The sequence below is a fragment of the Phocoena sinus genome, chromosome 11, assembly GCF_008692025.1.
Source record: "Phocoena sinus isolate mPhoSin1 chromosome 11, mPhoSin1.pri, whole genome shotgun sequence".
Lineage (NCBI taxonomy): Eukaryota > Metazoa > Chordata > Mammalia > Artiodactyla > Phocoenidae > Phocoena > Phocoena sinus.
The window spans coordinates 77998601-79131003 of NC_045773.1; the positions used below are offsets into that span (position 1 = coordinate 77998601).

The 1132403-nt window shown below is 42.1% G+C and overlaps 8 protein-coding genes and 1 non-coding gene across 30 annotated transcripts; 4 read left to right on the forward strand and 5 right to left on the reverse strand.

Annotated features, from left to right (window-relative positions):
• Window positions 1-27636: 27636 nt before the first annotated feature.
• On the reverse strand, window positions 27637-631080 carry PKHD1 (PKHD1 ciliary IPT domain containing fibrocystin/polyductin). 8 transcript variants are annotated; one of them, XM_032648748.1, is made up of 73 exons: window positions 630912-631080; window positions 626749-626918; window positions 625424-625551; window positions 623890-623967; window positions 623140-623284; window positions 620259-620367; window positions 615778-615835; window positions 612356-612434; window positions 610159-610233; window positions 609128-609192; window positions 607823-607862; window positions 606903-606973; window positions 605479-605580; window positions 604595-604690; window positions 601225-601366; window positions 599178-599292; window positions 597880-598158; window positions 596696-596785; window positions 596387-596477; window positions 595502-595644; window positions 594042-594172; window positions 593107-593282; window positions 590222-590360; window positions 588000-588127; window positions 585401-585585; window positions 584379-584501; window positions 583052-583157; window positions 581818-582090; window positions 570960-571090; window positions 568084-568219; window positions 565126-565321; window positions 564349-564416; window positions 561157-562749; window positions 558925-559068; window positions 552631-552850; window positions 542415-542565; window positions 492152-492308; window positions 469734-469946; window positions 447996-448206; window positions 446561-446718; window positions 444156-444347; window positions 440931-441056; window positions 438410-438466; window positions 438044-438174; window positions 429828-429940; window positions 428255-428360; window positions 425923-426057; window positions 419595-419730; window positions 416594-416840; window positions 404194-404371; window positions 402603-402798; window positions 391146-391211; window positions 384431-384559; window positions 348973-349110; window positions 325087-325200; window positions 322327-322414; window positions 304831-304985; window positions 303326-303478; window positions 297747-298625; window positions 296876-297044; window positions 295102-295259; window positions 232841-233855; window positions 222858-223008; window positions 221581-221668; window positions 213051-213158; window positions 206389-206547; window positions 202770-202892; window positions 192123-192640; window positions 121198-121338; window positions 35365-35573; window positions 29331-29490; window positions 28638-28796; window positions 27637-27768 (listed from the first exon to the last, which is right to left on the reverse strand). In XM_032648748.1, exons 3-68 carry the CDS (start codon window positions 625473-625475, stop codon window positions 192180-192182), a joined length of 12240 nt encoding a protein of 4079 aa, XP_032504639.1. In that variant the 5' UTR covers window positions 625476-625551; window positions 626749-626918; window positions 630912-631080; the 3' UTR covers window positions 27637-27768; window positions 28638-28796; window positions 29331-29490; window positions 35365-35573; window positions 121198-121338; window positions 192123-192179. The 8 variants fall into 8 exon arrangements, with proteins under 8 accessions (XP_032504639.1, XP_032504640.1, XP_032504638.1 ...); XM_032648749.1 differs by having other exon boundaries at window positions 28638-29490; window positions 222873-223008; XM_032648747.1 differs by having other exon boundaries at window positions 28638-29490.
• Window positions 631081-696630: 65550 nt separating this feature from the next.
• On the reverse strand, window positions 696631-696737 carry LOC116762988. Its single transcript, XR_004352405.1, has one exon. It is a non-coding gene; the product is annotated as a U6 spliceosomal RNA (small nuclear RNA).
• A 4543-nt stretch (window positions 696738-701280) lies between these two features.
• Window positions 701281-704684, forward strand: IL17A (interleukin 17A). Of its 2 annotated transcripts, none has more exons than XM_032649689.1 (3): window positions 701281-701384; window positions 702515-702717; window positions 703945-704291. In XM_032649689.1, exons 1-3 carry the CDS (start codon window positions 701358-701360, stop codon window positions 704180-704182), a joined length of 468 nt encoding a protein of 155 aa, XP_032505580.1. In that variant the 5' UTR covers window positions 701281-701357; the 3' UTR covers window positions 704183-704291. The 2 variants fall into 2 exon arrangements, with proteins under 2 accessions (XP_032505580.1, XP_032505581.1); XM_032649690.1 differs by having other exon boundaries at window positions 701352-701384; window positions 702521-702717; window positions 703945-704684.
• Window positions 704685-743601: 38917 nt separating this feature from the next.
• IL17F (interleukin 17F) lies at window positions 743602-749853 on the reverse strand. Its single transcript, XM_032649585.1, has 3 exons — window positions 749616-749853; window positions 745439-745644; window positions 743602-744254 (listed from the first exon to the last, which is right to left on the reverse strand). Exons 1-3 carry the CDS (start codon window positions 749640-749642, stop codon window positions 744014-744016), a joined length of 474 nt encoding a protein of 157 aa, XP_032505476.1. The 5' UTR covers window positions 749643-749853; the 3' UTR covers window positions 743602-744013.
• A 15413-nt stretch (window positions 749854-765266) lies between these two features.
• Window positions 765267-782892, reverse strand: MCM3 (minichromosome maintenance complex component 3). 3 transcript variants are annotated; one of them, XM_032649815.1, is made up of 17 exons: window positions 782676-782888; window positions 781567-781679; window positions 780934-781142; window positions 780336-780466; window positions 778152-778390; window positions 777580-777688; window positions 776518-776671; window positions 776043-776174; window positions 775232-775440; window positions 773076-773250; window positions 772608-772734; window positions 771654-771804; window positions 769107-769247; window positions 768511-768614; window positions 767921-768006; window positions 767422-767491; window positions 765267-766013 (listed from the first exon to the last, which is right to left on the reverse strand). In XM_032649815.1, the coding sequence occupies exons 1-17, from the start codon at window positions 782751-782753 to the stop codon at window positions 765815-765817; spliced, it is 2427 nt and encodes an 808-aa protein (XP_032505706.1). In that variant the 5' UTR covers window positions 782754-782888; the 3' UTR covers window positions 765267-765814. The 3 variants fall into 3 exon arrangements, with proteins under 3 accessions (XP_032505706.1, XP_032505708.1, XP_032505707.1); XM_032649817.1 differs by lacking the exon at window positions 780934-781142 and having other exon boundaries at window positions 782676-782853; XM_032649816.1 differs by lacking the exon at window positions 767422-767491 and having other exon boundaries at window positions 765881-766013; window positions 782676-782892.
• A 12165-nt stretch (window positions 782893-795057) lies between these two features.
• Window positions 795058-804619, forward strand: LOC116762172 (leucine-rich repeat extensin-like protein 3; the record flags this gene model as incomplete). Its single annotated transcript, XM_032648922.1, is given in 4 exon segments — window positions 795058-795198; window positions 795436-795612; window positions 803662-804087; window positions 804089-804619. Coding segments are annotated over 4 exon segments (1275 nt in total), but the record flags the coding sequence as incomplete, so codon positions are not given.
• Window positions 804620-861624: 57005 nt separating this feature from the next.
• On the forward strand, window positions 861625-898599 carry PAQR8 (progestin and adipoQ receptor family member 8). 5 transcript variants are annotated; one of them, XM_032648782.1, is made up of 3 exons: window positions 861625-861769; window positions 863846-864064; window positions 894486-898599. In XM_032648782.1, exon 3 carries the CDS (start codon window positions 894505-894507, stop codon window positions 895567-895569), a length of 1065 nt encoding a protein of 354 aa, XP_032504673.1. In that variant the 5' UTR covers window positions 861625-861769; window positions 863846-864064; window positions 894486-894504; the 3' UTR covers window positions 895570-898599. The 5 variants fall into 5 exon arrangements, with proteins under 5 accessions (XP_032504673.1, XP_032504672.1, XP_032504674.1 ...); XM_032648783.1 differs by lacking the exon at window positions 861625-861769 and adding an exon at window positions 862338-862785; XM_032648781.1 differs by lacking the exon at window positions 863846-864064.
• A 13381-nt stretch (window positions 898600-911980) lies between these two features.
• Window positions 911981-977161, forward strand: EFHC1 (EF-hand domain containing 1). Of its 2 annotated transcripts, XM_032647491.1 has the most exons (11): window positions 911989-912170; window positions 920186-920407; window positions 928261-928548; window positions 934021-934170; window positions 935323-935515; window positions 944279-944499; window positions 950225-950365; window positions 953845-954058; window positions 954407-954554; window positions 972092-972302; window positions 973703-977161. In XM_032647491.1, the coding sequence occupies exons 1-11, from the start codon at window positions 912108-912110 to the stop codon at window positions 973772-973774; spliced, it is 1923 nt and encodes a 640-aa protein (XP_032503382.1). In that variant the 5' UTR covers window positions 911989-912107; the 3' UTR covers window positions 973775-977161. The 2 variants fall into 2 exon arrangements, with proteins under 2 accessions (XP_032503383.1, XP_032503382.1); XM_032647492.1 differs by lacking the exon at window positions 920186-920407 and having other exon boundaries at window positions 911981-912170.
• TRAM2 (translocation associated membrane protein 2) lies at window positions 976964-1051764 on the reverse strand. Of its 7 annotated transcripts, XM_032647497.1 has the most exons (12): window positions 1051523-1051567; window positions 1013192-1013255; window positions 1012892-1013093; window positions 995400-995509; window positions 994810-994926; window positions 988866-988924; window positions 987635-987719; window positions 987040-987110; window positions 984413-984517; window positions 984073-984216; window positions 983144-983307; window positions 976964-982032 (listed from the first exon to the last, which is right to left on the reverse strand). In XM_032647497.1, exons 3-12 carry the CDS (start codon window positions 1012938-1012940, stop codon window positions 981959-981961), a joined length of 978 nt encoding a protein of 325 aa, XP_032503388.1. In that variant the 5' UTR covers window positions 1012941-1013093; window positions 1013192-1013255; window positions 1051523-1051567; the 3' UTR covers window positions 976964-981958. The 7 variants fall into 7 exon arrangements, with proteins under 7 accessions (XP_032503388.1, XP_032503387.1, XP_032503385.1 ...); XM_032647496.1 differs by lacking the exon at window positions 1012892-1013093 and having other exon boundaries at window positions 983144-983240; window positions 1051523-1051764; XM_032647494.1 differs by lacking the exon at window positions 1012892-1013093 and having other exon boundaries at window positions 1051523-1051764.
• Between the last annotated feature and the right edge of the window lie 80639 nt (window positions 1051765-1132403).

A 1132403-nucleotide genomic window follows, 5' to 3' on the forward strand; every position in this document is an offset into this window, starting at 1 on the left:
GAGCCCATTAAGACCACCCAGTTATAAACTATAGGGGCTACCTAGCGACTTTGATTTCTACATTAACAGAAAAGGTACTAATAAAATGTAGCATTGATTGACTTGTGTCTGATTTCTAGAGACAGAGCTGTGAGTCAGGGGTGATTTAATCTTTCAGCCTCCTGTAGCTATTTCTGGATTTCTTTGTGGCGAGGGACATTAGATTCACCTCGTGTGGTGTGGGGCAGTGATGGACTCTGATCAAAGTGCCGATGGTGTTTCGTGCTCAGAGGCCTCTGACTACCTCTCCTTCCTGTCAGTGTTCCCAATAGCACAGGCCAGCTCAACTGGAGAACAATTGGGTCTTCTGAACTTTCAGCCTAATCTCAGAGGTGTCTCGTTAGTTGATCCAGTACCTGACAAATTTCAGCCTTCCCCATGCACCAGCGCTTATGCTTTTGGGTTGGAGAGACCTAGCTTTAAATGGCAGATTTACTGTTTACCACAAATGACCTGGGGTAATACATCTGGCTGCTCTAAGCCATGGTTTCCTCCTCTCTGAAATGGGATTAATGGGAGTGTCATTATGAGGATAATGTACATCAAGCATTACTGTGTAAGGTCACGTATCTAATGAAGCTGGATCCAGAAAACAAATTCAGGCCGTCTGATCCCAGAGTTGGAACTCATAGCCATTAGCTTCTCAACAATATTCTCAACTCGCTCAGTTAGCTCCCTTCCTTAATTCTTCTACCCATTCAATCTCTGCCCTTTCACTGCTGAAATTCATGAAAATGGAGTCCATCCTCACTGCTTTACAGCGTGAACCATTTTTTCCTCTCACCACCCGCTGGACTCTGCCTTCTGTCACCACCACTCCATAGCCGTTATGCTCTAGGTGGTGAATCATGACAGTTGATTATGTTGATCAGGAACTGCTCTGCGAATATGCAATGTTCAGACATCGTTTGAATTTATTTCTTGCTCATCTCACAGCGCTGAGCGGTTTGGGGTTAGCAAGGTGGCTCTGCTCCATGCATTCATCTAGAAACCCAAGCTGATGGGGGCTTTCCTTGATCACTCAGGGCTTCCACTGGGGATATCTTCCTTTGGTCAGCCAAGAGAAAAGAGCAGGGTGGAGCCAGGGAAGGGTTCTGTGGACCGGTGGTGCATCACCTTCACTCCACATTCCATTGCTAGAACATCTAGAATAATCACGAGGCCAGAGAAGAGAGGACAATATGAACTTTGCTGAGCAGCCAGAAACTCTTTGCCACACTCACTGAAGGAAGTCAAGACTATTATTAACTGTAAATTTCTCCAACATCAGGGCAGTGTACCTTTCCAATCCTTTCTTGAACCATTTCTGTACTTTCCCACCATACTGTCTCTACCAGACTGTCCGTTCTATCTAAATGCTCAAGATCACTTTCTTTCACACCAAAACCCTTGATGGCAAAGTACAGTATTACCTCTTTCACTGAGCCTTTTCTCATCTTCCCCTCTCAGAAGGAGAAGGACAAGGTAGACAGCAAACTGTTTCCACTTTAGATCATCTAAGGTCAAATCATAGAAGGTTAGCACAGGAAGAGGTCCCCAGCAATGCTTAGCCCAACGTTTTCTTTGTATGAAAGAAGCCAAGACCTAGAGAGATAAAGGGATTGCCTAGGGACAAGCCATGAATAGAAACTAAGTCTGTTAGATTCCATTCCTGTCTCTATCCTCACGTTATCTCCTGGTGGCGTAGGGCCAGCCTCTGGGGTAGTTTTATTCATATATATTTTTCAAACTTTTCCCAATTAACCCCCAAAGTATATTAAAAACAATGCTTTAAAAATAATGCCAATAAAGATCTTCTTTATATAGACTGACAGATTAAAAACATTTTCCCCAGTTCTGCTTCATGATCTTGTAAAGTTTGAAAATCTCTTAGTTTTTCCTAGCGATGCCTCAAATTTCAGTGAGAATGAATCAATCTCTATCTGTCTATCTATATATATCTCAGCTCTTGGCAATTAAGTCTCGTGATAATTGTTTTTGTGCATTAGCCATAACCACTTTTTAAGCAGCAAAGCCTATTACTGGTACAGAGTGAGTTTCAGATGCCCTGCAGTTTGATTAATTTTGGGTAATGCAGCTGTGTGGGGTAAGGAGATTTTACAACGCCTATAAAATGTTGCCTCATGATATGTTCAGCAGTGAATCTGTGGCACCACAGAGCAATTTCAGTGCTTTTCATTAAATACCCGATACCATTTACATTGTACAGTTTTTAAGCAAGAACCATCCTCCGAGATCAGGAGGGTCTGTTAATTGCAAGGCATTTGGGAATCCTGGAAGAGGTAGAAGGGTCTCGATATTTTTCTGGGAACGAATGTAAAAACAACAAGCCAACAAACAGAAAACACTACACGCGAAGGAATTGTATTCGATCCATGTTGCTTTTAGCGGGTTCTCTGATCTTCCCACAACAAAAGATGAGATCTGACTTGCAGCAAATAGTGTGCCCCAAAACACAGTCTCCCATGAAAACAAATCAAGAAGAGAACAAGAAAACCATAGTGAGTGGTATACATTTCTTCTTGTTATTTGAAATCATCTCTCTTAGCTTCAGCTACCTTTGGTATTGTTATTGTTATTACAGGTAAGAGAGTAGATATAATAATTAAATCCATCATTGACATTCAAACAATTCATACATACTTATTTAGCCCCAATACATGCCAGGCAAATGGATAGAAGCTCAAGATAAAAGATGGCTGAGAAAATAGGATGAATTTTTAAAAATGGTTTCTGCCCCCCCGAGAGATCGCAGTGTTACAGTTTGAAGCTCTGACTTCTCACCCAAAGCTAGGCGCACCTGATCATTTTTCACTTGGATGTTATAACACCTCCTTAAACTCGACCCATTCAAATCTAAGTTCATCATTCTTGTCTAAATCAGTTTTTATCCTTGACTAAAGAAAATCACTGTATCTTATAACAGCAAAGCACCATGCAAATGTTCGCTTTTCACTAGAATTATTCCCTACAGTGGTAATTACCAACCTAAGACACACAAATAATAAGATTTTGGATTCATCATCCTTCCAGTCCCCAAGGTCAGTCAAATAGCACAGCCTAAGCTCATCTTTTCTGGAAGGCTGTCCTCACCTCTCAAGGTCTTGCTACCTTCAGACCGTCTCCCCTTCTAATCCACTCACTATTCGTCACTGTGTTGTCCCTGTTTCTCAAGCACTGTGGTGTCATCCCAACTAGGTCACACACTCTTGGAATTCACAGCCTGCATCTTAAGCCTCTGTTCTCACCTGTGACGATGACTGGGTATAAGTGTGGATCTGAAACACGAGCTCAAACCCAGGTCCGGATGCTAACCAGCTCTGCAACCCAGTGAAATCCAAACCGCTTTCAAACTGGAGTTTCTTCTTCTGTGATGTGACTAAGATAATAAGGCCCAACTCACAGAGTTGTATTGAGAACTAGAGAGAAAGTAGACTCTACTCAAAAGTAATTTGTAAATCTAGAGCCCACACAAATGTAAATTCTTAGTATTATTTGCCATAGTTTCAGCTCAGCACAATAAATATTAGGAGATTAATTGATTCACTGATGTTAAATGAGTCTCCTAAATGTACTAAGATCATGGAACATTTAGTACCAATTGTTTGCTTATACATTTGGAGGATAAACCTACGAAACCAGTCCTTCTGCTTTCTGAACAGTATGTTCCCTGGGCAGAAACATAGATCCACACCATTCCTTAATCCCAATGCACCTCTCCTCATGTGTTCCACAGCAGGAAAACTTGTCCACCACATCTGTCTTCTCTCTCTCAGTGCACCTTCTCTCTCCAGACACTGGACTCTGTCAGTAAAATAAGCTGCCTGTCAAGGAAAAGAGCAAAGTGATAGGACAAGGAGCCAAGACCTCAACGTCAACGTCAACCTCAATGCCATGGATCACTCTTTCCAATCATATTATTCATGCTGTATTTGTAAAGACATGAGAGACACAATATTGAACATCAAAGAATGACAGAGCCTTATGTAAAGCTACTTTTAAAAATAAATGATGGTGACGATGATGATGGTCATGGAGGAGGTGTTTACTATGGCATCTAGATGGGAGAAGATTTTTATTTTTGACAAGGGTTTGCCCTGAGCTTCTCATAACATCGGAGAGGCAGTTAGGTCTCCCATAAATGTTCGGCTTACTCCAAAGGCCAACCTGGTCCACAGGTGCAGATAGTTTTAATTTGGCCATTGCTGGTCAACTTAGCTTTTTTTTTTTTTAAAAGACGAGGCAATAAACTAAGGTTTTTATTGTGAATGTTGAGCAATTCTCATGATTGGAGTGTTCTTCAAGACTCACCTAACTGAATGGCTTCAAAACCTTAGCTGATGCACTTCTTTTTTCAAGTTCTGAAGGTCCCAGCCAAAGTGTTTACATTTATTGTGAGTAATTTTTATTTAATCTTTTTAAGAAGTAGACCAGTCTTGTAACATAGTGATTTAGCTTTATTAAAGATAATAAAAAGGGATAAACCTCCTTCTGCCCAAATGATCTATGTAACCAATAAAAGTCACTATGGAGCTGGATAATTATCTGGATAATTATCTCAACCCTTTTAATTCTGCTCTTCTGGGCTTATAGTAGGCATTCCGTGGTAACTTGTTGATTGATTTGCTTTTGACTATGAAGACTTGACCCCGTAATTTTTTTTTTCCCCCCATGTTTAAATAGAAGTCTTCTTTTACTTTTAATTGTGGTATATTTGACAAAAGTTTTATATATTTAAGGTATACAATTGATGATTTGATATACATACACATTGTGAAATAATCACCACAGTCAAGCTAATTAACGTGTGTGTGTGTGTGTGTGTGTGTGTGTGTGTGTGTGTGTAAGATCTACCCTCTTAGGAAATTTCAAGTATACAAAAAAGTACTCTTCACTATAGTCAGATTGTTGTACGTTGGATCTCTAGAACTTAATCATTCTGTAAAACTGAAACTTTGTATCCCTTGACCAATATTTCTCGTTCACCCCCTCCCCCCAGACACTGGTATCCACCCTTCCACACTCTGCTTCTATGAGTTTGACTATTTTAGAAGCCCACATATGTCAGATCATGCAATATTTATATTTCTGTGTCTGGCTTATTTCACTTAGCATAATGCCCTCCAGGTTCATTCACGTTGTTGTAAATGGCAGGATTTATTTCTTTTTTTAAGGCTGAATACTATTCCATTCTATATATATATAAAATCTAACCCCCAAATTCTAATAATTCAGAAAGTCAAATGCCTTGAGCACTCAAGACAAATATACTTTTTTTACTTTTGCTTATGTTAGAATCATAAAACCCTATAGAGAGTAAAAATTTCTCGAGTTTACCCAGCCCAAAATGATGTATAAAGACACCATACTGGCTTTGGTAATAATTTCTGTTATCTTATATGCCAGTGGATCAAAAGTTCTCTCTTATATCTATTCCCAAACCAGACTTAATAATGTTAAGTTGATACATTCTCAGGTTGATACATTTAAATTCTGACTTTTTCCCCATTGAAAAATATAAAGAGAAATGAGTTTTCAACTTTGACTTACATGCTAGAGACAGTAACGTAGAAGTTCATGATGACTCCTAATGCTTTGGTTCTTAAGGATGTAAAGAAGAGATGATATCTACTTTGAATTAAATTCGAGATGTAAGGTTAGGAGCTCTCTCCCTATTTCTAATGGTATATGAGGTGAATCCCTTAGAGGATCCAGTCTGTTTTTTAGACTTTAACTTCCTTCGAAGATGGTAGCAACTGATGTGAAAATTTAGTTTCCACAAAAAAACACTTGTTAGGAATAATCGTATCTTATTTTTCAATGGAATTTTTGAGGCATCATTTATATACAATAAAGCTCACAGGTTTTAATTGTTCAACTTGATGAGTATTGACAATTGATATACAACATTTTCATTCACCTAGTAAGTTCCCTGTGTCCTTTTCAGGCAATTCTTAACGTTTCAGGGACAAGCATATTTTAATTTCTATTACCGCAGGGTATTTTGCCTGTTCCTGTACTCCATATAAATGGAATCCTACAGTATGGATACTTTACTTCTGAATTAAAATTTACAAAGCACTTTTACTTTCACTACTTCCATTAGATCCTTGGAGTGAGAGAAAGGTCCCAAGGTAAAAATTTTTATAGATGGGACAGCAAAGCTCAGACTTGCTTAATGTCACCCAGTAGAAGGCTTTCAAGGCAGAATTGAAGCTCGGTGTTCTGATTTTGGGTTCGGGACTCCTTCTGTTGAATTGTAGTGGATCCTGGAAAGATGTTTGGACTTGTCTTCCTCATAACAACAACAGTGATAATAAAAATAAGTACCTGAGTCTGAATGCCAGCATTGCCATTCCTGATGTGTGTGATTTCCAGTAAGTTATTTGATCCATTTCAGACTCAGTTACTTTATAAAGTAAGGATGGTAACAGCCTCATTCCTGGATCTGACACTCTTGTTTGTACTCCAAGACTCATATCTCTTCATGATTTCTGCTCGAGGTTCTATAAAACCTCAATACCAACAGGCAGAGTCAGAAACTAACTGTTGGGTTGTTACAGCACTTGGTTTAAGTCTTTCTGATCATATTTTATTTCCATTTTTCTCTCTCCGCTAAATCATGAGCTCCTTGAAAATGGGATGCAGTTCTTCCTCACCACCATTTCTTAAGTGCTCAGCACACCATCTGGCCCAGAAGTGATGTACGCTCTGAACTTGTTACAGGTAGCCAGAAATAAAGACAGGCAAAGCTCCTTTGGAGAAAATTTTGGCCTCCAACTTTTACATCACCACTCAGACTTGTCTGAGTGGGTCTTACTAGATCTGATAAGAGGGTATGAAAAATATGATGAGATTATTTTCATGGTCATGCTAAACATGTTAAATCGTACCATAAATCTCCAAGTCATCAAACCAATGTAGGAGAAGAGGGTCCACCTACCTGTTACAGTTAGATGCCTGTACGGGTTAGGGAAGGACCACTTTGCCTAGTGCCCCCCTCCTCATGTGGCCACCTCCTAATTCCCTAGTGCTGCCTTGTGCCAGCCACCTATACCTAACTGCAGTGCTGCGGTGGTATTAAGGGAAACAATAATGTCTGCTAACGCTGTCAACACCTTGGCAATATCTGCCTTTCTTCAATTACTTTTGTTTACAAATTACTCCTAATTTTGTTCTTAAAAGCTAGTTAAGAACAAATGCTGCTAGGATTGATGGGAAGCTAACTGCATGATTAAGTAATTACGTTTTTAAAGCTTGCCTTACACTAGGACTAATGATATGTCACCCAGTAGCAGAAATTCCAGATAATGAATGCGAAATGTTTCTATGTACTTAGTTGCTTTTAAATCTCCCTTCATGCCAGAGCTGGTGCTATGCATGGGGTAGTGGGAGGAAGAAAAGGAGTGACAGCTCGGCCTCCCCAGCCTTTGTGTAGAAACACACACTCCCACCCAGGGCTCTTTTCTGCCCTCGAAGATGCTTTATTTTTTGTAAAGCTGACGCTTTATTTCCGTGTAGGGCTGATTGTTCGGTTGGTTCACTGATGAAAATGCTACATCGTTTTGTTGAATAAAGAGCCGAATGAAGTTAACTAGCAGGGGACTGTCCTTTCCCTGCAGGGCCCAGATTGAGAGTGGATCTTTTGAGTATATAATAGAACAGAATTCGAGTCAGAGCTGAAGGGGCTCTGCCTCTCCTCCTCCAACTGGGGACTTTCACGGGTGAGGATTGGTGGAGTGGGTGTTGGGTGAGCAGGGTCCAAGGGATGGAAGGAGAAATGAGGTCCCTTCATCTTTACACTTGGGATTCTTGGTCATTCGTAGGGGTTCTCGGCTTCTGGACTCCTGACAAGCATCAGTTCTCTTCTTCGGGCTGCAATCCTGCAGTTAAAGTCAGAACTCATTTTGTGGTGACGGGTAACGTTTCCTCAATGAATACATAGGTTCTCCAATAGTCCAGCCATTTTCTTTTCTAGATAAAGACAGTGGGAAAAAGTGTTATATGTGTACGTGTGTATAATATATCAATGTTTTAATCTATTTTGTATATAATTGTGTCAACTATATATGCATATGCATTCATATATAATTTATATTTATGCATTTAATGTCTTTATATAGTGATATATAACACATGCATATAAAAAGCCTAGCACAGTAAACGTTCAATCTGTTGCTATACTTACATGTATAATATAATTATAGTAACAAGTTACTATAATGCATGTCTATATATCACACACAAACACATTGGTGTAAAACAGCTATATGTGTACACTATACCCATATAGACACATATGTACATATTGCATATCTACAGACATATTCTCAAAAATATATAATTCAACAACGTTAGAAAATGCTTCAGTTAATGGGGGTGCTCTAGTGTGGTAAGTTATCATCCATTGGCTCACACTGAAAGGTGAGCAAAAATCAGTCCTCGCTTTAAATCTAGATTCATATTGGCCAGTTACTTCACCTTCTTAACATCTTTCTCAGACTCCTTTACTTTAAAATATGAATTATAAAAAAAAGTACATGAATTATAGATACCAACCTTGAGGGGTTGCTGTGAGGAGTAAATGAGTTTACATATGGAATTCATCCAACGGTCTTGCACATAGTAGGTACTCACTAACTGTTCATTTTGTTTCCCAAAGAACTGCAATTTCTTTTCCTCAAACACTGAGTAATAGTGACCCCTAAGAGAAGCAACAGACTATGCATTTTCCCTACTGGTGAGATTCAGACTAGTTATCTCTTACTGCCGAGTAACGACTGTAATAGACTGAGAAGATTTCCATTCAAATAAGTGGATGATCTTTTAGCTGACTATGGAAATGTAAATGGACCCTAATGAACGAATGCCATAATCATTCTTCCTGTTTCTTCTTTATAGACGCATTATTTCCTAAGGGTGAATGCATTCAGGGTACATACGCTTGGATATGAATACACATATGCATATACATTTTCAAGGTACTAGCTTTAAGGGAGAAGGATATTCATTAACTAGGGCTGTACAGTCTCTTCAAGGACTTCTATTTGCACCAGAATAAGGTCTATATTCCTTAGTCTGACATTCAAGGCCTTCTGACCTGACCTCAACTATGTCTAATGAGATATTCCAATTTCCCTGAGCAACTAGTCCTCTCTCTTCTGAATTTCCGGAAGATTCATTCCCTGTACTAATCATCTGACATTTTATGGCTTTATTTAAAATTTTTTACCTTCTCAGAGCAAGGAACTAGCTATTGAATTTAGCCGATAATATACTGGGCATATACTCTAAGAAAACTGTAATTCAGAAAGACACATGCACCCCAATGTTCACTGCAGCACTATTTACAATAGCCAGGTCATGGAAGCAACCTAAATGCCTATCGACAGACGAATGGGTAAAGAAGATGTGATACGTATATACAATGGAATATTACTCAGCCATAAAAAGGAACGAAATTGGGTCATTTGTTGAGATGTGGACGGATCTAGAGACTGTCATACATAGTTAAGTAAGTCAGAAAGACAAAAACAAATATCGTATATTAACGCATGTATGTGGAACCTAGAAAAATGGTACAGATGAACCGGTTTGCAGGGCAGAAATAGAGACACAGATATAGAGAACAAACGTATGGACACCAAGGGGGGAAACGGGGGTGGGGGTGGTGCTGGTGGTGGGATGAATTGGGAGATTGGGGTTGACATGTATACACTAATATGTATAAAATAGATAACTAATAAGAAACTCCTGTATAAAAAAATAAAATTTAAAAAAACCATGCAGAATCTAGCAGAGAACCTAAAAAAAATATATATATATATTTATTTATTACTTAAAAACATAGTTTTTTCAGGATATACTTTATCTGGCTTATGATAGAAAAATTTAAATATATGGCACAATATTAAAAAATTAAAATGACCTATGATTTCATCACAGAAAGATAACCCTTAATAGCACCATGAGATATACTGGTTAACATCCATCCAAGATTTTCCAAGTTTAAAAAACCATAGATCAGGGGCTTCCCTGGTGGCGCAGTGGTTGAGAGTCCGCCTGCCGATGCAGGGGACACGGGTTCGTGCCCCGGTCCGGGAAGATCCCACATGCCGCGGAGCGGCTGGGCCCGTGAGCCATGGTCGCTGGGCCTGCGCGTCCAGAGCCTGTGCTCCGCAACGGGAGAGGCCACAGCAGTGAGAGGCCCGCGTACCGCAAAAAAAAAAAAAAAAATCAGGCTCAGGTTATTTATTGAAATTGAGGGTCGTGTTATGTATATATATTTCATATTCTGGATTATTAATATTTTGTTCATCCTTTTATAATTTTGCAAAATATTGTTTGGAAACATTTTTTTTTTTTTTTTTTGTGGTACGCGGGCCTCTCACTGCTGTGGCCTCTCCCGTTGCGGAGCACAGGCTCCGGACGCGCAGGCCCAGCGGCCATGGCTCACGGGCTCCACGGCATGTGGGATCTTCCCGGACCGGGGCACGAACCCGTGTCCCCTGCACCGGCAGGCGGACTCTAAACCACTGCGCCACCAGGGAAGCCCTGGAAACATTTTTAATAACTATATGATAACCTTTAGGAAAGAGTACAATAGTTAATTTATCTCATCTATTTATTTTTATCACACTTTTATTCCTTTTACCTATAATGATGAGCTAAATCTCTTTAAATCCAAACCTTTGTTTTCAACTCCGATTCTACCCTGAGAATAGATTTTCTCCAAGTTGAACGTAAAGTTCTGAGACTCTGGACACATATAAACAAGTTGTTTTCCAAAATACTTCTAACTATTTACACTGCTTCCAGCAATATTGAGTACCTCTGTCATGGCCACCTCAAAATTTTGGAGAGTATTGTTTGTTAAAAACATTTTTCACAGCATAGCTCATTATAAATTTCATCTTTCCATTTACTATTAATGTAGAATATTTTCAAATTATGAGCTTTTCCAGTCAGGAAAAGAAATCTGAGTTAGCCTAAATTGGTTTATTTAAAATTAGCTTTATTTTTATTTGTCAATTATACCTCAGTAAAGCTGGAAAAATAAATAGATAGGTAGATAGGTATGTAAAAATTAGCTACTCCCACCCCCCGTCTGGTATTGGACTTTTTTTTTCTTTATTCCAGGAAAGTCAGAGTTTTCCTAAAATATATCTATCTTCTTGAACATGATCAGTGATTTCACTGTGCAGTTTCTAACTCTGGGGAGGTTGATTATTATTCAAGGATATTTAAAAGCAGTCTGTGGTCTCCTTTTGCTGGATGTCTTAGAGTACTCTCACTGTCCTTCCTGCCTCTGTCCCATCTAATTCTCGATGCACATCTTAAGATACTAGATGTGACTGTTCATGACCTTTCACTCCTGGCCACTGCAGGCTAGGCATCATAGTCTCTCAAAGAGGGATCACAACAAAGGTCCTGATGGGGTTGAAAACAGAGGTTGCTGAGCACCTGAATCAGTGGGATCAAATCCAGGCTAAGTTATTGATGATACAACCCTATTCTCTGTTGTAAGAGAATTTGGGGGATGGGGGCAAATGTGAAGGGGAGCGACTGTGGACTTGTTAACATTTTACCATATCTTACCTGTTTAGCTGAGTCACTTTGTTTTATAGGTTTGGGTGTGAGTTGGTGACTAAGATTTCTCAATTCATCCTACCCATGCTGTAGTTGGGGTTAATTCTTACATAAAACTGGTACGATGAAAAATTTGTGACTTCACCTATTCTTCTGTTTTCATGGGTGGATGAAAATGAATCAGGTACATATTTCTAATCACCATCACACCCTGGGCCTATTTTAAGAAAATAACTTTTATATTAAAAAAAAACTTTGATATTTGGAGAATAACATCTCAATGGCAATCACATTTCTCAATCCAAAGTGTTGTTCCTCACAAGCAATAGATGAAACGGCCATTCTTCATAGTATAGATAGCCTACTTCACTATTTGCTTTTTTTTTTAATTAAAAAGAACAAAGCAGAAATGATGGTTTGTTGATGTTTAATGGATTGGTAAAAAATAATTTTTGAGGGCTTCCCTGGTGGCGCAGTGGTTGAGAGTCTGCCTGCCGATGCAGAGGGACACGGGTTCGTGCCCCGGTCCGGGAAGATCCCACGTGCTGCGGAGCGGCTAGGCCCGTGAGCCATGGCCGCTGAGCCTGCGCGTCCAGAGCCTGTGCTCCGCAACGGGAGAGGCCACAACAGTGAGAGGCCCGCGTACCGCAAAAAAAAAAAAAAAAAAATTTTTGAGTTGCAATTTTGCTTTCAATTTCTAACACACTGACACCTAATTTCACTTTCATGTCCCAGGAACAATTACTACTGGGCAGGTTACTTAAGGTAGAAAGTTACTGAAGGAGTCAGTTATAGTGATGCAATTTGAGATCCTTTAACCCACCTCCACCTCCCTTGTGTATTTTCTCTCCTAGCCTGTAAGGCCACAGGGAAGGAAGATGCAAGGATTAGTTTTCATTCATGTTCCAAAATGTTCAGAGCTCCTCAAAGGTAGTTACTTACATTGTAGAATTCCATGGGGGCACCCCAAACAATGAAAAGTCCGCCTATCTATCTATCTGTCTATTTCTCTGTCATCTACCAGTTTATTAAACTATCATCTCTATCTATTCTACTTATTTGTATTTCTAACCTGTTTTCCCATGTCTGCATTATTTTCAGTCTACATTAGAGATAGTGTTTGAAATGTAAATAACCCTAGGAAAAGATACAGGTCGTCAAAGTTTTGCTAAGGAAATGATGTCTCTCGGATCCTTTGGGGGAGACAGGTTTTCACGGGTGGACTCAGATCCCAGATGAGAGACAGGTAAGGGGAAGAGAAAAGGACCAACTCACTCTGGTCTTTGTCAGTCTTCACCCACCTACCCCCACCACAGCTGAGTTAGAATATGTAAATGCCAAAAGAAAAAAATATGGCAAGTACGACCTCAGCTAAAATGAAGCTTACGAAGTGTTTGCCTTTCCTAACATCTGCATCAGCTCTACATACAAAGGGCAGCACCTTTGTGTTATTGAATAAGCAGTTCTAACGCACCTTTTCCTCTCAGCTTTTCAAAGTTCAGATTGGGCTAGAGTCAAGGCGACCTTTGTTTGTTTGGGATCCACAATCATTCTTCTGCCTCAAAGAAAGGGCATTAGAAAAAAAGGCAGGAAAAGGTGTGTTCTTAGAACCAAGTGACTAGTTGGATGAGTCAAACTAATTCTTTTAAACTTGCTTAGCTTCAGGTGCCAGCACTTAAAAATAATGTTGAGGTAATAAAACAGGAAAGTGTTTGAGCATCTTGGGCAATATAGATTCATGGTGTTATTATAGTGAAAATTATACCCATTTTCCAGGGCATTTACTCTTCATTTTCAGCCCTCTAATGCAGTGGTCCTCAACCACTATTGGAATCAGAATGACCCGGGGGAGCTTTTAAGGCATGTCAATCCTGTATCCCACGCCCAGGGCCACTTAAATCCCCCAGGGCCACTTAAAAAGCCCCCTCCCAGGGGCCAGGGCAGAAATGCTCCGGTGATTCTGCGGTGAAGCCAGGGTTGAGGATGACAGTTTTAATGGCACAGAATGCCAGTGGTTTTGTAGCTCTGATTAAATTGGGGTGGGGGTGGTCAAGAAGGGAGTGGTTTTCCCGAGGCATGACTCCCAGCTAGCTCTGGCTCTTAGCATAAAGGACATCTTTGAACTGAAATCAAGTAAAGTTAGTGTGAGTCCCATGTCATTTCTCTGGCCATTGTAAGTGACATTTCTGTGCCTGGTGTTTCAGTCCCAAACATGTCACTGTTTTCATGTCATCACTCCATTCCATGCTGCAGAGATCACTCCTGTCAGCTCCCATTCATCTGGAAGGGTCAGGCCTACACTCAGAACCTGAGGCTCTCCCCATGCTTCTGGCAAGCTCTGTCACACAGTGGCCGTCACCAGGCCCAGCACACATCGGCTTCAGTCTGCTGCTACTTCAAACCGTGGTCAGTTGATGGTTAGGATTTCAACTCTTCAACCAAACTGTCCGACACTAGAACTGGAAATCAATGGCGAAGTAAATCACTCAGGGGTAAGAGACGGTTGGACTTTTGGCCAAGTCACCCAGAGGTGATTTATAAGTCTTTCTTGGCTTTGCCAAATCCCCTCCAAGGCATCAAGCATATAAACACAGGGCTGATGGAGAACCTTTCAGGTAGTCTTGCAGAAATGTTCAGAAAATCACTTGGTTGTTTACTTTCCCAGGTAGGTAGTAAAACTGGAACTTGGGAAAGAGTCCAAGGGTTGGAACAGGAGCCGTGCCTGGAGGCAGGTACACTGGCATCGCTTTCCAAGTCTTATTTCCCTACACTGGGGATGGGAGGAGTGGAGGGTATATAAGAAGGTAAGCAATGACTGTGCATTGTTTTTCTACTTAATCATCTGTATTTTCACGATGCCTATGGGAGGTGATATAAAGTGGAAATTAGGAAGTTAGTATGTATACTTACAGATGATAAGGATACCATTTAATATCTTAACTGGAAATGACCTCATCTTGCATGGAAGTACCTGGGGAAGATTGGGACTCACTTTAAGAAAGATGCCAAGTGCTGCCTCTCACCATGTGCCCCCCAAATCACCCATCTTACAGCTTAGACAAAGGTAGCAGCAGACAACTCACTCAACATCACTCTCAACTGAGTCACTCAAAGGTAAGATAATTCTTGACCCCAAATCCTAGAGGTTAACAATATTCAGTTATCAATGAAGCAAGAATTGATAGTTCCCAAGGTTTACAGAATGTAGAAAATCACAATGGGAGTGACAGGAACACTTTATAGCATCTAAGATATTCAAGAATAAAAATTTTCTGTTGACTCTTGGTTTAATACTGTCAGAACTGCTGATCCAATAGGCAAATCCCATGAAGTCCACAGAATCTCCAGGGACATAGTAATACATGTGTACTCCCTGAGAGACTATCTTCAGTTCATGTGGATCAACCATTCATCTGCCTAATTCTTGGCAAATCGATTAGGAAAGTAAAAGCTACAAAGGTAATATATTAACAAAGCAAAATTACTTGGAATAGAAAGTTGGAAAATTTATTATATATTTCCTTACTAATTTCCGTATGGGAAATCTTCTCTAAAATGACCATGAAAGTCAATGGGAGTATGTGATCTTATATATAACGTACTTTCTTAACTCATTTTTCAGGAAAAACACACCTTGAATGTCATGATCTTGATAAGCATATAGTTACCATGTCAAAGAGGTGAACCTAGTAGCCTGGATTCAAAGAGCATAGCAAGTAGTGAGGTGCTAGCAAGTGCTAAGGATGTAGTGAGGTTTTCGAAGAATGGATCAATGTCTTATTGCTTAGCTTAATGATCACATACATTAAAATTCCCATTTTCCTAATGCTCCTTTCTCAACTAAGCAACCACTTTCAATGGCATTGTAGAGTCTGCACGTTCCAATGACTGTGCACAAAAAAAATGATGACCCATTGTGACAAATACACCAATTCCATGTCCTTCTTTTGGGGAATATGTTAAATTGAAATTTTAAATATCTGTAATAACAGAAAGCTGGAAATATAAAAGCTGGTTATTTAAACTTTATGAACACCAAGGCTCCAACACCCTCTGAACACCAAGGCTCCAACACCCTCGGAGTATACACACCTAGCACAACAGGGTTTCTTGGCACAGAGAGAGTTGACTCCTCCTGGCAGTTCTTCATGTTCTCTGGGCAAAGACTCCTTACCTGCCACACAGAGAGACACTTAAAAAAGTTCCTAACCAAGGGCCAAGGAGCTCCAAGAGCAAATACTTGAGTATTGTCTACCACTGGAGTTTAAATGTATGTACATGGCAGCCCATCTTAAGGGGATCGGAGGGGGGCGGGGTGCTTGATGGAATCCAGGCTGAAGTGGTGTAATGGAAAATTATTAGAAATAGCTTCACTCTTTTGCCGCAGGTGTCTGCAAGGTGGGTTAGACTCAGTAGCAGAGCCAGAAAGTGGCGACAGACAAGGGATTCAGGATATATACAGTAAGGGTCTGTTTCTGACCCTCCTTTACCCAGCCCCTTCCCTAGGAAGGATATACCCTACTAAGACTGGGTAGTGGAACAGACTGAAAGAACTGATTACTAGGGACCCTGGCACTTCTGCTGTGGGTGCCTCTTCTGAAAGAGCTGTGCACTGGAAGAGGGTATTTTTTCCCTTTTGCCCAAAGAAAAGGTGAGAACTAGAGACCTGAAGGCACCCAAAAGGTGGTAAGAAGCTCCTCCTAGTTCTAGGAGAAAGAGCAAGTGAGGGAAAGGAACAATGCTGACAAGCAAGTGAAGAAGCAGCGGAGTTCTAGTTTGGGCCCATCCCACTGGGGAAGCAGAAAAAGTGGGCATCTAAGCCTCAGAAGTCCATAGCAAGATGGCTTCAGGGAAGGCTTGCAAAAGGGCTGCAGGGGGCACTGATGCTGTATGAGGCACCTCTCCTTCCCCTACCCCTCCTTTCCCCTTCATTGCCTAGAGATTGAAGACAGGAGATGCTGGGGGAAGCTGCTAATATTCTGTTACTGGGTTGATGGAAATGTTGAACAGCACACCTGTGGACAGACCATGAAAGTGACCTTCCCTTGGAATTTAGGGGGACCTAGAGAACACTTGTCTTAAACTGTTGGCAAAGAGAACTTCTGCAGACCTAGCAAAAACACCTGCCATGTTTGATTAGCAGCTTATTTTCCAGTGTCCCTAAATTATACATAAAAATTTCTTGAGTAAATAATATACAAGAGTGATGTCCCCAAATTAGACTCCCTAGACTGAGAACTGCAGGTACCGTGCTTTTCGGGTCACTGTCTCTTCAGTCACCAGCCTGACGCCACGCACACAAGGATGCTCAATAAAGGTTTGTGGAAGGAATGAATCAATGAGTAAAATGGATGAATGAATGAGTAGCCCACCAACTTATATGTAGAGTTAAGATCCCTAAAGTTACAGATGAAAATATACAATGTTTAGCACACAACTTTATGATATTATTCAGCATATGCATCACAGATCACGGAATGCATTTGATTAATTTCAAAATTACACACGTGTTTATGAATGGCATTCCCAGTAGCCACAGAGAATGTGTCCTGAATGCTTTATTAAGGAGCAGTTCCTTGTCACCAGCCAGTGCTAATACATGTAAGTGTATACAGGCTGTCTACGTTACCTGGAATTGTCAGTGGCTTGTTGGGAGCCTGTAAAGGATGGAAAACCAGAAACCCTTCAATCGCCTTCCTTCAACATTCCAAATCAAGTACACAATGTTCTAAAAATTGTTTCTACCCTTTGGGCATATTGGCATAGAAATAAAAGCCTCTCCTTCCAGTTCTGTTTTACATTCTCAACAGTGAGAGTTACTCACAACGTAGGCTCCCAATGGAGAGGAACTTGTGTGCACAGCACACATCAGTGGTTAAAAGATGACTTTGTTGTAAGGGGTGTGGGGTGAGGGATGCAGCGGGCTTGCAGTTGTTGGCTGCATTCTCTTCCAGAATTTCATCTCCCTATGTGTGCCAGGTCAGATATTCACTAGAGAAATTTAGAGAGAGGTCAGATGGCTGAGAGTCCAATATGGTAGCCATGACCACATGTGACTACTGAGCACATGAAACGTGGCTGATCTGAACAGAGATGTGCAGTAGGCTTAAAACACACACTGGATTTTTGAAGACTTAGTTTGAAAGGAAAGATACGTGTAAATATTGATTATATGCTAAAATGATAATATTTCAGGTTAAACCAAATATATTATTAAAATAAACTTCACTTTTTTTTTTAACATCTTTGAATGTGGCTTCAAGAAAATTTAATTACACATGTAACTCAAATTTCTGACTCGCTGTATCTACACTGTGCTGATTTAGAGGGACCACCAGATCAGGAGATACGCATTTTAGTTATGTATACGTACTTATTTAGTTTCTTATTGAACTTATATGATGTGCCAGGAATTGGGCAAGAGGTGGATTTAATGGTGAGCAAAGCAAGTATGTGGATCACATGTGGCCTCTGGTGCCTCCAGGTCTACTTTCTCTCTTTCTCTCTCCTGCTACTGCAGAAAGTTCTTTCCTTGCCATCTTTTTTTTTTTAACATCTTTATTGGGGTATAATTGCTATACAATGGTGCAGTAGTTTCTGCTTTATAACAAAGTGAATCAGTTATACATATACATATGTTCCCATATCTCTTCCCTCTTGCGTCTCCCTCCCTCCCTCCCTCCCACCCTCCCTCCCTCCCTATCCCACCCTCCCTCCCTCCCTATCCCACCCTCCCTCCCTCCCTATCCCACCCCTCCAGGCTGTCACAAAGCACCGAGCCAATATCCCTGTGCCATGCGGCTGCTTCCCACTAGCTATCTACCTTACTACGTTTGTTAGTGTGTATATGTCCATGACTCTCTCTCGCCCTGTCACAGCTCACCCTTCCCCCTCCCCATATCTTCAAGTCCGTTCTCCAGTAGGTCTGCGTGTTTATTCCTGTCTTACCCCTAGGTTCTTCATGACATTTTTTTGCTTAAATTCCATATATATGTGTTAGCATACGGTATTTGTCTTTTTCTTTCTGACTTACTTCACTCTGTAGGACAGACTCTAGGTCTATCCACCTCATTACAAATAGCTCAATTTTGTTTCTTTTTATGGCTGAGTAATATTCCATTGTATATATGTGCCACATCTTCTTTATCCATTCATCCAATGATGGGCACTTAGGTTGTTTCCATCTCCGGGCTATTGTAAATAGAGGTGCAATGAACATTTTGGTACATGACTCTTTTTGAATTTTGGTTTTCTCAGGGTATATGCCCAGTAGTGGGATTGCTGGGTCATATGGTAGTTCTATTTGTAGTTTTTTAAGGAACCTCCATACTGTTCTCCATAGTGGCTGAACCAATTCACATTCCCACCAGCAGTGCAAGAGTGTTCCCTTTTCTCCACACCCTCTCCAGCATTTATTGTTTCTAGATTTTTTGATGATGGCCATTCTGACTGGTGTGAGATGATATCTCATTGTAGTTTTGATTTGCATTTCTCTAATGATTAGTGATGTTGAGCATTCTTTCATGTGTTTGTTGGCAGTCTGTATATCTGCTTTGGAGAAATGTCTGTTTAGGTCTTCTGCCCATTTTTGGACTGGGTTGTTTGTTTTTTTGTTATTGAGCTCCATGAGCTGTTTGTAAATTTTGGAGATGAATCCTTTGTCAGTTGCTTCATTTGCCAATATTTTCTCCCATTCTGAGGGCTGTCTTTTGGTCTTGTTTATGGTTTCCTTTGCTGTGCAAAAGCTTTGAAGTTTCATTAGGTCCCATTTGTTTATTTTTGTTTTTATTTCCATTACTTTAGGAGGTGGGTCAGAAAGGATCTTGCTGTGATTTATGTCATAGAGTGTTCTGCCTATGTTTTCCTCTAAGAGTTTGATAGTTTCTGGCCTTACATTTAGGTCTTTAATCCATTTTGAGCTTATTTTTGTGTATGGTGTTAGGGAGTGATCTAACCTCATACTTTTACATGTACCTGTCCAGTTTTCCCAGCACCACTTATTGAAGAGGCTGTCCTTTCTCCACTGTACATTCCTGCCACCTTTATCACAGATAAGGTGTCCATATGTGCGTGGGTTTATCTCTGGGCTTTCTGTCCTGTTCCACTGAGCTATCTTTCTGTTTTTGTGCCAGTACCATACTGTCTTGATTACTGTAGCTTTGTAGTATAGTCTGAAGTCAGGAAGCCTGATTCCTCCAGCTCCTTTTTTCGTTCTCAAGATTGCTTTGGCTATTCGGGGTCTTTTATGTTTCCATACAAATTGCGAAATTTTTTGTTCTAGTTCTGTGAAAAATGCCAGTGGTAGTTTGATAGGGATTGCATTGAATCTGTAGATTGCTTTGAGTAGTAGAGTCATTTTCATAATGTTGATTCTTCCAATCCAAGAACATGGTATATCTCTCCATCTATTTGTATCATCTTTATTTTCTTTCATCAGTGTCTTATAATTTTCTGCATACAGGTCTTTTGTCTCCTTAGATAGGTTTATTCCTAGATATTTTATTCTTTTTGTTGCAATGGTAAATGGCAGTGTTTTCTTGATTTCATTTTCAGATTTTTCGTCATTAGTATATAGGAATGCCAGAGATTTCTGTGCATTAATTTTGTATCCTGCTACTTTACCAAATTCATTGATTAGCTCTAGTAGTTTTCTGGTAGCATCTTTAGGATTCTCTATGTATAGTATCATGTCATCTGCAAACAGTGACAGCTTTACTTCTTCTTTTCCGATTTGGATTCCTTTTATTTCCTTTTCTTCTCTGATTGCTGTGGCTAAAACTTCCAAAACTATGTTGAATAAGAGTGGGGAGAGTGGGCAACCTTGTCTTGTTCCTGATCTTAGTGGAAATGCTTTCAGTTTTTCACCACTGAGGACGATGTTGGCTGTGGGTTTGTCATATATGGCCTTTATTATGTTGAGGAAAGTTCCCTCTATGCCTACTTTCTGCAGGGTTTTTATCATAAATGGGTGTGGAATTTTGTCAAAAGCTTTCTCTGCATCTATTGAGATGATCATATGGTTTTTCTCCTTCAATTTGTTAATATGGTTTATCACATTGATAGACTTGCGTATATTGAAGAATCCTTGCATTCCTGGAATAAACCCCACTTGATCATGGTGTATGATCCTTTTAATGTGCTGTTGGATTCTGTTTGCTAGTATTTTGTTGAGGACTTTTGCATCTATGTTCATCAGTGATATTGGCCTGTAGTTTTCTTTCTTTGTGACATCCATGTCTGGTTTTGGTATCGAGGTGATGGTGGCCTCATAGAAGGATTTTGGGAGTGTTCCTCCCTCTGCTATATTTTGGAAGAGTTTGAGAAGGATAGGTGTTAGCACTTCTTTAAATGTTTGATAGAATTCGCCTGTGAAGCCATCTGGTCCTGGGCTTATGTTTGTTGGAAGATTTTTAATCACAGTTTCAATTTCAGTGCTTGTGATTGGTCTGTTCATATTTTCTGTTTCTTCCTGATTCAGTCTTGACAGGTTGTGCATTTCTAAGAATTTGTCCATTTCTTCCAGGTTGTCCATTTTATTGGCATAGAGTTGCTTGTACTAATCTCTCATGATCTTTTTTAATTTCTGCAGTGTCAGTTGTTACTTTTCCTTTTTCATTTCTAATTCTATTGATTTGAGTCTTCTCCCTTTTTTTCTTGATGAGTCTGGCTAGTGGTTTATCTATTTTGTTTATCTTCTCAAAGAACCAGTTTTTAGTTTTATTGATCTTTGCTATTGTTTCCTTCATTTCTTTTTCATTTATTTCTGATCTGATTTTTATGATTTCTTTCCTTCTGCTAGCTTTGGGGGTTTTTTGTTCTTCTTTCTCTAATTGCTTTAGGTGCAAGATTAGGTTGTTTATTCGAGATATTTCCTGCTTCTTAAGGTGGGCTTGTATTGCTATAAACTTCCCCCTTAGAACTGCTTTTGCTGCATCCCATAGGTTTTGGGTCGTTGTGTCTCCATTGTCATTTGTTTCTAGGTATTTTTTTATTTCCTCTTTGATTTCTTCAGTGATCATTTCATTATTACGTAGTGTATTGTTTAGCCTCCATGTGTTTGTATTTTTTACAGATCTTTTCCTGTAATTGGTATCTAGTCTCATGGCATTGTGGTCAGAAAAGATACTTGATATAATTTCAATTTTCTTAAATTTACCAAGGCTTGATTTGTGACCCAAGATATGATCTATCCTGGAGAATGTTCCATGAGCACTTGAGAAAAATGTGTATTCTGTTGTTTTTGGATGGAGTGTCCTATATATATCAATTAAGTCCATCTTGTTTAATGTATCATTTAAAGCTTGTGTTTCCTTATTTATTTTCATTTTGGATGATCTGTCCATGGGTGAAAGTGGGGTGTTAAAGTCCCCTACTATGAATGTGTTACTGTCGATTTCCCCTTTTATGGCTGTTAGTATTTGCCTTATGTATTGAGGTGCTCCTATGTTGGGTGCATAAATATTTACAATTGTTCTATCTTCTTCTTGGATGGATCCCTTGATCATTATGTAGTGTCCTTCTCTGTCTCTTTTAATAGTCCTTATTTTAAAGTCTATTTTGTCTGATATGAGAATTGCTACTCCAGCTTTCTTTTGGTTTCCATTTGCATGGAATCTCTTTTTCCATCCCCTCACTTCCAGTCTGTATGTGTCCTTAGGTATGAAGTGGGTCTCTTGTAGACAGCATTTATTTGGGTCTTGTTTTTGTATCCATTCAGCCAGTCTGTGTCTTTTGCTGGGAGCATTTAATCCATTTACATTTAAGGTAATTATCGATATGTATGTTCCTATTCCCGTTTCCTAAATTCTTTTGGGTTCGTTATTATAGGTCTTTTCCTTCTCTTGTGTTTCTTGTCTAGAGAAGTTCCTTTAGCATTTGTTGTGAAGCTGGTTTGGTGGTGATGAACTCTCTCAGCTTTTGCTTGTCTGTAAAGGTTTTAATTTCTCCATCAAATCTGAATGAGATCCTTGCTGGGTAGAGTAATCTTGGTTGCAGGTTTTTCTCCTTCATCACTTTCAGTATGTCCTGCCACTCCCTCTGGCTTGTAGGGTTTCTGCTGAGAGATCAGCTGTTAACCTTATGGGGATTCCCTTGTGTGTTATTTGTTGTTTTTCCCTTGCTGCTTTTAATATGCTTTCTCTGTATTTAATTTTTGACAGTTTGATTAATATGTGTCTCGGCGTATTTCTCCTTGTATTTATCCTGTATGGGACTCTGTGCTTCCTGGACTTGATTAACTATTTCCTTTCCCATATTAGGGAAGTTTTCAACTATAATCTCTTCAAATATTTTCTCAGTCCCATTCTTTTTCTCTTCGTCTTCTGGAACCCCTATAATTCGAATGTTGGTGCGTTTAATGTTGTCCCAGAGGTCTCTGAGACTGTCCTCAGTTCTTTTCGTCCTTTTTTCTTTATTCTGCTCTGCAGTAGTTATTTCCACTATTTTATCTTCCAGGTCACTTATCCGTTCTTCTGCCTCAGTTATTCTGCTATTGATCCTATCTAGAGTGGTTTTAATTTCATTTATTGCGTTGTTCATCATTGCTTGTTTCATCTTTAGTTCTTGTAGGTCCTTGTTAACTGTTTCTTGCATTTTGTCTATTCTACTTCCAAGATTTCGGATCATCCTTACTATCATTATTCTGAATTCTTTTTCAGGTAAACTGCCTATTTCCTCTTCATTTGTTAGGTCTGGTGCATTTTTATCTTGCTCCTTTATCTGCTGTGTGTTTTTCTTCTCATTTTGCTTATCTTACTGTGTTTGGGGTCTCCTTTTTGCAGGCTGCATGTTCATAGTTCCCGTTGTTTTTGATGTCTGTCTCCAGTGGCTAAGGTTGTTTCAGTGGGTTGTGTAGGCTTCCTGGTGGAGGGGACTAGTGCCTGTGTTGTGGTGGATGAGGCTGGATCTTGACTCTCTAGTGGGCAGGTTCACGTCTGCTGGTGTGTTTTGGGGTGTCTGTGGGTGGCCTCATTATGATTTTAGGCAGCCTCTCTGCTAATGGGTGGGGTTGTGTTCCTGTTTTGCTAGTTGTTTGGCATAGGTTATCCAGCACTGTGGCTTGCTGGTCGTTGCGTGAAGCTGGGTGCTGGTGTTAAGATGGAGGTCTCTGGGAGATTTTCGCTGTTTGATATTATGTGGAGCTGGGAGGTCTCTTGTTGACCAGCGTCCTGAAGTTGGCTCTCCTACCTCAGAGGCAGAGCCCTGACTCCTGGCTGGAGCACCAAGAGCCTTTCATCCACACGGCTCAGAATAAAAGGGAGAAAAAGTAGAGAGAATTAGTGGAAGTATGAGGAAAGAAAGAAGGAAAGGAGGGAGGGAAGGAAGAAAGAAAGAAAGAAAGAAGCAAAGAAGGCAAGAAGGAAAGGGAGGGAGGAAGGAAGGAGGGAAAGAAGGAAAAAAGTCAGAAAGAAAGAAGATACAGCAAAAATAAAATAAAGTATAATAATGTTATTGAATTAAAAAATACTTATTTAAAAAGTAAAAAAAGGGACGGATAGAACCCTAGGACAAATGGTGGAAGCAAGACTATACAGACAAGATCTCACACAGAAGCATACACGTACACATTCACAAAAAGAGGAAAAGGGGAAAAAATCATAGATCTCGCTCCTAAAGTCCACCTCCTCAATTTGGGATCATTCCTTGTCTATTCAGGTATTCCACAGATGCAGGGTATATCAAGTTGATTGTGGAGTTTTAATCCGCTGCTTCTGAGGCTGCTGGGAGAGATTTCCCTTTCTCTTCTTTGTTCTCACAGCTCACAGGGGCTCAGCTTTGGATTTGGCCCTGCCTCTGCGTGTAGGTCGCTGGAGGGCGTCTGTTTTTTGCTCAGACAGGACGGGGTTAAAGGAGCCGCTGATTCGGGGGCTCTGGCACACTCAGGCCAGGGGTGGGCGCGGGAGGGAGGGGCACTTCGTGCGGGGTGGGCCTGCGGTGACCGAGGCCGGCGTGACGTTGCACCAGCCTGAGGCCCGCCGTGCGTTCTCCCGGGGAAGTTGTCCCTGGATCCCGGGAACCTGGCAGTGGCGGGCTGCACAGGCTCCGCGGAAGAGGGGTGTGGAGAGTGACCTGTGCTCGCACACAGGCCCCTTGGTGGCGGCAGCAGCAGCCTTAGCGTCTCCCGCCTGTCTCTGGGATCCGTGCTTTTAGCCGCGGCTCGCGCCCGTCTCTGGAGCTCCTTTAAGCAGCGCTCTTAAACCCCTCTCCTCGCGCACCAGGAAACAAAGAGGGAAGAAAAAGTCTCTTGCCCCTTCGGCAGGTGCAGACTTTTCCCGGACTCCCTCCTGGCTAGCCGTGGTGCACTAACCCCTTCAGGCTATGTTCAAGCCGCCAACCCCAGTCCTCTCCCTGCGCTCTGTCCGAAACTGAAACCCGAGCCTCAGCTCGCAGCCCCGCCCGCCCCGGCGGGTGAGCAGACAAGCCTCTCGGGCTGGTGAGTGCCGGTCGGCACCGATCCTCTGTGTGGGAATCTCCCCGCTTTGCCCTCCGCACCCCTGTTGCTGTGCTCTCCTCCGCGGTTCCGAAGCTCCCCTCTCCGCCTCCCGCAGTCTCCGCCCGCGAAGGGGCTTCCTAGTGTGTGGAAACGTTTCCTCCTTCACAGCTCCCTCCCACTGGTGCAGGTGCCGTCCCTATTCTTTTGTCTCCGTTTTTTCTTTTTTTTCTTTTGCCCTACCCAGGTACGTGGGGGGTTTCTTGCCTTTTGGGAGGTCTGAGGTCTTCTGCCAGCCTTCAGTAGGTGTTCTGTAGGAGTTGTTCCACGTGTAGATGTATTTCTGGTGTATCTGTGGGGAGGAAGGTGATCTCCGCGTCTTACTCTTCCGCCATCTTCAAGGTCCCTCCCTTTGCCATCTTTGACCTGCATCCAGGTGTCTGGTGCCAATGTCCCACTCCAGCCAGCAGTGAAATCATGTCATCTTCTAGGGTCTAGCTCTGTCTTGACCTGGAGACAGACCCATAAAGGTACTTTGGGGGCTTCCCTGGTGGCGCAGTGGTTAAGAACCCACCTGCCAATGCAGGGGACACAGGTTCAAGCCCTGGTCCGGGAAGATCCCACATGCTGCGGAGCAACTAACCCCGTACACCACAACTACTGAGCCTGCGCTCTAGAGCCCGCGAGCCACAACTACTGAGCCCTCATGCCACAACTACTGAAGCCCATGCACCTAGGGCCCGTGCTCCGCAACAAGAGAAGCCACTGTAATGAGAAGCCCACGTACCACAATGAAGAGTAGCCCCCGCTTGCCGCAACTAGAGAAAGCCCACGCGCAACAACGAAGACCCAATGCAGCCAAACATAAATAAATAAAATTAAAAAAAAATTTTTTTTAAAAAGCTACTTTGGACCCCTGATAGCACAGTTCTTTGTTTGTTTTACTTCTAAGTTAAATCTTTATGGAGTCTACCAGGGAAATAGAGACATTTACTGAATAATCTCCCAACTTCAAAACGTGAATGCAAACTGGGTTAAGTGCTATGAAGGAAAAGTAGAAGCATTAGAGTGCGTCTGAAGATAAACTCTAAGGGATGAATATGAGGGGACCAGGCTCATGGGAGTTGGGAATGGGGAAAATGGGACTAGAGAAGAAAACTCTGGGTAGAGGAACAAACGTATTCAAAGGCTTGAGTTGAGAGAGCGCATGCTAACGTCAAAGAATGGAAAGGAAGCCACGGTGGACAGAGAGTGACAGAGGAGGGACTCCTGAAGGTGGCTGACCAGACAGGTGAGGGTCTTCCAGGTCCTTACTACACAAAGTGTCATCTGCAGACCACCAGCATTGGCTCACCAGGGCACTTAGCATCAATGCAGAATCTCGGCCGAGTCTGACACGCAGAATCAGAATCAGCATTTTGAAAAGATCTCCAGGTGATTTGTACACACATTAAAGTTTGAGAGACATGGATCTAAAATTAATTAAAGATTTTTAGTTAATGCTTAGAGCAATGGAAAGTCATTGAGGGACTTTTAAAGGGTTGCCCTGGAAGTAATGTGGAAGAACAGACTGGGTGGGCGGAACAGAGCTACCAACTGCAGGGAGGATATTGGTGCGATAAGGCGAGATGATGGTAGCATGGACCAGAGTGGGCGTGGTTTTCGGAGAGAGAGTGAGTGCAGTGGAGAGACGTTTAGATCGCATCGCTACTGGGCCTCCTTGGGGGCGAATGGATACAATGGATGAGAGAGATGCCCAGGGTGAGTGCCAGACTTCCAGCTTTATGAGTGGGGACGTTCTTCACCAACTAAGAAGTATAGAGTAGGTCAGATGTGGGGCTGCTTGTTCGGTAAACATAGTGAGTTTGGCTTTGGGTATATTGAGTTTGGAGTGTGAAAATATGAAGAAGAGGATCACCGTCTTTTACACAAGCACACACACACACATTCTCTCTGTCTCTTTCCCTCTCTCTGTCTTTCGGCCTTGTTCCTTCTGTAGAGTTGCCATGCTCCCTCTCAACTTGAGTGTTTGAACACATTCTTCCCTCTGCCTGGAAGTTTTTTTTGTTGTTGTTTTATTTCCATTTCTCTCCATTCCCACAACTCTTATTCACCTGGATTACTTGTATGTGTGTGTATATGTGTGTAAAGACAAGTTCTGAGTTGGCAACATTATATTTGACTTTGGGGGGAATGGAATAAATTACCCAGGGAAAGATGGCAAGGATGCAAGTCTTCTTCTGACTCAGCTGTGAACCAGGCACATGAACTTCTAAAAGTTCACTACTCTGAACAAAAGAAGAGGGCTAATAACAAACGTCTTCCAGTGCTACGATGGTGTGCAAATAGGTGTATATAAAAATGCTTTGAGAAATATGAAGAATATTAAATTGTGTTAATGTTTTGAGACATCTTGCCCAAATACAGTGTAAAAAGATTTAAAATCAAGTTGCATATTATAGAGTCTCAGTTATTGAAAGAAGTTAGAAAAAATGAGCTCTACAATTCCTTCCAGCTCGGTCTAGATATAAGTATGAAATATTTTCTCAATTCTGCAAAAGCACAATTCTTTCCATTACCTTTGGTTATATGGTATAGGGATTACCTAGCTTCCTGATCCTTTTGTGAAGATAGATGTTCAATATCTTATATTTTTCCTCCTCTTTAGTTGAAGTCCAGATTCAGGAAGTGGAATGATGATACTGCACATGCTGTTTAAAAGGAAATTATCATTTATTGAGTGTCTGCTGTGTGCTAAGTACTGTGAGAGGCAAAAGATGAGGCATGCTTATAACTTAATTAGGGAAATAAAGCATTAATGTATAAAATGATGCTACCAGAATAAAATAACAATAAATATAAAATACAGAAATGTCTTGGGGCAAAACATGATTATTGCCCTGATACTGGGAGCAGAGCTTTATCTCATGGTACACATACTAGGAGTGTTGAAATCAGAAAAGGGAGGCATTGTGGTCAACCAGAATAGGCTGGTTGAAAAAAGTAAGATGGTAAGAAGTGAGGAGAGTGTCTCCTGTGAAGGGAGTTGCATATACAAGCCCAGAAATGGGAATGTATATATGCATGTCTGCATGGTGTGAGAACGGAAGTCTAATTACAGAATCCATGTAGGGAAATAGTGAGGAATCAGGCTGAAAATCAACATTGCATATAAAATAGGGGCAGCATTAATACCAGGGTAAGCAGTTTGAATTAAGAGATATAAGGCAATTTCCTGAATTTGGAAAAAGTACTCCGAAACCTCAAGGTCTACACTATAAAACTCAAGCAAAAACGTAGCTTGAATAAAATGATCCAAGCTATTCTTTGCATTTATAGTATCCGCTTTCTCTTTTTCAACTGAACAGAGCAGATACTATTCTTCATCTATGTTAAATGTGATATTAGTAAACTCAATATGATGAGTATGTAAGTGGGAGATAAACATATTACAGGACCCAGACACCTTGCAATTGTTTGGATTAACGATTTCCTGCAATCACCAGGTGTAAGAGGCTAGAGACAAGGAAGAGTGGGAAGTGTGGATTATATCAGCTCTACTGTAGTTCTGTAAGCTTACCTTTGTGGAGAGAAAGCCCTAGAGAATAAGCAGGGGTTTCCTTTTAATGGAGAAATCTCTTGATGTGAAGGAGCATCTTGATCTTTGACAAAGATCTCATACGTCTACAGTATGACGTACCATTATCCTTCTATTATACCAAGGGATGTAAGACTCTTTCTGTGCAAACAAACATAAGTTAGCAGAAATCTTGTAGCAACAGTGTTCCATTTCTCCACATCTACCCCACCATCCTCTGTCATCATCATAGACCTATGACTGGAAGAAAACTATGGCAAAGTTTTCCTGTATTCACCTTTCCTAAAGCAGGCTACACTTAGCCAAATAACTGACTAGTCTTAAAAAAAACCAAACAGACACTGTCTGGAGCCTCTATGATAATTTGTTTCCAGTGATTCATAATACTTGTAACCTGGAAGTTTCTGTCAGTGCTTAGACTAAAATTCTTCTAAGCTATTTTACTTTTTACTTTTCTGTCTCATTTAGATACCACCTTCCTTTCCAGCTTGTGTGTAAAGCCACTGTCTCAGTCTCCACTTTACAATTCACACTGGGAATCATAGGACCAGTTCAATTCGATGTATATATAAGTAAACACACTAGCTCTACACATGGTTCTGGGACCAAGAGGAAACCCCAAGATATATCTTTCTCCAGGGATTTGCAGTTCAGTTGGAGAGGCAAGACACTTACGCTCGAGTTGATATTTGGAAGTCCCAGGCTGTCTGTCTTTTAGGCCAGAGAGAGAGCCTTAAGCCATGTGGTCTTCAAAAGATGAATGGCAGGCTGGAATGGTTGAGGAAGGCTTCATGGAAGAGCAGTGCCTTGGAGAGTAAAGAGTAGAACCTGGAATCTAAAAAAATGATACAAATAAACTTATTTATAAAACAGAAATAGACTCAGACATAGAAAACAAACTTATGGTTACCAAAGGGGAAAAGGCCAGGGGGTGGGGGGGAAGGGAGGGATAAATTAGGTGTTCGGGATGAACAGATACACACTACTATATATAAAATAGATAAACAACAAGGATCTACTGTATAGCACAGGGAACTACATTCAGTATCTTGCAACAACCTATAATGGAAAAGAATCTGAAAAAGGCTACATATATATATATATATATATATATATAAAACTGAATCACTTTGCTGTTCACCTGAGACTAACAACATTGCAAATCAACAATACATCAATAAAAAATTTAAAAAAGCTCTTTAAAAATAAAAAAATTAAGTTAGTTAGGCCTATAGTTTAATCTACAAAAATGTTTGTCAGGGTGTTGTTCATAATAAAATATTAGCTGGATATGTCCACTATTAAATAATCAAGTATATTAATTTTGATAAATTGTCATGATAGGATACTAAAAGTCATATTGAAGAACAGTATATATACCAATTATGTAAAAGAAGACTGTAAAAATAAAAGCTGACGATATATACTATGTAGATGAGATACTAGTAGCAGCAATCGCTGGATACTTGTGTTTTTGGTAGTAATTTATCATATGTGATCTATATTTATTTTCTTAAAGAAAAGAAGGAGTAGAATCTGATTACACCAAGAAGAGCAAATAAAGTGATCAAGGTGAGGGTCAAGGGATGGCAGTGCAGTAACTGCTGACAGATAAAGTTCTGAAATGAACTTGCCTTTATTAGAACATTTCCATCCACCTGAAAGCAAACCTCCTCTCCTAGCTGCTTTGCTAAAGATGGCCAGACTGCCTTCTTAAGCTATACTCTCTTTCCAGTTAGAGCGAGCTCCACCTAGGATGAGATGAGAATGCATATCCCTCCCCTCAGAGTGAGACCAGGTGCCAAAGAGACCAAAGTCAAAGAGGAGCTTTTCACCTTGACCCCCTTTGCTCCACCTCCCCACGCTTAGGACAAACACCACCCCCTCTGGGAACATCAAGAGTCCTCACATTTCCTGCATCTTTCCAGTTTCTCCAAGCCTTTGATCTCTAACCTGTCCGTGACTATATCAATTTTAAAAAGAAGAAAAAGAATTGAAACCACAAAGATCCATCTTTTAAAATCCTGTTGTTCGGCTTGGTGCAAAAGTGAATGCTTTTCTCCTGCTGTGCTACTGTTTTACATTCTTTTCCCTCCTTCTACAAGGAGTGCCCGTTGTAAATTACGGAGTGCATGCACGCACCCGTACACGCACGCGCGCACACACACACACACACACATCCCCAAATTTGGATTCTGCCCTTTCTAATTACAAATCACCACCTGTGGTAAAATTATTGAAAAACAGATGAGCTTTTCATTCCAGCAATAGCCTTAAAACAAGCAGCAGTTTCAACTGCCAGGGTGATGTATAGACAGCACAGAGGGCAGATGAGGGATTAATTAGGTCTGTCCTTGCACATTGCCAGGGGAGCACTTCTGTAGAGGTGATTGAAAACTAGAAAGAGTGGCATTAGTCTTCATTGTTGGTTAAAGGCAACAAAAATAAAGATGCAATTGAGTTGACAAAGCTTCAAGGTATGTGGCTGAGTCATTTGGAGGTGTCAAAATGATCAAACTATAATTAATTAGCTGAAGTGTTGTATTTAATCCCTCAACTTTAATGAAGAATTCTGCATCCAAGAATAGCAAAGAAGGGACCATTGGTTTCTGATACTTGTTAGGTTTGGGGGGTTAGTCATTGGGCGAGAACCTAAGTTTTTCTCAGGCTGTAATGATCAGCATCCCCTGCTTTTAATCTTATTGTCATTTCCCTTTCTCTTATAGAACAGTGGTGGTGTTCTCTGCATTTTTATGAGGGGAGTAACCCTCCCTGCAGTCTGGGAATTCTTTTTAAGGATATCTGGAAGACTGAGTATGGGGGTCTTTGGCTTTTGAACACTTGCAGATTCCTTGTCCAATTTTCTACCAAACAGTGGGTCTATTTTAGAGCATTAGGGAATGTAGCTTTGAGCCACAAAGTCACAAATGATTCCTAATTATAATCAGGAAACATTCACTGAATGCCTACTATGTGTGGGGTTTTGCTTCCTTATCTCAAAAAATACACACAGGACAAGCACGTGATGTAAAATATCGCCTAGAAAGATAAATGATTTTTTTTCCTGTTCTGTACATTTTTGGCCCACATTATTATTTTATATTGGTTTCTGAGCCCCAAGGGAAAAGGACATGGGTCTGGGTTGTTCTCTTGGTTTGGGGCCTAACTTGAGCCCCTAATGGTTCCTTGATGAGGCTCGTGAGTCAGCCAGCTCCAAGGGAAGGCAGAACTGAAATATACTCATATTTAGCATGCTAATGAATTGGCTATAAATTAGCAGATTTCCTTCCTACTATAATGTAGACTTTGTGTCTATTAGCTATAATTTAGTACCGGACAGCGATTTTTAAACCTGTAGAGTGATTTCTTTTCTTTCTTATAAGTTATTACCCAAAAGACTTAGGAAAAGCACTAACCTTTTATAAAATGAAATAAACAGAGTTGAGGATGGAACAATCAGTAATATTTGAAAAAGCCATTCTTTTTCACTTTTCCACCTGCCAAATCATTAAAATATGCAGAAAACCCCTTAGAACAAGGATTGTTTCATGTCCTCTAATATGGATTTCGTGTAAGGATCTATATTAAAACTGCTCTTTTAGTAAATTTTAAAATATATATCCCTATTTTAAAGGAAGGAATTATGCTACATAGATAATTCTGCCTGGGACAAGTATTAACTCAAATATATTAATCTGTTCGTGCAGCAGTTTAGATATTTTTTTCTCTATAAATATCTTCTTGCCTAGAGTAAGAATCAGAAAGGAGTCCCTTCTCTATAAATATCTTCTTGCCTAGAGTAAGAATCAGAAAGGAGTCCCTTCTTTTCTCCCTCTCTTAACAAGTAAAATATAAAGTTATGAATTTGTATCTGAAACCTGGAAATTTTCTGTTGAAGAAGAGATATCGCCAGGAAAAGGTAGCTTATTTGGTTCTTAGTATTAAAGAAAGAAAAGTTTCTCATTGAGAATGTTTCCAAAGAGAAGTCACCAGGAAGTTAAATACAGAGCCATCTTCCCCTTTCTATACTCTTCTTCCCATTCCTACAACGTTAGCCTTGTTCCAGTTTAAGGTTTTTTGATCATGTGATCTGTCACAAAATTGTCTATTTACTTGTTCCTTTAATATTTGTACTTGAACGTTCACGTCCACGTAATAATTATCTATCTTCGATATGAAGTCCCTTAGGGACAGGGATGGTGCTCATAAAAACTGTCAACTGAAAAATGCCACAAAGCAAAAGCAAAAGTTATAACTAAGATGTGAATGCAGGGCGGCGTTTTGTGACCATTCCATATACCATGGACCCTCTTCAGTGGTTTCCTTTGCTCATGTGACAAAAAACAAGCCCTGGGCCACAAGTGACCTCCTGCATTTAATGGTAAAGGCTCCTTAAACAATGAATGCAATTAACATATCACCATATCCTTTAACGGGTTGACAGGTAATCATGAAGAGAATGCATACTTCTGAATATCACCCAGCATACCTTCATTCCACATCTGTTATCTGCCGAAATAATGCACTAGACACTAAGCTGTTATCTAAACAAATAACCACTGTTGTTAATAACATCGTACACTTAAACACCACTTTATATGTTCCAAGTGCTTTCATAGACCATCACATCTCATCCTCAAAGCATCTCTGTAAGATAACTGATTACTCATGTTTTACAGATCCCTCAGAAACATCCCACACAATTTCTCTAGCTGCTGTATCGACTAGAGGCACGTGGCTCCTCTTCTATCCACCTCTATTGAGAGGAAGTTTGGGAATAAACATCTTGCCTCATTGAAATCACAAGTGCAACTTCCTTTCATAGTGGTGGTTAAAACTGTCGTTGGAGGTGAGAAGTATCTTGTGAATTCTTAAGGTGTTTACAACGTATGTTTTGATGCTCTTTTATTTTGAAGGATGAGTCTGTCTATGACTGTAACTTGTACATGACTGAAAATACCAATAGAGGCATCTCTTCTTTGCTCAGGCAGAACTCTAACCATCCTTTGGGACTCAAAGGGGTGCCTTTGCTTCAAAAAGGGACCTTGAACCATTCTTTATCAGTTAGCAGCAAGATGCATACATATACTAGTGCAGGTGGTGTTTGGACTGGGGAGGAGGTTGGGAAATGGTTATTTCTAGATTCCTTACAGGAAACTAGGACAAGGCATTGGAGAGGGATGACTGATCCATTAGTTCCAAATTCCAGAAAACCTCCTACAGGAGAACAGTCTTAACTCTGAGACCAGCCTGTCGCCTCTTAGTTGATGCTGAGATGACGAACACCCTGCATTCTCTTGTAAGGAATAACTAACTGGCAAATGAACAGGAGGGATGGAAACCTACAAAGATCTTTCAACAAATGGGTAGGAAATATCTTAATCTAGCCCATCTTTCTCATCACCTGCATCCCCCCTTTCTATCATCCTGTTTCCAGTTACCTTTTCCCAGACCACTAGCACAGGCAAAGTGGGGGAGTCTAAAGACATGAATTCCCAAATATATTATTTCTCAGTGACATCTGAGGCTGAGTCTTAAGAAAAATGTGAGATTTAGGACAACTGTGAGTGTGCTGTTGAAGTGCACAGCACACAAGCAGAAAAAGACATGTCAGTAACATGTTTCTGTAGCTGACATGTAACAACACACAACTGAAGAGGCTTGGGCAAACTGCCAAAGCATCTGACAGTTACCTGGGAATCAAGGATCTTTGCAAGACATCAGTTACATGTGATCCAGAGCAGAGCCTGCTTTGGGCAAGTGCAGAGTGCCAGGCCGCCAGGCAGCTCTAAGTCCAGTTGAACCGGTTTCCTCCTCCAGCTCCGACGGTGTGGCTCTGCTTTTTAACTTCTTTTCCCCCCTGCATCATGCAGTCTGTTACGCAATAATTTTCTTATTTGCAGCACATTTCTGTTATGATCTTGACATACTCACTCATATTAGCATTAAAGCGCCAGTCAGTCTTAAGAGAACCCTGAATCTATCTATTGTCTCAGAGCTCTAGAAGTAGATGCCTTTGGTTGTGAGGCCAACATCCTTTATGTCTCTGATTTCCTCCTCCCAGGCTCTGGCTCTGTTATGCTATGTCTCTGAGTTACCACTTCCTGTGACAGTGCTGTTCCTTTGTGGCTGAATTTCTGATACACCCTTTTTTTTCTGGATTTTTCTTGGAAATTGCTATACGATTTTCTTTCTTTTTTTTTTTTTTTTTTTTGGCGGTACGCGGGCCTCTCACTGCTGTGGCCTCTCCTGTTGCGGAGCACAGGCTCCGGACGCGCAGGCTCAGCGGCCATGGCTCACAGGCCCAGCCGCTCCGCGGCATGTAGGATCTTCCCGGACCGGGGCACGAACCCGTGTCCCCTGCATCGGCAGGCGGACTCTCAACCACTGCGCCACCAGGGAAGCCCTGATTTTTTTTTTTTTTTTTTTTAAATCAACAACTGAGCTGTATGTTGTTGCTGTGTGTTCTACCCGGAAAGCATCAAGATCAACAGACACAGAATCTCAAAAACTGTCAAATGAAAACAAACACCAATCCTCCAGTTCCTGTTTCTAAATCCCAAGGTACCAAGAAAGCCCAACATCTATATTGACAGCTCTCCACAGGGCTTAACAAGACAAGAGAGACAGCAATGGATAACTAGAAAGTTGGGTGAACACAACACAAACTGCAGCCCCTTTGCATTCTGGGAAAATGCCAACTACTTACCTTCTGTTGGTGTGTTCTTCCCAGTTGGTTTGAAGAGGCGGGTGGAGTCTCTAGATCACTGGTTCTCAGCCCAGTTGATTTTGTCACCCCAGGGAACATTTGACAATGTCTGGATACATTTTGGTTGTCACAACTGGAATATGCTGTTGGTATCCGGTGGGTAGAGACCGAGGGTTTTGCTAAACATCCTAAGATGCACAGAATGGACCCTACAACAAAGAATTATCCTTCTCAGAATGTCAGTTGTACTGAGGTGGAGAATCTCAGCTCCAGATCTATGGGTATGAAAATAAGAATTTAGGTAGTCAAGAGAGAACTTCATTTATCTTCCATAAGATTTTTTTCTTTTATCCATGCAATGTCAATTGATAAGTTACTGTAGTTAGCTATTTGGGTGCATATATCGGTATCTGGAGGAAATAGGAGAAGATGGGCTGGAAATGAACAAAAAAGCTGAGTCCAGAAAAGAGCTAAAACCATGAGTTATAAAGCCATCTCCACTGGCTCCAAAGCCACCCACTCAAGCTGAATTTCCCTCCAGTAGAGTCTCTCATTTTAAAAAAAAAAGAAATCCAGTTTTGAAAATATCGTGAGTTTCTTTGTCCTAACTAAAGGTTTTCTCAAGCATATATCTTTTTAATAGATCTTTACTGGAGTATAATTGCTTCACTATATGGTGTTAGTTTCTGTTGCACAACAAAGTGAATGAGCCATATGCATACGCATGTCCCCACATCCCCTCCCTCTTGAGCCTCCCTCCCACCCTCCCTATCCCACCCCTCTAGGTCATTGCAAAGCACCGAGCTGATCTCCCTGTGCTATGCTGCTGCTTCCCACCAGCCAACTATTTTACAGTCAGTAGTGTATATATGTTGATGCTACTCTCACTTCGCCCCAGCTTTGCCCTCCCCCTGCACGTCCTCAAGTCCATTCTCTGTATCTACCTCTTTATTACTGCCCTGCAACTAGGTTTATCAGTACCATTTTTTTTTAGATTCCATATATATGCATTAGCATACAGTATTTGTTTTTCTCTTTCTGACTTACTTCACTCTGTATGACAGACTTTTTTTTTCACCCTATCAGTCTTAACAATACCTCACATTAAGTAGAATAAGCACCTTCACTTTATTCAGAAGTAAGCTGATGATAGACAGCTGGAGTCCACAGTTCGTAGTTCACTTTTTCTGATTATATAGCTCTGAAGAAAAGATAAGTTCAATTTTCAGGAACCCTGAATAAGTGAGTGAATAAGCGATACCAACTATAAAGGTTCTGGGGTGGAGGTGGGGCTGGTAGTGAAAGAGGTTAATTATTAATAAAATGTCTATTATTCATTAGGTATCTACCATGTATAGGCACTGTGCTAGGTTCTTTATGTCCTTCAATCCATACTGTACTTGGAGGCAGATATTATCTCCCTTCGTCATGGATGAGAGATCCGGGGCTCAGGAAGGGAAAGGAAGTCCCCTGCAGAAGGATGCACAGCTGGAAGGAGCTGAGACCGATTTCAGATCTTGCTTTGGTGACCTCCAAGCCTGTGTGTGGGTCCCACATCAGAGATCTCAGATGTGCCTTGGCTGGGGCTCAGGGAGGGGGCGACCCTGGCCCAATCGGAGAGTAAAAAGTTGTTTGCATATTAGAGCTCAGAGCTCTCACTATCACAGAGCTAGTAGGGGCTTCGGAGCTCTTTCTCCTAATCCCTTCATATTACAGATGAGGAAATAAGGTCCAGAGAGCAAATATGATGAGTATTTACACCCCACCCCCAGAGCTTTGTCTTCCTATGTGTGCCATGTTGGGTGCCCGGAAGCATGTCTGCCTATCCACACCGGAGCAGAAATACTCAGCCAGCATCTTTGGCTGATGTCCCTGCTTTGCGTTTCAGGCAAGTGGAGCCTTTTCTTTGGAATTCCCTTGCTCTCTGCGAAGACAAAGCCTGGGTTTATTTCCCTTTAGGACACAGTGGGAAGCAGTCAGTTTTGTACAAGCAGCACAGACTTTGCGGCCTTGTCTTTTTCCTTCCTTCTTCTCCACCTGGCTGCGTAAAACTAAGTGCTAAATCATAATACCAGTGGGTTAGGATTAATTGTGATGTTTATTTTGGTACATTTGCCTGAGGACCCGATGTGTGTTTTTACAAATCTAACAAACAATTTTACCTAGAATACCAGACACTCTTCAGCTCCCATTAGCCACGGTTGGATTTGAACCACTGACCTCGAGGTGAGAGGCCACTCATCACATTACAGATGCCCCAGGCCATGGAGTTCACTCGCTTGCTGTTTCTTTAATGTAACTGCCAACAGCAAGATCAGCAGTGGGAATTCTCCCCAGTCCATAGATCCTAAGGTCTCAGAAATTCAGCCTTTGAGAGCTCTTCTTTTTGCCTTGGAGTTTGGACCTATTAACTAGCAACATTGCTAGAGAAACTGCAGAGGGATAAAGGATGGCATACATCCCACACTGTTCTCCTGGAGGAGTAGTAGGCTATCAGGTTATAACCATCTGATTTCCTGTCAGGCTGGTGAATGGTTCAAGTCACCAATGCCCAGGTTAAAGGAAATATTCGAGAACATTGATGATTTGCTGGTACCAAGAGATGCGACGAACAGTTTAAATATACTGCCCCTCAACGGGCGGGAATGTATTTCTATTAAGGGACCAGCATTGTGCTACGCGTGTTGGAATTTTTGCCTGTGCACAGGAATTTTGCTCCGGGTCTGTGTCTGTCACTGAAATTGACAACTGCCTATGGCTCTGCACAATTGAAACGTAGATCTTAAATTTCACATCATTATCCAAATAACATATATCTGCCAAGGGGGACTGGTATTACACGGTTAGAGAACTGCGATACCGGTTGTCTGATTAACAGATTGAGAGGAATAGAAGAATTTCTCACCTACTTTCCAGAGTGATGCTGGCTGGAGAGCTCCTGTTAAACGGACTAATTGATCAGGCTCCCTGTGCTAGGTACAGAGATGCCCAGCATCATGACTGGATGGAGGAGGTAGGGTTTCCTGGGATAGGAAATAGCTGTAACGAAGGGAAGAGGGATGGGGATCAAACCAGACATTTATGAATCCTGTCTTCTGAAAGGGAAAGATGGGAAACCATTAGCCCCTGAGTACGTGGCCTCTTGCTCTTGGGCCTCAGATGTACTGAGCCGTACTCAGAAGGAAGATACACACGTGAACTTCCTCTTCTCAAAGCCTCTTCGTAAGATCCAACACCCTGCTAATCCTGACTTTGCAGTATTCATGAAAAACATCATGGAATACTAAAAATGCATGTCTAATGTAATAAAACAAAAAAAAAATCATTGGAGGGTGTGGTTTACTCTAAAAGATACGTTAGCCATCACTAACGTGTGTTGTCTCTACTGTTTGCTCTGCGTTAATTAGGTCACTTGTTTTCTGACTTAGTGCCCAATTCTAAACTCTGATGGGCAGGTTAGTATCCAAAAGTCACATGAGCGTAACTCATAGGTTTAGATCACAGTGAGTCTGAGAATCTCAGATGTGTTTAGTTTTTCTTTCTTTTTTTTTTTTTTTTTGCGATACGCGGGCCTCTCACTGTTGTGGCCTCTCCCTCTCACTGTTGCGGAGCACAGGCTCCGGACACGCAGGCTCAGCGGCCATGGCTCACGGGCCCAGCCGCTCCGCGGCATGTGGTATCTTCCCGGACCGGGGCACGAACCCGTGTCCCCTACATCGGCAGGCGGACCTCCAACCACTGCGCCACCAGGGAAGCCCCTGTTTAGTTTTTCAGCTGGAAATAACCTTAGTGATCAATATTGGTGCAGTTTCTTATTGTTCCAGATGAGAAAACTGGAGTCCAGGTGTTGAAATGACTTACCACCTAATGAGCTAATGACATTTATGATGAGCTGGCAATGACTGTTTTAATAGTTATCACCATGGCATCCAAGATTCATTCTGCCTTAGTGTAGCCTTGCAGAGAGTTTTCAGATGTATCATCTCATGAGAATTTTCGTCAGTTTATAATCCCTTCTTATACTTACTGGTGTATTTATGACATGTCATTCAAAATAAGCAATATTGTTCTTACAAGGGTGGTTAATGTCTCACTTTCCACTTTCTTTTTACTGGTGTACCACGGTTTAGATCTTGGTCTTGTGCACGGTAATGTGTTCCAATGGTTTAAAAATGTTAGACTGCAAATCCCAATCTGGCTTTTTTGGTAAATTACTGTGAGACGAGAAGCAACTCATTCCATCTTCCTTTGCTACTGCTTCTCGATAAGAAGTGGAATTTTTTAGGTACTACTCTGAGTTGTGCTGAGTAGAAATGAGCAAACACTCCTTCCACCATGACTTTCAAGAAAAAGGCAAACCGGAATAAAGAATATTGCAGCTCACACTAGCCCTTCTGAGTCTCAATTTCCTAACAGGAAAAAAAAAATGAAAAGAACAATACCACTGTCTCAGGTTAATTTTCAGGATTAGATGAGAAATATATAAAGCAAAAGCACTTGACATTTTGACTGACACCTAAGATACTTTAGTATCATTCCTGCCTTAGCAATCACTTCTACTTTTTCTGGATTTCAATGTACAGTTGACCCTTGAATAACTCTGGGGTGAGGGTGCTGAACTCCCATGAAGTTGAAAATCCACGTATAACTCTACAGTCAGCCTTCCTCAGTATCCATGGTTTTGCATCCATGGATTGAACCAACCATGGATCGTGTAGTACTGTAATGGTATTGAGTGAAAACAGTCCACAGCTAAGTGGTCCCATGCAGTTCAGTGCAGTTCAAACCCATGTTATTCAAGGGTCAACTGAAATGCATTATCAATACCTTTACAGAAGACACTTTTCATAGTCTATCTTGTATTGCAGTTAGGGGTTAATCCCTTAATATCCTAAACAGATTGTAAATTCTTGGGGAGTCTAGAATTCCATCCTGTATACATTTGTTTCCTTACAGAATCAACCATGATGCTTTATTCATATACATGTTCAGGACAATCTCTCTCTACTTACCAATGAACAGAAAGATAGATTCAAGCTAATTGAATAACAGTCCTTCTAGGTAACGACATTACAGATGAAAAATTAACTGAATGGTTCTACTTTGGATTACATTAACTGCAACATTGTGTATTAGTATCAAAAATGGATGAGGCATTTTTCTCCACACCATACCTCATAGGCCATGGGGTAGATAAGGGTTTAGCAAATTATGGCCCATGGGCAGGCTGCCATCTGTTTTTTTTTTTTTTTTAATTGGAGTAAAATTGCTTTACAATGTTGTGTTAGTTTCTGTTGTATGATGAAGTGAATCAGCTGTAGGTATAGCTATATCCCCTCCCTCTTGGACCTCCTTCACCCCCTTCCTCCCCCCACCCCCATCTAGGTCATCACAGAGCACTGAGCTGTGCTCTGTCTGCTATACAGCAGGTTCCCACTAGGCTATCTATTTTACTATCTATTTTACACATGGTAGTGTACTTATGTCAAACCTAATCTCCCAATTCGTCCCATCCTCCCCTTCCCCCCCGTGTCTGTTCTCTACGTCTGTGTCTCTATTCCTGCCCTACAAATAGGTTCATCTGTACCATTTTCCTAGCTTCCACTTATATGTGTTAATATACGATATTCGTTTTTCTCTTTCTGGCTTACTTCACTCTGTATGACAGACTCTAGGGCCATCCACATCTCTACAAATGACCCAATTTCATTCCTTTTTATGGCTGAGTAATATTCCATTGTATATATGTACCACATCTTCTTTATCCATTCATCTATCATTGGACACTTAGGTTGTTTCCATGTCCTGGCTATTGTAAATACTGCTGCAATGAACATTGGGGTACATTTGTCCTTTTGAATTATGGTTTTCTCAGGGTATATGGGATATACCAGTCGGGGGATTGTGGGGTCATATGGTAGTTCTATTTTTAGTTTTTTAAGGAAACTCCATACTGTTCTCCATAGTGGCTGTATCAATTTACATTCCCACCAACAGTGCAAAAGGGTTCCCTTTTCTCCACACCCTCTCCAGCATTAATTGTTTGTAGATTTTTTGAAGTTTTATTAGAACACAACCACAGCCATTTATTTACACATTATCTGTGGCTTCCTTTGCACTACAGGGCAGAGGTGAGTAGTTCACACAGACATCGTATGGCCTACAAAGCCTGAAATATTTACGACCTGGTCCTTTACTGAACAGCTCTGCTACCCCTGGGATGGACTAGATTAGACTACATAGACCATGCTGTACTATCGGAGAGTTTCTTGCTGCCAAGAGGAAAAGAACTTATCAAAACAAAAGTGAAGTCATCCTTTAGCTTTTTATTTTCTTGTGGCTCATTCAAATGAGGTAAGGTTAACGTTTATCAATTTGTTCTTTAAAGGTGACTGTAGAGTAAAATTATATATACATACATATATTGAAATTTATTGTTTGTTAGACATTCCAGTTTTCTTTATGGCCAGCAAAGCCGTAAGGTAGAAGGAACAGACATATCAAATCACCTTATGTAGGTGTTTATATGTATGGCCCTTTCCACCAACTATTCCGCAGTTATATTATACCAACTTGTCCATATGTACGTGCTGAAATCAGATAGAACTGAAAGTCTGAATTGCTTTCACCTGCCAGGATTCCATAAGACAGTCTTGTATTCCAGGAGCCACACCCCAGTTCCTGATATGCGCAAGGCTCCATGGAAGGAGTTTGTTCAATAGAGCCAATAAAACAGATTTTGTACACAAGTATAGCCTTTGTTTCCTCTGAAAACTCACTGAGTGTCATTTTTATTGTTGCTCTCACCTTGGGGATTGTGTATTTCCCTGGAGAGAATTGGAAGGGTGGAGGCTACAAAGAGATAAGAGAAAACAGAGAAGGTGAGACAAGAGAGAGAAATCTAATCCCTGGGGTATTTTATTTACTTTGCTTTTTAAAAAAAATGTTCCCCTGGTCTCTACTGAGATTCATCAGTACTTTTTGAAATCATAAAGTGTGTTACCCTGTTCGGGACCCAAAGAATTTTATAGTACACACATCTTCCCTGTGGGTCTTAGATTTAGCCTGATCCGTATTCATCATTCCTCTGAAGAACAAACAAAAACACAGTCCCACTGGAAAGACAGAGAATCTCAAGCATGAACTGGACTCCTTTTGTTCTTTTCCTCTTTCCTTCCCTTGAATCCATAACCCAGCTTTGTCAAAGTTAAATAACTAGTAAGCCACACGAAACAATAAAGCATCAGCCATTTGAAACTTCCATAGGGAAAGGATTGAGAACAATAGGATTGAGGAAAGTAGGATTGAGAACAATATCAAAGTATTTTCCGGAGAACCTTAAAGATATTTTTGTTAAAGACATGCCAACAGGATGGAAGAGAAAAAACGGGCAAGGATGAACAAGAAAAACAAGCATACAGATCAAGGATTTGAAGTAGTTATAGATTTACCAACTGAATATCAGATTTGACAATACAATCATGTACCTTTCCTTTGAAGGTTATTAAAAGTCAGAGAAAGAAAGAGAGAGAGAGAGACCTGACAAGGTACAAAGAGAGAAGAATTTGGCAACATACTTATTCGCCCTGCCAACAAATTAATTGAAACATGGAGGGAAGAGGATTCCAGAAAGACTTAATTCCTTTTCCCTGATTGCGTCTGAACTGGAGTCATTTTCCTAGTTTGCTCACCTTGAATTGGAGACTGTAATACAGCTTGCATCATCCCCTATGCCTCCTCCATCCCTTACCACCCACCAGCAGTTGTGTGAGAGACTGAACTCAACAGGCCTGTAATGATTCAAGAACTCATTTTGGTCCATCACCTTTTTTTTCAGAATCCTTAGTTTACCATTTGATTTTCTAAGACATCCTGGGGAAATTGCCTATCCTTCCTTAATTGACTAATTTATGATTTTAATGAGCTGGATTTGCTCAAGGATTTAGTTTTAATTTTGACAATCTTCCATTACCGATGCTATATATATCCTTCCTCTCTTTTCTGATGTGGAACCAGAAGCCCCGTGAGAAATATATCTAGTGCTTTCAAGGCAAGAGAAAGATGTCGTAGCTGGGACCCTCATATTCCTCACAGCATAGACTAAACATTCCAACGTGGTCCAGAAACACAATCAGAATGCTAGGGTTGAAAGGAAACTAACACATTCTAGGAAGGGTTCACACATTCTGCCAAGATTAACTACCATGAGTATAACTCGGAATGACAGAAAGTGCAGTGGACGGGGACTCAGATAATCTGGGACCAAATCCTAACTCTGCCACTTAAAGTTATGGGATGGCTGGCATCACTTGAAATTTCTGAGCTTGAATTTCCTAATCTATAGATGGAGATAACAATACCTTTCCTATATATTGCATGGATGGTATGAAGAAATGAGTATAGAGGCAGTCTGTAAACTCCAGCTGAGATGCTATGTGAAAGCAAGGACTTCCATCGTATACAGCACCAGAGCACCGGCATGGCGTATTGAACAAGGGAGTGGGCAAAGGGAGTCAGGGTTATAGGTGGTGTCATGACTTTCATACAGGATTCCATCCATAAACACAGGCTGCTCTCCTATTCAGACAGAAACCGTCTTTTGTGCAACTTACTTGGAAGTGAGTGTAAGAGGGCTTGAAGAGGGTCAGGAGAATTATAAAATTAAGTTCCATAATGTCTTACCTGATGATTCCAACCTTGATGCACCAAAAAATTCTGTTTTATTTTGCACCCCTTGGAAAAATAACTAGATCCTTCTCAATCTTATCTTCGAAAAATTTATCTTCGCTCCTACCTGATTTATTTTAAATATATTTAAGTATAGGGTTTACATTCGGCAAGTGTCCACAGTATATAAAATTGCAGTTATCTCCCACACAGGAGAAAGACTAAGAATATAGTCAGTAACACAGTCATGTAAAACTAAGGTGAATTCAGAGATTATGACACAATTTTCACAAAACTTCTCTTTAGAAAATTTTTCTAGAAATGCCAATTGGCTTTACACATAACCAATCAAAACGTAAAAAATATGAAAGCTGGTGATAAAATTGAAAGAAGAACATTGAAGAACTGGCATGAACAGGGACATAAAATACATATGCACATTGCACAACTAACTAAAAGCATCTTTTGTTATCAGAACAGTTGGGCCTCTGAGTCCTTTGTTTATCCCAAAATAAATGCTAGATAAGAGAAGCACTCTCTGTCTTATTCACAGCCTAATCTGTTCTACAAGCATTTAAATGAACTACTACCTTCTAGGACTCTGACTGGTCTGGCTTGATAATAAAGCTAACATCCAAAGTTGAACTTTAAGGCAACTGTGAGGTTGACCCCACCATAGCAACAGGAAGCCTGCTTCCCAGGAAAAAGTCTGAAGGATAGGCAGTTAGAATTTTGGGTACATGATCAAACCACCAAGGCACTTGAAATCAGCTAGGTACATTTATGGTTCCCTTTGTTCTGGAAGATTTGGAAATGTTTGATCAATACAGAACACTAAAACAAAGAAAACCCCAAGCACTCTGGGACAACTAAACTCACAAAGACTCTTCAACGGCAGCATCTTCTAAAGGGAGACACCACTGGCACGTCCACGTAATCTTGGCCTTTATTACGTCTTGAGTCTGTCACCACCAATCTAATTTCATTCTACTGCTTGTCTTAAGACACAATTTACAAACCCGTGAATCTAGTGGGGAGAATGCCCAGCTCACAGATGTGAGAAGGGAGTATTTCTTTAGTGAGTTTCAAATCAGGTGCTCCTAAAATTACAATTGCGTAGGCTCTCCCTCATCTCCAGTCAAGTCGCAAAGTGACAGTAATCTGATTGCAGTGCCTTGTCTCAGCCGAGTTTGATTTTGAATTTGGACCCTGATAAGCCACAGGTAACAGCAAGCTCCTTAAATTAAAAAATGGGTCCATACATTTTTTAAGCACATGCAAATTCACAAAGGTGCTCAGAAGGCTCTATGTAATGGTTAGCTGAGAACTCTGTTTGCCTTTGCATCTCTTAATTGTATGAAGCTGGCTTCAAGTACAGTGGCATCAGTACAATGACCAATGAGGTCTAATCTCCAGCAACATCAACACATGCAATAAGGCATAGGAGTTCCATCAAGCAGCAGGCAGAGTCATTTTCCTGGGAATGGACACGCTAAAAAAAATGAATACCACGTGGTATGAGTTTAATTTACGATGTATCAGGAAGCAACAGGGTAATAACGGGCTTCTGACCATAGTCTGAGCTCCCATTCATCGCCTTTCATGGGGACTTTTCTCTCATTAAGTTGCATCACCCTGAGAAGTAGGGATTTTTATTCCCATTTTAAAGATGAGGAAACATAGGTTAGAGAGGTTAGAGAAGATGTTCAAGCTTATCCAGCTTGTGGATGGTTAAGTTAGGGATCAAAATACAGAGTAAAAAAGGATCAAATGTTCAGTGACCACTTTCATAGAAACCAGCTTTCCTGAGAAGAAGATTAAAATTTCCTCCCATCTTCCTTTACCTTCATTTCATTTCAGATTTTCGCTTTTCGCTCTCATTCACTTGAGTGTTCTGAATGCCAACTCTCTGTCTTTCCCTGTGCTGTGCTGGAGACTGAGAAGCCCAAGAAGAAAAAGAATACAGTCTTTGCTCCCCAAGGATTTCTTTTGGGGGGAATTCAAACATAGGGACTACTGGTAATATACAGAAGTCTGCTTATCCTCTGAAATCACAAACCAAATTCTTCCATATACCAAGAAAATAAGGTAAATTGCCTAATGATTGGGGGCATATGAAGGACATTTCTCTTTACTCTGTCCAGAGTTCAGTGGATGGCTTGACCATCAAGTACCTCGAGCTTGAAAGAGCACAGACATAGCCACATGGAGGTGAACCAGAGAGGGGATTTCTTCATATTTCCTGGCATAGGTGACCTCAAAAATTAACGTGACAGGCAGACCCTGGAGCCCAGCTCCCACTAGTAGTAAGTTAATGGCCCATAAAACTCTTCCATATGATAATTCCATAGAGATATCATCAGAGAGGACTGTCTTAGACGAATAAAGACACATGCTCTTAGTTTTATCAAAAAAATTCTATACTCATCAAAGGTAGAAGTAAAAGAGGAAACAAGTTATGTTCTGAGTCTTTGACATTGGACATCTCCAGCATTCTCTAGGAACAATTTGGTTGTGGTTTCCGGCGTGTGTACTATCAAACCCTGAATTAACTTTCATTCCCTATATGGTTCAGGCAGGGGGCGGGGGAAAAAACTTTTGAAGAGGAGGATAGATGTTAGCATTACCAAGGCACCTCGGGTAACTTTAAGCTCTGTAAGGGTAGAACTATGCTGTTTTTGTTTTATCACTTCATCCTCAAAATAGAGCACAGTCCCAGACTCATGCAAGCTACATAATATACACTGGTTACATGAAGAAGCAGTTTAATCTAATGTGACGATATCATTCCAATTTGTCATAGTAAAAGCAACCCATTAATACACTGTTGTACTTTTAACGTCAGAAATCCTTTCAGGCAGATGAGAAACTGATCATGTTTATAGTTGAAAAAATAAAAGGTCATTAATAAATCAGTTGATGCTGGAATCAGTTCCCTATGAAACTCTTCCATTTCTATACATAATGTAAATATTTATCATAATCCAACGTGAAATAAACCCCTTAACATTTTTTTTCATTTCTTTGAAGAACTGAACCCAGACTTGACTTTGTGGATTAATTAAAAGTGAGTTTTCGGGTCGGTGTATGTCAAAACCATGGCACCAGAAAATAGCTCTAACCTTGTCCCTCAGAGATTAATGCCACTAGGATTATTGTTTATTTTGATTAGAATGGGTTTGTTATTAGAAACAATATTTTCTCTCATACCGATTGCATGCAACCACTGCCTCTGAGAGACAAAGTAAGTTGCTGTCAGGAAGACCCACGAGTTCCTATTTTCCTGCCTTTTCACCTCGTGATCATGGTTAAACATTTTATTCATTTGTCCACTTCCACTATCGTATGTCTACTTTTACCATTTTCTAGCTGTTACTGCTGACAATTCCTTTCTCCGGTTTGGGCTGCTGTGGTCCCTTGAAGCCTTTCTTCTGGCTTCAGAGTAAACTGGCTTTGTTCCTTCAGACGCAACTTTATGTCAACCAGAACAATCAACAGAAGACTTCCGAAAGCTCGCTGTTACTCACCGAAACCTAACAGCTTACTCACGCTACCTGCCAGCGTTCTTAAAAACACACCACACACCCGTGGCCATAAACGCACAGAAGCATTTTCACTGATAGATGAAATCCTAAAACGTGGAAGCATCTTGAAAGCAAATGGCAATGAAACACTTTCCGAACACTGGGAAGCTGGGTGGAGAAAGCAAGCAAGCCAGGGATTGGAATCCATTATGTGGCTGAGGCTTCAGTCTGGTCGATTTAAACAGATTGAAACCGAGGCCGTCGCACAGAACCGCCTCAGGTGAGGGTGTGCAGTGTTCCTGTGGGGTTATCACACCAGCCAGGCCTTGAAGGCAGAGCAAAGCCCTTCCACTGGGAAGTTCCTCCTAAGTGCTCGCACAGCATCCGCGGGATTATCCCTCCTCCCCGCTCACACATCATCTGGCTTGAAACTTGCAGGCCCTCTGGCAAAGAAGAGAGAAACGTTCTATTCGAGCCCTCCTCCTTCCCCATCCTGTTTCCTGGCAGCCGCTGGCTGAGTCCTGCCCTTCTCCGCCAAGCACCAGGCTGGATTAGCTGCAAGCCAATAGCTGGGGGTCAGGATTAAGAGGCCAGCGTGCACTTTAATACAAGCTGCCTATAATTAATGGCATTATTAATAGCTTGACTGAAAAATTCATTAAAAAATCCATTAAAAATAAATACCCTTTTACAAAAGGCATTGCCTTGGGTAAGAAAAACAGAAAAAAAGATAAAGGAAAATTGATTGGTGGCTTTCAGTTCACAGAAAGACAGACCATAGTTCAAACTGATTAAAATTGAACATTTTTAGATTGAGCACCCTTGCCAAAATATTCTCTGTAGTTACCCAATATGAAAATATGATGATGGGCCACATATTTATATTTGTATGTATCAAGGGTTGGTATATAAGACACACAGGTAGCTGCTTGAAATAACTTTCTCCAAGTGAGCATTCTTGACCTTCAGTAGTAGAAAGTCCCTGAAATGCTGGGTGACTGTATCTGATTAACTCAGAGTCCCCAATGCAATGGGTTTGTTCAGAGGCAGTATATCCCCCACAGTCTCATGACATGTTTAGCAACCTGTTTTTCTTTTCCTTTCTTCTCTCTCTCCCTCTCTATCTGCATTCATGCCATGGCTCTCCTCTTCTGTATATCTGGCTCGGTAACTTGGAATCGATCTTATTGAGTTTTGCCTCAGCCCAAGTACACAGTGTTGAGGGTGATTGGAATGTCTGCGGTTCAGACGTTCGATCAGAATAAAGTGGAGATGATGGAAAGGGGAAAGCCCAGTTGGGGAGGCAGTCTCACCCTGACTTCTCCTCTATAAAGATTTGTTTGTGTTGATACTAAAGCTGATCTTTTGGGTCAACTTTGCTCTGGGTCTAATCTGCTCATTGGTGTGAGATGAACATTGTCTTCCAAAGGTCCAGGCGACCATGCCCTCTCAGAAAAAGACCCCCATTCATGAGAGTATTTGCTTGAAGAGAGCTTTTATTCACTTCACCTGTTATGTTGGGCCTATAGAGCACAAAGCCAAGTGGAGATTAGGCAATTATCTGGTTAATAGGATCAACAGAGACAAGTTCATTCAATAGGCATTTCTGACTGCACACCAAGCACAGCTCAGCCCTCCATGGGATGAGAGGAGCCGGGTGAGGAGGAAGGGTGAGGAGGAAACATGCGGCTGCTTAGTTGTAACAGGATAAAGGAAATGAGACATAAACACAGCCAGCAACTGACGTGCAATTTACAAACAAGGGCGGAATTGCATGGGATTCTATGCATTAAAGTCGGGAATATAACAAGCTAAAAATTATAGGAAGTGGTTAAGCCAGGGTAAATTTCTTGGAAAAGGCAAATCAATGTCTGTCTACGTTCAGAGATCTCCAATTCGCCACCTTTAAACCTAATCATTTCCGAAGGCCTTTTGCCTTTTAAAATGCATTAAATCCCCTTTGTTGCTCCTGCACTACGTTCCCACAGTTTTTTACTGAAGATTATATTTAATTCCTGGAAATATTGAGAAACTTGTTTCTATCTGGGTTTCACAAAGTTACCCACAGATGTTATGTGAAAATTCTGGCACTGTTTCTGGCTCTTTCCCCTCCCTAATCTCCACTTGGTATTGCAATACTTACAGAGGTCTTCCAAGTCATCTGTGCTGTGTAGCACATATTCACTGAGCAGTGAGCTTCTCGATAAAGACACTGATTTTTAAAAATGCCCTTGCTCTGTCGATTGCCACTTTTGTTGCTAGTAAAATGTGGTCCTAATTAGCAAAGTGTTGAGTAACTTCCCAATTAGGAAGTACTGGGCTGACCAGCATTTCCATTCTCTTCCATTTTCTTTCCATAACCTAGACTCATGGGGAATTGTACGTAAAGTACAACATTTGCAATTCTGAGAGATCTGAACTTAAAAATGCATTCTTTAGGGTGAGTCTCTCTCGCTCACTACTCCTGGGAATCTTCAACGGATAGCTTTTCACCTCTATGCTAATGTGAAAACCTACACCACTGGTTGAAATTTTTTAAATTACGGCAGTTGGCTATTTTGTTCATGTACACCAAACGTATTTAACTAATATATTTTTGAAATGTCTACTTAAGGAATCAGATGATTGTTTTGAGACACATTGGAGACAGGCTGTACTGGGCAATATTAACAGAAGGATAAGAAGGGAAGGGAGGGCCCAGGAGGAGAGAGGAATGAAACAGGATGGAAGGTGAAAGTCATGTAGGGGGATTATATCACTGTCTAGCTCCGTCACTTAGCACCTGGCAGCATCACTTAACACCTGGCAGGTCCTTCACCAGGTCAATTTGGGGTAGTAGGAAACATTGGTTTGGGAAAGGAATGTCTTGGCACTTAGGAAAATAAGGTCTAGAAAAGGCTGATGAGGTTTAGTTCTTTTTTTTTTTTTCAAATTCTGTAATTACAGATGTCTGGATTTGCTAGGATGGTTACCAAATTTCAAGCATTTGGTGACAAACCTTTATTAAAGAGGAATCAAATTACAGATGTAGGATGGAAGAAATGTACCAGAGGTATGAAAAAAAAAGTAGCAAAGATTAGGAAATGCAAGAAGAATTTTCAATAACACAACCATCAAGCCCTCCCATCTTCACCAAGATCAAACAAAAGCTAGTATGAGGGATTCAGACAGATCTCAGTTCAGATTCTATCATTCATTCATTCATCATTCCTTACAGCAGGGTAAAGTCTTTGAGGATGGAGTGTAAGAGTGATGATAACGATAAGGCTTTCTCTAGAGTTATCCATATCTAAGGTCATTGGACGATAGCAAATACACTCAGAACTCTAAGGTACATCCGACAGTCGGATGGCAGCCGATGTCGAAGGCATGCTAAGAATCCAGCCAAGTACTGAGAATCATTGTTTTAAGTCTGGTGTTGATGGGGGTTGCCATCATTCTAAAAGACTGTTTTCTGAACTTAGTATAATAGATTGAATGAGTTTGAAGGGTGTTCATTCTAAAACCTACTCAGTTTCATTTCAAAAAGAGCTGCCAAAAATGTTTCACGCCCAACGTGATAATTCTAATGCTCTCCTGTGTGACACACTCTCACGGAATAATGTGGGGAAATAGCTAAAACTCCTTCCGCACAGAAGAGTATATTAGAATGCAAATAAGTGAGAGTGCCTTCTCGTTAAGGATTTTTTGGAAGATTCTTTGTGACCAAAAGTTGTTTGGAAATTCTTTGTAAAACAAACATACACAAAGCCCTCCTACGTGTACACAGGGACTTTGCCACGTTGCCCACTGTATTCACATGGTGAAAACGGTGTTTGGCATAAAGTGCCGGCTCAGTAGATATTCACTGAATATGTGACTAAACACTGCAGTGCAGTAGGGCACCGGGGCTGATAAGCACTTCTCTGTGACCTGTCAGAGTGCCTAGCTAGCAGAAAGCATTCAATTGCTTAATACAAATGGATGAATGAGCACTTGTTATAGGCAAGATAAATGATCTTACGTGGTTTGTGAATCACCAAATCTGAATTATATATTAAAATAAGGGAATGGGGAGGATGACACCACCAGTCTGACATGAAATGTGGGATGATTGGAAGATAAAATGGCTCTTTGCGTGGCACCATTCCATTAGAAAGCCTCTGATTCTCAGACAGTGAATCATATATTTTTCCATATTCGTCATCCCCTTCAAGGTTTACACTGGGTGTGTGTTGGGGGATGGGTATCTTCAGGGGAAAGTGCCACGGTAAGGACTTTCTCATGCAGAGACTACACCCGCAGGGTATTGCCTACCTTGCACAAGGTTGGGGTCTTGGTTGAGCCACTCTCCCCTAACTATATTCCCCTATGTTAATTCCTGGAATTCACATGGACTTGCTTTACTGTTTTCAATCTTTTATTTTCATGTTTTTGAGTATCATGTATGCAGTTTTCCTTCTCGGCACAATTGTTATCAGACGTTGATCCTTCGGTATGAATTCATATCTAGTACTTAAAGGAAAGCTTTTGGAACTGGAAGGAGAAAAGAAAAAGTTGAGAGGGAGAGAGAAAGTATATGGACACAAGAAACCTGAGAGGAACACCATCGAAGGAAGGAAAAGCGCAGGATGGAGCAGCAAAAAGGCGGAACTCTGAGGCTCAGCGTGTCCCTTCCGGTAGCAGGAAAAGTAAAAGACTCTTTGGTACGTTGAAGAAACTAACCCGACTCCTCAACTCCAGGCATTCTTCAGTCTACTACTCTGAGTTTCTCTTTCTGACACCGAAATTAGTCCAAGTAAATATCTCATCCCTTCTTCAGTAGCTTGTGCTGAAAATTTCAGAGTGCCCTTCTGGGCACAGAGTCCTGGGCCCTTCACGATACCTCAACTCAAGGAGACCAGGCTGGAGGAAAGCAGGGGAAGGCTCTACCTGAAGCTGGGACTAGTTTCCCCTCCTGGTTGGCTCACCTCCAGGATAGGGTTTCTAAGGGACTGTTTACAACACAATTCTTTTTCTTTTTCTCACTGACATCTGTCATCTTAAGCCAGAGCATCAAGTCAGTCCTGGCTCTCAGCTGCACAGTCCCAGGTACCTGGGCAAACTCTAGCGCTGAGGAGGCTTGGAGTAATTAAACCTGAACTGGGAATCCAGAGAGCTAATAGAAGAGAGAGAACTCTTGGCACCTTCCTCGCTCTTGGATTTAATAGGGGATATATCCAAAAGAGAAAAAACAAACTAACAATAAAATGGCAGTATGTGGTGACTACCAAATGAACAAAGCAAACGCTGAGTGTGGTGAGAGGGCAAGGAGGAGTGGGGCTTGGAGGTTTGGGTTCCAGACCTGGTTTATTTTGATGGGTACACTTAAATGGATGCAATAAAAAGACATTTTTCTGAGAGCTGGGAAAATATTGCATATTTCAAAAGAGAACACATTTTGCTTCTATCTAGGTCAAAATGTACTTCGAGAAGCTCTCAAGGAGCTATCCATATGCCTCTATAAGTTCAGAATTTGGTTATTATTTATTTTTGGCCGTGCCATGCGTCATGCGGGATCTTAGTTCCCGGACCAGAGGTCGAATCTGTGCCCCGTGCAGTGGAAGCGTAGAGTCTTAACCGCTGGACCGCCAGGGAAGTCTCCAGAATTTGGTTATTTAAGATTTTGTTTAAAGTAGTTTTGGCTAGGACTAGGATATGGGAATCTCTGTTTTCAGAATTCTGTTGCAATAGGATGTGACAGGTAATCAGAGGTGGGAGAATCTGACTAGTGAACTTAAGGTTTAGTCAACCATGTCTTTTTTTTTTAACTTCTTTTTATTGAAGTATAGTTGACTTACAATATTGTGTTAGTTTCAGGTATACAGCAAAATGATTCCGTTATATCTATATCTATATAGATAGATATAGATATATAGATATATATAGATATAGGTAGATACATACACACACAACATATATATATACACACACACAATATATAGATATAGGTAGATATATACACACACAACATATATATATTTTTCAGATTCTTTTCCTTTGTAGGTTATTACAAGATATTGACTATAGCTCCCTGTGCTATACAGTAAATCCTTGTTGTTTATCTATTTTATATGTAGTGGCATGTGTCTGTTAATCCCATGCTCCTAATTTATCCCTCACCCCCCTCCTTCCCCTTAGTCAACCATGTCTTCGTGTGGAGCTGGGGATGAGGAAGGATGGAAGACGTTTTTAAAAGTCTGTGGAGCCTGATCTTTCCAATCATTGATAAGGCACCAATATTAGACACCTTTGTGAATGAAAATAACTCAGTACACGTGAAACAAAAGTGAGCTTTCTTTTTTTTCACAAATTGGGAGAATCAAGGCACATATTCATTGAGGACTCCCAGAAAATGAACAAAAGACACATGCCCAATGACTTGGCAAGAGCTCTTAAGGAAACAAGAAAGAGCACCATCTCAACTTAAACATGCTGGGAAAGGGGAGGAGACCAAGAATGTTGACTTTCAAGTGAAATCAAGCCAGAGAACTTCAGAAATATGAATTAAATAAACACTTGCTTGAAGGAAGCATATGTTTTCTAATTATTTCAGAAGCGGTCATGAAGTTGCTTTTGGAGAATACAGAGGACGACTACTTCTCAAAGTGTGAACTCTCCAGCTGGTGGTCCTAGGAAGATGGTCATATGGCACAGAATGTCAAGACTGGCTCCCAGAGTGAACAGATCTGCTAGGCTCTGTTTTGGCAGCATACCACTTAGCTGCCCGCTTTCCTCTCTGTAATTGACTCCGCTCCGCTCTGCACTTGTCAGGCAGACACATCAGTTCTGATAGCATGTGCCCTGCTCTGTATGCAAAAGATATCCATGAGTATTAACTAAGTTTGCAAGAGGAATTAGGAATCCGTAATAAATGCTTTAGCAAAGAGGCTTTGGGGACTAAAATTGTGTCTTCAGGCAAAATTCTCATAAACTAGACATCATCTTTGATTTACAGTTTATAGTATTTTCTTCACTGGATCCAATAGCCCCAGCTTGAGGGCTCCTGCCCCATGTGGCATGATTGACTGCCCAAGGTGGGAGGGTAGTTCTATCCACTGAAGTGAAGTCAATGAGATTAGAAATTCAGGAAAGCACAAAACAAGTACAACTTTAGATTTTTTTTTCTTGGTTTGTATTTTTAGTAGCTACAAAAAAAAAAAAAAGAAAGAAAGAAAAGAAACTTTATCTACTACTCCACTCCCCCAGCAGGAAACCATTTCAAAAACCTGACTGCTATTTTAGAAAAGGCGACCCTACTCTCTCTTTTGATATTAGGCACAAGATGCAGGCCATGATCTGGAAGGTGTGTTGTCCTACTTTTTACTGTGGACATCAGAGATTCATTTACCCAGAGTTTTCAAACATGGAAAAGAGACGCCTTGAGTAGAGATGAGGCTAGATCTTTCAGATCACTCAACACTGCATCAGATCTTAAGGGTAAACAAATTAGAGGAAGAAATGAGACACAGTTAAACAAACTTGATTTAGCATCAGTTCTGCTCAAGGCACAGTGGTAGGCACATTGGCAAACTGTGTGTACATGGTAATATACTGGCACAGGGTGGAAAAAAGGTCAATATCTCATCAATCTCCAAAAGGGGATAACAATCATTAATTAACTAACACGCAGAGGACAAGAAAGGAATCGTAAGTTTTCAAAAAATTTTACCTTTTCTTTGAGCCACATATATATTCAACATACAAGACCATCAGAATAATTAAAGACACAAGAATATACTTCTACAGAGCCATATAAGTGGATGCATAAATAGTTGATATACATATTTGGAGCTATCAATTTGGCAAATGAGTGCATGGGCACGTGTGATTTATAAGTTCCTTAGCGAGTGCTCATTTATTCAAAGAGACACATAGATGGTCGAAAGCATCTCTGAACATATTTTACCCAATATGTTACACTGATAATTTTAATGATATTGCTATTAAGCGATTTATAAGCTACTCATAGTTTATGAGTAGGTTCCAAATTAATAACCTCCTTGTCCTTCTTTTCCGCACTTCAAAAGTTATTTATAATTGGCTAGAAACCATGGGAAAGTACATGGCTATTTCCACAAAATGTTCTTGTGTATGTGCGTTATGTGAAAAAAAAAACAAAAAAGGTAATGAATGTGCTGAAAAATTATTCTGGAAAATTAAAAGTTCTTCCAAGAAACCAATAAATGGCAGGAGGAGATATCCTTGGGAACTTTGAGATGTGTGCTCCAATAGCCTGCATTAATGCAGACAGGCAGAACAAAATAGTTCCATAAGGAAATTGTATAAGCCACCCATCCCCCTGGAACGAAAAGCTGAAAATTTTTTTTATGGTACTTTGCACTAGGTTTTGAAAGGACTTATGTGACTTTAGAATATATACTGGTTCCAGATTATCAGCTCTGTTTCTGGATTTGAGTTTTCTCATCTCTTAAAAACTGTTCATGAATTCCTGGGACAATCCCTGTTCTCACAAAATGTAGGTTTTTCATAAAGTAGATATACCTATATTCCGACCAAAATTTAATTTCTATTTCTTCACAGAATACTTCCTGGAGAGAGGCTATTTTTTTTTTTTTTTTTTTTTTTTGCGGTACACGGGCCTCTCACTGTTGTGGCCTCTCCCGTTGCAGAGCGCAGGCTCAGTGGCCATGGCCCACAGGCCCAGCCGCTCCGCAGCATGTGGGATCCTCCCGGACCGGGGCACGAACCCGTGTCCCCTGCATCGGCAGGCGGACTCTCAACCACTGCGCCACCAGGGAAGCCCCGAGAGAGGCTATTTTTTACTTTCCTCTTCTAACTGCACTTGAAACGACCAAGTATGAGACACTATGAATATTCATAATCAATATTTACTATTTTGACAACTTCCTATGCTTTTACTTCTCTCAATGATGTCATGTCTTTTGTCTCAACCAAAGGGGCACAAGTATTCTTTATTTTAATAAAAAGCTTGATAATGTCAAGAAGAAAACCAACATATTCTGTGGCAAATCTGAGTAAATTAAATGTACGTCAACACAAAGTATAACACCAAGATTTCCAAAAATGTGAAGGGCTAAAACTAATCAAAGTAAATAATAAAATCTAAGGGAAAAAAATTCTTACTTCTTATTTTCCACATCCTACAGTAATGATTCAAATGGATGCTATTGAAATCTGCGCACTGATTCATTTTGGTGTGAAACTGGGGTGGGAACATGCAAAAAATAAGAGATATTGGGTAAAGAACATAAAGCCTTGTGGGATGGCTGGGTTTCAGAATGGACACTTGGGCTTTAGTGTGTCTTTGGGCTTAGAGTACATGAAAACTTTGGAAACAAATGCACATATTCACTTCCTAGCCCAAGAGAAACTATCTCTAAGCAACTTATTTTCAAATCATCTTCTAACTCCATTGTTTTTTATGGGGGCTAAAAAGAAGAACAAGAAAGTCTTGTTAGATCATGTGGATGCACCAGACTCCTCTGTTCTTAGCCTGGTGGTCTCCTTTTCAGCAGAAAGTAGGAGATATCTTTCCTTCGTGCTGCATAAGGATGGGCTACACAGATAGACACTAAAACCCATGACTGTGTGCCTGTAGAGATCAGTTTCTCTCTGTTTCTTCCTGTAAATTTTACCATATAACCAGCAGAGTGAAGGTACAAGAATGAGGAGGGTTGTAAATAATAACATCAAGAGGAAATGTAGAAATTAGAAAGGTAGCCAAGGTTTCTGCTTTTATATCTGGATCTGGGTGAATCCTGTTCTCCTACAAACCCTCGTTGGATTCCTCCCTACCAATGTCCTCTGAATACCACCACAATTTAGAAACAAAAACAAAAACAACAGACATACTTTGAAGATGTTTTTTTCCCCTTACTTAAGAACAACAACCTCCCAAAAAAACAAAAACAAAAACCCGAAAACCAAATGCGTCAATCTCAGGACTTTTCAAGAACCTATGGAACTTTCTTCTCCTGGAGTCCCAGTTGAGCCCTAAAATAAAGACAGACAGTCGAAGATACAATTCTGGTCTTCCCAAGCTGGCTTCTAGACTAGTGTAGCAGCTGATTCTGTGAACTTGGCATCAATAAGGGAGGTGCCCTCCCTGTTTATATTGTGTGTGTGTGTTAATCTACCACCCATGTCAAATTGCCTCAGCACTAAGTGTATTTGAAAGGTTCAGCTTGTGAGGTGGCTGAGGATTTGGGGGAAGGGTAGAAAAAGCTTGGCTTTTCTTATCTCATTCAAATTGGTTTGTCCATCTCTGTGACCATGTGTCTCACAAACATGAAGATGGGTGATCTCCTGGGGGACTTTTAGTACATTCCCCCCTGTCAGTTGAGGATTATATCCTACAATCTGTCCCCTAGCGCTTTAAACACACCCATTTAAAATAACTCCAGTGACAGAATCTTTAATTGACTCAGGGGATGGTGGGGGGCTTCCCAGTATGATTGTCGTTTTGGTTCAAAGGAGAAGAATGAAGTTGATTCTGTGCCTTGTGTCTGAGTAACAATATGTGAAAAGGTTCATTTAGTCCTTAATCCTTATGGAGGACCTGAAAAGAGCTGATCGTTTAACAGCTACGCGGTGTTCTGCTTTCGAGCTGTTTTCCTTATTTATGTCTTGGTTGTTAAAGCTCTAACCATTCCCTTTATTGTTCAGTGGAGAGAAAAAAAAGAAAGACAAATTGGTATTAGCAATTCACAAAGCAGTGACTCCACACTTAAAAATGAAATCTACTAAAGTCTTGCAGGAGGAAAAGGTTTGGTTTGGCATATTTTGTGAGTCATTAGAGAACAGAGCCTCCTGCCTGACAACCGGTTTCTTGTGGAGAAATATGAAAAAATTTAAAAAGGGCGAAGGAAAACATCAGCTTTGAGCCAACTGATGCAAATAAAGTGAACTTGGCTTTACCCCAGCTGGGTCTGCCCTTACTTGGGCACAAATGAGTTTTGAAACAGGTATGGGATGCATTGGTCTAGTATTCATAGCAGAAATACTGGGCAGTTTGGAATTTCCATCATGAAATGTTTTGGGGTATACACAGGTAAAGGTTTCCTTTTCATTTCCACCACATGCCCAATAGTAAGTCAAACTAAGAATATTTATTACAAAATTACAAAAGGGTAAGATTATGCAGGCCAGTTACTGGTAAGCAAAATGATTAGTGTTTTCCTTTATTCTTAACAAACAGTGTTTGCGTGTCTCCATCTGTTCTTACCAGGTTGTACTGTTTATGTCACCTGAGAAACTATCAGAGAACAATCTAAACAAAAGTTTGCCAGGTTTCCTAGGATGGGGAAAAGTAGAGGCTTAATGAAAGAATGTTAATAGAGATAATATTTCCTAATTTTCCCTGGAGTGGTGAGTGGCTCACCCACTCATATCAATGTGACCCCGAAGTTTAGTGTATGTGGGACACAGGTTGAAAAACTCAGTTTGGCTGGGATATGGCTTTTTCTTACTATATTGGATCGTGATTTCAGATATGTGCATAAGGATTCATCCTGATACAGAGTAGTTCTGGAAGATAAATAAATGAATCAAATCAAAACAAACAGAAGCATATTTAATTAAAGTAGCATAAAGTCGAATGAGACAAGGGCCATGTCCAAGGCACACATATGAACCCCCAAATTACTAAAAGAGCAAGAAACAGTGTCTAATATCTACTAAAATCTTGATCTGATTCCTTCTTTACTTTTTTCCTATCTTTCCTTTTTTTAAATTTTTGAGAGAATCAAAGAATTTGGGATTCAGTATATCGAGATCAAATTCCAAAGGAAATTGGACATCTGAGAAAAAAATTTTACATATAAATGTAGCCCTTAAAATCAAATGAGCTAAAATAAATTCTCAATTGAAGAAATTCTAAGTTATTATTGAAGAAAGTTCTGGAAAGGCAGTTTTGAAAGGAGTCAGTGCTATAACCCACCTTGGAGATCCAGAGCTTGGCTGCATAACTAGAAATAGATACGTTCTTGGCAAGAGACAATTGGGTTTTCACTAAAAATAACACTTTCAACCTGAGATCTGAGCTAACTTCCATGACTGGCACTAATTCTAGACCAGGGAGAGGGACAGTGAATATCTCAGCAGCTTTCAACCATGTAGCATTCCTATCCAGGAGATCCAAGGACTTCTGCTATACTCTTCATCTGTCTTGTGATCATTATATACAGAATTTAACACAAGGAGCAAGCCTCAAGAACGTTTCCAGCTCTCACTCTGAGCCTTGTTGGCATTACTGAAGTAGGAACTACTCTTACTTGGTCAGTCAGCCAATGAGTTTTGTCTCGGTAATTCCAAAAAATTAAAAAGCAGGCAACTTTCCTGATGCCTTTCCTTAAATGACCACACTGGTGTTTATTTCTGTTGTAATTGTCAGTTCACAACCATTAAATCAAACAAACAAACAAACAAAAAACTGGGTGTGCTGGGTCAAGGTCTAGAGCAGGTATCATGCTGGTTGACACATTTTTTGCACCTTGAAAAAGTAATGAAAACTAATCATTCTCCTGCGAATACTTGACCTAGCCTCCTTCATCTGTTTCACTGAATAACATTAGCTTACTCCATGAAAAATGAGATCGCTTTACTCAGAATCATGACTGATATTTTCTACCTCAATACTGTGTTGTTGTTGTTATTATGCTACCTATAGATATTAAATCCTCAAATCAATAAATATATTAGAAGTCTGCTATGTATAAAGCATGATAAAAGGGGCCATGTACGGTTATAAAGAAAGCTAAGACATGGCTCTGCTTTTAGGGAAATTACAAAACCCTTCTATCATTCTATTAATATGAAAGACACTTTTTAGAAACTGAAGATGGACTTTGGAGAGGTAGACAATTAGGGACTTCAGATTTCAGCGTAAGATCAAACTGATCCAAAGTCACTATTACTCTATTTTAAAGAAAAATAAATGTTTTATTTTTTAAATTTTTCTCCTAAATGTCTACGATGCTTAGGATTGATGGAAATCTTATCACATACTTGATATGTCTAGAGCAGATTTGGGTAGAACACTATCGACATGCATGTACAGAGAATTGAAACCTAAAGGATATTGCTTTAGAGAACTCATCTGAACTGATTTTTAAGGCTTTGTTTATGGTTTCTCTTAAAGGAAAGATAAGGGTGACTTTTGTCTGTTTGCCAAAGTGATCTGTACAGTTGGGGAGTTGTCATAAAGGAAATCTTTTATTCGCTTCTCAAAAAAAATGGGTTACACATATGAAAGTATTTTAAGTACAGCAAGTATTAGAACAGACCTTTGGGGGAGGCTGCCCAAATCCTCACTGACAACCGAAGGACCTGGCAGAAACCCCTAAGGCACAAATAGTACAGCAGAGAAAATTTTGCAGTCTCCATCATGAAACTTGTTCACCTCACACCTCTCCTACATCTATTGACCTCTAGCGACTTTAGAAAGGATCCCTGCAAAATCAATGAGATCTCCCTGTTATTGTCTATAAAGGAAGGGGGGAACAAAAAGAACAGCTCTTTGATATGGCCCTAGGGAAAGGAGAGCTATCATCTTCAAGAATATTTTCATCCTAAAGAATTATCCCAGAGAGAGACCATGAGCATGGGCTACCCAACACTCTTGAAGAAGATACTTCAGTGCCTAGAGATTCCTTTAGATGCCCCACCATGAAGGCCATCTGCTTACTACCTACTCCTCTGGCCCGCCATGGACCCTGGAACTCCAACTTAGGTGATTCATGGGATGAGATGCCAAACCTGAATTATATCCCCTCTATATTATATTCTGCGAAGACTCGTGAAAGACACTTTGTTGATCTGATAATAAAATCAGATAATAAAATCTTCCTGAAGGGAAGAACCAAGTGGCCATTTAGTCGTTCACTAAAGACCATGAGGAGTCTGTGATCTCTGTTCTTGGTGGCTGGAAATAAGGAAGGAAAATAAAGGTTGGAAATAAGGAAGGAAATAATGTTGTTAATCAGCTGACCTTAAAATAGAGATTTTTCTGAATTACCTGATTGGGCTCAGTGAAATCACAAGGGTCCTTAAAAGTGGAAGAGGAAGATGTACTACAGAAGAAGGGTCAGAGAGATGCAATGTGGCTGACAGTGAACATAAAGGTCTATGAGTCAAGCTGGAAAAGGTAGGGAAATGGATTCTGCCCTAGAGCCTCCAGAAGAGGAATACACCCTGACAAATCTTGCTTTTAGTCCAGTGAGTTCTGTTTTGGACTTCTGCCCTCCAGAGCTATAACATAATGAACTCGTATTCAGCCACTAAGTTCGTGGCAGCCCTAGAAAACTGATATAGCTGGTATATACAACACCTCCTCCTTCATCCATTTCCATTGGCTTTGTACCCAACCCACAGCTTCACTTTCCAGTCTGGTCTCCTATCAGCTCCTGACCTCAGACCCTGAAATTTGTTAAACACTGAAGGCCACCTCTCTTGAATTGCCCCAGTGAGCAACAATGAGAACCTTGTGACAATCCTAGGACCTATTTATTCTTTTAGGTGAAGTTCCAGGGGTCTAAGTTGGATAATTGGACACTAATAGCAGAACTCATAAGCATATAATGCTACATCAACTAAAGAATGTATTGTGAGTCAAGGTGAAAGAAAAATTTCATGCTTTGAAATGTTCATAGCTTATTTAAGGCTGGAAAGGACTTCTTATTTTTTTTAAATTGAAGTATAATTGATATACAATGTCATATTAGTTTCAGGTATACATCATAGTGATGAGACATTTTTATATATTAAGAAATGGTCACCATGGTTAAGTCTAACTACCATCTGTCACCATGCAAAGTTATCACAATATTACTGACTGTATTCCCTCTGTTGTATATTACATTCTCATAACTTATTTATTTTATAATTGGAAGTTTGTACCTCTTAATCCCTTTCCCCTACTTCATCCACCCATCAATCCCCTTCCCCTCTGACAATCACTGTATTGTTTTCTGTATCTATGAGTCTTTCTCTTTTGTTTGTTCATTTGTTTTGTTTTTAAGATTTCACATATAAGTGAAATCGCATGGCATTTGTCTTTGTCTGCCTGACTTATTTTACTTAGCGTAATACCCTCTAGGTCTATCCATGTTGTCCAAATGGCAAGATTTCGTTCTTTTTATGGCTGAGTAGTATTTCATTATATATATATATATATATATATATATATACACACACATATATATGTATATATATATGTAAAAAAATATATATGTTTTACATATATATATATGTAAAACATCTTCTTTATCCATTCATCTATTTATGGACACTTAGGTTGTTTCCATATCTTAGATATTGTAAATAATGCTGCAAGGAACAAAGGGATGCATATATTTTTCCTAGTTAGTGTTTTTGTTCCCTCCAGTTAAATAACCAGAAGTGGAATTGCTGGATTGTATGGTAGTTCTATTTTTAACTTTTTGAGGACACTCCATACTGTTTTTCATAGTGGTGTGCTAATTTACATTCCCACCAACAGTGAACAAGAGTTCCCTCTACTACACATCCTGGCCAAAAATTATTTATTGTCTTCTTGATAATTGTCATTCTGACAGATGTGAGGTGTTATCTCATGGTGGTTTTGACTTACATTTCCCTGATGACTAGTGATGTTGGGCATCTTTTCCTGTGCCTGTCGGTCATCCATATGTCTTCTTTGGAAAAATGTCTATACAGGTCCTCTGCCCATTTTTGATAATGTTGTTTTTTATGGTATTAAGTTGTACAAATTTTTTATATTTTTTGGATATTAATCTCTTGTTGGATATACAGTTTGCAAATATCTTCTCCCATTCAGTAGGTTGCCTTTTCCTTTTTTATGATGGTTTCCTCTGCTATGCAAACGTTTTTAGTTTGATGTAGTCCATTTAAAAATTTTTGCTTTTATTGACCTTGCCCGAGGAGATATGTCCAAAAAATATTGCTAAGACCGGTGTCAAAGAACTTGCTACCTATGTTTTCTTCTAGGAGTTTTATGGTTTCCAGTCTTAAATTTAAGTCTCTAATCAATTTTGAATTTATTTTTGTATATGGTGTACAATAGTGGTCTATTTTAATTCTTTTGCATATATCTGTCCAGTTTTCCCAACATCATTTATTGAAAAGACTGGATATTCTTTCCTCCTTTGTCATAGATTAATTAACTGTAATTGCATGCATTTATTTCTGAGCTCTCTCATTTGTTCCATTGATCTGTGTGTCTGTTTTTGTGCCAGTACCATAGTGTTTGACTACTGTAGCTTTGTAGTATAGTTTGAAATCAGGGAGTATGAAACCTCCAGCTTTGTTCTTTCTCAAATTACTTTGGGATTTGGTGTCTTTTGTGGTTCCACGCAAATTTTAGGATTATTTGTTCTAGTTATGTGAAAATGCCATTGGTATTTTGATAGGGACTGCACTGAATCTGCAGATTGCTTTGGGTAGCATGGACATCTTAACAATATTAATTCTTCCAATTCATGAGCACAGTATATCTTTCCATTTATTTGTGTCATCTTCAATTTCTTTCATCAAGTCTTATAGTTTTCAGAGTATAGGTCTTTCCCCTTCTTGGTTATATTTATTTCTAAGTATTTTATTCATTTGATACAATTCTATACGGGATTTTTTTCTTAATTTCTCTCTCTGATAGCTTATTATTACTGTATAGAGATGCAACCAATTTATGTATATTAATTTTATATCCTACAACTTTACTGAATTTATTAATTCAAATAGAGTTTATTTGGTGGGGTCTTTAGGATTTTCTGTATATAGTATCATGTCATCTGCAAATACTGACAGTTTTACTTCTTCTTTTCCAATTTGGATGCCTTTCATTTCTTTTTCTTGCCTAACAGTTGTGGCTAGAACTTCCAATACTATGTTGAATGAAAGTGGCAATAGTGGACATCCTTGTCTTATTTCTGATCTTAGAGGAAAACTTTCAGATTTTCATTGTTGATTATTATTTTAGCTGTGGGTTTGCCATATACGGCTTCTGTTATTTTCAGGTACAGTATCTCTATACCCAGTTCGTTGAGAGTTTTTATAATAAATGAATGTTGAATTTTGTCACATGCTTTTCCTGCATCTACTGAGATGATAATATGATTTTTTATCCTTCGCTTTGTTGATGTGGTGTATCAAGCTGATTGATTTATGGATGTTGAACCATGCTTGCACCCCTGGAATAAATCCTACTTGATTATAGTGTATGATCTTTTTTTCACACTCTTGAATTCAGTTTGCTTACATTTTGTTGTGGATATTTGTATCTATGTTCATCAGATATATTGATCTGTAATTTTCTTTTGTTATGGTGTTTTTATCTGACTTTGGTATCAAGGTAGAGTATGGGCCTCATAAAATGACTTAGGAAGTGTTCCCTCCTCTTCAATTTTTTGGAAAAATTCGAGAAGGATAGGTATTAATTCTTTTTTAAATGTTTGGTAGAATTCACCTATAAGCCATCTAGTCCTAGACTTGTTTGTTGGAAATTTTGAAATTACTGATTCAGTTTCATTACTAGTATTGGTATATTCAAATTTTCTACTTCATGATTCATTCTTGGAAGATTGTGTTTCTAGGAATTTATCTATTTCTTCTAGGTTGTCCAATTGTTACCATAAATTGTTTGTAGTAGTCTCTTATGATCCTTTATATTTCTGTGGTAGCAGTTGCAACTTCTTTTTCACTCCTGATTTTATTTATTTGGGCCCTCTCTTTTTCTTGATGAGTCTGGTTAAAGGTTTATCCATTTTGTTTATCCTTTCAAAGAACCAGCTCTTAGTTTCACTGATCTTTTCATTGGTTTTTAGTCTCTTTTTTATTTGTTTTATCTCTGATCTTTATTATTTTCTTCCTTCTACTAATTTTGCATTTGTTTGTTCTTCTTTTTCTAGTTCCTTTAGGTAAAGCTAGATTGTTTATTTGAAATTTTTCTTGTTTATTGAGATAGGCCTGAATCACTGTAAACTTCCCTCTTACAACTGCTTTTGCTGCATCCCATAGATTTTGGAGTGTTGTGTTTCCATTTTCATTTGTCTTCAGATTTTTTTTTAATTTCCTCTTTGTTTTTTTCATTGACCCATTGGTTGTTTAGTAGCATGTTTTTGGTCTTCATGTGTATGTGTTTTTCCCAGTTTTCTCCCTGTAATTGATTTCTAGTTTCATACCATTGTGGTTGGAAAAGATGCTTGATATGATTTCAATATTCTTAAATTTATTGAGACTTGATTTTTGGCATAACATGTGATCTATCCTGGAGAATGTTTCATGCTCACTTGAAAAGAATGTGTATGCAGTTTTTGAATGGAATGTATGTATCTATTAAGTTCATCTTTAAGGCTGATGTTCCCTTATTGATTTTCTGTCTGGATGATCTATTCATTGATGTAAGTGGAGTATTAAAGTCCCCTACTGTTATTGTGTTACCATCAATTTCTCCCTTTATGTTTGTTAATATTAGCTTTATATACTTAGGTGCTCCTATGTGAGTTCATAAATGTTTATGAATGATGTATACTTGTATTGACCATTTTATCATTATGTCTTTTGTGACAGTCTTTGTTTTAAAGTCTATTTTGTCTGAGTAATGCTACCCCTGTTTTATTTTCCATTTGTATGGGATAACTTTTTTCATCCTTTCACTTTTAGCCCGTGTGTCTCTTTAGACCTGATTTTCTTGTAAGCAGAATATGGATGGGTCTTGATTTTTATCTATTCTGCCACCTTATGTTTTTGGATTGGATAATTTAGCCCATTTACATTTAAAGTAATTATTCATAGGTACGTCATCATTTCCATTTTGTTAATTGTTTTATGGTTGTTTTTGTAGTTCTTCTCTGTCCCTTTCTTCTCTTGTTCTCTTCCCTTGTGGTTTGATGATTTTCTTTAGTGTAGCGTTTGGATTTCTTTCTCTTCATTTTTTGTGTATCTATTATAAAGTTTTTGGTTTTTGGTTACCATGAGACTCATATATAACAATCTATATATAAAATTGACTATTTTAACTTGATAATCACTTAAGTGTGAAGACTCTAAAAGCACTATGTTTTTATCCACCCCCCATGTTTTATGCTTTTTATACCATATTTTATAAATTTTTACTTTGTGTATCCCTTAACTACTAATTGTAGCTATAGTTGATTTTACTACTTTTCTCTTTTAACCTTCATACTAGCTTTATAAGTTGTTGACACACTACCTTTACTATATATTTGCTTTTACTGGTGAGTTTTTTTCTTTTATATGTTTTTTTATAACAAAGTTATGGCCTTTTCTGTTCTTCTTAAAGAAGTCTCTTTAACATTCTTGTAAGGTCGGTTTAGGGGTGCTGAGCTCCTTTACTTTTTGCTTCTCTGTGAAACTCTTGGTCTCTCCTTCAATTCTGAATGATAACATTGTTGGATAGAGTATTCTTGGTTGAAAGATTTTTTTTTTTCCTTTTTAGTGCTTTAATTATATCATACCACTTCCTTCTGGTCTGCAAAATTTCTGCTGAAAAAGCCACTGATAGTCTTTTGTGAAAGTTCCCATATATGTAATCAGTTGTGTTTCTCTTGCTGCTTTTAAAATTCTCTCTTTAACTTTTTGATATTTTAATTATAATATGTCTTGGTGTGGATTTCTTTGGTTTTATCATGTCTGAGATTCTCTGTGCTTCCTGGAACAGGATGTCTGTTTCCTTCCCCAGGTTAGGAAAGTTTTCAGCCATTATTTCTTCAAAAAAGTTTTCTGCCCTTTTCTTCCTTGTCCTTTGGGATCCATATAATGTGAATGTTAGTGTGTATGATGTTGTCCCCTGAGGTCCTTTAAACTATTGTCATTTTAAAAAAATTCTTTTTTCTTTTTGCTGTTCTGATTTTGTCATTCCCTCTACTCTGTCTTCCAGAGAGCTGATTTGTTCTTCTGTATCATCTAATCTGCTATTGACTCCCTCTAGTGCATTTTTCATGTAAGATATTTTATTTTTCAGCTCTGATTGTTCTTACTTATATTTTAAAAACTTTTTAAATTCTCACTGTGTTCATTCGTTCTTCTCCCGAATTTGGTGAGCATTTTTGTGACCATTGCTTTTAATTCTTTATGAGGTGTATTACTTATTTCTGTGTACTTATCTTTTCTCTGAAGTTTTGTCTTGGTTTTTCATTTGGAACATAGTTCTCTATTCATTTTGCTTGGCTCACTGGGTTTGTTTCTATGTGTTAAGCAAATGGCTACCTCTCTCAGTCTTGAAGGAATGGACTTGTGTACGTGATGGTCCTTCTTGTCCAGTCCTGCTCTTGCTTTTTGTTGTCTCTTGAATTTGAGCTGTCCATATCTATACCGTCTGATTTATTCTTGATTCACCACTGTTGTTGATGGTGTGCTGAGACCTATCAGTGTTCCAATGGGAGAAATCTCATTTAGCACCTAGCTTCGGGCTGATTGAGTGCCAGACTCTCAGGCAGCAGCTTTTAAAATATGCAGATATATACTGTGCTTTGGGACTACAAGAATAACCCCTGCTGGCATTCAGACCAGGAGATCTGGAGGTGTCTCCTCGGTGACAGTTGCAAAAAAACTGGGGCTCCTTACAAGTGTATAAGCTCCTTTCTGGGGAATCTCATCAAGCTGTAGTATGGCCAAGGGGTCGTGCAAGGATTTTGTCGTTCATGAGTCCCATGGAGCTCAGGAATGCCAGCCCCCTTGGTCACCAAGGCCAGGAGATCAAGTGGTGTCCTTGTGTGGATTGCCTGCACCCACTGGCTTTATGTAGGCTGCTGGAGTGTGTCATCAGCCTTGTTGGTTTTCTAAGCCAGATGTTTTGGGGGCTCATCTCTCTGGTGTAGAGCCCAGGGACTGGGGTGCCTGGTGTGGGGTGACAACCCCTCACTCCTCCTGGAGAAGAACCCATCTGGTGAGATCCATCTCTATTGTGTGCTACGGCATGGGGAGTGGGTGTTTTGGCAAGAACATTTTTCTGCCTTTCCTACTTATTTCAATGTGGTCCTTTTTATCCTTTCTTGTGGAGCAGGTGTTCAGCTAATTCTCAGGTTCTTTTCAAAGGGAATTGACCCACGTATAGCTGCATATTTGTTGGTTCCATGAGGGGAGGTAAGTTCAGTGTCTCCCTATGCCGCCATCTTGAACCATCCTCCTGAAAAGGATTTCTTTGGTTATTTGGTCTAATAGTCTCATTTCAAATCCTCAACTTTAAGGTGAGGAACTGGGCTCAGAGAGGTTACTTCACAAAGATCTCACATCCAGTTAATAGCAGAGCCAGATCTAGAACAAACTCTCCTGATTCTGAGTGCAAGGCACTTTCCTGGCCTTCACTCAACCTGAGTTTGATCTTATAAGTGAAAACCTGGTGGAATGAAGTGTTTTTCTCCCCAGAATTCTGAAGATACAGTTTCCTTAATCCTGAAATTCCAGTCCAGTATTTATTCTCCTAATTTAGCATAATTAACTTGATTTTCCCCCGCTTCCTCCCTCACTCCCCATCGTTTGTAAACTCTGATTTACATCTGGACAGGAAACATACTCAAAATATACTCAAGTGTTTACCCAACAGTCCCCCAGGCAATACCAACAGTGAAGAGCAAAAACTCATATATTTGTTATTGGTCATGAATGTTTACTTTGTGACAGAATCCTAATCCACTCTTCAAATAGTTACCAAATTCACTAGAACTCTTTACTGGAAGAATTTTAAGTTTTTAAATAATTCACCTTCATCCCAGGCCCACAAAATAAAGTCTGCCCCTGGTCTTTAACTAGAGTGGTCCACGCTTAAATAATTTTTAAAAATTTTCTCTTTTTAAGTGATCATTATCTTCAACCAAGTTGACACTTCAACCTTTACCTTCAAGCAATCAAGCACATAAAAACTCCTTCTTCCTGTTGCATATTTATTTGAATTAAGCCTATAACTCTAAACCCTGAACTGGCTGCTATCTTATCTTACCTCATTTCCCCTACTCATAACCTGACACCTCACTTACTGAATTTCTTCTAGTTCTTTGACTTCACTGCAGTAATTCAGGGCGTAATTTATTTGCTCTTACTGATTATTTTCTCCTGAAATATATCCATCTACTATTCATTTATTGCAGAGTGCATTTTCTGAAGACCACATGTCAGAAATGAGGCAATGTGCTGGAGTGGTCATGAGCAAAGCACAAAATCCATGAATTCATAGAATGTAGGATACAGTCAAATGAAATGGCAGTTTCAAAAGCACATAAAGTAGGTATAACAATAGGGTAAGTATAGATCTGTTTGGGGGAAACACCTAAGCCTGCCTTTGTGGAGGGGGTCTGTTTGAGGGTGAAACCATGGCTATCATCATCCCTGTATAGCCTGGGAGTGACCAGCATATAATACATACACACAATATATGTTGGTAGAATTAATGAGAACAATCTGTGATGAAATGCCTCCTGAGACACAGAGTTACTATGATTCTTTTATTTGCAAATGACTTTGTATCATAAACATTTGTTGTCTGTCTAGATAGGGTTAATCAGAGAGTGGTAGAAATTACTTGGATACCTCCAGTTTGTAAATTTAGAAGCTTTTGAGTTACTTCCCCCACTGAATTATCTAAACTGCCTGTTCAACTGAGTAAATGTAATCACTCCAAGGGTGAATAAAAATTTTGGGGTTAGACATAACAGGCATTGAATCCTGACTTTGCTATTTACGCACATGTGACGTTTGGCAGGTTACTTAAACTCTATAGCCTCCATTAAACGGGTTTAATGATGATATCTTACAAGAACTCAAAGTAGTAACATGCAAAGGATCTGAAACCACGACTGCTACATAGTGAATACTCAGTAAATGTTAGTCCTCTTTGCATCTCATATCTCTGATGATATATATTTAGCACAGAGTTTTAGAATAGCTGAAAGTAGATGGAATTATGCACAAATAATTGAATTTCTACTCAGCCTTTGGCACAGTCAGTATCTAATACTAGAATGAAAAGAATCAAGAATTGGAGCTTGGTTAAGTACATGCCCTTCCTGTCCCTTAAATGCTGCAGCTCTCAAACAAACAATAGGAAAGAAAGGCAGGCAGAAGCAGGATCCTCCCTCCACTTATCTTATTCTATCTCCATATATAATGGACTATCTATATAATGTTCCTGGATTTTAAAAGGTAAATAGAGTTTTAAATAGCATAATGGTATCACTTGGAAATTCAATTAATTGGCAAGTTGTTGGTGTAGGGATATTTCGTAGAGACCTCTGGCTAATCATCAAACCCATCTTCTCTTCTTCCCGGGTTCACAGTGAGACTACAGTTTCCAGTCTCCCTTGCATCTAGGATTGGCCATGTGACTAAGGTCTAATCAAAAGAATGTGATTATATGTGATGTATGCCACTTCCCAACCTGGCTCTTGAAATACTCCCATGCATGATTCTCCATATCTCTACATCTTCTAGGTGACAGGAAAGAATGAGTTCTTTGGTTGAGCTCTTGTGGAGATGGCAGAAACACAGGTTGGAAAGTCCCTGCATTTCTGTTTGGAGAACTGTCCAAACAGGAGCATCCTATTGGATTACTGAGTGATAAATAACATATTATGCTAAGCCACTGAGATTTGAAGGTGGCTCTTTTCAAGTACCTAGCATTATCCTTTTTTAACACATGACCTAAAAGATAAGGGTTCAAATTTCTTTTCCTCTCTTTATTAGCAATTGGCCTCATTTTAAATAATGGCTTACATTTTCAAGATTTTAGATAGACTGTTTAAGGGGAGATACCACTTCTTAGTTTTCTTATTATTCTCAGCACATAAACATAGTACCTAGAAGACAGTAGTCGCTCAATACAAATTTGATAAATGAAGTAATTCAATAAGCAGTTTTTATACTGAGAAGAGTCTCTTTGATATAGTGTTAATGTGCGTAAACTCTCCAGCCTGGGTTCAAAGCTTGGCTCAAATATTTAATGGCTGACTTGGGCCAAGTTACTTAACTTCTCTGTGTCTCATTTGTAAAATGAACATAAAAATAGAAACCTACCTTGAAGTTATCCTCTACTGTTGTGGGAGTTAAGGAGTTAATAGATGTTACTCTCTTAAAATAGGTCTCAGATATAGCAAGAAGTCAGAAATATCATCCTATATTGAGTATTATTTGTGCCAGGGTTCTGGTATCATTACTTCACTAAAGACAAAGAGTGTGTGCTTCTTATAATCTACACCTGTATTTTATGGTGATAAACTGGAATTCTATTGGAGTGTGTGCTTTATTGATAGTCATTTAGGCTGGGTATCTGAAACCAAGGATTAAGTGCAGGAATATTTTTTGGAAAATTTACAATGAAAATGGAGCTTCAGTCTTCAGGAAAGGAGTTTTATAAAGGCAAAAGCTATTAATGCACAGAAATCTCTAGCATTCCTATACACTAATGATGAAAAATCTGAAACTGAAATCAAGAAAACACTCCCATTTACCACTGCAACAAAAAGAATAAAATATCTAGGAATAAACCTGCATAAGAAGACAAAAGACCTGTATGCAGAAAATTATAAGACACTGATGAAAGAAATTAAAGATGATACAAATAGATGGAGAGATATACCATGTTCTTGGATTGGAAGAATCAACATGGTGAAAATGACTCTACTACCCAAAGCAATCTACAGATTCAATGCAATCCCTATCTAACTACCACGGGCATTTTTCACAGAACTAGAACAAAAAAGTTCACAGTTTATATAGAAACACAAAAGACCTCGAATAGCCAAAGCAATCTTGAGAACGAAAAAAGGAGCTGGAGGAATCAGGCTCCCTGACTTCAGACTATACTACAAAGCTACAGTAATCAAGACAGTATGGTACTGGCACAAAAACAGAAAGATAGATCAATGGAACAGGATAAAAAGCCCAGAGATAAACCCACACACATATGGTCACCTTATCTTTGATAAAGGAGGCAGGAATGTACAGTGGAGAAAGGACAGCCTCTTCAATAAGTGGTGCTGGGAAAACTGGACAGCTACATGTAAAAGTATGAGGTTAGATCACTCCCTAACACCATACACAAAAATAAGCTCAAAATGGATTCAAGACCTAAATGTTAGGCCGGAAACTATCAAACTCTTAGAGGAAAACATAGGCAGAACACTCTATGACATAAATCACAGCAAGATCCTTTTTGACCCACCTCCTAGGGAAATGGGAATAAAAACAAAAATAAACAAGTGGGATCTAAGGAAACTTCAAAGCTTTTGCACAGCAAAGGAAACCATAAACAAGACCAAAAGACAGCCCTCAGAATGGGAGAAAATATTGGCAAATGAAGCAACTGACAAAGGATTAATCTCCAAAATTTATAAGCAGCTCATGCAGCTCAATAACAAAAAAACAAACAACCCAATCCAAAAATGGGCAGAAGACCTAAATAGACATTTCTCCAAAGAAGATATACAGACTGCCAACAAACACATGAAAGAATGCTCAACATCATTAATCATTAGAGAAATGCAAATCAAAACTACAATGAGATATCATCTCACACCAGTCAGAATGGCCATCATCAAAAAATCTAGAAACAATAAATGTTGGAGAGGGTGTGGAGAAAAGGGAACACTTCTTGCACTGCTGGTGGGAATGTGAATTGGTACAGCCACTATGGAGAACAGTATGGAGGTTCCTTAAAAATCTACAAATAGAACTACCATATGACCCAGCAATCCCAGTACTGGCATATACCCTGAGAAAACCATAATTCAAAGAGCCATGTACCAAAATGTTCATTGCAGCTCTATTTACAATAGCCCAGAGACGAAAACAACCTACGTGTCCATCATCGGATGAATGGATAAAGAAGATGTGGCACATATGTACAATGGAATATCACTCAGCCATAAAAAGAAACGAAATCGAGCTATTTGTAATGAGGTGGATGGACCTAGAGTCTGTCATACAGAGTGAAGTAAGTCAGAAAGAGAAAGACAAATGCCATATGCTAACACATATATATGGAATTTAAGGAAAAAAATGTCATGACGAACCTAGGAGTAAGACAGGAATAAAGACACAGACCTACTAGAGAATGGACTTGAGGATATGGGGAGGGTGAAGGGTAAGCTGTGACAAAGCAAGAGAGTGGCATGGACATATATACACTACCAAACGTAAAATAGATAGCTAGTGGGAAGCAGCCGCATAGCACATGGAGATCAGCTCCGTGTTTTGTGACCACCTAGAGGGGTGGGAAAGGGAGGGTGGGAGGGAGGGAGACACAAGACGGAAGAGATATGGGAACATATGTATATGTATAACTGACTCACTTTGTTATAAAGCAGAAACTAACACACCATTGTAAAGCAATTATACTCCAATAAAGATGTAAAAAATAAAAGACAAAAGCTACCAAGAAGCTGCAATAACATCTTTGCCTGAAATTACTGCTCTGATCTGGCTGGATGTTCATCTTATCAATCCTTGAAAGCTCAGCCTAAATGTTACCTCTTTCACAAAGCCTCTGTTGAAGGCTCCATAAGGAAATTGTATGTTCCTCCTCTGTGCCTTTCATTTGAATCTTTTTCTACTTTGAATTGCAGTTGTGTATGTGCTTTTGTTATCTCCCATATGGAAATAGAAGGCTCTTAAAGCCTGAGTCCATGGCTTACTCATTTTTGCATCCCTAAGTCCCCTCCTGATAGCAACCTTGTGATGAAAGCATGAAATACAATGAAAAAATGAAACAAACTGGACATTTCTCATGCCTTCTAACTTTCAGGCTTTCCCGAATGAACATCAGAGCAGAGTAGCACATGGAATTTGGTGGAAGAGGCAACTCTGTAAGAAAAATTGCTCCCCTTGTTTTCAGGAAAAGACTGAGGGTGATTTTTAAAGTAGAACATAGGGATAGTTTAAAAATAACCTCTATATGATTTTTTTTTTTAAAGGCAAAGCAAAAGGAGACGCTGAAGAGCCATTGCTGTAGGGACTCTGGGAGTAGCACTGACAGCCTCCAAGCCCTGGGAAGCAATTTAGAGGCATCCTTTTTGGACTCCGACATGCACTTCCACAGTGGCTGGGGCTTCTGGTGCCCGGTCCCAGCTTCCAGACCAATAACAGGGATCGACGATTCGGATAAATGCATCCAGCTGATAACTGGCCGTTTGGGTCAGAATCCCCAGCCTATTTCAAGGGTAAAGACACCTGCCCGTGAAGAGAGAGTCCCTTTCTCTTTGGCAGAGTCTCAGCTGCCCAGCTCAGGCGAGTTATGTCAACACTGAGAGTGGCATGGTCCGGAGTCCAGGAAGTCTGAGCTCTGTCTTTGAGCTAGCAGAGGGTCTGGCACAGATGAAACAGACAAAGACCCCTGACTGGCTCTGGACAAGGCATTTAACTTCTCCGGACGCCCATTTCTCTCTTTAGGAGAAATGTGCAGGTTGAACCACATTCTTTTTCATCTGGATCACTTTTGAGGGTATCAGAGCGAAAGCTGATGTCCCTTCATAGTGAAAAGACAAAACGGTGTTATAACTCCCTCACTCTTTACCATCAGCACGAATCTGTGTGTGCAAGTATGCACACACATGCATACATGCACACAAACACATACACACGCTTGCCCTGGCATCATTGTTCAAGCAATCTCAATTTAAAAAAAAATAATAAAAAAACCAGTTTACTGAATCTTCCTCTGGCCGTCTGACCTAATACTGCCTCTCCCCAGGTGACATTCTAACTATGTACTGGATCCCCACAGGTGCCTGGTCAGCTGACTTTGAGTGAGTGGCTTTTAAGGGCTGATTCTACAGATCAGATTATCAGGGCTGGCTGCAAATATCGCCTCAGTAGAGATCTCCATATAGCCCAGAGATTCTGAAGCCTTAGGAAAGCCTGAGAAGCAATCTTTTTGAGGTCAAGCATCCAGTTGATTAGAATACTCAGCTACGCCTTTAGCAACATTTGTTCATTCTGATCAACCCTTTTTCCTTGGGTTCAGAAATATCTGGGGGTGCCTAACCCATCTCTAGAATTCAAAGCCAAGTTTTTTCCCCTAGAGCACTTCCGTCTTTACCAGCTACAGAAACTGGTGAGATCATGGGCTGTTCTTATTGGTAGTTTATTGAGGAGAGGGGGCTAATTAAAAAGCAAAGAAAGAGGGCTTCATCTCACACACACACACATGCAAACTAAGTGCCATCTCTGCCCTGTCCTGCTTTGCAGCACCCCCGTGCGGGCCCCCGTACACATTCGCATCGCACGGAACAAATGGCCTATTTTCAGTCAGCTGGAGTCAGCTGCCTCTCATGTGCCACTGCCTGGCTGCCCCCTCATTGTTCTTCGGGTCTCCAGCAGCAGGAGGCCCGGGACATGTGGAGCCACTCTCACCCTCTGGCCCGACGTCCAGCCCCTTTCATCACACCACAGACAGACCCTTTCCAAGAACTTGAATGGGGAGCCACAACCTCCCCTCTGATCGCTCATTAATCTGCTCCTTCAGACATTCCTCTGCCTTTTGGCTGGTCTGCACCCCCCCCCCTTGCCACCCGCCCCCCCAGGAGGATAATGTTCAGAGTGGAATCACTTCTTGTGAGCCGTAAGTACAATTCAAGAAGGCAAGCTGTCTAGTGGTATCGGAGTGTTAAAGATACCTGAGCCCCCTAAATTTAAGCTGCTCTCTGGACCTGAAATGCCCTGAAATAGTCACTTTGGGAGGAATGGATGTGTATCCATTGGGGGGCTGCCATGAGCCAGGCTCTTAGGTGCCTGGTGATGCTAAAGGGAAGGAGACGTTTCACATTGCAGACTTGTCTTTAAGCAGCTGCCCTTAAAGAGACTTTGCAGAGTTTTTGCCTTTAAGAAGCTGCCTTTCTAGTTGGGAAGGTAAAACAAGACCATATGAAGAGGAAGTAAATTATGAATTTCAATGGAATACAACAGCATCAGGGAGGGAAAGGTGAATTTCCAAGCTGAAGGCTCAGGAAAATCTTGAATAAGGAAGTGGGATTCGATTTGAGCCTTTAAAGGATTGGCAAGGTCTACACAAACAGGGTAGCGAAAGGGCAGTGGTTTGAATGACAACCATGAGAAAGCACAGGGAGTGCAGCTATGGGGTGACTGGGCAGAGGGTTGGGAAACAGGAATGGAGGGCGGGGGTTCAAGAGACCTTAATTTTCTTCTGTGATTGCCGTGGGACAAAGGTTCATTTGCCAGCTCTCTGCTATTTCTAAGATGAGATGGGAACACTTCCCTTCAGCCTCTATGATGTTTGAGGGTGATGAAAATGCTGTCTGTAAAGCACTTAGAAATAGGCAGCCCGTTCCAAGTAAGAAAGATATTTCCTGATTGTTTCAAACCAAGCCTTCTCTGTTTAATGCAGCAGCTTCTCACCTAAGCTGCTCCCTGGGTGTTCACCCGGCACTTTAGGAAGCAGCGGGAGATCTCTGCCAGGCCCCAGGCTACCACTTAGCACAGTGAAGCGGCAATGGAACGGTCCCCCGGAGGCCTGACGGGGTCCTGTTCTCTGTGAGGTGTCCATTTGGCTCCCATGGAAAGGACTGCCTCAATAGTTACAGTCAAGCACGTACAATGCAGGAGATGCTGAATAGAGCGCAGTGCTTACCAGGGGCCTTTTGTGTTTCACAGAACAGAGCGTGAGCCTATGGATGGGACATGTTGCTCGGGACCCAGAGGGCTCAGAGCTGGGGTCTCTCTGACGTAGGGAAACCTCATGATGTAGAGTCCGTGTACCAAATACGACTCCAGCCACCAAATGTAGATCTCAATTTTGACTTCTCCGTGTGCCACACTGCCCGTGTGAAACTTTCAAGAAAAGGAAACATGGGTGTTCTTTTGGAAGGGGCTGCATACGTACACTCTCTGTCCTGTTCTCTGTCCGGTGTGAGGCCACAGACTCATCTGAGCACTGAAGCCAAAGTAAAGCAATCGTACGCATTTGCCGTTATCTTCGAAAAAGAAATACATCTTAAAATGTGTTTTATAAGGTCATTTCCTTAACATCACCATCCCACCTTATTCCAAAAACGATGACATTTTTAACAATTTTCATGGGACCGAAGCTCAATTTTTGGTAGAGCCAGGGAACCAGTTTTAGTCTCACTTCATGGACATGCACGTATTGCTTTAGCAGCTCTCCTGAAGGTCTGCTATCAGTGCATGTACACAGAGTAACAGTCTCTCTTTTTTACCTTTAGCTCTGGGAAATGCGAGTTTACAGGAGTTCTCGATAGAATTCAAGAATGAATAAAATATCTGTAGAGCGCTGCAGAGCACATTTCAAATAAAGGCATTAGGTAACTGTAAGGTAACTGAGCCCAGTTCTCCCACCAGGGGTCCAGGAAGGGCAGGTGCTGGACCCTGCTGGCCTCCCAGGCAGAAGATCCCCGTCTCCCTTCCTTGCCTCCTGGATTCTGGGGAGCAAAGGGACTCATTCCAAAGCGCCCCAGCAGAGTCAGTAGGCTGATGACGAGAAGCCTGCCCCTGACACACTCAGGTCTTAGAATGTGTCAATCTTGTTTCAGCTTATTGGGAAGAAGATAAGGGGCAAAGGAACGGAAGAATTATATGATACCAGCTTCAAAGTGATGAGACTCCCTGAACCGCCTCCCTTCTCATATCTGGGCTAACAGAACACTAGGGTCCCAAATTCAAGGACGGAGCAATCCTTTAGAGGTCTTCTTTACTGGCTTTCTCGTCTCTCCCATCCCTTTTCCCCACCAGCCCACAACACTGGAGAGAGAAAAATATTCAACTAACAAGCCTCTTTGTTCATTTCCCAGGCAGAGAGAAGGCCTCATTGTTGCCACCGCTGATGCTTTCAGAGGTGAAGACTAGCTCAAATGTCAAACAAGGTTGAAAGGTCAGGTTGCATTTATCACTAATCTCAGTTTCCACCATCCAGTCCCTGTGCTTTCCTCCACCAATGTTTTGCCAAAGGAGGAGATTCTTCAAAAGCCACAGTACCACCTGGCAGATGCTGGAGCTTCTGAAATTGGGCTGAGTCAGACTGAACGCATCTCTTCTATGAGTTACCCTATCTGGGTTCTTGAAGAAAAACTTTTGGAGGTCACTACTAGTTTCCCAGAATTCCCAAATGGGCTTAATATGCCCTGAGGTATTTTGAAATCTCATGACCTCTTCTCAGGCAGTGCTTTTGAAACAAACCTCCGTGGCAACCCATCCATGGATCCTGGTTAGCAATAAAAAAAGAGAGAGAGTGAGAGAGAGACAGAGAGAGAAGGAAAAAGAGGAAGATGGAGAGGGGGAGGGGTAAGGAGAAGGGGAGGGGTAAGGGGGGGGAGGAAGAGGAAGAAATAAAAACAGTGCAGAAAAAATATCAGAATACATTCATGTAAAGAGGGTGGGTATCGTTCAATGAAATGTGTTTTAGTTCTATATACATGCCAACACACACACGTGTAAGAATGTGTGTGTGTGTACTGGGTCATTCTTTAAAAATCTGTTTATTACTAAAAATTGCACTCAACTTTTTGAAAGCTGCAGCTCTGGGGTAAATAAAATGTCCCCAGGGAATCGCAGCATAAAAACAGGCCCCCCTGGCTCAGTGACACACTCCTACCGGCCCAGAGGGTACAATTTTGTACTCTCTTTGAGTTTATTCAACAAATCGTACCCCAGTGCCCCCTAAACTTAATGACTGAATTATTTAATCACATGTGCTTTATCCACACGTACGTCAAAATCAAGTATTTTCACTCCTCCTAAGATTCCGTACATGGGAATACAAGCAATCCACGTTTAATGCCGTTGCTTTTTGAAGAGCTTGTTATTCCTTGTGATTAAAGTATTTGCACCAGGCTAGGCCTGAGCACCAGCTCTGGGCTAAGACTTCTCATATGGGCGAGGTGATCTCATTTAATTCCAGCCCATGCCGGGCTGCAGCTGAACCCAGCGTGAAGTTCTGAGGTGCCCAGCACGCTTTGTCAAATGGGTGGGGCCCACCCACCAGACATCTATTTACATGGAAGGCTGAGAAAACATCTGGGAAACAACACAACCCCGTAAAAAGGAGTTTGTCAAGGCAAACGTGACCAAGGAACAAAGCTTTAGTTATCTGAGTACATTATTGTCCTTCAGCCTTGCCTTTTGGCTAAAATAACAACTGAGTCATGTTTGAATCCGAAGAGACCAGATGGTACGGGAGGAACCAGGAAGAATAACAGCAACCGGAAAGAGTTGAACTCAAACTCTATGCAAACAGCAGTGCCCTGGCATCCTTTTAGCAGAGCATCCATGGGTGGGATATGAGGCATTTCCCCTCCCCTCCCCTCACATGCCTTTGGTACCATTAGAGTTCCTGTGCTTGGGCATCAGTATCAAGTAGGAATCTGTGGTGTCGGGAGGAAAACAGCAGTGTGCAGTGGACAAGGTGGTACCTAGAAGTGGCAGTGGTATCTGGCGGGAGCAGTGGGTGATAACTGAATGAATGCTCAAGAGCACAGGTGAAACACCCTCTGAAAATTCCCAAGTTGTTTTTTTTCTCTTTTTCTTTTTTTTTTGGTACGCGGGCCTCTCACTGTTGTGGCCTCTCCCGCTGTGGAGCACAGGCTCCGGACGCGCAGGCTCAGCAGCCATGGCTCACGGGCCCAGCCGCTCCGCGGTGTGTGGGATCTTCCCGGACCGGGGCACGAACCCGCATCCCCTGCATTGGCAGGCGGACTCCCAACCACTGCGCCACCAGGGAAGCCCCCAAGTTTTTTTTAATTGAGGCATAGTTGATGTACACTATTATATGTTTCAACATAGTCATTCACAATTGTTAAAGGTTATATTCAATTTATAGTTATTATAAAATATTGGCTACATTCCCAGTGCTGTACAATATATCCTTGTAGCTTATTTATTTTATACAGAGTAGTTTGTATCTCTTAATCCCCTCCTCCTATGCTGCCTCTCCCCACTTCCCACTGGTAACCACTAGTTTGTTCTCTATATATGTGAGTGCATTTCTTTTTCATTATATTCACTAGCTTGTGAAAACTCCCAAGTTTACTTTAAAATTGGGACTTTGGAATGTTGAGAGAAATAGAAAAATCTTGGTTACTCATATTTTTAGAGTAAGTATTAAATGGCAAGAAACATCATAAATCAAATGTTTCCTTCAAGTGCCCTTTGGAGAATACAACTTATCATATTTTAGCTACTTGTTTTTCTCAGTTACTAATAAGGACTACACAGCATGTTCAAGGAGATGCTCTACATAATTGAAAGCTAGATATAGACACACAGATCAGAGAATCTGGGTCACAAAGGAGAAAGTGCCTCAGACATCCTGGACATGCACTAAGGAAGATGCATGGCTTCAGGCAAGCTCTGATAAGAAGATACTGAGGAAAGAAATATGAATTGATCATTTCCAGATTCATTAGTTTACAGCTGACTCCAAAGGCACAGAGGGTGTCAGAGCATTTGAAAATTAAAATGATCAAATATTAGTTTTTAAAGCTCTGGCTGCAAGGAATTTCTACAATGTAAGATATCAAAATGAGGTATCTGGTTTGCTTGCTGAAGTGTTCTGTTTACAAACAGGTAATCTCTTGATATTAGATAATGTACTATTTTTAGTCATTTTCCCCCTAGTTTTACTTTTGTGTCATTTCCCAAGTTTACATGAGAAGAGCTTTCATCTCATTGGGGGTGGGCAAAATGCTGTGATTGTTTTTATTTTTTCACATATTTTTGTATTTTATGATCTTGTGACCTAAAATTATCAAACACTATAGAAGTTGGGACACATGGTACCTGGATATTAAGCTCACTTCCTAGTGTTACACTCTGGTTTTTGATACATTCTTTACATGTAGAACAATGGCTACCAACTAGGAATGGACAACAAAATAAGCATGGTTTTCAGATTTTTCAGGTTGGGGAATGGCATACAGTAAGCTGAAGAAGAGAACTGCTCTTGTTTACACACACAGTGAATGCAGCCAAAATTTAAGAGCATGCAGGCAAGCATCTTAAATATTAAATCCATCCCTGTTGAACATCATTTATTAAGTGACTACCATGTGCAGGACCCTGTGCTGAGTGTAATACAGGCAAACCTGGTTCAATACAGTTGTGTATTTGGGGCACTTGTGATCAGCATAGACCAAGTAAAACATACCAACCATTATTATAAGGCAGATTATGAGAAACTATGCAAAAGCTTTACAAGGGCTTGATATATAGGTAGGAGAAGAACAGGGATAGTTTACAATAAGTAAAAGAAGAGTCAATAGAGGAGACTAGGACCAAAAGAATTAAATGCTTCAGGGAGTTTAAAGGGAAGGAGGGGCTTCCCTGGTGGCACAGTGGTTAAGAATCTGCCTGCCAATGCAGGGGACAGGGGTTCGAACCCTGGTCCGGGAAGATCCCACATGCCATGCGGCAACTAAGCCAGTGCACCACAGCTACTGAGCGTGTGCTCTAGAACCCGCAAGCCACAACTACTGAGCCTGTGTGCCACAACTACTGAAGCCTGCGTGCCTAGAGCCCATGCTCCGCTACAAGAGAAGCCACTGACATGGGAAGCCCGTGCACTGCAACGAAGAGTAGCCCCTGCTTGCAACAACTAGAGAAAGCACACGCACAGCAATGAAGACCCAATGCAGCCAAAGTAAATATATATATATATATATATATATATATATATATATATATATATATATATATATAATATAGGGAAGGAAAACAAGAAAAAAATTTTTTTGAGATTTCCTCCATCCCCCTTTTACAGATGAGGAAACTGAGACATAAAGAGTTAAAATAACTTGCTTAGGTTCCTATAACCAGAAAATGGAGATCCAGAATTTAAATATGTTTATTTGACTATTAAAGTGTGGACCTTTAAGTAGCAATGAGGATCACACAGGGGTTAACCAGTGAAAACTGCTGAGGATCTAATCAGTATTTTTCTTTATCTTGGTCCAACAATTCTTACGATCCTGGAAGCTACAGTAGGGGTAGTAACTAAAGGATTTACGCAGGACTGGAAATGGCATAAGTTCAGAAATTGAGAAATCTAGTGGTGGAATTGTTTTAAATTGTTTTAAATGGAAGAAATTAAGTGAACGTGAGCTGTGGTTGGATCTTTCATAAGAGCAGTAACAAGTTTCATAGAGTGAGAGAGTAGAACAGACATATTCAGAGAGAACTATTTTAGAGTTTAAGGTCACATACGTGGAGTTGCAAAGTAGTGAGGTCTGACACACGGACGTTCAGGCAGCATCTACTGAAACAGGTAGAAGTGAGGTTTCTGAGTTTGAATAATTGAAGTCAGGGCAATAGAAGCGATGCAGTGAAAATCTACGTGATTCATTTAAAGATGAAAGTTAGATATCACTCCTGTACCGAACAAGCCAGGAAGTCTCCTATTTTTTCATGGAGCAGGCATTGGGGTAAATTTGGGAAGCAAACTGGACATATGGAATTCTCCTTTTTCTAGTTTCAGCCGATGTACCCGATGACTGGATTGGAAGAATTGGAAAGAATAACAGCACCCATATCTGCATTGTTCTTCATCATTAAATTCTGAGTGACATATCCTATCATTTTAGCTCACATGGTTATTTTATATTTTTCATGGATATATGGGAGAGACTCAGGCACAAATAGAGAAATTCAGTCACAGAGAAGCTGTATACCTTTAAAAAAACCCTCAGCCCAATTTAAACCTGACCCCATACCTCTTTGTGTTTGGACCTGCCAGGAGAGAAAAATTCTTAGGAATATATACTAACGCAGAAAAAAAATACTGAATACTTCCTCTGTACAAAGTATTGTGCTAACTACTTTATATTATATGATAGCTTCCAAAACGGTTTCCAATGATCACCACCTCCTGGTGTTAACACCCATGTTTCATTCCCTCCATTGTGAGAGTGGGCTGGATCTAGTGATCTACTTCTAGTGCATGTAAGATGGCGAAAGTGGTGGAAAAGCATTTCCAAGATTAGGTTAGGAAAGGTCGTGACTCCTGTCTTGCTTGCCCTCTCTCTTGCCTCTCCCCTGCTCACTCTGAGGAATGAGATGCCATGTTGTGAGTGGCCCAGTGGAGGGACCCACATGGCAAGGAACTGGAAGTGGCTTCTGACAACATCCAATGAGTAACTTAGGCCATCAGTCCCGCAATCTGCCAACAGTCAGTCACATGAGTGGGTTTAGAAGTAAATCCTTCCCCAACTGAGCCTTGAGATGATCACTGCCCCAGCCAACACCTTGATTGCAGCCTTGTTGAAGATTCTGAGTGAGGGAACACAGCTAAGCCATGCCTGGAGTTCTGACCCACAGAAACCAGGATATAATAAGTGTTGTTTTTAAGCCACTAAGTTTTGGAGGAAGGGGTCGTTTGTTACACAGACATAATAACTAATACACATGGTATATTCTGGTTAGCCTTCACAATAACGCTATGTGGTAAGTATCATTATGTCTACTTTATAGGTGAGAAAACAGGTTTATAAGTCTTAAATGATTGCCCAAGATTACACAGTGAGTAGGTGGTAGAGCTGAGATATTAACCAGAAAATGTGACTTTGCCCCCTAACACAATGCTGCACATAACGTAACTAGAAGTAGGTAGGATGGTTATACAATGGACACTTATAGAAAATTCTTTTCCTGATTTTATGTGATTGTGTAGTCAGTCATGACACCAGTGCCCCAACAGGATTGAGGTAATTCATCTTAAAACAAACTATCATGACGCAAAGTTTTATGGTCCTCAAAAGTCTTCATCTCCATTAAACTTATTCTGGGGACTAAACTGAAATTTCTTTAAAAAGCCCAGAGGGTGTAGTAACCTTTTATTTCAAAAAGTGGTGGGAACTATGTCTTCCAATCATCCAATGACCTCTTGTGGATGAATCTAACTGGTGAAAAATGCAGCCCACTGCTAAATACTTTCTAGAGTTTTGTCTTATACTGAATCTTTTTGACCTCAAAAACTCAATCCAAAATCTTAGCTCTTTTTCCGGTAACTCTCAAGATTCTTCTCTATGGTCTAATTTTACATACATGCAGAAAAAATAGATTTGAAATTCCCTGTGAATTTCAGATGTGCTGAAATCTGCTTCCTTCTTCTAACCTTTTGCCCTGAAGTGTTTTCCTAAAAATCACCATTTCCTAAAAGCTACTGGCATGGAAAGTTGCGGTTGTTATATTTCCTGAAAATATTTTTTTTTAGCAAATGTAAGAAAATAAAACAAACCTCAATTTATTATGAGAAGCAATACCTTGCCTGTTGATGTCTGATAACCATAACATTAAGGTTTCTTCAAGAGATGATACAAGTTGATGTCAAACATGGAATATCTGTGTGAGAATGCGTGTTTATGTGTGAGTGTGTTGTGTGTTTGTGAATGTATATGTGTAAATGTGTGTGTGTGTGTATCCAGATGTGTATTAACACTCAGGTACCTGTGCAGATCTATGGCTATACTTACTACCTCTGTCACCTCTGCTTTTGACCAGTCCAGTTTCCCTATCACCTCCTCCTATTCTTTACACTTTCTCCCATATCCCCCATGAAATGATAACAAAAAAATGAAAGCTATAAGATAGATAGACCGTTCTCCTACAAACTCCATTTTAGAAAAAAATAAATGAGGCTCAAAAAGAAGAAGCTAGTGCTGGATTGGGAAACAGAAGTAGTAATTGTCCTTTATGGAGGCAAGCACTGTTCTGAAAGCTTCATCTGGAGGAACTCATGTACTCATCAAGACAGTATTACCAGGTGGCATTATTAGTTTCCCTATTTTGTAGATGAGGAAACCGAGGAACAGAATTGTGAGTAACCTTTAAAAGCCACACATGGTCTAAGGGATGGAGTCAAGATTGAAGGTCAGGATCTGAATGTATGAATACTAATCCCATGCTTATAACCTCTCCATTCAGAAACCACGCTGACATGTTTTTTTTTTCCACTATATCAATCCGCTTTATGTAAATCTAGACAGATCTGTACTTTTTAGCCCCAGATGTTGACTATCTGTGTTTAATCTTGAGAAGGATTCTGAAACACTGCCACATACTTCTTTTCTATATTTTATGGGTTCACAAAAGCATATTATGCATATAAGAGCTTTTCTGTAATACTAGCTAAAATGTCAATCCTAATACTTAACCCTAATCAACATAGTATAAATATAGCTTATGTGTTTCTACCAAGGACATATACGTATTTTACCTGTGATACCCCATAAACCCACAGTCTACAAAGTCTAAAATTGTACTGTAAATGCCTTTGTAGAGTAATAAACACAATCATAGGTGGTGTAAATTTCCAATTTGAAGTCTCTGTATAACTCTGTATATAACAAAAGTCTGAGAACAATAAACATTATTTGGAGAAAAAAGATGATTTCAGTATGATGAAAGGTAACTTCATTCTATTAACATACAATATTACGCACATATCATTAAATCCTTTATTTGTGTTCCCAAAACTAACCTTTCTTCACATCTCCCAGAGTCATCCATATCTAGGCTAAGACAAATATTTGTTATTTGATCCTAACATAATTTATACACTGGCATCTCAAAACACAAATTTCTATGCCGTACAATTAAGTATGAGATAAATTTTTTTAAAAAACAATTTGATGAGGGTGGGAAAAGAGGGTGTATATTACTTAAGAAGCCAAAGGGACATATGATAACACTATGTTTAGTTTAGGATCTACAAAGGGACACTGAATAACTCCTGTTAATCACATCACTATTAATAAAACTGATCCCAATTCTCTGACCAGAGATAGAAGACCAGAATTCATAGTCCTAGTAAGTTAATGTGAGTGGAGAAAAGAGGAAATCCTCTAAGTCAGTAGCTGGCAAATGTTTTCTTTAAAGGGCCAGACAGTAAATATTTTAGTATTTGCAGGCCATCTGGTCTCTGATGTAACTACTCACCTCTACCATTATAGTCAAAAACAGCCATAGACAATACATAAATGAATGGGCGTGGCTGTATTCCAACAAACTTTTTTTTTTTTTTTTTTTTTTACAAAAATAGGCTCTAGGCCATCTTGGGCTAGTTTACTTATCTTGCCTTAAGTTATAGGTTCACTATTCAATTCATTTCAACACGTATTCAATAAGTTCCCAAATTGTGTAAAGTATTATGTGGAATATAAGAAAAAAATGTATGACAACTTTACCACATTCAATAATTTTATATATTTTTTTGGATGGAGTATGATGCCTTGGGGGAAGAATTAGGTAAGAAGCAATTGTGAGATCACACGCGAAACAAAGGAGTTTATAAAGTATGCTCTCTTAACTTGACTGCTGTAAGATCATAGATGTAAAAAAATGGATGGGGTCCTCAAGTTCATCCCCCATTCATTCAGTCACTTATCAAATACTGAGGAGTGTTTGTATGCAATGCACACCGGAAGGCTTAGGGTGACGATGAACACCTCATTGGGCAGCAGAATAGAGGTGAGCCCAAGATCAAAGGATATGACGTATCGTAAAGGCATCTTGTGGTCCAGACCCTGCCTTCCTATAGGCTCATTATTTTTATTATTCCCATTTTGCAGTTGAGGAAGATCAGGTTCAGAGACTTTTGCAAAGTCACCTATTGAAGGAAGTTACTCCAGATTCTTAAAGAGAAAGACAATTTTCTCTTCCCCAGGCAGCCATCTCACACTTATCTTCCAGCTGGACTCTGGCTCTGTGAGTGGCTCTCATCTGCACTATCACAGTGCAGACCTATAAGTAAGGATGCTTAACCTTTTCTTACCTGCATCCTGAAATCGATGCTTTTTGTTCTGGAAATACTGGTCCCTTTGCTATTCATCTTTAGTTTTGCTGGTTGGTTTTTTTTTTTTTTTTTAATTTTTATTTGAGTATAGTTGATTTATAATGTTATGTTAGTTTCAGGTGTACAGCAAAGTGAATCAGTTATACATATATCCACTTTTTTTTTTTTTAGATTCTTTTCCCATATAGGCCATTACAGAGTATTTAATAGAGTTCTCTGTGCTATACAGCAGGTTCTTATTAGTTATCTATTTTATGTATGGTAGTGTGTGTATGTCAGTCCCAATCTCCCAGTTTATCCCTCTCCCCCGGTTGGGTCTTTTTAGTTGTGAAATTATTTACTAATTGATGGGGATCAGAATCTCCAAATGTTGTCCTCATGATCAACCCCACAGACCCGCTTCCTCACCTCTAACCCCGCATAAAGAGACACACACTGAATTGCCAATATCTCTAACGCTCCCTGGATTGGCTGGAGAAAGAGCCACCTGAACTCCCTAGTAAATTACCCTTTCTATACTTTTACTTCACACATTTACTTTGACTTTTAAGTCTGTGGTTTAAGAAAAGCCATATCTGCACACTTCTGATTTGCACTTTATTCATTTTTAGTGCCACTGAGTGATATTTTAGTGTCATAGGAGAAAAAGGAGTAAGTTAAAACCAGGCATAAAAGATACACCCTGAAAATAACTATCAGCCCATTTTCTGGGTTCTAAACCCACTCTCCACTTCTTCCTCCCGGACTCTGATCAGTGACGGGTTTGTAAGCTGCTTGGGGGCCCTCATAAGCCACGACACAAACTAAAAGACAATCTGGCTACTTTTACCTACTCATTGAATGAGAGGCATTTAGTTTTTAGTTGGACAGGTAGGAAGATGATAGGAAGCTCTAAAAACACTCGTCCAGCCTCAGAGCCACAACCTTGTGTCACCAGGAGGGAGCAGAGAGGAAATATCACCATCAGTCTGCCATCCAAAGCAGAAAATCCAGAAGGGCTGATATCTGCCTGAGAAACTCACTTCCAAGAAAGCCTTGGAGAAAGACCTTACCTCTACCTGAGGTCCCAACCCCACTTCTATCACAATAACCCCAAGGAAATATAAAAAGATGAAGAAGGACAGAGTTCACTCATTTAATATACTTTCCTCTCTTGAAAGTTCGATATCCTCTTTCTTGGGGCATGGAGGCCGGATATTCTTTTGGTCTTTGGTCTCATTCCGAGTGTGTGAGTGTTCACAAATATCAGAGACTACTTTGAAGAGAGTGGATGTGGAAAATAGCAAGATAATTCAAACTGCACCTCACACTATGTCAAAGCCTTAAACTGACCACATTCCCTCGTAGCATGGCTCAAGTGATAAAATGTAAAATTGAAGGAAATTTATAAAAACCTGTCCTCATGCCTGTATAATCACAACGCCAAATTAACACTGAATGACTAGAAAACAAACATTTAGAGTATTTTTCACTTTTGGTTATTCTCAGCATATATCATTAGTTGTAATAAAGGGCAAAAGAAGTTGAAGAGAATCAGATAGTGATTTAATTCCAATCTTTAAAAAGAAAGAAGGGTTGGAACGAGAAGAGATTTTGATTTTCATTTTTGTTTCAGTTTCTGAAACTCCTGTAATTATGTGCAATTACCTATTATGTCTGAAATTGGTTCTCGAAGACGTAGAACCTACTTTGTGTTCTTAAAAAAAAACTGTACAAAATATGCAATTTAAGAAGGGAACAGTTTGAGTGGGGAGAAAAATGAAGCTACAGCTGTAGGATTTTCTTATGCTTTTCATACGAAATCACAAGACCCATTAAATTATTTATCCTACAGGCAGGCAAACGTTGAATACAATTGCAGATTCCAGGAAAAGAAACGTGTGCATTTTAATGACCTCTGATTTAAACAATCCTTAATTTCATTAGCCTTAACTTTTTTTCTTCAAGGAATAAGAGTTCAGTTTTGGCACAGGGATGCGAATGACACTGATTTTTTTTTTCTTTCCTTAAAGAAGCAGGCTACTGAGTATTAAGCCACGTAGGAGCACATGTCCATACATACGTGCAAAGTACATACACATGCGTGGCGATCTGCAGTATGCCCCCAAAGAATCCACAGTGCACCTAGCATATTCTTGGCTCTTCATGAATGCATATAGGTTGGCTTTACTCTATTTCACTTCTGTTGTTTCTCCTGCTACTGTTACAGATGAAGAAATACTCCAGGAGTCTGGCTTAAAAAGCAGATTTTTGTTCCCAGATGAAGAAAACATAAATTTACCAAAGGTTGGGTCCCATGCGGGAAAGCTCTCTCTCAAGTCATAGTTTTGGGTTCATTTGAAAAATCTGGGTTTTGCCATCCTCTATAATTAAAACTCTTCTGTCTTAAGATTTATCGGTGCAGTAGTGAACGCATTTTCAGAATGTTTCTTTGCAGCAGCTATTGGAAATCTCTAACTCTGCCTCGGGCAGGATGCCGTGGCTGCTGTATTTTTGGGGTCTATTCTCCCCGTGATAAATGAGCTTAACTTCAAAGATAAGTTACAACAACTCTCGGAGGGGAAACCCTTATTACTGTTAATATACGTTAGTCTCTATCACTGCATTTCAAATACTGTTGCATGGAAAAGGAACCATACAAGACTGTTTACGTGTTCCTTTGTCAATAGAGTAAGGGTATGTGCATATGTAGAATTTAACTGAAATCTTGGGTAATTATTTCTTCCCTAAATTCTAGCTATTTTCTTTGTGTGTGGGGAAATGGGGATATTTAATTCTATACAATCCAATGACACCACCTGTGCGTGTGTGTGCGTGTGTGTGCGTGTGTGTGTGTGTCTGTGTGTGTCTGTGTGCGTGTGTGTGCGTGTGTGTGTGTGTCTGTGTGTGTATGAACAAAACTCAAGCTTATGATGCTAAAAGTATTATTTTACTATCTGATGCAATCAGTATTATGCAGAATTGGCCCAATTCAGAGACTCCTTAAAGTGAGTTGTTTTTTTTTTTATTTCACTCAAATGCTACATGATCTTTAAAACAATATGTGATTTTAATGCGATTTTGACTATTTCAGATTTCATCGTTTATTTCTTCCTTTCAGAGCCCTTCTTATTCCCATTTTTATACTCTAGCCCTTTCTCTAAAGCTATGTTTCCTGAAGTTGTTTCTGAATGAGCATCTAAAAGAAAAAGTGAAACTTGTATTTTGGGGAGTTTGGGTTTCCCGGTTCCTGAGTTCACCCCTCTCCCACCGTGCCTCAGCGCTTCTGGGCACAGGGTGTTTGTCGTCCTGGCTAATGAATGTTTCTCCTCTTCCTGGGTTGTTAGCAACATCTAGATGGATGGGTGTGTGCGGAGTGGAGCCTGGCCCCTTCTCCTCTGAAAGGGTTAAAGTGAAAAGGGGGCTTGTTGAAACTGGGGAGTTGGGAGGGTGGGGGGAGGAGGGAAGGCAAAAGGAAAAAGAAAAGGTTAGTGTTTTCTGTCCATTAAAGAGAGTATTCTGTTCTGAAACCGAATTGGTCATGCATTCCAGAAGCGTTTCCTGGTAGAGTGGGGTCTGACCGGAGCACCTGCTTTGCTATATTGTACTAGGTCTGCGCTGCTCTCCTCCGGCCCCTTCCTTTATATGAAGGGGAATCTGTCACTTATTACAGACAGATTGCTCGTGGGCCCAGAACGGCTGTGCGCCACCGAGGGATAGGGAAACACTATGACAGCCTGCATCTCCATCCAAGCCATCCTGCACACAGAGCTTTGTTTTTCCTCTCTTAAAAAATATTGACGTGAATTCCTAATGACATCACGTTGAAGTCCACCAATAAATGAAACCATCTGAACCCGGGGTACGGATGGGTTCATATCCCAAGCTAAAGAGTAAGAAATACAAAGAAAAGGTGGGAGTTAGGGGTTCAGCCTTTCCGGAGCTGGAAGAAAAGGGGGCGTCGTAGCCGGCGTGCATGCCGCAGGTGGAATCTGTTAGCTCTGTAACACTGGAGGTGAATCATAGGACTTGTTCTGTGAATCCTGGGAGGAATTCCCTGGTGTCCCAGCTGTGTTCTTCTGCACCAAGTACCTCTGTGGATTTATGTCCTGGACAACACCAGCACGGAGGAAGGACACCTTATCCAGAAACGATGTCATAGCCTTACTGCTGCATATTTCAACTGGTTATTTTTTTAAAGTAATGCTGCTTAAGAGACACACACATTGTGTATAATTTTTTTAATGCATGCTTTTTTAAGGGATTAGTTGGTTCTTTTCATCTAGTTATTTTTGTTTTCTTCTTCATTGAAGAAGCGCATAATGAACAGAAGAAGAAAACTAGGTTTTTTTTTTTTATCACTGCATTCTTTTTAATGCGTGTACATCGAAGGAACTCACTGTGATAAAATCCAGTTGTGGAGAATACACATTGCCCTGTGGCTGTCTGTTCAGATTAATGAAAGGTGGCCTTTGTAACCAAATCTTCCAATCCCAGGGTCACCCTCTCTGGCCCTCTAGAACTGTCCTGCTGAACATGAGACAGAAAGACAAACCTTAAATATGTTGGACTTTGACATCTTGGCTAATGTCTCTGGATAGATGTTAATTACAAGAAAAAAAATGATAGTAGAAATGTATATGGTATAGAAGATGTCTATTAAAACTCAATGGTTTTTTAATCTTAATTTTTTGTCAAAAGATTTGGTTAGGAAGAGCACAGGCAGAAACTTACGCAGAGCACCCCTACCCCCTTGTGGCAATGGCACTTGTAAAGTGGAAATTTCATCCTTTTTTAGAACTGTTGAGACTTTTGTACTCAGAAGCACCTGACTTAGACCTTAAGGCACCGCCAATTCTGTTGAAGACTGGAACATATAAAAAGATAGATGACTGCCCAGCTCTCAGGGAGAAGCGAACGGGTCTAAGAGATTTTGCTTTTTGACTATTTTGGTTTAAGTTGCAACACATTAAAATGTATATAGCATATTTAATCATTGGGCATCCTGGCTAAAGATAAAGACCTCACTATTTAGTTAACCTTAAATATTTGTTATCCTAATCAAAATAAATAAAAACTTCATAGTTTATAAAAAGTTATTATAACCATTAACTAACGTGATGCTTCCCATCACTCCAGAGGGTAGTTTGTAGTTGTTCTTATTTTGCAGATGAAGAAACTAGAGCTCAGAAATATAAAGAGACTTGCCTAAGCTGACATGACACTCATCAGAACCACCACAGGGTAACACATTTGGTCAAGGAGAAAGCCATGAATTGAACCCACTTTTTCAAAAACTAAAGCTGGGATTTTGTGGTGTATCACCTGTACTTCATAACTTAAAAATTTCCCGTCCGTTTATGGCCTAAACTACACAATTTTGCACATTGAGCTCTTATACATTGTGCTCTACACCTTCTTCATCCACAGGGTCCTCATCTACTTCTCTGCCCAAATTCCTGCTCATCCTTGAAAACTCTGATGAAATGTCACCTCCTCCATGAAGCCTTTTCTGATTCTCATAAGCAGTCATTCATTTTCCCCTCTGTATTCTCTCTGCACTCCATTCATTCCTCGAATTTAGCAGTTACCATGTTATATTGGCATTACCTTTTTTTTTTGAATTTTTGAATTTTATTTATTTTTTATACAGCAGGTTCTTATTAGTTATCTATTTTATACATATTAGTGTATATATGTCAATCCCAATCTCCCAATTCATCCCACCGTTGGCATTACCATTTTAACTCATCTATATCTACCTTTAGTCTGTGAGTTCCTTCTGGGAGAGGTCTTATCTCATCAGTGTCTGTGTCCCAACATTTACTATGGAACCTGGCACATAGTATCTGTCAGGAGGTATTTGGGGCTCCATGTGATAAACTGAGTCATCCTTACTGATAAGTAAGCCCCTTGTCTATAATGTCAGTGTCTGGGAACTCTAAAGAGGCCTGTCTGTGAATAAGCTCCAGGATTCTTTCTCAGATGCCAATCGGTTCCCCCTTGCTTTCCATCCTTAATGTAACATATACCAGTTACCTAACATGGCTCTGGCTTCAATTTATTCATCCACGTAATAATTCAGCAAATATTGAGTATTTGCTCTAGGGTAGGTGCTATGCTAGGTGCTGGGAATACAGACGTTAAAAAGATAAAGGAAAGAAATAGCTTCTGACCTCAAGAAACTCACAGGATAACAGCAAAGACAGCAAGCAAAGAAACATGATGGTGGGGATATGCACAATCATGGGCATAATTTTCTATGAACAGCAATTCTAAGGGTCAGGAGATAGCTGGGAGGATAAATTTATAAAGTTTCCTGGAACAGATCATACCTGAGTAGTATTTCGAGTAGGCGTCAACTGCACAGGGACTGTGAATGGAGCAAGGGGAGGTGCAGGAACAAGGGTTTGAGTAAGAAAACACAGCACGTTCAAGGTATTTCAAGAAGTTAGGTATGGCCTTTATGGTATTAAGGAGGAAGACAGTCAATGATGAAGCTGGTGAAGGTGGCAGGAAGCCCACTATGAAATACTTTGAAAGTCCTACAAAAATATTATCCTAGAAATAAAAAGCAGTGAGGAGCTACTGAAGGATATTAAGGAGGTTGAGTATGGTGATCACATTCGCTTTTTCTTTAAAGAAACTTCACATTGATAGAAGTGTGAAGAACACCAGAATGAGTCAGACTTGGAGGACGAGATGCTGGTGAATTAAGGATAAAATTGGAGGCGAGGAAACCTTTGGGATGTTACACCGACTGAGGCAACAATCCAGGTAATAATTGATGAGGGAGAAAACGAAGAGCATGGGAGTTCTTAAATGTATTTTTAAGATCTAATTTATATAGAGGAGGTTCCTGGGAAAAAATGCTAGCAGAAGAAATAAATATAGAGGGAGAAGTGAGAAAACAACAGAAGACCCACTCCCTCAAAATAAGCCTGAAAACCAAAGTTCCGAAGTTTCATCATTTAGATGAAAAATTAAGTACTAATAAACAGTAAATTAAACCCAGACAGACGACAAAGACTTCAAAAATATATAGATATGTATATGTTTGGGATTTTCTTCTTTTTTAAGTGTACTAATCAGTAAATTTTAATATATTCACAGAGTTGTACAATCATCCCCACTATCTAAACCCAGAACACTCTAGTCACCAAAAAAAAGAAATTCTATATCATCAGCAGTCACTCCCATTCCCCGCTCCTTCCAGCCCTGCAACCACTAACCTATTTTCTGTCTCTATGGGTTTGCTTATTCTTGGGATTTTCAAAGAGACAAGTGAAAGTATAACTACCGTTTAAAAACACAAGAAACCTATCAAAACCTACCTATCAAAAATAGGTACAAATTAAATGAAAACAAATATGAAAGGGACCAACTGGAAATTTTGCAAGTTAAAAGTATAGTCATTGAACTAAAAAAATAAAATTCAATAAATGAAATAAATTCTGGATTCAAATAGTTAAAGAAAGCTTAAGTGACTGAAGTATTAGCACAGAACCCAGCACCAAGAGACTTCCACCAGCATATAAAGTCCAAGAGTTTTTTGTTTAAGAAGGGTGAGAGTTTCTTACTTAAAAACCGACTAGTCCTGGGACTTCCCTGGTGGTGCAGTGGTTAAGAGTCCGCCTACCAAGGCAGCGGACGCAGGTTTGAGCCCTGATCTGGGAAGATCCCACATGCCGCAGAGCAACTAAGCCCGTGCGCCACAACTACTGAGCCTGCGCTCTAGAGCTAATAAGCCACGATTTCTGAGCCCTCGTGCTGCAGCTACTGAAGTGCCCGTGCTAAATCAATCAATCAATCAATAAATAAAAACCGACTAGTCTTGACTAATGCTTTCCTATTTCAATAGTCCCTTCAGCTATCAATGCCCCCTTCACACGTCCACTCTAACCTCATTTCTAACCATCACTACCCACTCCATCCTCGTGGTTCATTCCAAATATCAGACCTGTGTCCAGGTATCCTAAGACCTGCTGTAAGTCTGCAGTCGCCCAATGCAGGAGAAGGCATCTGCTCCTCGTGCTAAATATCAGGTTCAAAATATAAAGGCAATGGGCTCAATTAGGTTTTGGATTGGGAGGATTATTTTGAGGGAGAGAGGCGGAGTGGAACCATTCTCCCTGACGTCCCTAAAATCACAGGGGGTAGGAGACTGACTTTACAAACGAAGAGGCTGTCGTTTTAGGGGGAAACATCTTCCTTCCTATCAATTATTTTATTTGATTCTCAGAATAACACTATGAGATAGACAGGTTTGAAAATGTGCTCCAAAAGGGAACTATCACATAGACTTAGTCGTTCTATCAAAGTAAGGGTACAGATACCCAACATATCAGTGACAGTGGTGCCTTGCATTTTATTTCATAAAGTCATAGGACTTAATATTAGCCTGGATTCAACCATGAAGATATGAGGATTATATGGATATTATGATCTTACAAGCCATCACCAGGTTCCTTTTGAACGAAGAGATACTTGCAGATTTAAGTTTTCCACCTAATGGAATTTTCGGGATTATTCAAGTATAATAATTTTCACAACCAATCTAATACTTTTATAGAATACTTGAGCAGTTCTTTAATTGATTGTTCCGGCTCTCTAGGGATAGCCTTTAAAATTAAGGAATGTCTTCATTAGACCTATACTGTATGGAAAAGTACAGAGAAAATGAAAAATGTCACTGCTGTTGATAAAGGTGATATTCACCACCTGTGAGATGGTGGGCTATATACTTTTCAGACTTAGTAATGAAATGGTATTTATTAGCAAGGAGAGGCCCAGAGGGAGTCACGGGAATACCTGGAGGTCAGGACACTGACTTGCGCTAAAGAGTCAGGGACAGTTGAGGATACTAGAATTTGATGACCCCCTCTCTTTCTCCCACTTTCTGACCCAGCTGTTCACTAAAAGCGGTTTCCCTCTGGCACAAGGCAATTTGGGGGTGCCTTTTTAAGAGGATGATGCAATTGCCTAGAGCCACTTCCCCCATTCCAGTAATGGGGTGCCTCTTCATGAAGCTCTGTGGTTATCAGCATGGTAACGATATCAGCTGAGCACCTACTCGGGCATCTGTTCTGACAAGTGTAATTATCAGAGTTTAGAAACTGTACCTGAAATGTGCAGGTGTAGAACTACTAACATTTATTTCATCTGTGGTTTACTGATATTTATTTAAGGTACTGCTTCTCAAATTTGTTTTGAGTCCCGAAATGTTTTTCTGTAACACAGATTACTATTCCATGGATCTAGTGGCGAATGGAAAAGAACACACTTCCGTGTACGTGGTAATAGATGATCTTTACAGGCTACCTTCTCCTGATGCTTTATCCTATTTAGTTGTCACAGCAACCATATGAGGTTAGTACTCTCACCACACAGATTTACAACCAAAGAAACAGAGGCATAAGGAGTTTTAGTATCATGCAAAGTTACACAGCTAGTATATGACGGGCTTGGCTACAGACTCAAAACGTCTGATTCCATGATCACGTTCTTAACTACCATGCTAATGGCCTCTAGTTAATATTTCCTCATTGCTGCTTGTGCATTAAATACTCACCATGGTGGCCCACAAGTACATGCTTGAATAGAAATCACCGTACACTCTGGGAAATGTTTATGGAGCTCATACCCTTCTGCAGAGCTCGTTGGCCATGTCATCACTAACTCTGGATGCCATACGACTACCCAGGGTCTCAGTATCCTGATCTGAAAAGTGGCCCCAGAAAGAAGCAGTCCCTCCCCGGGAGGATAATGACATAGGGAATCAGGTTAGCTGGCCTCATAAGCTCTTCTCTGGGAGTGAGCCAGGTCCTTGTAGAAGCTGAATGGTTTTCTCAGGTGATACGGGCGACAAGAGCATCACCGTTCCTGTGCCCTAAATGTTCACCTAGCATCCCAGAAGCCCTGACACTCGCCCATCCCAAGTGACACTCAGAGCCCCCTGCCCTCCCAGCATCTCATGGTTTATTGTGATGAGATACGAGGTCCTCAGCAAGAGAGCTCACTCTTAGGTTGTGGAGTTTCGGGGGGAGAGTTTGGGGGTTCTTGGAACTTCTTAAAAGTTAAAAAAAACAGTCTAAGAGTAAAGCAAGTGCATGTTATGATCTGCTGGTTTTACTTTGTCTCTAACTTGCAGTTTTTAATATTGCAACATGTTTTATATTTTATTCATCTACTCATTCACAAAATAAGTCCCGAGAGTACTCCACATGCATGGAGCTGTGACAGCAGACTTGAGATCTGGAGAGCTCCAATCTGCGCAACTGTCAGGGAGGGAAAACCTAATAATCTGTTGTTTTGCAGAAGTTACTAAATCTCCAGTATACATTTTAACTTGCATTTTAAGAGAGGGAAGCAACCTTACAGTTATAGGCAAACTACCAGGGGTTAGGCATGGTGATAGGTCCTTTACATAGAGTTGATCCTCACTTCAATATTATGAGATTGATATTATTTCTCCATTATTACCTATTATTTACAGATAAGGAAGTGAAAACTCAAAAATTAAGAAGGCAGGTACCAGTCACGCAGCTCAGGGAGTGTGAGAGGGCTGGCTACAGAAGTTCCTGCTCATGTCGAAAACCAGAGTCTCCCATCCATTCTAGTAATTCCGAGGATAGATTGTTTGTAATACTGGTTAGGAAGAGCCACTGAGGAAGTAGTAACCTTGAACCCTAAGCCACAAAATCTGGGACCATTAGAGAGAGTCTTTAAGAGAATGAGCTGTCATGTTTTAAGTCCCTCTACACAGAGGGCATTTACCAGGAGTTAGCATTGCATAAAGTCTGAATTCTCTTCCCAGTCAGAACTCAAAAGATTAGGGGTGTCTGGAAGATAGATAGATAGATAGATGATAGGTAGATAGATGATAGATGGATAGATAAATAGATAGATAGATGATAGATAGAAGATGATAGATAGATGATAGATAGATAGATGATAGATGATAGAAAATGATAGATGATAGATAGATAGATGATAGAAGATGACAGATAGATAGATGATAGATAGATGATAGAAGATGATAGATAGATAGACAGATGCTGGTGTGAGAGGAGTGAGAAGCAATGGAGGAGAGAGTCATCGTTACATTTAGAAAAAGAATTGGGTGTCTAAACCTGCAAGGGACTTTGGAGGTTTACTCACTGACTCTCACTGAATGTAACACACATTCTCCAGGACATGCCAGCCCAAGGATAAAAATGGAGCCTTTGTAGTTTTCTCTCTCTGGTTACCACTTGGATCTGATAGAGAGAAACCACCAGCCCACTGTTTCTGGAAGGTATACAGATATCCCACCCTTAGTATCAGAAGTCTCCTTCAAGGACTTTTAGCTTCCACTGGCTCCAAGGGGCTTCACCCTCTGTGAAGTCCCTGAGGTTGCCTCCCCTCCGCTATGCTTGCTCACCCCAAACCCTGGCTGCCGCCTGAGACTCCATCCCAGGCAGAGCTGCAAGAATGAGTGGTTACCCAGGGAGAGAGGGGTGAGTCTGGCAATTTTTACTGAAGCCACCATCCCCGGGAGTTGAGAGACTTCTAAGAAATGTATCTAGTTGTGCCCAAGATGGAACAGTGAGTTTCTTTGGTTTGTCTTTGACAAACAACTACATGTGTTTAGGGAGAAACTAAGGGTCATGAAGAATACCAGTATCAGAACAGAGATCAGAACCCTCAAAGTCAATGTTTACCAGGCCAGTGATGTTTGTCTATACTACAGTAGGCATTAACTTCCCAGGGGCAGGGCCTGCGTCCTCTCCATCTTTGTATACCCAGGTGTCCAATACACATTGAACAGAATTAAACTTTCCAGACACTTTCTCTGAAGCCTGTCTCGCCAGTCATCAACATTGTACACCTTATTTCCAATAATAATCATTTTGTTGATTTTCATAGCGATGCGTGGGGTCTCATTTATATCACTTGGCAAATGATTTTCCAAAGCCTCATACTAGCATTGGGTACAGCATCTGGAACTCCGGGTGTCCTCTTGGAACTTTCCACCCATGGCAGCCTGAGGAACTGATGGCAGATCGGAGGGAGGAAAAGAAGAGGTGTGGCATGGATGTGCATGAGCCCACAATACCACAGATTCTTCATCCCAAGACTCACCAAGTCAGGGGTGGATACAGATGGGGAGGAAACAGGCTATGTTCCACATAATGGTTTTGTCAAAGTTCTAAGAGAAAAGATCATCTAAGCAAGAAACCAAAAGCCAGCAACTCTGGAGAAAGGTTTTGAATTATCAGGCTGGTGGACACAACACCTTCTATAGAATGACATTTTATCTCCTCCTTCTTTATAGTGAGTGACTAGTTAGAAATAGGTGGAAAAATACAAGTCAACATCTGAACACAAGGGCTCGACTCCCTGGCTTTCCCACTACGTCCAGAAAAGCTGCCTCACTGGGGCTGAGAAGCTGCAATTGTATATGTGTGTGTATATAATATAGGGTGGCTACAAACAGCCCCCAAGTTGTACCCTGGACCAGTAGAGGAGGCAAGTTTTTATTCCAAAGTTTGCTATTGTTCTTCTGGGTTTCTAGGTTCTTTTTATAGCACTGGGCAGCTGGGAATCCCCAATATTACCCTAGTTAAAATTGTAACCGAGATCTCTGTTTTTAAACTAGCCTGGTTAATGCCTGACAGGTGGCAGTGTTTGAAGGCCACCTTCTGAGAGTGGGTTTATGAGAGCACCCCAGGCACCCTCTGCAGAAGGGTTTGCGCTAAATTCACCATCACTTTGTTATTATTTTTTTCCTTTAGAGTCCGGTGTAGTTTACATCTGTTTGCCCCGTGAGTCCACTCGTAAAACAAGAGTCGAATTAACAGTTTGTGAGGATTCTTAGGGACTTTATATGTTTGTGAAAACGAAACTAATTCAGCCTAACTCCAATATAACTGCTGCTGCATGCTGCGCACAGAGCCCTGCCACCCAGTGGGTTCCACTAACGGTTGTTGACTGACTGATAAACAAGTTCCAGGGTTCTAATTGGCCCAGGGCCTCCCTGGATGTTCTGGCGATATATTGCTTTGGGTGGGAGATCCAGCCTATATCACTCAAAAACAAGCCAAACAAAATTAAACAAAAAAGACTGCTTTGTATGGATAAAACAGATCTAATACTTGAGGCTCCACCAGCTCCTGACCCCCTCTCCTTCCTGGACAGCCCTGGGTTGGAGACCCATAGACAATGCACTTAGACCCAGTGAGGATGTGTTAATAACGTGAGCCCAGAGGAAGGACCTGGAGCCACCTGGGGAGTCAAGGGAGGGCAAGTTCAGTTCAAGGGAGAGCACTTGAACTCAACAAACATTCATCAAACAACTTCAGGCCAGGCTAGACACTGGAGATGCGGAGATAAAAGGCACACTTCTAATTTCTCAGACGCTCCAAGTCCAGTGGGGTAAAAGGCAAATACATAGTTAGGAGACTGTGCCCTAAGTGCTTATTTGAGAGGTTACATATAGGGAAACGCCTTGGAGGGTCACCCTGTACACTGGGTGGTCATGGGGAATTGCAGGGAAGCTTTCCTTAGCTGAGCTTTGAGGAAGAAATAGAAAGGATCCTGGTGAAGATGCCAGGCGGCCCTAGCAAGAGAGGAAGAGGGTGGACATAGGGGAAGGCCAAGAGGATGGGAATGGCTCAGTATCAACCAGTTTGTATATGCACTCATCATGCAGTTTGTAAAGGCCCTTCACAGTACAATACCTTCGCAATACAGCCTTTCCCCAGTATTGGAACCACCTATCACACTTGTAACAGAGAAGAACAAACCTGACTCCATAGTGGATCTATCCCTTTAGCTCTAACCCTTGTGCTCTGTAGCCTGTGCTTAGCCATGCTGGCTCTGCATCTTTTGTAAAAGAATGTTGCCTATAGCCTGAAGTACAGGATAGCCCATTCTTAAGGCTCTGACCTTTAAGGGTATAACACTTTTCCATTAAAAAGTTGCAGGACAGAGAATAACCGTTGTCCTGTTGGAGGTTTACAGGAACATTGTGACCAGACCTATGTGCACAGCTGCTAGAACAAAGGATTCCAGCACCAAGAAGTCTGCAGCCACCAGCCACACCTCTCCCCTTTTAGTATAAAAGAAGCCTGAATTCTAACTCAGGTAAGATGGTTCTTTGGGACACTAGTCCACCATTTTCTCAGTCTGCTGGCTTTCCAAATAAAGTTACTATTCCTTGTCCCAACACTTCATCAGTGATCCCCAGAGACTGGCACCCCACCAACTGAAGCAAAGTATCTGGAAATTTTCCCTTTGTAAGTCTTTGAACATGTAGACATAGAGTTCCAGGAAATTTCCACAAGCAAACCATCACATGCTAACGTGTGGAAGGCCCAGGTAGGGCTCATTACCAGGTAACCCTACCACTAGATAGAAGCAATCAGATGGGCCTGGATATTCTCTCTTTCTCCTGGGACCTTAACCAGAAGAAATGGGCTAACCAGGTCTCAGCAAAAAGGCAGGTTGTACTTTTAGATCAGCTTCCTTATTGAGGGGGTTATAACTCACAGGGCTACATAAGAACTTTTTATATATAAGTTAGAATATCCACAAAATTATTTTGAAGCTAGAATATCTGAATCGGAAAGAAACCAGTCCAGTCTTAAAGAAACCAGGCAGTAGAACCATATAACTGTTATTTTTTTTAAAAAGATGTGACATGGGTCTTAGTGCCCTAGAATCGTACTTTAAGCTAAAGGTCCTATTAGGTGCACTGTTAGAGTCTACTGTTGGTAAGCATATTAATCGCCCGGAAGGCTTTTTGAACTAGTTTACAAAGCCAAGGGGTACTGGTCTAGCTGGAAAATTTCTGGTGTTAGCTTGCCCAGGGGGGCAGAATGAAGGACGTAGACTACTTGTCCTTCTGGGATTCTTTCTAAACCTATATGGAGCCATAAAATTCAAAATGAAAGCAAAATAAAAATAGCCAATTGCACACATTCCATTCGCATACACTGATCCAGCGCCTCCAAGACATCAGCCAAAAAAGAGGCAACCGTGCAGTGCCTCCATCCTAATATTCTTGCTCCAGCTCTTCAACATGTTAAAAACAAACAAACATCTCCCAAATCAGCACAGAGTGAAGACCACGATTGCTGTGCAGTAGTCATTCAGCGAAGAACCACATTAGTACTAATTATATCCTGGCTTGCTGTGGTGCAGCCAGTGTGACTTCACAAGGGAAAATGGCACCCGTGGCACTAGGGGGCATCATCTGACACATTTACAGACTATTAGCCAGCGCTAATGTCATTTCAAAGGACTTGTGTCCAAGTGGGGAGAGCACCCTAGGAGAGCCGCTCAGCCTGCGTGATCTGTGAGTGAAGCTCTGGGCGCTCCCAGTGGAGAGGAAAGGCTTGCACTGGGGGGGGGGGGGGGTGTGGGGGGGTCCATTCCTGACTAACCTTGCTCCCAAAATGTAGGTCACTCCAGGCAGGTGGTATCCTGAGGCATGTAAAAAGAAAACTTCTGGAAACTTCTTTTTACTTTGAGGGGGGCAGGGGGTTGTCCTGTCAGGAAGTGCCCTTGCCTCATTAACTCATAGAAGGATCTCAGGTCTTCCTCGAGGTGTCTTAGTGGCCACGTGAAGGAAATGCTTCCTTCGTAAAAGTGGTAGTTCGTTTCCGTAATTGGGCTTTCAGAACCAAGGCCCTCAGCCTAGCAAATTTCTGTCAGAGGGAGATGGGCAGGTGGGCTCTGTGAACTAAGGGAGATGCTAGAGCAGTGGGGATTCAAAAAATCCCTGGGCAGGAGAAGCTGTCACTCAGAGTACAGCAGCCCTGGGGAGCTGGTTAGAAATGCAGAATCTCAGGCTCTACCCCAGCCCTCTAGGTCAGAGTCTATATTCTAATAAAATCACCAGGTGATTCCTGTGCATCTTAACATTTGAAAAGCACTGGTCTGGTCTATATCCTTAACTACAAGGATGCTTTATAAGAGAAGGGGTCACTTTAAAAAAAAAAAAAAAAAGAATTTCTATACTCAGAGCTCTTTCTTGGGCTCAGAACCAGGTCTCCACTGAACCTCTTCTCATATCAGTCTCATCCCCCCTTTCACCGCTCTCTCCCTCTATGCCCTTCTCTACATCTTCTCTATGCCCACCCAGCTCATACGTTCTGCCCTCCTGGCCATCTGGATCCTGCCAGGAGAATGCCCATTCTGCAGTTAGAGCAGTGGAAGTGGGGAAAGCACTCAGTTCAGATCAGAAGAACCAAATCCAAGCCTTGGTTCTGCAGAATCCTGAAAATAAGTCTCTTCATTTCTCTAATAACACCCGTTTTCCTGGATGCAGAAGCCAAATGAAACAGTACATGTAAAGGAACGTTATGAGCTATAAAGCATTAAAGCTAGGCCTAAGGTCTTGCTCCCCAAGGGGCTATTTCTGAACACACGCTATTCATAAAGGGGCCAGCACTGTAGTCTAAAGGTTAAGAGTGCGGACTCAGAGCAGATTGCTGGGGTTCAGATTCTAGGGTTGCCACTTGCTGGGTTGACCACACTTAACGCAGCTTCCTAGTTTGTAATAGAACCTACCTGCTACTCTGATCAGGCTGTCATAACGAGTGAGAGAATTAATGTATATGGCTAGCCTAAACATGTCCTATAAACGTCAGCTGGATTACCGCTTGTCCATTAATGTTTGTAATCTCCGTAAATATCAGCTATGATCACTGCTAAGTGTGGGTAGCTTGACATCTGGGGACTTTATCTACATCCTCTGTAAGGGAAACACAGAGACATGCGATGAATGACCAGGGGAAAAACTCAGAGGCATTTCAGAGTGGACAGAAGGAAAGGGAAACAGACAGGTAAATAGAGACCCAGAGAGACAAAGACTTTGAGTAAGAGGTAGGCTTAAGTGAAAGGCAGCCCTGAGAAGATAAATTTTTTTCTAGAAAAATAAGCATCTGAAGGGTATCACTGCAAGCAAGTGATTATTTGCCATAGATCAGAGCAAACGTAGAGTAGAATCTTACATCAGGTGATAGGCCACCTGCAATGACAGAACTGACACTGTGCGTGGAGGCTAATTCTACATATTATATCAATAAGTCATTGTGCCATGCCCTTAAATAAACCAACCCATGTTGACAAGAACGTGGGTTTACGCAACACAACACAATTATGGAAATGCACTGAAATGTACTTACTTAACATCTCCAGAAAGAGCTCTATATGCCTGTGTTTAATACTATCACTCTCCTCTCTGTATGGAAGTTTTTGCTTTCAGTACTAAGCCAGACCCTTGACCTTAAGTCCTGACCGCATAGGAGACCACAAGGAATTCTGTAAAATCCTGCCGTGGCCCTTTTCCTGTGGCCAGGAATCCCTATTCCAGCCATGGCTCCAGGGCCACCTCTCATTCCAGCCATGGCTCCCAGCTCCTTACATCTGCTTTAAGTCACCGTCCTCCTTCCCAGAATCTTCTTCTGTCCGGTATCCTGGGAGGGAGTGTTTGGTGTCTGCCTGGGTCATGATTTTTCCAGATAGCTTTGGATAGGATTGATAGGAAAGTGCCAGTGATGATGATCAAGGCCAGTCCTAGGAGAATTTTCCACCCAGGGAATTTTAAGTGTTGTCCTTCCCTTCTTACAATCCAACCTTTCTCCTCACTTTGGAGGCTCCCGTCCCTTCCCTCAGTGTTCTCATTCTGTCCTATGCTGAGCATGGTACTCCATCATTGTACTCTATTCTACTTAGATTGGTCTGCCTTGGTGTCTGAATTCTACCCTTATGCATCCATTTCTTAATATAAATACCTCTCAGAGGAGTATCAGTAATTAAGCCATTAATAACCATTTGGGAGAGGTTGGTGAAAGGGGATCCAGCACCTTAAAATGTTTAGGATTTGGCTGGATGGAGCAAAATTCTACAAGTTCTTATTGGAACAAGTGTCACTATGCCAGGAGAAAAGGTAAGTGGGCTCTAGTCAGGACGCAATCCTCAGGTGGCTGCATTTTGCAATAAATGAGGCATAATGAGGGGATTCTTAGAAAACCCCATTCTGCTTCGGTTATATTCAGGTGTTAATTACAGCAGCAAGATCATTGCCAGAGTCCTCTAAAATAATCTTACATATGAAATTTTGTGGGTTTGTGTTTGAAGTATTTAACTCTTTCTTGAGTCCAAAGGGCTACACAGGTCCACCAAGAATTCAGTTAATAGCCTTGCCAACTGGAACCAGGGTGCTGGATCAAGTGTTACTAAAAACTTGTGCCTTGGATACAAATCAAACCACAATGAGGTATCACCTCACAAGTGTTAGAATGGCCATTATCAAGAAGAGAAGAGATGCACAATGTTGGTGAGAATGTGGAGAAAAGGGAACCCTTGTGCCCTGTTGGTGGAATCGTAAACTGTACAACCACTCTGAAAAACATTATGGTGCTTCCTCGAGAAATTAAAAATCGAACTACTCTAAGATACAGCAATTCTGCTTCTGGGAATGTATCCAAAGAAACAGGAAACATTATGTCGAAGAGATATCTGCACACCCATGTTCATTTACAATAGCCAAGTTATGGAAACAATACAGCAGAAACTAATACAACATTGTAATGCAATTATACTCCAATAAAGATGTTAAACGAAAAAAGAAAAGAAATAGACGAATGGATTAAAAAGATGTGAACTACAAGATGGAATATATACAATGGAATACTGTTCAGCATTAAGAAAGGGGGAGGGCTTCCCTGGTGGCGCAGTGGTTGAGAGTCCGCCTGCCGATGCAGGGGACACGGGTTCGTGCCCCGGTCCGGGAAGATCCCACATGCCGCGGAGCGGCTGGGCCTGTGGGCCATGGCCGCTGAGCCTGCGCGTCTGGAGCCTGTGCTCCGCAACGGGAGAGGCCACAAAAGTGAGAGGCCCGCGTACCGCCAAAAAAAAAAAAAAAAAGTCGGGGGGGGGCAATACTGAAATCTGCCACAGCGTGGAGGAACTTTGTGGGCATTACATTAAGTGAAATTAAGTCAGACAGAAGAATAGAAATAGTGTATGATCTTACTTACATGTGGACTCTAAAAACTCACAGAAAAAAGATCTGATTTCTGGTTACCAGAAGCAGGAGGTGGGGGGAGGAAAAATTGGATGAAGGTAGTCAGAAGGTACAAATGTTTGATCGTAAGATGAACAAGTACCAAGGATGGAACGTACAACATGATGACTATAGTTAACCCTGCTGTATGTTATATGGGAAAGTTAAGAGAGTAGATCTAGGAGTTCTCTTCGTGAGGAAAAGAATTTTTTTTCTATTTCTTTAATTTTGTATCTACATGAGAAGACGGATGTTCATTACTGTGCTCATCATTCCATGATGGACGTAAGTGAGACCATTACGCTGTACACCTCAGACTTACACAGTGCGGTAGGTCAATTCTATCTCAATAAAACGGGAAAAAATATGTGCTTTGCTAAGGAGTGATTTAGTAACATTTGCAGACACTGTTCCCACAGAAGTTCTGGGAAATAGTCTTGGATCTCCTGGTCCAAGGCGTGCAGGAGTGAGCCCAGAGAAAGGCTACAGTCAGCTGATAAAAATGATTGAGATTAATAATCATTTCTCTTCCCTCCATTTGTGAAAGGGCTTTCTCTGAGTGGATCGTATTTAGAGTATGGATTCATGATCTAAAAGAAAATAACAGAGGATGAAACTGTTCATTCATCCCTCCTCTTTGGTTCTTCAACAGTCTCCATCTCCACTGATTATGAGCACGTTCACACCTACATTTGGAGGCATCAGTGTGTTTTTCATTTCATTCAGGTGTGTGTCTTCTCTGTCTCTCTGCTACTCCCCTCTCTCTCTGACTCTCTTGAATTATTTAATGTTTTTCCCCAGTTAATCTAAATTAGAGTTGTTGTTTGTTGTTGTTGTTTTTTGGTGGAGGGCGGATGGGAGAAAACTAAAAATAGTCACTGAAGACAGGATATATTACACCAACTGCTTTTGCCTCTGGTGGTGACTGGAGTTTCCTTTGTTGTCTTGTTTGATTGTTTCATTTATATGGCAGTTTAGACAGCAACAGACTTCTGTTATTGCCTTTTCTCAGTGGTGGATTTTTTAGGCTCAGATCCCCTGAGGCAGCCACTCCCCAGCCACAGCTGGTGACAAAAGGTGCTGTTGCTCTCAGGACATACACCTACTGGAGGAAGATCAACAGAGATGCTATTAAGTGGCATAGGGTGTCTCCATTTTTAACTGTTTAGGCTTTTGTTGAGAGGCAGAGAATGAGAGAGAGGGAGGGAGAGAGAACACTGAGTAAGCTGCATCTTCTCCATTCTTTATGGACCACTTTTGCAGATGATTGGTTATATGTTTCTTTATTCATGTCTTCTCACATCCCCTCCTTGGAGGGGATGTCTGCTGCTATTTTTCAATCCTCAGAAAAGATTTTTCAATCAAATCACAATAGAAATATGTTCAAGTGAAGAAGACATTTGTCGGGGGCGGGGCTTTTGCAACAGAGTGAGAGTATGAAGGTCAGAAATTCAATCCTTGGGGCTATTTTTAGAAGTTCTCCCAGGAAAACTTTGGGTCCTCAGTTACTTTCTAACTTTCCATTACTCTTCTAGTTAATGCAGACACAGAGCATCATCCTTGGCATAAAACTGGGAATGAGGAGATTTATGGATGGAAAGGAAGTAAAACTTTGTAAAATTAAACAGATCAGATGGCTCTGGTGATACCTCAGGTGATAAATTAGCACTGCAAATTGAGAAGAGACCCCCCAAAGAATCTTGGTCATTAGAAAAGGGTTACCACCTTCCAATCTTGTCCCCTTCAGGGTCTCAACTGCCTTTTTTTCCCTTCTAGTCCAAGGGCTGAGAGCCAGAATAAAGAAACTCCAAATGTTCACTAAGTTTTTTGTTTGTTTGTCTTTTGCCAAGGACACTAAAAGCAAGGTAAGGAAAGGTAAGGTTGAAGAATCTCACCTAGTCTTTTCAGAGCAAATTAAGACCAAGACAACTCTGAGCGCCTACTCATGCACACGACTGAGGCGTACACTACCATACCCCAAAGGAGACATTTCACAACTTTTTTTTTTTTTTTATTTTAAGGCCCCGGAGACAGGTATCTGAATTTTAAACCATAATACAGAGGATGGCAAAGGTCCTTAAGGAGATTACAAGAGAAAGGCAGGAGACTCTTGTAATAGCAATGCGGAGTCACCAGGTGACAAGAGCCTGCATTAATCCCTAAAGAAGATCGAGGAGGCTGGGGTAGTTGGAGATGGCCTGGGTGTGGTCATAATATCACTGGGAATGAGAAATGAGTAGGATTTGGATAAGTATAATAGACAGAAGTATTATAGACAGAAGGAGCCCTTTTAATATGTCTCCCTCCTGAAACCACAAACTATGAGCTACCTTGGCTCCATCTTTTAGGAAATACCTTAAGTCCTGGCTGTTTTCTCTTCTGAATAAACCTAATAGGTGCCAATAAATATTCTGAACTCACCCTCTGAGCAGAGTGAAATGCTGGCGTTGTCAGACGGTAGAACGCCACAGTGAGAAAGGCCTTCCACATTCTGTGATTTCAATCACTTGTCTCTGGATTAGTCCGTAATGGGATTTTGCAACATTTTAAAACTGTGAATCCCTTTCACAGAAACATAATCTCGAGAACCCCCTAAGCCATTTATTAATCATTTCACCATTGTTGCCTGGTACAGGGTAAGAAAATTTCACAAATAAAATATATTTCATTTAAGGACTGTATATAACTTTAAATCGTCTGATAAAGTACATTCCAATATCATATTTAATAACATTTATGACATGTAAAAGTAAGTTTTACTTATTCCCATTTAATAAGTATGTACTGTTTCATTTACTCTTTTTTTCTTTTCCATTATGGTTTATTACAAGGTATTGAATCTAGTTCCCTGTGCTATATGGAAGGACCTTGTTTATTTTATATATAGTAGTTTGTATCTGCTAATCGCAAACTCCTAATTTATCCACCCTCTTTCCCCTTTGGTAACCAAAAGTTTGTTTCATATGTCTGTGAGTCTGTTTCTGTTTTGTAAATAAGTTCATTTGTGCCTTATTTTAGATTCTGCATATAAGTGATATCATATGGTATTTGTCTTTCTCTGCCTGACTTACTTCACTTAGTATGATAATCTCCAGGTCCATCCATGTTGCTGCAAATGGCATTGTTTCATTCTTTTTTATGGCTGAGTAGTATTCCACTGTGTATATATACCACATCCTCTTTATCCATTCATCTGTAGATGGACGTTTAGGTTGCTTCCATGACCTGGCTATTGTAAATAGTGCTGCTATGAACATTGGGGTGCATGTATCTTTTTGAATTAGAGTTTTCTCAGGATATATGCCCAGTAGTGGGATTGCTGGGTCATATGGTAGTTCTATTTTTAGTTTTTTAATAAAACCTCCATACTCTTCTCCACGATGGCTGTATCAATTTACCTTTTCACCAACAGTGTAGGAGGGTTCCCTTTTCTCCACACCCTCTCCAGCATTTGTTATTTGTAGACTTTTTAATAATGGCCATTCTGACCAATGTGAGAGGTTCATTTACTATTTATTTATGTAAGACAAAACATTATTTGTGTACAAATTTTTTTAATATATTAAATTTGGTTTGGGGGCCTTTGTATGAAGCCATGGATTAAAAATTAACTATGTTTTACAGCACTAAAACCCTTACAAATACTATTATAACCTCTTGTTTGGAATTTTGCACTTCATGCTAAAGTAATTATCTTTAAAACCTTTTTTTCTGTTGTGTTTATAAAGGAAAAGATAAGAGAAAATGTTTGGGGCTGCTACTTGCATTGTGTCTCTGAAAATAATATATCTTAGATATGGGTAGTCCTTGTTCCCAACAAATGAGCAGCAAAACCAGCCATAATACATGCTACATTTCTAATATTTGTTTTGAAGGACTGTAGATAAAGTAATATAAGAACTCTGATCAGATGAGTGTATGTGGGTTCTGGGGAGCTTTTATAGAGAGCTAGCACAGTGTGATGTTAAAAGAGGGGCCCTAAGGCCAGGCACCTGAATTTAAACTCCCCTTCTCCACGGTCTAGCTGTGTGACCTTGAGTAAGTGACTTAACCTCTCTGTGCCTCAGTAGCCTCATCTGTAAATTTGAGATAACAATAGTGCCCACCCTCTGTGATTACTAGGAGGATTTAGTGAATTAGAAGTTTTAGAGCTATTAGAGTAGCACTTGGCATATAGTGCATACCAGTATTAAAGATATTAGATAATCATTTATGTTCTTCTGCTAATTTGTATTAAAATTAAAATACCAGTGGTATTTCTTAATGTCTATTATTTTTATAAATTATATCCTGATGTCTAAGAGTAAAAATGATTTTAAAATGTGTAACTCTTTAAATAACACTGTTTTTTTTCTACTGGATGGCCAGCTCCAGGGGCTGGGTCTCATGCATACTCAGAATCTCTTAGCCAGCATACAGATTCTGTCCTTATTTGCAAATGTTCAAGCTCCTCCTTCTTTAAGGGAAAACATTTAGATAATTACTTTTTAACTTAAGTTGAAACTAACTTCATTGCCACATTTTAAAACAGGAGTTTCCTGTTTTAAACATGCTTCTAAAGCCCATGATTTAGAAAAGCAGGTCGGCAATATCTCTAGATCTGAAGGCAGCTCATAGACCCTTGGGAAAGCTTGATTTGATTTTCACTCAATATAGGGAAAAAGTCTCCACTCCTTTCAAGCCTACATACTCTAAGAGCTGCTTTGAACAGTTGTACAGGCTGTATACTGCACGTCTCCAGGGCTCCTGCTTCCTATGTGAACACTGCCACCAGAAGTGTGTAACTGGGAAGCCCTGAACACACCAGCCCCTGGGTAATCCCTTGCTCCATTAGGACCCATCTCGTCCCTCTGTCACGTGGCAACGCTCCTTCAAATACTTAGAGATAGTGATCATATTATTCCAAGTCTTCTCTTTTCCAAGTTAAGCATCATGACTTTCATCAATCCTGCTTCACTTGGCATGTTTCCAAATCCTAAATTTCTTCATTCAACACTTATGGAGTTGTGACTGTGTCAGGGGCTTCGTTGATACCACACTTAATAAGGTACAGCCTCTGCCCTCGAAGACCGTACAGTCCATGCCCCAGCGTGTTGAATACCCTTCTGTTTTGCCCAGGACTCAACAGCATACTTGGTTGATGGAATTTGAATGGCATCTATCTTTCTTGATTGCCTTGGCCTCCTGCCAAGCTTGGTGAGTGCCCCAAATCATGTATTCTGTGCTTAGCCTCATTGCTCTCTGCCCAGGCTTTGGCAATTGGTATAGCCTACATTTGTTCCTGCTGAATTTTATCTTCTAAGATTTAGTCTATCAAGCCCCAGTTATCGATTTAAAAGTATTCAGTATATTCACTGTCACTCTAGATGATATGGCACTTTAAGTCATCAATTAAAAATGTTGGACAGGGCAGTCAAGGATGGAACCCTACCACCCAGCACTAATCCCACCCAGTACCCACTGCCCTATGGCTCCTGCTGTTTGCATGCTGATTATTTACCCATAAACAGTCAGTGGTCCTCAAACTCATCCACTGAAAGCCCGATGAAAAGCTCTCCTGAGAGGCTTTTCAAATGTTTTACTAAAGTCTCGCTTGTATGTTGATCTCATTTCCCTAATTCTTAGTCTAAGGATCCTATCAAAGGAAAAACCTGAAGATTGAAGAAATTGCTTGTTTTTGGTGATCCCATGTTGGTTCTTAACAATCACTACTACATTCTCCAGAGATTCTTAATCCAGCCCCTTTAATAAAAAGTCCTAATTATTTTCGGGGGAGAAGTACTAGAACGAAGGACCCTCGTAGGTTGTTTGCAAAATCTTTCTTTATTCCTCTCAAAAATCATCCTGACAACTCCAGGTCGTCAATTCTTCTGGCATTTCTAAGTTTCCTCTAACATCAAGAATTACAGTTCCGCCATCTCACTGGCAAATCCTCTCTGCAGAGATAAAGGCCAGGGTAGAACTCTCCAAAGCTGACAGGAAGCATCCCTTGCCTCTGACAGGATCATCTCAGTTAATAATAATCACAATAATATTGTGCTTTGCATTTTATCCAGGGACACCTGAACAGCCGAATGCTTTATGAACATTATTTAATTAAGCCTTATGACGATCCCGGGAGGGGAACTGGGAAACTGAGAGATTGGCTTCACCTCCGCGCAGGTAAAGAGACGTGTCAGGAGGAGACAGGCTGGCAGGTTAAAACGCAGAGAAGAGGGACCGATGGCAGATGTGCACCGAAACGTTACTGACCAGCCACCAGCCTCATACCTGGAGGAAATTCTCCTCGTATCTGAATCCTTCCGAAATGCTCCTGTGGAGTCTGACATTTGTCACTCCAAAATAAGAACAGTGTTCTATGCGATCCAATGTTCTAGGTGCGATTTTAAATTTATTAGAGAAAATGCTGATTAAACAATGTTTATATTTGTTTCCTCTCTCTCTTGCTGCTCCCCCCCCCGCCCCCCGCTCCTTGGCCACCTCTCTGGGGCTCAAATCTGTCAGCAACAAGACTGACCACGGCACAATCAAGTAAAGCAAATGCTCACGTTCATTGCCAATGCCAAGCCCAGACCCTATTCCTATCCCAGCAGTCAGAGCCTCAAGCTCCGGCCTGGAGAAAGCTATTCTAGAGTTTTCAAGGGCATTTCCGTTCTTGCCCAAGAGGACCGTGTGTGCATGTACAGGCATATTGCCCGGGGCACAGGCTGGTGCCTCTCTGCCCTGGGGAGCCAGATTCTTTAAAGGACTCCCCTAATCACCGAAGAAAACAAAACAGAATAAACAGTTCAACCTCGTCTTTGTGAAACTCCCTTGAGAAATAAAGTCTGTGTGATGTTGGATAATGGGGAAAATAATTTGAAATTTGCTATACTTAAATATAACGTGTAGGAACTTTTTTTTTTTTTTTTTTTTTAATCCTGGGGACTTCTAAATAAAATTTTAACCACTCTGAGAAGTATTCGCTGAGCTAAACGGTCTTAACACCCCACTACAAAATCAAGGGGTGTTGGGTTGAACTACAGTAAGTTGAGTGGAGGTCTCTTTCTCAGAGGAGCTTACTGTCTGCTGTCCCAGTTCACCATCACCTAGCACTCACACACTGTGTCCCCTGGCCACGGCTTCACTCTCCTGTACTGCATCTCACAATTCTATCTCCCTGGACCAAATGATGCACGAGAAGAAAGCAGAGGCATGAGCAACTGGTTACTGAGATAAACACCAAGTCACTTAGGTTACTTGGTGCTCTCTGTTAAAAATCGGTCTGAGGTGCCATCACCACATTTTGTGGAAAATTCCCATAATTTTCATCTTTCCCCCAGGGAATAAAACCCATACAGCAGCCAGCCATGGGTTCAGTGTATTTAGAATTGCCCATGCCTGTTTCTCTATTACAAACTTCTCGTGCATATATTTGAACAAGGAGAGAGAAAATGTGCATACATTTAAATATGCACGTAAAGGATCTATATCCTCTTCCTATCCCCTTGTTACCAACACCAATTGCTTCATTAATGAGGAGATGAAGTGCTCTTTTTGGAGAAAAGACTGATCTCATATACTGAGTGTCCAGAGACTGACCCAGCCTGCCACACATTCAGACCTCCAGGCAGTCAAGCGCTGCTTTGTTCCAACGCTTACTTCCATACGAAGTTCAGAGTCTCAGATTCAATGAACCTTCTTCAGCCAAAAGAAAAGGCTCCACAGGCATGGCTGCCACGCTCCCTGTGTCTGCCCGGCACTGGAGAAAGAATGAACTTGGGCGATTCGAAACTGGCTGCCAATTATATTTTTAAAAAGATGTTTTGCTGACATCTAGAGGCATTTGGGTAATAACACTTATTAATAATAATTCCTCACACTTATAGGGTGTCTTGCGTCGTATGATCTCCCAGCACTTTACACACATTAATTAATTACTCAGCACCCCTGTGAGGTAGAGTAGGTAAGCATTATTATGTGCAAAGGATTTATTGATTTTTCAAAGCAATATATAGCTGTTGCACAGAGGGGGAAACCATAGGAGCATGAATTAAGGATGGGAAAAAAAAAGAGGTACGGTGAATGTTAAAGAAAACAAATAAAACTAAGAATTACCCCCACTGTGCTCTTTAGTGAGGAATGATTATTTCACAAGTTCCGAGGGCCTGAACATCAACTAATTTGGTTGTTCGTAACTTAGGCAAAGGCACATAGGAAATTGGAGGGAGGGAGTTATCAATAAAATATCCAAGCTTTTCTTTTCAACACCATTTACAAACCTTCTTGCTAAGGGTTTTCCCCTGCCTGGGCATTCCTGGTAGTTGTTAAGGGGCTGTGATGGAAGGACAGCCCTTGGATTTATGATGGAGACACTTTCTTTGTTTATGGTGGAGGTGGGAACTTGGAAGGGGGTGCAGAGAAGAGGAGAGAAGGAGAAACTCCAGCCAAGTTTCTATGCAAAAATACTCTTGGAGGCTGTGGAATTTAAACTATGTCCCTGAGTGTAGCTATATAAATTGACTATCTTTCGAACCCTCCTAGTCTTGGCTCAGCTGTTATTTTTTTTAAGTGGTAACTATTCTAGGTTCTTATTTTAGGCATGATTCTTATTTATTTTCATGGAGCTAACACTTCTGAGACTTACCGTTCATTTCTAAGCTGAAAGGTAATATTCTACTTTAAAAGAAAAGTGCCGTAAAATCACCAGCTTGCAGACACCAAGACATGACAGAAGACTCACGAAATGCTTTATAGTCTTCGTGGAAGTTATTGTATGCTTTGTTTTTATGAGGCTAACAGTAAGCTACCTTTAAAACAACTTATTTTGCTCAAAACTCTTGTACTCATTGGGTTTGAAAAAAGGTAACAGCAAAGTAAAGTGAACCTAAGCGAGCACAAATGGCTGTTGGGGACTTGGAGGTACTTATCTTCTGGAGTTGACACCAAAATTAAAAGTTACCAACTTGACCTTGACCTCCCTGGGCACTATTACTCTTCCCCCCACAATCCCAGGCACATCAAGAACCCACATCTGTCACCACAAACACTGCTACCTCATTTGCATATCTGAGGAAAATTAAACCCTAGACTTAGGCTCTAAGTTAGAGGAAAAGGAAATACTTAGACAAGCAGGGCCAAAGAGCAGATCTGATGCCTCGGCACCTGTCCTAGTGGGTCCCCTTCTTCTATTCTCTAGTAACTTGTTTTTTTTTCTTTCACTTCATATTGCCATACTGACAGAAACTGTACTCATTCTAGATTTATTAGCTTAGAAGATATTCTATTTTTTAGACTTCATACGTGACCAGTTTATTAGCCATTCATCCATTGGAAGGAAATCATTGGTCAATTTCCCTCCCAACATGTAGCTGGGACCAGGTGTCCTGGATCCAGTGGACTTTGGTTTGAGGTGGTGGAGCCATTTGCACCTGTGGTTCACTTTGGTGCGAGGCAGGCTGAAGTGTTACTGGACATAAGACCTCTGGAGACTTGGGAGGGGGACTACTGGTTAGAGGGAAAGAGGTGTCTAGGGACAGGTACCCAGAAAACCATCACTCAAGATGTTGCCTGGCTCTGTCTCAATGACTCAATGAGGAAAGAAACCCCTTTCTCTCCCTCTTTCTTCTCCTCTCTCTGCCCTTAGCTTGGCCTGCTGTTCCCAGACATCACCTCTTTGCTATCATCCAACTATGCTTTGGGTTAAGGAGCCTTCAGAAGCTCACCAGGAAGCCCAAATACCACCAATAATCTTGCTTATCAGGGAAAATAATAAAGTTCCCAATTATGGGACAAAAAGACAATTTTGAAAGCCACTCCCTTCAAAAATTGGAGACAGCTTCATCATCAAATAGTGCTGAGAGTCGAGGCATCCAATATCCATCAGTAATGGCACTAGGTTTTTTTTTAGTTTCAGGACCCGGTTCAGCTTGTGGGTATTACCATTTATACGTCTATGATTTAAGAGAAGAATTTAGTATCAAGCTTTTAGTGTACTGTCTTTTCCTACAGATATGCAGCTACTTGCCTAAGACAGAAACAATTTATACCAGGTGAATATTAACAAATATGTGTTCCCCTCTTTTTTTTTTTTTTTTTGCAGTATGTGAGCCTCTCACTGTTGTGGCCTCTCCCATTGCGGAGCACAGGCTCCGGATGCGCAGGCTCAGTGGCCATGGCTCACGGGCCCATCTGCTCCGCGGCATGTGGGATCTTCCTGGACTGGGGCATGAACCCGTGTCCCCTGCATCGGCAGGCGGACTCTCAACAACTGCGCCACCAGGGAAGCCCCCCCTCTTTTTTTTTTAAGGCTACATGCCTCCTGGGTGAAGAGGAAATTGGATAGTTAAAACACTGTCATGCACTGGAAATACGTTCCCATGTGCAAAGCAGCCAGTGATAGAAAAGAACATGTGTAGGAACTAAAAACCAAGGGTTTTACTAAGAAAGACTTATTTTTAGGACTTGCAGCCTTGGAGGGTCATTTCCAGTTCTGTATTCTTTGAAACAAAATTTTATTTCAATAAAACATTTGGAATGAGTTGAAGGCAGAACTCGGCAAGTTTCTCCCTCAGTTTGGCTGTCTCTCTCCCCACTTAGGACCCTCACTTCCTTTTGTTGATTGCAGCAGCAACCAGTTGGTTCTGTCATCCAACCATGAGTATGCACTGTCCTCTGGTTCAAAAGATTAAGACACACTCTTAACATAAGCATCTCTCCTTTGTCCAAAACTCTCCAGTGACTTCTTATCTCATGTAGAATAAGAGCCAATTCAGAGACATAGAAAAGGATCCTATAGTTACCAAAGGGGAAAAGGGGGTGGGGAAATTAGGAGTTTGGGATTAATATGTACACACTATTATATATAAAATAGATAATCAACAAGGACCTACTGTATAGCACAGGGAACTATATTAATATTTTATAATAGCCTATAAGGGAAAAGAATCTGAAAAAGAATATATATATATATACATATATACATATATATGAATCACTGTGCTGTACACCTGAAACTCCCACAACATTGTAAATCAACTATACTTCAATTTTTTAAAAAAAAGTTAAAAAAAAATAGAGTAAAAACATGCAAGCAATGAATAATAGTTTCACCATGAGCCGTGACACTAAATAAGAGAAACAAGGTACTCTGATTTTATCCTAAACACTGGCCTGTTACCTTAGTATCAAAATAACTGTGGTATTTGAGTTTAGAGTCAATATTTTAGTATCTGAAAGCAAACAAACAAACAAAAAAGCCAAAGTCCTTACCACAGCTAACAGGCTCCTGGCTGGTCTGTCCCCCTCACCCCTCTGACCTCAGCTCCTACACTCTCCCAGTCATTCACTCCACTCAGGCTTCCCTGCTGTTCCTCAAGCACTTGAGAAACACACCTGCCTCAGGGCCTTTGCCCTTGCCATTTCTCCAATCTTCTGTTTCCCCAGGTATCTACATAGCTCCTTCTCTCACTTCCTTCAGGTCTTGACTTAAGCGTCGCATTCCGAGGGGGGTCTTCCCTGGCCTTCAACCAATTTTTCAATGTTCCTTTCCCTTCCCAAACCCCGAAGGCTTCCCCTCCTCCAACTCTGCCATAGTTTTCTTCTTGGCACTCTTATAAACCTGATATTGTTTACATCTGACTTCTTTGTCTTGTTTAGCATTGGTATCCCCCAAGTAAGACAGAAGCGTACACCATCAGGAATGGTTGCTTTGTTCACTGCTCTATCCTCAGGACCGAGAACAATATCTGGCACTGAGCAGGTGCTCAAGAGACGTGAGTTAAAGGAATCTTCGGAAAGTCCTGGGGATCAAAGGCAGAAATTGTTCACAGAAATCTGATGCGTAAATGTGGAGGCACCAGGCAGTGAGTTTAAGCATGCAGAGAGATAACTTTCTTTAAAGTGGCCAGTTGAACAAATGGAAATCACAGACCAAATTATGCCATCGAGAATTTAATGAAACGGCCACAAGTTCATTCAAGACCGCCCAGATGATTTCAAAAGCAATGTGGCAATGTGTGTCTGTTTCAGAGTGATAAATGCCTGTTCAACTGCTAATGATGCTTTCAGAAATCTTGTGTAGCTTCAGTGAAGCTCATTTATAAACCTTAACTACTGTAGCTAATTTAACTCGCTAATTTCAGGCATCGTGTTGAATTAAAATCTGCATTTTATTGTGTATCATTTTGTGTACTGCTGACATTAATATGCATTTTGTAATGTGGAACCACAGATGTTTTAAATACATATTTAGGCTTTCAGAAGTGTTTGTGTTAACTAGGTTCCTTTTCTTCTGTACATTTTAGAGGCTGTCCTTCAGACCATACATCCACCAGGCAGGGCATGTGAAAACATGCTTAGTTCTGCATGGAGCCAGTCGGGAGGGACCCTGGGTCTGAAGGCCTGATGGGAAATCAGTAAACTCTTCCCTTCTCTCCTCTTACTGGAGTAGCAAGAAAATGTGGTTTTGGGGAAGGATGCTGAAAACCCTGCAGCTGGTGTCTACCTGTGACCCCTCAGACTAATGGGATGAGGGCATAAAGGAGCTGTGTTACCAAAAAAAAGAAGGGAGCATCATTGGCAAATGGTCTTAAAACAATATCATAGCTGGTCTGCAAGCCTTTTTTTTTTTTTTTTTGGCCGCATCCCGCAGCAGGTAGGATCTTAGCTCCCCAACTACGGATCAAACATGTGCCTCCTGCAATGGAAGTGCAGAGTCCTAACCAGTGGACTTCCAGGAAAGTCCCTGCAAGCATTCTTGAAGAACACTATGTATTAAGGCCCTTTTCTCTGCTCCCATTTATTTATTCTTTTATTTTAATTTTTTAATTGCAGTCTAGTTGATTTACAATGCTGTGTTAGTTTCAGGTGTACAGCACAGTGATTCAGTTTTTCGTACATATTCTTTTTCAGATTCTTTTCCCTTGTAGATTATTACAAGATATTGAGTAGAGTTCCCTGTGCTATACAGTAGGGCCTTGTTGGTTATCTCTTTTATATATGGTAGTGTGTATATGTTAATCCTAAACTCCTAATTTATCCCTCCCTCCCACTCTCCTCGTTGGTAACCATGTTTGTTTTCTCTGTCTGTGAGTCTATTTCTGTTTTGTAAGTAAGTTCATTTGTGTCATTTTTCTAATGATCTGCTCCCATTTAAATCTCATCACTGTCCTATAACCCTATGTATGTTGATAAGATGCTTTAGAACTCCCACCCGTGTTTCATGTATGTCCATTCTTTCTCCCTTGCAGGCTTCTCAAATTCATGCCGGAATTTCATCTATGACCCTTGTCTCCAACCAATCCCCCGCAGACACATCTTTTCTTCCTGCCTTGAATCATCTGCTACAGAAAACAGTGCTACATAGGTAGAAATAATCTCAATAAATCATTGTTTATAAAAGCAAAAATTTTTAGATGTATGTATATGTGTGTGTGTGCCTACTTGCTCCTGGCCTCTATATAGAAACAGATACACTCATATCACGGCGAGGTTATCGTATCCTCAGACTGGAGGTTAAGTTATTTTTCAGGCTGCTTCTACAACTATTAAACTACCTACTTTTTCAGGGAGGGCTCATATGTTTTCACGATTTATTTCCCCAATTGTGAGGTTGCACGTACGCTTTTGATGCTTACTAGTAGGAAGGGCTTGTGTTATACCATCTGTAGACAGAAAATATTCTTAGAATAAATGTTGGAAAAGAATGGCTCTGTTATTTGCAGGGAAGTGTATTTCCTCACTTTTACGACACAGGAAGGATGAAGAGTTGCATTCCCTTACCCTCTTTTCTTAAGCATAATTTGCATTTCCTTTGAATGAATATCTATAAAATACCTTTCAGGGACTGGACCAAGTTGTAGTAAAAGTAATGAATGCATGAAGGAAAGAATAATAGTAAATAAAAGGGTTCACAATAGACTTTGCTGGAAGACAGCAAGGGGTGATAGGAAGAGTATGGTGTTTGGTGAAACAAGCTGAGTTTAGGTCCACTACTTACAAACTGTGTGTCATCTTTAGTAAGTTGGCACTCACTCACTTTGACATGGGTACTACATACTCATTATACAGAGGAAGAAAGAAAGACTCAGAAGATTAACGAAAGAAAAATATGTAAGTAAAGTACTTACCACATGGTAAAAGCTTGACAAATGTTCACTCCCCCAAAATAACAATAAAAATCTTACCTGCAGTCACGAAGCCTTTGCTTTTCCCTGGGAAAGACCACAGCAGTGAGCACTTGTCAAAGACTCTGCCGTGGTGCCAACACTGAGATTTAGGTTCCCTGATTTTTTAACCCCAGTACAAAACCCAAACCCTTAAGTTCCCTTCATACTACAAAGGGCAGTTACACATTGAGTCATGTTTTAGATCTTTCTAAATACACCCCATATATTCCTGAGACATCAACACTGAATGAGGTGTATTCTCTTTTGCAGAATCTGACTCGTAGGTAGTTGCCGATATTCCCAAGTTCATTTTCTGCAGCCAAGGACATTTCCCCTGAATTTGGTCTTTCCTTAAACAGTAAAGGAATAAGATATTCGGCCTTATAGATGTGAACCTTTTAGGTATCTTCTTATGTAAGGCTAAGACTGCCCTCTCATGAATGACTTTTTGCCCCATTCAGATAAAGTCCTGTTCTGATTCTCTGTAGCAATTCTGAAACCTTTCCATCCCCAAATCAAAGTGGAAAAGAAGGCTGGATCAGTGCTGTTGGAGGACTTCCTGGTCAGGATGGGGCATTGAGAAGGACACCAGGAGAACATGGGAACTTAGGAATTAGAAGCCCTACAACTCCTAGAGGATGGGAGCAGCCCCCAGTGCCTCAGAGGTCAATGCAGAGTCAAGGTTACAGCATGCACGCTTACCAGCAGAAGACTGATGGGGATCAATGGTGGTGTGAGCGACTGCGAGACCATGGTCAGCATCGGGGTAGGAAAAGGGTGAATTCTTTCTTGGTTCCATGTAAAATGGCCTTTTTTCTGAGAAGCATCCCATTAGAATCAACACTGGAATAAAAGAGAGGTCATAATTGTGGTTTTATGATTTTTATAGCAGCTAACAGTTGTTGAGTGCTTTATAGTTGACATAGTATTTTTCTAATGGTTTCTCACTTCTGAGCCTCACAAAAGCCTTGCAAGATTCTGAGAATCATTGTTTCACTTCACAGATGAGGAGACTGAAGGCTCAAAATTAAGTGAATTCATGGGAAGGTTGACACGGCCAGTAGGCATGATGCAGATGTCACCTGCGGACAACTTTGCGAGGCTGGGTGTATCATCTCCATGTTACTGATGAAGAGAGAGAATCTAAGCAAACCAACTGAAAACAGAGCAGACAAGCAGCAGATACTGAATCCGAGCTCTTCACTCCTAGCTCCAAGGCCCACAGCATAACACGCATTCCCTTTCGCTCTTTAAGGTCTCTTTAGTGTCTGTGCACCATCAGCCAATCCCAAAAGAGCTTTAGAAAGATCATAAATGGGAAGAGGTAATTTAAGGTCCTTGGATGGATATCAAGTTGGGCTCCAAGAGGGGTGAAACACATGCAGAGGCCAAGAATCTGAGGCAGCTCCTGGTGAGCAATTTCTCATGGAAAACAATAAAGTGGAATCTGTCAGAAACACATGATAAATTGTCCACACAATTCAAAGGCATGGAACAAAAGGATATATATCCTTTATGAAAAATACCAGCAAGACCGTAAGGCACATATGTCAGAAGAGCTTTGGACTCACAGCCTCAGATGACCTCTCAAAACTCCTCTCCTTTGTGATTTCCTCTTAGCCATAAGTAAAATTCAGGCCTTATGACAAATCTGAACAACAGGTGTTTATTGAGAGTCTCCTGTGTAAGAGGTGTATGGAAATTAAGGTCTGACCATTAGGAAAACTCACTTGTTTATTTCCCCTTGAATCTCATCAGTGATCTCAAATCACTTGAAAGCATACTTTAAGCCATTTTTTAAAGCTTTCTAGTTCTTTTAAGGAAGAAATTTAATGAAAATCAACACAGGTTTATTAAGACCCTTCTCCAACAAAATTGAATGTGGATATCTATCTACCGACGTGTCTGTCCATGTACACACATACATATACATACATATGTATGTATAACTAAGACTTTCAAGATGATAATGGCCTTCACAAAAGTCGGTGTTTTGCAGAGAGCTAAGGAAACATCCATACAAGCCAAAGGTTTAATTAAATTTGCTGTACAGCAGAAATTAATACAACATTGTAAATCAACTGTACTTCAATAAAGAAATAAATTTTTAAAAACTGTATCAGTAAAAGGATAGGCTGCATATATACAAATAATTCTGCAGTCCTCTTTCTTACCCAACCATGCACTCTGCATCACACAACTCTCCCTTTCTTTCTCGTGTTCTCCCGAGTCCCCTGTCTCCTCCTCTCTTTCCTTTTGCCTTTATTAGGGAGTCTTTGTCCTTTAGCCAGAAGCCAGCCTCCAGGCAATACCCCATGTTCCAATAAAGCAGCCCTTTTGTCAATGGCAGTAATAATTACCTCTTTTGCAGCTGCCCCTGGTGTTGCATTTTTGTAACACAATTTGGCCTCTTTGGGCTCTGGTTAGTCTTATTTAACTTACTGCAGGGGTTCCCTGTTTGATCTCTAATTGATATAATTGACTGGGAATAATCGAGAAGGTTTTATGGATGTTTATTGATAGCTAATTTTCCTTCATCCAGTGTTTAATTCAATAAGAGCATAACCTAATTTATTGTCACTCCAATAGGGATCCATTACCCTTTTGATAAATGCTTCTGGGGCTAACTTGTCAGTAACTGATTTCAAAGAGCTGTTTAGCCTACAGAGTCCATCATTAGTTAATGGCAGTTTAGAAAGCTAATAATGTTATAAATTACAATCAATAAGAACATGGAAATTACAGTAGTTGAGAGACATAACACTGTATTATTAAACAAACATTAGACCACACCTTTGCTTACTATACGTATGGAGAGTTTGCAAATCCATTTAATGATTCTCACAATTAACCCAGAAAGTCATGGATCAGGAGGAAAACTGTGGGACTCGGGATACTTATACTCAAAGGCCCATTTCAAAAAGATAGAGGAATTGTGCTATGTTCCTTGACAATGGAGAGAATCTACGGGACCAGCACACAAGCACAGACACATACATGGCTCTCCACCTTTTCATGTCTTTAATCTGATCCTACCACACTTTCTCACAAATCATAACTTAGCAAAAGCAATACTTGAATTCATGAACACAGATGATGAACTGACTAACCCTTGGAATTTCCAGATAAAGTCATCCAACTTATTAAAAGTGCCTTGTTGGCCAGGAGCAATTTTCTACTTTCTACTTAGGAAAACTTCACTATAGTACTTTATGTAGCTATGTCCAATTTTATATATGTGTACATTTAATTTATATATATATATATATGTGTATATATATGTATGTATATGTATGTGTGTGTGTGTATATATATACATATATACATATATATATATATACACACACACACACACACACACACACACACACACACATTTAATTTCTTCCCTAAATAGCACCACCAGCCAGTCTGGTAGAACTTTTGGTGTTCAGAGTTGCATAGCATAGCTGTCTTTCTTAGTGGATCAGAATTGATTCAGGACATCACACTGTGTCTCCATCCTTACTTGTATTGGTGGCCAGGTCTTCCTTACTGATTTCTTGATGGTTGAGACTGCCCAGCCTTCTTACTGGCATAGAACCTTAGTCTTTTTGCTTTGTTCTCTGGGTCTAATTTCTTTCTGGTGGTCACTCATCTTCCTCAACTGCTCATAGAGGAATAAATGCTGGTTCTTCCAATGACACATTCCACTTTTCCCCATCTATAGATTTTCAATCAGTTCGTCTTTGAGGAAAACCAAAATTGTTTGTCATCCCTTCGCTTGTTCTCAACTAATAAAGCAATGAGAATGGTGAGCCCAAGACAACGGTTGAGTCAAGCAGCAGGGTCTATCTTTTGGGACAACAGCGTTACTTTTCCAGTTTTCTTGTTTTTTTTTTGAAGTCTTAGTTGTACAAGGCAACATTAGAAAAACTAGTAAGGCACTACAGGTGGATAAGACACAGTTCAAAATCGAATCATCAGAATGTAGAAATTAAAGCACACATTCAGCAAAATGATTTTCAATAATCACATAAGATAAAGGGTGAAAACATCTCTCTTAATAAGAGATTCATTTCAAGAAAGGTAGACAAGATGAAGAGGCAGAGGGCTATGTACCAGATGGAGGAACAAGATAAAACCCTAGAAAAACAACTAAATGAAGGGGAGATAGGCAACCTTCCAGAAAAAGGATTCAGAATAATGATAGCGAAGATGATCCAGGACCTCGGAAAAAGAATGGAGGCAAAGACCAAGAAGATGCAAGAAATGTTTAACAAAGACCTAGAAGAATTAAAGAACAAACAAACAGAGATGAATAACACAATAACTGAAATGTAAAATACACTAGAAGGAATCAATAGCAGAATAACAGGCAGAAGAACGGATAAGTGACCTGGAAGACAGAATGGCAGAATTCACTTCTGTGGAACAGAATAAAGAAAAAAGAATGAAAAGAAATGAAGACAGCCGAAGAGACCTCTGGGACAACATTAAACACAACAACATTCGCATTATAGGGGTCCCAGAAGGAGAAGAGAGAGAGAAAGGACCTGAGAAAATATTTGAAGAGATTATAGTTGAAAACTTCCCTAACATGGGAAAGGAAATAGCCACCCAAGTCCAGAAAGCGCAGCAAGTCTCATACAGGATAAACCCAAGGAGAAACACGCCGAGACACATAGTAATCAAATTGGCAAAAATTAAAGACAAAGAAAAATTATTGAAAGCAGCAAGGGAAAAATAACATACAAGGGTACTCCCATAAGGTTAACAGCTGATTTCTCAGCAGAAACTCTATAACCCAGAAGGGAGTGGCATGATATATGTAAAGTGATGAAAGGGGAGAACTTACAACCAAGATTACTCTAGCCAGCAAGGATCTCATTCAGATTCGATGGAGAAATCAAAAGCTTTACAGACAAGCAAAAGCTAAGAGAATTCAGCATTACCAAACCAGCTCTACAACAAATGCTAAAGGAACTTCTCTAAGTGGGAAACACAAGAGAAGAAAAGGACCTACAAAAACAAACCCAAAACAATTAAGAAAATGGTCATAGGAACATACATATCAATAATTACCTTAACGTGAATGGATTAAATGCTCCAATCAAAAGACACAGGCTTGCTGAACAGATACAAAAACAAGACCCATATATATGCTGTCTACAAGAGACTGACTTCAGACCTAGGGACACATACAGACTGAAAGTGAGGGGATGGAAAAAGATATTCCATGCAAATGGAAATCAGAAGAAAGCTGGAGTAGCTATACTCATATCAGATGAAATTGACTTTAAAGAAGGTTACAAGAGACAAGGAAGGACACTACATAATGATCAAGGGATCAATCCAAGAAGAAGATATAACAATTATAAATATATATGCACACAACATAGGAAACCTCAATACATAAGGCAACTGCTAACAGCTATAAAAGAGGAAATCAACAGTAACACAATAATACTGGGGGACTTTTAACACCTCCCTTACACCAATGGACAGATCATCCAAAAAGAAAACAAATAAGGAAACAGAAGCTTTAAATGACACAATAGACCAGACAGATTTAATTGATATTTATAGGACATTCCATCCAAAAACAGCAGATTACACTTTCTTCTCAAGTGTGAACGGAACATTCTCCAGGATACGTCACATCTTGGGTCACAGATCAAGCCTCAGTAAATTTAAGAAAACTGAAATCATATCAAGTATCTTTTCTGACCACAACGCTATGAGATTAGAAATGAATTACAGGGGAAAAAAACATAAAAAATACAACACATGGAGGCTAAACAAGACATTACTAAACAACCAAGAGATCACTGAAGAAATCAAAGAGGAAATCAAAGATACCTAGAGACATGGGCTTCCCTGGTGGCGCAGTGGTTGAGAGTCTGCCTGCCGATGCAGGGGATATGGGTTCATGCCCCGGTCTGGGACGATCCCACATGCCACGGAGCGGCTGGGCCCGTGAGCCAGGGCCGCTGAGCCTGCGTGTCCAGAGCCTGTGCTCCGCAACGGGAGAGGCCACAACAGTGAGAGGCCCGTGTACTGCACAAAAAAAAAAAAACAACAAAAACCTAGAGACAAATGGCAATGAAAGCACAACGATACAAAAGCTATGGGATGCAGCAAAAGTAGTTCTAAGAGGGAAGTTTATAGTTATACAAGCCTACCTCAAGAAACAAGAAAAATCTCCAGTAAACAATCTAACTTTACACCTAAAGGAACTAGAGAAAAGAACAAACAAAACCCAAAGTTAGCAGAAGGAAAGCAATCATAAAGATAAGAGCGGAAATTAATGAAATAAAAATAAAGAAAACAATAGGAAATATCAATAAAACTAAAAGCTGGTTCATTGGGAAGATAAACAAAATTGATAAAGCATTAGCCAGACTCATCAAGAAAATGAGGGAGAGGACTCAAATCAATAAAATTAGAAATGAAAAAGGAGAATTTACAACAGACACTGCAGAAATACTGAGCATCCTAAGAGACTACTACAAGCAACTACGCCAATAAAATGGACAACCTGGAACAAATGGACAAATTCTTAGAAATGCACAACCTTCCAAGTCTGAACTAGGAAGAAATAGAAAATATGAACAGACCAATCACAAGTAATGAAACTGAAACTGTGATTAAATATCTTCCGACAAACAAAAGTTCAGGACCAGATGGCTTCACAGGTGAATTCTACCAAACATTTAGAGAAGAGCTAACACCCATCCTTCTCAAATTCTTCCAAAAAATTGCAGAGGAAGGAACATTCCCAAACTTATTCTAAGAGGCCACAATCACCCTGATACCAAAACCAGACAAAGATACTACAAAAAAAGAAAACTACCGACCAATATCACTGATGAACATAGATGCAAAAATCCTCAACAAAATACTAGCAAACAGAATCTAACAACACATTAAAAGGATCATACACCATGATCAAGTGGGATTTATCCCAGGGATGCAAGGATTCTTCAATATACGCAAATCAATCAATGTGATACACCATATTAACAAATTTAAGAATAAAAACCATATGATCATCTCAATAGATGCAGAAAAAGCTTTTGACAAATTCAATGCCCATTTATGATAAAAACTCTCCAGAAAGTGGGCATAGAGGGAACCTACCTCAACATAATAAAGGCCATATACGACAAACCCACAGCAAACATCATTCTCAATGGTGAAAAACTAAAAGCATTTCCTCTAAGATCAGGAACCAGACAAGGATGTCCACTCTCACCAATATTATTCAACATAGTTTTGGAAGTCCTAGCCATGGCAATCAGAGAAGAAAAAGAAATAAAAGGAATACACATTGGAAAAGAAGTAAAACTGTCACTGTTTGCAGATGACATGATACTATAAATAGAGAATCCTAAAAATGCCACCAAAGAACTACTAGAGCTAATCAATGAATTTGGTAAAGTTTCAGGATACAAAATTAACGCACAGAAATCTCTTGCATTCCTATACACTAATGATGAAAAATCTGAGAGAGAAATTATGGAAACACTCCCATTTACCACTGCAACAAAAAGAATAAAATACCTAGGAATAAACCTACCTAGGGAGACAAAAGACCTGTATGCAGAAAACTATAAGACACTGATGAAAGAAATTAAAGATGATACCAACAGATGGAGAGATATACCATGTTCTTGGATTGGAAGAATCAATATTGTGAAAATGACTATACTACCCAAAGCAATCTAGAGATTCAATGCAATCCCTATCAAATTACATTTTTGTAATCCCTATCAAATGGCACTTTTTACGGAATCAGAACAAATCATCTTAAAATTGGTATGGAGACACAAAAGACCCTGAATAGCCAAAGCAGCATTGAGGGGAAAAAAACAGAGCTGGAGGAATCAGACTCCCTGACTTCAGACTACACTACAAAGCTACAGTAATAAAGACAATATGGTACTGGCACAAAAACAGAAACATAGATCAATGGAACAAGATAGAAAGCCCAGAGATAAACCCACAAACCTATGGTCAACTAATCTATGCAAAGGAGGCAAAGATATACAATGGAGAAAAGACAGTCTCTTCAATAAGTGGTACTGGGAAAACTGGACAGCTACATGTAAAAGAATGAAATCAGAACACTCCATAACACCATATACAAAAATAAACTCAATAAGTAATACTTTCTAGAGCAGAGAGGGGAATGAGCAGCTACTGTTTAATTTATATAGTTTCAGAGTGAGATGATGAGAAAGTTCTGAAGATAGTGGTGATGGTTGCATAGCAATATGAATGTACTTAATGCCACTGAACTGTACACTTAAAAATGGTTAAAATAGTAAATTTTACCTTATATTCATTTTACCATAACACAAAAGTAACGTGTTCTAAAGCACTGTTTGCCTTCTACATTTATATAATAGTTTTGATATATTAACATTCAACGATTTGAAATTTAATGTAGACAGAAAATTTACGGAAAGAAATTTTGTCTGGAGAAGGCTTAAACTACAGGTGATTATATCTGCGTCCATTCACCTATTCCATCCAAGTTGTTATTTTTGCGGTATGTGGGCCTCTCACTGTTGTGGCCTCTCCCGTTGCGGAGCACAGGCTCCGGACGCGCAGGCTCAGCGGCCATGGCTCACGGGCCCAGCTGCTCCGCGGCATGTGGGATCTTCCCAGACCGGGGCACGAACCCGTGTCCCCTGCATCGGCAGGCAGACTCTCAACCACTGCGCCAGCAGGGAAGCCCTATTTTTTTTTTTTTTTAATGAACCCAAGTCCATATTGACATCACTGTTTACTTTTGGTGTTGTATATTCTATGGATTTTGACCACTGTATGATGACACATATTCACCATTATAGTGTCATAAAGAGTATTTTCACTGCTGTAATTTCTTATACTTAATTTTAAGAAATTATTATAATTAAGTTGCTATATTATTAATATACATGATTTCTTAGTGTTGCACTAAGAAAGCTGAAATGGTAAATAATTATTGGCTCCAAAATATAAGATCAACATCTAATAGAGAGGTTTATATTTAAAAATATAACAAACAATATTGCTCATTATTTGAAACATCTTCCTTATTCTATTCACACACTAAAAAAATGTAAGCTCTGCAAGGGTACAAGTTTTTATCCATCTTGTTCACTGCAGTATCCTCAGCAGGTCGACATAATAGATGCTAACACATAATAGATGCTCAAGATGTAATTCTTAACCATATTTGTGCAGTGATTTGTCTTGCGACAATGCTGATTTAAAGCAATATTCTACACTATCTCTGTTTCTACAGGACTGTATAATTCAATTTTTCATTTGTTTATTTGATATTTATTTAATACTTGGTATGTATCTCAATGGGGATACTATGGTGAGAAAACCTGAACCAGTCCTTGCTGTAATGGAGAATAATCATCTAATTAAGAATCTAGATATTAAGAAAATTACAAACAAATGAAAGAAAATGGCAAACTCCGTGGTAAGAACTATGAAAGCTAAGTACAAGGTTCTATGGGAGTACCCATAGATGTGGGTCTCTGTGGCAACCCCAGAAACTGGAAGAGTCTGAATTACCTTAAATCCTGAAAAGCTAGACATTTATTTTTGTCTTTGGGGACAGCATTTAACTTGGGGTTCTGTCTACAGTAATTGATCAATAGGTATTTATTGAATGGAGTTATTTTCAAATTGATAATCCAAATATTTCACTCATTAATGAGAATAGTCAGTTAGCCAGAGTACAATCTTACTTAATAAATCCAGAAACAGGTACTTATTCTCATTTCTTCTTTCCAAAAAAAACAAGAGAAAAAAATTAGATACACAATTCCCCTCATATATAACTTTGCATGGTGCAAAGTTATATTAATTCAATCAAGTTAATTCAAATCAAGGAGGATTTATTTCCTGTACATTTCCTTAACACATAAATTTAATGCTATTTCTATGGAAGGGGTGAGGAAACTCTATTCAATGCTCAAGTGTGAAGTGGGCGTCATGAGTCATGTCTACCATTACTATGCCTTAGATTTTCACTGAACCACTGCCTCAAAGAAACTCTTTTTAACACATTTTTACTGTACAAAGCAGGAATATACTATTGTGCATATTTTATATTTCTCTAAGGCTTAAAATTGAGTCATATCATACAGAATCTCCATTTAGGGTCAGAAGGAGAAGTATTGGAAAAGGGAGGGGCGTCTCCACCAAAGACTTGTCTCTCTTGTCTCTCCCTCCCTCTCCTCTTCTCTTAGCATCTCCACTCTGTCATTGGCAGCATCAAAGTCATTTTCATAGAAACCATTTGTAATCTTTCAAAAATGGATTGTGATTTGGGGTTGGGCTAAACAGCAGAGCAGATGAAATCTTTAAGAATAAATAAAATATTCTAGGTCCAGACGTGGGCCATTAACAATAAGCAAGGAAGCACCATGCAAGTCCCAAGGAGGGAGCGGATCCAGAGAGACCCTACATCTGTCTTCTGTGAACCACTGGCTGCCCTTCCACTGTGAGCTCTTTGCTCCTCTGAAGACACAGCAGAGGGGTTAGCAGGTCAAGGGAACCGCTTGCAGATTGATTTCCTTGCTTCAATAGCTCCTTGACATGGCAAAGTTTGGCTCCATTCTCTTTTCCAATTGAAAATGGATACAGAAATGAAAAAAAAACCCACCACGCCCAACAATGAATTAATAACAGCTGCCAACTAGCTGCTAGGGCCATTATATTCATAATACTCCCGATGCTGTGCCCATCGCCCGCAAAAGAGAATTTGTCCTTAAGCTGCTTATTTTCAAACTACACGTGAAGACAACAAATTGTATGGCATGTTGATCCAATAAGGCATAGCGAGAAAACTAAGGAATCAGCTGGGAGGGAGTGCAAAGAAATAGAAATTTAACAGCTAGCCAGCCTGAAATAAAGCAGGCGCGATTACAAGACACATATACAATTCTCCATGGCCCCTAAAGTCTCTAGCGAAAAGGTAGAAATGAACTAATTTATTAGTAAAATCACATCAGGGGCAGTAATTTCATGTTAGTGAATTTACATGTAATAACATTAGGCTCCCTGCCTCCACTTCACCCGTGTGGCCCCGTCTGATGATGAATGAGGTGCCTAAAGAAAGATGATAGTTTGATTGTTTTCACAGCAAACAGATCAGCATTTTAATTTCTTGCCTCTGTGTTTATTGCTTATTTGGCCCTTTGCTTGGCTTGTAAAAACTTGGCTAAATGGAAATGAATAAATGTAATTACTGCGGGTGACAGTGGTAATCTGTGTGGGTTTTTCATATTGGCTTTGCCAGCACTAATCTAATCACCGGAGAATATGTGTCACCTCGCAAATGCACTGACGGAAAGCAGAGTCCTCAGTCAGTGCCAAGTACACACAGGCTGGGAAGCTCAGAGGCAGACGGCTGTCTGCACCCACTGCTTGTTTCCCCACTGCTATGGAAGCAGAAGTTACCAAAGAATCCTGAGAAATAAATGTGTGTGTAGGAAACAGGTCCTCGTTTGGGGGAACCCAAAAGGAGGCTCATGGATGACCCTGAAGCCAAAACAAACACTAGCCAAGGTGGTAGCCAATGTCTTCCCAGTGTGGGGATGAGATGTCCAGGGCATAGGGTGAGCGGAAACTGCAATTTTCCATTTCTGCCTAATAGTAAATGACTGGGAAGTCTAGCTAATAAGTGGCTTCATGTTTCAGGGTTTTGTTTTCCATCTATAAGACAGACATGGGACAAATCAGATTGCTTGATGTTAGCATTGCAGGAGGAGCGGTGGGGAGGGACCCAGGCAATCAGAGGGGAGGAAGAAGGATGAAATGAGATAATGTAGGTTAAAGTGTCTTGTGAACTACAAAGCAAAGCTAAATGAAGCAGAAGAGGGTCCTCTGAAACTGACTTATTATATATAAGATTTATTTTATCAGAGCAGCAGGGAAGAGAAGGATTATTCGGTAAATGGTAGTTGAATGGTTGCTTAGCATTTTGGAAAGAAAAATAAATCAAGACTTGTAACTCTGAATATTGGTCAAAAGTAATTCCAGATGGATAAAATAATTAAATATAAATATGAAAATCAAAATGTTAGGAAAACCAGATGAGGAATTTAATATTCACTGGATTTGGAGGATTTGAGAGAGGACACAACACAGAATAACAGTAAAAGAAATCATGGAGGAAGAATAAACAAATTTGATGACATTAAAGTTACAAACTTCTGCAGTCAAAGTAAGGTAACCCAAATAAGAAAGCAAATAATATTTTCAGCAAATAAGACAAGGGCCAATAACTATGTTATATTAAAAGCTCCCAGATGTTTAAGTAAAATAAGACCCCATAGACAACTGACAGAAAGGAAATAGATGAGAAGTGTCCACAAAGAAATACAACTAATAAATGCGTGAAGGCAAAGTGTTCAAAATTGCCAAGAATCAGAGAAAAGCGAATTCAAACAAGTTAGCAAAAATGGATACTGCCTTGTGCTTTCAAGGTATGGAGAGACTGAAAATTTCTAAACTGGCAATGGCAGGTGAAGTTAGTATAAACTTTTTGGAAACCGAGAGACATAAAAGTTTCTAATTTGGACCTAGTAATTCCACTTCTGAGCATACAATTTAAATAATATTTTTTAAAAAGGAAGTGACTATATCTCTAAACGTATGTATTTTTTTAAAAAATTAGAAATAGTTAAATGGTACAGTTTATTGCTCATTTAAATAATTAAATGAATTAGCTAGTCTTCCTGTACAAATAAAATTTTTGTGAATAAAAATTATGAAGATTTTAACAATGTGAAATTATTTGATAGACAGCTAACTGAAAAAAAATTCTGCAAAATTGTCTGTCTCTAGAAGCCCCTATTGGATGTCTCAAATATCATAAGCCAGTATTAGGTCACATGCCCATTTCTAAGCCAATCATTGCAAGAAAAATACTATAACCATGACTGACTTAGAACAATCATTTTGGGGAATGGTTATTGGGCAACGCTAAGAGAATAAAGGAATGAGGACCACCAAAAGATATTCTTAGAGAAAAAATAGGTACTAGACATGTATGGGGTAGGGGAAGAGGGTCATGGTATATAAGAAGGTAAAGGGAAATTACATGTATTTAGAAAATTGAAGAATTACGGGAATAACTCTGGTTTCTTAAGTGAGATATTAAAAAGTCTTTGTCCTAAACTTCAGAAAACAAAGTAAGAAAGAAGGAAAGAGAGAGAGAAAGGAAAGAAGAGATAAAAGAAAATGAGATGAAGGAAGGAAGGAATAAGAATAAAGAAAGAGAAAATCGCTTCTACGGAGCCTCAATCTTAGAAGAAACCCTGGCATCTAACCCCTTCTATGTAAAACAAAGACTTCCATCATCATACTTTCAACCTGAAGACGGTATCAGAAGTGTAAGGCCTCAGGCAATCTGCTAGGAAGATGGCTGAGACGCTTAGAACTTTCTTGTGAAGCCTAAAAAGCATGACAAAACCAAAGTGAGACCCTCTCCAAGGAAGGCATACAAGGTCTAATCTGACCCAAAGTGCAGTAGGTAGACCTCCACTCTTTTAAGATGTAGTGTGTGAACTAAGCCATGATGAGAGAAAGGAACTGGGAAGATGTAGCAGTCAACCAGACCTCTCATCAAAGAGCATCTTCACTCCAGAGAGTCAAACTTAAAAAAAAACAAAACCCACAACTCAATGAATATCGAGTCAGAGCAGCTAACCTCCAGAAATAGGACATCAGAGAACCAGGCAGTAGACATGATGTTCGTAAAATGCCTCTTGTTGGCAGTTTATTTGCTATTTGTGGAGAGGATGAGGACCCATTTCTAAATCCTTCCCCTAGCTCACATCTCTGGAGTGCATTGTGATGAGTTTAAACAGGAAAGCACTTCACGTGTGGCAGTCACTGGGAGAAAGAGCCCAGATCCAGCAAGAGACGTACAAACCTTCTCTATTGCCTTCAGGGATGCCGTGGAGCCATCTTCTCCGGAAGGGAGTTTACAGTTACTTTTATAGAGTATCTATACAACTCTTTCCAGATCAGGGAAACATAGTCATTGAACCTTCCAAAAATTGGATTTTCTCATTCTTTAAGTCAGTGATTTGGATTCTCACCTTGTCTGAGAATCACAGAGATGGTTTGCCTCTGTTTATACCCAGGAAGCTGGAACCAGTGGTCCCGGGGCAGGTGTGTCACCAGCCTCCCAACTTCACAGCCACTGAGAGGAAATCAAGTGAATTCAGTGCCTCTGGTTTTGAATGTGAGCACTAAAGTACAAACGTCATCCGCTAGCTTGACAAAAAATAAAGATGGTGAAAGGTTTCTTTTATGTTTCAGGAAATTATTACATTTTAGTGAAGTGCTTAGAGGTATAATATGAGCTGGATAATTTTCACAGCATTTGATGTAGTGAATGCGGTGGGGCTCTTCCATGACACATAACCAGTATTAAGCCAACATTTATAAAATAAAAAATGAAACCAAGTTTCTCACCGGGAAAAATTAGTTTCCGTTCAGCAAGATGTCCTACGGCATCCTTATAATTTTTAGGTTTCAGTTTTCAGTACTAACTTTTACCACAAGGGATGACATTTAGAAAATAAAGAATCCTAGATGTCCCCTAAAAGGAACCGTACCAAACGATTAGGAGAGTATCTGACCCCAAGTAAATCAATATTTAATTATAACCATTGGTCTGAACCTTCTTCTTGCCCTCTTCTTATTATAAAAACCCCAATATTGCTGTTTTCTTTATTCTTCCCTTTTGAGTAACTTTACAGATCAACCCTTTTCCTAATATTATACTTAGTATTAAGAAAATGAACTTTCGACATGTCTATGGAGAGCTACATAAATTAGTGCTATTAATATTAAATAATATTTAAGACATTGTGTAAAATAAATAGCAGTATAAAATATAATCCCTGCCCTTTAACAGCATGTAACTGAACAGGGAAATAAAACATATATGCTTATAAAAGTAACAAATAGGGCTTCCCTGGTGGCGCACTGGTTGGGAGTCCGCCTGCCGATGCAGAGGATACGGGTTCATGCCCCGGTCCGGGAAGATCCCACATGCTGCGGAGCGGCTGGGCCCGTGAGCCATGGCCCCTGAGCCTGCGCGTCCGGAGCCTGTGCTCCGCAACGGGAGAGGCCACAACAGTGAGAGGCCCGCGTACCGAAAAAAAAAAAAAAAAAGTAACAAATATATAAAACATTATGCTGATACTTCTAAAAATATGGTCTACAGGTGATCTGTATCAGATGCATTTAGTATGCTGTTAAAACAGATGTGCCTAGGTCCCATCACAGATTTACTGAGTCAGAAATTCATGGGAATAGGGCCTAGGAAGCTACATGTTACAGGCACTCCAAAGTTTGCACCTTTTTTTTTTTTTTTTGTAGTATATGGAACTACCAGAAAATATTAAGAACTAGAAGTTCTCTCAGCCAGCAGTAGAAGGGGGAGATTATACCCAGATGATCAGGAAAGGTGGCTGAGTATGTGAGATTTGAACTTGGTTTTGAATAATGAGCAGTATTTTGGCAGTAGTGGGAAGATAATACAAAAGATAGGGATGTAACATTAAAAAATGCTGATGGGGGAAAAATAGCCAACTGGTTCTGCTAAAGGTGAGGAGTGTTTGGAGAAAAATCTGGAAGGATAATTTAAAGAGCTTTTGAATGCCTAGCCAAGATCCCTAACCTTTTCCAGTTTTTAAAAAAATAGTGAGGTAGACCCAGGGAGAAGATGGCGGAAGAGTAAGACGCGGAGATCGCCTTCCTCCCCACGGATACACCAGAAATACATCCACACGTGGAACAACTCCTACAGAACTCCTACTGAAGGCTGGCAGAAGACCTCAGACCTCCCAAAAGGCAAGAAACTCCCCACGTAACTGGGTAGGGCAAAAGAAAAAACAGAGACAAAAGAATAAGGGCGGCACCTGCACCAGTGGGAGGGAGCTGTGAAGGAGGAAAAGTTTCCACACACTAGGAAGCCCCTCCGCGGGCGGAGACTGCGGGAGGCAGAGGGGGGAGTTTCGGGACCGCGGAGTAGTGCACAGCGACGGGTGCGGAGGGCAAAGCGGGGAGATTCCTGCACAGACGATCGGTGCTGACCGGCACTCACCAGCCCGAGTGGCTTGTCTGCTCACCCGCCGGGGCGGGCGGGGCTGCGAGCTGAGGCTCGGGTTTTGGTTTTGGACGGAGCTCAGGGAGAGGACTGGGGTTGGCGGCTTGAACATAGCCTGAAGGGGTTAGTGCACCACGACTAGCCGGGAGGGAGTTCGGGGAAAAGCCTGCACCGGCCGAAGAGGCAAGAGACTTTTTCTTCCCTCTTTGTTTCCTGGTGCGCGAGGAGAGGGGTTTAAGAGCGCTGCTTAAAGGAACTCCAGAGACGGGCGCGAGCCGCGGCTAAAAGCGCGAACCCCCGAGACGGGCGCGAGCCGCGGCTGAGGGCGCGAGCCCCCGAGACGGGCGCGAGCCGCGGCTGAAAGCGCAAACCCCAGAGACGGGCGCGAACCGCGGCTAAAACCGCGGACCCCAGAGACGGGCGGGAGACGCTAAGGCTGCTGCTGCCGCCACCAAGGGGCCTGTGTGCGAGCACAGGTCACTCTCCACACCCCTCTTCTGCGGAGCCTGTGCAGCCCGCCACTGCCAGGTTCCCGGGATCCAGGGACAACTTCCCCGGGAGTACGCACGGCGGGTCTCAGGCTGGTGCAACATCACGCCGGCCTCTGCCGCAACGTCACGCTGCCTCTGCAGCCGCAGGCCCGCCCCGCACGCAGTGCCCCTCCTTCCCCCATCCCCCAACCCCCGGCCTGAGTGAGCCGGAGGCCCCGAATCAGCGGCTCCTTTAACCCCGTCCTGTCTGAGCGAAAAAAACAGACGCCCTCCAGCGACCTACACGCAGAGGCAGGGCCAAATCCAAAGCTGAGCTCCTGTGAGCTGTGAGAACAAAGAAGAGAGAGGGAAATCTCTCCCAGCAGCCACAGAAGCAGCGGATTAAAGCTCCACAATCAACTTGATATACCCTGCATCTGTGGAATACCTGAATAGACAAGGAATGATCCCAAATTGAACAGGTGGAATTTAGGAGCGAGATCTATGATTTTTTCCCTTTTCCTCTTTTTGTGAATGTGTACGTGTATGCTTCTGTGTGAGATCCTGTCTGTATACTCTTGCTTCCACCATTTGTCCTAGGGCTCTATCCGTCCATGACTATTTTTTAAAAATTCTTTTTCTTAATAATTAAGTTTAATTGTAATAACTTTATTATACTTTACCTTCGTTCTTTCTTTCTTTCCTTCCTTCCTTCCCTCCTTTAGACAACGAATCACCCCAAATTGAGGAGGTGGTCTCAGGGAGCAGGATTTATGATTTTTCCCCCTTTACCTCTTTTTGTGAAGGTGTATGTGTATGCTTCTGTGTAAGATTTTCTCTGTATAGCTTTGCTTCCAACATTTGTCCTAAGGTTCTATCCGTCCCTTTTTTTTTTTTTTCCTAAATATTTTTTAATTCAATAACTATATTATACTTTATTTTATTTTTACTGTATCATCTTTCTTTCTGTCTTTTTTCCTTCTTTCCCTCCTTCCTTCCTTCCTCCCTCCCTCCCTCCCTCCCTCCCTCCTTTCCTTTTTTGCTTCTTTCTTCCTTCCTTCCTTTCCTCCTTTCCTTCTTTCTTTACTCATACTTCTACTAATTCTCCCTACTTTTTCTCCCTTTTATTCTGAGCTCTGTGGATGAAAGGCTCTTGGTGCTCCAGCCAGGAGTCAAGGCTCTGCCTCTGAGGTAGGAGAGCCAACTTCAGGACACTGGTCAACAAGAGACCTCCCAGCTCCACATAATATTAAACGGTGGAAATATCCCAGAGACCTCCATCTTAACACCAGCACCCAGCTTCACTCAACGACCAGCAAGCCACAGTGCTGGACAACCTATGCCAAACAACTAGCAAAACAGGAACACAACCCCACCCATTAGCAGAGAGGCTGCCTAAAATCATAATAAGGCCACAGACACCCCAAAACACACCACCAGACGTGAACCTGCCCACTAGAGAGACAAGATCCAGCCTCATCCAGCACAACACAGGCACTAGTCCCCTCCACCAGGAAGCCTACACAACCCACTGAAACAACCTTAGCCACTGGAGACAGACATCAAAAACAACGGGAACTACGAAAGTGCAGCCTGCAAAAAGGAGACCCCAAACACAGTAAGATAAGCAAAATGAGAAGACAGAAAAACACACAGCAGATGAAGGAGCAAGATAAAAACCCACCAGACCTAACAAATGAAGAGGAAATAGGCAATCTACCTGAAAAAGAATTCAGAATAATGATAGTAAGGATGATCCGAAATCTTGGAAGTAGAATGGACAAAATGCAAGAAACAGTTAACAAGGACCTACAAGAACTAAAGATGAAACAAGCAACGATGAACAATGCAATAAATGAAATTAAAATCACTCTAGATAGGATCAATAGCAGAATAACTGAGGCAGAAGAACGGATAAGTGACCTGGAAGATAAAGTAGTGGAAATAACTACTGCAGAGCAGAATAAAGAAAAAAGAATGAAAAGAACTGAGGACAGTCTCAGAGACCTCTGGGACAACATGAAACGCACCAACATTCGAATTATAGGGGTTCCAGAAGAAGAAGAAAGAAAGAAAGGGACTGAGAAAATATTTGAAGAGATTATAGTTGAAAACTTCCCTAATATGGGAAAGGAAATAGTTAATCAAGTCCAGGAAGCACAGAGGGTCCCATACAGGATAAATACAAGGAGAAACACGCCAAGACACATATTAATCAAACTGTCAAAAATTAAATACAAAGAAAGCATATTAAAAGCAGCAAGGGAAAAACAACAAATAACACACAAGGGAATCCCCATAAGGTTAACAGCTGATCTCTCAGCAGAAACCCTACAAGCCAGAAGGGAGTGGCAGGACATACTGAAAGTGATGAAGGAGAATAGCCTGAAACCAAGACTACTCTACCCAGCAAGGATCTCATTCACATTTGATGGAGAAATTAAAACCTTTACAGACAAGCAAAAGCTGAGAGAGTTCAGCACCACCAAACCAGCTTTACAACAAATGCTAAAGGAACTTCTCTAGACACGAAACACAAGAGAAGGAAATGACCTATAGTAGCGAACCCAAAACAATATATAAAATGGAAATAGGAACATACATATCGATAATTACCTTAAATGTAAATGGACTAAATGCTCCCACCAAAAGACACAGATTGGCTGAATGGATACAAAAACAAGACCCTTATATATGCTGTCTACAAGAGACCCACTTCAGAACTAGAGACACATACAGACTGAAAGTAAGGGGATGGAAAAAGATATTCCATGCAAATGGAAACCAAAAGAAAGCTGGAGTAGCAATTCTCATATCAGACAAAATAGACTTTAAAATAAGGACTATTAAAAGGGACAAAGAAGGACACTACATAATGATCAAGGGATCGATCCAAGAAGAAGATATAACAATTGTAAATATTTATGCACCCAACATAGGAGCACCTCAATACATAAGGCAAATACTAACAACCATAAAAGGGGAGATCAACAGTAACACATTCATAGTAGGGGACTTTAACACCCCACTTTCACCCATGGACAGATCATCCAAAATGAAAATAAATAAGGAAACACAAGCTTTAAATGATACATTAAACAAGATGGACTTAATTGATATTTATAGGACACTCCATCCAAAAACAACAGAATACACATTCTTCTCAAGTGCTCATGGAACATTCTCCAGGATAGATCATATCTTGGGTCACAAATCAAGCCTTGGTAAATTTAAGAAAACTGAAATTGTATCAAGTATCTTTTCCGACCACAACGCCATGAGACTAGATATCAATTACAGGAAAAGATCTGTAAAAAATACAAACACATGGAGGCTAAACAATACACTACTTAATAATGAAGTGATCACTGAAGAAATCAAAGAGGAAATAAAAAAATACCTAGAAACAAATGACAATGGAGACACAAGGACCCAAAACCTATGGGATGCAGCAAAAGCAGTTCTAAGGGGGAAGTTTATAGCAATACAAGCCCACCTTAAGAAGCAGGAAACATCTCGAATAAACAACCTAACCTTGCACCTCAAGCAATTAGAGAAAGAAGAACAAAAAAACCCCAAAGCTAGCAGAAGGAAAGAAATCATAAAAATCAGATCAGAAATAAATGAAAAAGAAATGAAGGAAACAATAGCAAAGATCAATAAAACTAAAAGCTGGTTCTTTGAGAAGATAAACAAAATAGATAAACCACTAGCCAGACTCATCAAGAAAAAAAGGGAGAAGACTCAAATCAATAGAATTAGAAATGAAAAAGGAGAAGTAACAACTGACACTGCAGAAATAAAAAAAATCATGAGAGATTACTACAAGCAACTCTATGCCAATAAAATGGACAATCTGGAAGAAATGGACAAATTCTTAGAAATGCACAACCTGCCAAGACTGAATCAGGAAGAAATAGAAAATATGAACAGACCAATCACAAGCACCGAAATTGAAACTGTGATTAAAAACCTTCCAACAAACAAAAGCCCAGGACCAGATGGCTTCACAGGTGAATTCTATCAAACGTTTAGAGAAGAGCTAACACCTATCCTTCTCAAACTCTTCCAAAATATAGCAGAGGGAGGAACACTCCCAAATTCCTTCTACAAAGCCACCATCACCTTGATACCAAAACCAGACAAGGATGTCACAAAGAAGGAAAACTACAGGCCAATATCACTGATGAACATAGATGCAAAAATCCTCAACAAAATACTAGCAAACAGAATCCAACAGCACATTAAAAGGATCATACACCATGATCAAGTGGGGTTTAATCCAGGAATGCAAGGATTCTTCAATATACGCAAATCTATCAATGTGATAAACCATATTAACAAATTGAAGGAGAAAACCCATATGATCATCTCAATAGATGCAGAGAAAGCTTTCGACAAAATGCAACACCCATTTATGATAAAAACCCTGCAGAAAGTAGGCATAGAGGGAACTTTCCTAAACATAATAAAAGCCATATATGACAAGCCCACAGCAAACATCATCCTCAATGGTGAAAAACTGAAAGCATTTCCACTAAGATCAGGAACAAGACAAGGTTGCCCACTCTCACCACTCTTATTCAACATAGTTTTGGAAGTTTTAGCCACAGCAATCAGAGAAGAAAAGGAAATAAAAGGAATCCAAATCGGAAAAGAAGTAGTAAAGCTGTCACTGTTTGCAGATGACATGATACTATACATAGAGAATCCTAAAGATGCTACCAGAAAACTACTAGAGCTAATCAATGAATTTGGTAAAGTAGCAGGATACAAAATTAATGCACAGAAATCTCTGGCATTCCTATATACTAATGACGAAAAATCTGAAAGTGAAATCAAGAAAACACTCCCATTTACCATTGCAACAAAAAGAATAAAATATCTAGGAATAAACCTACCTAAGGATACGAAAGACCTGTATGCAGAAAATTATAAGACACTGATGAAAGAAATTAAAGATGATACAAATAGATGGAGAGATATACCATGTTCTTGGATGGGAAGAATCAACATTGTGAAAATGACTCTACTACCCAAAGCAATCTACAGATTCAATGCAATCCCTATCAAACTACCACTGGCATTTTTCACAGAACTAGAACAAAAAATTTCGCAATTTGTATGGAAACACAAAAGACCCCGAATAGCTAAAGCAATCTTGAGAACGAATAAAGGAGCTGGAGGAATAAGGCTCCCTGACTTCAGACTATATTACAAAGCAACAGTAATCAAGACAGTATGGTACTGGCACAAAAACAGAAAGATAGATCAGTGGAACAGGATAGAAAGCCCAGAGATAAACCCACGCACATATGGACACCTTATCTTTGATAAAGGAGGCAGGAATGTACAGTGGAGAAAGGACAGCCTCTTCAATAAATGGTGCTGGGAAAACTGGACAGGTACATGTAAAAGTATGAGATTAGATCACTCCCTAACACCATACACAAAAATAAGCTCAAAATGGATTAAAGACCTAAATGTAAGGCCAGAAACTATCAAACTCTTAGAAGAAAACATAGGAAGAACACTCTATGACATAAATCACAGCAAGATCCTTTCTGACCCACCTCCTAGAGTAATGGAAATAAAAACAAAAATAAACAAATGGGACCTAATGAAACTTCAAAGCTTTTGCACAGCAAAGGAAACCATAACCAAGACCAAAAGACAACCCTCAGAATGGGAGAAAACATTTGCAAATGAAGCAACTGACAAAGGATTAATCTCCAAAATTTACAAGCAGCTCATGCAGCTCAATGACAAAAAAACAAACAACCCCATCCAAAAATGGGCAGAAGACCTAAATAGACATTTCTCCAAAGAAGATATACAGACTGCCAACAAACACATGAAAGAATGCTCAACATCATTAATCATTAGAGAAATGCAAATCAAAACTACAATGAGATATCATCTCACACCAGTCAGAATGGCCATCATCAAAAAATCTAGAAACAATAAATGCTGGAGAGGGTGTGGAGAAAAGGGGACACTCTTGCACTGCTGGTGGGAATGTGAATTGGTTCAGCCACTGTGGAGAACAGTATGGAGGTTCCTTAAAAAACTACAAATAGAATTACCATATGACCCAGCAATCCCACTACTTGGCATATACCCTGAGAAAACCAAAATTCAAAGAGAGTCATGTACCAAAATGTTCATTGCAGCTCTATTTACAATAGCCAGGACATGGAAACAACCTAAGCGCCCATCATCGGATGAATGGATAAAGAAGATGTGGCACATATACACAATGGAATATTACTCAGCCTTAAAAAGAAATGAAATTGAGCTATTTGTAATGAGATGGATAGACCTAGAGTCTGTCATACAGAGTGAAGTAAGTCAGAAAGAAAAAGACAAATACCGTATGCTAACACATATATATGGAATTTAAGGGAAAAAAAATGTCATGAAGAACCTAGGGGTAAGATAGGAATAAAGACGCAGACCTACTGGAGAACGGACTTGAGGGTATGGGGAGGGGGAGGGGTGAGTTTTGACAGGGCGAGAGAGAGTCATGGACATATACACACTAACAAACGTAGTAAGGTAGATAGCTGGGGGGAAGCAGCCGCAAGGCACAGGGATATTAGCTCGGTGCTTTGTGACAGCCTGGAAGGGTGGGATGGGGAGAGTGGGAGGGAGGGAGACGCAAGAGGGAAGACATATGGGAACATATGTATATGTATAGCTGATTCACTTTGTTATAAAGCAGAAACTAACACACCATTGTAAAGCAATTATACCCCAATAAAGATGTTTAATAAAAAAAAAAAAAATACTGAGGTAAATATTAATTATAAATAATGCAACTACACTACTAACATAAGATTACAGACACTTCTGAGTTGTGTGGGTAGAGATGGCCTTCGCAGAGCATGCACCATCTTGAGAACAAAAAATAAAATGAAAAATCCCTCAAAACCACCTTTTCTAAGAACTAGCCCCAGAGAAATCAGGAGTTTTGTGAGAACTACAAAAATAATTTCTCCTGCTCCTGTAACTGCCACAGTGACCAACTGATTCTCTGTTTTCTATTTACAGTTCAGGGGCACTGATGTATGATGCAAGTCCTTCTTGCTCAAATGCATTTTCTTTCTTTTACAAGTGAAAAAAAGGGAGCACCGTGGAAAAATCTATTCTGATCCTGAAAGCTAAAACTCCTATCCACCAGTTGATGAAAACGAGAAACAAGCTGAAAAGTTAATTCTTGGAAAATTGGCAGAGTGAATTCACTTCCTACTCTGCATATGTGTTAATAGGTGGATTCCTACTACTGCATTCACCTGCCAAGGTGAACCTTGGCCTGAGCCACGGCCCCTTTCTGGCTGGTGGCAGCAGGAGAGTTAGGGAACGCAATTCACAGTTAGATGTCCAGCAGAGGGATGGTGCTGACAAACGCAGGTAAAATTACATCAAGCTCTTTGAAAGATACGGCCCCTGGCTGGGGATGCCTCACTAATTCTGTTGAAGGCTTTCTCCTCAGGAAGGAACAAAGCAAGATCTAGGTAAATAAAGGAGGAAAAGAGAAAAAATGGAACTGCAAGACACTGAAAGAACAAAAGAGAATGTGATGTTGAAACCTGGAGAATGCTCTGAGTCCTCAATGAATAGGACTAAAATTAAAAATAGATCTTGTGCCGTTAAGTCCCAGTAGGATTTTTTGATACCACTGGAAGAAATATATATGGGGGGGGGGTCGGGCTTAACTTAAGTCTTTAAGAATATTTCTGCACAACTTTTTCCTCTTATCAACATGAAGCATGAGAACACTGGGACTCATGTCCCTCCAAGGGACATGGTACAAAACTAGAAGCCAACAATGGAAGTTTAAAGAAAGATAGAAATGAAGTAAAGTTCTTTACTACAGGCAAGAACTGAGGTTTACCAAAACAGATGGACTTAGTAAGAACAAGGGTCGGTGGGAAGGAGGTGGGTCAGGAGATTTCTTAGTAACTGGGGAAACACACCTGAGGGAAATGCAAGGAACACAGATAAAGGAACAGCTTCTTGGGCTCTCCATAGCAACGTCTTCGTCTGCAACTCTCACTGTACATACAGTTTCATTTCTGCTGTGCTTTCTTCTCCCATATCCTCTTAAGACTTGAGACTTAAGACTTCTGAATGTAATTCTCATCCTCAGTACCAAGGACGGTGGGAACAATTACTCTCCCAGGAAAATTTTGTACAGTGGTTTTGCAGACATACTTATGTTGGAGAGTGTTCTTCATCCTACTTAAAAAAAATTTCATTGACATATATTTGATATATTGTGTAAATTTAAGATGTGCAGCATGTTAATTTGATACATTTGTATAGTGTAATGTGAATGCCATTGTAGCAGTAATTAGCACCTCCATCAGGTTACATAATTATCATCTCTTTTTAGTGGATGGGCATCATCATACTTTTTATTGAAACATGTTACCCACAAATGAGGCATGCTGAGAATAATCCTGTCCGTGGATTTTGTTCTGCACTTCTTTCTGCTGTTTTGTTCACCTACATATTTTAAGTGAACCTGCATCTTTCTTTTCACTTCAAGACTACATCTTCCTGGTTTAAAAAAAATTTTTTTTGAGCTTGCTCCCATTTTCTGCATGATACAGTGTAGATAAGAGACTTGCAGTATTAGTCATTCTATCCTGAATATTAAAATACTAGAATCATTATTATATTTTGTCTACAGTATGCAAGTCAAGTAAAATGATTATTAAAATAATAGCTAATTGTTTTTTGATTTTACTATGAGCCAGGAACTGTTTAGGTGCTTTTCATGCATTAAAACATTTAATTATCAAAATAGAACTGGGACATAGATATAATAATTACCCTCATTTTACAGATGTGAAAACTGAATCATACAACAAAAACAATGAAGAAGAGATGAAGCAATAATTCTAACTGCTAAGTTCACAGTCCTTAAGTCTTAATAACTTCAAATGGTGTGTTTTTTTAACTTAAAAAATCATAAGTGGAATATATGTACCTACATACCCCAAACTCAGAGGCAACAAATACATACATAAAACTTTGATTTATGCAAAATGAACACTCTGTGTGTTCATATGAAAGGGTTATAGAAAACAAACCCAACATATATGATCATGAGGGACTTAATAAAAAATAATCTGGAGGGACTGGGTGCTAAAGGCATGACAATGAGACTAAAAAGAATTACCAAAAAAGTGAAAGACCACGGTATTTTCAAGAGCTCTGGTCTGGTTGTATCCTCTGGGTGCTCATCCTGTAGGCAAACATTGGAAGGAAGGATTCATTCCAAAAATTCTTCGAATTGGAAAACTGGAAGGGAGTCCACTTTATAAAGGATATGAAAGTTAGTGGGCTCTCCTGCCTGAAATGCCTAGGAAAGATCCGTTGTGAAAGGCTGGCTGTGGGAGTTCCGTGGAACTGAAACTGAGGAGGGTTGTCTTTTGAAGTCTTTTATTCATTAGGGCCAATCACTTCCTGTCCATGCCCACTGCCCATCAATAGGTTACTTTGCTTTCAGGTATGAGAAGATTTCTTATTTCTTATGCAAGAAATGACCCAGGGAATATACTCTTGCTTTGGTATTCTCTGTCCACTGACAATTGTCTCAAGCCTTCCTCCCTAAGGTTTCAATTACGGAAGATAGTGTTAACTTTTCATAGTCTTCAATTTAACATCTGCTCCTGCCAGGTTTATTTCATCCAGCCTGGGAGAAATAGCATAAATAACACTTCCCCTCGCTTCTGCTCCACCTGATGAAATGGGGTATAAAACACAGAATGGTGGCAAACAAGGAAACATATCAGAGCTTCTCTACCTGAGATCATGAAGACTATTAACAAAGACGTAAGTGGTAGAGAAAAGGATTATCAGATGGACTTGTTTTCCTCTGATGGGTTAGAGAGTAAGTGTTACATATCATTATGTGACTATCATTAGCCCCCTAGTTTACAAGTATACTATAAAGACTACATAAAATGAAATAAGAAATAAAAATAGTAAGTAGGAATAATAGTAGATGCAAATAAATAAGGCATGAGAAAGCAGAAACTATATAATATTTCATTAATCCTTACTCCTATTTCTATTAAATGTGGTAGGAAGTTTTAACACGTATCTTTTAGAGATGCATGGTAGCAGCCCCTTGGATGTCAGACAGAGGTACATAGAAGGGACTCTTGCTGATTTTGCTGTCTAGACTAGGGCTTACATTGATCAGTTTATATAAAAATAATGAAAGAAGAACTGGCCAATAAAAACAGAATTAGCTAAAGAGAGGCTTCTTGACCCAAATGCAAGTCAAATGCCTGCAGCTCTGGGATGAGAATAGGTTACAGGTTATTTGATTTTTTGTTGTTGTTGTTTGTTTGCTTCCTGACCATAAGAATTAGAAGATTAGTTTGGGCATATCTTTTGATTTTTCACATCAATATTTTCCCCAAATATTATTTCTCAAACTGTATTTGTTGAGACAACACAAAGGTTCTAGGCTATCTATTTCCTTTTGCTAGTGTATGTCTGAAAGGACAAGAAGTGGAAGCAGTAAATTAAGACAGGGCACCTGACATTCTTTAGAAAATGTACTAGTTGGACTTTTTAAAGATCCTGTCTTTAAAAATGTGAGGAAAAGTTAATTTTTAGGTTAAGGAAGAGCTTAACATTTTACCGAAATGATCATGTGTCTCTAGGTCTGGACTAATTTCCTACAATAAAAATGTCAAACCAGAAAAATCACACTCTCTTGTGAAATTCAAGTATACTCCTTCTTAAGCAGAGGCTATGATAAATGTAATTAAATGAGACTTAAACAAATTGTTATGTAGGTTATAATAAAAGTATAAACACGACCCAGTGAATTCAGCATAGCTATTTAAATACATCATGAGTAGGTCCTACATGTCACTACATATAAGACATCCATATAAAGTTTTGGTTTTCAGTAGGGGTGTTGTCCCCACAAGATGGAAAGAGAATACTTTGTGGAAGGTGACACTGGTAGAACGCGGGATAAATCCAAAATTCTGACACCTAGTATTAGTGGGATCATCAGTGGAAGAGAATCTAATACTCTACATTATTTTAAGGTAGATGATAAACATATAAAACTATAACAAGGTAAAAGCTGATTACCTTCTGTATAATCAAAAGATTATAAACCATCAGCTGATTTTTGTCACACACAAAATACAAAATGGCACATAGTCATTTCTCTAGATCAGTTACAGTTGGAAAAATTAATGAAAGTGATATCTTTTGTAATGGTATTCCAAAAATGACATGTCTAGGAATAAATCTATAAAAATAAATGTAAGACTTTTCTGGGGAATATTATAAACTTTATTTTATTTATTTATTTTTTTTTAATGCGGTACGCGGGCCTCTCACTGTCGTGGCCTCTCCCGTTGCGGAGCACAGGCTCAGCGGCCGTGGCTCACGGGCCTAGCCACTCCGCGGCATGTGGGACCTTCCCGGACCAGGGCACGAACCCGCGTCCCCTGCATCGGCAGGCAGACTCCCAACCACTGCACCACCAGGGAAGCCCTATAAACTTTATTGAAAAACATTTCAAAAATCTAAATAAATGGAGGTACATGCTATGTTCATGAATACAGAGTCTCACTATCATGAGGTCAAATTTTCTCAAATTATGTACAATTTCAATGACATTTTAGTCAAAATGCTAGAGTTTTGGGGGTTTTTTTTGTGTTTTGGGTTTTTTTTTAAATAAAAAGAGAGAATTGGCTAGATGCTTCTTGAATGTGAATGGAAGAGCAAAGCATTAGGGAAAAAAAAAGCACCGAACATTCCTGAAGAAGAACAAAGAAGACTAATGTATGGCACGAGGGGTGTATGACACACACTAACAATGAGAAACTATTGTAGTTTGGGCCCAGAGATAGCTAATACAATGACCAAGAAAACAGAAGCTGAGCCACAAAACAGGCCTAGGCATCTATGCCATCTTGACATATGACAAAGCTCACATTGTCGGGTAAAGGGTTGGCTATTTAAAACAAGGTATGGGGGAAAATTATTTATTGGGAAAAAAATTAAATTTCTAGCTCACAGTTACAAAAATCAATTCCACGTAAAGACATTTAGTCTCATTAAATTTAAGATTTACTATTTAACAAACAATACCATGAAGGCAACAATATACTTGGAATACATAATACATATAACAAAAGGACTAGTATAGAGAATACAGAAGGGATGCCTACGAATCAGTAAGAAAAAAATGGCTCATCTCTAGAAGCAGGCATTTCACTTATAAGGAAATGCAATCAAACAATAAATACATAAAAAGAAATCAATCTCATTAGTTCTATCAAGTATAAATTAAAGCCAAATGCACTAGTATTTTATATCCTTTAAATTGGAAAACAAATGAAAAGCATAGCAATGCATTAGTAAGGATTAATGCATTCAAAGTTCTCATCTTCCGCTGGTGGTCTTAAAGCCAACTACAACTTTCAACACGGAGAAATCACAAAAATATGATGTTGTAAAAAAACAAAAAAGACAAGTCACAGAAAAATGTAGGCCATATAAAGTTGTTTGTATAAAAATCAAAACTAGCAGAACTAAACAATATATTATCAAAAAATACACACAAATACAGTAAAAAAAGAAAAAAAATTAAAAACATGTAAATGATTAACACCAGATCAGGATTGTCATTCCCCAGAGAGGGTGAAGGTTCATGAGTGGTTAGTGTGGAGGAGATGGCTGTACTGGACATACAGCAAGCTGGTAATGTTTCGTTTCTTAAGCCTAGTGGTAGCGATATAGTGTTTATGTTATTATTATTTCTTAAGCTGAACATAAAAGTTAATAATGATTTATATATAATATATTTTACCCTTAAAAATTGTTCAAATGTAGTGGAATTTCACATTGAGTCTAAGACTCATTCTTTGCTGGGGCTAAGATAAGTTTAGAGATTTCAGGTAAAATAATTTATAAGGAGCACTGAGGAGATCCTTGGGAAGTAATGCAATCCTAAAGAAGAGGGGCGAGGTATGTTGCCTTTATTACTGGGAAAAATTAGAAAATAAGGATAATAATAAATTAAGGATCAGTCCTTAATTTTGCAGAGGGCTGGAGCCCTTTTTAGAGAGAGGAGTACCAAAAAGTGTTAGGATATCCACAGGTATCTCATTTAATGCTTGTAAGAACTCTTTAAGGTAGGTAGAATTTTCTCCATTGGGGCAAAACGGGCTTGTCTTGCATTCCACAAGCAGATGGACTCAATGATGTAATTTGTCCTATGGTCACATCTTAGTCAACAGATCTGAGTTCTAATCCAGGTGCCCAGTACCTTTTCCCTTACCCTAGAATTTCTCAACTTGACATTTTGTGCTGGATATTGACATTTTGTGCTGGATATTTCTTTGTTGTGAGGTCTGTCCCATGCACTGTAGGATGTTAAGCTGCCTCTCTGGTCTCGACCCACTAGACACCAGTGGCACCTTGTCCCCCCACCTCTAGCTTGTGACAGCCAAAAATGTCTCCAGACATTACCAAATGTCCCTTGGACAGCAGAGACCCCCTTACCCCTCGCCCCTCACCCCCCAGTTGGCAGTCACTGGCCTACACCATATTTCAAAGGAGACCACAATTTTAAACGTGTATGTGTACATCCTTATACATTCTTGTAATAGTGGGTTTCTAAAAGTAGTTCGTCTTATGAAGCTCTGAGCCTCCAGAGTTCACACCAAAATTACTTGTAGCACGTGCTTATCAACATGGAAAGTCTAAGTAAATGTGCACAGAGACACATATGGTGAGATATATGTACATTACAGCTATGAAAAGAAATACCAAATCACAACATTTTAGATGCTGAGGTAGAAAGAGAGAGAGTCCTTTTTCTTTCTTGATTTCCATCTCAAAAATTTTAGACCAAATGAATCCAAAGCAGTTGCTGAAATAACTCCAGACAATACGAGGGCAACACTAAGGAAGTAAAAGTGGTGGCTGATGCATATACTTAATCAATCAGTAACTTTATTGTTTCTTGATTGTTTGGTTTATTAGAGCAGTAATCTTTTTCATACCAATCTGGAGGATTCTCCTATCTATATCTGTGTCACCCATTAATTGATTCAAGGTGTCATAATTTGTTAACTGGAAAATTTATTTACGTGATGCTCCATGAAAGGGGGGAATCAGGAGAACATATCTGGAAGTTGAGAATATAGTCTTTTATTTATTTAAAAATATGTTAGCCCCTATTTAATACCAGGGGCTATACTAGATATAGGTAGAAATGTGATGAAGATATTTCAAGATTAATTCAATGCTGCTTAGGAAACAGTGTTCAATCTATGGGTAGGAAAAATAGCAGAGTGAATTGGCTGGTTTTGTTCTGGAGGAAAACCTGCCTTCTTGGGAACTTACAATAGCATGCGTGTGTTTTAAAGCCTAGAGGAAAAGAGACTTTAAAATCTGTTCATGATCTCCATCTCCACTGTGCTTAGTTAAGACTTCAGTTTTGTCATTAAAAACAGAGGAAGTATTACTCTTTTATCTAGTCTCCACAACAGGCCAATTTTCATCCCACCAAAAGAAGTTTACAACTGAGAATGGTATCAAACAACTGACAATACTTTCATGCAGTGACATCTCTTCCTACGAAAACATATCTTCAGTATGCTTTATCTATATTTCTAATTTATCAGTGTACACACCCACCTGGGTATGCACACACACAGAGTTTTCTTCACGAGTCAGAAAGATAAACTAAGCCTCTTATCTGAGGTTTTAAAAATAATAATAATTACCTTTATTCCCAGCATAAACTCAAACCAATGTACCTATCTTATTCATAAGTGTGTAACTGTATTATCCACTTGACAAATTGGTAGTTTGTTACATAACCTTATTATCACCAACATGAATGTATGTCTTCCCCCTTAAAAACATCAACATTCGAAGAAAATGAGATAAGTTCCCCACTCTCTCAATCTTCTAAAGATTGAAAACCTAGTCATAATGTCGAAAATTATCATGGATTCTTAATTGACAGCAACTTTATTTGAGCTGCATCTATCGATTTGGAAAACATACTTTTGAAAACTGTAGTTCTATGAATGAAGTCATGTTTTAAGTACATTTACATTTTATTTTTCCTAACATCTACATATATTTGAAATACAGTAACTATATGTGAAACATTCAGCTCATAGAAAATGCCTGGCGTGCAAAAGGAGTTCTCACTCTGAACTTGTTTGTTTGTCAGTAAGCACAAGATGGGGATTACTGAAAGAAATAAAGGACACACAAGGAATTTTTCTCCCAGATCTTGGGAAACACAAATCCAATCAGAGACAGAACCCATAGAGTCCTCAGAGACTCTCAAGGGTGTCAATTTCCTTGGCCATAAGCTTGGGACAATATGTGTCTTCAATACAAGGAAAGTTTGGTAAGTCAGATATTAATTGTTAACTAAAAATTGTTCCTTGCCATCTACCTCTACAGAGAAATAGCAGGAAAATTGATCTCCTTTGCCCTGTTAACACTTCTCTCTGCACCCCTTCCCCATCTCACTTTAGACCCAGGCATCCACTCCTCCCTTCCCAGGTGCCTTTGGAGTACCAGGTGCCAACTAAACACTGTCGCTTGCCATCCATTTCTACAAGGATGAAGCCACTAGCCACTGCAATCACCGACCTTCGACACACCCTGAAAAGAGTTCCCGGTGGAGATCAGGAATGGGGCACTCTGTGCTCTGAGAAAAATGGCAGAACAGACCTTCACATAATTAGATATTTTCAGGAGAAGATTTTATAAGCCCAATTTCTTGCATCTTCTCGTATCTAGAAAAGCACTAAAATTATTAACAGAGACATCTGCTCCTCATGACTAGCTGCGACCTTCTTGTGACCAGCAGCAAACAAGACCAAAGGGTGCAATCGAGCTGCACAAGCAGGCAGCCTAGACTCTCTTATACCTGTCACTGTGACATTGCACCTCTCCCTCAGATTAGACCTGTGGCCACATGGGGTGTGTTCCTTAAGACCAGCTGACAGAGGAGAGAAAAAGCCAAGCTTCGTTCATGGATGAGTTGGGTCGGTATGTGGATGCAAACTGAAAACAGACTGCCTGCCAGGGGCGGCCTTATTGATGGAGGTGAGGGGAAATCTTTCTAATGGATTGTCCATCTTCCCATCCACTTTTTGTGGATTCTAAGGGAATAGGGACCTTGTCTACCTCCTTTAACTCTGTATTCCAAGTACTTAGGAGTTTCCTGGCAGAGAAAGAGGTACTCAATAAATACCCGTTGAACGAATGAGTCAACTCAATATTCATTAAGCACGTATTCGAACCCAGGAATATCATAAATATTTGGTGGCTTATTAATTAAGACTTTCATTGATTTTGTACCTGGCACGTCAACACAAAAACTAGGAAATGTGCAGAATCCGTTTTTTAAAAAAGCATTGGGTAGATCTTGAGTCTTTACTTGATTAGACAATTCACGCATAAATAACCAAATTTGGAAAGGAAGCACAATGAAGGTGTCCAGATACAGAAGCATGGGGAAGAGGTGTGGATATGATTTGACACTATATTCTCCTCATATTTCCATAATTCTAAAACTTTTTAAAAAGTTTTTCATTTATTTTGAAGTAGATGCACATACTGCCCTTACACTTCTTTTGGAAGGAAAATTACTTTTCCCAGCCATTATTCCATTGGGTTATCCCAGTTTAACACAAGCATTTATAGATTTCTGCTGAAATGAATTGAATTTAGTTCAGTGAATGTGCAGAAAAGAAAATGCAACATGTAACTTAAATCAGATATTAGTCCGGGGGCTGATAAAATCCAATCAATTAGATTGTTTTATTTGTGGCAAATGTGTGCGATAGTTCATACCCTGCCCATAGGCTGTAATACGGAAAATGTGCACACACATACGTAGAATCCTGGTCCTTGCAAAACTTCTGTTCAAAATTCCATATGTACAAATAAGACTCTGATCCAGCAATCACGCTGCTTGGTGTTTACCCAAATGAGTTGAAAACTTACGTCCGCACAAATACCTGCACAAAGATGTTTATAGCAGCTTTATTAATCGTCGCCCAAAGTTAAAAACAACCAGGATGTCCTTCAGTAGGTGAATGGATAAATAAACATCCAAACTATGAAATATTATTCAATGCCAGAAAGAAGTGAGCTTTCAAGATATGAAAAGACAGGAAGGAAACTTAAATGAATATTACCAAGTGAAAGAAGCCAATCTGAAAAGGCTACATACTGTATGAAATCCAACTATATGACATTCTCAGAAAAGGCAACACTATGGAGATAGTAAAAAGATCAGTGGTTGCCAGGACTTAGAGTAGCAGAAGGGATGAACAGGCGGAGCACAGAGGATCTTTAGGGCAGTGAAACTATTTTGTATGGCACTATAATAGTGGATACTTTTGTTATCATAAATTTTTTAAAGTTCATACAGTGTACAACACCAAGAATGAATTCTAATACAAACTGTAGACTTCGAGTAATAATGATGTGTCGATGTGGGTTCATCAATTGTAACAAATGTTCCACTCTGATGCAGGATGGTGGCAGGAGGGAAGGCTATGAATGTCTGGGGGCGGGGACTATATGGGAATGCGCTGTACCTTCAGCTCAATTTTTTCTAAAGCTAAAACCACTCTAAAATATAACATCTATTAAAATTTATAGAAAGAAAGTAAGCAAAAAAAAAAAAAGTAATTTGCTATAGGGACACTTACGGTTCATGGGCAGGATGTTAGCTAGGCTTGATAAGGGGCTGGGCAGAAAACAAGAAAACTATTTGGAATGCAGGCAGGCATTCTCTTTTTTCCTTCCTCTTAGACCAATCCTTAGTCTATGCTTTTCTAAAAAAAAACAAAACAAACTAGCATCTGTAACCCACACTGGTGGTTGCTTGCTCAGTGTCTATTCTCTGTATAGTTGTCTCTTCCCCATTACTAACAGAACTCCAGTGTGCTCAGAGAAGCAATATGCCTAGCTTTCCCAGATACCTTTGCATCTTGGACATTGTCCAAGCTAATGAGATGTAAGCAGAAGCAGATATCACAGGGTGACGATCTCAGAAAGCTGTGGATGAAAAAAACTCTGATGGTGTGGACCTTTTTCCATTCTGCCTAGAATGAACCACCACGCAAGGAGATGGAGTACCTATCTTGTGGCCGAGAGGGTGACAGCCACATGCTAATGGTCGTGGAGCAGAAAACTAGAAGAATTATGGGTATTTTACCAGCCCAGGACTGCCTATCTCTGTACCTCTCATTACGTGGAAAAAAATTTTTAAAGTAAGCCGAAGTAGTTGGGTTTCTGTTTCATTCTTTCAACAAATCTCTAACTGATAAAACATCTACTAGCTCTTTCTTTCTGGGCAGATACACATTCTCTGTTGCTCTGGTCCCTGGAGAAAGATGGCTGCCCACGTATTTGCAGTTTATATTATCTCAGTCGGTGAGAATGGTCCAGACTGAACTAGAATCTCTCAGATTGCAGGTGAGCTTCATTAGAGAAAGAATCTGATGATGAGCCTGGCTGGTCCAAATAACTATGTGTAGGGGCAGGATAACATCTATAAATATGGCTGCCCGGGCCCTAACACTGAAGGATTTCAGAGAAAAGGGTTCAACATAAAGGAAGAAGGTAGTCTGACTGTGTGAACTGCTATCACTTTATTTAGATTCGGTGAACTCAGCCACAGCAGCTGACTCTCTGATCACGTCTGTTATGCGTGCGCAGATACAATTGTACCTGATGATTTAAGTTCTCCTTAGCAGGGAGCATTTCTGGGTGGAAATAACTTGCCTGGAAGTTGAGTTGAGATCAGAGATGTGTATAAGAGGGTCCTTGATCTGCCATCCATTTTTCAGAATTTCTGTGTGTGTGTGTGTGGGGGGGTTCATGTATACATAAGTGGGAGCCAAATTCAGTCAGGACACTGTCTATACCATCTGTACCACCTATATGCAAGGACTGGAATATACGAGCAATAGGAGACATGGTGTCTGTCATTTCATACTTATAATTTACCTACGGAGGCAGGGTATACACATAAAAGTAATTAATAAGGTAAATAAAGTTCCAGTTTCTCTGCCCCCAAAATATGATTTAGATCACAGTTGTCATAAGAGATCAGGGAAAAGAGAGAAGATGGTTGTCATTAAAATTTGTTTGAAAATGACAGATCAAGTTCTATCCCAAGGTGAAGCAGGTATTATAATTAGACAAAAGAAAACTATATGTGATGGTTCTCCATTCAACCACAGTTAGTGTCTGAGAAGACACATCTAAACACAGATGTATAAAGGAGTGACTTGCCAAAATCTTCTGTAACACAACACATCTAAACACAGATGTATAAAGGAGTGACTTGCCAAAATCTTCTGTAACACAGAGTGGAATGGAATCCGGTAGTCTGCAACTATTTGACACCACTATAGTACCTGGGCATAGACCTGACAGCCTAAACTTCCTTACGGCCTACAAATCTGTTAGAGGAAGTGATGTCACATGTCAGATGCACTTCACAACATCAGGGTCTCCTGGACTTATTCTGTGAGATATACTTTCTATCACTGGTGTTTACAGAAACATTATAGTACTGGCTACTTGACAGCTCATTTTAATATATTTTAAAGACACCTTCTTTTATAATCCAAAGACAATAATCCCAAGACTGTAGTAAACATTTTGATAGAGATTCTGTGGGAATCATCACCTAAGACTTGGAACATCCTTCAGAATATGATATTCCCCATCCCTCAGTCATATTTAATTCACACATTCAGTCCATATTTGTTGTGTGCTTAATCAATACCAGGTGCAGCACTAGGCCCTAGGAGTACAGAAGGGAGTAAGACAAATAAGTGTCCCTCGCTTTACGGAATTTACAGAGTACTGAGGAAGACTGATGTTAGATAGTTCCAAATGTAAAAAATGCTACGAGAGAGAACATATACAGACTATGATGGAGCGACCTAAAGTTAACTCATGGGAGGAGAATAGTACCAAACATTTACACCCTTTCCCCATAATCCAAATTTAAAGAGTTAGATTATCAACCTTTGAAACTATCTCTGGAAGGATAAGATCCGAAAATGCTCGATTCCAAGAGCACTTTCCCTTTTTGGACCGGTAACTTGGGCCTTTGCCAGTATCACACCAAAAATAAATAAATAAGCAACGGGACCCATCTATATGCAGCTGTATCAAAAATTGTATTCCATATGTGACAACATATTATTAAAAGAGCAAAATCACAGCTTCCAACTGCCTGCTGAGGTACACAGCAACACTCTTTTCCCTGTAATGTTAGACTTTATCGCGTTTGTCGGCAGCATATTCTATTTTAATATTTGATAAATAGATACAGAACGAATTGTTTCAAGCTACAACCCTGTACTGCTTCAGCTGTTCACCTCCTTTCTGAAGCAAACTCTACCCTCAAACGAATATCCCCCCTCCAAAAAGGAAAATCAATTTTATATGACTGTGGAAATGTGTTTATTTTTCTACCCTCAGGATTAAAAAAGCTGAGAAATGATTAATAATAATTTGTCTAGAAAGATAACACAGGCATTTTAGGGGGGGCAGTGATTTAGCATCTTTAATTTTCATCGGTTCTAACACTTTATCATTAAAACTGCATGAATATATAGAGAGAGCGAGATGAAAGAAAACAAGAAAGGTAGTATTACCTCCTGTCTCTTAGGCGGTATTTCCTATGTTTCAGATTTCTACGTGGTCTGACCCTATTTCAGTCAATTTTCCATAGCCTGCCTGTCTCACATCCGCTGAGAGAACACACCAGTGCTGTGTTTATGCTAATTTTATGCTCTCTGAGTTGTGTCTGTTATTCAAAGCAGTTGAAGCAGTTATTGCCAGTAATCTTATTTCTGTGGGAGCCCCAGGGCAGACGAGGCCTCAAAATCAAGCCTGCAGACTGAGGCAAAGCCATCAGAGCCTGCTGGTAAATGGCAGTTCTTCCCCTCCGAATCTGATATCAGTTACTTCACAAACACAGTAATAAAATGAAACAAATCAGATTTTCAAGTAAATAAACCAGACTTCAGTGAGAAGCGACAATGGTCAGGGCAACAGGAGTTTAATAAGTGATACAAAGGGGGAAATACAAAAGCACTACGCCCTTCCTCTACCCTCTTTATTTTAAAGCAACCTCCCTAACACTGGAAACAAAGTTGCTTGAACCCAACAGCAAGAAGAGAGGAGGAGAATCAAGCAAAACCAGCAGCAAGGTCGATGTCGACTTTCTCTTTTCTAAAATCAAGCAACAGTACTGAAAACTGTATTACTTGCTATTGAAGTGTGGCTAGGGATGTGTAAACAAAAGATTCACAAAGACTAATGGACTTGTCTGTTCTCTTCACCCATAAAAACTAACAGCCTTTAAAAAACTCAACAAAATGGAAACAAAGGTAACCAGTGTAGTTTCCTGATGAAGGGACATTAGTTCTCCGGTTAACACAGGGTAACAGGAGCGTTTTGATGCAGCAAAAGTGGTGACCAAGGTCTCTTTGTCTCATCGAAGAATCGCAGACTCAGGGGATCAGTCATTTCCGGCAACTTCTTGTTTCCAATAGGTTGTTAACGCTGTTCATTCTTGGCTACTTCCCCACTCCACCCGCCTCCACCGTTATCACTCACTGGTTATAAACAACTAAAACAGCTGCCCCGCAACAAAAAATAAAATGAGGAGTATCTAAATCTACATTAATAGTATGACAGAATCCTTCCAGAAACCATGTGCCTTCCGACGCTGGCTTCCTTCATTCAGCATAATGGACTTGAGACCCTCCCGTAGTGCCTGTGTTAGAAGTTGGCTCCTTTGTTTCCTGAGCAGTATTCCGTTGTATGAATGTACACCATAGTTTATTCATTCACTGAAGGACATTTTTTTTTCCAATTTGGGGCATTTAAAGCTTTTTTTTTAGATACATTTATTTATTTTTGGCTGCATTGGGTCTTCGCGGCTGCACGCAAGTGGGGGCTACTCTTCATTGTGGTGCGCGGGCTTCTCAGTGCAGTGGCTTCGCCTCTTGCGGAGCAGGGGCTCTAGGCGTGCAGGATCAGTAGTTGTGGCTGGAGGGCTCTAGAGCGCAGGCTCAGTAGTTGCGATACACAGGCTTAGCTGCTCCGTAGCATGTGGGATCTTCCTGGGCCAGGGCTCGAACCCGTGTCCCCTGCATTGACAGGCGGATTCTTAACTACTGTGCCACCAGGGAAGTCCCCAGTTTGGGGCATTTATTAACAGAGTTGCTACACACATTCATGTACAGATTTTTGTGTGAACACTGTTTTCATTTCTTTAGGGTAATTATCCAGAAGGACATTGGAGGATTGTATGGTAAATGTATGTTTATTTTTATAAGAAATTGCAAGCCATTTCTATAGTGGACGAACTACTTTTTATTTGCTCCAGAATGTATGAGATTTTTATTTCCTCCACACCTTCACCAGTACTTGATACTGTGCTAGTATTTTTTAAATTTTAGCTACCTAAATGGATGTATGCTGGGTTTAATTAGCATTTCACTAATGGCGAATGATACTGAACATCTTCTCATGGGTTTATTTACCATTTTTGTCCTTTGTCTGAAGTGTCTAAGCCCTTTGTTCAATTTTAAATGAGGTTGTTTGTTTTACTATTGCAGAGTTTGAGAGTTCCTTAGTGTATTCTCAATACAAGTCCTTTGTTGGATACGTGACATGCAAATATTTTTGTCAACCTGTAGTTGTCCTTTAATTATGTTACTAGAGTTTTTTATAGAGCAATTTTTAAAATTTTTGATGAAGTCCAATTTATCAATATTTTCTTTGATGAATTGTGATTTTATGTCATATCTAAGAAATATTCCTCTAATCTAAGTCATTAAGATTTTCTCTTAAGTTTTCTTCCACAAATATTATAGGTTTACATTTCACTTTTAGGTCCATGATCCATTTTGAGTTACATTTTGTATAAAGTCAGTTTACTTTTTTCCACCTTTGGATGACCAATTATGCCAATATAATTTGTTGAAACCAGTTGGGTGTGGAGGAGTCTTAAGGAGATTTCAAACAATAAATTCAATTTTATCAATTATTATAGGACAGGCAGGTTATCTTTTTTATCTTGGGTATGTTTTTTTCAATATTTTTCTGTTTTTCAGATTAGATAATTCTACTGATGTATGTATCTTCAAGTTCACTAACTCCTTTGTCATCTCCATTCTCCTGTGGAGCACTTTGAGTGAGTTTTATCTTGGTTATTGCATTTTTACAATACAATATTTAGGGAGGGACCAGGCTGCTAACTATGAAAGTGACTTTTATGGGATCACTTGGAGAACTTGAAATACATAACCTCCTGGGTAACATTGAGGACTGGTGCCTGATTCATGCCACGGAGAGCTACAGTGGCATATGTCAACATCAGAATTGGCTTGCATTTGCAAAGTTTGGCAAAGTATGCATCAGTACTTCCTATGGTCCAGAGGTTGGTCACATGGAAGAGAGAGCCAGCTTGGAGCTTTTTAGTTCTATTCTTCCAAGAGTGAATACATTTTAACAGAGAGTCTGTATAGTGTGAATTTATGGAAAAGTAGGCACTGAAGAGGGAGTTGGGAGTCCCAGGGAATACATTACCCATGAGAAGAGAAATGTAATTAAGAGGAGGTTTCCCAAAGCAGAGGACTCTGAGGACCCAAGGAACATCCTTTTGTTAAGAACTGTGAAAGTTCTGAGATTTTGTTTTTTTGCAAGCTGGGGAGTTCACTTCCCACAGTTTCATGGATGCTGGCAAAGGATACAAGACTTCTGCATCAGAAACCAAGGGCTTTATTACTCACATCACTAGCAATACCCAGAAAAATCAGCATTTTCTTGCACTAGTTCCCTAAGCCCCAGGTTCTACAGGGAATTACAGAAAGGGTCAGACGACACCTACCTGAGCAATGGGTTGCATTACAGAAGAGAAGCCCTGAGCTCAAGGAATCTAAATCTTTTATACTGGAAAGTACACATGACTATTTTTTTCCTCTGGAGGGAGACCCTATTCCTATCTTCTGAGGCTATACACTGTACAAACACCCTGAAAAAGATAGTCTAGAACAAAGGCAATCAGTGCCTCTACTCATAAGGTGTCCAGAAACAGAAGAGACCCACCAACAACTGTCTTCCAACATCACAAAAAAATCAGCTTTGAAAATCTGCTCAGAGAGAGTGGCCCAGGGAGGGTAAATGTCAACTTCCAATAATACCTGTCACTTGGCCAATACGTATTTTCTTGTCTTTTTTTCAAACTGCAACCCAGCAGCTAGAGCAGGAAGCGATGAGCAGAATAAGAAAGCAGAAGTCAAGCACACAAGGCAAACTGTCCACACGTACAAGTCAGCAGGAGGTGGGGAGACTCTTACTTTCCCATGAAGCTGAAGTGTTTACTGCTATGTTAAATGGAACACCTTTTCTTTTTAATAAAACTACATTTTTGTATCATAAAGTACACAGAACTATCTAGTATAAGTGGAAGGAAAGGAAACTCATGTGGTCTGCTGAGTTTTCATCTAGTGGCAGAAGAAAGGTTTTCTCCAGCCTGTAAAGTACAAAAAGGTGGTGAAAGAGAAATATGTGTTACATTTTGATTATTACCACTTGCCATGTTGTTCCATTTATTGGTTACAATAATAATGACGACTACCCTTTATTGAATGTTTTCACCCTACTGGCACGTTCTTTTTCTTTTGCATAGATTAACTAATTTATAAACAACCCGCATGGTGGTGGCCACTATTATGCCCATTTAACAGAAGAAAAAAGTAAGGTATAGGGAAGTTAAGCAACTTGCCCAAGGTTGCAGAGCTCATAAGTTGTGAAGATTCAAACCCCAATATCTGACTCCAGAGCCTCCCTTTCTAACCTGACTTATGGCACCTGCCTGTGTGAAGCTAAGCATATGTATAAAAAAAAAAAAAGAAAAGAAAGGTGAAGAAGATGGGGAGGGAGAGATGCTGCTTTCTGGTTGAAATCCATATATAATTTTAGAAATACACTAATGATGTTTGAAAGCCACCACTAAACCTTTGTGAGTGGGTAAGCAGAAGGCATACTTATCATGGATTTTTAAATTATCCTTTTGCTTCTCTGTGGAGTTTAATGATTTAATCTATTTAGATTTTATTCTTTATCTCTAATACAAGGGTATTAAATGGGGGAGAATTCTTAAGTTCCTTACGATTCTTTAAGTCCAACCTATGCAGGCAAATCAAGACCCCTGTGACCTCAAAACTTTATAGGCAAAAGGACAGAAATGTACTTAGATAAATATGACAGAAATAGAGAAAGTGTGCAGCTACATAAAGAGATGGCATATATAGATTATTTTGTAGAATGAGGAAGTTGGCGCAGTTTCAAGAAAGAATAAAATGTACTTTAGTCAAGATATGATCTTGTGAGAGACCTTCAAGATGGTGGAGGAGTAAGACGGGGAGATCACCTTCCTCCCCACAAATACATCAGAAATACATCTACATGTGGAACAACTCCTACAGAACACCTACTGAACGCTGGCAGGATACCTCAGACCTCCCAAAAAGCAAGAAACTCCCCACGTACCTGGGTAGGGCAAAATAAAAAAAGAAAAAACAGAGACAAAAGGATAGGGACGGTACCTGCACCAGTGGGAGGGAGCTGTGAAGTAGGAAAGTTTCCACACACTAAAAGACCCTTCACAGGCGTTGACTGCGGGTAGCACAGGGGGAAAGCTTCGGAGCCGCGGAGAGCACAGCAACAGGGGTGCGGAGGGCAAAGCGGAGAGATTCCCGCACACAGGATCAGGGCCGACCGGCACTCACCAGCCCGAGAGGCTTGTCTGCTCCCCCGCCGGGGCGGGCGGGGCTGGGAGCTGAGGCTCGGGCTTCGGTCGGAGCGCAGGGAGAGGACTGGGGTCGCAGCGTGAACACAGCCTGAAGAGACTAGTGAGCCACAGCTAGCCGGGAGGGAGTCCGGGGAAAAGTCTGGACCTGCCCAAGAGGCAAGAGACCATTGTTCAGGGATGCGCGAGGAGAGGGGATTCAGAGCACCACCTAAACAAGCTCCAGAGACGGGCGTGAGCTGCAGCTATCATTGCGGACACCAGAGACGGGCGTGAGACGCTAAGGCTGCTGCTGCGGCCACCAAGAAGCCTGTGTGCAAGCCCAGGTCGCTATCCACACCTCCCCTCCCAGGAGCCTGTGCAGCCTGCTACTGCCAGGGTCCCGTGAATCCAGGGACAACTTCCTCAGGAGAACACACGGCGTGCCTCAGGCTGGTACACGTCATGCTGACCTCTGCCGCCGCAGGCTCGCCCCGCATTCTGTACCCCCCTCCCTCCCGCCTGAGTGAGCCAGAGCCCCCGAATCAGCTGCTCCTTTATCCCTGTCTTGTCCGGGTGGGAACAGACGCCCTCAGGCGACCTACACGCAGAGGCGGGGCCAAATCCAAAGCTGAACCCCAGGAGCTGTGGGAACAAAGGAGAGAAAGGGAAATCTCTCCCAGCAGCCTCAGAAGCAGCGGATTAAAGCTCCACAATCAACTTGATGTACCCTGCATCTGTGGAATACCTGAATAAACAACGAATCATCCCAAAATTGAGGCGGTGGACTTCAGGAGCAACTGTAGATTGGGGTTTGCTTTCTGCATCTAATTTGTTTTTGGTTTTATGTTTATCTTAGTATTTAGAGCTTATTATCACTGGGAGATTTGTTTATTGATTTGGTTGCTCTCTTCCTTTTTTTTTGTATATATATTTTTTCCTCTTACTCCTACTGTAAGTGTGTATGTGTGTGCTTCTTTGTGTGATTCTGTCTGTAGATATTTGCTTTTACCATTTGTCCTGGGGTTCTGTCTGTCTGTTTTTTTGTTTTTTTATTAGTATAGCTTTCAGCACTTGTCATGATTGATGGATGTGTTTATTGGCTTGGTTGCTCTCTACTTTCATTCTTTATTTTTTTAACGACTTTTAAATTTTTAATAATTGTTTTAATAACTTTATTTTATTATTTCTTTCTTTCTTTCCTTTTTTTTCTCCCTCTTCTTCTGAGCCGTGTGGCTGACAGGGCCTTGGTGCTCCAGCCGGGTGTCAGCCCTGTGGCTCTGAGGTGGGAGAGCCTAATTCAGGACATTGGTCCACCAGAGACCTCCTGGCTCCATGTAATATCAAAAAGAAGAAGCTCTCCCAGAGATCTCCATCTCAATGCCAATACCCAGCTCCACTCAATGACCAGCAAGCTACAGTGCTGGACACCCTATGCCAAACAACTAGCAAGACAGGAACACAACCCCACCCATTAGCAGAGAGGCTGCATAAAATCATAATAAGGCCACAGACACCACAAAACACACCACAAGACATGGACCTGCCCACCAGAAAGACAAGATCGAGCCTCATCCACCAGAACACAGACACTACTCCCCTCCACCAGGAAGACTACAGAACCCACTGAAACAACCTTAGCCACTGGGGGCAGACACGAAAAACAACGGGAACCATGAACCTGCAGCGTGTGAAAAGGAGACCCCAAACACAGTAGGTCAAGCAAAATGAGAAGGAAAAGAAACACACAGCAGATGAAGGAGCAAGGTAAAAACCCACCAGACCTAACAAATGAAGAGGAAATAGGCAGTCTACCTGAAAAAGACTTCAGAATAATGATAGTAAAGATGATCCAAAATCTTGGAAATAAAATGGAGAAAATACAAGAAACGTTTAACAAGGACCTAGAAGAATTAAAGAGCAAACAAGCAATCATGAACAACACAATAAGTCAAATTAAAAGTTCTCTAGAAGGGATCAAGAGCAGAATAACTGAGACAGAAGAACGGATAAGTGACCTGGAAGATAAAATAGTGGAAATAACTACTGCAGAGCAGAATAAAGAAAAAAGAATGAAAAGAATTGAGGACAGTCTCAAGGACCTCTGGGACAATATTAAACGCACCAACACTCGAATTATAGGGGGTCCCAGAAGATGAAGAGAAAAAGAAAGGGACTGAGAAAATATGTGAAGAGATTATAGTTGAAAAGTTGCCTAATATGGGAAAGGAAATAGTTAATCAAGTCCAGGAAGCACAGAGAGTCCCATACAGGATAAATCCAAGGAGAAACACCTCAAGACACATATTAATCAAACTATTAAAAATTAAATACAAAGATAAACATTAAAGGCAACAAGGGAAAAACAACAAATAACATACAAGGGAATGCCCATAAGGTTAACAGCTGATCTTTCAGCAAAAACCCTGCAAGACAGAAGGCAGCGGCAGGACATATTTAAAGTGATGAAAGGGAAAAACTTACAACCAAGATTACTCTACTGAACATGGATCTCGTTCAGATTCGATGGAGAAACTAAAACCTTTACAGACAAGCAAAAGCTAAGAGAATTCAGCACCACCAAACCAGCTTTACAACAAACGCTAAAGGAACTTCCCTAGGCAGGAAACACAGAGAAGGAAAAGACCTACAATAACAAACCCAAAACAATTAAGAAAATGGTAATAGGAGCATACATATCGATAATTATCTTAAGTGTAAATGGATGAACTGCTCCAACCAAAAGACATAGACTGGCTGAATGGATACAAAAACAAGACCCTTATATATGCTGTATATAAGACCTAGGGACACAAACAGACTGAAAGTGAGGGGATGGAAAAAGATGTTCCACGCAAATGGAAATCAAAAGAAAGCTGGAGTAGCAATTCTCATATCAGACAAAATAAACTTTACAACAAAGACTATTACAAGAGACAAAGAAGGACACTACATAATGATCAAGGGATCAATCCAAGAAGATAGAACAATTGTAAATATTTTTGCACCCAATACAGAAGCACCTCAATACAGAAGGCAAACACTAACAGCCATAAAAGGGGAAATCAACAGTAACACATTCAGATTAGGGGACTTTAACACCCCACATTCACCAATGGACAGATCATCCAAAATGAAAATAAATAAGGAAACACAAGCTTTAAATGATACAATAAACAAGATGGACTTAACTGATATTTATAGGACATTCCATCCAAAAACAACACAATACACTTTCTTCTCAAGTGCTCATGGAACATTCTCCAGGATAGATCATATCTTGGGTCACAAATCAAGCCTTGGTAAATGTAAGAAAATTGAAATCGTATCAAGTATCTTTTCCAACCACAATGCTATGAGACTAGCTATCAATTACAGGAAAAGATCTGTAAAAAATACAAACACAGGGAGGCTAAACAATACACTACATAAGAACCAAGAGATCACTGAAGAAATCAAAAAGGAAATCAAAAAATACCTAGAAACAAATGACAATGAAAACACGATCACCCAAAACCTATGGGATGCAGCAAAAGCACTTCTAAGAGGGAAGTTTATAGCAATACAATCCTACCTTAGGAAACAAGAAACATTTCAAATAAACAACCTAACTTTACACCTAAAGCAATTAGAGAAAGAAGAACAAAAAAAAAAAAAACCCAAAGTTAGCAGAAGCAAAGAAATCATAAAGATCAGATCAGAAATAAATGAAAAAGAAATGGAGGAAATGATAGCAAAGATCAATAAAACTAAAAGCTGGTTCTTTGAGAAGATAAACAGAATTGGTAAACCATTAGCCAGACTCATCAAGAAAAAAAGGGAGAAGACTCAAATCAATAGAATTAGAAATGAAAAAGGAGAAGTAACAACTGACACTGCAGAAATACAAAAGATCATGAGAGATTACTACAAGCAACTCTATGCCAATAAAATGGACAACCTGGAAGAAATGGACAAATTCTTAAAAATGCACAACCTGCCGAGACTGAATCAGGAAGAAATAGAAAATATGAACAGACCAATCACAAGCACTGAAATTGAAAATTTCAGTGATTAAAAATATTCCAACAAACAAAAGCCCAGGACTAGATGGCTTCACAGGCGAATTCTATCAAACATTTAGAGAAGAGCTAACACCTATCCTTCTCAAACTCTTCCAAAATATAGCAGAGGGCAGAACACTCCCAAACTCATTCTACGAGGCCACCATCACCCTGATACCAAAACCAGACAAAGATGTCACAAAAAAAGAAAACTGCAGACCAATATCACTGATGAACCTATATGCAAAAATCCTCAACAAAATACTAGCAAACAGAATCCAACAGCACATTAAAAGGATCATACACCATGATCAAGTGGGGTTTATCCCAGGAATGCAAGGATTCTTCAACATATGCAAATCAATTAATGTGATATACCATATTAATAAATTGAAGGAGAAAAACCATATGATCATCTCAATAGATGCAGAGAAAGCTTTCGACAAAATTCAACACCAATTTATGATAAAAACCCTGCAGAAAGTAGGCATAGAGGGAACTTACCTCAACATAATAAAGGCCATATATGACAAACCCACAGCCGACATCATCCTCGATGGTGAAAAAGTGAAACCCTTTCCACTAAACTCAGGAACAAGACAAGGTTGCCCACTCTCACCACTATTATTCAACATAGTTTTGGAAGTTTTAGCCACAGCAATCAGAGAAGAAAAAGAAATTAATGGAATCCTAATCGTAAAAGAAGAAGTAAAGCTGTCACTGTTTGCAGATGACATGACACCACACATAGAGAATCCTAAAGATGCTACCAGAAAACTACTAGAGCTAAGCAATGAATTTGGTAAAGTAGCAGGATACAAAATTAATGCACAGAAATCTCTTGCATTCTATACATTAATGATGAAAAATCTGAAAGTGAAATTAAGAAAACACTCCCATTTACCATTGCAACAAAAAGAATAACATATCTAGGAATAAACCTACCTAAGGAACAAAAGACCTGTATGCAGAAAATTATAAGACACTGATGAAAGAAATTAAAGATGTTACAAATAGATGGAGAGACATACCATGTTCTTGGATTGGAAGAATCAACATTGTGAAAATGACTATACTTCGCAAAGCAATCCACAGATTCAGTGCACTTCCTGTCAAACTACCACAGGCATTTTTCACAGAACTAGAACAAAAATGTTCACAATTTTTATGGAAACACAAAAGACCCCGAATAGCCAAAGCAATCTTGAGAAAGAAAAACAGAGCTGGAGGAATCAGGCTCCCGGACTTCAAAATGTACTACAAAAGTACAGCAAGCAAGACAGTATGGTACCGGCACAAAAACAGAAATATAGATAAATGGAACAGGATAGTAAGCCCAGAGATAAACCCATCACATATGGTCACCTTATCTTTGATAAAGGAGGCAAGAATATACAATGGAGAAAAGACAGTCTCTTCAATAAGTGGTGCTGGGAAAACAGGACAGTTACATGTAAAGGATGAAATTAGAACACTCACCAACACCATACACAAAAATAAACTCAAAATAGATTAAAGACCTAAATGTAAGGCCAGACACTATCAAACTCTTAGAGGAAAACATAGGCAGAACACTCTATGACATAAATCACAGCAAGATCCTTTATGACCCACCTCCTAGAGAAATGGCAATAAAAACAAAAATAAGCAAATGGGACCTAATGAAACTTAAAAGCTTTTGCACAGCAAAAGAAACCATAAACAAGACGAAAAGACAACCCTCAGAATGGGAGAAAATATTTGCAAATGAAGCAACTGACAAAGGATTAATCCCCAAAATTTACAAGCAGCTCATGCAGCTAAATATCAAAAAATCAAATAACCCAATCCAAAAATGGGCATAAGACCTAAATAGACATTTCTGTAAGGAATATATACAGATTGCCAACAAACACATGAAAGAATGGTCAACATCATTAATCATTAGGGAAATGCAAATCAAAACTACAATGCGATATCATCTCACACCAATCAGAACGGTCATCATCAAAACATTTACAAACAATAAATGGTGGAGAGGGTGTGGAGAAAAGGGAACCCTCATACACTGTTGGTGGGAATGTAGATTGATATAGCCACTATGGAGAACATTATGGAGGTTCCTTCAAAAACTAAAAATAGAACTACCATACGACACAGCAATCCCACTACTGGGCATATACCCTGAGGAAAGCATAATTCAAAAAGAGTCATGTACCACAATGTTCACTGCCGCACTATTTACGATAGCCAGGACACGGAAGCAACCTAAGGGTCCATCGACAGATGAATGGATAAAGAAGATGTGGCACCTATATACAATGGAATATTACTCAGCCATAAAAAGAAACAAAATTGAGTTATTTGTAGTAAGGTGGATGGACCTAGAGTCTGTCACACAGAGTGAAGTAAGTCAGAAAGAGAAAAACAAATACCATATGCTAACACATATATATGGAACCAAAAAAAAAAAAGGTCATGAAGAACCTAGGGGCAAGACGGGAATAAAGATGCAGACCTACTAGAGAAAGGACTTGAGGACACGGAGAGGAGGAAGGGTAAGTTAGGACAAAGTGAGAGAGTGGCATGGACATATACACTACCAAACGTAAAATAGCTAGTGGGAAGCAGCCACATAGCACAGGGAGATCAGCTCGGTGCTTTGTGACCAGCTAGAAGTGGCGGATAGGGAGGGTGGGAGGGAGGGAGACGCAAGAGGGAGGGGATATGGGGATATATGTATATGTATACCTGATTCACTTTGTTATAAAGCAGAAACTAACACACCATTGTAAAGCAATTATACTCCAATAAAGATGTTAAAAAAATACTTCACATTGTATAATGTGGAATTAATAATAGACTCTAATAAATAGGGTTGTTTTTTACAGTGTATCAGTGTAGATATTGTGATTTACGAAGCTTTTAAAATTCATTATTATGATTATTTCTCTTTACAGGGTATAAAATGGTACTGTACTTTTTAAGAATATACTTTCCTAAGGCTATTTATATGGCCCTATATACGCAACAAAAATGCCTGTATTAAAAAGAAACTATAAACTCTCTGTTATCCTACCAGAAAGGCAGCAAAATGAATATCAGGTGGATAATCATCATAGTATTGTCTCTAAGGTGTACGGCCTTTAGTTAACTTCCCTGCCTTCCTCGTCTGAAAAATGGAAATCAAACTATTTCATCACTGTGTCTTCTTCATTGGAAAACATGTTTATCACTACGAAGTGTAATTATTATTTTTACAATTATCAATACAAAGCCTTTTTTTCAAGAAATCGATATACTTGTCAATTCTCCTTTAACTTGAATATTCTATTTCAGAAAACTTAATAAGTTTTTCAGTATTTATGTAAACATTTAGAAAGAGTAACAAGATAAAAGGAATCACGAGCAGTCTAATTAGTACCAGCGGCTGTAACCTGCTGCATGCAATGCAGGGACTACAATCTAGGCTACTTTAACCAAATGTTCAAGCATTTAAAACGCTTCTTTTCTCCGTTCTTGTGATTCAAAAGGAAATTACAGAGTGAAAGCCTTACGCCGGACACAAATGTGTTTTCTACCACATAGAAAAAAATCTTAATCCATCTCCAGGTAGCTTTGCCACTTCTGAATTATGAGTCCCCCTAGTTCTCAAAAATGAATTCTATCTCCTGTAAGTGGAGATGTCAAGTATTTCACACCATGTGGTCTCTTTTTCTCTGCTCTATTATATATCACTTTTAAGAAGATGCCATTGCAGTTTGTCATACTGCACAGTGATTGGAATAAATTGTTATGGTGTTTCATGGGAGAATAATCTCCTTTTAACCAAACATGATCAATGAAAAGTTGAGATTTGGGCTGATGTTTTATTTGAAAATCACAATATACTTGATTTAAGAACCACAATTTCAAATAGCAAGTTGTCACAATTCATTTAGATGGTTCTATTTATATACACATATACAATTTACAATGTGCTTCTTACAACAATATTTCATGAAGCGAGATATTCCTCTAATGAAAAAGAAATCAAAGGACTTCCCTGGTGACGCAGTGCTTAAGAATCCACCTGCCAATGCAGGGGACACAGGTTCGAGCCCTGTTCCGGGAAGATGCCACACGCTGCAGAACAACTAAGCCCGTGCGCCACAACTACTGAGCCTGCGCTCTAGAGTCCACGAGCCACAACTTCTGAGCCCTCGAGCCACAACTATTGAAGCCCGCGCACCTAGAGCCCGTGCTCTGCAACAAGAGAAGCCACCACAATGAGAAGCCCGCACACTGCAACGAAGAGTAGCCTCGGCTTGCCACAACTAGAGAAAGCCTGCGCATAGCAGTGAAGACCCAATGCAGCCAAACATAATTAATTAATTAATTAATTAATTTTTTTAAAAAGGGGTCAAGCTCTATTTCATTCTCAAGTTGCAATACATTGCGTCTTTTCCCCTAAACATATCCCTTAAATAAGCTTACTTATAGCCTTTGAGTGGTAAATGTACAAAGTTTCTTACAAAAGGTTCTGTGTATTATAAATGATGCTCCATTCTCTTTAATAGAATTTTCTTCATTCATACAATGGGAAAGGGGTGAAAGCAGAAAGAGGTTAGAAAATGCGGTGTAAGGAGAGAAAAATTATAAGAAAGAGAAATAAGACTTCCACAGTTTGTTTTCTTATAGAAAATGCAAACGACATGGGACAAAACCATGAGAAAATTTGTCTTCCTTTGAAATTAATTTTGATTTCTTTTTCTGGTGGTCACTGGGTGGGGGAAGCTTAATGCTTTGTTCTATAGAATTGGAGAATTAATACTGTTCCTTTCTGGTTCCCTATAACATTGCCAAGTGTCTGATAATGAAAGTGTTTTGTATGGTGACTTTTTCTGTTTCCTCCCTCCTTCCTTAAAATAAAGTTTATTGCCTTTCCTGACCATAATAAAGGAGAAAGACATATATTATTGAATTTATTTTTTTTTAAAGAAACCCCAAATGTTGTATGTTCAACATACAACATATGTGAGCCTCGCCTCACATTGAGGCTCAGGAAGAATTTAGTGCTAAATAAATGCTGCCTCAAACCAGGGAAGATAAAACATAAATCACTGCATTAAAACCTCTAACAAGTCTATCTGCTTTTTGAAATGACTGGGAGATGAAAGCGAGGAGTCTCATTTAAGAAGGCCCAGCGGATCAGTTCTGCATTTATATAGCTGTTATCAAAAGCAATTCATTTGGAGATCAAATAGACTGACAGATAGGACAAGCAGGGGATCACCACTGCCTTCAGGCAGCCCAAAGCTGGGACGACTCCCCAGCACCATCACTAATATTGAGTCTAGTCAACGCTTGTGTTATTACCACTTCCATCCTCTGCCAACTGCACAGTAAAGCACACTTCCTCCATCCCATCTGAGCCAAGACACTGCAGAGGCAAGAGCAATGAGAATAACATTTCCCCAGCTGGGTCTGGTGGAAAACCCCTCTGCTGTACCACAATGAGAAGGCTATGTTCATCCTAATTTTGGACGAGGGTGACCAAGGTGATGAGGAATAAAAGCAGGAAGTAGCAGAGGCTTGCCAAGGGACCTCAGGTTGCATGACCCCTCTGTGGTTGGCATATTCCCCAGGACCTCATCACGCTGCAGCTGGGTCCTCTTCAGCTGACTCTCCCACGGGGGAACAAGGGGGAGGCAAGCCAGTACGAAGTGAATTTGCACAGGTGGGCACCTCCCAGGCTAGCGGCGGTGGGGAGGGGTGTTTATCAGTGCAGAGGCTGGGGTCTCTAGTCCTTTTTAAATAGAACTTATTGGATTTTTATCTGATTACAAGGTAACTTGTTAATGGTTAAATTCTGAATAAAACAAAAACAAAGAGAATGTAAAATACAAATAAAACCATCTTTCAGAGATAACTCTTGTTAACACGTGTACATATATATATAAATATGGGCTTAAGAGAGACGTACAAATGTATGTGAGATCATGCTCTATTTGTACCCTATATGTTTAACTTACTAGTGAAAAATAAGGATTTCTTATGCAATTATTACATGAAAACATAATTTTTAATGAATCAAAGTCTTTTAATTATATGGTTGTATCAATTTAATTATCTCATTTACTTAGTTTTTAATTTAATTATTTCTCTTTTGTCAGTAGTTTGGGGAATTGGTTGTTATTGTTTTGGCATATGAGTGCAGTGTATATTCCAATGAATTATTTAGGTAAAACTTTTTTGAATCACTTAGACAAATGTATACATTTTATTTTTTTTTTTTTAAATATCTTTATTGGGGTATAATTGCTTTACAATGGTGTGTTAGTTTCTGCTTTACAACAAAGTGAATCAGCTATACATATACATATGTTCCCATATGTCTTCCCTCTTGCGTCTCCCTCCCTCCCACTCTCCCCATCCCACCCTTCCAGGCTGTCACAAAGCACCGAGCTAATATCCCTGTGCCTTGCGGCTGCTTCCCCCCAGCTATCTACCTTACTACGTTTGTTAGTGTGTATATGTCCATGACTCTCTCTCGCCCTGTCAAAACTCACCCTTCCCCCTCCCCATATCCTTAAGTCCGTTCTCCAGTAGGTCTGCGTCTTTATTCCTATCTTACCCCAAGGTTTTTCATGACATTTTTTTCCCTTAAATTCCATATATATGTGTTAGCATACGGTATTTGTCTTTTTCTTTCTGACTTACTTCACTCTGTATGACAGATTCTAGGTCTATCCATCTCATTACAAATAGCTCAATTTCATTTCTTTTTAAGGCTGAGTAATATTCCATTGTGTATATGTGCCACATCTTCTTTATCCATTCATCCGATGATGGGCGCTTAGGTTGTTTCCATGTCCTGGCTATTGTAAATAGAGCTGCAATGAACATTTTGGTACATGACTCTCTTTGAATTTTGGTTTTCTCAGGGTATATGCCAAGTAGTGGGATTGCTGGGTCATATGGTAATTCTATTTGTAGTTTTTTAAGGAACCTCCATACTGTTCTCCACAGTGGCTGAACCAATTCACATTCCCACCAGCAGTGCAAGAGTGTCCCCTTTTCTCCACACCCTCTCCAGCATTTATTGTTTCTTGATTTTTTGATGATGGCCATTCTGACTGGTGTGAGATGATATCTCATTGTAGTTTTGATTTGCATTTCTCTAATGATTAATGATGTTGAGCATTCTTTCATGTGTTTGTTGGCATTCTGTATATCTTCTTTGGAGAAATGTCTATTTAGGTCTTCTGCCCATTTTTGGATGGGGTTGTTTGTTTTTTTGTTATTGAGCTGCATGAGCTGCTTGTAAATTTTGGAGATTAATCCTTTGTCAGTTGCTTCATTTGCAAATGTTTTCTCCCATTCTGAGGGTTGTCTTTTGGTCTTGGTTATGGTTTCCTTTGCTGTGCAAAAGCTTTGAAGTTTCATTAGGTCCCATTTGTTTATTTTTGTTTTTATTTCCATTACTCTAGGAGGTGGGTCAGAAAGGATCTTGCTGTGATTTATGTCATAGAGTGTTCTTCCTATGTTTTCTTCTAAGAGTTTGATAGTTTCTGGCCTTACATTTAGGTCTTTAATCCATTTTGAGCTTATTTTTGTGTATGGTGTTAGGGAGTGATCTAATCTCATACTTTTACATGTACCTGTCCAGTTTTCCCAGCACCATTTATTGAAGAGGCTGTCCTTTCTCCACTGTACATTCCTGCCTCCTTTATCAAAGATAAGGTGTCCATATGTGCGTGGGTTTATCTCTGGGCTTTCTATCCTGTTCCACTGATCTATCTTTCTGTTTTTGTGCCAGTACCATACTGTCTTGATTACTGTTGCTTTGTAATATAGTCTGAAGTCAGGGAGCCTTATTCCTCCAGCTCCTTTTTTCGTTCTAAAGATTGCTTTGGCTATTCGGGGTCTTTTGTGTTTCCATACAAATTGTGAAATTTTTTGTTCTAGTTCTGTGAAAAATGCCAGTGGTAGTTTGATAGGGATTGCATTGAATCTGTAGATTGCTTTGGGTAGTAGAGTCATTTTCACAATGTTGATTCTTCCCATCCAAGAACATGGTATATCTCTCCATCTATTTGTATCATCTTTAATTTCTTTCATCAGTGTCTTATAATTTTCTGCATACAGGTCTTTCGTATCCTTAGGTAGGTTTATTCCTAGATATTTTATTCTTTTTGTTGCAATGGTAAATGGGAGTGTTTTCTTGATTTCACTTTCAGATTTTTCGTCATTAGTATATAGGAATGCCAGAGATTTCTGTGCATTAATTTTGTATCCTGCTACTTTACCAAATTCATTGATTAGCTCTAGTAGTTTTCTGGTAGCATCTTTAGGATTCTCTATGTATAGTATCATGTCATCTGCAAACAGTGACAGCTTTACTTCTTCTTTTCCGATTTGGATTCCTTTTATTTCCTTTTCTTCTCTGATTGCTGTGGCTAAAACTTCCAAAACTATGTTGAATAAGAGTGGTGAGAGTGGGCAACCTTGTCTTGTTCCTGATCTTAGTGGAAATGCTTTCAGTTTTTCACCTGTATACATTTTATAGTCCTTTGATAATGATCAAATTGCCCTCTATAAAGTTTATACCAACTGAGAGCCACCCCACATGGGAACACTTATTAGGCAGTATTTTTGCCAATACCAAGAGTATTCTCATCTACTGGACATTACATATTCTTTAAGTATTTGCCAATTGGATAAATGAAATGTGGAATCACCTTGTTGTTTGAATTTGCATCATTTGATCACATTGAAATGAGCCTTTTTATATGTTTATTTTTGTTTGTATTTTTTCTTTTGTAAACAGTATGTTTACCAGTTTAGTTATGGGTGGGGTTTGGCCCCAGTCATCTTTTCCTAAATAATTTTAAGAGGCTTTTATTTATTAAGTATATTAATCTTCATTTTCTTTGTTATAAATATTTTTATCCAGTGACCAGAGCTTTGAGGTAGCATTAAATTAAAGATCTAAAAGTGGTGTGATAGTGAAATAGACACATTACTGACTTTAAGGTATAGTATCTCTACCAAAGGTTTATGAAACATCATGTGATTATATAAACCTTAGGTTTTAAAACAGTACTACATGTGGTATATGCATAAAGTACTTGTTTTTAACTCACATTATCCAGGAGCAGATAAATGGGAAAAATATTATTGTAAGCTCCTCCTAAACTTGTTTTACACTTAAAACTTCAACCATTTTGGCATAGAATTTGGGGGGAAAAGGGCTAGAAAGCTAGCCAATGCCATGAAAATGAACCCAGAATAACTTTCCTTCTGTAGTACTTAAGGAACTATTTGTTAATTGATCAATCAACACATATTTATTGAGCAACTATTCTCCTCCTCTTTGCCTAAGAGCATCATAAATATTTAGAAATATTTATTTACAAATGTGCTGAAAGCACAGATCTTGACTCAAGTCTGATTTAGGAAAACAGTTTTCCCATACTCATTCATTCAACATCCACATCCACCCTGTTACCAAGTCACTGTAGTAGGAGTGTGGTGGAGAACTCACAGATACAGGAGACACGGTCCCTGCTGTCACTATGTTTATAACCTGGTTGGGGAAAGACATATTCTCCAAAATGTCAACAGCCACTCCTCACCTGGGTATGGCCTCGTATTTTAAGGAAGGCAGTGTAGACAATCCCCAGGCAAGGGAAAGCTCACCGGGGCATGAGAGACCAGAGGCAGACCTTGTCTGGGCCCCAAAGAATGTGTAGGATGTGAACTGTGGAAGGAAAGGAAAGGAAAATCGCACATATAAAGAAAAAGATAAATATTCTCTCTTGGATTTCTTGAGCATTAAAACATACCACTTTTGCCTCAAGATCCAATAGGCCCCATTACTTTGATCTTTGTGTCTGTGGCCCCTTTCCTGAAGCTCCTATAACCCCATCCCAGCAGCACTGAGAGGGGGCCTTAGAAAGGACTGGACGGAAGTGGACAGGAGGGCTTCATTCTATGACCTCTCCATTCTCACTACGACAGGGACCACAAAGGTATGTGATGCTGGTGGTTACCACCATGCAGTACTCCATCCCCAGTTCCCAAATTATATGCTCAGCTGCATGGAGGGATAAGGTTTGTCATCATTATAGCTTTTCCTTCCTACAGAGCCAACTTCACCATAGACATAAATAACCAGAGAGAATATTATTTGTAGGAGGCTGAATAATGACCTCTCAAAAGCTATCCTCACCCTAATCCCTGGGACTGTGAATGTACCTTACATAGCAAAAGGGACTTCCAGATGTGATCAAATTAAAGATCGGGTAATGAGGAGGTTATCTAGGATTATCCAGATGAGCCCTAAATGTAATTGCAGGGGTCCTCAGAGAGGCAGGAGATCAGAAAAACATTAGATGTGAATCAAGAATCCGAAGTGAAGGACATTGGAGATACATTTTGAAGATGGAAGAAGGTCCACAGGCCAAGGAATACAGGCAGCCATGAGGAGATGAAAAAGGCAAGGAAACAGATTCTCCTGTAGAATCCCAAGAAGCAATCAACCTTGAGAGCATTTTTATTTCAGCTCATTGAAACTGATTTCAGACTTCTGACATCAAAAACTTTAAGAGAATAAATTTGTGGTGTTTTTAAGGCAGGAAGTTTGTGGTAACAGCAGCAATAGGACACTAATATCAATACGTTATTGGAGGGACCTCTCCTAATATAGCCTTCTCCACTTACTGGAATTCAATCTTTAGATCTATTCCTTTAAGCCATGCCTTGAGAAATCTGTTAAAGTGAAAATACCATAGGAGGTGTGATATGACTAACATTAACACACTAGTGTGAATTATTCTATTAAACTATCTAGAAATTCCAGACAAAATGGGTCAGTGGATAGGTAAGTTTGATGGAAGGATATAGAAATGATAGGTCCGGAGCTTGAAATACATATGGTATGAGCTGGTTTGAGTACCAAAGGTGTGGAGACTAAGATTGGAAGAAATAAAATAAGACAAAGGTCAGGGCAAACCCAAAATACACACCTTAATGATTCCACCATTTTGCCTTGAGTTAGTGCTGCTTTTATGCTCTTTACACATATAATTTGTGCCCATTTTTAAAACAAAGTACCCTATTTTAATTAATTAGTCCACAAAAATACCAAAAAGGAGGAGGAGTTAAGAAATCAAATATACTTCGTTAACCAATCAAGGACTGTGGCTTCCAATACAATAATTCAAGTTAAAATTTCTACATTACCATATAAACCCTCTTCTTGTGCAGAAAATAGTGTGGCATTATTTTAAAATTCTAAACATAGCACCATCGATCTCAGGGGTCAGACCTCTGCCAGGTGGGAAACGAATGCACTGTTTAGCCCAATACTTAACTTACATTTTCCGATCTTAAATGCAATACTGTATCTAAACTGCGTTTTACCTTTTAACTAGAGCCATTTGTTTATGCAATATCAGCTGTGTTCTAGCACATCCCTAAGCCTCTGAAAAGCAAAACTCGGATGCCTTTATATTGATTACTTACAGCTGTATCAGGAAGACTGTTCTTAAAGCTTAACCACAAAGAAAGAAAAGGATAACAATGCCATTTTCTCAGCTATCAAGTGTAATGCTTGAGCTGTGTCCTCACCTATTTTGGAAGCCTGAACTCTATCTGCCAAGTTTGACCAAGACAAAGAAATCACTTCCAGATACAGCTATAAGTTTATTTAGCTCAAAATCATTTCTCAAAAATAAAGTCTACAATACTAATAATTTATTAGAGTATAAGGGATTACTACTTTATATTATTTATAATAGTAATGTATTTATAATGACCAACTCATCCTGGTATGCCTGGAACGTCCTGGGGTTTTCTGGTTTTCGCGCTGAAAATCTTATATGCTGGAAACGCTCCAGTCTCAGGCAAATCAGAACAGGTGGTCCAAATACCGATATGTTCTTGACAAAATGTCACCTCAAAAATAGTTTACCCACTTAAATGAGCAAATTAAAAGAAAACATTCAATATTTTTTAAAAAACGTACAACACTATTTACAGTTTTCATTTAAATTTGTCAAGTGGAATTTGGATAGAGTGTGTATTTTAAGTAGTCGTGGTATTTTCAACGTTCACTTTTGGTTCAAATTTTATGTTATTTTGAGAGGCTTCCGGGAAGATGGTGGAAGAGTAAGACGCGGAGATCACCTGCCTCACCACAGATACACCAGAAATACATCTACACGTGGAACGACTCCTACAGAACACCTACTGAACGCTGGCAGAAGACTGAGACCTCCCAAAAGGCAAGAAACACCCCCCCCCCCCCCACATACCTGGGTAGGGCAAAAGAAAAACCAGAGACAAAAGGATAGGGACGGGACCTGCACCAGTGGGAGGCAGCTGTGACGGAGGAAAAGTTTCCACACACTAGGAAGCCCCTTCGCGGGCGGACACTGCGGGTGGCACAGGGGGAAAGCTTCGGAGCCGGGGAGGAGAGCACACACAGCAACAGGGGTGCGGGGGGCAAAGCGGAGAGATTCCCGCACACAGGATCAGGGCCGACCGGCACTCACCAGCCCGAGAGGCTTGTCTGCTCCCCCGCCGGGGCGGGCGGGGCTGGGAGCTGAGGCTCGGGCTTCGGTCGGAGCGCAACGAGAGGACTGGGGTTCGCGGCGTGAACACAGCCTGCAGGAGGTTAGTGCACCACGGCTAGCCGGGACGGAGTCCGGCGAAAAGTCTGGACCTGCCGAAGAGGCAAGAGACTTTTTCTTACCTCCTTGTTTCCTGGTGCGCGAGGAGAGGGGGATTCAGAGCGCTGCTTAAAGGAGCTCCAGAGACGGGCGCGAGCCACGGCTAAAAGCGGGGACCCCAGAGACGGGCATGAGACGCTAAGGCTGCTGCTGCCGCCAAGAAGCCTGTGTGCGAGCACAGGTTACTATCCACACCCCGCTTCCGGGGAGCCTGTACAGCCCGCCACTGCCAGGGTCTCGGGATCCAGGGACAACTTCCTCGGGAGGACGCACGGCGCGCCTCAGGCTCGTGCAACGTCACGCCAGCCGCCGCAGGCCCGCCCCGCACTCCGTGCCCCTCCCTCCCCCCCCCCCCCCTCGCGGCCTGAGCCAGCGACCTACATGCAGAGGCGGGGCCAAATCCAAAGCTGAGTCCCGGGAGCTGTGAGAACAAAGAAGAGAAAGGGAAATCTCTCCCAGCTGCCGCAGAAGCAGCGGATTAAAGCTCCACAATCAACTTGATATACCCTGCATCTGTGGAATACCTGAAGCGACAACGAATCATCCCAAATTAAGGAGGTGGACTTTGGGAGCAAGATTTATGATTTTTTCCCCTTTTCCTCTTTTTGTGAGTGTGTATGTGTATGCTTCTGTGTGAGATTATGTCTGTATAGCTTTGCTTCCACCATTTGTCCTAGGGTTTTATCTGTCCGTTTTTTTGTTGTTTTTTTTCATTTTAACATCTTTATTGGAGTATAATTGCTTTACAATGGTATGTTAGTTTCAGCTTCACAACAAAATGAATCAGTTTTATATATATATATATATATATATATATATATATATATATATATATACATATGTTCCCATATCTCTTCCCGCTTGAGTCTCCTTCCCTCCCACCCTCCCTATCCCACCCCTCCAGGCGGTCACAAAGCACCGAGCTGATCTCCCTGTGCTATGCGGCTGCTTCCCACTAGCTATCTACCTTACGTTTGGTAGTGTATATATGTCCATGCCTCTCTCTCGCTTTGTCACACCTTACCCTCCCCCCTCCCCATATCCTCAAGTCCATTCTCTAGTAAGTCTGTGTCTTTATTCCTGTTTCACCCCTAGGTTCTTCATGACATTTTTTTCCCTTAAATTCCATATATATGTGTTAGCATATGGTATTTGTCTCTCTCTTTCTGACTTACTTCATTCTGTATGACAGACTCTAGGTCTATTCACCTCACTACAAATAGCTCAATTTCGTTTCTTTTTATGGCTGAGTAATATTCCATTGTATACATGTGTCACATCTTCTTTATCCATTCATCCGATGATGGACACTTAGGTTGCTTCCATCTCCCGGCTATTGTAAATAGAGCTGCAATGAACATTTTGGTACATGATTCTTTTCGAATTATGGTTTTCTCAGGGTATATGCCTAGTAGTGGTCCTTTTTTTTTTTTAGTGGTCCGTTTTTTTCTTAGTAATTATTTTATTTTAATAACTTTATTATATTTTATTTTACTTTACTTTATTTTACTTTATCTTCTTTCTTTTTTTCCTTCCTTCCCTCCCTTCCTTCCTCCCTCCTTTCTTTCTTTCTTTCTTCTTCTACTAATTCTTTCTTTCTACTTTTTCTCCCTTTTATTCTGAGCCGTATGGATGAAATGCTCTTGGTGCTGCAGGTAGGAGTCAGTGCTCTGCCTCTGAGGTGGGAGAGCCAACTTGAGGACACTGGTCCACAAGAGACCTCCCGGCTCCACATAATATCAAATGGCGAAAATCTCCCAGAGATCTCCATCTCAACACCAGCACCCAGCTTCACTCAACAACCAGCAAGCTACAGTGCTGGACATCCTATGCCAAACAACTAGCAAAACAGGAACACAACCCCACCCATTAGCAGAGAGGCTGCCTAAAATCATAATAAGTCCACAGACACCCCAACACACACCACCAGACGTGGACCTGCCCACCAGAAAGACAAGATCCAGCCTCATCCACCAGAACACAGGCACTAGTCCCCTCCACCAGGAAGCCTACACAACCCACTGAACCAACCTTAGCCACTGGGAACAGACACCAAAAACAACGGGAACTACGAACCTGCAGCCTGCAAAAAGGAGACCCCAAACACAGTAAGATAAGCAAAATGAGAAGACAGAAAAACACACAGCAGATGAAGGAGCAAGATAAAAACCCACCAGACCTAACAAATGAAGAGGAAATAGGCAGTCTACCTGAAAAATAATTCAGAATAATGATAGTAAAGATGATCCAAAATCTTGGAAATAGAATAGACAAAATGCAAGAAACATTTAACAAGGACCTAGAAGAACTAAAGATGAAACAAACAATGATGAACAACACAATAAATGACATTAAAAATACTCTAGATTGGATCAATAGCAGAATAACTGAGGCAGAAGAATGGATAAGTGACCTGGAAGATAAAATAGTGGAAATAACTACTGCAGAGCAGAATAAAGAAAAAAGGATGAAAAGAACTGAGGACAGTCTCAGAGACCTCTGGAACAAAATTAAATGCACCAACATTCGAATTATAGGGGTTCCAGAAGAAGAGAAAAAGAAAGGGACTGAGAAAATATTTGAAGAGATTATAGTTGAAAACTTCCCTAATATGGGAAAGGAAATAGTTAATCAAGTCCAGGAAGCACAGAGAGTCCCATACAGGATAAATACAAGGAGAAATACACCAAGACACATATTAATCAAATTGTCAAAAATTAAATACAAAGAAAACATATTAAAAGCAGCAAGGGAAAAACAACAAATCACACAAGGGAATCCCCATAAGGTTAACAGCTGATCTTTCAGCAGAAAGTCTGCAAGCCAGAAGGGACTGGCAGGACATATTTAAAGTGATGAAGGAGAAAAACCTGCAACCAAGATTACTCTACCCAGCAAGGATCTCATTCAGATTTGATGGAGAAATTAAAACCTTTACAGACAAGCAAAAGCTGAGAGAGTTCAGCACCACCAAACCACCTCTACAACAACTGCTAAAGGAACTTCTCTAGGCAAGAAACACAAGAGAAGGAAAAGACCTACAATAACGAACCCAAAACAATTAAGAAAATGGGAATAGGAACATACATATCGATAATTACCTTAAATGTAAATGGACTAAATGCTCCCACCAAAAGACACATATTGGCTGAATGGATTCAAAAATAAGACCCATATATTTGCTGTCTACAAGAGACCCACTTCAGACCTAGAGACACATACACACTGAAAGTAAGGGGATGGAAAAAGATATTTCATGCAAATGGAAACCAAAAGAAAGCTGGAGTAGCAATTCTCATATCAGACAAAATAGACTTTAAAATAAAGACTATTAGAAGAGACAAAGAAGGACACTACACAATGATCAAGGGATCGATCCAAGAAGAAGATAGAACAATTGTAAATATTTATGCACCCAACATAGGAGCACCTCAATACATAAGGCAAATACTAACAGCCATAAAAGGGGAAATCGACAGTAACACATTCATAGTAGGGGACTTTAACACCCCACTTTCACCCATGGACAGATCATCCAAAATGAAAATAAATAAGGAAACACAAGCTTTAAATGATACATTAAACAAGATGGACTTAATTGATATTTATAGGACATTCCATCCAAAAACAACACAATACACATTTCTTCTCAAGTGCTCATGGAACATTCTCCAGGATAGATCATATCTTGGGTCACAAATCAAGCCTTGGTAAATGTAGGAAAATTGAAATCGTATCAAGTATCTTTTCCGACCACAATGCTATGAGACTAGATATCAATTACAGGAAAAGATCTGTAAAAAATACAAACACATGGAGGCTAAACAATACACTACTTAATAACGAAGTGATCACTGAAGAAATCAAATAGGAAATTAAAAAATACCTAGGAACAAATGACAATGGAGACACGACGACCCAAAATCTATGGGATGCAGCAAAAGCACTTCTAAGAGGGAAGTTTATAGCAATACAATCCTACCTTAAGAAACAGGAAACATCTCAAATAAACAACCTCACCTTGTACCTAAAGCACTTAGAGAAAGAAGAACAAAAAAACCCCAAAGTTAGCAGAAGGAAATAAATCATAAAACTCAGATCAGAAATAAATGAAAAGAAATAAAGGAAACTAGAGCCAAGATCAATAAAACCAAAAACTGGTTCTTTGAGAAGATAAACAAAACTGATAAACCATTAGCCAGACTCATCAAGAAAAAAAGGGAGAAGACTCAAATCAATAGAATTAGAAATGAAAAAGGAGAAGTAACAACTGACACTGCAGAAATACAAAAGATCATGAGAGATTACTACAAGCAACTCTAGGCCAATAAAATGGACAACCTGGAAGAAATGGACAAATTCTTAGAAATGCACAACCTGCCGAGACTGAATCAGGAAGAAATAGAAAATATGAACAGACCAATCACAAGCACTGAAATTGAAACTGTGATTAAAAATTTTCCAACAAACAAAAGCCCAGAACCAGATGGCTTCACAAGCGAATTCTATCAAACATTTAGAGAAGAGCTAACACCTATCCTTCTCAAACTCTTCCAAAATATAGCAGAGGGAGGAACACTCCCAAAATCATTCTACGAGGCCACCAACACCCTGATACCAAAACCAGACAAAGATGTCACACAAATAAAATACTAGAGGCCAATATCACTGATGAACCTAGATGCAAAAATCCTCAGTAAAGTACTAGCAAACAGAATCCAACAGCACATTAAACGGATCATACACCATGATCAAGTGGGGTTTATTCCAGGAATGCAAGGATTCTTCAATATATGCAAATCAATCAATGTGATACACCATATTAACAAATTGAAGGAGAAAAACCATATGATCATCTCAATAGATGCAGAGATACCTTTCGATAAAATGCAACACCGATTTATGATAAAAACCCTGCAGAAAGTAGGCATAGAGGGAACTTTCCTCAACATAATAAAGGCCATATATGACAAACCCACAGCCAACATCATCCTCAATGGTGAAAAACTGAAAGCATTTCCACTAAGATCAGGAACAAGACAAGGTTGCCCACTCTCACCACTCTTATTCAACATAGTTTTGGAAGTTTTATCCACAGCAATCAGAGAAGAAAAGGAAATAAAAGGTATCCAAATCGGAAAAGAAGAAGTAAAGCTGTCACTGTTTCTGGATGACATGATACTATAAATAGAGAATCCCAAAGATGCTACCAGAAAACTACTAGAGCTAATCAATGAATTTGGCAAAGTAGCAGGATACAAAATTAATGCACAGAAATCTCTGGCATTCCTACACACTAATGACGAAAGATCTGAAAGTGAAATCAAGAAAACACTCCCATTTACCATTGCAACAAAAAGAATAAAATATCTAGGAATAAACCTACCTAAGGAGACAAAAGACCTGTATGCAGAAAATTATAAGACACTGATGAAAGAAATTAAACATGATACAAATAGATGGAGAGATATACCATGTTCTTGGATTGGAAGAATCAACATGGTGAAAATGACTCTACTACCCAAAGCAATCTACAGATTCAATGCAATCCCTATCAAACTACCACGGGCATTTTTCACAGAACTAGAACAAAAAAGTTCACAATTTGTATGGAAACACAAAAGACCCCATATAGCCAAAGCAATCTTGAGAATGAAAAACGGAGCTGGAGGAATCAGGCTCCCTGACTTCAGAGTATACTAGAAAGCCACAGTAATCAAGACAGTATGGTACTGGCACAAAAACAGAAAGATAGATCAATGGAACAGGATAGAAAGCCTGGAGATAAACCCACGCACATATGGTCACCTTATCTTTGATAAAGGAGGCAGGAATGTACAGTGGAGAAAGGACAGCCTCTTCAATAAGTGGTGCTGGGAAAACTGGACAGCTACATGTAAAAGTATGAGATTAGATCACTCCCTAACACCATACACAAAAATAAGCTCCAAAAATGGGCTTCCCTGGTGGTGCAGTGGTTGAGAGTCCACCTGCCGATGCAGGGGACATGGGTTCGTGCCCCGGTGTGGGAATATCCCACATGCCGCGGAGCGGCTGGGCGCATGAGCCATGGCTGCTGAGCCTGCGCGTCCGGAACCTGTGCTCTGCAACGGGAGAGGCCACAACAGTGAGAGGCCCGCGTACCGCAAAAAAAAAAAAAAAAAAAAAAAAAAAAGCTCAAAATGGATTAAAGACCTAAATGTAAGGCCAGAAACTATCATACTCCTGGAGGAAAACATAGGCAGGACACTCTATGACATAAATCACAGCAAGATCCTTTTTGACCCACCTCCTAGGGAAATGGAAATAAAAACAAAAATAAACAAATGGGACCTAGTGAAACTTCAAAGCGTTTGCACAGCAAAGGAAACCATAAACAAGATGAAAAGACAACCCTCAGAATGGGAGAAAATATTGGCAAATGAAGCAACTGACAAAGGATTAATCTCCAAAATTTATAAGCAGCTCATGCAGCTTAATAACAAAAAAACAAACAACCCAATCCAAAAATGGGCAGAAGACCTAAATAGACATTTCTCCAAAGAAGATATACAGAATGCCAACAAACACATGAAAGAATGCTCAACATCACTAATCATTAGAGAAATGCAAATCAAAACTACAATGAGATATCATCTCACACCAGTCAGAATGGCCATCATCAAAAAATCTAGAAACAATAAATGCTGGAGAGGGTGTGGAGAAAAGGGAACCCTCTTGCACTGTTGGTGGGAATGTAAATTGATACAGCCACAATGGAAAACAGTATGGAAGTTCCTTTAAAAACCACAAACAGAACTACCATATGACCCAGCAATCCCACTACTGGGCATATACCCTGAGAAAACCAAAATTCAAAAATAGTCATGTACCAAAATGTTCATTGCAGCTCTATTTACAATAGCCCGGAGATGGAAACAACCTAAGTGTCCATCATCGGATGAATGGATAAAGAAGATGTGGCACATATATACAATGGAATATTACTCAGCCATAAAAAGAAATGAAATTGAGCTATTTGTAATGAGGTGGATAGACCTAGAGTCTGTCATACAGAGTGAAGTAAGTCAGAAAGAGAGAGACAAATACCATATGCTAACACATATATATGGAATTTAAGGGGAAAAAATGTCATGAAGAACCTAGGGGTAAGATAGGAATAATGACACAGACCTAATAAAGAATGGACTTGAGGATATGGCGAGGGGGGAGGGTAAGGTGTGACAAAGCGAGAGAGAGGCATGGACATATATACACTACCGAACGTAAGGTAGATAGCCAGTGGGAAGCAGCCGCATAGCATAGGGAGATCAGCTCCGTGCTTTGTGACCGCCTGGAGGGGTGGGATAGGGAGGGTGGGAGGGAGGGAGACGCAAGAGGGAAGAGATATGGGAACATATGTATATATATAACTGATTCATTTTGTTGTGAAGCTGAAACTAACACACCATTGTAAAGCAATTATACTCCAATACAGATGTTAAAAAATTTTTGTTATTTTTATTTCAATAAATATGCAGTCAAAATTTGCTTTTTTTCCACTAAGTTAATCACACTTAAGACCCCAAATCAAGATTTTTCTCTACACACAGTCAGACATCACCTGTCAAAATTCCAGACAAGCCCGTAATTGTGCACATACACCCAGAACGAAGCATCTATATTTCTAATGCAATTTCAAGCCAGTGTATCGGGTTTAAGATCTTTATTATCTATGAGACAGGACAGCATGTAGATAAATGTCCAGATGGTCCAAGCTTTCAAAGAATGTCGGCATTTATTCTGTTGATATGCATCCCTGCACAGCCACCATCCAGGACTGTGCATGACACAGCTAAATACAATTCTGTTTTCCCAATCCCCTACCTCTTCCCCTTTGCCCCCGAAATCTCCCCTCGTCTCTTCTCTGCTCTCTCCTTCAACTGTTCATTTTGAAGATATACTTTTCACGAGGATTAATACAGGGTTTGCATTTACAATTTTCATTTACCAAACAGAAAAATATTTTACTAGAAGGGAATGGTACTAAGGAGAATGATTTTCCATGTGCCCCGAGGCCGGGCATAGGCAGGATTTGATTTGCTATGTTCGGCTGGAATCTGAATTGATACGCAGAGAGGAGAGGGGGTGTTTAATAAAATTTACATTTCATTTTCTCACTTGACATCAGTCTCCTGTCACACATGGAACTGATGGGGATGCTGCAAATAACTTTTTTCAGAATCTAGTTGCGGGGACAGACTGGGAGATGAGAAGACAGAAGGGAGAGAGGGAGACAAGTACAGTCTGGCTTGTTTCCATCTTGTGGTTCCAGGATGGGAACAAATCCATGGTGTCTGGAGGACCTGAGAGCCGGCATCCTCCACCCTGGAAGGAGCGAGCGCCAGTGGAATACCCAGAGAGGCACCAAGACTGACGCCATCCAGATGCCCACAGGGTAATCTACGGGTCGAGTGAGGGGTTTAAGCTTCTGGTGGACTGGAATTGATTCATGTCCACTGAAAAAGAGATCAGGAGACATCCAAGAGACTGGAGCAAGGACAAGACAGAGGACTCGGCTCCCCTTTAGTTCAGGGAAACCGTAGTGTCTCTATAGCTGCGTAACAAATTACCGCAACTGAGTGACTTAAAACAGTACCCACCATGGAGTATCACTCAGTCTTAAAGAAGAGGGAAATCCTGCTGTCTGCAACAACACCGATGGTCCTAAAGTATATTATCTAAGTGAAATAAGCCAACACAGATAGATGAATAGTATATGGTCTTGCTTATATGTGGATCTAAAATAGTCATACTCAGAAGCAGGAAGTAGAATAGTGATTGCCAGAGGCTGTGGGCAATGGGGAGGTGACGGTCAAGAGGCACAAAGTTTCAGTTATGCAAGATAAGTTCTGAAGGTCTACCATCCAGCATTGTGCCAACTGCTAACAATACCGTATTACCGTCAGTGGTCCCTCGGTATCCATAGGGGATTTGTTTCAGGAGCCCCTGCAGATACCAAAATTCGCAGATGCTCAAGTCCCTTACATAAAATGGCATAGTACAATTGCATATGTACTTATTGATACAATCTTCTGAGAGGGTCGATCCTATGTTAAGTGTTAAAAGATATAGTGATAATAATAAATGAGTCGTCATTTTGAGACTGAAATGAGGGATGATATAGAGCAATCAATTCAAATCCTAGTAAATTCTAGGAAGTCCTACAAATGTGTTAAACAGATCTTCCATCTCAAGACAGACCAGATTTATGGGCAGAATCTATTCTTTTTTTGAATTGTTCCAAGCAAAGAAATTCCCAGTCTTTTGAGGCCTAAAGATAAAAATGGCTAGAAGAATACTTGTAAACACCCAAATCTATGTATTCAACCATTTAAACCTCATTTAACTTTATAAAAAATGTTTTATCCCCTTTTTAAAATTTTAAGTTCCTGAAATGTGATTTGCCTCTCAAATATAACTGTAATTTGTCACAGTAATATAGTATACGCTGAAATCAACAGTTCTACACTCATCAGAGTAATTCCTTCTGCTTATAGCTCTTTCAAAATTGACACAATACATTGTAAGTTCTGGAAACAAAATATGGAACAAATGCATGAATTTTAAATGACAGAATTAATTAAAATCCTTTACTGTTATTGACATGTACATGACATTTTATAGAAGCTTGGTTGATTAATATTTGCATGTAATTTACATTCAATTTCCCCATGCTCATTTTTGCATATAGTTTGCATACATTTCAATGTATAGTAATTTTATACTTTTGGAGTTAGACTGTTAGATGGAAGGGAGCCATTCAACTGAATAATCCTTGAAAGGGGACATCCCTGAGGTACTCAAGCCTCTCAGTACTCAGCAGCCTCTTTGGGCAATGAGATGGGCAAGTTTGCTTCAGGACACAACCTTGGTCAGAACACACTCCCCAAAACTCAAGAGATGGTGCAAACTACCCTAGCTCCCATCATCCCTCTCAGCTTTAACATCCATAAATATTTACAAATAATTTTGAACTGTCTAGAATTTTAGTTTGTTCAGTATCTTGGAGGAAAGGAGTCCATCACACATAGAAAATCAGAAATGGGAGGCAAGAAGAGGTCCTTTGAAATTACACAGCAACAAGACATTTTAAAATTACTTATTTGAATAAAGGGTAAGGCTTGTTACTGCTGGGAAACACTTACTGGGTTCCCTATGTTAATGGTCTGAGTAAGTTTAGGGTTGACCTACAGCGGGGCTTTATTTAATCAGCTCATCTCCAGACAAAAAGGAACCAAGAACTCTTCTCTTTGCTTCCAGAATTTACCCAATTCTCCCATTTTTTGAGAATGAAAAAAAGAACTGCCTTACTATGGGCTGGGGATTCTGGCTAGACTCTGAAATCCCATGACACATGCAAGAGCCCTGCAAGTTACTCTGGGTATTTCTGGCTGCCGTTCAGGCCCAAAGAGTCCATTCTGGGCCCAGGGATCCTAGGTTTTGCTAGGGTAAAATTAATAGGTCGATTATGGTTGCTCCCAGCCAGAGGCATAGGATCAAACTTGCCTTCCAAAAAGATCAGTGTTTAGCACATGGAGGATGGATAAGAAGATAGTAGAGATTGGGAGAAGGGTAAAGAAGGTGTAGAAATAAGAGCTGGTAGCTGACTTTTGGGGAAGGGTTAGATAGAAGAAGAAGTTGTGGGTGACTTCTAGATTTCTAGTCTGAATGTGGTCATGCCATGCACTGTATGAGGGCAAGCCTGAGGACAAGCAGGTTTTAGGCCCTGTTAACATTGTAGCAGCTGTGGGATAACCTAGTGGAAGTTCTCAGTAGGCAGCTCGATAAACAATATAGAGCTCAGGAAAGACACCTGGGCTGGAATTGGAGATGGTGAAAGGGAGAATGTACAGACAAACCCTTAGTGGGCAGTTTTCTACTCGTCAAAAGCCTGAACTTCTGAAATGTTTTTGTAGTGAAAGATCACAGCTCTCTGAGGACCCAGAGAATCCAACACAGTGTCACAGAGAAGACTGCCTACCTCCTTTCAGGGGCAGCTTTAAGATCTGAGATGTCTGTGAGACACCTAAAGAATGGACACAGGGGCTGAGAACTTCCCTGCCAGCTCATGGTAGAGTGAGACATACCTTCCCGCTGATGCCCTCAGATGACCTTCTGCCATTAATACCTCCTCCGGGGCTAATTCCAGGACATCATTGTTTAAATTCTGCCATGGAAGAGTGTGTTTCCTTCCTCTGCTCCAATTCAAACAGAGGACAGCCCCTTCATCTTTCAGAGATTGGAAAATCCTGGTTTCGATTTAGGGAAAAGCTCAGAGCAAGTTCTTTCTAGATATTTTCTTCACCTTTGCGGTCTTGGCTTTACTCCCTTGGTGCATAAGACCTTCTGGATCCACAGCCAAGGACACAGGCTGCTTAAAGTATGTTAGTTTGGACACAGATGGGCCCTCCGCAAATGTGTGAATTGGGTGGAACTGCCTTTCATATCCTTACTCAACTTATCAGCATAGCTAACCCTCTGCTCTGGTCTCCACCTGAAGCCCTAGCACACAGCCTAGAGAGGCTGCATATGATGTAATCTCTCCCATGCACTGTCTTCTCCAAAAAGCAGTTAGTTCTCTAATAATTAAGTTAGCTGATAATCCACTTGGCCACTTGGTCACCTCTAGTCTCCCAATACAGTTTTTTTCCACTTGTAAATTTGACTCAGTTATTAACAGAAAGAACTATTGAAAAATATAACTGTGGTCCATGGACAATTTCCTTACCCAAACTTGCTATTTTTATATTTTGTCCTTAACTAAAATCTCAGCAAAGCCCCAAAAAATCTCAATTTCCATGTATCAGTACTCATGAGGTGCAAGCTTGGTATGGGCTCCTAATAATGACTGAATTCAAGCCATGAAATAAAATCATCTTGTGAAAAACCAGGTGGTTGCCTGGTGGTTGGAAGGTAAGGCTGACAGACCAGGGAGCGGGGTCTTCTCCTGTCCTTCAAATATTCCCATAGGAAAAAGAAATGTTTTGCTTGAACACTGCAGAAATAGCTGTAGCAGACCAGACTTTTTCATGATCCCTTCAATAAGAGAAGCCCAAAGCTTTGTGGGTGATCATCCTAGAGGAAGCTTAATACCACCCCCTACTGGTATAAATCAGCATTACACCGTTATTAAAATTGGGAAATCAGAAAGATAACCAGCTTAAGCTAAAAACAAGTAAAAAATTATCTAGTATTTGGGAACCTATTATTTGCCTGACATTGGACTAGGATTCGTGATAAATACAAAAGATGTATCAGATACCATTTCAATGTACATTCATTTATATGACTGTCTTCCGTTTTAAAGTTGAAGACAGAGAATTCAGAGTCCATATTCTCCCTTCTTAGTGTCCAGACTGCTCAGGCCTCATCTCCCCTACTCACCATGATCCAGATATATTCTGAACATCATGACTTTCAAATGCCCTCACTACTGCTTGATCACAGCTGCCCCTGAACGGCCTCCGGGCACACTGAATGGAGGCAGAATGCCTCGGCGGCACTGCAGGAGGCTGGCTTCTCCTGGGGCAGCCCCAGGCTGACATGCTCCTTGCCCAGGCGACTCCGGCCCTGCAATCGCTGCGTCTCTCGTCTGAGGTCTGGGCAGGGCAGCAGCAGCTGATCTTGGCCCGACAGCTGGTATCGGAGCACCTGCTCCTGGGACTCCTTCCAGCTCCCAGTCTCCTGCAGGTAGAGCTGCTGAGCAGGAGAACCCAAAGCACACGTGTTCCCATGTGATGTGACACTGGTAGTACCGGGAGCAGGCACAGCGGCCTCAGCCTCTTCTCGGCTGCCACCTTCCTCTTGGACTGCACGGCGGCTCACCTTCCTTCTGGACACACCATTCCGTGACTGATGGGGGAGCTGGTTCAGCTTGCCCAGCATGACCTTCATCCTCAAATCTGTGAGAGAAAAGAAGGAGGAGAAATAGACTTGGTCCTCAATCAGCTGATTGCACATTTGGCACATTTAGCATTCCTGAAAAGATATCTCCAGCTAATTAAAGATTGAGTTATATCACCTTATCGATTTCCAAATATCTTTGGGAATACATACTTTTTCAGAAAAAAAAAAAGAAAAACACGATATCCTAAGCCCAACTGATAATTAATATTAACTAACACAAAGTTGATAATATAGCTTCCCAGAAAAAAACTTTTATGATGTTAATAAGTCAATCAGGATTTTTCATTGTAAGCATGGCAGCTTAAATATGAAAATTAGGCCAGAGTCAGACCTTACCAAGTGGGTTAACTCACACCTGTATTTAGAAATGTGAGCTCTAAAAACAAGTCTTATTAATACTTTTGGCTTTTAAGCCAAATTCATCATTTAAATATTTTTGATTTTACAAAAATATAAACATATGCAGAAATAAATATATAAAAAACACATATCCATATGAGCGTGTATATATAATTTTTTTAATAGTGATCTTGGGGTCTTATTTATTTATTTTTATTTTATTTATTTTTGGCTGTGTTGGGTCTTCGTTTCTGTGCGAGGGCTTTCTCTAGTTGTGGCAAGTGGGGGCCACTCTTCATCGCAGCGCGCGGGCCTCTCACTATCGCGGCCTCTCTTGTTGCGGAGCACAGGCTCCAGACGCGCAGGCTCAGTAGTTGTGGCTCACGGGCCTAATTGCTCCACGGCATGTGGGATCTTCCCGGACCGGGGCACGAACCCGTGTCCCCTGCATCGGCAGGCGGACTCTCAACCACTGCGCCACCAGGGAAGCCCAAATTATTGTTTTTAAACAAATTAAAGGAAATTCAAAATTATTCTATGTTAATGATACTCATCCTTATACATTCCAGTATGTGTTCTTTGAAGAGAGAGAGGATAATAATCATTTAAAGTAACACTTATATAGCAATTATAGCAATTATTACATGCTGGCCACCAATTTATATATATATATATATATATATACATACACATATATATATATATATACATATATATAATTTAATCCTTACCAGCACTCTGTGAAGTAAGTGCTATCATTATCTCCCTCTTAGAAGGGAAGCCATTGAGATACAGAGAGATTAAGTAACTTCTTAAGACAACATATAAAGGAATGGCAGATCTTACTTACATTACAGAGGTCAAGATTTGTGGCTCCAGAGTCTGTACTGTGAGAACCACACAATATACTGTGTAAAGTTAAGATGGCAGTGGGGAGTTAAGAAGAAAGTCTGGCTGGATACATGCATGAGAGTGGGGCATGACATTTCCCATCCCTGCTTATCTCATATCTCACCACCAAATGCATAATGTGAACTGTTGGGAACCAGCTGCAAGTTGACACGGTCCTTGCAGCTTAAAGCATGGCAAAGTCCTGTTTAATTCTTGACAGGACCCGAAAGAGTTATTAGAGAAGATGTGAGTCTTAGCCCGTGAGGTTGCTTGTGATTTCTCTAACAATATTTTGCACTCGGAATGCTTCAGTAGTCACAGTCTGCTCTCACGCATGTTTATATCCTGGTTCACAGAATGTTTTGTACTATAAATTCAACATTAAGGAAATACTATCTGATGATTCGGTTTGGTCATTTTAACAAAAACATGTACTGTCTACTGCAATATATAAAAACAAGTTTGACGAGAAATAAAGTGTGTGTGTGCTTGTACACCACCCTCCTGACCCCGTCTCTCCTTAATCCCCTCCCCTGCTCTCAGGACCTGTTCCTCAATCTAACAGCGACTGACAGTGAACTTTTTGTACATGTATAGTTTTAAATACAAAGTAGATGTTAATTTATGAACCTGTGTATTATTATCCTCTCTTAGTTTACTGAGACCCATCTTGGCTTGTGTTCAGAGACAGTCATCATGTCTATATCATGGTGTAAGAGACAGTATTGAGGCAAAGGGTAACAATTTCCCACCTCAATTTAATCCAAAAATGAATGGGAGGTGAGGTGAGGAAGAAAGAAGGTAATAGCAACATAATATAAATCTGAGTACTCTCTCTATATATAAAGTATATATAACACACTGTTAATTTGGAGCAGTACCAGTAAAACAAGATAAGTAATCATGTTGTTTATATAGTTTTGATGATGTGTCAGTTAATATTCTACGAAGCCCACATTATCCACATCTTCTCTCTCTTCTTCCACAGTCCTTTTGCCTAGCATGTATCTGCCATGGTCCTCTAACTATGGGATAATTCTCTTGCTTAGAGCTTTCAGGTTATCCTAGTCTCACTTATGGGATCTTCAAATCCTTCCAGAACTGTTCCTTGACAGCTTAAACTACATTGGTTTGTGCCTCAATACTTGTTGGCTGGAGTTTCTCATTTGACTTGGGCAACTCTTTCTGTTACTGGACACCTTTCCTTGTATGATAGTCTCACCTTCCTCTTAGGACTTTGAGTTCCTTCCGGGAAGGAACTTTTTTTGCCGTTAACCTTGTCCCTCTGTTAAGCCCAATCCTACGCCAAGTATTGAGCTTGGTGTCATCTCTATAATTACCGCTCCCACCAGGAGAAAAAGATATAGTTTATCAAGATCAGCAAATAACCAAACAACAAGAATAATCAATTGTCAGATAGAAGCAAAGTTTAAGAAGGAAAAAGGGCTTTGCATTTTTATCCCTTGGTACAACCAATACCATCTTATGTAAGGGGAATCAAACACTGCAAGTCACCTATTTTCAATCCATTGAAGGTATTGTTATCCTGTTTTTGAGAGACCGTCTTTGGAAATCTATTCTCCCTTGTTCTTCAGGTCTGCGTCTATTCATAAAAGACTAACACGAGTGTAGCTTTCCTCTGCATGCCCAAAACCATTTAAAAATCTCCCATGAATTATTTACATGGCAGCTCCAATCAGCAACATAGCTGACAGACTCCCCAGCTGAAATAAGAGTGCACTGAGTAAAGGTGCAGAGGGGGGCTGGCCACTTCCCACTGTGAGGTTATAGACAGAACTAAGTCAGCACACATTATATGTCAGCACCGACATCAGAAGGAATCCGATCCTTTGATCTTGGACCTCCACAGGAAGCTTAGATCTCAGACAAATGAGATTAAAAAAAATGAATTTATAGCAGATATGTGTCCTAAAGCATTCAGCTGAATATTTGGGTTTTAGGGAAGGAAGAATAGTGAGTATCAAATCATATGAAACGGCATGCCTCCTTTCCACCTCCACCTCATTGGTGAGTCCCCATTAAAATGGAAAGATAGCATTTCACATTGCTCCTCCACGTTATCTCAGAGTCCCGTTTGTGGGTTTGATCAAGTTTCAGGAAGAATGGGGTAAAATATGGGAACACAGATCCTTTCTCTATGAAAAGGAAGACTCCATGGTTTTGGGTCCATCCAGGTTCATCCACAGTCAGTGAAACTTTTCCAGGTAACCTTGATCTCTTCTGGCTTCCAGAACTTTCTTGGGCAAGAGATATGCTGAGCTACGATTGTAAAAGTTTGTGTGGGTAGTAGTCATTGGCTTCTTTTTATTTTTTTTTCCTGCTTCTTTTTTGTTTCATTCACTAGTTTGTTGTATTTTTTAGATTCCACATATAAGTGATATCGCAGTATTGGTGATATCAAAGACAGTATTTGCCTTTCTCTGACTTATTTCACTTATTGGTTTCTTTTGCAATGGGATAATTAACAATGAATCTCCCCTCTCCCCACCCCACTCCCACCCTTTATATTTTCATAGCATAGTCTCCATGTGCTGCATTTAGTGTTGGATGACCTGGATTCAGTACAAAAGACCCAGTATAATGACCTCTGTTTTGAAGCCTAAATAGGATCTAAAGCAGCAAGATGGATGGCTGATCAGCCAGCATAAAGAATGGGCTCCACTTTGGTTTCTCATTTGTCAATAAGGGCACAGTCCTGCCCACATATTGAAGAAGACATATACATAATTAATAAATAACATTAAATTATTCATTATTAATTGGTAAGTATTAATTAATATTAATGGATAAATATTATAAATACTATCACCAATGTCCTTTCTAGGTTATTTGTTCCTTTAAATGAAAAATTATTATTTATTTTTAATAAGCAATGCATGGCAAATCAGGAAGTATGAAAATTTTTAGAAGATAAAGAAAAAAATGCCTTTAATCCCACATATCATAAGTAATCTCCACTTTATTATGTTTGTAATACTCTAGCAATGGCTATGTTTTAGTAAACCTAAGTTAACTCATTAATCTATCTACAGTTTACTTTGGTGTATTTTTTGAAGTGTGAATCTAGATTAATAAATGTTCTAAATAGTCAAATTTATAGCCCCATTTATAGACTAATGCTTGTGTTTTCCTTTATTTTTATTATCTCCATCACATGTTACATTTCTATATCTAATATCTATATCTATACCTAATTGAGATTATTTCTCATAATGTGCTCATATATTCTTGTGTCAGTATCACATTGTCTGAAGAAGAGTGACATAAATATTATCTCTCTGGTTGAGCTACCTTTTCCCACTGCCAAATAAAACAATTTCCTGTAAAAAATTAGTTTTCTAGTATTGATCTATAGTTTCTGAAGAATTTTAGAATCATCTTATGCTGTTCTACTCCTGTGTAAAATAATTGGAACTGTGTTAAACCAAAGTTAATATAGAAATAACTGAGGTCTTTGCAATATTAGTCAACCTAATTAGAAACATGTTGTAATTCCCTATGTATTCAAGTCTTCTCTTTAAACTATTCAATAAAATATAGTTTATTTTTTATATAAGTCCCATATATCTCTTGTTTAGATTTTTTTCTCCAAGGCAGCATATTCTTTGTCACTAATGTGTATTTCTTTGTCTTTCCTAACTGTATACCATTGGCTTATACAATATGATTTTTGCATAGACTGACATTATATTTGAGTAAGTTACTCAAGTTATTTATAAATTATAGCAGTTAGTGGTTGACTCTTTAAGTTACCATTAAATAATCATCTGCAAATCATCATATATCTTCTCCAAAATTGTCCTCTAAATTTTGTTTTATATCTGACTTTGCTTCTTCCTATTCCAAAATATATGTTATAAAATTATGGTAAGAATGAGCTCTGTGTTTTATCCTCATTTAAGTAGGAATTCTTCTAATATTCCGTTGTTAAAGGTAATATTGGATCTCGGTTGCAAATAGCATTGGAACGCTCCATCTTATTTACCAGGCATCTTATTTATTCCTGGTTATTTTATTTTAAAGTTTCCTTAAGGAGTAAGTGATAGATTTTATTTATGTCTTTAAATTAGGAGATGTTCATATCTCTTTATTATATGGAATGGACATGCTATTTATTAATAACTTCCAAATATAGTTTTACTTCCTTGGGAACTTGGGACAATTTCTTGTTCTAAACTGTTTTGCTCTTCACTGTTTCCAGACATCTTGAGGCCAGCCCTCTCCTCTCCTCTCCCTGTCATTCCTATAGATTTGTACTTACAAAAAGGTAAATTGACAGTCTTTTTTATTTTACATTCACAACACATAGCATCTACAGTCAGTAGAATTCAAACGTGGTAGAGATAAGAAATCCACAAAGTTAATGTTTATGGTCACACTTGCATGGTATGGAGCCCCTTTTCACACGTCAGTCTTTCATTCCCAATATTCGGGGCATGTATTTCACATACACACACACAATAGTGACCAGTAGCCAGACACAGATCAGGGTGCGATTTGGAGAAGGTGGCACTGAGATCTCCAGCAGTAGCTGTCCTGCAAAGACAAAGGCAGTCCCCAGGAAACTGGGAGAGGAAACTCAGGTGGCCAGCAGACAGCATCGCCTGGAAGGAAGTTGTCGCTTTTTGCCCACTGTTAGGACCCAAAAGATGTGTGGCCATTGTCCTGTTGTTAATCTTATGAACCAGGATAAAATTTCTCCATCTCTTTTAGATGAGATGAGTAGCCGTTCTTTTTTTGTCAGCAGTTGTAGGAACTGCTGGAATCTAGGGGTCTCTGGAAAGGGGAGAGGGAAAGGAGAAAGGCTCATTTCATCTCTACTTTCATCATTTACTCAACAATGGTGATCAATGGTCTCATGTCCTAACACCCTCTGGTAAATGTGCTGCTGGGATTAGAAGAGATACAGAACTTAAACAGAAGAATCTGGACAAGATAAAAACAAATAATTATATTACATATAAAAGGTGTTAAATGAATAAAAGGGAGGTGTCACAAAAGTGGACAGAAGGCGACTATTCCTTCTAGATAAAAGATTTTGAAAAAAAGAGAAAAAGTATTTGATCTGGGATTGGAAAGAATGGAAACTTTAGATCTGTGGGTACATTATAGAAGGGTATCTTGAAACCGAGAGTCTTATTCTCTGTGTACAGGGAATACTGTCCTGTTGGGAAAAGAGAAAGAGTGAAGGAAGAACATCTATAAGGAGTGTATTAACTGAGGCTGAACTGAAGATATATCTGGGAAATGGAGTGGGTGGGAGATGAAAACCAAGACACAACAGAGGTGGAATTGATAAAACCTAGCAAACAAGGGGGCAGGGTAGTAACGGGAGACTAGCAGTTAAAGGTAACTCTGAGGTGTCTAGCCTGGGAGATTTGGGGGATATTAACCAAATAAGGGGAATAAGGGAACAGGTGAGAAGGAATGGTACAAAACTGAGCTTCAGCAGAGCAAAGCAGGGCTGCTTCCCTGCTCTTCTGTGAACCTGAGTTTGTGCAAAGTATACAATTAAGCCCTTAGCAAATGGGATTTGAAACCGTGTGATATGATTTGGGAGCTGGAAGCACTAAACATGTAGCTTAGGATAATGGCATTCTTTCTCTCCTTTGGCATTCTCTCCCCTCTTCAAATTCTTCAAATACATATTGTTTGTTGTGATTGCTTTACACTTAACTGTTTATTGCCTGGAATTGTTCTTTCATTTTCCCCCAAATATTATCTTTGTGTCCCAATCATATTAGAAATTCATAAAGGATGGGAAGCCAAATATCATCTCTTTGTAACTATACAGAGAGGACCTTATACGGTACAAAAAACTCAGGAAATAAATAAATACTTATTTAATATGTATTGGAAGATAAAATTTAAGTTCATTCATTGTAATTCCAGCAATCTCTCACCTAAATGTTACAAAGACAAGTAATTGCTTCTGCCAGGATTTCTCAACCTTGGAATTACTGACATCTTGAGCCAGATCATCTTTGTGGTGGGGGTGATCTCTTTTCACTAGATGCTAGGAGCATCCCCCTCCCCCAAACTGTGACAACAAAAATGTCTCCAGACAATGCAAGGATCTGCTGGAGGTAGGATGACCAAATGTCCCAATTTGCCTGAGACTGAGGGAGCTACTGAGACACAAGGCTTTCATTTTTAAAACTATGAAAGTTCTAGGAAAGCCAGGATGACTTGGTCACCCTACTTGGGAGACAAAATTGCCCCTAGTTAAGAACCATTGGCCTGTGGGAACAGAGAGCCATCTTTATGTGACAAACTCCAAAAACCATTAAGTGCTACTATGGAGGTATGATTTCAGTATTTTTGGAACCCCAAAGAGGAAAATATTCATTTTCATTGAGGTGGGGAGGATTAGAGAAGATTTTATGAAAAAAAAAGGGCATAGCAGCTGGTGTTGAAAAGCTTGAGGAGGTTTTAACAGGTGAGTGTGAGGACGGGGCAAGAAGATGAAACCCAGAGCAGGAGGAGGAAGACACGGTGGAGTCAGGTCTTGGAGGGCGTTGAGTCCTAAGCAACGAGAAAGACCAACAATAAGTAACACATACACAGCACATACAATACGCCAGGAATCTTTCTGCACTCTAGAGTGACATTAACTCAATCAGCATCACAACATCTGAGTGTGGGCAGTATTCTTAGGACAATCTTCCTGATGAGGAAACCGAAAGGCACAGAGAGGACTGTGGACCTGCTGGAGGCCATGAAGTAAGTCAACAAGGGAATCAGGATTAAACCCAGTCCTGCTGACACCCGAGTTTCACGCTCTTAACTGTCACATTCTCCTGCCTGTCTAACTGAGGCTGGTAATTCATTAAATCTTCTGAGTAGCAAAGTCACAAAAGCAGATGTGAATGTTAAAAGCTAGCTCAGATGCTCCCTATGTCAAAAACCCTGGTAAACGTAAAACACGAGGGATGCATGCTTTACTCCCTTCCCTGCTGCGTACATACAATTTTTGCTAAAAGCCGTAACGTGATGAATTTACAGTCTGAATCTACGGGACAGTCGAAATGCTTGATTCCGCCAGCTAAATATGTGATGGTGATGCTGTGTGTTTGCAGAGTGCTTATGAGAGAGACGGCCAATCGCTTGATCAGCAAATGCCACAAGTTTAAAAACACAGAAGGAAAAGGAAACTAGAGTGCCATGGTAATAATAAAATAAAACCTAATTTATTTAAAGCTAACAATAATTAGATGTTTTGTGGCTGGTAATAATCTCCAAAGAAAAGCAAGAGATGCCTCGTTACTTCCCTTGGAAACAATGTTCTTAAGATTCGGACAAAGCTTAGAAGATAAGAAAACAAATCCGCTCTGATCCCCAGGGGAGGATTTGGATCACACATCTTTCTATTTTTAACTTGGATGTCCTAATAAAATGGCCTCTTTCATTCTTCCATCTCTTCAATCTAAACTCTTCCACAGGAGCCCTGCCCCTTGTTTCATTCCTGATAATTTATTAATAAGCTCCCACATAAAAAATGTCCCTTAATAAAACATCCAGGCATTGTGGACTGTGCAGTGTAGTTAATTTAAGCCGGGAAACTGAGATTCATGTAAATGGCCATATTAGATTAGGGGAAAGATTAGCATCACTCCTGCTGTTTGCTGGAAAATGCAGTTGAATATGCCCTTCTTCACAGAGCTGGGTTCAGAGGACCATTTTCAAACACCTGTCCTGAATTTGCATGCCATAATATGGACAAGAAGCTTCTGGAAACCAAAGTCAAAGTGGTCTTAGATGGAATCTAGAAAGATTTCCTGCCCCCTTCTCTCTATCTTCATCCTTCACACCCCCACCCACTCACATTCCCTACTACTTTTTGAGGCAGGTCCAGGAGGTGAATGGAGTATGGATGGCTAATTTGATGGGAAACTTAAAAAAAAAAAAAACCAAAAAAACCCCCCTCATTTACTCTGTGGGAAAAAATCCAAACAGGCAAACAAACTGATACACAGATACGCACTGTCACCAGAGTTCTTTAAACTGATTAGAGGCAGAACAACTTCGGACTGCTACGGTTTGGTGAAACATCCACTCAGAACTGGTAAGATTTGGATTCCTTTTCGAGCAGAAAATATCATGATAATTGGCTATCATTTAGGGGAAAAAAAGGAAGATTCTCCTGTTTAGAGCATATGTTTCAAAATATTTCAGATCCATGGAAGTTTCATGTTTTTCATACACCATACTCGTACTTGGCAAATCCATCTTGTGTTCTGCCCATTGTCTTTGTAATTTCTGTGTCCTTAGAAGGACAAAACATTGGTCTGCGATAAATGCTTATCTTTTCTCTGCTTGGCAGCATCTCTAATGACAATTTAACAATATAACAAGCAAAATCATCTGGCATCATGCACAACGGAGGCAAATAATACCTTCTGCAAGAAGTACAACGAAACACCAAAGCAGAGCTTAACAAAGCTGACTTGTTTCTTGAGGGTTCTGCTTTCAATCTATTTTGCATAGTTAGTATTTGGCAACACCATTCTCTTCTTTCCCAGATTCAATTATGTTGCCAAACTGGCAGCTTTGCACTAGCTAAGGGAAAGATTATATGCCTACACTCTGGTTTTTCTTTCCTCTATATAACGAATTCAAATGTTAAACCCATAACCTTCTAGTAAGAAAAAATATATATAAATATCAACTCGGATAACTGGTTAGTAGCTGAGTGAATCAGCTGGACTTGCGTGTTCTTATGCTGGGGTATAATTTCCTTGAGAAGAAGTAACAAAGGCTAAAGAAGGGGCTATAAACTAAACTGATTCAGAAACTGGCAGCCAGCAGGAGGCTACAGTTCACACACAATGGGTTTGTTTCTCTTGTGGGAATCATCCCATTGTCCAAGCTTACCTTCTGCCATCATGGTGCCTTCTTTTTCAGTCTCTACTTGTGATTCTTGGCGTTTGGGTGAGACGTGGCTATGATTCTTTTGATCATTAGTCTGGGATTCAGAAATCTCTTCACTTTTTATTTCTGTATTAATGAAAAAATACTTTGGCTTTTTTTAGAATAAAGTGACATTTTTCTTATAAATGGGCCCTAAGTGTTAGGATATTTCCCTTCTCCGCTCCCTCAAAATTATTGTGATATACATGCAGTAGAATGCATTTAATAGTCTCAGAGCTTAAGGAATAATGAAATAAAATCCCATATACTGACCACAACATTGAGGTATAAAACTACCATCCAATATAGTTGCCACCACATGTGGTTACTGAACATGTGAAAAGTGACTAGTTCAAAAAGAGATGTCCTGTAAGCGTCAAATACACACCTGATTTTTCAAAAATGTAAGATATCTAATATTTTTATATCCATTACATGTTGAAGTATTATCTTGATATTTAAAGTTAAATGGCTGCTAGAAAATGACACTATGTGTCTCACTTTGGTGGTTCGTGTTATCTTTCTGTTGACCAGAGCTGCAATGTTACTAATACTTTTTAAAAACATTTTATTTTGAAATAATTATAGATTCACAGAAAGTGTCAAATGAAATGTACAGGGATGACCCATGCACCTTCACCCAGCCTTCTCTCTACTTCCAACAACTTGTATAACTGCAGTATGACATCAAAACTAGGAAACTGGCATTGGTGCAATCACAGAGCTCACACAGCCGTGTGCTTTTGATTGAAGACTTTATATCTTCAGTCTGCTCTTGACTAGAGTGATGCCTTCTCTCCTATTCATTTATTCATTAAATATATTAATAAAAATACATTTATATTCTTCATGCCAGGCATTGTTCTAGACACTGGAAAGCCAATGATAAAGTATGAAAGACCAGGTCTGCCCTTATAGAGCTTTTATTCTAGTTTGGATGGCAGAAGAAAAAAAAAATAAATTGTAATATGATGTCAGATAATGCCATGCCAAGACATATGATGATTTTCTCAAGGAAAGGCACTTTTGTGATTGAGTTTTGAGCTAAACTAGTTGATTTTTTTCACAGGACACCATTTTTATGTTGAAAGAACTTGAAAGAATGATTGAAAGACAAATTATGGTTATTAATACTTTGGTACTTGGGAGATTTTTTTTTTAAGTAAATGAAGTGAGCCTGTAACTTCAAAGAAACGATTGACAGTATTTGTTGCCAGTGATATAAGTCAAGCTCACATGGGAAATTTTAGAACTTTAGAAAAATTTTATCAACTACTATAAGCTTCACAGATTTCTAATTCTGTTGATATTAACGTGATTTTTTAAAAAAATTATAGAAGGAAATATATCAGCATTTTGTAGACCTGCGTAACTCAGTGAAACAACATTTCCTAAATGGCCAAAGCATAATGTTTCAAAATCACGCATGCGCAAAATCTCTATTCAAAGTACAAGGTAGACTGGTGCATTTTCATGTAACAGAATACAAAAAGTACATTGAGATGTACCTTTAAGTAACTTCCTTTTGTCCAGTTTGGGTGCAGTATCAAAGAAGAATGTCTACAATATCTGTAAAGGTTATTAATATTCTTCCTTTTTCTACTATGTATCTGAGTGAGGCTAGATTTTCTTCATATACTTCAGCCAAAACAATACATTGCAACAGACTGAATGCAGAAGCTGCTAAGAGAGTCCAGCTGACTTTTTTCAGGCAGACATTAAAGAGGTTTATAAAAAATGTCATTCTTTTCACTATATATTTTTAAAACATGGCTTTTAAATTAAAAATATGCTATATTAACATATAATGCATGTCTTATTTGTATTTTAAAATAAATTAATAAATAAGCTTTACATGTTCTCTCTTAACTTCTAATTTGGAAATACTGATAGATAGAACACACAGTGACAAAAGCTCTTTGGGGATTTTGATAATTACTGAAAGTGTGATGAGGTCCCGAGATCAAAATTTTGTAAAGTGATGCTCTAGTCTGTACAACTGGATCAGAGAATCACTTTCTAGGAGGAAGATGGGGAACAATATCCTCTCTGATTCTAAAGTAATAAATGCTAATTACAGCAATATGAAAAATACAGAAAGATATAAAGAGGGAACTAGAAATTACTCATATACAACTGATTATTATGTATTTTTTCATGAAGTTCCTCCTAATCTCTTTAGATTTTTTAAAAGAAAGTTAGAAGTCTGTGTCCAGTCAAGAAAATATGGAAATTAAATACAGGGAAATGTGTCCAAAGATATTGAAAGGTTGAAAAAGCAAAAAGAGGACACTGAGATAACTGATAATTTTAGTAACTACAGGAAGAAGCTTCCTCTAGAGTTGGGTGAACAAAAGAGAAGAGATGGGGTAAGCAAGCTTAGAGGACAGTCCCTCCATGGCTGGGAGGTTTAGCTATAAAATGGAGGATGAGAATTAAATCACCTACTTCACGAACCATGAGATTAAAAATTATGAAAGGTCTTTACTTTCAAACCAGAAAGCACTACTCACATACACACACACACACACACACACACACACACACACACACACAGATTTTTAGATTTTAAAACAAAGACCAAAACCCGTGATTCAACAAATCACAGGCAACAAACCAGGATGAGATCCCATTCTTCTTGAGAAAGACAAGGGATCTTTGAGTTTTCTTTAAGTCTGTGAAGCCTGATGATGCCAGGGAGGGAGGGAGAGACCAGGCTGAAGCTTGGTTCAAACTAAAGAGCATCTAGCAGAGCTTCCATCCCTCAGCATCTCTCAGAAATCCAAGCATAGTGAGCTGTTTAGTGGTGGCACCAGGCTACCTCCTCTTTCCTTTCTTAATTTTTCACTTTCTCTCTTTGCCTCTCCTCATTTCACCTCTTTTATTCTCACTCTTCCTTATCACTTTGGTTTCCCAGTATCTCCTAATGTCAAAGTGTTTCATCCATGTCTCCACCCACTGCCCCCCCCCAAAAAAAAAGAAAGAAAGAAAAAGATCAGCTTCTGGGAAAATGCCTAAAAACACAACTTCTATGCTCCTAGCGAAAAAAAAAAACAACAAAAAAAAACCACACCAAGTACTCTCTTCCTTCTTCTGAAAAAGCAGAGGACATTCCCCCTTTATTGAACTCTCCTTTTGGAGGGTCACCTGGGCTGTAGGGCACAGTGTTTCAGAGAGTCAGATATGGAGAGAACCAAACTTTGATCCTGGTGGTGAGACCTTGGGCAAGTCACTTAGCCTTTCTGGGCTTCATGCTCCACCCCTGAAACACAGATGTAGTATTTAGTACCTACTTCACAGAGTTGTTGTGAGAATTGAATGAATTCACATCTCTAAAGTACTTAGAATCCTATCCATAGTGAGTATTCAAAAAATATGAGCTGATATTATTATCGCTATTATTATTATTTAGAATTAGACAATCCTTGTCTCTACTGTATGAGTTGAGTAATTTGGCTCCATGTAGTTTGATATGTTACAGAGGCTCATAAAAATGTCTCTTTGGGGGAAGAAAAAGAATAGTTAATATATTGTACATGATGGCATTCCCTTCAGATATTTTTACTAAAAAAAAATTACATACTTCTGCTTTTGCTTTTCTTAAACCAACAGCATACGAGGCAGCACAGAGCCAGCCACGAGACCCCTGAGCACAGGGAAGCAGCCAGTATGATCGTGGGCCTCTCGGATGGAGTTGCAGGTAAGACAGCAAACAGCCTGGAGCGAGCTGTAAAATTGACCCCTGTAAAAAAAAAAACACAAAAATAACAAAATAATAACAATAGCATATTAATAAGATGCTAATATAAAATATTGTGGAAAAGATATGGTTACAATAGTACCTGGCACATAGTTGATTCAATAAATATTTATTGAATTAGATGATTCAATACATGAGTCAATAATAAATCCAAGACTCATATTTCTAAAGAATTTCAAGATTCCAACAATAATATATGATTGTTCTTTCCAGTTCTGTCCATTATGATGGGGAATTCTTCCAATGCTGTCCTATTTTCAGACCTTTCTTCTCCACCAGTGCAAAGCTGTAGCTTCACTCTCATGTTCCACTAATTAGAACAGAAGCACTCTGGACTCCAGATTGCGTGAAACTACTTGCTATGACATATGTATCTCATTTCAAATACAACACGTAACACATCAAAACAAGGGCACAGGGACTCCTACTATGGAACCAAGAGAATTTCTAAGGTCCACAAGAATTTTGTTATCTGGAAAACTAGGGGTAGAGCAGGGATAGATGGCTAGAGCCACCGTGGCTATGGATGAAGGGGCAGAATGGCCGTTCCCTTCAGGGAGGACATCTTTCTAAGAACTCGTCTCAAACTCCTCCCTGTTTTGTAGACTGAAAAATTTGGTTCTCACTCCATTAGTGTTTTTGAAGCAAGGTAGAAAAGAATCTAAAAAAGCAACAAAACAAAGCAAACAAACAAACAAACCCTGTCTATACACACAAAAACCTGTACACACGTTTGTAGCACCTCAATAACCACCCAAAACCTGGAAACAATCCAAATGTTCTTCAACAGATGAATGAATAAACCAACTGTATTTTTTTTAGGCAATGGAGTATGACTCAGCCAAAGGGAGAAAGAGAAAAAGAAAAAGGAGTGGGGAAGAGGATGAGGAAGAGAGGGAAGGAGGATGGAGGGAGGGAGGGAGGGAGGAAACTATTAATAACCTGTAACTACTGAAATGAACATCCAAAGCATTATGCTGAGTGAGGAAAGCCCATCTCTAAGGGGTATATATGATATGGTTCCATTCATATGACGTTTTAGAAAAGACAAAATTATAGAGATGGAGAACAGGTCAGTGGTTGCAGGGATTAGTGGGAGGACGTGAGGACAGAGGAACAGCATAAGGGAGACTTCTGGGAAATGTTCTGCATCCTGATTGTGGTGGTGATTGCATGAATCTCTATATATCTTTGAATTTATAAAATGACCCCCTAAAAAAACATCATTTTTACTGTATGTTATTTCAAAAAATAAAAATTTAAAAACTTTGCCTATAATTTTGGGAATGATAGATATTTTCATCATCTTAACTGTGGGGATGGTTTCATGGAAGTATAGATTCATCAAAGTTTATCTAACTATGCTTTAAATATTGTGTAGCTTATCATATGTCAATTATATCTCAAGATAAAAATTTAAAAATCAAAAAAAAAAAAAACCACTTGCCTGTGATCATAAGTTAGCTATAACCAGCATTTTTGAGTAGGTCGTTCAAAACAAACAAACCCCAAATCTCTGCTTTCATCTAAATAATTCAGGCAAAAGCAGAGTTTGTATTTTCTCTACTCAAGGAAACACCATGTTTTCTTTGCTGTGCTTTCCTTGGGCTGAACCTGACAATTTGATTGGAAGTCACAGTTAGAGCTCCAGTCTCTTGACTCCTGGCTGACTCGGTCCCAAAGCTACTATAACAAAATTATCTAGAAATGCTTCTCCTGTGGGTACATCTTATCCTTGAGCCATATTTGGCTTGTTTGTTATCAATTAGTTGCTTTTTATGGGCAACTGAATAAGCTAACTCTAGCCCAGAGACAGGGGTATGGATTTTACTAGGGATTTACAGAATTAAGAACAAAATTCTTTATTCTTTTATCCATTTTCCAATAACTGCTCAGTGATTGTTTACTTCACCACGTGGATAAGTTACTGTTCTCATTCTTAAGATATTTACAAGCCAATAAATGAAATAAGATACACATACAAATATTTTCCATACAAATCAGAATGTGACCCATGCCACCAGAATAATGCAAATCAATTGCCTTGGAAGGTTATTTTCTAGCAATATGATTGGGGAAAGCTTCCCAGAGGAGAGAGTATCTAGATGGGGATCTGCAGGTTGAGCAAATAAAGACAGAAAAGAGAAAAAAAGCAATCGATGTTGAAAAAAGTACTGCCAGGAGATACCAGGAATCAGTGCAGGAAAGCATGTGAGGTAAATTTTGGCGGGCATTAAATGTCAAAAGCCAAAAGGCCCTTGACAACATTCTGAAGGCAATGAGGTGTCACGGATGGAAAAATTCTGACCTGAGAAGTGGCATGAGCCACCTGCGATATAGAAGATCAAGCCATGGAAGTGTTTAGAACACAAATAATGACAGAGAGGCTGAAGTCAGGCCTGAGGTTTATAAGCCTGGAGCAGTAACCTGAGTCTAAGGGTGAAGACCACCAGTTTTTAAATATTTTTAGCAGCAGAACATTATTTAAATGTAATCTTAGGCAGAATCTCAGTATACTCACTTATTCATAAACAAATATTTATTTGTTGTTTTTATTCTTAACACCCTGAGGATGTAATGCTGAACTAAGCAGAATTCCTGTCCGTCCTGGGACTTAGGTTCTAATGGGGGACAGAGCAGGCAGGCAACAGACAAACAAGCAAATACACAGATACTCTGACGCTAGAGAGTGATGAGTGCCATGCAGAAGTCAGAGGATGGCTGGAGAGGGGAGCAGGGTTGAGACTGTGGTGTGGACAGAGTGAGGCAGAAAAGGGCTCTCTGAGGAGGTGACATTTGAAAAGAAACCTGGGTGAACTGGTGAGCGAGCCATGAGAAGTTAGGGAGGAGGAATATTCCAAACTCGGAAACGGTCACTGCAGTTGAGTTTTTCTGGGTTGGGTGGCAGGGTGCATCCTGTCTCAACCCAGCGGCCCTGGAGAACCCCCTAAGAGTCCCATGGCTCCAGGAAATGGTTAGAGAAACCACAGCCTAGACCATGGTAATGACAATGCATGTGGAAAGGTTGGGTGGGAAGTCGGTAGAACAAACTTAACAGACACTCTGCCCTCTTGACAGTGTCTCAGGAAGTTCAGAAACAGATAAATGAGTTGGATTAGTCCACATGTTATAAAGACTTATGAGGATTCCATACATACTTGGTTAGACCTATGTAACTTCTCAGTTCCTCAATTTCTATATTTCCAAAATAGCATAGCGATTATAGTCAATGATACTGTATAATAAACTTCAAAGTTGCTAAGAGACTAGGTCTTAATTGTTCTCACCACAAAAAAGAATGATAAGTATGTGATGTGATAATTATGCGATGTGATATATGTGTTAGCTAACACTACAGGGATAATCATATGGCAATATATAAATATATCAAACCACCATGCTGTACACCTTAAACTTATACAGTGTTATGTCAATTGTATCTCAGTAGAAAATAAATTATATATATGTATATATATATATATATATATATATATATATATATACACACATATATCTTTAATGAACTAAAGTCCTTAATTATAAGTCTTTGGTGTATCTACAGAGCTGAAGAAATGTATGTCTTTGTATGCAGTGATCAATGAAACATTGATTAAAGTGACATCTAGTTCCACTTAAAAACATAAAGACATGGACAATGTTGGAAACTTTAGAAAGATAGATTGCCAACTTCCATGATCTAAATATAATCAGGAATCACATCTGCCATTATCTGCCATCTCTGGGCATTAAGCAGATGTTGAATTCTGTCCTTTTTCTTCAGTTTTAAGAAAAATAAGTAAATAATGAGACAAAAAATACTAAAATAGGAATAATGATGTGTTCCTCTCTCTAAGGGAGAAGAGGGAAAATAATGAAAATGATTGCAAGTCTTCTGCTTGATTCAGAGATGAAGCAACAATTACAGTCCCATGAATCAATGCTTGTCACAGCTATTCTTTTGGAGCTTACTAAAAAGGAGAAATGTCATTGAGTGGCCTATCAACGTGAGGATGAGAGCTGCTTTCCCAAATAATTCCAGCCTTAGACACTGATACACCTGGAAACGAGGAGTCACTCTCAGGATCTGTACTGGTAATGAACAGGTGGCTATGGGGTCACAGAAGTGCAGGCCTTCTGATGTTTTCTATTTCTCCTCCATCTTTTCTCTTCTCACTTAAACAGAGCCTCACCTCATAGAGTCAGTCTTGAAAATTACGAAGAATAATTTAAGGAAAATTCTAAAGGAAAACTTCTCAAGACGATTCCTCATTTAGGGGACTTTACAAGCTGAAGGTGGAAATTAAAGGAAGCAGTAGTCCAGTAAATGTGAACACCAGGGCCAGCTCAAAATCACACTGTCACTGAGAAGCTGCTGTCTACACTATAGTTTACATTCGGTTGTATAACTTATGCCTTAAAGTAAACTTGATGAAGTATTTAGTCTTAGTTAGCCACTGAGGAAACTGGAGGGCAATGGTCTTTTAAATATGCAGCAAATCGGGACCAAAATATCCAGCTCTGCATGTGTTACCCTTCAAAATATATCCTTGGGAATCCCATGGTCAAGGCGCTGAACATTCTCCATGAATCTGTGCTTACATCAGGACAACGTCTTAGGTATTATAAGAATAGGTGCCCTACACAATTAATACTACTACCTGACCCCAGATGGTATTCCCTTTGTGAAGAAAAATTGTCCAAAACTTGGAACTGAGAGAAAAATAATGATTACAGATCTTAACAATATCATACTGGAGCATTTTCAAACAAGCCCATCCAAGGTTTATCAAATTCTCTGGAACACACTTTTGTTTGACTTAATATTCAATATTTAGGGGTCCAGTCTTGTGAATTTGTAGAAGATTGGTAAGCTGCAAGTGATTTTCATCCAGTAAGAATGGAAGTGATATTTGTAGACATGCAACTCAAAGATTAGAGTTTGACTGCCCTGTATCCAATTTAGCAAACTGATTTCAAAGCAGTCCTTTCCAGGCTATAAACCTTGCCATCCTCCTGGTTCCCTCATTAAAGAGTAACGTAACTTGTTGACAAGTACTCATTATATATTTTCATGAGAGCCATATTTTTAACTTTTTGAAAAGTATACTGGTGGTTTGAATTTAAGTTTCATGAAGGAGAACTAATACCTGGCCTTAATTAAATATTTGTTGTTGGGCTTCAGACACCTCACATCAAAACATTTAATTTCGGGCTTCCCTGGTGGTGCAGTGGTTGAGAGTCCGCCTGCTGACGCAGGGGACGTGGGTTCGTGCCCCGGTCCGGGAGGATCCCACATGCCACGGAGCGTATGGGCCCGTGAGCCATGGCCGCTGAGCCTGCGCGTCCAGAGCCTGTGCTCCGTAGCGGGAGAGGCCACAACAGTGGGAGGCCCGCATACCGCAAAAAAAAAAAAAAAAAAAAAAAAAAAAAAAAACATTTAATTTCGTTTGCCATTTCCAATATCTAAGCAGTTTAAATCCACTCATGATTGTTCTAGTGTCTTTTTTAAAACTTTGCATTATCACAGCTGTGCATTAACTACTTTCCACAACTGCATGTCTTAAGTACCAGACTAATTTCCCTGACTCAAATTAATAACTGATTATAATTATCTACCTTTCAGTTCAAACGTGATGTTAGTATTTTTAGAACTCTTTCAGATGCTCTCTTAGGTGAGGAGGGTTTTTTTTCTGGTAAATTACAATATTTATATAACTTTTTTCAAGTGGTAATTCTGTGTCTCTATCAGAGTTCAATCCTTTATAAAAAGGATGTCCAAAACTGGACTCTCGCTACTCCTCTGTAGGGTGCAGCCTGGACTCTACCCATCATGGAAATGGGAGAGTAGTATTTTTCATAAGCTCATCTGGCTTTGAAGTTTAAGTAACATATTATTTACTACAAAGTTATTGAATAGTATTACACTCTAATAAAGCAAAAATTGTCAAGAATACTTCCGAAGGGAGAAGGTTTCTCTTTAATGTTTTGTCAAGAAGAACTGGATCATATAAGCAATTTACACACACCTTATACCTACCCTTCTAAAGTACCAAGATTTTGAGTGGGTATAGTCACCATTTTAAAGGTGGGGGTGGGGCAGTGGATGAGGAGGCCAGGACTGAAAGATAAGATTTCATAATACTTGATACCCCAGGACTCTCCTTCTTATAAATTAAAATTCTTAAATTAATACCCAACCAAATTCCATCAAATGTCATAGAAAAAAAATAGAACATTCAAAGTAAATTTTAATAACTAGAGGAAAATGTATATATGGATTCTTGCTTACCATGATTCTCATGAGGCTTGATTTCTACATGTGCTCTTGCTTCTCACACCTTAATGATACAACCAAGGGGATTTTTTTCTCTAAACTACAATGACTTCTTATTCATGATAGAAGCTAGTCCCATTATAAAGGAGAAGGAGTTATATTTTTTTTTAAAAAAGGAACAGATAATAAAAACACACTGTGCTGAAATTACCTGGAGGGAAAGTGACAGTAAAAATAAAGTGCCAATTTGACCCAGAGATCAAAACTGCCAAGTTGGAGAACCTCACATAACCATCTTGAGTTTCTGCCTGAGTACATCCTACAAATAAACACAAAACCAAAAAGTGAATGTTAGTTACCTACACAAGAGCGATTTCTTCAAGTCTTCCCTGTAGAGAGGCAAATGGACAATATGGGAAAAAAATTTAATTGAAGAGGTTACTAAATCCATCAGGCTTCTCTTAGACAAATCTTGGAACCAAATAATCCAAGATAGAATAATAACAACAAAAGCCAACATGTACTGAAAGCTTACTATGCCAGACGTTGTGCTTTATATTCATCATTGTACATAAACTACACAACCCTATAAAATATACTATTACCAATATTCTAGAGATTAAGAAATAGACTCAGGAAAGGTTAAATTACGTGGTGAGAGGGTTATAGCTCAAATCTGCCTGTTTTCAAAGTTTGTATTCTTAGCCCTTATTATATACTGAATATTTAAATGTCTCTCAAGAAAGAAAGTCTATTCTCTTTCTAGGTGGTCAGTTTCTAGGCTCTGCTTCTCTTCTATTCAAGGGATCTGTGGTTTATGCGGTGACAGAGTTAGGCCAATAGATCAGGACCACAGCAATGCATCAAATCAGGAGTGGTAAAAGCTACCCTGTTCAGCAACTTGGATCGTCTGGGCTATGGTTTCCCTGAATAAAATGCAAAAAGGAAAGCTGACATCTTCTAACAATAGGCCATCCATTTATAAAGTAAAAGAAGGAAACTTAGCTCTGGATCCCATTCACAATGCCTTTAATTAGTCTTCTGACTCCACTATCCTCAAATTACTTTGCTAATTAACAGCTGCTGCATTTCACTCTGGAAATGTCACTATGATTGGTATGATGGACAATGAGATAGGAGAGTGGTCCTAAAGTTTAAAAACCGGTTTGAGATCTTTAAGGCTGAAAGGTATCATAAAGATAGAATATGCAGTGTTCTATCTCTCAATTCAATTGCTCAATCCTTTCTGGGAAAACACTGTCTTTCTTCATCAATTTTTCAGAGCTAACTAAAATTTCCATTTTCAGAAACATCTTTTCCTTCATCTCTTCAGAGCCCCGAAATAAATAAAATGCCCAGAAAAAATGGAAATAAATAAGCCAAGACTGAAATAAATGATAGGCACCAAAACAAATGCTGTTTATACTCTTTAAAACCTATATGCATCAAAATTATGGTCAATAAACTCTTGCAAACAGTGAACTGCAGAGTACAGATGTTCAACATGAAATCATTTGCTACAGTTTTCCCCTTGACAAACGTTCTTATTGTTCCCATCTTTGGAGGAATACAAAGCAGCATTTAATTGAAATGTGTCCGGCGAGCACAGTGAGTCTGCCTTATAGAACAGCCGCCAAACTGCCTAATGGAAAGTACTTTAGCTCCAAATCGGTTTGCTTTTGTGTTAAATACAAGCTTGCCTCAGAGATCTCTACAAAGATTCCCATATATATCTACGATATTCTCAGCTTTGAAGCATATGTGCCCCAAAGCTGAGGCAGTTTGCTGCCAAGTACAGTACATGACTCCGGGGTTCATCATATCTCTGGAATGGTAATTGTAAAATAGACAAATGTCATTGACAGGCTCCCTGATCAAGCTGGTCCTGGCTGAGGGAACCTGGGAGGAGATGGGGTGCTGGGCTTCACACAAGATTGACGCTGATGACATGCTTTATCAGGGAATGCTACTTGAATGTGATTCTGTAGGGCATAGGGTTTCTAAAATACTTTTCACCCCCAAAACTATCCCTCTTACCCTTAGCTATCCACACTAGCAAACTGTTACATCATTAATGTTGAGAGTTTATTTTTTTAGTATTAAGAACACATTTTTTCTACAACTAGGATCTATAGCTAAATATCAAAGGATCTGAAGGACCCTAAAATAATTGTCTTTGTGTATATAAACCCATTTTTGGTTATAACCTCTTTTTTTTTGAACTGAAGAGGATTTACTGAGACAAAAGAACATGAAGTTAAACTGCAGAACAAAAGATTTAGGCTAGACATATAGACCGGGTTTTGTTGTTGTTAATTTATTTTTCTGCAGGAAATACTTAGAATAAGTTAGGTAATCCATGCCAAATGGTTTTGCTTCCATTCTTCCTGAAGTTAAGGAGAAATATTTCATGATGGCTTCAAGAGATACTTTCAATCATTGAAATAGGGTGTTTGGTGATGTGGGCATTCTACAAAGAAAATGACTCCAGATTTTTTTCCTATTTCACAACACTCACACACACGCACAAAAACGTGTGCATATAAGATGACCTCAGCCCATTCCTCATACGCTCTCATTGAATCTCCCAAAGAGAACAACGGTGAATATACTGATCCAGGGTCAGTTGGCTTGAGCATGAGTTGGTGTTAATGGAGGAAAATAACAAATGGTTTCATACCTCATTCATTTTGCATGATCCAATATGATTCTAAGCTAGACAGTGATGATATCCTTGGGATAACTGAGAGGAAACCAATGACGAATGGGAGGAGTATGTGTCAGGAGTGGGGCACAGTAAAGTATGGAGGCTGAGTAAGGTATAGTAGAGGAGTAGGTATGGGATACAATAAGGTATGGAGTGTGAGTAAGGAACTGGGTATGGGTAATGTATGCAGTATGGCAAGGTACATATTTTATAGGAGGCATGTGAATGAGCTTAGACTCAAAGCCAGGGTAGAGCAAGAAGTAACTGGAAGAGGGCAGACAGCAGAAGCAAGAAGAACTACAATCCTGCAGCCTGTGGAACAAAAACCACATTCACAGAAAGATAGACAAGATGAAAAGGCAGAGGGCTACGTACCAGATGAAGGAACAAGATAAAACCCCAGAAAAACAACTAAATGAAGTGGAGATAGGCAACCTTCCAGAAAAAGGATTCAGAATAATGATAGCGAAGATGATCCAGGACCTCGGAAAAAGAACGGAGGCAAAGATCAAGAAGATGCAAGAAATGTTTAACAAAGACCTAGAAGAATTAAAGAACAAACAAACAGAAATGAACAATACAATAACTGAAATGAAAAATACACTAGAAGGAATCAATAGCAGAATAACTGAGGCAGAAGAACAGATAAGTGACCTGGAAGACAGAATAGTGGAATTCACTGCTGCTGAACAGAATAAAGAAAAAAGAATTAAAAGAAATGAAGACAGCCTAAAGACCTCTGGGACAACATTAAACACAACATTCGCATTACAGGGGTCCTAGAAGGAGAAGAGAGAGAAAAAGGACCCAAGAAAATAATTGAAGAGATTATAGTCGAAAACTTCCCTAACATGGGAAAGGAAATAGCCACCCAAGTCCAGGAAGTGCAAAGAGTCCCATACAGGAAAAACCCAAGGAGAAACACGCAGAGACATATAATAATCAAATTGGCAAAAATTAAAGACAAAGAAAAATTATTGAAAGCAGCAAGGGAAAAATGACAATATACAAGGGAACTCCCATAAGGTTAACAGCTGATTTCTCAGCAGAAACTCTACAAGCCAGAAGGGAGTGGCATGATATACTTAAAGTGATGAGAGGGAAGAACCTACAACCAAGATTACTCTACGCGGCAAGGATCTCATTCAGATTTGATGGAGAAATCAAAAGCTTTACAGAAAAGTAAAAGCTAAGAGAATTCAGCACCACAAAACCAGCCTCTACAACAAAGGCTAAAGGAACTTCTCTAAGTGGGAAACACAAGAGAAGGAAAGGACCTACAATAACAAATCCAAAACAATTAAGAAAATGGTAATAGGAACATACATATGGATAATTATCTTAAACGGGAATGGATTAGATGCTCCAACCAAAAGACACAGGCTCGCTGAATGGATACAAAAACAAGACCCATATATATGCTGTCTACAAGAGACCCACTTCAGACCTAGAGACACATACAGACCGAAAGTGAGGGGATGGAAAAAGATATTCCATGCAAATGGAAATCAAAAGAAAGCTGGAGTAGCAATACTCATATCAGATAAAATAGACTTTAAAATAAAGAATGTTGCAAGAGACAAGGAAGGAGACTACATAATGATCAAGGGATCAATCCAAGAATAAGATATAACAATTGTATGTATATATACCCAACATAGGAGCACCTCAATACATAAGGCAACTGCTAACAGCTATAAAAGAAGAAATTGACAGTAACACAATAAAAGTGGGAGACTTTAACACCTCACTTACACCAATGGACAGATCATCCAAACAGAAAATTATAAGGAAACACAAGCTTTAAATGACACAATAGACCAGATAGATTTAATTGATACTTATGGGACATTACATCCAAAATTGGCAGATTACACTTTCTTCTCAAGTGCACACGGAACCTTCTCCAGGATAGGTCACATCTTGAGTCACAAGTCAAGCCTCGGTAAATATAAGAAAATTGAGATCATATCAAGCATCTTTTCTGACCACAGCACTATGAGATTAGAAATAAATTACAGGGAAAAAATGTTAAAACACAAACACATGGAGGCTAAACAATATGTTACTAAAAAACCAAGAGATCACTGAAGAAATCAAAGAGGAAATAGAAAATACCTAGAGACAAATGACAATGAAAACACAATGATCCAAAACCTATGGGATGCAGCAAAAGCAGTTCTAAGAGGGGAGTTTATAGCAATACAAGCCTACCTCAAGAAACAAGAAAAATCTCAAATAAACAATCTAACCTTACACCTAAATGGACTAGAAAAGAAGAACAAACAAAACCCAAAGTTAGTAGAAGGAAAGAAATCATAAAGATCAGAGCAGAAATAAATGAAATAGAAACAAACAAAATAATAGCAAAGATCAATAAAACTGAAAGCTGATTCTTTGAGAAGATAAACAAAATTGATAAACCATTACCCAGACTCATCAAGAAAAAGAGGGAGAGGACTCAAATCAATAAAATTAGAAATGAAAAAGGAGAAGTTACAACAGACACTGCAGAAATACAAAGCATCCTAAGACACTACTACAAGCAACTCTATGCCAATAAAATGGACAACCTGGAAGAAATGGACAAATTCTTAGAAAGGTATAACCTTCCAAGTCTGAACCAGGAAAAAATAGAAAATACGAGCAGACCAATCACAAGTAATGAAATTGAAACTGATATTAAAAATCTTCCAACAAACAAAAGCCAAAGACCAGATGGCTTCACAGGCAATTCTATCAAACATTTAGAGAAGAGCTAACACCCATCCTTCTCAAACTCTTCCAAAAAATTGCAGAGGGAGGAACACTCCCAAACTCATTCTATAAGGGCACCATCACCCAGATACCAAAACCAGACAAAGATACTACAAAGAAAGAAAATTACAGACCAATGTCACTGATGAATATAGATGCACAAATGCTCAACAAAATACTAGCAAGCAGAATCCAACAACACATTAAAAGGATCATACACCATGATCAAGTGGGATTTATCCCAGGGATGCAAGGATTCTTCAATGTACACAAATCAATCAATGTGATAAACCATATTAACAAACTGAAGAATAAAAACCATATGATCATCTCAATAAGATGCAGAAAAAGCTTGTGACAAAATTCAACACCCATTTATGATAAAAACTCTCCAGAAAGTGGGCATAGAGGGAACCTACCTCAACATAATAAAAGCCATATACGACAAACCCATAGCAAACATCATTCTCAATGGTGAAAAACTGAAAGCATTTCCTCTAAGATCAGGAACAAGACAAGGACGTCCACCCTCACCACTATTATTCAACATAGTTTTGGAAGTTTTAGCCACAGCAATCAGACAAGAAAAAGAAATAAAAGGAATCCAAATCAGAAAAGAAAAAGTAAAACTGTCACTGTTTGCAGATGACATGATACTATACATAAAGAATCCTAAAAAAAAAAAAAAAAAAAAGAATCCTAAAAATGCCATCGGAAAACTACTAGAGCTAATCAATGAATTTGGTAATGTTTCAGGATACAAAATTAATGCACAGAAATCTCTTGCATTCCTATACATTAACAACAAAAATCAGAAAGCGAAATTAAGGAAACAATCCCATTCACTATTGCAACAAAAAGAAAAAAATATCTAGGAGTAAACCGACCTAAGGAGACAAAAGACCTGTATGCAGAAAACTATAAGACACTGATGAAAGAAATCAAAGATAACACAAACAGATGCAGAGATATACCATGTTCTTTGATTGGAAGAATCAACATTGTGAAAATGACTACACTACCCAAAGCAATCTACAGATTCAGTGCAATCCCTATCAAATTACCAATGGCAGTTTTTACAGAACTAGAACAAAAAATCTTAAAATTTGTATGGAAACACAAATGACCCCGAATAGCCAAAGAAATCTTGAGGGAAAAAAATAGAGCTGGAGGAATCAGATTCCCTGACTTCAGACTATATTACAAAGCTAGAGTAATCAAGACAACATGGTACTAGCACAAAAACAGAAATATAGATCAATGCAATAGGATAGAAAGCCCAGAGATAAACCCATGCACTTATGGTCAACTAATCTATGACAAAAGAGGCAAGGATATACGATGGAGAAAAGACAGCATCTTCAATAAGTGATGCTGGGAAAATTGGACAGCTACACATAAAAGAATGAAATTAGAACACTCCCTAACACCATACACAAAAATAAACTCAAAATGGATTAAAGACCTAAATGTAAGACTGGACACTACAAAATCCTTAGAGGAAAACAGGAAGAACACTCTTTGACATATATCACAGCAAGATTTTTTTTGACCCACTGCCTAGGGTAATGGAAATAAAAACAAAAATAAACAAATGGGACCTAGTGAAACTTAAAAGCTTTTGCACAGCAACGGAAACCATAAACAAGACAAAAAGACAACCCTCAGAATGGGAGAAATTATTTGCAAACAAAGCAACTGATAAAGGATTAATCTCCAGAATTTACAAGCAGCTCATGAAGCTCAGTATCAAAAAAACAAACAACCCAACAGAAAAATGGACAGAAGACCTAAATAGACATTTCTCCAAAGAAGACATACAGATGGCCAAGAGGCACATGAAAACCTGCTCAACATCACTAATTATTAGAAATGCAAATCAAAACTACAGTGAGGTATCACCTCACACCGGTTAGAATGGGCTACATCAGAAAATCTACAAACAAGAAATGCTGGAAAGGGTGTGGAGAAAATGGAACCGTCTTGCACTGTTGGTAGGAATGTAAATTGATTCAGCCACTATGGAGATTTCTTTAAAAACTAAAAATAGAACTACCATATGACCCAGCAATCCCACTACTGGGCATATATCCTGAGAAAACCATAATTCAAAAAGACACATGCACCCCAATGTTCATTGCAGCACTATTTACAATAGCCAGGAAGCAACCTAAATGCCCATCAACAGAAGTATGGATAAAGATGTGGTACATATATACAATGGAATATTACTCAGCCATAAAAAGGAACGAAATTGGGTCATTTGTAGAGATGTGGATGGACCTAGAGACTGCCATACAGGGTGAAGTAAGTCAGAAAGAGAAAAGCAAATATCGTATATTAACGCATATATGTGGAATCTAGAAAAATGGTACGGATGAACCGGTTTGCAAGGCAGAAATAGAGACACAGATGTAGAGAACAAACGTATGAACACCAAGGGGGAATCGTGGGAAGGGGTGGCGGTGGGATGAATTGGGAGGTTGGGATTGACATATATACATTAATATGTATAAAACAGATAACTAATAAGAACCTGCTGTATAAAAAATAAATAAATAAAACTAAAAAAAAAAGTTCTGAAATACGTTGCAGCATAGATGAATCTTGAGGACATTATGCTAGGTGAAATCAACCAGTCACAGAAGGACTAACACTGTATGATTTCATGTATATAAAGTATCTAAAATAGTAAAACTTATAGAAGCAAAGAACAGAATGGTGGTTTTTGATTTTCATATGCACAACTCCAGAAAAGTAAATGAAGCTAGCAGTGGTACTGGGACTGAACAGGAAGGTAACGGAGGACCAAGAAAGCTGGAGAGGAGAAAATGAGCTCTCAGGGCCTGTTCTGGGCCAGGCGCTTTGCATTTGCCATCACATTTATTCTTTATAACATTGAGAGCCAGTGTTTGTTTCCCCATAGAAACCACATTGTACCTATGACTTGATACTGTACCAGAGAATCATCTGTACATGATTAGGGGGCCATGACCTTTTCCTTACACCATACTGAAGATACAGGTATGACAATAATACTCCTCACCATGTTGGCAGGGGTGGGGGTAGGTGGGTAGATGGTTTGTTAAACATTTCCTGCCAACCTAATGTTCCCTTTTGCAGACACTGGCATTGTAGACTGGTGGTGAAGGGGATTTCTTCCAAACTAACAAAGATACTGAGTATTAGCGGCTTTTGTTATAGATTCCCAACGGCAGCAAACATTTCTGTGCGGATGCAATTACAGCAGGTCTCCGAATGTCACACAGGTACCTACCTCTCAGCATGGAATCTGATGTCCCTTCCAGAGAAACAGAAATGACCCAAGGCTCTGATGGGGGCCCCAACGACTCTACTCTCCGATTCTGGAAACAGGAAAAAAGGGGAAAAGTTGGACTCAGAAGAGAATTTTGTGAAGTTATCTGAAAAAGAAGAGGATTCACACAGAATCTTTTATAAAGCGCACATTCATGAGAAATAAACAAAGGAAAAAAATAATAAATAAATATTTTCTTTCTCATGTTAAGAAGAATATATCAAATTAGCTTACTGAGCAGAGAGAAGGGAGATTATTGCAAGAAAAGTTGGGGCAGGGCAGTGAAGAGGAGAAAGGAAAGTTAAGTTTACAGAAAAGGAGAGTGGCACGGTGTGCTGAGGGTTAATAAGGAAGGAAAGATTAAGACGACAAAGCAGGAGAGAGTTGGGTCAGTGCCAGGCTAGAGCAGAAGTGTGGACCTCAGGCCCATGGCCTTCAGCCCTCTGTAAGCACGTCAGGGGAGGCATTTCTAAAGTCAAGAGTGGAAAGCTGATTTGAGTACCATATTTCACTTCTTCCCCCCTTGATATTAGTAAATATAGACAAGATAAAATAGAATCAGAGGGTATGGACACTGAAATTAGAATTAAGCACAGAAGCCTCTTGTTGATGCTGTACTTAACCACATACAGGAGAAATCATTTGAAATAACATAGAACTATAATGCAGATGTGATGGCATAAATTCCTTCATTAGCATATGAAATGACGCCTTCAGATATAGATCCAACACTTGGAGAAGGCGAGATTTCTGAGAAGATACATGAGACCTACTGTAAGAATTTGCTTGAGGAGGGCTTCCCTCATGGTGCAGTGGTTGAGAGTCTGCCTGCCGATGCAGGGGACGCGGGTTCGTGCCCCGATCCGGGAAGATCCCACATGCCGCGGAGCGGCTGGGCCCGTGAGCCATGGCCGCTGAACCTGCGCGTCCGGAGCCCGTGCTCCGCAACGGGAGAGGCCACAACAGTGAGAGGCCCGCGTACCGCAAAAAAAAATAAAAAGAATTTGCTTGAGGAGAAAAAGTATCAGAATTCTATTTTTACCCTTGATCAAATTCTGGACATTTATAGAAAGTGGAAGGAAAGCAGGCTGTGAAATGGAAGGAAAATAATGAAAGTAGTTAGATGTTCTAAGTGCACCAAATGTCACAGGGTGGGCACTCTGTACATGTGAAGATGATGCAATGTGAAACGTGCGCCAAATACAACATGGTACCCGGCTCTGAATAAAGATTGTTACCTGTGCACAAGGTACCTGCTTATCCAGAAGAATGAGCTGTGGTTGTACTGTAAGTTCTTTTCCCACTTCTCCATCTGAAGGCTGGACTAGGACTGAAAGACCATAGGGCCGAATATATATCAAGTTCCCAGTTTCGAAATTGCTTGTATTTCTGGCACATGTTAAAAAAGAAAAGAATACATGCCTAAGATTACAGATATCCTATCACTGCAGTAGCTTTTCTCCATAACACATTATTACCAGTGAGAAGATTTGCATTTGCCTTTGTTTCTAGAAACTGAATAATACACTGTATAGCAAACATGACCTTATAACTAAAGAATAATTATATATTTACTTTATGTGTTTGCTTTGCCATAGGAAAGAATGCACTGGTTGGGACGGGGGTGGGGGGGAGGTGGGAGGAGAACATACTATGAACTTAGATTTTTATCACAATTTGTTAATATCAGCTCCAAAAAAGCCTTAGCGAGGCAACTTAGCAGACTAAAATATTTAGAAGGTGGGGATGTGTTCTAAGTATGCTAGTAAACCAGCTCTCCCCCAAGAGGTGTTAGTGTTTTCCAATTTCCACAGTATAAATACATTCACCATGGCTAATTCTGTGGTACCAAGATGACGTCACCGAAAAGAACTGGAAAGAGATGCCTGGGAGCAACCTCCCACACCACTGTTTCACATGGAATAGCTCATTTAATCTCACAACCACCCTTTCATGTTCATTGTCTCCACTGGATGCTTGCGCTAAATAGAATCGACAACTGTGGAATTCATTGATTAATTGATTTCAGTTGAATGAAGTCCTTAGGGAGAATAATACTTATTTATAATTAATATATGCCGAGCACTTACACCCTGTACCAAGTACTATTCTATGCTTTCCACCTATAACCTCATTGCATCTTTAAAGTGACACTATGACATAGGTACTCTTATTTGCACATGAAGAAACTGAGGTCCAAAAAGGCTTAAGTATTTTGCCAAAGGTCTTACCAAGAGTAAGTGTATGACCAAGGTCCAGAGCTATACTGTTTTTCATCTCTTTTGAGCACATTAATTGCTGATGTGACTTAGCAATAAAATGGAATAATTATAAAATAAAATAGTTACATAATTCATGATACCTCAAAACATCTTTTTACTGGAGCTTTGGTATTTCTGAAGACCCAAGGCAGCTCTATTAAACGAATATTCTGGGTTATACACCTATTGTCCCATTAAGCCTATTGTGTATTACACATCAGAGGCATGCAATAGAGTTTTAGCAATTAAATGGATATATATAGACACCATATATCACACATATTACCCTAGTACAGGGTAATAGATTACCCTCAAAACACCCTAGGTCAGGTCTAACAAGGCTTTGAGTTTTTTTTTTAATAGTATCCTACCCAGCCCTCAATTAAATGCTTGTGAGTCAACTACTTGATCCCCTAATCTTTTTTTTTTTTCTTATGTGAGGAGAAAAGGATATTTATTTTAACAGAGAGTGTATGTGAGGTAAAGGTGACAATTAGTCCTAAGAAGAGGAAACAGTGCAAGAACAAATACAGAGGATCACAAACTATGAAGTTTCTGTAGGGAGCAATTTCCCTCTCCCCTGAGAATCCTGGAAAATGGGGGATGGGGCATGTGTGGTCCTACGAATCCCTTTTGGTCATTTACCAGCTAAGGCCCTGACCTCTGCTAGAATCACTCACTGGGAATTCCACACACACTAGTCTGATCATCATTTATTAGTTTGCTTAGCCTGAATGAGTAAGCCTCCTTTTTATTTAAAGAAAAAATTGAAATCATATTTTAAAACCCCATGTTATTCATTGCATCCTCTATGGCTCCTAGGTTACTGGAAAATTCTAACATTGTTATCAGATGCTATTTCTCCACTGGCCTATTTCTTAAAAGCTTTCTGATGCAGGACAGGATGCAGGCTGGCCACGTAGGTTAAAGAAACCAAAAGACTCCATCCAAGGTCCTGACATAAGTACGTTGATGTCTAGAGACAAGGGATGGGAACCAACTACCTGAACACTTGCTAAAAGGCCCGTCCCTGACACACTTTAAAGTTTATTGTGAGCAAACATCTCTGATTAAATGTAAACAGCATCCCACTGGAGGTCAGAGACTTGCTGCTACAGCATATCCCAAGGTAATACCACTTTAAGCTCCACATAAACTCATAGGCAGTTTCTAACCTAAAACCTGACCGTAGGTGGTACAGTTTTTTACGATATGTTATAATAGTGCAATAAATCTGTTAGCTTAAAATCGAATCTCCGTGGCCTTTTAGAGAAATCATCATTAAATGCAGGGTCTTGTTAATGATGCCATCGAAGTGAAATTGTTTAATCTGCTAAGGGGGTGAAAGGTCACCAAATGAATTTTTTATAATACATCAACTTGACACACAATAGGGAAAACTGTCATAGATAAAAGCAAAGGAAAAGGGCACTGTCTTCTTCTGATAGGTCAATAGCAGCCAGGAGAGTCACTCATCCACTTTCCTTTCACGATGGGGCTCCTTTTGCATTTAATATGGACACCCAATTAATACCTCAGCACCACAGACAACCTCATTTTAGGTGACTTATAGCAATTTCTCCCCCTTCCCTGAAATGAAAGTGATCACAATACATCATAGCATTGTGCGAATTAACGTTAATTGATTCAAGTTACCAAGCAATGATGGGCCACTTATATAACCCAGGCGTTATTGGGTGCTAGAAGGGATGGAGGGAAGATTAGATTCCAGTGTCCGTTGCTGTGACGACGGGAATCACCTGACGCCTTGTTAGACAGTTGTAAGGTTCTATTGCTGGCCCCAGTGGGGTCGTCAGTAAACCGGAGTGATGTCCAAACATCATTATCCGCTGCTCCGATATTAAAGCAAAGGGATTAGCAACTTATTGCAAGCAACCTGGATTTGTCATTGTGCTGTCGTTATCCAATTTCCAACCGCTAATGTGACTGTAGCCTGCAGGCAGAAGGACCTACAGCCAAACTTTAAAAAATGGGGGAGGAAAGTTCCCTCCAATCCTCCCAGTTTAACCACTATTTCACAGCTTCCAATAGCCAGCCAGGTATGTGGAAGAATTTTTTTTTTCCTTCAGTGCTTAAGTGCTAGCAAAAGAGAAAGACCAAGAAAATACAGAAATGTCTGAGTTCAGAGATCACTACTATTCACTCCAACTCTTGCTTTTTAATCTGCCAGATCTGAAATGCTTCCCCTACAGAAGAGGGGATTGTTTCTATCTGCATGGCAAACTGAGCAAACAAATAAATAAATCATCTTGATGAAGGCTAGCTCTGGGCAGTGAGGTGAGGGTGGGGCGTTTTGAGATACTTCCTCACTTCCTCTTCAGCCTTGGCCTCCTCAAAGTTACTAAGTCAGGTTCCTATAAAAGAGCCCCATGTTTTGATTAAATTTTTTAGGGTATGCCGTGAGGGAACTTAAATTTCAGAGGAGTTTGCGAGATTCTGTACCCTGGAAGAAGAAAGCAAGTTCTCCACTCGGTTCAGTTTAACAAACAAATGTTAACCCTTCCACCATGCACAAATATTGTTTTAGGCACTATGAGATAGGCAAAGATAAATACAACACCATAACCTCGGTCCCTCAGGAATGTTCTTCCACAGAGTCCGTAAGGCAAGAATGACTTTCCTGGCTATCTTTCAGAGCTGACACATACCATTTTATATATATTTCATAGTCCTAGTGCTCCCTGTTAAACCTAGCCAAATGCCCTTAGCTGCCATCAACTCCTAAGAGAGAAAAAAATGTCTTATGATCTCATGGTTTCTTTCTGGCATCACAGCATAGTGATTCCAAACTTCACCCATTACAAGCATCCAATACATGTTACTATAGGAACACTATGACCAATCAGTACCCACCATGCACTTCCTCTGTTCTTAGGTCATTAAAATGCCTCTAGAAAGCCGCCACCTATCTTGGACCGGCCAACTTCAAATTCTGATACACTCTTGAACTGGTGCACTTACTGCTGTGCTCCAATACTTGTTATTAAACTCTTATGGTTCTTTGGAATTTTTCACTTCAAACTGAGATTTGAGGAACCACAGGCATAGGTTGCACTGTGCCATGAGAATATAAAGACACAAAATAAACATGGCACATCCTCCAACAAGGTCAACTCAGAGGTCAAAACCTAAGTATTTTAGTCAGAAAATTGTTCAGAATATTATTTTATAATAAATCTAGCATGAATATCTTATCTGGGATAATGTAAATTCTGAATACATTTTTTAAGATCATACACAAATATTCAAAATTTCCTGTTTGTGATGGAGTCCCCTAGCAGTCATAGTCTAACCAGGAAAAGAGAAATCACTCAAGATCTTTCTGATGGAAGAGATTTGTTACAGGATATTGGTTGCACAGGAGTATTAGAATAGCAGAGAAGTCAAACCGGTTACATTTCACTATTTGCAACATGTATTTAATGATCACTTATGGTGCATGACACTGCTTAGGTACTCTTGGGAGTATAATAGTAAATTGAAGCCTTGGCCAACGAATGAATATTATAAAGGTAAAAATACACTAATTTTATGAAAAACTAGATTAATGGTTAGGCAGGTCCATATTGAATTAATGATTTCCTTGTAATAGATATAGAATAATGAGATTTAACATACCATATTCTTATTAGACAGTTGTGTAAATGTTTGTTTTCCCTATCTATTAATTTTAAAATCTCTAGATTTTCATATGAGCCATACAATTTTTTGGACATAATAACTGTTCAATTAATGTTTGGGAAATAAAAAACATTCAAATGTAAGTTTTCATGAGTCTTTATTATATTTAGCTACAACTTCACCACCCGTACACATAAATCTTAAACTGATTGTAAGGTAGTACGGTTCCGGTTCAATTCTGGAACTAGAACTACATGTGCATGTGGGTGGAAAACTACTGGATGCAGATAAGTCAACAGCAATAATGGATTAGAATTTTCCTCCTGTTTATAAGGAAGAGAGAAGGGAAAATGTAAACTGTAGAAGTAGAATCAAAGATTTAGTGGTCTGGGGCCATTTAGTATAAGAACAAGGGTCCCTAAGGGCATCACTGCAGTAACAGAGCTGTGAAATAAATGATAGCTTTAATGATGACCATGAATCATCAATAAAAATGTGAAAGGTCTACATTATTTTCCATTTAATAAGACTGGATAATATCTATTTCTTTTTAGTTTAAGAGATGAAGTCTTTTTAAAACTGTAGTGATAAAATAAACAATTTTTAATTAAATGGAAAGTTTACTTATGCAGAGCACCTCATTTTCCCGCAAAGCCACATATATAAAATACCATTATGATAATTTTGCCATCCACCTAACTCAACAAAGCAATGAATTTGTATTGTAGTGAAAAAAAGAAATGGTGCAAAAACACTCTTTAATGGCAAAGCTGTGGTTTTGCCAGGAGGGAGGAAAGAGACAGGCTAGCAGTACGGGAATCCCTTCCCGGATGAATATTCTGCCAGTCTTGAGAAGAGCATCCTTCAGTGTTGACAGAAAGACCCTGTCCTTGCATACTCCAAATAGCTGTTTCCTAGAAAGCAGGTGCCCAAGGGGCAGGGAGAGATTGCACAAGAGAAGATGTTAAATGAGCCTGAATGTCATCAAAAGACTCATGTCACCAATTGTCTCTCCTAGTTTTCTTCTCTATTCCAAGTTAGCTTGATAAGTTGTGCCTTATACACAGTGAGGAAACTAAAAAGCTACTAATGTGAAGGGTGCAAAAACACATAGGTGTATACCACCACAGAGCCATGCTCACATTCCCTATAACTGTTTTTAGGGTCCAAGGTTCATGGCAACGTCAGAAACAAAGAGTTTTATGTGAGATAGCGTATTAGTTTTCTACGGCTGTGAAACAAAACTCCACACACTCAGTGGCTTAAAATATCACAAATCTATGATCTTCAGGTTGTGGGTCAAGAGTTTAGACAGGCTTGGCTGGGGGTTCACTGCTTAAGTGGAGGCTCTCAGGAGAATCCACTTCCAAACTCATTCCAGTTGTTGGTGGAATTCATTTCCTTGTGGCTGTGGAATGGAGGTCCCTGTTTCCCTGTGGGCTGTCAGCTAAGGTCCACTCTGTACTTACAAAGTGCATCTGATTTTTTTCTCATGTGGTGCCTTTCATCCTAAAAGCAGTGACACTTCAATTCCTTCTCACACTTGGAATCTCTCTGCCTTCCTCTTCTGCCACAGCAGGATAAAGCTCTCCTGTTTTAAGGGCTGTTGTGTGTAATTGTGCCACCTTGATAATCCTGGGTATTCTCTCCAACTTAAGGTCTACTGTGCCACATAACACAGTGTCTTGATAGAAATTCTATCTGATCCTATTCATAGGTTCCCAGGATTAGGGCAGCATACCTTTGGGTGGTCATTTTAGAAATTCTGCCAACCACAAATAGCTTTAGCATTTCAATAGCTAAACTTCCATGAAAGATACAGATATATTTATGCTTACTGTATGACAAAGGATATTATTTAGAGGTGGGTTGTTTTTATGAAGCAGGAGAAAGAGAGGAAGAAGAAGAAAAGACAGGAGGGAAAGAAACTCAAAAGAGCAAAAATCAAGTTTCTACTGCCAGGATTCCAGATAAAAGGCAGAATATAAAATAAGACCCTCGTGGGGAACCCCAAGTTTAAAAAGCAGAGGTTGAACATATGTTTATCTCTGTTCCCTCTACTCCACCGAAATTACTTAAAAGGAGAAAAATGAATAAAAATGGTGTAAATCAACATGGATAAAGAAGGCAGGAGAGGAGAGAACAACCAACAACAGAAGTTAACAAAGCTTTGGAAGACGGAAGACAGGTTCACGGAACTGACTTAGCCATGCAGAAGACACTTAAATCTAGATGCCTCTAGAGGAGGGTAGACTGGGAGAGGCCAATGTGTTGTATATTATTTGATTAAAAAAATAGCACTCCATTTCTCCCCACAAAGCAGAAAGTTGGTAGCTTTTTGAAAGCAGGTAGTACTCCCCTTGATAAATAAATATCTGATACGGCCTCAATTTGTTGAAATGCATGTAACGCCATTAAATTAACAAGAGTGAACCTTTAAAGAACATTGTAGATGTTTCCACTGAAGGGCCTATGTCCTCAGACTAATTTCTGCTGTCTAAAGGTCAGTTCATTAGCTTGTCAATGGCTCTCCAGTGAGTTCAATGGAAGTCTGAGTTGACACTGATCAAAGTTGAAAGAAACGGGGCTGGCCCTGGGATCTGCCCCGGGCTTCAGGGTTGTTTACCGTACTGTACAATTCTTAGGACCATGGGAAAATTTGCTGGTTCTCGTTAAGTCCCTTAGGACATGGCATTTCTCATTCTGCAGAGATTTATTCAGATATACTTAAGAAGCAGCCTTTCGTTAGCTTCAGAAGATTTTTTTTTTTTTTTGCATATCTAGGAAACCTCTCTTAAAATACTAAAGAAACTGAGAGAGATGGGGACTATAACACATCCCAACAGAAAGTTGATGCTACGTGTCACCAATTGTCTGTCTGAGTTTTCTTCTCTATTCCAAGTCAGCTTGATACGGTGCTCCTTATACAGAGTGAGGAAACAAAAAGCTTCTAATGTGAAACTGCCGATACATGTTCAGCAGTTTCTTATCAAGTCAGAAATACATGAGTCAAAAATGAAAACACGATGGCTATGACAGGTGGTGGGCAATAAAGGTGCTCTTTTCTCTGAAGCTCACGATAGGATGATCTCCCACACACATATGTGTGCATACTTACACTTGTGCTGGGTCCACTCTCTTTCCTGGGTTTCCTCTGCTTTATCTCCATTGCTTCTACTCTTTGACTTTGCTCTCCTTCTAGTTAAAAGCTAAATATTCACTGAGTCTTTTTTGTTGTTGTTGTTGTTTGGGGTTTTTTTTTTAATTTCTTTTTTTTCTTATTAGTCATCCATTTTATACACATCAGTGTATGCATGTCAATCCCAATCGAGTCTTTTTTTATATAATATAAAAATCAGTCATTTTGGAAGGATGACCTATTAAGAAAGCTCAGTACTGTAAAATCTAAATAAAATTGAGCAAAGAACTGGCTCTATTTCTCTCTAGTCACCCATACATAGAATATGCTCAGAAGAACTCGGTGGAATCTAAATGAAACTGGACTAAAGGAAAGAAAATATACTTAAATGTAAGCTGAGATACATTGGCACCATCCTTTCTCAGATTCCTGATCTTTATATTATCGTGCATAATATCATAATTACATCAATAACATGGTGAAGGTTTAGTGGTTAGTAAAACTATCCAAGATATAATAGATTCTGAGCACTCATGCAACTAGGAGTATCTTTAAATTCTAAGCTAACAATCCTCAAAGCCCTTCACATCAACCAGAATCCGGAAAAAAAATTGCTTGAGTTTTCTTTCCATATCTTCCGTACATACTAGTGTCCTGTAAGGAAGAGGAACACCAAAGACAGGTAAAATATGATACATAAACATTAGCAAAGCTTTCATTTGGATATGTTGCTCTACGTATAAAAAGGCAATCAATGTATTAGCTGAATATTCCTTAAAATGTGAAGGTATGTCTTTTTGTTTTGCTTTTTATTTTATAGTGAATACCACATCCACTGGAGATGGTTGTATAGAAGTAATTAATACCCATTAAATATTAGTTGCTTATTTATTAGCACTACGACAAATACAGTGAAAAAGCAGCAAGAGAATAATCTAAAACAATATGAGCATTCTAAACTTTCACTGAGTAACACAGCTCAGAATCTAAATAATTTTTACCTATTTCAGGGACCCAACATCAACTATATCAACTCAAAACGTGCATAGGTTTGAGCTTATTTTTCCAGTGGTGATGACAAGCTTGCAGGGAATATCCATGTTTGAATCTTCTGAGTCCTCTATAACCAAGCAGCATGCATGTGTGAAATGGTTAGTTTATACACGTTTTCTAAGCATTATGGCAATTTCATATTGTCTCTCAGTTTGCAGTATCATTTCTGGTTCTTTTGTATCTGCTAAAAATTAGAGCTTGGGACTCTTACAGTCTTGATCTTGTGACAGATGTCTTAGATGAACTTGGGCTGGACAATTCATTTCTTGGGTAAATACAATGTACAAAAAAATTGAGAGTCATTTATACTTGCCTCCTCTTATTGTGTACTTCATGTACTTCTTCATTTACTAAGCTCGGGGAAATATTCAGCTAAATTTACTTCTGAAGTGTGTAGTAAACATTGATCTGGTAAAGAACTTCAATATACAAGCTTGTAGAGTCAGAATAGCATAGCACAAAGGATATTATGGATCCTACACAGGTCTGTGCCATAAACATAGTTGGCAGCAATTATGTTCTGCCTCACGCAATTTGACATCCTTTCAGGGCTTTATAATCCTAGGTTAAATAAAACCCAATCAGGGTCACGGCTTTAGCTTAGTTAACTCCTGGGCATCCCTCCATAATGTTCCTAAATATAAGTCTCTTCCCCAGTCCCTACAGGCAGTATTATTAACAACACCCTGAGTACTCAAGTCTTAGCTCATAGCTCTATGGAATTGTGATAGATAGTGTTTTTGTCCCATAAGGCAAAGATCATATCTGTTTCACCTTAGCAAACCCAGAATCTAGCCCACTGCTTAAATATACATTACATGATAAATGAATGAACAAGCATATTGAAAACAAGTTGCCTTAGAAAAATCTCTTCCTCCATGTTTTTCATTTTAAAGTACCAAAATAAAACATCTACATCTACCCAGGAAATAGAATAACCATGAAGACTACAGATTTAATAAAGAATTTTAAAATTGAGAATTTAAGTCTATAAATGGCTCTTGACATTTTTATTCTTATCTTAAAAAGCAGACAGGTTATGTGACTCAGTGTAAGTAGGCTGACATTTGCAATATGCATCCAAGAAATCAGCTCTCATTTAGAAGTTATTATAATTAGTACTTACCCATAGCCAATGACTCCCTTTGACTGAGTCACTAGTAAGGCCCCAATAGTCATATTCAGAACATTCTCTAGTACTCCAGTCTGTTGAGCAGTGATAACCTGGTGAGCCAAAGTCTGTAATTTGTTACTTGATAAGGATGGAATTACTCCAGTGTTCCTTACTGCTGGCAGATGACCAATTTCAACGACCATCACTTTTGAGATAGTTTCCATAGTGGTGGGCGGTAGGACTCTATATGAACTCATTTCCTTCATGAGAAGTCTACGCTGACCAACTCTATCATGACTGGCACAAGTCACAGTTGGGCAATTGCGCTTTCTCTTTGCTCTACGGTCAGCCATGGCCTTTAAGGTTGCTTCATTACCAGGCATCTCATGAATAAACCTGATTTGGTCTTGGCTGACCTGCAAGAAGTCAGTTAGTCTTTCAAGGGTCATCATTTCCCAGCCTTTTTCTAGAACTGAAAACATCACAGTGAGGGCCAAATGAATGGAAACACCTGAGCGAATTTCAATGGGCTCCTCTCCTTGTAGGACAACATACAAGAGGTTATCCATGATGCTGAAATAGTTGGCGCCAATAGACCCATTCAGCAGTGAGGAAGTTGATTGAACCTGAGTAGGTGTAATGAATCTTTCCCCTAAGAAAACATTCGGGCTCTGGAGTTCATGGTAGAATACAGCCAAGAGGAGCTTGGAGGTACTTTTGTTCCCCAATAGAAAAAAACGCAAAACTTGAGGAGTCTGATCCACAAAGCAGACCTTGGTGATTTCCTTGGTGGGTAAAATGGAATAGAAAGCAGATACAGACCCTGAAGTGGAGCAGGGAGTATTGGCATTTACGCTACTGAAGGTGTCAACAAAACCACTAGTCACAGATACAACTGGATATAACTTTTGCATTGCCCAAGTGGCATCAGCACTGTCAAGAATTAAGATCACTTGGTCAGTCTGTTTGCAGATGTAGCCTTGTATCAGCGATCGGTATGTGCATTTCTGCTCTTCTCTAAATGTGCCTATAAAATAAAGGAAAATAAGCAAGTGACGTAAGAACCACAATCTCTCAAAGATGATATACAATCCATCACTCTTACCATCATCAGTAACCTCAGGAAACATTTACTGAGTATTCAAGTGTGAGAATGCAAAAATTCTTGGGCAAAATATGGAAAGATACAGCTCTTTAATATAATTTAAATTTATATGTTACATAATATGCTATTTAAAGTTAATAATGGGCATAATAGCTAAGTGGTAAAAGAGCTGAATAAACAAAGTAATTAAGAAAAAGGAATAATCACTAAGGTCTACATAATGGAAAAAGGATAGGCGAGAAGAGGATAATGATATTTGAGTCAATGGGAAAGAGGTAGATTGAGGGGGCGGGAACAGAGATTTTATGGAGGTATATTAAAATTGAAAAGGTATATTGTGACCAGATTGTGAAATAGTTTGGATGTCAGACTATATAATTTCCTCATACTTTTTCTCTAAACATGAAGAATAAAGAAATACAACAGGCAGAGAAGAGGAAAGTAGTAATTTGGGGAGTGTTGACATTAAATAGAGCCCAAGTTGAGGATGACTGCAGCTAATGAAAACATTTAAAGAAACAGCATTATTCACTATTCCCACTATTCCTAATCTTCCTGTCTATGAACCTAGAGTACTTCCTGTTCTGAATTCAAAGGTATATGTTACCTTCCAACCAAAAAATGTTCCTTTGACTTTAAATTAATAGTCACAAAATTGTCTTGTATTGTTTTCTACATATTTTAATTTTCCTTAGTGCATGTTCATCTAAGCAGCCTGAGGACTGGAACCAAAAATAAATCAAATTATTACTATGTAGGATGTACTACATTTGAGCATGATCTAGCCTCCTTCTGCATCCTTCCTTCCATGTAATATGAGAAGAAATCTGTGCCAAGCAAAAGTACAGTGAGGTATCGCCTCACACCGGTCAGAATGGCCATCATCAAAAAGTCCACAAACAATAAATGCTGGAGAGGGTGTGGAGAAAAGGGAACCCTCCTACATTGTTGGTGGGAATGTAAATTAGTGTAGCCACTATGAAAACAGTATGGAGGCTCCTTAAAAAACTAAAAATCGATTTACCATATGATCCAGCAATCCCACTCCTGGCCATATATCCAGAGAAAATTGTAATTTGAAAAGATACATACACCCAATGTTCATAGCAGCACTATTCACAGTAGCCAAGACACGGAAGCAACCTAAATGTCCATCGACAAATGAATGGATAAACATGTGGTATATATATATATATCTATATCTATATATCTATATCTATATCTATATCTATATCTATATCTATATATATATATATATGTACAATGGAATACTACTCAGCCAGAAAAAAGAATGAAATAATGCCATTTGCAGCAACATGGATGGACCTAGAGATTATCATACTAAGTGAAGTAAGTCAGAGAAAGTCAAATATCATATGATATCACTTATATGTGGAATCTAAAATATGATACAAATAAATTTATTTACAAAACAGAAGCAGACTCAACAGACATAGAAAACAAACTTATGGTGACCAAAGGGGAAGAGGGGAGGGAGAAGGATAAATTAGGAGTTTGGGATTCACAGATACAAACTACTATATATAAAATAGATTAAAAAAACAAGGTCCTACTGTATAGCACAGGGAACTATATTCAATATCTTGTAATAACCTATAATGAAAAAAATATATATATGTATAACTCAATCACTTTGCTGTACATCAGAAACTAACACAACATTATAAATCAACCATACTTCAATTTAAAAAAAGAGTGTCATAGGGCACTGAGGAAAGCTGAAAGAAGAAAAAAAAAATCTGTGCCAAAGCTGCCTATGGTGTCAATAAACTTAATTACCAAAATGCTACTTCAGGAGTAGGACACACAGTTTACCTGAACCTCAAAAATAACAGCAACAAAAGGGTCAAAATTATAAGGAAAACTGTAAAATATTTCAAATGGAATGATAATGAAATTTTAGCATATCAAAACTGTGGGATGTGGCAAAAACACTGCTTTGAAGGAAACTTATGTTAAATGCTTATATTACAAAAGAAGAATTGTCTAAAAGTGATGCCTTAGGTACTCCCTTACAAATTCAGAAAAAGAGCAAAGTAAACCAAGAGTAAGTAGAAAAAAAGGAAATGATAAATGTAACAGCAAACGTCAATGAAACAGACAACAAACAAACAAACAAGAAAAAACAGAGAAAGTGAACAAAGCTAAAATTTCGTTCTTGGAAAATGTCAACCAATTGATTAACCCCTCGCTAGACTGATCAAGATATAAAGGAAGAAGACACATCACCAATTTCAGGGATGAAAGAAGGATTACTACTTCAGATCCTACAGGCAAAGATTAAGAGACTCTTACAAACAAACTTTATGCCAACAAGTTCAACAACTTCGATGAAATAGGCAGATTCCTTGAAAACTGACACAAAGCGGAAAATTCTAATTGCTCTATGTCTCTTAAATCACTTGAATTCATTAAATTAAATATGAAATTGTTAATCTCAGTAGAGATTTAATTATAAAATATTTTTAAATGGTCACCTATACACAGTGTGTTTTTTCCCTGTGGTAATATAATATGGAAACGCTAATGTGAAATCAAGAATTATCTTCCAGGGCTTCCCTGGTGGTGCAGTGGTTGAGAGCCCGCCTGCCGATGCAGGGGACGTGGGTTCGTGCCCCGGTCCAGGAAGATCCCACATGCCGCGGAGTGGCTGGGCCCGTGAGCCATGGCCGCTGAGCCTGCGCGTCCGGAGCCTGTGCTCCGCAACGGGAGAGGCCACAACAGTGAGAGGCCCACATACCGTAAAAAAAAAAAAAAAAAAGAATTCTCTTCCAAAGCATGGAACCAGTATGAAGGGAATTAATTAATTGCATGATCTTAATAGCCATGGAAATTTTGCTTTGAGACCCTGATACATCAATCGCTACTACAGGTATATCATTTTCAAATGAGATAGTAAGGTAGACTTTCCTCATGGATTATCCTCAAATCACACTAGTTCCTCTTTTCTAAACCTACTGCTCACTCTCCTTTTTACACATTTTTTTCAGCCATGCTGATGCCATTGATGAATCGTTCACATTCCATCCAGTTTTACAGATCTCTGACTTTATTCTTCTTACTTCTCATCCAGGAGTTATAAGGTCTTTCATAGTGGCCTCTGTAGATTGCTAAATTCTTGGAACCGTACCTAAATAAAATACTTATTCTCTTAGTTGATATGATTCTCAATCATTCTCTGCTACTAACTAACTATATGTACTTTGATAAATTACATAAACACTAGGACCCAATGTCCTTAAGGTGTTATTTCTCAAGGCCTAAGGCCATATCTCATATTTAAATTACCATAGGGTTTAACATCCTACCTCAAACACAGTAGAAATTCCTTAATACGTATTAGTTGATTGACATGTAATGTCCTTTTCAAAACTCCTATTCTTCAAATAATTTTTATCTATTATTTCCAGGTGTCTAGTTATAAGATTATTATTCTATAGCTTGAATGCAGTTTAAACCAACTCATCACAAGAACAGAGTATACTACAGAAGGGCATCGTGAGAATTGCCCCTTGAATTAATGTTAATATTTGATAGTGTTCTGTGAGAGATCCAACTATTTCACATGAAACCATAAGACTGAAATTATGGCTGATTATGTTTATATGAATCTTCTACTCTTGAATCACATAATAGATTTGTCCACACTCAAAAAAATTCTGTTATGACAAAGCATTTTTTTTCTTGGCTGATTCATTCATTCATTAAACAAGTGGAGGAAGGGAGTGAAAGGTTGGATGAGCCTATGAATGAATCAGGAGAACAATGTGTCTTCTGCAGACAGTAAATAGAATGTGCTGGTGGATTTGCTGTAATGACTGAGGCAGCAGGGATACTAAGGAAGACACACTGTATCCTTATATTCTGTAACAGTGGCATGGAAACTATCAGAGGGGTCCTCCTGATAAGACAAAACTTTCACACAGTTTTGTCAATGGGAGACTCTGACTTATTGCTTCAACAGGTCTTAGATGGCCAGAGGGTGGTCATCCCATGTTGTTGCAAATAATATATAATGGTTGCTTGGGAGAGCTTCAGATAGAGAAATATCTGACAGGAAGTCCATAGACTCATGGGAATGGTACCTGGAAGGGGTATGGGATAAAACAGGGATTAGAATGCCAAGAGGAAGACTTGACCTCACTACAAAGATACCCTCAAGCTATAAGGTTGGTGATCCTTCCTTCCTTCCCTTTTTCTTTCCTGCCTCCCTTCCTTCCTCCTTCCCTAACTTCCTTTACCTAAAACTTTCTAATAGCAAGTTTAATTATCCGTAGTTTGTAGATGGAAAAACTGACTCACGGCAATTATGATTCACACAATTACTTAGTAACAGCCATGAGGAAGAGGAGGAAGAGAAAAACATATTTTTTAACTTCTACCTGTGCTTTTGGAAAAATAAAATGGAATCCAAATAACTTCATTTGGGGATTGCATTTAGATGTGGGGTCAGCTGTGATGATTAACCCTGTGGGAAGGGTGCTGTATAGTCAGGAGTTCTCTTAACACAGTCTATTGACAGGAACTCACGGAAAGGTTTTTGGTTATTTGTTAAGTCACATATTTGGCAAGAGTCCATTTGCTTCTTTTCTATTACCATTTGGCCTTTTTAATATTTTAGCATACTTTCCCTGAAGTATAACTGTATAGCCACTAATTTAACAAAGGCAATAGACTAAAGATTATCAGCAAGTCACATTATGTAGTTTTGTAGCCAAATGTGGAATCCTGGTGTTCATAAATAAGAAACTTTACTTTTATTTCTCCAGAACTTACCAATGACTAAGAGACGGTGGTTTATTGGTATCTTACCATCAATTTTCCTATTTCACCTTCAGAGTTAATCAATTCCAGTATTTTACTTTTGATGTGAGGCAAAAATCAAGCACAGGAAAGCAATGCCCTGGGATTCCAAAGCTCCTACGTGGGTGCAGTTCTTCATTGTGGGAGAGAATTGACATTAACTCCTTAGGAGAGGGCTACGCACAGCCAAACACATGTCATGTCCCCTCTCCCAGACACAGCTGGCAGCACCAACATGGACAGTCTGGCTTCCCTTCTAAATAGCGATCCATCTCTTCCTTCCCTGGGTTTCTATTCCTCCTGCCTCTCTCCATTGGAGAAGGATGTAGTTTTCAGTAATGATTCTCTTTCTCACTTTTTTTGTTTTTTTCTTTTCTGATTTCTCCAAATGGCTTTATCTGCCAGTCACAATTTTTGTGGTCTGCAATTCTGATCACTTTTAAATGAAACCCATGCTGGCTTTGGTAATCATAATGTCATTTACAATTTACCACTAAACACGTTTATTCAGTTAGTAGCACACTGGAGAAAGAGAACTCCATATGAACTCACCGTGAAAGGCCTAATCTGATTATTTCCTCATGAAAATCCAGGCAGGGGTGCTTGTAAGAGGGGCTGAGAGAAGAAGGGTGAAAAAGAAAAAAAAAAAAAAACCACCAAGGTCTGGCCACAGCTGACTTTCATAATCAATGTGAATAGATAAAGTGACCCAGCCTGTCAGGGGCAGCCACCCAGTCGCCCCAGGGCATTCCTCTCCAGAAGGCAAGAGTGGACAGGACTTAATAAATGCTGAGTGACCGGTGAGTATTGGCTTGGCCTATGCTCTTTCATTCAAGATGGACAAGACCAGTGATAAAGTCCAGAAGCTCCTCTCTAAGTGGGGGAAATTAGATGAAGCAGGTCGTATGTGTGTGTGCATGTGTGCACTTGTTTCTGTGTGTACTTTAACATCCTAAAATATCCTAGACATACAATACGCTCTGTCCGCCTTTCCCTAGATTGGAAACCGTGGACCTAGAAACCAGAAAGGAGGAGCGTTAGGTACTCCTGGTAAAGGAGGAAGCAGAGGAAAAGGTGGGTGGGTATGTATGTGAATGTGTGTGAGTGTGTGTGCACTCAGGTTGCTTCCAGGGTTCTAACAATTATTAACTTTATGTCAATATTTGTCCTTCCTGTCTTGAAATGAGAATTTTCCACTTCATTTCACATTTGAAAAGAAAATATGCCAAAGGGGTCATCTTTGCTAGAAAAAAAAATTAAAAGAAAAGGAAAAAGAAAAAATTTCTATCCTTTATTTAGAAAAATGGATCAGAAGGAAAGAAAGAAGTATTTTAAAAATAAATGTTTTGACTCAAAGGCACATGGATTCCTTCCATCTTCCCCATTTCAACAAAAGAGAAAAATTTGTTTGAAAATAGCAGATAGCAGATTTTGACAAAAGTATAGCAGATTTTGACAAAAACAAAATATATAATCATTCTCTTATTTTCAAGAAATGAAATCATTTACAATTCTTTTCTGTCAAACAACATTTACACCTCATTGTTTCTAATTTAACAAATATAAATGGCCACATCTCAAATAAAGTGAAGACATGTTGAATTTATCCCCATTTATATAGGTTGTCATAGACCTTCAGGCTATGAGGAATGAAACCCCAAAATCTGTGTTCCTAAATGTACAAATGGAGTAACTGAAATCTTGCAAAGAAATATTAAAGAAAATATGTATTTAGTCATATTAGCAATAATAGAGGAAAACTATCTACCTTTTGGAATGGGGAATTCAAGCTAAAAACTAGCTGAGTCTCCTTGCATCATTCTCAGTGAGGAAGACACTGTAACAGCTGGTGGTTGGCGTGGCGAAGTGACTCCCCGTGTTCAGGAGTCAAGAGAGGACAGAAATAAGCCATAATTGAAAAGAGTATAAAAAAGGAATGTACATATGTGTATAACTGAGTCACTTTGCTGTATAGCATAAATTAGCACAACATTGTAAATCAACTATACTTCAATTAAAAAAAATAAAATTAATAAAAAGAGAGATGTCTGAGCATGAAGACAGCTCTAAACGACAAGATACTGCAGAGGTGCGAAAGGCTCTTAATGACGAATGCACATCTAGAGGGGTAATGGGCTAACAGACTTCAGGAGCTACAGATTCTAGGATCTGTGCCCATTTTTGAGCAATCTCACCAAAGTTCTTGAACTTGAGCCTATTTTCCGTGGGAATACATATTCAAACTAATGTGAGAAAAATGGAAAACCACATAAGACCAACCATTATATGAAGCAAGGATGCCTGTAAGGCCTTCTGTGAAAGGTCCTTCTGTCCTTACTAAGTTCTCTTGGTGAATATTTTGAAATATTTGTTCCCTTTTATAAAAAGTGTTACTTTGATCAGGAGATGAAACTACTTTGAATGCAGTGGTAATGAAGATGAGGGAGAAGGTCAGATATGTATCAAATAGACCTTTCTTCTGAATCAACCACCTTTCCTTTTTCCTTTTTCAAACTAAAAAAAAAAAAAATCTTAATTTTGGTGATGGAAGTCCATTCAAATTAATTCTAGAGGACTACTTTATATGATTTCACTATGTTGAAATGTCATTGTCTATATTTTGCTTGAAATAAGTGTCATAGAAAATATTTTTGCAGTTTTGTTATCTTATTTTTGGTTGTGTTGGGTCTTCACTGCTGCACGCAGTCTTTCTCTAGTTGTGGCGAGCAGGGGCTTCTCTTGTTGTGGAGCACGGGCTCTAGGCACGCGGGCTTCAGTAGTTGTGGCACTCGGGCTCTAGAGCACAGGCTCAGTAGTTGTGGCCCACGGGCCTGGCTGCTCTGTGGCATGTGGGATCTTCCTGGACCAGAGATCGAACCCATGTCCCCTGCATTGGCAGGCAGACTCCTATCCACTGAGCCACCAGGGAAGCCCAATTTTTGTTATTTTGTTGTATCATGATTTCACCTGCAAACATCTACAGGTATGGTCTCAATTATGATTTTTATTCAGTGAATACTGCTCTGAAAACAGCCAATGTAAATCTAAGTTCAGGAAGCACAGTTTTGGGGGCAAGAGATCAGGTTTTCCTGTTAGAGAAACCTGCGTTGCGTCCTGGCTCTGCCACCTTCCAGCTGCAAAACCACAGGCAGGTTACATAAGCGTCCTCTCTCTGACTCAGGTAACTCATCTGTAAAAGTGGTTGAGAGCAGTTCCCAATCCACAGGCTGATGAACAGCATTAAATGTGACGACGCACGTGCAGAGTCAGGAACAAACACTTGCTAATATATACAAGCTGTTACATTCGCCATAATTTAAAAAGGAGTATTTTTTAAAATACTTCTTGCACTCTCCTCTTGCTTTTTTTGGCACTATCCTTATCTCCAACTAATGACATTTGCCTCGTAGGAGTCTAAAACAGCACCTATAAGTGTTGCAAGCATTCACAATAAAGGATTTTGAAAGAGACAAGTTACAGGTGAAGAAAACACTAAAATGTGGGCATAAAATTCTGTGATTTTAGAAAATACAGGTCAGAAAGAAATACATGTATACACACGTACATAGGTATGTGGGTACATGCACACACACGTGTCTCTAAGCAGGACACCTATTTTTTTCCACTAATCAAAAAATAAATTAAAACCTGCAAAATTCAAGGTGATTTCCCTTTCATCTAATCTTTACTTTCCCCTTAAATACTCATATAAGTAGAGGACTACTTTATATGATTTCATATACTCTCCACCCCATTCCACCTTTTCTCGCCACCCTCCTATTTCTTTTTTACTAGCAAACTTTGCCTGCCAGCTTCGAACAAAGTGATGTCCATGGGCTATATTAAAGGAAGGGACAGCCAACAGCCTTCTTTACAAATACAATTCGGGCACACTCTCTCCCCAGAATGATAAACTTATCCCCACTCCAGTCCTCGGCGCGAAGCTAGAGCAGTAATTCTGTCGGATGCCAAAACTGAAATGGATGTAGCCATGCCATGCCCAGCTCTGAGCTGCGGCTGTAATGAGATTTGAATGGGAAACCCCGGACACAATAAATCCGCACCATATGTGACCGTTTCCTGTGTCAGTTCCTTTCTCATAACCAGTGGAGACTTTTTTTTCCCCTCTCATGACCCCACACCACGACTCTGAAATCTTTCATGGCTGCTTATGGGCCGCAGGCTCTTTCCAGCAGTTGTATAAATAAATGACTTTGACAGCAAACATCATAACAGTTAGCAGTAATGTGTGTTCGCCACAAGTGCCTATACTGCTCAGTGGAGAAATGGCAGAGGAAACAGCTTGTTTTGTCACCTAAACAAAAGTAGTTTCATTTGACAAGTGGTGAAAGTATTAGTCAAATAAACTTGAAATCCACTGGGACTATTTTTGCCAACTCCTCCTGCCGGTGAAATGTTCCCAGCTTCTCAATGCCCATGACTCATGAGAGATAAATTCCCCCCCTTTATTCTGAGATAAAGATCTGGGCTGGGAATACCAAACCTTTGGCTGATATTTTGTATTAATCTGCTTTGCAAGGCAAGACTGTCATGTATGGGAACTCAATTACAGCAGGGGGTTTTCAAGGAGGCTTGTGGCAGACAAACCAAGGACACTTCAGGTGGGAGGGAGAAAAGGTGACAATAATGACCCAGCTCATTGATTACCTGTTGACAGCAAACTGAAGCCTCTGAGTGCTTCCTTTTCTTTCACATTCCCTTCATTCCAGAAAGAGAAATGTCTACACCAGACAGTTGCTGAAAGAAAGGGGGTTAGCATTTTCCCTGTATCTCCACAGTCCCAGGAAAATGAAGTTACCTCTGTTCAGTGAATCTGTGGTCAATTTAGATAAACACCAAAACAGCACAGATTTTCCTACATGACATGGATTGATTGTTTATAAGTCCTTAAATTTTGCTGCTTCTTCACTGGCGTCTCAATTCTAATCCAATTGTCCCAGCTGTGAAAGATGTCAGAGCACAGTGGTTATTCCTACAGCTGCTGGTTATTTATGGATTCTGGTGCAAACTGCGGTGGTTCAAATCTCGGTTCTGCTACTTACTCTCTGTGTGATATTAGGCAAGTAACAACTTCACTGTGCCTCAGTTTCCTCCTTTGCAAAGTGGGAAGAAAAATGGAGTGGTAAGAAGCTCATAAGGCAGCTGTGACGATTCAATGTATTTTAAAAGGTTCAGAACAATGCCTGGGACATAATCAGTGGTATTATCATCATTATTATTACTCCAAACAAAGAAACTTAGACAATAGTCTCTTTAGAAACACTAGAGCTTTTCTCTATAATAGCTTGATATTGGCAGTTAATCTGAGAAATTAAATTTGAAAACATAGCACCTTCAAGTAAATTACAATTAATTTCAAGGTATAGTACAACAGTACTTTAAATAAAAGTATCATCTGGACCTTGAAAGTACTTCTTTTACATGTAGGTTAGTCTCACTCTTTTTAAGTGGTCCTCCTTGTCATGGTCAAGTAACCTTTGCCTTTAGAATCTTCTCATATTCAACTGAAATATCACTGATTAGGAGGATGAAGGTTAAGGGCTATCACCAACTAAGGGATCTTAGTTCAGGTATATGTTTTGTTCTCTGTTTTTTATCTTTTTGAAATGTAACTATTAAAATGGCTTACTGAAGTGTTTTGCTGTCTGATAATATGCAAAAAATGCCCTAAAGTTCTAGAAGGTATGGATTATAATCAATATGAGCAGATATTTCCATGTATAGAGAGCCTGCTACCTGTATAATAGATTCCTAGTGTCTCTGTTTTAACTGACAGATCCACTTGAATATACATTTCTCTATATCTAGTCAAACTCTTCCTATGGAGAAAAGTCAGATTATTAATGAGTTGAAGTGTGTAAAAGTAAAGGCACTCATTAAGTTTTGCTCTTAGAGCAGTAAGTACCAATAAAACTTAAAAGAGGCGAGTCAACGGAAGGCACAGAACCACTTGACTTTATAAAACAATGGTGAACCAGGAGGGGGCGAGGTGGGGTGAGGTTGGTTTGATTTGGGGAGGGAGGTAGGTTTTGCTAGAAAACCAGATACATAAAGTGACATCATCTTGTGGTACAATGGGTTTAAGTGAGACTCCATCTAGAGTAAAATGAACCGAAAACCCCATCCGTCACTGCTCCCTGTGACCAGGCTGCACTGCAACATCAGGAAACGTCTCAAAAACTGGCCTGCGAGAAAATGACTTGTCCCCTAGGCAATTTCACTGTTGAGGAATGTCATCTGATACAATGCCTCTCTTGCTCCTTCCAAATCCCTTTCCAAGGTCTGCTTCCAGGGTGCATATCCTGACTCACTTTAGGATCCCCAAAGGTGAAGGCACATGGCCCCCAAGGCTGCATAAACAGAGCTGGGCAGCGTCCTCTTTGACTACCCAGCCACTTCCACCTCCTGTTAAGGAGCAAATGAACACTGCACCTTGTAAAGTCTGATTTTCTGAGTTAAGGAGAAAACTGAGGGGACAGGGAAACTTTAAAAGACCTGTAGGTTTAATCAAGCATTGTGGAGCTGTGAAAATAACTGCTCAGCTATTCTTCATCATTTTCCAGGTATGTGTGTGAACACATGTAAGGCCGGGCTTACCTCGGGAAGTGACAGGCTTGTACTTCCCCATCCTCTCGTGGTTGAGTAGAATCATTAGTTAGCCGTTAGTCATTGAGCAGAGGTACCAAGTGTCCCTTTGGGGCTATGCAACTTAAGCGAAATAGCTGGCAAACTACAGGCCATAGGCCAAATCCAGCCCACTGGCTATTGTTGTAAATAAAGTTTTATTGGAACACAGCCCATACTCATTTGTTTATGCATTGTAAACTACAGTAACCTCTGATTTGGCACTGCAGTAGCAGACTTGAGTCATTGTAACAGAAACTCTATGGCCTGTGAAGTTGAAAATATTTACTGTCTGGCCCTTTATAGAATATATTTGCCAACTCCTGCTCTAAAGAGTTCCAAGTTTGTCGCTAAGACAGTGACCAGCTAAGTACAAGATGAAGGTTGATTTCTCAGACTGGGTCCCTGCCAACCAGAGATAAATAAGACGTGTAAGCAAGAAATAAACCTTGGTGGTGTTTTCTTTGAGGTACTGAGATTTGCAGAGTGTGTGCTATGGCATCCTAATCTAGCCTACCCTGATGGATACAGCATCTTTGCTCTTCTCATATGTATCCTTTTCTCTGAACATACATAATATATCCAGCTTTAGGGAAGCGAACAAAGAGCATAAAAGGACTTTTTTTGCTGTTGTTGTTCCTCAGGAGACAGGATGAGGACATGAAATGTTTGAATTCTCAGTTAACATTTGGCCTAGAACTTTCTAAACATAAATATTCTTTACATAATTGATCCTGATATTTGCTTCTAATACCTGAGAATCAATCTTCTCTGTTAAAGCTCCTTGAAAAACTAGTCCCCTGGATCTCTGCAAATTTACTTTCTTTGCCATAAAATTTCCTCAATATACTGCACAGAGAAGGTTATTAACGTCACTGGGGGGAAAGATTTCCATAAGCCCAGAACTGAAATGCTCGTGTCTTTCAGAATGAGTTCTTGCATTTGGGCTTTAGGAGTTTTAATATGGGTGAAAAAATGCATACAGATGGCCCAACTTGCTCATTTTGCTATATCTAGATCTTCTCCTTTGGAAGAATAAGGAAAGGCCCATTTGGGGGGCAGAAAACAACATGGTCCTTTTCAACTTCACAGAAGGACAAGTAGGGTGGACAGGCTGCTGCTCTTTGGAAGCAGGAAGTGATGGAGACACCTTGAGAGCATTGTGTTCCTGGTGTCAGACATTGAAAGGGGAGCCAAGGGGTATCTTGCCAAGAGAAGTGCTGTGATCAGATGGAGAGAGACACTGGTGTGAAATGTCGATTCCAAGTTATCTTCCTCCTATTCCTGGTAACCTTTGACAATAGACGGATCACTACGCACCTCAGTTTCCTTACCATGCATGCAAAACAATATACATGGATATTGACCTACAGTGAGATGGCATAAACGTTAATGCGCTAATGTCTAGGAAACGTGGCAGGGGAAAACGGGTTGAGAGAGGAGGCAGCCACCCAAGCAATCTGCTCACCGAGGGCAATAAATAGGAGCCAGGAGGGAGAGTGGATGGGAAACATGATCAGGTTGACCAGACACTGTTCAGTCATTTGAACAAATAAGTTGTTAGGATTCTTACAAATAAGGTAACAGACCAGGGCCTTGCAGGTAAGCAACTTCCAAGTCATCTTTTAAATTCAATGTTTCCTTTTGAAAACTGGTGCAACACAATTCAGCAAGGTGAAAGTGTTTTAAGGACATTTTGGAATTCAACTTTGAGTAACAAAACATAGCTAGATTACTGAGATGCACAATTGGCACCAAATAGTCAGACAGAAAAATAGTGCAAGTGAACTTATTTACAAAACACAAACAGACTCACAGACATAGAAAACAAACTCATCGTTACCAAAGGGGATAGTGGTGGGGGTGAAGGGGAGGGAGGGATAAATTAGGAGTTTGGGATTAACACATGCAAACTACTATATATACAATAGACAAACAACAAGGATTTACTGTATAGCACAGGGAACTATATTCAATATCTTATAATAACCTCTGATGGAAAAGAATCAGAAGAAAATAGAATATAGATATACACACATATATAGGTCTATAACCGAATCACCTTACCACACACCTGAAATTAACACAATATTGTAAATCAACTTTACTTCAATAAAAAAAAAAACTGAAATTTTCATCTCCCTTTAAATTCTACCCTTCCACTTGTTTACCCTATCTTGGAAAAAAAAAAATTCAGACAGAATGGCTTATTTATAGCAAAGGCTTTACACAAAATGGGAGACAAAGTAGTGGCTGGAGCTATGAAAACAGGTACTTCAAAAAAGATCTACAAATGCCAACAAACACTATATACAAGCTTAACATGAAAAGGATAACAGATTAAGCAAAACTTTAGTTATACACAACCATACATAAGATTTTTTTAACATCTTTATTGGAGTATAATTGCTTTACAATGGTGTGTTAGTTTCTGCTGTATAACAAAGTGAATCAGCTATACATGTACATATATCCCCATATGTCCCTCCCACCCTCCCTATCCCAACCTTCTAGTTGGTCGCAAAGCACCAAGCTGATCTCCCTGTGCTATGCAGCTGCTTCCCACTAGCTATCTATTTTACGTTTGGTAGTGTATATATGTCCATGCCACTCTCTCACTAGCTATCTATTTTATGTTTGGTAGTGTATATAGCTAGCTATATACACTAGCTATCTATTTTATGTTTGGTAGTGTATATATGTCCATGCCACTCTCTCACTTTGTCCCAGCTTACCCTTCCCCCTCCCCATGTCCTCAAGTCCATTCTCTATGTCTGTGTCTTTATTCCTGTCCTGACCCTAGGTTCATCAGAACCATTTTTTTTTTAGATTCCATATATATGTGTTAGCTTTTATAAGCAGTTGCATACTGTGGTTTGCATATAGGGATCCTTCAAGATAATCTCTTCAATTTGGATGAAGGTTGGTATAGAATCAGGAAATCGATAGCCATCCTGAGCATTACCTTATCATCTTGGATTTTTGTAAATTCTGGGGGCAGGTGGGTGACGGAAAGAGAAAACAGGAAAAGAATCTAATTTTCTAGTTCCTTCATTGCACTGATTTAACCCTATTTATTAAGCTTTTATCATTATCCTGATAGGATCTAGACCTTGGGAACGTGACAGTGAACAATAAAAGGAGAGACACAGTGTCTGCCTCCATGGGACTGACTTAGTCAAGTTTCTAGTAACAAATGTGCCTCCTCTTTTAGAGACAGTGAGCTCGTGAGCAGTTTGAGTATACGTATCAGCCCCACTTCCTCTTGGTGTGTCTCTCTCCTTCCCTATACACTCACACCTGTGCCTGATACACACACAGAGGGAAGAAACATCAAAACTCCCTGACCATGTACTATGCACCAGGCCCTGTGAGAGTCATTCAACATGTCATATTTCATTTAATCGGCACGGCAAACACAGAGGTATGCTTTTATGGCTTCCATTTTCCAAACAAGGAAACAAACCTGAAGTTGGACTTGAAGGACTCTAAAATGGCAAAGCCAGACCTTAGCCAGCCTCAATCCCGGTGTCACTACCAGATGCACAGCTGCCAGGGGTACCACGCACCCACTCTTCATCAGGCTGGCATGTGAGTAGAGACAAACTTTCCATTTCGTTAAACAATAGAGATTTGGGGGTTATCTGTTAACTGGAGTTAATTGCTCTGCCCTACACAACGTTCGTCTTATACCTAAGTAAATGAAGTCAATTTTAAAAGTGAATCAGTACGCAGAGGCAAAGAACAAACAGGGTTAAGGTCCCAGTTGGTTTAGAAGCATTAGTAAGAGGAAAGGCCAAAGGCCCTGCCTCTCTGACCTAAACTATATCTACCATTTTAAAGAGGCTCCATTTAATAAGAGTAGTGGCTTTCCTATTCTTAGAAGTTCACTGAGGATTGACTACAAATGAGTTCTGCCCTCCTAGGTGATCTCCACTCAGTGGCCAGCTCAAAATTTATGCGGGAGCCCTTAAAGCCAGCTAAGGATTCAGAGCCTCACTAACGTCTGGAATACAAGAGTTCCAGCAGCATCCTACACGCCAGGAAAGAAAGTCAAAAGCTACAGGCAGCTAGTTTGAACTTTGAAAAAATTTTGGCAAAAGGGCAAGAACATATTTGTAATTCCTAAGGGATAGCTCATGTGCTTTCCATTGGACCTGCTCTGTGTCAAAGGCCAACGTCCATCCACTACGATACTCTAAGTTAGTTACATGAATATTATGTTCAGACACAATCACACACTGGGTCAAAAGCAAAATTAGACCGCATCTGTCATTGGGGAGTTTATCCTTCCACCAGCTACAAAATTCTTTTTGTTTGGATTCAAGGCTGATTTCCCCTAAAATACAGGATTTTCCAGATAAAACTAGCCACTGGTCTTTCAAGAATGGTTTTCCAGGTTAATAAGAGCTGTCTCCTGGGAAAATATTACACCCCATAATGCACCTGGTCAATCGTTTGGTGTCATTCAAATTGTTAGGGGTAAGAGTGGGAGAATTCCTTCCTGTCCCCTGAGACAATAATTTTATGCCCCAAAGCTTCAACCTCATTATTCTTATCTTAAGGCATAATTACAATGTTATTATTGGTCATAAAATTAACCAGATTTTCCCCTCTTTTCTGTTCCTCTTCAACATTTGACTCCCTGACCTTCCTCAGCTGAAAAGTCTATGGACTTATTATGCACTAAGTGTAGAAGTATTTCCTTTTATTTGTTTTAAATTTTCCCACTGTTCATTTCATTGAGAGCATGTTCTCATATTGTGAAATGGGGTAAAGAAAAAAATAAAAGCAGAAGAATTTCCACTACTCCTTTGAAATGTGAAAATGTTTACTCTTGTCTCCCAGTGATTCTAAAACTTTTCACTTTTGTTATCTCACTATCCAGAGGTCCTACTCTGCGTTGACTTCACCCTGTAGGTCCACAGTTAACCTTATAATCCAAGCTTCTTTGCCAGTTGCTCCAGTGTACTCTGTGCAAACTTCACCTCACTATTTTCCAAAGCAACTTCTTTGCCAAAATGGCCAAAAAGGTTTCACTCCAAAGGCTGGTGCCCATCTGTGGCAGTAGTTGCTAAAATACAGTCTTAGGAAAGGCAATGAGACCATGCAAAGAGTCATTAGAAAAAGTGTTGTGATAGATGAGTAGTCTGCTGGGATGAGGGGTATGCCTACGGTGGGTCTTCAACAAAATTTACTCTCGATACAAATACCACTACATCTGCTATGCAAACATCTTGCACAATAGAACTTATGTGAACCAGAATTTCATGGAACCAGAATCTCAACCCTAGTCCACCCACCATCCAGAATTCTATCCAAATTCTGTTCTACCAATGCACATCCTTTTAAGCATCTAAAAATATTTTCCTAATATTCTTTCCATGCTAATCACTGGCTGGCAAAATGTATTCCATCATTTAAAGTTGAAAATTATAATCACTGGCTGATAAGAATCGTTATAAATTGACTAAAATTGAAAGTGTTGTCCCAGATGGATGGCAGCCTTGGTTGACACCAACTAAATCTTACTTTCCTGAATTCAGAAAGGCAGTAAAGATGCAGGATGAAAAGCCATTTGAACAACTGATTCATGCTCCTTCATAAAGATGGATGATTCCCCTTCTACTTTATATGGGAAGGGAGTTTGACTTGATAATCCTTAAAACCACACCAAAAGCTGGATTTCTTTGCAAAAAAACAGGGTGCCTTACGTCCGACCTCATCTTTTGATAATTTTCCTTTCCAACACTCTGCTCAGACCATTCACCCTCTTTGGGGCCTCGGACAAGGCAATCTCTCCACTCTTCTCCCAGCTTAGTCATGTGGCCCATTTCTACACCTTTTTTCACTTTTCTCACATGTTTCCCCCTCCATGAAGCCCACCTTGATCAGCCTATCCTCACACATGCTCTTGTTGTCTCTTATGATGCCTTGCATTTTAACATTTTGTCCATGGCATTTTTCGCTTTCTAACCTAGTAGATACTTCACTTATCTTTTACAGAGATCACTGACTGTCTCTCGCCTCTGGAAAGTAAGCTTCATGAGGGCGAAGACCTTTGTCTCATCTTACACTTATGTACCCCAACTAACTGACATCTTAGTCCAAAGATCTTGCCATGACATGATGCTCTTTGTGTTTCCTGTAAAATGAGTAGTGGGTAGACTTATGAGTGAATAAATCAACAAAGGCTTGACTCTGTAATCGTCAAAGTGACCCTGAAATTACTGTATTTTCGTATTTTCAAACTATGTGGATTAATATCCAAAACATTTTTAATGAGAACATAGAAGAGGAGCTAACTTCTCAGACTGAATTCTACAATTACAGCCTCAAGGGCCATCCACTTGAATTAATCAAAAATGCCACTAATTAGCTAGACTTAAGCAAGGGCTGGTGCAAGGCAATGTGACTTTTTTATGTCACGTGTCACCTGGATTACATTTTCTTTCTGATATACAAGCCATTGGTCAGGATTTGACACCGTGGATTTATCTGATGAAGTCTGCAGAAGAGATTGGTTTGTTAATTTCTAAGCATGATCTAGAATCATTTTATGAGTGTTTCCACCTTTACTGAGCAAATCAATACTTCAGTGTTTCAAGTATATAACGGTATGTTTTATTAAACATAGTCCCATATTGGGAACAAGGGGATCTGGGTTCCTTTGTTTTGCCAAAATCCACCATTCTTAAACAAGTTGCCTTAGCTCTCAGAGCTTCAAATTTACCATCTTAAAAATGAGATTAGGCTAAATAAGTTATTGTTGAGATCCCTTTCAACGTTCACATCAAAAAGGATTTTATCACTTACACATCATGCTACTATCCCCTCAAATGGCCGTACTCTGGCCCTTTCATTTCTCTGACATCTTAGAAAGGAAACTCATCTCTCCAACCAAACCTCCTGCCTTACAAAAACAAATGAACAAGCAGGCAAACTCCTTGTGTTTATACTCCTGCTGTACCTATTCCTTTACCTCCTTGAAACTTTAGTCTTGGTTCTTCACCCTCTCCTCACTTCCTTCCATTTCTTACCTAATGGTACTTCTTCCTCATCAGCATTTTCAGTAATCCCAACATCTCCTCCCTCATTCTCCTCCCATGTCTATATATAAACTCCCCATCCTTGACAAAGCTATGCATCCATTTCCATCACTTTTGCTCCTGGGAAGTTTAAGAATTCTGTAGAAAATCACATAATTAAAAAGAAACTTCCAGTTGCAAAATAAATGAGTTATGAAATGTACAATGTAGGGAATATAAATAACTGGATATCTTTGTGGTGACATATTGTAACTAGACTTGTGGTGATGATTTTTGAAATGTACAGGGAAAAAAAATCACTATGTTGTATAACAGGAACTAATAGAGTGTTGCAGGTCAATTATGCTTCAAAAATAAACACTCATAGAAAAAGAGGTTAGGTTTGTGGTTCCCAGAGGCCAGGTTGGAAGGAGGGGAATTGGATGAAAGTGGTCAAAAGGCACAAACTTCCAGTTACAAGATAAATAAGTACTAGGGATGTAACGTACAACATGATAAATATAATTAACACTGCTGTGTGTTATATATGAAATTGCTAAGAGAGTAAATACTAACAGTTCTCATCACAAGATAAAAATTTTTCCATTTCTTGAATTTTGTATCTATTTGAGGTTACAGATGTTCATTAAACTTATTATGATAACAGTTTCTGATGTATGTAAGTCAAATCATTATGCTGTACATCTTAAAGTTATACAGTGCTGTAGGTAGATTCTATCTCAATAAAACTGGAGGAAAAAATACAAATAAAAATTACAAGCATAAAACAAGAATAAAAGCTCACATAACTGAGAACTGTATCATTTGGTGCTATCACAAATATTACATCTGCAACCTCAATTGAGCCTTCAGTATTAACCAAGCCCTCTTCCACTCACCGCTAGTTAAAGTTCTCTTCTGTTCAAGGATTTAGTTGCCCCTACCCTCTCATGTTAATGACCAAGTCACCGACTTCACAAATAAATCTGGGGACATGAGGAACTAATTTTCCTACATTTACTCCTAACATTTTCAAATATTCACTCTTCTTTTTCTTCTTCTCATCTGACTCAAAGAAATGGGTATCTTTCCTCTTTCCCAAGCTAACTTCTATATGGGCGACCTCAGCCCTGTCTCCTCCTTGAAAGTCACAAATTAGCCTCATCAACTGCTGCTCGTTTCTTGGGTCTTCAAACCTCTTCCCATTACCTGGAAGCATGTATAAGTTTCCCACCTTCCTTTCTTTCCGTTTACTCTCACATTCCTTGAAAAGATATGTTTTCTTTTTATTTTGTTCTGTGTTATTTATTAATTTTTCTCATCTTCTAGATGGGTCTCAATCCACTGAAATCTACATTTTGCCCAACTCACTCTATTGATACTATTCTCAGGGATGTTACTAGAAGCTTCAGTTCCAGTTCTAAGATCCAGTTGCTTTTTTCTGATTTAATCATAGTTGGCTTCATTATAGCACTTGTTGTTCTTCTTGAAATACTCCTTTGTCCTAATTCCTAGGACATATTTATCTGCTATTCCTCTTACCCCTGCTTCTCCTCAACTGCTGTTGTTGTTTGGGGGCCTCCTTCATCCAACCCTTTAAGGGATGGTATTCTTCAGGGTTCAGTTCTCTGTCCTCATCTCACAACACATATGCCCCCTGTTTGTATGCCCCTCACATATAAACAGAACGAGAGAGAGAGAGATTGATTGATTGATTCATGTGCTAATGGACCCCAAACTCATCATCTCTCTTGAATGACAGAACTGAGTGTCAGCTACCCTCTCTTTCAAGGCATTACACACACCTCAAACACACCCACTGTCCTGCAGCCCCTCTATGCCTCAACATGAACTACATGCTCGTTATCTTCTACGTAAGAATGATTAGACCTAAGAAACCCAGAAGGTAACATCACTTATCACATATGTAAGTTTATAGGGAGAGGTTTCTATAGAATAACTTCTAACATTGAAACCCTGACCGTATGCCCGAGACTGTGGGGAGTGGTTTTACAAGCATTGTGGTAAGTCTAACCATAACAATAAACCTAAAATGTCTACACTATTTCCATCTTCATCTAAAGATGTGGAGACAGAGTAAAGAGAAGCTCAGAAACTTGCTGAACAAACATGTGATAAAGACAGGACTCCCAACCAGCCCGCCTGGAGGCAGAGCTGCTCAGTGCGTGATGCTGCATCCAGAAGTATATGCAGCTTCATGTAAGGCACCTGATGACCGTGGTACAGCCGTTCCCCCCTTTGCCCATTGAAAACAATCGCAATAATAATAATAATAGCAGGCTACATGTATCGAGTGATTTTAATGTGATTCATACAGTTTTAAGTGCTTTATAAGCATCAACTCATTGAATCTTCACAATGACTCTATGGCACAGGTACTACTATTACTCTCCTTTTACAGATGAGGGAAATGAGGCATATATGGTTTAAGCATCTTTTCCATTTTTCAGTAGCTTGAGGAAAGTGAACACGAGGTAGTCTGTTCCAAAGCCCATGTCCTTGACCTCTATCCTACACTCTCCAGCTATTTAAGCATTTTACTGTGTTTCTTAAAATAATATTGAGGGCTGGTTCCTATACATCCCTTCCTCCACTCACACCATCACCAAAACACCTGGCTTTATCCTAATAATTATAGCCCTGTGGTCGTGATGCTTACTTGTATCTTTTCTCCCTCTCCCTGTTTTGGCTTGTTAATTAATAGCAATGTCTGCAAATGTTTTCTTTCTCAGTTCCTACAAAACCCTTCCATATTCAGTTTCATTCTGGATCATCTAATTTTATGGATTCTTTTTCACAAGCCACACACTCCCAATACCATAAAAAAATAAACAAGAAAAGTCAAAAAATAAACACTTGATCCAATTACCATTCTCTCCATATAGCCTCCTAAGTTGATGGTGATCATGTAACTTATTGTTCAAACCAAGACACTTTTTTTTTTTTTTTTTGTTGGGGGTAGGAGTTTATTAATTTATTTATTTTTGCTGTGTTGGGTCTTCGTTTCTGTGCGAGGGCTTTCTCTAGTTGTGGCAAGCGGGGGCCACTCTTCATCGCGGTGCGCGGGCCTCTCATTATCGCGGCCTCTCTTGTTGAGGAGCACAGGCTCCAGATGCGCAGGCTCAGTAGTTGTGGCTCACGGGCCTAGTCGCTCCGCGGCATGTGGGATCATCCCAGACCAGGGCTCGAACCCGTGTCCCCTGCATTAGCAGGCAGATTCTCAACCACTGCGCCACCAGGGAAGCCCAAACCAAGACACTTTTGAGAGTGGATGTATTACAATTACACTGGAACAGCAGGTATGAACTTAGGTTGTCCTGGGCAAACCAGGAGGTATGGTCAAATCACTTCTGACACACAGAGGACAATTTAGCTACACAACCACATTGTGTCTAAAAGAGATTTCCTAGCTAACAGCTTACCCACTGGCAATGATATCATGTCTTCTTCCAATAGCACTGGCTACAGAAGAATCAGAATTCTGCTGGGGGCTTCGAATAACAACAAGCACAAAGAAAACAATCTTGCCAAAATTTTAAAACAAAAAATGAAGAATAAAAGAATAAGCCTTAAGGTTCTAAGTCTATTATAACCAATAGCAAGTAGACAGAACTGAATAAAAATGGACTTAAAAGTATTTAGTAATATTTCTTTAAATCAGCAGGGTTTAAAGAACAGAGACCTTACTTCTTAAAGTCTTTCCAACAAAATCCTCAGTTAAATCTTTTTGAAAACACTCATTTCTTGTTAAATAAACATTATCTAATGAACAAAGGATTTTCACAAAATCCTTTCATATCTTGTTATTCTCAAGTATAAATTAAAGCTTTTAACTTGTCTTTATAATGCAACCTCAGTGTCAACCCTCTAACCTTTCTCCATAGTATTTAATACTGCTATTTCTGAAACATAAAGAACAGCCACGTTGCCAAAAAAAAAAAAAATAGAAGAAAAAGAAGATGAATAATATATAAAATGAAATCCTGACCTTGTAATTTATTAAATTGGTAATGATCAAGAAATAACTTTGACCTATTCAACCTATTTTCAGGGTTCACTGCTATAGTACTTCAGATTAAAACAATGTTGCATTTACCTGTCTCAGAAATTGATACTCGAGAACATTGTTTCATAGATCGTGAAAATAACTCATGGCTATTTAATATCATTGGTTTAAAATAACAATATGGATAAATGTGAATATCTCTGAGAAGTAGATTAATTATAAATTTCTAGGTTTTGTAGAGACTTTAACGAGCCTGAAATTCTATTAGGTAACAGTGAATTCTAGAAAAGAAATCTTAGTCCCTTCTCTTCCCTGCTCTACTATCTTGTATCTGTTGTACATCTGGATAAGAAAAGTATAAGAAAAATGGCACAAGCCCAAAGTGAAATTTTGAAGTAAGAAAAGTTTGCCTTTGATGGCCTTCCTGGCCAGGAAGAAGAAAACCTCTCCTGCTTTTGGGTTCCCAAAACTATTCTCTGTTCCTACAGAAGAAGAAAGAATCTGCCAACCTTATTTGAATTTTTATGAAAATTTGTTCTAACAAGTTGGCACCCCCAGTTTGCATTTATAAGTTTAACTTTTAAACTCTCTAGTGGATTTAAAAGTTTATCTTCATGTAAAGGAATGCAACAAGCTTTCAAGCAGTGCTGTGACTTTTAGAAAAGGGTCTTCCCCAGTCTGCAAACCCATAGCACTCTGAAGGTGGATCTGAATCCAGTTCTGCTTTCAGGATTTGGCAGTGATAGACAGACACTAAATTTGCCAAGGGTGCTTGTTGGTCTATAGCCCATAGACCCATTATTGATCCCCAGGAAAGGGACAAATGGGACTGAAGATTTTTAGGAGGTGAGTTCTTCTCAGGACCAGCTCAGCCAGATTCACAAAAGCCATCATGAGCACCACCCAACAAGGCAAAACTCTGTCTAAACTTTTTTGGATAAAAATCACCCAATCCAAGGACTGCGATACCCATCCTGTCGCCATGCATTTTCCCCTGCACAACCCACTGTATATGGTCATCTCCTGGTCCAGATACCCTACTATTTACTATCTCATTATAAAAAGTTTATTTGCAAGATCCAGAATCCAGAGAGAGACAAATCAACAGGATTTTTCTGCTCTAACCCCCCTCAAGTTTAAGATCAAACAGCTAAAGAGAGGATTAGCAAAACAGAAGTTAGAGGTGAAACATAAAACTGTAGCCCTGGAAAACTGTCAGGGGCAGCAAGAGAACCCCAGCTGGTGGGACACGTGCTCCAAACACTGAGAGCCATTGATGGTGGGAGATGAGGAAAAACCAATGACTGATCCTTGAAAACTATAACAGAGAAGAGAGGAAAACAATGCTTAGTCTCATAGGTTAAAAAATAATACTAGTAATAGTCCTCTTAATAAGCTGCTTTGCATGTGTGCCTAGTCAAACATGCTATGAAGGAAGTGTAATGCGTATCATGAAATTTGTGGTCAATACGCACTGCTTTGCAACTTGCCTGATTCCAATAATAAACACCCTCCCTTTCTGCCCTGAGTCTGATTTGAGCAGTCCCTTGTGAAAATCCCCTCAATATATTCTCTGCACCTATCATATTCAAGGCATTGTGTATGACGCTCAAAGCACATCTTCTGTACTTTATAGAGCAGGGGTTCTCAATCTTGGCACAATTGACATGCTGGACTGGACAGTTCTTTGTCGTCAGGAGTGTCCTGGACATTGTAGGATGTTTAGCAGCATCCCTGGCCTCTACCCACTAAATGTCGGTAATTACACCTCCAAGCCCCCAGTTGTGACAACCAAAAATGTCTCCAGATATTGCCAAATGGCCCCTGGGGGTTAAGCATCCCGGTTGAGAAAACTGCTGTAGAAAATTCTCTACATACCCTATCCTTAGGTTATTTACTACTCATGTGGTGTAGTTGCCTCCTTACCAAACAAACACCTCAGCTAGAACTCCGCTTATAAACAACAGTAACAGCAAATATTCTCATTGAGCGGGAAGCCTAAATTCCAATTCCTGCATGTTTGTAAAAGGATATGTCTCTCACCTGGCTTTCATTTTTAAAAAGTCTTTGTTAAGAAGATGTAAATGCTAAATAAGTTGCTGTTGACACTAAAATAATGTCTATGCATTTAATATCTACCTAGGAGATAGGAAGGCAGAAAAGGATCACATTGTACCAGTCAATTAAACTGTTCCATTTTTAAGGAATCAAAGCAATATATTAGAAAGAAAATGGTAAAAAGTAACTGTCTAAAGAGTTATTAGTTGTCAATTATTTGGGAATAATTAGTTCTGAGACCATAGCACATAAAGCTCTGAACAGTCATCTTACAAACATGGAGAGGATCATTTGCTTTTCGCCTTATAAAATATAGGACTTCTAGAAGTATAAAACACGTTACATTATATGGCATTTTTAGCTAGTCATTCTTGTAGCCTCATAGGGAAGTAGAAAAATCAAAACTTTGAGCATTAAATCAAGTGTGTCACAGCACTTCTTATCAGTTGGGATCTAACCAGTATGGTCAAAATGGCCAAAATAAAATTAGATTTTGAAAATACAAATGAATTTAATTGCACTAAAAGAAATTTCAGCCCAAGTTTCTCACCCACATCTCAACAATGAGAATCAACACTATGTGAAACAATGGTCAGATGCTTTATAAGAAAGATTTAAATGTCCCTCAAAAGCATCAGATAATTACCTAAGCCAGAAGCAAGATGTTAGACTAGGCAGACTAATGATCTGATCTAAGATGGTAATTCCCATGGTTCCTGAGGAGTACAAACATCAATCATTTAATAAATGATTCCACTGGACTCCAGACTGGGTGAAAAAAAAATCTCAGCAGTGAGAAAACTGTCCAAGTTTTCCTGGCATATCAATATGCACGTCCCTTAAAGCAAGGCTATTTCTAACATAACACATTTCTAATCTTTCTTTCAGATTCTGTTATATTAATTAATGCCAGAATAAGCACCAGAGGGGAAAATCTACATAACTGGACAATAAAGTGATGGCTTCAAACAAGATCTCGCAATTCTGCTTTTTGAATAAAAGTATAGGAGAGTTTCCTTTTTGATAGTACTACTTTACTTCTTTTGTAAAAAGTATACTATAGCTTACTTTTCTAACTTTCCACCTCTCAGATAACTAGATCATGGCTTTTAAAACCCACGGTCTCCAGTTGTGATGTGCTTGGGAAGATACCACTTGACTGTAAGTAAGCAGCCGTTTGTTATACAATTACTTAAATCTTACTAACTGAGAGATTTTTTTATGTTATTTTTTAAAATTACCATATGGTAATTTATTTTCTTTTGCTGTAAGGGTCTATGGATTTCAACAATGTATGGATTTGTGTAACTACCACAATTAGGATACAAAACAACTTGCTGATGCACCTAAAACCCCCTGTGCTACCCCATTATAATACTATTCTCACCACACCCAGACCTCTGGCAATCACTGACCTTTCACTGTCTTTACAGTTTTCCCATTTCCAGAATATCACATAGTTGAAATCATACAGTATGTAGCCTTTTCATACTGACTTCTCTCACTCCCACATGTCTTTGGGAATCATCCATCTTGCCTGTATCAGTACCAAAATGTATCAATAGTTTGTGCCTTTCTGTCTCTGAGTAGTATTCTACTGCATGGATACATGACAGCTTGCTTATCCAGACCCCTCGTGAAGGACATTGGGTTGTTTACAGCTTCTGACTATCACCAATAAAGCTGCTCTGAACATTTTAATGTAATAGGAAAGAACAAATCTGATTCCATGTTAGACCTGGTCTATTGCCTGTGCTTAGAAATGTTGGCTCTGCACATTTTGTAAAAGAATGTTGCCTATAGCCTGAAATATAAAGGATAGCCTATACTCAGGTCTCTGACCTTTACGAGTCTTTTCATATAGAGATAAAAAGTTGCAGAACAGAGAATAACATTGGTTTTATTGGAGGTTTATAGGATCATCCTGACCTGACCTAAGTGGACAGCTGCTAGAACAAAGGATCGGACACCAAGAAGTTTGCAACAACTAACCACACCTCTCCCTCACCTCTCCTTTAGAAGTGCTTTGCCGGAACCCTTCCAGGAGTTCAGGGCTTTCTGGGTATGAGCCACCCTTTCTCCCTGCATGGCCCTGCAATAAATCTTTCTCTGCTCCAAACTCCAACGTTTCAGTTTGTTTGGCCTCACTGTGTGTTGGGCGCACAAATTTGCACTTGCATTCGGTGGTAACAATATGTCTGCATGTTTTAGTGGGAACATAAGTTTTCATTTCTCTAGGGTAAATAACCAGAAAGAGGATTGCTGGGGCATACGTTAAGTATACGTATAACTTTGTAAGAAACTGTCAAACTGTTTTTCAGAGTATCTGTACAATTTTGCCACCAGCAAAAACTCAAAACTCCCACCAGCAATGTATGAGAGTTCCAGTTGTTTCACATCCTCACCAGCACTTATGTTATTACAGGTTGACAGTTTTAATAAGAATTTTAGAATGACTTTATTTTAAAATATTTTTTTAGCTTTTTAAAAAATTTTTTTATTTTATATTGGAGCACAGTTGATTAACAATGTTGTGATAGTTTCAGGTGTACAACAAAGTGATTCAGTTATACATATACATGTATCTATCCTTTTTCAAATTCTTTTCCCAATTAGGTTGTTATGGAATATTGACTTCCCTGGTGGTCCAGTGGGTTAGGACTGGGCACTTTCACTCACGGGGCCCAAGTTCAATCCCTGGCCCTGGTCGGGGAGCTAAGATCCTGTACACCACGTGGGGCAGCCAAAAAAAAAAACACCTTTATCAACCGTTATAAGATAATACATTTTAGCACTCCAATTGGGAAATAGCATTATTTTCCAATAAAGTGTTTTGTAGAAAGTACTTTGATATCAAATATTTGAAACCATAATAAAATGTTTTATTCAATACTGTAATATCCTCTAAAATTGTATTATAAAATTGGTAAGGGGAGGTGTGATGGCTCTGAACTACTTATTTACTTCTTTTTGTATTTATGACAACTATAAAAATGTGCTGCATGCTTTTGGGGCTGCTGCAAGGACCAGAACCACACTCATCAGTTCAGCAAACAAATATTCAGCGAGAGTTATTATCCTAGGAATAATTGTGAAGAGAACAGATTCGGCCTCTGTACTCATGAGGCATATATATATATATATATATATATATATATATACACACACATACAATAATTCAATTATTGTGATTATTCAATCACAATATTATTCAGTCTAAAGATATGCATAGGGTATATTAGCTGGGGATGTTTTAGAACTTGGCCTTAGTTTGAACAATGCCTGGTACTCACTCTTAGGAAGCATAAATAGAAAATGTCAAATGTGCTTTAATCCTGACTTTGTAGCAAATAATGAAATTCCCAAGTGTTCCTGAGACATTAGTACAAATTAAAACCTAAAATATAATACAAATTGTGATAACTGAACAAAAACCTCCAATATTGGAAGAAGCAGATCTATAATGCAAACAGAAAACCATGAACGGTGCTTTACAATATCAAACCTCTTTTGATAAATGGAGGGAACATATGAGTGTTAATCGATAGCTAAAAGTCAATTCTCCTCTTTGGCTGAGGAATGTCACCAGTCCCCACAGCTTTTCCCTCTTCTTTCTCTGAATGCTCTCTTGTCCAGATTCCCAGCTCTCATCTCATTAATAAGGATCATATCAGGGTTCTTATTCTCTAAGTCCTCTGGATTGCTGACTCTGGTCATATCTGGAGCTTCGCAGTGGCAGACAACAGACCACGAAGGACTGGATTTGTCCCAATCTCAGACTCCTAACTCGCTACACCCCAGCCCCTCGGCTGGCTCATCCAGAGAGGGAATCAGACATGGAAAGCTCATTTGTGATTCACTAAGGAAAGGATAATATCCCGAACCGTTCTTTACACATGCACTTAACATTACTCCCTTCGGTAACATGCAGCCATTGCCTGAAAGCCGTGTGAAATTTGCAGGGAATTGAAAACCTCATGCTTATACAAAAGGCTGAGTCGTTTTCTAAGAGTTAGGCAAGTCATTCAGAGAGTTCAACTGCTAACAAGATTCCTCAGACATGAAGCCAAGGGAACATAATCAGTTTACCCTAATTGATTGCACACAGTTTTATTACAAAACTGATGGTTTTAAACCCCAGCCAATTAGTTTGTCAAGGAGAGGTTAAATTCCTGACTGGTTTATTCCAAGTACATTTAGGCAGGATTTACAATACAACCCGCCTTATCCAGGCAGCCGGAAATATACTTTTAACAAGTGAATTTAGGAAGGACTTCCTAGTAACCAAAAGGGAAAAAGAAATTCCACTAAAACGCTCAACTTAACTAACCAGGACATTAACTCTGGGTTTTTTTTTCACTCAATGTAATTCCTTTGCTACGTAGTTACCTAATTTTGAGATCTTTTAAAATATTTTTATGGTTGGTGTCACTGGTAATGCTGCATTTGAAAATATCAAATTAGAATTAAGTAACAATCAATCTATTTAGCCTGACATGTTCATTCAGAGCCATTTCTTAACCTGGGTGAGTTATCACCCCCGGTCCTTCACAGATTTTGCCAACTGGTAACATGCGGCAGAGAGTTAAGTCTGCCTGAAGATTCTGGCATTTATTTCTGAGTGTACGCCTCATAGTCCAGGCCAGTCATTTAAAATAATCCTCATTATAAATATCTGGGTTTCAGGGATTCCCTGGAGGTCCAGTGGTTAGGACTCTGCACTTTCACTGCCGAGAGCCGGGGTTCAATTCCTGGTCTGGGAACTACGATCCCGCAAGCCTTAGGGCACAGCCAATAAATAAATAAATATTTGGGTTTCCATCGCACTTTTCAGAAGATGCCATTCATTAAAATTCTAATGGGATCAGGCAAAATCTTTTCCTAAAACTGAGCAGCTTGAGAAAAAAATCAATTAACCATTACTACTAAGCATCCATTCTGCGTTCAGCCCTATGCCCAGTCAAGTAAAGTACAAAAGAAGGTCAGACATAGCTATAGGTGAGAAGCAGAACTCACCGTTTTAATGTCCAGGCCAGTGTTAAAATGTTACATTAGAGAAATTTTTACAAATCAATTGTTTCTTAAACTTATACAAAGTATTTTACAGAACAGTGGTCAGCAAACATTTCCTGTAAGAGATCTGATAGTAAGTATTTTAGACTTCACAGGCAAAGTGGCCAAGTTGAGGATATTACATACATACCTATATAATGAGAGAAAACAAATTTCCACAAACTTTTAAGGATGAAATCCAAAACTTGTATCAGATTTACCTTATCTCAGACAATGTAGTTAGCAGAAGTAGTTGCCACATATTTTATCTTCTAAGACCTCAATGAATAATATGGAATGGACCAAACTTTCTCTGCGACTCAGAATTAGAAATCAGAAATCCATTTTTTGCTTGGAGTTGCCATCCATTAAATATTATTTACTATAATTCTCCTGGAATTTGTGCTAGGTGATGAGGACACAAAGAGAAATAGCCTCTTGCCCTCAAAGCACTAAAATTCAAGAGCAGAAAGACAAATGGACAAAGTACAGTAATGGTATGTAATGTGGCTGCAATAAAAGTATGTATAGTGTTACATAAACATTTGTTTAAAGTGCTACATAAACACAGAGGGAGGACTTAGGAATATGCTGTTGAAAGTTTCTCATCATAAAAATGTATATTTCTTCTCTTGCAATCTTAGCAATAAGGACATTGGATCTTCAGAATATTTAATGAAGAATCCCTGTATCGCTTCTGAATAACAATTCTGGTCTATTTTCACTGTATAGCTTTACAGACAGGCATTCCAGATAATTTGACTGAATTGAAAGGGACGAGGAGGACACAGTCAAGAGTATTTTATTTATATTTTTTCACTACATCTATCACAATAAATTTTCTTTTATTCTGACAATTAAGATTCTTTTTATTTGAAAGCTCCAGTTAATGGAGCATTGTTCCCTAGCCATCTCAAGAATTAAAATGAGGAATTACAACAACAAACAAGAAAACCCCAGATTATTCAATATAAATCCAAGCTAGAATAAAGAAGAGAGAAAACTTTAATATTATTTTTTTTATCTTTCAAACTAGTATAATATACAATAGGCAATAAATACCAAAACCACACACATATTTTATAAATTCAGAAGGAAACCAAAATCTTATGTCTCCTCTCTCCTGAGGGGGCTGGTGGTGAACTATGACCTAAAATGTGGCAACGTGGCTGATTGATGAAGACTTAAAAGGCTCATAACCTTTTCCTCTTCAGATCAGTCAGATGATGACTTCAGCATCTCCCTGTATTATACCAAAAGCTCCACCTTTGGATTTTTTGTTTGTTTTTTTTAAATTTTTATTGGAGTATAGTTGCTTTACAATGCTGTATTAGTTTCTACAGTACAGCGAAGTGAATCAGCTATACATACACATATATCCCCTTTTTTTAGGATTTCCTTCCCATTTAGGTCACCATAGAGCATTAAGTAGAATTCCCTGTGCTATACAGTAGGTTCTCATTAGTTACCTATTTATACATAGTATCAATAGTGTATATATGTAAATCCCAACCTCCCAGTTCCCACCTCCCCCTTCCCCCTTGTTAGCCATACATCTATTCTCTACATCTGTGTCTCTATTTCTGCTTTGGAAATAAGACTGTCTATACAGTCTTATTTCAGATTTTTTCAGATTCCACATACATGCATTAATATATGATATTTGTTTTTCTCTTTCTGATTTACTTTACTCTGTATGACACTCTCTAGGTCCATCCACGCCTCTACAAATGACCCAATTTCTTTCCTTTTTATGGCTGAGTAATATTCCATTGCATATATGTACCACACCACCTTTAGTTTTCATTCCTGGAAAGCTTTTCTGGTAATAAACATAAATACAAGGGTTTAGAAGATGCTCTGCTGTTTCTGAGGGATGCAGGCTCTTCACATCTCTAATGATCCTAGTTTGGAGGGTTCCTAGCACATTTCCAAAAAGTTATTTCTACCTCAGAGTCCTGCCAGTCCTGCTAATACAGATGAGAGGCGGTGGTAACCAGATGAGAAATGATACATCCTCTATCCTTCTTTGTTGTTCCCCTGACATTCACGTCAATCGAGCAATACCTGTAGAAAGGGATTTTACTCCACAATCCCTTCTAGCATGGAGTCTATATTCTAGATAGATAGACACTCATGAAACTGAGAGAATGATCCAGAAGCACATACTGTCCAAAGGTACAGAGGCCTCAAGCAACATGAAATGTTTAATTGTACTGTGGAGAGAAGTGGTGCCTGAAGAGGAGGGTGGGGTCTTGTGATGGAGGTTCCATCACAAAGTCCATCAGATATTATGCTAATGAACTGAGATTTTATTCTGCAAAATTAAGGGAAGCCAGTTAACAGTTTTATGCTGACACTTACATGATCAGATTTGCATTTTAGAAAGAGCACTTCTTCCTTGTGTAAATTGTAGAATTATAGAGGTTTGGAGTAGGGAAAGGGAGAACAATATTCACTGCTACAGCTCAGATAAAGGCTTACTCTAAGGCAGTAGGGAGAAATGGAAGAGAGGATGAATTTAACAACCTTAATGGATTTGGCAAGCCTTTGTGACTGCATGAAGGAAGAGGTTGAGAGGGCAAAGCAGCCAAAGGTGACTACTAATTTGGGAGATTTAAGAGTAGGAGGGCTGAAGATAAGGCAATCTAACATAGATAGAATGGAGATATCACACAGATAGTTGAATATTCAGATCTGGAAAGAAGGGTGAGTCTGGAAGAGAAGTAGAGATTTGTGACCTAAGAGTCGAAGGCCAGGTCATAGATAAGATCAGGAGGGGGAAAAGAGGAAAAGGAGAAGATTGTTAATGACAAAACTTTAAAGATCACTAACATTGGAGGGATAGGAGTAAAAGGACTCAGATGGAGAATATTAGGAGGAGGCAACGGCTGGGGCAGTGGAGATTCCAAACTTTCTATTTTGAAAGGACTCTGACCAGCAATCAGGTCAGAAGGGGGTTTGAATATTCATTACAAGAATAAGGAAATTCAGTCGTGTGTACCCAAGAGTGGGGATGCTGCTGGACATTACACTTCCACCCCAGCCCCCACTTTCAGTTACCCTACTACTGAGAGGCTGGAGAACCAGGGAGCACGTTGTCTTGGAAACCAAAGCAGGATGCAATTTAAAGCATCAGGGAGCAGACTCAGAGTCAAATTCTGCAGAGACCATGCAACTAAGGAGCAAACGTCCAGTAATTTGCACTTGCTGGTGCTGGTCAGCCCCGATGCAGCGGGAGAGACTGAATGAGACATAAGGAAGAGTCAGTCAGGGCACTTTTCCTTCAAGAAGTTTGACCATGAACAGATGAAGAGGATATGGCAGGAACCACAGTGGGATACAGGGTCAAAGGGCCTCGAGAATAGTTTGAAGACACAAGTAGAGACCCTGTCTCAGAGCTGTTCCTCACAACCCACTGTGATAGACCTGCAATGCCCATCGCACAAATTGATGGTTGCCCTTCTCCAGAAAACACCTCTCCCATAGGGCCCCATTTCCACCTAAAAGTCCACTATGAAAGATTCATTTAGTTGGACCTTAAAGGCTTTTTACCGGCAGCAAGTTTCTATTAAAGTGCAAATACCCAAGTAACAACTGGAAATGAGGCCAGGATAGATGCTTGGAGTAGAGAAGGGAAGTGAGAAGGCAAACGCCAAAGAAAACCAGTGCCTGCCTCACAGCTTTGCTTGAGTTGGCCCTGAATTCAATCAGCAGTAATAACAGAAAATGGGCAGAGAACACTGATTAATCACTGGTGCTGTTTAGCTGAAATTATCCTTTATGCCCTACATATAGAGAAGCATCATACATAGATTGTCAATTTCCAAGAATAAAAATTCAACTTAATAAACTTAATACTAATTTGGATAAAAAGTAAATCTATTAGGTGATATACACGGCACTTAAAAGTGTTAAATGCCCAGGGCCAAACATAGGAATTCATTGTAATTTCCCCTAACTACAATCACAGAAGTGAAATGAGGATGTGGGGAAATCTGACAGTGGTTACTAGGTGACTAGGTAGCAGAATATGCCTCCCCGCAGAAAACACCAGTTTGGCAGGCTGATTATTTTGAGCTGAAGATAATTTAGAAGTAAGCAAATACGAGAAAAGCCCTCTGCACTCCCCCTAAAAGCAGAATATAAATTTGCAAAGGTGTCTCCCCTCCCCTCTCTACCAGCAAGGACTGAAGTTAGTCATCTGAGGTGCTAGACCCTTATTAGCCCACAGATAGTACCAGGGAAACCATATAACTCTTATCTACCATTAGTGTCTCCATATATTTACCTTCCCACAATCTGCCACCTCTGGAAGCTCAAAGTCCCTTTCTTTTGCCTTGTCACTTTTCTTTGCAATTATTGTTCTTTGCTAAGATGCTCAAGGTCTAAGCTCAAGTTCGAACCACCCTTTTGAGTTACTCATCACTGAGTACTTCCATGTCCATGCACAATGTACACATTAATGAACTTCTGTTTGCTTTTCACTTGTTAATCTGTCTTTTGTTAAGTCTAAGTTGTGAGACTCCAGCCAATGAACCTAAGATGGGTAGAATATTTTCCTCCCCTACACATTCCTCTCTTGATATTTCTTCAACAGCTGGAACAACTCACTGATACTTGTGTCTGTTGTGTCTGCTGCTCTCCCCATGCCAAGTCTTGTTTTTTGGATCATGTTCTCTCATACACTGAAGGCAGGTCATTCACAATTTATGCATGCCCAACCTACTCACATCCCTATGTGCACAGAAGCAACTGAAAAAACACTTTTAACCTGTATCAGAGGTACCGCAGCCCCGAGAAGGACCTTCCTTTCTACTTCCAGTTGAATGTTCCTTCCCATCCCTATCAAGGACGGCTTCATACGTCATCTCTAATTATCACCTCACCCCAGGATTGGTCTATATTGGTAGAAAATGTGTAGCATAACTAGTAAAAGAAGGAGAAGAACGAAGAAGAGGAGGAACAGGTAGACTAGGTGGAAGGTGACTCATTAAACACCAGAAACTGTTTTCCACCTACTTGCCCAGCCGTTCCTTCAATATTGGGAGACTCTTCTCACCCTATACACATAATTCCATTCAGTTTCTTGGCCTTGGTTCCCATCTCCACGATGAACCTTACATCTTTGACCTTTCCTGTGAACTACAGAGCTGTGCATCTAACCCCCTATTGGGCACTGCCTCTCGGAAGTCTAGCATACACCTCAAATTCAGTCTGTCTAAAATGGAATTCTTCTTTTCCCAAGTTGCTCCTTCTCCAGGGTTCTCCCTCAGTAAATGGTATCACCAGCCACCCAGTTATTTTAGGAAGAACTCAGAAGTCATTCTTGACTCCTTTCTCTTCCTCATCCAATCAATCAACAAGTCCAGCCATGTACACCTCACAAATCTCACTTGAGTCCCTGTATTTCGCATGTCATCATCCTGATCTGTGCTGCCTCATTGTCTATCCTTTGGACCTTTGCCACTGCACTGGATGCCCTGCTTCCTCTCTTGTCCCATCCAATCTGTTCTCTACAGGGCAGTCAGAAGAATCTTTTAAACATGCAAATCTGCTCATGACCCTCCTTCCTTTTAAGTCCTTTATGAATGCCTCTTAACCCTTAGGATCAAGTCCAAAATCCTTAGCAGGGTTATAAAACATTCTGGGAACAGATCTCACACATCTCGACATCATCTTGGGCCACTCCCAGCCAGGATGGATTTCTTTTCATTCTCCGGTCCCTGTGCCTTTGCACATATTATCTTTCCATATCCTTTATCTACAACTCTTCCCCTGGCAGACTCACTCACCTTCTAAATCTCTGCTTACATAGCCCTTGCTCCAAAAAGGTTTCTCCTAGAACAAGGGTTGACAAACTATGGTTGACAAATTTGCCTGTGGCTGTTTTGGTACAGCCCTCAAGCTAAGAACGGGTTTTAAATTTTTAAAAGAATTTCGAAAGAAGAAAAAGAAAAGGAGGAAGAGACAGATGAGGAGGAGGAGGAAAAACAGAAACCATCTATGATCATTAAAGGCTAAAAGAGTAACAAGCTAGAATATCTCCTATCTGGCCCTTTACAGAAAAGGCCCCTGCCTTAGAGCATCAACCTAAGGTCCCCTACTATGTGCTCCCCTGGTGCCTGGACTTCCTCAGTCATCACTTAGGCTTTATTACAATTAGTTGTTTAATGTCTCTTTTATGCACTAGACTCTAAGCTCAGCAAAGTTGGGTACCATGTTCGTCTTTACCACACTATATCTCCAGTATGTAGTACATGGTAGAAACTTAGTAAACATTGTTGAATGAACTGCAACGGAAATGAAAATAAGTGAGAGCTTCATATTGCTGTGTCCACAGACAGGCCACGGAAGTACTTCTAAACAAGTATGACTAGGACAACCATCCCCCCAGTGCTCTCAGGACAATGATGGTTTACGCTCGTTCTCGCAGAAAAAATATTAATAGCTCCCCCTCTACTCTCAAAAGTGTCCCTCTTTGGAGGAGTTAGGAGACTTGGAAAAAGTTCATAGGTCCAACTGCCTGGGAAGAGAGAAATTTCCTAAGATCACTGGAGCAGAAACCACAGTGGCTTTTGTAATCAAAAGGTGGAACTCTTTCCATGGAAGAGTTCAAATCATTGTAACACGTAGTATTCAGAAACCAGACTAATAGTAGAGAAGTACTGTGTTTATGGAACATAATGATTAAAACAGACTTTTGCTTTACTGACCTGGAAGTCTGCCTGTTATTTTTAACATAGTCATTGTGTGAAAACACATCCCTCATTGTAAATAACCAACTTTCAAAACTCAATCCACCTTGAGTTTGGAATGGCCAGTATAATTACTGTGAATAAATACTTTTATGACAAGCTCTTTTTCTGACATACACAGGTGACTCAATCTTTTTGTCTTTCGGTACAAGTGGGAAATCAGATATTCTAGCTAATTAATATTCAGGAATAATAAAATAAGTTATTTGGGGATACAAAACTTAAGAATTGAAGTAAACTTCAGAAATCATCTGATTTAACACGCTGACTTTACAGATATGAATTTGGAGAACCCAGGAAGCAAATGTTCCTGCTCTGTGTAAGGCTCCCTTGGAATCAGGCCTGTTTAAAATTTTCCATTAAATTAAACATCATTAATAATCAAATTTATCCTGTATCTATTTCTTTAATGATTGTGACATCACTTTGTTATCTTCATGCCTGAGATTCATCTTCAAGAACAGAAGTCTACATTGTACTTTATGTGTACATGAATCTCACCTGTCTAAAGAAAGGCATGAGTCCTACATCTTTCTTAAATTCCCTTTTCACGTCTTCTCTACAGAGTGTTTTGCCACCATCGGTCTGAGCTGTAGGCCAAACTCATCAAACCTATGTCGATTATTCATACTATTGATTATAATGATAGTATTTACTGAATTTGTACAAGGCACTAGGCACTAAGCTTATGTGATTCACTTTCTTGTCACGACAACCAGATGAGGTTAAGTGTTATTAAATTAAAAGGAAGAAAGGTGGGCCTAGGAGCAAATAACTTGCCCAGGATACAGAGCTGGTAAGTCATCTAGATGGGGCCTCAACTCATATCTCTATGAACTACCAGCCTATAATAACAAATTCCTCAGGGTGCTGTGTTGGATACCTGCGTGTACCATGTCAAGTCCTCTCCAACCCATCTCTTATTCCAGCCACTGACATGTGGCTCCCATTTCCACGCAAAAGAAAGCTGACAGTGCCTTGCCTTCCGCCCTTGGGCCTCTCTCATGCTGCCACATGAGATGAACCATTTAGCATTCATACCTCTGCAACCAGGAAGTGTTGGGTTTGGAGCTTTGACCAGTTGGAGACATGAACCAGTGTCTTCTCTTTTTGCCCATGGGCAGAATTGAGATACACTTCAAAAGGGTCCTCACAGGATCAAGCATCTCCTGTAGACATCTTGAGCTGCTTTCCCTCCTTTGTTTCACTAATTCTGTCCCCCATTCCTGCTCCCTGAGATCATCTCCCAAATAAATAAACTCTATGCAAATTTTGTCTCAGGCTCTGCTTTCAACAGCATCCAGGATGAGAGGAGGCCTTCTTCCCCACCATCAGACCATCTTGTTTCTCTCCTCCTGAGCTTTCTATCACTAATATGCAACAGCTAACATACTTTATCTGAAGAGGAAATCCTCTGTCTCTGATGGACCTGACTTCTTCATTTCCTGTGAATAGCAGAGCTATCTGCATCTGTAGGGTCTCAGGACCACATTGAGAATATTTGTCTACCTCTGCTGGAAACCCTTCTGATTAGTCAGGCTCCTTGAGCTGGAAACATAAGGATTTATAATGAAAAAGAATCACACAGTAAAAACAGAAAGAATGAAAAGAAAACAAACCAATAAAGAACCTATCCTATCATAATATTTGAGGTTCTGGTATTTGCTGGCTTTGGAGGGAGTTCAAAATAAATGAAAGAAATGTGTATTTTATTAAATGCTAATATTTAGAAGATGTAGGGGGGGAAGGAAAGATAAAGGCTTCCAATCGTATTTGCAAATATGGGTCGTCTCCCAGCCCCTTCAAAATGGTTAGATGTTTTCCTTGCATCTGAGCCACCTCCGCAGTTTTGGAAGTAACACCTGGGACCAACGAGAAAATCAGGCAAGGGGGAGCGAAGCTGCACGTGTATCCAGCCCACAGAGCTGGGCACCACACCGTGCTCTCAGCCTGGACTGTAATACGATAACGAGCTCTTTCGAGTCAAGTTGCAGCTGCCCATCCGACTTCCTCCCCAGGAATAGCCTATTGCTTCTGACCCCACGTAGGTCTGCCTGTAATAAACTCTATCCTTCCCTTGCAACATCTGCTATTGTTAAAATGATCTCTGTTTGTCTTGAAGTATAAATAGGCCCCAAATTTCAAGAGTTCAGAATACACTGAACCGTAACTTTTTTACGGTTTTTCTTTTCCTTCTTGGTAAGAGCCTTATCCCTCTCTTGGGTTTTGGAATTCATTTTAAGAACAACAATGAAATAAAGTGGAGAGGAAGAAGATTTGAGAGGGTCAGGAGGACTCTAGGGGGTCAGAAATGAAGAGCTGGCCCTGGCTTTTGTTTTTCCTATATTTGCCGGAATACATGTTGATGGTCCATGTGAGCCATTTTCTGTATTCTTGTTTCTCCATACTAAACTTAAGACTTTGGGGCAAGAGAAGGAACTGATTTTGTTACTAATTAGTACCCAAAGTGTTTTGCAATGTTCAAATCGACCAACTTTTAATTTTGCTTGAACGAGACAATTTCTTGTTCCTCATAATGAATGTACTTGTTTTCAAGAAGAGAAAATAGGGGAGCCTTAGTCCTGGCCTCAGATGTAGGGTCTTGGTGAAAAACAAGACACTGAGGCCTGGCGGCACTGGATTCCCAGCCTAGACCTGCCAGTAGGTAAACTGTCCTCACTCCTCTGAACCTCAATGGATAAAATAAGTGATTATTTCATAGCACAGTTAAAGTAGTAAATGAAATAATGCACATGAAATGCCTGTTAAGTGTGGTTAATAACTACTAGATGATCATGATTTTTCAGTGTATGAGATTTTATCTTCCAGCGAGACTCAGAAAGTCTTCCAGTCCAGTTATCAGAGCTTCCTCAGATAGAGAGGAATCAGTTCCATATGCATCTCCAGCTGAGGGGTTAAAACAGATAACACGCTTAGAAGAGTGCCTAGCAGGTTGTAAATACTTGATAAATGTTAGCTATTCATCACCATCGTTATCTATGTGTCATTACTAATGCACAATTATCCTTATTATTATAATCTGTTTACTGAGTGACCTGGATTCAGCAGGTGCAAGAGTGGGAATTTAGTCTTCCTAACCCACTCCCATTTAAACTCATGCTGTCAAATTACTTTTCTCAGATCCTGGATGAAACCCCAGGCAGATGACACAGCTTTTCTGATTACTTCCACATATGAAACATTCCAGTCCAATCCAATGCAATCTCACATCCTTTTAAAACCTTCTTCCTTCCTTCGGCTTCAAAATCTGGGAAATCTGTGATGGGGAAAATATTGTTGGCTTCGCATTACTTCTCCCCCTTGATTCCTCTTCCTCCACTCACTACAAAGCCTCTGGTTTTCCAGAGGCTTTGTAGGCTCAGAGGGTTTGATACCCTCTGAGTATTGCAGATGTCTAAAACTGACTCTTTTTTGAGTCCTCCTGTGGGTTCCACAGAGACTTGCACTAAGGATCTGCGGTTGCCTGTTTGGCATGGGAGATGCCTGTTCCTGGTGGCTACTTATGACTTATCTGAAAGCCCCTGATGCCCAGTGTCCACACCCACTTGAGGTCACCCCACACCTCTTGGGTGCGTCTCTGTTAAAATGGTACATGATACGCTCCCCTAACAAGTCCACCCACACCTGGAATACTGTGGGCCTGGCATCTTTGCTCAGCAAGCTAGGAAATGGAAACTTCTTCAGCACAAGGCACTTTGGCCAGTCTCTCACCAGTAGACTCTTCTTCAGTGTGTCAGACAACAGTCTCTGTCAACTTCTAGTGGAGCTTTAAAACCCAGCTCCTCTGGAGAGGAACATGACGGCAAGCACTAAGCTCTGCCCTCCCGTGAGCAGAGATGAGGAGTTCATTGCACACTGAGAATTAGCTATCATACGGTCCTAGAACAGTTCCCTTCCACCTCCCAGTGAATTCTCCTCTTCCCATATACCCGGAGGTACATGAAGGGCTAGAGAGTCAGAGGCTACACTAGGTTCTAGCCACTTCGTTTACAAGATCAACATAGATTATCTTAGTCTGCACTGTCCAACACAGTAGCCACTCACCACATGTGGCTATGTAAGTTTAAATTTTAATGAATCACAGTAAAACAAAATAAAATTCAGTTCCTCAATCTTCCCAGTCACTTTCAAACACTCAATACCCACACGTGGCTAGTGGCTACCACACTGAATAGCACAAATGTAGAAAATTTTCATCATTGCAGAAAGTTCCACAGACAGAGCTGGAACTCTGGAACCTCACTTTAGAAGGTGAAGGTTTTGTCAACTATTGTTTTGTTCTCAGGGCTTGGAGCTTCTCTTAAGGTCATAGCACGCGAGAAGATTCATATTTACCAGTTTTTTAGATAATCATTAAGTAGATCGATTTTGACATCTGGGTTCTGGACTAAGAATGTGTTAAAGCAAATGAATACAAGACCATTTTTCATGATGCTAAAATCTTAGATAAAGCAGGAGAAAAATTAATTGGGGTTCTTATGTTCAAGCCTCAAGTCTAAAACAATGTCTACTAAAAATAAAATTAACAAAAGGAACAAAAGTAACCCATATCACTATTTTTTCTCTCCTGGATCACTGCAATAGAACGGCTAACTCATCTTTCTCTTACCCATTCCTGCCAACCTCCAGTTACTCTTCCAAAGTTTAAAAAATGCAAAGTAAATTACATCAGTTTCCATTGCAAGTCGAATAAAATCTCATGTTCTTAAAATGTCCCATAAGCTCCTCAGGATCTGCCTCTTGTTCACCTGTGCGACCTCATCACAGGCTACTCATCTGCACGCAAGCCCGCTATTATTCAGTCCCTGTGGCCGTCCTTCCTCCGAGGCGCTGCTCCTCCAGCCTTGGGATTTACACACAAACTGCTTTCTCTGCCTTGAAGGTTTTCCCCTCCACATATTACCTGGCCAACTCTTATTCAGTTTGGGTCTCAGTTTTACTGTTTCTTCCCAGAGCAGCCTTCACTGACTCACCACCAGCACAACGACCACTGTGATGCACTTATGGCATGCCTGTTCTCTTCTTTATAGCATTTATATGTAATCATATATTTAGTTGTCTACTTTATGTATATATTGCTTACCTTTCCTAATATGATATGAGGACAGGAATCATGTCATTTTGTACACCAGCTTTTATCCTGATACCTGGAATGCAGTAGCTGCCCACTAAATATCAGCTGGGTAAATGAACGGACGAATAAACGAATGTGCACATCTTAACACTGACTTTCTTTGCTTTTTCTTTAATTTATATTTTATACAGCAGGTTCTTATTAGTTATCTATTTTATACATATTAGTGTATATATGTCAATCCCAATCTCCCAATTCATCCCACCACCCTCCGCCCTTGTTTTCCCCCCTTGGTGTCCATATGTTTGTTCTCTACATCTGTGTCTCTATTTCTGCTTTGCAAACCGGTTCACCTGTACCATTTTTCTAGATTCCACATATATGCGTTAATATACGATATCTGCTTTTCTCTTCCTGACTTACTTCATTCTGTATGACAGTCTCTAAGTCCATCCATGTCTCTAAAAATGATCCAACTTCGTTCCTTTTTATGGCTGAGTAATATTCCGTCATATATATATGTACCACATCTTCTTTATCTATTCATCTGTAGATGGGTATTTAGGTTGTTTCCATGACCTGGCTATTGTAAATAGTGCTGCAGTGAACATTGGGGTGCATGTGTCTTTTTGAATTATGGTTTTCTCTGGGTATATGCCCAGTAGTGGGATTGCTGGGTCATATGCTAATTCTATTTTTAGTTTTTTAAGGAACCTCCATACTGTTCTCCATAGTGGCTGTATCAATTTACATTCCCACCAATGTGCAAGAGGGTTCCCTTTTCTCCACACCCAACACTGACTTTCTGAAGGAATAGCTCTAGCAGCAAAGGTAGCACTTTCAGCCTAGAAGGAAGGACACAGCATGGGTAGGGAAAGTGTTTGGGGGTCAGCAAGGCCCTGGGTGGACCAGTCCCTTAAATCACCTTGTACCTGCACCAGTTACCTCCATCGACACACAAGACTGGCCCAACTTCTCCTCTCACTAGAGGACAACCCACCCCATCTTTGTCACAGCTCATTGTTTTCCTTAAAACACCTCAGAACCCAGCAAGGAAGCAAAGAGTGAGAGCTTTCCCGCCTCTGGTGGGTAGTCCTACCTCTGTGCCCCTTGTCTCTGCGACAAACAGTAAAATGTTAAGCCTCGCTTATCTGCTTGCACACTTCCCAGTGAAGGCTCTCCTCAATGCCATGCATTCCCCAAAGTACGGGCTTCAGTTTCTTTTCTTTCTTCCTTCTTCAGCAATCATTTGCTCTATTGTTTCACCTACCAGCTAATTCCAGACAATTTTCAGTTTTCTCTCTAGCTGTGCTTTATCTTTCAGTTTCTAATCCCAGAGATTCCCGCTGCCAGATGGATATTTGAATAGTTCCTCTCCCCTACAGTGGGCATCCCAAACTCACTAAAGACAAAGCTTAGGCCAACAACCTGTTCCTTCTTATTTCCCCATATCTACTGTTGGAACCTTTGTTCCGCAGGATATGCTGACTATGGACAATAGAGTCACTCTTGATTTCCTCTCATCAGTTCCCAACAGTCAGGAGTGGGCAAGCCCTTTCTTCTCCCTCTCTTTTGTATGTCTTTGATCTGTACCATCCTCTCCCTTCTGACGACCATCAATTTCCTCCAGATCCTCAATGCATTTCCTCTAAAGCTAAACAACTGAAACAGTGTCCTATCAGGTCTTTCCGTTTGGTCCATGCTCCAACCCAGTCTTCGCCCTGCTTCCTGCAGCCTGAGGCCCTGGGTGGACCAGTCCCTTAAATTACATTGTACAGCTGAAAAAGCAGCCTGTACAGCTTTCCACAGGCTCCTCCTCTATCCTGGACTCTTCAAAGTGTCCTCAACAGCTCATGAAGTAAATAAAGAAAAGTACTTCAGTCTGGCTTTCAAGGCTCTCCAAAACTACAGCTCTGTCCTCCCTCTCTTCTCAACATGTTTCCCATTCTACAGCCAAATGAAAATACCCCACACGTTGTGATGTCAGTGTCCTTTATTCATGCCTCGATAAGGGAAGTTTTTTCTCCTTCGGTCAAAGTCCCACCCATCCAGTTCACTCAGAGTACTATGTATGTATTTGCAGGTGCTTATCTTACATTGTTTCGAACTAGGGTCGAGTGCTCGAATTATCGTACTAAATTATTACACTAAATTATCTCCTTGAGGGTCAAAGATGAATCTCACTTATGCATAATTCCCCAGACAGCCTATATCCAAGAAAGGTCATGGTCATTAAGAAAAAAAAGCATGGGTTCAGACAGATTTGGGCATAAATCTTCCCTTTATCACTTGACGTACATCTTAAACAAAGCCCCTAAACTCTGTGAGCCTCAGTTTCATCATATTTAGAATGATGAAAATGAGACTTACTTCCCAAGTTACTGTAAAGGTATGATATATAAAGCACCTAACACGATGTCTGGCATGTAAGAGGCACCCAGTAAATGGAAACTACGGCAATAGAAGTAACTATCATTAACTTGTAAAAGAGAATCGATATGTATTGGTTAAACTAAGCTAAAACTAGCATAATAAATCTATTCTGTCTTCCAGAGGGTTATAATCAAATTGGGGAAAGAAGGCACCACCTCATTCTAATATAATTAACCATGCTGAGCAAAACGTAACATGAATGATGACATTCCAGTAAGAGCCAAGGCAGTCTGAGGAGGAAGACTTCACTTCCTCCTGGAGTGGAGAGGGCATCCCCTTGAAGGACGTGTAGATCCTCAGTAAACTCTTGAAAGATGGAATAGCCACAGGAATAGGCCTACTCTGAACAGTAAAGGTTACCCTCTATTACTTTTTCTTTAAAAAAAATACTGAAGCTTCTTTTAAACGAGACCTTAGTCACTTCATTAGTGTTTATTTCACTAATTACTGATTTCTTTTGTAATTAACTTTTTCTTAAAAGGGAGTTTAATACAGGGGGAAAAAATACTGGCTTGAAAAGGAACTAAAAGTTTGGTCTGATAGGCTATATACGATTGTAAAGGAGTCACTTTGCTCCTGGGATCTCTGTGATATCAGCTGCAAACAGTAAAATGCCAGATATGTTTTTGAGGAAAGAATCAGGTGATGAAACGCATTTTACAACAGATTCAAGAATGAGTTCACAACATGGATGGACCTAGAGATTATCATACTAAGTGAAGAAAGTCAGACAGAGAAAGACAAATATCACATGATATCACTTATACGTGGAACCAAAAAGAGAAAATGATACAGATGAACTTATTTACAAAACAGAAACAGACTCACAGACACAGAAAACAAACTTATGGTTACCAAAGGGGAAAGCAGGAGGAGGGATAAATTAGGAGTTTGGAGTTAACAGATATGCACTACTATACATAAAATAGATTAAAAAACAAGAACCTACTATATAGCACAGGAAACTATATTCAACAACATACTGTAGTAACCTATAATGGAAAAAATCTAAAAAATATATTTCATGTATATATGAAATATATATAATATATATATGTATATATATAAAAAATATATATATGTATATATATATAAAACTGAATCCCTTTGCTGTACACCTGAAACTAACACAGTATTATAAATCAATTATACTTCAATTTTTTTAGAAGAAGAGTGAGTTCATATGGAAGATCTAAATGGCCTTGGGAATTCCCTGGTGGTCCAGTGGTTAAGACTCCGCGCTCTCACTGCCGAGGGCCGGGGTTCAATCCCTGGTCAGGGAACTAAGTTACCACAAGCCGCTCACGTGCGTACGATATGGCCAATAAATAAATAATTTAAAAATAAAAATAAATAAGAATTTAAAAAGATAAACAGCCTTTCTCCTTGTCCCGTAGGGAGATAATCTTTGTTAGCACCCAGCCTCCTGCAATATTCATTCCCCAGCACACATGACCCTGTGTGGAAGGGGAATATATATAGGAAATTTACAAGCCTTTCTAATTACTAGGTACTATCACACAAACCAGTGCCAGAGTTGATAGCTATAAAATGATTGACTACTCAAGAACAATTCACGTGTGAGTGGAACCATTTTGAGAGAGGTGGGAAAGTCAACTGTTGAGAATTTCAAATGGTGATGATAAACCTACCTCCAAAACCAGAAGTGAAAATTCTAAATGATATAAAAAAATTGATGGTGAGGTGTTATTTTAAATTTGTTTTGAGTGTGTGATCAAGAGTGATTTAGGTGATTCAGAATATTTTCTTTCCCCTTTCTTTTTCATTCCTGTCAAGAAGAGAAAGGGAAAGAATATACCCTAATTGTCAAATCTGGACTTTCTAGATTAAAATATATATATTCCGTATTATCCAGGTGGGCTCTGCTGGGGAGGGAGAAATTTCCCCCTCTACTTCTCTTGAGTTCTTTTGGCCAGACTAATAATAAAATTGACACAAGACAGATTAACAGCAGAAAGAGGAACAAATTTTAATTCATGTGCACAGAGGTCTCATAGAAATGGGACCTAAGAAGTGGCCAAAGCCAACAGCTTTTATATTTTTTTAGACATAGAAACAATAAATTTGAGAGGAATTGGCAGGACAAAAGTATTTAGGTTTGGGTGCCCAATTAGTAAGAAATGTAAGCAAAGTTTGGGCTTGGGTAATAAATTAGGAAAGAAGTAACAAGGCTTATTTATACAAGTTTCTTGGCCCTGAATTCCCTGTGCCTAGCGATAAGGGTGTCCCTTCTACCTCCAGATGCATGAAGGGCACCTTTCACATGGGAGATTTATTTCCTCCTTTCAGGGAGACATAGAAGAGGGTCAGAGTGTCCCTCTTGCATCGAACGTTTCTTAAGTAACTTTAATTCAAAATAATCATATGCCGTTAAGGCATATTTTGGGGTCATCTACCCTGGGCCCCAACAGTTCTAATATAATCACAAGTGTCCTCAGAAGAGTGATGCTGAAAACGTTTGAAGGAAGAAGAGAAGACAAAGTGACTACAGAGGCAGAAAGAGTCATGCAGGGACCTGCAAACAGCAATGCTACTGAACTGAACTTGGGCCCCCTTGCCCGATGCACAGCTGAGTCAATCTACTGACACAGGTTGTGGAGAAGGAAAGTACAGCATTTATTGCAGGGCATCAAGCAAAGAGAATAGGCAGCTCACGATCAAAAGACCCAAATTCCTTGATGGCTTCCAGGAAAGGGTTTTTAAAGGCAACATTTGGGGTGAGGGCTGCAGGGGGCATGACTTTCTTCTGATTGGCTGGTGGTGAGGTAACAGGGTGGTGTTTCAGAAATCTTCATCATCACCCTCTGATTCCAACCAGTCTGGTGTCTATGCTCAGCATGTATTCACCCTCCTCCATCTGGGTGGGTGGATGGGGTCTTAGTTTCAGCAGAACAACTCAAAGATGTGTATCAGATTGTTATGTATATCTCTTGAGGAGGAGTTAGGACTCTGTTTTATCACTGAAATATTGTTTCTTGACTGCTTTTCCTTTGTTTCTGTATTCCCTCACTTCCCTAATTAGTAACTGCTGGAGTCTGCTCTTTGAAACTCCAGAAAGGTCTAGGAGACTAAAGCCTTTTTCTTACAAACAAGAAATTGGGGACCCATAGGGGCCCTGCTAAATTTCAACAAGATGCAAAATGAAGCAAAACATTCCAGTCATGCAATGAAAAAAAATTATAAGACAGGTGCCAGCTACGAGGCTGTAGGGAGAAAAGGGTCAGCGAGAAGAAATGCTCCAGAAGCAGCTTTCATGCCCTGTGGTTCAGTGCTTCCTGGTTGGGGCCTTTGTTATGGGGGAGTTAGAGTAGGTCTTGGGAGAAGGGAAAGCAGCTCGAAACTAGTCAGGTTCCTGGAACACAGAGGCACTTCCTGTGACCTGTGTGCATTCCTGCTGTGGGAAGGACCCCTCCCTAGGCCAGAGAAGGTACATCACCCATTCACACGGTTGGCTTACCTGGAGGCAGTTACTAGGCAACCAGTGTGGGAAGACTAGCACGTACCCATCAGGAACAGGCATTTGGATCTTTTTTAAACAAGACTAAATAATTGCTCCTTCTTTTTCAAAACTCTTCTGTTTCTGTAGCTGTTTTCATGTTCAAGGCAAACAGAGAGCCAGTGGAAGCTTGGCAACTGAAACCTTGCCTCTGTTTTGTAGGAGATGTAACTCCAAGTGTCCTCTGGAAAAATGTCCCACCATGGATTCCATGACCCACATATTCCATTTGGAGAAATGGAGGGAAAGAGGAAGAAAAGGGGAAATACAAAGTAAAAGAAGAAAAATGAAACAGGAGCACGAGAGCAGGAAAGTCTGAGAAAGAAGGAGAGAGACCATCCTGCGCTTGTGCGCGACTCTCTTTCATATGGAATTAATGGTGGTTTAATGGGGTATGAAGGGCTGTTTTACTGGAAACAATGAGGAACAATTGTCTAGCTCACGTTTCATTTCACAGGTCATTATTGCATTAAGAAGTAAATCGACCAAGTCCGGTAAATAACAGTCTGCGTATTGCCGAGAGCTTAAAACCAACAATTTTAGCCATCGCCAACTAATATCTCTGTCATTTTAACCCTTGCAGGGGAGTGCTAGGGGGCTAAACAATTACAGACTTCACCCAGCTCTAGCAGGTGAGCATAATTCATTGCCCCTCCAGTCCCTCCTTTTGCAAAACCCAGGAGGCCATATTTTAGCATTATTTTGTTGATGAACCAGCCAGAGCCCACTGCAGCTCTGGTGGCCTTGAAAAACAGCCCCCATTTTAGTGAGTCCTGCAGGCATCTTTAAACAGACTGCTTCCTCTGCAAAATTAATTGCTGCAAAATGCGGTGCTCCCTCATCTAAGCTTTTGCAAGTTCATACTCAGCTATTTGGGTGGGCCATTGACATGTCTGAGAGAGCCAGGGAAAATGAGCCGCTTTCCCTTATTACAGAAGTTCACATTTGTGTCACCAAGCATCATCCGGCACTGGACGTTCAGGAGTTCCTAATGCCTAGATTCTGGTTCCCTTAATCCAGGGGAAATTTGGTGACTGAGGCTGTATTTTGAAGTGATAGCATTGTAAATAAATATATCAAAACAGTTTATAATAAAGTCATAGTTAAAACACATGTAATAAAATACATATTTAAATGCATATCAGTACACAAGCATACCTCATTTTATTACACTCTGCAAATACTGAGATTTTTACAAATTGAAGGTTTGTGGCAACCCTGCGTTGAGCATGTCTGTCAGGACTATTTTCCCAACAGCATTGGCTCACCTCGTGTCACTGTCGTATTTGGGTAATTCTCACAATATTTCAATCCTTCCACCAGCAAAAAGATGACAACTCACTGAAGGTTCAGATTATATTCAGCAGTTTTTAGCAATAAGTATTTTTTAATGAAGGGCTGTGCATTGCTTTTTAGATAAATGCTATTGCACACTTAACAGGCTAGAGCATAATGTACACATAACTTTTATATGTACTGGGAAACCAAAAAATTTATGACTTGCTTTTTTGTGATATTCACTTTATTAGGCGGTCTGGAACCAAAACCGTGATATCTACGAGGTATGCCTATAAAATATTTTTTGCTTCAAATTGTAACAAAGATGAGACAAAAATCAGGCTAAGAATCATAATGTTACATAATCATATCAAATAAATCCAGTTCTACTGATAGTTTTTCCATCAAAACCTGATGTTCACCCCGGAGAGCAGATACGGAGACCTCCATATTTCTACAATACCTCTAAAATCAGATAAACCAGGTCTTCCTTCTTTCCTGAGATAAAAGAAATCTTTCAGAGATAGCATCAGTATTCCAACTTACTATTTCTTGTTCTTCCCCTTTCCAAACTAAAACTAAGGCCTTACAAAGAACTATGGTAGGCTGAGTAATAACTTCCCAAAGATGTCCATGCCCTAATCTTGACCATGTGAATACGGACTTTGTTGGTGTAATTAAGTTTATGGATCTTAAAGTGGGGAGTTTATCTGGGTGAGCTCAATGTAATCCTATATATTCTTAAAAGCAAAGAACTTTCTCTGGCTAGAATCAGAGAGATGCAGCAGAAGAGAAGGCAGGAGAAATTCAAAGCATGTGAAGGATACAAGCCACCCTTGCTGGCTTTGCAGGTGAAGCAGGTCACAGTCAGGGAGTGTGGGCAGCCCTAGAAGTTGAGCATGATTCCTCCAGTCTACAACCAGCAAGGGAATGGGAACCTCAGTCCTACAGTCACATAGAACTGAATCAGGCCAAGAACCTGAGCGAGATTAGAAGTGGATTCATCCATAAAAACTCCAGAAAGAAATGCAGTCCTGCTAATATCTAACTTTCAGCCTTGAGAGGCTCTAAGCAGAGAAACCAGCCAAGTATCCCAGACTTCTGACTTGCAGAACTGTGAGACAATACATGGGTGTTCTTTTAAGTCACTAAATTTGCTATGGCAGCAGCAGAAAACTGGTAAAATAACCAGTTAAGATGCATGCTCAAATGTTCAAGTCATCACCCCAGTCAGAGGCAGGATAAATGGAGGCAACAAAACAGTGGTCACTAGTACTTACTTAGTGTCTATCCCAAGCCAGGTGAGGGGCTGAATAGTTTATAGGCATTGTGAGTTTTATAGCTCTAGGATCTGCTCCTCTGCCTCTAAAGTGCTCAAAGAAGAGAGAATATGGTCTAGATGTAGGAATAGGCTGGTTTCCACATGGGCCATGCTTAAGGAAAGTTGTGTCTCACCAACATCACCCAAAAGGGAAGAGATTATTATCCACAGGCACAGAAAAAAATCAGCTTCAAATCCCTTTCTCCATGGCAATTACTTTCAGGAACTTATATTCAATTTTTATTAACATTTTTCCTGTGAGGGAGTTAAGCAAATTGGAATTGGGTCCTACAGGGAGTCCGTAATTCCGTAGTAGACAGATTGGCTTCTAGGGCTAGGAAAATTTCTTTTCTTCTGCGTCCCTTTTCCTGACATGCTTTACATAATAACCAACTCATATTTCAGGATTCCCATTTGTTATATAAATGAGTTTTACTATCATTATTCTTATTAAAATAATAAGTAATACATATATATGATGTTTAAAAATGGAAACTTCCCTCTAAGCTGCAGCACTGAAGATCGGGATAGCAGAGGGTAAAGACAGGGAATTTTTTTCTTTTTCATTATATATGTTTTACTGTCTTGTTTATTCGTTCAACAAAAATTTTTAGGATAACTTCCTAAAAGTGGAGTTGTGGAGTCAGAGGTATAGGCGTTTAGATAGTTGCCAACACTACTGCTAAAATAATCGTATTAATAGTAAATAATAGTGGCAATAGTCATCACGGTCTTGGTGGTAGTGGTGGATACTTTTGTTGAGTTGCTCTCTTTTAATCCTTCCAATAAACGTATGAGGATATACCATTAATATCTCCACTTCCTAAATGAGGAAACGGAGGCTCAGAGAGAATAAGAAGCTTTCTTGGAGTTGCCCATCTAGTAAGTGGACGCAATGCAGACAGCTCAACTTAGTATAAAAACTCTTAACCAACGCTCTGATTATGAGAGAAACCGTCTTTCTCTCTTTGTATGTTTCGTATGGCTTTTTGTATGCTTTTTGGCATTTGTATTTATTTCTCCGTGAAATGCACTTTAGAATCCTCTGAATATTTTTTGAATTGGTTTGTTCTTTTTTTGTTCTTAAATATTAGTAAGAATTTTTTTGGTATATTAAGGAAATTAGCCCGTTTCTATATGAGTTGTATTTTTTCCCTAGTTTTTTAGTTTAGTTTTTAATATTCTTTGCAGAACTTTTTAATTTGAAAAGAGTCAAATTTATCAAATAGTTACATATATGTCCTAGATTTTGATTCATGCTAAGAAAAATCTCCATAACTCTAAGGATATATAACCTCACCAAAATTTCCTGGTAATTCTATATATTTTTTTCATCTTGAATCTGTATGAAATTTATTTTTATAAAGAGAAAGATATGAATTCCTAATTTTTTCCCCTGAGTGATTAGTCAAGTGCCTCAGTATCATTAATGAATAGTTTCTATTTTCCCATGATTTAAAATGTCATCTTTGTTATAAACTAAGTTCTTTAATGTATTTGGTATCTATTTCTGACCTTTAAAAAAATGTTCCATCCACATATTTATTTCTAGGAGATTTTAATGCTTGCATTCAGAATGTCACAAAATAGCATTAATTTTACACCTAGTGAGTGTGCAAATATATGGAGAAAAAAACTTTAAACTAAACCAAAGAATCTTTCAGATCCATAATATTGAAATGAAAAGGTCTCAGTCATGAACTTGCTTAGCACCTATTGGTAAGGCACAAGTGCTTTATTTATCAGTGGGACCGCCCAAATGTTTCCTTCCATTAAGATGCGTGTGCATGCATACACACACACACACACACACACACACAAATCAAACACATAGAAACCATCCATCTGTCTTAGGCATAAAACAAGCTAAAGTTTGAGCTTCTGCCTTCTAAATCTTTCAATAATTCTCGTACCAAAAGAACGAAAGCAGCATTGAAGGATTCCTCCATTATTAAAATTTTACGAATAAGACCACAGTTTACTATTCAATGAAGTCCTGGAAATAATCCAGGGGCAGAGGCTGGGGGAGGAAAGGCGAAAGAAAGACAAGAAAATGAAAAAGAGAAAGGAGAGAGCCAGTATATCATCATGGCAAAAAGTTAAGTAATTTCACTTAGTGACTGACATTCAAAAATAGCCCCTCTTGTGGAACACTGATGTTACTGCTTCTCATATAACAAACCATAGATATGTGAATAGATTTCTCAATAAAGGATTATACCCTGAATAGTAAAATTCCCAGGCTCAGAAAACCTTGATGCTTTATTTGGAGGACTGGATATTTAAACAGTAGTTTCTGCTAATGGCAGATAATCCCAGCTAGGCAAGCTTCTCTCTTTTACTGACCGAGTTATATGCCCAGAACCAATTAGGTGGTCTCCAGGATGGCTTCTAATTCTGTGGTTAGTTTCCAATTGTAGAAACCCAAGATGTATATGATGACCTATAAAAAGGACTTATAAAAGTGAAACTTATCGGAGACAAATACAGTCTAGCACATAGGTTTTAAAAAATCAGTTCTCTAATATTTATCCCTCCAGAACAAAGGAAGAAATACTCATCTGCGTGTAGCTATTTAGGCCTTGAAAAATGACTAGTGCAACTGAAGAACTAAATTCTAAATTGTATAATTTATATAATTATATAATTTATAATTATAAATATATAATTTAAAGTGTAAAACTGATAATTTAGTTATAAAAAATGTTTAGGTATATTTGGAACAAATTGTACGTGCATCTACTTTTCAATTGTAAAGTTTATGAAATCTAGATACAGATCAAATATTTCTTATGAAAATGTAGTTTCTGAATTGAGATATGCTGTAACTGTAAAATTCATGTGAAATTTTAAAGACAGTATGAAAAAAATACAAATATCTCAGTAATTTTGTACTGATTACATCTTCAAATAACTTTGAATATATTGGATTAAATAAAATATATTATTAATTAAATTTCACCTGTTTCTTTTTTCCCTTTTTTAACCTGGACACTAGAATATTTAAATTACACTTGTGGTTTGCATTATTATTTCTATTGGACAATGTTGTTCTGGATAGGCAATGCTCAGTTCTGGTTTCTAACATTTTGGAAAAATCATCAACAATTGAAGAACATCAAAACAAGCCAGTTTAGAAAGTGAAAACCTGAAAAAAATCTGTCATATATTTCCTAACAGAAAAAAGTTTAGAATTTCTATGCTAGAAAAAGGTAACCGCTTTTGAATATGTAAAAAGATGCAATATGGAAAGAATTATTTATACTCTGTCACCAGAAAGCAGACTAGGTTAGTAGATAGAAATCATACAGGAAGATCCTAAAAATTAAAATTATTCAAAATATATTAGGCAGTCTTGTAAGAGAATGAATTCCCACTTCCTGGGAAAGTTAACAATAGAGGCCAACCTCACATTGAATGGGAAGTGCAACTGATTGACCTTCAAGAAACCATCAAAATCGGGCTTCCCTGGTGGCGCAGTGGTTGAGAGTCCGCCTGCCAATGCAGGGGACACCGGTTCCTGCCCCGGTCCGGGAAGATCCCACATGCCACGGAGCGGATGGGCCCGTGAGCCATGGCCGCTGAGCCTGCGCTCCGCAACGGGAGAGGCCACAACAGTGAGAGGCCCGCATACCGCAAAAAAAAAAAAAAAAAAAAAAAAGAAACCATCAAAATCAAAAATACTGTAATCTTATCATTTTGTTTCCAACTGGCATGTATTTCTGCAGGCTAATGGATTAATATGCATTCTGAACTACACTAATTCCAAGGAGTACTCATGCGTAGTGTGAAAATGTATTCTGTAGTCAAAAAGTTGGAGAAATACTGGATAACACAAAGTTGAACAGTTTTTGCTTTTGTTTATAATTGCAGGACTTATCAGAACCTTTAACATTTTAATTCATGTGATGAATCTCCAAAACGGGAATGGTCAGAGTTTTCAACATATATCTGGCCATGCATCACATTTTTCACAATCTCCTAAGATAAGTGAATGGGAAACACTCTTTAAAAATGCTAAAACAAATTATACATTGAGTAAATCTACAAAACATTTTGTGAAATAGCTGATGGCAAACTTCAATTCTTGACTTTTTCACTCATTTAGTCACCCATTTATTCATTTATTCCCTCACTCAGTAAACATATACCCGGCACATATTATGTTCCAAAGACTGTACTAAAAATTCAAAGATGTTTGCCTTCAAGGTACTCAGTCTGGTGAGAAGGCAGGCTTGTAAAGTGATGGCTGTAGAGCATGAGATGAGCTATAATGGAATTGAGCGATAGATGAAACAAGGACATAAAGAGACAGAGTCCCAACTGCATGTGGGAGCCAGGGGCATTCCATAGGAGAGCTATTACATTGCAACGCACAGGAAGCCCTGCATCTGCTCCTTCCAAACACAATTCTTTACCTGCCTCTTTCATATATGGCTTCTTTTCTTATCTACCTTGATGTTCTTTCTAGGTTACTCCAACAGTACACAGTGCTTTGCTCTCACTGGGTACTCGATAACTATTTGCCTAGGTTGGAAAAAAAAAAAACCCTACAGTAAGTCACTGGGGGAAAAGGAGAAGCTACAGAAAAATTACCACAATACACTTTTGATCTCATGACCAAAGCTTCTTCTCCATACAACTCTATTGCCATCACACAACCTTCAGTGGTTAATGCTGGCAAAATGCTTTTCTTGGATGTGACAGAGTCCATTTAGTTTGTCCATGAAAACTAATATATACACACATATATACTAGGAGAAGAGGAAGAAGAGGGACTAAATGAGGTTTTTGTGTGATTGTTATTACATTGTTTCTTAAGAATGTCATAGTAATCGAGAGTTATTTTTTTTAAACCTAAACATCTATTTCCTACCATGTAAAGTGGAAATATGTGAATTACTCGGTTAAATCTATCTCTGTACAGCACCCCACCAGATGATTCAGACCACACGATGATAATTACCTAGAAGTGGTTACAAGCCCAGACTTTGGAGTCAGACAAATACAGATTTAAATCTTGGTTCTGCACATTCTAGCTGCGGGACCATGAAAAATTAGTTAACTTTTCTAAACCCTTATTCCCTCAAATACTGAAAGGGATAATAATTCCTACATGTTAAGGTTGTTGTAGGGATAAATGGGAATGTTTATAAGCCACTTAGCATAATGCGTGGCACATGGAATATGCCAGATAAATGGTAACTATTATTATTGCTAGTTGGGGTGGATAATTGCTGGAATAATTGCACAGTTTCAGTTTGCTTTGTTCTTCGTAGATAGAGCTTTGTGTGTGAGAAAAGCTGATAGATCTAAGAGAGCTTACCTTGGACAATGTAGTGAAAGAAGAAAGAAAAAGTCGAAGGAGGGTACTGTGTACAGTACAGCACAGTGTTAAAAACACGAGTTCAGTCCTGAATCTTCTATTAATTAGTTGTATGACTTGGGCAAGTTGCCTATGTGTCTCATCAGCTTCCACATCGATAAAATAGAGGGGACAAGAATATTTATCTCCTAGGATAGATCCTGTCCATGGCATTAAATGAGATCATTCATCTGAAGGTCTTAGCACAGAGTCAGAGACATACTCAACAAGTATTAGTTGTTAATGGAAGGGCTGAAGAGCAAGAGAATCACAGAAATAGGATGTCTAGATTGAAGAAAGGAAAGGGAAATTGCTCCTGTAGATCATAATGCCTCTTTACATCACCCTTTACAAGTCACATAGGAAAATCATTCCAATTCACAGTACGGATTATTTTAAAATGCAATCAAATATTGTTATGCCCTTCACTGCCTGGAGACCAGACAAGTCGTGGAAGAGGGAGAGACTAAGGTGGAAGAAAGGTGCTCTTTGGGTCTTACAAAGCATCCCCGGAAGCTTTATCCTCCTCTGCTCAGGATAAAAATCCCTGCAGTCACATATCCCAAAGGTTCTAGTATTTTCTGAGACTCCACTGTGCCTTTATATTTTAATACCCTGACATCTGGAATCCTAAAAGTCTAATGTTTAACCATAAATATCTGCTGAGATTAAAGAGCTATATACCAAGTTTCAATCTTTGGGGCCTATAATTGCTTGGGAAAAGAGAATAGTATTTCCCCCTCTAGCTAGAAGAAAAGACCTCTACAAGCACATATATTGGCAGACAAATTTTCTAACAACCGTTTCCTCTCTCCATTCTGTCCTCTCATTTTCTCCCTCCCTCTCTTTCTCCCATTTTATAATACCATGTTGCTGTCATTCCCAGGGCAAATGGGAAAAAAGAGAAGCCTGGAAAACTTAAAGAAAAGACACATTTCAAGACCTAGCAACAACCAGTTGAAAACATGCTGGCTGCTCTCTGTTAGGCAGCTGAGCACATGTCTCCCCACTGAAACTTGAGTTTCCCCATTATTCAGTTACAAACCACTTCATCACTCTATGTGCTCACAGTCAAATGCCAGCTTTATTTTCTTTTTCACCAACCTCATCTTTTATTTCTGATTTGAGGCTAGTCACTTTTAAGAGCTCCATAATGGTTTATAACTTTCTTTCTCAAGAAGTGTCCAAGAAGTAACACGGTTTGAAAAATGTTTCTTACTCTTTCCTGGGAAAGAATGGGAAACTCTCACCTGCCCTGAAGGTGGATTTGGTCAGAAGTCCCAGTCAGACCACAGTACTTTGCTGGGCATGACGTTGAGGAAAGTGTGGGAAAAGCTTATCACGAGTTTATACTTTTAGTACAATGATTCAATATATAGTTTAAAAAATAAACTTCACATTGAACCCATTTTTATCCAGTGATATATTGTGAAAGTGATATGTTGAGGTCATTTAACTCACTTCAACACTAGGAAAAATAATCTGAATTTTTAAAAAAGGTTTAATATATTCTTATTATTAAAGACTTAATTTAGATTGTAAATACTCCTATGTCTTTTTAGTTAATGTTCTTTTCCCTTTCAGAAATATATCCAGTGTGTATATAAGCAAGTATGTTTATGTCTGCTGGTATTTGGCACAGAGAGCTTATTCTTGATTCTTCATGAGAAACTGAAACTGCCCACTTTTTAAATTAAAAACATTAATTGTCTTCTTAACATCCTGTCTGTTTACTTCAAAGGGGGCGTATAACTCTATAACAGTGATTCTCAAACCTTAGCACAGCAGAATCACTTGGGGAGGACGTCTGTGTGTGTGTGTGGATGTGTACGTATGCATGTGTGTGGGTGTGTATGTATGTGTGTATGTGTGTGTATTTGTGTGTATGTGTGTTTGTGTGTGTGTTAAATACAAAGGCTTGGGCTTCACACACCTATCGACTCATGCAAACGAATGTTTAATGTCCTAGGTGATTCTGATAATAAGCCAGCTTTGGGAGCCACTGTCCTAAGCACATCAAATTTACCTCCTAAATTGAAGAAGGAGAAAAAGGGCAGGAGAAGGAGGGGGTTTTATGTTTTGTTTGTTTGTTTCAAAATTTCCAGTCTATTGAGAACCAACACATTTAAAATATAATGCAAATTATCAGACAAATTAGACATACAAAATGAAAGCCCTAAGTTTTGTTCATTAGATCCAACAGATGTACAATTACTGTCAAGTAGCTCTGGTTCTACAGGTGACATTTCTGTCATCACCTCACTGTGGACCGGCGCAGTCTGTGGGCAGCACAGGGCGGTGGACCACTCGTGGAGTCCTGCGTCTGTTGGGCCCCCTCAACCCCAGCTTTCTAACTACACTGCCTATTCCCAGCCTCGCTCTCACCATGATCCATTCACTCCACAGCAGCTTGTATGATCTTTTCAGAAAGTGAATAAAATCCTAGCACCACCTTCCAACCCCATCTTACTAAATTACTCTGGCCTATAAAGGGGCTAAGCCCTGACTACCTGCAACTACGCCCCCTCTCATTAACTATACATCACTCCTATGGGTCTCTTTTCCACCCACCCCTCAGACACATTGAGGTCATTCTGGTATCAGAACCCCTGCTCTGGCTGGTCCCTCTTCCCGGAAAGCTCCTCTGTCTGCTCAGAGGAGTGATTCCTCGCTCCTCATTCAGGCCTCATTGAAATTGTAACTCTATTTCTAATAGCAGCTCCCTTACACACACACACCACACCACACACTACATACACCCACACACACCTGAAGCTACCTCTCTAGCCCAAAACTCTGTTTTATTTTCTTCATACCTCTCATCACTACTGAAATATTTTTATTTATTTGTTTATAGATATAGATATATAGATAAAATCTCCACTGGAACATAAGTTTGATGAAGGCAGAAATGTTATTCACAACTATAGTTCCCATCCTTAGAAAGGCACTGGTAGACTACAGATGGTCAAATGCATTTGCTGAATGAGTGAAAATGCCAACTTCAGCACATCGCATGCAAAAGGTGCTCAAGGGATGCTAGCTTCCATTACACCCCCTTTCTACTTTCTATATCACGGCTAAGAAATTGTAAAATGCCACTGAAACCAAAGCTCTGATTTCCTTCAGTCTTCTCCCAATAACATCAGTAGCCGTATGTACAAAGTGAGCTGAGAGGTGATTCCAGGCATTTGTAGACTGGGACAGACAGGAAATGAGTCAGAAGCCAGGGTGGAAAGCTCTAGTACTGATCTAGTTCTACCTAAATGGGATATTAATTTCAAGACTTTGTTTTTATGATTTTGGATTTTCAGACGATCAGATGCGTCCATCATCAAAAGAAATTCTCTCCAGAATAAAATGCAAATGGCTCTTAGAGGTTCTCCTGCCTGGGATTAGCTGCCTTGCACCCTGTTGCCATGCATGTTTCAAAGTTGGCTGCAAATGCGAACTTACAGATAAGTACAAAACAAAATTAACAGCTCACTTTTCCCCTGGCTACACACCCTGCATTACACAGATAGCAAAACCCACTGGCACAGTGTTCCCCATAGCTGATCCACGTGGCTAATTTTTGCTCCCAACACCAGAGCATATGACAATACATTGGGACCTGTGGATATCTGTCTGAATTTTGCATGTGAACTTATATGTGCAAATAAAATTTGTATTTTTTCAAATTAAAAATAAACCTCAAAGGCAATGGACTCCAAACTGTTTGTTAATAAAATGGAGAAAGGCCAAAAGGGTGTCTTAAACTCAACGCCATTTGGAATAAATATAAGAGCTGGTTCCAGAGGCCTCCATTTTCATCTTTGCTGGCTGCTTCTACTGTTTTATAGATGACCATAGATTCTTGTCTTGAAGAGGAAAAATAAAAAATAGACATTTATTCTCTTAAGATTAAATTTTTGCTTTTCTCCTCTACCATACTGTGGACAGAAACTGGAAAGTAGCATAAAACTATGGTTTAAAAAAATGAGAAGGGACTTGAACTAGGGAAGGAGGGATCTATTCCCATTTTGGAAGTCACAGGAAAACACTCCAATCCTGTTAGTACCCGGAAGGCACCATTTACTATGTACTGTCTCCTTCATGGCAAGAAGACACAGACTGTATTTGTAGTGCAATAAACAGTGGATTCTACTGTGGGAATCCTTACAGTTGGGACCTATGGCAACCTCATTTAAAATGTTATAAAGCTTTAAAACATCAGGAGTTTAAGGCAGTCCAGCCTACACACCTCCCAATATACCTTCAGCCTCCCACACGTATGCTCACAACTGTCCATATGCTGAGAGTAAGTAGCATGTAATATTGTAATACCTATCAGAGTTTTACCATTGAATCATGTTTCATAACCAAGACAAAGAGTGGTGAAAAAATAAAATATACAGCTTTTCAACACAGCAGCAAATATGCTTGTGCCTAAACAGTATATTTACACCACATGGTAATAAGCACCACCTAAGAATTCACTGAAAGAATATTATTATTCACACCTGGAGTATTTGATGGACATTTTAGAGTTCCTGTTTGCAAGAGACATTTTCAATGTCACCCCATATCTTCCTGGCATTCACCTTCACATACCAAAGATGGCTGCTACAAAAACCTACCACTCCTTTCTGAGGAAGGTTTTTCCTTCCTCAGAAGGAAACCTTCCAGGAAACGATTTTCCTGGCCTTGGGAAAGAGCATGATTGGCCTGTTCAGGGAAAGCCAAAGGGCTGGAGAGTTAGTGTACCCAGGAGCATCCCTCGGCCAATGAAGAGTAAGGTTTTGAAGTGTCAACATTTTAGCTTCTGCATGGCTTAGCTGGGACAACTGTGGGTCACGTCTCTAGGAGTCCCCATTTGGGGCATATTGAGTCTGAGATGCGAATTATACCTCCCAGTGGAGTCATTTGGTTATAACAGACTACAGTTCAGGGTGGAGTCTGGGCTGGAGATATAAATTCATCCGCAGTAAATGGTATTTCAACTTTGGACTTAGGAGCAAGATAGGAAGAGAAGATAGTCCTGGAATATTCAAAACTTCAAAAGAGAAAGGGAGACTAGAAAAGAAGTCTGAAAAGAGTCATCCAATGAAGTAGGAAGAAAGTTGGGAAAGTTCTCTGGATGTACTTGCAGCAGTTTCCACCTGAACAAAAATGTAAACTCAGAGTTGCGTTGTTTGTAGAAGCAGAAAGACGATGATCTCTCCAGGGGTCCAGCTATAAAAACTGATAGCCCGATGGGCTTGTAAAAGCAAGAAGAATAAGAAGGGATTTTGATCATAGCCCCCAGGGACAATTAGAAGATGGAGAAAAGGAAGGCAAAAAGAAGGCATGCTATCTAGTCTACCACCCTTTCCAGAGTGAGGGCCTTTAGCTCTGGTGGAAGAGAAAGATTCAGAATCCAGAGGAACTGCTTCCAAGGCAGACACTGCGAAACGCTGAGCACAGAGAGTGCTGCTTCAGGCCCAAGAGACCAACCTAGTGAGAGGACCATTCTCTTCACCTGTGCACAGGTGGGTGTTGGGAGTCTGTACCTTTGACATGGACCACAGGCAATCTCATGGAGGGCAAAACAGCGGTATTGTGACATCCCTTAAGCACCCAACATTCCTGAGATAGAGGTGAGTTGAGCAGCTTACTGGCACAGACTCCAACTCTATTGCTCAGTTCCTCTCCAGGATATTTTGTTCCCACTGGACCACACAGCCAAACCAGCTCCGTCCCATGCTTGTTCCCTCTACTGGAGACATCGAGTTCAGACAGAACTGACCTGTGTTGAAGAAGGATCCAGTCCATTCTGCTTCAATTTTAGGAAATACAGAAACTGGTGGAGGCAGACCCAGAGCTCTCCCATCCAGATCCTTAAAGAGATACTTCCTAGGACTTTCACAGTCAGATTCAGAGCAGACCAGTCTTCCTAAATCTTTCCTGGGAAGATAGATAGAAAGCAACTCTCTCATTTCCATGATAAGCCACCAAAAGGAAACATATATTGGTAGTGCTGACGTTATGAAAAATAAATTCAATAAAATTTTATTATTACTAACGTGTTACCTAGATATGAAATAACACTCTATAGAAAATGTTATTTCCCAGTTATATGGTCAAGAAAAAAAGACAATTCTTATTAACCAAATATTCTGGATATCGAGTTATATAATCTTTACATAAATCACTAATTTTCTAAGATACAATAAAATGCCCCTAACTAATAATATTTATTAAACATGATGTGATCAATGCAATGTTCCAATGCAATGGAACTTTGGGGCCTTGCAGTATTTTAAGATTATCATTATAAATATCAATTATACTTGTACTATATAAAAACAGTGTAAAAAAAGATGTTCTCATGCAATAAATATCTATTGAAAACCTACTACTTGTACGTTGGGGAATACAATGGTGATAAACATAGGCATCAGAATTTAGAGTCAAGCAGGGTATATAAAGAAGTTATTGGTTATAAATAAATAAGTTATTATTATTCAATTATAACACTGAATTATAGAGATTTTATTTCCTCTCATCTAACATTTTTAGGTATCATTAGTAATAATATTAAATATTTATTGCATGCCAACCATGTGTCAGGTATTAATAGTACAAATAATCAAATGCTAATATCATTTAGCTTTATAACTATTTCATCCCATAGGTAAGACTTGAACATAAAGAAGATTGGACAGTAGAAAAAAATGACACACAAATTGTATACCTAATAATGTTTAGGTTCCAAAAACGGTTCAGGGATGGGCATCAAAAAGAGACTGATGTTGGGCCAAACATATAAACTTTCTAATTAGGGTGCTTTTCCTGATTCTTTTATTCCAACTAAAGAATTTTTCCCAATGTTATAGGAAAGAAAAAATAACTATTTTCCCTGCTCTGACTTTCCCACTCCCTGTTACAGCAAAAAAAAAAAAAAAAAAAAAAAAATTCCTTGTCTAGTTTTCAGATTCTTGAATAAAACTCTCAGATCATATGTTCAAGAACAGTAGTTACGTCTGGTCTGAGAGCAAATATCTGTCTAAGCCATACGGTTCATTCTAGGGACTAGGACATGGTCTCGTTCCCCACCAGTGCCTGCACAAGGACACCCAAGCTTCCTTCTGAAAACTAGTGACACCATACTCCATGGAAGGTTCAAGAATCAGGGTCAATTTTTTTCATTGATTTAGAAAACATCCCAAAGAAGTACCTCTAATATAGATAAAACAATTAAACAGTATCAATAAAACTTGCAATCCATCACTTCTGCCGCTTTTGTCTGCCAGAGGACATCACGTGGTGGATTCCAGATTCAAGGAAGAGAGAAACAGTCTCTTTCTCTTCAGTGAGAGAGATTGCAAAAATTGTATCTCAAAGGGCACAAATATAGGAGGGTAAGGAATTGGGACCAATCACTCTACTGTATTTTTCTAGAAGGACTTATTTCTATTCCCATTGATGATTTTATCCTTGTTTAAAAAACATGTTGAGGTATTGGGAGAATTACCAAACCCTTCATAAATATGGCTTACTATAAATACCAAAACCGGTACCTGGTTTGTAAAGGAGGAAAGTAGAACTTGTTTTTATCTTTGATCTTTAGCATCCTGGTCCTCTCTGCCGTTATTAGAGGCACGATCCCAGTGTCCTCTGCATTGGACAGAATGCAGACATCTAGATCATCACTATAGCAACTCTTCACAAAACTAGAAAAGGTCACATCTGAAAAAAAATGTTTAAGGTATTACAACATTATATCATGTAAACTACCAACCACAAATACAGACCACGCAACTAAATATTCCTGTACTAATGTATGTCCAGGAGTAAGTTTAAGCTACTGTCCAGGGTAGTTCCAGGAGTTTACATAAATCTTGACTTAAAATATCTTTAATTCTTGAAGACATGGACATTGTATACAAAGCAGAAGAGCATTCCAACACATTGACATCTTAAGAGCAATACTTTCCATCAAAGGTTTGATCAAAATCCAGTGAGGAGTGAGTACAATAGTACAAAAGAGAGCTGATAGAAGGTTCTCTGCGTAGGCTGTAGTATAATTGGATTAAATCCTGGCTGCCCCACCAACTACCTGACAACTTCACTGAGGCACAACTTCCACGTATCAATTTCCTCCTCTGTATGACAGGAAAAGTAACACATACCTAAGAGATGAGGCATATAATCAAATTAAATATTTCCCTGGGAAAGCTCTTCAACAAGTATAGAGCGGTGACTTTTTAAAGAAATCACTTACTGTCATTATAAACTACCACTGTGGTTATCAATGCCCAGCAGATGGTCAATTGGACAGCAAGCACCAGACGACACTGTACGCTTTTGTTGATATAATTTCAAAATGCTGTTAAAGCTTCTATGCACAGATGTATGACACTACATTGCTTGGAAACCCAAACATCCTACCTTGAAGTTTCATGATGCCTGAAATTAAATGGCCATTCCTCACTTTGTGCCATGGCTCCTGAGGCCACCGATTCGGTTCCGAGGTGAATACAGGCCACAAAATACCAACTCGACCCCCTCTGGGATTGGAAGGAGCTCGATCAGGTGATGTCACGTTGGCAGAACGAGGCTTAACTCTATCCTGAATGCAGTCAAAAGATGAGCTAGTGGCCACGATGACTGAATTCCTAACCACAATCTGTAGATTTTCACTATAACACTGTGGGGCAGAAGACACATAAACTACTGCCAAAAGGCCAACAGTATTGTCGACCAGAGTGAGGTTCTCTATTTCCATGGCATGCTCCACATGGAGCATGGCACCGTAGTCAAAGTTCTTGAAAGCCAAGAAGCCAGAGATACTGGTACAGTTGTCAAGTCCAGTCTCCTTATAGAGATGAAGGCCGTGAAGACTTGAGTGGGCCACGTTGTCAGACCAAAGGGCTTCAGGAGAGGAGCACCTGTAGCCTCGGATGTGAAAGCCAAGTCTCTCGGATCCTGCCACAACGTTGCCACGGAGATGGATGTCCTTTGCCTGATTCACTTTGATTCCTGCCACCCAAGTGGGAGACCAGGCTGACTGTGTCATCAGAACCACAAGGTTATTAGAGAGAGAATAGTCCTGACCCTCCAAATCAATGCCATGGCCAGCTGTGCTAAACACTACATTGTCATTTAAAACGATCCCCTGACTGGCAGCTGCACGAATGCCCCCACCACAGCTTTGGTGCAGAGTACAAGATATTATCCAGGATCCTGCCGACGTATCAGTGATCTCGATGGAGGAATACAGTGGCGAGCCAAAGTTCTGAATTTCCACATTGAAAAGTTGAAGGATACCTGCAAGCAAAATGCATGTCATCAGGTACTTGCTTCTTCCCTACAAAAGGCAGAAGGATGGGGCTTCCCTGGTGACGCAGTGGTTGAGAGTCTGCCTGCCGATGCAGGGGACACAGGTTCGTGCCCCGGTCTGGGAAGATCCCATATGCCGCGGAGCGGCTGGGCCCGTGAGTCATGGCCGCTGAGCCTGCGCGTCCGGAGCCTGCGCATCCGCATCCGGAGCCTGTGCTCCGCAATGGGAGAGGCCACAGCAGTGAGGGCCCCGCATACAGCAAAAAAAAAAAAAAAAAAAGGCAGAAGGATGGTCCATCCAATGGCATCGGGATATGCAGATTTTTCATTAAAATATGTTTATTTTCAGCACCAGAACTATATTTTACGTCATTGAGTCTCACTAACAAAATCTGAATCATTAAAAATATCACAATACTGCATGAAAATTTTCCTGTGCATTCTGAAGAGTCTGGTGATAGGATGGAGAGAGATGAAAGAAAGACAGGAGAAGGAGATAGGCTTTGGGGATGGGCACAGCTAGCTTAAAGATTCTAGGCACCTGTCTGTAGGGCTGGGTCAAGGAACTGGCTAAGAATGAAAGTAATGTGGCTTCCTGGCCACTCACCTCAAAGTCATGTCTCCTTTCAGGGACCCCATGTGAAAAGGCCACAGCCATCCCCACAAAGATATTGCATGAATGAAATGCCAACTATATACAATATATTAAGCATTTTTAAAGAAGAGTATAAGTGCAAAACTTCTGCTCAGTGGATGTCCAGAAACATAACATTCTTCTTGATGAAGACATAATACAGGTGATAACATATTTTTAAGTGACTTTAAGACCCTTAAATTTTTTTCTGTATTTTATTCTAGCCATACTATAATCCCTGTTTCCTTTTCACAATAAGAAGATTTTCTACATTTTTTATGTCAAGGGAGAATAGTGAATTATTTAGTCTTATTGGGAATTTTATTTGTACTTTAAAAATATATATTGTTAAAACAGTATAAAATACAGTCACTAGATTGATTTAAAAATATAATGAGCACAAATTTGTCAGTGTATATACTCTTGGTAAAATAGAATAATAACATGAATATGGGGGGAAATGAGTTGAATTAATAAATATAACACCTAACTCTAATATAGCACTCATTATATACCAGGCACTGTTCTATATGTGTGTGTGTATGTGTGTCATATATATATATACTCTTAATTTTTGTAAAAATCCTATATTTGATAGGTGCTGTTATCCCCATTTTACAGATAAGAAAACTGAGGCAGAGAAGGGCTAAGTGGCACACAAGGACTTGGACCCAGGCATATGGATGCAGAGGCTGTACTGTTAACCCCCACTCAGGCTCAGTGGGGAGCATGCAGGATGTGATGGAATCAACAGAACAGCTTTGCACTGAGATTCCAGTGATTGGGCCACTGTCCTGTGCCAACAGATATCACATCACGTGTCCTTAGCTAGGTAGGCCACAGCTTTGTCCCTTACTTCTTTTCTTTATTCTTCTTCTTTTTTAAAGCTCTTGCCCAAGGTAAACTATAAAGTTATTCCCCTCATTAAAAATGGAGAGAGTTGTGTCATTTTAGTATTTAAAGCACAAAGATAGTCCAGCCTTAATCCTCCACCTTCCCCACTCCCTTTTCACAGATGAGAAACCTGAACCCTTGCAAATCAGCTGCCAAGAAGAACCAAGCTATTGTGAGAAGGGCAGATGAAGTGTGTGTGTCTTTCTTGATGGTCAAACAGGATTCCAATGTATCTAGATTTCTCAAATGACACTGATTAAGGAGACACTGGTAGGCGGTGTGGAAATATTCACAGAATGATAAAACATCTGAAAACTATTTGTCTGGTGATAACACTTTTCGATGTAATTTAAAGCATCCCCCGCCAGCAACACCTAGCTGAGAGGGCCATGGGACCTGCCTCTGAGAACTTGGGCACAAAGGACACCATGCTAGAGTGTGTCCACACATAAAAGCTTATTTTGTAGAATGGAAAGTGGTTCTAGAATCTTGGTCAAGGCGATGGATAATTATCATTTTACTTAGTGTTCTTTTTTTCCACCATACTTACATGGTTATAATTCATAGTTTTTAATTGTACAAGATCTTTTTACTTGTGTGCATATTAACCAATGATTGAAAACTAGTCAATAGTAAATACTTAAGATGTCTTGAGCATTCAGATGGAGAATTAAGCAATGATTTTGTTCATGACTGTTTTCTTATTTTTCCTTTTGTTTATCACAATTCTGAGCACAACTTGCTGGATACTTCTGGTCAGAAGGAAGAGAATGACAGAGGTCTCTGATTTAAAAGCAGGAATTGTTAAGTCCTGGCCTACGTTTCTGCCCTGTAACCATTCAACACCATAGCTGGCACCCTTGACCTACACCTGAAGATGCCACCTCATCTAGGCTCTGGAATGTGTTACAGAAAAACGCAAGGGTTCTTAATACAGTGTCGGGACCTGGATTGGATTCTGGAACTGAAAGAGGACGTTAGTGGAAAAACATGTGGAATCTGTATAATGTCTTGAGTTCAGTTAACACTAATGCACCAATGTTAATTTACTGGTTTTGACAAATGTATCAGAGTTCTATCAGATTTTCACAGTAAAGGAAACTGGATGAAAGGTACACAGGAACTCTCCATACTACCTTTGCAACTTTTTTATAAATCTAAAGTGATTATAAAATTAAAAGGTTATCAAGGGCTTCAGAATCAGGCTTGAATTTGAATGTTACATCTGCCACTTGCAAGCTGGATTACTTTTCTAACTCTTCATTTATTTAATTCACTCACGTTTATTAAGCACCTAATACTCAGCAGTTACCATATTAGGAAACCAGGGCTGAAAGCCCCAAACTTACTCTCAAGAAGTTCAGAAGTTCGTAATGGAGTTTTATAAATTAGCAGGCTATTTTATTATAGACTCAGTTTCCTCATCTACAAAAATGAGTATAGGGCTTCCCTGGTGGCGCAGTGGTTGAGAGTCCGCCTGCCGATGCAGGGGACACGGGTTCGTGCCCTGGTCCGGGAAGATCCCACATGCCGCGGAGTGGCTGGGCCCGTGAGCCATGGCCGCTGAGTCTGTGCGTCCGGAGCCTGTGCTCCGCAACGGGAGAGGCCACAACAGTGAGAGGCCCGCGTACCGCGAGGATAAAATGTCTTTCTCACATAGATATTAGGATTAAATGAAACAAAGTAGGCATGGAAACCATCGTGGTTCCTAGTCCATAAGAAGCATCGAATACAGATTCTCTTTCCCTTCCCCAGGGATGATTTAAGAGCCTGACCAGCAACCCAGAGGCTCAGGACTGAGCCAGCATTGCTGGTGGTTGGGCTCTGGCTTTGATGCTCAGCTGTAAGAATCGGCCTTCTGTCCTGCTCTGGTGATCAGGTTCCAGCCTGGACTGCAGTTACTGTGGAAAGGGGCCCTGTCTTGCGCTCCCTCCCTAATTCTCTGTCTTCATAAACTGCAGGGTAGTTTTGGTTTTATACAACCACGACCGGGATTCAGCCTTTGTCTAGCCTTCCAGAGCAGGGTTCCTCCACCTCAACACGACTGACATCTTGGATAATCCTTTCTTGTGGGAGGCTGTGCTGTGCCTTATAGAATGTTGAGCAACTACCTGCTATATGCCAGAAGCTCCACCAAAGCTGTGACAAGCAAAAATGGCTCCAGATATTGTCAAATGTCCTTTGGCCAGGAGGGAAGGGCAAAATCACTTCTGTTGAGAACTGACGGAGCTGGAGCTTATGGAGAGAGAGCTTGTTCTATGAACCAGAAATCGCGAACTCGGACGCACAGGCTCAGCGGCCATGGCTCACGGGCCCAGCCGCTCCACGGCATGTGGGATCTTCCCGGACCGGGGCACGAACCCGCGTCCCCTGCATCGGCAGGTGGACCCTCAACCACTGCGCCACCAGGGAAGCCCTCGAACTTTTGTTTTAAGGTTCAAACATTGCTCTTTACTATACTGGTAAAGCAGATATACCCACAAAAAGTGTTCCATGCTCAATATATTTGGGAAACCGTTAGCTCCTTTGCTCTAGGCTTTCTCAGAGCCTTTATTATATTCATGTACGCAGTGACTTTCTGAGATGGAGCTTTATTTGACTAGGAAACAACTTGGGAATCAATTTTAAGGAACCTAAGTTTAAGAAAAAGGTACTAATCAAATAACTTTGCAGCATTCCAGAAGAGCTAAAGCTTGAAAGAAATGAGAGAAATTTAACTGATCCCTAAAGCAGTCTAGAATATGGAAATCATTCTTATTTAAATTTACACTATTAATTTATAGCATGAGATGAGGCCTGCCATCAAATAGAGCATGCTACTGGGAAAGAGTAATAGAAATTCAGGAAAGAGATAAAATTCAATTGGTCATTAAATCATCTATAATTTCAAAGCAGAGGAAATTTCACATCTGCTGAAGATTTTTTTTTTTTTTTGAGGTAAAAATGTGCCTGTGTGCTGATAGCTAGTATATTATTTTAACATCACACTGATAATTAAGCACAGATTAGTACTGAAAATTCATAGCTTCTCAGAGCACAGAGAAGCATCTATTTCAAATATTTTGTTTTATAAATGAAAATTCCCACCGTTGGAATTTCTGAGTGTCCCAGATGCACAGCCTCCAATTGGTAGTGCTTAGTAACTTAAAATTTCAGTTACCTGAAAATTTTTCCACGCTGGACTTCCTGAAGGACCCCACAAGTAGTCTCCCCCCGCACGATGTATCACCCTGGATTTGTATGTTCCGGGTCAGAAGTCCAACCTCTGAAGCCAAACGAATGCGTCGGCCATCCTCCATGACGTGGACACTTCCTGGGGCAACGGGAGTTGGGAAAGGAAAAAAATTTTAAAACCTATTTCGGAGATCGCCAGCTGGGGACCCAGCGAACCTGACAAATGAAAACACTCCTTTCCCCGCGGAAGTCCTCCCAACATTAAGGTCTGCTTTTCCTCAGGCGTCCTCCACAAACGTCGGCTGAGAAATGAAAAGCCCGTTCACTGGTCTCTCATTGGGATCAGAGTGAGCGTGTTTGAGCAAGAATTCATTTGTCCTCAATCACTATGGGTACCGGCACAGGGATGTCAGGGAAGACCGGTCCAATTAGTGGGGTCCCCGGCCTCCTTCCTTCAATTCCTCAGTGTGAGATTCCCGCCTTTGGTTGTGCATTGTTCCTGAACCTCTTTGAGAGAGTGAGGAATCGCAGATCCACTGAGGCAGTGATAGGACTGAAGCAGCAGCGGCAACGCCCTCTCCTGGCGGGTCTGGAACTCGTCACTCCCAGGAAGAGCCTCCCCAGTCTTGCTGGTTTGTTCCACTGCCCACCCCACTTTGCATTGTACGTTGTGTATTATAGGCAAGGATTGCTAACGATGTCTCTTTTCCCTGCCACTCTTTAGAAACAAAATCATCCTTAAAACCATGATTTAGAAATAGCTTTAGATACAGTCCTGCTGAAAGCATGCATTTCCCTCTCACATATCAGAGACAAGAAAGATATCCCCTAACCCCTTTATGTCCATGTTTTTTACTTATTAGCTATATTTCCTGGGTTAAATTTATTTATTAGGCTGAAGCGGGAAATATGGTTATTATTTATATGCAATATATTTTAAGTGTGTATACTGTATTAAAATATTCAGTACTTTTTTTTTCAAGAAAAAGGTATTTGGCTTTTATTTATTTATTTATATTTTGGGGCAGTAGTAGTAGTCAATTGATACAATGAACTTCATGTCAGGAAGGACACATTCCTAAGTATGGAAAAAGGAGTCATTATTTACAATGACTACCACATTCTAAGTGGCTGTGTGATTCAGTATGCCAGGAAATGAACTGGAAACTCATCTCCCATGAGATTTATTCTGGCTCAGCCATGAAAATGCCCGGTGACCTTGAACAAGGTTCTTAACCCTTCTGCTTGCTTCTAGGCTTGCCATTATAAATAAAAAGTTTAAAAATTCCCTCACATCAAAGATTTTTTTTAATTAGGCAATAAAATTAATGAAGGGATGGAGATAAAGCCTTCTAAGGATGAGCCTAGGGCAGCAGTAAAATATTATCCATCCCCTCTGAACGCCGATCAGATCCAAGGTCCCAAGGCAGGTTGCTGAACACGTTCTTCTTGGCTCATTCACTTCCCTTAACGAACAAACCAAAGCCTTACCGATGTGCCGGTGTCTGAGCCGTTCATGGATGCTAACATGGTGGCCCCTGACTTCTTTCACAGTGAGGACCTCTGCTTCGTGAGGTTCATATGAAGAGGAACTAAGGACAATCTTGTCTTGGGGTCGCCAATCCACTGTGTTCTCTACTATAATTCTGTAACAGCATAAAGATGGAATCAGGTACACTGGCAGTACAACACAGATGACCTACTGAACCCCAGGGAGAAGAGGAAATCCACTGCAGACAACAATTCCCACCAGGGAGAGTAAAGTAGAAATATCAAGTCAAGACAGAGAAAAAAGGTCTTTGCAAAAAAATTAATGCCAATGGAGTTCATCTTCTGGCTGATATGTATACAATACAGGGTTAACAAAGATATTCTGTGGCCATGAAGTACCAGACAAAGCAACAAGAAAGAGTAAAAGTTCCAGAGTTTAGTATATGCCGTCTACATATGACTTCCTAAAATGGAAATCGTCTTCCTCAATTGGGAAACAGTTTGAATAATAAAGGTATTTCAGAAGGGATCTTTTCTCAAATTTTCTGAAGACCTCTAATACTATTTTCAGACAACTAATCATCATGAATTAAGGCTCATACCTTCGTGGTCAAGCAGAAACAGTGTGAATCCTAGAGGTTCCACTTAGTAGCTGTGTGACCTTGAGAGGTCACATAACTCTTTTGAGTTTCATATCTTCATTTGAAAAGTGACGATATTTCGAGCTTCCCTTCCCCATCTCTCTGTTATTGCAGGGACAAAGGTATGCATTCCCTGAGGGTGCTAAGTTCCAAGCATTGTGCTTTCATCACAATATGTAATAAGGGTTTTGTTCACTTTTATTTTTTTAACTCACATTTAATAAAGTTTTTGTTCAATCGTTCCCTGCTGCCTAGCTTTTTCCAGTGAATATATTTGTTTTATTCTCCATTTACAGTCATTACCAACTTCAATAGCGTAAGTTTATATTAATGGCCTGCCTCTTTTGCTAATGTCCACACTTTAGCAAGTGTTGACAATAGAGTCTCCTCTACCAGTAAAGGTTCATCCAGGCAGCAGGTCCACGTGAAGGCCATTCAACCGAGCAATATATATTGTCCGCTCTAAGCAACAGTATGCACCAGACACTATCGTAGGTGCTAGAGACATAATGGTAAATAAAACATATGGCCTTTGTGTTAAAAAATGACAACTTAGATTTTGACTAGCAGACACCCTTAAAGAGTCTATTGTGTGAGTGGGGAATTCACAGATGCTTCGTACATAATATTAACACCAAAAAAGAAAGAAAGAAATTAAAGGGGGTCATTCTTGAGCCAATGATATGAATCTGTTATGAACCAAAGATTGTAATTAATTTAAATCTGTGTGCCTGAGGTTAGACAGAGAATAAGAGAAAAGAGAGAAAAAAAGACAATTGTGGATGGTTGCAATTTTAGTTAAAGAATTTAGAGTCTTTGTAAGACAGGATTTGCTGATTTGCTATTACAACCTAGAAAACTCACAGTTACAAAATAATAAAGCAACCCCTAACTTTTAAAGGTGAGGAAGCTAAGATTCAGAGAGAAAAAATAACAAAACTCAAGATTAGATAACTAAATGGAGTTAGAGGTTGAATTAGGACAAAGGAAGGCTCCTGATCAAGTCCTCGTTCTTTCCATTAAATGACATCACTCCACCTGTTTGATTCTTAGTTCTTCACCTGCAATAAAAAGCAAAACTCCCACATTTCATAATGACTGTATTACGACAATCCATGAATTTATGAGGTCTATGACCCATACAGTGGATTATTATACAGCCATTAAAAAGCACATTGTAGGGGCTTCCCTGGTGGCGCAGTGGTTGGGAGTCTGCCTGCCGATGCAGGGGACACGGGTTCGTGCCCCGGTCTGGGAGGATCCCACATGCCGCGGAGCGGCTGGGCCCGTGAGCCATGGCCGCTGGGCCTGCGCGTCCGGAGCCTGTCCTCCGCGACGGGAGGGGCCACAGCAGTGAGAGGCCCGCGTAACGCAAAAAAAAAAAAAAAAAAAAAAAAAAAAAGCACATTGTAGCAGAGCACTGAATTACAATGAATTCTGCTCATTATGTACTGGTTGAAAAGAGATGGATATAAAATAATATGCCCCATTTATTTTTAATAAAAATAACGCATGCACAAAAACAGAAAATAGGAAAGATGCACACTAAAAATGTCAGCTCACCAGTGGAAGGTGGGTTTATAAGTCATATTCACTTAAATCTAAATTTCCTAACTTACCAGGTAGTATATTGAAGTAAGAAAAAAATACTTCTTAAAAATAAAACCAGGGCTTCCCTGGTGGTGCAATGGTTAAAGAACCTGCCTGCCAATGCAGGGGACATGGGTTCGAACCCTGGTCTGGGAAGATCCCACATGCCATGGAGTAACTAAGCCCGTGTGTCACAACTACTGAGGCTGCACTCTAGAGCCTGTGAGCCACAACTACTGAGCCCACATGCCACAACTACTGAAGCCCACGCACCTAGAGCCTGTGCTCTGCAACAAAAGAAGCCACCATAATGAGAAGCCCATGCATCGCAACAAAGAGTAGCCCCTGCTCGCCATAACTAGAGAAAGCCCGCATGCAGCAACAGACCCAACGCAGCCAAAAATAAATAAATAAAATAAATAAATTTATTTTTAAAAACATGTTTAAAAAAAGAAAGAAAGGGCTTCCCTGGTGGCGCAGTGGTTGAGAGTCCGCCTGCCGATGCAGGGGACACGGGTTCGTGCCCCGGTCTGGGAAGATCCCACATGCCGCGGAGCGGCTGGGCCCGTGAGCCATGGCCGCTGAGCCTGCGCGTCCGGAGCCTGTCCTCCGCAACGGGAGAGGCCACAGCAGTGAGAGGCCCGCGTAACGCATAAAAAAAAAAAAAAAAAAAAAAAAAAAGAAAGAAAGAAAGAAAATCAGGTGATGAGTATAAAGTCACACCAAACCAAGTTAGCAGTATAACTGAAATCAATTCTTTCCTTCATGGCCAATGTTACTGGGATAATCTTTTTATTTTTGTCTATATTATTGAATAGAACTTTTCAGACAATAGGTTACCACAATGTTCAGGAAAGTTACTTGTGAAAATGAGATTAAAACTTATTCCCTATGGAGCACAGGAGGTTTTTAGGTCTGTAAAAGTCTTATGTGTAATACTATAAGGATGGATACATGTCATTATATATTTGTCAAAACCTACAGAACAACACAAAGCATGAACCATAATGTAAACAAAGAAATAAATAAAGCCTCATCCCCCGACTTCCTTATATAAGTCCTCTGCTCCAGCCTGATGAACCTACTCACTCTGCCAAGAAACAGATAATGTTTCTCACCTGTCACTTAAAATGTCATCGCCCTTATTCTGCTCTTCAGTCCTAAAAACTTACTGGAGTTCCTTTGCCTTCAAGAAGGGGGCGCATGGGAGTCTCTCATCGCATGGGAGTCTCATCGCATGGGAGTCTCTTCTCCACCCAGCCACCTTTCTGTTCATCATTTTGACACAATAGATACTGCTGCCTTGTAAATGATTTTGTACTCTTGTCTTCTGTGGCTATTCAACTTTGATATTGTTAGTTAATATTTAATGAAAATGTGACTATCCAGCTATATAAACCCCAGAGCACCTCACAATTTTCTAGGCAAAGAGAAAAAGGAATATTGAAATTATTATCCCAAACTTTATATTAAAAACATAAATGAATTTAAGTCAACCTTTTTCATGAAGACTTCCCAAACTTTACAGATTCATAAACATTTCTCTCTCCTCTATACTCCTGAAGCCTTGAGATTCTATATCTCATAAGGACATACACAGATGGCAAGGGAGCATGACCCCTTCTATGTCCACACAGAAACAGTGGTAACTTCAGAGAAAATTTTGATCCTCATATCAATAGACTAAAAAGTTTTGCTAGTCAAGTATCAGTATTCAGTATTCCTTAAATTCCAATATCCACTCTTCCTATTTGCAGTCTTTGACTCTTATGGTTGCCCTTCAACCATTTCAAGAAATCCTAGCTTGGGCTTCCCTGGTGGCGCAGTGGTTGGGAGTCCTCCTGCCGATGCAGGGGACACGGGTTCATGCCCCGGTCTGGGGAGATCCCACATGCCGCGGAGCAGCTGGGCCTGCGAGCCACGGCCGCTGAGCCTGCGCGTCCGGAGCCTGTGCTCCGCAATGGGAGAGGCCACAACAGTGAGAGGCCTGTGTACCGCAAAAAAAAAAAAAAAAATCCTAGCTTAAGGATTTGAATCCCAGCTTAAGGATTTGAATCCCAGCTCTATTTCATGTATCTGATTAATACTAATAAGAATCCTATAGCTACAGGGAAGAGGAGAGACCTGCTCGTTGTTCTGAGCAAAACACACCAAAATTAACAAATAAACAAAAAAATTAAGAGTTGTTCGCAACATAATTGGACCTAAATAGAAACCATATGAGAAGAGAGAGGAAACAATAATCACTGAAGAAGTCTCCTGAAAGATAACTTTTGAAAAGTATAAAGAAAATATCAGCAGTTTCCATTATTCTGGCACTAAATTTTACCTAGTATAGGGAAAATATAATACTTTTCGTCAAAAGAACATAATTACAAAGAATGAAAAAGAATATACTTCCAAATTTGATTTAAAAGTTTTTACCACTGTGTATAAAACATTCATATAGAAACACCCATAACTTAAATGAATTTAACTAAACTTTGGGGAGGTCTTAATGATAATAGCTGCACTTGACCACAGTCTCAGAGTGTCCAGATGCCAAAATGTTTTCCTCCAAGGAATAAGAGTGGCCATAGACTTCTGAACTCTAGTAATACTGAGGCTTTTTTTTTTTAAACTCCGGTTTAAACTTTCTTTTGTCAACTGCCGTTGAAATCTCCTGACACTCTCAGACCACACTGGACTATGTGAGGTGTTTAAGAAATCGAATCCTGTAATGATGCTGATGGTGACAATAAGAATAGCTGTCGTAGGTGTCAACTGTTTGTCTACCTGACCTCCTTTCTCCTTTGTTCCAGGAAATCCACCACATCTCTTCTGAGAACCGCTCTCCTCACCCACCACACTAAGTGGTCCTGGTGAGATCTGAGAATCGCAGTCTCACAAGCCTTTTACCAAAGGGTGAGCAAGGGATCCAACCTGTCTTTGTTGATCGAAATCCTTCCCCTTTTCCAGCTTTATGAGGTATAATCGAAAACTAAAATTGTAAGATATTTAAAGCGTAGAATAGATGAGTTGATATACGTACCCATCGTGAAAGGATTTCCCCCATTGAACGAATTAATACATCTGTCACCTCACATATTCACCCCTTTCTTTTGCTGGGTGAGAACACTTAAGTTCTACTCTCTTAGCAAATTACACAGTACAGTGTTATCAACTGCAGTCACCTGGACTTTTGAATTGAAACTAAGGGGAAAGAGAAATGTCCTCCCTGGTGGTAAAGCTGGGAAGAGCCAACAGCTCTGGGTTCACGTGCACCCTACAGAACGTGGAAACCTCTTCAGCAGAACTAAATGAGGTTGAAATATAGAAACAGGAGAGGTGGAGGGAGGGCCTGATGCAATCTCCCAAGTGGATGAAGAAGGGTGGCTTTTACTTTTACTTTTGACTGAAAGAATCAGGATTCTTACAATACAATACAATAACTACGATAACTACCACGTCGTGAGGCTGACTTGGAGCCAGAAACCGGGCTAAGTTCTTTATCCACATTAATTTACTTAATCCTTATAACTACTCTATTAACCAGGCATTATTATTCTCATATTATAGAAAAAGAAACTGAGACTCAGAGAGAATACTTTACCCAAAATTACACATTTAGTTAATTGCATAATTAGAAGTATTTTAACCTGCCTGCCCTAAAAGTCCAAGCTCATTTTCATTGTAGAAATCTATTGCCCTCCTCCCTTCCTAACTCACATGTCTTTTCCTAGCATGGAGACAATAGGCAATCTGAGATTAGCACCCACTAGTTCATTGGACCAGAAGGAATCATCTTCTTTTGGAGACTACAAAAGTGATCCTGAATTCCTGCTAATAAATGAATAAGGCCACCAGCTCTACGTTCTAACATTTGAACTAAATTTTTATAGTATAATAATGAGGTTTGAATAATGAGCCAAAAAATGAGAGTAGTTTTTGAAATTAAATTCAAGGTTCTAATTTATTAGACAAGACGCCATTGAGTCAACAGGCTCAACAAGCTCTGATTTCCAGAAAAGATACATCAATCCAGCATAGCAGGCATTTATTGGAACTCTTCTTTATGTTCTGTTGTGTACTAGATGCTAAGTAATACACCAAATCAATAAAAAAACCCAATATTTTCCTCTCCTATAGAAGCTGCTTGGAAGAACAGGAAATACATACCTGAAGCAGTTCAGTATCAATCACTAAGAAGCGTATTTAAATTAAAATTATAAATCAGAAAATCACATGGAATAGTGATTCAGACAGTGGGAAAATCATTGTGTGCTGGAGGGGAGATTGAACGCCTTGTACGAGATGTGATGGAATCTTTAAGGATCAGTAGGAAGTGTAAAGGTAAAGAGGAGATGCAAGGGTACTTTTGACCCTCTAACTGCATATATCAAATATTTAGTAAGCCAGTACAGAAGCTGTTATAGAAAACCACGTGGAAGTGCCAAAGTGAGAATGTAGCAGAAAGGAGACAAACAAGAAATATTCCAAACAAATGTATCCATAGAGCAGCCACTGTGGAAAATAGTACAGAGGTTCCTTAAAAACTAAAAATAGAGTTACCATATGATCCAGCAATCCCACTCCCAGGCATATATCCAGAAAAGACAAAAGTTCTAATTTGAAAAGATACATGCACCCCAATGTTCATAGCAGCACTGTTCACAATAGCCAAGACATGGAAACAACCCAAGTGTTCACTGACAGATGAATGGATAAAGGAGGTGTGGTATGTATACACAATGGACTATTACTCAGCCATAAAAAAATAATGAAATAATGCCATTTGCAGCAACATGGATGGGCCTAGAGATTATCATACTAAGTGAAGTTAGAGAAAGACAAATATTATATGATATCACTTATATGTGAAATCTAAAAAATAATACAAATGAACTTATTTACAAAAGAGAAACAGACATATAAAACAAACTTATGGTTACCAAAGGGGAAGGGGGGTGGGATAAATTGGCAACATGGGATTAACAGATGCATACTACCATATATAAAATAAACAACAAGGATTTACTGTATAGCACAAGGAACTACATTCAATATCTTGTAATAAACTATAATGAAAAAGAAGAGGAAAAAACCCAAAGTATATCTGTAGAATACCATCATTGATTGGATATGGTAGATAATAAAATAGATATCATCAATGATAACCTTAGAATTAAAAGCCTAGGTCCTGGAAAAAGTTGAGACAAGAAATGATTTGTTCTTCAGGTCAGAGTTATTTTCTTATAAATAACAGAATAAGTTAATAAACCACTTAAGAAACAGAAAAATACCAGGACAAAGAGGCCAGCCAAGGCTTTACGCACTTTCTTTAAAAAGTAAATGAGAGGGCTTCCCTGGTGGCGCAGTGGTTGAGAGTCCACCTGCTGATGCAGGGGACACGGGTTCGTGCCCCAGTCTGGGAAGATCCCACATGCCGTGGAGCGGCTGGGCCCGTGAGCCATGGCCGCTGAGCCTGCACGTCCGGAGCCTGTGCTCCACAAGGGGAGAGGCCACAACAGTGAGAGGCCCATGTACTGCAAAAAAAAAAAAAAAAAAGTAAAAGAGATAAGAAAAAAATGAGAGCCTTTGAGAAAGGTTCCCTATAAGCCTTCTCTTTTCCCTGTTGTCCTGTTCTCACTAAATTATATCTCACTAAATTATATCACTCTTCACCCAGTTGTTCAAGTCAGTGACCTTTGAACTCTTCCCTTTTGTCCAGCCCACCAGCAAATCATGTTGGCTCTTCTTCAACATCTGTTTAACCACTTCTTTCCTCTTCCATCCTCCTACCCCAATCTAAGCCATCAGCATGTGCCACCTGAAATACTGCAATGTTATTGCAATGTTTTTTTAAATTTAATTTAATTTATTTATTTTTTATATAGCAGGTTCTTATTAGTTATCTGTTTTATAGATATTAGTGTATATATGTCAATCCCAATCTCCCAATTCATCCCCCTCTTGCTTTCCACCCTTGGTGTCCATACATTTGTTCTCTACATCTGTGTCTCTGTTTCTGCCTTGCAAACTGGTTCCATGTGTACCATTTTTCTAGATTCCACATATATGCGTTAATCTACTATATTTGTTTTTCTCCTTCTGACTTCCTTCACTCTGTATGACAGTCTCTAAGTCCATCCACATCTCTACAAATGACCCAATTTCGTTCCTTTTAATGGCTGAGTAATATTCCACTGTATATATGTACTACATCTTCTTTATCCATTTGTCTGTTGATAGGCATTTAGGTTGCTTCCATGACCTGACTATTGTAAATAGTGCTGCAATGAACATTGGCAAAGCTTCAGTAATCAAGACGATATGGTACTGGCACAAAAACAGAAATATAGATCAATGGAACAGGACAGAAAGCCCAGAGCTAAACCCATGCATCTATGGTCAACTAATCTATGACAAAGGAGGCAAGGATATACAATGGAGAAAAGACAGTCTCTTCAATAAGTGGTACTGGGAAAACTGGACAGCTACATGTAGAAGAATGAAATTAGAACACTCCCTAACACCATACACAAAAATAAACTCAAAATGGATTAAAGACATAAATGTAAGACCAGACACTGTAAAACTCTTAAAGGAAAACATAGGAAGAACACTCTGACATAAATCACAGCAAGATCTTTTTTGACCCATCTCCTAGAGCAATGGAAATAAAAACAAAAATAAACAAATGGGACCTAATGAAACTTAAAAGCTTTTGCACAGCAAAGGAAACTATAAACAAGATGAAAAGACAACCCTCAGATTGGGAGAAAATATTTGCAAATGGATCAATGGACAAAGGATTAATCTCCAAAATATATAAACAGCTCATGCAGCTCAATATTAAAAAAACAAACAATCCAATCCAAAAATGGGCAGAAGACCTAAATAGACATTTCTCCAAAGAAGACATACAGATGGCTAAGAAGCACATGAAAAGCTGCTCAATATCACTAATTATTAGAGAAATGCAAATCAAAACTACAATGAGGTATCAGCTCACACGGGGTAGAATGGCCATCATCAGAAAATCTACAAACAACTGCTGGAGAGGATGTGGAGACAAGGGAACCCTCTTGCACTGTTGGTGGGAATGTAAATTGATACAGCCACTATGGAGAACAGTACGGAGGTTCCTTAAAAAACTAAAAATAGAACTACCATATGACCCAGCAATCCCACTACTGGGCATATACCCTGAGAAAACCACAATTCAAAAAGACACATATTGCAATGTTTTAACAGTTAATCTCTCTGCTTCCACCTTTGTCCTCCCAACAGTCAATTGTCCACACAGCATAAATCAGATTCAAACATAAATTGGACCATGTCTTGTTTAAAATCTTCCCAGACCAGGATAAAATCTGAAAACTTTATCATAGGATTCATCAAGTAACCACTTAACTTCAAAGAGCACATGGTCTCCCTAAAGAGACCCACAGTAAAATATACTTAATGGATACAATACATACTTGTAATGGATAAAAAATGAATTTCTTTTAATCTAGGTATACCTCCTTTGACTTATCTGTAATCCAAAAATCCAACATTTTTATTCATCAGTCTCCCCAAAAGTCAACTGAAGCAAGCAACAGCAAAGAGTAATTTAATTTAGAGAGAAATTGATATAATAATATATAACAAAAGAAACTTAATTTTTTTTTCAAATATCTGGCTAAGCTTACTTTGGTTGGTAGTGTAAGAAATGAGCCTAAGTTTACAAAGTTAAAGTTTATAAAGTCTAAGTTTATAGAATGAAAATTTTCCTCTGAAGATTTCACTGTAACATCCTTCATAAAATAAATACATTATATACAAATAAATTCAGATCTACAATTCTGGTAGAAAGAATTCTTGGTGAAAGTTCATAAAGGGGTCCAAGTAAAATCTGTCCCCATAACAGCATATTAGAAAGACTTACTAAACTGGCTTTTTTTTTTTTTTTTTTTTTTTTTTTTGCAGTACGCGGGCCTCTCACTGTTGTGGCCTCTCCCGTTGCGGAGCACAGGCTCCGGACGCGCAGTCTCAGCGGCCATGGCTCACGAGCCCAGCCACTCCGCGGCATGTGGGATCTTCCCGGACCGGGGCACGAACCTGTGTCCCCTGCATCGGCAGGCGGACTCCCAACCACTGCGCCACCAGGGAAGCCCTAAACTGGCTTTTGATGGAAGAAAGATTGTAGATCAATGTTTAAAGAAACAGTTTGAATAAGGTCTGTAGTTCAGTTAATACTGTAGTAATATCAACTTGCTGGATTTGATAAAGTCTATGGTTATGTAAGATACCACCAGGGAGTGCCAAGTCAAGGGTACATGGGAACTCTGTACTATTTTTGCAACTTCTTGTGAGTCTTAAATTATGTTAAAAATTTTTAAAAGGTTAAAAAAAGAAATTATCCATAAAATGAATACACTGTGATAACTCCATATCATTCATATAAACTCATTAAAGTACTCCTCATCAGGACTGATACTAAATAATTTTGTTTTTAATATGATTTTGTCTTTTAATATTTGCAGTATGTAGAACACAAACAATGGAATCAGACCAACTGTGGTAAAAATTCAGCCTCAGGAATTCTAACTTTATGACCTTGGAAATTTTACTTACCTTCTCCAGCCTCAGTTTTTATATCTGTAAAATGAAGATAATAATACCTAACTTATAGCACTCAGAGATTTAAGTGAGATCATGTATATAAAATGCTTGGTAGATGCCTGACACAGAATGAGCCCACATGATAAAAACTCAGTAAATGGCAGCTAGTTAATTACTATCGCTAATTTTAATTAATAAAATTGAGTTTCTTTCAAAATAGCCTGTAGCTCAGATTCTGAATGAGGTTTTTAACACATTCTTATAAGAAAAATCCACTCATATGGCTCCTGCCAAATTCCAACTTGCTAACCTGCTAATGATGAAAGATTCTTATTGATCCCTGTTGGAAATGTCTCCCTCACAAATCCTTTTGGGGATCAGAAAAGCACTTCAAACTCAACATGACCAAATCTGAGCTCAGAATCATTTCCGCAAAATTTAGTCCTCCTCTAGTGAATGGTGCCACCATCCATCTACGTAAACCAGAACCAAGAAAGCACCTCACGCCCGATTCATCCAAGAGATTCTATGTCCTGTCTATACATCTGCCCACTTCTCTCCATTGCCACTTCAGCTCCTAACCACAAGTTACACTATCTCTTGCTTGCACCTCCTAAGTGATATCCCTAGATCCATTTTTGACTCCTCTTATAGTCTGCATTATAGCTAGAAATATTTGTTTTAAGATATAAAAATGTGATTATCGGTGCTACCTCCCACCCATACTATCCCCTTAGAAACCTAAAACAGCTGCACAATGTTCAGGAGGCCAAACACAAAAATTCTTGACATCACCAATGAATATGGCCCTGACCCGTAACTACCCCTTGGAATCCTATCATCATGGCTTGGTCTGTTCTCTTTGTCAGCCATCTTGGCATTCTTTCAAGTCCCTAGTGTTCTCCATTCTTTCTCCCAGCACAGAATCACCTCTTAGGTCTCTGTTTCTCAATCACCTGTGCTGGGTCCTCCTCTATCAATTTCTAAAAAATAACACTGGCCCCAATCTCATTTCCAGGCTCCAGTTTTCTCCTCTACCCATCGATAGTCTTCTTATCAATAACATCATCCACTTCCAGGATGACTCCCTGTCACTGTCTCCCTGAGCCCTAAGTTATGTGTTAAATTGCCTTCTTCACATCTCTACTTGGTGTCTCCAACTCAGCACATCCCTACTATCGTCCACCCTGACAAGCTTGTTCCTCTCCCAGTCTCCCCATCTCAGTGCGTGCTTCCACCACACACCAGGTTGGTCAATCAAAAACCTGAAGGACTCCCCTCACCTCAACATTCAATTCATGAGCAAGTCCAGACAGCATCATTTCTTCTCTCGATCTCCACTCCCTCTAGTCCTAGCCATTATGATTTCTGACCTCGACTGACCTCCTGATACCCCAGCTTCTGCTCTTGTCTCCATGATACATCATCTACATAGCAGCCAGAGTGATTTTCAAAACCTAAATCAGACTCCACCAATTCCCCTGCATAAAACCTTTCAGTAGTTTCCCTTTGACCTCTCACACCTAAACAAGGTACCATGTGACTTGGCACCTGTCGTGTCAAGCAACTCTACCTACTGCTCACTCTGGTCCAGCTAGAGTGACCACCTTTCTGTTCCCCGAGCCCCAAAGGCCACCTCAGAGACACAGCTGGATGTCCATCCTTCACTGAGAACCCTTGTCCATTCTCACCAAACAGGAGGATCCCTCTTACCATTCATATCTCAGCTTAAATTTCCCTTCTCCAGAAAGATCTTCCTTGTCCATTCAGTATAAAAGGGTACACCTGATACCCCCACCCCCAGCTATCTTGGATCATACCACCCTATTTATTTCCTTTTTCTTTTTTTTTTAACATCTTTACTGGAGTATAATTGCTTTACAATGGTGTGTTAGTTTCTGCTTTATAACAAAATGAATCAGTTATACATATACATATGTCCCCATATCTCTTCCCCCTTGTGTCTCCCTCCCTCTCACCCTCCCTATCCCACCCCTCCAGGTGGTCACAAAGCACCGAGCTGATCTCCCTGTGCTATGCGCCTGCTTCCCACTAGCTATCTATTTTATGTTTGGTAGTGTATATGTCCATGTCACTCTCTCACTTTGTCCCAGCTTACCCTTCCCCCTCTCCGTATCCTCAAGTCCATTCTCTAGTAGGTCTGTGTCTTTATTCCCGTTTTGCCCCTAGGTTCTTCATGACCTTTTTTTTTTTTTTTTAGATTCCATATATATGTGTTAGCATACGGTATTTGTTTTTCTCTTTCTGACTTACTTCACTCTGTATGATAGACTCTAGGTCCATCCACCTCACTACAAATTTTCTTTTTTTTTAATGTCTGAGTAATATTCCATTGTATATATGTGCCACATCTTCTTTATCCATTCGTCTGTTGATGGACACTTAGGCTGCTTCCATGTCCTGGCTATTGTAAATAGAGCTGCAGTGAACATTTTGGTACATGACTCTTTTTGAATTATGGTTTTCTCAGGGTATATGCCTAGTAGTGGGATTGCTGGGTCGTACGGTAGCTCTATTTTTAGAAGAAAAAGTATCCTTATAGTCTTAATTTACTGTTTTTTCCAAGAATGCAAGCTGAATTTTACTAAATGCATTTCTGTTTTGTATCAAACTGAACACATTCTTAGTCTTTATGTTTTTTGTTTAGGTAAATTATATTAATTATTTCATTTTGAAGCATCCTTCACTTGAATAAATCATACTCTTTTTTAAAAAAATAAATTACTGGATTTCATTTGTTGCTGTTTTATTTAGGATATGGCTTGGATGTTGCCTTAGTTTTCTTTTTTTGAGTTACCTTTAGCAGCTGTTTTATAAATTACTTTATGCTTGCTTGCTAAAACAAATTGGAAAGCTTCACATATTTTCCTATGCTATGGAATAGATTGTACAACACAGTAAGTGTCTGATGACTAAGTGAATGGCTAGAAAAACATGACATAAATTTACTTGAGCCAAATGTATTCTTGGGAATAAATTTGTGATAACTTTATGTCTTGCTGCTATTGGTTCTTTCAGTTTTATTCTTCTTTAGCTGATTATGATCATTTATATTTCTTTTTTTAAAATTTATTCATTTATTTATGTTTGGCTGTGTTGGGTCTTTGTTGTTGTGCGCGGGCTTTCTCTAGTTGCGGCGAATGGGGGCTCCTCTTCGTTGTGGTGCATGGGCTTCTCACTGTGGTGGCTTCTCTTATTGTGGAGCATGGGTTCTAGGCATGCCAGCTTCAGTAGTTGTGGTACATGGGCTCAGTAGCTGTGGCTCACAGGCTCTAGAGCACAGGCTCAGTAGTTGTGGTGCATGGGCTTAGTTGCTCCGTGGCATGTGGGATCTTTCCAGACCAGGGCTCGAACCTGTGTCCCCTGCATTGGCAGGTGGATTCTTAACCACTGCACCACCAGGGAAGTCCCAATCATTTATATTTCTATATATAATTTTTTAATTTCAGAATGACACTATAGATATATACATTTTTAGATTACAATTTTAATTTCTTTGATATCTATTATAGTTGTATCCCCACTTCTGAATTACATTTTGTTCTCTTTGTATGGTTAGTTATTAGAGATTAAACCAGTACCTCTAAAAAAAAATCAAGTCTATTAATTTCCTACTTTGTAATTCACCAATTTCTGCCTTTATCAGGTACAGATTGATTTCATTAGATTTGCTGGTTATTTTCTTTCCGATTTCTTACATTGACAACTTAGTTTATTTTGTACTTTCTTATTCAACAATGAAAGCATTTAATGTGATGACACGTATGGCCGTCTCTCATGTAATACTCTCATTACTGTTATTTTCCAAGTAGTCTATTGATAAAGGTTTGATCTCCTCTTAGATACAAAAGTTATGTAGGAGAGCGTTTATCTTTATTTTCTTCCATGTTGCAAGAGATTAAGGTTGTTGGCTAAACTTTTATTTTAATCTCCATGTTTATTTTATTGTGATTATATTGTATCAATATATAATTTCTGTTTATTAAAATTCATTAAGGTTTTTAATTATATATATTGGAGTAAAGATATATTATACATATATACAAATTAAATTGCCTTTATTATATTGGTTATATTTCTTAATATTTTCTTTATAATTTTAATCTAAAGGTTAAAAACTGAAAGAGGTAAGTAAATTTTATTACTTTCATTACTATTTTTGTTTCTGTTAATTTCCTCTCATATTTTTTACCTATTTACTTTATATATTTCTATATTATGTTATCTGGTATAAAACTTTCCTTACTACTGGGGTCTCACTGAAGATTGAAGTCTTTATTAATATAAAATGTATTTATTTTGATTTTTTACTTTTCCTGTGAATAATTTTGAAGTCCTTGCTTCCATTTTATTTTTATTTTAAGGATTCGTTTTGTCCAATATTTGACTAAACATTTTTCTGAACTGGTTTGTTTTCCTCTGATAAAAAAAGTTATGATTACATTTTTATTCATTACTAATTTTTTTTTCTATATAGGGTCATTTTTAACAAGCATATTTTCTTTTTATAATTGGCAGATTTATTCTTACTTTCTTACTTGTATTGTCATTTTGTACCTTTTTGTTGTTTTAGTTATCACTATTTCATGGTCTTCTCTGTATTTCACCCTTTATTTTATAGTTTCTTTCATTCTTTTTTCTCTCTGGTGATTTGGAAGGTATATGTCTTATTTTATTTATTTATTTATTTATTTATTTTGTGGTACGTGGGCTTCTCACTGCTGTGGCCTCTCCCATCGCGGAGTACAGGCTCCGGACGCACAGGTTCAGTGGCCATGGCTCACGGGCCCAGCCACTCCACGGCATGTGGGATCCTCCTAGACCGGGGCACGAATCCGCGTCCCCTGCATTGGCAGGCAGACTCCCAACCACTGCGCCACCAGGGAAGCCCTATATGTCCTATTTTTAATTCTGTTAGAATTAACTCATATTTACATATTTACTTCCTATGGCTCTCTTATGTTCCATCTCCAGTTTCCTGTGGCTATAGTCCCCAATTTCAAACCTAGATTTTTATTTGAGAATTATAACCTGTGATGGTTAGTTTATGTGTCACCTTGGCTAGGCTATAGTAGCCAGGTATTCGATCAAACAGGAAGCTTACTGTTGTTGTGAAGGTATTTTGCAAATGTGGTTAACATCTACAGTCAGGTGACTTTAAGTGAAGGAAATGGCCCTCAATAATGTGGGTGGGCCTCATCAATCAGTTGGAAGACCTTAAAGCAAAATTGAAGTTTCTCTGAAAAAGAAGAAATTCTACTTCAAGATTACAGTATCAGATCCTGCTCAAGTCTTTGCACTCTGCCAGCCTGCCCTAAAAATTTTGAACTTATAGCTCTCCTAAGCATATGAGCTAATTCCTTGAAACATCTCTTTATATATAACATATACTGTATATAATATATATATAACACATATACATACATATAACCTACTATTATATATATTTTATAGAAACAGAACCCTGACTAATACATTAACTTTCAGATTTTATATAGTTTCTTTTATAAGAGCAATTAGAATTTGTCTTATTTTAATAACCATAGTTACAGTATTATATTTAACTTATTCCAATGCTTGCCTTTGATATCTATACTTTATCTACCTTTATACAATTCCTGAATTCTATTTGTATTCTTAAATTTTAGACTCAGTTTAATCTCTTTATTATAACACATTTTTGAATTATTTTCAGTTCTTGCAAAGCAAAAGAAATCTTTTGTTTACATTCACATGTGAACAGCATTTTAGCAGGGTCTATGTTTACAAGCCAGGCCTTTGCTTATAATCTTTTTTCCCCTGAACATTTCTAGATTTTGCACCACTATCTTCCTACATTTGATGTTGTAGAAAATTCTAATGTTATCAAGCTTTATGTCCCTTTTTGTTTTTCTTTTACTTTTTCACTTTTTTTTCTTGTACTGTGAGGATATGTATCTATCATTATTCTCGATGTTATTCAAATTAAATAGAAATAATCCCAGGTCTGTTATGTGTATTTTAGTTAAGTTTTAGTTATTCTTTGTGTTGTCATTATTCTGGACTCATTAAAAAGAGCAGTTATCAAAATGCGCTTTTATTTTCTGTTCTCTATTTCTAATACCTTCTCTTTTATTATTTTTATCTCTTGATTTTGTCTTCTTCATTCATGTAGACTCCATCAATTTCTTCATGTTGCCTGCTCACTTTGACACAGTAGTGATTTCATTCTTTACTGCCTCCAATGCAATATTAAATTCTATTACTGCAATTTAAATTCCGTAAGATTCTTTATGTGCTTCATCTCACTCTTATTTCATTTCTATCTATCTCTTCACCAGCAATCATTTTAATTCAGACATTGCAGTCCCTCCTTATATTTCATCTATTATCTCATAGAATTCATATTTTTAAAGATTTATTGGCAGCAGAAAACATGTATGATCTAAAATTTACTCCTTAAATAAATTATATCCCCCCTGCCTTTAGCTTGTTTTGGTCTTCCTCCATTATGTTACAGAGAATATTTTAAATTCCTTCTAGCCTTTTATTTTTCTATTTATTCATCCTTAAATTATGATCCTTAATCTAAAATTTAATTTCATATTGTAACAAAACCTCCAGCAGAAGCAAACCAAACCAAAAACTACATCCCTAAGTTACTCTCATTCCTTACCTCTCATTGCCTGAGGCAATGTCAGCCCCAAGATGTGTCCAGGATTTCTTAGGATAAGCACTATGAAGCTGAAGTTTCCCAAACACCCCTGAAAATAAAAGGAGCAACAGTTGGATAGGAAAATCCTTCCAAGAAATTAAGGCCACATAAGCAAAACTCATTAGAGAGCTTACTGTGCAAGATACATGATATAGAAACTATATATGAAGATGTCCACCTTATCAGAAAAAGAACACTTAACATCTCACTTGTCTATGAAACATTTTTATTCTCTCAAAAGCTATAGAGAAATGAATGCTACACCACATCTAGTAATCCAAGAGCTGGGAAACAGACCACTCTAATGGTCTATTCCCAGCTAACTAGTTAGATTTCTACCAGTAAGTCACTCCAAACCATTTGCAATTCTGTTGGAAGTTAACTGGTTTTGATATTTTGTGTTATACAGTAGACTTTCCAAAGGCAAGGTAATTTTGTTTCCTGAGGAAAGAGATTTGCTGCTATTAGCTTTGTTTCCCATAGCTGGACCTCAGATATTTTTGTATTACAGATATCAAAGGATAAATCTCTAGCTCATTTGTTCAAAATATAATTTATTTCAGACTCATAAATTAAAGTCTTACCAGGGACATGCTTGATGCAGTCCAGTTTTATTCCTTCAGGTATTTCCTCTTACACATTTTATTGCCATTTAAAATCACATGAAGCAAAATTCCTCATATTCTAGTGGTCTAAACATGTTTTGAGCATGAACCCAAGCAGTAACAAAATTATGATCATGAACACTTAACACATGTCTATTCGTTTGTAGATAAATAACCATACATACAAATGAATATATTCATACATGTTTGAATAAAAGTTCTAAGATTTTCTCCCTGCACCCAAATGGACTGATTGTCTTCATACTCCTGGATTAGTGCACCCCCATTTTATTGCAAATCACTAATCGTGAAATCTAAAGATTTCACAAATTTTAGCAGAAAATGTGTAAGGGAAGTAAAAACCAGTAAGGTACAAATAATATGCCTTGGGTTTTCATCCAATGTGAACTAAAAAAGCTCAGTTAATTAGAACCAAACCAAGTGTTTAAGTCAACATCCATAATTTTGCCATACTCTAATTCAGCAAAAATTCAGAATACAATAAAACTAAAATAAGGATTAGTGGAAATGGAAAAAATACTCCCACTTTTAGGACATGACCTGGAATCAATCTTTCATAATAATAATATCATCATCATCAAAAAATTAATCACTATTAGCTAAGTAAGCTAGACAGGAGAACAACATGGAATAATTTAGAGAAATTTCCAACTACAAAGATTTTAACAAAAACCAGTTTATTTCCCTCAATTTACCAGAAAGCAGATTTCTTGATCATTCCCAATCACCAAAGGTTAACTGTAAAATGACACCATTTCCTAGTTGTTTCAAGGAGATTATAATACTTGAAGAGATTAAAATATGTTATTTACTTATGATATCACCAAATTTTAAGCATGCAGTGACAAACATTTCATTCCTTTTTCAATTTAGTATCAGAGAAATTTTTAGAAACACTTGTTTGGCAATACAGCTGGCACTGGGGATCAAGACAGGCACCCTCATATGCTCCTAACACAAAGTCCAGTTCAACATGGCACTCCCTGGAACAGAGTGGACACCACAGGCAAAAAGAGTCCACGCTCCTGTTGTGATCCATCTAGTTTGTCAATTTGAAAAAAGTAAAATATTTCTTAACCTCATATTCTTAAAAAGATAAACTAAATAGCATATATGAAAAATCATTTGAAAACAATAAAGCACTATCAAAGTATTATATGGCAATGGCTATATGAAACCAGGTTACCAAACTTCAAACTATCCTAACATGATTGTTTTTACTGAGTCACTGAAATCTTATAAAATTAGGATTACCTATTGGCTCGGTGATTTGTGACAGCCTGGAGGGGTGGGATAGGGAGGGTGGGAGGGAGGGAGACGCAAGAGGGAAGACATATGGGAACATATGTATATGTATAACTGATTCACTTTGTTATAAAGCAGAAACTAACACACCATTGTAAAGCAATTATACCCCAATAAAGATGTTTAAAAAAATTAGGATTACCATACAAATATAATTTTAAAATGCTAGAAATCTATAAAAAGCCTCTTATACCTTTCCCTTAAAAGTAAGTTATTGCGTGGCCCTTACATCATAGTTATACAAGTCCAGTCCTAGTTTCTGTGCTCTTCTGTGCTTTAAAAAAGGATTTGAATTGGGAGATTGGGATTAACCTGTATACACTGATGTGTATAAAATGGATGACTAATAATAAATAAATAAATAAACATTAAAAAAATAATAAAATAAAACAGGATTTGGTATTGTGGCAGTATCAAAGGAAGAAACTACCAACAGTAAATGTTTCTTAGTAATCTATAGAGCTATCAGTTTAAAAAATATATCAGTAACCACACAGAAGTTAAAGTTGATAACACAGACTCTTCATCCAGCCTTCGGTGTGTGACCAATCTGGATATGAATCTAAGTTCTGACAGTGTAAAACTGTGTGGCTTTCTGCATATTGTTCACCATCTCTGAGGCTTAGTTTTGACATCTGTAAAATGTATACTCCTTATAGGAGAGCTGGTAAGTGAAATAATAAATTCTCTAGAAGAGTGCCTGGAATTTAGTAGGTGTTCTGTGAATGGTACTTCCCTATCAGAAACACACACACATTTCATTTTTAATAAAGCTGCACTTTACTCTTACCAATTGTTCCTGGATCAATACGAATTCCGATGAAACGGTCACAAAAGACTCCCTCTGAAGCTCTAAGGAGAATCAGAAGCTTTTTTTCTTTTTCTAAGGGATTTTCTAAAGTACCTGTTTACAAGAAAAGTATATCATGTAAATTAATTTGAAATTTAAGGAGGGAGAGGGAAATTGTTATGTAATTTTGAGAATGCAAAGTAGATACTATAAAGTAGACTAGATGGAGAAAAGCCAGTGTTCATAGATGAAAAAAGAAAAGGTGGAAAAATGAGATGCAGTAAACTTCTCTGAGGGAGATTGGATTATTGTTCAGCAAATATTCACTCTTCTTAGGGCAGAGTATACTTTCCTGACCTATTAATATTGAGCCTGGACACATGACTTGTTTTGCCCAATGAAATTCGGGTAGAAGTGACAGTAATGCCAATTCCGAGTTGATGCTTTAAAATGCTTGGCAAGTTTCACCAGATCACTTGCAATAATGTTCTCTACCATGAAAGGAGAATTCCTTAAATAACCTCTAAGGCCTGGATGAAGAGACATACACAGCAGACCCGAACAGAACCCATGAGCTGGAACCAAGTCAAATCAAGTCCCGCATCAATATTTGTTGTTGTGAGCCACTGAGACTTGGTGATTCTTTGTTACACAACATTATTACAGCAAAACCTGATTGATACACTGTCTACGGCTGGATCCCCACATTGCTCTACCTGTATTTTAGCATTAAATCTTCACAGCAGGGGCTTCCCGGGTGGCGCAGTGGTCGAGAGTCTGCCTGCCAATGCAGGGCACATGGGTTTGAGCCCTGGTCTGGGAAGATCCCACATGCCGCGGAGCAACTGGGCCCGTGAGCCACAATTACTGAGCCTGTGCGTCTGGAGCCTGTGCTCCGCAACAAGAGAGGCCGTGATAGTGAGAGGCCCACACACCGCAATGAAGAGTGGCCCCCGCTTGCCACAACTAGAGAAAGCCCTCGCACAGAATCGAAGACCCAACACAGCCATAAATAAATAAATTAAAAAAAAAAAATACCGGGGCTTCCCTGGTGGCACAGTGGTTGAGAGTCTGCCTGCCAATGCAGGGGACACGGGTTCGTGCCCCAGTCCGGGAGGATCCCACATGCCATGGAGCGGCTGGGCCCGTGAGCCATGGCCGCTGAGCCTGCGTTGTCCTGAGCCTGTGCTCCACAACAGGAGAGGCCACAACAGTGAGAGGCCCAAATACCAAAAAAAAAAAAAAAAAAAATACTGATTACCATAAATCTACTGCACCCATTCCCCTGGCATTTAAAAAAAAAAAAAAAAATCTTCACAACACACTTGAGAAGTAAATATGATTCTTATTTCAGTGTTAAATATTCATACAGAATGAGGCTAAGGGGTTAAGGGACTCATCCAAATTTATCCAACTAGTAAGTATCAGTCTGAATTTGAACAATGGTCTGTTTATGCTGTGTTCTATTAAACAAGTAATAGGTTATCATCTAAGCCTAAATTCTTTTAGCAGTAAAAGGACACAAATTTCAAGCTGTGATACTCAAATAGCAGTTGGGAATTACTTTTGACCTTAATCTGCTGATGTAAACAGCAGACTTTGGTCACTTTCACAGTATGAGAATAATTTGGGGAAATTACTAAACTTGTGTTTCTGAGTACGGACCTGGCAAACATTATTTTCTTCAGAAAATATATCTTAGAGTACATAAAATATTACAAAGCATTAGATTTTTTAAGAAGCAACTAGTGAGAAGATTGTCTCCAAACTATATACTGTATCGGAGAAGTTGACAAAACACATCTGCTATCAAACATGCCTTTCCACTTAGAAATTCCTGAAAACATAACCCAAAATGAGGTTGCCAAATATGGTAAAATGATGTTGCTAAATATGGTAAAATGAAGTAAATGGAAACTTAAAATTGCCTGGTTGTGCTTTTGGCTAAGTGGTCTTTCAGGGGCATAAAATCATTTTCCCCAGTTGGCACCCCATATATATAACGTGGTTAGCCAAAGGCTCGGTGTGAGTTTCCAGCTTGCTACATACCTAGCTCTAGAGTTCAGCCTGCACAACCACTGGTCTACAGGGACTGCTGAAAGTAAGACTCAGAGGGGTAAGTAAATTTCCCTGGAGTCACACAGTAGGCCAACGGGCATGCAAGGATTGGACCTCACAGCGTGTGCTTTCCCAATAAAACGGTAAGGTACACAGAGGCTCCACGTAGGGAACGTCAATCCTCAGCTGAGTGACTAACTCATCCTCTTAGCCAAAACAAAGATGTGCGAGAGCAGAAAGAAGGGATGTGGGGAGGAGAAGAATGTGAAGAAAATGTGCGTGGTATAGCTCTTATCTGGCCAGTAAGCCATTTTCCAACTGTGATTTCATTTATCTCACAGAGGGTAGTTTAGATTCTTGGGGGAAAATGGTCTAGCACTAAACAGATACCAGAGAGAAAAAAAGTAGGACAGTTTTTGCCCTAGAGAAATGTACGCAGAGTCCCACGAAAAGAGTTCAGTGTTCCTCTAAAATCAGAGATTAAATCAATTATGCAACCCAAAACGGCAGCACATGTGGAGCTTTCAGAAAGTCTGTGCAAAATTAGTCAGCCTGCCGTGATCTTTTGGTATCTGAAATGACCAGAGTTTGTATTCTTTTTTGTAATGCAGAGGAAGGGAAAGATGGAGAATAGGGACGGAGCAGAAAGAAGGCAAGAGTGACCTAAGAGAAGGAAATAGATACTATTTTAACATGAAAATGCAGTGCTTCTCAAATGTGTGAAAGCTGGTAAAGGGAAAGCCTTAAAGTCCGGACTCCTCATTTTATTCTCAAATCTAGCGCTCAAAGAAAGGTGAGGTGCTCTCACCAGCTTGGGCTTTGCCCCTAAATGAGAGGAGCCACCGCTAAGAGAAGGCTCATGGGATCATGCAGTTCTTCTCTGATTTCCCTTTTCAAAGCTGCTTCAAGCTGCTCTAAACTGTAACAAAAGGCATTTTCAACCTGGATGAATGCAGATACTCACAGTGGAGGGGAAATCCTTGTCGTCATGCTGCCGAGACAAGCCAGGTGTTTTTGCATATGTGATTTCATTTAATTATCATAACCCTGTGAAGGATATTGTTGAGGCTCTCACAAGGAAACGGAGACAGAGAGAGGTTAAAGAACCTGTCAGAAATTACACAGCTAAAAAGTGAGGAAGCTGGGCTTAGACTTATAAGTCCCATCCGAGGACACATGGACGTAGTGGAATAGGAAAGAAGTAAACGGAAGTTGTCACAACTTAGGATGATGGTGGGCAACGGAGGGGAAACAGAATACGTTCCAGATGCTAAAATCACCTGGGGAGATGGAAGGAAAATAAGTTCTGGTATATAAAAGATAACGGTTATAATGATTTGAGGAATATGGTACAAATGGATTCCATGAGCTTCAAAGGTAAGAAAAAGGTTAAAAGGACTTTATACGATTTTATTAACTGAACTTCTTTGATGGAATCAAATATAAACCTAGTTTACATTTAAGTCCACTCTTTTAGCACGACTCCCCACAGCTTGTGACTAAGCCAGCCCACCCTGAATTATTTACCTCCACCCTCCTCTGTGCCCGTGAGATTTCCCAGGCTTTTATATGCCTACTTTCATCCTAACTCTTAATCATCCCTCAAAATTTGGCTCCACTATAATTTATTTCTGAAAGCCTCCTATGACCTAGAGCTAGATGCCCCCTTTTGTGCATAAAAATGCCCGCACCTCTTGCTGCAGTAAGTCTTCTTCGAGGAACTTGTCCTAAAGAAATAGTATAGAACACGGGCAAGGGTTCATGCTCAAAGTTCTCCACTGCAGTGCTACCTATTTACAATAGCGGACATCGGAAAACTTCTTGAAATAGCAAATGATTGGGAACAGCTTTGTGCATTTAGAACCCCTTCCTTCCCCGCCACCTGCACCCTGGTTTCCTCGCCATGCTTGAGAGCTGAGCCACCTAAACCGAGTCCCCAAACAAGAGCAAACCCAGCTCAGAGGCCACCTCCTCTGGGAGCTTTCCTTGTCAACTACGTCTGTTTTAAGTAGCCCACTGTGGGCTACCACACAGGCCATGCTTTACCTCAGTGCTTCAAGACTGTACTGTAAGTGTCTTTTATCAGACTGCCTCCTCTTTACAGTACACTCCCTGAGAGAAGGAGCTGTGTCTTTCCAGCAAAGTTCACATCTATTTTGTCCCCAAAACGGTGAACTAAATAATTTTAACCAACCCTCTTGCAGAAAACAATTAGAAATAAAGAGGGATACTCCACAGTAAAAAAGACACCGATGTTATAAGAATAGTAAGTATGTATGTGCCTAGCATCATAGCTTCAGAATAAAGCAAAAATGAGCAGATATACCAAAAATAACAGTGGCAAATTAAATAAACAAGAAAATAGTAAGGATGCAACAGTTTTGACTAATATAATTAGCAAACAACATAATATGTGTAGATGCAAAACTAGACTCACAAAGAATACATATTCTTTTCAAGCTTGCTTAAAACATTCACAAATATTGGTCATATGATGACCCTAAAGCAACTTCAAAGCTTTTGCACAGCAAAGGAAACCATAAACAAGACCAAAAGACAACCCTCAGAATGGGAGAAAATACTGGCAAATGAAGCAACTGACTAAGGATTAATCTCCAAAATTATAAGCAGCTCATGCAGCTCAATAACAAAAAAACAAACAACCCAAGACCTAAATAGAAGACCTAAATAGACATTTCTCCAAAGAAGATATACAGACTGCCAACAAACACATGAAAGAATGCTCAACATCACTAATCATTAGAGAAATGCACATCAAAACTACAATGAGATATCATCTCACACCAGTCAGAATGGCCATCATCAAAAAATCTAGAAACAATAAATGCTGGAGAGGGTGTGGAGAAAAGGGAACCCTCTTGCACTGTTGGTGGGAATGTAAATTGATACAGCCACTATGGAGGACAGTATGGAGGTTCCTTAAAAAACTACAGATAGAACTACCATATGACCCAGCAATCCCACTACTGGGTATATACCCTGAGAAAACCATAATTCAAAAAGCGTCACATACCAAAATGTTCACTGCAGTTCTATTTACAATAGCCCAGAGATGGAAACAACCTACGTGTCCATTATCAGATGAATGGATAAAGAAGATGTGGCACATATATATAATGGAATATTACTCAGCCATAAAAAGAAACAAAATTGAGCTATTTGTAATGAGGTGGATAGACCTAGAGTCTGTCATACAGAGTGAAGTAAGTCAGAAAGAGAGAGACAAATACCATATGCTAACACATATATATGGAATTTAAGAAAAAAAAATGTCATGAAGAACCTAGGGGTAAGACAGGAATAAAGACACAGACCTACTACAGAATGGACTTGAGGATATGGGGAGGGGGAAGGGTAAGCTGTGACAAAGCGAGAGAGAGGCATGGACATATATACACTACCAAACGTAAGGTAGATAGCTAGTGGGAAGCAGCCACATAGCACAGGGAGATCAGCTCGATGCTTTGTGATAACCTGGAGGGGTGGGATAAGGAGGGTGGGAGGGAGGGAGGGAGATGCAAGAGGGAAGAGATATGGGAACATATGTATATATATAACTGATTCATTTTGTTGTAAAGCAGAAACTAACACACCATTGTAAAGCAATTATGCTCTAATAAAGATGTTAAAAAAAAACATATTGCATATACTCATCTACCATAGTTCAATCAAAATGTACAATTCATCTTGGGAAAGGTCTATAAACTGAATTGTATTAAATAAAGGTTTTCCAATTATCTAGAGATTAACATTAAGAAAGTGAAAAAGGAAGCCACAGAGTGGGCAAAGGTATTTGTAACACATATAACCAACAAAAGGTACATTCCAACGTGACCAAGCAATTCCACTACTAGGCATATACCCTGAAAAATGTCATAATTCAAAAAGAGTTATGGGGCTTCCCTGGTGGTGCAGTGGTTGAGAGTCCGGCTTCCGATGCAGGGGACATGGGTTCGTGCCCCAGTCCGGGAAGATCCCACAGGCCGCAGAGCGGCTAGGCCCGTGAGCCATGGCCATTGAGCCTGTGTGTCCAGAGCCTGTGCTCCGCAACAGGAGAGGCCACAACAGTGAGACGCCTGCTCAAAATGTTCATTGCAATCTATAGATTCAATGCAATCCCTATCAAACGAACAATGGCATTTTTCACAGAACTAGAACAAAAAATTTCACAGTTTGTATGGAAACACAAAAGACCCCGAATAGCCAAAGCAATCTTGAGAATGAAAAACGGAGCTGGAGGAATCAGGCTCCCTGACTTCAGACTATACTACAAAGCTACAGTAATCAAGACAGTATGGTACTGGCACAAAAACAGAAAGATAGATCAATGGAACAGGATAGAAAGCCCAGAGATAAACCCACGCACATATGGACACCTTATCTTTGATAAAGGTGGCAGAAATGTACAGTGGAGAAAGGACAGTCTCTTCAATAAGTGGTGCTGGGAAAACTGGACAGGTACATGTAAAAGTATGAGATTAGATCACTCCCTAACACCATACACAAAAATAAGCTCAAAATGGATTAAAGACCTAAATGTAAGGCCAGAAACTATCAAACTCTTAGAGGAAAACATAGGCAGAACACTCTATGACATAAATCACAGCAAGATCCTTTTTGACCCACCTCCTAGAGAAATGGAAATAAAAACAAAAATAAACAAATGGGACCTAATGAAATTTCAAAGCTTTTGCACAGCAAAGGAAACCATAAACAAGACCAAAAGACAACCCTCAGAATGGGAGAATATATTTGCAAATGAAGCAACTGACAAAGGATTAATCTCTAAAATTTATAAGCAGCTCATGCAGCTCAATAACAAAAAAAACAAACAACCCAATCCAAAAATGGGCAGAAGACCTAAATAGACATTTCTCCAAAGAAGATATACAGACTGCCAACAAACACATGAAAGAATGCTCAACATCATTAATCATTAGAGAAATGCAAATCAAAACTACCATGAGATATCATCTCACACCAGTCAGAATGGCCATCATCAAAAAATCTAGAAACAATAAATGCTGGAGAGGGTGTGGAGAAAAGGGAACACTCTTGCACTGCTGGTGGGAATGTGAATTGGGTCAGCCACTATGGAGAACAGTATGGAGGTTCCTTAAAAATCTACAAATAGAACTACTATATGACCCAGCAATCCCACTACTGGGCATATACTCTGAGAAAACCATAATTCAAAAAGAGTCATGTACCAAAATGTTCATTGCAGCTCTATTTACAATAGCCCGGAGATGGAAACAACCTAAGTGTCCACCATCGGATAAACGGATAAAGAAGATGTGGCACATATATACAATGGAATATTACTCAGCCATAAAAAGAAACGAAATTGAGCTATTTATGAGGTGAATAAACCTAGAGTCTGTCATACAGAGTGCAGTAAGTCAGAAAGAAAAAGACAAATACCGTATGCTAACACATATATATGGAATTTAAGAAAAAAAAATGTCATGAAGAACCTAGGGGTAAGACAGGAATAAAGACACAGACCTACTGGAGAACAGACTTGAGGATATGGGGAGGGGGAAGGGTGAGCTGTGACAGGGCAAGAGAGAGGCATGGACATATATATACTAACAAATGTAAGGTAGATAGCTAGTGGGAAGCAGCCGCATGGCACAGGGATATTGGCTCAGTGCTTTGTGACAGCCTGGAGGGGTGGGATAGGGAGGGTGAGAGGGAGGGAGACGCAAGAGGGAAGAGATATGGGAACATATGTATATGTATAACTGATTCACTTTGATATAAAGCAGAAACTAACACACCATTGTAAAGGAATTATACTCCAATAAAGATGTTAAAAAGAAAGCAAATATTTGCTTTTTATAATAATAATAGTAATTATTAATAAATGTTGCTTGATTTGAAAAAAAAGACTTCAACAAATCAATATAAAAAAGATAATTCATCATTTTAAAAGGGCAGGGCAGGAATAAAGATGTAGACATAGATAGTAGACTTGAGGACACAGGATGGGAGGGGGAAGCTGGGGCGAAGTGAGAGTAGCAAAGACATATATACACTACCGAATGTAAAATAGTTAGCTAGTGGGAAGCAGCAGCATAGCACAGGGAGATCAGCTCGGTGCTTTGTGATGACCTAGAGGCGTGGGATAGGGAGGATGGGAGGGAGGCTCAAGAGGGAGGGTATATGGGGACATATGTATGCATATGGCTGATTCACTTTGTTGTACAACAGAAACTAACACAGTATTGTGAAGCAATTATACTCCAATAAAGATCTATTTTTAAAAAAAAAAATGGCAAGAGAACAGTTACTTCACAAAACAAGATACCAAATAGAAAATAAAAATTTTAAAAGTGCTCAAATCACATTAAATATTAGAGGTATGCAAATTAAAACAACCATGAGATCCCACTACATACCCACTAGAATGGATTCTTATTTAGTTGAACTTGTACTTTTTACTTTGCAAACTTTTCTGAACGTGTGTGTCATAGTTCATAATAAACTATTATGTTTCAAGGACACTCATCAATACGTACTTGTTCATCAATAGAATGGGAACTCATCAAAATTATATTTGTTTTTCTGCTTCTCTACTGCATTAAATTCTTTTACAGCTTTAATGAGGTATAACTGATGTATAAAAAAAACTGCATATATTTAATAAATATTGACCAAAAATTTAGACTCATCTCCCTAATAAACTTTTTGTCGGGTCCTGTTCACTGAATCCAAAACAACAAATTGTGTTTCTAAATAATCTGTATTTCCCTCCAAGTTAACCTTGAAATTCCATAAATATCATGATTGCCCATAAAAGATAGGTTAAGAAATTACCCCCAATATCAATTTTACACATTTTCTCCTGCCCTCAGAACTAAGTTATACATTGATGACTTTGGAAGCTGAGCTTCCAACTGAAGCATGACTATTTTTCTCATGTCTTGCTGTAGCTATTTTCTTCAGAGTAGAGCCTCCAGAACATTCTGGACAAATAGTGATAAATCAATTAAATTGTGAAGCCTGTTTTATTCTGAATTAGCTTTTAATTCCCAGTGTATACTTGACCCACTTAGCCCTAAAACACCCCTCCTCAACAAAATTAATCCCATGTGAAAAAAAAAAAAAAGGAGGGTGGAAGGGCTTTCAGCCCAATGAAATAAGACATGGTTATAAGAATAACCAGTAGACATTACCAAATGACAATCTCCAGCCCCTCAGAGAGTGATTTTATTCAAGCTGAGAAATTTCCATCATTGATGAGGAGGGCTCTCAATTTGTTAACAGTTGATAGAAATTAAAATAAAAGTTAATATATAACATATTCATTCACATATTTGCAACATGTATAAAAACCCTTATAATTTCATAAATAAGACTGAGCTAATTTACTTCTGTAAGCCTCAGTTTCTGCAACTTCATATAAAATAGGCACAGTAAAAGCATCCATTTTTAATTAGGCTTAAATAATTTAGTACATGTTAAAGATACATGGCAGGGTCTGCATATAATACATGCTCTTAAAAATGTTGGCTCTTAGTAGTAATAACAGTGTAGACAGCAGTGGTAGTAACAATAGAGAAATGAAACATTTTAAAATCAATGTTTAAATTTGGAAATTAAGAGAAAGAAGGCAAGCTCTTCCTAGCAAGTAATGTCCTATCCCTAAGGTACTAGAAACTAGACATTTCAAAGGTAAACATATTATGTGATCACTTACTTGAATGTCCAGACCAAGGAACTGCAGAAAACACAATTACATTCCTCTTAAACTCAAATACTGTCATAAGAATTTTCTAACCAAGAAAATAAAGTATTCATTCATTCATTCATTCATTCACTTGTTTGCTTAAAATTATCTAGCTTTTCCATGAAAAAATAATTAATATTTAACAATTTTTTATTTATCATATAATTAACTATTTAAACATTTTAAAATAATTAATAAATTTCTAAGGAATTTTATGTTATTGTGATAGAAGTTCAAGTGTCCAAAATATATTTGGGGAAATGCTGATTTAGAAAGTATTAAAATATTAAAGTAAAATGATTACTACAATTGTGTTTAGTAGAGACAAACCCAGCAAGATAGAAGGATTATTTCTTGTATCCGTGTTTTGCTTAAAAATACATATACATTTAAGAATAATGTGATACATGGGCCAGCTTCCAATCTTTCTTAACCAAACTTTTACAACATTTACTTGACTTGCCTTCCCTCTGGTTTCCCCCAAACCATCCACCCTTTCTTTACTTAGGGTAAAGGTCAAGCTCCTTAATGTGACCCACGATGCTCTGCTTTCTCTGATTTGCAGCTCTATCTCACAAACCATTCTCTCTCTTGCTAACAAAGCTTCAGTTACACTGGCCTTATTTTAGTTCCACAAATGTTCCAGCTTCCCAGTTTTGGGGACTTCAACATGCTATTTCCATTGCCTGAAATGCTCTCTGGACATGACTTGCATCTCCATCTACCACTCCATTCTTTCTTCATCTTCCCTCCCCTATCCCCCAAATCTTTCGCTTTCTCACACAGGGTGAGCAGAAGGTCTTTAGTAAAATAATATACCCATGTTGTACTATAAGAGGAGAGCAATATTTGCAGGAAAAAACTCTTGTTTTCAAAATGTGTCTGTGTGTTTATTTTGTAGATGCTACACTCTAAAGATCCTAAAAGGCCTTAGTCAATTAACATGAAGGTTTGAGAGGTCTCACAATTGCCCTCCTAGAACTGTACTAGAGCCAGGAATTTCCATGGACTTGACCACAGAGAGCACTGACTGGATGGAGAGGATCCTGGGGATAGGGCAGAGGGAAAAAAAGGGAAGACGAGATGAGATGAGAGCAAAAAGGGACCCTGGCACCCATCTGATGCTGTCTCTGTACGGAGTTAATTTAATGGAAAAAATTTAAAAATGTTTCACACCAAAAAAAAAAAAAATAAGAAGAAGAATGTGATATTTGTCAAAGAACTAATATCCATCTGAAAACAAACAGATATTTCTATGCCTGATCTAACTTTGAAATATGTATTATTTAACTGTTGGCTACCAATCTTCTGAGGAACTCACAGAAGTGGAGTTTAGTGCTTCCTGAACCTGTAAAGAACAAAGGTTTTATGCTTTTGCCCTTACAGTTAAGTAAGTATGATATTTAAAAATCACATCTCTTTGATTTCACCTTTTTATTAACTAGTAGTTTGATTAGAGAACGGTCAGTATAAACAGAAACTGATTTGTTGACTGATGATCTATATTAGCTAACTTATAAACCATTTACTTTACAGATATCTATGTACACTTATATTTACACATTAAATTTGTGGTTAATTTGTATTATTTTTTAATCATAAACTTGAAAGAATATATTTTTGTTTGGTTTTTTTCCCTTAATATATTATTTTTAAACATCACCACAAGATTCTCGCTGGCTACTCAATGAGTCTGACTACTGGGTATTGTGTCTTTAAGCTGGAGGATATGTTTTAATCTACACTTTTCTCTGGTTTGTCTCCTTCTTACTACTTAATCATCCAATGAGCCTTACAGAACTGTCAGTTTGGAAGGCAATAAACTGTGTATGGATTTTTCTTCTTCTTTAGGATTGAGAAAGTCCCAATCATGCAAGCAATGAAAGAAACTTCCATACACCTAGTACTTCATTTCCTGACAATCAAAGTCATGGGCTAATGATGACCTTAGGCTCCTGGCTACAAATGTGAGACAGGGCTGACAAATACACATCACTGGCTCTGCAAAACAATATGTGACAAGTTTTAGGATAAAAACCCAGTTCCTAGCATAATTACTGAGTGACTAGGCAGTGCATCACGTGACTTGGCTCTGACAGGCTGAAGGAAAAATGCACTGCTGAGTCCGAAGGGACTCTGAAATGTGGGGTATGTGTTGTTTACTTAGGGATCAAGGAGACTTCTGTTAAGTTTTAAAGACACACATATATTACTACTGATTATCCCTCTCTGAAATCCTCCTACAAACTATCACAAGAGAATTTTCCATTTGCAATTTTAAAAGTATGCATAATATTAAAACACTTTCAGTGAGTTGCACATTTGAATCAATAACATGTTAATATCACTGATATCTAACATAACAAAGGATGCATATTAAAGCATGGAAATGTCTCAACTAAAAAAGGACACTGGTGAAAAGGATGAGTTCAGACAGCTATTCCTGTACAAAGAAATACGAACATTTAAAACACTCAACAAACCAATGCTTATTGAACAGGCTTTGAGTCAGGCATTTTTACTAGCTTTCCTCTCCTAGACAGAATAAAATTTAGATTTGTACAAGATGATCAATTTTTTCAATGTGTTTTTAGCCCCTTTTATTCCTTTCATATAGGGAGAGGGGGGAAACATTGTGGTCATTTATACATTAACACTGTAAGCCCTTCTTCACAGATGTTGACATTTAGGTGTCAGTAGACTGGATGTATTACAAGAAAAAGGCATTGAGCTGAAAGACAGACTTAGATGTGTCCATTCATTTATCAATAAACTAATCAGTCACACAGCACATTATCAGAAGCCTACTATGCACAAGGTACTAGGGTCACAAAATTCTGTAAAGAAGCCTATCATCTAATACAGAGAAGACATTCATGAAAACATACCATTTCATAATAGTAAAATGAATGCAGTAATGACAATACGAATGAAAGAATGGACCAGGAGAAAAGGTACACTGAAACCTATTGAATGGAAAATGCCCATAGTAAAGGTAGTCCTTGGGCAAAGGCTTAAAGAACAAATATTTGAAGTGACTAAAATAACCTCTAATCCTGGTCCTGCTCTTTATGAGCTATGAGACCTTGGAACCAATCAATAATCTCTTTGGATCTCAGTTCCATTATCCATACAACGATACAGATGATTCACATAATCTCTGAGGTCTGAGATATCACAGTTATAAATCCACTACTGAGGAATTTTCCAGAAGTTGTAATAATGACTTGCTAAACTAGATTTATAATCCAGATTTCTAGAGTTCCCATATTCATGAAGGTCCTAAACTAATTTCTGTCTTCTTAAAGTCATATGCATGAGATTATCAAAAAGTAGCAATTTTCAGCACAATTTGGACTCACTCGCGTTCTTCATCACTTTAGAAAACAACCCTGCGTAGCTTAAAATCCATCCTACACTGTGAAACTCATGCCTACTTGTCACTAGTCTCCAGCTACCAAGGCAGCCTTTCTGCCTCACAATTATGTAAAGCACATGCCTGGCTCTGCCTCAGGACTTCTGCACCAGCTCTTCCTTCTGTCTGAAACCCTCTTGTTCAAATCTTTGTGAGTCTAGCTCTTTCTTGGCTCTATGGTCTGTAGTCACACTGATTCTTCAGAAAAGTGTTTACTGACTACCTAATCTATGGTGCCAACACCTCTCTTCAGCTCACTCCTCCATTTAGTTTTCTTCCGAGCATGTACTGCCATCTAAAATTATCTTCCCCATTTACTTTACTATTTCATTGTCTATTTCCCCAACAAAAGAGTGCATGCAGGAATCTTACCTGTCTTGCTCACTGCTGAATACTCAAGTCCCAGGAAGAATGCTTGGCACTGAGTTGGCATTCAATGAAAGAGAAAGTGAGAGAAGTGGGGAGGAAGGGGATGGAGACAGGGGCAAATCTATTTTCTCCTTAATATCTACTGTTTTGCACCATTTTATCATCGAAAAGAAAGTTTGTTACTCATGAAAGCATAGAAAGGTTTGATGACATCACTCTTAATATAGACAACGGTTTATTTTCAAACATGAGATTGAATCTGTTCAATTGTACTTAAGGCTATATTTTAAGGCCAAAAATGAAGTTGTTAAAGTATAGGTAAATGGCATTAAGCTTATTAGAAGTTACTGTCTTTCATGTATTGTGTCGAATTTTTTTCTTTGTTCAAGAACCTACTGTGGGGGCTCCCCTGGTGGCGCAGTGGTTGAGAGTCCGCCTGCCGATGCAGGGGACACGGGTTCGTGCCCCGGTCCAGGAAGATCCCACATGCCGCGGAGCAGCTGGGCCTGTGAGCCATGGCTGCTGAGCCTGCGCGTCTGGAGCCTGTGCTCCGCAACGGGAGAGGCCACAACAGTGAGAGGCCCGCGTACAGAAAAAAAAAAAAAAAAGAACCTACTGTGTAGCACAGGGAACTCTACTCTACTTGATGATCTGTGGTGACCTAAATGGGAAGGAAATCTAAAAAAGAGTGGATATATTTATACGTATGACTGATTCACTTTGCTGTGCAGCAGAAACTAACACAACATTGTAAAGCAACTATACTCCGATAAGAATTAATTTTATGTAAAATAGATAGCTATTGGGAAGCAGCCACATAGCACAGGGAGATCAGCTCATGCTTTGTGACCACCTAGAGGGATGGGACAGGGAGGGTGGGAGGGAGATGCAAGAGGGTGGGGATATGGGGATATATGTATATGTATAGCTGATTCACTTTGTTATACAGCAGCAACTAACACAACAATGTAAAGCAATTATACTCCAATAAAGATGTTTAAAAAAAAAAGCCTAAACAAAAAAAAAGAATTAATTTTAAAAAAACATGCAAAGTAACATTTTCTATCACAACTATATTTGACAGCCATTGTATTAAAAAAAAAAAAGAATAAGATGGATAATTTCCTTTCCTGCTTTCTTTATTCTCTCCGCTGTATCTCATACTACTAACCACTTCCTCTTTCTTGCAAATTTCTTCCTTTGTTTCAAGACATCTTCCTTTTCTTTTCTTTTTTTTTTTTTTTTTTTTTTTGGCGGTACGCGGGCCTCTCACTGTTGTGGCCTCTCCCGTTGCAGAGTACAGGCTCCGGATGTGCAGGCTCAGCGGCCATGGCTCACGGGCCTAACCGCTCCGCAGCATGTGGGATCTTCCCGGACCGGGGCACGAACCCGTGTCCCCTGCATCGGCAGGTGGACTCTCAACCACTGTGCCACCAGGGAAGCCCGACCTCTTGGTTTTTTAAAAAAAAAGTTAAATTTAAGGTCACACCTCTAAGTTCAATGCACTATATACAGATCATGCAGAGTATGACTATGAAGAGATACAAATTATTCCATGCCGAAAAAGATTTACTAGGGTACAGAATCACTTTCATAAATACATATAAAAAGTCTTGTGAAGATAGAAGAGGACTGACTCTTCACGTTTTCTGAGACACTTTTCAAAGTGATTCAAGGCACAAAATGTGCACTACTGTGAATACATACATGTGCCTCTAATACAGCCCATCAAATATTTGGCTTCATGACTTAAAAAACTAAATGTACTGAAATGAGATTCTGCTTCTTAGCTGAAAAACCACAGAAGCTATAAACATCATGTAGATAATTACTCCAAAATATGGAGATACAAATACAAGCACTTTATTTGAAAAAGCAAACACAAAAGATAGGTGTAAATTCAAAGTATTTAAATGCTTCCATTTTGAATAATTCAGTTAAGAACCTATACAAGTTTGCTCCCAGAAGCTAATGCATCAATCACTAGTCTCCACTAAGGAAAATGAATTCTAAAAATTAACATGGTTTTCAATAATTCAAATTTCACTATTTATATAAAAACCCAGAGAGACCAATAATACCCAATAGCTTCAAAAGATAAGCTAAAGACTTTTTTGATGTAATCAATTTACCGATGTTTGTCCAGGTCTGTTTAATATATACGCAAGGAAAATACACTCACTCTATAATTTCTTATAAAATAGCAAGTAAGGAGTAGATGTAGGAGATGTAGAAGGGGAAAGGGAATTCAAAAAGTCCTTCTCCTCAGTAACTTCCACTTCAGAATCATCAAAAAGCAACCACTTCCCCTCATACTCCTTTAAGCTTTGCACTACATATGAAATTTTGTTTTCAAAACCACTCATGTTAATGCCTGTTTGGTCACTGGATTCCTTGTTTCTATCAGATTCATGGGTCTCATTAGTACTATTAGTCTCAGAATTTCTATTTTCAGCAAATGCTGTACTGGCAACTTTATCAGGATTAGATGCTTTGTTGTATAACTCATAATCTGCTTTACTCTTTTGTCCTCCAAGAACTCCGATAGCGTCTACATATTTTTTGTTCAAAACTTTGCTTGGCTGGGTATTTCCACTGACTCTAATCGACACTTCTTCATTGTCATAATTTTCAACCACACCCCTGGCTTCCTCCTCATTCAATGGTTCTGGCTTACCTATTTCACACATTGGTCGTTCACAAAATTTTCCTTATCTAGTTCCAAACTGTTAAGGTCAGTGACTTTAACAGAAGCAGTATAATGCCCACTAGTAATTGTAATGCCACTATGCATCACAACTGCAAATAATCCATAGCTGTCATTGGTTGGTTTTGTGCTCCATTCTTCTAGTGACAGTTTAAGAGGTGTCAGTAAAGGAGTGTTGATTTTGGAAAGTCCACCACCATAACAATCAAATACAAAGGATACTGAAATAAGTACTAATATTCAGGTGCTTCTGTGAAGGATATATGGCACTTCCCCCCTTAATTTTCTTTATTTTCTCCAAGCCACTAGCAGCAAAGCACTTCAAATGAATAGCTATAACTTCAGGCATTTTGTCAAACAAAAGACTTCGTTCAGCTTCAGTATAATGATGGCAATTTTCACAGAAATATTTATCTTCCCCTACAATCCTCTCCACTGAAGCAAACTCTGAAATTGCCCATCTCAGGGTCTTCATTTCTGTTTTCGGCTCTGGAGAAATTTCAGAACTCTCCTCTACTTTGGAAAGCTCATCTTCTTGCACTGGTACACTGATGTCTTGAAAATCTTCTCTTCTTTCTGTTAAACTTTCACATTCTAAGCAATGAGTCCTTAATACCAGCTGACCTTGAAATAATTTCTCCACTAGCTCAAGACAAATTTGCTCTGCACCTTTGTTTATGGGCTTAACTCCATTAACAGGCATAACATTATTCCCTGGAGATTCAAGTCCACAACCATTAGCTGTATTATCATTCTCATACTTCCCCAAGTCCTCTTCAAGATCATATTCATTTTCTTTAGATTGTCCTTTGGATTCTTGGTTTGTTGTTATTTTACCCAGACTACAGAATTTAGAAATAATGCTGGGTTGCTTAGCTGCAGACTTTAACCGGTTTATTTTAACTCTTGATTACTTTTGTGAGGGTCTTGCACTCTCATTTTCAGAAATGTACTTGGGGGTTATTTTAGCAGGAATATCTAATGAATCAACTGTAGCTTTTCTTTTTGATCTGGTTTGTCTCTGGTTTTCTTCCAAAGACTGGTGTTCCTTGGAGACTTTAACTTTTTCCTTCATGTTACTAAATTCAGTGTCACTTTTTTCTTTTCCCATTTACTTTTGGCAATTTTTCTTTATAGTGTTCCGAATGCCTCATACTGTCCATCTCCATGCTGTTATTACCACTCATTTCCTCTTTCTGATGTTTTTCTTCCACCTTAGTAGATAACTCTGCCACAGTTTTTACTTCTTTCTTTAGGAGTTGGCATGTTTCTTGAATGTTTCCCAAAATACACTGTAATACTTCCTGTGCATCATGCTGTAGATATCCTTCATACATAGGGTTGAGTTCCCTGAGTGTGTTAAGTAGTCGCCTTGGCTGAGTAGCAAGTTCACCAGTATATTTCTCTGGATTTAAGAGAAAACTAGCCTGAAGCTGTTCGACTGAAATGATCAAGGACTGTAAGCTGCATATTAGTTCATAACTTGCTGAAGAATCATCTTTGCAACTTCCCTTATCTTTTTGACTGGCTTCATCTTTGAGGGCTTCTTTCTTCCTTGAAATAATATTAAATAAGTGCTTCACTCCAGATCTAAAACCAGGACAAAAATATAATACCTGAAGTACACTGTTAAGATAACAAGTATTGCCGAGATTATTCAGTCCCACAAACGGTAACAAGTTTTCTCTCTTCTCACAGTTGATAGGTGAGGACTGTGCTGCAGGAACAACGGGATCAGTTTCAGACCCTCTATATTCAGAAGTTTTTTCTTCATTTTCTTGAGAATCTGTGAAATCCAAGGCTCTCTTGGTTTTCTTTTTCTGAAAAAACTTCAAGGAAAGTCTGGTTTTTTTTTTGATGGACTACCTCTTGAAGGCCATTACGTTCACTAGGTACGACACCGGGCGTTTTCTCTTCAAATCCCAAGGAGTTGAGAAGAATTAATTTATACAGGGACCTTGTAGTCACCAATCATATCTAGAATATAACATTTTACCAGGTGCCGTATCTTCTGCTATACCATTTCTTGCTGCTGGCTGTCCTTATCACTGGGGGTTGTTACATCAAAAATGTTTCTCCCATAACTCTGGTCATGGCCCAGAGCCGAGGTCCGCGTTGGTGACGCCGAGGAGTCTAAGCGGGCTGAGGGCGGGTGCGACAGGCAAGCCCCTGCCCCGAGTCCGCAGGGGCCCGCGACCCACAGAAAAGCTGGCCGGATTGCCCTCCCCACAGGGGAGTGACCATTCGCTCTCAAGAGCGGGAACCCGGGCTGCCGCTCGGTCCTGCCAGGCGGAGGCACCGACTACATCCCCGAAGCAGCGACCGACCGCGTCTGCCCCGGTCCCTGCCCCGGGATGGCAAGGAGTGCCAGAAACGGCTCCACTCGCCCGGCGCTGGAACCGCTGGGGTCTCAAGACATTATTTTCTTCTCATTTTCCATCTACCTTCATAGCTGTTTCTTTTCCGTTCTCCTTCCTGAACTCAGCTTCCTTCATTACCTTAAAAGGTTGGTTTTTGCCAAAATTTCAGCACTGGTCATTTTTTCTTCTCTATCTCACAGCTTTGATTGCACATTTTGGCTGATGACCCATGTATAGTTAGCACAATCCTCTCTCCTGTGCTTTCTCATAAATCTATTTGCCCTCTACATGTTACCGCTTACACAGCCCACTGAAACCTCAACTTGACAAATGTGGACCTATGTAATCAACAAACCACTGTACAGGCTTACTAAGTGGCTGATACTATTCAAGCACTTTAATAAATATTAATTCACTTAATTTTTATAAAACTCTATAAAATAAGCATGATTATTATTGCTCCCATTTTAGAAATAGAAAGCTCATTCATTTACCAGAGTCACTCAACTAAAAAGTGGTGGGAAGGAGGCTCTGTCCTGGCACCGCCGTGGACCCAGATCTCCCAACCTGAACCCTAAGATGTATCCTAACCAACTCCCCTCCTCACATCAAAATTGCCACGCAGTTCTAGTGATTTTTTACCTCCTCAGTACTTCGCTAATTCATTCTTCCTCTTTAACTCCAGTGCCTTAGTTCAATCTTTTACAATTTCTTTTCTGAAACACCTCGCAGCCTTCTCACTTTTCACTGTGCCCCTTCCAACACATGCCCCACACTGCCAAGAGTGATCACTCTAAGACCAGATCTAATCATGTCACGTCCCTGGTTAAAACCACCCAGTGACTGTGCACTGCCTTCGTGATAAAACCCGAACTCCGTAACATAATGCATAAGGCCAAGAAGCTTCATCATCTACCACCATTCTATAAATCCTACAGTCCAGGCCTACCCGTTCCCTACAATTTCCTGAAGGTATAAAGCGCATCCACAAATATGTGCCTTTTCCGATCTCTTCTTTTATCTTTAATCCCCCTCCGCGTTGGAGGAGGTGACACTTCCAATTATGTTTTCATTTGTTTGTCTCCACGGCTTTATTGAGACATCTCTTGAAAGCTAGGTTCACGACTTCTATTTCTGGACATCAACCTCTCCTGTGGTACTTGACACGTGGTAGGCAATGAGCAAAAAAACATGATGAATGAAAGTATGGACAAACAAGTGAAATACCTTAAGCTTATCTTAAGTGTTTTATCAGACTAATGAAACAACCACTGAACAAAGAATGAAACTGAATTTGGCATTTGTGATGCAGCTGCAGCCCTCTAAGCAAAGCTTTGATCTTAAACTTCCTGTCTAATGCTAGCATTATGATTCCACTCTACTAAAAGTCAGTTGATACCTTTTGCCAGCACCAGTTGCCTTAAAAGCAGGACCACCAAGAAATATAATTCCACAATGTTGGGACTTGGATCAAATGGCATCAGATAGCAGACTCTGGCAGTGCTCTGTGCCAATGTCCACATCTATTAGATGTATTTGCTAACTAGTCTTATCATCTATTTCATGTTGGGATTTCTTTAGGGTGTGGTAGAATGGGACAGATGGGTTGAAAGTCTTCCTTCAGGCATCATACAGATAGGATTGGGCAGATGGGTTCCTTTCAGATAATCAACCTTTAAGCCTGGAACACATGGACAAGCAGAGAGAAAAAGAACATACCATGTCTAGTAATAGATAAAAATATAGTTGGTAATGGACACAATTAAAAATAAGGTTTGAAATGTATAAATCAAAACTGGAAAGTGGCACTGTGTCACTTCCCTTCAAAAGTACAGATTTTCACAAGTAACAAGTTTGAATTATAGTAATAAGTGACCTCAGAAACCTAAAAAACTTACAGAAAAAGACCACTCTTAGCAATAGAAGATGCCAACCTGAAATAAGTTTTGTAGTAACAAGAACAAGGCTCAATTTTATTGAATATTTCTATCAGTTAACTGGATGAGAATTTTATAGAATATTAAACAAATGAGCAAGTGATATTAATCTGGGAGGAAAAAATCAGAAGCCAAAAGGATTTCCTCACTGTGGAAAGATGGATTGAAATAATTTAAAAAAGACATAAGTAAAGAATATTGCACTTGGGTCTCCCTAAAACCCAAGCGAAAACAAAATAATTCTTATACAAGTGTACAATGTAGAGATATGTATTTGAGGCAACATATGCAAAAAGAGAAGGAATTAGAGTTGATGAAGTAGTTGGCATAATCAGCTGGATGAAGTTGAATCTTTGGCTGTTTTAAAAGAAAAACTGTATCTGTGGTGGAGAGCGCCCACTGATACCTCATTTCCAAACTCTGCCCTCCTTTGCTCACTGCCCCAGCTGTCCTGGACACAGGACATCAGTGAATCTTCCTTTACTCGGAGTTCTGGTTGGGTTTGGCTAAATGGTAGCATGAGCAGGAGATGAGGGAGGACAGAGAGTAAGATGTGGGTATTTACTCCCAGAGGTCCTTCTGGGTACTGAGTGTGTCCCAGTCACACAAAAGTTCATGGTGCTGTCTGACAACCATCTTCAGGCATTCACCTCCATCTCTGATTCCAGTTAACAATCTCCTTCTCTTACTCCTTTAGGGGAAGGGATGATAAGGATACTGTCCTGTTTCTAGCCCTGGGGTTTGCCCCAGGCCTTTTGGATTTTTGTAAATGGTTCCTTCATTAAAATCTCCTCCAATTGCCCAAGTTAGTATGACATGTACTTCCCGCAGGCACCCTTACAGATAAACTAGCACTTATTAAACACCTATTATATGCCAAGCACTTAGTAGGAGCTGTTATACTTATGGTTTCAGCATCCCTCTGAGGTAGGTTCTATCACATATTACAGATGAAGTGATGGAGGCATCCAGAGGCTGATTTATTTAAGGCCAAACATCAAGTAGGTAACCAGGTCAGATGTGACCCCAGGCTGTCTGACTTAGAGCCCATGAATATAGCCCAATTCTGCTATATTTATTTCACTCTGTTTAGAATAAGTCATGCCTTATGCTTATACTCTTAATCTGGAGAATAGTTCTTTCCCCCTGGCTTCATACTTTCAGAGGAATTAAACAAAACAAGTGTGTTTAGTGACAATTTCAGGAAGCATGAGGGGATCTCATAACTCAGAAACGTGGAGGCAGTGCAAATTTGTAAAATCTTTCCGAAAAGCAATTTGACAATATGCATCCAGGACCTTAAAGCATGCACTTACCCTTGGGCCCATTAATTCCACTTATAAAAGTCTATCCTGAGAAAATAATCAGAGATGTAAATAACGACTTAATTACTAAGATGTTCATTGCAGAGTAAGTTACAAGGACAAAAAAAAACAAAAAAATCAAAACCTGAAATAACCATGAAGTTCAACAATAGAAAAGTAGTTAACTAAATTGTTATACAGGTATGTATATGTATAGACTCACATGGATGTGGAATATTAAAGCTATCAAAATTGTGTCTTGGAAATAGAATGAATTGAGGAAATTCTCATATTGTTAGTATAGGATTCAGAAGATTATCAGACTGTATACTCTATGTTTTAGAGCACGTGTGTGCATGTACACATGCACGTGTAAGGAAAAAAATGATTTTAGGGCTACAAAACATTAACTGAATCTATCTTTATATTTGGGAGTATAAGTGATTATTTCTTTGGTATAACTCTCTACTTGCTTTTCTGTATTTTCCAGGTGGCACAATAGAAGCAAAAATAAAAGCTATTTTAAAACATCAATAACTGTGATTAAAATGATATAACTATAATAATATAATCATAATAATAACTGTGATTAAAATAACTGCGATTTATATACGGCTAAAATAATAGGAACTGCATAACCTGAAAAAGAGAAGATTCAATAAAATGTAGATGAAGGGCTGTCAAAAGAAGAGTTTGACACTCGTCCTAAATAGATCAAACAGAAGAACCTGAACCAACAGAAATTAGAGGAAGATAGATAGACTTTGTCTATAAGAAGGGAAAGAATTCTAACAGACTTTTTAAAAGTGGGAACACGTTGTCTCAAAATGTTTTGATTTTTCTGTCACTGGAAGCATTCAAGAAGAGGTTTGACCAAAATTTTTCAGGAAGCTTCTTGCAGTGATTTAAACTTTGGACAGGTAGTTAGGCCTAGAAGTCTCTCCTTCCAGAGAGTCTAAAATTTGCATGCTACTGAACAACAATATCTAAACATTTCCTCACCATCAGAGATTGTTTCTTTGGGATAAGGTACCTTTGTTTCTGAAAATTCTCTTTTAATCTCCTCTGTGGGGTCAAAGTAGAACACCTTTCTGAGTTCAAAAGTAGTTCCTTTGAGGGCAAGGGACATGTCTTCCCATCATTGTGTACAACAGTTTCAAGTACAGAACCTACCTAGAGCAACTCGGGTTTTTATTTAAGTAAGCCAGTGTACCAGACCTGGTTAAAGACCACCCCAGATCCACTCCATCCTGCAACATCCCTCACTTCCCAGCAGGAGGACCCTCATCTCCTAGCACCATTGTATCTCTGGCCCCTGACCAGGAAGCCACAAAACATAACAGACAAAGCAGTTCATGGGTTTGGGGGGGAGGGGGCCAGGTGAATTGCTTGCCTTCTCCCAAGCTTTCTCCCTTTACTGTCCTAGGATGTGATGGCTCTATAAGGCTCCTCTCAAGGCATCTCCCACACTGCGCAAACAGCCCTGCTTCCTTGAGAGACTCACTCTCACTTCACAGTGATTTCTGCCCCAGTATAGCACGAGCGCACAGCTTAGCTTTCAGGTCTGTTCACTGAAGGATGTGCACTAAGATAGCAACTGAAATTTTCCTGTGAGTTGGTTGATCAAAGGATAACAAATCCACCCTACAACATCTTCTGAAAGAGTGAGCCACGGGTAAATTCTCACACAAAGAACTAAAGGGAGAATTGATGTGTGGCCTGAAGGAGGCAAAAAGAGCCCTGCAATGAGTATGAGGACCCTGGGACCAGATGGCAGCAGACAGCAGGTGGACAGGAGGGGGTGACCAACAAACATCACCTCTGTCTGTGTCCAAAGCTTGCCAGGGAGAAGCTTTACTAGCAAACTTCCTCCTTGCCTCAGCCCTCCCCAAACTCCCTCAAGCAACCCTGCTGGAGGACACCATCCTCTCCCAAGGTCTCTCTCTCCTCCCAATTCTGGTGCCCTTGCCTTTGACTCACCGACTTTCAGTTCCCCGCCTGCAATGAGCATGCAGGCCAGGCTCAGAACGTTGCTTCTGTCCACAGGGAATTCTAGAGTCCCCATCACATAGAGGCCTCTGAGGGACGGAAGATCTGTATCCACAAGGACAGTCCTGTCTGCAGAAGGAAAAGAAATTGCTCAGACCCATAAACACAACGAGAATTACCTCCTCTCCTCCAGCGACCTGCACTGCGGTGCTCGAGGCAGTTCAGGAGCTGCTTCCCTTGCTGCCTGGGCCAGGAGAGGGGCAAGAAGTGGAATAGCAAATGGTTTTCCAAAGTCTAGGCTTTCATAAAGAGGCAGGGGAAACAAGAGGCATGATGCATACATTCTGCCATCGTTTTACAAACTGAGGGTCATGGCCAAAGGCATTGCTGATGCCCCAAACCCTGCCCCAAGCCTACTTTAGTGCAAACGTCCAGATGAGCTCCACACCCTTTGTCCCCATCCCTCCAGTTTGGCTCTCATGTCTAAGAGGTAGACAACCATACAGACGACCTTGGCCTCTGAAGTCAGACTATCTGGATGTGAATTCCAGCTCTGCTACTGTCTGACTGCGTGGACCAACAATTTTACCTCTCTGTGCCTCAGTTTTCTAATCTGTGAAGTGAGGATGATAATAAAAATACCTGCTTCATTCATAAGGTTTTTGTGAGGATTAAATGAGTCAACAGACCTAAAGGGCTGAACCATTCTCAATTCCTCAGTCCCACCACGAAAAGCCCAGTATCTGGTACATGCTCAATAAACACTGGAAATTTTCATTATTAGTACTGTTGTCCATTAGCTTGGCAAGCTTACAGAGCTCATGGGACAAGTTAAAACTTATTCTTAATTTCCCCTTCCATAAAAGCAGTTTCCATACAACTTCAGGAGAAAGAAACATTGATTTTTGTTTGAAAGTAACAATAGAGTAATACATGAGTAAAAATTCACCTTTAAAACAGTAAATATTTCATGTGTGCCAAAGTATTAAGTGTTACTTTCTGAGGCTTGGTAGTAATTCAACCCAAATTAAAGATATCAAATAAACATTTCTGCTTACATCTTAAGTATCATAATCACTGACACATGCAAAGATTTTTAAGGAATTTAAAAAAAAATTATTTTGTTGAAGTATAGTTGATTTACAATGTTGTGTTAGTTTCTGGTGTACAGTAAAGTAATTCAGTTATACATATATATATATATTCTTTTCCATTATAGGTTATTAGAAGATAGTGAATATAGTTCCCTGTGCTATACAGTAGGTCCTTGTTGGTTATCCACTCTATATATAATAGTTTGCCTCTGCTAATCCCACACTCTCAGTCCTTCCTTCTCCCACCCCCTCTCCCTTGGCAACCACAAGTCTATTCTCTATGGCTGTGAGTCTGTTTCTGTTTCATATTTAAGGAATTTTTTAACATAATCTCACTTCTCATTCCAGAAAACAATGCACCTGTTGTTCTTAAGGACCTGCTCACCCAAATTAACTTCTCAGGAGTTGTCTTTTCTGGTTCCTGCCTACTGCTCAAAGGATAAGACCACCACACCTTCCTATGGCAGAGAGTAGAGGGTTGTGAACCAATCATTTCCCTCTTCCTCCAGGTTCATAGTTAGACTACCTTTTCTAGCCTCCTCTACAATTAAATGAGCCATGTGACTGAGGTGTAGTCAATAAAACAAAGGCAGAATCGAAGTGTGACATCCCCGGACCTGGTCCCTAAATTCTCCTGCACGTATTCTCTCCCTCCCCTTGTGTCTCAGTTAAATAGTATCACACAGGTTCTCATGGTGTGGGCATGGGCCAAACAGCATCTGCATCACCCACTCATTCATCAGAAGCAACCCAAGTTTTAGCTCTGCTGGTAAGCCATTCATGGGCTCACACTGGATCCACCACTCCCCTGTGAAAATCTCTCTTCTTACAACATAGCACTAAAACACATTATTGTAATTACATACATGATTATTGCTTGTAAGGAGGGAACTGTCACTGGGCTGGTCCTCAGTGTAATTATGTCTTTCTCTCCAACTGTTACTTCCTTAGGAGAAGAGAACATCCCTTTTTCAAAATCCCTAGTGCTTACTGTGACATCAAAGATAAAGCCGTTAAATAAACATTGCCCAGATCTGTTGAGTTTAGTTCCCGACACCCCTTAAAATTCAAGTTTATTAGTGACTGATACAAAATGAATTATCAGGCTAAACAGATGAAAATAAATTTGCATTTCAATTTCAATGTCATGTCTGCTCCTTTCCACACATTCAAACAAAAGAAATATCTAGAGAATGTTCTAGGTTTAACATATATTTTATAGATTCATGGCTTTAACATGACTTCAAAAGCAAGATAGAAATTATTTCAAGCAAACACTTTTCAATACAAGAGTTCTATACAAATAGCCTGTATCTCTGCCAACCTATGGTCCATTCTACCAGTGCTTGGCTGCTGAACCTGATTGTACAAAATAACTGAATTTCTTCAATAAAGGTTTTCTCTCATTCACAAAATACTTACAAACAACACACACACAAAAGCATGATATTAGGCCTCTTTTGAATATACTTCTCAGTTAAAATATGTCTATCACATGCAATTTAAAGTTTTCCCTTTGGTCTTTAGCACATTCCCCCTTCGTAGATGTTTTTCTTTATTTATTTTTTTTTACTGCGCCATGAAGCTTGCGGGATCTTGGTTGCCAGGCAGGAGGTCAGGCCCAAGCTCCTGTGGAAGAAGCTCTGAGTCCAAACCGCTGGACTAACAGAGAACCTCAGACCCCAGGGAATATCAATCAGAGTGAGGCCTCCCAGAGGTCCTCATCTCAGCACAAAGACCCAGCTCTATACAACTGCCTGCAAACTCCAGTGCTGGATGTCTCAGGCCAAACCACCAGTAAGATAGGAATACAGCACCACACATCAAAAAAAAGAAACGACAAAAAAATATGTTACATACGAAGGAGCAAGGTAAAAACCTACACGACCAAATAAATGAAGACAAAATAGGCAACCTACCTGAAAAACAATTCAGGGTAATGAGAGTATAGATGATCCAAAATCTTGGAAACAGAATGGAGAAAATACAAGAAACATTTAACAAGGATCTAGAAGAACTGAAGAGCAAACAAACAGTGATGAACAACACAATTACTGAAATTAAAAATACTCTAGAAGGAAGCCATAACAGAATAACTGAGGCAGAAGGATGGATAAGTGAGCTGGAAGATAAAATGGTGGAATAACTGCCAGGGAGCAGAATAAAGAAAAAAGAATGAAGAGAATTGAGGACAGTCTCAGAGACCTCTGGGACAACATTAAATGCACCAACATTCAAATTATAGGGGTCACAGAAGAAGGAGAGAAAAAAAAAAGGGTCTGAGAAAATATTTGAAGAGATTATAGTTGAAAACTTCCCTAACATGGGAAAGGAAATAGTGGATCAAGTCCAGGAAGCACAGAGAGTCCCATACAGGATAAACCCAAAGAGAAACACGCCAAGACACATATTAATCAAACTATCAAAAATTAAATACAAAGAAAAAATATTAAAAGCAACAAGGGAAAAGCAACAAATAATATATAAGGGAATCCCCATAAGGTTAACACCTGATCTTTCAGCAGAAACTCTGCAAGCCAGAAGGGATTGGCAGGACATACCTGAAGTGATGGAAGGGAAAAACCTACAACCAAGATTTCTCTACCCAGCAAGGATTTCTCTCATTCAGATTTGATGGAGAAATTAAAACCTTTACAGACAAGCAAAAGCTGAGAGACTTCAGCACCACCAAACCAGCTTTACAACAACTGTTAAAGGAACTTCTCTAGGCAAGAAACACAAGAGAAGGAAAAGACCTACAAAAACAAACCCAAAACAATTAAGAAAATGGTAATAAGAACATACATTTCAATAATTACCTTACATGTAAATGGATTAAATGCTCCCACCAAAAGACATAAACTGGCTGAATGTATACAAAAATAAGACCCATATATATGCTGTCTACAAGAGACCCACTTCAGACCTAGGGACACATACAGACTGAAAGTGAGAGGAAGGAAAAAGATATTCCATGCAAATGGAAACCAAAAGAAAGCTGGAGTAGCAATTCTCATATCAGACAAAACAGACTTTAAAACAAAGACTATTACAAGAGACAAAGAAGGACACTACATAATGATCAAGGGATCAATCCAAGAAGAAGATATAACAATTGTAAATATTTATGCACCCAAAATAGGAGCACCTCAGTACATAAGGCAAATGCTAACAGTCATAAAAGGGGAAATCGACAGTAACACATTCATAGTAGGGGACTTTTTTTTTTTTGCGGTACGCGGGCCTCTCACTGTTGTGGCCTCTCCCGCCGCGGAGCAACAGGCTCCGGACGCGCAGGCTCAGCGGCCATGGCTCACGGGCCCAGCCGCTCCGCGGCATGTGGGATCCTCCCACACCGGGGCACGAACCCGCGTCCCCTGCATCGGCAGGCGGACTCTCAACCACTGCGCCACCAGGGAAGCCCATAGTAGGGGACTTTTAACACCCCACTTTCACCAATGGACAGATCATCCAAAATGAAAATAAATAAGGAAACACAAGCTATAAATGATACATTAAACAAGATGGACTTAATTGATATTTATAGGACATTTCATCCAAAAACAACAGAATGCACTTTATTCTCAAGTGCCCATGAAACATTCTCCAGGATAGATCATATCTTGGGTCACAAATCAAGCCTTGGTAATTTAAGAAAATTGAAATCATACCAAGTATCTTTTCCAACCACAATGCTATGAGACTAGATATCAATTACAGGAAAAAAACCTGTAAAACATACAAACCCATGGAGGCCAAACAATACTCTACTAAATAACCAAGAGATCACTGAAGAAATCAAAGAGGAAGTCAAAAAATACCTAGAGAAAAATAAACAATGAAAACATGATGGCCCAAAACCTATGGGATGCAGCAAAAGCAGTTCTAACAGAGAAGTTTATAGCAATACAAGCCTACCTCAAGAAACAAGAAACATCTCAAATAAACAACATAACCTTACACTTAAAGCAATTAGACAAAGAAGAACAAAAAAAAAAACCCTAAGTTAGCAGAAGGAAAGAAATCATAAAGATCAGATCAGAAATAAATGAAAAAGAAATGAAGGAAACGATAGCAAAGATCAATAAAACTAAAAGCTGCTTCTTTGAGAAGATAAACAAAAGTGATAACCCATTAGCCAGACTCATCAAGAAAAAAAGGGAGAAGACTCAAATCAACAGAATAAGAAATGAAAAAGGAGAAGTAACAACTGACACTGAAGAAATACGAAGGATCATGAGAGATTACTACAAGCAACTCTATGCCAATAAAATGGACAACCTGGAAGAAATGGACAAATTCTTAGAAATGCACAACCTTCCAAGACTGAACCAGGAAGAAACAGAAAATATAAACAGAGCAATCACAAGCACTGAAATTGAGACTCTGATTACAAAATCTTCCAACAAACAAAAGCCCAGGGCCAGATGGCTTCACAAGCGAATTCTATCAAACATTTAGAGAAGATCTAACACCTATCCTTCTCAAAACCTTCCAAAATATAGCAGAGGGAGGAACACTCCCAAACTCATTCTACAAGGCCACCGTCACCCTGACACCAAAACCAGACAAAGATGGCACAAAAAAAGAAAACTACAGGTCAATAGCACTGACGAACACAGATGCAAAAATCCTCAACAAAATACTAGCACATTAAAAGGATCATACACAATGATCAAGTGGGGTTTATTCCAGAAATGCAAGGATTCTTCAGTATATTCAAATCAATCAATGTGATACACCATATTAACAAACTGAAGGAGAAAAACCATATGATCATTTCAATAGATGCAGAAAAATCTTTTGACAAAATTCAACACCCATTTGTGCTAAAAAAAAAAACTTTCCAGAAAGTAGGCATAGAGGGAACTGACCTCAACATAATAAAGGCCATATATGACAAACCCACAGCCAAAATTGTCCTCAGTGGTGAAAAACTGAAACTATTTCCACTAAGATCATGAAGACAAGGTTGCCCACTCTAACCACTATTATTCAAGGTAGTTTTGGAAGTTTTAACCACAGTAATCAGAGACGAAAAAGAAATAGAAGGAATCCAAATCGGAAAAGAAGAAGTAAAGCTGTCACTGTTTGCAAATGACATGATACTATACATAGAGAATCCTAAAGATGGTACCAGAAAACTACTAGAGCTAATCAATGAATTTGGTAAAGTAGCAGGATACAACATTAATGCACAGAAATCTCTTGCATTCCTATAAACTAAGGATGAAAAATCTTAAAGAGAAATTAGGGAAACACTCCCTTTTACCATTGCAACAAAAAGAATAAAATACCTAGGAATAAACCTATCTAAGGAGACAAAAGACCTGTATGCAGAAAACTGTAAGACACTGATGAAAGAAATTAAAGATGATACAAAATTAAAGATGGAGAGATATACCATGTCCTTGGATTGGAAGAATCAACATTGTGAAAATGACTCTACTACCCAAAGCAATCCACAGATTCAATGCAATCCCTATCAATGGCATTTTTCACAGAACTAGAACAAAAAATTTCACAATTTGTATGGAAAGACCAAAGACCCCGAATAGCCAAAGCAATCATGAGAAAGAAAAACGGAGCTGGAGGAATCAGGCTCCAGGACTTTAGACTATACTACAAAGCTACAGTAATCAAGACAGTATGGTACAGGATAGAAAGCCCAGAGATAAACCCATGCACATATGGTCACCTTATCTTTGATAAAGCAAGCAAGAGTATACAATGGAGAAAAGACAGCCTTTTCAATACGTTTTTCTGGGAAAACTGGGCAGCTGCATGTAAAAGAATTAAATTAGAACACTTCCTAAAACCATACACAAACATAAACTCAAAATGGATTAAAGACCTACATGTAAGGCCAGAAACTCTAAAACTCTTAAAGGAAAACATAGGCAGAACATTCTATGATATAAATCACAGCAACATCCTTTTGACCCACCTCCTAGAGAAATGGAAATAAAAACAAAAATAAACAAATGGGACCAAACGGAACTTAAAAGCTTTTTGCACAGCAATGGAAACCATAAACAAGAGGAAAAGACAATCCTCAGAATGGGAAAAAATATTCACAAACAAAGCAACTAACAAAGGATTAATCTTCAAAATATACAAGCAGCTCATGCAGCTCAAAATCAAAAAAACAAACAACCGAATCCAAAAATGGGCAGAACACCTATATAGACATTTCTCCAAAGAAGATATACAGATTGCCAACAAACTCATGAAAAGATGCTCAACATCACTAATCATTAGAGAAATGCAAATCAAAACGACAATGAGGTATCACCTCACACCGGTCAGAATGGCCATCATCAAAAAATCTACAAACAAGAAATGCTGGAGAGGTGTGAAGAAAAGGGAACCCTCTTGCACTGTTGGTAGGAACGTAAACTGATACAGTCACTATGGAGAACAGTACGGGGGCTCCTTGTAAAACTAAAAATAGAACTACCATATGACCCAGAAATCCCATGACTGAGCATATACCGTGAGAAAACCATAATTCAAAAAGAGTCATGTACCACAACGTTCATTGCAACACTATTTACAATAGCCAGGACATGGAGCAACCTAAGTGTCCATCAACAGATGAATGGATAAAGAAGATGTGGCACATATATACAATGGAATATTACTCAGCCATAAAAAGAAACGAAATTGAATTATTTGTAGTAAAGTGGATGGACCTAGGGTCTGTCATACAGAGTGAAGTAAGCCAGAAGGAGAAAAACAAATACCGTATGCTAACATATATATATATGAAATCTAAAAAGAAAAAATGATTCTGATCAACCTAAGGGCAGGACAGGAATAAAGACACAGACATACAGAATGGACTTGAGGACACGGTGAGCGGGAAGGGTAAGCTGGGACGAAGTGCGAGAGTAGCATTGACATATATACAATACCAAATGGGAAATAGACAGCTAGTGGGAAGCAGCTCCATAGCACAGGGAGATCAGCTCCGTGCTTTGCGACCACCTAGAGGGGTGGGATAAGAAGTGTCGGAGGGAAACGTGAGACGGAGGGGATACGGGGATATACGTATGCATATAGCTGATTCACTTTGTTATACAGAGAAAGTAACACAATACTGTAAAGCAATTATACTCCAATTAAGATGTTAAAAAAAAAAAAAGATGAGTTAGACATGTCTCCCATCATCAGGTGAAGACAGACAAATAAATACAATGCAATATCCTTGAAATGATAATATACTTTTTCATTACATGGAGATTGACCTCATCTTCATTTTCATCGACTTCAAAATAGAAGGTCTGTCCAAGTGCCTATTATTAAAAAAATTCTGTGAAAATGAAATAAACCTATTACCACTAAAGAATTTTGTAAAAGAATTCTCCTTGTATTATGGTAACAGAGATGACAGCTAGCATTGCAAGTGATACAGGCAAAACACTTCCTCCTGACTTAGTATCTAGAGCAGATCAGGTCCAAATGGACCAACCCTCAGCTATAATGACAGCTTCTAGAGGATTTCTCTCTGTTCCAGGTGTGGAAAGTTAGGACCAATATGTCACATTGTCTAGGAGTAGCATGATTTCCATGAAGTTACTCAAGACGTTTCAGAAAAATCATTCAGAAGCAGTTATGCACACAGCCCATTTAGAAACTTGAATGACAGACCACATCTAATTTAACTGTGGCCCAGTGCTTTTCACCTTGTCTTGACTTGGCCAAGGCTCCTGCATCCTACTATGTCAGTGACCAATCTATCCTACTGAAGAGGATGAGCACTGGCATATGGGGGGAACCATCTGGAATTTCTGTTGCTCGATGGGAGGCTGATGGGGGAACATATCTGGAAAGAGACTCCAAAAAGAATTAATGAGTACCAGATGTAATTAAAGACTTCTTTCCCCCTCGAAGGAGCTCAGGACCAGCCATGGGGTGGTGACTCTTGGTCCAGAATTACACCCTCTTTCTACTTGTTCATCCATCAAACACTAAACATCCCACCATCTTTATTTTAGTGTTTTTTCCCATGCGGTGTTTGGGTTTTTTTTTCTCCCCTGAAATGGTTGTATTTTGACAATGAGAAGGATAAAGCTTTATAAATAATATCTGGAAAGTTAACACTCAGGAAAAATCACCTGACTTTCCCCACGAATCAAATGCAACTACAAAAATAAAAACAAAGAGGCATTAGTCTTCTATAAATGCATAGTTACACTTAAGACCAGAAATCCTGAGCCACATCAAAAGGCAGATGTCTCCGACAGAAGGCGAGGGCTTCTTTGTATCAGAAATGATCTGACTACTATAGCTACAAAGCGTGCCATATATTTCATAACTAGATTTAAACTCACTTTTTTCCCCCAGCAAAGTCAGGGGATCAAGGTCACTATTGTGTAGCATTCCAAGGGTCTGACATTCATCTAAATCCTGTAGAAAAGAGATCAAGGGCGAAGGGCACAGATCCTGGGAATAATGATGGGGTCTCGCGAATAAGCACAATTTAGGGCAGGCAGACCCACTGCTTGTGTTATATTCACTGTATCAGGCCCATAACTTAGGTGGTGAAGACAGTTTCCACTACAACCCTTCTACTGTCAGGAATACAGCCTACACCAACTTTGGACATGTCTCTGACTTCTAGGGGAGAATGATGGCATGCAAGGGCAGAGCAGGACATACAAGGACTATTTGTAGGCTTGTTATTTTCCTGTACCTTCCATAATTAATAAGCTTGTTTCTACATTCAGTCTTAGCTCCAATACTTTCCCATAAATATGTGAACCAATGGAAAAATAAGTTTTAATGCCATTTCAATCACTATTAAGTGACCCAATCTTCCTTTTTAAAAAGAGAAGACTGGGCTTCCCTGGTGGCACAGTGGTTGGGAGTCCACCTCCCGATGCAGGGGACACAGGTTCGTGCCCCGGTCCGGGAGGATCCCGCGTGCCGCGGAGCGGCTGGGCCCGTGGGCCATGGCCGCTGGGCCTGCGCGTCCGGAGCCTGTGCTCTGCAGCGGGAGAGGCCACAACAGTGAGAGGTCCGCGTACCGCAAAACAAACAAACAAACAAATAAAAAGAGAAGACTATTTTTAGCTCTAAAGTAACTATTTTAGATACTTAGATATACATATGTACACAGTCATTGGTAGTATTTTCTCTCCTTTGTAGTCATTTAGCTTTTGGTGACTCTAACGATTTATCCAAATATTCCATCTATCACGATATATGAGGATGGCTCATCCAAAAAAATTACCTTTAGAATAGAATGGAAATTGTCATACATAAACAGTTCACAGGAATGAAAGGTTAACATGATTGAAAATGAAAGTCAAGTAGACTAATATACAGAGATGTTGGTATTCATTTATAAAGAATTCGTTGTCTTATAGAAAAATCAGAACAAAGAAGTGCTAGAAGATGATGCAGTCTTTCTATAACTATATTCTTTTCAAAGAGCTGCTAACTTTACAGCCTGCCTTTTTCATCAAATCCACACAGGTGGTTTCTTTATTCTACTCTATCATTTTTTTCAAACTGGTCTTAAATATAGGCAGAAGAGGCAGTTTTCAAAGTACCCAAAAGCACATGATTCAGGCCTGAAAGCCAGCTTCCTTACACCTTGAAGAAAAGCCATCTGCCTGCCTGGTGTGTGTGTCTTTGGGGTGGGGGTAGGCGGAGGCTGCTCTCTTCACTCTCACCTCATGAGAAGAGTCCAATTTAAACTTCGGACAACAAATTCCCATCCCCTCCCCACACACACTCTCTCTGTGTCTTTCTCCATCACAGACAAACGTGCATAATTCCCACAGTAGAATCAACATTTTAAATTATGATATTTTAATTGATCAATAAAATGTTTAACATACAGTGTTTATCTCTTCCTCTAATCTATACCATCTGTTCTTCAAAAATATTTTGAATCTATTTAATAGGAAGGTCTTTAAGTAAAGTTACCAACTGTATCAGATCAATCCTCTAAAGCCCAAATTCTGAAAGGAACATAGCAGAAGGTGCTGCCATTTTTATAGAAACAGAAAAGAATTTGTGCCTTCTTTTATTCCAGCTTTCTTGGTTTTGTTTTATTTTTAGTCTTGAGATGCTGTTATGCTGCAGTTCTCTCCATTAGGCTTCAAAGAATTCAGCGTGGCCAACTTGGTATTGCCTTTTTTTAATACAACTTTAATATTTAAAAAATTGATGTATAATTGACATGCAAAAAGCTGTACATATTTCATGCATACAACTTAATGAGTTTAGGAATAAGTATACACCCATGTAACATCACTACAATCTAGGCCATAAACCTATCTATTCTTTCCAAAAATTTCTTCCCACCCTTTTATCAACTTATTTACTTATTTATTATTACTTTTGGATAAGAACACTTAACATAATATCTACCCTCTTAGCAAATTTTAAGTACAGAATATCGTATTGTTTGCTATAGGCACTTTGTTGTACAATAGCTCTCTAGGATTTATTCATCATGCAGAACTGAACATTGTACCCTTTGACTAGTACCTCTTCGTTTCCCCATCTTCCCTGTCCCGGCAACCACTCAATTTAAAAAATGGGCAAAGGAACTGAATAGACATTTCCCCAAAGAAAACATAACAAATGTACCACAGGTATATGAAAATGTACTCAACATCACTAATCATCAGGGAAATGCAAATCAGAACTACAAGATATCACCTCACAACCCTAGTATGGCTTTTATCAAAAAGAAAACACAGACAACAAGTGTTGGCAAGAAATTGAAAAAATGGGACCTTAGTACACTGTTGGTGGGAATTATAAACTGGTACAGCCACAATGGAAAACAGTATGGAGGTTCCTCAAAAAATTAAAAAGAGAACCACCATATGATCCAGAAATTCCACATCTGGGTATTTACCCAAAGGAAGTGAAAACAGGACCTCAGAGATATCTGCATGCCCATGGTCATTGGTTTTGCCACTTGAAACAAGGTCCATGGTGCTCTGATTGCTCAGGTGACTCAAGACTCAAAAAAACAAGCAACAGGATAACAACAGCAAAAACCTAGACCTTGCAATCCCCAGGAGACATAAAAGTGAAGAGCAGGCATTCTGATAAATTTGAGGTCAGATGTTTTATCCACATAATGAGGGCAGAGGCTTTATCCACATAATTCTGTTATCTCAATGTATCATTAATGAATCTGTACTAACCTGAAGTTTCATGATTAAATTCCTCTCCATCCCTTGCCGTACACAACACATTCATATTTGGAAAGGCATAAACTGGTAAGTCTCAGGTGACCCAATTATTAAATTTTTACATGTGGCAGTTAGTGTTAAAGCCAAATGAGGCACCAAATTTATTTTCCTATGTGGGTTTTTGTTTTGATTTGTTCCTTAAGAAAAATAATGAAATCAGCTTGTAGTAAATAAATATATTTTCCCAATTTAATCCTGAAGAAAAAACATGAAGATCTATGAAATAAGTGATATAGCTCCATGTAGCAAACATTATATTCAATGAGTTTATTTCCCCTTCAGCTCTTTTTTGAAAACAAATCCTCTCTTTTTTTCTCTGCTTGACACTAGAGAGGGCAATGTGTCCAGAAAACTATGAGATTCTTTACTTTTCTTTAATGTTATTGGTTATTGTTTTCTCAAGCTTTCAATTATTTCTTCCAGCTGGAGGGGAAAACCCCTCCAAAACACTATTAAATTCCTTAAAAATAAAATGCTTGTATTCTATTTGTTTTAAAAATTATATGCATTATTTCATAAATGCATAATTGATGCTTAAAACAGAACTTAGAATATAGTACCTGACTAATAAATATTGAGTAAATAACCTCTGTTCTACATTTTAACACACTGTATTCAAGTTCATAACTTCTGAGCAAACTAGTCTGTATTTTCCATTCCTAAGATCATGAAGTGCTTATGTTCTATATAAATATAAGAGTTACTTCTGTAGAGGTGTTCACTGTTCTCAACATTTCCATTGTTATATATTTTAAAAATTCCCAAAGTCTTTAAGAGTTGCTTTGTAAATTCCAATAAATTACATTTATTTAATGCTTGGGCTTTCCAAAATAACTTCCTTTCCCCTTGAGTTCAAATACATCCCAGAGACCATGAAGGTTCCTAAAACTTTTATTCACAATTCACATGTATTTCAACAATAATATCCAGACTTTACAACCCCTGCCGTAAGTCCCAATACTCTAAAATACCTTCATACTGCTTGGCAAAGATACTGAAATCCCCATCCTTAGGTTTAATCCTTCTTAATCCAGGGTGTCTAGAAATTCCCAAGAGAAGAATGATATATAAAGCAAAATTATCACTGACCAGTAAGTTTATTCATTCACTTAGCAAATATTATCAAGTGCTTTGTTGGATACTGACATATGTAAAAGAAATGAATATAAATAAAATAAGGCTTCCCATTCCACAGGGAGAAGTAAATACTTTTATGAGATTGATCGGATGAGTTTTTGGTGGAAGGAAGAAGTAGATCTGAATCCTTTTTAGTATTTGCTTCTGATATGCACCAAAATAATCATGGCAAGAGCCAGGCACTATTTCAAAGTAAGGAACATTGTGTCTGTTTCTCCCTTCTTTCTAGTGCCCATCCATCCCCGAGAACCCAATGCCTTCATTTCCTCATAACCCCCAATGGCTGGAATCCCCATGATGCCCCACCTACCTACCCTCCACACATATCCAGGGTCTAAGTAGTTCTAGAGTCCCATTCACATCTCAACTATACCCCCATTCTCTCCAGGCTATAGTCACTGACACCTGACTAATAAAGAATTAGTGTAAGAAAAACATGTAGGCTAATCCATCTACTACTATTTGCCCAAGTGCAGCAGAATGCTCACCTGATTAGAATTCAGAGACCTAAATTTGAATCCCAATTAAGCCATTCCTTGGGAAAATTGCTTAGCTTCTCTGATTTTCTGTTCCCCACCTGCAAAATAAGAGAACTAATACTTTATGGAGGTGATAGTAAGGATGAGGTGAAACATCACATATAAAAGTATTACAGTGGGGCTTCCCTGGTGGCGCAGTGGTTGAGAGTCCGCCTGCCGATGCAGGGGACGCGGGTTCGTGCCCCGGTCCGGGAAGATCCCACGTGCCGCGGAGCAGCTGGGCCCGTGAGCCATGGCCGCTGAGCCTGCGCTCCAGAGCCTGTGCTCCGCAACGGAGAGGCCACAACAGTGAGAGGCCCACACACCACAAAAAAAAAAAAAATTACAGTGCCTGCCCTTACCAGGCATAAAAGTATTAGCTATCATCTGTTTTTTACACCCAATATATATTTTTGAATGTTCGCTCTATGCCTGTCACTTCATTATTTGGTGAGCCAAAGAGACATAGGCCTGGCTCTCATGAAACTTAAGTTTTTGTGGAGGAAATAGACATCTAAATATAATCACACAGATAACTATATAGGCACAAACTGTGCTAAGTGGTAAGAAGGAAAAATGCAAAATATCATGGGGATAGAGCACTCTAGACAGAAAAAGTAGTATATATGAATAGCATAAAGTGGGGGAAAGCTCCATACACTCAGAAGACTGAAAAATAGCAAGGGCACCTAGACTGAAGAAGCTGGAGGGCAGTGGTGAGAGGTGGAGGTGGAAAGGCAGGCAGATGAGCGGGTCAGGCAGGACTTTGAAGGCTACGTGACAAATTGGAGACATTCTCCTAAGAGTGACATAAAGCCAACAAAGAGTTCTAAGCAGGGAAATTACATAACCACTTTGTATTTTTAAAAGATCACTCTGGCTGCAGTGGAGAAGAATGGAGTTGATAAGGGCAAGACAAGCCAGAGGAGAATAGCTAAGGGGCATCCTAGTGGTTCACCTGAGAGGTGGTGAAAGGAGAGATGATGAAAAGCAGGCAGATGGGAGAAATACTTAGGAACAGAATATACAAGATTGGTTGAAGTGTCAAAGAACTGTGTAGTCGGTAATGGGAGACGACATCATGGGCTCAATCCGAAAAGCTGGGGAGGAGCAAGGTGGCAGCTGGGAATGGCAGACTCGTGCAGGGAGGAGAGGAATAGAGGATGCTCTCCAGGGGTTTAGTTTGAGATACCTGTAAGTCATCTTAGTAGAGGTTTCAATTTGACAGTTGGACATATGGGTCTGATACTTGGAAAAAGAAAAAATATTTTCCTGGCTTTAAATACTGTCTATAGGTTGATGGCTATCAAATTTACATTCTCAGAAATACCAGGGAAGCAGAGACAGAACGAGGAGAGAAGAACTAGCATCAAGAAGTCGATGAGGGCTCAAGGGAATTTTTTAATCATATGGACATGCAAAAAGATGCATAAGTGCTGTCGGGAAGCATCCTGTAGCAGGGAAAGGTTGTAGACAGGGAAAGGAAACAACCTGGAGGGGAAGACCGGCACGTGATGCAGGGAACGCCAGGTGAGACTGACCTTTGAGAGAAGGTAAAACACTTTCTCTGTTAGAACAGAAGAGAAGAAGGTAGGGGCACATGCAATCCGTGTGCACTCATCTCCTTTCAAGAGGAAACTGAATATTTGTACAAAGTGTACAAATTAAAACACCCTGCAAAGATTGCAAACTTGGGACACCCTTTCAGCGCACCTTTAAATCACATAATGTAAACATTAAAATCCACCTGACAATAACCAATCAGGGATGATCTCTATTACAAAACTTTTAGTATGAAATGAATCTATATATCTGGGCATTTGGCTTAGTTTCTCCCTAAAAAATTATATTCCCTCTACAACATCTGAATGGGGTTCTTTTAAAAGTAATTGAATTTATAGATTCATATGGGGGAAAAATGTTTGCAACGTTGTGTCTTCTTGTACTGGTGTGTCATAATTTATTCACCTAAGTTTTAAGGGTTTTTCTTTTTTTCATATGCCTTGTTAAGTTTACATCTAGGGTTTTTTTCCATAAAAAATAGAACCTTTTGTCTATTACCTTTTCTAATTGATGATTATTATGATATAAGAATGCTATTGCTCATTATATATTGGTGTGGTTTCAGCTGTTTTACTGATCTCTTTTGTTTAACAATATTTCATTTGAATTTCTTGTATTTTTCTAGTGAAAAATAATATGTTTACCAGTAATTGTTTTCCTCCTTCTTTCTCATGGTTATGCCCTTTATTATATTTTTTCTTGTCCTATTGCATTGTCTGTCATCTCCAGTCATAGGAGCTGGTTTGCTCCTGATTCTAACAGAAAGTAATTAATCTTTCATGGTTATCTTTGAACTTTCCTGTGGATTTCTTATAAATACTTTATATCAGGTTAAGAAAAATTTCTTCTATTTCTAGCCTAATAATTTTGGGGTTGGTTGAGTAGGCAATGAAATCGATCAAATGCTTTCTCTTTCATAAGTTGGTAAGCCTTTGTGGGAAATCCTCTTGTTACTCCTACAGAATCCTCTTGTTATTACCATGTATACATTTTTCCTTTGGGTGGGGAGAAGATAAGTTTGACACACTGTGATCATTAGCTGTAACTTTTGCCCCTAAGTAATGCATAAAGATAGCTTTGTGCCCCATTCAAGAGGAAGACTGCATATTTTTCACACCAAGAAAAAAAAGCAGAAAATGGAATACTGTCAAAAAATCTTGCTTGAAATATTTGCTTAGATTTTATTTTTATTTTTTTAGATGCTTCTATGAAATAACTTGGAGAAATTTTCCCTTCAGTGTCCCAAATATGCTGAGAAACTTGTGACTGGACACCATTATAAACCTATAATTTGTTTCAATGATTTAATCCTTCCTCAGCACTTCTTAACCCATCCTCTCTGCCCCACTGTCCTACTATGTTTTTTTTCTTCATACTCAAAGTTAGTTCCCCAAAATAACACTTCCATCACTCACCCCCATGACTACATGGGCTCTGCAGCCTTGGACGTTTTAGGTCTTCAAGAGCCCATTCTTAGGTAGAGAGACAGAGTAATGTAGGTGAAAACTGGCACTGTATTTGATAAGGGGAGAAAGTTAAACTTTTTTGGCCGTTCTCTGGCTCTTCATATATTGAAAAGTGTGCCTTATTATTATAAAGAGATTCAAGGTACAGTCTTGGGGAGAGAAAAGTGTTCCAATGTTGCCTTAATTAATTACGTTAATAAATTTTTCCTGAAGTAGAAACATACTTGCATTCTTAGGATTAAACTCTATTTAATCATTATATATGATTCTTCTAAAGTACAGGTACATTTGATTTTCTAAAACTTCTCATCAATGTCAATTAGATTAGCACCTAATATTCTTTCTTTGTGCTCTCTTTGTCTAATTTTAGAATCAATTTTATAGCTTTGAGAATGAATTCAGAAGTTTTGTGTCTTCTTCTGGGCTCAAAAAGTGTTGATATTTTGGTGATTACATGTTCCTTGAAGGTATGTTTTGAATTTTTTAAGAAGCATCCTGAGTGATTTCAGACATAGGTGGGCTATGGATTCCACTTTGGAAATCAATTGGCCCAGAGAAATTCTCCCACTCGTACAATAAGGTATAAATATTTTTGCTGTAATAATGCTTGTAAAAATTGGGGAAAAAATTTAAGTTCATCAGTAAAATAGTAGTTCAATAAATCATGTTACATTTTTTCTCTGGAATAGTATGCAGTCATTTAGTAGGACGCAGTAGATTTCTTTTTACTGATATGTTGTCTCCAAGATATACTGTTAATTTTTTAGAAGTCCATATGAATAATTAGGACATATTTTCATGCTGAATTGATTCAAAATGCAAATGATTAGTAGTTTACAACCATCTCAGTTGATCTCATGCATGCTAAAGTTTAAGAACTTCTGCTCTCAATCTTGGTTTCCTTGTGCATAGAATGTGGTGCCAACATCACAGCATCTTTATAAAGCTTAAGTGAGATAAAATAATATTAACACAATGCCTGGCACATAAAAAAACTGAACTCACTTTATTATCTTATTAAACAAATGAGTATATTATTACCACTGGCACTACTATTAACACTATACTGTAATTACTGTTACTATTACTAAATGAAGGATTGAAATCTCTTTGATCTGTCATATGTTTCTGTAGCCTTATATTTACATAATGTATTCCTTTTTTTGGCTCAAAAAATTAAATTTGAATACTTCTGCTCTTTCTTGCATCATTTCTTGCTGATAATATTTTACTGCCTTCTGATTTTAACCCAGCCTCTCTGACTACTATCATTCAAGTAATGTGGGACCTTGTAGCAAGGCCAGCACTTGGCACTGAAGTGCTGGAATGGTCCTTATTATGCAGTGTGATTTGGGTTTGCCTGTGATGAAATATGGTGGAATTTGGATGGGAGAAGAAAAGATACTAAAATCGTAGAGTTGCCAAAAATTGTGGCTAAAGTTTTCCTCTCTGAGTGGGGCTTGAATTAGGCATGCTATGGCAAAAACTATTTACCAATAAAATACTCTATTTTCCAAGTACCAACCAGTCTCTCCCTTTTCTCTGTTACCTGAAAGACCTTGGCATGAAGCTACATGCCCCTTTGGTCCTAGTTCTCCTTTTCCCTTGGGGAAAAAAGTCCACATTTCTCACACAGCTTAAAAGAAGAGACTCATAACCATACTTAATGTATAAAAGCTGTGATTTCCATGCAAACTGTTGCCTTCCCAGAAAAACAGAAAAGCCCTCTTTAGCAGTTTAAAACCCTTTAACTGTTTCCTTCCCTTTCCACTTGAACTACTGGCCGGCTCTGCCGGAAGCCTTCTCTGATGAATGAGATAATTTAAGAAGTGTGAGAAGCCTTTTTAATTCATTCAGACTCTTAAGATAGCATTAAATACACACCAGGTACACACACCCGGAGCCAAAAAGACATACTGCACCACTCCGAAGATTCCCTCAGTTACAATGATTTCCTCACTAGTGCTGCAATTCAGACGTGAACTAGTCAAACAGCAGCACTTGCGTCCCTTTGCAGTAGCCAGTGTCATAGCTCTAAGCAGGCGCTGATGTTTTCTCGTTTACCCTCTTCCTTTTATAGTTTCACCAAAAAAAGAAAACAAACAAAACCAGGTGAGTCCACGCTACGCAAATGAGAAAAAGTAACCTCTGAAACAATTTCCCAGCAAACAGAAGATCCTCAAGCTGCTCTAGCTAACACCACAGGAGGTGTGTCATCCGCCCAGGTGCTAAGCCAGGGCGGGCCTGCTTGGCTGGGGAGGCAGTTAAGTCCCCAGAGAGCTCCGAGCTCCTGCTCAGCAAGCCACGCCAGGCCCAGCAGATCCTCAGGTGCTGACCCAGGGGGGAACATCAGGCTCCGGTGCAAGGTGCGGGGAGGAGCTTGAGCGAAGGCCACCAGCTCAGCAGGGGAGAAGGGAAAGCCACTGGGAACACAAGAGTTCAGAGAACTCCACTGGCAAAAGGAATGAGCGTGGGGCTTCCCTGGTGGCGCAGTGGTTGAGAGTCCACCTGCCGATGCAGGGGACGCGGGTTTGTGCCCCAGTCCGGGAAGATTCCACATGCCGCAGAGCGGCTGGGCCCGTGAGCCATGGCCGCTGAGCCTATGCGTCCGGAGCCTGTGCTCCGCAACGGGAGGGGCCACAACAGTGAGAGGCCCGCGTACCAAAAAAAAGGATTGAGCCTGCCCTCTCTTGCACAGAGCATCCTCTTAGCTGTGGGAAGCACAACTCACAGAGAGTAAGTTTCTGGCCCAAGGAACCTGAATAAATGCTGGAATTGAATGATTCCCAGGCCGGGTTCTGCGGCAGACCACCAGGGCTCCCCAACAAGGTCAGCACCTGCCAGTCAGTTGCTAAGGTTCTTAGGGTCTCACCACCCTCCACCCATCCCTAGTGTGCAAAGATTCTCAGAGTGACAGTGACAGCTCTCCCTTCAGCTTCCAAAACCCCTAGAAACACTTTCACAGGAACCGACTAGGCAGTACCTGCCTCTCACTCTCCTTTACTCACTCTAGCATTTATGGAGTCTCAGCTCCATGCCAGATCTTGTGTTTTCCACTGGGATAAGTTGAATAAGATAGGGCCTCTGTCCTCAAGGCAACATAAACGTAAATAATAATTACAGAATAAGGAAATAGGATGGAAATAGGCCCAAGGTGTTGTAGGAACACAGAAGAAAGAGAACTACATCAAACGGGATTCAGGGACACTTTCTGGAAGAGATGACACTAAGTTGAGCGTTCAAAGACAGAAAGTAGCAACTGGCAGAGGGTTAGGGTGGGAAAGGGGGTGGGGGTAAGTGGGAAGGAGGGGTGGGGCAAGTGCCAGGCAGAGAGAATGGCAAGTATAAATGAGCAGAGAGGAGAAAGAGCCGCCTCCGTCCGAAAACAGCAAGTAGACGCGTGCGATTGGTCGGCAGGGCGCACAGGGAAGAGCTGGGCAACGAGGCCAGATCACAAAGGACTCTGTGGTCCAAATCAATGACGTGGAGATTTACCCTAAAGGCCTTGGGGAGCCCCTGGAATATTCTACAATATTCTATACCCAAGACCAAGGCCTTCGGAAAATGGAAACTTGCTGCTCTGGACAGTTAGGTTTCTCAGGTTTCCAAAAAGGTTAACCTAGTCTCAAAACAAAATAGGTTCTGAAGTCAAATTTCTAATTTTATATGTTGTCACTTAATTTTTTTTTTTTTTTTTTTTTTTTTGTGATACGCGGGCCTCTCACTGCTGTGGCCTCTCCCGTTGCGGAGCACAGGCTCAGCAGCCATGGCTCACGGGCCCAGCCGCCCTGCGGCATGTGGGATCCTCCCAGACTGGGGCACAAACCCGTGTCCCCTGCATTGGCAGGCGGACTCTCAACCACTGCACCACCAGGGAAGCCCTGTCACTTAATTTTTAAAACATCTAAAGTGATATACATATAGAATGATATGTACCATACACAGCACAGTCCAAATAAAGAGGACTCTTACTATAGTAAGTAAACACTAATATGGTATTAGAGCAACCACCCCGAGGCATCCAGCCTCACTATGCCAACAACAATCATTCCTGCTGACCCACTGCAAGTCCAGCAAGGATGCCATCAATATGAATGGAAGAGAGGGGCTGGGATTCATCGGCATTCCATCCAGTTCACTGTTCATTCATTCATTTAACAAAAACACAGAGAGCATCTCCTCTGTTCCAGAGCTATCATGGACCATAGGAACACAAAGATGCGAAGTTCCTGTTGGTACTCATCACATGCTGGAAGACAGCAGGGTGACGCCCGCCTTTTGCACCTGTGAGCACAGCCCAGCCGATCCTGGCACAGTGCAGCAAGCTCACCACCTCTGTGCAAACCCTCCACACACTACTGCCACCTGAGAAATGCAGTCAGAGGGGCTATCCGACTGTCCTTAAACCAGACAAAAACCCAGCTCAATCCAGGTAAGAGCAATGTTTTTTTATCCAGACACAACTTGCCATCAGGCAATGTTATCATGTAAATAAAGAGAGGCAAACGGATGGCTTCAGACAGGATCCAAGGCTCACAAAGCGTCACTGATGTGACAAATGCAAGAAAGTGAGGACAAGCCATTCGACACAGAGCAGGCCCTAGGAGTACACAGCAGCCTGACAAACAGGATCCTGGTCTTAACAACACATCTGTAGCAAAAGGCAGTCACATCCCACCTATAGGTTTTTGTTTATTAAATGCTATTAATTTTCAAATATGGGGATATACCTCTAAGAAACAGATATTCTTAACTTTCTCTTAAAATATGCTTTATGGTGGTGTATCTGTTTATATCACCATGACCCTTTAGATCATAGCCTTTGAAGGGCTCTATTCTGATCCCTCCCACATGATTAAATAGGGATAGTGTAATGAACTAAACACACTCAAGGAATCTGGAGGCCTAGATTTGAATCTGTGCTGTCTCCATGATCTCTGAACTCTTTCTTGGATACCCCTTTTGGGTCCCATTTTCCTCAGTTATAAAATGAGAGATAATTGTGGCAGAGACCATGAGTTGTCTCCCAGTATCTTTTTTCTTTTCCCTTAGTCACAAGAACTCCAAGTTTTAGCTGAATACATTGTCACCTAGCCAAAAGATTACATTTCCCAGTCTCCTTTCCCATTAGTTATGGCCTTTTGGGCAAGTTCTGGCCAATAAGATGTAAGAAGTGGTGTCAAGTGTGACTTAGAGGTGGAACCCTTCCTAATTCCTGCTGCCTAGAATGTGGTTGCAATGGCCAGAGCTCCAGCTGACATCTTGGACCACAGAGTAACTTTGGGAATGGAAACAGCACATAATGGAGCAAACAGACTCCAAGTTCCTGACACCACAGAACAGACATAAGAGAGATAGAAATTTCTCTTTTTCAGGTCCTTGTTACTCATAGAAGACCTAATCTTACCTAATACAACTGATGCCTAACCTCATGGAGTGGTAGCAAATGTTAAGTGTGAGAGTACTTTGTACTCAGGGTGTTTCCCTAAAATCTTGGCATCGTGAGCTGCTCTGTGAATAAAAGGGTTACGTGGTTAAACATCCTGGAGAAACAGCACATACTATATCCCCCTGGAAACTACACAATCCATATTATCATATAAAGGGCTTTGAAAAGAACGGAAGCAAAGAATTTATTGTCCTGTTTAGTCCCAAATTTCCCAAACTCATTTGACGTCGTTATCTTTCTTACATGGGATGCTTATAAAGAGCTAATTTCATAGGAAACGATTTGAGAAATTCTGGGTAAACTTACCGTTAGTAATAGGCAACATCTACATGACTGTTTTAGCCTTACAGTATGGTTTACCTAATTAGATTCATGTCATTACAGTCCAGGTCCTCAGGTATATGCTTTCATAACTCTCTGTATGTTTTCTACAGCAATTCTTTTTATTTATTTATTTATTTTTGGATGCGCTGGGTCTTCGCTGCTGCGCGCAGTCTTTCTCTAGTTGTGGTGAGCGGGGGCTACTCTTCATTACGGTGCACAGACTTCTCATTGCAGTAGCTTCTCTTGTTGACAGCATGGGCTCTAGGCATGAGGGCTTCAGTAGTTGTGGCTCATGGGCTCTAGAGCGCAGGCTCAGTAGTTGTGGCTCATGGGCTTAGTTGCTCCACAGCATGTGGGATCTTCCCAGACCAGGGCTGAAACCCCTGTCCCCTGCATTGGCAGGTGGATTCTTAACCACTGCACCACCAGGGAAGTCTCTCTACAGCAATTCTTAATTTTATTAGTTTATAATGCTCACTTTGAGGAGGAGTTTTAACCACTTTCACTCCCTGGATAGTGTGAAGGCCAAGGACTCCTCAGGGCCCATGTGGATCCTAATGAACTGTAGGAATCCGCCTTCTAAGGGAGCATTCCTGAATACACATAAGAAATTCTGAGAAGCACTGACATAAGGGTAAAATAAGAGATTTTTAATGTATTTTCAAGTAAGGGGAAAAAAACAGAGTTACCAGCAGGACCCCATTACTGGGCTCAACTGGTCTGGATGTCCAAGAGAGATAACTTACATGGCTGGAAACTGATGTTGGCTACTAGCTAGAGTTCATCTGGGCTGCCAAGCAGTGTGAAAAACACAGGGCCTCCATAGAATTTGGGGTTCCCATAGCCTGAGGGCTGCATCCCAAAAGGGAGCATCCCAAGAGCAAGAAAGACATCCAGGCAAAATGGTCTTCTTATGCAAGTGTTCTTGTGACCTAGGCCTGAAAGTCCCAGAACATCACTTCTACTATATTCTATTGGTCAAGCAAGTCAGGAAGGCAGACTCACATTCAAAGGAAAGGGAGTGAGCCTCCACTTCTCCAGGGGAGGAATAGCACACACTTACAGGGAGAGAAGGAATTTATGGCAGCACTTTTCAAAGAATATCTACAACAACAACATGGACGTTACGACAGTAATTAGAACCAGAACTAGATACCGTTATTTAATGTGCTAATAAAGAAGCATATATATTAGTATATCACAAATTTGTTTTTTAGTATTTTGATAGCTGGATCAATACAACTGGCTTCTTTTATGATCCTATTTTATTTTATGCATTAAAAATATTATTCTGAGAATGGATCTAGGCTTCACTAGACTGCCAAAGGGACCTAGGGCACACGAGAAGTTCAGAGTCCCTGGGTTGTGTGAAAGGGTGGTGACCCCCAAGGATCAACAGTGAACCACTGTGTTAGCCCCGCCCCTGCTGGCCGGGCTGTACCTCTCATGGGCAAACTTCTTATCTTTAAAGCTCTACATATGAAGAGACTCCAAAAGCTCCCTCTAGAAAGTATAATCAATTCAAGAAATGCCAACTGTACCTAAACCAATAATTGGGAAATCATGAATTATTTAATTCAACATTCTGAGAATATCTGCATGGAAAACAGACCATAAAGTAAAGTGAAAAAGAAGTAATTCAATTACAGCAAGTGAAAAAAGCCCTGCTCTAGATTAAGGGCCCCATGGGCAGCTGTTCCTTACTTGGCTCAAACTTCCCTGGCCCCAACCAGGAGGGTAAAATACATATGCAGTCACTCAGGTCCCCTTCTCTTATAAGAAATGCCTGTGTCTCCTCAAAGAATATTAATTCCATGAGACAAATTTCTTAGGGGAACAAAATGAGGTAAAATATAGGTTTCTGCATTAACGTCAAGGAAAAGTTTCATTAATTGTCAGCAAATTTGTTGCAGTGCAGATCACAGACTATGAGGTCAGTAAGAGCCTGAAAGGTGATTTCTTAGTAGGGTGACCAACTCGTGCTGGTTTGCCTTGAACTTTCCAGGTTTTATCACTAAAAGTCATGTGTCCCAGGAAACTCCTCAGTTCTGTATAAATCAGAGTAGTTAGTCACTCTATTTACTAATGGCTTTAAAGAGATTAGCTCCTAAGGTCAACATCCCAAAATAAATATCAAAATCTCTGGATGCTGCTTTCAGTATTCTGAATTTGAAAGGACTTCACCAATGTACTCTGATGGACTACTACTGGCTGTTTAAAATGTGACCTTCAAGGCTTCCCTGGTGGCGCAGTGGTTGAGAGTCCGCCTGCCGATGCAGGGGACATGGGTTCGTGCCCTGGTCCGGGAAGATCCCACATGCCGCAGAGCGGCTGGGCCCGTGAGCCATGGCCGCTGAGCCTGCGCGTCCGGAGCCTGTGCTCTGCAACGGGAGAGGCCACAACAGTGAGAGGCCCGCGTACCGCAAAGAAAAAAAAAAAAAAGACCTTCAATATGACCTTCCGACTTCCAGAATTGAACTCATTGTAACAATTATATACAATCTTCTACATTTTTATAAAAAATGTATTTATTGTGTTGATTTATATTTTTGTAATATTGTACCCCTTTAGGAAATGACAATGATATCTTGGAGAAGATAGCCTAAGTCTATTCTATTCTCCCAAACTGACTGAGCTATACAAATTGACCAGTTCTGTTGGACTAAGCCTATTATATGACCTATTTATTTAGAACATTTGGCAGTACTCTAGAGAGTGGCTAGGGACAACCGGGCCGCCCCCCTAGAAGTGCTGCTGTCTCACCAGGGAGTAATTGCTTTAAATTTTAACAAATTTTCTTTCTTTTAATTTTCTCCCTTGTGGAGGAAAGGGAACCCTCATACACAGTTGGTGGGAAAGTAAATTGATGCAGCCGCTGTGAAAAATAATATGGAGGTTTCTCAAAAAACTAAAAATAGAACTACCATATGACCCAGCGATTCCACTCCTGGATATATATCCAAAAACAAAAAACAAAACCACTAATTTGAAAAGATACATGCACCCCAATGTTCATAGCAGCATTATTTACAATTACCAAGATATGGAGCAACCTAAGTGTCCATCAACAGATGAATGGATAAAGATGTGGCATACACACACACACACACACACACACACACACACACACACACACACACACACACACACAATGGAATACTATTCAGCCATAAAAAAGAATGAAATTTTGCCATTTGCGGCAACATGGATGGACTTGGAGACCATTATGCTAAGTGAAATAAGTCAAAGGAATACTATAAATACTACATGAAGGAATATAAATACTATATATTTATATATAAAGGAATCATAAATACTATATGGAATCATAAATCATAAATACAAAGGAATCATAAATACTATATGATATCACTTATATGTAGAATCTAAAAAATACAACAAACTAGTGAATACAATTTAAAAAAAAAGAAGCAGACTCATAGGTATAGAGAACAAACTAATGGTTACCAGTGGGGAGAGGGAAGAGGGGAGGGGTAATGTAGGGTAGGGGAGTAAAAGATTCAAACTATTATGTACAAAAAAAGCTACAAGGATATATTTTATAACACAGGGAACATAGCCAAATATTTTATAATAACTATAAATGGAATATAACCTTAAAATAATATGGGGATCCTTGAAGGCATTGATCTCTACCAGGGTTTTTACAGAAATCCAATACAGATGTGTTAAACAATAAGCCAAGACAAGCATTAGATTCTGCATTTGATTTGTAGGAGCCTGCAGAGAGTATACAGTTTTCTCTCAGGCAGTTTCTAAACTACCACGCTCCTGGTCCTCCATGGAATGTTTACTATGAACCACCTCCACCACCTCGGTATCACTCTTTTCTTGCCTTCTGTTGTCTGACTTCTCCTCCTGGTTTCATGATTGCTCCTTCTCTGGGTTCTCTTCCTGCCATTTAAATTAGAATTTCCTCCAAGATGTTGTCGCCTACCCCCTCCTTGCATCTCTCTGTTGGCTCCCATGCTGGCTCTAACCCTAGTTCAATCTCCAAGGCTTCCTTAGTCAACTCTTCGAGGATTACCAAATCTAAATCCAGATTCCCAACTGGCTTCCTTCCCAAACTCCTGAGTCATCTTTTCAGCCTCATTCTCCTTTACCCTTCACAATTAATAAAATGCCAGGTCCTGCCAATTCTCCTTTCTTATCAAGTTTATGACACATACTTGTATTTTCCCATAGCAACCACCAATGCATTTATTGCTACTAGGAATCTTATAGTTTGTACTGTGATGGTCAAAGTACTCTTAAAAGTCCTAAGGAAAATAACACATAGCTCCTTTAAAAATTAGTTTTAAACTGCACATGGAGAAAGAAGTTGTTATAGTAGCAAAGGAATCACACCTAAGTCAATGGAAGAAACGCACCAGAGGTGTTTTACAGGTATACCTGTTAGGTTCCTCTCAGGCTAGACCCCAAAGTTCCCAGAAGGGTCACACTTCTGGGAGACTGGAGTTAGGAGTTTGTAAAGTTATAAAAGTAGTGATTCTCTAGGTGCAGTAAGTGCCAAAAATAAAACCTAGGTCTCCTACACACTTCACACTCCAATATCCCCCCACCCAAATTATGATCTGCAAGCCCTGGGGAAGTATGTGCCCTCCGAGAAAATTGCTATGATTCTAATACTAATGGACTATGACAATGAGTGTGTTTCTCAGGTGAGTAAGGACAGAAAAGAGTTTGAAAATCCGCTCAATTAGACTAAAACTCCAATTAGTTCCAGCAAGTTAGCAAGCCATAAAGAGTGTCAGGGTCTACATGTCTTGGGCCCCAAGAGAAGATTCTAAGTAAGTTCTAATTAGCCCAGAAACAAGCTCCATGACTGAGTCAAGCAGAGATTGACAAACTGAGATTAGAGAAAGGATATCAACTTATTTTAATATTTTTTATTGTGCTCCTTTTGTCACTTGCAGGAAATGAAAATCTCTGCTGTGATTTTAATTGAAATTTACTTTTTATGGGGAAAACATATACAGTTGTAAAAATACCTAAAAAAAAATTCAACTCCTGGTTGTCTACCCCTGGCAAGGACATCCTATCACATGTCTTGCCTGGTAGTTATGGCATTACTGCTATTCATTTGTAAAAACCCGTTTGAATCACAGTCATTGCAACTAAAAGGAACTCCCTAGCCTCCAGTGTGTCTCTCAAATGTAAACCTATTTTAGGGGCACAAATCATCTAAAATATAACAAATAAAGCAATAGTGTTTCTTCTTATAAATTTTAGAAGGCAATTTGCAACACTTGGGTTGAAAACAAGGAGACTGAAATCCCACTCTTATCCTTGATACAAAATGTCATATATGTTTGGGCAATGATAATAATGTGTTTCATAGGATTCTACAATTTAGAAAACACTTGCATTATCTTAGCTCATTTGAGTTGAGTGTCACTAAGTTCCCTACCAGCTCAACAATTCTATGTATCCATATTTTACATATATATAAATGTTTACTTAATACAATTAAATTCATGGAAAAACACCATAAATACAACAAATAAATTGTTTGACAATCATTCATTTCATCAAAGGAGTCCATATTGCAAAGGACTTTGCACTTAGATTGCCTTAAATAGTAAGCTTCTATGGTACATTCTTAAATATTGGATATATAAAAAGTCAGTTTAAGTTAAACATTTCAGAACTGTTTGGGGAGGCCTGTGGAAATACTTGCTTCAGGGAGCTTGGGATCCTGATGTTTCCTTCCCGTGGGAAGGACATGGCCTCAACACCCTTTACCATGAAGAAAGGTTTCCGGAGGTCTGTGCTCACCTCTAAGAAACTGCCTAAAAGAAGGAGATTTATACAGTATCTAAAGGTCCTTTGATCTCTCTTTTCAGATTTTCTTTTTGTTTATTTGCTAATAATGCTGGTTAAAATTTCTGTGTCGAGTACCTCTTGAAATCATATTTGTTTGTTCTTCCCTTATATAATCATAAAGAAGAGCTTTCCCGGGCTTCCCTGGTGGCGCAGTGGTTGAGAGTCCGCCTGCCGATGCAGGGGATGCGGGTTCGTGCCCCGGTCCGGGAAGATCCCACATGCCGCGGAGCGGCTGGGCCCGTGAGCCATGGCCACTGAGCCTGCGCATCCGGAGCCTGTGCTCTGCAACGGGAGAGGCCACAACAGTGAGAGGCCCGTGTATCGCAAAAAAAAAAAAGAATAGCTTTCCCATTCATGTTCTAAATAAGGTAAAAGAATTGTTGACTGTTATCCTTGCAGACTTTCCATTTCTGCCCTGAAGGAAACAAAATGCTCAACGTATTCATGCTCCACTTCTCCCCTCACCCCAAAGCACTCCTCTCTCTCCCAAGAAGAGGCTTCTGGTCACCCACATAGAGATTTGGACACAGGCTGCGGCCCAAACACTGTCATCCATTGCCCATCTCAGGGCGAGAAATCCCAGATCAGGGCCCCAATTTTGTTCAAGGGTTGAAGAAGCCGACTTTCAGGCAGTGAAGAGGCAATACCATAACACCTGGCATGGTAGGTAGTAGAGAATAAAGAAACTAAAATCCTTTGACCAGTCTGTCTCCTGGTGTGCTTCAATTTCTGACTCACGTAAGCCAACAGAATCTAAATAACGTCTGCCCAGGGAGGGAAGACAGCACAAATTGACCAGACCCTAAAACTCTCAAACCTTTTGAATTAAGTCAGGTACATCTGCTCTTAATTACATACATGCACACACACTACACACATAAACGCATACACAGTGGTAGATTAAAGACAGCTGCAAGTTCTTTGCTCTTCTTCCCAATAAAAGTAGAACCTAATTCTCCTCCTTTGTATCTGCGTTGGCTTTAGTGCCCTGCTTGACCAAGAGAATGTGATGGTCATGATATTCTGAGTCTGCTGAGGCTGGCTCGGAAGGCATGCAACTTTCACCCAGGTCTCTTGGACTGCTCACTCTTGGGGAACTCTGCTTTAGGATGTTCCTTCTTGGATTCCAGCGGCCACACTGTTAGAAAGCCCAAGAAGCCCCACAGAGAAACCCATGTGGAGAGGAACCGAGGCCTCTTAGCTGACTGCCCTGACTGAACTCCCAGCCAATAACCAGTGTCAACCACCAGCTGCATGAGTGAACTCTCTTGGACCACCCAACCACGCTGGGCCTTTAGATGAGCCCAGCCACCATCGACGGCAATGCATGAAAGACCCCAGCAAGAATACCCCAGCCTAGCCCTTCCTCACAAAACTGTGAACAAAATAAAACGTATGTTTTAAGCGATGAAGTTTCTAGGTGGTTTGTTAAATATTGATACATTTCCAGAATACACACACTCCCGCAGTCACCATACTAATGCCATGCATCCTACAAAGGACTCCAGTAACTCAAGTTTAAATTAACTTCCCCTTCCCACTTGCTAGTAATCCAGAATAAATGGGGGTGATGGCTTGTGTGACTTTCTGTCCCATCCAAATGGGACAAGACCAGAATTTTGAAACTATTTAAGAGACAACACTGATATTTATGGTATTTGGTTTCTAATTGACTTTGCAGACCCAAATCTCTGTGTTACCTGTATCTTATCCTATATCAGTTATAATCGTGGGTAAGAAAAAAGTATATTAAGCTTGTAATGCTCTACTCTCAACATTTTGTAGAAATTCCTCCCACAGAAAAATTATTTCCTGATTTATGGTCATCTTAACTCACATCTCCAACCTCAACGTCTTGCGATTTAACAAGGAAATACGTTAAACATTGTTGACTTTGAACATCCCAGGACATTGATGAGCCTCACTGCCATTTAAAGTACCCGAGTACTGAAAATCAGAACAAACAGAAGAACTATTATGAAAGAAAACCAGTACTTCTCCATTCATCTCTTCAAATAACGACAGTTCAAAGTAATATGGGAAAATGGAACACAGTGAATTCTACCACACATAAAAATAAAACCATGCTGGAGGCTATATGATATCATATCTGTACCCTTAAAAACAGAATCCTGTCACTTGGAATTATAACACATTTTCCTTTCATTAAAGCTGCTCTGTGTGAAAAGGGTGTCATCCTGTCATGGCTGAAACTCCTTCAGAGAAAGAACCGGAAGCATCAAATCCTCGCAGGTCAGTTCAGGACAAAATCTGTAGTACAAGTTAGCAGATCATTTGTGAGGATTTGCGATTTGCATGATTTATTAGATAGAACTTGTTCCCACTCTGTAAGATGTCTTGAATGCATTTAGACCAAATCTCCCAGTATTTAGGAGGCAAAGACAATCAGATATACTTGTTTGTGTGAAACAAAGTTATCATAAACTAAACTACAAAAGCAAATTCTCCATGATGACTTCACCTCACTCCATATAATACCACCAAGAAGAATTTACAGCTTTCAAAATCCAATGTCTATAAAGACAGAATGCCTCAAAGGAAAATGGTACCATACTTAAAATAGTGATATCTTTTATTAGTACAGTAAAGTCCTATTTTTATGGAATAGGATGGGTCTGAGGTCATTCCATAAAACTGATTTCCCAGAAAATGGAAATAGGCAATTTACCCTAAGAATTTTATTGAAAAATGATGCTAGTCTATTTGAATAATGATGGGAATGTTCTACACATTTCCTTTATTAATGAATTAAAATACACAAAACATCATAAAATTATATTAGAGGTTCAAAAGTATCACTTAAATCTTCTTTACCAGTCACTTTCATTTTGTAACATCAGCAGTTCCATTAAAATCGTATTATGTAAAAATGGGTTTTTACTGTAATAATAGTTATTACCTATTTAGCTCCCAAGGTTGGTGTGAAAATTAAATAATAAGCCATTGGAAAGCAAATACAAAGTGTTGCTAATACCAGAGGCCAAGAGGGGCAGGCAGATGGGAAAACGAAGGAAAAGAGCACCTGACACATTAAAAATCACAGCGTTCATCTATAATTCCATTATTGCCAGCACTCCACGCAGCCGTCATGTGTGCTGATGTTATCTCATTTAATCCCCTCAACATGACGATATGTTAATTTTAACCCTCATATTACAGATGAAGGTCGGAAACGTTTAAAACGTGTCTAACGCCACACAGTTGGTAAATGTCAGAATCCAAATGCGAACACAGCTTTGCCCTCGTCAACAGCCCATCCTGTACCTCCTAAAACATTGCTCCCTCCCCAGTACACCCTTGTGTCTCGTAACTGACCTTCAGTTTCTTATCCCATCTATCAAGGTCCTCTTCAAATGCCTCTTCCTCCCTGAAGTCATCTCTCTTCATCTTGCCTGGGACAAGTGTTTGATTCTAAACACTTCTGGTGTTTATTACAGCTATTTGTTGTATTATTAAGTATTAGTACGTGTTTTATCAACCCAGCTAAGTTACTAGCTGTTTGAGATCACGGCTGTATCCCATTTGCCTCTGGAGCACCAGATCAGAGCACCTGGTGTGGTGACTGTTCAGTTATTGTTGGTTAAATTGAATTGGAAAGGAATGTTAACTTGAATTAAAACTATATTTGCTACCAGATGCAAAGCAGATACTTCTACCAACGGTTCATGGCATCAGATACCTCTTTGGGAAGTTTCTCCAGTTTCTCCACATGTATGTACCTAATGAGAATGTAGCAAGATTGAATTCCTCACGTAGAGTATCTGACATATGCTAGGTATTCAATAATTTTTTTTTAAATTCCAAGTGACAGGAACAATGGGAACAGGAAGTAGAGAAGTATAAATTCAGTATAATATGGAGTCTGATTTGAGTGAATCAGAGCAAGTAGGAATGGTGAGTTTTTAAAAATATATATGTGATAAAGAGTTAGGGCTCTGGAATCAAACTGTCTGCTTTCCTGGGCCAGCCTTTTTACTTATTAGCTGGGAGAAACTTGGGCAAGTTACTTAACCTCTCTATGTCCCAAATTCCTCAGCTATAGAAAGGAAGATAACAACAGGATCCAAATAAAAGTAGTTGTGAGGAATGATCGAGAAGATCCATGTGGAACACTTAGCACAGTGCATGGTAGACACCCAGCACTCAAATTATAGTTGCTGTTACCATCATCGTCATCATCAGGAACATCTTAATTCTTAGGATCCTGTTCAAAGGAAAAGGCATTACTTTCCACAGACCTGTAAATTCTGATAGCTGTACTGGGTCGATCCTGTGAAATCCAAAGATTCAGTTCTGGTATGAAATTATGGATGCAGCATGGAGAACATGCGCTTCATTCAAGCAGTACTCGGTGTCTTTTTTGTGCCAGACTTGGGTGAACAAACTGACTTGTTTCAGAGGAGGCAGGGAGTGAAAGAAACCAGAACAGCCAGAAAGGTCAAGAAGGTAAAACCACAAGTAGAAAGATGAGATGAATTCAATCCCAAGGTCCATCAGAGGTCAAAATATCAGGGTTTGCCAAAAAAATCAAAACAGAAGAGTAAAGCCAGTACAGTGCCTACAAAAGACCCCCAAACTAGGGCTTCCCTGGTGGCGCGGTGGTTGAGAATCCGCCTGCAGATGCAGGGGACAGGGGTTCGTGCCCCGGTCCGGGAAGATCCCACATGCCGCGGAGCGGCTGGGCCCATGAGCCATGGCCGCTGAGCCTGCGCGTCCGGAGCCCACTGTGCTCCGCAACGGGAGAGGCCACAACAGTGAGAGGCCCGCGTATCGCAAAAAAAAAAAAAAAAAAAAAGAAAGAAAGAAAAACCCCAAACTAAACAGAACAGATTAAAACACTGGCAACTATAAGAAAATTTTCTGGAATTAGGGCTTCTTTGAGGAGAGAGGCAGCAAGAAGTAAGGACTTCATTTATTATATATTACAAATCTATTTTCATTCCCTTATTTTTCCAACTGAAAACTAAATAATGAACAATAATTGCAGATTTTAAAAATCTTAACTTCTCTGATCTTTACAATAATACTGAAGGACCAAGTGGGAGATACTTCAGACATCCAGTATCTGTGCCCACCCATCCCCCTGCCGCCTTTTTCCAGAGCACTGATCTGTGCTCTTTAAGAGCAGCTTCACGGAGAACTCGGGTCCATCTTACAAGCTGACCATGAACAAAGGAATGAAGGATAATGGCGAATGCCAGGGGCCCCAGCAACCAGGACACACAGTGGATACAGTCAATGCAGTGCCAAGCAAGATAGCTAAGATTGCTCCTCGCTCAGCATAAAGGTCCCAAGGATACGAAAAGCTTGGCAACCTTCAAAAGCTTCTCTTGCTTCCCGCATGCAGTGGGGGAAACAGTTTGCTCAGTGGGAAAAACCATAGCCCAGGGCCGATCCACTGGCTACATTCATCAAAAAGAAGGCTGAGGCAGAACAGATTTTTCCTTTCTGTATAAGAATGACTCATGAGCTTGTTTATTCAAAAAGTTCCATCCTCCATGGAGAGAGGTGGATGATAGGGGGGTGGGATGATAATAACAGTTTAAGTTTGTACTGGTCAGCCCGCTCCTTCTGTCCTCACCTCTCTGTGCAGTTCCATGTGCACCCCCCCAATGCCCAGAAGGTGGTCTGTACGTTTTAACCTTTCTGCCTTCATTTCCCATCGTAAATAAAGCAAACAACACCACCACTCTTTTCATTTACCCTTAGTCCTTTTAGAAAGGAAATGTACTTGATTGGTTAAGAATAAGGACTTGGATCAGATCGTCTGGTTCAAAATCCTGGTTGTGCTGAATTGCAAACTGTGTGGCCCTGGGCAAGTAACTTAACAGCCTTGGACCTCTGTTTCTGTGTCAGTAAAAATGGGAATGATAGTATTACCTGTATTGCAGAGCTATTGTGAGGATTAAACTAGTTAATATATGGAGAACGATTCCCAAATATTGTTAGTTGTCAACAAATGTTTGATATTAGCATTATTATTATTTCACAGATGACCAAATATTCTTTTTCCAGTACTGATCTTCTTTTATTCAGTATTACTTTAAGAAGTTCCAATTAAACCATAAATGGAAATAGGTCTTAAGAAATATATCTGTTGTATGAAAAACATTTTCTTCTTGGGCTAGGGAAATTTTCTAGTAGTTTCAAGAATTCTCTCCTAAGAAAGAAGAATTTTGTAAGTATGGTGTGTATTTCTGTACCTCTGAGGAATCACCTTTCCCTTCTTATGTAAACAAAAAGAGAGTTCTAGGTAGATGGATGATGGATAGATAGGTGATAGATTAGGTAGCTGATAGATTGATAGAATTTTATTTTTCTATTTATTTATCTGTTCCTTTTCCATCATCTTTGAAAAATCAAGGCAACAGAAGACCTTGTCATTCTTCTCAGTCCTATATTTAAAAGATTCACAAAGGCAAAAGATAGGAGGCATTTGAAAATTGCTTCTTTCCATATACCCTGTGTCATTCAAACATAAGGATACTAAAATTTTCTGTAAATCTGTTCTCTGACACATTAGAAAAATTATCCAGCTAGTGGATTAGTCTAACTCCTTTTGGCATGGAGACTATTTATCCCACCTTTAATGAAGGTAGGCCGAACTATTTTTTCTGATTTTTACTGGATTATGAAATTCCTCTCCTATAATAACCCAAAAGAGAAAGTGGTAGACATAATTGCCTATTTATTTCCACATTCTTTACTGTGTTGTTCAATATATTTAAATGACAGATAATCCCCAGTTAGATTGGCCCAGTTCAGTCTGTCTGTCATTATTTACCCCATAGATTGTTTCACTCACTGGGTAAAATCAGGACGTCATCCCCAGGGCCTGGAATGGTACCGCTGTGTCCTCCCCAGCCCTTCTCCATGCCTTCCCATGCTTCGGAGAGGGACCATTTTAAAACTGACTCAGGTGCAGAGGAAGAAGCTAGAAAACAAAAGGAAGATAGCAAGGGTAACTATGAAAATCTGATTCACTATGATAACTTACAAATTCTATCCTTTATATTAGGATCCTGGTGACATTTTCACTTCCCAAAGAAGCTGCCTTTAGATATTTTATAATGTTCCATAAAATCATTTATCAGGCATAAAGCAGGTAATTATTCAATCCTTAGAAGACTACCTCCACTTCTAGGGAAAAACATATTCTACTTTTGTTATTGAACTTTTGTGTTTTGCCTTTACTATAAATACTACAACATATGTTTATCACGAAACATTTGGAAAATGCAAATATAGAAAGAAAAAGAAAAATAATAATTGTCTACTATCTCACGACCTAGAAATAACCGCCATTAACATTTTATTTGTATTTCCTTCCAGAATTTCTCAGAATTTTTACATAATTTAGATCCTATAACATGCAATTTTACATTCAGTTCTTATTTTACTTGGCAGTTTTTCACATGCATTTTGTAATGTCATTAAAACTCCTTGTAAACATGATTTTAATGGTTACATAATATTCTATCACATGAAAAGCGCACAATTTATTTAATCCCTAATGTTTGGCATTTAGGCTTTGTCCACTCTCTTTTCAAATTATAGAGAATGCAGTGTTAAATATCTCTGTGAAAATCTGCCAGTAATCATGATTTCTTCTTAAAATAGAATCTTAGCAATGGAATCACTAAGTCAAAGGGTGTGATTTTCTCACAGCTCTTAATGCGTATTAAAGGCAGGGCAATCATCTGAACACCTCTCACTGCAATAATTTACATATAGTTCATAACTTACAACTGGTTTTTATTGATTCTGCCACTGATGATCAAGTGGCATTTTCTTTTCAACCATCCCACTGGCCTCTTCAAGAAACTGTAGCAGAAATCTAATAATTTCCAGTGGGGACCATACCACGCCAATGTGAAATGTACCCACACATTCTTTTCTGGAACATGATCCCTGGTACAGAGTCAGAAGGGCAGAGAGATTGTCTCAAAAGAGGAGGATGAAAAGATTCACAGATGACCAAACTCTCTTCTTCCAGTACAGATCTTCTTTTATTCAGCATTCACTTAAGAAGTTCAAGTTAAACCATAAGTGACATTAGGTTCTTTTAGGGGAAATATATTTGTTCTATGAAAAATATTTTCTTTTCCACCTAGGGAGATTTCCTAGGAGATTCAAGAACTCACATGATGAGGGAGGGAATCTCATCTATTACTTGCTAATTTCACAAGCATAAATAATGAGTGCCCTCTCCATCAGAACAGTCCTAAAAAACAGTGATGCAAAAATAAATAAAATGTCATGCTTGCTCCCAAGGAGCAACTGGCATTGTGTAAGTATCTAAGTAAATGCTGGAGGGATAGAACGCTAAAGGGAGTACCTGACCAAGGGAGGGAGTGAGACCTTGCCAGGGGAGGCTTCCTGGAGAGAAGCATCTGAGATCTGAGCTGCACTGTAAAGGCTTGGGACCTACCCAGGTGAAGGGGGTGAGGGTGTGTGGTGAGAGTCTGCACTCCAGAGGGGTGAGCACGTGTGATGGCAAGAAATGAGAGATCACGTGGAAAAACTATAAGCAGTTTGGTGTTGCTGAGTCACAGAGCTGGAAAGAGGCAAGTGGTAGGGCCAGAGGAATAACCAGAGGTCAGAGTGGGAAGGGTGACAAAGATGGAGGAGCCAAGGGTAAGCCCTGGGTTTCCAGCAGGTGTGGTATCAGGTGGAGATGCCCATTAAGACAGACATGGACGAATTCAGTTTGGGCCATTTAGAGTTTGGGGTGTCCTTGAAGCCTCCAGGTGGAGATACACAGCAAGCAGGGGAAGGCTGTGAATCTGAAGGATGGGAAAGAGCTCTAAGTCTGAGAGATGGATTTTGGCATTATCTCCCCAGAGGCTGTATTTGAAAATCTGAGGATGGTTGTGAGAGCTCCAGGGGACTACAGTGTGGAAAGATAAAATGCCTAAGGTCAGAACCACGGGGAACACCTGACTATTTTGTCTACCTGAACCCAACTCTCCAGTGGTCGTGGCCTAATTAGGGCCCTGGGATAACTTAAAAGTACATGGATTGTGGTCAAGTAGAAATCCTAGGGATAGGGAGGGTGAGAGGGAGGGAGACACAAGAGGGAAGAGATATGGGGACATATGTATATGTATAACTGATTCACTTTATTATAAAGCAGAAACTAACGCACCATTGTAAAGCAGTTATACTCCAGTAAAGATGTTAAAAAAAAAAAAAGAAATCCTAGACAATTTAATTAACACAAAATATACCCCACACCATGGAAGCCAGGCAATGTTTTGCAACAAATCCTACTCAGAAAGAGGCTTTAGAAATATTTTATACTTATTCAATATCCTGTAATAAACCATAGTGGGAAAGAATGTGAAAAAGGATATATATATATATATGAATATAAAAAGAATATATATATATATAATATATATATATATATGTATAACTGAATCACTTTGCTGTACACCGGAAACTAACACAACACGGTAAATAAACTATAATTCAATTAAAATAAAATAAAAAATATAAATATTTTGGGCTTCCCTGGTGGCGCAGTGGTTGAGAGTCCACCTGCTGATGCAGGGGACACGGGTTCGAGCCCCAGTCCAGGAAGATCCCACATGCCGCGGAGCGGCTGGGCCCATGAGCCATGGCCGCTGAGCCTGCACGTCCGGAGCCTGTGCTCCTCAACGCGAGAGGCCACAACAGTGAGAGGCCCACGTACCGCAAAAATAAATAAATAAATAAATAAATATTTTATAAACACCAATAATGCCTTTCTAAGTTTCCTCCCAGCTTTGTCTCCTTTTCAATACTATACCCTAAATACCCAGGTGGGGATAGGGTGGGAGTATTTGTTGAGGTGCCCACTAACACCATAAAGTCCAGAAAAAGATGTTCTTACTTCCAGTGATATTTCAAACAGGCAATGACCATTTCTTTAAAACCCTACTCCAAGCTCCAAAACCCCTTAATTGCCTCAATCTTGTATCACAGATGTTGGAAACAAACATTCTTCAAGTTTGTCATCTTCACTCTCGTTTATGGGAAGGTTGAAACTGTCTTTAACTGAACAAACTAAATCTTAAGGTAGCTATTCTAAGCAATGTTACAATGAATGAATTTGATCATTCTGTACCATCCTGCCTTAAAATAACAACCCTAAATGGAAAAGGACATGTTTAGTCTCCTGCAGAACTATGAGATGTCTGTACAGTTAAAATCAAGCTTCTGGATGACTATTTTTAATATAGAAAGAAGAGGGGAGGAAAAGAAGCCTACAGAGTTAAAGCTATCAGAGGCATACATGGAGAACCAGAAGAGAGGAATGTCTTGGAAGACTAAGAAATAGAGAATGTGCAGAGAGTAGAAGTGATCTTGTTAATAGCAAATTTCCAATAAGAGAGGGAATAAGAAGTGGCTATTGAATGTGACAACTAGAGCACAGTGATCAAGATGAAGAGGGTCCCAGTGGAGTGATGGAGGTGGCAACCACTTGGATTACAGTGGATTGAGGAATGTGCTGGAAGTAAGGAAGGGAAGACGCTGGGTCTGATCCTGCAAAAAGCTCATTAAGGAATGAATAGCCTTAAGATTTGAGACCCTCAGCCTTTGATCTGTCTTCCCAATCGTTAAATACACTAGACTTATCTTGAAACTGGAGTCCATGAATTTTGGTCAGGACCAGCCTTTGTGATGAGCCCTCACCCTGCTTTCCTCTCAAATTTGTCAGCCAACAACAGCCACCATTTGAGATGGTCTCCAACTTGGTACGTGAGCCAAGTATTCCTTCTCCACCTTAATCCTTCATCTACCCCAGCATTCTATGGCTCCACATCAAGAGGAGGCTAGTATTTTGAGAAGTTTGCAGGAGTGATACAAACTACAGGAGGATTTAGGGTCCACGAATTTTGTTTTGATTTGATTTTTTTAATTGAGAGGTGACAAAGAGTCATTTGCTGATAAAACAAAGTTCAGAAGATGTTAGAAGGGATGGGATGAGTTTAAACAGGAGAAAGGCTGACAGATCCAGAGACCAGAGAAAAGGAAATAAACTTGATCTGTGGGGAAAGTGATGGCAAATTTACAAAGACAGTATCTGATCATCTGAATATTTTTATATGACTGTCAACAATATTTGCAACTAGCCCCCACTGAAAAGACAACATGGTTGAGGTAAAGGCTCTTCAGAAATATTTTTTGTGTTCCCCCAGTGTCGGTTGCTTCACCCTCCTCCTCTCTCCCATCTTTTATAACGCATCATGGACACCAAGAGGAAATCAATGGAGCCACAGTGTTGGAGGAGCATGAAAAACCTGCATTGGGGTCTTCAGAAACCTGGGTACCATCTTCACCTAAATTAGCATACATCCTTATCCCAAACCCACTAAGCACCCATACAACAACTTTCATCAGCACCACCTCCTCTGCTTCTTCCCAGCATTGGCCCACGTATACCCTAATTTCTGCTGCCTCTAGAGTATCCTGTCTACCAGGTCCCCATAATGACCAGCACAATCCTGTACACAGAATAAACCCTCAACTAACTGAGTGAGCTAAAAGGCCCTATAGCAGAACACCTCAACCCAAAATGTCTTTTCTGCATTACATATTCATTGTATCTCTGAATCAGTCAACATATAGATGGAACTCCATTATTTATTCAATTCTTGTTTTGTCAAAGAATTTTTGATATGGCAAAAATTGTATTATTTTTCATAGAGCTCTCCATTAAACAAAAGACATGCCATATTTAAATTTTGACATTGTCACTTATATCCCACATGATAGAAATCAAGCAATGTCTTAGAACCATATTAATAATAAATATTTGAATATAACGAATGGTAATGTACTAGTTCTGTAACTCCCTGGGTCTTAGGAGTTTTCTGTCCCAACCTGTGTAAGATAGGAAAATGGCTATATATATATAATTAATTTTAATCTAACCAAGTTAATATATGCCAAAAAGGTAATTTGAATACCTTAGGGTTTAAATGGTATAACAGAAAGAACACTGAACTGAGTTGGAAACCTGAGTTCTCATCCAGGCTCAACCACTGATTACTGATGTGACTAAGTAAACTATTTAATGATTAGGCTTCCATGCCCTCATGTGTAAAATGAGGCAATTGGATAGGACAGCTTGTGAGGTTCCTTCCCTTATTAAAATTCTACAACTCTATGAAGCATCAGCTTTCTATTTATTCAGCATGTTGTAACTGACAGGCCAAGTGAAGTATCTCCCAGTTAAACTGACCCCTGCTGAAAAGACCTAGATTCCAGCCACCCACAGTGTCCTTCCAAAGAGTCCTTAATACAGAAATCTTCGCACTAAGTGCTGAGAGGCACGTCATGCTGACGAAAGCTGCCCAACCCAAGAATGGCCACCCACAGGTGGTCCAGTATTCTCTGAGGGGGCCTGACATGAGAGCTCCCCCAACAGGTAGGTTCTCTACAAAATAGGGGCTGACCCAACCAAACGTATCTCTTCTCGGGGGAATTTGAACACAGGACATCCAGAGAGGAGAGAGTTGTAAGATACTATTCTTTGGTAACAGTTATTTTAAAGGAAACATATTCCTTGATTATTTAGTCATTTGATTGACATTCCCCGGTGACCATAAGACCCCATGAAGTTAGACCATTCTATCTTGTTCACTGTTGTCACCTCCCACACCTCACACGAGAGGCATTCAACAAAGCATTTTGAGTCACCTAAAGGAAAAAAGTGATAAAGAACTAGGGACAGAAAGAGCAAAGGCTATGGCAGCTCAGAAACAGATACAAAAACAAAGAATCCCTTTCTTCTCGGTCCGATAAGCATGAAAAGGTCATCGTCGGTACTTCTAGCTTACATACAGTTTTAGTCCCATACCGTAACCTCATTTATTTATTAATTTAAATGGAGAAATTAGATCATCTTCTGATTAGCCTGGGCTCTTCTCTGACATAACACAAAAATGCCACTGGAAATCAAAGGAAAACTCAGCCTTTGAAAAGATTTATCCCGGCTGCAAATGTATAGTTAAAACAGACTCAGGGTAAACAAAAACAAACAATGAAATACATTAGAAGGCGCTTATGAGTCATTTAGTCTTTGAGAGTTTAGCTTTTATGAGTTAGAAAGATTTCACAGAACCATCTGACTTATGGGGAGGATTTGTTTACCCTGATTTCCTGAAATTACTGAGAACAATTACAGTTTTAAGATACCCTGAATTTTTCTTTCCATTTGGTGGGGGCCTAATGGCTCATCCGCAGATCTGGACTCCTGTGTGCACATATGGTCCATAATTCATGAAATGTGCTTATTTACATGTTGCAATTCTTACTTTCCTATGTTTTGAAATGCACCAATTCTTATATCTTTCTTTGACATGCAGACATATATTTTAGCTGTAGGGGTGACACAATAAGGAGTTGTCAGACATAAAAGCATTAGGGCTCTTACTTGCCCTACAAACAGTATGATGGGAGGAATTTATAAAACGACTGGAGGACATTCTGCTGTACCAGGCAATTCTATCTGATGAGTTAATACTCACCTGAAATAGTTGGCGCCACACCTTCCCTCACCTGGAGAATTACTTGAACTTGGCCTTCACCTGAAACTGAACACAAAAAACCATAACTTGGATGTGATACAAAGATTATCTTAATATGAAAGACATTCACGTTTAAGAACGATGGCTTTGTGCTAAATTCTCCCCAACCTAACTAAATTTTCAAAATAAAAAAATGAAGTCCTTGTTAATTAGTCTAACAATTGATTTCCAATATTTGATTTTGATTGTTTTTATTTGATTACACTTAATTGCAGTGAGCTTTCCAAAAGAATTGGCACATAAATAAGTAGGGAAAAAATTGTTTCACCATATGTTCTTTGGAGGCCAGTGCTGGTGAGCAGGACACCCCTCATATCCTATTTCCCCTCCATCAGTTTGAAGGCTCCGCTTTTAGAATTCATGTATTTTTCACCAGTAGAGTTCAGATCACCCATGAAATGTATTTGCTTTACCTTTATCCAAACAAATTGTCCTTTTAATGAAGCCTTTTCCCCACCCCGCTTTCTCCTCCCATCTTCCAAACCAACTGAGCACATTTAAAAGGCCTGGGGTTCATTAATTTTAAGCGTTCAATAAATTAGTGGAAATAATCAAAAGGCCTGATTCTTTCTGATAATGACAATTTGATGTCAGTATAAACCAGTAGATTAAGCTGGGAACATATGCTCCTTTGCCAAGAGAGGCTGCTGTAATTAAATAGTGAATGCATCTACAAGGTGCTCTCACGCTGATTAATTAGTAATCAGGTGCGCGAACTCCACTCTTCAGTAACACCTTGTCTCTTAGTGGTTAATTACCTTTCTGCCTTATTCGATGCCATGGAGCAGCACCTCCCACCACCGAAGGACCCAATGATGCTGAAGGTTGCCGCCTCGGGGCCCTGGTCCCACCCATGCTCTCCTTTTGCCTCTCCCTGGAGCCCTAAACTCTTTCCTCTATCACAGAATGGAGTAGACCTAGGATCATTCTTTCTAATCACAAAGCATAAGCGTCAGAACACTACAAAGAAAATAATCCCCCAAAACACCCATGATGAGACCTCTCTGATTCTATTCTTATCTTGTTCATTATTCTCACTTAAAAATTTTCTGTAATAACCTATAATGGAGTATCATCTGCAGAAATACAGAATCACTACGCTGTATACCCAAAACTAACATAATATTGTAAATCAACTATAGTTCAATCTAAAATTTATTCCCATTATAAAATGCATGAGTCTGTGGCTTTCTCCTTCCACTGTACACACTTTCTTGACCAGGTAGAATGGCCAACATGTTCTTTATGTGCTCTACTTTATCATCACTTCCAAAGCTTTACCTATATTGTTTCTTTATACTATTGCAAATTTCACCCACTTTTCTAACTTAAATAATAAAAGTAATTAATACTAAAGCCACCAGCTTAACATCTCTTTTTTTCTATAATGTCTAACTGATCCACTTCTGCTCACACTGAACTATGCATTTTCTAAAGTTTAAAAGCATTTCTAAAACCACACAGTGATACTTATCCCAAGCTCTCTTTCAATCGAGCAAATACCACTGCATCAACTGTGGTGACGTTAGGATTGTCTCAGTCCTTAGCTCTGTCTTTCAATCTTTGAGGGAGGGACTTTTCTCCTGTACCTTAAGACACTAGACACTGTTGGACATGTACATACTCAATTATCATGGACCAATCAGAAATCCTAAATTTATACTGTTCTACTCTGTATGCCAGAACTTAACTGGCAATTTTGACAAATTAAACAAATGGAGGCAGGAATTAACCCTTTTAAAGGAGGCAAAGACAAAATGGTAAAAAAGATAGGTTCCATCAGAAAGAAAAGAGAAAGGGAATATGGCAAAATGACATCTAAAAACATGTAAAAGTCTGTAACAATAGAATACCCTTGTACAAGAGAAAGTAATAAAATATTGTAATGGAATCAAACTCTAGGAAAGGTAAAATTTTTTAAAATTCCAAGAATCATTTGGAAGTCAGTTCATTTAAAGATGTTATAAAAATCATCCTTGTACTCACTGATATAGAAAACAAGCTTATGGTTACCGAAGGTGGGGAGGAGGGATAAACTAGGAGTTTGGGATTAGCAGATACACACTACTATATATAAAATAGATAAACAACAAGGACCTACTGTACAGCACAGGGAACTATATTCAATGTCTTGTAATAAACCATAATAGAAAAGAATATGAAAAAGAATAACAAAACATTGTAAATCAACTAGACTGAAACATCGTTTTCCCACTATATAGAGGAGGGAATTTGAAGTAGAGGGAAAATAATCAATGTATCCAGAATCCCCTGGGTGAAAAGGATACCGCCAGCCAGTACGGTATCAGGAACTGTAGTTATGATGATTACATAGTCTTCATAGGCAGCAGTGATGATTACCCGGAAAACTGAAAAGGCGAGCCCTGGACATACCTGACCCCCAGTACAGGCTGTCCCACTTTTCTTCATCCATTAAAGCCCTTACCCAGGCCCTGTTCCTGGTAAACCAAGGCTCCCTGGAGCAGCGAGCACCTCGGCACCGGTGGCTTCTGATCTGGGTGGACTCTGACTTTGTTCAGCCTCTACACGTACACAAATGGCTCCCACCTCCAGAACAACCTCTTCCCCAAAGCAGACACTGAAACTAAAACATGCTTTGAAAAGCTATTGTTCACTTTATTAAAGCAGGTGTGTGAATATCATTCAATCTGAGAAGAGAAGCAGTTTCAGTATCACAGGAAATGGAGCAAGATCACCAAAAGCAGGAAAGATTAGAAAAGCCTGATTTCCTATACCACAGGCCCCCTGCAGGCTGGCTCTGAGAGTGGGAGCAGAGGGCTCTTTCTTCCCAAACACCGCTTCTAGGTGGAGAGAGACCGCAGAGACGGAGCGGGAAGTGCGTGGGTGAAATCCAACAGCCTGGATTTGAATCTTGGGTCTTCCAGGTCCTAGATGAGGGTACCGGACAAGTTCTGAACCTCACTCACTTCCTCTGAAAATGGGAATCATCGTACTGTCTTACATCATAGGGTGACTGGGAAGAAAAGATGGAAAATCCAGGTAACGTGCTTAGCATAGCATTTGGCTCAAATGAACAATACGTGTGAGTCATCATCAATACCGTTATTACGACAGGCTCATTATTCTAGGAGCCAGTTAACAAAACCCCAAAAATATGCTTTCACTCTTTTGACAGCTGCACCTAATCACAATAAGCCCTAGTATTCAGAGTTGTAAGCAACTTAACCAGATCCGCTGAAGTTTGCTAAGTGCTTTGACTCTATAAAAGCGTAAATGCAGTGTCATTTCCAATTTGGAGAAATACCAAGAGGGATAAAAATCATTTGAGAATAAAGGTATTGACTCAGGAAGAGTTTAAGAGCCTAACACAAGCTGTGACATTGTACATATGCTTTCTCAGTGCTTATGATTTCTGAGTTTGTATTTGTAATATGAGAATGGTTAATCTCCTTTGTTTATCAATGGAGCCTCACTGCCGTTGATCCTTCCAAGACTGTAAGAATATCTGGTTGGTCCTCAAAAAGAAAAGAAGCCTTTGGGTCAATTATAGCCAAATTATTCTGATGAGTGCTACATGATCTAAGCTTGCTATAAACACAGACATCTAGGAGAAAGAGAGAAACGTGTAAGAAAATGGCTCCCGGTGAGAGAAAGGAGAGTTACTCATGTAGATCTGATTCTCATGCCTGCCAGAGTGATGTGTTGGCAAATTTTGTCCTCACGAGGGCTCCAGGGAAGAGAAAAATTAATTGATTCTTTCCCAGGGCAGGTCCCATTTTCTCTCGGAATTTTGGAGGGAGAGAGTACCTGCTTACCTAAAAAGAAAAACCAGCGGGTATCTTAGCAATAGATCCCTTGCCTGTTTTCTTCTTCACTCTTATCCCCAGGCTCACTTTGCCATTGAGGACTGTACATGTATTAGGGCCTCTCGCTCAGCTCACATTTATCTAGCATGAGTCAGCTACTAACTACACGTGGAGAGAACGGGAAACAGCAACTGCTTCCGTGTCTGTGAGTTCCTTCCAGTCTCACCTGACTCGTGCCTGCTCTCCCTCTCTTTCGGCCCTGGACCCAGTTCCAGTGCCATCTTCATGGGCCAGCTCTTGGGTTGGTCCTCTCTTTGCATTTTCATCTTCACCTGCCCTGTCCCCGACCTCCACCTCTTCTCACACTCCTGCACCCTCCTGCTCTGTTTCTCCCTCCCTGTTCAGTTCTTGCTCCCCAGAAATGAGCCTCATTCACTCAGCCACAGAGAAGGCTTTCTTGTCAACTGGTCCCTGGGCAGCTAAAGCTTGATTCGCAGGACCACTCTCGTCTGATTCCAGCCTCTCGGAGAGAGCCACTGAGTGACCTTGACCTCATCACCCAGGATCTTTTCAAGACCTTCACAGAAATATGATATGAAAATCCTTCCAACACTTGTGAGTCTTCTATTATTCCCAATAACACTCATTCATAAAAAGGTGTAATTTTTTTAAAAGAACTTGATCAAGATGCTGAGAGATACATCTGCATTAACCAGTCCTGAGAGTTAGCTCAATTAAACCTTCTTAATTAACTCAGAGAACAATAACAACTATTATTCTGACTCAGAGCAAGGTTGGCCATGCTTGCACAGGGCGTATGTGATTCCTGGGCCCTGCACAGATCTACAGAACTAGAACTTCTGGGGGCAGGGGACCTGGGAGCAAGCATTCCAGCTGTTTGCCCATGAGGCACACTTAGAAAGCACTTCTTGAAGGAATTTTACGAACTTTTCCATACTCTACTCTTAAAAATGTGGTTTTTACTCACAGCTAAAAACCTGTGAGTAAAAGTTTCTCTTAGCAAGTGGCAGGTATTCTTAGCAAGTGAGGAAAGGAACCCAGGTTAAAGAGAAAGAGAGAGAGAGAGAGAGAGAGAGAGAGATACTTATATTCACAATTCTTACTTTTCATCAATTATACCAAAAGTTTGAAAACCAAAGTATACTTCCAAAATACAAAATGTAATATGATAATTTTAGTAGTATAAAAGTTTTATTTTAATAGTTATGAATGTTAATGTGTTTTAGAGAAAGCAAGTAGGTCATTAAACCCATGATTTTATGGATAATATTGCTTAAAAAAAGACAGGTTTTAAAAATAAGGCAGTGTGGGAGTTGATTTAAGAAAAAAATCAAGTAAGTAATAGCACAGGAGGCATAAGGATGTGACAAAGTGTGAAAGCGGTACTCAAATATGTAAAGTTCAAGAAGCACAGAGGAGTTAACAAGTACAGCTTTTTCCTACAAACAGGAGAAAGAAGAACTGGTTTACAAGGGTGGGTAGGTACATAAGCTTAGATTAAAACAAGACAAAACAAAACACTAGTATACTAGAAAAAATACTGAAATAAAGTCAGAAAAGCCAAGTCAGGATACTGGTTATACCATCCATGACCTGTGTGAACGGAGGCCAGCCACCAGCATCGCTGAGAATTAGCTCCTTAATCTTGAGTGATTCCTTGAAAAAGTATCTGATTCTGATTCCTGAGTTTTCCTTCCTTCCTTCTTTCTTTCCTTTCCTCCATTTCTTCCTTCCTTCTCCTTTTGGAGAAGTTGCTTGTAATTGAGAGGCAAAATCCCTTTTCACATCCGCAGCTCCTGTTCCGTTCTCTATATTTTTGCCATAAAGGTTTGTCATGCATTTCCCTGAAGTCAGCTCTCTATATTACCGGTACCAATCCTTGGGGATCTTTGGGGAATGAGTTTTCTATAAGAATGTAAATTAATTTATTAACTAGAATGCTATAGATTGCCTTAGAGGGCCTCAGCATGGGAATGGCTGCAGATTTTCAAAGGATTATGATTCTGCTCTGCTCATAAAATCCTCCCAAAGAGCTCTGGGGAGCCAGCTGAGTCCTCTCTCATTAGAACCTAACAAGATTCCTTCTCAAGGAGTTGCATGGGGTCTCCTAGACCAGCTGAAGAACAGAAGGGTCTAGGCAGCAGCCTGCTCCATCCCAGTGCCTTAGCGCTTTGAGAAAAGAGAAACCTGGGCCGAATCCCTGCTCGTCTCACTGCCAACTTAGGAAAACGTGTCTTATTTTCAGGATCTCCCAAGTTAACAGCATCTTTTCTGAGCCTTCTGGGTGATGTGACTTGAGTTGTTTTTTGAGACAATAAAGTCCATCTGTCTTTCTATCCACAGCCCACTTGCCCTCATAGACAACAGCCCCGGCTTCTTGCCAAACAGCCTGCCTTTATCCTGGTGAGGGGGACATTTGGAAACAAGCACTGACCAGCCTGGCTAGACGTGTCTTTTTTTTTTCAGTCTGATCAGAAGAAGGTGGTACACGAGAGCCTCCAAGCCTAGCAGGCGGACTTTCTCAGCTGCCGCCTCACACAATATCCCAGCTTGGCTGCATCTCTGCTGTATGAACTCGGGCGGGGGGGCGAGTGTGAATGGCTCAGCATCTGATAGGAATTTATCACCCACCGGCTGCTGGTTGGGCAGGGGATAAAGCAAGGGGAAGGGGGCTGTGAGTGTTTAATGCACACTGCCACAACCCAACAGTTTTCCCTAAAGAGCCTCTTCCCAATATAAAAGGACAGGGTCAAAAGTAAGTTGACCCCGGACAGAATGTACAATTATTAGAAGAGAACTGTGCAGGAACAGCTGCTGGGACCCCACCGGTTCCGCATCAGGCTTCCAAGAGTCAGAATATGAATAATCAACTCAAGGGTGTTTTCTCCACCCCTCCTCACCCCCACCACCTCCCCCAGCCTTGTCCTCCTGTTTTGGGCAAGTCCTATTGCGTTTCTACAGGAAGAAGCATAGCCCTCCCTAGCAGCTGCAATAATTGTGTCCCTATTGTGATGAAGACCTCCTCCTGGCCACCCCCCTACAAGTGGCCATTGTCAGCGTGGAGTCAGTGATTACACGCTCCGCCTGATGCTTTGGGGGACCCAGCTGCCTAAGTGCTGACACACGAGTGTGCGGAAGGCCAGGGAGGGGACCGGTGGAGGTGGAGGCAAGAGGTGGGGGGAGCCCACGGCTGTGAGATGGGATTCTGACATACCAGACCTTTTGCATAAGTCAAGCCCAGAACAAATGAGGCTTTATCAGGCCCCAGTGATGAGGGGGTCTCATCTCCCTTTGAAGTGGAGCAGAGCATGGGGCCTAGCAGCTTTTCCTCCTTTGGACCAAGCAAACATCCTGCTTTTGATACGCTGCATGCTCATTGTCTCTGCCCCATTTAATGATTTTTGATTGAAGGGTGGCGGCTGGGACGCCGAGAAGATCGTTAGAGAGGCTCCATCCAGCCAAGCCCTCAAGAAAGGCTTTCCTTGTGCCCGGGCGTAAATTCGGAATTTCTTAACAGTATGCGCTTGTTCTTAGAGGCAGATAAGGGCAGAGCGTGAAATTCTTAATTAAGCAATAAATAGAGAGTGGGGTGTCAGCAGATGTAGCCGGTAGCCATGGCAACGGGAATCACATGGGCAAGAGAGCTGAGACTAGATGTAGGCCTCGGGCCTGGGCCTGACTGACAGCTGAAGAATCCTACAAAGCTTGTAAACCAGATTAATTAGCTGACTAATTATTTCATAGCGTGAATGTAACTAAAAAATAAAAATAGTTCACCACGAACTAAAACATCCCTGGGAAAGAAAACAACAGGGACAGAGGCAGTGGGAAACTGGCTGTGTAAGTCAGAGACAGGAGTGCTAGTGAATCCGATCACAGAGACTGAAAAATGGGCTCTCTGGATTTGACTCCAAGTTTGACAATATGAAGGAACGCTTGTTTTACAGTCAGACCTGTTCGCAAGCATGGTGTAGAAGTTGCAGTTCACCACTGCCGTTCATGATACTTTATCACACCAAACTATTGCCCCTCCGGGATCCTACCACATAGAACCAATCTCCTTAAGAAAGATTCTTAAATGAGCAAGGTTATCTTATTCTGTGGGTAACAATTGCTTAAGTGGTATTAAGTTTCAATCAGGGGGCCCATATATCATATACGCCATGTTATCATGAATCTGTTATCTTACAAAAGCTAGTCAAGGAAAGTAGAATGAGACTCTTTCAGACAAGTTATGACAGGTATATGGAATTCAAGGCACCTGAGATTGACCACCTTCCAGGAAAAAAGAAACATTCTAGAGAAATAATCTACTGAGAAAATGTGTAATAAAATAACACGGCATGCTAATCACACTTGAAGATGTTTGGGTGTTTTGTACCACAATTCCAAGAGATAAGTAAGTATTCTTAACCTCGTTGTATAGATGCAGCCATGGAGGCATGGAGAATTTATAATTCCATGCCCCAGGTAAAACAGCCAGCCAGCCACTGATTAAAACCCGAAGCCCTGAACTCTGGCCATGGGCTTTCCAAATAAGCTGCATTCTGTAAAGACATTGCTGAACAAAGACAAAACTTGCCTTGGTAAAGAAGAGAAAGGCAAGAGTCAAAAAATATTATATGTGCGGGACTTTTTTCTTTGTCATGGGGACCAGTGAGAAGTTTTCTCCTGCACCACTGCCTGGCACCCCCCACCCTTGTGGGTCAGTGGCCCATGATTCTTGAGTGGGCAGCACACTCTAGTGGAGAGAGTCACAGCCAGGAGCCAGAATGCCTGGGTTCTGCTCTCTGCCATTCTCGGCTGGGTCAAAGACAAGTCAGGCATCTTAAATCACACAGCAAGGAGCTAAATGGAGGAAATGAAGATAATTGTGATTTTTTAAAAACTTCCTCTCTGGGGGGATGTGGTAGGGCTGCACACAAACAATACAAAAGACGGTCTGCTTAGAAGTGGTCAAGGAATGAGTGAAAGCCAGCCAACTGTCAGTGCAGCAAGACTCCAGATGGAAGGCCAGCAGGGAAAGGGGCAGTGTCCCCCCAGCCATGCCCACCCCCCAAAGCCTGACAGGAAACTCGGTGGACCTGGAGGAGGGTCAAGCAGTTTCCCTATAATAAAATGAACCTTCTGTATACACAACCTCCCCCTGGGTTTTTTGTTTTGTTTTGTTTTTTTCATTCCAGGAATATGTCCACATAGACTGTGAGGGCTTCTCTTCTTGGATTAAATGTTATTTTATGTAAATTATCCCAATCACAGAGACCTATAAAGCCCCATGGTCCAAAGAAAACAATTAAGTGAAAGTAACAAACTAATCAATATGTAACTGAACTCTACTGCTTGGAGGCTTTTTGAGGGGTCAGCCACAGCTACCTCACTGCTGTTGGGCTGTTGGGTCTACGGACACCATGGTAGCCGCCTCGTCAACTTCCTAGTGGTGGTGCAGACTTTACACAGAAGACCTCCAAAGTCATACCCGATCCACACAACCCAATGTAGCTGCGTGGGACACCACCACGGAAGACCAGTATGAGCCTCGGTTCCTCCTGAAACCTCAAGTCCTCACTGTGCCAGCCCAGGAATGGGAACAGGCCTGGCTCTCGCCACCTCCCTACTCCATTCAGACACAGGATGGCGGAAGCACAGATGGCCATGAAAGCCGCTACTTGGAGGACCAGGAATCCTCTCCAAGGAGTCCGGGTATCCGACTTGCAACCCTCTGTGACTTCCTGTTCCTTGTCCAACTCATATTATTCAAAAGTGGAGATACCAAGGTATTCTGATACAAAGACTCTTTAATTAGTAAAAGCCATCTGCCTAATAAAAATGGCTTATACTGAAATATTCACCTAAGTCCTATATATGTATATATATAATACAGATGCTCATCTACATAAAATATATATATATACTTATACAGATATGCATTTATACCATATGTGTAAATATAGTATAATACTATAACTTGCTGTTAATTCAATAAGTAATGGGGGGGAAGAAAATCTTTAGCTGCATGACTTGATTTTGTTTTCTTTATGCCACAAATGTTCCTTTATCATGCTTGGTTTATGCGACTGTTCAAATTAGTTTACAGTTCATGAACAAATCTGATCAATGGACAAGACAGGCTCCTCAGAAGCATGCTAACTAATAAAACAAGAGCAATTTGAAATTAAAATTTTGTTTCAGAATATACAGCAAATGAATAGCCATAGTTAAAGTAAATGGCAACTATCTGCTCTTACTTAATGGCTGTATGTGACTCTAGTGGTAAAACAGTCTCAGGATTCTCTGTCCATCCTGATTTTTTATAGTTTTAGGTTATATTTATGGATGAATCAAATCTGGAATAAAGTATGAATGGTACAATTCAGTGCAAATAAAATATAGAGTAATCCATTTGGCCAAGACTTTTTAAAAACCCGGGAATCACCATCCTCTCCCCTCTGGTGCTATTAAAATGTAATCGCCCCAGGGCTCAAGTGTAATCAGACCCAGTTGACAAGTGGCTATAGGCACAAGTGAGAGGGACAAAGAACTCAGGGCGCCTACCAGCTCCCCAAACCCTTAAGGCCAAGTCTGGCTTGTGGCAGAGACTGGGACTTGCCATGCTTGACATGGCCCTGATTTCAACCAGGATCTATTAAGACCAATTCATAACAAAATTGTCCTTTTAGAGACTCATTTTGTCAGATTCTCCTTCTTAGAGACCACACTGAGCTAAGGTTGGTAGAAGTGGACACCATGTACTCAGAGTGACCAATGCTGAAATAATATGGAAAAGAAATATGAGATTTCAGGAAGTCAAATATGAGATTTCAGGAAGTCCAGGAAGTCAAAAGAAATGTATGGCCCTGACCCACACATTGGGCTCCCGTGAAACATGCACAATAAGAAGGTAAGGAAATCCTTTTGGCCCCTGTTACTCTGCAATCACTGTAGGGTTTCTGGTTCTATAAAATGAGGCTCCTGGACCCTTCACCCTGATGCTGCCTCTGACACAAGACAAGACAGCCCATCCCCCAGTCCTCAGATAGCCTTCCATGCATCTCATTTTTCTGACCTCAGAGTTCCTTCCAAGGCTTCTCACCTTCCACATTGACTACACTCTTCATCCTGCCTCTCTGTACCTTTGCTGTTCCTTGTATCTGTGATCACAACCAGCCATCCTGTCTTTACACGTGCAGTTGACTTTTCTACAAATGTAACATGGCCTTAACATGAATGAAAAATATGAATAGCAGTCAAAGTTTATTAAGCACTTGCTCTGGGTTAGACCCTCTCCTAAAGAATTTTACATGTTATCCTTTTTTTAATTTCCTATCCTTTAGATAGGTCCTTTTATGATCCCATTTTACAGATAAGGAGGCTGAGGCTTAGAAAGGATACCTGCACGATGTCCCATAGCTAGTAGGTGCTAGAGCTGGGATTCCAATGCAGGCAGTCTGATTCAGAGCCCAGCCACTTAACCATAACACGCAGCGGTCTCTTTCAGCTCCTCGTCACTTCACAGCACCAATGTTTGGTATTCCAAAGGGAATAGTGGTTTCTGACTATGTGCTCAACATGCTCATCCAATTATACTTACCCAGATAGGTGAGTTGTCTCAACTGGCTGTGGAAGAACCAGTCACAGCCTTGGTCCCGACCAGGTGATGGAAGAGACGGAAGGGACCGCCCCACTTGACTCCCGCACCTTATGAGGATGTCAGGGTGAGGCCACAGGTCTGTGTGCACCAGCAGCAGGTAATTCCCAGGAGCAAAGTTCTCAAATGTCGCTGAGTACTTGAAGTGAGAGAAAAGTACAAAAGTGCTCATTGAGTGAGGAAGACTCTTCCCAGAAGAAGAGTTACAAAGAACTCAGATGGAGTGGTTTAGAAACAGGACTGTTCACGCCGGCTACTTTTCTTGTGGGAAATGGGCTTACTTAAATCTACTCCATCATAAATTCATAACTAAAGCTACAAAATCATACAGTGTGAGGACTGAAAGCTGTAAGGTTCTTCTTGTTTAACAATCTCAATTAACAGAGGAGAAAACCAAAGTTCAGACAAGCGAAGTAACTCGTCCCAGGTCAAACAGCAAGAAGAGACAGAGACACATGTAGAATTCCTGTCCAGTTTTCCCCAAGACTCAAACAGGCAGGCAATGATAGGAGTGCCATCCATTTATAAGAGTAACAGCTAACACGGTTGAGCATTGGCTCAGGTATCATTCATATCAAGGCATCCAACCCTTGAAAGACTCTGGGGATTGTGACTAGTATTGCCTCCATTTTATAGATGAAGACACTGAGGCAGGTGGAGGTTCGGTAACTCTCCCTACATCACAAAGCAGGACAGTGCTGATCTGGGACAGAGACCCAGGTGTCCACCTCCAGAGTCACCATTCTACTGCCTTCACCTTCCCAGAATGTTCTCATGGGAACCTCAGGGGAAGGGGAGAGAGGTGTACATTCTTCCTGAGAGCTGTGGTGAGGGGATCAAATGGATTCTGCTTTGAATTCTTCAGATCTATGGCACACCTGCTTCCAGCTCCCTAAGACCTGCTCTTATGACCTTTAGGGAGAATGCGTGTGATGAGATGGGAAGAAAGAAATGTGTTAAAAGGAATGAAAGAAGCTTGAGGAAATCCACTGGATTGATTTTTCTGCAGAAAATGCACCTATTTTTCTTATGGTTTTTCCTACCTTCCCTCCCCCTAACCATCTGACTCCTTCAACTCAATCCAAACGAAAGGCTAGTGCCTTTCGTTTTCAGGTGCAAGTTAATCTTTGACCACAAGGTGGCAGTGTGCAATGTAAAAAAATGCCTTGTGAAGCTATTCTCTCTCGGCTACAAACACTTCCCTGGGGTAAGTTGGTTCTTAACCCATAATATATAAGACTACAATTCTATAGGATGCTTAGAAGCCGTTTTTCATTGTATTAATAAAGTTAAAATTTCAGGCAGAACCATTCTGTGTTCAAGGTGAGGTTTAAAGGGATTCTAAAATGTTCAAGTTCAAGATAAAAGACAATCATACCTCAAATTCAGGTTACATTCATCTGGTCAAAATGCTGCTGCAGTTTTCTTGATCAGCACCAGAAGATGCTAATACCTGCAAACTACTGCGTCACAGAAGGAAAGATGGGAACCCCTGGGGAATGGAATCTACCATCAAGTGGATGCCGGGGGTTACCTGCAGAGAGCTGTTGGTCCAAGGGCTCTCAAATCGCAGTGAGTAGGTCTCTTGATCCAAGAGCAGCGCCATCCAGCCGTAAGGGTTGGACAGTGTGTCATGCACATAACTGACAGTGGTTGTCTTATTTCTGCTGTCCGTTATGGTTAAATCATAAGAAACTTTTGGGGCATTGGCTCTAGAGTGATTTAAAAAGAAAAAAAGCAGGTGGTAAGTTTTTTGTCCATCCTGGATCTAAGGCACTCCTCTCCCATCAGCTATAATTCATCTATTTTCTCCATGTACGTCTCTCGTCCCAGTGTCTATAGAGGTTTTAGCGGTCATGGTGTGTGTCAAAAAGCCCAGTGGGAAGGTGTCACTGGACCATTTGTGTATCACACTGACCTGTAACACTCAGATCTTAGGCCACTAATCAATGCCATCTTAATGAGTTCATATAGGCCAGGACTATATACTATTATTTTAAAGAAATGTCCAAGGTCAGAATATTGCCATAGCCCGGGTTTATCAGCAGCAGAATGCGTTATTACACAGTCACTAGTTATCCCTCTGGGGAGCAGTGGCTGAAGCCCAGAACCTCAGAGCCTACCTCCAATGGCCCAGCAGGAACAGCCTCAGTAAGCTTCCCCAGAATGCAGAGGGCCCTGGGTCCTCTCCTGTGGGCTTACACGATGCCCAGGGCTCACTCAGTGCCAGTGGGTTTGCGTTCTTGCTTGTTAACAAGGAATGCGACATCCTGAAGCTAGAGACATTTTGTCTTTTCTGGTGTCCTGCCCCTTGGCACTGGGCCCTGCACATTATGGGCACTCAAACCATGTTTGTTACACAAACGAAGCCTGCATGGAGGAGCTCTTCCCAAAAGCGATGCCAACTTCCCAATGTATAGAAAGGGTTTCTAGAAGAACAGCATTTTACCAAGTGAGGAAACTGAGACAGAATATGGTAAAAGTAGTATGTGAACATCACAGGCAGAGCTAGAAAGTTTTAAATTTCTACAAAGTATTCTATGCAGCCCATTCCAGAAAGTGATTTTTAAGACTTCACTAGAAGATAAATAGATTTTGCCACCTGCTTAGACCCTAAAAGAAAAAGTGGACAGAAAAAAAATAAAGCAAAAGCTAAAAAAAAAAAATCAACACCCATTACGACCTTCCTTCCCCTTCTGGTTTAGTTTTGATGAGAATCTTTAACTGTGGCATGTTGCTACAGGAAGATAATTAAATTCTCAAAGTAAAGGGAAATGAGACAAAGGAGGATGTTGGGTTTTCAAAGTGAAGGGGTGATGTGAGCACATCGAAAGCCAATTTACGATCTAGTGGCATATTATAGAGAGGAGACTGGTTTTAGTGTTAAGTGCTTGGGCACCATTGTCAAATGGGTGTAAACTGCAAGTCTATATCTGCGTGCACTAGATGTATGAATTTGGGGGACTCACTGACCCTCTTTAAGCTCTAATTTCCTTTTTTTTTTAATGGAGACAACAACAGTATGTATATCCTATAGCAACTGTGAAACTTAAAGTCATAATCTATGTGAAGTATTCAGTAACCATCACTAAGCCCAGTAAGTCTACCTATAGCTCATTTAAGAAAGAACCTCAGATGTGCCTGGTTTGCCACGCTGTCTACTTATTTTACTGTCTAGAGTTTATCCAGGATATATGGTCATTTAAAAACACACTCAAAACCTTTCATGGTGCAGAGCTTTAGCCCTGGCAATGTAGCACCTGATACATATTTCTTGTAAGATTAAATGTGCTTGTTTCATCCATTAATAAGTAAAATGAAAGGGATAAAGAATGCTCAGGGCATTTGGAATAAAAGAACTACTCTTTCCCAGATGTTCCTACGTAGCATTCACCAAACCTTTAGAAATCTTGGGGTAGGGGGGCCTCTTCCTCTCTTTGGGCCTGGGATATGGAGGGCTTTTTTTGCATGTATATCAAGATTTAAATTGGAACTTAAGTAAATCCTGGACTCACATTCTTAGAATCAGAGTGGATATGAAGGGTCATCTGTTCTAACATCCAATCTACTGTGGAAATTCCCTCCATATTTTATCTTGTTCCTTCTTCCAGCTTTGGGGAGTTCACATCCTCAAATTCCTCCTCCATTTATGAAAGTTATTTGTAAATTTTAATTTTAGACAAGCTTGAGAAAGCTTAATTTTCTCCCTTGTATTTTCTAGCCCTTTCTCCTCAATCGCTATGGCTTTCTCTTACCCTGACTGAAACCATGAGTCCCAGGGTCCCAGGAGATCAGCCAGCACAATTTGGCCCAACTAATATATTTACTAAGTGAAGATAGGTTGCTGGGAAATAAATGTAAAACAAATGTGATAAGAAGAGGTAAGTTGAAATACCAAAGAGGCAAATGAGTTAGCCGCAGCAAGTACCAAGGTCAATACATCAGGTGGGATTCCCCACAGTCCAGAAAATGATTCCGAAAATTTCAGGTTCTGAAAGAGCAGCCCTTCAGCTTTCACAGAGACATATGGGCTCTGGAAAATGAATCACAGGACTGAATTCCAAGACTCACTGATAAATCAGAATTTCCATTTAGTAATTCGTAGTGAGAAATAAAACTGCCTTTCACATAGTGGGTATTCAACAAATGTTTGCTGAATGAATAAATGAGTGTTGAATGGACTAGAACACTCTAACTGGCTATTTAGTGATGTTTGGTCCCAGGGAAGTCTACCCAGAAAACCACATGAGTGTCAGGAGATTTCTTGTAAACTTACTTATCGAAGGAGATAAGCAATTGATCATAAGTTATCAGATCCTGATACAGTCAACCCCATTATCAGTAAGATATTCACCCAAAGGACTTACACACTTAAGTTTAGTGGTCAGAAAACCTCTCCTGGACATACACAAGCAATCTGCACTAACAGTGGGCCCTGGTTTAGGAAAATGCTAAGATTTCCTTATGAACTTAGATTTCTTCTATCCAAGTTGAGTGCTCTCAATTGAACCACTTTTACATTAGGGTTTTGGGGTGTTTTTTTTTAACTATAGGCCAAAAGAATTCTATTTGTTGAAATGCATCCATCTGTTCACAACTAATCACTCCAACCTGTATTTTGTCACTTACTTTGCCTGACCATCCTATATTTTATCACTCTTTTCTTAAGAGATAATGCATATTTCCAGAAATTCTTCTTCATTCCAGCAATGTGGCCCCAGGAATTCTCCCTGGTCACTTGGACTAGACTTAAATTATTTCTCAGATTTCTATCAGCATCACATTTATAAGTCAGTTTTAAGATCTAATTTCTCCTGATTCTGTTTCTATAGATTGTAATTTCACTTACTGAAGGAGCCATTTTTCAGGCCATACTCCCCAGTTTCAGAAGGCCCCCCTATAAACATGACCCTGTTTTCAAATATTGTAAAACCACTAAACGCTAACATTAATTCAGTTCTATTAATCTTCGGGACTTTTCCACCTTCTTTTTTTTTTTTTTTTGTGGTATGTGGGCCTCTCACTGCTGTGGCCTCTCCCGTTGCAGAGCACAGGCTCCAGACGCGCAGGCTCAACGGCCATGGCTCACGGGCCCAGCCGCTCCGTGGCATGTGGGATCTTCCCGGACCGGGGCACGAACCCACATCCCCTGCATCGGCAGGCAGACTCTCAACCACTGCGCCACCAGGGAAGCCCTGCACCTTCTTTTTGATGCCCTTCTTCCAACAGTATCCAGTAATCTGATGCTAACTTGGTCAACCAGAGACCCAACCATAGTGCACTGTGATCCTAAACCATCCTTTCCTCTACCTTTTCCTCATTCACTGCCCGACCCTACCAAGCCGCCCCATACATCTTGACCAAGGTTTATGTGGAATGCAATTTCACAGGCACTCGAGGGCAGAATGAGCTTTCTTTAGGGAAATACAGGTAGAGGAGGAGGTTATCAAATATTCCTATATCACAGTCGGTAGTGGAAAGGATCGTATTGTGCATTCTCAAAGCAAATCAAAATGTGAAAGACCCATCTCCCAGTAGGCAAGATGCCTTTTGTTGACCATCACCCCAAGAGCCAAAAATTCTAGGTCAAATCAGCTCCCATCCCTCTAGGACAAATGCCAGCAGTGACAGTGGTGAGCTCTTCTGAAAAGCACCCAAAGAACATCAAGAGTAGAAGAATACCGTGAAGAGAATTTACCAACCATAATTACTACAATTTTCGCTTGCCCTAAATAGCCACCAATCTCCCTCTCTTTACTGTTAATGAAGCAAAGGAGCACACAAGTATTTCTAATTTGGAGAAGCCAAGGGAGTCTGCATGGGCCATTAGCAGCAGAAAGCTTCATTACTAGGAGAAGAAGTCTCTCCCTGAACTTCTCATGGCTTTATGTGCAAGAAATCAGGAGGCAACCAGTCCATTTGAAATGTTAACCCTTACCTCCGAGTCAGCAATGGCTCCTGTATACAATCAAAATGACAAGAGGACTTCAAGCCTTTCCTTTTCTATGAGGTAGCTTAATTTTTTTTTAATCACCAAGCCTGTTTTTAATTAAGGGACATTTTCCTTTAGAAATATAGCAGTATCACTTGATAAAACTTCCCAACCTAAGTACCAACTTACAATACTAGTTGCATCAACAGTTATGTAATTTAGTGCCCAGATACTGTGCAGAACTGTTGCGTGTATACTGCCCACAGAAGATTTGTTAGGCAATCAACAATACCAGTGAGAACAAACATTAACTCCCTGGTTTGTGTTTACCATTAGCTTACTTTTCCTGAGGGTCCACATCTCTGTGTATTAAGACAAACACTGCACTGAGCTCTAAATGCTCTAAATTCGGAGCAATTGTGAAATAAACCCTTTATAATTACACATCTCCTAAGCCAGACACATCATAAAAATGAGCCCCAAATGGTACTGTCGGCATTGCCTGGATATTCATGCTTGCTGCTGTTACTCTCATCTTTTACTGCACAAAGAGGACAAAATCAAAATGTTGAGCACAGCCGACAAATTTCTGTGGCACGACTTTTCTTGAGCATCCTTTAAAAATACACTGGGCTCATAAGAAGTCCTTGTCAGAAGCTCACCACTGTCCTTCATTTTGGAGAGTCTTATTTTTGCATAAGTAGCCCATCCTATACAGGTTGCTAACTGTGTATTCCCCTTGCCCCTATGGCTATTGGTGTAAATAAACCGCACCTCCCCATTGGTGAGCAATAATAATAAACAGAAATTTTTTTACATGAAAAAAAAGTCCTGTCCAAGAACCACTATTCTATCTGCTGATCTGCCATCACCCAGTGATAACTGACATGTATCAGTAAGGGGTTTCCTGTATATACTACCCTTATTGATTGAGAAACAAATATTTCTCCTTCTGAGTAAGAAACCTAAGAGAAAAGAAACCCTAACCCTCAGTCTTTCTTCCAAACTTTTAACAATTCTTAAATTCATGTAAAAAAATTCATGTAAAAAAATAGGCAGAGAGGCAAGCCGTATGAATCCTTGCGTTTCTGGCAGGTACACCCCACATCACTCCTCCATGACTTTGCAGATATATATTTCTGTTTATCTTTTTTCAGAGTTAGCTAAAGCAATAATAATTGATTGTAGAAAAGTCCCAAAATCAACCGAGCACCTCCCCAAAGGTAGTGTCTAAAGTTTTTGCGACACACTTGGGATAATAATTCTTGCTTACTATACCTCAATCCTTGAAGAGAAGCAATAGATGTCTATTGTCCATCTGTCTATCCCTCACATCCTATTGCATCTCTTTCTTGATCTGTGGAATACAGCTGGAATGGCTATCTCAGAACATGAAAACACCACCCTTGGAGCTACACAACTCCAAGGTAGACAACTACTTGTCAGGAATATTGAAAAACAACTATATGCATCTAGTAGGGAGTTAAGACTATAAAGCCTACCTCCTCTTTTATATATATGCACACCTGGTGCTGGTGGGGCTGACAGACTCCCCCTCATGAGCTCACCATCAGCCCCTCTTCCCAACTCCGTGTTCAGTGATATCAGGACAGATCGTGTGAGAGTATTTTCACCACAGAATTAAGCAAATGCTACAAATCAGGGTCTTTATTCTAGAAAGCTAGTTGTAAAACAGGTACCAGCACACCCCTGGACCCCTTTATTATTCATGAAATTTAATAACCATGGAGTATTGTTGATGATAGTCCTCAGTGTGGGCTCCATTTTGATGTTTAGATCTTTTTCTATTTTACTGCTGTAACCTCTGCTGCCAAGAGCGGATAAAACTTCTTGGAATTTTCCTGTCTCACATGTGGTTTTTTTGAGAACTGAAAAGATACCATTAGTGATGCTATGCCTATTTATCCCTAGGAAGGAGCGTTAGGTGATTATTAAAGGAAAAGCTAGGCCACAATTTCCATTTCAACTCTTCTTTACTTTTGCATTCATAGAGGCAGGGGGTGCCTTGTACTCTGAACACTGACACATTAAGAGCAGTTCCATAGGTAAACCCTGAGCGCAAGCACTACAGGGAAGGATATTAAGCAGGATCTAAGAATCAAGGTGATCAACAGCAACATTAGCCTTTTCTTTTCTAGGAGAAATAGGAAGAGAGAAACAGAAGCTTTGGGGCACAATGAATCATAAACTGTGTCCTGAAAGACTGCAGATTCCACGACTTTCTGGGATATTTCGTTGGATAAGTGCAATGTCATGTGGCTATTGGAAAGTGTTCCCTATTTTTCAAGAATTGGATTAAGTTTCATTTGAGCAAACTTAATTCCCTTGCCAGGCATTTGCTTCTCAGAAACGTAATCATCTATAATATTTTATTCTATTAGTAGTAAGTTTATATGTTGTTTTGTCAATCATAAATGTAGAGACTTTTTTTTTAAACTTCTTTATTGGAGTATAGTTGCTTTACAGTGTTGTGTTAGTTCCTGCTGTACAGCAAAGTGAATCAGCTATATGTATACATATATCCCCATATCCCCTCCCTCTTGCGTCTCCCTCTCACCCTCCCTATCCCACCCCTCTGGGTTGTTACAAAGCACCGAGCTGATCTCCCTGTGCTATGCAGCTGCTTCCCACTAGCTATCTATTTTACGTTTGGTAGTGTATATATGTCAATGCTACTCTCTCACTTCGTCTCAGCTTACCCTTCCCCCTTCCCGTGTCCTCAAGTCCATTATCTACGTCTGCGTCTTTATTCCTGTCCTGCCCCTAAGTTCATCAGACCATTCATAAATGTAGAGACTTTTGAAAGACAACATTTACTGAGCACTTACTACATGCCAGACAACGACCCTGTGATTTAAGTACCATTTGGCTCATTTTACTGATAGGAGAACTGAAGCAGAAAGAGGTGAAGTAACTTGTCCAGGAACATACCTAGGAAGTGGCGGAGGGAGGGTGGGCTATGATTTATGCCCACAAATGATTCTTAATTACCTCTCTATTCTTCAGCCTTTGAAAAATAATTTCAAACATATGCATATATCTTGACTTTCTTTTATGTACTTCCTATTAAAACTCAGAAGGACTGGTTGGCCAACCTACAACATCTTGTAAACTCTTTTAATTTCCCCCACATTCAATTCAGTACATAATTGGAAGACAGATCAAGGCTTGATTTACTGACATTTGAATAAATCTATTTCAACTGAAGGAGCTGTAGAGTGCTCTAAACCAAAAAACAAATAATTCCCAGATGGTAATTGTGAAAGTTCATTCTCATTCCCCCCATCACAATTCTATGCATCTATACCACCAGGAAAAGAAAAGGATTGCAAATGTCCGCAAACTGCTGATTCGGTGGGTGGGGTAGGGGCAGAGTGGAGAAGAAATCAGCTGTTAAAATAAATCATCTGATCAACTGACAGCCCTGGGCAAGCAAAAGCCCAGAAGACATTATGAAAGGATATTCTTAAGTATTTGATGTTGCTAGGAATTTTAGAAACAAAGACTGAGGATAGTCTTTTAATCCTGGATCTTCTAAAGAAAAGTTAAGGGCTGTGGACTCCTCATAAATATGTCCTAAGAGAGAAATGGACAATAAGGACACTACAGGAAGATTTGGGGGAGTCCACAATTTCTTAAATGATATTCATTTATTCAATACTAATTTTATTGAGTCACTATATGTTCAACATGGTACTGGGCACCATAATACAAACAAACAGAAAACCCTATCCTTGCCCTACTTACCATGTATGAAGAGGGAGGGGCAATTTATAAAGCTATGTAGGAGCTATGAGTATTGGTTAGAGCAAGTATAGAGAGCCAGCACACAGCAGGGATACAAAAGCTGTACAGAAAGCTTGGGGAAGCTTACTAGAGAAAACAACCTTCATGTTGAGTTCATGGAAGCTGAGCCTTATGGGCTGAAAAGCACAAAGAAGTTGAGTATGGCTGAGACATAAAATGCAGGGAAGGGAGGGCAGAGCATTGAGAAATGATGCTAGAAGTACAAACAGGAGCAGGTCATGAAGTGCCCACAAGACATTACAAATGGCAGGCTTTCATCGGGAGGCACTGGGAAACCTTGACAAAGTTTCTACAAAGAAATGCATGGATGGCAAGACCAAATCCGATCTACAAAGCCTCAAAAAGTTTAAGAATGGCATCACAGCAAGGTGGCAAGCTAAGAGGCTGTTGTGGTTATACAGGTGGGAAGCAGTGTCAACCTGGACTAGAGTAGCTGGGAAGGAGAGAAGTAGAAAAACTCAGGAGAGATTTTTTAGGCGATAAAATGGGCTGGACTTGGTAGGTGATTTCTGTGAGGAATAAGTAAGAAGATGAGTCAAGGATGACTCCCATCTCTGGTTTAGATATAACTGAATCAGTTGTCTGAACACCCAGAGATTCTGAACACCGAGGGAGGAATAGGTCCGAGGAATAAAGACCATACGTTCAGTTTTGACAAGTTGAGTTTGAGATGGCTGTTGAATACTCTAGTGGAAATACTGAAAGCATAGCTGCTCAACGGAAATATAATACAAGCCATAAATGCAGGCCGCAGATAGAATCTTAAATTTTATTGTAGCCACATTGAAAAATTTAAAAGAAACACGTGAAATTAATTCTAATAATATATTTAACCCAATATATTCAAAACTTATCATTTCAACGTAAGCAATATGAACAAATTGTTGAGCTCTCTTACATTCTTTTTTTTCATACAAAGTCTTAGAAATAAGGTGTATAGTTTAAACTTATGGCACATCTCCATTTGGGCGAGCCACATTTCACGTGTTCAGTAGCCACCTGTGGCGAGTGACTTCAATACTGCGCAGGGCAGATTGGATAAATGGATCTGGAATTCAATAAAGCGATGTAGACTGGAGGAAAAAAATCTAGAATCAACAGTGACTGTTAACCGAGGCTGTGGAATAATCCAGATCACTTGGGAAGAGCATGACGTGCGAGGAAAGCTTCTCACAGAACCCTAAGGAACACTAGCATTTAAGGGGCAGGGAGACGAACTTACAAAGGAGGTCTAGAAGGAGCTCACAGAAATCCACTGGTGAGATGATCCTCATTCCAGGTAATTTATCTCTAGACGTAAGAAATGTGGGATCAGTAAATCCAGGAACTGATTTCTGGAATGTGAGGCACGTTGCCATTATGAGGCCTCTATAGGAAACGTGCCTGACATTTTTCTGAAATGAGGTCCTGACTTACACTGATAGGGCTAAAGCTTTCCAGTCTTATCAGGAAGGATGGGGCTGGTAGAATGAGATTGGAAGCCAGGAAAGGAATGCTATGCTGAGTACCTGTGGTCCCTAAAGACAGCACGTTTTTAGAACTGGCAAGTGAGAGGGAACTCACCCAAACCAAGCATGTCATCATTTTAACAAAACAGAAACTACACTCTGCCTTGTAGAGGGTGGGAATCTTTCCTTCACCTAAATATTAAACATTATTACCAACTTCAAACATTTTTAAGCCTCAGTCAACCCAACTGCAAGGTCAAGTCAGAGGAAGGTACAAAACCAGAAATGCCACAATGTAATCACCCATCACTCTTGGAAAAGGTAGTGAGGAGAGGTCGCCAATGTCAAACAAGGAACTTATAGTGAACATGAACCAGAAGGGGCCTCCAAGGAGGAGATCACACTCCAAGCACTCGGTTGCTGGTTAGGGGGCAGAGGTGCCCCATTAAACAGCTGTGCAGCCCTCACGCCTTGCCCTCTGGGGACCTGGGCTGAGGGAGGCAGGAGGAGGCTAAGAGTTGAAAGGGAATAGGGCAGGGTCCTTGTGCCACATCAGATCTCCATCAACATGCAACCCCAAAAGATGGGGACCGTGAGAGCTTTGTAAATCAACTCTTAGGGTGCGTGCTCCAGGGCAAATAGCACAACAAATTAATCCTTTCTCCATGAAATGCAGCAAAGTTTGTATCTACGCAGAATTCAAATTGCTCATTAGCTCTGACATTTTCCTAATGAGGTTATAATGCTCTGGGACAGAGATCAAGTCACTGAACACAAATAGTTGAGGATAGAATCCTGGAAAGCTCAAGGTAGAAAGACCTTAGGGCAGTGCTTCTAAACATTGAGTATAAATCCCCTGTGGGTCCTGACTCAGAACGTCTGCGGTGAGTCTGAGATTCCCAAGTCTAATCCCAGACCACACTGATGCACTCTGACTAGCAAGGCCTTCGAGATCATCTAACCCAACCACCTTACCCTAGAGATGAGGACATGAAGGCTAAGAGGCTCATAATTGGGAGTGTGCTAAGACTCCCCTGGGGCAAATTTGGGGTCATTGAGCACTTGTCCACAGACCTGTGAATCAACCTGAAAATGTTTAAATAGAAGCCTAGGGAGTAGGGTGACCAACCAACCTGGTTTTCTCAAGACTGAAGGGGTTTCTGGGACACGAGGTTTTCTATTTTAAAACCAAGAAAATTACAAACAAACCAAGGCAAGTTTTTCACCCTAGTAGGAGTCTTTTGAATCTACTTAGAATACAGTATCAGGATTATTATCTTTTTGACCTTGTCAGTCCCTGAGTGCTGGGATCATGACCTGCTGCCTAGGTAAGCACCTAATTATCCTGTCTGAAGATTCTCCAAGAGCAGATGTTCAGAGGATTACACCTGCAGAGCCTTCTAATGCCGCTAAACACCTCTGTAAGACACAGTCTCCCAGTAGGTCTCCAAGTAAGGCATAAAAAAGGAATATCAACAACACAGAGAAATCAATATCATGCAAGCACAGAATGTTCTTTTTAACTACATAAATCTATTTTAATTTTCCTCATTTGGAAAAAACGCATATAAGAAATAAATCGCTAACTTTAATAAAGCTCAAAATGCTCATTAAAAACATCTTTGTTAAAATCACTAAAATGATAAAAATCAGGATGCATTCCTAAGGATGAAAAGAAAAGGCATGCTCTGCATAATCCAAATGATTAGAAATGAAAATATATCCCTCCACGTTGTTATTTTACTCGCTGGAATTGGGTCCATTAACATTAGATAGAATAATAAACAGTTTGGAAAGCAAAAGTGGAGCATTTTCAAATGATTCAATGCTAGCAGGGTATTATATTACTAAGGTGTCTAAAACAATGTCAAGATACTGATGCCATCTGCGTTCAGAATGCAGACTTAGTGCAATCCTGACCATATAGGCTCACTCTCTGGAGTTTACCTGTTTAAATAAGATGCCAGCATGACCTGGCTGAAGCACTTGACTTAATATTCATGCAGTTAGGACACAAAACAAAAGGAAAGAAATGTGGCTAAATGTATATAATGCATTTGAAATAGGTAAAAGATAGAACCCTGGACACTCAGCAATCTTTACCTGGAAATTAAAGAGGGCAGAAGCAATCCTATTATGCATTATAAACAGCCCAGGTGCTGACCTAATGGTAGCTTGGGTAGCATAACCAAGGAGTCCTTGCTCCAATATTAATAGGAAATGTATTGTACAAATGCAATAGTTCGTGAAATTAACAAGGAAAATGAACTGGGGTGAAGCAACTTTGCAAGTAATAGGGAGGCGTCAGCAATTGCTTCCCTGGAGCATACTGAACACCTCAAAAGAGCTCAGGGGGAGCAGGTGTACACAAATGAGAACGGACATTACTGGAATTTTTAATAATCCTCTTAATTTAAATATATTTCAAATTCTCTGTTGGTTGCGAGTCTTTTCAAGAGGACGCTATTAGCTCAAAATGCCAATAAGAGGTCAAGGGCTATGAGACCTGGTCCATTGTTATTGAAAGTTAGCTGCCATTTGAATCAGTCTAAAACTACCGTAAACTTATGATTTGACAGCTGTCAAAATTATCCCCACGTCACTTTTGTAGAACTAAATACCTCCAAAAGATTCCAGAAAACAATTTCGCTTCTATAAATATCAACAGCATGGATGATATATGCATGTGCATTGACAAGCCAAAATGTAGAGTTAATTCAACTTACAAACCAATAGACATACGATGAAAGAGAACATTTTCCTCACAGACACTTCCATGGACAAGCTGACTGAAGCTGGCCTTGACCAAACAAGAAGCTGGAAGGGTTTCCATAGAAGCAAGAACGTGACTTCTATTTTTCCCGGACAGAGACCCATCCAAGTCTTCCAAAATTGCTGCATGAGGAAATGGAAACGCTACCAAGTTTGGAGAGTTTGTAAACTTCAACTGGTTGGTCTTGACAGTAAATCCACCTATAAATTGGAAGAAAGACTGTGATGCAGTGACACCAAAGAATATGATCACAAATGGCAACTGAACTCACGGGGATATTTTCAGTATTCCAAATTGCATATTTACACGGTTTTACAATCCACTCAATTTATTCAAGAAAAAAAAAATCCTAGGTGTTGACTATATGCCAGGCTCTGTGCTATGTACTGGAGAGAGAGGGAAACAAGAACAGTAGTGGCATTGCCCTCATGCAGCCTGTATTCTAGGGCAAGGATTCTCAACCAGGGGTGGTTTGCCCTCCAGGGGACATTTGGCACCACTTGCAATCATTTTTGGCTGTCACAACTGGGTGGATGGCAGGGCTACGAGCATCTGGTGGGTAGAGGCAAGGATGAGGCTAAACATTCTATAATGCACAGGACAGTTCCCACAAGAAAAAGTTATCCAGGGACTTCCCTGGCGGTCCAGCGGTTAAGACTCCGTGCTTCCACTGCAGGGGGTGCGGGTTCCATCCCTGGTCCGGGAACTAAGATCCCCCATGCTGCTCTGTGCAGCCAAAAAAAAAGTTATCCAACCCCAAATGCCATAGTGCCAAGGGTGAGAAATTGTGGTCTAGTGGGAAATGATGAAACATAACATTAATTGACTAATTATTAAATGCTAAAATTGCTGTGGGTTAGTCTCTCCATCTTTCTGCTCTAGTTCTTCTACGGCAAACCGAACCCCACTTTTTATGAGATTTATACTTTAATCATTTACCCTCAAAAGCAATATTCAATCAATCACGTATGGGTAGATAGTAATAGTAACATTTTTCAAATACTAGCTCTAGGGCTCCACTTCTTAGCGGGGTTTCCCTCATGCCACCTCCATGTGATTCACTGGGATTCTGTTGCCAGTCCAGTTGCCCAGGAAGAAACGATGGCAGTGGTCTAATACTCACCTTCCTGTCATTAAAATTTAAAAATTCAGTACACATCTCTTAGTATATATGCTACCATATTACTATATTATATACCTTATAAAATACACCAAAAAAGGAAAATTTTAAAATAAAATATTGATACAAAGAGAGGCCCTAATGCTTTCATTCTCATCCCAGTAGAGTCCATGGACTGAATTGTCACACATTCAAGATGCCACGATTCCACCTCTGGCAACTTCTGTAGTTCATCTAATACCACAAGCAGCTCTACAATTCAGTTATACTGGATTTCTTTGCAATTCCCCAATCATTAACTTGCTCTTTGGAATTTTTTTTGCATATGCTGTTTCTAATACGTAGAAACTTTTCTCTGCCTATTCCTCCTTGCAAACTTCTCTTCACCTTTCTAAATCCTGCTCCAGGCACTCTATGATGAAATCTTACCTGACCCCTTACCTTGCTCCCCTCACTGGCCTTGCTCAATCCTCTAGTACTGGATTTATCACACTATTACAATCGCTGGCTTAGACATTTATTTTTGTGCCTAGATGGAGAGACGCTGGAAGACAAGAACTATGTGTTTTTCATCTCTGCACTGCCCAGTTCCTTAAACCGAACCTGGACTAGACAATTTTTAAACAAATGAAGGAGATGGCTCCGCCAAGACCATCCAGTGGGAAGAGATTAGAGCTCATAAGGAGCAGGGTTCTTTTTTTTCAGTGTCTTATGAATGATATGAAACAGTGAAGCTATTAAATGACTGAGGAATTATGATTTGAAGTGATTGCCATAAGGCATTTTTTATTCCCATTATTATTTCTACAATCTTAAACTCAGATGCCACCCAAGTAAAAACAATATTTGGCTCTGCCTATGGCGGGGGGGCGGGGGGGTGGTGGAAAAAAGCACAGTGGAAACTTGCTGATTATTCATTTAATTAAAAAAACAAACAATTATCTAAATTGGTGATTCAAACCACAAGAGCATATTTACTTGAATCACTTGATTTGTCTGTTTACAATGATCAAATCAACTAGATTGCGCTCTGCTTCTTTTCACCTTGGCCCATGAGTTCTCCAAGGTATTTCTCACTGCCTCTGAGATGTGGTTAACAAGTGGACAAGAATTGCTATGGTGCATACAACAAGTCTTGGGCTGTTGCAAACATAAAGTACCTGAACTCTGGCTCTTTCAGGAAAGCTTGCATGTATGTTAGTTTATATCCATATGTCTATCCGTCCAGTTCCATTCATTGATTTAATCAATGAACCTACTGGGCATCAGGCTACTAGTTACTAATGATAAAACTCTGAGCAAAAGAGATGTGATCAGATATAGAGAACAAACTGGTGGCTAGGTTGGGGCAAGATGGGGGAGGGGCTCAAGAGGGACAAACTAGCATGTATAAAATAAATAAGCTACAAGGATATATCGTAGAGCCCAGGAAATATAGCCAATATTTCATAATAACTTTAAATGGAGTATAATCCATAAAAATATTGAATCACTATGTTGTACACCTGAAACTAACTGTAAATCAACTCTACTTCAATAAAAGAGAGAAAGATGTGATCCCTGCCTTTATGAAGCTGAGAGTCCAGCAGAGACATGGCACCATAGTCACAGAGTGTGATAGGCACCATATAGGGAAAGACTGGGGAGCTGCAGGAGCCACATTGGGAGCACCTGGCCTCCTCTAGAATTTCTCTTAGGAGATTTGAGCAGCAGTTTCAACTAATGCAATCTTATAACTGAAAGAAACAATGAGTCACAATGGCTTTTGCCACTATTTATCACATTTATATGAGTACTCGCCTTATTCACTATCTATCTTATCTACTCAACTTACCCTGTCCTCGGGAACAGCCTGAACAGGTCCTGATGGCCACACAGTCAGTGAGATCAAAATTCACAAAGGTTGTGTTAGACACTGTCAGTTCCCACCTTTTGGGAGTTTTGATCCCAGCTGACATACACAGGCTTCCCTGTGATTTAGAAGGGGGACAAAAGGGAAGAAAAATAAGGGGACTGGCCACATGAAATACAATTTTAATACATGAATAAAAACAATTAAGTGAATAAAAAGACAAACTACAGACTGGGAAAAATATTTGCAAATCAAATATATGACAAAGGATCACAATGAAATATGCTACACACCTGTTAGATGGCTAAATGAAAAAATAGTGACCGTACCAAGTGCTGATGAGGAAAAGAAATAAATGAACCTCTCATACATTGCTGGTGGAAATGCAAAATGGTACAACCACTTTGGAAAATAGTTTGGCACTTTCTTACAAAATTAAACATACTCTTAACATTGACCTAACAACTCAACTCCTAAGTGTTTACCTTAGAGAAATGAAAACTTATGTTCATACAAAACCCTTACACAAATGGTTAAAACAGTTTTCTTTGTAGTCAATCACCAAATCTAGAAACAACTCAAATGTCCTTCAACAAATGAGTAGGTAAACCTGTGGTAGATCCCTATAGTGGAATACTGCCCCACAATAACAAGGAATAAAATACAAGTTAGATAAATACTAAAGGATTCGGGAACGTAAGAAGCCAGTCTCAAAAGGTTACATACTATCTTATTCCATTTATATGACTGTTGAAAAGAAAAAACTATAGTGACAGAGAATACATTAGTGACCTCCGAGGGGTTAGACATGAGAAGAGGATGTGGCTACAGAAACGGAGTCAGAGGGAGGTTTTTTCAGGCTGATGCAACTGTTCTGTATCTTGATTGTGGTGTTGGTAGTTACAGAAATCTACACATACGTTAAAATTTATAGAACTGTATAGCAAAAAAGTCCATTTTACTGTATGTTAATATAAAAATAAATAGTAAAGAGTCTAAAAAGAAACAAAAACTGCTTCCAGGATTTTCCACAAAATCTCTTCAACAGACTCCATCTAATCAAGCTGTTAGTGCTTCACTGTTCTGCTGCTAAAGATAATTGTCTGTCTGAGGATCACCAGAAATTGTCAAGGGTCTCCAGCATGGAAGACAGTGATAAAAAGAAACAAACAGAAGAAAAGAAACCCAGTGGAGACAAAGCCAGTACAGAAATCAGAAGAAAACTTAAAAACTATCATTAATAACATCAGAGAAATAAGAATACCATGTGCATGAAACAAGAAGAAGCCTAAAAAGGAATTTTTCGGAAAAGAAAAAGAGAACAAAAACAGGACAGCAGTAATAATAAATTCAATAGAAAAAATGAAATAACTTAGAAAGTAGGATAAAAAGGCAGTGGGGCAGTGGGAAATCAGAGAGAAAATTAAGAAGATTAGATAAGTAATTTAGAGAGCCAATATCCGAATAATAATAATTTCAAGAAAAAGGAAAATATATAGGAGATAAGTATCAAAGAAATAAGTGAAGGAAACTTCCCAGAAGGAAAGGATATGATTTTCCACAGTGAAAAGTCTGGCCCAGAGCCTAATACAGTGGTTAGAAGAAAAAGCCACACAGCAAGGTACACCATATTGAAATTGCAAAATACCAGGGACAAGGGCGAGACCCTAAAAATCTCCAAAGAGGAAAAACTAATAGGTTACATATAAAAGACCTAGAATCAGAGTATCTAAAAACTCATTTCTTTTTGCAAAGTGATTCAGCATATATATATGGTTTTTTAAATTATTTTCCATGATGGTTTATCACAGGATATTGAACATAGTTCTTCTCTGTGCTATACAGTAAGACCTTGCTGTTTAACCATCTTATATATATATAATGGTTTGCACAGAGTATCTAAAAACTTTTTAACCTCAAGACTAGAAGCTAGGAGACAATGAAGAATTGCCTTCAAAACGTCAAGGCAAAATGAACTCCAACCTAGTAGTCTATAGCCACAACCTTCCAAGAAGGGGGTCTCCATTTGTAGGTCAAAATCTTTAACTTCCACAGACCCCCAGTTAGTTAAGAAAGTTACTGCAGGCTAATAAAATAAGAATTAAATCAGAAAGGAGGGAGACAGGGGAATCAGGAACAAGAGTTCCAATACTACAGAGACATGAAGAAAATCTCCAGGATGTTGGTCAAGAGAAATTCCAAGACCTAGCTATGAAACCCTTTTCTCACACTGCTGGTACAAGTTTAAATACTTGTAATTGTTGTTTGTCGTTTGGCATCGGCCACTAAAACTGAAGGGATATACTCTGAGCCAGCAATTTTACAATCTGGCACATGTCCAACAGAAATGCATGCTTGTGAACACCAAGAGACATATAGAAGATTGTTCATAACATCTTTCTCTGTAATAACCTAAAACTGGAAACAAGCAAATGTGCATCAAGAGCAACATAGCTTTAAAAAATTGTGATAGAGTCCATAAAGTGGAATACTACGTAACAATGGGAAGAATAAATGATTGCAACATATAAAAACATGGATGAATCTCACAGACATAATGTTATGCCAAAGAAGCCAGGCACAGAAGAGTTACACGATTTATGATTCCATTTATATAAAGTGCAAAAACAGATTTGAAATTAACCTATGTCTGAGAAGTCTAAATAATGGTTCTCCTTTGGCTTGGGGGCTGGGGGTTGGCTTAACTGGGAGCAGGCATGAAGGGGTTTCAGAGGAATTGGTGATGTGCTATTTCTAGATCTGGGTGGTATGCACGTGGTTTTTGCTTTATAAAAATTCATTGAGCTCTTCACTTGTGATTTGTGCACTTTTCCCCATAAACGTTATATTTCCATGAAACAATTTGTTTTAAAAGGTGGGACAATACTACAGAAAAATAACGTATAAGATGGGAGGGTGAAGAAAGAAGTTAGAGAAGTTTAAGGTCCTTGCATGGCTCATGTAATTAAGTGCCGATGTAATTAAGACTTTGTGAAGACGAGCAGGTGTGTCACAAGTTTAAGTCCAACGTGAACAATCATAACAGAATGAATAAGGTTCGAATGAGTAAATATAAAAAAGATATTATTCAAAGCAGGACAAATCAAGTTCCGAAAGCAGAAAAAAAGAAACATAGAAAACGGGTTGCAAACTGAAAGCACAAAATAAGATGGTGGAAATAAATGCAAATATGTGGGAGACATCAGCATGTGGGTGGCAATAACTGAAGCCACTAGAGAAAATGAGATTTCTCCCAGGGAGAGCAAGTATATGGAGAAAAGAAGGGGCCCTACGATAGAATTTAGACAAACAAAAAGATGAAAAGTCTAAACTGGGGAAGAGAAATCCACAAGTGAAGATGAGGAGTAAACCTGAGACAAATAGGAGAAAGAATGAAGCATCCCCAACAGCATCTGTCCAAATAAGACTTTTTTTTAAAGTAGTATCATCTGCTTGAATTAATAACAACAAAAAGGCAACCATCCTACAGTTACTTCCAAAAGTAGGATGACCATAATTTACACCCAAATCAGGACATCCTGAAGAGTGTGAAAATGGGTGCTAATTAGATGGAAGGCTAGGACTGCACAACAAACAAAACCACACAACCAATCTAGCATGTATAGTGATGGTTAGCGCACCTCCTTCTCTTGCATAATAAAGCCATCATCATTGAAAATTATTCTACCCATCTCAGCAACAAGGTAATGCTGGGTATGAGGCATACACAAATATGCCTAAAGGAAAAAAAATCCTTTTTTCTTCCAGAGAAAACTTAGTTTTCTTCCAGAAACTAGTGTTTGTTTTAGAATAAGACTCACTGATAGCAGAAACTAACACAATATTGTAAAGCAATTATACTCTAATAAAGATGTTAAAAAAATTTTTTTAATAAAAATAAATTTTAAAAGACTCACTGATAATTGTGTGTCACCAATTATACGTGGGTGGAAGGTCTAAGAATAGTTAAGCCAAATTCTCTGAAAATTTTAATTCCTAAAGAAATGGCAGGTTTGAAAGAAAGAGGCTAAAATCAGATTTCCACAACCACAGAGAGGTTTGGCATCCTCCTTTTTTTAAAAAAAAAACAATTAACACAGTTTTATACAGCAATAAAGTGGTTCTCAAATCTGAGCAATGTTGTGTTAACTAAAGATTCATAGATATTTTTCTTGTTTGTTTTTAACTCTAGAACTTGGTGAAGATTTTAAAGTGTTAATATGCAATGTGAGTTTCAGGGGATGGGAGGGATGGTAAACAGCATATCCTATATGTAATTAACCTAAGAATCTTTCTTTTCTCAGAGTCTCTCTTGGGACCAGCCTTCAATGAAAAACACTTCAGAGAATACTGGAGTAGGCACTAATAAATGCTTATTGCCAAAGCCATTTTCCATATGTAATTAAACGAGTATTAGACCAGGCATGGGAAGATATCCAGGTGGTCCTAGCTCCACAATACTGGGCATGATTTTGGGCTATCATTTGACTTCCCAAAGCCTCCATTTCTTTACCTGTAAATTCAGGAGTTCTAACTAGACCAACTCTTAGGTAATATTTACCTCTAAAGTTGCATGGTTTTATGATTTGGATGCCTAATCAAGATCTAGACCTTTCCTAGAACAAGCTGTTTAACATTTTCCATCCAGGGACTTTGGTTCTGCACTTACTTGTTAGGAGACTCAGAAGCCCTCAGTTGCATTACCTTGCTGGTGAATCACACTCCAGGGGTGAGATTATTTTTTGTTATCTCATGATAAGCACCCTTTTGTCACAATCTATCTCTTAACTTATGTCACGCTCCCATGAATTATGATGTCTATTTAGCATCAGTTAGGATGTTGTGACATTGATTTGCCAGGACAGTTATTTACTCAGCTTGATGGGCATTTTATTTTTAGCATCTTCTATATTGTTATTTCGGAGAAATTTAAGGGCCTGGGTCAACCAGTATCACAGAATCTAAATCTGGGTCCCATGCTCTCTCGAAAACTATGCAACCTGAAAAGAAGAATAATCTCTCAAGGTGGTAATCCTTTCAGAGAAAAGGAAAAACTGGCAGGTATTTTCCCTCCTGAAAAGAATGGTTCAGAAGAGAAGTAATGAAGGAAGTTGGAGAATTAAATATAGGAAAATGTAGTTTAGTAAGAAAATGATTTTTTTTACTCTTAATGTTTGTATCTATAGCTATGAAATAGCTATACTATAATTATTGAAATAGCTATACTATAATTATTGACTAAAGTCAATAATTATCACTTAAATATCAGTTGATCAAAGCATTCAGGAACAAACTAAAGAGAATGCTCTTTCCTTGGTCCCCAGAAGTACTCTAGGTCCCTTCCATCTATGATTATTCTGATTATTCTGACAATGTAATATTCATGTAACTCCTTCAAGAAAAAGAACTTGGGGGACCCGTTATAGGTCTGAAGCCAATGGCAGCCATGGACTTCCCTTGAGAACTAGTACTTCTTATCCAGGAAGTCCTCTAAGGCTCACCTACATTCTGGGCCCCTGGCCATGCAATGTCAGGGAAGTCATCTATAGGCTGATGTTTATCATGTAGAAACCCACACTGAGGCAAAGATTAGGGAATCACATAAGAAACCGTAGTATATTAAGCAAACAATGTAAATTATATCACCTTTTTCTCTGGGGCAGGGACCCTAAATAGAGTAAGAACTCTATGAACAAAATGTTGATGTCGAAACTTGGCAAACCACAGATGCACAAAGACAATTTGGAATCACCTCATAATCCTTGTGAAGTTAGAGTAAATGACCCTAAAATTATTAGGCTTATTATTGAATTGTATGGACAATAATGCTAAATCGCAAACAAATAAGAGTTCTGCGAACCACTCAGGGCTTTTGTGATGTACATGGACACATAACATGGAAATCTTGTGTGTATTTGAATTTTATGATAAACATCACCACTGTTACAAATCAAAAGCTTCCTCCAAATTTGACCAATTAAATACAAGATTTACTAAAGAATGCTATTTAAATTACATATCCTGGATTAGCAGGGGACCCAACACGGGCGATTCTGTTTTGATGGACAACATAAAAGAATCACACGGGGCTTCCCTGGTGGCGCAGTGGTTGAGAGTCCGCCTGCCGATGCAGGGGACGCGGGTTCGTGCCCCGGTCTGGGAGGATCCCACATGCCGCGGAGCGGCTGGGCCCGTGAGCCGTGGCCGCTGAGCCTGGGCTCCGCAACGGGAGAGGCCACAGCAGTGAGAGGCCCGCGTACCAAAAAAAAAAAAAAAAAAAAAAAAAAAAGAATCACACGAAGGCACTTACCTTGGGGGCAAAATGAGCAAGTAATAAGCTGTCAGTAACTGAAGTATTTGCATCACTTTCCAAGATGTCAATTCCAAAATCTCTGCATGCATAAACCTGGAAGTTTTTCAGGTGAAGATTGCTACTTCTAAAAATCTATAAAACAACAGCATATATTATGTCAAAGGTCTGAGGCTTGGGTTTTCTTGCAGACTTCCTGTAGCTTCTTTAATTATTGATGAAGTATAAACAAGCATGCTACACCATATTTAAGCAGCTTTTGTCCATCAATATCTGTGCAGGCGTCCCAAAGTTGCCGTGAGGTCAGCACTAACTAGTCCCCTTTGGTAACATCCCCTCTATACTTTTCATTTCTCCTCCTAACAATTGATGCATTAAAAAGTCAATGTGGGGCTTCCCTGGTGGCGCAGTGGTTGAGAGTCCGCCTGCAGATGCAGGGGACACGGGTTCGTGCCCCGGTCCGGGAAGATCCCACATGCCACGGAGTGGCTGGGCCCGTGAGCCATGGCCGCTGAGCCTGCGCGTCCGGAGCCTGCGCTCCGCGGCGGGAGAGGCCACAACAGTGAGAGGCCCACATACCGCAAAAAAAAAAAAAAAAAAAGTCAATGTGAATTCTTTACTTTAGTAAACTTGCAACTGTCAAGTAACACAAAATGAACGGAGAAAAACAGAGCATCCAAGAACTCCAGTACTTAACATTTTCCTCAGTGTTGTATATGTTTACTAATATTGTCAGAAAATTGTAAATATGAAATAAGTAATTCAGCATGACTACAGACTCAAAATATGTTATATGCATATATAATGATGACAGCTTGGGCTAGTGGCCCTAAACAAGGATTAAGTATTAACAAAATGAGCTTGTTAGAGTTGAATCACACTACCTTGGGGGACAGAGCCCTTGGTTTTTACCTAGCACTCATATTAACTAACTATGTGATCTTGGGCAAGACATTTAACTTTTCCTAGGCGTCACCTCAACCACCCTGAAAATCAGGGTGCTGTTAGGACTACCAGTTAACCTTACACAGTGGCCTCTTTGTTTACTAAATAGGGTCATGCTTACGTTTGTACCTTAAAGTGGGAGTTTCCTATTACTTAAGGCCAAGGAAGCCTTGATTTATCACAGTACGGTGCTTCTACTTGTCGATCAGTCTTTGTGCTTGAATTTTCAAGAACTGAATAGCTTGCATTTCCCACTATGTATGCACTGACAGCTTTTATAAAATGATAGATCTTTGAAGACACGTTTATGTAAACAAAATGGGTACGATCTGAACTGATAACTTGACAACAGTTGTTACCTAATTACAGGCATCAGCCCTTCTGCAAGGCACGAATTGCTTCCCTGCAAAAGAGGGATTTGTCACCTCTATATTTATAATGCTTATGGGAAACAAAGTACTTTATCGAATTTAATGAGAAGAAAATACTTAATACAATAGGGATTCTTCCTGTTAGCTAACCCAATTTTGTATTTTGGGACTTTCCCAAGTAGTTCTCCTTATGTTGGATAGGTGAAATAAATGCCTAACTTTCTTACTGTGACTTAATTATATGTTTTTATTCTATTTACTGAATGCCCTATAGATATATTTCTTCATCTGTGTATCTTAGGCTCCCTATTTCTACGTGGCAGAGACCAAATGTATGTAATTTTCTCTGTGTAGCACCAAACAGTGACCCTGGATAATTTTTATATGGTGCTGGTAATAGTGAGCATACAAAGCTTTCTTATAAGACATCACTGAAATAATGAAAATTAAATGGATAACATGAACATTGTTTCCTTTCAAGGAAAATAGGAGAAAATCTGGCTCATTGATGAAGGTAAGAATGCCACCTTGAGCTGGAATTTTTGCGTTTCAGTGATGAACAGAACTTTTCCTTACAACTGAAACATGTACTATTCAGGATATTAGGGTATCAAATGCACAACTTTTGGAGTCTGGATTCAGCACCTGGTTTTGCTGCTAACAAACTGTGTGACCTTTGGCAAATCCCTTTACTTTCTGAACCTTAATTTTTTCTCTCTAAATAGGCATGTGAGGGGAAGAACAGATGACCCCTATGATCTTTCTTGGTTGCAAATCTCTATGATTCTGTTGTTCCCTATTAGAGCTGCTGGAAAATCGCCATACGGGCAGTGAACTAACCTTGGCTTGCTGACTAGGAATCTGTTCATGCAACAACTATTTCACACACACCTATGATGCTGTTGGCTCCTTAAAGCTGTGAGAATATCGCAATGCTCCCCCAACAGCAAATCATCCCCCTTTAAGTAGAGATGCACAATAAATCACCCCAAGAACAAAAAGCTAAAGAAACGTACCTGGGCACCACCTGCACTTCCCCAAACCGTGAAATTCTGGAACAGGGTGGGACCAGTGCCATTATCCCAAGTTGGCTGAAACTTAGGGTATACAAAGAGGCCACACCTAGGAAGAAAGACAAAGAGTGAAATTCAGCCAATTTCTGCATTCCAAATGTCTCACTTTTTCTCATTGGAAAATATAAAACTAAAGGTACTGAATAAGGGAGTGTGAAGAGGAGACCTGCGAGCCTTCTCTCTGACTGTCATTGCCTATCCCTCAGCCTTTCCTTTCTGTCACCCTCTGTGACCTACTCCTGGATCTCAACAAGACAGACTGCCACGGTCCCATTCCATTCTCTCAGCCCTTCTAGATTCATCCCCTTCCTAGGAGCATGGATACCCCTGCCTAGCCCTTCAGAACACGAGCCTCACTCTTCCATCAGTCCCTTCTAGATCCATCCCTTTGCTGAAACAGCAGATACCAGCCCCTGTAATCCCTGCAACTTTTGTGCTTCTCCCTGAAATGCCTTAGCATTGTGGTATTTTGGATACCTTCTCCCCTCACATCCCAGGGCTGCTGAGAGCTGCTAGATAAAAAACTTCATAATCTTAATAATAATTTCATGACACATGTACTAATTCTAGCCTCAGCTGGCACTTCAACATGGCGGAGCAATGGTGCTTAATCCTTATTCCACTCTCCTTATCATTTCCCATCATTGCAGTATTATTTCACTATTATTAACGTAACTACTATCAGAATTATTTATATCAAGGAATTCCCCGGCAGTCCAGTGGTTAGGACTCCATACTTTCACTGTTGAGGGTGTGGGTTCAATCCCTGGTCGGGGAACTAAGATCTCACATGCCACACTGCATGGCCAAAGAATAATAATAATAATAAATAAACTGTTTAATAGAATTATTTATATCAATTATTGAGTTCCTACCATATTCGAGATGTTCTCTTAGGTGCGTTATAGAAGTCACCTCTAATTTTCACATCAAACTTTCCCTAAAGATCTGTCCCTATTTCACAAATAAGGGATCTAACTCTTTAGAAAAAAAAAAAAAAGGCAGTTTACTCAGACAAAGTTCAGATTTGAATCGGGGCCTGACTGATTCTGAAGTTCACATTTTTCCCACGTTCCCATGTTTCCCAGTCATTGCTCTTAGCAGACGACCTTATCCTCTAAATAGCAAAGACTCTGAACAAGCCCCTCTCATCTCACAGTGTGCAAGTCACAGGCAAAGAGCCTCTTCCCCAAACTTCATCTCCCCACTCAGCTCCTGAGTTCAGGCACTCTGGCTTCCCAGGTGCCCCCAGTCTGTTGGGAGTTTAATTCATCTCTCTATTGAATTCTCCTCTGGCCACAAAAGGTGCCCTCAGTCCTATGCCCCTTCAAGTGACCTCTCTCTCTTTCCCTTCCCTTCACCACCAAATTTATGATCCAAGATGCTCACTCAGACACATCATCAAATCTCACACGGATGCCAAGCATTACACAACCCTCTCTGTGGGTGTTGTGCAAAAAAAATGTTAAACCATAATGCTTACACCCAAAATGTAGATGAACTTCCCCCAAGTTACCTCGTACAAGCATGTGCACTGTTCCGGGTAAAGGAAAGAAGTGGAGCTTGGGATGTTTGGTTGGTCACAAGGTGAAAAAAGTAGCCATAGCCAGCAGCACACACCCTGTTTCCCTATGGAAATTAAGGATAGTTAAATCATAGTCAGTCCATTACAATAAGGCTGCTGGAAAGAAACACTCTTCTATGTGCTCATTCTGCCTTTTCACTTACTTGCTGCCAAGGTATATTGATATAGCTTGGGTCAAAAATACGCTCATTCCAATAAAGAAGATGTGGTGTGTGTATATATAGATATATAAAGATATATACACACACACACACACACACACACACACACACACACACACACACACATACAATGGAATATTACTCAGCCATTGAAAAGAATGGAATAATGCCATTTGCAGCAGCATGGATGGATGGACCTAGAGATTATCATACTAAGTGAAGTAAGTCAGACAGAGAAAGACAAACACCATATGATATCACTTATATGTGGAATCTAAAATACAACACAAATGAACATATCTATGAAACAGAAACAGACTCACGGACATAGAGAACACACTTGTGGTTGCCAAGGGGTGGGGGAGCGGGAAGGATTAGGAGTCTAGGATTAGCTGATGCAAACTATTATACATAAAATGGATAAACAACAAGGTCCTACTGTATAGCACAGAAAACTATATTCAATATCCTGTGATAAACCATAATGGAAAAGAATATGAAAAAGAATATACGTATGTGTAACTGAGTCACTGTGATGTACAGCAGAAATTAAACACAACATTGTAAATCTAAAAATATATATATGTGCTCATTCCTCTTCCTCCAGGCAGTTCAATTTGACTGTACTTTGTCCACCTCAATAGCTGGCATCTCATGTTAAAACGTCCTTGTAAATTTCCACAGTGAGAAGCTTACTTGTGTCACTTCATACAAGCTCTCCTCTTTAGTGTGTAAAAATTACTCAGGAGCAAAGTCGTCCCTAAAGCCAAGTCTCCACAGAGTGTTCTCTCTGACCCTTTGAACAGAAGAAAAAACTGAGATTATCTGCAATGGTTATTTAATATCAGTGTAGATGGTAAGGGATATGCACGTTGGGATGAGACACAGAAAAGGGTTAGAACTGAAAGAGGAAATTCTGACCCACTCAAGGACAGAGCTCTTCCTCCCAGCCTTTTAGAGAGCTCAAGGAGTTTAGTATACTACACTGTGAGTAAGGATTAAGACCAAAGACCGCGATCACACCCTTTGAATCACAGCTGTTCTCTGTTTATCCTTAGGTTAGCAAACTCATTTCATCCCATAGCTTCAGCCATTCTAGACTAATATTTTATTGGCTTTAATTTTTAAATGAAAGGACTTTAGGTATTATTAAAGGCAGCCCTCTGAACCTGGGTGACCCACTGGCAGTCATTATATAGCAGTACTCCCTACAGAAGGGGATTTTAAAAAGTCTGTTCCTCTCTGGGAGTGCCACATGTTCCACATGCATGTGCGCACACGCACACACACAAACACACACACATACGCACAAGCACACAGAAGCAAGCAAAGTCGGCATGGAAGAAAAACTGAAGTAGGATGTTTTAAAACAAACAGTACTCAACTCCTGGCTTATGTGAGAGAAGGTATCCCAGCACCTGGAGGCCGTCAGCCTCTGGAGAAGTATGAATGAGGGCCAGAGTTGACACTGAGATGGGAGGCCTGGCCAGCAGGCAGCAGCTGGGACCTGGCCAGGGGAGCCAGCTCGTGCTGGCACAACCACAGGTACCGTTTCCTGAACATCAGCCGGTAGTTCACTGTGGGCACTGAAGGCCCTCTCACCCTGGGTATCTGTAATCCACCAGCCATGCCTCCTCTTTCACTCCATTACAGAACGCCTTCTTTCTTTGTGCACTAGTGGCCCATTCGTTACTGCACTTCATTCTTTTGGATTCTAAGCATTTCTCCAGTTTTCTGAGGCCACTTAAAATTCCAATCACATGTCTTACCACATACTAAAAGTGCTTTTGGACATCATTCAATATGAAGCTGAATCACTGTTCAAGATGTTAACATGACTTCAGGACACCTGGGACACATCTCTGGGACCCCAGTTATCTTGGGGTGGCAGTCTGGAGCTGTGGTTGCCAGCCAGGGATGATATTGTTCCCCAGAGAGCATCTGGAAATCTCTGGAGACCGTTTTCATTGTCACACTCAGAGGGAGAGGGGTTTTACTAGTATTAAGTGGATAGAGACCAGGGATGCTGTTATACAGAGGACAGCCTCTCACAAATGTGAGAGGCCCCAAATGTTAATACAAGCACGGTTAAAAAAAAAAAAAAAAAGTCTAAAGTCTTCACTTGTTCTTGAAATAACCCATACCCACTTTCCAGTATCCCATCTCCACATTTTGATGGAAAGGCCAACCTAAATATAAAAACATGGTTAATTACAATAAGAATACTTTGACAGTTTTTACTGGGAGGGCATTTATATCTTTTTAACCAACCAAATCTGCCACTAGACACTCCCCCAAAGAACACTTACTGGCATTGCATCAGTTATCTCATTCTTCCCTCATGCTAGAAAACAAGACGTGCACTTATGATCCTCAGTTTTGGAATAATCACTGCCATTGGGCTGGCAAATACAAGCATCCAACAGAAGCACCAAATACAAGTGCCCTCACAGAAGCACAAGCAAGTAATATGGCTGTGTTTATGGAGCTCCACCTTCCACAGAGCCGGCGTTGAGCGGCTCTGTCTCTACCACCCCCATGAGCCACGAGAAAGGCCATGAATATATAAGAATTGAGGGTTAGGGAATGGGGGCTTCTGAAACACCCACCTTTTCTGCAACTATACAAACAATAAGAAAGGTGCACTGGGACTTCCCCGGTGGTCCTGTGGTTAGGTCTCTGCACTTCTACTGCAGGGGGTTTGGGTTCAATCCCTGGTCAGGGCACTAAGATCCCACATGCCTCACAGCACAGCCAAAAAAAAAAGAAAGGTGCACTAGAGGCTAGAAATGATCATCTCACTTGGACGTACACCTCTATTTCATTACCAGCAAGATGCTAATTCATTACCATGACTCCACGAGGAAGGGAAAGATTCAAACATATGCAGAATATATTTCAAGGACTTCATCCTTATTCATCACCTTGGCCATACAGGTGCTCAGAGAGCATGTATTTTGACTGAATGAACAGATTTGTTGAATCATCTTCCGTGGTGTCAATAGTATTTCCGGAGCATCTGGGTGGTCATGTATAAATGCTTTCCAAGTGCATTTATAGTTGGGCAGGATATTGCAACTTCGGTCTTCTGTTAGCCAATAAGGCTCACTTTTCTTTTAAAAGAAGCACTTGAACAGTCAGATGACATTACTTCCCAGTCCGTTTTACTCTGCATTCCAGTTGGGTATGCTACAAACGATTTGTGAGCAGAAACCACATATGTATGCAGGCAGCCGGCGGCTTGTGGGGAAGGGTTTAAGGCAAGCAGGGAATTTTGTGTGGAAATCAATTCTTTGCGGAAGTCAATGTATTATGGACATTCAAACAAGAGAAATTCCAGAGAGAAATTAACTGCCCAAGTAAGCCAGTTCCTTGTGGTGTGCATCTGTAGTCACTAAAAAAAAAGTGAGTTAACCCTTCAGGCAGCTCTTAAATATACATTAGCTATTGAGTGGAGACAGCTAGAGAGCTGAAATCAGCCTTTAAACACAGAATTCCTTACAAAATTGATTCACAAACCAGAACAAATTCCCCTCAAATTAAATGGATGTTTTCAAAGGGCTGGTCTTCAGGGGGTTTCTGTTGGCTGTTCTAAACAGGGGTCTGGTCGTGGGAAATGTCCAATGCCCACAGACACACGGGATATTCTGGAGCTCTGGGAGTGAACAGTCTCTCGCTGATGGAGAGCAAAGACCTTCCAGCCTGAGGTCAACATAGGTTATGTCTCCCGGAAAGATGAAGCCTCTGGACAGATAAGAAACACCCATAAAGGAGTCAGAGACTCAGATGCTGGAGTGCAGTGGGGAGACAGCCTGGAAATGAAGTGCTCCGGACACTGCAAGGTGATGCATGCAAAGCCTATCTAAGGAGTATACAAAGGATTTTCCAAGTTCCTTGTACATTCAGATGGGAATACCATGTTGAGTCCTCACTAGCAAGAAGGCACAAAGCTCAGGTTTTGCTTCTCAGAAAAACTGCCCTGGACCTGGCTCAGCAGCAGCCTGGGCAGGGAGGCAGGCAGACCACTTGTGGCTATGAAAACTAAAAAGGAATATCACACTTGAAATCCCCTCATACCAAGCAGGGTTGAGGGTGAGTGAACTGTAAAGATGGCTTCCTGGGAGCCCAGGTGAATTCCAGGCACTGGGCAGAGCATTTGGTCCTAGGCTCTGTGTCCGAGCATTCCAGGGACAATGTACAACCACAAATAACTGCAGAGACTTAATTAAGGATCAGCTCCATTTCTTCCTGCCTACTGCCAGGCCAGAGATTTTAAGGTCAACTTCTGTATGCAGGAGAGAGGGTTTAGGCTATCTGGATTGGTTGCCCAGCCACTAGGATTAGGTCACCTTCAAGTCTAAATAAAGGCTTTCATTTACATAACAGTCTTGTCCCAATGTCCATTTCCAGGTTTTGCCATTGCTCTATGGCGATGGTTATGGTTATGTTACCCCTGGGGGAAGCTGGCGGGAGGACACACAGGAACTCTCTGTTCTATTTTTGCAACTTCTGAGCCTAAAATTATTTCAAAATTAAAAGTTTAAAAAAGAAATAGCCTAACGAATCACAGTAATACAGTGGCTTTAAAAAAATGTTTTGCCAAACTGCAAGGAAACTGAAAAGCAAGGTAGGTAAAGGGGTCACAAAAACTGAGCACATGCAAGGCTTGGCTCGATCCTCTTAAGGGGCAGTCAGCTCTGAACCACTCACAGAGCAGAACATAAATGCCATGCCCCGTGAGACAGTTCCTCACAATATAAGGGATCTCTCTCTCTTGAGCATCAGAACAACACTGGAAGAGGACAGGTTTCTCACACACACACACACACACCCCTCACCACTACCACTGCCACCCTTATCATTGTTGCTGTAGCCTCCTTATTATCACTTTGGGATAAAAATATATTTCTAAAATATATGTTTCAAAGCACTCTGTGTATCATCCACATAGGACACACCTAATAAACACTAGCTTACTTTTTGCCCACTGACTGAAATGGCCTTCGTTGGCACTAAGAGAAGTTCCTAATTTTTAGTTCTGACACATACTACCAGTCACACCTATGTCCTTGGTTGTGGCACACTCCAGACAATAGACTATGAAAGACACAGCACAGTGGAACCCCAGTGGCGCAGCTGCAAAATTGAAGAGGACTGTGCAAAACTGAACACTGAGAGGTGAATTCCACAGGATCTAAATGCTGACACAGATGAAACATCTTACTTGTCAGTCATCAAAATGATTGCAGGATCTTGGAATCTATTCTTTATTTTCCTTTTTCTTCCCCCTATTCTTTGATTATGGAATTATACCTACAGCCATTCATTCATTATACTTCATTAATTCTTACTAAGCAACTATTACGTTTCAGATGCTGTGCTAAGGTCTAAAAGTTAATAAGCTAATGAAAAGAGAACTACAGAATTTTAAGATCAATGAAGATGAAAATGTCAGGAATTTACCTAATGAATATACTTAATGAATTTACATTACCAACTTAAACTAAAATCTCATTCTCCAAACACATGCATTGTATTATTTTTCAATTTTGTAAAGTGGATATAAGAGGAAGAAAGTAAATGGATGGAAAGGGAAGGCATCTAACAGAGAACAAACAATTTGTTTTGGGCTCAAATTTTTCATTGCTTTCTAGGCACTGTTCTGCAGGTCAGTCTGCAAAGACTCAAGTGACCTATAAGTTTGTAGGTGGCTCTCTGGTTCTCTGCACCTATATAGCCAGCTCATTTCTTTTGTTTTGTTTTGCTTGTTTGTTTTGTGTTAGTTTCAGGTATACAGCAAAGTGATTCAGTTATATATACATTATATATATATGTATGTGTATGTATATATACATATATATATATATTCTTTTTCAGATTCTTTTCCATTATAGGTTATTGCAAGATACTGAATATAGTTTCTGTGCTATACAGTAGGTCCTTGCTGTTTATTCACTTTATATATAGTGGCTGGTATCTGTTAATCCCAAACTCCTAATTTACCCCGCTCCCCCATTTCCCCCTTGGTAGCCAAAAGCTTGTTTTCTGTTTGGGAGTCTGTTTCTGTTTTGTAAGTAAGCTCTTCTGTATCATTTTTTTTTAGGTTCCACATATAAGTGATATCATATGGTATTTGTCTCTTTCTTTGACTTACTTCACCTTAGTATGATAATCTCTAGGTCCATCCTTGTCGCTGCAAATGGTATTGTTTCATTCTTTTTATGGCTGAGTAATATTCCATTATATATGTATACCACATCTTGTTTATCCATTCATCTGTTGATAGACACTTAGGTCACTTCCATGTCTTGGAAGCATTGCAAATAGTGCTGCTATGAACACTGGGGTGTACGTATCTTTTCGAACTAGATATACGTCCAGGAGTGGGATTGCTGGGTCATATGGTAACTCTATTTTTAGTTTCTTAAGGAGCCTACATACTGTTATCTGTGGTAACTGCTCATCAGCTCATTTCTTACTAGTCAAGTAGTAGCCAGAACACCCACCCAGGAGGCAATGAGCTACCCAGTGAAGTAAAGCCAGGCAGCACCTCTGACACTCAACGTGGGATTTAGATACATTCCAGCCTCCTGAAGGAAAATGACCTGGGCAACCCTGAGGGTCTCCTACTTCAAAGTAGTCAAGATTATGTTACCCAAGAAACTAGGCAAAAACATTACTCTTTAGTCCCCAAAGCTTGCTGGCATAATTGTGCAACAAGCCCTGTGGTCACCAACAAGTTAAATGTCACTCTCATTGCTCTGCGTCTACAGGCTGGTTTCCTTCAATCCATGCACTGCTGCCTCCTGTCCTCACTGGCACATTAGCTGCCCCCATTAGGCACCGAAAATAGTGTGTAAGCACTGTGCTTAGAATAAAGGTAATTAAGAGTCTGGCGGAGGGTTGAGGAGATAGCCATGACTTTTATTAGGGGTTATTCAGCTGGGGGTAATTAAAAACAGATGATCAGAGAGGGAGAAGTTCCTTCTCTCCGGTCCTCAGAAACTTGGCATAACTGTCATGACACAGTAGGTACTCAGAGCCGAGTCCTGAAGAGTGAGACCCTTAACCCTTTCATAGATGGTCCATGGGACAAAATTATTGGAAAAGGGGAAACTAAATGGCCTTCCCACTACTCTGATGCAATTCCTCATTCACGGATCTATGGTTAAACTATCAGAAAAATTAATTTCTTAAAGTGTTTAGAGAGAAATTTACCAAGAAGAAGTAATGTTAAGTTGTATTAAATAATGGGATAAAACACCAAGGCCATCAGAGTGTATAGCTGACCCTTGAACAATGCAGGGGTTGGGAGTGCCAACCCTCTACACAGTCAAACATCCACATATAATTTATAGTCCACCTTCCATATATATGATCCCTCGGTGTCCATGGTTCCACATCCAAGGATTCAGCTAACTGTGGATAGTGTGGTAGTGTAATATTTACTATTGAAAGAAATCCGAGTGTAAGTGGACCCATGCAGTTCAAACCCGTGTTATTCAAGGGTCAAATGTAATTCATTCATCCTGGAATGTGATGTGATCTCACACACCTCGTGACTCTGCTGACCCTCAGTTTTGAACACTCTTAAAGGGCAACAATATGACCACATTAGTATAGTAACGTAGTGAAGATTTAGTAAGTAATGATTATTGGAATCGAGACCAAACTCAGCAACCACGGCAGATGGCTCAGGAAGATATTTTAGTTTGCATTAATCTAAATGACCAGAAAATAATCAATATCTACTTTGTTTTGCTTTTTATAAATATTGCTTCAAAGTGTGTTCACGTGAATTCTGAGGGAAGTGATAGCATCTATCCTAAAGCACTGTTTAACCCAAAATCATAAAGTAGTTTCCTGTTACCATTGTGCAGCTAGTAGATGCTGCATTCCACACCACTGATGCTGCCACTCTGGATAACTTCCAGAGTGAATTTTATGCCTCTCATTTCTGACCGTCCTGGGAGCTGAAGATCTTACCTCTACAACATTGGTGGGATCGCGGATGTAGATACCAGAGGGTGTCATCATTTCAGTACTGGAAAGTCCCTCGGCGCCAGAAACACTGATGATCACATTGTTTCTTATTATATTCCCCTGTTCTGACCAGTCTAATTTAAGAAAAGGGGATTCACCAACATAATTAAAATGTACTCAACTCAACCTTCTTATTGCTACTAATACACGTTATAGTTCTCTTCATGCATATACGTATATGTATATATATAAACATCTAGTGTGTTCAACAAATTGAAGATATCTAACATACTGCCAGCAGGCTTGTCTATAAAATGTATGACGACTTAAATGGATGGTAAGAGTTTTAAAACCAATTTACATATTTACCATTTTCTCTTCCAGGAATAACCTCCCAAGGGATATACCTCATCTCGGGGGGTGTACCTGAGAACAAAAGATCATGTTACTCAGCATGTTTCATGCCACCCAGGAAAATGAGAGATGCTGAAATACTATTTCTTTTTCTTGGTGTGGCTTGCTTTGATTTTGTGTTTTGTTTTTATCTATGAACCAGACAAACAGATTCAGATTATGTGAACTTTTTAGTTCTAGAGTATCATGAATCAGAAGCTCATTTTAAATTAAAAAAATAATAACAAAGAGATAGATCTACCATTTTACTTCTTAGGAAGAGTCTGACTGTCTTCGTAGTTAAATGTCACACACCCCTGTGTCAGGTCCAGCCCCATCCTTAGCTATTGAATTGGCCACTAGCCATCTGCATGCAGGAATGTCCTGGAGGAACAGGCTGGACAAGACCTGAGACCCTCACAGTCAAACCAGAGGTTTGAAATAGAAGAGAATAAAAGAGCATGGGCCATGCCACACAGAGATCAGCCACTTATGTGGTATCCACACAGAGCAACCCCACAGACCCCCTTTCTTCTAGGTCTTTAGGTGTCTGGCCTTCCCATGTCACTTCATGAATCTGAGTTTGCAAACTCATCTTGCATGGACTGAGTACATTATATAAAATGCACTGACAGATATTCTAATTCCATCACCTGTAATGCAGTAGATGTCAAGAGCCTCCAATTCATGATATCCAAGCACTCAAGGCCAAATTCCTCCTGCAGGTTTTCTTCCTTGCCTAGTTAATGTCTATTCCATACAATTGTTTCCTCCTAAAATAATATTGTTAGGGTACCTCCCTGAATTTCTGCTCCAGGTTTCAAAAAACTTTTCCCTTACAGCAACAAAAGTAAGAATAAGCGAAGTCAATCCTCCACATGTTAGTCTGACTGCCCTGTAGCTGTCCTTTTCCAATCAAAAGATTTTCCTTCACCTGATGACTTCTATTGTCCTTAGCTCTTTGCCTTTTTGAGCTTGAGTTAGTTTACATGATCCATAATTTCCCACTAAACAGTTTCCCTCTCGGGGTTAGAACCTTTCTAGCGTTTATCTTAACAGATCATTCCTAAATGAAACACACACATTTTCTCACTGATGATATCATAGAATTTATTTAAATAGAAAACACTATCTAACAAGTACAGTTAGAGTCTTACTTTCTGTGAAAACCTCTGATTTGCTTTTTTATTCCGATATAAACAAAGACCCGTTGTTCATTAATACATTCACTTCTTTCAACAAATATAACTCCAAATGCACTAGTTAAGGTGCTAAGCGTGAAGGGGACAATGTTCACATGAAATCTGGCGGTAAAACACATGATCAGAAACGTGATATATAATTTTTAAAATCAATAAGTAATGATTGTTGGTGAAAGAGCTCAGACAGATGGACTTGCCTTGGGAGTGTGGGGGAGACACTCTTACAGGAGGAGAGTGAGTGGTATGAGCAGAAGGAAAGAGCTGTGCAAAGGCCCTGATGCAGGAGGAAACGTGGTCTTTGGAAAGAATTAAAATAAAATAGGTCCGTGCAGTTAGAGTACACAAGAAGAGGACAATAGCCGGATAAGTGTACCAAGGTTAATAAAGGCAAAATCACTAAGGGAGTCTTTTAAGCCAGAGTAAGGATTTTGGATTGTATTCTAAGAGAAATAAGTTTTTAAAGGGCTTTAAGGAGAGGAGTGACACGATGCAATCTGAGATTGTTAAGGATAATTCTAGGCATAGCAAGGGGAATGAACTTTAGGAAACAAAAGTGGATACAAGTGACCATTTAGAAGATTCTTGAAACATGGGCTTCTTCAGCAAGCCACAAGAGCAGCAAAGAATAGAATTCAACATTTTTAACTCCTTGTTCAACATCCAGGTTTGAGACTGCACAAAAACCTATTTATGTGACTTTGAATTATTGTTAAAATTACTGACAATAAATTTTAAAATCTCCCATTATATATTTATTAACCTGAACTGAAATGCCATCTTTAAAAATCAGTTTCCTCAGAAACAGACTCAGAGACAGAGAACAGACTTGTGGTTGCCAAGGAAGGGGTGGAGGAAGGAAGGATTGGAAGTTTGGGATTAGCAGATGCAAACTATTATACAGGATGGATAAACAACAAGGTCCTACTGTACAGCACAGGGAACTATAGTCAATATCCTGTGGCAAACCATAATGGAAAAGAATATGAAAAAAAAATATATATATATATATATGTATAACTGAGTCATTGCTGTACAGAAGAAATTAACACAATGTTGTAAATCAACTATACCTCAATAAAATTTAAAAAATAAGAATCAGTTTCCTATTGGTAAAGCTTAGTCAGCCAATAAGTAATGACTAAATTTAAAATTAGAATTTTTAACTACGGCCTATTTCTAATGACCAGAGGCTCAAGTTTTTCCAAATTGGAAATTTAAATTTGGGGATGATTCCTTTTATAAAATGATGCGTCCTCCACCAGAATGCCAAAATTAAACAAGCTTGTTTCACTTACCCACCAGCAGTGTGTGGCCTAAAATATCGTAGAACACGTTACTGTCCACCTTCAGGCCCAAGGTCCTGGACATGCTGAGGCCTCTGCTGAAAGATCGCCACACGGTACAGCCCCGCATGTAGGAACCTGAACAGCAAAGAGGAAGGTAAAAATTAGATGGGAATTTTGAAGGTTCCTCACATTCTGTTAATCATCTCCAAAGCGAGCTAGAATATAACTAAGCACATTCTCCCACACAATATATAAAACTCAAGAAATAAGGAGTTGGCAGCATAAATCAAATCAAGAAAATGGGCAGCACAGACCAAGGTACCTCAAAGACACCAAAGATAAGCAGGGTGGAATCCAAGGACCCCGTGTAGTAAGGAAAACCACCTGAGAAAGAGACAGTATGGCCAAACCACAGAGGAATATGTGGCCGTCAAGATTTCCAACGGGCCATCATCTTTGGTATCTACTCTAATCACAGTATGGTGCACAGCAGCTCAAAAGATGTTAAGGACGACGTGAAGAGCACTGCTGATGGACCAACACTGATCTCTGAAAACTGCCTCTGGCATGAGGAGAGGTAGTCATTATTTCCTGAGCTATGAAGTAATTTTTAAGTTGAAGTATAGTTGATTTACAATGTTTCAGGTATACAGCAAAGTTATTGAATTTAACCACCACTGAATACGGTGGTTTGTGAAACTGAAGGGGAAATACCCTCTACCATATTAAGAGACATTGACATTTTAGGAAAACCATTACACTGGCTCCATGGCATATTTTATGATCCGCAAATCATAAATCATGTATGTGGACTGAATCAATCAATGAATAAATATTTACTGAGTATCAACTATATATTTCAGGAATTGTGCCGGAGACATAAAGATGAATAAAACTAAGTAAATTCTGAACTTGTGTATCTTGAGTCTGATGGAGGAAACTCACATTAAAATAATAAAAATGGATTATTTGGATAGTAAAATTATAAATCCTCAAAAAGGAGTGTTGTATTATCTCCAGGTAGTGAGAGAGTTTATATCAATACCAAATGTCTGAAGTATTGGAAAAATGACTTTGGATTATGTAATAATTTGACTTTTAAATTGGGACTCTCAAGAAAATTCTCAACTATGATGTCCCCTAGACACAGAGCCTGTAGATTCCTCTCGACCTCAGCTCCCCCAGTACCAGATGCCCTCACATCAGTCACCAATGAGTTAACCCATTCATACCCACTCACGTAGCAAACACTGCCTGCTTGCAGACTTTTCCCGACTCCAGACCTCCACCATAACGTCACTCCATCAGAATACGCCTGCCCATCTGAACAACCAGGAAGTACTAATGTGTTTACAGAGCTATCTATTGTGGGTGGAGGTCAGGGCTCAGTAAACCTTTAAAAGCAGCTTGCATGCCAAGATTCCAACACTCTCCAACTCCAGTAACTGGGGACAGTTGGCCATACAGGTCATGGGAGTCTGTAGGGCATGAACCAATAAAGGATTCTTTGGCAAGCATGCCAGAAGTTTCTACCCTCTGCGTTAATGGGTTTCCCCCTCCCAGGAAACACATTTGCATTTTAACAGAGACCTACAGGAGATAATGTATTAATTCAGTGGATTTCAAACTTTCGTTAAGCACCGACCCCTTTTTCAAATAAAACTTAATGTATATAAATAAATAAAAGTGCAGGTACTCTGAAGCAGAGGTTGAGGAGGCAGATTAAGTGAATTTTTGACGGGGGGTGTTGATTATGTTCATTGATAACTCATATGTGACTACTCCCCTCACTTCTACTGGAACTGGCCCACATCAAATATTCCTCAGCGTCATAAGCACCATGAGACCGAAGAAACAGAGAGAAGGACACAAAGATACTGATGGTCCTAATGTACTAGGGAAAGAGCCATGTGAGGAACCATCCTCCTATAGGGGCATAAAAAGAAATAAGGTGGAAGAGATCTGGAAAATTAGGATAAATAGACATTCTTGGAATGCAGATGATTTGAAATAAGAAAAAAAAAATGCTACAGCTGTCTAGCCAGGATCTTGCTTTCAATGACCTCAAGGATTACTTTGTTACTACCTGTTGAAATCTTAGCACCTCTCAAGGCCCACCTGAACCTCCAATATGCCCTGATGTGCTTTGCCAGGCATCAACCCCCAGAGCACCACCCTACCAAGGAAGGCAAAGCTTGCATATGTGGGTGTTGAGGTGCTGAGGTCTGGGAAGCATAACTGTGAAACGGCGCTGCTGTCCTCATCACTCAGCATCTGTGCCCAAGTCTCTCATCTCTGTATCTCAGATTCTGGCATTGGCATTTTGCCCTGGATGCTCCCACATCTCTCCAACTTTGATCTCAGAGCCTTTATCAGTACATCTGGTCATATTCTTCTTTTCTGATTCTGATCTTTTTTACCTACTTGTTCCCAGCTGCCTTGGATGTCTCCTAATTCCTTCCTATCTCTTCAGGTCTGGCCAAGATCTGCACACTCTGCCCGCTCTATATCCCCTGGAAGAGTGCCTGGTTCTCAGCCATTCTCTCCCATTTTCCCAGCAGGAGATTCCTCTGCGTTAGGACATCTTCACGAAGTGCTCTCTGCTAGCCTTGATTGATGATTTACACTTTTCAATGTCAATCTGCCTGCAGTCACAAAGCCAGTAAATCGTAGTGGCAGGATTCAGAACACGGAGTTGTGTGGTTCCCTCCACATCTGTTGTACCTATAGTGACATTTCTCAAAGGGTACTCCTTGGACTACTTGTTCCAGCATCAGAACGTTTGTTAAAAATTCAGATATCGGGGGCTTCCCTGGTGGCGCAGTGGTTGAGAGTCCGCCTGCCGCCCCGGTCTGGGAAGATCCCACATGCCGTGGAGCGGCTGGGCCCATGAGCCATGGCCGCTGAGCCTGCGCATCCAGAGCCTGTGCTCCGCAACGGGAGAGGCCACAGCGGTGAGACACCCGCGTACCGCAAAAAAAAAAAAAATTCAGATCTTTAGGCCCACTTTATATCAGAATTTGTCTCAGCAGGGTCTCTAAGTGAGAATTTTAATAAGCTCCCCAAGTGACTTTTTAGGCATGTTAAAGTTTGAGAGTCACAGATCTAGGGTATAGTTATCCATCTCTGATCCCCACCATGTCCCCACATACCACCTACCAGGACCCCCTGCATGGAGAGCCTAGAATATGGAAGAGGAAGGAAAAATGAGACGTTATGCCTGGGCCTCCTTACCTCTCAGAGCTCCCACCAGAGTCAGCGAGCTCACATGCTTACAGAAGGCTTGCCCCAAGTCCCGGAACTGCACTCCCTTCAACTGGACCCAGCTGGGCTCCTTTGGAAAAGACTGAATGATGACTCTGGCCCCCAGATCCCTGGATCCCAGCATCTTCTCACTCTTGAAATACAAACAGTTCTGCAAATCACCTGAAACACAGAATGAAGTCAAGGGGAGCAGAAGTATGTACAACATGCTTCGGGACAAATCTCCCAGACGAAAAGAAAGGCACTGTTGGCACAAAGGGCAAACCATGATTGTTTATTTCGTTTAATAATCTTACTTCCCTTTTACTTTGATTCTCCCCTTTGGATTATTAATTAAAACATCCAATAACTAGGACATGATGTTGCCTTCACTCTATTATTTCCAGAAGGCCCCAAATCATTCTCCTTAATTACTGTCACAAAGAGGATGACTAGAACCCACAAACCCAACCTAAATAAATGCTTATTTCAATCCAAAGGATCCCCCGGAGGGAGTGTGCAATCAAATGACCCTCTTGTGGTGGATAATTGTAGGGAAGAGATGTGAGCGCTGAACGTAACCACGGCTCTTTTTAGTCTTGAGATGTCCAGTGGGGCTTTCCCGATATTTTGCCGCTTTATGGTTTGGAGGCACAGCAATCATGCAAGAAATGGCAGAGGGCTCCAGAGGAGTGACTGAGCAGCCCCCCACACCAGGGCCTCCTTCCCAGCAGAGCCCCTAGCGAGAACAGCAAACAGCATGAACATAGTACCACACGCAACTACCAAAGTGTTGTGACCTCAGGGTCCAGACGCTTTGTGTTGACACATGGCATTTGGTGGTGTGGACCGACCTCAGGATGGAGAAGAAATCATCTCCTGAATTAACTCTTTATTATCCAGGTTAATAAACCAAAGAAGAAATGTCACTAATACAAAATGATGGATCATTCAACAGTCATTTGCCAGCACCCAAAGGATGAATATATGAGGTGAATAAAGAGGTGTTTTATATTTGTACACTTTGTCACAATTTTGATTATACATGACATTGATCCATAATGTTTTCCAGTGTTCAGGCCTCTTGTTATTGTATCTGGCTACCTTGTTCCCAGACTTGAGCCCCACACAAAGAAGAGGTGAGTGATTTAGAATTGTTTAGTAATGTTTAAAAGTTGTGGTGTAACTAGGGTTTTTTTTTCCATTAGGAGACAACAGATTTATACTGGTGTAAACCTAGAAGCATGGTCTCTCTTGCAGCATGATCAAATGCCATGATTTGTACAATATGATCTGAGAATACCTGTATGAGAATTACCGAGAGAGTCTGAATGGACTGCAGGTCCCAATTCAGCAGAATTGTTAAAGTTGGCAGTCACTGGATTCTAACCCACTGGATGCAAACATTTTTTTCAGAATGACACATGTATGAGCTAGATGACTAGAGGGGTGGAGAGTGGGATCCAGGTCCCTCTTACCCAACCACATCCCAACATTACACCCACAGGCATCTGTACATAGGCATGACTCGAATCTTTAACTCCAGCCTTGACATTTCTTCCAGGCTCCAGACACTACCAGACATCTCTACTCACAGGCTGGCCTGGCATCTCAGCCCCGACATGTACAAAATTAAACTCATGATCTCCACCCTCCCACCCCCAAAACCTGTTCCTCTTCCCATCTCAATAAATAGCCCCCTCATCCATCCAGAGCTCATGCCTGGGAGTCATCCTTGACACCCACGCCATCCTGGACCAAAGTTGACAAATGATGTCTTCACGACATGTGAAAGTCTCATAATCCACAGCCTGGGAAACCAAAACATAACCTACTAAACTAACCATCCCTGAAATAGATGCTTAATAGGTACATCAGTGTGATTCAGTGCCTGTTATTCTTCTAGAAGATAAATTGACTTTTTCAACCACTTACTTAAAGTATGTGGTAATTTCACTCAGAAAACAAACTCTAAAAGTGGGGGTGGTGGAGGGAGGGAAGAGCCTTACAGATCTAACCCATAAGAACGTGCTGCCTGTATCCCTGACCCTGTCATTAATCAGTTTTCCTGAGAATTTTAGAAGAGGCCTGGCATCAGTGTCAAGACTTCATTATAACCTCTAACCTGGAAATTTAATTCAACTCTCCAGATTTCATTATTTAACAGGAATATTTTTCCCCAGAAAAAGAATTACTTTCTCAAGCAGACACTTTTGTCTATCTCTTTCACAAGGGGGTTGAAGGCAGGAGGGGAAATGATGACTTGTCAAGAGCATGGTGAAAACTACAGAATATTAGGAACATGCACTTGAAAGAAGTCATCCACACCACTTAACATTGGACAGTAAGAACATTCTTTTTCACCCACTGGACTTCCCAACAAAATGCTTCTCTACCTTGTGAAGCATTGGCCCTCTGGCATGAAGCAAGGAGCTGCACCCTCTCATCAGTGAGATTTCCCTGTATGGTAACACTCCTGCTGAGGAGAACCACCATGACCTTTAAAACATGGAGCTCTCCAGCCACCCAGTTCTCTGTGGAGTTGTGAGAATATCTGAAACAAAGAAAAAGAAAATGACACATCTGAAGATATCACCCAAAAATCTTTGTTGTTGTTGTTGCATTACTTTTTTTAACATCTTTATAGGAGTATAATTGCTTTACAATGGTGTGTTAGTTCCTGCTGTATAACAAAGTGAATCAGCTCTATGTATACATATATCCCCGTGTCCCCTCCCTTTTGCGTCTCCCTCCCACCCTCCCTATCCCACCCCTCTAGATGGTCACAAAGCACCGAGCTGATCTCCCTGTGCTATGCAGCTGCTTCCACTAGCTATCTATTTTACATTTGGTAGTGTATATATGTCAATGCTACTCCCTCACTTCGTCCCAGCTTCCCCTTCCCCTTCCCTGTATCCTCAAGTCCATCCTCTACGTCTGCATCTTTGTTCCTGTCCTGCCCCTAGGCTCATCAGAACCTATTTTTTTTAGATTCCATATATATGTGTTAGCATACAGTATTTGTTTTTCTCTTTCTGACTTACTTCGCTCTGCATGACAGACTCTAGGTCCATCCACCTCACTACAAATAACTCAATTTCGTTTCTTTTTATGGCTGAGTAACATCCCATTGTATATATGTGCCCCATCTTCTTTATCCATTCATCTGTTGATGGACACTTAGGTTGCTTCCATGTCCTGGCCATTGTAAATAGAGCTGCAATGAACATTGTGGTACATGACTCTTTTTGAATCATGGTTTTCTCAGGGTATATGCCCAGTAGTGGGATTGCTGGGTCATATGGTACTTCTATTTTTAGTTTTTTAAGGAACCTCCATACTGTTCTCCATAGTGGCTGTATCAATTTACATTCCCACCAACAGTGCAAGAGGATTCCCTTTTCTCCACACCCTCTCCAGCATTTATTGTTTGTAGAGTTTTTGATGATGGCCATTCCGACCGGTATCACTCCAAATCTTATTAGGAATAGTAAGCCACTAAATTAGCCTAATTCTCCATCTGGGGCTCTATTTCTTTAGAAAACTCAGATAAAGAAGAGTGAACTATCATCACAAGTATGTGAAAATTAGGAACTATGCTGACTATTGCACTGACCATCTACTGCAAGACGAAAGTTCTAGAGTCTTACCAGAGAAACTTATTTAAGAAGTCTTAATCTTCCAAATGTTTCATGCTTTGTAATCTTGTCAAAATGTCTACTATTATTTAATGTAAAAATGCATTATTGAAAGACAAACAAATGTCAGACACCAACACAGTGAAGACCTCATCTTCTTCCATCTAAAAGGAGCCAGGGTGACATGCAGTACCTCAAGGGTGACCTCAGATGGAGGTCTGTATTCTGCGCAGTCTCCACAATGACAGTCTCTTCCAAGGGCTTGGCGCCTTCTGCACCCATCCCACTGATGACAGTAACTTCATCCCCCGCGTGCCAGTCCACAGCATCTTCCAGAGCCAACACCGTGTCACGGGCATAGGCAGCTGCTCGAAGATGGGTGACCACTACTTCTGGGAGTGAACCTAAAGCAAATGCGAGGGAAACCTGCCTATAGACATTTTAAAAACTTATTATGAACGTGATGTTATTCAGCCAAAAAAGTCCCGTGAAAGAAGAATCTGAGAAAGCAAGCTTCAGGCTCAATAGGAACCAATGCCTTCACTTTTTTGGATATTGGGTTTTTTTGTCTGTCACACAGGGACAATAAAAGCAATCCAGGATAGAGAATGATATGGGGTGAAAAACACAGGAATTGGAGTCAGACTAACTTTACAGTTGAATCACAGTCTTGCCATAGTCTAACTATGTTTCTTTGGGTGATATACTTAAAGGTGGGTCTCAGTTTCCTCAGTTACAAAGCAGAAGCAGCAAAGCCTTCCCTCCTGGGGGTTTAGGATGATTCAATGAGAAAATATCTGTGAAACAACTAGCGTGGACCTTGCCACATAACAGACCCTCAATATATTTTAGTCTGCTCTCTTCCCTCCTTGCATCACACTGTTTTGAGGATGATATTTGTCACCTCTTTCTTCTTCCAAGTAGACTCTCCAAGATAGAAGTTCACCATGTATTTCTAAACTGAAGACTTCAACTCACTGTACAAATAGTAATAGTAGAGTTAAAAGTCAAAATTACCCTCAGAATGGTTGTCCTAAGTCTTAGGGTATTAAGTGATCCCCTTATACTGTAAGACAAGGTGTATCCAGGACAGGATGGCTCAGCAAAGCTGAACAAGGGGGAACGTGTGACTCTAGATACCTTGGTTTGTTTTAGGCTCCAGTGCAGCCGTCTGATCCTCCCCAAACCAGTATGCTGCTCCTTAACCAGTCTCGTAGTTTACTCTGGCCTTTTCCAGCAAGGTTCAAGGCAAAGATTTTTTTACAGCCATTACCTGAAGCAATACCTCAGAAAACACAAGGCTTACTCCCAACTCCTCCTTTCCTCAGCACATTTCCTTCCTCCTTCGCAATAGATCATAATTTACCTCTAGCCCACAGCAACTTCCTGTCCTCCCTTGTTGCACTAAAGTAATAATCCTTGAATCTCTAACTACAGAGGTGGGCAACAATAAATCATTTTCAAATTATTTTAAACTTCCCTCTTTATTTATTTGTCTATGTTGGGTGGCGAGGGCATTGTACCAGTAATGTTGTTCTAGGCTTAGGAAGGTCTCTGGGTTAATGATGTAATTTCCGAAGTTTACTTGGGCAATAATTTTATCTTAAAAAAAATTCCCAGAGTTCAAAATGTCTAATTATAGAGCAGGTGAAAATTAAGACATAAATCATCCCCAAAAGAAAATAATTTTAATTTTTTTCCTGGTTTGTGTGTTTTAACCTTTGGGAACAATAAATGAAACAAAGTCTATTTTGATGTATATGCATATATATGTGAATTTCTATGATCTGTTCTTGAATGTCTGCACAGAAAAATCTCTAATATGCATAGAAAATGTTTGTCAAGGACAAAATTCTATTAAACGCTGTGATCAATGGTTCATAATACTCAGTCAATACTCAACAAACACCTGCCGTGCACCTATCAACAAGCAGCTACATGTGGCAGAACCAAGAATAGGCACAACAAAGATATTTTTTAGCTAATCATTCTTATAAATAATAGTCAAGTCAGAATGAATAGAAAAAAATCACAGAGGATCTTTGAAGTGAATTTTTAACTATTAACATAAACTTAAGACCTTTCAAATGTTGACAGAGCCTCTAGAAAGCAGTAAAATTATCTCATAATTTATTCGCTCTCATTGCAAAAACAACACACCTCTACATGTCTGACTAAAACATCAACCTGAGCGTCTGATGCGTGCCAGCCTCATATTTGCAGCTACATAGCAGATATGGATATTTGGATGAGTTACCATCGTCTCAAACTGGAGAATGTCAAAATAAATTTAATAATCACCTGAGCTAGACCCTCTGCAAACAGCTTTTATTCTTCTGACCATTATGCATGTTCTTTTTTAATTACATCCCTTCTTTGTTCATTAACCTGCAGTATCTGCCTACAGTACTCAGTAATAAAGGCACAAATTCCCTTCTTGACTTTCAAGAGTCTCCTTAATCAGACTCCACTGTATGGTCTCTGACTCCTGAATAAACTCTCCATTCCAGGAAGCCTCTTTACTGTACTTCTTCTCATTTAACAGGATCATTCCTACGTCTACTCCTTTGCCTGTTCTATACCTTCCACTGGGTGCCCAGTTTTCTTCCCCTCATCTGCTCTCCTAAAAACAGCTCAAGCCTCACCTCTTCTGTTGGATGTCAGGGAGCACTTCAGCCCATGCTGATGTCCACTGCCTCCTATAGACGCCACAGTGATAAGGGGCGGGGGCGGTTCTTATTGAGTAAAAGGTCAGTGTACATCTGGGACTAGGCACGCCACATGTCTGGCTGGATTGTGGGCCATTTAACTGAGTTGCTTTGCATGGGAGAAGAAGTTCCACAAAGGAACAGATAGGAAAGGATGACAGAGATGGTATGGGGTCTGTCTCAGACATGGGCTCTCTCTCATGGACCCGTGGCTGAACCTGAGGAAAGAACCTGCAGGAACTCTCCAGATGGATTCTGTACCCGCTGCTCCTCTGCGTGGGATTCCTTCATCAACTCACTCTGCCTCATTCTTCAGAATGATGTTCAACTTGGTCCTTCAGAGAAACCTCTGAGACCTCCAAACTAGGTCAAACCCTGACTTATAATCTGTCATATCACTGTGTCCCTCTCCTTTCTAGCATTTAACACATGTGGTTTGACCTCTATTACTGTCATTCTCCATCTCCCCTATTAAACATGGCGGCAGAAGTTATACCTATACTTGCCCACCATTATAGTACCAATGCATATCACAGTGTCTTGTATATAATAAGTGTTCAATAAATATGTACTGAAGGAGGAAAATCATGACGGAAACATGGAGAAGCAAGCACCCCAAAGTTTTGGCACCCAGATGGTCAGATGGGACCCCAAGTGGCAACAGTGGTTGCCTTTGGTTCCATCATGGAACACAACCGTCCCACACCTGAGGGTTGGACCACCTGGGCAGCAAGGAAAGTCTGCACCCTTGGCACCCTGTGTTCAGTATTTTCATGGCAGGTACCCGAAGCAAGGGCAGCAGGGCAGCCCCCAGCTGCCTTCCTTCTGAAGGGAGCACAGTGACCAAGAAAACCAAAACAAGAGGAAAATAGACTAACTGATGAGATTGTCATGAGAACACCTATAACAAGCAGGCAGGGATGTTGGTAAGGGCTGGAGGATCTGTGAGAGTTGGGGGAGGTGAGCAGGAATACTTTTGTTATCACTATTGAAATATCCACAGGCTGAGAGTGTTCAGGGAGGCCTGGGGAGACTTGAGTGATGTAACCTATAGTCAGCACCGTATATTTCATACTAAGTTATTCTGTAATTATTATAGTACCTATGTCTCTTGCCCCACCTTGAATGCAGGGCCACTGCCTCATGCCTCCTCTACAAATGTCACAATTTCTAACACAGCATTCAACTGGGTTCATGATTAGCATTCAACTCAGAGGGATTTAAACTATTCTGACTACTGCCATACGGACAATCACCTACAAACCTTCATCAGATATATACCTAAGTGAGCATATGATATCCAGCATGTAAAAAGCTGAAAAACAACACAAACATTATTGAGAATTTAGAATAAATCCAACCTATGCTAAGTAGTGTTACTCTGAAGTAAGAATTGTTGGTTTTCTGGGTTTTGCTTTGTTTTGTTTTCCTTTTGACAGATTGTACAGATTAGGAGGCTAAAATAGGCTAAAGTAACGCTTCCAGGACAAAATCACACAGTAGGAGATGTCAGTGCCAAGTTCTGAAACTGGCTCTTCTGAATCCAGAACCAAAGAACTGGACACCTAATGGAATTCTAGCCTCTGGAAGCAACTGTATATTAACTGTGCTCAATTAGCTTTGATACTCAAAACATTATAGCCTTTACTTTATAAATACTATTTAAAAGCCATACAAGGTGGATCGACTGACTTCTCTGATGAAAACAGCATCGTACACATTTCAAATGTGAGTCATTTCACTTCACAGAACTCTTCAGAAACCCAGCTCAGGTGTCTCCCTTCCTTTCTGTACCACAAATAAATAAAAATTAAAAAAAAGAGAAAAAGAAAAAAAAAGAAAAACCATGTAAAAATACACTTTAAAAAGCTCAGTAATTTATGCATATGCTTACAAGAAAAAAAGATTGTGCTCTTGACTCGTAATTTAATACAATGTTTAACCTCTTTGGGCTTTCAACTTTGACCTGTTAACCAACAAACTACTCATTTTCTCCCACTAATGATTTCTACTCATAATTGTACTTCCTACAAATTATTGTTCAAGCATGTCAGTGCCATTCATCCATAATTACACAGGCCCAGAGAATCATCTTGCCAAATGGTCATGGAGAGAAAGAAAATCATCTTTGTGGGTTAACACACTTTAAAATCACTAATTATCCTCTGTTTGTTTTGTAGGACTTCAATCGTTCAATTTATTCCAAGTGAATAACTGCCAAGACCTTTCCAAATCAGTAAAGGGCAGGGGGAGGGGAAAAGGGGGCTGGGGGAGAGGGAGAGAGAGGAAGGAAGGCAGAGAGAGGAGGGAGGGAAAGAGGGAGGAAAGAATTATTTCATCAAAATCATGTTCACATCAGAACAGAAATATAAAGAAATTCACAAAAGAACTAGAAATATTTTTCTCAAATATATGTAAATTATTTCCCCTTATTTCTGCATGCAGCTTCACCATTATCCATAGCAAAACAATGAATGCTACCTTTCCTTTCGTGTAGATGAACATCTGTCAAGCACTGGCAAGACAGACATAAAGGGAACAGAGTCACTGTCCTCCAGGGTCCATGAATAGTACAGGAAATAAACAAAAAAATCACAGATGCACTCTGTTAAGTGTTAAGGCAGAGGGACACCCAGGGTCCGCCAGTGAAGAGACATGGAACACCTCACACAGAGGCAGGGGTTGTTTCTGGGAATGCTTCCCAGAAGACGTGACAACTGAGCTGGGTCTTGAAGGATAAGCCACAGTGGAGGAGAGGACAAAATGGGCAGAGCCCTCCAGGCGAAGGCAACACTGTGCACCATGGTGTTGGCCAACATGACACACTCAAATAACTGCCATAGAGGTGGCACGGCCAGAATGCAGGTGTATGGCAGGGATGGGGACCTGACGAGGGTCAGTGGGAATGCACCTGGAAGGGTGAGCAGGCCCTGCCCTGGAAGGACCCCGCAGGCCCTCCCAAAGAGCTTAGAGTTTACTCCAAAAGTGGTTTGGAAACCACCAAAGAAATATTTCACATGACAACTAAGGAATCATACTGTTGTGAAACCAGCCATATTTTAAGCTCATAAGCTTACATATCAAACTGAGGGGAGAGAATCCTTAGAGAGACACTGTATATACTGCACACTGGGGAGAACGAGAAAAGTCTGAGTCATGTCCTGAGCTGGGTAGGAGCCAGCCAGGGGGGAAGGAGGGAGCTTGATGTGCTCCAGGGACTGAATGGAGATGGGGGTTTCTGGAGCAGATGAGTAAGAAGCCATGGTGTGGCTGGGACAAATAATGCCGGACCCTCTTGGCCTGCTTTAAAGGAACTGAACCTCATTCAGAACAGTTACTTGATCAAATTTATGGTTTTAAGCGTCACACTGGATGTGGCATGAAGAGTAGATTACAAGAAAGTGCATAAAAGAAAGAGATGTATGTAGAAGGCTTCTGCAGTTTGTAGAAGGCTAATGTAGTAGATCAGACAAGAAGTTTTGGAGGTCTGAATAAGAGTAAGGCAGCAGATCTGGAGAGGAGTATAAAAATTGGGGGTACCTTTTGGGGAATCAAGAGGACTGGGTGATTGGCTCTAAAGGTAAGGGGAAAGAGGTTAATAATGCCTCACAGATCCAGAGCTGATGCGAGTCGGTAGACAACAGGGACATCTTGGGAAAAAGATAACAAATCCATTCGATAAACAGTTATTGAGCACCTACTGTGTGCTATGTGCCATGTGCTGTTCTAGGTACTGGGAATACAGTAGTGAGAAAAACAGTCAAAAATCCCTGCCCTCATGTACTTTATATTCTAGTAGTATTCAGTTTTAGACATACTTGGTTTTAGATGACCATTTTAGACAGGTTACATGTTAGATACTAAAGAGAATATCCAAGTAAAAAGTTGAGTCTGAAGCTCAGAAGAGAGGTCTGAGGCTCGATATATAAAGAAATATGTGCATAAAGGTTAACGCTGGGAATAAGTGGGGTTTCTTTAGAGAAAGTACACATTATAAATGAAGAATATTCAAGACCAAGCCCATGGGAACATCGTCATTCGAAGATTGGGCAGATGGAGAGGAATGTAAGGGGATCAGAAGAAGGAAGAAAACCAAAAAATTGAAGGTATGCATTTACCCATAATTACAGAAAATAATGCAGTGGAAGGAAAGTCTTAGCTCTCCATACACCTGCTTGAGGACTCATTCCTCCCCCATCTCCTTGCTCTTTTTTGTAATGTTTAAGCTCTGGGCATCTGCCCAGCATTTCTTGTACTTGAGCCCTGTTTCCCACTGTTCATTTCATCCATCTGCCAATAGAAGGTAGAGTAGCAGAATATGAGCTTTGAGAGGAAAGGGGTGGAGAGAAAACCCTGGCTTTCTACTGTTTCTCAGTTCCCCTCCCCCTGCCAGCAGCTGGCCCAGATTCTCTGATCATATACTACCCCTAACAACAGCAGAAGGTTATAAGTAACCAGAGGAATTAGGAAAGGGCTGACTACTGCTGATTACTCCACCTCGCACCTAAGCTGGCTCTCTCTGCTCCCAGAACCCACACTGTGCCAGGCCATCGTGTCACCTCTGGGCCACAGAAGCCACTCTCAGGGCAGAGGGACTTAGCACCCTCTGTCACTAGTACTCAACAGGAAAAGACTGATATAGTAGAGTCCAAATGGGATGAGAGCCCAGAGAGATGTGCCCCTGACATCTCATGTTGAAAATGGACCTGCTTCCCCACACAATTATTCGTATACACAAAGGTCAGCTGCTATACTCCCCTTAGCATTAGACAGAAAAGTAAAACACACTTTTGAGGGCTCACATAGGCCCTTAACCATAGGTTTATCAGCATTTCTTTTTCTTAATTGAAGTATAGTTGATTTACAATATTGTTTTAGTTTCAGGTGTGCAGCACAGTGATTCAGTTATACATATATATCTATTCTTTTTCAGATTCTTTACCCTTATAGGTTATTATAAAATATTGAGTATAGTTCCCTATGCTATACAGTAGGTCCCTGTTGTTTATCTATTTTATATATAGTAGTGTGTATATGTTAATCCCAACCATCTTTAAACAAATGTATTCCAAGTTACAAACAACCAACTTAGAAGGGAATTCTTTGCACCCAAACCATTTGTGAATCGGAGGTGATCCAATTTACTTTACTTCAGAAGAGAAGACTGTGACATTAGCGTTAATACAAGACTATCTGGCAAACCAAAGAGATGGAATGGAGGCATGTTGCGTGCACCATTTCCCTCTGCCCTTGAGAATCATTCGCTGTGATTTCTCTCTTGGATGAAGACAAACCCTGGCGGGGGAATCCTGTATGAGATTGGCTCTGTGTGTGCACCGCGAGCCTCCTGCATCCTTACTGGTCAATCTCCAGCGGTATTGATGGAGCCGTTCTCTAAATGTGCAGATCAGCTGGCTCCATACACAGCTGCTCAGCAAACATTTATGCCCTGCAATGAAAGACCTGGGTACCGCATCTGTCCCCAGTGCTAAGAAGTCTGCCATTCTTTTGGCACAAAGGGTTAGGCCAAGGCTAACCAAGGTTATTTGGATGGTGCAGTGAGCCCTACTATAACTGAAGGCCTTTTCTAGAGGTATGAAAGAAAGGCTAACTTTTTATTTTGACCGATCTGAGCTTTACTGTTGCTACTATGATTTAAAAGTGACTGAGAAGAATCAAAGGATAAAGTTCAAAATACCAAGGAAATCGTATATTGTGAGATAAGTGGAAACATCTGGAATGCTGTTCCTAGCTCCTGTGTGAATTTCAGGCCAGTTCAACAAATGCCATTCTTAGGCCCTATAGAACTGTGCGGAAATTTCGTTAGTTAGAGGGGCAAGATAAAGACTTCTGACTTGGTCAGAGATAAAGACTTCTGTAGAGTATCTTTAACATCCACTTCTATTCATTGTCAAAAAAATATATAAAAACTCAGACATATTTCTGACCAGATAGACAATTGTTTTGATAATCATTGCTATGGATTATGCTGTGGAGTGGAGGTGACAGTGAAGAAAGAGCTATTTTTTAATAACATAATTTCTTTTAGAAAGGCAATAAATGTATAATGTTTAAAATAAAAATATAGACAAGCAAAAGAAGACAATAAAGGCATCCATGATCTTATTACAACAGGTTAATATATGTCTTTTCTGTCCTCCTTTTCCTGTATTCATATGTTGACAAGATTTCATATAAACAAAAATGCTATAATTCCGTACATACCATTTTGTGAAATTTTCTCTACTTAATGGAGGAGGAACATTTTTCAATTGTATTATATACTATTTAATATCATTATAGCATCATAGTATCCCACTTTAAAAATCTGTATTTTACATACTAATCCATTATTTCTTCATATTCAGCTTTTTCTCAATATTTTTCTTTCATAAACAGTGAAGATGTAAACATTCTTGAGCGTAATTTTTATGCATACTCATGATCATCTCACTAGTATAAATTCCTAAAAGTGACACTGCCATATCAAGGCATATGCCTAGGTTTAACCTGTTGATATTACCGCCAAGTTGCCTTACAGAAAGACTGCACATACTCTATACACATTAGCAGTATATGTGAACGCCCATTCCTCAGACTTTCTACTACTCTTTTTAATATTGGTGAAGTTGATGGTTAAGGGGGAAAAAAATCACTTTTGTTTTAATTTGCATTTCTGTAATTACTAATGACGCAAAGATAGGAGAAAACTCATTAGAATAAAAAAGAATCTCTCCCTCCTTGTGAGCACAGGATAACCCAAGCCCTCTCTACATGCAGTCATGTTGGTCATTTGCATTAATTATACTGATATGTCTATTCACACCCATCGCCAGATTTTAAATTTGTTCTAAAAAGCTCTTTATTTATAAAAGACATTAATCTGTACCTGTATCAAATAAGAATTTAGTGTCTGATAAAGGTAACATTTAAAATTCCCAGGGAAATGTATTAGTTTCCTATTGCCGCTATAACAAATTACCACAAAATTAGTGTCTCAAAAAAACAATGCAAATGTACTGTCTCATGGTTCCAGATGTTAGAATTCTAACATTGGATTCACTGAGCTAAAATCAAGGTGTCGACAGGGCTGCTTCCTTCTGGAGGCTCTGAGAAGAAAATCTGTTTCCTCGCTCGTCTTTTTCAGCTTCTAGTGGCCACCTGTATCCCTTGGCTTGAGGCTTGTGGTTTGTGGCCCCTCCTTCATCTTCAAACACATCACTCCTCTCTCTGCTTCCACCATTGCATCTCCTTCTCCTCTGACTCCTCCTGTGTCCCTCTGATAAGGACCAATGTGATTACATTGGGCCCATCTGAATTATCCAGGATAATCTCCCCATTTTAAAATCTTTAATTTAATCACACCTGCGAAGTCTCTTTTGCCAAACCTTCATGGGTTCCAGGAATTGGGGTGTAAACATATTTGGAGGCCATTTTTCAGCATACCATAATTGCACTGTTGCATCAATAGTGTTGAGAAAATTGACCAACCATTTGGAAAAAAGATTAAATAAATAACTTACACACTATATCAAATTAAATTCTAGATGGACTAAAGAAGGGGTTGGCAAACATTTCCTATAAAGGGCCAAACGATGAATAGATTTTGATCTGCAGGCCAGGTTGTCTCTGTTGCAACTCAGCTCTGCCATGGCAGCATGAAGCAGCCATAGAGGATACCTAAACACATGGGCATGGCTGTTCTTCAGTAAAATTTTGTTTGCAAAAATAGGCAATGGACCAGATTTGTCCCATGGGCCATCATTTGCTGACCCTAGATTAAAGACACTAATGTGAAAAAACAAAACAAAACAGTAACAGAACCAGGAAACAAATAGATAAATTTTTATATAGTCTTTGTACAGGTGAGAATTTTCTAAACATGAAATCAAAGGAAGAAACCATAAAAGAAGATATCTGTAGATTTGCCATTATAGAAATCAGAAAATGCCATAAAAAATACTGAACATAATAAACAAACTGGGGAAGAAGCAGGTTCTTTGTACCCCTAACAAGAATACTACAAAGCCAAAAAAAAAAAAAAAAAAAAAAAAAAAGAATACTACAAAGGGAGCCAAAAGGAACAAAGCCCTACTTAGAATCCCAAAATAACTTGAAAGAATTAAAATTAGGAAGAATGCTCCAGAAACCTGGAAGGAGTATCTTCTGTTTATCTTTCTGCCACAGGTAAACACCAGCTATGTGTATACAAAATAACAGAAAGCCCATGCGCATCATAAGCCTATGAAGAGGACGGAGTGAATACTAGTTAACTCCCCTTCCGGGCTCCAGTTTCATCATCTCTGAGATGAAAGTAACAATCCCAGTCGTTCCTACTTCACAGAGTTGTGAAAGTTAAATGAGAGGAAAGAATGGGAAGCAGCTTTGAAAATTATAAAGTGCCAGGATCTTGGTAAAACTCCAATTTTAACAAATACTGAATATAATGCCCAATCCAGTGATACTCCTTCTTCAGGACTAGGCTGAAAGCAATACCATTAATAATATTGCTTTGATGATACATGTGGAAGAATTCTCTTTGAAGGAAAAATCACATGCTCCTGCCTATGGAACATTCCATTTACTTAACAAAGCTGGATTTCTTTTGGTACTCAAAAATGTAAAAATTGTAAAATCTAGACTACATTAACCATTTAATAAGCTAAAAGAAGGTTACTAAGGGCTTCCCTGGTGGCGCAGTGGTTAAGAGTCCGCCTGCCAATGCAGGGGACACAGGTTCGTGCCCCGGTCTGGGAAGATCCCACGTGCCACGTAGCAGCTGGGCCCGTGAGCCATGGCCGCTGAGCCTGCACATCTGGAGCCTGTGCTCAGCAACGAGAGAGGCCACAACCGTGAGAGGCCCGCATACCACAAAAAAAAAAAAAAAAAAAAAAAAAAAGGTTACTAAGACTGAAAAGCACCGCAGTGAGGGAGGAGTGAGGGTTGGAGAACACAGCAGGCGATGCAGGCAGAAACCTACATTAGAGAGGGTGCTATAACCATGTTAGAAATTTTGGACTTTCCCAGGGACAACAGGAAGCCACTAAAGGTTTTGAGCAGAAGCGTGATGTGAACAGATCTGTGAAAAGATCACCCTGGCTCCAGGGTAAACAATGAATTGGAGAGGGAAGAAAATAGCAACTAAAAGATAAACTACAAAGCTTAAACAATAGTCCAGGCACAAGCTCATGGCATCATGAACTAAGGTAATAGTCATGGAAGTGGAGAGAAGTAAATGAGTTACCCAAGAATTAAAATCAAGACCTAGTGATGGACACAATACGGGGAACGACAGAGATGGGGGTATCAAGAATGACAACCATGTTTCCAGATGACAGATTACTGAAAAGCAATAAACACCATCCCAGCCTTCTTAGAATAGCGAGGCAGCTTCATCAAATCAAAACTGTAGGCATATAATTAATAATAATAATACTCACTGAGTAACTACTCAATGCCTGTCCTTGTGCTAAGTGCTTTACATGTTTTGTTTCATTTAAACCACCTAACAGCACCATGAGAAATGTTTTAGAATCATCTCTCCAACTTGTATATGGAAACTGAAACACTGAAGAGTTGACCTTTTCAAAGACCACCCGACAGTTAGTGGTAGAGATGGCGTTTGGAGCCAAGCAGGCTACTTCCAGAGTCCTCGCACCTAACGCTCATCCAGAGGAAGATGAGTGAGTGCTCTGTGACTGAGCAAGGCCAAGTTCATCTGGAGAAGATGCAGAATGTCAGCCAAGATCCTCATGACCTAGAAGGAGAAAGTAAACTACAGAAATCTTCAAAGGAAGACATGGATCTCCCTTGGAAAGCTTTGTGTCAAGACAAGAGGCTTGCTACCTTCCTGGATTATGTGTCTAAGATGTGATACAGGGTCAGTTATAGAAAATGGGATCCACTTTAGTAAAGGTGATGCGTCAACTTGACTGGGCTTTGGGGTACCCAGAGAATTAGCCAAACATTATTCTAGCATGTCTGGAAGGTGTGTCTGGATGAGACTAACATGTGAATCCATAGCCTCCCATAAAGCAGACTGTCCTCTCTGAGGTGGGTGGGCTTCATCCAGTAATCCATTCAAGACCTGAATAGTACAAAAAGCCTGAGTGAGCTGGAACTCCTGCCTAACTGCTGAGTTGAGACACTGGTCTCTTCCAGGCTTCAGATTTGGACTGAAACTCTGGCTCTTTGGGTTCAAGCCTGCTGGCTTTTGAACTGCAACTAACACCATGGACTCCACTGGTTCTCAGGTCTTTGGACTCAGACTACAACTACATACACATCAGCTCTCCTAGGTCTCAGCCTCTATAATCACATGAGCCATTTCCTTATAATAAGTTTCTTCATATGTATATATATCTATATGAATGTATATATAAATAGGTGAATTAGTGAATGAATAAGCCACTAGTCACTGTAGGCAGGGTGCTCTGGATAAATAGAACCAATGTGATATCTATATATCTGTATCTACATCTATCTATATACCTATCTATCTATACGTATATATATGATATCACATTGGTTCTATTTATTTGGAGAACCCTGACTAATACAGAGACTTGTTCACTCATGACTAACACTGCCAAAAGAAAGTACAGAAAAACCTTTGGAACCATAAGGGCTTAGATAGGAAACTTAAGCCCTTATGTACTATTTTCATTACTTCATTCTATCAATGGTTAGAATTTTAGAAGGAAGTAGTTCACGGTTTTAAGACAAATCCATTTTTCTTATTTGAGAAATACCTTCCTAATTTATCTTTCATATGGTCTAAAGACTCTACTATACTACCAATATTTATAACATGCCAATGACTCTGCTTTTAAGTCCCAGGGGATGGAAAATGCACTAGGCCAAACAAAGGGGAGGTCTCTATTTTTACTCTCCTCCCATTACAAGGATAGGGAAAAGGGTCCAGGAGGCAGCTCCCTGGTTTCTGCCTCCTATTCAAGAGAGGCCTGGAATAGGTGGGCAAGACCAGCTCTCCCCTGAGCACTGGGGCAAATGTGTTCTCCTCTCTTCTTGGACTGACTGGCTATGCTGGACTTGTCTTCCATCAAGGGCAAAGTCCCCAGTGTCTTGTGTGGCCTTAGGGATAAGGAAGGAATGCAAGCTGTTGTCCATCCCCTTCATAGCTTAGTCAAGAATTAGTCACATGATACAGCATTGTTCACGAGAGGTTCTCTTTGGCTTGGGCCAAACCATAATATGAAATAGTGATGCCTTAGCTGGCCATTCCCTGGGATGTATTGATACATATTTACACAAGAGTGGCCAGTCCAGATCAAGATCCATGTGGTCCTGAATCCCCTAACTAAAAACTATCTTACAAAGCAACCTGATACTTTCAATAACACTTTCTAAATATAATTGAATCTAGAAAATATCAAAACGTTGTTAGACATTTTTTAATTCTAAATTTTCTATTAATTGTGTTTCTATCAATAGTGAATTTGGTTTTGCTTAGTGAAGTAACTGATTGGAATTTTTCTTATTTTCCTAGCCAAACTAAACAGGTTTGAAATATCCAGTAAAATTTTATTAATTTTCTCCAAATTAGTAAAAGTAGTAAAAATGTCAGATTGTCAAATATTTTAAAAGTAGACAAGCTATTGTTTTTACTTGCTCATTCTCTTATTCTGGTTAGATAACACACCTCTAATTTTAAGGAATCATCCTCTCTCAGTCTCAGACCATGTAGTTCTGGGGGGGTCTATCATACACTTGCTCCATCCCAGCCAGTAAGAGCACCACTTCCCCAGCCACGGTAGCAGCTTCAGTGATGGGCTTATGACCCAAACAGGGTCAAAGTTAATCCTGAGTCTTCTGCTTAAGCTTTTCATTCAGTTATTCACACAACATATACTTCTTGAAAGCCTACTGTGAGTCCAGCCACTGTTGTAGGGATTAGGATATTGTCAATAAAAAACAAAACAAAACAAAACATGAAAATCCCTGCCCTCATGATACATACATTCTACTAAGGAAAACACTAGAATAAGTACAATAAATATCACAAATAAACTGTATATAATATGTTAGACAGTGTTAAAAGCCAAACGGGAAAAACAAAGGGGGTGTGAAATTTTGATGAGGGGAAATGTTGGAATTTGCTCAGAAATAGTCATTGGAAAAGAGCCCTTATTTCATCTGTAGCCACAGGGGCCTATTTCTACCTCTAGGAGTCAGATTGGTAAAGGAAGCCAGTTCAGGAGAAAGCAGAACCTAGAGCTGCAGAGAAACAAAGGCCTAATGACTTCATCGAAGCACCTGGACTCAGCTGTGCCTCCAGTTGTTTTAGTTTTATGAGGCAATAAGTGCCCTTATTTTTTGTTCAAATTGGGTTTTCTGTCACTTGCCACCAAAAAAGACCTGACGAATGCCAAGATGTTCAGGTATATATAGAAACTTAAAGTATCTTATAATGTGTTTCTAAGTGGGATTCCTGCTGTACTTGGATTATCGGATAGCTAGAACTCATTTCTAATTAGCATTATACATTTACATGTAAACACCTAAAATGCTAAGGACCTTAAAAACAGTATGTTCACTTTAAAGCGTTTAAATGAGCTCCTTAAGGTGTGCTTTATACTCTGAATGGAAGGAACCCTTTCTAATCCATTGTTCCAAGGTCACTCTTGTCCAGATCAAGCAATGACAAATTCTAAGTTATCTCAGTTAAGAATCAATGAGATTTTACCAGATATGTTTCTTCTATTGCACATATAGAATAGTTGTATTTTGGATTTTTTTTTTTTTTTGAAGCCTTGTAAGGCAACAGAGAAAATTTCTGCCTCAATTTTGTTAGTGGTGTTGGTTATATTTTCAGAGACACATAGTTAAGGACCAATCCTCAGGGGCTCTGAATAGAGAACCAGTCATTAGTCACTGGCCATCCTACATGCTGAGGGTTCCAAGTCCACCAGAACCACACTCACCAGCAGTAAGTTGACTGAGTAATTACCATCTGCCCCAACATACCAGCTGACCAGAACCACCATGCTGGACTGAAGTGTGTTTGAATTTAAGATTACAGAAAGCAACGAACAGGTTTTTAATTTTTCTTATCCTTCTTCCTCTATTTCTCCTTTCACTTTGATCTTACTTTCTTCCCACCCCTAAATCAAAACCACACACACACACACACACACACACACACACACACAATGGCTGCTTTCCCTTTCAACCTAATATCCTTCTGCAGCACCCTTTCTCATATGTAGCAAACAGTTGAGCACAGACTTCTAGTCCCCCAAACCCACCGAGAGGACCCAGGGGCAAAAGATGATAAGCACCCACATTGTATGTGAGCCATAAACAGACAGGGAGTAGACATTTCCTTGGGGTTTTTTTTTTTTTTTTTGCGGTACACGGGCCTCTCACTGCTGTGGCCTCTCCCGTTGCGGAGCACAGGCTCCGGACACTCAGGCTCAGCGGCCATGGCTCACGGTGGCTCACGGGCCTAGCCCCTCCGCGGCATGTGGGATATTCCCAGACCGGGGCACGAACCCATGTCCCCTGCATCGGCAGGCGGACTCTCAACCACTGTGCCACCAGGGAAGCCCCCTTGGGGCTTATTTAAAGGAGGCTAACTAACTCCGCCATCTGAGCCATGCCTGGACAGACCCCAGCCCCCAGCTACATGATCAACCAAGAGAGGAAATTCAAAGTTCTCAGAGATGGGGGTGAGTCATTAGCCTTAGTGAACAGCCATGGCCTTTTCCTCTCCTTCCCATACAGGGAGATCTGAGGCTACTTCTCTCCATTTAAGCAAAGAAAAAGGGCTTCAAATGTACCAGTCATACAGTTGCCTGCAAGAAAAGGAGACTGGCTTCTTTTTCCCAGGTTGGATGTCTGCATATGCAGCATATGTGTGGGCTACCCATGCTTATCTGAGCAGGGGAGAGGAGACTCAGAGAGAGAACAGAGGAAAGGGTGCTGAGAGGAACATCTCTGGTGTCTAAAGATTTGTAAGTTTCCTCTGGATCAAGTGGATTCTGGGGAAGGTAGCTTGACTTGAGCCAAATTTCTGATGGAAGCTAAGGGGACTGCAAACCCAGGTGGGGCTTCCACACTGGAAAACAGTGGGAAGATTTCCTACAGGACTCCAGTGGTCGAGGAGAGAGAATCAGCAGTCAGCCAGTATTATCCAGAGAGGCAGCAATGCCCAGCAGAGGATACGACTGCGTGGTTCAGTAAAAGGCTGGCCAGCCTTCTTGCCTCATCTTTCTACCTGCCCATCACCCATCTCACATCTTCCACTTGCCGAGCACACGCCTCACCTCTTCCACCTGCCCCAGCACCAGCACCAAGAGACCACAAAATAAGAAGGATGGATCATATGGTAACTCTATTTTTAGTTTTCTGAGGAACCTCCATACTGTTTTCCATAGTGGCTACACCAGCTTACATTCCCACCAACAGTGCAGGAGGGATGTAAGCTATTATATATAGGATGGATAAACAACAAGGTCCTACTGTATAGCACAGGGAACTATATTCAATATCCTATGATAAACCATAAACCATAAGAAAAGAATATACAAAAAGAATGTGTGTGCATATATATATACACACACATACACACACACACATATATATGGTGAACCACTGTACAGCAGAAATTAACACAGCATTGTAAATCAACTATATTTCAATTAAAAAAAGAAAAAAGATGAGCTACTTGAGTAATTTTTAGTCACTATTTTAGCAAAAGAACTCTTTCTTCCAATGAAATATTACTTTAACGCAAATTTAAGCTAGAGATAAAAGCAATGAAGCAATTACTTGAGCAATTTAAACCTTTATAGCTTGATCCTCAAATACTTCATTGTTGGCAGAACCCCTGAAGTTCCCCCAGGAAACATTCAGATTTTGTGGAGCCCGGTAGGAAAACCACTGCCCAGGACACATGTATCAACTCCATGCACACAATATTGTGCTCCCAGACAGCCTGATACCCTTTAGCAACAGAATATGAGTGTCCATAGACAGTACTCATAAAAAGCATGGAGTTTACATACAGATATTTGGTACTTTGAGAAGGGAAGCAAACTGCATTTAAACCCGCTTATTTTAACTCCTTTTTTCCTATTTATTCCTACAAAAGTCTCCTGTTCATAACATTATACTAGTGTTTTCCTCAACCACGTCCCCACATTCTCGCTTTTCCCAGAAACTTCCATTTATATTTAATGCCTGATCTTGTAATTTCTTGAAAAGGACAAAGACAGAAGTCCATTCAAGGCCAGAAGACGGCTTTTTCTTCTAAGAAACTGTCAGCCAAATTTCTCAGGGAGGAACTGGAAATGAAGTGAGAGACATTGATAAATTTCCCTTCTGAACAATCAATAAAAGCCCCACCATCCTGTTCAGACTCCCACTGTGGAAGCAAGGGCCGTAATTAGATTGTCAAAAATTCAACTTGCCCAAGCTGACAGCGACCCCCTCGAAAGTGACATGTGATTGGCACTCGGTCTGGGGTGGTGAACCTGTATTGGCAGACAGAGGGTAGGGAGCAAAGAGCAAGAGTGAAATTTCCTCATTGAAAACAGCCCCCCAAACCCCACACTGATGAAGAATCTGCGACCCTTTAGTCATATTAACATGGCAAAGTGTGCAGCTGACAACTTACTAAGCCATCTAATCTCCACCACAGATTCAGAACCCAGCCTGCCCCATCCACTCCCAAACCCAGAAAAAGAGGAATGGCATTCCTTCACGACCTCCAAAGCTAAAACCTCTCTCTTGCTGTGATGAAGAGGTAGACAAGAATATGAATAAGGAGAAAAATCTCCAGACAGAGATGGACCCGTGCCAAATAGAAGTCCCTCCATCCCTCACCCCTGAAAGAAACTATGAGCTCATAGGCACAGGGGACTCACTGCTTTGGGGGAAAAATATCATGAGAATAGCCATAACTAATAGTGCTGGAGTGTTAACCGTGTGCCAGATACTTTGGAGCAGTTCACAAGCGGTAAATCTATGAGGTAGGAATTATGTTTTCCTGGTTTTATAGAGATTGATTTGCCCAAGGTCTTAGTTGATGAATAGCAGAACTGGACTGATTTCTGACTCCAAAACTTATATAAACCACTAAAAATAGCGTTTCTCCACGTGTAGTCAGTGGGCCCCCTGAATCAAATCACCTGATGGTTCCATTGAAATGCACATTCCTGGGCCCACGCCAAACCCACTGAGTCAGATTCTGGAAGTGAGGTCCAGAAACCTCTATTTTTAAAATCTTCCTGAGAAGAGCCTTCCATGCACTAAAGTCGGTGAATCTCCTCCCTACAGCATCCTGGGAAGCTGAGTGAATGTTGGGTCTTTAGGGACCTTCTGGGGGCAAAGCACTGAATCAAGTTGCTCACTGTTTTGCATACTTGACAGCAAGAGAAAATTAGTTTTTCCCTAAAGCCCCAGTGTCACTAGACCCACCTCTGGCCCTGGGAAAAGGCCAGTGAAATTACGTAACGATTTCAACTGTGATATACCACCACGCTGCCAGAGGGGAAGTCTGTTTGAGACCTCAGGTGGTGAGGGAGAGAGAAGGGAGAGGATTGATGGACCTCAGGCTGTGACTGGGATTCCCTGCCAGAGAAGGCAGAAGGGAATCCCTCTCACCCAATGGCTAAGCTCTTTCCTACATACTATTTCTTTCAAATGGATGAGATGCAGCAGCATCACCTCAATGAGGAAAACAGCTTGATTTCGCCTGTGTTCAATGTGCAAGCTCTGTGGTTCATGAGAGATTCTACTCAGGCCTATATTGACAGGGCTGCGGGGAAATGGGTAAAACAGCCATTGATGACACCCTAGTCCTGGGAATACAGGAAAGGAGAGGTGGAGGGAGAGGGAAAAAGAGGAGAGGAAGAGTGTTGGGAGAGGAGAGGTGGAGGGGAGAAGACAGAAACAAGGGAAGCAGGGGAGAGGAGGTGTCTGCGCTCTCAGTATCCAGTAACATCACCAGGATAAAGTAGCAACACTTGTAACTTCCAGAATTCTCAGAACACATTAGAAGTATCTACTTTGCTTTAATTGCCCCATCTTAATTATAAGCAGTGGTCCTAGGGATTTTCTTAACTTGACATCTGTTAAAACACAAAGGTTAGGAGCACAGGGTACATTTACAATACAAGCACATAAAGGTTATTTGTAAACTCTTTTGCTGATCCTTCATAATAGAATGTGAGGAGAAAAAGGAGCTGGAATGAAAGAAGCCGAGTAAAAGAATGAGGAGAGTTTCATTCTTCTTCAGGTGAAATTCCATTTCGAGCAAGAGCTGTGCCATCTGCATCTTAGAGGACAGTGGCTCTCAAACCAGAGGGTCCCTGTTGAGCTGCAGGATACTTCAGACGGCCTATGGGCTGGTTGAAACACTGATCTGCGCCCTCTTTTTCTCCAGCTGTGTTTTCTCAATGGTAAACAGCAGCACATTGGGTTAGTGACCTAACTGGCTGTTAGACTACAGCAAACACTTGAAGACCATCGCTGACCTGTGAATAGACAGAAGCCCCTCATGGATCCTGGGCTACAAGATCGATGTAAGTGCTTGATGAGGGATACAGGAAGAAAAAGGTCCTCCTTAGAAGTAGAATACAAGAATCAATATTGTAGGTATTTTGAATTTCGGTCTAGATAATTGTGGGTTTTTTAATCCTTACAAAATTTATCCCCAGCGTGTATCACTCTGGCTGGTCCATGGTCAACACTTAGTAAATGCTTGATGGGGCTTCCCTGGTGGCGCAGTGGTTGAGAGTCCGCCTGCTGAGCAGGGGACACGGGTTCATGCCCCGGTCCGGGAAGATCCCACATGCCGTGGAGCAGCTGGGCCCGTGAGCCATGGCCGCTGAGCCTGCGCGTCCGGAGCCTGTGCTCCGCAACGGGAGAGGCCGCGACAGTGAGAGGCCCGCGTACCGCAAAAATAAAAAAAAATAAATAAATGCTTGATGATAAGATCTCACTTCCTCTCATAGTAAGCCAAAAAAGGCAAAAGAGGGCTTTTAGTAGACAATGATTGAGGACCACAATTTGTGATGGACAGAGCCTTAATGGAGCAAGAAGGGTGATTCCTCAGCATAGCCACATGCCATGCCTAGAATAACTACTCTGTGATAGGTGGCAGGGTCTTATTTTGCTACGTCAGCACAGAAATTCCAATGTAGAGAATGTCACATTTTCTGGAGATCGGGCTACTATCTGGTGCCCACATTTTTGATCTGACTTTGGCTCGTGCTATGTAATCAAATGTATATAAGCATCCACTGAAAGACACTCCAAGCTCATCATGCTATACTTACATTTTCTAGTTGATACTAAGGATTATCCTGGCACGTTTAGTAATTTCCTGAATCTCAAGGAAAATAAAAATGTCCATTTTGCGAAGTGGGATGAAGTTATCAAAAGGCAAACGAAATTGTAGCAGAAACACATTATAGTCTGATTCCTATTTTTTCCCAGGAATCCATAAACACCAACCCACCTGTAACAAAATTCTGGGTAGAACTCTAACTGAACCCTGTTCCCAGGGGGGTGAAAACAGCAACAACAACAACAAAGTGAAGTCGTCTCTGCTTTGGGCTGCCACCCGTGTACACAGCCATGGGTGTAGGCTAAGTAACAGGAAGTAACCATACTGGTTAGTTTTCACTAGGTTAAACTGCAGCTGCAAACACAAATCTCAGTGGTTCATGACAACAAAGGTTTATTCCTCACACACATACATAGGAGCAGTATGCAGCTCTGCCCAAGCTTGAGCTGCCCCTATCCCTATGGGGGATGGGCTATTCTCAAGCAGAAGGAAAAGAGAAAAATGACCAAAGTATCACAATGGCTCTCAAAACTTCTGCTTGGCCATGCAGTACATCAATTTCTGCTCACATTCCATTGACCAAAGCAAGTCCAAGGCTAAGCCCACTCTCAGCAGGACAGGGAAGTATGGTCCACCCACGGGGAGGCACTGAAAGTCACCTGACAGTGGGCAGAGGTGACAGAAAGGAGGGCACATAACTGAGAACCACAGTACACTCTGCCGTGAGCATCATCACAGTTAATATTCCTTATTTAAGGAAACAGTGCTCATGCTGTAATTGACTTTGTTGCCTCTGCAACTAACAGCCAAAGAGACGGAAGTAGTTTTATCATTTTCCCCATTGTCTGCACCTTGGCTAGACACACACAGCTCTACCTCAGTTCCTCTGGTCAACTGCCTCACTCACCATGCAGGGAAAGAGTTCCATTCCTCACAGCCAGGAACTTGACTCCATACGGAAAGAAGGGGGTAGAGTGGGAACTCCCGTAGAGTTTGATCTGAGCTTTGCCTTGGAAGGGCTTGTCCTCGGATCCAATCCTGAGCTCTCCACCATCAGAAACAAGGATGGAGTGTGCTCTCAGCTCGATGGGTCCTGGGTCCAGGAAGATCAGCTTTCCTCCTAATAGCCAAAGAGAAGACAGTCAGTCTCTGGGAGAACGAGGCTCACTTCCTTTTGACAGTTCCAATGTCTGATGAAATCCTCTTCGTTTATGTACTTCTGCTGAAATTTAGGCTCACTTTATCTTGCCTTCTCTTCAAGAAGCACAGCTGAGGGCATCAGACACCCAGAAGCAGAAGCAGCATATTACTAACCTAGCTTAGGGTAGCTATCACAATTCACAGCAGCTTTATTTGTAGTATTTTTAATGACAATAACCTAAATGCCTAGAAATTTAGGACTGCTTAGATAAGAAACAGAAGGTCACCGTTTTTACCATGTAACAGCAGCTTAGAAAATTAAGTTTAAAAAAACTGGGAAACAGGAAATAGGAATAGAAGAAAATATGCCAAAATTATAAGAATTACAGTAAAAGGAAGTGTAATTAGGAGGCACTATGAAATTTTTAGCACTTTAGCTGACTAACATCTATTATCCTTTGCTTTGGACAATAGACACTGATTTCCACAAGGAACTGTTCTGCTCCATTGAATAGAGTTGAGTGGGACTGTCAAACACGGTGTCTTATCCTACCATCAACTGAGTCATGTACCCAGGCTTCAAAAGGAAACCTGGAGCAAGCAAATCTCCCTCCCCAGGCGGGAGAAAATAGCATGCCTTGGCCCCTTACCCACGTATATTTTCCTTCATAACGCTTAGCATCAGACATACCATATATTTTTACATGTTTACTGTCTGCCCTCCCGCCCCCCAGGAATGCATGCTTCATGAGGGCACTTATCTGCCTTGTCCACTTCTACATTCCCAGTGTCTAGAACAGTGACTGGGAGAAGGTTGGCACTCAATATATAATTGCTGAGTAAATGAATAAATGGTTATATCCTTTTAGAGTATCTGTTTTAAGTACCTGAATTTCCTTATAGACACACACACACACACACACACACACACACACACACACACACTCCCATTTTCTCAGAAAGGATACTGTTATGACATTGAATCAGTAAGTCCACACATTGTCTCAATGAGCTAAAGGTAAGCCCAGAATGTGGGGGAGGCAAGTGGCAGAAGTGGCTCAAAAGGCAGATTCCACAGGAAGAAAGAGGGTCATGGTGAGGGCCAGTGAAGAGCAGAGACTCCATCTGCTAAATGGAGTCCTGAATCCAAGGTACCAAATCCTTGAGTTGGATTGTTGTTTTGTACTTAAACACGTGCTGGAGGAATGAAAGGGAGTGAAGAAAAAGGCCAAGATGCTTTTAGTCGTTTCTGTTATCTCCATCTTAGTACAGAGATAGTGACCAATACAGATGGAGGCCACTCCTCCCCTGACCTTCTGTCCTAACATTCTCTTCAGCTTTCCTTGGCTCCTTTATCTTTGATCCTAAAGCTCGAGCCACATACCATCAATAACAGTCACAAAGTGTTTACTTGGATTCAACCTCTTAAAGTGCTCTTTCCTTTCAGCCACATTTTAGAACAACACCCCCCTGTGGGTATCCAGTTTCACCATCTATAAATTGTCCATGGCTAGAACTCTTCCCTCAGAGATTTGTGGTGAGATTTCTTGAAATGATGCTTGTAGATCCCTGGTCCTGGGTCTGACCTAGTAGACACTGAATGCAGTGGTGTAATAGCCCTACTAGACCACCTCCTTCCAATACCTCACTCTCCGTTGTCCTGACGTCCCTTTTCAAATATGGCATAGAGATCACAGTCTAAGGTAATCGACCCAAGAAGCAACTCTCCTTTAGTGACGTAGAGGCTTGATGCTTGAGTGGCACCACACTGCTCACCAGACTTCCAAAGGGCCTGCTGGCAATTCTGACCTTAATTTTCCCTTCCATTGTCATCATGATGACAAGAATTATCATTAGAAATGCAATCGTATCACGCATCCTGCTGTGAACAAGAGGGAAGAAATGTGACCTGTGGTACAGGCCACCTTCTTGAGTTCACTAGAACTTTTTCACTCACAGCCATGTGTCATTAATGTCTCAACTAATTATCTTCAACTGGTGGACCATGGGTTGGGCAATGGGTCCCACCATTATGAACAGTCAGGAAATCTGAATCTGAACAGAGATGAACCAGTGATGGAGACAGGATATTGGATCAGGTTCCTGTCCCCTCTGCTACTGACCTCTGAATGACCCTCAGTAAGTCTCTCAAAATTGCTGGGCCTCGGACTACTCAGTTTCCAAATCTGTCCCACTCACTGCTGAGGGATGGTCTGTTTGCCCCTTGGCGATGTGCAGAACAGAATTGTTCGTTCGTTCGCTGAGGCTCCTTCCAGCTCTAGAACGTTTGGCATCTGCACCTGCAAAGATGCAGTCGAGTGTGCGTTTGACACTGATGGAGACAGGGACCTCATGCTCTCTCGCCACCACCTACACTGCAGGGAACTCTGAATACCACTTGAGGAAGGGATTACCTGCACAGTCAGGAATTCAAACGAGATTATGGGGAAAGCAAGGGAGCTGACATGTATTAAGCACCTACCATATGCCAGTACCTTTAGCTATGTTGTTTGAAATGACCTTCCAAACAAGCCCGGGAGGTCGATGTCACACTCCGTATTTCAGAGCAGACAGTGAGCTGGGGGAGGCAGAGCGAGCATTAGAACCAGACCACCTGACAGAGGCACTCACGCTCTCTCCACTTTGCAAACCCTCCCAAGTAGCTTTTTCATTAATTAGGAAATTAATTTCCATTAAGTATTTCGTTAATTTCATTATTTATCATAGTTACTTTTAAGGAAAAACACGTGTTAACCTAAGTAGCTTTGCCTATGGCTTGTTTATATGTGGTTTATTTTAATTTTGTTAATGTAGATATACCTCGCCTCATTCCGAAAAGGATTTGAGGCAGACTACAAGGATTAGTGGGTACATTTATAACCTGGGTTTTGTCCCTTATACCATCAAGCAAAATATTAAATACACTGAACCAAACTGGTAGAAATCTGAAAATGTCATTTACTGACAGGAACTAATTATGACGCTAATGAAGGGAGAAAAGTTCAGCCCCAAAACATGAATGACCTGTGTTGTCAAGAGTACTATAAATAGGACAAATTAGTTAATGCAGTAATCGCTCTTCCCTGCTAAAAAGCCTTTCCTCCTTACTTTATCAGTGGCAGGTACGTATAAGAAATCTAGGGAAAGGAAGAGAGTTTGATGCGGAATTCAGCTAATTTTGGTTGATACGTGATAACCAAGGCGAAAGTTCCTTGGTGTGAAAGAACGGAAAGTTTATATTTAATCTGTCTCTGTGCCAAGGCCCCAAGTGTTTTCATCCTCACACTTTATTAGCTTAAGTCAAATATACAGCAGGCTGCTTTAAAGGATAGTTATTTGAGTATGGGAGGGCAGTGGGAGGACTTTATTTCTCCACTTTATAGAGCTCAGCCCCATCTGAAAGCTGAAATAAAGAGCAGGGCTGAAATCAGCCTTTGGCGGTGACCCTTACATGGCTTGTTATGATTGTTCATGAAAGCTGAGTATGTCCCACGAGTGACCTTGGGTAATTTTATAAAAATCAATCAACCATCATTATTGTTACTTCCCCTCCAAAATAAATACATGAACACAACTTTTTACATGTAATCACTTCTTCCCATTAAACATCTCTTTTATTTCTTTTAAAGGGAAGTAAAAGAGACTTTTAGCAGCTAGCTAATGTTTGCAAAGTACATCAAAACCTGCTTTGGGCTAACCCTACAATTAGCCATCCTCTGTAATAACTGCAAAATGATTCTGTTGTATGTGTGTGTGTGTTTTAAAGAAAAACAAATACACAGTTCTAGCTATTTTCCCCCTTACAGAAAACATTTAGAGTATAAGTATTTTACATTACAAGAATACTCCTCAAAAGAACTGGGTATACCTTCTATCCCAGATTTTTCCCTCTAGTCTCTTTGGAACCCTCCCCAGCTGTGCCTTTTCCTGCCACTCCACCAAAACTGGTCCTGGTTGAGGTCACAAATGACAACCACATTGCTGAATCCAAGGCGGGATGCTCAGTGCTCACCTTTCCTGAGCAGCCAGCAGCATCTAACATATTTATTCACTCCTTTCTTGATACTCCTTCCCCTCGCCCACCGAGCACTGTGCCCTCCTGGATGGCCTCCCACCTCCTGAGCCTTCCCTCCTGACCTCCTCTGCCTGATTCCTCCTGCTTGTCCCAACCACTGACACTTGGAATGTCACAAGACTCAGTCCCTTGATCACTTTTTTTCTCACCTTGTCTTAAAAGTTTTAAACCCCATCATATGCTCATCGCTGATAACTCCCAGATTTAAATCCCTAAGGCCCACCTCCGCCCTCAGCTCAAGGCTCATCGCCCCAACTGCTACTTGACATCTCCGCCTGGATGTCTCAAAGGTTTCTCAGCTTAGCACGTCCAAAAAGTGAGCTCCTCGTCTTGCCCCACAGTCCTTCCCTTTTCCATAAATGGCAACTCCATCCCCCCTTTGCTCAGTTTGAAAGTTTGAAAGTCCTTTGCTTTGTTTGAAAGAGTCAGCGTTCACTCTCTCTCACACCACAACCAAAGCTCCAGGGAATTTTGTGCATTCTTCCTTCAAAATATCCCTGTGATCCAACCCCTTCTCACCACCTCCACTCCTATCACTGGGGTCTAAGTCACCCTCATCTCATCCCCAGGTGACTCTAAAAGCCTCTTAACTCAGCTCTTTTCTTCTGCCCCTGTCCCCACCCCAGGGTCTACTCTTAAAACAACAGTCACTGTGATTTGTTTCATGTAAACTTTATCACATCACCTCTCTGCCGGCAATTCTCCACCGGTTCCCAACACAACACACAGTCAAAGCCCACCAAACCCTGCAGCGCTGGCCCTTCATGGCCCCCTCTCCCTCTGCTCTCCCCGGCTCACAATCCTCTGCCTCCGTGACCCTCTTGGTCCCCTGACTCACAGTCTTTGCCCTCACTGTGTGCAAGTCCCCCCAACCACCACCAAACCACAACCCAGCTCCCTGTTCACCTTCCCTGCTGCATTTTTCTCCATGCTGCTCAGAAAATCTAACAAAAAATACAACTTGCTGACTTGATTGTTTTCCTTATGGAAATAAACTCCATGAGAGCAAGAATTGTGGTCTATTTCATTCAGAGCTGCAGCCCCTGTGCCTAGAACAGTGCCAGGCATACAGGGAGCTGGGAAAGTGGTCACTAAATACGTGTGGAATAAATAGAAGTTGAAGTTACAGAAGTGAATGAGGTCTCCCTAGACACGTAGAGTGAGAACACAAGAGAGACAAGACTGTCAAATAGTATTTAAAGACTAGACTCAGGAAAGGAAGTAGAAAGATTTTTGCATGTGAGTCAAAGAAACAGGTGAATTAGGAGAAGAATCAGAAGGTTGGGGTGGGTTCCTGGAAAAGCTTTAAGAACTGGGGAAACTGGTAGATGATGATGGCAATACTTAGTGTCATTTTGAGGAGGATCTGGGGGAAAAAGGGTGCAGAGCAAGAGTGTACGTGGTTAGGACGTACATGCCAGGTGATGAAATGAACTCGAGGGGAGTGACTTCCATTTTAAGCAGACGTAAAGCCAGAGATGAACGAAGGCAAGATCTGATGACCCCCAATTCATTAGATCAATCTGCATCACCAAACTAGATCCTTCCTTTATTCAAAGCTTGAACTACCTAAATTTTCAGATGTAAGTTATCCAATTTACTTATCTATGTGGCTGAGCCTCCATTCAGCTTTTTGTGTCAACTCTGAATAATTCCTTAAAAAGTTTAGCATCCTGTATTTTGTTATCTTTCCAGTAATTCCCCAGAGGGAGCCTGTGGAATTCCCTTTCCCTGGAGAATTAGAGATGATCATCCATTCAGGATGCACAGGTCCTGCTCTGCCTGGATTAAGAAGGGCAGACTCAGTGACTACGCAGAGTTGGCGCGCTGTGCTACACCCTACTGTACCCTACAGCACCGTGCTGCTGTAGAGGTGGGTGTCAAGAGAAGGTGAGGAAGAGAAGGCTAGCATTCAGGGAAGGCAGCCACAGCCCGGAGCCTGCGTTCTGATGGGGATGCACAGAGCTTCCTTTGTTGGTCAGATCCGGATTAGGCTTTTGCCTGATCCACTGGAGCAGAGCCTGGACTCTTTGAGGTGGGCTTGTCCCCGGCCAGGGAGGCGGAAAATCAATTTGGCTGGCAAATGAGATCCCCCAAGAGCTCAGTGCACACTCCATAATCTTATCCACTAGCAGCTCCGGAAATAAATGCCTGGGCCCTCACATATTCATGGGGGAGGTGAGGCATAAATCAGGCTTTAAGGATTGGGGGCAAAGGCAATGGACTTTCTGGCTGGCTACTAATTAATCAAGCACAGAACACCTCAGCCTAGCAACCTAGCACAGGCTACTGCTGCTTTACTCAACTCTATTTTCATTTCAATTAAAACAGATATCAAATGAAATTCTCCCCTTTAGCCGATGCTGCTTATGCATCCCCCTGTTCTTCCTTTAATTAAAAAACATGCTTATTGCAATACTTGCCAGAATCACTTTAATGGTATTTTAATTGTAAGGTCTCTGCCTGATTAAAAAAAGAAAATATGAACCAGAAAATGTTTGCAAAAATGTTCTCAGGATGCAAGAAAAGAATCACACACCGCCCCGAATGGATGCCACATACTAATTCCTTAATTAGCCTGGCACCGCTAGTCAAGTGGGCAACGTGGAGGAGAAAACATATCGGAAATAAAATCATTGACTCAGAGCCATGAACAATAGGGAGGAATCGTGTTCATCAGCTCGTATTTCCCTTGTAGGAGAGACAACTGCATAAAACTAAAAATACCATACTCAGGACAGGCCCAGTCAATGTGGCCAGACAGATTTTTTTCCACTGTTCTTTGGGAAAAGAGTAGCTGGGACAAAGACACATATTAATCAAACTATCAAAAATTAAATACAAAGAAAACATATTAAAAGCAGCAAGGGAAAAACAACAAATAACACACAAGGGAATCCCCATAAAGTTAACAGCTGATCTTTCAGCAGAAACTTTGCAAGCCACAACAGAGTGGCAGGACATATTTAAAGTGATGAAGAAGAAAAACCCACAACCAAGATTACTCTACCCAGCAAGGATCTCATTCAGATTTGATGGAGAAATTAAAACCTTTACAGACAAGCAAAAGCTGAGAGAGTTCAGCACCACCAAACCAGCTTTACAACAAATACTAAAGGAACTTCTCTAGGCAAGAAACACAAGAGAAGGAAAAGACCTACAATAACGAACCCAAAACAATTAAGAAAATGGGAATAGGAACATACATATCGATAATTACCTTAAATGTAAATGGATTAAATGCTCCCAGCAAAAGACACAGACTGGCTGAATGGATACAAAAACAAGACCCAAATATATGCTGTCTACAAGAGACCCACTTCAGACCTAAGGACACATACAGACTGAAAGTGAGGGGATGGAAAAAGAGATTCCATACAAATGGAAATCAGAAGAAAGCTGGAGTAGTAATTCTCATATCAGACAAAATAGACTTTAAAATAAAGACTATTACAAGAGACAAAGAAGGACACTATATAATGATCAAGGGATCAATCGAAGAAGAAGATATAACAATTGTAAATATTTATGCACCCAACATAGGAGCACCTCACTACATTAAGGCAAATACTAACAGGCATAAAAGGGGAAATCGACAGTAACACAATCACAATAGGGGACTTTAACAACCCACTTTCACCAATGGACAGATCATCCAAAATGAAAATAAACAAGGAAACACAAGCTTTAAATGATACATTAAACAAGATGGACTTAATTGATATTTATAGGACATTCCATCCAAAAAAAAAACAGAATACACATTTTTCTCAAGTGCTCATGGAACATTCTCCAGGATAGATCATATCTTGGGTCATAAATCTAGCCTTGGTAAATTTAAGAAAATTGAAATCATATCAAGTATCTTTTCTGACCACAACGCTATGAGACTAGCTACCAATTACAGGAAAACATATGTAAAAAACACAAACACATGGAAGTTAAACACTACACTACTTAATAATGAAGTGATCACTGAAGAAATCAAAGAGGAAATCAAAAAATACCTAGAAACAAATGACAATGGAGACACGACGACCCAAAAACCTATGGCATGCAGCAAAAGCAGTTCTAAGAGGAAAGTTTATAGCAATACAATCCTACCTTAACGAACAGGAAACATGTCAAACAAACAACCTCACCTTGCATCTAAAGCAATTAGAGAAAGAAGAACAAAAAAACCCCTAAGTTAGCAGAAGGAAAGAAATCATAAAGATCAGATCAGAAATAAATGAAAAAGAAATGAAGGAAATGATAGCAAAGATCAATAAAACTAAAAGCTGGTTCTTTGAGAAGATAAACAAAATTGATAAACCATTAGCCAGACTCATCAAGAAAAAAAGGGAGAAGACTCAAATCAGTACAATCAGAAATGAAAAAGGAGAAGTAACAACTGACACTGCAGAAATACAAAGGATCATGAGAGATTACTACAAGCAACTCTATGCCAATAAAATGGACAACCTGGAAGAAATGGACAAATTCTTAGAAATGCACAACCTGCCGAGACTGAATCAGGAAGAAATAGAAAATATGAACAGACCAATCACAAGCACTGAAATTGAAACTGTGATTAAAAATCTACCAACAAACAAAATCCCAGGACCAGATGGCTTCACAGGCGAATTCTAACAAACATTTAGAGAAGAGCTAACACCTATCCTTCTCAAACTCTTCCAAAATATAGCAGAGGGAGGAACACTCCCAAACTCATTCTACAAGGCCACCATCACCCTGATACCAAAACCAGACAAAGATGTCACAAAGAAAGAAAACTACAGGCCAATAACACTGATGAACCTAGATGCAAAAATCCTCAACAAAATACTAGCAAACAGAATCCAACAGCACATTAAACGGATCATACACCATGATCAAGTGGGGCTTATTCCAAGAATGCAAGGATTCTTCAATATACGCAAATCTATCAATGTGATACACCATATTAACAAAATGAAGGAGAAAAACCATATGATCATCTCAATAGATGCAGAGAAAGCTTTCGACAAAATTCAACACCCATTTATGATAAAAACCCTGCAGAAATTAGACATAGAGGGAACTTTCCTCAACATAATAAAGGCCATATATGACAAATCCACAGCCAACATTGTCCTCAATGGTGAAAAACTGAAAGCATTTCCACTAAGATCAGGAACAAGACAAGGTTGCCCACTCTCACCACTCTTATTCAACATAGTTTTGGAAGTTTTAACCACAGCAATCAGAGAAGAAAAAGAAATAAAAGGAATCCAAATTGGAAAAGAAGAAGTAAAGCTGTCACTGTTTGCAGATGACATGATAATATACATAGAGAATCCTAAAGATGCTACCAGGAAACTACTAGAGCTAATCAAAGAATTTGGTAAAGTAGCAGGATACAAAATTAATGCACAGAAATCTCTGGCATTCTTATACACTAATGATGAAAAATCTGAAAGTGAAATTAAGAAAACACTCCCATTTACCACTGCAACAAAAAGAATAAAATATCTAGGAATAAACCTACCTAAGGAGACAAAAGACCTGTATGCAGAAAATTATAAGACACTGTTGAAAGAAATTAAAGATGACACAAATGGATGAAGAGATATACCATGTTCTTGAATTGGAAGAATCAACACTGTGAAAATGACTCTACTACCCAAAGCAATCTACAGATTCAATGCAATCCCTATCAAACTACCAATGGCATTTTTCACAGAACTAGAACAAAAAAGTTCACAATTTATATGGAAACACAAAAGACCTCGAATAGCCAAAGCAATCTTGAGAATGAAAAATGGAGCTGGAGGAATCAGGCTCTCTGACTTCAGACTATACTACAAAGCTACAGTAATCAGGACAGTATGGTACTGGAACAAAAACAGAAATATAGATAAATGGAACAGGATAGAAAGCCCAGAGATAAACCCACGCACATATGGTTACCTTATCTTTGATAAAGGAGGCAAGAATATACAAGGGAGAAAAGACAGCCTCTTCAATAAGTGGTGCTGGGGAAACTGGAGAGGTACATGTAAGAGAAAGAAATTAAAACACTCCCTAATACCATACACAAAAATAAACTCAAAATGGATTAAAGACCTAAATGTAAGGCCAGACACTATCAAACTCTTAGAGGAAAACAAAGGCAGAACACTCTATGACATAAATCACAGCAAGATCCTTTTTGACCCATCTCCTAGAGAAATGGAAATAAAAACAAAAATAAACAAATGAGACCTAATGAAACTTCAAAGCTTTTGCACAGCAAAGGAAACCATAAACAAGACCAAAAGACAACCCTCAGAATGGGAGAAAATATTTGCAAATGAAGCAACTGACAAAGGATTAATCTCCAAAATTTATAAGCAGCTCATGCAGCTCAATAACAAAAAAACAAACAACCCAATCCAAAAATGGGCAGAAGACCTAAACAGACATTTCTCCAAAGAAGATATACAGATTGCCAACAAACACATGAAAGAATGCTCAACATAATTAATCATTAGAGAAATGCAAATCAAAACTATAATGAGATATCATCTCACACTGGTCAGAATAGCCATCATCAAAAAATCTAGAAACAATAAATGCTGGAGAGGGTATGGAGAAAAGGGAACACTCTTGCACTGTTGGTGGGAATGTAAATTGATACAGCCACTATGGAGAACAGTATGGAGGTTCCTTAAAAAACTCAAATAGAACTACCATACAACCCAGCAATCCCACTACTGGGCAGATACCCAGAGAAAACCATAATTCAAAAAGAGTCATGAACCAAAATGTTCATTGCAGCAGCTCTATTTACAATAGCCAGGACATGGAAGCAACCTAAGTGTCCATCATCGGATGAATGGATAAAGAAGATGTGGCACATATATACAATGGAATGTTACTCAGCCATAAAAAGAAACGAAATTGAGTTATTTATAGTGAGGTGGATGGACCTAGAGTCTGTGAAGTAAGTCAGTGAAGTAAGTCAGAAAGAGAAAAACAAATACCGTATGCTAACACATATATATGGAATTTAAGAAAAAAAAAAAGGATCATGAAGAACCTAGGGGTAAGTTGGGAATAAAGACACAGACCTACTAGAGAATGGACTTGAGGATATGGGGAGGGGGAAGGGTAAGCTGTGACAAAGCGGGAGAGAGGCATGGACATATATACACTACCAAACGTAAGGTAGATAGCTAGTGGGAAGCAGCCGCATAGCACAGGGAGATAAGCTCGGTGCTTTGTGGCCACCTAGAGGGGTGGGATAGGGAGAGTGGGAGGGAGGGAGATGCAAGAGGGAAGAGATATGGGAACATATGTATATGTATAAATGATTCACTTTGTTATAAAGCAGAAACTAACACACCATTGTAAAGCAATTATACTCCAATAAAGATGTTTAAAAAAATAGAGAGAGTAGCTGGGCCAGCTTAATTGGTTTCCAGTCCTGACAATCCTATATGGTTCCCTCTATTGTTTTAGGCTAGTAGTTCTCAAACTTGAGTCCATCAGAAACACCCAGAGGTCTTAAAACACAGATTGGTGGACCTTGCCCCCTCACAGTACATTTGCTATGGGGCCCAAAAATGTGCATTTCTAGCAAGCTCCCAGACGATGCTCTTGCTACTGATCAGGGAGCACACTTTGAGAACCACTGCTCTAGGTAAATGAAGCTTGTTCTAGATGTCCATAGTCCATAGTCTAAAACAGGTTGAAAATACAAAGATGGAATTGCGGATTAATTCACTTTGTCATTCAACTAACATTTGCTGTTATTTCCAAGCCCTTCTGCTAGGTGCCACAATAAAAATATTAAAAATACACTTTCAGAAGGTCACAGTGAAGTTTAATTGCTCCAGGTGAATAGAAATACCCTGGTTTTAGTGAACTGGCCAACTTTACAGATAACCAAGAAAGAAGATAATGGTGATGACTCAGCCTTTTACTTTTTCTATAAAACATAAAACTCATGAAGTTAACCTTATCAATGAATTAACTCTATGCTAATTACAAAGTATAAACATATTTGTGGAAGAGAAACATTTAAAGGAATTCAAAACACTGAGATGTAAATAAATGCCTTTTATTATAGCTACTGTTGTCAATTACTAATTAACTAAACCTTGATCTCCTTTCTACCTCGAGAAAATCAAAACTTCCTTTTACCAACAAAGTTTCTGATATTTAAGTTCTGAAGCCCCTCAGCTGTTCCATGGATTCTTAGAAAGTCACTTAAGGCCTCAGAAAGAAAGGAGAAAACGGGGAAGAAACTGTCTTCTCCAGGCAGGTAAAAATCTCCGTAACTACCAAGATACCCACTGATTCAAATAATCTCCTTCTTTCTCTGTATCAAAGGTCAATTAGCATTGATCCAATCACATTTTTTTACCAGCCCTGCAACCTGATACGTTTCTCTGAGCAATCTGTTATTTAAAAGGTTCCAAATATAATTACTCTCTGAGTATTGTAACCATGATTCAGCTACAACATAATAATTTTAGAAATGAACAATAATAGTCGTTCATAGTACTTATTTAAAAAATGAGCGTACATCCTACCTTTACTTGACCCCCAGGAATATTACAGTACATGGGAAATGATAATAATGAAAAGCTGTCTTCAGTATATTTCAGTCTGCACAAGAATCCCAGATACATAAGCATCCCAGATTTCTAATTTCACTCCCAGTCTGGATAAACAGGATGTGAGAATCATTAATCAACAAATGAGGTAGAGAGGTAAGGAGAGACCAAGTCCTGAAGGACATTGTAAGCCATATCATGGTGTTTAGACTTGATGTTAAAGGCTAACAGAAAGTCCCAGAAGGGTTTTAAGGAAGGATGTTTGAAATATTTATTTTTTGTTACTGAAAATATTGTAGCTTCTGCAGTAGGAAAGGACTGGTCCCTTTCAATAGCATTTTTCATGTTACAACATCCAAGTTGTCAAGACATAAACTGTAAATTGTTTAATATCTATCTATCTGTCTGTCTGCCCATCTACTGAAAGCAAGTCCTTTCTCATAGCAGTGGCTTATCTTTCATTTAAGGCTAATCAAGTATGTCTGGGACTGTTCTCTGGAGGTAAATATTGTAAGTCATTGTCTGACTGGGAAAAATAAGGGGTTTCAGAGCCAAGTGTCCCCCCACATTAAAAAGTCTTTGTCTCTGATCTCCTGATACACAAATAGTAAATGAAATTGGTCACTGTCTGGACTAATCCACTAACATTTGAGGATACCAGGAAGGACTCTGATTACAGAGAAATTCACAACCAATATTAATCTGCCTCTTCCAGTCAGAAATTCAGTCATTCAACAATTATTTGAGTACCTACTATGTGCCTGGAAGTATAATGATCCTGGCAATACAAAGGTGAGCAAAAACAGACCTGGCTCCTGCTTTCTTCAGCTTACTTGCCTAGATTGCACATTGCCAGAAGGTAAAGGGCAGAAAAAACACAACCTAATATTAAATTTTGTAAAGAATTAACATAAAAGCAATTCATATAAAAGTTATATGAGTTGTATATGAATGATATTAAAGTTCTTAGCCTATGAAAAATCCTATCAATGATCTACTTAGCTTTGGATATAAGCAAGGTCTCCACTCATAAAATAAGTAACACCAATTTGTCACCAAGAAAAGACTGACACATAGAGATGCACAAAATTAAGGGAGTTAAGGGTGGATTTCACAGAACTCAGGTAAATGTTTTCTGGTGCTGACTTCTCCATCTGGCTTCCACTTAAGATCACTGCACAGCCCAGGCCCTTCTCAGCACCATGCTTGAAACTATGGGAAGGAAGTTTACCAATTCCTTTACCACACTTCCCTCTCAGGGCTACAGATGAACAACATTAACAGCTGGTAGACATTTATACAAGCCACTCTCCTCCTGTAAAGGGAGGAAGTCACCACCATTTCCATTTTGTGCACTGATTTGAGGCCCAGATCCTTACCCAAAGCCACAGGAAAGTCCATGGGTGCCTCATATTTGAACTCAGGCCCCCTGTTTGCTGACCCAGCCCCAATCAGACAACCTTGTCACCTTGTCTGTACATAATCATCCAATTTCCTGCCTTGAAGGGTAGCTTTCAGCTGGAAGAAGAGTCAATTCACTCAATCTCCTTTTGCAGCCAACTTGCACATAAGTTGTTTTAAACTTACCCATTTGAAACAAATTTTATCAGTTCTCAAAACCCTCCTATGTTGACCAAGACATTCTATAGTTAGGAGAGGAAGAAAAAAAAATATTAACAGGGTATTTCATTTGTATCCAATGCCTTCAGATGGATTTCCTTTAAATCCAAGCTGCTCTCAGTGAAGTCTTAAAACTGCAGACACGGGGTAACCTGCCCCGTAACTCCCAGGGTCCTGATGCACAGAGAGACCACACAGGATGTCCCAGGAAGCCCTGTTTCACAGCATTCCCAGATCACTGCATTGTAAAGCATTATGTGAAGCATGCACCTACTGAAACTGAGGTCGGTTTGGTTCTAATTAGAAGGAACCAAGTGTACAAACCCTGGGATAAAAAGGCTGTGCTGGATACAGCACTTAATACCTCACTCCGAAATCCTCAAACCCTTGAATAAGATGAAGAAACTGTAGGAGACACACAGATGGCCAACAGGCACATGAAAAAATATTCAGCATCACTAATAATCAGGGAAATGTGAATCAAAACCACAATGAGGTATCACATCACACCTGTTAGAGAGGCTATTATCAAAAAGACAACAAATAACGAGCTGGCGAGGATGTGGGAAAGACGGGAACTCTCCTACACTGTTGGTGGGAATCTAAGTTGGTGCAGCCACTGTGGAAAAGAGTATAGAAGTTCCTCAAAAAACTAAAAATAGAACTACCATATGATCCAGCAATTCCACTTCTGGGTATCTATCTGAAGAAAACAAAAACACTACTTCAAAAAGATATATGCACCCCTATGTTCATTGTAGTATTACTTACAATAGTCAAGGCATGGAAACAACCTAATGAATGGATAATTAAAATGTGGTGTATATACACGTGTGTATGTGTACACACACACACACACACACACACACACACACACACACACACACTGGAATATTGTTTAGTGATAAAATAGAATGAAATCTTTCCATTACAACAACAGGGATGAAACTTGAGGGCATAAGGCTAAGTGAAATAAGTCAGAAAAAGATAAAGGCCATTTGATCTCACTTATATGTGGAAGATAAAGAAAAGAACAAAACAAAGAAACAAACAAAAAACAGACAAATCTAGCTCACAGATATTGAGACCAGATTGGTGGTTGACTGACGTGGGTGGATGAGGGGTAGGCGAAATGGGTGAAGGGGGTCAAAAGGTACATACTTCTAGTTATAAAATGAACATGTCCTGGAGATGTGATGTACAGCATGGTGACTACAGTTAATAATACTGTATTGTATATTTGAAAGTAGCTAAGAGAGTGGATCTTGCAAGTTCCCAACACAAAGAAAAAAATTTTGTACCTATCTATGGTGACTATTGTGGTGATTATTTTGCAATATATAAAAATACCAAATCAGTATGTTGTACACCTGAAATTTATATAATATGTCATTTATACCACAATAAAATTTTTTTTAATTTTTAAAAAAGAAACTCTACAATGAACCCAGTAGTTGGTCAAGAAAAGATGGCTCATCTCAATAAACCAAGAATAAGCATTGCTAGACTATAGAAATCACCAGTATAACAGACTAAAAAGATGTGAGTGTCCTCAGAACTGTGAAATAAAAGAAAGCATTTGAAGAAAACGAGACCACATTCCCAACTGCAGCAGAAAAACACACTTCCACAAAGTCAAAATGCCAAGGAGAATGAAGGCAACCTCATGGATAACTGCTACTTCCACCTCTGTATCCTTCCCTCTCTTGCCGTAGAAAAACACTTCAATATGCATTCTGAAGATAAGAGAGGCAGAAGCCATCTGAGGTCTTTATTGCCCAGCTAATTCTTTGAGTAATCCAGTTTGCTTTGTATATAGAAGCAGCCACTAGCTGTAAATAAAATTGCAACTTAGGCCTGACATGCAACCATCTCTTCTGTTATTCCCTTCAATCCAAAAGAAACAACAACTAACATGAACTGAATGCTTGTACTGGGCCAGACCCTGTACTAAGGGCTTTAGAAACATTCTTTCATTTAGTACCCAGAACATCCATAAGCGTTGGGTGATACATTGTAGTATGGCTACACAATAACAAACAGTAAACGTTAGCAATTGCTGTCCCTGCTGCTATTACTAAAACAGGCCTTACTCTAAAGAGGAGAAACTTGAGGCTTACAAAGGCTGTGCAACTTGCTCAAGGTCACAAAGCCGGTAAGAAGCAGAGCCCAGATTCAGATTCAGTTCTTTCTGGCTCAAAAGCCTGCCAAGCATTTAACTGCTTTGGTATACACCAGTAGACCAAGAAATAGAAAATCACATGAAAGGAAGCCAATGCACTATTAAACAGCACAAGTTTCTGCTCAAGCCTTGTAAAATGAAGGTACTGTGAGTAATAAGAAACTACAAAATGTCTTCCTCTTGAAAGCCCAATGCCAAGGGAAGAGGGGTTTCTAGAGTTCATCCTCCCCTAATTGACCCTTTATTAGTCATCAGCTCTAGACCACTTCACATCAAGCTGCTTGACCACCAGGACAGAGAGTCACTGCTTCATTCAGAAAATATGGATGCTTCCCCAGCTACAGACCACAAGCCCAAGATCCTTGCCCAGAATCCATAATAGTGTACACAAGAGGGTAACGTTCCGTCTCTGTTATTATGGCTCATCATTATTACCTGGAATAAAATAATAAATTCAGCGATGCCTATGGCCGTTGGGCATCTTAACATAAAAGAATGAAAAATATAATTAACTAAATCAAGGCAATATGCCTATTTCCATCCCAGCTCATTAGTATTAATTGATGGGGTTAATTCTCTTTTGTGTTTAACAGTATCTCCTAAAAAATAATTTAAAAAAAAAAAGGAGAGAAGAAGGAATGGAGGGAAGAAATCGAAATGGTATAGACAAAAGTTCTAGGCCTTTTGCTAATTAAGATGAAATCATAAGCGATATAGCTGAAGCTCTTATCAGCGTCACAAAATAATGTGCCATTTTTTCCAAAAAGTTCAGGAATCAGTACATACAGCAGCATAAATAACAGAGAAAACTTAGTCTTTGGGTGCCATTTCTCAATTGCCTCGAAGAAATTTATAATCCTCCTTTCTACTATAAGTTTTACTTGTAAGAAAAAATAGTGTGTTCTATATAAACATAAGGAAGGCACAGAGAGTTCAGAACTCTCAAGAGCCATATGTAGAACTGTTGGTTTTCCTGATGGAGGAGCCTGGTCCCTGTATATACTGGGATTCTGGTTTCCATGAATGGAGAAAATATGGAGGATGCAGTATCTTCATAAAGTAGTTCCAAATGTAGTTCCTAGGTGATCTAGTTTCACTTCTATTTAGCACTAATCCTTTCAAAGTGTGTATATACTTCATGTGGAATGTTTTCTTCATAATACTGTGGAAGTGGCTGACAAAGTACTTCCACTATAATACTTTATATCTTGTTCGTTAAAATCTTTTTTTGTTTTTTTTTTTTTTTTTTGCGGTACACAGGCCTCTCGCCACTGTGCCCTCTCCCGTTGCGGAGCACAGGCTCCGGACGCACAGGCCCAGTGGCCATGGCCACGGCATGCGGGATCCTCCCGGACCGGGGCACGAAACTGCGTCCCCCGCAGGCGGACTCTCAACCACTGCGCCACCAGGGAAGCCCCGTTAAAATCTTTTGAATAAATTATTTTTTGGCTTGAAATTTTTCATGACTTGTTTCATCCCATAGATGGTATCAAAAAATAAGAAAATTTCACACAGCTGTTTTTCTGATACCATGAATGGGTATGAAAAAGACAGACAGTAACAGATACTCAGAGAGTGAATTGCTGTTATTGACGATGATGATAACAATTCAATCTTATACTTGAATAGATTTTTATTGTCCTTCAAGTATCTTCACACCTATTATAGATGAAGAGAAGACATTAGGGGTTGAGAGCTACACCATATCAACCAGATAGTTGAGAGCTGGGGTTCTTCCCCAGTGAAAGCCTTCTTCATATGTCTTTTAGAAACAAACAAACAAAAAATAACTTAGCAGTGGATTTTGTATTAATAACTCATAAAGATATACTTTTTTATGTAGATGTGTATACATGTGTATGTATGTGAATATATGTAAATTTATGTATTTATGTGTGTACATACGTATATAGATAGATACCAGTGAGCACAACTAAGGACAGTAAAAGCAAATTAGTTGAGAAAAGAAGTGATATTTAAGAGAGGAAGAACTTCAAAATTATACTTCTTAAATTTCATCTGGGATCTGAATTCTGCACCATTTTACTTGTCCACCCATTCAAAAATCAACACATGTACTTTGAGCCCACATCATGAGTCAGGCACGGTCCTAGACACTGAAGAGACAGCAGTAAATAATTGATGGAAGTTCTTTGCCTTTTTGAGCTTATCCTAGCAGAGGAAATGAACTGAAAATAAACAAGTAAATTATAGTATCTCATGCAGTGATAAATGATATAAAGAAAAGTAAAGCAAAATAAATGGAGTAATAGGACTGCTATAATTTTAGAAAAGATGGCAAGTCCTCTCTAATAAGTTGACATTTTCTCAAAGAGAGAATGAAATAAGTGAGCTAGACACGTGAATATCTGGAGGAAGAATATTCCAGGCAAAGGGCATTGTGTGCAAAGGCCGTGAGGCAGGTGGGTCACTGGTATATTCACAGAAGAGCTGGAGCAGAGTGAATGAGGAAGGCAAGGTCAACGAAGGGATCAGAAGTTTAATAATGGTGTGAACCTTATTCCTAGTGAGATGAGAAGCCATTGGGGTAGGGGTGGTTGAGGAGATAAGATCTGACATATTTTAAAGGGTGTGGACAATAAACTATTGGGGATTATTTCAGCATATAGCACAAAAGTCAAATACCAATGACTTAAACACATGAAGGCATATTTTTCTATCACAAAAAGTACTTCAGAGGTGGGCAGCCCCAGGTGCCATGCTAGTATGACATCAGAGTCCCGGGTTTCTTCCATTCTTCTGTTTCCTCATTCTGTTTTTTGGCCACACCAAGGGGCATGTGGGCTCTTAGTTCCCGTGCCCTTGCAGTGGAATCATAGATTCTTAACCACTGCACCTCCAGGGAATTCCCTATTTTTCCATTCTTAGCAAGTCAACTCATGGTCCAAGATGGCAGTTGAAAATGTAGCTATCACATTTACATTCCAGGAAGCAGGGAGGAGAAAGAAAGAGGGACAAATAGGGCATGCCTCCTACTAAGCCAGCTCTACCTTAAGAAATGTCCTAGATGTCCTGCACCACTCTTCCCCTTACATATCACTGGCCAGCTCTTAGCCACAGGCTATGTCTACCTACAAAGGAGATGAGGAAATATAGCATTTTAGCTGGATACACTGCTGCCCCAAATAAAAACTGGGGTTCTTGGGCTTCCCTGGTGGCACAGTGGTTGAGAGTCCGCCTGCCGATGCAGGGGACATGGGTTCGTGCCCCAGTCCAGGAAGATCCCACATGCCGCAGAGCGGCTAGGCCCGTGAGCCACGGCCACTGAGCCTGTGCGTCCAGAGCCTGTGCTCCGCAACGGGAGAGGCCACAACAGTGAGAGGTTCACGTACCACAAAAAACAAAACAAAACAAAATAAAACTGCAGTTCTGCTACTAAAGAAGACAAAAAAATTAGAAACGTGGGAACCAGTTAAGAAGTTGTTTGAAATGGTCCCAGCCAAAAGTTAGGTTGAATAGGACTAGGTTGGTACTAATGGGACACATGTTGAAGATTCAGCCAGTAAGACTCACTGATGGATTGGTCATGGAATATAAGAAGAAGAAAGATATCTAGGGTGCCACCAAGATTTTTGGCCTGAGCCACTGGCTATTAAGTGAGATGGGGAAATTCCTCCCACATTGAATCTGTGTGTATATTGATGTCTACACGATCAAAACTTGTCTCATGTACAAAGTACATGCTCTTCACCTCCTCTCCACTATCCAACTCTAATCTTACACCCTGGACACTCGGATTACTTCTGTCTACATTCTGCCTTACCTCCTACGTCACTGTTTTAGAACTAGACATTTTACTCTTTTATATTTGCTCCCTAATTACTTTTTCTTTAATAGTAATGCACATTATTCATGTTAAGCATTATTCCTCACTTCTTGTGTCTCACACAGAGCTCCTGGGCCACTTAATAAGCATTCACAAGTCATCTGTTGAACCAAATTTCATCTGTGTCCTTTCCCAGTTCTCATGCTTTCTAGAACCTATGACCCATATCTCTGTGATTAAAATCTTACTTTCACTCTAGGCAACCCTGCTCCCTACCAACAACTCCTGTTTGTACAGAAACAGGTGTCCACCACTTATCCTCACGATCCTACCCATGGGGGGGATGCTTCACATAACAGACTTTCCCTCTCCATGGGATGAGGGTTAGCCCTTCTAAACCTAGTCACTTATTCTAAATAATGAGAGTGAAGTATTGCCTGAACAGGAACATTTAGGAACAACCACCACTGAAAGGTGACAGCTTGGGGCAAGTATCTGGGTTACTAGGATCTTGAAATCTCCAAGAGTGGAAGACAGGGACAGGTATCCACATACCTCTGCCTTTCCCTTGCCCTCTCTTCTCCTCTGATGCCTCTTCTCCATCTTCAGTCTCTGGCCCTATCAACAAACACCATTCCTTGCTGGAACATTTACCTGGAACTACTAGGATATCCAGAGATTCAGATGGGCTGAGTTTGAGGACTTTTAGCTGCAAAACTTCTCCCAAATTGTATCAATATCAGGCAAAGACCCTTGAGCTCCTGAAGGGCATCCCATCCTCCAACAGGATTTGACTCCTGTGGCGAGAATCCTGGTTAAAGGCCTGTAAAGAGCATCTTTTCTCTGAGCTGAGACTTGAAGTCTGTAATTTTCTTTTGTCACTGCCAGTCCTTAGGTAGCTGCTAGCTGTCAATAAGTCAGTACTCCCCATAGCCACTGGCTACACACACACACAACCACCACCAAAAAGACAGGTCAGGAGCTCAAGCTCACAGGCCTTTTTCCTAAAGGGTACTAATTAATTGATTTGCCTGAAATCTTCTCCTTGCTACCAGAGGGAAAAAAAATAAGCTTGCAGAATAAAGAATGTAAAATTCCTAATAAGTCCACCTGTAAGAGACGGGTAGTAACACTCCATCAGTTTATCCTCTGTAAAATATTTTATGCTCCCTCATATAGCCACAAGCTTACTTTAACAAGAACAAACGCTCCTGTAAATGTTAAATATATTTATAGTACAGAATGGTGTTTTAGTGCAGTTTTATAGATCTCCGTAACTAATCACACTTGCCAGTGAACAAGAGTCCCTTTGATAACCATTCGTTATTATCTGCCACTGAAGGAGGCAATGATTTTTATTCTCATTTAACAGATAAGGAAACAAACTCATGAGGAGGTAGAAACAACTGACTTAGTCACTTGGTAATGAGGAGGAGGAGTTAAAATTTGAATTCTCAGTCTCTCCCCAATTCCCAGACCCTAGAGCTATGTGGCCGGTTTTGCAATAAGGAAGCCTATTTATATGACTTTCCACGGGACAAGGAAGTCAAAACCGCAACAGGGTAAAAGCAGGAAGGCATTGCTTTCTTGGCAGAGAATTTCAAAGGCAGCAGCATTAACTGATTTCAGAGCCTTCTGCTATATCGTGAGTGCTGCCAGGGACAAGCATGAATACAAAGGACTTGAATAAAGGAGGATATTCTTGGAGAACACTGATCACCCTCTTGCATTTGAAAAATTAAAATAATCAAGCTCTGTGCTTTTAAGAGTCAAAAGAAAGGGCTTTCATTTTGAACCTTCTGACCACTTCTTCCTTTCATAGGGAAATCTCAATTTGGTCTGAGAATAAATTGTCAACCAAGGGCTGGAACTTATCCAAAAATTTCCCCTTCCTTCTGCCCCTAAAATGATAAAATCATATATAATAATGCCACCCCCATCTCCAAACTCCGCAAACCTTTCACGTGCAGGAAGTTGAGGATGCTGGTGTTGGTGTCCAACAGGAGCAGCTGGCCTTTCTCTACCGTGACATTGTCGCCCTCTTGTGGCAGTCGCTCGGGAAACCAGCTGTGAGCCCTGGACCACCTCCGGCAGAACTGAAAGGGAAAGTTGCCCTGGAAAACAGGTTTTGTTATTTTGTTTTGTTTTGTTTTCAAGCAGGATAGTCTGGGTGATCCATCAGAACAGAAACTCCTTAAACTCAAATTAATCTAAATATAATTTTAAACATCTCCATAAAATTAGTCACCCTCGTACAACTAACTCAAAAAAGGGAAAATACGGAAGGGGCAAAGTTGTACTCAAAGTTCTTCTGTGTTCAGCCTCCGGAATTCTCCAGCGATATGCTGGTAATACTTTCTTACCTTTTTGCCCAAGAACAGCCCGTCTTCTACCTAACAGATGGGGTCGATTCCATTTTTTATTTTTACAGACGTGTATTGAGCTTTGGACAAAAAGTCATAAATAGCCAGGAATAGAGAGAATTAACACATTCTGCTTGATGGGTGGCATTTTGCTTTACATAAATGGTACCACTTTTCACTGGCTCTACTGCCAAGTGTCCCTGTCTTATAGGAACATTCCTCTCTCCACGTGTTCAGATCCATCTTCCCACCCTGCCTCTTTTGATATTACTGATGCCTTGCCCTCTGTGTTTGGTGCATCCATGCTGGCAAAGTTTGTGCACAGGAAAAATGCCAGCTGACTTCAGATGACAACCCAGAAGCTCTGAGGGAGGTGCCGGGAGTGGGACTGTGAGGCGCCTAGAGGAGGAAGCACCCTTGACCTCCCACAGTCTCCCTGTCAGAGCTTTTGGCTTCCTGTTAATTTACAGTCACACTGAACTCACGTGGTTTTCAAACCAAGGATGTGAAAATCACAGAAAGCAGTATCTGGCTCATGCAAGAGGCAGAGAACAGGTTTAAATGTCCTGTGCAGCTACGGAACTGTAATTCTGATAAATGTAATGAAATCCTCTTGGACAAGGTGATTAGCTCAAGATCATACAGATGACATGGGTATGCCTCTCTCCCAACAGTTCTTCTTCCCACACAGATTCCAACCTAATGCGAAGCCCCAGTTCCTATAAAACAACTGCCTAGAAAGTCCTCTTGTGAGATGTTTGAGGCAGATGGAAGAAGATCGTGAAGAAGGGGAGGCATGTTTATAATACCAATAACTGCACCTCCACAGAGAACAGTGCCCTGGAGTATTTCTGAGAGAGAAAATGGACAAATGTGTTGCCAGAAGTCAGTAGATTTTCCAGGTGTACTGACCCCCAGCTCACTAGTCCTGAGTTATATACTGAACCCGATCACCAACAAGACTTGGGGATAATGAAAAGCAGGATCTTTTCATTTTCTGCATCTACAAAGGAGAAATAACTCAGTGACTCATCCCAATTTAAGAGATGGAAAGGCATCAGGCACAGTGATAAGTAGTCCCAGCACCACAGGAAAAAAAGAACGTGTGGTACCCAAGCATCACTGTGAGCTGTATGAACCGTGACCACAGGATGACCATCCAAACACTCAAAAAGTGGGAGAGATGTTTACCTCTCCACCTATTTCACACTGAAGCTAGGCATGGGGAGGTAAAATTACAGAAGGGGCTCCTCATATGACTAGACATTCTACCTTCCTATAATCCTTTAATTCACTCCTGCAGAATCCACAAAGAAAAAGGGGGGCCAATAAGAGGAAACTGGAGTGGAATACATTGGTGAGAAGATGGAAAAGACCAAAAGATGGTGAAGACAACTCCAGAGAAGGTGAACCAGATTATCTGTAAGTCAGCCCTGAGTCACTAAGATAAGACATGTGAAAAAGCCTGGATTTCTAGAAGGTCAGAGATGGAAAGAACTCCTATCCCTTTATTTTAAAGGTGATGTTTCAGACAGGGTTTCTCAGCCTAGAGCTGCTTACGGTGCAGATTCTCTCAGCGCCACCAGCATGGAACCAAAAGCTCAGGAGGAAGGATCAATTAGGAGACTGGAGTTAACAAATACACACTACTGTATATAAAACAAATAGACAACAAGGACCTACTATATAGCACAGGGAACTATATTCAGTATCTTGTAAAAACCTATAATGGAAAAGAATCTGAAAAAGAATAGATATATATATCCAAATTACTTTGCTGTACACTTGAAACTAACACAACGTAGTAGATCAATTATACTTCAATTTTTAAAAAAAACTCTCAGGAGGTGGGAACAGGGATCTGTCATTTTAATCATCTCCTCAGTGGCACTTCTGCATCAAATTTTGAGGACCAATTCAAGGCAAGGGCTAGAGAACAGGGAGATAGATCCAAAAAAGGAACTGGGAGGCTCCCTTCACACCAGGCCCTGAAGCTCAGAGAAGGCCAGCAAGGGTGTGTGGATGAGCCATGAGGAGGAGTGAAGAATTCAGCTTCAGCAGCTTGACTTTTTCTGAGACGTGAGCCTCGTGTTCAGACCCAAGCCCAGCTACAGAGCTACACAAAAAACTTGTGCTCATGACCATCACAATGGGAAGATGTAGAACAACTAGACGTTGGTTAGGTAAAAGGAAGTCAGAGGAGGACCATTCCATGATGTCTTCCCGTAATTAACTTGAGAACCTTTCAAACCTCAAGGTTAGCACTGATACCTGTCATCTTAGCTCTGAGGGAATTTTAAAGACTTTCTCTCTGGCTCAGAAGCAGCTGTGTGTATCACTGGCTTCCTTCCCTGTGTTCTATCATCTTGGCCTGGCCGAAAAGCCTTTGAAAATTGCTATACTCAGGGCCTTCAAGATGGCGGAGGAGTAAGACATGGAGATCACCTTCCTTCCTACAAATACATCAAAAATACATCTACGCGTGGAACAACTCCTACAGAACACCTACAGAATGCTGGCAAAAGACCTCAGACTTCCCAAAAGGCAAGAAACTCCCCATGCACCTGGGTAGGGCAAAAGAAAAAACAGAGACAAAAGAATATGGATGGGGGGCTTCCCTGGTGGCGCAGTGGTTGGGAGTCCGCCTGCCAATGCAGGGGACACGGGTTCGTGCCCTGGTCCGGGAAGATCCCACATGCCGCAGAGCGGCTAGGCCCATGAGCCATGGCCGCTGAGCCTGCACGTCCAGAGCCCGTGCACCATAACGGGAGAGGCCACAACAGTGAGAGGCCCGTGTACCGAAAAAAAAAAAAAAAAAAAAAAAAAAAAAAAGAATATGGATGGGACCTGCACCTCTGGGAGGGAGCTGTGAGGGAGGAAAGGTTTCCACATACTAGGGAGCCCCTTCACTGGTGGAAACGGGGTGGGGGTGGGGAGCTTCGGAGCCACGGAGTAGAGCACAGCAACAGGGGCGCAGAGGGCAAAGCAGAGAGATTCCCGCACAGAGGATTGGTGCCGACCAGCACTCACCAGCCCGAGAGGCTTGTCTGCTCACCCTCTGGGGCAGGTGGGGGCTGGGAGCTGAGGCTCAAGCTTCAGAGGTCAGATCCCGGGGACAGGACTGGGGTTGGCTGCATGAACACAGCCTGAAGGGGGCTAGTGCACCACAGCTAGCTGAGAGGGAGTCCAGGGAAAAGACTGGAACTGCCTAAGAGGCAAGAGACCATTGCTTCTGGGTGCGTGAGGAGAGGAGATTCAGAGCACCACCTAAATGGGCTCCAGAGATGGGCAGGAGCCATGGCTATCAGCGTGGACACCAGAGACGGGCATGAGACACTAAGGCTGCTGCTGCCGCCACCAAGAAGCCTGTGAGCAAGCACAGGTCACTATCCATACCTCTCCTCCTGGGAGCCTATGCAGCCCGCCACTGCCAGGACCCCGTGATCCAGGGACAGCTTCCCCGGGAGAACACACGGTGCACTTCAGGCTGGTGCAACATCACGCTGGCCTCTGCCACCACAGGCTCGCCCCATATTCTGTACCCCTCCCTGCCCCCGGCCTGAGTGAGCCAGAGCCCCCTAATCACCCGCTCCTTTAACCCCCTCCTGTCTGGGTGAAGAACAGATGCCAGAGGGCGACCTACACACAGAGGCAGAGCCAAATCCAGAGCTGAACAACAGAAGTTGTGTGAACAGAGAAAGGGAAATCCCTCCCAGCAGCCTCAGGATCAGTGGATTAAATCTCCACAATCAACTTGATGTACTCTGCATCTGTGGAATACATGAATAGACAATGAATCATCCCAAACTTGAGGCGGTGGACTTCGAGAGCAACTGTAGACGTGGGGTTTGCTGTATGCAACTGACTAGATTCTGATTTATATGTTTATCTTAGTTTAGTTTTTACTGCTTGTTATCATTGGTAGATTTGTTTATTGGTTTGGTTGCTCTTTTTATTTTTTATTACTTTTTTATTTTAATATATATTTTTAAATTTTTTATTTTAATAACTTTATTTCTTTTATTCTATTTTTCTTTCTTTCTTTTTTGTCTCCCTTTTCTTCTGAGCTCTGTGGCTAACAGGGTCTTGGTGCTCCAGTCAGGTGTCAGGCCTGGGACTCTGAGGAGGGAGAGCTGAGTTCAGGACATTGGTCCACCAGAGACCTCCCGGCCCCACGTAATATCAGTCAGCGAGAGCTCTCCCAGAGATCTCCAACTCAACACTAAGGCCCTGCTCAACTCAACAACCAGCAAGCTCCAGTGCTGGACACCCCATGCCAAACAACTAGCAAGACAAGAACATAATGCTACCCATTAGGCACCCATTAGAGGCTGCCTAAAATCATACTAAGTTCACAGACACCCCAAAACACACCACTGGAAGCAGTCCTTCCCACCAGAAAGACAAGATCCAGGCTCATCCACCAGAACACAGGCACCAGTCCCCTCTACCAGGACACCTACACAATCCCCTGAACCAACCTTACCCACTGGGGGCAGACACCAAAAACAATGGGAACTATGAACCTGCAGCCTGCGAAAAGGAGACCCCAAACACAGTAAGTTAAGCAAAATGAGAAGACAGAGAAATACGTAGCAGATGAAGGAGCAAGGTAAAAACCCACCAGACCTAACAAATGAAGAGGAAATAGGCAGTCTACCTGAAAAAGAATTCAGAGCAATGATAGTAAAGATGATGCGAAAACTTGGAAATAGAATGGAAAAAATACAAGAAATATTTAACAGGGACCAAGAAGAACTAAACAGCAAACAAACAATGATAAACAACACAATAAATTAAATTAAAAATTCTCTAGAAGTAATCAATAGCAGAATAACTGAGGCAGAAGAACAGATAAGTGACCTGGAAGATAAAATAGTGGAAATAACTACCACAAAGCAGAATAAAGAAAACGAATGAAAAGAATCGAGGACAGTCTCAGAGACCTCTGGGACAACATTAATCGCACCAACATTCGAACTATAGGGGTCCCAGAAGAAGAAGACAAAAAGGAAGGGACTGAGAAAATATTTGAAAAGATTTTACTTGAAAACTTCCCTAATATGGGAAAGAAAATATTCAATCAAGTCCAGGAAGTGCAGAGAGTCCCATACAGGATAAATCCAGGGAGAAATATGCCAAAACACATATTAATCAAACTGTCAAAAATTAAATACAAAGAAAAGATATTAAAAGCAGCAAAGGAAGAACAACAAATAACATACAAGGGAATCCCCATAAGGTTAACAGCTGTTTTTTTCAGCAGAAACTCTGCAAGCCAGAAGGGACTGGCAGGACATATTTAAAGTGATGAAAGAGAAAAACCTGCAACCAAGATTACTCTACCCAGCAAGGATCTCATTCACGTTCAACGGAGAAATTAAAACTTTAAAGACAAGCAAAAGCTAAGAGAATTCAGCACCACCAAACCAGCTTTACAACAACTGCTAAGGAATTTCTCTAGGCAGAGAAAACAAGAGAAGGAAAACACCCACAATAACAAACCCAACACAATTAAGAAAATGGGAATAGGAACATACATATCAATAATTACCTTAAATGTAAATGAATTAAATGCTCCAACCAAAAGACACAGACTGGCTGAATGGATACAAAAACAAGACCCGTATAAATGCTGTCTACAAGAGACCCAGTTCAGACCTAGCGACACATATAGACTGAAAGTGAGGGGATGGAAAAAGATATTCCATGCAAATGGAAATCATGAGAAACCTGGAGGAGCAATTCTCATATCAGACAAAACAGACTTTAAAATAAAGACTATTACAAGAGACAAAGAAGGACACTACATAATGATCAAGGGATCGATCCAAGAAGGAGACATATCAATTGTAAATATTTATGCACCCAACATAGGAGCACCTCAATACATAAGGCAAATACTAAGAGCCATAAAAGGGGAAATCAACAGTAACACAATCATAGTAGGGAACTTTAACACCCCACTTTCACCAATGGACCACCAAAATGAAAATAAATAAGGAAACACAAGCTTTAAATGATACATTAAACAAGATGGACTTAATTGATATTTATAGGACAGTCCATCCAAAAACAACAGATACACTTCCTTCTCAAGTGCTCATGAAACATTCTCCAGGAGAGATCATATCTTGGGTCACAAATCAAGCCTTGGTAATTTAAGAAAACTGAAATCGTATCAAGTATCTTTTCTGACTACAATGTTATGAGACTAGATATCAATTACAGGAAAAAAAACTGTAAAAAATACAAACCCATGGAGGCTAAACAATACACTACTAAATAACAAAGAGATCACTGAGTAAATCAAAGGGAAATCAAAAAATACCTAGAAACAAATGACAATGAAAACAAGATGGCCCAAAACCTATGGGATGCAGCAAAAGCAGTTCTAAGAGGGAAGTTTATAGCAATATAATCTTACCTCCAGAAACAAGAAAAATCCCAAGCAACCTAACCTTACACCTAAAGCAATTAGAGAAAGAAGAACAAAAATTACCCAAAGTTAACAAAAGGAAGGAAATCATAAAGATCAGATAAGAAATAAATGAAAAAGAAATGGAGGAAACGATAGCAAAGATCAATAAAACTAAAAGCTGCTTCTTTGAGAACATAAACAAAATTCATAAACCATTAGCCAGACTCATTAAGAAAAAAAGAGACAAAACTCAAATCAGTAGAATCAGAAATGAAAAAGGAGAAGTAACAACTGACACTGCAGAAATACAAAGGATCATGAGAGATTACTACAAGCAACTCTATGCCAATAAAATGGACAACCTGGAAGAAATGGACAAATTCTTAGAAAAGCACAACCTTCTGAGATTGAACCAGGAAGAAATAGAAAATATGAACAGACCAATCACAAGCACTGAAATTGAAACTGTGATTAAAAATCTTCCAACAAACAAAAGCCCAGGACCAGATGGCTTCACAGGTGAATGCTATCAAACATTTAGAGAAGAGCTAACATCCATCCTTCTCAAAACCTTCCAAAATGTAGCACAGGAAGGAACACTCCCAAACTCATTCTACAAGGCCACCATCACCCTGATACCAAAACCAGACAAAGATGTCACACACAAAAGAGAAAACGTCAGGCCAGTATCACTGATGAACATAGATGTAAAATTCCTCAACAAAATACTAACAAACAGAATCCAGCAGAACATTCAAAGGATCATACACCATGATCAAGTGGGGTTTATCCCAGGAATGCAAGGATTCTTCAATATATGCAAATCAATCAATGTGATACACCATATTAACAAACTGAAGGATAAATATATGATAATCTCAATAGATACAGAAAAAGCTTTCAACAAAATTCAACACCCATTTGTGTTAAAAAAAACTCTCCAGGCTTCCCTGGTGGCGCAGTGGTTGAGAATCTGCCTGCTAATGCAGGGGGCACGGGTTCGAGCCCTGGTCTGGGAGGATCCCACATGCCACGGAGCAACTGGGCCCATGAGCCACAACTACTGAGCCTGCACATCTGGAGCCTGTGCTCCGCAACAAGAGAGGCCGCGATAGTGAGAGGCCTGTGCACCGCGATGAAGAGTGGCCCCCGCTTGCCACAACTAGAGATAGCCCTCGCACAGAAACGAAGACCCAACACAGCGAAAATAAATAAATAAATAATAAACTCCTACCCCCAACGTCTTCTTTAAAAAAAAAAAAAACTCTCCAGAAAGTAGGCATAGAGGGAACTGACCTCAACATAATAAAGGCCATGTATGACAAAAACACGCCAACATCATTCTCAATGGGGAAAAACTGAAACCATTTCCACTAAAATCAGAAAAAGACAAGGTTTCCCACTCTCACCACTATTATTCAACATAGTTTTGGAAGTTTTAGCCACAGCAATCAGAGAAGAAAAAGAAATAGAAGGAATCCAAATTGGAAAAGAAGAAGTAAAGCTGTCACTGTTTGCAGATGACATGATACTATACATAGAGAATCCTAACGATCCCACCAGAAAACTGCTAGAGCTAATAAATGAATTTCGTAAAGTAGCAGGATACAACATTAATGCACAGAAATCTCTTGCATTCCCATATACTTATGATGAAAAATCTGAAAGAGAAATTAAGAAAACCCTCCCATTAACCACTGCAACAAAAAGAATAAAATATCTAGGAATAAACCTACCTAAGGAGACAAAAGACCTGTATGCAGAAAACTATAAGACACTGATGAAAGAAACTAAAATGATACAAACAGATGAAGAGATATACCATGTCCTTGGATCGGAAGAATCAACATTGTGAAAATGACTCTACTACCCAAAGCAATCTACAGATCCAATGCAATCCCTATCAAACTACCAATGTCATTTTTCACAGAACTAGAACAAAAAATTTCACAATTCGTATGGAAACACAAAAGACCCCAAATAGCCAAAGCAATCGTGAGAAAGAAAAACAGAGCTGGAGGAATCAGGCTCCCTGACTTCAGACCATACTACAAAGCTACAGTAATCAAGACAGTATGGTACTGACAGAAAAACAGAAATACAGATCAATGGAACAGGATAGAAAGCCCAGAGATAAACCCACACATATGGTCATCTTATCTTTGATAAAGGAGGCAAGAATATACAAGGGAGAAAAGACAGTCTCTTCAATAAATGGTGCTGGCAAAACTGGACAGCAACATGTAAAAGAAAGAAATTAAAACACTCCCTAACACCATACACAAAAATAAACTCAAAATGGATTAAAGGCCTAAATGTAAGGCCAGACACTATCAAACTCTTAGAGGAAAACATAGGCAGAACACTCTATGACATAAATCACAGCAAGATCCTTTTGACCCACCTCCTAGAGAAATGGAAATAAAAATAAATAAATGGGACCTAATGAAACTTAAAAGCTTTTACACAGCAAAGGAAACCATAAACAAGACAAAAAGACAACCCTCAGAATGGGAGAAAATATTTGCAAACGAAGCAACTGACAAAGGATTAATCTCCAAAATATACAAGCAGCTCACGCAGCTCAATATCAAAAAAACAAACAACCCAAACAAAAAATGCGCAGAAGACCTAAATAGACATTTCTCCAAAGAAGATATACAGACTGCCAACACACACATGGAAGGATGCTCAACATCACTAATCATTAGAGAAATGCAAATCAAAACTACAATGAGGTATCACCTCACACCAGTCAGAATGGCCATCATCAAAAAATCTACAAACAAGAAATGCTGGAGAGGGTGTGCAAAAAAGGGAACCCTCTTGCACTGTTGGTACAGCAGTGGGTGGGAATGTAAATTGATACAGCCACTACAGAGAACAGTATGGAGGTTCCTTAAAAAACTAAAAATAGAACTACCACATGACCCAGCAATCCCACTACTGGGCATATACACTGAAAAAAACATAATTCAAAAAGAGTCATGTACTGCAATGTTCATTGAAGCACTATTTACAATAGCCAGGACATGGAAGCAACTTAAGTGTCCATCGACAGATGAATGGATAAAGAAGATGGGGCACATATATACAATGGAATATTACTCAGGAATGAAATTGGAGTTATTTGTAGTCAGGTGGATGGACCGAGAGTCTGTCACACAGAGTGAAGTAAGTCAGAAAGAGAAAAACAAATACCATAAGCTAACACATATACATGGAATCTAAAAAAAAAAAAAAAGGTTCTGAAGAACCTAGTGGCAGGACAGGAATAAAGACGCAGACATAGAGAATGGACTTGAGGACACGGGTAGGGGGAAGGGTAAGCTTAGACGAAGTGAGAGAGTAGCATGGACATATATACACTACCAAATGTAAAATAGATAGCTAGTGGGAAGCAGCAGCATAGCACAGGGAGATCAGCTCATTGCTTTTTGACCACCTAGAGTGGTGGGATAGGGAGGGTGGGAGGAGACACAAGAGGGAGGGTAATGGGGGATATATGTATACATAAAGCTTATTCACTTTGTTATACAGCATCAACTAACACACCAATGTAAAGCAGTTATACTCCAATAAAGATGTAAAAAAAAAGAACTATACTTAGCCCCAACCCAGCAGGTGGGAAGGTCAAATATTGTTATATCCTCTTTACAGCTGAGGAAACAGTATCCTCTTTACAGCTGAGGAAACAAAGCCTCAAAGCGTTTAAAGGTTGTGCTAAAGGCTGTGGAGGTGAAGACAACCTGGACCCAGCCAAGCAAGTTCCTACCTTGGGTATTCCCGCTCACATGGCCTCTCTTGGGATGCTCTCAGCCAAAATATCTGCAAGGCACACTCCCTTACTTCATTCAGGTCTCTGCTCAAACAACACTTCCTTCTCTGTCTCCTTATTAAAATGTCCCATCACTCCTTCACCCTAATACTGCTTCATCCTTGTATTAGACCATATCATTCCTTGTGTATTTATCATCCATTGAGCTTATTACTCAAATGAAAAACAGGGACTTTGTTTTGGTCATTGCTATATCCCCAACCCCCTAAAAAGTGTCTGACACATAGTTAAGTGGAAAATAAAAATTGACGAAATGATTTAAGTGAATCATCCACCTGCAAATTCCACACGCATTTATAGATATCGCACATACACAAAAGCATACATGCCTTCTTTATACAATAGGTGAGCAAATAAGTGATAAGGTCTAAAATTACTTAAAAATGTTATGCTCCCTAGGTCTCTTGATCCATTGAGTTTGGCCCACAACCTTTCCCACTCCTTTCTGTGTTTTCAAACTCTATGTAAACTTAAAACCAAACAAGGGTAAATGTATCAAAATTAAAACCAGAGACTCAGATTCAATCTCCCTATGAAATCTTCCACTGATTTTTTCTTTCACCTTAAGTCTCTTTATTGAATGTGGTACTTTTCAAATGGTTATCAATGGTAAGCATTAAATTTCAAAAGATCTAAGATTCCCTCTGCCCAAAGCTTTTCCTTATCATAATAAAGGTATCTTGAAATTATATAAAATGTATCAATGATACATGCCTATTACAAAACAGTGACTAAATACTAAAAGTAAAAAATTCCTAAACTTTTAGCAAAAATTTTTCCTAAAAAATTAATGCAACCTCAACTGTCCAACAGCACCTAGGGAAGTAGAAGAGTCAAATATCTCCATGATTTCAAGTTATCAGGGAATTCATTGTTACATGTGTGCTGCCATAAGAACTGTAGCTCTACATTTTCATAGTTGACACAATGGTAGTATAATTCTATTCCACAGGCCTCCTAGAGCAATAACCCCATGAGACAGAGGAGGTGGTCCACTTTCCAACATCTTTATCCTTCAGTTTGATCCAATCAAGCAAACAAGAATGCTGACAGCATCACTAAAAAGACTTCTTGTCCATATATTGGAAAGCCTCTCAGTTGATACCAATGTAATGTTTTGGTGCCAGCCATGCTCTGCATCACCAACGCAGCTCCCAGGTCAACGCAAGTTTCACTTTCACCAAATAACAGGACTTTCCACCACAGTCCCCAGGGTGTTCAGTCTTTAGCTCTAGTTTTCTTCTTCAAGATAAACAAATCACTCATTCCCATTCTGCAGATGAAGAAAATCATCTCCCTATGGGCATATGGGGGTGGAGTAAAAATAGACTTGGGAACTATCCAGAACACGCCCTCATTTTTAACTTGGAACATACAGCCCCAAATAAACCAAAACAGAAACCAAAAAACAAAACAAAACACAAGCAAAAACTTTTCTGGCTCAGCGAGAAGCTTATGCAATTTGTTTTCTTCTTACAGCTTGTCAGCACTTCTCTGAACTTCAGGAATGTGCAGTGTCTGCAAATCTTACATGTCACCTTAAATGTACTTGCAGTACCACCAGAGTTATCTTGAAAGAAAGCACTGATCAGCAAGGTGGAACACCAGGCAAAGCAAAGACCTATTTGCAAGCATCTGTGTTAAGCCAGGGCTGTGGAGAAGGTAGAGTGTGGGGGTCTTTCTAGTCACAGTGCCTCCTAGATGACAAAGATAAGGAGGAACTATTTTGACACCTCCCCAGAATGCCTGCTTCAGCAAACAAGCCCTGGAAATAGGAAAAGACGGGTCCCTGTCACCAACGCTCTCTCCACCCTTTACACCACTCTGTTTTCTCCAAAGAACTTATCATCACTGAAACATTGTGTATTGTTTATAGTCAGTCAAGTCCCAGTAGAATGTAAGCTTCATGAGAGTTTCTTGGTTTTCTGCCGTATCCCAGTACCTACAACAATGCCTGGCCACATGGTCGGTACCCCAAAAAATGTGTTTGAATGAATAGTCAACTCTTATGTGGGCTCATAATCACTATGCCATAATTCAAAGTATTGTTTTAATAACTAAAATAATTTGATATGACACTACAATTCTTTTTACTTTTTTCAGTGCTCTTTTACATAGAAATGTTTTTAATTCTTATGAAACCAAATGTATTGATCTTTTTTTTGTAACGTCCTCCATTCTTTTACACATAAGACTCCCTTCTTTCATTCTGACACAAATAACACTTATATGTTCTTCTTGATTTGTAGGGTTTTATATTTGCATGTTAATCCTCAACTAATTTAGAATTTACGTTGGTGGGAAGTTTTCCATTTTTCCCTATTTTTTATCTTTGCTTTGTTCCCCCTGACCCCAAACATAATGAAATGTCTTCACACCATTTATTAAACAATAGAGTCTTGGCTATTTTCATAATTGTATTATAATGTTGGGTGATATTTAGCATGTTGGCCAGTTAAAATCCTAAACCTTTCCTCTATGAGCTAGTGCAAAGGTATTTCTTTTAGATACATGTAACTTCATCCTTGTTCTTAAGGTGCTCATGTTATCCCTGAAAAAAAGACAAATAGCCAGGTAATTAATATAAAGTGTGATTAATTCAGTAATTAAAGGCATAAGCAAGGTACTATGTGAGTTCAGAAAATTAGATGGCTAACTCTGGTAGAGACCACCTTACAGATGAAAGCCCGTGCATTAATTACTTTTCTTTTTTTCAATCTGGACACTACACATGAATCAACACAGGCTGAGATTATTGCAGCTGATTATGAAACCCAAACATGCTCATTGTAGGAAAAGTCAACCATCTACAAATCCAGGATTACGAATAGAGCCCCTGACCTCTAATCCAATAACTCCTTAGGGAACAAAAAGGAAATTAAATTAGTTTGGCATAATTTGTTCTTACCAGGCTCATGCTGGCTCTAAGTGATCACTTTCTTTTCTCGGTGACTATAAACCCTTCACGATGATGAGATAACATGAGAAAGTCCCCCTCTGTTGCCCGGCACATTGACTACTCAAGGAAATGCCAGCAATGCCTCCTGCCAGCCACACGGGCCCAATTCACATTTATGCTTTGTCCCTGTTAGCAAACCGGGCAGTTCACTAGCTTCTCTCTCCCTTCTGTGCACATCCTATACGCCATGATTTCTCTAAGAATACTGATGTTAGCTCAGTGCTTCATCCATGTAAGTTATTTTAGCACTCCTGAGCTTCAGGAACTAGTACAGTCTGCAAACAGAACAAATTTACAGAAACTTTCCTCATCTTCTCTTCCATTCAAAGCTTCAAATCTCCTCGGATAATGTCTCTTCTGAATTATAAGCCTGAAGATCATTCCACGACCCAGCGCCTCCAATGTCCCAGGCACAGTGCTAGACATTTGACTTCTGGTATCACTAATCCTCACAAGTGAAAAACCTATGCATTACCCTCTCTACTTTAAATTTTTTTAATGTGAAATTTTAAAATTTACTCATAATGACTAACATTTTTGAGTGCACTTAACAGTATAATACATATATACATTGTACTTATGTAATACATATGTACATACATATATACATTATCTGTATATGCATAACCGAATCACTTTGCTGTACAACATAAATTAACACCACATTGTAAATCAACTATACCTCAATAAAATTTTTAAAAAACAGGTATTTTCTTAGTCATCACAGACACTTTTCGGCCTCCTTGCCTGGAACTATGGAGCAGATGGATCTCTGGATTCAACAAATATTTATTGAGCACAAAATAAAACAAATCCCTGATCTCAGGGAGCATATATCTTAGGGAGATAAAGTTAAATAAATAAAACAAATAATGTGCTCTGAAAAGAAAAAGCAGGGGGAAGTGCAGCAGAAGTGTCAGAGTGGGAGGAGCTATTTCATATGGAGTGATCAGGGACCAGCCCCTCCGACAAAGGATTGGAGCAGAGGTGGATGGAGTGTGAGCCAGAGGTACTCTGAGAAATGAGATGTGTGAAATGCTGCAGGCTCAGCAAGGAGCCCAGAGAGGGCAGCCGGGCCCAGAGGCAGGAAGGCTGCACAGCTCTTCAGTCTTCCTGCTGAAGCAGCAGGACACTCATTGACGTTTCTCACTGCCTGAAGACTTCAAGTTCTCCACATGTCATAGAGAAAAGGATCAAGTAAAATATTCAGTAGTCTATAACAGGGTCAGCAAACTACAGCTGAAATCTGACCCACCCACTGTATTGATAAATAAAGTTTTATTGGAACATCGGTTCAACCATTCACTTACATATTGCTGAAGGCTGCTTTCCATTTGTGACAGAGACTCTATGGCCCATCAAAGCTAAAATATCCTACCTGGCTCTTTACAGAAAAAATTTGCTTACTCCTGGTATATTATAATTTATACAATCAGTATAAGAGTAAGAATTGAAATTGTCCAAGTACCTATAATATGCTTAGTACACTACATCTACATTCCACCAATACTGAAATATATTCAAAATAGAACTTTCTACGATTAAAAATAAATAATTATAATACAACTACCTAAGAGTCTGCAGACTGGCAAGCAAAAGGTTATATATTGAAATACTGAAAACTGGTTCAATTCTCCTCATTTTCCAGTGAGCAATAAGCCAGGTCTCTGAAGGCTACATAAAGGCAGGTGGAAGTGACGGTGCGTGTGTGTGCGTGTGTGTCACCCAGGCGTGCACACATACACATAAACAGTCAAATCGGAAAACTGACATATACACGCTAGCCTTTTCTGCAGAGCTGACACACTGCCATTTAACCAGCAAGCACAGAGCACGTTTTTCTGTTCCCAGTCACTAGTAAGAGACAAGGTTAACGTTTTAAGTGATGGACTACAGCGTGTTATTTCCCCATGCAATGGACCCGTGACTACACCGCCTTAGAAAACACTTAATTTCAGTGATTGAATACACAGGAGCTCACTTTCCCTGCTATGAACCTTTGACAGCTCCTCAGTTTCATGTACCAGGGGAACCTTTTTTTTTTCCTCCTTTTCTTTTTCCCTCCCCCTTATACCTGAAGGGAAGCAAAATGAATACATGGTGGCAGAGAGAAAAAGAGGAAGCCTAGAGAATGAAAACTGGTTTGTAAGCATCAGTGTACTTTACAAAAGCCGTATTCACTGCCATCTGCTCTAATTACTTTTAATGTTTGGGCTACCATCTTCATACAGTAGTAATAATGATCTCCTCAAGGGCAAAAAAAAAATTTTTTTTACAGAAACAAACAAAAGTTGATTGCATTTAGCTCCCAGGCTACAGAAGCATCAAGCTACTTTGTAGTGAACAGTCAATTAGGAAAGTGGATAGGTCTCCAATGAACACAAACAAATTGCGTCTTCTTCATGGTTCCATCCCCCTTCCTCCTTTTCCCACCTCTTCGGAGGAATCATGCCCACAGCTCACAGAGGGCAAGGAGATGCCCAGCCACATTTCTAGGTCTGAGGTTACACCACACCAATTCCTTACATTTGGATCAGAACCAAAGCCAAGTCTTCTCCCCATCTTTGTGCTGGCATTAGACATGTCCAGTTTCAAGAAACACTGAATATAGAGATAGGTATTCTACCAAGAGTACAAATCCTCTCTCCTGGGGTAAGTTCCTCAGAGACCACCACAGACCTGAACCCCTCATTGGAAGCTAGAACTAACAGCCTCATTAAAGCCTTCAGGAATGGAAATGATCCAGAATGGGTCCCTTCCTTGGCACTCCAGGAGAACTCAGGACTCAGCAAAATATGTGGAGTTCAGAAAAACATGGAACAGATGACTGCAATGCCAGCAGAACCCTGACTTTCACAAAGACTATCTAGGGATCTTCTCAAATCCCCAAATTCAAGCATACTACCTGTATTAAGAATTCTGAGATGCCCCCCAGGATTCCTGCCCCCTGGTGTACATGCCCTGGATACTCCCCTCCCCTGTAGTACAAACAGAGCTACTGAATATGATGGGATCTCACTCCCATAATTAGGTTACATCACATGGCTATGGTGAAGGAATTTTTCAGGTATAATTAAGTTCAGAAATCAGTTGACTTTGGGTTAATCAAAAGGGGGATAGACATCTCTTGTTTAGGTGAGCTCTTAAAAGAGAGATTCCTCCACTGACCTTGAAGGAGCAAACTGCCATGTTATGGAGAGGACCCAAGAGCAGCCTCTAGGACCCAAAATGGTCCCTGGCCAACAGCCAACAAGAAAATGAGGTCTTCATCCTACAGCTGACAGAAATTGACTTCGGCCAACAGCTTGAATGAGACTGGAGGAAGACCCTGAGCTCCGATGAGGATGTAGCGAGGCTGACACCTTAACTTCAGCCTTCTGAGATGTTGAACAGAGACCCCAGCTACTCTGTGCCCAGACGTCTCCTGCAGAACCTTGGAGATAATAAATGGGCATTGTCCTAAGTTGCTAGGATGGTGGTACCGGACAGAAGGCCAGATGGTTCTCCCACTGGTGACTCCCAGCACACAGGAGAGGCAATAGAGAATTTTTTTCATTTATGATGCCAAGAAGTTTAAATTAAGACCTGGTAGAGAACTCATTTGCTCAGGAAGAGTTAAGACTGCTAAAGAAAAACAGCAAATACCATACGACTGCTATGTCTTCACAACCTTTCTCTGTTTAGGCTGAAGAAATGCAAAACCTTCCTGACCCTGAACAGAACCATGATGTGTGTCCTTTGGGAGATACTAAGAATTTTTGAAAGCCCAGATTCCAGCTTGACTTCTGAGAATAGTATTTGAATATAATTGGTATTAATAGCACTACTCTTTCGCTTGCATTTCTTCCAAGGAGAGACGTGAATCTGACTTTTTTATTCCCTCACTTAAAAAAAAAAAAAAAAAAAAAAAAGCTATGCTCTGCAGGGGAAAACCAAACTCAGAAACCAGAGAAATCCAGCCTGTACCTGTATGTGGTATCTTCATCGGCCTTGACTAAATAACTTTTCTCTCATTCTTTAAGTGGAGAGATTAAGGTACTATTTAGGAAGAACAAAGGAAATGTTAATTTAGGTTTTTAGATCCCCTGATATCAAAGTAGTATCATGTTTTATCATTAAACATTCATGCACGTATTACCTGGTATTGTCTGATGATGCAAAAGATGATTTGTTTTAAGGCTAATACCACAAAATTATCAGTCCTACTTGGGAATGAGGAAGCCCAGAAAGGTTAAATGATGGGTTTCGGAGCTGGGACACAATCTCAAGAATCTAGAATTTGGGGAAATTGTCCACTGCAGTGCAGATGCCTTTCTTGTATACACAGGTTGTGTTTATTAAATCATCACCATCCCCTCTGTGAACCTTCACTGGACATTCTCTATGGGCCAGGTGTTACAGGACCCAGCCCGGGACCCACAAATGCATAACTGAATTTGTAAGCTCTTAGAGCCCAGTTTCAAGTGCATTGTTCCCTTTCCTCTAAACGCATCTGCCACACACTGTCCCTTTTCGGCCAAACCCTGTTTATTGGCTCCAGATGCAATGAATCATCTACTGACTTGAGCGACATTAGAGGTAAACACCAAGGTTAAAATGTAGAGATAATTGAATAATACCAACTACCAGTAACAGCAGTCCAGGCAAAGGAGGAAATAGACCCGGAGATCTCAGATAGGGCAGTCTGATGGAAAACCTCCACTCTCAGGAACAAAATCACATGCTATTTTGACATGATGGAAAAAAATCTCTGTTTTATTTTTCCGAATTTTCATATGCCAGTTATCAGTATGGGTAGATGTGGCAAGCAGGCAGTGACATAATTTAAATGTCCCCATGATTGAAAATAAAACATCTAAAAATCAACTGAACTGCCATCTATTTAGTATCTCAAAGCAGTGTGCTTTAAACTGTTTTTTAAATATATATGTGTAAGTTATTGCTTTGACTGCTGATAAATAAAATTAATGAAATATATGCATTTCTTCCAACAAACTCTTCTTCAGAGAAAACCCCATAAAGCAAAAATTTTCCAAAGCCTTTCCAAAAATTCATAAAGCTCACTATACTTTCCAGATAGCAAAATGTACTTTAATCATTTGCTTTACAGTCACCTGGCATTCATTGTATACAATGCACATCATGTATAAACATGGGTATAACATATACACATGTTTATACAAACACTTGAGAAACTTTCCTTATTGTGTCTTTAAAGGCAGAAAACTCAGAACCCTTAATGAATACGAAACAATCCACAGGCATAGTTATCACCCAAGAAGTTTGGAAGTTTAAAAGCCACCAAGACCCCCATGAAATGAGCCTTAAAGCAGCAGTACTCACTCTCTAGGGATCCAAGGCTAGACTAATTCAATCAGCAACATGGGACAGCGATCAGAGGCCACAACATCTGACATAACACATGCAAAATGCCTTTCCATGGACTTCTCCCAACTTTGGGAAATTACCCTCTCGTTGAAAATCAGGACCTCAACTTGCTGAGGGTTAATTATTCACATAGCTCTGTTTTGCCTTAAGGAAACAGGAGCTTCTTCTTTCCCCATTTTCCCAATGGGAAGAAATATAGCTCCCAATAAGCCCCTCTATTACTTAGGGTTAATGAAAGCTTAGATATTTATTCTAATATCTCATTTCAAAAAGGTGAAATTAAGGGACTGCTACAAGACTACTTACCCAATGAATTGAGCAGGGGTAGAGTCAGGACAAAAGCCAAACAAAGTGATTTGTTCTTTCCACCAAAAGAAGTGCCCTTTATTTTTAAGTTAACATAGTGTAAGGAGCTCTTCTAAAATTTTCTTGATGGACCCATCAACATGCATTCTGGCAGCTATGAGCCACATGAATGGATCCCATGGAAAAGCTGGTAAGCACATGGCACAGCTTCCCATTAGTCCCCATTTCCTACTTCTGGACAGCTCCTCCAGATGAAGCCTCCTTTGCCCAGGATCTACCCAAAGGCATTTTTGTTGTTTTAGAAAATTGAGGAAAAAAATCACTTCACCTCCTAATCAATCACAAGAAGCAGAAAGAAATAACCTTTCCTTGTTACTCCCTCCTCTTTCCCATTATACTCAACTAAGTGGGGTGGGAAAGGTAGCTTTTAATCTGCAAGTCTTTACGTTTTTCATATGGGGCAGCCCAAAGCAAACCTAAACCATTGTTAGTTTAAAACATTTTTTAAACCTTCTGAACATATTGGGAACGTTCATAGACAATGTAATGGACATAGATAATTGACACCTTGCCTAAATCCCCAAGAAACTGAGAAGATAAGAAGGTACCCAAAGGATATTTTGAGACTAGGAGGCAAAAGCAGAAAACAAATGAAGTTTAATTACTTTCTGCAGACTAAGCTAGAGATACGGATTTTTAAAGATAGAACTTAAGCCAACATGATTTATATAAAAAATACTTCTTTGTTTTTATGTAGGGGAAATCTTCATGACATTTGGATTTGGCAATGATTTCTTCACTATGATATCAAAAGCACAACAACAACAAAAAAATAGATAAATTGGACTTGATCAAATTTAAAACTTTTGTGTATCAAAGGATGCTATCAACGGAGTGAAAACGCAACCCGTGTAATAGAAGAAAGTATTTGCAAATCATATATCTGATAAAGGATTAATATCCAGACTATATAAAGAAGTTCTGAATTGTAACAACAACAAAAACAAACTCTATTAAAAATGGTCGATGGACCTGAATAAACATTTCTCCAAAGATCTATAAATAGCTAATAAACATAGGAAAAGATGTTCAACATCACTAATCGTTAGGAAAATGCAAATCAAAACCATGAGCTGTCACTTGACAGCCATTAGGATGGCTATTAGTTAAAAAAAAAACACAAACAAAATAACAAGTATTGATGAGAATGTGGAGAATTAGAACCCTTGTGCATCGCTGGTAGGAATGTCAAATGGTGCAGCCACTTTGGAAATGGTATGGCAGTTCCTCACAACATTAAACATTGGCGTACCATATAATTCTGACCATTCCAATATTGGGTTTATACCCAAAAGAACTGAAAGCAGGGACTCGAACAGATATTTGTATATCCATGTTCATAGCAGCATTATTTACAAGCCGAAAGTTGGAAGTAGCCCAAGCATTCATCACAGATGAACGGACAAAGTGTGGTATATCCATGCCATGGAAGACTATTCAACCTTAAAAAGGAAAGAAATTCTGACACATTACACCATGGATGAACCCTGAAGACATTATGCTAAGAGAAATAAGCCAGCTACAAAAGGATAAATATTGTATGCTTCCACTTAGATGAAGTACCTATGTTGCCAAATTCACAGAGACAGAAAGTGGAATAGTGGTTGCCAGGGTCTAGGGGCAGGGAGAATGGGGAGTTAGTGCTTAATGGTTATGGAGTTTCAGTTTGGGAAGATGAAAATGTTCCAGAGATAGACAGCGGTGATGGCTACCCAACAATGCCACTGAACTGCACAATTAAATATACTTAAAATGGTGAATTTTACATTATGCATATTTTACCACAATTTAAAAACTGGGGAGAAAAAGAGATTTCTTCACTTCTAATAAGGAATTTTAGAGCCTCCTGTCTTGTCTTTTTCAGATGAGGATGCTGGATCTCAGAGAGGCTAAATGACTTTTTCAAGGTTCTAAAACCTGACGAAGGAATGCAAAACCAAAAACGAAGACAAGGCGCAGCATATAAGCTTGCCTTGCTGCTCTGTGGAGAGTGGGTTTGTCCCCTTGTTTTTGTGAGTGCATGTGCATGAGTGTGTCCAGAAGTCCTCTGTGCTCTAGTCCCTGGGCACCTCTCCACTCCACTCGATAGCATACAGAAATCACCTGCAGCTCCCCAGACACACTCTGCTACTTCCCATCTCCAGCCTCCAGTCCCAGAGGTGACCTCTAACCTGTGCCCCGAAGACCTTTCTACCCTATTCCACTAGGGAAACCCTTGCTCACTCTTCAAAAGCCAGATCATCTCCCTTTCTCTGTGCAGCTTTAGCTAATGTCCCCTCACCCTGAAACAGAGCTGTCTCTTTTTTCTGCTTGCACTGGGCTTTGAACTTATTGCTATAGTATTTATCTTCACAGTGTTTGGTATCTTGTGGTATTTTCTATCTCCACGCCCACCTCATCTAAGCCAAATGAGACAGATTCAAGGGAACCAATGGGAGAGCTTAACAGGAAAGGCACCAGCATTTGCTTCAGACCTGGAAAGTCTAAACAAGAGACTGTGGCTGGAGCTGCCCCGGCCCAGCAGCAGAGGGAAAAGATGGAGCTGGTCCGGGAGCAAGCTGCCTGTCACTACAGGAAGAACAAAGGTGACTGTGGATCCCATTAAAGGGAATGGATTGGGGGTGATAAAAAAGGATTCTTCCCAAGAGGCAGACTGAATTATTGGGGAGAGCAAAGTTCCCCACCCCAAAAAAACTCAATGGGCCAGAAATGGGCCAGAATGGGCCAGAAAGAATTGTAGGCCAAGGACCTTAGTTGGAGGATTTCTGGTGAACCCACAAAAAAGCCCACAAGGAAGCTAAAAATGGTACCTCTGCCACCAGCAGTGCATTTGTTACCTTGTTGCTGTACCTGTCACATCTGATATATAATTTTACCCTAATCCTCCCTCCCCCAGGCCAACTCCTACAGGAAGTGGGGAAGGGGATGGAGGGAAGAGAGAAATAACCACTCCCCCACCACAAGCTTCAAGCCATCTGGGGATGGGGAAGTCAATTTTTAAACTGATAAAAGTTTGTGGCTTTGAAATTACATTGAACTGAATTGGAGTTAGATGATTATTAGAGCCTATCAAGACTACTGCATTCAAAAGCAGGTCATAAGATAAGGATGAGGTTACAGGGGACCCTGGTCTGGGCATTTCAAAGCCAAGAAGCTTGAGAGTAAGGATGCACCTGAGAGTGTGGGAAACTAGAAACAGCCAATGGCATTATCCTTTAAAAAATCACAATTATCAAGGGAAGGAGAGAACTCAACCCCTTTGTAAAAGGAGCCATAGCTTCGAAGGAAGATTAGGGAAAGGCTGAAGTTCTTTGGTTAAGATTAAACAGTTTATATACTGAGGAAAATGTGCTAATGGAACAAGAGAAAAGAAAGGGGATCAATGATGACCTCGAATGGTGCTGAGATGGGAGACGGGGTGATTTACATACAACACGTGGGCAGGGATCAGCCCCTTCTCTGCTCATCCCACAAGCACTGGCAGCCCCCAAGCATCCATCCCCTTCTTTCTCATCTGCACATGCTTCCTGGATACTGTCACCACCTCCCTTAGCCTCTGTCATAACCTACCTTATGACAGCTTTCAAATTTGTATCTCAGACCCTGAACTCTCTCCTAAGCTCTGAATAGCCAGATAGCTCCACATGTATGTTACATGGAACAGTCAGCCGTAACAAGGGTAAAACTGCATTTCTTAGCCTCCCCTTCCTACAAACTCACTCACTCTGCCATCAACACTCAGTGATGCACTATCCACCAAGGTGACAGTGTCCCCCAACTCCAGAAATATGGTCACCTGCAATTCCTCCTAACCTTTACGTCCCATGGCCAACAAGTCACCAAACGGTGTCCATTCACCCCAGAAATGCCTCTTAGTTCAGGCTTTTCTTTGCCGTGTGTAGGGCAACAGAAGGTGCTCGTCGTTCGCCTGGATCTTCTGGAATAAAGGCTCCGTGAGGGCAGAGAGCAGGTCTGTGTGTGCGCCTAGAGTTTAGCACAGTACTTGGTCCACAGCAGGTTTGTAATGAATCCTTGTTCATTGAATGAAGGCAGGCTGCGCGAAGGACCACCATGGCGATGGCGGAGCTGGCCTCTCTGCATCCACTCTGCTTGCAGCCCTCCCCCCTCCTCCTCCCCACAGGCACTGCCCATATTCGATATTCTCTTGCTAGAAAAGCTAACCTCATTAATTCATATTCTCTCCCTCTCTCTTTCCCTCGCTCACACACACACACACACACACACACACACACACACACACACTCACTCACAGTCACACACCTGGCCACACACCCCCTTAGAATACAGAGGTGTGAAACTGATTCCCAGTGCCTAGAAAATAAAGTACAAATTCAAATAAGTATATAACCCTCCACCCAAGAATTGGTCTCCGCAGCCTCATCTCCCACTCCTTCCGACTCCTCCCCTGGGATGTGCACCATCCTCAGGCTATACCAAAAGCCACACCACCTCCTAAACACGTCATGATCATGCTGGTGCATAAGTGCCTTCTCTCCTGGGCAATACCATCATCTCTCAAGGTCTGGCTCCACTTTAACTTCCCCTGCGATGACTTTCTCAGTTCCTCTTTGAGAAACTATTCTTTCCTCAGTGCCTGCCCTGCATCCTGCTCCTACTACTTCTGCGGTCCATGTTTACCTTGACATTTACGTTGCTAGAATGTGAGTTCCACAGGGCAGGGGCTGCATCGTAATCATCTGCACATCACAAGTCACCAGCACGGTACCTGGCACACAGTGGGCACCCACCGAGTCAATTAGATCAAATTCGTGAATTAGACTGGCTATGTGAAACAGGCAGCAGCAAACAGCAGATTACAGCGCCACCGAAAACCCTTCTCTTGCCTGAAATTTTACAATTTCTTTGTCCTCTGTTAAAATAATGTAATGTTTTTTAAAAGATTGCAGAATACATTCATCAAGGCGTAATCCAAACTACTGGTGCTGTGTCTGCCAGAAGAGTGCCTCCAGACCTGCTTCGATAAATTGATAGCACTTATTTGTAATTTGCAGCCCCCATTTGCATGCAAATAATTAATGCGCTGGAGTCCATAAAATTGATTTTTCTCTTAAGTTGAATATTCCACCTACAATCTTGTTAGGGTATCAATTAATGAAGTTTTACTATATCCAACCAATAAACATCTGTTGAGCCAGGGACTGCGGTAGGTCCCGAGGATAAAACGATACATAATTCCCTGCTCTCAGGAAGCTCACTGTCTAGAAGAAACCAACATAAAAGCCAATCCTTATAATATCACACATGCTTGTTTCTTTTCTCACAAGGGCAAAATCTGGATGTTTACAAGAGAAGATAGAAAAGATAAAAGCTAAAAAAGTATACTTAGAAATACTTCTCAGATTATGATCCTGCTTGCAGAAAATATAATTACTTGGCTTTTAAAAAGAAATCATGCAAACTTTTGATACTCTGAACAAGAAAACCTACTCAACATGATCTCATGTTATTAAAGCCTTTACCTAGGAGTCAAATATTATCAAGATCTATAAACAATAACTGGACACACATCATTTTAGAGACTGTAACTACGTTTTTTTCATTTCAAGAGCGTGGACTGTTCACTATTAATAACCTTTGTTCAGCATAGCAACATTTGTCCAAATCAGTCAGCTGCTTTAAAAACCTAAATAAAACTATGGGGGAAAAAATTCCCTTATCTTTTGGAAAATGGGAGAAGGCCACAGGGCTCATAAACCTCTGCTTGGGACCCATGCTTGCCCCCAAGAGGCAAGTGCCACAAATCTTCAGAAGAAACCCCTGATTCAACACCATCCCCGGACACACACTCCCCCTAAATACTCGTCCACTTGTCCACCTACACTCCACGTCTGCTCTAATTGGAGTCATACAAAAACCTCAGTGCAACCCAAGCTCAAATTCCTTAAGACAATTGTGGTCACTGAGTCCAATAAGAGAACCTTTGAGATACCCACACCCAGACCATCTCTGAGGCATTTGCCCTGGGTCCTTAGGCCTCCTGCACCAAAGCTGAAGTTCAGGCGTTGCTTACATGGTGCCCAGGAAGCCTCTGCAAGATTCAGGAAGGAAACACGGTAAAGCCTGCTGCTAACAAAACCCAGAATCAAAAGGGAGGCCAAGTTGATGTCTAATTTGTAATCGGCAACTCTATGATGAATTCGTTTTTCACAGACTTTAACACAGCAGGCCAGCCCACAATCACAGCTGCACAAGTAAACTGAGACCAGGTTAAAAAGTCTTTTTTGTTTTTCATTTCGTTTTCCAGTTCACCACAGTGGTGAGAACTAGCCAGACCACAAATAATGGGGGTCTAGCTCGTATTCATATTTTAATTCGAAACATCGTTATTGCATAAACGGAATCTCCTTTGACATTTGTATTCAGACAAGGCTGGAAACAGCATCTGAACTGGGATAATCATATCCCAGTGTGTTTCTCTCACTCAAAAGCTGAACCGGGGGCTTCCCTGGTGGCGCAGTGGTTGAGCGTCCGCCTGCCAATGCAGGGGACGCAGGTTCGTGCCCCGTTCCGGGAGGATCTCACGTGCCGCGGAGTGGCTGGGCCTGTGAGCCGTGGCCGCTGAGCCTGTGCGTCCGGAGCCTGTGCTCCGCAGCGGGAGAGGCCGCAGCAGTGAGAGACCAGCGTACCACAAAAAAAAAAAAAAAAAAAAAAAAAAGCTGAACCGGCTGCCTTAACACTTTCACAGACTCCTCCAGGCCCGCTTCAAACAGACAAAACACTCCTAAAACTCAAAGAAACACTGCGACACCTTTGTAATAGGCCTATTTCCCAAGGGAGGGGGATAAAAGGACAAGGCAAATTAAGAGAAATGCAAAATATAAACTTGAAACCTACTGTCAATAAAACCCCAAACAAACTCGAAGCAGAGGTGAAAAAAGCAGAGGGAGGAAAAGCAATGTTCAATGGTCATCTTTCTTCTCCTTTTATTTGAGGAAGTTAAGTGTGCACAGCTCCTTACAAGCTGTCTTTGGCTACAATCACTATTAATGAGCTTTGACATTTGAAATTCAACTGAGCATGAGCTAACAGCTTCCAGCACTGCACCACCCATGAAGCCAACTGGAAATATTTTGCTAGGGCCTAACGGTGTGTTTATTGAAAAGACACAGCTTCCAAGAGAAAGTGTTTATAGCAGCCACTTTACCTGCTATCCCTGCCCTGTGATGTCTGTTTGGTTTCAGGGTTTGGGGGTCCCTCTTGAACTCATCCTCGTCACAGCTCTAATTGTTTTCAAGTCTAGCAGGAAAACATTAATGAAGCTCTTTGCTCTACAGCAACCTGGATAATAAGGACGGATCTGAGAACATGGAGTTGTGACAAAGGAGCAGGCCACAAAGAAAAAGAAGTCAGCCCTTTGGAAAGGCAAGATGACAATACTGTGTTATTGGCAATGCCATTAAAATGATCCTTTTCCAAAGACAGCACAGTGAGTAGACCAATGAGGCTGGAAAGATGGCCTATGCTCTTCTTAGCTAAAATCTTGGTTCATTGAATGGAAGTGAATCCGTCATTAACCAGTCAGTCATTTCCTCAAGAGAAAGGCCTAGAAGGAAGCTGTTCCCTTTACTCCTCACCAGAGAAGGCTTTGGGCGCACTGACTTGTTGAAGAAGGGAGGATAGGGACAAAGAGGGAATGAACTTGACCTCAAAGATGCTCACACACACCCCGATCCTGCACAGAGTCTGTGCATTCAGTCTCCACCTTCATGCTGTATTCAAACAAAATGGAAGCATCCTTCTGGATCTCCTGCCAAAGTCCTAAGAGCACTATCCCGTGTTCAGTGATCCTGTACATATTCTTGACCTCAAGCATACCAGGATGTCAATATCAGTATGAAATTCAGAACCTCCACCCTTTCCCTGAAGCCACTGTTATGCTGGAGAATTTAGGGGTATCCTTTCCTTGAGGCATTCCCCGACCCAGCAAAGTGAAAGCAAAATTTCTAACCCAATCTGCAATGCCTCTGAGGAACGCAGACAGAATCTCAGCTACAAAGAAAAGGAAGTTCAGAATCTGTGACCTAGAAATCACATACAGTGTAAGGTTTCATTTACCAAACCAAGTTGGGCCACACCTACAACACCAAAAAGGGAAAGGCTTGAGGATGACACCAAATCTTGAAGGTAATTCAGAGGTTACAACCGGAGGTGGAGGAGCAAGTGGGAAAGGTGGGCTCTTTGTCCAAAGATATTTTCTCATTACTAGATTTTATTTTCATAGAAAAACCAAATATTATCAGACTCTAATTTCTTTTAAAATATCAAATATTATAGAATCTTTATATGTTCCCTTATTCTCATACATTACGTGACTTCTAAATTATTTCTAAAAGTTATACAATAGGCAGAATTTTTTAATAATATATATCAATTATTAATGCATCAGAATGTACTTTTGACAGTTATTACTTAACAAATGGCACATGGTTTCATTACCAATTCATTGTTCATCTTAGCATATTTCTAGTTATAAACGTAAGAGGGTGAAGTAAAAACTTAATGATAAACAGGAATAATTCTGTTTGAGGGGAATCTGTGTAACTATAATTACTTTGTGTCTTAAGTATTAAAAAAAAAAAAAGCAGCAGCAGCAGAAGTGTAAGTGACATAGAGCACCTGGTCCTCTAGGATCATGAGATTAGGTCTTCATGGTGGAAGGTACATCCCAGACCTCTCACAAGCTCGGTCATGAAGACTAATGAGACACGGCTCGGGGGGTGGGAGGGCAGGAGTAATTTCACAAGATTCACACACTGAACCTCATGCACTTCTTCAAGAAGTATCTTTCAAAGCTGCACTCAGAATTGTTTTACTTTGAGTTTGCACATCTATCTACCAAAATTGTGTTATCTTGTCAGTCGGTGAAGAAAAGAGCAGAAGGACAGATTAGAAGGAAGTGGAGGCTGCTGACAGCAGCCCGCCTGACAGACACCTGCAGTCTGAACAGCAAAGGAAGGGCAGGATGGGTCAGTACGGTCGTGGCCATTTGGCGAGGAGCACACACCTTCCTGCTACTTCAATACTACCTCTGGCGGAAGGGTCATTTCTAAAAAGCAAAATCACTGAGGTTTATGCTAATGATCCAGAAGTATCCAGAGAACATTTGATTCTGCTGCCTAGAGTCAGTCAAAAAGGCAGGAAAGCCTTTGCTCTGTTCTAGAAGATAACATCCAAAATAAACAAGGCTCGGTATTTTAAGGGCAATGGTTTGGTTGCCCGGAAAATTAACTCCTACATTATCCCTCATTCCTCTAGAAAAATAGAAGATGAGGATTCTGGTCCAGGGTGAAACCTGGAAGTGTCATTTATTCAACAAATAGTGGGGCAGCACCTACTAATGCCAGGCACAGTGCTGGGTGCTTGAACTGCCTGTTCCCCAGGACACGTCATCTAACAGAAGATGGGTATCACAGCAGGTATCAGGTACAGCAGTGGGTACAGGGGATGTCAGGGCACCACAAGAAAGCACCAGCCACAGGACCAGAAAGCCCTCCAGGGATGCGGCAATGCATGTGCACAGCACAGTCCCAGACTCAGTGGCTTCCTCACTCACTCAGATCCCCCCCATTTGGGGAGGACTTTCAATTGACCTGAATTTGGAAAATATCAAAATAAAAACCAAACCAACTAAAACTTCAGGGCTGAAGGCATGAGGCTTGGAGGAATGACAATTACAACAACGATGATGGTAAACACTGATTGAACATTCATCAGACACAGGGCACTGCACTAAGACCTGCGCTGTCATAACCCTATTTGAACCTCACAACCACCATCTGAGGCATCTATCTTATCAGTCCCATTTACAGATGGGAAAACTGAGACTTGCAGAGGCTAAGAAGGATGCCCAAGGACAAAACACTGGGAAGTGATGGGGCCAGGGCTCACTGCTCTGTTTCCAGACACAGACACCTGTGCCCTAAAGAACAATCTAGGGCCATATAAAAACTGTCTCAATAATAGTAAAGTTTTCAGAAATCTGAAATTATGGGAAAAATATAACCCCGGGAACAGAAAGAGTTCCACCAATCAAAAGTTGTAACCAATCACTTTTTTCCCCTCATGGAGGGGAAGTTCTTTTTCTTTAGCCCTTTTTTCCTGAACATGCGGACTTTCAGTATTTCTGACTCTGCAGAAGACCCTCGGGTCCCCAAATCTCAGCGATCGTTTTATCTTATCAGTTGAAGAAAAAAAAAAAGGGTTTTGAGGTAGCAACACACATTCAAATTCCAACTTCACCACTTACTCACTGAGTTACCTTGGCTGTCATATAATTTCCTTGAAGTTCAGTCCCTCAACCATAAAATGGAGATTCTTCAAGGGCCATTATAGTTATATATAATAATAGATGGTTAACAAACATATATGAAGACCAACTCAGTGCCTGACACATAACAGGTGCTTACTTCTTGCTTTTCTCACACTTTTCCTTAAACAAAAACAAAGAGAAGATATATTTCTTAAGTTCAGTTGTTGCATCACCATTTATGGCAAAAAAAAAAACAAAGTAGAATCAACTTTCTTGGATGATGAAAATGTTCTATACTTTGATTTTGAGTGTGGGATTCATAGTATATACATATGTCAATGAACCATACACTTAAGATCTGTGCATTTTTGTTCTATGTAATTTATTTGTCAATAAAAGACAAATTCTTGACAAATAAACTTTAATTTTAAATTTAGTATTTCAAGTATATTAATTCTATGAGCAAGCCAAATTATACAGCATACATTCTATGGTGCCAAGCTAGAACCTGTTAAAAGCCAAAAAAATACACACTACATATTTTTCAGCTAGCCCTAAAATTTTATTCCTCCGCCTTGCCCCTACTTTAATCAATCTTGTGGAAATTTACAGGAACTACCAATTCATTGCTCTATTCTGCAAGCGCCACGTTATTTCCAACCACCACCTCCATACACCAACGGAACCCACACTGATACAGGACCTGTAAGAGGTGAGTAGCGCTTTAGTACTTTCAGAGGGTTTTCACATCTGTAGACTCATCTAAATTTCAAAATCTTTGCAGGAAGATGCTGTGAAGCACTAGTGCCATCATGTACACGAGGACAGTGATGGCTCTGAGAAATCGAGCCATGAATCCGGGACCTCTTAGTAAGGTGGTCTTGACAGAGACTAGAACCTACATCTTCCAGCGTCAAGACTCATCTCTTTCCATTACTCTGAGGAAAGGATGGCAAAACAAGTCTTCCAACCTGTGCCAACTAAAGATGACCCCTCCCAGTACTGGCTACTGAGAACCAATATCGTAAGGCCAGGAAGTCACATCCTTAAACTCCTCTGGCCTTAGAAAAGGATGGATTCTGCCTAAAGCCTATTTCTCCACTCTTTCCAGAGTTGCTTTTGGGGACCAATATTTTTATAACCAACATGATTCTTCTCAAAGGAGAGCATTAATGCCACGGATCCAGCCCAGCCTTCAGGCCTTTTGCCCTGTAACCATCTTACCTTCTACAAACACTCTATGAGGGAAGAAAAAAACTAAATTTTTCCAGGTCAAATAAAAAGAAAAAATTCATAATTAAAGCCATGGTCTTTTAGACCAAAAAACTCAGTTCTCCCTTCTTTTCTTTTCTCCCTGCACAATGTATTTCAAGACTAAAAGAGCCAATTAAAAATTCTATTATCATGAAGTAGAATTCTGTGGATGCAGCAATACTGAGCAAAAGCAATTATATTCCTGCCTTTCCAAAAATGTATAAAACCTACGCCTACAGGTGTGTGTGTCTGTGTGTGTGTGTGTGTGTGTGTGTGTGTGTGTGTGTGTGTGCGTGTGTAGGAAGGCAAGAGAGTTACTACAGAATTGAATTCACATATCTACAACAAATCAATTAATAATACCATATTATAATGACATATTTTCCATTATCTAGAGGAATTTCATTTTATTTGTTTTGTACCTTTTACACTTGAATTATTATTTCACAGACAAAGTGGGGGGCTAATTAAGGCCTTTAATTTCACCTCTCCAAGACATTTTTTTAAAAGGCTTAACAATCCTAATCAGACCATTAGAAAAGTTCAAGATAAAAACGAAGGATCTATGGCTACATCCGTTAAATTCTCCCGAATAGCTCAAGGCCTGTGTTAATTTAAAAAAAAAGGGGAGAAGGAAGGGAGAGAGAGAGAGAGTGCGGAAGAAAGAAAATAAAGAGAAAGAGAGCAAGAAAAAGAGGGAGGAAGAAAGGAAAGAAAGAGAGAGGGAGGGAGGGAGGGAAGGAGGGAGAGAGGGAAAGAAAGGAGAGAAAAGGAAGGAAAGCAAAGGGAACAAGCCATCTCACTTATCCATCCAGGCATCTCACAGCCGCTTTTATTGTTATTTATTTATTTCTTCCCCTTTGGAGCCAGATCCTTTTTTCTCATTTACTCCGACAGAGACTGTCCTCCTGGATTGACCTTTTATTCTTTCCTTTTCCTTCACCCCTCAGGGTTATTGCCCTTGTGCCAGTAACTAGATAACATACTCTATCAAAGATTTTTTTTAAAACTCATTGGGCAGGCACTAGGGCTGTTAGTGGCATCAATCGTGGGCTGACACGGGCCGGGGTCAACCATTTATCTCTGCGCGTAGCCTGTGGTTACCGGGCAGCCATCTTGACTTGCAGATGTCACCTCCCCAGCCTGATAACATCTGCTTCTGAGTCGTTTACTTCCCTTGTTTGGCCTGTTTCTTTGTTTTATTCCACTGGACATCTTTTCATACAAAATCTAGGTAGGAATGAGTGAAGCCCCTCCCTTTTTTCAGAGGCTTTTCAAATTCCAGAGCCAAGGAAACAGTTATGGGCTGGGAAAAGAATCTGACTTTCCGGGCCAAATTTTTCAAAATAAAACTGAAACACTTTTGTTCCTTAGGAAATTCAGCCATGCCCTTGAAGTTAAACTAAACTCACAGAGTGTTGCTCTAATTCCACTAGACAGGAAATTTTAGTAAAAGATTTCTTTCAACTCAAATTTATTTTCCATGCGACTCCATCCTTTTCTCATCTTGCCTTCTCCTCACCGCCCTGGACCCATACCATTTGCTATCATTTTGGTAACTTATTCAGCAGGCAGCATCATAGTGAAAAGAAGTTTCACATGAGGCAGACTGCACTTCTAAATCCCAGCTCCAACATTTTAGCCATGGGGCCTTGGACAAGTCTCTCAACCTTCAGAAGCATCCATTTCCTGATCTATAAAATGGAGCTAATAATATCTACTCATAGTGCTGTGAAAATAATGTACACAAAATAGTCATATGCCTTGTGCCCGTCACATATAAAAGCTCAATATACATGAGCTACTATTTATTGCCTTAAAGTTAATAAATAGTCACTTAGCTGCTCAGGCAATGGAATTTGGTGGGTACCAAGCATGGCTCAGCCCATACACGAAAATCATCATCACCACCTATTTTTCTACCATTATAACCATTTATTTGAGTCTCTAAGAATTGTTATAAAATGCAAACATACCTGGAGAGTTTTGGATTTTATGAACTTAAACCTTAAATAGGAGTTGAAGTTGATTAAGAATGGAAGACAGAAATTTTTTTAAAAAAGAAAAAAGAAGAGATGCTCAAAGGGAAACTTTATATATAGATATAATTTTTAATCTAAACGCCCTTATGTTCCTATAAAATTGAATAAATGTGAAACGTAGTCATCCTTTTCACAGCATTTTGTACTCTGTGTGAAATACTGAACTACGAGAGATTCCCAGGTTAAAACTTACCTTCATCCTCAAAATTCCCACTAGCAGATTCCCCTTTCAAAATTAACCCATATAAAATAGTCTTCCATTCAAACTTAAAAAACAAAAGTAAGTAAGTTGATAGCTGTTGAAGGTGGGAGATGGGTACATGGAGTTTATTACGTTATTCTCTTCACTTTAGTGTATTTGAAACTGTCTATTTAAGAAGTTAAAGAGGGGGCTTCCCTTCCCTGGTGGCACAGTGGTTGAGAGTCCACCTGCCAATGCAGGAGACACGGGTTCAAGCCCTGGTCCGGGAAGATCCCACATGCCACGGAGCAACTAAGCCCATGAGCCACAACTACTGAAGCCGCGCACCTAGAGCCCGTGCTCCACAACAAGCCGCGCACCTAGAGCCCTCGCACCACAACGAAGAGTAGCCCCCGCTCGCCGCAACCAGAGAAAAGCCCGCGTGCAGTAACGAAGACCCAACGCAGCCAAAAATTTTAAAAATAAATTAAATAAATTTTTTTAAATAAATAAAAAGTTAAAGAAAAAGATGGGCCCCAATTAATATATTACCTTATATAGGCCAACTGCACTGCTCTTCCCAATTGTACCATTGAAGTGTGTGATACACAGTAAATAATACGGTCAGTTTTCCACGGTGCTGATACTGAAAGGGATGGTTTCTTAGGATGGAACAAAGAAGTCTTAAAAATTGTCTTTAAAAAGTCATAAAATTTATAGATAGGTGTATAGTCATAGACGTGAATATAGCACCCTCACGCATTGCCGACATTGAACCTATGACCCTTCCAAGTTTATTCATCCAACATACAGAACATGTCTTTTAATTACTTCACCAAACTACCATACGTCTACACTCAGTGCCTGTAGACACTGAACTCAGGAGTGGCCGTCTCTAAACTCTCCAGCTTGAAGGTTATGAGGTAGAGGAGCCGGGGAAGCATTAACGGCTCATGACATCCCTGGCCAATATTCCCTTGGCCAGGATCAAAGCAACAGGATGCTGAAATTGTAGAGAATCTTTTTTAGTCTCTTTTTATTATCTCTTTTTACATTTTCTGCTCTAAGCAGGTATCCTTTTTGCAAAGATGAAAAGGTGTTTTGTCTTGTTTTGTTTTGTATACTAAAGCACTTAAATGGAGAGTTCAAAACAGTAGGAAGAGAGAAGCTGGAATTACCAGGCAATATGATACTGGCAGGTGCCTAAAAATTATGACACTTGTGTGTCTCCTACAACAGCACCCCCATCCCTAACCTTACAAGACACATTGCCTCATTTCCCAGAAAATTTAAAAAAGGAAAATTAAGCTGAATATTCTGGAACTACGGACCTAGTCTCCAATTACTTCACTAATATAATACAGCAAAGGAACTTACGAGGTTCTCTCTGTACTGCAAAGATTAGTAATTTCTACGAAATATTACTCACATTATCAAGACTTAATGAAACATTTCAGAAAGATATTGTGAAAATCACCTGTCAAGCAGATCTCTATTTCTGCAACCCTCAGGAAAACCCAGCTGGCAAATGGCCAAACTATTATGTTTGTGGAGGCCAGATGCCTTCCTCTGTAAATGGAAGGCCTTTCTGAGTAAATCACCCTTTGTACAACTTATTTCTTTGGTAAGAGTATGACACTTCTGTCTTCCCCAATGTCTCCAGTCTCAATAACAGTTTCTAAAAGCTTCACAATGAAAGTTTTCAGACCTGATTTCCATCTGGTGACCATCAGCTTTAATGATGTTCACTCATGTATTCATCCAACAAAACTTTATTCCTATAGAGTTCCTAGAGTTCCTACAGTTATGAATATCAAGCCTCAGACTGCAAATTGCTACCCCACCGGCATAAATGAGCACACATCCACACACGGGCACGTCCACTGAAATCACTGGCAGAGCAGAAGGGTACAGGAAGCAGAAAATCTCGCTGGAAGGACCTAGAACACGAGTGGTAGGACAGGGCCCACAAGAAGGCAGGGGCTGAAGGGGCTGTGGTGGGTGAGGGAGCACAGCTAGACCCATGCCGCTCGCTGAGGTTGAAGCTCGGAAAGTACATTTTCATATACTTGTACTTTCTCCACTACCCAGAGATCTACTTCCACAAATTTATATTGTAACTTCACATACTTATTTTGGAATTGTTTATAAAAGAGAACAGGTTTCCTTTCTTCTTCTTTGAAAGCTTTTTTCCAAAGAACATTATTAATTTAGTAATATTGCTAAATGACTATTCTATTGTTATTAAAATTACTATTTTAATAACAATACAGGCTCTGGAATTCTTCTGTCTTTGAGTCCCTGCTCTGCCACTTACCTGCTGTGGGTCCTGAAACAAGCTACTGAACCTCTCTGAGCCTTTATGGATCTGTAAATTGGAGATGATAGGGACTTCCCCGGTGGTCCAGTGGTTAAGACTCTGCACTCTCAATGCAAGGGGAATGGGTTCGATCCCTGGTTGGGGAACTAAGATGTCGCATGTTGCACGGCACAGCCAAAAAAAAAAAAAAAAAAAGGAAATGATAATAGTAATCACGTCAGAGCTCTATTCTGAGGGTTGAACGGGAAGTTCAAGTAAAGGGCTTCACTCAGTCCCCAAGAAGAAGTCACTATTCAGCCAACGTTACGTCCTTCCCTTAGTAATAGCAGTGTTTCTTTCCAGGAAAATAAAGAATATACTTCCCTAGATGGTATCATATCTACTACTGAAATACCCTATTATGTTTTTCCTTCCATTTTCCTCAGTCTTCCCAAAACAGCAAGTATACACTTGGTTGTTCCATTTTAATGTTTGAAAACCATAGATTTATCCAGATGAAGTGATGAATTCTGTGAGCAGAAGGGATTCAGCAAAGGAATGAAGAATCACCTTCTGAGGCTGTGGTCCCTGGATTGGAGAGGGTACAATGTGAAGATGAATTTAAATGCTGGAATGGCTCTGCAAGAGAACTACACAATCTCCTTTTCAAGAAGCTACCAGTACAGGACAGTTTTATAACAATTTTACCGAGCCAAGGAACTGGGAATTGTTCCCCATGCGTTTTCTAGGCCCCCTCAAGGCCTGGGTGCTGAAGGCTTCAATCAATGTGAGGCTAGAGGATGTGAGCTGTAGCCCAGATTTCATGCCACATAGCAGAGTGAGGCTTTCTTCCAGGAGTCTTTTCCATTGTTAACATGTAAGAAACATTAATGAATTCCTATCTCAAATGTGCAGAAGCCTCGCACAGAGAGAGAAGCAAGCCTGTCCTCTCCCTGCACTCTTCTAGCTCTGGATTAAGAAGGTACAACTTTCAGGGCTGCTGGGACAAGGGTCCCAATTCAAACCTTCAGTCTCTGCCCCCATTAAAATTTAAAACCAGATTCAACCCATTATAGAGTGGCACCAGAGGATTGCAATTTTATCCAGCATGATTTTTATTAGCCCTGCAATTTCTTAATGGGCTCCCCCGAGGGCTGGCTGGTAGAATCCTGCTCTACCTGTCCAGATTTGCTACAGGCAGCTTAATAAACATGGCATCTGTCCTGTGACAATTGTCATAACCTCCGACCAGGGTGCAGAAGACAGAGCTAAAGGTTAGCAAAACCACCATTCAGGTGGCAGGGTGGGGAGGACGCTGGAAATTGTCATCTGAAGAAAACTACTGCTCCCTGGGTCTGCGGCTCCTCCAGCCCGGCCAGCGTTCCCAGGAGCCAAGCCGGCAGCTCGCCGCCTCCTGCAATCAGCATGTTTTACACATCTCATCAGTGTCACCACTCCTGACATCTCATTATGCACCAGAGGTGGAAGTGGACAGGTATGGAACACCCGAACTTTTCCTTTTCTTATTATTTCTGCAGCTCACCATGAAGCTGGGAGTTAATTAAGTCCTGTGGGACAATCAGTGTCTTTTTTGCTAGGTTAAATTACATTATATACAGATGCAAAAAAGAGAAGAAAAAAATAATCCCTCAACTCTTTCCTGGTTAATAGAGTACGTTAGAAATATGATGATTCCAAACTAGAAGGTGAAGTCGAAGGCTCCTTAGCATACGTTTCTAATGAAGTCATATGATGAATCCACCAGGGATCTCCTTCCTTAAGGATCTCAAAGCACTTTCAAAAACACTTTTAAAGAACTCCTTGCCTCAACTCTGAGAGAAAGTCAATCCTATATTATAGATAGGAAAATTCCCTCAATCAGACTGGAGGAGAAAACTTCCTTTGGATTTGTAAAATCCTAGACTGAGAAGAAACCTTCAGAGGTGACACAGGATCAGAGAATGTGAGGATGGGACCTTTCCTGAAAATGATCTAGTCCAAAATTTCCCAAAATGTTCCCCAGGCAGCCAATGGGTATTGCATGGAAGCAGGAAATGAGTAAGATTCTTGTGAGCACAGAGGTCTGGGAAAAGCTGAGTTCAACAGAATGAAACTACCTTCCCCTTAATGTGGACTTCGTGAGTGAGTCTGCAGCGTTTCCCAAACTTATTTGACCCCAGACCGTTTTTTCTAATGGGCCATTCTTTGTTACTAATTGTCCACAGAACCCACCTTGGAAGATGCTGCATTGGTCCCATTGCTCATTACAGATGAAGAAACTGAGGTTCTCCCAAGGACTTGCCCAGAATCACACAGGTAGGTGATACCCAAGCTGGGAGGTAGGACCCAGGTCATCCACTCTCAGACTGACCACTGTCCCACACTGCCTCTCTGTCACTCACAGCACAGAATCACCTGTGCTTTCCTGTCCCTCAACGAGACATGGGGTGTCTCTCCATATTACCTTCAGCACACCCATCCTCAACCCTCTCTCAGCTGCAGCTTTCTGATGCCTCCTTTCCTGGGCTCCTGCCTCAGCACTGCCCTGCATCCACTTGCATCTGAGCTGTCAGTACTAACCTGGCGTCAGGCCACACTTCAGCCAGCGGTTCTAACTCTGATACCAGCCCTAAGGGATATTTCATGAGACAAAGTGGCAGCTATGAAATTTACAAAGCCTCAAACAGCCCTACATTTTCTCCTGGATTAAATCCACACTCCTTAGTTCGACACTCAAGACGGCTTATGTTTCCCAACCTTTGTTTCCAGTGACTCCCTTCCCCATTAATTCCTTTCAAACTTTACACTCCAGCCAAATACAATTACTCATATAAAAACCATGTTTTCCCACTTCTGGGATTCTGTAACACTCGTCTCTTCACTAGTATACATTTTCTCCTTATCTCCACTTACCCTTCAAATCCTCATAAATTTAGGCCCAGATAAAACGACACACCTTCCAGGGAATTTGTAGGTAATGATTTTTCCATCCAGAAGATTTCTTGGCCTTCACTGATTTCCATAGTAAAATATGAATACCTTTATTATCCCATTTATTACATTTTGCTTATACTACAGTTATTGGGGTTTTTATATCTCCCCTATTGAAGAGAACATTCCACACAGTAGGGGTTATTCATCTGTAGAATTAACCCAACCCTTTCAAAGTTTACCAAATTATTTTATCCAAGCCCTTCATAGTTGCAAAGTCTTCTTTGAAAAGGGAACTAAGATCCCACATGCTGCGCGGCATGGCCAAAAAAAAAGGCTGGCACCCTGAGAGTGATCTGTAAATGATATTTGAGAAGGGTTGAGGACAATAATCTTATTTTCCCAGTGTAAAAGTACCTTGCCCTCTCTGCTGGCCATATTGCTGTATTTGCTCGCTGTCTTAGTAAAGTCATCATGTGGTGTCCAATGCATACTCATTGGTGTCAAGCAGACACAGAACAAAATATATTTGCTTCTGCTTGGCCATGCATGCTTTTCCCCTCTGGGAAGTAAAGAAGTTAAATGGCAGTGCCTTCAAGCGACTGGTACTGGAGCCATGAGCCCAACAGTCCAGGCCCTTGCTTTTGACATTAATTCATGGAGGGGCCTTGGTCAGTTGACTCTGTCTACTCCACCCCATGTATATATAGGTATTCATTACAAAGGGACGCGGGGAGGATTAATTAATATTTGCCAAGCATCTGGGAAGACCCATTATGAGAAACAAACACTATAACAGACCATTTCTTTCCCTAGATTGCTCTTTTCTTTGTTGTTAGAAGAAGGTTAGAACTGAATGATGAGCCACTCCCTTTGGGAGCTGGTACATCATAAAAACGACTACTGTCATTTTGAATCAGGAAGACGCACATCACAAAAGAAACACATAACTGGTTTTGAAGTCCTGCAGGCTACTGAAGGTATGTGTTTTATGCAGTCGTTATGCTTTCTCATTTGCTTGTTTGTTTCTTAAAGAAAACACTCTACGGAATTCTAAGGGGGGTTTACCAAACTCTTTGTTTCCTTTTCACTTGGCCAGATCCCTTACTGGCGCCTTGTTCTCACCCCCATCAAAATTCCATGCAACAGCAATGCCTTAGATTATCACAAAGGACCAGTGAGGAGAATCAGAGGAAGAAGCCTTAGTTTAGAGCCATAAAGACAAAAGTGAAGCCATTATGGTCAAGTGTTGGCTGACCTTCCAATGTCTATTACCCTTCGTCAGTAGCCCTAAGATTTTCCTTCCAGGCATCACTGCTGTCATATTCTCACCCAGGTGCTGGGGGCTGGGATTGACTCTGTTCCAAGGTCCGCAATAATTGGCCAAAAACAGCCAGCAAATCCTATCACCCTGAGCACAAGGCAGTATGGTCACGTACAATGACTCAGTTTGGACCAATGAGTCATGAAGAGACATTTGCTGAGGGCTTTTGGAAAAGAAACTTCCTCCTTCTGAAACCACACCCATAAAAGACCCCTTTATTCACACGCAATGTAGATAGGGGAGCAAGTTGCCCTGGGCGCCACTGGCAACCATCTTTTGCCCACAGAGGAGGCAGCCTTAGGTTGAATCTGACCCCACAGAAGGCAGGGCAGAGACATGGGAAGAGCTATCTCATGAGTGAGCACGGAACTATTGAGTCAGGCCATGCCTATGACTCCTGACTGAGCTTTTCTGTCCCATGAGCCATTCTGTGAGTCACTTTATTAAGTCTACCTGAGTCGTGTTCTTTTTCCCTTGTGATTAAAATCTTCATAATAAGGTTTTTTAAATAAAATTTAAAGAAAGAAACGAAAGAGCATAAGTGTAATGGAAAAACACCTATACATAGATTCTACAGGGCTATGGATATGGATATAGAGTACAGTATAAATATATGCTCTGTTGGAACAAACTTTCTTCGTACATAATGTTCCAGAGTGATTCTTAGGAGGAAATAAACAGAGATTCAGCACAGGTGGAGATACCAGAAATAGCCACATCGATTCCCCAAACTCCCACAGTTTGCAACAACACTGCAAAAGAAGATGATCAATTTCTCGGCACTAGAAAATTCCACAGAGGATCTTCAGGGCATCAGGGTGAGAAAAGAAGCACACCACCAATGAAGGGGGAGGAAAGTCTGGTAAGGAGACTGGCTTTACCCACTAACTCCCATCAGGCCATAAGTTCTGCCTAATGGTCCCATCTTGTCTTCCCTGCCACCAAGAACATAAACCAGGACATCATTCCATGTGGAGTCACAGAGAAGAATTAAAGGCATCATGTGGAATGCAATGAATCAGCCACCGGGCTAAAGGTTAGATGGGGTCATTAGTCTATAGCTAGGACTGGCTAGATGACGTGCAGTAACGAACAACCCCAAATCCTCATGGGCACAACACAAAGTCCACTACAAATGTTGGCAAGTCTCCAGGATGGAATAGCTGTCCTCTATAAGTTGACACCACACTCTGGACCATTTAGTCATCACGGCAAAGGAAAAGAGAGGGCTGGAGAGTCGAGCCCGAGACATGAAGTGTTTCTATCCACACGCTAAGCAAGTGACATGGCCCATCACACTTCAAAAAGGGGTAGGAGTGTGCCAAGCTTCCTAGGGCTCAAAACGGATGAGAACTGGATAGTGGAAGAGACTACCACACAGGGAACTAACTGCAGAGCTGCTGTACGTTCTTAGTTAAAAGATACAGTTCTGGAAAATCAGTTAAATACCCATTCATCTTGGGAGGTGACTAGCACTTAATTGTTAGGCACTTAGGCTTAACGACCAGCTCAACTCTGCTTCCAAAAGCATCTCCCTCCAAAGGCACACACCCCTGAAGACAAACACTGAATAAAAGAGGTGGTTTAAAGGGAAGAAAAGGAAGAAGAGAGAGAAAAGGAAAAAAAGGAAAAGAGGAGAGGGGAAGAAAGTGAGGGGAGGGGAGGGGAAGGGAAGGGAGAAGAGAAAGAAAAATAAAAGGAAAGAAGAAAAACCAAAAGGAGAAGAAAGGAAAGGAGAGAAAACAAAAGAGAAAAAGTGTGTGGGGATTTCAGTAATACAAGAAAAAAATTCAATTAGGGACTAGAAAGTAGTTTCAAATTAGCCTCTAACTAGCTATACACATTATAAAGAAAATGTAAAATTTGTTGCATCACTGTATCGCACCAATTTTCTAGGAGAAGCTCCTTAAACAGAAAGTAGGGATTAAGTTAAGCAGTGGGGTTTTGCTCTTTTAACAGCCAAGTATCAGGGGCGTGAAAGCTAGTTTGTAGTCAGTAGAAGAATGAATAGAGTGAGAGACCTGCAGAGACTTGGTCTTGTCAAATCAAGTAACATTCTGGAAGACTCCAGCTTGAATCAAAGCACCTTTAACATAAGAAACCATCCCTAGCGCCAATGATAGTGAGGTAGTGAGTATGGGCACAAGGAAGGGGCTGGCTGCCCACCACGATACTTACCTGCATCCCTCCTTTCTCTTCCTACTTGTGATCTGTATCAGCTGCCTACATTTACTCACCACTCACTTATTCCTTAACCCCTCAAAATCTGGTTTTCCTCCCCAACAATACTGTCCTGCAGCCTCAAGCATCACTAAGGACCTTCTGATCACATTACCTTTTGATGTGCCTCATCACCCCTTCCTTCAATTTCTCCCCTCCCCTGGCTTCCACGACACTGCAGCAAGAGTTTTCAAAGATACTTTTAGCAACAGAAACCTCCTTTCAAATGAGATCTTGCTTGGAACTCCTACTGACTACCATAGCTTTATAGTAGACTTGAAATCGGTCAGAGTAAGTCATCAAAGTTTGTTCTTTTTAAAGGTAGATTTTGCTATTCATTACATTTCCACAGAAATTTTTAATCAGCCTGGAAACTGCTACCAAAAAATAAAGTTGGGTTGTTTTATTGGAATTGCATTGTCTCTAAATATTACTTAGGACTGACATCTCAACAGTATTGAAAACTCCAATAATGGATCTCTTAATGTTTCCTCTGATTTGGATTCATTAAGCTTTTTGGATCTATGGGATTGTATTTTTCATCAAATCTGAAAAAATGTTGGCCATTATCTCATTAAATATTTTCTTATCCCTCCTACCTCCTCTTCCATTTCCATACCTCCTACCTACATAAGCAACCCTGAGCCCCAGCCTCCGATGGCTCCCACAGGGAGACTGCTTCTCTCTGCCTGAGGTCTCTTTCCCTGGAATACTGTTCTCAGACAGAAAGCTGCTCTCCTTGTGTGTTTCCCTTCTCTCAAGGATCACAGCCTTGTGCCGTCTATTATCCAAAGCCTGAAATATATTCCAACTAGTTTCACAGTTGTGTACAGCAGGAGGGTAAGTCTAAAATCATCACTCTCTCGTGGCCAAAACCAGAAGTCTGTCCATTCACATTTAAGAGCAACACAGTAAACATCTAAGTGGACGATCTGTATAAGCGGGATGTCATGAGGCTTCCAAATGTCCAAATCTGTGGGTCTTTACTCTGGTTTAATTGCTCCAGAAAAGTATCTTTTAGTCTCCTTTCTGGAAAGAATAGAACATGAATTGCCAGGATGCTGGAGCTGGGGGCAAAGGACAGAATTTCATGCGGGGTTGGGGAAGGTTGACCTCTCTTCAAAGAGTAACCAGATCTTCCAATCATCTTCAAGATTCTCCATCCCCTCCTCCCCTATGCTTGATATCAGGCACCTAATTAATCAATCTGTCCATAAATTATGCCCCTGCTTCCTGGAGGAAGGAGTAGGAAAGAGATGTCTGCTTGGGTCCACCAATAGCAAGGTCCTGGGCTCCAGACACTCTTCATCGAGGATTTCAAGCAACCCCTTCCTGCCTCATGACCATTTCCTGGTACCTAAATTTCTCTGAATCCAAAGCTCTTCTAGGGCCCAGTAGAGCAAACTGTCCTGCTTTTTATCTAAATGTCCCTTTGCAGGAACTTAATTTTGGCTTTCCCCCTCCCCATGAAGTCCTCCACATTCTCCCATATACTTTCCATCTTCACATAATGCTGTGCATGTGCTACAAAAATCTCACTTTATCAAAAAGGGAGGTTTATGCCTCTGTTTCTTGTCCTCCTTTTATTATATCTACTTGAAACAGGAGGTTCCTGCCTCGGTTTGGTTAAGAGTTCATTGTTAACTACGTTAAGCTTCACAGCCATATTTTCACCCATTTTTACTCCGGTTTTGCTATTTTCAGGTTCTTTGTTTATTACTGTTTCTTGTTTCTCATATCATCTTCATCCTTGGATTCATTTTATGGTTTGCCAGAGCACGTGATTTTTCAGAGAGTGCACAGGGGTGATAAACGTTCTGAATTTTGTATAGCGTACATGTCTTTATTTTGTTTCTGTTCCAGATAGTATTGGATGGGGTATAGGATTCTAGGTTTAAAATCATCTCCCAGATAACTTTAATAGCACTGTTTCCAACTTCTTTTTCCACTGATATGGCAGATCAGATGTTCAGAGAAACCTCTTCAAGTTATCACAACCGAAATTGCTAGGTGAAACATCTGGATGAGTGGAGGGAAAGTAAAGGGATTCCTTCGAGGCAGAAATGAGGAGAATGCTGTTTTCCCTGCCCTTTTCTTCCTTTCCCTGAGTCTGTCCTGGAGCTTCAGAGTTGCCTTGGGTTTGGCCAAGTTTAACAAAGACCCTAATACTCACAAAGGACCATACCCATCTCCTGTCCCCAAGCAAATAACCCCCTTTTTGCTTTGTGAGCTGCTCTTAAGACTTTGTCTTGAGAGCCACAGAGCCACCACTCTGAGTACACAGGGACAGAGAAAAAGAAAGGGAGAGGGAAAAGGAAGGGAAATGGCCCTAGTAGTTCTCCCAAGCAATCCTTTCTTCAGTTACCCTGATACCTGCCCTATATGCCTCTCAAGTTTGGAATTTCTCCTGGAGCTCCACTGAAAAGTATAGCTGACTCTTTCTATCCATTTTCTCTAAACTGGCTTTGCACTGTGTTTATTCTGCTGTGATTTCTCTACCCATCCAACCCAATCCACTCTTTATCCTTCAGAAATCCCTCAAAACCTCTGGCTGTCTTATGGCACCTTATTGTGTTTTCTAGCACTCTTAGATTTTTGCTTTTTCTAATATCTTTTCTCTTGTTTCATGTACCACGGCGATACACAGTAGGTATAATCAATGTCTTCTGAAGAAGAGACAAATGTACCTGTGCTAAAATGGAAAGATGACCATGATGCATTCACTCATTCATAAATCCATTCGTCCATTCAATAATTTTTAACAGGATCTGCTGTGTATTAGGCATAGTTCTAAGCTTTGGGAAACAGCAGTGAAAAAACAAAATTCTTCTTTTCAAGGAGCTGATACCCTAGAGTGTCAATAGGTTTTTTAAAAATACAAGTTGAACAGTATTAATGACGCAATAACATCTTTGTGTGCAAATGAGTGTATGTACACCAGTGTGTACGAGTGTGTGTGTGTGTCTCCTTTCAGATATACTCTTCAGGGGATGGAATAGGAGAAGCAACATATGAGAAGGCTTCTTTTAACTGCCTTTATTTGTGTTTCTATATTGTTCATTTGTACAACTGATTCAGGCTCTGTTCTAGGTAGTTGGGATACACCATCAAACAAAGCAGGTAAGCATTTCTGCCTTCCTGGAGATCATGTTCTAGCAAGAAAAGTCAGATGCAAAACAATAAACATGATAAATGAGTATCTTGGGCTTCCCTGGTGGTACAGTGGTTGGGAGTCCGCCTGCCAATACAGGGGACGCAGGTTCGTGCCCCGGTCCGGGAGGATCCCACATGCTGCGGAGCGGCTGGGCCCGTGAGCTACGGCTGCTGAGCCTGCGCGTCCGGAGCCTGTGCTCCACAGCGGGAGAGGCCACAACAGTGAGAGGCCCGCGTACGGCAAAAAAATAAATAATAAATAAATTAGTATCTTACATAATATATTAGCAGGTGATAAGAACTATGGAAAAAATAAAGCAGACTAAGGAAAACTGTAGGTATGATATATGGAGTGAGCAGCGCTGGGTTGTAACTTTGTGGTAAAAGTAGGCTTCATTGAGGAAGTAACATTTCAGCAAAAAGTTAAAACAGAGGGCTGTACTTGAAAAGGGATGGAGAAAGATGCTCAACATTGCTAATTATTAGAGAAACGCAAATCAAAACTACAATGAGGTATCACCTCACACCAGTCAGAATGGCCATCATCAAAAAGTCTACAAATAATACATGCTGAAGAGGGTATGGAGAATGGAGGAACACTTCTACACTGTTGGTGGGAATGTAAATTGGTGCAGCCACTATGGAGAACAGTATGGAGGTTCCTTAAGAACTAAAAATAGTAGAGTTGTCATATGATCCAGTGACCCCACTCCTAGGCATATATCTGGAAAAGATGAAACTCGAATTTGAAAAGACACATGCACCTCAATGTTCACAGCAGCACTATTCACAAAAGCCAAACATGGAAGCAACCTAAATGTCCGTCGACAAATACCACTTATATGTGGAATCTAAAAACTAACACAAATGAACTTGTTTACAAAACAGAAACAGACTCACAGACATAGCAAACAAACCTATGGTTACCAAAGGGGAAGGGGGGAGGGAGAAGGATAAATTAGGAGTTTGGGATTCGCAGATACACACTACTATATATAAAATAGTTAAATAACAAGGATTTACGGGGAACTATATTATCTTGTAATAACCTATAATGGAAAAGAATCTGAAAAAGAATATATATATACATATATATGTGTGTGTGTGTGTATAATCAAGTCATTTTGCTGTACACCTGAAACTAACACAATATTGTAAATCAACTCTACTTCAATTCAAAAAAGAAAAAGAGACAGTATTTTAAGCAGAAGACAGTATTTTAAGGAGGAGACAGTATTTTAAGCAGGAGGAAGAGCAGATGCAAAAGTTTCAGTGTGGAAGTGAGCCTGGCGTGTTCCAGGAACAGCAGGAAACCGCTGGGCCTGGACAGACCAGGTACAGGTGACAGAAACAAGAGGTGAAGCCAAAGAGGAGTTGGAGGTGGGAAGCTGGTGCAGAGAGTGGCCCTTTACATAAGTGTAAGGACTTGCTTTTATTGAGAGAGAATTTGGGAGCCACGGAAAGGTTTTGAGAGGAGTGGAATTACCTGACATATTTGGAAAGGGTCACTGGGGCTCCATTAGAATAGACTGAAAGGGGAGGCAGAGGGAGAGGCAGGGAGACCACCTCTGTAATCATCAGTAGATGATGGCGGAGGTGACAGCCGTAGACTTGCTACAAAGCAGTGGGATGAAAGGTACAGACAACAGAATTTCCTGATGGGTCTGACATGGGATTCAGAAGATCAAGGATGCCTCCACAGCCTAAGCAACTGAAAAGCTGCCATCAACTCAGTTCAGGACTATGGTGGGGGGAAGAGGCGCTAGGGGAGAGCAGCAGTGGAGATCAGGACCTGTTAGACTCAGAACCTGTTAGACTTGAGATGCCATTTCGGTATCCAAGTGAAGATGCCAGGAGGCAATGAAGTTTGGGAATCGAAAGTTCAGGAAAGAGTTCTGGGCGGAGATTACAATTCTGGAATCAAGAGCATGGATATATAGATATAGATATATAGATATACTTCAAACATCTGAAAAGACCATTGGGAAAATTGACCGATAATTTTCCCACCTCCCACATTGAATTTTCAATCTCTCTGAACACTTTGCTGACTATTGCATGTGTCCCCTCCCCTCCACTCCCTCTGCCACTTCCCTCCTTCGATTACCTCTCACCCATCTCCCCTCCGTTTCCTAGGGCGTCCCACACCCAGCTACCAGACCAATGTGACTAAAGCACGCCTGGGATCTTGCAGTAACTCCTTGAGGACTACTTGTCACCTGATGAATTAAAAGAAAAACGCTGAACCTGCCATCACAATCTCATCCTAGCCCATCTTTACAAACCTACGACTCACTAATCCCCTTCATATACACCATGCTCTTCACACTATTCCTGTGGGTTCTTGCCTCAGTGCCTCGTGCATCCTCGTTTCGCCACCGAAAATACCTTTCCTCTGCATCCCCGCCTGCCTGAATCCTGCCTATCCTTCCTGGCATAATACAAATGCTACCTACCTCCCTTCAGTTGACTGCCCCATCTGAAGGTAACCTTACCCACTCTGACCCTCCACTCTAGGGTAGGGGGAAGAGCATGGCATGGGCAACAGTTCCCAAAGTGAGGGCAGCAGGACAGATACCAGCCCCCAAAGAAATTCTGGGAATAAAGGGCTCTGTGGACAAACAGGTTCAGGTAATACTCCACACTACAGCCCTCTCCTAGAATTTTACATTATATATTCACATACTGAATGCTCTCAATAAACATATATATATATATATATATATATATGTTTTATATATAAATATATATATATATTTAATCCAACTTTCATAAATGCATTTGAGTTTGGAACCCTTTTATCCCAGAATACTTATTAACATTCCATGGAACTAGTGTTCCAAGGTTCTCACATAGTACTTGGACCTAGAGACCAGAACTCTAGCCCTGATAAAGCATCTGGCAGTGTTGGTTCTTCCCAGGCCCAGAAAAGGCAATTGTGTACCTAAGGTCCCCAGACTTCCCAGCATCTATGGGACAACCATACATCCCAGGACTGGAGTTTCCTAGGCACTGACATTAGCCTAGTAGGTTTAGACACATGCCCCTCTGGTTCCTAAAGATTAATTGGCTTATTTCCTCCACAATGACTTATGGCTGCATGGGTTATGATGCCAAATTACAGCTGTGTGATTTATCAGATCACCTCTCTTTATGGACCTCAGTTAACTCATCCCTTGCTGAGTCACTGGTCAGATGGTGTCCAACATTACATCCAACTGTGATGAACTGACTCTTCATGTCCTTCTTTGAACCTCACCTACCTCCATACACGACCTGTCTTCCCTACTGCCCCCTAAAGAGGGGTCTCTTTCCACATTTTTTTTTCCCTTTCATAGTAGAGGACCTTGAACATGATTGGAGCTCAATAAATACATGCTGTATAAACATTTAAAGATGACAGACATTTAAGGCCCTCAAAAAACTCAAAATTAGTCTTTGAGATGATGGGAAATTCAATGAAATCTAAGAAGTGAAATGATCTGGTCAAAGCAGCAAGCACTATGGAGAAAGGATCCTGTATTATTTTCTAGCACTGAGACTAGCAAATGAGCATGGACAAGAACAACCAACATTGGACATTTACTGTGTGTGACGTGCAGTTCACAGCAGCTCACATGCTAGAATCCTCATACCAACCCTATTTGGGGGGTGGGTACCATTTTTCTCCCGACGTTACAGATGAGAAAACTGATGCACAGAGGGGCTAAGTTGCCTGAAGTCTCCCAGGGAGCAACTGATGTATTCCATTCCCAGCAGTCCAGCTCAAAGCCCCTAACCCCTGTGCTACCTGCCTCTCCCTCCCTGTCACCGGCATTTGCTCAGAGGTGCACCCTAACAACCCAGCTTATTATTCCCCAGGTGGAAACTTAAGCCCGGAAAGCCTTAAAGAATGCTCAGTGTCCCACAGCTGGTCTTCAGCCCACAGCTCTCTTTCTACAATTCAATGCGGATTCAGCAGCCTCACTCACTACAGTAAACCTTTGAGACATCACTGCCAGCCAACTGCTGAGAAGGGGCACGGGCATGAAGAGGAGGCTGTGATTAGGGGACGACAGTGCTGCAGATAAAGAATTAAAGCTATCAATACACTGAAAGGAAGAGGTGAATTTGGCAGGGGGGGACACAATGAAGGAAGAAGCAACAGCCCTGTGCAACAACCTGAAGGTTTGAGAAAGGGGTGTGAAAAGCCTAGGAGGTAATAGGATGGACAGGGAGACCCCGGGGGACAGGGGGTGGAAAGGCAGACAGGGAACAGCTTAGAAAGGACAGAAAAATCACATTATTTGTAACTGCATGCTTTTTCAGCACCAGCCCAAAAGTTATAGAAAAACAGGCCTCGCGAACCCAGGAGGTACAGTTTGGGATTGCAAAGATTTCATCGGAGCAGCATTCATGAGAGGATCTCCGATAGCGTGTGTTACTTAATAGGCGCTCAAAATAAATGTTTGTTCCAATAAAAGAGACAAAAGAGGGAGATCTGAGGATCGCTTTCATAAAGAGAAAGACACCTAAGGGAGTAGGTGCTCAATAAATATTATTTTTTATCTGTGTACCATGAGAAGCCTGGAGAGTTGTAAAAGATTATCTGATACATTTCCAAACAGTCCTTTGTCTCTGATTTCAATTTTCGAAAATTTCCTGGGAGGCTGTGGAATCTCCCACAAGGGACTTTTAAGGACACATTCTTACAAAACCCACTTGGAGGGGTGGCTAAGATGCTTTAAAAATGGATGGGTGAGGTAAGGGAGGCTGGACAGATGACCCCGCAGACTTTTCGGGATGGACCAGGAGACGCTGCCATCCCACCAACTGAGGATGGCTGAGTGATTTGGAAACCTTCCAGAAGGGCCTGGTTAAATTGTAGGCCATTTATTTCATGGAGAAATAAACCACTGAGAGCTTCCTTCAAACATGCTCGCGGAAAGCAGGACAAAATGCTGAGATTATCTGTTCAGAATTTGCTTTAAAAGAGCCCAGGCAGCACTCATTTATTTTTGAGAAAATATATGATTAACCATAGTTAGCTATGAATTCAGATGCTGTGCATTAGACCAGCTCCTCAAAGTTTGAGAGCATTTAATATTATATATCGCTGCCATTTGGGCTAAATTGTTTTTTTAATGTACACAATATTACAAATTTAATTTGAGCTGTTTGAATCAGTCTGTAAAAAAGATTTGATTATACCTGAGTGTTCTGGCCCCAGCTTTTCTGTATCTCAGTAATCTTGGCGGTAATTGGCTGATTAGGCGTCTCACACTCCATCTTTGCCTCAGTTTCCATGGTAATGGTACAGGAGCTATTATAGATGAGAACTTCATCTCTTTCCACTTTAGGGCTGAAACGAGAGGGGAGGTTAAATGGGGTGTCATCAATCTTAATGAAATGCAATTATTTTTACTCTTATTAATCATTGCAAGCCATTAGCTTGTGGCAACCACAGGCCACCATTTGTCAAATTTTGCAAATTTCTGTAATTTTGTTTCCATTCTTTTATTGTTTATTTGTTTTCCCTTTATCTGCACACCCTGCAATGAAAATGCACATGGTAAATATCTTTCACTGAGGCCTTTCTCTTTTCCAGCTCTATCAGGAACATTAGCAAAAGCTTCTCCAAACCCAACCAAAGAAGCAATGCACAGATAATACTTCCAGTTCCAAAAATGGAAGCAAATGTTGGGGAAAAAATTTTTTTTTCTTTTCCCCTTCCCTCTTCCTGTTCTTACATTCAGTGATGGGGGAGTGAATTGCCTGAATCCCCCCAGGGCAGATGGAGAAATTGGAAAACCCACACAACTGGCTAACTGGTCCCTAATTCCAACTGTGAAAAAATGAGCTCATTTAGGCTTTCAATTCCCTCTCCCCAGCTGATGGCAATGAGGCTCTGTTGCTAGCAGTGGAACATTAACTTAGTAAATTAATTAAACTTACTTAACCGCCCAGACTAAGGAGATTCGATATATGTGCCAGTTATACTACCAGCCACTTGATTTAAAAGTCCTCTTGCTTTAAGGAGAGAAACCAGACTGGATTTAGAATGAAAAACTGCAGTGTAGCATTACAGAAAGTCTACAAATATGTGGTCCAGAGGAGAGGAGAGCATGGAGTTTGCAGGGTATGGCCCCGAACAGGTGTGATATTTACTCAAGAATAATCCTGGCTTTACGCATTGTTGCAACTACCTCCAAGATTATTAGTTATAATAATGCATGATGTTTTACACTTTTTAACAGTTTCATACGTATGATCTCATTTCAGCTGGTAAATTAGGTAGAGGCATAAAAAATGTAACTCAGGGCTTCCCTGGTGGCGCAGTGGTTGAGAGTCCGCCTGCTGATGCAGGGGACACGGGTTCGTGCCCCGGTCCGGGAAGATCCCACATGCCGCGGAGCAGCTGGGCCCGTGAGGCATGGCCACTGAGCCTGAGCGTCCGGAGCCTGTGCTCCGCAACGGGAGAGGCCACAACAGTGAGAGGCCCGCGTACTGCAAAAAAAAAAAAAAAAAAAAAGTAACTCAAAGAGATTGGTGATTTGCATAAAGTCAAACACAAAAATAAGGCAACTCCGAGATGAGAATCCAAGGGGTCCCGTCTCCTAGAGCAATACTCCCAAGTTTTGAGATGCTGATGGGACATCACCACGAAGTTGGCATATCCCACGGGAAGACCAGGACTGGTGATGAAAAGGGCAAAAGATTACTGCTTGAGAAACTATAACTCATGTCCAACTAGAACATCTTTTTTCAAATCAATGTCGAAATGGTTTCTCCCACACTTTGCTAGAAATAATGAGCAGGGTAACTATCACATCTACGTCACCTCCTCGTCTTCATGCTAAAACGTTCCCAGCTCCGTATCCACCCAGGACATGACTTCATACTCACTGTCTTCTACACCTACTGTAGACTGGCAATGTGTTAATATTGTGCAGCCCAGTTTGGCTGACCATTGAGGCTGTGGTCTCCCTTTATCGAAGCCCTCCCCACCATGGCACCTAATGCTGTGTTCATTTTGTAGCCCCTAAGCTTAAATTAAGATGGTGGTGAACTCAAAGTCTCAGAGCCACAATTACCTGAGGATTTCACCATGCTGCATGTGTTCAGCCGATTTTCTGAGAAGCATTATAATGCAAAAGTGAGGCTTGAAAGCCAGCCAGCTAGATTCGAATCCCCGAGCAGATATTTACCATCCATCTGACATTGTTGAAGACATGACTCTCTAAGCTTTGTTTTCCATGTTTACAAAATGAAGTTACTAATCATAAAGATACTCTTTTAAAGAGGTGTTTGGGGAATGGAGCAAAATGAAGCCTACAAAAGGACCTGCCCAGAATCTGGTGCAAGGAAGTGTCCGATAAAGTCAGTTCTTGTTATAGTTTTAGGTGGTAGTGACATAGGTGGTATTATTGTTGAAATGTCAATGTGGGAATTTACATTCATTGTTGTTACGGGTCGTCTCACTGATGTGGACCCATTGCTCAAATACATTTTGAATCTGAGCCTGTAATGTAGCTACACATCCATTTAGCTGAGCCATCATCCAAGGGTAGACAAAGCCACAGGATAAACACAGTATTTGCTCCTGGAGTGTCACTTGCATGCAAAGATTCAGAAAAGCAAAGCAAAGTAATTTAACTTTCAAATTAAAATGTAATATTTAGATACCTATGGAAATATGATGAAGTAGAATGCAAAATTCACATGGACTTTTCAAATAAAACACCTGACTTCAAAGCAACTTGATTCTGTGACAGGGTACCTTGGGCTTTGCAGCTAGAACCTTTCTTTTGCTACTGGGGGGCGGGGGGTAGGAGGGTTGCTAGAATAGTGTAAGAAGCTCTCCATCACCATTGCCATTATAAATCTCTTATAAAGCCATCAGAAAGGAAATGAAGTTGGTTTTCCACACCATCTCGTTCCTTGTGAATCGGTTCCCAGATTGCTACTCCCATTTCTGAAGGCTCACAAGCCATCTGATTAATAATTCATTCTGGAATTTTGTCAGGGATAATGTAAACTTAGTTGTCTACCTTTCCAGAATTCCCTTTTTTTGCTTCTTAGGCAAGGGAAAGAATATTTGCCTGTCACCTCTCTGTTCTGTGCTCCCCTCTCATGTTCATTTCCAACTGTGGATCTTCACTCATATGAGCAGGGTTTTATTATACTCACTATATGATGACCTGGGATACTGACTTGAACTCAAGGGAAGGAGTGACCTTTACAACCTTTCTTGATCATGGGCTTCCACCTCCTAACAAGACTTCTTCTGCCCCTTCTAGGTTCTTCATCAGCAAAGGTTAGAGTAAAAGGAGGTAAGTCACCCTGCCCTCTTTTCATCTGCCTGTAGCAATGCCCACCAGCTCACAGCGGATTATTCCATTTTGCTAGTGACTCCAGAAACACAATATATATCACCTGCCATTGGAAGGTCACTCCAGCTGACCGAGTCCTGAACAAATTAAACAAAGCCTGTTTCTTCAGCAAGTGCTCTAACAGCTGGTCCCCCAGTAGAAGACCCTGCTGATATCTGTCAATGCTGTAACAAGGGTCGCTGTGGCTTTCCAGGCCGTTCCCGGAGGAGACAGTCTGTTCCCCGCAGTCGTAGGCACACGACAGAAGAAGCAGATGTCACAGTGGGGCCACTGATCTTCCCAGGAAAGACTAGTGACCATGGTACAGAAGGTCCTTCACACCTCTGTGATGTCAGGCGTAGGCCTGGGCACCACGGCATCCCTGACTCTGCCTTGCAATGTCCTGTGTTTCCAGGCTGCTTCCCACCCTGTGTGCCCTGCTTCCCGATACAAGAAGAAAGTGAAAACAAATCATGTTCTTTTTGCTCTGAAAGAGTTAAAACCCTTTTCTGCTGGCTTAGACTTTTTCACAACCTTTAGCTCATATTTCTTTTCTTTTTTGGCCCTGATTATATGACGAGAAGTTTTTTTCATTAAAAAGCCATCATCAAGATGAGCAGAGACACCAGGATGTCAAAAATGGACTAACATTTGCAAAATTTCAAAGTTTCTTAATACTACTATGTTGTGTTTTCTTCCACAACCATCCTACAAATTAAGGAGCACAGTTGGCCAGTTTTAACTATAGACATATAGGTACTCAGAGAAATACAGATATAGATGATATGGATGTGCATGCACACACGCGTGCACACAAATATTTATTTTGAGGGAATGTGGTAAGAATATTTGGCCCAAATGGTGGGAGAGAGAGTTCTAGAAGCTAAGTTTCCTGAGTCCCGGTCTATTGCTCTTTCAGTCGGTCCAACCAGATCCAAAAGTAAGCAGATATTCTCCTTGGATGCACTCTCTATGGTAGGCAGTAAAAACACATGCCATCATTCTGTCTCCCTCACTTAGCCTGAAATTGCTTCCCATGTCTCGAATTTCCTGGACCCTCACAGCCCAGCCAAGGTTCTGTTACTGAGGCCAACAATACAGCATCATGCTGAGGACACTGTGAGTCAGAAGCCTTGGGTTCCAGTCCTGACACTGCCGGGGCTTGACTGGGACTTTAGAAAGATACTTAGTCTGTTCTTAGAATAGAATCCAAACTCCTTACTATGGCCTTTGAGGCCTTAATACATCCCCGAGCTCCTCTCGAGCCACTTTTCCTCCTTCTAACCCTACTCCTGCCCTTCTGACCTCTGGCAGTTCGTGCAACTTGATGGGTCCTTTGCACTTGCTGCCCCCACTGCCTGACTCTCCATAATGACACTTGTCCTTAGCTCAGCTGAAAAGGCACTTCTTCAGAGAAACCTCCTCTGAGCTGATCCAGTGATCCCACACCTGGGCATATATCTAGAGAAAACTATAATTCAAAAAGATACATGCACTCCGGGGGCGGGGGGCGGGGGTTGAATTGGGAGATTGAGATTGACATATATACACTAATATGTATAAAATGGATAACTAATAAGAACCTGCTGTATAAAAAAAATAAATAAAATAAAATTCAAAAAAAATGTAAAAAAATATAAAAATAAATAAATGAGTATCTTTCCCTTGGGGGGAAAAAAAAAAGATACATGCACTCCAATGTTCACTGCAGCACTATTTACAATAGCCAAGATATGGAAGTAACCTAAATGTCCACTGACAGATGAAAGGATAAAGAAGATGTGAGATATATACACATACACACACACACACACACACACACACACACACACACACAGAGAGAGACACACACAGTGGAATATTACTCAGCCATAAAAAAGAATGAAATAATGTCATTTGTAGCAAAATAGATGGACCTAGAGATTATCATACTAAGTAAGCCCAACAGAGAAAGACAAATATCATTTGATATCACTACCTACTGTGTATCGCAGGGAACTATATTCAGTATCTTGTAATAATCTAAAAGGGAAAAGAATCTGAAAAAGAACATATATATATATATATATATATAATATATTTGTATAACTGAATCACTTTGCTGTACACCTGAAACTAATACAACATTGTAAATCAACTATACTGCAATTTAAAAAATAATAATAACAAAAAATGAAATAAAAAAATTTTTTAAAGCAGCCTCCATTGTTTTTTATCACTTTATAGCCCTTATCAGAACATGTGATCATCTTGTTTATTGTCTGGCCTCCTCCACTACTCTTAAGGACAGGGACTTTGCATCTCATTCACCATTGAGTCACCAGCTCCTGGCACAGTACCTGGAACATAATAAACACTAGATAAAACTACTGGATGGATGGATGGATGGATGGATGGACAAACTGGGCATATATTTGCCACAGATACAAATGTCTGTCTTTGCCAAATGACATCAAATCCATAGTGGTAGTGGCTGGCAGGGGGTTAAACCATTTAATGGAAATGGGTTCTTTGCAAAGACGCTGGAAAGTAGTTCTCTGCGTTCACAAGCACAATCTTAGGAGGAACCAAGGTAAGCTATTTAGCACATGATATTCCTAGCACCCCATGTAAAATTTATATTGTGTTTTCTGGTTATTAAATTAGTACATGTTCACTGAAAAAAATTACATAAAAACTCAATGAAGAAAACAAATATGATCAGTCCTCCAGCCCCCTAGGGATAGGCACTGTCAGCATTTTAAAATACATCGTCCGGTCTTTTTCCCAATCACCTGTTGTGTGACACATGTACATGTACTATAAACACCATCAGGACTTCATTGAGGCACTATTTTGTGACCTGTACCTTTCACTCCTCAGTATATTTTAAGCATTTCCTTCTTTGGTTAAATGTTCTACACCATGGTTTTTCAAGGTTCTTAGTATATTATCACTTGGATTCATTCTTTATTACTAAAGGCTTACTTCATTTCAACTGTTTTTGTTAATATACCTAAAGCGTTGAAGACTATAGTTCTTCATAAATGTTACATATTTCCAACTGCTTTCTTAAAGTCCTGGAAGTAAAATCGCTGGATCAAAGTATGAAGAATTAATAAATGAAAAAGAAATGAAGAAAACAATAGCAAAGATCAATAAAACTAAAAGCTGGTCCTTTGAGAAGATAAACAAAATTGATAAACCATTAGCCAGACTCATCAAGAAAAAAAAGAAGACTCAAATCAATAGAATTAGAAATGAAAATGGAGAAGTAACAACTAACACTGCAGAAATACAAAGGATCATGAGAGATTACTACAAGCAACTCTATGCCAATAAAATGAACAACCTGGAAGAAATGGACAAATTCTTAGAAAGGCACAACCTTCAGAGACTGAACCAGGAAGAAATAGAAAATATAAACAGACCAATCACAAGCACTAAAATTGAAACTGTGATTAAAAATCTTCCAACAAACAAAAGCCCAGGACCAGATGGCTTCACAGGTGAATTCTATCAAACATTTAGAGAAGAGTTAACACCTATCCTTCTCAAAATCTTCCAAATATAGCAGAGGGAGGAACACTCCCAAACTCATTCTACAAGGCCACCATCACCCTGATACCAAAACCAGACAAAGATGTCACAAAGAAAGAAAACTACAGGCCAGTATCACTGATGAACATAGATGCAAAAATCCTCAACAAAATACTAGCAAACAGAATCCAACAGCACATTAAAAGGATCATACACCATGATCAAGTAGGGTTTATCCCAGGGATGCAAGGATTCTTCAATATACACAAATCAATCAGTGTGATAAACCATGTTAACAAATTGAAGGAGAAAAACTATATAACCATCTCAATAGATGCAGAAAAACTTTCGACAAAATTCAACACCCATTTATGATAAAAACCCTCTAGAAAGTAGGCATAGAGGGAACTTACCTCAACATAATAAAGACCATATATGCCAAACACACAGCCAACATCAATCTCAATGGTGAAAAACTGAAACCATTTCTACTAAGATCAGGAACAAGACAAGGTTGTCCACTCTCACCACTATTATTCAACATAGTTTTGCAAGTTTTAGCCACAGTAATCAGAGACAAAAAAGAAATAGAAGGAATCCAAATCAGAAAAGAAGAAATAAAACTGTCACTGTTTACAGATGACATGATACTATACATAGAGAATCCTAAAGATGCTACCAGAAAACTACTAGAGCTAATCAATGAATTTGGTAAAGTAGCAGGACACAAAATTAATGCATAAAAATCTCTTGCATTCCTATATACTAATGATGAAAAATCTGAAAGAGAAATTAAGGAAACACTCCCATTTACCATTGCAACAAAAAGAATAAAATACCTAGGAATAAACCTACTTAAGGAGACAAAAGACCTGTATGCAGAAAACTATAAGACACTGATGAAAGAAATTAAAGTTGATAAAACAGATGGAGAGATATACCATGTTCTTGGATTGGAAGAATCAACATTGTGAAAATGAAAATACTTCGCAGAGCAATCTAGAGATTCAATGTAATCCCTATCAAACTACCAATGGCATTTTTCACAGAACTAGAACAAAAACTTTCACAATTTGTATGGAATAGCCAAAGCAATCTTGAGAAAGAAAAACAGAGCTGGAGAAATCAGGTTCCCTGACTTCAGACCATACTACAAAGCTACAGTAATCAAGACAGTAAGGTACTGGCACAAAAACATAAATATAGATCAATGGAACAGGATAGAAAGCCCAGAGATAAACCCATGCACCTATGGTCATCTTACCTTTGATAAAGGGGGCAAGAATATACAACACAGAAAAGACAGCCCCTTCAATAAGTGGTGCTGGGAAAACTGGACAGGTACATGTAAAAGAATGAAATTAGAACACTCCCTAAAACCCTACACTAAAATAAACTCAAAATGGATTAAAGACCTAAACGTAAGGCCAGACACTATCAAACTCTTAGAGGAAAACATAGGCAGAACACTCTATGACATAAATCACAGCAAGATCCTTTTCAACCCACCTCCTAGAGAAATGGAAATAAAAACAAAAATAAACAAATAGGACCTAATGAAACTTAAAAGCTTTTGCACAGCAAAGAAAACCACAAACAAGATGAAAAGACAACCCTCAGAATGGGAGAAAATATTCACAAATGAAGCAACTGACAAAGGATTAATCTCCAAAATTTACAAGCAGCTCATGCAGCTCAACATCAAAAAAACACACAACCACAACAAAAAATGGGCAGGAGACCTAAATAGACATTTCTCCAAAGAAGATAAAAAGATTGACAACAAACACATGAAAGGATGCTCAACATCACTAATCATTAGAGAAATGCAAATCAAAACTACAATGAGATATCATCTCACACCAGTCAGAATGGCCATCATCAAAAAATCCACAAACAAGAAATGCTGGAGAGGGTGTGGAGAAAAGAATCCTCTTGTACTGTCGGTGGGAATGTAAATTGATACAGCCACTATGGAGAACAGTATGGAGGATCCTTAAAAAACTAAAAATAGAACTACCAAATGACCCAGCAATCCCATTACTGGGCAGACATCCTGAGAAAACCATAATTCAAAAAGAGTCATGTACCACAATGTTCATTGCAGCACTATTTACAATAGCTAGGACATGGAAGCAACCTAAGTGTCCATTGACAGATGAATGGATAAAGAAGATGTGGCACATATATACAATGGAATATTACTCAGCCATAAAAAGAAACAAAATTGAGTTACTTGTAGTGAGGTGGATGGACCTAGAGTCTGTCATACAGAGCAAAGTAAGTCAGAAAGAGAAACCAAATACCCTATGTTTACACATATATATGGAATCTAAAAAAAAAAAAAAAAAGATTCTGAAGAACCTAGTGGCAGGACAGGAATAAAGACGCAGATGTGGAGAATGGACTTGAGGACACATGGAGGGGGAAGGGTAAGCTGGCACGAAGTGAGAGAGTGGCATGGACTTCTATATACTACCAAATGTAAAACAGATAGCTAGTGGGAAGCAGCCGCATAGCACAAGGAGATCAGCTCGGTGCTTTGTGACCGCCTAGAGGGGTGGGATAGGGAGGGTGGGAGGAGATGCAAGAGGGAGGAGATATGGGGATATATGTATATGTATAGCTGATTCACTTTGTTATAAAGCAGAAACTAACACACCACTGTAAAGCAATTATGCTCCAATAAAGATGTTAAAAAGTAAAACACGGGCTGTCTTAGGACATCAGAATTCTGACTGCCATGGAAAGGGCTGTTCTCACTTTTCCTCTGGGTAGTTGGTCTTGTTTAGTTTTATTTTTTAATGGGGAAAGAGGCCTTCATTAAATAATCGGATGTAACCACTCTATCTAGATAAGAAATAAAGAAGGACGCAGGGCCACATTCAGCACTGAAATATCACACTTCACAGTAAGGAAGCTGCTTGCAGAAATGAAGGTCATCTAGAGCAACCGACAGGGCCACACTTTTTTTTAAATGTGTTTAGAAAAAGGGATTTTTACCTGGAAAGTTGTGGTATTTATTTGTTTGCTTTTTAAGTTCAAAAACGTATAAGCCTATGGCTTTTAAATCCTAGACCTACAGTCCTTCGGCCCATGCATCCCCCTTTCTTCTGAATAAACATTGCACAATCTGCTGGATTTCTCTATGACTTTTTCTCATACTTGTGAATCTGTTTGGAAAGAAAAGAAAAAGGAAACGGGAAAAGAGCCTTCTGTTTTTCATAATGTCTAATCTTTTCCCCCCATTGGCATTCACCAGATGTTGCCTCTGGATCGGAAGATAAATATTAAAATCTAAGCAAGAACAAAGCAGGCTGTTTACTGGGCAGATTTTTCAGATGTTCTCTTGAACACTTGAAAAGACAGGAGACTCTTTGATATGCAGACTGGCTGGAATCCACAATGGAACAGTCCCTCCAACAAGAGGGTTGGCCCTAGGGCTGTGTCCACGCAGCCTGCAGTTCCTGAGAATTCCATTAATCCACTGGCTATGCATTCGTGGGGAAGGTCAGGGAGGGAGAGGACTGGGTTACCTGATGAAGAGGCCTGAGAAAGATGGAAAGACGGACTCTGTCCAACGATCTTGGGCACAGATGCATCGGGAACTCTCTTCACAGGTGTAGAAATAAGGCCATGATTCGGGCAGGCTCTCTGTCCCCACAGCAACAGTCAAATCACACTGCACGTAGCTGCAGCAGGAGGTCTCACAGTTCTCCTCCTCAGGCCTCAGGCCACACAGGAAAGCCAAGGACACTGCATGAAATGGTCAACGTTGGGTTAGGTAATAACCACAGAAAGAACTAAAGGCCTTACTTTATTACATCAACCAAGCCCATGTGTTTTTCCTTGACCAATAGGAAAATAAACTTATTCATTTACTCTTCTTAAAAGTGTACTATGTGTACATAATTCATACAGAAGATACAAATCATGTTTTTGTAAAATATGAATCATCTAGTCAGAAAACTCATGTGAATGTACCATAAATTCAGCCAACATAAGCCAATACCGTCAAGATGCTCTCCAGTCTATGTGCTCCTGGCCAAGTTTACCCACTTCCTCCTCATTCTCAGAAACAAACACTTGCATTTTTTAAATAGCTTTCTCACATGGGTTTGTATCCTAAACAGGAGATTGTTGAGTTTTACTTCTTTTTGAACTTTAGAAAATAGACTACATGGCATAATATCCTTAGACCTGCTTTCTTCACTCGATATTATGTTTCCAAGATTTAGCCCTATTATTGCATGTAACTGTTGTTCAAACATTTTCACTGCTGTTCAACACTGCATTCTGTGAAAGTACTACAATATATTTACCTATTCTGTCACCAATGGACTTTTGGGTAATTCCCAGGTTTTGCTACTACAAACATGTATGGAATTTTCTCTAGGGTGTATACCTCTAAGAAAATTGTCTACTCATAGGGTAGGTGCAAGTTCAACCTTACAAGACAGTGCCATGTTATTTCCAAAGTGGTTGTGTCATTTCACGTTCCTACCACCTATATTTATGACTTCCCAGTAACCCACATAATTGTCAGCACTTGGGATTATCAGACTCTTAATTTTGGCCAGTCCAGTGAGTATACAACAGCATCTCATTGTGGCCTTATTTGAATTTTCATCATTATTTTATAGGTTGAGCGAGTTTTTATATGTTTAGTAACAACATATTTTCCCTTCTATGAAATTCCCATTTCTGTCATTTGCCTTTTTTTCTATTGGAATGCTTGTCTTTTCCTTATTGATTTGTGAGTTTTATATTCTGGGTACTAATCCTACAGAGGTTATATGCTTACTAATACCTTCTCCAGATTTGTGGCTAGACTTTTCATTCTCTTTATGGGATCTCTTGATTAACAGAAGTTCTTGATTCTCATAGCGTTATGACCATTAACATTTCATAAAGAAGAATAGCAATGATTTGAAGCCCTCTGACCCTGAGACCATTTCTTTCCAGGTCATGAGACACGATGTAAAAAGCATCACCAAGCCAGACTGGCAATAACCTTTAACAGGAGGATGAACAAATCTCTACATGAGATGGTTTGGGAGCATCTCTGCCTGAAAACCTTAATAAAATAGAAAAGAAAAATTTTCTCTAGCCTTCTACCTCTGCAGCTAGCTCGTTCATGCAGGTACGTAACACATGTTATCAAGGGCTATGAGCTTGAAGCTAAGAGGCCTGCCTACATCACAGGGCTGCATGCAGCAAGGGATAAGACAAGTACATGAGAGGGTTTGCCATTATTCAATCACACACAAATAGTATTATTATTGCTGGTATATTCCAAAGCACCTAACACATAGTAGGTTCTGTGACTGTGTTCCCAAAGAATTACAGCAATTAAAATGTCTGGAAAGTAAGAGTCTTGTATGGATAGAGGAAACATGAGAACTTTCCAGTTAGTAAGCCCTGGGGCAAATAAAAACAGGCTTAACACCTATAAAATAATGAACTCATTATGGGTGATTAGGTGGATGCAAATTGACAAGGTGGATTATGAAAAGTGCCCAGCGTTGGGGATCAGAATCCATGGATTTTACTCAAGGTTCTGCCACAAAATAGCTGTGCGACCTTAATCACTTTAGCTTTTCATGCCTCATGGAAAAGTCAAAGTTTCCATGAAGAAGTCATGTGGTATAACTCAAGATATAAATGCAGGAAACCAAAAGAGCAAAGATCTTGCTGATTTTAAACAAATACAGAGTATTAGACTGACAAGATGCTTTAGCAACCTATCATATGAAGAAAGAAAATTCTTCTTTTGTTAGAAGTACAATTTGGGGGAAAAGTAAAGATGATGACCCCAAAAGCAGCAACAGGACATTTTTAGAGCTCTACATTTCTTAACTTTTATTGAAGTATAGTTGATTTACAATATTATGTTAGTTTCAGGTGTACAGCACAGTGACTGCATATTTTTACAGATTATACTCAAGAAGCTCAGAGGAGAAATACTAAAATGTTTACTTGCTGTAAATTTTCTGATACAGTAGGTCCCAAGGATTCGCACTGTTAACAAAATCCCAGGTGCTGCTACTGTTGCTGCTCCGGTAATAATATTTTTTTCAGTAATTCTCAATAATAATATCATTGAGAAGCACTGTGTTAGAGGACTGAAATTATTCAGCTTTCCCAAGGGCTGCCAGCTGATTAAGGTTGAAAAAAGTAGAGTGGGGAGCATTAGTAGGTAAAAGGATAGATTTCCCTGAGAAAGGCAACTGTGAAACACTTGTATGGGTCGCTGCTCTGAAAGTGCCTGCTAAAAAATCTTTTAAAATATAACAGATTCTTAACTAAATTGGTTCTGTGCAATCCTATCTGAAAGTAGGGGAATTATTTAGTAGTTTTTAATAATTTATGAGACACACTCCTTTGACAATTCGATGTACACTGTAGACCTACTTCCTACAAAAAAAAAAATACACAGTCATATTCTCAAAATGTCTTATCCAATTTCAGGGATACACAGAATCCCCAACTCCCATCCTGGATCTTAAGTAAGAAACCAGTGGAGTGACAAAGGATTAATCACCAAAATACACAAGCAGCTCATACAGCTCAATATCAAAAAAACAAACAACCCAATCCAAAAATGGGCAGAAGACCTAAATAGACATTTCTCCAAAGAAGATGTACAGATTGCCAACAAACACATGAAAGGATGCTCAACATCACTAATCATTAGAGAAATGCAAATCAAAACTACAATGAGGTATCACCTCACACCAGTCAGAATGGTCATCATCAAAAAATCTACAAACAATAAATGCTGGAGAGGTTGTGGAGAAAAGGGAACACTCTTGCACTGCTGGTGAGAATGTAAATTGATACGTCCACTATGGAGAACAGTATGGAGGCTCCTTAAAAAACTACAAATAGAACTACCATATGACCCAGCAATCCCACTACTGGGCATATACCCTGAGAAAACCATAATTCAAAAAGAGTCATGTATCACAATGTTCATTGCAGCACTATTTACAATAGCTAGGACATGGAAGCAACCTAAATGCCCACTGATAGATGAATGGATAAAGAAGATGTGGCACATGTATACAATGGAATATTACTCAGCCATAAAAAGAAACAAAATTGAGTTATTTGTAGTGAGGTGGATGGATCTAGAGTCTGTCATACAGAGTGAAGCAAGTCAGAAAGAGAAAAACAAATACCGTATGCTAACACATATATATGGAATCTTAAAAAAAAAAGAAACGGTTCTGACAAACCTAGAGGCAGGACAGGAATAAAGACGCAGACATAGAGAATGGACTTGTGGACACGGGGAGGGGGAAGTATAAGCTGGGACAAAGTGAGAGAGTGACATGGACATATATACACTACCAAATGTAAAACAGATAGCTAGTGGGAAGCAGCCGCATAGCACAGGGAGATCAGCTTGGTGCTTTGTGACCACCTAGAGGGGTGGGATAGGGAGGGTGGGAGGGAGAGGCAAGAGGGAGGGGATATGGGGTATGTGTATACATATGGCTGATTCACTTTGTTGTGCAGCGGAAGCTAACACAACGTTATAAAGCAATTATACTCCAATAAAGATGTTAAAAAAAAAAAAGAAACCAGTGGAGTTGGATTCCGCCAGTTCCTCTCCATCTTTATAGACACTACTTAAAAGTCTTTTAAAAGACTTTTTTTATTTTGAATTTTATTTCATTTATTTTTTTATACAGAAGGCTCTGATTAGTTAACTATTTTATACATATTAGTGTATTTATGTCAATCCCAATCTCCCAATCTCTCCTCTTAATGAAAGAGGAAAATAAATTATCCATTTCCCCAGAGTAAATGAGCGGCCCTTGTACAATCAATGAGTGTTTGCTGACACCTAGTGACAATGGTAAAAGTTACAGCGCCTCACTCATGTTTTCCTCTTCTAAAAATCAAGGAATTTTGAGAATTCTTTTTCTAAATTTAATCAAATCTTTTAAAATATAATAATTTATTTTATTCCTCTCCTATGAGTTATAAAACTCGCAATAACACAATTTACCTGACCCTGAAACTTTATTGGTTTTTAGTTTGTACTTCTGGTTGAAACTAGATGTCTTGAAATAATAGCAAAGAGTTGATTGATTTAAATAGTGTATATGTTAGAGCCCCCCGCCCCCTCCAGAAAAACTGTAGCAGTATTTGTTAAATACTAGGACCTAGAAATGGGGAGTCGGTTTTACGTTTCCACCATTTCCCAATTCCCGTATTTATTCTTTCATCGAACATTAATTTTGCACGTCCCCTAAGCCAGGACAGTTCTACGCACAGGAGTTAGAACAGAGGAAGAAACAGACATATTAACTTCAACTTTCTACCATATCCTAAATTTCCTATTGTGGAATCTTAAGTAGAACAGATCTCTCGTCTGTGATATTCTGCTCATATACATCATGGTCATAGGACACTCGATTTCCAGTATCGTAAGCAAGGATTCTTTCTCCTCTCCCCTCCTTTCCTCCTCCTCTCCTTCCTCCCAATCCCCACGGCCACCACCACCACTCCTCCTTCTGGTCTAAGACCATCCAATGTAACTGCCATCACAACAGTATTATCCATTATGGAATTTTTGTCCAAGCTCAGAAGTGATGCTTTTATCACTGTAGATCTTTTACCAACATTCAAGTTGCAGACACAGAAATTAGGAATATAACTTAAAGCATTTTACAGAAAATGTGAGTACAAATGATTTTTAAATGCACGGGTATAAGATCTATGATTATGCAAACCAAATAACCACCTGGCTTAGGTGACCCTGTAGTGATAATAGTAATTTCATCCCTGAGACTTTTTTTCTGAAGCTCAGTGGTAAGCATGTGCTGTGAGCCCCATCATAGAAATATCAAAGCTTTGCACCTTCCATTCTAAACCCTCCACCCCACAAAGACATGGCTTCCCGTGCCACAATTTACGTGATGGCTACAAAGCTTAAAGCAGTGAGAGATCGTGGTGTTTTACTGAGTAAGGGCTCAGGTAATTATCTGGACTTTACAGAATAAAAGGATAATGTTAATGTTGGCCTCTTTTTCCTATAATAAGATTCAAGACCTGAGCACACTAATATGCAAGAGTTCTCCAGCAGAATGATCTGATCCCTTCACTAGGACCTCCAGAAGGCAGACATTTTCAGCAGCCCCACCTCAGAGCAAGACAAGATTGTATTCTCCACGATGCCTAGGCTGTCACTGAAACTAGTATTCACCACTCAGTTCTACTTTCTCCATCTTCATATGACTGCCGTCAAGAACACAGACCTACTAGAGAATGGACTTGAGAATATGGGGAGGGGGAAGGGTGAGCTGTGACAAAGCGAGATAGAGGCATGGACATATATACAGTACCAAACGTAAAATAGATAGCTAGTGGGAAGCAGCCGCATAGCACAGGGAGATCAGCTTGGTGCTTTGTGACCACCTAGAGGGGTGGGATAGGGAGGGTGGGAGGGAGGGAGACGCAAGAAGGAAGAGAGATGGGAACATATGTATATGTATAACTGATTCACTTTGTTATAAAGCAGAAACTAACACACCATTGTAAAGCCATTATACTCCAATAAAGACGTTTAAAAAAAAGAACATAGGTGATAAACGTTTTGTTGTCATTAATATGACAAAAGCTATTATGACTCATCTTAACAGGTGGTGCCCAATTCTAACTACCATTTTAGATGGGGATCAGCATATTTCCCCCGCCAGGAACACATAGAAAAATTTAAAGTCAATACAGCATTAATTATCAAAAAAATGGAGTTAACCAAAGTATGTCATTTTCACATGCACTCTTTAAAAAACGAATATGGCACTTTTCCTGACCATCCAGGGGCAGAACCAGGCAGCTGAAGGCAGACACTGTCGCGTTAGCCAAGACTTGGCAGGGAGCACCACACACGGCAGCTGAGATGTTCTCGGGAGAAAATCCTGCTCCAAACACATGCACGAGCCTTCCACCCAGGCAGCCTTTAAAGACAAAATGATGAGTTCACTATCATAGAGGCAAATCTTTCTTTACTCAGAATTCAAACCCATGCTTTCCTGCTCCCCTTCATTCTTTCTATGCCCTCCTGAGTCCACACACTGGCCTTAGATTCCCTGTTTTCTCAGTTTCTTCTCACTGAGCTCTGGCCTCCAAAGCCTAGAGCCCTTATTCTGTCAAATCCCAATAATTCAACAACCTATAAAATGTGTAAAAATTCCTATGTAGAAAAATAATGCTTATTTATAGTTCTTAAACTTTTTATACAGAAGAGTATAAAGTGAAAGAAAAACTTCCCCTAACTACTTATCTCACTCCCCAGAAGTAGCCATGTATAGAATTTCTTGTGAATTCTTCTTGAATTTTCTAAGCATATAGGATTTTTATACAAAGGGGTCATTCTATACATAATATTCTACAACTTTTTTTAAAAATTAGAAGTGTAGCATAAACATTTTTCCAAGTCTATATATACAGATCTAGCTCATCATTTTTATTTTTTATTTATTTATTTGTTTGCAGTACGCGGGCCTCTCACTGTTGTGGCCTCTCCCGCTGTGGAGCACAGGCTCCGGACGCACAGGCTCAGCGGCCATGGCTCACAGGCCCAGCCGCTCCGCGGCATGTGGGATCTTCCCGGACCGGGGCACAAACCCGTGTCCCCTGCATCGACAGGCGGACTCTCAACCACTGTGCCACCAGGGAAGCCCCCTAGCTCATCATTTTAATAGCCACTTAGAATTCCATCATATGATTATTCCATAATTTATTGAGCAATCTTCCTATTGATTGATAGTTCCATAATTTCTCCTCTTTTGCTGCAATTAAGGATGGTGCAATGAACTATATACACTTATATGAGTAAAACTGGTGCAACTTCTTAGAAGTGGAATTGCTAGGTCAAAGGAAATTTTTAATTTTGACGAATACTGCCAAATTTCTCTCCAAAATAATGTTGCCCCAGTTTATACTCCTACCTTCTGTGTAAGAAGAGTGCCTGTCTGATGGGTAAAATCATGTCAGTTCTTAACAGGCAACATGTTTTGCTTCAGTCTGAAAATCAATAAAGGAAAATGTCAGCTGACATCTGAAAATGTCAGATGTGCAGAGACCTCTAGTCTACATTGAGATAGAGGTCTAGTTTCTCCTGCCTTCAATGTCAAATCTAGGTGGTATTTACACAGCTACCTGACAAACTTTTTGCTTGGGTGCATTCTTACCCCTCCTCTCTCACCATAAAAGTCATGGATTCCTAGAGAGCTGAAAGGGGAACAAGGGAACATCCAGCCCCAAACCCTTTATCAAATAAGAAATCTGAGGCTTAAAAAAGTTACCCAGCTAAGATAGTGACAGACTCAGGACCAAACCCCAATCCCCATAGCATCCCGCCCAGCTGAGGCCAGACATATTTGTTCCAAGAAATGGCTTGGTTCGTACTTCATCAGTCTAGGATCCTGCTCCCATAATTACTTCTACCTTTCTGCATCACAATCGCATTTGAGCTATCTCAAGTGTAGTAAGACATTAAGGGGACAGAAACCCAAACCATCATTGGAAGAAAAGGCAAGGCAAATATCAATACATCTAAAAGGAGAAAAAGTTCAACCAATGAAATCGTACTGTGCGATTGGCTTATTATTGGTGGAGTATGAATTCATCTGTGAAATAGTACAAAATGATAAAAATTAATCATATTTAATAAGTTTAAAACAATTCAAATTGGCAGATAGGTTTAAAAATAAATGAAGGCATTTATGTTCTACTTAAATGGTCAAATTATGAGCTCTTACAAATGGTATTACTTAAAGCACAAATTAAAGCGGGTTAATGTATCAAATTAAAATACAATCAAACACTTAGAGAATATGCACAATCTCCTCGATAAAAAACAAAGCCTCATAAATGGAGCATGACAAAGTTTTAGGAGGAAGCTGGGGCTGTAAGAGGAAAACCGGCTTCTCTCTCCTTCTGTCATTCAGACTGACGTTGATTTCCTACCTCACAGAGTAGGGACAGGAGCTACTGATCCACTTATATAAAGAAAGCTCTTCTGCCTCATCTGCCTGACTTACCGAAGTTCTCGGTCACTGCTGTAACGGTCACTCTGGATGTGAACACCAGGATAGATGAGGCCCACCCTCTCAGGTGGTCATAACCTCTGACCTGGTACTCCCCGACAGGAAGGGATGGGACCACACACTGGAGAAGGGTACGATTGCCAGAGACACCCACACAGGGGAACATCCCAATAAAAATGTCAACGTTTGCAGCTCCTGAGATCCCAGCCACTGAAAACGTTAAGACATCATCAGTCTGAGAAACTGAGAGCAACTCGGGGGTGAAGGCATCGCTGTAACCAATGACGCCCACCTGATAAGAAAGTCCATCTACCTCTATGACCAGGGCAACGGAGCCATTCCCTGCAGGAACAGCGCACTGGATGAGCTCAGAGCTGAGGTTCACAGTCAGGCAGGCCTGCTGGCCAATGTAGACTAAAGTGGAGTTCCGTCCCCTCAGGGCTGTACCCTCCAAGGTCAAGAGGCTTCCACCATGGAGGCTGAAATTCTTGGGGAAATAATGAAACACTTGAGGCAAAATGTGGAAGTGTCTGTAAACGTAACCAGAGCAAGCATACCCATATCTTGTATGAAAAACCGATAGGTAGTGGGGTCCTGGCGCCAAGTCACTGATCCAGCATGCCACGTGGGTTGTATTAAAGAAAGTCACAGTGCAAGGAAGGCGATCATCCACAAACACCATTGGTTCATCAGCCGCGGTACCTAACCTCTGACCCCTAATCAGCACTGTGGTCAGAGACCCACTGATGGTTGTGGTCCAGGCATCCACGACAGGAGTTGTCTCTTCACACAAGAAAAGAGTGCAATTCCCCTGACAGGCGCTGGGCAGCCCATTAACCAGGACAGTAACATTCAGGGTGAAGGAAGCGCCAGGCAAGGGGTTACCCGCCGGGGTAATCCGACAGAGGACCGTCTGGTCCCCCAAACTCAAAATCACACAAGTGAAAGGACCTGAAATGTCAACCTGAACTGACCTCCTGCTGGAATTGAGAGCCAAGCCCCTCACCGTGAGTACTGTCCCTCCACAAGTGGACCCAAGTGTTGGGGAAATGGCTGTTATCTGAGGCAACACTACAAATTGCTGGGGCACCGCAGACATGTCAGCAAACCCCATCTGCCTCTGACGTACTTGGAGAGGATAGATGCCCGCTTCCAAACTGTGAAGAGGAAAAGCGCACCCAGACAGGCTTGTGTTGCTACTGGGAGACTGGGTCTCAACATCACAGCTCAAGTTCCCCAGAAGAACCTCTGAGTTGGAGAGATTCTGCCCTTCCACGTAGAGCTTCAGGCTGTGATTTGTGATTTCTCCTCGCGTGGCTGTGACCACCGGGGTTGCTGCCATTTCATATGTGAAGATGAAGCCCTTCCCCACCAGGCTTGGCAAAGGTTGGTGGGGGAAGGGCTGGCTGCCAGCCCAGACCTCCACAGGGGCTGGGGCACCAGGCGACAGGGGGGCTGGCGGGGTCTCACACCAGACGTTCGTCTCCGTTGAGTTCACAATGTCACAGGACCGATTGCCCATGAGCACCCAAACCAAAGCTGGGTTCCTGCTGAACCCTCTTCCTGAGATGCTGAGGATGGTTCCACCTAAAGCACAAATATTGAGAACAAAACTGAAAAGCTGGTATTTCAGAACTAGGAACTCACAGCCCCTGTGTGAGCCCTAGCAGGACCAAGTAAAAGGTGGAGTAAGTGTTAGTGAAAGTATCTCACCTCACCCATCAATGTTGATGTGTGATCATTTTGGCAGGAGTCAGATGTGCTAAATTTCACGTGACAGTAAAACAATATAAATTGTCCTATAAGAGGAATGTTTATGCTATGTAAGACAAAATTTCCAAGTATGTTTATAGATCCTTAGAAACCTCCATCAACTTGGACACTAATGAAAAATCAAATTTCTTGAAGTGCTCTTGTCATCTGCTATTTTATCTTAACATGTCTATATGATTCTACAAATTATTATGGAGAAAGAGGATATGTATATTTCATATACATATGTATACAACATACACATAGTGAAAAATCAAATTCTTTAGTCTTCTTGTCATCTGTTGTATTATCTGCCCTAATATTCCGTATTATTCTCTATGTTATTATGTAGTATATATATTGTTCTATATATATTAAACTTACTAATGAAAAATCTAATTTGTTGAAGTCTTCTACTTATCTTCTATATTATTCTATGTAATATTCCAGTATTCCATATATTATGTAGTCGTGTGTGTGTATATGACATATCAAGAAGAACTGAAACATTGAAGCATGCTTATAATTTTGCTGCTGTATTCATAGACATTGTCTCACTTTCTAGTTGAGGCACAATCAAATCCCATCTTCAGGACAGGGATGGGGGCAACGTACCCCTTATCATTACCAAATCAGTGGTATAGCCAAGCAGCTTTAAAAAGGATTATACTATGTTCAAGAAGGAGAATGTACCTACTGTATAGCACAGGGAACTACTCAATACTCTGCAATGGCCTATATGAGAAAAGAATCTAAAAAAGAGTGGATATATGTATGTGTATAACTAATTCACTTTGATATACACCTGAAACTAACACAACATCGTAAATCAACTATACCCCAATCAAAAAAAATTTTTTAAAGGATAATGTGTTATTTCATCCACTATCACAATGATTATCATAGGCAAATACATAGCTTTCAGTTTTTTCTGAAAATGAGTAGTTTTCTAGATTTCTCTATTTGTCCTGTCCTGACATCTCCCATGTTGACATTTGTGTTTCTGACTCTGTCTCGTCCTTCATCTACGTCCCTAGAGCAAGCGAAGACATCAAAGACTCATGCCTCTTGCCCTTGCACATGCAGTATCAAAACGGCTAACTCAGGAAGCTCTTCTCTCGTTTACTACTGTTGTTTATATAATCGAAATATAGTTTATCTACAATATTGTGTTCATTTCTGATGTACAGCAAAGTGATTCGGTGATATGTACTCAAGATGCGCCATTTTTTAGATGTGTCAGCCTCCTTCCATTAGGAAAAAAGAAAACCAGGCACATCTCCTTTTCGTAAAAATTCTTCAATTTCCTGAACTCACTGGGCTAAGGGATCCTGAGTTTTCACACCTTCCAAAGTACATCACTCAGTTCCCAGTGCAGGGGAAAGCACCTCTCCTTGCTGAATAAATAATACCAGTCAGGTCAAAGCCACTCACCCAGAACGGACCCACAGCAAGGCTGGATGCTGAAGACTTCTGTGATGTACTGGATGTGAAGATCCACACTATAGAAAATGGGGAGATGGTCATGAAATAACTGAGAGTCAGAAAAAAAAGAGAAAAGAAGGCACGAGACAGCCGAGATGTATGTATTAAGGGGAGAAGAAGAAAGAAAGGGGGCTGTGATGGACAGCACAGGTGAGGGGCACAGTCCACCAGAGAAGGAAGGAAACGTGAAGAAGAGAAGCTATGTGGGATATTTTCCTGCTCCAATATCAAGTGGGCACATCAGCCTCGTAGAGTTTAGCTACTTTCTGGAATGAAGCCAGGGAACTTCTGGAGAAATACTGGGCAGGGGGACTTCAGGGTAAAGAGGACTGAGCACGGCTTGTGCAGTAATTGAAGCCATTTATTCAAAGCCCAAGACACTGTTATTATTCAAGGTCTTAGTGAAATCACAGTCTCTTATTAAGCGCAGACTCTTCCTCCTCACATAGAGATGCCCATCCCATCTCATCCCAACCCAACTGAGAGACATGACATCTTAGTTCCAGAAAGTTCTCCTTTCCCCAACTAGTAAGCCAAAAACTGGTCTTGAGAGTGAACTGTCCTGTAGGGTCTCCAAGATTTGTTCAAATTTTAGGGTTCTCATATGTTTATCCCTTAACTTCAGAAGAAAAAGAAAAAATAAAGACCGAACTCAACACTAGAATTCCTCAACTGAATCGCTAGACCATCAACAGACTTAAAATGAATGGCAAGGGTCCACCTCACCCTTGTGCGTGAATGTGGGCCCCATTGATGGAGACTGAGATTCCGTGGAGCCCAGCAGGCAGCGGGGGCAGCACCACCTCCAGGCCCTGAGCTGCCTGCGCTCGGACCCGAGCTCTGGTGTCCCCAATGTGGACTTGGGCATCCAAATCCGTGTGGTTCATTGGCAGCACCATTCGAATGGAAAGGGTCTCACCTCCTGTGTTGAAAAGAATCCATTAGCCCCCGTGAAGTGGATTTGTGGTCTCAACCGTTTATTCAATTCTAAGATTAGCTTTTGAGATTAAACACGTGGTTAGCCCTGTGCATAATACTCTGATTAAGAGTTTTAATGCCGGGAATTCCCTGGCGGTCCAGTGGTTAGGACTTGGCGCTTTCACTGCTGGAACCAGGTTTGATCGGTGGTCAGGGAACCAAGATCCTGCAAGCTGTGCAGCGTGGCCAGAACAAATAAAATAAAAACAATTTGAAAAAGCTTTTAATGCCAACCTAATTTTTATCATGAAACTTACAACTCATTTAATAGAGCTACAGCCTATAACTTCAAGGGCATAGAAAGAAAAATTGTCAGGACAATTGTACACAAGAGGCATTAATTCATCTCCATACAAAGGTAAATCAAGTAGCTATGATGGTCTTCATAACCAGAAAATAACACCCCATGTCCTTTTTGTAGCCTCTACTTTTCTGAAGATAGACGTCTAAAGCTCTGTCTTGATTATGCACCGAGCCCCGTAGCAATGCTATATATGAGCACAGTCATTCGCAGTTACAGAGCCCTTTCACCCACATTATCCCATTTGACCCTCACACTGTCCTGATAACATATGCAGGGCAGTTAGCAGGACTGGCATTTTGCTTTTGAGGAAACTAAGGCTCAGTAGCCCAGGTCTCAGAGCTGATTAATGGAAATGTGAGGGCCTGAGTCCAGTCTTGTATCTCAATGCCTTTTTAGTTTATTAGCAACTCTACTAAAATGCCATGTATACTACGGACACTTCATTTTATCTCATATATGTATTGAGTATCAAGAGGAACAGATATGGCTATCAGATGTTAAATGAAGTTTTGCAGGGTATGTAAAGCAGATAGGCTCTGAAAGGTTATAGGAAATCTGCTTATTGGGGCTATATTTAAAACAATTAGGTGTGTAAGAATTTGAATTTGGCACTGGCGGACTTTTCAGCTAATGGATCCCAGCCTGCTGTGAAGAAGGAAACCACATGGGGCCAATGTAGAGAGGCCATCTTTGGCCCATTTATACAACACCCCGTATCTGGCAGAATGATGGTGGTGCTCACTTCAATAAAGCATTTATTGAGTGCTACTCTGTGTTAGTTCCTGGGCCAGGTACTTTTACCTATTGATACTTTATCTCCATTTTTCCCAATAACGTTGAAAGACTTATTCCTACCTAACAGCTGGAGAAGCTAAAGATAAAGGAAGTTAAGTATTGTGCCCAAGGAGTGGTTGAGTTGGAATTCATTCAGATCGGGCGCTGACAGCAAAAATCACACTAATGGTCTCTCACATCAAATCCTTCCTCCTCCTTCCCTGCCCCTCTTCTTTTCTCTTTGATTTCATCTTGGCTCTACTGTCATCATCAGCATCAGCATCTCCTGGATGGAGATATGTAGCCCTCCAACTTTCAAAAGAAACTTTCCCAACAGGGCACCACTCACTGTGGGTTTTATAACAAGTTCTTCTTTATTCTGCCTGTAGAAAGATCTCATTGCAAGTGTAAATCCTGCAAATAATGCATCATGTTGTATATATCAATAACATGATCTCCTTGGGCTCTTGGTCAATTGTCAAGCTAATCTGAGATGCCTTTGAGGCACTGATGCAATGTATTTATTCTTTTCATTATAGGTGGGAAATTTTATTAAGAGCCAAAATCACTGAAATCTGAATAGAACATGGAGCTCCCTCCTCCCTTTTCTACTTCGTTGGGAAGAATCTATACCACTAAGGAATTTTACACACTTTGGTCGCCTCAGGCAGCAAGTTCTTCTTCTGCACTATCTGAGCTGAATAATATTGAGAAGCTAAAGGACACCTCCCTTTATGTACTCTTGAGCAATGGAAAATGAAAATAGTACCAGAAAAATTGAGTCCAGCCTGTTTCTTTAGGAAATTTGATGGTCTTGTATAATAAACCCTTAGACATGTCTGCCATAAACTCTGTCAACTGGCACCCAATTAACCAGAACACAGTGCTACCTGCTACTCTTCCAAATCTATATGTTATGACATGATAATAAATTGTCATAATTCCATCCAGTCATATCATCTGAATCATCAAAGAAAGATTAAATCATTTCATGTAGTTGGATGTTAAATAATACACTCTTTATATATATGTCTCTCAAGGAACAAGTTAATCAGAATACTATTTTCTAATCATATCAAATAACTGCTATAAAAGGACCTGCTGCCCCAAATGCTATTTTACAATAAACTGTAAGTGGCTGTGTGCTTGGAATCTGCAACCAGATTGCCTGAGTTCAAATCCCAACTCTGGTACTTACTACCAGGTTGTTACTACCAAGTAACATCTTAAGACAAGTAACTTATTCTCTCTGTTCTTTAGTTTCCTAATCTGTAAACTGAGGCTAATAATTCTATAAATTAATGACAAAGATTAATGTCTACTATATGTCTGTGCTATTACTATTGGCACATAGTAGGTACACAATACATGTTTACTGAATTTTTAACTTCCAATTCCCATGTAATTTTCAGGATAGAAATGGTCCCAATTTTACAGAGAGAAAAATAGGTATAAGGAGATTTATTCAATGATGGCTAACAGGAGAAAATCAGTCTCCAGGTTTTCAGAAAAATAACTACCATCCAAAATATAATACTATCTTCAATAAAATTAATAGGCCATTGTTTCGCCTTTTTATACAATCAGTGCTCTAAGCTGAAAAGATCCTGCAGGATCAGGTATTTTACCTGCTATGCTGCTTCTGTTTCTGCTGAGAGACACAATTACTGGATTTAAAGAGGAGACGTAAGTAAATGCCTTGGGAAGAACCACAGAATGGTCCCCTCTGATCACAGTCACATTCACTGTAGGTCCATCTTCCCCCTGAAAAATTAATTTTTAAAATCAAAACTCTGGGGACTCCCCTGGTGGCCCAGTGGTAAAGAATCCACCTTCCAATGCAGGGGACGTGGGTTCAATCCCTGGTCGGAGAACTAAGATCCCACATGCCGCGGCACAACTAAGCCCACGCGCCACAACTATTGAGCTCTTGCATCTCAACGAGAGCCCGTGTGCTGCAAACTACAGAGTCCACTCACCCTGGAGCCCTTGCGCCACAACTAAAGAGAGAAAACCCACATGCCACAACTAGAGAGAAGCCCGGGTGCCGCAACGAAGAGACCACACACCATAACAAAAGGTCCCACATGCCTCAACGAAGATCCCGTGTGCCACAACTAAGACCCGACACAGCCAAAAAATTAAGGAAAATAAATAAATAGTTTTTTAAAAATAAAATAAAAACTCTGTAAATAAGACTGAGTTGAGCAAAGTCCATACAGAATTAGTTTAAAAGGTTAATTTCAAGAAAATTGTTTTTAAAGACTATATTTGCTACTTTGAAGTCTTTCTCTGTGTCTCTCTCTGTCTCTGTCTCTCTCACATGCACACACACTCACAGTGACAAGTGCTTAGAATAGGCAAGTGCAGCATCCAGCAGATTAAAGTGTAAAGAAGAATGATTTGCAATTAACACACCAATTGGTTCTGCAAAAAAAAAGCAATTTCAAATAAACATCTATATCTAGCTAAACTACCCATCAAGTGTGAGAGTACTTTGAGATATTTAAGTACTAAGAAAACTTCCCTCCCACATTTTCTTTCTTGGGATATTTCTTAAGGCTATTATCTTATAAAACAAGCAATAACCAAAAAAAGAGGAAAAAAAACTCCAAGAAACAGTGAAGCTACTCAGGAGAGCAGTCAAGGGAAATACTAGGATGAAACCTATAGAATAAATCTAGAAAACACCAAGTTAGATTGAAGCAGAAGAAGAGGGAGCGTCAAGAAAAAAGAGCAACTGATATAATGAAATATTTTTTAAGATAGAGGATTTTTATAATAAGGAAAACATGTAAAAAAAAAAAACTCTAGGGACTTCCCTGGTGGCACAGTGGTTAAGAATCCGCCTGCCAATGCAGGGAACACAGGTTTGAGCCCTGGTCCAGGAAGATCCCACATGCTGCGGAGCAACTAAGCCCATACACCACAGCTACTGAGCCCGCGTGCCACAACTACTAAGGCCCACGCGCCTAGAGCCCATGATCCGCAACAAGAGAAGCCACCACACTGAGAAGCCCACACACCACAACGAAGAATAGCCCCCACTCACCGCAACTAAAGAAAGCCCACACACAGCAACGAAGACCCAACACAGCCCAAAAAAACACAAATAAATTTATAAAGTAAAAAACTCTAAGAAAAAGACAAACTACTAAATATATATATTGCCTGATTCTGTCAGTATCATTCAAATAGTTTAATAATGTAAATATGGTTTATTGATTTAACCAACAAATGACACTGTAACTATATTCAAAGGATTTAAAGTGGTTGTTTCAGAAAGGGGGACTGAAGAATGGGGAAGTGGGTACGAGAGAGTATGATTGTCTTACTATTTTCTTTTGAACTTTGCATGTATTGCTTTGTTCAATTAAAAGTTGGTTTTCCTAATTTTTATTCTCTCTAGTAAAAGAAATTCAAACAGTACAAATTTTACCATTAAAATAGTAAATATAGCTAAAGTGCTGATACTCAATGTTGGCCAAGGCACCAGAAATCAGACACCCACACAGCGATGGTGAGAGTATTATTTAAAAAGAGTTTCAGACAACTGGATATCCATGTCAAAAGCTTTATATCTCTGTGCTGTTATTGTTGGCACATAGTAAGTACACAGGAAATTTTGGAAATTATCTAAATGTCCAGTAATGGGAAATATACAAATTACAACACAAACATATTAGAATTGCATGCAGTTTATATATAAAAGCTAACATTTCATAATATTTGAATAACTGGATGAGATAAAAATATGGGACCAGAGATCAAAGATTACTCTGAACCCTCTCTTCTTCCAGAGATCTTTATTGTTCAGCAGACAGCCTTCTTTGGGGGTCATGGATGTGCTAGGAATCTTGATGGCACTGAAGTGAACTCTGAATAGGAAGCTCAATTTCAGCTGTGAGCATGACTCTCACCCACAGCACCAGGGAAGGGTCTGGACCAAAAACTCTTATGCCATCTATGGGAGAGCACCAGCTGAAGAGGGATGGGAAAGCTAAGGGACTTGTGTTTAAGAAACAAGGGAAGCAGTAGGGACTAACCAGGAAGCTATTTCATAGGAACCAGACATTCTAGAGGATTCCAAGTTCCACCAGTCACATCCATGCCAGAAAACAAAATTGCTAATGAAAACTAAGTTATTTGTTTACTTGAGAAAGAAGCGAGATTCTAAGATATATGTCTTGCAAACTAACACTCAGAATGTGCAGTAGGTAAATATTATTCTGTGGCACTAATACTCATTAAGAGCATGGACTGGGACTGCCTGGTTGTCTTCTTTTAAAAGAAATTAACTGATGCTAATTACAAGCCCCATTGGCAGGGTCAGCTTCCCAATTCATAACAGAAGTGCTTCCATGTAAGCAACATAAGCATGCTCTCATGATGAAAACGTCATGTCAGTTAACTTAGTTCTAAGAAACGATTCACTGAGAACCTTACACTACACGTTAATAATGGTCACTCACTCAGAGAGGAAATGCCAAAAGATTCCACTTACCTTGGGTGGAACTTTGCATTGAATTCTTCGTGAATTGCTTGTGGTGACATTAATGGCACAAAACTGGGATCCAAATAAAACCAGGCTAACATCTTCCAAACTAGAGCCTCGGATGGTGGCCCAGAGCCCTCCTGTACAAAAGCAGCATTTTCAGATAGGACACATAGCCGTACAGACAGACAACAATTAATTATCCACAAGAGAAATAAATGAAATCAAAATATGAAACTCCTTAGTCAAAACACAAGGCATGTTCAAACTGAAGTTAAAAATATAAACTACTAAATGAGATGGGAGATACAGTGACTGAAGGGCAGAGAGAAGGAAATATTTAAGACTAAAACATAGAGATAAAACACAGACATGGAACAGAGAAGTAGAGTATCAATAGATGGTCTCTGGAAACTGCTTCTGCTCTAGATTTCTGAACATCATCCCTGCCAATTCTATAAAACATACTCTCTTCCCAAGAAACCAGGTTAAGAGAGCAAGTATAAGACAGTAGATAGAGCAGGCAGCCCAGAGTCAGGGCTATAGTCTGCTCTACCACTTAGAGCAGGTCATTTGCATTATTGTCCCTGAGCTCACTGGTCCTCATCGCCCTCATCTTTTTTTTTTTTTGGCCATGCCACTCGTCTTGCAGGATCTTAGCTCCCCGACCAGGGATTGAACCCGGCCCTCAGCAGTGAAAGCTCAGAGTCCTAACCACCGGACCACCAGGGAATTCCCACTCCCTCATCTTTAAATGACAGCCTTAACCCTTCCAGCTTTGTGATTCGATACCACACAGACTATGTTCTGGTCTCCATAATGATATAGAAGGGACTGTCATTGTCACCAAGTGCCGCCAGGATTTCTGTACTGACCACTGAGGAGGAGCAACCCCAGAAACCCCCATCTCCTCACCACAAACGTCAGTAAGAGAAGGAATGGCACCAATCGCACTGATATCACGGCACACAATACCATTTGGAGGACCAGCCCTTGATCCAGCTGATGGACAGGAAGCCCACTTATTGTTGATCAGCAACGATTCTGGTCTGCCATCTTTCCAGAAAGGGATCTAAAAGAGGCAGTGAAGCCACCAAATAGAGACACATATCCCATGCCAGTGGGGAGAGGCCACAGAAGCAAGGTTGTCCTTCCCCAATGTGTCAGGGTGAGAAAGGAAATTTATACAACCTGATGAAACTCTTGCAGGAGCACGTGACTAAGTGGAATATTACCCTGAAGTTAAATATATAAACATGCCCTTAAGATTCAGGACAAGACTACAATAAACTTCTAAGTTAAAGAATAACATTGAGGAAGAGCCAACATACATTAGCAACATAAAAGATACAATATCTGGAAACAATCTTGACATGAACAATTCAAGAGTATGAAGAAATGTGAAGAAAGCTTTGAAATGCTGCTGACAAACGTAACAGATGAGTTAAAACTTAAATAAGAAAACTAAAGTAAGTGTATGGCAAGAGTGAACATTGTAAGGTGGCATACGTTTCTTTTCTTTTTGAATTTTACTTTATTTCTTATACAACAGGTTATTAGTTATCTATTTTATACATATTCGTGTATACATGTCAATCCCAATCGCCCAATTCATACCACCACCACCACCACCACACCACCTGCCACTTTCCCTCTTGGTGTCCATACGTTTGTTCTCTACATCTGTGTCTCTATTTCTGCCCTGCAAACCGGTTCATCTGTACCATTTTTATAGATTCAACATATATGCGTTAATATACTATATTTGTTTTTCTCTTTCTGACTTACTTCACTCTGTATGACACTCTCTAGATCCATCCACGTCTCTATAAATGACCCAATTTCGTTTTTATGACTAATATTCCATTGTATATATGTACCACAACTTCTTTATCCATTCATCTGTCAATGGGCATTTAGGTTGCTTCCATGACCTGGCTATTGTAAATAGTGTTGCAATTAACACTGGGGTGCATGTGTCTTTCTGAATCATCGCTTTCTCTGGGTATATGCCCAGTAGTGGGGTTCCTGGGTCATATGGTAGTTCTATTTTTAGTTTTTTAAGGAACCTCCATGCTGTTCTCCATAGCGGCTTATCAATTTACATTCCCACCAACAGTGCAACAGGGTTCCCTTTTCTCCACACCCTCTCCAGCATTTGTTTGTAGATTTTCTGACGATGCCCTTTCTAACTGATGTGAGGTGATACCTCATTGTACTTTTGATTTGCATTTCTCTAATAATTAGTGATGTTGAGCAACCTGTCGTGTGCTTCTTGGCCACTGTATGTCTTCTTTGCAGAAATGTCTACTTAGGTCTTCTGCTCATTTTTTGATTAGGTTGTTTGTTTTTTTACTATTGAGCCACATAAGCTGTTTATATATTTTGGAGATTAATCCTTTGTCTGTTGATTTGTTTGCAAATATTTTCTCCCATTCTGAGGGTTGTCTTTTTATTTTTGTTTTTATTTCCATTACTCTAGGAAGTAGATCAAAAAAAGATCTTGCTGCGATTTATGTCAAAGAGTGTTCTTCCTATGTTTTCCTCTAAGAGTTTTATAGTGTCCAGTCTTGCATTTAGGTCTCTAATTCATTTTGAGTTTATTTTTGTGTATGGTGTTAGGAAGTGTTCTAATTTCATTCTTTTATATGTAGCTATCCAGTTTTCCCAGCACAACTTATTGAAGAGGCTGTCTTTTCTGCACTGTATATCCTTGCCTCCTCTGTCATAGATTAGTCGACCATAGGTGCGTGGGTTTATCTCTGGGCTTTCTATCCTGTTCCATTGATCTATATTTCTGTTTTTGCGCCAGTACCATACTGTCTTGATTACTGTAGCTTTGTAGTATAGTCTGAAGTCAGGGAGTCTGATTCCTCCAGCTCCGTTTTTTTCCCTCAAGACTGCTTTGGCTATTTGGGGTCTTTTGTGTCTCCACACAACTTTTAAGATTATTTTGTTCTAGTTCTATAAAAAATGCCACTGGTAATTTGATAAGGATTGCACTGAATCTGTAGATTGCTTTCAGTAGTACTGTCATTTTCACAATACTGATTCTTCCAATCCAAGAACATGGTATATCTCTCCATCTGTTTGTGTCATCTTTGACTTCTTTCATCAGTGTCTTATAGTTTTCTGCATACAGGTCTTTTGTCTCCTTAGGTAGGTTTATTCCTAGGTATTTTATTCTTTTTGTTGTAATGGTAAATGGGGTTGCTTCCTTAATTTCTTTCTGATCTTTTGTTGTTAGTGCATAGGAATGCAAGAGATTTCTGTGCATTAATTTTGTATCCTGCAACTTTACCAAATTCATTGATTAGCTGTAGTAGTTTTCTGGTGGCATCTTTAGGATTCTCTATGTATAGTATCATGTCATCTGCAAACAGTGACAGTTTTACTTCTTCTTTTCCAATTTGTATTCCTTTTCTTTCTTTTTCTTCTCTGATTGCCGTGGTTAGGACTTCCCAAACTATGTTGAATAATAGTTGTAAGAGTGGACAACCTTGTCTTGTTCCTGATCTTAGAGGAAATGCTTTCAGTTTTTCACCATTGAGAATGATGTTTGCTGTGGGTCTGTCATATATGGCCTTTATTATGTTGAGGTAGGTTCCCGCTACGCCCACTTTCTGGAGAGGTTTTATCATAAATTGGTGTTGAATTTTGTCAAAAGCTTTTTCTGCATCTATTGAGATGATCATATGGTTTTTATTCTTAAATTTGTTAATATGGTGTATCACATTGATCGATTTGCGTATATTGAAGAATCCTTGCATCCCTGGGATAAATCCCACTTGATCATGGGGTATGATCCTTTTATTATGTTGTTGGATTCTGTTTGCTAGTATTTTGTTGAGGATTTTTGCATCTATACTCATCAGTGATATTGGTCCGTAATTTTCTTTTTTTGTAGAATCTTTGTCTAGTTTTGGTATCAGGATGATGAGTTAGAATGAGTTTGGGAGTGTTCCTTCCTCTGTGATTTTTTGGAAGGGTTTGAGAAGGATGGGTGTTAGCTCTTCTCTAAATGTTTAATAGAATTCACCTGTGAAGCCATCTGGTCCTGGACTTCTGTTTGTTGGAAGGTTTTTAATCACAATTTCAATTTCATTACTTGTGATTGGTCTGTTCATATGTTCTATTCCTTCCTGGTTCAGTCTTGGAAGGTTATACCTTTCTAAGAATTTGTCCATTTCTTCTAGGTTGTCTATTTTATTGGCATAGAGTTGCTCACAGTAGTCTCTTACGAAACTTTGTATTTCTGCGATGTCTGTTGTAACTTCTTTTTCATTTCTAATTTTATTGATTTGAGTCCTCTCCTTCTTTTTCTTGATAAGTCTGGCTAAAGGTTTGTCAATTTTGTTTATCTTCTCAAAGAACCAGCTTTTGGTTTTATTGATCTTTGCTATTGTTTTCTTTGTTTCTATTCCACTTATTTCTGCTCTGATCTTTATGATTTCTTTCCTTCTACTAACTTTGGGTTTTGTTTGTTCTTTCTCTAGTTCCTTTGGGTGTCAGGTTAGATTGTTTATTTGAGATTTTTCTTGTTTCTTGAGGTAGGCTTGTATTGCTATAAACTTCCCTCTTAGAACTGCTTTTGCTGCCTCCCATAGGTTTTTGGATCGTCGTGTTTTCGTTGTCATTTGACTCTAGGTATTTTTTGATTTCCTCTTTGATTTCTTCAGTGATCTCTTGGTTATTTAGTAACGTATTGTTTAGCCTCCATGTGTTTGTGTTTTTTATGGTTTTTTCCCTGTAATTCATTTCTAATCCCATAGCGTTGTGGTCGGAAAAGATGCTTGATATGATTTCAATCTTCTTAAATTTACCGAGGCTTGATTTGTGACCCAAGATGTGATCTATCCTGGAGAATGTTCTGTGTGCACTTGAGAAGAAAGTGTAATCTGCTGTTTTTGGATGGAATGTCCTATAAATATCAATTAAATCTATCTGGTCTATTGTGTCATTCAAAGCTTGTGTTTCCTTATTAATTTTCTGTCTGGATGATCTGTTCATTGGTGGAAGTGAAGTGTTAAAGTCCCCCATTATTATTGTGTTACTGTCGATTTCCTCTTTTACAGCTGTTAGCAGTTGCCTTATGTATCGAGATGCTCCTATGTTGGGTGTATATATATTTGTTATATCTTCTTCTTGGATTGATCCCTTGATCATTACGTAGTGTCCTTCCTTGTCTCTTGTAACATTCTTTAAGTCTATTTTATCTGATATGAGTATTGCTGCTCCAGCTTTCTTCTGATTTCCATTTGCATGGAATATTTTTTCTATCCCCTCACTTTCAGTCTGTCTGTGTCTCTAGGTCTGAAGTGGGTCTCTTGTAGACAGCATATATATGGGTCTTGTTTTTGTATCCATCCAGCAAGCCTGTGTCTTTTGCTTGGAGCATTTAATGCATTCATGTTTAAGGTAATTATCGATATGTATGTTCCCATTACCATTTTCTTAATTGTTATGGGTTTGTTTTTATAGGTCCTTTTCTTCTCTTGTGTTTCCCACTTAGAGAAGTTCCTTTAGCACTTGTTGTAGAGCTGGTTTGGTGGTGCTGAATTCTCTTAGCTTTTGCTTGCCTGTAAAGCTTTTGATTTCTCCGTCAAATCTGAATGAGATCCTTGCCACGTAGAGTAATCTTGGTTGTAGTTTCTTCCCTTTCATCACTTTACATATATCATGCCACTCCCTTCTGGCTTGTAGAGTTTCTGCTGAGAAATCACCTGTTAACCTTATGGGAGTTCCCTTGTATGTTATTTGTCATTTTTCCCTTGCTGCTTTCAGTAATTTTTCTTTGTCTTTTATTTTTGCCAATTTGATTACTATGTGTCTCGGCATGTTTCTCCTTGGGTTTATCCTGCCTGGGATTCTCTATGTTTCCTGGACTTAGGTGGCTATTTCCTTTCCCATGTTAGGGAAGTTTTCGACTATAATCTCTTCAAATATTTTCTCGGGTCCTTTCTCTCTTCTCCTTCCGAGACCCCTATAATGCGAATGTTGTTGTGTTTAATGCTGTCCCAGAGGTCTCTTAGGCTGTCTTCATTTCTTTTCATGCTTTTTTCTTTATTCTGTTCCATGGCAGTGAATTCCACCATTCTGTCTTCCAGGTAACTTATCCGTTCTTCTGCCTCAGTTACTCTGCTACTGATTCCTTCTAGTGTATTTTTCATTTCAGTTATTGTATTGTTCACCTCTGCTTGTTTGTTCTTTAATTCTTCTAGGTGTTTGTTCTTTAATTCTTCTAGGTCTTTATTAAATATTTCTTGCATCTTCTCGATCTTTGCCTCCATTCTTTTTCCGAGGTCCTGGATCATCTTCACTATCATTATTCTGAATTCTTTTTCTGGAATGTTGCCTATCTCCACTTCATTTAGTTATTTTTCTGGGGTTTTATTCTTGTTCCTTCATCTGGTACAAAGTCCTCTGCCTTTTCATTTTGTCTATCTTTCTGTGAATGTGGTTTTTCCTTCCACAGGCTGCAGAATTGTAGTTCTTCTTGCTTCTACTGTCTGCCCTCTTGTGGATAAGGCTACCTAAGATGCCTGTGGCATACCTTTCTAAGTTAAACTAAAGCATCAATACAATCATGATAAAAATACAAAAAACATTTTTAATTTAAATTAGACATGCTGATTTTAAAATTCAATGAAAAATAAACAATAGCCAGAAAACAAAATTTCAAAAATAAGAGTGAAGGGGTCTTCTGCCAGACATTAAAATACCTTATAAAACAGCTATAATTGGGGAGATCAGGTGGCAGAGTAGGATGGTGCAGAGCTCACCTCCCCCAACAAACACATCAAAATACATCTACATGTGGAGCAACTCTCACTGCAAACAACCTGGATGCTGGCATAAAGGTTCTTCTACAACCAAGGCTGTAAGAAAATCCTCACAGAGTTGGGTGGGAAGGGAGGAGAAGCAATCAGCTCAGGACCCACACCCCTAGCAGGGGACACAGAAGAAAAGGGGGATATCTCAGGCTCGGGGACCCTCCCTGGGGAGTGAGGGGTTTGAGCCACATATTGGGCACCCCAACCCTAGGGCTCAACACCAGGAAGATGAGTCCTGAATTGTGTCCCCCTCAAAATTCATATGTTGTAGTCCTGGCCACTTGTACCTCAGAATGTGACCTTATTTGGGAATAGGGTCATTACAGATGTACTTAGCTAAGACAAGGTCATATTGGAGTAGGGTGGGTCCTTAATTCAATATGACTAGTGTCCTTATAATAAGGGAAAATTTGGGCACATAAAAGACACAGGGAGAACACCATGTGAAGATAATGGCAGAGATCAGGGTGATGCTTTTACAACCCAAGGAATGCCAAAGATTGCCAGCAGACTACCAGAATCTTGGGGAGAGGCATGAAACAAATTCTTTCTCACAGGTTGTTGCAGAAGGAATCACCTCCACTGACATCTTGATACCAAACTTATAGCCTCCAGAACTGTGAGACAATAAATTTCTGTTATTTAAGCCATCTAGTTTGCAGTACCTCGCTAAGCAGCCCTAGAAAACTAATACAGACCCCTAACCCACACTATATACGAAAATTAACTAAAAATGAATTATACATCTAAATGCAAGAGCTAAAGCTATAAAACTCTTAGAAGAAAATATAGGTATAAATCTTGTGACATTGGATTAGGCAATCGTTTCTTAGATAGGACACCAAGGCACAAGCAACAACAATAAAATGATAAATATATATTTCTAAGAGATATTGCCCTAGTCCAACCCAACATTCTCTCTCCCCTGGATGGCTTCAGTAGCCTCCATCCTTGCCTCCCTACAGTATTTCCTCACACAGCAGCCTAAGTCAGATCATGTTGCTTTTGCACTTAAACTTTTCCAATGGCACCTGTCTCGCTCAGAATTAAAGCCAACATCCTTTCAGACTTCCCTGGCAGTCCATTGGTTAGGGCTCTGAGCTTCCACTGCAGGGGGCGCAGGTTGAATCCCTAGTCAGGGAGCTAAGATCCCACATGCCACACGGCATGGCCAAAAAACAACAACAACAACAAAAACCCAATATCCTTTCATAGCCTCTAAAGCCATATGATCTGCTCCCAGTCATCTCCTACCACCCCCCTCACTCAATTTATTCCAGCCACAGAAACCTCCTTGGTTGGAACAAGCTGAGCTCATTCTGACTTAAGATTTTATCATTTGGTGTTCCCTCTGCCTAGAATCTCCTCCAAGATTTCCCCAGGACTCATTCCTTCACTTCCTCCCTGTCTCTGTCCTCCAGTGACAACCTTGTCATTTCTCCAATGCCAGTGACCATCCTATCACAACCACCACTCCCTCTGTCACTATTCCCCTGCTATATTTTTCTCTTACACACTTACCTCCAGGTGAGCAGGGACTTTGTTTCAATTTATTGTATCCTCAACATTCATAGTGACTGGCACATAGTAAGAGCTAAATAAATTGTTGTCGTTATTATTGTTGATAATAATTAAAAGTTGGAGAGGCAGTGACAATGCCATTCCCATTTGAAAGCTGAAGTGCCTCACAAGGGTCCACACTTAGGACCTAACACACAGAAATGAACCAGTATTTTTTTTTAAGGGCACTTGGCATATGGGCAAGTGGTGATTTGGAATATTACTGATCACATTATTACATGTATTCATTACATACTCAACTGTTCTGAAAATTCCTTGTTGGTAGGACTCAGCCTGGTTCTCTTTAAATCCCCAATAGCAGTGTTGCTCAAACTACCCTATTCATAGAAATTGCCTGAGGATCCTGTGAACATGCAGATTGATTAGGAGGTGAGAGATGGGGCCTGAGACTGCATTTCTAACAAGCTCCCAGATGATGGAGATACTGCTGGTCCAGAACCACACTTTGAGAACCAAGGTCTTCAGCACCTGGCACAGAGCTTTCCGCAGGGTGGCTTAGTCAGTGTTGAGTGATGGATGGATGGATGGATGGATGGATGGATGGATGGATGGACAGACTGATACTGGTTGGTACTAGGTAGGTGGCAGGGCGGAGGAAGGGTTCAGAGGGAAAGTTTAAATCCAGTAATAAAGAAAGTAGCAGCTAGAATCTCTCTCTTCTTCCATTTCCCCTCGGTCATACCAGAGATTAATTTGGACCCACCCAACATTATCCCTTCTCTGAGTTTTCCATCTTTCACTAAAATACAGAGGAGTGGTGTACAGTCCTCCTAGACAAACTCTTCACCATGTATTGTTGGTACAGCATACCCTGACAGGGTAACCAACTCAACTCAGTTTGCCTGGGACTTTCCAAGTTTTAGCACGTAGAGTTCCATGTCCCAATTTTAACACTGAAAGTCTTGCATCCTGGGAAACCCCTCAGTCCCAGGAAACTGGGACAGTTGGCCAGTCTGCCTGTGTGAGTCACTCTGTGTAGAGGACAAAGCTGACTGAGTCACCTGTCTGCCCTGGAGGTACCTGCTGTCCAGTGGGGGAGTCCAGTGGGGAAGGATGGTGTGGTCTGAACTGCAAAGATAACTTTATAGGAAGATCAAAGCCACTTATACATCTGGTGGGAAGACTCAAACTAATAATTATTGGGTGAATATAGAGTGTGATCTTTCACTCTGAGCACCACAGACCATCTGGCTCCCTCCTTAAATCACTGAGAAATAAGGGCAAGCTTGTTCGGTTTTATGTGCGAGAAGAAAAAAGCAGGCCTCTTGATTTACTCTATAAAGCCAAGTAAATTCAGAAATCAACTGTTCCTTTTGAACAATGAATTTGTAGCCAGGAAACACTACTTTAATAAGTGTTCTAAGCCACGAATCTTTGGCCAACAGAATAAACAATGACAAAAATCCAAGGCATTAAGGAAAAAATTTTATGCTCTAAAAATCATATATTAACATATAAAGCATGAGTGTTCCTGAGATTCTTGCAGTCTGGCTGGGTTGTTTTAAACAGGTTGTGTCCCTCAGAAAGCCTGGGGAGAGCCTTGGTTGCCATGGCACTAAGACCCAATGCACGGGGCTGATGCTGGCAAGCCCTGCTGACCTCTCCATACCCCACTACTCAAATGGTAGTTGGCTTTGACTGCTAGCCAAGTAACCAAGTGTACGTCATTTTACAAACATTTGTGAAACACCCATTAAGTTCCTAGTGGGCCAGGCCTGTACTTCACATTTGCAAATGTTTTTAATTTTCAAGGGACTTTCCCACCTGTTGGCTCATTTTAATCTCACTCAAAACTAAGAGGTCTAAGCATTGTTCAGCCCATTGCATGGGTAAGACAGCATGGTGAGGTAGAAGCAGCAGGAGCCTTGGCGTCCCACAATCCTGGTTTGCATCCTAGCTCCACCTCTTTCCAACGGGAAGCCTTGGGCAAGTCACTCTTCTCTTAGAAATACTATTATCTCATCTGAAAAAATGTGGATAATAATTCCACCTTTCCAGCGGCTATAAGCATTTAGGGTGTGCGACTGCCTAGAACAGGTACTCAGTAAACGATCCTGTGCCCATCCTCATCACTGTTAGGAAACTAAGTCCCACAGAAGTATCTGAAACTTCTAAGGTCACACTTCTGAGTTTGGGAGGCTGAAAACCCAGGCACATGTCCTAACTCCCCCTCCTAGTGTCATTTCCATTTGATCAGATTGTCTCAATGACTCAATGATTGACCCAGTAATGCCTGACACCATCAGCCAAACTATGGTCCTTTAGGTGGCAAGTGAGTTCATTTAAGGGCTCAAATGTCTATTACTCACTGGAAGAAATGCTGATGGCAGAAAACAGAAAGCTGTGAATCACAGTGGCTACAGAATTCATTACATGGCAGGACTAGATTCCTGCAGATGGGCAAGAATGCTAGCTTCAGAGGGTCAGATGCAATGCAGGTGTCCCCGGATTACCAATGTCTGCAGCTCTGGAAGGCTCCACAGCATCCAGTCTGGGCTCCACGTTTAGGAAGAGGCCTCCTCCACTGGCATTGACGGCAAGACCAGAGGGTCTCACCAACATTGAAATCTGATGCACTCCAACAGGCAGCAGGCCTGTCTGACACACCACGTTCGTTTGGTTTGAGAAAATAACTTTGCAACTTGTTTTGTTCACTGTAACCTGCAAGGCCTTGGAGTCACCAGAGAAACTATTTCCAGTAATATAGACCAGTAGGTCAATGTCACCTTAAAAGAAGAAAGAAATTAAAAGAAAGAAATCATTTCTCAGTGATATCACTCCATTTACAAGAACTCTATCAAATATTCATTCCCTCTCACCTTCCTCTCCCAAAATTCAAGGAATTAAATGCTGACTCATGCATTGGAATCTATATTGATTTGAATAGCATAGAGCCCTCATCTTAAATTTTCTCAATCAAGTGATGAGAAATCACTAGTCAACAAAAAATGGGGAAAAAATAAAAATAAAGAATATTTCAAAACAAGGGACAAAGAGAATACAACATTTTAAGTCATCAAAAATCCACCATTTCGGGACTTCCCTGGCAGTCCAGTGGTTAAGGCTCTGCACTTCCACTGCAGGAGGCGCGGGTTCGAACCCTGGTCAGGGAACTAAGATCCCACATGCCACACGATGCAGCGAAGAAAAAAAAAAAAAATCCACCATTTCAAATCATAACCATTTCATTTGGATTGGCTAAAAAATTCACCTTCTGCTGCATCACTCAACATCCACCCCATGAACGGACACACCTTCTACCCACACATCACCAGGTACACGGTCTCCAACAAGTCACTCTCAGTCTAAAGTTCATGCACAGAAATAGACCCACAGACATAGAAGACAGACTTATGGTTATCAGAGGGGAAAGAGGTGGGGGAGGGATAAATTAGGAGGTTGGGATTAACATATACACACTACTATATATAAAACAGATAAGGACCTAACGTATAGCACAGGGAACTATACTCAATATTTGTAATAACCTATAAGGGAAAAGAATCTTAAAACGCATATATATATATATATATATATATATATATATATATATATATATGTGTATATATGTGTATACATATATATAACCGAATCACTGTACTGAAACTAACATGACATTGTAAATCAATTATACTTCAATAAAAAAATAAAGTTCATGCCCATCTCAATGCCAAGTGCACATCATACCAAGGGCATACCACACAGAGTGGACCCGGGGAGTTGACCCTTCAAGGTATTGGAAGGAACAGGAACCTGAACAATGAGCTGGTATGTCGTTCACTCGCACAACCACCTGGCAAAGACAAAAGCATTAAAAGCAAACGTTCATGTTTCATACGCTCCAGTGTATTAATAAAGTACTTGTGAAGTTTGCCCAAATTAAAATGTGTTAATGATTCACTTATTCTCTTTTTTTTCCTTCTATTTTCCAGTAATAGACCCTAAATTGTAAAGCATGACTCCAAACATGTTAGGCTTTTTTAAAACGATGGTAAATAAGGGGAAACCTAACATTTTTGCAATTAAATATGTTCAATATGGAGTAAATTCCCTCTCTGGCATATAGAAGTAAATTCAAACTGAGTGAGAACTTTTTATCACTTTATATTTTCAACTGAGTACCTACTTCCTGTGAAAAGCCCTGTCTTTGCTGGTAAATGCCAGTGAAGTAGGCACCTCTGTTCTACCATTGCTACATGGATGTGTAACTGAAGATCAGAGTGTATTTGGACATTTGGCTTGGGGTCTTTTTTATCCTAAAATGGGAGGTCCCCAAGAATAAATTATATGTCTTTTCCTCTCACTGGGACTAAGGTTAATCTAATAGAACTCTACAATACTTGGAGATAAGAAAGGCGAAAAAGATTGAACTCTGATTCTCTACATATAAAATAAGGATTAAAAGCACACACACTATATTTATGATAGTGTTTGCTTATAAGGGAAGGGGAACTGGGATGGCATGAAGGCACAGGTGATAAGAAACTCTTCATCTGTAGTGTTTCACGTTATTCATAAAGACCAAAAATAAAATAAAATAAATACATCAAGTGTTGGCAATTGTTAATCCTCGTTTGGGTACCCAGGTGTTGGTTATATTATTCTTTATAGTTTTGCATTTCAAAATTGTCTCTAATTAAAAGCAGATGACTTATAACAAGAGTATGGGCAGATGGGAAATAGCAAAGGACATTTTTAAAGAGAAAAGGGATTGACTTAGCTCATTTACTTTCCAAGGCCACTGTGTGGAGGTATAAATCATATGTAGCTAGAGAGGGTCTCTATTTTTGGTACCATCGTAGCATCAATAATTATAATAACAGGATGTTGTATTTACAAAGCACTTATATTTTCAGCGTACTCTCCATACCCTGTGGAGGTAGAAAAGCACAGCCACAGCTCTGTTTTGCGAATTAGAAAGCTGACCTTTAGGATTGGTCCACATTACAAATCAGGAGGGGCTGCAGTAGACCTGAAACTAGTATTTCACTTTGGGTGGCCCATCCGCTCTCACCTGAGTGTACTGGTTGGCAGTGACCAACATGTCTCCAAATATGGGTCCAAGGAAGACTCCACCATCATATACCACACGAGTGGTTACAGCAGGGTTAACTCCCGTTAGGTTTTCATCAGATACCTAAGATGGTTACAGTTCTGGTGAATTCTGCCATGGAATCAAGTCTAATCTTGCTTAAAACAAATAACAAAGGGTGTTTTCACATTCTGTTTAAGATAATCAGATAGCTACAAAGTGAAAATGGAGAGACAGGGGCTTGAAATCTAGTAACCTAATAGTAAGTAATGGCTAATGAAAGCCCCAGTAGACTAGAAGAATATTTATATGCAAGTAGAGTTACCCAAAAAAATGCACACTATACTGATCTTCTAAGTCTTGAGATATTTTGTTTCCATGTGCTTTTCTATTTTACAAGTTTTCAATCCAAAATATTAAAATAAAATGTCAGGAAACAAGTGCCATGAGATGACTCCTATCCTTCCTCAATCTCCACCCAAGGATTCTGTTTGAAAACCAGATGACCCGCAATACCAAATAACAAGAATAAAATTTCATCTCGGGTTTCACTTCATAAAACCAAACGCTAGATGATCGTTAGATTATTTTTTAAAACCCTAAATATGCAAGAGCATCTGGTTTTGTCATTATCCAAAGACAGCAAATCCTTTCCTAAACTTCCTTCTGCTGTGCCATCTGCCTCCATGATAATCTAAGTCAATCACATCTGCTTAAATTATGCAATAACAGATGTGGAATTATTGTATGCTGGACACTGACCAACAACTTCTCTACCTATATCATGTTAGAAAAGGTGATGTTGGGTTTAAACTGCTTTATCAGGAATATGAGATATAAAATACATCTTGAAAACTTTCAGAAAGATCATTGAACCCCTTTACTTGAATATTCCAACAAAATTCACAAATCATGACAGTTTTCATTCATATAATTCTGATTTTTTTTCACAAAATTGCTCCAGAGCACTAAATCCACAAAACCAAAAGGGATACCATACATACCCTTATAAAGCTGGGCAAGTCCCCAACCTGGTTGGACCAGGAGAGAGTCCACACATGTTCATAGCAAGACTTTAGATCCTCCGTCACAGTGAAGTCACTGACATTAAGGTACCTAGATGTGAAGTCATCAGCATTGGTTTGTAAGAGCTTTTGGAGGTGACTAGCTGAGATGTGCACAGGGACAGCTGTGGAAGAAGGTCATGATATAAAACGTACAGGACACTAATTAGTCCACCTTGCAGCATCTCATCATCAAGACAGCAGAGAATACACATCAGAATGCCTACTACACATGCAGAGACCATCAAGTTCAAGAAAATCCTCTGTCCACTTAAGCCATTTTTAGGGCAAATATAAGTAGGTGCTCACTTTTTATATCATGGTCCCTTTAATCAGCATCACATCTCTCAAGCAGAGAACACAATCGCATCAGACAAACCTATCTCAACTGTCAACTCAAAATGTAAATTCCAGACACCCTGGTAATCCCTGAAAGTCTAATTAAATATTGGGTTTTCCCCGGAAAAAGTTAGCTGGCCCTGTGAACAGGGAAAAGTTGGCCGGCCACCTTTCACAAGGAGTAGGGAAGGCACAAAGCAGCTGACACCCATAAAAACTTAGCCAACCAAGCTGAGGAATGTTGGCATTGAACTTCGGTTTCTCCATTACAATTTCCTTTAAGCCCAACCACCGCTTCCCCATCTCACATCCCTGTAGAGAAATAACAGCAATTTGGGCTTAAGCCTTGCTGTGTTTGAACGCTGTTTCATGCTTTACCAAAAGTTTCCATTTCCTTAGGTACTCCCAACATCTCTGTGAGGCGGGTCATCTAAATATCCTAATACCTCTTTGGGAGATGAAGAAAATGAAACCCAGTGTGATTCAGAAGCTTGTCAACCAAGTGAGAGGGGTTTAGATTAAAACCCAGGTTGCCTTCTACCTACTCAAGAGCTTTCCTTTTGAATCCCACACTGCCCTGGAGTGTTGGTGAAATACCACTGTATTTCCAAAATGCAAACAAAATTCTCATCTTTTTTGAAAAGATTTTATATGTCATTTGAGGGCCATTTCAAATGGCCAGGTGAAGGCTGGCTTTCCCCCCAGTTGTTCTACAGGCAGTGATGTAAGGAATATCAGCAACAGGATATGACAGCAGGACAAGTCTCTCTACAGACAGGCTGCAGCTTTCTCATTTAGTGAGAAGGGAAACGGCACAGTAGTGGGCTTCATAGAGGCAGGGCTCTGATGATCTTATTCACCCACTTATCAGACTCCAATAGCCCAGGGGCCATCAACTCTTCCTAATTTGCCCTACTAGAGAAAAAACTCCACTCCATTCCTCCAGCCAAGAAGATTCTTTGCAAGTCCAGCATCTTTCTGCTTGAGGGCAGAAGACTCCTGGAACATTTGCCAATTTTTTTTTTTTTTTTGCGGTACGCGGGCCTCTCACCGCTGTGGCCTCTCCCGTCACGGAGCACAGGCTCCAGACGCGCAGGCTCAGCGGCCATGGCTCGTGGGCCCAGCCGCTCTGCGGCATGTGGGATCTTCTCAGACCAGGGCACGAACCCGTGTCCCCTGCATTGGCAGGCAGACTCTCAAGCACTGCGCTACCAGGGAAGCCCAAGTGCCAATTTTTATACAGCCATTCTTGAGTTTTCCTGAGCCTCCTTTCTGATTCCCCTATGTTTTTACCAAATAAATAACATATTATAATCACGTCTAATCCTGTCCTTTGTGAGATGTGTATGTACGTGAAGATTTAGAAACTGTTCTACCCTCATCGCAGCTGAAAGCTCTTTCTACATGAGTTATGATTCCTAAAATCCTCAATATCATGTGGTGTCACCGCGGAGTTTAATTTGGAAGGGCCGTGGCTACCACAGATTTTGGCCTAGGAAACTCCAGAGAGAAGAGGACCAAACTGAGAAGCAAAGACTCAAGTTCATACCTGGACCCTGCCATCAACTATTTTTATGAGCTTTGGGCAAGCCTGAGTATAGTGGGCTGAATGGTGGCCCTCAAAAAGATATGTCACTGCCCTGATCCCAGGAAACTATGAACATTACTTTATAAAGCAAAAGATGTGGTTAAGGATCTTGAGAAGAGGAGTTCATCCTGGATAATCCAGATGGGCCCTAAACGCACTCATACACAGACGAGGAAGAGACAGTGTGACCAGGGAGGTAGGGGTTGGAGTGATGCGCCCGCAGCCAAGGGATGCTGGCAGCCGCCAGATGCTGCGAGAGGCAGGGAACAGATCCTCCCCTAGAGCTTGAGGAGGGAGAGTGGCCCTGACAACAACTTGACTGTGGACTCTGACCTCCAGAACTGGAAGAGAATAAATTTCTGTCGTTTTAAGCCACCAAGGTTGTATAATTTGCTATGACAGCCCCAGGAAGCTAATCCACTCAGTTTCCACATCTACAAAACTGAAAGATTGGGATCATATTAACAATGATATGCTGTTGTTATTGTCCAGATCTTTAACTTTAAGAAGGTCATTCTCAGACACTGGAAAACAAAATAACTTTAAGACTGTCACCCTGCCTGGCAGGATGTTGTCAAATGAGAAACACTGCACTCCCAATGGCCCCTTTACCAGGAATCACTGTGTGAGAAAGCTGGATGCGAAAGTGTCCTCCTAAAGGTGGACTTGTCCTCTGTAGTCTCTGTGTTGTCACCTGGACCAACCCGGATCCTTCTTCTGCTCCTCCAGTGGGCACAGAGCTGTGACATATCAGAAGCAAAGCATTACCCATGGGGACCCTCCAGCAGCTGCTCCAGACAGAATATAGCTCCATCTCAAAGACCAGCGGTCTCGCATGTTTCCAGACCATGAGCTCAAGCTCCCAAATACTGGGCACCCCTCTCCCACCACAGCAGAGGAAATGTAAGGTAAATATGAGGGTTCTTTAGGGCATTCCACAGTTCCCCTCTATTGATCCTGGAAGCACAGGGATGCAGAGCAAAGAATGATGACTCTGGTCCGCACAGCTCTGGTCCTGATGCAGAGTGGAAGGAGAACCCAGTGTTCTCTAAACGCATTTGCACAGTCAGATGAAAACTTGGGCCCTAGTCCACAGATCCTCTGCACTCAGTATCCCCAGGAAAAACAGGCCACTCCATCTAGTGGAGTCCTTATCCAGCACCTGTATGCAAACACACTGCCTGACTAATCCTGCTTTTAATACAATAAATAAGTCAAATAAATCATGACACACCATGAGACGGAATAGTATTCAGCCATTAAAAACCATATCTAGAAGCAGGCTTAATGAAATGGGGAAATATTCCATTTATAGCAGGAGGTGAAAAGGCATGTTACAAATATAGTGTCTTATGTGTGGTCCCAATCTGAGATTTAAAAAGTAAACATATACATGTATATATGCATATAAAAACTGCTTGGGGAAAAGGCTGTTAGAATATGGATCCAATGCATTAACAGAAGTTATCTCTGAGCAGAGGGATTCTGAGTGCTTTGTAACTTTTTCTAAGTGTTTTTCTGTATTTTCCTAATTTTCAACAACAAACATGTGTGATTTCAATCAATAATATTACCTAAGTGCTACATATTGATGTGCATACTTAAACCATACAGAAGATACTATCTGTTTTGGGGGCCACTCTGAAGGTTGTCCTGACTTGCTCAGGCTGGAGGCTTCCAGAAGGAACTAAGGGACTTGAGGAAAACTCAGAAAGGGAGGCTGTGGGAATTCCCTGGCGGTCCAGTGGTTAGGACTCTGCGCTTCCACAGTAGGGGGCACGGGTTTCATCCCTGGTCAGGGAACTAAGATCCCGAATGCCACACGGCCAAAAAAAAAAGGAGGTTGTGAGGACCCCTCTAAGTGTGGACCTAAATTACACTCCATCATTTCAGAGTTAATAACTACATAATTCAGTAGGTTTGGAGCACAGGACCACGGGCTGGGTAATCTGACAGCTCCCTCTCCACCATTGAAGCTCTTTCCCTCCTTCATTCTATTGATGATTTCCGTGTCTGTCCTGCCCAGAGGCCCATGAAACACTAAGCCAAGGAAAATGGAGCACAGATTGCCTACTTTTCACACACTGTCCAAAGCATAGCATAAGTAGGAGAACTCATTTCAAAACATGTTAGAAAGAGATGGGAGGAAAAAAGAAATTTTAAAGACAGGGCATCTCAATTCTTCCCATCCTACTTGGATTTTAGTGAAAATCTAAAAGAACAAATTACAGCATACATGTGTTCCAAGAGCTTGGAGGAGACTTGATTCTTAGTTACTGCTTTGTAAACTGTGGCCAGAGAGGTTTGATTATTGAAGAACCAATGCTTATGGCGCTCTAGTGCCATCTGGTGGTGAGCTCTTAGAACTGGCTGGTTTTGTTCCTTTGACTATTTCCTTTGGCCTCAAATGATTCCAGTAAGATTAATATACGGGGAATGGAAGGAGAGGAACAAGGTTTTCCTCTCAAACAGTGGTAATGTGAACCTCTGAAAAGCATAAAAATACAACTACCTGTAAACAAATTCACTAGGAACTAGTTCTCAAAATGTAGTCCCCAGATCAACAGCATCAGCGTTGCCTGGGAACTCATTAGAAATGCAAACTATCAGGTCCTGCCTCAAACGTACTGAACTATGATGGTGTGGTTAGGGGCCAGCAATTTGTGTTTTAACACAACCTCCAGGTAAGTCTGATACGGCATTCTTAAGACTGAGAACTATTGCTTTGAGCAACACGGCAGGTAGCTTTTCCTGATAAAAAGTCTCACCTCTGTGTCTTCTAAGGGCAGTTAACAATTTTAAGCAAGGATAGGTGAGCAAAGATGGTTCCCTACCTTGCAGTGATGAGCGGGAGCTCCAAGCCACACCCTGCCAACCAGGAGGTCACACTGTAGACAGGAGGGGATCCCACCACAGAGAGCAATTCCAGCAGATTCCCGCCAGGGCGAGCTGTTCCAGAGTCAGCCTGAGAAACTAGAGACCAATGATCCAATCATTATCAAGTAAATCAAGATGGAAGACCTGCTGTGTGGAAGGTCCCCGTTGGAGAGGCTGAGTTACTCACATCCCAGCATACACTTAAAGCAGAGACTCCTACCTACCTGCTGCCAGGAAGAGAAAAGGAAGAGGAAGTAGGAATTTAGTTAAGGAAAATGCACGGTCATGGTATAAGGAGACGATGACTAATTCCACAGCAAAGTTCAATAAGCCCCAACTCAACCAAGCATCACTGCCTGTAACACTGGATGTTCCCACCACGACACCGCCACACATACACACAGCTCATCTATGGCAGTGTGGACTGCCCCCTTTCCTCCTTTTCTTCCCAAAGCCTGGCAGCTCCAGGAACACAAGCTGACCCCCTTGGGAACACTGAACACACAAAGCACATACTAGAGGTACCTGAGCTTTATCCGCAGCCATGGCGTCAACATGTGTGCAGAGAGAGTGCAAGCTTTAAGATGGACCAGTGTTCAAATCCTTACTTTCCACTTCTATTGGGTTACTATTTGGCTAATCACTATAACCTCTGTACGACTCTGTTTTCTCATTGATAAAGTGGGACTCACGACAGGTATCAGTCTGCATGGCAGGGAGAGTTTAGTGAGATGGCAGGTTTAAATGACCAGCAAATATAGTTTAATATCCTCTTTTCCTCCTACCAGGCACCATGTAAAGGCAGCTTCTTTTCCAAGTCTGTACAATTGAGGCAGTCTTTGCAGGCCCAATGCTGAGCACAACGCCAGGCACAGAGTAAGGGCTCAATAAAAGTTTATTTGCTCAGCTGAGTATGGAGTCATTGAAGGTTTGGCTCTGGTGTCAACCATCACTGGGTTCCAATATCCCCCACATCCCAGCTGATTTGAGGCAAGACACTTAGTATCCTGTCAGCTTTGGTTTCCTCATCTATAGAGTGGGGATCATAGGACCATCTCATGGGGTTCTGAGAATTAAATGAGAAATATTTGGTAGCTACCACTAGATGAAAAGAACTTTCATAGAGGACATTCGGTGGGAGAATATAACCAAGTGTTAAGCTGATCAGATAAATGTCAGACAATTAACTATGAATATGGAGCCCTATTGTGTAGAGTTTATGTTACCATTAAATAATACTCACAGGAAACTTGTGGCCATCAGGATGACTGGACAGTGGGGATCAGATGGTTTTACCCAAGCCATCTCCCATCTTTCTTGTCTCTGCCTCCCTGCTCCCCTCCCACCTCACCCTTACATGGCTCCAGATACTGGAGCATTTGGTGGCAAAGCGGTGATGGCAGTGAGAAAGGATTCTGGATCCTGGGCCTTGAGGGTTTGGGGAGGATAAAGGGAAATGACACCTATTATCCAGTCCTGAGTTTCCCAGTCCAGTCAGTGGGTTCCAGTGCACGCAGTAATGATCCCCTCAGTGCTCTGGGAATCTGGGTAGCACTTGGGGTCACCAAAGGCCCCAGCCAGTTGTCTTGGGCACCAAGAAACTCAGATGGTTACCCCAGCACACCATTTGAATATTATTTTCTGTGTGTCAGAACACAGAGTTTGAAATAAGCAATGACGCACTCTGACCCAGATACCCCCAAAACACTCACATCACTGGAACAGATAAGAGATGGAATTCTGAAGAGTATCAAAGATGATGTATTTTCAGGGCTGAAAGAGAGTTCTCCTACCCCACCCCCCACCTCCACGCTCCCCTGCCCCCAGCTCTACAACTTCCAGGCAAAAGATTAAAAAGCTGCACACTTGAAAATCAGAATGCAAATGCCTGTTCCATACTTTTCTCCTTGGAGAGAGAAAAACAGAGAAGCTATGAGAAGCAGGAAAGCCGAGCCCCAGAGTCACAAGGGATTTGACAGAAAAGAGAGGGGGAACAAAGTTGGAAGCCTGGAGGCCCTGCGAGCAAACCACACCATCTGTCTGGGCTTCTGTCCCCAGGGTGTGCGTCACACGTGGCCTCAGGAGAACCCCTGATGAGCACCTTGCCCTTAAGACAAGCAAAGCCAGGTGAGAGCACTGCACCCAAGAGAGGTCAAGGGACTTTGTGCAGAGAGGGGCCAGGCCTGAGCTCTGAGTGATATGTGAGAGGAACCAGCTAGGGAGAAGGAAAGACGAGGCTGTTCTCATGCGGATGCGGTGACCCTCCAACTCCCACCGAGTCTGTCCTAAGGATTGTAAATCAGACTTGTGGCCCATTTACAGGGCCAGATATTGCTGTGTTCCTTATAGCACTTTGTATGACAGATATTAACAGATGGAGAGATGGAGAAATCCTGCTGGCCTAACAACAGTAATGATAATAGTACTAATAATTGATTACACTTATTGAGCACTTACTAGTCAGGACCCATGATGAGCGCTTTACACTATACTTCAGTTATTCGTCATAGTAATCCAATGGGGTAGGGCCCTCATTAAGCCCATTTTATGGATGAGAAAACCAAGGCCCCTCAGCAAGAAAGTGGTAAAACTGGGGTAAGATCACAGACACCCAAAGCAAGAGCAAGCATTGGAATAAATAGGGGGGAAAAAAGGAACTCGTTAGAGAGATATGGGGGCCAAGGACACAGAATTCCAACTCCATCTTCTCTCCAGGATCGAGGCCAGAAAGATGGAGAATCATATGTTCTCTCACCATTAACAGAAAAGCAGCCCCTCCAGAAAAGTTCAAAGACAGCATTTGATGGACAGGTCCGTGGAGGAGAGTGGATTTGATAATCACCTGTTAGGTTTGTGTCTGCAATAATAATCTCATCCACATAGAACACGTCCATCTCCGGAGACAAAGGGAGGAGGTCAATCTGATGAACCAGCACTGGGGAGTTTGCGGGAGGTGGCTGGAGCTGCGCGGAGCGATGCACACACGTCTTCCAGAGGTCGGTGCAGGCGAACTGCCAGCTGAAAACAAGCGCAGAGCAGAAACAGGCCTCCTGTGAGCACCGCAGTTCTCTCTCCTGAGAGCCCCAGTTCTCTAGCCTGGGCCTGAGGACCATGCAGCCAGGAGACCCAATCCATCATGGCTGCCACGGTACAAGCATCCATCCAAGATGGGCTCAGCTTGGCTGGGATGCAACACGAGTGAATCACGTTTAAGTCCACCACCCATTCATAACAATGTCAGCAGTACTTTCAAATTACAATATGATTATGTGTCTTAAGCAGATCACCTGTTGGGCTCTACTATCAGGGAAGATTAATACTCTGGACATTTCCAGACTCATTTAAGTTTAAAAACACTTACAAAACCCTTAAGAGATGTGGAAAGAGAGCTGAATCAAGAGATCGGGATGCTGAATTATATTCCAGCACCTTTGTTCACTCACTGAATGAATTTTGGTGAATCACAAATTCTCCAGGCCCCAATTTTTCTCATCTGTAACGTCAAGGAATGTTCCCTAAAATCTCTTCCAAATATGGTGGTCTATGATTCTATCCCGATGAGAAATGTCAGACTCCTTCTGGGGAGTATTAGATTCGTAACAACTAACTGCTCTTAAATCAAATTTCTTTGCCAAATAAAATGTGTTCAGAGCTGAAGTTAGTATCCAAGTCCCCCATATCAGAGACAGTTAGTACCTCCCATGGGCCACTGTCCCCAGGAAAGCTAATCATCCCAGCTGGCAGAATTCCCACCACACCTGCCCGCAGATGAGCTACCTGTTAGGGCTGGCCCCCGCGAGACTCCAGTCACAGGTGACGTTCTTCTTAACGGTGTTTTGAAAGCCAATTGTGAAGGACACTGTCACTGTCAGGATCGTATTCATGTGGCCTTTGTATGCAAGGCACAGCTAGAGACACCAAACAAGAAGTCCTTCAGCTCTGTCACTAAGAAGCAGCAATTCAAGCAATGTTTATCAAGGACAATCCACTCCCTAGAACCTGCCTTGTGCTCAGAGAGACAGCCAGCCCGCTCCTACCCTCCTGGAGCTTACCGGTCTAGCTGGAGAGACAAACAGTTTAGAGCAAATTGTTATTCATCCAACAGAGAGTTATTCAATGCCTAACACTGTGCGTGGCCGTGAGGATTTTAGAGCATCTCAATTATCAATAGAAACCCCCTGTTGTGACCCAGATACCTGTTCTACCTTGAGCAAGTCACTGTACCTCTCTGAACCTCACTCCTTAACCCTAATTCACCAGCATCCTTGGGTTCTAACCCTGAGTTAAGTCAAATTATATGGCAGGATTTTTCAACTGTGGTGCTATTGACATTTGGGACTAGATAATGCTTTTCTGTGAGGGGGACTGCCCAGTGCATTGTAGGACGTTTAGCAACATTCCTAGAACCTACCCGCTGGGTTCTACAAACACTTCTCCAGTTTTGGTGACCAAAAATGTCTCCACGCACTGCTAATTCTCCCCATGGGGCAAAATCCCCACCACCCAGCGTTGGGAGCCTGTGCTGTAGAGGAAAGGCTGGAAGTCGGGCAGTGCCCTGTCCTGAACCGTTTAGTCCTGGCTCCCACTGCCATTCAACTAGGAAAGGACCTGAAACCACTACCATGAGTTCAGCCACCCCAAGAAGGTTCACTCTGGTTCCCAAAGGGCAAGTAAGCTGCAATTTTTTATGAAGGACAGCAGAGCTACTGACACAAAGATATAAGGGGTATTGAAGGAATGTGTCAGTCTATCCATCAATAACAATAACTATGATAAATAATAAAAACTATCCTTAAATGAGTCCTAATCACTGCCCAAGCACTTTACTGGATTATCTCATATACTCTTCACCTAAATCTTGAAAGCCAAACCTCATTATTACCCATTTCACAGATGAGTAAACTAAAGTAAGACATGGAGGGCATGCAGGGTATAGAGTCAGAATTCAAAACCAGAATCTGACTGTAGAATTGGCGCTCATACCTGGAGAGCAAAGAAAATACTACAGTGTAGAAAAACTTCTGTAGGTCTCAGCTAATAGAAAGGCATTTCCACGCAGCAACTAGCTAATGGGAGGACCAGAGGTGTCTGTTCACCCCTGAAACCTAGCATCTCAGCCCGAAAAGCCCTACAAGGCACGGCAATCACTCTCTTGTGCTTCCCCAGGCTCAACCCCAGAGAATAACTCCAATTCCTCCCTACCCACCTCGCCTGCAAGCACGAAGGCTGCTACTTACATGTGTGTACTGATCTAGCCGGTTGCCCTTCTGGGCAGCCGGGGGTACCAGGACAAGGTGTCGAGGCTGATGGAAGCTGAACCTTCCACAAAAGGGCTCTATCCCACTGGTGAGGTGCCCATCAGAGCTGGAACCTTCTAGGCCTGGATGCATTTCGAACAAAATAGGAAGATGGGTGTAAATGTTATATAGAGTTTCCCAACATGTCTGCAGGGAATGGGTTATGGGTTCAGCATGACATCGACCCCTCAGCCCTTGAGTGAGCTGGGCAGGGATCGAAGTGGTCGGCCCACCCCCCAGCTTGAAGGCTCTAGACATGAGAAACCCATCGTGTCTGCCCTACAGCATCGAAAATCTATTACCCTTTTCTATGTATACCATGACACAGAAAAACTACTGAGAAGCAAGGAGGTAAAGAGTGTTGACTGTAACTTAGTTCACCTTAGTATTTTTAAAACATACCCCCACATTTTTAGAATTTGTTAGATTACTGTCATATATAATTCCTTTACTTGAGATGCAATTTGAATTAAGCAAGATTTGCGCTGTTTTGCTGTTTCCCTGCTATGTCTGTTGCCCGTTTCCCACTGTACGGCATGAGACACAGTTCCTTATTCCAGCTCCCCGGCATCCAGGTTTCTAACTCTGCTCCACCTGACAGCTCGGGAGGGATGCCTTTTCTTTCTCTGATTCCCACACCAAACAGCTCCCTCCCAAGCACTCAGGGTCCGAATCCAGTTTCCATATTTTCATTTGACTCTTAACAGAGTCGCCTGGGAGAGGAAATGAAGATTGTTCCCCTTTGACAGAAAAAAAAGAAGAGAAAGAAAGGAAGAAGACAAGGAGGAAAAAGAGGGTAGGAATTTGTCGAACCAGAGATCGTACCTTGCTCGAATCCCAGCCGGAGGAGGATGTTCGCTGAAAGGGGTTCCAGTTTGCATTTAACTGCAAGTAACTCCTCAAGGGCTGTTTGAATCTGTTAAAAAGAAAAACAGGGAATTCCCTGGAGGTCTAGTGGTTAGGACCCGGCACTCTCACAGCCGAGGGCCCAGGTTCGATCCCTGATGGGGGGACTAAGATCCCACAAGCCACACAGTGTGGCCAAAAGAAGAAAGAAAAACCAGGAGTTCCTACCATGGGCAGAAAGACCACCTTTACTTCCCCCACCTCTGCTTAAGTGAAGAAGGTTCCCACCTGATGGGCCGTGGCATTTGCAGGGATTGGCTGGCTAGAGACATTGTCCCAGGTAAGGAAGAAGTTCCCTGTGCCAGACACCATCAGCATCTGAAAAGTCAAGAGTGACGGGATTAAAGAACATGTGCTCATTGAACCAGGGAGACAACCTAGAAACACAGGACGTACCTCCCTGGTTTGTTATTTCCTTTGTATTACAATTTCAATTTTTAAACTCACTATCCTCTAGAACTATCTGGAGAACACAAGTGTCATCACGTAATGAAAACTTTTCTTGGAAGAATATACATGTCTATCTCCCCATTGATGCCTGCCTCCCTCCTTCTCTTTAGAATGTGACACCTAAATGTCACCACTGAAGGGCCCACTCTTAGCCCTTCTCACCGAGCTCCCTCCCAGGGGTGGCCTGGGAGGGAGAAGCATCCCCATGCGTGTCACACCCTCTCAGAGGCTGATTCAGCCTCTGCTTTGCTTCCACTGCATCCCCTGCTGGGCACATCCCACTTTTGTAATGGGGTGAGACCTAACATCTTATATTACTTGTTTTCTCCTTTGCTCTGTGGTTCTTTATCTGCATGTTTTACTATTATACCGTAAGCTTTAAGAGGCACAGTCCATACTGCGTCAACCTTGTACACCAAAAAGCGGACAACAAAAAGTACAACAAACACAACACTGTAAATCAACTATATTTCAATTAAAAAAAAGAAAGCACACCAAACTTGTTCAACCAAAATATGGGGCACAACCAAGAGACCCAAAGGCCCTGACCCTTACAAAGCAGACTTAGAAAACACAATATACAGGGAAATAGGACCTGAATGGGTCAAAAAGCTATGAAATCTCATATGTGTACGTTCACAGGCATGCATACATGGGTGTGGGTGTTAGGATGACCTTATCTCCTCTCTGGGGAATATGTTTCCAAAGGAAGATTTACCAGGAACTTAAATTCCTGGAACTAAATCCATAAATCAGGGCATATCAACAATAAGACTTTGCATTTTTTTTTAAAGTCCTCTCAACCCTATTGGATGGATACCCTATCTCTTTGGCAGCAGAGTTACCATCACGGCTCAAGTCTCCTGTCTCCCAGCCAGCGATCCTTCCACTAGGCAGGACTATATTCCTCGCAGAGTTCACCCCCTGAACCTAACCCCATGGGACAGGGAAGACACGGAGACCTGGATTTCCGGAAGTCTCTGGGCCCGGGCTTGGATCTGATGCTTCTCCCGGAGGTACGTGCTGACCACCTCAGGATTCAGCCAGGTGTTATGGATCTGGACACCAATCCTCACCCCGCGGCTGGGGGCTCTCCCTCGATGCTCTGCTTCCAGGTAGTACCTGGCTCCCCCGAGCAGCTCCAGCTTGGGGGTCTTCTGTTGCCAGGTCTCTTCACTCCCATTCTGCTCCCAGGAGTCAAACCAGTCAGCAGTGCCCACTGTGATGGAGGCCACTTTCACCTGCACCCCAATCAACACATCAGGACCAGCACTATGAAGCTTCTGGGTCTCTTTTTCAAACAGCAAGTGTCTAGACAGCTACTTAACAGGAATTTGGGGGCTGGTGGCCTTTTCCAACAAGTTAGGACCTGTGCCTGTGTATGTTTCTCCAGCCGTTCTTTTCTCTCTCTTTCTCAATTACATAGTATTCAGAAGAGGCTGGATGGTCCATGTTCAGAGCTGAAACAGACAACCTGAAACCCTAGCCTTACATGATGCTGTGGGTAAAGTTGTATGAAGTCCTCTGAGAAACCTAAATGTTACTTGACTGCATCATAATCTATGATGTTTCTCTAGCCAACTACCAAAGCAATTTCATAGAAGTATATTCATCATTTGAGAGGAAATACTGTGTTTCTTTGTCAATGGCACTAGTCAATTTTGGCTGTTTGTTAAAACACTTCTTCTTATCCTTCAAAGCTGATCAGAAATTTCCTGCATAAAACTAACTACATCCCTACCCAGAATTAGTGGTAAAGATGGAAGTTTTGGAGTCAGACAAATCTTGGTTTGAATTCTTAATATGCCTCTTATTATCCCAGTGGCCCTGGATTGCCCATACAATCCTTCTAAGCCTCATTGCCCTTATCTGGAAAACAGAGATAAAGGGACATAGCTCACAAGATGCTGTGAAGGTTAGAAACAAGGTGTATAACAGCTGTAGCATAATGCCCAGCTTACAGTAAGACCTCAATAAACATGCCAACACATTCAGCCAAGCTCTTTTTCAACAATTAAAATCATGTCAATTATATCTCAATTTTTTAAAAAAACTTTAATAAAAAATAAACCACACACACACACAAAAACAGAACGTTAAAAATCTCTGGTTGCAAAAAAAAAAAAAAATCTCTGGTTGCTTAATGGCATGTTACAACTGTCAGTAGAATATGAGAGCTTTCATTGTGAGTTTTTGTTTTTTTTTTTTAAGAGTTAAGGACTGGGGACCAGAAGAAGGAAAATGAGAGGGAGGTGTATACCTTGGTCCTCGGGTCCTCCGACTGACTGAAATACAGGGAAGCCTGGTTGTCAGCCTGGATCCAGAAAGTGTAATTATTTGTCTCTGGGGCCACAAAGAACCCACTGAGCCGCGCTCTGGAAAGCAGAGGAACACAGACAAAGAAGTGAGGGCAACCAAGTCCGGAATCACTGACCCAAAAAATGGTGCCCTTGGACCTTGTTTGTCTTTATGGCAATGAGGAGGAAACACCTGACTCTTGTGCCATGTATTTGGCCAAAGCCCTCTGGATACAGCTTTTCCTGCGGTGCTTGCCTGGCTCAGTATCTCAACCCATCTCTTTGCACTGGCACAACTCCCTGAGCAATCCTGTTGTCTTTGGGAAAGTCGTAGTCGCAGCGTAGGTTTGCCTGGAGGCTTAGCTGAGATCACCCACCTAACACAGCCAGTGCAGAGCCTGGTGCATGGTAGGAACTCAATCAATACTAAATACTATTCTCATTATTACAAATAAAGAGAGATCACCAATCAGAGTTTGTGCTGATTTGGTCTAGATACCAAGAATACCAAGAATCTTTTCTGATAATAGTTTTGAAAGGAACTATGTAAAGGTCCATCATTATCATAATTTTTCAATCAATAAATATTTCAGTTTTTTCATTTAAAAATTTTGAATTTTATAGAAACGAATGGCACAAAGAATGGAAAGAGCTACTGTCTGGTTTGTGCCTCCTCAAAATGGCAATTAGAGAGACATACCCTACAGGTCATACCAGACAGTCCAAATGTTCTTTTGTCTTTTGAGGTGGCCTGACTCTCCTTGACACTCCCGCACACACTGAATATAGCTGAAAGGTTTTCCTTTGAACACTATTGATGAGCCTCAAAAACTATGACAAAGACGCAGTACTAGGTGCCACAAATATATATATATATAGCCACTTTAAAACCATGTATACTGGTGGTTAGATATCTAATTAGTATGGCTTCCAAGACAATAGAAACTCTACTCTGTTCAGATTTCCTTCCCTACTTGGCTTTTCAATGTCTGAAATTCCCTGAACAGAGAACAAAACCTTCCATTTCACAACTGAATTGAAGTTTTAAATAGCCAAGGGACTTCTCTGGCAGTCCAGTGGTTGAGACTCCGTGCTCCCACTGCAGGGGGGCATGGGTTCAGTCCCTGACTGGGGAACTAAGATCCCTCATGCCATGTCACATGGCCAAAAAGAATAAAGTTCAATAAAATGGCCAAATCCTTGAAAGAGGTCACAGGTTGGCTGGAATTCACACTCAGGAGTCATGACCAACCTCTTTGAGAAGAGTTTCAAAAGGAGAAGAGATCCATCACACCTAAAGGATTCAGTCACCTGAATCTACACCTTTAGAGTACACCGTGTCTCCACAATTCTCTAACTTTCTGTATTTTTAAGCCCACATTAAAATATGAGAAATTTTGGCCACATCCTTGAAGGGATTAAAAAGACAAAACTAAACTAAGCAGGAAAAACTTTATCACACTGCAGTCACCACTATAGAAAACAATGTCTCCAGAGCCCACTGGAGTTTCCCCTGCTATTATACCAGCCATCTGGTTGACCTTTGGCACTAGATAATTGTTCCCACAGAACTGTTGGCTGCCCAGCCTCTGCTCCCTCATGTGCCCAAAGGGCAAATTCTCGAGTTTTTCTTTAGTATCATCCAGATACTAGTTTCACCTCTTAACCACGTTCCTGCGGCAAGTTTTGCCCTGCTCTCTACCAAGCTTCCTAGACTATCCGGCTCAATGTTCTCACGAATAGTCCTCCCCAAAACAGATTTCAAACTAAGCTGTAGAAAATACAAATTTTACCTATTGATCAAAATTTACTGTGTACCCATAAAGGGCCTGTGGTCCACGAGCATAACCAACACCAGCTGAGAACAGCGGTCAAACTTTGTTGCTGTTGAATTAGTAGATATTTTAAACTTTCCCCTGGAAATCTCATTGCTTACTTACCTGTCTCCTAGCCTCACCTAGGCCAGTAGAGACACTTGTGATATGGACCCCCACTTTTCCTACAACATACCTGAAAGGTTGCCCTTCCTTTGACCAAAATCCAAACGGAGAGCTGGCATTAGGGACAATCTGCCATCTGTACCCAGGGGTGGCTTCTGTCAGGTCCAAGCCCTCAGCCGCGTCTCCAACTTCAAAGAGGAGCCCTCGATTGCCTGTAAGACATGTAAGCCTCATGAACATCAGAGGGCACTTCTCCCCCAAGCAGGGGAACTGCTTTACTACAGATTACAGAGAGAAGATGATCCAGGAACTATCTAGAAGGTGAGTTAACTGAGAAACAGATGGAGTAGCCATGTGAGATGTTCTATAGATAATACAAATGTTCTAGAAAGTGGAAACTACTGCTTGATGTAGGATTTAAGTTCTTGGAAAGAGAGACTTGACAAGGAGCAGTAAGGGGAAACATTCTCAGAGAACCAGAAAAGACGAAGGAGCTCTTTTTAATGCGAGTGTCTGGATATGAGAAAATGTAAAAGAGCAAATGAAGGCTCGTGAAGCCAGGACTGGACTTCAGTCTCTTTTAATATTCAGTTCAGCTTGGGAATTCTATTCCCTAAAACCCTGAGTCCCAGAAATTTGGCAATCCTTAAATTTTTCACAGGTCACGGCCTCAATTTTTAGCCATGGAGCAAATCACGTGACAGGCTGCTATTACATAACATTCTAAATGATGTCGTACTTATTCATTTGTGTTTTATATTAAACAAACCCTCAGAGCGAAGGCATATGTGCGATCAATATTGGCTACTAATTGGGGTGAGGGTAAAAGCTCTGGAATCACACATGGGTGAGTTCAGAGTCCAGCTCTGCCACTTAGTCGATGTGTAGCTTTGAGCAAATTGCTTCATGCCTTCGTTTTCTCCTTCATCAAAATGGGGCCAATAGTAAACAGAGATACTGCACTAAAGACTAAGGGAGCTGAGTTATATGTCAATTATATCACAGTAAAGCTGGGGAGAGAAATAAAGTCAGTTTGACAATTCTGAGGGGAAAAAGACTAAGGGAGTTTAATATATATACACAAAGAGCCTGAAATATAGTAAGTATTCAATAAAGGATAGCTAGAGTAGTTATTATTATTTTAAACTACTATTGTTATTCCTTGTTAAATCCTAAGAAGGGAAAACAGATAAGGAATAAGCATAAAAATAAAAGCATATTTTAACACACTATTTGAGGTTTCTTAACCTCAGCAGTATTGATATTTGGGGCTGGATAACTCCGTTGTGAGGGCTGCCCGGTGCATTGAAGGATGTTTAGCAGCACTTCCACCCTCTACCCACTAGAGGGCAGTAGCACCACCATCCCAGGTGTAAGGACCAAACATTGCCAAGTGCCCCTGCAGGCCATTGAGAACCACTGCAGTACAGGATCCTTTGTCCTTCTGTTACGGAACGCAAGTCCGTGTGCCCAACACAGTGAGGCCAAACAATACCAAAACCTCGGAGTCTGGAGCAGAGGAAGGTCTATTGCAGGGCCATGCAAAGAGAAGGGTGGCTCATGCCTTTAAAAAAAAAACCCGAACTCCCCGAAAGCCTTCAGCAAAGCCCTTTTATAGGAGAGGTGAGGGAGGGGCGCGGTTATCTGTTGCACACTACTTGGTGTCAGATCCTTTGTTCTTGAAGTCAGGTCACGGTCAGGTAACGATGTTCCGGTACATCTCTACCAAACAAATGTTATTCTCTGTTCTGACAAGAAAGGGCAAGGTCCCAAGGCTCAACCTTCTCCCTCCGAGGTCCAAGCCCAGGCTAGGAGGAGGGGGTCCCTTGGCGGGCTGGTTACCCTGCCCGGAAGGGTTCGTCCAGCACCCAGTCTGGGTCCTCCCACCAGTGCCCCAGCCCGGCTGACGAGGCAGCTCTCAGCTGGTGGCACCCTCAGGGCCAGATCCCCAGACCCCACCCAGCCATCACCACTGACGTAGCCAGACGCCCAGGACCCGGCCTGCCCTCAGGCTCCTAAGGCTTCCCAAACGGGGGCTGAGGTCCCTCAGACTGGGACCCCTGGAGACTGCCACTGTCAGTAGGTCACAGAGGTGGGGAGAGGGGAGAGGTTCGCCGCCGCCGCCTCAAGGCCTGGGCCCGGCCAGCGCGCGGCCAAGGCGACGGCTCTGGAGCTCTGCAGGACACAGCCCTCAGTCTGTCCCGGGGCCCCCCCAGCTCACCCACGGGCCCCAGAGAGAAGGCCGAGATCCGCCTCTCACCGCACTCTACCCCACGGACCCCCACGAGTTCCGCCGCTGGCGGGGCCAGACCTCTCACTGCCTCGCACGCACTCAAGGTCTCGCACTAAGGGTCTCGCGATAATGGTCTCCTGCTAACAGCTGCGCGCCCGCCCCACCCCATCACATTTCCATGGAAGAAATTTCCAAAGCGATTCAGAAAGGACATTATCAACCATCAAGAAAAGCTGTGTTCAGGAAATTCCTCTACCGCGACGCCAGTAGCTAGAGCAGGCGCCCTCTTTCCTGACTCTGGAAACGCATTCTCTCCATCACTTGCTTCATACAGTAGTTTTGTTTCCTTGGATGGGAGCTTTCCCTGAGTAAAAACCGCAGATCGGGGACCTGGAGAATTCCCAGCTAAAGCTTTGCATGTGTTTTCACACCCGAATGGCCTTTCTTTAGAAAGTTTTCTCCCCTGATGAGATTCAGGAGACGAGCTCCCTGCCTGTGGATTAACGGTGAAGACAGCCCTTGCGGGGCACATAGGGCTCCCAACTGGTGGCCTGTGATTCAGGCTGCCCAGCACGCCAACTGCCCTTAGTCCCTAACTAAGCCTGAGCTCCTGTTCTAACGCTTTCCAGAAAAGTGCTCCCGCGGTGCACTTGCAATCTGCAGCCGTGGAGTAGAAGGTTTAAACAAACACAGAAGGACAGATGGAACCTGTCCCCTCGCCCCCTCCATTTCTGCCCACTTCAGGGGTAACCTGGTGGCCCCATCACAATACATCTCTACTTTTCAGAGTAGCAGACAGTGCCCACAGGGGAGAAGAAACAACATTTAAATGCACCCCATTGCACCCCACCCTCCGCCTCGTCTAAAGCTGTCCTATGAACATAGAAGACATGGTCTGAAGCTCTGTCTTCTTAAATAGTAGGCAAGAGGGCAAGTGACCCAGAGGACGGAGGAGGCCACTCAGGGGTTTCCACCAGTCACTATAGCAACGTCTTGATGGCAGTAGGCTTCCTGGATCATGGTTTCCACTGAACCACACTGGTCATTCAGCTGGCTGGGGCTAGGAGTGCAGGGTGTTGCCAAGCATCTGAGTAAAGCTAAGAGCCTCTCTGAAATGAAAGCTCTGACTCAGGACCCAGGGCTCACTGAGCAGCCAAACAGCTGAGACCAACCACATATCATAGACCAGCCGTGGAGACTTCCTTACCTGCCTGAGGAGCGGAGAGTCTTGCACCTTTACCTGGAGCTCCGGTGGTGCACTCAATCCTCCTGGGAGACACGTGTCTAATATCACACAGAATGCCTGAGGGGAACATTTACATTAGATACAGATGTCAATATCAGTGGCGATATAGATGTGGCAGGACAGAGGACCACACTGAGGTAGACAGGCAAAGGGCCAGAAGTGGAGAGTAGAGAGACAGTTGTCACCTCAATGGAAGGAGGCAAGAAAGGGGGAGTGGCAGAGCAGTGGAACACGGGGCTGCTCAGAATAATCAGGAAGAAAGTGCCTTGCCATGTCGTTCACTGGAGATGAACTGAGCTGGGGAGAGGAATTGACAGGAGCGTGTGAGGACGTTTTCCTGCATCCTTGGTGTCACCAACTAGAGGAGCATCCCACTAGGCAGAACAAAAGGTTCTAGACTTGTTCTCCACAAAAGGGTTCGCTAAGGGGGCATTCCAGAAGAATCTGCATAGCAAAAGCCTGCCCACCCTTACTTATTCAGACAGAGCTAAGGGGAGGGAGAGGGGTCGCCTTTTAGAAGTAGACCTTTGTGAAGGTAGACGCAGCTGTGCTTTTCCTTCTCTTCCCTCCCAAGATGGGGACACGTGAGGGACTTGCCCCTGAGTTGTGAGTGTGTCTGCAGCAGGACACCCTATTTCCGTTACGTGTTTGCCAAGCTGCAGGACCAAAACACCCCCCAACCCCTGCAGCCTCAAACACAGGTCAAAGACCTCAGAACAGGGTCCCATGATGAGTCGGAAGAGGCAAATATTGCTTCCCCCCATCCTCTCCAGGCCGTAAGAGATACATCATCTCCTATGGCATTTAAATCTATGAACTCTTTTCAGCCATTTCAACTTAGTTACCTGCAACGGTAACCTGGGCAGGATTGTCAAAGAAGTCCCCTGTAATCGTGATGTCTGTTCTTCCCCCAAGGCTCCCAGTTTCTGGAAACACAGATAGTATTTCTGCAAGAGGGGAAAAAACAGTAAGCTTCCAAATATAAACCAGGATGTGAGCCAGATAATAATATAATCATAGAAGCGATCCATAATTTATTTCTTACTTTAACTTTCTAAGACCAGCAACAGTTGTAATTTTTTTCTAGTAATAGTCATTTAAAAGTGCACATAATAAGAAAAGGATTCACATATAACAATATGGATAATAATATATATTATACAGGATCAATATGTGAAAGGAATGGGAAATGCAGTCACTCATGCTATCAGCAAAAGTCCCTGCGTACCATAATGCTTTCTTAGGAACTCTGTCTCCTGACCTCAAGGACTCTGTTTACACATCACAGAACAGTCGGTTACACTTTATGGAGGAATCAACTCTGGATGCACCAGGCAAGGTCTCAATTTACCCATACGAGTCTGCAATTCGCTCTAAGCAAAAGAATGAGTTACACTGTCATATGCCACAAATCCCCAAGAATTTAACTTTTTCTGATCCTTCCCCCTCCCATGATCAAACTCTGAGAGTTCTAAGTTTTGTCTCCACAAGGGGAATGAGTAGTCGTGTTCTCTGATAAACTGAAGGTACAAAGAGGCTAATTATGCATGGTTACCGCTTCAAAATAAAACCAAGGGTCAAAATTCAGCTTTGACAGAGGTAGGCTACCTACAGAGTGAATGGCATTGGCCCCATGACTTAGGAAATTTCTTGCACTTTTGGCAAAGGCGGACTCTGCCGCCTCTGGAATCTGCACTAACCTCGCAGACATTTTTTAAGTGGTTTTGGGACTGTATTCAAGCTGAGAACCTAGCACTCACATTTAGTAGCCAGCTTTCTACTACTGGACTGAGTTCACGATTTCATGCAAGTTTCCAGTTTTCAGATTCTTTGGGTATGAGGATTTACTCATCAGATAGGAATATGCAAACTTAGCATCTGTATCAGCAAGTCATAAATTGTTGAATGAATGCTCAGAGATGAGATGTTAAAATAACTGCAAAGATGTGCTTTAGATTTTTCAGTGCCATCTCTTTTCTGTTATTTGTTTAGAACAAAAAACAGGGATGACTCCCCTATCTTTTATTGTCTATATCCCTAGACTTTGTATAAAAATCTATGATCAAGCCTCTTTTAATATAGCAACTAAAGTGGACACTCACACAAGCAACCTATTCTCATACAAAACCAAAGGGCCATCCATGACTTCAGGGACGGCTTCAGGTGTTAATGGTCATAGAGAAATGGCCAGAAAGAAGGGACGGAGGGTCCAAGGTCCAGGGCCGAGTGAGAGGAGGGATGAGAAATACACGATGAAGGGAAATGGTACCTGAATACGTCTGGTACAAGAAAAGGTCCTGCTTAGCACTGACCAGCCATGCATCCTTGTGTACAATTGACCTTCAAAAAGACAAAATTGTGTTTTGGATGAAAACTGCATCTGGGCTTACATTTTTTAAACTGATTGCCTGAAAGGAAAATCACTAACTTTAGTGATCTTTAAAGCTGTTCCAATACCAGCTCCCTTTGATGACTAGAGAATACCAATGGGGCAAAGTTTGTTTTCTGATCTAGAAAATTATATGGGAATAATAATACTTACTTTACAGAGTGTGACTAGCGTTAAATGGAATAATGAATGTGAAAGGACCTGGTATGGAGCTGGCCTGTGGAAGATACTCAATAGATACTGTTTTAGTCCTTCCTAAAAGAGAGACAGCGACAGAGAGAAACAAAGAGCAAATCTCTCTACTTTGGGCTGTGTCACTATCTTCACAATGAAATTAATATCAGCTAGACAATGCCCTTTTCAGGAAAACACTGACAAAGTACATAGTGTCAGAACATGAGGCAAGCAGAAATCCAGAATCCTAATAGATCTCTCCAAAGCGCTATGAAATTTGGACACTTTCCATCTTGAAGAAGGCATTTCCTGGAATGACACAAAGCATTTTATGGAACTGTACTGTTTTAAATTTCCAGTATTATGAAATTATTTAAGAAGTAATTCCCCAAATTCTGTACCATTATCACACTGAAACATTTACATTGCTTCAGGACGAGTGCATAGGACACAATTATATTCACCCAGGTAAAAACAAAAAATCAAGTGGGTACGTGGGGTTTTATTATACTACTCTATTTGGGTACGTTTAAAATTTTCCATTATAAAAGGTTAAAGAAGCTAAGCAAGACAAAAGAGTAGATAGTGTAAGATAAAGATAAATCTGCTTCCTCCCAGTTACTTACTTTCCTTTGTTAAATACTGAGAAACTAACATTCTGGGAGCCTGTAACAAAAAGAAACAGACATGAATACAGGAACCTGCACTGCCTGGACCAGGTCACTGCTACCATAAACCCAAGGACTCTGGCGATCACCAAGGTACCACCCACACCTTAATCTCTTTAACAGTGCCCCAAATAAACAGGTTCCAGACTCACACCATCAGCGATGGTGACTTCTAACCACAAAAGGATAAATGTAGAAGCACAGAGCAGGGAAGAGCAGGCTTGGAGTTACACCAAGCATGATAAATCCTGCCCCACTGGTTACTAGGTTCAACTTTCTCACCTGTAAAGCAAAAACAATTCCACCAGCCTCCAGGTTTATACATGAGGATTACTTTAGTTTATATTTAAGTTGCTTCATATAGTGTCTCTCAGGGAGTTCTCATCCTCAGGAGAACCAATTCTTTTTTTTTTTTCATCTTTATTGGAGTATAATTGCTTTACAATGTTGTGTTAGTTTCTGCTGTATAACAAAGTGAATCAGCTATGTGTATACATATATCCCCATATCCACTCCCACTTGAGCCTCCCTCCCACCCTTCGTATCCCACCCCTCTAGGTCATCACAAAGCATTGAGCTGATCTCCCTGTGCTATGCAGCAGCTTCCCACTAGCTATTTATTTTACATTTGGTAGTGTATATATGTCCATGCTACTCTCTCACTTTGTCCCAGCTTCCGCTTCACCCGTGTCCTCAAGTCCGTTCTCTACGTCTGTGTCTTTATTCCTGCCCTGCCACTAGGTTCACCAGTACCGTCTTTTTTAGATTACATATACATGCGTTAGCATACGGCATTTGTTTTTCTCTTTCTTAACTTACTTCACTCTGTATGACAGACTCTAGGTCCATCCACCTCACTACAAATAACTCAATTTCGTTCATTTTTGTGGCTGAGTAGTATTCCGTTGTATATATGTGCCACATCTTCTTTATCCATTCGTCTGTTGATGGGCATTTAGGTTGCTTCCATGTCCTGGCTATTGTAAACAGAGCTGCAATGAACATTGTGGTACATGACTCTTTTTGAATTATGGTTTTCTCAGGGTATATGCCCAGTAGTGGGATTGCTGGGTCATATGGTAGTTCTATTTTTAGTTTTTTAAGGAACCTCCATTACTGTTCTCCATAGTGGCTGTATCAATTTACACTCCCACCAACAGTGGGACAGTGCAGGAGGGTTCCCTTTTAGGAGAACCAATTCTTGAAATCGTTTTTTTCCAACACAGAGAAAGACTTTAAAATTCTGTTACTTCTCACACAGACCAATGTAATTGCCTTCCACACGGCACTGCAGAGTCCCAAGACCATGGTCTTCCTGAATAGGATAGCTAGGGAAAGAACCAAAAAAGGTGAGAGGTAAGAATCACCAGACAATTCAGTTCAGAAGCTCTGGCTCTTTAGCCAGGAAAGAAAATAAATAAATAAAATAAAATAAAATGTAAAATAAAATAAAATAAAACACAACTGTAACTAGAGTTATCATCAATACCAGTCAAACACACAAAATTCTGTCTACTCCTCATCTCCATTGGGTCCTTTCTTTCCAAAATCTATTTTATATGAGGACAGCAAGATCCTTATCCCCCCAAAAAAGTCTATTAGCAAGTGTGAACTGAAACAGGACAATTCTGAGCAAATGTAAGAAACCACATTATAGAATTTGGCTCTACTAAACGCTAGTCCTGAAAGCTAAGCCATAGGGTATAGAAGGTTAATCCACTCAGTCCAGAGGGAAGTGAAAATCCAGCAAAATGTTGGTTATCTGAACTACAAGCACATAGACACTCATTTTCTAAATTTTCCTTGTAATAAATAAATAACTGAATACTGAAAAGTTAGCTGTTTTCTCTCTGGCTAGTCATTACAGTATAGTGGTTAAGAGGATGAACTTTGGAGGCTAGTTACTGGGCCCAGGTTGAAACCCGAGCTCTGCCACTTGCTCTTTGTGAGACACTGGACAAGTTACTTAACCTCTCTGTGCCTTGGTTTCCTCATCCGTAAAGTGAGACTAATAACCGTATGTACTCACAAGGTTATTATCTGCCTTAACTGTGAAACCGTTAGTGCAGTAAGCACTTAGTAAGTATCAGCTATTTGTTTTCAAGAAAGCTTTCAGAACCCACTTCAAGTTGCATTGTGAATCAATTACTGTGTCTTTTCTAGGGAGTCTAAAGATGAGGCAGTCAACAGTTATGGGTGATTTATATTAAAAATAGATGTGTGTGTGTGTGTGTGTGTGTTATGCCCATGTGGGAGAACCTAAAAGCATACATGCTGGCAAGAAAGGCACTCACCGGCATCCTGTCTGTCTGTTTACAAGAGAACAAGGAGTGACCCATTTGTCTCCCTGAGCTTCCAACATCAATGGGCTGGATACAAAATAGAAACAAGAGACACAAGTCAAGAGTGAATGCTCTCAACAAACATTCTTGGAAAAACCCAGAGGAAACACTGTTATGGACATTCATCTCTGAACTTATGGGGCATTAATGCAGGTGACTGGGGACTGTCCCCCAAGGAGATGCTAAATCAGACCCTCAACCCAAGAGCAGGGTGCATAACATTGGTCTGTGGCCCACACTTCCACACCACAGAGGGAGCACTTCCCCTTTCCTGAAAAATCTTCATCATCTCCTTGGCTATACTGGGTTCACACAGAGCCATGGAGGAGTTTGTGTCTTTGTTCCCCCTTGCAAAAGCTGTATCCCAGACCAAGGCTGTGATGGGACCAAGTCCCGGGAGGGCTTCAGTCCTCCACAGGAAGAGTAATTTCCGTTCAAGACAAGTTGACCATTACAGTAAGTCCCTTACATACGAATAAGTTCCTTTCCAAGGGCACATCCGTAAGTCCAATTTGTTCTTAAATCCAACGAAGTTAGTCTAGGTACTCAACTAACACAATCAGCTGTATAGTACTGTACTATAATAGGTTTATAATACTTTTCACACAAATAATACATAAAAAACAAACACAAAAAATAAAGAAAATGTTTTTAATCTTACAATACAGTACCTTGAAAAGTACAGTAGTCTAGTACAACAGCTGGCATACAGGGGCTGGCATCGAGTGAACAGGCAAGAAGAGTTACGGACTGGAGGAAGGAGAGGAGGTGAGAGATGGTAGAGCTGAAGGATTGTCAGCAATAGGAGATGGAGGGCAAGCTGCAATTTCACTCATGCCTGATGTTGATGGCACAGGTTCTGGTTCCTTGCTAGAACCAGATGCACGTTCACATCTTTGAAAGTTCACAACTTGAAGGTTCATATGTAGGGGATTTACTGTATTTTTTTTTTTTGGCTTCACCATGTGGCTTACAGGATCTTAGTTCCCCATCCAGGGATCCAACCGGGGCCACAGCAGTGGAAGTGCGAAGTCCTAACAACTGGACCACCGGGGAATACCCTGGCCATTATTTTATTACAGAAATGTATATCCTGAAAGTTTGCCAAATCACGTTCTTTTCAACCAGAACAGAATCAAAGGTTTGGAGCAGAACATGAGGATCCCCCCATTCTGTCCAAGGGGTTGAGGAAATATTAGACACAGAATGTAGCATCTCTCAACAGAGCATCTAATGAAGTTGTGGTCCTTCTACCCTATAAATCCTCATTATAATTGCTTCATACGTTGAGTAACCACAATTCCTTCCCACAAACACCTCAGCTTCAACACTTTCCATCCTGTCCCCCCCTTTCCCTGGCAAGGATGATTTACTAGTACCACTCTGCACTTTAAAAGTCTCCAATGAAAAAAGTCATGTTGGCATCCTAATCATTCCCAGAAAACATTAAAAACTCAATGGCTTTCACAAATAACATATGATGTCACTCATATGTGGAATCTAAAATATGACACAAGTGAACTTATCTACAAAACAGAAACAGACTCACAGACATAAAGAACAGACCTGTGGTTGCCAAAGGGGAGGAGAGGTAGGAGAGGAAAGGATTGGGAGTTTGGGATTAGCAGAATCACTTTGCTGCACAGCAGAAATTAACACAATATTGTACATCAACTATACTTCAATAAAATAAATCTTAAAAATAACTCAATGGCTCTCAGTACCTCTTCCACATTTTCCTCTGATCACACCAACAGAAATTCTGTATACACAAATGTATAACAAACAAGGATGTTATAGTGGTCTTTTGAGTTCACACATCGTTATAAAGAATTTATTTCAGCCTGAGAAACAAGAGGGGAAGGGGAAGAATCAAGAAAGAAAATCCACAGATGCAATTACAGTACAACTCACACTGCGCCCAGAGTGACTAGTTGTCAGTAAATAAACGGACCAACTTAATCGACCAGTCGCAATTACATTAACCAAGTTTGTTGAAGCCCAGCTCACGAGGGACTGTAAACTGCAAAGAGGAAAAGAGGAATTCCATGCCAGCTGCTTACAATTTATCGTTATCGGGGAAGCTGGTCTCAGGAATCAATCCAGCATATCTGTAACTAGTTGAACACAGAAACAAGCACAAGCTTACCTATGAATGTACTCGGCATCAAAATCAAAGGTTTCCGACCTTCCGGTGATAATCCAGCCATACACATGTATAAGGTTTCCTGTTTGAAAAAGATTCTTTTCAATTAATCTACTTAGCTCACACTCTAAATATATAACGTAAACTGTATTTCTCTTTTGTTACCTCTACTCAAAATGGCCAAGCCAGTCATGACTCAGAATATTAATACATTTTTATAAACTGTACAACAGGAAAGGATCACCAAGTATAATCCATTCATCGATATTAAATATCAAAGAGGCAAAAATAATGAATCATTGCCACTGTGGACTTATTCATGTATGTATGGAGCACAGAAGGAATATCAGGGCTTCTTCACAGTCCCAGGAAGGGAGGCAGGGAGGGGCCCATTTAAACACACTGCCTTGTTCCGCTCTCTTGGCTGTGTGTAGACCATCCACCCATATGGGATTTAAAAATAATATTCTTTGGGGGTGCTCCATGCTTCAGGAGACTTTCCTCTGGACACATACGATAAGAGGAAGCTCGTATCACACAATCTGGATAGATATTCAAAGATACTAAACTTCTTTCTGTATCTCAGAGTACAAAAGATGAATGTCATGGATGAATCAAACGGACAGGAAGTCAGAAAGAAGGGCACGAGAGAGCAGCAGAGTTATGGCTTAAAGGATGGGCTACTGCACATGCAATTAATTCAACAAATATGTTCATGTTCAAAGATCAGGCAAAATGGGCATCCAAAGACGGCTGGCGTCTGCCTTGTCCACTGATAAATGGACGACTTCCACTGCTGGGTCTCCTCTATGCAATGTGTAGGGATTCCCATTGGGTAGCAAGTTTTTCCTTGATACTCACCTCTTTTGAGTTCATAAAAATGGGGGTGCAGGCATCAACAACCCCCTTTCGTCAAGGGGAACTCTCAGCATTACCCCCACCTTCTCTGCTCAGAGGATCTGGGAAAGAAATCTAGAGCAGCCCCTTCTCAGAAAGAGTTTGGGGCCCATACCTCATGCTACATGAGCTGCTTTCCTCCAGAGTTGAAAAACACCTAAATTCAGTTCCACGGAAATGCACAAAGCAAGGTTTTAAGCAAACACACCAAAGCAAGTTAAAGTTCACCACTCAACCCCACAACGTGGAAGTGTGTGCCTTCCAAATAATGACGGAATTTAACCATCAAGGCTCTTCCAGCATCACAACACTGAGAGGTAAGAGAGGTGTTGGTTAACGAGGCAAAACCTCACAAATAGAAGAGAAGAGGGCATCTTTGGGGCTCATGAGGTCCCTGAATTCAGAGGACTTTGGGTCTCTTCACGGCTACACTTCAGGCCACGAAAGAACATGAGCAAGAAGTAATGCTTCCCTACATACTGTGCATGTGTTTTATTAATAGGAAGTGACTTTGATCTGCAGTCATTGTTTGACTGGCCCTAAGACAGTGGAAACCTTCCAGGAAGTATGGCGGACCCTTGACCAAAGAGCGGGTAGAAAGAGAGGAAATTCAGTGACTTAGACAAAGGTTGTGGAACTGGCAGAAGCCCAGAGTCTGAAGGTCTCGGCTACTGTTGCCAGCCAGCAAAGTAATTCTCCATTTTACTAGGGCTAACCGATGGACTTCCTGGCTTTGGCAGGCATGATTTCTACAACTGATGGGCACAATTTTACAAACGAATAACGGGTTATAGAAACTAGGAATTCCTGGGAGTTTTTGTTTTGTTTCTCAACAAAGAAGCCCAATAAACAGCAGGTGACAAATGGCTAAGCCAGACCGTGTGCTGGGCGGGGAGGGGGGACCCCGCGTCACAGTGGAGGCCTGTTAACCGCATATGGGAATTCAGCGGCTCACAAAACAGCTCTCCTGTCTCTGCCACCTCCCCCATTTCCCTGCCTGCTACTCTGGGCAGGCTTCCCAAAGGAGGTGAGAGTAATCGTCTAGCAAGAGATTTCAAAGATGCAGCCGTGTGGATCCTGCCCGAGGGATCACTCCAACCAGCTCAGCCACCAATCGTTCTCCCCGAAGGTGGAGGAGACAGTGTGCAGAACTCAAACTGGGCGGGAGAAAGGGGCTTGACAGATCTGGGCGCCAGCTGATGCCCCATGTCACATCTCTCACGGCGGGCTTTCCTCCTCAACCCTCACCCTCACAAGGTTTCTGCCATCCGAACGGGAGTTTTCTAACAACACCAGAGCAGTCGGGGGGACAAAATGACGGCGTGTGACTTTCACAGACCACAGCTCTTTTTAATAAAACATGATCACGTCTTGATTATTCAGATGAATGGAAAGGAACAGATCTGTGAATAACAGGCCTTAATAAGACAAGGCCGAATTCATATTCTTCAGGATGTAATTTAAATACACACATACATCATCTGTGTCTATTCACACACACACACCAAAAGTACAGACACTTTTCAGGGACTCAGAGATTCATTTTGACATTCTTGAACCGTTCGAAACAACTAGATCAGTTTATGCATTGAGATGCAACCACACGGAAAAATTGAGCAACTTGTATTCCCATACTTATACCATCTGGAAACCCCGAACAAATAAAACCTGAAAGTGATGTAGGAATTTGTCAAGAATCAGACAGCATTACTGTGATTATGCCAATTATATGTGATCCCAGCTCTGTTTACTACTTAGTTTTAAGGCGGGCTTGGCAGGTCCTGAACCTGTTTCTTAGTTGCAATTCCTTCTTTTACAACCACCCTCCCAGCGTTCTCTCTCTTCTTTTCTAGCCTCCTAGTCTCTGCATGTAAGTGTGCTCTCTAACTCATAAACCCCCAGGATCAGGACCAGGGTTAATGGCCTTCCAAGTGGTACCCAACTTGGGTCAACACAAAATAAAATGTAAGGTATATGGGCCCACTCTGGATTCTGACTGTCTGTGTTCAAATCTCAGCTGTACCACTCATTACGACTTTAGGCAAATAACTTAACCTTTTGGTACCTCATTTCCTCACCTCCAAAATGGAAATAATAATAGTTCCTGTATCATCAGGTGTTGTGAAGATCTAATGCGATAATATAATAATAAAGCTTAGAACAGAACCTGACTCCCAGGAAGGGTCAATAAAGGTTTTTTATTATGTGGATGATTATAAAGTTAGGAGTGATGATGATATCTATATTCTCCATTCTCCAGCACCATCTGGTTTGATTTCGCTGGCCTCTTTTTCTTTTCATGTTGAGATTCCTTTGGTTATCAGTGAAGTAATAGAGCAAAAGTGCCCAGAGGTGAAACCAAACCAGGTGAAAAATAAACCAGAGATTGACACTTATTTTCAAAACAGCATCAGAGAAGCGGTTAAAATTTCCTATTTATAGAAACCGTCCACCTGGGTAGAAGAGTTTGCAATAAGCTTCAGCAAAGGGATTTCTATTTATTGCTATCTTAATAGGAGATTTCTTACCTGGCACTCCACTCGGTGGATTAACTTGGTAAACGATGGGTGTCTGTGCCCTGGAAAACTGTTTAGAAAATGTTATCACAGTGAGCATTTCATTAGAACATCACAGCCACATACACAGGAAGCCTAAGTCATTCTGCACAGAGCATTCATCTAAGGCAGCAAGTGGCTACATCTCCTCAAATCACCTTACATCTATCTCCTTTCATCTTCAAGATATTTCTGTGAAGCACAGATAACAGACATTGTTATAGTTCTTCCATAGATGAGGTCAAGGGAATCTGATCAAGGACATGTGTCTCTTCCCTGCACCATATCCCTCACACCTGGGCAAGTCCGTTTCTACTTGCTCACCTGCCATACCAGGAACATGTTTTACCAAAGGAAAGGTAGGCAGGCCATGCTTTAAAATACCAACCTTTTAATTCCATTATTGCAACTTGGTATCTTGGGGTCTTGAAGTTTTTTATTTAATTTTTCTAGACAATAGTTTGCTTATTTAGATAAAAAGGATTGCAAATTAAATTATTATCAGCCAGCACCTTGGTAGGGATTAGCAAGCTACAAAAAATTGGAAGTTGGAGAGATACACAAGGGAAGTTTGTTTGGGAAAATGGAAGGTGCCTGTTGGGAGGAAAATGATTCAAAGGATGCAAGGAATGAGAGGCAACATTACTCTCCAAGGAGAAAACCAGCATTGATTGGAGAGGCAGGAGCCTGGAGAAGCCTGGTCCTGGCACTCAAGTCACCCTATGATGCCCTCACCCCCTGAAGCACATCAACTGCTAACTATAAGCTCTAGAAAGGCAGGGGCAATGCCTGGCTGAGTCACTGGTTGTATCCCTGGGCACAGCCTGGTATGTAAAAGACATTCACATTTTTGTGACTGAATGGAGTGGCCCCATCAGAGATGACTGATACACTGCCTGGAAGCAGAGGAGAGAAGGAGACAATTCCGGGAACTCCATCTCACCTATAGGTCTCTGGGTTAGTTCCAGATTAGAGCATTTCACAGTCAGGGCCAGCATGAAAAAAGAGAGAAGCGTAAGGATGGACTGACCTGGCCAAGGTGTGAGCCATGGCCTAATGACTCCCCCAGGAAGAGACCTGGTCTCCCCTTCCTGCTACCTTCACCCCTATCCTACTCTAGACGCCTAGACCACCTTCACTCCCCTAACCTACTGTACCTCCCATTTGCAAAACAAAGACAGCAAATTGTTTTGCTTGGTGTGCTTCCAGCACCCCAGGAGTCCACCTCCCCAGGGAGAAGAGCGATAAAGAATAACTCTGGTGTTAATCAACAACCCTCACCAGACATGGAGAATCAACAGACATTTTAACAAAGCTGATGCTGGCTTGGCAAGTGCAGGTTTTATGTATTGATTCACATGGCTGTACAGTCTGTCATCAAGGCTTGTTTCCTCCCTTCCTAACAGAAAGGGTTAGAAAAGAGTTCACAGAAAATATGTACAGTTAGGGGGTCAAAATAAGAATGCTGTGGCCTCACAGTTTGGGAGCTGGCTCTGATCTCACCGAAGGATAAAGATTAATACAACTCCACACACACCTGCCAAACGTACACTACACCCCTCCCAGCCTCCTCCTGCACCCAGACCTTCAACTCCCACTGGCATGCCCTTCATACCATTGTCATTCCCACTGGAACGTTATCACAGGAGCTTCATGATACAGAGCAGTGGTTACTGCCCATCTTCCAGATGTTAGAAACTGAGGCAGACAGAACAACTGGATCCAAACCACACAAGGAAACACACCTCTCGATTTCCAATTTAAAATACAAGGTCTAAAATACCATATGCTAACACATGTACATTTGGAATCTAAAAAAAAATGGATTTGAAGAACCTAGGGGCAGGACAGGAATAAAGACACAGACATAGAGAATGGACTTGAGGACACGGGGAGGGGGAAGGGTAAGCTGGGACCAAGTGAGAGAGTGACATGGACATTTATACACTACCAAATGTAAAATAGCTAGCTAGTGGGAAGCAGCTGCATCACAGGGGGAGATCAGCTTGGTGCTTTGTGACCACCTAGAGGGGTGGGATAGGGAGGGTGGGAGGGAGACTCAAGAGGGAGGAGAGGGCTTCCCTGGTGGCGCAGTGGTTGGGAGTCCGCCTGCCGATGCAGGGGACACGGGTTCGTGCCCCGGTCCGGGAGGATCCCACATGCCGCGGAGCGGCTGGGCCCGTGAGCCATGGCCGCTGGGCCTGTGCGTCCGGAGCCTGTGCTCCGCAACGGGAGAGGCCACAGCAGTGAGAGGCCCACGTACCGAAAAAAAAAAAAGAGGGAGGAGATATGGGGATATATGTACATGTATAGCTGATTCACTCTGTTATACAGCAGAAACTAACTCACCATTGTAAAGCAATTATACTCCAATAAAGATGTTAAAAAAAAAAAAAATCCAGGTCTATCCTTCAGGCTGAGAGCCTTCCACCAGAAGTGCAGGGGAAATAAGGCGACTCCTGCATCACTCCCTCCCAGGTCCTCAGAGAGTGGCAGGGCAGGCTCAGAGTGAAACCTCAAAAAAAGGCTTCACTTGTGAATCTCTCTGAGCTGACACAATATAAAATGGCACTTTTCTAAGAGAAACAGGTCTCTGGTCACCCACGAAGCTAGAGACATGACAAAGTGAAAAATTAACGAGCTTCCAAATCCAGCTTCCTGCATGCTGATCCCTGAGCCCGAATGGGGTCGGCAGCAGCAAGGTGGGGGGAGCAGAAAAGCAGAGGATGAGAATGATAAAGCCGCAGCTTCCAGCTGCTTGATAAACCTTCTGTGAGTTGTTCAAACTTGTCAGTGCCTGCAGCAGGCTCTTTGGAGTGGACTGGAGAGGTGGAATTAATTTTTAATACATATGGTTCCCCCAGCCCCAGTCCCCAAACAAAGAGAGACACTGGGTTTCCTTCAGCTCAGAATGCCTCTCATTAACTGCATCCCCTGGTGATTTTTCATCAATTCACCAAGCTAGTGGAACCACCGGAGGACTTGCTTTCTTTTGTGTGCAATTTTAGGAAGTGTTTCTCTTCTTTCCCCTCTCTCTCCTTACCGGTCTTTTAAGAAGTAGGAAAACTATTATCTGGGGTGAAAGGACATCAAAACCGAAAACAGCACAGTGATTAAGGACCATGCTCAGCCGTCTCTCTTCTGTTTTATTCACTGATACAATGTAGAGGTGCTGGTGTGGGTCTTAACAAAAAAGACTTTTTTTTTTTCTTTCTGCCGCATAGATGCAAAAGCAAAATTCTGGAAAACAAGATTCTCTTGGAGTAAGAAACAAGTTGTTAAATGTGAATTGATGGCAAATTCCAAATTCTAAAGATGAATTGCCTACGTAAAATGTGGTTCGTATGAGAGATGAATTTAGAAGATGAAGTCTTGTTGTAAAGGAGCATTGATGATTAATAGCTAAATCGTGTTATTAGGAACTGCTCTTAAACAGAGGCTCCCTGGGGCAAGTACAACCCTGCCAAACTGCTGCATTTTATGGAAAGTCTAGAACCTATGCTTTCAGAGAGCATTTTAGTGTAAAACCAATCTGAAATGGACAGTAGACTCAACAACATAAAACAAAGCCCCAACATAAAATTAATGCATCTAGAAGCTCTGAAATAAGCAGACATCGACTCGTAAACTCTATCTGCTTGCTTTCTGCTCTCTCTGAGCTCGAAGGAGAATTCCAACAGCACACGCCCTTTCGGTCTAGGGTTGGAAGAAGCAGCAGAAATCAACCGTTAAGCAGAGAGGAAGGCGGAACTTGGGTCCCTGAGTCCCTTCACCATTCTTACACTCCAGATGATCTCAGCTGTAAAATGAAACACTGATGCACAATGGTAATCGTTGTGGCTCCTCTATGGGCTTCAGTATAAGTGAGGATTTAGATGCAGGTTCCAATCCTGGTTCTGCAATTTACAAACTAGATGACATGGACAAATTATTTAATCTCCCTGAGCCCCAAGGTGCTCATCCGTAAAAGCAGGATAATAAAAAGCTACCCCATAGGGCTTCCCTGGTGGCGCAGTGGTTGAGAGTCCGCCTGCCGATGCAGGGGACACGGGTTCGTGCCCCGGTCCGGGAAGATCCCACATGCCGCGGGGCGGCTGGGCCCGTGAGCCGTGGCCGCTGAGCCTGCGCGTCTGGAGCCTGTGCTCCGCAACGGGAGAGGCCACAACAGTGAGACGTCCGCGTAATGCAAAAAAAAAAAAAAAAAAAAAGCTACCCCATAAAATTGCTGTAAGCATTAAATGAATGTGCATAAAGCACTTAGTGAGAGCCTGACATACACGTGCTCAATACTTACCTTCTTAAGATAGTCTCAGAAACTCCGTAACTATCATCCACCTGTTCTCTCATCCTGGCAAAGCAGAAAGACTCCCCAGCTGATTTATAACCTTCTTGTCGATAGCGCAAGCACACTCTCAGACCAGGCAAACACTCATTCCTCCGTGCTTGGTACCCACCTTGAAAGTGCAGCTGTCTCGTGGTCCTGAACTTGGGCTGCCTACGACCTGTCCCCCAGCCTGCACTTCCAGGTAATAGAGACCTTCATGTGCTTCGGACAGCAGAGATCTGAGGGCAGAACGTGGCAATCCTTGTGAATCAATCAAATTGCCAAAGCTGGCAGTCCCACTTGACCACTTCAAATTTCCCTCCTGCACCTGTGAAACAGAGCTAACCCAGGAGTCCTGTATTTCATCTTTCACCTCCTCTATCCACTCATCCAATAGACTTTAAACATCAGATCCTTCAGCAAAAGAAGTTATGAAGTTTTCATTGAAAGTGCCAAAAAATTTTTTAAATTTTGTCCTGTTTCTCAGCCTCATAGTTTCTCAGGACTTTACGAGTTGGAGGGGACACTGATAGATAATCTATTCCAGTTTCCGTTAAAAAAATAACAAGTTCCATATAGATTAAGAGACCTGGGTATGCAAACACCACAGTCTAAGGGCAAAGGAGGATCTGAATCCTAGGCTCTTTCTAATAAAACGCATTGATTTTATATGTTGCCAAAAATTCTTGACTTAATAATTACCCCAGCAGCCCATAAACACTTCACATATCCATAAAGAGAGCCCTAGACCTTCTCTCCTCTTTTCAAGAGGATCACAGTGATTTCTTTGCCTCTTCGAGGCTGCCATTCAATCTGAATTTTGAGAGGGGGAATATGATGAATAAGGAGTTAGATTTTAGATGTGCCTCCCCTCCAAAACTTCTCCTAAAATCTTTAGTATGACCTTAAATCTTTACATCTTCACTGTCCAATGTGTTTAACCATTAGCCATATGTGGTTATTGAGCACTTGAAATGTGGCTAGTCCCAATTAAGATATGCTATTAGTGTAAAATACACACTGGATTTTGAAGACTTTGTATTCAAAGAAGGATATAAAGTATCTCATTAATAATCTATATTACATGTGAAGTGGCAATATTTTGGATATGTTGAGTTAAATAAAATGTATTATTAAAATTGCACCTCTTTCTTTTGACTTTTTAATGTGACCACTAAAAAATTTTAAGTTATATTTGTGGCTCAAATTATATTTTGGCTGGGCACTGCTGATTTAGATGCAACAGTGCCTGTTTTTGCGAACGCAGACTTGTTTTTTTATAATAATGAGTATGACAGTATTTCATTGATGATAAAATGCACATTTTCCCACATTTGAGTGTTAATTTAATTTGATATTCATCTGCCAATCAATGAGCACATTTAAGAGGGTGCTATTTCTTTTTTTCTAAAATGATGTTATAAAGTCACTGGTGCATTTTTTTTTTTTTTTTTTTTTTTGGCTGCACTGGGTCTTTGTTGCTGCACACGGGCTTTTTCTCTAGTTGCGGTGAGCAGGGGCTACTCTTTGTTGCGGTGCGCGGGCTTATTGCTGTGGCTTCTCTTGTTGCAGAGCATGGGCTGTAGGCGCATGGGCTTCAGAAGTTGTGGCTCGCGGGCTCTAGAGCGCAGGCTCAGCAGTTGTGGCACACGGGCTTAGCTGCTCCGCGGCATGTGGGATCTTCCCGGATCAGGGCTCGAACCCGTGTGTCCTGCGTTGGCAAGCGGATTCTTAACCACCGCACCACCAGGGAAACCCCATCTTAAAGTCATTAGCATTTGGGGATTGAGGAGATAGAACATACAAATCGTTAGAGCTTTGACTTATTTCATAGCAAGTTCCTGCAGGAACTCTATGCCCCAATATACCATAAAACCTATGGAAATCATCTCTACCAACGGCAGTGCTACAAGGAACTTTAGTTCAACAGACATCTTTTGAGCTTCTACTAGCAAGATTTTGTGCTCAGCATCATAAGGACTACAAGGTGGGTGAATCACATCCTCTGTCCCCAAAGCACTTAATTCTGTGAGGCTGAATCTGAAAAGTGGGCAATTGACAAAGTGTCATGAGAAACATAGGGCTGAAGAAACAGGGCCACTAAGTCTGTGCATCCTATGCCTTTGTGTAAATTACAGAAATTCCTCCCTTCAGGAAGATGAATTGCCCAAAAAGTGTGTTTGTGTGTGTGAATACACAAACACGTGTCCCATGTGTTGAATACACAATCCTCCATGTCCCATGGATGAATGACTAAAATGTGCTCCTTCCTCAAAAGCTGGATTTCAGTTCCTACTTGTCCCCTATCAAAGAAGGGAAAGATGACACTCAGTTGGCTGTTCAGGGAAGAGGCAGCATTTGCAATATGGTTGGTTCAATAGGCAGAGATGGAAGAGAGGGAACTTTCCTGAAAGAGGGAACAGAAAACAAAAGGAAATGACAATCTCTTTTTCTCTTAACCAATGATCCACTTTCAGGCAAAATCTCTTAGATATTAAAGAAAGAACGAACTAGTGTAAGCTTTAGAGGTCAACAAAAACTTAAGTAGGACAACAGATAATCTGGAATCCTGTAAAAATCATATCAGACTCAGCAAACAAACTGAGGACTAAGGTGAATTTCCTTTCTAACTGATTTTTAGTTTATGTACAATCATTACAATTATGCCTATTCCAAAAAATTAGTTGGCAAAATGGCCCCATTTATTGAAATCTGAATAGCAATAGAGACCTTCACACACACACACACACACACACACACACACACACACACAAACACACACACACAAAACTGGAAACATCATCCAGCCCCCAACCCCTCCTTATAAATGTCTCAGAATTCTCAAAAATCTTTCCCATATTCTCATCCTCCCTTAAGCCCTAAAGCTCTGATAGGGAACTATACTGGTAATTGCAATCATGGCAGGAGTTGCTCTAATTTGCCACTGAAAGCTACTGAGATGAGCAAAGCACTCATCCTGTCTGGCCTTCTCATTCCCGGGGCAGGTGTACCTGGTCCTACACATCACTACCGGCAAATCCAGGAGGACAGGAGAGATGTCACAGGGTATGATGGGCAGCATGGGTACAGCCACGTTCACCAGGTGGATCTCCAGCTGAGAGCCGTTGGCAGGATAAAGGAGACCTGGCTCCAAACCTAAACGCAAGGGAGAGTGGAGTCTCAGGCTGAACAGAGCAGTAAGCCACACAGGGTAACACAAAAACCTGCCACACGGGGGCAATGGCAGGCCCTGAGTTTACCGAAGGGTTAAAAGTAATATTTCTCATTTCCAAAGGCTGTATGAATGAGTGTGCTTCTTTATGACTTTTTTTTTTCTTAATTCTCTCTTCAGGTCCATCTACTTAAATCCAGGAAAGAATTTTCCAACCCTCAAAGTTACTCTTTTCCAGTGGTATAGATGGATACACTAAGCCATGGCTTAGAAGCTCCCATATGTAGGATTCTCGACAGGGAAGATAACCAAGGTTCTGAGGGTCACCTTGCCAAGTTCTGTGCTACATGGGTATCATCTCGTTAGGGTTCCTAGAGTTCCACCCCACAGCTTGGGATAAGGAAGTGGACACAGACACATAATGGTGTGATGTAACATTTGCATGTGGGCATCCGGTAACACAGAAGTTGGTCAGTTGGTCCATCTCCCTTCCAGATCTCTTTTACATCTGTCCTTAAACAGGACTCATTCTTTAGGATTCTTTAGATCAACAAATAAGAAACTTGCGTTCGGTAAGGCCCAAACCTACCGTCAAAAATGACAGTGATCCACGTTCCTCCTGCGAGGCTGCCTTCTTCAGGTTCGATGTGGACACTCAGACAAGGCACTATAAGTGAGTAGGAGAAACCCTGGCTTCAGTGTGCAGATTCAGTCCACCGGCTTCCTTTGAGCATTCCTCAGAATCACCGCAAGGGCTTCATACAGCACAGATCGCTGCACCCACCCCCAGAGTTTCCCATCCAGTAGGTCTGTGGCGGATCCCAAGAATTTACAGTTCTAACCAGGTGCTGCTGGTGTTACTGGTCTGGGGACCACGCCTTCCTCCCATTTTAAGGAAAGTTTTGACTGATCTTCTTATCTTAGACATCCAAAAACCATGCGTTCACGAGGACAATCCTGAATTTCCACTTCCTTTGGAAAAGGCTCCAGGATACATTTGGTTCCTGACTGAATCCATAAAATGTCTTCTCTCTTTCCCACTCTTTAATTAGGTGGTCATATTTAACTGTTACCACTTATTTCTTATATTTCCACTTCCCAGAGAAGAGGAGAAAGTTCTGGAAGTTATCCCTATTTCAGTCCTCCTGCTTATAACACCATCCTCTAGTTTCTCCCTTTTGAATACATGATCAGAATGACTCCCCAAAGAGACACAGCATTCTCTAGATTTTTGCTTTGCCTGCTCAGAGAGGGGCTGAAGCGTGAATCAGTGCTGGAATTTTTTTAAAAGCCCACTATAGACTTACACACTAAGCTAGACTGGCTTCTCGCATAGAGACTATGGGCTGAGCGTGACCTTATCAATGCCTTATTTTTGAAGAGGATCCTGGATGGACATGCCTTGTCCGAGGTAAAGCCAGCAGAAATCAGTTAGCTCCTCAGTGAGGTCTACAGAACGCTTTTCGGTTTCTGTATCAGAAAAGTTAAAGGATCACCCAAGCCACGCTAACTCTGGCTAGCCCAGGGCTTCCATGTACATTTATGCAGGGGGCACTCTGCACAACCAAGAGTGGTGAAGAATCATTCACATGGACACAACCATTCGTGGCAGCCCTGGCCAGATGGGCTCATGCTTACCCCTCAAAGGTGTATTAGGTACTTCTACCTAACGAAGATCAAAAACAAATGTCATAAAAAGATACAGAGGATAACCAAAGTCACTGAGAAAACTAGAGACCCGGCTTGAGAAAAGGAAATTTTTATTGGTCATTAATCACTAAGACAAGATAAGCTACTCCCCTTGGGAAGATAAAGGAATAAAATCTAAAAAGAATTGCATTGTATGGCTCAAAAAGAAATTATAAAAGGAAGGTTATAAGTTATTATTAAAAGCTCTAGACTTAACAGCAACTTCCACTGGCTGTTAAAAATTAAAGTATATAACTCTTTAATATATAACCTCAACTACTAAACAGAAAAAAATTATTAAGCAGAGAAAATTTAAACCTAGGGGAGATACTTTAACACTTCCTCCCAAAGTAATATTTAAGTATCAGTAAATTAGTTCTCAAGGTAACCTGCTGCATTCTATCCAAAATCCCTTCAAAACACATCCAACTCACCTGCTAAAAGTAGTATTTTGATACTTGTCAGAGAGACCAGCCAGCCAGTCATCTTGTTCACCTAAATCAATCCTTTCAAAACTGTTCAGACATTAAACACATTTTCAATTTCGATTGGAGCAGCAGAGCTTTATAGAAACAAAATGAAAAATTACTATCACTTTTGCTTACATACAACTGCTGTGCTTCGTTAAAACTTGGGAAATTAAGGAAATTATACCAATATGACCCTAGAGTCTTCAGAGGGACCCACCATCTTCCCAAGCTTGGAAGAAAAGGATAATCTAAGAATCTTACATAAAATTATCATTATTCTACCCCCTTGTCCCACTGACTTATTTTATGCATGTTTAAGCTGGGTAAGTAATAATAACCTCTTTCCTTAATTCATTATTAAATAAACACTTAAATTTTTAAAATAAATGAATTCCAGATTCAAAATACTAGTTAATGGCGATTACGGAGAGGGGGTGCGGGTTGTTTTGTTCTGTTTTCTGGAAGTCTCAGTCCTCTAGGAACCAATCAACACAAAAAGAATAAAGAGTTAAAGCAAATGTTAAACATGGTAACAAGTTGGGGAAAAAATGGTGTTAATGGAAATTTGGGGGAAATTATCTTATCCTCACAGCAGAGGAAACAGGAAGGAAAGAAACAGGAAGAAAAAGCTGGACCCTCCAAACTGGACCCTATGACCCCAGGTCCCTCTACCTCAATCCACGATGCCGGGATCAATCTCTTTAAACTCTGCCTTCACTGTGCCCTTCTCCTGCTTAAAGCTTTCAATTCAAAGCAAAACCACTATCACTTCAAAAATGATGATAAGAACACTTGGTAGGATTTTTATCAAGATTAACTGAGACGACAGATACAAAAAGAAATTAACACAGGGCCTGGCACAAAGGAGATGCCCACGAACGTTAGTTTTCTTTTTGAGAGTTCTCTGCTTCCAAAGGAAAGCCCTCTCTCTGACTTTGCAGTCCCACCATGATCTGCCCCCCACCTTTCCAACTTCCCCTCGCATTGCTCTCCTAGGTGACCCCTGCACCGCGGCGAAGCTGTTCTCCCCACCGTCTCCCGCACAAGCTTCCCACACGGCAGCCTCTACCTTGGATCCTGCTGGATGCTTTCTGGATTCCCCAAACTTTCTTGTGCCCCAGCGAACTCCTGGCCTGCATCAGGGCCCAGCTTGGGAGCCACCTCTCCACGTAATCTGTCCCTGTGTTGGTTCATAAATTAACTGGCCCCCAAACACAGAGGACAAGGAGAGACCTTAGAAAGAGGGAGACATTCCAGATTGGCAGGTGTCAGGTTTCAGGAAAACTTACAAACGAGGCGGCTTGTCGTGGGCGTCAGCGAGATGAGTAGATCACACCCTCCACAATCTTAAAAGTTTATAGAGTCTTCAGCGGAATTCAGTCACGTATTCAATCCCAGTGGTCTCAACACCACATGACTCTGAAACCTGCATCCTTGAAAACAGCTCCAGCTGTGGGACCTGTGGGCAGAATGTACATTTCAAGGACAGGGAGGGAGTGAGGAGCCTCCAATTGCCCGGGGACTGCTTGCAGGTCAACTGGTGGTCACGCCCTGTGCATGACCGCCTCCAGCAGTCTGCCCCTCATGACTAGCTCTAACAGTCTCACTTGCCCCCTCTTCCGAGATGTGCCCTGAGAGGTCAGCAAAGGGTTTCACCAGCATGGAGAGGGCTCCTTTGGCAGCTATCTGGCTGCATAGGAGATAGAGGCCACAGCAACGGTATAGGCACATGCAAGAGAAAACACAGATTAACATTCCCAACATAAGTCACATTTTTTTCCACCAAGAGCTCCATGATCTGAACCACTGATTTTTCAAGTTCCCTGGGTTGGTGGTCAGATCACTCAGGAAGTTCACTTGTGTCCTCATGTGATTTAATAAAGACGATGCATCAGCAGATGCATGAGGTGCAAACACGCAACATTCTGCTTGGATAATGGCTCAGGTGCCTCCTTGCAAGGCAGGGATAGCACCTGAGGCCATCCTATGCTGGAGGACAGCTTTTCTCATTAGGGACATTTCAGTGTTCCGTAAGGACAGGCTTTGTTGGCTATCATTTAAGGACTGTTGGGTGAATTTAGTAACAGCTTCTACGTGCTCCAGGCCAATGGAGGGAACAAAGGCAGCAGTCAAACGATGGCACCAGTGGAAAGCAGATAAGCCCATCTGGTCTTGAGGAAGGGGAGGTTGGAAAGTTTGGAAACTTGACCTGGCTGTGTATACCATACAAGGCCAGGGAAGGCAGCACTGTTAGGCATGAGGAAATGGACTGGGCGATATGCCATACCAGGACCGCACCTTCTCCCCTCTTTCCCATGGTGCCGGCTCCATTCCAGATGCAGTACATTTCCATAGGTCTGGCTGGCAGCAGGACAATGGGATCCTGTGGAGATGGAAGTAATTCGCCTGTCCTGGTGGGATGTCCCATAGTAAATTGCAGTAGATAATGTCTTAGGACACCTGGGAAGGTGTGATAGGGCTTGCTATTATCAGCAGTATAGCACGTTGACGCACGGTGAGAGTCAGGGCAATGGCCTTCTCCCATGACTTTTGTACCTTTACAATGTTGGGTGTCCTGGTAAGGGTACTCAGTCTCATACACGGGGCAACAGGTTTTACTGGTTGATCAACTATATTAAAGCCTAGGATAGTACTTTAGTACACGCAGCCAAGGTGGCTTTACCTGTTATTAATTTAATCTGCCGCTTTAATATTGCACTTTTCCTTGTTACTAACCCTACTCCTTACAGGTTATAGAGGAGATGGAACCTCCATTCATGTCATGTTCTTTTGCCCAGTCTTGCATATCATGACCTTTGAAATGTGACCCATCAATCGCTGTTTTTTGGATGAGGGTACCCAAACATAGTGCTCGGTTCTCTAATCCCCTAATGGTGGCAGCCTGGTTCGTGCAGAGACAGAGGAAAGCTTGGGTTAGGCCAGATGCAGTGTTCATAGAAACCAAGGCATATTTAGAACCCTCCCTCAGAGGGAGGGGTCCAGTATAATCAATTTACCAATCCTTCACCAGTTGGAAACTCCAGTAGATGGTACCAGACCACTTTGGAAGTTGTTTTGGGTGTTGTTTAGAACGCATAGGACATGCCGTTACTTACATTAACCAAGTCACTGCATTTCAAGGGCAATCCAGCATCCTTGGCAATATGCCATCTTACCCAGGTGTTACAGTGGCCGCTCTTCCTATGTACCCAATCTGCTGTGGCTACTGAAGGGTCAGTTGCTTCAATCAGCTTCCTGATTGCCAGAGGGGGCATTTGAAGGATCTACTTATTCTACAGGACCTAGTAGCACTCACATTTCTAGAGACAGGGGCCTGGTGGACAGGGTGTTCCCCTGCTACACAGAGGCATGCCACTTAGTCAAACTGGGCCTTTGAGTCATGGCAAATGTGGGTTGATGGAACATATTCTCAATCCACCCCTTAAAAGGAAGGGAAGTTCTTACCATGATATGCTGTGTACACTGCTAGAGCTGTTGCTCTCTGGGGGCATATCAGAGTTTTGCCACCTTCTAGAGCTGGGACCAAAACCCTAGGGACACTCTTTCCTTCCGTTGTCTCTGCCACAGGGCCTAATTGACACTTTCTGGAGTCACAGACACATATAACTCGTGGTAGCCCTGCTTGGGAGACGCCCAGAGCTTTAATCTGCTTCACTAGTATTCTTGCCTGCTCACAGGTAGCTTGTAGTTTTGACTCGCAGTTCCACATGTGCCCTTTTTTTGCCCGGTTGTATAAGGGACAGAGGCATTGTGCCAGGTGGGCAATAAAAGTCCTCCAAATCCCCAAAATGCCTACAAAGACTTGCATCTATTTCATACTCGTAGGGCTTGGATAGGCTTACATCTTAGTTATAGCTTCTGGAACAACTTGAGTCTTAGCCGACTACACAACTCCCAACAACTTTACAGTGATGCCTGGGCCTTGAATGTTCTGTGGGTTCACTGCCCATCCTCTTCCTTGCAGATGTTCCAGCAAAATCTGCAGAATGTCCTGCAGCAGAGGCAAGGCTTCACGTGTTAACTTTCTATCATCGACGTAATGGATCCCTTTCATTGATACAGGGGGATTAAGAAAACACTGAGACCAGAAAAAATAGTTATACCATTTCAAAAAAGTAAAAGCCAAGATAAATGCCCAGAAAAGGAATATCTACAAAAAACTTAGAATAAACGTGTCTTATGTGTATGAGCTTCCCTGGTGGCGCAGTGGTTAAGAATCCGCCTTCCAATGCAGGGGACACAGGTTCGATCCCTGGTCCAGGAAGAACCCACATGCCGCCACAACTACTGAGCCTGCGCTCTAGAGCCCATGAGCCACAACTACTGAGCCCACGTGCCACAACTACTGAAGCCCGCGCACCTAGAGCCTGTGCTCCACAACAAAAGAAGCTACTGCAATGAGAAGCCCGTGCGCCACAACGAAGAGTAGCCCCCGCTCACTGCAACCAGAGAAAAGCCCACGTTTAGCGAAGAAGACCCAATGCAGCCAAAAATAAAATAAATTAATTAATTTTTTTAAGAAGCATATCTTATGGGTATGTCCTTATTAAGTTGGTGCAATGGATAAAATCATCTCTAGTTAATTCAACTCCACAAACACTTATTACACACCTAATATATGCTGGGCACTGTGCTAGGAGCTGGGAAAACAGAGGCAAATAATCTGTGTACCTGCCAACAAGTCCCCAGTGGATGGGGTAGGAGTGGAGGCTACTTGCATTTACAAGAGGAGTTCTAAAGTTTTCAAGTAGATTCAGCAGGTGTTCCTTTAAATTGCAAAATTCCCTACATTTTTACACCTATTTGGAATAGAATTCGTTTTTAAAACATTTAATTTTCAGAAATACATCTACTGCCTAGAGAAAGGTACCCAGGACTATTTTCTACTTAGTCCAAAAGCACAGGATCTGATTTGCTTGTGACGCCCAACAGAATACGCTCAGCACAGGAGAGTCTATTTCCAATCTGACTGTGATTTTAACATTTTTTTTCAAGCTTAAAACAATGGAAGTAACTAGTCACACATTGGTTTTCTTCAAGCCCTATGTTCAGAGCTACATCTTTCCTTTAAAACAAAACCATCAGATCAATAATACATGTATTTTCCTTTATATGATTTTCCACTAATTCTTCCTAAGAACAAACTCAGCCTCCATTTAATTCTTTTAACCAGAATATTTTCAAACAGAGGAGAGCTGTGTGCATTGGGTCAAGTCTTCTCTCTCCCCTTGTCGCTCTCTCCTCTGCCCTCATTCTTCCTCTTTCTCCTTTCCTCCCTCCCCTCCCAGCCTCCCCCGACTTTGGGACTTTGACAGACAGAGCTGCAAGGTTGCTACTACAGATCCCCCATTTCCTTTGTTCACCACGACATTGGCAAGAAAGGCAACACCTAGAAAACACAGAGCAGAGACATTTCTGAATCCAACAGTACCTTTTTCTGTTTCTCTCTCGTTGCGACTCAAGGGACAAATTATCTTTCCTTTCCAAATGACCTTGTTTCTCTCTGTCAAGAACCGATGGCCGTGTTACCTGGTTAGAGCCCAGCCTGCAGCTACCACGCAGGTAACTCACTCATGTTGGACTGTAACTCACCTAACTCGTTTGTGTCCCGACCAAACCTATGCCAAAGTGAAAGCTCAGGCTGACCATGGGGCAAGTTTAATGATTAACACAAGCTGTTTAGGCTTTTTCCCCAGGGTCTTTTTTTAATGACCAAAAAAAAGCGTGTCCTACATTTTTCTCCACTTACTGCATGTGCCCTAGACAAGAATTTTAAGTGAAAGTCCACCCAGTGACACAAACAGACATTCAATGATTGAAAGAATTTGCCAGTAAGTCAGGGACCGAACACAGGCCCAGGAGAAAGGGCCACCAGGGGCTGGTCCCCATTCATGAGCAGTCTCTGACTTTTCATCAAGAGAAATGGCTTGTAAGTGCCTGCCACGGGCTGGCATTCTCACTATCGGGGGAGGGGGGGGAGTCTAAAGAAGCAGAGAGAGGATGATCAACTCAAAGTCTTGCTGAAAAAGGTCCAACTAGCCCTCCCTGTTTTTTACTTTCCTCCCTCCCTCCTGACCTTGCTTTCTTGGCCAAGAGGAAGTCCTTGACTTGTACCCATCACCTTCTGTGAGGACCCAGAGACCATGGGTCTCAGTCACTGGCTTGACTCTCTTGATGAGACAAGAAGCTGACCTAGGAAGTCAGCACCACCTCCTTACCTGGTCCACATCTGACTTCCTTGTCTCTGTCCCACCATACACTCCAACTCACATCACCAGCTTCCTGACTGAGTCAGTCCATGCCCAGTGTTTCCTGACCAGAAGAAACTCTCATCTTCTTTCCTTTGAGACAGAAGCCTTTCCAGCATAATTTGATAGCCCCGAGTCTCTGCCTCAAAGGGCCTGAGAAGCATCCCCAGCAAGACCAGATTTAATCCATGGAAATAGAGCACAACTCTCATAAGAGTGCTGGAACTATCCTCTAGAAAGCATGGGAGTTTATACCAAATCTGATGTTCATCTCAGCTTGGCAACGAGCGACAAGAAGAATGATTTTCCTAGCACTGCTGACAGTAGTGTAGAGAGAGGATGCCTGGCCAGGTTAGGCAGCTAGGGTGTCAGTCATCGGGCCACCCTCCTGCCTACCGAATCTCAGGTTCCATTCTAGATCTTCCAATTCAGGTCCACAGGCATCATCTGAGCCACACTTGTGTGCTTGGCACGTGGGAAATAAGGAAGAGGGGACAGACCAGGTTCTGGGGAGATAAAGGAGATTTCAAAATTATTGGTAATTTTTATTTTTGTAAAGAAAATTATATTCATGAACCACTTAGATGATCCAAAATTATTTTTTTAAAGAATATAACACAGTTTCTGCCCTCAAAGTGCTTGCTGTCTGACAAGGGAGACATCATGATCAGGTTCATTTACTATATTGTAGTCAAGTCTCGTGATTAAGACTTAACTCATGTTTTATTTCTTGCTACTTTAACAAGAGATTCCAGAGATTAACCCCATCTATCCTTGAGTAAAGAGCCTATAATGGATATTTATAATTCTTTTTGGCAGCCTCGCTATCAAGACTAAAACACCCTAATTTTCTTATGGGTAGATGTGTCTCTTTACTCTTGACCTAAAGAAACCTAACGATACGCAGGACTTTGGCTTCTGTGCTCTAGGAACTTCCTGGTGGGCAATCAAGCTCCACGGTTACAGAAATGAAGTAGAATGAGCCATTTCATGCTCCAAGGCCTAAAAGGAGAAGCTGCAGAACTCCACAGGCAGTGGCTTTGCCACATGGAAGTTGGGGGAGCCTTAAATACTCCTCTCTGTGAGCTCCATCCACCTCAAGACCCTCAAATATACACACATATCTAAGTTTGTCATGTAAACACAACCTCCAGACAAGTCCCCTCCACCAACTCTTCCATCTAATCATACTCCAAAGTCCCTGTCATACAGAAATTCTAAAGAAAATCTTGAGCTTGGGTCTCTGAAGGCAACCAGAGCATGGTTCCCCTACCACCCCAAGGCAGGTAGCCATGCTCACCCCCAGACACTGACACTCTTCCATAGGAAGCTATTTTTACAAGACCTTGTGAAATTCTCAACACACACAAAAAAATGCCTATAAAGCAAACTCAAAGAGGTCAAGGGAGCAGGTCATTTTCTGACCCCTTTCCCTTGGATTTCAACACCACTCTGAATTCCCGGGGACTAACAGCTTTGGGAATTGGGGAGGGGTGGTAGGAAAATGCATCTCACCGATCTCCAATTATAGGAAGCATAATGACCAAAGGCCTAGCTGCTGTCCTTTCAGATTCATCTCCACATTTGCACTAAGGCCACACTTCTTCAGACTCTAACTGATATATAGGCCCTGAGAGATAACTAAGTTCCCACATGGGCAAATACAGAGTTACAAGTCATCAAAATGTGGGTGCCACTGTAAATGTGACCTCATGAGTGTGGTGATGCCTGGCAACTTTTGGGTTATACGTGTCATTCCCAGACTAGATGTTGCCTTTCTTAAAGAAAAAAATGATATGTTCCCTCTGTACCCTCAAAACATTTTGCACAGTGCCTTACATAGAGTAGGTACCCAAATGGAAAGGAATGCCTGAGAATCCATTTGAGGAAAAACATTCTGGAATGGATGAGGGCCACCAAAGTCAAAAGCAGGTTTTAAATGGAAACCAAAAATGCTCAATGCATTTTTTTCTTTTTTTGCTTTCTCTTTATCAAAATTGTTTTATCATACCCTCTTCAACTTACAGGCATATTTCTTTTTTTTTTTTGTCTTTGGAATTCATTGTTTCATTACGGTTCTCACAAAATACAAAGCTCAAACGTAACTGTCTACGTCCACCACAAAACAGAATCAAGTAATTGGTTAGCACACAAACAATGATCTTTTTCATTTTTTTATCAGAATCTGTATTTTATTTTATTTATTTTTTAATTTATTGATTTATTTGTTTTGTTTTGTTTTTTGTTTTTGGCTGCCTTGGGTCTTCCTTGGTGTGCACAGGCTTTCTCTAGTTGCACTGAGCTGGGGCTATGCCTCATTGCAGTGCGTGGGCTTCTCATTGCGGTGGCCTCTCCCGTTGCGGAGCACGGGCTCTAGGCGCACAAGCTCCAGTAGTTGTGGCACATGGTCTTAGTTGCTCCGCGGCATGTAGGATCCTCCCAGACCAGGGCTTGAACCCGTGTCCCCTGCAATGGCAGGCGGATTCCCAACCACTGCGCCACCAGGGAAGCCCCTCTTTTTCATTTAAAAAAATATAAATAACAACGTTCAGCATTTGACAGTTTTCTCTTGTGTGTGTGTTTCTCTTTAAGGCTTTATGTTGCAGACCCTTAAGTACGCACATACCTGTTGTCAGGATACACCGCCCACAAGCAGGGAAGGCCACTGTGGATACATTCCTGAGGGTGACACGCACTTATCCATGTGGTACAGGCATATTTCTGATAGGAAGTGAACCTGGAACAGGACAGTAACATGGTCCTTCCATCTAAGTAAGAACTTCACTGGGTAAGTGGGGCTCTGGAGTAAGCTGTGTTCTTACTCTCCTGATACACCATTTGTGTGACTAGCCCTGGAGCTATGCCTCAGCCACAGCCCTCACATTTTCTGTGTGGTCAGAGTCCTCCCCGGTGAGGTGAGACAGGTGAATTCCCCTTTCACCTGTCTAGGATTGACCCAATTCCTCCTCCTTCCTTTTCCTGAAGTATTCCTAGCCTCCCTTTTTCATAAAGAAACAAAGCTAAAGGAATTATATTCTCTCTGGTTCAATATCATACCCCTGATTAACTTTGGATCCAAAGGATAATGAGTATATGCACTCAGATTTGTAGAAGAAATGAATCTGTTCCACTAGAGGGTCAAAGCTATGGATAAAATATTTGCTTCATAGTTTCTTTAGACAGATTTTCTTTCCCACTAGAGTAAAATTACTTAAAAGTTATCTATCATTATTGCCTCTGACCGGAGTCAGTTTTGCTTATTAACTTATTTTGATAACAATGACCCCCACTTATCTGGAATCCAAACTGTGGTACCCTGCATCAACCTGATGAGGGTCCTGAAAACCATCAATGGTGCCCTGGGTGACACAGGTGAAAATAACTTAATGAAGTCCATGAACTTGGGAGTGACACTGAACTGCGGGTAGGTTCCTCATTTGCATGAGCAGAGCTTACTGGCTACTCCAGCATCATACAGTCTGGGAGCCTATGGGGCCACACGTTCAATCATCCCGAGGGCATCGCTGTCTCACAACGCTCAACATAGCTAGGTTCATACCAATGACGTAGGGTAATCGGAAAGCGGTGAAATCGAGTTCATATCTAACTTGTAGGATGACCAACTGTCTCAGTTTGCCTATAACTAGGAGGTTTCCGAGGTCATGGGTCTTTCAGTGTAAAACAGGGAAAGTCCCGGGAAAAACAGGATGGCTCATCACCCTACACTTTAGACAGCTCCTAGCCCAGACATAGTCAACATTTTCTAAAATGCTTTGGCACTCAAAGAGGATAGATTTCATTCAGTTCCTTATAAAATTCACTTATATGTCGAGTAACTCAATTCCTGCCATGTCAGATAAAACAGGTGTTGCAACATCCAACGTTTTCCAGACCACAGTAACGTCTTTCTCTTTGAATTTGGAGCATTTGTGAGAAATGTGGGCAAAACAGCATATGTCAGTTTCTGAATTACTTACGGTACAGCGTCTTCTCCTGGGTTCAGCAGAATTTAAAATAAATCACGTCAGCAGGGAGCAACAACACAAAAGCAATTAATTTTTTTCTAGTTCGATACCATGCTGCTCTCTGAGTCAGGAGCCCAACTGAGATGCCCAAGCGTATCTCACTCCTTGTTTTAAAATTATGAGTGACGTGGAAGTCATACATTTCTGCAGCCCAGTAGAACGCTTGCTTTAGCAGCAGAATGTTATGATACTGTCAAATTCTATATCTTAGAGAAGAATTGTTTTTAAAATGAGAAAAACTGTTTTTAAAATGGAAGAAATGTTTTCCCCTTCTCTGGCAAATGTTGCACAGCTGATGAAATAGCAGAGAGTCCAATACCTGATATGAGGGACAACATGGGTGGTGAAAATGAGGGGAACTCCAAAAGTCTAGAAGTAAGATTGCCTTCAGAGTTAAACAATGAAAACAACCAGTAATGGATCAAATTGCTCAGTAAGACTTAAAGCTATTACTCTATCGAAGGAAAACCATTCAGATGCTTATTTGTGAAGACAGATAGTGTGGCAGTGTTTTTACAAATGGTAACAAGTTCTTTGTCAATTATCTCTTTGGAAGGAGGTATATGTCTCCCCCCTCTTAAGCCCTGGAGGACTTGTGACTCACTTCAAACCAATAGAAATCATCGGAGAAGATGCCGCCTGATTCCCGAGGCTAAGTCAGAAAAAACAATGCGATTTTGCCCTGTGGGTTGGAACATTAACTCTTGGGACTCTGAGCCAATCCCTAAGAATTCCGCCTACCTGGGGCCACCGTGCCAGGAGAAAGGCTCCGGTAAGGCTTACAATCACAGGGGCTATTGTACCCATGTTTCATGATACTTGGAAGTATCGAGCAGCTCTTCTAAAGTCACAGCTAACTAATGTGGAGTCGGGCCTAGAAACCAAATGCCTGGATCACAGACCCAAACGTGCTTTCTCGGCTGTAACTAGTATACGCCTTCTGCTGTATGGACTGAATAGGCACCGATGCCATAAGGGATGCTCAGGACTCTGGCAGAGAGACGGGAGAAGCACTTAGAAAGAAGCCTCTCCCTCTGCCCCCACGAGTTCAAATATTACCGTTTTCTATGTGTGCCTAGAAGTGAAAAATTGGGGAAAGCTCCCCTTCTGTGAGATGGAAATTCTTATACTCCCACTCCGGGGGGAAGTCGTGAGGATGAGATGAGATAACCTAGCATCTTAGAGTCAAATAATGCAGTCATCCTTTGTGTTACCACCAGAAGACTCCAGGAGGCTCTGCTGCTGGGGGAAAGTCTGAACTGATATGGGCTCCTGGGCTCTTATCCAAATGCTCGTTTCCTTCTTCTTCCTTCTTGTCAAAAGGAAGCAAGGGAGAGTCCGCCAAGTGTGATGGAGCTTTGATTATTCTCTCTGGGGCCTTCATGTATTTTTTACATGAAGTCGGAAGTGGGAGAATTGAGGAGAGGTGGGGGAAGAAGTATGAAAGCAGGATCTCTACCTAACACTGTCCTGCACTTTCAACAATCTTGTAAGTGAGCCGTGCCCTTCATCTCAGAACTTTGATGGTGCTGGGTATGCCTTATTTATAGACAACAACTGCTGCAGAACTTCAAAGGGGGCACATAGCCAAGCCAGAGAGGTGGAGGGAACACTCAGAGGAAAGGATGGGACACAACAGCTTCTGGGAGCCAGCTCTGAGCCCTGCCAGAAAGGCCTGATTGCACCCCCCCCCCGTGCAGTAAATGGCCAAAGCCATTTATGTCAATCCCAGAAGTGCAGCTTTCAGCCAAGGCAGGTGATCCAAGTGGGCTTTCTTTGCCTTTCTGGCAAGATCTGACCAACTCTCATATTTATCAGATTAATCCATGGCCTTTTAGAGACCATGGTTTCCAGAAAATGAACACCTAACTCTCATCGTAAATCCTTAAAACGAAACAAAAAAAGAAGAAAAAGGAGAAGGAGGGGGAGAAGCCAGTATGTATGGGGGATTGAATAGCGGTCCTCCCAAAGTTATTCACATCCGAATCCCCAGAACCTGTGAATACGTGACCTTACATGGTAAAAGGGACTTTGCAGGTGTGATTAAGTGACAGGTCCTGAGATGGGGAGATTATCCTGGATTATCCATGTGGCCCCAACATAAACACAAAGGTCCTTAGAGGACGAAAGCAGGAGGATCAGAGTCAGTAGTAGGAGATGTGATGATAGAAGCCAGAGTTTGACGTGATAGGAGAAAGGGGCCATAAGCCAAGGAACGTAGGAGGCCTTTAGAAGCTGAAAAAAAAAAAAAGCAAGGAAACAGATTTTTCCCACAGAACCTCCAGAAGGAACAAGCGCTGTCAACATTTTGACCTTAGCCTTTTGAGACTGATTTTGACTTCTGACCCTCAGACTGTGAGATAACAAATCCACATTGTTTAATCCACTAGGTTTGCGGTACCTTGTTACAGCAGCCATAGGAAACTTAACACAGCCAGGAAGGATTGTCATTTGGTGCCACTAAAGTGTATATGTCCCTCTTGGAAGACACTGGTGCAATTACCCATGAAACATAGTGGGTTACTTAGCCCCTGAATTACCCCTTTAATGTTTCACCCTCTCTCTCCTCCTGGCTCCTTCAAAAGGACCAAAAATACTCAAGGAGCAGGTTCTTAATAATTGAAGTTCAAATAAAATGGGCATGCAAGAGAAAGGCTGGAAAAAAATATTTTTTTTAGTTTAGGAGCAGGGAAAGTCTGAATTTTTATGTACATGTAGATAAAAAAGACTGAAAGGATATACACGTTAGAATGGTAATGGTTAACCACTGAGGTAAGATTATGGGTTATTTTTATTTTCCTCATTTTACTTACCTTTATTTTCTCCTTCTAAAACAAACACATATTATTGTGTCATAAATTTTTTCAAGTGATATCAGGTATGATAAAAGTAGTATCTTTCTTGTGACTTTAAAAGATTTTTTTTTTTTTTTGTAGAAACTACCAAGGTCATTTCCCAAGTTTAGGACAATTGCGCAGAAAATTTTAGGATGTGACTGGACCCACTAGGGGGCAATATTGAACCCTTGAAGACGAACACAGAAGCAGACTGCTGTGAGCAAATAAATATTAATTCGGACTGTGAGAAATAAATTTCTGTTATTTAAGCCGAAAAAAAAAAAAAAACGAATTCGGAAAAGACGGCCATCCAAAATGTAAAATTTCAGGCACCTTAGCACCCAATCTGGCCCAGAATATCTTCCCATCAATCAACTTCACAGTGTGACATTAGAGCAACTTCTTTCATTTGAAGGAGGCTTAAAAAGTATATTCTGTGCAACTCAATAATTTAGAAAGACAAGTCATGAGAAAACAAGTTCTGTGGTCAAATAGGGTGGAAAAGGCTATGAGCTATACACTTCTTTAAAGACTCACAAAGGATATTTATTGGCTTATTAAAGCCTCTGAGATGTCCTGCCGAAATGAATCTTATTTAGGTTCATTGAAGTTATTTCCCAAATACTTACTTCATCACAGATCCATCATTTTCATTGGAACTAGGGTTTCTGAACATTCTTTGGAAAATTCTGCTGTGATTATGTGATTTGTAATAAGAAATATATATTTGTAATAAGAAATGTAGATCTGGCACAGAGCTCCTAAGACCCTTGGAATTTCCTAAGTTATAAGAGGAGTAAAGGTGACTTTTGATATTCATCACAAACCTCTTTCAACTACCTTGTGTTTATGTTAATAAGATGATTTCTGAAAAGTAAGGATGGGGGATGGTTACCAGGGGACTGACCCTGCAATTAGGGGGTTGGAACTTTCAGCCCCAGCCTTGGAACCTTTAGGGAGAGGAGAGGGGCTAGAGATTGAGTTCAATCACCAATCACTAATCAATTGTGCTCATGTAATGTGATGAAGTCTCTATAGAACCCCAAAGAACTGGGTTCAGAGAGCTTCCAGGTTGGTGGACACATGGAGATGTGGGGAGAGTGATGTGCCCAGAGAGGGCGTGGAAGCCCTGTGCCTCTTCCCACATACTATCTTGTTTTATGTATCTCTTCCATCTGGCTGTTCCTGAGTTTTATCCTTTTATAATAAACCAGTCATCTAGTAAGTAAAATGCTTTCCTGAATTCTGTGAGCTGCTCTAACTCACAGAAATTAATCAATCCTGAGGAGAAGTTCTTGGCAACCTCCAATTTATAGGCAGTTGGTTCAGAAACACAGGTAACCCGTCCTTGCCATTGGCATCTGACGTGGGGACAGTCTTCTAGGACTGAGCCCTAAACCTGAGGGTTCTGACACTACCTCTAGGTAGATAAGCTCAGAATTGAGTAAAATAGTATGGCACTCAGCAAGAATCGCTTAATGTGTGGAAAACCCATACATCTGATGTCAAAAGTGTACAAATATCATATGATATCACTTATACGTGGAATCTAAAAAAAATGACACAAATGCTCTTATTTACAAAACAGAAATAGACTCACAGACATAGAAGACAAACCTATGGTTACCAAAGGGGAAAGGTGGGGAGGGATAAATTAGGAGTTTGGGATTAAGGAATACAACTAGTATGTATGAAATAGATAAACAAGGACTATAGCACAAGGAACTATATTCAATATTTTGTAATAACCTATAATGGAAAAGAATATGAAAAAGAATAGAGATATATATGTATGTATAACTGAATCACTTTGCTGAAACTAACACAACATTGTAAGTTAACCATACTTCAACAAAAATATATAAATAAATAAATAAATAAATTATTTATTTATTTATTTATGGCTGTGTTAGGTCTTCATTGCTGTGTGCGGGCTTTCTCTAGCTGCGGTGAGCAGGGGCTACTCTTTCTTGCAGTGCACGAGTTCTCATCGCAGTGGCTTCTCTTGTTATGGAGCACGGGCTCTAGGCGTGCAAGCTCAGTAGTTGTGACACGTGGGCTCTAGAGCGCAGGCTCAGTAGTTGTGGCACAGGGGCTTAGTTGCTCCACGGCATGTGGGATCTTCCCAGACCAGGGCTCGAACCCACGTTCCCTACATTGGCGGGCAGATTCTTTACCACTGAGCCACCAGGGAATTCCTAATAATTTTTTTTAATTTTAAAAAAGTGAAGTGGTGTTGTGGTGAAGTGTTGAGAGTAGAGGTGACACCCAGGAGAGTGTTTTTTAGTCACACCTGATTTAGACGGTTGGATGCAAAAAGCCCCCAATATATTACCCGAGAGATACAACATATTCCACAAATGCCAGATGGGATTTCAGAAACTGATTTTTCTGTAATTTGGTAGAGTTCAACCATTTCTAGAAGTACTAGCTACCTGGTCCATCCTTTTACCTGTTTGACTGCTAATGTCTCCTCTATTTGCCAAAGAATTTATGAGATGGGCTAGGAGCAGAGAGATTTCATCTTAAAAGTTCTGGCATGTAGGACCAGTGGAAGAAGCTTAGAGACATTCTGGGAAGCAGGAAATGACATCATTGTTTCCTGCAAATAGGACTCTTCTCGTGGAACTCTGAGCCAGGGAGACCCCACAAGTTTAAGGGCACATCAACACATTTATGCAGATGAAATATGGATAAAATGAGTTCCAAGTACTGACTTCAGTAACTCAAAGGCACATAAAATAGCACTCGAGGGGATGGGGGTAAATGGAGAGAAGCATCTCACCTGGTTATTTAGCCCTAATTATGATGGGCTGCATGGAGGGAGGGGGAAGGGTGGGGAGAGGGGAGGGAGGGAGGGAGACCTGTGGGCATGGGATATTCACACCATTCCCCAGGGTCTGTGGTTTGTATTTCGTTATTTAACTCTAGGTGGCTGCCTCCTTGAACCCCTGTCCATACCCTTGGTCACCAAATCGGGGTACCCTCCTTCCACAAGTATGGGATCTAGGAGTCACCTGATTTGAGGGGGTGAGTGTAAGAAAGGGTGGGACCAAGGTCAGGAGCCACTCAGAGCCTCCTGGGCAGTGATTTAAGGTCATTGAACTAAATTAGGAACTAGACCAGATTTGCTTTCTGACCTCCCACCTCCAGGCAGCTACCTTCTCCCTCTTCCTCCATCTCTCTTGCCCACACTTGCTCTAGAAAAGTCTACTGGCCAGGGCTGTTCTTCCAGAGTCTTTCAAAAGATACGCAGATATGGACCATTAGCTGAGAACACCTGCTAGTGAAGATCAGATGAGAGAATAACTGTGAATACACTTTGTAAACTGTAAAGTGCCTTCAAATGTGAAGGATGGGTATTATTTGAACATTTTAGTAAGATGTATTCATACATAACTTGTGTGATTTTTTAAAAATCCCAGGTGGTTGGTGCTGGGAATGAAGGTACTAATGATATGTTTCAGAGTCAAATGACATTAGGAAAGAAAATAAGAGCAACAACATGATTATGTGTTCAGTGAACTTTAATAAATTATTGAAGATAAATCAATCTCACAGTACTATATTTCAAATTGGATTGGAAACTGAATTAAAATGAAAAAAATTCAAAGGAAAGGAAAAGATTAAATAAAACAAAAAAGTATTGATAAATCCTTAAAGTGTGAGTTATTCGTTTGATGATTCACTTCCATGAAAAGCTGAAGGGAACGCTGGAGGTATCTGGTCACCCTCCACTCCCACCCCGCCAGAAGGCACCCCTTTCACCCCAGTGCCTTGTGACTCATCACCTCTCTTTGGAGCTTTCTTATCCCCTATACATACTTGACAGCCATCCACACGGCTTCTCAAGGGCAACACGAGATTCCTGAAATGTGATCCCAGCTTCCTATCCTGGGACAGTTGTTCACAGTGGAAAAAATCTCCCTGTGGTATTCAGCCCGTTTGGCAGCCTCTGCTGAGGAAGGATGGAACTTTGCAAGGGATTTGGTGGCATGCGGCCCTCTTGCCCCACCTGCTCCCTCTCCTCCCGCAGGGAGGCAGCTGCCTGTCCTCAGAGCACGCCATCTCCTGCCCAAGAATAAAAAGATCTGACTGTTCTCCCAGGTGCCTTGCAGTCACAGGCTGCCTGGAGAAGCCACATAGAAGACCCCAGCCCAAGCAAGATATTCATTCATGGCAAACAGCTGCCACAAAGAAACCGGAGAGTGAATCACGCTGTTGCTGAACCCAATCAAATTTGAATTTAAAACAAAATGTAACAGGATAAGCAATGGAACCGGTTTCTTTCCTTTTAAGTGGAGAGGAGGAAAAAGAACTTGTATTTTTCACTTATACTCTTCTACACTGAACTTTTTACCATAAATATGTAATGTTTAAAAATATTTTAGTGTTCATTGCAGCCCTATTTACAATAGCCAGGACATGGAAGCAACCTAAGTGTCCATCAACAGATGAATGGATAAAGAAGATGTGGCACATATATACAATGGAATATTACTCAGCCATAAAAAGAAACGAAATTGAGTTATTTGTAGTGAGGTGGATGGACCTAGAGTCTGTCATACAGAATGAAGTAAGTCAGAAAGAGAAAAACAAATACCGTATGCTAACACATATATATGGAATCTTAAAAAAAAAAATGGTTCTGATGAACCTAGGGGCAGGACAGGAATAAAGACGCAGACGTAGAGAATGGACTTGAGGACACGGGGAGGGGCAAGGGGAAGCTGGGACGAAATGAGAGAGTAGCCTTGACATATATACACTACCAAATGTAAAATAGCTAGCTAGTGGGAAGCAGCCGCATAGCACAGGGAGATCAGCTCGGTGCTTTGTGACCACCGAGGGTGGTGCTTTGTGACCACCGAGGGTGGGACAGGGAGGGTGGGAGGGAGACTCAAGAGGGAGGAGATATGGGGATATATGTATAGATATAGCTGATTCATTTTGTTATACAGCAGGAACTAACACAATATTGTAAAGCAATTATACTCCAGTAAAGATGTTAAAAAAAAAAAAAGAAGTGTTTTAGGACTTCCTTGGTGGCCCAATGGTTAGTATTGCCAGGCTTTCACTGCGGTGGCCCAGGTTTAATCCCTGGTCAGGGAAGATCCTGCAAGCTGCTGGGTATGGCCCACAATTTTTTAAAATATTTTTTTTTAATTTTTAAATATTTTAAATAAGAAAGAGGAAAAAAAAAACCAAGCCTAAAATAAATGCATGGTTTCCTACAAGTACCATTTCAGATACAAAGTTATCAAAATGCTCTCAAAACTACACCAAGATCTTCGTTCAATTTAAAGCCCTTCTGTTTGTCCTGAGCTCCTCTTTTCTTGAGCTGTCTGTCCCGCTGCCCGCGTATAACACTGAATGATGGTGGTCTGAACACAGGTCCAAAAGCTTCAGGAAAATACTGTCCCCATGCACTTCTGGGTTAGGTGACCGTCACCATCCCCTTGCCAGCTCGGTTGTTGAGGAAGGCTCAGACCTGATGCAGAAGGGAAACTTCAAAACAGAACTAAGTCTAAAGAGAGAGGTCCAGTCTTGTCCAGAGTAACCCTGGTGCGAGGGTCGCAGGCCAGACCAACAGAAAGCTCTGGCTCCAGTTGGAGACTCTGAGTACTCTGACACTGTAGAGGAGTGACCAAGCAAACAAGCCTTCCCAGAGAGAAACAGCTGTGGGAGAAAAATGTCACCTGCCATTTCAGTAAACAAAGGATGTTGCGGCCATGAAGCCTGCCGCCACTGCAGCTGCTCCCCAGCGGTGCACCCTGAGGGGATTCAGGATGGAGAAGAGCAGGATACTAGCCCTAGACAGCTAAGGTGCATAAAGCAGTGGTTTCAATGAGCGTGGACTCTTGCATCTTCCCAGACACAGAAAAGTGCTGAATTCATTAAAACTCTTTAATTAACAATAATCTTTTGATGTTCTGACTACCTGGTTTTTGTTGCAAAAGCCCCTATATATTCGGGCTCCTCCCTTCCCACTTTGGAGCAGTCCCTCAGAGCTATCTGAGAGGCTGCCTCCAGAGCTGGAGCCCTCAGAAAGTTCGCTGAATAAAATACAATTCTCAGCTTTTAGGCTGTGCATTTTTTTCAGTTGATAAAGCCATGCTAGAACCATTAAACTGTCTGATGAATTTTGACCTCACAGATGCAACCCAATGCCGGGTTTTGTTTATCGTCTATTTCCATGGCTTTGTGTACTATCTATGTGCTGATGACTCGAATCTTCTGAGCTCCTAACCTGAATATCCAACTGCCAACACAGTATTTCCACTCCGCTATCTCTCAGACGCTCGAAGCTCAGCAAGTCCAGAGACTTTAAGCCCTTGGTCTTCTGTCTGAAATCTCTTCCTCCTCCAGTGTTTTCTGTCTCCAGGAATAGAACAACCAACCATTCACACGGGAAAACCTTAGATTCATTCTTGACGCAGCTTCCCATTTCTTTTTTTGTCCATGGTTGTTCAGCAATTAGTTGTGATTTTGATGTTTTCATGAGAGGAAGTGAGCTCAAGTCCTTCTACTCCGCCATCTTGTCTCCAACCACAGCTTCCCATTTCTAATCGATCCCCAGGTCTAACAGATTCAGACTCTATTTTTTTTAACTGTTTTTTTAAAAAAATAAATGTATTTATTTATGGCTGCGTTGGGTCTTCATTGCTGCGTGAGGGCTTTCTCTAGTTGCAGCAAGCGGGGCTACTCTTCGTTGCGGTGCGCGGGCTTCTCATTGCAGTGGCTTCTCTTGTTGCGGAGCGTGGGCTCTAGGCATGCAGGTTTCAGTAGTTGTGGCTCGTGGGCTCTGCAGTGCAGGCTCAGTATTTGTGGAGCACAGGCTTCTTTGCCCCACAGCATGTGGGATCTTCCCAGACCAGGGCTCAAACCCACATCCCCTGCATTGGCAGGCAGATTCTTAACCACTGCGCCACCAGGGAAGTCCCAGATTCAGACTCTTAACAGTCTCAAACACACCTGCTTTTTCCATCCCCACTCCCCCAGCCCTAGTCCAGGCTACCACTCTCTCTCCTCCAAACTCCTGCAAATCCTCCTAATTTGTCACTCCATATACACACTTACTCTCCCAATCTATTTGTCCCAAGTGTCCAAAGCAATCTTTTTTCAATGGAAAACTGACACTTTTCTGTTTCACATCATTCAATGGCTTCCAATAAGTCCAGAACTTATGACGAGGAATACGAGGTTCTCCCTGATTTTTCGTTCACTCAATAAATGTTTACTGAGATGAGAACTACTCTGTGCTGGGCACTGCTCAAGCACTGGAATATGACAGTGAACGAAACAAACAAAAACGCCCACCCTCAGAGAACTACAGTCTAGTGGGAGAGAGGGAAAATTAAGAAAAGCAAGTAAACTATAGAACAGGTTAGATGGTGTTAAGTGCCAAGGAGGAAAATAAAGGAAGGAAGAGAGGAAATGTCAGGGTGGGACGAAAAGCTGTGATCGGGAGTGAGGGAAGACATCAGATAAAGACATGAAACAATGAAGGAACAAGCCCATGGATGTGTCAGGTGAGAGAGTTCCGGGCAGGGGAACAGCAAGGGCAAAGACCTTCAGAAAGGCATCTGCTTGGCACCTCCGACATTTAGTGAGCAGGCCAGTCTGACCAGAGAGGAGCAAGAAAGAAGGTGACCTTACAGAGTTGGTGCTTGAGAGGCAAGGAAGTTTTGCAGATTTTGGAGGACCTTGTAGGTCATCAAAGTACAAGACCTTAACCACCTCTAAGATGGGAAGAAGTAAAGGGTTGTGAGGAGAGAGGGGACTGGTGAGCACCCGCTATGTGACAAGCACCTTTGTAGGCACTGGGGATTGAGATTAAATCAGACAAAGTCTCTGATCCCATAAAGATTCCATTGTATTGGAGAAGACAGGCAACATACAAGTAAAGAATAAATGAACAAGACAATTTCAGATAGTGAGAAACATCAATAATAAAAACTAAGAGAAGATGAAGTGGTGGGAGGGAGAAGGTAGTGTCTCTAGATGTTCAGGGAAAACCATTCTCAGCCAATGATGTATCAACTGAGACCAAAATGCCCAGAAGGAGACGGCCACATGAATGTGTGGAGCAGAAGATTCCACACAAAGGGACAAGGGCAGAGGACCTAAAGTGGGCATGAGCTGGAGTGTCAAAGGAATGGGAAGGAGGTCAGCGTGGCCAGAGCTTAGGGTATGGATGGAAGGACTGACACAAGAGAAGCTGACAGGGTTCCTATAATTCACAGAGGAAGTCTATATTTTAGACTTTATTTGAAATAAAATGGAACTCTCTTAGAGGAGTTTAAGCCACAAAATAAAATAATCTGATTTGTGTTTTTAAGAGTCTTAGCACTAACTAGGTACAAATTGACCGAAGGAAATCAAGACTGGTCATGACCCAGATGAGAAATGTTGGCTTGGAATAAGGTAGTAAGGGACTGGAGGAGACAGATAGGAAACCTGTTTGGAAGAACTTGCTGAAAGATAGATAAGGAGAGTGAAGAAAAAGGCAATCAAAGAGGACGCCAACCTGGATTTGGGGTCTGAGCCCCAACTGTCATCTTCTGAGATGGAGAAGAATGAAGGGAAGAACGTAAAGTAGAGGTGAGAGGTAAAAGTCACAATTTGGCCAGGTGCTTAGACTTCCAAATGGAGGAGTCAAGTGGCAGGTTGGGTGTATGAGGGTAAAGGTTGGGGAGAAGTAAATCTGGAGTCATGTGCATAAGGATACTGTGTGAAGCCATGGGACTGTGTAGGATCACCTTGGGAGAGATTATAATTAGAGAAGTGTTATGCTTCTATTGGTTCCTCCATTGCTAAAGCCTCCATCGGATCCTGGTTACTTATACACTTGATAATCTTCTAGTTGGGTGATGGTGATGTCCTTCGACTCCCAGCAGTTTCCATGAATGGCCATCAGCCCACCCATGATGAAAAACGCAATACCAGAAATAATCACTAAATGTTTGCAGATTCTACCTGAACGTCCTATTTTTCGAAACCAGGTCCTCTGACTGTATTTACAGGCCAAGCAAAGGAGAAAGCACCAAAGAAAGTAACTGGGAAGATGCAGCAAGTGAGTTGAATGCTGCTGAGATGCCAAAAGGGGACTAGAAAAATCATAGATGAACTTGATGATGTGAAAGCGATTGGTGACCTTGCAAGAGTATGGATACTTTCACTGCAGAGAAGAACAGAAGTCCAACTGTGAAGCAGAGGAGAGAATAAAAGGTGAAAACGTGGAGTCAGAGACAATAGGTGACTTTTTAAAAAATAAATTTATTTTATTTATTTATTTATTATTTTTGGCTGTGTTGGGTCTTTGTTGCCGTGCATGGGCTTTCTCTAGTTGCAGCGAGCGGGGGCTACTCTTCTTTGCGGTGCGCGGGCTTTGCACTGCAGTGGCTTCTCTTGTTGCGGAGCACAGGCTCTAGGCGCGCGGGTTTAAGTAGTTGTGGCTCACAGGCTGTAGAGCGCAGGCTCAGTAGTTGTGACCCACGGGCTTAGTTGCTCCGCGGCATGTGGGATCTTCCGGACTAGAGCTCGAACCCGTGTCCCCTGCGTTGGCAGGAGGATTCTTAACCACTGTGCCACCAGGGAAGCCCAATAGATGACTTTTTCAAGAAGTTTTGCTATGACAGAAAGAACTCCAAGTACAGGCCATCAAGAGGTTAGATCAGCAGTAACACCAAAGTAATGCGCACCTGGTAATTGCTGACTGGCACACAGAACGAACCTGCTTCTGGATTTGGGGAATGCTCTCGATACACAGCAAGTGTAGATGATTCCTCAGTGTCAGGGGTGCCTCTAATTCATTTTAATATCCACAGCACCTAGTATAATAATGGGCGCATAGGAGGTACTCAATAAAGGTTTGCTGGATGGAGGAAGGAAGGAAGGAAGGAGGGAGGAAGAGAAGGAAGGGCAGGGAGTTATATAAGATGTAAAATCACTGCCCTTATAGTAGTTCTAATGCCCAGTGTGAGTAGTTTTTCTATATTTCCTTTCTTTTTTAAAAAATTTTATTGAAGTACAGTTGATTTACAGTTTTGTGTTAATTTCTGCTGTACAGCAAAGTGATTCAGTTATACATATATATATTCTTTTTCATGTTCTTTTCCATTATGGTTTATCACAGGATATTGAATACAGTTCCCTGTGCTATACAGTAGGACCTTGTTGTTTATCCATCCTATATATTAGAGTTTGCACCTGCTAATCGCAAACTCTATCTCCTTTCTTTAAAACTCTTCAGTAGGGGAATTCCCTGGCAGTCCAGTGGTTAGGACTCTGCACTTTCACTGCTGAGGGTGAGGGTTCAATCCCTGGTAGGGGAACCAAGATCCCACGAGCCGTGCAGCGCAGCCCCTCTAAAAAAAAAAAAAGAGATTAAAAAAAAAACTCTTCAGTAACAGGAAGTAAACTAACATGCTTGTTAAAATTCAAATTTAATCATAGGCCACTCCTTCTCACATACACATAAAAACACACAACTTCTGTGTGGTGTATGGCCCTCTCTTGGAGACAGGCACGGGACCTCACTTGATTCCCAAAGTCTTTATCTGTAATCTGCAAGGGAAGAACATAAAGTGGAGACAAACTCACAGAATTGCTTTCTCTCTTCTGTAAAAAGACACATATGATGCCATAAAGACCAACATGAGAAGAAGCCCCAGAAGACCTAGAGAAGGGAGGCCTTTCTCTCAGCCTCACAAGGGGGAAGGCCTTCAATGCTCTCTTGGGAATGGGAATCAGCCTAATAGTAGAACCACACACAAGGGTGGTTGAGCTTGCCTGCCCTACCCTGACTAAGGGAATCCAAAGGAAAATACAGCTGATGTATTTCTGCCTCCAGAAAAGAACCTGGAATCCCACAGCTCCGAGCTGGATGGAGAAACGAAAGGGAAATTGATCCTGACTATAGCTGCTCCCGTCGTCCCCTCCCCTTAGACAGCCACCGGGGCTGCTTCTACAAACACTTTATGGCTCATGCAGCTGCTCTGACGACAGGTTTGGGGCTTCTTTGGTTTCAGCCACCAGCTCAGCCCCGTGCAGCCCTCCTGTATCCATGGGTGCTCAGGAGGTGTGCTCGCAGCCATCCCACCTGTCACCCCACCCCCCGTTATAAGGGCAGCAGACATTCTGCGTGTGGAGAGGGGTGAGATGAGTGGGTTTCTCCCTCTCCACTCTTGCCGTCCAAACAGCACGGAATATCACCTCTGGCTTTCTGCAGGTATGGTCAGGAATAAGCTAGGAAGGAGTCGTATATTAATAGTTGCAACATTAAAACTGAGCTAAAAACGTATCCTGGACGTACTCCCAGATTTTCTTAGAAAATTTCTTTGTATTTCGTTCTTAATTCTTTTCCTAGGGTCCAGTTAGAGCTCCCCTAGAGTTAATATAGCCTTGATTACATCAGGCTAATTCAGCATCAAAGTCCTCCCAGCCTTCAATTTTAGATTCCTCTGGAAGAACTCGTAGATTGCCATAGGCCTCCTAGCTGTCTATTACTCTTCTCTCTAGTTGTCCACTGGCCTAGGAAGGAAAGACCTAACTTCCCAGAAAGACTTTAAGCTCCAGAAAGACAGGGCTCTTATCTCTGTTTTACCACTGCATCTTGGCTTCTGGCAACGGTGCCTAGCAGAGAGTCAGTGCGCAATAAGTATGTGTGGAATAAATAAATGAATGACAAAGGAGAAAGAATTGTATCTCCTCTCTGCTTTCCTATTCCTCAATTCTGTGCCATCATGGGATATATCATGACACATCAACCTGGCAGTTGCTGGGCCAAGTATTTTTCTCTTATGGAATGAAGATTTATCTCTTCTTCTATCCCATAAAATATCCTGTAAATAACAGCTATATTCCCTAAGAATTTAGAAATGCAATGCCGGTTGGGAGCACACAGAGGAAACAGTCCGACTTCACATGCAGATCAGTTATTTGCCCTGTAGCAAATATCCTGATAGACTATAAAATTGTGCTTCTTGTCTCCTTTTATTCACCTGAAAACTATAAAGGTAGCTCCCCTTTGGAGGGGGATTAGGGCAGCTACCCTAAGACAGGAAGCAGAAATGCTATCAGTTGGAAAAAGGGATAGTATCAACTTCCAGATGATTTTTAGGGTGAGAAGTCTAAGAAGAGGGGAAAGAGAGACACGGCCTGGAGGATGCAGGAGCAGGGCACCGGGAAAGCCAAGACTGCGAGAAGCACCCGTGTGTCCAGAGGCTGTGCTGGTCTTAGCAGGCTGTCCATCCCATCATGTGAGTGGAGCCATTCATGCAACAAACACTGGTCTGATCATTTAGGATACATCCATGAATAAAACGCTGAATTTATATTTTAGCCATCATCCTTTCTGTGCACAGAAACCTCACCCATCCACTCTCCAGATACTGCCTCTGTGGGAACATGACCCTACAGGTAAAATTCCTTCAATAACTATTTATTTGTCCACCCATGAGGTCAACCCTTGTTATGCCCCAGACATTTATAATCCCTAGAGGGGCTACCTCTACCTCTTAGCCGAGTAGGGAAGGGAGGGTGGCCCCTGAGGGGTCTGCTAGGGCGCCCCACGCTGAGGATGAAGGGGTACAGACACTCTCATTACGTGTTCTTTCATTATTATCAAACAATTCTAAATAAAATACCCTTTATTTCAGAAGAATCCTCCATTCCCTCCACTTTTCCAGATCACAGGCTAAATGTCAAATATTTACTTAGTTCTTCTCTCTCATTGCCCACGTTAACCACTTTTACCCAGAATTCCAAAACATTCTTCCAGTGTCGTTAGGGCGGGTTAATGATTGTCTCACCACCAAAGGGCTGACAGGACGGGCTTTCTCAGAAGCCACTCTGACACCAGCTGTTCTATGGACCCAACTCATGGCCATCCTTATAGCTGGTTTGTGTTCAAAGGACCAAAGACCCTCTTTGGACACACCAGTGTTTGGGGCCCATTAATCTTCTCAGTGCCCCCTCCCTTGCCCTAAAATTCTAGGCTCTCCCTCAGAACTTTATCTTTCCTGACCTAAATGCCAATAATACTCTTCCCTGAGAAACTGAATGCCTTCTCACCAAGCATTACTGGAGATAATGTGTCTAGTGTTCTCTGCCCAGGAGAGGTTTAGGAGGGGGGTTTCAGTGTGAAGGCCTCTGTGCTTTGGAGGAATTTCTTTCTGTTCAACAGGTTTTTGTCTTAAACATTAACTAAGCAACCTGCCAGCCTTGGGCTCTGAAGACAGGACCAAGCTGGGGAACAGGTGGGATTGCTGGTTTCTGTCCATGGAGAGAAACCATCATTTTCCCACTGCCATTGTGAGGACCGTCTCATTCCTCCTTCACATTCCAGGAGGCCTGGAGATCTGTCTCAATTAGTCCATCAAAGGGCTTAAAGGGAACATTCCAGCGTTTGCTTTGGAAAAAAAACAAAAAGAAAAAGGCTTGCTTCACCCTGAATCATTGCAAAAATGATACCTTCCAGCCCTAGCCTTTTATGGAACGAAGGAGGGCACTGGGGGAGGTAATTCAAGAGGCAGCTCACAGGGAAGAAGGAAGGGGTTTCACCAGTTGCTGCTCAAAAGAACTAAGGTTTTTATATATAACCTAAGTTTCCACTGGACCCCCTCATACATTGGAATGTAGTGACAAATGGGATGTCATTAACCCAAATGTTGTGGTACTTGCCCTTACCCACGTGCTTAGCAGAACTTTAACTTCCTACAACTCTCCCCAACTACAACAAAATTTCTGAGACTCCTCAGGGAGGGTTTCATTTATTACAAATGAGTGCACAACCTACCTAAGGCCTCTGCTAGTACTGCTGACATTTCCTTGGGTACTACGGACCAGAATATGGATGCCATTCTGCTTTGTATAGAGTATAATTAAACGTGCCCTCTGACTGCACCATTCTCCAAATTTAATTTTTATCCATCTTACACACATTATTAATAAAGTACTAACATACATAGATAGAAATGTAGCTTATTTGTACCCATGTGATGTCTCCCAGATGGAATTATGGATATGTGAAACTCTCACTCCATTACTTAAAGAAAAAGTCTAATTCAAAACAGTGAAATCCAATCTGATGTTTTGAACAAAGTAAGAGTTTCCACTGTAATTGAAAAGTGTAAAAGGCAGTCACCTGGACTCTCCCTCTAGATGTCTGATTGCATGCTTCTGTGCCCTTAGACACAAAAATAGACAGATTAATGACACTGAATAAGTTTACTTTGGCTGATTGGTTTGACTATAAAGACTGGTTTTGCCAATCAAGTTATAATGGAAGACACCCCCGCAAACTGAATAAACTAAATCTATGGCTCCAAATTTTTGATGAATATATATTTAAAGTACATAGTAAGATTTTTCAGAGTTTTTCAAAAATATATTGACAAGGGTGCATCGAAGTTAAAAATATTTAGATTTTTCTAACACTTTGGATTATAGTAAACAGGGTGCCTCCATGTGAAAGAGTGACTGCTACAATTAACAATTCAATGAGCCATGGTAATGCCTTCTTGGTATTCTTCCCAGAAATTAAAAACATAATATGTCAGGGTCTGTGAAGGGTCTGGGATTTTACTCTACTGAAAAGCTAATAAACTAGTCTGTTAAGGTCCCATGGATGCTGGCAAAAGACATGAAATTCATGGGTCAGAGACTGTGACCTTCATTGCTTTAGGCACAGCAAGAAGCATAATGTTAGCTTGCATTGGTTTCCTATGTGCTCCAAGTCCCGTGGGGGCAATGCAAGTAGATGGATGGTCTTGGATGTGTGTACACTGTGGGTTTGTATCACCCTGAGCTGGGGGATTTGACACTTTTATAGCCAACAGAAGCAAGCTTGCTCTTTGGGTGGAGATCTTACCTCATCTCAAGGTTGCTCACTACCCTGAGAAATGGTTTGGATAAAAAGCAGCCAGAACCTCGCATTCTTGGCACACTAGGCAAGAATGTGCAGAGACACTCATGGCCTCTCCCAACAAAATACTCTCATAACCGAGTAACAAGCTCTCCTGCAAGTCATGAAGTTCCCATTTCATAGCTTTCAACAAAATTGAAAGAAAACCTCAACAAGCTGTGAGTGATGGATCATTAATAATAATTTTGACAATGGGATACCATACAGTTTCTGGCATAAAACTCAGATGTGTATCAAAGAATTTTGAGAAATCGCCACCATAAAATTCCTTCCATTCCCATCTTCTTATTTATGTGAACAAATGCTCTCAGTGTCCGTATCTATAAATGGAAAAAAAAAGAGCTGATGCTAAACCTCCACCCTAACGATTAGTAATATCTATCTATGGATGTATGAAACGAAGGAAAAAATTTAAAAGCCCTATCAATTTCATGAGAGATATATTTCCAATAAATATTAATTTTTACATTTAGTAATTATTATTATTTGCAATATATTTATGGTACTTTGAGCAACTCTGTACTAGTAAAAATTGTAATGATAATTAAGTCCAAAAGAAAAATTTTAATCTTAGCTGTGTAAGTCACAGGAAATTAAAACTATTTTTATTTTAATTTTTAATTAGAAAGTTCTTAAATTTAATTTCAATCTTTGTATATTCATTCGTTGTAGTAAAATATGATAGGGTAATTTCAAACATAATGCTCTCATTAGGATCACATTTTAAAACAGAGTAATACAAGTTCTAGAAAAAAAAAAAAGGAACATTACAAAATTCCAACTGTTTAGAAAAGCTTGCTTTCATATTCCTTTAAAGAAAGGTGACAAATGTTAAATTGCTATGCTTTAGGTTTCACAGGATGCAAAAGAATGATGTAATATTCGAGCTTAAAATGTCAATATTCATAACATACCAGAAATTTTCTTTAAATAACTATAATTTTAAACCCTAAATATAATTTTTAATGTGTTAGAGAATATGTCCATTTTCAAAATTAAGTGGAGCACAGACCAAAAAAAGACATAAGCTACCTTTTTTATTTTTTTTTTATTTTATTTATTTATTTATTTTTAACATCTTTATTGGGGTATAATTGCTTTACAATGGTGTGTTAGTTTCTGCTTTATAACAAAGTGAATCAGCTATACATATACATATGCTCCCATGTGTCTTCCCTCTTGCGTCTCCCTCCCTCCCACTCTCCCCATCCCACCCCTCCAGGCTGTCCCAAAGCCCGGAGCTAATATCCCTGTGCCTTGCGGCTGCTTCCCCCTAGCTATCTACCTTACTACGTTTGTTAGTGTGTATATGTCCATGACTCTCTCTCGCCCTGTCAAAACTCACCCTTCCCCCTCCCCATATCCTCAAGTCCGTTCTCCAGTAGGTCTGCGCCTCTATTCCTGTCTTATCCCTAGGTTCTTCATGACATTTTTTTCCTTAAACTCCATATATATGTGTTAGCATACGGTATTTGTCTTTTTCTTTCTGACTTACTTCACTCTGTATGACAGACTCTAGGTCTATCCATCTCATTACAAATAACTCAATTTCATTTCTTTTTATGGCTGAGTAATATTCCATTGTATATATGTGCCACATCTTCTTTATCCATTCATCCGATAATGGACACTTAGGTTGTTTCCATCTCCGGGCTATTGTAAATGGAGCTGCAATGAACATTTTGGTACACGACTCTTTTTGAATTATGGTTTTCTCAGGGTATATGCCCAGTAGTGGGATTGCTGGGTCATATGGTAATTCTATTTGTAGTTTTTTAAGGAACCTCCATACTGTTCTCCATAGTGGCTGAACCAACTCACATTCCCACCAGCAGTGCAAGAGTGTCCCCTTTTCTCCACACCCTCTCCAGCATTTATTGTTTCTAGATTTTTTGATGATGGCCATTCTGACTGGTGTGAGATGATATCTCATTGTAGTTTTGATTTGCATTTCTCTAATGATTAATGATGTTGAGCATTCTTTCATGTGTTTGTTGGCATTCTGTATATCTTCTTTGGAGAAATGTCTGTTTAGGTCTTCTGCCCATTTTTGGATGGGGTTGTTTGTTTTTTTGTTATTGATAAGCTACCTTTTTTAAAATAATAATCTGAATGCAGAAAGCCGTGACAGGATACAAAAGACAAGACAACCCCTGCCATTGAAGAGTTTAGCATCTATTGGGGGGTAAAGGTAGTTTTGTGAGGATTAAATTGAAAAACGTGTGAAAGCATGGAGCTATCCCAGGCCAGGGGCCTGATAAAACTTAGTTTCCCTTACATTTAACTAATCTTTTTTTCCCCCTGCATTGAAATCAAGTCCTCTTGTTACAGAACAGGAAAAAAAAAAATCACATGACTGGGAATCAACTTTCATTTAATATTTCTTCAGAAAGAGAGTTAATTCACATTTCTAGTTTCTTTTAAATTCTGACCAAGTCTCAAATGTAAATTTAAAAAAGAACAAAGCACAAGGAAGGAGGGACAGAGGGAGAAAGAGAGAAAGAAGGGCTTCCCTGGTGGGGCAGTCGTTGAGTCCCCCTGCCGATGCAGGGGACGCGGGTTCGTGCCCCGGTCCGGGAAGATCCCACATGCCGCGGAGCGGCTGGGCCCGTGAGCCATGGCCGCTGAGCCTGCACGTCCGGAGCCTGTGCTCCGCAACGGGAGAGGCCACAACAAAAAGAGAGAAAGAAGAAGGAGTAAGAGAAGAAGAAGGAGAAGGAGGGAGGGAGGGAGGGAGGAGGAGGAGGGGGAAGGTGAAGAAGAAGAGGAAGGGAAGGGAGGAAAAAAAAGAGGAGAGAAGAAAAGGAAACAAAAGAAAGGAGGGAGGGAACATGGGAGGAAGAAAGGAAGGAAAGCTTTTAAACACTGCATGGACTGTCTTCCCAAACCAAGCAACTGGAATAAACTTCTGTGTCGATTTAAGCACACATTTAACCAAATGAATTTTTCATTGTTCCCACCTGTTTCCTGAATAGCTTCAACTGTTCTGCCTTTGACCTGCTTTGGCCTGATCCTGTAAGGAATCTACACTCTTGGAATACCCGCCACGGGGCTCCCCTCCACAGAGCTGGCCTGAGCAGCAGCTGGGAAAACTTCTAGGGAGCAGCTGGTGTCCAAGACCTCACACTGCTGCCATCACCCAGGATGAAGTGTCATTTTCTGCAATAACGGTATTCTGGGGACACATTTCATTAAAATAATACTGCACATTTATGTCGTATTATTCAGTTGACAGATAACTCTCACAATCACGATCTCATTTGGTCTCCCTTGGCCTTCAGCACAAGCCTGGCTGACTCTGTAACATTAGGAATCTGGGCCTGGGTTCTGACCCCAGCTCTGACAATTATTCCATGAATGACATTGGCGGGGGAGGGGGAGGGGCTGGAAATCAATTTCAACTCTTAGGACTCCATTTCCTTACTACGAAATGAGAAGTCTGGACTAGATGATCTCCCCTCAAAATGAACATCTATGGGCAGATGCCTCAAAGCAAACTTCCCCCAGTCAACTCCATCCACTGCTGAATGAAATTCAAACTGGTCCCTCCTTTCTTTGCACTGCTTACTGTTTACCCACTCAAATACGACTAAAACAAACTAAGATCCCCTTCGGGCTATCTTACAGCAAATAAGCTACCTCATTTAATCCTCCCAGTAAGGGAGGTAGTTCACTTATTACCACTAGTTTGCAGATGAGGAAGCTGAGGTGAGAATCAGTGATTTCTGGCAATCACACAGAAGGTAGCAAAGTCCTACCTTCCAGTTCTGAAGAAACCAAACCATCTTGGAAATGAGAAAGTTAGCGAAACTTTTTGCTCACACTACCGTAAGGTGTGTCCAGCTCCACCGCGCTGGTAACTGTCAACCGTGTGGTTGAAACCATGATAACAAGCCAGAGCACGTGATATGTGATCTCTGATTCATGCAAGCCAGCACATGGGGCCATAAACGCCTCTAAGTGAAATTTGACAGTTTGAGCACATTTTCAAGTGACTAATTCCTCAAGGGCAGAAATGGTGTCTAAATTGAAACCTTCACCTCCAAGTGGCTCTTCCCTGTGTGTGCCCTGCACATCCTTGTTGATTTGTTTCTCCCATATCAGGGTGGGTCTCTGCTTGACAACTGGGGTCCACATTTAGCCAAGCAGCTGCCCATTGGCGTCTAAAGCCTCCGATTCATAGTTCTGGCAGCATCTCAAAGGATTTATTCTTATCATCCCATGATTTCATTATTATTATTATCGCCCTTATGAAATGCCATAGCTGAGCCCACTACAAAGCGTGAAGCCCATGTTTAACGTGGAACGGTCTGTTCTCTGCATTCCCCCCACCAGTGAGGGATTTCCCCCCAGTTTCTGCTCACTTTTGGAGGGCTCTAAGAAGTGGCCTGCAGCCATGAAGAAGTCAGCCCGAGGAGTCCCTCCACCACCACTGCTCTGTCCCAGGGTCACCTTGGTGGGGAAAAGACCTTTCAAAGGGCTCTTTACCAACTGAAGCAATTTACAATGTGATACAAAGAGCACAGAGCTGATCTGGGGATGCCAGTTTTGTGAATGAGGGCAAGTCTCTTTGCCAACCTGGGCCTTGGATTTCTCATATTTTCTTTTTTCTTTTTCTTTTTTTTTTTTTTATAAATTGAAGTATAGTTAATTTACAATGTTTTGTTACTTTAAAGTATACAGCAAAGTGATTCGGATATATATACACACATATACATACATATATATATTCTTTTTCAGATTCTTTTGCAATATAGGTTATCACAAGATATTGAGTACAGTCCCCTGTGCTGTAGGATTCCTCATATATTAAATGAGGTAACCAAGTGAGATTATTTTGAAGATTAATCTTGAGGATAATTTTGCTCAGACAGCTCTAGTTTTACCCTTTTCCTGGATTCTGGAGATTTCCACGAGGAAGAGCACCTCACCGGCAGAGATCTCAGGAAAAGAGCCTCCCCACTCCTCACTCCTGTTAAAAACCAACCTGGTTTATGTGACTGAATCACTGGCTGTACGCCAGAAACTAACACAACACTGTATATCAACTAGACTCCAAGAAAAATAAATAAATAAAATTTAAAAACCAACCTGGTTTAAACGAGACTTTAGGGAAAACAAAAGTAGCTCTTTACCAGGGAAATCAGAATTCCTCACCTAAAATGTACTAAGGTTACATAAATAAATAAATATAAACAAACAAATAAATAAATAAATAACTTTATCAGGAGTCCAAAGATTTGGATTTCAGGCCAGCTTTTTCAGTAACTAGCCAGGTAGCCCTCAGCAAGGCCCCTCTTTGCTCTGTACCTCCGATGGCTCATCCTCCAAGTTCAAATAGCTATACTTCTCTGACTTACCTACTGCAAATAGTCTTTGAGGCCCACAAGAAAATGTGGCTTGAAAATGTGAAGTATAACTCTCTATCCAGATAAGTCATGAAATGAAGGTCACTTCCCTCCTTTGACCCTGGATAAATCTCAGAACAGCTAAAAGACTGATGCAATGTTAAAAAGATGCTTAGCTCCCATCGGTAGGGTGGCTGGTGGGTTTATATTTTGCTGTAGAGTTTTAGCAAACCTGTTTATCCAGTCTGATTTACAAGCATTCTCAGGAGCCCACTGTATGCCTTACATTGTGCTGGAGATGAGAAGAAATCAAAATAAGAATAAACTTGACCTTGAGGAGTTTACAGCCTTGTAAATTCAAGACTTGCACACATACCAAAAAAAAAAAAAAATTGTGAAACAAATTTTAAAACAGTATAACGACACATTAAACTGTATATAGGCCTATAACAAATGCATCGTCCAGCCAAATTGGGATCTGAGCCTTCAGCAAGGGGAAAGGTTGGTGTTAACCAGAGTTTGGGGCAGGCTCGTGAAGGAGACAGAACTGGAGACAGACTGGAAATGAGTGAGAGAGCAGTTTTCTATATTTATAAGAGTAGACCTTCAATACCAAATGCCAGAATTAAATAAGAAACAGAATTTTAATATTTACGGTTTGGAGAGAAATGTTTATTTCTCTCTATATTCAATAGCAACAGATTTCAGACCACAGTTTTTCAGATGTTAATTCTCAAAGAATTCATATATATTTAAGTTGTAGAAATCATAACACTATAGCAATTATTCTTTTCTCCTTTTAAAATTAAGGTACCTAGGGCTTCCCTGGTGGCGCAGTGGTTGGGAGTCCACCTGCCGATGTAGGGGACGCGGGTTCGTGCCCCGGTCCGGGAAGATCCCACATGCCGCGGAGCGGCTGGGCACCGTGAGCCATGGCCGCTGAGCCTGCGCGTCCGGAGCCTGTGCTCCGCAACGGGAGAGGCCACAACAGTGGGGGGCCCACGTACCGCAAAGGAAAATAAATAAATAAATAAAATAAAATAAAATAAAGGTACCTATAAGGTGTGGGCCAAAGGAACTTTTTTAAAAATTGAGATCTCCTACTATGAGTATATTTGTTCTGTGTCCAAGGCTGCCCTCAGGCTGACCACGTACAAAGCACTGGATCTGGCCACTGGTTTACTAGGACTTTCTGAGCACACTCTGTACATTCCTGCTTCCATGCCTTTGCTCAAGCGCTTCCCATCTGGGAAAGCCCTTCCCTCACCTCTCCAGGTATGTCAGCCCTCCCCACCTGCAGGACCCAGGTGAAACCCAGCAACCTCCAGGAAGCGTTCACAACCTGGTCCCTCATTCATCAATCCCTGTTTCTGAATGCCAATAGCACTTATTTTCTGTATTATCAGTTTGCAATTATCATATTCTTTTCTGTGTGTGTATATTTTTCCAGATACAGGTCCTATCCCCAAAAGAACCTTAGGTCTCTCAAGTCAGGAAACATAGACTCTTGTCTGTAATACCAGTGCTTTCTACTGAATATATTCGGCAAGCACTACTACTGAGTATAGATGAATGAGCATCTTGTCGAGTCCCCAGCTAGCCACCTTTTCCCTAAGTCCACTACTAACACCCACCCATTTGAAAAGGGGCCAAAATCAGTTAGAGACAAGCTAAAAGGACTGTATCTGAGGTGGCATATATTGACATCACCTAAAAGAAACCTAGTGTCGGGAGATGGGGATTCATTCGCTTGAAAAAAATTTCTGTCGTTAGTCTTTAAAATAATAGATGCATCATTTCAGTGTATTCCATAAACGGAAGCATGACTATAGATTGGTCTATCTGAGAAAGGATTTAGCAACGGGCATTTCTCCTTGCGAAGGGACAGCTGAAGAGGTGTCATTTAACAGCTTTCAGAGGCCCGTCACTTCAGTGATTGAGGTGGACAGAAGGCATGGACATGACCAAGGCCCTTAAAAGACACAAACAGGTGGGAGAGCGTGCTGGGGGTGGGCGGAGGGCTGGAGGGTACAAAAGGAGGAGGCTGGCCTTTCGAGAGCAGAGACAGAGAAGGCAGAGGGCGAGGCTGCCCTGGGAACAAGAGGAGAGGGGGCAGCAGAGGAGGTCCCATCTAGGCAGGACACAATGAGAGGTGAAGCTAGAAAAAAGGACAGAACTAAAGGGATGAAGGACAAATGAGTGGACTGGACACAAATAGGGAGAAAAGATGGACGGTCAGGATAGGGAAATCACCCAAAGGAAAGACAAAGAGGATTTCTCTGTGTGTGATTACACGGATAGTGATGAAAAAGATACGAGTGAAAAAAAAGGAAGGAAACGGGAAAAGGGAAGTAGTAAGGAGACAAAATAAGGAATAAAGTGCATAGGACTGGCTAAGTGGTTAGAAAGTCACCAGGCGGTTAGGCTGACTGGGAGAAGCACCATAGCCAGGCCCAAAAGGTCTCCATCAGAAAGACGGAGGCAGGCAATTTAAGCAGCTGGCTCCTGAGGTAAAAATGAAAAAAAAAAAAAAAAAAAAAAAAAACCAAGATGGAAAAGGTGAGAAGCAGGAGAGGGAAAACCCAGAGGAGACACTGGCCCAGAAACCTTTTTAACTTTCTGTAAAATCTTCAAGGCCCCAAACTAGGCCAAGATTCTGACTGACATTTCTCACCAGCTGCTGTTTCCTTGAGAGAATTCTGACAGCAAGGCATAGAAATGCAAGCCAACACTGCTAGCTCTGGAGGAAAAAAAAAAAAAAAAATCCATGCTCTAAACACCTCCACGGGGCTGAAGCCTGCCAGGGAAAAAGGCACACAGAGGAGGGACCCGCCGGCGACTTCTCCCCAGGTATGTACTGAGCTGCTCCCACGTGGGGCTTTCTCCTCTAACTGTCCTCTGGCCGTTCCTGCCTTGCCCATCTGTCTTTCTCTCTTTGTGCATTTTGGGGAAGCCCTGCGGGCAGCCTGTTTCTGTCATCTGAAGCCAGCTCCGCAGTGTCTACAGAAGCAGGTGAAGCTTCACGTCTGCATCCCACATGGGCAGGGGAGCATCGCTGGGATCCAGCTCCATCAGGCAGAGCTAGGCAAGGGGAAGTGGATGAGAGAAATCACCCCAGCCCGCATGATTGGTGTGTGGGAATGACTTGTCGGCTGGTCCTGACAGTGAACTTGATTCTGTGTGCTGGGGCTTGAAGCAAAAGCAAAGGGGAAGGAGGAGGGTGGGTGTAAAAGACAGAGGGACGATGAAGAGGGGAGAGATTTCACAGTCGCCTAGGGGCTGGTCCATGACCTAAAGAAGAGCTAGGGTTTGGGGAGTGAGGGATGAGACTTGGACAGCACTTGACCTTGAACCTTCAGCTTGCCTTTTCAGTGCCTTGGTTAAATATTTTGAACATATGTTGAAATTTTCTTCAAAGCAAAACAAAGGAATTTATTTCTAATCTGTCATTTATCTCAAATAATTGTTGAATGGCAGTAGTTTCTTCTGATGACCCCCACAGACGTCCCCACTAAGACAATGTGAAATGTTACCTCTTTTTTAAAAACTAAGAAACAAAGTCCCTGAGCAATGTATTTCTTTGGAAAACTAGGACGAGAACCAGATTCTCTAATGTGTTCCCTGGATCTTAAGCATTTCTTAATCCTCACTCAATCTAATAGGTGCACTTAAAAAAAAAAAAAGTAAAAGATTTTGGAGCTAAAGAGTTTTATCAATATTCTGTACTGTTATATTATCATTATGATCCCTCTGCAAATACAATTTGAGGTCAGGTGAGTCAGTGGACCCTCTACTGAGCTACCTTCTCAAGAAAAACATTCACATCATTTGATATCCATTCTTCCTCAAACCCCATTTGAAGTTTACTGGTAAGATTGGAAGCCAAAGGGATGGTCTCCAGTTGTGTACAACCCCTCAAGCTGAAAACTCTTAGTAACTTAGTAACTTCGCAGGCCGGGCTCCTCTCTTTGAAGTGTTGCCTGTCTGTCTGCACCCTCGTTGGTGAAAGCTCCTACAACTGCACCCCTGTACAGAGCTCACAGCTTCCTAGCTTCTGGATGGCCTTACTTCTTTTCCTCACCTCCTCATTTTAAGGAAGCTCAGAATGTAAGGGCTGATTCCTTGCCCTTGAATAGTTCAGCATCAGAAACCTTGAACCACAGCAATGGTTCTCCAAGTGTGGTCCCCAGACCAGCAGCATCAAAATCACCTTGCTAGAAATGCCAAGTCTTGATCCCACCCCAGGCCTACTGAACCAGACACTCCAGAGGTGGGGCTGGCATTCTGTGCTTTAGCCTGCCCTCCAGGGAACTCTGATACACCAAATTCGAAGGTTAAGGTTTTTTAAAAGTGCTGTTTCCTTTAACGCAGAGCTCAGATCTCCTTACAGGTGGGAGTCTGGTTGCCTACAGGGCTGTCACTTCTAAAAGAGACCCTTCCACAAACAACCGCCTCTGGGTCAGTGTCTTGTGTCCTTCAGCTGCAAAATAGGAATATTTAATAAAAGTTGCTTGTCACAGCACTGAGAACAATGCCTGTGCACAGTAGGTATTGCAGGGGTGGTGGTTTTATCTGCTGTACCCTTGCTGTGCAAAAGGCCTTCTCCGAGGGATGTGGGAAATCAAAAACAAAGCAGTCAGGTCCCAGCCCTCGTTTTGAGGAAATGTGTGCATTACGGGTACCCAAGGATTCCAACAGCAGGGTAAGATGTGACACGTGCCCAAGGATAGGTAAAAACAATAGAAACAAAGGAGAGGAAGAGGGGCAACTGGGAGAAAACTTTATAGAGAAAGTGTCTTTTGAACTGAGACATAAAAGAGAACTTTTAACTAGTGAAGATGGGCAAAGGGAAAGGAACATTCCAGGTGGAAGCTGAGAATAGGGAACATGGAAAAGATAAGACATCAGTGGCCAGGTGTGGACCACAGGGCCTGCTCCCCTTTCTGTTACTAATATGTTAACTGTTCATGTGATGGAAAGGGATCACCTATTTGTCATCATATTTGCAGAAATTCTTCCTTTAATCCAAACTAAGTAATTTTCCTCGGACTGCTGTGAAATGAGTCCTTTCCAGTATTAATGCCTTCATTACTTTAGTATCCACATCTCTCGTTCTTGTTTATTATTAGGTCAATGTTTTTCAAATTCTTCTGCCCGCTTGCAATGGGATAAATTGGAAATCGTTGCAGAAATGCAGATTCCTGAGTCCCGGCCCACGTGGCTTCTCTCAGCAGCTTTGAGGGCAAGTCGGAAGAATCTGCATTTTAACAAACTCCCTTGAGATTCTAACATTCACTCAAGTTTGAAAGCAGCTCTCCCACATCTGTTCTTTCCCAAATTTGCTGAGCATAGAAGTCACCTACAAGTGTTTGTTAAAAATGTGGATACCTGGCCATTCCCATGGAGATTCCAATTCTGTGGCTCTGGGATGTAGAGAACAGGGGTTTAAATAAGCACCTCTGTGGCGCTAGGATCAGGTTAGGTTGGGATATACAGCGTATTAAATGAATGTGTGTTTGGGGTTAGAGAGGTCCTTCAAATCCTAGGTTAGACATTTATCAGCTGTGTGATTTGGCTGAGTTTCTTAACCGCTCTACGCCTCCAAATTATCTAATCTGCTGGAGTCCGTTTCATCCTGTGTAATGAAAGGTACTTCACAGAATGTCTGGAAGCATAAATAAGTAAATGGCTTAGTATAATGTTGGCTCTCTCTCATCCCCTTGCCCCAGCCTCCCAAGTCAGGGCTCAGCTCTCCAGCTCTGACGAGAAACAGGGCAAGAATGCCACCAAAACTCACCTCTTCCGAGAAAGGTGGCAGGGTGCCCACAGGGAGAGAAGATGGGCTTTTGGAGCTGGCCTTGCTCTTAGCTGCCCCTGGGAAGTTAAAATGCAACTCATGCCCGTGCTGGAATCAACATGCAGAACTGGGCAGTCCTCTAAAAATAGCAAGATGTCTGGCTGAGTCTTTGGAAAAATAAGGTTCTATCCCAACATGTTACCCAGGCTTGCCTTAAAAGGAGGGGCCACTGCTTTATTTTCTACCTCCTCAGCCAGATGATGGTAAGCCCCAAATAATTTGGCTTGTGCCTCGGTGAACTCCAGAACAGATTCTGTTTCATGGACACCCACCAAGAACACCAGCAGTCGTATTCCCGGGTGGGTGCGTCTGTGGGGACCACTCCTCCTGCAGATACTAGAAGGCTCCTAACCTCCATAAAAGCATGAAATTTTGGTTACATTTTAAGAAGCTATTATCAGGCCTTTCTACGGGGCAGAGAAGGGATAGGGAAAACTAAGATGTCTATATTCGAAATTCAGAGAGTGAGATGGGGCGATTTTCCTTCAGTCTTGCTTTCCTGTCCTCATCCAGCAAAGGGCTGACTAACTAAGGTCAGCTCCGTCATCAGAGGGCAAGGCCTTGTGGTCAATAAGGGGACAGTCTGAGCATCTCACCATTTATATCTTTTCCTAAAGGTCCTGACAATGAGACTGGAGCCCTGGATATTCAGAACTTCTATCGATTCTTGTCAGAAATGATACTGACGAATTCCTTTCCTTAACAAATCTTTTTCAAACATATGAAATTATTTAAAATTGGGTTTTTTAAAAAAGGGAAACCAAAATTGTGAAATATTTTTGAAAATATTTAAGCTTTCCCAAATATCTTAGAATCACCCCTTGTACAACTGTCACGTGAATGAAACTCTTTAAAGTAAGTCGAATATAAGGACCTCCATGGTGTGGGTAGTTTCAGTTGCCGTATTAATTAATAATAATTAATATTAAGTATATATTAAATAATAGTAACAAGAGTGACCATTTATTAGACTTCTAATACTTTACATGAATCTATATCATTGAAGCCTCCTGTTGAATAAGTATTATAGTCACTTTACAGGTGAGGAAACAGGCTCAGAGAGGTTAAGTAGCTTGCTCACAGTCACAGAGCCAGAACGCACAGATGGCCAAGCCGTGCTCTTCCTCCCCATACCCCTCTGCCACCAATAATCTTGACGATTACATTGTCTATCATTCAGACCTCTCCCTGTCTTAACCCATCCTTGATTTTTCCCAAACCCAGGAGTCTTTCTGAGGACCATTCATGGGAAATCACCATCCTCACTTCCCTGTCATGCTGTATCTGAGACATTTATGTTCAAATACTGCTTGGTGAAAGAAATAGGAAAGAACTATAATTTCTGCTTATGCTTTTGATGCTACCTTAACCGTTACTTAAGTTCTGAGTGTCTTTAAATGGAACTTAATTCTCAAGAACAAAGGAAATTTAAGGCTTCTAATCAACTGTCTGACTACAGGACAGAAGCAGGGAAAAATAAATCTTGTTTTCAATAACATGTTGAGTGACATTTTATATGGCCATCAACCTGTTCTCCTAAGGAACTCAAGACTCTCCACATGTGTTATCTCATTAATCTTTAACCCACCCTGTGATGGGCAGATGGGGTTACACAACCACTACAGGAATGAGGGAGAGAAGGGTAGTGATTTCACCAACAGAGCACACCCGTGGCCACTTAACACACCATACCTCCCCATCCTTCCTACTAACACCACCAGCCAAAGTCACAGGACACTGCTGTATCAATGTCCCTTGCCCTGTGCAAAACTCAGAGAAAGTTGTCTTTCTATTCCCATCCTAGATTTTTTCCTCTCATTTATGCCTGGTCTGAAATGTTTTGATTTTACTGCAGCTGTTTGTTTTGTTTTGTTTTTCCAGCCTTCCTTTCACTTCGTTTCCTCATCTGTTTCATGAACTTCCTTCCTAGCATCTTAAGTTAGATGACGTGGGAAAGTAAGATGAGACTCAAAACAATCAAGTAATTAGTTACTAAAAGTTTATTGTTGGTCTTTTATGCAAATTTTGAAGTGAACTTTTATGTAATTTTTTGACCACATGAGGTTGGGCTTGACAAAAGGACAAAATAATTCACACCCAAATGCTGGGGACAGTCTCACGGGAGGGTTAGCAGGGTCTTGGTTATCTCACATCATTTCTTGGGAAATCGATTTCTTTTGCATCCTTACGTGAATTAATCACCTTCTGGACCTCAGCTGGCTTATGAATGGTGGGTCCCTTAAAGCTGGCTCTTTCTAGTTCTTGGGACCAAAAAACTTAGTCTCTCTCATCTGTGCAAACCTGAAACTCACACTTTGGAGATCTTGATGGGACAGATTTAATGGGTTAAAATGAACCTGTACTCAGCTCTAAGTTCTCTGGTTCACTGGAAGAGATGAGACATTTTAATCTTCTCGAAGGCACAGCTACATCTTCTCCTTGGCCCCTCTGCTTCTCCTCGCCACCAGCCCCTGTTTTTGATGGACCACCGCCCCCAAACTTGGGGGCGGAAGACCAACCCCACATTCTCACTCATACTAAGCCTGCACTTGACTATGGGGGACAAATGTGCTTTCACAGCAGAAGCTGATACACAGCCCTTGGATTGGATTAAATGAGTTATTGGATGATTCCTGAGGTCAGCCAGAAAGATTTTGACTTGGGTGCCTAGGACATTTTCCTATTTTCCTGAGAAAAAGTGTGATTCATAAGCCACGACTATCACCAACACCTCAGAGGCAGAGCTGCAGAAGAATAAATGTTCACAGAGTATAAAACCCATAGACATTTTCTTCCCTTGCTTCCCTCTGAACTCTCACCTTCCAAGCCTATCTCCATGGGTTGATCCAAGACTGTTCCTCCAACCTGATTAGTTTTTTTTAAAAAGGATTACCATTTACATATATGTAAACCAATTCATTTCTACGACACTAATCTGTAAAACCAGATAAAAGTAATGCCTATTTCATAGAGCAGAGACGATTCAAGGAATTTGTCAAAGCACCAAAAATCATCCCTGTCATGCTTGAAAGAAATTTTGTTCTTATTTTTATTACTTTTATTGTATGTCATTGACTGCCCTTGTCAGTGCTGTAAGTCCCAAACCTTCTTTGGGGTGCAGTTCTTCCCTTGGCTTCCTCCCTGCTTCCTGGCAGAGTATCAGATCCTCTGAAGCTGAAAACCCCATCTCCCTCCAGCCAGGGGTGGCCTGTCCAGACCCCAGGTGGCTCCCCAACTGCCAGTGTCCCTCACTTCTCTGAGGCTCCGGCCTCACAGATCGTACGTAGGGCTGGTGATGGGGAAGGGGGAGCAGAAGCCGAACAAAAAGATCCTTCCCACAATGAACAATCGTGCTTGGAATGCTGCGTGGCAGCTGCCGCCCATCAACTGCGCCCAGGACAGACATACAGCAGGACGCACAGGAGAGCCTGGCGTGCTCTAAGCCAGGGTAGTTCACTGTGCACATGCGGAGTTATTCTCTGTCGAATGCTCTCTCTCTCCTTTTTTCTTCTTCTTTTTTTTTTTTTTAATTTTCCTTCATGGGATTCCAAACGTTAAAAAAGAATCATATTGAGCGGTACAAAGCCAAGGCAAATTAATGAATAGAATTAATAATAATAAAAGTTTGGATGCATTGTAACTGCACCAAAATAAGCCAGAGGAACTTGGGTGCCATTTATTTCTGAACAAACAGTAGGGGAAGGACTGGACCACCCCGCTCCCCAAAGCACAGCCATGCCTCACAACAGGATGGTTCGGCGGGGAATGATGGGACGGATGGCATGAGGTCCCGGGAGCTTTCCCACCTAGAGGAGGAGGAGAGTGCGGGGCTGCATCTGGACGATGGAGGAAGCCAGGCGGGGGCCAAGACTGCTTCCCGAGGCCACATGCTTCTTTATATCCCCATACGGATTACTTTGCTATGGAATGTAAGGAAGTGTGTGGTTTCGGCGAGCGCCTCTCCGCGGCCCCACGGTCCCACCCGGAGCACCTGGTCCCCCTCTTCCTCATCCTGGCCTTGCGCCCGTGGGCATCCCTCACCGAGGGCTCCGAATCCCGCCTGGGGTCCCCCTGCCCCCCGCCCCCTTCTGAGGCTTCACCCTCTGCCCAAGGGTCAGGAACACTGATTGCAGTCGCCGAGACCCCTCTGTGGCCAGCCTCCCAGACCTAGCTTCTCATGCAGGCAGAGGCCACGTCCCCTGAAGGTTTGTCACAGGACCAGCCCTCGCCCTCCAAGCTCCTTCCTTCTGTCCGTTTGCTCCTGAAGTGAGATGTTTCTACCAACCAAACTGAACCGTAGTGTCTTCATACCTGGCTGCATCACTTTCTTTCATAATCATCGGCGTCTAGGGCAGTTCGCGCATCTCCAAGGGCTCTCTTCGCAGGTGCTGTGAGGCTCAGAAGACTGCAGCCTAGTCACACAGCCAGTCCCCTGACCCTGCTCTGCTGTCTTTTCCTCTTCATGTCACAACCCCATCGCCAAGCGGTGCTGGATGAGCCTGTTTGCGGAAAAGGTCTGAGGCGCTAAAATAGTGACTCACTCATCCAATTAGCTCAGTTCCTTTCTCTCCTCTTCCCTGAACCCCTGTGTTCCCAGCCCTGACATAAAGGGCCTGAGCCCACACCAGGAAGGAGTTGGACGTATGGAGGCAAACCCCGAGCATGAGGGGAGGCTGCGGTTCCCCAAGGCTCAGGCCATCAGCTACCCCAGCTCTGAGAAGGGTCTCCCTCCCTCACTGACGCCCAGCCCCAGGAGGGCTTCCTGCATCCCACAGCTCTGCTTCCTTCTTGTTAGGTGCATGACACGACAGCTGGGACCACACTAAATTTATACTATGAGTTCTCAAGCAGAACCACAAGAGGAAACACCACAGGATTTGATGGATATGTGCTGAGACGCACAGGAAGGGGCTGTAAAATGGAACTGAGAAGCAGCAGAACGAGGACCTGGGATGAGAAGAAAAGGGAAGAATGAAGGGAAGGTCCGCCATGTTTACACAGCAGACAGCAGGTGAAGGCTGAGTGGCCAGCAATGAAGAATGCCATCCCCACTGGGGGACAGCACCCAGAGCACAAGAGGCTGGACCTCTCTCCGGGCTGCAGCAACACAGGTGACATCACCCGCCTACCTCTTCCAGACACCAGGCCGTTGACTAACATCCTTCAAGGGCAGCCAAACTGGACTCCTTGAAAACTGGGGAAAACTTAGAAGAATGTGGGAGAATTATAAAGATGGGGCAGCTACAGAAACCTACAGCTTTAGATCAGCAGTTCTCAACTGGAGGTGATTTTGCCCCTCAGGGCACATTTGGCAATGTCTAGGGACATTCCTGGTTGTCACAACTAGGGGGTTCTATTGGCATCAAGTGGGCACAGATCAGAGATGCTGCCAAACGCCCTACAATGCACAGGAAAGCGCCCACAACAGAGACTTCTCCGCGTGTCAATATGCCGAGGTTGAGAAACCCTTGCTTTAGATAGTAGTGCTATGAACGAGTGACGTCTCCGACACGGGCATATTATGGTATATTGTCTCCCAAAGAAAAGTATCGCCCTTCTTTTACAAATGTTGCTTTGTCTTTGAGCCTGTAAAATGGGCAGATGCCTCAAAGTTGTGCTTCTTTCCAGTGACAACCCTTCCCTTTTCTGAATCACGCCTGCTCCATAATAGTTTTCCTTTTCCTTCCCTGAGATTGATTTCATGTCACCTGCTCAGGAACTGGGGGCGTGATGTGTGGGAGGGGCAGGACGTGAGTGAAGAAGAGGGGAGAGATGATGAAGACCAGTGTCCTGAGTTAAAGACATTGCAACGCCAGGGGCTTGAATGATGAGCTGGACACAAGTACTTTTTCCTCCTGGATGACCTCTGCCCCCACAGCTGCCTTCTCCCTCGCTCCCCAGGAGGAGCTGGAGGATGGTTGGGCTAGGACCAGGGTAGCCAGAGGAAGAGCTGGTGAGCCCTGAGCGGCAGCCACAAGACACCTGTGTCACAGGTAGGAGGTGGAGGGTGAAGATGAGCTACTTGACTGCAGAGTTATAGGATGCCAGCCAAGGAGGAGGGGATTCAGAGCAAGAAAGATGCTTCAGTATCACTGTGCACAAACCATTCTAGAACCCAGCCACAGTGGGCGGGGGCCCCTGCTTCCCCGCCACTACCCTCGCACCTGCCACTTCTCCGGTGCCTTGTTGAGCCCTTTGGTTTCTGGGGTGTCTTATTTATTCCAGGCAGTGCTCCCAAGCTGGGGTCTACCTGGCAGAGATCTGCTAGGCTGGGTAAACCAGTTCTGCTTTTCCCGATCAGTGGTTTCCACAATTTCAGAGACCAAATGAAAATACTGCAGCCAAAGGAAGGCAAGAATATGAAGGAGAGGCTGGAGTTGAGAGAGAAACTCTGGGCCTCAGAAGCAGTGGGAATTGTCCCTAGGACTTTCCCACGACCCCTGAAAGTGTCCCCTGGGCCCCTTTCTTTGTTTTCACTAAGACTTACAACAGGTAGGTGCAGTAGGTACGCTCCCCCACTGTACAGAGGCAGAAACTGAGGTTTAACTTCCAAAAAGCAAGAGAGCCAGGGAACATCAGTGGGATCTGAACCCAGGTAAGTGTGACTCCAAGGCCACCCTCCTGGCATTCCATTACACTCTCTTCAGATGAGGGAGAGGAAATAAAAGGGCAGGCAAAGCCCACTCCCAAGAGCAAATTCCCGGCATCACTAAAAATATCCTTTCTTCCCCCACCTGTTCAAATGTATGGTGACGATAGCCAAGCCACCTTGCTGGGGAACGTCTCCTCCTTAATCAGCTCCCTGCCCCCTTGGCCGCACTTTCCCAGTAACACAGAGGAACCAGTGGGTACCTCTGCTCATCCAGTGGTTCTCAAACTTTAGCTGCATCAGACTCACCTGAAGAGCAGCTTTTACCAGATCTCAAACATCTCCCATATGTTTGGACTGGTTAATGTTGCTTTCCCTTTCCAAAGTCAACATACAGGTTCTTCCGCACTGCACCCAGACTTCTTTAACATCTACAAGATTCAAAGGTTTCCCCACATCCCTGGGGCAACCGTTTAGTCAATTCTGGCCATTTGTCAAAAGCAAACAACCTCAATGTCTATCACCTGGAGAATGACTAACAAAACTGAAGTACACTCATGTAGGAGAAAAATAATGAAAGTTAATAAATGATAGCTGCCATGAAATCTGGATAAATCTTACAGATATCATTTTAAGTGAAAATACCATCACAGAAGATCACCTATGGTATGATACTGTTATGTTAAAAAACAAGCAATATATTATTTAGGAATATATGCATAAATGGCAAAAACCATAAAGCAGAACAGTTAAATTGTAAGAAAAAAAGAGCTCAGAATAAGTTACCTCTGAGGGGAAACTAAAGAGATAACTTGGGAAAAGCATTCAGAAAGCTTCAACAGTATTGGTTTCACCAATTCTTTTTCTAAGGTAAACAGTTGTTTGTGGGTATCGATTTCATCATTATATATCGTAACTTACACATGTATTACATTCATTCTTTTATAAATATACAGTATTTGAATTAAAAATTATAAAATTTAATTTACTTTTAAAATTATAATGTAAGATATTCAAAAAATATACATCAAAATGTTAAATTTATTTTGGAAGATGGGAGGAGGGAAAATTGTGGGAAATTTTTATTTTCCATATTCTACAATTCTATATCATGTTAGTTCTCCACAATGTTCATATCTGAAAAAAGGATAAGGATCAAAGAAAAAAAAAAGTCATGCAATGCAAAATACAAATTATGTATGTTTTTCACAAACCCTAAAAGAGAATATTATAGGAAAGGCAAGCTCTTGGGATCTGATTCATGCTAATGCCAGCTCTGTCTTTCTCACAGGCTTGGACCAGTGGTGCTCGGGACATACCAAGAATCCTCACCCTAGAGGCTGCAGTCAACTCCTACAGAAGCTGCCCCCTGCTCTGGCTGGTCAAACGGAACCAAGTCCGTCTTCCTGAGAGGTTTGGTCCCCTTCAACCAGCTACAGCAGGGCTGGCAAGGCCCAGTCCTTGGAGAAACAGAAGAGATTCATCTGTGGCTGAAGTTACCTACTAACGTTTCCCTTAAGAAAGCGACTCTGATTTTGTTATCACACTCTCATGCTTCCAGGAAGGGAGAAAAGGGGAGCCCTGGGTTCAAAAGTGAGCCCAGATTTCCATGCTTAACACACAGAGCTCTGTGCCTGTGTACCCACAACTAGACCCACTCTTATGCTCTTGACACACAGTAAAGATTTTAGGATGGACTGTGGTTCAGCCCTGGGCCAGCCAAGGGAAGAGCATGAGCCCCAGAAGACAGGGCCCCTGCTCAAAGGGCTAAGAGTCTAAGGAAAGAAATTGGACATATGAATATGGCACAATTCAATGGAATTGCAAGTCATGGCAAGGCTGGTTCCAAGACATAATTGTTTTACACAGCCCACCAAATGTGTCTGGCACACTGTGTACTATCAGGTCAGCCCAAAGACAGCTATTCACTAAGAAATTCACACGTAGCTCAGTTTTGCATCGGCAGAATGGGGATAATAATAACCATAGTACCCACCACATATGGTTTTATGTGGAATGGAATGAGAATACATGTAAAGGAGTTAGAAAGATCTCAATAATTTTTACCTGCTATTAAAGAAGTGATCCTGACCTGCCTTCCAATTCCTCTCTCAAAATTTCTATCTTTGGGGCTTCCCCGGTGGCGCGGTGGTCGAGAGTCCGCCTGCCGATGCAGGGGACGTGGGTTCGTGCCCCGGTCCGGGAAGATCCCACATGCCGCAGAGCGGCTGGGCCCGTGAGCCATGGCCGTTGAGCCTGCGCGTCCGGAGCCTGTGCTCCGCAACGGGAGAGGCCACAACGGTGAGAGGCCCGCGTACCGCAAAAAAAAAAAAAAAAAAAAAAAATTTCTATCTTTGACCGTGTTGCTCAGGGTGTGCCCAGGACTTAGCCGGGGTTACATTTGCTGATGGAATTCCAGAAGCCTGTGTTCACATGCTGTCCTCTGACACAAATGTGGTCTCCTGATGTCCAGGGACCACAAAGTCTCCACCCAGGGAAGCTTATTTTGTGCTTATCTGCACGTGCCTAGGGAGTCAGGGAGACCCGGGTTTGAAGCCTTCCCTTCTCGTTTATTAGCTCTGATGTAGCCTCCCTGGGCCTCAGTTAACATTGTGTAAACCTTTGTTTCCTCATCTGTAAAATGGGGACAATAATACTTAGGGCTGATTGAAGGATTTTAAAAGGTAATGTTTATCAGGAGCCACATACAAGCCCCCAAGAAATGGCAGCTGATGTTGTTTGGCTGCTGTACATAGCAACAGCTCAGAGAAAATGTTGTGTCCACGGGCACTCACAACTGGAAGGGAAAGACGAGATTTAAAACAAAAAAATAGAAAAACAAAAAAATCAATAAAACCTCATCACAGCGTCATTTTATATTCCAACTATTAATTCTACTATCATGTAGCATGCCTTCATTCTGGTATGTGTTACTAGTACGTAATAAGTTTTACTAAAAAGTAAATGCTTCGTGTATGAGACTGATCATATTACCTTCAAGAAATATCCTGCCTAGAAAGCAAGCCCTCATCTGTGAACACTGTCAAGAAGCCAGTCTGAAACCACTGAGTACATGAAGGCCATAGTGTATGGAGTTTAGACATAGGGGGCTGGAGCCAGACTGCCTGGGCTCAAATCCCAGCAACCTCACAGTGGCAGCTGTGCCACTTTGGGAAAAGTGTTTGACCTCTCTGGGCCTGGGTTTCCTCATATGTAGAATGGGGATATTAGTGATAGTATCTACCTCATAAGGTTTGCATGAGAATGAAATGAAAATACATGTAAAGATATACAACTAGTGCTGGGTGCGTAATAAACTTTTAAGTCTTTATCTTTGACACTGTACCTGAAATGTTCCTGAAACTAAGTTGGTGTTCAATAAAAATTTATTTAATAAATTATCACCTTATTTTTTTATTCTAAACACAAATATGAGATCATGTAATCTCTGGTTTTTCTACTTCTGTGTATCTCTTTAAATACAGTGCACTGGTGCAAACACCGAGTTAAGGGTGGGATGCCCGCCAGCTGGCTCTGCGTCCCAGGTCTGCAGTGTGTGATGGAGCTTTCCCAAGAGTTAGATGTGCGTCTCCGGGGGAGAGACAGTGGGGCCCTGGAGCACAGTGGCAGAGCACTCAGACTCCTGGGAGCACAGAGGGTTAAACAACATGAGAACAAACATGGCAAGGTCAAGTGCTTACATAACAAGGAGAGACCTTTGCATCCAGGAGAGCAGAGGTCATTTAGGTAGGTTAGACAGACAACAGCAGGTGCAGGCAGGAACACTTGCAGATTTGGAATTTTATGGCTAAAATACCTGATGAAACTGGACAGGATGTATCAGTCTAAGACTAAATAATATCTTCCTCTATGTTAGGAAGAAGGCAACCCACACACAGCTTGACTTGAAGGACACCCAGCTACTCCCACCTACTGGGTGGTTTTAGAGGCATCTCCTTGTCCTTGGCAGGTCATAGGATTTCCAACAAGACTCAGAGAACACGGGGTAAATGTTACCATCTAAACCCACCCACCCTTGCCCTTGGTGAAGCCGAATCTGGTCTCTGTACCCCGACACCAAATTAAATCTAAGAGACAGAGGTATGGATAAAGTAGAAAAGAATAGCTTTATCACTTTGCCAGGCAAAGGGGGCCACAGAGAGCTAATGCCCTCAAAACTATGTGTCCCAACCTGGACGGGGGTAGTGAGAAGTTTTATAGCAATGGTTCAAAGAGGGTGTGATCAGCCTGTGGACATTCTTCTGATTGGTTGGTGGTGAGGTAAGTGGGAGTCAGCATCATCAATCCTCTGGTTCCAACTGGTCTGGGGTCTACGTACTGGTGGGCAGCATGAGATTAACTCCTCCTCCCTGGGGGTGCTGGGGGGGGGGCTTCAGTATCTGCAAAACAGCTCAAAGATATTGTTGCCTGTATCCCTTGAGGGGGAATCAGGACCCTGCCTCAAGGCTGCACTATTGTTTCTTGACTGTTCCTCCCTTGTCTCTGCATCCCCTCCCTTCCTTAATTAGCAACTGTTTGAACCTGCTCATTGGAACTCAAGGAAGGTCTTGGAGGCTGAATGAAGCGTATTTCCTGTAATCAAGAAATGGGGGGACACAGAAAGGCTTTTGTTCCCAGGAGCCCCACAGGGTCCTGCTTGGTGTCATTGGCCACCCCATCTTTCTGGAAGCAGCTCTAGCCACAGGCTGCATCCAAACTCAGGATACCATACTGGTCCCTCGTGCTCAGCCCCTGAGAATACAATGTAAATACATGTTTCAGTCAGATTTTCATAAAACCAGACGAGGAGCCAAAGTACCCCTGCTCCCACCACACTAAAAAGGAAGGAAGAACCCTTAAGGAAGCACATGTGTAACAGGGAAGAGCCAATTGTGATTCCATTTTGGATCTGTTTCTTCGACTTTAACCTTTGCTTTTTGTTGCTTTTGTTATTATAATCACACATGATGAATGGCCTGCCTCAGAGGGAACCCTGCCCCTCTGCCTGAATGTTAAACTAAAGTGCCTTTGTTCATCTCACAGGGAGACAATCTGACCCTGCCCACGTGTGAATGGCTGGAGAAGAGAAGAAATTAACACATCCCCTCCCCACTGCTGGCCAAGCCAGGCAAAACTAATGGCCTTTTCACTTTACTTCCTCACCTCCTCCCCCTCTCCGTTCTATAAAAGAAACTGGCATCCAGACCCCAATAAGATGGTTTTGGGGGGACCCTAGTCTGCCATCTTCTCGGTCTGCTGGTTTTCCGAATAAAGTCTACTTTCCTCAACAACCTGTCTGCCGATTTCTTGACGTGTCGTGCGAGCAGAGCGAGCGGTGACACGTGTTTTCTGGTAAGTTTCAATGGACTTGGCATCTTTGTCCAAAAGTCCCCCAAGACCAGACAGCGTGTTAGTCAGGAATGAAGCTCAGTCAGAGGCAGGCATCGTGCCTCAGGGCTGTGCTGGCGCATCCTGCCATGACCCCTTTTCAAGGCAAAATCTAGGTTAAGCCACTCAAGCGGGGCATGTGGTTTTGCTGTTGCTGCTTCGTCCCTTTGTGCGTGTTCCTGTACAATCATCATTCCTGTGCCAGGAAGAGGCGGCACATGACAAAGTCACACTGATCAAACTTGACAACTCTGGGTCACCTTCAAAATGGCTCCCAGCCCCACCTCCGGCAAGCGTTATCTCTACAAGTGACACCACAATAGCAGAAAGTGCTGACGCTGCTCTTCCCCGGGAGGAGCTGATGGGAAATAGTGCTGGGGCCATCTATCATGCAGGAATTCGGAACAAACGGGAAAATCCCATTAGGTGAAGCTCATCACAGATTTTCCTTTTGATGATAATTCCCAGTGCCGGCAAGCCCTTGGCCAACAGGCCACCTTGTATTGCTGTGTGGAGTGAATACTGGTATATACTCGTTAGAGAATAGTTTATTCACACATATCCATGGAGGATGCTATTACTTTCTTTACTCTGAATCCTCCCTTCCTGTTAATAACTGTCTCTCTTCCTTGGCCATTCTCCTTAAGATTCCTGCTCCACTCCACTCACCAGCTTTCTGTGAGAACCTTTCCTGATCACACACTGCTATCAGATCTAAGCAATCCTAGTGCGCCCTTTTGTGGGACTTTTGACTTGAGGTCTATAAAAATCAGGGATGCATTTCCTTGGAGAGCTCAGATGGAAAGATGTGACGCTCCACAACAGGTCCCAGTATTTCCCTGTAGTGTTCAGTAAGAGAGAAGAATGAACCAATTACATAAAAAGAAACCGAAGACAGAAGAGATACAGATTCCTGGAGCCACTTAAGTCCTGCACCTACTTATTCCCAAGGCCCAGTTCCTATAACCTGTATCCCTTTTTACCAAAGGTACTTAACACTGAAATTCTGTCACTTGGACACAAAAGGATCCTAATTCAAATGCACACCCTTTGACTTAGGAGTTTATTCTAAAGCTATATTCTTTACTGGCAAAAGCAAAATAACATGATCCATTTTTGTTTAAAAAAAAATACATCTATGTATATGTTGAGAAAATATGGAAGAATCTAGGACAAAGGTAAGTAGTAAATAATTTCCAGATGGTGGAGCTTGGGTGTGGTTCTCTGAATTTTCTAAATTTTGCCCAGTGGATATGTATTACTTATATAACCAAAAATAAGCAGCAGATGTTTTTATAATAAAATTTTTACATATTTTTACTTTTTCTCAAAGCTACATATGGACAAAGTTCACATTTTTAAAGCTTTTAATGAAAAAAAGCAGCCCTCTGTCCCATACCCAAGTTCTACTCCCCAGTTGTATCCACACCCAAAACAGTAGAAATATTGAGGAGAGAACACAGGTCCTGACCAGAAATGCAGTTTGGGAATCTACTGTAAGTCAGACCATCTAAATATGACCATTACTTAGGGTAAAAGGCTGATGGCTCTTTGACAGGCAGGGCCAAATTCGGACACTGAATCCACCCCCTGAGTCCCTGCAGGCAGAGGGGGCTGGGAGAAGAGGGGCTGGGGGTCACTGTAGAGGCCACTCTGTCCAAGGCCCAGCCTGGACCTTGCTCTGACCATCCTCTGTCCCAAGGTAAGAAGCTTCATGCACATCCTTGACAGAATCTTGCTACAGAAAACTTTCCTTGGTGCTCCCCATAAATCCCCCTACTGCTATGAAAACCCATTTCCTCTTAAGCTTTTCTCTGGGAAAACAAACAGTAGCTGCATTTTCATCCACTCCCCAAAATTTTTCAGTTGTTTCTTCACAGAAGGTTAATAAGTGGCTCTCATCTACCTATAGAATTTCCCCCTGAAATGTCAGGAATTCTTGTTCTCATAACAGAAACATGTGACCATAACTGATGACGCAGGATTCCTGCTCCTAGGTACGCAGCCTAAAGACCTGCCACCCAGGTCTATAAAAGAGCGGGTACAAGGATACTCATTGCAGCCTTGCTTGGGGTAGAGGCAGAGGGCAGTTGGCTGCACCCTGGTGTCCATCACAGAGGGAAGGGCTGGGTAAAGTGTAGGGCCTGAACACCACGGGGTCAGAAGCAGTGGTCAACATGTGCTCGAAACAATTTAGATGGCCCTCTAACAGCGTCCTGAGCAAACTGAGAAACAAAATGCGATCTGTAACACGATACCATTTGGGTAACTTAATATGCGATCTGTAACACAATACCATTTGGGTAACTTAATACACGTGCACAAAACAATACCCAGCCTCGAAGATCACAAACAAGCAAAAAGATACACAATAAGCTCATTTTAATGTTGCCTGAGATGGGGGCAGGGTAAGGGGAGATGAGAAGAGGAAATGGGAATAAAATGAAAGAGGGAGGGGGAAAGCCCTTAAGCCAACCAATGACATTTAATAAATTGAGAATCCCATGATCCAAAGGAAAAAGAGAATATATTCATGATGACTCATTAGTACACTCTTGAAAATGAAGATGTTTTACAGTCTTTTGTCTATGAACCAGCCCCCTATCAGCCCCGTCCCCTCCTCAGCTTCCACCTCCCCCTACTCATACCCTCATCATCCAAGTGCAGTGGCAGGTGCTGGTACGAGAGCAAATTTAACATCCCTTAAAATGCAGCTATGAAAGTAGGTCAACCAAAGATGAACACTTGAAAAGAAACAAGTAAAGGTGGTGCGTTGATCAATTGATGAACTGGCTTTCAGGAAGCTGATTTTTGGAGAGCTGACATCAAGCCATCAGGAAAACCTGATTCTCTTTTCCTAACACATTGGAACAATGTCATTGTCCTGGCCTCAGTTTCTGTATCTATAAGATGGGGGAAACCAGTAAACGAAAAAAATCAATTTTATAAGCCAGTGAATCTTCAGTAGGCCCAAAAGCCAAAGAATTAAACTGGGTAGTTTCCAATGTAGCATGTTCCTTCATGAAAGGACAGTAGTATTCCTCAAGAGTTACTGGATACCTGCTATGCACTAGTCATTGTCATTGGAAGGGGCACAAATTTCAATATTTGAGATAAAATCTATCACCCAGGACCAAAACTGTCAAAGACTGCATATCCAATAAGCAACCAAAATATAGCATAATCAAGGTAATACAATATAAAGTAAAATGAGATATAAATATGCCAAGAATTATTAATGCATTTTTGGTAGGCAAAAAATCACTGGAAACATTAAAACTGACAGTACATAATTTGCTTTGTTTCTTTTCGGCTTCTGTTGAATTAAACCCTGCTCCCCCAAAGAAAAAGCTTTAAAAGTTCTCAAAGTAAAGATTTTTCCTTTAAATCTGCATCCTATTCCAAACATAAAACAGGCTTCTTCTTAGGTTCTCCCCATGGACAGAGAACTCTGTTATTATTGTAAGCATATTATTAGCATATATTCTAAATATTCTACAGAGGCAACTGTATTTCAGTGCTAGGCTGGAATCGTCCATGTAGAAATGGATTTCCTTTGCTTCTCTCCTGAAGAGAAGTGGAACCTTGTCTTGGTGATGCTCCCCACCTGCAATTGTCTGGGGATGTATCTCCCATCAAGTATTTCTGGAGTCCCCAGAAGAATTTGGCCCTCTTTTTTCTAAATTTTCTTTTCGCTATTAAAGCATTTGTAGAACGAAAACATTAATTAAGAAACTATCATGTAAAAGAAGTGAAGGAGGTAGCAGGGGTAGGTGCAAGGGTCCCAATCCCACCGGCCAAGCACCCCCTTCCCTTCCTCTCTCTCTCTCTCTGGCCTCATCACATGTGGAACTCTGAGCACATCTCAGATCCCAGCTGGAAAATCGATGATCCTGTCTAATCCCATGGTTTCATGGAAGAAAGGAGTTAGTGGGTCAATACAGAACTCTAGTGGGTCAGAATATTCTTTGCAAATATTTAGCACTATTTCCCAAGGGTTTGCTATCATCATTGGAGATCCAAGTGGATTTGGGAGCTCTCTCTGGGATATCCATTTGCAGGTGAGCCCATTTTAGAGATTTTCTTCATTCACAGGTAATAGAGGAAGATTCTCTTTGGGACTTGAGCCAGTCTCCCATGTACAGATTACAAATTCTAGCTTGCCTCTGAACAGTCCCAGGTGTCAGCATAGAAACAATTCCTTCCACAGAAATTTTCCATGTATACCAGTCTTCAAGGATGTGGAAATTATAATAGCTAAGTGTAAACCTTTGTGCATAAATTAGCATGATATGTATTGTTATTGATGTTTTTTTCTAGTTTGGATTGTTCATGATAACAATGCCAGCAAGTATTCAATAAACAGTTATCATTCATTTCATTCAGTCAATTTAATAACGTTGTTGACCTGAAACAAATAGATTGCCAGATATTTCTCCAGCAAAAATGAGTTTATTTAGGATGAGCAGAAAATTGCAATTCAGGGTCTGCAACCATGACGAGCCACAGGTAGGTCTCCCCCAAGGCAAGGGAATGAGACGGCTTTTATATGTAGAAGGAAAAAGGAAGTCCGGAGGGCTGCAGTAAACAAAGAGTCCATGGCTTTTCATTGGCTGAGTCCTTGCCAGGAAAGAAGAGTCTTTCTTCTTCCTGTTGGGCTCTGCTAAGGTCACAAGGCATGAGAGCAACCCCTTCTGGTCTCCCAGCTCTATTTCTTTGGGTTTCAGTTTATTCATTTTTTACATGTATACTAGAAACTGCACTCACCTTCTCTACTAGGAGTATAAATTGGAACCCTGGTTTTCAGAAAGTAACTTGACAGTATGTAACATGAGCCTCAGAAATGTTCATACCCTATATATTTCATTTCTAGGGCCCTAAGGAAATAATCCAAAGTGGAGTCAGATTTATGCATAGAGATGTTCATCACAGTATTATAGCAGAATACAAGAAAGTCTTAAGTACTCAAGAACATGGAAATTTTAAATAAATGATGGCATATCCACAAAAAGAAAATGTAGGTGCCCATTAAAAATATTTACAAAGATTTTTAATCATATAGAGAAATATGTATCATACAATTTAAAATTTTTTTAATGTCAGATATAAAATTGTATATCTAGGCTAATTTCAGCCACATATGACAATAGACAAAGGCACCAAAATACTAACAGTGTTTATTGTGATGCTTTTATGAGGTGATGGGGTGAGAGGTGAATGGTTTTTATCGTATGAATATTTCTCTACAGCTTCCAGCTTTTCAAAATGTGCAGAAAAGTGTTATTTCCTCTAATGTTCCTCTAAGCCAAAAACAATAGACCTGGGCATGTGACTGGAGATTCCCAGCATTGCAATTGGGACTGAATTTGAAAGAGGAGCTACAGATCATGGAGCCCCCAATCAAGGCTGCAACCCCAGGGATTAGAAATACTGGACAGGTCTCTGAGCACATGATGACGCAGGAAAACTGATCTCCTTTGCCCTGTCAGCACTTCTCTCTGCACCCTTTCCCCATCCCACTCTATCCCCAGGCAGCCGCTCCTCCCTTCCTAGGTGCCCTTGGAGTACCAGGTGCCGACTAAAAATTGTCGTTTGCCATCTGGTTCTACAAGGATGAAGCCACTAGCCCCTGCAATCGCTGACCTTCAAAACACCCTGAAAAGAGTTCCGGGTGGAGATCGGGAATGGGGCACTCTGTGCTCTGAGATAAACCGGCAGAGCAGACCTTCAGACAGATATTTTCAGGAGATTTTACGAGCCCAATTTCTTGCATCTTCTCATATCTAGAAAAGCACTAAAATCATTAATGTCGACCTCTGAACCTTGTGACTAGCAGCAACCTTCTGTCGAAACGTGTGCTCAATTTCATGTACCCCCTTCACCAAAATCACATATATACTGACCTCCCCTGCACCTCCTCAGAGCAGTTCCTCAGAGCTCTCTCATTTTGCCCCAAATAAAACTGAACTCACAACTCTTAAAATCGTGCATTTTTTTTTCCAGTCGACACAGGAAAGACTTAGTAAGTAACCCACTCTTCTACGTGCTTGACTTACCATCATTTATTTTACTAAAAAGAGAGTTCCAGAGAACGGCAGATCTTGCCTGTAGGCAAAGAAATTTACCCCTAACAATGGCATTTCAAGCACTACAGTGACTCCGGGGTGAGAAAAATGTGACCAAGGGACCCTGCTTTGAAGACGTCGTGCATTCAGCCTCTGTAAATGCAAAAGCAGCCTGGGCTTTGGCATCTGGAGCTTTAAATATTCTGTCTCCTTTTCCTGTGGGCAACAAGAAAGTTTTACTCGTCCCCCACAATCTATGAATCTCAAACCTGATCTTTAAGACTCATCCAAATGTGAAGTAGATCTCATTAAAGAAAAACAACTGTATTTGTTATCCTCAATCCCCATGCCACTTTCAGACTCCTTCTTACAGCATCAGACCTAAGATCCGTGTACTGAGTCAAGCATGTCCATAGCAAAGTTTTCTCATCTGCTGCTACATGAGAGCAACAAAGACGGGTGTGGCTTTCCAAGAAAATCCCCAGCATCTCAGAAGATTGCTTTTATTATGGAAGCACATATTCCGATAACCAAGAATGCTACAGGTAAACCGTGCCTCTGGGGCCTGGCACTCAGTGGCTCAGATGCCTGAAGAGCACCCAAGGGAGTCCCAGGCCTCTGATGCAAGAAAGAGGATTGTTTCCTCCCAGTTGTGCTAAGATGCTGGTACTCTGCAAAATCCTACATCAAAGACATCTAAAGAACAAAGCTCACAATTATATCCATTTTCATAAAAGGTTCTTAACATTTTTTTTTAAAATTGTATTTTTGGACCATTTTTTTCTTTCCATTTGTATTTATTGATATTCAATAAATAAATACTTTAATTCTTATTCAACATAAATAATAATAAAATCTTTCTTGTTCTAACAGTGAAGATTTATTCCAGTCACAATTTCATTTCTTCTTCTATTTCCAAACGTTTATCTTTGATGCGTTTTTCAGGCTGTCCTTTTAATTGCTACTTGATTGGAGACAAATTCAGAATCCTTAGATTCTTATTGCTCAAAATATCTTTCACAGTACATGCTGTTTTTTTTTATATTCACAAGTCTCAAAAGCTTCTAAACTGTCTGCTAATTTTTCATAGATATATATCTTTTTTATTTCTTGGAGGGGTTGAATTGTCAGATTTTTAACTTCAATCGGAAAATCTTTTTGTAGGGAAATTACAAGTCTTTTACCTCTCTCATCCTCTCCGTTTGTCATTATTGATTTCCGATCACTTTCATTTGCATAGTTTCTGTAAGTAAACTTGAAACTTTATTTCCTTAGAAAATAGGTCATAAAATAATCTTCACTGAATCCATCTATTTCGCTAACAAAGATTAACATGTTGCAATCCAGCGTTTTAAATTATAAGATCAACCTACTTTGTTAACCCAGCAATTTCTAATCTTCTTGCTAGGGGATATAAACTATGCAGCCTTCTCCCCTTAATAATTTTAATAATACCTCTTAATTTAAAAACTACATATATTTCCTTTCACTGCCCTTATTTCGAGTTGATTGCCTGAAACCTGTTACGCATTCTCCTCTTGTACATTCTAGTTCTAATATGGGATCTAATTTACCAACAAATTCCATTCAGTTAAATTTAGATTCATTTATTTCTGAAGTGTCTCTGTTGTTTAAAAAAAAGCCTTACTTTTCTGTGATATTAGTATATGGGAAATTTAAGATGCATTGTTTCAGGTACTTCAGTCTTAAGTACATATGTTCTTTCTACCCTTAAACATTATCAACCTCAATTCTTCTCCATATCCATTATTTTTCAATGCTTGTAGTGAGTTTGTCACATTACCAGCCAATAGCAATTAATCAATTAAAGATGAAGAACCATGGTTTAGCAAGCTTGTTTACTTCACATTAAATAACACAGGCTGTAGAGCAGCCAAGACTTAGAGTATTACTGGGAAGATCACCACACAGGATAAGTGACAAATCATTTTTTTACCAAGTGGTACACATATATGTGTGCTCAGCTGGACTGTATGGTGGGCGGTTATTTTGTAAAACCTCCCCCATCTCCCCCCTGGTTAAGAACCACTGATCTAGGAGGAGAGAGTAAGAGATTTGTCAGAAGGTCAGTAGGAAGTTATAGCCTCCTGAATTTGAAAATGATCAAGGGATAGTTAGGCCTTGGATCTTTGAGGGTGAGAGGGCTATAAATGAAGGACCCCAGCTATATATCCCTCAGAGCTGTGGAAGCATTCCCCTCACTAACTGCACCACCATGACTTCCATTGTCCAGCTAAGATAGTACCCCTCACCCTCCCCACTAAACCCATCACTTTCCTATATTTCCTCCTCTTCAACACAGATTAGATTCACATCTTCAAAACATCTTTATGAAAAACTAAAAGGAAAAATTATGATAAAATCTGAAAGCAAAAAAAAAAAAAACGTTGAACATACAAGCTAACAGATATGAAACTTAGATAACTAAACCCTAGTCACAAATTTCTTAGTCAACAAAATGTTCTAAATACATACAGGTCGCTGTTCTTCTTTTCACCTACAAGAATATTTCTACCTAAAATCATTCAGAGTGGCCCTGTCAAAAAAAAATCTCAGTTCTTTGCAGAATCCAGTTCTTAATCAAGTATGTCCCACATGGCCCTTGCCTCTTCCAACCAGACATTTCCATCTTACCCCCAAAATCGGTGTCCTGAATCAGCCCAAACCTATGATTGCCTGGTCTCTCTCTCTCTCTCTCTGACTTCCTTAAGTTAGAAAAGCCCTTTTCCAACCTGGACCTAAGTCTAGAGCATTCTGACACCCTGGAGGTTCTAGGACCATATTGTCCATATTTCTCCCAGCCGGTGCTAGTGCTTGGCTCAGCCTTTAGTGAGACTTGGTTTCTTCACATTGAATTTCTCCATAGTATCCAAGCAAAGTTTCATCTTGGCCTGGCTCAGTCCCAACTTCATCCTACCATCTTGCATCCACTCAAACCCTTAACTAAAGTTTCTTCTTGTCAAATGTCCTGCTTCTCTTCATGAAAGTGGTGGATCCTCTCCACCGAAAACAAATGCGTCTTTAATTGTAATTTTAGTAAGTTCACAGTTTCCTTGAATCCCGTCCATAGACTTCCTAGAAACCCATGGACCCTAAATTAAGAATCCTTGTCTGAGACCTTCCCAATTTCCCAGGTTCTGGTCTGAGGAAACCACACAGTTCCCAGCTCATGTGTAAGCAGAGATGATTATCCACAAGTTCTATGTCATCCATTGACCCTCTCAACTCTTCTCTCCTGCAATGAATTGCTAGCAAAAGTTTAAACCTTTATAACTGTACAGTTTTTGAACCATTTAGCCATACAACAATCAAAAAGTGAAGGAAGAAATAGTTTACAGGAGCAAAGACTTGCTGAAAGATTGGGAGTACTGTGTTTGCAAGGCAGAAAACTAGCTGGACAGAAGCAGAGCTGGGAATGATAAAGGTCAAGGCTGTACAGGAAGGGCAGTCCCACATGTGGAGGACCCCAATGTACAACGGAGAAGCCCAAATGTGATCTGTCCTATAATAACTTTCCATGGGAAAACCTTTAAATGGCTAAGGAAGATGGATGTGGTTTTGGTGAGCAGGATGGGCTGCAAGGAGGAGGGGTCTGGAAACAGGGAAGTCCCAGTAGGAGGCAATGACTACTAGAAAAGCCCAAGGGAAGGGGGACCTGAACTAAGGTGGGAAGAACGTCCACCACGTGGCAGAAGAACACAGAGAATCAATAGGACTCTGCGACAACTGGTGACAGGCCTCAGAAGGGAGACAGCAGGGGAAGAAAAAACTACACTACAAGAATATATTCGGGAAAGATAGTCAATATTTTATAATAACTGTAAATGGAGTATAGCCTGCAAAAATTGTGAATCACTATATTGTACACCTGTAACATATAATATTGTACATCAACTATACTTCAATTTTTAAAAGGCAATGAAAAGTCAAAGACAATGGAAAAGTTTTGGACCTCATTAACTTAGAAGATATCACTTAAGGATAAAGCAAAACAAATTAATTGAATTTACAAATGGGGGGAGTTCAGTTAGAAATTAGGGTATATTTCTAAGGCAGTTACAACATCTCCTTCTCTGAATGTGTTTAGATAAAGCATAAATATTTAGGCAAGTTTTTAAGAACACTTATTGATTAAATAAGCTCTCTGTATTATTTTCATTTTTCATTCTGTGGGTCTGTGAGTCTAAAGCCATCTCTGCAGGCTTCATCTGCAAGCCAAACCTACAGATGAAAAGTGAAAAAATTAGCCCACCCAGATATAATAGTACATAAATAAGAAATAAGTATATTTGGCAACAAGTTGGCAAAGCATTCTGATAACCCTGGATTTTTCTTTCTTCAGATGTCTTATTTTATGGACACATCCCACATGAAGCAGTCAGTCTCCTTAAAGTGACAGCTTGTAACAGGCAGAATTTACCTTCTTTCTGTATATTCCACAATGCATAAAATTTTGAGCTTCTGTAAGAACTCATTGTGGTTGGTAATGAACATGATTTTGATGATTAGAAGTAACAGTACATAATATTTATGGCTCTGTGCAAAAAACAGTACCTACAGTATCTCTTGCAATCCTTACAATAACTTTATGATGTAAGTACTATTATTATTGTCATTTTAAAAGTGAGGAATTTGAGGCTTAGAGAATATTAAGTAACTTGACTAAGGTCTCATAGCTAAGAGGCAACAGAGTGAATCCAGACGTATCTAACTCAAAGCTAGGTAATGAATAGGTAATTCATTTGTAAACTTTTAAGTGTGACTCAACCAGTGCTCCTTCTAAAACTATAGTTCTTGCTGCTTTTCATACAGTAATTTTTCAATAAATGTTTACGAGGTGGATAGATGGATGGATGGATGGGGATGTTTGATGAATTAGGACAACCAGTGGGCAATATATTTCTGCTGAGACCCAGGTTCCCAAACAAAAGCAAGTTTAGAGCCTTCATGTTTACACCAGGCATCCTGCTGAAGTATGTCTTCTGACAACAAGTCTAAAGGCAGATGAGTTTCTCACCTCAGTCAAATGGTCCATCAACCACTTCCTTGATGGCTGTTTACTCACCACGTCTAGCAGATGCTGTGTTTAGCCCACATAGGACCCGGCTCCCTGTCTCTCACTTTCAGGTGTCAAGCTCACATTTGGTCTACACATGCTTAATGCAGCAGATCTTATCAAAAAAAAAAAAAAAAAGCTTAAAAACCACATAGGTTCAGCAGGATCCACATAGACTTACATAAAACATACAACTATTTTTAAAAGTAGGCAGACAATCGTTCTGCATCCAGCCTTTTCAGACAGGAAGACCATCTTGAAAAGATAATAAACAAGCATGTATTAAACGTCTACTGTATATATTTTGTACAATGCTAAGAACTGCAACTTAATAAGTTTGAGTCTAGTCAATATAGACCCCCAAAATTTTATTCACAAAGATATAGAGATATATGCACATCACATATATAAATTATAAAGTACATGTATAAATTATATAAATATATTTAAAATATAGGGGCTTCCCTGGTGGCACAGTGGTTAAGAATCCACCTGCCAATCCGGGGGACACTGGTTCGAGCCCTGGTCCGGGAAGATCCCACGTGTCAAGGAGCAACTAAGCCTGTACACCACAGCTACTGAGCCTGTGCTCTAGAGCCCGCGAGCCACAACTACTGAAGCCTACACGCCTAGAACCCGTGCTCCACAACAAGAGAAGCCACCACAGTGAGAAGCCCGTGCACCTCAACGAAGAGAAGCCCCCACTCGCCGCGACTAGAGAAAGCCCGCACACAGCAACAAGGACCCAACGCCACCAAAAAATAAATAAATAAAATTATTTTTAATAAATAAAATATAACACCATCAACAAAATAAAAACAATCCTATCACTCAGGTTGAGGAGGAATAACAAAGCTCAGCGAGCTGGAGGCATTCTTACCAAGATTTGATGGGGTGGAGGGAAGAAATTACTTTGCCACCTACGTATGCTTTTCCTGTCGTCGGAGGAAATTTACTAGAGTACACACACCATTTAGAATGTCTTCCCAGCCCACACTGCTTTTCTTCGAGATAAGGGCTAACTTAACCACAAAGCTGGATCCCCAGCAGCCCTGTTTGTACAACATGATTCTGCTCAACCATAGCTGATTAGACACAAGAGTTAAATTAAGCCAATCAGACTCTCCTGGTTCTATGGCTTGAAACTGAGAAATGCCTATCAGCGGACCTTTAATATGTGAACTTGGCAGAGCCGGGAGCACAGAGAAAATGAATCCTCGGAGAGAGAAATGACATAGTTCAGGGAAGAGGGTGTTTGAGAGACTGAAAAAGCAATTGTTTGACTCCCGTTTTTGTTTGTTTGTTTATTTGTTTTTATACATGTATTTATTTTATTTTTATTTATTTTTGGCTGTTTTGAGTCTTCGCTGCAGTGCACAGCCTTCTCATTGTGGTGGCTTCTCTTGTTTCGGAGCATGGGCTCTAGGCGCATGGGCTTCCATAGCTGTGGCACGTGGGCTCAGTAGTTGTGGCGCACAGACTTAGTTGCTCTGCGGCACGTGGGATCTTCCCGGACCAGGGCTCAAACCCACGTCTCCTTCATTGGCAGGTGGGTTCTTAACCACTGCGCCACCAGGGAAATCCCCCCCATTTGCTTTTTAACTCTTGTTCCAGTCCTTTCCTGCTGTAATTCCTTCCCTTGGTTTCCCTAAAACCAGGTTTTTCTTAAGCTGGTTCAACTGAGTTTCTATTACAAACCAAGACAGAAACTAGAAAATCTTAGTAAAATATAGATAATAATACAAAAACCCATAATGGTTCCATATCCTCTAGTAATAATATGTATTTGAGCAAAGATCTAATGAATAAATATTTATCATGTACTGATGAATAATGAATAATTTGAAATGAATTTTAAATGTACTAATAGGAGACTAAATAAATAAATTATGGTATATACATGCACTTGAATTCTAACCAAATATTTTTAAATGATATGTACATTGGAAATTTTTCAAAATTAATTGCTCTTCATATACTATCCTCTTATACTTGGCATCAGGTTCATGAGGTTTAACTCAATACTGGTCAAATGTTTAAAAACCTGACTCCTGCAGTTTTTTGCTGTAGCTAAAATGCATTATGACTGTAATGGCCTAGTTCTTCAGATCAAAGAGAAAACCAATCTGATTCATAGCCATCATCTAATACTCCCCTATGAGGTTCTCATGCTTAAGTTCAGCTTCTTCCAACACCCACCTTTTTTTTTTAGGAAAAAAAGAAAAATAAAGGAAAGGTTACTGTTCTTCTAATCCAGCTGGGAAAGTGAGCATTAATCCTCTTACCTTGATCCTCAGTGAAACATAGACATATAGACACCTCTCTCTGCCCCTCCTTTCATTATTTTCACAAAAATCTCCACTTTGAGGGAATCACAAAATAAATATATGTTGGGGATATCTTAGTCTAGATACAGTCATAGCACTAGACAGTGAGGGATTGTCAGTAAAACAAAGATAATGGACAAGGGTAAATGAAAGAGGTGATACCACAAAATGGATGAAAGAAAAACAATTCTATAATTTTTAAGACTTCAAATTTTTCAAACTTCAAAAACATCAGACAGTCAGCTTCAGAAAGTTGGAAAGTCACTTGCAGAATAAGTCTTTAAAATGTTTTCAATATCAATGTTTTCAGCTGGTCATAATGAAAAGCCCCCAGACCTGAGAATCAGCCATGTCTGTGATCCTTTGACAACCTGCCAACTAGATGATCTTGGACTAGTTACTGAAACCTTCCAAACCTTAGTTTTCTTTAATGTAAATTTGGATAATAGTATCTAAATATATAGGATAGTTATAGGATCCAAGTACAAGATTGCTGTAGAGATTAAAAGAATGGATAAATACCCCAAAGAAGGACTTTCTCTGTGACATTACAAAATTTATATCACTTACATTTATTTGACACCAGTCATATGGCAGATCACCGTTTCTTATACTATCATAAGCTTTTTTTTGTATATATTAATATTTTTGTTGATGTCTTTAATGGCTATTGCCCTTGTAATAACATTACCTAAAATGTTTAACAAGCTTCATTGATCTCTGTCAATTTATTTTAAGCATTAGCTTTATTATTATATTTGATTGTCATGCATCTGTGTATAGACTACAATACATTATATTCATGTGCTTATAGACAAGATACATACTTTAAAAAGCTGTTGACATCAACACAATTTCTATTTTTTCTTATCAAGCGAAAATTGGTGAGAAAGTATTTTAAGTCAAAATACTCACTCCTTTCTCACCATGGGAAAATGCAAACCAGAAAATTGCAACTTAGAGAAGCCTGAACAAATAAATCTTTTTATTTAATAATTTATAACCATTAAAATATTGAATGTGTCCCATTATAGTTAAACTTCTCAAACCACTGTAACTACAAAGAAATCTTTGTGCTCCTAACCCATCCTGTTGGGCTTTGTCACTAAGTCATTCTTTGTTTAACTCTTGGGTTGGGGTTGCTTCCTTCTGAATCAAGCCATTATTAAAAACATTTGTAACTTCCCAGTGTTATGAATTTACGACTGTCGCTCTACTTACGCGACCAAGCATGTATAACTCTATGGATCTTTCTCTTCCTTTGCTTTTAGGTGTTGACAGCACTGCTCTTCAGCCAAATTCAGTCACTTTGCAAAGGTAGAACTCTACAATAATTCTACTGAGTACTCAGGTATGAGACTTTTTGCCACTATGGACAGATGACACAGAGAAGTCAAAGAAATAATAAAATCATGGAAGCAATCAAAATATTGAAAAAAAGGCAGCTGGTTAAATGGTCTGCTCTTCATCCATGTCTCAGGATGTTAGGCAGGATTCAAACACACATAAACGAACAAACAAAAGCTTTAAAAAGGGTAAAAATGTTCAGAATGTATTGTAAGGTGAGAAAACAGGTCACAAAACAGTATTATAATATAGCCCAATTTGGTAATAATAATACTTATAGTTTTTTTAATGTATTTTTTAAACTAGAACAATACACTTCAAATGATTCCAGTTTTATAAAATAACAGGAACAGTATACTCCAAAAGCTTATTTCTAAGAACCAGGATTACGGGTTAATTTTGCTTTCTTCCTTTTGCTCCCCTCACCTGGCCCCCATTATTTTGTATAACAAATGACCATATATCACTTTCATGGTCAGAAGAAAAATGATGTGTGTGTGTGTGTGTGTGTGTGTGTGTGTGTGTGTGTGTGTGTGCGCTTCTGCATGGTGTAGATAGATAGATGATAGATGGATAGATAGATAGATGATAGATAAGTAGATAGATGATAGATATATGATAGATATAAAATATGTATTACACACATACAAGGTGGCAGTTCTGAGTTAAGTTCAATACAATATATGGTAAACCTTGAAATTCCTTATCATCAGTACAACAGTATATAAACCAGGACAAATTAATAATTTGTAGCAGGGACTATTCCTTTCCACTAATCAGATGCCTGTGTCTGCTATCCAGGGCACTGGTTTCCAGGTTATCTAAGTACCTAATAAGCTCAATTCATTATCAGCAATCAGTTTGAAAAGCACAGAATATGAATAAAGGGCCTGGATTACCCTGGATGTCAGCTCCTTGAAAGTAGGGCCTTGTCAACTTGTACCCTGCTCTATCCCCAGAGTTCAGCAGTGCCCGGTTCAGAACAGGTACTCAAGAAACATTTGTTGAATGAAGGGCTATTTCACCCAGACCGTGTGGAAGCTGAAGAAATCTCCCTACTTTCTCACATTGTAGACATTCAATGAGCGGATAACTAGTCAGATCCAATGTCTGACCCTCACCTCCAATGTCAGATCTTCAGATCCAGTGTCTGACCCTCACCTCCAGTGTCTGACCCTCACATCCAATGTCACCTTCAGATCCAATGTCTGACCCTCACCTCCAATGTCTGACCTTCAGATCCAATGTCTGATCCTCACCTCCGATGTCACCTTCAGATCCAGGGTCTGACCCTCACATCCAATGTCTGACCCTCACATCCAGTGTCTGACTTTCACATCCAGTGTCTGACCCTCAGACCCAATGGTTCTCTTTCTCAAAAAAGTTTGACAAACTCTGTCAGATTCTCTTGCCCTGACATTCCTACAAAAGTTAATATTTCATCAATATGCATTGCCACATATATTATTTAATTTACTCCTTTCAATAATCTATGAGTCATATTCTATTGTTACCTCCATCTTGTAGGTATGGACACTGAGACGTGCGTGACATAATTTTCCTAAGGTCACACAGCTAATAAAGTGGGGCTGAGATCTGATTATGGGAATGTCTGATGCCAAACATGTCTTTAACCAATATATTAAACAGGAGCCTCTTATGAGCCCCAGATGGAAATTTTATTTCAAAATGTAATGATAGGAAATACTCCATCTCTTCTTTTTTTTTTTTTTGGTACATTATATTTTTTAATATTTTTTATTAATTTTTATTGGAGTATAGTTGCTTCACAATGTTGTGTTAGCTTCTGCTGTGCACCAAAGTGAATCAGTTTTATGTATACATATATCCACTCTCTTTTAGGTTTCCTTCCCATTTAGGTCACCATGGATCATTGAGTAGAGTTCCCTGTGCTATACAGTAGGTTCTCATTAGCTACCCATTTTATACATAGTAGTGTATATATGTCAATCCCAATCTCCCAGTTCATCCCACCTCCCCTTCCCCCCTTGGTAAGCATAAGTTTGTTCTCTACATCTGTGACTCTATTTCCCCCTTGGTAAGCATAAGTTTGTTCTCTACATCTGTGACTCTATTTCTGCTTTACAAGTCAGTTCATCTGTACCATTATCACTTTTCATATAAGCGATATTGTACAATAGTTGTTTTTCTCTTTCTGACTTTCTTCACCCTGTATGACAACCTCTAGGTCCATCCACGTGCCTACAAATGATCCAGTTTTGTTCCTTTTTATGGCTGAGTAATATTCCATTGTGTATATGTATCACATTTTCTTTATCCATTCTTCTAACTCCATCTCTTCTAAGGAATTAGCTAGCCTCTTCCTTGCTGATAATGAAAACGATGTAACTGAGCGTATCTACCTTTTCTCTTTGGCTGACAGGAAGCTCAGAGACAAATGTAAACCTCAACTAGAGTAATTCTATTGATCCCTATGGACTGTGACTTTGGGTTTTCTTTTCCCTGATCTTGACTTTTGACTCTATATTTGCTGCGCCTGATTCATATTTTTTATCTACTTTATTACCTGAATTTTTGTTACAGATCATCTCAAATCCTTCGAAGGATTTTGGAATAAAGGAACATAGCATCACTATTATTGATTTTACTATATTTCCAATCTGTGGAGAAGACACTTCACCAGAGCATCTTCTATAGTGTCTAAAAAGAAAAACCAATCAGCAATTTGCTCTGAGTCCACATGTTGTATCTTGTCCTTTAAATACATTCTGCAGTTGTCTGTAAATCATATTAACTTCAAAATTGCTGAAAAGAAAATAAAGCTGATAACTTGATAGCCCAACCTCAGTGTGTGGTTTGGTTTGCTTGTTTAATTTTAGACCTTACTTTTCAGTGACATCCTTTCAGACTTGAAACTTCAGTCATTTGCTGACCTTAATTCTCAGGGTATTAGATGAAGTCAGCATTGCCAAAGGGAAGGCCACCCGTAAAAAAATTTGCATGTGCCTGCTAATATATAGGGATAGAATTCTAAATGTATTGGTTTGAAAAAAAATGGAAAGTTTTCTGACCCACTTTAAATCAGTGTTTCAGTAAAAGGCTAGTGAGAAACCTACCTAAGGAAGAGGCTTGGTTTCCATGAGGTTAGTAGAAGTTATTACTCAAAGGAGAAACTGACATGCTCATCTGATGAGTTGGGCTGTGGATGTTCGTGTAGAGATAGGGGAAACACTGATGGATTGCAGTTGTTTTAAGATGACGTGATGTGATGTGTCTTCCTCCTTGTATGGCTTGGTCTCATCACAGCTTCCAGGTATCACCTCAATGCTTTGAGGCTGGGAAAGATGTGTAAGAGCAAGCCTCATTTACCGAAAAGATGAAGGTGTGGTGCCCTATTGGGGAGTCACCAGGAACAGAATGCCTGTCTATCAAATCCCTCACGTGGATAACGTCATGGGCCATCAACATTCTTTTGACTCCATAGATTAAGTTTGTTTTTTAAAGACGTACAGTTTTGTGATCTGATTCCATCAGATAAAAATAGTCTGGTCTGGGCTGGGACTAGGCTCCTGCAGCATCAAAAATGAATAGCAAAAAAAAAAATTAAAAAAAAAAAAAAAATGAATAGCAGACGAAAGATAATTAGTCACTCACAGGAGCTGTTCACAGAGGGTCTTCATCAGGGAAGAACAACCCACCAAGTGTTAGAATGCCCAGTGGTGAAAAAACAGAATTGAAATGTTGAAAAAGGATTCTACCTCTCAGCTCTTAGCCCACACCAGCCCATTAACAATGACTTATTCAGAAGTCCTCATTATTAATCATTCCTTCAATTCCTCATGTCATATAAGGAGGAGAAATTCCTCCACCAGGGATTCCAGAGGAAGCCTGTACCTAGCCCTGGAGGATTCCCACCCAACGATTCATTGTTCAGGACGGCCCTCAGAAACATAGCCGTAGTGAACACCTAACAGTGTTGCCCTGGAGAGGAACACTGACACTGTCAGGCTGGTACTAAGATGATATTTCTTATTTAATAAACCATGGCAATTTCATAGACAATAAGTCCTGATTCTTGAAAAACAACAGCTTTAACCTCAGAGCTGAGCCTCTGGTATATAACACTATTAATACTTTGAACTTAGAGATATTATAGATGATCTAGATCTTAAACAACTAGATCTAAATGTGGATATCAGCTAAATCCTGATTTTATCAATGCCCCGAGGCCCTCCAGATGACCCTCTGTTGCAAACGTTCTCCTCTCTCAAAACCATGTCTACCTATTAAGTATCTGACATTGCTTCTTGTCAGTTGGCCCATTTTCAAAATATCAGCCCCCAGATTAAAAACCCAAAAGGATTCTCTGCAGCTACTCATTACCTTCTCTATATTAAATCAAAATCAAGAGAAAAGGAGTTTTCCTTGTGATGTGCACAGCATGAGATAAAATGATACCCATTTCTTTGAGTAGCCATTGTCTTTAAACTATAATATACAATAAGTCCCCTGCATATGAACGAGTTCCATTCCGAGAGCGCATTTTAAGTCCTGTTTGTTCTTAAGGCCAACAAAGTTAGCCTACGTACCCAGCTAACACAATCAGCTATATAGTACTGTACTGTAGTAGGTTTATAATACTTTTCACACAAATAATACATTAAAAAACAAACACAAAAAATAAAGAAAACATTTTTAATCTTACTGTACAGCACCTTGAAAAGTACAGTAGTACAGCACAACTGCTGGCATACAGGCACTGGCATCGAGTGAACAGGCAAGAAGAGTTACGGACTGGAGGAGGGAGAGGAGGTGGGAGATGGTAGAGCTGAAGGATCGTCAGCAATAGGAGACAGAGGGCAAGCTGCAATGTCACTCACGCCTGACGTTGATGGAACGCACGTTCACATCTCTGAAAGTTTGCACCTTGAAGGTTCGTATGTAGGGGACTTACTGTACATAAGTCGTTAACGGTGGCACAGGGCCTCCTCCTCTACTGAGACCATTGTTTGTTTGTTTTTTAAGGCTGTAGAGTAGAAAAGACAATAGTATCTCGATGGTAACCCCACCACCTAAGCAAGAAGTTTTTTTTACTTAACTTATTTACTTATTTATTTATTTTTTAATTTAAAAAAATATGGAACGCTTCATGAATCTGCGTGTCATCCTTGCGCAGGGGCCATGCTAATCTTCTCTGTATCATTCCAATTTTAGTATATGTGCTGCTGAAGCGAGCACTATTTATTTAATTTTTTAATGACAGTCTTAATTTAAGGGATATATGTTCTTCTATCTCCCACATTGTTCTCTACTATAAGTACAAGGGGATGCTGTTTGATGACCTAATGAGGTCAAGGAGCCTTGAAGATCATTTCCCTAAATCAAGAAGCCCACAGACACTTTACTAGGAGCAGATGAATGCTTGGCTCCCAGGAAGACTTCCCAGCCTCCACTGCTCCTCCTCTGCTCACCTCACCCAGCTCCCAGCTCCCAACTCCCAGGATGCAGTTCCCCGTTACTTTGTGGATATCTGTTTCCCAAGCCCTCCAAGAAGCAAGACTGATAAACTGGGGGAAATCACTAAGCAAAATCATCACCCCTAATTTACTGTCCCTATTTGTTCTTTCACTATTTTCTTTGTCTGAAAACTCAGATAATCAAAGATTACCTGGTGCAAAAACTCATTTTATCGAGAGGGAAACTGAGCCTCAAGGATGTGAAATACCTAAGGGCATGGGTAGTTAATGGCAGAACCACAGTGAAAATAAAAGTGTCCTCTCCTCTAGTGTTCTGGGCACCTAATTTCCAGTCCAGCATTCCTTCTATCTGAACAGACTGCGGTCCAAACCTGAACCAGCTGCCTCTGTAGACAAATACCCTCCTTGCTCTGCACACCATCTTTGTGCTTCTGACTGCTCCTCCAGCTCCAGAGTGTATCTGAGAAACCAGTCCTACTCAAGACTGGGCACACTGAGCTCCAACCACCACCTCAAAATGGCCAGTTTTACACTTTTGTGAAAACCCACCTTGTTTCCCATCCTTATTTCAAAGCTAGGGTTGGTATTTCAAAGGACAGCACACAGGGTGTATTTCACTGGCACAGGAGGCGGGCATAGGCAGGACAACTAGAATCAGCTTTGCCTCTTTGGCCTGCAAACACATTCACCTTGACCTCATCCTTACCAGACAGCAACAAGCAAGAAATCTTCTACTTAAGGATGGTCCAAAACAGGCCACAACCTTGTCACACTACCTTCAAAATGATCAGCTGGAGAGTCAAGGTGTTAGCTCAGTATGGTCACTGGCATGCAATTGGGTCCCAAAAGGAATATTCAAGATTCCAACCTACCCAAATAACATTATTTGTACTTTAATTCAGTCAACATATTGAGCACTTCCTATTTCCTAGACACTGTGTTAGATGATACAAAGACTAATAATAACTGTCTCCAGGTAGCTTCACAGTCTAGCAGGAAAATCAGATACATAAACAAATGACATGCAATATGATAGAAACATGCATGGACAGTTGTGTACCAGAGAAAAACCAGCAACACAGAAGCAATCTGTGAAGACCTATGCTGTATAAAGCCTCACAGGAAGCACCATGGGAGTTACGAAGATGAATAACACACTGGCCTTGAAGGATAACAGTAAAATCTAAAATTGGAAATAAACATATGTCTTAGACATACTTTTTCCAGCCGAATAAAACACAGTACATAATGAAGCAAAAGTTACTAGAGAGGCAGGTATAAGCTCTGTGTTATGGGAGCTGCTCATTTCAGCTAAATGATCAGGAGGGACCTCCAGACTTAGAAGACACATTTGAACCGGAGCTGGAAGGACAAGGCACATTTTGATATAAACTGAGGATGGGAAAGGGCATTTCAGAGACAGTACCTAACAAAAGGCATGCAGGCATTACAGATCTTCCTTGACTTCAGATGGGATTACATTCCAACAAACCCAATAAATTCAAAACATCATGATGTAAATGCATTTAATACACCTTAACCTACCAAGCATCATGGTTTAGCCTAGCCTACCTCAAATGTGCCCAGAACATTTTTCTTAGCCTACAGTTGGGCAAAATCATCTAACACAAAGCTTATTTTATAATAAAGTATTGAATATCTCATGTCATTTACTGAATAATGTACTGAAAGTGAAAAATCGAATCGGTGTCTGGGTACAGATGTTGGTAAATATACCGGTTGTTCACCCTCATGATTGCATGGCTCACAGCCACTGCAGCCTCATGAGAGAAGATCATACCACATAGCACCAGGCTGAGAAAAGATCAAAATTCAAAACCTGAAGTACAGCTTCAACCGAATGTATATCACGTTTGCACCGTCGCAAATTTGAAAAATTGTAAGTCAAACCATCGTAAGTTGGGGACCGTCTGTGGAAGGAGAACAATCAGGACCCCATGAGCCCAGGTCACGGAGCGTGGTGGCAGGTAAAGCTGGAAAGGTTGCAGATTTCAGATACTAAGTCAAATAATAATTTAAATGCTAAGGGGTCTGCATTTTGTTCTGAATGCAAGCAAACGATACAAGAAAAGGCACAATCAGAGCCATGCTTTGAGGATCATTATTGCAGGAATGTTGAAGGCGGGTGGAAGGCAACAATTGGGAAGAGCAAATGTGGTTATTAAAACAGTCCAAGTACACAAAGGAACCCATCTACGGAAAAGAAACAGACTCACAGACATAGAGAACAGACTTGTAGTTGCCAAGGGGGAGGGGGTTGGGGAGGGATGAATTGGGAGTTTGGGATTAGCAGATGCAAACCATTATACAGAGAATGGATAAACAACAAGGTCCTACTGCATAGCACAGGGAACTATATCTATATTCAGTATCCTGTGATAAACCATAATGGAAAAGAATATAAAAAAGAATGTGTATATATGTATAACAATTGCTTTGCTGTACAACAGAAATTAAAACAACATTGTAAGTCAACTATACTTCAACTAAAAAACAAAACCAAAACAGTCCAAGTGGGTGAGCAATGAGTTAGAGGAATGGCAGTAGGTCTGGGAATAGGAAATAGATGTGAGAGACACAGATGCTGCTGAGATGGCTACGTGATCACATGTGGAGGAGGGACAGGGGAGCTCACGATGACTCCATGTCTCCAAGGTACATGGTGAGGTCAACACCAGAACCAAGGAAATCAGGAGAAACTGCATCCCACTTCCTCTTCCATCTGTATCTGCTTTGCCTACCAAGGTCATCCATCTACCATCGCCACTGAGATTTCAGCTGCTCATGGCCTTCCTCACTGATCAGTCAGGGTCTGTCTACCCAAGAAAACACCTCACTGCGGAGAACGGGCAGAGACAGGGTGACACGTCACCAGCCATGTCTGCATCCACTGACCCCTTTTTTTTTTTTTTTTTTTTTTTTTTTTTTTGCGGTACGCGGGCCTCTCACTGCCGTGGCCTCTCCCGCTGCAGAGCACAGGCTCCGGACGCACAGGCCCAGCGGTCATGGCTCATGGGCCCAGCCACTCCGCGGCATGTGGGATCCTCCCGGACCGGGGCATGAACCCGTGTCCCCTGCATCGGCAGGTGGACTCCCAACCACTGCACCACCAGGGAAGCCCCCTGACCCCTCATTTTATCAACCCTGGGATAGACCTCAATGTTTCCGAGGAGGAGCCATCCTCAAGGACCTGAAATCGAAGTTCACCTCACTTAGAAAGTGGAGAGAAAAATAAGGAGGAACCATCTCCTTCTGTCTTTCCTTCTTTTTTTTTTTTTTTTTAACGATTTTTTTTTGATGTGGACCATTTTTAAAGTTTTTATTGAATTTGTTACAATATTGCTTCTGTTTTATGTTTTGGTGTTTTTGGCCCAGAGGAATGTGGGATCTTATCTCCCCAACCAGGGATCAAACCCACATCTCCTGCCTTGAAGGCAAAGTCTTAACCACTGGACCACCAGGGAAGCCCTATCTCTCTTCCCTTCTTATCCCCCTTTCCTCTCCTCCTTTCTTGTTATCATTGTCTGCTCTTGCCTGCCCTCCTTTTCTCTACCCCCACCTTCCTGCAGTCTCTACCTCCATTTTCATTCCTCTCTTTGTCCGGTTACATTTCCCCACTCCTTCTTCCTCCTGAGGAATTGCGTGAGTTAATAAGTTGCTTGGTAACATGCAGTGTTAGACGTGCCTTTGATAGTAAATCTCACGTCCCTTGAACCTAGTTATTTGTTCCTCAAGCAGAGCAGACATTCAACAAAGCAGGCATTAAATCGATGAAATAATATGTCCTGTCATCATGAAATTATGTATCCATTTTTTGTTTGTTTATATGGTGAGACCATGGGTAGTTTCTGGAACGGTCTCCACCACATCTGGCTAGGGAATCTGGTGAGGAAAGGAGTTATCAAATGGGAAATCAAGGCATATGACCAAAGAAGACTTGAATGTGAGGTCAAACTTTTATTTCCCCACGAGCCATTAAAATAGAAGATATCTCTTAACGGCAGTTTCACGCACGCTCATAAATAAATGGTTTCTGTGTTTCCACTCAGCTTCTGACAAGTCATAGTTCCTTGAAGAATGAAGAGAAGACATAGTCTTTAGAAGCATAAATTTCTGTCCTTCCCATTTTCCTCCAGAAGCAGATTATTGCCCGTCATGAAGGGGAGGTTTTTCTCTGACCTCATTTGGGGATGGAACTTTTAACCAAAATGGTGTCACCCCTGAACTCACTCCTACACGCCAACGTAAGTGACCACAGAAGGAGAAAAGCCCTATAAAGAGAGAGAAGGTAGCGCTACACTTTGTCCATCTCGCAGCAAGCACAAGCTCATCCACTTACAGTGAACTGGGAGAAACTACCATGGCTCGTGTGAGAACTTCATCCGTGGTGAGTCCCGCACTAACGTGCAATGCTCTCGTCGATTCGGGCCAGATAATATTTCTGGACTGCAGGCATGAAATCCTGGATTCTAGCTATGGAAATCCAAGAATACTGTCTACGTAGGATGGGAAATGAAACCCTTGATAGATACTTGTCATTGTATAGCATTTTCAAGAACTGGTACACATCAGTTTGAAAGGTGAGATTAAAAATGAAAGATAGCTATACTGGGGCTAAACCACACAAGAAGTGTCACACGATGCTGTGCTCTAAGAAAGAATGCTTATTGAAAATCTGTTTCCCTGAGTACAAGGGATTTAATATAATTCTCCCATTTTTCTTCAATCCAAAATGAGATGGGTCACTATCCTTGAGGATTTAATAAGTTGTGGCAGTGACTTTTCTTTCCATTATTCTATTATTATACTATAGTCTTGGTACGCTAACCCTATTTATTCTAACTAGACATAGATGTATAGATGGTATAGGTGTGGTTTAGAGTAAACGGTCTTTATGTTTTTAAAATATTTAAGTTAAAACGTCTTTTTTGAAACCCAATTTGATTACCGAATCAGTATATGTAAATTTAGAAAACCTGGGAAATATACCCAAGAAAAACATAAGGGGGGGGTCCATTTTGGATTGGATGTTTGCCAGTGATACCAACAGAATTTTTAACTGATACCACATGGATTTTCTAGAGCCCTTTATTTCTAAGGTGTACATTTGATTTCACATAGGGTTTCACAGAATGCACGGGGCAGGATCGATGGTGCAGGAGGACATTTCTTCCTAGAAAATCAAGGTCATTACCATCCCAATGACCTGAGAGTGATGCATGTACTGACAGGTTGATGACTTGCCATCTTCACTAAAATTACTGCCAGCCAATGAATAATGTGGTTTTTCTAAGTCAGAAAAGAAAAGTGTTCAAGACTGGTGGAAATGCCATCCTAATATTATTTTATTCATCTAACCAGCTTTTCATTTAACAGACCTGAAAATTTCGTATAGATTGTCCTTGTCCATAGCACGTTCTCAACTATCAGCAATTCCATCATCACCAACCACACTTTGTTGACAAAACCCATGTAGCACTAACCCAGTTTCCCACCTCTCTCTCATTTCCCACCCAGTTCCAGTCACTGCTGCTGCTGCTGAGTCTGGTGGCTCTTGTGAAGGCAGGAATCATAATCCCACAAAGTCCAGGCTGCCCGCATGTTGAGGACAAGAACTTCCCCCAGTATGTGAGGCTCAACCTAAACATCCTTAACCAGAAAGTGAATTCCAGAAGACCCTCCGATTACTACAAACGCTCCACCTCACCTTGGACTCTCCAGTAAGTAAAAGTCCCAGATAAAATCTCTGTATTCTTCTACCTTGTATGTATCAGACTGCCAGTTAAATCACCTTGAGAATGGTATTACTCAGAATCATCCGTCAAAACTGGAAGGGCCATTGTGTAAACCAATGATTCTCAAGCTTTCATTCTACAGATTGCTTTGATACAGCACAGCTCTCCCCAGCCCCCATAACACCTATTCTACTAGTTCTCATTGCCCCAGAAATCCATCCAAATGAACGGTGGTCATCATTCTCATATTTATGACACCCCAAGTCTGTTGTTTATTTATTTTAAAAAGAAATAGACATTTATTGTAGGAGATTAGTGCTTGAATTCTCTTTACCAGAGCTCCCAGAGAAGATGTGTTGAAAATAACTATTAATTAACTGGAATTTTTGTGCTTTTTTGGTTGTATTAACACTGGGAAAATATAGCTTGAATACCAGTGGAAGAAGTATCATTCTGGGTATTTCCACCCTTTTTTGAGTTAGACAACATCCCCAACAGACCAATATTTGCTGCGTCCTTAGTACATCTAGTATTTAGATGGATTAAGTACAAAATGTATTTTGATAATTTGATTTTAGGCAAATAATCCTCAGTTGTATGGAGCCTACAGAGTCACCTGACTGTAGGGTTTCTCGTCTTCTTACTTCTACTTACTAAGAATAGTTCAAATAAATGAATTCAGAAGTCGAAGCAAATTATTCACTCAGCTGGAGGGGAGAGAGAAGGTTATAAAGGGGCTTAAGATTTTGTTTGCAGCCCTTCATATCAGCCGTGGGCTCTGTTCCGTCAGTGTGCTGTCAGATAAAATTTGAGTGCATTCTCTGCTTCAAAGACAGACTTCATTAAGTCAGATTAACAGATATCTTGTTTCTATACTAGTCCTTTAGTCTTTTTTCATCTATCAAATGTACCCTAAAGAAATTAACCTTTGTGTCCAATTTAAATCCTTTCTGTGGTTTCAGTCTATCTTCTTTTGTGTATGCCGGAAATTGGGGAAAACTAATCATTGTCTTTTTTTCTATAACACTTCACGGGCTTCGAAACACAAGTTTTCCCCAAACTACTTCTTTTTCAGACTAACAGCACTTAGAGAATTCACAATGCCTATCATTTGCTCCCCTGTGAATCTGTCTCCCTCTGTTTATTCCTGTTTGATTTCCTTCCTGCTCTACCAGGAATTCACTTTCTTCCTGGCTTTTGTCTCCCTTGCAGCCGCAATGAGGACTCTGAGAGGTACCCCTCTGTGATCTGGGAGGCCAAGTGCAGCCACTTGGGCTGTGTCAATGCTGAAGGGAAGGTGGACCATCACATGAACTCCGTCCCCATCCAGCAAGAGATCCTGGTCCTGCGAAGGGAGCCTCAGCACTGCCCCCACTCCTTCCGGCTGGAGAAGATGCTGGTGGCCGTCGGCTGCACCTGTGTCACCCCCATTGTCCGCCACATGGCTTAAGAGCTTCCGGTCTGACCCCCACTCCCCAAATCAGTTAGGCTTTCTGGGGATTAGACCCAGCCCCATTTCTGACCCAAATCACCAGGGTTCTTAGTTCATCCAGTGGAAACTCCAGAGGGAACACTGGTTTAGAGATGGAATCTGAACCATTTTTCCCTTTCCCCAAGAAGGAAGTTTTAGACTGAGTACCAATTTGCTTCTTGTTTGCTTTTCTAAGGGCTTTAAGTTATTTATGTATTTAATAGGCCCCAAGATAACTCTGGGGCATGAGATTCCATTTTAATGAATTACATGCCTTATTTTGTATTTTTTTAAGACAAGATTGCAGACTTGGGAATTTTATTATTTAAAAGGTAAAACCTATATTTATATGAGCTATTTATGGATCTATTTATGTTTCTTAGTCTTTAGAGAAAGGTGAAATATATGAGTATCTGTACTGCCTAGGGAAATCCTAGATAGGATTAAATAGCAGGTGAAAATTTCTGAGTTTGTACTGCATATGGCTACAGGATTTTCTTCTCATTGTCTCTTAGGAGTGCATGACATGGCTGAAAAGAAAGACTAAACCTAGTTTCATATTTATTACCCTAACTTTGTAAATTGTTCAAGTTTCACAAGAGAGACGGCAAGTCTAACTCTGCTCTGTTAAACTCTTGTAATAAAAACAATTGATAATAATAAAGTTTGGGAAGAAAACTCATTTCCTTATTTGTTTTCTCATTAAGAGGACTTCCGAGGGCTTCCCTGGTGGCGCAGTGGTTGAGAGTCCGCCTGCCGATGCAGGGGACACGGGTTGGTGCCCCGGTCCGGGAAGATCCCACATGCCGTGGAGCGGCTGGGCCCGTGAGCCATGGCCACTGGGCCTGCACGTCCGGAGCCTGTGCTCCGCAACGGGAGAGGCCACAACAGTGAGAGGCCTGCGTAACGCAAAGAAAAAAAAAAAAAAAAAGGACTTCCGTGAGCTCAGCTCTTTCATATTTGGAAGGGTGTGCAAATTTATCAATAGAGCAAAACAAAGCATGCCTTTGAGTAGCAACAACCTCCACCCACCCCAAGTCCAAGTTCTCAATGTTATTCAAGACAATACAGGATGGAGGCCCGCATACTATTAGCCAATGCTGTGGACACGTGCACTCTGGAGCAAATTAAGCAAATAAAAATAATGGCCCTGGGAAAATGACATGTCATTTTTAAAGATCATATGGGGGGAAGAAAAAATCCTCCCGAAGGTATGACCTGAGGTTTGACAGGAAGGAGGAAGTTCTGGGAGGAGACATTGTTTTCAGACTAGAATGGCAGTGTCTCCCCAAGCTCAGTCTGCTTTTGAAGATTAATGTCAACCAGAGATCTAGAAAGGAACATTTCTCTCTTGCTCAGGTCATACCCCTAGGACAACCTCTCCTGCCCTCGGCCTCTGATTCTGTGCACCCCAGGACACAGAAAAGAGCCACCGGGGCAAAACAAACTTCAAGCATGAGAAAAGTTCAGCCCAAGTAAAATAAAAACTGAACCATATTCAATTCCAGAGTAGTTTCAAGTTTCAAGTCATAACCATTTTCCCCAATCATGGCCCAGCGTGTCCTACTTGCCCTACTTCTGGGTGCCCCTGAGAACTCTCAGGCTGGACCCACAGGCTCCCTGCTTCTCGAAAGACCATCTTCTGCAATATTTTCTTCTCGAAACTCCAGCCGTACCCAGAGGGCCATGGCTTTTCTCTGCTTCTTTTCCAATTCCAAACCCAGGGGTCATCTTCTCCAGCCCCGCTCCTTCCAGTGTTCTTGTGCCCTGAGATCTTGAGTCTCATGACCAACTCCCATCATGGTTTCCACACAAGAGATTCACAGGCAGCTGCCACTGACAGTTTCTCACAGTCTGTGCTTTAAAACCTCTCCCTGCTGTTCACTTCTCACTCTTCCTTGAATGGTAGTGGTGAAAATAAAACCGTGTTTTTCCTTTGGGACGGAGAGCAAGAAAAGGACATATACATCCACAGTCCTGAACCATGATTTCCCACTAGACTATATTCCTGGGAATTTTGAGGGTGGGAAGAGGGAGTTGCTTTCCAAGCCTCTTCTCCCTGATGTGGGTTGCTTTTATTCTCCCTTCATTTTCCCCAGTTAGCACCATCATTCACCCCATCATCTCTGCTAGAAATCTGCGAGGCATCCCTGACTCTTCCCTCTTCCTCTCTCTCACTCCCGACACCCACAAATCCCCAACCTCATTGTTTCACTTCTTGAAAATTCTCAAATTAACGCCCTCCCTGCCCAGGTTCAGGACTTCATCTTTTCTCATTTCCCTCCTGCTATTGGAACAGCTTCCTGCCTGTCGTTGCTGCTGATCTACCCTCCAACATCTATCTATGGCACAAAATCAGACATGACAAAAGACACCCTCTGTAACCTGGCCCTGGCCGTGCTCCTGCTTTATCTCATGCTGCTTCCACCTTGATGTTTCACCCTGCAATCTTGACTGCCACTCTGTTCTTGACCTCCGTGCCTGTGTCATGCGGTCCGCTCTACCTGTATACCTTTACCACCTTCTCCCTTCCTGCTCCTCTATTCATACCGTGCTGGTATGGTCTGAGTGTCTGTGTCCCCCCAAAATTCACATGTTGAGTCCTAACCCCAAAAGTGATGGGACTGAGAGGCAGGATCATTGGGAGGTGATTAGGTCATGAATGAGATTAGCGCCCTTATTAACGAGACTCCAGAGAGCTCCCTCTCCCCTTCTGGCCAGGTGAGGACACAACGAGAAGTCCTGGACCCAGAAGAGAGCCCTCACTCAATCATGCTGGCACCTTGATCTCAGACTTCCAGAACTGTAAGAAATAAATTTCTCTTGCATATAAGCCACCCAAAATATGTGATATTTTGTTACAGCAGCCCAAATGGCCTAGGACACCTGCCCTCTGCACTCTGCCCTACCCCCACTGCTCTACCCATTCTCTCCACATAGGTATCATCTCCTTTAAAGAGCCTTCCTGGACCTATCACTCCAGCAATCCCAAATTAAGTCTCTCTCTTCTGGGCTCCAAAAGCACTGTGGGTATCACTTATCACTACTCTTACATACGATATGAGCTCTTTCTTTTAACCAGTTGGTGGTCCCTTGAGAGCCAGCCCATCAGCACCTGACCTAGCACATAGCAGACAGTCAACATTGAGGTAAACTTTGAACCAGTTGTCCAGAGACACCTCAAAGTCAACAGACAAAACTAAAGTCATGAGCTCTATTCCCAAACTAGCTTCTCTACTGCCTTTTTTATCGACTCAAATGATATCACCTGTTCATCTGAGCGAAAAACCTAGATTTCTCTCTGTCACTCACTCCTCTCATCCAACGAAGAACAAATCCCTCATCAGTTGTCTCGTATCCTCTCCCTCCTCCCTAACTCCAGAGTCATGTTTAAAGGGGCACTGTAAAGGGGGACTTCCCTGGTGGCACAGTGGTTAAGAATCCGCCTTCCAATGCAGGGGATAGGGGTTCAATCCCTGGTCAAGCAACTAGATCCCACATGCATGCCACTACTAAGAATTTGCATGCCACAACTAAGGAGCCCGCCTGCCACAACTAAGACCTGGTGCAACCAAAATAAATTAATTAATTTAAAAAAAAAGTTGCACTGTAATGGGATCCTAACTGGTCTCTCTGCTTAGCTTCTTATAGTTTATAATTCAATGTCTCTCAGCTTCTTGGGGAGTCTAGTCAGGGTAAGTAATTAAGAGCTGTTGCAACAAGCAAAACTCAAATAAACAATGTTTATTGCTTGCTCAGGTTACTATCCCCCAGGGGTCGTCAGGGAGCTAGGCTCCACTCAGACATTCAAGGACCCAGGCAGATAGAGTTTCCCCCTCCTTGTAGCAGAACCAGAACTGCACTGTCTCATCCTGTAGCCACCAAGCACATGTGGCTGTTGAAACCTTGAAATGTGGCTCATCCTAACTGAGTTGTGTTATAAGCGTAAAATACATACTGATTTCAATGGGTTTTTTGTTATTTTTGAGAGTAATTCTTTGCAAGAGCTCAATTATCAGTTTTCTGAGTCATAATTTTAATGTGTGGCCCACATGGAGAGGGTGCTAACAGTACACTTAGCATGTATCTTTCCTAGGTACAAAGCACGAACAGGTATGTATAAGATATTAGGGAGATTGTGAAAATATTCTTAATATTTTGAGGGGGTTAAGGCAGTGGAATGGTGAGATACTTGTTTTTCATTTTGGTTCCTTAGTTCTGGGGATCTGACATTTTCCTTTATTCTTAAAAAAATTGAGATGTAATTGACATATAACATTGTGTTAGTTTATTTGATATATGTATATATTGCAAAATGATTATCACAATAAGTTTAGTTAACATCTATCATCACACATAATTACAACTTTTTTTCTTATGATGAGAGCTTTTAAGATCTATTCTCTCGGCAACTTTCAAATATGCAATATGGTATGGTTAACTATAGTCACCGTGCTATGCATTATATCCCCAGGACTTATTTATCTTATAACTGGAAGTTTGTACCCTCTTACCATTTTCACCCATCCCAATATTTTTTTAAATGTAAAATATCTTGCTAGTTTTTAAGTGAATCTGAAAATTGGGTTTAGACCAAATTAATTAAAAGAGACCATATTCAAATATATTGAACTTTTAAAATTTTTAGAAGTAAAGAAGATATAAGGCTCACACCTAGGAGGAAAATACAAAATACCAAATCAGGAACCAAAATTATATTGATGTCAAACTTTTCCACATTGAACACCAGGAAGTAATGGAGTAAAATCTTCAAAGCCCCAAAGGAGAGAAAGTACAGATCAGACAGCAGCTGCTCTGACAAGCCTTCTTTGACCACCAATTGATACATTTGTGACATGTTATGGAGTTATGCACTTAAGAGTTGCACATTTCTCTGTATGTATGCAATGGTTCAATACAAATTTTGCTTAAGAAAAAAAATGTCTAACGTGTAGCTTCTCTCTCTCTCTCTCTCTCTCTCTCTCTCTCTCTCTCTCTATATATATATATATATATATATATATATATATGGAATCTTCTTTATCCATTCATCTGTTGATGAGCACTTGGGTTGCTTCCATGTCTTGGCTATTGTAGATAGTGCTGCTATGAAAATTGTAGTGCATGTATCTTTTCAAATTACAGTTTTTGTTTTTTTCTGGATATATGCCCAGGAGTGGAATTGCTGGATCATATGGTAGTTCTTCTCTTAGTTTCTGTTTCTGGTTTTTTGGTTGTTTTCCTTTTTACTTTTTATTGGAGTATAGTTGCTTTACAATGTTGTGTTAGTTTCCGCTGCACAGCAAAGTGAATCAGTTATATGTATACATGTATCCCCTTTTTATAGATTTCCTTCCCATTTAGGTTACCACAGAGTACTTTTAGGTTTTTAAGGAACCTCCATACTGCTTTCCATAGTGGCTGCACCATGAGGTGACGTGAGGACACAGCAAGAAGATGATCTAGGAAGCAGTCCTCTGCCAGACCTTGATCGTGGTCTTACCAGCCTCCAGAACTGTGAGTTTCTGTTGTTTATAAGCCCTCTAGTCTCTGGTATTCTGCTATAGCAGCCCAAATGGACTAAAACATCACAGAATAGTTCAAGTGAGGGGTTCCTGGTCGGTGAGCATGCCTCCTTCCTGAGGAGATTCAGGAACCCAGTCTCTTTTTCATTTCACGAATATAAGGGGTATTGGGAAATGAGATCCCTGGATGAGCAGATGCATCCCAAATACAACTCTGCACTGGCCAGCTCTGCTTCACTGGCCCCAGCCCACAGCTCGCAGTGTCTGCGAAGCCTCACTGCTGCCCTCCCCGGATGTTCCTGCAAACCTTCCAGGAAGGTGGAGCCAGACCATGAGCAAAATATAGAACACGGCTCCTGGGAGCCTCCCGCAACAGTGGGAATGATGTTCTTCCCTCATCAGCCAGGTTTGTGTTCACCACCTGGTTTTCCAAAACTAAGCAATATATCGTCTAAGCATGCAAATATAAGTGTGATACTATAGAGGACTATAGAGAAAAGCAAGACCAACATGAACACCAACGTCAGGATAGTTGTTCCTTCTAGAGGGGAGGGGAGGAGCATCTGGGCAGCAAGTCCTGGCAATGTTTCACTTCTTAACTTGGGTAGTGTTTGGATTTTGTTTGTCTTTATTGAACTCTTTAAATTGTACACATACATTTTATTCATTCTTTTGCATATATGATGCATTTCACAATTAAAATTTTAAAAAGGTACAGAAAAAAGGGAAAAAAGTGATAGATGCAGCTACACAAAACTGTAAATCTTCAATAGGTTAAAACATTAAACTGAAAGGCAAACAACAAACTGAGAAAATATCTGTCAGGAATACTGCAAGAGGTTAATATCTGGACTATGAGCCTCAGTACTAGACACACTCCCACCTCTGGAACTTTGCTCTTGCTCTTCCCTTCGCCTGACACACTCTTCCACTGAAAGCCTCACGAACTTCCCTCCCCTTATTCGAGTCTTTGGGCAAATGTCACCTTCTCAGTGAAGGCATCTCTGAGCACCCTGGCACTCCCTCTGCAACTTCCCTGATTTATTTTTCTCCATGGCATTCACCTCCTCCAAATATACTATTTCACATATTTATTCTGTCTTTGTCTATCTCTCCTCACTAGAATGGAAGCCCCTTGAAGGCAGGAATGTTTGTCTGCTTTGTTCAATGCCGTATGCCCAGCGTCCGGAACAGCGATTTCCTCCTTATAAATGCTCACTAGACATCTGCTGACTGAATGATTATGAAAAGCTCACGTTAAATTTTTTGTATTTATTTTACTGAAGTGCAGTTGATTTATAATGTTGTGTTAGTTTCAGGTGAACAGCAATACATATATATGTATAATTTTTCAGTTATATGTATATGCATAAGTATGTATAATTCAGTTATACATATATATGTATAATTGTTTTTCAGATTCTTTTCCCTTGTAGGTTATTACAAAATATTGACTATAGTTCCCTGTTCTATACAGTAGGCCCCTATTGGTTATCTATTTTATATATAGTGGAAAAGTTCACATTAATTGATAAGACAAGCATTAAGAACATCTACTCAAAAGACAGAAGATACAAACTAACAACACAATAAGGCATCAAAATGTCTTTGAAGCACATGTGGAAATATTTACTATCACTAAGAAATAAATTCACGTTAAACAATTACCTATCTTTTGCCTATCGAAGTAGCCAAGTTTATCTTAACTATAGTAATGTTGGCAAGAATGTGCCAAATTGAGCAATTATTCACTGCTAATTAGTGTAAAAGTATACAACATCCTGAAAAGCAAGTTCACAATTTCATTCAAGAAACTTAAAAATATTCATGCTCTTTGGACCACTAACTACTCTTCTAGAAAGTTATCAGAGCAAAATAACTTTAAAATATATTAATAAAACTGTGCACAAAATTATCACAGCTTATCATAAGTATCAAGAAAACTTTTGAAATGTTTAAAATGTATTCTAAATACTTGGGTAAAAATCAGGATGAGAGAGAGAAAATAATTCAATTATCGAAAATAAGCTGGACTTCCCTGTTGGCTCAGTGGTTAAGAATCTGCCTGCCAATGCACAGGACACGGGTTCAAGCGCCTGGTCCGCGAAGATCCCACGTGCCGCGGAGCAACTAAGCCCATGCGCCACAACTACTGAGCCTGCGCTCTAGAGCCCGTGAGCCACGACTACTGAAGTGCGCGCGCGCACCTAGAGCCTGCGCACCGCAATGCAGAGTAGCCCCCGCCCTCCGCAACTAGAGAAAAGCCTGGGTGCAGCAACGAAGACCCAACGCAGCCAAAAATTAATCAATTAATTAAGTAATTTTTACAGAAGGAAATAAGGTATTAAAAAACAAGAAGGAAATATTAAAAATACAGGAATAAAAATACTAACAGGAATTACTCTGGGTCATGGGGAATGGATAATTTTCATGTTTTCTTTCTAATTTCTCATTTTAAATGAACATCTATTTCTTTTTAAATAGGGATGCCTTTATGGTCTGAAAACTGGCAGCTTTAAAAATAATGGTTGGGCTTCCCTGGTGGCGCAGTGGTTGAGAGTCCGCCTGCCGAAGCAGGGTATACGGGTTCGTGTCCCGGTCCGGGAAGATCTCACATGCCGCAGAGCGGCTGGGCCCGTAAGCCATGGCCGCTGAGCCTGCGCATCCGGAGCCTGTTTTCCGCAACGGGAGAGGCCACAACAGTGAGAGGCCCGCACACCACAAAAAAAAATAAAATAAAATAATGGTTAAAAAAATAAATAAATAAATAAATAAAAATAATGGTTGTTTGGTAATTTGAGTAAATCATTTCCTTTTTTTTTTCTTTTTCAGTACATGGGCCTCTCACTGTTGCGGCCTCTGCCGTTGTGGAGCACAGGCTCCGGACGCGCTGGCTCACGGGCCCAGCCGCTCCGTGGCATGTGGGATCTTCCCGGACCAGGGCACGAACCCACGTCCCCTGCATTGGCAGGCGGGCTCTCAACCACTGCGCCACCAGGGAAGCCCAATCATTTCCATTTTTAATGAAATAGTATAATGAATGGGAAATATGAGATTATATGAAAATGGCTCTAAGAAAGAGTCAGTATCTGAAACCTGGAACCTCAGACCAAAAAAATAAAATAAAATAATGTAAAATAATATAATATAATATAATATAAGGTAAATAAAATAAAATAAAACTTTAAAATACCCAGGCCACCATGATCATGGCCACTGAACCCCCTTGTGGCAGGAATGCCAAGTAGGGAAACAGTAAGGTAAGAATCCACTCTAGCTGGGAAAAAAAACTGCAAAATTAACAAATAGTACAGTCTAAAGACATAGCTCCATGTTCAAAACATCAGGAAAAACATGTCACCCATACAAAGCAACACTGAAATAAACACATGGCTTCATTCTTTTTATGCTGTTGCGTCTGTCCCCTGGGATTGAAACCTGCCGCCACAGGTATTGTTTTACACCACCATGAAGGAGCCATCCATGTTGAAGGCACAAATTATCTACTTTGGGGCATAAATTACCCAAATGGACTATTTATCTTTATCAGTTTAGATCATCACTGCCATATCTCCATCATATGCTCAGCCTTGTGGTACCTCAGATGAAAAATAAATTCGTCAGGATCAAAAACAAGATATGAAAAAAAAAAAAAAAAAAAAAAAAAAAAACAAGATATGGTGGCAGTTTAGGTGGAGGTGGGGAAACAAGAGGAAATTGGCTTCAGAAGCTTTTAAGTATCAAAACATCACAAATCGAAATGCTAAGGTAACAATAGTAGTTTTCCACCTCTCACATCGGGAAAGGGTTTTAAACATTACAACATCCACTCTAATCAAGTTTTCCCTACCATCATTCCCCCGAAACGGTTCCTGTCACCAACACCGGCCTCAGCTTTAGTACTTTTGTGACATCAAGCATGTTTTTAAATGTCCCTAAACCTTCACCCAGAAAAAGAAATTTGAGCTGTGCCTGGGCAAAGTTTCAGAGTAGCTGGAGAAAGAAGTGATCAAAGCAATTGAAGGCTTAGGAAACTGATAGACAGGGAGAGAGAGAGAAAGAGAGAGAGAGCAGGGACATGGCATGGGGTCTTCCTGTTTCTTTTACCACAAAGGCCCATTTAGAATCCAGGTTCAGAAGCTCAGAGCCTATCACAAAAAGAGCACTGAGGAAGGCTGGTGCTAACATCAACAAGAGAGGCCTGGAGGCTTCCAGGGTGGTTGCTTGTCTTTGTGATTCCTCACATCCTCAGGCATCCACTACCACCAGGTGTACAACTTAGGGCAGAGCTGACAAGGTCAATTCTCAAAGCGTGGAGCTCTTTAATGGTGATGGAGGGGAAATCAGTGTATGTCTGTGGTTAAGAGCAAGCAGCCTTCAAAGGCTCCTCTCAAAGGTGATTTGTATCTCACTGCCTCCTGCTAGAAGACCACAGGTTGGTTACCCTCATGAGTTCCTGGAAGAAGTAACAGAACACGTGGTTTGCACATACCCAGATGTGTGCCAAATAGGGATGATGGTGATGGTGACAGGGATGGCAATAAGATTTGCTCCTAAACTAACATTGATTGAGGACACCTGGGTCACTGAGCCTGCATTAATATCTTGGAAGAGGAAGGTTAAACGGCTGACTCATTCACCTTTATCTGCCCAGGGCCTTCCTGGAGGAGAAGGACTTTAGCTGACTGAGTCTTACTGGATGATTACAAGGAAAATTATGAAAGCTTATGTTGGAAGAAAGTTTGAACAGTCTTCCAGTCCATTTCTCTGTCAAAAGATAAGAGAAAGTGATACTATGTATGAGCAAAAACATTACGAAGATTAGTTTTAGACAACTTCAAATATAGACCTACCCCAATCCAGGGATTATTACCCAAAAAGGCAAGAAGTCCTTCTCATGCCCAACTGAAATCTTTCTATCTTGAATTGGGACCATGCACCATTGTATAAAAATTCATTACAACTATTACTAAAATGGAGCAGGACCCTATGATCCTTGTCCCCCGGGTCCTCTGCCTGCCTTTTGTCCGTGAAAAAACTTTAGCCAAAGAATAAGTTTAATCAGAGAAGTGAGAACATGCAGAAACAAAGGAAAATAGTCAAAGGAGACCAAATAATAATAGTTTAGTCATTAAGCATAGTCAAGGACCTTTAGTTCCTTCTCAAGGGCTACAGATAATATCCTGAGCCATATCCTTTGAAAAGCTGTCTTATAGACACTGAAACCACCGCCAGGTGGAAGAAGTTAACTACGTGATGACCAGACTGTAGCCATGACGTAAGCTGCCACAATTCCAAGAACTGGCCTCGAGGAAATGGGAACAACCGACCCTGGAACTGAAGGCTAACTGTACTTAAAACTATCAAGATGACGCAGGTCAGACCAGCGATGACCGATTTCAAGATGACGGTCAGAGCTGACGGTGCTGTTTCTGCATGGAGCCCCCTCCCTCTGTCTATAAAAGCTCTTGCCCCCTGATTGTCGGGGGCATGGGGAGTCGGCCTATAGACAGGTGTCCGCCCTGCCCCTCCCACCGACCCGGGTGCCAGCATCCAAAATAAAGTAAACTTTCCTTTCCACCAATCTGACCTCTTTAATGGCTTTTGAGAGGCGAGCAGCTGGACCCCACTTTCGGTTACATTACCTCATTATCAGGGGGGATGATATGGGATGTCAAATAAGCCACAATAACCTTACTTTTTAATTAAGAAAAAAATGGGCAGAAGACCTAAATAGACATTTCACCAAGGAAGACATACAGATAGCCAAGAGGCACATGAAAAGATGCTCAACAGCACTAATCATTAGAGAAATGCAAATCAAAACTACAATGAGATATCACCTCACCCCGGTCAGAACGGTCATCATCAAAAAGTCTACAAACAATAAATGTTGGAAAGGGTGTGGTAAAAAGGGAACTCTCTTGCACTCTTGGTGGGAATGTAAATTGATACAACCACTATGGAAAACAGTATGGAGGTTCCTTTAAAAACTAAAAATAGAACTACCATATGACCCAGGAACCCCACTACTGGGCATATACCCTGAGAAAACCATAATTCAAAAAGGGACATGTACCACAATGTTCATTGCAGCACTACTTACAATAGTCAGGACATGGAAGCAACCTAAGTGTCCATCGATAGATGAATGTATAAAGAATATGTGGCACATACTACAATGGAATATTACTCAGCCATAAAAAGAAACGAAATTGACTTATTTTTAGTGAGCTGGATGGACCTAGGGTCTGTCATACAGAGTGAAGTAAGCCAGAAAGAGAAAAACAAATACCGTACGCTGATGCATGTATATGGAATCCAAAAAAAGAAAAAAATGGCACTGATGAACCTAGTTACTGGGCAGTAATAAAGATGTAGACACAGAGAATGGACTTGAGGACACAGGGTGGGAGAGGGAAGCTGGGCGAAGTGACAGTAGCATCGACATATATACACTACCGAATGTAAAATAGTTAGCTAGTGGGGAGCAGCCACATAGCACAGGGAGATAAGCTTGAGGGGTGGGATAGGGAGGATGGGAGGGAGGCTCAAGAGGGAGGGGATATGGGGACATGTATACATATGGCTGATTCACTTTGGTGTACAACAGAAACTAACACAGTATTGTGAAGCAATTATACTCCAATAAATGTCTATTTAAAAAAATAAACGCACACCACTGATTCAGGAATAATGCAGTGTTGGTCTTAATGACATCAGATAATGATATAATACTATGTTAAATTCTATTCAATAAGTGCGTATTGCAAAGTGGCATTACCCTTTCAGGAAGGTCTATGGAAATTTAAATGGAGCAAGAACTTCAAAGAAATCATTATCAGGAAGAATTCTGGAGCTGTAAGGTTGAGTAGGGGTGAGGGGATGGGAGCCGGTGAATGAATGGAGGAGTTGGCCTTAACTCGGAGTACAGTCAGGTCACCCAGAGCAATAGGAGAGTAGCTGGATCCAGGTATGTGGGTATACTTTTAGGACCTATAGAAGTTCTCTTCTGGTTGCTTTTATTTTCTGAATAAAATAAGAAGCAAGGTCATCTACCCAGAGTGATGGTGGTGAAGGAGGTAGTGGAGATTTGAAGAATATATTTATCAAGGAGATGAGAGGCAATAAATTGGGATCTGGCACCAGAAGGTAAGAGAGAACGTGAAACAGTCACGTAGGGGAATGAGGGAGCAAATGGGTGTTTCAGGAGAATTACAGACCCAGCTGAGGTTAACGGTCATACATTTCAAGTAAGAAGAGTCAGCAGAATTGCAGGATTTTCTCCACCCACATTCAGCAGTGTAGGTTCAAGCACGGAATAAGTAAGTCAAGACTTGAATTTAACTGGTGTTGGGATTTTACCAGTTGAATATGACCAAGTGAGAGAGGCAAGGGACCGAGGTCAGGTGCTAAAGGAGTGGTTATCATAGCTGGCCGTGGGATTTAAGTGGGGTAGAAAGGGAAATAGGACACAAAGGCAAGAGACAGTAAACTGACTATAGGATTTAGCAGGGGCGAGAGAGCAGGTGACAAAGATTGTTGGACCCTCACATCAGTCACTGATGACTATTAACTTTTCCATTCCACTTGCATGTCACTGAGCTGCAAATTAATCTCCTGCTAATTGGTGTAACTCCAATCCAGCCTTCAGAGTAACGGAATTGATCATGGGCAGAGTGGCCAGTTTGGGGGGATGGTATGATGTGGGAGTGGAGGAAAGATCGGTTTAGGTTGAGACTCCTAACATGGGGTTGAGTGAGGCATCAGTCAAGAGGAAGTATCCAAGAGAGAGTAAAACACTTGACTAGAAGCTGAGACTGCCCCCTTGAATAGTACTTTGCATATAACAAATAGTTGCTGAATATGTTTGAAGAGTGAAATTGAACGGATACATGAATGGCATTCTCAGCCTGGACGAAGTAATTTGAAGGATATGATTTTCCTACGGGAGATGGTAAATAGTGGCAGTAGATACAGAGAGAAGGGGTGAATTTGAGAAATATTAAGGATAGAATTAATATGACTTGATGGGGAAGTTGGGGGGAAGTAAGCAGGAATGGAGAAAGTTAATGGTGGTGCCCAGATTGCTGACTTGTTTAATCAGGTGGATGACAATACCCTGCAATAAGATAAGGAATGGAAGAAAGAAGAATAGCAGGCTAGGGGCCAACGGGAGTGGTGAGCGACTTTGAGCTTATTGAGTCTGAGATATCTGTCGGATATCCGTGTGGCACTGTCCAGCGGGGACATGGAAGAATGAGCTCAGCCAAGAGCTGAGCTTGAGGAACTTGGAGAGTAAAGCCCCTCGGGCAAAAGCAGGCTCCAACGCACAGCGAGGGCACATACATGATAATCAGAAGCCATGCGTTCACTGGTGTCTCCTAAAGAGAAGTCACAGAGTGAAAGGATCCAACAGCGAAAGACTGAACCCTGCAGAGCCCTGATGTCTAAGGATCAAGAGGAAGGAGAGGGCTTCCCTGGTGGCGCAGTGGTTGAGAGTCCGTCTGCCGATGCAGGGAGCATGGGTTCGTGCCCCGGTCCGGGAGGATCCCACATGCCGCGGAGCGGCTGGGCCCGTGAGCCATGGCCGCTGGGCCTGTGCGTCCGGAGCCTGTGCTCTGCAGCGGGAGAGGCCGCAACAGCGAGAGGCCTGCGAAACACACACACAAAAAAAAAAAACGAAGGAGAAGAGTCCATGAAGGAGACTAGGAAAGAGCTACCCAAGATGTATAAAGAGAAATCGCAGAGAAACGCCAACAGAAGAGAGAACTTAAAGGCAAGGAACTGGTCGAAGGAATCCAATGCCAAGAAATGTGGATCAGGTTGTGACCTGAAAAGCATCTGTTAGATATGAACTATGAAGCCATCAAGCCCTAGAGGGAGATGTTTCTTTGGAAGGGTGGAGGCCAAAATCAGACTAGAATAGTCTGAGGAGAGAATAGAAGGGGAGGACGTGGGAGACGCAGGAAGAGGCTCTTTTTGAAGGAGTTTGGCTGTAAAACGAAAGGTGATGGCCATGGGAACCTGTGACTTATTTGTAGGGTTTTTTGTTTGTTTTGGTTGTTGAAGACTGAAAATTCCTTTTTTTTTTCAGGTTTTTATTAATTATCTATTTTATACATATTAGTGTATATATGTCAATCCCAATCTCCCAGTTCATCCCACCACCCCCCTCCCTGCTTTCCCCTCTTGGTGTCCATATGTTTGTTCTCTACATTGTCTCTATTTCTGCCTTGCAAACTGGTTCATCTGTACCGTTTTTCTAGATTCCACATATATGCATTAATATACGATATTTGTTTTTCTCTGACTTACGAAGACTGAAAATTCTTGAGCCTGTTAATAAACTGAGAGAAAATGGCCGGAGGTTAAAGATATAGGAGAGCTGTCAGAAGAGTAAGGTTCCTTGGGCAAAGACAAGTCAAATATAAAGCCCAGAAAGATGTCTTTCCCGACTGGAAGCAGCAAAGAATGGTTCAGATGGAGGCATATTTCTATCTGCCATGCTACTGAAAGATGTCTTTCTTTCCCCCACTTTCTCATCACCTAATTCTATGCATTCTGGTTTCTGACTCGACTGCTTTGCTGAAACTGCACTTTCCAAATTCTCAAATTACCTCCCAATTTCAGATTCAGTGGCATCTTCTCAGTTCTTTCCTTCTAAGCCTCTGTGGAGCATTCACCCTACTGAACACCCTCTCCTTCCTAAAACTGTCTTTTGCCCTGGTTTTTGTGACACTGTGACATTCTACCTCACCTCCCTATTAATTTCTTCTGTCTCCACATTGGTTTCCCTTCTTTGTCTTCTGCCCTAAATGTGGATATGGCCCCAAGATCTGTGGGTTCAGCTCTCATCTTGATGAAGATGGCATTCACAGTTACATGTCCAATCCCTGTTATATGACTTACCTGTCCAGGACTGTGTTGTTCAGGCCTCCACCCCAAGATATTTGTTTGCAATAGAGCAGATGAATCAGAGTCACTGGGCATTGTGAATAGCACCAAATCGATAAAGAAAATCAATGATGATGGGCCAAATTTTCCAACACATAGCTATGATTGAGTGATGGCTACACAAACGTGAAAGCAGCAATACCCAGTATCACCTGCAGTGGGTTTAGAATAAAGACGAATGCCAACCCACCAGGAGACAAGAGAAAGACGAAAGGTGGACCATGAATAAAGGATAAAACTGAAGCCAGATTATTCACCGAAGGACACGTGACAAGATGTCATATATTCTATGAAGAGAGGCTCAGAGGAATCCTCCCAAGATCAGGACAAGATGACATAAAAGGATAGGGGAAAAATCAACTTTCCTGATAAAACACTGACTCAGATGGAACTGCCAGGACCTGGGATCAGCCCTTGTGCATGCAGTCCCTAAGCAGTGACACCTAAATGAAGGGGCAGGGCTCTTTGGTGGCACAAGTGTGTAAATCAATATAGTGTGACATGCCAGTTAAAAGCACACTGAGATACCCTAACTCACTCACTAGAGTGACTAAAATTTAAAAACCATCAATACCAAGTGCTGGCAAGGTTGTGGGAGCAACCGGAGCTCTTATATGTTTCTAGTGGGAATGCGAAGTGACAGAATCACTTTGGGAAATAGTTCGGCAGTTAAATGTACACTTGTCATAGGCCCCAGAAATCCTACTCTTAGGCATTTGCCCAAGGGAAATGAAGACGTATGTCCAAACAAAGACCTACATGTAAACTTTTCATCATAATAGCTAAACACTGCAAACAATTCAAATGCCCATCAACTAGTATAGGAATCAATGTTAGCACATACATACAATGGGACACACTCAACAATGACAAGGAGCAAACCACTGACACCCAGCAACATGACTGCCTCTGAAAAGCATTACGAACATGAAAGAAGGCGATTGCCAGAGAATATAGCCTCAAACTACCCGCTGCTCAAACTAAGAAATCGTATTTATATTTGACAACCATACATTCAGTCTACCATTTCACTATACCCGTGATGATCAAACAATCTTGCCTGAGGGCAAGTTCCGGAAAAGAAGAACAAAAATATTTGCAGGCTACACATTATTTTATAAATTGTACAGTTATGTTTTCTTTTTGTTTTGTTTCGTTTTTTTATCAGGAGGTACAGTATCTGCAACTGGGCTTAAGCATTTGTTTAATATTTCTTTAACCAAGGGTTTCAGAATTATTTGGCAAAGTTTCTGAAATGACAGAGGTGCACATAGTACAGTATCTGGTTTTAACTTTTGCCCTTGAATAGATGTTGTTGTTCTGTAAAGTATTCATGAAGCTCATCACTGTCCCAGAAAACTGAGCCTTTATTTCTGTGTCATATCCAAGTCAACTCGCGCAAGCCCCCTTCTCTCCAGGCTCAGTCTGCCTTGTGTCTCTGCGAGCCGTGCGGTTAACCAGACCGTCTACACCGTCCTGAATGGTTGATGGCTCGCCATGGTGATGCTTACCACAAGAATGTGATGACTGTATCTCTCAGCTCCAGAGAGAAAAGGTGGGGTTGGGGTAGGGGAATGCATGCACTTTCTTCATTGCAGTGAAGTAGAAATTCTCGTCTTGAATAATGTTTGAAGTTAACACAGACAGAAAGAGAGCTACTCCAATGCCATTCCCTTTGGAGACTCTTTCTCTTCCTTTGAAGACCCTTTGCCTGTTCTCAGCATCAGCTTCAAGTTCAAGGCTAAAGAAAAATCAAACAGGACAAACTCTTCTCTACTTCTAGAAGTGAAAGATTCTATAATCATTCAGGGCTCAACCTGAAATACTCCTGAGTTGTTACCGTAGTTGTAATTTTTCCAGATTTTTTCAAACACTGGCAGTTCAGCAAGTTCAAATAGGTTCTAAACAAAAAGGAAGAAAGAGAGAAGGAAGGGAGGGACGGAGGGAGGGAGGGAAAAGAGCTTCTATGGAGAAACAACTGCTCAACATACATGACATTTCTAAATCCTCATTTTTAATTACTCCTGCTGAATACTCAGATGTGACCAAAAGAATCAATGAGCTTAATCACCACATTTATGTCAGCAGCAGCACATATTAGAAAAGTGGGTGCATCCACCATAAGCATAAGCATGATTCGGCCACAGCGTCCTTCCACTCTCTCATCCCCAGTCCAGTCAGTAGCAATCAAATCTCAGGGCAAATCTCAGAGATGCTTCTCACACCTCATCTTACAGAGCGATTGTTAATGGACAAGTGCCTATGATTGACTGTATATTGTTTTATAACATGTAAATTTAACCAAACATAATAAGTCTAAACATGTAAACTTAAAATAGACGATTATATAAAGTTGAGGTAAATACTATTAAGGCATGTATTAAATTATCACTACCTCTCAGTGATTCACAAAGGCCATGATTCCTGGGTGTTCTGTCACTCGAACAAGTTTGGGAACATCTGCCCAGGCAATCCCTGTGTCTATGATACCAAAGTTTACCTTCTCTTCAAAATATCAACCCTACCCTCATTCCCCTCCTACTCCCAGAACCTGCTTCCTCAGCCCAAAGCCTTCAACATCCACCCTTTTCCTCAGTTATAAGCTTTCCTTGTGCCTCAAAGATAGTGATAGCAGTAGAGGGAGAGGGGAAGCGGGGGGGAGAGGGGGGGAGAGAGAAAGAGAGAGAGAGAGAGAGAGAGAGAGAGAGAGAGAGAGAGTGTGTGTGTGTGTGTGTGTGTGTGTGTGTGTGTGAAAGAGAGAGAGAGAGAGAGAGAAGTATTTGGTGCCCAAAGGCAAACCTTTCCAGTCAGTTCAGGGCAGAGCCACCTGGAAGGAGGAGATAGGCCATGAATAAGATCAGAAGGTCCTGAGAGCAGCACCTAAGAACCCAGGGGGCTGGATGAACCTAAGATTCTCTCCAGGAATCTCCACAGGGAGGAGGGGAGGGCCCTCTGGCTGTCTGAACCAATTGTCATCTAAATTTCAATAGACAGGAGGACCCCAGCTGACCGGGGCCATCTTTGCTGACTTGTTTCTGTCCCCCTTGTAGACCATGAGCATCACAGTGGAGAGAATGGCACCTTTGTGATCTCTGATTCCCCAGTAGCTGACACAGTACTAGACCTTAAAAGGAGGGTTTTCGGAGGATGACTGGAAAATTGAACCTACCTTACCAGCTCAATGTGTCAACCTCCCAGAGGTGTGTATTTTTCAGTAAAGTCCTCAAAAGTGATGTTTCAAAGAGAGGGTTTCAGCTGAGCACAAAGATATAGTTCGCTGGCAGAGTCTCTTCCCATGGCCCACAAATTACAGCACAGGGAATGCAGTCTGTCTTGCTAAGCTTGAGACCCAACCATAGCTGACATTCCTGGAGGAATCCCACATGAGGATGAGAACGAAGCCTGAGAGGCTGTGGAAGTGGAGGAACCAGGTTTTCCTAAAAAACAGCATGCCCACAAAGACTAATAATCATCCCCTCAACCATGTTGCCCTACTGCCCTTTAATCTATCAGATTCAAAGAGTTGGATGAAACCGAAGGATTTCAACTAATCCTTAGATTAAATGGGATTGTCATGCACTGTTTACTTTTATGCGTTTAACCTTGAACAGCTACAGGTATAGTGAAGGTCACTTGGGAGGCTGAAAATGTAGGTCGGGTTCAAGTTCGTGGAATGAGCACCCCACCAACACTGACTTCCTTCCCCTGAGGTTACTGTAAGAAGTTGCCTGTTTCAGTCAGATGGTGAGAAGCCAACTTCAGGTCCCAGAATGCTCTTCATGCATCTCCCACACAGGACACTCAGCAGTCAAACTGAAACAGCATCCCTCTGCATCCTTTCAGACCTACCACAGAGTGAGTCAGAGGCATTTCCCTCTGAGGCCTCCACCTCCTGCTCTCACCAAAGACACGGTTCAATAGGACTGGCCACGGGATCAAGCAAATTGTCCAGAATACACTAAAAAGAGGTCTAAGCACATGAACCTCAATTACTGCTGTGAGGCATGAACAGTGGCCAGGAGATTAGAAATGTGTAGATCATAACCAATAATTTCTAGAGTGAATGTTCTCCCAGCCTCGAAATGTAATTCTTATTTAGGCTAATCAGGCATCCAAGTTGATGAAGAATTAGCCATGCAAGAAAGATGTCAAAGAAAAAGAAAATCCAATTCGTTTCCTATCACTGCTATAACAAATTACCGCATGCTTGGTAGCTTAAAGCAGCACACATTTATTCTCTTACAGGTTCACTGGGTCAAAACCAAGGTGTCAGCAGGGCTGTCCCTCCAGAGGCTCTAGGGGAGAACAGTTTCTTTGCCATTTCCCGCTTCTAGAGCTGCATTCCTTGACTAGTGGCCCCTTCCTTCATCTTCAAAGCACATCACTCCAGCCTCTGTTACCAGTCATCACATCACATCATCTTCTGTTGTCAAATCTCCCTCTGCCTCCCTCTTATAAGGACATCTGATTACATTTAGAGTCCACCATAATAATGCAAGATAATCTCCCCATCTCCATAGCCTTCATGTAGTCACATCTGCAAAGTTCCTTTTGCCATTTAAGGTAACATTCACACGTTCCAGGTATTAGAGTGTGGATATCTTTGGGGGCCATTATTCAACCTACTATTCCATGCAAGAAAGATTTGCAGAGAAGAAAACAATCAGACACACCCTACAGCACTCTTAACACGACTGAACATAATATTCTCTTGATTATTTAGGAAACAATATCTAAGATCATTCTCATAATGAACATCAGTTCATCACCATATTCTAGGGGCACAGAAATGCTTGTTAGTATAGAGTTCTGGCGAATAAACGAAACCAGAGATTCAGCTCTATTTGACTTCAGAATAAATTATGAGGTATGGAATCATTTCCGTTCAGTAAGAGTGCCCTAATATCTTTGAAACCTTAGAGCAAATAGTAGAATTTGAGAATTTATTTCCAAGAGGCAAGGAAATTTTTTGCTTGGCACTAGAGGTATCTTGAAACCCCCTATTTTTTTCTGAGAAGTGCCAACAGTTGGGCCATTTAATCATGCAAATATAAAATACAGCAACTTAGGTACTATAGTTCCTGGGGATTAACTTGCTTTTTGTAAAAGGTGATTTTAAAGGTCATTAATACCGAAGGCAGAGTTGCATCTCTGCAGACTACGTCCTTTGCACAAAAATTCCTTTCTAACTATCAATATACTTCATTGTTACACCCTGTTGTTTTTTAATATACATGTCTGTGTTTGTGAGTTTTTAATTAACGTTGTTGAGGTGGCCAAAAAATGCTGCAAAGGTATAAAGGCACAATTTTTAACTCCTGCTGGACGACAGAACAAAAAATAGAATTGAACTAGGCATAGCTCAGGTTGCCTAGACTCACAGATTTAAAGCTGAATGAACATTTAGAAAGGGTAACAGTGCTGGGCTATTGCAGTCTGAAATAATTGTTTTTGGAGCATATCATAATTACTATGGCCATGTAATAACCCCCCCAAATTTCCTGGTATAAAGCAACCATTTTAACCCCACAGCTAACATCATACTCAATGATGAAAGGCTGAAAGCTTTTCCTCTAAGATAAGGAACAAGACAAGGGTGCCCACCTCTTCACTCCCATTCAACATAGTACTGGAAGTCCTAGCCAGAGTAATCAGATAAGAAAAAGGAATAAAAGGCATTCAAATTGGAAAAGAAGAAGTAAAATTGTCTTTGTTTTCAGATGACACGACTTTATGTAGAGAAAGTCCTACAGACTCACCAAAAAACTGTTCAATCTAATCAACAACTTCAGTAAAAGTGCGGGATACAAAATAAACATACAGAAATCAGTAGCATTTTTATACACTAACAATGAATTCTCTCAAAAAGAAATAAAGAAAACAACCTCACTTACAATAGCATTAAGAACAATAAAATACTTAGGAATAAATTTAACCAAAGGGGTGTAAGATCTGTATATTGAAAGCTGTAAGACAATGGTGAAAGAAATTGGAGAAAACACAAATAAATGCAACAATATCCCATGTTCATGGATAGGAAGAATTACTATTGTTAAAATTTCCATACTACCCAAAGCCATCTATAGCTTTGATGTACTCCATATCAAAATTACAATGAAATTTTTTACAGAAATACAAAACACAATCCTAAAATTCATTTGGAACCACAAAAGACACCAAATAGCCAAAGAAATACTGAGAAAGAAGAACAAAACTGGAGGCATCACACCTTCTGATTTTAAACTATATTATGAAGCCATAGTAATCAAGACAGTACAGTACAGACATAAAATAGGCATACAGATCAATGGAATGAAATAGAATCAAAATCTCCAAATAAACCCATGCATTTATGATCAAATAATTGACAAGGGAGCCAAGAATATACTAAATGGAGAAAAGACAGTCTCTTTAATAAATGTTGGACTTCCCTGGTGGTCCAGTGGTTAAGACTCCACACTTCCACTGCAGGGGGCACAGGTTCGATCCCTGGTCAGGGAAACTCCACATGCCATATGGTATGAAAAAAAAAAATGTGGCTGGGAAAATTGGATATTCACATTCAAAAGAATGAAACTAGACTCCTATCTTATACTGTTTACAAAAATAATCTCAAAACAGTTTGAAGACTTAAATATATTATATATTTTTAAAAGGTTTAAATGTAAGACCTGAAAGCATTAAACTCCTAGAAGAAAACATAGGGGGAAAAACTCCTTGACATTGATCTTGGCAATGAATTTTTGGATATGACACCTAAAGCACAAACAACAAAAGCAAAAATAAACAAGTGGGACCACGTCAAACTAAAAAGCTTCTGCACAATAAGACAAACAATCAACAAAATAAAAAAGCAACCTATAAATTGAGAGAATATATTTGCAAACCACTTGTGTGATAAGGGGTTAATATCCAAAATATATAAGCGACTCATACAACCCAATAACAAAAACAAATAATCCAATTTAAAAATGGGTAAAGAACCTTATTTTGTGTTCCAGTACCACAATTGCACCACCTGGGCATGGGGGTTTCCCCCACATGTCTAATAAGCAATTCTCAGACACCAGCTGGTTGTCCTATAATTCAACTCAATACTGACACCACCTACCCCGAGATAGCATCAGATTCCACAGGGTAGGGGTTCAGTTCTAAATGACTCCCCCCAACCCCCCTTCAGATGACAGCCACAAGCGCTCGTTGTTACTTGTGCTTCGGACCAACTAGCTACAGATTGGGGGTTCCCATGACCTCCTTCTAGGGTTTGATTAATTTGCTAACGTAGCTCACAGAACTCAGAGTAACATTTAACTTACCAGATCATCAGTTTATTATTAAAAAAATGTAACTCAGAAACAGCCAAATGGAAGAGATGCATAGGGTGGAAACAGGGCAGAGCTTCCATGCCCTTTCCAGGCTCGCCACTCTCCCCAAATTTTCACCAGTTCACCAGCCCAGAAGCTCTCCAAAGCTAGTCTTTGGGGTTTTTTATGGAGGCTTCATTACATAGAATGGATTCAAACTCACAATATATACGTGTATCAAATCACTGTGCTGTACACCTTAAACTTCTACAATGTTATATGTCAATTATATCTCAATAAAACTAGAAAATATAAAACAACCATTTGATTTCAATCACAAAAGTTTAAGAAGGGCTCAGCTGGGCAGTTTTCTCTTGGGATCACGAGCAGGCTGATTTCCTGGGTGCACAACATGTATAGTCACATAGGGTCCTCAGCTTAAACAGGTCCTGTTGTTGGTTTAACTCTCTGCTCAACGTTCTGAATTTTGTAATGAGGAGTTGTGCACTTCGTCACTAGGCCCCATAAACCATGTAGCCGGCCTTGCTCATGAGGTGCCTTCAGATCCTGGCTGGGGCTCCGGCCTTTGAAGACTCAGCTAGACAAAGTGAGCAAGATGGCTCCCTCACATGGCTGTCGGCTGAGAGTGCCCTGGAACTGTCACCCAGAGCATCTACACATGGGCTTTCCAGCATGGCATCCTCAGGGTAGCTGCGCTTCTTGAATGGCAGTTGGTCTCCCCAGAATGGGCGTCCCCAGAGAACCCGGTGGAAGCTGCATAACCTCTTGTGATCTAGCCTGGGAAGTTGTAGAGCCTGACAGAAATGACCAGGCCTCCACCTGCCGGTGGCTGGGCGGGGCAGATATTGACTGTCAAAAACCAGAAAGTTGATTAAGGTAGTGAGCATCCTCGGGGAAAATTGGAGGGACATGAGGATGTTGCTCAGAGATTCCCAGAAACCTGTGAGGAAGAGGGCCTGGGAAAGAACTGGCCTTCCTATACACAAGCAAGATGAGGGCCATTACAATCTGAGGTATTTATGGAAGCTGGCACAGTTGAGAATCTATTGGTTACATTTCCAATGAGCTTTCCATAAGCTTAAAATTCTGCAATTGCATGATTAAGCAAATACTGAAATTAACGTGCTCTCTCTGAACACTCACAGTGAGAACGATCCTCAGAGAAGACGCTGTGATTCAGAGATTCCAGTACACGCAAGGGATTCCCAGTGGACCGCCTACAGCAAGGCAATGTAGCTGAGGAACAAAAGACAGGATAAGTATTGTCACCTCAAGGAAGGCACTAACTCAGTCTCTGCCTCAGTGTTCCCATCTGTACAGTGACACGAATTAGTAATTCCTAATTGTAGAGTTATTACGACAAATGAGTGTGTGAATGCATGTAAGTTAGAAGAGGTCTATTCATTTGTAACCATTCAACAAGTGTCAGATTTCATTAAAAAGGGTTCCAATACTAGTAAGAATACTAGGGAATCCCTTGGTATTCATCAGTAAGAGTAATTAAATCAATTCTTTTTTTACTTTTATTTAATTTTTTATTGAATGATTCTTTAAATTCTATAATGCTTTATGATTTTCAAGTTTCACACACATGATTCTATATAATCCCATAATAATCCTTTTATCCCCCTACCTCTATATTGCCCCTCCCCCTGCCCCTCTCCCAACTGGTAACCACTAGTTTTTTCTCTGTATCTGTGAGGCTGCTTCTTTTCTGTTATATTCACTGGTTTGTTGTATTTTTTAGATTCCACATATAAGTGATCTCATACAGTATTTGTCTCTCTCTGTCTGACTTATTTCACTTAGCATGATGTCCTCCAAGTCCATCCATGTTGCTGCAAATGGCAAGATTTCATTCTTTTTTACGGCTGAGTAATATTCCAGTGTGTGTGTGTGTGTGTGTGTGTGTGTGTGTGTGTGTGTGTGTGTATACATATACCACCTCTTCTTTATCCATTCATCTGATGATGGACACTTAGGTTGCTTCCATATGTTGGCAATTGTAAATAATGCTGCTATGAACATTGGGGTGCATGTATCTTTTCGAATTAGTTTTTGGATTTTTCGGCTATATACTCAGGAGTGCAATTCTTGGGTCATATGGTAGCTCTATTTTTAGTTTTTTTGTGAAACCGCCATACAGTGGCCGTACCTAGTAAAATTCATTCTCATATGACAAGAACTTCAATTCATCTAAATTCTCAAACCCAAATCATAGTACTTCGTGGATTTCACAGAGCTAAGCAACACAGAAAGAGAAAAGATTTGTTTGCTTTTATACTTAATTCAATGTCTATGTGTTTTCAAATACAGTCACCAGAAGTTTGGCATCCCACATGCAGACACAGTCAAAAGCAAGTGGCTTTCTTAATGGACCTCACTTGAGGTTTGAGGTAACCGCAGAAGGCAGTCAGGCGTTTGACAAGTGGTCTGTGGGAAATCTGGGTCTTTTTTCTCTTAGAGGTCTCTTAGGAACCTGGGAAACTCTTGCCTCATGGATTAGTATTTTCAGAATTTTTCATGAATAGCATGTCCCTTCCAGGGAGGCTCATCACACACAGACCCCACTCCAGCTTCCGCACTCACAGCCCATCCAGAGCTGTGCCTCCCAGATCTGGTTTCTGTCAAAATCACGAGACCATGGTTGTGGGAAATGGTTACATGGCTTCTGGTGTTGTTACCACCACAAACAAGGTCTGATCCTTGCCTTCAGGCCATGCAAAGGGCTGTGGTATGTCACCTACAGACAGCATGTAAGGAAACCACAGAGGTAAGCTAGTGGAGAAGTCTCTGAGAGAACAGAGAGAACGCACATAGAATTTTAACATGGAAGGCAGCTGTACATATATAGAGACGTACACTCTTCTGTCTGTAGTGTATATATCACATTAAAACAGGGCTTCCCTGATGGCGCAGTGGTTGAGAGTCCGCCTGTCAATGCAAAGGACATAGGTTCGTGCCCCTGTCCGGGAAGATCCCACATGCCGCGGAGCGGCTGGGCCCATTAGCCATGGCCGCTGAGCCTGCGCGTCTGGAGCCTGTGCTCCGCAACGGGAGAGGCCACAACAGCGAGAGGCCCGCGTACAGCAAAAAAAAAAAAAAAAAGTAATTAAAACAGGTATAAGCATTATCTAATTCTTCTAAGCAAAACTAGTTAAAGGTTCACAAATAAGGAAATACCCAAACAAATTCTGATTTGTCAACTTGAAAGAGTAGTATGTAGCCACTAAAAATCATTGTGAACCATATGGAAACAGAAAATGTATAAAATATAATATTAATTAAAAACTATAGATTGCACATATGTTGCAGTTACAGCCTCATATAAAGCATGTATCTGTGAGATGTATGAGCAGAAAAGAAAGCAAAATATTAATCTAAAAAATACAGATGAAGTTGTTTACAAAACAAAAACAGACTCACAGACAGAAAACAAACTTATGAGTTGGGGGGGCTTCCGGGAAGATGGCGGAAGAGTAAGACGCGGGGATCACCTTCCTCCCCACAGATACACCAGAAATACATCTACACGTGGAACAACTCCTACAGAACTCATACTGAACGCTGGCAGAAGACCTCAGACCTCCCAAAAGGCAAGAAACCCTCCCACGTACCTGGGTAGGGCAAAAGAAAAGAGAATAAACAGAGACAAAAGGATAGGGACGGGACCTGCACCAGTGGGAGGGAGCCGTGAAGGAGGAAACGTTTCCACACACCAGGAGCCCCTTCGCGGGCGGAGGAGAGCACAGCAACAGGGGTGCGGAGGGCAAAGCGGGGAGACTGCCGCACAGAGGATCAGGGCCGACCGGCACTCACCAGCCCGAGAGGCTTGTCTGCTCCCCCGCCCGGGCGGGCGGGGCTGGGAGCTGAGGCTCGGGCTTCGGTCGGAGCGCAGGGAGAGGACTGGTGTTGGCGGAGTGAACACAGCCTGCAGGGGGTTAGTGCGCCACGGCTAGCCGGGAGGGAGCCGGGGGAAAAGTCTGGACCTGCCGAAGAGGCAAAAGACTTTTTCTTCTCTCTTTGTTTCCTGGTGCTCGAGGAGAGGGGATTCAGAGCGCTGCTTAAAGGAGCTCCAGAGATGGGCGCGAGCGGCGGCTAAAAGCGCGGACCCCAGAGACGGGCGGGAGACGCTAAGGCTGCTGCTGCCGCCAACAAGAAGCCTGTGTGCGAGCACAGGTTACTGTCCACACCCGGCTTCCAGGGAGCCTGTACAGCCCGCCATTGCCAGGGTCCCGGGATCCAGGGGCAACTTCCTCGGGAGAACGCACGGCGCGCCTCAGGCTGGTGCAACGTCACGCCGGCCTCTGACGCCGCAGGCCTGCCCCGCACGCCGTGCCCCTCCCTCCCTCCGGCCTGAGTGCGCCAGAGCCCACGAATCAGCGGCTCCTTTAACCCCGTCCTGTCTGAGCGAAGAACAGACACCCTCCAGCGACCTACACGCAGAGGCAGGGCCAAATCCAAAGCAGAGCCCCTGGGAGCTGTGAGAACAAAGAAGGGAAAGGGAAATCTCTCCCAGCAGACGCGTAAGCAGCGGATTAAAGCTCCACAATCAACTTGATGTACCTGCATCTGTGGAATACATGAATAAACAACGAATCAACCCAAATTGAGGAGGTGGACTTTGAGAGCAAGATTTATGATTTTTTCCCCTTTTCCTCTTTTTGTGAGTGTGTATGTGTATGCTTCTGTGAGAGAGTATGACTGTATAGCTTTGCTTCCACCATTTGTCCTAGAGTTCTATCCGTCCGTTTTTTCTTTCTTCTTAATAATTATTTTTTTATTTTAATAACTTTATTATATTTTATTTTACTTTATTTTATTTTACTTTATCTTCTTTCTTTTTTCCTTCCTTCCCTCCTTCCTTCCTTCCTCCCTCCCTCCCTCCCTCCCTTATTTCTTTCTTTCTTTCTACTTCTACTAATTCTTTCTTTCTACTTTTTGTCCCTTTTATTCTGAGCCGTGTGGATGAAAGGCTCTTGGTGCTGCAGTCAGGAGTCAGTGCTGTGCCTCTGAGGTGGGAGAGCCAACTTCAGGACACTGGTCCACAAGAGACCTCCCAGCTCCACATAATATCAAATGGCGAAAATCTCCCAGAGATCTCCATCTCAACACCAGCACCCAGCTTCACTCAATGACCAGCAAGCTACAGTGCTGGACATCCTATGCCAAACAACTAGCAAAACAGGAACACAACCCCACCCATTAGCAGAGAGGCTGCCTAAAATCATAATAAGTCCACAGACACCCCAAAACACACCACCAGACGTGGACCTGCCCACCAGAAAGACACAATACAACCTCATCCACCAGAACACAGGCACTAGTCCCCTCCACCAGGAAGCCTACACAACCCACTGAACCAACCTTAGCCACTGGGGACAGACACCAAAAACAATGGGAACTACGAACCTGCAGCCTGCAAAAAGGAGACCCCAAGCACAGTAAGATAAGCAAAATGAGAAGACAGAAAAACACACAGCAGATGAAGGAGCAAGATAAAAACCCACCAGACCTAACAAATGAAGAGGAAATAGGCAGTATACCTGAAAAAGAATTCAGAATAATGATAGTAAAGATGATCCAAAATCTTGGAAATAGAATAGACAAAATTCAAGAGTCATTTAACAGGGACCTAGAAGAACTAAAGATGAAACAAACAATGATGAACAACACAATAAATGAAATTAAAAACACTCTAGATGGGATCAATAGCAGAATAACTGAGGCAGAAGAAAGGATAAGTGACCTGGAAGATAAAATAGTGGAAATAACTGCTGCAGAGTAGAATAAAGAAAAAAGAATGAAAAGAACTGAGGACAGTCTCAGAGACCTCTGGGACAACATTAAACGCATAAACATTCGAATTATAGGGGTTCCAGAAGAAGAAGAGAAAAAGAAAGGGGCTGAGAAAATATTTGAAGAGATTATAGTTGAAAAATTCCCTAATATGGGAAAGGAAATAGTTAATCAAGTCCAGGAAGCACAGAGAGTCCCATACAGGATAAATCCGAGGAGAAATATGCCAAGACACATGTTAATCAAACTATCAAAAATTAAATACAAAGAAAACATATTAAAAGCAGCAAGGGAAAAACAACAAAAAAACCACACAAGGGAATCCCCATAAGGTTAACAGCTGATCTTTCAGCAGAAACTCTGCAAGCCAGAAGGGACTGGCAGGACATATTTAAAGTGATGAAGGAGAAAAACCTGAAACCAAGATTACTCTACCCAGCAAGGATCTCATTCAGATTTGATGGAGAAATTAAAATCTTTACAGACAAGCAAAAGCTGAGAGAGTTCAGCACCACCAAACCAGCTTTACAACAACTGCTAAAGGAACTTCTCTAGGCAAGAAACACAAGAGAAGGAAAAGACCTACAATAACGAACCCCCAAAAATTAAGAAAACAGGAATAGGAACATACATATCGATAATTACCTTAAATGTAAATGGACTAAGTGCTCCCACCAAAAGACACAGATTGGCTGAATGGATACAAAAACAAGACCATATATTTGCTGTCTACAAGAGACCCACTTCAGACCTAGAGACACGTACAGACTGTAAGTAAGGGGATGGAAAAAGATATTTCATGCAAATGGAAACCAAAAGAAAGCTGGAGTAGCAATTCTCATATCAGACAAAATAGACTTTAAAATAAAGACTATTACAAGAGACAAAGAAGGATACTACATAATGATCAAGGGATCGATCCAAGAAGAAGATAGAACAATTGTAAATATTTATGCACCCAACATAGGAGCACCTCAATACATAAGGCAAATACTAACAGCCATAAAAGGGGAAATCGACAGTAACACATTCATAGTAGGGGACTTTAACACCCCACTTTCACCAATGGACAGATCATCCAAAATGAAAATAAATAAGGAAACACAAGCTTTAAATGATACATTAAACAAGATGGACTTAATTGATATTTATAGGACATTCCATCCAAAAACAACAGAATACACATTTTTCTCTAGTGCTCATGGAACAGTCTCCAGGATAGATCATCTTGGGTCACAAATCAAGCCTTGGTAAATTTAAGAAAATTGAAATTGTTTCAAGTATCTTTTCCGACCACAATGCTATGAGACTAGATATCAATTACAGGAAAAGATCTGTAAAAAATACAAACACATGGAGACTAAACAATACACTACTTAATAACGAAGTGGTCACTGAAGAAATCAAAGAGGAAATAAAAAAATACCTAGAAACAAATGACAATGGAGACACGACGCCCCAAAATCTACGGGATGCAGCAAAAGCACTTCTAAGAGGGACGTTTATAGCAATACAATCCTACCTTAAGAAACAGGAAATATCTCGAATAAACAACCTAACCTTGCACCTAGCAATTAGAGAAAGAAGAACAAAAAAACCCCAAAGTTAGCAGAAGGAAAGAAATCATAAAAATCAGATCAGAAATAAATGAAAAAGAAATGAAGGAAATGATAGCAAAGATCAATAAAACTAAAAGCTGGTTGTTTGAGAAGATAAACAAAATTGATAAACCATTAGCCAGACTCATCAAGAAAAAAAGGGAGAAGACTCAAATCAATAGAATTAGAAATGAAAAAGGAGAAGTAACAACTGACACTGCAGAAATACAAAAGATCATGAGAGATTACTACAAGCAACTCTATGCCAATAAAATGGACAACCTGGAAGAAATGAACAAATTCTTAGAAATGCACAACCTGCCGAGACTGAATCAGGAAGAAATAGAAAATATGAACCGACCAATCACAAGCACTGAAATTGAAACTATGATTAAAAATCTTCCAACAAACAAAAGCCCAGGACCAGATGGCTTCACAGGCGAATTCTATCAAACATTTAGAGAAGAGCTAACACCTATCCTTCTCAAACTCTTCCAAAATATAGCAGAGGGAGGAACACTCCCAAACTCATTCTACGAGGCCACCATCACCTTGATACCAAAACCAGACAAGGATGTCATAAAGAAAGAAAACTACAGGCCAATATCACTGATGAACATTGATGTAAAAATCCGCAACAAAATACTAGCAAACAGAATCCAACAGCACTTTAAAAGGATCATACACCATGATCAAGTGGGGTTTATTCCAGGAATGCAAGGATTCTTCCATATACGCAAAATAATTAATGTGATAAATCATATTAACAAATTGAAGGAGAAAAACCATATGATCATTTCAATAGATGCAGAGAAAGCTTTCGACAAAATTCAACACCCATTTATGATAAAAAACCCTGCAGAAAGTAGGCATAAAGGGAACTTTCCTCAATATAATAAAGGCCATATATGACAAACCCACAGCCAACATTGTCCTCAGTGGTGAAAAACTGAAAGCATTTCCACTAAGACCAGGAACAAGACAAGGTTGCCCACTCTCACCACTATTATTCAACATAGTTTTGGAAGTTTTGGCCACAGCAATCAGAAAAGAAAAGGAAATAAAAGAAATCCAAATCAGAAAAGAAGAAATAAAGCTGTCACTGTTTGCAGATGACATGATACTATACATAGAGAATCCTAAAAATGCTACCAGAAAACTACTAGAGCTAATCAATGAATTTGGTAAAGTAGCAGGTTACAAAATTAATGCACAGAAATCTCTGGCATTCCTATACAGGAATGATGAAAAATCTGAAAGTGAAATAAAGAAAACACTCCCATTTACCATTGCAACATAAAGAATAAAATATCTAGCAATAAACCTACCTAAGGAGACAAAAGAGCTGTATGCAAAAAATTATAAGACACTGATGAAGGAAATTAAAGATGATACAAATAGATGGAGAGATATACCATGTTTTTGGATTGGAAGAATCAACATTGTGAAAATGACTCTACTACCCAAAGCAATCTACAGATTCAGTGCAATCCCTATCAAACTACCACTGGTATTTTTCACAGAACTAGAACAAAAAATTTCACAATTTGTATGGAAACACAAAAGACCCCGAATAGCCAAAGCAATCTTGAAAACAAAAAACGGAGCTGGAGGAATCAGGCTCCATGACTTCAGACTATACTACAAAGCTACAGTAATCAAGATAGTATGGTACTGGCACAAAAACAGAAAGATAGATCAATGCAACAGGATAGAAAGCCCAGAGATAAACCCACACACATATGGTCACCTTATCTTTGATAAAGGAGGCAGGAATGTACAGTGGAGAAAGGACAGCCTCTTCAATAAGTGGTGCTGGGAAAACTGGACAGGTACATGTAAACTATGAGATTAGATCACTCCCTAACACCACATACAAAAATAAGCTCAAAATGGATTAAAGACCTAAATGTAAGGCCAGAAACTATCAAACTCTTAGAGGAAAACATAGGCAGAACACCCTATTACATAAATCACAGGAAGATCCTTTCTGACCCACCTCCCAGAGAAATGGAAATAAAAACAAAAATAAACAAATGGGACCTAATGAAACTTCAAAGCTTTTGCACAGCAAAGGAAACCATAAACAAGACCAAAAGACAACCCTCAGAATGGGAGAAAATGTTTGCAAATGAAGCAACTGACAAAGGATTGATCTCCAAAATTTATAAGCAACTCATGCAGCTCAATAACAAAAAAACAAACAACCCAATCCAAAAATGGGCAGAAGACCTAAATAGACATTTCTCCAAAGAAGATATACAGACTGCCAACAAACACATGAAAGAATGCTCAACGTCATTAATCATTAGAGAAATGCAAATCAAAACTACAATGAGATATCCTCTCACACCAGTCAGAATGGCCATCATCAAAAAATCTAGAAACAATAAATGTTGGAGAGGGTGTGGAGAAAAGGGGACACTCTTGCACTGCTGGTGGGAATGTGAAATGGTTCAGCCACTATGGAGAACAGTATGGAGGTTCCTTAAAAAACTACAAATAGAATTACCATATGACCCAGCAATCCCACTACTGGGCATATACCCTGAGAAAACCATAATTCAAAAAGAGTCGTGTACCAAAGTGTTCATTGCAGCTCCATTTACAATAGCCCGGAGATGGAAACAACCTAAGTGTCCATTATCGGATGAATGGATAAAGAAGATGTGGCACATATATACAATGGACGATTACTCAGCCATAAAAAGAAACGAAATTGAGCTATTTGTAGTGAGGTGGATAGACCTAGAGTCTGTCATACAGAGTGAAGTAAGTCAGAAAGAGAAAGACAAACACATATATATGGAATTTAAGAAAAAATAAATGTCATGAAGAACCTAGGGGTAAGACAGGAATAGAGACACAGACCTACTAGAGAATGGACTTGAGGATATGGGGAGGTGGAAGGGTAAGCTGTGACAAAGCGAGAGAGAGGCATGGACATATATACACTACCAAACGTAAGGTAGATAGCTAGTGGGAAGCAGCTGCGTAGCACAGGGAGATAAGCTCGGTGCTTTGTGACCACCTAGAGGGGTGGGATAGGGAGGGTGGGAGGGAGGGAGACGCAAGAGGGAAGAGATATGGGAACATATGTATATGTATAACTGATTCACCTTGTTATAGAGCAGAAACTAACACACCATTGTAAAGCAATTATACTCCAATAAAGATGTAAAAAAACAAACAAACAAAAAAAACGTAAGTTGGGGCAGGAGGAGGAATAAATTAGGAGTATGGAATTAACAGCTATACACTACTTATATAAAATAGATAAACCACAAAGACTTACTGTATAGCACAGGGAAGTATATTCAATACCTTGTAATAACCTATAATGGAAAAGAACCTGAAAAAGAATATATATATATATATAACTTAATCACTTTGCTATATACCTGAAACTAACACAATATAGTAAATAACTATACTTCGAGAAAAAAAGTACATGTTGTTATTGTGGGATAATGGATGGTTTTTCCCTTTCTTAATAACACACCAGACAACACATGCCAGGTCCTATGCTAAGCACCTTATATATATTATCTTATTTTAGCCTCTCAACAATCCTGTGGAGTAGGCGCGGTGATCATCCCCGTTTTACAATTGAGAAAAGAGGAACACAGAGAGCTTAGGTGACTTGCCCAAGATTATTAGTAATTGGTGCAGCCAGTAAGTGTCAGAGCTGGCATTTGGCTCCAACACCTACATGCTTAGTCATTATGGTGTGGTTTCCGATATTGCTATGATGCTCATACAATTTAAAAGAAGAGATGAACATTTTGCAGGTAAGAAGTTTTCGTGCTCTTTTTTTTTCTTTTTAGTTTTGAAATATTTTCTCTTCACTACTGAGCAAAATTCTCAAAATCAGCACGGGTAAGTAGCTGCTAGTGTACCAGCAGTAGGTCACAATTTTTAAAGCATACATTTCACGCAGCCCCTGTTATAAAATTACAAGACCAAGGTCACACACCTGCTACTAGCAAACAGAGGTGTGTTTCTAGAAGGACATCAAGAAGTGCTATTTGTAGATCAAGGGTTAATCCTGAGACCCTCCAGTGACCTTTGTAAGAAGCATGTTAATCAGTCTTCATTTCCAGATAGGAAAAGATTCCAGTGAAGAAATATTAAGACACTTATCCAAGTTTACCCGGATCAACTGATTAGATGATCAGGCAATAGGAGATCCGATCTGTTGTCCAAGATACCGGAGTTTAAACCTTGAGGCTAATATTTTACTAGCTCTTGTGACCTTGGGTAAGTATTTAGTTCCACAGTTCCCTCATCTGTAAAACGAGGATAATAATATTTCCAAACTCACACCACTGTTGTGAGGACTAAGGTGCGTGTAAAACAGCACAGTGGCTGACACACACAGCCAACACTCAATGTATACAAGCTGCTGTCATTGTTATCATTTTCATTCTTTTTAACAACCCTCGATAGAATTGTTATTGGGTTTAGCTTCCTGGGTCACATTAATACTCCAGATATAAAAAGTAAGATTCCGTTACAAATACCATTAAATCCTATCACAAACATAAGAAGATGCAGAATTATGACTTGGTAAGTACAACCCCCCTGATTTTCAGATTCACAGATATAAGGGATAAGTGCTTCTCCCCACTACCCCACACCTGATCTCTCACTGCCTGGAGGGACTCTGTTTTCCTGGGTACTCTTTAGGGAAGAAGGAATGTTTTTGTAGTCTGTTATGACACTTGGAGATGCACAAGCAAGGCTTAGAGCTCGTCAACTTCAGAGGCTACCTTTTTTCCAAAGATTCTTTCCTTGGCACCAAAGAGGGTGCCAAAAAAAAAAAAAATGATGTCTCAGTGTTGGAGAAAATGTGTGCTCCTTTGTAACCTGAGGGGAGTCAGGCTGAACAGGTACCCTTTCTGCAACTTACTGAACCAAAATGCTTTGTATCTGTGGAATAGGCTACAATGTACATTTGGGACAAAGGGGAATTTTTTTAATGTATTAAATCTATAGCTTCCTCCATGGAGAAAGAGATCAGATTTGCAGTTACCAAGAGGCGGGGGAGAGGGTGGGAACTGGATGGTAGTCAAAGGGTATAAACTTCCAGTTATAAGACAAATAAGTACTAGGGATGTGATGTACAATGTGATAAGTATAATTAACACTGCTGTATGTTATATATGAAAGTTATTAAGAGAATAAATCCTAATTTTAAAAAAAATTTTATTTTATTTATTTATTTTTTGGCTGTGTTGGGTCTCTGTTGCTGCGTGTGGGCTTTCTCTAGTTGCGGTGAGCGGGGGCTACTCTTAGTTGTGGTGCGCGGGCTTCTCATTGTCGTGGCTTCTCTTGTTGCAGAGCATGGGCTGTAGGCATGCAGGCTTCAGTAGTTGCAGCACACAGGCTCAGTAGATGTGGCTCGCTGGCTCTAGAGAACAGGCTCAGTAGTTGTGGCGCACGGGCTTAGTTGCTCCGCGGCATGTGGGATCTTCCTGGTCCAGAGCTCGAACCCGTGTCCCCTGCAGGCGGATTCTTAACCACTGCGCCACCAGGGAAGCCCTTAAATCCAAAATTTTTTATCACACACAATTATTTTTCTATTCCTTTAGCTTTGTATCTATCTGAGATGATGGATGTTCACTAAACTTACTGTGATAAACACTTCCTGGTGTATGTAAATCAAATCTTTATGCTGTACACCTTAAACTTATACAGTGCTATATGTCAATTCTATCGCAATAAAACTGAAAGAAAAAATCTATAGCTTCCTCTACTTTTTTCAACTTAATTTAAGGTGTTTAAACAAACCATCTTTATAATAATAACATACTAACAATATATAGATCATTTGTTTAAACTACCTTAAATTATATATTGAATACATGTGTACACAGAGAGTAACTAGAGAGTATAAATTTAATAACCACGAGGAATATTATAACTGTGGTGTTTAAGCATAAAAGTTGGTTGTGAGTTTCCTGGGGCCAAGCAAAACGGGAAACATAAGTTCTGTTCCTCTTGGAGTAATGACTACCGGTAACTAGGTGCCTACCATTTCCTGGGTACTCAATTGTCTCTTACGTTTTTTGTTTCGATTATATTACACTACTCTTTAAAATAGCTATTATCCCCACTTAACATATGAGGAAACTGAGTCTCAGAACCACTAATTGGCCTAGATTTATACAACCAGAAAATAGAACCAAGATTCAAAATCAAGAGCTGTCTAAATATTAAACGCATTTTTTCTACCTCTCCTATTAGAAAAAAGACAAACCAATTTCATAACCGTTTTCCTCACTGTAAATTACAAGCAAAACTTCTCCCGTGTGACGTCATAAATATAGGTGACTTCTATCCATGTTTGGGGAGGAAGAGAGAGGGAGCGAGAAAGAGAGAGATTGAGAACGTGTTTTTCCCCTCAGCCAAGACTTCGTAAGTATGAACTGGATATCAAAAGAAAATTCTATATGCTTTCAAGTTGCCATGTGGAAAGAAAAGTTCCTCTCTCCACACACTATATGGTGATTGGATTTGGACGCCTGAACCATTCAACTTGACCACTTCTCCTACAGGCAAAACAAGACACCTCCAAGTCCCAGAAAGCTGGGCGCAAAGCTAAGGAGCACAGGAGGGTCTCAGGTGGCTGCCAGGTCCCCCAGGAGGGAGCCATCATTCCCTAGGCACCTATGCTTAGGGAATCTGGGGACAAACTGACGCAGTGTGCCACTCTGTGAGTGGGAGAAGACCTGCAATTTCCTGAACAGCAGCCAACCGTGGAGGGAAGCTGTAACTCAGGGCTCCAGGCTCCAGGGGGCGCCATGTACAATGTACCTGGAGATGTGGGCTGGGGAGGTCCTTCGTCAGGGCTCCCAGAGTCCTTATTGGAAACGCTATAGAACCAACATGAAAAGTCACGAACTTGGAGTCAGTGAACCTGCTTATGTCACTAACTACCCAAGTGACCTTGAGCAAGACATCTAATTCATCTGGGCCTCATCTGCAAATAAAAAAGGTTGACAGGTGACCTACAGGCACCCCTCCAGCTCTAACTACGTGTATCTACCACAGGAGAAATTGCCTTCCCTCTGACCTTGTAACCGGCCTTCTGGTTTCCATCCCTTTTATACACTTACCACCAAAATTCTCTTATGAAATACAGCTGTGTTCTTATAACATCTGTAATGGAGCATACAAAACCATCCACGAGGGGGCCCTCTGCCTACTGTCCTTTGCCTACTGCCATGTTCATTCATTCACTCATGTTTTCAATCGTTCTCTCAAGAAATATTTATGTATCCTCCACTGTGTCCCCGTGTCCACATTATCCCAGGCATATGCTGTTCCCTTAACACACCAAGCTTTTTTGTGCCTCTGCACTTTTGTTTATACTGTTCCTTTTGCTAGGAATGCCCTTCCCTCATTTTCCTCTAGAGCAACTCTTATTTAATCCAGTGCAAAAGTCATCTCCTTTCTGAAAGTTCCTGGTGAGCTATCATCCGCTGTGTCTTCTTTAAATCTCAGACCTTGATCATGGTACTTAGCACATCATTTTGAAATTACATGTGACCACATGTAACAAGATAATATCTTGATACATTCAGAGGCATAATTTTTTCCTCTGCAATGTCCTTCACCTCTCTACTTCTCTCACCACTCAGATTGAGGCTTTTCGTGTGTACTACCTTCAGGGTAAAGCTATTACTGCCAAAATGAACAGGGAAAGGAAGATTCATTGCACAGATTTCTGCACCAGTATGGACTTATGGGATTCACAGCAAACTTACAAAGCTGATAACTATGAGAGAAAATGGTTTTTAGATTCCAAGAGGCTGAGCATTTTAAGTACCAACATCAATGTTTATACCATAAGTGAAAGACTCTGAAGCAAAGAGAAGAGCCCACTTACCCTCCTCCATCCCCACCCTCACCTACAGACTAGGTAAAAGTTGCCCCCACTAAAGAGTTAAAAATGGGTGCCAGTCTCCTGCCCGCTGCCCATCCTCAAGCCAAGTTGCAGGTGGGAGTGAGAACTGATGCCCCATCCCCTCTCCGGAACTGAAAGGCAGCAGAACACAGATGTGCCTTGAGCCGGGAGTGTAGCGGTGAAGGAGAAAATGTGGTGCATCTGGGCGAGAGAGGGACCAGTGAGCCTCTGAGTGGTAGGGAGACCAAAATCTGGAAGCCCCTGTGTCCTCAAGAAGCACAAGAGATTCATGAAAGACCACTAGTGATTCCAGATGCAGAGTGACTGCCATGGCCCTAGTGACCAGGGGTCTGCAGGCGGCCACTACCAAGACCATGGCCCCCGCCATGTGCATTTGTTACTTTTCTTCGTGTCTCCAGTAGCTACCACAGTGGCCAGTAGATGTTCACGTTGTAAAATAATATAGCCAGGAAGACAGAGCAGTAAAGAGTCATAGGGAACACGAGCCCTGTTTGCACCATTTTCTTTAACTCTCCTCCTAACCCCCAAGAACCATTAATAATAGAGGAACTCTCCAAGGCATGGAAACAGAGAGGAGATTGCTGGTTGCCAGGGGCAGGGTGTGGGGGAATGGGGAGATGTTGGATGAAAGGGACACACTTTCATTTATAAGATTAATAAGCTCTGGGGATCTAACGTACAGCCTGGTAACTGTAATTAACAATACTGTATCGTATTCTTGCAATTTGCTAAAAGGGTACATCTTGAATGTTCTTATCACACACACACAAAAAGGAATTATGTGAAGGCATGGAGGTGTTAAGGAACCTTATTGTGGTAATAATTTCACCATATATACATGTATCAAATCATTACATTGTTATCACTTAAATTTACACCATGTTATTTATCAATTATGTCTCAAGAAAGCTGGGGGGGGAGCTAATATCACCAAGATCACACACAAATAATAATAATAATTCTGACACTAGCACTCTGATGAAATACGAAAAAACAGATGACAGGTGTATAGAATTTCATAGTCTTCAGGTCCACAAGGTTCGTGAGTACAAGCTGAGACTGGAAACAAACAACTAAAGTATTTTTCAATCGTCAATACTTTATTATTTTAGTCCTTGTTATATTAATTTTTCTCCTACAATTTCATATAATCAATATATCATAAATACATGAACAGTTTCCCTAGAGGTATAAATATCAGGCCAACCTCATCTATATTTAGCAAATGCTTAATAAACAGGTGCTGGATCCTTATCTCCATTCTTCCCGCCCACCCCGTCCTGCACAGACCCTCCCACACACTCTTACATTGTGTTTATTTTATTTGTTGCCTTTTGTGGAGCAGAAGCCCATTTTACCAACAGGGCCCCCATCCAATGACGGCATGGCTGGGAGGTGGTCGTGATAGCACATAAGCAGAGTAGGTGAGGGTCCTGCATTCTCCTCCATCTATTTTCAGGGGGGTGGGACATTGGAACATCTCAGGACCGTATAAAGATTCTGAAGCCCCAGAAAGTTACTCTATCTAATACAGAGCTTTGAGAGTCCCATGCAGATCTTATGAAGAGACCTGGGAAGTGGAGAGAATTGGGAACCACACAGGACTCATGGCAAAGTGCTGGGTAAAGAGGGGCGTTTCTACAGCTTCTTCAGCTGAGCTGATCTGCCGCCCTCTAGCCACGCACGTAGCGGACGATGGGGGTGACACAGGTGCAACCAACAGTCACCCGCACCTTCTCCAGCCGGAAGGAGCGAGAGCAACCCTGGGACTCCCTCCGGAGGACCAGGAACTCTTGCTGGATGGGGACGGAGTTCATGGAGCTGTCTTCCTTCCCCTCGGCGTTGATGCAGCCCGTGTGCCTGCACCGGGCCTCTGCGATCTCGGAGGGATATCGGTGGGGGTCCCGGGTGACGCTGCAGGAGGAGCAGGGAGAAGCCGATGGTGAGACCGGGGGTGGGAGGCGGGGAAAGATGCACAAAGGATGGGGGCCCCGCGGCACTGGGCGCCCACTTGCAGGGAGGCGGTGCCGGGCAACTCAGGGCGGCAGCGCAGGCGCGGAGCAGACAACCTGGACTCAGACGCTGGCCCGTGGCGGGTGCTTAACTCCTTAGGCCTCAGTTCCCTCAACCTTAAAATGGGGGTTCGCAAATTCGTCTCCTGTGGGATTGTTACCAACACTCGGTGATACAAATGCGTATGAAACGCCACACCGTAAAACGTTGGCATTCCATACATGTTAGATCTTTTAGTTCATTTTCCTTTTCATTTTTATTATTATAATCATCATTCATCCTTTGGTTAGAGGCTGAACATCACTAGGAGGTCCCCCAGTACACAGTCTGCAAAGCCTGCTGCTTGGGAAAGAAAACCAAAGCCCTGGGGGGTTGGTGAATCCAATGCCTTCTTTCAATTTCTCCCTGAATAGCCCCCTTGCCAGGGGGAATAAAGGCAGCAAAGCCAATCCAGCCAGCTGGCAAGCGTACACTCTGGCTTCCCAAGGCAAGCAGTGCAGGCAGCCCCAGAAGCACTTTTAATGGCCCTCGGGCTCTGTTTTCATACTTATATTTAGAGCATATAAATGAGTGCTTGCTATTCCGAGAACCTCCATGTGAGACAAAATCCCAAGTCTGTACCCTGAACATCCTCACCTAGCATCCCCTTCCCAAACTGGCCTTTCTCCTCCACTCTGGCCTCCTCCACACTCCTTGAAGACTGAAATCCAATCTGAGTGGCTCTCTCTGAACTGACTTTTCTGGTTCCCATTTATCTCCATGCAGAGACCATTATGTGGGCTGCTTTAAAGAGTCCTCTCTTCCAGCACAGAAAGTTTGTAAATTCCAAATCCAGGGCTGCGTAAAGCAGAAAAGGGCAAAGCGTCGATGAGAGTTTGGAAGCAAAATAGACCTTCGACCACATAGGAGGACTTAGCCCAAAATAGCAAGAAAATGTGAGCACCCAGGGAAAGTGGAATTTCCATTTTTCAGAGTGAATGTCAGGACTATTATTTTTTCTATATTTTTGAAATTTTCTACTTATGGTTAGAATAAGTTAACATGTTTTTCAAAAGAACGTGGAGGTCAGTCTCCTTGGCACGTACTTGTAATCCCAGGGGGTGCTGGAGCGGTTCTGGAAGCCGTGTGAGAGGGGAATGCCCTGATTCTGCCTGAGGATGCGGATGTCAACCCTCACAGTGTGGTCCTCCGGAGGGGGGCAGAGGGCAGGATCCCCAGCTTTGGGGCTTTTCCGACCTGCCACCTCCCCCAGGAGGGTCAGCCCCAATGTCAACAGCAGCAGGGACTTGACCTGGAAATAGATGAGAATGGAACTGGTTAGGGACTCCGGTGTCACTTGCTGACAAGAGACAGGTCATGCTTCAGCTGAACTCAGCATCCCTGGGATGGGATCAGGGCTCCTCTCTGAACCTCAGATCCTCACCTGGCAACAGGAACAGTCATAATAAGCTACCAGCGTACCAACCTGAGAACTAAGCTCATTAGCCTGGTGATTGAGCCCTCCACAGTCCGAGAGCTCCTGAACAGGGAGAAAGACAGATATCAGGATCTGGGACTGGGTTTAAATCCTGACCTGGTCTCCTCACTGAGCCTCTGCTTTCTCTTCTTTCCAGCCAGGGCATAACACTTGCTTCACAATAATATTCCCAAGATTAAATAAAACGTTCTTTGTCAAGCACCTACAATAAAAATAGGGGCTTAAGAAATGATAACTCTTGCTTTTAATTTCCAACCTCACATCCATGAATCCTCCACAAAACTCTTTGTCCCAGCCATCCCTCCACCTGGAATACACAGCCCCACCCCTATCCATCCAAATCCTCCCCTTCCATCAGGGCCCCACTAGGACTCCCTCTCCTCCAGGAACTGTCCTGAAAGTCGTTCATTCATAAAGCTTTTACCATCTAGCACTCAAGCAGCCCTTCTTTATTGTCTGGACATGCAGTATTTGTGTTCATACAGATCTACACCTATTAGATGGTAAGTTCCTGCAGGAGAACATGTCATAGAACAGGTGTTCCAAAATACTTTCTGGATGAATGAAAGAGCGAGTGAGTGAATGTATGAACAAAACAATCCATTTAAATTAACAACACAGTTAAGCTCAACGCATTAAGAAAAACACCATGCAAAACCGACTATAGCAGAGTTCCAATGGCCCATGCTGACTGAAGGAAGCGGAGGCACTAAGGATGCGCAAGAGAGAAATGGAAACTATTTCTCTTTAGCTCCAGAAAATATATTTTTTATACTGACATTGAAATACCCGTTTATCTGGTATTACAGGAGTGCACAAAGAAAGCGTTCAGTGAAGACCTAACTAAAATAAAGGAAGAGCTAAAAATCTCTCCAGCTTCCCTTTTTCATGAGCTGCTTTGCTCACCCCACGGTGACCACCGACCCTCTCTGGGGATGGACAAGCCTCATCACCAATACTCAACATAACGCAGACCCAGGGCTGAAAGTGAGTTACTTTCATCCTCAGGGCTCAGTGTCGTTCAGGCTCACACCTTCCGTGAGTTATAGCTGATACTAAAAAGAAGCTGAAAGCAAGATCGACCCAGATAAGCCTGAAAGAGGCTGATTTCCCTCCAGATAATCAGCAGGTGTCTACTTTTGTCTCTTGCAATCATTCATTCATTCAACAACTCTTTCCCGTCGCTGGAGTCAAAAGTCCTGGGTCCATAACTCAGTTCCAGGACTCTTACTAGCTGTGATTCAGTTTCCTCCACCAGCAAATGTGGAGATTAAATGATAGGACCCATATATAGCATGAAGAGCAGGGCTGGGACATGGAGAGTATTCAGTATAGGTACTATTGTTAAGTCTACATTGTCCTAATGATACACAGTGGACGAGAAAGATGTGGAATTTGCCCTCACGTAACGTCTGTCTAGACAAAGCACTATGACATTTTAAAAAGTAAAAGGATGCCTGCTTAGACAAGACGGTCCTTAGCTTCCCAACATGCTCAGCCCAACCTTTTACTTACTGCACTGTGAACTCCTGTAAAGAGAACATCTGAACACTTGTCTCCTGAACTCACCTGTGATTCGTGCTCACACCATGTAGGAACATGCTCCAGAACCCGGACAGCTCCCAGCCCATAAGAGTTTGCCCTACCACCGTATTGAGGATGTCCTGTGTGCCTGCACCTCCAATTTCTAATCCTATTCTAATGTCCTTTGCCCTGTCACGTTTCTTGCTGACAGTACAACAGATTTCTTCAAAGAAACCAAAAATAGACGTGGCTTTAGAACACAGAACTATCCAACAAATCTGTTTAAACACAATGGCTTTAAATTCAGAAATCTTGCTTCTGAACCATTCAAGGAAAAGAATATTACTTGGAGCCAGTAAACCTAGATTCATGTCCTCATTCTTGGGCATACAGTATCCAGTGATGTTAAATCACTTAAATTCATTGAGCTGACAATGGGGAAAGTCATCCCAATCCACTCCCCTGGACTGGTGCAAAACTCAGAGGTAAAAATGATGACATCATTAATATTAATATTTAACATTCTAATTCGAAAAAATACATGCACCCCAATGTTCATAGTGGCACTGTTTACAGTAGCTGAGACATAGAAGCAACCTAAATGTCCATGGGCAGATGAATGGATAAAGAAGGTGAGGTTTGTGTGTGTGTGTGTGTGTGTGTGTGTGTGTGTGTGTGTGTGTGTGTATATATGTATGTATATATAGTGGAATACTACTAAGCCATAAAAAGAATGAAATAATGCTATTTGCCGTAAAATGGATGGACCTAGAGATTATCATACTAAGTGAAGTAAACCAGAAAGAGAAAGACAAATACCATATAATATCATTTATATGTGGAATCTAAAATATGATACAAACGGACATATTTACAGAACAGAAACAGACTCACTGACATAGAGAACAAACTTATGGTTACCAAAGGGGAAAGGGGGTGGGGGAGGAATAAATTAGGAGTTTGGGATTAACATATAGACACAACTATATATAAAATAGATAACCAACAAGGACCTACTGTATAGCACAGGGAACTCTATTCAATATCCTGTAATAAACCATAATGGAAATTATGGTTTATTTATTCACTTATATATAACTGAATCACTTGCTATATACCAATGTTGCTAATACAACATTGTAAATCAACTCTACTTCAATTAAAAAAAAATTTATTGAATGCTTTCTCTATCCTTATTGGTTGTTATATTAAAGTGGCCAAGTTAACTAAAAGCCATGCCTGCATATATCTGCTATTTCAGAGAATAGGTTTAGTCATTCTCAATGATATCAATCAATCCTTCCATGAGGGAGATACCATTATTATTCCTCTATACAGATAAGAGGAATAAGAATGCACAGAGAGGCTAATCCCACACTTGGTAAGTGGTGAGGCCAGGTCTGTCTGACTCCAAAGCCCATGCCCGCTAACTACTGCACTTTGCTGCATTTCTTACCATCTCTAAAACAGTATATGAATATAACATAGTATTATCATCACCATATGCCATGACCTTTTATGAAATCCAATCTCTTTTAAGTTGCATGGCTTGTAAAAAGAGAGAAGAAAAGGAGTATTTAAACCAATAATATGGTGAGTGGTTTCCCAAGCCCTGCTTTCATGCTGCTGTATTTTAAATTCTTCGAAGGTCTTACCTGACGAATGCCAGGTGAGATTCTAGACCCAGGGGATGCAGATTTCCATCACATTAACATCTTCCTCTCCTCCAGGAGGAAGGAGACAATGCAAAAATGATCAGCTCTCAGAGATGTGTCAAATGTCTCTCCCATAGGAGCTGTCCAAGTGCATCACCAGGTGGTTTCACTCCCTGCATCCAGGGCACTCCTTGTCATCTGCTCATCTTGGGGGAATCATTACCCCTATTGGGGCCCCAGCTTCCTTGGTTAAAATCAACATGTACAGATCCTAAAAGTCTGGCTAAGCTCCCCCATGAGATGAGGGCCAACTTAACTCTACAATGGTGGCCACAAGAGAGACCATGTCCAGTTTGTGATGTCAAGAACTTCAAAAGCTAACACCAACTATGCCAGAGCCATCGGTGAAGAGCTATGGTTTTACACCCCATTATAATTTCTGGTTATTTTTTCTTTTTCTCCACCAGACAAGGATCAGCGTTAAAGTCAGCTCTGTTTTTTAAAGAAATGACCCCCCAAAAGACCCCAACCTAGCATCATTCCTTATAAATCTGCTTTCCTGAAATCCTAGGGATGACCAACACAAGAATGATCCTGACTACTCACCATGGCCATGTCACGCAGGAATGTCATTGTCACTTTGCTCTGGTCACCTGTTTTGTGCAGGAAGCTCTTTCTGTGCTGTGTTGCCTTCTGTGTGCCCGTGTGGTGTCAACGAGAGCACTGTTGGTTTTATAGCAATCTCTGTCCTTGTTTCAGTTGACCTGCTTACTGTCTAACTTGTGGTTGCCCCAGAGTTACTGACGAATGTAGTGTTTGTTTTTTTTTTCTATTCCACTTCCTGAAGGGGAATCGAAGGGGGACCCTAAAAAGGGATGATGAAAAAAGAATCAAATCTTCCTCTTCTTCTGCCCCACTCCCACCCCCATTGTCCTCACACTACAGCAAATTTTCTTATGTACTACAGAGATGAACCAAGTGACAAACTGCTGTCATGATCTTTCATGTTCTTCCACAAAATGGCTAAGAACTCTAGTCACGCACCTTACATTCTACTTTCCAGTCATGCAATGTAAACTGAGATTTAAGTGGATAAGTCATCCTTCGAGGAGGCTCGGTATTAAACAGAGGACTATCTTTAGCTCCGTTTTATGAATGGAAAAAACAAAACCAGAGAAATGAATGGCATCAGTGAGAGATTCAGAAATTATATCCCAGGCAGTTAGTTTCATGGTCTCCCTGAACTAATTCTGTTTTAACCCCATGGTTAGACTCCAACCAGTGTTTGATAGATTGATAATCGTTACTTATACAACATATAAACAACTATTATCTTGGCTGTGTCTGACTGAAGATGGTTTGATTTTTTAAACTAAATGGATTAGCAAGTAGAACCTTTAAATGCTCTGATGTGTAATTTTAAATGACTTGCAAAAATGTTAATTTATCTTAGTTCAGTTCAGGTCAACATTTATTAAGCACTTGCTGTATGCTGGGCATTATAGCCTAGGGATACACAGACATTTCTGAAATAACAATAACTTACTCTTTTTAATGCCCATTAAGATCAGGTAAAATTACACATGACCTGTAAATAAGGCAGGGCACATTCTAGCAGGGTAAGTTTACTCTCCTCCATCACGTGTTTGAACAAGTTTGCCCCATTTTCTTTAAATGTAGGAAATAAAGAGGAAACAGCTCTTGGGCTCATGAAGCCCCTCCAAGATTGATCAAAATTCTTCTGTGATCATGAGTCTTTCACCCGTGTTTCTCCTCCCCATGCCTGTGCGTTCTTCTCTACACCTCTCCTCTGGGACAATCAGAAATGTAACCCCCCTAAGAAGACCTCCTTGAATCACCACTCCCTCCCTCATTACTCTGTGCTCATCTTTAGTCTACCTCACACTTGCTTATATGTTTTAGGATGGTTCTCTGGGGTCTTCATGGACTTGGGGTAACTTCAGTTCCCCCCAGTAATCTCTGCCAGCATCCTTCTCTAAATATATATCCCCAAGTATACAATCTAAATTAAGACAGTGTATATATACAATGGAATATTACTCAGCCATAACAAAGAATGAAATAATGCCATTTGCAGCAACATGGATAGACCTGGAGATTGTCATACTGAGTGAAGTAAGTCAGAGAGAGAAGAACATATCACTTATATGTGGAATCTAAAAAAAAAAAAAAAAGTGGTACAAATGAACTTATTTACAAAACAGAAATAGAGTCACAGATGTAGAAAACAAACTTACGGTTACCAAGGGGGAAGGGAAGGAGAGATAAATTGGGAGATTGGGACTGACGTATATACACTACTATATATAAAATAGATAAGTGGTAAGAACCTATTGCATAGCACAAGGAACTCTACTCAATACTCTGTAATGGCCTATATGGGAACAGAATCTAAAAAAGAGTGGATATATGTATATGTATAACTGTTTCACTTTGCCGTACAGAAGAAACTGACACAACATTATAAATCAACTAAACCCCAATAAAAATTCATTTTAAAATTAATTAATTAAGACAGTATATTTTCTATGCATACACCAATTCAAGACAAGTCCCCTAGGCAACCCCTTCAGGGGCTTTCCCTGAGCCCATCTTATAGAGAATTTTCAAGGCCTCTCTGGATACATTCTTCCATATACTCGGTGAAGCTGACACCGTGAAATCAAGAGTCATGTTTTCAGATTTGCTTGTATCACACAAGCTATCAGAGCAATACGTGCAATAGACCCTTAAAAGCATATTAAGTTGAGTGGGCTGAGCCACTCACTTTCTGCAGCAGTCTCTTCTCCACGCAGAGCCATACCTCCATGCAGAGAAGACCACAGCAGCTCTCCTGGAAGAAGAAACAAGGAAATCGCCTTGAATTAAGAATGCCTGATTCAATACAGAAGGATTTGCTGGTTGCAGAGAAAATTAAATATTTTTTTTTATGTAAGAAGGAAGCAACATTGAATTTTTATGTGCCCAATGGTCACAAAGTTTTCCCCCATCAAGGTAAAACTAACTAACTTATCAGGATGTCAAACTAGTAATCAACCATCACCAAGTTTGAATTCCATCAGTGGATCCAGATCATTCTTTCTTCTAACAATAATAAACCATTCTTATTTGGGGACCCAGTAATAAATATATGATGAACACAAAGCTGATTATGGCGGAAGCCCTTCACTAACTGACCCTGTACCACTTGTGGCCCAAGCTGCTTCTGGCTTTAAGAGTTTCAATAATCCAAGTGGAGCTATCATTCAACACACCAACAGCTACAGCACTCTACACACAATTCCAAGGGCCCACAGAAAAAGACAGCAGGAAGCTCTGTAGTGGTATGAATGAGTTACACACAGCCTCCATGTCGTAAAATATTACAGCTGTTCAAACATTCAATTAAGCAAGATTTTTGTATGCCCTCCCATGTTCTGGAAGCCGTGCTGCATTATAGGTAATAGACTGTACTAGTAGAGTCTCTACCTTAATGAGTTTAAAATATAGTTATGGAACGAAAGCAAACACAGGTATATTAACCAATAAGATAACGACACGGGATTGTTGGATATATTGAGAGCTAAATGAACACATTTAGCTTTACAAATCCAACCCTCAAGAGGTTTCCTCTTCACTCAAGAAAGGGGAGTCTAAACATTTGCAAATATTTAATGAGGACATACATTCATAATTAAAATCTTTTTGCACCGTAGTTTGAATTAATGTATTTTATATTATTTTGCAGTAAAACATAATTCAGATTTCTATAGGCCTTAAAACCACAGACAGTGCTTCCTATTTGAATTGTCTTCTGTAACAGATTTCACTAAAATTGGACCAACTTGAAAGAAAGAAAGAAAGAAAGGAAGAAAGAAAGAAAGAAAAGGGAGTCTAATCAAGAAATGTTGGCACAACCTAGCAGAATACATGTGGATACAGAAATCGATGCCTAGAAGTGAGGGGGTTCCACAGCAAAAGGCTGAAATGGTGGCATTGTCCATGGTGGTCAGGTGGTAGGCTATGATGACAATGAAATTGGAAGCTAGATAAATGATGTTATGAATGGCAAAACATTTGGTAAAATTATTGCCTGCAGTAACGTGAGAGGCAGATATTGTACCTAGAGGTCCAATAAGACCTCTAAAGGAGGACACTGGGAACAGAATGCCAGCTATGTGTGTTGGAGGTTATTGTCTGCATTTGGTGAGGTAACACAAGAAAGACATGAGCTCAGGAAAGAGTAGGCAGGTTTGCAAACAAAAATGAAAGAGAATGAAGACAGTCCAGAAATTCAGAGCCTTGCAAGTTTGGAAAAAAACCCAACTATTTCTATCCCCTGGAAAAAAACCAACTATTTCTATCCCCCCAAAGCAAAAGATACGATTGGAAAAGCCTCTGAGGTAGAAGTGCCCAGTAAAACCTTTCAACCAAATACATTTCCTACAAGCGGGAATCAAAATGAAGCATCTGGAAATCCCTTTACGTAGGTAAGAGGACTCAGAAAAAAACAGTGTAAAGGTAGAGTTCTAGTAATCTACCATTAAATCAAGACAGGGAGAGTTATACTTGCCATCACTATTTCAGATGCAGCCAAAGAGCATACTGGGGGGGAACCTCCCAGCTGGGTGGAGCCAGCAATCACAAAGAGTACTGGGGAGGTGAGCCCTGCTCAAAAAGCAGAATCTGGGTCTGATCAAAGCATATCCCACACGCCCTGGCTAAGGGAGCCCCACAATGTTAGCCAAACAGGATTTCAAGGTTGCAACAGATCAAACCTACTGTGTGCACCTCCCATTCTTTCTCTCTCTAAATGGAAGTGTTTCATCCTAGTCTAAACTGACTGAGAGACACCTTAAAAATTTTACAGGATTTTCTTACTCTCAGTTTATCAGAGCTCTGACTCCTTATTAAAATAGCCAGTTAAACAATGTTAGCATATAACAGGTTTAAAGAATATTGATAAAGAATTAAATGCAAAATATAAATTATCACTATCTCATTATCATTCTTATTATCATTCACTCTCTTATTCACCAAACAAAAGCTATTAGTATATAATTTACTTTAACTCCAGTCTTTTTTCTAAATGAAATTAAAACACGCCTTTCTAATTTCCCTGAAGCACTGATTTATTTATGTTAGAGTCAGACCCTCTGAATATGGGTTAAAACATTAGGTCAGAATGGCCTCAAAGCATTATGGCTTTTATTCCCAACCTTCTTGCAGCTCTCCTCGTCATCAAGCACAAAAAGTCTTCCTCCTTTTAGGCTATTCAAACTAATTAAATATAAGGTTTATTTGCCTTTTCAGTCCCTAGATCATTTAGAAAGTCCATGTCCCATTCCCTTTCATAACCCTACTTCTCCGTCCCCTATTGAAGAAAAAACATGGAGCATCCTTAAAACTATAAAGCCACAGACCCTACAAATCCACATAATTCTTTTTTTCCCCCTTTTAATACAAACGACTGTTTCCAGTTTCAAGATTCTTTGCATCCATTACTTCATGTTTACCTATTTGTTTGAGTCAAATATTCAAACCCATTATGTACTTAATAGAACCTCCATAAAATCACACTCCATAGCAACCAATTCTTTTTTTTTTAAAGGTCAACATATTTCCACTGTGAAAAGATTTTCAAGAACAAAACAGCTTTACTTTTGGGTTAAAAATCAGAGTTCATTACAATGATTATTTTTCAGATGAAAATGCTGCGCCAGGGTCTTCACATGCCGAGGTTTGTGGCCATAGGAATTATTTGGGGCTTAGACACAGAAACCTTCTCTCTCTCTCTCTCTCCCTCCCATCCTCCCTCCTTTCCTCCCTCCCTCCCTCCCTCCCTCCCTCCCTCCCTCCCTCCGTGTGTGTGTGTGTGTGTGTGTGTGTGTGTGTGTGTGTGTGTGTTTATCTGTCTATTGTCTAAAAAACAGTGTAATTCCTGATGTTCTGATGAAAAGGTGAAGAATCTATGAAAGAGTTACAGGGAACAGAAATGAAGGGAGTGGATTGGAGGCAAAAGCTGAAAAAGAAAAAAAGTATCAGGTTGGGGGAAGACTTAGGAAAGCAGTTTCCCAGAGTGCTGCGTGAGAACCCTGGATGGAATAGGGTTGAGGTCACTGAAGAAAGTTCCAGATCAAAAGCAGAACCCCTCAATTCTGAATCTATTCTATGAACCATGGAGCTGTGTGCATCAGAATTTTATCTCCTTATTAACAAAAACACCATTTATTAAATGCCCACTCTGTGCCAGTCGCCATGCTGGGTACTTAACATGGATAAGAAGAAGAAAAATAAAAGTACTATCCATAAAAGAAGAAAATCATCATGAGTTTCCTCCATCCAGGAGTGCCATGAACTTCATGTTAGACAAAATGGCACTTCTGTTTTGGAGAGAACTTACCTTAGGCCTTTTTGGAAGTGCAAAGATAGAGCCTATCTCTATCCAGGGTAAACACAGAGAGGGAAGTTCTATTCTTCCATGGTGGAAACAGAGAAGGAGATCACTACACATACAAATAACAAGAACTTGAGTTATCACCGGAGAGAAGAGAAACGGAGAGAGATGCCAGTTAGAAACTTCAGTAGCTGACACAGCAAGGGAACTTTAAAGAGTCATGAGCCTAGTATTCAAATTGTTTCCATGTCTACATTGTGCCTTAATTCTCTTCCATTATTACCACATCTAAAATAAAATTCTTTACATGCCAAACAGTCCTATAATGTCCACACAGCAGCAAGGAGATGTGGAAAGAAAAGGCAGCCTCGGGAGAGGAAGCAGCAGAAATGGGTCAACAAGAATTTGGAATGAGAAAGTAAGCACCAGCCCCACCCCTGCCATCTAGCTTGCTAGAACCTGGGAGCTTGTTAAAAAGGCAGAATCGCAGTTGATGGTTGTTAACCAGACTTATCGTGGTGATCATTTCACAATATATACAAATATAGAATCATTGTTCTATACCTGAAACTAATATAACATGTCGATTACACCTCAATTTGAAAAAAGAAAAAGTAGCAAAGTTTGCATTAGAAGAAAATAGATAATAAATATGTGAAAAAAAACCCAGTTTAACCTCAAAAGCAATCAAAGTAATGCAAACTAAAATAGAATTCCATATTTAGGCTATCAAACTGGCATAGATTTTTAACCATGAATATTAATAGGAGAATAGGAAAAAGGGGTACTTTGAGGTATTACAGCTGGGAGTGTATTGGTACAACTTTTGTAGGGTATTTAATAATATGAAGCAAAAACCTTAAAAAAATGTTCTACCCCTGGGAATTGTTCTAAAGAAATAGAGAAGTACCCAAAGACCCACATACAAGGATATTCAGTGTGGGAAAATTGAAAACACCCTAGACTTCTAACAGTAGAATAATGTTGATAGTTCAGTGAATTGTTAGCATGTATATATGATAAAACCTATGTAGCCACTAGAAATTGCTTTCCAAGAAAATTTAATAACTTTAAAAATACCTTTTTTGTAACAATTTTTGAAAATATTAAGATACAGTTCTTCATATAAAGCATGACATTCCTTTGATGTAGATACAAACACACTATGTACATGTATATGTATATTTGTATGTGTGTGTATATGTGTAAATAAATGTACGCTCAGAAAAAAGCCTGAAAATATATGCAAAAAATAAATGCAGAATCTCGGGCCCTCACCCCAAACCTATTGAATCAGACTCTGCCTTTTTACAAGATTTCCAAGTGATTCTCATCACATGAAAGTCTGGACTGCACTGCTTTAGGGAACATTAAAGAAAGTGTGGGATTTCCTATAAAATTACAGCAGGGCTCACTGGACACATTCCGTTTTCTGAAGCTGAGAAATTGAGAGTCAAGTACACTTGAAAAGTGATTGGGATAAGAAAATCAGAGCCTTAAATCTCAGAGCTGCACTTCGTCGAAGCTAAGAACCATACACCTCTTCTACTCTGCAAGGTTCTTGGGCAAGGGTGGGGATGGAGAGACCAGGAAATTGAGGTCTTTCCATGTCGAAATTCAGCAGCAGCTGCTTTGGGTTGACCTGATCGAGCCACCCACAGGCGAGCTACAGGCAACTCAGGGTTTCGTGCAGACTTTCACTTACTCATCGGCCAAGCTATTCAATAATTTCCTGCATCAAGGTGAATGGAATTAGTCAACTGACGACCAGAGCGTCATGCCCAGGGAAAGCCCAAGTGGGTGTCTGTCAAATGCTGTCCCGTGTTACTGGCTTCCTCCCACAAAAACCCTCAGCTGTTTCCACCAGGGTTGTACAGGAACCAGGGATCAGCAACGTTTGCTCCTGGACTTTCCCCCAGTCCCATGCTGACAACCCACAAAGTTCTGGGGTGGTGAACTAGGATGGAGGGTCTTGCTCCAGAAAGATGAGCTTGTACTCTACTCTTGCCTCTGGGTTGGATGACCAATTCCTTAGACATTGGCCTAAATCTGATGCATGGCCCCAACCCAGTTTGTTAAAGGAAGTCACCCTCCCCAACCTTCCGCATGAAAGAACCTCATTTTCCAGCTTCTGCTCCACAAAATGTGTGGTATTTCTGAGGCCTCATCCTCTGCAGGCCAGGTCCTTTTTCCTGGAAAGTTCATTTCAGTTCTTCTGCTCATTTAGGCACTACCCAAACTCCTGGACTGTTCCTCAAAGTCTGTGTCCTCTGACCCAAAACCCACTAGTGTCTGACCCTCTTCTGAACTCTCCACTTGCTCTCGTGGAATTTCATTTAGCAGTTACTAGAGACAACTTTTCTACCATCCACTTGAACAGCTATTTGTATGTGCTATGGCTTTTTACGTTTTCAAATGCTTCTTCCTAATCTGCTCTCTGGATCTTAAACCCTTTAAAGGAGACACCCGTGGCTTCTGCACACCCCCATCCCAGCAAGTACACTACCCATGGCTGGTGCTCAGTGAAGACTTACTCACTTGACCCGATTTAATTTAATGTTCATACTAAGTTCTTAGTATGAACATTAATTAATTTCTTCTTCCACCCACTTTCTCGCTAAAGAGGGGGATCAGAATATGCCACCACAAAAGGTGCCACTTTGGCATAAGGATTCATTTGAGCTGAAGGCAACTGAGAAACAGCAGACTCAGGAAAAGCTCTCGGCCGTCCCCCTTTCTGTCTAAAAACCAGGCATAAATTTCCTTTTGTAAAGGTAGCAATTTTCCATTTGTAAAGGAAGTTTACATATTAGAAAGAGGGGGACAACTCTTATGGATGATAAAGGCACTAACTTGAGTCTGCATAATAAACCTTACTAAATAACCCTTATCTTTGATTAGCTTCCCCCATATACTTACCTTCCCTTAATCTACTTCCCCTAGAAGTTCAACACTCCCTCCTTCCTTTGTCTAGTTATCTATCCACAGTTTATGACTCTTTGTTAAAATGGTATCTAAGCTGCTGGGTCTAACTGCTTCTTTGAATCTTCACTTCTTTTCTACAAAGGCCTCTGTATGCACACATAATAAATTCTTTCTCTAGTAATCTGGTTTTGTCAGTTTAATTTGCAGGACCCCAGGGACTAAACCCAAGAGGGTAGAGGAGAAAGTTTTTCCCCTCCTTCATTACTTTCAATTCCTAATAGATCAGATAACTTTTAAGAAATCTTATTTAAAGGGGGATATTTTGGAGAAAAGAAAACTTACAGACACAGAATATTATTTTCAAGTATTTAGAAAATTTTTAAAAGGGAGAGGGATTGGACAGTCACCAGAAGGTCACACTAAAGCTTGATAAACATATGGTAGTGACATTCCAGAGAGGAATGGTACACCAGGGGGCTCTGTTTGAACGGGACCATCTCCAACTTCTCTTTCAATTTGGGGATCCTATGAAAACCAAAAAAATATGTATTGATATTTTAATTAAACACACCCACAATCTCAGTCTTAGGAGTAGAGGTGTGTGTGAGTGCACACATATCATGAGTGTTTTTGTGTGTGCATATCCGTGGGAGATAGGAGCTAACATAGCTTCAGTTTTCTCCTCTTTTACTGGAAAGCAGTCGCATGACTCAATTCGAATAATTCTGTGTCATCACTGCATGTTTCCCATGAAAATACAGGTTAAGAAGAGAATAAAATGGAGGGGAGAAGGACAAGAAAGAAAGGCACTGAAACAACCACACTTCTGAGAAATGTGCCACTTTCACTCTTGCGTGGACTGACTCAGACGGCCGAATGAATCTCGGGGTTCTCCTACTGTTCCTAGAAACGCTGTAGAACGACAGGATGAAATGGGTTTCCCGTGAGAGGCAGTTCTTCATCCTTGCTTGCTGAGGCAAGGGGATGAAGGATGCCTGAAGGAGAAGGTGGAGGAGAAGGAAATCAGTATCTACCTTACATGGTAGATAAAGCCACACAGCTTACAAAGCATTTTCATGTCCACGATTTTATCTGATTCACACAACAAACCCATAAATCTCTCCATTTCACAGGTTAAGAAATTGAGACAGAGTGCATGGAAACTGTCCAAAGCCACACAGCGATTAAATATCAGAGCTGAAATTCAAACCCAGGACTTTGATTCTGAGCCCAAAGGATAAATAACTTTCTCCAGATGCAGGCTGGAGAAAATCTGAAACACAGGCACCCAGGCCATGGTGGAGAGTGAAGAGTTGTCAGAGGACCAGACTGGCAGGGTGAGCAGCATCTTCCAAGCGACGCCTGCCCTGGAGTCAGGACACCTGAGCCCTCTGCCCATCCTTTGAAGAGGATGGGAAGTGAAACCAGTCTTCTATTTTTTTTTTTTTTTTTGATTCTGAACACTTTTTAGCCTTTGCACATTGTCTTACACACATTTATCGGTGTTTTAACAAGATAAATGAACAAGCAGCCAGATGGTTTCAATGACAGCTCTTAAGATGCCTCACTCTACCAACTTTTTACCTCTGGTTCTCAAAGATTATATAGTGGTAGAAAGTTGCCTTTTCTGCATTTGCTACGTGTAATGAGAGGAAGAATTTCTAAGCCACTTACATATCACTGAATTGCAAGCGTTACTGAAGGTATGATATGAGAAGTGAATGGTATGAGATCATAAAAATTAATTTCAAATTCTAACCAGAGTAAATTTGGCAATTTTAAAAAGGTGAGAGTGGGAATGGAAATGATATCCAATAAACTGTAATGGGAAAGAATATGAAAAAGAGTGTATAGGGACTTCCCTGGTGGTCCAGTGGTTAGGACTCCACGCTTCCACTGCAGGGGGCACAGGTTCAGTCTCTGGTCAGGGAACTAAGATCCTGTAAACCACATGGCACAGCCAAAAAAATAAAAGAAAAAGAATGTAAATATATGTATAACTGAATACTGTGCTGTACAGCAGAAATTAACACAACATTGTAAATCAACAATACTTCAATAAAAATCAAATGGCCCTGGGTTTGGATCTAGAATCCACCATCGACTAGCCATGAGACCCTGGGCAAACTATGTAATCTTACTCTAAACCTATTTCCTCCTCTGTAAAATTCGGATCATAAAACCCACCTCACAGGATTGCAGGGAAGATTTATTGAGATAATTTATGTGGTGCCTAGTCTATAGTAAGCCCTTAACCATGATAGTTGTTATTAGCAGGGCCAACCCCTTCCCACCTGTCCCAATCACCAGGTGCACAAAGAAGCTGTTTCTGGGAGTCAGTTTGCTTGGAACAGCATGCCTAGGTTAACTCTAACTTGCTTAGTTTTTTTTTTTATCATCAAAGTTCAACGTGACAGGTTGAATTTTTGCACTTCTTCTGTAGTAAGATTTTTAGAAATCTGACTTTCAGCTCAAAGTTTTCAAACTACTAATCCCTAAATTCCTGTTGTATATGAATCTCAGTCTCAAGACACCTGATCTGTAACTTGCTGATACCACTGGATATGTTGTGAAGTGTCACCTTTAAAACTGGTTTTAGGGGCTTCCCCGGTGGCACAGTGGTTGAGAGTCCGCCTACCGATGCAGGGGACACGGGTTCGTGCCCCGGTCCGGGAAGATCCCACATGCCGTGGAGCGGCTGGGCCCGTGAGCCATGGCCGCTGAGCCTGCGCGTCCGGAGCCTGTGCTCCGCAACGCGAGAGGCCACAGCAGTGAGAGGCCCGCGTACCGCAAAAAAAAAAAAAAAAAAAAAAAAAAAAAACTGGTTTTAAAGTTCACCCAAAGTAAATTATAGTAGTTGTATCAGGGTATGTTGTGAAGTGTTATGTTGTGACGTGTCACCTTTAAAACTGGTTTTAAAGTTCACCAAAAGTAAATTATAGTAGTTATATTAGGGTGGTAAGATAATTTTTTGTTCTCTGTTTTCCTAAATACTCCATGTTGTTTTATTAGTCATAATTATAGTTTTTAAAAATAGAACTATGCCCATAGTTCTAAATTTCAACTTTAGGGTATGTTTTTGGAGATTTTACCAGCTCTGTCATCGCTCTCATTCAGGACTCCATCTACTTAAATTAGAATAGCAGCATGAGCTGACCTTTCTATGTCAAGGTTAAATGCTGGAAACGTAAATGTAAGAAGGCTTAGCTTGCTACAAAAGTACTTGCTGGGAGAACTATTATCAGAAGGGTAATTCTTAGCAGAGGCTAATATCCTCCTACAGGCTATGGAAAAATACTCAGAATTTCATAGTAAAAATATTTAGGAAAAGAATTTAGAATCTTAATTCTCTCCCTTGAGGAATAACTGAAGAGAATGAGGTAGGATTCCATGCTGGTTAATAATGGACCAGGCAGAAACCAGCATTCATCACCGAGGCAGCAGACCCAAAAAAGAAAAGGAACTAGGTTTATATTTCAGCAAATTAAAATGGGGTTAAACAAAAATTAATTTTATTCTAAATTTTTTCTAAGAATTAAATACAATTCCTTGAGATAATTGGAAACATACTGGAGTTCCACCCACAAAATCGAGAAGCACAAATATTACTATCCTCAAAAAGTATGTTTAACAGGATGGTCGACTCATTCTGACCTGCCTGCCAGGGCTAACATGTCTTCTGGGTAGAACTGACACTGGGTGTCTCATGCATTACCAGAAGGGACCTCAGAAATCACCTAGTTCAACCACCTCCTTTTCCAGATAAAGAAACCAATAAGGAAGCGGCTTGGCCAGCCTGGCACGTTAATCAGCCACTTACTGCCAGAAAGGAACTCAAATGCAGGGCCCCTGCTGCCCAGCGCAGGGCTCACTTCCTCTGCCAGCGTTAGGCTCTCCGGGGAGATTTCCTGCGCATACAGAACCAGGGCAAAACGCCCCACCTCCCCTCTCCCCTCCTGGGGAGCAGAAGTGGTGGCACGTGTCTCCTGGGGAGGGCGGGGAGAAGCTGCGGGGAGGGAAGGACTCAGAGCTGGTGTGAGGATGGAACAGCCGGGCAGCCAGCACACAGGTGACCCTGGCACCTGCGTGATTCCACGAACTACACCCTTTGGGGAAACTTCACCCCAGAAAAAGTCTGGAGTCAGTAGGACAACTGGTGTAGTTTGAAAACTCAGGGAAAATGAAAAGAGGACAACCTATTGATTCTTTGGTTTCGGGGAGCCCTTCTCCTCTTTTTTTTTTCTTTTTTTTTTGCGGTACGCGGGCCTCTCACTGTTGTGGCCTCTCCCATTGCGGAGCACAGGCTCCGGACGCGCAGGCCCAGCGGCCATGGCTCACGGACCCACATGCTCCGCGGCATGTGGGATCTTCCCGGACCGGGGCACGAACCCGTGTCCCCTGCCTTGGCAGGCGGACTCTCAACCACTGCGCCACCAGCGAAGCCCCCCTTCTCCTCTTTTTCTTCCTCCTCCTTGTTGTCCTGATGACCTAACCTTGCAGGGCTCTTCTGAGGCCTGAGGTAACACTGCCCACCCGGGGCAGGCTTCTGTCCCTGGGAGACAGCTCAAGAGCCCATTGTCACAAGCCGAGGCAGGGGTCCTCCCTGCAAGACGGGCCTGAGTCAGAGCCACAGGGACCATCGAGGAAAGCGTGGAAAGGCAGGGAAAGGGACCGAGTTCGGGGATTCAACACAGGGAAATCGTTTTAAATGGTTTTGATCAAAGGATTGTGGGCTTTTTAAAACACATCAAAATGAATCACTTTGAAAAAAAAAAAAAAAGAATCACTTTGTTTTAGTGAAACCAGGAATGTGAGGTGATAATGGCAGTACCATGGAGTATTTCCCTGCCGGCTAGCACCTACCAGCTGCCCTCAGTCACCTCACAAGCACCCTGCAAAGGCAGGAATTATCCCCATTTTACAGATGAATTAACCATCAGTTCAACACTTGAAGTTATTTGATAAGCGGCAGAGGACCTAGATTCCAGCCACACTTACCAATTGTCTGTTTTGACAACTCTCTCATACTGACACTTCATTTATCCAGGAGGGTTAAAGAATAAGCATAAAATTTTTCAAGATACAACTGATTTCTCAAAGCCCCACAAATTATTTGAACTCTTTCAGATGGCAAACCTAAATGGAAACAGACTTCTCTTTTGGAAGGAAGCACGTGGATAAGGAAGCGTGTTTTTGTTTTTTTTTTCCCGGTGAATCGGGGCCACCACCGTGATCTCTGCGAAGCCACAGTGATGCCCTCAGCGGGCACTGACCCGCAGACCAGTTCACCCCTGCCCAGCAGCCTCGTCCATGTCCCTGCAGCAGGAAGAGGGGGCCTCTGGACAATGAGTAGGAATATTTCCTTTACATGCTTAGCAACCTTCTTATGTTGCTTAAGTTGGGAAACAACACACACAAGTTTTTAGAAGGTCAACGTGAAGATTCACTGAGTTCCTAAGAGTTAGGTTATTTAGTACAATTGACATCCCTTTTGACGACCGAATACACTGTGCTACCTTCCGTTCTTGTGGCTAAACGTGGCATTACAGCTGTTGCTGAATCCGGTGTGCACCTAATTACTCTCCCACCCTGTGCCTCAGTTTCTTCAGGTGTGAAGGAGAGAGGACAAAAGTCCTATTGACAAAGCGTTTAGCCTTTCAATAAGGAAATGCTCATCTGAGGGGACCCTAAAAGCCCCTAGCTCTATCTCCCTACAGCACCCCATCGGAAGCTCCCGCCTCTTCCTGATAGCCTCCCTCATGGCCCCTCAGTTCCTTCCGCTCTCACTGTGTGCACTCTCCTTTGGCATATAAAGTTTTCAACTTTTCACTGACACATTAGACGTATATAAACCCCCAGCCTGGAGGTCTCCAGAGCATCAGGTCCTCCATTTGCACCCAGCACAACGCAGGACTCACTGCCGGTGTGCAATTGCGTCCAGTTCCTCCGCTGGCACCACTGCCCGCTCCTTGGACTGTACTCTCTAGAGCTCTCCCAACAGGACTTGGATTTCACATCTGTGGAAAAACCAGGAAGATGACCCTGAACTCTCACCTACTGCCTCACGGCCTCAGGGTAACGGGCTGCCCTCAGCGACAAGGGGGAGGAAGCAGCTCCCGGATATTACGGCTGGGAACCTGCACAGCCTCTCCTCAGAGCAGTTCCAATCCATGTGACCCAGGCCCGTCATCAAGTCACACTGTTTTTTTCTTTCTATTTAAGTAACCTCAAAAGTTCTTCAGAAGCTACCTAAACCATACAGAGGATAGAAGTCCCGCCCTGGCCCCTCCACAAACTTCTGTGCAAACAAACTAACAAACCCTAAGGGCTGGACAACAGGTGTTAAGAGGTTTCATAAAGGGACTTCCTTGGCGGTCTTGGGGGTTAAGACTTCGCCTTCCAAGGCAGGGGGTGCAGGTTCCATCTCTGGTCAGGGAGCTAAGATCCCACATGCCTCTCAGCCAAAAAAACAAAACATAAAACAGAAGCAATACTGTAACAAATTCAATAAAGACTTTAAAAATGGTCCACATCAAAAAAAAATCTTAAAAAACAAAAACGCTTCATAACGCTCCTGTCAGGGGATCTCTTAACGGGCAAGAATTCACATGATTTTGAGGCATCTGATGTATTGGGTATTATTTCTCCATGAAGGGGCTTTGATTCCTGCTCAGAAAAGCCTGGCAAAAGGTCAACTCTCCTGGACTTTCACTCACTGGCCTCCTGCGGCTGTTTGGGTTTGCAGCTTTAACCAATAAATGCTGGCATCCCTGAGGAAGAAATCTGCCCAGAGAAGGCCTAGCCCCCAGAGTGCAGTTGCCTGCTGCCACCTTGTGGTGACTCAGTCCAAACGCGGGCAGCCCATCCCGCAGGGCGGAGCTTTCAAGGAAAAAAAAACCACAATTAAACATGTCCATAAAATCACACAGTATTAAGGTCACAATGGGTAAGTTTATTCAACGTCTTGGATATTTGAGTCAAAAGTACGTATAAGTCAACTAGTGCTACTGCAAAGCAAGCTTTCTTGGCCTTAGGACTTGCCTCAGAGCTTCTCTCCATCAGCACAGAAACACCCAAAGTCTGTTCTAGACCAAAGTACTCGGGGGTGGGGGGATAAAAAGCCAACACAGAAAGGATGAACAGAAACCAGCTGTGCCCCCCAAAATACTCAGAAGTCATGTTACCTACAGCGAACAATGGTGTGGCTTGTTTGGGGAGGGGCCGTGAGGAGTGTGGTCCAGTCTTTTGCAGTGAAGGTGCATCGTCTTCGTCCTGCCCACCTTCTTCTCTTAACCCTGAAGCAGCTTTCATGACCCATCCCCAGGCTTCCACCAAGCCCTGCCTCCGCTTGGTCATCCGTCCTCCACTTCAGTTCAATTCAACACTGACATTCAGGGAATGAACACATAGGCTGGGGGCACGGGGAGGAGGAAATGGGAAGAAACTTTCTTGGCCGAACCCCACCGTCCACAGACTAGGGCCCTCAGATGAGGAAGACGATGCCCTCGGAGACCATGACCTGGTTGTCATCCTGCATCCTGCTCAGTGCGGCCTGGATCTCCGCAGAGGAGAAGGGCTCTTCGTTGTCCCGACTGATGGATTCTGTGAGGCGATTCATGCCCACCGACTGTGCGTGAGCTTCCTGGAACACCTCCAGGAGGGCCGCCTTGAAGGCCTTCAACCTGCCCAGGACAGGAGAGACAGGGTGAAGGAGCAGGAAGTGGCCCACGTGCTCTAGGCCAGATCGATGCTGGAGTCCATCAGCACAGGCATCCTCCAACTGCACAGCCTGCCCCGGATGGCTGCTCCACGCCCAAGCTCCCCCCTTAAAGCTAAGTTGTTGTAGTACAGAGCTTCCTGCACAGTGAGAAATAACAGCATTTTAAAAAACAGAGGCCTCTGAGCATGTGCGAAACTGGCATCCATATACCATCGGCAGAAACGCAAACTTGGATGGCATCTTTGGGAGGCGAATTAGTCACATGTACTACAATTTTAAAGTGCATCTCCTTTGACCCCAGGAATCCATTCCTAGAAGCTAACCCCACAGCTCTTCCCCCACCACCGCACAGTGATAAATGTTAAGAATGTTTTACTGTCAACAGCAGTCTTATGAAGGGTAAATGTCCACCATTAGAAAACAAAAATAAAAATTTACACATCCATACTATGGAAACCCTGCAGTCATTGAAAAGAGATCTCCATGTGCTGATTCACAAAGTGCTTTAAGATATAGTTCAATGGGGCTTCCCTGGTGGCGCGGTGGTTGAGTCTGCCTGCTGATGCAGGGGACACGGGTTCGTGCCCCAGTCCAGGAAGATCCCACGTGCCGCGGAGTGGCTGGGCCCGTGAGCCAAGGCCGCTGAGCCTGCGCGTCCGGAGCCTGTGCTCCGCAACGGGAGAGGCCACAACAGTGAGGGACTCGCTTACCGCAAAAAAAAAAAAAAAAAAAAAAAAAAAAAGGAAAAAAAAAAATGTAGTTCAATGGTTGTCCTGGAGGATGGAATTATACTTGATCTTAATGTTTTTTCCTAAATACTTTTCAATTTGTTCAAACTTTTTTCAGTGAAGACACTGTGTTGAGTCTGTTAAGGTGTTAAAAGTAAACAGCAAACCTTAGCCGTGGACTTACTTTGAAATCCAGGAAACATTAAATTTATAGATAAAACTGTTTCTGAACCTCTAGTGGTAAAAATACTTTATCTCAAAACAAATGACAACAGTTCAGTGAGGAGAAAAAAAATATATATATGTATATATATATATATATATATCTCCTACTGAGAGGAACCCAAGGTTACAGTGAGACACAACTTGTCCTTGCTCTACGACCCTTCTTCCTGAACTCACAAGGGTATTGATTTAAAATTCCCACAGAGAGAATTATTTATAAAGCAAATGGTAAAACATAAACAACTGGGGATTCTGAGTAAAGAGTGTAAAGAATTCTTTACACTATTTTTGCAACTTTTTTCAAGTTTGAAATTGTCATCACAATAGAAACTGTTCTAAAAACCCTCGGGCCTCTAGTTCTGAGCTCCGTTGATAACAGTTTTCCTACCATCCCCGGGAGAGGTCTTCCCTCCTCACCTGGATTCACTCAACTCCGCCTTCTGGGACTCCTTGGTCTCCTGTGAGTCTGTCGCCTTTGGAGTGTGCACTTGAGGGGGAAAGGGTGGCAGAGAGCGGGAGGACGACAAGGTGAAGCCATGTCCACAGAGCCCAGAGGCCCCTCTCCAACCCCGCCCTCATGAGCCTGCAACACTCACTCCTGGGGCCCTCGGGGGCCAGCCAGGGCAGGCAGGGAGAAAGGCCTCAAGTCAGACAGGGGACCCTCAGCACACGGGATCTGGGACGCTCACACCAGGCTTGGCAAGGAGCACAGTTCACCAGGGAGGAAGCAGACAAGGGGGCAAAGCTTATTTCCAAAGTTCTGACTGAGTTTCCTGGGATTCTCGTGGACAGACCTCTTAGACACAGGGTCCCAAGTGGGGAGCCCACTGGGAGTCCACCAGCAAACACAACAGGCAGAGCACTGAAGGGTCAGCAGTCAGGGATCACCTCGTAGCACTAGGGGCCGCTCGCTTACCCTGAGGCATCTCCTCCTCCGTGTCGCTGAAGTCGTAGGGGTCATAGGAGTCCCCATCCTTGGCATCCGAGTGACGGGTCTTCCTCCTAAAATGCCCACAGCAGTTAGGGGACGGGCTTTGGTGAGCTCCGTCCTGCACCTCTGACCACAGAGAACCATCTACGTACAGTCCAAATGGAACACTAGGCCCAGGGCTGTACAAACTGCTACCTTTTCTGAAAGAGACCAAACGTCTCTGGACTAGACACGAGCAGGCCCTGCTTCCCAACGCTCTTCTCTGTCGCCCACCCTCATAAACTCAACCACAGGTGTGAGAGGAAAAGATAACCTGGAGGAGAGACTTCTGAAATGTGGACTCAACAGCCTCCGAGCGGGTTACTGCTCCTCTACTTAGCCCTTCCCTAGCAGGAAAGAGGCCAAAAGCTTCATACCGAGGACAAAGGGGGCTGTCACCCTCTCTGCTCGAGTCACCTTCACCCTGACTCACTGCAGCACTGGCCTGGCCACCCCTCCCCGCAGCCTTGCCCCCCTCCGCCCCTCCCCAGCCCTAATCTAAGTCTTTCATCTCCTTCCTCGGTGCCTCATCCGACCTCTTCCTCTTCTGCTCTTGGCCCTCCTGGCTTTTCTCCGCTTCATCTTCTGTCTCCGATTCATCCTCACTTTGCTTCTTACGTTTCTTCTCCTTCTCGAGAACCTAGGACACCAAGCCACACGTGGGTGTGCAGGAGGGTCACAGATGCCGGGGACTGAGTAAAGAACAGTCCCTCCTGCACCATCAATAGCAGTGACTCCCTGGGTCTGATGACCTGAACTCTCTCATTCCTGAGTCCAGGACCAGGGGCAGGGGGTTGGCTGCGACCCATCCTTAAAGCTGCTGGAAGCTGGGTGCCATACCCTTCTCACAGTATGTGCTCAAGGAGCGTTCACTGAGTACAGAAGTGAATGGAAAAAAGTCTATCCCATAATGGTTAAGTGGAAAACAATTCATTTCTTTATAGATCAGGTGTTTAGTTTAAATTTAAGACAACCCCCATGCTAGCAAAGAGATTAAGTCAGGGGGAGGCCAGTGGAAAGATGCTGCTTTCTGCCAACAACCCAGATACAGGTGTCAACCGTGCACGGCTGTGAGGCACGAGCTCCGACAATTCATTCAGAGGAGCCTCAGGCCCAGCACCTGGATGCTCACCTTCTTGAAGTAAGCGTACTGGACCAGCTCCACAGCCACTTCTGCATCCTGCATGTCCACGGTCTTGCTCATGCGGGCCTTGGCGTGGGCCGTGGCCAATCGAATCAGAGTTTCCAGTGTCCGGGCTGTCACTGGAGATGTCTGGGGGAGAAGACAAGGGGGCTCACTCATCCAGGATCCCCCCACGGCATGCCGGTCATGCCCGTCACTCCCACCACACAGAGAGGGAAAGACTCCACCAGAAAAACCAACCCACGGAGCCAGAAAAAAGTACGTAAAATTCAGAAAGGTAAAAACAACCAAGGAAACATGACTGAGGGCTGAGGGAGGGAGAACGAGGTGAACGGGGAAGAAAACCATCCAGCATCTTACAGCTGGAGAGGAAAGTGAGGAAGAACCTTTGCCGCAGGCCTGCAACGCGCCAGGATCCCGCTTTTATGTTCACTGTGTCAGTCAATGGCCTTAATAACCTGGAGCAGCTTTAGAGATGAAAAATGGGACTCGAAGAGCTTCCAATAATTTGTCTAATGTCACGCTACGTGGGGGTGTGAGAGAGGTTATCTGAGGACAAACTTTCTAAAGTTGGGTAAACCCACTTAGGTCCAGAGGAGAAGCAGAATTCTGACATGTTCTTATCAAGTGGTTCCCAAAGGGGTGGGTGTTATCCCAAACGGGGGGGTGGGGGTGGTGGAGGGTTCATCTTTTTAAAATGCTATTGTCTGAAAGGCATCCCTGGTCTAATGGATCAGAATGTCTGGTTTAAGAATTCATTCCCTGTTGGTCCAGTGGTTAGGACTCCACACTTCCACTGCCTAGGGCACGGATTCAATCTCTGGTCAGGGAACTAAGATCCCACAAGCCGTGCAGTGCAGCCAAAACAAGAAAAGTTTCAGATGATTCTGATGTGCCCTCCTAGGTAAGCAGCCCTGACATTATCCAACCTTCTCATTTTATGGGTTGAAAAACTGCGACCTGGGAGGTGAAAGGATGTGCACAAGTTGCAAACATTACTGAAGCCCTGGGGTCAGAGCCCAGGGCTGGTCTTTCCACCACACCTCCCGTCCCCCATCCTATGATGCTTCAGGGATGTATCTGGTCACTTCTGCTTTCTAGCTTTCTAAATGATCACTTACAACCAATCTGACATTCAAAAACAAATACATTCATATTTAAATAAATTCACCAATTTTTTTAATGATTTAGAAAGCTACCAGAGTATGTAGCTTATACATTCCATCGTAAACTCCAATTCTTGAATAACCCTAAAGCTGATGAAATCCTACACGAGCAAAACTACAGAGCCCAAACTGAGAGATTTACCAATCCCACTAAGACCACAACCAAGATAGTGTATTGTATTCAGTGAGAGGGCCTTTGACACACTGGAACATGTTCATGTGACAGGAAAAACAGTTAAAAAGACAGGGGGCTGTTTAATCTGAAGAAAATAAGTCATACACAGTCTCCAGAAAACAAAATTAAGGCCCAGGGGTAGAAGTCATGGAGAAGCAGGTTTAAGCTCAATAAATAGAAGAATATTCTAACATTTCAATGCAGTGATTCAATGCAGTGATTCAATGCAGTGATTTCAATGCAGGCATGCTGTCACTGGAGGTGTCATGGAAGTCCCAGCAGGAATTCCAGAAGATGGAATGCTTGTCTGGGTGTAAGTCTGGAATAGATGATCTGGGGTCATGTCTGAATCCAAGACTCTATGCCTCTATCACATCATGATGGTTTGGGACCTGGGTCTTTCTGCTGTGAAATCCTACCTATATAAACTACACTGCCCCAAAGACTTCGATAAATTCACGGGCAGGGGTATTAGGTTTCTAGAAATAGCCTTGGATGATCGTCATGGCTACGCAACTCCTAATTTTTTTTCGAAGTCCAGCCCAAATATCATACCCTTTGGGAATCCTTCCCTGACATTCATATCCCTTCTGGAAAGTCTAAAGGAAAAATTAACAGCTTCTGCATCTACACTCCAACTGTCTTTCACATTCATTCCCCTTTGGGTACTACACTGTGGTATATAATTATAGGTATATATGACCTTTTCATCTACTTTCTGCCTCCCGGGCCCAGGACTGAGCTCTTGGGGGACTGCACGTAAGAACAGAGACTCATTCAGTTCCTAGAAGTCGCTCACGTTTGCTGAATGCTTTTTTCTTTTTTTGGCCATGCCGCACGGCTCGCGGGATCTTAGTTCCCCAACCAGGGATCGAACCCGTGCCCCCTGCAGTGGAAGCGCGGAGTCTTAACCACTGGACCACCAGGGAAGTCCCACGTTTGCTGAATAAATCACAGCTTCTAGAAGCCAATGTCATCTGAACTCATGAGAAACACGTTAGCTCTGGGGTTCACATTGCATTTTCCTTTGTAAAAGGAAATGATTACAGTAGCGTAACAGGAAGCCCTTCAGGCCAGAAAGAAAAAGGTAAGGAATCACTCAGTTAAAATGCTTCCAGTGCTCCCAGGGAGCGGGGACTTCCTCCCCAGCCTCACCCTGAGGGGCTCCGGTCACCATCCCACAGGCAGGCTCACCCTGGCGGTGTCCAAGCCCATGCTGTCCTGGCTGCGCAGGCATGAGTACTCCTCTGCGATGTAGGCGGCCGACTCCTGCGTCAGGATGGGCTTGATGATTTTGGCCACGTGGATGTATTTCCTCATGAAAGCTGCACTCACCATCTTCTCCCTGGACCCGCACACGGCAAATTTCACTCCCTTGCCACAGCCCAGCACCTGCCTGGGGTCGTAGCCTTGCCCCTCCTCAGGGAAGTCAAGGTCACGTGACAGAGCAGAGATACAGCCTGGAACCCAGTGTCACAAACCCCATTCATACACAACATGTACAAGACCCTCTCACATACTTTTATTTAATTCTATGGTGTTACTTAGGTATTACTTGTGAAGTAGGTAGTTTAGGTACGAAGTGTAGGTGTTATCTGTCCTATTTTATCAGTGGGAAAACTATGGCTCAGAGAATCTTAAGTGGACTCAAATTTCATTTTCTGACTCCAAATTCCACATTCTTAAACCAATAGGTTTGAAGATTACACTATGCTTCCGACTGCACCAAGGCCAAAAATAGAGGAATGGGATCTCACATGTCAGGCACTGAGCACAAGTCTCCTTTATCCAAATCCACTTGCAACCTTTCCAGTGCTTGTGATCTACTGCCCCTTCAACAGAAGCTCACCACGAATGGCCACGAGACTTGTGCAACACTTCACGTACACGGGTAACATGACACACCCACCATCAGTTAGGTGGGCGTCAAAGCCTTCCATTTTAGGAAAAGACCAGAACCTAAGCTTGATCACCCATGAACATTCACACGGCAAGTGGCCATGAAAAAGGGTGCATCTGTGGATCCAGAAGAGAAAACAGGCCCCCATGATAACGACCCCAAGCATGACCTTGGCCTGGGCAGCACATATAAACATGTTCTACACAAATCTCAGGTTCCCTCCAGGAAGAGGTGGGAAGAATGCTCACTTCTTTTTCTTGGCCCCATGCAGAAGGCTATCATGCTTCTCGTAGATCTGGGTGTCCTGCTGGTCTTCCTGGCTAAAGTTGGGATCCTCCGTGGCCAGGATATCCACGGCACTCCCTAGAGGCATAGCTGGAAAACCAAGTCAGGAGAAAGAATAAGAAAGAGCTGAACCCAGGGGAAATCGCTTCTTCTGAAGAGATACAAGACTCTCGAAGCAAGGACCCAGAAGGAAGCAGACACGTGAGCCCCACAAATAAGGAGGCAGAACCACCTGGCCCACAGAAGAGGCTCAAAGGTGTTCCCAGACCCTGAAATGGACAAGAGACACACCGTAGGAACCAGGGAGGCGAGGGCACCTTCCACATCACCCCAGACGCTACCACGCCCACCAACGCCAGGCTGGGTCTGAGAGCGCGGCCTGTGTCTAGGTGCCCTCCCCTCAGTCAGGCTTCCTCTTCCCCCGTCCTCACCGTCACCATCCTGCTCGCCGGGTGCCCGGTAGCGGTGCATTCTGAGGACGTGGTCTGAGATCTCCCGATCCTGCTCAGGATCCATCTGATCCAGCATGATGAAGAGGAGGTCGAATCGGGACAGCAGTGAGTCCTGCAGCCCGATGTTCTCCATGGGGGTCTTGTACTGATCGTACTGGGTGGGGAACACGAGAAAAAAGGAGAGTGGAGACAACATCAATGGGAAGAAAGAACAAGGAGGCCGGATCGGTTAGGTGAGTGAGAACAGAAGACCAGACCTTCAAACGCAAAGCGAATAAGCAGTGAAGATGTAAAGCATTTCCAAGCTACTAAGAAACTGAATTCATTTCCTCTATGTGTAGCCCTCCTCTGACGCTCAGCTGACCTGAGCAAGCTCAGAGCCCCACGCCCTTCCTTCCAGATAAACAGAGCCCCACCTCCTCACTCCGGTGCCTCTAGCAAGCTGACTGTGGGTCTCAAAACCAGCCTTCTCCTCCCCAAGCTTCACTCTGCTCCTCAATCCGAGGCAGGACTAGCTCTGGAAGATGAGTCCCTCTTCCCTACCTATTATGAAGACATGACAAGCTGGCTAAGCCAGAAACACCTGCAGCCTCTGGCTTCCTTACTCAGAAGGTACTGGGTAAAGTCTCAACAAAAACGCATGATAATCTATAAACCATAATGTCTTAAGGATCAAGGGAGGTTTTCCTGGGACTCAAGAACGCCTATACTCTTATCTTTCAACTCCCGGGCCTACGAGCTGACGCCTCCCCACGTCAGTCAGAGGCCTGACAACCTCGTAGGTAACATTAACGATTCTGGCCACGTTCACATTCCAGGACCTGCCATCTTCTCCCTACGTTCCCCAGAGAAATTCTTCAGAATGACGTAACACGTGTTACCATTAATCTAAAACTGTATGGTTCTCAACCCACACTATGCATTAGAACTAACCTACGGAGCCTTTCTAAACCACAGCTACCAAGAGCCCCAACCCAGAGATTTGGATTCAGAAACTCTGGGCTGGCGACTAGGCACCCGTATGTTTAAAAAATGCCAGCAAAACAGGTATTCTCGTTCACTGCGGGATCATAAATTGTCAGAGCACAGCATGGGCTCTGGGTTCGAATCCTCTCTGCCATTTTCTAGCTTGTGACTCTTGAGCGAGTTACTTAACCTTTTATGCCTTCATTTTCTCATCTGTAAAATGAGGATAATACCTACCTCACAAGGTTATTGTGAGAGTGAAAGGAGTTAATAAATATAAAGCATCTGTAAGTATTAGTTAATAGTATTATAATGGTACAATCTTTAAAAGGGGCAATTTGGCAATCTCTACCATAAAAATGCATGTAACTGCTAATCCAGTGATTCCATTGCTAAGTATTCATTCCCAAATGCTTAACAAAATGCACGTAAAGGGATGTTCACTACAGTTTCATTCATAATAGCAGAGGGGAAAGGGAAAACACCAAATGCCCATTATTTGGAGACTGGTTAAACAAATTATTATAAGTCCATACAATGGAATACTAGACAGCTGCTTAAAAGAAAACAAAAACAAAACCCCTAAACTCAGCAAACCCGAAGCTGGATAAATATAAAAGATTACACCTAAGCACATCATAGTCATACTAAAAAACAAAGATAAATAGATTAATTCTTAACAAGGAGATAGTGTATTTACTGGCACATGCTAAAGTTTGGTTTTTCTTTTCATGCTGAAGTTTTTGTTTCCTGAAACACTCAAGAGCTGTCAGTGGTCATCTCTTGGGAAAGGAACAGGAGAGAGAAGGCAGGCTATTAATTTCCTTATTATATCTCTCTGCTCTGTTCATAAATCCTCCGACCATCTGCATGCAGTACTTTTATTTCAGTGTCAATGTAGGTTACCTGGGTTGTGAGGCTGCAGGTCACTTTTGTTTTCTTCTTTGTATTTTTAAAAACTTATTTTAAATAAATAACTTTCCAGGGGATTCTGACATGGATGAATGGGTGAGGAACCACTGCCCTAAACCAAGGACAGTAACAGGATGACAAGCTTACTTTGGTTTGTGGCTTATTGCTCCCCAGGTCACCAATAAACTTTGCAGCCCAGTCACTCAGCAAAACCAAATGAAGGTGAGGACAACAGTTGAGTGCCTGATCCCACTCACCCTGCCGTAGACGGGGTTGGCGGCTGCCAGAACACTGCAGCGGGCGTTGAGCCGAGCGTGGATGCCGGCCTTGGCGATGGTGACTCGGCCCTGCTCCATCACCTCGTGGATGGCCGTGCGGTCCATGTCAGACATCTTGTCAAACTCATCGATGCAAACCACGCCTCGGTCAGCCAGAACCATGGCCCCCGCCTCCAGACGCCGCTCCCCTGGGAGGTGGGGAGGGAAAAACACACACTACCATCCAGGTTGTAGGGGACGGGACTAGATGTCAGTCTCCTTCCTAAGCACCTCGCACTGCCATACATGAGAACGAGAGTGTAGTTAAGAGGTGTCAGCACCTAGACTCAGAGGAAACCCTGAGGAAGCTCGTATCTGAACAGTATTCCTTGTCACACTTTGATATCTAAGCAGCTAGCCTCCACCACACTTCCTTCACAGATTTCCTCTCTTTATCCTCATCTTCAAGCCATTTCCCAACTAGATCTCTGTTCTCTTTTCACTGGTCTTCAAATCCCTTCCTCTAACGTATAAAGCAGCACAATCTTCTTTTTTATTTCCCTTCAAATGTCAAAAGTTGCTCCTTCACAGCTCTTTCCAACAGCCTTCCAGGAGACATTCTTGTCACTAGAGGGCCACCCAAACATTTCAGTAATTCACCCATTGTTGCCAGATACTTGGTCCTCTCCAATCTGGCCCACACTAACCTCTCAAGTGTATCTTCCCAATACAGGCCAGCGCCTGGAGCAAGCTCAAACCATCTATGCTCATCTCACTGCTGGACCTCTGCCAAGGACCCTTCCACCCATACCTGTTTCCTGGTCTGTGGTGACAGCGGCCGTGAGACCCACTCCAGACGAGCCCCGGCCAGTGGTGGGGATGGCCCGAGGTGCGGTACACAGTACGTACCGCAGAAGCTGGGACTTGGCGACCGATGGGTCTCCTGTAATGGGACGGGGCAGTAGTGACTCTTGGAAACTCCCCTGCCCCCCAGCAAGTGCTGCTTTTCTAGCACAGCTCTTGACACAACAGAAATGTATAGTAACAGGTTGTTAATATTATTTCTTTCCCTTTCCCTTTACCATTCACAGAAGAATAGATTTTAGACATTATAAATCAGGAACCCCAGAAATAATAAAAATAATTTAAAAAATTCATTTTAGACTTTTGCCCTTTGATGGGACTGAAACACAGCCAGCTACAGACACACAATTTGACAGATGATAGATTCCTGCAACCACACCCCACAGGGGGAGACCAGGAGACTAAAATCCCCAACACCGTACCTATTAGAAGGATATTGATGTCCCCACGGATGTGGCTGCCATTCTCTAGGTCTCGTTCCACTCCTCCCAAGAGCAAGCAGAGGATTGCCTTTTTGACATAGTCATGCCCATGGATGCTGGGGGCCAGCGACCTGGCCAGCTGGTCAAAGATATCCTGGAGGAAGAACAACCACGGAGTGAAAAGCCTAAGGAGCCTCCATGGGGTTGGATGAACTCACTTCAGCCCACAGAAGGTGGTTGAAGAAATACACTGTTCTTAACTGTAAAAGCTTCTTCTCTAAGATTTTCACACCGATCAGAGCATTATCAGAACAGACACAGAGGAAGCCTGGATTCCAAAACCTGCTCAGAGCTTTAATCTTTAGGAAAAAAAGTGCTTCCAGGCTCAAAACATTTTAGTTTTAATAAGACTATGTATTGTGCTTCAGCAGTAACCTCTGTCACACATGCATAGATTTTGTTCAATTCTGAATGTGAACATTCTGTCTTTGAAAGGAGAAATTTTTTAAAGAAAAATAAATTAGAGAACTAAACCAAAAATAACATATTGTAAGGGCTTCCCTGGTGGCGCAGTGGTTGAGAGCCCGCCTGCCGATGCAGGGGACACGGGTTCGTGCCCTGGTCCGGGAAGATCCCACATGCCGCAGAGTGGCTGGGCCCGTGAGCCATGGCCGCTGAGCCTGCGTGTCCGGAGCCTGTGCTCCGCAACGGGAGAGGCCACAACAGTGAGAGGCCCGCGTACCACAAAAAAACAAACAAAAAAACATATTTTATCTTTAAGTAACAATGTATCACTGGTGTATTCCGTATAGACTCCTTGGTACACTAACATTCTAACTCCTAATATTTGTATTAGGTTCACTTAGCAGGTAGCACAACAGAAATATTAAAGAAAAACAGCAAAAACACCCTTTTGCTTACTGACTCAAAACTAGAAGCTGGCACCAAATACTTCAGAGAAAAAGCCTTGACCTTCCTCCTGATGCAGTACAAAGATGGCCATGCCCAAATACGACCCTAACAAATCCATCCCCACCCTCAAATCCTCAAAGGACGCCACACCTTGGAACGGGTTTTACTGAACTTCTTGATCTTGGCTATGTCCTCAGCAGAGAAGGAAGGCTGAACGTCCTTGCTCATCTGCTTCACGTTACAGGCAATCAGGACAGTCCTGGGACAGAGAGGACAGTAAGAGGCTATTTTCAATTCCTAACACCAAAGCCTTCTTAGGCTCCTAACCTAGAACAGCAAATCAGAAAAAAATAAAGAAAAGAAAAAACAGAGAAGCAAAGCTGTTCCGAATTCAACCACTGATTCTCTTCATCTATGACACAAATATGTTGATGGTGCCTCACCCTGGGAATTTACCTCCTGCTGACCCACAGAGCTTGGGACAGTGTATGGGAGGGAGGTGGGAACATGCAAGAAACCCCCAGGTAAGCCAGGAGGCTCTAATATGTGACCAGCAACTCCCACTTCTAGCATAAGACAGTATGGCGAGTTTTATCTCCCAGGCAGGTAGAGTGTTTCACCAGTCCAATGTAACTCTGGGGAAGATGGCAAACTGGAGAAAGATTGCTACCAGAATGTACTCTGCCAGCAGCATTCCAAACACCTCAGGACGAACCATCTACCTGAAGGTCCCTGAGGTGTAGCCTCCCTTCTTTCCAGGAAGGCAGCGGTAGGTTCCCACCACCTGAACCCGGTCACCGGGCTTCACTCTGTCCACCAAGTCATCATCCAGTATGACGTCCACGGAGCGGGGAAGCTGGCCAGCGGGGGCCTTCTCTGGCATCTCCTGGATGGTGATGATCTGGTGGTCTTTGTAGACAGAAAGGCCGTATTCTGTCTCAAGGGGATTGTTTTCCTCATCCTGGAAAAGTCACACAGAGAGGCAGTCATCTCGACCATGTCTTAGAATGCCACACTCGTTTGTTGTAGGAAACAAATATAATTTGTAGATAAACCGCACGAGATTAGTATCCAGGAACAATAAACGCCAAATATCTTCTCCAGTTTTTTCCATTCCTGTCTGTTCTAGTTACAAACCATCTAATGGAAGGGGTGATCTACAGCCAGAAGGGACCATGGCTGTATTAACATCTATACTGAGATCCTTACTTCCCCTATGCTATGACTCGGTATTTCTACTCCTAGGTAATACCCAACACAAACGTTCACCCAAAGCCACATGCTACAATGTTCACAGCAGCACTATTCCAAATAGCTAAAATCTAGAAAATATCCTAATGCCATCAACAGAATGGTTAAATAAGTGTGGTATAGCCACACGAGTGAATACTACACAGCAGTGAAAATATATGGAGTACACCTATACACATGGATGAAACTCAAAAACATATGTTGAACAAAAGAAGCCCAACACAGATGAGCATTTAGATAAAATATAAAAACAGGGAAAAGTACTCGAAGCTGCTAGATGTCAGGATCTCGAGAGCAGTGTGGCTTCCAGAGGGACTTCTGAGCACTAGTAAGGTGCCGTTTCCTGGTTTGGATGCTGACTTTATAGTGAGCTTGTAAAATTTCACTGAGCTGTACACTCATGTAAGCTTTTCTGTATATTAAACTTCAATAAAAACATTTCAAAGTTTTACTTCCTTGCCATTTGAATTTTCTAGAAACACAGCGGCTATCACTTGTGGAGTGCCTACTATGTGCAAGGCACTGTGCTGTAACTTCACGAAATTATCTCATGTAACCATCACAACTCAGTCCCCAAAGCTGGTATTTTCCACATTCTACAAATAAGGAAACTGAGGCTGGGAGAGGATAAAGAAGTTCTCCACAGTCCACCAAAGCCCATGCTCTTAAGAACCACACTAGACAACCTCCAGGAGACCTGGTCTGGTATATTTCAGGTCCTGAGCAAAGATGCTTGGCCACAGCAATCAGCAGAGTACCCCTGAGTAATTCCTGGAGAATAAATTCTAGAAAGTAGGGATCTTAATGAACAAGAGAGCCGGGTGACTGAGGAAATGCAACTGGCCTGAAAGTAAAAACACAGGCTCCTGTCCTCAGGGCTATCACTAACTGGAACATAAGTAGTTCTAACTGGAGGCTCGCTGAGCTTCACATTTCACCTGAGATAGACTAAACGGTTCTCAAGTACGACTCAGTTACAATTCTAAGAAACTCAGTCTTGTTTATATGTTACGATTCCTCCACCAGTTGATAAAACTGTAGGCAAGGACTGGGTCTTCTTTACATCTGTGTCCTCCTCAGTGCCCGACAATCCTTTGGATACAGTCGCTCTCAATTAAAATTTGGTGGCAGGGACAGGCAGAGATAAAATGTGTTCAGACATCAAGTAATCAGTATTAGTCATCTTCTCGTGTCTCTAAGTAAGAAGACTTCGCACCATCCTCAATGCAGACCAAGACTAAAGCCATTCTCCATGTCAACCTTCTCTCAAATCCACAGTAAAATATTTGCAGAGATTTCAGAGTAACATTACTGCATAAGTATTTTTCCATATTACTCTAAGTAGATTACAAAATCATATGATACTATAACTTTGCTAAAAGATCAACGTACGTTAGATGACTTTTGTTCCTTCTTTCAATTCTTCCATAATTTTCCAAGTTTTCTAAAGAGAATATTTTTTCTTTAAAAAAAAAAATTGTGGACTTTCCATATTAAACTCTGACTAGCAATCAATCTTTCCTTCAAATTAACCCTTACTTTTCGTCCTATTCACATCTAGAAGAAAGACTTCAGATATTACCCAATTACTTGCATTAAAACAGACATCTTTGAGCCCAACCTCTAAAGAGGTCCAATCAATTCATTCTCCTCACCTTGGTAGGATAGACAGAGCTGGACGGAAAGGCCACCAGGGTGGTGAGATCAGAATAATGTCGCTCTATGGTCTTCTTGGTAGCAGGACAGTAGTGAACACTGCGGACGACTTTGGGACGAACTAGAGAGCCTATAGGAATGGAAAGTCACCCAACTAGACAGTGAGAAGGATGTACCCCCGGCAAGCCCACGATGACTCCAAATACTGTGTTTTTCCAACTAGTTGAGCAATTTCAATACTACTTGTCGTTAATTCACCTTTATACCTAGAACAACACCATAATCCAAGTAAAACTTCAAGTACAGCTGATCCTGACTGAGAAGTAGTAGGAGTTCACGGTCAGAATGAGGAGACTGCCAAGAGCCACGGCTCCTCCACGCTCAGCCAACTTCATCATTCTGCTGGCACAGGTGGTCACTCAAAGTCCCCCTAGTTACTGTGCAATACTTGAGCTCCTCCAAGTTTCACCCTGTAATTTCAGTGCTCCACCTTTCTGAAGCCATTAGCTCCCCAACTCTACTCCACCTCTCCTGCCTTCCAGCCCCCCAAGCCTATGCCACCTCCATTCCGTTAGTCCCCCACTTTAGCCCACTCACATTTAGTGACAATGCCCTCCACACAGACGACACAGCTAAGGAAGCAGGAGGTAAGAGTCCGGGGAGAGACATGCTTGGAGCCAAAGCTGCCCTCCAAGCCTATATAGAACTCCTCATACTGCTTGGCATATGTAGCATCAATGGAGGCCACAAAATCCTTCAATGCCCGCTGGAAGGCAACCAGCTCCTCAAAGGCATTGCTCAGGAGGCTGCAGACGGGCAATAGAAAGAATCATTAGGCAGACAGGGCAGAACTCAAAAAATGACCCACAAAACAGACGTGGACATTCTTAGATCATCAAAGCTTTGACGGCAAAATCTAGCTTCTACTTTCTCCTGCCATCCTACAAGGCCCAGTACAATACATCAGAACTGAGGGCCAACTTTTAATTCAATGATGGAGAAATGATACTCAGTTAAACATGGAACAAGGAGCTCTTGAGAAGAAAATGTCCACCACCTACTTTGGGAAGAGAGGTAAAAAAATAGGAGCTGGTGAGACACTAAGGGCTTCAGGGTCAAAAACATTTCATCCAGGTCCTCTCCTGTGAAGCCTGCTCCAATCCAGGGAAGAGAGGGGAGCCATTCTCACTCAGGGCCAGGATGTGCCCTTGGAGACCCCCAACCACTCACCGGTTAGCCCTTTTCTCGTTTTTCCTACGCAGGTCATTCACGTTGACAATCAACCGGTACTGGTTGTCACTGATCAGCTCCCGAACTTTGCTTTGATAAATTCCCTGGTCTTCCTGCAAAATAGCCACCGCATGCCACAGCAGCCACAAATTCAAAAATCAGATGTTTTTAAACAGAGGCAGCTCTCACAGCAAGAAAAATATATCCATCTCTGCGGCACATCTGAACCCCAATTTCTCCCACGTTTTCACTCACTAGCCTCGGATTCCAAATACGCCCTAAGAGGCCAATGTATGAATTATAATGACTTCCTCAAGGTCCATATTATTCCTATTATCACCAACAGCTCTTCTGTGTGCAGTCATTTCTCAACCTTTAATGGGGAATTAAAACGAGCTCCTAAGTCTACGAGGACAACAAATAAAAACTTTGTCAACGTGTAAATTAAATGGACTTTTAATATGCATATCAAAGTGACTTTTCCTTGCAGAATTTTGTATGGAATGAAAATATTTCATTTCCCTATCATCTGTATAATATAAAAAGAGTTCCTACATCCGGACCTAGGAGTAGGGAGCCTTAGCTACATTTACAAACAGCACTGTCAACACTTCAAGATGTTTTTACCAACGTTCCATGGCTGTCAGTCTTAAATTGCATGTAAAACCCCCTTTATCTGCATACCAATACTCTTCCTCCGCAACCCACTAGATATGGAAAAAGATTGCGGCCAAATCTCCGGTTAGGAAGTCGGTCACTAAAACCTAGGGGCCCTAAAATGCGGCGGGTCACTACCGTTTTCCTGCCGTCCTTCCCCTCACCCTCCCCTCAAATTAGAGCAGGGAGTGATCAACGTGGTCTTTGCAGCTGGTTTGCACTTGGAGGAAACCTGTTGCCTTTCGCAAGAACGGCCACCATTTGTACCTGGGAAAAAGTCACAGGACCGCTTTTAACCACTGACTCCGCCTCTAGGAAAGCTACGAGATCAGGGCGGAAGGTCCCGAGCCGCTGCCCCGCATCCGCAGCCTGGAGGCCCCCGACCTCCCTCGGCCCATGCGCGGCCCTGAGGCTCCCAGCGCCCTAGTCTCGCGACCCGGCGCCTCTCTCACCTCGTCGTCCAGGAAGTCCAGGTAGTCTCTCTGCGCCTCTCTCAGCTCCACATCGTCCAGCACCACGGTCCCCGCCATGCTCGCCGCACGGAAACTTCTGCCACCGGGGCCGTGCTGAGGGCCCCTGGCTGACCCTGCCTCGGCGCTAAAACTTCCCAACTTTTCCCGCCAACAAAAGTAACCTTAAGGAAGGGGCGGGGTAGCTTGTAGGGTATTTACATTCTGATTGGCTGAATCCTCTTACGCGAGAATAGAGAGTATCCAATCGAGAGCTGCTTCTTCTCCGAGTTTTCCGCGCGGCGCCTTGCTGTGGCGGGAAATGTGCCATCCGGGGCCCTCTCCGCTCCGCCCTTACTGACTGGAAAGCTGACCAATAGGACGAGAGGATGCTAGCGGAGCCCGTTCATTGGGCAGCCGGAGGGTCGGCGAGACCTGGGAGCACTGCATTCTGGGAGTCGTAGTCGTCCCCCTTATTTCCGGATGCTTTATAAGGATTTTTTTTTTTCAAGTTGTGGTTTCCCGACCTGCTGCAGAGTAAAGAAACTCAGCCCGGAGATTGGGCTGAAAGTAGACTAGACGTCAGAGCATGGAGGTTTAGAACGCAGGGAAATAAAAACATAAAGGAAAATCGTTTTAAAAATATATTCAAATCAGGTATGTTTTTCAAACCACCAACTTCTAGTGGCATCCAGGGGGAAAAAGTGGGTGGAAAATAGAATCACAGCATCTTTGGGAGAGGTTCTTTAGTTCAGTGAGACCCGTTTGCCATCTGAATACCGTGGCTTGAAATACCCCATAAAAAACGAAATTCTGGACGTAATTACTACACCATCCTACTTGCCAACGGGTAAGTTAAAGGTTTTCTCGCCTTATGAGAAGATCACAAGTTCTTTTTGAAAAACTTAGTTTATTGAAAGATATTTAAACACAAGGAGAAACAAAAAAGGTGTTTCAAGCCACTCTTAAGTATCGATTAGTAATTAAAATATAGCAAATATGAAATGATAAATAATTAAAAGACCAATTGCATATTGCGATTTTTTTCTTTTTTTCTTTTTTTTTGCGGTACAGTATGCGGGCCTCACACTGTTGCGGCCTCTCCCATTGCGGAGCACAGGCTCCGGACGCGCAGGCTCAGAGGCCTTGGCTCACGGGCCCAGCCGCTCCGCGGCATGTGGGATCTTCCCGGACCGGGGCACGAACCCACGTCCCCTGTATCGGCAGGCGGACTCTCAACCACTGCGCCACCAGGGAAGCCCCCTGCATGTATTTTTAATTTTACTGAACAGGACTAGACACCTGGTAATTCTATATTTGAAATTTAGACCAACTAATTATTAAATTATGTTTGAGGGTCTCCAGGACTCACTGTGCCCTGATAAGCTGCCTAAACAATATCAATATATATGCCTTCTATTTGTATGTGTATATATATATATATTTAGTTATTATACAGTTTATAGTTAGCATTTTTTTTGTGTCATCCTAGCAGGCAGATACATCAATCCTTAGTCAAAGGAAAAAGGCTGTCATCTGCCTGCTTGCTTTATATATATATATATAAACAGGCCAAAAAAAAGAAAAAAGAAAGAAAGGAATTCTAGATGAAGATTCTGTTTGCAACTATGTAGTAAGAAGTAATTACTCATTAACTTGAGAATACCTTTATCACTTGATCATACTGTCATTTTGTGACTATATTGAAGGTAATGCTGACAATATTCTCTTCTCTGAAAACAACTTGAAATTAACACTAAAAGAACCTGGAAGCTTAGTTCAAACAAGAAATCAAATTATTTCCAATGGAAAGTCCAAAGGAGTAGAAATATAAAAACTAAACCTTTGACTCTAACACACTTTTCTGTGGGCTTTAGTTTTCTCATATAAAAGATGAGGAAATTAGAAAATCTGTAACATTCCGTGAACCTGTGGCAAATTTGGAAACTGTAAAGACAATTCCTTTTTTTTTTTTTTTTCCGCCGTGCCATGGGGCTTGTAGGATCTTAGTTCCCCGATCAGGGATTGAACCCGGGCCCCCCGGCAGTGAAATCACAGAGTCCTAACCACTGGACGGCCAGGGAATTCCCAACAATTCCTTTTAGAATTGTGGAGTTCAGCACATGGAACCATCCTGCCGTGGTTCTGGATAAAGACTTGATTTCCCTTAATGTCTTTATCTTCATCTGTGAAGGACATTCAGATTTATTTTAAATTTTTATTTTATATTGGAGTATAGTTGATTAACAATGTTGTGTTAGTTTCAGGTATACAGCAAAGTGATTCAGTTATACATACACATGTTTCTATTCTTTTTCAAATTCTTTTCCCATTTAGCTTATTACAGAGTACTGAGCAGAGTTCCCTGTGCTATACAGTAGGTCCTTGTTGGTGACACTCAGATATTTAATTGGTATTTCTCCCTTTCATTAGGGCGTGAGATCTTTGAGCAGAGAAAGTGTTTCCTTCGTTATTCCCTGCTCCTCCAAACTGCTCAGAAAGGACAATCAATCAGGTTGCTAAAAGAAAAAAGTTAGGGGCATTCGTATGTATGTCATAGAGTCTGGTGGAGCCAACGCCCTCCTCTACCAGAATGAAGAAGCAGGTGTCACCTGATGAAGCATGGCATCTATGGTTTCCATATCTGCTTACATTCTTGCTTTTCCTCTGCATCCCTTTTCACTCCACCCTAGACCTAAACCAGTCTCGCTCCTTGTAGAGCAAAAGTATGCAGGGAGCTGGTGAAAAACAGATTGCAAAGTGTATGTAATACTTACAGTTTTCCATGTCCTCAAGGACCAAAAAGTCCCAAAGGCACAGAACAAACCCATAATAAATATTATTTATACTTACCAAATGATATATATCTTTGTTCAAACCAATGAACAATATTATAAGTTGCAGAACTTTTCAAACAACACCTGTGATTAATAACTAGTATTAACAGCACAGGGAATATAGTCAATAATACTGTAATAACTTTGTATGGTGACAGATGGTAACTAGACTTATCCTGGGGATCATTTTGTAATGTATAAAATGATCAGATCACTGTGTGGTACACCTGAACTAATATAATATTGTAAGTCAATTATACTTCAATTTTAAAAATAAATAAATAAAGGTAAAAATAAAAGGAATATCTGGAACACACAAAACCCTAGCTTTAGGCACTCAGGAAAGTGCCATAATCCATTATAGCTTTTTGACATTAAACTCAAAGACCACAAAATTTTGAAGGTCAAAAACTACACCTCTAGGTTTCAGAGCAGCTTAAGGAATAACCTACAGGTCCAGGCTTTCCCTGACCAAGCAGATCTGTTTTCTTCTGTGATATGGACCAATCAGAAGCTTCTCCCGATGCTGTAGCTAGGGTCAACAGCACCAAGACAAGCAGACCCATTTCTTTTTCTGACTGCTCTACTTACTAGCTGTGTGACTGTGGAAGCCCTCTTAACCACTCTGTACCTCGGTTTTCTCACCTTCAAAATTAGAACAGAAGTAGCATCCAGCTCAAAGAATGGTTTGAATATTCAGTGAAGTCATAGCAGATGGAAAATATTGAGAAAAATGTCTGGCATATAGTAAGCACTAAATAAATGTTAACCATTGGTGGTGGTGATAGTGGTGGTGTTGGTGGTAATTAGTGTTTGGAGAGGGGTCAAGAGATGTTGGGGAGAAAGGAGGGAAGCACACCAGCACATTCTGGAACAATTCAAACAGCCAAATTCAAGCCCCCTTCCCACTCCCACCCAAAGCTTACAATGGAACCAGTCCACACACTTCTTTGAGTGAGACCGTCTTTGCTGCAAATTGGCTAAAGGAGTATTCATAGAGTATTGTTTGGCTCAGGTTCTGCCAGTGTTGAAAGCCATCAGAGGCGTTTACTTCATGCTTAAGGAACATTATGGAAGAAGACCAAATGGTCCCTGGAGTTAGCCAGCGTGTCTGGTAAAGACAGGAGAGCCCCATAGCCTCTGCCCCATCTTTTGCTTCCTGTAATCTTTTGGATTAGATATGCTACAAAGAGCAGGAAAAGCCAGGAACCAGAGAGCATCAGTGATCCGATTTGCCCGTTAGATTTGACAACATAGTTGACCTGCCGATCAACATAGTTGATTCATTGTCATTTGCCAAGGTTAATTTCAGCAGCCAGGTTTCTTAGTACCTGAAAAGTCATCTTCGTTCTTTTGGGGTTTTTTTTTTCAGTTTTATTGAGGTATAATTGACAAATAAAAGGTCATCCCCATTCTTTTTTTTTTTTTTTTTTTTTTTTTTTTTTTTTTAATGCGTTACGCAGGCCTCTCACTGTTGTGGCCTCTCCCGTTGCGGAGGACAGGCTCCGGACGCGCAGGCTCAGCGGCCATGGCTCACGGGCCCAGCCGCTCCGCGGCATGTGGGATCCTCCCAGACCGGGGCACGAACCCGTGTCCCCTGCATCGGCAGGCGGACTCTCAACCACTGCGCCACCAGGGAAGCCCCATCCCCATTCTTAATTGCACAAATTTCACAGAAGCTCTGTTTGAAGAGGTTTGCATCAGTCCTTAAAGACTTACAGGGAGAAATTACCAAAAACTTGCTGAGTGAATACAGTATATGAGATTCTCTATTAATAACTCCACTCTGTAAATCTAGATTTGTGTGCAGTTTTTAAAAAAATAGTCCTTTAAGCTTTTAACTGTGCCGGTGTGATGAAATGAAGAGATTTAGCCATGTAAATCAACCAATCAAATATTAGTTGAGCACCTATATACCTAATTCTGTCCTTGACCAGAGACTTCAGGTCAGCACTGCCCAACAGAAATATAATGCAAGACACATATATAATTTAAAATTTTCTAGTACCTGCATTTTAAAAAGTAAAAAGAAACAGGTGAGATTAATTTGGCAATATGTTATTTAACCCAATATACCTAAAATATCATTTTAACATGTATCAATGTTTAAAAAGTATTAATAAGGTGTTTTGCATTTTTTATACTGACTTTTAAAAATCCAGTGTGATTTTTTTTTTTTTTTTTTTTTTTTTTAATGCGTTACGCGGGCCTCTCACTGTTGTAGCCTCTCCCGTTGCGGAGGACAGGCTCCGGACGCGCAGGCTCAGCGGCCATGGCTCACGGGCCCAGCCGCTCCGCGGCATGTGGGATCCTCCCAGACCGGGGCACGAACCCGTGTCCCCTGCATCGGCAGGCGGACTCTCAACCACTGCGCCACCAGGGAAGCCCCCAGTGTGATTTTTATACTTACCCTCATCCCAATTCAGACTGACTACATTTCAAGGGCTCGATCACCACGTGTGGCTAGTGGCTACCATATCAGACAGCACAGCTTTAGAGTATAAAAATCTATCTCTTGAAATAGCTTATGATTTAGCTTGAAATAATAGCAATAATTTATTGAACATATACTCTATGCCAGACACTATGCTAAGTACTTTACTATGTAATCTTATTTAATCTTTTCAATACCTTGTGATGTGGTTATTTTTAATCCTCACTTTACAGGTGAGGAGGCTACAGCTTAAAAGATCCCAGAATCCCATACCAGTAATGGACAGAGGCAGGATTTGGCCCCAATCTATATGTCTTTATCAAATAGCATTTAAGAAAAAATGAGTATGTTAAGCTCCAAATGCAGAATCTAACCCAAAAGACTCAGTAGAATTTACTTAAATATTAAGCAAACAGATATTTTATATTTTAAAATACTTTACTTGAGTTAAAAAGACAGTGGATTTTATTTTTACCTTAGTACATTATAGTTTTTCTTATTCATTTTACTGTTTAAGGTGTAGAGGGACCTTTCTCTGGACACGATGGATAGTTAAAGATGGCAGAGCATCACACAACATTGTCAATCAACTATACTTCAATTAAAAAAAAACGTTGGGCTAACATCTGTATGTGTCTTGTAACATTTGTTTATTCATTCATTTAATCAATTATGTGTGAGCTATGTATGAGACAGTGAATTAGATATTATTTATAATCAGTTTTTATTCTATCTTATCCTTCAACTAAACTGTACATCATTATTTTGAAGTTTCAAAATATTTAAAATGCCTGTCTTTATTCATCCAACAGAGCTTTGAGATGCTGATATTTATTCATACTATAAATAATATTACTGGTATTTTATTGTATGCAAGATATTTAGGGGGATACGGAGGTGAATAAGATGAAAAGTTTACAATCCAGTATGGAAAATAAGGCACAAACATAACCATGAGAAAAGGCACATGTGTTCTAGGCGTGGTACAAGGTGCCATATGCATTAAAAATGGCAGATTTTTATGCATATGTTTGTGAGGCACCTTGGGGTACAAGCTGCAGGCATAAATTTGCACAGGAGTGATGAGGGGAAGCTAAAGAAAGGGGGTAGTATTTGATTTGAGGATCAAAAGGTGGGCAAGGGCTTCCCTGGTGGCGCAGTGGTTGAGAGTCCGCCTGCCGATACAGGGGACACGGGTTTGTGTCCCGGTCCGGGAAGATCCCACATGCTGCTCAGCGGCTGGGCCCGTGAGCCACGGCAACTGAGCCTGTGTGTCTGGAGCCTGTGCTCTGCAACGGGAGAGGCCACAACAGTGAGAGGCCCGCGTACCGCAAAAAAAAAAAAAAAAAAAAAAAAGGTGGGCAGTATTTCCTCTAGGGAAATGTGACAGCAGTGACATTCTAAGCAAAATGTAAAGGCAACAATGACCAACTCCTTGGGAGAGACTGAGGTGGCTGGAATGAAGGGTCAGTGGGACAGGTGGGTGCAAGGTAGGACTGGAAGCAATCAGGTGTATCGGGCCTGATGGTAGAAGACACTCACCAGCAGAGTAAAAGAACTGTGCTGGAGTTAGTAGGCAGAAGGGAGCCATGGATGGCTTTTGAGCAAAGGAGAGACAATATTAAAGTCGTGCATCAGGAAGATTAATCTAGACAGAGAATGTGTAGAAATGATGATTTTAATAAGATAAAAAGAAAGGAGGCCTGGAAAGCGTATTTAAAGAAGGGACAGAAAGAAGAGGATGAGAGTGAGACATTCCAGAGTAAATATGGACAGATCTAAAAGCTATTTGGATGGAAGTGGGAATGATGGGGAGAGAGAGCGAGAAATTACATATATGTAGAATAAATACATTCTCATACACAGGCCTCACACATAGTGCCTCAAGGGCTTACAAAAAGCATGTAGTTGCTAATGATCTTTATTTAGAGTGAATAATTATTTTGCAGTTAAGACACAGAAAAACCAACTTAAGAGACAAGCAGGTATCCTTAAAACACCAGTAGTTGGGAGAGGAATACAAGTGACATTTAGTTCCACAACGTTTTCTAGGACAGTATGGAAAAGGAAGGAAATTTATATCTTGTTGAATTTTAAAACAAGGTATATATAAACTATACCTCAGTAAAGTGAAATATATATAAATTATGCCTCAAGCAAGTTTATTCTAAAAATCTAAACAAAGAAAATAAATCATTAAAGCACCATGACTGCATGTGGTTAGCTAGTGGGCAGGAGAAGGGCCGGTGCTCTTTGAAGCAAGCTAAGTATTACTTTTAATTGGCTCCATGCCATTTGCCTAAAAACCCACAGTTCCAGGCCACAGCATTTAGAATCAGTTTGATAGACCAGAGGCCAGGGTTTGGAAAGACTGAATCTCATTGCATCCTCTACTCACTGAACATTCGACAACATAGGAGCAGAATTTGAAAGCTGTTTGTGAAGCACCCTGGTATACAAGCTTCAAAAATGGTTGTTCTGATCACTCATCTGCCCTTTACAGAAATATACTAAGATCGCTTCCTCCATGCCCCATCCCCCAACTCATACCCACAGTTCACTTCCAGTACCTTCCTACATTCTTCTAGCTCAGTTGTGGGAATCTTTGGATAAAAAGAAATACAAGCGTTAGTTATCCTTTTTCCAGCCGTGCACTATTCTGTTGGTTTTAGGAGTGTAGAAAAACCATTAACACTCTAATTTTATATGTTAAGTGCTACAATGCTCAAAACAAAAATCTATGAGAAGGTGAGAGGTTTAGTATTTACTTCTTTCCCAAGCCTTTCATTGGATTCTTTGATAAGCCTCCAAAAAATATCTCTGATCTGAAACCAAACCCAGATGGATATTCTTCCTGGCCTGTGTTCATCTGGTTAGCCACCTGTTTCTCTCTGTGCTAATACAGGAAGGGGATATGAGAAAATGGAAGGTGTTGGCTTGGAGCCCTAGAGGTCTGGGGAAGGTGGCTTTTAAAATAATTATCCTTTATTCACTGCCACTTTCCAATGCCACCTTCATTAATGAAAATGCAAAGTGTGCCAATGATGTTCATTAAAAATAAATGAATATCAGGGTGTATGCTAGAATTGCAGAGCAGGAAGTCAACTTAGAGGTCATTTAGTCTAAAGCCTCATTTTATAATCTAGACAGCTGAAGTCCAAAGAAATCCAGTTATATTCTAAAATCAATATATTAAGTAGAGATTTTTTTAAAAGGTAAAGAAATACTCATGAGACAACAAGACCCTGAAGGAAAGGTAGATTTGAGCAAATCAAACATTTAGAATTGAACAGTATAGTTACTGAAAGAATAAATCAAGACCGGTTAAAAGAAGAGACACATCGAAAAGAGAAATAGTAAACTAGAAGACGGAGCTAAGAAAATTGCCATATGCAGCAGAATGGGGAAAATGAAAAATATTAGAGAAGTTAAGGGAAATGAATGATAGAAGGAAAAGGTTCAAATATATCTAGTGGGGATTTCAGATGGAGAACAACAAAGGAAATAATAGCTAAAATTTTTCCAACATTGATCAAAGAATCCTCAGGTTAAAAAATCACAATGGATCCTAAGCAAGGAATATTAAATTAAACCTTCACTTAGACACACTGTAACCCAGAAATATGGGGAAAATATTAAAAGCAATCCCAAAGAAGAGAGGAACATTTTAGACTGACAGCAGATTTCTCAACTTTAATAACAAAGGCCAGAAACAATGGAATAATATTTTCAAAGGTCCAAAACCAAAAAACCAAAAAAACCCTAGAATTCTATACCTTGTTAAACAATTGTTTTAAATTATTTAATTTATTTTGGGCTGCATTGTGTCTTTGTTGCTGCACGCAGGCTTTTCTCTAGTTGCAGCAAGCAGGGGCTACTCTTTGTTGCAGTGCGCAGGCTTCTAATTGTAGTGACTTCTCTTGTTGTGAAGCACAGGCTCTAGGTGTGCGGGCTCTAGAGCGCAGGTTCGGTAGTTATGGCTCACGGGCTTAGTTGCTCCACGGCATGTGGGATCTTCCCAGGCCAGGGCTCAAACCTGTGTCCCCTGCATTGGCAGGTGGATTCTTAACCACTGCGCCACCAGGGAAGTCCCTATACCTTGTTAAACTATTACTAAAGAGGCAAAATGCTTTCAGAATAACACTTTGGGCCCTTGTTGAATGGACTCTGTATTTGTCTGCTAGGACTGCCATGGCAAAATACCACTGGCTGGATACCTTAAACAACAGAAATTTATTCTCATAGTTCTGGAGGCTGGAAGTCCCAGATCAAGGTCTGGAAGGGTTTGCTTTCTGGTGAGAGCTCTATTCCTGGCTTGCACATGTCCACCTTCTTGCTGAGTCCTCACATAGCCTTTCCTTTGAGCATGTGCAGAGAGAGAAAGAGCTCTCTGTCTTACACTTCTCATAAGGCCACAAGTCCTAGTGGATTAGGGCCCCACCCATATGACCTCATTTAACCATAATTATCTCCTAAAGACCCTATCTCTAAATACAGTCAAACTGGGGACAAGGGCTTCAAGATATGAATTTTGGAGGGACACAGTTCAGCCCACAGCCAACTTCCAAAGGATACATTTCAGGAAGAAAGAAATTGAATACAGAAGTAAGGAATGGGATGCAAAAACAACAGTGAGCGAAGAAACTGGTAAACATAAAAGTAAATCTAAAGAAGTCAAATACAAATCTAAATAAGTCAAATCTAAAAAGCAATAAGCGTACAAATGAACTTATCTACAAAATGGAGTTGCAGATGTAGGAAACAAGCTTATGGTTACCAGGGGGTATTGGGGAGAGGGATAAATTGGGATATTGGGATTGACATATACACACTACTATATATAAAATAGATAACTAATAAGGACCTACTGTATAGCACAGGGAACTCTACTCGATACTCTGTAATGGCCTATATGGGAAAAGAATCTAAAAAGAGTGGGTATATGTATATGTATAACTGATTCACTTTGCTGTACACCTGAAACTAACACAACATTGTAAATCAACTAGACTCCAATAAAAATTTTGAAAATAAATACATTAAAAAAAACAAAAAATTAAAAAGCAATACTGATAATAATGACTAATTTGGAGGGGGGCAAAAACTAGATGGAAATAACTAGCATTGTCCAATAGGACCTTCTACAATGATGTAAATATTCTATATCTGCTCACTTCAGTTTGGTTGCCATTAGCCACATGTGGCTACTGAGCACTTAAAATGTGGCTATGTAACCAAGGAACTGAATTGTTAACTTTACTTAACACCAATTAATTTAAATTTAAGTAGCCACACGTAGCTAGTGGTTACCATATTATACAGCACAACTTTAGGTATAGTAACATGGCAAATTGCTAGAGCTGATCGAAGTTAAATATTTTAAGGTCTTTATTTATTTGGAAGGAGAATGACATTTTGAAAGCAGTTAGGTTAAAAATTTAAGGGTAAAGACTAGAAAAATGGAAATAAAATTTATCACTGCCAAAGCAATAAAAGGAAAAGAGGAATAAAGAAAACACTGTTGATACACAGAAGACAGGAAAAGAGGTGGGGAAAAAAAGAAAAGCTGGGTAAATAGAAAGCATAAGAACTATTATAGAATAAATAAGAAATGAATTGGTTTATTCTTATAATGGAATACAGAAGTTTAATCAAGAGAATGCCGAGTGAAAAAATCAGGTAGCGAAAGATACGTACAGTACCTTTTATATAAATTATCTCCTGGCCTCTCGTTGAAGCCCTCCAAGCCTTTCCCTCTTGCTTCACCACCTTCGTGGGTCCTCTCTGAGACGTTCAAAAATTGAAACCTTGGGGACTTCCCTGGCGGTCAGGGTTAGGACTCCGCGCTTCCACTGCAGGGGGCTCTGTTCGATCCCTAGTTGGGGAACTAAGAACCCGCATGCAGCGAGGTGTGGCAAAAAAAAAAAAAGTTGAATCCTTGAAGCCTTTTCTTCCTCCAGCCCTAAGCTGGGACACTCAAACTAACTTCTGGGGGAGCTTTGTCAGGAAAACAAGGGAGACAGACTAAGGACAAAGTCTGGAAATGGGAACTTTTTGGGGGGCCCCAGAAGCACCACAGAATCCTGCAACTGACTTGTCTTACTGTGGGAGCCACGGCAGGGAGCCATGGCCAAGAGGCTAGCAGAAAAGGATGTGGCAGCTCCTGACACCTAGGGTTCATGCTCTTCCTCCCCTGTGTCCCCGCTTGAAGTGTGGAGCCCCCAACAGCCTTCTCACACCCAGCCTTCCTCCCCTGTGTCCCCGCTTGAAGTGTGGAGCCCCCAACAGCCTTCTCACAGCCAGCCTTGGCCTTCCAAAGCCAGCCCTGACAGTCCTCTCTTTTCAAGAGGAGTCAGCTGGTGCTTACAGATGTGGGAGGCATCTTAGCAGAGACAGCAGTCTGGCCCAGCAAGATATTTCTGTCAGCTGTGCTGCGGGAGCTGATCTGTTCTGTTTGATTTCCATTGAAGGGATTTTCCAACAAAGATGTTTGTGCAAACGGTGTGATGGAGGGTGACTGGCCCCACCTGCTTCCTCATTGGCCAGCCAGCAATTGACCGAGTTTAGCCTGGCTTCTGCCTGCACTAGGCTGTGTCCCTAAAGGGGACCCCAGCCTCTTGCTGTCTTTGCTCAAGAAAATACAGTGCTGCCAAACCACAAGATATATATAGTCCCAACCTACGTTGCCGAACTGTTTTCAGTTATTTTCCATTCACACCCCCTTCTGTAATTTTCCATTTCCCCATAGCCCCCTTTTTAGCTCCCACAGTTTTCCCTAGCCTCTTTTTGTTCTCCACTTTCACTTCCCTATAGCTGCATTTAGTTACCTCTGTTCTCCCTTTTAAAACTTCAGCCACCTTTGTCTTAGTTGGAGTTGAGCCCAGTTTATTTTGGCTCTCGCTTCCCTACTGCAGTAGTCTGAATAAAATCTGTCTTATGCCTTCAACAAGTGTCTGGTGCTGCTTCTCTTTAACAGGGCCAGTCCAGGACTTCCACTGATGGCTTCAGCCCTCACACCCCCAGGCCGGGAGCCAGCAGGACATCCCAGGCACCACAGCACGATCCATCTGGGGTCCACTGGGCCCCAGCAGAGAGCTGACACCTGCTTGCCATCATGGAGGAGCCTGCCGTCAAGGGGCGCCTGAAGATGATTCAACTCAACACTTCAGTCTACGAAGATGTGGCCGGGTGTCTTCCGGTGCAGGAATATGTCTCGTATACACACCACTGTCATATCAACTTCAAGGCCCTCAGGGTGCCTACATGAAGGCCCACATGGCTATTCTGTGCTCTGGGCCAGCCCCTCAGGACTGCCCCTTCCATGAAGAGATGGATTGGGTGCTGCAGATCAAGAGATGGATTGGGTGCACCAGCCCAGCCAACCTCAGGGAGCAGACCCGGCCATGGGATCTTGACCACCACAACCAGCTGACCCAGCGAAGAAAAAAAAAGTCATTAGCAGAAAGATGGGCCAGAAGGGTGCTCTCCTCAGCAGCAGCAGCAGAGGCACCAGAACCAGAGGTGGAAGATGGAGACAGAGCATGAGTTTAAGCTTGAAATGGAAGTGTTGGAGCTGCCCATGACCTCCAACTTGAAAGCCCGGCTGGTACCCAGACCAACAAGACAACCGAGATGGAGGTTAGCCAGGATGCCTAAGAAACTGGGCCAGGTAAGTGGCCAAATGTGTTCTACCAAAGCCCTAATGCCATGGGACTGGGTGGAGAGGGAAGTCACAAGTGATAAAACCCAGGTTGAGATCCCCTCAAAGGATCTGGAGCTCCTGAAAATTTAAGAAAGCATGGTTTCACTGCTGGTGTTGGAGCCTACTTGTTAAAGCTGGAAAGGACACTGGGAGACCATCTTTTTTTTTTTAGATGTTGGGGGTAGGAGTTTATTAATTTATTTTTGCTGTGTTGGGTCTTCATTTCTGTGCGAGGGCTTTCTCCAGTTGCGGCAAGCGGGGGCCACTCTTCATCGCAGTGTGCGGGCCTCTCACTATCGCGGCCTCTCTTGTTGCAGAGCGCAGGCTCCAGACGCGCAGGCTCAGTAGTTGTGGCTCACGGGCCTAGTTGCTCCACGGCATGTGGGATCCTCCCAAACCAGGGCTCGAACCTGTGTCCCCTGCATTAGCAGGCAGATTCTCAACCACTGCGCCACCAGGGAAGCCCTGGGAGACCATCTTTGACTCTTACATTTTACAGATGAGAAAACTAAGCCAGGGGAAAGTAATTTGCAGAAGGTGACAGACACTACAAGTTAATGCTAAGGCTGACACTAGAACCCCGGCACAATGATCCTTCCACCGGCTTATAACTGACTCTTGCCTTCAATGTACTTTATAATGGGGCATCATGGTAATCTCTTCCAGTCTTAAAACTGGGGCTTGGAAAAAATGGGATAAGGAGAACAGCTAGTGTTTCTCTCTCTCCTCCAACAGAAGTCCAGAGGGGACCAGTCTCCAGACAGAAACCAGCCTCAGAGAGAAACTTCGTCATCAGCTCCTGGGGTGTCTACAGTGCCCCCTAGAGCACAGGTAAGCCAGTGCGCCAGCTCCAGCCCAGAGCCTGACCCTCAGGTGCCACCTGACTGTTGTTGCCATGATTGCCACTGATATGGCAGCGAACAGGCGCCTGGCCAGTGAACTGGCCTGGGAATCAGCTGCCCGGCTGCAGGGCCACTGAGACCATCACAATTCCCACATGGCCGTCCTGGTCCAAATGGTCCACCTACACCCAGCCCCAGGAGGCAGTAGCCATTCTTCAGGACAGAATGGGCTGAGGGTGACAACTAACTGCCTGAATCTACACTGGAACATTCTCTCTTTTCTTTTTTTCTTAAAAGATATAATTTTTATTTTTGGCTGCGTTGGGTCTTCGTTGCTGCACGCGGGCTTTCTCTAGTTGTGGCGAGCGGGGGCTACTCTTCATTGCGGTGCATGGGCTTCTCATTGCAGTGGCTTCTCTTGTTGCCGAGCACAGGCTCTAGGCGTGTGGGCTTCCGTAGTTGTGGCGTGCGGGCTCAGTAGTTGTGACATGCGGGCTGTAGAGCGCAGGCTCAGTAGTTGTGGCGCATGGGCTTAGTTGCTCCGCACATGTGGGATCTTCCCGGACCGGGGATCGAACCCATGTCCTCTGCATTGGCAGGTGGATTCTTATCCACTGTGCCACCAGGGAAGTCCAGAACATTCTTAATTGTGTGATATTATGGTAAGCATTTTGTGTATGAATTTTTTTAGTCTTTGTAAGCATAGATACCGCCTATTTTAGGCCTTAAGGTCTCAAAGCATCCTTGGTGTCTTATTTAGGGTGATATAGTAAAGAGAGTAGAATACACAGATAACTCATAATGCTCACCTCCAACTACTAATCCATGGGGATAGGTGTTTTAGTGGATATTTTCAAACTCCCTGAAGGGAAGACAGTTATCTGTGATGCTCTATCACCAAATGATGGTAAAGCCATGGGAGAGTTTCTTTCTGTGCCTTTGACTGTCTCAACCTCTGCTCCATTGTTCAACTCCCCCCTCAGCCCAGGCCTCACTGAGGTCATGACCAGACCTCTAGGTAGGCACCTGCCTTCTGTGGTTCCAGAAGGTTGAGAACGGCAGGGACAGGAGAAGCAGGGCCCCTTCCCTCTTCCCTTCTCCTGCCACCCAGCTCCACCCAGGACCTGGGACTGATGCTGATCATCAGCCAGACTCTCTGAGGCTCCAGAGAACGCTGCTGGGTCTGCAGCGAGCAAGCACAGTGACATCATTTTCACACGGGAAGTGGGGCGGTGCCAGAGCTCCCTGATCTCAGTGGGGCTCGCTCATGTTACAGAGACAGAAGTCGAGGCCTGGAGAGATTCCGGGACCTTGGGGTCCTAGGAGATGGGCTTCCCAGTTCAGAACTTGTCCAAGTTGAGGGTCCACCCAAAGCTTACCTTAATCTCAACAGACCCCCAACTACTATGTTCCCAGCAGTATTCTCTCGGCAGAGGGCAGGTGCAAGTGAAACATGGGCCTGAGGTGTGCTTCTACTCTCCCGATCCAAGCTTTGAGCGCCACCCTTCCTCACTGGTCACTGATTCCAGCTGTTTAGGGTTCTGGGGCCCCAAGACCAGCCTTCCTCTCACCTCAAGCCTGAAACAGCTCAGGCCTAGGCTTGTTCGTCTTCCTTCTGAGCCCCAGATTAGTAAATAAACACCTGCCGCATCTCAGCAGTGTCCCCTAAGCAAAAAAAAAGGCTTCCTTCTCTGCCTTATTTTCATCGTTAATATTAAAAACCACCTATTACCATACCACCACCGCTCCCAACCGATAAACCTTAAAGGAGGTAAAAAGAGTAAGAAAACTCTTTTTAAGTTACACTTTTTAACTCCTAGAGCTTTCTCACTGTGGTATAGTCTTCACCCTGTAATCCTCCCCACACCCCACCACCCACTTTCCCACCCTCCCTCCACAAACACCCACCCTCCAGTGAGGTTTTTCACTTCTAGGACGTTGTGTGAGGGAAGGAGAAAACTGGAAAAGGGGAGGGGCACGCGGTAAACACAGCAAAATCAAATAACAGCTGGGTCTGGGGGTTGTCCAGCTCCATTTCTAAAGATGGGGAAGCCGAGGCTCCTGTCCAGCTCTGCAGAACTCCAGCCCGCGGTTTGCCTCTCACTCTTGCAGCTCAGCATCAACTGGGTGGGCGACAGTGGGCCGGGAGGAGGGCTGCCTTCTGAAAACTGCTGGAAAGGGCAGGGCAGCCACAGAAACTACCTCTCCCTGTAATCCCTCAGGTTAACCCAACCTGGAGAACGGGCAGCCCCATCGTCCAATGAACTACTGGGCTGCAGTCCTAGGACCAGCACGACATAAAGAATTACTGAAAGGGGCTTCCCTGGCGGTGCAGTGGTTGAGAGTCCACCTGCCGATGCAGGGGACACGGGTTCATGCCCCCGTCTGGGAAGATCCCACATGCCACGGAGCGGCTGGGCCCGTGAGCCATGGCCGCTGAGCCTGCGCGTCCGGAGCCTGTGCCCCGCAACCGGAGAGGCCACAACAGTGAGAGGCCCGCGTACCGCAAAAAAAAAAAAAAGAATTACTGAAAGGCACTGACAGCTGTTCAGATAGTTCTTTTACATGTGCTTCCAGTAGCCCCAGCACACATCGGGACCTCTCCATGACCTCCTCTAGGTCAAGCCACCTTTTCTGGAGGTGCCAAAAGGTAGCACAGATGGCAACCCCGATGTCATGGAAGGCACACCAAGCCCTAGATCTACCCACACGGTCAGAGGCACCGGGGAAGCCAGCCAATACGGTCCAACAGCTGCTTTCTGCGGCACAGAGGGAGGCAATTTCATGTCCAGTCACCACCAGAAGAGGGTGGGTGCTTAACAAGGAAGAAGTTTCTGTGTGTTCTGATCGAGTACCCTCCGCACACATGGCCGTACAGTTGAGTCTCCAGCCCTCCTGCATATTCCTGCTCACCTCCTAGCTGGTCCTGCTGCCCCCAGCTGCCTCTCCTTCCTCTCCAGTTCATCCCTCTTTACTACTAAGGGTTATCTTTTTTAAAGGCCAAAGTGATCACGTCATCCCCTGATTAAATTCCATCAGTGATTCCCTTTGGCTCTTAGGAATACGTTCAGCCTCCTTAGCTTGGCCTGTGGCCCCTGCCCGCCCCTGCAGCCCCACACGTCCCCTCCCACTCCCACCATGCCCTCCAGCTTGCAGAACTGCCGTTCTCCCAGAGGACCACAGTGTGTCACCCCTGTGCCTTCTGCAAGTCCCACTTGTGTTTTAAGTGGCTACGTTTGTGGCAATTTGTCATAGCAGCAGCAGGATTATTCTCTGAACAGAGTTGGTTCAGAGAAGAGCAGGTTTGTATGCACAAGCGTAAGTGTAGATAGACAAATAGATGATAGATACATGTTTATGGCTTTATGGGTGATAAAAGCAGTGCTCAGGAAAGCTAAAGTTGATAGATGGGCCACTATCAACAGCCATGCCCCTGACCAGCCTGCATGCCCTCTCCAGGTACTTTATAAAAAGATACAACACCTTGGAGCGTTACAAACATCAACAACAGAATAATTCTCAGGAATGGAAAAGGGAGGGAGGGTTAACATGGAGAGAAGAAAGAGGTTCTGAAGGTGGAATTCAAGTGAAAAAGCAGGATGGATAGTCATCACCCCGAGTTGGCCTGGCCTGGAATGCCAGGTGCCAGCTGATGGCTTGATGCACCTGGAACCTGAGCAGCCTTTGTGCCTTATCCTTTGCCACTCTGCAGGCTGGTTCCGCTCCATGCCATAGTGAGGGTGAGGCTCTGGTCCAGCTCTGGGCATTGGACCTCTCCTCAGACAATACACAGATTGTGGAGCCAGGAGCAGCCAGTGACCACCTCACAGAAACACGCTGCTTCCCCATGCCTTACCCTGGCCACACTGCTCCACAGTGCCCCAGCCAGCCAAGAGCGCCTGTTGGAACACAGGTCCTTGGGGGTGATGGGTTGCTGGAACCAGGCTGTCAGCCCCTGATGGAGAGGGCACGCTCCACCACCCACTGGGACAAGCCTTGCGGCGCCCCCGTTTCTTTTTTTGGACAGTGGATAAGAGAGTGCCTGCATCTCCCCTATGGCAAAGCTGACTTGCTTCCAACACGTGTGAATTATGGCTGGATCACGGGCAGCTGACAAACACTTGGCTGAAATGAAGGTCAGGACCAGCACGACATAAAGAATTACTGAAAGGCACTGACAGCTGTTCAGATAGTTCTTTTACATGTGCTTCCAGTAGCCCCAGCACACATCGGGACCTCTCCATGACCTCCTAGGTCAAGCCACCTTTTCTGGAGGTGCCAAAAGGTAGCACAGATGGCAACCCGATGACATGGAAGGCACACACAAGCCCTAGATCTACCCACACGGTCAGAGGCACCGGGGAAGCCAGCCAATATGGTCCAACAGCTGCTTTCTGTGGCACAGAGAGCGACAATTTCATGTGGGCGGGCTCCATTTGAAGCTGGGGGCCCAGCTTTTTGCAGATGCAGTAAAATGTCTCCTGAGACATCTGGAAGGCTTGCTTCCATCTGTGGGGCTTAGTCTACACACTCAGAGGTCCTGCCAAAGATGAGGCAGTGTGGTCCTGGGGGCTCTTCTTCCAAGGAGGTAGGATACAGTGGCTCTATAAGCAGGGCGTGGATGACCACGGATGGAGGATGGCTTGATTCAGTTGGGTCAGAGCAGCCACCTGTCAGCCTCCCCACTGTCAGCCACAGTGTGGCAGCCATGCAGCCACTCCCCAGCTGGATCACCGAGTGTGCTTGGGAGTTATGGCCATCGCTGAGCTGAGCTGAGCAGCGGTGTGTGGGTGTGTATGCTTTTCCTCATGATGGTCAGTGACATTCTTCTCCCCCGGGTGGGTGTGGGCACCAGGGAGCTCAAGGCTGAGTTAGCTGATGAATATCAGGCCTGCCATTATGAACCTGCTAAGGGTGTGAATGTAACTACATCTGTGTCAACCACACATCTGCATCCTCTGCCCATTTTCTTACAGACTCAGCAATACAAGAGCCAGGATAAAATGGCTCAGAGCAAATAAAACTAGGTTCTTAGTGGGGATTTCAGACTGTCTTCTTTTCTTCACAGACTTCCTCTCCTTAATGACTCCTTCTAAAGGACTTTACATTTCACCAGGCCTTCTGACTCTTCTCCAAGCAAACACACTGGTGAAATTCTATGGAAAGCCCCCTCCCACACACTAAAATCAAACAGTGCCCTGAAAAACCAGACTATTTCACAGGTTTTACTTGCCCTGATCATGCAGTGCTCCCACAAGAAAACACATGAAAAGACAGTACTTTTTTGGACAAAAAGACAAGATCATTTTCAATCTTAGGTTCCTGGCTTTTAGTTAAAATTTTAACTCTGGATTTTGACTTCATTATTATGAAGAAGGGCCTGCTTCACAGGAATGCAGAAAAAGGACAGATGAATTATTCCTTAGAGCCTTCAGGATGAACAACCACAAGGAAGAACAGACTTTAATATTAGCACTGGCTATTTCTAGATCTGAGAGTTCTGGCATTGCCAACTCACATGGAATGCCCTTATGAGCTCCTAGAGCTGGAGCTAAGAGGCTGCAAAGGACTTCTGCTTACACCACTGCAGTGCCTTTCCTGATACTTTTCCTCCTAATGAAAATCGACTTCCATAATACTATGTGTCCTTTAGGCTGCTCTTTCTCTAAGAGCTAGTGTCCATCCTAGACAAGACTAGGAGTCAGAAGATGATGCATTTGTATCCTAGCTCTATAGGCTGTGTGATCTTAGGAAAGTTACCATCCCTCTCTGTTTTTCAAGTGAAAACAAATAGGTTAACTCACCTAACCCTAAAGTTCCTTGCTGTGCTAACATCCTCAGGTTCGTTTCAAAGTCCAGATCCCACACGATGTCAGCTGAGAAGGTGGCTGAAATTCTACATCTCAGAGCTTGTCTCCAGGTAGCTTAATAAATATAATATGGTAAACATGATTAACTGAACAGTGCATTCCACAAATATTTATTGAGCCTTATTATGTTTAAGAAATTACAATAGGCACAGAGGATAAAGTGAAATAGCCATCATAGATACTAAATTTCATGTTGGTTATTGGATCAGCAGCTTGGAGAAGGAATATGCAGTATTTAGTCATCCTCTTCTTTGTAGCTGTTTGTAACTGAAAAGTCGCTTGCTGTTAATTTTTGACTTGGGCCGGACTGAATATTCTGGCACTTAAGTCTTTAATGATTTAGATGATTCCTTTTATGAAGTAATTAAACATATTTCCTAAAACTCTATCTGGGGAAGAGTTTATTGGTCACTGTCACAACCTTGGAGCTGACTGTAGTCTCATTGTAATAGCATATGCCCTGCCCAACTGTCAGGAAAATTACTCTCACTAAACTTTTGGCATCTTCCACTTGGAATTGACAATGTAGCTAACCCCCACTGATCAAGAGGAAACGTGAGTTTCTCTTCCACTTTCTTTGCCTTATGATTTCCTTTGGTATGAGACGTCTTCATGACCCATCTTCCGCAATACCTCCTCCTAACGTGTTCACAACTCCGGGCTTCCTCCTTACTTACTACTAACACCTTATTATCCTAGATGTCAGGGCTTTTCACAAATCATTTAAACTTCCTCTGAGCAGTCCCAGACTGATCTCACTAGACCCTATGAGGAGAGATGGAGGTGAAGGGGAGTTTCCAGCTAATTTTCTCCCTATCCCATTGCCTACATACTAAGCAAGTGCTTCTGCTGCAGCTGCTAATAAGCCGCTTTCTACTAATTGGTTGGTGAAAAGAGAAAGGAAAATGAAGGCTCCTACCTGGCCCCGCCCCACACCTTAAAAAAAAAAAATGGATGAAGACAGTTTAAGAACTTCATTTTCCCATTTAGGTTCGAAACTTCTCTCACCGAAGCTGGTCCCCAGATCCCCTTTCTCAAATCCCTCCGTTCTGCTAAAGGTTTCTTTCCCTCCCCATACCCCGCCGCCCACAGTTTCTAAAGGAAAAGGTGTTTTATTAAACTTGAAAACCTGCACTACGTCTTTGCAACGCAGGTGCCACCGATGAACAGAAAAGACTGACCTAAAATGCCTCACTTTCCCTCATCCCTGGTTCACCTCGAGAGGGACTTAATGTTCACCGAACTTGAACTTCAGCCTCCAAGCGGAGGCAGGTAAGAACCCACGGTCCTCACCCCGTCCACAGCGCCCCCATCCCCAAGCCACTGGAAGCCAGTGGTCCGAGAGGTGTCCACCCGCAGCCCGCACCCACCCTGCAGCCCAAACTGCCCACCAACCCGCTCCTCCTCCTCCCCCAGCCCCACCACCGCCCGCTCCTCCTCCTCCCCCCCCCCCCCGTACCCCTAACCCCGCTCCTCCTCCTCGGCTCGGACCCACGCCCCCCACTCCTCCTCCTCCCCCCGACCCCCCCCCCCGCCCTCTGCTCCTCCTCCTCCCCCCCGCCCCCACCCCCACGCTCCTCCTCCCCCCCACGCCCGAAACTCCTCCTCCCCCGCCCCCAACCCCGCTCCTCCTCCTCCCCCAGCCCCCACCCCTCGCTCCTCCTCCTAATCCCGCCCCCCACGCCCCTCTCCTCCTCCCCCCGCCCCCATCCCCCGCTCCTCCTCCCCCTCCCGCCACCTACCCGCGCTCCTCCTCCTCCCCCGCCCCCCGCTCCTCCTCCTCCCCCTGCCCCCGCACCCCCGCTCCTCCTCCCCCCAGCTCCTGCACCCCCCGCTCCTCCCCCAGCCCCCCCCACGCCCCAATCCACCTCCTCCCCCCCGCCCCCGACTTCCGCTCCTCCTCCTGCCCCAGCCCCCCACACCCCCACACCCCCTGCTCCTCCACCTCCCGCCCCCCACCCCCCACTCCTCCTCCTAATCCCGCCACCCCAACCCCCACTCCTCCTCCCCCCACTCCCCAGCCCCTGCTGCTCCTCCTCCCCCCACACCCCACCCCCTGCTCCTCCTCCTCCCACCACACCCCACCCCCTGCTCCTCCTCTCCCGCACCCCACTCCTCCTCCTCCCCCCTGCCCCCCACCCTCCGCTCCTCCACTTCCCACCCCACCCCCCACCCCCTGTTCCTTCTCCCCCGGCCCCCCACCCCCCCCGCTCCTCCTCCCCCCGCCCCCCACCCCCTGCTCCTCCTCCTCCCCCTGCCCCTCCACCCTCCGCTCCTCCACCTCCCACCCCGCCCCCCCACCCCCCACTCCTCCTCCACCTCCCCCACCCCACCCCTCCCCGCGGCTCCCTGCTTCTCCTCCTCCCCCCACCCCCTGCTCCTCCTCCTCCCCCAGCCCCCTCACCCCTCACTCCTCCTCCTAATCCCGCCCCCCACCCCCTGCTCCTCCCCCGCCCCCACCCCTGCTCCTCCTCCTCCTCCACCCCCCACACCCCACCCTCTGCTTCTCCACCTCCCACCCCGCCCCCCACCCCCCACTCTTCCTCCTCTCCCAGCCCTCACCCTCCCGCTACACCGCCCCCGGCCCCACCCCCGCTCCTCCTCCTCCCCCTGCCCCCTACTCCCCCGCTACTCCTCCTCCCCCCGCCCCCCGCCAATCCTCCTCCTCCCGCCCCCCACCCCCCTCCTCCTCCCACCACCCCCCACCCCCCAACCACCTCCTCCTCCCACCAACCCCCAACCCCCCACTCCCCCACGCCCCGATCAACGTCCTCCCCCTCGCCCTGCACTCCTCCTCCTATTCCCGCCCCCCACCCCACACTCCTCCTCCTCCCCCCGTACCCCCACCCCTGCTCCTCCACCTCCCACCCCGCCCCCTGCCCCCCGCTCCTCCTCCTCCCCCCGCCCTCTGCTCCTCCTCCCCCCGCCCCCCGCCCCCCACTCCTTTTCCTCCCCCCACCCCCTACCCCCAATCCTCTTCCCCCCTGCCCCCGTCCCCTGCTCCTCCTCCTCCCCACACCCCCACTCCTCCTCCTCCCCAGCCCCCTCTCCTCCTCCTCCCCCCACCCCCCACCCCCGCTCCTCCTCCCCCCCTGTGCCCCCTGCCCCCCGCTCCTCCTCTGCCCCCCGCCCTCTGCTCCACCTCCCCCCGCTGCCCCCCACTCCTCCTCCTCCCCACACCCCCCACCCCCACTCCTCCTCCTCCCCCCGCCCCCCCACACCCTGCTCCTTCTCCTCCTCCCGCCCCCCCCTCCTCCTCCCCCCCACCCCCCCACCGACCGCTCGTCCTCCTCCCCCCACCCCCATCCCCCGCTCCTCCTCCCTCCCCCTCCACGCCCCGCCACCCCTCGCCTCATCTCCGACCCTCCTCAGGTTCTCTTCTCTCCCTCTCATTCTTCGTTTCCCTCCTCGCTTCCTCCAGACCTACCTGAGTCACTTTTTTAAAGTTTCTTTTTTTAATTTACAGTTAACGGGAAGGTTTCAAAAGGAGTCAGAGGAACCCCCTCCTGCCGTTTACCTAAATTCGCCAATTGTCTCCTTTTGCCCCATTTGCTGGCCTTTACCCTCAGTAGTAGGGGCCCTCTCTCCCCGACCAGGCCATCCGGAGGTCTGTCCCGGCCACCCACTGAGGGCCCTTCAATTCCAGGGATGGGAAGTTGACTTTGACGTTAAAGAAGTTAAAGAACAGCAAAACCCTCCTCAGGAGGGAACAGATGACTTCGAGTACCTTCTTAGACCTCGAAACCCTGGGCCGCTGACTTTGCCGCTATTCACACTTGAAGTGAGTTTATCAGCTTTTCTCCAGTCAGACTCTTAGCTGAAAGCAGATCCTCATGCAAAGAAGAGTTGATCCTCAGAGACAGGTCCAGGGCGAGGGTGTCGCCCGTCAGGGACCACCTGAATTGGATTCTGCAGTTTGGGAACTTGGCGCTCACCAAGGGAAAGCTAGAATGAAAAAAGTAGAGAACAGGGAGAGAAGAGAGAAAGAAATAAGTTCTCCAAGGAAAGAACAAACCAAGACCTAAACAAAACAAAACCTACACGTTCTGGCTTCCCACTTCCTATCTTTGCAGTAAAGGTTTCCCTGAGCGACTACAAAACAAAATTCACGTAAGTGATAGTCCTTCGTGCAAGAAGTCGGCCACCAGGGGACGTAGACTGTTAGAGAAACATAGGCTTAAATTCAACCTGTAACGACAAAATTACTCAGGCTTTGTCAGTGCTGTTCTAGTTCTGTTGCTTCTACAACCAGCTGTGTGGCTTCCAGAGTCCAGTGTAGACGACTGCGAGGCTGTCTGCACCTGGGACGTTGAACAGTCTCAGAGTCCAGGCTCATGGGCTGGTGGGCTCAGCCTGAAACCACACACCTCGGTTGGGACTCGAACCCACAGTCTTCCAACTGAAACCACACAGCTTGTCTCAGGACTTCATGTCTCGGCACAGAAGGAATTAAGTGAGAGGCAAAGTGATAGGTAAGAAATAAATTTATTAATAACCTTTGTAAAGAGGTTGCAGGAAAATAGGGTGCAAGAGGATGGTCATGCCCCAGGTCTCAAATTTGAGTCCCTGGAACAGGCCGTCAAGTGAGGTCCTTGGCTTCAGGCAGGAAAGAATTCAAGAGAAGAGCCACAGTAAAGTGAAATCAGAGATACACATTCTATAGACAGAATGTGGTCCTTCTCAGAAGGCGAGAGCAACCCCAAAGAAATACGGGATAGTTAGTCCATAGGCTAATGAGTAGGAGGATTATTCTAACTATTTGGGAGGGAGGGGTAGAGATTTCTAGGAACTGGATCACCACCCACTTTTTGGCCTTTTATGGTTGGCCTCAGAACCATCGTGGTGCCTGTGAGTGTGTCATTTAGCATGTTAATATATTACGAGTGTATAATGAGGCTCAAGGTCTACTGGAAGTTGAATCTTGCCACCATCTTGGGCCTAATGGGTTCGAACCACTTTATGTCATATCCTCAATAGCTATGTCATTCTTTTAAAGGTTGTGCCCTGCCCTCTTACCTCCTGTCTCCAACATGCCTGTAGACTTGTTTTCTTTTAATTTTTTTTTTTTGCGGAACGCGGCCCTCTCACTGTTGTGGCCTCTCCCGTTGCGGAGCACAGGCTCTGGACGCGCAGGCTCAGTGGCCATGGCTCATGGGCCCAGCCGCTCCGCGGCATGTGGGATCTTCCCGGACCGGGGCACGAACCCGTGTCCCCTGCATCGGCAGGCGGACTCTCAACCACTGCGCCACCAGGGAAGCCCATCTTTTAATTTTTAAAAATTAGTTGCTAACCTTAAAATATTAGATTTCTTATAAAAATCTAGATGTTCAACTTTGGGGGGAAAGAAAAATTCATTCTTTCCATCAACACTGGACCTTTATTCCCCACATATTAGCAAAAGACAGTTATTAGATATGTTAGATGCAGTCCTTACTGCATCTGCAGCCAGATGCACACATTGCTTCCTGCCAGGTCTCTGCGAGCATTTGAGTGTGGGCCTCTGCCCTACTTCTCTGCTCCCTGGGAACACTCCTCCCCAGAAGGCTGACCTTCATCTTCTGCACTTAGCCTACTCTCATACCTCCCAGGGACTCTTTGGTACCTTGACCTGCCTCTCCCAAATCATGAGAAAATATTTTGGGAAGCCAGGTTGAAGCCATCAGTTGATATAAAATGTATGGAAACTGAGTGATGAGAAAAGGAAGTGAGTATGGTCATAGACAGTTAAACAAATTTTACTTCATCAACATAGACGAAAAGGAGTTGATAAAAGACTATCAGAAGACATATGAGAGGATATGGTTGTGATTAACATTGGTATCCTGTGCTTCATTCTTTCCCTCTTCTAGTCCCATGACTTTTAATAGTTTATTGAAAATAATAATAATTACAGCTCTATTTATTGAATATTTACCATACACAAGGAACAGTGAGGTTAGTACTGTTAATATCCCCATTTTGTGGATGAGGAAGCTGATGCCTAGAGAGGTGAAGTTCCTTTCATATGTCACAAAGCTAGTGAGCACTGGTGGAGCTGGGATTTGAACCTGGGGTGTGATTCCAGATTGGGGCTCTGGTGTCTGTGCCTTGGAACATCCTGAGGTCAGGGAACTGAGTCTGCCTTTTTGTACCTCTCCAGAGAGATATAGATGCTCAGAAACTATTAAATGATAGGAAGTAAGGAAAGGAGAAATGGGGGTGGGGGGGAGAGAAAAGGAGAAAGAAAGAAAAGAAAAATGGTGGTGAGAGGGATAGAGTTATCTTTAGGAATATGTAAAGCTGCCCTCATTCTGATTGATTACCTGGTAAATACCTACTCTTATTTCCAGTCCTAATCTCAGTGGTTCCTCCTCTATGAATCCTTTTCTGACTCAGATGTTAAGTGGCTGCAGCGCTGCACCTAGTTCATGCCTCCATTGTTGCACTTTTCGTGATTACTGTAAATTTACATACCTGTGTTGACTGAAGAAAAACACAACCTAAGAGTTTCAAGTTAAGTTTTATTCAGGGACCTGACTGAGGACTATAGCCTGGGAGACAGCCTCTCAGATACTCTGAGGATCTGCTCCAAAGAGGTGAGGGAGGAGCCTGGATATACAGTTTTTGTTGAAAAAAGAAAAAAAAAGATCACTGCTAAATACAAAAAAACAGAAATCTCAAATTAATGATTTTAGTGCTTTTCTACATATGGGAAGATGCAAGAGTCTGGGCTCATTGAAATTATTCCTTTGATATTCATCTTAACTTTGTAGGGCCAGTTCCTGTTTTTCTCCATGCTGAATTCCCTAAAGGACACACCCTCAGGGTCAGCTGCAGTGGCTGATGGCTTGATTGTGGGCAACATTCATTGTTTACTGGAATGGCAGGCAACATTCCCTTTCCACACCTCTCTCCCATGCTAGGCTCTGAGCTCTTTGAAGGTAGGGTCTCTCTGGCTGCTGCCTAGTACTTAGTATGGGCACAAAATCTGTAAATCAATGAATGGCCTTTTATGGGGCATGATCACATATTAACAAGTAATACCCTTCTATCCTCTTACTACTCAGTACCTGCTTTTTGTATGGTTTGAAGTGAAATTTCGGAAGCCTACAGAGGAGTAATGATGGTCACCTCTATTTTATATTTGTGCATTCGGAACCCACAAAGAGAGAATAGGAAGGAAAAATAGGAAGAGGGATACAAGGCCAAGGAAGCTTCAAAGCTGTATATGCCACAACTTCTACAGGCAGCCTGTTTATTCATTACACAACTATTAAGCACCTACTGTGTAGTGATGCTGTGCTTGGCAGTCAGATACAGCTGTAAGCAAAACAGTCAAGATTTCTTTTCTCATAAAGCATAAATGCTATGGGGGGAAAAGAAATAATAAACAAGTAATTAAACACATACATAAGATTTTTTTTAAATAGTAGGTTCTATGAAAGAAATAAAGCAGGGAGGTGGAGCAGAGTGAGCAGGCTGGGCACTCTAGGATGGGGGATCAGGGAAGCCTCCCCTGTGGAGGTGACCTTTAAGTTGAGACCTGAATAATGAGATGGAGCTAGACCTGAGTATCTGTGGAGAAGAGTGTTTTGTGCAAAGGGAGCAGCAAGTGCAAAAACACTGATTAGCAGGTATACTATTTTTATTTTTACTTTTTGGGGCCACGCCACGTGGCTTGCAAGATCTTAGTTCCCTGACCAGGGATTGAAGCCAGACCATGGCATTGAAAGCACCAAGTCCTAACCACTGGAACAACAGGGAATTCCCTGTTTTTAAATACAAGCAATATGATCCCTGATATTCAGGCCATTTATAATGTAGCTATGCATCTTATCTAACTAACCTGGTTATCTCTTCTCTCATTAGCCATTCCTCCCTTTAAAAGACCTAGTGCCCTCCTCCACATCCAAAATTCATCCATGTCTCTGATTTTTTTTTTCACTCTTCTTTCTTCTGAAATATTCTTTTCTCTCCTTTGTCCTTCAAGGCTTACTTAAAATTCCATCTCCATTAAAAATTATTTTTCACATGGAGCTATTCAGTACCTTGATTGTGGTGGTGGATAGGCAATACTGCATGGGTGATAAAATTGTATAGATTTTAATACACACACACACACATACACACACACAAATGAGTACATGTAAAACTGGGGAAATGAGAATCAGATCAGCGGTGTCAATAATCTGATTGTAAAATAGTACTATAATTTTGCAAAATTTAACTACTGGGGGAAATTGGACAGTGTACAGAGGAGCTCTCTGTTTTATTTCTTACAACTGCATGTAAATCTACAATTGTCTCAATTTTTTAAAGTAGATAACCAAAAAATTATATGTTTCCTGGAAATGAGGAAATTTTAAATTCTTTATTAATTTGAAAAAAATCGATTTTCAATTTGCTATGAATCCATGTCCTCCAGTCTACACATTTCTAACTTGCTGATTATAATAAGCAAAAGGCATTGTCTAAATAAAAACATACTAGTCTTTTACCCTATGAAAAAACTATTCCAGCAAGATTCATCTGGAATAATGTCTTCTCAGGGAAAACTTGCTGGCACCTAGTAATGATTTCCTTCCCCCTTTTGATGTCCACATATTGCCCTTCAAGAACTTTGGCCAGGACTGGCTCCTACAGTCTGAAGAATCAACTTTCTTCCCCTTTTCCCAAACTGGAACAGTGTGTACCCATCAACAGTCCTCTGGCACCCCTCCCTGACTCCATAGTCCCTGGACACCTGCCAACAATCTTCTCATATATAAATTCTATTGGTACCCCAGCTGGAATTAGTCCAAGCTTGGAGACAGCTCATTTAAAGGCAGGCATGCATTCTCTTACAATATATCATTCATTTCGTGCTTCAGTATCTTCCTACTGATATCTGTATGATGTGTATCCAACATCACAAAAGTTAGAGCAGGTAAGCTGGTGTTCTGAGGTGGGAGCCAGGAGGTGCTGGATGCAAATCCATATCCTGTCATTTTCTAGCAATATGATCTTGGGCTAAGTGATCCAATTCTCTGAGCTTCAGTTTACCCATTTGTAAAATAGAACTAATAATAGCTGCTATTATTATTAGGTTGTCAGATAACAGTGAAGAATGAATGAGAAAGTATTTGTAAGAATGGATAGCAACAACAAAGCAGATGAGGTGAATATATCTGCTTCCTCATCAATGTGTGAATTTATGTGAATTCATGGGACTTCAGAGCTGGAAGGTTCTGGAGAAGTTGCCCAGACCTTCCTCCCACTCAGTGAGACCAGTATTCATGAAACATTTCAGCATTAAACGGCTGCTTTCCATCACCCATTACCATCACAACTTATGCACTTGAGCAACATATCTGTACCTTCCGTGCTCCATCAAAACCTGGAAAAGCCCTTTTCTCTGGTCCAGGTACTCTAAATTCTCTACCTCGTTAATTCTTACAACAATCCTATAATGCACGCCCACTTATCTCCATTTTACAGCCATGGAAACTGAGGCCTAGAGATGTTAGGTAACTTCTCCAAGGTTACATGGTTAGTAAATGGGATTCAGTCCAGGTCTGTCTGACTCTGAAGCTCTTGCCCTTTTCTGCACTATTACACTGCGTTAGGAAAAAAAAATATTTTTTTCAAGTCTTGTACCTCTTTTAGGTATATACTTTTGCTATAAACTGGATGATGTCCCCCCCAAATTCTTTTGTTGAAGCTTTAACCCACAATATGATAGTATTTAGAGATGGGCCTTTGGGTGGTATTTAGGGTTAGATGAGGTCATGAGGGTGGGGCCCTCACAATAGGATTAATGCCTTTATAAGAAGAGGCACAGAGATTGGTTCAAGATGGCGGAGTAGAAGGAAGTGTGCTCACTCCCTCTTGCAAGAGCACCAGAATCACAACTAACTGATGAACAATCATCGACAGGAAGACACTGGAACTCACCAAAAAAGATACCCCACATCCAAAGACAAAGGAGAAGCTACCATGAGACGGTAGGAGGGGCAAAATCACAATAAAATCAAATCCCATAACTGCTGGGTGGGTGGCTCACAAACTGGAGAACAATTATACCACAGAAGTCCACCCACTGGAGTGAAGGTTCTGAGCCCCACGTCAGGCTTCCCAACCTGGGGGTCCGGCAACGGGAGGAGGAATTCCTAGAGAATCAGACTTTGAAGGCTAGTGGGACTTGATTGTAGGACTTCGACAGGATTGGGGGAAACAGAGACTCCACTCTTGGAGGGCACACACAAAGTAGTGTGCACATCGGGACCCAGGGTAAGGAGCAGTGACCCCATAGGAGACAGAACCAGACCTACCTGCTAGTGTTGGAGGGTCTGCTGCAGAGGCGGGGGGTGGCTGTGGCTCATTATGAGGACAAGGACAGTGGCAGCAGAAGTTCTGGGAAGTACTCCTTGGCGTGAGCCCTCCCAGAGTCTGCCATTAGCCCCGCCAAAGAGCCAGGTAGGCTCCAGTGTTGGGTCGCTTCAGGCCAAACAACCAACAGGGAGGGAACGCAGCCCCACCCATCAGCAGACAAGCAGATTAAAGTTTTACTGAGCTCTGCCCACCAGAGCAACACCCAGCTCTACCCACCACCAGTCACTCCCATCAGGAAACTTGCACAAGCCTCTTAAGATAGCCTCATCCACCAGAGGGCAGACAGCAGAAGCAAGAAGAACTGCAGTCCTGCAGCCTGTGGAACAAAAACCACATTCACAGAAAGGTAGACAAGATGAAAAGGCAGAGGGCTGTGTACCAGATGAAGGAACAAGATAAAACTCCACAAAAACAACTAAATGAGTAGAGATAGGAAACCTTCCAGAAAAAGAATTCAGAATAATGATAGTGAAGATGATCCAGGACCTTCAAAAAAGAATGGAGGCAAAGATCAAGAAGATGCAATAAATGTTTAACAAAGGCCTAAAAGAATTAAAGAACAAACACCTAGAAGAATTAAAGAACAAACAGATGAACAATACAATAACTGAAATGAAAACTACACTAGAAGGAATCAATAGCAGAATAAGTGAGGCAGAAGAACGGATAAGTGGCCTGGAAGACAGAATGGTGGAATTCACTGCTTCAGAACAAAGAAAAAAGAATGAAAAGTAATGAAGACAGCCTAAGAGACCTCTGGGACAACATTAAACACAAGAAGATTCACATTATAGGGGTCCCAGAAGGAGAAGAGAGAGAAAGTACCCAAGAAAATATTTGAAGAGATTATAGTTGAAAACTTCCCTAACATGGGCAAGGAAATAGCCACCCAAGTCCAGGAAGTGCAGAGAGTCCCAGGCAGGATAAACCCAAGGAGAAACACGCTGAGACACATAGTAATCAAATTGAGAAAAATTAAAGACAAAGAAGAATTATTGAAAGCAACAAGGGAAAAATGACAAATAACATACAAGGGAACTCCCATAAGGTTAACAGCTGATTTCTCAGCAGAAACTCTACAAGCCAGAAGGGAGTGTCATGATATACTTAAAGTGATGAAAGGGAAGAAACTACAACCAAGATTATTCTACCAGGCAAGGATCTCATTCAGATTCAATTGGGAAATCAAAAGCTTTACAGACAAGCAAAAGTTAAGAGAATTCAGCACCACCAAACGAGCTCTACAACAAATGCTAAAGGAACTTCTCTAAGTGGGAAACACAAGAGAAGAAAAGGACCTACAAAAACAAACCCAAAACAATTAAGAAAATGGTCATAGGAACATATATATCGATAATTACCTTAAACGTGAATGGATTAAATGCTCCAACCAAAAGACACAGGTTCGCTGAATGGATACAAAAACAAGACCCATATATATGCTGTCTACAAGAGACCCACTTCAGACCTAGGGACACATACAGACTGAAAGTGAGGGGATGGAAAAAGAGATTCCATGCAAATGGAAATCAAAAGAAAGCTGGAGTAGCAATACTCATATCAAATAAAATAGACTTTAAAATAAAGAATGTTACAAGAGACAAGGAAGGACACTATATAGTGATCCAGGGATCAATCCAAGAAGAATATATAACAATTATAAATATATATGCACCCAACATAGGAGCACCCCAATACATAAGGCAACTGCTAACAGCTATAAAAGAGGAAACTGACAGTAACACAATAATAGTGGGGGACTTTAACACCTCATTTACACAAATGGACATATCATCCAAACAGAAAATTAATAAGGAAACACAAGCTTTAAATAACACAATAGACCAGATAGATTTAATTGATATTTATAGGACATTCCATCCAAAAACAGCAGATTACACTTTCTTCTCAAGTGCACACAGAATATTCTCCAGCATGTTCTTCTTTGTGACCCAAGAAGATCACTTCTTGGGTCACAAAGCAAGCCTCAGTAAATTTAAGAAAACTGAAATCATATCAAGCATCTTTTCTGACCACAACACTATGAGATTAGAAATCAGTTACAGGGGAAAAAACGTAAAAAACACAAACACATGGAGGCTAAACAATACATTACTAAATAACCAAGAGATCACTGAAGAAATCAAAGAGGAAATCAAAAAATACCTAGAGACCAATGACAACGAAACACAATGATCCAATACCTATGGGATGCAGCAAAAGCAGTTCTAAGAGGGAAGTTTATAGCAATACAAGCCTACCTCAAGAAACAAGAAAAATCTCAAATAAACAATCTAACCTTACACCTAAAGGAACTAGGGAAAGAAGAACAAACAAAACCTAAAGTTAGTAGAAGGAAAGAAATCATAAAGATCAGGGCAGAAATAAACGGATTGGAAGAATGTTCTTGGATTGGAAGAATCAATATTGTGAAAATGACTATACTACCCAAAGCAATCTACAGATTCAATGAAATCCCTATCAAATTACCAATGGCATTTTTTACAGAACTAGAACAAAAAATCTTAAAATTTGTATGGAGACATAAAAGACCCCAAATAGCCAAAGCAGTCTTGAGGGAAAAAAATGGAGACACCCTGACTTCAGACTATACTACAAAGCTACAGTAATCAAGACAATATGGTACTGGCACAAAAACAGAAATATAGATCTATGGAACAGGATAGAAAGCCCAGAGATAAAGCCATGAACCTATGGTCAACTAATCTATGACAAAGGAGGCAAGGATATGCAATAGAGAAAAGACAGTCTCTTCAGTAAGTGGTGCTGGGGGAACTGGACAGCTACATGTAAAAGAATGAAATTAGGGCTTCCCTGGTGGCGCAGTGGTTGAGAGTCCGCCTGCCGATGCAGGGGACATGGGTTCGTGCCTCAGTCCAGGAAGATCCCACATGCCGCAGAGTGGCTGGGCCCATGAGCCATGGCCGCTGGGCCTGCGCGTCTGGAGCCTGTGCTCCGCAACGGAAGAGGCCACAACAGTGAGAGGCCCGCGTACCGCAAAAAAAAAAAAAAAAAAAAAAAAGAATGAAATTAGACTACTCCCTAACACCATACACAAAAATAAACCCAAAATGGATTAGAGACCTAAATGTAAGACTGGACACTATAAAACTCTCAGAGAAAAACATAGGAAGAACACTCTTTGATATAAATCACAGCAAGATCTTTTTTGATCCACCTCCTAGAGTAATGGAAATAAAAACAAAAATAAACAAATGGGACCTAATGAAACTTAAAAGCTTTTGCACAGCAAAGGAAACTACAAACAAGATGAAAAGACAACCCTCAGAAGGGGAGAAAATATTTGCAAATGAATCAACGGATAAAGGATTAATCTCCAAAATGTATAAACAGCTCATGCAGCTCAATATTAAAAAAACAAACAACCCAATCCAAAGATGGGCAGAAGACCTAAATAGACATTTCTCCAAAGAAGATATACAGATTGCCAACAAACACATGAAAGGATGCTCAGCATCACTAATCATTAGAGAAATGCAAATCAAAACTACAATGAGGTATCACCTCACACCAGTGAGAATGGCCATCATCAGAAAATCTACAAACAACAAATGCTGGAGAGAGTGTGGAGAAAAGTGAACCCTCTTGCACTGTTGGTGGGAATGTAAATTGTACAGCCTCTATGGAGAACAGTATGGAGATTACTTAAAAAACTAAAAATAGAATTACCATATGACCCAGCAATCCCACTACTGGACATATACCCAGAGAAAACCATAATTCAAAAAGACACATGCACCCCGGTGTTCACTGCAGCAATATTTACAGTAGTCAGGTTATGGAAGCAACCTAAATGCCCATTGACAGATGAATAGATAAAGAAGATGTGGTACATATATACAATGGAATATTACTCAGCCATAAAAAGGAATAAAATTGGGTCATTTGTAGAGATGTGGATGGTTCTAGAGACTGTCATACAAAGTGAAGTAAGTCAGAAGGAGAAAAACAAATATCATATATTAACGCATATATGTGGAACCTAGAAAAATGGTACAGATGAGCCAGTTTGCAGGGCAGAAATAAGAGACACAGATGTAGAGAACAAACGTATGGACACCAAGGAGGGAGAGTGGCGGGAGGCGGGGTGGGGTGAGGTGATAAATTGGGAGATTGGAATTGATATGTATAAAATTGATGACTAATAAGAATCTGCTGTATAAAAAAATAAATAAAATTCAAAAAAGAAAGGAGAGGCACAAAAGAGCTCTCCCTCCCCCTCCCCTCCCCTCCCCCTCCCCCTCCCCTCCCCTCCCCCTCCCCCTCCCCCTTCCCCCCGCCCCGTGTCCACAAAGAAGAGGTTCCTGTGAACACTCAGCGAGATGGTGCTCACCTACAAGTCAAAAGTCAAGAAAGGAGGTCTCAGAATGAAGCTTACCTTTGCTGACATCTTGATCTTGGACTTCTCAGTGTCCAGAATGTAAGAGATAAATATCTGTTGTTTAAGTCACTCAGTCTGTGTATTTTGTTCTGGCACAGTCTGAACAGTCCAGACAGACTCAGACACTTTTGCTGCATTCATGCCCTCCTTTTTCAAACCTGACCTCAATTAAGAACTTGCATTTCAGCCTGTCAGTCTCTCGGCTCACAGCTTCCTGTCCTTCCCATTGTCCATTGTATCTTCATGTTGGGTTGTGACTGTTCTCTTACCCTCTGGACACATCCTCCTGTTTAGTGTCTCTGGCCAGCTAATCAGACCTATATTTTTTTTCCTGAATGGTTTGACGTTTGCCTTTATAAAATCTGTGTCTGGGGCTTCCCTGGTGGCGCAGTGGTTGGGGGTTCGCCTGCCGATGCAGGGGACGCGTGTTCGTGCCCCGGTCTGGGGGGATCCCGCGTGCCGCGGAGCGGCTGAGCCCATGGGCCATGGCCGCTGGGCCTGCGCGTACGGAGCCTGTGCTCCGCGGCGGGAGGGGCCACAGCAGTGAGAGGCCCGCGTACCGCCAAAAAAAAAAAAAAAAAAAAAAATCTGTGTCTGTTCTTGGGTACTCCAAACTTTAAAAAGACATGGTTACTTTTTACCAAGACTCTGAGTGCTTCCAGTTGACCTACTTATCTGCTTTGGGGTCCAAGTTGGGCCCAGATGAGCAGTGCCTCTTACTTCCTCTGTCTCCTGGGAGCTACAGCTGTAAGTCAGGCAAGTCACAGGTTACCTGCTGTTTGTGACAGCATAGGGACCCTGAGCGCATGGTTCTAAGTGACAAGTCAGACAGAGAACAAGTATGACACCATTTATATGTGGAATCTAAAAAAGTCAAACCTGTAAAACAGAAACAAAAACAGAATAAAATGGTGGTAATCAGGGAATGGGGGTTGGGGAGATAAGATTGATGGTGTTTAAGGGTACAAACGTCTAACAAGTCCTAAATAAGCCATAGAGCTCTAATGTATTGAATATAGATAATAATATTATACTATAAATACATAATATGATAAATACCATTACAATAGCAACCAAATTACAAGATATAAATGTATCAAAGTGAAACAAAACAAAACAGGTAATGAACCTGTTTTGCTCCCACTCCTACAGCATGTGAGCCTTCCTGCTCCTACTGATGTCTCCTTTCCCTGAATCCCTGTAGCATTTGTTGTTTGTTCTACCCCTTGATCACAGGGTCTGAAACCTATTACACAAAGTGCTCAAGACCTGCAGTTCTTTCTAGGGTCTAAAGAAATGTTTGAGACCAGGAAAAAGTTGACTTAAAAAAACTTGCAAAATCAAAATTAATATATGTGTCTTTAAATGTCCACAAATTTAACATTATGAAAAGCAACTTCAATTCAACTCTAGTCTTAGGTGGTAACATATAAATAATGTTTGATGTAAATTGTACGTTCATTTTAACATGTTTTGAGTGATGTAGGGTAGTAGGGCCTCTGAGAATAACAGTGCCTGGGACCTACCAGAGTCTTAAAACAACTCTGCTTGATTATGCATTATTTCATACTTTATTATAATTTCCTATGTCACTTTCGATGTCTCAGTAAGACTATAAATCAATAGGTAGTCCAATCCTTCAATGTGTTGGTGTACCTACTGTGTGGTAAGTACTGTGCTCAGTACTCAGGGTGGAGTGAAGGGTGATAGACAAAAGATAAAAAGCGGTCCCCTGGCTTATGGTGTTCAAGGTCTAGTTGGTAGGAAGTGGGCTTTATCTTTCCCATCTTTCCTTTGCCTCCCCAGCGTTTTTCAGTTCCTCAAATTCCCTGAGCTCCTTCTTTCCTATCTTAGGACCTTTGCAGATGCTGTTCCTTAGAATAGTCTTCCTGCCATCTTTCTTCTGGCTGCCTGACTCCTATCCACCCTTCAGTTACCTGTTTAAATGTCACTTCCTCAGAGAACTTCCCTGGCCACACCCTGCCTTCACCCTCCACACCATCTAATTTAGGTCCACCACCACCACCATTACTCTTTCATAACTCCCTAAAGTTTGGGGGATTTTTTGTTTTGCCTTTGCAGCACTTATTATTTGAAATTACTTTATGTTTGTTTGTTTGCTTGTTTATAGTCTATCTTGCCTCATTGACTTTTAACCTCTAGGAGGGTAGAGACTGGCCCTCTTTTGTTCACTGTTGTATGTCCAGTTCCAGTCATGGTGTCTGGCAGACAATAAGTGTTCCTTAAGCATTTGTTTAATAAATGAGAGTGGAAAGGCATATACTCCTAAAGCAGTTAAATGGTAATGCAAAAATGCCTAGAATTAAAAGGAAATAACAAGACTCTATATAGTCTCTATGGTACTATAATGGTGGACGCATGTCATTGCATTTTTTTCTAAACCCATAGAATGTACAACACCAGGAGTGAACCCTAATGTAAGCTGTGAATGATGTGTCAACATAAGTTCATCACTTGTAACAAAGGTACCACTCTGGTGGGGGATGTTGGTAATGGAGGGGCTATGCATGAGTGGGGGTAGGAGGTACATGAGAAATCTCTGTACCTTCTTCTCAATTTTGCTGTGAACCTGAAACTGTTCTAAAAAATTAAAGTCTTTAAAAAAAAAAAGAGGAAACCAGAAAAGAGGCATGTATATATAAGGGAGGAGTTGAGAGAGTTTCAAGGAAGAGGAGAGATGGACAGGATTTGGGTAGATGGAGGAGGGGGCTGCATTCTGAGTTGGGGCAGCACCATGAGAAGCCTGGGCTGTAAAGATAGGTTTGCTGGTCTCAGAACAGTTGAAACACTAGCCTGCCTGCCTCTTTCTCCCTTGGAAATGGTGAAAGGCCAACTTGGGTAGGAAGGTTTAGACCATACTGTGGAGGCGCTTGAAAGCCGTTCTAAGAGAAAACATGATGAAAGCAGTGGGAGATGCAGTGGAAGGTCGATGGTGAACTGGGCAAAGAACAGAGACAAGGTTTGGGGAGATCAGCTAACAGACCCCTTTTCCATGGCTGACATTCTAAGGGCTCCTCAACAGCAGGGATCCTACTTTTTATTCCTTTATAGCCACTACTACACCTTATTAAATTCTAAGCATTCAAGGTTTGAACCATAGCGGACATAGATGAGAAAGCACAGACACTCTGACATAAATACGCTAAATAATCTTTAACTGAAAAGAATGTGAAAAAACAAGCACATATTTCCTTTGAAACTTCAGCACAATTTGAACCATGGATTTATTTTATCTCTTTTATCATCAAGTGTCTGAGGTAATTAGAGCATGAGTTTACATTTTTTCTCTCTAAATCAAGAGATAATTTCTCAATCCTTGTTGCATAGATGGAAAATAGAGGGAGAGAGTCAGGACTGTACTTTGTGTTTCTTGCCCAAATATTGCTGCCATGTGCCTCATGCTGGCTGATACAGCATCACCTGCCCACTGGACACTAATCACTAGTTATAGAGAGGCCCTGGCAGCCGCTGGATTGACCACTGGCTTCTGTGACTGAGCATCTCCATATATTTCCTCATCTTGTCTAGTTCCTTAAGTTTCTCTTTGAAACAAAGCTTTAATGAGGTGAGAAAAATTCTTACTCCATGTAAAACATAAAGCTGATACTAAAATGACATTGAATTAAAGGAGAATGTGAAATATCAATGTCCATGCATTTGTTAAAAATGACAATGTTCTTTGTATTTTTTGATGTGGAAGAAACCCATGTGGCAGAGACCCACATGTCCATCCTCCCCTTGGTCCATATAGCAAACTCTCAGTGATCACTGATTACATGGCCACTAGGAATAAAGACTACTTTTCATGCTCTCTCTTGCAGCTGGGTATGGATATGTGTCTAAGTCCTTTATATGTCTATTGTAACATCTTTACATAAGAATAGCTTATATTTTTATCATCTTTTTCCTAGAAAATCAAAGCTTCTTAAAAGTTTTTTTAAAATAATACTTCTTTCATTAATCAGAATTTCAGCATCCATGATGTTCAAGGTATTGTAATATTTTTATTACCAAAATACTTTACAGTTGTTTTTAAAAAAACCAGTGACTTTCCAGCTCACTCAGAGACATTATTTTGGGAATTCCCTGGTGGTCCAGTGGTTGGTTCAGTGGTTAGGACTCAGCACTTTCACTGTGGAGGGCCCGGGTTCAATCACCGGTTGGGGAACTAAGATCTCATAAGCCACGTGGCACGGCCAAAAAAAAAAAAAAAAAAGACATTAGTTTTTCTTATTTTAATACCTGAAGATTTCTTTGAAAGAAAATAGAAGAAGAAAGAAGCAAAGTGGCCTAATTTCATTTTTAAATGTGCAGTAATTTTCTTGGTAATTATTTGCAGGAAAGATAATTAGACAACCTACTTAACATTTGAATACCCAACTTAGGGTTAGTGATGTTTAATTAACACTACTCACATTCTACATGAAAAAACCTGATGGATGAGAAGTATGTATCAGTCAGGATTCTGGCTACTTTAAGCACAAAAGGGATTTATTTTTTAAATATTGGGAAATTCATAGACTTTTCCAGAGTACAAAAACCAGGCTAAGAAACCACACTGCAGAACAGACATCCCTGATGACATTTAGATTCAGTAGTCTTCCATGTGGACCACCTAGTGGAAGTGAAATATCCTGGCTGAACCAGGACATAATTTGGTGACCTTGGCATAATCTTGAGGGATAAAGGCATACTTGGCTATAAAAAATGGGAAAGCACAGCCTTGAGATTTAAACTAAGTTTACATGATAGATGATGACCACTATTTCTAATTTAACTCAAGTACAAACACATCCACCATCTCATAAATCTTACAAAATTGAATCCACAGGACACTGTAAATAATGTATCTATTCTATCAGTTGTATTATAAATACAGACTAACAAGCCCAATATTAAATAGCCACCTAATTTATTTGTGCATATTTAAGGCTCAAAAGTTGCCCCCCAAACCCTCACCGTCATTGAAGCAGCTTTTAAGAATTTAAGGGGGATTAAATATAATGGATTTAATCCATTAAAATGGGTTATTGGTGGCCATTCAGGCACAAGGCAAGGAGCCAGTTCTGACATTCTGACTGCGAGGTTTGCAATACAAAATAGCTCACTAATTCTTCCTCCCACCAGAGCAGAAAGCACCTTTGTCCCCTATGCAGATGGTTGTTATAAGTCACTAAGATACCTTCGCTTCTGCTGGCTTCAGATTAGAGAGACAGGGTGTGAAATAGATGGTCTTCAGACACCCAAGTCTTGGTTTCGGTCACGGCCTTGGGGTCTAACTTCCATTTTCTCAGAATATCTGCAGGGAATGTCTACCCCTGAAGTGTGGTTTCACTGTTATTTGCTGCTTGTGAAAGAGGAAATGCCCCACCAATGTCCCCCATTGCACCATCACGCTACTTTTAAAACAAGAGAGAAAAGTAATAGTAATACAAAATCCCAGCGCTTATTGAGCAGACACTATGTGCCTGGGATTGGGCCAGACACTTAGATGCTTTATAACCTTTCATCCCAGTGAGAATTCTGTGCAGAAGGCACTGCTACATCTCTGTTTTACAAATGAGGAAACTGAAGATCTGAAAGGTTGTGCAACTTCTTCAAGGACAAACACATAAATAGAGAGCGAGCGAGCCTGGGTTTAGAATCCAGTCTGTGATGGAGCCACCTGCCTTGCGTTGCTCCTTTCCTGTGGGATTCTGGCTTTTCTTTCCTTCTTAGCATTTTTACTAAAAAGGACTGCAGTCTCTCAACGCCCTCCAATCCCTTGCATGCCTCTCTCTCTTACCTTAGTCCCATGGCAATGCCCTTGGACTATAATTATTAGTGTGGATCGCTGCCAAGCCTCTATGTTCTTACTAGCACATCGCAGAACCAGCCACGGAATACAGCTGACCCTTGAACAACATGGGTTTGAACCCATGTGTGGGTCCACGTATACATGGATTTTTTTCAATAGTAAATGCTACCGTGCTACACAATCTGAGGTTGGTTGAATCCATGGATGTAGAGAGTCAACTATAAATTACATGCAGATTTTTGACTGCAGTAGGGTAGGTGCCCACATTGTTCAAGGGTCAACTGTAATGAAATTAACAAACTGAGCACTATCTTGGGGGCCTCTATGCATCTCCCACCCCACCTACTCTGAGTTTGTCTCCCAATGGCATATGTCATTAGTAGATCAGCTTGCTAATTAAATCGGGGTGGTGGTGACTGGATTAAATTCAGAGATTAATTTAGAGAGAACAGACATATTTATGACGTAGAGTCATCGTCCTCTCCAAGAATGTGCTTTGACTTTCCATTTGTTCAAATTATCTTTTGTGTTCCTCAGTGGTGTTCTAAAGTTTTCTTTATGTAGGTTTTATGTAGCTATAGTTAAATTTATACCTAGCTATTTTATCTTAAAAAAATTTTTTTTTGTAAGTGGGGTCTCTTCTGGGTATTTCTGACTGGTTGTTTGTATATGTGAAGGTTAATTATTTCTGTATATTAATTTTAAATGCAACCACCTTATTATATTCTCTTATTGCTTATAATAGTTTTTTAGTTGATTCTCAGGGTTTTCAGATATGCAGTTTTATCACTTTCGGATCATGACATCTTGGCCTCTTTTCCAATTTTTCAGCCTCAGATTTCTTTATTTTGATTAACAATCCAAAGTACAAGATATTTTAGAACACTAGAACTCTATGTAATTCACAACAAGAAAGTCATTGAGTATACTTTGACAGCTGTGGTTACTACACTGTCTTATAGTTATAATTACATGTAGTAGTTATAATCTTTTTTTTTTTTTTTGGCCACACTGCTCAGCCTGTGGGATCTTAGTTCCTTGATCAGGGATCGAACCCGGGGCCACGGCAGTGAAAGCGCCTGGTTCTAATCACGGGACCGCCAGGGAGTTCTCTGTAGTTATAATCTTTCAAGTGGTGGTCTCCACTGTTTACTTAATGACCCTCTTTGAGGAGAGGACTGTTTTATTCCTTTTTATATTTCTAGCACTTAGCTTAGTGCCTCAATAAATGTTTGTTGAAAACTTTTTAAAAACCAATAATCTAATCCTAAGTAGGCTAAAATAACTGTCATCTGCAAAATCTGTTAATGTCAACTGGCATTAATGTCAACCGGCATTAATGTCAACCAGCCCTATTTCTCTTAAATGTTTTGAGACCGTGGAATATAAAATAATGTTTTTAGGTCAGAACACCTTCCCATCTTAGCTTAGTTCTCTGTTTTGCCAACAAACTGTCCACTTCAGATGTCCACCAACCCCTCCATCACCAAACACTATCTGCCTAAGACTGAGTGAACTGTGCTGGTCAGCCCCAGGGTCCTGGACAACACGGAAAGCTGAAAACTCCAACCTCCAGGTAGGGGGCAGAAATAATGAGGGTACTTCTGGGTATTGCTTGATACAGCATTTTGCAGAGCAAAAAGGGAGACTGAAATCCTTCTGAACAGCTTCTATTTTTGTTTTCTGTCATTCCCAACCTTCTTTGAAAAAAAAAGGAATCAAAATAGGGCCTGGCCTACTTTGAGGTCTCTCCATTTTATTGGTGGTCTAAAACATTCTCAAATTAACACAAGTAGTAGCTGACTCAGCCAGAACTCGAGGCTACATCCACTGACTCCAAGTCCAGCACTCTTTCCAATAGATTGGGAATTTGCTTCTACTTGAATTTTACTCATCAGAAACCCTTTCACTAAGTTGGTGATGGAGGTGACGGTGTGCCTTCCAATTTATAAAAATGTCAGTATTCCCAAGAACAGTAATACACAAGAGGAAATTCAAATAACAGCAAACATAATCTCAGCCACAATTTGCCAAAAAGATACCAAGAACAAAGTAATACAATAACGAGGTACTATTTTACATTTATGAAACTAGCAGCAAATTCTATAGTGATCATTTCTGATGATGGGAAGATTATGCCAAAATCCTCCTTGAGACAGCAAGATAAATTGCTCTCATTTTGGGGGAAAGCACTTTGGTACCAGATACCACGGGGCCTCGATAGGTGGTTCACACCCTTCCACTGGATCACTTGAGTACGCAGAATTTATATAAGGAGTTAAGTCATTTGAAGAAGATAGCCATCTTAAGGAAGATATTAACTTTATGTAAGATGTACTCTATAATAAAAATAAACCTAGATGCCCAACAATAGAAAGATGGTTTTAAAAAATTGTGCTACAGCAAATGAAGGAATGTTATGTGAACATTAAAGTTGTAATTAGATATACTATGTAATAATATGTGAAAAGAGTGCTTTATGACATAGTGTTAAGTTAGAAAATAAGAAATAAACACAAAAGTATATGTACACAAAGATAACAAACAACCAAATATATATATATATGTGTGTGTGTGTGTGTGTGTGTGTGTGTGTGTGTGTGTATAGAGAGAGAGAGAGAGAGAGAAAGAAGAGATGGAAATTTTAATGCAAGAGGTTTTTTACCTCTTGATCCCTCAGGATCAGCACCTGAGGGGGAATGATGGCAGCAGAAGAGGGTGGAGGGGAAGTTGGACTGCAGTGGAATTCCAGGAGGAGCTCAGAAGCTGGGCTGGCCCTGGGAAGCAGCAGTGGCTTTGGGTGAGGCAGCTCTCTCCAGCCCAGTGGGCATCTTTCCTTGGGGGAAACTTCTAAGAGGAAGGTTAATGGGAAAAACTAGAGTCTCCACTGCTGCAGCTGGTCTCGAGACCCACGTAGTAGTCAATTATCTCCATCTTCTACTATCCATGATGGAGTCTCCTCCCCGTCAGCTAGCACTTTTGCTGGTCTAGGTGGCTTTCCTAAGTGGGATGACCAGAACTCCTTTGCCTTCAGGGCCTGAGCTCCTGATCACCTTGCCCTTCTCAGGCTAAGGCTGCTGCAAGGGAGCATCAAGTGGATCATCTAAGGTCAAATGTAGTCTCCCATGCCTCCATTATATAGCAACGTGCCTACCTCTGGACGATTAGGGTCCAAGTCCTACTCTGGAAGGGGCAATAATTCGTCTTGACTGGAATCAACAAATATTCCTTGGGGTGGGGGATGGATTTGGAGTCTGGGGTGAGCAGATATAAGCTATTATATATAGAATGGATCAACAAATAAACAAAAAAATGGATAAACAACAGGGTCCTTCCAGAACAGGGTCCTGTTTCAGCAGGTGATTTCTTTCCCAGCCTGATGATTTCTTGACATGAGGAAGCTGAAGTGACTGGGCATCAAACAAAACTTGAATGGGGTTCGTGCGCTGCACCCTAGTGGAACATCCTCTTCCTGGGACCCAAGATCTGTAAACTCTCAGAGCCCAGAGTTTCAGGAACAGGAGAAGAAGTACTCCCAGTGGGTCTCTGGTAGTTTGGGGAGGCAGGGTCACTCCTCTCTACCCCTTGGTTCTCAGACCCGTGTATTCTAACTATTAGGGACACTGCACCATAGAATGGTGGTTGATCTAGGGAATGTACTCTAAGGTACCACCTCCCAGCTGGCCTCTCATTTGCATCTCAACAAGCCATTCCATTGCTCTGTGTGGTGCAGTTCGGGATAGGGCCATGGATCCCATGGTCATGCATCCACTACCACACCTTGTTTGCTACAAAGTGTGTTCCTTATTCAAATGTGATCTTTTGTGGGATCTCCTCTTAGTAGATCAAACATTCTGTAAGCCCTTGGATAATAGTGCTGAGGCCTGTAAAAATTTAATAAACAGAAACCTCAGTGAAGTAGAGTTGGGAGACCAGAAGGGGGAGCTCTCACACCCTGCTATGATAGCAGAGCCCAACAGGAAGAAGACAAGACTCCTCTTCCTTCCTGGCAAGGACTCAGCCAATGAAAAGCCTCAGACTCTGTTTACTACAGCCCTCCTTACTTCCTTTTCCCCCTCTATAAAAGGGGTCTCCTTCCCTTGCTGTGCTGGGACTTGCATGTGGCTTGCCATGTGGACCCTGAACTGCAGTTCTCTGCTGATCTGAATCAACACATCTGCTGGAGAAATATCTGGCAGTCTGTTTGTTTCAGGGCAACAGGCCCTATAAATAGGAAAGGCAAACTCAGAGCTGTAATATTTAGGTTTTTAAAAAAATTGTTTTAATTGAAGTATAGTTGTCTACAATGTTGTGTTAATTTCTGCTGTACAGCAAAGTGATTCAGTTATACATATATATACATTCTTTTTAAATATTCTTTTCCATTATGGTTTATCACAGGATATTGAATATAGTTCCCTGTGCTGTACAGTAGGACCTTGTTGTTTACCCATTGCTTTTGTTTACTTGTTTATTATCCATTCTATATATAATAGCTTATATCTGCTAACCCCAGACGCCAAGTCCATCCCTCCCCCCAAGGAATATTTGTTGATTCCAGTCAAGACGAATTATTGCCCCTTCCAGAGTAGGAGTTTAGTGAAGTTAATTTGCCACTAAATGGCTGGTGGGTCTTCTCCAAGAGGTGGTACTATATCAGGGACATAGAGCTGGTCTTTACCCTGGCAGGTTAGAACTTTGGTAGCAGCTGCAGCTAGAGCAGGTTTGCTGAGTGGAGCTGGTGCTATTGAGCCTAAAACTGTGGCTACTTTGTTGTGCCAACAGATGAGGCTCAACCAAGAGGCTGGCTGATGTCAACTGGCTGAGTGATTCTGTCTACTTAATGCTTAGGCTCTTTTGTAGTTTAGTTAAGAGTTCTGGGTGTGAAAACTGACTCAGATATGGAAACTGTGAAGGATCATGTGTTTGTATTGGGGCAGCTGCCCTTAGCCTCTTGATCATTCATCCTTGATTATTGTGATTGGGAATATTGAACAATACTTTTGTTGGCTGCCCATCTGTCTTGCCCATAAGCATGCTCTGTTCTATTAACCATCTCCACAGCTTTCTGTGGGTCAGGCCCCTCTTGCTGCCTCTCCAGCCTTGCCTCTCACTGCAACAACTGAACGCACTTTGCTTCCAATGGTTAAAGCACTCCTGTGATCTCTAATATCTCAATTATTCCCATCAAAGAGCCCAGTTCTATAATGCCATCGCTTACCATGAGCTCTGGACTGTAAAGGAGAGCCACCAGTACGTTTCTCAGTGAATCTGATATCCCTCTTACCAGATCCTGCCTTGATGCTTTGGTAAATGGAGGGTCCTCTTAGCCCTCACATGGTAAATAGTCATCTGGTTCAGTTTCCAGCCTCGGGCTTCCCTGGTGGCACAGTGGTTAAGAATCCACCTGCTAATGCAGGGGTCACGGGTTCGAGTCCTGGTCCGGGAAGATCCCACATGGCACGGAGCAAACTAAGCCCCTGCGCCGCAACTCCTGAGCCTGCGCTCTAGAGCCCACGAGCCACAACTACTGACGCCCGCGCGCCTAGAGCCCGTTCTCCGCAACAAGAGAAGCCACCGCAACGAGAAGCCCATGCACCACAAGGAAGAGTAACCCCCACTCACCGCAAATAGAGAAAGCCCGCACGCAGCAACGAAGACCCAACACAGCCTCAACTAATTAATTAATTAATTAAAATTTTTTTCCAGCCTCAACTAATAAATCCACACAAGCATACCCCCTCCTATGAGACATTTGGTTCCTTTTTCCACTGTCTGCAAGAGAAGTTTGGCATTTATTACTCATTGAGTGTGGGCATCATTTTCTCCAAGTGTCAAGGAGCCATCTTAGCAGTGTGTGCTGGGGTCCTGCCAGCTTCTAATAATACTATCACCCAGGGAGTTTTCTGGCGGTCCAGTGGTTAGCTTTCCATGCTTTTACTGCCGAGGGCCTGGGTTCAATCCCTGATTGGGGAACTAAGATCCTGCAAGCTGTGCGGAGTAGCCAAGAAAAAAAAAAAAAAAAAAGAATCCCATCGCCTAAAAGAATGCTCCCATATCAATTAACACTCTCATAGCCAACTTTATATTCTGCGTCCCCTTTACCCCACACTTGCTCTCTTATCTCTGCTGGTACATATCGACCATGTCCTGCCGCTCCTTCAAGGAACAGTCCCTTTTCTCCTCAGCAGACCCAGTATATCCCTGATGGCATGTGTTTTGAATAGAGGGTTATGTTATTGGCTATGATGGGTTACGATGGGTCTCGTGTCAGGAAGGGAAGTGTGGCAGGTCCTGATGGGGGCACATGTTGTCTTCCAGTGTAGCGACCTCCAGACCATTCTCAGGTGAGTACAAGCACGAGCCTCTGACAGGAAGAAGTGGGCTGTTTCTGGAGGCCAAGAGGCTTCAGGGAATATGCAAATTGAAGACTTTCATTGCATCCACCCAAACATCCACATCCCTTGAATCAGGGCCTCACTCTTGCCCAATGAGAGCTTGGATTTAGGTGTAGCAGCCTTGCCAAGGGGAATTCAATCTTTTCTGGAGCCTGCTACTTTTATGCTTAAATCCTGAGCCTGAGCTTCTGCTTCATCTGCCCTCCAGCTATATGAGATGCCAGTCCCACCGCACTCTGCCAAGGAGGCCCTCTGGCTTTTATCTTGGCCTTTAATTGCCCATTCACTACCCTTGGCCTTTCCTTGTCTTTCTCCAGAATTTCTTTTGCCCCCAGCAACAGCTATCCGATACCATTATCCTTATAATCACTAACTTGCTCACGCTTCTCAAATACTGGTTCCATTGCCCCAGCCGAAGCATGCCCTTCCAAAGGCATGTCCTCCCAGAAAGTGTCACCAATCTCACTGCTGCTGCGTGCCTGGCTTTACCCACGCTCTGCCACCCACCCACCACGGGATCCTTATTTCCAGCCATCTGGTGGGTGACCCAGCTTTAGCATCTGCTTTCTTGCATGCAGTCCTGCCACCACAAGCTAGGTCTCCTGAGAGGCAGACTCTGTAGTGGAAATCAGCACGCAGGAGATTTATCTGGGGGGTGCTCTGGGAGCAACATCTGTAGGGGTGTGAAGAAGCAGGATTGAGCAGAGAAGGAAGCCTGTGAGTCTGTCACTGCAGAGGGCTCAGCAGATTCTGTGAGGGTCCTACAGAGCCGTCCTCAAACTGGGGACGTTGACCAGGCTTTGGATATGGGCTGTCCCTGGGAAGAAGACATAGATGTGGACGAAGCTGCTCACTTCAGAAGAGGACGATCGGGGAGGAGGGGGGGCTTCGATGGGATCCGCCAGCCATCCACCCTCCGCCTCCAAGCAGCTGGAGGAAGAGGCGTGAAAGGAGGAGCTGGATTTGGGCAGCACACTACAGTGTCCACTACTACATTTTTTTAAGTTGTTATAATTGTCTTTTAGTAGTAAAAAAAAAAAAAAGTCATAAAAAAATGCTCAGGAGAAAAATGGTGACATCCTTTGAGTTATTTTGTCCACAGAGACTTCATGGTTTGTCCTGGGGAAGTTTCCCCACCTAAAGAATGGTCCAGACGTCCCATAAAATAAATAGAAACTTGGGAGAGGCTTGGTTAGTGAAACTGTGATAGGGAGTCAGTTAGCCTGGCATGACTCACCTGCCCCTAATCTACCCAACCCAGACCCGAAACAGGTGCATTGGGCATGGACACCAGACTGCTCCGTAGCTGGACAAACAGGCAAACCTGTGTGACCAGAACAGACACATGCAGGCCAGAGAGCTTCTGCTTGGAGAAGGAGAAGTGGCACCCACAATAAATAAAAAGAAGCATAACTCTGACACGCTAGACCTTGAAAAATTATTTATGTCTTCACTGAAGCCTGGTGAAAGTGTGCAAGGACGTTTTATCATACTTCCTTAAAAAATTATAGTTCCTAAAAATCCTGTTTCAACAGCACTGTCTACAAAAAAAATTAATTCATAATCAATCTAAGAAAGAAATAGAAATCTTTATTTGAGCCAACCTGAGGATTATAAGCCAGAGACAGTCTCTCAGAGAGCTCTAAGGACTGTTCTGAAGAAGTAAAAGGGGAGGCCAGTATAGTTGTGATTTTGGAGAAGGGGGTACATGCAACCAAGCACGCATCTTGGTAGAGGTGACTGCTATTTGCGAGGAACAGGTACCTTGGTTAATGGTTTTAGTGCTCCTCTAAGTATGGGAAGATGCAAAACACTGGTTTCATAAAATCTTCTCCCGGAAATATCTAACTACCTGAGGGCCGGTTCTGTCAGTTTTCCCTCAGCACAAAATGCTTCGTCCTGATCTTCGCCCTGAATTCCTTTCAGGGTGTTCTGCATAGGTCAGCGACTGCAGTGGCCAATGACTTGTTCCTTGTAGAAATGGACGGTGGGCAGCATTCTTCGTCTTACACTCCCTTCCCTTTTAGTCTTAATTTCAGTCAAGGTTTCGGAGGCATTTCGTGAGCACTTTGTCCCACAGCTCTAGGAATGCTCATTCCCAGGTCAGGCGAGGATTTGGTTGATAAGCCACTCAACGTGCTATTACTGGACTAGGCCCTGGTACCAGTGGCCAAAAGCCTCTGGATCACCTGTCTTACATTCCGTTATGGTCCAGGAAATGGTTCCCTCTTGTCGTTTCTTCCCATACCTAGAGTTACACTGTGACAATCATTGATCTTATGAACTATATATTTGGTCAGTCATTTCAAGTCACCCAATCATCATTAATTTTATCGGAGGCTCAGTCAGACATTTGGTAATGCAAGAAACAACAATCTTGTACAATAAGCAGAATACAAGCAATATAGCTAGTAGCATTAATAATGTCATAAGTAAGTATTTAAACAAAGAACTTCCATTAGTTGTAGCCCAGTATCTCCCCAGGTCGTCTGACCTGTCTGTTTTGCATCCATCCCTGTCTTTAAGGGAAATGATACATTGTTGTTGTATGTAAAGTTCACTAAAGATGTCTGTAGGTGCGAGGTGAGTGGTGGATCATGGTGACCCCTTAAGGATTGAGGAATGTTAACATTCCTCAAAGGAATGTTATCTTCTGAGGAGTTAGGTGGCTGGTGTCAGAAGAAACTGGTATTTATGTTTAAGCAGGTATTTCTGCCATTGGGGAGTCTGGTTAATGCATAATGCAAATGCACAATGCACCTAGTAGAGGGGAGGGAGGAGGCCAAAGGGCAAATAACATTTTTTATGTTTAAAATTTTCTCATCTTGCCTTAAAATGTGAATTTTTACTTCATCAGCTCATTCCTAGGTTTCGTTCATCCAAGGCGTTGCTTTACAGACCTCTCTCCTATTGCTGGCAAACTCCGAAGACCCTTTCCTCTACCTGTGGACTTAGTGTTTTCTTTCACAAGTATATATGCAAATCAATTTTATGTATGCAAGTCAGTTTAGCCTTTCTCTGCACTTCTCCCTTCTCCTGTCCTCATTACCCTCAACAGCATGCAAAGGGCAAACATAGACTCATTAACTTGGTTGGGGTTGGGGGAAACTGTAAACTTGGACCCTGTCACCCTTGAATTGGCAAATATGTTGTATTATTTAACTCTGTATTTTACGTGAAACACTTCACCAGATGAGAAGAACCCAATAATAATTAAAATGTATGACTCACCTCTTCTTTGGAGCTGCCATCTCATATTCTTATGACCTCCTATCCCCTCCTCAGTCTCTTCACTGTCTATCAAAGTGTTTCTACCATGTTTTGTCTGGAATAGACCTGGCTGTTCCACTTGTCCTTTTAAAGAATGCTTGTCGACTTGCCTGATGAGAACACATCAATGTGAGGTACAGGCTTGTGCATATACACACAAACACAATTTTTCATATAATTTCAATGAGTTCATGGACCCCTGAATAAGTCCCAATTAATAACCACTTAATTACTTTTTTTGTTGAACTCTCTCTCAGTTCATACAATTCTGACCCCCAAATTTTAGCTAAATACACTTGCCCACGACAAGATACAAAATCCATTTTCTTTTGGATATTGGCAAATGAATAATCCTTATAAATTTCATACATCATATATAAATTTTGTACCAGAGAAGCCAACATTTTTATTCCTTCCTTCCTTCCTCTGTTTGTTAGTCACTCATTTAACAAACATTTGTTTGCTGAGTACTTACTATTTTGGAGTAATACATTCATATATAAAATTAATCTCCAACTTCAAGAATCAAAGCAGTTAATGGGAAGAAGTGATATATAAATAGACAACATTGATGAAAAAATTCATCAGTAGGGCTTCCCTGGTGGCGCAGTGGTTGAGAGTCCGCCTGCCGATGCAGGGGACACGGGCTCGTGCCCGGTCCGGGAAGATCCCACGTGCCGCGGAGCGGCTGCGCCCGTGAGCCATGGCCGCTGAGCCTGCGCGTCCGGAGCCTGTTGCTATGCAACTGGAGAGGCCACAACAGTGAGAGGCCTGCGTACCGAAAAAAAAAAAAAAAAAAAACAAAGAACAAAACAAAAAACCCCCAAACAACAACAACAAAAATTCATCAATAGTCATTCTGAGAAAGACATGGAAATTTTTATTGGAGACAATTTGAGGATTATAACCTGGGAGACATTCTCTCAGAGAGCTCTGAGAACTGTTCCAAAGAAGTAAAGGGGGAGGCCAGTTACATGACTTTGGAGAAGGAGGTACATGCACTTAAGCACGCATCTTGGTAGAGGTGACTGCTATTTGTGAGGAACAGGTAACTTAGTTAATGGTTTTAGTGCTCCTCTAAGTATGGGAAGATGCAAAAAACTGGATTCATAAAATTTTCTCCTGAAAATATCTAACTACCTGAGGGCCGGTTCTGTCAGTTTTCCCGCAGCACAAAATGCTTCGTCCTGATCTTCGCCCTGAATTCCTTCCAGGGTGTTCTGCATAGGTCAGCGACTGCAGTGGCCAATGACTTGATCCTTGTAGAAATGGATGGTGGCAACATTCTTCATCTTACAATCCCTTTTCTTTTAGTCTTAATTTCAGTCAAGGTTTGGGAGGCATTTCGTGACCATTTTGTCCCACAGCCCTAGGAATGCTCATTCCCGGGTCAGGCGAGGATTTGGTTGATAAGCCACTCAGTGTGCTATTACTGGACTAGGCCCTGGTACCAGTGGCCAAAAGCCTCTGGATCACCTGTCTTACATTCCGTTATGGTCCAGGAAATGGTTCCCTCTTGTCGTTTCTTCCCATACCTAGAGTTACACTGTGACAATCATTGATCTTATGAACTATATATTTGGTCAGTCATTTCAAGTCGACTAATCATCATTAATTTTATTGGCGGCTCAGTCACACATTTGATAATGCAAGAAACAATAATCTTGTACAATAGGCAGAATACAAGTAATATAGCTAGTAGCATTCACAAGGTCATAAGTAAGTATTTAAGTGAAGAGCTTCCCTTAGGTGTGGCCCAGTATCTCCCCAGGTCATCTGACCTGTCTGTTTTGCACCAATTGCTTTCTTTAAGGGAAATGATACATTGTTATTGTACTTAAAGTTCACCCAGGAAGTCTGCAGGTACAAGGTGAGTGGTGGGTCATGGTGACCCTGTAAGAATTGACAAGTGAATGTTATCTTCTGAGGAGGTATGTGGCTAGCGTCAGAAGAACAATCGATCTTTATGTTTGAGCAGGTGTTTCTGCCATTGGGGAGTCTGGTTAATGCGTAATGCAGATGTACAATGCATGGTAGAGGGGAGGGAGGAGGCCAAAGAGCAAAGAAAAGTTTATGTTTAAATTTTTCCTGTCTTGGGACTTGCCTCGTGGTCCAGTGGGTAAGACTCCGTGCTCTCAGTGCAGGCGGTCCAGGTTCAATCCCTGGTAGGGGAACTAGATCCCGCATGCATGCCGCAACTAAGAGTTCGCATGCCGCAACTAAAAGATCCCGCATGCTGCAACGAAGATCCCGCGTATGGCAGCTAAGACCCAGCGCAGCCAGAATAAATAAATAAATAAACAAAATTTTCTTGTCTTAAAATATGAATTTTTATTCCATCACGCATATACACACAAACACAATTTTTCATATAACTTCAGTGAGTTCCGGACCCCTGAATAAATCCCTGTTAATAACCACTTAATTACTTTCTTTGCCAAACTCTCAGTTCCTAAAATTCTGATCCCCAAATTTTAGCCAAACTAAAATACAGTTGGATGCCCACAACAAGACACAAGATCCATTCTTTTTGGATATTGGCAAATGAATTGCCCTTATAAATTGCATAAAGCATATATGAATTGTGTACCAAAGAAGCCAACATTTCTATTCCTTCCTTCTGTTAGTTACTCATTCTTTTCACAAACATTTGCTTGCTAAGCACTTACTATTTTGGAGTAACACCTTTATGTAAAATCAATCTCCAACTTCAAGAATCAAGGCAGTTAATGAGTAGGACTGATGTTTAAATAGACAATTACAATTGTATGCTGTGACAGGGACCCTGGAGGAGCAGGAAAGAAAGGGGTGAGGGGAGGTGTCGGTGGCGAGGGCACCGAATTCAGCCTGGGAGTTGGATATGGCTGAGAGTAGTTTCAGGGAGAGCTTTTTGGACAAGGAGGCACATGAGCTGTATCTTAGGGAATTGTTGGAGTTTTCAGATGACAAGAGTGGGAGAAAGATGTTCCCTCCAGAGGGGATAGCATTCTCAAAGACCCAGAGGCAGGAGGAAGCATGGGAGAGCTTGTCACTGCTGTGTTTGGGCTGGAGTGGAGCGTGGCCATGGAGACTGTCGCGAGAGGTGAAGTAAGGGTCAGTTCACAGAGGGCCTGCAGTGCTGGTCTCAGGAATTTACTCCTTAAGCTCAGTGGGATGTGGAGCCTCTGAAAGCTATTTATCAGGGCATGTTGTCATCAAATTTGCATGTGGCTTGGCAGTGTGTTTTAGTACTCACACCTATGCGTAGAGATTGCTTCTCTATCAGATGCTTTTAACCCTGAAAACAATAATAATGAATGGAAATGACTTGCTTTTAATGCATTAAAATAGGTACTTGGTTGTACCTTTACATAACAGCACTCTGAGCTGCTTGCTTTTAAATGTTCTTTTGAATGGAGTTCAAAAGAACTCCAGAGCTGTGGGTGTAGCATGCATACCTCACATCCAGCTTATCAATGTTTCAAGTTGGCACCTAATGTAACCTCTAATACCAGCGGAGATTCAAATATTGGGATTGTTTTTCATTTTACATTTTTCCCACTTTCTTTTTAGTTTTATTAATGATTATATTTTTAGTTTAAAACGGAGAGAAAATTTTAATGAAGAAAACACGCCTAGAGCATCAATACCCTTAAATGGATACCTTATTTACTCACATATTTATAATATGCTTTTATGAATATAATGCCCCTTCCCTGATTAGCCAGTGGTCTATTTGCTTTACTTTCCAGCTAAATTTGCATCAGAATTTAGGTCAACTCAAAGGAGTAGATAATGCCTGCGAATGTCATTTGTTACGGTATATTGCAACAGGAAAAAACATTTAAATCCAAGCACTGATGGGGTAGTAAGAAAAAGACAAATTTTGGCAACAGACAGATTTGGGTTCAAGAACCAATTCTGTTAGTTACCAGAGATATAACATCGGGCAAGATACTTAACCTCTCTAAATCTTTGTTCCCTTTATGTAAAATAGAGCTAATAATAATTTCCTTGCAAGATTGTTGAGGTAAGTGAAAGAACATGTATTCAGAGCCTTGTATAGGTGTTTCAAAAGTAGCAGTTAAACAAACAAACACACAAAAAACTAAAAAGAAATAAGTAAAAATTAATAATAAATAATTTAAAAACAACAAACAAAACAAAAAAAAGAGAAAACAAATAAGCAAACAAAAAAGGGGTGGTTAATAGTAGAAAGATCACTGTGAAGGTGATTCGGATGTGGATTCTGAAGTTGGGTTGGTTACCAAGATTAGATACAGAAGACTTACTAATAATAGGAGCAGTTAGCTCAGGAGGCAGTTGCAAAGAGGAAAGAGAATACCTTTTAGAAATATTCAAAACTTGATGATTACATTAGGGTAACCTAACTATTGTCAACCCCCAAATCTCTATCGTATAACATAATAAAGTTTTTATTTCTCACTCTGTGTTAGTTCGGATCTTCTGAGAGCAGATGCCAGGATGAGATTAGACATGCAAGAGATTTACTGGGGGAAATGCCTGTGAAGGATAAATAGGAGGATGCCAGGGGAGGCAAGGAGAGCTTTCAGACCACAGTGAAGCTCTGACACCTGCAAAGGAGAAAGCCAAGAAAGGAGGAGGGGTAGGAAGCGTTCTGGGCTTCAGTGTAGTCCCAAGAAAGACTCAGCCAGGCTGATGGAGAATCCATAGTCAAAGTCACCTGCTGGAGGAATCCCAGGTCTTGCAGGAATGGGTCCAAATTTGTACTCCTACTAGGCTGTCATTGGCAGAGACCAGCCCACGGAAAGTATAGGCTTGGCACAAACACAGTGATAGATCCAGTGGGGCAGAGCTGAAGCCATAGTACATCTTTTTCCCCCCCCAGCAGGAGATCTGAACAGCATGGGCTTTCATGACCCCACACCCACCTCATCATTGGTCTCATGCGGATCAGTTCTGGGAGTTGCAGATTTCCATCAAGTCATCATTCAGGGACCCAGGCTCCTTATTTGTATGGCTCTGCCCTCCTCCAGGTTTCTAAAGATCTCTCCATTCAGTTGGCAGATACTGCGTGAAAGGTTTCCATGGGTTTCACCTGGACTTTGCTCACACTACCTATGTGCAGACTACATTGGCCAGGATGCAGACACGTGGCCCCACCTAACTGCAGGAAGACTGGAAAACACAGACCAACTGCATACCCCAAAAACCTTTTTCACAAGGCAGATGAGAGACAGAGCAAAGTCCCCAGTTTCTAGCTTGGATTACTGTGTAGATGGTGGTACCACTTGTTGAGATGGAAAACACTGACTTCAGAGGAAGAGGAGCTATCTGGTAGCCAGCTACACATTCAGATCTGGAGCCCAGGGTTAGAGATAACCCAGCTGGTGGTTGACGCCATGAATTGACAAGTCTCAGCACCAGAAAAAAAAAGGACAAGAACATAAGTCTGAAGAATACCAAAATATAAGGGACTGTGTGACTCAATGCCTATTTGGATCTCCTTTTAGCGTGCCTTCCTGTACAGCAAAGTTGGAAAGCTTAAAACGTCATTTCCCAGACTCCTGGCAGCTAGGGTTTCCAAGGATGTGATTTAGGTTCTGCCAATTAGACGCCCTCATGTAAGACTCCAACTGCCAAGTGGAATGAGTGGGGCCAGGCAGGGCGGAGGCACCCCTTATGCTGGTGCTGAGGGCGCAGCCCTAGTTCTCAGGTGGGCGACCATCCCAGCAGTCTCCTGGTTCAGCAGGCACTTCCCAGTTGTGGCAGGAGCTGCAATTCCCTTGGCAACTCGGTCCTAACATTATCTTTGTTCCTAGTAACTCAACTTAGGATCTTCAGCTCGCCCATGGATTCTATAAGCCAATGAATACCTTGTAATGATCCCTTTCCACTTAAACTAGCCAGGGTGGGTTCTGCCCTTTGCACCTAAACCATCACGGGTATGGTCACAGAAACCTTAGCCTTTGAAAGAGGCTGAGAAGGAAAGGCCAGAGAAATAGCACTAAAACCAGAACAGACTGCTGCCCCCAAATCAAGGGAGGGGAGAATTTCAATAAGTGGTCAGCAATTAGATGCTGCAGAGAGGCCAAGAGAGATACACATGTAAGGTAGAATAGCACAGCCAGCTGGTCACAGGTGATCCTGACGAGAGCAATTTCAGTGGAACTTAGTAGGGAAGGAAGCCAGTTGCTGGAGATTTAGGAAATTCTTCTATTTTATTTGGACTCAACTTACGAAGCAAGAGGAAGGTATTATAGTCAGGCATTACTGTATGATTTGAGAGGTACAAGGAAGATTATTCCTTGCTTATTTTTTTTCGTATAAATTTATTTATTTATTTATTTTTGGCTGTGTTGGGTCTTCGTTGCTGTGTGCAAGCTTTCTCTAGTTGCGGCAAATGGGGTTTTCGTTGCGGTGCGTGGGCTTCTCACTGCGGAGGCTTCTCGTTGCAGAGCACGGGCTCTAAGTGCGAGGGCTTCAGTAGTTGTGGCACGCGGGCTCAGTAGTTGTGACTCACGACTCTAGAGCGTGGGCTCAGTAGTTGTGGTGCACGGGCTTAGTTGCTCCGCGGCATGGGGGATCTTCCCGGACTAGGGCTCAAACCCGTGTCCCCTGTATTGGTAGGTGGATTCTTAACCACTGCGCCACCAGGGACGTCCCTATTCCTTGCTTATTACCGTGAAATCCAACATGGCAGTCCAATCCCTCTAGATGGAGTAATTTGTCCTCTGGTATCGTTTAGTCGAGGGGGCTCTAGCCCCAGCTTTACCAGGTTCTATAAAACAATTCTCTGAACTTCCATTTTTAAAAGAGAAAAAGATCCCTTAAAAAGGGATGTACTAATATCTAGCCTGCCTCCTGCACAGGCAGAATGGCATAGGAGATAAAAGCATAGGATTCGGACTTGGCCAGACTCAGGCCTTAATCCTGGTTTTGCCACTAGTTGGCTTCACGGCCTTTGGCAAGTTGCTTATCCTTAGCTTTCTCCTCTGTAAAATAGGGATAATATTGTCAACCTCCGAGAACGGTTATGATGATTAATCGAGGTATGTAAGGCATTTGGCACAGGGTCTGGTGAGCAAAAAGTACTGAGTAAATGACAGTTCATTTCATAAGTGGTCAGAAATACCTTTTGGGAAATAATGACCATGACTGCCTTCCTCACAGGGTTGCTGCCAAATGAGATAATGTACAGGAAAGCAAAGCATAAGGTCTATTATTAGAATGAATATAGACAATGAGAAAGGTCACCTCTTCAACCAGGAATTGACTGAGTTCCTTCACAACTAGACGGTGCTAGGGCGTCAGTGGGGAGGGCAGGGCCAGGAGAGAGAGGAACTGAGGTGGATTTCAATCATCGTACAGTTTTTCCGAGGACTGGCCCCTGTTTTGATAATAGACTCTCCCCCATCAACGGACAGCTGATGAACGTACACCTGTTGGTACAGATGGGAACCCTGCCTGGTAGAGCTGGGTAAGTGGAACAGTAAAGGGAGCAGATATATTTACTCGAAATTAGGTGAAAGAGTCATACATCCAGAACCTCATCCTGGTTGGGTTCAATGCCAGACTTCCCTCCCCTCCCTGCCTCTTTCTGGGCCTCTGCAGAAAAGACACACCAACTCTGTACAAAGTGAAAATTCAAAATAGCTTACATGGAAGTAAACCACCTGCTCGTACAGAGAAGAAGAGCAGAAATCCCTGGAGGTGGGCAAGAGACTTCCTGCTTCCCTGCCAGCCCAGCCTGTTCTTGACCATTCACGACCGCAAAGGGGTGGACGTAAGCTCCACTCTCTTCAGCCTCCTTTCCTTGTTTCTCCTCCCAGGAACACATCCATAAAGGTGCCCACACCAAAGGGGGCCTCCTGATGTCACCACCCCACCTCGTACCCCACCCCCACTCCATCCATTTACTTTATCCTTGTACCTGTTAGAGACTAAATACAGCCGGGAGAGTGAGTTTTTCACTGTGGATTATTTTATTTTTTCAATTCACTATTGTTCTAATCAGCAATCATCCATCTTCCCGGTCACCTCATTCTATGAGGTGAAACATTTAAAGCCGTGTTAGAGTTCAAGGTGAAGCTGCCCCCTGCAGCTGGAGGTACCCTGCAGCCCTAGGCTTTACTCGCTTGGCTGGTGTCGGAGACCCTGAAGGGACGGGCAGAATGGGCATGTGGGCAGAGGCGGTGTGACCAACTCTGCCACCTGCTGAATAGGTGGCAATGATGGCTGAGTCAGTCTGTTAAGAGGGATGGCCCTGGCATTGTCCCAGAAGAGGCTTAGTAAATCCCGCCTGATTGCTAACCTCTGAGACCTCACATCCTATAATTTCCCAAGACAGACCTGTGACTACAAATGCTCAACCTCATAATCACAGCCAAAGCCCAAATGTTCTGAAGAAATGGGATTTAAGCTTGTACTAAAAAAACAAAAAACACAACGATAAGGAGCTATTTGCCCATCAAAGACATTCTGGAGAGCAGATCACATGTACACATTGCACTGCCTGCCTCCCTCTTCCCACATCTACAAAGTCCCTACTAGCCACCAAATCAGGATTATATTGTGGCTGTCCTTTCTGCAGGCTCTGTTCAAACTTTTATAAAAGATAATTTAATTTTATTCAACTCAACTCACTGAGTTGATACATTTATTTTAGCATCTATTCTATGCCCGGCACTGTGGAAATGAGACATGAATTAAAATATTAGGGCTGCCTTGAAAGTACCTTCAACAGAGTTAGAGAAATAAGCACCTTTACTATTTCACAGTGAAGACTGAGGGCAGTAGACACAAGTGCATTTGGTTTTCGTCCCCTCCACCCTAGACTTTCTGAAGATCATAGCCCTCCCTCCTGCCTTGGGGGAAGAAAATGGAAATCTTTATCTGAGGCTTATTCCTCCATGGGATTTGAACCTCACAGGGAATTTTGCTTCATTCATCCACTTTCTCTTTCATTGTCAACCTCTTTGCACTTGCTCTAGAAACATGTTTAAATCTAACCTATCTCTACATTTCTTCCTCTTTCTTCCTTTCCTCTTGGGATACTGTTTTTCTTCTTCCACTCATTCACTCATTTACTCATTAATTTAACAAATACATAGTGATGGACCCTGTGGGCAAGGCCCTCTCCTAGGCTGGAGACATAGGAACAGATAAGGTCCTTGACTTTTTTTTTTTTTTTTTTTTTTTTGCGGTACGCGGGGCTCTCACTGTTGCAGCCTCTCCCGTTGCTGAGCACAGGCTCCGGACGCGCAGGCTCAGCGGCCATGACTCACGGGCCCAGCCGCTCCGCGGCACGTGGGATCCCATCGGCAGGCGGACTCTCAACCACTGCGCCACCAGGGAAGCCCAAGGCCCTTGACTTTTAAGAAGCCCGCTTTGTGGTAGAGGAGACACATTTATTTATTTATTTATTTATTTTAACTTATTTTTGTCTGCATTGGGTCTTCATTGCTGTGCATGGGCTTTCTCTAGTCGCGGCGACCGGGGGCTACTCTTCCTTGCAGTGCGCGGGCTTCTCATTGTGGTGGCTTCTCTTGTTGCAGAGTGCGGGCTCTAAGTTCATGGGCTTCAGTAGCTGTGGCACGTGGGCTCAGCAGTTGTGGCTCTACGGCTCTAGAGCGCAGGCTCAGTAGTTGTGGTGCACAGGCTTAGTTGCTCCACGGCATGTGGGATCTTCCCGGACCAGGGCTCAAACCCGTGTCCCCTACAACGGCAGGCGGATTCTTAACCACTGCACCACCAGGGAAGCCCCAAGGAAGCACATTTAAACCTGTGTATTTTGGTGCCACCTTTATCCTTCTTTTCATTGTCAAACTCCCTGGAAGAATAACCACCTGTTCATTACTCATGCCCTGTGGCCCCCTCCTAGCTCTTCAGAAATAACCATCGGGAACATCAGCTGGGACTTCCTATTTCCAAATGTCCAATCCTCACCTTTGTGCTCACTTGTCCCAGCCCTCTTGTGGGATGTTTACCCTGAGACTCTGTTGACTGGAAATTTGAAAATTCTATGCATTATTGAATGCATTATATGCATTATTATTGTGAGGATTAAATGAGATATTGTGTGAAAAGTTCCTATCACATGGTAGATGCTAAACAAATATTAGTCTCTTTTCCTTTGATGACACTACACAGTCTTTTTAGTTTTGTTTTTTTTTAATCTCTCTTACTTAGAATTTCTTTGCAGGATCTTTATCCTCCCAATCCCCCTGAATTGCAGGCATTGCTTAGTGGAAATTAGCTTTTGGCGGGGGGTCCCCTTACCAAAAATCCAGGGCAAGTCCAAGATTTCTGCCTGGAGAGTCTCTCCCTTGCCAACCTCCCCCCTGCCTGACCTCCTCCTATCCCCCACCCTTTTGTGAGTGGTTGTGTTTTTCTTGTTTTATTTTGTTTTTTTTTTTTTTTTTTTGTGGTACACAGGCCTCTCACTGTTGTGGCCTCTCCGGTTGCGGAGCACAGGCTCCAGACGCGCAGGCTCAGTGGCCATGGCTTACGGGCCCAGCCTCTCCGCGGCATGTGGGATCTTCCCGGACCGAGGCACGAACCCGCGTCCCCTGCATCGGCAGGCGGACTCTCAACCGCTGTGCCGCCAGGGAAGCCCTTGCGAGTGGTTTTGATGGAGCAGATCTGGGCATGGCAAGTCAGAGTCTTGCAGCTTCCTGGACAAATAGTGTTTGGTTCAGGAATGGCCTGGAGACTCCACAGCATCATTGCGGTCCTTGAGATATCTACTGAGGCTTCTGGGAGTGAGGCCTTTTTTTCCCACTGGGTTTGAAAGCCTGAAGATTTAAGACCAGATACAAATGCAGCCATCCTGCTCCCAAGAGGGAGACCTAGCCAATGAATGGAGCTATAACCAGAGAAAGCAGAGCCAAAATATAGTGAAAGAAAACCTGGGTTCTGGTGGCATTATTTGGGCCTCTGCATCAGCTCACACCTGAAAACAACATAACTCTTGGACTTCCTTGCTTCCATGAACCATTAAGTCCCCTTTCTGCTTAAGCATTAATCCCCTTTTGGATTGAGTTTTCTGATACATAGAAGCAAATGAATTTTAACTGAGAGAGAGGTACATTAACGTTCACTTGCCGGTCAACCACAAATACTCATCAAGTATCTTCTTTGTGCTAAGGACTGAGCTAGGACCTGGAGACCATTGTAAGCTACACCCTATCTCTGCTTTCAAGAAGCCTGTAAGCTAGTAAGAGACAAGTAAATAGATAATGACAAGGTAGTGCCATTAGTACTCCAGAAGGGGTTTGTACAGCATGTTATGGAAGCACAAAGAGGGAACACGTAAACTGCCTCAGGGAATCATGGGAGGCTTTCTGGGGGTATAATCTACATGGTGACTCAAAGGTTACATAGCCAGGCAATGAGAGTGGGGAGGGATGACGAGTATTTCCTGCAGTGGAAAAATGGTAAGCAAAGCTCAGGGAAAGTAGCAGGACATTTTGGAGACTTGTAGGGAGTGCAATAGAGTTCTAGGGAGAGGGTCTATCAAAAGTGGAGAGAGGGGACTTCCCTGGTGGCGCAGTGGTTGAGACTCCACCTGCCGATGCAGGGGACACGGGTTCGTGCCCCGGTCCGGGAAGATCCCACATGCCGCGGAGTGGCTGGGCCCGTGAGCCACGGCCGCTGGGCCTGCGCGTCCGGAGCCTGCGCTCCGCAACGGGAGAGGCCACAACAGTGAGAGGCCCACGTACCACAAAAAAAAAAAAAAAGTGGAGAGAGATAAGCAAGAGCTAAACCACGAAGGATCTTGCAAGCTTAAGGAGTGTGAGTGGAAATATGAAAGGCTTTTAGCAGGGGAGTGTGTGGACATGGTCACCCACTGCTATGTACACAAATGTCTCATCCATTCCCACAACTGTACATGTCTTCTTCTTCTAGGTTGATGATATCCAAATCTAAGTCTCAGGCCTCTGTCCTGAGCTCCAGATACACAACTCCATGGGGATGTCCTGTGGGAACATCAGATGAATCTCTTCATCTTCCTTCTCTCTCGTTCTGCTCGAATCCCCAGGTTCAGTCATAGCGCTGTCCTCTTTCCAGTCCCGGGCTCTAAAGCCCTGAGTCACCTTTCTGTCTTCCATTTCCTACATCATTGTGCCATACTCAATGGTTGCCAAGTCTCAGCAATTCCATTTTCAGAATATCTCGTTCATTTTCATGTGAACTGAAGGATCCATATTTTTTATTTCCCAGAAAGCTTTCCCATCTCTCTTCTTCTGGCAACTGAGCGGGTATATGACCCAGGCATGGCTACTCATGATGTCTGTGGCAGACAGATGCTAGCGTGGCCCCTCATGGTCTCCACTTCTTTGGGCTTATGCCCCTGTGTGTTCTCCTCTCTTTGAGGGTGGGTGGAACCTGTGACTTGCTTTTACCCAACAGACTATGGCAAAAGGCTATGAGCTGTCACTCCCATGTTTACATTGTGTTATATAAGACTTGTCTTGCTAGAAGACTTGCTGTAGAGATTCTTCTGGCAGGTTTGATGAGTAAGTGGCCGTGTTGGGGAAGCCCAGTGACAGGGAATTATGGGTGGCCTCTAGGAGCTTAGGGTGGCCTCCAGCCAATAGCCAGCCAGAAACCAGGGACCTCAATCCCACAAAGCAAGATGGTTAATTCTGCCAACTACCTGAGTGAAGCAGACCTTGCCCAAGTTTAGGCTCTAGATGAAAACCTAGTGCTGTCTGACCACTTGATTGCAGCTTTGCAAAGAACCTAGTGATGTTTTGCCCAAACTCTTGACCTATAGAAACTGAGAGATGAGACATGTGTCTTGTTTTAAGCCACTAAATGGGTAGTACATTTTTATGCAGCCATAGAAAACTAATGCAGTATCCCGTTCCCTGTTGCACGGCAAATATGTGAGTTGGTTATCAGCCATTTTCCCCTATGTTCTTTCTGTCAGACACTAACTGTGTTTTAGGTTTTGAGCACCCATGTGCTTTATGGGTCCCTCTCCAACCCTATGGGGTATAGGTTGATTGGTCTAAACCGGTCTCATTTATTCCGTTTGCCTCACCAATGATTGATTGGTTGAACACGGGTCTATGACACAATTCTAACAAACAAAACTGAAGAGGGTTCTTCCTGGGAAGCTTTCTTCATCCTAAATATAGATGTAAGTCAAGGACTTGCTTCTTCCTGCCCTGGACCTGTTATACAAGGAGATGATTCTTGGAAATGCAGCAACCTGTCTTGCCCTTGAGGGAAAGTCAAAAGAACAGCAGAGAAGCCCACCTGGGACCCTGACATCATAGAATCGCTATTTTAACAAACAGTAACCTGCCTCACAATTTCTTGTAAGTAAAATAATGATGTTATCCTCATATTTAAATCACTTTAAAATGGATGTTCTACAGCTTCCAGCCCAAAACACTCTAACTGAAACCTTGTAAAACATTCAGAACAAGGGATGGGCATGTGACCAAAGCAGGGCCTCTCAGAGTCATTTACTGGGATTGACATCCCGATCCTGGACAAAGTCTTGTAGGCTTGCTAAGCTGGGGAAACAGTCTTTACCACCACATTCAGAGGGCTTCTGTACCAAACTCATAGAGAAAAGGAGAATGAGGAAAGAGCAAGGCCAAACTCAGAGAGAGAAGGAGAGACTTAGCAGCAAGGAGTCCCCATGCTGTCACCAAAGCTCTGCTTTCCTGCAGCTCATACCATCTGATTCTCTGGAATACCAGCATGTTCTTCTCAGCTGTGCCAGCAATAAATAAACTCTTGCTTCCCTGGGTCTGAGTTGAATTTCTATCACTTTCACAGAAAGAACCTCAAATTCTACACTCTCTTTTCAGCCTTCTAGTACCTGCAGTGCCCTTGCGGAATTTACTGCCCACTAGTAGGTCTCTCTCCCCCTCAATCTCTTGCTTCTGTGTATCTGGTTACACCATCTCCTTCCTGAAAAGCCCCCAGGGCACCTCATGGAAGGCAGCTTTAAGCCAGAACTCCTCAGACTCACATTTACAATCTAGCCCCAGCCTACCTTTTCACCGTCTTCTATTACAGAGTTTCTTAAACTCTTCACTTTATCATTACCCACACAAGAAATATTAGAACATAATATATAATACTATAAATTATATATAAAATATAGAATATATAAAAAGGAGAAAAGATTGTGTATTATATATAGTAAGGGTAAACATTGCTTTGTAAATCATTTGTTTTAGTTACATGTTTATATATATAGTCAAAATGTTAAAAATGCACATAATATACATGTATTTATATATCATATAATGTTTAACTATATATTATATCTAATATATATGCACTATAAAATTATACACTATATATTATAAAATATATATTATATGTATAAAGTAATATATATAATTTATAATTAAAATGTATATATGTAATATATGTGTATTTTTTACATTATGACCCTATATATATGTACAAACACACATATAACTAGACGATAAGTTTTACAAAACAATATGTACACTTACTATGTGTAATACACTATCTTTTTTTTGTTCCATTCATTCTTTTTATTTTATTTTATTTCGTTTAAAATCTTTACTGGCATATAGTTGATTTACAACATTCATTCTCTTTAAGAATGCTGGGGTTGTAGTCAAAAAGCTTCTCTCTTCACAAGAGTAAGAAATGAGATTGCTTTGCCGCTCTGCGCTGCAGTCGCTGTAGACACAGGCGGTTCGAGATGTTCTGTGCCGTGAGGAAGGCAGATGGGGGAGTAGGGGCAGAGGATGAGGCCCCGGCTTGGTCTCCACAGCTTACGGTACCTCTGAGGCATAGGAACACAAAGTTGGCCTGAGGGCTGTAGTTTGCCAACCCCTGACTAGAGTAAGGTAGTTGCTAGTTACTGTTTGGGTGGCTTGAAGATGTCAGGATTGATGTCATTGTGATGACCTTTGTCTTTCCCTCATGGTCTCAAGGTGGCTGCTTCAGCTCCAGTCATAACATATGCATTCAGGTCAGAAGAGAAAACGAAAAGGGACCATGACCGTCTCCTTTACTAACAGAAATTTTTCCAGAGCCAAGTCTAGCAGATTTTCTTTAAGTTGCGTAGGCCAGAACGAGGTACATGGTTTCATTCTCAGGCAGATTCTCTCAAAATGGCAGTCATTGTCCCAAAGGCAGCATTGAGTTTACATGGTCCTTGCTAAGCAGATGATGCAGAGAAAAAGTGTGTCTCTTTACTAGTGAGTCCTGCTAGTCCCAGAGAAAACACCAAATGGTCCAGTTTGGGTTCCATATTCATCCCTGCTGCCAAGGGTTAGGAAACTCTGATTGGCCAGCCCGGATCCGTTCCTGACCCACAGGCCAGGGAAAGTGGAGCAATGTGATTGTCAGCACTGCCATGCGAGGGAGGCTGAGCTTCTATAGGAAAAGATGCCAAGTAGAAACCTACCACCACTACAGAAGGGAGTTGATACACTGCTGCTCAATTGAATTGAGGTATCATTAAGAAGTTCTACTCAAGGTTTTAATGAATTTTTAAATGCTTTTATCCTGGCGATATACAGAAATATATTTGATATACAGTATATATAGTATACAGTATATATTTGATAGTATTTGCCTTCAAGAAATGTACAGAGGCCTCCTTGGTGGCGCAGTGGTTAAGAATCCGCCTGCCAATGCAGGGGACACGGGTTCGAGCCCTGGTCCGGGAAGATCCCACATGCCGCAGAGCAACTAAGCCCGTGCGCCACAGCTACTGAGCCTGCAAGCCACAGCTACTGAAGCCCGCGCCCCTAAAGCCCGTGCTCCACGACAAGAGAAGCCACCGCAATGAGAAGCCCGGGCACCGCAACAAAGAGTAGCTCCCACTTGCAGCAACTAGAGAAAGCCCACATGCAGCAGCGAAGACCCAACAAATAAATATGTTCTAAATATCACGTAGACTAGGGATGAACAAAATCCAAATTCCTCTTGAAAGGGGTCTAACTGGCAAAGCTTGAGTCAGGTTCCTTTTCCTGGACCATATACCTGTGACCAGGATGGTTTCATCATATTGGGAAAAAAAATAGCCACTGGGAGCCTGTTGCTCTTACAATGTGGATGATAGCACAGGAACAATATTGAAAATACTTAACAATTGGTGTGAGATGGGCTTCAGTCATTGAGAATGGACACCAGCCATAAAGAGTCAGTGCAGCTGGACCAGTCTAGCCTGGGATGGGGAAAGAAGAGGGCAAGTTCCCAGCAAATGGAAAATAATCATGAACTGGGCTGTTAATCCAAGAGTGGTCTGTCCAGAGTCTATGAAAAAATATTCAAGCCCATGTTAAAAACAAAGTAATAGTGTTCCTGGAATTTTTTTTTTTTTAGCAAGTAGAGGGATTATTTAAGTGCCATTTTGGTTTCTATTAGCACAACGGTGTGCAAAGTGTTGCAAACAATGAAAGAAAAATATAGCACAGGACACTCCCTACCCTCTGCCTTCAGGAGCTTTCATTCTAGACACGAAAAATTTACAGAACCAGGCATTAATTGTACAGGGCGCACAGTGAGTGCCCTGGGAATCAGAGAGAGGAGAGCTCCCTGTGGACCAGAGAGTCAGGGACACCATCGGGGAGTGGCTGAGGGTGCTTTCTATGTCTCCTTTCAGCACAAAGATTTTCCAGATTCTATGGATTAATGAAGGGACCCCATCTGGACCTTTTTTTTTTTGGCTGCATTGTGTCTTTGTTGCTGCGCACAGGCTTTCTCTAGTTGTGGCAAATGGGGGCTACTCTTTGTTGCGGTGCGTGGGCTTCTCATTGCAGTGGCTTCTCTTGTTGCAGAGCACAGGCTCCGTGGGGCGCGGGCTTCAGTAGTTGTGGCGCACAGGCTTAGTTGCTCCGCGGCATGCGGGATCTTCCCGGAGCAGGGCTTGAAACTGTGTCCCCTGCATTGGCAGGCGGATTCTTAACCACTGCGCCACCAGGGAAATCCCCCCAACTGGACTTTGAAGGTTATATTCAGAAGGTCCAAGAGAGCTTTTTGTAAGTCAGAGATGGGACTGCGCTGGAACTTTTCTCAAGATGAAACACCAGCCTTCACAATGAAGTACCGATGCATGCTACAGCATGGATGAACCTTGAAAACATTATGCTGCGTGAAAGAAGCTAGGCACAAAAGCCACATACTGTATGTTTCCACTTACATGAAATAACCATGATAGGCAAATCCGTAGAAACAGAAAGATAATTTGTGGTTACCAGGGGCTGGAGGGAACAGGGAACGGGGAGTAACTCCTAACAGGTACAGGATTTCTTTTGAGGATGATGAAATGTTCTGGAATTAGTCGTGACTATTGTACAACCTTGCAAACATACAAAAAAAATTTAACTGTATACTTCAAATTTGTGGATTTTATGGTATGTGAATTATATCTCAATAAAACAAAAACAATACAAGGACAAATTTTTAAAAACACCAGCCTTCTGATTAGAAAAAGCTTCTTTCTCTTCTTTGCTTCATTTGCTATACTTGTCCTACCTACACCTGTGTGTGGATGTCTGTCTATTCACTGACAGCTCCCTAATCTGTTACACCAGTCTAGGACTCCCCTGCAGCTGACACCTTCCTAGAGGTCCCATAGGCACCTCAAACCCAACCTGATGAAAATAAAATTGCAGTGTTGGACCCTAACCTCCTTTTCCTCCTGTATTTCCTCCTTCAGTTGATAGCTCCCCTGACCATCCTGTCATTTAAGCCATCCATGTGTGAGTCATTCCTTATTCAATCATTTGTGTATCAATTCAGCAAATCCTTTAAAAAGACCTGTCACATATAAGGCACAGGGCTCTGTGCTGGACACATAGCTGGGAATGAGACACACATAGTTCTGGCCCTTGTGGAGGACCCTGGGGAGACTAATCACAGTGAGATGAGAACAATGGCCCGGGGGTACAGGGAGCTGATGCCTACCCCTAATTACTCACCAAATGCTATTGATTTTGCCTTCTAAGTACCTCTTGAATCTGGTGTTTGCTCCTCATTCAAAGCAGCCTTGCCTTCCTTCAAGGCCTCATCAGCTGTCTACATGACCACAGCTGCTTTCTAACTGGTCTCCTTGTCCTAGTTTCTCATGCCTCCAGCCTTGCTAGTCTCAAATTCTTCTCCCACCCTGCTGCCAGAAAGGTCATTCAAAAACAAAACACCTTCTCATGAAATTTCCTTATTTATAATATTCTATCTCCTATAGTGACCCAACACACCTGAAGGCTCTAACATGCTCCCATCAGAGCAAAGGCTAGAGTGACGTATGACATGAAGAGGGTTGACCCTCTTCCTCAACTCTGGTGGAGAATCACTGTGTAGTTCAGATTCCTTCCCAGGACATGCCATGTCCTTCATAAGGTGACCCCTGCTTACCTCTCCAATCTCACTACCATGGCTCCTCCCATGTGGTTGGAGGATGGATTTTCTTTCTCCAGTTTCTCCCAATCCCCATAGTCTACTCATCACCAAGCTGAGAATGCTCCCTGAGGCAGAGACATTGATAGACTTATTATAAAAATTCATCAATTCTTTGTTGCCAGGTATCTGAACTAAGGCCACATTAAAATTCTGAAAAGCTTTCAAATATTTGACCCTGGGGCCAGTTCATGGTCTCTATCCGCCATCCACTTGATTGAAGCCCCCATCCAGACCAGCAGCAGAAGTGGATGGGACTGAGTGATTGACTACCTCCATAAGACTCAGCTCAAGAAGAGGAGGGACACTGGGCGGTGCAGGGAGAGGAAGAAACAAAAGAGTTTAAATGGACCAAGGAAAGGAGGCAGGAGAGAGGAGACAGAGAGAACCGGAAGAGGAGAGATGGCTCCCTGCCCTTGCTTCCTCTGGGCGTGGACCATGTGGCCTCTGGGCATGTTGACACTGAGTCCTGATGCAATTTAGAGGAACTGGTTGGGTAAGAAGAGCTGCCCCCAAACATCTCTTCTCTTGAGGATTTTATACAAGTTGGAACATGCCCAAAGCAAAGAACTGCTTTCACTTTCTTTTATGATCCATGTGTGTTGATAGCTAGAAACACTAAAACTACTTGGCTGTGGACGGTACGTACCATCGCATCCTTCCATTGTGTGAGCAGGGGTTGCACCCATGTGTGCCTACACTCTAGCCATCACCATTCCCTGTAAACCAGGCTGTTGTGTGCCTCTGTGCTCTCGCAGCTGCTGTTCCCTCAGCTTGGAATGCTTCCCTCCCATCTTATCTGCTTATTCGACCTCATCCTTCATGGCTCACCTTGGAGCTTTTGCTGACCCTCTTAACACTAAAAAGCTAGGTGACTAGCACCTATTCTGCTTTTCCCGTAACATCCAGTGTGCCTCTCTTACAGCCCTTGTAACACTGTATTGTAATTATTTGTTTGTGTGTCCTCTCCACTAGATGGACGTTGAGGGGTTGTATCATGTTCATCTCCTTATCTTTAGGTCTTAGCAAAGTGCTCTTAGCAACCTAGGTCATTTTCAATAAATAGTTTCTGAAGAGATGAAAGAATTAAGAACAGAATACTGCATATTGAATGATTGCCACATATCCCTTTGTTACCAGACTAAATCTTATTTAGTATCCTCACAGCTTCCCTTCTCACCTAAACAATTTGCTGACCCCCTTATTAGAAATGTAGAAGGGTCAGGGCCAATTGGATTTGTCTAAACAGAAGACAGGAAGAAAAAGAGAGAGAGAGAGGGAAGAGAATGATGAGGGGGAGAGACTTAAAGCAGCCAAGCCTCATCTTGCTGCAGAGTTTACTGGACTCAATCTCAATAAAATTGGATCAGCTGGCACAGTTGTCCTCCAGCCCTGATTTAATAGAGGGACAAGTGTTGAATGCACCATTAAAAGGGTATGTGGGGGGGCTTCCCTGGTGGCAGAGTGGTTGAGAGTCCGCTTGCCGATGCAGGGGGCACGGGTTCGTGCCCTGGTCTGGGAAGATCTCACATGCTGCGGAGTGGCTGAGCCCGTGTGCCACGGCCGCTGAGCCTGCGCGTCGGGAGCCTGTGCTCCTCAACGGGAGAGGCCACAACAGTGAGAGGCCCGCGTACCGCAAACAAAACAAAACAAAAACAGGGTATGTGGGAGGAAGGGATCCAAAGGAGCAGGTCAAAGGAGAAAATCATGCCCATTAGTGGCTGTGAAGAGAAGGGACACATTGCCTATTGCACACATGTCCCTTCCAAGAACCTCGGGATCCTGGAATCTGAGCACGCTGAGGCTGACTTCCCTGCCACCTGCTCCTGTGGTACCACTGATGATGAAGTGACTGACACAGTTCATTGCTGCCTTGAGCAGGTTACCTCTTTTTTTTTTTTTTTTTTTTTTTTTGTGGTACGCGGGCCTCTCACTGTTGTGGCCTCTCCCGTTTCGGAGCACAGGCTCCGGACGCGCAGGCTCAGCGGCCATGGCTCACGGTCCCAGCCGCTCCGCAGCATGTGGGATCTTCCCGGACTGGGGCACGAACCCGTGTCCCCTGCATCGGCAGGCGGACTCTCAACCACTGCGCCACCAGGGAAGCCCAGGTTACCTCTTTTAACATCTATTTAAAAAAGAGAATAAAGATTCTCGTTTGTTGTTGTTATGAGCTCAGAAGCACAGTGCCCACAAAGCACCCTACAATTGCTATAATTAACTTTATTATATTTCTGTCCTGTAATAATCTACACTTAATTATAGTCCATGAGAAGTATACTTAGGTACAGAACTATGAACAACAGCCATTCATTTGTGTATTTATTTTATTAAGGCTATTTTTGAATAATATTGAAAATTATAAAAAAGAAAATTAAGTTTTCTGGGAATATCACCATTTAGAAATAATCATTATGAGGGTACAACCTTTTTCCTTTTTTTTTTTTTTGTAGCGCATATATGTCTTTAAAAAAATTGGATCACACTTCACTATAACCTGCTTTGTTTTACCAAACCACAGAACTGCAGGAGCGTGTTTCTCTGTGCCATATAGTCCCTACAATTTTTGAAGACTGTACAGCATTCCATCTCATGCACGGACTCTAGTTAATTTGGTCAGGCCTCCCTCAGTGGTTATATCTTATCCCAGGGACTACTTGCCTTGTAAGCTTCCTGCTAGAAATTTTGGTTGGCATTGCCAGGATTCTAAGGCTCTGGTACAGACCCCCAGGCTGTCACATCATTCTTGGAGTCTCTCAGGAACATTTGGGGAGACAGACCTAGTGAAGTTGGGTCCCACACATGAGTGGCTTTCAGGTTCCTCCCTGTTGTCCTCAGGGCTGAAGGATCCCAGGTTAGTGGGAAGGGTAATCAGAGAAATAGAGAAATTCGACTCGACGAAGAAGGAGATTTTTGCTTTAGTTGGAACTCTTCTGGATGCCCCTTCTGTAGGCTGCATGCCTACAATTCAGTTTACTTCAGTTCAGTTCGTTACTTAAAAAAAAAAAAAATTGAGTGGTCTTTTCTGCAGCACATCCTACTAGGGACCCAGAATTAACCCTGTTCATTATTTGTCCTTCTCTCTCCCCTTCTCCCAGATGGGAAAGCATTTCACCTCAATTGCTTTTTCTTGTCGTTGTTTCCACCCCTAGGACACATCCCCTTCTAGTCCATTTCTAGATCGTTCTAGCATCCTCTAAGAGTTCTGGGGTAAATGATCGTGGACTCCTCGTCTAACTGAATTCCAAATATGCTAAGCATTCATGTTATTTGGTTCATTCATTCAACAATATTTTTCCAGCGTGTACTATGTGTTAGGTCACATGGATTTGGCAATTAATAGCATGTACATAAACCTTGCTCTCTAGAAGCTTACAGTGCAATGGAGGAGCTAAAGAAGTAAATGGGGAATTACAAAATGATGTAACGATGTAAGAGAAGTCAGCTCGGGATGCTATGTCTCAAAAAAAAAAAAAGATGCTGTGTCTCATTACCCAAGTCCCTGAGCTCATTCAGAGAGGCATAAATATGAACTGGAGAAGATTCCAACACTTAGCTGTCCCATCCCAGTCTCATCTGGACAGGCCTAGCTCCCCCCTAAGCAGTGAAAAGAGACTCAGTAAACACCAGCTGAATTAAACTGGTCAATTGATGCAATGCTTTTTTTTTTCTTTTTTAAACCATTAAAACTCTGAAACCAAACCAGAATCAAGCATGAATAGTGCAATTGTTACTCTTCTTGTCCAAAATTGCCATTTTCATTTTTCCATCCTATTTAAAGGAACTGAGAGCCAAGATAAGTCCTCCAGACAGAAATCAGCTAAAAATCTATGGACTGAACACTGCCACTGCAGGGGATTCTGAGCCCCAGCTGTTCAACAGAGGATGGTGGATGGCTTTGCTCATCGGCCTAATTTAGATGACAGATGACTGACCAAAATGAGCCATCAGAGGGTATGTACCACCCCTAGCAACGCACCAACGAGGGAGTGGTAAAGTCCAAAGGTTCAACCTCAGTTTTCCATCCTGGGTAAATTCACATGGCCTCCTTTCTTTAGTAAATCTGAGAAATTTCCTTCCAAAATCTTCGTTTAGAACTCAGTCTGAATTGGAGTTGGGCAGACTGAAAAACGTTTACTTCTCAAAACTTTTGACGTCAGTCTTTGAAGTTCAATTTTTCTGATTTTTCCCCATCCCCTACCCCCCCACCCCCACATTCCTCCCCCAGGATATAATGATTAAGAATCAGGAGCAAAGTGAATGGAAGAAACACAGTTTTCAGGACCTTTGAAGAGGGGAGCCTTTGGGGCTTTTTACTCTGAGGATTTTTAGTTGCAAATTTCTACTGAAGAGTAAGAAAAGGCCTCATATTTTAATATCCACATGTTTATTTGCCTTTAAATTACCATTTACAATTACATACTGTAATTGTAAATGGTAATTTACAATTGATCCAATTGATCCAATTACATACTGTATGTCTTAAATTTAAGTCTCATTTAGGAACAAATGTTAAAATTAACCCTTGTACACAACAAGTGTTGCTGGGATTTAGCAATTCATGTTATTTTATTAATAATATGAAGGTTTCCTGTTTGGTCACTTTATCATTCATTTTTTTTCAGTTTGCCATTGGTAACTCTTCAACCAGGAACTAGTTACCTAGAGGGGAGATCAGATGCAATGCCACACAACCTCAAACATGCTCAGGTTTACTGAGGTCCCAGGAGCAAGTTCTGCATCTTGTCTCTCTTGTCTACCTGTGTTAATTGGCTTGCTCCCGGAATTGTTAATTAATAGTTATTATTAAGAAATAAAAGGGAAAAAATAGGGGCTTCCCTGGTGGCGCAGTGGTTAAGGTTTCGCCTACCAGTGCAGGCGACACGGGTTCGAGCCCTGGTCCATGAAGATCCTGCATGCCACGGAGCAGCTGAGCCCATGTGCCACAACTACTGAGCATGCGCTCTAGAGCCCGCGTGCCACAACTACTGAGCCCACGTGCCACAACTACTGAAGCCCAGGCGCCTAGAGCCCATGCTCCGCTACAAGAGAAGCCACCGCGGTGAGAAGACCATGCACTGCAACGAAGAGTAGCCCTCGTTCACCACAACTAGAGAAAGCCTGCTTGCAGCAACGGAGACCCAACACAGCCATAAATAAATAAATTTATTTTAAAAAGAGGAAAAGAAATAAAAGGGAAAAAATTAAAAGGAATGAACCACACCAGATGAAATCAAGCTAGCCTTTAATGAAACTTATCATTCCACTATTAAATGAGATAACATAGACACACAATATAAGAAAATCATTATTTTCATTTTCAATCTGATTCAACCATGGCTCATCAGCATCCTGTGTGTGAAATTGGTGAAATTAGTGTCATGGTCACTTTCCCAGTTGGCCAGATGGCAGGGTATGTAAATAGAAAAGCTAAGTATGGGCAGCTATCTGATGATGGAATGTTAAGGAACAGAAAGATTTGACTTAAGGGTTTACCAGCTAAAGAGTGTTTGTCACCATCAAGTTCTACAAAAATCAAGTCAGGACTTCCCTGGAGGTCCAGTGGTTAAAACTCTGTGCTTCCACCGCAGGGGACGCGGGTTCAATCCCTGGTGGGGGAACTAAGATCCCACATGCCATGCATCACAGCCAAAAAAAAATCAAGTCAGTAGCCACTGCAGTCGCTGACCTATGCAATACAAGTTGAAAGGAATTCAGGGCACTCTGTGCTCTGGGAAAACTGGCAGAACGGGTCCTCAGATAGTTGGATGTTTTCAGGAGAAAATTTTATGAACTCAAATTCTTGCATCTTCTCATACTGTACTTAGAAAAGCACTAAAACCATTAACTAAGATACCTGTTCCTCGTGACTAGCAGCCCTTTCTCCGAGATGTGTGCTTGACTGCACATACCCTTCACCAAAATCACATCGACACTGACCTCTTCAGAACAGTTCCTTGGAGCTATCTGAGAGGCTGTCTCCTGTGCTATAGTCCTCAGTAAGTCCCCAAATAAAACTGAAACTCACATTATCTGTTTTTATTTCAGTTGACAGGCTAAAAATTTAGATCTTTAAGTTTCCCCAGTTCCTCCCATGCCATTCCCTACATCTTTCCTTCAAGTAGAATTGGATCAGGGATCCTATAAGCAACCACTTACATGAAACTATTGCCTTTTTACCCACGTTTATCAAGCCCTTATTCTGTGATAGGCACAATGCTGAGTGTCTAATGTGTGCCTTTCATTCAATTCTAGCAATAGCTGCATGAAGTAGCTATGATTATATCCATTTTACAAATAAGGAGCCTGAACCACAGAAAGGTTAAGTAATTCACCAAAGGCTCTAAGTGGTGGGGCTGGGTCACAGACTCAGAATGGTCTCACTTCCAAGACCACACTTCTAACCTCATCGCAAAGTGCCTCTCTTTTACTCTGCCAACATCACAAAGAAGTCAATGGCCCTCAGTCTTTTGTCATATGTGAAAAGAAAACCATAATAACTAGGGCTTTTAAACAGCTCTGTTTCTTGTGTAAGTTTTCACAAGTAGGTCTTGTAGTTGGTCTTCTTTTAGGATAGACCAGTATAAATGAGTATACCAGACATTCCAGGCAGATGGTTTAACTACATCACACTTCCATGTCTCCATGTTTACAGTAAGGCTAACATTTCTTACCCCTTTCCTACTTTACATAAAATTATGAAGTTTAGGGATATGATGTCATCACTTGCACTTTGGACTTCTTGGAGAAGCAATTCTATATAAACACACAGTAGAAGTGACAGAAAAACACTGTCAGTGTGGTACGTACATAGTATAAAATGGACCAAATTAATTCCTTAGAGCTTAGGACAAAAATAGCCCCTTAGTCTTGCATATCTATTTTTTAATCATGTTGCATATGCCTGTTCTGTGGCTTTCAAGAGCAGTCAGAAAGGGCACTGTGTCTGATAGAATGTGGATTGCAGTAAGAGTTTAGCATTCTTCTTTTAGAGGAAACACTGCAATCCAAGATCTGGCCTCTTTCCAGCTTTTGAAAAACCACAAGTCAAAATTTTGTTGCCATATGAGAGCGTTGCATGGAGGGACATTAGCTATGAATTTCTATATACTAGAGACTATTCTGTCTTTTGTGGATAAAAAAAAGTTAAGCAATAATTAATCTAAAAAACAAATGGAAAATTTTATTTGACCCAACCTGAGGATTATAACCCAGGGGACAGTCTCTCAGAGAGCTCTGAGGACTGTTCTGAAGAAGTAAAAGGGGAGGCCAGTATAGTTGTGATTTTGGAGAAGGGGGTACGTGCAACCAAGCACGCATCTTGGTAGAGGTGACTGCTATTTGCGAGGAACAGGTACCTTGGTTAATGGTTTTAGTGCTCCTCTAAGTATGGGAAGATGCAAAACACTGGATTCATAAAATCTTCTCCCGAAAATATCTAACTACCTGAGGGCCGGTTCTGTCAGTTTTCCCTCAGCACAAAAGACTTCATCCTGACCTTCGCCCTGAATTCCTTTCAGGGTGTTCTGCATAGGTCAGCGACTGCAGTGGCCAATGACTTGTTCCTTGTAGAAATGGACGGTGGGCAGCATTCTTCGTTTTACACTCCCTTCCCTTTAGTCTTAATTTTGACCAAGGTTTCGGAGGCATTTCGTGAGCACTTTGTCCCACAGCTCTAGGAATGCTCATTCCCAGGTCAGGCGAGGATTTGGTTGATAAGCCACTCAACGTGCTATTACTGGACTAGGCCCTGTTACCAGTGGCCAAAAGCCACTGGTGGATCACCTGTCTTACATTCCGTTATGGTCCAGGAAAAGGTTCCCTCTTGTTGCCTCTTCCCACATCTAGAGTTACACTATTATAATCATTGATTTTGTAGAACTATATCTTTGATCAGTCGTTTCAAGTCGACTAATCATCATTAATTTTATTGGCGGCTCAGTCACACATTTGATGATGCAAGAAACAATCATCTTGTACAACAGGCAGAATACAAGTAATATAGCTGGTAGCATTCACAAGGTCAGAAGCAGGTATTTAAGTGAAGAGCTTTCATTAGGTGTGGCCCAGTATCTCCCCAGGTCATCTGACCAGTCTGCCAGTCTGCTCTGCATCAATAGCTGTCTTTAAGGGCAATGACATATTGTTATTGTATGTAAAGTTCACTAAAGACATCTGCAGGTACAAGGTGAGTGGTGGGTCACTGTGACCCCTTAAGGATTGACAAAGGAATGTTATCTTCTAAGGCGTTACGTGGCTGACATCCAAAGAACAACTGGCATTTATGGTTGAGCAGGTGTTTCTGCCATTGGGGAGTCTAGCTAATGCAGAATGCAGATGCACAGTGAATGGTGGAGGGGAGGGAGGAGGCCAAAGGGCAGAGGAAAAGGTTTATGCTTAAAGTTTTCTTGGCTTAAAATATGAATTTTATGTCATCTCTTTTATGAAAGATCCAAGAGCCTCTTATAATGACTCAAAAATAATAATAAGGTCACTCTTTTTTCCAGAGTTACCAAAGTGGGCCATCATCTCAGAGTAGGAAATGAAAGGGGCCAGTGTGAGATCCAAGTAGTTTTAAAAGGCATGAAGGATATGAAAGTACTTAACACTACTGAACTGTATATTTTTTTTAATGGTTAAGGTGGTTAATTTTATATTATGCATATTTTACCACAATTAAAATGTTTTAAATTTTGTTATGTGTATTTAGCAAAGCAAATTTTATTTTTGTTGTTACTTTTTGGTTTGATCTCAATTTTTTATTTTTTTAAAGGATAGTTACCTTTTTTTTTTTTTTTTTTTTTTTTTTTTTTTTTTTTGCGGTACGTGGGCCTCTCACTGTTGTGGCCTCTCCCGTTGCGGAGCACAGGCTCCGGACACACAGGCTCAGCAGCCATGGCTCATGGGCCCAGCCGCTCGGCATGTGGGATCTTCCCAGACCAGGGCGCGAACCCATGTCCCCTGCATCGGCAGGCGGACTCTCAACCACTGCGCCACCAGGGAAGCCCAAGGATAGTTACCTTTTTAAAAAAAATTTTATTTATTTATTTTTGGCTGTGCTGGGTCTTCGTTGCTGCGCGCAGGCTTTCTCTAGTTGTGGCGAGCGGGGTCTACTCTTCCTTGCGGTGCGCGAGCTTCTCAATGCAGTGGCTTCTCTTGTTGTGAAGCACGGGCTCTAGGCGGGTGGGCTTCAGTAGTTGTGGCACGTGGCCTCAGTAGTTGTGGCGCACAGGCTTAGTTGCTCCGTGACATGTGGGATCTTCCACGACCAGGGCTCCGAACCCGTGTCCCCTGCACTGGCAGGCGGATTCTTAACCGCTGAGCCACCTGGGAAGCCTGATCTCAATTTTTTAAATTGTAGCATAGTTGATTTACAATATTACATTAATTTCAGGTGTACAGCATAGTGATTCAGTATTTTTGAAGAATATATTCTAAGTTATTACAAGATAATGGCTATAATTCCTTGTGCTATACAGTATATGCTCGTTGCCTATCTATTTTATACACAGTAGTTTGAATCTCTTAATCCCATAGGCCTATCTTGCCCCTCCTCTTCAGTAACAAGTTTGTTTTCTATACCTGTGAGTCTGTTTCTGTTTTGCATATACATTTGTTCGTATTATTTTTTAGATTCCACATGTAAGTGATTTCATACAATATATAATGGAAAAGTGCCAGGTTTCAACAGACAAGAGTCGGGCCTGCCTGTCTCAGCAGAGTCATGAAATGAATTAAATGAATCTCTTAGAACAGCGCTGGTGTGGACCATCCTCCCAGGATCTGATGGGCCTCTCTTTTTTTCCGGATAATGAAGACTGCTTTTTTAACAGAAAAGCCAATTTGATATGTTAATTGACGTGGCACAGCATGCGGGATCTTAATTCCCCCACCGGGGATCAAACCCGAGCGCCCTGCAGTGGAGTGCGGAGTCTTGAACTCCTGGACAGCCAGGGATGTACCGATGCTCCTATATCTTAAGTGTATTTTTCTTATGGTAAAATATGGACAGCATTGTGGGTGGGGAGGACAAGTCTGGGACCAAATGTGGAATTTCCTCTCCTGACCACCCCTCCCCGCCTTGTTTAAGTAGGTCACTGTTATCGGTACCCGCTAGAAGAGACAGGAGTATAGAAGTGGGTGCTAGCATGTCAGTATAAGAGGTGTGTTCCTGTGGTGCATAAGTCCTTCGAGGGTGTATCTCAGGGGTGTGAAAGTGTGCCTGCAATAGCCCTCCTGGGTGTGTCAAAACATGATTTCATAGGCAGAATGACCCTTAATGTGCAGATTCGGGTGGTGAGAGTAGATTGAATTCAGTCTTAAGATAAAAGATGAAGTTTGTTGTTTGTTCCCCCTCCCGAAAGACTTCGGCAGTGCCCCCCTGGGATGGGTCTCGGAAAGAACAGGACAGCGGTAGACTAGTCTCTTTTTCTCCCGTCCCCTTGGGCCTTTAAGGGGGCTGCGCGGATCTAACACCGGGCTGGAAGGAAGAGGTTTAAGGGGCTGCGCGGATCTAACACCGGGCTGGAAGGAAGAGGCGTAAGTCAACTTCCTCGCCGGCTGCACCCGCGGCGGCCGTGGGCGCGCGGGTCTGCGCGTCCCGCCCCCGGGTCGGGAAGGGGCGGAGCCGGGCGGAGCCCGCCCCCCGCGGTCCCCTCTTCCCTGCTGCTCCACTGAGAAGCGCTGGCCTCAGTCTCTGCAGCCTGCAGGAAGCTGAGAGCCGGGACCCCGGGCCGGGAGTGCGGGCTGGGCTGAGTGCACGGGCTCGGCCGCCGCTGCCGGTGAGTCCCGGGGCGGGCGGCGCGGAGCGGGGCGGGAGGCGCGTCGGGACCGGGCTATGGGGAGACCCCGGGCGCAAGCTCGGGGATGTCAGGCTCGCGACGTTGGGGAGCCCCAGACCCCAGCCCGGAGGAGCGTCGCGATGTGGAGAAACCCGAGCCCGGGGGCGGGGAGTCAGTGCCCCGGGGTTGGGGAGTCCGGGAGCCCTGAGGGCGAAGCGGCGGGTCAGGAAGGCGAAGTTGGGGCGTCCCAAAGCCCGAGCCTGGAGGACTGAGCGGTCAGGATCCTGACGTTGGAGAGGTCCGGAGGGTTGAGGAATGAGGGGTGCCCTGTCGGCATTCTTGGGGCGCCCTCCTCCGGGCGGAGGGGAGCAGAACCCGGGAAGGGAGTGCGGAGAGAGGAAGCCCGAGGCGGGCGGGGCGGGAGGGGAGCCCCGGAAAGCGTAGGGTGGGGCGAGGCGAGTGGCTTCTCCGGGGAAAGATGGAGGGGGCTTCTCCGAGAGGGCGGGCGCGGGAAGCGGAGTCGTGCGGGGAGCCTGGGGTTCTGTTCTGGAGGATAGGGGGGGTTGGAGGGCCGGAACGCCGCTGCGGAGGTCCGAGGTGGCGGGCTGAGGGGTGCGTCGGGGACTCAGGAAACATCTCGGCCTAGGGGACGCAATCCCCTTGGTGGAATGGGGTCATGGCAATCTCGAGAGGGCACCCACTCGAGAGAGCAAGACGGGCCACCCCAGACGGGGACAGGTTGGGACCCCGCACCAAGCGAGCTCGGGGAGTGTTGGGACCTTGGGCGGGGGGACCAGGGAGGGGCGAACCTCGCTGACCCCACGCGGGCACCGCAGCGCCCTGTGCGTCTGTGGGCCCTCAGGCACAGACTCACAGAAGGGAGACCCGCGGGCCGGACGGGCTTTTGGTTGCACCTCGTATTTCTGAGCTGGGTTAGAAGTGATTTTGCCCAGGGATCCGATGAGAAGAGTCTGGGCTTAAAAGAACAGTTCTGGAGTGAGTTTTCAAATGTACAGGTAAGCTCTACGTGTGTGTGTGTGTAATTTTTAGACTCACATGTGCTACTTGCTGCCCCCTCTCCTGTACTCTTGAGAGGCAGTTTCTGAGTAAAAACTGGAAGAAAATCAGGAAGGCGCTCTCCTGCACACATGCACACCCGAACCGCCCACAAATGCATTGCATTCCACAGCCGAGTAAACACGAGGAGTGCTGTACAGTGTTGGATTGTTTCTTTTGGCGAGGGCTCCCTTTACTGGAGTTAATAGGAGTTACCTGCATGGAAGGTGGACTGCCCTTGACTGCCCTCTTAGGATGTGCACAGCCTATACCCACCCCTGAGCTGCTACACCCTTGAACAAGTCACCCGGCAGGGCACTAGGCAGCTTAGGACCTCAGTGGATGGACATTCTAGAGTCTTTCTGAAGATAAACAAACGACCCGTACCCTGTCTGGTTTGTTTTTTTCTGTTGTTTGTCTTGGGTGCCTGGCTCCCTTTAATTAGTTAAATAATATTGACATATTAACATACCCTGTATGGTTAATTATGTGTTGTAATTAGTTTAATTATTTGATATAACAGCTAATTCTGGAAGACCCAGGGCCCTGGGAATCCTGTTAAGTGGATTTCTCCCTTAGAAGGTTCCTAGGCTTTAAGGGGCAGTGGGTGAGAGATGCCTCCCATTCCCTTTCTTTTCTGCTGTAGATACAGGTCCATCTTCTGATGGACACACACTGAGATCTGAGCTTCCTGGGAGGACCAAAGATTTTTGGCAACTAGCATATGTTGGGCCCTTTTTTTTCCCCCCTTCATGAAAAGGAAAGCTCTTCAGTAATTATGCAAGTTAGTGGAAGAGTGATCTATTCATTTCACAGGTATCATTTCAGGAGAAGCTTTTCTTTTATTTTCACCAGGGGGTGGTCAGAACCTTGAACCAAAATCTGCATTATTATTATTGCGCTGGCATATTTATCCACTTGGACGTAGAGCTAGCTGATTCTTCCAATTCTTTATCCAAACGTTAGGATAAATACGCCAGTATTTATACATTCAAATAAATGCATGTTTCTCCCCTTCAGAAGCCTCGGCTTGGCCAGCTGTGTACTAATTCTAGTGATGCTGTCATTGCTGAGAATAATTTTGGAGCTCCTGCTTTGGAGTTGCCTTCAGAGCTGGCAACACGGTGACTGAATTGCCTCTGTGATGGCAAACCTTCTGAAGCTGGGAAACAGCCAAGCCCTGTGTGGAGCCAACTGTGGTGGAGAATCGAGGTTGTAATAGGAAGTGTGTCCATTAAGGTAATGAAAGTCTTCTTGAAGGACTAGCAGGTCTACAGGGGTCATCCAGTAAAGAGTATATGTATGTGTTTAGGATTGTAAAGTAGTTGCTGTGAAATGCAACCTTCATTTGGATGTTCGTGCTCTGGCACGTGTGTAAAAAACTGGCCCTATAGTACCTTGCTATACCTTATGGCTTATTGGGCTGGAGAAAATAAGCCTTTCTTTTCCCCTTCCATGTACTCTTTACCAGGCAGTTTCCATCCCTTTGCATTTTTACAGAAAGCAAGATGAACAAAAGACTTGTTTTTTCAGAAAAAAATGTAGTCAGAAAGTCACTTACCCCATGGGTCATTAATGCCTGGTACCTGAGTTTTTATGTGAAAGAATCTATATAGAATCAAGTGGAAGAGAATGATTTCTGAAAATCCATTTCAGTTTTGTAATTCCATAGCACACAGCGTGAAAAATTAACATATCCTTTTTCTGCCATTGGTTCCATAAATTCCCAATTTTTTTTCAGGTTGTTAACCCAAAGCTTCATATAGCCATGGCTTGAATCTTGATTTAGCTGTGATCTTGGACAAGTTATCCATCTCTTTTGGCCTCAGTTTTTCTACCCTAAAATGAAGATATAGTGAGTAGGTACCTCATGGGACTGTGATGAAGATGAAATAAGATTATGCATATAGAGCCCTGAGATCAGTGCCCCATACATAAAGTCTTGCTCTTTGTGTTATTAATAGTGCTTATTGATAGTTTTGTATTAAAATTCCTTTTAAGCCATGTAGAAATTTATCATTTCCAAGTAATGACATTCCCTTTGGCTGGGCTTTGCAAATCAACATGTCAGTGAGAACACCTGGTTTTTACTCTCCTAGCCTCTCAGGAGTTTTTAAAGAGTCGCCTTTACTGCAACCAGAGCTAGCTACTTTATTTTGAATTCTGATATTTTAAAAAACGAACAGTCCTGTTTTGATTGTGTGTTAGGTATAAGAGTTTGGTCAAAAGCTGAAGGAAAATTGTTTAAAAGCTTCTCCTACAATTTTTTCCCTTGATCCAATAAAATATTATTCTAACGACGTAGCTATAGTTTTCTTGGCATATATTGAAAGGGATGATTCTGGGGAACATTTGTTTCAGTTAAACGAGTTTTGTTCTGCTTTTTTTAAATGATAGGGAGGAAGAACCTGGCACTATGTTCTCAGCTCTTCCATAAATATCGACTTTAATCTTTTGCAGATTTATGAATTTTATTAAAAATATTTGCATACAAATAATTTTATCATAATTTTTAATCCAATGGTCCGGGGTTACTATGAAATAGAGATTTCATGGAATGTTCGACATTTAGTGAGAGTTCTCTGCGTTTCAGCGAAGTTTGTTCAGGAGACAGAGATATAAGAAACAGATTTCTTCCTCCAGAAGTTCGCGTAATGTGCTCTTTTAGGACAATGCATTAGCAAGAGTATTTTTTCTCCTAATGGCTTATAGGGCAAAGGATTAATATGGATTTCACTGCATGTTCTTTTCCCTCAATTTCTTGGAGAAGGTTAAATATATAGATCTCTCAATAGTGTTCATATTTTTTGACGTGGATTAGATCCTGCTATGCACTCACATGCCATAAAAGGAGATAAGGGCTCTAAAAGTATTTAGTGAATTGTAAAGTGATACACAGTCTGCCTACCCTGTGGGGGCTGGATGAGGGGGGCACTCTGCATCCTCAGATTCAACCAACTGTGGATGGAAATGTCAAAAAAATTAATCCATAGTCGGGGATATATGTATATGTAAACTGATTCACTTTGTTATAAAGCAGAAACTAACACACCATTGTAAAGCAATTATATTCCAATAAAGATGTTAAAAAAATATTAATCCATAGTCAATCTGAGAAAGAAATGGAAAATCTTTATTTGAGCCAACCTGAGGATTATAACCCAGGGGACAGTCTCTTAGAGAGCTCTGAGGACTGTTCTGAAGAGGTAAAGGGGGAGGCCAGTATAGATGGGATGTTGGAGAAGGGGGTACGTGCAACCAAGCACGCATCTTGGTAGAGGTGACTGCTATTTGTGAGGAACAGGTACCTTGGTTAATGGTTTTAGTGCTCCTCTAAGTATGGGAAGATGCAAAACACTGGATTCATAAAATCTTCTCCCGAAAATATCTAACTACCTGAGGGCCGGTTCTGTCAGTTTTCCCTCAGCACAAAATGCTTCGTCCTGACCTTCGCCCTGAATTCCTTTCAGGGTGTTCTGCATAGGTCAGCGACTGCAGTGGCCAATGACTTGTTCCTTGTAGAAATGGACGGTGGGCAGCATTCTTCATCTTACACTCCCTTCCCTTTTAGTCTTAATTTTGACCAAGGTTTAGGAGGCATTTCGTGAGCACTTTGTCCCACAGCTCTAGGAATGCTCATTCCCAGGTCAGGCGAGGATTTGGTTGATAAGCCACTCAACGTGCTATTACTGGACTAGGCCCTGTTACCAGTGGCCAAAAGCCACTGGTGGATCACCTGTCTTACATTCCGTTATGGTCCAGGAAAAGGTTCCCTCTTGTTGCCTCTTCCCACATCTAGAGTTACACTATTATAATCATTGATTTTGTAGAACTATATCTTTGATCAGTCGTTTCAAGTCGACTAATCATCATTAATTTTATTGGCGGCTCAGTCACACATTTGATGATGCAAGAAACAATCATCTTGTACAACAGGCAGAATACAAGTAATATAGCTGGTAGCATTCACAAGGTCAGAAGCAGGTATTTAAGTGAAGAGCTTTCATTAGGTGTGGCCCAGTACCTCCCCAGGTCATCTGACCAGTCTGCCAGTCTGCTCTGCATCAATAGCTGTCTTTAAGGGCAATGACATATTGTTATTGTATGTAAAGTTCACTAAAGACATCTGCAGGTACAAGGTGAGTGGTGGGTCACTGTGACCCCTTAAGGATTGACAAAGGAATGTTATCTTCTAAGGCGTTACGTGGCTGACATCCAAAGAACAACTGGCATTTATGGTTGAGCAGGTGTTTCTGCCATTGGGGAGTCTAGCTAATGCAGAATGCAGATGCACAGTGAATGGTGGAGGGGAGGGAGGAGGCCAAAGGGCAGAGGAAAATTTCATGTTTAAAATTTTCTTGTCTTGCCTTAAACTGTGAATTGAAATAAACATCAGAAAATATTTAGGAAAAAAATTCTAGAGAATTCCAAAAAACAAAACTTGAATTTGCCATGCGCAGGCAACTACTTATGTAGCATTTACTTTACATAGCATCTACATTGTATTTACAGTTATTTTCATAACATTTACATTGTATTAGGTGTTATAAGTAATCTAGAGATGTTTTAAAGTATATGGGAGAATGTGGGTTTGTTACATGCAAATACTATGCCATTGTATATAATGGACTTGAGCATCCACAGATTTTGGTATCTGAGGAGGGTCCTGGAACCAATCCCCCACAGATACTGAGGGATCACTGTATAACCATAGGATAGAGGGCTATTATTGTTGTTCCATACTTTCCCAGAGTGTTCTGATTATCACCTCCATAGCAGTGTTTGGCCCCTGCTCTATCTCTCTTCTGAATGGTGGTTTACACCCAGAAAACAATACAGCAGCGTGGTTTAGACTAGAGCAGTGGTTCTTAATAAAGAGCAGGGGCTGTGTTTTTGCATCCGCCCGCCCCCCAACCCACCAGGACATTTGGCAATGTCTGGAGATGTTTTTGATTTTCACAGGTGGGAAGAGGAGAGATGTTATTGACATCTAATGGGTAGAGGCCAGAGATTCTGCTAGGTATAGTATAATTCACAGGACATCCCCTTACAACAAAGAATTTTCCAGCCCCAAATGTCAGTAGCGCTGAGAGACCCTAGACTAGAGCAAGGGACCTGGAGTGGGGACCAACCTGTGTTAGCATCCTGGAACAACCCTGAGTGAGTTCCTTAACCTGAGTGTCTATAAAATGCAAGTCTGAAGTGCTATTGTGGAATAGGTGAGATAGTGTATATAAAGTACTTAGCTCACAGAGGTGCCCCGTGAATGGTAACTCTTAGTATTATGTCTGGTTGGTAAATCCAGGGACTATGCTTTAAATAGACAGCTTTGGCTTTTGAACCCATTGTGTACAGAACCAAGTCAGGTTTCATTTTTCTTTTTCTATAAATTTATTTATTTATTTATCTTTGGCTATGTTGGGTCTTTGTTGCTACATGCGGGCTTTCTCTAGTTTCAGCTAGCGGGGGCTACTCTTCGTTGCGAGCTTCTTATTCCCGTGGCTTCTCTTGTTTTGGAGCACCAGCTCTAGGCGTGTGGGCCTCAGTAGTTGTGGCACGTGGGCTCAGTAGTCGTGGCTCGCAGGCTTTAGAGCGCAGGCTCAGTAGTTGTGGCACATGGACTTAGTTGCTCCGTGGCATGTGGGATCTTCCCAGACCAGGGCTCTAACGCGTGACTGCTGCATTGGCAAATGGATTCTCAACCACTGCGCCACCAGGGAAGCCCTGCTGGACGATTTTCGAAGTGCTTTTATATACCTTGTCAAATACAACTTTTGCAACCACCCTGTGAGGCATGGAAGGCAGATAGCATATTGATTTTTTTTTAACAGATGAAGGAAACTTGGGGCTGGAGATGGTAAGAAATTTGTCAAAGTCACAGTGAGAAAAGGGCAAAAACAGGGACTCAAAGCCAGGTTGAGTAGCTTCCGATTACTGCTACAGGGCTCCATCCACCACACCTTTCTGTCTCTTCTGATGTAGATGGAGCATGAACTTGATGCAACTTCAAATAATACATCAAAATAATAACTATTGACTGAACATCTACTGATGTCAGGAAATGTACAGTTGACCCTTGAGCAACCTGGGGGTTAGGAGTGCCAACCTTATGTGTGGCCTGGGTAGTCCTGGCTGAGAAGGAACCTGAACAGTGACCCTGTGGAGTGAGATTTGATGGACTTCTGGGAAGTGGTCTGAGAAGCAAAGGATATCTTGTTCGTTCATGCGTTTGTTTGTTCATTCATTCATCAGTATTAAGGGCTTACCAGGGCCAGGGTCTATGCTGAACACGGGGTAAAGATGGAATGTTGAACCCAAATGCAGTCCCTGCCCCTACAGAGGTGACAGTTTGGAGTTGAGTTGTAGGGAGGATGTTTTGCTTCAGAGGTAGGTGGGGAAAGGATTCCTCAAGGCTTTTTCATACCTGTGCACAGAGCTGAAGCGAAGCTCAGGCCATGTGTAAGTAGAAGGTGCTGGTTGGCTGTACTCAGGAGCTTAGAGTGGAAGAATAAGACCTCATGTTATGGGGATATATGTACATGTATAGCTGATTCACTTTGTTATAAAGCAGAAACTAACACACCATTGTAAAGCAGTTATACTCCAATAAAGATGTTTAAAAAATAATTAATTAAAAAAGAAAAAAAAGACCTCATGTTATCCATGTCAATATCCATGACATTCAGAACCCCACTTCCCCAAAGGTGGGGAACCGCCCTCTGCTGGTAATCACCTGGGTTGGACAATCAGGTTGAGTTAAGCCTGGGGCTTAGGGAAGTCTTTCGTCCTCAGCGTGTCTGGCAGGGTACAAACTCCAAACCATCTAGATTGCTAATAAACTGACCCTGTTGTCTTATGTGACGAAGACTCCATACTATAGCAGAGCAGGGCTTGTTGAATGAGTGAATTAATAATAATTATAATAAATGTTAGTCTATGATAGAGGTAATGGGAGACTTCAAGATTTCGAGACGAACACACCCAGAGAAGAACCGAGCTCTCCCCCTTTCCAGGCTGAGCTGGTTCCTGGGACTGTAAGAACCTAAAGGAGATCAGATATAGGGTTATTGATTTAAGAGGCTTTTGTTGGTCTTGAGACACTAGCATTAAGGGCATCTTAGGGTGATGTAGTCCAAGATTAAGAAAAGCAAAGAAGAAAAAAAAAAACACCTCAGTTCTTAAGGAATAGATAATTTGTTGCTTTTCACCAGTAGCTTGAAACTATGTATTTGCCCTATTCTTGTCACCTGCTCTTTGGAGTCTGAGAGAATTTCCCAAGAGGTTCAAGATAAGTCTATAGTCTAGAAACTGGAGAAGGGCTACCCTTACCCAAACCACTTGAAGATGGAATGAAAATACACATACTCTGCTGCATATTGCCTGTAGATCGTACTTTTGTGAGAAATGAGACTTTGTTGGTGAAAACTATCTTCTCATTTTCCTTTTACACTCAAATTGGTTGTATAAAATATAGAAGAAAAAGGAGGAGGATGTAAAATCCAATGATGAGTGTAGTGGCTCTTGAATCAGGAAATTTATATTCTCCCTGGTGTATTTCACTCCATCCAAAGAATTCATTCCAGGAGTCTCATCTTAGCTTTTCTACTCCTGCACTTAAGCAAGATAAGGGCATCAATATTGTGTTCGTGAGTTGCCAGGAAGCCTGAGCACTTGATAAAGTCGCATTAGTCAGTGTCATGCATGGGCTAATGCTTGGGTTGGAACTGGCTGCAGTGGTAGAATGTCACCCAAACAGACAGCACCAAGAATTTCATTGAAACTGGGCAGCATTTCAGGCAGGTAGAAACTGGTTCATCAAATCTCACTGTGGCGAAGAGGTTCAGGTTAATTCATGAAGTACGTGCACAATTTTGTCCCATGAAAGAAAAAAAAAAATAAACTATTTATAATTATGTGGCTGTGTTATGTCTTATGGCCTGGAGGACCATCGTGTCTAGATATATTGACCTAATTCCAAAGGGGGTAATGATAATACACCCACGTGTGCATGAAGGCATACAGAAGCATAAAATACCTACTGTGTATTGAACAATTCCTGTGTGTCAGGCATTGTGCAACGCGCTTTTTTTTTTTTTTTTTAACCTTGTCTCTACTCCCAGAAACAAGTTTAGGAGAGAGAGATCCCAGTTTACCAATGAGAAAAAGAAATGAAGTGGCTTGCTCAAGGCCACTACAGTTAGTAAGTATCAGAGCTGGTTATAGATTTCTGAGAGGGCCTGGGGCAGATGAGTTTGGGTTTAATAAAGGGCTCCCTTACAATGCATCTGTAACCTGGAATGGGTCCAGGGTGGGATTTCCTGTCCGCCCAGCTCATCACCCTATGTAAGGGATTCCGGAAGCTCGGAGTTACTAGATTTATATATGTGGTTCCCTGAAGCTATTGAAAGCATAAGCTCAGGGGGGCAGGGGCTGGGGATAGTGCGTTGAGCCCATCTTCATGATTTCATATGCCTACAAAACCACATACTGTATATGTGTGTCAAACAGCTGCACAGACCATTAAAACTTGAAAGTCCTTTGCTTTAGGCTGGGGTGATAGTAGCTTCATTTAGAGCCACCTGCCAGCTCATCTAAACTCTGGCCTGTGATTAGGTGTATCTGGCTGAAAGATACAGGGTGATGAATCATTTAATGGATGTTGATTTAGAAAACTTTCAAAGCATGGAGAACTTACAATAATCACTTTAAAACAGGTTTCATGGACTTCCCTGGTGTCCAGTCTTAAGACCCCGCGCTTCCACTTCTGGGGCACAGGTTTCATCTCTGGTCAGGGAACTAAGATCCTACATGCCTCACAGTTTGGCAAAAAAAAAACAACAAAAAAAAAAACAGGTTTGATGAGTGAAAAAGATTGGGCAATAATGGATGGCCTAGAGTGACAGTGAAGTTCTCAGTTGCAACCCCCTGACCCCCCATCTTGCTGGCCCCAGAGCCAACTCATGTCTCTAGAGAGGCAAGCTGTGATCCTGGTTCCTTTTGAACCTAGAAATGACAGCTTCAAGACCCTCTCTGATCTAGGACAGATTGCATTAGTTGAGCGCATGTTGTGTGCTAGCAGTTTTACCTGTATTATCTTCTCTCTCTCTTAAACTTTCTATTATAGAATATTTCAGACAGACAGAGGTGCACAGAATAGTAGAATACACCTCCATGTGCCTATCCCCAACTTCAGCAATTACCAACTCATGGCCAACTTCTCTACATACACCTTACCTCCAAATGATTTTGAAGCAAACCCAAGCCACCATTTCATGATTTGGGAGCATTTCAGATGCATTTCTAAAAGATGAGGGCTCTTTTATCATAATTCTTTAAACATGACAACAACCCTATTAGGTACCACTCTATCCTTATTTTATAGGTAAAGACAGTGAGACACAAGGAGGTTAAATTATTTGCCCAAGGTCATCCAAGGCAGAGTCAGGATTCAAACCCAAGTTGCCTAACTCCAAAGCCTGTCCTGTTAACCACCACATTGTGTTAAGGTAGCCATTAGACCCCTCTGCTCTAGCTAATCCTACACTGTGGAATTGGATCCTGGAAGCAGGAAAATAAACTCCCAGGGACAACACTATTGATTTCTGTGAATTCAACCACCCAGTCATTGCTGCAAGCAGGGTCTATTTAGGTACATAGGGTTAGAATGGCTGTGAAAGTCTTAGACTTGTCATCTCAAGGAATGAAAGGACTGGCCTGAAATATTAATGGATCCTCTTTGGGCAGCAAATCTGACAAAGCAGTCAAACCCTTATCGTGCTAGTGTTTGAAAGGGTGGAGAAACCCACAATGAAAAGGACTTCACAGAGAATATGACTGTCGTGCTCTGGCTGCCAAGGGAAGTAAAAGGTTTCTTTTAAAATGAATTTTCCTCTGGTTTTCTCTCTTGGCAGAAGGAATCATAGTCTTCCCACTGAGTCTTTTCAGTTTGTTTCTAGCACAGCTAATTGTGTTTATTTGTCTCCAGAATCACATGTCTGCCTCCTCTCCCTGGCCTTTTCTTAAGGTATCTTGCCTGCTCTGTACTACGGTTGCTGCCAAAAACGTTCCCCTCACCTGGGAGCGGTTGGCTGACAACACAGAGTAGATGTTGGGAGGCCACCTGTCTCTCCAGAGATCTGACCTGGCCTCAGGCGTCCAAGCCCACCTCAGGGGAGAGGGAGAGAGATTATATAAGCTGGTGGGGAAAGGAACCGTGTCATTTGCCTTGTGGCTACCCTTTTGGCCCATCAGGGTTAAGAACAGAGCAGAAAACACGTTGATTGACTGATCAGGAGCTTTGCTAGTTCAAGTTCAAGAAATTGATTCTCCATTTTTTCCTATCAAAACAAGCATCACACTGACTTTTCTGTTTAATACTTTTCCTTTGGCTTTGGGAATCGCTGACTTTTAAGTGATTCTCAAACCTCAGTTTCTTTTCTTACCCCCTTCCCCATGAAGTCCAATCACAGAAGCCATGAAATCACTGGAGGACTACCCAGCCCTTCTTAATCCTCTCACCTGTGAAGCACTAAATGGTGGTCCTTGTCAGGGTGCAGGTGAGGACGAGCCTAGAAATTCCACCTTTGACTCTCTCTGGGAACACCATGAGACCACTTTATCAGACAGTAACAATTTCTGGGTCCGTGAGGACCTCAGCCTGTGTCTTTTTCAGGGAACATCTGTTTTCCTTAAACCTTTGCTGTTGCAAATCTTTGAAATTATTTATTTATTTATTTTGGCTGCGCCAGGTCTTAGTTGTGGCACGTGGGATCTTTTTTTTTTTTTTTTGAAGTTGCGGCATGCGGACTTCTTAGTTGCAGCATGAGGGTTTCTTAGTTGGAGCGTGCATGTGGGATCTAGTTTCCCAACCAGGGATCAAACCTGGGCCCCGCATTGGGAGCACAGAGTCTTACCCACTGGACCACCAGGGAGGTCCCTGAAATAATTTTTTATGATTGCTGGGACTTCTACTTTTTGAAAACTAAGGAAAATAGTAGACTGTGAGTTGCTAGCTCTTCATCATAGAGTCGGCTCAGGGATGGCAAATACATGGCTTTGTGCCACGGCCCCCTTCTGAGCCTGGTGTCCCCCAGGAGCGGTGGCAGACTTGTACATTGATCACAGCATCTTCTCTGGAGCTTGCCGGGGCCTGAATGCCTCTCAGTGTGGGACCCCAGGAAGCCAGTTACCAAGAGTGTGGCCTAGGGTTGACACCTCTGTGCCCTTTTCTAAGTAAGTGGTCTTTAAAGCCCTTCCCACACTAAAATCTCTTGAGCCTTTCTGCCTGTGGTCACATTGGGTCCCTAACAGCAAGGGACCAGCTCTCTCCTCTTTCACCAAGAATCAGATTAAAGGGAGGGGATGTGTTACCACTCAAGCATGCTAAACCCTTTCTGGAAAGCAGATGATGGGGAAAATGTTTTAAACATTGATGGTTCACGGAGGAATTGGAGGTCGTGACTCTTCCTTTCCAACCCATAGTGGGTTTGTAGATTGGGTTTGTAATTTGGTTGGTGAGTCAGTAAGACTAATTAAAGCCATCCTTTTTATGGAGAACCAGAATGTTTAATGCCCAAGGGGAATATAAAGGAAATGGGATCCCAAAGCCTGTCCTTTAGGAGTTCCTAATCTGGTAGAGCAGTTGTATTAAGTTGAATTTAGATTCAGTGTAGTTTAATGAGATGCAAGGAGAAATTTAGTGCCTGGTTATAATTAACTCACTCTCAGCTGACTAACATCCGTTCGAAGACATTTGGAGGGCATTAAGATAATGCCTGTGAAGCAATAGGACTTCCTTGACAGAAGATGTTATAAGTATTTATGACCATATTATAGATAATGTACAGGGCTGTAAGGAATGGTTTGGGCCCATCTGTAGTCACCAGAAATTGTTACCCTCTGATAAGCTGGTCAGGCAGAAGCTGCAAGGGCTGCTGCAGGCCTGGCTGTCTCCAGGATGGTTAACAGAGGATGCCGAGCTGCTGTCTGGGAGGTTAAGATCAGGCTGGTGTGCGTGTGTGTGGTTTTCTCTTGTTTTAATCAACAGTACATTCTTTTACAAGAAAACGTCAAGAAAAGTCTTTTCGCAAGAAAAAGCTCATTTTGGAGTGCTCTGACTTAGCAGCAAGGACCGGCAGAGGTACTTTTTCCATTTCAGAAATCTCAACAGTACAGTGAGGGCAGAGGAAGGGAGAGGGGGAAAACCGTATAGGTCAAAGAACGCATTAGATTGACCAAGTATTCTAACGGTATTTTTCAAAAAATCAGGTTAGATTTAGAATCCCTCTCCTAAGTGTGTACTTTTTTTTTTTTCCCCCCCGGTACGCAGGCCTCTCACTGTTGTGGCCTCTCCCGTTGCAGAGCACAGGCTCCGCACGCGCAGGCTCAGCGGCCATGGCTCACGGGCCCAGCCGCTCCACGGCACATGGGATCTTCCGGGACCGGGGCATGAACCTGTGTCCCCTGCATCGGCAGGCGGACTCTCAACCACTGCGCCACCAGAGAAGCCCCTGGCTTACTATTATTCTTTACTTTCTCCATCTTTTAGGACATCATATAAAATAAGCCAAAAAACATCATTTGCTGTTGTCATTCAGGAACGTCCAAAGTATTTGAATTCTCTGGTGTGGATAAGTGGCCTGTGAGGCTGAAATAGCGAGCTGGGGAATAATTGCAACTTTTCAGTAGATACTACAATCCTTTGTGGAAGGGAGCACTGGGGCAGTGGAACTGCAAGTACTGTGCTGACCTTGAACTTTTCTCCTAACAATAAGTGCTTGTCTCTTCCCAAGACCATATGATCTGTGGAACTTGCTGGAATAGCTTCTGGCTGGTACTGTGTCTTTTGTTTTCTACCGGCACCCTGGGACTTGAGAATGCACTCTGGAGTTTAAAAGCATCTTATTTGAATGCTGACTTGATGGTGAGCTTATATAATTGGCTATTAGACACTGAATAAGCTTAAAACTTGGAAGTGACACTTTTTGGACCTGTAGTCATCTTGTCTTAGGCTTGTAATGACATTCTTTTTTTTTTTCCCTTCAACTTTAATTCAGAAATATCAAATTGTTGGCCTTTAATATTCTAAGTTTACAGATGGCGCTACTGGTGCCAGAAGGATTGTGGTTTATTTTTAAGTATGTGATTCATTTAATTTGAGGAGAGTAGGATTTGGGCCTTCTGCCTTGCAGCTCACTTTACCTCCAAGATCAATACAACTTCAAAGGAGAAGTTGTCTGTTTCTTAATGGTGTTTATAATGGCTGTGGCTTGTTGATATTAATGACCGAGTATCTACTTCAGGGTAGCTTTGATTAATCAAAGTCTTCAATTAAACTAATATTTACTGACATATTCTACTTTGAAGACAAAAACATCAAAACACAAGAAAATAAAGTCCTGTTAGAACTTTTATTTAAGAACAACTTCCCAGTAAATCCTTAGGTTCACCACAGGCACCATCCAGTCTTCTTGACCATTGGTACCTCCATCATCCAAGCTGCGTCATGACCACTGACATCCAGAAGGAGATGAAGGACCTGGACAGTTCTGAATTATCAAAATTATCACTTACACATTTAGGAAAGTGAACTAATGCATTTTAGAATGATGTTCAATAAATGAGACTGGAACAGAAAGCACTTCCTGAATAGGGTAGACATTCAGGGCATGGCCTCTGGAGTGAGCCTACCTGGTTCTGGATTCTGGCTCCACTACTTCCTGTCTAGGTGACCTTGGGCAAGACACTTAACCTCTTTCCTCATCTGTACAGTAGGTAGGAAGAATAAGTCCCATGTCATAGAGTTGTGAGGAATGATTGTGAGTTAATAACATGCAAAGAACTTAGAACGGTGCCCAGCGTAGAATAAGTGCTCCTTATACTGAGTTACTATAATAACTATTACTGGCGACTAGATAAAGAGGAGCACCAGGTAAAGATGAGGGAAAAATATATCTCTGGTTTCTGACTTGAGCACCTGGCTGAAGTGATTTACTGAACAGAAACAAGGAACATGGGATAGAAATAGCTTTAGTAGAGGAAGCTCAATTCTCTCTGTGGGTTGTATTCATTTTCAGGTATCTTTGTTACAGCTGAGCAGAGATAACCTTGTGGGCATTAAATAAGCCCCATTCCATGTAATGACTAAGTTTTCTGTGTACTATGGGTTCTCTCCTTGGTTTTCTTATGGATTTCTTGTGAGCTGTCAGAAGCAAATTAAACTCCAGGTGCTCAGAATTTCCATCTGAATAATATTGAACATAATAACGGCACATAGTAAACTCAGCAAATGCTTTCAAAGGGTCCTAAGGGGGAATTCCCTGGCGATCCAGTGGTTAGGACTCCGTGCTTCCACTGCAGGGGGCCTGGGCTCGATCCCTGGTCAGGGAACTAAGATCCCACAAGCCTCATGGCTCAGCCAAAAAAAAAATGTCCTAAGTAGCTTGGATAAAGGTTTTATATATATATATATATATATATATATATATATATATATATACACACACACACACACACACATCTATCTATCTATATATTTGACAACTGTAGGACCTCATATAAGTGGAATCATACAGCATTTGTCTTTTTGTCTCTGGCTTATATCTCTTAGCATAATGTCCTCCAGGTTCATCCATGGAGGTTCATATATATATATGATGGTCAAAGCCAAGATTGAGATTTTGACATAGAAACAAGGAAGGTAAAAGCCAGTATACTTTTAGTATGTCTTTCTTTCATTCATCCATTTGTTCACTCATTCTTACAATAAATATTTACTGAGCACTTTTTGTACAAGCCAAGTAATGTTCTAGGTACCAGCGGATACATAAGTGAACAAACAGACAAAAATACCTCTGCTAATGGGGCTTATATTCTGGGCCAGCAGCAGGGCTAGGACAGACAATAAACTTAATAAATAAAAATAATATCTTAACCTCATACCCATTAGAGTGGCTACAGTCAATAGCCAGAAAATAACAAGTGTTGACAGGGATGCAGAGAAGTTGGAACTCTTTTGCACTATTGTGAGAATGTGAAATGGTGCACTCACTGTGGAAAATGGTATGGCAGTTCCTCAGAAACTTAAAAAATAGAATTACCAATGATCCAGCAATTCCACTTCTGAGTATATACCCATAAGAACTGAAAGCAGTCTTTAAGAAATACTTGCACACTTACATTCATAGCAGTGTTATTCACAATAGTCTAAAAGGTGGAAGCACCCTAAAGGTACGTCAGTGGATGAGTATATACATATTCATATAGTATATACATACAATGAATATTATTCAGCCTTAAAAAGGAAGGATATTCTGACACATGGTCTACAACATTGGTGAACCTGGAGGACGTTATGCTAAGTGAAATAAGACACAAAAAGACACATGCTGTATGATTCAACTTATATGAGGTACTTGGAGTAGTCAAATTCATAGAGACAGAAATTAGAAGGATGTTTGCCAGGAGCTGGAGGAAGTGGGAATTGGAGAATTGTTGTTTACTGGGTGTAGAATTTCAGTTTTGCAAGATGAGGGGAGTTCTGGAGGTGGATGGTGGTGATGGTTGCACAACAATGTGAATGCACTTAACACTACTGAACAGTACAGCTAAAAAGGGTTAAGATGGGGAATTTTATCTTAGGTGTATGTACCACAATTTTTTTTTTTTTTTTTTTTTTGCGGTACGCGGGCCTCTCACTGCTGTGGCCTCTCCCGTTGCGGAGCACAGGCTCCGGACGCGCAGGCTCAGCGGCCATGGCTCACGGGTCCAGCCGCTCCACGGCATGTGGGATCTTCCCGGACCGGGGCACGAACCCGTGTCCCCTGCATCGGCAGGTGGACTCTCAACCGCTGCGCCACCAGGGAAGCCCTGTACCACAATTTTTTTAAAAAATATGAGAAAGACTATAATACGTTAGGTCACAAGGTGAAAAGTACAATAGAAAACCAAAAAAAGAGTAAAGCAGAGTATCGGGGTTCTAGAGAGCTCTGGAGGGTGCAAATGCAGTATTAGATCAATAGGGAAGTGGGGAGGCCCCTTTCGACTGAAGAAAAACGCACAGCCTAAAAGTTGCAAGTTAAGTTTTATTCAGGGGCCTCACCGAGGGCTGACTATAACCCAGGAGATAGCCTCTCAGACAGCTTTGAGGATCTGCTCTAAAGAGGTAAGGCAGGAGCCAGGATATATGGGAGTTTTTGCTCAAAACAAAACAAAACACGTAGTTGAACATCAAAAGATCACTGCTAGTCACAAAAACCAGACATCTCAAGTTAATGATTTCAGTGTTTTTCTATCTATGGGAAGATACAAGAGTCTGGGCTCATTGAAATTATTCCGTAGATGTACATCTTAACTCTGTAGGGCCAATATCCTGTTTTTCTCCACCCTGAATTCCCCTCAAGTCTCACTGTAGTGGGGGCTGCAGTGACTGACAGCTTGCTGGTGGGCAGCATTCATTGTTTACTGGAATGGCAGGCAACATGTTTTGTCTGCACCTCCTTGAGAAGGTGAGATTTGAGCAAGGCCTGGAAGGAGTTGTCTGTCCCTCGGCTGTGATTACAGTCGGTGTCTAGATCGTCCAGGGCCCCCAGATGATGTGTGGCGAGGCCCGGGCAATGATCACGTGGTATGTATCTGTAAAGTTCACGAGCGGTGGGCAGCTGACGCAGAAACTGTGGACATGGGCATTTCAACTCAACTGGAAAAACAATCCAGGCACTCCGGTAGCACTTTGCACAGATTATAATCAGATGTCATCTGAGACTTGAGGTTATATTACAGTAAAGAGAAATGGTTGTTCTTATACTTGGCCCTTCCTACAGTCAAACTCCATAACCTAGAAACAACAGTCAGGAGTTTGATTTTTTAATTACACCTAAGTTTGCATGTTGTTGTTTAGCCCGTTTCCAATACATGTTTTAAACTGCATAAGACTAGGATTTTCAGGGCTTCAGCTGAGCTTTCTGTCAACCCCAAACTAGGCAGTGCAGCTCAAGAGTACTTACTTCTGTTTTTCTCTATCTGGTAGGTCATATGGCATGGAATGGTGAGCTGCTTAGAAAAATCCTGTGATCTGGACATGTTACATTACTAATTTATGAGGCTGGTATAAAGAGGTATCACCTTACCATCATTTAAGCCACTACTTTGTACTCACGAAAAAAATTGAAAGAGGTTTGCAGCAGTGGATTCTTGAATTGATTTTTTTTACATCTCATTTTTTAATCTTTTCCATGTCTAATCAAAAAGAAGTACAATGAGCATGAATCTCTACTTTGGAATCAGGAAGAAATCTGTCACCATGCCCCCACCTCCACGGCACTGAACTTGGAGGGGAGATGAACATCTGTAGGTATCAGGCACCTTTGCCCCTTCACGATCCTGGCCCCAGGCGAGGATCCTGAAGCCACACCAGCAGCCACTGAAAACACACATGCTGTTTGCGACTCTCTCCCCAGACTAAAGTTGCACAGTCATTGCTAAAGTTGCAGGGGCGAGGTGAAGGGAGGAGAAGCGTAATTCCTCTCTAGGTCCTGTCTACGCTGATGGCAATGAGCATAGGTTGACTGAAGAAGCACAGCACCAAGCTCAAAAACAGCCCCATCCTCACCCCCCAACCCATGTTTTGGTAACACTCTTATCTGCCCAATGTTTGCTTTTAGTTCTGAACAAAATTATTTTTATGCCACACGGCTTGTGAGATCTCTGTTCCCCGACCAGGTGTTGAACCCAGGTCACGGCAATGAAAGCCCGGAATCCTAACCACTTGGCCACCAGGGAACTCCCTGAACAAAATTCTTATAAAATTTTTGGCATAAACGTGGTATCTTGGGAGCTTTGAAGAGAGGAGGAAGAATATTTTCCTTGATCTTTATGCACAAGCAGCTGCCTACAGGCATTTGGCCCTTGGTGGTTATCAAGCTGAGTGTCCCCCTCTACATGCATTTTCTCCCAACACAGAGTGTGGACAGTAGAGACAGGCTTCTCTTGGTGGTGAAATGATAATTCATGGGAAGGTAGCACCCTTTAGGTATATACTGTTGTCATTAGATATAAGTCATTCCGTGGTGATAGCAGTACTTAGTAGCAAAAGAAGGAAGGAAAGTTCAGTGGACTCCACATTCATTCATTGAGGGTCTACTCTGGGCAAGTCTACGTGCCAGGCTCTAAGTTGCGCGGAGGGAATTTAATGCCACATGAGACAGTGCTTGCCCGTAAGGCCTGCTAGGGATATAGAAGTACCCAAACAACCACAGGACAAAGTTATATGTGATGACATAATTTTGTGACACAAACTTGCAGGTTGCAGGAGACGGGATATTGCTTTGGGTAGATCGGAAGGTGGGGAGGAATCACCCTCTGAGAGGTGCCTTCAGGAATGGGTGAGGTTTTCTAAGGTGGAGATAGGGAGGAGGCCCTTCCAGGTAAAGGGAACAGCCTGGCCTAAGACCTGAAGGGGAATCCCCCTTCTAGACCCACAGCTAAGAAGACCACACTGCAGCCTTGTTTGTCATAGCAAATACAGGAAATAACCTGCATGTCTGTCCACAGGAGGATGGACAAATAAATTGGGGTATTTGGAAAATATTCAGCAGAGAAAATGAATCAATTAGAGAATCATGTAGCAATTAATATGGAAAAAACACAAAACATTAAATGAAAGAAAGAAGGCTGCAGGAGGTTAGGTGCAAAATTTATATAAAGATTAAAATATCCAAAACAATATATATAGTTTACGGATTTTTATTTTTATTTATTTATTTTTAATTTTAAACATTAACTTATTTATTTTCGGCTGCATTGGGTCTTCGTTGCTGCGTGCGGGCTTTTTTCTAGTTGCCGCGAGCGGGGGCTACTCTTCGTTGCAGTGTGCAGGCTTCTCATCGTGGTGGCTTCTCTTGTTGTGGAGCATGGGCTCTAGGCGCATGGGCTGCAGTAATTGTGGCTTGCGGGCACTAGAGCGCAGGCTCAGTAGTTCTGGCGCAAGGGCTTAGTGGCTCCGCGGCATGTGGGATCTTCCCAGACCAGGGCTCGAACCCGCGTCCCCTGCATTGGCAGGCGGGTTCTTAACCACTGCGCCACCAGGGAAGCCCTGGATTTTTAATTTTATGATTTTTTATTATATCATTACATGTAGTTATATAATTTTATAATCTCATAATGTTTTCATATGAAAATATTAGTGGGAATGAAAAACACCAGGTTCAGTGTATAGTGGCTGCTGCTGGGGAGGAAGGAAAGGAATGAGTGATTATAGGAGGCTGGGTCCCAGTTACCTGCGTTATAGGCATAGGTGATACATACAGGCATGCGTACGCACGGTCATAAATATGTATACACACACATACACATACATACGTACACGCATATATTTATATACATGCATATGTATATTTTTTACTTGATGTATAGTTGATTTACAATGTTATGTTAGTTTCTGGTGAACGGCAGTGATTCACATATGTATATATATATATATATATATATATGTACATTCTTTTTCATATTCTTTTCCATTATGGTTTATTTACAGGATATTGACTATAGTTCCCTGTGCTATACAGTAAGACCTTTTTGCTTGTCTATTTTATATATAGTAGTTTGTGTCTGGTAATCCCAAACTCCTAATTTATCCCTCCCCGACCCCTTTCCCCTTTGGTAACCGTACATTTGTTTCTATGTCTCAGTGTCTGTTTCTGTTTTGTAAATAAATTCATTTGTAGCATATTTTAGATTCCACATATAAGTAATATATGGTATTTGTCTTTCTGGCTTACCTCACTTAGTATGATCATCTCTAGATCCATCCATGTTGCTGCAAATGGCATTATTTCATTCTTTTTTATGGCTGAGTAATATTCCATTGTATATTTACCTCATCTTCTTTATCCATTCATCTGTTGATAGACATTTAGGTTGTTTCCATGTCTTGGCTATTGTGAATAGTAATGCTATGAACACTGGGTGCATGTATCTTTTCGAATTAGAGTTTTCTCTGGATCATGAATATATTTTAAAATCTGAAGTAGGGCTTCCCTGGTGGCACAGTGATTAAGAATCCGCCTGCCAATGCAGGGGACACGGGTTCCAGCCCTGGTCCGGGAAGATCCCACATGCTGTGGAGCAACTAAGCCCATGCGCCACAACTACTGAGCCTGCATTCCAGAGCCCGCGAGCCACAACTCCTGAACCCCAGGCGCCTAGGGCCCGTGCTCTGCAACAAGAGAAGCCACCACAACGAGAAGCCCACACACCGCAACGAAGAGTAGCCCCCACTCACCGCAACTAGAGAGAGCCCATGCACAGCAACAAAGACCCAACGCAGCCAAAAATAAATAAATAAATAAAATTTTAAATACCTTTAAAAAACTTTTTAAAAAATAAAATCTGAAGTAAATATGACATAAGATTTGACAAGCAATTGTTTGTCGTATCATCCTTTATACTTTTCTGTATATTTGAAGTATTTTGTAATTTCAAAATGAAAGTCACAGGGCATGTTTAGGAATAGTAAATGGTATATAGATCAGTGGTTTTCGAACTTTAATGTGACCCTTAGTAAGAGATATATTTTATTTTAGGAACCAGGAGTTTCATGACAGTACTTATCCTTAATGTGTGAGGTGCACCCTGACATGTTCTGTTCTCTTCACTCTGTTTTGTTCTTCATGAAATCGACAGTGGATAATGTTGAGGATGTGGATCAGGGCAGGGAAGAGTTTGACGGCAGCCTCAGGGATTTGAGCTTTACTTGGCGGAGAGGAGAGGGCTCCCGGCAGCTTTGGGGCATTATCCTCATCAGAGCTGAACTTTAGCTGAATCAAATCAGACGGAACTGTGGCCAGAGATTGGAGGAGGCGAGGTCGTTTAGGTTATCATCATGGTTTAGCTGGGACAGTGTACCAGCCTGCAGGGGAGTGAGAGAAGGAATATACTGCAATTTAAACAAAAAGTGGGGGGGGGGGGCAGGATTTGATGACTGGAATGTGAGGGAAGGAGGAAAAGGAGAAATTTCACTTTGATTTCAAGGCTTGGTGACTAGGAGATTGGTCATACTGGTAACAGAACTAGGCACAGCCGAGGTTTGATTTTTTGATTGCTTTTTATTTTTTTTTTTTTGGCTGTGCCACTCGGCATGTGGAATCTTAGTTCCCTGACCAGGGATGGAACTCACGCCCCCTGCAGTAGAAGTGTGAAGTCTTAACCACTGGACTGCCAGGGAAGTCCCAGCAAAAGTTTGGTTTTAAACACACAAAGCTTAAGATGCTGATGGGATCTCCAGATGGATAAAGTGAAGTCTTGTTGTGGTTAAAAGGCACGGATACAACATGGTCTCATAATGTTTGATGCGTTTTTATAGCAGTACACAGTACTGATGAGGGAAACAGAAAAATTCGATGTCATCAGGGTGGGGCTGGGTGGCAGGCGTGGAGTGCTCCAGGGTAGAAGCAAAGGGGCTGGCACGTTGGGATGGCAGTGGGGCAGGTGAAGCAGGTGAAGTAAGACAGAAGGGCTGGGGGTTATGAGGAGCCTGGAGCGTGTGAACTGGTGTGAGGAAATAGTCCAGGTGGAAACTAGGAGTATTGTGATCAGGAAGGAGGAATGTCAAATCTGAGATCCTGGAGCTCGAGTAACCCCGAGTGAGAAACCACGACCGCCTTATTGCAAGCCGGGTTGTAACAGGATGGAGATGAAGACCAGAGCAGTGCGAGGATTCACAGCTGTTGGTCTGAACTGAATAATCAACTTTTCCGATGAAACTTGCCTGTGGAATAACTAAGGATTTTTAACCAGCTCAGCTACTGATTATGAGTTTCTCCTTCAAATTGTAGAAAAGGCCATAGTGGAGAGGGGTTCCCTTAGGAGAGCCTCCTGGAGTGTCCTGGGAGAGGGCTCTGGACAACATAGCCAGATGTCCCAGCGGGAGTCAGGATTCCTAGCCTGCTGTCAGCTCACAGGCAGACGGGCTCCCACGTCTTATCCACCTCTTCCTATTCCATTTGTGTTTTATGGGCTTTCTTTTTCGGAGACCTAGGTGGCTGGGCTCTTGAGCACGAAAGTCAGAAGCAGTGCCTCTACCTTAGGGCTGATTCGGTTTAGAGCTGTGAATAAATCACTTCGATTCTCTGTGTCTCGGGGCGGGGGAGTTCAGGATTAACACGTACACACTACTATATATAAAATAAATAACCAACAAGGACCTACTGTATAGCACAGGGAACTATATTTAATATCTTCTAATAACCTATAATGGAAAAAATCTGAAAAAGAATATATATGTATGTATGTATAACAGAATCACTTTGCTGTACACCTGAAACTAACACAACATTGTAAATCAACTATACTTAGATAAAAATTATTTTTTAAAAATTAAAAATGCAAATTTTTATATACATAAAAAGATAATAGTGGAAACTCAAAAAAATTCTCCATGCCTCAGTTATTCTCACAATTAAGTAACACAAACATAGATTTTTTTAATGCCTTGAGTGACTTCCTTGTACAACTCAATGAATTTCACAATTTAATGTAAAGAAGGCACACGTACAACCAGCTATATCATAAGGCTAAGGGGATATAACAGGTTGTGATTAATTCTGCTCGAGTCTGTTGCTAAACTTCACAGAGGAGGTTATAGCTGAGCCTGGATTTGAGAGAGAAGCAGGGTTTGCCAGGCGTAGAGGGGTACTTGGCGATGCAAAGTGTGTGGCTTGTTCAGGGAACCAGGACAGTCTGTTCTGCTTTTTTCTATGCAATGAGAATAAAAAACTAGGTCTCCTAACTCCTGCTCCAATGTTCTTTTACTTTAGTTTTCTTCTGCCTCAATGTTCTTTTACTTTAGTTTTCTTCTGCCTGGCCTCCCTTCCCTGCATCTTTGCTTAGGCATTCTTGGGCACAAAAGTACCAATGATAGGAGGAAATAGACTAAAAGTCATCTGGTGATTGGAAATCTGGTGAACAATTTAAATATTGTTATGGATACCTCCCAAGTGGATGAACTACACCCAGATAAACAACATCCAAGTCAGATGTTATTTCCTGTTGAAAAATCCCTAACATGTTCCTTGTCTAAAATCTCACCGGTTTTACCTTTAGAAGCAAAGAGGGCCAAAGGAGAGTCTTCTTTCACTCTGTTTTTGAACAATCATCCATTGACACATTCTGGGCCACCTTTCCTCTGATAATTGCTGATAGGAGGAATAAAGGATGGGTAAGTCCATGTTTCTGTCTCAGGGAACTTGCAACCCAGGAGGGCTCTCTGCACACACAGCAGGGAAGTAGAAGTAGCACGTAAGTGCAGACGTTCTGCTAACCGAAACGTGTGGAGTATAGGTAGGTAAGCACTCTGGGAGGAAAGAAATTAAGATGACCTGGAGAAAACTTCATGGCCAATGTGGGATTGAACTAAGGCCTTGAGGCTGTCTAAAGAGAAACTGAGAATGAAGCGACCTGCTTGATTCTTGGTAGCAAATAAAAAGCCGAGGTCTTGGGACCACCAGGAGAGTGTACAGCATTAGCTGCAAAGGGGTTAACGTTGAATTGCTAGGAAACGCCGAACACCTTACACAGCGCACCAACCCGGCTTTCCTTGGTTATCAGATTCTTCTATGGAAAGTACATTTCCAGTATTGATTTCCTGCCAGTGGCAATCTGCGGCTCTCTTCGGAGTTCACCTGGGCTGGCCCGGGTCCCAGCAGGTTTGCCGATAGGTGATGAAGCTTCCTACAGGTGAGAGGCTGCATAGCTGAAGCCAGACCATGCCAAATGAAGCCAGTGGTTACACTCTTGTGGAAAGTTCTGGGAGGCTTCCTGTCCCCAGGCTTTAATTAACAGGCCGTTCTGACATCAGAGCTTACCTTTACCCAAACAAGCAGTCTCTGAAGGAAAAGAATCACCACACCAGCCAGCCTGGCCATTGACCTTAGACTGCTCAATGCATTCTAAACTGTTCCCAGCTCCTCAATTCTCCTGCTAGAATTAAACACAGATACTACTTACTGCATGTGGGTGGTGCATTCTGGGTCTGTAGTGATGCGTTTTGAAAATAGTACCTGCTCAAGTGAGGAGGTGAGCTGAGATGTGGGAAGGATGGGAAGTAACAAAAAAGAAAATACAAGGAATCCCAGCTGAGAGTTCCAACTGGAGAAAGAAAAATCCCCAGGGCAGAGCAGCAAATTATAAGGCCGTCTTTTCTTTCTCCTGTCCATGTTAGGCGGAGCCACAGAGGAAGAGGTTCAGAGGTGGAGGGGTCACTGAGTCCAGGTGACATGTGTTCCTGGCACACTGGCACACAGGTGTGCCTCGCCTTTTTTATAGGCAGGGTTCAGCAGCGCCAGGTGCCCACAAGGTGGGGGATTGACTCCCTCCTTAACTCTGTTTGGGTTTGTGCGCTGCGGGAAAAGTCTTACGACAATATTGCATATACTGGTTTTCCCAAGCTAAGAGAACATGATTGCTGCCTTACCAGCAGATGTTACACATTTTTTTCCCCTTTAACCCCCCCGCCCCCAGCCCCATGACCATTAGCTTACATCCGTGGTGGCAAGTATAGCTAGGTTACTCCTGCGGACAAAAAGTGTTGCCTGCCATTCCAGTAAACAGTGAATGTTGTCCAGCATCAAGCCCTCATCCACTGCAGCTGCCCCTGCGGTGAGCCCTGAGGGGAATTCAGGGTGGAGAAAAACTGGATACTGGCCCTACATAGTTAAGATGCATATCAGAGGAATAATTTCAATGAGCCCAGACTCTTGCATCTGCCCATACATAGAAAAGCACTAAAATCATTAACTTGAGATGTCTGTTTTTCGAGATTAGCAGTGATCTTGCGATGTTCTACTACATGTTGTTGTTTTTCCAACAGAAACTCCTATATATCCAGGCTCCTCCCTCACCTCTTTGGAGCAGATCCTCAGAGTATGTGAGAAGCTGACTCCTGGCCTATAGTCCTCAGTAAGGTCCCCGAATAAAACATAATTCTCAACTTTTAGGTTGTGTGTTTTTTCTCTAGTTGACACTCCTGACAATAACTTTATTACATGATCTGCTAACTAGTTGAGCTCAAAATCCACAGAATGATACAAATAAGTATGTATTCCTTTATAATGCTGGGGTGTTTTGGCAGGTGGGGGGAGGATGTACTAATTAACTGTACTAATTAATCGTTTTACCAGTTTTTACAGATTTCTGTCAAATATTCCTATTTGTTGAATAGCAGTAACTTCATTTATAAAAGTAGTAAATATTCATCGTCAAAAGTATTATAACAATAGTATCGACTCCAGATGAAAAGTAAAATTCCCGTCATCCCACCACTTAGCAATATCTCTATCAATGTTTTGATTATTTTCAATTCCATACTTTTTCTGTGCCATAGGTATATCATTACAAAAATGGGATGCATACTTTTAATTTGCTTCTTCCTTGTACTAATGTCTTTCATTTATGTATTTATTCAGCAAATCTTTGTTGAGCATCTACTATGTGCTGGTCACTCACTGTTCTAAGCGTCGGGGAGACTGCAGTGAGAAACAAACGGAGCACACGTTTATGTCCTGTGTATCTCTCTATAACAATAAGTGTAATATATCTACATAATTATTTTAATGGGTGTGTAGTATCCTATTGTACAGATTTTATCATCATTAAATCAGATCTCCCATTTTTGGATGTTGAAATGCTGTTTGTGTTTTAGGTTTTCTTAAATATGGAGTGGATATGCATTAATGGTTGGTGGATCTGAATCCATGTTAAAATTGTATCCGCTCAAAATAGGATTCTGCCGCTCTTTAAAATATGACTTTATAAATAGTGGTATGATACTTGGCAGATGTGGCTGCAAAGATCAGTGTGGGCCCAGCAGCCTCTCACTTGATGGATGACTGGGGGGGTCCTGGGGTTGTCTGAGGCCACTGCAAGTCCACCTCTGTCTCTGGTCAGACCAGAGGCTGCTCACAGCAGGGTTCCAGGCCTTATAAATGGGCATCAAGCTGGCATTTTGGCTTCTGTTCCTTCTCAGCCATTTATGGCTTTGCAGCATTGTGGGAGGCTGGGCTTCTGTGGATTCTGGAAGCGTTTCTCTGCCGTCTTTGATGGAAATTGCTGTTCTTTTGTTCTCTGTCCAGCAACCAGCAGGCCACCTTCCTGACATCTGCATGAGGCCGTGACACGAGGTGATGTCACAGGATCTGTTTGTTGGTGACTTCAGCACACTGCTGGATCTTCAGCACGAAGCAAAACATAGTCCAGACGAATTTCTTAGCATTAGAACGTATAGAGATGATACCCTCAGTTTTATGGACAAAGACACAAGTGTAGAGAAGTTGAGTGGTTTGCCTAAAATCCCATAGTCAGTGGTAGAGCTGGAACTGCTAATTCCTCATCCAGGGCTTCTCCAGGGAATCAGCTATTCCAAGTTTGTGGTCAGTTCCCATAGGGCCCTTGTAATAGATCAGGGAACACCATTGCTTTAGAGTCCTCTATTTGGCCTCCAGATAAAATGTCATCAGTACCAGACTATGTCCGTTTTGCAAACATGGAGCTTTTAGTTTTTTTAGACGGCATACTCTAGGTGTAAAACTATTAGCATTATTAATAGTTTTAAAGGAGGACCTGAGATAAAACTTTAAGATTGGACCCGTAAATAGTCCAAGGCATGATGTAACATTTTATAACACTTTCTTGTGAATGTTAACTGAATTCATGGTGTAGATGTTGTTGTACTCAAGAAATAGAACTTTTAATTCCAATCCCATTATAATCTAAATCTAATTAAAGCTCTTAATAAAGCAGTTGGAAGAATCCCAGAAATGTAACCAAAAATATTAAATTCCTTTTCAATTTTCAAAGATTGCATTAAAATCAATTATAAGGTAGAAAAAATATATATTACTAAATTATAACCCTTCTGTGCGTTCTTTAGTTGAAATATTGCTGGTACTTTAATGTGCATGGTTTGCCTTTTCAAAGCATCATTCAGCTACTGTCCATTTTATTATTATCCACTCTCTTTATTTCCTGAGAGGTAGAGAGACAGGAAATCATCTCCCACCCACCCTTGTTTATGAGGAAAATGACCCTGAGTAGCTGAATGTCTTGGGCATGGCCACATAGCTCATTGTATAGAGCAAATATTAACAGCCAGACTTCCCGACTTGCAAACCATTATTTCTTTTTTTCCCTTAACCTGGCAGAACAGAAGGAAATTGGTGCCATACGTCTGGGCCTAAAGAACTATTTGTTCAGTAAATCATGATTAGGTGTATGATTATTTTATATGCCACATATCATCTTGGACATAGGAACTCGCATGCCACACAGCCCCTGCCCTTAAAGCAGCCGGGTGTGGTGGGAAGTGAGCTCATCACCAAGGGTCAGGGCCCCAGGAGAGAAGTGTGATGGGGAGGCAAGGCCAGGGTAGGTGGGGCACCCTCATCCAGCCTGGGGTTAGCAAAGCCCACAGGCAGAGCTGGCGCCTGGGCAGAGTGTTGATGAGCTGGGGTTGCTGGAGCCGCCCTTGTGTGCAGAAGCATACAGGGGAGATAGAGAGTGTTGTATCTTTGAAAAACTCCCAGTGTTATGATCCAAGCCATCCAAGTGGCCTGGGTGTGGGCTCTGGGAAAGGAGGCTGGAATAGGACCTGGGAAGGAGGTCTACAGAAGGGCCTGTTTGCACGGGCTGAGAGTTTGTGTGGTAAACAATGGTGCGCTCTTGAGGGACTTTGGGGAGGGGAGTAGTGAGCAGTTTCCGCTTTTAAACTATCACCGTGAAGTGGTTTGGAGACTAGAGGGCGGGTTTGGGGATATGAGGTGGGGGAACCATCTCTTGAGGAAGAAAGGTCAGTTATGAGGCCGCTGTTTTCCTCATCAACACAAGTTCATCTTGAAGGCCCAAATCAAGGGGGAGCGGTAGAAATGGAGAGGACAAGTGCATTCCAGAAACGTTGAGATAAAATCAACAGGCCTCCGTGACTGATCAGAGGTAGGGACAGGTCAAGTCTGGGCTGAAGGAGGAGGCTGAAGAGGTTGAGTTTGAAATGCCCGTGGGATATTCAGTTGGACAAAACCGCAGCTGCTGGATATTTGAATCCAAACTCAGGAAAGATCTGGCTGGAGGCATGTATTTGGGGATCCTATGATAACAGGGCCTGGCTGAAGAGAAAGCTTGCGTGCAGCAACTAAGACCCAACACAGCCAAAAATAAATTAATTAATAATTTTTAAAAAAAGAATGTGGATCAACCATAGAGCTTTTTCAGAGCAAGGACTGTCTGCTCAACAATATTCCAGGCTACCAAGGCCACAGAGGAAGAATAAAATAAGACCACCTACCTCAAGCTGCTTACAAGAAGAGTCAAACTTCACGAATCAACAGCCGCCACCAGACCGCACGTAACGGAGTGTTAAGTGGAGAGAAATACAGACAGGCCTCTACGGAGCAGAGCTGCTCCTGGGAGGATAGGACTTACACATGTGAAGGGGTGAGGGGCGGGCCTTCCAGGAAAGGGGCAGAACACGACCGAGGATGCTACGGCCTCTGTGGGCCCACGAGCAGAGGGGCCGCTGCGGAAGACAGAGGAAGTGAGTGCGGCGGGTGGCGTGGCATTAGCGAAGGGAGTTTCGGTTTGATGTTGCAGAAGGAAGAGGGGAGGTTTCTCATCCGTGGAGGGTTTTTTTGGTGTTTTTTTTTTTTTTTTTTTTTTTGCGGTACGCGGGCTTCTCACTGCTGTGGTCTCTCCTGTTGCGGAGCACAGGCTCCGGACGCGCAGGCTCAGCGGCCATGGCTCACGGGCCCAGCCGCTCCGCGGCATGTGGGATCTTCCCGGACCGGGGCACGAACCCGTGTCCCCTACATCGGCAGGCGGACTCTCAACCACGGCGCCACCAGGGAAACCCCAACCCTGGAGATTTTGCTTGTTCAATCCTTATGTCACCTGAGCTCGGGGGACTCATGCTATAGACCGGTGCCTCCTCTCCTGGCTTAAGTGACACCGCCCTCTGTGGTCCCGCCTCTGCTTTCTTCTTCCATCACCCTGTCAACTGTGGCGTCTGTCCCCAGGGTTCCACCATCGGCCCCCTTTTCTGCCTCTGGTACCTCTCACACAGACACTTCTGCCATGTCCTTGGCAGATTCTCAACCACTGCACCACCAGGGAAGCCCAAGTTAAACACTTGTGAGGGCTGAAATTTGTTGCATACAGATTTGGGTTCTCAGGAGAGGCAAGTCCAAAACCACTTGCTTTCCAGAGCATAATTAAAAAAAAATACACACACAGTCTTTGCAATTAGATTTCATTAAATTTAGGCTACATGTTAATTTTGTTCAGCTCATAAGATTTCTCAGGATAGGGCTTTCCTGGTGGCACAGTGGTTAGGAATCCACCTGCCAATGCGGGGGACACAGGTTTGAGTCCTGGTCCGGGAAGATCCCACATGCAGTGGAGCAACTAAGCCCGTGCACCACAACTGCTGAGCCTGCGCTCCAGAGCCCACGAGCCACAACTACTGAGCCTGTGTGCCACAACTACTGAAGCCTGCATACCTAGAGCCCGTGCTCTGCAACAAGAGCAGCCACTGCAATGAGAAGCCCATGCACCACAACGAAGAGTAGCCCCCGCTCGCCACAACTAGAGAAAGCCTGCGTGCAGCAATGAAGACCGAACACAACCAAAAATTAATTAATTAATTATAAAAAAAAGATTTCTCAGAATATGCCTTGGTTTTTACCAACCTGATTGATGACTCATTTGACCTTGAGGTTCAAGTAACTATTGCTTATCTCAGATTTTCAAGTTCCCAGTGAAATTAGTGGGTAATTTAAGATTAGGTGCTCAAGAAATGTAGGCTCTCATTACTAATATCAACATTGATAATTTTTGTATTTCGATATAATACTTCTTACTAAATAAAATACATAAAAAAGCTTTGTATGGATGAAGAGTGCTTTTGTCTTTGCCAGTTCAAGACTATTTGAGACTTGATTTGGAGTGGTTTACAAGATCCCTCATTTAAAGCGCCCTCTTGTGTCATTACAATGATGTGCAACTCTACAATGGATGGCGCCAAGGGACAGAATATAATGTCTAAGTGAAGGGTTGGTCTTCACCAAGATGGTTCTAGCCATTGAAACAGGGGAGGAGCATATGTGACAGAAATGCTGGCTGGTGGGTAAATGTTGTGGTAGTAGATTGCAGAAGTCTCTTCTGATTGATTGCATTTTCTCAATAAAATAGGAAGAAGGTTAGGCTGAGTGAGGATGGATGAAGAAGTATAGGAGATTTGAAGAGAGAAAACTACTAGGTTCCACTAGGAAGACATTGGGATAATAGACAATGAATATACAGCTAGATCTTTTCATGTCATTAAATACATTCACAACATATTTCTAATGTTTGCTCACAATTCTGTTTTACGGCTTAAATTATGGTTCTATGATTTTTTAAAACCAGTTTCCTATTGTTGAACAAGGAAGTTCTTTCCAATTTCTTACTGTTATAAATAAAATGGAACAGTGTCTCTTGCTATACCATTCCTTAAAAAAAAAAAAAAAACAACTTTTGTACTGATAGAGCCTGTCTGATGATTACATTTTTTTTTTTTATTTTAGCGATTTTTAGTGAGTTTGTGTTGGTAGCTCACTGTGATTTTTTTTTTTACGTTGGCGGTAGGAGTTTATTAATTAATTAATTTATTTTTGCTGTGTTGGGTCTTCGTTTCTGTGCGAGGGCTTTCTCTAGTTGTGGCAAGCAGGGGCCACTCTTCATCGCGGTGCGCGGGCCTCTCACTATCGTGGCCCCTCTTGTTGCGGAGCACAGGCTCCAGACGCGCAGGCTCAGTAGTTGTGACACACGGGCCTAGTTGCTCCGCGGCATGTGGGATCCTCCCAGACCAGGGTTCGAACCCGTGTCCCCTGCATTGGCAGGCAGATTCTCAACCACTGCACCACCAGGGAAGCCCCACTGTGATTTTTTTAAAATAATTAATTAATTAATTTATTTTTGGCCATGTTGGGTCTTCGTTGCTGTGCACAGGCTTTCTCAACTTGCGGCGAGTGGGGGCTACTCTTTCATTGCGGTGTGCAGGCTTTTTATTGCAGTGGCTTCTCTTGTTGCAGAGCATGGGCTCTAGGCACATGGGTTTCAGTAGTTGTGGCACGTGGGCTCAGTAGTTGTGGCTCATGTGCCCTGGACCGCAGGCTTAGTAGTTGCGGCGTACGGGCTTAGTTGCTCTGCAGCATGTGGGATCTTCCCAGACCAGGGCTTGAACCCGTGTCCCCTGCATTGGCAGGTGGATTCTTAGCCACTGCGCCACCAGGGAAGGCCTGAGGGTTACACTTTAATGTCATCTAGCAAACTCGAAAGCTTTAAAGGTACCCTCACTTACCTTCTAGATGTCATTAAAATGGGGTGACTGACATTCCCATTTTACAAGATGTGACTTTGCCTCACACCGTAGTGAGCAGTAGAGACAAAGTCAGAATGTCAGAGCAGTAAGCGATCTTGGTCCAACTCTATTATTCTACATACGAAAAAAAAAAAGGAGGCTCAAAGAAGTTGTCTGCAGTCCCGCCTCCCCAGCTGCACTAGCAAACCCATAGTTCCCTCGCTGTCTTTGCTCAGCAGCCCCTCACCGCATCTTTGCCCATTTTACTCTTGTTTCCTGTAGGTTGCATCCCCGTGTAGCCATGACGACTGCCATCCTGGAGCGTCTGAGCACCCTGTCTGTGAGTGGACAGCATCTGCGCCGCCTGCCCAAGATTTTGGAGGATGGGCTGCCCAAGATGCCCGGCACCGTCCTGGAGACTGACGTGCCCCAGCTCTTCCGGGAGCCCTACATCCATGCTGGGTACCGCCCCACCGGCCACGAGTGGCGTTACTACTTCTTCAGCCTCTTCCAGAAACACAACGAGGTGGTCAACGTCTGGACCCACTTGCTGGCGGCTCTGGCCGTCCTCTTGCGGTTCTGGGCCTTTGTGGAGGCCGAGGGCCTGCCGTGGACCTCTGCCCACGCGCTGCCCCTGCTCCTCTACGTCCTGTCCTCCATCACTTACCTCACCTTCAGCCTCCTGGCCCACCTGCTGCAGTCCAAATCCGAGCTCTCCCACTACACCTTCTACTTTGTGGACTATGTGGGCGTGAGCGTTTACCAGTATGGCAGTGCCCTGGTCCACTTCTTCTACACCTCCGACCAGGCCTGGTACGAGCACTTCTGGCTTTTCTTCCTGCCCGCAGCCGCCTTCTGTGGCTGGTTATCTTGCGCCGGCTGCTGCTACGCTAAGTATCGGTACCGCAGGCCTTACCCAGTCATGAGGAAGATCTGTCAGGTGGTGCCGGCGGGGCTTGCCTTCATCCTGGACATCAGCCCCGTGGCACATCGCGTGGTTCTGTGCCACCTGTCTGGCTGCCAGGAGCAGGCGGTCTGGTACCACTCCCTGCAGATTGTCTTCTTCCTGGTCAGTGCCTACTTCTTCTCCTGCCCGGTTCCAGAGAAGTACTTCCCGGGTTCCTGTGACATCGTGGGCCACGGGCATCAGATCTTCCACGCCTTTCTGTCTGTCTGCACACTGTCCCAGCTGGAGGCCATCCTCCTAGACTACAGGGGGCGACAGGAGATCTTCCTGCAACGCCACAGCCCCCTGTCCATCTACATGGCCTGCCTCTCCTTCTTCTTCTTGGTCACCTGCAGTGCAGCCACTGCAGCCTTCTTGAGGCAAAAAATCAAGGCCAGACTGACCAAGAAAGATTCTTGAGGCCGGCAGGTAGGGTGCGGTGTGGAGTTGGCTTGATATGATTTGGGGAAAACTTGAATCAGCAGTAGGAGTTGACTTTTTGTTTTTTAGAGCAGGCTTTTAAATGAGTACATATTTCCAAGGGTGGCTATGGCTATGGCATTAGGAAGCCAAAGGGTCCAAGAGTTTTGCTGTTATTGTTGTGAATGAAAGTATCCCTTTATCCCCTGGGCTGTAGCCTTACGAGACACAGGAAGGGAAGGGACCTTGGCTAAGATTCATCGGACACTGAATTAAGAACCATCTTCATGCCTGAAAATTTAGTAGAATTCCGACTGTGGCTGCCAGGGGCAAGGCCTGGTGTAAAGGGATAATCCAACTGGACTGGAGAAGTTAGGAGGTGGCTGGACCACACTGTATTGAAATGAGCATTCTTCTATGATGCTGGTCTTCGGTAATTGGGTACATTGACCCAAGGACCCGATTTCATTTGGATTTCAGATCGTCCTGGGTGGAGAAGTCAGAATCTTCAAGAATATTCCGTAAAACCCTCAGACCTCGTGAATTACTCGGTTCGTCTCACTTCCGGTCCCTTCTCTGGCCCACTCTAGCACCGACCCTTTTCTCAGGATGATGTCTGCCTGGCTGTTTTCTCCCAAGTGCTGTTCACTCCCATCTGTACCTTGCATGATGATAGAGAGGACGATGAAGCAGTCATACTTCCAGGAAATGCTTGGATCCATGGGGACATTCAGGAAACTTACTCTCATATAATACTAATGGAAACAGTAGTAGAAAATACAGTGCCAAGAGCCATCAGGAGGTCCAGCCAGCAAGCATGGATACCGTTTGGTGTCATGGGACCCTTCTGGTTTATACCTGTGCGTTGCAGGATTACTTGAGATCTATTAGGGCTGCCTTACATGCCAGAAGATCTGGAGCTTTCTCCAGAGCATCTTCTCCAGATTTTGACCAGCATGTTCAAAAAGCCCCTGGTAGAGTGAATTGGTTCTGAGAGTCCCACTAGGGATCTGATTATTTCAAGAGGAACTCAAGGTCCAGCCTCTTAAATAGATGCTGCCCCACGAAGGACCCGCACAACTACCCTAGTTCAGGTCCTCGGGGAGGCAGTTGTACCTCAGCTTAGAGCAGCTTAAATTAATCAAGCCCCAGGACAGGCACATGTGTGCATTCATGGTGGATTGGTCCCTGAAGGCTCCTTTGGGTGAGGATGGTGAACTGGGCACCCTGTAGCCAGAATGTTCTGTTTAGGACATAGCTGCCCAGCAGCTTCTATGGGGTAGGGGGGGCTTGCGGTTGATGTGTTCTGGCCATGCAGTCCCCCTGAGGACTGCCTTCTGCACTGATCTAGTGAAGGGGGCTGCATTGGAACCCTCCCCAGAGGCTGTATTTCCTATCAATATAAGGTCTGTTTACTAAAAAGGGAGGTGGGTTTTCATTCCAGTTTGATGAACCTCCTCTCTTCCTAGATTACTTTGTTGTCTTCATATCTTTGTTTTCTTCCTTTCTCTTGAGAGATGTGTAGAGTTTGTGCCTTATAAATGGAAATGTACGAACTTAATACACTTAATACATGGCCTTGTGGAATTTTCAGTTTGGGGTTATAGGGATAAGAAAAAAAGAATTAATTGCCTTCCAAACCATGGATGAAAAAACTTATGAATATCAGAATTGCTTATCCATCAGAAGGCTCTTTCAACCTGTATTTTGGAGGGAAAAATTCAACTGAGCCTTTCCTGTAATCTTTATATCAAGAACGCATATGTCGGGACTTCCCTGGCAGTCCAGCGGTTAAGACTCCCCGCTTCCACTGCAGGGGGTGCGGGTTCAATCCCTGGCTGGGGAACTAAGATCCTGCATGCCATGGGGTGGCCAAAAAAAAAAAAAAAGCAAGCATATGTCTTGTCAGTTATGTTGTTTTCCTAGATGGATTTCTCCTGGGAATCCTCATATACCTGAACTTCTGTGCTACCCAAGTGTCTTACACGAGCTTCTGGCATCCAGGCCAAATTCACCGCCAATAAAGTGAGCAACACCAAACCGGTTGAACTGATGAACAAGGGAATGGAAAGTTGTGTCACACAACACTGCAAGTAGAGGGTCAGTTTTTTTTTTTGGTTTTTTTTTTGCGGTACGCGGGCCCCTCACTGTTGTGGCCTCTCCCGTTGCGGAGCACAGGCTCCGGACGCACAGGCTCAGCGGCCATGGCTCACGGGCCCAGCCGCTCCACGGCATGTGGGATCTTCCCGGACCGGGGCACGAACCCGTGTCCCCTGCATCGGCAGGCGGACTCTCAACCACTGCGCCACCAGGGAAGCCCGAGGGTCAGTTTAAATGGAGATGAGAAATTGTCTGAAATGTCGGTAATTATGGATTCAGAGGCTATCTTCTTTTAAAAATTGGAAGGAAGATGTAAGGCAAGCTCTTGCATGTAACCGTGGTGGCCATGGTGGGCAGAGATCTTTAGGCCAAATGCAGGTATTTTTTAAGGGAGAAAATACAAGGTATAGCAGTGATCTTCCAACGCCATCCGCAGCCCAGTGCCGGTCTGCACACTTATTCGTCTGTGACAAGATACGTACAGAGAGACACTAAACTCTTAAGATATGAACATAAAATTCATAACATTTTGATTTTAATTTACCCAAGTATTGGTCCCTCAAGTACTGGAAATTTACAAAAAAAATTTTCACCAGAGATATTTGAGAAGAGTTGAGGGACTACTATCTGGTTAGAAATTCCAGTATCTCATGAGAAATAGAGAAACAGGAGATGCAGCCGTTTTTAAATACTCAGACTCTTGAGGGGTTAAATACTCCTTTTAAAACATTTTCATTCAAACGATTGAATCAGTAAGGAAGAGACCTAGTTTGTTTAAAAGGAATAATAAGTATTTGATAAAGGGGATGGTTCTTCTTATTCCACCAAAGCCAAAAGTTGACATCTATTGGAAATTCTACTGTCATTGCTCTTTTTTACTAAGGCTTTCAACCTATTAAAATGTAAATGCCTCTGGGAAAAAAAACTAAACTATTAGTCATTTACGTCTTGGGAATAAAATGCGTATTGTATGTGGCCCCCTACTCAGGGTAGAGAGAGGGAATAACAGGATGCAGCGAACTGGGGACCTATTTGCCTGTTTGTTTCCCTCTTGCAAGCACTTCCTGACCTATATTTACTAGGGAGCTAATGTTAATACCCTTCAGGTGTTAGGGTTTCCTCTCCCACCTTGGCTGAAAGTACCTCACTCGGTAATACTATTCTCAGTCCTCTACTGGAAGCTTGAAATAGTAGGCGCTCAAGCCATGGAATGGAGGTAGTTCTTTCCTGCCTCTGTTGCCCACCTGTTCACCAGTTGTACCCTGATGCTTGAAAACATTAGGTTCTTCAGTTGCCACGCTGTAGTTTCAAATGGGCCCTCCAGGTGGTGCTTATGTCTTACTCAGAGAAGCCATGACCATTGTCCCCAAGGCCTCCGCCTAATTTTGTTGTTCCTAGGGTTTTGCTTGACTGCTTGGCAAAGAAAAAATAGAACTATTTTCTGTTTATATAAATCTACTTACACAAATGACCGTCAAACAGATTTTGTAAATGCATTATTGTACTGTCATCAGCTACCTTGTGTCTTTGACAAGGCCTATCTTAAAGAAAGGTTTCATCTAGACAGATATTACCAGAAGGAGATCAGGACACTTCCTAGCCACCTAGAAGTAGGAAAGTATAAAAGCTTTGAAAAAAATCTCCATACCCCAAATCCCAAAATATTCTCCCCCTTCCCCAAATCCCCACTTGTGAGTAGATCAAATTGGGCCCCCTTCCCCAAAAGCTATGGAGTTGATTTCTCTAAGGATTTTCAATCTAATTGAATAAATATTTTAATCTCATGGACAATAGTGTTAAATATTCCAAACTTTTGAATTGATAGACTGTATTTTTTGAAACCTAAAGATTATGAACTATACTATTGTTATACCGTAACAGGTACTATGGTTGTGAAATGTGGCACCTGTCAACCAAAGGATTCTGTGGCCTTAACTATTAGATTTAAATAGCTGTGGAAAAGGTGATTCTACTGTCACCATAACAGGAAGAAAACAGCATTCTCTGGCTAGAGGTTTCACTGATAGAATTATGGATACCCCTCTCGCCCAAATGCTTTTTATCACCAGTAGGGACCCTAGGCAGTTTGCACATACTTCCGTTGTCACTGCTAATAGTTTAACCACTTTTCAGTTACTGATTATGAGCATCTCTTGGTGGCAGACTCCATGTTGGCTCTGGAGATACCACGGTGAGGGTAAAAAACTGGGACCCTCCATGCTAACGGAGGACCAGTGTCTTCCCACCTTGGGCCATCATGGGGGACCCACTCCAGCACTTGGTTCCAGTCACAGCCTGAGGGTCAGATGGCCTGCCAAACCCACGAGAGGCTGGGACCTGCTTTGGGCCAGCCCCTTTTCAAAAGGATTGAGCTCTCTCCTTTCCCCTCCAGAGGTTGGAAACACTTCCCACTCCAGCAAGGCTGTCACCTTAGAGTCACCTCAACCTTTCTTGATACTCCTGCTGCCTCCACAGCCCATCTTCCTGCCCTCTATTTGATTTAATCCAGTCCTGGGGAATCCTTGACACAGCCAGACACAGAGAGAAGCCCTATATTTCCACAGGTTGTATAGACTTCCCATAAAGCCCATCCTTTAGGGAAAGGGATGTAGGGTTCCAACCTGAGTGCAAGTTCCTGATTTGGTAAGTTGGAAACAGCATGCTATACCCTGGCTGCCTCCTTTGGGGGGAAAAAAAAAATCCACCTTATCCCTTATGGAATGTTTTTAGAAATATTTAATATAGAAAGAAAATCATTGCATTAAAGAGAAAATTCATTTAGATATTAACTTTGGGAGCATATCTATATAAGGTAAGGGCACTACTTACCAAAATGATTTTCATAGGAAATTATGCACTGTGTTTTAGACTCTAGGAGGCCTTGGCCAATTCAAAGGCTCCAGAATAACAGCTCAGGTTATACAGAGCGCTGTGCTTCCCCAGACATTTCCACAACCATTTGCTTTCCTAAAGAGTCATGTGAGGTAAAACCAAAAAGAGTTCCATTAAACCGGAAAACACACTAAGAAAGTAGAAGGATTGCTTCAGAGTCACACAACTAGGAATGTTTAAACTCAAAGTCCTTTTTCCTTCAGATAAATTCAGGGCCCAGCTAAATCGAAACATCAGCACCAAATATTTGCAGAGCCCTTTGCAGTGTGTAAAGCACTTTTTAACGTATTGTGTATACTTTAATCTCATTTTAACTTTTGTTCCTAAATACCTCATGAATAGCCAGGGTCATATCACTTCTTTGGGGGTTAAGAAGTACATCGTGGATGTCCTTGGATATCAAATAAAGCATTCTCTGCATCTCATGGTCTCAGAAGCCGGAAAGTTCCATTGGCTGTAGGCCCTCAGTGGCCTAGATTTTAAAGTCAAATCTCACTCTCCGGTCATGGCTTCTTGAAAATACCTTTGAATCCTGGGAAGAGAAACCAAGTATTGATAATCTCGCCAAGATGATACAACCCTGCCCTCTGCTCTTTCACTGGGATTGTCAATTCTTCAAACGATTGGCTCTCCCAGGGATTCTGACAAGTGACAATGACTTTAAAAATGTTTCTCTGGGGGCTTCCCTGGTGGCACAGTGGTTGAGAGTCCGCCTGCCGATGCAGGGGACACGGGTTTGTGCCCGGTCCGGGAGGATCCCACGTGCCGCGGAGCGGCTGGGCCCGTGAGCCATGGCTGCTGAGCCTGCGCGTCCAGAGCCTGTGCTCTGCGACGGGAGAGGCCACAACAGTGAAAGGCCCGCGTAATGTTTCTCTGCCTCATAAAAGAGTTTTGCACACATTAGTAGGAAGGCCCCCTCAAAAGTCATTGGTTATTTCTCATTTCCAAGTAATAAAGGCTTATTAAAGAAAATGCTAAAAAATGGAGAAAAAGGATAATTCATGAACACATCACTAAAATGAGTCCCTTCAGAGTAAGAATAAGCCCATGTCAAAATGTTGTCAATACGTAAATTAGCAGTGTGATATAAAGCTTCCTGAAAAGCCAGAAGTTAGGAATTTTTAGGCAACCTAATACTTTGATTCTGTAAAGTACAAAAAAAAATCAATCAACAGTCTGGCTCAGTTTACAGTCACATGACACTCCCTTCTGACATTTACGAAGGTAATTTGCTGATGCTGTGGCTGGGACAGGGGCTCATGAAACAAAGCCAATGATACATTATCTCGAGTTGAAAGAACTCTGTGTGAATCCAGCCCCACACTCCACAAACACTGAGCCCACAGGTGCCAGTCCATGTTCTAGGCACCAGGGATATAGCCATGGACAAAACAAATCCCAGCCCTGACAGAGCCTTACCCTCAGCAGTGGGGGGTGAGGGTAAGATAAACAACAAACCGGGACTTCCCTGGCGGTCCTGTGGTTAGGATTCTGTGCCTTCACTGCAAAGGGGCACGGGTTCAATCCCTGGTGGGGGAACTAAGATCCCACAAGCTGCGCGGCCAAAAAAAAAATGACAAACCAAATAAATACATCAGAGAGTTAAGGTGTTAGAAGGTGTTGGTGCCAAGGAGAAACAGAAAGCAAGGAAGGAGAGGCCAGAGGGATGGAGTGAGTGTGCAACTTTAACCAGAATCAGGGGAGACTACAGAAAGAGGTGTGTGTGTGTGTTTTTCTCCCCCGGGGAAGAGGGAAGAATTGCAAGGGCCCTGAGGCCAGAGCCTGCCTGAACAGAGAGGGGTCGAGAGGGGCCGAGGAGTCAGACAGAGGTGAGGACAGATTGTGAGATCCTTGTAAGGACTCGGCTTTTACTGTAACTTCAGGATGGGGAATGCTGGGGAAGAATCCTGCCCAAGAAAACTGCAGGGTAGCCATTTATCTATGTGGACTAATTACTAATTGCACATGACCTTTGCTGGCAGAACGTAGAGCAAATTCTGTTGCCTGCCGTCTACCGGAAACCAGGTTATCATTAAGTTTTTCTACTTGTGGGCTTAGCCCTCTAGGTTGCATTCCTGTGGACACAATCTCGTGCTCACAGGATTCTTCCCAAATTCTCGGAGCATTTTTTAAGCTCACAGAATGCTGACCTCCACGTCCCAGACAGGCTTTGAATGCTTCCTTAAGTTCTGCTGACCCCGGTTTGTGCTCTGGGTAATCCTCCAGGCAGAAATGCAGTGAAACATCCAGGGCAGAACCTGCAAACCAGGAATAATAACAACTTGAACAGTGTACATTATTTAGTGCTCACTCCTTGTCAAGTCCTTCACTGAGCTGTTTGCTTAGATTCTTTCCTTTAACCCTCATGTAATCCTCGGGAGGTAGGTACTGTTACTGTTCCCACTTTATAAATGAGGAAACTGGTAGATTAAATAAATTTCCCCCAAACTACCTGCTATTAAGTAATAGAATCTCACAGAAACTCAGACCTTTACCAATTGGGTGAACTGGAAAAACTGTAGAATGAAAGGGAAATGTAATGAGGATTTTTTTTTCCTCTGATAAATGAAATAAACAGAAAGAGGCAGTTTTTGTTTCATTTCTAGACACTTTGGCCAAGAACATTCCCTAGGCTGTGACCGTTGATGTGATGCCAATGGTGAGATTCATAAATATACTTTGTGCTGGACTCCAACACACACCTGGTCACATTAGTCTCCAAGGCCATCACGTTAGTCTCAGAGGCCATCTGTAACCACCTGGATGACCTCCAAGGACTCCAGGCAGCTTGAAGAACCACCGATTCTCCTCACATCATTTCCCTATGCTTCTCCCATGAAGCCTTCTTTGCCTTCAGAACCTGTTAAAAATACCATAGTCCTCAAAGTCAATCAGAACACTGTTCCAGTTAAAACAATTTCTTAAAAGCAACTTAATAGCAACATGCAAAACATCTCCATTCAGTGTATTTTCTTTTTCCAACAAGAACAAATCAGTTCAGAACCTGACTAATTTTGCTGCTGGGGGAAAAAACAGCACAAAGTTTGTGCTCAATCACTCCAAGTGGCAATTGTCTTAATTGTTAGGATTTCTACCACTTCCCCTGAGCAGGGAACTGTGGGTTCTATGCAAACTCGCCCACCTGCCCGGTGAGCTCCTGAAATTTCTCACCAGAGTGGGAGCTCACTGCCCTGGGGAAGGGTCACTCTCCACCCATGACAGATTAAGGCGTATGTCATTCCCCCAGGGTTCTGCGTGTGTTTGGGTGGGAGTTCCTCCTTCGTCACTCTGTCTGCATGTCACAGACCATCACAAGCAACAGCAGAGAACCTTCCTGCAGTGCCCAGACCCACCTGGACAGGTTAGCAGTCTGGTCCTTTTACACTGTGGTCCCCAGGGGTTCTCAGCCTATGGAGGAAACCCCACTTCTCCACTCACTGTTTTTACTTTTTTTTTTTAGTTGAAGTATAGTTGATTTACAATGTTGTGTTAGTTTCAGATGTACAGCAAAGTGATTCAGTCATACATATACATATATCCACTCTTTTAGATTCTTTTCCATATAGGCCATTACAGAGTATTGAGTAGAGTTCCCTGTGCTATACAGTAGGTCCTTATTAGTTATCTATTTTATATAGAGTAGTGTTCATATGTCAATCCCAATCCCAATTTATCCCTCCTCTCATTTTTTACTTCTTGATTCACATCTGTTATGTCGTGAATTACATCCCCCCTGCAAAGATATGTTGATGTCCTCGGAGAATAGCCAGGGTCGTATCACTTCTGTGGGGGTTAAGAAGTACATCGTGGGTGTCCTTGGATATCAAAGCATTCTCTGCATCTCATGGTCTCCTCAGAAGCCAGAAAGTGGCCTTCTTTGGAAATGGCAGCTGCAGATGTAAGGAGGTAATACTGGAGTAGGGTGGCCCCTTAGTCCAAGGTGACCGATGTCCTTATAGGAAGAGAGAGACACGGAGAAAAGGTGAGGACGCACAGCCCCGTGACAGCACAGAGACACACGTTGGGGAGAACAGTCACGGCAACAGAGGCCAAGGCTGGAGTTATGCAGGCAGGGAGGGTCAAGGGTGGACGGGAGCAACCAGAGGCCAGGAGGGAGGGTGTGGCCCTGCTGGGACCATGATGTCCAACTTCTGGCCTCCAGAATTGTTGGAGCAGAACTTTCTGCTGTTTAAGCCCCTCCGTTGTGCTGTGTGATGTCTGCCCTAGGAAATTAACACCTGGTTCAGGGCCGTTCTCAGTTTTTACTTCTATCAGCTGATACAATCTGGCTGTCCAGTGGCCCTGGGCTCAGCCTCAGGGGGAGGAGAGAACGTGGAGACCCCATTGTCCCCACCCCCACTCCATTAAAGGGAGAAATGGGATTTGTGGTCTCATGGGTGAACTCAGTGGAAATACTCCTGGGAAGCTTGTCACTCGTGTGATGCAGTAGCACCTCTGTGGCAGGAGGTTAAATACAGAGAAGAAATTCCAAAATGCCAGTTTCAGTACTCGACCCAGTGAAGCAGGGGCCCCTGGGCCCCTTGGCAGCTTCCCTCCCAGGTCCTTGCCTCTTCTCAGCTCCCACAGCGACATGTCCACCTGCGTGCCTTCACCTTCGGCTGCAGAGGCTGCAAAGCCACAGTCTGCGCTCCATCCCAGTGGTGACAGAAGGGAGGTGGTGACCACAGGAACAGGGCAAAGGTCGGGGCACTGTGGGAAGCTCCGGTCCCCAGCCTCCTCCACAGCACACGGGAGGAGGCCGGTGCTTTTCTGTAACCCAAACCGCAAGGAGAGTTTGGAGTCCCACCCCCTAAAGGGATCTGGGGTGCGTGTGTGTGTGTGTGTGTCTGTGTATCTGTGTGTATCTGTGTTTCTGTGTCTCTGTGTATCTGTGTGTGTCTGCGTGTCTGTGTCTGTGTATCTGTGTGTGTCTGTGTGTTTGTCTCTGTGTGTGTCTCTGTGTGTGTGTCTCTATGTATCTGTGTGTGTCTGTGTGTATCTGTGTGTCTGTGTGTATCTGTGTGTATTTGTGTGTCTGTGTGTATCTGTGTGTCTGTGTGTATCTGTGTGTATTTGTGTGTCTGTGTGTCTGTGTGTATCTGTGTGTGTCTGTGTGTTTCTGTGTCTCTGTGTATCTGTGTCTGTGTCTGTGTGTGTGTCTGCATGTCTGTGTGTGTATGTATCTGTGTGTGTCTGTGTGTATCTGTGTGTGTATGTATCTGTGTGTGTCTGTGTGTATCTGTGTGTGTGTGTATCTGTGTGTTTCTGTGTCTATGTGTATCTGTGTGTCTGTGTGTCTGCGTGTCCGTGTGTATCTGTGTGTTTCTGTGTGTGTATCTGTGTGTGTGTGTCTGTGAGTCTGCGTGTCTGTGTGTGTGTGTCTGTGTGTATCTGTGTGTTTCTGTGTCTGTATGTATCTGTGTGTCTGCGAGTCTGTGTGTATCTTTGTGTTTCTGTGTCTGTGTGTCTGTGTCTGCGTGTCTGTGTTTAGCTGTGTGTGTATGTCTGTGTGTGTCTGTGTCTGTGTGTGTGTGTGTCTGTCTCTGTGAGATGTTTGGAGGGTACAAGAGGAAAGACCTAAGTCACATGTGCCAAACCTTCTAAATGTTACACAGGCTTTAAAAGGCCTAACACACTTGCCCCCTTCTCTGTCTTCCTTTTACCTTCCTGTCTTTAGTTGATCATCCACAATTTTTCCAAGTCCCCAGTCACTCTTCAAACAGTCCACTCAGAAGAGTCCCCTCGACCACGCTAATGGCAAACAGTCCCTGGGTACTTCCTATGTGCCAGGCACCATGCTTCATACTTACATATACTAACTCATTTAATGCTCACAACAACCTTATGAGTTGCAAATAATTATTATTATATGTTTATAGTAAAGAAGGGTTAAGACACTCCCACAGTTCACAGATCTGGTAAGTGATAGAATCAGGACCCGTACCCAGGCCATCTGGCTCCAGAGTCCATACTTTTTATTATAGAAAATTTCAGTATATACAAAAGTAGACAGAAATGTTTAATGAAGTGTTTAGTCATGTCAACAAGGGTCAACTCACGGGCAGTCTGGTGTCATCTATGCTCACTTATTTGTTCCTTCTCATATTATTCTGAAACAAATTCCAGACATCTTATCATTTTCTCCATGATACACACTTGGGTATGTATCTCTAAAGGTTTTTAGAGAAGATGAAGACATTCTTGCAAAACCATCATGCCTAAAAAATTGAAGAACAATTTCTTAACATTCTCACACTCGAATTCCCAGCGGTCTCATAAATGGCATTGTTACTTTTAAAGTGTATTTGTTTGAATCAGGATCTCAACAGGGCCCACAAGTTACAGTCGGTCGACTTGTCATTTGTCTCTTTTAAACTATTGGTTTCCCTAACACTTCACTCTTTGTCCCCCTCCCTGCAATTCATTTGTTGGCCAAAAAGGGTCATCTGTCCTGAAGAGCTTCCTACAGTCAGTACTCTCTACCTACACGTCGTTCCGCCTCTGGGGAGCTATGATACGGACTCCTTCTGTATCGTATTTCAGACAGGGAACAGTTCTAGACCCTAAACCCACTGGGGCTCCATAAAATCATAACTAACATTTATACCTGTGAGTATGCACATTTGGGGGAGACAGGACCCATAGCTTTCACTAGGTTTTCAAAACGATTAATGATCATTAATTCTGGTCCAGACTTTTCATTTTAGAGATGAAGAAACCAGAAACACAGGTAGGTAAGTTGTCCAAGCTCACACAAATATTCAAGACACAGTGAGGACATGAATGTAGCCCTCAGGGCGCCCAAACAGGCATTTCACTTTCTGTTCCATGCTGCATACATTCTGCTCGTTTCATGCCAGATATGTGAGAGGAGAGAAGGATGAGTGGATTGAGATATTCAGAGGGAGAGGAGGAATCAGAGGCATTTCCCCATGTTCAAGGGTGCCATTGACCTGGATCAATGGATTCGTGCCCTGTCCACATTTGGAATCTAAACCTATAATCAATATTACTGCCATATCACTCTAACACTTCTATTTCTCCATCCTGTGAAGAACCTGATTAAGGCACAGATGTCTTACGAGCTGGATGCTAAGATCAATGATCCCTCATGTGCTGAAGGAAGAATATCCTTCCCAGCTGTGTGACGATTGAGGTTGAGTGTAAGAAATACCCGATTAGTAACCAGTCATTAACCCATGGTTTCTTAATCTCTTTTGATCTGGGGATTTCTCATCAGTAAAATGAGGGGCTGGGTTGTGTTAATCACTTTCCAAGTTTTTTGACTCTGACCGCACTAATACCCACGATGCCAATGTGTATGTTTTTATACATCTTAAAATACTTTTTCACTGAATTATTCTTACCCATTCAACATGGGATGCATCCTGATCATTTACACTCTATTTCTTTTTTAAAAAAAATTCTAGTTGTCACAATCATTAAGATGGTTTTAAGACCTAGTAATGGGGATCCACTGGCTATTTGAAAAATACTTTACTGGGTGATTTTCAAGTCATCATTTACTTGGTCAGTCATTTTACAACTGTTTATTGAGTATTTAAGAGGTGTTAGACACTGTGGTGGAAGCTGAGAAAATGGCACTGAACAAAACAAAACACTTATCCTGTGCTTACATCCTATGGAACCTCTAATTCTGTGAGGTCACGTTTGATAGGATTTTTCAGAGGGAAGGGAATTCTGAGTAAATCAGCTAAAGTCATAGAATGGGTTTGACTTAGAGGAAAAAGCATCAGAAACACAAGTTTTTTCAACCCTCTGGCAGGAGCTCACTGCAAAACTAAAATAGTCTAAACCCAAACTGTGTGATTTTTGTGTCAAATGAAGATTTCCTGTGGGTCCTAAATCTGTTCCAGAATCTGCTTGGAAATCAGGGCTTCTCTCACCTTTCTCCATACCTTGCAAAGATCAAAGTGGTTGACAGGCACGCTTTTCAGATAATCGATTCCAGAGACCACGGAGTGATAGAAATGAAGGGTAGAGAGCATCTGACTGAGGGACACGCCCTTGCAAGGTGTCATCTCCATAGTCACTCACTAGCCACACCCCCAGTACTTCCAAACCTGCAGGTGGGTCATTGAGTTTGCTTTTCAGAAACCTTGCCGTACCGTTTTCTTCCAGCAGAGGGCAGTAACGCACTACAATCACTGCAGAAAGGCCCGCGCGCGCGCACATGCAACCTGCTTGATATCTGTCCTGTGATGTTAGGTACTGAAGAATAAGGATGTCCCAGGATTTTAAACAAATTCTAGGTAAAGCGAGCTCCGGGAAAAATGCTGAAAAAGGAGACTTTTATTTTAGGTGGCTGCTTGCAGCCTCTGCCTTCCGACCCCTCCCATCAGGAGTCCCTGTGAGACGTCATCCAGCCTCAGAGAGGTCCTCTTTCAGGTTTGGCCCCCTGGCAGTCGGATCTTCCCATTTTTTTCCATTCTCCAAGCTTTGTAGCACCCTCTAAGGTCATGCAACGTCCCTGTGGCCTTCTGAGTCCAGGCTTTATGTACAGCCTTCCAAACATCACACTTTCTACTTTAGCTGCTGGGGATGGTCAGGCTCCCGCCCTCTCCTATATATTCCACAGGTGGGAAGTGGTGAGTGCAGGTTGATGGTGAGTGCAATCCATGCTGAGTCATCCTGATTGGGAGAAGTAGGCTGTAAACTCTTAATCACACCCACCCTTCTCAGGGTTCAAGCGGTTTTCTGACGTCCTTTCTTCCCTCCTCTTCACAGACCTGTACCTGCGCTTTTTAGCACTGATGCAGTATGGCCTGGCTTCCCCTCCTCAGAGGTGATGGCATTTTTACAAGGCCACAGGCCAAGAGAATTTTCCTTCACCTTACATTTCTACGTGTGTCCGAAAGTAGTTAAAACGCTCTGTTAACCATTTAACTAGTGTGCTCTTCTGGGAAAGAAAGACATTTGAGCAGAAGGCACTCCTCCAATAGAAACAGATGCCACAAAGAACAATGTATTTAGGCACGATTCACCTTTTCCAAGCCCCACTGGCTCCTTCCCTATCCAGCCCAGGGAATACAGACCCAAGTGCAACCCTGCAGTTAGTCCAGGAGGGCTCTTCTGAGTGTCTCCTAATGCCATGGATTTACTTTTATTAAGAGAAAGGGCAGCAAGGGATCATGTAACTGGGAAGAGTAAGGTTACCTTGAAGAGTCAGCAAGGATTACAGTTCCCAGTGATTCTGAGGTTGAACTTGCCATTTTGAAATATTCTCCCAGTGGCTGCCTTCTGTTGAATGGGAAAAAAAAAAATGCACAACCTAAAAGTTGAGAGTTATGTTTTATTCGATGGACTTTCTGAGGACTCCAGCCAGGAAGACAAACTCTCAGATAGCTCCGAGGGACTGCTCCAAAGAGGTAAGGGAGGAGCCCAAATGCATAGTTTTTGCAACAAAAACCAGGTAGGTGGAACATCAAAAGATTACTGCTAGGGCTTCCCTGGTGGCGCAGTGGTTGAGAGTCCGCCTGCCGACGCAGCGGACGCGGGTTCGTGCACCGGTCTGCGAAGATCGCACATGCCGCGGTGCGGCTGGGCCCGTGAGCCATGGCCGCTGAGCCTGCGCGTCTGGAACCTGTGCTCCGCAACGGGAGAGGCCACAACAGTGAGAGGCCCGCGTACCACAAAAAAAAAAAAAGTCTTCAGTATCTTCAACAATGCATTGATTTTTTTTAAAAAAGGTTTTAAACACCTACATTAAGGTACTACACCAGTAGAAATTTTAAAAAAAAATTGTAAAGGTGAAAAAAAGAGAGGGGACAAAAATGGGAACTAGAAGTAGTTGGGGAGAGGAAGTGTTATTAGAAAAGAAACTCGGGGCTTCCCCGGTGGTGTGGTGGTTAAGAATCCGCCTGCCAATGCAGGGGACACGGGTTCGAGCCCTGGTCTGGGAAGATCCCACATGCCGCAGAGCAGCTAAGCCCGTGGGCCACAACTGCTGAGCCTGGGCTCTAGAGCCCGCAGGCCACGACTACTGAGCCCACGTGCCACAACTACTGAAGCCCGCGTGCCTAGAGCCCTGTGCTCTGCAGCAAGAGAAGCCACCACAATAAGCCCACACACCACAATGAAGAGTAGCCCCTGCTCGCCGCAGCTAGAGAAAGCCTGCATGCAGCAACGAAGCCCCAATGCAGCCAAAAATAAAATTAATTAATTTTAAAAAAAAGGAAAGAAATTCTTTGGGCAGGGTGTGGAGACAGCCACCAATAACTGCTTCAGTTACCACTAGTGGATTGATGTCCTGGGCCCCATGAGGTTTACACCTATTAGTGAAACCCAACAGGGGGATTTGCTTGGACAAGAAGCAGTAAAACTAAAGCTGCTGTGTCTGTATTGGCAGTAAACTACCCCATGATGCGGATGCCTTCTGATTGAGGTCTGTTACTTTATCATGTTCCTAAACTGGCTCATTATCAGAAACAGCTGTTATAAAAATCAGATGCCTGAGACTCGTTTCAGACCCGATGAATCCAATGTCTGGGCAGCTGGGTTTTGTTTGCTTTTTTTCTTTTTAAGCTCCTCAGTGCTGCTGGATAGCTTGTTTTTTCTTTCCTGAAAATGTTTCAGGAATAGGATTACATTTCTTTTAAGGGATAGTAATTTAAACAAGTTTTGTAAAAAGAGTACCTATGATTTTGATAATATGTCGCCACACTTATTTGCTTTTTTCTTATGACTTAGTTTTCTCTTTGAAGGAGATGCGTTTCCCCTCTTGGTTCTGATCTTTTCATTACAGCTGCAATTAGGTAGATACTAGGGACGTGGAGAATTGACACGAGCGCCCTGTAGCTCTTCAGTCAACAAATATTGAGTGTCCTGCGGTGAATGTGTAAGACCCAAAGGCCCGGCCAACAACTGGGAGGGTGCAGAAGTGCAGGGATTGACAGTAGAATAAAGAAAGGTAAAGTGGAAAAAACCAGAATGCTGTAGTGGGAGGATTAGGGACCAGATGGTTGCATTTGTTCATTGAACATCCTTGAGCAACAGAGTTATAACCACGAATAATCCGCAACCCCTGGTCCCAGGGAAGCACGGGTCCGAGAAAGGTAACACTTTCAACCGGAACCAACCACTGACACTTCAGTGTGAACTGGGACAAGAGCCCTTTTCCCACAGGTGGGAGGAGAGAGAGCGGGCGGAGCGCGGTGAGGACTGCGTTGGAGCGCAGGAAGGACCGCCCCTTCCCCTCTAACTGATCTAAGGGCCCGCCCCGACCCTGGACCTCAAGGCGAGAACCATCCCGTCATCACAAGTGCCTCCTCTCGCGCCTCCCACCCGCTCTCACGTCGCTATGTCCCGAGAGGGGAGGGGCGGGGCCAGCTCGCCGAGGCCACACTCCCGCGAGAGCGCCCAGTCCCGCGGGCTGCGCACGCGCAGACCCAGTACGCCTGCGCCTCAGGTCCGGGCGCTCTGCTGCGAGCTCTCGGGATGTTTGGCGTTACCAAGGAGCCGCTGGCCCCCACGGCAAGGCGGGAGGACCAAACCCGACCGAGGTGGCCGCGGCGAGAGCGGGTGCGATGATGTCCAACCCATTGCATGGCCTGCCCTTTCTCCCGGGCATGTCCTTTAAGGACTCCACGGTGAGGACTTCTCTGCCCAACCCCCTGCCCCCACCCCCGGGCGGCCTCGGAGGGCTCGCAGCTGCTTGAAAGATTGCGTCTCCTTTCTCGTCCGCTCGAGTTTGTCCTCTTTCCCTTCAAACCCGTCCCTCTGCCCCAACCTTGTTCTCTTTTCTCCCTCACCCAGCCTTACCCTCCCTGTCCCATTTTGCCCTCCGCCCATTCCTCTCTAGTTTTTCCACTCCACCCTGGCAGTGTCTTGGCCTCCCAGCGTTCTTACTTGCTGCTCTCCTCAAGCCTCTGCCTCCTCTAGATCACTGACTTCCCCACCTTGCTCCCGAGCTCCCCCTTGGTCCTCTCTCTAGCTCATTCTCCCACCCCCATACCCTTCTCTGATGAGCTCCACCCTTAAACCCTCCCTCCTAGTCTGGGCCCTTTCCCCGAATCAGCCTCTCTACACCTTCATCCTTATTTCCACAGCCCCATCCCACCCACTCTCCCCAGGCCTATCTTTCCCGCCCGCGTTCTTCCTCTTCTGAATCCTAGACCTAGTAAGCGCTCCCACTCCCAGCTGCATTTCCTGTCTTATTTACCACTTCCACCCATTGGCTTCTTTCTGCCAGGTCTTTTATTGCAGTCTCCTCCCTTCGTATTTATGCGTCTACCACACCTCGTCCTTTTTCTACAGTCTGGTCCCACCTTCACCCTGTTCTTGTTTAACCTTCTTTCCCAGTTGTCCTTTCTCCAAAAGTTAGGCTTTCAACGCTTGGCCGTCTTCCTCCCAAACCATCTTCAGGTGCTTTGTAGGAGATAATTCCACATAAATTCCCTCCACTACAGTTGATTCGTTGCTGTTTTTTCTTCTCCTAGCCCTTTTCTTTTCGCTTTAACATTTTTGTAAAAGATTCCTATTTAGATTTTGTTTCACTCTTCCCCTACTTTGTGTTTTTAGTTGCATCCTGTAGACAAAATTGAAGAGAAAAAAAAATAGGCTTGTGTTTTTTTTCTCTGACATAGTTTAGCCCTTGACAAAATTATTATTTAATTCTGAAATTTCAGGGTTACTGAAATATATGTTGGAATATCAACATTAAGATTCAGTAGGCCGATAGGCTGATTATCAGAGATGAAACGATAATAATTTATATTTATATAGTTTAATAATTTAAACTATTAGTTCCTCTCCCTGATCATGAAGGTCAGATAAAATACATAGTCAATTTATTTTCTTTGGGAGAATGAATTGAAATTGACTGTTTGGTGAGGGAATTTGGATTCTGAATCTCTTCTTCATAGTTATTCCTGCATTAAGACACAGCATTGTAGATTTTTTGCTTCAGTGGACTTTTCAGTTTTATGAAACTTAAAAATGTTGTAGGCACGTTCCTGCCCTGTGCAGGAACAGCTTACCATTTGCTGTTGGTGAGTGTGGGTTACCCATGGGGCAGGGTTGATTTGATTTGGGATTATAGAGGTGTGGGTTGGAGGTGCCAGGCTCTGAGAACATATATTACCGTACTACAAGTAAGATGAACTGTGCATTGGGCATCTTTCAGATTTTAAATACACTGGCCAAGTGTCAGCCAATTTGCCTTATTTTGATATGTGAAAAACATGATCACTATCTTCAGCCGTGAAAGACTAGGTATGTGTAACTCTCAAGACCTTCAGAAGATGAACCACAGGAACTAAGGTGGGGAGCCTGAGGTGGCCTTGCTTGGGGTGCCCTTGAAGTCCACTGATAAAGGTCGTATAGCTGAGTGATGGTAGAGATGTCTGTCTCAAACGGGAAAAGCAAATGAAGCAGCTGATGTTGCTTCTGTCTTTAGAGGTGGGAGAAGAGGAGCTTGAAGTTACACAGGTTACCCAGTGATGAAGTCACCTCAGCCCATTTTGTTCTGTGTCATTTGTGTTATGTCCTGTCAACTGATATGTGACCTTGAATGTACAACCCATAAAATAAAGTTCACAGTCCATAACTCTTAGCAAAAGAAGTTTACTCTATTGCACCTTTTATGCTAGTACAGATCCTGAGAGATGGTTGGTTGGGCTGCAAAGAAATTAGGTAGGTAAGTCAGTAATTTTTTTCATAAAAAACATTTTATGATTTATGTGTGTATATATATGTATGTGTGTAAATATGATTTTGAAAGCAACATTGCGAAGAACAGAAAAAGGAAAAAAATTTCCATAAAATTAACATAATCTCTAATTTTCCCTTCCACTTTTTTCCAACTTTATTGAGATATATAATTGATGTATAAATTTAAAGTGTACAACCTGTTGATTTGATATGCTTGTATTTTGCAAAATGATCACCACCATAGCATTAGCTAACACCTCCACCCAGTCATATAATTACCATTTCCTTTTTGTGATGAGAACATTTAAGATCTACTCTCTTAACTTTCAAGTATATAATACACCATTGTTAGCTATAATCATGCTGTACGTTAGATCCTCAGAATGATTTCATTTTATAACTGAATAAACTGGAAGTTTGTATCCTTTGACCACTCTCTCCCCATTTCTTCTACCTCCACCCCCTGGTAACCACCACTCTACTCTCTGTTTCTATGAGTTTGGATTTTTTAGATTCCACATATAAATGATATCATGCATACAGTATTTGTCTTTCTCTTGCTGAAGTTTTTCACTTGACATAATGCCCTCAAGTTTCATCCAAGTTGTCAGAAATGGTAGGATTTCCTTCTTTCTCATGACTGCATACTATTTCATTGTATATACATGTATAGATAGGTATATACACATTCATACACACATATATGCCATATCTTTATCCATTGCTTGAAACAGATTGTTTCCATATCTTGGCTATTATGAATAATGCTGTATTGAACAAGGGGGTGCAGGTATCTCTTCAAGATCCTCTTTTCATTACCTTTGGATATATACCCAGAAATGAGATTGCTGGATTGTATGGTAGTTCTGTTTTTAATTTTTTGAGGAACCTCCACACGGTTTTCCATAATGGCTGTACCAATTTACATTCCCACAAGGGTTTTTTTCTCAACATCCTTTTCAACAGTTGTTAGCTCTTGTCTTTTTGATGATAGCCATCCTAGCAGGTGTGAGATGTTATCTAATTGTGGTTTTAATTGGCATTTCCTTGATGATTAGTGATGTCAAGCACCTTTTCACATACCTCTTGGCCATTTGTATGTCTTCTTTTGGAAAAACATCTATTCAGTTCCTCTACCCATTTTTTTTCCTCTGCCCATTTTTTAACCAGACTTTGTTTATTTGGATTGTTTTTGTTTTGCTATTGGGTTATATGAGTTCTTTATATATTGGATATTAACCCCTTATTAGGTACATGATCTGCACATTTTCCTCCCATTCTGTAGGTTGCCTTTTCATTTTGTTGATGGTTTCTTTTGCTGTGCAGAAGCTTTTCAGTTTAATGTAGTCCCATTTATTTACTTATTTTTGCTTTTGTTTCTTATGCTTTTGTTGTCAGATCCAAAAAATCATTGCCTAGAACAATGTCAAGGAGCTTTCCTATGTTTTCTTCTAGGAGTTTTACAGTTTCAGGTCTTATGTTTAAGTCTAATCCATTTTGAATTAATTTTTGTGAGTGGTGTAAGATAGGGATCCAGTTTCATTCTTCTGCATGTGGTTATCCAGTTTTCCCAACGCCATTTATTAAAGAGACTATCCTTTTTTCATTGTGTATTCTTGGCTTTCTTGCCAAAGATTAGTTGACTGTATATGTGAGGGTTCATTTCTGGGCTCTCCATTCTGTTCCATTGGTCTATGTGTCTATTTTTCTGCCAATACATATTGTTTTGATTACTGTAGTTTTGTAGTATAGTTTGAAATCAGGATGCCTCCAACTTTGTTGTTCCTTCTCAGGATTGCTTGGCTATTAAGAGTCTTTTGTGGCTCCATAAAAATTTTAGGATTTTTTTTTTTCTATTTTTGTGAAAAATGCCATTGGAATTTTGATACTGATTGCATTGACTCTTAGATGGCTTCGGGTAGTATGGACTTTTTAGTGATATTAATTCTTCCAAAACATGAATATGCATTTCTTTTTATTTATTTGTGTTATCTTCAGTTTCTTTCATCAAAAGCTTGTAGTTTTCAGTGTACAGGCCTTTCACCTCCTTGGTTAAATTTATTCCTAAGTATTTTATTGTTTTTGATGCTATCATAAATGAGATTGTTTTCTTAATTTCTCTTTCAGGTAGTTCACTGTTGGTATGTAGAAACACAGCTGATTTTTTGTATGTTGATTTCTGTATCCTGGAATTTTACTGAATTTGTTGACTCGTTCTAACAGTTTTTTGGTGGAGTCATTAAGGTTTATAAGTATAAGATCATATCATCTGCAAACAAAGACAGTTTTACTTCTTCCTTTCCTATTTGGATGCCATTTATTTCTTTTTCTTGCCTGATTGCTCTAACAAGGACTTCCAGTACTATGTTGAATAGTAATGGTGAGAGTAGGCATTCTTGTCTTGTTACTGATCTTAGAGGAAAAGCTTTCAACCTTTCACCTTTGAGTATGATGTTAGTTGTAGGTTTGTCATCTATGGACTTTATTGTGTTGAGGTATGTTCCTTCTATACCCAATTTTTTGAGCATTTTTATCATGAAAGGATATTGTATTTTGCCAAATGCATTTTCTGCATCTGTTGAGATGATCATGTGATTTTTATCTTTCATTCTGTTGATGTGATGTATCACATTTATTTATTTGCACATGTTAAACCATCCTTGCATCTCAGAAATCAGTCCCACTTGACCATGGTGTATGACTCTTTTAATGTGCTGCTGAATTTGGTTTGCTGGTATTTTGTTGAGGATTTTTACATCTGTGTTCATCAGAGATATTGGTCTTTAATTTTATTGTAGTTTCCTTATCTGGCTTTGGTATCAGGGTAATGCTAGTTTTATAAAATGAGTTTGGGAGTGTTCCCTCCTCTTCAGTTTTTTGGAAGCATTTGAGAAGGACTGGCATTAATTCTGCTTTAAATGTTTGGTAGAATTCACCAGTGAAACCATCTGGTCCCAAGCTTTTCTCTATTAGGAGGTTTTTGATTCCTGATTCAGTTTCCTTACTTGTTATTGGTCTGTTCAGATTTTCTATTTCTTCATGATTCAATCTTGCTAGGTTGTACATTTCTAGGAGTTTATCGATTTCTTCTAGGTTATCCAGTTTGTTGGCATGTAATTATTCATAGTAGACTCTCATGCTTCTTTGTATTTCTATACTATCAGTTATAATGTCTCCCTTTTCATTCTGATTTTGAGTCCTCTCTCTTTTTTCTTAATCAGTTAGCTAAAGGTTTGTCAATTTTGTTTGTCTTTTCAAAAAAACAGCTTAGTTTCTTTGATCATTTCTATTGTTTTTCTAGTGTCTATTTCATTTATTTCTGCTCTGATCTTTATTATTTCCTTTCTTCTGCTGACTTTGGGCTTAGTTCTTCTTTTTCTAGTTTCTTGAGGTATAAAGCGAAGTGGTTTATTTGAGATCTTATTTCTCAATGCAGGCATATATCATTATAAACTTAAACCTGCTCTTGCAGCATCCTGTAGATTTTCATTTTTGTGCTTCCATTTTCATCTGTTCAAGATTTTTAAAATTTCCCTTTGATTTCTTTGACTCATTGGTTGTTCAGGAGTGTGTTTTTAAATTTTCACATATTTGTGAATTTTCCAGCTTTCCTTCACTTATTGATTTCTAGTTTCATGCCATTGTAATTGGAAAAGACACTTGGTATGATTTCAGTCTTCTTAAATTGCTGAGACTTATTTTGTGGCCTATCATATGATCTATACTGGAGAATGTTTTGCACATGCTTGAGAATAAAGAGTGCTGCTGTTGAATGGATTGTTCTGTATGTGTGTGTTAGGTCTCTTTGATCTAAAGTATGGTTCAAGTGCAGTGTTTTCCTTGTTGATTTTTTTTCTCTGGCTGATCTGTCCATTGTTGAGAGTGGGGTACTGAAGTCCCTTGCTATAATTGTTTTGTTGTCTGTTTTGCCCTTCAGATCAACCGTATTTGTTCACATAAAAATCTACCCTTTTACTCCCCGCCCCTTATTTTTTTGATGTCACCATTTACATCTTTTTGTATAGTGTATCCATTAACAAATTGTTGAAGCTAGGGTTAAGTAGTCTTTATAGTAAAGTAGATAACACATCACCATGTTACAGTATTAGGGTGTCTCCATTTACCTTTACCAGTGTGTTGTATAGTTTCATGTTACTAATAAACACCTTTTTGTTTCAGCTCAAAGAACTCTTTTCAGCATTTCATGTAAGGCAAACTTAGTGGTGACAAAGTCCTTTAGCTTATACTTATTAGGAAAAGTCTTTATCTTGCCTTCCTTTCTGAAGGACAACTTTTCTGGGTAAAGTACTCTTGGTTGGCAGTTTTTTTCTTCATCGCTTTCTAGAGGCCTAAGCTGGCTGCCTGTGTGGTTCCTGGGCTCTGCTGGGGACAGGGGAGAGGAGGGAGCCAGGAGGGACTCAGGTGGTGGCCTGGGCAACCCTGAATGCCTGTGGGACAAAAGCTGGTGAAGTCTGCAGGGGATACATGGCAGCTGCAGCTATGCTGGCTGTTGGCTGTGGGTCAAAATCTGCTGTTTGTCTGCCAAGCAGGTCTCTGTGAACCACAGTGGCTCCCACTGAATGGGTGCTGCCAGTAGCCCCTACTTTTTTCTTCCTTGTTCCTAACTGGCTCTGTACACTTCTACTTCACTAGTCTGTGGGGTGAAACTGAGGTGGGACCTTCGTGCAGTGTCTCCAAACGACTGGAGAGCTGACTGCCTACCCTGCTTTTCCTTTCCTGGTTGAGGGGAAGTTGCATCCTGGGGCTGAACAGTGCTGGCTTGGGGGATGGGATGATGCAGAGAAAATGGGTTGTCTTCCTTCTCTTCCTGTGTGAATATCCTCAGTTTTTTGTTTTACTGTGTTGCTGAAACCTCCTAAATGGACTCTGGACCTCTTCCAGAGGTGTTCATGGACAGCTGTCCAACCATTGATCTTTGTGGAGGGATGGGGAGGCTGGGTATCCTACGCCACTGTTTTGGTCTCCTCTGCCTTCAAAAATATTTCCTTTCCACTTTTTTTCTGTAATCTTTTGTTTTTTCCATTTACCAATAAAAATGTGTTGATTGTAAAAAAAAAAAAAAACCGTAATCAGAAATGTATAGTACAGACAGAGAACATTCTCCAAGTCTAGCCTTTTTTGTGCACGTGTTTGCATGCTTATAATTAATATGCATATAATTTTGTAAGCTGCTTTTTTGGACTTATTAAATCATAAATATTTTTCCCAGATTACCACATGGTCTTTAATGGCTGCATAATAGCCCATTAGGTGAGCTTTCCGTCAGTTACTCATGCTTGTCTTTTAGATTGTTTCCCATGGCATGTTTTACTATTGTAATTATAACTATTATAATCTACTATTATAATTATAACTATTGAACATTATAATGGTCAGCCTTAGGCATATTGTTCTTTCCTGTAATTTTGGGTTATATCCTTAAAGGATTGGGGGTGGAATTATTGAGTTCAAGTCTGTTCAATTTAAGTCTGTAATATCCATTTGCTTTCCAAAAAGTTATATGAATATATTAGCATCACTGTAGCAAGAGGGCCTTTGTTTCATTTCAGGTAAAAATTCATTTCACAGAACTAGATCTTCTCAGTTCCATGGTTTATGACCACCAGATAAAATGAAAAACATGGGAAGACTAGTACAAAATTAGGAGTATACATGTGATAATATTTTAGCCTTTTGTGGAAAGTGAGTTGGTAATTAAATTGGACTTTCAGCAGCAGGGCTTTAAGTTTTATTTTAAGATCAGGCTGCTGCATCCCTCCTTTCTGACCGAGTGTTTTAGCTTAAAATACAAGAACCTTCTAAAGTAGGTAAACTTTTTGATGTAAGGTTTGTGGATGTTTATAAACAAAGGTTGAAGTTATATTTTTGAAAGTTAGCTTTTTTACCTAACAAATATTTATAATATAAAGACACACTTCGTTTTTTTCTTCAGAAAACAGCATTTCATAGAAGCCAGACGCTTGGCTATAGGAATGGCTATGCAGTTGTTCGACATCCAACAGTTGGGATCGGCGGGGACCGGCTCCAGGTCAGCCAGCTGTCTCAGGCTGAGCTGGACAAGCTGGCCAGCAAGGCACCAGTCCTCACGTACGGCCAGCCCAAGCAGGCCCCGCGCGCAGAATTCATTCCTGCCTATGTGGCTTTCGACAAAAAGGTATCATCTGGGATGGAAGGGTACCCCTTGAATTCAAATCTCTGAGAGCCAACTGTTTGCAGAAAAGTCAACAGTAAACCACAGCCTCTCCAGACACTCTGAGGAGAAAATTGTTCAAATGCCCCAACCCTTAGTCATAGACAGCTGAACTCAGGATTGAAAGACCCTTTCTTTACTCAGGAAGCCGATTACAGAAAATAATTCCCTGTAGACGTCACTGAAATATTTTCTAAATACAGTTTAAAAAAGTTGGATGAGTTCTGAATTCTTGAGTTCATATTGCTATGTTTACCTGTTCTGTGTTTTCTACTTTTTAAAAATCCTGTATTCTGTAGTAATGACAAATCCTTAATCTCTGTGTAGTGCAGAGTGTCATCGTGACGATGACTTCATCTGTTGTCGGTTTTCTCCAGGCTGTCTCCATAAGTTTTGTTTTTCAGGGAACATTTCAGATTTGGCATAATATAACCAAAGGGTAGTATAACATTTTTGTTTGTGTCTTATTTACCCTTATGCTTTTGTAATGTGAGTTACTTTATTTCCGTCTGTTAACATTTCCACATCATCCTTGATTTTCCTTGTCACTGAGCTTCCTCTTTTCACTAAGGTGAGCTTGTCCTAACCCTAGCCATGCAGCAGAATTACTGGTGGGACTTTTAAGAAACTTGGATGTTGCCCCAGCCCTCACTGATTCTAATTTCTAGATGATTTTTATGTATAACTGGCTGTGAGAACTACTGACTAGTTTTTATAAGTTAGCTTTCTTCATTTACTCCTAGCCTATCTTATTTCTCTCTTTTTTTGGTCTTACGTTTCATTTTATTATTTTTGTTAAATGTCTATACCATTTTCATCCAGCTGGCCAATCTTTATTAATAAATAAAAATTTATTAATAAAGATATTTTGTACCTTCCAGCCTCTGTTGAAGCTAGAGGCTGGAAGGTACAAAATAATCTAGTGGTGAAAATATGCCATTTACATTAATAATCACTTAATTAAAAATTTTTTTAATGTATCAGACGTAATCTATATCATCTCCCCTTCCCCATCTCAACTAACTCATTTGATACAAACACGTTGACATGTCCACTTATAGGCTGAACCTAAACATCCATATCAATGATATGATTGGGTATTTCTTTACCTTTTTCTTGTTTCTCTTGTTTATTTACAGCTGTGACAGGCACTGCAAAACCAGCAGAAAAGGGAAACGGGTGAAAATACAAGAGAGGAGTGGGATAGGCATTTAACAGTTTATCAAGATACAAATGGTTAGGTTCAATTTTTACTGAAAACAATCGCAAATAACTATCGTAAACTAGAACGTGATAAAGTATTAATGAGGGACTTCCCTGATGGTCCAGTGGTTAAGACTTTGCCTTCCAATGCAGGGGGTGCAGGTTCGACCCCTGGTTGGGGAGCTAAGATCCCACATGCCTCGCGACCAAAGAACCAAAACATAAAGCAGAAGCAATATTGTAACAAATTCAGTAAAGACTTAAGAAAAAAAGTATTAATGAAATTCAAAGAGGGAGAATTGTGCCAGAATAGGAAGTAAGCTTCTTAGTTTTTGTTTTTCTATGTAATTTTATGCTAATTGTCATTACTTAATTTATACTTTTAAAATATTATTTGTAATTAATTTCTTTAAAGATAGTGCTCATGAAAAGAATATTTACATTTTTGTTTTCCTATTCGTTTTACTTGGATCATCACCATTTTCTATAAATGATTCTTACCATAGATAATGAGGTAGAGTAGTTAAATGCATGGTTTTGAAACTAGGATTTTTTTGTGTGATAAGAAAACTATGGGTTTTCTGAATTAGATCAGAGTTTAAATTTTTTGGTAATACCCAGAAGTCCACTTAATAGCCAACATATTTATCCATGTTTTGGACATTCTTTGTACTGTTCCTCATCCTTAGAATGTAAGTATTTCTTATGCAGATTATAAAGATCAGGATATCTCCAAGGAGTGCCTGCATCTTTCTCTTTGCTCCCGTACGGTTCTCGTCATCATCACCCACTGTATCCATTTCCCAGGCTAACTTCCCACTCTGTGTTCCTCTTTCATCCTCTTCATCTTTAACTTCCATCCTGCTGCCATTTCAAACACTCAGGTGAGTATTTCTCTACCTAGGGTCATACCATCTTGTCTTAAGAAACCTTCTTTCTACTTGTAACTCTTTAAGCAACTTTTTTCCTCCCTTGATTGTCACTTCACTTAGAAGCTGACTTCTTCACCCTCGAGCCCCAAACTACTTTTTCTTAGTAGCCAGTGTTGTTTTACTTGTCAGATCTGGAGAGGTTTTCTTTACCAGCATTCTCTTTTACCTGTTTACAACATCTGCCATTGCTGACCCCCTTTACTCTTTGAAACTCTGCTTTTCTTTTGCTACCAGGACTCTTCACTCTCCTGGTTTTCTTCTCTCTGTCTGTCTCTCTCAATGCTCCTGCTCTGGCCTTCCTTCCTCCTCTCATTTATTAACGGTAAATGTTTTCAAGGTTCTGTTCTCATTCCTTATTCTATATTGTTGAGAGATTTCACCCACTTTTGTGTTTTCAGCTGTCATCTCAAGGTAGACAACTGTCAATGTTTATTTCCAATTCTGACCTTATTGAAACTCCAGACCTGCCGCGGGATCTCTTCACCTGATGAGCTGTTGGCACCTCTGTAGCTCAGCTCATCACCTTTTCCCGCAGATGTGCTCTTTCTGTGTTCCCCTCGGTAATCCAAGCTTGAAGAGCTTGAAACCTGAGCCACGTTTGGCTCTTTCTTGCTTCACTCCCCACATTCAGTGATTTGCCGAGTCGAGTATCTCTCACTTCCCTTTCCTCTCCCGCTATCTTAGTTCAGACAAGCAGCGTGTTAACAGCTAACATGTTGTTAACTGTTGTATTAGTCTCATGTTTTTTATGCTCATAACAGGTCTACTGCTTGGTTTATTCCCCAAAGCACAGCTCTGATGATATCACTTCTCAGGGGGAACATTACCACTACCCAGCTGCTCTAGCCCCCAGTTGAAAGTCATCCTTTTTAAAAAATTTATTTTATTTTTTTAATTGAAGTATAGTTGATTTACAATGTGTGTTTCAGGTGTACAGCAAAGTGGTTCAGTTATACATATATATATATCTATTTCAGATTCTTTTCCCTTATTATTATAAGGTTATTATACAAAATATTGAGTATAGTTCCCTGAGTTATACAGTGGGTCCTTGTTGGTTATTTATTTCACATATAGCAGTATGTATCTGTTAATCCCAAACTCCTAATTTATCCCCCCCCTTCCTGAAAGTCATCCTTGACTCTTCTTTTCCCTCAAAACCCACATCCAATCTTATCATCAAGCTCTGTCATTTCTGTCTCTAAAATATATAACTAATCCATTTACATATTTCCAACTCCACTATTAACATTAATTCATTTCCCACAGAACAGCCAGGCCTGTCTTTTAAAAATAAATTTCAGAACATGTCACGTACTGACCAAAATACTTCTCCATGGCTTTCTCATCATATATACAACTGTACAGGTTTCCTGCAGTCACCACGAGACCTGGCCCTAACTGCTGTTTCTGCAGCTTTTTCCTGGGCCTCTCTTTTCCTCACCCACTGTGTTTCAGTCACACTAGATTTATTTTCCTTATTTTCTTGAGATTGTAATACACCACCCCAGGACCTTTGCATGTGCTGTTCCCCCTACCTGGAATAGCTTTCCCTCTGCTCTTAAGCAGCTGACTCCATCTCATCCTTCATTGTGACTTACTATGAAGCTTTTTCTGGCCACTATGCTAAGGTGGTCCCTCTGTATTTTTCTCTATCATTTTTTTGTTTCCTTCACAGTAGTGTGTTACAGTTTGTATTGCTGATTTGTTTAGTGTTTATCTGTCCTACTTGAGTGTATACTTCATTAGCGCAAGGACTCATCTGGTCTATTCTGTGATTGGTACTCAATAAATATTAGTTGAAAAAAATGAGATGAATCATTATTTAAGAAATAAAATTAACATATTAGTGTCACTGCTGAAAATTGGCAAGCTGAGCATGCAATGCACAGATATAATAAACTAAAAATAATTTAAAAAGTGTACCTAGGCTTTTTATAATTGTATGTGATATGAAAATATTCAGCATCTTCCCCATCAATTTGACATCATTGCGAATAGTTCCAAGTTTCTTGGGGCATTCTGAGCACTTCCTGGGAGTTAGGAGACGTGGATTCTAATTCTGGGTGTTGTGTTGGCACCTTGAGGACTCTCAGTATTTAGTGTCCTCATCTATATAATTAGTTAGAATACATGTAGGAATCTACCCAGCTGTAAAATTCCATGAAAAATAAATTTTTAAACACAGTATCTAAATATTACTTTTTCCTTCCTTTTTACATAATATATTTCCTTCTTATTCTACCTGGGAAAGCTAATGTTATCTTAACTACTTGCTAAACAGTTTTCCTAGATTAACTCTTTTCTAGTCATTTCTTTCTGGGTGGAGCACAGAACTCTTAATTCTGTTCTTAATAAGTAGCTAAGTGCCTTTTTGATTAACAGTCAAATAAATAAGTACATTCAGGGTTAGAGTATTTTTTCCTGAGTCTTCACATGTTGGTCTGGCTCTCTGTAATATGACTTACATGGTGAAAACATGTAGTTTTAGCCATATGTATAGATCATATGCCAGAGGAAACCCAAGTACTTTATTGCACAAACTGATTCATATTAAAAAATCAGAGATAAATGTACAGACAGAAAAAAACTTATAGGGTTTTTTTTTAATGGGTAAAATTTTTTACCACTTACAGTTTATGTCAGACAACAAACTCCCAAATAACCGAGAACATAAGAATTTAGTGCCCTAGTTAACTGAATAGTCAGTTTCTTCAATAAATACCAAATATACCATATATACATAATCAGTTACTTCTTTTCCCTGCACAATCTGAATGTACTAGAATGAATATAAAGTGAACACTTTTACTGTGCATTATTTAATTTTGCATTATTTAATTTTTCTTTGCTTCAAAAGGAATGTTTTGGATTTTACAAAGTGATCATGTGGTCACAATTCACTACTGTAAATGTACAAAGATAGGAGATTAGGATTCATTTGTACTGATCACATGGCATAAGTCTATAAGGTTTGTTTTTAAATAACTCATTATCATTAACATTTTAAAATACAGGATGCAAAAAATTCTGATTATTTGAGCCTTTAAAATGTGTGTGTATCTTTTCCCAGCCTCCCATTCTGAGGCCAGGTTCCTGTTGCCAAAGGTATTTTCATCCCTTTCATCTTAGAAAACAGATGGCATAGGAAACTGGGGGTGCCCCAGGCTTCAATCTTTCGTTTTCTTCTTTGTCTATACTCACTACTTTGGTCCAGACTCATGCCTTGAAATGTCCTTTACGCAAGCAGTCCCCAACCTTTTTGGCACCTCAGACCGGTTTCGTGGAAGACGGTTTTTCCACGGACCCCGGGGAGAGGGGCGGGTAAAGGTTTCGGGATGATTCAAGTACATTACACTTACTGTGCACTTTATTTCTATTATTATTACATTGTAATATATAGTGAAATAATTCTGCTGACAGGAGGCGGAGCTCAGGTGGTAACGCAATCGATGGGGAGCAGCTGTAAATACGGATGAAGTTTCACTTGCCCGCCAGCCACCCATGTCCTGCTGTGCGGCCCGGGGGTTGGGGACCCCTGCTTTACACAGTGAATTGTGTCCTGAATTCTACATGTAACTGCCTATCTGACATCTCCTCTTGAATGTTCAATGGATATCTGAAACTAAACGTGTTCAAAACCAAACCCCTAATTTTGTTTCCCACCCCCCCAAACCTGCTCCACTGCATTCTGCTCTGTATCAGATTGACAGCAGTTCCATTTTCTCGGTTGCTCAGGTCAGAATGTTGAGTCATCCTGATTCTCCTCTAATACTGACTTCTTTCCCAAAACCCAGCCCTGCGTCTCAGGTTGCCTCCTGCCACAGTAACTGTGCATGCTGAATTCAGGAAGTCTAAAATCCAGCTCACCGTCTGCTCTACAGAGTTATCTTCTCAGGTAAATCTGTGTAAGCCTGTGGCTCAGGTACAGACCATTTCGTACGTGAATTACTGATCATGTCCTCTTTCAGTTCTTTGCAACTGTTGTAAAATGTTACTTTAAAAGGATCTTTGTCTTTTGCTTTTACCATATGATTTTTCTCCTTTAAACATTCCATTACATTCATCCATCTCATCTTTTTATTATGAGTTTTAAGGTCTTGACTCCATTATATTCATATTTCTCCTATGCAGCTGCCCGTTCTCTTTTGCTTTTTATCTTGTTCTTCCACAGCAGACATTATACATTATCTCATCTTCCCATCCATTGAGCCATAATTGTCTTCACTAAAGAGTCTCCTTGGTTTGTTCCTCTTACTCTAGTAGAGGTTTGGGTTAACACTCTTGCCTCCCTGAAGCATCATTCTAATACGTTCTTGCCCTGAAAAGAAGTATTAAAAATAGAATTATAGACATTTAAAAATCCCAACGCATGTCAACATGAGCTTTTTTTTTTTTTGGCCATGCCGCGCCGCTTGTAGGATCTTAGTGCACAGACCAGGGCTCGAACCGGCGTCCTTGTCAGTGAAAGCGCAGAGTCCTAACCACTGGACCACCAGGGAATTCCCAACATAAGCTTTTTATATTGTTTTTAAGTGTTTTTTCAAATGTACAGTAGATGTGTCATTTTGACTTTACACTGATGCTGATGCTTCCAGAGGACACGCCACCCAAGAGTCTATGGTGGATTGTTGATTTGAGAGTCATTCATATAGAGTCTCTAAGAATGAATATGTCATTAATGTGCATCTACAAGGGACTGCACTCCTAAAGAAATGGACTGGAGACTTCATTTTCATTTTGAAACCAAAAGTCATAGCCTCTTATTCTTTCTGGAAATTCTAAGAGGGATTTTTGACATTGAAGTAAAGCTAGTAGAGTTAAGATCTTTAAGCCATCTTGTCAAGGAACGTGTTAATAAACAGTCTAACACGTAGTTTGAATATTTAGAGCAGAGGCCAGCAGGCTTTTTCTGTGAAGAGCCAAATAATAAATATTTTGGGCTTTGCAGCTGTCTTTATCTGTTCGAGCTGCCATAATAAAATACAGACAGACAGGTGACTTAAACAATAGAAATTAATTTTCTCACAGTTCTGGAGGCTTCAAGTCCAAGATCAGGACTCCTGCTAATTTGGTTTCTGGTGAAGTCTCTCTTCCTGGCTTCCAGAGAGATGCCTTCTTGCTGTGTCCTCACGTGGCCGTTCCTCAGTGCCTGTGGGCTAAGAGAGGGGGGAGCTCTCTTCCTCTTCTTACAAAGCCACCGGTTCTGTTGGATTAGGGCCCCACCCTTAGGGCTCATTTAATCCGAATTACCTCCTAAAGACCCTATTTCCAAATACAGTCACGTTGGGGATTAGGGTTCCAACATATGAGTATTGTGGGGGTGGCAGACAGTTCAGTCCATAGCAGCAGCCCAGCTACTCAGCTATGCCCTCGTAATGGGAAAGCAACCATTAGCAATTACGTGTTAATTATTTCGTATAATTTCCATGTGTTTTGAATTTTTATTCTTCTTTTGATTTTTCAACAATTTAAATATGAAAACATTCTTAGCTTGCAGGTTATACAGAAACAGGTGGCAGGGGTAGGTTTGTCCCGTGATCGTAGTTTGGCAGCCCTTGACTTAGAAGATGGGAGTGATGAGTATTCGAATCTCCCTGAGTGGTTCTCTGCACAGGAAGGTACTTGGTATTTTTGGATGAGACACTAATACACCATTTTTCCCTCCTTTTGGTATTACAGGTGCTGAAATTTGATGCCTATTTCCAAGAAGATGTTCCTCTGTCAACTGAGGAACATTACAGGATCCGCCAAGTGAACATTTACTACTATCTGGAAGATGACAGCATGTCTGTCATAGAGCCTGTTGTGGAAAACTCCGGGATCCCTCAAGGCAAGTTAATCAAACGGCAGCGCCTAGCCAAGAATGACCGGGGAGACCATTACCATTGGAAAGACCTAAACCGAGGAATAAACATCACAATTTATGGCAGAACTTTTCGCGTTGTTGACTGTGACAAGTTCACACAGGTATAGTATATGTTTTTGGAAGCTGTGGTGCTTAGGCATTACTCTAATCTACGGAAGGATACATGTCACTTGTTAGGGTAAGAGGAGGGCACTGATCATCTGTCCTGAGTGGATTATTGTGTAGGTTAATTTGGCATTTGTGTATGTCCTACATGCCATCACTATGTAGTGACATCATTTTTTTCAAAATGATATTGCTACATATCCATTCAAATAAAGTTAAATTCCCTTCACAGCTGAATCATTTGATAAGAAATCAGTTCACATGCCAGTTCAGACAGAGAATAGGGGAGCTAGTTCCCTTGATGGGGTAGAAATATGGAAGAGGCACTGGGCAATTTAGCTGAAGTTTGGGTTTACAAAAATAACACTACCACTATTAGCAGACATGAGCCTAAAATTTTTTGTACAATTCGTATTTTTTCCGTAACTCATACTTGCTTTGTTCTAGGGAAACTTGATATCTAAAGAATTCCTGGAATAAAAGCATTTTTAAAGGAAAACACTTTTTTATAGTGAGAAAAATCCTCCATTTCTCTATTTCGTAAATATGGATTTTTTGATAACTTATACTTAATTATAGAGAGAGAGAGAGGAAGAAGCGAGTGAGAGAGAGCACTTTCTTTAGCACAAAGTGTAGGTATTAGGAAATAAATTCCAAATATGTTTCACTTAAAAAAAATTTTAGTAGCAAAATTACAGTTCCTGAATTTTTTATGCCTTTAATCCCATGTGACCTAATGCCACATGTGATTAATTTTTACCATGCACTGAGCTCCTGTGAGTTCACTCATTTATTTTTTTCATTTAGTAATTTATTTAGCAAATGGTTACTGAGTGCCTGCTGTGTGCCAGGCACTGTTCTAGGTGCCAGGTATAAGTATTTGCCCTTGTGGAGGTTATTACATTCTGGTTGGAGGAGACAAATAATAAGCAAACAAATGTATAATATGTCAGATGCTGCTAAGAGCTATGGAAGGAACTAAAGAGAGTAAAGGAGATGGGAGTTGGAGGGGGCACGATATGTAAAGGCTGGGCAGGGAAGGCCTCACTAATGAGATGATGCAGGGACAGGACCTCAGGGCAGTGAGGAAAGGAGCCATGGCATCCTTGGCTTGTCTCCCCAGAGCTGCCGAGAAAACCGTGTAGAAGGTGGAGGTGCCAGACCATCTCTGAGATACTGTCCCCTTCAAATGTGTTCTGATCTCTCATTTTTTAGGTTTTGAAGTTCTTTTTATCTTAGGCAGTTCCAGAATTGTGCTGACAGTGAAAAATTATGAAATGTATAAATTTAAGGTATTACAATTGTTTTTACAATTGTGTCTTTACAGACAGTTTGAACATTTGCAAGTTGATCACTGAGCCATTGATCTAAGCCAGTTACAGTCAGTTCTCATTATTAGTGGTAGTTACATTCAGTGCAGTCGCCACAAAAACTGAGTTAGCAAATACTGAACCATTGCTCCTAAGAGAAATACAGAGTTAGGTTTCTACAAGCTTCTGGTCAAAATGTTACCTTGTTCTGTGTGTTCTTTCTGTTTACAGATGCCATATTTAAAATATATTGTTGATTCATTAACATTGAGGTCATGGCGAAAGCACTGTAAGTCATGCCTGAATGAAGCTTAGCTGACACTTGTATTTTTTCCTTAAGATACATCACAGCTGCCTTCTTTTCTGTGGTAAAATATACATAACCTGAAATTTAGCACTTTAACCATTTTTAGATGTACAGTTCAGTGGCACTGAGTACATATCACAGTCTTCTTGTACTGAGAACAGAAAACAGCACTGCTCTTTGGGGGCTACTTCAGACAGCAAAATCACCAACAGAAAGCACTTAAGTGAGAAAAAGCGGCTCCAAATAGAACATGAAAAGGACACGTTTTCACCAGGAAAGCTGAAAACAAGAAGGCAGAACTTCACGTTGTTCAGCCTCAGCTGGCAACTCAGAATTTTCACTGCTCTGTGCACAGCTGCAAAGGACCACAAAAGCGCCACAAGGGTTGATTACAAATAAGTTTTAGCAAGAGGACAAATTTGTAAATACAGTAATTTGTGAATAATGGGGATCAGCTGTATTTTAATTACTAATGATAGACAAGAGCTGAGTATTTCAGGCACTGATGATTAGATTGAATTATGTTTTCAATAATTGATGTTAGGTTACAAGTTGGCTTCTATAACAGTTTGAGATTTGTTCACATCTTATCTAATTTGATGGTTTTCACTACAGCTGGACCTATGAGTGGATAAGGAGGAGACTGGCTTTATAGTGTGATTTGGACAAGGAACCACCTCCATTCACACATATCATCATCACCATCCCTTCTCACCCACTCCTCATGGCTCCACATAAATGGTCCTATAGACAGAATGAACTGAACATGTTAAAAAATAGAGCTCCAGAACTCAGCTAGAATTTATTATTTTCACTAAAGTATTACTGCTGGTGTCAGAGATGTGAATCCTACTCCACAGATACAGGTGCACAAGAAATGTTATTTTGTTTTTTTTGTTTTTTTTTTTTTTTTAAACATCTTTATTGGGGTATAATTGCTTTACAATGGTGTGTTAGCCTCTGATTCACAACAAAGTGAATCAGCTATACATATACATATGTTCCCATATGTCTTCCCTCTTGCGTCTCCCTCCCTCCCACTCTCCCCTTCCCACCCTTCCAGGCTGTCACAAAGCACCGAGCTAATATCCCTGTGCCTTGCGGCTGCTTCCCCCCAGCTATCTACCTTACTACGTTTGTTAGTGTGTATATGTCCATGACTCTCTCTCGCCCTGTCAAAACTCACCCTTCCCCCTCCCCATATCCTTAAGTCCGTTCTCCAGTAGGTCTGCGTCTTTATTCCTATCTTACCCCTAGGTTCTTCATGACATTTTTTTCCCTTAAATTCCATATATATGTGTTAGCATACGGTATTTGTCTTTTTCTTTCTGACTTACTTCACTCTGTATGACAGATTCTAGGTCTATCCATCTCATTACAAATAGCTCAATTTCATTTCTTTTTAAGGCTGAGTAATATTCCATTGTGTATATGTGCCACATCTTCTTTATCCATTCATCCGATGATGGGCGCTTAGGTTGTTTCCATGTCCTGGCTATTGTAAATAGAGCTGCAATGAACATTTTGGTACATGACTCTCTTTGAATTTTGGTTTTCTCAGGGTATATGCCAAGTAGTGGGATTGCTGGGTCATATGGTAATTCTATTTGTAGTTTTTTAAGGAACCTCCATACTGTTCTCCACAGTGGCTGAACCAATTCACATTCCCACCAGCAGTGCAAGAGTGTCCCCTTTTCTCCACACCCTCTCCAGCATTTATTGTTTCTTGATTTTTTGATGATGGCCATTCTGACTGGTGTGAGATGATATCTCATTGTAGTTTTGATTTGCATTTCTCTAATGATTAATGATGTTGAGCATTCTTTCATGTGTTTGTTGGCATTCTGTATATCTTCTTTGGAGAAATGTCTATTTAGGTCTTCTGCCCATTTTTGGATGGGGTTGTTTGTATTTTTGTTATTGAGCTGCATGAGCTGCGTTATTTTGTTTTTTAAAAGTAACTTAAGACCTAATTGAGCCCCGGTCAAACTGGCCTGGTGTTTCTGTTCGCCCTCAGCTTTGCCAAAGATTCTAAGCCCTAAGGATAGCAAGTAAGCAGCAGCACTTGCAGACCCAAAGGGGTTATCTACGCAGGGTCCCTAGGTTGTCCAGTGACCAAGGGCACCTCCCTGAAGCTTGGTGCTGAGTAAGAGACTGGACTCTGAGCATCTGTGCTGACTGGCTGCACCTGTTCTCCAAGCGTCCCTGCAGAGACCTGGGGAGTCTTGCTCTTCTAAGGCCTACCAACCTGTGTCTGTTTTCCAGTCTGGGGAAATCTCCCCCTTTCTGTCTTCTTGCCCTCAAAGACATTCCCTTCTCTCCCCTCCTCCTGGGACACCTTAGAATAATCAATTCAAGGAGTTTAGGCTTTTTCTAAGAGACAGGAAGAACAGTCAACTTCAGGAAGCTTCTACATTCCTCCCAAAATCCCTAAAGTAAGGTTAATAAAGGGCCTGGTTATCAGTTGTAAGCAACAAAAAGGAGTAAAACACCCATTAAATTTCTCAGTCAATAATCCTGCTACACTAGTAGACCATCTCAAGGGAGGGGAGAATTTTATTGTCATCTGCAATTCAGTACTTTTAGTAGATGTTGAGATCATAATATTTTAATATTGAAAGGATATTGGGGGGACTTCCCTAGTGGCACAGTGGTTAGGAATCTGCCTGCCAACGAAGGGGACACAGGTTCGAGCCCTGGTCCGGGAAGGTCCCACATGCTACGGAGCATCTAAGCCTGTGTGCCCCAGCTACTGAGCCTGTGCTCTAGAGCCCGTGAGCCACAACTACTGAGCCCGCCTGCCCCTGCCGCAACTACTGAAGCCCGCGCACCACAATGAAGAGTAACCCCTGCTCGTCACAACTAGAGAAAGCCCATATGCAGCAATGAAGACCCAACACAGCCAAAAACTAATAATAATAAATAATTTTTTTTAAATAAGAAAGATATTGGAGACTGCCTAATAAAACTTTAAATACTAAGATTATAAGCTAGTTAGCAGAGCTGATACTAGAACCCATGTATTTTGGCCCTGAGTTCTGTATATTTTCTATTGAATTGTCCAAAAGCAAACCACACAATTCCCAAAAGAGACCCAGATTTCAGATTAATTTCCAGTTCCACAATGTAAACAGATCCCAGGAAATTGTTCTTTTCTGGTCAACAAAAAAGATAGTTTATTGTGCTTTTAAGAAGAATTGTCAAGTTGTATTAAAATATATAGTGACTTAAAATATTTTATTTACTCATAATTAGCAAAATAAAATTCAGTGATCACATCAAGTTCAGATGCTTTCTTTAACTTTTTAGTGAGATTTGAGCACTTGATTCATCTTTCCTATTTGGCTGAAATATTTTTTGGTCTAAAATAATTAGTGGGTATGCTTTCTTTTCTTTTTTTGCGGGAAGTACTTAATCATATATTTGTTTTAAATGAGATGGAAAGCTGGGAATTTGATTTCAGCTTAACTTTGCCATTGTGTAGCTTGCCCCCAAACCTGATATGAATTACGTATTGTTCAAACTGTGATGTACGTATGTAAGCAATCCTAGTACTCCCTCTGTTCCTGGGCACCTACTTAAATCTAATTGATCTGAATTCATATATGAAGCCAGTTACCTTACCATCATGTCTTCCATTTATACTTAAGGTAATTATCAGTTATTATCTGCATTATAGAACTGGGTCAATCAAAGGCTTAGTACTGCTAAGACATGTTCAAGCTGCAAACTAATGGTTAAGGTGGGCAGTAGCTTAGAAATTCTTATTATACTTATTTTTACAGCATCACTTAATATTTACTTTGAGAAGCTTCAAGAAAGATAATCATTATTAATTTTGAATTATGTAGGTATTTTTGGAAAGTCAAGGAATTGAACTAAATCCACCAGAGAAGATGGCTCTTGATCCTTACACTGAACTCCGGAAACAGCCTCTTCGTAAGTATGTGACCCCAACAGACTTTGATCAACTCAAGCAGTTTCTCACCTTTGACAAACAAGTAAGTGACCCAGTAGGTTTACTTGTTTCCAAATGCAGCACTGCTTATTAGCAAGTTATTTTGGTAGATGTGTATTTTGAAACATTATATCTGTAATTTAACTGGTCAGATACAGTGCTATCTTTCTGGGGTTAGAGGTACAGGAATGCCTAAATTTCATATCAGAGGTTCAAAGATGATTGTGGAGTTAAGTCTTGTGAGCTCCACCAAACTTTTAAATCTTAAAGCAATTGCTGAGCAATGTCTGCTCCCTGCTTTTTACTTCTAACCACCTACTTCTTTTCTCAAATATGAATTAATGTCAAAGAATCCTTTGGGAAACCTTAAATGAATTATTGGGATATTTCAAAGCTATTGCATATATGTAGGTTTCTAGTGTTAAACTAGTAATTTCACAGCATTCCCATTGCAGATGCTTCCTTGTTCAATTTTATATTGATGTGTGAGTACAGAATGTTCTGGGTATTTTCCAGCTCTGTTCCAACCTTCCTATCTTCCCCTTGTGGACTGGTGTTATTTGAGTCTTCTCCTTTACTGTATTAAAGGGAAAGAGAAAACAGATCACCCTCAGTGTTTCTTTGCTGCTTTTTTCTCTCAGACATCTAATTCCTTTTAGTTCAGAAAATTTTACCTAGCACTAGCAAGGTCTTTTAAGAACATTCTTTATATCAGTCATATGTCTGTCATTATTTTGTATTTAAAGATTGTATTGTTGATGCTGTTACTAGAAAGAACAGTTGAAAGAGCTAAAAAAAGACTCATTAATAAATGAAAATTCTTTCCATACTAATTATATACAAACCATTTACATGTACCTTTATTAATATGCATAAAGCACTGAACAAAGGGCCCACTGCTGTTTTAATTCAGCTTCTCTTTCACTGACTAATATTTTGGATCAAAATGAATCATTCTTTCTCAGCACAAGCTTATAAGACTATTATTTAATACTTTCCAGCTGTTGACATCTGGCATGATTTCAGATGTTTTTGTATCTTTGGTGAATACTTTGTTTTTAACCATCTGAGATTATGTCATAGTCTTTCTGGTTAATCTTTTCATCATTGTCTGATACAGAAATGCCAAAATAGCTAAGTTAAACTCTCCACCTGTAGAATTTTTACTTAAGTCACTGCTTTGGGTTCCTCAAAGGTTCTTCGATTCTATGCGATCTGGGATGATACAGACAGCATGTTTGGTGAATGTCGGACCTACATTATTCATTACTATCTTATGGATGATACAGTGGAAATTCGAGAGGTCCACGAACGGAATGATGGACGAGATCCCTTCCCACTCCTCATGAGCCGCCAGCGCATGCCCAAGGTTTTGGTGGAGAATGCAAGTATGTGTGATTCAGTTTATCCTCTGTTAATTGGGACCTTTCCTGGATCTCAAAGGAGTTAATCAGTGTTGTCATTCACTTGGGAGGTGCTTGCTGTGTTCTTTAGGTACTCAAAAAGTGGCTTTCCCATAACTTCCCTCCTTTACTGGCCCCTCGATCCAAGCTTGTATCTGAAATGGTCTGGCAGAGATGACTGATACCAAGATCAAGGGAACAAAACCAAAACAGCAGTGGAAGATTTATTTAAAGTGTGGAAGAGCAAGGCTTCTGAGCTGAAGCAATTTCATGTCAGATTTTTAGTGCATTTCTAAAACAAGCTTGTTTTCATTCAGAGATACAGCTTACCATTTCCTTATGTGCTTTTCAGACTTTGCTTCTCACCTCAACCACTTCCTAATCAGGAAGTTTCTATGTGGGATAACTTCAGATGGGAAAAGGCATGTCTGTGGTTCATAATGGTGGATCCCCATTGTATCAACCCTTGGTCTTTCTTTGCTGATATAAAATAACCTTATCAATGGGAGTGTGAGAATGCAAACAAAATGCAGCTGAGACAGGCTGTCTGTCACTAGTTCTCTGGAATAAGTAGACTTGCTTTAGTTATTGACTTAATAGTTTAAGAATTTTCTCTTACAAAAGTGTCATCTTGGTCACATGTAATGACCAATGTTTGGATGGCTGACAGAACTGTAATAAATACTTTGGGTTTTTTTTTGTTTTGTTTTTTAACTCTATTTTTTGGAACTAAGAGATAAGAAATTCCAGGTATTGAGCAAGAGATTTGTCTTAGAGGTTATAAACAAATTGGCTGTCTGAAAGCTAAATCCAGCTTACTCACGTGTATTGCTTGGTCTGCACAGTGTTTTTTAAAAATGCAGTTATTTGGGGGCAAGGAGGTGGAGATTTCCATTACCGGGAGAGTGGATAATCAGAATGTGGTGAAGGTATATCCTGATAAATATGTAATAGAAGCAAAATGTACAAGAAAGCAAATGGATGCATCTTAAATGCATAGTGCTGTGTAGAAAAAAAGTTAAAAGGAGATGTATAACGCAATACCATTTACATGAAGTAAAATGCACACAAAACAGTGTAAATATTCAGATAATCAGAAAGCTGCTCATTAGCATGGTTGCATGTGAGGCAGAGGAGAATGAGATTGGGGAAAAGGATAAAAGGGAGTAAAAATTGTCATTTTTAAATTAAGAGACTTAACATTAAGCACCTCTTTTTTTGAGAAATGAGAATAATTGCTAACACAGTTTACATTCTCAAATAGCGATAACTAGATCCATGCCCTAGTTCAACTTAGTCCGGCTGCTGCCTGCTGTGTTTCTTCTACTTAGCTCCCATAGAACCCTCTTAGAATTCTGTGACACTGGGACTAATATACTAATTTTGGCCTTCCAGAATGCTTAAATGAGCCTGCAGTGCCTGCCATCTGGAGCTAACAAACGTCAGAGTTATGATTAAGAAGAATGGGGATGTATTCAGGGTGGCATGAAAAAAGTGTCAGTAAATCTCTTGAACTCTCAGGTTCCATGTTTGTTTTCTGCCTTATCAATGTGCCTTATCATTGTGGCCTATGTTTAGACTTTTCAATATGTAATCATCCTCATCTATAACTTCCCAAATGTTAACAATTTTCAGCAGGGGTAGATGGAAAGGCAGCCTGGTGACCTATGCAGGGTCATTTGAAAAGGTAGAACACATATCTTTTTGTGAAAGTTATTGTTAGTCTTGCAGACAGAAAAGGCTAAGCTTCCATCAGCTACATAATTCCTTTAACTGGAACCACGGTGTTAAAGTGTCTGACTGACTCCCAGAGGCATTAATCCAATGGATAATTTTTATTGAATTCAGTTAAACAAGGGTTAAATATCTGCTATGGGAACTATGTCATGTGCTAAGTGCTGTGCTATGGAGGATAAGATGAAAATGTAACTCCTAGACCTAGAATCCCTGTCCTTCAGTCACTTCTAGCGGCTGGGGAGACAAGTAATATAAATACTCAAAGCTCTTAAACAGTAACACAAGTGCTCCAGATTATCTGATTGCTAACTAGTTATGTCATGTAGACAAAGCTCAGAAGAAGAGGTGTGAGCTAGAAAGACTAAAGGCTTTGCGGGAGAGCTGGGTGTGGACCTAAACAATGGACCCTTACTAGGAAAAATCTAATGTATAGAAAGGAAATGATTCCAGAAGTAAGATCTGAGATATAAGAAGTGATAAAGAAAATGGTAAAATGTAGGTAAATCTAAATAAACATTGACTATACAAACTAAAGGAACAATGTTAAATTTGAGGGGCTTAAAACATATCAAAGTAAAATTAGAGTATATTACAGTAATGATATTGGAGCAGTGATAGGATTAAAAAGCAACAAATTTTGAAAAATGTTTGGGTATTTTTATGGATTATTTATTTTTATTGAAATAAAATTAACTTACAATACTATATTAGTTTCAGGTGTGCAACACAGTGATCTGATACTTTTATACATTACAAAATGATCACCAGGATAATTTAGTTATCATCTGTCACCACACAAAGTTTTTACAGTATCATTATTGTTATTTTCAGTGTTCCCCTGACAACTCTAATGCGTAGCCAGGCTTTTTTTTTTTTTTAATATTTATTTATTTATTTGGTTGCGGCCGGGTCTTAGTTGTGGCACATGTGCTCCTTAGTGGTGGCTGGCAGGCTTCTTATTTGTGGATTGCGGACTCCTTAGTTGCCGCTCACTGGCTGCTTAGTTGTGGCATGTGGGCTCTTTAGTTGCGGCTTGCTGGCTCCTTGGTTGTGGCGTGCATGTGGGATCTAGTTCCCTGACCAGAGATCAAACCCGGGCCCCCTGCATTTGGAGCATGGCATCTTAACCACTGCGCCACCAGGGAAGTCCCTACAGTATCATTGACTATATTCCCTATGCTGTACATTACACCCCCATGACTTATTTATTTTACAACTAAAGTTTGTACCTCTTAGTTTCCCTCATCAATTACACTCATCATCTTACCCCACTCCCCTCTGAGAACCACCAGTTAGTTCTCTGTATCTATGAGTCTGTTTCTGTTTTGTTATGTTTATTCTTTTGTTTTACTTTTTTAGATTCCACATACAAGTGAAATGCAGTATTTGTCTTTCTCTGTCTGACTTATTTCACTTAGCATAATACCCTTTAGGTCCATGTTGTCAAAAATAGCAAGATTTCATTCTTTTTTATCGTTGAGTAATATTGTGTGTGTGTGTGTGTGTGTGTGTGTGTGTGTGTATACAGCACTTTCTTATTATCCACTCATCTATCCATGGACATTTAGGTTGCTTCCATATCTTGGCTATTGTAAATAATGCTGTAGTGAACAGAGGGGTGCATAAATCTTTTTGAATTAGTGTTTTTTTTTTTTTCCCAGAAAAATACCCAGAAGTGGAATTGGTGGATCTCATGATAGTTCTGTTTTTAATTTTTTGAGGAATCTCCATACTGTTTTCCATAGTAGCTGCACTAATTTTACATTCCCACCAACAGTGCACAAGGGTTCCCTTTCCTCCACATCCTCGCCAACATTTGTTATTTGTTGTCGTCTTGATAATAGCCATTCTGAGAGGTGTGATGTGATATCTCATTGTGGGTTTGATTTGTGTTTCTCTGGTGATTAGTGATGTTGAGCATCTTTTCATACGCCTGTTGGCCATCTGTATGTCTTCCTTGGAAAAATGTCTATTCAGGTCCTCAGACCATTTTTTTAATCAGGCGGGTTTTTTGTTTGATGTCGAGTTGTATGAGTTCTTTCTATATTTTGGATATTAAACCCCTTATCAGATTTATTATTTGCAAATAGCTTCTCCCATTCAGTAGGTTGCCTTTTTGTTTGGTTCCTTGTTTCCTTCATTGTGCAAAAGCTTTTTAGTTTGTTGTAGTCCCATTGGTTTATTTTTGCTTTTGTATCCCTTGCCTGAGGAGACATATCCAAAAAAAAATGTTCTTTCTATATTTTGGATATTAAACCCCTTATCAGATTTATTATTTGCAAATAGCTTCTCCCATTCAGTAGGTTGCCTTTTTGTTTGGTTCCTTGTTTCCTTCATTGTGCAAAAGCTTTTTAGTTTGTTGTAGTCCCATTGGTTTATTTTTGCTTTTGTATCCCTTGCCTGAGGAGACATATCCAAAAAAAAATGTTTCTAAGACTGATGTCAAAGAATGTACTGCTTATGTATTCTAATAGGAGTTTTATGGTTTCAATTCTTACATGTAAATTTTAATTCTATTTTGAGTTAATTTTTGTATATGGTGTGAGTAAGTAGTCCAGTTTGATTCTTTTAACGTGTGGCTGTCCAGTTTTCTCCACACCACTTATTGAAGAGTCTGTCTTTTCCCCATTGTGTATGCTTGCCTGATTTGTCATAGAGTAATTGACCATATAAGTGTGGGTTTATTTCTGGGCTCTTTGTTCTGTTCCATTGATCTATGTGCCAGTACCATACTCTTGATTATTGTAGGATTGTAGTATAGTTTGAAATTAGTGAGCATGGTACCTCCAGTTTTGTTTTTCTTTCTCAAGATTGTTTTGGCTATTCAGAGCCTTATGTGTTTCCATACAAATTTTAGAATTATTTGTTCTAGTTCTGTGGAAAATGCCATTGGTATTTTGATAGGGACTGCATTGAATCTGCAGACTAGGTAATATGTTTATTTTAACAATATTAATTCTTCCAATCCATGAGCACAGTGTATCTTTCCATTTGTTTGTGTTGTCTTCAGTTTCTCTCGTCAGAGTCTTAACAGTTTTCTGAGTAAAAGTATTTTACCTCCTTGGTTAGATTTATTTCTAGGTATTTTATTCTTTTTGATGCAGTTGTAAATGGATTTGTTTTCTCTTTCTGTTAGTTCTTTGTTAGCATATAGAATTGCAACAGATTTCTGTATATTTTGTATCTTATGGCTTTACTGAATTCATTTATTAGTTCTAAGTTTTATTGTGGCACCTTTAGGATTTTATATATATAGTACCATATCATCTGCAAACGGTAGCAGTTTTACTTTTTCCTTTCCAACTTGTATTCCTTTTATTTCTTTTTCTTGTCTGATTGCTATGGCTAGGACTTCCAATACTATGGTGAATAAAATTGGAGTGAGTGGTCTTCCTTCTCTTGTTTCTAGTCTTCGACAAAATGCTTTAAGTTTTTTACTGTTGAGTGTGAAGTTAGCTGTGGGCTTGTCATGTATGGCCTTTATTAAGTTGAGGAAAGTTCCCTCTCTGCCCACTTTGTTGAGAGCTTTTATCATACATTGATGCTGAATTTCACCAAAAGCTTTTTTTGCACCTATTGAGATGATCATATGATTTTTATTCTGCAATTTGTTAATCACATTGATTGATTTGTGGGTTTTGAACCATCCTTGCACCCCTGGGATAAATCCTACTTGATCGTATTGTATTATGCTTTTAACATAGTGCTGTATCCTGTTTGCTAATGTTTTTTGAGGGTTTTTGAATCTATGTTCATCAGTGATATTGGCCTACAATTTTCTTTTCTTGTGGTGCCTTTGTCTGGTTTTGGTATCAAGGTGATGCTGGCCTCATGGAGTGAGTTCAGAAGCATTTCTCCTCCTTCAATTTTTTGGAATACTTTAGAAGGTTAGGTATTAACTCTTCTTTAAATGTTTAATAGAATTCACCTGTGAAGCCCTCTGGTCCTAGACTTTTGTTTCTTGGGGTTATTTGATTACTGATTCAATGTCATTACTAATAATCAGTCTATTCATATTTTCTATATCTTCCTGATTCAGTCTTAGGAGATGGTGTGTTTTTAGGAATTTATCCATTTATTCTAGGTCGTCCATTTTGCTGACGTGTAATTGTTCATACTAATCTCTTATGATTCTTTGTATTCCTATGGTGTCAGTTGTAACTTCTCTTTCATTTTTGATTTTATTTATTTGGATCCTTTCTCATTTTTTAGTTGATGAATCTGGCTAAAGTTTTATAATTTTGTTTATCTTTTCAAAGAAACACCTCTTAGTTTCATTGATCTTTTCTGTTGTTTTTTTTAGTCTCTATTTCATTTATTTCCTCTCTGATCTGTATTATTTCTTTCCTTCTACTCACTTTGGATTCTGCTTATTCTTCTTTTTCTACTTCCTTTAGGTGTAAGGTTAGATTGAGATTTTTTATTTCCTGAGGTAGGCTTATATTGCTATACACTTTCCTCTTAGAACTGCTTTTGCTGTGTCCCATAGCATTTTGTATCATTGTGTTTCCGTTTTCATTTGTCTCCAGGTATTTTTTATTTCCTCTTTGATTTCTGCAGTGACCAACTGGTTGTTTCGTACTATATTGTTTAGCCTCCACACATTTGGGTTTCTTACAGTGTTTTTTTTTATTTTATTGAAGTATAGTTGATTTACAATGTTGTGTTAATTTCTATACAGCAAAGTGGTTCAGTTATATGTATATATACGTACACACACACACACACACACACACACATTCTTTTTATATTCTTTTCCATTATGGTTTATCACAGGATGTTGAATATTGTTCCCTGTGCTATACAGTAGAAACTTGTTGTTTATCCGTTCTATATATCATAGTTTACATCTGCTAACCCCAAACTCAGAATCCATCCCTCCCACACCCCGCCCCTGGCAACCACAAGTCTGTTCTCTGTCTGTGAGTCTGTTTCTGTTTTGTAGATAGGTTCATTTGTGTCATATTTTAGATTCCACATATAAGTGATATCATATGATATTTGTCTTTCTCCTTCTGACTTAGCTAGTAAGGTAATCTCAAGGTCTACAGTTTTTTTTTTTCCTTGTAGTTGATTTCTAGTTTCATGGTGTTGTGGTTAGAGAAGATGCTTCATATGATTTCAGTCTTCTTAAATTTACTGAGACTTGTTTTGTGGCCTAGCATGTGATCTGTCCTGGAGAATGTTCCATGTGCACTTGAAAAGAATGTATTCTGCTGCTTTCGGATGGAATGTTCTGTATATTTCTATTAAGTTCATCTGGTCTAATGTCATTTAAGGCCAGTGTTTCCTTTTTGATTTTCTGTCTGGATGATCTGTCCATTGATGTAACTGGAGTGGTAAAGTCCCCTTCTATTATTGTGTTACCGTCAGTTTCTCCTTTTGTTTGTTAATATTTGCCTTATGTACTTAGGTGCTTCTATGTTGGCTGTATATATATTTACAATTATTACATCTTTTTGGATTGATCCCTTTATCATTATGTAATGCCCTTTCTTGTCTCTTTTTACAGGCTTTGTTTTAAAGTCTACTTGGTATGATATAAATATTGGTACCCCAGCTTTCTTTTCATTTCCATTTGCATGGAATACCCTTTCTCATCCTCTCACTTTCAGTCTGTCTGTCTTAGGTCTGAAGTGAGTCCCTTGTAAGCAGCATGTAGATGGATCTTGTTTTTTTATTCATTCAGCCCCTCCATGTCTTTTGATTGGAGCATTTAGTCCACTTACATTTAAAGTAATAATTATTGGGGAATTCTCTGGCAGTCCAGTGGCTGGGACTCTGTGTTTTCACTGTCAAGGGCGTGGCTTTGTTCCCTGGTCAGGGAACTGAGATCCTACAAGACACATGGCGTGGCCAAAAAAAGAAAATAATGCCACAGAGTCATGAGCTGTGTCCTCCACTGCCCATCACTTCCTGGGGTGACTCAGAGAGCTCTAGTAGGGTTGGGCACTAGACACTGGGAGAAGGAACCCTTGGTCTGTAGGGCGTTTAAGATGCGTGATTGGGAAGCAGCCAACCCTTTTCTTTTGGCAAATCAAGGGCTGGAGCGTTAGGTTTTCTGAATGCTGTAGCAGAACCTTAGCCTCCTTCCTTATTTTCTTAGCAATTATCAGTTAGGATAGTACCAACCCCCCTCTCATGCCCCCTGTCATCAGAGTTCTGGGGCCAAGCTTTGTGGTTCCAGCTACAAAGTGTGGCACCTTACTAGAACTGACTGATGATCTTATGGTTTCCATGGAGGCCAAGTTGCAGGGAATCAGTCTTAAACAATCAACACCTAGTTTTCATAAGAGAGTGTGACAAGTTAGATTTATTCCAAAAATGGAAGGTTGATTCTACGTTTGAAAATCTGTTGATTTCCCAGATGAACGGATTACTGGAACCATTGTGCTGACTGTCCCTGCCTCTTGGCACAGGAATAGATCAGACTGCCCTCGTAGCAGTGACCACAATTGAAATGAAACCATGTTTTGTGTGTTTAGAGTCTGTGGCCCCAAATAGAATGTTTTCTCCATCAAGGCAGGAATTTTATCCATACTGTTAATTGTTATAATCTCTGTATTCAGCAGTGTACCTGGTACACGATATATGTGGTCACTAATAATTTGTTAGATGAACGGATAAATGGGTGGGTGGTTGAAGTAAGTGACTTGGACCCCCCACCATAGATCCAATACTCTGTCTTTATAGAAGGACATTTATTCTTTTCTCTTTTAATGATTCCTTCTAAGTGTTAATTCTACTAAGATTGGTGACCTCTAGGGATAGTTCAAGCCGAATATGGGAGAGAGACTTTACAGAAACAATCTGGGTTATTATTTATGTGTCCTGTTCGCAGATGGAAATACTCAGCCCTGTGTTCTGCAGGGAGTGTGGAGGAGTCCCTGACCCTCGGTCAGAGCTGAAGCCTGCACTCCCTCTGGTTCTCAGGAATGCCTGGCTGCTGTGTGTCAGTCTTTCTTCCCATCCTCATTCCTTTTCTTTCCTCTCCCTGCTGTCTTTTGTTAGAGAACTTCCCTCGGTGTGTGCTGGAAATCTCAGACAAGGAGGTGTTGGAATGGTATACTGCCAAAGACTTCATTGTTGGGAAGCCACTCACTATACTTGGGAGAACTTTCTTCATTTATGATTGTGATCCATTTACTCGGCAGTATTACAAAGAAAAATTTGGAATCTCTGATTTACCACGCATTGATGTGAGCAAGAAGGAACCACCTCCTGTGAAACAGGTAACAGGACACTGGTTCTGAGGTTAGAGAGAGAGTTCATCTTCTGATGCATTAATAGGAATTTAAGGAAAAGGATAAAAAAGGCTCTTATGTGAATGCCCAATAAAAAAAATGGACAAAGCATGTGAAATAGAGCAGTTCACAAAAGAAGAACTACAAATGGCTAATGAACATATGGAAAGACCCTCAATTGATAATCAAACAAAGAGAAATGAAAATAATGAGGTTTAGGATCTGTTTGATTTAAAAAGACTCACAGTATCCAGTGTTTGCCGTGGTGTGATGCAGTAGGCATTTCGTGTACTGTTAATAGGCGAACAATGAGAAAAACTTTTCTGAAGGGCAGTTTGTCTCATTTAAACTTTTTCAAAATAAAATATCACGTATCTCTTGACCCAGAAAATCTGGTTTGGGGATTTTAAATAGATATATGTGAGGATGTGTAGTGTAGCATTACTTATAATAAAGTGTAAGGACATTGGCAGAATAAATTACAGAATATCCATCCATATAATTAGAGGACTATAAGACTTGTTAAAAAAAGAGGGAGTCTGTGCATATTAACATGAGAAGATGTCCATAACATTTTTAAGGGATTGTGAATACATGACATGGCACTATTTTTGTAGATTACTGTATACAACATCTGCTTATATTACTGAGGAAAAGACCCGGAGGAATGTTTCCCTGGGCTATTAACAGTGGTTAGTTCACCGTGGGAAGGGGAGGGAGGGAGGGAAGTGGGAGATGACCAGGGAGCTTTCTTTCTGTACTGTGTGGTTGTAATTTCGCTTTTTTTTTTGGCCATGCCACATGGCTTATGGGATCTTAGTTCCCTGACCAGGACTTGAACCCATGTCCCCTGCAGTGGAAGCGTGGAGTCCTAACCACTGGACCACCAGGGAGTTCCCTCAATTTCAGTTTTTATAGCAAGCCTTGTGTTACTTTAATAATTTTAAAGCTTTTTGATTAAAAAAAAGACATCTTTTAAAATTCCAGACCCCTAAGGCATTTCATTTTTTCTTGCCTATTTATCAAACCCTTTTACTTAAAAAGTGATTGGGAGGGCTTCCCCGGTGGCGCAGTGGTTGCGAGTCCACCTGCCGGTGCAGGGGACACGGGTTCGTGCCCCGGTCCGGGAAGATCCCACGTGCTGCGGAGCAGCTGGGCCCATGAGCCATGGCCGCTGAGCCTGTGCGTCTGGAGCCTGTGCTCCGCAACGGGAGAGGCCACAACAGTGAGAGGCCCGTGTACCAAAAAAAAAAAAAAAAGTGATTGGGGGCAAAACAAAAACTGATTCACTGAAGATGTTGGAAGACGGTGTTCTTTAATTGCAACATCGCTCTCCTTAAAATCACGCGGAACCCCAAAATTCAGTTCTGTGCACCTCAAAGTCCACTCTGAGAGTAAGTTCATGTTGTCTTTAATGCACCAAAATAATAATTTAATAAACTTGAACCTTCAGAGTGGCTCAGCCACATATTTTAGAGTTTGAAATGACAATTGCATGTTTTCAGAATTACACAGCAGATTCAACAAGCATCTAAAGTATTAAGGCCACAGTGTCGTAGACCAAAACACTGGTGCTTGTTGTACCTATTTGGGGCAGGAACAACTCAAACAACCTCTTTGTTGCCCATGTATAAAATAGTGTGTTAGCACCTGCGGCCCATCTTTATTTTGCCAGCATGTGTATAAAATAATGTCCGTGGGCTTTTTTCTTTTTGAAAGACACTACTGGAATGATGGAATGATTGAATTCCTCCAGCCTGGGCCCCTGCCTTCCCCGCATCTGCTGCCCATGCTGCTTGCACTTAGCCTCCAATTCTACTGAATTACAGGTGGTTCTGCATCCTGTTTTATTCCCCTGGACTTTCGCTAATGCTCTTTCTCCTGCTTGAACCACTTCTCCATCATTTCTCTACACGGCTTTTTCTTAACTCTCACAACTCAGTGTAGGCTTTCTCTCTTCCAAGAAAGCTTCTCTGAAGTCCCAGGCAGGGCTCGCCCCCCATCGTCTGTGTTCCTGGGATACTCTGTGCCTCCCTCCACTAGCACTTATCGTATTAAAACATCTGTTTATGAATTTTTCTGTGAGACTAAGTTCCTTGACAGCAGGACCACTGTTCATCTTTGTGCTCCTAGTACCTAACACAGTGCCTGGCAAATAGGAAGTATGTGGTGTGTTTCCTGGATAGACTGAAGAAGACTGCCTAGGCAGTATGTATTTGTTCCCCTCAAAGGCAAGTGATATCTTAGGCAAGGCTTTTAGAAGCAACATCTTATAAAAACAATTACAAAGAAGGATTTGGATTTTGGTGCTAGGTGTTCCTGGGGCAATAAAGCTTCCAGAAGGGAGTGTGGGTGATGATAGTGCCTCTTGCTGTCAGTTTTTCCTCTGATAGAACTCCTTACCCATGAATGTGCTCATGGATTAAGAATTATAATAAAACCCATGTCCCTATGCCCCAGTTTTGGGGGCAGCATTTGATGCAGTCTACAGGAAAAATACCATGTGAACAGATCTAGATTTTGATCAACCAAACTACTCCACCACTTGAGTTTATAGATAAATATTGTGTGAGATTGCAGTCCAGGCATCACAATGAAAAGTACAAGGGTAATCCTGTTAAATGTCAAACATTCTCATAAGGAGGAGTCTCACCTAACCAGGAAGTAGGATGGGGAGGGCTTGTAGCACACTGGTGCACTTTTCCTAGTGGACGGCTTTGATCTGTGTTTTGAGCTGATAAAAGCTTTGAGTCCTAGAATAGCCCTGCTCTCCATCCTCATTACTATCACCTTACCACCCCCTAAACTTGTCTTCTAAAGAAAAAAAGGGAGGGAAGACTTGGATAGAGAGCAGAGAGAACTGGAGAACCACTATAGATTTTGGTTTGTTTGTTTTGCCCTGTCTCAGTCACTCTGTATAATACAATGTCTTCTCCATCCTTACATATGGCACATTAATTATAGTGTTTGGTCAGTTTATTTTCTCTATAATAAATAATTCTGCTACAAATAAATCCTCTCTGCCTCTCCATGAAAGTCTTTGTTGGAAATGAGTAGGAAAGCTCCACTTACCAAGCAGCAAATACCTTTTAGCTCTCCTCAATCATTACCTCTCAGTCATCTAAACTCTACACAATGTAGTTGGAACACAGGGATGAGAGCCATAGCAGGTTCTAGAGGGACCAAGCCGGAGTCAAGCTGATGGGCAGGGACAGAAGTGGATATGCAGTGCGTATATGTAATTTGAGAATCTCGATACCCAGGTCAGGCTGATCTGCCAGATCAGGAGTAAGTCCACATGGATCCAGAAGCCAGATGTGCTGGATCCATCTGGAGACATGCTAGTAGGGAGGAGGAAAAAGCCAGGACCAGGAGAGCTCATTTGCCGTGGAGCTGGCCTCTGAAGGCAGCATCTGAAGGATGAGGGACTCTTAAGACTTTGTGTGTGCGTGCATTATTAAGAAAGCCTGGGCAGAAGCTCTGGAGGTGGGTCATACGAATAGGAGTGTCTAGGCGTGATAATGTCCAGTCAGAGGAATGGTTCTAATTTAGAACAGGACCCAGGCGGTAGCTTGGAGCATGAAGAGCATGGTGCCAGGACCACAGGCACAGGGGCTGATATTTAGAGAAGGTCTTTATTCCAAGCAGAGGAAATGAGATGCAACTTGGGAAAACTAGGTAGAAGCCTGTTAAAACAAAAGGAATTTGAGAGGAAGGTGCTCAGAAACTTACCTCCCTATTTTAAAACTCCTTAACCTCCCCCCACACCCCCCAACCAGGCTGCTCTCACTGTGTATTGATATTAGACTCCACCACTGTGCATTTCCGCCCACCTCCAGAGTAAGTCAGCTTAGCATGCAGTGCCTCACCCCAAGTCCTTCTGTCCATTGGCAGCCGTGTATATTCACTGAGTAGTGGTTTTGCATTTGGAGCAAATTAAGTCATCGTCCATCTACTGGATCCATTAGTCATATTCCAGCCATGAAGATCACATTAACTACAGCCCAGGAAGTGGGTGAAGGATCAGTGTTCTAAGCACCCCACCTTGGATGAACATAGCAGAGTCCCTGGTTTCTGAGGGAGTCCCCTGTTGCAGGTGGAGCAGGGCTCATATAGACTAACTTGTTAAAGTCCCTGAATACAGTATATTAAAAGATTTGGGGAGGGTATCTACAAGTAAAAGCATGGTACAAGCTAGTTTGCTGAGAAAGCATAGCAGAAAGGAGAGAAAAAGAACTCAGCTGCAGTCCGCCTAGCATTGATGAGAGGGAGGAAAATAACCTCTGAACTAAAGTTTTTTTTTTTAGATACATGATTTTTTATTATTATTTTTAAATTTTTATTTATTTTTATTTTTGGCTGTGTTGGGCCTTCGTTTCTGTGCGAGAGCTTTCTCTAGTTGCAGCGAGTGGGGGCCACTCTTCATAGCGGTGTGCGGGCCTCTCACTATCGTGGCCTCTCTTGTTGCGGAGCACAGGCTCCAGACGCGCAGGCTCAGTAGTTGTGGCTCACGGGCCTAGTTGCTCCTCGGCATGTGGAATCTTCCCAGACCAGGGCTCGAACCCATGTCCCCTGCATTGGCAGGCAGATTCTCAACCACTGCGCCACCAGGGAAGCCCTCTACTTAAGTTTTTAGACAAACAAATCTTAGCATCCTCTAGCGGTGCTTTCAGCCCTTCATGGAACCTAAATGAAAAACATAGGTTCATCCTAAATTTTCACACTCACCAAATAACCTTTGCATCTGGAATTTAGTTCCATGAGTTTGCTCCTTCTCTAGGAAAGGGGAATCCTGTGTGGACAGGGGAGTGTGAGTTCTTAGTGAAGTATGGCTATCATTCTCTTAGGCAAAAATGAAGAAATAAAAATAGGGACTTCCCTGGTGGTGCAGTGGTTAAGAATCCGCCTGCCAATGCAGGGTACACGTGTTCAAGCTCTGGTCCGGGAAGATCCCACATGCCTCGGAGCAACTAAGCCTGTGCGCCACAACTACTGAGCCCAAGCCACAGCTACTGAAGCCCACATGCCCAGAGCCCATGCTCCGCAATAAAGAGAAGCCACTGCAATGAGAAGCCTGTGCACTGCAACGAAGAGTAGCCCCTGCTCACTGCAACTAGAGAAAGCCCGCGCGCAGCAACGAAGACCCAATGCAGCCAAAAATCAATAAATAAAATTAAAATTTTTTAAAAAAAGAAATTAAAATATTAGAAATACGGAGGTAACTCGGAAGTAAGTAGCATGAACCAAGTCCTAACACCCCCACCTTACCCCTACCTCCAACACACACACGTGCCCACTTTGGGTGAATTGAGAAAACAGTTTCCAGATCTGCCCGGCTGAGACCCACATCCCAGACAAAGAAGTCACAGACAGACCCATGGGCTTCACCGTGCTGGAGGGCCACAGGGGCCAGGATTGGGGCTGGGGGCAGGGCCAGGCTCTGCTTTGGCAGTGGATATCAATGATAGATTAAATCCAGCCCTGAGGGTTACTTTGTAGCATCATCAGTCACTTGTGTGAGCAGTGATCATGGTGTAAAATCTATAAAGAGGAATGGACTATGTGATATGTTATTTTTTTCTGATTACATTTGTATATGTAGAAATTGCTTTTAAATAAATGTTTTCTAGATTTTAAAAAGAAACTTACAGTTACCTTTAATTTTTAGAACAAGGAGCATCTGCTTTATTTCTTACTTCCTGTGTTTCTTCAGGAATTACCTCCCTATAACGGTTTTGGACTAGTTGAAGACTCTGCTCAGAATTGCTTTGCGCTCATTCCAAAAGCTCCAAAAAAAGATGTTATTAAAATGCTGATGAATGAGAACAAGGTGCTTCGTTATTTGGCTGCACTGGTGAGGACAATTTTTGTTTTTTAATTTATTTTATTTACTTTATTTTTGGCTGCACTGGGTCTTCGCCGGTGCACGTGGGCCCTCTCTAGTTGTGACCAGGGGCCACTCTTCGTTGTGGTGCACAGGCCTCTGCTGTGGAGCACAGGTTCTAGGTGCACGGGCTTCAGCAGTTGTGGCACACGGGCTCAGTAGTTGTGGCTCGCCAGCTCCGGAGCGCAGGCTCAGTACCTGCGGCGCATGGGTCCAGCCGCTCCGCAGCATGCGGGATCCTCCCGGACCAGGACCCGAACCCGCGTCCCCCTCACCGGCAGGCAGACTCCCAACCACTGCACCACCAGGGAAGCCCCAAGGACAACTTTTATATCCTAAGATTCTGTTCTGTCTCAGTACTGTGCACAGTTGTCTGTTTTGTCTGTAAGCTCTAGAGTAACAGCTGTCAGAGTTCTGTGTTTATTTAAACAACCATTGGTTCCAACCTTCAGGCAGGTTGGATAGTATTAAGTATGGTGCCCCTGAACCAAGACCTAGCTCAAGTCCTATCTGCCCTCACAGTCTTTCTTAAATCATTAATCTCTCTATCCCTCAAATTTTGACAGGCATTTTGGCCGTTTTTATTAAGCAATTATGAAAGCTTGACTTACATTCAAATTATCTATTTGTGTGCCTTTCCAGTGAACTGTGATTTTCTTGAGGGTAGGGACCATGTCTTACTAATTTTTATCATTGGTAGATATCTAGCTTGATGTATTTTATATTCATTAAATGTGACAAATGGAATCATACTAATTTAATAGATGTGAACTTTGAGAGGTCATATGGCTAGTGGCTGAGAGGTTTGGAAACAGACATAAATTCAAATCCTGAGTGTTCCACTCACTGGCTGAATTACCTGAAGCAAATTACTGATAATAATTCAAAGGATAATGTCTTTAAAAATAGGAAAAAAAAGCAGAAATAGAAATATAACCATTTTATTTAGAAATATAGACATAAATAGGAGAAATTGAAATAAGTTACACTGGGAATAGAAATGTATTTGAAAAAATAAAAATTAAATGAGAACATAGTTGACTAATGTATATTTTAAATATTGAAAAAGCTTTGAAACAAGGGAGTTCTAGCAAATTCTAGGTCAACTAGAACACTCCATACGTTAAGAATTCTGATTAATGAAGGTTTTGCATTGTTGCTAAGTTCTTTGAGTTACTGTTAAAGTTCAAGAGGTTTGTTGAATTATGACATAGTAACTATGAACTCCTTGAGGGCAGGGGTCATGTCTCTTTAGACTTTGTAGGTACTCAATAACTGTTGGATGAATGGGTAAATGAATTTATTTACACATACACTGTCTGTGAGTCAGGCAATATAATATACTCATTTTATGTTTCAAAACATAAGGATCAGAGAGGCTAATTGATGTGTCCCAGGTCTTAACTGCTTAGACAGAGACAGGACTAGGACTCAACCTAACGAAAAATATAATTCGAAAAGGTACATGCACCCCAATGTTCATAGCAGCACTATTTACAATAGGCAAGACATGGAAGCAACCTAAATGTCCACTGACAGATGAATGGATAAAGAAGTTGTGGCATATATATGTATTTATGTATGTATGTATGTATATACACACACACACAGACACACATACGTACATACAATGGACTATTACTCAGCCATAAAAAGGAATGAAATAATGCCATTTGCAGCAACATGATGGACCTGGAGATTATCATACAGTAGAATTTCAATGAACAAATGGAGAAGAGAAGAGTGCAATAGAAAATTACCATTAAGCACACACCTCAGCAGTACTTGTTGCTGACAAGGTCCATCAACGGATGCTAAAATTAGTGGGAAAACCTTTGAGGAGAAACAAGATTTTCATGGTTTCAAAGTACCTCCCTCAAGATATTTACTAACTGCAAAGGGAAAGATGGTAACTTTACAGGGGAGAAACCCACCAGGCATCTTCTTAACCAAGTGATCAAGTTCAACATCACCAATAAAAAGATGTTTTGTTATCATGAACTCCTTGATATGCACAGAGAAGGACGTGTTTTTTTTCCCCACCTGTGGTATTTTTGCCAAAGATGCAAAAGTGAGATGCGTGAGGGACAGTCAACAAAATAATTGACCAGTACTTATGTCAGGGTCATGAAAGACAAGAGCAGACTGAGGAACTGTCACAAATTGGATGAGATTAAAGAGAAATAACAACTAATGCAGTATAGGATCCTGAAACAGAGAAAGAACATAAGTGGAAAACAGGTGAAATTTGAATAAGGACAGTAGTTTATTTAAAGCATTATACCATCATTTTCTGGGTTTGATAACTGTGCTATGATTATGATTATGATAACTGTGCTATGATATTACTGTTAGGTGAGGCTTGGTGATGGGCTTACGAGAATTCTCAACTATGCAACTTTTCTCTAAGTCTGATAAACTTAGTTCAAAATAAAATGGCAAAAACAATTTAAAAAAAATTTTAAATACTCCTTCCTGCCAGGGTGAGCTGTTGCTCCCAACCCCCTTGTACACCCGTGCCTGTAGTCCTGCTCAGAACTTTATTTTATTCTAAGTGTGATGGGAATCCTCTGGAGGTTTGAGAGGAGAGGAATGATGTGATTTTATTTTTATTTGTTTAAAAAAAATTTTTTTTATTATAAGGGTGTTCAACAAAAAAAGTTTGGAGACTGTCAGGGAATGGTATGAGGAAATTATTTTACTAAGAGGAAATCCAATGACTTTCTCTACTAAATGAGAAATTATGACACAAATAATTCCATGGTCTGAATGAGAAGGTGTGTGCTGAAATTGTGATGTGAGAGGATTTTAGTCAAGAATAAGCATGTCTGTATTTAGGCTTGTTCAGTCTGGAATTTGTTTCTCGGTGATTTGATTTAGGAAAAGTCTTATCAACAACGTAGTTTCTCAGAATCACTTCAACTCTATGACATGTTACTCCTTCCTCCCTTCTTAAATTTTCTTTTTTAAATTATGTATAAAAATGGATTTGTTTAAAGGCATAAGCTTTGCCTAATCACTTTAGTGTCCTCGAAGTTGAACATAATGTCAGCCACGAGGTTTCAGACTGGCAGCCTGTGGACAGAATGTAGCCCATATGTTTTCTTTGGCCTACCTGGTGCTTTTAAAGAGTTGAAGTCAACATTTTAAAGTCAGGGTTTTTATATAGTAATCCAGATTTCTGTTTTCTCATGAAAAATTGGATCTAGCAACATTGGGCCTATATTCATTCCCACATGGCAACAATCAAGTGGAGGTGAGTTGGGGCAGCCTCCCTTAGATGAGGTATGTCCTTTCCCGGTCCCCGGAGCCCCACCCCATACTGTTCATTTATATTATACTTCATATGTTAGGCTTATATTGTACCCTAGTCCCCGTAGATATTTCAGTTTGAGGCTTCTGCGTAGATCACGTACCTTCATAATATCCTCTTTTCTTCACCTTTCCAGGAATCCCCCATCCCAGAGGACAAAGACCGCCGATTTGTCTTCTCTTATTTTCTAGCCACTGACATGATCAGTATCTTTGAGCCTCCTGTTCGCAATTCTGGTATCATTGGGGGCAAGTATCTTGGCAGAACTAAAGTTGTCAAACCAGGCTCCTCGGTGGAAAACCCCATCTATTATGGCCCCAGTGACTTCTTCATTGGTGCTGTGATTGAGGGTAAGTCTCAACACAGTTTAGGCTCTCTTTCTGGCCAAGTGAATGGGTTCTTCTTATTGGGAATTTAATTCAGTTAACCCTTGTAGGAAGCAGTTAGTTTGCAGTCCAGCTGTACATGTGGTACAGTGTATAAATCTCCTTTATCAATTAAACTGTAAATTAGTTGCATTTGTTGGCTGTAGATGAAAACTCTGAGCTCCCTAAACACCGAGCAAACTAGTGCATATTAGTTTAGAGAGCAACTGAAAGTTCATTAGTCTAGGTCACAAATACATATCTGTGAATTTTTACTCTCGGTTGCCTGATAAGAACATAACCAGGCAAAATGTATTTCTACCCTTTCCCCAGTGTTTGGCCACCGGTTCGTCATCCTTGATACAGACAACTGTGTTCTGAAATACATGGAGAGCAATGCTGCCCAGTATTCACCAGAAGCACTCCTGTCAGTTCAGAGCCGTGTTCGAAAGCAAGAAGCTCCTGCACCAGAATTGGACAAGTATGTTTGACCATCTAAGGTCCATTTTGGCTTTGGCACAATGAGATATTCAGGAAGCAGTTCTTAAAATGAATGGATGATCACATTTTAGATTTTCAGATTTCCCTCACCAATGAAAGGTCTTAGACAACCTAGGTTACCTGGGTCCAATATAATAACTAGTAACTTAGAACTTTTTCAACTTCATATATTTAGCAAATAATTATTGAGTGCCTTGTATGTATCAGACACTATCACTAGGCCCTTAGGCTTTTATCAGTAAACAAAATAGACCAGAAGTTGCTGCCCTCATGGAGTTGACCCTCTAAGCAGCGGGAGATAGCTAATAAACAGCACCAGTAAGTTAGTTATGCAGTGTGTTGGGTGATGAGTGCTGTGGGGAAGTGGAGCAAAACAAGGGTGATAAGGGTTCTGGAAGGTGGGGGTGGGTTGCAGTTGGTTGGGGGAGGTGGTCACACCTTGAGAAGGTGGCACTGAGCAGACACGTGAAGGTAAAGGAGTCAGCTGCGTGGACGTGTGGAGGGAGAGCTTTCCAGGAAGAGAGGGAGCAGTGAGTGCTAAGACTCTACGTATTAGCACACTCGGAGCACACAGGTAACACTGGCAAGAAGTAGGCCGGTGAGTGGCGGCAGTGGAGGAGTGAGGAAGAGAAGCAGAAGCTGGAGGTAGGAAGTTAGCAAGGGCCCAGGTTGTGTAGGACCTGCTAGGTCTCTGGAAGGGTGGTGGCTTTCCTCTGAGTGAAAGCGAGAGCCACCATGGGGCTTCCGAGTAGAGGAGGGGCACCATTTGACATGTGTTTTAAAAGAAGGGGCTGTTGTGTTAAGAATAGATTCAGAGGGAGATTAGTTAGGAGAATGTGGCAGTGATCTAGGCAAGAGATGACGGTGCATGGACCAGGGTAGTATCAGTGAAGGTGGGGAGAAGTGGTCTGATGTGGGGTATATTTTAAGGTAGAGCTAATAAGGATTCAGACAGATGATATAGGGGAGATAAGAGAGTAGGTAAGGATGACTAAGGTTTTTGGCCTGAGCAGCTGGAAAGGAGTTGCCACCAACTGAGATGGGGAAGAAGTCTACTGTGGGTAGAGGAGGGTTTTTTCTGGCAGGGCGGAGGCAGGAGGGATTTCAGTTTGGGATATATTAGGGTTTTTTTTTTTTTCGTTTTGTTTTTAAATTTTTATTTAATTTTATTTATTTTTTGGCTATGTTGGGTCTTCATTGCTGCACACAGGCTTTCTCTAGTCGCGGCGAGAGGATGCTACTCTTTGTTGCAGTGTGCAGGCTTCTCGTTGCAGTGGTTTCTTTTGTTGCAGAGCATGGACTCTAGGTGCGTGGGCTTCAGTAGTTGTGGTCCGCAGGCTCAGTAGTTGTGGCTCGCAGGCTCTAGAGCACAGGCTCAGTAGTTGTGGCACACGAGCTTAGTTGCTCCATGGGTTTGGAGATCTTCCCCGACCAGGGCTCCAAACCCATGTCCCCTGCATTGGCAGGCGGATTCTTAACCACTGCGCCACCCGGGACGTCCAATGTACTAGGTTTAAGATACCTATTAGATATTCAAGTAGAGAGATCAAACGGGCTGTTGGATATATAAATCTGGAGCTCAGGTGAGAGGTCTGGGGCTGTGGGAGTTGTGGGCATATAGATGATATTTTCAGCCATGAGACTGGGTGAAATCTCTCAGGTAGTCATTGCAGACAAAGAAGAGAGAATAGCTCCAAGGATTGCGCTCTGGGGTTCTCCAGCACTGAGTTGGGAAGAGAAACTGAGCAGGACGACTAGTGAGGCAGGAAGAAAACCAAGTGGGTGTGGTGTCCTGAATCCAGGCTGTCCCCTTTTGCACAGTAGGGACTGTAAACGTGACCATGAGAACAATCTCAGCACCAATGGGAAAATTTACTGCTGTTCTGCAACTTTAAAAAATTTTTATCAAAACATGAAAAGCTCTGATGGTTATAAATGTACAGGGAAATGAAAAATAGTAAAATTGATTTTTGTTAGTGCACTGTAATTTAAGACATTGGCAACATTGAGAATTAAAAGTGTTTTATTTCTTTATAAAAAGCATATTAAGAGTAGTTGGAACAGTGCTTGCCTTCTTGTCATGTAACTTATGATACAGAGTGAACGTCTTTTCTGTACCTCGGCAAATTGTCATATTCATTTCCAAGTTTGGATTGACTTACAACATTTTATTATTTTTGCTTTCAATGTTGCGAAATACATCCTAGAGTTCCTTTAATGAGTGAAATATCTCAGAGTTCTTTTAATGTGAAGTTTTTTGTTTGCTGGCATCTGGGATATCGTCATCCTTTTTTTTCTTTTTTTGGCTACATTGGGTCTTCGTTGCGGTGCGCGGGCTTCTCATTGCAGTGGCTTCTCTTGCTGCAAAGCATGGGCTCCAGGTGCATGGGCTTCAGTAGTTGTGGCTCGAGGGCTCTAGAGTGCAGGCTCAGTAGTTGTGGTGCACGGGCTTAGTTGCTCCAAGGCATGTGTCTTCATCCTTTTCGTTACAACCACTTCCCTCATTTCTGTCAATAAGCCAGCCTTTGCTAGGGTCCTCTGCCTGCACATCGAGAGTCTCTTAAACCACAGCAGTGTCAGCATTCCCACGGTCAGCTATTTCTTCTCTAACTCCATTGTGTTTGACTTGAATTCTGCTTCTAGCTCTACCTCTTTTGGTTTCTTTGCCACGCTTTCATCTTTGTTGACCAGTTCTCTCTTTCAGTTATCCATTTTTGTAAAATGTCACTTGAGTTTATCCTTTAGAGAAAAGGAGGCAACATAAGCTACACACTTTGCTGTCTGTGTGTGACTTGAAAAACAGATGCCCAGTGATCAGTCACTGACAGTCTTTCAAAGAAGTGATATATGATTGTCGCTGATCGTGATGCACATCTATTATTTGTGTAATGATTCGTGGACTGAAAATCTGACAATTTGCACTTGAGGCAGTTACTCACAGTTACTAACTGAAATTTGAACTGTGTTGTTGAGGGTCTGGGTTATTTAACCAGATGGTGGTAAGTGAAATTCATGCATATCTGAGCCTTGCAAAAACAAGAATTGCCTGCAAATCAAGGAAGACAGTGATTCATTGTGTCACATGGGGATTTAGCAATGTGTAGGGGACACTGGGGACCTCAGTGCAGACTTCCACTGGAATAGGAGGGGCGGGAGTGGGCTTAAGAGAATGGGAGGAGAGGAATTCGAGCTTGGAAGTATAGCCCCCTCTTGAGGAAGTTGGTGCAAAGGGGAACAGAAAAATGGGGAAGTAGCTGGCCGGCAAAGTGGGGTCAAGAGAAGGTATTGGTGTCTTAGAATAAGATAGAGAAATTCAAGTTCTGGGTTAAGAAATCCATGGCTATCCTTGTTTTGATCCTCACTTTACCCCTCTTCTCTTGTGATGGGTCAGAGAGGTGAATGAGAGAAGATGCTTGAAGGTGATATGAATATAAAGGTCATGATCTAAGGAAATACAAATCCTGTATTTGAGTAATCATTGCTAAGAATAATGAAAAGGGATCCTGAGTACTTGTCAGGCCTGAGAACTTTTTATATCAAGTGTTAGTTGCAGGATGATGAAATTTGCAGTTAGCCATCTTCCTTCTCTGAGCTGGAAGATTAAAACAGTGCACAAGTGGTTGGAGTATTGACTTCATCTGAAGTTCTTTTCAGGCTTGGGTCTTCATTGCTGTACACTGAACTCAGACTTACAGATAACAGATTGCTCATAAGCCCACTCCTCTGCACAAACCCTCCCCGTGTGAAGAGCATGAACACCCGCGTGTTCGCATATCTTGTCCTTGTTTGGTTGACTTGCCCGTCTGTGCTCTTCAGCTTCAGGAGGACCCTCCTCCCCTGCTCGACAATCCTTTTCATCCTCTCTTTTTCACTTGCAGCAATTTTTCCCATATAGGCATTTCCAAATATTCTCACTTTCTTTTCCATTTTCTTGAAGCCCCAAGCACCTCCATATTCACTTTGCAGATGGTCTCAGACATACCCAGTGATCCAGTGTGAGCTGCTTCTGTTTTCCTACTCTTCACCTTAGAGTGTTTCTTTACTTATCTCTTTACCTTCTTGTCACAGCTAAGTAGCTCCCATTTCTCCAAATTTAATTCTTTTGTGTCTGTCACCGCCTCCTCTCTGACTGCCCTCGTATCCAGACACTCTTCAGAAGTTGTTTACTTGAGGTTACTGATTGTTTTCCAATCTAATGGTCTCTTGTCATTTATTCATTAATTCAGTGATATTGGCACCTGCACCATATGCCAGACTTTAATAAACATCTAGGCAGCCAGGTGAGGGAATAGGAGCTCATTGTCTAGGGCAGAGGTTGGCAGACTTTTTTGCAAAGAGTAGTAAATAATTCAGGTTTGTAGGCCATACCAGAATCTCTGTTGTAACTACTCAGCTGTGCACCCGTGGGGTGAAAGCAGCCATAGACAATGTGTAAATGAGTAGGTGTAGCTGTATTTTGATTAAACTTTATTTAGAAAAACAGGCTGCCGGCTGGCTTTGGCCTCTGGGCTAACCCCCTGGTCTAGTGTTGAGCCTTTCTGATCTACATATAATATAAATTACTCTTTACCACCCCCTTTTTGAAACCCTTTCTTTTGAGTTCTAGAAAGTCAGAGTCTCTGATACTCCTCCTACTTCCCTGGAAGCTTGTTCTTTGTATCTTTTTCCTATTTCTGTCTACTAGGTTGGAGTTTCTCAAGGTTCTGGTTTTGGTCCTCCTGTTCTCTTTCTCTAAACTCTGGACGATCTCATCACATCGTAGAGTGTCTGAATAAGTCGCTCTCCATCCTGGCGTTCTCCTGATTCTGCTCCCAGACTCCTGTCTGCCTGCTCGATGCGTCTCCATGCATCTGAGCCACCAGCACCTCTCACTTCGTACAGCTAAAAACGAGACCACTGTTGTCTTCACCTTCCTGGCACACCTGCTGTTCCTTCGTCCTTCTTCCTTCTTTCTGTTAATCTGTCTCATCAAGTGGCGATGACAGTGAGTTGTGATAATGTGTGTAAAGCACCAGCCTGGTGTCTGGCACACAGGAGGCAAGCAGTGAATGTCAGCTCCCCTCTTTCTCTTGGTCACCTCAGGGCTCCATTTACCTTGATTTGAAACCTCCTCTTCTATTCTGCACCATATTCAATATGCTGCTAAGTTCTTTTATTTTATTCTACGATATCTCTTGCCTCTGACTTCTTTTCATTCTCACCACCATTTCCTAATTTAAAGCACTCAGTCAGTTTGGAATTGCATTTATCTGAACTTAACAGCAGCAGTAACAACAGAAACAAATTTATATTAGCTTAACCCAGTGGAGTTTTATGTTTTCTTATGGAACACAATGTCTGGAGGTCAGTGGTCCAGAGCTTTCCCAGCCCAATAGAGACCTGACTTCTCTCTCGCCTCAGATATTCTGAGCAAGTAGCTTTTGTCCTCATGCTTTTCTCTCTGTGGTTACAAGTGAATGTTCCATTTCCAGGACTGCATCTATATTCCAGGCAGGAAGAGGGGAAGGACAAAGAGGTAAGAGACTGAAAAGCCAATCTTGCCATGTCTTTCCTGGTTTTTTTTTTTGCAGTACACGGGCCTCTCACCTTTGCGGCCTCTCCCGTTGCGGAGCACAGGCTCCGGACGCGCAGGCTCAGAGGCCGTGGGTCACGGGCCCAGCCGCTCTGCGCCATGTGGGATCCTCCCGGACCGGGGCACGAACCCGTGCCCCCTGCACCGGCAGGCGGACTCCCAACCACTGCGCCACCAGGGAAGCCCCTCTTTCCTGTTTTTAAAGGGCTTATCCAGAAGCACCACCTAGCGACTTCTCCTTACATCTCATTGTCTGGGCTGTATCACTCGGCCACTCCTGATTGCTGCTCCAGACAAAGTGAGGGCTCTGTTAGGAAAAAGGAGAGGGTGAATATTGGGCAGGTACCCACTAGTGTTTGCTGAGGCACCCACAGTGCCTCCTGACTCACCTGCCCACCTCCACTCTCTTCCTTAATCCATTGCACACAGTGACCAGACCAGTCATCCCGGAACTTGGCTCCAAATTCATCATACTACTTCTCTGCCAATTTTATTGAGGTATAATTAACAAAACCATATATATTTAAAGCGTACAATGTGATGATTTGATATACATATATATTGTGAAGTGATTATCACAGTCAAGTCAGTTAACACATCCCCCATCTCACATAGTTACCATTTATTCTTGTGGGTGAGTGGCGGGAATGCTTAAAATCTACTCTCTTAGCAAATTTCAGGTATACAGAACTATATGGTCACAGTGCTGTTCCTTAGGTCCCCAGAACTTATTCACCTTGTAACTGAGTGTACCCTTTGACCAACATCTCCTTTTTCCCCTACTCACCAGCCCCTGGCAACCACCCTTCCACTCTCTGTTTTTATGAGTTCAGCATTTTTTAATATGTCTAAAATCACTAGTCATAATGTCCTTCAGGTTCATTTATGTTGTTGCAAGAGGCAGGACTTCTTTTTTAAATCCATTCATCTCTCAAGGGACAGTTTGGTTGTTTCCATATCTTGGCTATTGTGAATCATGCTACAAAGAACATGAGAGTGCACATGTCTCTTGGGGATACTAATTTTGTTTCCTTCATATATATATATATACACACCCAGAAGTGGGATTGTTGGAGCATATGGTAGCTCTATTTTTAATTGTTTGAGGAACCTCTTTACTGTTTTCCATAGTGGCTGCACCAATTCCCACCACTGTTGGGAATTGCTGTCCTAAGAGGTGTGAGGTGATACCTCACTGTGGTTTTGATTTCCATTTCCCTGATGATTAGCGATGCTGAGCATCTTTTCTTGTACCTATTGTCCATTTGTATGTCCTCTTCGGAAAAATGTCTCTTTAGTTCTGCCCATTTTTTAATCGAATTGTTTGGGTTTTTTGCTGTTGATACATGTGAATTCCTTGTATATTTCAGATCTTAATGCCTTATCAGATATATGGTTTGTGCTATGGTTTGAATGTTTGTGTCCCCCCAGAATTCATTTTGATGTCCTGATGTGATGCTATTAAGAGGTGAAGCCTTTGGGAGGTAATTAATGGCTTTATAAAGAAGGCCTCAGAAGCTGACTAGCCCCCTTCCACCTTTCAAGGACACAATGAGAAAGCACTGGCCATGAATCAGGAAGAGAGCCCTCACTAGCCACCACATGGAATCTGTGGCGCCATGATCTTGGACTTCTAGCCTCCAGAACTGTGATAAATACATTTCTGTTGTTTATAAGCGACCCAGTCTCTAGTTTTTTGTTATAGCAGCCCGAATGGACAAAGACAGTTTGCAAATATTTTCTCCCACTCTGTTGATTATTTTGTTTTGTCGATTATTTCCTTTTCCATGCAGAAGCTTTTTAGTTTGATGTAGTCCTACTTGTTTATTTTTGTTTTTTGTTGCCTGTGCTTTTGGTGTCATATCCAAAAAATCATTGCCAAGAATAGTGTCAGGGACCTTTTTTCCTATGTTTTCTTCTAGGAGTTTTACGGTTTCGGGTCTTATGTTTAGGTCTTCAATGCATTTTGAGTTAATTTTTTTGAATTGTATAAAATAGGGATGCAGTTTCTTTCTTTTTTTTTTTTAAATAGGTCTTTATTGGAGTATAATTGCTTCACATTACGGTGGTAGTTTCTGTTGTACAGCAAAGTTAATCAGCCATATGCATACATATATCCCCATATCCCCTCCCTCTTGAGCCTCTATCCCACCCCTCTAGGTCGTCACAAAGCACCAAGCTGATCTCCCTGTGCTATGCTGCTGCTTCCCACTAGCTAACTGTTAACATGTTGATGTTACTCTCACTTTGCCCCAGCTTCCCCCTCTGTCCCCGCCCCCCGCCATGTCCTCAAGTCCATTCTCTATGTCTGCGTCTTTATTCCTGCCCTGCCACTAGGTTCATCAGTACCACTTTTTTTTTTTTTTTTTTTTTTTTTTTTGGTGGTACGCGGGCCTCTCACTGTTGTGGCCTCTCCTGTTGCGGACCACAGGCTCCGGACGCGACGGCTCAGTGGCCATGGCTCACGGGCCCAGCCGCTCCACGGCATGTGGGATCTTCCCGGACCGGGGCACGAACCCGTGTCCCCTGCATCGGCAGGCGGACTCTCAACCACTGCGCCACCAGGGAAGCCCCCAGTACCACTTTTTTTTAGATTGCATATGTATGCGTTAGTATACAGTATTTGTTTTTCTCTTTCTGACTTACTTCACTCTGTATGACAGACTCTAGGTCCATCCACCTCACTACAGATAACTCAGTTTCGTTTCTTTTTATGGCTGAGTAATATTCCATTGTATATATGTGCCACATCTTCTTTATCCGTTCATCTGTCGATGGACATTTAGGTTGCTTCCATATCCTGGCTATTGTAAACAGTGCTTCAATGAACATTGTGGTACATACGTCTTTTTTTTTTTTTTTTTTTTTGCGGTATGCGGGCCTCTCCCTATTGTGGCCTCTCCCGTTGCGGAACACAGGCTCCGGACACGCAGGCTCAGCGGCCATGGCTCATGGCCCAGCTGCTCCGTGGCATGTGGGATCTTCCTGGACCGGGGCACAAACCTGTGTCCCCTGCATCGGCAGGCAGACTCTCAACCACTGCGCCACCAGGGAAGCCCCGTACGTCTCTTTTTGAATTATGGTTTTCTCAGGGTATATGCCCAGTAGTGGGATTGCTGGGTCATATGGTAGTTCTACTTTAGTTTTTTAAGAAATCTCTGTACTGTTCTCCATAGTGGTTGTATCAATTTACATTCCCACCAACAGTGCAGGAGGGTTCCCTTTTCACCACATCCCCTCTTGCATTTATTGTTCTAGATTTTTTGATAATGGCCATTCTGACCAGTGTGAGGTGATACCTCATTGTAGTTTCGGTTTGCATTTCTCTAATAATTAGTGATGTTGAGCATCTTTTCATGTGCCTCTTGGCCATCTGTATATCTTCTTTGGTGAAATGTCTATTTAGGTCTTCCACCCATTTTTTAATTGGATTATTTGGTTTTTTTGATATTGAGCTCCATGAGCTGTTTGTATATTTTAGAGATTAATCCTTTGTCCATTGTTTCATTTGCAAATATTTTATCCCATTCTGAGGGTTGTCTTTTTGTCTTGTTTATGTTTTCCTTTGCTATGCAAAAGCTTTTAAGTTTCATTAGGTCCCATTTGTTTATTTTTGTTTTTATTTTCATTACTCTAGGAGGTGGGTCAAAAAAGATCTTGCTGTGGTTTATGTCAGAGTGTTTTTCCTATGTTTTCCTCTAAGTTTTATAGTGTCTGATCTTACATTTAGGTCTTTAATCCATTTTGAGTTTATTTTTGTGTATGGTGTTAGGGAGTGTTCTAATTTCATTCTTTCACATGTAGCTGTCCAGTTTTCCCAGCACCACTTATTGAAGAGGCTGTCTTTTCTCCATTGTACGTTCTTGCCTCCTTTGTTGTAAATTAGGTGATCATATGTGCGTGGGTCTGTCTCTGGGCTTTCTGTCCCGTACCATTGATCTATATTTCTGTTTTTGTGCCAGTACCATACTGTCTTGATTACTGTAGCTTTGTAGTATAGTCAGAAGTCGGGGAGCCTGATTCCTCCAGCTCCGTTTTTCTTTCTCAAGATTGCTTTGGCTATTCGGGATCTTTTGTGTCTCCATATGAATAGTAAAATTTTTTGTTCTAATTCTGTGAAGAATGCCGTTGTTAGTTTGATAGGGACTGCATAGAATCTGTAGATTGCTTTGGGTAGTATAGTCATTTTCGCAATATTGATTCTTCCAATCCAAGAACATAGTATATTTCTCCATCTGTTTCTGTCATCTTTGATTTCTTTCATTAGTGTTTTATAGTTTTCTGAGTACAAGTCTTTCACCTCTTTATGTAGGTTTATTCCTAGGTATTTTGTTCTTTTTGTTGCAGTGGTAAATGGGATTGTCTCCTCAATTTCTCTTTCTGATTTTTCATTGTTAGTGTGTAGGAATGCCAGAGATTTCTGTGCATTAATTTTGTATCCTGCAACCTTACCAAATTCATTGATTAGTTCTAGTAGTTTTCTGGTGGTACAGGATTTTCTATGTATCATGTCATCTGCAAACAGTGACAATTTTACTTCTTCTTTTCCAATTTGTATTCCTTTTATTTCTTTTTCTCCTCTGATTGCCATGGCTAGGGCTTCCAAAACTATGTTGAATAATAGTGGCGAGAGTGGACATCCTTGTCTTGTTCCTGATCTTAGTGGAAATGCTTTCAGTTTTTCATCATTGAGTATGATGTTTGCTGTGGGTTTGTCATATATGGCCTTTATTATGTTGAGGTAGGTTCCCTCTATGTCCATTTTCTGGAGAGGTTTTATCATAAATGGGTGTTGAATTTTGTCAAAAGCTTTTTCTGCATCTATTGAGATGATCATATGGTTTTTATTCCTTAATTTGTTAATATGGCGTATCACATTGATTGACTTACGTATACTGAAGAATCCTTGCATCCCTGGGATAAATCCCACTTGATCATGGTGTATGATCCTTTTAATATGTTGTTGGATTCTGTTAGCTAGTATTTTGTTCAGGATTTTTACATCTGTCTTCATTAGTGATATTGGTCTGTAATATTCTTTTTTTGTGATATCTTTTTCTGGTTTTGGTATCAGGGTGATGGTGGCTTCGTAGAATGAATTTGGGAGTGTTCCTCCCTCTGCAAGTTTTTGGAAGAGTTTGAGAAGGATCAGTGTTAGCTCTTCTCTAAATGTTTGATAGAATTCGCCTGTGAAGCCATCTGGTCCTGGACTTTTGTTTGTTGGATGATTTTTAATTACAGTTTCAATTTAATTACTTGTGATAGGTCTGTTTATACTTTCTAATTCTTCCTGGTTCAGTCTTGGAAAATTGTACCTTTCCAAGAATTTGTCCATTTCTTCGTGGTTGTCCATTTTATTGGCATATAGTTGTTTGTAGTAGTCTCTTATAATCCTTTGTATTTCTGCAGTGTCGGTTGTGATTTCTCCTTTTTCATTTCTAATTTTATTGATTTGTGTCCTCTCTCTTTTTTTCTTGATGAGTCTGGCTAAGGGTTTATCAATTTTATCTTCTCAAAGAACCAGCTTTTAGTTTTATTGATCTTTGCTATTGTTTTCTTTGTTTCTATTTCTTTTATTTCTGCTCTGATCTTTATGATTTCTTTCCTTCTACTGACTTTGGGTTTTCTTTGTTCTTCTTTCTGTAGTTGCTTCAGGTGTAGGGTTAGATTGTTTATTTGAGATTTTTCTTGTTTCTTGAGGTGAGATTGAATTGCTATAAACTTCCCTCTTAGAACTGCTTTTGCTGCGTCCCATAGGTTGTGGGTTGTCGTGTTTTCATTGTCATTTGTTTCTGTGTATTTTTTTATTTCTTCTTTGATTTCTTCAGTGATCTCTTGGTTATTTAGTAGCGCACTGTTTAGCTTCCATGTATTTGTGTTTTTACAGTTTTTTTCCTGTAATTGATTCCCAGTCTCATAGCGTTGTGGTCAGAAAAGATGCTTGATATGATTTCAGTTTTCTTAAATTTTCTGAGGCTTGATTTGTGACCCAAGATGTGATCTATCCTGGAGAATCTTCCGTGTGCACTTGAAAAGAAAGTGTATTCTGCTACTTTCAGGCAGAATGTTCTTATAAATATCAATTAAACCTATCTGGTCTGTTGTGTCATTTAAAGGTTGTGTTTCCTTATTTATTTTCTGTTTGATCTGTCCTTTGGTGTGAGTGGGGTGTTAAAGTCCCCTACTATTATTGTGTTACTGTTGATTTCCCCTTTCATGGTTGTTAGCATTTGCCTTAGGTATTGGGGTGTTCCTATGTTGGGTGCATAAACATTTACAATTGCTATATCTTCTACTTGGATTGATCCCTTGATCATTATGTACTGTCCTTCCTTATCTTTTGTAACAGTCTTTATTTTAAAGTCTATTTTATCTGATATGAGTATTGCTGCTCCAGCTTTCTTTTGATTTCCATTTGCATGGAGTATCTTTTTCCATCCCTTCACTTTCAGTCTGTATGTGTCCCTAGGTCTGAAGTGGGTCTCTTGTAGACAGCATATATATGGGCCTGTTTTTGTATCCATTCAGCCAGTCTGTGTCTTTTGGTTGGGGCATTTAATCCATTTACATTCAGGGTTATTATCAATATGTATGTTCCTGTTACCGTTTTCTCAACTGTTTTTGGTTTGTTTTTGTGGGTCTTTTTCTTCTCTTGTGTTTCCTGCCTAGAGAAGTTTCTTTAGCATTTGTTGTAAAGCTGATTTGATAGTGCTGAATTCTCTTAGCTTTTGCTTGTCTGAAAAGCTTTTGATTTTTTCCATTGAATCTGAATGAGATCCTTGCTGGGTAGAGTAATCTTGGTTGTAGGTTTTTCTCTTTCATCACTTTAAGTATATCCTGCCACTCCCTTCTGGCCTGCAGAGTTTCTGCTGAAAAATCAGCTGATAACCTTATGGGGATTCCTTTGTATGTTATTTTTTGTTTTTCCCTTGCCGCTTTTAGTGTTTTTTCTTTGAAATTAATTTTGGTTAGTTTGATTAATATGTGTCTTGGTGTGCTTCTCCTAGAGTTTATCCTGCATGGGGCTCTCTGTGCTTCCTGGATTTGGGTGACTATTTCCTTTCCCATGTTAGGGAAGTTTTCAACTATAATCTCTTCAAATATTTTCTCAGATACTTTCTTTTTCTCCTCCTCTTCTGGGACCCCTATAATTTGAATGTGGTGTGTTTAGTGTTGTCCCAGAGGTCTCTGACATTGTCTTCAATTGTTTTCATTCTTTTTTGTTTATTCTGCTCCTCAGCAGTTATTTCCACCATTTTGTCTTCCAGCTCACTTATTCGTTCTTCTGCCTCAGTTATTCTGTTATTGATTCCTTCTAGTGTATTTTTCATTTCAGTTATTGTGTTGTTCATCTCTGTTTCTTCTTTAGTTCTTCTAGATCTTTGTTAAACATTTCTTGTATTGTCTCAATCCGTTCCTCCATTATATTTCTGAGATTCTGGATCACGTTTACTATCATTACTCTGAATTCTTTTTCAGGTAGATTGCCTATTTCCTCTTCATTTGTTTGGTCTTGTAGGTTTTTACCTTGCTCCTTCATCTGTGACATATTTTTTTGTCATCTCATTTTTTTTTTTTTTTTTAATGTGTGGGATTGTGTTCCTGTCTTACTGGTTGTTTGGCCTGTGGCTTCCAACACTGGAGTTTGTAGGCTGTTGGGTAGAGCTGGGTCTTGGTGCCAAGATGAGGACCTCCAGGAGACCTCACTCCGATAAGTATTCCCTGGGGTCTGAGGTTCTCTGTTAGTCCAGTGGTTCAGACTCAGAGCTCCCACCACAGGAGCTTCTGCCTGAACCCTGGCTCGTGATCCAAGATCCCACAAGCCGTGCGGGGCGGCAACAAAAGAAAGGAGAACAATAACAAAGTAAAAAATATAATTAGACTAGGAAACTAACAGATATGTTAGAAAGAATATAAAAATAAAAATATAGATGAAACAACAACCAGAAGATAAAACAGAACCACAATAGTAAAAAAGAGGATAAATTTTTTTTTAAAAAAAGGTGGAAAAGGCCTTGGCTGTGGAGGGCAGGGCCTAAACAGGAGTGGGGTTTGGGTGGTGGGCAGGGCCTATGCTTAGGACCCACAGGGCTGGAAAAGGTCCTGGAGGCTGTTGGGGGTGGGGCTTAGGCTTAACAGAGGGGGCCCAGGCGTCCCTCCTGCCTCCAGTCTCAGAGGACAGGGGACCCCACCTGGGAGTCCAGTAGGCTTCCTGGGCTCGAGTGGGTGGGGCAGACACCCACTGGTCCTGGAGGGTCTCTCCCACCTGCCTCTTCTGTTCTCCCCCTACACCCCCAGGGCCACCTCGGCCTGCAGGGGTCCTCTGAGGGCGTAGGACCTGGCCTGAGAGTCGGGCAGACTTCCCTGGCCCATTGGGCAGGGGAAATGCTGGGTGCCCTCCCCACTGATCTGAGCCCCTGAGGGTGCCTCCAGGTGTGCAAACCCCTCCCCCCTCCTCAGCCGCCCCTCAGGGGCTCTGGTCCTGTCTGGCCTCCACTTCTCCTCCCCACTCAGTCCCCTGATGTCCTACCAGTTCGCTTGGGGGTTCTTCCTGTCTCCTTGGGCATCAAGGTCCCCCACCAGCGTCCAGCAGGCACCCTAGTTGTGGGGAGACAGGAACTCTGTGTCTTCCCACACTGCCATCTTGACTCTGCCCCCAGTTTCATTCTTTTGCATGTGGATATCCAGTTTTCCCAGCACCATTTACTGAAGTCTGTCCTTTCTCCATTGTGTATTCTTGGCACCCTTGTTAAAGATTAGTTGACCATATATGTGTGGGCTTATTTCTGGGCTCTCTGTTCTATTCCTTTGGTCTATGTGTCTGTTTTTATAGCAGTTCCATACTGATTTGCTTACTATAGCTTTGTAATACAGCTGGAAATCAGGACGTGTGATGCCTCCAGCTTTGTTCTTCTTTCTCAGTATCACTTTGGCTATTTGGGTTTTTATTTTGTTTTTCATAGTTCCATATGAATTTTAGGATTTTTTTTCTATTTCTGTGAAAAATGCCATTGGAATTTTGGTGGGGATTGCATTGAATCTATAGATGGCTTTGCATAGTATGAACATTTTAACAGTGTTAATTCTTCCAATTCAAGAATACAAAATATCTTTCCATTTGCCTTCTTCGGTTTCTTTGATCAATGTCTTACAGTTTTCAATGTATAGGCCTTTCACCTTCTTGGTTAAATTTATTACTAAGTAATTTTTAAAAAGCTATTGTAAATGAAATCATTTTCTTAATTTTTCTTTCGATAGTTCATTGTCACTATAGAGAAAAGCAACTAATTTTTAAATAAATTTTATTTTGGGCTGCATTGGGTCTTTGTTGCTGCGCATGGGCTTTAGTTGCAGCGAGTGGGGGCTACTCTGTTGCGGTGCACGGGCTTCTCATTGCAGTGGCTTCTCTTGTTGCAGAGCATGGGCTCTAAGTGCGTGGGCTCCAGTAGTTGTGGCACACAGGCTCAGTAGTTGTGGCTCATGGGCTCTGGAGTGCAGGCTCAGTAGTTGTGGCGCACAGGCTTTGTTGCTCTGCGGCATGTGGGATCCTCCCGGACCAGGGCTCGAACCCATGTCCCCTGCACTGGCAGGTGGATTCTTAACTACTGTGCCACCAGGGAAGTTCAAAAGCAACTAAGTTTTGTATGTTGGTTTTGTATACTGAATTTGTTGATTACTTCTGACAGTTTTTTGGTAGTCTTTAGCATTTTCTAAAGACTAATATACAGTATTAAGATCATGTCATCTGGAAACAAAGTTTTACTTCCTCCTTTCCTATTTGGATGCCTTTCATTTCTTTTTCTTGCCTAATTTCTCTGGCTAGGTCTGTGTTGAATAGAAGTGGCAAGAGTAGGTATCTTTGTCTTGTTCCTGATCTTACAGAGTGGGCATCATTGTCTTGTTCACTACTGGGTATGAAGTTAGCTGGGGGCTTGTCATGTGTGGCCTTTATAACATTGAGGTACATTCTTTCTATACCTAATTTGTTGAGAGTTTTCATCATGAAAGAATGTTGAATTTTGTCAGATGCTTTTTCTGTATTTATTGAGATGATCATACCATTTTTATTCTTCATTCTGTTAATGTGGTGTATTGATTTGTGTATGTTGAATCATCCTTGCATGGTAAGGATAAATCCCACTCGATCATGATGTACGATCCTTTTAATGTGCTGTTGAATTCAGTATGCTAGTGTTTTGTTGAGGACTTTTGTGTTCACCAGGGATATTGGTCTGTAATTTTCTTTTCTTGTAGTGTCCTTGTTTGGTGTTGATGTCAAAATAATGCTGGCCTTGTAGTATGAATTTGGGAGTGTTTCCTCCTCTTCAGTTTTTTGGAGGAGTTTGAGAAGGATTGGTATTCTTTAAATGTTTGGTACAATTCACCATGAAACTGTCTGGTCCCGAGCTTTTCTTTGTTGGGAGGTTTTTGACTACTGATTAAATCTCCTTACTTGTTATTGGTCTGTTCAGATTTTCTATTTCTTCATGATTCAGGCTTGGTAGGTTGTATGTTTCCAGGAATTTATCCATTTCTTCCAGGTTATCCAGTCTGTTGATGTGTAATTGTTCATGGTAGTCTCTTCCAGCCCTTTGTATTTCTGTGGTATTAGTTGTAATGTCTCCTCTCATTTCTGATTTTAAGTCTTTTCTCTTTTTTTAAAAATTGGTCAAGCTAAAAGTTGGTCAGTTTTGTTTATCTTTTTTTAAAAAACAGCTCTTAGTTTCACTGATCTTTTCTATAATTTTTCTAGTGTCTCTTTATATCTGCTCTGATCTTTATTATTTCCTTTTTTCTGCTAACTTCAGGCTTAGTTTTTTCTTTTTTTAGTTCCTTGAGGTATAAACTAGGTTGTTTATGTGAGATCTTTCTTTTTTCTATTATTTATTTATTTTGCCTGCGCCACGCGGCTTGCAGGATCTTTGGTCCCCCACCAGCGATTGAACCCAGGCCACTGCAGTGAAAGCACCAAGTCCTAACCACTGGTCCGCCAGGGAACTCCCTCTTTTTTCTTAATGTAGGCATTTATTACTGTGAACTTCCCTCTTAGAACTGCTTTTGCTGCATCCCATAAATTTTGGTGTGTAGTACAAGGGACCCTTGAACAACACAGGTTTGAACTGTGTCATCTACTTATATGCACATTTTTTCAGTAAATATGTATTATACTACTACACAATTCTTAGTGCGTTGAATCTGCAGATACAGTCAGCCCTCCAAATATGTGGTTCCGTAAGTTATATGCAGATTTTTGACTGTGTGAAGGGTTGATGCCCCTAAACCCTGCTTTGTTCAAGGGTCACCTGTATTTCCATTTTTGCTTCTAGATATTTCGTTTCCTTTTTGATCCTCTTTGATTTCTTCATCATACTACTGTTTTTTTTTTTTTTTTTTTTTTTTGCGGTTCGCGGGCCTCTCACTGTTGTGGCCTCTCCCGTTGTGGAGCACAGGCTCCGGACGCGCAGGCTCAGCGGCCATGGCTCACGGGCCCAGCCGCTCCGCGGCATGTGGGATCTTCCTGGGCACGAACCCGTGTCCCCTGCATCGGCAGGTGGACTCTCAACCACTGCGCCACCAGGCAAGTCCCCATCATACTACTTTTAAGTCTGTTTCTAAAACATTTATTTTTAGATTCTGTAACATAGATGATGACAATTGTGCGACTCCCACAAACACCAGACTTGGGGGTGGTAGTGGTGGTAGATTTGGCTCTTTGCAGGGATTTAATAGACGGCAGCAAGGGAGGCTGAGCCTAGTCAGGGTTCCTGCTGTGAGCTCAGCCATCTGCCAGCCCCTGCAGGCAAGTGTTCAGTTATTGATCGGCTCAGCATCAGAGCTGTTTGTCGTCAGATGCTTCCCCCAGCTTCACCAAGTGAGAACTTCGGCCACTGAGGTAAGACCATTCGAGAATAAACACCACATCCATCCATCTCCTCTCTCCACAGCCAGCAAATGGAAGAGGACCCAGGCGTGCAGGAACTGGAGGCCCTGATAGACACGATCCAGAGGCAAGGGAAAGATCGCCCGTGCAGGGACAACATCCGCAAGATGTTTCAAATTTATGACAAGGAAGCTTCAGGACATGTGGACAGGGAGACGTTCTTTAAAATCTGTGACTCTCTTCACCTCCCAGTTGATGATTCCTTGGTTAAGGAGGTGAGTAGGAGTTCCTGTTCGGGGTTGATTGCAGAGGCTGGGCACCGCTCACTCGTTGCCAAAGGCAGTTGCATTTGTATTTCATTTTAACTGGGGAAGACTTGGGGTGTTCACATCAGATCTGCTGTTTGGTCCTGATTATGGCATTTGCCCTCGACTCTAGCATTGGCGTCCTTTCCTAACTGCTGCTGTAGGGCATCTCTTTAAGTGGGCAGGGGCCAGACAGCACAGAGCGGCCAGTGAACCATGTCAGGGCTAAAGGAGGGTGGCTGCCAACGGCAGATTGAAAAGGTGGACTGAGCAGGATGGTGGGAGCCTTTGACACCTTCACAGCCTACGTTAGCCCATCAGTAGGGCTGGCGTGGGATAGGGCGTGACTGCTGCCCTGGACAGCAGCATCCGCCAGTAGGGGTCCATGGTCAGCTGCCAGTGGAGGGATGACATGGACGATCTCCTCCGAGAGTTTCCATGAGGGAGCTGGAGAGGGCATTTCATACCTCTTTTTCGTTATAAACCCCTTTGACCAGGGTTACCCTAGAAGTCGGGACAGACTTTCTCGCACCGTTGCCAACGATGGTGGCTAATGTTATTGAGACATTCTCACTGATGAAGAACACTGTGATGCTGTAGTCCTTCTTAATGATACGTTAGGAAAAAGGGATGTTTGGAAGTTAGGTGTCATTTAGGGAAGCCTTCTGTTTGGGGCCAGTGTGACTAGGTTGGAGATGAGGGTTTTTCAGATGGGAACATTAGCAAGGAGTGAGGGAGGCAGGTAGAAGGATAACAGTTCAAGTGGGCCAAATGCCCATCTAGCTTCCCAAGTCTCAGGCTGACAGCACACCCAGCCTTCGATTTCTAAGTCATTTGTGCTATCTGTGACCTGACCTGGGAGAGAGGAGCTGCAGTCAGGGGAGGTGGGACAGGGAAAGCAGGGGCGGGATGGATTTGCACGTCCTTAAAGTGGCCACAGCGGATCACTGTGCTTACTGCCACTCACAGGTGTCTTAGGGCACTTGGTCTGAGCAGTGACATGACTCGATTTTTCTGTTAGGCTGTGATAGCAGCAACCTCTGCTATTCTAAGTCTTACTCTGTGCTGACTGGATGGACAGTCTTGTAATTGAATAAAGAACAGAAATGCTTCGGGAATGACAGTGCTCTTACAAATGTCAAACCTGAAACCTTGGGCAGGCCATTTACTCCATCTGAGCTTTGATCTCGTGAAGATGGGGATACTCTTACCTACCTTCCCGGTTTACAGGACCATTTCAGAATCAGCCAAGGATATATAAAAAGCCTGAGCTGGTTTACAAAGGCAGGGACAGGCACTAAAGAGCGCTGTGCAGCTGAGCTGAAGGCAGCCCATCTGTCTCTCACGGGTTCCCCTTCTCTCTCCCGCAGCTCATCAGGATGTGCTCTCACGGAGAAGACAAGATTGACTACTATAACTTCGTCCGTGCTTTCTCCAACTGACCTGCTGAGGACAGGAAGCACAGTATTTTGAGGTTGGGCCTACGTATACCTGTACTCTTCATAGAGGCATTTACAGAGCTCTTGAAATTATATTTCCTTTTTGGTTCTTTTACCACTGAAGTCTAAATTAAATTGGATCTTGTAGGAGCTAAGGTTGGTGCCTTATTTAGGGAGGGGAGATAGGGGTGTTGTGATGGTTAATTTTATGTGTCAACTTGACTAGATATGGGGTGCCTAGACATTTCTGGGTGTGTCTGTGAGGCCGTTTCTGGATGAGGTTAATATTTGAGTTGGTGGATGGAGTAAAGCAGATGGCCCTCTCCAATGTGGGTGGGCCCCACCCATTCCATTAAAGGCTTGAATAGAACAAAAAGGCTGACCTTTCCCTAATGAGAGAGAAGTCCTTCGGCCTGCTTTGACATCGGCTTTTTCCTGCTTTTGGACTCAAACTGAGACATTGGCTCTTCTGGGGCTCCAGCCCGCTGGCCTTCAGACAGGAACTACTCCATCAGCACTCAGAGGCCTCCAGGTCTCTGGCTACAGATACTGGAGCTTGTCAGCTTCCTCGGTTACAGGAGCCAATTCCTTAATCGTCAGTCTCTTTCTCTATATATATATACAGCCTAATCGGTTCTGCTTCTCTGGAGAAAGAACCCTGACTAATGCAGGAGGAGGATGCATAGAATTTGCTCAGACAGACATCAGGTCTGGTGTGGTGCTGCAGACAGTACTGCCCGCCCCGCCCCACCCCGCCGGGAAGTAGACGTCATGTTTTCCAATTGCAGTTCTAGGCCCATTAGTAGACCTGCATTTTATTTCATTTTATTATTTACTTATTTAAATTTATTTTTGGCTGTGTTGGGTCTTTGTTGCTGCGTGCGGGCTTTCTCTAGTTGCGGCGAGCGGGGGCTACTCTTCGTTGTGGTGCGTGAGCTTCTCACTGCAGTGGCTTCTCTTGTTGTGGAGCACGGGCTCTAGGCACGCGGGCTCAGTAGTTGTGGCTCACAGGCTCTAGAGCGCAGGCTCAGTAGTTGTGGTGCACGGGCTTAGTTGCTTTGCGGCATGTGGGATGTTCCCGGACCAGGGCTCGAACCCATGTCCCCTGCATTGGCAAGCAGACACTGTGATAATAGGAAATATCACAGTGTGATACACTGATTTGTTTCATGAAACTTTTGTTTCAAATGAGTGTGTATTTACTGGGTCATGATGTAAAACATTTCTTTATGTGGGCTGTAGTTAAAAAAAAAAAAAATTTACTGCTTTTAGAGAGGCTGGCCTCAAGATAGGCAGAAAAGACCAGTAGCAGCTACTGGTTATCGACTGAGCTCTGATGGACTTTTCAGAAGCAGGGCTGCTCCTTAGCTGAAGTCAGCCACCAACTTCATCTTTATAAATGCTGTCTCTGATTCCTTCCTACCTGTACTCCGTCTGTACCACCAGGGGCCTGAAAATACCATCTAATTAGAGTGTATCAAGCCCGTAGCTGTAGGCTTTAGGGGTACCTGAGAAGACGTCTCTAGATGTTTCCAGAAAATCAAGGGTCACTTGGGTGAGTGACTAGCCTGCTGGTGTAGGAGCAGGAGCATGTTCCTGTGAGAAAGTGAGTGCTTTATTTGACCCCTGAGCTTAGCATTTACTAGCCCTAAACCTTACCCCCACCATCCCCTGCGAAAACAAGCAAACCAGCCAGCCGACACCCCCCAAAATGCTGAGCCCAGATGAGCAGGCAGGCTCAGAAAGGGCAACGGTCACCAGCTTCTCCGGCTGAGCCGCTCGCTCTCCGCTGGCACTGTGCCTTTGCCCCAGGTACATGGCTCCTGTTGGGTCCTCATAGCCCATGCCTGTCCTCAACTAACTGCACTCATCTCCTGAGCTCTCTCTGGAGATGGTTCTGGAAAAACAGCAGACAGCCATGGGCAACAGGCCATCTGATGCCAGCAGTGTCCTGTGCCACTGCTGGTACCAACACTCAGACAGCAACTATTCAGCACCTACACTGACATCTGGTGGCTTTTACACACAGACTTAGTCCCATCCTCTCCTAGCCAAGTGACACCATAACACAGTCGTCCCCCTTATCCACACTTTCACTTTCCAGTTTTAGTTAAACATGGTCAGCCATGGTCTGGAAATATTAAATGGAACGCTCCAGAAATAATTCTTAAGTTTTAAACTGTGTGCCATTCTGAGTAGCGTGATGAGATCTTGCGCCCTCCCACTTTGTCCCTCCGGGGATCCCCAGCTGTCGGCATTGTCAGGGCTCAGTGATCCACGGTCACCTGGAGCAAGTGATCCTCTCCTGACGCGTCGTCAGAAGGCCAGTAGAGCCCAGCGCTCCACCACAGGGTCTGCATCATCCAGCTCACGCCACCTTGTCACTCGGGCACTCAGTCACCTCACATCGTAAGAAGAAGGGTGAGTGCAGCTCAGGAAGATGTTTTTAGAGATCACATTCACATAACTTTCATTATGGTATATGGTTATAATTGTTCTATTTTATTAGCATTGTTAATCTCTTACTGTGCCTAATTTATAGACTTCACCATAGGTAGGTATGTGTAGGAAAAAACATAGCATATTTAGGGCCCAGAACTCTCTGGGGTTTCAGGCATCCACTGGGGGGTCTCGGAACATATTCCCATGGATGATGGGGGCAGCCGTACAGCAGGCATCAGGCACAGTGCGCCTCCTTGTGGCGCTTCCTGCCCACACAGCCCGTGTCACCACACTCCTTTCCACGTTCACACTTCCCTGTTACAGACACCAATAAGAATGAGGCTTATTACTACCCACCACTCAATGTAACTGACTCCTTCTCCGTCCTTAATTCCAACTCCCTAACTCACATGACCACAACGAACAAATACGTATCTCAAAAGATATGCAAGAAATGACAGTGAAAAATGTTAGAAATGAGGCTGAAATTGATGCGAACTCGTTCTTCATATAAAAGCAAATGTGAGCAATGCAAACAAGACTAGTTGAGGCAAAGTCTTGCAAAAATAAAGTTGCCAGCGATATTATTTTAAAGCGCTCTTATCCTTTTCAGTCTTCAGGGGAGAAACACTCTAATCAATTCCCAGATAGCCATCTAAGAGGTGGAATAAAATAATGCTTGCAACTTAAAAAAGCAAATGTGAGCATCCAGATAAAAAGGAATAGAAGGAATTATACCCGAGACAAGCAGGCGAATAATTCAAGGCCTTTTATTCAGTTATTTCAAAAATATTTGTCGATCATTTGTTTCAAAATGTACATTTAAAAAAATCCATACAAAACCGTAATTTGTTTTAAAACCAGACAGAAAAAAAAAAGGATTTGGAAAAATGTTCACTGAAAGTAAAAAGAGCCCCCCCCCCAAAAAAAAACCCTTTTACATGAAAGCATAAATATGGCAGGTACAAATTTTCCTTGAGTTCCTTGTTGAAATTTGGTCCATAACATGAACAGGCTAAAGTAGAAAAACAAAAAAACGCTTTGTCCACATTTGCATTATGAGTTGCTCAGGGCACCGGCAGCCTCAGCTCATCCTTCAGATGTTTGTTAAACAAGAGGAACCGAAAAAATGAGGTGTGTAGTCTCATTACATAAACACTGAATCAGTACCCAAGGAAAGGGTGGTACTTACAACCAGTCAGATCTGATCAGATGACCAGGGCTGTCCATGTGTGGCCGATTCCCAGGAAAACCTCCTTCCTCTCCACACGAACAAGAAACTCTAGAACCCTTACAGCGAACTGATGGTGATGCCTCAGGTGTCACACGGATCTTATTCCCAGATGCTGACTTATTAATGCCCCATCACGAGGAGGATGTTTTTCCTTTTCAACAGTTTTAAAACTATATGGACTTCAAAGATGATGCTACAGTGTTCCACTTAGAGTGCCACCAGGGTCACAAGAATGACAGCAACAGAGGGAGCGTGGCTACTGTTTCTTCTGTGGGGATGACGACCACCCTCCCGTGGGTCCTGTCCACCCCAGTGGCCAGGCACTGGAAGGGACAGACGGCCTGTGGGAAAGACCACTGGCTAGGAGAGGTATTGCACAACCCGGAAGAGCAAAGGCGAGGGGCGGGCACACCGTGTGGGGGGGAGGGGTGCCCTGCAACAGTCCCCCCGGACCCACGTCAGACGGGCACCTGTGAGCGCCGCTTGTGACCGGGAAGTGAGAGTAAACACCTTACCGCAGAAACGCGGGGTTGAACGGGAAGCAGTATGGATGAGAAGAGGCTAGAGCCAGGGTGCCTCCTCTTTCACGTGCAAGGGGAGCTGGATGAGCAAGGCTTACCACGTGGGCCGAGGCGCGGAAGTCTGGTGCCCCTGGGAGCCCCGAGCTTCTCTGACAGGCAGGTGCCCTTGAAGGGGCCCTCACAGCCACCAGACACAAGGGAGAAACCGGACACCACCAGACCTGGACAGTGGCGGGGGTGGCGGTGAGGCTAAGACGAATGAGGTGAAACTGTCACAATCCGTGTCCCTTTAACATGTAACTGTGCCAGGGCCCGGGGGGCTGGCCACACAGTGCAAGTGGAGGCCAGGAGACCATGGCACATAAGGCACTTCTGACACAAAAAGATACAGGGTCAGCTCGGGGCAAAAAGGGGCCGCACAGAGCCGGAATCCCCGTGCTTCTCGGGGCCCTCCGTAAAGAGAGCGAGCCGCTGGGGGGAAGGGGGCAGGGGACTGGCAGTCACCCTCAGCCTTTTGAGAGGAGTCACTGTTCACGAGAGAACTAGGCTCCAGGAGGGAGCTGGTGAAGGCTCCTCGCGGGTCGGAGACTCGGCCTGAGTTCCAAGTGATCTGTCAAGACCCAGTTCTCCAGTCCCGCCCAGGCCCTCCTGAGGAGCTGGGCTGTGAGCTAGGATGGCAGCTGGGGGTGGGGGGGTGGGGGGGAAGGCCACTCCCCACAGAAGCAGAGGCCCCGGCCACCAGGAATGGTTCTGTTCACTGAGACGCTGACGCCCCAACAGGGGAGTGAGTCCCGTGCCGACCTCCCTGGCCCTCAGGCCTAGCACAGACCACCAAGGAGGCTGAAGCCCGAAGGAAACCCTAAGTGGTGGGGGGGGCTTTGCACCACTTTGAATTTAAAAAGGCTCCCAGGGACTAGAATTCTGTGTGGAATCGGGAGGGGGCGCACTCTCCGCCCCTATACCTCTTACTCAGCACTTAGGAGAAAGTCAAAGGTACGGAGAAAGAAGGTCCCCACAGCAAACGCAGCCACATGCATGCCAGAACAGCCCGCCCGGCGCCAAGGCCTTCAAGTCAAGAGGAGCGTCTGCAGAGGTGGCCAGAGCACAGGTGTCGAGTCTGGTTTCTGAAACGTTGGTAGCTCCACCTTGGGACAGGAAGGGAAAAGGTTCTCCGCCAAGATGCAGGTCTGGCTCGGCCTGCTTCTCCTTCCCCCAGAACCTGCCCTGCCTTCAGAAGGGTCACCTGTAACCTACTATAGTGTAGCTATCAGAGCCTGGAGGATAAAAATAACTTCCCATCACGGAGCCTCCAAGGAGGGGCACTGGCAGCTGGGACCACCCGTCCATCCCCCAGCCTCTCCCACACCACCCTGCCCGGCGCCCCTGCACGCGTGCCAGCCAGGGATGCTGGGAGGGCGGGGGCTGCTGAGGTAGGTTAGCATCTGCTCTACTCCTGGCGGATGGCACTGAGTGGCCTCTCAAACTCGGGGGTCTGGCCGGGCCTTCACAGAGAGTGTTTAAGACTGAACAACATAGAACGGCCAAATCAGGACAAGCCAACCCAACAGGCTCTCAGGACGGACTGGAAGTGAGTTCTTTCGGCCCCTGGTAACATGCTGCGAGCCAGCCTGCCATGGCTTGGCTCTGCTCTGAAGCAAACATGCCAGGCACGCCTGGGGTGACAGAACACCTACAGTTTTCCTCTCACCCTCTCCTCAAACCATTCCTGAAACTGGCCGGTGGGATGCTAGCCTCACGCATGGTCTCAGGGGTTTCACGCAGCAGGAAAGATTTTCCCAACTCTCAATCAGGGACCCAACCCCGTCCTTTAGGAGGTGGCGAGAGTTAGCCCGGGCTGGTGGTACTACCTTGAGGAGGCACACGGTACGAGGGGCCAACTTACAGGAGACCAAGGGCACACCAAGCACGTGGGCTCTGGCGGCGATCACCTCTGAATGTGAGAAGAGTCACTGCCCGATGGCAGGACCTCGGCTGCAGCTCCCACCTCCCGAGCCCACAGCAAGGAGGCCAGGTACCCGCTGAAGGCATGACTCAGCAGGGCTCCCTGGTGGGGGCGCGGCCTCCTGCACACAGCAGGAGCAGTGCCAAGGCCAGGGACACAGCCTGGAGAGGACTGGGCCAGGCTTAGGAGGCTGCAGGCTGACGTGGGCTGCACAGCATCCCTAGGCCAAGTAGGAACACTGGCTCAGTCACAGTCACAGCCACAGCCACGAGCGGGGAGGGAGGACCATTTGACTGAATGGCTGAGGAGTTCCAGACTGGGCCTGCGGGGTTGGTACAAGCCGCCCTTTCACCAATATTCTGCTTTGCAGCCTAGATAACTGTCAGGGAAGGAGAAGGAAAGATGGGAGGAATTCGCATTTTCAAAAGCGCTGTCCCTCTCCTAAGGGTAATCAAAATAAGAGAAGATCTTCCCATCTCCCCGGCCTAATCCTGAACAGAGAGATGAGGGTCTACCAGGGTGTCAGGAAGCAAGTCCCCAAGCACTAGTAGATTAAAACTTCTCTCTGATGCAAGTGATCTGGAGAAGGGAGCTGCCTTGATAAAAAGACCCACTTCCCCGCCTTCTGGGTAATAATCCAGTTTGGTTTCTGCTGTGATGTCAGGAAGAGGACCAGCACATCAAATGACACTAACATTCTTGTGCCCACAGCATTCAGGCCTCCTTGCTGAGAGCCTAGCTCCTTGCTGGAGGCCTTGTCTTTGGGGAGAGGGGGAGAACATGTGCAGGAAGGGGGCCAAAAGATGCACATCGGCATGGCTGTGTCTGCCCATCTAACCAGCAGAGCGATTCTGAGTCAGCCTGGTTTCAAACCATCTAAAACGCTGTGGGTGCGCTCAGCCAACGGCAGCAGAGGACAACAATTCCAAAGGACACTCAGCGAGGCCAGAGGACAAGGGGCCCAGGTGACCAACCCTGGGGCACCAGGGGCCACGGGGGGGCGTAGTGTTCCTGCCGCGAGAGAGATGAAGTCAGGTGCAAGGCCGGCGCCCAACTGGGCTGCTGGGCCTGGGGTTTAGCACCAGCACGTCCCCGGCCAGGCTGCTTGGTTTGGTTTTGGATGCTGGTGAACAGTGGGAAGAGCAATGCAGCTGGACCTGCCAAAGAAAGGCTAGGTTGGCGCCTCCATCATTTCTGCCGCATTACCTTTCCAGAAGAGCCCGCCGCTCTGGTCGCTTTGCCGTTGCTGCAGAGTGGGAAGACTCGTCCTCCTTCAGCGCGTCCCCGACAGAGAGAGCGGGCTGGTGTCCAGGACCGGCCACTGGTGAGCTCTCCCGAGTCATGGGACCCAAGACAGTCAGCACCATCCTTCTGGACCGAGTCATCATGTCCCAAAGCCAAATGCCTTGGCACTTCGAACTAGCAGCGGCCCCACGGGGCCTCAAGATGGTGCGCGCAGGACTGGAATCATACTCTCGTCAGTTCCTCAGCACCTAGGAGACGACGATCCAGGACGGCCAGTCTCCCTTTCTGCTGCCCATCTGCACGGGGATCTGCCGCCGGCCCTGGTGGAGGCTCCCCGGCACGAGGCTGCCGACCCAGACAGGTCCTGGGGACTGGGTGGGGGACGGCCAGCACTACAGGCTTCGCCTCCTCTCGTTGTAAAAATCAGACACAGAAAAATTGCACAGTAAGGTAAATTAACAAGTAAAAAGAGAAGGAAACAGCTGTGAAGGAAGAGAAAGAGGAGGCCAGCAGAAAGGTAACCGTGAGAGGCCAGGCTTCTAGAAAACCCGACACAGGACAGAGGTGAGGATGTGAGGTGGCTGGAGGGAGGGGAAAGAGGAAGATTTTTGGTTTTATTGAGAATGGTTCACAGAGAAAGAAGAGGAGAAAGCCAAGACGTAAGGAAGAGGAAAAGGCCCTGTGTGAAGACAGGTTTCTGCTGTGTGAGATGGCGCATCAGAGCAGGAGGGGGGCCTCCCTGCTGGGCCCGTGAGAGCATTGCTGTTCTCAGCACTGCGGCCCTAAGGAGACTTGAGTTTCTTAGTCCGTGTAGAGGTTCCGTTCTCTGCTTTCACCACTCCGTTTTCGTGGTAACCTGGGAAAGAAGGGAGACAAACGCGGTGTTTCGGCTGGGGCAGGGGCAGGAGGCTGGGCACAGGATGAGCCGAGGGGACCCAGGCTGCAGCCCCCACGGCACAGGGCACCAGCAGGCGGCTCCCAGGGGCTCCTGCCCCCCCAGGGTCTTGCTTCACTTGAGGTGGGTGGTCTCCGACTGTCCTTCCGCGGGAGGGGCTGGATGACACGCAGCCACCAGGGAACAGGCAGAGGCCCGCCCGCCGCCCACCCGGGCCTGAGGCGGGGCCAGAGCCTAGGCCTCAGCTCCTCTCGGGCCCCTGCGGGGCACCAGCCCCCTTCAGCAAAGGTACCAGGACGCGGAACGGTCAGGAGGAGGTAGAGAGGCTGCAGGGACAAGGCCTTACTTTTCACCTGGCACTCCTCTGACAGCAAAAGCGTGCTTTTCATTGTTGCCCTAAACACCCGCGTTTGCTTGCTCAAAGTCAGGCACACCTGGCTGCAGCCCCCCCCCACCCCGTACCCACCCCACCGCCAGCCGGGCCTGACTCCTTGTCACACGCAGCCGCGCACGCGCCCTTGCCCAGCAGGCCACACCTGGAGAGAGGCCGGCGACTCAGGAAACAGAGCCTGGTGCAGACAGGCCCCCAGGCTGGACAGAGAGCGCGGGGCTGGCAGCGAGCGCCCCAGGACCTGGCGGGGGCCAGAGGAGAAGCGGCTGTCTCCCGAACGCTGCCCCCCGAGCACTGTGTCCCCTCAGGCCACCCCTGAAGAGAGAGGCAGAGCCAGCATCCTGGGAGACGGCCAGGCAGAGATGCGGAGCATGGGGGCGGGTGAGGACCCAGAGAACATCAGCCGCCCTTGATAGGGTCCCCGAGGCCACCCTGTGGACATGCTTCCAGCCAGAGCTCCCCACCCAGCCGCCGCCCTGCCCACAGCGGCCGTGAGGGCCCCCGCCACGTCGGCCAGCCCCACCCACAAGCCGTGTGCGCCCGGCCACGTGCCAGTCAGGCCCTGGCACGAGCTGAGGAGCCCGGGGCCTGGGAGGAGGTGGGACGGGGCAGGGGCAGGCCCGGTCCAGGGCCCTGGGGGGGGTCCCCACCCGCCCCGCCCCGCACGGACCCAGCACTCACCCGACTCCCTCTTGATGAGCCTGGCTGCCAGCCTGGGCGCGGCGGGCACTCTGCGCTTGGCGCTCTGCTCGCTCCAGTGCTCGCGCCAGTGCCGCAGCTGGGAGTGGATGAAGCGCCACATGAGCCAGGCCTGGGCGGCGCACACCAGGAGCAGCATGCACAGCCTGTGGGCAGAGGGCTTGGTGGGCTCCGGCTGCACGTGCCCTGGGTAGGGGGCAGGCCAGGACCCCGCGGTGCCCGGCCCACCACCACCTCCGGGAAGAGCGTGGCCCGTGCCGGGCTCCGCTCCAGGTGCCTCAGGGCGGGCGGAGGGACCAGCGGGAGGAGGTGACAGATGCGGGTCCAGCTCCTGTCACACCACCCCACGCCTGCTGGACCCACAGTGCAGAGCACGGCCCACGTAAGCCCCGTGTACGTCAGAAGGATTCAAGTGAACTGAACTACGATGCAGCAGAAATAATTCTAGAAGTGCGGCTTCTCACCCGGCGAGCCACATAGAAGCTGAGCAACCTGGACAAACCTCTGACCCCCGTTGGGCCCCGGGTGTCACGGAGACCGTGGCCTCCTCACCGCCCTCCTGGCCGCTGTGCGAGGCCACTGGCCACACTGTTGAGAACACGCTGTAAAGAGCCCACGCATGGTTGTAACGGCCAACTGAGAGGCTGGACATGAACCCGGCACCCCCAGTGAGGCGCGGGCCAGGGGAGGAGCTCCCAGCGGCACCAGCACCAGGCCTGCAGCCTGACGGACCGGGGCCAGGGAGGGAAGACGGATGTGATGGAAGCAGGAGACTGGCATCTCTTCTCCCCTCGGGTCAGATGTCTGAGATCCGCCCCCCAAACATCACGGTGCGGGAGACCCAGCGGTCTGCGGCCTCCTGACCTTCGGCAGAAGTTGTGCCGAGTTCGGGAGGCTCCTGCCCAACTCACCTGCAAAGTAACGTGTTGAAGTTCCCTTTCTCGGGGTCAAAGGCCTGGTTTTCCACGCGAGCGAGGCCAAAGCCAATGGCCAGCACGGCAAGGGTGAGGATGAAGAGGCGGGTGACTCCAAATGCAGCAGCCCAGGCGTTAAACCTGCCCGAGGAGCGGGGGACGTACATCAGCCTTCAGGCAGCAAGCAGGGAGAGGGTCCGAGGGTGGCCGAGGAGGGTGCTTGAGGGATGAGGTGTCCAGAGTAAGACGCTCCAGGAAAAAATACCCCCGGGGCCCTGCCTACCGCCAGCGCGGGGCCCTCCCCTTCGCCGGGCCTCAGCCCGTCCACATCACTCACAGCTTCTCGTTGTTCTCGTCGGCAAAGTAGCAGAGCCGAGCCGTGTGGAAGAGGAACTCGGCCGAGTACTGCAGCAGGAGCAGGACCAGGCCCAGGCGGCTCAGGCTGCGGAGACACAGACAAGCCTCACAGTCCCCACGAGGCACCGCGAGAGCCGGGGGCAAGGGGCCTGGGCTCCTCTCTCCACTCCCACCCTCCCTGCGAGCCCTGCCTCATCCTTCAGGATTCAGAGCTGCTGCCACACCTTCAAGAATTTTCCTTAATACCGATATGGCACCTGTCCCGTCTGGGCCCAGCGCCCCTCCAGCTCCCACTGTGGCCCTGGCTGCCTTCGCAGCACCTGTCACTCTGTGTTCATCACCTGGCACGGGACCCCGCACAGAAAAGGTGCCCAGAACAAATTGCCGAGCTTTGCGGGTAGAAATATGAGGGATTGGCGGGAGGGGATTCCTACCGTCTGATTTTTTTTTGTCATCCAAGTCTTCACAGCCAAGAGGTATACGAAGAAGCAAAACTCAACACAACATCAAAATATGTGCTAGTGAACCAGCCTCTTCAAACACGAGCCCCCATTCCCATGCCCCCTGCTCACTTCGGTCACGATGCTCTTACTGGCTTTCCCAGGCAGCCTGGTCGGCTGCGGTGCAAACAGACGCAAGAAGGCTGCACAGTGAAGTTCCAGGTGCTGCTGAGCAGGCAGGGCCTTGGGAAGTCAGGGAGATACTGGGGGGCTGGGTGGAAAACCCGCGGGCCGTGCTGAAGAGGGACCCTGTGATTCCACCCAGGGGGACCAAAGAAGTGTGGAGTCATTCAGGAAAGTCACTGGATCCTGAGAACGGTCAAGAGAATGATGTGAAAACCCAGTGTCTCCACACAGCCGAAGGTGCCCAGCAGGATCCTGCCCTTGACCATCTCAAGCCTTACCGCCCAGCTCTGCTCCCACCTCAGGGCCCTGACCCTGTGGTCCCCTCTCCTGCACAGCTCCGCCCAGGTATCCACCTGCCTGGCTCTGTCACTCGCGCCCCTACCCAAGTCCCCTCCTCAGAGAGCTCTTCTCACCACAGGGGGCCAAGTGGACGAGTCAGCCGTCCCATCACCCTGCGTTACTTTCCTCCTCACACTTAACCACCTGGGGAAACTCTCTCATTTCCTTATTTATGGTCCACCCCCTGGCCCCACTAGAACAGACAGCCCAGGAGAGCAGGGCCTTGTCTGCCTTCACCCAGATGGAACTGCCCCTCCTGAAGCAGGGCTGGGCCCACGGGTGAGTGAAGACCCCCAGGGCCCAGCTCTTCCCAAACAAGACCCCACATCGCTGGCCACTTCAAAGGTCTGTCTTCCTTAGGAAATCCTGCAGCCGAGGGTCTCTCCTTTCCCCACACTCACTCACTTCTGAAAGCTAGATTAAAAGGAGTGGAGAGGGGCTTCCCTGGTGGCGCAGTGGTTGAGAGTCCGCCTGCCGATGCAGGGGACACGGGTTCATGCCCCAGTCCAGGAGGACCCCACGTGTCACGGAGCGGCAGGGCCCGTGAGCCGTGGCCGCTGAGCCTGTGCATCCGGAGCCTGTGCTCCGCAACGGGAGAGGCCACGACAGTGAGAGGCCCATGTACCGCAAAAAAAAAAAAAAAACAAAAAGGAGTGGAGAGAGGCGGCCGCACCTTGAGCTGGGCCAACCTCGCTGGGGCCGGGCCAGCGTGATCGCGAAGGACCGGCTGCTCCGCCTTCTGTTCTAGCCTCTTTCCAGAACAAGAACTCGGCCCAAACAGGGTCAGACCCTGCCCTGCTCCTCTCCGTCCCCATCCTCGCAGCACGGCTTCCTCACAGCCACCCGCCCACCCGTACAGGAGCCTGCGACACAAGAGCAGAGCTGCACCCACACGGCCTCTGCCCCTCACAGGCCCAGCCAGTCTCGGCCTCCAGAGACCACAGAGCAGACCCGGCTCTGGTCCCCCGGGTCAGTCATTCTCACGGGATGCCTGCCATGCGGACCCAGAAGACCCCGGGCACCTGAGCAGGTTATACAGCGCGTGCTCTCCTATACCGCAAAAGCCAAGCCCAAGAAAAGTCCAAATAGAAGGACAGGTCCTGCTCAGCAGTGATTCTCTTCACAACAGAGACACTCAAGGCAACAGCAACTCTGCTGACATGAGGACAATCAAGCAGTGACGACTCTACCCTTCATTACAAATCGAAGGGAAGGGGAGTCCGGGGCCACGAGCTCTGACAGCGCCGCCGGCTGGACGCATGGGGCAGGAGCCCCGCTCAGGCTGCCCTCAACCTGCAAAGCCCTGGTTCACGGCCCGCGTCCCTGGGATCCTTCCCTGGCCCTGTCTCGGGTTGAGGCAGTCGCTCCTCTGGGTTCCCACGGCAGGTGGTCCATACGGTAGCACAGTGCTCATCCCACTAACCGCCTTTACCTTTGTCTGTAACTGTCTCTCCTGCCCAGCAGAGAATAATCCAGTAAACATAAAGGAACCCTCCATTATCCATCTGTGTATTCCCAGGTCTTAGCATGGTGCTTGGCACACAGTAAGTGTCTAAGAAACGCCTCCTGATTAAATGACTGTGCGGAGAGAGGCACAGACATGAAAGGCAGGGAGATCTGGCCCGCTCCGGGTGTCACTCACTTTAAGAGGTACGCGCCCGCAATATGGACCAGGTACAGGCAGATGTACTGGAGCTGCCGGGGAATCTCCTCCTGCAGACGAGAGAGGCAAACAGGACATGTGCTCATTCCCTAACTGGAGATGCAGGGGGAGGTAGAGGAACAGGGAGAGTGCAGAAGGACATGGCAGGCCCGCGGAGCGGGGCTGCCAGACAGCCCCAGGTCCCACCGGGGACACGCGCACCTGGCTGCACAAAGTCTGAAGGCGACTCAGTGGTCAGGGGGCGGGACTAGGTTGAGAAAGAAGAGACAGGGACTGGGGAACAGGGCTTTAGGAAATCAGCCAGAGAGAAGCTTTAAAAAAAAAACAACTGTAGGAAAGGCAAAGAACTCTCCATCCGCTCCCCCGAAGATGAGTCAGGCCCCCCAAAGCCACACGTCTCGTGTGGGAGGCGGGAGTCTGACAAAGCAGCCCCCCTCCTGGAGGTCATCAGGGAGATTCCAACAGGCACTGGCTCAGCATCTCACTCAACCCGCCAACACACCCCCGTGTCCACCCCGACACGTGGGCGGCCGGAGGGAGGGCCAGCAGCATCAGAGGGGCCACCAGTACTCACCTTCCGTACCTTCTGGAAGTAGAGCTCAGGAAGTGCGTGCAGCCAGTAGGCCAGCTGGCACAGGTAGAAGAACTTCACCTGGAAGCTGGAGACAAGGGGGCCAGTCACCCAGAGGGATGGAGAGAAGCCCCTACAGGTGCTCGCCAAGCACGGGGTGGGGTGGGGGCAAGGGCCAGGCGGTGTGAGGAGCTGGGCCGAGAGGAAGGAATGGAGAGGCGGGGGGATGGTGAGCTCCACGCCCGAGCCCAGGACACTGCTCCACACACAAGACCATGCACGTGGAGGGACATGGGAAGTCCATGAAAGGACACAAGAAGGATGAAGAGAGAGCAGAGAGAAGGCTGAGGAGGGGGCCAAATCCAGAGTGCTGTCGGGGCAGGAGATGGCAGGTGGCAGGAATGAGCTGAGGAATAAAGGGGTCTCAGCAGCAGAGGGAGGACCTAACTCTGCTCAGTCTCCAGTGCTGCTGTTCTAAGGGCCGTGGTCTCTGGGGGACGCGACCCCAGCTCTGCCCTCCCGGTGTCCTGTCGGCGCAGGAGAGGAGGGGCACTGCCTCCCGTGGAGGCCTGAGGGGAGATGTGTGCGGACGTGTGCAGGTGCCAGGAGGGCGCAGCCCAGAAAGCTCCGTGCAGAGGCTCTGCTTCCCCGTCCCTCCCAGGCGCTGTAGGAACCTGCTACAGACCCAATGTTTGCACCCCCTCGAAATTCACACGTTGAAATCCTAACCCCTACGGTGATGGTACCGGGACGTGGGGCCTCTGGGAGGTGATTAGGTCACAGGGCTGGAGCCCCCCAGAGTGGGATTAGTGCCCTTGTGAAAGAGGCCCCTCTCTGCTTCTGCACGTGAGGACACAGAAGATGTCATCCATGAAGCAGGAAGCGGCCTCACCAGACACTGGGTCTGCCAGCCTCCAGAACTGTGAGGAAGGGATGTCTGCTGTTTATAAGCCCCTGGGAACCCCGCCACCTGCGGTGCTCTGTGATGGCAGCCTGGGCAGAGACAGGACCCTGTGCCCGGGCTCCTGCAGTTGACGTGTCATTTCAGGAATTGCCCATAAGAACACGGGGAGGAAGCAGCTCCCAGACGTCTGCCTCCACGACACTGGGCCCTGCCAGGCTTGGGGGCGCTCTGGTCCTCGGGCTCACCGGCCTGTGTTCTGCCCACATTGTGGGGCGAGAAGCCAGTGCACCAGCCCGCTCCTCCCTGGGGACCGAGGGTGACAATACTCACGGGAGGTGCACATGCGGATAGTCTTCCCAGAGGCTCCTTGGGTTTGTTAAATATCCTTCCTGTAGTGGACGGGAAGAGACAGCGTTTAGAAATGTGAACGTGAGGCCTGCTGGGCGGGCCCGGGGGTCAGGGGTCAGGGTCAGGGTCGCACCTAGTCCCCAGCTGCCAGAATGAGGAAGGAACAGGAAACGTGAACATGGAACCCCTCTGGCACTTGGCCCGTCTCTTTACTAGAGAAGAGAGCCGTGATGTAGGAGGAAGAGCCCTGCTCTGGGGTCAGAGGACCCGAGTCTGACTGTGGGTCTGACACTGATCAGCTGCATCCTCTGAGCGAGTTAGTCTCCCTGAGCTTCAGCTGGCTCATCTGTAAAATGAGGATAAAAATACCCTCCCAGAGTTATTGTTAGAAATAAATGTGACAGTTTACGTTTATGTGACAGCGTCGAGTGTTATGCCTGGCATGCAGGCACTCAGGAAATGCTTGTAGAGTGAATGAGCAAATGGACTCCAGAGCCACCGTCCCCTGGAAAAACGAAAAGCCTACTTTGGCTTTTCACACCACCACAAATAAAAAGCATGGCCGGCCCCCACAGGCCTCCCCAACGGGCCTCACGTGTGACACTTATCACATAGCACCATCACTGCCGGGCCGCCAGGGCTCTGCTCATGCCTCCTTTTCTGGTTTCTTTTTCTGGCGCCTCCTTGCATCTCCAGTATCTAGCCCAGGTCCTCTTACAGAGTAGGGGGAGGTGACCTGAAAACCCTCCTGTTACAAAACATCTGGACATGCTGGATGCAGTCTAACAAATGTTCTTTTCAATGCAAAGCTGAGCTCACAATAAGAAAGGGAAAACCTGAGGGCCCAAGAGGGTAGGGAGCTAAAAGCCCAAGCCTGTGAGGCTGTAGGGCCAGGGCTTTCGCGCCTGCGTGGGAACAGGAGACCCTTAAAGGGCCAGCACCCCAGAGAAAAGGGAGACTAGGAAGGGTCCGACGAGCAAGACAGGGAGAAGAGGACCATGTCTGCTCACCCGGGGCTCAGGATGGAAACAAAAATATGACCCCCTGAAAATCTGTAACTTCAGATTCGCTTTCACGTGGGTTTGGAGCTCAAATGGACATCACCTGTGTGTCTAGGCGCCCTCACTCTAAGAACTTGGTATTAACAGTATTTGTGGGCCGGTGAAGCCATCGGGACGTACTTTCATCCGAGAACGTACAGGGTTCTCACACACACAACCTTGCTAAAGATGAGTTTATAATCCAAGATTACAGAACATACGAGGAAACGGCCCACCACGAGCAAAAGGAGGCTGACGCCACGCGACGCTCAGAGAGGGCGGAGGAGGTGACGCCAGCCTGACCTCCTTTTAGAAACAGGGAAAGGAGGGAGTTCCCAAAACAAGGTGGCTTCTTGGCAGCACGACTGAATTCTGAGCTGCGCCTCAAGCCTCCTGGTCCAAGCGCCCCAGGCCTGGCTGTCCTGGTGAGTCAGAAATAAACCAACCGACTGGTGGCTTTGATGAGGAGGCCCAGGGCCTCAGATGTTCCCACCGGGACTGAGGACTGGGCTGCCCGGGGCGGGGAGGAGGCCCAGCAGTTCCCAGAGGAGCCTCCAGGTGACTACTGGAGCCTCAGTCGTACTCCCACCCAGACCCTGAGTCGCTAAGTGCCCCTGGACATTTCAGATACGACCAGGGCCTCATAAGCACAATGACTCAACGGATGGGTCCCGTCAGGTGCAGGCCCCAGGGCAGTCACAGTAACTTAGGTTTGAAGGAAAGGGTCTCCCCACCAGACCCTCCTGGCCACATTCCATCTCCCCCTCAGAGTCCGGCAGAGGTGGGAGGCTCTGGGGCGCGCGGGGGTGGGAGGGGAGGGCTTTTCCGCACCCACACTAGGGCCACCCCTCTCTGCCTCCCACACGCCGCCTGCATCAGATGCCGGCCCCAGACACACAGGTTCACGGCCTTCTGCCCTCCCTACCCCCTTTCCAGGGAAACCGAAGTGGGGAGGCCATTCCTTCCTAGAGGAAACACCAGTATTATTTAAGGATGAAAATGGTACTTCTGGGATCGAAGTGGGAGAAGAATCTCCGCCAAACAAAGACTGGCCAAGAAAAGCAGCCCTGACAGAAATCTAAGAGCTCAAAAAGCCCAGACGATCCTGTGATTTTAAACAGGGACCCTCCCCAGCTTGGCGCTTTACTTAGGAGACAAAGAAATCAGAACTGTGAAGCCAACCAGCAGAGAAAACGCCCCAGAACAATGCTGCCGGCCTGTGAGGGGCAGTCCCGGGCGGAGGGAGGCGAGCAGGGCAGCCAGAGGAAGAATGACTCACTGAGAACAGTCTTTTCCAGACCTCGGGCCAGGCAACCGCCCAGGGAGGCTGGGCCGGGGCCCCTCGGAGCTCAGCACAGCACACCGAGTGTGGGCTCGCCCCCAGATCCCACCCGCCAGTGGGCCTGCCGTCTGGGGGGGGCGGCCTTTAAGATCCTCTGTTCTCGGATATGGGGAGGGGGAAGGGTGAGTTTTGACAGGGCTAGAGAGAGTCATGGACATATACACACTAACAAACGTAGTAAGGTAGATAGCTGGGGGGAAGCAGCCGCAAGGCACAGGGATATTAGCTCGGGGCTTTGGGACAGCCTGGAGGGGTGGGATGGGGAGAGTGGGAGGGAGGGAGACGCAAGAGGGAAGACACATGGGAGCATATGTATATGTATAGCTGATTCACTTTGTTATAAAGCAGAAACTAACACACCATTGTAAAGCAATTATACCCCAATAAAGATGTTTAAAAAAAAAAAAAAGATCCTCTGTTCTCTCCTGATTCTACAAATCAACCAGGAGCAAGGGAGGCCTCAGCGGGCTTGCACACCCCCTCCCCTCCCCTGCAGCCTTCCTTTCCAGTGGGTGAACAAAAAGCACCACAGGAAGAGAGAGCAGCATCGGGTCCTGACGCAGCCAGCTGCTGCCCGGACCCAGTGGTCCTTCAGGAACACCCACTGCTGAGGTCCTGCTGCAGGCAGTCTGTGCGTCAGGAGGCAGCCCTTACCTGGGCCCCTGCCTCAGAGGCGCTCCCGCTGAGCGCTGGGCTGCAGGTTTAAACCGTGAAGGGAGGCACCCTGGGAAGCCAGGCAGCCTCCCACCCTGCTTTCCCAGTACAGCGTTTTGCTTCCCCTGAACGATGAACAGTAGCTGAGAGCTAGACTAAAGGTAGGAGGTCGACATTCTTATTAAATTATCAGTTGGCCCATCTACGACCCCATCACCCTGCCTGGATCAATGCAGAGAGAAATGTCTGAATTCAACACCAAGATCAAGCTAGTTATTTCGTGGGGGGGAGGGATTTAGGGTCAATTTTTACTTTCTTTTTCAAACTTTTATGTATGGCCTGTTTTTTTTTAAATGATCGTCTGTGATGTTCATAAAAACAAGCAATTCATTACTTTAAAAACTGTCGAAGGTTGGAACGAGAAGAGGCAGTCGCAGTCGACTTACTCCCTCTCACGACAACACCGAGTGAGCACCTAGTGTGCACCAGGAAGTGCGCTTGGGGGATAGCAGTGAGCACGGTGCTGGCTCCCAGCAGCTCGGGGGCTAGTATGAGGGAGAGGCAGGCAGCAGAGAACACACAGCTCAAGAAAACGCCACAGCAACAGGCGTGGTGCAGCGACGCAAGTGTGCGGGGAGTTCTGTGCAGAGGTTACGGGTAGGTGGAGACCTGGATGGCACGGGGTGCCAGGGGACGGAGCACTGCAGCAGAGGAAGCACCCCTGCAAAGCGCAGGAGGCAGGAGAGCTAGGAGAGTCAGAGGAACAGTGGGGCTGGGGCCAGCGAGCCAGACGGATAAGGCCAGCAGCACCCAGAGCACAGGAGTGAGGAGGGAGAACCGCTTCAGCACGAGCGCGACAGGGGATTTGAAGCAGGGGATGCGTGATCTGGTTTATGTTCTAAAAAGATCTGTCTGGCTGGGCAGACGATGGATTGGGGTGAGCGGACACGGGAGTGGAAACGGCCTCCTTCCAGAAGCGGTCCAGCAAGAGATGCAGCTCAGGGCCTCCTGACCGTGGCACTAGTGACACCTGGGGCCAGACTGTCTTTGCTGTGGGGACTGCCCTGGGCACTACAGGACATTCTGCTGCGTCGCTGGCCTCGACCCACTAGATGCTGGCAGCGTACTGTCCAGCATCCCCTGGAGAGACCCATGGGCCCGGGGGCAGAGGTGTAGGCAGAGAGCAGGCGACAGACGCTCCATGTGCTGGTGGCAGTGGGTGGCGGAACCTGCCGAGGGACTGACCGGAGAGCGAGAGAGGAGAATCGAGAAAAAGTTCATCGTAACAGAAACACAGGATTTAAAAAACTAGCTGTTTTCACTCCTTTTACAAAACGACCCTCTCTTCTTCAGTCACCTTCACTCCGTGCAGAATGGCCTGGAGGGAGCAGGTGAGGTCTGACAGCCACACGGTATCAGGACCTGGGGTCACTGGAACTTTCCAGGCTCCCTTGGTCTCTATTCTCCTTCTGGAGATGCTGAGTGGAGACCTGGCTATCACCATGGTAAAAGCCTGTTATACACGTCCCCAGAAAAGCGTGGCAGCTCCAGACTAACGAGCATCATTTCTAAGCCCTGGACGGCCCAGGAGCCTTGCACACTCTGGAACTGGGGGGAAGTCCCTTGGCTGTTGGCCTGTGAATCTGGTGAAACTGGGTCACAGCTGGGGTGGACGGTGGGTTGAGGCAGAAAGGGCAAAAGTGATTCAGAGATGAGGCAACGCTTCTCCTGCAAGAGCAGTTAAATGTCCGTGGGACCCGAGGGCTGTTCTGCTTCAAGGCAGCTCGGGGTCTCCAGAGGCCGCGTAAACCAAACACCCAGTGGCTGGGAGAGGCCTGAGCCCAGCCGTACCTAGACTTCCCGGGGCCCCACGTGTGCTGCACAAAGGCAGGGGGCGCTACTCACACAGACCACACACAAAGTCTGCCCCGGGGCAGTATAATGTAGCAGGCCTGCTCCAGAGCACAGAGGCCTTGGGCCCCACATTTAGAATTCCTATTGTTCTGTGATTAATGACAATAGAGATAAAGGTAATATACAAAAGGGCATGCTGAGTCCCGCTTTGAGAATATGGATTCAGCGTTCAGCTCTCAGACAGATAGGCTGGTCTCGAGGACCGGAAAGCTCATCACTGTTGCTAAGGAAGGGGAAGGGGGTGAGAGGTCAGGGGAGGCAGGGAAGGAAGCTTCTAAGAGGTCACAGGGTTGCTGAATTTTCCAAGCCCCGGCCCTGGATTTCTCACAGGACAATTCTAGCTCCTGAGGAAGAGACCTGGTTACAGACAGGAGATGCTCCAGGTTGGGGGGGATGGAGGGGATTAAACACTTCCTAGGACGACAGGCTTGTTACAAAGGACCCCGGAGGGCTGTCCACATTCCTTTGTACGAAGGAATTTTGCTGTATCAAAGGTTGCTTGAAATAAGAGTATTCTTGTGCAAAAGGGGAGGTGAGTCAACTGTCTGGTCCTCGAGGCATTCGTAGAAACAGCACTGACTCTCACGGGACCTGACGTGCATGCAGGGGGAGACCAGTGTGGTGCAACAGAACCAGACCCTCAAGTCCAAGGCCTGGCCACTTCAGAACCACGTGACCATGGGGCCACTGCGAAATCTGAGCTTGGATTTCTTCAATCCATAACACAGGTACCGGAATGAACATAAAACTCAGCTCAGGGGACAGCACCATGCGAGGGCCCCAGGACGGAACACAGAGCTATGGAGCTATACGCTGTCATCACCGTGACATCACATCATAACGATAACAAGTGTTTACTTTTGGACCAGAGGACGCTCCCGAGCTACTAAATAGCACCTAAACCACTGACCCCTCTCTCATGGCGATAACATGGCAGCCCGGGCCCCAGCCATCAGCAGTCCCTAGGACCACTCACCGTCACCACCACGTAGAAGCACCAGATCACCGAGCTGAGGTGAAAGACGACCAGCTGTCCAGATTCGTTGAACTTGCTGTGCTTGACCTTGGAGAGATGAAGCCGTTTGCTGATTTTCTAAAGAATAAAGAGAATCCTGCATATTAACATGAGTGTATAGGTAACGGCAGGTTTCAAACTCCTGTTTTCTCCCCACAAAAGGGCTGAAGTTTGAAGCCAGCCTCATCCAGTTATTTCATGGAAGCCTCGTGTGTGCATAGTGTTTAGTTTAAGGCAAGCAATTGAGAAAGCAGCGAGATGAATGTCGTTAGCTGAGATGTAAAGAAAACATCCCCCAAGGGTTGCTGTGTTCGACCCCTGAGGACACCGTGTCGTCACACGTCAGGCAGCTCCCTCCCGTGTAATGAACACTGTGGTCCCACGTGCTACGAAGGCTTTGAGGGGGACGGAGACCAAACTGTGGTGCAGGAGATCCAGCTGCTATAGGACCAACCAGGGCCTCCAAACAAAGCGGAGGCCCCACAGCTGCAGCCGCTCCACCCGCCGAATCCCCCCAGCTTCCCATCTCAGAATCCAGACACGTCGCTCACGTCTAAGATGTACTCCTGCACCACAGCGTGCAGGATGATGGTGATGAAGATGTAGAACAAGACTGTGACCAGGTCCTTCGGCCCGTAGTGGTAGTGCACCATCTCGCCATCTGTGGAGGCAACGAGAGCCACGTCAGCATCCCTGGGTGAGGAAGTGCTCTGGGACCCAAAACTGAAAGGAGATCTGGAGCGGAATGTGTCATCAAATGCTTCCCTTTGGCTGTAACCCCAGACTTAGAAGATTTTCTTCCCGAGAATCCCACCCACCCTCTGGACTTGGCCCTTGGGAGCACCAGGGCAGAGGGGAAAGGAGAAGCCAGCACACGGCATATCATGACGATGTCTCCTGATCTGGGCAGGAAGGCACAGTGGCTGCAGCCAGCAATTGGAGACCACCAACCTCCATCATTCCCTGGCTGTGTGACTATAGAAAAGTGACCAACCTCTCTGAGCCGTAATCGCCTTCCCTGTAAAAATGGGATTGCAGTTATACTTCATCGAGGAAGCATGATGCAGGGTTAAGAGTGTGGACTCGGGACTTCCCTGGTGGCACAGTGGTTAAGAATCCGCCTGCCAATGCAGGGGACATGGGTTTGATCCCTGGTCCAGGAAGATCCCACATGCCGCGGACTAACTAAGCCCGTGTGCCACAGCTACAGAGCCTGTGCTCTAGAGCCCACGAGCCACAACTACCGAAGCCTGCGCACCTAGAGCCCGTGCTCTGCAACAAAGAGAAGCCACCGCAATGAGAAGCCCACGCACCACAACAAAGAGTAGCCCCTGCTCTCCACAACTAGAGAAAGCGCGCAGCAATGAAGACCCAACGCAGCCAAAAATAAAAATAATTAAAAAAAAAAAAGAGTGTGGACTCAGAAACCTGAGCTTGTATCAAAGCTCTGCCATTTATTTCCTCCCTCTTTGTTTTTATTTTTTTGATATTGATGATTTTTTTTTTTTTTTTTGCCAAACCACGCAGCTTGTGGGATCTCAGTTCCTGGACCAGAGATTGAACCCAGGCCACGGCAGTGAAAGCCCGGAATCGTAACCACTAGGCCACCAGGGAACCCACACCTCCCTCTTTTTCAAAAACATTGAAGTATAGTTGATTTCTAATATTGTGTCAGTTACAGGTGTACAGCAAAATGGTTCAGCTATATATATATATTTTAGATTATGTTCCATTATAGGTTATTACAAGATATTGAATATAGTCCCCTGTGCTATCCATTAAATGCTTGTTGCTTGTCTATTTTATATATAGTCGTGTGCATCTATTAATCCCATACTCCTAATTTATCCCTCCCAGCACCTTCCCCTCTGGTAACTAACTATAAGCTTGTTTTCTATGTCTATTTCTGTTTTGTAAACAGATTTATTGTATCATTTTTTAGATTCCACATACGAGTGATACCATATTTGTCTGTCTGACTTACTTCACTTAGTATGATAATCTCTAGGTCCATCCATGTTGCTGCAAATGGCATTATTTCATTCTTTTTTATGGCTGAGTGATACTCCACTGTGTGTGCGTGTGCGTGTATAAAACATCTTCTTTATCCAGAAAAAAAAAAGGATGAAAACTTTAATTCAAAAGGATCCATGCACCCCAATGTTCACAGCAGCTCTATTTACAAGAGCCAAGACATGGAAGCAACCTAAGTGTCATCAACAGACGAATGGATAAAGAAGATGTCATTGATTTCCTGTGTGACTCTGGAGCACCTCTGACCTTTCTGTGCCTCAGACTCCTCATCTGTAAAATGAGGATAACAGCAGTTCCTGTACTGCAGGGTTACTGTGAGAATGAGGTGACTTCAGAAGTGCAAAGTGCTTACTTAGAATAGTGTCTGGTGCATAGTAAGTGCTATACATGTATTTGCTATTATTTTTGTTGCTGTTGGGCTATTGTGAGGATTAAACGAGATAATCTGTATGCAAGATGCTTATCAGTGCCTATAACCATGGTAGGCATGCACTAAATAGTAGTTTAATAAAATATTACTCAGTAGTGATAAATTAGATGGAATCCCAGGTATCTAAGTTTTGTAAAGCTCTGCTACTACAGCCTCTCTCTCCGCGGACAGAGGAGGATTCGTGCCTTCGTTCCAGTTGGCAGGCCTGGATCCCTCGTGCTCTGTGGCCCGCCCTCCCCCAAGCAGACACACTGGCCCCCTTTCCAGCTGTGCTGCCTTCGTGCTGAGTCACACATGAGTCCTCTCTCTTTGCTGGGACGCGTTTACCAGAAGGCAGGCCAGGGTGGGTGAGTTTCAGGGTGGCTGCAGAGCGAAGCAGAGCTGATTGGGTCACTCTGGGAGTCAACCCATGACCCCGCCACCCTGGACTGGGAGAATGCACTGGTGGTCGGGGGGTGGTGGTGGGGTGGGAGGGGGCAGTAAAGACACGGAGAGCATGAACTTTGAGATCAGACAAGCTTCCCCTTTTCCTCTCCCTCCTACCTTCCACAAAGCCCCTGCTCTGTGAGAGCCACTGGGCTAATTATTGAAACACGGAGATAAAAGACGCTGCCCTGGCTTCAGAGAGCACAGACCAGTGGGGAGACTGACAAATAAATGTACAATGACCTACAGACAGGCAGACAGCCACATGTTGCCAAGAGGGAAACACAGCCACGCAGGGAGCCAAGGCAATGGAGGGCCGACTCCAGCTGGGGCAGCCCCTCAGGGTAAACAGGAAGATACAGAAACTTGAGAACAAGCTGGGGTAGTCAGGTGTGGGGAGGAGGGCATCCTGGGCAGAGGACGCAGCATCTGCTAAGGATGCAGGCAAGGAGGATGCAGTGCTGCAGGCAGCCAGGGTACCACGTCAAGGGGTGTGGACTTTATCCTGAAGGCAATGTGGAAACATCAAAGAATTCAAACTCAATAGGAAAATGAGCAAACCTGGGCTTCAGAAAGTTTACTCTGGCAGCAGTAAACAGCATCGTGCCTGGAGGCAGACACCAGTGATGCAGGTAAGGAACCACAGGGACCTGAATTAAAGGGGAAAAGGGAACAGGGAGGGAGGAGGGCCATCAGTGGCAGAGACCTGGTAAGACTAGGTGACTGACCCGGGAAGAGACTGAGATCAGGGAGGGGAATCAGCACCGAGGACGGAGGAGGAAACATGCGAGGAAGGGAAGAGATGGGCATATGGGTCAGCCTCTCCTTCCTGCCCTTCCATCATAGGGCTGGCATTACCCTTGCCCTGCCTTCTTCATAAGGGAGGATCAAAGGAGACTAATTAGATGGCAGCATATTTTGAAACTATAAAATAACTAAACACATGCAAAGTTTCACCATCGAGACCAGCCTTATGAGGCAAAATAGGATTTATGCTCCATCAAACGAGCATGGTCCAAAAGTAGTTAAATGACGTGTGTCAAGACTTTGGATTATCCATCTTAAAGCCTCTTCAAGTCACCTCCATTCGTCACCCCATATACTATGGTTCCAAAGAGATGTGACCAGAGCCTTAAAACCTTCTTGAAACAAGAATGGATGGATAGACTAATACATTCTTTTTTCCTTTGCTGATGAGAGCTCCTTGCATGCTTATTCATCCACTAATAAACCACGTGCAGGGCCCCGTGCTGGGGGACAGCAGGGTACGAGGGCATGGCCCTGCCCTCTCAGAGCTTAGCCAGTGCACACCAAATTCTCTACACCTAAAAACCAGAGGCCAATAACAACAGCAACAACAAAAACAAAAAACAACCAGATTGAAAAATGGGCAAAGATTTGCAGCAATATGGATTGACCTAGAGATTATCATACTAAGTGAAGTGAGTCAGACAGACAGAGAAAGACAAATATCATGTGATATCACTTATATGTGGAATCTAAAATATGATACAGGGGCCTCCCTGGTGGCGCAGTGGTTGAGAGTCCGCCTGCCGATGCAGGGGACACGGGTTCGTGCCCCGGTCTGGGAAGATCCCACATGCCGCGGAGCGGCTGGGCCCGTGAGCCATGGCCGCTGAGCCTGCGCGTCCGGAGCCTGTGCTCCGCAATGAGAGAGACCACAACATTGAAAGGCCCGCGTACCGCAAAAAAAAATAATAATAAAATAAAATATGATACAAATGAACTTACGTACAAAACAAAAACAGACTCACAGACACAGAGAACAAACTTATGGTTACCAAAGTGGAGAGGGAGAGGAGGGATAAATTAGGAGTTTGGGATTAGCAAATACAAACTACTATAGATAAAATAAACAACAAGGTCCTACTGTACAGCGGGCGCTGGGTGGGGGGGGGGTGGGGGTACTATCATTAGGGAAATGTAGATCAAAACCGCAATGAGATACCATCTCAAACCCATGAGAATGGCCACAATTTAAAACAAAAATAACCAAACAAACAAAAAACAGAAAATAACAAGTGTTGACGAGGGTGTGGACAAATTGGAACCTTTGTGCATTGTTTGTGAAAATGTAAAATGGTACAGTCACTATCAGAAACAGCATGGTGATTCCTTAGAAAACTAAAAATAGAACTACCTGATGGTCCAGCAATCCTACTTCTGGATACAGACTGGAAAGAACTGGAAGCAGGATCTTGATGAAATATCTGTACACCCATGTTCATAGCACTATTCACAACAGCCAAAGGTAGAAACTACCCAAGTGTCTATCAACAGATGAATGGAAAGACAAAATGTGGTCTATACGTACAACAGAACATTATTCAGCCTTAAAAAGGAAGGAAATCCTGTTACGTGCTACACAGAGATGAACCTAAAGGACATAACGCTAAGGGAAATAAGCCGTCACCAAAAGACGAATACTGTATGATTCCATCACAGGAGCCTCCCAGAGGAGGAAAATTCACAGAGACAGAAAGAACGGTGGTTGGCAGGGGCTGGGGGCAGGGAGGATGGGGAGTTGCTGTTTAACGGATACAAAGTCTCGGTTTTGCAATGAAGAGCTCTGGAGATTGCACAACAGCGTGAATGTACTTAACGCTAGTGAACCTCACACTCAGAGATGATTAAGATGGTCCATTTCACGGTATGTGTATTTCACTATAATTAAAAAAAAACACCAGGCCAGGTGTGATCAGTGCTGTGCCCTGGCAGGAAATGAGGAGGGGCAGGGCCCTGGGGAGGAAGGGTCACTGAACGCAGGCCAGAGAGCTGGTGAGGCTGGAGTGGTCCGGGCGGAGGCATCCGGGGAAGGTCCTGCTGGACAGAGGATTGGCGTGACCTGCAGAGCAGGGGTGGGCAAGCCACGCCACGGGGGGCTCCCCCGACAGGTCGTGGTTAGTCACGCTTCCAAAGGCAAGGGAAGGTTCTGGAGGACTGAGTCACGGACGCGCTCTTCCTGCCAGGTGGATGGGCTGGGGGGCCGGAATGGGGCCGGGAGGGCAGTCAGGAGGCACTCACAGGAGCCCAGGCTGGGGGGCAGGAGCGCCCTGCACTCAGATGGCAGCAGTGTGGTGGAGAAGACAAGTTGGGAGAGGTGTGGGTGATGGAACCAAAAGGACCAGCTGGCAGACTGGCCGTGGAGAAAGACCCTAAAGTTCCCTCTGGCATCTCTCTGCCCTCTGTAGCCCCCATGCTTTCAGAATGCTTCACCGTGCTGTCTCATTTGATCCCTGTAACCACCCACGGTGCGGGCAGAGGGGATGAAAAAACAGGGTTCACAGGGTAAAGGGACAGGGGCCATTTCTCAGATCTCCCAGTGTCCAGTGGCCCAGCCCCGCCCCCAAAGCCACCTCACATCCCCCGCCCCCCTGCTGGTAAGAAGCTGCTGCTTTGATCTCTCTCTCCCTGCAACAGAACAAGCAGCATGGTATCCAGATACTCACAAGCTGTGCTCTGATTCATGCAGATTACCTCTACTGCTTGCCCCTTGTCTGCTGCCTTCCTGCTTTTCAACAGGGCAGGAAAGTAGATTGCTTTGGCCCCTTCTGCTTGCCAGAGCTGTGGAGGTTGAAACTTTGTGTTTTTCCAAGAGGCTATAAACAAATGGCTATAAACAAATGGATATTTTGGGGGGTTTTTTCTTTTTAAATTTTTGGCTGCTCACTAATTCTTATAAAAATCCTTTCACTCCCCAAGTTAGAGCTCTGACCCTTTAAGCAGTGCCCCTATCCTGCATGAGCTCTCAAAAAGAATGGTGATGGTCTGGCAGTGAGCGACTGTGATTTTTTTAGAAGAGTATGTTTCAGCACATCTCTGAGCTCTTAGACCAGAGAAGCGATTCTGGCCCTGAGTCACAGCAAAACGCCCACAGAGACCAGGTGGGGAATGCAAGGAGCAAAGTGGTCCGCGCCTCTTAAGATAAATCCTTTCAGCACAGAGGCCGCTCCACTAAACAGGGAATGGTCTTCAGTGCCACAATATGTTCCCCACTGTTTTTCCTTAGCTCTAGGGCCCTCTTGGTCTGTCTTCCACATTTCCACTTTGAGAGAGAAACAAGTTTAAGATCCACTTCCATTTCAACCTTAAAGAAAAACAATTCAAACTGGGATACATGGTGGCTGCCAGGCAGTCTTAATGTCGGGAAGACATTAGAGAGGAGTGGAGACTGTGGCAAAGTGCAGAGTGCATGTCCTAAAGGGTGAAGGAAGGAGTGGGGAAGGTGCTGGGAGGGGCGTGGCCCCATATTTCAAAAGCAAAGAGAGAAATCCCTACGTGAATCATCTGATTTTAAAATGCCGGTGACTAATTCCAAAATTGTAAAAACACTTTATGGGCCAACACCAAACTGGCTAAGGAAAATACACAAGCCAACTCTGACCACAGGCCACCAATTTGCAATCCCTAGCCCAGATGACCCCTGACACCTCCCAACACCCATATTCTGTGAGCCCTCTTTCCTATGCAACATCATGGAGTAGGTCAGTATATTCCCCCGAAGGGTTAACCTCACCCTGGAAGGAGCACCTTCAATAACGACCCACCCTCTGTGGATGTTATCCTGTCTTCATTCAAAAGTGACACTTGCTTTGTTTATCTCTGATCAAAGTTTAAAAAGAGAGTCAACGTGATCAATAAGGGCCTGGCTGTCCTGACAACCTCAGGTGGAGCTGGCCCTTTAGGAGCAGCGCTCTTACTGGCCTCCTGTTTTGTTTCCTATGACTAATAGACATTTTCTTGTTTCCCCTGGTGTCACCTGTAAGCAGCTTCTCCCACATGCCTTCACAGGTCCCGTCTTGTCCAGATACAGCTGTGCAATCTCTGACCTCCTCCCCGGGACCTCAGCTGGCCCGTGGCCACCTGTGGCTGACGCTCCATCTGCTCTTTACATCCCCTTAAAGTCTGGTCACCTGCCAACGAGGCTTCTGCCTTTGTCCGAAAACCTGGTGGCTTAAAGAGCATCACTGCACAACGTGGATGCCTCCTTTCTCTCCCGGCTTTCTTCCTAAGCCCTGCAAACCTGGATTTGTAAAAGTTACTTTCTATTGGTTTTTGTGCTTTTGGCCAACTCTGTTTTCCCATTATTTTGAATCTTTTACAATATATATAAATCCAGAACTTAGGTATGAAAAAATACCATAAACAAAATCAAAAGGCAAGTGATGACCAAGGGGAAAATGTTTACAATTCGGATCATAAACAAAGGCTAATCTTGCTAATGTATGAAGAGCACCTAGAACCTAAGCATGAAAAGATAACAAACGCAACAGAAGAATGGGCAAAGGGTATGAACGGACAGTTCAGAGAGAAAAGAAACACAGATGGCCCTTATACATTTAAAAGGATGCTCAACCTCACACAGAAGAGAAATGAAGGGACTTCCCTGGTGGTCCAGTGGTAAAGAATCCACCTTCCAATGCAGGGGACGGGGGTTCGATATCTGGTCCGGGAACTAAGATCCCACATGCAGCGGAGCAACTAAGCTCGCACGCTACAACTACTGAGCCTGCACGCCTCAACTAGAGAGCCTGCATACCTCAACCTACAGAGCCCACATGCTCTGGAGCCCACGTGCCACAACTACAGAACCCATGAGCTCTGGAGCCCACGCACTGCAACTAGAGAGAGAAAACCCACACAACACAACTAGAGAGAAGCCTACATGCCGCAACAAAGAGCCCACATGCTGCAACGAAAGATTCCACGTGCCACAATGAAAGACACCACATGCCGCAATGAAGATCCCACGTGCCACAACTAAGACCCAATGAAGCCAAAAATAATAAACAAACAAACAAATAAATAAATATTTTTTTAAAATATGCCAGACTTCCCCGGTGGCACAGTGGGGGTAAGCTGAGATGAAGTAAGAGAGTGGCATGGACATATATACACTACCAAATGTAAAATCAATAGCTAGTGGGAAGCAGCCACATAGCACAGGGAGATCAGCTCGGTGCTTTGTGACCACCTAGAGGGGTGGGATAGGGAGGGTGGGAGGGAGATGCAAGAGGGAAGAGATATGGGGATATATGTATATGTATGGCTGATTCACTTTGTTATAAAGCAGAAACTAACACACCAGTGTAGAGCAATTATACTCCAATAAAGATGTTTTAAAAAAAAAAAAGAATCCACCTGCCAGTGCAGGGGACACAGATTCTAGCCCTGGTCCAGGAAGATCCCACATGCTGCGGAGCAACTAAGCCCGTGCACCACAACTACTGAGCCTGCGCTCTAGAGCCCACATGCCTCAACTAGAGAGCCTGCGTACCTCAAACTACAGAGCCCACATGCTATGGAGCCTGCACACCACAACTAGAGAGAAACCCGTGTGCCGCAACTAAGACCCGAGGCAGCCAAAAATAATAAATAAAATAAAATAAATATTAAAAAAAAATATGCCTGACTTCCCCGGTGGCAGAGTGGTTAAGAATCCTCCTGCCAATGCAGGGGGCGCGGGTTCGAGCCCTGGTCGGGGAAGATCCCACATGCTGCGGAGCAACTAAGCCCGTGCAACGCAACTACTGAGCCCACGTGCCACAACTACAGAAGCGCGTGTGCCTAGAGCCCATGCTCCACAACAAGAGAAGCCACCGCAGCGAGTAGCCCCTGCTCTCCGCAGCTAGAGAAAGCCCGCGCACAGCAACGAAGACCCAACGCAGCCATAAATAAATAAACATTAAAGAAAAAAGCCACTCTTCTCAGTAACATTCTGTTTAAAAAAAAAAGAAAAAGAAGAGAAATGAGCTACAAGTACAATGAGCTACCACGTCATCCCTATCAGACTGGCAGCAATCCAAAGCTTGGTGCACACTCGCCGAGGCTGCGGGGAACAGGCTCTCTCTCACACCGCTGGTGGGATGCAAGATGGACCACCTCTTCGGAAGGGCAATTTGGTAATTCCCATCGCGATTACAAACACATCAGCCCTTGGATGTGGCAATTCCACTTCTGGGAATTTATCACACAGCCGTACCTGCCACGTTCAAAATGACACATGCGCAAGGTTGCGCACAGCAGCGTGGTTTCTGACAATAAACTGATGGAAACAACCCAGGAAGTTTTCATCTAGGGAGGACCGGGTAAACAGACCAGAGTTATAAACACGGGGGCTTATAACACACAGCTGTAACAAGCTGTGGCTGTGGACCACAGTGCCAGCCTCTCCGTGGATCCCAGGGGTGCACACTGCTGCATGTATGTCCACCCCAGGACCAGTGAATCAGAAACTTGGGCATGACCCAGGGATCTGTGCTTAAATTCCGCAGGGGATTCTGACACACGTACTGATATAAACAGTGGAGCCATTTTTAAAAATCAGGGAGGAATGAAGGGCAAGAACAGGTAAAACTAAGCAGGAAACGTGACAACAGAAGAGCGGTTGCTTTGGGAGGGGGTGTTGACGGGAGGGGCGTGAGAAGGTCGGGAGCGCTGTCTCCCCACCTGGTGCGCACAGATGTAAAAATTCATCACACTGTTCCCTTAAGAACGTGTGTGCTTTACTATTGTATAAACCGCCTAGTCTGTGGTATTTTATCATGGCAGCCCTAGCAAACTAAGACACACACACACACTCCCTCCCTCCTTCCCTCCCTCTCCCAGACTGCCCGGAGAATTAAAGAATCTGCAGAGCTACCATTTTAACCCCAGACTGCATGATTTGTAGTCTATTTTCTCCAGTTTTATAGAAGGTAGGAAGACAAGGATATTTTTATGATGTAAAAATGTAGCAAAAAATGAGAGATGTAGCAAAAATGAGAGATGCACTAAAGAGAATTTGGAAATAAAAGTGTCCAGCCTCTACGTAGTTTTCCTGATGTACCATTCCTTTTTATAAGGCTAATATAACCCGGCCTGTGGCCTTCAAGAAAGAAATATCTCAGTAACTCCTGGTGCCAGGCCTACACTCAGCCCCATGGCTGTTTCTAAGTCCGAGGCTTCTACTTACAACCGGCCTGGGCAGAAAACATGCAGCGCGTGAAGAGCACCTGCGAGGCGGAAGGTGTGAACTTTTTGTTAATTCACTGAGAGCCGTAAAGAGGAAACAGCTCCTCGAGATCACATACCAATAAATGTCTAAAGTCACAGCCTTTTTTTTTTTAACTTGGATAAAAATAACATCAACAAGTTCATTGTTAAATTAAGGACAAAAAATTATTTCAGTAAGAACAACTGAGTAAGAAAAAAACATGATCCTGGCTAGACAGGAGAAGAAAAGATTTGATCAGGAGAAATGGGAGTGCGGGGGAGGGGAGGCAGCCGTTCAAAGATGCTACCGGCTTGGTCAGCTTCAGGCTGGTTAACAATTAGCCACAGTGACTCAACTCAGTGGTTCTTGCTTAAACCTCTAGAAGCTCCGCGTGGGATAAATTCTCCGGGCTGTAACAGGGGATTGGACAAAAATCAAGTCTAGGCAGGAAGGGGACACACTTCCGAGGTGCTGTTACCTGGAGGTGACTTCTTACGGTCCCTCCACTTTCCCGCATGACTGTTATACTTAAATAATAACTGCTATGGTCTGAATGTTTGTGTCCCCTGCCAAGTTCACATGTTGGAATCCTAACCCCCAAAGATGATGGTATTAGTGGGTGGGGCCTTTGGGGAGGTGTTTATAAACCATAAGCATGGAGCGAGCCCTCATGCATGGAATTAGTGCCCTTATAAAAGAGCCTCCAGGGCTTCCCTGGTGGCGCAGTGGTTGAGAGTCCGCCTGCCGATGCAGGGGAAACGGGTTCGTGCCCCGGTCCAGGAAAATCCCACATGCCGCGGAGCAGCTGGGCCCGTAAGCCATGGCCGCTGAGCCCGCGCGTCCGGAGCCTGTGCTCCGCAACAGGAGAGGCCACAACAGTGAGAGGCCCGCGTACCGCAAAGAAGAAAAAAAGAGGCTCCAGAGAGCTCCCTTACCCGCCCACCACGTGAGGTCACAGCAAGAAGTCTGTGACCTGGAAGAGGGTCCTCACCTGACCAGGCTGCACCCTGATCTCAGATGTCCAGCCTCCAGGACTGTGAGAAGTAAATTTCTGTTGTTTATAAGCCACCCAGTCTGCAGTATTTTGTTATAGCAGCCTGAACAGACTAAGGAAGTTTAATAAGTAGTTTCTGCTTACTGATAAAATAAAAGATCAAGTCCAGGTCTGGCTATAAGCCCCACTCTTCCTCAGATGCCAACCAATACAGTGATGGCAGTGAAGACTCTGGTTTATTTTCTCTTATCCATATAGACAGGACCTCAGGGCCAAAGGGGATCTTGGCAGCTGTTTGGCCCGAGGGCCCAGGATGGACCCAGATCTCTGCCTTCCTCGTTGGGTCCCCTGGGCCATGCCCACCAGCCCGTTTGGCAACCCAACCTTCCCACAGCTCCCCTGGGCCCTGGTGCTGCACGGGGTGTGAGGGGCCCAGCCCCTCCTCTGCCCTTACTGCTGTATCCTTGGGAATGTCCAGCAGCTCTCTCCCTTGGTATAAAAGGACAAGGCCAGGCTCTTTGAGTCTCAAGCCTCCTGTAGCTGGACAGACCACAGGTCCGGGTTGGGCAGCTTTCGGCTGTAATCAAGTCAGGTGTCCTCCTCCGGAGCCCCTGTCGTCCACCTGTCTCTTTCCTTTTTGTCCCCCACAAGCTCATCTTACAAACAGGGGCTCGGTTTGATATGTGATGCCAATCTTCCGAGTACATGATAAAAGCACAAGACAAGACTAACTCCTACCAGCTAGCAAGGGAACAAAACACACTCTGAGCCCTGGACAAAGGCCTTCCCTGAATGAGGCTTTAAAGCCATCTGTCTGGGCTTCCCTGGTGGCGCAGTGGTTGAGAATACACCTGCCAATGCAGGGGACACGGGTTCGTGCCCTGGTCCGGGAAGATCCCACATGCCGCGGAGCAGCTGGGCCCGTGAGCCATGGCCGCTGAGCCTGCGCGTCCAGAGCCTGTGCTCCGCAACGGGAGAGGCCACAACAGTGAGAGGCCCGCGTACCGCAAAAAAAAAAAAAAACCAAAAAACCAAAAATCATCTGTCTGAGGTTGTTTTGATGGGGCCGTGTGTCTCATCTTGGAAAGGCTGTGAGAAAAAGGGCCACGCTATGGTGTGGGAGGGTCCCGGGCTTTTCATCTCCAGCTGCTAAATGCTACACAGCAGCTGGTGGTGATAAAACCACCGGGACCAACAGAGCCAGGGGATGGGTCCTTGTCCCCTTTGCTTACTGTGAAACCAACCCTTCTCTCCAAGAGGCCCCTCGCGCCCAGCCGTCTCGCTCTAGGTGCCCATGACTTCTGGGCAGCAGCGGCTCAGCTGGAAACCAAATCCACCCAGTGACGGCACCCCCTCCCCCGCTCCTAGACGCAAGTTATAGCAAAACCAAAACTGGACGAGAACAGAAAGATGCAAATGAGTTACTGGATTTACGGGGTTTCCCTCTCTTACCTTTGGGGTTGGAAGCACAGGGTCATCCGCAAGTCTACTTAGAGCTTTTCACCCAGGGCAGCAGCACTTCAAATACCTGGGGATCTCGTTACCATGAAGGTTCCGGTGCAGAAGGTCTGAGGTGGGGCCTGGAGTGTTTCTAACAAGTTCCCAGGTGATGCTGGTCTGTGGACAACCTGAGTAGCAAGTGCCTCCTGGATTCCTGTCTTAAGGAATCGCTGGGGTTGACACAGCGACCTTCACCCTCGATTTGACAGGTGGGGATGGAGACCCAGACGCTACATAGTTTGCCCAAGACAATTCAGCAAACTAGTGGCACAACTCAAAAGAACCTGGTACATTTTAGCCTGTCTGGGGTCACCTGTTCTACATCAGAAGGGGAGCCAGCAGGCCATTAGTCTGTCTGTGGGAAGACTCAAGCCTCTATTCTTTGCTGACCTTTTACAGTCTATATACTTCTGGCCGTAACAGCAGATACTCTGTGGTATTTGAATCAGAAAGACTTGGAGTGTCTAATGGCAAGACCAGACACATGACATTTTATTCCTTGCCGGAGCTGGGCTGGGTGTATGGTTGCAGATAAAATACAGGACGGTCAGTGAACCTTGAATTCCAGACAAACAGAGAATACTTTTCTAGTATAATTATGCCCCACATATACTTTGAGATATACTTACACTAAAAAAAGTACCTGCTGTTTATCTGAAATGCCAATTTAACAGGTGGTCTTGGATTTTTTATTTGCTAAGTCTGGCAACCCTAACAGATGGGAATGAGAGACAGGATGTGGTGACAAGAACATTTCCTGCTCAGGGACCTTTCCTGGTGGTGCAGTGGTTAAGAATCCGCCTGCCAGTGCAGGGGACACGGGTTCGAGCCCTGGTCCAGGAAGATCCCACATGCCGCGGAGCAACTAAGCCCGTGCACCACAACTACTGAGCCTGTGCTCTAGAGCCCGTGAGCCACAACTACTGGGCCCGCGTGCCACAACTACTGAAGCCCGCGCACCTAGAGCCCGTGCTCCAGAACAAGAGAAGCCACCACAATGAGAAGCCCGCGCACCGCAACAAAGAGTAGCCCCTGCTCGCCGCAGCTAGAGAAAGCCCGCGCACGGCAACGAAGACCCAATGCAGCCAAAAATAAATTAATCAATTAAAATTTATAAATTAAAAAAAAACATTTCCTTTTTCATCGCTGTTGACCTTAAAGAAAACCCCAAGGACGCCGGCACTGCCCCGAGATGCACAACTTCTGACCGCAACAACTGTGCCCATCTCCTCTTTGAGTTCATCTCTCTGAACGGAGCTTAATCTTCTTAACTAGCTATTATAATGTGAGAGAATCATATATTTACAGCTAGTACTATGAGTTGAACCATGTCCCCACAAAACTCCCATGAATTCCTAACCTCCAGCACTTCAGAATGTGAGCTTACTTGGAGTCAGGGTTATTGCAGATGTAAAGAGTTAAGATGAGGCCATAGTAGAGTAGAATGGGTCCTAATCCAATATGACTGGTGTCCCTTTAGAAAGGGGAAACGGGACACAGAGGCTACCATGGACACAGGGTAAAGACTGGTGTTCCGCTGCCACAAGCCAGGGAGCATGGCCCTGCTGACACCTTGATCTTGGATGCGTACAATACGTTACATCTCTGTTGTTTAAGCCACTCACCTTGTGGTATGTTTGTCACCACTGGCCTACAAGCACATGCTGGGAGCCGGGAAGAAGACAGGAGAGAAGGAGAGGGAGGAAAGGAAACAGGTAAAAAACCTCATCAGCATACCCACTGGCTATTTTCTATAGAACTTGAAAACCTCTGCTGAGGGAGGATGAGGGATTTAGAAACAGTAGATCACGCTGTACGAAAACCGTGACTGCTCTCCTAGAATGCACATTTTAAACACTGAGTTGAACGAGTTACAGGCCACTTAAAGAAGAAACCTTAGAAATCAGAATTGACCCTGGTTACACAAATAGGATCCATTCCCAAGCACCTGCGGCCTTAAAGCGATCTGTGGGGTGAGGGCTTTAAATTCGCAACCTCAGCAGGCCTCGGTTATGAACTGCTTCTTTCCCGTGAGAAATCTGCCCTCCTCTGCAACTTATAAACCAAACATCACCACCCTGGGTTTGGTGATCAAGGAGCTCAAAACAAAATTAAACAGGCTACTCTGATGGCACCGTCTCTCTGGATGATTTGCTTGTCCTATTTCAAACAGCCCCTAATGGCAAGATTTAAATAAAAGTCAGGCTATTTAGCAGTGGTCAATCCTCTCTTTCAGTATGGATTTTATGTCCCTTCACCTCTACCCAGGCCTTCTTCTGGCCGGGAGGAGGATTCTAGGGGTAGACTTGCATAGCCCCACCCTAGAAAAACGCCAAACCTTGCAGGCTCCCGTCGCACTGGCCTTCCTTCAGTGACTAGCATACACCAAGCTGTCCGTGCCTCACTTGAAGCCTTTGCACACGCCCATCCCTGTGCCTGGAACGTTCTTTCTTCCGCCCAGACCCCCTCCCTAACCCCCCCACACCACCTGCACAGACGCTCGGTTCAAAAGGCAGTGTCCCAGAAACACCTGGTCATCACCCTTTGATTTTTCCTTATCACACAACCTTGTATATTTCCTTCACTACGCTTATCACGACTATAATTATTTATTGTTTGCTGTGTATTATCTATTCTCTCCCTAATAAACAGTAAGTTCTGCGAGTCGCAGATCAGACATGTTTTATAATTACTTTATAGTCCGGGCCTGACACACAGCAGGCACAGAAATATTTGTCTGGATTAATCAATTAATTAATTAGTTAAAACAAACAAATGGAGGGCATGATAGGAACTTGGGGGGCACTCCTGCTCAGAAGCTTTGGGCGCAGCCCTGGAGCTTCACGTGAAGCCTTTGTTTCACGTTACATGAGAGGGAAGCGTTTAGGATATCACTTGTCTCCCAACTTCTCTGGGAAAGTCTTTTTTCAAACTAAAAAAAAAAAAAAAATCAACCCTCTGGTCATGATCTGGCTTTACAAACAGGCCCTTCCTACAATAAAGGCACGTCCCGCTCACATGTACTTCAACTGCCATGGTCCCCAGGACAACACTTCCTCCTGGTAGCTAACAAAGCAGTGCTGGGCTATGATCTGGCATCCCCTCTAAATCCAGGGACTTCCCTGGCGGTCCAGTGGGTTACGACTCCGCGCTTCTACTGCAGGGGGCATGAGTTCGATCCCTGGTCAGGAAACTAGGATCCCAGGTGCCACGTGGCATGGCCAAAAAATTTTTTTTAATTTTAAAAATGAAAAAAAGGAAATTGACTTTGGGCAGAAATGTAATGAAAATACGAGCACAACCTTTGATAGGTGGCTATCTCTTTATCAATTAATAAACTGGCATTTTGGCATTAAAGAAAGAAGTCTATGCATTTTATATTTACCAAAAAACAGGATTTATGGGTCATAAGAATTAGATGACCGAGGGTATTTTGGCAACACGTATATAAAACCTTTAAAATGTACACACTACTCGACCCAGAAATTCCAGTAATGGGAATTTATCCTAAAAAATAATCATGAATGCAGGAAGTCACAAGAATGTTTACTGTAGCACTATAAAAGCTAGAAATATCCAACAGTATGGGATTGAATAAGTAACTGTAGTAATCCCTATTAATAAATACTCTGTAGCTTTTCAAAATGTCTTATTGAATGGAAGAATACTGAAGGACATGGTAAAAGGGTTCATCATCTGCTAACAGCAAAAAAACTGGTTATGACTCAAGATTCCAAAAGGCTAACTGTAGTTTTTGGGTGATGGGGTCATGTGTGATTTTTATCTTCTCATGTTTAGCTGTATTTTATAAATTTCCTGTGAGAGTCATAAATATACTTTGGAAAATGTTTATTTAAAAATAAACGGCAACCAGTCACAAAAGGACAAATACTATATGATTCCACTTATATGAGGCCCTAGAAGAGTCAAATTTATAGAGACAACGTAGAATGGTAGTTGCCAGTGGGTGGGGGAGGGGAGAGAGGGGGGTTATCGTTTAAGAGGTCGAGTTCAGTTCTGCAAGGTGGAGACAGTTCTAGAGATGGGTGGTGGTGATGGCAGCCCAACGCAGGGAAGGTACTTCAGTGTCACGGAACTGTACACTTAAGAATGACTAAGATAGTAAATGGTACGTGTATTTTACCCCAATTTTTTTTTAAACCAAAAAAACTTAAAGAAAAATTTACATCCATAAATCATAAGTACAGCTGGGTCTAGAGGTGTCCTAGTTATTAGGATTTTTCAAGAGACAGGAGTAGAGAAGGCTGAATTTGACCTTGGACCACACAGCATCAAACAAGACAGTCTGTGTGCCTGCCAGGCTGGCGTGTGCCTGGGGATGAGCTGGTGTTGCCTAGTCTCCCGACTACGGCGCTGGCCATGGCATTTCCTGTCTCTTCCTTCACGAGCGTGGAGTTTTGTCCCTCTCCTGCCAGCATCCCTCGCTCTGATTCTAGATGAAGGGCCAAGTTGGCTGTCCCAGAGGGGTGACTTCCCCCAGAGCCTGGCTACAGGGACTGCAGGGGCAGGAGAGCACAGGAAAGACTCCGGCCACGTCCTGCAGAGACCACAGGTTGAGGGATTTGCCCCCAGCGACCTTCAGTTAGCCGCTGGTGGAGCCAGGCCAGGAAAGGAATCTGACCTCCAAGTCCAGACAACTCGCCTGTCCACTGCAGAATGAAGAGGGGAGGGCTGGATTCAGTGAAGAACATTCCACCTTTATTCACCACGAGGGCACCGGCGATGCCCAGTTCCTGGAGGTGGACCCAAGAACCTCAAGCTTGCAGAGCCTCGGGCTGAGGGCCAGACGTGGCCCGAAGCTGCATCTTCACAGCAACAGGGAGTTGGAAGCTGAGTCTAAATATCTAAAATGATCATATACACATACACAGGAAAAGGAAGTTTTCCAAGAACTGTGGGGTTACCAGGGCCCGGGAAAGATAGAGACCAGTGCTTTTCTTACCTGCTGTAGGCACGCTAACATTATACTGAGGTAAAATAAATAGGAAGGCAGTCTTGGCAGTGACCTGTGAAATAGAGGGGAAAAGTTCCATGTTAGCTTCTTGTCCACATCAAAAGAAACAAGCAAAGCCTGCTACCAGCCCTCGGGCCACGCCTCTCACGTCTCAGACCCACAGGCCTCTCCAATGAAGGGTTTCACCTAGAGCACAAGTTAGCACCATTTGTTTTTTTCCCATTTTCTTGAATGACATCCCTCCCAATACCTGCACTAAAAGCAAAAGAAACAATCCCAAGTCCTGGATGGCATCTAGACTTGCACTCGCTGCAGATGGAACACAACAAGGTGTGCTCGGCCGGCCGAGAGCTCGCCAGCAAAGGGTACAAATCTGCCTGCCATTCATTCAAGTGTTTATCACGTTGGTTCTAAGTCCCCAGCATTGGCGAAGTCAGAAACTAACAGAAGATAAGGTCACAGCCTTCCAGAGATTTCCGGAACTTATTAGGACCTAGCCGAGGTTCCCCAGCACGCTGGCTAACTGCACCATGGGCGGCAGCCCGCAAAGTGTAAACCTGAGCCTCAGAAACAGAGAATTCCGGCTGCTAATTTCACATACGCCCTATTGGGGGGCAGAACATAACACTCCACTCCGTTGGTCTGTTTATTTCGAAAGCTGCCTTTCAAATCTCGGTTGTGCTGTGGAAGAACTGAGGTCGTCGCTTGGTTATTAGTGGCCAGCTCAGTCCTCTTGCAGTTCAGCCTGCAGGGGGGAGACTACAAGGTGCAGGATTCGAAGCTTGGACTCAAGAACCGACTGCCTGGGTTCAGACAGCGCCTCTGCATTTGCCCACCTCGCAACCAGGAGCCGTGATCTTACACCTGGAGCCTCACTTCCCGTGTCTCTAAAGGCGGGATATTTGTGGTACTCCAGCTGGCCTGGGTGGCGATGGCCCAGCCGTTAGCATTGTTTAAAGCTCCCCAGATGTTTCTGACGTGCAGCCGGGGCTGAGAAGCGCCCCCACACGGTTCTGGAGCAGGTGCGGAGGCCAGGTGAGGGGCGGCCAGACCCCAGGTCTTTTCTGGGAGGCCCCTGGGGACACCTCAACCGTAGCGTTACTGGTTCTCCTCTAAACAAAAAGATGTGAAGGGTGCACTGTGGGTGTGGAGGAAACGCACTGGACTGTGGCAGAAGCAGCAGAGAAATGGTTGAATGATGCCTTCCAGCCCCTTCACCAAACGCTGAACCACGCTCAAGGCACAATCTCTCCTTCAGTTTTATTCAGGAAACACACTCGTCTTTTAAGCTGGTGGGCTGAAGCAGACCTCTGTGGGGTTCTGGCTGAACAGTACCCCTTTGCCCCTTCCCAACATACCAGGACTTCCAGAGGAGACACCTCTCCCAGCTGTGTGTTGTGACGGTGTCACTGTGGTGACCACGGCCCTCCCAGGAGGATACAGGGAGCAGACCCTCTCCCCAGCCCATCAGACCCCCTCTCCTGGGCTCTGAATCTTGAGCGGGGATGGAGGAAGAGCTGGTTAGCCCTGAGTGCCTTCCAGACTTTTCTGCTGGGGTTCCCACAGCCTTGCCCTGGAGCACAGACCCCGTCACCTGTATGAACCCCCAGACGGCCTCCTGAAGTTGGCCAGAGTCCATTCCTAAGAGACATCAGAATCCCGTGCGTAGAACACATCCGAACCCCTGGGGGAGCTTCTAGAATCTCGATGCCTGGGCTGCCCCAGCCAATTAACCCTGCCCCTCGGGGGCATCAGGGAGCCGCCAAGCTCCCCAGAGCAGCCCACACGTAGCCCAGCCTGGGAGCCCCTCATGGGAGCCCCACCCTCACCAGCCTCACAAAGCAGGCCTCTCTGGCTAGTCACTGTCTGTGTCCTCCAGAGAATTCATTTCATTTAATCAACTTATGTTTTAGGTCAATTTTTATTTTAACTTCAAGAGAAACATACTTTTTAAAAAGTGAAACAATTCAGAAATACGTAAAGTTAAAAACCAAATATTCACTCTACGGTCTTGGTTTTCCTCTCTCCACATATATGGGGTCAGTTCTCTGAGAGCTTTTCCCATGCATTTCTACACTTGGAATTTATTTCATTTTACTCTGACATTATAACTTGGATTGTGTTTATGCCACTTGACAAGAGCTACAACTTTCTTTTCTAATTTTTTTTTAATTGAAGTATAGTTGATTTACAATGTTGTATTAGTTTCTGGTGTACAGCAAAGTGATTCAGCGATATATATATACATATACACATATATAAACATATACATTCACATATATACTTTTTCAAATTCTTTTCCATTATAGTTTATTACAGGATATTGAATATAGTTACCTGTGCTCTATAGTAGCACCTTGTTGTTTATCTATTTTATACAAAGTAGTTCGTATCAGCTAATCCCAAACTCCTAATATATCCCCTTTGGTAACCATAAATTTGTTTCCTATGTCTGTGAGTCTGTTTCTGTTTTGTAAATAAGTTCACTTGTATATTGTAGATTCCACATATAAGCAATACTATATGGTATTAGTCTTTCTCCTTCTGACTTATTTAGTATAAGGGCTACAACTTATTAAATACTATTTAAATCACTTTCTTAGCTCTGTTAATCTAATGGTTGTTACAGGAACATAAAGACCAAGGCACAAAAATATTCAGAGTACATGAAAGTATTCAGAGTATAGTGACACAGAAAACATGTAGGTCAACCTTTCGTTTACTGATGTCAATGTAGAGATAAGTGGTTATATAATAAAAACTTCCTAAACATACTAGTGCTTTTCATTACTGTTTCCCACAGGGTTACCCCTAATGTTTAACACCGAAAAGCTCGGCCAAATAAAACGGGCTCACGGCGAAAGTGTATACAGATGTGTGGCCTTTTTGTTTTTTTTTTTTTTGCATCCTTTCTTTTTATTGAAAAAGATTTTAGAAGATGGCAGTTAATAAAGGGCACAAAAAAAATCACAGGGATATACTAGTGGCAAACATAGACAAGATAAAACTAAGAATGCCACTGGCTTCTTCAATTGGTTAAAAGCACAAAATGCAACAGGCAGAAAGTCTGTTTTAAACAAATTAAAAAGCTGTGTTTCTAGACCTAGAAAACAAACTTATGGTTACCTAAGGGGAAAGCCAGGGAGAGGGGTATAAATTAGGAGTTTGGGATTAGCAGATACATACTACTATATATAAAACAGATCAACAACAAGGACCTACTGTACAGCACAGGAAATATACTCAATATCTTGTAATAACCTATAATGGAAAAGAATCTGAAAAAGAATAGATATATATGTATAACTGAATCACTTTGCTGTACACCTGAAACACAACATTGTAAATCAACTACACTTCAATTTCAAAAAAAGCTGTGGGCTCCCCTGGTGGCGCAGTGGTTGAGAATCCGCCTGCCAATGCAGGGGACACGGGTTCAAGCCCTAGTCCGGGAAGATCTCACATGCCGCAGAGCAACTAAGCCCATGCGCCACAACTACTGAGCCTGCGCTCTAGAGCCCTCGAGCCACAGCTACTGAAGCCCATGCGCCTAGAGCCCGTGCTCCGCAACAAGAGAAGCCACCACACCACACCGCGCACCACAATGAAGCCCCCGCTCGCCACAACTAGAGAAAAGCCCGTGCGCAGCAACAAAGACCACAATGCAGCTGTGTTGTTGTCTCAATTAGCCCCAAGTCAGATATATAACACCCACAAAAATGGTATGTGAAGTAATGCTGTCCTACACAAGAAGTTGTACCCTGAATTAAGGGAAACAGCTATTGACACAGGAGTTAACACAACAGAGCATCAGCCTGTAACTGCTGGAAGAATAATCCCCCTTTTTTTTAATGAGGACAGCCGTTTGGCATATGGGCTGGACAGATGCCCTTGGCCTGGCCCTGCATATCCAGTCAATTCTTGTTACTCCCAGTCGTTCTGTTCTGGAAGTTACCGTGATCCCAGCGACAAAGGACCCCTGCTCCTAGGGGTTAGGTTCCTAAAGGCCTCTGGTCCATTTCCATCAACCAATCAACATGTAACCTTGGTTTATGTGTGTTCCTGTTGAAAGACGCTGTATGGAACGCAGGCTGTTGAAGTGTGAACACTGAACCTGTGGCTCGCACCTGAAGGAAGCCCTTCTAACACGCTTATGTTCGCCGCCAGGCCCCTCACGGCCTCCCCATGCTCAGGACCCCGAGGCGGTGGCCCAGCACCACGCGTGAGGTCCATTTTATAAGCAGCCAAGTCACTGACAAAAGGCACAAGATGCAAGAACGTGGCACTAAACAGACGGCAAAAAGCCACTTGCGCACAGAAGGAGCTGGACCAGGAAGGCAGAGTGTCGCTGGGTCCCCCTTCATCCGGGGACATCTCGTTGGGTAAGCCACACATCTCACCGCCCTGGGCACGTCCACAGATACCGCAAAACCCGGAGATCAGGTTCTGAGGTCACATATACATGTCAGCGAGCAGCCCCAGTGCACACCCAAGAGGTGCGGGCGAGTGAGGGTCAGCTGCCCTGCGGCAAACTCAAAGGCCAACGAGGGCCGAGGTTTTTTCTTTTTTAACCTTTATTGAGATGTAATTTACACACCATAAAATTCACCCTTGGTAAGTAGACAGCTTTATGGGGTTTGTCTTTCCTCGTTTTTAAACTCTCCCTTCACTGGAATGTAAGTTCTAAGAAAGTGGGGATCTCACTCATCTTGATTAACTTCAACCCACTGCCTGCAACAGTGCCCAGAAACGGCCCGTGCTCGGCAAGCACTTGATAAATGCAGACATGATTAAGCAGGGGAGCCAGTATTGCACTGTCACCTGACCCTCAGCTTGTCCTCTGCCCTCATTCACTCCCCTGTGCATGTCCCCTCTCTCTCCCTGGGGTCCGTCCCAGTGCTGGGCACGTTGTAGGTCTCTCATAAATGCCTATTTGAAGAGCGAATACTGCAAGCAGCTATAATATTTAATAACCGCAGATGAATGCTTAACAAATGCTCTCCGAACATGATTCTAAGAGAATAGGACCTGGGACTCCGATTAAAGCAAAAAGTTTGAGATTCCAGCATTTTTCCATCCCTACGCCCCTCATCGTAGCAGGTGAAACCATTCCAAACCGTGCAACCTTCTTTCAGGCAGCTGTGCTCACTCCCACGTTACACATCTCATTAAGATAATGTCCATTTCCCCGTTTTATCGATGAAGAGGCTAAACCTGGGCACAGAGAGGTCCCCTCCCCAGCAGGACCTCACAACTTTACAAACAGAAAAGACAACATTCAATTTGATTTTTTAAAACTGTGTTCCAAAAACAAATTTCGGAGACACACAATACGGCACATAAAATAGAACGGTGACCTAAAACAGAAGCAGGAGAGGACAACCAAAAATATATATTGAAGGCAAAGGAGCCGGAATGAGGCTGATCCACACAACCTCATTCCAGAAAGTCCAAGTTGTTGGCTAAAGGTCCCCAGAAATTTGGCCCTAAGCTTTCTCGAAGCCATCAGAAGGAGGCAGGAGGGATCAGCTCCTGGATTCACCTCGTCCATTAATAAGAAAACAAGAAAGACTGCCCTAAAAAAGCAACTCTACCTTTCCAGCACAAAAACCATTCTCTGTGCTTTAAAAGGTCCTCTGGCACCCCGAAACTTCACTCCCAACTCTTCCCAACCTCAGACCAGGGACGAAACGGCCAACAAGCCCCCCCTCTGCCAGCGCTGGCTGGGTTTGTGTAACACAGAGGGCTGAGAAACAGGAGCCCGTTAAAAATGTCATTCCAATTATTTCCCATACCTCTAAGGCTATTGATGGAAACATTATTGAGTTTAATAGCATTTTAAATGCCTGGATCAGTGGGTGAAAGGTTAAAAGTGGAAACATGCTAATACACTAATGCAAAGGAAAACACTAAATTACGTAGCAGGGGCCACCACACATGCATGCACACACACATACACGCACGCACACACACATACACGCACGCACACACACACAGAGGAAGCCTCACTGAACTTTTAACTCAAACAGGGCATCAAGCACAAAGCCAGTGACACCGAGCATGCTTGTGTAGCCATAACAAAACCAAAACCGTTCCACATGCCATGTTCTATTAGGGGCACATGAATCTGAGCTCTCAGTTGCTGCTAGACCAAGGATGCCAGTAAACAGCTGCTGCCAGAAGAGCAGAGTGGACTTGGACTCCAGTCCCAGCTCTGCTGGGGCGGCAGCCGGGAGACCTCAGGCAAGGCATTTTACCTCTCTGGACCCCAGTCTTCTCATCCATGAACAACAAAAATAATGGCAGTGAATGTTATCGAGGGTTTACTCAGTGCCACGCACGTTTCTAAGTGCTTTACAGAAATTACTTCTGAGGCGGTTCTCACAACCACCCTAGAGGCAGACACTCGTAACATTCCCATTTTACAGATAAGCATAGACAGGAGCAGGTGGTCAGAACGGATGTCCTTAAAGGTCCTCTCCACCTTCAGCTCCAAAAGGCTATCATTTCCTGGTTCCACTCCCTGTCAATGCCAAAAACACAGCCTCACGCCGACAGCCTGCTGAGAGGTCTTCCCACAAGTTTCAAATATGTTCCTGCTTCTGCAGGTTGTGAAGATGAGGCCCAGGTGTCATCTGTATACAACAGCGAGAAAACAAGGCCTCTCAAGTCAGCCTGCCAGCCCGCAAGCCCCAGATACCGGACACACCTGGGCTTCCCAATACCCCAATCTGCCCTTTTACACTGCAAGCTGATATCTGGGCACCAAAGATAAGAAAGGAAAGATGTCATGAAGGCAGGCTCATGGTTTTCCTGGTAAGCAGTATTTGACCTTTGGTTTGGCTTATTGTTTATTTCTTGGCCACATTCACGCACTGGTCCTTGCAAGGGGCTGCGCTGCGAGACGAGCCACCGAGGACAGGAGAGGGGAGGAGGACCCCTGTTCAAGGCAGCCCTTCCCCACACTGCTCGGCACCATGAACAACGCCTCTCTCACCCCGGGGCTGAAACACAGTCCAAGCGGCTGACCCGGAACCCCTCTGACTGAGAGATGCTCATGGTCTGGTCCTCAGGGGCACAAGTAGAGCCAAGTGACCTGTCCCCCTCTCCCGGCCCAGCCTGCTCTCAGGAAGCCAAACGACCCCCACTCAGAATTTCCCAAAATTGATTTTGCATCTTTCTGCCCAGGCGGTGGATAGAAAAATTTCAGTCGGACAGGAGAACATTTAAAAGTCATGCCTCTCAGGTTTCCCTGGTGGCGCAGTGGTTGGGAGTCCATCTGCTGATGCAGGGGACGCGGGTTCGTGCCCCCATCCGGGAGGATCCCACGTGCCGCGGAGCGGCTGGGCCCGTGAGCCATGGTCGCTGGGCCTGCACGTTGCAACAGGAGAGGCCACAACAGTGAGAGGCCCGCGTACCGTGCAAAAAAAAAAAAGTCACGCCTCTCACAGGTATAGAGAACAAACTAGTGGTTACCAGCAGGGAGAAGGAAGGGGGGAGGGGCAACACAGGAGTAGGGGATTAAGAGGTACAAACTATTATGTATAAAATAAGCTACAAGGATATATTGTACAACATGGGGAATATAGCCAATATTTTATAATAACTATAAATGGAGTATAACCTTTAAAAATTGTGAATCACTATACTGTACACCTGTAACATATAATATTGTACACCAACTATACTTCAATTTTAAAAAACTGCAAAAAAAAAAAAGAAAAAAGTTAAAAAAAAATAAATAAAAGTCATGCCCAATTGACAAGGAAGGGTTTTTTTGACTTGTTTTTTCTTTTTTCTTTTTAATAAAAGAGTCTTTTAGCCCTTCTCTCCTGAAGTATTGGCTTTATGAGTTGGGCTGGTCACCTGCACACACCTTTTTAGGGCCAGTACTTGAGGTATGAGGTTTGCAGCCCCACTGTCACTCAATAAAAGGCAGATACAGCTGAGACAAAGATGCTTTTCATGCTTGCTTTCTGAAATTTTCCGTCTGGATGACCAGGGGCTGGCGGGGAGGGCCGAGTGCCTGCAGCCAGGGGCAGGATGCTGACAGGACCTTCTGGGTGGCTTTTAGCAACGTTTGGAGATTCAGTTTTCTCACTTGAAAAACTGCCTTAATGTAAGAACTAGGCAAAGCTACCCAAACACACGAAACAGATTCTCTACAAGCCTGTGTTCACCAGGCTGAGAAGACTCCCTACTAACGGTCACGACTGCAGTTTTGTATCGGATTAAAAAACGACACTGTATATTTATGAGAAAAACCTGTATCATCGGAGCAGCCGCAATGCAATGATAGTGCCTGCTTTAGGACATTCATTGGTTCCAAGGTCTAAACTTTATTTTGGGATCAAGAGGAATTTAGAAAGGGTCACTTACAGAGTTTTAAAAATCTCTGAAGTTGAGCTTTTAATTTTTTTTTTTTTTTTTTTTTTGGCCTCGCCGTGGGATCTTAGTTCCCCACCAGGGATCGAACCTGGGCCCTCGGCAGTGAAAGCACCGAGTCCTATTGAACTTGACCTACTATGTGCCTTACCGATAGCCTTAGATAAAATACCTACATTCCATGTAATAAATATACTTCTTCTCTGGAGGCCTTAAGATATATACACTCTCGTCTGCTCCCTCAAAGAAGAGCCCTGGGTCAATATTTCAAATACTCTTACTTGATTATATATTTCACCCCCAACCCCAGGAGCTTTCCGCTTGTTTGGGTGGGTCAGCATATACTCATAAACCATTCCTCACAGAAGCTAAAACCTAAATAAAAATAAAGAAGCGCTTGGTCATTAAAATTTTTTAAATAACAACAAAATAAGGAAGTGTTCACACAAAATAACTTTTTAGAATGTCAGTGTTCTTAAAATGTGCTTCTCTTGCACCACATAGCAGAGTTCAGATTCTTTGTGGATATTCCTAAAACACCCACATGGGTCAGGACAAAACATCTTTACCTTTTGGGCAAAAGCCACCTGTTCAGATGCAATATGATCTTTAAAATAAATTAAAAATCAACAAAGAAAAAAGGAAGAGTTTTGGAGTGTAGAATTTCAGGCTCCAAGTGATTTTTGGAGGGTTCCGATTAAGTAACATTTTAGATTTCATTGCAGAAAAGGAACCACGGCACCAATACATCACAGGTTGTCTGAGTTTCAGTTTCTAAAGAAGCTTTAACTCCATCAGCACAAGGAGTGGGGTAATTCTAACCAGCACAGATGTGTCTGCAACGGCCAGGCACTCATCATTGGCAACTGTCAAGGGAGGCTGCCCGGCATGGGGGAAGCGAAAGGATTATCCAGGAGCTCTGAAGAGCCAGGTAGCTGGACCAGGCGGAGCCCAGGTGGATTTGCCTTCATTTGCTTATTTACAATTTAGGAGGAAAAGAGCAGGCAGACAGTGACCGACGGCCACCATATTTAATTATGCTCCACCGTCTGGAAAGTTTCCTACTCAGAACATCAGCACGTCCATCCCCAAGTTCTGACGGAAGAGCCAGGCGTGGGGAGCGGCGCTTGCTAGAAAAACGAACTTGAGACAGCAAAGAAGCGTCTCCAGGGGCCACCAACCAGGCCCATCAGCGGGGCAGAGGCTGATTCCCACGGGAACCCTCGGATTCCTCTCTGGCTTGTGTCGGGCACATGAAGGGAGGGCCCTGACCCAGGCTGTCCACCTCTGCCCACGCTCAAACTGAGCAAACTACGGCAAATAAGCGAGTTTCGACAATACGCCATTCCTCTGGCATTGAGGATGTGTGATCTCTGCCGTCCCGTATCTGCACAGCCCTACCCCACTGAGGGGTGAGGGATTTAGGTGACAGGCCCCAGCAACGGCCTCTGGGGTGCCACCTCATACCAGCCTTACCTTCCACCCTCGCAGGAACCTGAGGCCAGGCCGGGAGCTCTGCTCTGCGCATCCTATTCTGAACTGCCTCTTTCCCGCTCTCGCGGGATGTGCCTTATAACCCCGCCCTGGGCGGGCATCCAGCCTATTTTGCCTGAGTCTACAAAGACCAGTCAAAGACCCCCTGCAGGAGAGCACCTGAGAGAACTTAATGGATGATGATTCGATTCAGGTGAATTAAATCAAGGCCATCAAGGTGAATAAAAAACACCCAGCACTCAAACAGCCCTGTTTGCAGCCAATAATATTCACAAGGGGATGTTCCAAATCGTCTTCGAAGTGGAGAAGGAAAATAACAACATGAAAGGCAAGAGTTCCCAGAAAAATGCGCTACAGATAAACAGAAAGTACAAATCGAACCCCAAAGGCATTGCTTGAGGTAAACACTACCCACACTTTGCGGCAAGAGTCCCTCCATACCCCTCAACTGAATGAATAAAGCCCAGGCAAACGCTGATATCTAGGTTACATGCTGTATTCTAAGATACTTTCTCTCACACTCACACACACACGCACACTCAGATAAAGCTATATATGTTAGTACAAAATCTCATTTTACTAACTGAAAGTGGTATTTTAAATGACAGCTAAAAATGTGTGGTGTTTCTTCTCTGCCCCGGAGGCCAGCCTCCATCACAGCCTCTCAGCACCCCAGGTGGCTGCCTGTGGCCTCACACAGGCGAAGGCAGCCCAGGAAGAAAACCACACCGCAGAGGGAGAGGCTGGACGGAGTCTGAACTCACAGTGGGTCCTCAGAGGTTGACGGGAGGCTGCAGGCACCCTCACCCGACGCTCGGTGTGCAACGCCCCGTCCGCACCTGCTGGTGAAGCCAGGCCTTGGAGCAAGAGTCAGGGGCCAGGTGTGCCCCACTCTATTCCAGGGGGACACAAGAAGGAACAGGAACCACCAGGGCCACCAGTGACCTTAAGCTTTGGCCGAGAAGCACAGATGATCTCCTTGCAAGACAACCACACAGCAAGAGGCAGGAGGGGAGGACGCAGCACACAGGCACACACAAGGGGGCGGGGGACTCCTCCCTGCCGAGGCCTGGGAGGGGGGACAGCTCTTCAGCCACTGCTCTGTACCCACACCCTAAGGTAGGAACCAAGGCCGTGGCCTGCAGAGGGGAACCACCCTGGGTACTGTTTCGCCGCCTCCCTGACTGAGAAAGACCACAGATCTGCCTTCCTAAAATACCACAGGCCCCGCTGCAGTCCTCCATGACTCCGTGGTGCCTACAAAGGAATCAGGACCCCTGCCTGGAACCCAGGACTCCACAGCTACCCAACCTCAGTTTTCTAAGCTTTGCCCCTTCAACTCCCAGACACAGGAATGCCCCCGCCCCAAACACCAACCCAGGCAGGAAAGGCACCACCCAAATTTGGAGCCCAGCCAGACAAATCAGTATGGAAAAGCTCATTTGCAACACAACATCGTCATTATTAGAGGGTACCTTACAGCAGCTCGGGAGGCCAGAGGGGGGTCCCACCTGCCGTGGAGAACTTCAGCCAGGAGGTTCTGACCAATCTGTATCCTAAAGGGATGGACAGGCTGAAAGAAGCCAGGAAGGGGCTGCGTGCAGGCAGGCAGAGAAGTAGAAGAAACAGGACTCCCGGGAGATGGTCTGTGTGAGGAAGGTGATGAGGCGGGAAGGCTGGCAAGAACCAGGTCCTGTGAAGGGCCCTTTATGGCAGGTATAAAAACTGGGCTTTATCCGACTTGCAGGGGGCTTTAAGCAAGGCATAGCACGATGAGGTCTCCACTGCAGAGAGCTCGTGCCGCTCCGGGCGCAGAGGACGGGCTGGGGAAGCGTGGGGGCAGGAAGCCAGTAGGAAGGAAGGATAACACAGGCCTGCATGAAGGTGACGGCCACACACACAGGCAGCGTGGGGTCGTTCTCCGAGGGCTCGATGGCACAGTAAGTTCAGGCGGGGAGTAGCCAGGAGCAGTGCTCTCGTCTTGCTCAGGAAACGGTCGTAGAAACCTATAGCTTCAGTGAGACGTGCTTGGCGTTAGTATGACTATTCCGAACCTTGCGCATGGTGGGATCATCAACTGAGAGGGAAAACAGCTGTGGTCCAGGGCTGGGAGCGGGAGGGGAGGGAGAGAGTGGGCTGAGGAGGACCAGTCAACAGAGGCAGGAGGAAGCAGAAGGGGCCCAGCAGCCAGGGGAGGAGAGCGACGGAAGGAGTCCGGGCTCCGGGGAGGTCCAGTCAGCCTGGCGCTGAGATGCTTGCTGCAGGCGGCAGGGGTCTTAATTTTTTTTTTTTTTCTGATGGATCCAGAGCAGCTGGAACAGCGAAAGCCCAATAAATATTTGTGGAATGAAAGAGTACATGAAGAGTCTATCCGATCTGGGGATGGGAAGGTCATCAGGGACCTTGCTGAATAAATGTTGCAGAGAAGGAGGGGGCAGAAGCTGGTGCACGGGGTGAGTGTGAAGGGGAGAGAGAAGGGGAAATGAGCCTGCACGGCCTGTTCCAGCGGTCGGGAGGCCAGGGAGGGATGCAAGAGCTCAAACCTCCGAACCTCCGTGTGGTGAGGAGAGAGACCGCTGGAGGAAAAGGGACTGGATATGCAGGAAACGGGAGAGCTGCAAGGAATACATCTACTCAAGGGGGCTGTCTTCAGGGAATGAGCTCCAGGACCACAAGAGAGGGATGGCCGAGGGGAACACCGGCCCTGGGCAGCTCCCCCCTCAGGACCCGCTCCCCGAGATCCCTGCCCCCTCTGAAGTTCTGACACTAGTCTAGACCCAGAGAAGAGGCTCCATCAGCACGCCTGAATTGATGTAATTCAGAGGGGGGAAACAGGAAGTCAAAGCGCTGTGGAGGACGTGGTGGGGGAGGCAAAACCAAAACTAACACCCCCTCCCCGGCCGGCGCTACAGGGCTGGGCACCATCTCTGTCTCGTCAATCGCTTCCTCTGCCCCTGTCCGAGCCCATCGCTTCACCTTCAGTCATGGCCCGAGAGGGAGAGGCAGGGCCACCTGGATGGACTCACAGGACGATGGCTGTTCTGCGGGTTCCGGGGGGATCGTGAGGGTGCTGGCCACAGGAGGCCTCCGGCTTCCCATCCCTCCGTCAGCCTTCACCATCTCTAGCCGGGCTGATGGGGTTCAGAATCAGAGCCCTCAGACACGCAGATAAGCATCTGGCCGAGGGCCAGGGTCCTCGTTCTGAGGCCTGCAGTGCCTGTCACTACTGCTACAGAGGGGCCTCCTGGGGCCTTCTCCTGGATCTGCCAATGGTCCCACCGGGGTTTCTAACGGATGTGTCCAAGAAAGCATTAGAAGTGTGCGTGTACGCGCACACGTGTGCACGCAAAGCAGGCTGGTAAGACACTTTCACACCCCAGAAACGTACCTTTGGTTAGAACTGAAAAATTAAAGAATTTTAAAAACTTTTAAAAATGTAAAATCAACCCATCAATCACAGAATATTTACTGAGTGCATGCCCTGGGCAAGGCACAATGCCACTGGAGATGAAAAACATTCTAAGACCCACTTCCTTCCCTCAAAGGCTCAGAGACCAAAATCAGAAGCGAAGCTATCAATCTAGCGCAACTCCTCAATTTCAGAGGTGACAACACTGACCGCCCTTTACTGAACATTTACTGCAAGTCAGGACAGGTTGAGGCATTTTATGTGATTACCTCAACAAGTCTGTAAGGAACAACATTGAATGTGTGAGATCTCATTAAATGTGGGGCCCGTGCTAAACACCAAACAGCTTCACCTCATTTAACCTCCAGCTCTAAGAGAAACTACTACTGCTACTATCACTGCCGCCACTACTACTATTTATCGTGCTCCTACTATGTGCCAGGAATCACTGTAAACACTTAACAGAAACTCTCTCATTTAATCCTCCCAGAAGCCCTGTTATACAGAACAATCAAAGCTCAAAAAGCTTAGGAAGCTTGCCCAAAGGCACACAGCTAATAAGCCCCACAAGTGGGACTGGAACCCAAGATTCACCGGACTGCGACCTGTGGACTCCTAACCACGTGCACCCCTGAACAATGGGCCTGAAAACTAATGATGGAGACTTTGCCGAGTGAAGAATTATTTGTAAGACAACAAGAAAAGATGTCATGAATCAGGACATGAATACACAAAGGACAAGTCGGGGCTCTTTCACTTTCCCAAGGCAGAGACCATGGCTTCATTCATCTTTGCACCCCTAGGGTCCTTGGCACAAAGGAGGGTCTCAGTAAATATCAGTAAGTGCTCTGGGTATGGAGATCTATGGATCTCCTCAGGAAAGACTTCTGGGACGAGGTGAGCTGAGCCAGGAAGATGTACAAGACTGTGGTAGAGGGGAGGGGGGAGGGTGAGAAGAATCACGATTGTGCTGGGAAAGTGCAGGAGGCCTCCACATAGAACCAGCTGGCTTAGTGCATCATGGCGGCTTTGGGGGGCCATCTACTGCATGGGCCAACTTCAGAACAGCTGAGATCCCCTTGTGTTTCAAACAAGCTAGTCTAAACTGGGAAGCGGAAAGGAAATCTGGCCCTCAGACCCCTTGGAGCTTGCATGCATCCATTCATTCTAAAAGCTACCGGGCTCCAAAGTCAACTTTTTGCCTACTGAGTTCATCAATGGGATGCTGTCCATTCCAGCATCCTGGGCATTTCAACATCTTGCTTCCCCAAATAGCCAAGCCCAGATGAAAAAACAACTGCTTCCTTCAATTAGGGAGGCAACACTGTCACATAAAAATTCAAACTCCATTTCCAGCCACAACACTCTACGGGCTGTCCCGCATTTCATAATTTACCAATTAATTTTATCAGTTACCTGACGGTCTAGTGAGTCTGAGCTCCCCCACTTGAAACTGTCAGGGAAGTAATTTCCCAATGGATACAGATATTCCAAGACTAGTGGTAATGGGACACATGATCAGAATCCTATTTATGCTCCCCTGGAACCTCCTCTTGGTCCCAGAGGGCCAGGAGTACAGAGCACTCACTGGCTGAGAAGGAAATGGGTTTAAGTGGTACTTGAGTATTGTCTGAACTGGGGCAAAAGAGGGATGCGGAAGCATTTGACGCGCTGCCACTTTTCAGAAGCCAGGACAATTCTGGTCTCACCAGAGATCAGGGTAATAGGTAGCTTAAAGCAAACACGTTACATGGTTTGCCTTATTGCAATTAGGAAACATCTGCCCCAAAGGGCTGTTGTCAGCGTTTGCAGTATTTCAGGAGCACCGGTCTCGCTTCGCCGCCGCCCCCCCCTCCCCCGTTTCTGACTGCCCGTGGGCATAAAGGAGGCAGGACTCAAACAGGAGATGGAAGAGAATCGGCAACTGCTCCTGGGCTGCACGAGTCTCCATCCTGCCCCAGGGCCCAGAGCAGAGGGCGGATGACCTTTATGGAGTGCAGCAATGGGCTTCCTGGACCCCTGGCTTCGCCTGAATCCACAGGAGGTGAGAGGGCACCAGGAGGGGGTCACTGCCTGGCTCCCTCCCCACTGGGCGATGTGGCAGTGGCTAGATCCAGTACCAAAGGTCCAGCCCCCCTTCTGCAGCCACAGCTCCCGTGGCCATGACCTCTCCCTCTCACTCTCCTTTACATCTCAACAAGTTCTGCATCCACTCCATCCCTGTTCTCTTCAGGTTTAGGGCTATCTTCCACGATTGCAAGCCCTGGGGGTTTACCATCCCTAATCTGTCTTGCTTCATCCCATCCCCACCCTTGTTAAGAATGCCTTCAATAACCTTCAATCACCCCATCTGTTTCCTGTGGGACCCTGATGGAAGCCGATTGGCTCCTCAAATAAAAGGCTTAATACTAGCACCACCTGATAATCATTAACCTCATCAATACAACCTCTGGCAAAAGGGCACTTCAAATCAGCAAAATGCTCTCCCATCCACACATGCTGGGAATATTACCTGGGAAACTAGTGGGAGGCAGGCACAGTCACTCTCTGAGTTCCCAATTACCGACGATGCTGACAACCAAGAGAAACCGCTTTCTTTGTGCAGGAAGCCTTGGGACTGGCTTCTCACAAACTCCCATCAAGACAAGCCCCCGGCTGTGGACCAGCAACCACCCGCCTGCATGTTCAGGGGCCTTTACTGAGGACACCACTGCCCTCAGGCTGCCGGAAGGAATCCCAGGCCACAGATATTTCGACCACAGAGCTTCTAGCCCTGATTTTGGAAAGTCACACCCACTCTGGGGTCTGACTTTACACTGACAAATAAGGTCTCAATAATCCAATCTGCTCCAGTCAGGAAGTAAAAGGCTCTCGGCTTGCATGTGCTCCAAGCGCTGCACGAAAGTGGGTGGAAGGGGTGAGCCGGGGAATCCCCAGCCCAGCACCTCCTCAGACACAGGGGATTCTTTTCCTTTTTACTTTGTGGGGACAGAGTGTGCCTTGAAGGAGGGTGGGGGAGAGGGGAGGGGGAGAGAGGGAGGAGGGAAAGTCTGCAAACAAACTGGCCCTCAGCTCTGGGACGTCCTTCTACCTCTTCCTCCAGCTGAGCACCCTGGGGGCAAGTTGTCTGCCAAGCTTCCCCGTGTAAGCACTCTGGCACCAGCTGGGGTTTGGAATCTGCTGAGTCTCTGCCAGCTGGCGACCTGGAGATGGGCCAGATTAAAGGAATGCGTAATGAGCGAGGTGGTGGGAGACAGGGGCTGTATTTACCCAGAGGGGGTCTGCAGGGGTCACTGGCCAAAGGGGGCTCTGGAAGCGGAAAAATCCGAAGGGAAGAGGAAAGGGGTTCCAAGGTGCCCAAGCGCTGTGCCCCACCTAAACGGCCCAAGACTGTTATGCTCATTTATTTTTTTCCTTCTACAAACTGGCTTCTTTGTCCCCATCTCGGTGCCCCTGGCACCCACCACATCTCCCAAGCCAGTTACACACAGCCCTTTGGAAGTTCCACAGCTGGTTGCTCCAGAAGGCTCAGCGCTATCAGCCAGCTCGACACTCGATCCTCTGCGATCCCCACGTGGGAACGTTAACGCGGAAACCCAAGCCACGTGCTGACAAGCAGGCCCCGGGCCACACTGGGCCCCAGCCCGAGGCCAGGCAGGCAGAGCACAGAGAGTCCGCAGTCTCAGTGGCCAGCCCATCTCCAGCCTTAAAGACAGAGGCTTCAGCCTCCCCCATGCGAAGTCCAGAAGACAAGGATTTGGAGGAGACGGGCCACTGGACGAGACCACAAGCCCACCAGACCCTCACGCCCTTCTGCTGCCCAGGGGGAGCGTGCGGGGGACAAGAAGTGACCCAAGTCCAAAGTCCTGGTGGGTACTGGTGGCCACACCTGCAAGGAAGCCACCCGCAGCCCTCCTGAAGCACCTGCAAACATGTCACCACAACGCAATACACACCACCAAGAAGAGGAAGCAGGTGGCCCTGCAGAACAGAAGGAAAACAGCACAGGGAGGGGGGCTGTTCTTAGGAGCTCAGCCACAAACCAGATGTGAGCCTCAGGCTACTACCCCACTCACAAGGCCTTGGCGGGGGGGTCTCCTTTTTTTTTTTTTTTTTTGCAGTACGCGGGCCCCTCACTGTTGTGGCCTCTCCCGTTGTGGAGCGCAGGCTCCGGACGCGCAGGCTCAGCGGCCATGGCTCACGGGCCCAGCCGCTCCGCGGCATGTGGGATCTTCCCGGACCGAGGCACGAACCCGTGTCCCCTGCATCGGCAGGCGGACTCTCAACCACTGCGCCACCAGGGAAGCCCCATCTCCTCTTTTAAAGGGTGTTCTCTGAAGTCCCTTTGCTCCCTCAGATTCCTTCACACACAGATGCTTCCAGGACAGAGATTCACCCCTCCACCCCAAGGTACAGGGTTCAAGGCTTCGCCCTTCTCCCTTAGAAATTCTGCCCCAGTGACCACCTCTATTCCAGTGACACTCAAATCTACTTTTCCTACTCAGATCTTCTGCTGGGGGACGTTCCCACATCTTTACCTAAACATCACACCATCAACTCCATTCGGCATGCCAAAAATCAAACTATGCATCTTTATTCCAAAAGCTGGTACCCAAGAGACATCTCTATACCTGCCCATGTCCCAGGCTGCAGGCAAGGAGTCCCACCGTCCTTACGGCCACCTGCTGGCTTTTTCCTTTATTATGTTATTAAATCCATTCTTTCCAGTCACACCCTCATCTCTCACCAGCCTACAGAAGAGGCTTCTAACTAGATTCTCTCCCTTAGGACTCAACCTTCCTCCCTCTCCTCCCACCATCCTAGATAGAACAGCCACGCTATATATAATATGAACAATATAAACCCCCTTCCAAGCTCCCTTCTGCTCTCAAGATAATGTCTAGCCCTTCAATCTGACAATCCTGAACCTCCTTCCCTTTCCACCCTTGATTATCACAACTCCCCAAACTCAGTACAACAGCCCCAATGTCCTAAAAAATATTCTAGAATATTACTCCATGAAATGCTCTCCAAGGTCAACAAATATGTTTGGTGCAGGTATACAAGACTCCTTACTGCTTACTACTACATTAAAGGCTCTGACAAGTCCTGCGGTAAATAAATCTGTTTAGCCTCACATTTCCCAAAACTACCCGGCCCCAGGAACTTTTGTAGCATTTCCTCTATCTAACTGCTTTTTCGGTTCCCTGAACGCCTTCTTTTGCCCATAACGCCAGTCCTCTCTGTTCTGCCTTCCATTTGTGTCTCTGCCTCAACTTCCCTTTGAGGGCCAGCTCTTGCCTCACCTCCTCTGGAAGCCTTCTGCCCACCCTGCCGTCCGTGCTGCTTCCTTCCGTCACCCCGGAAGCCCGCACTGCCAGGCCTAGTGAAGAGCCTGGGCTCTGAATTCAGAGAGACTGTGTTAAATCCCAGCTCTGCCCTCAGCAACTCAGATGGAGCTGTTCGGCTTGCTCTGTGTAGACGGAGATAACAGGATCTATTAAAGAGAACTGTTACGGGGATTAGTGCAATTAGAAGGTCAGATCTAGCACAAGGCCAGGCACACGACACATTCACTAAGTAACAATTAGCCATTTTTCTTCTAATTTGTTACCAATGCTTTGTCATTTATCATTTTCTGTGCGTCTTTTCCATGGGAAACCACTGAAAGCCCCAAGGCTTCTCCCACCACCCCCTCTACATAATCAGGTTTAACAAATAATGTGTTGATAAGGCCACCACCACCAACAGCTCCCCTTCCACCAGGTAGCAGGTGAGCGCACCCCTGGGCAGGAAAGAGGACTCAGGAGCCCCGGGCTATGAGCACTGAGGAGAGGCTGTCCAAAGAATCTACAAGGCAGTCAAGTCCCATAACTTCCCAGAACCCCTCCCCCGAGGCATTACTATCCTGCCCTGCGCCCCACCACCTGTCCACCTTCTGCAACCCTGGAAGGGTGGGGAGGCTCTCGGGAAACCAAAGCGAGTGCGTCTCACCCAAAAAGTGGACCGGGCGGCCCCTTCCACAGGCCCACGCTGGGCAACAATGGGCTGCCGTGCGGGTTAGGGTTTAAACTTGAACTTTTCAACTGCTGTTTTTAAAAGCTTAAATTTTCACCACAGGCCTTTTCATTCATGTGACTTGTTCAGTTAATAACTGGAACTGAGAAGTTTCATTTCCACTTCTGGTCAATCCCAACTTGTGTTTTTCTTAATGCGTTTGTAGATGCTTCTCTGAATGGTTTAAAATACCCCCATTTCACCCTCTGAGCCACTCTTCAAAAGGCTTCTGAAAAGCAGACTTTTATTTATAGCAGGTGGGAATGTCATCTCTAAGATCCAGGCACGAGCGTATCTTTACAGCATCCCCTGGCTACTCTGCGGACACCCTCCTCCAGCTTCCCCCCCACACACACACCCCAGTTCCACCTCCAGCCTCTCTCCCATTTCTCCATTCGCCTTTCCTGCTCTCCAAGCAACAGGCTCTGCACCAATCCAAACTTTCCTTCTTTCCATCTACAAAATGATAACAGCCTTAATGTGCCTTTTCTGATTAGCAAAATGATATATATTTCGTTGAAAATATATACATGTATGATAGATACGAGCATGGGAAAAAAATTTAAATTACTTGAAATTCTACCACTGACTATATTTTGATCATTATCCTTACAGCTGTCTTTTTATAAAAATAAAACAAATCCAAACTTTTAGAGAGGACCACACTGACATGACATTCTATAACCTGCTTAAAAAAAAGGCAAAACCAAAACAACCCGCACACCCATACGTTATGGAAATCCTTCTGTGACACTGCATATAGATTTATGTCACCATTTTCAACTGATCTAACCAATCCCTTGCTGGTAGGCATTTAGGAACAAGCTCATCTTTTAAAAATGCTAACGTCTCAAAATATTTGGATATACCATTGAGTGGGGGAAAAGTCAGAATTTGGTCTGTGCATTTTTATTACAATCATGAAAAACCATAGTGTCCAGGCATAATTAAACCAACTGTGCTAAGTGGGAGAGCGCGGAGAAATCTGTTTATAAAAGTGGTATTCATACAGCAAAGAAAGTCGTTCAACAAAAATAACTCGTAAAACGCAAACGCCTCACTATCTTAAAAAATGCTATGATAGGTCACGCCTTAGTATAAAATATTTCAAGCAGCTGATCTCCACTTCATTGGACCTCACAGTTTTCTTCCCAAGGGGAAAAGGAGACAGTGGTCTGAAGCCGTATGATCTTTGAGAAGAAGGGGAAGAGGTGAGGGGTAATTCTGAGGCTTGAGCACTTGAGGGAGCCCACTGAACCACGGGCTGGGGGCTCAGAGCCCACCAAGGAGAAACCCTCAGCGAATGGACTCCACTTCCGCATTTCTTAGCAGTCTTGGTGGCCCAGGAAGCAGCGTTTGAGCGCACATGGCGTGTCTGGTGTGGCATGGATGCACCAGGACTATATATAACTGTAACATGAAAATGAGAGGCACAGAAAAGTAGCTGCCTAATGACGGCTGCAATGGTCATGGAATTAATTAATATTCACGAATAACAATCATCGATGGAGTCCTTACTTGATATCAAGCTCTGTAAAAAACACTGTAGGTACAGGCACTATTTGCTCACTTGATCCTTCCAAAAACTCAATGAGGTAGGCACAATTACTTTCATTCCCATTTTACGGACCAAAAAAATGGGGTACAGTTGAGTAACTTAAATTATCTAGCAAAGTGTGGGAGCTGGTAAAGAACCAGGCAATGTGAATGCAAAGCCTGCACCCCCAACCTGTACACACTTCATGGTATTTACAAGCCCGGCACGATCTAGCAACGTGACACTGGGAATCGGGGTGCCCACCCAGACGTCGAGGGCAGCCAAGCCTCACACCTGCAGTCTGTTTTCCAGGGGGAGGAGAGCCTGGGAGCGAACCATCATAATAAACCTACACAAGAAATCCACCACAGGAGGTCACCATGGAAATGCACAGACCCAGATGCGCCCTAGAGCCAGTCCTCTCCGATCTATTTAGTTTAGTTTACACGTGCCCCTCGTCTGGGACTTTGGCCACGTCACCATGGTCATTTTTTAGCGGTAAAGTGGAGCGAAGGCACTCGTGACTAATCACAGAAGTCATTCCTGGAGGCAGCAGAGCTTGCAAGCTGAAACACAGTCTATTTAACTTAAACGTGCCGGGTGGAAGGGCTAGGATACGGTATTTGGGCAAACCGTTGACTGGGGGTTTGGTAGAGCTCTGGCTTGGGCGGCAGTGCCCTTCCCCCACCCACCCCGTCCAGGCCGCGTGGCTCTAGGGCATGAGTGTGAAACTTCTGAATATTGTAAAGCACTACAGAATTTAAAGAATCTTTCATTCAATTAAATATAATTAAAACTTTTTAAAATGGTAAGACACTTTTATGTTATATATATTTTACCACAATTTAAAGAAAACGATAATAGCATGTGTTACAGAAAAAAACCGGTGGTGGCACTCAGATACTTCTAATACTCATTGTATGAAATCTGGCATTGTGTGGGTTGAATAATTGGAGTTTAAGAAGTATGGGGTGGGTTTAATTAGGTAACTGTTATCAATGGTGAATCACGAGTCATTGCAACAAAATGTCACAAACAGATGTCAAATACGACACTCAGTAGGTCCTTCCTGGTGTCCTAAAGCATTAGAGAGGAGGCCCCAAATCCACCCAAGAATTTGGACTCTTCCCCACAGCCTGCCAACCGCAGACCTTAGAGGTGGCACTCTCACCTGTTACGGGAGAGAGAGAAAGCTGTCCACAAACCTCCCTCACTCCCATCTCCTTATAGGATGGTAGGGTGGCGTTCCACAGAGCAGATCTGTGGATGTTACTAAATCCTACTGGAAAGAGATGGCCAATAGGTCTGAGATGTTCTGCTTCTTTAATAAGTATATGTGGTGTATGAATCTCCAAGGAAGGAGGCCTGGAAGGAAAAGTTTCACGTACCTCTGTGACCCAGAACCTTACAGCCTCCTGTTACCGCCCCCGGGGATTTCAACAGCCTGGAACTCATAACAGGAAACATCAGTGTCACAGACGTGACGGATTATTCAGAATAGCGTTAAGTGCAGACCTGGCTCCCCGGTTTACTACCTGTGTGATGGCCAGCAGTTATTTGAATTCTCTCAGCCTCAGTCTTTTTCCCTTTAGAATGGAGTAAGGACTCGGGCTCTGAAATCAGACAAGTGGGCTGTGAATTCTGTCTCTGGCCTCTTGACCAATGGAAGCTTGGTCAGGTTCCCTGGTCTTTCTAGACCTCAGTTCTCACTGTACTATGGGAGCAGTCACGGTACCCACCCCAAGGCTGACAGTGAGGGTGGGATGACAGGATACAGGGAAAGGGCTCACTGCAGTGCTCGGCACAAGGTCAGCACTCGACACACTCCATTCTTTGACCCTAAAAACTGTAAAGTGCTATATGAATGTCAGCATCCTATAGGGCCCAAGCCAAGTCCCACTCTTCTCTTATGAAGCTTCCCCTGCGGGAATCTAAAAGCGTTCTCACCTCCAGGCTTACGCGGCGTGGAAGACCACTATATTCACCACAAATGTATCTGGCGTTTAGTCATACACTGATGTCTAGTATTATATCCTACATTGGTATCTAGTGATTCAGATAGAAGAAATCTTATGTCAAGTTCCTTTTTTTCCAAAACATAACGGGGTGGGGGGGTTAACTGAATTTAAAAGCTACAAACGGGGCTTCCCTGGTGGCGCAGTGGTTAAGAATCTGCCTGCCAATGCAGGGGATACAGGTTCGAGCCCTGGTCCAGGAAGATCCCACGTGCCGCGGAGCAACTAAGCCCGTGCACCACAGCTACTGAGCCCATGCTCTAAAGCCCGTGAGCCACAACTACTGAGCCTGCGCTCAAGAGCCTGCGAGCCACAACTACTGAAGCCCGCGGGCCTAGAGCCCGTGCTCCACAACAAGAGAAGCTACCGCAACGAGAAGCCCACGCACCGCAATGAAGAGTAGCCCCCGCTCGCCGCAACTTGAGAAAGCCCGCGCGCAGCAACAAAGACCCAATGCAGTAAAAAATAAAATAAATAAATTTTAAATAAAAATAAGTAAAAGCTACTTTTTTACCTACTGTAAAAAACATTTTTTAAGGGAAAGATATAACATTGAAAGCTAAAGTCTTCCATAAACTACCTCCTGGAGACAATCAGTATTGACAGTCTGCTGTGATCTTTCCAGATTTTGCATATATAAACATAATTTCTTTATTAAAATGGACTCATGCTCTGTATACTAATCTATTTTTTTCCTCAGATATCAGTCCATGTCAATACATAAAGATTGACCTTATTCTCTCTTAAACAGCTATAGAGTATTCCAGCATATGGCTATACTATAATTTACTTAACTGGTTCAATATAAATGGATACTTAGGTTGTTTCAAATGAATGATGACTTTAGGGCAAGATCTGTGCCCTCTATTTCGGCATCTTCATAGAGGTGGCACTGTGCACATGGTGAGAATTCAGTAAATCCTACTGTGTAAACTCCAAAAGTATTTGCCTCTGGGTCACAGATGGTCACTGGGATGCAGTCCACCTAATATAAATTTCAAAAGCCAGCACTGCTGTGTGAAGCCTGGATAGTAGTGGGCAATATTTGCAGTGCTGGCCCTGAGATTTAACTCTCAGACCAAAAAGACAAATAGTTCAATATAGTTTCCAAGCCGGCTGCTTTCCCATATTAAAATTATTTGATGACCCAGCAATTCCACTCCTAGGTGTATACCCAAGAAGACTGAAAATATTATGTCCACACAAAAACTTGTACACAAATGTCCATGGCAGCATTATTCATGTGGTGTGATGCAAACAGCCCAAATGTCCACCAACTGATGAAGAGATAAAGGAAATGCAGCATTTGCACACAGTGGAATATTACTCAGCCGTCAAAAAGAATGAGCTCTGATACACATTACTACATGGATGAACCCTGAAAACGTTAGGCTAAGTGGAAGAAGGCAGTCACGGGCTACATGTTATATGATTCCACTTACATGAAACGTCCAGAACAGGCAAATCCAAAGAGACAGAAAGTAGATTCACGGCTGGGGTAAGACCAATGGGAAGTGACTGCTAACTGCTTTGTTTGGGGGCTGATGGAAACGTAGAATTAGATAACGGTGATCGTTGCAAAACATGGTGAATATACCAAAAAAAACACTGAACTACACACTTTAAAATGCTGAATTTTATAGTATACAAATTATATGTCCATTAAATATGCAAAAAAGATTCTTTCAAAACTGGTTATCAGTAGGTGATTCTACTTTACCACTTCTTTACTGAAAGAATACGACGTGGAAACCACTGGAACGCCAAGTGCTGGGCCGGGTGCTGGAGACACGCGGTGAGCAAGCCCTTCTCCCGCCCTAGTGATGAGGTCCCATACGGTGGAGATGGGGCAGTAAGGGCCGAGATGGGGGGGCGCAGGGGACGAACCACTGAGGCAGAAGCAACGACCCTGCCCAGGGCAAAGGGGAGGCTTTCCACAAAAAGGGGGCTGTGGCCTGAGGATCGAGGACCAGCTGACCAAAATGCAAAGCCAGAGTGTCCTAAGGGAAGAATTTGTATGAAGGGACAGAGGCGAGAGAAACCTCACAGCGGGGCTGAAAGATAACCAATAGGGAAGGGCCTCGTTACTCAAACGTGCCAAATGATGTAATTTAAAGATCCAACAAGTACTTGACTCCTGTTACGTACCAGGCATCGGGCTAGATGCTGAGAATACAACAGGGAACCAGATCTATGCAGACACTGGCACAGCTTTTAGTATATAACGTGTATTTTCACGGCTACAGGATAAATAGGCCACGGCTAACTGATTCCTTGGTTTGAACATGGTATTTTAAAAGGACAAGGACAAATCTGTCAATATCTATCAAAAATACAAATGAACTTATGCTTGGAACCAATCATGCCACTTCCGGGAAAATATGCTACAAGATATGCCTGTATAGGTACCAAATGATGTGCGTACTAAGATATTCACTGCAGCATTGTTTATAAGAGCAAAAGACTGGAAACCACCCAAGTGTCCATCTAAAGGGGACTGGTTAAATGAAGTACAGAGAATCTATACAATGGAAGACTAAGCAACCCTGGACACAAATGAGGAAATTCTCTGTGTGCTGACATGGAAAGATCTCAGGGATATTGTGCAAGCAGAAAAAGGCAAGGCATGTAAGAAAGGAGGCAGGAATAAGTATACATATACCTCTCTCTATATATACGTATGTATGTGTATACACACATATACATACATACACATATAACACACATACATATATACATGTGTGTATGTGGAAAATCTATCATATATTTATAGCTGCTTGGCCCAGACGGTGGAGGTGGGGCAGTAAGGGCTGAGATGGGGGGGGCACAGGGGCTGGAGCGCTGAGGCAGCAGCAACTACCCCGCCCAGGGCAAAGGGGGCTTTCCAGAAAACCTAAGAAGGATATGCAAAAATTAATAAAAGTGGTTACCTGGGGGCAGGGGAAGGGAGCTGGATGGGAAGAGGTAGGGGAGGGACATTTCTCAATCTATTCTTCTTACATGTTTTTGATTTTTGAACAATGTGACTGTATTGCCAAATATCACCTATTCAAAAACATTCTTTTTTTAAGCTTTAAAAGGCCAGGATTCTAGGTTCTCCGTCTGTACGCACACGCTAAAGTAGCCAGCATTCCTAGTGAGCCCAGAAGCAGCTGAGAACCCAGAGAAGAAAGCGTGGATGGAAAGGCTGCAAATGACCACCAGCAGCAGCAGAAAGGCAGCTCAAGACGCACTCCCCTGTGTGTGCGCTGGCCCAGCCTTGATCGTTTCACACCAGCTACGTGTCAGGCACAGAGGGGTGGGGGACACCGAGAAAATGTGAAGCAACCCTTCCTTCCGGGGGGCACTCATAGCAAGTGCAAGGAGCCAGCCTTGTCCCTTCTGCCTGTGACTCTCCTGGTACAACTCTGATGGAGTCACTCCCGTGCTCAGGAATCTGCAGCGGCTCCCTATTACCTAAGCTGGGGAGCAAATCCAAACTTTGGGCCTCCGCGGCCCTGCCTGCCAGTCCAGACGCATCTTCCATAACTTCCTTCCTGTAGCACCTCCCCAGCTTTGGCAACACAGAGCCACTTTCCACCCCCTTACCTCTCGGGCCTTTACACAGGTCCCTCCTCTGCCTGGAACACCCTCTCCCCGGCCTATCTGCCCGGCCAGCATCCCTCAGGCCTCCAGGCCCAGCGCAAACTTCTCCTGTCTACAGTGAACTGTCCCCAACCCTCCGGGGGCTTCTGCGCCCTCCTCTGACTCACACTGTACCCGTGCACATGAGAGCACCGACGACACCGCCCCCTCTCAGAGGACTCCGGGCTCTGTGACGGTAGCATCTTTGCCTCGTCATCTGTGACCCTGGCCCCAAGAACAGTGCGTGGCAGAGAGCAAATGCTCAATGCGAGTCGGGCTCAATGAATAAACGAGAGAAATACAGAGGCAGGTGGCAAGGAGGTGTGAACTCTGCTGGGGGCCAGGGAGAGCGTTCTGAGCAGGTGCTGCCAGTGCGATACAGGAGGTATCAAGGGAGAAGCGTGAGTCAGTCCAATGAAAGGGGGAGAGGGAAGATGGGGGAAGGTGCATAAACAAACGGGAGGCATGAAAGAAAAGTGTTCAGGAACCACTAGATGGTTTGTGACGAGGGGTCAGGGTAGGGGCGGGCCGAGTGTGGAGGACAAAGGCTGGTCAGACTCCAGGGGAGCCTTGAATGCCATGCCGAGCAGCCCAGACTTCGGGTGGGCACCACCAAAGGGCTGTAAGGGAGGGAGACCCAGGCCCAGCTCTGAGTCTGAGGACATCAGCGGAAGCTCCGTGGAGGAGGGGCCAGAGGGGAGGCCAGACAACAGGCTGAGGACCAAGGTAGGACTCACTGTCACTGTTCAGGTGAGAGAGGCCCAGGGTCTGAGCCAAGGCCGAATAGCAGAGCTCGAGCGGGTACACAGAGCAGCACAGAAGGTCAAGCTGGTGGGACTTAGTGACCAGACGCGGGGGCGAGGCCAAGGGAGCAGTGACCGCGGGGGTCTGCTCTGACACATGCACTTGCTTTAAAGCATTTCCCTCCTCTGCACACCACGTAAACTATAGGCACTGGGGGTCAGGGGGATTTAATAATATCGTGGGTGATCACCCACAGGCCTCGGGAAGAAGCCTCCCAGGGTTCCACCAGGGGGCGAGAAATCAGACAAGGGGCAAATCTCCTCCTTCTGTTCCCAGGGGCCTGGCACCAGCTCAGAGATGGAAGGCACATGGCAGATCAGGCAGCCCTCACCTTGTCCAGCACACGTCAAAGAATGACGACTGACACCTGTCAGCACCGCCTGGCAGAGCGCGGGCAGCCCCTCACGTACAGTGAAGGCAGCAACTCTGTGAACGAAGCTGCACACAGGCCAGGCCTCCCTCCTCTGTCCCCAGTCAACCCCCTGCAGCCCCATTCCCGCCCATCCCTAGGAAACCTCCCCAGAGGAGCCCCCCTGCCCTCCACCTCCTCTGACACTGGAACAAACCCGGCTTCCTCGGGTCAGGCCGCCATACTTGAGCGTAAGCCTCTTCACAGCTTATGCAGCCGAAAGAAAAAAGCGGGGGGCGGGGGGGAGATGTTCCACCTGGCTGAGCCCCGACTTCTTAAAAAATCAGAAATCACATTAGATGCAAAACACACTGTTTGAATAAGTCTGAAGGACACTTTGGTGATAAAGTCACGCGAAGCCGGCACCACACAGTGGCACAGAGACACCGGAGTTCAAGGACAGCCCCGCAACGGGCAGCCTCGGGGCTGCAGCGGCTCCCAGGCAGAGCCCTCCTCCCTCCCTGCCCCCCCCCCGCCCTAGTCTGACCCTCACAACTGCCGGGTCATACAGCGTGCCTGCCACACCGAGTGGACACCAGGGAGTTCAGGTGTGTGGGTCCCGGGGCATACTTCTCAGTTGGGGTGGAGACTGAAATTGTGTTGGGGGTTTGGGGGAGTTCTCCTGGGGGTCAGTGCCACAGTCTCCTCACCAGACTCACCTCCAATCTCACCTCCATGTATCTCCGGAACAGGGGACACAGCCTCACATCACTGTACTCCCGAAGCTCTTCAAAGACCCCCATTGCCTCCGGGAGAAAGTCTCAAGCTGTCGGCCACCACCATCCACCTGCCCCAGCCACTGCTCCCATCTTAACGTATTCTTTCTTCTGTAACCTTGGACCAGATACCCAAGCTTCCTGTAACTGTATGTAAAGTGAGTGCAGGTGGCTGTCAGCAAGGGCCTGAGTGACTCGTCCGGTGTGGAGGTCACAGGACAGGGCACAGGGCTGACCTCTCCATGCATCCCGTTCCCAGCTGCGTTCCAAATGCTGAGGGAGCCCCACACGGTCGAGGCATCGCTCCAACACCTCCCGAGTGTAACAGGAACGATGGGGAACACGCACTGGGCTCTCACCCTGCAACAGGCCCTCTTCTGAGCGCTGTGTCTGTATTAACATTTCGTATTTTGTGTTGATGTTTCTAATCCTCCCAACGCCTCTCAGACATAGTATTATCCCCATTTTACTGATGAGGAAACAGGGGCACAGAGGGATTAAATAATTTACCAAGATGACACTGCTAGGACATGGAAAACCAGAATTCAGACCCAGGCCATGTGGCTCCAGGCCCACGACCTCGGCCCTATAATCCATGCCTCTAACAGTCCCTAACAGAACCACACCACAAGGACCCCTCATGACTTATTACTACACAAACAAAAACCAAACCCTCAGGAAGCGACGTGGAGACCAGTGCTGTCCAACAGTACTTTCTGTGATGATCAAAATGTTCCATCTCAGCGCTACTGGGGACTTGAAATGTGGTCGGTGTGACTGAGGAACTGAATCTTTCGTTTCATTTCGTCTTGACGGGCTTATGTTTAAATAGCCAGGTGTGGGCTTCCCTGGTGGCGCAGTGGTTAAGAATCCGCCTGGTGATGTAGGGGACAGGGGCTCAAGCCCTGGTCCGGGAAGATCCCACGTGCTGCGGAGCAACTAAGCCCGTGCGCCACAGCTACTGAAGCCTGCATGCCTAGAGCCCATGCTCCGCAATAAGAGAAGCCACTGCAATGAGAAGCCCGTGCACTGCAATGAAGAGTAGCCCCTGCTCGCCGCAACGAAGACCCAGTGCAGCCAAAAATTAATTAATCTAAATAAATAAATAGCCAGGTGTGGCTTGTGGCTGCCTACTGGATGGCACAGGTGAGGCCTACATTTGGTGAGTCCAAAACTGTGACATTTCAAACGTTAACCATAGCAGATAATCCCTACTTGAAACTAGGCTTCGGGAGGATGTCACTAAGTGCTGATGCATCTCCTCACAACATCTCTCCCCCTCCAGTACTGGTGTTAATTCCCTCTCATAATTTCGAGGCAGAAAGCATGCTCGTGGGTAGAGGAGCTGCAGGCCTTGCAGATGGAGTGGGAGTGTTATCAGCTGGCTGGGCAATGCCATAAGCACGCTGCTGTAGGTGTGGGGTTGGGGGGTGTTTCACACTCTAGGCTCACCCTACTGACCGAAATAAACCGGCCCCTAGGGGCGCAAGGGGTGGCGGGAATGAGCGGGTCCCTGAACGTGCACACACGCTCCAGCCAGGGCCCCGGACCACCCTGAGCACCAGCGCGACGAACGCTGAGCGGGCAGGGCAGGCGCTGGCCGTGCTGCCCAGGACAGAGACCTCTTCTAGCTCTTCCCGGGTCCCCTGTCAGCCTGGGAGGGGCCACACGGCCTCTGACTCCGAAGTCACAGACAGAGCCCACCCCCTCTCCCATCCCAGGTGATTCCTTTCTAACATATGGGTTTTCTCCTCCCTCACCACTGGTTCCACTAAGCTCCATGACATGTCAAACCCAAATTCAGGCTAGACTTCAACTCAAATAAGGAATGAAACCAAAAGCAGTTGAGACCACTACCTCAACTTCAGAAGGTAGTGGAGGGCAACGTTTTTCTCATTAACCCTGAATCCGTGTGGCTGTGGGGAAGGTGCTCCTTCAACTGGAGTGTTACCCGTATGTCCCGGCCCTGTTCTGCATCAGCATCTCAGGAAGGCATGACTGAGACGCAGAGCAACTGACACTCGCAGGAAGCAGCGGGGCCCAGACTGGAGAAGGGGCCGCACAGCTACTTAGGGGCAGAGGCCCCGGGGCCCAGTCCTCACCCCTCCACTGCACAGCTCCCTGCCCGGGCTCTGTCGCGGGGACCCTGGAAGAGGAGCTCGTGCCCGCACGTCACGCCAAACCAGAGACCAAACTGCAATTACAGAAAAGAAAAAATCAGCGATCCCTCATTCCTTTCCACCTCCACCCCCTCTTCCAAACAGCAGTCACCAAATCCATACAAACAAGTTATTCCCTGCCCATCGAGGTCAAAAGCTGACCCAGTACAAAGTCGGAGAGCAAACCAAACACTCTGAACTCCAGAAGTGTTGGGTCTGAAAAGCCCCATCCCGTCCCAAGTCCCGAGGAAGAAGTTCCTCGGAGAGGAGATCCTTCTCTGCAGGGCATCGTGAAGGGACGCCGCGACTTCCCGCAGGACTCCAGGAATCATGGAGCGAAGGCCTGCCTATCCTGGGATCGCTCCTCCAGGTCAGGAGCCCCCAGACTGCCCTTAACCCTCAGGAAAGGAGCTGATAATACATCCCCTGTCACCTCTCACCCCAAAGCCATGTTCTCACTGACTCTCAATGCTATCTTTTCGAAGATGCCAGCACTGCGCTTGGGCATGCACAACAGACCAGAAACACCTGTTAACTAACCAGTGAGGTCGCGGGCTTTCCTCAAAGCAAGGGGGCAGAGGTTAACAGAGCAGGGAGCCACGGAAGTCATCATTAAAAAGTCTCTTTTTAAAGTTCTCCGTGAAAACAGAGCGTATCTGCACCTTTATGATAAAGACGAAAGAACAAACTGATTAAACTAATGATACTCTGTCTGTAAAACTTAAGGAGCTTTATTAAGAAACCCTCTTCAAAGGCAGGACAACTGAGGCTCTGAGGATGATGTCCTTTCTCACCTCAGGTGCGACTCTCACCCCCACTAACCCAAAAGGCACATCACAGATCCCGCTGGGATTTGATGTTGGAAATCTTAAGAAACCCTACGGAAGAGTTCTCTGAACCTCAAGCAAGGTTCCAATCAATGAAGGCCTCCGAGTGCCAGAAATCACACCTTGCACACACATACACACTCGCTGCCTTTGGTCAGTTCACTCATCCGCAAGGCTGTGACACATGAGATGCCCAGGAGTCACCGCCATGCTTGTCTTCTGCCTGCTGACCACTCAGGGTGTTGGGTCTCTAGTCAATAAACTCCCCCCTCCACCAACGGCAATGGCTTGAGGGTGAGGCCCAATGATCTGTAAGTTGCACCTGCCACTTTCATCAAGTTCAAGACCTCACTTCTATCCACAAACAGTCGATCAGCTTTAAGCTACCACATCGTGACCTCCTTGAAGACAGGGACCCCACCTGGTTCATCTGCATTGCATTCCCAGAGCTCCACACAAGCACACGGCAGGCACCCAGTCCGCAAACAGCTGCCGACTAAACGAACGCAGCACATTTAGGAAGGATCTGTCCATTTCAAGGCTTCTGCACACACAATGACATTCAAAGGCAGCGTCGGGAAAGCCAGTGAGCAGATGTGTAAAAATGCACTGGGCTTGAGTCAGATGACGTGGGTTCAAGCCCCAAGTTTACCAGAAATTCACTCTGCTGTCCTGGGCAAATCACCCAACCTCTGGGGTCTTATTTTCCTTTTCTGTAAACATAGTAGATGATAGTCTAGGTTTCCCTTTAGCCCTTAGACTTGTAAAACGTGAAGATGTGCCCTTGAGCTACGGCCATGATATTCACTTGATGATACGGGCCGTGAAGATATAGCAGCCAGAAGCAGCCACTCTCACGCAGATGTGGGCTAACAGCAGACAGTAACTTTAACAGGAGGTAAAGCCTCTGCCCACTCGCCCACGGTCACACGTGATACACACATTTGGGTCACTCTCTGGAGTCTTTCAGGGAGTCACTGCAAATGGCAACGACTCTTCCAGACAGAAAAGCTTCCAAGTGGAACAGTGACCCGCAGACATTACTTCCAGGTAATAAACAGATTCCACTCAGACAGAGAAAAATAAAGCGGCCTGTGGCTACATTCTCTAGACACCCCATTGGTGGAAGCATCGGGGCTGAGCTCTAAATATGAGCCAGACGTGGCTGACTTCTTGTTTTGGCTCCAACTCTAACTCGGAGCGGATGGTCCTTGGCCAAGTCTCTCCTCTAGAAGCCAGGCTCTGGATGGGTATGACAACCCCCATAAACCATCCAGATTACAGGGTGAGGCTAGTAAAGCATTTCACAGATGCAAAATGCTGCCAACCCCTCGAGACAGATGAGGGGAGCTGTCAAGAGGCAACGTGGCTCGGGCAGAGAGCCACAGAGCAGCGGCTCACCTAACCCTGCGTGCCCCCAAATTCCCTCCAGGGGCCTCCCAGTCCCCCACTCACAATCGGGCTCCGTTCCTTCACGCAGGAAAGCTGTGTGAACCTACACTGTCCAGGAGACCTGCCTGCAGAGCTCTTCAAACTGCAACGTCAACTCCCAATGTTAACCAGTGGTGACTAAGCTGGGCTGGGTTTCCTTCCACTGGGGACACGTGAGACATTGAGGTAAGTCAAGGCAAAGCAACAGGCTGTGTGAGAGACAAAGGTCTGCTCGGGAAATGAGACGGGCTGTGTCAGGAGCCGTGGCAGTAGCTTTACTGTTTTCTTTTCCCTTTTTTTGCCCCCTTTTCTTTAACCATTAGGTACCAATGGACACCAGATACACAGTGCTGGATGAAAAGGTTAAGAGATCGTATCAGTAAAGTTTCCCACCAAAGCTTGCTAATAGCACTCTGGCTGATTAGAAAGCACTTCTGTAGTTTGGGAACTCTAATCCGCTCTTATCAACCCTCCAGCTTAGGCATGTATCAGGGTGGGAACGGGAGATATATCAGCTCTGCCACAGACTGATTTCTGGGGCCCCTGCCCACGACGAAGCAGATCAGAAAGGAGCTCATGCCTGCCAGAGTGAAGTTTTCTCCATAGCAACACATGCGACTCTGCAAACAGGCAGGACTAGACCGGGCCGGACAGTGCCCCCAGGAAGCAGCGGCCGAGGGTGCAGACAACAGAGGGAGCAAGAGGAAAGTGGCACCGACGGAGCTGGCGGGGCAGCTGACAGCGGCAGCTGTGAGACCCTCCAGCACCCCCAGCCCACCTTCCAATAAGACGGATGGCAGAGGGACAACAGATGTTCTCTGTGGGGAGCAGGGGAAAGAGGCACCCAGGGCAGAGTGATCGCCCGCTTTGGAGCAGACAGCTGGCACTGGAGAACTTGGGGGAAAGGTCTCATGGAAAAAACAGGTCCTATCTAAACTGAAATTCAAGCCAGGCTGATAGCGGAAGGTGTTCTCACACACCCAGCCATGACGCCAATAACAGGGGCCACCAGCGTGGCTGAGACCGTCAATTAAGCGCCCGTGGGCCAGGCCCAGTGCGGGACATCTGTACCTTCATCGTGCTGTGAGGGTTAAAAACTCACTCACTGATAAACACCACCTTTCTGGATGTCACATTTTTGCCAAAAGAAGAAACGGGGATCACCGAGGTGCCCTTACATCCCACAGGACAGGGTTACTTACACTTGAGGCTGGACCAGGAGGTACACTAGTTCCAAATCTCTGCTCTTTTGTTCAGATCACTGAAATGCGGGTAAAAATCCAACCACAGAACAAGGGCACCTAAGAGACTAAGTGGCCCTTCTCGGCTTCCCCTGACTCATTTCTCCAGAACGCCACTGATGAGCCACGTCAGAGGCTGGAGAGGAAGATGCGTAAGTCAGGAACTGTAACAGCTGGCAGAAGAACATCTTCAAAAGCGATCAGGAATTAAAATAAAAGCGACATCTGCCCTCAGATGTACATCTGTGCCACGTGCACGGCTCTTTGTAATAACAGAATGTAAGCAGAGCTGTCTTATAGCACTAATGCTAAGGGGCAGGACCAGCAGCCTCCCTTCAGGTTGTGATGTCTGCAGGGATGCCTGGGAGGATGGGCACTGGTGCCACGGAACCCGTGTCCTGCCAGGTCGTGACACAACGGGCTCCCACTGTGCACGCTGCAAACACATCACCCCGACAAGCTGACCGTGGTGCCAGCAACCGGGAAGAAGGCAGTTCCTGGAGAAAAGGCGGCTCCACCACATCTGCCTCCAGAACAATTAAAAAGCAAAAACCAACCAACACCCCCAAAGTTTTCTGGGCCCTGAATTCTTAACGTCATCACAGACCAAACAGGAACCCAACCTCCAAATGACGGGCCCAGAATTTCAGAACCATTTCCGTGCCGCAGAGCCAGCAGCGCCTGCAAATGAGCTTTGCAACAAACAGAAGAAGTCTGTCTCGAAATGACATTTTGTAGGTAATGTACAAGTGGCTTCCTCTCTGCTGGATGTGCCCCCTTGTTCTCATTCTCTGTTCTCGCTAATGAGCGCCTTTTCCTCTCTCTTCCCCCTGCCTGTTTCAGTTTGAAACGTGGCACTGTGGCACCAAAGGAACAGGACATTGGAAAGGGAAAGGAGAGGGGAGGCGGCTTTCAAATCTGACACACACCCCACTGGCTGCCCACACCCTGAAGGCCGCTCCGGCCGGGCTCCACCTCAGACAGGCCTGAAGGACCAAAGCGTGGAGTAGAAATCCCCCTTGCACCACCTCTCCCCAGCAGAGTCAAGAAAGAGAAAGCTGGAAGGGAAGGAGGGGGGAAAATAAAGCTCCACATTCCTGACATTTTTTAGCCAAGTGCTGTGGCTGCACAGAACAGCTCTATTCCAAACAGCCCGCAGGATGGAAAGAAAACCTGGGCTCAGGGGGAAGAGCCTGCCCCTGGCCTCGGAAATGGGAGAAGGGACCTCAGGAGGGTTCAAAACTGAACCAAACAGAGGTGGGAGGGCAACCCTTTCATGTGTGTTCCCCAAAGGAAGTGATCCCAAGGGAAGGAACTTGGAGTCATCATCTCCCAGGGGACAGAACTAAAGTCCTGGGGTTCCTGCGGGGGAACGAAAGCCCCTCTGAACGCTGGTAAGCTGACCAGTGAGTTGGGGAAGGGGCGAGGCAGGGAAGAAGTGGAGACCAGTTAAGATGCAAGGGCCAGGCTGTGGCTGGCTGGGGTGGGGGAAGAGGGCCCCAGCTCATTGGCAGAGGCTGGGCAGGGGACCCCAGAGGGAGAAGTAGCCAGGAGACTCGCTCTTTGTGGGAAGAATTATAATTGAGTTTTCCTGATTCAGCTTCTGAATGAAGGCATCCTAGCCCTGCCCAAGTTAGAAACCCAAAAGCCTGCCGTCCTCTCTCCCTGCCTTCCCCTCCCCTTTCCATCTCCTTCCGTCCTCACTCCTAAGAAAAAGTGAGTCGTGTTAAGTGCTGGCCTGCCCCCCACCATCTGCATCCCTATATACACACACACATACACACCACCCCTCCAGGGAAGAACCCAGATGGCCCTGAGTGATAGCTTGTAAGTCCCTGGCCGGTTTACCCCAACGATGAGGATGCCCACATGTGTTTCTCTGAGGTCCTGCTCTCATCTGGTAGGGAGAGCAGAGTTCCAGAAATCTGAGTCCCCCCGGCAGATACCTGTCTCTTTGGAGAGTCAGTTGGTAGGTACAGACAATGAAGACCTACTGTGTGCCTAGTGCAGAACACACGTGATTCATAAGGGAGGTCTGGACACGGCCCTCCTCCTCCCAGACCAGCCTGCACCGACCCACAACGTACCTCCAGTGCACCTTCCTGAGGAGACAACCTGTCCTGTACGTACAGATGCCGCGGGGCGAAGGTTCTACCAGAAGAGGGTGGTGGGACAGGGAGCCGTGAGGCAGGCATTTCAGCCCTGGCCGTTTCCACACTCCCCAGTCCAATCCCAAAAGGGGGAGGAGGGCAGGGCAGTTTTTTCAGGGTTTTTTTTCCCACCCTGGGCCTTCCTCTTGTCATGTACTGGAATTAAGGGCTCCTAGCACTTTCCACCTCCCATGGACGGCCAGGTTTAACCAACAGGACTTTCCACCAGACCAGAGGCAGCGAGGGAAGGAGGTACCGAGCTCAAATACTCGGCAGCTCTTTTTGAGCAAAGGTAAAAGCAGGTAGAGCCGCCATCCTTAATGAATGCCAGACACACAGCAGAGAGACCCACCAGGCTATGCAAGAGACGTCGCTGGCTGTGAGGGCTACAGCTGTCACGTGTCTTTCCAACCACACCCTCCAAGTCTGGTGACAAGGCACTGGGAGGCCTCTTAGAATGGAGGACAGCAAGGAGACACTGAGAGCACTGGCTGGACCAAACAAATTTTCTCCTATCCCGCTAAGCTATTATGATCAACAATAACAGGGTTTCAGGAGCAAACGACCTGATTTCACATTGGTAGAACCTGTTATGGCTTTTGCTGCTCACATGATCTCAGTTAAACCTCACAATAACGCTGTAAGGAAGACAGTTTTTACTCATCTGTAATGATGGGGAAACTGAGGCTGCATCTGTTTTTTATTTCGTCAAATTAGTGACAGAGCAGGGACCGTGACACCGGGACTACCATGGCTTGACAAAGCCCTCGCCGCCGATACATCACGAGAGCTGTCGGGGTGGGTGGAAGGAGTAAAGGAGGCCTGCAGACCCTGAAGCCCAGCCAAGGACACATGCAGACATCCAACGCTGATTCAGCCACCACAAGAATGTCCCCAGCTTGAGGGCAGCTTCACTGACCAAGCAGGGCCCTTGTCATCCTTAGAGAGGAGATAGGGAACCCAGAGACTGAGGGACACAGAAGAGGTAATTAGCCACGCCAGGAATCTTCCATCTTCAAGGCAATTTATAGAGAGTTACAGCTTCCTAACCCATTCCTGAGAATGCAGATAAGCTGCCCACGAAGTGTCACTCACATATCTGACCCTTGAGACAAGACAGACCACAGCAAGTCCTATACTCAGCGTTTGCCAGTTCTCCCTACTTGTGAATATCACATTTTTCTGGCTGTTGGGAGTAGGGAATCCTTCCCATCAGCCCCCTTGGATTCTGACCCCATTCGGGCTTACTAAAACTCCCTGCTCTATGAGGCCTGCCCCAGCTGTCCTGAGCAGGACCCCGTCATCTCCCCCTACCCGAATAGCTTTTAGAGAATCACCTTTCCCCTAAAAGCAGAGGGTATCCCTGGCCCGCGCCTTGCTCCTGTCACAGGAGAAGCTCTGGGTCCACCACAGATGGATCTGAATGAACAGTTCACAGAGTGAAACAGGGTTTATGAAAACTGGCCTTTTGGGCAAGAGTTAAAAAAAAAAAGGGGGGGTGGGGAGGGTGGCGGGAGGACGGCAGAAGTGCACTGCTGGGATGGGGCCAGGGCCACACGTGAACACCCCGAGTCTGGCCCAGAGCGGAGGATGCAAAAGACCCCGAAAATCAAGTGGGAGGAGGAAGAGGGCCGGGGTCCCTCCCACTGGAAAAGCCCAGAGGAGCTAGCAGCCACGGCTTGGGAAGGGGAGTTGTGCAATGACTGCGGGTCTGGAAGTCTCCGGGCTTGGCTCCCGGACACCAAAAAGGAACCCGCGCTGGGCGGGCCGGGTGGCAGCTCTGCGGTTGGTTCGAGGCCAGGCTGAGGATTCGGGGCTGCAGGGAGAGCTGCAGGGTACGGTAGGTGCCCCAAAGGGCGGCAGGGCAGGCGGGCACGGCGCGGAGCTGGCGGCGGTGTCTGGGCTGACTAGGAGGCCGAGGGGCGCACAGTGCACAAAGCCGGGGGTGCGGGGGACCGACACGGCGGCCGGGCGCCTAGGCGCAGACGCGGACCCCGGAGACCCGCAGGGGGACGCCGGGCGGCGCGCGAGAGGGGCGCTCACCGCCCCGCTGTCGCTCACCTCGAACATAAGCCCGATGAGGACGCAGAGCACCAGGCAGAAGCCGATGTCCGCATGGTTGTGGATGACGAACTCCTGGCTGAAGAGCGGGTAACTTTTCGTCCTCCGGCGGAAAGCCATGGCAGCGGGCGCGCACGGCCGGCGGGGCCCGCACCCGGCGCTCACCAGCCGCCGCGCAAACTTCTCGAGCCCAGGCCCACTCCGCCCGCCGGCCCGCCGCCCTCTCGCCCTCCCGCCGCCGGCCCAGCGCCCAACAACTTCTGGGGCCCGCCCCCTTCCTCCGCCCGCCCCCGCCCCCGGCGCAGCCCCCTCGCCGCCCGCGGCCCGCACTCGGTGCGCCTGGCTCGCTCGGGCCCCGCCCCCGCGCGCTTAACCCTTTCGCCGCCGGGGAGGCGAGGGGGCGGGGCCGGGGCCGGGGCGGGGCCGGAGGGCGGTGCGCCAGCCTGGGTTCCCCTTGCCCGGCGCTCGCGCCCCGCCGCGTTCTCCCGGCCGGGAGCTGGCAGAGGGGCTTAAGGACGCACGGCCCTACCCGGACAGGAAGTGGCCCCGGGTTTCCCACTCCTCGGCGGCCGCTCCTTCCTCTGCGGGAAGGGAAGGGCCGCGGAGGCCGCGGGCTGGCCGCGGGCTGGGCAGCTCAGCTCGGTGCTTCCGGAGGTGCGGGCCGTGGCCTTGGGGGGCTGAGAGCCGCTCAGGTTCGGTGCTGGCCGGCATCCTCGTTGGCCACAGCGGCCTGCATGGATGATAATGAATGGACGGTTAACCAAGTATTCACTGAGAGCTAGAGAGGGTTAGGCACGGTTCAGGTTGCTGGGAATATGCAGCAAAGACCCTGCCCTCGGGGAGCTTGCTTTCCAATGGGCGGGAATGGATGGATCGGTGCAGTTGTGCTCTCTTAACTTTTGAGAACTTTGTGCTACTATAAATTAGTTTTACACGTTTTACCCGAAGTCTACCTTCGATGTTAATTGATCCGAAAAAGTGGAAGAATAAACACTGAAGAAGAAAAGAACTTTCTCATTGAAAGTTTCTGTTTAATATTAAGTTTTAAAAGTACTCGTGGAGGGCTTCCCTGGTGGTGCAGCGGTTGAGAATTCGCCTGCCAATTCAGGGGACGCAGGTTCGAGCCCTGGTCCCGGAAGATCCCGCGGAACAGCTGGGCCCTGGGCCCGTGCGTCACGGCTGCTGAGCCTGCACTGTGGAGCTCCCAAGCCACGACTACTGAAGCCCGGGAGCCTGGAGCCTGTGCTCCGCAACAAGAGAAGGCACCGCAGTGAGGGACCTGAGTGCCCGAACGAAGAGTGGCCCCCACTCTCCGCAACTGGAGAAAGCCCGTGCACAGCGACGAAGATCCAATGTAGCCTAAAATAAATAAAATAAAAAAAAAAAAAACTACTCATGGAGGACAAAAGGTATTTTTCATAAATTAAATTGGCAAATATTGGATTTAGTCCTACCAGTAATGAAGGAGTCAACTAATCACTTTCCAGAGGTACAAAATGAGAAAAGAACTATTTAATTCCTAGTTCCTTTTTTATTAGGTCCACAGCTATTTCACTTCTAAGTAAATACAATTTCTTAGAAATGGCACAGTGTATGAAATGTGATTGAGTCTGGACTTATCTGGAGTTCTGAGATAAATTTTCCATCTTAAGTTTCTTGACTCCAGTATTTAGTCTTTGGTCTCTAATTCCTTTATCTGACATAAGGAAATGAGAAAGTAATGCCTATATCGGACTAAAGCTAATTTAACTTCAAGACTGACCTTTCTTAAAGTTGGACCTTAATCTCGTGAGGAATAGAAAGATCCAGAACTCTGGAACATCTCAATTTTCCATCTGTGAAAAGGTGTTCAAATCTTCAAACTGCAGCCATATCTATTAGGTTGAACCCTATGAAACTGACTTCTTTATAGGTCAAAACCAGAACACCAGCATTTCAGATGGTTCAACCTAATAGTCCCCTTGTGTTTCCACATGACCATTTGTAGAGGATGTGGTGGTGGGAATTTCTTGCAAAGGTGGGATGCTAAAAAAAAAAGAAAAAGGTGGGATGTTGCTATCCCCTTAACATTAAGAGTTTAGTTGGGAAGTCCTGGGACATAGTTATGTACTAGAACCTCCACATTTATAAATGAGAAACATGAAATAAAGGGGATGACTTAGGGCTCATACTGATGACTGCCAGCTCCAGACCCTTCCAAATATAATTGAACAACTAGACACGGGGTTCTTAGCTGTATGATTTAATATTTCATTACCTTGAAACCCCAAGGAGGAAGTCCTAGATGCCTACTTCATCCATCGCAACCACCTCTTAAGTCCTAGTTTCAAGACCTTCAACCCCAAATGGATCTCTTCCCAACCCCTCTCATGCAATCGGTCATGGAGTCCCATGAATTCTTACCTCAGAATCTCTCCCACCAACTCTCACCTCCACCACCCTTCACAGGGCCCACACAAATTACCCATGGTTACACTGCCTCCAGTATCTCCCCCCCTTCGACACATCTTTCCATTAGAAACATCTACTGAGCACCTACTAAGTGCCAGATGCTGTGCTAGTTACTGAAGACAAAGATAGGACAACCCCTGTTGGTGGTTTTAAAATATGTCCTCAAGTTCTTTGATATTCCAACCTTCAAGAGATAGCAATTAATTCCCCTCTTCCCCTTGAGCATGGGCTGGATTTAGTGGCTCACTTTTAGCAAATAGAATAAGTTATGGTGTGTGACTTCCAAGACTAGGTCATAAAGGCATTTTGTTTTTCTCCTTTCTCTCTTGTCTTGATCACTTGCTCTGGGGAAAGTGGGCTGCCATGTTGCGAGGATACTCAAGCAGCTTTAGGGAGAGGTCCACATGGACAGGAACCAGGACCTCCAGCCAACAGCCAGTGCTAACTTGCCAGGCTTCTGCATGAGCCATTTTGGAAGCAGATCCTCCAGCCCCGGTCAAGCTTTCAGATGACCACAGCCCTGCTGACCTCTCGACTGCAACCTCATGAGAGACCCCCTAGCCAGAGCCAGGCAGGTAGCCACTCCCAAATTCCTGACACACAGCAGCTGTGAGCTAATAAATATCTGCTGTTTTAGGTCACTGAATCTTGTTGTCACTGGTTATGCAGCAAGAGGTATGCTGGAGCTTACAATCTATTAGAAGAGACAGAGACATCATTACAATTCAGTGTGATGATGGTGACTCTAAGAACAACTTGAAATACATACCCTATGAGTGCAAAGAAAAGGTAACTTAATTCCGTCTGGGGTAATGGGAAGAGGACATTTGGGCTGGACCTTTATCTGGTAGGATCTTACTGATAGAGAATGCAGGAGCGGGGTGGGAGATGAATTTTGGAGGCTTAAGATGGAGCTAGGTTGTAACAGGTTTCAAATGCCATGATAAAGAACTGTGACTTTCAGTGTATCATAAATACCTTACAATTTTATTTGTCAATTATACCTCAATAAAGCTGAAAAAAATTTTTAAAGAATTGTGACTTTATTCTGCAAACAATGGGAATTTTTTAAGCAGGACCAAATCTGTCTTTAAAGAGAGAACCATCAGGAATGTGAAAGATTGTTTTGATTTAAAAAGAGTAGTATCTTGGGCTTCCCTGGTGGCGCAGTGGTTGAGAGTCCACCTGCCGATGCAGGGGACGCTGGTTTGTGCCCCGGTCCGGGAAGATCCCACATGCCGCGGAGCAGCTGGGCCCGTGAGCCATGGCCGCTGAGCCTGCGCGTCTGGAGCCTGTGCTCCGCAACGGAAGAGGCCACAACAGTGAGAGGCCCGCGTACCGCAGAAAAAAAAAAAGTAAAAAGAGTGGTATCAGGAAGACCATTTGAGAAACTATTAGAACAGCCCAGTTAAAAACAAAGCAAAACAAAACAAACCCCTTCTCAAAGAATAGTGGCGATAAGAATAAAAGAGAGGTGAATTATTTCAGGGACAATTGTACGGGTTAATTAATTGGATTTGGCGATTGCTTTAATATATGATGTATAGGAGTTGGAGGAGTCAAAACTTTAGGCTACAATGACATAAATGATGGTGGGACCATTAAAAAACATATATGGGGACTTCCCTGGTGGCACAGCGGTTAAGAATCTGCCTGCCAATGCAGGAGACATGGGTTCGAGCCCTGGTCTGGGAAGATCCCACATGCCATGGGGCAACTAAGCCCGTGTGCCACAGCTACTGAGCCTGCGCTCTACAGCCCGCAAGCCACAACTACTGAAGCCCTCGTGCCTAGAGCCCGTGCTCCGCAACAAGAGAAGCCACCGCAATGAGAAGCCCGCGCACCACACAAAGGGTAGCCCCTGCTCTCCACAACTAGAAAAAACTCACGTGCGGCAATGAAGACCCAACACAGCCATAAATAAATAAATAAATAAATAAATAAAATTTAAAAAAAAAACACGTATATGGAACAACAGAGAAAGAACAGTCATAAGCGAGGAGAAGCTGGCCTCAGCTTTGCACAAGCTGAGCCTGAGGAGTCTCAGGATGTTCAAATCGACGCTTTGACAGGTCAGTTGGAAACCACTGGACTGGATTAAGGGAGAGAAAGTCAGAATTAAAGGTATTTGTGGAAAAAAAAAAAAAAAGGTATTTGTGCTTCATCTGCAAGGGGACTGTGGAAGCCATGAGGTTAACTAAGTGTTCCCAGGAGAGTGTGCTGAGTGAGGAAAAGCCCGAGGTCAGCAGAATCTGAGGGACCCCCAACTCCGAGAAGGGGGGAGAAGGAAAAGGAAAGGGGGGCGGGTTGAGGAAGCCATAACGCAAGCATTTCACCAGGGCAGGTTAAACCAGGCAGGATAAGAGGATGAAGCCCCTAGGTGCTGGCATTACGGCCTTTGAGGGCCCACTCTTTTAAAAAAAATTTTTTTAATTGAAGTATAGTTGATTTACAATGTTTCAGGCATACAGCAAAGTGATTCAGTTATATATATATATACATATATACTTTTTCAGATTCTTTTCCATCATAGGTTATTACACGACATTGAATATAGTTCCCTGTCCCATACAGTAGGGCCTTGTTTTTTATCTATTTTATATATAGTAGCATGTATCTGTTAATCCCACATCCCTAATATATCCCTGCTCCCCCTTTCCCCTTCAGTAACCGTAAGTTTGTTTCTATGTCTGTGAGTCTATTTCTGTTTTGTAAAGAAGTTCATTTGTATCATTTTTTTAGATTCCACATATAAGTGATATCATATGATATTTGTCTTTCTCTGTCTGACTTCCTTCACTCAGTATGATAATCTCTAGGTCCATTCATGTTGCCGCAAGTGGCATTATTTCATTCTTTTTTATGACTGAGTAATATTCCATTGTGTGTATATACAACATCTTCTTTATCCATTCATCTGTCGATGGACATTTAGGCTGCTTCCACGTCTTGGCTATTGTAAACAGCACTGCAATGAACATTGGGGTGTATGTATCCTTTCCAACCATGTTTTTCTCCAGATATATGCCCAGGGCTGGGATTGCTGGATCATATGGTAACTCTATTTCCAGTTTTTTAAGGAACCTCCATACTGTTCTCCACAGTGGCTGTATCAATTTACATTCCCACCAACACTGTAGGAGAGTTCTGAGGGCCCACTCTTAATTGGACATTGGAGGAGGCATAGTTAACAGTGGGTAGAGGATGAGAAAAGGTGAGAAAATAGTCTATTCTTTTAAGAAGTTTGGTGAGAACAAGGGAAATGGATAGTGTCTTAGGAGATACAGAAGATCCAAGGAAGGATCTTTATTTTTTAAGATCAGAGCATATTTGGAGACAGAGAAAAAACACTCAGGAGAGAGAGAGGGAAATACTTAAAATACTAGAAATATGGGAGATCATGGATGAAACCAAGGAGGAGGCATGAGGGTCACTCCTCTGAGGCTGGGGCAACAACCTAAGGTGGGTGAATCTATAGTTAGGTCTGGACGTGGAGGAGATAATAACCTTTCATGTTTATATTGTGCTTTACAGTTACCCTGTGAGGGAGGAAAGACAGTGATTACCAACCCCTTCTTATAGCTGTTCTGAGACTCATGAAAGACAAAGGGCCACATAATTAGCAGGTAGCTGAAACAGGACTCAGACTAGAGATCCGCACAGGGTCCCCTCTGCCCACCCAAACTGGAGCCTTTCAGGCTTCCTAGAGCATGGCACTGATCAAGTAAGCACCATCTGTCTCTCCCCACCTGTCCCATCATGGCAGCTGATAATTCTGAAACCAATGCTTAACTAAATTGGAGTAGTCCCCCTTTCCAGAACAGACCCTGCAGTTTCCAATCTTTGTGTCTTTGTTCCTCTCACAAGGCCCTTGTGCTATGTCCCTTTGCCTATAAGGTAACTATCCTTGAAGATAAAGGGTGTGTACCTCTTCCTTCACAAAGCTGTCTTCAGGGCACTTAGGCTGGAGGGGTCACATAGCACCTGGGCACACCTCTCAGGTAGCAGCAAGTTCTCCTGCAATCAGTGGATTTTTCTATGAGTTTTACACACCCTTCGGATGGTGTCACCTTTTAGGGCAGGAATCTAGCCATTCGCTCTCATATTCCATCAGCACCAAACACAATAATCCCACGTGGTGTGTTCTCACTGAGTGTTGTTTTAGTGAATAAATGATTGAAAGAGAGATGCTGTTGCCATGGCCGGTATAAGAGTGACCACTAACCCCAGGAAATGGAAAATGTCTTTTCTCATATAACAAGAAGTCCTGAATTAGTTCATTCCCAGGGGTAAGTGATTCATCCAAACCTGCATTCTCACTGTCCTGCCACTTTGCCACTCTGTGTTTGCTTTTGTCTCAGACTTGTCCCTCATGGTTACAAAGGGGCTGCAACAGCTCCAGGCATTCTATCTTTCATACAACAAGACCCAAAATTCAGACAAGAAAGAGGGGGGCATTTTGAAGAGTGAAGAAAACTTTCCCAGAAATCCCAGACTTTCCCCTCATGCCTCATTGGCCAGAAATGCATCACATGCCCATTCCTAAACCAGTCATTGGCAAGGTGAGTGGAACTGACATGACTAGATTAACCTCACCAGGAAGGCATCCTCAGAGGAGCTGAGGAGACTTTCAGCCTGCTTTGAAGATCCTGACTAGGTCCTGGCAAGAAAAAAGGTGGGGAACTAGTATGGAGCAGGCATCCAGAGCACCTGCACCATAATTTCTGTCAGGGCTTTTTACTCTATATATTTTCACCTCTTTTCCTCAAGGGACTCATGGCACTCTTGCCCAAAATGAGTCTTGCTTTCTGGTTTCCGTACAGTAGACACATGAGCTTTGCAAATGGCACACACCTACCAGTCACTGTTGAAGTGTCTCGCTGATGGAGCTGCAGCTTGACAAAGTGTAGTGTTGGTGCTCCGACGGTCCAGCATGTCATATCAGGCACAACATTCTTGCCTCTGATACCACAGTGGTTTAGTGGAATCAGTGGTATACTAAGGTCAGGGCAGTGGAAGCAGTCAGCCCTGGGGGCACGCATGAAGGCGTTGCACGATCTATAAAGAATTTTAAAACAATGATAAACCTCTAAAGGCAATGTGGTATCCTGGATTTAACCCTGGAACAGAAAAAGGACATTAGTGAAAACATGGCTGAAATCCCAACAAAGTCTGTAGTTTGGTTAATAGTATGGTACCAATGTTAATTTCTGTGTTTTGAAAAATGTACCGTGGTTACATAAGCTGAGTGAAAGGTTTATGAGGACTCTCCATAATAATTTTGCAACTCTCACGTAAATCCAAAATTATTTCAAAGTTAGAAACAAATTTTAAATGACAAAAGTGACTAAAATTCTTTGTTTTTTAATTACCACCATGGCAATTCTAAACAATGTTAGAGGTAAAAATACTTCCCCAAATCTTTTGGTCTAAATTCTAAACAATTGTTGTTGCTGTTGAGTTTTAATAATATGTATGTAAATTTCGACCTTGCCCATTTTTACTATTTATCTTTTAATAAACACTGCATCCTACATGAAAGTTAATTCTAGTAACTCTCATATATACAGCCGACTCCTAATACACAGGGCCTCAGATGCACATATTTGTTTCCAGTAAGTTCATACCCATCTGGAATCAGCCTCGCTCGTTTCCAGCACAGCCAGGTCTCCAGTGTGACAGAAGCTTGGGTTTGAACCACAAATTGGAAACAAACAATGATAACAGTGATTTTATAGATGAAGAAACAGAACTTGTTACTTTAATTCTGTCATTCTTTGTGGCCACTGGCAGCTCTTATTTTTGTTTAAAATGTAAAGCAGTTAGACAACAGTAACAGAGTACAAAATGCCTGCTTCCCACACTCACTCACCTTCGGCAGTTAGGCGGTAACTCAGAAAAACCAAGTCGCTTGTCCAGTGGCAGCAAGTGACTCAGTGGCGGAGTAAGACATGGGAACCAGGACTCCTGACCTCTCAGGGCTCTAACCACTGCCCCCTATTTCCTCTTTCCAAGTCTCATTCAGCTGGAGACAGACTTATTCCAGACGACTAATGAGTGTGCCACCTGACATTCAGAAGGGAAGTGGGGGGCATTTTTAAAAAGAGACACAACTCAAATTAACATTAGAAATGAGTACATTTCTGGGGACTTCCCTGGCGATGCAGTGGTTAAGACTCCGTTCTTCCAATGCAGGGGGTGTGGGTTTGATCCCTGGTTGGGGAACTAAGGTCCCACGTGCTGCACGGCTCGGCCAAAAACAAAGAAAAGAAAAGAAATGAGTACATTTCAGTCAGAATTCCTGCAACCAGGAAAATACTGGAATACAACATTTAGGGAGCAAAGGAATGATTTCAGATCTTGATTTCCACCGAGTTCTCCAATTTGGGGGGCATCTTTCAATGGAAACTCTCTGGGGAACTTAGCTTTAGTTTGTTTAAGAAGAAAGCAAGAACTATCAGAATGGCACCTCTGTGATGCAGTGGGCATCACTGCAAGGAAAAGCTCCATAGCAAGAACTCTGTGGAAGGACAGTTTACACGAACCTCTGCCTTCCCCGAGCAGCTCTCGCCCAGTCTGGGGAGAAAGGCAGACACTGTTTTGATTAAATTTAAGCAGCTCCTTGTGAACCTTTGTAATCAGTCCTTGAAATTCATCCCATCTCTCTTTCTCACATCACAGCCCAGGATTCAGGAACCATTCACTTGCGAGTTGTCAATCATGAACACTACATGCAACTACTGGGTGTGTCTTTGCCTAGCTCCCAACCACAATAATGGTTTAGGGGTGCCCCGCTCCCCACTGAGCTGTTAATTGACCTCCTACTGCATGCTTGGAAGGATGATGGATGAGTGGAAGTGTGGGTGGATGGATGGATGGATGGGTGGATGGATGGATGGGTGGAAGGGTGGGTGGATGGATGGATGCATGGGTGGAAGGGTGTATGGTTGGATGGGTAGGTAGATGAGCAAATGGACGGACGGATTAATGGATCAATGTGAGGGAATTCATACCACTCCATCTTTATACTGGTGCCCGAGGTAATTGCATAGTGAAGGGGTCCCAAGGGGATCCTGCTTCCACACAGGAGGCATGTTCAGAACAAAGATATATCTGGGTTGGGTAGAATTTAGCCATGGGGTAGATTTAAGGCCCTGGGAGACGGGAACCATAGCTTTCCATCTGTGTGCCTTAGCAACCAGCTCATTCCCTACTGCAGAATAGGTGCTGATAGACTGTCTGTGGACAAAAACGAATGAATGAATGATTTGAGAAACACAAGGAAGGCTCCCCCTGACCCTGATACTCACCCCCACATTCTGATTTTTTTGTTACTATATTCCAACGTGAAAATTTCATCCCTTTGTAAATCAGTCACACATCCAGAAAGTGTCCAGTTATGATGCAAAATATTCCTGGATGCTAAATACATTAAGCCCTTTCCATCTGTTGTCTCTCTGGCAGAAGTGAGCTGGTCACACTGCTGTCTCGCTTGATTCTTTGCTGATGAGGTTGGGCACAGGGCAAGCCCAGAGGTTTCTCTGACGGGGCAGAAGGGCTCTTGCTGGGGATTGGGAGAGGGCCCTCCAATGCAGGCGGCCCCAGGGTTCGGAGGAGGGACCCAAGACCCCTCTCCCCTGATCTCGGCAGCCAGCCCCTGGCCCCAGGGCCTTCTCAGCGGCCCCTCCTCCATAGGAGAAGAATTCCTCACTTTGTCCCCTGGGTTTCCACAAGCTGGGTGGGGCACTGAGGTGAGGAAAGAAAGAAAGAAGAGGAAGAGAGAGAGCAAGAAAATAAACACGAGAAGCGGAGAGACACAGGACAGTAAAGAGAGAAGAGTGGAAAGAAAGTGAGGCTAGATACAGGCAGGGGGTAGGAGAGAGGAAAAAAATAGATTCTCTTTACAGCACAATGGTTCTAGTAATAATATCATCATTATCTCGCCTGAACAGATGTGCGAGGACTCTGTCTACTCATTATACAGCATGAAAATGGAACGAGTTTCCATCAGCCTCATCGGAAATCTTGGCAGATGCTGTCGGCAAGTGGTGCTGCTTCTGAGATGTGATTTTTCAATAGCAGATACAGTACTTTTGGACTGCGGTTGGGAAAAAGAGAAAAAGGGAGTTGATTGTGCTTTCTTTTTTTTTTTTTAAATTTTGAAATTCTTTTCTCCAAGGAGGTTTCGCCTTAGACCACATCGAGCTCCTTGGACCAGCCACGTCGGTATGACCAGTGGTCTGGGGCTGGCCTGCAGTCTTAGGGCCACGCTAGACCCTGTGCCAAGCCCTGTTCCTTGGAAACAGCCCCTCTGCTCAGCCTGCAAGGCACGCCCTGCGAGGCCCTGACCTCCCCTACTCCCCACTATTCATCGTCTCCAGTCCCCTCTTCCACTTCCGCCTGGACCTCAGTGTCCCTGTCTTGCATGGAGACGTCTGAAGTGTGTGGTTCAAGCAAAGAGCCTTTTGTTCCCAGCTGAACAAGGCCCAGGGAGCCCGGCAGCGCCAGAGACAGGAGTGGACACCCTCCGTCCCTAGACGGAAGCCTCGCAGTGTGCAAACTCCTCATGACCAGCGCCACCTTCCCCGGGAAGGCGGCCAAGGCCTGTGGCCCGGGGTAGGAAATCCCCAGTGAGAGGCCCTTCCTGAGCGCCACAGAAAATGCTTCTTTTCATCGACTCCAGTCCCCTTCCTTTCTAGCGTGAAGGCCCAATCACACCCCCCTTCCTGGCCTTCCACACTCAGTTCACATGCCAAGTGCCCCACCCAGCGCTTGTTGGCTCCTGCACCCTCAGCTGGTCTCCCCCAGCCCCTGGAAAGCCTCCTCTTTCCCCCAGTGGGGCTGCCCACTCTCCCTCCGCCCAGCTCCCTGGGCCCTCACACCAAACTCTTCCATGCCATGACCTAACATCTCCAAGAGGCTCCCGTCAGGTTGGACAGAAAGGGTTTGTTGACTTTGCCAGATTAGCAAGGGGAGCAAATTCCACGGATGCCTCAGTTCTAAAGTCTCAAAGTTCAGACCTCCAGTTTGATAGCAGGAGTTAAGTGATGGAGGCGGCCTGAGATAGCACAGAAAAATAACAGCAACAGCGATCGCTCTGGGTGGAGCAATTACTAGCTGGCAGGCAATTGTCTCTGCCCTCTCACGAACTTCTAAACTTAATCCTCACAACAACCTCGGCTACAGGTACTGCTGGTAGCCCCAACTTGCATACGAGGAAATAGAAGCCCAGAGATATTAAGTAACAGGCCCAAGGCCCCAGGCCAGTAGGAGGCAGAGCAGGGTGTGCCTGGGGATGGCACTCCTGTCCCCATCCCTGCCTCTCCAGACGTGCCCTGGGGGTGGCAGGAGATTTGGATTCCAGCCTGGTTCTGCCACTCTGCAGGTGGGTGACCTCAGGCCAGCTGCACTCTTTCCCAATCAGAAAAATTAAGAGAATGAGGTGATTTCTTGGGGGCACTTTCAGGTGGTAACGCTGTGATTTTTTTTTTCCTAATTATAAAGGTAGTCAGGTATAGCACAGGGAACTCTGCTCAATATTACTTAACAACCTAAATGGGAAAAGAATTTGAAAAAGAATAGATATATGTATGACTGAATCACTTTGCTGTACACCTCAGACTATCACAGGACTGTTAATCAACTACACTCCAGTATGAAATAAAAAGTTAAAATAAAATAACGGTAGTCAGAAAGATCTCCAAACTTCCTGGATTCGGGGCCAACCCCAGGTAAAGGGATGGAGTATGTAGCAAGACTGATGCCTGGTGATCCCTCAGGGCTCCGTCTGCAATGTTGCCCTTTGTCCAGACCAGGCCTCTGGTGCAGTCCCTCCTACCCCTCCAGGCCCCAGAGTCCTGGGGTGGGGGAAAAGAGGGTTTGTCCGTCACCTAATAACTCAGAGGACACACAGACCATGCACATCAGGATGGGTACACCCAAGCTCTTTATTAAAAAAAGAGCTATCCTTTGAATGCGTCCTCACTTGTGCCAGGGGTGACCAGTGCTAGTCAAAGGTGAGCTTAGAGGTTGCTCTAGGCCAAGTCTCTTGGGCGAAAGGGGAATGGTCTCTCATGCTCTGCTGAGATGGAGTTGTAAATACCGTTTCAGAAACTAGGGGCCGTGTGACCAGAGCTGTCCTACTCCCCTACTTCCTGCCAGAAGCCCCTCAGTGACTGCCCACTGCCTACAGGGGAAAGCCCGCATCCTTTGTCTTGGCTTCAAGGAACACCATAGGCACGCTCTCACCCTCCCACCTTGGCCTCCATCTTCCCTAGAAACTCATAAGTACCACCCCTGCCAATTTTGACTGAGCTGGCAGCATCATAAGAGTTAACTCTTGGGACTTCCCTGGTGGTCCAGCGGATAAGACTCCGTGCTCCCAATGCAGGGGGCCCGGGTTCGACCCCTGGTCAGGGAACTAAGATCCCACATAGCACAACTAAACCCATGCGCCACAACTATTGAGCCCGCAAGCTCTAGAGCCTGTGCCCTGCAACTAGAGAAAGCCTGCACGCCTCAACGAAGACCCAGTGCGGCCAAAATAAACAAATAAATAAATAAATTTGTAAAAATGAATAAAAATAGAGAGGTCTCATTTTAAAAAAAAAAAGAATTAACTATTACTGTTGGTGGCAGATTTGTAGCATCCTATTTGGTTGATTCTAAGATGCACCCTTTTTCTCATTTTAACATCTTACTCATTTAACACTGATCATGCAATCGATGGCATGTTGTTGTTTATCTGGCAGCACTGTTTTCTTTTGTTGGTTCATTGGAATAACGACGTAGCTTACAAATGAAGGCATCTCGGGTTTGACGAAGTATGGTAAGTAGCATTTTCCAGAGTTGAGCTCTGGAAGCTTGGCCGGAGCCTGGGAAGCTGCTTGCCCATTCTCTGCATCTTTTTCCCCCAATCAGGCCTGGGTCCTGGTGTAATGGGGGTGATTTCTGGGGGCCTTTATGGATCTCTGGTTGCAACCACGGGTGATACTTAAAATGTTTAATGACTAGACCAATCAAAACAGAAGGCTGAAAACCACTGGCATGTCTGTCCTGGAGCTTACTTGATCCCCACCCTGGCTGTGGTACTCTTTCGTGATTTTATGGACCGTTGCCTGCACCCTCAGGGAACGTGGCCTGTCACCCAGGCCCAGGGGAAAATCCCCAGCTGGATTAAGCCAGGCATAGTTATCTCAGTCTCCTTTGCCTTTACTGGCTTAAGGGATGGACATGTATATTAGTTTAGTCTTGCTGCTGTAACAAATGAGCATAAAACAACACAAATTTATTATCTTATGGTTGTGTAAGACAGAAGTCCGGTACATATCTCACTGAGCTAAAATCAAGGTGTCTGTAGGGCTGAGTTCCCTTCTGGAGCCTCCGGGGAAGAACTTGTTTCCTTGCTCTTTAGGTATTGGTAGAATTTAGTTTCTTGCAGCTGTAAGAGTGAGGGTGCTGGCTGTCAGCAGGGGGCCTCTATTAGTGTCTTGTGGCCTCTCTCCAGGTCTTACACATAGCCCCCTCACTCTCAGAACCAGCGACAAATCCCCCTCCTGCGGCCATCTCCGTCACTCAGCTGGGTTTATGTGATTATGGTTTGTTTTTTTTGTTTTGTTGGGGGTTTTTTTTGGCCACTACACGTAGCTTGAGGGATCTTAGTTTCCCGACCAGAGATTGAACCCATGCCCCCTGCACTGGAAGCTCTGAGTCCTAACCACTGGACCACCGGTAAGTCCCATATGTGATTATGTTGAACTCCCCATCTCAAGAGTCTTCCTTTGGGACTTCCCTGGTGGTCCAGTGGTTAAGGCTCAGCACTCCCAGTGAAGGGGGCCCGGGTTCAATCCCTGTTCAGGGAACTAGATCCCAAATGCTGCAACTAAGAACCCGCACGCCACAACTAAAGATCCCGCCTGCCGTAATGAAGCAACTAAGACCCTGTACAGCTAAATAAATAAATATATTTTTAAAAGTGGGGACTGGGACTTCCCTGGTGGTGCAGTGGTTGAGAGTCCGCCTGCCAATGCAGGGGACACGGGTTCATGCCCTGGTCCAGGAAGATCCCACATGCCGCGGAGCCACTAAGCCCGAGCGGCACAACTACTGAGCCTGCGCTCTAGAGCCTGCAAGCCACAACTACTGAGTCTGCGCGCTGCAACTACCGAAGCCCGCGCCTAGAGCCCGTGCTCCGCAACAAGGGAAGCCACCACAATGAGAAGCCCACGCACTGCAACTAGAGAAAGCCCGCATGCAGCAACGAGGACCCAATGCAGCCAAAAAATAAATAAATAAATAAATAAAATGAAAAAGAAAAAGAGAGAGACTCTACCTTTTTTTTTTTTTTAAAGAAGATGTTGGAGTAGGAGTTTATTAATTAATTTATTTATTTTTGCTGTGTTGGGTCTTCGTTTCTGTGCGAGGGCTTTCTCTAGTTGCGGCAAGCGGGGGCCACTCTTCATCACGGTGCGCCGGCCTCTCACTATCTCGGCCTCTCTTGTTGCGGAGCACAGGCTCCAGACGTGCAGGCTCGGTAGTTGTGGCTCACGGGCCTAGTTGCTCCACAGCATGTGGGATCCTCCCAGACCAGGGCTCGAACCCGTGTCCCCTGCATTAGCAGGCAGATTCTCAACCACTGCGCCACCAGGGAAGCCCCTGAGAGCCTACCTTTAATCTACAAAGTCCCTGTGGTCATGTAAGGTAAGAAATTCACGGCCTCCAGGGGACAAGAGTGTGAGGGTCTTTATAGGCCATTGTCTGCCTGCTACTGCATGTGACCCACTCTGGCCGATGAGATACAAGGGGAAATCTGCTGGGGCTTGGGGAAAGATTTCGCTCCCTGATATAACGATTCTGAGGCTTGCTGCACTCTTACCTGCTTTGATTGAGGGGCTATGAGCTATGGCAATCATTGTGCCACACTAGGCATCAACACCAAGAATAAAAGCTGACACACAGAGAATAGTAGTGGGAATATCAGAGTGAAAAGAGAGTGCTTGGCCTTTCGATGACAGTGCTGAGCCACAGAACCAACCTAGCATATTTAACCTAGCTCCTACTGGCCCCCTCTTTAGGGCTGGAGGAGGACCCTGTACTTCCAGTTACGGCTGGGGATTCGTCTTAGAGGAACAGACTGCCCATAGTGCCTGATGCTCCCTGCTAGACTGCACCTCCTGGTTGAGAGGATTGTCTGAATTATGCCTGAACTTGCTGTATCCTTCAAACTTGGTGGCTTGGACTGCTGGCTGCCCTCCCAGTGGCTCAGTCTCCCCAGCCCTGCCCCAAGGAGTCTCAGCTCTTTCCTTCCTGTTAATCCTGCATTTCCAGGGTCACATCCTACCTGTGCTCTTCCCACTTTGATGCTTCTGGTGTATCGTAATATCCAAACATCCTAGACTGCTGGCCATTCTCTGAATAGTCCTTCCACTTTCCTGCTTCTACGCTGTTCCTTCATGCTGGTCCCTCAACTGGAAATGCTCTTTCAACACTCTCATATTTTCACCATTAAATCCTCGTGACCATCTTGTGATGCTATTATTCCCATCTGGCAAATGATTCAAAAACATTAGGTAACGTATTTAAGGGGATGTGGTCAGCAAGTGGCAGAACTGGGATGCTGATGTAGGTCTCTCTGACTTCAATGTCCGTGTCCTCTGACTCCCCCATTTGACATTTTAGAGAAGACACTGCCCAACTCAAGTCATAAAGGACTTATCCCCTTCTATGTATTATAAACACCCTGAGGGCAAGGAGTGAGTCATTCCTTATTGACCCCCAGAGTCAGTGGTGTGCAGGTCAAGGTCATAAACTGGCTTGGGGGTTGGAGGTGGGAGCCCTGATTTGTAGTGTTTTCCATGGGGTAAATACCCCATAGTGGCTGATTTCAATGTCCCAATGTGACCTTACTGAACCAGGAGCTGGGAAGAGTGAACAGTGCACAGTGTTATAGGATGTTTCCACCGTACAGATATACAACAGATGTGAGTAACCTCAAGTGCACAGATAGGGACTTCCCTGGTGGTGCAGTGGTTAAGAATCTGCCTGCCAATGCAGGGGACATGGTTCAAGCCCTGGTCCGGGAAGATCCCACATGCCGTGGAGCAACTAAGCCCGTGTGCCACAACTACTGAGCCTGTGTGCCACAACTACTGAACCCCGCACACCTAGAGCCCGTGCTCCACAACAAGAGAAGCCACTGCAATGAGAAGCCCGTGCACCGCAACAAAGAGTAGCCCCCGCTCGCTGCAACTAGAGAAAGCCCACGCACAGCAACAAAGACCCAACGCAGCCAAAAATAAATAAATTTTAAAAAATTAATAGCTTTAAAAAAGAGAGCACAGATAACAGCAAAATGTAGTAAAAATCATTAGGAAGTGAATGAGTTTTGATCATTTATTACCTTTGTTTTAAATCCCGTTGCTTCTATTTTAATTTTATGTAACTTAATCTTTAAAATTGTTGTGTTTAACAATCGGCTTGCAAATTTCCTGGAAACTTAACAATTAGGTTCCTAACTGGTTAGAGCTGGCTCCAGTGTGCCACTGCTGGAGTCTAGTCCGGGGCTTTGCTTTTAATTGGTTCTAGAATGGTGGTGGGTATGCTAATAAAACGAACATGCTCATCCACTAATGAGTTTGGAATAGAGCTGGTAACCAGACTTCAACATTCTTTCCCATGTCTGAGAATGCCTTAGTTCCACTGCTCACACAGAAGGCCAAACAAATAAAAATTAGCTGAGGGTGGAGACCAAAGAAAAGCCAACGCTCCAACTAAGGTCTGTGAAAACTGATCTCTGCCCAGTGCCAGGGTGGGGCCTTGTGACTGCTTCCAGTTCAAAACAGTCCTGGCAACTGGGTTTGAGCAACTGTCCTCTCTCCGACTACACCCACAGCCAGAGCAGTACTGAAGAAAAAGCACCAGTCATCTTGTTATTCTATCACATTCCAGAAAGTACAGCCCCCCCCCAGGAACTGGGGAGCCTAAAAAGAAGTAACTATATTCCTCCTCCCAAAGGCACAAAGAAGTGCTGCGCTGGGACTGTCTTAAGGTTTCCTTATGGGTACAGCGCTGACATCACTGGAAACTGGAGTGGGCAGGCACAGCTTAGGGAGGGAGAGGGCCAGCTGGAGAATCAGCTGTGCTGCATTGCACTCAGCGCTATCCCTGTCCCGGTTCAGAGATTGCACCATATATGGACTCAGGCTCAGGACGGCAGTCCCGCTGATTTGCATTGGGGCTCCCTGAAAATTGCATTTTGGGATTAGGTCATTGCTACCAGCAAAAGGGAAGACCCCAGTAAGGCTTGTCAGCATAAAGAAATCGGGCCAACTGTGGTCTGGCGTGGACCGAGGAGGGAAGGGGGTGCCGCCCCTTTCCAGCCAAGCTGCTCTTGGGAGCAGGCCAGAGCCTGAGCAAGCTGTGGGAGTGACTCTCGGCCACGGTGCACTCAGTAACAGTCCAGGCTCCCAGTTACTCTGGGGTCAAGATGGGTTCACCCAGGTAAACCCCAGCTAGTGAACCCACAACCTCATCCCCTAGGTCCAGACTGGGTCAGCCCAGGGTGACACAACTGGGCCTTGGGAATCCAGGGAAAGGGGAAAGGAAAGGGTGGGTTGGAAGTGATCTGGGAAAGTGGCTTTTAATAAATGGCCAATAAATTGGATCCAATTTGTAAAGATTAATTAATTTGTTTTGCTGTTGTTTCAGCAATTGGATGGCTTTAACTTTTTTCTTAAAGGACCAGTTTGAATTATTTCAGGACACTTCTCTCTCTGTGCACCTCTTGATTTGATTTAAAAGACAAGAAGCATGAATTACTCTCTGGCAGTGAGAATGAACTGCTCCATATGCGAGATGCAGAGAAACCTCACAAACATAAGGTAGAGAGAAAGAAAGCAGACACAAAGGAGGACTGTGAATCCCATTCATATCAGCTCGAAAACAGGCAAATCCATCTGTGTTGCTAGAACTCGGGATAGTGGTTCCTTTGTTGGCGTTAGTGCCTGGGAGGGGCAGGAGGGCTTCGGGGTGCGAGTGATATACTCATTCTTTGTCTGGGTGCTGCTTACACAGATGGAGACACACTGAGATGTCCACTTAGGATCTATGACATGTCTGTAATATTTCATTCAAAAGTTTCATTAAAAAAACCACAAAAACCAGGCCTTCCAAGATGGCCCACACTCTGTCTATGGAGTGTGTATCTCCCTAAATAAACCTTCTTTTGCTTTAAACACACACACACAAACACACACACACAGACACACACACACACTCACACAAACCAGAATGTAATCTTATGAAGTAACTTGTAACAGCAAAACAGTGAATTCCTCTGTGCCAACCAAAAATAAGCCCTGAGGGTCAGTGCGGCCCAACGCGCAGAGCGACACTGGCTCTGACCCCACTGCTGCTGCTCACCGCTGAAAGGGTCTTGGGAACCCAGCTCCCCACTTCTCACATCCTCCACTGCAGAACAAAGGGGTGGGATTCGATGAAATGCTCTCCCAGAGAAGACTCCTCTTCCTACCTGCTTCAGTGGAGGTGGAATAGATTTAATGTTTGCTTTGCCTCACCTGTGATCTTGTAGAGGAAAGTTCTGCAGGCTTGGTGAGCCCACAGATCAGATTTCACAGTCAAAGTGTACACACGCCTGTGCTCACACACACACAGGCACACGTGGGAGTGTCGAGCCCCTCTCAGCAGCCTCTCATCACCCATCGTCAGCCTTGACTTTCCCATTCATCTCCATTCTCGCCTCACCTCCTCCCCCTTGATCTTAGTGTTATTTGTCTCCTAGGGCTGCCATACAAAGTACCACAGACCGGATGGTTTAGAACAACAGAAAATTTTCACTTCACAATTCTGGAGGCTAGGAGTTCAAGATCAAGGTGCTGGCAGGGCCACGCTCCCTCTGCAGCCACCGAAGGATCTTTTCTATGCCTCTCTCCTAGCTTCTGGTGGCCTCAGTGATCCCTGACTTGGGGATAATCACTCCGGTCCTCCATCTGCACGTGGCGTTCTCCCGTGACCTCACATGGCCGTCCCTCTGTGCACAAATTTTCCCTTCTTATAAGGACACCAGGCATATTGATTAGGGCTCATCCTAATCACCTTGTTTTAACTTGATGACCTCTGTCAAGACTCTATTTGCAAACATGGTCATATTCTGAGGTACTAGGGGCTAGAACTTCAATACGTATATTTTTTGAGAAGGACATAATTCAACTCGTAACATCCAGTGATTAAAAGGCTTCAGGGAAACCTCAAGTAGCCCCCAACTCTATGCCCTGCCAGGAAAGAGTAAGGATTCCAGATGAAGACCAAACACCGAGAGACTTGAATTAATCTCGTGTTTGTACCATACTTCCCACGCCCAAAGCACTTCCATAATCAATATATCATTTGATTCCCCACAGTAAGAAAGGTAGAAATGCAGGCTCTGGGGCCAGACCGCCCGGGTTGGAATCTCAGCTCCATTTGTTACCAGCTGCTTGACCCTGGGCACGGGACCTCTTTGCCGCGGTCTCCTCGTCTGTCAAACAGGGATGTGCCGAGAATCAAAAGAATTAACACGAGAAGCGCTTACAACAGTGCCTGGTACACAGTTCGCATGGATAAGCCTTAGCTACAGCAAGATCAGAACACCAGACGGCATCATCCCCATCTTACAGATGAGGAAACTGAGGCACACAGAGTGATTCTAGGCAGATCCAGAATGGAAACCCAGGCCTTGTGGGTTACAGCACAGACTCATTGGGTTATCTGGCCTGACTTGCTGTCCCTTTTAGGTAATAATAACAACAACAACGACAGCTACCTTTCACTGAGCACTCACTAATTGCCGGGCACTGTGCTAAGTGCTTTCTATCCAGCATCTCATTTAATCCTCGTGTGAGGTCTTGGGATCCCCATTTTAGAGCTGAATCACCCAGCTAGTGATGGGAAGCCAGGATTTGAGTGCAGGCCTCTGCAGCAACAGGGCCTGAGTTTTCGACCCTTTATGTACCATAACCTCTGGAAAGAAGATGACCACTGTAGTTGCTTGCTTTATAAACCAGGTGTTGCCAGGATGGATTAGGTGATATTTGTAAGCTCAGGAAGAAGCCATTCCTAACCATCCTTCATCCTAAGTGTCCCATGTGCTCCCACGGAAGGATTTGCAGATCTGACACCAGAGCTTAGGAAGCCAACCCTGGGAGAGGAGAGACGCCAGATGAGAGCGTTATAGCCAAGGCCAGGGCCGGGTGCCAGCGAGATTGTCTGATGCTGCTGAACAGATAGAGGAGAACCCGATGCCAGAACCCAGAGGGAACTGCAGGGCCCGGGCACAAAGGCTTCGTGACACCTTTCATGTCTGTGAGGAGAGAGAAGAATGACACTTCACTTGGGTGCAGGTAGTCCTGGGGGAGCGGGGATGCTGCTCAGATGGCCACCCGGGAACACCTTCCTGGTTGGGGATGTCAGGCAGAGACCTAATGGAAGCAGCCCCATGGGGGCTTTGCCCAGGCTGGGCTGACACACATCCTGATGCACACACGTGGTTGTGTCTGGTGACGCAGACAGACACGACTGTTTGGGCTTTTGTCGTTTCTTCTTCTCCCTCTATCAGCAGCATTGCACTCAAAGTCCTTGATCCCAGTTGGCCTGATTAGGGTCGTCACAATCCCTGGGCCCTGCCTGTGCCTCCTGGGGCCCCCTGGTGGATGCACCAAGGTTAAAGGAACCAGTGGAGGCCGAAAATAGGGCAGCTGTGGTGGTGCAGAGGGGAAGGCGGGGTACGGTGGATTTTTTTCCAACAGAATTTAAAGAGCGCTGTCCTGAATCTCTCTTGCCCCCCTGGGTGAATGATTTACCATGACAGCTCTGACCCTGGAATGGACTTTGAGGGGATGGCAAAATAAAAGGTTGGCCGCCTCCTTCGATTTCCATTTGGAGCACTCCGCAACTCTCCAGGGCATCGAGAAGGCAACACACTTGGAGTTTTCCCAGAAGAATGTGGGCTGTGGCCTTAGCAAAAGGTGTTTACTCCCTTGGAGGTGGGATTTTTATTGCTAGTTTCAACATCAAGGAGGTGTGAACGTTACATACAAATCCTGACAATCAATACCACCTGAGGAAGGCCAGAAAGGGGTTGCACAGGTCACTGCTTCTCAAAGTTCAGAGGCACAGTTTGGAAACAGCTGGGAATCTCGTGGAAATGCAGATTCTCAACCAGCAGGTCTGGGGTGGGGCCCGGGAGTCTGTGTTTCCGACGTGTCCCTGAGGCTTGTCCTCTGGATTAAGAAATACTCCTGTACCGTCCTGGCATTCTCCTCCACACACACCACCCCCGCCAAAAACCTAAAATAAAACCGGGGAATTGCATTTCCTGGAAGTGTCTTACATGACCCCAAATAACTGGGAAAGGACGGCCGTACGGTATTTAGGGTTTTAACTGTCCCCTCTGCTCCCGCCCACCAAGAATGGTCTTACACTAGAGCAGGTCAGAGGGTAGCGCAAAGGATGAAGACGATTTCATGGACAGTCTCCAGCAATCTTAAAGAAAAAACAGAAACAACACTATTAAAACTACCAGACTTTGCTCTAAAATACATTCTTAAAGGTGGCTTGGACTGATATATAAGCATAACAACGACTAGAAAACATGGTTAAAGGCAAATTTTATTCTTTGTGCTTTTCTGTATTTCCCAAATCTTCTACAAACGAATGTATGTTGCTTTCTTTTTTTTTTTTAAAGGCTACGCTTGAAACATTCTGGACTGTGGAAGTGCACAGGCCTTTTCCCTGGTACTGGGAACTAGAATGGAAGCTTTTACATTCAAGAGCTGATACTGTCTAGACAGGTACATTCTGCAGATACTGAACCTTTGGGGATGGAGGGAGGGCTAGGATCTTCTGGTGTTGAGGAGATCAAGCTGGCAAGGCAGGTTGGCGTTGAGTCACCATTTGGCATTGAAGGAGGGAGGGAGGGAGACAGCGCGTGGGGAGCACCCAGCCTCTGCCGCCTGAGGTCATGCTGACTGCTTGTGGCCCAAGGTCTGATTTATTTTAGTTTCTACGTCTGTGAGCAAGGCCAGTTTGCATAAATGATGGTCTGGCATTTTGATCCACGTTTACAAATCAATGAGCAGACTACCAAAATCAATGAACTGCGATCGTGAGCATCTTATAGATGAGAAAAGGCAGGTTGGGGTAGGGAGGTTGGAGAGGGTAGAATTAATCACAGAAATGGAGCCTTCATAACTCAGTTTCCCTTCCAAGGCATTTCCTTTCCTTCAGGGATTCCCAATCTTTGGAAGAGATAGTGCACGTAACTCTGGATAAACACAGTCCTCTCCTTATCAGCAGGGTGCTTTGTATACAGTAGACACTCATTTTTTAAAAATACCCTAATGTTTCTTTCATAATGGTCTGAGCATAAAGCACAGAGCAATTTTAGGAAATTGCCATCTTTTCCCACTGGTAGCAACAAGCTTTGCAAAGAGGTTTGCATACACAGTCACCAATACCTAGTTGTTAAACAGAATAAAAGAATATTGAAGAGACGAGATTTAGGAGGTCTGAACAAACAAAACGGATTGCTACGAAACGGGAAAAGAGCTGGCTCTAAAATGTAGCAATGTTCTTTTATGTTTACACATATAAGATGGCTTTATAGGTTTCACGCATGTAATTTCTAATGTTTGAGAAAATAAAATTATAGGAGGGCTGCCTTCTCAGGTCCCTCAACCCTCTGTTCAGGAATGAAGACTGGCCTTCTGTTACCAACTTGGCCGATCTCTCTGCTGCTTTCTTGCCAGGCCTACTCAGATTTGAATACCCTTCATCCTGCAAAGGTCAATATAAGTGACATTTGCTCTTTTGTCTCCAAAGGTCAATATAAGTGACATTTGCTCTTTTGTCTCCAGTCTTCATTCCTCTGGGTCCTTTGTTGACCTAGACCCACGACCCTGCCAATCAGTTGTCCCTTATTTTCATGGCTTCCTCTAGAAAAAGGAAAAACTCCTTTATAGGCAGGTACGAACAACTGATAAGTTTAGAGTAGCCCAGAGAGGCTGCATTCCAGGCCAAACTCTGAGCAGACCGATTTGTCTCCTAAGGCTCTCCTTGACTATTTTTGATCCTCTGTTTTTAGTGTCAGGGTGTCTCTGGCCTCCAGAGCACATCTCTGAGGCTCTCTATTGCCTCAGGGAAGGCTCCCGACCTGCAGACTCACCCTGACCCCCATACCTCTCCCCCTCTCACCATCCTATCTGAACTCACCCAACCTTGCCCCAGCCTTCAGCATCTTTGTCATAAGTTGACCAAATGTACCAACAGGCCCCTTACTAGTGAGAATTAAAGACAAGTGCATTTTTGAGATGATAGACCTTCAAATCACCCAATGTAAGCAACCCTGCCATTGGGTCCACGGGCCCCATAAAGATTGATGACAGATAAGTGAAGCTGGGGCCTACGTGATACTCCCTCAGTTGCACAGCACCTTCCTCTGGCCCTATGGACATCGGTGACTCACCAGGAGCGTCAGAGGGCCAACTCGCTCCCTAAGTAAAGCAGATAAGAAGAAACACAAGGTGGTATTTGCTGGGGTGAATCATTGCCCTTTCAGCATGTTTGAACTGTCTACTTCTGATCCAAGGTCCCTGGATGAGCGAATTGATATAGGACCAGTTAGATTCTCCCTGCAGTGGATTCAGCACATGCCCAAAGCCTCTGTCACAATGATGTGCACTCCCTGACCGCCTTGCTAATGGTAATTGGGCTCTGCACCATACGTACCAGGCCGGGAGAACCAGAAGACCAGATGTGGGCCCAGGTGCCCCTTTCCCCTGGCAAGAACCAGCCCCGAGTTCCCACAGTTTGCCATATCTTACCACTGTCCTACATCGAGCTCCATAATTTATTATGGAAAGCACTCTGCAGTAGAGAAAAGCAGATGGGAAGACTCTCAGAAATCCCACTGTGCTAGCACCAGCAGCTAATGAGAACAGTTACTGTCATTTGCTGTCAGAGGCAGCATGGGCTGGAGTTCTCAGACCCAAGTCAAGCAAATAAGAACTTGAGAAGGAAACTCTTATAAGCAGAGGAGAAGTCTGCCACTGTTGCTACACCAGGCTGCGGTGGTATCTGGGTTGGAACTGCAAGACCCCCAGTTGAGAGTATAGGTTGGAGGCCTGGTCAGGAGTCTGAGCTATGGTGGGCCACACAGACCCTGGAACTTTCCAGGGGATCTTCCTCACCAACAGTCCCCCAGTGTGACACATTCTTTCTTTTCTTTTTTAATTAATTAATTTATGGCTGCATTGGCTCTTTGTTGCGGTCGCAGGCTTCTCATTGTGGTGGCTTCTCTCGTTGCGGAACACAGGCTCTAGGCACGCAGGCTTCAGTAGTTGTGGCACATGGGCTCAGTAGTTGTGGTTCGCGGGCTCTAGAGTGCAGGCTCAGTAGTTGTGGCACACGGGCTTAGTTGCTCCGCGGCATGTGGGATCTTCTCAGACCAGGGCTCGAACCCGTGTCCCCTGCATTGGCAGGCAGATTCGTAACCACTGCAGCACCAGGGAAGCCCCTGACACATTCTTAGCTCACTGTCAGTAATGGGTCTCTCAGTCTAACTGAGGATGTTGGATTGGGGCAACTGGAGAAATATCAATACATTCCTGGTGTGTGTGTGTGTGTGTGTCTGTGTGTGTGTGTCTGCGTGTGTGTGTATGTGTGTTGGGGATGGGGCTTACCACTTACTTTCTGATCTGAGAGCAAATGTGATTGAACCGAAAAAGGCTCTAGGTAAGGCAAGTTACAGGCAAACATAAACATTACCAGTTTACTTCTTAAATATTTATCAGTCTAAACTTTTTTTTTTTTTAATATTTATTTATTTATTTGGCTGTGCTGGGTCTTAGTTGCCTCATGTGGGATCTTTTAGTTGCGGCGTGTGGGATCTTAGTTGCAGCACGTGGGATCTAGTTCCCTGGGTCCCCTGCATCAGGAGCTCGGAGTCTCAACCACGGGACCACCAGAGAAGTTCCCAAACTTGCTTATCTGGAGAGGCCATATATAACATAGCGGTGAAAGTGACAGGCTTTGGCATCAGACAGATCTGAATGTGAATTCCAGCTATACTCACTGTGTGGTCTTGGGCAAGTTACTTAACTTTTCTAGGTCTCAGTTCCCTCATCAGTAAGATGGAGATGATGATAACAAGAGTACCCTCCAAATAGAGTCATTCTGAGGGCTGAATGAGCTAATGCAGTCAAAGTGGTAGAACAGTACACTATTTAATAAATGTTCAGTACATGTCAACTATAATCCTGGGAATGTGAAAGCTCATCATGTTTGGTAAAAGTCAAGTTTATTTAAGTCTAATTTATGTACGATAATTGCCCCATTTGGTGTACATTTCTATGAGTTTTAACAAGCACATACAATCATGTAACCACCACCACAGTCAAGATGCATCACCCCCAAAAGTTCCTCTGTGCCCCTTTGTCATCACCTCCTCTCCCCACCCCTAACCCCAGGCAACCACTGATCTGTTTTCTGTCCCTATAGTTTTGCCTTTTCCTGAATGTCATATAAATGGAACCATACAGTATGTAGGAGAAAACTCATCATGTTTAAAGGCTGGCATATACTTGACATCCAATACATTTCTAAGTAGATTTAAAGAACCAAGATACAATTTTCATTCCAAATCAGATGATATGTTTCCCATTGACTTATAGAAGAGGTACGATTTTCTCAAATGCCTCCCGAGTAGTTCCTTTATGGGCAAGTGGGTCTTTCTCATACACTGCCTATCAGTCATTAAGTCTCAGCCTTGAGTCTGGGGTTGGCAAGGAGATCTCAGGTATTCAGAAAGGGGAAGTACAAGTTCCCCTTCTTACCTGAATGGATAAAGGGAGGAGGAGAGAGTCATGTGAGGCAGGAAGTGAGTCACATGGCTCTCCATCTCTCCATTTTAGGGGAGGTCTGGGGAGCTGTGGAGAGGAATGCCAAGAGCAGGGGCATTTCATTTCTTTGTTTCAATTCATGGCTTGGACACCGGGATGAGGTCGCCTTGCAACCTCCCTGCCCCAAACCTTGGAGGTAACCACTCCTCAGTAAGCCTGGTAGCACCACAACTCTTTCAGTTCCCATGTGGCATGGAGGGGCCCCAGAAGTCCCCTTGTGGAGGGGAAGAAGAAGCAGCTGAGTTAAGAGTGGCCCACTGTGACCAGGGGAGGTGACCCTAGAGCAGGGATCATGGGCTAATCCCCTGATCAGGGGCTGGACAGAGGACACGGCTTGGAGGGTTTAACACCAACAAGAGGCTGCAGAAGCCAGGCAGCCAGGAATCAGCCCCAAACCCTGGCCAAGAGGCCATATGTTGAGTGCATCTGCAGTCCACTTGGCTGTATGCAAAGGTCAGCAGGGAGGGGCGATGGGCAATGGTGGGGATCGAGCACCAGGGACACTTCTGGATTGTAGAACCCCTCTACCCTAGTCCCATGATGACTCAGTCAGCACATCCCTCCCCGCAATCCCATCTCGGGGAAACAAAGGTGAGGGCAACAAAATCGGAAAGCCTAAGCATTTTCCTTCAATTATTGTTTGAATTATTACAGCAGACTAAGGTGAGTCAGTAGGCAAGAGCTTGAGAGGAAGTCAAAAGTTGTTTTCTCAGCTAACTTGAGCATAATGTGTATAAATCTCCAGCCCCAGTGCACTCCCATTACAACTTCACAGCCACTTTATCTTAATTTCTGATCTATTACCTCTTGACAGTAGCCTCTAAAACTGCAGCTTTAAGAATCATGGTCTCGCAACCATAGTCCAATAGTGCAACTCATTCCTCTGCAAATAATGATTTTTAAAAGTTTGTTACTCAGGGCTTCCCTGGTGGTGCAGTGGTTAAGAATCCACCTGCCACTGCAGGGGACATGGGTTCGAGCCCTGGTCCAGGAAGATCCCACATGCAGTGCAGCAACTAAGCCCGTGTGCCACAACTACTGAGCCTGCGCTCTAGAGCCCGCGGGCCTAGAGCCTGTGCTCTACAAGAGAAGCCACCACAATGAGAAGCCCGCGCACCGCAACGAAGACTAGCCCCTGCTCGCCGCAACTGGAGAAAGCCCGCACGCAGCGACGAAGACCCAATGCAGCCAAAAATAAATAAATAAATAAATAAATAAAAAGTTTGTTACTCAAATAGGCAGTCTGTAACCTGTCTTTAAGTTCAGGATTTCACCATCCATATTTCTTCAATGAGCCCTCTCCCTTTCTCTTTGGATACACACAAAGGTACATCATGCCTTTAGATGCATTTCGGCATTTCACAAAGCAATATGAGTTTTTCATAATGAGCAACTGAAATGGGATTTGGCTGCTAGGAGATTAAGAAAATGATTATAAATAACAGGAAAAACAAATGTCCTTTCCTTGAGAGCAAATAAACTTCATTTTTTTCAAGTTATTTATTTAATTTTATTTATTTTTGGCTGCACTGGGTCTTCGTCACCGCACGTGGGCTTTCTCTAGTTGCAGCGAGCAGGGGCTACTCTTCGTTGCGTTGCACGGGCTTATTGCTGTGGCTTCTCTTGTTGTGGAGCACGGGCTCTAGGTGCACGGGCTTCAGTAGTTGCGGCATGCGGGCTCAGCAGTTGTGGTGCATGGGCTTAGTTGCTCCACGGCATGTGGGATCTTCCCGGACCAGGGCTTGAACCATGTCCCCTGCATTGGCAGGCGGATTCTTTTTTGTTGTTTTTTAAAAAAAATTTTTTTAATATTATTTTTACATCTTTATTGGAGTATAATTGCTTTACAATGGTGTGTTAGTTTCTGCTTTATAACAAAGTGAATCAGTTATACATATACATATGTCCCCATATCTCTTCCCTCTTGCGTCTCACTCCCTCCCACCCTCCCTATCCCGCCCCTCTAGGTGGTCACAAAGCACCGAGCTGATCTCCCTGTGCTATGCGGCTGCTTCCCACTAGCTATCTATTTCACGTTTGGTAGTGTATATATGTCCATGCCACTCCCTCACTTTGTCTCAGCTTACCCTTCCCCCTCCCCATATCCTCAAGTCCATTCTCTAGTAGGTCTGTGTCTTTATTCCTGTCTTACCCCTAGGTTCTCCATGACAGTTTTTCTTTTCTTAGATTCCATATATATGTGTTAGCATACGGTATTTGTCTTTCTCTTTCTGACTTACTTCACTCTGTATGACAGACTCTAGGTCCATCCACCTCATTACAAATAGCTCAATTTCATTTCTTTTTATGGCTGAGTAATATTCCATTGTATATATGTGCCACATCTTCTTTATCCATTCATCCGATGATGGACACTTAGGTTGTTTCCATCTCCGGGCTATTGTAAATAGAGCTGCAATGAACATTTTGGTACACGACTCTTTTTGAATTATGGTTTTCTCAGGGTATATGCCCAGTAGTGGGATTGCAGGGTCATATGGTAGTTCTATTTGTAGTTTTTTAAGGAACCTCCATACTGTTCTTCACAGTGGCTGTACCAATTCACATTCCCACCAGCAGTGCAAGAGTGTTCCCTTTTCTCCACACCCTCTCCAGCATTTATTGTTTCTAGATTTTTGATGATGGCCATTCTGACTGGTGTGAGATGATATCTCATTGTAGTTTTTTTTTTTTTTTTTTAAACATCTTTATTGGGGTATAATTGCTTTACAATGGTGTGTTAGTTTCTGCTTTACAACAAAGTGAATCAGCTATACATATACATATGTTCCCATATGTCTTCCCTCTTGCGTCTCCCTCCCTCCCACTCTCCCCATCCCACCCTTCCAGGCTGTCACAAAGCACCGAGCTAATATCCCTGTGCCTTGCGGCTGCTTCCCCCCAGCTATCTACCTTACTACGTTTGTTAGTGTGTATATGTCCATGACTCTCTCTCGCCCTGTCAAAACTCACCCTTCCCCCTCCCCATATCCTTAAGTCCGTTCTCCAGTAGGTCTGCGTCTTTATTCCTATCTTACCCCTAGGTTCTTCATGACATTTTTTTCCCTTAAATTCCATATATATGTGTTAGCATACGGTATTTGTCTTTTTCTTTCTGACTTACTTCACTCTGTATGACAGATTCTAGGTCTATCCATCTCATTACAAATAGCTCAATTTCATTTCTTTTTAAGGCTGAGTAATATTCCATTGTGTATATGTGCCACATCTTCTTTATCCATTCATCCGATGATGGGCGCTTAGGTTGTTTCCATGTCCTGGCTATTGTAAATAGAGCTGCAATGAACATTTTGGTACATGACTCTCTTTGAATTTTGGTTTTCTCAGGGTATATGCCAAGTAGTGGGATTGCTGGGTCATATGGTAATTCTATTTGTAGTTTTTTAAGGAACCTCCATACTGTTCTTCACAGTGGCTGTACCAATTCACATTCCCACCAGCAGTGCAAGAGTGTTCCCTTTTCTCCACACCCTCTCCAGCATTTATTGTTTCTAGATTTTTGATGATGGCCATTCTGACTGGTGTGAGATGATATCTCATTGTAGTTTTGATTTGCATTTCTCTAATGATTAGTGATGTTGAGCATTCTTTCATGTGTTTGTTGGCAGTCTGTATATCTTCTTTGGAGAAATGTCTATTTAGGTCTTCTGCCCATTTTTGGATTGGGCTGTTTGTTTTTTTTGTTATTGAGCTGCATGAGCTGCTTATAAATTTTGGAAATTAATCCTTTGTCAGTTGCTTCATTGGCAAATATTTTCTCCCATTCTGAGGGTTGTCTTGTTTATGGTTTCCTTTGCTGCGCAAAAGCTTTTAAGTTTCATTAGGTCCCATTTGTTTATTTTTGGTTTATTTCCATTTCTCTAGGAGGTGGGTCAGAAAGGATCTTCCTGTGATTTATGTCATAGAGTGTCCTGTCTATGTTTTCCTCTAAGAGTTTGATAGTTTCTGGCCTTACATTTAGGTCTTTAATCCATTTTGAGCTTATTTTTGTGTATGGTGTTAGGGAGTGATCTAGTCTCATACTTTTACATGTACCTGTCCAGTTTTCCCAGCCTCACTTATTGAAGAGGCTGTCCTTTCTCCACTGTACATTCCTGCCTCCTTTATCAAAGATAAGGTGACCATATGTGCATGGGTTTATCTCTGGGCTTTCTATCCTGTTCCATTGATCTATCTTTCTGGCAGGCGGATTCTTAACCATTGCGCCACCACGGAAGGCCAAGGGCAAAGAAACTTTAAATGTTGCATGTTACAGTGCCACGGTGATCAAGTAATTAGTAGTTCCTATTGAAATAAGCTTAACCCAGGGAAACTCAATAGGCAATTATATTTTCCATGTGAAACTGAGCAGGAAAAAATATGAGATTTAAGAAGGTGGAAAAGGAACTTCTTTGTACATCTCTATTAAAATCAGATGTTGGAACCCAAATGCACTTTAAAGTACATCATTATTTTATTATTATTATTTATTTTTGCATCCTTTTATTACTTTGAAGCAAGGAAATCAATCTAGGGAAAAGGTGAGAGTTGGCATCTTGAAATGCATTGGGAAATTATAAACTATGAGAGCTATTGATAAAGCTGGTATTTATAGCTCCATCAAGGATTTTATATTATTTACATCTAGACTATATACACAATCAACGCCCACTAATCCATTCCAGGTAATTAGTGCTATTTCCATTTTCAAAGTCACACAAGACTCTTCTTGCAGCCAAATACACATGAGACAGAGATGCTTTGAGAGGGTCACTTGGATCAAGATTTAAAATACAACCATTTACAATAAAGGCCTTCCAAGCCAGACTGTTCATTTTGACATAAATTGGATCCAAACTGGCATCACTGAGGATGTATTTCTGGTATGCATCTACAAACACAAATTCTCGTGAGTGATGTCAGATAGGATCTGGGCATATAAGATGTCCATTGACCTGGTGAATTTCTGATTCTGAAAACTCTGGAAGAGTTTTCCCCCAAATCCCACCTTCAGATTCTGTAGCCGGGAGAAACAAACAGGAAACATTAGCAAACAAACAGGAAGCATTAGCAATTGTCTTTGACTTAGCACCTCAGTTCATTCCCCCAAGTCTGAAGTTCCCCTTTTTTTGGTGAGGTCTTCAGTTTCATACATTCATGTACTGATTTATTCATTTATTTGTCTTATTAGTTATTTACTGCTGTGTAACAAATTACGCCCTGAGACTTAGTAGCTTAAAACTACACGCATTTATTACCTCTTGATTTCTGAGGGTCAAGAGTCTGGCGTGGCTTAGCTGGGTCCTCTGCTTCAAGGTCTCCCCGCAAGGCTGTAATCAAGGCGTCAGCCAGGGCTGGGAGTCTCCAGTCAGGAAGCATCCACTTCCAAGCTCGTGTGGTTGTGGGGAGGATTCAGTTCCTTGCAGGATGTTGGACTGGACCTCAGCTCCTCCTGAGGCCTCCCTCAGTTCCATGCGACATGACCATTTCCAACATGGCAGCTTGCTTCATCAAAGCATGTAAGCTGAGAAGGTAACTAGCAAGATGGAAGTTACACTCTTTTATATCTCACTTTTATAATGGAAGTGAGATACCCTCAACATTGCCATATCCCATGGTCTAGAAGCAAGTTTCTCAAGGTAAGGAGAATACACAAGGCTGTGAGTACTAGCAGGTGGGGATATTTGGGGGCCATCTCAGAGGCTGCCAATCACATGTGTTAAGAATTTGTTGAGCCCCTCTTAGCTTCATGACCCTGTGCCAGGTGCCGGGGATACAGTGACGACCACCCTTCTCTCATCACAACTCACAACCTATCTGGGGGAAAGGGAACAGACATTCAATAGATTATTGCAATTGGTGATAAACACACTAAGTTAGAAATACAGGGAATAAAAGCTCCAATCCAGTCTAGGTTGAGGGAGGTAGGATGTCAGGCAGGGACATTTCAATGGAGACTTAAAGAAGGACTGGCCCAGGACAGAGAAGGAAGGAAGTTTACCAGGGAGAGGAAACATCCTGTGCAAAGATCCTGAGGCAGGAAAGACTGTGTTGTATTTGAGGGAAGAGTGGCTGCGGTGTCGAGAGAACAGGAACAGCAAGAGAAGGAAGTGAGGCCTTGTCTGCTGTCTTAAGGATTCTGGCCCATGGCCAGTGACCTTCTCAAGGAGGCCCTTGAGAAGTGACCTGAAGACCCCTTTGGCCACTTTTCTCTTCCTGAGGTCTTCTCTCTACTGGCCTGCAGTCAGTCTTGAGGCTGTGACCATGCTCAGATGCACCTGAGTGCCTCATTCCTCTTTATCTCATGATGATATCCTGCTGATATCGTACCATATAGACCCAAAAGCTCTTCCTCCTCCCACCTATAGGATTTTTCTAGAGGTTTTCAAGCAAAACCAGGTGTAGACCCCTAATATGTAAAACAGACAAAAGCAGAACCACTCAGATCACAGACAGTTACAGGAGGAGAAGGTGCCCTTGGGAACACCTTTCCCCACATTCCCACAAGGGTTCCCAAGACACCTCTCTGGGGCTCTGGGACTCTGACAATCCTAGTTGGAGAAACATGTCCTTCAGCACAACTTTGCCAAATATTATTCCCAAGGACTCATTCTTTCAATAAACCTTTACTGAACCCTTACAGTGTATCAGGCATGAGGGAGGCACTGAGCATATGAAGGAAGGTGATTAAGACAGTCTCCTCCCTCCGTGAACTCACTAAGGAGGGATTCACGTGGGTGAGTGACTCATCGCATTGCATTACATGTGATGTGCAATTACAGAGGGTAAGGCAGGGAACCACGGTGGCTCAAAGGGGACACACGCAGAAAAGACTTCAGGAGTAGATGAAGCTTGAGTGAAGAGGAGTTTGCAGGTGAACAAGAGGCCTGGCAATATCTGTCTCTGAGGATTTGCCCTTGAAATCACTCCCTTCCCCCGTACCTCTCAGATCTCACCATCTACATGGGGTACCCCCTCTCAGTAGGCTAAAACAAGAGCCCTAGGCTTGCAGTAGAAAGGCCTTGAGTGAGCTCCCAGGTCCTATAACAACCATGGTGTAAGTTCATATTGGGTTTTAATTTCACACAGCTCCTGGATTGAGATAGAAGTTGAGCAACTTTACACAGCTGAAGACCCCAAACTGTCTTTCCAAACTTCTCAGTAGAGGGACTGAGCAGGGAACACTGGGTATCCCACCTTAGAGCATTTCTTCCCAACCAAGGCCCTTTCAGAAGGGGCAGTGGACCTCCTGTCTGCTGTCAGAGTCTTAGACTGGGGTCACTCATCAGGTCGAGCATGTTCTGTTGGCTTCTGGGGTTCTCCCTGATGGGCCTTGACAGTCCAGAATTCTAGGGAGAGCTGGCTTCCATTTGCTAAGTAATTACGCAGAGATTTGACTAATCATTCCTAACAACAACTAAAAGCTCGTACCAGTCCTAAAACAGTAAATTCAGTAAATTTAAAGTCTTAAAATAGTAAAGGATGCAATAGGCATTGCATATTGCATAGCCTCAGTATGCTGAGGCTATGCGATATCAGAACAGCTGGCCATTCAGAGGAAAAGCCTGCAGGACCGGATGCTGGGTTGTGCAAGCCAGGCAGTCTGTTGTTTAATTGTTTTATCTCTGGTGACTCATACATCTTTAGCTTAGCCTCAGGCCAGGTTTGGGCAATAACAGCAAAAGAGTCCAGCTCAACTCTCTCCTCCTCCCAAGATCTTCCTTCCAACAGAAAAATAAGCTCTGTCTTTGTCCTACAAACTCAAACTACCTTTGGATTTTTCCACACATTGTAAGGTCCTAGCATATTCTCTTGGGACACCTACACCTCTTATCTTGTTTTTATAATGCTGATTACAATTTTATACTGTTTTTTTTCTCAGGGGATGCCTTTGACTACCGGAGTAGATGGTAAGCTCCTTTCAGGCTCAAGGGAATGCTTTCCCCATATTGGAAGTTATGGCTCTTTGCCGTCTCCACTAGACTTAGCACAGTGTCAGGCAAGTAGGCACTCTATAAATATTTGTGTGTGAATGAATAACCATGGCCTGCCCTGTGTATTACGCAGCCAGTTTCCCTGACATGAGGGGACCCAGCCGGGGCATTTGTGAGGAAAGGAGGCAGTCTGGGAGGGCTGCAGGTGGTTCACAGCTGGCAGGCAACGTCCACAGACCCCTGGTCAAATACATGTGAAAATTAACATCTTTATGCCTCAAAAAAAAAAAAAAAAAAAAAAAAAAGAAACAAAGGAACTAAAAGAAACCCCCCTAATTGAACCTATATCGAGGGTGATTGCCATTTACTTAATCCCAGTTTGGACTACACATCACCAGGCTTCACTTGCACCCTTTCCTTTAGTTATAAGTTAGCTATTTTTACCACATTTCACTTCTTTACCCTAGAAAGCATTTCCTGAAAACAGCCCACCAGAGGATTCTGCTAAGAGCAGTGAGCGGTTTTATTTCCTTTTCCTTCCAACTTTTGCCATTTACTAAGATGGCAGGCAGTTAAGAGTTTCATCTCCTTGAACCTTGGTGAAAAATTGAAGAGCAGGTAACACAACCAGAGTATGACGATGTGCTTATTTAAAGACGGAATTTGCTTTTTAGTGCAAGCAAGGAGACGGCATGGTCTCCGCCCTGGATAACGTGCTTCTGTTCTGAGGACAGCCTCTCCTGGCTTTATGATTGTGGGTGACTCACTCAACCATCTGGCAACTTTCTTCCTGCCATTAAAGGTGAGAAGGAGAGTGAGGATATTACGAATGGCTTCTCAGGCCTAAGGATATTATGAGAATGTAGTGCTTTATGTCCATCCCTTCTAGAAAAAAGATCCACAAAAAGTGTGCATTTCTGGACTCACTTTTTCCATAAACTGGATCCTCTTCCCGTCTCCTCTGTTTCTAGCAAAGGGACCATTTTCTACTTGACACCTTTCCAGAGGCAATCAGTCAAGTCTTATCAAGTCTTCCTTTCCAAAGCCTGTGCATCTGTCCTTTTTTATACACTTCATTCATTTACTTAGTGACAATTACTAAGCATCAGTGAAATCCAAACCATTGTATTGGTTGCAGTGGATAAAAATAAGACTAAGAAGTGGATAGAAATAAGAAGAATTGGTTCTCGCCATTAAGACGTTTACAAAGCTTCTGAAGGGTCACAGTTATCAAATATTTCTCAGGTATTTTCCTCACATGTGAGAAACTAAAGGTCCAATTTGAATCTCCTGCCTGAAATCTCATCTACTTTCTCTATCAAGCATTCCACTGGCCAAAATAAGATTCCTAAATAAACATTTTAATCATGTCATTTCATGGAGTTAAAACTTTCCCATAGCTCTTCACTGCTTACAGGATAAAGATCAAACTCTTAATTTAACTCAAGTTCAAGAGCTTCTAAATTTGGAATTAACTTACTTTCTGATCTTTCTTCCCACAACTCCTCATTATAAATTTTCTGCTCAGACAAATTGGTCAGATTATTATGCTAAAATTCTATGTCCAGTCTATTTATTCATCTAGTCAAGAATGAATTGGATATCTTTTGTGTGGCAGTGCTATGATAAAGGATGGTGTACAGTTTCTGCACTCAAAGAGCTTATTCTTTAGACAAGGATACAGCCAAATGAATTGACCATGACAATGACAGAAGGAACACTGGATGGAATTAAGCACTGGATGTCACGGGAGCACAGAACCACGGCTAATCCAGCATTGCAGAAGTCAAGGAACATCACTCAGAGAAAATGACATCTAAAGTGAGCAGTTAGGCAAGAAGTTGAAGAAAGTGTGTACCAGACAGAAAACGCAGTGTGTTCAATGGCCTGGTGATGAGAACAGGTTGGGTTTGAGTAACTTAGAGAATGTGAATCAGAATGGAATATGAAACAAGTGTGTGTGTGGTGTGTGTGGTGTGTGTAGGGAAATTGCAAGAGAGGCTGAAGAGGGAAGCAAGCCCAGATCACTGGAGATCTCATCAATGAGGCTAACAGGTTTAGGCTGGATGGGTTTGAAGCAGCAGATTCATCTAGAGAATGCTGTACCCGAGTCCCAAAAATCCGAAGTGGAGTGCTTGGGAGCGTTAAGTAAGGTCTTCCTTTCTAGGATTATTGTTAATGATCTTGTTAAGATGTTTGATCAATTTCCCTGCATTAGTCCTAAAAGTATGAGAAATCCAACTGAGTCAGTCTTTGAGAATCCAAGCTCTTATAGGGCCTTAAAGAATAACATAGGAGATTTGCCTAAATGAATACAGAGACTAGTCTATCACCTGGTGGTATTTCCTATCAAACTCTTGCCATAGAGATAATAGCTATCGCTGGTTGAGTGCTCACTACAAACTCATACACTCACATGACATTGAGTGAGATACCTACTACTACATCCATTTTAGTGAGAAAAGTGACTCAGTTTAAGCAACTGGGTCGAGGTCTTAGGGTTGATTGTAAATATTTGTTTATTATGAACAAAGGAAGCTGGAATTTGAACCCAGAACTAGAACAGGTAATTTTAAGGTCTGTTTAGTTGAAATTTACTCTGTATTAATCAAAGATGTTTTAGGATATTTCCTCTCTGTCACCCTTCCTCATATGTCCAGGTGTATAGGCTGCTCTATGCTTTGCCTAGATTGGTAGGTATATAACAGATACACATGGCGTTGGATGAAGAAACAAGTAAAGGAAGGATGTACAGGGAAGAGGGTGAGGGGTGTTTTGGGGTGATTTGTACTGATGAGATACAGGTGAGCGGAATTTAAACCATGCAAAATGAGGAGGACTAATGCTTCCCCCACTGACTTCAACTCAGGCCCACACCTTATAGTAATAACCAGTTGGTTGGAGGGAAATTGCTTCTCTCCTATGGCCCATTTGGGAGGCGTGATGAATGGCTCCTTACATAAGGCTCCCTTGTATGGAGGAACACAAGTACACAGAACGGAGTCCTCCAAACACAGAGGCCCATGTCCAGGTTTTAAAAACCACCAACCAACCTGTACCCAGAAACAGCCGTTCATTTAGATGTGCAGGAACTGAACAACTTCAGAAATGTTCCAAGTCAAACTGCCCAGGGTAAAAAACAAACAGCAGCAGCTTGCTTCCAGAGGTTTCCAGGAATCACCCTGCCCAATAAAGAAAACAACGGCCCAATCTGCTTGTTAACCAATTCCAGTCTGAGAAGATAACTCTGGGCCTCAACATTGTTTAACTATTTAACAATGGAAAAAACAATGAAAATGATCCAAGACCTTGAAAATAGGTTAGCAACTCAATGAGAAGTCAATATTTCAGTTGATATCCCGCTACTTACTATCTGCCCTAGGAAGCAAGCGCACAGATGCTTACCACAACATTGCTTGTGATTGGAAAAAACCCAGAAAACAACCTAAATATCCATTAACGGGAGAAGACCCTTTAATCATGGGTCATGTTGTGGAATATCATACAAAGAGGAAAAGGAAGTACTAATGGGTACTAATAAGTACTCAGGGGGCTAAGTCTCCTTGTCAGTTGAGTGGAAAAAGATAATTGCAGGATAATATGGACAGTTTGACAACCTTTAAGTATTAAAAAAGAGAAAGTAAAACTAACTTTGAGTAATGCTATATCTTTTCTGAGAGTAGATGTATTGGAAAAAGTTCTGGAAAGATACATAGCAAATGGATGAGTGATCGCTTCTGGAGAGGAGAACAGGATAGGGGGTGAGGGCAAAGTGGGGTCTTCAGTTTTATTTATAATGTTTTTTTGGGGTTTTTTTTGTGGTACGCGGGCCTCTCACTGTTGTGGCCTCTCCCGTTGCGGAGCACAGGCTCCAGACGCGCAGGCTCAGCGGCCATGGTGCACGGGCCCAGCCGCTCTGCGGCACGCGGGATCCTCCCGGACCGGGGCACGAACCCGTGTCCCCCGCATCGGCAGGCAGACTCTCAACCACTGCGCCAACAGAGAAGCCCTATAATGTTTTTATAAGCAGATATATTCATGCATTTGTTGTATAATTATAAATTAGTATTAATTATAAAATATATCATAAGTTCACTTGAAAGAGAACAGGCTTTAGGGTTACTAATATGAGGATCTCACTTAGCTATCTGCCAAATTCATGTAGGAAAAAGAAAACAAAAAATTCTTAAGGAAATTTAGACTTCTCAAGGAAGAATTTCCACTGGTGTTATTGAGACTAAGAAACCATGTTTTCCAGTAGTTGGTGTTTTGAGACTACAAAACAGGTAACCAAATGAAACTGTTAAGACTTTCTTTCTGAAAACCTTTATTACTGGGACATACTTAATGAGTAAACTTAGAAGTAAGTAAGAACCACCCCCCCATAGAATAAAGTGAAATTGAGTAAATTATCCAGAGCTACGCTTAGTTTTCCAATATACGATTAATTATTGATTGGAGGACACTAATGAAAAAAATTATGTTCATAATAGCAGCAACAGAGCATAAGGCATCCTAGAATACACAGGCATGATATGACCAAAACTTTATTAAGAAATATGTAAATGGAGAGGTAGATTATGTTGCTGGGTGAAAAAAAAAAACAAACTGTTGGAAAGGATGAACAAATCCTTCTCAAATTAACTTACAAGATTAAGCCAATCCCATCAAAAAATCCCAATGGAATTTTGTTTTGTTGTTGGAATTTGAGGACATGATTCTAAAATTCACTTGAAAGAACAGAATGATGAGAAAAATTAAGATTTTTTCTTGTTCCACTACATATTAAAGTATAACACAGAATGTCAGTTTTTAAAATGTTGTGGTATTGTTGTAAGAAAAGAAGAATTAATACAACAGAATAGAACTTCTGTCCTGAAACAGTTCTATCAATATATGTATGTGAGATAAATATCACAATCCAATGACAAAAGGAAAGATTATTCAACAGATGATATATATTTTTAATTGGTTATATGAAAAGAATGATAAAGCCAAGCCTAATTCCAGAAATTTTGGCCTCAAAATTTCCATATAACCATAAGACATACAATTTTTATTTGAAAATGTAGATTAAGATATAATTGATATTTAGAGAGAAGGACATTCTAAACATAAACAAAAAAGAGGTCATAAGAGGAAAGATTATGTTTTGAGCATAGAAAAAAGTAAAACTTTTACGGGGCTTCTGAGTTACATGATTAACGAGGAATGGTGACTGCTGGAGCTTGCCCAGCCCCACAGCCTTGCTTCTGCATATCAAACCACCACCATCCAAGTGAAATGAAGGCAGAACTGAAAAGCACTTCTTCAACATACGTGACAAAGTGATTCAGATGGAGTGATCTTTTTACAGCATAGGAGACCACCTCCCTCTTTTCAATCCTTCCAAGAACTCCATCTCATTCCAAGCAGAGACCAAAGTCTTCCAGAGGCCTCAAGGCTGTGCCACCTCTGTCTTCATCTCCTCCCACTCTTTCCCTCTATTTCTCACTCCAACCATACTGGCCATCTTGTACCCTGAACCCACCAAGCACAGTCCCACTCCCTGGCCTTTGCTCTTGCTGTTCCCTTTGTCTAAGCCTCTCTCCCTCATTTTTTTCAGACCCCTATGTCACTTTAAAAATGGTTACCCCTCCTTGGGGGCTTGCTTTATTTTCTTCCATGGCACCAGTCCTCACTGACATTCCACATATTTACTTGTTCTTCTGTTTTCTGTCTACATGCCTCTTGAACATACCCTCTGTGAGGGCAGGTGTTGTGTCTACTTTGATCACGTCTCTATTTCCAGCATCTCAAACAGTATCTGCATATAGTACTCAGAATAAATATACTAATTAATTAGTACTTTTATTACAATCAACAGAGAACCATTTGAGCTACCTTAAGTTAAAATTGACTAAGGGTGGGAAGGCAGCTAGACCTCAGTTACTAGAACCAGCATGAGAACATTTTCAGAATCTGAGACTGCTCTCTTTCTCTCTCTTCTGCTTCATACTTACGTTTCCCTGCAGGTCTCCATCTCTGTTTCCCAGAGCACATTGTGGTCAAAGAGCCCCCAGAAGCACCCAAGTTTTACCATAACTTGTCCAGCTACTTGGGGAGAAGATGACCTGACTCTCTTGGTTCTATTCCAACTCCCTGGGGAAGGCTGTGATTAACTTGGTTGGATTGATGTCTATCCCAGGACCAACTGACTGTGGCCAGGTGACCAATTGACTGAGGTGGGTCAGAAGTTCACGTGAAATCATGGCTTCCCTGTTGCAACCGTATGGGCAGAGGAGAGGGCAATTCCTAACGAGATGTGTTATGCAGACAAGCTAACAGGTGTCTGCTACAATATAAAATTAACTCTTTCAGATCAATTATTTAAAATGCCACCCCCTAACTTAAAAATGAAAATGATACAAATATAATTTGCAAAAAAGGAAATACCACTGTCCAATACATTTTAAAGAGGATTTGACCTCATTTATAGCCCAAATTTAGTCTAAATTAGTATACTGCTGGGCAAAATATTTGTCACAATATGACAAAAGGTTAATGTTCTGAATATATAAAGAGTTCAATAACACTGAAAAATGAAAGATATTAACACTGCCTGGAAAAGGCAGGGGCTATGAAAAAAACTATTCTTAAAAGGGAGAAAGCCTGGAAAGATACCCACATTCATGGATTGGAAGACTTAATAGTGTTAATGTGTTAGTACTATCCAAAAGCGATATATACATTTAATGCAATTCTATTAAAATTTCAATGGTGTGTTTTACAGAAATAGAAAAATCCATCCTAAAATTCATAGGAAATCTCAAGGGACCCCTAATAGCCAAAAAAATCTTGAAAAAAACAACAAAGTTGGAGGTCTTATATTTCATGAATTTAAAACTTATTACAAAGTTACAGTAATCAAAACAATATGGGAATGACATAAAGACAGATATGAAGACCAATGTAATAGAACAGAGAGCCCAGAAATAAACCCTCACATATATGGTCAAGGAATTTTTCACAAGGATGCCAAGACCCTTCAAAGAGGAAAGGACTGTCCTTTCAACATGGCTTTGGGAAAATTGGGAATCCACAGGCAAAATAATAAAGTTTGATGCTTACTTTACCCCATATACAAAAATCAACCCAAATGGATAAAAAACCTAAGTGTAAGACCTAAAACTATAAAACTCCTAGAAGAAAACAGGGGAAAACCTTCGTGACTTTAGCTATAGCAATGATTTCTTGGATATGGCACTGAAAGCATAGGCAATAAGAGCAAAAATAGACAAATGGGATTACATCAAACTTAAAAACTTCCGCACATCAAAGGAAACAATTCTCATAACGATAAAGCAACATACAAAATGGGAGAAGATATTTGCAAATTATGTATCTGATAAGGAGTTGATACCCAGTATATATAAAGAACTTCTACAACTCGACAACAAAAAAACAAATAACCCAATTAAAAAATAGCCAAAGGACTTGAATATACATTTCTTCAAAGCTATACAAACAACCAACAAGCATATGAAAAGATGCTCAGCATCACTAATCAAAGAAATGCAAATCAAAACCATACCTCACACCCATTAGGATGGACACTATCAAAAAACCAGAAAATATCAAGTGTTAGTGAGAATGTGGAGAAATTGGAACATTTGTGCACTGTTGATGGGAATGCGAAATGGTGGAGCTACTATGGACAATAGTATGGAGGTACCTCAAAAAATTAAAAATAGAATTACTTTATGATCCAGCAATCCCATTACTGATAATATATCCAAAAGAATTACTTGCACACCAATGTTCATTACAGTATTATTCACAATAGCCAAGAGATGGAAGCAACCAAAGTGTTCATCAACAGGTGAATGGATAAACAAAATGTGGTATATACACACAATAGAATATTATTCAGCCAAAATAAAAAGGAAATCCTGTCACATGATAAAACATGGGTGAACCTTGAGGACATTATGCTAAATGAAATAAGCCAGCCACAAAAAAGACAAATACTGTATTATTCTATTTATATGAGGTATCTAAAATAGTCAAACTCACGGAATCAGAAAGTAGAATGGTGGTTGCCAGGAGCTAGGGGGAGGGGGAAATGGGAAGTTATTGTTCAATGGGTTTAGGGTTTCAGTTTCACAAGATTAAAAAGTTATAGAGATTTGCTGTCCAATATGAATATATTTAACACTACTGAACTGTACACTTAAAAATGGTTAAGATGGTAAATTTTATATGTCTTTTATGAAAAACAAAAACAGAAAACAAAAACCCACGTGGATTTGTACATGCATTCAAGTTTGAGTTGCATTCTTCTACATTCTAAAAACCCTGAAATTGTACCTAGAGTTTCAAAGCTTTGATACCCTTAAAAATTATTTTATAGATGTGGTCTGGAGAATATAACAAAACAACGTTTGAACAAAGCAATGAATAAGATGGAAAGAGACAATGAATTACAACGTTCAAAAGTAGCATCCACCAAGGAGATTTAATGTTGATTTGCAGATACAATACAAATAAGACTTTCACTAACTGGCCAGAGTGGGAAATTCTAATTGTTAAAAAAAAATGTATTGATAATCAAAGAAATTTGGTGATGCCTCTTTCAGGCATAATGACCCACTTAGTAAGATCAAACAAACAAACAAACAAACATACTATTCCCATCAAGTTTTCAAATTTAAAACATAAATACAATGTAAAAAAAACATATTGAGAAATAATATACATACAGGAAAGGGCAAAATCTTGAATGTAATAGTCAATGAATTTTGACCCCTATGTGCAACACATACACACACACAAACACACACACACACACACACACACACACAGTGAAACCACACAAATCAAGATACAGACCACTTCCAAAACCGTGGCAGACTCTCTCATGCTCCCTTCCCACTCAATCCCTCTTGAGAATGTTTTGGAGCTGATACTCGATACTTGTAATTATGTTGTGTGACACGCACTTCTGTACATCATTAATAGGAGTGTAATTAGTGGATGCTTTCTATAAGGCAATTTTATAATATTATCCAAAGTATTCATAATTCTTAAATTTCTTTACTAAGGAAGGAATTGAATTTCCTGGAGTCTATCCTAAGCAAATAATATGAGATTTAATAAAACATATACATATAAGGATGCTCATTACTGCAAAAATGTTTTCAATAAATTAGAAATTGCAAAGATATAAGTCAAAGAGTACAAATTTTCAGCTATAGAAGAATAAGTTCTGAGGATCTAATGTACAGCATAGTGACTACAGTTATTCATACAGTACCGTATACTTAAGATTGTTGAGAGTGGATCTTAAACAAAACATTCTCCCTACAAAAAAAAATTTAAAAGTTAACTATGTAAGGTGATGGATGTGTTAATTATTTTGATCTTGGTAATCATTCCAAGATGTAAATGTATATCAAATCATCATGTTGTATAATTTAAATATATACAATTACATTTGTCAATTATTTCTCAATAAAGCCAGAGAAAAAATAAAGCACACACAAAAAACTAGAAATAGCCTAAGTAATCATCACAAGGGAATGGTTAGATATTAACATATATACTTGATGAAATAGTTTGCAATCATTAAAAATTAGGTTTTTAACAAATTTATTACATGAAAAAATACTCATAATCATTAGGTATTAATAAGGATGAAATAAAATGGGAAATTCAACATGATACTAATTTTGAAAAACATTAATAAAAAAACTAGCTTGGTATTATCTCTAGCTGATAAACATATAGGAAATTTTTATTTTGTTCTTTTACTTCTTATGTTTTCCAAATTTTTTATAATCACGATTATATACGTAGAGAATATATATAAAAAGACATATGTAGATATATAGATATATCTTATGATATCTATAATCAGAAAAAGTAAGTTAGGAAAGTAAACAAATATCATTGGTTCGGTTCCTTTGAGGATGAAATAACTGCAATTCCCATATCATTTACAATGGAGACATAAATAACAAAAACAACAAAGTACAGATAGATCAAAGTCAAATGCAGACATCTATGAAGAATCCCATGACACACCTTGTGTTATAGACAATTGACAAAGGCTCATCATTTCAATGTTTTGTCAAAAGGAAAAGACTGTGAAAGCTACATAAAATTCTGTGCTATTCCTATAATGGAAAGAAAGGCGGAAATAAAAGAAAAATCCCAAGTCTCTATAATGACTCATTTTCATCTTCTTTCCAGAGTTCACAAGAGATGTCAAAACCAATCCAATCTGGAAGCTTCTGGATGGGACCCAAAGTCCTCCTGACACCCACAGAACACAGATGACACAGAAGAAACAAACATCTGACCTGCTCTTTAGTAGTTTGGAAGTTCTTTACCAAAGAGCAAAATTTAAGGCCTGTATTCCCTGGTGGATCCGTAAATAACTCTCTCTCTCTGCTTTATTTTTACTGAAACCTTGCCAAGGTTTGTGCAACACAAACCATATAGATGGAGCAAGAACATATTAGAGTTTTGATTTGTATTTACTTTCATGTCACCTTTTAAAAATTTCTATTCCCCCTGTGTACAGGCTACATCAGCACAGTGGTACATGAATGTACTTTTAAAATAAATATACATACACATATGGGATGTTCATGCTCACATTTTTAATGGTAGGGGTATGTGCAAAAAAAAGTCAGATTGGGATTTTTAAAAATCAGAGCAGATTCAGTTCTTATACAGGTAGTGTGCTTTACTTTTTTTTTTTTAATTTTAAAGACTTTATTTTTTAAAGCAGGTTTAAGTTCACAGCAAAATTAAGAGAAAAGTACAGAGATTTCTCACATACCTCTGTTCCCACACATGCACAGCCTCCCCATTATCAGCATCCCCCACCAGAGTGGCACATTTGTTATAACTGATGAACCTCCACTGATGCATCATTATCACCCAAAGTCCATAGTTTACATTAGGGTTCATTCTTGGTGTTGCACATTCTATGAGTTTGGACAAATGTCTAACCATATGTATCCAACATTATAGTATCATACAGAGAATTTTCACTACCCTAAACATCTTATATGCTCTGCCTATTCATCCCTCCCTCCACCCTCCAACCCTGGCAACCACTTATCTTTTCACTGTCTCCATAGTTTTGCCTTTTCCAGAATGTCTTATAGTTGGAATCATACAGTATGTAGCCTTTACAGATTTTCTTCTTTCACTTAGCAACACGCATTTAAGCTTTCTCCATGTTTTTTCATAGCTTGATAGTTTATTTCCTTTTAATGATGAATAATATTTCATTACCTGTATGTATCACAGTTTACAAATCCATTCATCTACTGAAGGACATCTTGGTTGCTTCCAAGTTTTGGCAATTATGAATAAAGCTGCCAAAAACATCTGTATGCAGAATTTTGTTGAACAGAAGTTTTCAACTCCTTTGGGTAAATACCAAGGAGCATGATTGCTAGCTCATATGGTACAAGTATGTTTAGTTTTCTCAGAAACTGCCAATTGCCTTCCCAAGTGGCTGTATCATTTTACATTCCCACCAGCAATGAATGAGAGTTCCTGATGCTCCACATCCTCACCAGCATTTGGTGGTGTCAGTGTTTTGAATCTGGCCATTCTGATAGCTGTGAAGGGGTATGTCACTGTTATTTTAATTTGCACTTCCCTGATGACATATGATGTGGAATATCTTTTTTTTTTTTTTTTTTTTTTGCGGTACGCGGGCCTCCCACTGTGGCGGCCTCTCCCACTGCGGAGCACAGGCTCCGGATGCGCAGGCTCAGCGGCCATGGCTCACGGGCCCAGCCGCTCCGCGGCATGTGGGATCCTCCCGGACCGGGGCACGAACCCACGTCCCCTGCATCAGCAGGCAGACTCCCAACCACTGCGCCACCAGGGAAGCCCTGGAATATCTTTTTATTTGCTTACTTGACATTTGTGTATGTCCTTTGGTGAGGTGTCTGTTAAGGTCTTTGGTCCATTTTTTTATTTAAAAATTTTTTAAATAAATAAATTTATTTATTTATTTTTATTTTTGGCTGTGTTAGGTCTTCGTTGCTCTGTGAGGGCTTTCTCTAGTTGCGGCAAGCAGGGGCTACTCTTCTTTGTGGTGTGCAGGCTTCTCATTGCGGTGGCTTCTCTTGTTGTGGAGCATGGGCTCTAGGAGCACAGGCTTCAGTAGTTGTGGCTCATGGGCTCTAGAGCGCAGGCTCAGTAGAGCTTAGTTGCTCTACTAAGGGCTTAGTTGCTCCGCGGCATGTGGGATTTTCCTGGACCAGGGCTCGAACCCGTGTCCCCTGCATTGGCAGGCAGATTCTCAACCACTGTGCCACCAGGGAAGTCCCTCATGTTATTTATATTAATGCTAATTAAAAAAATCAACATATGGCATATTAAGATAAGTTTTATCGAAGCTTATTCTTCAGTTGTATGATTTCCTTGCCATGTTAATATACATGTAAAGAAATGAGCTGAAAAACAACTCATCTTGCATTGTAGATAAAGTTTAAAAATTAGACAAACGCTGTGGTTTTCTATGTTGTATTATAATTTTTAAAAATCCAAATGACTGATTTATCAGATGGATAAAATTGTATTAATGTCAAATCAAGAAGAAAAAGTCAGTAGTACTACTTTCTTATTTTTTTTCTGTAAAATATTTTCAGATATTTTTCAATATCTGGATAGATCATGAAAGAGCGGCATGGTTGTGAACATCACCCATCATTCATGTTGCAGTAGGAAAAAGACGAGAACCTTGGGCCTGTATTTCAGTCCCATCTGAAGAGATCATCTCTACATCGGTATCCCAGAAATCCAGAGTGATCCTCAATCTCCAGGCAGTTCACGTGGACTGGACTTTCGGAAGTGCAGATGGTGTCAGGACCTGGAGGGACCCTGAGGCTGAGTGATGGGAAGGAGAGAGGTGTGGAGTCAGGAATAGATGACAGTCACAAGTAAGTCGATGTGTTGACTTGTTCCAGTTTCCCCAGAGATAGACTGACCATTTGTCAGGAAAGCATTTTAAGTCCACACCTCCAGCTATACACAGCTTAACTCAGCCACTGATGGGATCATAAGATGTAGGATTAAAGTGAGAGGTCACTTCATTCCCTTTAGATCTCATGGTGATTTTGTCAAGCCTAGAAGGCAGTGTGTGTCAGAAGGGTGACAATCAAGAGCCAAAAGGAAAAAACAAAACTAAACCAAACAAACAAACCAACAACACAAAAACAAGCAACAAAGTCCTTCTAGTCTTTGTACTAGAGACGGTGAACAGATTTTTCCTCAGATCACTGAGAAATGGCCTTAAGTTTTAACAATCAGAATTTAGACATATCATAATTTTGGTACAGATGCGATAGAGAGCCCAGGGGATTAAAAATCTAGTGATAAATAGGGAAGTGGGTAAGATTTTCAGAGGAGAGAGTTAGTTAACATTGGAATGGGTTATATTGATGAAGATTGTTCAAAGGACATTTGTTCTCAGCAGACATTAAAACAGGATAGAATCTCACTCCACTTGGCCAATACAAATTAATTCTCAGGCCTCTTAAGATTTTGCAACTCTATCATTCTCTATAGGGTGTAATAAAATTTTACCACCACATTTTTCCTATGGAATGTCATGAAACGGACATCTCTCAGAAGTGGATCATCCTGGTCAAAGTAAACCCCACTTCCTTATGCCTAACACAGCCACACATGGACATATAACCTAAGATTCGTGATTTGGGGGGATAATCTTCAGGACATTAAACAATGATCCTTAACACTGGCTGCATATTATAACTATCTGAAGAGCTTTAAAAAAATTGATGCTGCAAAACTTTCAGTACACTGAAAACTATAAAACACCATTGAAAGAAATTACAGAAGACGTAAATAAATGGAAACATTTCATGTTAATGGTTTGGATGGCTTAACACTGTTAAGATGGTAATAGTCTTCAAATTTATATACAGAGTCAATGCAATTCCTATCAAAATCCAGTCTGGCTATTTTACAGAAGTGGTAAGCTTATCCTAAAATTCATATGGAAATTCAGGGGACCCAAAATAGTCAAAACAATCTTGAAAAGGAACAATAAAGTTGTAGGACTCACACTTCTCAATTTCAAACTTACTACAAAGCTACAGAAATCAAGACTGTTGGGTACTGGCATAAGGTTAGACATATAAATCAATGGGATAGAATTGAGAGTCCAGAAATAAACCCACGTGTCTATGGTCGGCTGACAAGACTGCCAAGACATTCAGTGGGCAAAGAATAGTCTTTTCAACAAATGGTGATAGGACGTGTGATATTGTGATTCACACTAAGATATGTTTGGTCTTCATTCCCACTTCTGGCACAAAACTTGTGGATTGGTTATGATTTCAAATCCACTTGTTTATGACTTAAGTGAAGTCGTTTGATCTAAGGGTGACTTTGTTTATCTTGAGGAAGCTGTGCCAAGATAATGTCATTGACGTCTGCTGTGGATCAGCATGCAGTAGTTCAGCTATTGAGAGGTGTCACTGAGGGGCTGATGGATCAGAACATGTGGAAGAGTGGCTAACACGTGATGGACATTTACACTTTAAATACCGAGTATCTGTGAAGGTTTACCGAGAGGATTCAGTCTGTGCAAGGCTATTCTTTGCTGAACAAAATAGCTCTCCGAACAGCTTAAGACACTGGCTCCTGCCATGGCCACTCCTGGTCAGCAGTGGTGTTAAACCATGCAGCAGTCTCCGGAAAAGAAGGGACATCTGTTCCTGCCTTGGCGAGGCTACTCCTCAGAGGACTGGTGCAAGCTGTGTAAGGGTCCCCGGAGCAGCCCACCTTACTGGCCAACACTGGCACCTTCACTCCACTAGCACTGAGCTCTAGCAACAAAAGGGACTTTCTGTTTGCGCTGGCAGCTGGATATCTGCTCTTGGGTGACTAAGCTGACTCTACTGAGAACCAGCTTGTAGAAAGGTACACCTCAACTAAATTTGGACTTACTTCTTTCACCTCCCCTCTGCCTGGGGCAGTAGTGTAATTCATCTATCATTGGTTTGAAGTACGAAATCTCTTTATTGGCTTATTGAGACATTATCCTATATGCTATTGGCTTGTGAAATATTACTATTATAAATTATATTACTGCCTTGAACCTGTGTTAAACAAATTATTGGCAAAGACAATCTCAGTCTCTGAGAATAATTTGCTGGACAAAACAGAACTCCCAAAACACTGGGAATTTCCTAAGTGATGAGAGCCATAAAGGTTTTTTGTTATGTTAATGAGGAGACTTTTGGAAAGCACCTAAGGATGGTGGCTGTTGCCAGGAGAATCAACCCTGTGATTTGAATGTTGGAACTTTCAGTCCCACTCCCCTGAACTCCAGGGAGGTTGAATCGATTGCCCATAGCCAGTGATTTAATCCATCATGTCTAAGCAATGAAGCCTCCATAAAACCCCCAAAGGACAGGATTCAGAGAGTAAAGATGGGGCCAAGATGGAGGAGTAGACAGACCATGAGCTCACCTGTTCTCACGAGCGCACCACAATCGCAACTATTTGCAGAACAACCATCAATGAAAATGACCAGAACCTACCAGAAAAGATCTTCTACAGCTAAAGACATAAAGAAGGAACCACGAGATGGGTAGGAGAGGCATACTCATGATATAATCAAGTCTTATACTCCCAGGTGGGTGACCCACAAACTGGAGAATAATTATATTACAGAGGCTGTCCCCCAGGAGTGAGAGTTCTGAGCCCCATGTCGGGTTCCCCAGCCTGAAGGTCCTGCACTTGGAAGATGAGCCCCCAGAGTATTTGGCTTTAAAGGCCAGTGGGGCTTAATTTTGGGAGTCCCAAAGGACTGGGGGAAACAGAGACTTCATTCTTAAAGGGCACACACAAAATTTCACACTCTCCAGGACCCAGGGCAAAAGCAGTAATGTGATAGGAGCCTGGGCCAGACCTACCTGCTGGTATTGGAGAGTCTTCGGAGAGGCAGTAGGCGGCTGTGGCTCACCCTGGAGACATGGACACTGGCAGCAGCCATCTTGGGAGCTTCTTTTACAGCATGGACACTGGTGCTGGCAGGCGCCACTGTGAAATACTCATTAGCACCAAGACCTGGCCCCACCCAACTGCATGCAGGCATCAGTGCTGCGATGCCTCAGGCCAAACAACTAACTGGGAGGGGACACAGCCCACCCCACATCAGCATCCAGGCTGCCAAAGGCTTCCTGAGCCCACAGCAACGACTAGATATGCCTCTAGATATGGCCCTACCCACCAGGAAGCCTGCCCTAGCCCCTGGACCAGCTTCGCCCACGAGGAGGTAGACACAAACCACAAGAAAACCACAGTCCCACAGCCTGCTGACCCAGCCTGCCCATAGCAGGCCAGACCCTGCCCTGCCACCAGCTGGGCCATGATCTCGAGCTTTGGGACACCCTGGACTCCACACCCAACTGTGTCAGGAATCAGCCCCCCACACCAGAGATCTGACACCAGCTCTGGAATCCCTGGGCCCTGCAGCCAGACTCCAGGACCTGGCTCTGCCTGCTAGTAGTCTGGCACTAATCCCAGGACCTGGTTTTACCCACCAGTGGGTGGGAAACTGTCCTGGAGTCTTCTAGACCCTGAATCCACCCACCAGTGAGCCAGCACTAGCCCCAGAGGTTCTGCAGTCAGCCACCTCATGACCTGGTCCCGCCACCCAGCAGCCAGCAGCCTCTGCACAAGGCAGGGCCTCGTAACCAACCAGACTAGTGGCCAACCAAGCCTACCAGACTGCCCACATAGTCAGCCTGCCACAACAGACGGACCCACGCAGCCCTCCTGGGGGAACGCTGAGAGCATATATCTTGGGGGACGAGAGAGGAGTGCACTGCTAGGACACATAGGATGTCTCCTACAGAGGGCCACTTCTCCAAGGTTGGGAAACGTAACTAACCTACCAGATACATAAAAATGCAAACAGCAGCGTAGGCAAAACGAGGTGGCAGAGGAACATGTTCCAGACAAAGGAACAAGATAAAGCCTCAGAAGAACTAAGTGAAGTGGAGATAGGCAATCTACCAGAGAAACTGTTCGGGGTAATGATTATAAAGATGATCAAAGAACTTGGGAGGAGAATGGATGCACAAGCAAGAATTTAGACGTTTTTAACAAAGAGTTAGAAAATATAAGAAAAGCCAGAGATGAAGAATACAATAACTGAAATGAAAAAACACACTAGAAGGAATCAGTAGTAGACTAAATGACACAGAGGAACAGATAAGTGAGTTGGAAGACAGAGTAGTGGAAATCACTGCCGCTGAACAGAAAAAAGAAAAGAGAATGAAAAGAAATGAGGACAGTTTAAGAGACCTCTGGGACAACATCCAGGGCAGTAATATTTGCATTATAGGGGTCCCAGAAGGAGAAGAGAGAGAGGAAGGGACTGAGAACATATCTGAAGACATAAGAGCTGAAAACTTCCCTAATCTGGGAAAGGAAACAGTCACCCAAGTCCAGGAAGCACAGAGAGTCCCATACAGGATTAACCCAAAGAGGAATACACCACAACACACTGTAATCAAAATGACAAAAATTAAAGATAAAGAGAGACTATCAAAAGCAGCAAGGGAAAAGCAACAAATAACATACAAGAGAACTCCCATAAGACTATCAGCTGGTTTTTCAGCAGAAACTCTGCAGGCCAGAAGGGAATGGCACCATATATTTAAAGTGATGAAAGGGAAAAACCTACACTCAAGAATCTCTACTCAGCAAGGCTCTTGTTCAGATTTGATGGGAGATCAAAAGCCTTACAGACAAGCAAAAACTAAAAGAATTCACTAAACCAGCAAATGTTAAGAAAAAAACTAAAAGAATTCACTAAACCAACAAATGTTAAGAAACTTCTCTAGGCAAAAAAGAAGGCCACAACTAAATACAAGAAAATTATGAAATGGAAGAGCTCACTGGTAAAGGCAAACATGCAGACAGGGTAGGAAATAATCCATGCACAAAGCTAGTAGGAAGGTTAAAGGACAAAAGTAGCAAAATCATCTATATCCACAATAAGCAGGTAAGGGGTAAAACAATTAGATGAAAAATATGATTATCAAACAGTAAGTGTGAGGGGAGGAGAATACAAATCAAATGCAGGGTTTTAAAAATGCATTTGAAATTAAAACAGTCACCTATATATATATATATATAGATTACTCTATAAAAACTTCATGGTAACCACAAACCAAAAATCTATTAATAGATATACACAAAAAAGAAAAAAGGAATCCAAACGTAACACTAAAGATAGTCATCAAATTACAAGAGAAGAGAACAAATGAAGAAGAAAGAAAAAAATACAGGTCTACAAAAACAATCCCCAAACAATTAACAAGATGGCAATAAGAACATAGATACCAATAATCACCTAAATGTAAGTGAACTAAATGCTCCAATCGAAAGACACAAAGTGGCTGAATGGATACAAAAACAAGACCCGTATATATGCTGCCTACAGGGTACTCACTTCAGATCTAAAGACACACAGACTGAAAGTAAGGGGATGGAAAAAGGTATTCCATGAAAATGGAAATCAAAAGAAAGCCAGAGTAGCAATACTTATACCAGACAAAATGGAATTAAAAATAAAGACTGTTACAAGAGACCAAGAAGGACACTACACGATGATCAAGGGATCAATCCAGAGAGCAGGGAGGGTGGCACGCCTGGAGGGCACAGAATTTCCATGCCCTTTTCCACTTGTATCCTGCCCTAGGCATCTCTTCCATCTGGCTATTCCTGAATTATATCTGTTGACTGAAAAAAGAGTGCACAACTCAAGAGCTGTGAGTTCAGTTTTATTTGGGGCAAAATGAGGACTACAGCCATGGAGACAGCCTCTCAGATGCCTCTGAGGAACTGCTCCAAAGAGGTAGGGTTGGAGGTCAGTATATTCATGATTTGGTGAAGGGGGTACATGCCATCAAGCACAGATCTCGGTGGAAGGCTGCTGCTAGTAACAAGGAGCAGATGTCTCTGTTAGTGATTTTAGTGCTTTTCTTGATACGAGAAGATGCAAAAATTGGGTTCATAAAACTTCCTTCTGAAAATACCTAACTATCTAAAGGCCCGTTCTGCCAGTTTTTCCAGAGCAAAGAGTGCCTCATTTCTGATCTCCATCCTGAACTCCTTTCAGGGTGTGTTAAAGGTCAGTGACTACAGTGGCTAGTGATTTAATTCTTGTAGAACCAGATGGAGAGGACTTTTTTTTTCATTATCATATTCTTTTATAATAAACCAGTAACCTAGTAAGCAAATGTCCTCCTGAGTTCTGTGACCTTCTCCAGCAATTACTAGAACTCAAGCAGGCGTTGTGGGAATCTCTGATGTATAGCCAGAGCCCAGGTGATAATCCGGACATGCTATGAGCATCTGAAATTAGGGAGGGGGCAGTCTTAGGGGACTGAGCCCTTAACTTGTGGGTCTGATATTGAGTTGAATTGTAGGACACCCAGTTGGTGTCAGAGAATTGCTTGGTGACATAGGGGGGAAACTCACACACTGGAATTAGGTGCAGAATTGTAGTTGGTGATCAAAAGTAAGACCAGAATCAGAATTTTAAGATGATTGGACATCCACACACAGAAGAATGAAGTTGGACTCCTACCTCATTCCACATACAAAAATTAACCCCAGGACTTCCCTGGTGGCCCAGTGGTTAAGAATCCGCCTGCCAGTGCAGGGGACACGGGTTCAAGCCCTGGTCTGGGAAGATCCCCCATGCTGCGGAGCAACTAAGCCCCTGCATCACAACTACTGAGCCTGCGCTCTAGAGCCCACGAGCCACAACTACTGAAGCCTGCGCCTAGAGCCCATGCTCTGCAACAAGAGAAGCCACCGCAATGAGAAGCCCGTGCACCACAACGAAGAGTAGCCCCCACTCGCCACAACTAGAGAAAGCCCGTGAGCAGCAACAAAGACCCAACGCAGCCAAAAATAAATAAATTAAATAAATAAATAAATAAATAATTAACCCCCAATACATCAGAGACATAAATGTAAGAGGTAAAACTATAAAAGAAAACATAGGTGTAAATCTTCATGATTTTGAACTGGGTAATGGTTTCTTAGATTTGATACCAAAAGCACAACCAATAAGGAAAAACCAGATAAATTGGACTTCATCAAAATTAAAACTTTTGGGACTTCCCTGGCGGTCCAATGGTTAAGACCCTGTGCTTCCAATGTAGGAGGCACGGTTTGATTCTTAGTCAGGGAACTAAGATCTCACATGCCGTGCAGCACGGCCAGAAAATAAATAAATAAAAATAAAAACTTTTGTGCCTCAAAGAGCACTATAAAATGAAAAGCCAACCCACCAAAAACTGGGAGAAAATATTTGTATGTCATATATCTGCAAATCATATATTAGATATTATATATCAACAAATCTATACTCTGGTATCCAGAATATATAAAGACTCTTACAACTCAACAATAAAAAGACATATAACTCAATAGAAAAGTGAATGAGAAATCTGGATAGACATTTCTCAGAAGAAGATATACAAATGCACAATAAACACATGAAAAGAAGTTTGACATTATTAGTCACAAGGGAAATGCAAATCAAAACCACAATGAGATACTACTTCTTCATACCCACTAGGAAACTATAATTGAAAACACAGATAATATCAAGTGTTACTGAGGAGAAAGTGGGGAAACTATTACCCTCATACACTGCTAGTGGGAATGTAAAATAATGCAGCCACTTTAGAAAACAGTTTGGCAGTTCTTCAAAAAGCTAAACGTAGTGTAACTATCTGACCCAGTAATTTGATTCCTAAATGTATACCCAAGAGAACTGAAAACATATATCCACACAAAAACTTGTACACGAATGCTCATAGCAGCAGTATTCATAATAGCCAAAATGGAAACAATCCAAATGTCCATCAACTGATGAATGGATAAACAAAAGGTGGTATAGCTATACAATAGAATATTATTTGGTCATAAAAAGGAATGATGTAGGGATTCATGCTACAGTTAAGTATGACCTTGAAAATATGACGCTAGGTGAAAAAAGTCAGTCACCAAAGGCCACATACTGTATGATTCCATTTTTATGAAATGTCCAGAATAGGCAAATCCATAGAGACAGAAAGTAAATTAGTGGTTGCCAGGATTTAGAAGGACGAAGGAATGGGGAGTCAATAGGTACAAGTTTCTTCTGGGGGAGATGAAAATGTTCTGGAATTAGGGAGTAGTGATGGTTGCACAACTTTGGGAAGACCCTAAGAACCACTCAGTTCCATACTTTGAGAGTGTGAATTTTATGGTATGTAAATTATATCTCCAAAAATTCTATGAAAAAATACTGATGACTAGTCTCTAGTCAGATCAATCAAATCCAAATATCTGGGCATGAGACCAGGGCATTTAAAATTTTAAAGGCAGCCTGGTGATTCTGAAGCACCAGCGGTTTGTAATCCACTGCATTAAATAAACCATCAGTCTTTTTTTTTTTTGTGAATTTGTTGGCAGAGATTAACAAGACTCTTTGAACTTCCATGGCTCTAGTGGTAATTTTGATGGGGGCAGATGGTAGGAAAAGGTCTAGAGTAATGGTAGCTAAAATTTACCAGTGTCAGAATTCACCAGTGCTATCAACAAAAAGATATATTGTTTCAATTCATTATAATGTGCTTTTAAAAAACAGTTTTCCCCAGTGCTAATCAGTTGGCTGTTCTTACATGTTCTCCCTGTTGCAATATCATAGAAGATTTTTCAAAGGATGTAACATTACCCTTAATTACAGTGTCACTATAACAATGTGTACGATCTGTAATGTCAGGGTTTTATTTTTTTAATCTACTCCTGCTTCTAAGTTCCCACTGGAATAGCTATGGTGACTCCTAGTCCTGAGGATTTCCCTTTGGACCCAAAAGTGGGATGCAGACTTCAGACCCTGGGGCTGTCCAAAGGGTGGGGTGCTTTAAGCAAGCACAGGCTAAACTATTTCACCTATCCTAACTGAAGGCAAGAACCACAATCGCCAAGTAGTTTTTAATTTTACTTTATCATTTGTTTAATGTTGCCACTTAATTCCAAAAAGGAAGATGAAGTAATCTGATTGTCTAAGAAGGTAGATTTAGGCCCAAAATAGGCCTCATAAGCAAAGTGTTCATTTTCCAGCATGGTTCCTTATGCAGAGAGATATGAGCCTAAAAAATCCACTTAACCTAAATATTATGTATCATTTTGTAAAATGTTTTCTACATGGTCTAATCCCGTGATGAGAAGCAGCAGGAACAAAGCCACGCAGAAGATGTAATGGCAAAGTTCTCTACTGGGAAACACCTTGTTTCTGCTAAGATACCAGAATTATACACACTTTTTTATTAGAAAAGTTTAGCACATTTAAGCAATAACCTGTCTGAAACATGTAAGTCTCTAAATAATGGCTTTCAAACTTTTAATCTCCTATTAATAAGCATAATAGATGGAATGCAAAACACTCTCCTGAAGCATATCAGAGTTATACAAAATAACTGTACCTATAACTTTGCTACTTTGCACTCCTTACAAGAAAGCATATCAATATTGAAGTAAGTAAAAGCAATGTTATTAATATTGAATCTAGACTTCTGTTCATTGTACTAATCTTTGCTAATATTGAATTATACTAATTACATTAATATTTAATTTGGGGATAGATTCTATTGCGGGAGGTTCAATACTGGGGCAATATACTGAATCTACTGAATTTAGAATTTCCCTAATAATAACATCAATTTAGACAAGCTTCTTACTAGATACCTCTGACCTAGCCATGATGGAGAAACTGGTACCACACAGCCCTCTTACTATAAACAACCACAAAACTAGGTACAGTATATAAAATAGACACTGGACAATAGTCTGGGAGGACTGTAATTCCTGAAAGAAGGGAAACAAACAAGGTAAGTTACGTATACACACAAAAAACTTGACTGATGAATTATCTCAAACATTTAAAGAGAAAATAATACTAATCCTACACAATCCTTTTTAGAAAATAGAGGAGGGGGGAACACTTACAAACTTGTTTTATGAGATCAGAGTTACTCTTATATCAAAACCAAAAAAAGACATTACAAAAAAACCCCCAAAAACTGCTGACCAATATTATCAAGAACATAGATTAAAAAGTCCTTAACAAAATTTTAGCAAATTGAGCCCAGCAACATGGAAAAAGAATAATTATCATGATCAAATGGGGTTTATTCTGGGAATGCAACACTAGTTTAACATTTGAATACAAATTGATACAATAACAGAATAAAGAAGAAAAATCATGTGATCATCTCCATGGACACAGGAAAAGTATTTGACAAAATATAACACTCATTCATGATAAAACCTCTCAGAAAACACAGAATAATAGGAAACTTTCTTAACCCAATAGAGGACATCTACAACTAGCAACATACTAGTGAAAGATTAAAACTTTTTCCCCCAAGATTAAGATCAGGACAAGTATTCCACTCTCACCACTCCTAGTAGAGGTCTTCAACAGTGTAATAAGACAAGGAAAAAACGGCATAAAACTATAAAGGAAGCAGTAAAACTATCTTTGCAGATGACATCATCCTATACATAGAAAACCTTAGACAACTTAACAAAAGCTACTAGAACTATTAAGTGAATTTAGGAAAGTTTCAGAATACAAGATCAATATACAAAACTCGGTTGTATTTCTATATATTAGCTAATAAACATTTGAAAAATTAAGCTTAAAATAATGCCATTTAGAATAACAAAAAAAACCCAAAGTCAGATATGTCCTTAATAAAACATATGTAAGATATATACCATGAAAACTACAAAATATTGCTAAGAGAATCAAAGAAGACAAAAACAAATGGAGAGAAATATTTACTGTCTCTTGTTAAGATGTCAATTCCCCAAAAGTGACCTAAAGATTTGACACAACTGTAATCAGAATCCCAGAAGACTTTTTTTGGTAGAAATTAACAAATAGACTATAAAATTTTTATGGAAATTTTAAGGGTCTGAAAGAGATGAAGCAATTCTGAAAAAAAAAGTTGGAGGATATACACTATTTCAAGATTGCTAAAATCCTATGGTAATCAGGACAGTGTGGTATTAGCATAAAGGCAGACAAACAGATCACTGGATCAGAACATTGTATAAGAGTAAAACCATATGTATTAATTTTTGACCAAGGTACTAAAGAAGCTGAATAAGGGAAAAAACTACTTCTATCAAATGGTGCTGAAACAACTGGCTATCTAGGGAAAAAAAAAAAAATCAATTGCAACTCATACCTCACACCAAACACAAAAAATAGTTTGAGATGGATCATAGCTTTTAATATAAAAGCAGAAACCATAAAGCTTCTAGAAAAAAAACACAGGGGGTTATCTTTGCAAATATTTCTTTGTCAGGACCCACAAAGCACTAATCATAAAAGAAACAAATTGAGAAAATTGACTTAATCGAAATTTAAAACTTCTGTTCATCAAAAGACCCTGTTAAGACACTGACGAGAGTTCCTTGGTGGCCTAGTGGTTAGGATTCTGGGCTTTCACTGCCATGGCCCGGGTTCAGTCCCTGGTCAGGGAGTCAGGGAACTGAAATCCCACAAGCCGTGCAGCGAGGCCAAAAAAAAGGGCATTGGATAAGCAAACTATATGTGGGAGAAAATATTCACAACATACATATCTGACAAAGGACTTGTATCCAGAATATATGAACAACTCTTATGACTCAATAATTAAAAGATGAACAAACCAATTTTTTAAAAGTAGTCAAGAAGATTTCTACTTTCAGAAAGATGGAGTAGACATACTTTTCCCATACTCCTCCTGCTAAGTACAGCTAAAAACTCTGGACATTCTATATAAAGCAAAGATAAGAATACTCCGAAAGGTGGGGAAAAGGCAGACCAGCTAGACCACAGGAATTGAGGAACAAGGTGGTAAGTTCCCTGGGTTTTCTTTTTGCCTCATATATCCCAGACTGGGTGCTGGAGAAGCCAGCAATCTGGAAATGCCAATGGCTGTGCACACACACACACACACACACACACACACGTGCTCTAGAAAAGCCTGCTGGCTCTAGCCAAAGGACCAAAAGGGACAGCCTTGGGTCTGGTTCCAGCTGTTCCATCTTTTTTTGTATGCTGTGAGGAATAAATCACCCTTCTAGCCTAAACTTTAATGGGGTTTAACAAAGAGCCCTAATTCAACTTAAAACTATTTTTTTTTCTGAGATCAAAACTCTACTTTCTTATCTCAAGTTAATTCTGCTCCTTTCTTTAACTGTGTCAGTCATGCTTACCCCACTTTCTTCAGTGCTTAGCCTGTATCCTATACTGCATCCCCTCAACATCAATTTTAGTGAGCCATAATTTGCTTCAATATGCACCCATTTTAAATGCATAATCTGTTAAGTTGTGATGCATGCATATACCAAAGAAATTATAACTGCAATCAAGATATAGAACATTTTCATCACCCTCAAAAGTTTCATCTTCCTTCTTGGCAGTCCATCTCTCAGCCCCAAGTGTTTTTTGGTCACTAAATTTGCATTTTCACTATAGTTTGTATTTATACTTTTGGGTTTGGCTTTTTTCACTCAGCATATGGTTTTGCATGTGTGTCGTATTTACCTGTAGTTTGTTCCTTTTTATTGTTGAGTAGTATTCTACTGTACAGATATACACCACATTTTGTTTATCCACTCACCAGCTGAAAGACATTTGGGTTGTATCCTATTTGGGCCATTAGTGTGAATAAAACTGCAAGGATCATTCATGGAAAAAGAAATGACATAGAAGTGTATTTATTGATAGGGGAAAATGTTCATGACCAATTGTTAAATGAAAAAAAATAGGTTACAGAACAGTTTATATAATATGGACCCAATTTTGTAAAGAATATATTTGTGTAAATAAATAAATGTATAGAAAAAAGCCTCAGATGTTAATGATGGTTATCTATGGGTGTTGAGATTACATGATTTTTAAGTTAAAAAACCAATAAAGTGGGCAAAAGACTGTAACAGACACTTCACAAATGAGGATCGGCCAATTAGCACGTGAAAACCGATGCTTAGTCATCAAGGAAATGCAAATTACAGTCACCAGGTGATGCCACGACTGACAGCACCAAGTGTGGGCCAAGATGTAGAGCAACAGAACCTCATATGTTACTGGCGGGAAAGTATAACTGTACAACCACTTTGAAAACTGGTCTGGCCGTTTCTCGTAAAGTTAAACATGCACCTACCCTATGACCCAGAAAATACACCTCTAGGTATTTACCCAGGAGAAATGAAAACATTGGATACAGAAAAGACTTGTGCATGAACATTCATAGCAGTTTCATTTCTAACACAGAATGTTCCAGTAAGAAAATTATATTTCAAAAAATTTTACCTTTCTCTCTTTTCTTTTCCTAGCCCTGGCTTCAAAACTAGAATAGCACAAACTAGAAACAACTCAAATGTCCACTGGTAGGAGCATGAATAAACAAAACAGGTCCTTCCATACAAACAAATACTATTCAGCAATAAAAAAAAAAAATAACAAAAGAAAATCATTTCTGATACACACAACATATGTATGGGCCTCAATATCCTTATGCTGAGTGAAAGAAGCCAGGTACAAAAAGATACATACTGATTCCATTTATATGACCTTCTGAAATAGGCAAAACCAACCTGTGGCAAAAGAAATCAGGGGAGTGGTTCCCTGTGGAGTGGGGTGGGCTGGGAGGGGTTGACAGGGATGGGGCCTGAGGGATATCTGGGGGGTTATGGCAGTATTCTGTATCGTGATGGGTGTGCATTACACAGACAGATGTGACTGCTGAAACTCAGAACTGTACACTTAAGACCTGTCATCTCTGGCTTCCCTGGTGGCGCAGTGGTTAAGAATCCACCTGCCAATGCAGGAGACACGGGTTCCAGCCCTGGTCCGGGAAGATCCCACATGCCGTGGAGCAACTAAGCCCATGTGCCACAACTACTGAGCCTGAGCTCTAGAGCCCGTGAGCCACAACTACTGAGCCTGTGCGCCACAACCACTGAAGCCCGCGCGCCTAGAGCCCGTGCTCCGCAACAAGAGAAGCCACCGCAATGAGAAGCCCGCGCACCGCAACGAAGAGTAGCCCCCGCTCGCCGCAACTAGAGAAAGCCCACGTGCAACAATGAAGACCCGATGCAGCCAAAAATAAGTGAATAAAATAAATAAATTTATAAAAATCAAAAAGAGCGGTCCTTTTTACTGTACATGAGTTATACTTCAATAAAAATGGGGAAAATTAAAAACAAACAAATCTTTTTGTTAAGGTAAATTTCAAACATACAAAACAGTAGAAAGTATACTTTTATGAGTACTCCATTATAATTGAGTAATGATTTGCTAACTTCTGTTACTGGCAACAAATTGCTTAGACACACACCACAACTAATTCCCCACTTGTTCATGAGCCAAGAATGACTGTGTGTTGACTTTCTAATGAAAGGCTTTTTCCTCCCTTGTCAGGTCTCACGGTTTGAGAAATTTCTAGAATTTTAGAAAGGTAGAATTTTCTAGCCTTCTCAGGGATTTCAATGGAATGTCAGAATTTGACCCATTGACATCTATTGAAAAAATGTGGTCATTTTCAAATACCAGAGAGGTTTCATTTTTTAGGTTTTTTTTTTTTAACTGGTCAAGATTGCCTTTAGGAGGAAACAACCAGGATTGATTGACTGATTTTAAAATAAGGTCAATATTTTTTTCTATTTCACCAACTGAAGAACTACAATGGTAATTTATGCCGTACTTCTCTCCATTCATATTTTAGAAGATGAATTAATAAAAGGAATGAGGTAGACTGGGGTTAGAATGCTGTTTTTACCAATTAACAATATTTGTTATGTGATCTTGAATAAATTTCTTCATCTTTCTGACCCTCAGTCTCCTCATCAATAGGCCTAAGAATATGTACCTCAAAGTGCCATAATGAAGATTAAATATCATCTGAGAAAATGCCTGGACATCTGCCAGGAGCTCAGTAAATATTACTGCCTTCCCTTAACTCCTTAGCAGAGGACAAGAGTGAAGAATGTTCCTTCCTCCATATTTCAGAGGTAGGTACACTCTGAAATCTGGACCTTCTTTGGGGAATTTATACAAGCCCAGTTTGAACTGTTTTACAGGTGAGGTGGCTATAGGTGGATCGAGGCAGGTGGGAGTGGGAGGGCTGTGCAATCCTCGCCTTTTATCTCCCTAGAACATCATAAACATTTTACAATAACTAATGATGAAAATATTGTCTGCAGTTTCTATTCTTCTCGATGAAAGTGTACTTGGAAAGCCATTTCTTGTTGTTGTTCTCCCTAGAAAGCATTGATCTGGGACCCAGCTGGTGTGTGGGAGGCCAGCTTTCCCATGAACTGGTAGTGGGGACACGTCAGCACAGGCTACCAAGATGAGTCTCAGACCCTGAACGATGCTCCCCAGTATGTGTCAGGGAGGGCAGGTGTGTAGAGGTCTCTCTACCCTTCCTTCCTTTTTGTTTAAAGACAAGATCCATTTCTGCCTTTGTCACCCCCTGCAGAGCCACCAGATCTCTGAAGCCGAACCAGATCTCTGTAATAAATTACCTGAGAAAAGGGAAAAGGACAAAGTAACGTGTTTAGAAATCTGACTTTCTTCCTGGTGCATTCAGGGTTACCTGTTCCAAAAGGGCAGGGTTGCACTAAGGTGTGTGCTGGGGAGTTTGCAGGCTAACGTTCGTAGAAAAAGTTCAGTTGAACGTTCATTTAAGTCGTCATTTATAAATTTTTCATATTAAGGGTGAAATGTTTCCAAACCTGGGAAAATAGTGTTACAAAACAGCACTGGACATTTGTACTGCATGTACAAATGAACCTATAGTTGACTAAACCTTAACAACAATTCTGCGAGGTTGGTAATGTATCACTCATTTTCTAAACAAGGAAACACAGGCTCAAAGAAGTTGTGTGTTTGCTTGGTGTCATACACGTGGTAAGGAAGAAAACGAGGCCTAGAACCCTTGCCTCCTGGCTCCAAATCGTTTCCCACTAGATGGTCCATGAATGCTAGATGACAGTTTGAATTCTTTTGAGAGTAGTTATTATTGACTGGCCAGCGGAAAATTAGCCCAGACTAGACTATGAATCTGGGGATCCAGAGAGTGAGGGGAAAGTTGGAGACATAGGCAGCAGATGTGAGATGCTGCACACAAACACCACAGCAAGGGCTTCAGCGCTAGATGAGAGGAGCTTCTGATAGACTCTCTTGAATTGGATCCCCTTTCATATATTTATTTCCCTTCTGAGATTATACCTCTTTTCTGGGCTGAGAACAACCAATGCAGAGTGAAGAACAAAGAAAACAGAAACACATATCATTTCCAGAGCGTGTCAAAAGTATCATCAAAATGAGGGAGAAATTCATAAATGTACATATAATTTTTTTTTTTTTTGGTCAGCCCAATGTATTTTTGTTAGCAATGTTGACCACTGAAATTATTTTCTTAGCACAGAATTTTCCAGTAAACCTCCCACATCAGTGTAAACTTCCTGTTCCTCTTCTTAGGCCCCTCATTACAGGCAGCAGGAGAGCTGATATTCAGCAGAAAATTAACTTGGCAGGGTGTGTGCTTAAAGGCATCAAGTTCTAAGGAAAGGAAGTTTTTGTTTTGTTTTGCCTTGTTTTACAAAACATTGCTTTTTACTTGTGGTGGGCCTTTTGAAGTTATGGATTTTATTTTCTGAAGATAGAGGCTTTTGGTTTAGCACAATTCTCAGTACCTGGAAAATATTCAGTGTGAGTTGTTGAACTGAGTGTTTAACATGTACTTCCCCTTGACCAAAGAGAAACTTTAAGGGGGTCTTTTTTTTTTTTTTTGCAGTATGCAGGCCTCTCACCGGGACAGCTCACGGGCCCAGCCGCTTCGCGGCATGTGGGATCCTCCCCGACCGGGGCACGAACCCATGTCCCCTGCATCGGCAGGCGGACTCTCAACCACTGCACCACCAGGGAAAGCCCAGGGGTCATTTTTTTTTTATTGTAGACAAGCTTATAGGAACAGGCGATCTTTGGAAATTGGGGAAATTGATTCGTTAGGACTATGGTCCAGGAACACACTTTTTAAAAAGAGGCCTTTGGGGCTTCCCTGCTGGCACAGTGGTTGAGAGTCCGCCTGCCGATAGAGGGGACGCGGGTTCTTGCCCCGGTCCGGGGAGATCCCACATGCCGCGGAGCAGCTGGGCCCGTGAGCCATGGCCGCTGAGCCTGCGCCTCCAGAGGCTGTGCTCCGCAGCGGGAGAGGCCACGGCAGTGAGAGGCCCGCATACCGCAAAAAAAAAAAAAAGAAGAAAAAAAAAAGAGGCCTTTCACCCTTTATTAAGCACAAAACAATCACAAACCTAAGGTCAACCTCCTCTTAAATTCGTGGTTATCAGGCTTGGCTGTATATTATAATTACCTGGGGTAGGAATGAGTGCTAGGATTTTTAAAAAAATACTGCTGCCAGGTCTCAGACCCAGTCTTATACACTGTATAATGGGTCTAATCTACAGCCTGGGCTTCAGGCTTTAAAAAGCTTCCCAGGAGATTCTAATGGGCAGCCAAAGCTGAGCATCATTCTCTTACATGAAAACACATTTTTACTCAATACCAATTAAGTACCAGGCACCGTGCTGGGCACTTGTTATCTTTTATTTTACTAACATGGAAATTGAGACTCACAGAGGTTGATTTGCTTACCATGATAGAGCAGCTAAGTGTTAAAGTTGGAAAGGAAAGAATAAAAGATCCTATGACCTTACACTCTTTTTTCCATTTACATCATAGTAGTTAAAAAATATGCTAGTGACTGCAGAAGCCAATGTCTGACCTTTGAAAATGTAGACATGAGTCAATGAAGACTAACTCATTGAAGATCAGGACAGTCCTCGGGATGCTATGTGAAGCCAGTTTTTAAACGTATATGGAAATAAAATCTGGGTGCCAAGCCTATTGGATAGATATTTCCTTCTAATGTTTGAAAAACATTCTATTTTTCAAAACCCAGCAATGTCTCCTACTGAATTGGAAATTGCAGATTGTTAGAAGGGGCCAATGTCAGCCCTTGCTGAGTTGGGCATCAGAGGTGTATTTAGCCATTGAGGAGCAGGACCTGGGTGGCCACCACAAAGAAAATCAGGGCTGAGCTGTCCACAGGATGGGACTCACAAAGGTGCCCTATAGCAGAGTCAGGTCACATTCATTGCCCCTGTTGTAAACTAGCTGGCTGTAGGCTGAGACTGTGTATCAGTTATGGACATCCAGACCGCTTAGAGACCCAGGGAGCAACTATTCCGTTAAGAAAAAGTAAACTAAGAAAAACAAGACTTCAACCAAACTCAACTCTAACTGTGGTGGAGAAGCTCAATGCCTGCCTGAAGGTGGCTTGTGACTTTAATGTGTGTGTGTGCTGTGTATTTCTTGGCTTGAATAACCTCTTATTCACAGTGCTATGCCTCAGGTGCCCCATTAATGCTTCCTTTTTCTTTCTAAATTTCCCTCACTTCACGGTCTTTGCTCCATCCTTATAAACTCTTTGTCTGTTGGCTAAGAAACATTTGGAGTAAGCATGGATTGTGAACATTTTAGAGTCATGTCTAGAGCAGTGGGAACTATTTCAGAAAGAAAGAAAAATGTGAGACAAAGGCAGATGAGAAAAGGAAGTAGACACAAAGAATGAAACGGGCAGGTGGAGAAAGTGACAGGAAGGTACTTAAATAGACAGAGATAGAGAAGAACAGACAGTATAAGAAAGAATGAATGAGACAGAGACAGTCAGAATCCCAGCAAGAGAGGATGGAGAGAAACAGAGACAGGAGCTCAGAGAGAGCTAGACATATATATATAGAGACAGGGAGACAGATAGATAGACAGACAGAGGCAGCCAGTCAGCAATAGAGAGAGAGAAACAGAGACAGGCAGCAGAGAAGACCAAACAGGAGACAGAGGGGGTCAGGGGTGAAGGAAAAAAGAAAGAGAGACACATGTGTCGAGAGAGGAGGCTGGGGGACAGAGGGAGGCTGACGGGGAGAAGGCAGTGAACAGAGGGGTGGGGCCAGCAGATGTGTGGTGTGGATGGCACTCTCACACAGAAACGAGAAGCTGGGCTGCTGTGCCAGGAGGGACAGCCTTTCCATCGGAGCTGTTGAAGGGGATGAGTTTAGTCATCCTAAATAGAAGAAGGATTCCTTCCTCCCCAAGCCCAACCCAAGCTCCATCTGGAGGGCAGTCTGATGAATGTGGCTTCTGACACCAGCACCCTGGGCCATGGGAGGACCTCATGGAATACAGATGGGAGAACCGAGATCCTCGTGGTGGACGTGTGTGGCTTCCTGGCCAGCCCTTCTCCATTCACTCCGTTTTCAGTAACAACCTCCCATGTCCGTGGGGAACCACCCCTCCCCACCTCCATCCCCTGTGGTTTTGTGGCATTGGCAGTGCCTCCCACCACCCCCACCCCAGGGATAGTGTACAACTCAGGCTTGGTGTCTGATCCAGAGCATCAGCTTCCCCTGTGGTCAGTGACTGGCTCAGGGGTAGGCACATAACTCAAGGGAGGCATATCAGAGCCAATCAGTCTCTTTTGGGGGTTTGTTTGGGCTCCACGGTTTGCCCTCAGATCCAGACTTGAACCCTCGGGACATGTTGGCTGGAGCTGGGGCTGCCATCCTGCCAACTTGCACAGTCTGAAGACGAAGCCAACACACAGAGCAGCAGAGAGTAAAATGAAGAACCACTGCATTCTTGTGGCCTCTTCTGAACACTGTCCAAGCTGTTTCTGAAGTCAGAACTATCTCTAGAGTTTTTATTAACAAAAGCCAATAGATAACCTTCTTCTCTGACAGCATAAACCAGTTCGAGTTGGAGTTTCTGTCACTTGCAACCAAATCCTAATTGATATAATGTTTTGGGTTATATCACCACATTCTATAGACATGGAGTTTAAGTAACTTACCTAAGATTTTAGCTAGTTGGTACCAGCACATGAACTGAGGTTTCACCTACCTCTACACCCTTGAACTCACTCTTTCCTTCTCTCCCCCTCATTTGATTTTACAGTTAAGATATCAGGCCCATTTCAAACAAATGGTTTTACTCTAGCGACTGCACAAGTTCTGGAAATGCCGACTCTAGGCAAAATTGCCAACCCCAGGCAATGCTTATCTTGGCTCAGCTATTTCCTTATTCTGTGATGTACTCCTCTCCCTTCCTAGCCATGGTAAGCAGAATATGACAGGTATCACAGATACTTTTATATGAACTTACCCAGTAGAACCTTTACCTTTTAAAAGAGACCCTGAAGGAGTAAACTTCTAATGCAGGAATTCCAAATATTGTAGCATATGGTTAGAGGACATACTTGGAGTTGCTGAACCGTCTTAGAATTCTCTGAACTGTCAGTGAGCACTAGGTCCAACAGTCATTTTATAAGATTGTAAATGAGACCTTACTGAAGAATCCTGAAAAACATCCCCCATGTAACACATTTAGAGCGGTGGTACTCAAGCTTCATTGAGCATTAGACTCACTGGAGAGCTTGTTAAAACAGACTGCTGGCCCCATCCCCAGAGCCTCAGCTACAGTGGGTCTGGGGCAGGGCCTGAGAATTTGCATTTCTAAAAAGTTCCCAACTGATGCCGATGCTGCAGTTCTGTCTGGGTGGCACCCCACTTTGAAGATCAGGCTTAGATTTAAAAATACACCTCCGAGAGAGCTTGGCCGGCTGACATGAAACCGCCACACTGCCCTGCCCTAGTCCTAGATACTAGTAGACTAGAAGTAGACTACTTCCTTCCACCTCCCACCTCATTCCCCAGCAGAGATGCCGGCCAGAGCTGGAGGTGCAGCTTGGGCAATGGTGGAAGGGCCCCTGGTGCCCCACAGGTGAGCCCACTTGTGAATCAGATGCAGGACTACAGCCAGGGGTCCAAGAGGGCTAGGATCTGTTGATGCTTGTGTGGTGGGAAAACATTTTTAAAATATGAATTCAGGGTTTTTTTTTTTCTTTCTGATAATTCCTATTACTCTAGGAACGTCCCCTACATACACCTCTCCCCCCACGCTAGAACCCTTTTATTCTCACTGCACCAAGCAAGGGCTGAGGTAGTACAAGAAACAAGAAGTCTATTTCCAGCTTTTGTGTGTCTAATCACACAGGCCTGCCTGTTTGGCTGTGTGGCCAGTACCGCGCACAGGGCACCGCTCCCAAAAGGCCCTCGCACTTGGGTCTGATGCTCTGCGGTGGCTACCTTGAAATTCTTAATAGTTTTAGCTTTGAACCTGACTTGTAAAGCAGACCACAGGACACTGGAGCTTGCACCGGGGGCCTGGAGCCTCAGCTCTTGTGCATCATGCCTCCACTGTGTCTGGCTTGGGATCCCTGAGGTTCGCCCCCCCCCTACCCCCCATACCCTGGTGCCACAGGCCCTGCCAGCCTCCCTTTGCCTGGGCCGTGCTCCGCTAGCTCTCTCCACAACTGGCGCGGGCCTGGGCGCGGTTGTGGGCACTGGGGGTGTCAGGGCCTGGTGCACCCACCCCACGGCATCTGGGGGTGGGATTCAAGGAATCTGCCTTTTGACCTCAGGCTGAGGGTACCACAGACATCGTTGGGTGTGCAACTTGGTGAGGTCTCTTGCCCACCCATCCAGGACCAAGTATGTACATGTGTACCGGCGTGAAGGTGGCCATCCCTTGAGGATTGGCTGTCCGCTGTGGGCTGGCACTGTGGGCCCCTGGGAAGGGGATGTTGACTTCCCCAGCCCCAACCCAGCTCGGTGTTTTCATTTTGCATGGAGTCTGGCAAACGACGTAGCTGCCCCAAACACAGGCTTGAAATAGCCCACAGAGACCTCTACACCCCAGAATAGCAGAGATGAAAGGAAGTGCATAGCTAGCCCCACGGAGGTTTTTGCTTTTCCCAGCACCACGTGGGAAAAGAAGACCCATCCTTTGCACTCAAAGTAGTAAGAAGTTGAGCTGACAGCAAGCTGGAACTGGGGGGGCCTTGGGTCAGGGATCACTTAGCAGTGACCAGAACAGTCCAAAGGCCAGGTAGGAGCAGGCATAATAGGGGGGAGGCCAGCATAGATAGATGGTGACCCAGACTAGGTGGATATGTGCGTGTGTATAAAGCCCACTTTGACAGACTAAACTCCTGCCATCAGATGAAATGGAGGTTTGAAGTAGAAAATAAGTTGGTTTACAGAAAAAAGAATATTAAATGTCTACTTTCCTGAATTTATAAGTTGAGGTTCATACCTGATACACTTGCCCCCAAAAATGGAAAAAGGAGTTTATAGAGACGTGGGGTTAAGAATATACAAGAAGGGGAGGGATAAACTGGGAGATTGGGATTGACATATACACACTACTATATATAAAATAGATAACTAATAAGAACCTACTGTATAGCACAGGGAACTCTACTCAATACTCTGTAATGGCCTATATGGAAAAGAATCTAAAAAAAGAGTGGACATATGTATATGTATAACTGATTCACTTTGCTGTACATCTGAAACTAACGTAACATTGTAAATCAACTACACTCCAATAAAAATTTTTATAAAAAATAATTTATTTTGAATATAGAAAAATTTATTTAAGCCCATTAAAAAAAAAAAAAAGAATGTGCAAGAAAAGGCATCCTCTTACAGACTGGGAGCTGAGAGCCTGGTCAGCCTGACAAGGAACCAACATTCAGAGGGTCTAAGAAGGGAACTCTGGACACTACCCTCAAGAGACAAATCACCCAGGGTCAAGAAATATCAGGACCAAGGCTGGTCAGAGGAAGCCAACCTAAGAAGCAGTGTCGTGGCACACTTCGAAGCTTCCTTATAAGAGAGCTGTTTAAACTGTTCATTACAATATTTTGTTTTATCATGGATACATGTTCCTTTTGTACTTAATGTGGGAGAACACTTTCCTTAAAGCACCTTCGCTACAGTGGTTTAGGAATAAAACAATGTTGGTTGCTAGGGGCGCCATCCCCAGGCAAGGCAAGATCAGTACTCGATGAAAGTGAGCAGGAGATAAGCCAGAAAGACTGGAAGGAGGGAAGTGACCTCAGCCTGATATTTTAATGAAAAAAAAAATGGGATGTTTCTTTTTTCTTTTTATTTCTAATTTTTCTGCAACAAACATGCTTTACTTGTGCAGTTTTTACAAGAGGGGAAAATCTCTAAAACAAAAGAAAATTGGAGGGACACACAATACCTGTGGTGAAGACGTATTTATGATGCTAATCTGCCTTTCTCTGCATTCGGGAGGAGAGGAGAAATAAAGGAAGAAAAATCCTAAACATAGACTATCTGTCACATTCTCTTTCCATTAGCCGGATCCATATATAAACGAAAGAACAAACATTCCCAGGGAGCAACCGGAAAGTTGTGGCGGCGGGGAGGTCCCCCTAAGGGGGCCGGGTCTTCAGAGGAAGAAAGTCTACCTGCAGGAGCCCTTCTCAAGGAGTCAGCTTAGACTAAATGGCAGCCCATCTGGAGGATGCACCCCAGCAGGTTGCTGGGCTTTTGAGACTGCAGGGTGGGGGCAGGGAGTGGATTCTGTGGCCAGACCAGCCCCATGTCGATAAAAATTCTTATATAATCAAGTATGTTCCAGGTTGCAGCAAATTATACAAAACTCAGATAAAACCAAAACCACTACATCCAAAGTGCATGGATAGTTCCCTGGAGCTCCCTGGAAGTGGATTTGACTTAGGAAGGGTTTTAACTTCTCAGTTTGGTGCCAAACCTGCCATAAGAGAGAACTCCTGATATGGATGCAATTCATACCTGTGATAAATCAGGACAGAAAAAGCCATTCAAAAACCCAAAGCAGCCACACAGAACAAAAAGGAAGCAGAGAAAAGCAGACTCGGAGAGAAATGGCATTTGATCACTCAGAGCAGATTACTGATTTGTTCTTATGGAATCAGACGGAGTGAAAAAAGGGACTTCAGAAGGGGGTCAAGTCCTCAACTCACTTGAAAGAGTGTGTACCCTACTTGGCTGGGTGCCCTTCTCCACCGGTGTGGCCTCTATGTAAAGAGAACTGGGTCCTGGTTCTCAGAAGCTTGTGTTTCCTCTCTGTCAGGGATCCTGTTTAGCTCATGATGGGAATTTTGTCTTCAGCAGCATCAGTTTTCAAAATTCCTCACACGGGCACAAAATTAAAAGGGAAGCGGAGTCCCTTTGGGATGCTTTATCTCATGAATCATCCGTCCCTTCCTGACTCTCCTGGGAATCCCATCCACGCACAGAGGTCCCATTGACTCCTGTGGTCCCTGTCAAAGCCAACTTCAAGAATGGAAAAGATGAACCCTAGTCGATTTCATGTTGAACTCACCAGCTAAATTCTGTTGCCGGCAAGGGTCAGAGCAGCCTAGGATTAAAGAGGCAGAAATAAAAGAGCCTGCTATTCAAGAACCTGGGGGTTTCTTGCATTGTGATTGTAAATGGATTCCAATAATTTATATGCAGATAGATGAATGGGCCATAGAGCTCTGCAGAGTTTTTTTAAACTTACCGTTCAGCCTGTTTAGGTGGTAATTAGGCTGTAAACACGTGCAACTAAAGGAAGTACCTCATCAATTTCATTTTATTTTCTTTTAATCCTAGAACAGGTAAAAGAGTTTAAGAAAGTTCATTGAAACCTATGCAACCCAAACCCTTTCCAAAGAGGTAGCAACTTTGGTTTTAGAAATACTTATCTGATTTAAAGCTTCAACAAGAAAAATTATTTTTTAAATAAACTCAGGCTAGATCTGTTCTGTATGCCTCACTCTCCCAGGAAGAGAAGAGAGAATTGACCATGGAATGGTCATCAGAAATTTGTTCTTTGGAAACATGAGTATTTCTGTGTTATTTGTAAATAAATCATATGACTGATTTGTTCACTCATTCATTCATCCGTTCACTTTGTTCATTCAATGAAAATCTGTTAAGTCTCTTCCATATGCCAGGCCCTGTGCTAGGCCCAGGTGAGTAAAATGAAATTAGGTAGATTCTGGTTCTATGTCAGATGGGGTAGGCAGCCCTGTGTCTTCCACTGAATGCAGCTATAAAACCTGGACGGAATACACGGAGCAGGTATTTGCAATGAAAAGTAAATAGTAGCAGGTGGATTGGAGACAAGACCAGAATTTGAAGTACCACTGTACTGGTGGTGAGTCTGACACTTTTTTTCCCTCTGGTATCCCCTGGCCTGGCCTTGCCTCAGGGCAGCCCCAGACCTAGAGGTGAACCTTGGCAAGGATGGAGAATGAAGGCTCCAGGAGACGCCATCTAGTTCTGACACAAGGAGTGAGAAAGAGGTCTCCTGACATTCAGAGAGAATGGAGAAAATTCCCCATTTTTCTTTTTCCTTCTTTTTCTTTTCCTTAATCTCTCACACGACCTAGACTGTGATGGCCCACAGGTACCTAAAAACTCTGAGGGAGAGGAATCTTCCTCTCCAATCAGAAGAACTGGCCCAAGAGAATAGCACAAACGCCTGTTGCTTTTTTCTGTCTTCCCGCCATTTGGTGCTTGTAACGATGGATCTGATTCTCTTCTTGATGTTCAATTGCTCATAGCTCTCAAGCCTTACCACTCCCCCTTCCCTTTCTGCCACACATCTGGGCAAAACTGATAGAAAGCTCAGATACTCCCTTGTAACTAGCAGGCGGCTCAAACCATGGAGCTCCAGCTCCAGGAACTCACCCCAGCCTCATCCCCCAGCATCACAAACACCAAGCCGGCCTCCTTTCCTGGCTCTCTCAAGCCATTTTCAGACCAGCTTGGGAGCTCTCCCTGCTCTCTCCAGAATGTGAATAATAAACCTTTTCATGCCCTATTGTTGTATGTGTGGCATTATTGATCTTAATATCCAAACTAAAAAAAAAACTGGGGATGGGGGTCTATCTCACTCTCACTTAGTGACCCCAACAGCTCCAGACATGGGCACAGCTAAGGGAAATGCATAGCAGATGAGGGTCAAAAAGGAACACTTCGGGGAACCAGAGAGCACCAGGGAGATCTCAAAAGATCTCAGAGAGGAGGCAGCTTGGGGTGCTGCTCAAGTTGTTTAAGAATTTGGGCTTATTCCCAAGCTGTGTATGTGTGAATCTGACCATGAAGAGTCTATGGGAGACTGAGAAATAAACCACGGGAGAGATCACCGCCCACCGTCAGACTGGCCACTAGGTGGTGTACACACCAGATAGATCAGAAGAGCCCTGCAAAGGCTTTGAAAACAGAACTCATATTGCAAACACCTCCCACAGCAAGTTGGTCAGACCTTGAAGCCTGAAACCAATTAGGTTGATTGCCTGCTAAAACAGAAATGTCAACATTTTACAGGATTCAGACAAGACTCAGAGTCTCATACATAATTTCAAAGTGTCCAGGATTCAATCCAAAATTATTCAGCATACCAAGAACCAGGAAAATCTCAACTCTAATAAATACATACAATTGTTAAACTTCATAAACTGTACACAAAAAGTCAGATTTGCTGTATGTCAAAAAATTTTTAAATTATTACAATTTTAATAATGTCCTTCACTTACAAGAAGCACACAACCTAGGGCAGGAAATAGAATAAAAAATTGATAATGACATAACCGTTAGTAACTGTGATGTTAGAGGTGGACAGGATACTGTAGATGCACGAAGGATACCTAACCCAACCTGGAGAGCAGGGCATCAGAAGATTGCGATCAGCTTCCTGGAAGCACAGATGCTTAAGTCTTAAAGAATAAGTAGGCAAAGAGGAGGTAGGTGAAGAAGTAGAAGGTATTCACACACAAGTAAGGGGCTGCAGGAGCAAAGCAGGCACTGGGAACTACAAACAGTTCTGTTTTGTTGAGGTTCTAGCTGCCAAGTGGGAAGGGGAAGAAAAGAATCTTGGAATGACCAGGATCCAGCCATAGAAGGCTTCATCATATACTACATTTAACCCTCTAGATCATCCTATCTAGAATCTGATCTTAGTTCTGTCAACATTAACAGAATGGTCATAATGAAATCATGGCATCCCTCTAGGTTTTGGCTTCCTGTGGCAGAAACTATAGGTGTGCCACTGATACCTGTGTGGTCCTGTTTCCCAGCTTGCTTTGCAGTTGGGTTGGCTGTGGGATGGATGCATTCTGCCTAACGGATGTGAGTGGAAGTGATGAATGGAATACTCAGGGCTTGGATGTCTAAAGTGGCCAGGTGCCTTTCCTCAATCCTCTTCCCTTTTCCCAATCCTCTTCCCTTTTCCCATGGACCTTAGAGGCCATGTGTTGAAAGGACATGCAAGAAGATGGAAGTAACCTGGATCACTGAGTCATCACTTGAAGGAGATGCCTGACCAGGAGTTTGCACAAGGGAGCAATAAAGTTTTCTTATGTTAAGCCACTGAGAAATACTTAGCCTAGACTAGTCATAGTCTAGCCTATCTGACTAATACAGTTTCTCCCTCCATCTCTTTATCAAGAGCAAGATAGCTGCCTGCCAAAGTCTTTTCCAGCTCCATAAATCCAACTTTTAGATAAGTCTCTCCTCCAGTTGTCTGGCTTCTTCCTGGTGCTTTGCCTATATTTCTTGGGATCAGTCCTACCTATACTCTTCCTTTCCAGGATATTCTGAATCTTGCGCTGGAGAAAGGTCATGATGCCAGAGACACTAGGATTAGATAGGTTCTCAAAGCTCACCTTGTATACCTTACTTTCTAGTGTCTGACTCGCCTCTCCAACACCCCTGCTATGTGGTGGTCCAGGGTCTTCTTGAAAATCTCTAGTAACTGGAAACACTCCTCCGACTATACAAAAGTTCTTCCTCCCCAAACATTCTAAATAAAGGGACACACTGACCATAATTCATAATCCCCATGGACTGTGCTTAAATCCCCCTATTTTATTTTTCAAATGAATGAGTAGTAATTCCATTCAAATGAATGAGTTTTAATTCTGTTTGGGACATCTGAGCCTTTTCCTGACCTCTTCCCATCATGACAACAGTTCTTTTCTTCTTTATACAATGAACTATTTATGTGGTGGGAGTTGTATTGCCTCTGTGTGACAGTCCAGAAATTTCTCTTTTATCCATCAACTCCCTTATCCCCATGAGTAAAGAGCTTTCCTTGAAAGAAGCCTGTCTAGAATGTCAAGGACAAGATCTGATAAGCAATAGTAGTCTTGAAGTTCACATCTTTGGAAGTTTTAAGTCTATCTGTATGTCCATGGGGTTTCTCTGAAACCACATACATCTTTCAAAAGTCAACACACCTAAACAAGACAACAGAAGGGAACATCTTCATCTGGATGGAAAGTTTTAACATGAAAGCTTTTTGTAGTGAGAGACTCTGATGATTTGACCAAATGTCTGTTTAGTGCATAATGCTAGATAGTCCTTGAATAATGTCAAGCGCAACCCATAAAACAATGATAAATTAGACTGCATCAAAATTTAAAACTTTTGCTCTATGGAAAGACTCCACCAGAAGCATGAAAAGACAAGTTACAGATGGGAGAAAACATCTGCAAACCACAAATGTGACCAAGGACTAGCATCTAGAATATATAGAGAACTCTCAAACTCAAGAGTAAAAACTAAATACTCTAACTAGAAAATGGGCAAAAGACATGAATAGACATTTCACCAAATGGTGGCAAATAAGCACATGAAAAGGTGTTTCATTAGCCCTTAGGGAAATGTAAGTTAAAACCACAACGTGCTATCACTACACTAAAATATAAAAGACCGACAACACCAAATGCTGGTGAAGATGCAGAGAAATGGAATCACTCATATACATTGCTGTTAGGAATGTAAAAATGGTTCAGCCCCTCTGGAAAAATAGTTCAGCATTTCCTTGAAAAACTAAACATGCACTAACCATATAACCCAACAATTCCACTCCTGGACATTTATCCCAGAGAAATGACAATGCATGTTTACACAAAAGTATGTACATACTAATGTTTATAGCAGTTTATTCCTAATAGTCAAAACCTGAAAACAATCCAGATGGTTAAACAAACTGTGGTACATCCACACCCTGAAGCACTACTCAGCAATAAAAAGGAACTAAATACTGATACCTGCAACAGCCTGGCTGAATCTCCAGAGAATTATGCTGAGTGGAAAAAAAAAGCTAATCCCCAAAGGTTACATATTGTATGATTACATGTATATCATATCCTTGAAATGACAAAATTATTGAAATAGAGAATAGATGAGTGGTTGCCAAGAGGTTAAGGAGGGGGTTGGAGTGGGTGGGGAGGTGGGTGTGGTTATAAAAGGCCAACAAGAGGGAAGGATCCTGGTAGTGATGGAAATGTTCCAGATCTTGCATGTATCAATGTCAATAAGGTGGTTGTGATATTGTATAACCGTTTTGGAAGATGTTACCATGGGGTAACATAAAGAATATAAGGAATCTCTCTGTATTATTTCTTACAACCCATGTATATGTAAAAAGCTTAACAAAACCATGCCTGGTTTGCAGCCCATACCTGGTAAATTACAATATCGGGAGATGGGAGCCAGGCATCAGTAGTTTTGAAAGATGCCCAGGTGATTCCAATGGGTAGCAAATTTGGGGACCGCTGAATTTAAGCATTTCAGAAGCCTCCAAGGAGACAATTTAAGATGAATGAAATACAGTTTTCCTAAAGTTCTGTCTGTAGCGACATCTTTGCAAAAGGGAATGACACAGAAGCATCCTATTACATTTTGACCACAGCCCCAGTCAATTTCAGGGAGAAGCCCTGACCGTTTCTTATTCACCTGGCAGGCTCCTAGCCTTGAAGCTTCACACATTGAAAAATTCAGCCTAAAAGCCAGCATTATTAACCACTTTGCTAATTGGAATAATTTACCAATTTAAAAAAATGTATTTCATAAATAGTTCAATTTCTTCCTAACCATCTTCATCCCCCAAATCTTTATTAAATCCAGCCTGAAAAGATGAGATATACAAATGCTGCTAGATGTTCCAGAGCCTGCCCAAGGTGTTACAGGTGTGTGGTTGTTTTTAAATTAACTCTCCATCCACATCTGGTTTGAATTTCAGAAACTTTTAATATTCATTGCCTTTCTTTCCATGAAATTTGTTAGATATACCACTTAAACTTGCTCTAACAATTAGCCCCTTAGAATGAACTATAAGAAGAAAGGAGAGGGGCTTCCCTGGGGGTGCAGTGGTTGAAAGTCTGCCTGCCAATGCAGGGGAGACGGGTTCGTGCCCCAGTCCGGGAAGATCCCGCATGCCGCCGAGTGGCTAGGCCTGTGAGCCATGGCCGCTGAGCCTGCGCATCCGGAGCCTGTGCTCCGCAACAGGAGAGGCCACGCCACAGCAGTGAGAGGCCCGCGTACCGCAAAAAAAAAAAAAAGAAGAAGAAAGGAGAGAGAAAGGGGCTGAATCTTTCTTTTCTTTAAATTTGGTCCCAATTTCACCTTTACAGTGAGTCCCGCTGCACTGTTGAGTGGATTTTCAGAATGTTTCTCCATTGCATGTTTCCAAGTATTATTATGCCCTGTCTCCTGGGACCTTTTCTTTTAAATTAAAAACATTGTTTAAACGCATGATCAGAGCAACATTAACGTAATGAGAAAAGGCAGCCTTATCACACAAGATAATCTGCTTTTCCTCAAAGATGCCAGTTTTATTGCATTAAGGGTCGTTTGCTCAAAGAGATCTGAAGAAGACACATGGATTAACTCTGTACATCAAGTCCTCTTTCTCACGTTTGATTTTTACACTACAAGTACAGTAGTGGCTCCATGGAGGCCGTCAGAATAGGAAAGATTGAGTTGTTTTTTTTTTTTTTTTAACACTGACAACACCAAATGCTGATGAGGATGTAGAGGAACAGGAATTTTTCTTTTTTATTTGGCTGCACCAGGTCTTAATTGCAGCAGGCGGGTTCCTTAATTGTGGCATGCGAACTCTTAGTTGTGACATGCATGTGGGATCTAGTTCCCTGATCAGGGATCGAACTTGGGTCCCCTGCATTGGAAGGCGGATTCTTAACCACTATGCCACTAGGGAAGTCCCAAGATTGAGCTATCTTTATTTATTTATTTATTTTTTCCGGTACGCGGGCCTCTCACTGTTGTGGCCTCTCCTGTTGCGGAGCACAGGCTCCGGACGCGCACAGGCTCAGTGGCCATGGCCCACGGGCCCAGCCGCTCCGCGGCATGTAGGATCTTCCTGGACCGGGGCATGAACCCATCTCCCCTGCATTGGCAGGCGGACTCTCAACCACTGCACCACCAGGGAAGCCCTAATATTTGTTTTTATTTTTTATTCTAAGAAATCTTTTGGGGAAGATGAAGTTAGACAAGTATGCTGGTGAATGAATGTAAATCCATTTTACCATTCTTTTACTGCTAAGCAAAAGAGAAGAGTCAGGAGTCATCCTCAACCAAAACGGAGGCTCTTCTGGGTTTAAGCACACACAGACACAGAGCGTTAAACTCAGTTAGGGACAACCAATGGAAAGCAAGATGCACACAAAGATTACCCCTCACCCCATGATGGAAAGTTTCCCCGCAGCAACATCTGGCGACTGCACAGTCCAGATTTAAATAGAAGACTCAGAAGCAGGAAACCATACTCAGCCCAGCTCTTTATGAACACAGCTTGTTGCTAAACCAATTTATTCTGCTTCTAATTCACAATTCTCTAGCCCCAACCAAACACCCTCCTTTGGTTCTCAGAAGGCATGGAGCCCTTTCCCCACCGAAGGGCCTTTGCTCAGGCCATTCCTGCTACCCACAATGCGGTTCCCCTGACTCCTTGCCTCTCAGACTTCAGGTTTCAATTATAATACCTCTTGCCATCCCCCTCGAGAGTCAGTCTCTAACTCTCAGAGTCCTATTCTAACTCAGACTCCTTTTCCATGGCTTGACATCTGTTGGGCTGTATCCCACAGGCCTGCAAGTCTTGTAGTTGTCCAGCCTCAGGACGGCAGAGCCCAGAGCCAGTGACAGAGACATCAATGGTTTATTGGACATGGGAATCCTACAAAGGGTCCTGGAGAAACTGCCCACTGCGTCCAGAGGACAGGACATGGCAACAGTCTTTGCTACTCAGGGGAGAAGGAGGCTACCATTTACAGGGGGGATTGACATCAGGTGGGCTCAGTTACCAGGGACTAATTCAGCCCTATAATTAAGAGGATTGAATAGTTATGTGAGGGAAGCAGGGCCTGGTCAAGCAGGGGATGCACAGAGAGCAGGAGAACAGCCATCTTGAAGGGCCTGACCATATAACATGCAACAGTTTTGTGAAATTAATAAATGCTTTCTCTGAAAAATTAGTAAATGCTTCCTCTAGCTAAAAGAGTAGATACCATACCATTCCTTAAGACAATTTTAGTGACTAGTAAAAATCGACTACATTTTTAATTAAACACACCTACCCATATGATAACCAAACACAAAGATTATAGTGATTAGCTCAAGCCATTCATGATCTGAGACCACCTTCTAATGATGACATGCAGATTACTCATTTAAGCAGGGGCCATGCTGAGTGACCTGTGACCCAGACCTAACCACTCTTGTTTCACAGCTGTTCCCTCCTCCAAATACTTCCACACATCTCTTCTCTGCCCCATTCACCCATTCAATAGGCATCTCTACTGCCTTATGAATCTTACCAACCTCTTAAAGTAGATTTTAAACTCTTGGAGAGCAAGGACCACTTTTAATAATAATAGCAAACACTACTGAGTATTTCCTCTGTGCCAGTCATAATGTTTTGTGCTTTCCTCTCTCAATAAAATATGCAGTGGAGCCATGATTGGAGCCCAGGCAGAATGATTGCAGAGCCTGCATGCACACTCTTTTCTATAACGTGGATCTGACACTTCTCAGCTGTGTGCATGACCTTTGGCAAGTTGCCTCAGTTTCCTCCTCTGTAAAATGGGGATGACACAGTATCTACCCCGGAGGGTTATTGGGAGGATTAAATGCTCAGAAGGTGGCTGGCCCACAATACTCATTAAATGTTAGTTACTATCATTATTGTTTATAGTAAAGTGCCAAATTCCAGGAAACCTCTCAGTCCCAGTAGCACGGAAAGTCCCGTGTTCCTGGCAAAAGTTCAAAATGAGTCCAGATGGCAGGGCTAGGACAGGGAGTCAGCGGTACCCTGTTCACTCTCCGCTGCCTGTCTCTTTCAGAGCCCACCTTAAAATTCCCCCTTAGGTCCTGTAATTGACCTTTTCTCCCCATCACAATATTTCAGGAAACTGTAATCCTTAGTCAACAGGTTGTAGTGCAGAAATTGTTACCTTTTTGGTACATTCTTTTTTTAAATTAATTAATTTATTTTTGACCACGTTGGGTCTTTGTTGCTGCCCACAGGCTTTCTCTAGTTGCGGCGAGCGGGGGCTACTTTTTGTTGCGGTGCGGGGGCTTCTCATTGCGGTGGCTTCTCTTGTGGAGCACGGGCTTTAGGCGCATGGGGTTCAGTAGTTGTGGCTCGCAGGCTCA

Bases quoted from the DNA above. Each gene is read 5' to 3' on its own strand.
- PKHD1 (XM_032648748.1), bottom strand. From the start codon at position 625,475: ATGACTGGCTGGCTGGTCTCTCTGACAAGTATCAAAATACTACTTTTA. The intron at 419,731-425,922 runs GTAAGTGCCTTC...TCTAAATCACAG, and splicing joins TTGCTCATTTTGCCCCCAAG to GGAAGCCTGTGTATGTCAGC. The intron at 416,841-419,594 runs GTAAGTTGAGTA...TCCAATTTATAG, and splicing joins AGGCTGTTCCCGAGGACAGG to GTGGATTTACTGTCAAGACC.
- IL17A (XM_032649689.1), top strand. From the start codon at position 701,358: ATGGCTCGTGTGAGAACTTCATCCGTG. The intron at 701,385-702,514 runs GTGAGTCCCGCA...TTTCCCACCCAG, and splicing joins GTGTGAGAACTTCATCCGTG to TTCCAGTCACTGCTGCTGCT. The intron at 702,718-703,944 runs GTAAGTAAAAGT...TCTCCCTTGCAG, and splicing joins ACCTCACCTTGGACTCTCCA to CCGCAATGAGGACTCTGAGA.
- IL17F (XM_032649585.1), bottom strand. From the start codon at position 749,642: ATGACATTCCTGCGTGACATGGCCATG. The intron at 745,645-749,615 runs GTGAGTAGTCAG...ATCTATTTCCAG, and splicing joins TCCTGCGTGACATGGCCATG to GTCAAGTCCCTGCTGCTGTT. The intron at 744,255-745,438 runs GTACGTGCCAAG...CTCCTCCTGCAG, and splicing joins AGCACCCCCTGGGATTACAA to CGTCACCCGGGACCCCCACC.
- MCM3 (XM_032649815.1), bottom strand. From the start codon at position 782,753: ATGGCGGGGACCGTGGTGCTGGACGATGTGGAGCTGAGAGAGGCGCAG. The intron at 776,175-776,517 runs GTACGGTGTTGG...GTCCCATTACAG, and splicing joins CATCAATATCCTTCTAATAG to GAGACCCATCGGTCGCCAAG. The intron at 766,014-767,421 runs GTGAGGAGGGAA...TGTCCTGGGCAG, and splicing joins GCGGAGTTGAGTGAATCCAG to GTTGAAGGCCTTCAAGGCGG.
- PAQR8 (XM_032648780.1), top strand. From the start codon at position 891,346: ATGCTACGGCCTCTGTGGGCCCACGAGCAGAGGGGCCGCTGCGGAAGA. The intron at 891,402-894,485 runs GTGAGTGCGGCG...TGTTTCCTGTAG, and splicing joins CGCTGCGGAAGACAGAGGAA to GTTGCATCCCCGTGTAGCCA.
- EFHC1 (XM_032647491.1), top strand. From the start codon at position 912,108: ATGATGTCCAACCCATTGCATGGCCTGCCCTTTCTCCCGGGCATGTCC. The intron at 920,408-928,260 runs GTATCATCTGGG...TTGGTATTACAG, and splicing joins ATGTGGCTTTCGACAAAAAG to GTGCTGAAATTTGATGCCTA. The intron at 944,500-950,224 runs GTAACAGGACAC...GTGTTTCTTCAG, and splicing joins AACCACCTCCTGTGAAACAG to GAATTACCTCCCTATAACGG.
- TRAM2 (XM_032647494.1), bottom strand. From the start codon at position 1,051,642: ATGGCTTTCCGCCGGAGGACGAAAAGTTACCCGCTCTTCAGCCAGGAG. The intron at 1,013,256-1,051,522 runs GTGAGCGACAGC...TCTATTTCACAG, and splicing joins TCATCGGGCTTATGTTCGAG to GTCACTGCCAAGACTGCCTT. The intron at 987,720-988,865 runs GTGAGTATTGTC...CCTTGTCTCCAG, and splicing joins TATCCGCATGTGCACCTCCC to CTTCCAGGTGAAGTTCTTCT.